This window comes from Hetaerina americana, unplaced genomic scaffold, assembly GCF_022747635.1.
Source record: "Hetaerina americana unplaced genomic scaffold, ioHetAmer1.1.p SCAF_61, whole genome shotgun sequence".
Taxonomy (NCBI): domain Eukaryota; kingdom Metazoa; phylum Arthropoda; class Insecta; order Odonata; family Calopterygidae; genus Hetaerina; species Hetaerina americana.
Window position 1 is genome coordinate 43,997 of NW_027287217.1, and position 1,153,433 is coordinate 1,197,429.

Below are 1,153,433 nucleotides of genomic sequence, written 5' to 3' on the forward strand. Positions count from 1 at the left end.
TTTGTTTAGAGTCACCTGGGCTTGCCTGGAAGCGTTTGGCAGTCGTGTCGACCGGCAAAATATGGCTAGGTCGTCCACATAGAGCGATGCCATCACCGGGGCATTGATGCATTCCACCACGTCGTTGATGGCGATGGCAAATAACGTCACGCTCAGTACTGAACCCTGGGGTACCCCGTTCTCCTGTGTAAAAGATCGGGATAAGTGCTTCCCAGTCCTTACTTTAAAAAGGCGGTTAGTTAAAAAATTTCTGATAAATAGGGCCATGTTGCCTCTAAATCCCCACTTGTGGAGCGTGTTGAGGATTCTCCATCGCCACACACTATCATAGGCCTTCTCCAGGTCGAAGAAGACTGCTATGACGTGTTGACGGTGGAGAAAGGCTTCCTGGATGAAGTTCTCAGTGCGCACCAGATGGTCTGTCGTGGACCTGCCACGCCGAAAGCCGCACTGAGCGTCGGAGAGCAGGTGTCGACTCTCCAAGCACCACATGAGACGTCGGTTTACCATCCGTTCCATCACCTTGCACAGGCAGCTGGTGAGAGATATGGGACGGTAGTTGTTCGGGTCATTTTGGTCCTTGCCCTGTTTTGGGATTGGTATCACGATGGACTCTCGCCAGGCATTTGGAAAACTGCCCTCGTTCCAAAGTTGGTTGAGGGTATTTAGGACCTCCCCAATCGCAGTTTCCGGAATGTTCCGGAGAAATGCGTTGTGGATTTCGTCCGCCCCTGGCGAGGTGTAATGGGAGTCTTCGATGGCGGATTTAAGCTCCCAGGACGTGAAAGGCTCATTGTAATATTCCCGTGTAGGACCTGCACCAAATTTGAGAGGGACTCTCTCGCATCGCCTCTTCCTGTACACAAAGTCCGCGGTATAGCCCTCGTCACTGCTATTGGCCGCGAACTGACTGGCAAATATGTTGCTTATTTCGGCAGGTGAATTAACCACCCGGCCAGCAACAAGCAATGGCGAGATGACAAATGAGCCCTTTGACCCGGAGATTTTCTTCACTTTGTCCCATACCTGACCAAGTGGCGTGCGATGGTTGATGGTAGAGACGTATTCTATCCAGGAAGCCCTCTTGGCCTCCTTCACGGCCCTTCGAGCTCGCGCTCTCAGGCGGCGGTACGATGCCAGATTAGTTGCCGTGGGATATTTTCTAAAAATATGCAGTGCTTTTTTCCTCGCCCGAATCGCCCGGTCGCATTCCCCGTTCCACCAAGGGACAGGAGCTCGATTAATGTTCCCGGACGTACGAGGGATACTTTTCGTAGCTGCCGCCAACAGCGTTGAACTTAGTTTATCGACGTTGTGCAACGCGTCGAAACTTGCGTCGTGTTTATATGTAAACGTACGCTTGAAAAGTGGCCAGTCCGCACGGTTAATACGCCACTTTTCCGGAGGTTTTGAAATGGTGGGCGAAGAGTCTTCTTTAACGAGTAGAAGAGGAAAATGGTCACTCCCACAGAGATCGTTGTGGGTGGACATTTTCAGCTTTGGGGCTAGACTTCTCGAGCATAGACAAAGATCTATTGCTGAGAATTCCCCATTAAAGCTGTTAAAGCGGGTTTTTTCGCCGCTATTTAATAAAAACAGGTTAAAATCCTCAATAAAGTTGGATAAAATTCGACCTCTCCTATTGCTTTGGGTTTCTGGCCCTCCCCAGAGAGGATCATGGGCATTAAAATCTCCCATCAAAATGAACGGCTGAGGAAGCTGGTGGACAAGGGCTTCAAGGTTCAGGCGGGTCACCGGTGCACCCTCTGGCAGATACACGTTGCATAACGTCATCCTCTCAGGGGTGTGCACCGTGACAGCGACGGCCTGGAATGGAGAGTTCAGTTGGACTCGCGAGGTGTAAAGGGCCTCACGGGCCGCAACTGCTACTCCCCCTTGGGCTCGTTGGCCACTTAGGTCATCCGTTCTAAAAACAGTGAACCCCTTCAAAATACCCTTATCTTCAGCCTTAAAATGGGTCTCTTGGAGACAAATACAAGAGGGTTTAAAATCTTGGATTAAAATGGCCAGCTCCTCCTTGTGCCGATAAAAGCCATTGCAGTTCCACTGCAGAATGGAACACATTTAAAGTGTTCAGTTAAAATAAATAAATAAATAAATAAATATATAAATAAATAAGATGACTAAAAAGGGAGATGACCAACTCTATTGAGGTTATCGCTTGAAGCGATGTTTCCTCTTCCACTGGTTTGCGAAGACCTCAGTATCGGAGATACTCTGGTCCTCTTCAATTACCTCCGGCTTCTTTGGCTTCACTGGAGGCGGCGGGGAAGGTGTATTCTCACGCCCTTTTGGCGTGTTCCCCTTGGTGGTTTTCTGTGGGCTCTTCTTTGAAGGGCCCAACGGAGTAGGTGGCTCCTTGTCCACCTTGCTCTTCCCATCCTTCACCCTTTTGGGTTTAGGCACTTGCGTGTTTTCAACTGGGGATTCTTTCGGTATCTCCGTCTGCGTGGCGATGGTACACTTTACACATTGCGTGGTTGCAACGGAAGCAAAGGACCGGGAGAAAGTTGGAGCGATTAGCGCCCTGTATTTTCTCCTCGCTTCCGCATATGGGATTTTTTCAAGGGTTTTTATCTCCATGACTTTCCTCTCTTCTTTCATCTTCGGGCAATCACGAGAGTACACTGGGTGTGTACCCTCGCAATTGACACAAAGAGGTTCCGAAGAGCACTCTTTATCCTCGTGCGCGTCTTTGCCACAGCGCGGGCAGGTGGCCTTACCCTCGCAGCGCGACGCGACATGGCCGAACCGTTGGCATTTGAAACAACGCACGGGATTTGGGATGAATGGCCTCACTGGTACCGATTCATAGCCCACAAACACCTTGTCGGGTAGTCTATCACGCGCAAACGTCAAGATCACGGAGGTGCTGTTTACGTTTTCTCCGTTGCGCCTTGTGGTGAGTCGACGACAATCAGTCACTCCCTGAGAGAACATTTCTCTCTTGATTTCTTCCATGTCCACGTATAGGAGGTCGTAGTGACTGATGACTCCCCGACAGGTGTTAAGAGTGCGGTGCACCTCCACCTTAATCGGAATGTCATGGAGCGTTCCCATAGCAAGTAGTTTTTCGCTCTGTGTGTCGTTCAGGGTCTCTATAAGTAGTGTACCATCCCTGAGCTTCTTCACGCTCTTTGGGTCCCCAGGCACAATCTGTGATAACACTCTGCGAATTAAGAAGGGAGAAACCTTTTTCAAGGTCTCACCTTCCTTTGCACAAGACATAATTAAATAGCGCTTACATGCGCCGATACACTTTTCTCCCCCGCCGGTGTCCGGACGGGATCTTTTTAGTGGTGGAAAGGGTTTTTCCTCCATAATAAGAAATGATTCGTCCCTCGGCCTCCCCACCCGCCACGGAGCCACACATTTGGGACGCCACTCCGCCAAACCGGAGCGGTCGCCAGGGCTAACTCGAGGGATATAGCGCTTCTGGAGTGGTTGTCTGTTTCGGGGTGGATCTTCGGTGCAAGGGCCCACCAAAACCCTTACATCTCCGACCTCCCTACGCAGACCCCCACAACCTTGGCACTCGCCACCGGAGCGAAAACGCGACGGAAGCCGATTGACCGGGAGTGGCTAGCTCCCGGCCTCCCGTTTACACGAAATCCGGGGCCGAAGAGGGGTTTCACTCCCCGGTCCATACAGGGCATCCGACACCCTGCTGGGAACCAGAAAGCTCACCCTCCAGGATCCCCTTCTCTCCCTTACGGGTCTCCAGGCACGGCAAACACCTGGGCGGATCGCAGGCCAGATGATGTGGCCGCTCACAGACAGTGGATCCACAGCACTGTCCGGACGCATCCCTTGCTGGCTTGGGGTTTGTTTTCGGGGTTTTCTCCCCGCCCTTTTAGTCGCCTCTTACGACAAGCAGGGATACTGCGGGAGTATTCTCTATCCCCCTACCCGCGGGGGGGTTTGGGATTGGTATCACGATGGACTCTCGCCAGGCATTAGGAAAACTGCCCTCGTTCCAAAGTTGGTTGAGGGTATTTAGGACCTCCCCAATCGGTTTCCGGAATGTTCCGGAGAAATGCGTTGTGGATTTCGTCCGCCCCTGGCGAGGTGTAATGGGAGTCTTCGATGGCGGATTTAAGCTCCCAGGACGTGAAAGGCTCATTGTAATATTCGCTTGTAGGACCTGCACCGAAATTGATAGGGACTCTCTCGCATCGCCTCTTCAGGTTCGCAAAGTCCGCGGCATAGCCATCGTCACTGCTATTGGCCGCGAACTGACTGGCAAATATGTTGCTTATTTCGGCAGGTGAATTAACCACCCGGCCAGCAACAAGCAATGGCGAGATGACAAATGAGCCCTTGGACCCGGAGATTTTCTTCACTTTGTCCCATACCTGACCAAGCGGCGTGCGATGGTTGATGGTAGAGACGTAGTAGTAGTTTTAGGGGTTTGTAGGGTGCGTCGACAGCTATGGTCATTTTGCACCACTGTCATAACATAAAACTTATGTTCCTTTTAAACTAGGAATAAGTAAACAAATAAATACGAATAAATATATAAATAAATAAAATAAACAAAAAAAAACAAAAAAAAAAGGAAAATGCTAGAATCAAAAGCATTAAAATTATGAGCTCCAAAGCTAAAGCTGCCCCATTAAACCGGTTGACCTCAAAAAACTTGAGACTCGGTTAATAGACCCAGAGTCATCCCCTAAAATATTTTTTAAGTCTCCCCTTATCTTCAACATGTCTCTGGCCCTTTGGTATGTTGTGCATTCCGTCAGGATATGTTTTATCGTCAGGGGTTGGAAACACTCATTGCAACGGGGCTGTTCTTCTACCTCCGCAAAGAGGTACGAATGAGTGAGGGCAGAGTGTCCTATTCTCAGGCGCGTAATCATGACCTCTTCCCTCCGAATTTTCCGGATGGAAGAGGACCATGGTGAAACGACCGGTTTTATTGCCCTGAGTTTATTATTTTGCAGAGACTGCCAAGTCTCCTTCCACTGATGCAGGACCGAGTTCCGCAAGGCAGCCTTTACGTCCTCCATTGAAACCAAGGTGGAGTCGGTCTCGGGTTTTCGAAGGGCATCCTTTGCTGCCTGGTCGGCTTTTTCGTTACCTCTTATGCCGACGTGACCAGGAGTCCATATAAAGGAGACCCTGTTCCCCTTTCTCTGAAGGGACAACAGGGTATAATGGATCTCCTGGACTATCGGGTGCACAGGTGCAAAGACCGATATAGATTTTAGGGCGCTCAACGAGTCTGTGTAGATGAGGAAAGAGCCATCGCTTTCTTTTATTTCTCCTAGGGCCGTCCTTATGGCTGACAGCTCGGCTGTGAAAATGCTGCAAGAAGTGTGCAGTTTTTTCCTCACGACTCCATGGTAGTGGGACACGACCGCATAGGCACATGCAGATTCTGACTTTGACCCGTCGGTGTAGACTGGGACAAAGTCAGAAAATGAGCCGAGGACGGCACTGAAGAGCTGCTGATATTCGGAGTCGGTCGTCTTGGCTTTGCGGCGTGCACTGGAATGAGTTTAATATCCGGCATTGGCGTTAACCAAGGCGGGTACTTAGCATAGGAGACGGGGCATACTTGAGGAAATGTAAAATTTACCGCGTTAATAAAATCATTAAAACGAACGGCAAAGGGCCTAGTTGCCCTTCTCCGCCTGTTAAATAAGTCTAAAAACCGTTGGTTAAAAACTATGTTAAAACAAGGGTGGATTGTCTCTGATAAAATTTTACAGGCATAGTTGCCCATTAAAATCATCCTGCGGGTTTCCAACGGAGGCTCTCCTGCGTCTGCAAGTAAGCTTGGGACTGGGCTTGTTCTAAATGCCCCGGTGGCCAACCGTATCCCAGCATTGTGGACACATGTAAGTGGTCTCAAGTAAGACTCTCGTCCTGAGGAATACACTATGGAACCATAGTCCAGTTTGGATCGCACCAAGCCTCTGTACAATAAAAGCATGCTGGTGCGGTCTGCTCCCCAAGTGGAGTGAGTTAAAAACTTTAAAACGTTGAGGGTTTGGCGACACCTCTCACGTAACACGCGGATATGCTCCCGCCAGTTCAGCTTTTGGTCCAGGATCATGCCGAGAAAGCGGACGGACTCCACAAATGGAAGAATCCTACCCAACAGGGTTAGGGTCGGGGTAACGTGGTAACCGCGAAGACGGTGAAAGTGCACGCATTTCGTTTTCTCCATGGAGAAACGAAATCCGTTCTTTCACGACCACTCTCCCAGTTTGTTTAGAGTCACCTGGGCTTGCCTGGAAGCGTTTGGCAGTCGTGTCGACCGGCAAAATATGGCTAGGTCGTCCACATAGAGCGATGCCATCACCGGGGCATTGATGCATTCCACCACGTCGTTGATGGCGATGGCAAATAACGTCACGCTCAGTAGTAGTAGTAGTTTTAGGGGTTTGTAGGGTGCGTCGACAGCTATGGTCATTTTGCACCACTGCCATTACGTAAAACTTATGTTCCTTTTAAACTAGGAATAAGTAAACAAATAAATACGAATAAATATATAAATAAATAAAATAAACAAAAAAAAACAGATAAAAAAGGAAAATGCTAAAATCAAAAGCATTAAAATTATGAGCTCCAAAGCTAAAGCTGCCCCATTAAACCGGTTGACCTTAAAAAACTTAAGACTCGGTTTATAGACCCAGAGTCATCCCCTAAAATATTTCTTAAGTCTCCCCTTATCTTCAACATGTCTCTGGCCCTTTGGTATGTTGTACATTCCGTCAGGATATGGTTTATCGTCAGGGGTTGGAGGCACTCATTGCAGCGGGGCTGTTCTTTTACCTCCGCAAAGAGGTACGAATGAGTGAGGGCAGAGTGTCCTATTCTCATGCGCGTAATCATGACCTCTTCCCTCCGAATGCTCCGGATGGAAGAGGACCATGGGGAAACGACCGGTTTTATTGCCCTGAGTTTATTATTTTGCAGAGACTGCCAAGTCTCCTTCCACTGATGCAGGACCGAGTTCCGCAAGGCGGCCTTCACGTCCTCCATTGGAACCAAGGTGGAGTCGGTCTCGGGTTGTCGAAGGGCATCCTTCGCTGCCTGGTCAGCTTTTTCGTTGCCTCTTATGCCGACGTGACCAGGAGTCCATATAAAGGAGACCCTGTTCCCCTTTCTCTGAAGGGACAACAGGGTATAATGGATCTCCTGGACTATCGGGTGCACAGGTGCAAAGACCGATAAAGATTTTAGGGCGCTCAACGAGTCGGTGCAGATGAGGAAAGAGCCTTTGCTTTCTTTTATTTCTCCTAGGGCCGTCCTTATGGCTGACAGCTCGGCTGTGAAAATGCTGCAAGAAGTGTGCAGTTTTTTCCTCACGACTCCATGGTAGTGGGACACGACCACATAGGCACATGCAGATTCTGACTTTGACCCGTCGGTGTAGACTGGGACGAAGTCAGAAAGTGAGCTGAGGACGGCACTAAAGAGCTGCTGGTATTCGGAATCGGTCGTCTTGGCTTTGCGACGTGCACTGGCAATGAGTTTAATATCCGGCATTGGTGTTAACCAAGGCGGATACTTAGCATAGGAGACGGGGCATATTTGAGGAAATGTAAAATTTACCTCATTAATAAAATCATTAAAACGAACGGCAAAGGGCCTAGTTGCCCTTCTCCGCCTGTTAAATAAGTCTAAAAACCGTTGGTTAAAAACTATGTTAAAACAAGGGTGGATTGTCTCTGACAAAATTTTACAGGCATAGTTGCCCATTAAAATCATCCTGCGGGTTTCCAACGGAGGCTCCCCTGCGTCTGCAAGTAAGCTTGGGACTGGGCTTGTTCTAAATGCCCCGGTGGCCAACCGTATCCCAGCATTATGGACACACGTGACTGGTCTCAAGTAAGACTCTCGTGCTGAGGAATACACTATGGAACCATAGTCCAGTTTGGATCGCACCAAGCCTCTGTACAATAAAAGCATGGTGGTGCGGTCTGCTCCCCAAGTGGAGTGAGTTAAAAACTTTAAAACGTTTAGGTTTTGGCAACACCTCTCGCGTAACACGCGGATATGCTCCCGCCAGTTCAGCTTTTGGTCCAGGATCATGCCGAGAAAGCGGACGGACTCCACAAATGGAAGAATCCTACCCAACAGGGTTAGGGTCGGGGTAACGTGGTAACCGCGAAGACGGTGAAAGTGCACGCATTTCGTTTTCTCCATGGAGAAACGAAATCCGTTCTTTCGCGACCACTCTCCCAGTTTGTTTAGAGTCACCTGGGCTTGCCTGGAAGCGTTTGGCAGTCGTGCCGACCGGGAAAATATGGCTAAGTCGTCCACATAGAGCGATGATATCACCGGGGCATTGATGCATTCCACCACGTCGTTGATGGCGATGGCAAATAACGTCACGCTCAGTACTGAGCCCTGGGGTACCCCGTTCTCCTGTGTAAAAGATCGGGATAAGTGCTTCCCAGTCCTTACTTTAAAAAGGCGGTTAGTTAAAAAATTCCTGATAAATAGGGCCATGTTGCCTCTAAATCCCCACTTGTGGAGCGTGTTGAGGATTCTCCATCGCCACACACTATCATAGGCCTTCTCCAGGTCGAAAAAGACTGCTATGACGTGTTGACGGTGGAGAAAGGCTTCCTGGATGAAGTTCTCAGTGCGCACCAGATGGTCTGTCGTTGACCTGCCATGCCGAAAGCCGCACTGAGCGTCGGAGAGCAGGTGACGACTCTCCAAGCACCACATGAGACGTCGGTTTACCATCCGTTCCATCACCTTGCACAGGCAGCTGGTGAGAGATATGGGACGGTAGTTGTTCGGGTCATTTTTGTCCTTGCCCTGTTTTGGGATTGGTATCACGATGGACTCTCGCCAGGCATTTGGAAAACTGCCCTCGTTCCAAAGTTGGTTGAGGGTATTTAGGACCTCCCCAATCGCAGTTTCCGGAATGTTCCGGAGAAATGCGTTGTGGATTTCGTCCGCCCCTGGCGAGGTGTAATGGGAGTCTTCGATGGCGGATTTAAGCTCCCAGGGCGTGAAAGGCTCATTGTAATATTCGCTTGTAGGACCTGCACCGAAATTGAGAGGGACACTCTCGCATCGCCTCTTCAGGTTCGCAAAGTCCGCGGCATAGCCCTCGTCACTGCTATTGGCCGCGAACTGACTGGCAAATATGTTGCTTATTTCGGCAGGTGAATTAACCACCCGGCCAGCAACAAGCAATGGCGAGATGACAAATGAGCCCTTGGACCCGGAGATTTTCTTCACTTTGTCCCATACCTGACCAAGCGGCGTGCGATGGTTGATGGTAGAGACGTATTCTATCCAGGAAGCCCTCTTGGCCTCCTTCACGGCCCTTCGAGCTCGCGCTCTCAGGCGGCGGTACGATGCCAGATTAGTTGCCGTGGGATATTTTCTAAAAATATTCAATGCTTTTTTCCTCGCCCGAATCGCCCGGTCGCATTCCCCGTTCCACCAAGGGACAGGAGCTCGATTTATATTCCCGGACGTACGAGGGATACTTTTGGTAGCTGCCGCCAAGAGCGTTGAACTTAGTTTATCGACGTTGTGCAACGCGTCGAAACTTGCGTCGTGTTTATATGTAAACGTACGCTTGAAAAGTGGCCAGTCCGCACGGTTAATACGCCACTTTTCCGGAGGTTTTGAAATGGTGGGCGAAGAGTCTTCTTAAACGAGTAGAAGAGGAAAATGGTCACTCCCACAGAGATCGTTGTGGGTGGACATTTTCAGCTTTGGGGCTAGACTTCTCGAGCATAGACAAAGATCTATTGCTGACAATTCCCCATTGAAGCTGTTAAAGCGGGTTTTTTCGCCGCTATTTAATAAAAACAGGTTAAAATCCTCAATAAAGTTGGATAAAATTCGACCTCTCCTATTGCTTTGGGTTTCTGGACCTCCCCAGAGAGGATCATGGGCATTAAAATCTCCCATCAAAATGAACGGCTGAGGAAGCTGGTGGACAAGGGCTTCAAGGTTCAGGCGAGTCACCGGTGCACCCTCTGGCAGATACACGTTGCATAACGTCATCCTCTCAGGGGTGTGCACCGTGACAGCGACGGCCTGGAATGGAGAGTTCAGTTGGACTCGCGAGGTATAAAGGGCCTCTCGGGCCGCAACTGCTACTCCCCCTTGGGCTCGTTGGCCACTTAGGTCATCCATTCTAAAAACAGTGAACCCCTTCAGAATACCCTTATCTTCAGCCTTAAAATGGGTCTCTTGGAGACAAATACAAGAGGGTTTAAAATCTTGGATTAAAATGGCCAGCTCCTCCTTGTGCCGATAAAAACCATTGCAGTTCCACTGCAGAATGGAACACATTTAAAGTGTTAAATTAAAATAAATAAATATATATATAAATAAATAAGATGACTAAAAAGGGAGATGACCAACTCTATTGAGGTTATCGCTTGAAGCGATGTTTCCTCTTCCACTCGTTTGCGAAGACCTCTGTATCAGAGATACTCTGGTCCTCTTCAATTACCTCCGGCTTCTTTGGCTTGACTGGAGGCGGCGGGGAAGGTGTATTCTCACGCCCTTTTGGCGTGTTCCCCTTGGTGGTTTTTAGTGGGCTCTTCTTTGAAGGGCCCACAGGAGTAGGTGGCTCCTTGTCCACCTTGTTCTTTGTGTCCTTTACCCTTTTGGGTTTAGGCACTTGCGTGGTTTCCATTGGGGATTCTTTCGGTATATCCGTCTGCGTGGCGATGGTACACTTTACACATGGCGTGGTTGAAACTGAAGCAAAGGACCGGGAGAAAGTTGGAGCGATTAGCGCCCTGTATTTTCTCCTCGCTTCCGCATATGGGATTTTTTCCAGTGTTTTTATCTCCATGACTTTCCTCTCTTCTTTCATCTTCGGGCAATCACGAGAGTACACTGGGTGTGTACCCTCGCAATTCACACAAAGAGGTTCCGAAGAGCACTCTTTATCCTCGTGCGCGTCTTTGCCACAGCGCGGGCAGGTGGCCTTGCCCTCGCAGCGCGACGCGACATGGCCGAACCGTTGGCATTTGAAACAACGCACGGGATTCGGGATGAATGGCCTCACTGGTACCGATTCATAGCCCACAAACACCTTGTCGGGTAGTCTATCGCGCGCAAACGTCAAGATCACGGAGGTGCTGTTCACGTTTTCTCCGTTGCGCCTCGTGGTGAGTCGACGACAATCAGTCACTCCCTGAGAGAACATTTCTCTCTTGATTTCTTCGATGTCCACGTATAGGAGGTCGTAGTGACTGATGACTCCCCGACAGGTGTTAAGAGTGCGGTGCACCTCCACCTTAATCGGAATGTCATGGAGCATTCCCATAGCAAGCAGTTTTTCGCTTTGTGTATCGTTCAGGGTCTCTATAAGTAGTGTACCATCCCGGAGCTTCTTCACGCTCTTTGGGTCCCCAGGCACAATCTGTGACAAAACTCTGCAAATTAAGAAAGGAGAAACCTTTTTCAAGGTTTCACCTTCCTTTATGCACGACATAATTAAATAGCGCTTACATGCGCCAATACACTTTTCTCCCCCGCCGGTGTCCGGACGGGATCTTTTTAGTGGTGGAAAGGGTTTTTCCTCCATAATAAGAAATGATTCGTCCCTCGGCCTCCCCACCCGCCACGGAGCCACACATTTGGGACACCACTCCGCCAAACCGGAGCGGTCGCCAGGGCTAACTCGAGGGATATAGCGCTTCTGGAGTGGTTGTCTGTTTCGGGGTGGATCTTCGGTGCAAGTGCCCACCAAAACCCTTACATCACCGACCTCCCTACGCAGACCCCCACAACCTTGGCACTCGCCACCGGAGCGAAAACGCGACGGAAGCCGGTTGACCGGGAGTGGCTAGCTCCCGGCCTCCCGTTTACACGAAATCCGGGGCCGAAGAGGGGTATCACTCCCCGGTCCATACAGGGCATCCGACACCCTGCTGGGAACCAGAAAGCTCACCCTCCAGGATCCCCTTCTCTCCCTTACGGGTCTCCAGGCACGGCAAACACCTGGGCGGATCGCAGGCCAGATGGTATGGCCGCTCACAGACAGTGGATCCACAGCACTGTCCGGACGCATCCCTTGCTGGCTTGGGGTTTGTTTTCGGGGTTTTCTCCCCGCCCTTTTAGTCGCCTCTTACGACAAGCAGGGATACTGCGGGAGTATTCTCTACCCCCCTACCCGCAGGGGGAGTAGGTGGCGCATTGTCCACCTTACTCTTTGTCTCTTTGGTGCTCTTCTGTTTTTTGCTTCGCGTGTCCAAAGCGGTGACTTGAGGGGCGTCAGTTTGCGTGGCGATGGTGCACTTTGGCAATGGGATAGACGCGACGGAAGCAAAGGACCGAGAGAACGTCGGGGCGACGAGTGCCCTGTACTTTCTCCTCGCTTCCAAATACGGTATCTTTTCCAGCGTCTTTATATCCATGATCTTTCTTTCCTCTTTCATTTTTGGACAATCACGGGAGTACACTGGATGTGTACCCTCGCAGTTGACGCAAAGAGCCTCCAAAGAGCACTCTCTATCCTCGTGCGCGTCCTTGCCACAGCGCGGGCAGGTTGCCTTGCCCTCGCAGCGCGACGCGACGTGGCCGAAACGTTGGCACTGAAAACAACGCACGGGATTAGGAATGAACGGCCTCACTGGGACCGATTCATATCCAATGAATACCTTGTCGGGCAGCCTATCACGTGCGAACGTCAAAATCACGGACGTGGTGTTAATGTTCTCGCCGTTGCGCCTTGTCGTTAGTCGACGACAATCCGTCACTCCCTGAGAGAACATTTCTCTCTTGATTTCGTCGACGTCAACATAGAGGAGGTCGTAATGGCTGATGACTCCCCGACAAGTGTTGAGAGTGCGGTGCACCTCCACTTTTACCGGAATGTCATGGAGCATTCCCATTGCCAATAATTTCTCGCTTTGCTTTTCGTTATTTGTCTCTATAAGCAGAGTACCGTCCCTTAGTTTCTTGACGCTCTTCGGGTCCCCAGGTACTATCTGCGACAACACTCTCCGTATAAGGAAAGGAGAGACCTTTTTCAAGGTCTCACCTTCCTTAGCACATGACATAATGAGGTACCGCTTGCAAGCACCTATGCATTGATCTCCCCCGCCCGAGTCCGGACGGGATCTTTTTGTTGGTGGAAAGGGTTTTTCCTCCATAATAATTAATAATTCGTCCCTCGGCCTCCCCACCCACCACGGAGCCACACATTCGGGACGCCACTCCGCCAAACCGGAGCGGTTGCCAGGGGTAACTCGAGGGATATAGCGCTTCAGGAGTGGTTGTCTGTTTCGGGGTGGATCTTCGATACAAGGGCCCACCAAAACCCTTACATCTCCGACCTCCCTACGCAGACCCCCACAACCTTGGCACTCGCCACCGGAGCGAAAACGCGACGGAAGCCGATTGACCGGGAGTGGCTAGCTCCCGGCCTCCCGTTTACACGAAATCCGGGGCCGAAGAGGGGTATCACTCCCCGGACCATACAGGGCATCCGACACCCTGCTGGGAACCAGAAAGCTCACCCTCCAGGATCCCCTTCTCTCCCTTACGGGTCTCCAGGCACGGCAAACACCTGGGCGGATCGCAGGCCAGATGGTATGGCCGCTCACAGACAGTGGATCCACAGCACTGTCCGGACGCATCCCTTGCTGGCTTGGGGTTTGATTTCGGGGTTTTCTCCTCGCCCTTTTCTCCTCGCCTCTTACGACAAGCAGGGATACTGCGGGAGTATTCTCTATCCCCCTACCCGCGGGGGGGTTCAAGACACGTTTCGCCAATCTTAGCCATGGGGGACGAGGAGCCCACGTGAGCCGTTGCGCTGAAACAAATGATGACACAGCTCACGGAGCGAGTGCAGGAAAATACGCAGCGGATTTCCCTCAGCCAGGGATCGGGCAGCCTTCCAGTGCCACCGGCAGCAGCGCCAACTAGGACATTTAAGGATTTGGCAATGCCCCGCCCGGGACATCATATTGACGTGCGGCGGGACTTACATGAGTGTCATTCTCTCCTCACATTAGCTAGTGAATGGCCCCGACTACCAGAGCCTGCCCAGGCTATGGTGTACAACCGTCTCCGCATCCTGGCCATCGTCCAGCACCACGGGTGGGAGACGGCGATACGAATGTCGGAAGCCGCGGGAAACGAGCTGCTCCGGCTGCCCCCGAATGCGGTACCTGTGCAACCAACGGTAATAGTACAGACGACCGCGGCAGCCAGCAGGACAGCCGGAGCAGCCCAACCGCAACCATACAGACCTTTCGGCCGACAATTACGGCCCTTTCGCGGCCGAGGACGAGGCGGGAGACGGCCCGCCTCCACTACCAATTAACCACCTTGCTGAACCCATCACCGGGACACCCATCGGGCGACCTCGACACTATGCCCTCCTGAAGCAACAGCTGCGGAGGATCCAGCCATACCGGAGGACGCGACGCCGCCGCCCGACGACGATGACGACCCCCTGACAAATCTGTTATTCAGGGAACTATTGCTGCTAGAAGGATCCGCGGAGCCTGACGACGCCATAAGCCTCAAGGCAAGTACAAGTAATGGTGAAAGCTCCCGTAGCAATAGTGACGGTGACCCGAGTGTTTCTCCCCAAAATCAAAGTGCAAGTGATACCAATTCCATAGATGTTCAACCGGAAAGTGATTTAGACGAAGAAATGTCGAACATGTTTATACAGATCGACCGGGCTACGAACCCGGAAAAGCTGCAGCCGCGGACCGCTTCCCCCGCACCCGAGGCCCCCGAAGATGAGCAGCCAGAACAGACCCATGAGGAAGCCGCGGACATAGAAGTACCTTGGTTTCCTACAGCCGCTCGGTTTCCCTACCAAAACGTATCGGTGAGACAACTATTTTCAGAAGGAGCCAACCTCGCTAGGACCACTGCGGCGCCGTGCGTTTTCAAACCGACTCGGGTAACACCCGAGATTTTACAATGGGTTAATATTCTAGTACAACGAGGTATTCTGGCGATGGCCAGGCCTTCCTGCGCTTTTCCCCTGATCGCGATTCCCAAGGCATCATGGGGCACTAGAATCATTCAAGATCTGTCCGATTGGACCAAGTTTTATCATAATCCAAAATTTTCTCTCAAGGATGCCGCCAAGGCACTTGAAACGATCCCAGAGGGCTCCTTCCTTATTAAATTAGACCTCACCGATGCGTTCTGGCAAATTCCAATTCACCAGGCGCACAGGCACTTCTATGGCATATTCGTAGTAGTAGTAGTAGTTTTAGGAGTTTGTAGGGTGCGTCGACAGCTATGGTCATTTTGCACCACTGTCATAACGTAAAACTTATGTTCCTTTTAAACTAGAAATAGGTAAACAAATAAATACGAATAAATATATAAATAAATAATATAAAAAAAAAAAAGGAAAATGCTAAAATCAAAAGCATTAAAATTATGAGCTACAAAGCTAAAGCTGCCCCATTAAACCGGTTGACCTTAAAAAACTTAAGACTCGGTTTATAGACCCAGAGTCATCCCCTAAAATATTTCTTAAGTCTCCCCTTATCTTCAACATGTCTCTGGCCCTTTGGTATGTTGTACATTCCGTAGTAGAAGTAGTTTTAGGGGTTTGTAGGGTGCGTCGACAGCTATGGTCATTTTGCACCACTGTCATAACTTAAGGTTATGTTCCTTTTAAACTAGGAATAAGTCAACAAATAAATACGAATAAATATATAAATAAATAAAATAAACAAAAAAAAGGAAAATGCTAAAATCAAAAGCATTAAAATTATGAGCTCCAAAGCTAAAGCTGCCCCATTAAACCGGTTGCCCTTAAAAAAGTTAAGACTCGATTTATAGACCCAGAGTCATCCCCTAAAATATTTTTTAAGTCTCCCCTTATCTTCAACATGTCTCTGGCCCTTTGGTATGTTGTGCATTCCGTCAGGATATGTTTTATCGTCAGGGGTTGGAAACACTCATTGCAGCGGGGCTGTTCTTTTACCTCCGCAAAGAGGTACGAATGAGTGAGGGCAGAGTGTCCTATTCTCAGGCGCGTAATCATGACCTCTTCCCTCCGAATTTTCCGGATGGAAGAGGACCATGGTGAAACGACCGGTTTTATTACCCTGAGTTTATTATTTTGCAGAGACTGCCAAGTCTCCTTCCACTGATGCAGGACCGAGTTCCGCAAGGCAGCCTTTACGTCCTCCATTGGAACCAAGGTGGAGTCGGTCTCGGGTTTTCGAAGGGCATCCTTCGCTGTCTGGTCAGCTTTTTCGTTACCTCTTATGCCGACGTGACCAGGAGTCCATATAAAGGAGACCCTGTTCCCCTTTCTCTGAAGGGACAACAGGGTATAATGGATCTCCTGGACTATCGGGTGCAATGGTGCAAAGACCGATATAGATTTTAGGGCGCTCAACGAGTCTGTGCAGATGAGGAAAGAGCCATTGCTTTCTTTTATTTCTCCTAGGGCCGTCCTTATGGCTGACAGCTCGGCTGTGAAAATGCTGCATGAAGTGTGCAGTTTTTTCCTCACGACTCCATGGTAGTGGGACACGACCGCATAGGCACATGCAGATTCTGACTTTGACCCGTCGGTGTAGACTGGGACAAAGTAAGAAAGTGAGCTGAGGACGGCACTGAAGAGCTGCTGGTATTCGGAATCGGTCGTTTTGACTTTGCGGCGTGCACAGGCAATGAGTTTAATATCCGGCATTGGTGTTAACCAAGGCGGATACTTAGCATAGGAGACGGGGAATATTTGAGGAAATGTAAAATTTACCTCATTAATAAAATCATTAAAACGAACGGCAAAGGGCCTAGTTGCCCTTCTCCGCCTGTTAAATAAGTCTAAAAACCGTTGGTTAAAAACTATGTTAAAACAAGGGTGGATTGTATCCGATAAAATTTTACAGGCATAGTTGCCCATTAAAATCATCCTGCGGGTTTCCAACGGAGGCTCCCCTGCGTCTGCAAGTAAGCTTGGGACTGGGCTTGTTCTAAATGCCCCGGTGGCCAACCGTATCCCAGCATTGTGGACACATGTGACTGGTCTCAAGTAAGACTCTCGTCCTGAGGAATACACTATGGAACCATAGTCCAGTTTGGATCGCACCAAGCCTCTGTACAATAAAAGCATGGTGGTGCGGTCTGCTCCCCAAGTGGAGTGAGTTAAACTCTTTAAAACGTTTAGGGTTTGGCGACACCTCTCGCGTAACACGCGGATATGCTCCCGCCAGTTCAGCTTTTGGTCCAGGATCATGCCGAGAAAGCGGACGGACTCCACAAATGGGAGAAGCCTACCCAACAGGGTTAGGGTCGGGGTAACGTGGGAACCGCGAACACGGTGAAAGTGCACGCATTTCGTTTTCTCCATGGAGAAACGAAATCCGTTCTTTCGCGACCACTCTCCCAGTTTGTTTAGAGTCACCTGGGCTTGCCTGGAAGCGTTTGGCAGTCGTGTCGACCGGCAAAATATGGCAAGGTCGTCCACATAGAGCGATGCCATCACCGGGGCATTGATGCATTCCACCACGTCGTTGATGGCAAATAACGTCACGCTCAGTACTGAACCCTGGGGTACCCCGTTCTCCTGTGTAAAAGATCGGGAAAAGTGCTTCCCAGTCCTTACTTTAAAAAGGCGGTTAGTTAAAAAATTCCTGATAAATAGGGCCATGTTGCCTATAAATCCCCACTTGTGGAGCGTGTTGAGGATTCTCCATCGCCACACACTATCATAGGCCTTCTCCAGGTCGAAGAAGACTGCTATGACGAGTTGACGTTGGAGAAAGGCTTCCTGGATGAAGTTCTCAGTGCGAACCAGATGGTCTGTCGTGGACCTGCCACGCCAAAAGCCGCACTGAGCGTCGGAGAGCAGGTGTCGACTCTCCAAGCACCACATGAGACGTCGGTTTACCATCCGTTCCATCACCTTGCACAGGCAGCTGGTGAGAGATATGGGACGGTAGTTGTTCGGGTCATTTTTGTCCTTGCCCTGTTTTGGGATTATTATCACGATGGACTCTCGCCAGGCATTTGGAAAACTGCCCTCGTTCCAGAGTTGGTTGAGGGTATTTAGGACCTCCCCAATCGCAGTTTCCGGAATGTTCCGGAGAAATGCAGTAGTAGTTTTAGGGGTTTGTAGGGTGCGTCGACAGCTATGGTCATTTTGCACCACTGTCATTACGTAAAACTTATGTTCCTTTTAAACTAGGAATAAGTAAACAAATAAATACGAATAAATATATAAATAAATAAATTAAAAAAAAAAAAAAGGAAAATGCTAAAATCAAAAGCATTAAAATTATGAGCTCCAAAGCTAAAGCTGCCCCATTAAACCAGTATACCTTAAGGAACTTAAGACTCGGTTTATAGACCCAGAGTCATCCCCTAAAATATTTCTTAAGTCTCCCCTTATCTTCAACATGTCTCTGGCCCTTTCGTATGTTTTACATTCCGTCAGGATATGTTTTATCGTCAGGGGTTGGAGGCACTCATTGCAGCGGGGCTGTTCTTTTACCTCGGCAAAGAGGTACGAATGAGTGAGGGCAGAGTGTCCTATTCTCATGCGCGTAATCATGACCTCTTCCCTCCGAATGCTCCGGATGGAAGAGGACCATGGGGAAACGACCGGTTTTATTGCCCTGAGTTTATTATTTTGCAGAGACTGCCAAGTCTCCTTCCACTGATGCAGGACCGAGTTCCGCAAGGCGGCCTTCACGTCCTCCATTGGAACCAAGGTGGAGTCGGTCTCGGGTTGTCGAAGGGCATCCTTCGCTGCCTGGTCAGCTTTTTCGTTGCCTCTTATGCCGACGTGACCAGGAGTCCATATAAAGGAGACCCTGTTCCCCTTTCTCTGAAGGGACAACAGGGTATAATGGATCTCCTGGACTATCGGGTGCACAGGTGCAAAGACCGATAAAGATTTTAGGGCGCTCAACGAGTCGGTGCAGATGAGGAAAGAGCCATTGCTTTCTTTTATTTCTCCTAGGGCCGTCCTTACGGCTGACAGCTCGGCTGTGAAAATGCTGCAAGAAGTGTGCAGTTTTTTCCTCACGACTCCATGGTAGTGGGACACGACCGCATAGGCACATGCAGATTCTGACTTTGACCCGTCGGTGTAGACTGGGACGAAGTCAGAAAGTGAGCTGAGGACGGCACTAAAGAGCTGCTGGTATTCGGAATCGGTCGTCTTGGCTTTGCGGCGTGCACTGGCAATGAGTTTAATATCCGGCATTGGTGTTAACCAAGGCGGATACTTAGCATAGGAGACGGGGCATATTTGAGGAAATGTAAAATTTACCTCATTAATAAAATCATTAAAACGAACGGCAAAGGGCCTAGTTGCCCTTCTCCGCCTGTTAAATAAGTCTAAAAACCGTTGGTTAAAAACTATGTTAAAACAGGGGTGGATTGTCTCTGACAAAATTTTACAGGCATAGTTGCCCATTAAAATCATCCTGCGGGTTTCCAACGGAGGCTCCCCTGCGTCTGCAAGTAAGCTTGGGACTGGGCTTGTTCTAAATGCCCCGGTGGCCAACCGTATCCCAGCATTGTGGACACATGTGAGGGGTCTCAAGTAAGACTCTCGTGCTGAGGAATACACTATGGAACCATAGTCCAGTTTGGATCGCACCAAGCCTCTGTACAATAAAAGCACGGTGGTGCGGTCTGCTCCCCAAGTGGAGTGAGTTAAAAACTTTAAAACGTTGAGGGTTTGGCGACACCTCTCGCGTAACACGCGGATATGCTCCCGCCAGTTCAGCTTTTGGTCCAGGATCATGCCGAGAAAGCGGACGGACTCCACAAATGGAAGAATCCTACCCAACAGGGTTAGGGTCGGGGTAACGTGGTAACCGCGAAGACGGTGAAAGTGCACGCATTTCGTTTTCTCCATGGAGAAACGAAATCCGTTCTTTCGCGACCACTCTCCCAGTTTGTTTAGAGTCACCTGGGCTTGCCTGGAAGCGTTTGGCAGTCGTGTCGACCGGCAAAATATGGCTAAGTCGTCCACATAGAGCGATGCCATCACCGGGGCATTGATGCATTCCACCACGTCGTTGATGGCGATGGCAAATAACGTCACGCTCAGTACTGAACCCTGGGGTACCCCGTTCTCCTGTGTAAAAGATCGGGATAAGTGCTTCCCAGTCCTTACTTTAAAAAGGCGGTTAGTTAAAAAATTCCTGATAAATAGGGCCATGTTGCCTCTAAATCCCCACTTGTGGAGCGTGTTGAGGATTCTCCATCGCCACACACTATCATAGGCCTTCTCCAGGTCGAAAAAGACTGCTATGACGTGTTGACGGTGGAGAAAGGCTTCCTGGATGAAGTTCTCAGTGCGAACCAGATGGTTTGTCGTGGACCTGCCACGCCGAAAGCCGCACTGAGCGTCGGAGAGCAGGTGTCGACTCTCCAAGCACCACACGAGACGTCGGTTTACCATCCGTTCCATCACCTTGCACAGGCAGCTGGTGAGAGATATGGGACGGTAGTTGTTCGGGTCATTTTTGTCCTTACCCTGTTTTGGGATTGGTATCACGATGGACTCTCGCCAGGCATTTGGAAAACTGCCCTCGTTCCAAGTTGGTTGAGGGTATTTAGGACCTCCCCAATCGCAGTTTCCGGAATGTTCCGGAGAAATCCGTTGTGGATTTCGTCCGCCCCTGGCGAGGTGTAATGGGAGTCTTCGATGGCGGATTTAAGCTCCCAGGACGTGAAAGGCTCATTGTAATATTCGCTTGTAGGACCTGCACCGAAATTGAGAGGGACTCTCTCGCATCGCCTCTTCAGGTTCGCAAAGTCCGCGGCATAGCCCTCGTCACTGCTATTGGCCGCGAACTGACTGGCAAATATGTTGCTTATTTCGGCAGGTGAATTAACCACCCGGCCAGCAACAAGCAATGGCGAGATGACAAATGAGCCCTTGGACCCGGAGATTTTCTTCACTTTGTCCCATACCTGACCAAGCGGAGTGCGATGGTTGATGGTAGAGACGTATTCTATCCAGGAAGCCCTCTTGGCCTCCTTCACGGCCCTTCGAGCTCGCGCTCTAAGGCGGCGGTACGATGCCAGATTAGTTGCCGTGGGATATTTTCTAAAAATATTCAATGCTTTTTTCCTCGCCCGAATCGCCCGGTCGCATTCCCCGTTCCACCAAGGGACAGGAGCTCGATTAATGTTCCCGGACGTACGAGGGATACTTTTGGTAGCTGCCGCCAACAGCGTTGAACTTAGTTTATCGACGTTGTGCAACGCGTCGAAACTTGCGTCGTGTTTATATGTAAACGTACGCTTGAAAAGTGGCCAGTCCGCACGGTTAATACGCCACTTTTCCGGAGGTTTTGAAATGGTGGGCGAAGAGTCTTCTTTAACGAGTAGAAGAGGAAAATGGTCACTCCCACAGAGATCGTTGTGGGTGGACATTTTCAGCTTTGGGGCTAGACTTCTCGAGCATAGACAAAGATCAATTGCTGAGAATTCTTAATTGAAGCTGTTAAACCGGGTTTTTTCGCCGCTATTTAATAAAAACAGGTTAAAATCCTCAATAAAGTTGGATAAAATTCGACCTCTCCTATTGCTTTGGGTTTCTGGCCCTCCCCAGAGAGGATCATGGGCATTAAAATCTCCCATCAAAATGAACGGCTGAGGAAGCTGGTGGACAAGGGCTTCAAGGTTCAGGCGGGTCACCGGTGCACCCTCTGGCAGATACACGTTGCATAACGTCATCCTCTCAGGGGTATGCACCGTGACAGCGACGGCCTGGAATGGAGAGTTCAGTTGGACTCGCGAGGTGTAAAGGGCCTCACGGGCCGCAACTGCTACTCCCCCTTGGGCTCGTTGGCCACTTAGGTCATCCGTTCTAAAAACAGTGAACCCCTTCAGAATACCCTTATCTTCAGCCTTAAAATGGGTCTCTTGGAGACAAATACAAGAGGGTAGTAGTAGTAGTTTTAGGGGTTTGTAGGGTGCGTCGACAGCTATGGTCATTTTGCACCACTGTCATTACGTAAAACTTATGTTCCTTTTAAACTAGGAATAAGTAAACAGATAAATACGAATAAATATATAAATAAATAAAATAAACAAAAAAAAAGGAAAATGCTAAAATCAAAAGCATTAAAATTATGCGCTCCGAAGCTAAAGCTGCCCCATTAAACCGGTTGCCCTTAAAAAAGTTAAGACTCGATTTATAGACCCAGAGTCATCCCCTAAAATATTTTTTAAGTCTCCCCTTATCTTCAACATGTCTCTGGCCCTTTGGTATGTTGTACATTCCGTCAGGATATGTTTTATGGTCAGGGGTTGGAAACACTCATTGCAGCGGGGCTGTTCTTTTACCTCCGCAAAGAGGTACGAATGAGTGAGGGCAGAGTGTCCTATTCTCAGGCGCGTAATCATGACCTCTTCCCTCCGAATGTTCCGGATGGAAGAGGACCATGGTGAAACGACCGGTTTTATTGCCCTGAGTTTATTATTTTGAAGAGACTGCCAAGTCTCCTTCCACTGATGCAGGACCGAGTTCCGCAAGGCGGCCTTCACGTCCTCCATTGGAACCAAGGTGGAGTCGGTCTCGGGTTGTCGAAGGGCATCCTTCGCTGCCTGGTCAGCTTTTTCGTTGCCTCTTATGCCGACGTGACCAGGAGTCCATATAAAGGAGACCCTGTTCCCCTTTCTCTGAAGGGACAACAGGGTATAATGGATCTCCTGGACTATCGGGTGCACAGGTGCAAAGGCCGATAAAGATTTTAGGGCGCTCAACGAGTCGGTGCAGATGAGGAAAGAGCCATTGCTTTCTTTTATTTCTCCTAGGGCCGTCCTTATGGCTGACAGCTCGGCTGTGAAAATGCTGCAAGAAGTGTGCAGTTTTTTCTTCACGACTCCATGGTAGTGGGACACGACCGCATAGGCACATGCAGATTCTGACTTTGACCCGTCGGTGTAGACTGGGACAAAGTCAGAAAGTGAGCTGAGGACGGCACTGAAGAGCTGCTGGTATTCGGAATCGGTCGTTTTGGCTTTGCGGCGTGCACTGGCAATGAGTTTAATATCCGGCATTGGTGTTAACCAAGGCGGATACTTAGCATAGGAGACGGGGCATATTTGAGGAAATGTAAAATTTACCTCATTAATAAAATCATTAAAACGGACGGCAAAGGGCCTAGTTGCCCTTCTCCGCCTGTTAAATAAGTCTAAAAACCGTTGGTTAAAAACTATGTTAAAACAAGGGTGGATTGTCTCTGATAAAATTTTACAGGCATAGTTGCCCATTAAAATCATCCTGCGGGTTTCCAACGGAGGCTCCCCTGCGTCTGCAAGTAAGCTTGGGACTGGGCTTGTTCTGAATGCCCCGGTGGCCAACCGTATCCCAGCATTGTGGACACATGTGAGTGGTCTCAAGTAAGACTCTCGTCCTGAGGAATACACTATGGAACCATAGTCCAGTTTGGATCGCACCAAGCCTCTGTACAATAAAAGCATGGTGGAGCGGTCTGCTCCCCAAGTGGAGTGAGTTAAAAACTTTAAAACGTTGAGGGTTTGGCGACACCTCTCGCGTAACACGCGGATATGCTCCCGCCAGTTCAGCTTTTGGTCCAGGATCATGCCGAGAAAGCGGACGGACTCCACAAATGGAAGAATCCTACCCGACAGGGTTAGGGTCGGGGTAACGTGGTAACCGCGAAGACGGTGAAAGTGCACGCATTTCGTTTTCTCCATGGAGAAACGAAATCCGTTCTTTCGCGACCACTCTCCCAGTTTGTTTAGAGTCACCTGGGCTTGCCTGGAAGCGTTTGGCAGTCGTGTCGACCGGCAAAATATGGCTAAGTCGTCCACATAGAGCGATGCCATCACCGGGGCATTGATGCATTCCACCACGTCGTTGATGGCGATGGCAAATAACGTCACGCTCAGTAGTGAGCCCTGGGGTACCCCGTTCTCCTGTGTAAAAGATCGGGATAAGTGCTTCCCAGTCCTTACTTTAAAAAGGCGGTTAGTTAAAAAATTTCTGATAAATAGGGCCATGTTACCTTGGAACTCGCCACCGGAGCGAAAACGCGACGGAAGCCGATTGACCGGGAGTGGCTAGCTCCCGGCCTCCCGTTTACACGAAATCCGGGGCCGAAGAGGGGTATCACTCCCCAGTCCATACAGGGCATCCGACACCCTGCTGGGAACCAGAAAGCTCACCCTCCAGGATCCCCTTCTCTCCCTTACGGGTCTCCAGGCACGGCAAACACCTGGGCGGATCGCAGGCCAGATGGTATGGCCGCTCACAGACAGTGGATCCACAGCACTGTCCGGACGCATCCCTTGCTGGCTTGGGGTTTGTTTTCGGGGTTTTCTCCCCGCCCTTTTAGTCGCCTCTTACGACAAGCAGGGATACTGCGGGAGTATTCTCTATCCCCCTACCCGCGGGGGGGGCTTCGCAGGGCGGATTTCCGTAAAGCCTTGGGATTTATATCATGGTGTGTGTACATTCTCCGTCTCCCATACTTCCTCATGTCCGACCTGGCAAGGCGGCAGACTAAATGGGCAGAGGAATTATGGGAGGCGGGAGTGTGGCAAAAGAAGAGAAATTTCAGCAACATAACGACAAGAGTTGACGTTTACTCCGACGCCACGCCGTTCCAAGCGGCGTGGACAATCCCAGAATGGAATACCCAAGAGATCTGGGCATTTTACGAGACCCTACCTATCTTAGAAGCTGAAGCATACGCGGCCCTAATGGCCTTATTGCATGTAGCCCAATTGGCTCCAAATTATTGTAATGTTTTCATGTATTGTGACAATATGTCGGTTGTTCACTCGTTATGTAAAGGAAAAGGGGTGATATTTAGAAACCCTGACTTAAAATACATGTATATGAAGTCAATAAAAGAAATGTCACAGGTTGTGACCTGGCAGTACATCTCCACCGCCGATAATCCGGCCGACCGTCCGTCTCGGACCGTCCTTCCTCCCTATGCCAGATCGGCCGTCCTCACGGCGGCTGGATGGATATTTAGGAGGGACGAAGCCTGAGGCGGCAGTCGGTTGGAAAATCTTGGTTGGAGGTCTGCTGCCAGATCTCTCATTAACTTGTAGTTCTGTAGAAAACCCACCGATGGCCTCCAGGTAATAGAGGCCCTTACCGCCTCGTGCGCGGAAGACCCAGGTAGTCGAACCCTTTTAGCGGGGGACCTTAACCTCCCCAACGTTCATTGGAGTGGCCCCACGGCAAGAGGTGGGAAAACCCAAGAGCTCGCTAATCGTCTCATTCAAAGAGAGGGTTTTACCCACGTTGTAAACAAGCCCGCAAGGGAGGGGAACATCCTTGATGTGTTTCTAGCTAGACCATACAATATGTTCTCGGAAGGAGAGGTAATTCCTGGTATAAGCGACCACTCAGCGGTATGTATCAATATTCAATGGGAATTCCGGGTACCCAAGAATAGGGTAGTAAGAAATTCAGTGTGGAGATACAGCAAAGGAGATAGCTATGGGTTTCGTACCTTTTTGAAGGAACGTTTTCAGGACTGGGCTTGTACTGGGGGAAGTGTAAACGACATCTGGAACAGTTTCAAAGACATTGTCAACGAAGGGCTGGAAAAATTCGTTCCAAAAATGACTCAAAAGTAACACCGACCCCGAGTGCTATAACTGCGCAATAAAAAAGCTAAAGAGAAAGGCTAGGAGTCACTCTATGATCAAGTATGGGAACCCACATCTGTGCAAATATAAATTGATAGTAAAAGAACTAAATAGGGTAAAGAGGGTAGCAAAGAAGAATACTTAGTAACATTCTCACTAAAAACGATACAAATAAATTTTACAAATACTTAAGACGAAAAAACAGCCAGGTGAAGGTAGGCGTGATCCAAACCGAAATGGGGGACAATATAACAGACGATGAAGGAAAAGCAAATGAGCTCAAGAAGTGGTATGGAAGTGTTTTTAGCAAGGATTTCAGTGGAAACCTTCCCCCACGTGTTTTTCATGTTTGTGAAGGGGAGAACGTATCATGTCCGGGTGAACTAGTTATCGCACCTTCAAAGAGTAATATTGTTATTCCTAAGTATATGAAAATCTGTGACCGCGAAGTCATGGACAAAGTAAAAACGCTTAAAGTCAATAAATCGATTGGCCCTGACAACATCTCTGGAGACGCACTCAAATTAGGGTCAGAGGCAATGATACCGTATCTGCGCACCATTTTTAACATCACGTTAAATAATCATCAAATCCCCGATGATTGGAGGAAGGCTTATGTAATACCAATTTTTAAGGGTGGGACCAATAGCAGTGTAGAGAACTATCGCCCCATTAGCCTAACGTATGTAACCTGTAAACTAATGGAGAAGAAGGTCGCAAAATATCTACGTGACCACTGGGAGGATAAGGACTGGCTATTTAAATACCAACATGGCTTTCGCAAAGAGTCCTCATGCGAAACCCAACTACTTGGACTCTGCCAGGAAATATCAGACAGCTTAGACAACGGTAAAGAAATAGATGCAGTTATACTCGACTTCTCAAATGCCTTCGACAGGGTTCCCCATGACAGATTGTTAGAAAAAATTGGAAAACTAAATATTGATTAGAGTATTACTATGGACGAAGGCCTTCCTACAAGATACAACCCAGCAGGTTCGTGTTGGACACAAAATTTCAGAAGATACCCGCGTCACATCCGGAGTACCTCAGGGTAGCGTGCTTGGTAGTAGTAGTTTTAGGGGTTTGTAGGGTGCGTCGACAGCTATGGTCATTTTGCACCACTGTCATAACGTAAAACTTATGTTCCTTTTAAACTAGGAATAAGTAAACAAATAAATACGAATAAATATATAAATAAATAAAATAAACAAAAAAAAGGAAAATGCTAAAATCAAAAGCATTAAAATTATGAGCTCCAAAGCTAAAGCTGCCCCATTAAACCGGTTGACCTTAAAAAACTTAAGACTCGGTTAATAGACCCAGAGTCATCCCCTAAAATATTTTTTAAGTCTCCCCTTATCTTCAACATGTCTCTGGCCCTTTGGTATGTTGTACATTCCGTCAGGATATGTTTTATCGTCAGGGGTTGGAAACACTCATTGCAGCGGGGCTGTTCTTTTACCTCCGCAAAGAGGTACGAATGAGTGAGGGCAGAGTGTCCTATTCTCAGGCGCGTAATCATGACCTCTTCCCTCCGAATTTTCCGGATGGAAGAGGACCATGGTGAAACGACCGGTTTTATTGCCCTGAGTTTATTATTTTGCAGAGACTGCCAAGTCTCCTTCCACTGATGCAGGACCGAGTTCCGCAAGGCAGCCTTTACGTCCTCCATTGGAACCAAGGTGGAGTCGGTCTCGGGTTTTCGAAGGGCATCCTTCGCTGCCTGGTCAGCTTTTTCGTTACCTCTTATGCCGACGTGACCAGGAGTCCATATAAAGGAGACCCTGTTCCCCTTTCTCTGAAGGGACAACAGGGTATAATGGATCTCCTGGACTATCGGGTGCACAGGTGCAAAGACCGATATAGATTTTAGGGCGCTCAACGAGTCTGTGCAGATGAGGAAAGAGCCATTGCTTTCTTTTATTTCTCCTAGGGCCGTCCTTATGGCTGACAGCTCGGCTGTGAAAATGCTGCAAGAAGTGTGCAGTTTTTTCCTCACGACTCCATGGTAGTGGGACACGACCACATAGGCACATGCAGATTCTGACTTTGACCCGTCGGTGTAGACTGGGACAAAGTCGGAAAGTGAGCCGAGGACGGCACTGAAGAGCTGCTGGTATTCGGAATCGGTCGTCTTGGCTTTGCGGCGTGCACTGGCAATGAGTTTAATATCCGGCATTGGCGTTAACCAAGGCGGGTACTTAGCATAGGAGACGGGGCATACTTGAGGAAATGTAAAATTTACCGCGTAAATAAAATCATTAAAACGAACGGCAAAGGGCCTAGTTGCCCTTCTCCGCCTGTTAAATAAGTCTAAAAACCGTTGGTTAAAAACTATGTTAAAACAAGGGTGGATTGTCTCTGATAAACTTTTACAGGCATAGTTGCCCATTAAAATCATCCTGCGGGTTTCCAACGGAGGCTCCCCTGCGTCTGCAAGTAAGCTTGGGACTGGGCTTGTTCTAAATGCCCCGGTGGCCAACCGTATCCCAGCATTGTGGACACTTGTAAGTGGTCTCAAGTAAGACTCTCGTCCTGAGGAATACACTATGGAACCATAGTCCAGTTTGGATCGCACCAAGCCTCTATACAATAAAAGCATGCTGCTGCGGTCTGCTCCCCAAGTGGAGTGAGTTAAAAACTTTAAAACGTTGAGGGTTTGGCGACACCTCTCACGTAACACGCGGATATGCTCCCGCCAGTTCAGCTTTTGGTCCAGGATCATGCCGAGAAAGCGGACGGACTCCACAAATGGAAGAATCCTACCCAACAGGGTTAGGGTCGGGGTAACGTGGTAACCGCGAAGACGGTGAAAGTGCACGCATTTCGTTTCCTCCATGGAGAAACGAAGTAGTAGTTTTTAGGGGTTTGTAGGGTGCGTCGACAGCTATGGTCATTTTGCACCACTGTCATAACGTAAAACTTATGTTCCTTTTAAACTAGGAATAAGTAAACAAATAAAAACGAATAAATAGATAAATAAATAAAATAATCAAAAAAAAACAAAAAAAAAAGGAAAATGCTAAAATCAAAAGCATTAAAATTATGAGCTCCAAAGCTAAAGCTGCCCCATTAAACCGGTTGACCTTAAAAAACTTAAGACTCGGTTAATAGACCCAGAGTCATCCCCTAAAATATTTTTTAAGTCTCCCCTTATCTTCAACATGTCTCTGGCCCTTTGGTATGTTGTGCATTCCGTCAGGATATGTTTTATCGTCAGGGGTTGGAGGCACTCATTGCAGCGGGGCTGTTCTTTTACCTCCGCAAAGAGGTACGAATGAGTGAGGGCAGAGTGTCCTATTCTCAGGCGCGTAATCATGACCTCTTCCCTCCGAATTTTCCGGATGGAAGAGGACCATGGTGAAACGACCGGTTTTATTGCCCTGAGTTTATTATTTTGCAGAGACTGCCAAGTCTCCTTCCACCGATGCAGGACCGAGTTCCGCAAGAGAGCCTTTACGTCCTCCATTGGAACCAAGGTGGAGTCGGTCTCGGGTTTTCGAAGGGCATCCTTCGCTGCCTGGTCAGCTTTTTCGTTACCTCTTATGCCGACGTGACCAGGAGTCCATATAAAGGAGACCCTGTTCCCCTTTCTCTGAAGGGACAACAGGGTATAATGGATCTCCTGGACTATCGCGTGCACAGGTGCAAAGACCGATATAGATTTTAGGGCGCTCAACGAGTCTGTGCAGATGAGGAAAGAGCCATCGCTTTCTTTTATTTCTCCTAGGGCCGTCCTTATGGCTGACAGCTCGGCTGTGAAAATGCTGCAAGAAGTGGGCAGTTTTTTCCTCACGACTCCATGGTAGTGGGACACGACCGCATAGGCACATGCAGATTCTGACTTTGACCCGTCGGTGTAGACTGGGACAAAGTCAGAAAGTGAGCCGAGGACGGCACTGAAGAGCTGCTGGTATTCGGAATCGGTCGTCTTGGCTTTGCGGCGTGCACTGGCAATGAGTTTAATATCCGGCATTGGCGTTAACCAAGGCGGGTACTTAGCATAGGAGACGGGGCATACTTGAGGAAATGTAAAATTTACCGCGTAAATAAAATCATTAAAACGAACGGCAAAGGGCCTAGTTGCCCTTCTCCGCCTGTTAAATAAGTCTAAAAACCGTTGGTTAAAAACTATGTTAAAACAAGGGTGGATTGTCTCTGATAAAATTTTACAGGCATAGTTGCCCATTAAAATCATCCTGCGGGTTTCCAACGGAGGCTCCCCTGCGTCTGCAAGTAAGCTTGGGACTGGGCTTGTTCTAAATGCCCCGGTGGCCAACCGTATCCCAGCATTGTGGACACATGTGAGTGGTCTCAAGTAAGACTCTCGTCCTGAGGAATACACTATGGAACCAATAGTCCAGTTTGGATCGCACCAAGCCTCTGTACAATAAAAGCATGGTGGTGCGGTCTGCTCCCCAAGTGGAGTGAGTTAAAAACTTTAAAACGTTGAGGGTTTGGCGACACCTCTCGCGTAACACGCGGATATGCTCCCGCCAGTTCAGCTTTTGGTCCAGGATCATGCCGAGAAAGCGGACGGGCTCCACAAATGGAAGAATCCTACCCAACAGGGTTAGGGTCGGGGTAACGTGGTAACCGCGAAGACGGTGAAAGTGCACGCATTTCGTTTTCTCCATGGAGAAACGAAATCCGTTCTTTCGCGACCACTCTCCCAGTTTGTTCAGAGTCACCTGGGCTTGCCTGGAAGCGTTTGGCAGTCGTGTCGACCGGCAAAATATGGCTAAGTCGTCCACATAGAGCGATGACATCACCGGGGCATTGATGCATTCCACCACGTCGTTGATGGCGATGGCAAATAACGTCACGCTCAGTACTGAACCCTGGGGTACCCCGTTCTCCTGTGTAAAAGATCGGGATAAGTGCTTCCCAGTCCTTACTTTAAAATGGCGGTTAGTTAAAAAATTCCTGATAAATAGGGCCATGTTGCCTCTAAATACCCACTTGTAGAGCGTGTTGAGGATTCTCCATCGCCACACACTATCATAGGCCTTCTCCAGGTCGAAGAAGACTGCTATGACGTGTTGACGGTGGAGAAAGGCTTTTTGGATGAAGTTCTCAGTGCGCACCAGATGGTCTGTCGTGGACCTGCCACGCCGAAAGCCGCACTGAGCGTCGTAGAGCAGGTGTCGACTCTCCAAGCACCACATGAGACGTCGGTTTACCATCCGTTCCATCACCTTGCACAGGCAGCTGGTGAGAGATATGGGACGGTAGTTGTTCGGGTCATTTTTGTCCTTGCCCTGTTTTGGGATTGGTATCACGATGGACTCTCGCCAGGCATTTGGAAAACTGCCCTCGTTCCAAAGTTGGTTGAGGGTATTTAGGACCTCCCCAATCGCAGTTTCCGGAATGTTCCGGAGAAATGCGTTGTGGATTTCGTCCGCCCCTGGCGAGGTGTAATGGGAGTCTTCGATGGCGGATTTAAGCTCCCAGGACGTGAAAGGCTCATTGTAATATTCGCTTGTAGGACCTGCACCGAAATTGAGAGGGACTCTCTCGCATCGCCTCTTCAGGTTCGCAAAGTCCGCGGCATAGCCCTCGTCACTGCTATTGGCCGCGAACTGACTGGCAAATATGTTGCTTATTTCGGCAGGTGAATTAACCACCCGGCCAGCAACAAGCAATGGCGAGATGACAAATGAGCCCTTGGACCCGGAGATTTTCTTCACTTTGTCCCATACCTGACCAAGTGGCGTGCGATGGTTGATGGTAGAGACGTAGTAGTAGTATTTTTGTTTATGGGGTGCATCGACGGCTGAGGTCATTTTGCACCACGTCGAAACTTTTAAAAACCACAGTTAAGGTTTAATAAATAAATAAAAAATAAATAAATAAATAGATAAATATTAAAAACAAATGACATCGACAAGAATAAAAATACCACGGCTAAAGTTGCCTCATTAGGCCAGTTTCCTTTAAAAATAATAAAACCTTGCTTAAAGAGTTGGGGTCATCTCCTAATATTTGTTTCAAATCTCCCCTTACATGAAACTTTTCTCTAGCCCTTATATATTTTTGGCACTGCGTAAGAATATGTTTCATTGTAAGGGGCACGTCGCACTCATTGCAGCGCGGTTGCACTTTTCCCTCCGTGAAGAGGTACGAGTGTGTGAGGGCAGAGTGCCCTATCCTCAAACGCGTAATCGTGACCTCTTCCCTCCGATTCTTTCGGATGGAAGAGGACCATGCCGAAACAACCGGTTTTATCTCCCTAATTTTATTATTTATTAGGGACCGCCAGGCTTCTTTCCACTGGTTTAGGACATTGTGCCGCAAAGCGGCCTTTATGTCCTCCACCGGTACCAAAGAATGATCGCACTCATTTTGGTCCAGGGCTTCCTTCGCTGCTTTGTCGGCTTTTTCGTTGCCAGGTATTCCCACATGACCAGGAATCCACATAAAGGATACCCTGGTCCCCTTTCTCTGAAGGGATAAGAGGCTATGGTGGATCTCTTGGACTATCGGGTGCATTGATGAGAACACCGAAATGGATTTTAAGGCGCTCAGAGAGTCCGAACAGATGAGAAAAGAGTCGTTATTATCGTTTAGTTGTTTTAGGGCGGTTCTTATGGCTGACAGTTCGGCTGTGAATATACCGCAAAGCGTGTTCAATCTTTCCCTCACGACTCCATGGTAGCGGGAGACGACCGCATAAGCACATGCGGACTCCGACTTCGACCCATCGGTGTAGACCGGTACGAAGTCCGGGTGCGATCCGAGGAAGGCGTTAAAGAGTCCTTGGTATTCTGACTCGGTCGTGAACGCTTTACAGTGCGCATGAAACAACGACTTCATATCCGGCTTTGGTGTTAGCCAAGGAGGATGTTTAGCATAGGCAACAGGGCACGCTTGAGGTAAGGTAAAATTGAGTTCCTGGATAAAATCAGTAAAACGAACGGCCAAGGGCCTAGTTGCCCTTCTTCGCCTGTTAAATATATCTAAAAATCTTGGTTTAAAAAGAATGTTAAAACATGGGTGCTTGGTCACGGATAAAACTTTACAGGCATAATTTCCCATCAAAATCAACCTTCGGGTTGCTAACAAGGGTTCACCTGCGTCAGCAAGTAGGCTTGGGACTGGGCTGGTTCTAAATGCCCCAGTGGCCAAACGTATCCCGGCATTGTGGACACACGTCAGGGGTCTCAAATAGGACTCTCGTCCTGACGAGTATATTATAGAACCGTAGTCCAGCTTCGAACGGACCAAGCCTCGATATAATAAAAGCATGGTGGAGCGATCTGCTCCCCATTTGGAGTGGGTTAAAAACCTTAGGATGTTTAGGGTCTGGCGACACCTCTCCCGTAACACCCGTATATGCTCCCGCCAATTTAGTTTTTTGTCCAGGATCATGCCGAGAAAACGGACGGACTCAACAAATGGTAGATTTCTGCCCAGAAGGCCTAAGGTCGGTGTAATGTGGTGTCCGCGAAGACGGTAAAAATGAACACATTTCGTTTTCTCCGTGGAGAAGCGAAACACGTTCCTTCGCGACCACTCTCCCAATTTGTTCAAGGTGACCTGGGCTTGCCTGGAGGCGTATGTCAGTCTTGTAGAGCGACAGAAAATAGCCAGGTCGTCGACAAATAGCGATGCCATCACCGGGGCATTGATGCATTCCGTGACGTCGTTGATTGCGATGGCGAACAACGTCACGCTCAGCACTGATCCCTGAGGTACACCGTTCTCCTGGGTGTAGGATCGGGATAAATGATTGCCCGTCCTTACTCTAAAAAGGCGGTTTGTTAAAAATTTTTTTATAAATATGGCCATATTGCCCTTAAAACCCCACTCATGCAACGTGTTTAAAATCTTTCGTCGCCACACACTGTCGTAGGCCTTCTCGAGGTCGAAGAAGACTGCTACGACGTGATGGCGTAACAGAAAGGCTTCCTGGATGAAATTGTCAGTGCGCACCAGATGATCTGTCGTGGACCTCTCACGCCGGAAGCCGCACTGAGCGTCGGAGAGGAGGTGTCGTCTCTCCAAGCACCAAACGAGACGTCGGTTAACCATTCTTTCCATCACCTTGCAAAGGCAACTGGTGAGAGAGATGGGCCGATAGCTGTTCGGGTCGCTCTTATTCTTACCCTGTTTCGGAACGGGTATCACCAGGGACTCCCGCCAGGAATTCGGGAAACTACCCTCAATCCACAATTGGTTCAGGGTATTGAGGACCTCCCCCAGCGCTGACTTCGGAATATTCCGAAGAAAGGCGTTGTGGATCTGATCCATTCCCGGTGAGGTGTTATGGGAGTCCGTGATAGCGGACTCGAGTTCCCATGGCGAGAATGGCTCATTGTATGCTGCAGGATTTCCAGCTTCGCGAAAATTGAGAGGGACTCTCTCGCATTGCCTCTTGAAGTTTGCGAAGTTGGCGTCATATAATTCATCACTGCTGCTGGCCTCGAACTGCTTGGCGAAGGTGTCGCTTATTTCTGGGGGTGAAGTCACCACCCGTCCAGCAACAAGCAGTGGCGAGATGACGAAGGAGCCCTTGGACCCAGAGATTTTTTTGACTTTATCCCATACCTGCGAAAGTGGGGTTCTCTGGTTAATAGTAGAGACGTACTCTATCCAGGAAGCCCTCTTGGCCTGCTTCACCGCCTTCCGGGCTCGCGCTCGTAGGTGGCGGTAGGCTGCCAGGTTTGTTGCCGTGGGGTATTTCTTAAAAATATTCAACGCTTTTTTCCTCGTCCGGATCGCCCTGTCGCATTCCTCGTTCCACCAAGGGACGGGTGCTCGATGAAGGGTGCCAGACGTGCGAGGAACACTTTCGGTAGCTACGGCTACGAGCGTTGAAGTCAGTGTCTCGACATTTTGCAACGCGTCTAGACTTGCGTCATGTTTAAAATGAAAATTGTTCCTAAAAAGCGACCAGTCGGCACGGCTGATACGCCAGTTTTCCGGAGGTCTGAAGGTGTTTGGCGAACGGTCTACTTTCTCGAGTAGAAGAGGAAAGTGGTCACTCCCACAGAGATCGTTGTGGACGATCATCTTCAGCTTCGGGGCTAGGCTTCTCGAGCATATGGCAAGATCTATTGCTGAAAATTCCCCTGTGAAGCTGTTGAAGCGAGTTTTTTCCCCGCTATTTAATAAAAACAAATTAAAATCCTCAATAAAATTCGATAAAATTCGGCCTCTCCTATTGCTTGGGGTGGATGGGCCTCCCCATAGTGGATCATGGGCATTAAAATCGCCCATCAAAATAAATGGACGAGGTAGCTGACGGACAAGGGCTTCCAAACAAAAACGAGTTACCGGTGCACCCTCCGGCAGATAGACGTAGTAGTAGTTTTAGGGGTTTGTAGGGTGCGTCGACAGCTATGGTCATTTTGCACCACTGTCATTACGTAAAACTTATGTTCCTTTTAAACTAGGAATAGGTAAACAGATAAATACGAATAAATATATAAATAAATATATAAATAAATAAAATAGACAAAAAAAAAAGGAAAATGCTAAAATCAAAAGCATTAAAATTATGCGCTCCGAAGCTAAAGCTGCCCCATTAAACCGGTTGCCCTTAAAAAAGTTAAGACTCGATTTATAGACCCAGAGTCATCCCCTAAAATATTTTTTAAGTCTCCCCTTATCTTCAACATGTCTCTGGCCCTTTGGTATGTTGTACATTCCGTCAGGATATGTTTTATCGTCAGGGGTTGGAAACACTCATTGCAGCGGGGCTGTTCTTTTACCTCCGCAAAGAGGTACGAATGAGTGAGGGCAGAGTGTCCTATTCTCAGGCGCGTAATCATGACCTCTTCCCTCCGAATGTTCCGGATGGAAGAGGACCATGGTGAAACGACCGGTTTTATTGCCCTGAGTTTATTATTTTGAAGAGACTGCCAAGTCTCCTTCCACTGATGCAGGACCGAGTTCCGCAAGGCGGCCTTCACGTCCTCCATTGGAACCAAGGTGGAGTCGGTCTCGGGTTGTCGAAGGGCATCCTTCGCTGCCTGGTCAGCTTTTTCGTTGCCTCTTATGCCGACGTGACCAGGAGTCCATGTAAAGGAGACCCTGTTACCCTTTCTCTGAAGGGACAACAGGGTATAATGGATCTCCTGGACAATCGGGTGCACAGGTGCAAAGGCCGATAAAGATTTTAGGGCGCTCAACGAGTCGGTGCAGATGAGGAAAGAGCCATTGCTTTCTTTTATTTCTCCTAGGGCCGTCCTTATGGCTGACAGCTCGGCTGTGAAAATGCTGCAAGAAGTGTGCAGTTTTTTCCTCACGACTCCATGGTAGTGGGACACGACCGCATAGGCACATGCAGATTCTGACTTTGACCCGTCGGTGTAGACTGGGACAAAGTCAGAAAGTGAGCTGAGGACGGCACTGAAGAGCTGCTGGTATTCGGAATCGGTCGTTTTGGCTTTGCGGCGTGCACTGGCAATGAGTTTAATATCCGGCATTGGTGTTAACCAAGGCGGATACTTAGCATAGGAGACGGGGCATATTTGAGGAAATGTAAAATTTACCTCATTAATAAAATCATTAAAACGAACGGCAAAGGGCCTAGTTGCCCTTCTCCGCCTGTTAAATAAGTCTAAAAACCGTTGGTTAAAAACTATGTTAAAACAAGGGTGGATTGTCTCTGACAAAATTTTACAGGCATAGTTGCCCATTAAAATCATCCTGCGGGTTTCCAACGGAGGCTCCCCTGCGTCTGCAAGTAAGCTTGGGACTGGGCTTGTTCTAAATGCCCCGGTGGCCAACCGTATCCCAGCATTGTGGACACATGTGAGTGGTCTCAAGTAAGACTCTCGTCCTGAGGAATACACTATGGAACCATAGTCCAGTTTGGATCGCACCAAGCCTCTGTACAATAAAAGCATGGTGGAGCGGTCTGCTCCCCAAGTGGAGTGAGTTAAAAACTTTAAAACGTTGAGGGTTTGGCGACACCTCTCGCGTAACACGCGGATATGCTCCCGCCAGTTCAGCTTTTGGTCCAGGATCATGCCGAGAAAGCGGACGGACTCCACAAATGGAAGAATCCTACCCAACAGGGTTAGGGTCGGGGTAACGTGGTAACCGCGAAGACGGTGAAAGTGCACGCATTTCGTTTTCTCCATGGAGAAACGAAATCCGTTCTTTCGCGACCACTCTCCCAGTTTGTTTAGAGTCACCTGGGCTTGCCTGGAAGCGTTTGGCAGTCGTGTCGACCGGCAAAATATGGCTAAGTCGTCCACATAGAGCGATGCCATCACCGGGGCATTGATGCATTCCACCACGTCGTTGATGGCGATGGCAAATAACGTCACGCTCAGTACTGAACCCTGGGGTACCCCGTTCTCCTGTGTAAAAGATCGGGATAAGTGCTTCCCAGTCCTTACTTTAAAAAGGCGGTTAGTTAAAAAATTTCTGATAAATAGGGCCATGTTGCCTCTAAATCCCCACTTGTGGAGCGTGTTGAGGATTCTCCATCGCCACACACTATCATAGGCCTTCTCCAGGTCGAAAAAGACTGCTATGACGTGTTGACGGTGGAGAAAGGCTTCCTGGATGAAGTTCTCAGTGCGCACCAGATGGTCTGTCGTGGACCTGCCACGCCGAAAGCCGCACTGAGCGTCGGAGAGCAGGTGTCGACTCTCCAAGCACCACATGAGACGTCGGTTTACCATCCGTTCCATCACCTTGCACAGGCAGCTGGTGAGAGATATGGGACGGTAGTTGTTCGGGTCATTTTTGTCCTTGCCCTGTTTTGGGATTGGTATCACGATGGACTCTCGCCAGGCATTTGGAAAACTGCCCTCGTTCCAAAGTTGGTTGAGGGTATTTAGGACCTCCCCAATCGCAGTTTCCGGAATGTTCCGGAGAAATGCGTTGTGGATTTCGTCCGCCCCTGGCGAGGTGTAATGGGAGTCTTCGATGGCGGATTTAAGCTCCCAGGACGTGAAAGGCTCATTGTAATATTCGCTTGTAGGACCTGCACCGAAATTGAGAGGGACTCTCTCGCATCGCCTCTTCAGGTTCGCAAAGTCCGCGGCATAGCCCTCGTCACTGCTATTGGCCGCGAACTGACTGGCAAATATGTTGCTTATTTCGGCAGGTGAATTAACCACCCGGCCAGCAACAAGCAATGGCGAGATGACAAATGAGCCCTTGGACCCGGAGATTTTCTTCACTTTGTCCCATACCTGACCAAGCGGCGTGCGATGGTTGATGGTAGAGACGTATTCTATCCAGGAAGCCCTCTTGGCCTCCTTCACGGCCCTTCGAGCTCGCGCTCTCAGGCGGCGGTACGATGCCAGATTAGTTGCCGTGGGATATTTTCTAAAAATATTTAATGCTTTTTTCCTCGCCCGAATCGCCCGGTCGCATTCCTTGTTCCACCAAGGGACAGGAGCTCGATTAATGTTCCCGGACGTACGAGGGATACTATTGGTAGCTGCCGCCAACAGCGTTGAACTTAGTTTATCGACGTTGTGCAACGCGTCGAAACTTGCGTCGTGTTTATATGTAAACGTACGCTTAAAAAGTGGCCAGTCCGCACGGTTAATACGCCACTTTTCCGGAGGTTTTGAAATGGTGGGCGAAGAGTCTTCCTTAACGAGTAGAAGAGGAAAATGGTCACTCCCACAGAGATCGTTGTGGGTGGACATTTTCAGCTTTGGGGCTAGACTTCTCGAGCATAGACAAAGATCTATTGCTGAGAATTCCCCATTGAAGCTGTTAAAGCGGGTTTTTTCGCCGCTATTTAATAAAAACAGGTTAAAATCCTCAATAAAGTTGGATAAAATTCGACCTCTCCTATTGCTTTGGGTTTCTGGCCCTCCCCAGAGAGGATCATGGGCATTAAAATCTCCCATCAAAATGAACGGCTGAGGAAGCTGGTGGACAAGGGCTTCAAGGTTCAGGCGGGTCACCGGTGCACCCTCTGGCAGATACACGTTGCATAACGTCATCCTCTCAGGGGTGTGCACCGTGACAGCGACGGCCTGGAATGGAGAGTTCAGTTGGACTCGCGAGGTGTAAAGGGCCTCACGGGCCGCAACTGCTACTCCCCCTTGGGCTCGTTGGCCACTTAGGTCATCCGTTCTAAAAACAGTGAATCCCTTCAGAATACCCTTATCTTCAGCCTTAAAATGGGTCTCTTGGAGACAAATACAAGAGGGTTTAAAATCTTGGATTAAAATGGCCAGCTCCTCCTTGTGCCGATAAAAGCCATTGCAGTTCCACTGCAGAATGGAACACATTTAAAGTGTTAAATTAAAATAAATAAATAAATATATAAATAAATAAGATGACTAAAAAGGGAGATGACCAACTCTATTGAGGTTATCGCTTGAAGCGATGTTTCCTCTTCCACTCGTTTGCGAAGACCTCAGTATCAGAGATACTCTGGTCCTCTTCAATTACCTCCGGCCTCTTTGGCTTCACTGGAGGCGGCGGGGAAGGTGTATTCTCACGCCCTTTTGGCGTGTTCCCCTTGGTGGTTTTCTGTGGGCTCTTCTTTGAAGGGCCCACAGGAGTAGGTGGCTCCTTGTCCACCTTACTCTTCCCATCCTTCACCCTTTTGGGTTTAGGCACTTGCGTGTTTTCAACTGGGGATTCTTTCGGTATCTCCGTCTGCGTGGCGATGGTACACTTTACACATTGCGTGGTTGCAACGGAAGCAAAGGACCGGGAGAAAGTTGGAGCGATTAGCGCCCTGTATTTTCTCCTCGCTTCCGCATATGGGATTTTTTCAAGGGTTTTTATCTCCATGACTTTCCTCTCTTCTTTCATCTTCGGGCAATCACGAGAGTACACTGGGTGTGTACCCTCGCAATTGACACAAAGAGGTTCCGAAGAGCACTCTTTATCCTCGTGCGCGTCTTTGCCACAGCGCGGGCAGGTGGCCTTACCCTCGCAACGCGACGCGACATGGCCGAACCGTTGGCATTTGAAACAACGCACGGGATTTGGGATGAATGGCCTCACTGGTACCGATTCATAGCCCACAAACACCTTGTCGGGTAGTCTATCACGCGCAAACGTCAAGATCACGGAGGTGCTGTTTACGTTTTCTCCGTTGCGCCTCGTGGTGAGTCGACGACAATCAGTCACTCCCTGAGAGAACATTTCTCTCTTGATTTCTTCGATGTCCACGTATAGGAGGTCGTAGTGACTGATGACTCCCCGACAGGTGTTAAGAGTGCGGTGCACCTCCACCTTAATCGGAATGTCATGGAGCATTCCCATAGCAAGCAGTTTATCGCTTTGTGTATCGTTCAGGGTCTCTATAAGAAGTGTACCATCCCGGAGCTTCTTCACGCTCTTTGGGTCCCCAGGCACAATCTGTGACAAAACTCTGCGAATTAAGAAAGGAGAAACCTTTTTCAAGGTTTCACCTTCCTTTATGCACGACATAATTAAATAGCGCTTACATGCGCCTATGCACTTTTCTCCCCCGCCGGTGTCCGGACGGGATCTTTTTAGTGGTGGAAAGGGTTTTTCCTCCATAATAAGAAATGATTCGTCCCTCGGCCTCCCCACCCGCCACGGAGCCACACATTTGGGACGCCACTCCGCCAAACCGGAGCGGTCGCCAGGGCTAACTCGAGGGATATAGCGCTTCAGGAGTGGTTGTCTGTTTCGGGGTGGATCTTCGGTGCAAGGGCCCACCAAAACCCTTACATCTCCGACCTCCCTACGCAGACCCCCACAACCTTGGCACTCGCCACCGGAGCGAAAACGCGACGGAAGCCGATTGACCGGGAGTGGCTAGCTCCCGGCCTCCCGTTTACACGAAATCCGGGGCCGAAGAGGGGTATCACTCCCCGGTCCATACAGGGCATCCGACACCCTGCTGGGAACCAGAAAGCTCACCCTCCAGGATCCCCTTTTCTCCCTTACGGGTCTCCAGGCACGGCAAACACCTGGGCGGATCGCAGGCCAGATGGTATGGCCGCTCACAGACAGTGGATCCACAGCACTGTCCGGACGCATCCCTTGCTGGCTTGGGGTTTGTTTTCGGGGTTTTCTCCCCGCCCTTTTAGTCGCCTCTTACGACAAGCAGGGATACTGCGGGAGTATTCTCTATCCCCCTACCCGCGGGGGGGCTATCGGCTTGGACGAGGTTCATCCGCACACCACGGTTTACTTTAAAATCCGCGGCCCAAGCCCTAGAGTCAATTCCCCCAGGTTCCCTTTTGGTAAAAATTGACTTAAAAGACGCCTTTTGGCAGGTGCCGATCGAACCGACTCATCGGCACAATTATGGCGTCTATCACCGAGGCACCACATACGTTTGGACACGTTTGGACACGCGCTAGCGCCTGCAATCATGCAGAGGTGGGCGCGGGCGGTGATAGACAAAGTCCATCGGAAATTTAAAGTCATAATGATCGCGTACTTAGACGACTGGTTGCTGTTGTTTGATGAAACTTCAAAGCACTTAATAGTAAATGTCGTAGACTTTCTACGGGAGGATTTGCAAATCAGAATTAACGATAAGAAAAGTCGCTTGACCCCAGCAACCAGGATAAAATATTTGGGAGTTAAAATCGATACGCTAGCCATGACCCTCAGACTCACCAGATATTCCTTACGCAGAGTTAGTTATATAATACAAGTGGTCAAACGCATTAGAGCCCGCGACATCCCCAAAGCAGCGGGATTCATTTCATGGTGTGTGTATGTGCTTCGCCTGCCACTGTTCCTAATCACCCAGACGGCGCAACGAGATACCACCTGGCTGACCCGTCTATGGGATGACGGAACCTGGCACGCCCCCCGAGAATTCACGAATGTCAGGTGCATTATGGATGCCTACGCGGACGCCACGCCATGGCAAGTAGCCTGGACGATCCCAATTTTAAACACAACGGAAATATGGGCCCTGGAGGAAGAAAGGCCCATCCTAGAGGCGGAAGGACTAGCGGCATTAATGGCGGCGCACCACGCCACAAGCGTGGCGGAGCCGGACACAATGATTAACGTGTATTCTGATAACATGTCTGTAATCTATTCACTGACAAAGGGCAGAGGTGTATTGTTAAATTGCCCGGACATTGTAAACATATATGATATTAATAAAGGATATGTCACGCAACGTGACCTGGAGGTACGTTCCCTCGGACCAAAATCCGGCCGACCGTCCGTCCCGGACCGTCCTACCTCCCTATGCCCGCTCGGCCTCGGATTCGGGGTCCGGGTTGGTATATAGGTGGGATGAAGCCTGAGACGGACAGTCGATCGAGAAACTTTGGACCAGAGTGGACGTGCCTCCAGATCTCTCAGGTCCCCTCATCAATCCATTGTACAAAGAGAAAGAAAAGGCCCCTCCGGGAAATTAACTCAGACGGTGTGCTCTTTAAATCTCCAGCCCTCACGAGGTCATGCGCACTCGCTCTCACGATTCGGGGCAGGTTGCTCCGCCGACCCCGGACGCAGTGCGAGGCGTCGTGACAGCTTTCCTTAGTAGAACTGCTCCAAAACGTTACCCTACCCCCGAACGCCAAGTTAGTTTCATTTGATGTCCAAAATCTTTTCCCCTCCATCCCGAAACATGAGGCATTATCTTACGCCCACGACATCCTTTCCAATGCCAATGTAGAGTGCTTGATAAACACCGAGATATGTAAGCTACTCCAACTTTGTGTTGACCATAACTATTTTTTGTTCAATGGAGGGTATTACAAGCAAGCCATGGGCTCACCACTCTCCCCACTTTTGGCCGAAATTTTCAGGGATAGATTAGGAGAAAAACTTTAATTCTAATGAAAAACTTTTGGACAATATTCGATATTGGTACAGATATGTCGATGACATCCTATGCTGTTGGACAGGGAGCAATAGACAATTTAAAAAAATCTTTTAATACCTAAACACAGTGAACAATTCTTTAAAGTTCACCACGGAGCCAGGAGTCGATGGGAGAATAAATTTCCTTGACCTGACCATCGATTTTCGAGAGAGTAAACACGTGTTTGGGGTAGTAGTAGTTTTAGGGGTTTGTAGGGTGCGTCGACAGCTATGGTCATTTTGCACCACTGTCATTACGTAAAACTTATGTTCCTTTTAAACTAGGAATAAGTAAACAGATAAATACGAATAAATATATAAATAAATAAAATAAACAAAAAAAAAGGAAAATGCTAAAATCAAAAGCATTAAAATTATGAGCTCCGAAGCTAAAGCTGCCCCATTAAACCAGTTGCCCTTAAAAAAGTTAAGACTCGATTTATAGACCCAGAGTCATCCCCTAAAATATTTTTTAAGTCTCCCCTTATCTTCAACATGTCTCTGGCCCTTTGGTATGTTGTACATTCCGTCAGGATATGTTTTATCGTCAGGGGTTGGAAACACTCATTGCAGCGGGGCTGTTCTTTTACCTCCGCAAAGAGGTACGAATGAGTGAGGGCAGAGTGTCCTATTCTCAGGCGCGTAATCATGACCTCTTCCCTCCGAATGTTCCGGATGGAAGAGGACCATGGTGAAACGACCGGTTTTATTGCCCTGAGTTTATTATTTTGAAGAGACTGCCAAGTCTCCTTCCACTGATGCAGGACCGAGTTCCGCAAGGCGGCCTTCACGTCCTCCATTGGAACCAAGGTGGAGTCGGTCTCGGGTTGTCGAAGGGCATCCTTCGCTGCCTGGTCAGCTTTTTCGTTGCCTCTTATGCCGACGTGACCAGGAGTCCATATAAAGGAGACCCTGTTCCCCTTTCTCTGAAGGGACAACAGGGTATAATGGATCTCCTGGACTATCGGGTGCACAGGTGCAAAGGCCGATAAAGATTTTAGGGCGCTCAACGAGTCGGTAGTAGTAGTAGTTTTAGGGGTTTGTAGGGTGCGTCGACAGCTATGGTCATTTTGCACCACTGTCATTACGTAAAACTTATGTTCCTTTTAAACTAGGAATAAGTAAAGAGATAAATACGAATAAATATATAAATAAATAACATAAACAAAAAAAAAAAAAAAAAAAAAGGAAAATGCTAAAATCAAAAGCATTAAAATTATGCGCTCCGAAGCTAAAGCTGCCCCATTAAACCGGTTGCCCTTAAAAAAGTTAAGACTCGATTTATAGACCCAGAGTCATCCCCTAAAATATTTTTTAAGTCTCCCCTTATCTTCAACATGTCTCTGGCCCTTTGGTATGTTGTACATTCCGTCAGGATATGTTTTATCGTCAGGGGTTGGAAACACTCATTGCAGCGGGGCTGTTCTTTTACCTCCGCAAAGAGGTACGAATGAGTGAGGGCAGAGTGTCCTATTCTCAGGCGCGTAATCATGACCTCTTCCCTCCGAATGTTCCGGATGGAAGAGGACCATGGTGAAACGACCGGTTTTATTGCCCTGAGTTTATTATTTTGAAGAGACTGCCAAGTCTCCTTCCACTGATGCAGGACCGAGTTCCGCAAGGCGGCCTTCACGTCCTCCATTGGAACCAAGGTGGAGTCGGTCTCGGGTTGTCGAAGGGCATCCTTCGCTGCCTGGTCAGCTTTTTCGTTGCCTCTTATGCCGACGTGACCAGGAGTCCATATAAAGGAGACCCTGTTCCCCTTTCTCTGAAGGGACAACAGGGTATAATGGATCTCCTGGACTATCGGGTGCACAGGTGCAAAGGCCGATAAAGATTTTAGGGCGCTAAACGAGTCGGTGCAGATGAGGAAAGAGCCATTGCTTTCTTTTATTTCTCCTAGGGCCGTCCTTATGGCTGACAGCTCGCCTGTGAAAATGCTGCAAGAAGTGTGCAGTTTTTTCCTCACGACTCCATGGTAGTGGGACACGACCGCATAGGCACATGCAGATTCTGACTTTGACCCGTCGGTGTAGACTGGGACAAAGTCAGAAAGTGAGCTGAGGACGGCACTGAAGAGCTGCTGGTATTCGGAATCGGTCGTTTTGGCTTTGCGGCGTGCACTGGCAATGAGTTTAATATCCGGCATTGGTGTTAACCAAGGCGGATACTTAGCATAGGAGACGGGGCATATTTGAGGAAATGTAAAATTTACCTCATTAATAAAATCATTAAAACGAACGGCAAAGGGCCTAGTTGCCCTTCTCCGCCTGTTAAATAAGTCTAAAAACCGTTGGTTAAAAATTATGTTAAAACAAGGGTGGATTGTCTCTGATAAAATTTTACAGGCATAGTTGCCCATTAAAATCATCCTGCGGGTTTCCAACGGAGGCTCCCCTGCGTCTGCAAGTAAGCTTGGGACTGGGCTTGTTCTAAATGCCCCGGTGGCCAACCGTATCCCAGCATTGTGGACACATGTGAGTGGTCTCAAGTAAGACTCTCGTCCTGAGGAATACACTATGGAACCATAGTCCAGTTTGGATCGCACCAAGCCTCTGTACAATAAAAGCATGGTGGAGCGGTCTGCTCCCCAAGTGGAGTGAGTTAAAAACTTTAAAACGTTGAGGGTTTGGCGACACCTCTCGCGTAACACGCGGATATGCTCCCGCCAGTTCAGCTTTTGGTCCAGGATCATGCCGAGAAAGCGGACGGACTCCACAAATGGAAGAATCCTACCCAACAGGGTTAGGGTCGGGGTTACGTGGTAACCGCGAAGACGGTGAAAGTGCACGCATTTCGTTTTCTCCATGGAGAAACGAAATCCGTTCTTTCGCGACCACTCTCCCAGTTTGTTTAGAGTCACCTGGGCTTGCCTGGAAGCGTTTGGCAGTCGTGTCGACCGGCAAAATATGGCTAAGTCGTCCACATAGAGCGATGCCATCACCGGGGCATTGATGCATTCCACCACGTCGTTGATGGCGATGGCAAATAACGTCACGCTCAGTACTGAACCCTGGGGTACCCCGTTCTCCTGTGTAAAAGATCGGGATAAGTGCTTCCCAGTCCTTACTTTAAAAAGGCGGTTAGTTAAAAAATTTCTGATAAATAGGGCCATGTTGCCTCTAAATCCCCACTTGTGGAGCGTGTTGAGGATTCTCCATCGCCACACACTATCATAGGCCTTCTCCAGGTCGAAAAAGACTGCTATGACGTGTTGACGGTGGAGAAAGGCTTCCTGGATGAAGTTCTCAGTGCGCACCAGATGGTCTGTCGTGGACCTGCCACGCCGAAAGCCGCACTGAGCGTCGGAGAGCAGGTGTCGACTCTCCAAGCACCACATGAGACGTCGGTTTACCATCCGTTCCATCACCTTGCACAGGCAGCTGGTGAGAGATATGGGACGGTAGTGTTTCGGGTCATTTTTGTCCTTGCCCTGTTTTGGGATTGGTATCACGATGGACTCTCGCCAGGCATTTGGAAAACTGCCCTCGTTCCAAAGTTGGTTGAGGGTATTTAGGACCTCCCCAATCGCAGTTTCCGGAATGTTCCGGAGAAATGCGTTGTGGATTTCGTCCGCCCCTGGCGAGGTGTAATGGGAGTCTTCGATGGCGGATTTAAGCTCCCAGGACGTGAAAGGCTCATTGTAATATTCACTTGTAGGACCTGCACCAAAATTGAGAGGGACTCTCTCGCATCGCCTCTTCAGGTTCGCAAAGTCCGCGGCATAGCCCTCGTCACTGCTATTGGCCGCGAACTGACTGGCAAATATGTTGCTTATTTCGGCAGGTGAATTAACCACCCGGCCAGCAACAAGCAATGGCGAGATGACAAATGAGCCCTTGGACCCGGAGATTTTCTTGACTTTGTCCCATACCTGACCAAGCGGCGTGCGATGGTTGATGGTAGAGACGTATTCTATCCAGGAAGCCCTCTTGGCCTCCTTCACGGCCCTTCGAGCTCGCGCTCTCAGGCGGCGGTACGATGCCAGATTAGTTGCCGTGGGATATTTTCTAAAAATATTTAATGCTTTTTTCCTCGCCCGAATCGCCCGGTCGCATTCCCCGTTCCACCAAGGGACAGGAGCTCGATTAATGTTCCCGGACGTACGAGGGATACTTTTGGTAGCTGCCGCCAACAGCGTTGAACTTAGTTTATCGACGTTGTGCAACGCGTCGAAACTTGCGTCGTATTTATATGTAAACGTACGCTTAAAAAGTAGCCAGTCCGCACGGTTAATACGCCACTTTTCCGGAGGTTTTGAAATGGTGGGCGAAGAGTCTTCCTTAACGAGTAGAAGAGGAAAATGGTCACTCCCACAGAGATCGTTGTGGGTGGACATTTTCAGCTTTGGGGCTAGACTTCTCGAGCATAGACAAAGATCTATTGCTGAGAATTCCCCATTGAAGCTGTTAAACCGGGTTTTTTCGCCGCTATTTAATAAAAACAGGTTAAAATCCTCAATAAAGTTGGATAAAATTCGACCTCTCCTATTGCTTTGGGTTTCTGGCCCTCCCCAGAGAGGATCATGGGCATTAAAATCTCCCATCAAAATGAACGGCTGAGGAAGCTGGTGGACAAGGGCTTCAAGGTTCAGGCGGGTCACCGGTGCACCCTCTGGCAGATACACGTTGCATAACGTCATCCTCTCAGGGGTGTGCACCGTGACAGCGACGGCCTGGAATGGAGAGTTCAGTTGGACTCGCGAGGTGTAAAGGGCCTCACGGGCCGCAACTGCTACTCCCCCTTGGGCTCGTTGGCCACTTAGGTCATCCGTTCTAAAAACAGTGAATCCCTTCAGAATACCCTTATCTTCAGCCTTAAGATGGGTCTCTTGGAGACAAATACAAGAGGGTTTAAAATCTTGGATTAAAATGGCCAGCTCCTCCTTGTGCCGATAAAAGCCATTGCAGTTCCACTGCAGAATGGAACACATTTAAAGTGTTAAATTAAAATAAATAAATAAATATATAAATAAATAAGATGACTAAAAAGGGAGATGACCAACTCTATTGAGGTTATCGCTTGAAGCGATGTTTCCTCTTCCACTCGTTTGCGAAGACCTCAGTATCAGAGATACTCTGGTCCTCTTCAATTACCTCCGGCCTCTTTGGCTTCACTGGAGGCGGCGGGGAAGGTGTATTCTCACGCCCTTTTGGCGTGTTCCCCTTGGTGGTTTTCTGTGGGCTCTTCTTTGAAGGGCCCACAGGAGTAGGTGGCTCCTTGTCCACCTTACTCTTCCCATCCTTCACCCTTTTGGGTTTAGGCACTTGCGTGTTTTCAACTGGGGATTCTTTCGGTATCTCCGTCTGCGTGGCGATGGTACACTTTACACATTGCGTGGTTGCAACGGAAGCAAAGGACCGGGAGAAAGTTGGAGCGATTAGCGCCCTGTATTTTCTCCTCGCTTCCGCATATGGGATTTTTTCAAGGGTTTTTATCTCCATGACTTTCCTCTCTTCTTTCATCTTCGGGCAATCACGAGAGTACACTGGGTGTGTACCCTCGCAATTGACACAAAGAGGTTCCGAAGAGCACTCTTTATCCTCGTGCGCGTCTTTGCCACAGCGCGGGCAGGTGGCCTTACCCTCGCAACGCGACGCGACATGGCCGAACCGTTGGCATTTGAAACAACGCACGGGATTTGGGATGAATGGCCTCACTGGTACCGATTCATAGCCCACAAACACCTTGTCGGGTAGTCTATCACGCGCAAACGTCAAGATCACGGAGGTGCTGTTTACGTTTTCTCCGTTGCGCCTCGTGGTGAGTCGACGACAATCAGTCACTCCCTGAGAGAACATTTCTCTCTTGATTTCTTCGATGTCCACGTATAGGAGGTCGTAGTGACTGATGACTCCCCGACAGGTGTTAAGAGTGCGGTGCACCTCCACCTTAATCGGAATGTCATGGAGCATTCCCATAGCAAGCAGTTTATCGCTTTGTGTATCGTTCAGGGTCTCTATAAGAAGTGTACCATCCCGGAGCTTCTTCACGCTCTTTGGGTCCCCAGGCACAATCTGACAAAACTCTGCGAATTAAGAAAGGAGAAACCTTTTTCAAGGTTTCACCTTCCTTTATGCACGACATAATTAAATAGCGCTTACATGCGCCTATGCACTTTTCTCCCCCGCCGGTGTCCGGACGGGATCTTTTTAGTGGTGGAAAGGGTTTTTCCTCCATAATAAGAAATGATTCGTCCCTCGGCCTCCCCACCCGCCACGGAGCCACACATTTGGGACGCCACTCCGCCAAACCGGAGCGGTCGCCAGGGCTAACTCGAGGGATATAGCGCTTCAGGAGTGGTTGTCTGTTTCGGGGTGGATCTTCGGTGCAAGGGCCCACCAAAACCCTTACATCTCCGACCTCCCTACGCAGACCCCCACAACCTTGGCACTCGCCACCGGAGCGAAAACGCGACGGAAGCCGATTGACCGGGAGTGGCTAGCTCCCGGCCTCCCGTTTACACGAAATCCGGGGCCGAAGAGGGGTATCACTCCCCGGTCCATACAGGGCATCCGACACCCTGCTGGGAACCAGAAAGCTCACCCTCCAGGATCCCCTTTTCTCCCTTACGGGTCTCCAGGCACGGCAAACACCTGGGCGGATCGCAGGCCAGATGGTATGGCCGCTCACAGACAGTGGATCCACAGCACTGTCCGGACGCATCCCTTGCTGGCTTGGGGTTTGTTTTCGGGCGGATCGCAGGCCAGATGGTATGGCCGCTCACAGACAGTGGATCCACAGCACTGTCCGGACGCATCCCTTGCTGGCTTGGGGTTTGTTTTCGGGGTTTTCTCCCCGCCCTTTTAGTCGCCTCTTACGACAAGCAGGGATACTGCGGGAGTATTCTCTATCCCCCTACCCGCGGGGGGGACGTGTTTGGGATCTACAGGAAACCCTCTTATACTGACTTGGTAATTCTCGCAGATTCATGCCACCCCATTTCCCATAAATTAGCCAGCTTCCACTCCATAATAAATAGGTTGATCAAAATCCCCATGCCTAAAGCACATTTTGACCTCGAACTAAATATTATTAAACGCATCGCCGTCAACAATGGCTACAAGTAGTAGTAGTATTTTTTGTTTATGGGGTGCATCGACGGCTGAGGTCATTTTGCACCACGTCGAAACTTTTAAAAACCAGTTAGGGTTTAATAAATAAATATTTAAAAACAAATGACATTGACAAGAATAAAAATACCACGGCTAAAGTTGCCTCATTAGGCCAGTTTCCTTTAAAAATAATAAAAACTTTGCTTAAAGAGTTGGGGTCATCTAATATTTGTTTCAAATCTCCCCTTACATGGAACTTTTCTCTGGCCCCTCGATATTTTTGGCACTGCGTAAGAATGTTTCATTGTAAGGGGCAGGTCGCACTCATTGCAGCGCGGTTGCACTTTTCCCTCCGTGAAGAGGTACGAGTGCGTGAGGGGGCTACAAGGAGGTTTTGATCAACTCCTTACTCCGGAAGAAAAGGACTAAGCTTGCCACTAACATAACCTCCCTACAAATGGTACGGGCCACGGATACCCGAAAATGGTGCAAAATCCCCTTCATCAACAACTCATCATACCATCTAGCGAATGCACTCCCGAAGGACAAATTTAGTCTCTTTTTATACTCCCTTCAACATATCGAAACTCCTCTGTAAATACAAGGATACTATCAACAATACTAGGAAGAGTGGTGTGTATGCCATACAGTGCGAGTGTGGGGCCATATATGTGGGCCAAACGGGTAGGAGTTTCTCCACCCGAATCAAAGAACACGAGAAGTGCACGATTTTAGGCAACACCACATCAATGATCGCCAAACACTTACTCGAGACTAACCACACCTGTGAATTTAAGTTAAAAGTGCTTCATGAGTCAAATGCAGAAAATTAGACGCGTTGGAACAATTAGAAATTGTCCAACGACTTAAGAAGAAAACCCCTTCTCAATGACATGCAATTCACTTCGTCCTCCCCCCTCCTTTCCATCAACTTTCGTCAGTAAACTTTGACCACGCGTGACACACAACCACCTCCTTCCTTGAGTGCCTTCTCCTCCCCCCCTCCAGTGTGTGAGTTAAGTGGGGGTATTCCACCATCACTCTTCCAGAAGGGCCTAATCCTTGGCCTCCAAACCCAGCCGGTCTACTGGTTCCGTCCCGGCCACCGATGGTTTATTGGAGACTGCCGCCATCCAACTAACAGGATCACTTCGAACCCTAAAGACTATATATACTGTGTTTCTTTACCAGGGTCAATACGCTGTTTCTGCTATTTCTAGTAAATGTCTCCCTTGTCTTTCCCTTCACCCCCTTCCCCCCTCTCCAACCCCCCTCGTTTCCTACCACGCCCTCTCCACCCCTTCGGGAAGGTATATAAGCTTGAACACAACTTCAGTTGGTTACCTGATGATGATGTAATACATCGACACCCGGCCGTAAATAAACATTTTTATCAAGTGGAAAAGTTCTACGATCAGTTATTCATTATCTAAAACTATAGCTGCCTCATTAAACCAGTTGCACTTAAAAAAATTAAGCAGGACAGCAGTGATGACTCGGACGATACATCGGGGGACGATGGACATAGACAGAGCACCAGCTCTGAGTTAGTAAGGGCCAGTGCTCCGAGAACATCGACATCTAAATCCAAGAAACATCGTACGAGCTTGTCACGCTCAGCTGAGATCTCGCGAAGATGCATCAAGGCGTTCCAGAGTTGGAAGCTTGAATTTCGAGGAGACGGCAATTCAAAGGCAAGAGAGTACCTCCAGAAGTTGGGAAACATCAGAGCCAGTACTAATGCCTCAGATAGCAATATCTTGAAGGCTTTGCCGTTTACTCTTCGAGAAGCCGCTTACAACTGGTATGCGGCCACGGAGGAGTACATCAAAGATTGGAATGACTTTCAACGACGATTTAAACAGAGATTCGTCGAACAGTGGGACAAAGAGCAAGTGATGAGGGAAATTAACAATAGAACCCAAGGGAGGAAGGAGAAAATAGAATTTATAGGCAACTTAAAACATCTTTCTAAATATATGAAGAAACCGTTGTCAGAGAGGAAACTGCTCAAGGTCGCATTGAGTAATCTACTTTCAGAATATCGGAATGAGATAAAAGATCGACGCCTTAAGACGTTGGATGAACTGATGGATTGCGGTCTGAAGTATGAAAGAAGAACGACAATCAATGCTCGTTATCATGATCCTATGCCAGCTAGCGAGTCGCTAATCACGACTGCCGCTTATGTGAGGAAAGGAGAAGAGCAAGGATCAAGAAAACTAGCGAAAGTAGGGGCCCTTGTGAGCAATGTGAAGGAAATCAATTAGAAGACCAGCATTGTTAACGAACTTCGACCCAATAAGGTCAAGAAAAAGTCCATCACAGACGGAGGAAGAATACCGCCAACCATGAGGAAAAATGGCGAGCCGTCCTCTTCGAGAGGTCACGCCCGGCTCCTCTGGGGCAGGTTACAACAGCCAACTTACTTTTTTAGTTCCGTCACAAAACTAAATTCACCTATACTTAATGGCATCGTGTGTTATTTCAGTTTTGCCATTATTAATGCTGTAATTTTGGTTTGGTCACGTTGCACCCGCTCCCAGTATTTGTACGATTGTTATATGTTAAATGGTAAGACGGATGCCAAAATAGAAGTTCCCGTATTCATCTACTGCGCTCATTTTATGCATTTGGTGGCGCGACATCTTGCTAAGGCTTATCCCACAAAAAATCAGGAAATTCTTGGTAGCTGTGATTGGCTTGATGGTTACGTCAAATTCCATGAGCGTCTTGGAAAATATTTTTAAAAATTTCTCCATTATATTGAAATGCAAGAGGCGTGGCGAGGCGGTGGATGCAGCTGTGTGTGAAATCCAAGAGATGGTTACGCAGAGCTCAGCGACTCCTTCAACCGCCATCACGAGACTTCATTCCTCGGGTCCGTAAAATCAGCCTTTATAAGAGTAGTCCTTTTTATCCTCTTTTCACTGTCATTGCGGAAAATGCAAACGTTGACTGGTGTGGGGATCCAAATCCCTTTTTCAGTAAATTTTTATCTACTTGTTTGAAGCATTTCTTACGGTTTGTACCTCTTTGGTCAAACATTCTTAAGGGTAGAGATAAATTGTATTTTTATTAAATATTTATTATTTTATTTTCTCCCCGCCCTTTTAGTCGCCTCTTACGACAAGCAGGGATACTGCGGGAGTATTCTCTATCCCCCTACCCGCGGGGGTCCCGGAGAAGGAACCGTACTTTCCACCGGCGGGAAAATATATATAAAAGCCCCAGTCCCTGCAGAACACGCTGCATTGGGGCGCAAACCTGCCAAGGCCACGGGACTCACTGTGCCTCTTCGTGCCAACAAGACCTTCAACAATCATTAATCGGGACATTGTCCTTAGTAAATCGGGGTATCCTGACCTTAGAGCGGACCACATGCGCATTCCCATTAATTGCCATCCCTAAAGCGGGGGGCGGGGGGTGAAGCGCATAATTCAGGATTTGTCCCCTTGGACTAGGTTTATCAATACACCCGCCCTCACGCTTCGAACAGCCGCGGAAGCACTCGAAGCAATACCAACCAATACCAGATAAACAAAATAGATTTAAAAGACGCTTTCTGGCATATACCAAGCAACCCCCAGCACAGGCTTTTTTACGGGGTGTATCACAGGGGAAATACGTACGTATGGACTAGGCTACCAATGGGACACGCATTGACCCCCGCCATCATGCAACTTTGGGCATGGGCAGTCGCCCAGGAACTACTAACCAAATTCCGCAGCATTATGATCGCCTACTTAGATGATTGGCTCGTCCTCCAGAACGAGGACTAGATACACAATCCCAAATGTAATCGAATTCATAAAAACCACCTTACAAATCACAATTCATTTCAAGAAAAGTAAATTGATTCCATCTTCTGACGCGGTCAGGATAGCGGAAGTGGACACCGCAATCATTGTGCATACAGATTTAAGCTGTGATAGCGTCTTTGTCAAGGGGCAAAGGTGATATTTTCTTTTGCAATGATGTTATGCAATAGTACATGGCCTTAATAAAGGAAGAGTCACCAAATGTGAACTGGAGGTACATTCCTTCGGAGGCAAATCCGGCCGGCCGTCCTAACTCCTTATGCCCGCTCGGCCACGGATTCGGGGTCCGGGTGGATATATAGGTGGGACGAGGCCTGAGTTGGTCAGTCGGTCGAGAACACTCAAGAAGGGAGGTAGTTCCAGTTTACTTCAGAAAAAGAGGATGAGGAGAGATACATCCAATTTTTTGGACTCCCTTTAACATCATATTGTTTCTCAAAAAAGCAAGTTCGTCCCGTGGCTTGCATTGCGAAGGTTCGCCAACCATACATCAACCCTAATATAAAAAGAGCCGTCCTGAAACGCCTTTCAGTTTTCAATAACACTTCCCATGTGATTTGGATAACCGGAATTCCAGTTTTGTCATGATTGATACTATTGCTTTGTCTTTACCACACTGCAACCTCCCCCGCTTCCTTCACGATTGTTAAGCATTAGTGATTGGTAACAAAGAGGCGACAATATTTCTGTATTAATCTGCTGCGCCTATTTCAAGAATTTGGAAGCATAACATTGGAAATTGACTTAAAACCGGAAATGGTTGGCACCTATTGTAGGCTTTATGGTTACCTTAAATTTCATGAGCGTCTGAGAAAATATTCTCACTAATGGCTCCATTTAATAAAATGCGACATACGTTGGAAGCTGTAAACAACTGTGCCCCCCTAAAACATTATCAGGAAAGATATTTCGATATATCGTCTCCCTTAAATAAGACGTATTCACATTTTCTAAAGAATTAATGAAGTAGTAGTTTTAGGGGTTTGTAGGGTGCGTCGACAGCTATGGTCATTTTGCACCACTGTCATAACGTAAAACTTATGTTCCTTTTAAACTAGGAATAAGTAAACAAATAAATACGAATAAATATATAAATAAATAAAATAAACAAAAAAAAACAAAAAAAAAGGAAAATGCTAAAATCAAAAGCATTAAAATTATGAGCTCCAAAGCTAAAGCTGCCTCATTAAACCGGTTGACCTTAAAAAACTTAAGACTCGGTTAATAGACCCAGAGTCATCCCCTAAAATATTTTTTAAGTCTCCCCTTATCTTCAACATGTCTCTGGCCCTTTGGTATGTTGTGCATTCCGTCAGGATATGTTTTATCGTCAGGGGTTGGAAACACTCATTGCAACGGGGCTGTTCTTTTACCTCCGCAAAGAGGTACGAATGAGTGAGGGCAGAGTGTCCTATTCTCAGGCGCGTAATCATGACCTCTTCCCTCCGAATTTTCCGGATGGAAGAGGACCATGGTGAAACGACCGGTTTTATTGCCCTGAGTTTATTATTTTGCAGAGACTGCCAAGTCTCCTTCCACTGATGCAGGACCGAGTTCCGCAAGGCAGCCTTTACGTCCTCCATTGGAACCAAGGTGGAGTCGGTCTCGGGTTTTCGAAGGGCATCCTTCGCTGCCTGGTCAGCTTTTTCGTTACCTCTTATGCCGACGTGACCAGGAGTCCATATAAAGGAGACCCTGTTCCCCTTTCTCTGAAGGGACAACAGGGTATAATGGATCTCCTGGACTATCGGGTGCACAGGTGCAAAGACCGATATAGATTTTAGGGCGCTCAAAGAGTCTGTGCAGATGAGGAAAGAGCCATCGCTTTCTTTTATTTCTCCTAGGGCCGTCCTTATGGCTGAAAGCTCGGCTGTGAAAATGCTGCAAGAAGTGTGCAGTTTTTTCCTCAAGACTCCATGGTAGTGGGACACGACCGCATAGGCACATGCAGATTCTGACTTTGACCCGTCGGTGTAGACTGGGACAAAGTCAGAAAGTGAGCCGAGGACGGCACTGAAGAGCTGCTGGTATTCGGAATCGGTCGTCTTGGCTTTGCGGCGTGCACTGGCAATGAGTTTAATATCCGGCATTGGCGTTAACCAAGGCGGGTACTTAGCATAGGAGACGGGGCATACTTGAGGAAATGTAAAATTTACCGCGTTAATAAAATCATTAAAACGAACGGCAAAGGGCCTAGTTGCCCTTCTCCGCCTGTTAAATAAGTCTAAAAACCGTTGGTTAAAAACTATGTTAAAACAAGGGTGGATTGTCTCTGATAAAATTTTACAGGCATAGTTGCCCATTAAAATCATCCTGCGGGTTTCCAACGGAGGCTCCCCTGCGTCTGCAAGTAAGCTTGGGACTGGGCTTGTTCTAAATGCCCCGGTGGCCAACCGTATCCCAGCATTGTGGACACATGTAAGTGGTCTCAAGTAAGACTCTCGTCCTGAGGAATACACCATGGAACCATAGTCCAGTTTGGATCGCACCAAGCCTCTGTACAATAAAAGCATGCTGGTGCGGTCTGCTCCCCAAGTGGAGTGAGTTAAAAACTTTAAAACGTTGAGGGTTTGGCGACACCTCTCACGTAACACGCGGATATGCTCCCGCCAGTTCAGCTTTCGGTCCAGGATCATGCCGAGAAAGCGGACGGACTCCACAAATGGAAGAATCCTACCCAACAGGGTTAGGGTCGGGGTAACGTGGTAACCGCGAAGACGGTGAAAGTGCACGCATTTCGTTTTCTCCATGGAGAAACGAAATCCGTTCTTTCGCGACCACTCTCCCAGTTTGTTTAGAGTCACCTGGGCTTGCCTGGAAGCGTTTGGCAGTCGTAGTAGTAGTAGTTTTAGGGGTTTGTAGGGTGCGTCGACAGCTATGGTCATTTTGCACCACTGTCATTACGTAAAACTTATGTTCCTTTTAAACTAGGAATAGGTAAACAGATAAATACGAATAAATATATAAATAAATAAAATAGACAAAAAAAACAAGGAAAATGCTAAAATCAAAAGCATTAAAATTATGCGCTCCGAAGCTAAAGCTGCCCCATTAAACCGGTTGCCCTTAAAAAAGTTAAGACTCGATTTATAGACCCAGAGTCATCCCCTAAAATATTTTTTAAGTCTCCCCTTATCTTCAACATGTCTCTGGCCCTTTGGTATGTTGTACATTCCGTCAGGATATGTTTTATCGTCAGGGGTTGGAAACACTCATTGCAGCGGGGCTGTTCTTTTACCTCCGCAAAGAGGTACGAATGAGTGAGGGCAGAGTGTCCTATTCTCAGGCGCGTAATCATGACCTCTTCCCTCCGAATGTTCCGGATGGAAGAGGACCATGGTGAAACGACCGGTTTTATTGCCCTGAGTTTATTATTTTGAAGAGACTGCCAAGTCTCCTTCCACTGATGCAGGACCGAGTTCCGCAAGGCGGCCTTCACGTCCTCCATTGGAACCAAGGTGGAGTCGGTCTCGGGTTGTCGAAGGGCATCCTTCGCTGCCTGGTCAGCTTTTTCGTTGCCTCTTATGCCGACGTGACCAGGAGTCCATATAAAGGAGACCCTGTTCCCCTTTCTCTGAAGGGACAACAGGGTATAATGGATCTCCTGGACTATCGGGTGCACAGGTGCAAAGGCCGATAAAGATTTTAGGGCGCTCAACGAGTCGGTGCAGATGAGGAAAGAGCCATTGCTTTCTTTTATTTCTCCTAGGGCCGTCCTTATGGCTGACAGCTCGGCTGTGAAAATGCTGCAAGAAGTGTGCAGTTTTTTCCTCACGACTCCATGGTAGTGGGACACGACCGCATAGGCACATGCAGATTCTGACTTTGACCCGTCGGTGTAGACTGGGACAAAGTCAGAAAGTGAGCTGAGGACGGCACTGAAGAGCTGCTGGTATTCGGAATCGGTCGTTTTGGCTTTGCGGCGTGCACTGGCAATGAGTTTAATATCCGGCATTGGTGTTAACCAAGGCGGATACTTAGCATAGGAGACGGGGCATATTTGAGGAAATGTAAAATTTACCTCATTAATAAAATCATTAAAACGAACGGCAAAGGGCCTAGTTGCCCTTCTCCGCCTGTTAAATAAGTCTAAAAACCGTTGGTTAAAAACTATGTTAAAACAAGGGTGGATTGTCTCTGATAAAATTTTACAGGCATAGTTGCCCATTAAAATCATCCTGCGGGGTTCCAACGGAGGCTCCCCTGCGTCTGCAAGTAAGCTTGGGACTGGGCTTGTTCTAAATGCCCCGGTGGCCAACCGTATCCCAGCATTGTGGACACATGTGAGTGGTCTCAAGTAAGACTCTCGTGCTGAGGAATACACTATGGAACCATAGTCCAGTTTGGATCGCACCAAGCCTCTGTACAATAAAAGCATGGTGGAGCGGTCTGCTCCCCAAGTGGAGTGAGTTAAAAACTTTAAAACGTTGAGGGTTTGGCGACACCTCTCGCGTAACACGCGGATATGCTCCCGCCAGTTCAGCTTTTGGTCCAGGATCATGCCGAGAAAGCGGACGGACTCCACAAATGGAAGAATCCTACCCAACAGGGTTAGGGTCGGGGTAACGTGGTAACCGCGAAGACGGTGAAAGTGCACGCATTTCGTTTTCTCCATGGAGAAACGAAATCCGTTCTTTCGCGACCACTCTCCCAGTTTGTTTAGAGTCACCTGGGCTTGCCTGGAAGCGTTTGGCAGTCGTGTCGACCGGCAAAATATGGCTAAGTCGTCCACATAGAGCGATGCCATCACCGGGGCATTGATGCATTCCACCACGTCGTTGATGGCGATGGCAAATAACGTCACGCTCAGTACTGAACCCTGGGGTACCCCGTTCTCCTGTGTAAAAGATCGGGAAAAGTGCTTCCCAGTCCTTACTTTAAAAAGGCGGTTAGTTAAAAAATTTCTGATAAATAGGGCCATGTTGCCTCTAAATCCCCACTTGTGGAGCGTGTTGAGGATTCTCCATCGCCACACACTATCATAGGCCTTCTCCAGGTCGAAAAAGACTGCTATGACGTGTTGACGGTGGAGAAAGGCTTCCTGGATGAAGTTCTCAGTGCGCACCAGATGGTCTGTCGTGGACCTGCCACGCCGAAAGCCGCACTGAGCGTCGGAGAGCAGGTGTCGACTCTCCAAGCACCACATGAGACGTCGGTTTACCATCCGTTCCATCACCTTGCACAAGCAGCTGGTGAGAGATATGGGACGGTAGTTGTTCGGGTCATTTTTGTCCTTGCCCTGTTTTGGGATTGGTATCACGATGGACTCTCGCCAGGCATTTGGAAAACTGCCCTCGTTCCAAAGTTGGTTGAGGGTATTTAGGACCTCCCCAATCGCAGTTTCCGGAATGTTCCGGAGAAATGCGTTGTGGATTTCGTCCGCCCCTGGCGAGGTGTAATGGGAGTCTTCGATGGCGGATTTAAGCTCCCAGGACGTGAAAGGCTCATTGTAACATTCACTTGTAGGACCTGCACCAAAATTGAGAGGGACTCTCTCGCATCGCCTCTTCAGGTTCGCAAAGTCCGCGGCATAGCCCTCGTCACTGCTATTGGCCGCGAACTGACTGGCAAATATGTTGCTTATTTCGGCAGGTGAATTAACCACCCGGCCAGCAACAAGCAATGGCGAGATGACAAATGAGCCCTTGGACCCAGAGATTTTCTTGACTTTGTCCCATACCTGACCAAGCGGCGTGCGATGGTTGATGGTAGAGACGTATTCTATCCAGGAAGCCCTCTTGGCCTCCTTCACGGCCCTTCGAGCTCGCGCTCTCAGGCGGCGGTACGATGCCAGATTAGTTGCCGTGGGATATTTTCTAAAAATATTTAATGCTTTTTTCCTCGCCCGAATCGCCCGGTCGCATTCCCCGTTCCACCAAGGGACAGGAGCTCGATTAATGTTCCCGGACGTACGAGGGATACTTTTGGTAGCTGCCGCCAACAGCGTTGAACTTAGTTTATCGACGTTGTGCAACGCGTCGAAACTTGCGTCGTGTTTATATGTAAACGTACGCTTAAAAAGTGGCCAGTCCGCACGGTTAATACGCCACTTTTCCGGAGGTTTTGAAATGGTGGGCGAAGAGTCTTCCTTAACGAGTAGAAGAGGAAAATGGTCACTCCCACAGAGATCGTTGTGGGTGGACATTTTCAGCTTTGGGGCTAGACTTCTCGAGCATAGACAAAGATCTATTGCTGAGAATTCCCCATTGAAGCTGTTAAACCGGGTTTTTTCGCCGCTATTTAATAAAAACAGGTTAAAATCCTCAATAAAGTTGGATAAAATTCGACCTCTCCTATTGCTTTGGGTTTCTGGCCCTCCCCAGAGAGGATCATGGGCATTAAAATCTCCCATCAAAATGAACGGCTGAGGAAGCTGGTGGACAAGGGCTTCAAGGTTCAGGCGGGTCACCGGTGCACCCTCTGGCAGATACACGTTGCATAACGTCATCCTCTCAGGGGTGTGCACCGTGACAGCGACGGCCTGGAATGGAGAGTTCAGTTGGACTCGCGAGGTGCAAAGCGCCTCACGGGCCGCAACTGCTACTCCCCCTTGGGCTCGTTGGCCACTTAGGTCATCCATTCTAAAAACAGTGAACCCCTTCAGAATACCCTTATCTTCAGCCTTAAAATGGGTCTCTTGGAGACAAATATAAGAGGGTTTAAAATCTTGGATTAAAATGGCCAACTCCTCCTTGTGCCGATAAAAACCATTGCAGTTCCACTGCAGAATGGAACACATTTAAAGTGTTAAATTAGAATAAATAAATAAATATATAAATAAAAGAGATGACTAAAAAGGGAGATGACCAACTCTATTGAGGTTATCGCTTGAAGCGATGTTTCCTCTTCCACTCGTTTGCGAAGACCTCAGTATCAGAGATACTCTGGTCCTCTTCAATTACCTCCGGCTTCTTTGGCTTGACTGGAGGCGGCGGGGAAGGTGTGTTCTTACGCCCTTTTGGCGTGTTCCCCTTGGTGGTTTTTAGTGGGCTCTTCTTTGAAGGGCCCACAGGAGTAGGTGGCTCCTTGTCCACCTTACTCTTTCCATCCTTCACCCTTTTTGGTTTAGGCACTTGCGTGGTTTCTATTGGGGATTCTTTCGGGATCTATGTCTGCGTGGCGATGGTACACTTTACACATTGCGTGGTTGCAACGGAAGCAAAGGACCGGGAGAAAGTTGGAGCGATTAGCGCCCTGTATTTTCTCCTCGCTTCCGCATATGGGATTTTTTCCAGTGTTTTTATCTCCATGACTTTCCTCTCTTCTTTCATCTTCGGGCAATCACGAGAGTACACTGGGTGTGTACCCTCGCAATTCACACAAAGAGGTTCCGAAGAGCACTCTTTATCCTCGTGCGCGTCTTTGCCACAGCGCGGGCAGGTGGCCTTGCCCTCGCAGCGCGACGCGACATGGCCGAACCGTTGGCATTTGAAACAACGCACGGGATTTGGGATGAATGGCCTCACTGGTACCGATTCATAGCCCACAAACACCTTGTCGGGTAGTCTATCACGCGCAAACGTCAAGATCACGGAGGTGCTGTTTACGTTTTCTCCGTTGCGCCTTGTGGTGAGTCGACGACAATCAGTCACTCCCTGAGAGAACATTTCTCTCTTGATTTCTTCGATGTCCACGTATAGAAGGTCGTAGTGACTGATGACTCCCCGACAGGTGTTAAGAGTGCGGTGCACCTCCACCTTAATCGGAATGTCATGGAGCGTTCCCATAGCAAGTAGTTTTTCGCTCTGTGTGTCGTTCAGGGTCTCTATAAGTAGTGTACCATCCCTGAGCTTCTTCACGCTCTTTGGGTCCCCAGGCACAATCTGTGATAACACTCTGCGAATTAAGAAGGGAGAAACCTTTTTCAAGGTCTCACCTTCCTTTGCACAAGACATAATTAAATAGCGCTTACATGCGCCAATACACTTTTCTCCCCCGCCGGTGTCCGGACGGGATCTTTTAAGTGGTGGAAAGGGTTTTTCCTCCATAATAATAAATGATTCGTCCCTCGGCCTCCCCACCCGCCACGGAGCCACACATTTGGGACGCCACTCCGCCAAACCGGAGCGGTCGCCAGGGCTAACTCGAGGGATATAGCGCTTCAGGAGTGGTTGTCTGTTTCGGGGTGGATCTTCGGTGCAAGGGCCCACCAAAACCCTTACATCTCCGACCTCCCTACGCAGACCCCCACAACCTTGGCACTCGCCACCGGAGCGAAAACGCGACGGAAGCCGATTGACCGGGAGTGGCTAGCTCCCGGCCTCCCGTTTACACGAAATCCGGGGCCGAAGAGGGGTATCACTCCCCGGTCCATACAGGGCATCCGACACCCTGCTGGGAACCAGAAAGCTCACCCTCCAGGATCCCCTTTTCTCCCTTACGGGTCTCCAGGCACGGCAAACACCTGGGCGGATCGCAGGCCAGATGGTATGGCCGCTCACAGACAGTGGATCCACAGCACTGTCCGGACGCATCCCTTGCTGGCTTGGGGTTTGTTTTCGGGGTTTTCTCCCCGCCCTTTTAGTCGCCTCTTACGACAAGCAGGGATACTGCGGGAGTATTCTCTACCCCCCTACCCGCAGGGGGATGTATTTCCGTTCTATTAAAGAAATTCAGTCACAAATGGTGACCTGGTCCTGGGTCCCCACGACCGAAAACTTGGCCGACGAGCCCTCTCGGGCCGTGCCTACTCTTTAATGTACCCGCCGGCCATATTGGTCGCGTGGGTATATTATCGGGTGGGCGCGGGCGAGTGGGCAGTTGGGAACAAGATCGGTCGTGAGGTCCCGGGGCCAGCAGCATTACTCCATGCCCAAAACGCGCTCCCAGTGCGAACCCCGTTCCAGCCCTCACTCCAATCCAAGGGACCCACCATCGGAGGACCTGTTCCAGACACAAGAAACAATCGAAGAGTCCCAGCATATATTGGAAACATCGACCAGTTCCACAGGGACCATGGCATCCCAGGACCCAGATCTAAACACCAAAGTAAACGAAATAGCGGGACAGCTGGCTCGCCTGACCGAAATACTGCACCAGCGTGGAGTCCCAGGCGCCACACTCATCCCAAGTTTCGCGGCACTTCTACCAGACTCCACCTCTGCCGGCATGGACCCGCCTCCGGAAGCTGAGGTACTGCAACTCTTTACCTCTCTTAAAGCTAACATCTCAAGCCACCGCCTTAAAGCCAGGGACGTTCACGAGATAAATCTAATACTCACCATGGCGTCCGGTTGGGAAAATCTTTCCCACGTACAACAAAAATCACTGTACAACAGGGCGAGAATCTTGCTGGCCGTCGCAACCATCGGATGGGGAGATGCCCTCCGGATCACCACAGAGGCGCCAGTAAACCTCCTGCACCTACCTCCGGGGTTTGTCCTGTCGCAGAGTACCCCTCCGCAGCCAACGCAGCCTCCACCATTTCAACAATATCAGCCCTTTCGTCCAGCCCCACCTCGTCATCGGGGCCGAGGCCGGGGATCCCGAAGAGGCACCCGAAATACACCTGCCTGAAGCATCCGTCTCAACAGGCCAAGAAATCCTCCTCCGCTGGGCTGCGTCCGGGGAGCCAGAGGATCCTGCGGCCTGGGAGGAGTCCTCTTCGGACGACGGTGCTTCATCGATCGATCCTGAGGCATGTGACAACCACGACTCAGGTCTCGAGAACGACCAACAGGAGTCCGACGCCTGGAGATGGAGACCAGTCCCCGACGAAGCCGCGATCCCGGGCCCAGGCATCGACGAAATGGAATCGGACGCCATCTCGCTCCCCGACCCGGAGGACGAGGACATAGACAGGGCGGCGCAACTCAGCGTCCCGGCGGTCCACCCAATCCTGCCCTACCGATACCATCAAAAGGTAAACGAACTCATTTCACGTGTGGGGGCAAGCCTTCCCAAACCCCGGGATGCGCCCTTTCTAAGTTCCCGTACAAAATCAAGTGCTGTCATGGACAAGTTTATAGAAGAATTCCTCAAGGCAGGCATAATTATCCGATGGCCAATTAAGTGCTCGTTCAGATGTTTTACGGTGCCTAAACCCGACGGAAGCTCCCGCTTCATCCAGGATTGCAGCCGATGGACGCCCTATGTTAGAAAGCCCAAATTCTCCTTATTGGGTCCAGCCAGGGCCATCGCCCTGATCCCCAAGAATAGTTATATGCTCAAAATTGACCTTGCCAGTGCATTTTACCAAATTCAAATTAACATACATCACTGGAAATATTACGGTGTCCGGTACCGCGGTGACTCATGCGCATTCACCCGCCTCCCTATGGGTCACCCCCTAAGCCCCGCAATACTTCAGCGCTGGGCCCAAGACGTCTTGCTCTTCATAGAATCTAAATTTAATGTGAAATCAGTTATTTATTTGGACGATTGGTTATTATATAGTAGCCATAAAATGTGCGGTTTCCAAATAAGTACTTATCTACAGGATACATTAGGCATTACCGTCAACTATAGAAAATCTATCCTCATTCCAACCCAGGAACTCAAGTACCTAGGGGTGCAAATAAACACGTGTGCGCAATCTTTGCAACTAACATCCAAGGCCATCAAGCGTGTGAAATCGTTAATTCCAATCCTAACCCGGTTGAGACAAATAGATATCCCTAAGGCCGCCGGATATCTGGCCTGGATAGCCTGGATACTACGCTTGCCGCCATTCATGGTTTCCCAAATCTATCGTCGAGACGACACATACTGGCGAGCTTCGTTAGACGCAGATATCTTCGAGAAACAAGTCTTCCTCCCTCAACCCAGCGAAATCATCCGTGTCTACACAGACGCCACCCCAACCCAGGGCGGGGTGGCCATCCCGCAATGGAACATCTCCAGATCATTCGCCGTACCACAGGGATGGCACATCAACGAAGCAGAGACATATGCTGCCCTGTACGGCCTTCAAGAAACGCTGTAGCTGCTCAACGATTTGAATCTTCATAATGTTTGTGTGCATATTTCAGTTGATAATTCTGTAACGTATTATACCCTTAAGCGTGGCTCCGGAGTTGTCTTCCGCACACGCCCAATCCTGTTTGAAATGTATTTCCGTAGTAGTAGTTTTAGGGGTTTGTAGGGTGCGTCGACAGCTATGGTCATTTTGCACCACTGTCATTACGTAAAACTTATGTTCCTTTTAAACTAGGAATAAGTAAACAAATAAATACGAATAAATATATAAATAAATAAAATAAACAAAAAAAAAAAAAAAAGGAAAATGCTAAAATCAAAAGCATTAAAATTATGAGCTCCAAAGCTAAAGCTGCCCCATTAAACCAGTATACCTTAAAAAACTTAAGACTCGGTTTATAGACCCAGAGTCATCCCCTAAAATATTTCTTAAGTCTCCCCTTATCTTCAACATGTCTCTGGCCCTTTCGTATGTTTTACATTCCGTCAGGATATGTTTTATCGTCAGGGGTTGGAGGCACTCATTGCAGCGGGGCTGTTCTTTTACCTCCGCAAAGAGGTACGAATGAGTGAGGGCAGAGTGTCCTATTCTCATGCGCGTAATCATGACCTCTTCCCTCCGAATGCTCCGGATGGAGGAGGACCATGGGGAAACGACCGGTTTTATTGCCCTGAGTTTATTATTTTGCAGAGACTGCCAAGTCTCCTTCCACTGATGCAGGACCGAGTTCCGCAAGGCGGCCTTCACGTCCTCCATTGGAACCAAGGTGGAGTCGGTCTCGGGTTGTCGAAGGGCATCCTTCGCTGCCTGGTCAGCTTTTTCATTGCCTCTTATGCCGACGTGACCAGGAGTCCATATAAAGGAGACCCTGTTCCCCTTTCTCTGAAGGGACAACAGGGTATAATGGATCTCCTGGACTATCGGGTGCACAGGTGCAAAGACCGATAAAGATTTTAGGGCGCTCAACGAGTCGGTGCAGATGAGGAAAGAGCCATTGCTTTCTTTTATTTCTCCTAGGGCCATCCTTATGGCTGACAGCTCGGCTGTGAAAATGCTGCAAGAAGTGTGCAGTTTTTTCCTCACGACTCCATGGTAGTGGGACACGACCGCATAGGCACATGCAGATTCTGACTTTGACCCGTCGGTGTAGACTGGGACGAAGTCAGAAAGTGAGCTGAGGACGGCACTAAAGAGCTGCTGGTATTCGGAATCGGTCGTCTTGGCTTTGCGGCGTGCACTGGCAATGAGTTTAATATCCGGCATTGGTGTTAACCAAGGCGGATACTTAGCATAGGAGACGGGGCATATTTGAGGAAATGTAAAATTTACCTCATTAATAAAATCATTAAAACGAACGGCAAAGGGCCTAGTTGCCCTTCTCCGCCTGTTAAATAAGTCTAAAAACCGTTGGTTAAAAACTATGTTAAAACAAGGGTGGATTGTCTCTGACAAAATTTTACAGGCATAGTTGCCCATTAAAATCATCCTGCGGGTTTCCAACGGAGGCTCCCCTGCGTCTGCAAGTAAGCTTGGGACTGGGCTTGTTCTAAATGCCCCGGTGGCCAACCGTATCCCAGCATTGTGGACACATGTGAGTGGTCTCAAGTAAGACTCTCGTGCTGAGGAATACACTATGGAACCATAGTCCAGTTTGGATCGCACCAAGCCTCTGTACAATAAAAGCACGGTGGTGCGGTCTGCTCCCCAAGTGGAGTGAGTTAAAAACTTTAAAACGTTGAGGGTTTGGCGACACCTCTCGCGTAACACGCGGATATGCTCCCGCCAGTTCAGCTTTTGGTCCAGGATCATGCCGAGAAAGCGGACGGACTCCACAAATGGAAGAATCCTACCCAACAGGGTTAGGGTCGGGGTAACGTGGTAACCGCGAAGACGGTGAAAGTGCACGCATTTCGTTTTCTCCATGGAGAAACGAAATCCGTTCTTTCGCGACCACTCTCCCAGTTTGTTTAGAGTCACCTGGGCTTGCCTGGAAGCGTTTGGCAGTCGTGTCGACCGGCAAAATATGGCTAAGTCGTCCACATAGAGCGATGCCATCACCGGGGCATTGATGCATTCCACCACGTCGTTGATGGCGATGGCAAATAACGTCACGCTCAGTACTGAACCCTGGGGTACCCCGTTCTCCTGTGTAAAAGATCGGGATAAGTGCTTCCCAGTCCTTACTTTAAAAAGGCGGTTAGTTAAAAAATTTCTGATAAATAGGGCCATGTTGCCTCTAAATCCCCACTTGTGGAGCGTGTTGAGGATTCTCCATCGCCACACACTATCATAGGCCTTCTCCAGGTCGAAAAAGACTGCTATGACGTGTTGACGGTGGAGAAAGGCTTCCTGGATGAAGTTCTCAGTGCGAACCAGATGGTCTGTCGTGGACCTGCCACGCCGAAAGCCGCACTGAGCGTCGGAGAGCAGGTGTCGACTCTCCAAGCACCACATGAGACGTCGGTTTACCATCCGTTCCATCACCTTGCACAGGCAGCTGGTGAGAGATATGGGACGGTAGTTGTTCGGGTCATTTTTGTCCTTGCCCTGTTTTGGGATTGGTATCACGATGGACTCTCGCCAGGCATTTGGAAAACTGCCCTCGTTCCAAAGTTGGTTGAGGGTATTTAGGACCTCCCCAATCGCAGTTTCCGGAATGTTCCGGAGAAATGCGTTGTGGATTTCGTCCGCCCCTGGCGAGGTGTAATGGGAATCTTCGATGGCGGATTTAAGCTCCCAGGACGTGAAAGGCTCATTGTAATATTCGCTTGTAGGACCTGCACCGAAATTGAGAGGGACTCTCTCGCATCGCCTCTTCAGGTTCGCAAAGTCCGCGGCATAGCCCTCGTCACTGCTATTGGCCGCGAACTGACTGGCAAATATGTTGCTTATTTCGGCAGGTGAATTAACCACCCGGCCAGCAACAAGCAATGGCGAGATGACAAATGAGCCCTTGGACCCGGAGATTTTCTTCACTTTGTCCCATACCTGACCAAGCGGCGTGCGATGGTTGATGGTAGAGACGTATTCTATCCAGGAAGCCCTCTTGGCCTCCTTCACGGCCCTTCGAGCTCGCGCTCTCAGGCGGCGGTACGATGCCAGATTAGTTGCCGTGGGATATTTTCTAAAAATATTCAATGCTTTTTTCCTCGCCCGAATCGCTCGGTCGCATTCCCCGTTCCACCAAGGGACAGGAGCTCGATTAATGTTCCCGGACGTACGAGGGATACTTTTGGTAGCTGCCCGCAACAGCGTTGAACTTAGTTTATCGGCGTTGTGCAACGCGTCGAAACTTGCGTCGTGTTTATATGTAAACGTACGCTTGAAAAGTGGCCAGTCCGCACGGTTAATACGCCACTTTTCCGGAGGTTTTGAAATGGTGGGCGAAGAGTCTTCTTTAACGAGTAGAAGAGGAAAATGGTCACTCCCACAGAGATCGTTGTGGGTGGACATTTTCAGCTTTGGGGCTAGACTTCTCGAGCATAGACAAAGATCTATTGCTGAGAATTCCCCATTGAAGCCGTTAAACCGGGTTTTTTCACCGCTATTTAATAAAAACAGGTTAAAATCCTCAATAAAGTTGGATAAAATTCGACCTCTCCTATTGCTTTGGGTTTCTGGCCCTCCCCAGAGAGGATCATGGGCATTAAAATCTCCCATCAAAATGAACGGCTGAGGAAGCTGGTGGACAAGGGCTTCAAGGTTCAGGCGGGTCACCGGTGCACCCTCTGGCAGATACACGTTGCATAACGTCATCCTCTCAGGGGTGTGCACCGTGACAGCGACGGCCTGGAATGGAGAGTTCAGTTGGACTCGCGAGGTGTAAAGGGCCTCACGGGCCGCAACTGCTACTCCCCCTTGGGCTCGTTGGCCACTTAGGTCATCCGTTCTAAAAACAGTGAACCCCTTCAAAATACCCTTATCTTCAGCCTTAAAATGTGTCTCTTGGAGACAAATACAAGAGGGTTTAAAATCTTGGATTAAAATGGCCAGCTCCTCCTTGTGCCGATAAAAGCCATTGCAATTCCACTGCAGAATGGAACACATTTAAAGTGTTAAATTAAAATAAATAAATAAATATATAAATAAATAAGATGACTAAAAAGGGAGATGACCAACTCTATTGAGGTTATCGCTTGAAGCGATGTTTCCTCTTCCACTCGTTTGCGAAGACCTCAGTATCAGAGATACTCTGGTCCTCTTCAATTACCTCCGGCTTCTTTGGCTTCACTGGAGGCGGCGGGGAAGGTGTATTCTCACGCCCTTTTGGCGTGTTCCCCTTGGTGGTTTTTTGTGGGCTCTTCTTTGAAGGGCCCACAGGAGTAGGTGGCTCCTTGTCCACCTTACTCTTTCCATCCTTCACCCTTTTTCGTTTAGGCACTTGCGTGGTTTCTATTGGGGATTCTTTCGGGATCTCTGTCTGCGTGGCGATGGTACACTTTACACATTGCGTGGTTGCAACGGAAGCAAAGGACCGGGAGAAAGTTGGAGCGATTAGCGCCCTGTATTTTCTCCTCGCTTCCGCATATGGGATTTTTTCCAGTGTTTTTATCTCCATGACTTTCCTCTCTTCTTTCATCTTCGGGCAATCACGAGAGTACACTGGGTGTGTACCCTCGCAATTCACACAAAGAGGTTCCGAAGAGCACTCCTTATCCTCGTGCGCGTCTTTGCCACAGCGCGGGCAGGTGGCCTTGCCCTCGCAGCGTGACGCGACATGGCCGAACCGTTGGCATTTGAAACAACGCACGGGATTTGGGATGAATGGCCTCACTGGTACCGATTCATAGCCCACAAACACCTTGTCGGGTAGTCTATCACGCGCAAACGTCAAGATCACGGAGGTGCTTTTACGTTTTCTCCGTTGCGCCTTGTGGTGAGTCGACGACAATCAGTCACTCCCTGAGAGAACATTTCTCTCTTGATTTCTTCGATGTCCACGTATAGGAGGTCGTAGTGACTGATGACTCCCCGACAGGTGTTAAGAGTGCGGTGCACCTCCACCTTAATCGGAATGTCATGGAGCGTTCCCATAGCAAGTAGTTTTTCGCTCTGTGTGTCGTTCAGGGTCTCTATAAGTAGTGTACCATCCCTGAGCTTCTTCACGCTCTTTGGGTCCCCAGGCACAATCTGTGATAACACTCTGCCAATTAAGAAGGGAGAAACCTTTTTCAAGGTCTCACCTTCCTTTGCACAAGACATAATTAAATAGCGCTTACATGCGCCGATACACTTTTCTCCCCCGCCGGTGTCCGGACGGGATCTTTTTAGTGGTGGAAAGGGTTTTTCCTCCATAATAAGAAATGATTCGTCCCTCGGCCTCCCCACCCGCCACGGAGCCACACATTTGGGACGCCACTCCGCCAAACCGGAGTGGTCGCCAGGGCTAACTCGAGGGATATAGCGCTTCTGGAGTGGTTGTCTGTTTCGGGGTGGATCTTCGGTGCAAGGGCCCACCAAAACCCTTACATCTCCGACCTCCCTACGCAGACCCCCACAACCTTGGCACTCGCCACCGGAGCGAAAACGCGACGGAAGCCGATTGACCGGGAGTGGCTAGCTCCCGGCCTCCCGTTTACACGAAATCCGGGGCCGAAGAGGGGTATCACTCCCCGGTCCATACAGGGCATCCGACACCCTGCTGGGAACCAGAAAGCTCACCCTCCAGGATCCCCTTTTCTCCCTTACGGGTCTCCAGGCACGGCAAACACCTGGGCGGATCGCAGGCCAGATGGTATGGCCGCTCACAGACAGTGGATCCACAGCACTGTCCGGACGCATCCCTTGCTGGCTTGGGGTTTGTTTTCGGGGTTTTCTCCCCGCCCTTTTAGTCGCCTCTTACGACAAGCAGGGATACTGCGGGAGTATTCTCTACCCCCCTACCCGCAGGGGGATGTATTTCCGTTCTATTAAAGAAATTCAGTCACAAATGGTGACCTGGTCCTGGGTCCCCACGACCGAAAACTTGGCCGACGAGCCCTCTCGGGCCGTGCCTACTCTTTAATGTACCCGCCGGCCATATTGGTCGCGTGGGTATATTATCGGGTGGGCGCGGGCAAGTGGGCAGTTGGGAACAAGATCGGTCGTGAGGTCCCGGGGCCAGCAGCATTACTCCATGCCCAAAACGCGCTCCCAGTGCGAACCCCGTTCCAGCCCTCACTCCAATCCAAGGAACCCACCATCGGAGGACCTGTTCCAGACACAAGAAACAATCGAAGAGTCCCAGCATATATTGGAAACATCGACCAGTTCCACAGGGACCATGGCATCCCAGGACCCAGATCTAAACACCAAAGTAAACGAAATAGCGGGACAGCTGGCTCGCCTGACCGAAATACTGCACCAGCGTGGAGTCCCAGGCGCCACACTCATCCCAAGTTTCGCGGCACTTCTACCAGACTCCACCTCTGCCGGCATGGACCCGCCTCCGGAAGCTGAGGTACTGCAACTCTTTACCTCTCTTAAAGCTAACATCTCAAGCCACCGCCTTAAAGCCAGGGACGTTCACGAGATAAATCTAATACTCACCATGGCGTCCGGTTGGGAAAATCTTTCCCACGTACAACAAAAATCACTGTACAACAGGGCGAGAATCTTGCTGGCCGTCGCAACCATCGGATGGGGAGATGCCCTCCGGATCACCACAGAGGCGCCAGTAAACCTCCTGCACCTACCTCCGGGGTTTGTCCTGTCGCAGAGTACCCCTCCGCAGCCAACGCAGCCTCCACCATTTCAACAATATCAGCCCTTTCGTCCAGCCCCACCTCGTCATCGGGGCCGAGGCCGGGGATCCCGAAGAGGCACCCGAAATACACCTGCCTGAAGCATCCGTCTCAACAGGCCAAGAAATCCTCCTCCGCTGGGCTGTGTCCGGGGAGCCAGAGGATCCTGCGGCCTGGGAGGAGTCCTCTTCGGACGACGGTGCTTCATCGATCGATCCTGAGGCATGTGACAACCACGACTCAGGTCTCGAGAACGACCAACAGGAGTCCGACGCCTGGAGATGGAGACCAGTCCCCGACGAAGCCGCGATCCCGGGCCCAGGCATCGACGAAACGGAATCGGACGCCATCTCGCTCCCCGACCCGGAGGACGAGGACATAGACAGGGCGGCGCAACTCAGCGTCCCGGCGGTCCACCCAATCCTGCCCTACCGATACCATCAAAAGGTAAACGAACTCATTTCACGTGTGGGGGCAAGCCTTCCCAAACCCCGGGATGCGCCCTTTCTAAGTTCCCGTACAAAATCAAGTGCTGTCATGGACAAGTTTATAGAAGAATTCCTCAAGGCAGGCATAATTATCCGATGGCCAATTAAGTGCTCGTTCAGATGTTTTACGGTGCCTAAACCCGACGGAAGCTCCCGCTTCATCCAGGATTGCAGCCGATGGACGCCCTATGTTAGAAAGCCCAAATTCTCCTTATTGGGTCCAGCCAGGGCCATCGCCCTGATCCCCAAGAATAGTTATATGCTCAAAATTGACCTTGCCAGTGCATTTTACCAAATTCAAATTAACATACATCACTGGAAATATTACGGTGTCCGGTACCGCGGTGACTCATGCGCATTCACCCGCCTCCCTATGGGTCACCCCCTAAGCCCCGCAATACTTCAGCGCTGGGCCCAAGACGTCTTGCTCTTCATAGAATCTAAATTTAATGTGAAATCAGTTATTTATTTGGACGATTGGTTATTATATAGTAGCCATAAAATGTGCGGTTTCCAAATAAGTACTTATCTACAGGATACATTAGGCATTACCGTCAACTATAGAAAATCTATCCTCATTCCAACCCAGGAACTCAAGTACCTAGGGGTGCAAATAAACACGTGTGCCCAATCTTTGCAACTAACATCCAAGGCCATCAAGCGTGTGAAATCGTTAATTCCAATCCTAACCCGGTTGAGACAAATAGATATCCCTAAGGCCGCCGGATATCTGGCCTGGATAGCCTGGATACTACGCTTGCCGCCATTCATGGTTTCCCAAATCTATCGTCGAGACGACACATACTGGCGAGCTTCGTTAGACGCAGATATCTTCGAGAAACAAGTCTTCCTCCCTCAACCCAGCGAAATCATCCGTGTCTACACAGACGCCACCCCAACCCAGGGCGGGGTGGCCATCCCGCAATGGAACATCTCCAGATCATTCGCCGTACCACAGGGATGGCACATCAACGAAGCAGAGACATATGCTGCCCTGTACGGCCTTCAAGAAACGCTGTAGCTGCTCAACGATTTGAATCTTCATAATGTTTGTGTGCATATTTCAGTTGATAATTCTGTAACGTATTATACCCTTAAGCGTGGCTCCGGAGTTGTCTTCCGCACACGCCCAATCCTGTTTGAAATGTATTTCCGTAGTAGTAGTTTTAGGGGTTTGTAGGGTGCGTCGACAGCTATGGTCATTTTGCACCACTGTCATTACGTAAAACTTATGTTCCTTTTAAACTAGGAATAAGTAAACAAATAAATACAAATAAATACGAATAAATATATAAATAAATAAAATAAACAAAAAAAAAAAAAAAGGAAAATGCTAAAATCAAAAGCATTAAAATTATGAGCTCCAAAGCTAAAGCTGCCCCATTAAACCAGTATACCTTAAAAAACTTAAGACTCGGTTTATAGACCCAGAGTCATCCCCTAAAATATTTCTTAAGTCTCCCCTTATCTTCAACATGTCTCTGGCCCTTTCGTATGTTTTACATTCCGTCAGGATATGTTTTATCGTCAGGGGTTGGAGGCACTCATTGCAGCGGGGCTGTTCTTTTACCTCCGCAAAGAGGTACGAATGAGTGAGGGCAGAGTGTCCTATTCTCATGCGCGTAATCATGACCTCTTCCCTCCGAATGCTCCGGATGGAGGAGGACCATGGGGAAACGACCGGTTTTATTGCCCTGAGTTTATTATTTTGCAGAGACTGCCAAGTCTCCTTCCACTGATGCAGGACCAAGTTCCGCAAGGCGGCCATCACGTCCTCCATTGGAACCAAGGTGGAGTCGGTCTCGGGTTGTCGAAGGGCATCCTTCGCTGCCTGGTCAGCTTTTTCGTTGCCTCTTATGCCGACGTGACCAGGAGTCCATATAAAGGAGACCCTGCTCCCCTTTCTCTGAAGGGACAACAGGGTATAATGGATCTCCTGGACTATCGGGTGCACAGGTGCAAAGACCGATAAAGATTTTAGGGCGCTCAACGAGTCGGTGCAGATGAGGAAAGAGCCATTGCTTTCTTTTATTTCTCCTAGGGCCATCCTTATGGCTGACAGCTCGGCTGTGAAAATGCTGCAAGAAGTGTGCAGTTTTTTCCTCACGACTCCATGGTAGTGGGACACGACCGCATAGGCACATGCAGATTCTGACTTTGACCCGTCGGTGTAGACTGGGACGAAGTCAGAAAGTGAGCTGAGGACGGCACTAAAGAGCTGCTGGTATTCGGAATCGGTCGTCTTGGCTTTGCGGCGTGCACTGGCAATGAGTTTAATATCCGGCATTGGTGTTAACCAAGGCGGATACTTAGCATAGGAGACGGGGCATATTTGAGGAAATGTAAAATTTACCTCATTAATAAAATCATTAAAACGAACGGCAAAGGGCCTAGTTGCCCTTCTCCGCCTGTTAAATAAGTCTAAAAACCGTTGGTTAAAAACTATGTTAAAACAAGGGTGGATTGTCTCTGACAAAATTTTACAGGCATAGTTGCCCATTAAAATCATCCTGCGGGTTTCCAACGGAGGCTCCCCTGCGTCTGCAAGTAAGCTTGGGACTGGGCTTGTTCTAAATGCCCCGGTGGCCAACCGTATCCCAGCATTGTGGACACATGTGAGTGGTCTCAAGTAAGACTCTCGTGCTGAGGAATACACTATGGAACCATAGTCCAGTTTGGATCGCACCAAGCCTCTGTACAATAAAAGCACGGTGGTGCGGTCTGCTCCCCAAGTGGAGTGAGTTAAAAACTTTAAAACGTTGAGGGTTTGGCGACACCTCTCGCGTAACACGCGGATATGCTCCCGCCAGTTCAGCTTTTGGTCCAGGATCATGCCGAGAAAGCGGACGGACTCCACAAATGGAAGAATCCTACCCAACAGGGTTAGGGTCGGGGTAACGTGGTAACCGCGAAGACGGTGAAAGTGCACGCATTTCGTTTTCTCCATGGAGAAACGAAATCCGTTCTTTCGCGACCACTCTCCCAGTTTGTTTAGAGTCACCTGGGCTTGCCTGGAAGCGTTTGGCAGTCGTAGTAGTAGTAGTTTTAGGGGTTTGTAGGGTGCGTCGACAGCTATGGTCATTTTGCACCACTGTCATTACGTAAAACTTATGTTCCTTTTAAACTAGGAATAGGTAAACAGATAAATACGAATAAATATATAAATAAATAAAATAGACAAAAAAAACAAGGAAAATGCTAAAATCAAAAGCATTAAAATTATGCGCTCCGAAGCTAAAGCTGCCCCATTAAACCGGTTGCCCTTAAAAAAGTTAAGACTCGATTTATAGACCCAGAGTCATCCCCTAAAATATTTTTTAAGTCTCCCCTTATCTTCAACATGTCTCTGGCCCTTTGGTATGTTGTACATTCCGTCAGGATATGTTTTATCGTCAGGGGTTGGAAACACTCATTGCAGCGGGGCTGTTCTTTTACCTCCGCAAAGAGGTACGAATGAGTGAGGGCAGAGTGTCCTATTCTCAGGCGCGTAATCATGACCTCTTCCCTCCGAATGTTCCGGATGGAAGAGGACCATGGTGAAACGACCGGTTTTATTGCCCTGAGTTTATTATTTTGAAGAGACTGCCAAGTCTCCTTCCACTGATGCAGGACCGAGTTCCGCAAGGCGGCCTTCACGTCCTCCATTGGAACCAAGGTGGAGTCGGTCTCGGGTTGTCGAAGGGCATCCTTCGCTGCCTGGTCAGCTTTTTCGTTGCCTCTTATGCCGACGTGACCAGGAGTCCATATAAAGGAGACCCTGTTCCCCTTTCTCTGAAGGGACAACAGGGTATAATGGATCTCCTGGACTATCGGGTGCACAGGTGCAAAGGCCGATAAAGATTTTAGGGCGCTCAACGAGTCGGTGCAGATGAGGAAAGAGCCATTGCTTTCTTTTATTTCTCCTAGGGCCGTCCTTATGGCTGACAGCTCGGCTGTGAAAATGCTGCAAGAAGTGTGCAGTTTTTTCCTCACGACTCCATGGTAGTGGGACACGACCGCATAGGCACATGCAGATTCTGACTTTGACCCGTCGGTGTAGACTGGGACAACGTCAGAAAGTGAGCTGAGGACGGCACTGAAGAGCTGCTGGTATTCGGAATCGGTCGTTTTGGCTTTGCGGCGTGCACTGGCAATGAGTTTAATATCCGGCATTGGTGTTAACCAAGGCGGATACTTAGCATAGGAGACGGGGCATATTTGAGGAAATGTAAAATTTACCTCATTAATAAAATCATTAAAACGAACGGCAAAGGGCCTAGTTGCCCTTCTCCGCCTGTTAAATAAGTCTAAAAACCGTTGGTTAAAAACTATGTTAAAACAAGGGTGGATTGTGTCTGATAAAATTTTACAGGCATAGTTGCCCATTAAAATCATCCTGCGGGTTTCCAACGGAGGCTCCCCTGCGTCTGCAAGTAAGCTTGGGACTGGGCTTGTTCTAAATGCCCCGGTGGCCAACCGTATCCCAGCATTGTGGACACATGTGAGTGGTCTCAAGTAAGACTCTCGTCCTGAGGAATACACTATGGAACCATAGTCCAGTTTGGATCGCACCAAGCCTCTGTACAATAAAAGCATGGTGGAGCGGTCTGCTCCCCAAGTGGAGTGAGTTAAAAACTTTAAAACGTTGAGGGTTTGGCGACACCTCTCGCGTAACACGCGGATATGCTCCCGCCAGTTCAGCTTTTGGTCCAGGATCATGCCGAGAAAGCGGACGGACTCCACAAATGGAAGAATCCTACCCAACAGGGTTAGGGTCGGGGTAACGTGGTAACCGCGAAGACGGTGAAAGTGCACGCATTTCGTTTTCTCCATGGAGAAACGAAATCCGTTCTTTCGCGACCACTCTCCCAGTTTGTTTAGAGTCACCTGGGCTTGCCTGGAAGCGTTTGGCAGTCGTGTCGACCGGCAAAATATGGCTAAGTCGTCCACATAGAGCGATGCCATCACCGGGGCATTGATGCATTCCACCACGTCGTTGATGGCGATGGCAAATAACGTCACGCTCAGTACTGAACCCTGGGGTACCCCGTTCTCCTGTGTAAAAGATCGGGATAAGTGCTTCCCAGTCCTTACTTTAAAAAGGCGGTTAGTTAAAAAATTTCTGATAAATAGGGCCATGTTGCCTCTAAATCCCCACTTGTGGAGCGTGTTGAGGATTCTCCATCGCCACACACTATCATAGGCCTTCTCCAGGTCGAAAAAGACTGCTATGACGTGTTGACGGTGGAGAAAGGCTTCCTGGATGAAGTTCTCAGTGCGCACCAGATGGTCTGTCGTGGACCTGCCACGCCGAAAGCCGCACTGAGCGTCGGAGAGCAGGTGTCGACTCTCCAAGCACCACATGAGACGTCGGTTTACCATCCGTTCCATCACCTTGCACAGGCAGCTGGTGAGAGATATGGGACGGTAGTTGTTCGGGTCATTTTTGTCCTTGCCCTGTTTTGGGATTGGTATCACGATGGACTCTCGCCAGGCATTTGGAAAACTGCCCTCGTTCCAAAGTTGGTTGAGGGTATTTAGGACCTCCCCAATCGCAGTTTCCGGAATGCTCCGGAGAAATGCGTTGTGGATTTCGTCCGCCCCTGGCGAGGTGTAATGGGAATCTTCGATGGCGGATTTAAGCTCCCAGGACGTGAAAGGCTCATTGTAATATTCGCTTGTAGGACCTGCACCGAAATTGAGAGGGACTCTCTCGCATCGCCTCTTCAGGTTCGCAAAGTCCGCGGCATAGCCCTCGTCACTGCTATTGGCCGCGAACTGACTGGCAAATATGTTGCTTATTTCGGCAGGTGAATTAACCACCCGGCCAGCAACAAGCAATGGCGAGATGACAAATGAGCCCTTGGACCCGGAGATTTTTTTCACTTTGTCCCATACCTGACCAAGCGGCGTGCGATGGTTGATGGTAGAGACGTATTCTATCCAGGAAGCCCTCTTGGCCTCCTTCACGGCCCTTCGAGCTCGCGCTCTCAGGCGGCGGTACGATGCCAGATTAGTTGCCGTGGGATATTTTCTAAAAATATTCAATGCTTTTTTCCTCGCCCGAATCGCTCGGTCGCATTCCCCGTTCCACCAAGGGACAGGAGCTCGATTAATGTTCCCGGACGTACGAGGGATACTTTTGGTAGCTGCCCGCAACAGCGTTGAACTTAGTTTATCGGCGTTGTGCAACGCGTCGAAACTTGCGTCGTGTTCATATGTAAACGTACGCTTGAAAAGTGGCCAGTCCGCACGGTTAATACGCCACTTTTCCGGAGGTTTTGAAATGGTGGGCGAAGAGTCTTCTTTAACGAGTAGAAGAGGAAAATGGTCACTCCCACAGAGATCGTTGTGGGTTGACATTTTCAGCTTTGGGGCTAGACTTCTCGAGCATAGACAAAGATCTATTGCTGAGAATTCCCCATTGAAGCTGTTAAACCGGGTTTTTTCGCCGCTATTTAATAAAAACAGGTTAAAATCCTCAATAAAGTTGGATAAAATTCGACCTCTCCTATTGCTTTGGGTTTCTGGCCCTCCCCAGAGAGGATCATGGGCATTAAAATCTCCCATCAAAATGAACGGCTGAGGAAGCTGGTGGACAAGGGCTTCAAGGTTCAGGCGGGTCACCGGTGCACCCTCTGGCAGATACACGTTGCATAACGTCATCCTCTCAGGGGTGTGCACCGTGACAGCGACGGCCTGGAATGGAGAGTTCAGTTGGACTCGCGAGGTGTAAAGGGCCTCACGGGCCGCAACTGCTACTCCCCCTTGGGCTCGTTGGCCACTTAGGTCATCCATTCTAAAAACAGTGAACCCCTTCAGAATACCCTTATCTTCAGCCTTAAAATGGGTCTCTTGGAGACAAATACAAGAGGGTTTAAAATCTTGGATTAAAATGGCCAGCTCCTCCTTGTGCCGATAAAAGCCATTGCAGTTCCACTGCAGAATGGAACACATTTAAAGTGTTAAATTAAAATAAATAAATAAATATATAAATAAATAAGATGACTAAAAAGGGAGATGACCAACTCTATTGAGGTTATCGCTTGAAGCGATGTTTCCTCTTCCACTCGTTTGCGAAGACCTCAGTATCAGAGATACTCGGGTCCTCTTCAATTACCTCCGGCCTCTTTGGCTTCACTGGAGGCGGCGGGGAAGGTGTATTCTCACGCCCTTTTGGCGTGTTCCCCTTGGTGGTTTTCTGTGGGCTCTTCTTTGAAGGGCCCACAGGAGTAGGTGGCTCCTTGTCCACCATACTCTTCCCATCCTTCACACTTTTGGGTTTAGGCACTTGCGTGTTTTCAACTGGGGATTCTTTCGGTATCTCCGTCTGCGTGGCGATGGTACACTTTACACATTGCGTGGTTGCAACGGAAGCAAAGGACCGGGAGAAAGTTGGAGCGATTAGCGCCCTGTATTTTCTCCTCGCTTCCGCATATGGGATTTTTTCAAGGGTTTTTATCTCCATGACTTTCCTCTCTTCTTTCATCTTCGGGCAATCACGAGAGTACACTGGGTGTGTACCCTCGCAATTGACACAAAGAGGTTCCGAAGAGCACTCTTTATCCTCATGCGCGTCTTTGCCACAGCGCGGGCAGGTGGCCTTACCCTCGCAACGCGACGCGACATGGCCGAACCGTTGGCATTTGAAACAACGCACGGGATTTGGGATGAATGGCCTCACTGGTACCGATTCATAGCCCACAAACACCTTGTCGGGTAGTCTATCACGCGCAAACGTCAAGATCACGGAGGTGCTGTTTACGTTTTCTCCGTTGCGCCTTGTGGTGAGTCGACGATAATCAGTCACTCCCTGAGAGAACATTTCTCTCTTGATTTCTTCGATGTCCACGTATAGGAGGTCGTAGTGACTGATGACTCCCCGACAGGTGTTAAGAGTGCGGTGCACCTCCACCTTAATCGGAATGTCATGGAGCATTCCCGTAGCAAGCAGTTTATCGCTTTGTGTATCGTTCAAGGTCTCTATAAGAAGTGTACCATCCCGGAGCTTCTTCACGCTCTTTGGGTCCCCAGGCACAATCTGTGACAAAACTCTGCGAATTAAGAAAGGAGAAACCTTTTTCAAGGTTTCACCTTCCTTTATGCACGACATAATTAAATAGCGCTTACATGCGCCTATGCACTTTTCTCCCCCGCCGGTGTCCGGACGGGATCTTTTTAGTGGTGGAAAGGGTTTTTCCTCCATAATAATTAATTATTCGTCCCTCGGCCTCCCCACCCGCCACGGAGCCACACATTTGGGACGCCACTCCGCCAAACCGGAGCGGTCGCCAGGGCTAACTCGAGGGATATAGCGCTTCAGGAGTGGTTGTCTGTTTCGGGGTGGATCTTCGGTGCAAGGGCCCACCAAAACCCTTACATCTCCGACCTCCCTACGCAGACCCCCACAACCTTGGCACTCGCCACCGGAGCGAAAACGCGACGGAAGCCGATTGACCGGGAGTGGCTAGCTCCCGGCCTCCCGTTTACACGAAATCCGGGGCCGAAGAGGGGTATCACTCCCCGGTCCATACAGGGCATCCGACACCCTGCTGGGAACCAGAAAGCTCACCCTCCAGGATCCCCTTTTCTCCCTTACGGGTCTCCAGGCACGGCAAACACCTGGGCGGATCGCAGGCCAGATGGTATGGCCGCTCACAGACAGTGGATCCACAGCACTGTCCGGACGCATCCCTTGCTGGCTTGGGGTTTGTTTTCGGGGTTTTCTCCCCGCCCTTTTAGTCGCCTCTTACGACAAGCAGGGATACTGCGGGAGTATTCTCTAACCCCCTACCCGCGGGGGGGACGCATTTCGTTTTCTCCATGGAGAAACGAAATCCGTTCTTTCTCGACCACTCTCCCAGTTTGTTTAGAGTCACCTGGGCTTGCCTGGAAGCGTTTGGCAGTCGTGTCGACCGGCAAAATATGGCTAAGTCGTCCACATAGAGCGATGCCATCACCGGGGCATTGATGCATTCCACCACGTCGTTGATGGCGATGGCAAATAACGTCACGCTCAGTACTGAACCCTGGGGTACCCCGTTCTCCTGTGTAAAAGATCGGGATAAGTGCTTCCCAGTCCTTACTTTAAAAAGGCGGTTAGTTAAAAAATTTCTGATAAATAGGGCCATGTTGCCTCTAAATCCCCACTTGTGGAGCGTGTTGAGGATTTTCCATCGCCACACACTATCATAGGCCTTCTCCAGGTCGAAAAAGACTGCTATGACGTGTTGACGGTGGAGAAAGGCTTCCTGGATGAAGTTCTCAGTGCGCACCAGATGGTCTGTCGTGGACCTGCCACGCCGAAAGCCGCACTGAGCGTCGGAGAGCAGGTGTCGACTCTCCAAGCACCACATGAGACGTCGGTTTACCATCCGTTCCATCACCTTGCACAGGCAGCTGGTGAGAGATATGGGACGGTAGTTGTTCGGGTCATTTTTGTCCTTGCCCTGTTTTGGGATTGGTATCACGATGGACTCTCGCCAGGAATTTGGAAAACTGCCCTCGTTCCAAAGTTGGTTGAGGGTATTTAGGACCTCCCCAATCGCAGTTTCCGGAATGTTCCGGAGAAATGCGTTGTGGATTTCGTCCGCCCCTGGCGAGGTGTAATGGGAGTCTTCGATGGCGGATTTAAGCTCCCAGGACGTGAAAGGCTCATTGTAATATTCGCTTGTAGGACCTGCACCAAAATTGAGAGGGACTCTCTCGCATCGCCTCTTCAGGTTCGCAAAGTCCGCGGCATAGCCCTCGTCACTACTATTGGCCGCGAACTGACTGGCAAATATGTTGCTTATTTCGGCAGGTGAATTAACCACCCGGCCAGCAACAAGCAATGGCGAGATGACAAATGAGCCCTTGGACCCGGAGATTTTCTTCACTTTGTCCCATACCTGACCAAGCGGCGTGCGATGGTTGATGGTAGAGACGTATTCTATCCAGGAAGCCCTCTTGGCCTCCTTCACGGCCCTTCGAGCTCGCGCTCTCAGGCGGCGGTACGATGCCAGATTAGTTGCCGTGGGATATTTTCTAAAAATATTCAATGCTTTTTTCCTCGCCCGAATCGCCCGGTCGCATTCCCCGTTCCACCAAGGGACAGGAGCTCGATTAATGTTCCCGGACGTACGAGGGATACTTTTGGTAGCTGCCGCCAACAGCGTTGAACTTAGTTTATCGACGTTGTGCAACGCGTCGAAACTTGCGTCGTGTTCATATGTAAACGTACGCTTGAAAAGTGGCCAGTCCGCACGGTTAATACGCCACTTTTCCGGAGGTTTTGAAATGGTGGGCGAAGAGTCTTCTTTAACGAGTAGAAGAGGAAAATGGTCACTCCCACAGAGATCGTTGTGGGTGGACATTTTCAGCTTTGGGGCTAGACTTCTCGAGCATAGACAAAGATCTATTGCTGAGAATTCCCCATTGAAGCTGTTAAAGCGGGTTTTTTCGCCGCTATTTAATAAAAACAGGTTAAAATCCTCAATAAAGTTGGATAAAATTCGACCTCTCCTATTGCTTTGGGTTTCTGGACCTCCCCAGAGAGGATCATGGGCATTAAAATCTCCCATCAAAATGAACGGCTGAGGAAGCTGGTGGACAAGGGCTTCAAGGTTCAGGCGGGTCACCGGTGCACCCTCTGGCAGATACACGTTGCATAACGTCATCCTCTCAGGGGTGTGCACCGTGACAGCGACGGCCTGGAATGGAGAGTTCAGTTGGACTCGCGAGGTGTAAAGGGCCTCACGGGCCGCAACTGCTACTCCCCCTTGGGCTCGTTGGCCACTTAGGTCATCCGTTCTAAAAACAGTGAACCCCTTCAGAATACCCTTATCTTCAGCCTTAAAATGGGTCTCTTGGAGACAAATACAAGAGGGTTTAAAATCTTGGATTAAAATGGCCAGCTCCTCCTTGTGCCGATAAAAACCATTGCAGTTCCACTGCAGAATGGAACACATTTAAAATGTTAAATTAAAATAAATAAATAAATATATAAATAAATAAGTTGACTAAAAAGGGAGATGACCAACTCTATTGAGGTTATCGCTTGAAGCGATGTTTCCTCTTCCACTCGTTTGCGAAGACCTCAGTATCAGAGATACTCTGGTCCTCTTCAATTACCTCCGGCTTCTTTGGCTTGACTGGAGGCGGCGGGGAAGGTGTATTCTCACGCCCTTTTGGCGTGTTCCCCTTGGTGGTTTTTAGTGGGCTCTTCTTTGAAGGGCCCACAGGAGTAGGTGGCTCCTTGTCCACCTTACTCTTTCCATCCTTCACCCTTTTTGGTTTAGGCACTTGCGTGGTTTCTATTGGGGATTCCTTCGGGATCTCTGTCTGCGTGGCGATGGTACACTTTACACATTGCGTGGTTGCAACGGAAGCAAAGGACCGGGAGAAAGTTGGAGCGATTAGCGCCCTGTATTTTCTCCTCGCTTCCGCATATGGGATTTTTTCCAGTGTTTTTATCTCCATGACTTTCCTCTCTTCTTTCATCTTCGGGCAATCACGAGAGTACACTGGGTGTGTACCCTCGCAATTCACACAAAGAGGTTCCGAAGAGCACTCCTTATCCTCGTGCGCGTCTTTGCCACAGCGCGGGCAGGTGGCCTTGCCCTCGCAGCGCGACGCGACATGGCCGAACCGTTGGCATTTGAAACAACGCACGGGATTTGGGATGAATGGCCTCACTGGTACCGATTCATAGCCCACAAACACCTTGTCGGGTAGTCTATCACGCGCAAACGTCAAGATCACGGAGGTGCTGTTTACGTTTTCTCCGTTGCGCCTTGTGGTGAGTCGACGACAATCAGTCACTCCCTGAGAGAACATTTCTCTTTTGATTTCTTCGATGTCCACGTATAGAAGGTCGTAGTGACTGATAACTCCCCGACAGGTGTTAAGAGTGCGGTGCTACTCCACCTTAATCGGAATGTCATGGAGCGTTCCCATAGCAAGTAGTTTTTCGCTCTGTGTGTCGTTCAGGGTCTCTATAAGTAGTGTACCATCCCTGAGCTTCTTCACGCTCTTTGGGTCCCCAGGCACAATCTGTGATAACACTCTGCGAATTAAGAAGGGAGAAACCTTTTTCAAGGTCTCACCTTCCTTTGCACAAGACATAATTAAATAGCGCTTACATGCGCCGATACACTTTTCTCCCCCGCCGGTGTCCGGACGGGATCTTTTTAGTGGTGGAAAGGGTTTTTCCTCCATAATAAGAAATGATTCGTCCCTCGGCCTCCCCACCCGCCACGGAGCCACACATTTGGGACGCCACTCCGCCAAACCGGAGCGGTCGCCAGGGCTAACTCGAGGGATATAGCGCTTCTGGAGTGGTTGTCTGTTTCGGGGTGGATCTTCGGTGCAAGGGCCCACCAAAACCCTTACATCTCCGACCTCCCTACGCAGACCCCCACAACCTTGGCACTCGCCACCGGAGCGAAAACGCGACGGAAGCCGATTGACCGGGAGTGGCTAGCTCCCGGCCTCCCGTTTACACGAAATCCGGGGCCGAAGAGGGGTATCACTCCCCGGTCCATACAGGGCATCCGACACCCTGCTGGGAACCAGAAAGCTCACCCTCCAGGATCCCCTTTTCTCCCTTACGGGTCTCCAGGCACGGCAAACACCTGGGCGGATCGCAGGCCAGATGGTATGGCCGCTCACAGACAGTGGATCCACAGCACTGTCCGGACGCATCCCTTGCTGGCTTGGGGTTTGTTTTCGGGGTTTTCTCCCCGCCCTTTTAGTCGCCTCTTACGACAAGCAGGGATACTGCGGGAGTATTCTCTAACCCCCTACCCGCGGGGGGGTTATGGCAGGAAAAAAAAAAAAAAAAAAAAAAAAAAAAAAAAAAAAAAAGAGAGATACATCCAATTCTGAGGACTCCCTTTAACAGTATACTGTTTTTCAACGAAGCAAGTTCGTCTTGTGGCTTCCTTGTCGAAAGAAAGCCGACCATATCTGGGCCTAGATGCAACGGGGTCTGTCGTGAAACGCCTTCCCGGTATTCAAAAACGCGTTCTTTATAGCGCAGAAGTTGTTAATATAGGAAATGTAATTGTTCCCATTTTGGAGCTAATTACCGATGGTTACGCAGAGCTCAGTGACTCCTTCAACCGTTATAAGGAAAGATTTTTCCATTCCTCGGGTCCGTAAAAGCAGCCTTTATAAGAGTGGTCCTTTTTATCTCCGTTTCACTGCTATTGCGGAAAATGCAAACGTTGAGTGCTGCAGGGATCCAAATCCCTTTTTCAGTCCTAAATTTTTATCTACTTTTTTGAAGCATTTCTTACCGTTTGTACCTCTTTGGTCGAACATTTTGAAGGGCTGAGATGAATTATCTTCATTTGGACCACGATATAGTATATCAAGCGTGGAAAGGTGATTCGGAATCGTGAAAAACACGATTCTGGATTATAATTTACTTTTGCGGTGCGGTAGATTTTTGAGGTCAGTCAAACCCCATGTCTTCTCTCGAGCAAAGGAAATTTTTTTACAAAACCCCCCCGCACAAAGTAAACGCCGCAAAGCCAGTAAATTCGAAAGTCTCGATAATTTTATGGCCGAGAAGCCCTAGGGAAAACGGAAGCGAAGAACAGGAAAATTAAGGGTAAATTCTTTTACTGGAGAAGGGATTACTGATTTCTAAGTGGAGACCATGAAGCAGCCCGAAATCTTTGTACATCAAGGGGGACCAATGAAGGAGGCAAGTGATTCCAGTTATTGGGTTAAGAAGGGTGACAGGGTAGCCATAAATCATCGGCCTCTTACTTTCCACGAAAATGGTATAGTTTCTGACAATAGTTACTTCGATATCTGTTAGGAATTAGCAAGGTCATACGTTTTAGGATACGTCGGCAAAGATACCCACGTGTACTTGGAAGACTTCCTTTTGCTGCCCCCAAAACAATGGCTTTGTAATTTCATTATAGATATGTTCGCCACCGTAGTTCTTGAAAAAACACAAGGGAACGTATTTAAATCCCTTGTGAAAATTCCAGTTACGCCCTACGAGGGAACTTCACGTCCGAGGGTTTAGTCGCCAAGCTTAAGTTCAAAGAGAAAATTATATCAATGCCGTAAGGTCTTTAATATAATGGTCGACGATCAAAGTATAAGTGATAGTGGTGAGGTGTTCTTAAGAGTTTTCAGCAAAGGCGTAGAAAAACAGGTCATCGCAAAATTTTGCCGTCGTCTTCGTGGATCAGATAGAGTTGCTGCAAAAGTAATTCTAAAGAAAGAGAAGCCATCTGTTTTCCGAAGTGGAGGGGTTTTATCTTCAGAATAGGGTTCTTTCGAAAGTGGGAATTTGGAAGGCTTGTATTCTCTTAATGTTCCACAACGCGCACGGATGGAGAGCAAAGCCGAAAAGGATTTCAGCAATAACCCAGGATTTAATTCAAATGTTTATGGCAGAAAAAAAGGATGAGAGATACATCCAATTCTGAGGACACCCTTTAACAGTATACTGTTTTTCAACGAAGCAAGTTCGTCTTGTGGCTTCCTTGTCGAAAGAAAGCCGACCATATCTGGGCCTAGATGCAACGGGGTCTGTCGTGAAACCCCTTCCCGGTTTTCAAAAACGCGTTCTTTATTGCGCAGGAGTTGTTAATATAGGAAATGTAATTGTTCCCATTTTGGAGCTAATTACCGATGGTTACGCAGAGCTCAGTGACTCCTTCAACCGTTATAAGGAAAGATTTTTCCATTCCTCGGGTCCGTAAAAGCAGCCTTTATAAGAGTGGTCCTTTTTATCTCCGTTTCACTGCTATTGCGGAAAATGCAAACGTTGAGTGCTGCAGGGATCCAAATCCCTTTTTCAGTCCTAAATTTTTATCTACTTTTTTGAAGCATTTCTTACCATTTGTACCTCTTTGGTCGAACATTTTGAAGGGCTGAGATGAATTATCTTCATTTGGACCACGATTTAGTATAGCAAGCGAGGAAAGGTGATTCGGAATCGTGAAAATCACGATTCTGGATTATAATTTACTTTTGCGGTGCGGTAGATTTTTGAGGTCAGTCAAACCCCATGTCTTCTCTCGAGCAAAGGAAATTTTTTTACAAAACCCCCCCGCACAAAGTAAACGCCGCAAGGCCAGTAAATTCGAAAGTCTCGATAATTTTATGGCGGAGGAGCCTTGGGGAAAACGGAAGCGAAGAACAGGAAAATTAAGGGTAACTTCTTTTACTGGAGAAGGGATCACTGATTTCTAAGTGGGGACCATGAAGCAGCCCGAAATCTTTGTACATCAAGGGGGACCAATGAAGGAGACAAGTGATTCCAGTTATTGGGTTAAGAAGGGTGACAGGGTAGCCATAAATCATCGGCCTCTTACTTTCCACGAAAATGGTATAGTTTCTGACAATAGTTACTTCGATATCTGTTAGGAATTAGCAAGGTCATACGTTTTAGGATACGTCGGCAAAGATACCCACGTGTACTTGGAAGACTTCCTTTTGCTGCCCCCAAAACAATGGCTTTGTAATTTCATTATAGATATGTTCGCCACCGTAGTTCTTGAAAAAACACAAGGGAACGTATTTATATCCCTTGTGAAAATTCCAGTTACGCCCTACGAGGGAACTTCACGTCCGAGGGTTTAGTCGCCAAGCTTAAGTTCAAAGAGAAAATTATATCAATGCCGTAAGGTCTTTAATATAATGGTCGACGATCCAAGTATAAGTGATAGTGGTGAGGTGTTCTTAAGAGTTTTCAGCAAAGGCCTAGAAAAACAGGTCATCGAAAAATTTTGTCGTCGTCTTCGTGGATCAGATAGAGATGCTGCAAAAGTAATTCTAAAGAAAGAGAAGCCATCTGTTTTCCGAAGTGGAGCGGTTTTATCTTCAGAATACGGTTCTTTCGAAAGTGGGAATTTGCAAGGCTTGTATTCTCTTAATGTTCCACAACGCGCACGGATGGAGAACAAAGCCGAACAGGATTTCAGCAATAACCCAGGATTTAATTCAAATGTTTATGGCAGAAAAAAAGGATGAGAGATACATCCAATTCTGAGGACTCCCTTTAACAGTATACTGTTTTTCAACGAAGCAAGTTCGTCTTGTGGCTTCCTTGTCGAAAGAAAGCCGACCATATCTGGGCCTAGATGCAACGGGGTCTGTCGTGAAACGCCTTCCCGGTATTCAAAAACGCGTTCTTTATAGCGCAGAAGTTGTTAATATAGGAAATGTAATTGTTCCCATTTTGGAGCTAATTACCGATGGTTACGCAGAGCTCAGTGACTCCTTCAACCGTTATAAGGAAAGATTTTCCATTCCTCGGGTCCGTAAAAGCAGCCTTTATAAGAGTGGTCCTTTTTATCTCCGTTTCACTGCTATTGCGGAAAATGCAAACGTTGAGTACTGCAGGGATCCAAATCCCTTTTTCAGTCCTAAATTTTTATCTACTTGTTTGAAGCATTTCTTACCGTTTGTACCTCTTTGGTCGAACATTTTGAAGGGCTGAGATGAATTATCTTCATTTGGACCACGATATAGTATATCAAGCGTGGAAAGGTGATTCGGAATCGTGAAAAACACGATTCTGGATTATAATTTACTTTTGCGGTGCGGTAGATTTTTGAGGTCAGTCAAACCCCATGTCTTCTCTCGAGCAAAGGAAATTTTTTTACAAAACCCCCCCGCACAAAGTAAACGCCGCAAGGCCAGTAAATTCGAAAGTCTCGATAATTTTAAGGCAGAGGAGCCTTGGGGAAAACGGATGCGAAGAACAGGAAAACTAAGGGTAACTTCTTTTACTGGAGAAGGGATCACTGATTTCTAAGTGGGGACCATGAAGCAGCCCGAAATCTTTGTACATCAAGGGGGACCAATGAAGGAGGCAAGTGATTCCAGTTATTGGGTTAAGAAGGGTGACAGGGTAGCCATAAATCATCGGCCTCTTACATTCCACGAAAATGGTATCGTTTCTGACAATAGTTACTTCGATATCTGTTAGGAATTAGCAAGGTCATACGTTTTAGGATACGTCGGCAAAGATACCCACGTGTACTTGGAAGACTTCCTTCTGCTGCCCCCAAAACAATGGCTTTGTAATTTCATTATAGATATGTTCGCCACCGTAGTTCTTGAAAAAACACAAGGGAACGTATTTATATCCCTTGTGAAAATTCCAGTTACGCCCTACGAGGGAACTTCACGTCCGAGGGTTTAGTCGCCAAGCTTTAGTTCAAAGAGAAAATTATATCAATGCCGTAAGGTCTTTAATATAATGGTCGACGATCCAAGTATAAGTGATAGTGGTGAGGTGTTCTTAAGAGTTTTCAGCAAAGGCCTAGAAAAACAGGTCATCGAAAAATTTTGTCGTCGTCTTCGTGGATCAGATAGAGATGCTGCAAAAGTAATTCTAAAGAAAGAGAAGCCATCTGTTTTCCGAAGTGGAGCGGTTTTATCTTCAGAATACGGTTCTTTCGAAAGTGGGAATTTGCAAGGCTTGTATTCTCTTAATGTTCCACAACGCGCACGGATGGAGAACAAAGCCGAACAGGATTTCAGCAATAACCCAGGATTTAATTCAAATGTTTATGGCAGAAAAAAAGGATGAGAGATACATCCAATTCTGAGGACTCCCTTTAACAGTATACTGTTTTTCAACGAAGCAAGTTCGTCTTGTGGCTTCCTTGTCGAAAGAAAGCCGACCATATCTGGGCCTAGATGCAACGGGGTCTGTCGTGAAACGCCTTCCCGGTATTGAAAAACGCGTTCTTTATAGCGCAGAAGTTGTTAATATAGGAAATGTAATTGTTCCCATTTTGGAGCTAATTACCGATGGTTACGCAGAGCTCAGTGACTCCTTCAACCGTTATAAGGAAAGATTTTCCATTCCTCGGGTCCGTAAAAGCAGCCTTTATAAGAGTGGTCCTTTTTATCTCCGTTTCACTGCTATTGCGGAAAATGCAAACGTTGAGTGCTGCAGGGATCCAAATCCCTTTTTCAGTCCTAAATTTTTATCTACTTTTTTGAAGCATTTCTTACCGTTTGTACCTCTTTGGTCGAACATTTTGAAGGGCTGAGATGAATTATCTTCATTTGGACCACGATATAGTATATCAAGCGTGGAAAGGTGATTCGGAATCGTGAAAAACACGATTCTGGATTATAATTTACTTTTGCGGTGCGGTAGATTTTTGAGGTCAGTCAAACCCCATGTCTTCTCTCGAGCAAAGGAAATTTTTTTACAAAACCCCCCCGCACAAAGTAAACGCCGCAAGGCCAGTAAATTCGAAAGTCTCGATAATTTTAAGGCAGAGGAGCCTTGGGGAAAACGGATGCGAAGAACAGGAAAACTAAGGGTAACTTCTTTTACTGGAGAAGGGATCACTGATTTCTAAGTGGGGACCATGAAGCAGCCCGAAATCTTTGTACATCAAGGGGGACCAATGAAGGAGGCAAGTGATTCCAGTTATTGGGTTAAGAAGGGTGACAGGGTAGCCATAAATCATCGGCCTCTTACATTCCACGAAAATGGTATCGTTTCTGACAATAGTTACTTCGATATCTGTTAGGAATTAGCAAGGTCATACGTTTTAGGATACGTCGGCAAAGATACCCACGTGTACTTGGAAGACTTCCTTTTGCTGCCCCCAAAACAATGGCTTTGTAATTTCATTATAGATATGTTCGCCACCGTAGTTCTTGAAAAAACACAAGGGAACGTATTTATATCCCTTGTGAAAATTCCAGTTACGCCCTACGAGGGAACTTCACGTCCGAGGGTTTAGTCGCCAAGCTTAAGTTCAAAGAGAAAATTATATCAATGCCGTAAGGTCTTTAATATAATGGTCGACGATCCAAGTATAAGTGATAGTGGTGAGGTGTTCTTAAGAGTTTTCAGCAAAGGCGTAGAAAAACAGGTCATCGCAAAATTTTGCCGTCGTCTTCGTGGATCAGATAGAGTTGCTGCAAAAGTAATTCTAAAGAAAGAGAAGCCATCTGTTTTCCGAAGTGGAGGGGTTTTATCTTCAGAATAGGGTTCTTTCGAAAGTGGGAATTTGGAAGGCTTGTATTCTCTTAATGTTCCACAACGCGCACGGATGGAGAGCAAAGCCGAAAAGGATTTCAGCAATAACCCAGGATTTAATTCAAATGTTTATGGCAGAAAAAAAGGATGAGAGATACATCCAATTCTGAGGACACCCTTTAACAGTATACTGTTTTTCAACGAAGCAAGTTCGTCTTGTGGCTTCCTTGTCGAAAGAAAGCCGACCATATCTGGGCCTAGATGCAACGGGGTCTGTCGTGAAACCCCTTCCCGGTTTTCAAAAACGCGTTCTTTATTGCGCAGGAGTTGTTAATATAGGAAATGTAATTGTTCCCATTTTGGAGCTAATTACCGATGGTTACGCAGAGCTCAGTGACTCCTTCAACCGTTATAAGGAAAGATTTTTCCATTCCTCGGGTCCGTAAAAGCAGCCTTTATAAGAGTGGTCCTTTTTATCTCCGTTTCACTGCTATTGCGGAAAATGCAAACGTTGAGTGCTGCAGGGATCCAAATCCCTTTTTCAGTCCTAAATTTTTATCTACTTTTTTGAAGCATTTCTTACCGTTTGTACCTCTTTGGTCGAACATTTTGAAGGGCTGAGATGAATTATCTTCATTTGGACCACGATATAGTATATCAAGCGTGGAAAGGTGATTCGGAATCGTGAAAAACACGATTCTGGATTATAATTTACTTTTGCGGTGCGGTAGATTTTTGAGGTCAGTCAAACCCCATGTCTTCTCTCGAGCAAAGGAAATTTTTTTACAAAACCCCCCCGCACAAAGTAAACGCCGCAAGGCCAGTAAATTCGAAAGTCTCGATAATTTTAAGGCAGAGGAGCCTTGGGGAAAACGGATGCGAAGAACAGGAAAACTAAGGGTAACTTCTTTTACTGGAGAAGGGATCACTGATTTCTAAGTGGGGACCATGAAGCAGCCCGAAATCTTTGTACATCAAGGGGGACCAATGAAGGAGGCAAGTGATTCCAGTTATTGGGTTAAGAAGGGTGACAGGGTAGCCATAAATCATCGGCCTCTTACATTCCACGAAAATGGTATCGTTTCTGACAATAGTTACTTCGATATCTGTTAGGAATTAGCAAGGTCATACGTTTTAGGATACGTCGGCAAAGATACCCACGTGTACTTGGAAGACTTCCTTTTGCTGCCCCCAAAACAATGGCTTTGTAATTTCATTATAGATATGTTCGCCACCGTAGTTCTTGAAAAAACACAAGGGAACGTATTTATATCCCTTGTGAAAATTCCAGTTACGCCCTACGAGGGAACTTCACGTCCGAGGGTTTAGTCGCCAAGCTTAAGTTCAAAGAGAAAATTATATCAATGCCGTAAGGTCTTTAATATAATGGTCGACGATCCAAGTATAAGTGATAGTGGTGAGGTGTTCTTAAGAGTTTTCAGCAAAGGCGTAGAAAAACAGGTCATCGCAAAATTTTGCCGTCGTCTTCGTGGATCAGATAGAGTTGCTGCAAAAGTAATTCTAAAGAAAGAGAAGCCATCTGTTTTCCGAAGTGGAGGGGTTTTATCTTCAGAATAGGGTTCTTTCGAAAGTGGGAATTTGGAAGGCTTGTATTCTCTTAATGTTCCACAACGCGCACGGATGGAGAGCAAAGCCGAAAAGGATTTCAGCAATAACCCAGGATTTAATTCAAATGTTTATGGCAGAAAAAAAGGATGAGAGATACATCCAATTCTGAGGACACCCTTTAACAGTATACTGTTTTTCAACGAAGCAAGTTCGTCTTGTGGCTTCCTTGTCGAAAGAAAGCCGACCATATCTGGGCCTAGATGCAACGGGGTCTGTCGTGAAACCCCTTCCCGGTTTTCAAAAACGCGTTCTTTATTGCGCAGGAGTTGTTAATATAGGAAATGTAATTGTTCCCATTTTGGAGCTAATTACCGATGGTTACGCAGAGCTCAGTGACTCCTTCAACCGTTATAAGGAAAGATTTTTCCATTCCTCGGGTCCGTAAAAGCAGCCTTTATAAGAGTGGTCCTTTTTATCTCCGTTTCACTGCTATTGCGGAAAATGCAAACGTTGAGTGCTGCAGGGATCCAAATCCCTTTTTCAGTCCTAAATTTTTATCTACTTTTTTGAAGCATTTCTTACCGTTTGTACCTCTTTGGTCGAACATTTTTAAGGGCTGAGATGAATTATCTTCATTTGGACCACGATTTAGTATAGCAAGCGAGGAAAGGTGATTCGGAATCGTGAAAAACACGATTCTGGATTATAATTTACTTTTGCGGTGCGGTAGATTTTTGAGGTCAGTCAAACCCCATGTCATCTCTCGAGCAAAGGAAATTTTTTTACAAAAACCCCCCGCACAAAGTAAACGCCGCAAGGCCAGTAAATTCGAAAGTCTCGATAATTTTATGGCGGAGGAGCCTTGGGGAAAACGGAAGCGAAGAACAGGAAAATTAAGGGTAACTTCTTTTACTGGAGCAGGGATCACTGATTTCTAAGTGGAGACCGTGAAGCAGCCCGAAATCTTTGTACATCAAGGGGGACCAATGAAGGAGACAAGTGATTCCAGTTATTGGGTTAAGAAGGGTGACAGGGTAGCCATAAATCATCGGCCTCTTACCTTCCACGAAAATGGTATAGTTTCTGACAATAGTTACTTCGATATCTGTTAGGAATTAGCAAGGTCATACGTTTTAGGATACGTCGGCAAAGATACCCACGTGTACCTGGAAGACTTCCTTTTGCTGCCCCCAAAACAATGGCTTTGTAATTTCATTATAGATATGTTCGCCACCGTAGTTCTTGAAAAAACACAAGGGAACGTATTTATATCCCTTGTGAAAATTCCAGTTACGCCCTACGAGGGAACTTCACGTCCGAGGGTTTAGTCGCCAAGCTTAAGTTCAAAGAGAAAATTATATCAATGCCGTAAGGTCTTTAATATAATGGTCGACGATCCAAGTATAAGTGATAGTGGTGAGGTGTTCTTAAGAGTTTTCAGCAAAGGCCTAGAAAAACAGGTCATCGAAAAATTTTGTCGTCGTCTTCGTGGATCAGATAGAGTTGCTGCAAAAGTAATTCTAAAGAAAGAGAAGCCATCTGTTTTCCGAAGTGGAGGGGTTTTATCTTCAGAATAGGGTACTTTCGCAAGTGGGAATTTGCAATGCTTGTATTCTCTTAATGTTCCACAACGCGCACGGATGGAGAGCAAAGCCGAAAAGGATTTCAGCAATAACTCAGGATTTAATTCAAATGTTTATGGCAGAAAAAAAGGATGAGAGATACATCCAATTCTGAGGACTCCCTTTAACAGTAAACTGTTTTTCAACGAAGCAAGTTCGTCTTGTGGCTTCCTTGTCGAAAGAAAGCCGACCATATCTGGGCCTAGATGCAACGGGGTCTGTCGTGAAACGCCTTCCCGGTATTCAAAAACGCGTTCTTTATAGCGCAGAAGTTGTTAATATAGGAAATGTAATTGTTCCCATTTTGGAGCTAATTACCGATGGTTACGCAGAGCTCAGTGACTCCTTCAACCGTTATAAGGAAAGATTTTTCCATTCCTCGGGTCCGTAAAAGCAGCCTTTATAAGAGTGGTCCTTTTTATCTCCGTTTCACTGCTATTGCGGAAAATGCAAACGTTGAGTGCTGCAGGGATCCAAATCCCTTTTTCAGTCCTAAATTTTTATCTACTTTTTTGAAGCATTTCTTACCGTTTGTACCTCTTTGGTCGAACATTTTGAAGGGCTGAGATGAATTATCTTCATTTGGACCACGATTTAGTATAGCAAGCGAGGAAAGGTGATTCGGAATCGTGAAAAACACGATTCTGGATTATAATTTACTTTTGCGGTGCAGTAGATTTTTGAGGTCAGTCAAACCCCATGTCTTCTCTCGAGCAAAGGAAATTTTTTTACAAAACCCCCCCGCACAAAGTAAACGCCGCAAGGCCAGTAAATTCGAAAGTCTCGATAATTTTAAGGCAGAGGAGCCTTGGGGAAAACGGATGCGAAGAACAGGAAAACTAAGGGTAACTTCTTTTACTGCAGAAGGGATCACTGATTTCTAAGTGGGGACCATGAAGCAGCCCGAAATCTTTGTACATCAAGGGGGACCAATGAAGGAGGCAAGTGATTCCAGTTATTGGGTTAAGAAGGGTGACAGGGTAGCCATAAATCATCGGCCTCTTACATTCCACGAAAATGGTATCGTTTCTGACAATAGTTACTTCGATATCTGTTAGGAATTAGCAAGGTCATACGTTTTAGGATACGTCGGCAAAGATACCCACGTGTACTTGGAAGACTTCCTTCTGCTGCCCCAAAAACAATGGCTTTGTAATTTCATTATAGATATGTTCGCCACCGTAGTTCTTGAAAAAACACAAGGGAACGTATTTATATCCCTTGTGAAAATTCCAGTTACGCCCTACGAGGGAACTTCACGTCCGAGGGTTTAGTCGCCAAGCTTAAGTTCAAAGAGAAAATTATATCAATGCCGTAAGGTCTTTAATATAATGGTCGTCGATCCAAGTATAAGTGATAGTGGTGAGGTGTTCTTAAGAGTTTTCAGCAAAGGCCTAGGGCCTAGAAAAACAGGTCATCGAAAATTTTGTCGTCGTCTTCGTGGATCAGATAGAGTTGCTGCAAAAGTAATTCTAAAGAAAGAGAAGCCATCTGTTTTCCGAAGTGGAGGGGTTTTATCTTCAGAATAGGGTACTTTCGAAAGTGGGAATTTGCAAGGCTTGTATTTTCTTAATGTTCTACAACGCGCACGGATGGAGAACAAAGCCGAAAAGGATTTCAGCAATAACCCAGGATTTAATTCAATGTTTATGGCAGAAAAAAAGGATGAGAGATACATCCAATTCTGAGGACTCCCTTTAACAGTATACTGTTTTTCAACGAAGCAAGTTCGTCTTGTGGCTTCCTTGTCGAAGAAAGCCGACCATATCTGGGCCTAGATGCAACGGGGTCTGTCGTGAAACGCCTTCCCGGTATTCAAAAACGCGTTCTTTATAGCGCAGAAGTTGTTAATATAGGAAATGTAATTGTTCCCATTTTGGAGCTAATTACCGATGGTTACGCAGAGCTCAGTGACTCCTTCAACCGTTATAAGGAAAGATTTTCCATTCCTCGGGTCCGTAAAAGCAGCCTTTATAAGAGTGGTCCTTTTTATCTCCGTTTCACTGCTATTGCGGAAAATGCAAACGTTGAGTACTGCAGGGATCCAAATCCCTTTTCAGTCCTAAATTTTTATCTACTTGTTTGAAGCATTTCTTACCGTTTGTACCTCTTTGGTCGAACATTTTGAAGGGCTGAGATGAATTATCTTCATTTGGACCACGATATAGTATATCAAGCGTGGAAAGGTGATTCGGAATCGTGAAAAACACGATTCTGGATTATAATTTACTTTTGCGGTGCGGTAGATTTTTGAGGTCAGTCAAACCCCATGTCTTCTCTCGAGCAAAGGAAATTTTTTTACAAAACCCCCCCGCACAAAGTAAACGCCGCAAGGCCAGTAAATTCGAAAGTCTCGATAATTTTAAGGCAGAGGAGCCTTGGGGAAAACGGATGCGAAGACAGGAAAACTAAGGGTAACTTCTTTTACTGGAGAAGGGATCACTGATTTCTAAGTGGGGACCATGAAGCAGCCCGAAATCTTTGTACATCAAGGGGGACCAATGAAGGAGGCAAGTGATTCCAGTTATTGGGTTAAGAAGGGTGACAGGGTAGCCATAAATCATCGGCCTCTTACATTCCACGAAATGGTATCGTTTCTGACAATAGTTACTTCGATATCTGTTAGGAATAGCAAGGTCATACGTTTTAGGATACGTCGGCAAAGATACCCACGTGTACTTGGAAGACTTCCTTCTGCTGCCCCCAAAACAATGGCTTTGTAATTTCATTATAGATATGTTCGCCACCGTAGTTCTTGAAAAAACACCAAGGGAACGTATTTATATCCCTTGTGAAAATTCCAGTTACGCCCTACGAGGAACTTCACGTCCGAGGGTTTAGTCGCCAAGCTTTAGTTCAAAGAGAAAATTATATCAATGCCGTAAGGTCTTTAATATAATGGTCGACGATCCAAGTATAAGTGATAGTGGTGAGGTGTTCTTAAGAGTTTTCAGCAAAGGCCTAGAAAAACAGGTCATCGAAAAATTTTGTCGTCGTCTTCGTGGATCAGATAGAGATGCTGCAAAAGTAATTCTAAAGAAAGAGAAGCCATCTGTTTTCCGAAGTGGAGCGGTTTTATCTTCAGAATACGGTTCTTTCGAAAGTGGGAATTTGCAAGGCTTGTATTCTCTTAATGTTCCACAACGCGCACGGATGGAGAACAAAGCCGAACAGGATTTCAGCAATAACCCAGGATTTAATTCAAATGTTTATGGCAGAAAAAAAGGATGAGAGATACATCCAATTCTGAGGACTCCCTTTAACAGTATACTGTTTTTCAACGAAGCAAGTTCGTCTTGTGGCTTCCTTGTCGAAAGAAAGCCGACCATATCTGGGCCTAGATGCAACGGGGTCTGTCGTGAAACGCCTTCCCGGTATTGAAAAACGCGTTCTTTATAGCGCAGAAGTTGTTAATATAGGAAATGTAATTGTTCCCATTTTGGAGCTAATTACCGATGGTTACGCAGAGCTCAGTGACTCCTTCAACCGTTATAAGGAAAGATTTTCCATTCCTCGGGTCCGTAAAAGCAGCCTTTATAAGAGTGGTCCTTTTTATCTCCGTTTCACTGCTATTGCGGAAAATGCAAACGTTGAGTGCTGCAGGGATCCAAATCCCTTTTTCAGTCCTAAATTTTTATCTACTTTTTTGAAGCATTTCTTACCGTTTGTACCTCTTTGGTCGAACATTTTGAAGGGCTGAGATGAATTATCTTCATTTGGACCACGATATAGTATATCAAGCGTGGAAAGGTGATTCGGAATCGTGAAAAACACGATTCTGGATTATAATTTACTTTTGCGGTGCGGTAGATTTTTGAGGTCAGTCAAACCCCATGTCTTCTCTCGAGCAAAGGAAATTTTTTTACAAAACCCCCCCGCACAAAGTAAACGCCGCAAGGCCAGTAAATTCGAAAGTCTCGATAATTTTAAGGCAGAGGAGCCTTGGGAAAACGGATGCGAAGAACAGGAAAACTAAGGGTAACTTCTTTTACTGGAGAAGGGATCACTGATTTCTAAGTGGGGACCATGAAGCAGCCCGAAATCTTTGTACATCAAGGGGGACCAATGAAGGAGGCAAGTGATTCCAGTTATTGGGTTAAGAAGGGTGACAGGGTAGCCATAAATCATCGGCCTCTTACATTCCACGAAAATGGTATCGTTTCTGACAATAGTTACTTCGATATCTGTTAGGAATTAGCAAGGTCATACGTTTTAGGATACGTCGGCAAAGATACCCACGTGTACTTGGAAGACTTCCTTTTGCTGCCCCCAAAACAATGGCTTTGTAATTTCATTATAGATATGTTCGCCACCGTAGTTCTTGAAAAAACACAAGGGAACGTATTTATATCCCTTGTGAAAATTCCAGTTACGCCCTACGAGGGAACTTCACGTCCGAGGGTTTAGTCGCCAAGCTTAAGTTCAAAGAGAAATTATATCAATGCCGTAAGGTCTTTAATATAATGGTCGACGATCCAAGTATAAGTGATAGTGGTGAGGTGTTCTTAAGAGTTTTCAGCAAAGGCGTAGAAAAACAGGTCATCGCAAAATTTTGCCGTCGTCTTCGTGGATCAGATAGAGTTGCTGCAAAAGTAATTCTAAAGAAAGAGAAGCCATCTGTTTTCCGAAGTGGAGGGGTTTTATCTTCAGAATAGGGTTCTTTCGAAAGTGGGAATTTGGAAGGCTTGTATTCTCTTAATGTTCCACAACGCGCACGGATGGAGAGCAAAGCCGAAAAGGATTTCAGCAATAACCCAGGATTTAATTCAAATGTTTATGGCAGAAAAAAAGGATGAGAGATACATCCAATTCTGAGGACACCCTTTAACAGTATACTGTTTTTCAACGAAGCAAGTTCGTCTTGTGGCTTCCTTGTCGAAAGAAAGCCGACCATATCTGGGCCTAGATGCAACGGGGTCTGTCGTGAAACCCCTTCCCGGTTTTCAAAAACGCGTTCTTTATTGCGCAGGAGTTGTTAATATAGGAAATGTAATTGTTCCCATTTTGGAGCTAATTACCGATGGTTACGCAGAGCTCAGTGACTCCTTCAACCGTTATAAGGAAAGATTTTTCCATTCCTCGGGTCCGTAAAAGCAGCCTTTATAAGAGTGGTCCTTTTTATCTCCGTTTCACTGCTATTGCGGAAAATGCAAACGTTGAGTGCTGCAGGGATCCAAATCCCTTTTTCAGTCCTAAATTTTTATCTACTTTTTTGAAGCATTTCTTACCGTTTGTACCTCTTTGGTCGAACATTTTTAAGGGCTGAGATGAATTATCTTCATTTGGACCACGATTTAGTATAGCAAGCGAGGAAAGGTGATTCGGAATCGTGAAAAACACGATTCTGGATTATAATTTACTTTTGCGGTGCGGTAGATTTTTGAGGTCAGTCAAACCCCATGTCATCTCTCGAGCAAAGGAAATTTTTTTACAAAAACCCCCCGCACAAAGTAAACGCCGCAAGGCCAGTAAATTCGAAAGTCTCGATAATTTTATGGCGGAGGAGCCTTGGGGAAACGGAAGCGAAGAACAGGAAAATTAAGGGTAACTTCTTTTACTGGAGAAGGGATCACTGATTTCTAAGTGGAGACCGTGAAGCAGCCCGAAATCTTTGTACATCAAGGGGGACCAATGAAGGAGACAAGTGATTCCAGTTATTGGGTTAAGAAGGGTGACAGGGTAGCCATAAATCATCGGCCTCTTACCTTCCACGAAAATGGTATAGTTTCTGACAATAGTTACTTCGATATCTGTTAGGAATTAGCAAGGTCATACGTTTTAGGATACGTCGGCAAAGATACCCACGTGTACCTGGAAGACTTCCTTTTGCTGCCCCCAAAACAATGGCTTTGTAATTTCATTATAGATATGTTCGCCACCGTAGTTCTTGAAAAAACACAAGGGAACGTATTTATATCCCTTGTGAAAATTCCAGTTACGCCCTACGAGGGAACTTCACGTCCGAGGGTTTAGTCGCCAAGCTTAAGTTCAAAGAGAAAATTATATCAATGCCGTAAGGTCTTTAATATAATGGTCGACGATCCAAGTATAAGTGATAGTGGTGAGGTGTTCTTAAGAGTTTTCAGCAAAGGCCTAGAAAAACAGGTCATCGAAAAATTTGTCGTCGTCTTCGTGGATCAGATAGAGTTGCTGCAAAAGTAATTCTAAAGAAAGAGAAGCCATCTGTTTTCCGAAGTGGAGGGGTTTTATCTTCAGAATAGGGTACTTTCGAAAGTGGGAATTTGCAATGCTTGTATTCTCTTAATGTTCCACAACGCGCACGGATGGAGAGCAAAGCCGAAAAGGATTTCAGCAATAACTCAGGATTTAATTCAAATGTTTATGGCAGAAAAAAAGGATGAGAGATACATCCAATTCTGAGGACTCCCTTTAACAGTAAACTGTTTTTCAACGAAGCAAGTTCGTCTTGTGGCTTCCTTGTCGAAAGAAAGCCGACCATATCTGGGCCTAGATGCAACGGGGGTCTGTCGTGAAACGCCTTCCCGGTATTCAAAAACGCGTTCTTTATAGCGCAGAAGTTGTTAATATAGGAAATGTAATTGTTCCCATTTTGGAGCTAATTACCGATGGTTACGCAGAGCTCAGTGACTCCTTCAACCGTTATAAGGAAAGATTTTTCCATTCCTCGGGTCCGTAAAAGCAGCCTTTATAAGAGTGGTCCTTTTTATCTCCGTTTCACTGCTATTGCGGAAAATGCAAACGTTGAGTGCTGCAGGGATCCAAATCCCTTTTTCAGTCCTAAATTTTTATCTACTTTTTTGAAGCATTTCTTACCGTTTGTACCTCTTTGGTCGAACATTTTGAAGGGCTGAGATGAATTATCTTCATTTGGACCACGATTTAGTATAGCAAGCGAGGAAAGGTGATTCGGAATCGTGAAAAACACGATTCTGGATTATAATTTACTTTTGCGGTGCAGTAGATTTTTGAGGTCAGTCAAACCCCATGTCTTCTCTCGAGCAAAGGAAATTTTTTTACAAAACCCCCCCGCACAAAGTAAACGCCGCAAGGCCAGTAAATTCGAAAGTCTCGATAATTTTAAGGCAGAGGAGCCTTGGGGAAAACGGATGCGAAGAACAGGAAAACTAAGGGTAACTTCTTTTACTGCAGAAGGGATCACTGATTTCTAAGTGGGGACCATGAAGCAGCCCGAAATCTTTGTACATCAAGGGGGACCAATGAAGGAGGCAAGTGATTCCAGTTATTGGGTTAAGAAGGGTGACAGGGTAGCCATAAATCATCGGCCTCTTACATTCCACGAAAATGGTATCGTTTCTGACAATAGTTACTTCGATATCTGTTAGGAATTAGCAAGGTCATACGTTTTAGGATACGTCGGCAAAGATACCCACGTGTACTTGGAAGACTTCCTTCTGCTGCCCCCAAAACAATGGCTTTGTAATTTCATTATAGATATGTTCGCCACCGTAGTTCTTGAAAAAACACAAGGGAACGTATTTATATCCCTTGTGAAAATTCCAGTTACGCCCTACGAGGGAACTTCACGTCCGAGGGTTTAGTCGCCAAGCTTAAGTTCAAAGAGAAAATTATATCAATGCCGTAAGGTCTTTAATATAATGGTCGTCGATCCAAGTATAAGTGATAGTGGTGAGGTGTTCTTAAGAGTTTTCAGCAAAGGCCTAGAAAAACAGGTCATCGAAAAATTTTGTCGTCGTCTTCGTGGATCAGATAGAGTTGCTGCAAAAGTAATTCTAAAGAAAGAGAAGCCATCTGTTTTCCGAAGTGGAGGGGTTTTATCTTCAGAATAGGGTACTTTCGAAAGTGGGAATTTGCAAGGCTTGTATTTTCTTAATGTTCTACAACGCGCACGGATGGAGAACAAAGCCGAAAAGGATTTCAGCAATAACCCAGGATTTAATTCAAATGTTTATGGCAGAAAAAAAGGATGAGAGATACATCCAATTCTGAGGACTCCCTTTAACAGTAAACTGTTTTTCAACGAAGCAAGTTCGTCTTGTGGCTTCCTTGTCGAAAGAAAGCCGACCATATCTGGGCCTAGATGCAACGGGGTCTGTCGTGAAACGCCTTCCCGGTATTCAAAAACGCGTTCTTTATAGCGCAGAAGTTGTTAATATAGGAAATGTAATTGTTCCCATTTTGGAGCTAATTACCGATGGTTACGCAGAGCTCAGTGACTCCTTCAACCGTTATAAGGAAAGATTTTTCCATTCCTCGGGTCCGTAAAAGCAGCCTTTATAAGAGTGGTCCTTTTTATCTCCGTTTCACTGCTATTGCGGAAAATGCAAACGTTGAGTGCTGCAGGGATCCAAATCCCTTTTTCAGTCCTAAATTTTTATCTACTTTTTTGAAGCATTTCTTACCGTTTGTACCTCTTTGGTCGAACATTTTGAAGGGCTGAGATGAATTATCTTCATTTGGACCACGATATAGTATATCAAGCGTGGAAAGGTGATTCGGAATCGTGAAAAACACGATTCTGGATTATAATTTACTTTTGCGGTGCGGTAGATTTTTGAGGTCAGTCAAACCCCATGTCTTCTCTCGAGCAAAGGAAATTTTTTTACAAAACCCCCCCGCACAAAGTAAACGCCGCAAGGCCAGTAAATTCGAAAGTCTCGATAATTTTAAGGCAGAGGAGCCTTGGGGAAAACGGATGCGAAGAACAGGAAAACTAAGGGTAACTTCTTTTACTGGAGAAGGGATCACTGATTTCTAAGTGGGGACCATGAAGCAGCCCGAAATCTTTGTACATCAAGGGGGACCAATGAAGGAGGCAAGTGATTCCAGTTAATGGGTTAAGAAGGGGGGGAGTAGTAGTTTTAGGGGTTTGTAGGGTGCGTCGACAGCTATGGTCATTTTGCACCACTGTCATTACGTAAAACTTATGTTCCTTTTAAACTAGGAATAGGTAAACAGATAAATACGAATAAATATATAAATAAATAAAATAGACAAAAAAAAAGGAAAATGCTAAAATCAAAAGCATTAAAATTATGCGCTCCGAAGCTAAAGCTGCCCCATTAAACCGGTTGCCCTTAAAAAAGTTAAGACTCGATTTATAGACCCAGAGTCATCCCCTAAAATATTTTTTAAGTCTCCCCTTATCTTCAACATGTCTCTGGCCCTTTGGTATGTTGTACATTCCGTCAGGATATGTTTTATCGTCAGGGGTTGGAAACACTCATTGCAGCGGGACTGTTCTTTTACCTCCGCAAAGAGGTACGAATGAGTGAGGGCAGAGTGTCCTATTCTCAGGCGCGTAATCATGACCTCTTCCCTCCGAATGTTCCGGATGGAAGAGGACCATGGTGAAACGACCGGTTTTATTGCCCTGAGTTTATTATTTTGAAGAGACTGCCAAGTCTCCTTCCACTGATGCAGGACCGAGTTCCGCAAGGCGGCCTTCACGTCCTCCATTGGAACCAAGGTGGAGTCGGTCTCGGGTTGTCGAAGGGCATCCTTCGCTGCCTGGTCAGCTTTTTCGTTGCCTCTTATGCCGACGTGACCAGGAGTCCATATAAAGGAGACCCTGTTCCCCTTTCTCTGAAGGGACAACAGGGTATAATGGATCTCCTGGACTATCGGGTGCACAGGTGCAAAGGCCGATAAAGATTTTAGGGCGCTAAACGAGTCGGTGCAGATGAGGAAAGAGCCATTGCTTTCTTTTATTTCTCCTAGGGCCGTCCTTATGGCTGACAGCTCGCCTGTGAAAATGCTGCAAGAAGTGTGCAGTTTTTTCCTCACGACTCCATGGTAGTGGGACACGACCGCATAGGCACATGCAGATTCTGACTTTGACCCGTCGGTGTAGACTGGGACAAAGTCAGAAAGTGAGCTGAGGACGGCACTGAAGAGCTGCTGGTATTCGGAATCGGTCGTTTTGGCTTTGCGGCGTGCACTGGCAATGAGTTTAATATCCGGCATTGGTGTTAACCAAGGCGGATACTTAGCATAGGAGACGGGGCATATTTGAGGAAATGTAAAATTTACCTCATTAATAAAATCATTAAAACGAACGGCAAAGGGCCTAGTTGCCCTTCTCCGCCTGTTAAATAAGTCTAAAAACCGTTGGTTAAAAATTATGTTAAAACAAGGGTGGATTGTCTCTGATAAAATTTTACAGGCATAGTTGCCCATTAAAATCATCCTGCGGGTTTCCAACGGAGGCTCCCCTGCGTCTGCAAGTAAGCTTGGGACTGGGCTTGTTCTAAATGCCCCGGTGGCCAACCGTATCCCAGCATTGTGGACACATGTGAGTGGTCTCAAGTAAGACTCTCGTCCTGAGGAATACACTATGGAACCATAGTCCAGTTTGGATCGCACCAAGCCTCTGTACAATAAAAGCATGGTGGAGCGGTCTGCTCCCCAAGTGGAGTGAGTTAAAAACTTTAAAACGTTGAGGGTTTGGCGACACCTCTCGCGTAACACGCGGATATGCTCCCGCCAGTTCAGCTTTTGGTCCAGGATCATGCCGAGAAAGCGGACGGACTCCACAAATGGAAGAATCCTACCCAACAGGGTTAGGGTCGGGGTTACGTGGTAACCGCGAAGACGGTGAAAGTGCACGCATTTCGTTTTCTCCATGGAGAAACGAAATCCGTTCTTTCGCGACCACTCTCCCAGTTTGTTTAGAGTCACCTGGGCTTGCCTGGAAGCGTTTGGCAGTCGTGTCGACCGGCAAAATATGGCTAAGTCGTCCACATAGAGCGATGCCATCACCGGGGCATTGATGCATTCCACCACGTCGTTGATGGCGATGGCAAATAACGTCACGCTCAGTACTGAACCCTGGGGTACCCCGTTCTCCTGTGTAAAAGATCGGGATAAGTGCTTCCCAGTCCTAACTTTAAAAAGGCGGTTAGTTAAAAAATTTCTGATAAATAGGGCCATGTTGCCTCTAAATCCCCACTTGTGGAGCGTGTTGAGGATTCTCCATCGCCACACACTATCATAGGCCTTCTCCAGGTCGAAAAAGACTGCTATGACGTGTTGACGGTGGAGAAAGGCTTCCTGGATGAAGTTCTCAGTGCGCACCAGATGGTCTGTCGTGGACCTGCCACGCCGAAAGCCGCACTGAGCGTCGGAGAGCAGGTGTCGACTCTCCAAGCACCACATGAGACGTCGGTTTACCATCCGTTCCATCACCTTGCACAGGCAGCTGGTGAGAGATATGGGACGGTAGTGTTTCGGGTCATTTTTGTCCTTGCCCTGTTTTGGGATTGGTATCACGATGGACTCTCGCCAGGCATTTGGAAAACTGCCCTCGTTCCAAAGTTGGTTGAGGGTATTTAGGACCTCCCCAATCGCAGTTTCCGGAATGTTCCGGAGAAATGCGTTGTGGATTTCGTCCGCCCCTGGCGAGGTGTAATGGGAGTCTTCGATGGCGGATTTAAGCTCCCAGGACGTGAAAGGCTCATTGTAATATTCACTTGTAGGACTTGCACCAAAATTGAGAGGGACTCTCTCGCATCGCCTCTTCAGGTTCGCAAAGTCCGCAGCATAGCCCTCGTCACTGCTATTGGCCGCGAACTGACTGGCAAATATGTTGCTTATTTCGGCAGGTGAATTAACCACCCGGCCAGCAACAAGCAATGGCGAGATGACAAATGAGCCCTTGGACCCGGAGATTTTCTTGACTTTGTCCCATACCTGACCAAGCGGCGTGCGATGGTTGATGGTAGAGACGTATTCTATCCAGGAAGCCCTCTTGGCCTCCTTCACGGCCCTTCGAGCTCGCGCTCTCAGGCGGCGGTACGATGCCAGATTAGTTGCCGTGGGATATTTTCTAAAAATATTTAATGCTTTTTTCCTCGCCCGAATCGCCCGGTCGCATTCCCCGTTCCACCAAGGGACAGGAGCTCGATTAATGTTCCCGGACGTACGAGGGATACTTTTGGTAGCTGCCGCCAACAGCGTTGAACTTAGTTTATCGACGTTGTGCAACGCGTCGAAACTTGCGTCGTGTTTATATGTAAACGTACGCTTAAAAAGTGGCCAGTCCGCACGGTTAATACGCCACTTTTCCGGAGGTTTTGAAATGGTGGGCGAAGAGTCTTCCTTAACGAGTAGAAGAGGAAAATGGTCACTCCCACAGAGATCGTTGTGGGTGGACATTTTCAGCTTTGGGGCTAGACTTCTCGAGCATAGACAAAGATCTATTGCTGAGAATTCCCCATTGAAGCTGTTAAACCGGGTTTTTTCGCCGCTATTTAATAAAAACAGGTTAAAATCCTCAATAAAGTTGGATAAAATTCGACCTCTCCTATTGCTTTGGGTTTCTGGCCCTCCCCAGAGAGGATCATGGGCATTAAAATCTCCCATCAAAATGAACGGCTGAGGAAGCTGGTGGACAAGGGCTTCAAGGTTCAGGCGGGTCACCGGTGCACCCTCTGGCAGATACACGTTGCATAACGTCATCCTCTCAGGGGTGTGCACCGTGACAGCGACGGCCTGGAATGGAGAGTTCAGTTGGACTCGCGAGGTGTAAAGGGCCTCACGGGCCGCAACTGCTACTCCCCCTTGGGCTCGTTGGCCACTTAGGTCATCCGTTCTAAAAACAGTGAATCCCTTCAGAATACCCTTATCTTCAGCCTTAAGATGGGTCTCTTGGAGACAAATACAAGAGGGTTATAAATCTTGGATTAAAATGGCCAGCTCCTCCTTGTGCCGATAAAAGCCATTGCAGTTCCACTGCAGAATGGAACACATTTAAAGTGTTAAATTAAAATAAATAAATAAATATATAAATAAATAAGATGACTAAAAAGGGAGATGACCAACTCTATTGAGGTTATCGCTTGAAGCGATGTTTCCTCTTCCACTCGTTTGCGAAGACCTCAGTATCAGAGATACTCTGGTCCTCTTCAATTACCTCCGGCCTCTTTGGCTTCACTGGAGGCGGCGGGGAAGGTGTATTCTCACGCCCTTTTGGCGTGTTCCCCTTGGTGGTTTTCTGTGGGCTCTTCTTTGAAGGGCCCACAGGAGTAGGTGGCTCCTTGTCCACCTTACTCTTCCCATCCTTCACCCTTTTGGGTTTAGGCACTTGCATGTTTTCAACTGGGGATTCTTTCGGTATCTCCGTCTGCGTGGCGATGGTACACTTTACACATTGCGGGGTTGCAACGGAAGCAAAGGACCGGGAGAAAGTTGGAGCGATTAGCGCCCTGTATTTTCTCCTCGCTTCCGCATATGGGATTTTTTCAAGGGTTTTTATCTCCATGACTTTCCTCTCTTCTTTCATCTTCGGGCAATCACGAGAGTACACTGGGTGTGTACCCTCGCAATTGACACAAAGAGGTTCCGAAGAGCACTCTTTATCCTCGTGCGCGTCTTTGCCACAGCGCGGGCAGGTGGCCTTACCCTCGCAACGCGACGCGACATGGCCGAACCGTTGGCATTTGAAACAACGCACGGGATTTGGGATGAATGGCCTCACTGGTACCGATTCATAGCCCACAAACACCTTGTCGGGTAGTCTATCACGCGCAAACGTCAAGATCACGGAGGTGCTGTTTACGTTTTCTCCGTTGCGCCTCGTGGTGAGTCGACGACAATCAGTCACTCCCTGAGAGAACATTTCTCTCTTGATTTCTTCGATGTCCACGTATAGGAGGTCGTAGTGACTGATGACTCCCCGACAGGTGTTAAGAGTGCGGTGCACCTCCACCTTAATCGGAATGTCATGGAGCATTCCCATAGCAAGCAGTTTATCGCTTTGTGTATCGTTCAGGGTCTCTATAAGAAGTGTACCATCCCGGAGCTTCTTCACGCTCTTTGGGTCCCCAGGCACAATCTGTGACAAAACTCTGCGAATTAAGAAAGGAGAAACCTTTTTCAAGGTTTCACCTTCCTTTATGCACGACATAATTAAATAGCGCTTACATGCGCCTATGCACTTTTCTCCCCCGCCGGTGTCCGGACGGGATCTTTTTAGTGGTGGAAAGGGTTTTTCCTCCATAATAATTAATTATTCGTCCCTCGGCCTCCCCACCCGCCACGGAGCCACACATTTGGGACGCCACTCCGCCAAACCGGAGCGGTCGCCAGGGCTAACTCGAGGGATATAGCGCTTCAGGAGTGGTTGTCTGTTTCGGGGTGGATCTTCGGTGCAAGGGCCCACCAAAACCCTTACATCTCCGACCTCCCTACGCAGACCCCCACAACCTTGGCACTCGCTACCGGAGCGAAAACGCAACGGAAGCCGATTGACCGGGAGTGGCTAGCTCCCGGCCTCCCGTTTACACGAAATCCGGGGCCGAAGAGGGGTATCACTCCCCGGTCCATACAGGGCATCCGACACCCTGCTGGGAACCAGAAAGCTCACCCTCCAGGATCCCCTTTTCTCCCTTACGGGTCTCCAGGCACGGCAAACACCTGGGCGGATCGCAGGCCAGATGGTATGGCCGCTCACAGACAGTGGATCCACAGCACTGTCCGGACGCATCCCTTGCTGGCTTGGGGTTTGTTTTCGGGGTTTTCTCCCCGCCCTTTTAGTCGCCTCTTACGACAAGCAGGGATACTGCGGGAGTATTCTCTAACCCCCTACCCGCGGGGGGGTTAAGAAGGGTGACAGGGTAGCCATAAATCATCGGCCTCTTACATTCCACGAAAATGGTATAGTTTCTGACAATAGTTACTTCGATATCTGTTAGGAATTAGCAAGGTCATACGTTTTAGGATACGTCGGCAAAGATACCCACGTGTACTTGGAAGACTTCCTTTTGCTGCCCCCAAAACAATGGCTTTGTAATTTCATTATAGATATGTTCGCCACCGTAGTTCTTGAAAAAACACAAGGGAACGTATTTATATCCCTTGTGAAAATTCCAGTTACGCCCTACGAGGGAACTTCACGTCCGAGGGTTTAGTCGCCAAGCTTAAGTTCAAAGAGAAAATTATATCAATGCCGTAAGGTCTTTAATATAATGGTCGACGATCCAAGTATAAGTGATAGTGGTGAGGTGTTCTTAAGAGTTTTCAGCAAAGGCGTAGAAAAACAGGTCATCGAAAAATTTTGCCGTCGTCTTCGTGGATCAGATAGAGTTGCTGCAAAAGTAATTCTAAAGAAAGAGAAGCCATCTGTTTTCCGAAGTGGAGGGGTTTTATCTTCAGAATAGGGTTCTTTCGAAAGTGGGAATTTGGAAGGCTTGTATTCTCTTAATGTTCCACAACGCGCACGGATGGAGAGCAAAGCCGAAAAGGATTTCAGCAATAACCCAGGATTTAATTCAAATGTTTATGGCAGAAAAAAAGGATGAGAGATACATCCAATTCTGAGGACTCCCTTTAACAGTATACTGTTTTTCAACGAAGCAAGTTCGTCTTGTGGCTTCCTTGTCGAAAGAAAGCCGACCATATCTGGGCCTAGATGCAACGGGGTCTGTCGTGAAACCCCTTCCCGGTTTTCAAAAACGCGTTCTTTAATGCGCAGGAGTTGTTAATATAGGAAATGTAATTGTTCCCATTTTGGAGCTAATTACCGATGGTTACGCAGAGCTCAGTGACTCCTTCAACCGTTATAAGGAAAGATTTTTCCATTCCTCGGGTCCGTAAAAGCAGCCTTTATAAGAGTGGTCCTTTTTATCTCCGTTTCACTGCTATTGCGGAAAATGCAAACGTTGAGTGCTGCAGGGATCCAAATCCCTTTTTCAGTCCTAAATTTTTATCTACTTTTTTGAAGCATTTCTTACCGTTTGTACCTCTTTGGTCGAACATTTTGAAGGGCTGAGATGAATTATCTTCATTTGGACCACGATTTAGTATAGCAAGCGAGGAAAGGTGATTCGGAATCGTGAAAAACACGATTCTGGATTATAATTTACTTTTGCGGTGCGGTAGATTTTTGAGGTCAGTCAAACCCCATGTCTTCTCTCGAGCAAAGGAAATTTTTTTACAAAACCCCCCCGCACAAAGTAAACGCCGCAAGGCCAGTAAATTCGAAAGTCTCGATAATTTTATGGCGGAGGAGCCTTGGGGAAAACGGAAGCGAAGAACAGGAAAATTAAGGGTAACTTCTTTTACTGGAGAAGGGATCACTGATTTCTAAGTGGAGACCGTGAAGCAGCCCGAAATCTTTGTACATCAAGGGGGACCAATGAAGGAGACAAGTGATTCCAGTTATTGGGTTAAGAAGGGTGACAGGGTAGCCATAAATCATCGGCCTCTTACTTTCCACGAAAATGGTATAGTTTCTGACAATAGTTACTTCGATATCTGTTAGGAATTAGCAAGGTCATACGTTTTAGGATACGTCGGCAAAGATACCCACGTGTACTTGGAAGACTTCCTTTTGCTGCCCCCAAAACAATGGCTTTGTAATTTCATTATAGATATGTTCGCCACCGCAGTTCTTGAAAAAACACAAGGGAACGTATTTATATCCCTTGTGAAAATTCCAGTTACGCCCTACAAGGGAACTTCACGTCCGAGGGTTTAGTCGCCAAGCTTAAATTCAAAGAGAAAATTATATCAATGCCGTAAGGTCTTTAATATAATGGTCGACGATCCAAGTATAAGTGATAGTGGTGAGGTGTTCTTAAGAGTTTTCAGCAAAGGCCTAGAAAAACAGGTCATCGAAAAATTTTGTCGTCGTCTTCGTGGATCAGATAGAGTTGCTGCAAAAGTAATTCTAAAGAAAGAGAAGCCATCTGTTTTCCGAAGTGGAGGGGTTTTATCTTCAGAATAGGGTACTTTCGAAAGTGGGAATTTGCAATGCTTGTATTCTCTTAATGTTCCACAACGCGCACGGATGGAGAGCAAAGCCGAAAAGGATTTCAGCAATAACCCAGGATTTAATTCAAATGTTTATGGCAGAAAAAAAGGATGAGAGATACATCCAATTCTGAGGACTCCCTTTAACAGTATACTGTTTTTCAACGAAGCAAGTTCGTCTTGTGGCTTCCTTGTCGAAAGAAAGCCGACCATATCTGGGCCTAGATGCAACGGGGTCTGTCGTGAAACGCCTTCCCGGTATTCAAAAACGCGTTCTTTATAGCGCAAAGTTGTTAATATAGGAAATGTAATTGTTCCCATTTTGGAGCTAATTACCGATGGTTACGCAGAGCTCAGTGACTCCTTCAACCGTTATAAGGAAAGATTTTTCCATTCCTCGGGTCCGTAAAAGCAGCCTTTATAAGAGTGGTCCTTTTTATCTCCGTTTCACTGCTATTGCGGAAAATGCAAACGTTGAGTGCTGCAGGGATCCAAATCCCTTTTTCAGTCCTAAATTTTTATCTACTTTTTTGAAGCATTTCTTACCGTTTGTACCTCTTTGGTCGAACATTTTGAAGGGCTGAGATGAATTATCTTCATTTGGACCACGATTTAGTATAGCAAGCGAGGAAAGGTGATTCGGAATCGTGAAAAACACGATTCTGGATTATAATTTACTTTTGCGGTGCGGTAGATTTTTGAGGTCAGTCAAACCCCATGTCTTCTCTCGAGCAAAGGAAATTTTTTTACAAAACCCCCCCGCACAAAGTAAACGCCGCAAAGCCAGTAAATTCGAAAGTCTCGATAATTTTATGGCCGAGAAGCCCTAAGGGAAAACGGAAGCGAAGAACAGGAAAATTAAGGGTAAATTCTTTTACTGGAGAAGGGATCACTGATTTCTAAGTGGAGACCGTGAAGCAGCCCGAAATCTTTGTACATCAAGGGGGACCAATGAAGGAGGCAAGTGATTCCAGTTAATGGGTTAAGAAGGGTGACAGTAGCCAGAAATCATCAGCCTCTTACTTTCTAGGAAATGTTATAGTTTCTGACAGTGGTTACTTCGATAACTGTTCGGAATCAGGAAGGGCATACGTTTTAGGATACGTTGGCTAAAATTCCCGCGGGTGCTTGGAAGACTTCCTTTCGCTGTCCCCAAAACAATGGCTTTGTTATTTCATTATAGATATCTTCGCCACCATAGTTCTCGAAAAAACATCGAAAAAAACTCGAAGGGACATTATTTATATTCCTTGCGAAAATTCCAGTTACGCCCTACGAAGGAACTTCACGCCCGAGGGGTTAGTCGCCAAGCTTAAGTTCAAAGATAAAATTATATTAATGCCGTCCCATAAAGATCAAAATCACTGGTGCCGTCGTCTGGGAGTTTATATTCAGTTATTTCGCTTGAACTATGCTTGAGAAAATGCATTGCTTTCGCCCTTGCAGGAGAGAAAAGGCTCGAGGGAGGCGGGAAATGCTGCTAAAGTAATTCTAAAGAAAGAAAAGTCAATTTTTCCCAAGTAAAGCGGATTTGTCTTCAGAAGAGGGTACTTTGGAAAGCGGGAACTTGCAGGCCTTGCATACTCATTATGTACTACAACGCGCGTGGATTAAGAGCAAAGCCTACACATCCACTATCCCGTATAACGAGCAAGTGAGTGCATAGTAGCTCCCCCCGAAACTACCGGATCCCGCACGAGAGCCAGAGACGGACCAAGGAGAACATTATTTGGGATACCGCTCCGCTGTACCGGAGCGGTAGTCTGTTACGGGGTGGATCTTCGGTGCAAGGGCCCACCAAAACCCTTACATCTCCGACCTCCCTACGCAGACCCCCACAACCTTGGCACTCGCCACCGGAGCGATAACGCGACGGAAGCCGATTGACCGGGAGTGGCTAGCTCCCGGCCTCCCGTTTACGCGAAATCCGGGGCCGAAGAGGGATATCGCTCTCCGGTCCATACAGGGCATCCGAAACCCTGCTGGGAACCAGAAAGCTCACCCTCCAGGATCCCCTTCTCTCCCTTACGGGTCTCCAGGCACGGCAAACACCTGGGCGGATCGCGGGCCAGATGGTATGGCCGCTCACAGACAGTGGATCCACAGCACTGTCCGGGCTCATCCCTTGCTGGCTTGGGGTTTGTTTTCGGGGTTTTCTCCCCGCCCTTTTAGTCACCTCTTACGACAATCAGGGATACTGCGGGAGTATTCACTATACCCCTACCCGCGGGAGGGCTGGCACGTCCTCCGCTATATGAAGAATTATATTTGTTGCCAACATTGTCCCCTCTCCATCCCACTACGCCGTTCGAAAACACGAAACATTTTCGATGCCACACTTCCAATTCGCGACTTTTTTCCTCACCCTTTAATGGCGATCGTTTTCTATCACTGCTAGCTGTTGATCTTGAGAATGCATTTGATCTGGCCCGGATCAAATAAATCTTGACCGTGCTCAAGACGATGGCCTTCCCTGAGACTACTTCATTCGTGCTATCTCAACGATGTATGTGCAACGGTACTTCTTTTAGAATTAGGAAAAAGAATCCCAAATCATTGCCCATTCCCATCAGTAACTCCGTTCGACAGGGCTGCCCACTATGGCTGGGGTAGGACAGGGCTGCCCACCAGGGCCGTCCTTATGGCTGACGCTGTGAAAATACTGCAAATGTGCGCAGTTTTTTCCCCACAACTCCATGGTAGTGGGACACGACCGCAGAGGAACAGGCAGATTCTGACTTTGACCCATCGGTGTAGACAGGGACAAAGTCAGAAAGCGAGCGAGGACAGCACTGAAGAGTTGCTGGTATTCCGAATCGGTCGTCTTGGCTTTGCGGTGTGCATGGGCAATGGATTTAATATCCAGCTTAGGCGTTAACCAAGGCAGATACTTAGCATAGTAGACGGGGCATATTTGCGGAACTGTAAAATTTACCTCATGAATAAAATCATTAAAACGAACGGTAAGGGCCTAGTTACAGGCATTATTGCCAATCAAAATCTTCCTGCAGGTTGGCAACAGTGGCTCCCCTGCGTCTGCAAGTAAGTTTGGGACTGGGCTGGTTTTAAATCGGCTTAAGCGTAGGGTCGGGGAAATGTGATAAGCACGGAGACAGTGAAAATGAAAGCATTTTTTTTTCCCCGTGGAGAAACGAAATCAGTTCTTTCGCGACCACTCTCCCAGTTAATTTAGTCACCTGGGCTTGACTGGAAGCGTTTGTCAGTCCTCTTACAGCGACGCCATCACGAGGGCATTGAAGCATTCCACCACGTCGTTGATGGCAATGGCAAATAACGACACGCTCAGCACTGATCCCTGGGGTACCCCGTTTTCCCGTGTAAAAGATCGGGATAAGTGCTTCCCAGTCCTTACTTTAAAAAGGCGGTTTGTTTAAAAATTTCTGATCAATAGGGCCATGTTGCCTCTAAATCCCCACTTGTGGAGCGTGTTGAGGATTCTCCATCGCCACACACTATCATAGGCCTTCTCCAGGTCGAAGAAGACTGCTATGACGTGTTGACGTTGGAGAAAGGCTTCCTGGATGAAGTTCTCAGTGCGAACCAGATGGTCCTCCGTGGACCTGCCACGCCGAAAGCCGCACTGAGCGTCGGAGAGCAGGTGTCGACTCTCCAAGCACCACATGAGACGTCGGTTTACCATCCGTTCCATCACCTTGCACAGGCAGCTGGTGAGAGATATGGGACGGTAGTGTTTCGGGTCATTTTTGTCCTTGCCCTGTTTTGGGATTGGTATCACGATGGACTCTCGCCAGGCATTTGGAAAACTGCCCTCGTTCCAAAGCTGGTTGAGGGTATTTAGGACCTCCCCAATCGCAGTTTCCGGAATGTTCCGAAGAAAAGTGTTGTGGATTTCGTTGTAGTACTTGGGTGAAGTTAACACCTGGCCAGCAACAAGCAATGGCGAGATGACAAAAGAGCCCTTGGACCTGGAGATTTTAACTTTGTCCCAAACCTGACCAAGTGGCGTACGATGGTTGATGCCAATCTGTGGTCCGAACTGTGTCCCTCAGATCGACTGCTTTCTGACTCATGTGTAAATGTGACCATGTGACGCACACGGCGTGGTATTAACACGTCCACGCCGCGGGGCGTTGAACAACTGTCTAATTGTCATACCGTGTTATGCTCCGGTAGGAACGGCGTGGTATTAAGGCGTCCACGCGCGAACAGCTGTTCCTAACATAGGCTGTGCCGTGTGGGAACGGCGTACGCCCTCATATGTGCTTGCGGAAATGCGATTGAACAGCTGCTATACCATATAACCCGTTCCGGTGGGAACGGATTATATGGTATAGCAGTCCCCTATTTGGCCGCGAGAGTCGCTCTGCAGCGTGGCTCTCTGGCTCATTCTCCTTATAAATACGGCTTAGCGGAAAGAGCTATCACTCAACATCATGGAGTTCATGTGCCTTGATATTGAGGCATATCATACCAAGGAAGGGCTCCTCTACAGGACCTGCTCCGTTAGGAGGAATATCGAAGTGAGGGAGATAAAGCATGTTTGTTCCAAGCATGCTGTAAGCACATCCACTTGCAGGATGTGGAGGGTCGTTTGCAGCGAGGATCACCATCACTCCCCCGCCGAGTGTTTGTCAACACTCCATAACCTCCGGCTATATCCAGTTGGAGGAGCAACCCCTGGACATGTCCAGACAACCTCAAAACCCACCTCAGTCTCTTGCGGGCAGCACTTACGAAGCTGCTACAACGAAGTCGTCGTAAAGTAGGTACGGACCACCATCCACTAACTCAGAGAACCTTAAAATCTCTGATTGTGGACTGTGAAGTTTCCCTCCGTAAAGAGAAAGTGGGCCTAAAACAAATCTGTGCCGATATCATTACCTCGGGAATTACCGACCTTGACACCGGACAACCCAAAAAAGTAACCTTACAGAAGAAAGTTTTAAGATCCATCCAATCCAAAATCGAAGATGAAGACATTATTTCAAAAGCCAATAAAGGGAACAGTGTTGTGTTCCTAAACAAATCCTATACGTTGATAAATGTATTGATGTGGTAACTAATAATCCTGTTGCATTAATTCCTCGAGACCCTACAGCCAGATTTCTTAATAGTGTGAAGTCAGCCCTCTCTGCCTGCAAAAAACTGTTCAAAGAAAGTGTGATTAGGTACTTACTCCAGATGAACCCCCTAGGTTCTACGGACTACCTACAGTCCATAAGGATGGAATACCGATACGACCTGTAGTTTCTTGCATAGGATCACCCTCTTATAAATTGGCCACAAAAATGAATACCGTATTTAGACAGGTTCTAAATCTATTTACCTCTGTACCCGCCCAAAAGACCTTGTCCCTCGTTCAAAAAATACTTCAACAATCAAAGGTGGACCAGATAATATCTAAGGAAATTCGTTTCATCATGGAACTATTGCTAATCAGTTATTTTCTATTCAACAAAAATTTTTATCACCAAACAGATGATCGCGCTATGGGATCCCCTTTCACCATTATTAGCTGACATATTTATGGACGACTTCGAAATAAACCTATTTAATTCCAACCATCACCTTTTAAAACATATCTTCCATTGGTATCGCTATGTTGACGACATCATCTGCTGTTGGACAGGGAGTGAGACAACTAGATTTATTCTTAAACATACTAAACTCTCAACATCCAAAAATTTCTTTCACCATGGAAATAGAGTCCGAAATAGGTCTAAACTTTCTAGATCTCACGATAACCATTAAAAATAACAAACTTTTCAGTATTCAGGAAACCATGCTATAGCAACATTATCATTCCATCTGATTCTTGCCACCCTACTGCTCATAAAATATCCGCATTCCATGCGTTGTTACATAGGCTAGTGAATTTACCCCTCACAAAAACCAACTTCAATAATGAACTCAACATTATAAAATCCATAGCATCATCAAATGGCTATGATCCAAATCTAATAATGAAAATGCTAAAGAAATAACTCCAGAGAATTACCATTTCCAAAATTTGCCCTCTTAGGCCCGCTACAGATAATACAAAAAAGTGGTGTTAATTATTATTTGTTGGTCCCCTCACGAACAAATCAGCCAGACGTTTCCCCAAAGATACCCACAACATTTCTCTTTACAACCCCTCCACACTAGGGAGGATATTATGCAGAAACAAAGACAAGTTGGACCCCCTCCTTCAATCCGGTGTATACAAAGTGAAATGTGATTCCTGTGAAAAGTGCTACATAGGCAAGACTGGGAGAAGTTTCATCACGAGAGTGAAAGAACATAAGAGATGCTGGACATCGGGTGATGAAAAGTCCTACCCAAACATCTAATAAGGACATCGCATGATTGCAATTTCGTTCCGGAAATCCTCCACCTGGAGAATAAGGGGATGAAACTTGACACACTGGAACAATTAGAAATACTGCAGGACCACAATGGTCTCCTAGATGAACAAATTTTTGTGAACCATTCACCCCTCAAGATCCCTTTCCCGATGAATATAATCGGGAATCAAAATCCTACTGCCCCTCCTCTTTCATGACTTCACCCTCCTACCTTCTCTCTCCCCCCCGTCAGGGTCTCCCACTGGGGAGTAGTTTTAGGGGTTTGTAGGGTGCGTCGACAGCTATGGTCATTTTGCACCACTGTCATAACGTAAAACTTATGTTCCTTTTAAACTAGGAATAAGTAAACAAATAAATACGAATAAATATAAAAATAAATAAAATAAACAAAAAAAAAGGAAAATGCTAAAATCAAAAGCATTACAATTATGAGCTCCAAAGCTAAAGCTGCCCCATTAAACCGGTTGACCTTAAAAAACTTAAGACTCGGTTAATAGACCCAGAGTCATCCCCTAAAATATTTTTTAAGTCTCCCCTTATCTTCAACATGTCTCTGGCCCTTTGGTATGCTGTGCATTCCGTCAGGATATGTTTTATCGTCAGGGGTTGGAAACACTCATTGCAGCGGGGCTGTTCTTTTACCTCCGCAAAGAGGTACGAATGAGTGAGGGCAGAGTGTCCTATTCTCAGGCGCGTAATCATGACCTCTTCCCTCCGAATTTTCCGGATGGAAGAGGACCATGGTGAAACGACCGGTTTTATTGCCCTGAGTTTATTATTTTGTAGAGACTGCCAAGTCTCCTTCCACTGATGCAGGACCGAGTTCCGCAAGGCAGCCTTTACGTCCTCCATTGGAACCAAGGTGGAGTCGGTCTCGGGTTTTCGAAGGGCATCCTTCGCTGCCTGGTCAGCTTTTTCGTTACCTCTTATGCCGACGTGACCAGGAGTCAATATAAAGGAGACCCTGTTCCCCTTTCTCTGAAGGGACAACAAGGTATAATGGATCTCCTGGACTATCGGGTGCACAGGTGCAAAGACCGATATAGATTTTAGGGCGCTCAACGAGTCTGTGCAGATGAGGAAAGAGCCATTGCTTTCTTTTATTTCACCTAGGGCCGTCCTTATGGCTAACAGCTCGGCTGTGAAAATGCTGCAAGAAGTGTGCAGTTTTTTCCTCACGACTCCATGGTAGTGGGACACGACCGCATAGGCACATGCAGATTCTGACTTTGACCCGTCGGTGTAGACTGGGACAAAGTCAGAAAGTGAGCCGAGGACGGCACTGAAGAGCTGCTGGTATTCGGAATCGGTCGTCTTGGCTTTGCGGCGTGCACAGGCAATGAGTTTAATATCCGGCATTGGCGTTAACCAAGGCGGGTACTTAGCATAGGAGACGGGGCATACTTGAGGAAATGTAAAATTTACCGCGTTAATAAAATCATTAAAACGAACGGCAAAGGGCCTAGTTGCCCTTCTCCGCCTGTTAAATAAGTCTAAAAACCGTTGGTTAAAAACTATGTTAAAACAAGGGTGGATTTTCTCTGACAAAATTTTACAGGCATAGTTGCCCATTAAAATCATCCTGCGGGTTTCCAACGGAGGCTCCCCTGCGTCTGCAAGTAAGCTTGGGACTGGGCTTGTTCTAAATGCCCCGGTGGCCAACCGTATCCCAGCATTGTGGACACATGTGAGTGGTCTCAAGTAAGACTCTCGTCCTGAGGAATACACTATGGAACCATAGTCCAGTTTGGATCGCACCAAGCCTCTGTACAATAAAAGCATGCTGGTGCGGTCTGCTCCCCAAGTGGAGTGAGTTAAAAACTTTAAAACGTTGAGGGTTTGGCGACACCTCTCACGTAACACGCGGATATGCTCCCGCCAGTTCAGCTTTTGGTCCAGGATCATGCCGAGAAAGCGGACGGACTCCACAAATGGAAGAATCCTACCCAACAGGGTTAGGGTCGGGGTAACGTGGTAACCGCGAAGACGGTGAAAGTGCACGCATTTCGTTTTCTCCATGGAGAAACGAAATCCGTTCTTTCGCGACCACTCTCCCAGTTTGTTTAGAGTCACCTGGGCTTGCCTGGAAGCGTTTGGCAGTCGTGTCGACCGGCAAAATATGGCTAGGTCGTCCACATAGAGCGATGCCATCACCGGGGCATTGATGCATTCCACCACGTCGTTGATGGCGATGGCAAATAACGTCACGCTCAGTACTGAACCCTGGGGTACCCCGTTCTCCTGGGTAAAAGATCGGGAAAAGTGCTTCCCAGTCCTTACTTTAAAAAGGCGGTTGGTTAAAAAATTTCTGATAAATAGGGCCATGTTGCCTCTAAATCCCCACTTGTGGAGCGTGTTGAGGATTCTCCATCGCCACACACTATCATAGGCCTTCTCCAGGTCGAAGAAGACTGCTATGACGTGTTGACGTTGGAGAAAGGCTTCCTGGATGAAGTTCTCAGTGCGAACCAGATGGTCTGTCGTGGACCTGCCACGCCGAAAGCCGCACTGAGCGTCGGAGAGCAGGTGTCGACTCTCCAAGCACCACATGAGACGTCGGTTTACCATCCGTTCCATCACCTTGCACAGGAAAATGGTGAGAGATATGGGACGGTAGTTGTTCGGGTCATTTTTGTCCTTGCCCTGTTTTGGGATTGGTATCACGATGGACTCTCGCCAGGCATTTGGAAAACTGCCCTCGTTCCAGAGTTGGTTGAGGGTATTTAGGACCTCCCCAATCGCGGTTTCCGGAATGTTCCGGAGAAATGCGTTGTGGATTTCGTCCGCCCCTGGCGAGGTGTAATGGGAGTCTTCGATGGCGGATTTAAGCTCCCAGGGCGTGAAAGGCTCATTGTAATATTCCCGGGTAGGACCTGCACCAAAATTGAGAGGGACTCTCTCGCATCGCCTCTTCCGGTTCGCAAAGTCCGCGGCATAGCCCTCGTCACTGCTATTGGCCGCGAACTGACTGGCAAATACGTTGCTTATTTCGGCAGGTGAATTAACCACCCGGCCAGCAACAAGCAATGGCGAGATGACAAATGAGCCCTTGGACCCGGAGATTTTCTTCACTTTGTCCCATACCTGACCAAGTGGCGTGCGATGGTTGATGGTAGAGACGTATTCTATCCAGGAAGCCCTCTTGGCCTCCTTCACGGCCCTTCGAGCTCGCGCTCTCAGGCGGCGGTACGATGCCAGATTAGTTGCCGTGGGATATTTTCTAAAAATATTCAATGCTTTTTTCCTCGCCCGAATCGCCCGGTCGCATTCCCCGTTCCACCAAGGGACAGGAGCTCGACTAATGTTCCCGGACGTACGAGGGATACTTTTGGTAGCTGCCGCCAACAGCGTTGAACTTAGTTTATCGACGTTGTGCAACGCGTCGAAACTTGCGTCGTGTTTATATGTAAACGTACGCTTGAAAAGTGGCCAGTCCGCACGGTTAATACGCCACTTTTCCGGAGGTTTTGAAATGGTGGGCGAAGAGTCTTCTTTAACGAGTAGAAGAGGAAAATGGTCACTCCCACAGAGATCGTAGTAGTAGTTGTTTTAGGGGTTTGTAGGGTGTGTCGACAGCTATAGTCATTTTGCACCACTGTCATTATGTAAAACTTATGTTCCTTTTAAACTAGGAATAAGTAAACAAATAAATACGAATAAATATATAAATAAATAAAATAAAAAAAAAACAGATAAAAAAGGAAAATGCTAAAATCAAAAGCATTAAAATTATGAGCTCCAAAGCTAAAGCTGCCCCATTAAACCGGTTGACCTTAAAAAACTTAAGACTCGGTTTATAGACCCAGAGTCATCCCCTAAAATATTTCTTAAGTCTCCCCTTATCTTCAACATGTCTCTGGCCCTTTGGTATGTTGTACATTCCGTCAGGATATGTTTTATCGTCAGGGGTTGGAAACACTCATTGCAGCGGGGCTGTTCTTTTACCTCCGCAAAGAGGTACGAATGAGTGAGGGCAGAGTGTCCTATTCTCAGGCGCGTAATCATGACCTCTTCCCTCCGAATGCTCCGGATGGAAGAGGACCATGGGGAAACGACCGGTTTTATTGCCCTGAGTTTATTATTTTGCAGAGACTGCCAAGTCTCCTTCCACTGATGCAGGACCGAGTCCCGCATGGCGGCCTTCACGTCCTCCATTGGAACCAAGGTGGAGTCGGTCTCGGGTTGTCGAAGGGCATCCTTCGCTGCCTGGTCAGCTTTTTCATTGCCTCTTATGCCGACGTGACCAGGAGTCCATATAAAGGAGACCCTGTTCCCCTTTCTCTGAAGGGACAACAGGGTATAATGGATCTCCTGGACTATCGGGTGCACAGGTGCAAAGACCGATAAAGATTTTAGGGCGCTCAACGAGTCGGTGCAGATGAGGAAAGAGCCATTGCTTTCTTTTATTTCTCCTAGGGCCGTCCTTATGGCTGACAGCTCGGCTGTGAAAATGCTGCAAGAAGTGTGCAGTTTTTTCCTCACGACTCCATGGTAGTGGGACACGACCGCATAGGCACATGCAGATTCTGACTTTGACCCGTCGGTGTAGACTGGGACGAAGTCAGAAAGTGAGCTGAGGACGGCACTAAAGAGCTGCTGGTATTCGGAATCGGTCGTCTTGGCTTTGCGGCGTGCACTGGCAATGAGTTTAATATCCGGCATTGGTGTTAACCAAGGCGGATACTTAGCATAGGAGACGGGGCATATTTGAGGAAATGTAAAATTTACCTCATTAATAAAATCATTAAAACGAACGGCAAAGGGCCTAGTTGCCCTTCTCCGCCTGTTAAATAAGTCTAAAAACCGTTGGTTAAAAACTATGTTAAAACAAGGGTGGATTGTCTCTGACAAAATTTTACAGGCATAGTTGCCCATTAAAATCATCCTGCGGGTTTCCAACGGAGGCTCCCCTGCGTCTGCAAGTAGGCTTGGGACTGGGCTTGTTCTAAATGCCCCGGTGGCCAAGCGTATCCCAGCATTGTGGACACATGTGAGTGGTCTCAAGTAAGACTCTCGTGCTGAGGAATACACTATGGAACCATAGTCCAGTTTGGATCGCACCAAGCCTCTGTACAATAAAAGCATGGTGGTGCGGTCTGCTCCCCAAGTGGAGTGAGTTAAAAACTTTAAAACGTTGAGGGTTTGGCGACACCTCTCGCGTAACACGCGGATATGCTCCCGCCAGTTCAGCTTTTGGTCCAGGATCATGCCGAGAAAGCGGACGGACTCCACAAATGGAAGAATCCTACCCAACAGGGTTAGGGTCGGGGTAACGTGGTAACCGCGAAGACGGTGAAAGTGCACGCATTTCGTTTTCTCCATGGAGAAACGAAATCCGTTCTTTCTCGACCACTCTCCCAGTTTGTTTAGAGTCACCTGGGCTTGCCTGGAAGCGTTTGGCAGTCGTGTCGACCGGCAAAATATGGCTAAGTCGTCCACATAGAGCGATGCCATCACCGGGGCATTGATGCATTCCACCACGTCGTTGATGGCGATGGCAAATAACGTCACGCTCAGTACTGAGCCCTGGGGTACCCCGTTCTCCTGTGTAAAAGATCGGGAAAAGTGCTTCCCAGTCCTTACTTTAAAACGGCGGTTAGTTAAAAAATGTCTGATAAATAGGGCCATGTTGCCTCTAAATCCCCACTTGTGGAGCGTGTTGAGGATTCTCCATCGCCACACACTATCATAGGCCTTCTCCAGGTCGAAAAAGACTGCTATGACGTGTTGACGGTGGAGAAAGGCTTCCTGGATGAAGTTCTCAGTGCGAACCAGATGGTCTGTCGTGGACCTGCCACGCCGAAAGCCGCACTGAGCGTCGGAGAGCAGGTGTCGACTCTCCAAGCACCACATGAGACGTCGGTTTACCATCCGTTCCATCACCTTGCACAGGCAGCTGGTGAGAGATATGGGACGGTAGTTGTTCGGGTCATTTTTGTCCTTGCCCTGTTTTGGGATTGGTATCACGATGGACTCTCGCCAGGCATTTGGAATCCTGCCCTCGTTCCAAAGTTGGTTGAGGGTATTTAGGACCTGCCCAATCGCAGTTTCCGGAATGTTCCGGAGAAATGCGTTGTGGATTTCGTCCGCCCCTGGCGAGGTGTAATGGGAGTCTTCGATGGCGGATTTAAGCTCCCAGGGCGTGAAAGGCTCATTGTAATATTCCCGGGTAGGACCTGCACCGAAATTGAGAGGGACTCTCTCGCATCGCCTCTTCAGGTTCGCAAAGTCCGCGGCATAACCCTCGTCACTGCTATTGGCCGCGAACTGACTGGCAAATATGTTGCTTATTTCGGCAGGTGAATTAACCACCCGGCCAGCAACAAGCAATGGCGAGATGACAAATGAGCCCTTGGACCCGGAGATTTTCTTCACTTTGTCCCATACCTGACCAAGCGGAGTGCGATGGTTGATGGTAGAGACGTATTCTATCCAGGAAGCCCTCTTGGCCTCCTTCACGGCCCTTCGAGCTCGCGCTCTCAGGCGGCGGTACGATGCCAGATTAGTTGCCGTGGGATATTTTCTAAAAATATTCAATGCTTTTTTCCTCGCCCGAATCGCCCGGTCGCATTCCCCGTTCCACCAAGGGACAGGAGCTCGACTAATGTTCCCGGACGTACGAGGGATACTTTTGGTAGCTGCCGCCAACAGCGTTGAACTTAGTTTATCGACGTTGTGCAACGCGTCGAAACTTGCGTCGTGTTTATATGTAAACGTACGCTTGAAAAGTGGCCAGTCCGCACGGTTAATACGCCACTTTTCCGGAGGTTTTGAAATGGTGGGCAAAGAGTCTTCTTTAACGAGTAGAAGAGGAAAATGGTCACTCCCACAGAGATCGTTGTGGGTGGACATTTTCAGCTTTGGGGCTAGACTTCTCGAGCATAGACAAAGATCTATTGCTGAGAATTCCCCATTGAAGCTGTTAAACCGGGTTTTTTCGCCGCTATTTAATAAAAACAGGTTAAAATCCTCAATAAAGTTGGATAAAATTCGACCTCTCCTATTGCTTTGGGTTTCTGGCCCTCCCCAGAGAGGATCATGGGCATTAAAATCTCCCATCAAAATGAACGGCTGAGGAAGCTGGTGGACAAGGGCTTCAAGGTTCAGGCGGGTCACCGGTGCACCCTCTGGCAGATACACGTTGCATAACGTCATCCTCTCAGGGGTGTGCACCGTGACAGCGACGGCCTGGAATGGAGAGTTCAGTTGGACTCGCGAGGTGTAAAGGGCCTCACGGGCCGCAACTGCTACTCCCCCTTGGGCTCGTTGGCCACTTAGGTCATCCATTCTAAAAACAGTGAACCCCTTCAGAATACCCTTATCTTCTGCCTTAAAATGGGTCTCTTGGAGACAAATACAAGAGGGTTTAAAATCTTGGATTAAAATGGCCAGCTCCTCCTTGTGCCGATAAAAGCCATTGCAGTTCCACTGCAGAATGGAACACATTTAAAGTGTTAAATTAGAATAAATAAATAAATAAATAAATATATAAATAAAAGAGATGACTAAAAAGGGAGATGACCAACTCTATTGAGGTTATCGCTTGAAGCGATGTTTCCTCTTCCACTCGTTTGCGAAGACCTCAGTATCAGAGATACTCTGGTCCTCTTCAATTACCTCCGGCTTCTTTGGCTTGACTGGAGGCGGCGGGGAAGGTGTATTCTCACGCCCTTTTGGCGTGTTCCCCTTGGTGGTTTTTAGTGGGCTCTTCTTTGAAGGGCCCACAGGAGTAGGTGGCTCCTTGTCCACCTTGTTCTTTCCATCCTTCACCCTTTTTGGTTTAGGCACTTGCGTGGTTTCTATTGGGGATTCTCTCGGGATCTCTGTCTGCGTGGCGATGGTACACTTTACACATTGCGTGGTTGCAACGGAAGCAAAGGACCGGGAGAAAGTTGGAGCGATTAGCGCCCTGTATTTTCTCCTCGCTTCCGCATATGGGATTTTTTCCAGTGTTTTTATCTCCATGACTTTCCTCTCTTCTTTCATCTTCGGGCAATCACGAGAGTACACTGGGTGTGTACCCTCGCAATTCACACAAAGAGGTTCCGAAGAGCATTCTTTATCCTCGTGCGCGTCTTTGCCACAGCGCGGGCAGGTGGCCTTGCCCTCGCAGCGCGACGCGACATGGCCGAACCGTTGGCATTTGAAACAACGCACGGGATTTGGGATGAATGGCCTCACTGGTACCGATTCATAGCCCACAAACACCTTGTCGGGTAGTCTATCACGCGCAAACGTCAAGATCACGGAGGTGCTGTTTACGTTTTCTCCGTTGCGCCTTGTGGTGAGTCGACGACAATCAGTCACTCCCTGAGAGAACATTTCTCTCCTGATTTCTTCGATGTCCACGTATAGAAGGTCGTAGTGACTGATAACTCCCCGACAGGTGTTAAGAGTGCGGTGCACCTCCACCTTAATCGGAATGTCATGGAGCGTTCCCATAGCAAGTAGTTTTTCGCTCTGTGTGTCGTTCAGGGTCTCTATAAGTAGTGTACCATCCCTGAGCTTCTTCACGCTCTTTGGGTCCCCAGGCACAATCTGTGATAACACTCTGCGAATTAAGAAGGGAGAAACCTTTTTCAAGGTCTCACCTTCCTTTGCACAAGACATAATTAAATAGCGCTTACATGCGCCGAGACACTTTTCTCCCCCGCCGGTGTCCGGACGGGATCTTTTTAGTGGTGGAAAGGGTTTTTCCTCCATAATAATAAGTGATTCGTCCCTCGGCCTCCCCACCCGCCACGGAGCCACACATTTGGGACGCCACTCCGCCAAACCGGAGCGGTCGCCAGGGCTAACTCGAGGGATATAGCGCTTCTGGAGTGGTTGTCTGTTTCGGGGTGGATCTTCGGTGCAAGGGCCCACCAAAACCCTTACATCTCCGACCTCCCTACGCAGACCCCCACAACCTTGGCACTCGCCACCGGAGCGAAAACGCGACGGAAGCCGATTGACCGGGAGTGGCTAGCTCCCGGCCTCCCGTTTACGCGAAATCCGGGGCCGAAGAGGGGTATCACTCCCCGGTCCATGCAGGGCATCCGAAACCCTGCTGGGAACCAGAAAGATCACCCTCCAGGATCCCCTTCTCTCCCTTACGGGTCTCCAGGCACGGCAAACACCTGGGCGGATCGCAGGCCAGATGGTATGGCCGCTCACAGACAGTGGATCCACAGCACTGTCCGGACGCATCCCTTGCTGGCTTGGGGTTTGTTTTCGGGGTTTTCTCCCCGCCCTTTTAGTCGCCTCTTACGACAAGCAGGGATACTGCGGGAGTATTCTCTAACCCCCTACCCGCAGGGGGGGTCTCCCACTGCCCACTATCACCGGGCATCAAGATCATCGTCATTTTCCAAGAGGTAACTAGTGCACTACCCCCCTTCCCCCCCTCGGAGCACGTGGCTCATCCCTTCCACTAAAACCAGCAGTGAGCTCTGCTTCCTAGAAAGTTACCTGTTTAACCCATCTTCCCCTCCCCCCCCCACTATCTCCTACTGATAATTCCTTCCCTATGTCCTTAAGCCTTTAACCCCCTGCTATACAACAACCCGCTCCCGATAATCCAGCCCCTCGTCCCCCACTTAGCGGTTTTTCCTGTCATTAACCCCCCATTTTTCGCTCTTAATAACCTCTACGCTTCCCCCCCCTCCTCTCCCCTACTCGACTCTCCCTTCCATCCACATCTGTTGTACATAAAAATAAGGACTCCTTACCATTTAGTTTGTCTTGTACCTGATGATGACTCTGAGTTGAAACGCGTCGTACGTTAAATAAACTGTGGAAAAGTGCAAACTGCCCTTATTTCATTATGATGAACTTCCACGACCTCGAGCCTGAATCTGTTGAACTTAATTGTTTCAGTTACACTTTTTACCACCAGCGCGCCCCTCCACGCATTCCATGCTTCTTGTGTCACTCCCCGTGTTTCAATTGTTCGCCGCATTGCGTGCCTCCTAGGTTTCGACATTCATCTGTTTTTTAGTTCCGCTTTTATACCACCAGGTGGCAGGGTAGTCAATACAATGTGTTATGGGAACCGCATTCTTTGTCTACTGGCGGTGGCAGGGTCTTTGAGGGCCGATGCTCTTCAATATCTTCACCCATGATTCCCGAGGGATCATGGGCAGCCTAGAATCCTGTAGCTCTGCGCAGACAAGGCAGCACTTCTCTTCCGCACCTGGCAGAAAAACCTAGCTGTCGATCGACCACAGGACGCTGTGTATCTCCTTTACTGGTAAGGCCGATTGTGGATCTCAGTCAACGCTGGAAAGACGAAAGCTATCGTCTTCCAAACTGGCCGAGGAGCGCCACCTGAAGCACTGTGGGAGCCAGTGGGAGTCTTAAGTTCTCTACCTTGGTGTGCTCATGGACCTCAAACTCCTCTGAAAGCCCCAGTGCGAGCGTGTCCGTGCCTAAGGCTTTGCAGCGCTGATTCTGCTTCGGCCAATTTTTCCCCACCTATCCCAAGCACGGCCACAACGCAGACACTATACCGGGGGTGCGTATTCCGAGCAATAACGTATGCCTCACCGGTGTGGTCTGGAGTGTCGAAGACAGCTCCTGCTCCAGAATCCAGGTAGTGCAGAACGCTGAACTACAGAGCATACTGGGACGAGGTCGCTACGAACCGGTCTCCAAAATGCACCACGACGGGAATCTGGAACCGCTGAATGATCTTTTCCCAATAATAGCCAGGGATTTCATTGAAAAAACGGCTGACTTCGCTGCCACTCGAAGAATAGCCAAGCACAAGTCTTGCCATGGGATCGCCACAAGACTCATTGATAGTCTTGATCCCCCTGCCACACTTTGGCCAAGGAAGAAACCACGAAAAAGCTGACCGCGGACAAGAAATGCCGCCAAGAGATTCCGAATAAGATATCAAAGAGTCTTAATCACTAAAAAAAACTGATAAGACGACAGGGACACCTCCACAAAGGAAGAGGTAACAAAGTCGATTTTCAGCTCTAGAGACAGGACATTGGAACAGAGGAAGAGGCCCCACCAATGGTAACCTCTACCGTGTACTCTTAGTTCCGAAATGGGTCGCCCCATCCGGGGAACAGACCTAACAATGGACATCCACCGAGGGACCTAGCCGCACCACGGCTAGGAGAAAATCACCTACGAAGCCTGCCCTTTCTGGGTCGTGCTTACCAAGCGAAACTCCTTTTTCCTCAACCTTAGGGACAGGTCACCGGAACGCAAGGGCCCCACCCATAGTAACCCTCTTGTGCACCCGGCAGCTGGAGGGATCGCCGCATCCGGGTAATAACGATCCGAGATTGAGCCCGAAAGGATGACATGCTCCGCATCTGCGGAGAGCCTGACGCCTACAGCGGCCTGGACCGCCTACGGCTTAACAAAAAGAATAGGAACGCCATTCCCATGTCGCCCTTGCCGCAATCCCCCGAAGGCAGGCGATCTCTGCAACCTCCACCCCTCACTCTAACCCTGCTCCTACCAGTCATCAAAACCATGCAACTGTTTTTATCCCACCTTTCCCCGAAAATCACCAAGCGATCACCTTTTACGAACCTGACTTCTTTCAACCCCTGCCTTTGTCGGATGCAACTGTCTTCCCAGACCAGAAATGTGCGAGACTTGGGGGTCCCTTCCTCGGAGATCGGCAGTTTCGACGGAGGAAGAAAGAAGGCGCCGGAGGCACGTCTGGGGGGGACAATAACCTTGCAGATAAGGAGACCGGCCACACTAACTTCTGAAAACAGAAGAAACCCACCTACTACAGTCATCAAAGGAGTGGATATATCCACCCCGTGGAAGAAATGGCGGAGTAAGTAAGGAACGAGGGCGACATTTACCAAAAAGTGTGGCGCATTACCTCCAGGGTCACGAAAAAAGAAACCACAACACATCTTATGACTGAGGGCGAGGAGACGGCATTGTGCCTTCTCGAAGACGGCTTCACGGTGTGCGGCCAAACGTATGTCGTTCAAGCTTCGAAGCCCGCTGCACCCCGACCGGTTCAATGCCGAAAATGCCAGGGTTTGAAGAACCTGGCCACACTGCAGAGCCCCCGAAATGTTCCCGCGGAGGTGAAGCGCACGGGGTCTGCACATATAACGCTTAAGTTAAAATGAGCCAACTGCGGAGGGACCCACCACGCCGGGGACTAAAGATGAAGCCAACGCCAGAAAGAACCCTTTTCCATTCCCACGTCTGCCCCATTCATCCCGGCGATAAGTACCATCTCCGAGGATCCCGTTAATGAAGAGTATCCCGATGGACCACACAAGGCAAAGGGGAATGATCTGGTATCCAAGCATGAACTTTTTAAGTTACTAACCGTCCTTCTAAACCTTCATCCGGGTCAGAGGGAGACCATTATCTCGCTCCTGGATGCCGCGTACAGCAGTACCCTTGCAAAACTGGCACGTATGTAAGCCAACCTTCACGGCCCTTTCGCGGCTGCTCACGAGGCCCGCCTCTTAAGAGAACGTAATCCCGCTTTTCGACCCGCAGCCGGACTTCCCCTCTTGGCCGCTCCGGAGGTACGCGACCCTACGCAGTCAGCTCAGCCAAAAGGAGACAAGAGCCGGACATCCTGACCAACCTACTATTTGATGAGGTGCTTGTCCTAGAGGGGTCCGGCCCTCCAGAGAATCCGGTAAATTTAAATGACTCCGATTCACAAGCAAGTACCGGGGAGAGTGAAGTTGACGAGAGGGATTGTCAGTGATTTAAATAACTGGTCAGTCCAGCATCAATATTCCATTGGACAGAGAGAACCTGAGGTGCCATCGAATTTTTCACATATCGAAGTAGTGACTAACCCCGTAACGCTTGCGAGAGCAGGAGGCATTAGAATAATACAGGATTTGTCAGAATGGAGTTTCATAACAAACCAAAATTCACTCAAGGACGCCACCAAGGCACTTGAAACAATCCCCGCAAGCTCCTTCCTTATTGAATTGGACCTTACGGATGCATTTTGGCAAACTCCTATTAATCCTGCCCAGCGGCACTTCTATGGCATATTCATTAAAGCACGACTTGTAGCAGAAATCAGTTTCTTAGCAAAACGGAAATTACAATTAATGCGGCCAAAAGTGTATTAGCCCCAACCAACGCCGAGTTAAAATTAATACCGAGACAATGACATTAATGCTCTTTCGTAGCGCGCTCACATGAACGCAATACATTATACATGATTAAAAATATATATGCAAGAAAACCCGGCAACCCTTTCGTCTCCCAATGCCAGCTCGGCCATCGACACTGGCAGTGGGTTCAGTAATTTTTAAATAGTAATTTTACAACATTATCTGCATCCCACTCGGAAAGATAGCCACGGCATGATGAGCGTCCATCAGGGCCGCCAGTGCTTCAGCCTCATAGATGGGAAGTTTGTCTTGGAATGGCCACTTCTGTGATCCCTTCACTTAAAATAACCCAGCCCACTGGCAGCAGCAGTCTGAAGAGTAGCGCGAGCCCCGAGGCACATCCTGGGACAATCACCCCATAGATCATCCCCGTCAACCCGGACGCAGCCCTGTCAAACTTTTGAGGAAATCTTCAATGAACCAGAAATAGAGCGGAACCACCCCCCCAAAGTTGCGCCGCTGGTACAATTTGGAAGTGAATACTACGATTTCAAGAACAGGTGCCTCATTGCCTAAAGCACGGGATGCCCTGTTCATGTGCAGGCACCCATAGTAGATAACACGACATATCTTAACGTGCTTCTCAAAGCAGGCACTATTTTGCCTTGCCATGCAAGTGCTCTTTTAAATGCTTTATGATACAAAATCTAATGGCGGAGCCTTGGACTAAATTTACAAAACCCAGTAGTTTGGCTTATTAGGACCTGGGGAAACTGGCAGAAATAACACAAGTTGCGTAACTAGCAAAATTACACCTTTCTAGCGACTTTTAAGAACTCCAAAGAAGTACACCATTGGAAATTTTAAGGAATACAACATAATGGGAAAACGCATTTTCAAACATGACTAACCATTGGTCTTTCTGTATCCAGCTATACAAAGACAAAACGGGAATAGCTCCCTAGCCTCTCAGAACTGGACAGCCAAAGAAAGAAAATAATATACCAGCTTCAATGGCTTTCCATTGTGGTGCAATGCCAGCATTAACGAATGCACCAAATCAACAATCTTCCACAGACTCTTGGTGGCAGTGGCCAAATATATGGGTCTAGATGGTTATTACCCTGAAACTACTTCAACTTGCAAATACCCCTCACTGCTATGGATGTTAACACCCAAGCTCAGGAAATGCCCTCTTTGCATGCTAGCAAGAAGGCAGTAACCCCAGGGGCACATAGCAATACCATCACCTGTTATTGCCAAAGGGAATCCATCATATATTACATATGCTGGTCAAATAAAAATAACTGGTACATGGCCTTCTTAGATAGGCTCAACTCTAGTGAGCATAAGAAAGTCAGGGTAGGCCAGGCTCATTCCCTTATGGCATCATGAAAAGATGCAAGGCAATATCTGTGGTACCCAGATTCAGAATTTTTATGCAATTCAAACAACTGACTCCATTTTCCACCTATCCCCAGAGATCCTATTGATCCTCAGGTGCATTACACCAGCAGAACTTGTTCAACAAAGGAACCAATAAAAAAGGTTGATTCACTACCTCATATATATTTCAGCATTTTGGTGAATTTACTTTTCTTTGCTGCAAGAGCTACAACCACAAGGTAATAGCCTGGGCTTTGAGATCACATTATTCCAAGAGCAGGGGGTAACCACCAGTTGGGCATATCCAATGGATACTATTTCAATCCAACATGTAAGCTTAAAAGATCACAGAAAAACCAAAATTGATCCTTGCATTACTTATCACGGTAAAATGGTAATCTTAACATTGGATTTCAAAATTGATCCTTGCATTACTTATCACGGTAAAATGATAATCTTAACATTGGATTTGCCATGGCAATGGACCAGTCCACAGAACCTTGGATTGGACCTAAACTGAAGAATACATCCACAAAAATAATCAACAGTAACAAAGTTTGAGAACAGGTTTTTTCACTTCAGTAGTTACATTCTATGATTGACAGGGATGCTGCAGAAATTGCTCCATGTAGGGGTTGAGGCAGCACAAGGACAAGTCCAGCAGCCATAACACAGCCCACATGGTAGAAGGCAGGTGTTCCATTTCAGGAAGGTATGACCAAATGTGGCATCATCAGGATGACAAAAATGTGGATGGAGAACGTGAGAACCAGTCTTCCTAATTATGTACTACTGATGGCTTACAATCACCATCAGTAGTATCTCCGATTGCTCCCTGTAAATCTGCAATTTTAATAAACCCTTAGAGTTTAACTATTGAGGGTTGATTTTTCTTGCATCCACTAGTGCAGATGGATAACCTGAAGAGAACATCAAGAGGCCTTAATCGGAATTTGGACAGATCAGAGTTTATTATCAGGGCTTTCTTCCAGCCCCATTAGTCGCCTTCTATGACAAGCAGGGGTGCTGTGGGAGTATTCTCAAACCCCTCCCCATAGGTATCAAATAATGGGTATAAAATATCTTGAATAATACATTCAAGGTTAGGATTCCTTAATATATTGCATTCCCTAAAACCAACCTGCTTAAATTTTCTTGGCAAATTTTTCTTGGAAAAATCTTTAATCGACAAAATGGTTCAAAACAAACCAAATAAACCACGCAGTGGTAAAATCTTTATTGCATGTCTATCATTAAAAGGTAATTTTATTTTGCATTTACAACAGGAACCACAAATGGCATATACAGAACAAGATCAAATATGAAAAAGTACTTCAAATGTGTATAATTTAATCCATTAAAATCTTACATGTATTTTTCCTGTATATTTACAATCAACTTTATTTCAGGCAGCAAATGCCAACAATAAGAATCATTAGCTGTGAATGGGGCAGATACTTGTATTGGAAATACCAATCCAAATATTATCACCAAGTACATACTACTCAAAATGATCACTGAAGATGAAGCATTGATTCATAACATAATCAAACATATTCTTCTTTTCTCCCCCTTCTTGCAATAATGCACATAAGTCAGAATAACAAACACCTTTACAGACTGGTACATCCAATGTTCTTTCCAATCTGAAATAAAAATTCAAGGCATTAAGTTGAAACTGACATGAATTAACCATGACATATCACTTCACCAGTAAAAATGTAACATCAAATATCTGACACAATGGCTTCATTAAAATAAAAACATGAAACAAATCTTCAACATGCAATATCCATAAAATACTGGATTATCCTCAAACCTTAGCTGTAATTTTGCCAAACCATCCGCATACAAGGCACAACAATTGTGCTTTTCGGGGTTCCCCACCCTTTAGGGTAGGCACAAATTATAACAAAACTGGTACATACGTTCGTAAAATACCTCTGATCATCACTCCACATAACAAGCAGTTATTTATGCGTGGGTCGTACAATACTACATAAGAAAATTCAACAGATGATACTCGTAGAATAGGAAAAGATTAGCTTTTAGTAAGTATTTTCAATAGATTAAAGCAAAAAGCAATTGCTTGTTTTACAAAAATGAAAAATTACATTCATGTGGTGTTTTAACTTATGTTTTACCGGCTTGACACCAAAACAATCATACTTGAATGAAGTTCATGGCACATCGGTACTTGTTTCTGTACCGGTTAAAATTGATGTGTTTAAATCTGACCATAGTGCCATAAATAATTGACATCATTTTAGATGTCCAATGGAAGTGACTGCCTACAAAATGACAAAAGATGACTCGCATAGAAATCTTCAACACCACAGTCCTATAACAATGAGTGCCTTAAACTTTGCCGAAAAAAATGGGGGAGATAAAAGTGTGCTGGGTGAATATCCTTGAAGTGGAGATGAAATCATTTGGTCAATGCAGAAGCTAGGCTTGGTGTTTTCCTGCAGCAATCCTGAAGTTTTCTGCATAGACTTCACAACTTAAGATGAAACACATGCACCATGGACTAAGGTAAGGTCAAAACAGTGGGTTACTATAGGCAAACTGGCTCCCAGGAAGGTAAGATGGTGAAATCAGCTGACAAGGAGGCCATGGTTTGTTGGGAGAAACTAAATCATCTACATTCATTTCTTGTCAAGAGGATAAAACATAAAATGGATAATATTATACGTCATTATCAACAGTTGAGACATGTAATCAACAGAAAACTCATCATTTGGCACAGAAAAAATTATTTCATCAAGACAATGCACAGGTGCACACCTGTACATTTTTCATGGCAAACATCATGGAATTTAAGTTAGAGTTAGTACAACATTCACCATATTTGGCCTCCCATGAATATTTTACTACCAACCTCAAAGAAACGGCTGGGGAGAATATTTTTCACGTCGACCTTCAGGTCATCCACAACTTAAATGCCTTGAGGAAATTCAAAATCAAACTTTTATGACCAATTCAATCCAAGTGGGAAAAATGCTCGGGAAAATGTATCGACCTTAAAGGAGATTAAGTTGAAAATTAAAAAAAAACCAATTCATTTTTTTTTTCCTAAGGAATTATTCAACTACCCACGGTTGAGAGTTAATTATGATGTACGAAGAAAATATCTTTTGAAAAGGCAGAGTACTCGCCATGCATTTTTTGCATGCAATATTAGATACCCCCACAACCATATCCCCCTTCTTATAGCCACCAACTTGTCCCTCCTTCCACCACTTCCACCCAAGTAGTAGAAAATCAGCCATCCCTCCAATCTAGCCATATTTCTAGTCTAGTCTATTTGATTATAATTCCCTTTTCTAAGTCCTTTTCTATTTTGCCATTAGTTTTCCTTAGATATAAGGCACCCACATCTAAACCATATTCACTTTCTGAGAGAAGTTTGCTGTTCAAATATTTTTCCATCATATATCAAACAGCTCACTTCCATCGACAAACAGTATTATCATGGAGGACTCATTTTGTGAAAAAAATAAGGAAGATGAGGAAAAATAAGTCAGGAGAACCGAATAATAAATCAATTAACATTCTAAAATTAGGTTATAGTGCAGTAGGATTGTACCACAGTCATTCATTCAAAATAACTTTAAACAATTATGCCTTCCCCAATGATTGGAAAAAAGCAAACATGAAACCAATTTTCAAGAAAAGAATAAAACAATACCCAAAAATTATAGATTAGTAAGCATAACGTCAGTCGTCTGCAAAGTAATGAAAAAAAGATTCCGACTAAATTTGGGAGTGGTAGAGAGAGGATACATGGCTATTCAAACACCAACATGGGTTTAGAACAAGATACTCGCACGAAATGCAGCTTTTGTGATTTAGCCACTTAATCGGCGACGCAATAGATGAAGGAAAGGATGTTGATGCAGTAATCATTGATTTTTCGGCAGCTTTCAACGGAGTGCCTCACGAAAATTACAGATAAAGATGGATTGGTTACCATTGGATTTCAGGGTAAAGAAATGGAAAAAAAATAGGGGCTATACTTTCAAGAGAGTCGAAAAATATAACAGGAATTCCACAAGGCAGCATTCCAGGAAGATTACTCTTCCTAATTTATGTTAGCAATCTACCAAATAATTTACATTCCCAAATAAGACTTTGCTAATGATAGCATTACATGCAGACTGGTAAAGCATGTAAATGACTGCGTAATACTCCCAAATGGCATCGATCGCCTTGGTGACTGGGTTACAAATAATAATATGGGCATCAATGATAGACAGAATATGCATATAAATTTTTCCAATAGAATGAATGCACAAAAGGATATTTAGGCCCTCTATGGAAAAAGAATCTCATCTAGCAGTCATTGCAAACATTTAGAAATTTACTTAACTAGGAACATTGGCTGGGAAGTCCAAATAGATAAAGTGGCACGGAAGACAATTTAAGTACTTCATTGGGTAATGAGAATTTTAAAAGAAAGCAGCGTTGCCACAAAAGAAAAAGCATTTAAGGTACCGGTTAACCCCATACAAGAATACTTCTCCATAGTACGGGATCCATATGAGTTTGAGACGTAATTAAAAAATAGAAAAAGTTCAAAGAAAGGCAACAAGATATGTACTTGGAAGGCACAAAAGAACAAAGAGTGCCATGGAAATGTTGAATACACTGAAATGGGAGAGTTTGAAAAATAGAAGAAAATGGAGTAGGTTAGGCGCGATGTACACAATTGTTAAAAATGACCAAGTGTGGGAAGATTAATGGAAAGAAATAGAAACACTAAACTTCAAGGGAAAAACGACAGTTTTAAAATTAAAACGCAATAAACATTGCATCATATCACTGCATATAAGAGCATTTTGTGTCATGTCTGTTCTTCTTGTGTACATATGCATATGCATTGTTAAAGTGACCATTGACCAGACAGACAGTTTCTGCCAGGACAATTGCAAAATTGCAACAATTAAATTCTTAAATAAATGCTATGTTAAGACACCACAATAGGCATAGGTAGACATGGAAAATGCCAGGTATCAGTTAGACCATATGGTGGTTAGGCATAGATTTAGGAACAGTTTGATCAATTCGTAGCGCTTGCCAGAAGCAGACAGACTGATCACAATTTAGTTATCATGAAGAGTAGTGTCCGATTCAAAAATAAAGAGGGTTGCTATTTATATTTTGAGCCCTGACCACACTAAGCGCTTTAGGCACCATCTGAAATTTTAAAGATCATAACGCTAACTTACTTCGGAACATTTTGCCCCTTGATCAGAACTGGTGTTGTTTACGGTAAATCAAATTTTAATCCAGCGAAAAAATGGAGCTAACTTGTGAACACGCTCGTGCGATGATTTTCAATGACTTTTGACGTGCATTATCAAGACAGGAGTGCAACAATCAAATTACTTCAATTTTGGCGATGAAGCCCATCCTTTGCCACTGTGAAACGCTTTCCATTATGACCACTGTTTGCTCAGCAATGAAAGTCTTGAAGGCTGTCCAAAATCAGTAGTTGTGCCAGAACTAGTGAGGGAATATCGTCATCTGACTTATTTAGAGCGAGGCATTCTTGGGGATTAGTATGACAAGCATCAATAAGATATTGCATGGTCATTTAGCTGTAAAAAAAATTAGTTCGCATTGGATTCCATATAATTTGACATAAGCTGAAAAAGATGCTCTTGTCAATTGGTGCAAAGAAATGCTCAAGAAATACAACCATGGTGCATCAATAGCTATGTATAACATCTACACAGGTGACGAATCTTGGATCTATGCATATGAGCCTGAAAAAAAAACAGCCATCCACTGTAGGGCCAAATCTGACGAAAGTGCTTCGTGCACAAAGCAAATCAAAGAAATGATGGCCTGTTGCTTCGGAATAACTGGAAATATGGCAACCATACCACCATTAGAGCAAGTTAAGCCCGTGAATTCTGAACGGTACACAAACTTTTGTTTGCCAGAAGGGCTTGGTGAAATACGGAAAAAGAAGCGGCAAAAAAGAATGATCAAGACAATGCATGCTCTTACAGATCACCTGAATTAACTACCCATTAGACTGGCCGAAACATTGAATAGATAGGTCATCCTCCATACAGCCGTGCTTTAACACCAAATGACTTCTTTTAATTCCCTTTTATCATGAGAAAATTGCATGGGTAACATTTTTCTGCACCTGAAGAAGCCATTGAAACATTCAGAAACCACGTATTGGAAATACCTCAAACGGAATGGAAAAAGTGCTCCTAAAATTGGTTCAAGCACTTGCAAAAGCGTATTGAATATCATAGAGAATACATTGAAAAAAAATAAAGCCATTTTCAACATTAAATTACTGTCTTCTCATTAGTAAGCTGAAAATATAAATAGCAACCTTCACATAAGGCAAGCAAGGAGTATTAGCAGGCTTTAGAGAAAATCATGCAGAAGTGAAAAGAGCACAGTACTATCGAAGAAAGATGGGATAATGAAAGCTGCAAATGAACCTATACGAACTGTTAATAGGGAAAGGAGAAGGATACCATGGTTCATAGATGAGATGATAAGAAAGAAAGATGAGAAAAGGAAATCTAAAAATGTAATCACAGAAAGTTTCAAAAAGTATGTTATGAAACGGCTCGTCAAAACTTTGATATGGATTGTAGTTAGGTACAGCATGGTGGCATGGTGCCTGAGGCAGGATGATAAATGTACATTGGATGATTTTGAAACATGGGAGGATGGATAAGATGAAGTGGATAGAAAGGAAAACTAGAGAGGACGTGCTAGGTATGGTGGGCGAAGAGGGGATTGTTAGGAGAAATCAGAAGAAGACAGGAAAAATAGATGAAGGGCATATTGATCGGCAGTGGGATGTTGAAGACTGCTATACAAGAGAGAATGTTGGGCATACAAAGAACAGGAATAGGAATGGAATTTTGGATGGGATGAAGGGAGAAAGGAAGTATACAGAGATGAAGAATGGCCCTTTCCAGAGTTGAATGTTGGGTTGTTTGCTAGGGGGAAACAAAATGTTTACTTGGTAGCTGTGTCCATCCTAAATCTACCTAAACCCATAGATTACCTAATAAATGACATGCAGTTCCCAAATCAAATCGCTGTTTAGAAATATCAGAAGAAGTAGATATTAAGCGAATATTACCATCAGAGGTAAAATTCAACCCAAGGCCATGTTCTTACATCTCGTGTACGTAAAGGGAGAACATTTAATTACGGGGGATGGGGATGGTGAAGTGGCTAGGCACTGGCTTCCACCAGAAGGTATGTCAAATCAGCTTCAGAATCCCAACTCGAGGTGCTTTGGGGAGAGCACTTAGAGTACGCCATCCATCAGACTGGACGTCTCACGGTGGATCCTTTCATTATGAGTAGCCTAATGCAGATAGATTTCTTGCCACCCTTCCTCCTTTCTCATCCATCTCTAATGTCGCAAATAACCTTAGCTGTTCATCGCCTCCCCTATAACTGCTACTACATGTACTCCATTATTTATTATTACATTATTTCACAAATAGTACAAAACTCATGGATATATAAATCATTAAAACACATGGCCCACAATTTTTACATATTCCAGCTAGAGCAAGTAAAAAATGCTGACCATGTAATAAATAGTATTATGAACTTATTTGACAGAACCCAATGCTACTCTTCCAGAAGCAGATAAGAAGAAACCAAGAACAATGTATCTCAGGAAATATGGGCCTTTTAGCTTTCACAGACAAGCCAGCATACCACTTCAGATGGGCGATTGGGAGGTCCCAGCCACACTGCACCCTCTGATCTACCACAGCACTAACATTCCTAAGTCTCTTACCTCCATTAACCCAACATTTAAGGCAAGGATATTTTGTATCTACGCCTACATTATTCACAAAATAAGATCATAGATTTACCAAGCACAAACAACCTCTCACTCAGATCACACAAAGATGGAGCAATGTTGTAAACCATATATGTTAGTGCAAACATATAAATTTCTGTTCCAGTGAACCACTACCATTGATTATTACAGTTTCAACTTTTCTCTGTTAAACAGCGATCATTTAAGTATTACAATCATGCCACTTGCACAATCATGGTTGATTTGAGACTGACACACACCTGCTGTCACCAATTTGCTTAGATATTTGCTAGATCTTGAATAAGCCCTTGAAAGTAAAACCTCATAGCGGAAGGGTAAAACACAGAATGGTGGTCAAGATGACTGGTCGACAAATTAGAGGAAAGGTAATAGATTAAACGAGAAAGGTAATGAAAGGAGAGAGAAATACAGAGATGAGAAAGTAGACTGAGTACACTGAATGCAAATATTACAAACATAAAGAAAAAATACCAAGGAGCAATAGCAAGCCTATGAAGAGAACAAAGATTTGGCAACAAAGTATGGCATAATATTCAGGAAATGCACACACAGAGAAGGAGTGACCAAATTGTCGAGAGATCCTGCCCACTGCATCCTAGTTTTTCCCTTCAAGGTCATGTAACACCAAGATATTCCCCACCACCCCCTCCAAATAAAATATGTCAGCCCATGAGAGATTTGATAATGATACCAATTTGTATCTGTGTGGAATAGCAGCGTGTCTTTCTTTCCTACCAATCATGCAGGAGTTCCACGAAGTAATGCCATCCACCATTAAGTACATTGATAGTGCCAGCAAAGCTGTTAAGGCAAGCATTTAACACAAATCGACTGTGAAATGACAGAATGCCAAACATAACATCCATTTCATTAGCAAGGGTCTCCCCCTTGGACATGCCAAGATATGTGAACATAAGATCCAATTTAATTTTTCAGCCCAAAGGTTTGCCTTGACAACCACACAAGGGCCTGGGGATGGGGTAGAAATACACTATAAATGGAGTTAACTACACTGCTTCATTGGCCTTTGTCTAATGGCTTTTGTTATTGGATCATTCTATCCATCCAAGAGAAAGCGAAATTGCATTAAAATAGGAATGCATAATGATGAGTAAATTGAAGCACCTGAAAAAGTGACAACTAAAAACCAAAAGATATAAACGTGAACAGTGGACTTTACCCCTTTGCCTGCATATTTGAAAATCTCTGGAATCACACTTTTGAACACAAGTCAATTGTAAACGCTGGAAGAAGGTCTGAAAGATGCACCTACTCCTTCCAATTCCATTAAATATTTTTAAAACCTAGCAGTAGACTGTGACTTTGCTCTCAGAAAAGATCATTCAGGTTCAGCAAAATACATCTTCCTTGAATGAAACCAGTGCAAGAATAACAATACCGTGAAAACCAAGAAATGATTGGAATCTGGGACAGAAGAAAGTTTCAGCCATCAAGAAGTCACTTTCGACCTAACACTTTGTTCTTAAAAAAAGCTGAAGTCATTTTGATCAAATTATACATTCAAAAATGTAAGGAATTCTATCAGTTGAAACAAATTAGTGAAATTGTCCAGGGACCACAGATGGGACCACCATAGGGAAGTCATAGTAGGATGCACAACCAGATTCAACACTAGGGAAAAGCAGAGGCTCACCGAGGTGAACCATATAGCATGCCCTTCCCATTCTAAAAAAGGGATTCCTATTAGGCCAATAGTTTCTGGCATGTGGAGTCCCAATTATCTTTTGGCACATTAAATATAATTTATATTCTGTCACTGCTCGAAGTCCATCCCTAAATGTGGAGTGAAAAATTCAAGTGAGCTCATGAGGCCTCTTTAAAGTGAAACTCTTCCTCAAAAATTCTATTTGGGGCTATTTGATATGGTAATTCATTCACCATTGTTATTTTATTATTATTTTGCTTCTCTATTTTTTTGAAAGACTTATTGAACGACCCACAAAATAACAAATTCTCATTCAATGAACCTTTACAGAATGTTGATTGATTGTATTCTATTGTTTCAGGCTTCACTTCATGCAAGTATTTAATATCCATACTAAAAAGAAAGACTTTTACTTTTCCACAGATTTTATTATATGGTGCAATGCATTTCACCGGCTTGCAGCATCATCAGGTACCATACCTGATGATGCCACAAGTCAGTGAAACGCATTGTACCAAAAATAAAATCTGTGGAAAAGTAAAAGGCTTTCTTTTTAGTATGGGTTGATTTGATTGGTTATGAAATAGAACTAACGCTCTAATATGGATGTTAAAGGGCTCACGAAGAAATATTGACTAATCAAATCATGGTTCTAACAAATAAATGAGGCACCACATAGACAATATATGGTACATTTCTATTTACCTTTAGTCATCTCTCCAATGGCTTACATCGACAGCTTTTTGAGGGGTAGGCTAAGGCTTTCGGCTGCAACTCCAAACTCTCCGAACTCTCTCTCTTCTGATCACTGCCACCTGAATTTCTTTCAGTCTCCCTCTCACCATGCTCTTCTTAACTTCCACATTCATTATTCTTTCAAAATGCTTCAGACCAACTAATAGCCATGTTTGAAATCTGTAATAAAATATCAAATAACCATTGACATTGTGTAAGTTGTACATCCATCCTTTTATCAATTGGACAAAAATTTAATTTTTATATTTCTCCACAGAGACAACCAAACCCAAGAAAGGAAAATACATACTGTGCAGTGCAGCATTTATTCTGCTTTCTTAAATACATTGGAACCTCACTCAACAATGACCTTGCAGAGTGAGTTATTTGCATTAAGAGCAAAACAATTTTGACTGAAATGAACCCTCTTGACAAGCAAGTTTTCACATAGTGAGAGACGAGGAGGGTAGCTTCCAGAATGATTGCATGTCTGCTACTTTGTATTTAGCACCAGCTCCACTAGCATCATAGGGCACCAGCTCCACCAGTGATACTAGGGTTACTAGTCATCATTCATTTTTCCAAACTTGTGTTTAGACACATTTGTGATTTAATTTTAATAATAATTTGTTATTTAACTGAATTTTTAAGTTAACAATTAAGTTAAATTACAAATTTAACTTTATTTTTAAGCTAACGATAATTTTTACTGTTTTAAAAATGTCCTTAAGAAAAATCTGCAAGAAGAAGATACAAGAAAATAAAAGTATCAGTAGAAAGATGAAGTCAAGTCATGGAAAAGCAAGAATGATGAAAGCATGTGGTCCATATTGCTCACACGCAATAGGTCAACGTCATCAATTTGCATCCAAAAACAAAGACAAGATTAAGGAGATAGATGCTACAACGAGAGTGACAAAAATACATATGTAATGGTTACATATACCAACGACTTTCAAAGGTTTCTTCTCAAATGAATAAATGAAAAGCAATTGCAATGCTACACTATGAACAAGAATATCATTTGTCAGGAGACCAATATGAATTTTGCTGACCTCATTAAGAAGATACTAGGATTTCCACTGGCAGAAGAAGTATTTTAATGAAGCCGTACATGACCGGAATCAAAGACTTGAGAGTCATGGTGAAGCAGCAAGCTCTGACTCAAAAGGCAGTAGAGAAATTCATCGACAACCGCATTTAAATATGATTAGAACACAACTACTCGCAGTCATGTTCAATCAGTCAATGTAGGTTTTCTTACTGAGGTGACACCTGGGGGTGTACCCCATTGCAATGGGTTGCCATAACATTAAATGAAAAGGTATCAAGAAGTGTAGTCAACATTGAACAAGCATCAGATATAATAATACTAGTAGAAATAAAAACAGAACTGACAAACTTCGTCATTGTTCAGGTATATATGCAATCAAGAAATCATAGGGAAAAAAGTTAATAGAGAAAGTAAACCCGAGAAAACTTCATTTAGTAGATTGACAAGGAAAGAGTATAAGCACGCTGTAGAGAAAATTGTGAATGGGGGAATGAGCAGAGTACTATCAAGGATAAATGGGAATGCAGGCTGAAGCAACACGAGTTCCTTCTTTGGTGTGGTTTTGATTTTGAGAAAAACAAGTTATGTTGCCGCACCCTGCATATCAAAAAAGAAATATTGAAAGCCACAAATGAAACCATCTGAATTGTTAGTAGGAAAAGGACAAGAAAACCAAGGATCATGGATGGGCAGTAGTAGTATTTAGCGGAGGAGACTGACTGCTGAGGTCATTTGCACCACAGGCGATGGACAGGAAAGGATGAAGGGCGGAGAGAAACCCAGCGCCGGCATTAGCCTACTCTTTGCGAGAGGGCGCCAAGGGGTCCGCAGCCTAACATCCCATCCAACGGCCAGCGTACTCATTCAAAGTGCCCTCCACAAAGCACCTCAAGTTCGAGATACCTCTGACAAATATTCAACACCACCGAGATTTGAACCTGAGCCCTCAGGGTAGGAAGCCAGTACGATAGCCACCGCACCAATCCCGATCCCCTCATGGATGGAATGAGATGGTTGGAAAGATAGACGAGAGGAGGAAATCAACTATTGTAAACACACAAATAGGCAGAAGTTAAAAGTTAAATAATAAATTGAGATGGGTAACAAATAAAGTAAGAGAAGGGTGGTGAAAAACCAAGAGTGAGGATATGGTCAGTTTGCAGAGGAAAGTTGAAAATGGTGTGCTATACAGCAATGTAGCAGGTTGTCGTTAAGCAGCACTATTAGGAAGTCAGAAGAGAAGATCTGTTAACAGTGAGAGGTAAGTCGGGAAAGAAAAGAAAGGATCTAAGTTAGGACGGAATATATAGAAGAAATTATGGTGAACTACTTAGGCAAACAAGGTTAGACATAGAAAGAGAACAAGAGGTGGAGAAAGATAGCTTAGGTCCAGGCATACTCGACAATGAGACAAAGGGTATTACGAGTGATGAATTCAAATATGGGGGTGGGGAACTACTAAAAGGTTTAGGAAAATGTGGGATGAAGATTCTATATGGACTGATTTGTAGTATCTATGAAGAAGGAATCAGGCCGGAAGACTTTTGTGAGATTTGAGTGTTAGTTCCTATTCTGAAAAAGGTGAATGCTACATCCCATATTTCCCATTCAGCTTAAGTTGTTCTCAGGATCATCAACAAAAGGATAGAGACTACGGCAAATGATTACTTAGGGGATGATCAGTATGGGTTTAGGAAGGAGAGAGAAACAAGCGACGCCATTGCAGTAATGAGATCACTAATTGAGAGGAATATAAAATATAATCAGGACATATTTGCCTGTTTTGTAGATTTTGAAAAGTCGTTTGATATAGTGGATTGGGAAAACATTGGGAGTATGTTGCAAAAAATAGGAATAGATAGGAACACGAGGCTAATCCGCAACCTGTAACTTCCTCAGACTGCTCAGGTGCAAGTGGGGAACTGAAGGTCCAGATGAGCAGTGTTAGGAAAAGGTATAAGGCAGGGTCACCCATTATCACCAGTGCTGTTCACCATATTTTTAGATAAAATGATTAAGAGGCATGGCAAGAACTGGAGGTAGGAATGGAGGTCAGAAAAGAACTCGTAAAATCAGGTTCACTGATGACCAAGCTCTTGTTTTCCAACCAATGGAATGCAAGCATTGGTGAGAATATTGGAAATTTTGTATCGAAGACCTGGGATGAGAATCAATATTAATAAAACAAAGGTTATACGAGGGTCATCCGGAAAGTAGTACCCGTTCGTGAAATAAAGACACAAAAGTAAATATTAACAAACATAAAAAATTTTATTTGAAAGAGGATACTTTAAACTACTTCTCAACATAATCTCCAAGCAAATTAAGGCATTTGTCATAACGTGTGACAAGTTTCTGTATTCCTGCTGCATAGTCCTTCGCCGCCAGCTCATTGAGATACGCGAGGGACCCATCTTGCACAAATTTTTGCATAATGCAGATGGTGTTTAACAATTTCATGAACAATTGTTCGAGAAACATTGGGAAAATGCTCACAGATGTCATCAATTGTGACGCGCCGATCGTTCCTCACGAATTCGTCAACTGAGCTCACCAGTTGGTCTGTAATGACAGACGGTCTCCCCGAACGCTCATCGTCGTGTGTGTTCCCCCTCCCCATGTTGAAGTTGCGACACCACCGCCGAACAGACGACTCGTCCATTACATTGTCTCCATACACCTCCTTTAATTGGCGATGAATATCACATGGGCGAACGTTTCTTGCATTGAGGAATTTAATCACTGCCCTCACTTCACAACTGGCGGCGTTCTCAATTTTTTTAAACATTGTAAACAATCACAGAAACAACACAGGCAATGCTAGCGTCATGCAACTTGGCTCAGAGAAGGCAGACAAGCCACTGAAGCTATCTGACCTCGTCCAGCGGCTACTCGCGTCGTCAGCACTTCATGCGGCACGAACGGGTACTACTTTCCGGATGACCCTCGTATGATTTTTTTGAAAAAGAAAGGCTAAGCTTAACGTTAAATAGGAGGGAAAAAACTTGAGCACGTGGAAGAGTTTAGATATCTCAGTATTTTGGACCAAAGTGGACAAAGTTGTACGGAGAGTAAGAGAATTGTTTTAGGCAAATAGGCATTCACAAGGAGGGAATTTATGATAGGGACGTTGGTTAAGGATGTAAAGACAAGGCTCGTCAAAACTTTGATATGGATTGTAGTTAAGTACAGCATGGAGACATGGTCACTGAAGCAGGATGATATCGGTAGATTGGAGGCTTTCGAAATGTGGACGTGGAGAAGGATGAAGGCGGTGAAATGGATGGAAAGAAAAACATGAAGCGCTACATATGGTGGTCAAGGAGAGGAGATTGTTGGGAGGAGCCTTAAGACAAGAAATATGGATAAATGGCATATTTATCAGCAGGGGAATGTTGAAGGTTGTCTCAGAGGAAGGGGCAAAAATAGGATAGGGATGTTGGACATGATAAAGGGTTGCCGAAGTCGCCACTTCTATTGTGGTCCAGTGGACTCCCACAGGAGAGGGGGAGAGAGTAAAATGTTAGACAGCATTGATCCACACTCAGCGTCAAACAGAAGTGGAGTAGAGGGAGAAAAACATGACTAGCTGAGGAAAGAGAAAAATCAAAGGAAAGACTACTGCTGAAATAGATCTAATATAGACACAGTACGGGAAAGACCATGACGAGTATATTTGCAAAACAGTGAAATTGCACTGGCAAAACAAGAGAGAGGTACTCACCAAAACAAAAAGAGCTGCTTTTTGTTCTACATCACAGCATCCTTGTAAGCAATGGCTCGAGGTCCATTCATGATAATGTCCCTCTCAATCATTTCAGGGTATTGCATCACCATACTTCCAAGCAATTATGCCGCCCCAGGCATGAGCCACCACAATGCACTTTCTTTTCCTGGAAAAATAAAGGACAATGCACTTAAAAACTGACATTCATGCATCATTGGCAATAATTTTGGAAGACATTAGGAGGCTGCAGAGAAAATCATGGAGGACAGTCAAGAGCAGAGTACGGTTGGAAAAAATAGGAATGAATAAAAAAAGGGACATTGAAAGCCGAAAAAGGAACTACAGGAACCGTTAAAGGGAAAATGACAAGGAAACCATGGATCAAGATGAGAATGATGATGAGAAGAAGAGATGAGATGATTACAAAGATAGATTAGGAAAGAAAATGAAAACACAAAAGTTAGGCAAAAGAAAGCACTAAGAGTTCAACACTAAATTGACACTGGCAACAAATCAAGCATGGTGCAAGATGCAGTGCAAGGACATGGAAAGTTTGCAGAGCGAGGGTAAAATTGGTGCCCTATACAATCCTGAGGAAAAAGCACAAGTTGACAGAAATAGAAGCGACAGGCTGGAAGGACACCTGATAAGGCATTGAGATTGCACGTAAATCTAATTAGGAAAGATTAGAAGCATTAAAGAAAATAGCATGACCTAGGATGAAATTTATGGATGGCAAAAACAAAATATTTGCACTAGAATGTGAAAGAACTGGCATAGTCAAATAACTCCTAACAAAGAGATCATGCATTCCACCCACAAACTCTACTGGTCATGTTTGAAGTCCTACTGAACCAGAGGTACATACATTGAAATATATTTTGTACTATTGGTACAGTGTAATTCCATCACCAACAAAATTTGTGTAATATTTTGGAATATCACAGCCATACCGTATTTGCTTACATTTACTTTAATTCACCTTCAATATTTAGAACTTGTTGATATAGTAATTTTCTATTAAGTCATGTTGCATAATGCTAATATAAGGGGGATGATTTTACAAGCAATATATGCTCTTTAACCATAATCATTTAAGTCTTCAGCTCATCCAGCATCATCATGCTGTGTGTGAATGAACATTTTATTTTATATCAGCCTGTTTTCCATAGCTTTGTCCCAAATCAATATATCAAATGCCATTGAAACAAAATAATCTACATAACATTTACCAATACTACATTATTTTAATCATATCTCTATTAGTACACTTTATGTGACCTGCAACAAAGCTTATCAAAACAATGCTTGATGAACTTCAATGCTCGATATTTTATTTCAATGAACCCCATAGTGTAATATATTGCAAAAATCCTAAGATATCATGAACGTTTTGTTTCATCCATTGTTTCTTCTCCGATTTTGCTCAAATTACGAATGCGAATGAACGCAAAGTGTTAACAATAAAAAGTTAGGAGCTCGGTGTTGAAATGGAATATATGTCAAAAATAACACAGGCATCCCTAAGCTCAATTAATAATTACACTGCATTGATAAAATAGACAAGTTCAGCGTAATTCTTATGAGATACTTATCTGAAGAACCAATATTGCTTATTTCACTACACCGTTTTGTACTCAAGCGCCGTGGTTATTTTTAATGAAAAATTAGTTTTTGTCGCACTCCTAAGCCCTCATGCAACGATTTTCATACGCCAGGTGAAGGTTACCAATGTAAACAAACTGCTGCCATACAGAAAATATATTTAGACGTGGTGACACCCCGGCCGGCCAGGGTATCTGGCCGGGGTGGTAATCCGTCCCGTTTGTGGTTTCAATTTGTCCGTACCTCGTTGGTAATAACAAATTGCGTAGCTTCAGGCGTGATGCGGTGGAAGTCGAACAAAATGAATAACAGATCGTAGCACTTTTCCACTTGATAAAATTTATTTACGACCGGATTTCGATGTATTACATCATCATCAGGCAACAAAATGAAGTTACGTGCAAAATGGTCCACTTAGGTGAATGGCGGCAGTCGCCAATAATCCATCGGCCACCGGGACGATGCCAATAGGCGGGCCAAAGGTGGGAGTCCAGGGCAGGGGATTAGGCACTTCTGGAAGGGTGGCGGCGGAATACCCCACACTTAACTCACGCATTGGGTGCCGGGACACAAGGGAAGGCGTTCGTTGGTAATAGCTTTAGCGGAGACACTCACTTCCGGTGGGGTGATGCCGCCCGGCGGAGTCACCTTTCGTGATCGCTCCGGAGGGTTTGACTCTTTTCGAAGGGTGTCATACCGCCGGCGATGTGCGGTTCGTACTAGCCCCCAAAGCATATCGAATTGCTGATTATTACTCGGGATCAAGAAAAAAAGACCCAGTTAACAACATTTACTACTCGCTCCCTCACCACATGAATATTAATTGAATTGAGAAGTTAACTTTCCACGCTTACACATTATCCACCAGAAATGTCACTAACTCAACACACAGTTTAACTAAACAATAGCAGCAGTTATCTTCTTCGTCGGATGTAAAGTTTCAACATAATTCTAGGTTTTCAGATTGCTTTGACAATTATACGACCTCTTAATACATTCATGACCAAGTACTGAAGAAGTCTGTGAATACATTCACTACCATAAAATTCAACCTTACCACATTTGAAAACAATTCAAATGTGCTCGTTATTTCAGCTCAATGAATTGATTGGTTAAGACTCTCCAAGTCATTAGCTGCCAACCTCTCCTGGATTTCCCTATGTTAGGGTAATTGCTTTCGTCCACTCGGGAAATACAGTAACTAACAATAGTCGGAAAGTAAAATAACCCGTAGTTCATTTCCTTGATACCCATTGCTACCATACAATATCTTCACCGATATAAAAGTGAGATTGTTTGACCATAACGTCCATTAACGTTAACGCATGAGGAAAATTTTAATTTCTAAATAACGCGTCAATCGACGTTTATTTTTTAAGATTAGAAATTTCCATAATATTACAGGGACATATTTCATTTATGATGAACTAGAGCTTGCGGATCGATAGTAATAGATTCAAATCCCAAGTAGCTTTAAAATCATAACAACTGAATTCGAATTGCTCGTTGGTCGGTACCAGGGCCTTCATTTTTCCCGCCGTGTGGACATAGACGCAACAGGCGACCCAATCATTTTAGAAGAATCAATCTTTCATGAACCGCACGCTATTGCAGTTAACTTTAACTTCCCCAGTCGCTTCATTATCTCTGGTACGATTCCAACCAAAATTAACAGCTAGCCTGGGAAATCATTATTTCACGAAATTCGTTGAAATGAAATGCGCGAAAAGAAAAATCAGCGAGCGGCCCATGCTCGTATGAATCATAAGACGCTAAAATGATCCGAACTGCTTATTTACTACAAATATACGGCATAAATAAATTACCATTTCAATGACGTAATAATGAAACAATTACCTTGAGCATATTTCGGGTAGGATTCAGTTTCCAAAAGCCGACGTCGAGAACCAATGAAATACATCTCCACTAGCAACCTAAATTGCAGTAAAACTTGGCATTCTTCACCTGTTACATTAAGCCGTTATTGGTCACGGAAAGTTGCTCAAACCTAAAGTTCTAGTGGATAGAAAGACAAAAATTATATTATCAACTCTTCATTATAACCAACTAATAAAAGCATATCAATACATTAATTGTTAAAATGCACACCTGCCACTATGAATACTTCTTCCCTCTTCTGAATTCCTCATAGTCAAAACAGGAAAAAGATATCTCATAGACACATTTAACACACATAACTTCTTCTGAATCATTGCACCATGTGCTCTACCGGAAAGAATTAAAAAAGATGGCGCTAAGTGAAGCTCTGGCGTTTGGGTGAGCGGTCATCTTTGTAAACATCGCTAAAGTCGACTTTCTATTTTTAACAAAACAAGTATAGCGCCCGCGAGTAACATTGCAAGTTACCTGAAGCAGAAATAAAGGCAAATGGGGGCGAGTTAACTGTCTGTGTCGAGAGAAACGGAATATTTGTAAAGAATTTTACGATAAATACCGTGAGATTTTAGTCATACTTGAGTGAAGGAAAAATTTGCTACAGGATTCCAGCGCACTGTTTCAATAAATTTGAAAGCTGCAAATGTTCGATTTGGAGAAATAGGTTCCATTATTTTCTATGGAAATATGTTAAAAATGTAAAATTAATAACCTACCGTTTATGATCCATCACGGGAGTCCATAGAAATGACGTTTTTTGTATGTTAATTTTTGCATTTCTACGGTAAACGTGCAATTTTTCAGCCGAGAGTTTGGAACAGTGCCTAACGTTTATTAACGCCCTTGTGATCCGATAGTGACGGTTGGTTATATCTGTTTCATACTGCGAAAAAATGAGTAGAATTTCCTATTAATATAATTTTATGGATTTCTTTAATTGCTTCTATTCCATATTCACTCCCCGAATAGATTAGTTTGTTTACTTTGTGGGCACTGCTTCATTTGTATTGTAAATTGACCCAAAGGAAGAGTCTCATTGGGTATATGACACCCCAAAGTCTCTTCAAATGTGTGGTTTGCACCCTTAATGCTTACCTCCCCCTATCCTTTTCATGTAATGACCAACACACATCTACTCCCTGGTGAACATAACAGTTTCAGGTTAAACTTTGTGTAATTCCTTCATGATGAGGGTAAAACAGAAACTTTACACTTCCACAATGAAGATTTAATTTTGGATCTCCTTAATTAATGATAATACTTCTGCCAGTCGGTATCCCATGCTAGAAATTTTACTATTGATGCCTAATATTCTTCTCTAGGCCTAGAGTGATGGGATCAAATGTCAATGTGTTTTCCTCAACTTGACATGATTAATAATAGCATAGTTTTAGGGTGCGTCAACAGCTATGGTCATTTTGCACCACTTTCCATGGGTTAATAACCTCAATATCCTAGTACTAAATACATGAATACTTAAAACCAAAAGTCTAAAAAATGGGGTACCAAAATTATATTTTTCTTAAGAGGCCAGTTTCCCTTAAAAACGTTTAAACTCTATTCAAGTAATTAGGCTCATCCCCTAACATAGTAATTAGATCACCCCTTATGTTAAAAATGTTTCTAACTCTCTGGCATTTGTCACATTGTGTCAGCATATAGTTCACTGTCAGCAGTAGGCACATTCTTTGCACCGAGGTTGCGATTTTTCCTCTCTAAAGAGGTACGATTGTGTGCAGGCACAGTGCCCTATCCTAAATCCATGATGTTGACATCTTCCCTCTGATTTTATTGCCCTCAATTAATTGTTATCGAAGTACCGCTAAGCTTCCTTCCACTGCTTAAAAACTGAGTTTTGCGAGGCAGTTTTAAGCTCTTCCACAAATACCAAGGTGGAATCGGTCTCCAGCTTTCTCAGGGCTTCCTTGGCTGCTTTTTTTTATTTTCTCTTTGCCAGTAATTCCTGGCATGAATCTCCTGAACTATCGGGTGCATTGATGGCAATACCTTTATTGATTATAAAGTGCTCAAGGAGTCGGAGCAGATAAGGAAAGAGCCATTATTTCTTATTTCATTTAGGGCTCTCCTGATTCCTAACAGTTCGACTGTGAAAACACTGCAAAAGTTATTAAGTTTCTCCCTCAGGGCTCCATGGTAGCAGAAGACCACTGCAAAGGCACATGTAGATTCTGACTTCAATTCACTGGTAGACAGGGACAAAGTCATAGTGTGGTCCGAGGAAGGCATTAAAGAGTTGCTGATTTTCCAAATCAGTTGTGAACACTTGAGTGCACTGGTGTGACATGATCTTCACATCAGGCTTTGGTATTAACTAAGGTGGAGATTAAAATAGAATACAGAGCATACTTTGGGGAAGATAAAATTGAGTTCATGGATAAAATCATTTAAACCAATGGCTGGCAGCCTAGTGGTCCTACTCCACCTGTTAAATAAGTCTAAAAACAGTTGATTTAAAAGAATGTTAAAACATGGGTGGTTAGTCACAGATAAAACTTTACAAGCATAATTGCCCATCAGAGAGCTCCTGTGGGTTGCCAAATGAGGCTCCCCTGCATCAGCATATAGGCTTGGAACTAGGCTGGTCGTAAATGCCCCAGTGGCCACCTAAAGCCCAGTGTTGTGGATACATGTATGGGGTCCCAAATAAGACTCTCTTCCTGAAGATTGGTTCATACAGTCCAAAAATAATATTATCCAATAGTGACAATTCAATTAGCATATGAAATGCTGTACAGGGACTTTTAATAATAATAATAATATACTTTATTCATCTTATAATCATATTCACATATCGTAGATGTCGTCATTTAGGAACATACAGTTGTTCCTGGATAATATAGTATACAGCACAATATACAATCACATAAAATACTTATTTGAAAATATTTGCATACATACACTTAGTATTCTACTCACGCTAGACCTTATAATTTTAGGCTAGTAAAGTCGAGCTCATAATACTCCTCTATTGAGTATAAAGGATTGGAGGTAAGCCAATCACGCAGCACCCTGCGGAACACTACATTGCGGGCTGACTTTACAGATTTTGGAAGCATATTAAACAATTTGATAGGTAGACCTTCAACTTTGTAAGTCCTATCTAGCCTACAGTATGGAAAATCCATATTAGACTTTGCTCTGGTGTTATGGCTGTGAACGTCAGCCCTAGTGGAGTACATACTCATATTTTCTTTTACATGAACTAATGAATAGAATATATATAAATTGTAGATAGTCATAATTTTTAAATTTAAAAAGAGAGGTCTACAGTGTTCAAGTGGACATGAATTAGATAAGGTACGGACTGCCTTTTTCTGCATCACAAAGATTAGCTTAATATCAGATGCATGCCCCCAAAGTCTAATGCCATAAGTAATATTTGAGTGAAAGAATGCATAGTAGGCATTAATTAAGTAGTCCTTACTAACATATAATTTCAATTTCCTGAGCAGAAATAAGGCTCGGCCAAGTTTCTTCCTAATGTATAGAATATGAGTACTCCATGTTAACTTGGAGTCTATATAAAATCCCAGCAGTTTCACAGGGACAGTGTCTGGTGTAGCACATTTTAGAGTACATATAAGATGCTGAGTTTTATTGGGATTCATAAGGAGATTGTTGACAGCAAACCAGTCCACTGCCTTTTTAAGTATAGTAGGAACTCTATTCATCGCATCAGAATGATGGGGGGAACTATGTAGGAAAGTAGTATCATCCTCATAGAGGACACAGTCAGTAATCATATTGGGGCACAAGTCATTAATCATGACCAGAAATAAAAGAGGTCCAAGCACAGAGCCCTGAGGCACACCATATTTAATGGTTTTGACTGTTTACCATTTACATAAACTGACTGCTTACGATCAGATAAGTAGGAAGAAATAAATTTTAGTTCAGTATCCTTAAAACCATAATATTTCAACTTATTTATGAGAATTGTGTGATTAACACAGTCAAAAGCCAAAGAGAGGTCACAGAGTAATAGAGCCAAACATTGATTACCTTCAAAAGCCTTAATGATTTGCTTCATAACATATTCAACAGCTTGAGTTGTACATTTGTTGGGTCTGAAACCAAACTGAGTTGGTGTAAATAGATTTAAAGATTCAAAATAGTCCAGGATTTGGGTAAATACAACTGATTCAATGATTTTTGCAAGTGGAGAAATAATTGTAATAGGACGATAATTGTTTGGAGAACTGAAATCACCACGTTTGTGAATAGGAATGACCTTGGAAAACTTCAACTGATCAGGAAAATAACCAGACTGGAGACAAGAGTTAATGACAATAGCAAGAGGGTATGCTAACCAGTCAATTACAGATTTGATTGAATTATTTGAAAGCCCAAACATATCTTTACAATTAGAATTCTTGAACTTTTTCACTACTTTAATTATGTCTATCTGAGAAACTTCTTTCCATCTAAATATAGAATTAGTGGTGGGAGTATTGCATAATAGGTTATTAGCAGTGTCAGCTGAGGTTTGATTAATATTATTTATATCAGCTATAATATTGTCAACCGAACTAATAAAGTAGTTATTAAAAGATTCAGAGTCTATTGGAACATCATCAGAGTTTTTACTGAATCCTGTTTCTTTTATAATGATAGTCCAGGCTGCTCTGCATTTGTTGGATGCACTCTTAATGTAGCTAACATTGGCTTGACATTTAGCCAATCTTAACTCAGTATAGTAGTCCTTCTTTTGGTTATTGTAGGCTTTTTTTAAGATCATCACTACCACATAGCTTATACTGTTTATATAAGTTGAGTAAATTCCTTCTCTTATTCTCAAGGTCAATATTAAACCAATTTGCCTGTAGATTGGGCTTCTGTTTCAGCTGAATTAATTTCTTTGGGAATGCACATTCAAACAATAACAGGAAATGACTAAAAAAAGTTGCAAACTTTCTTTCACAATCAGTATAGGTCAGCAGGGCATCCCAGTCAGTATTATTAAGCAAAGTTATGAAGTCATAGACATGGTGTACAGTCATCTGTCTAACATACACAGTTTTGGAAGTTTTGCTATAGCTATTTACACACAGCTTAGGGTGCCATGATTTTAAAGATATAGGTATATGTATAATTATTATTTATTAGGTAAAAATGAATAACATGTCAAGGAATACCAAATTTACGTGCATGAAATTGTTGATTAATGGATGCAGCCAAGAAGAAAGTAAAATGCACTGACTTCTTACATGAGAAAGTATAGACTAACATTCATTTCGGAGGAAAAACCATGTAAGGTAAATTGAACTATGACTCTGCAACATCAATTGTCACTTATGTGGTTCATAATATGAATTTCACCTAAACAAATTTCTTTGAAGATATAGGTTGTTTTATTTAAGCTTCTCGACTTACACAATCCTATGATGAATGTGAATCAATGAAGAAAACAAAGCAAAGACGGTCCATGAAAGATTATTACACAAGTTTTGTCCTTATGATTCATTTATCTATCCATCACAAAACTTCATGTCGATATGAGAGGATGATGGGAAAAATAACGGTAATTTTTCATCAATGCAGAAAGCATGCATCACAAATTTTATGTCTCATCTAGGGTAGAGACAAGATTTTGAACATGTCTTTTGATAGATGTTGAATGAACAGTTTTAGTGAGAATAAGAATGGAAATGTCTTCTGCAGCATTCCAATTTGAGGAATGGAGTGAGTCTTTTGCAATGGTGTCAATTATTTATCAATAATATAGTTGATGAAGTTTTCTCCGGTCTTTCACCGGGTCAGGGGTTCCATATTGGCTGATGTTTCGATGCTCAACTCAAGCATCGTCCTCAGGGTAGATGAATGCAGAAAAAGGTCCTTCAACCCGCAAGTGCACACAATGCAGGAGGAAAAAGAGAAGCCAATAGCCAGGGCAGCTCGCCATATGTCTCCTCGATTTCCAGGAAAATATTCAGGATACTGGCAAGGCAGAAAATCGAAGCAGTACCCAAACCACCAAGAAATATTAGAAATTTCCTTATCAGAGCACAGAACCCAATCAGCCTAAAGACCCCAGGTATTTGTCAAGCCCTGTGTGCCAGCAAAGACGTCTACATTGGAGAGATGGGGTGGGTCATTGAGACCAGGTTAAAGGAACACCAAAGATACCTACGGCTGGGGCAGTTGAAGAAATCAGCCATCTCAGAGCACAGCCTCTAGATGGATCACTCCATTAACTTTGATGGGATGAAGTTACTGGCCTTCGCTGGTGTTTACTGGGACCAAATAATTAAAGAAGCAATTGAAATAAGAATGGCGAGAGGAAATTTCATCAGGAACTCCGGCTATTTCCTCAGCAACAGGTAGAAACCAGTGTTGATGAAGGTTAGAAAAGTAGGGAACACAACACAATGCCATGGTGACCAGCCGGGAGGCTCCTCCACCAGGGACCAATCACGAGTCACCTGACCCATGGGCTCATGTTTAAAAGACAGCCAAATGCAGAGTGGCACTCATCACAAGTTGAGCATCGAAATGTCAGTGAACATGGAAAACCCTAACCCAGTGGAAGACCCAAGAAAACTTCTTCAAGCAATCACACCATGAAACCACCAGATTTTACTGCCATAATTTATTAATTTTTCCAAGTTTATTCATTGACAAAAAAGGTCACAAAAAATTTACAAACAAGAAAGCAAGAAAGGTTAAATTAATGAAATAGTAAACGGAAATACGAACACAAATAGAGATCCAAAAACATTCAGATATATAAGGCCTAATACAGCAAAAAAGGCAGCATAATGTACACAGAGGCCACACATAGATCTTAAGAAGGATTCAAGGTAAATATCTTGGAATAATGCAGAAAATAGTAAAATTATAAAGGAAACAGATGATTGTAATAATATACAGACCAGTAAATAGCAAAAATAAGAAATGAAGAGGATAGTGAACTGAGGACATTATGTCTATGAGAAACACTGAAAAAGCCACTCCCTTACCGGTAGGATATTCATAATGAGAACAAACTTAAAACAAAGAGGAAAGAACTTAAAAACGGGTCATGTGGTTAATGATTTATTGTTTGAATACCTCTCCCCAATCCTGGAAGTACCCCTTTCCCTCACAAACTTAAAACCGACTTTAGACCCGACAAACCCCCCCACCCCACCCCACTCTAAACCAACCAAACACCTGTCCTGACACTTAACACCCCTCTTCCCCCTTCCCCTCAACGCCAATCGCAACTCCAGTTTCTTTCGCCTCCTCCTCGTCCCCCCTCTCTCACCCACCCTTCCTCTCCCTCATGATTGGTATATAAGTGAACTGCGACTGATTTATTTTGTACCCGATGATGACGCTTGAGCATTGAAAGCGGTTGTACGCTAATAAAGGACAGTGGAAAGTTACTTTGTATTCTTAATTTCATTATTTCAAATTGTGTTGAATCAATTGTCCAACTGGCCAATTTATTCTTTTTTTGGTTGCTTCTGTCAATGGATACTTAGGTTTCTTTCAGTCCAGAACTTCTTCAATGCTTGTTTGTGCAGGTTATTGTCAGTATAGGCACCAGCACATTGAAAAATTCGAATTTTCTCTTTGTCTTTTCAAAGATGACCTAGCTTTCTACCCCGTGCAATGTCACAATCTATGAATAGGTTCACATAAGCTGTTTTATGCCTGTCTCCATACCTTCACATGTTGAGAGTCTACTTTTGATAAGAAGTGCTTGTTCTAGATCTGGCCCTAGTGCTTTACTGTACTTTTACTCCTTGAGCTTGGTCGAGTTCTGCTTCATTTGAATTTATGCTTATGATTTGTATAATTTCTTCATCTGGAACTGTTTGCTTTGTTCATGGTTATCAATTCCTAATGGTCATGTTTACAAATCTAGAGTAAAATTGTTCTCTATATATTTCTTCCCTATACAATTCGTCCCATTTTAATTTAAATTCCTCTTCACCAATTATTACTTCTTCTATTTTCTTTCTCAAAAGTTTGTTCTCATTATGAATATCCTACCAGTAAGGGAGTGAGCTTTTTCAGTTTTTCTCATAGACATAATGTCCTCAGTTCACTATCCTCTTCATTTCTTATTTTTGCTATTTACTGGTCTGTATATTATTACACCCTCCCCGGACTACAACCTTGACGTGGTGGAAGGGCTTGTGCGTTCCGATGACCCCTAGAGCTGTGCTGGCGGGAGTAATAAAAATTGCTCCTGGTAGGGTCACCCATGCCAGATAGGTCGAAGGTTAAGAGCCAGACAAAAGGTAGTCCACGCAGCGTCTGTTCCTCAGTGAGGTGGCTGCAATGGCATCTGACCCCAGTGGGGCGGCCGGTAAGTGATGGTGTCACGTTAAAAACACTATTGAGGAAGGCAACGGGAAACCACCTCAATTATCATTCCCAAGAACAATGTGATGGACAATATAGATATTTTGAGTCCTGGCAACCACGGGGCTCGGCCCAATCGGCCGTGTGTCGTGCCCGGCAGCGGGGGAGGCAAGGCTTCCGCGATCGTCATCCCACGAAACCCTTGCAAGGGAAAACCAGCAGCAGCAGGACAGAAGACGCAGGAGAAGAAGACCAAATTAGTTAGAATAGGAACGTGGAATGTTAGGACAATGATGAGGACAGAGAAATTGGAGAATGTTAAGCAAGAGATGGAAAGGGGAAATATAGATATTTTAGGTCTATGCGAGGTTAGATGGAAAGATAGCGGGGATTACTGGAGTGATAAGTATAGAATAATATACAGCGGTGGGGACGAGAGCCAACGAGGGGTTGCCATAGTATTAAATGAATAGGTAGGAAGAAGCGTAGTCAACATAGAGCAGGTAACAGATAGAATACTACTAGTAGAGATAAAAGCAGAACCGACGAACTTAGTTATTATTCAGGTATACATGCCACCGAGCAACCATAAGGAAGAAGAGGTCGATAGGATGTACGATCAGTTAGAGGACATAATCGCGTGTGTTCCTGCAGGGAAACATTTGATAGTGATGGGGGATTGGAATGCGACGGTAGGCGAAGGAAGAGATGGTGACGAGGTCGGGGACTACGGTTTGGGTACGAGGAATGACCGCGGGAAGAAAGCAGTTGAGTTCTGCAGGAGTTCTGCAGGTTAGTCATCACCAACACTTGGTTTAGACACCACAAAAGACGCAGGTATACATGGAAAATGCCAGGTGACTCAGAAAGGTATCAGCTAGATTATATCCTGGTTAGACACAGGTTTAGGAACAGTGTGAAAAATTCCCACAGCTTCCCGGGAGCGGATGCGGACTCAGACCACAATTTAGTTGTTATGAAATGTAGCGTACGTTTCAAAAAGATAAGACAGGGGCGGCAAGTTAGAAAATGGAATGTAGAAGCATTAAATGGGTTGAAAAGGAAGGAATACAAACAGGCGGTAGAGAAAATCATGGAGGATGGCAAAGGTCTTAGTACTATCGAAGAAAAATGGGAAATGATCAAGAAAGGGTTGTCTAAAGCCGCAAAAGACACTATTGGAACCGTCAACGCTAAAAGGACTAGGAAACCATGGATCACGGATGAGATGATTACAAAGATGGATGAGCGGCGAATATGGAAGAATATAAATACAGAATTAGGCAAAATGAAGTACAAAGAATTAAACAATAAATTGAGGCGGGCAACAAATAAAGCAAAAGAAGCATGGTGGAAGACGCAGTGCGAGGATATGGAGAGTCTCCAGGGGAAGGGTGAAATCGGTGCGCTGTATGGCAAAGTTAAATCGTTATCGGGAAGTAAGAAAGGAAGAGCTATGCTAACAGTTAGAGATAAGGCGGGTAAGGTAATAGTTGACGCAGGAAAGATCCAAGAGAGATGGAAGGAGTATATAGAAGAACTGTATAGTAAAGAACTCAGACCAACAAAGTTAGACATTGAAAAAGAAAATGACGTAGAGGAGGACAGCTTAGGTCCAGGCATACTAGACAATGAGATAGAAAGGGCATTAAGGGAGATGAAACTAAATAAGGCCGTGGGGGTAGATAACATTCCCGTGGAACTTTTAAAATGCTTAGGAAAATGTGGGAGGAAGAGGCTATATGGGCTGATCCGTAGTATTTATGAGGGGGGAATCTGGCCGGAAGACTTTGTGAGATCAGTTTTAGTTCCTATTCCGAAAAAGGTAAAGGCCACGTCATGTGAGGACTATAGGACAATTAGTTTGATATCCCACGCAGCTAAAGTTGTTCTCAGGATCATAAACAAAAGGATAGAGAGTAGGGCAAATGATTACTTAGGGGATGATCAGTTTGGGTTTAGGAAGGGGAGAGGTACGCGTGATGCCATTGCAGTAATGAGATTATTAATCGAGAGGAATATAGAGTACAACCAGGAGGTATTTGCCTGTTTCGTAGATTTCGAAAAAGCGTTTGATAGAGTGAATTGGGAAAAACTAATGAGTATATTGCAGAAAATAGGAATAGATTGGAGGGAAAGGAGGCTAATCTGCAACCTGTACATGTCTCAGACTGCTCAGGTGCGAGTGGGGAACGGGGAGTCTGGTTGGGCAGTGTTAGGAAGAGGTGTAAGGCAGGGTTGCCCATTATCACCGTTGCTGTTCAACCTGTATTCAGAGGAAATGATCAAAGAGGCATGGGAAGAACTCGAGGTAGGAATGAAAGTGGGCGGGGAATTCGTAAAATCAGTTAGGTTTGCTGATGACCAAGCTTTAGTTTGTCAGTCAGCCAAGGGGCTGCAAGCATTGCTGAGTGAATTGGAAATTCAGTGCGACAGGTATGGGATGAGAATCAATATTAATAAAACAAAGGTTATGCGATTTTCTAGAAAGAAAAAGGCTAAGCTTAACATTAAAGTAGGAGGGCAAAAACTAGAGCAGGTAGAACAGTTTACGTATCTCGGTAGTGTTTTGGACCAACACGGTCAAAGTAGTAGGGACGTAAGGAGAAGAATTGCGCTAGGCAAAGAGGCTTTCACAAGGAGGAGGGAGTTGATGACGGGGACTTTGAGTAAGGATGTTAAGAAAAGACTTGTAAAAACTTTGATATGGAGCGTAGCTATGTACGGTGCGGAAACGTGGTCATTGAAGCAGGAGGATAGACGTAGATTGGAGGCTTTTGAAATGTGGGTGTGGAGAAGAATGGAGAAGGTGAAATGGACAGAGAAGAAAACAAATGAGGAAGTACTTGGTATGGTGGGCAAAGGGAGGGGTTTGTTGGGAGCAATCCTATGGAGGCAGGAAAAGTGGATGAAGGGGGTGTTGACCGGCAGAGGGATGTTGAAGACTGTGATAGAGGGTAGAATGTTGGGCAAAAGAGGAAAGGGAAGGAACAGGATAGGGATGTTGGACGGGATGAAGGGAGGAAGAAAGTACTCAGAGATGAAGAGGGACCTGATATAGAGTAGGATGATGGATTTTGTGTTTTGCTAGGAGTAATAAAATATTTGTTTGGTAGTTGTGTCCATCCAAAAACCTACCTTAACCGGTAGATTACCTTAAAAAAAAAATTACAATCATCTGTTTCCTTTATAATTTTACTATTTTCTGCATTATTCCAAGATATTTACCTTGAATCCTTCTTAAGATCTATGTGTGGCCTCTGTGTACATTATGCTGCCTTTTTTGCTGTATTAGGCCTTATAGAAATTTAAACTTTAATTCATGAATTTTGGCCATTGCATTAATGGATTTGTGAGTTAGTGCATTGTCTTGATGAAAGAACACTTTCTTCTGAGCCAAATGCGGCAGCCACTTTTGCTTGATTTCTTTGCTCAAGCGTTGCAATAAGTTTACATAATACTCGCTGTAGATAGTTCTTCCATTTCAAGATAGACCCACTTATAATAAGAAAATTATCCCAATTGCATCCCCATGCAAAGGCGGGGAGTGTTAGCGCACCACCCATAACTAAGCAAAACCGAATGCAAAAGCCACAAATTTATACAGTCCACAAACGAAACATGGAATACAATCATGCAAAAACCCTTACACTCCACAAACATGCAAATGCACCAACTTCCAACGAGCATACACATACACCTAAAAGTATACCTGATGTCTTTGCAATGTTTAATTTTGTTCCCACTTGATTCTGCTAAAGTTCCACAAAGGCAAGCCTGAAATTACAATTTTTATTAATTAGCAAATCAGTTCCACTTTTTTCCAAATAAACTAATCAATCTGAAGGTTGAAATGCATAAATATCACAGGGTAGAAGTCTCTGCTTGACTGGGGCTCAAACCTGGTTCCTTTGATTTCTGTCTTTGTGCATTACCCAAGTAAACTACCAAAGCATCTTCTAACACTGGGAATTTCTAGGGATTTGAGTTCGAGTCCCAGTCAAGGTGAATGATATCTACACTGTCTAATTTGTACATTTTGATGGCCATTAGAGGACTCAGTTAAAGTATCCTTTGTGACAGCTCACACAGTTCTGTGAACCTGAAGGTCACTTTGATTGGCAAGGGCAAAACTAACTGTATAATAAGCTACAATCTGTATGTGAAGTTCACTCATCAGGGTAGTGAGGAACAGTGTCCTGCCTACATGTTTTGTACAAAAAGTATGGGGAAGTTTTTCTGAAGAATAGAAATAGTTCGTATATTACTACAATACCTCAAAACTATTCAAAGTGCATCCCTTGAGCATCAACATACTTTTTCCAGTGGATTTTCCATGATTCGAAGGCTCCCTGGTAAGTGGGCATTGTCTCTGTTGGCTGGTAAAACGATGGGGCTAATAACACATTTTCAACATCACTCACTAAGGAGACATGCTTCCAATGTATGTAAGAGATTAATTCTGTAGTTTATAACTGTAGTTTAACCTTCGCTCCGTGAGGGATTCCCAACATAGATACTCTAATAATTTTGATACTGTACTCAGTTTGTCATAGCAATGTTTTAAAAATCTAACTCATATACGCTGAACACGATCCAATTCAGCAATTAGTACAAATAAATTAGGATCCCATATCCTAAAAGGGTATTCTAAAAGAGGCCTAACTACCGAAAGATAACACGATCATAGAATGTCACCAACTCCCTTTTAATTAATCCTAAATTTCCTTAGCTTGGCTGTCATACGGCCGTGGGAATGTAGGTGGATGTCTGAAATGGACGGCGGCGACCGGACAGAATGAAAAAAATCACCTCATATATTACCAGTGGACTTTTTCGAGAAATATTGGTCCAATCAGATGTGCACGAAAAAATTCTGGAGCGTCAAATATATTTGCAGTTGAACTTAACTAAGATCAAAACAAGGGGCAAGGACGACAAAGGTAATGGAATTTATCGGTGATAACGATCGGAGGACGCGGAGCAAGGCGCATGTTAGTGCGTGAAATAGACACCCTGGGAACGAAGGTGTCGTGAGATTCCCATCAATAAATCATAGTTCTCATCTAAGCCTGGAACAGTGCCTCCCTAACGCCATTCCACGGCACTCTCGTGTGCCCGGAAAGGTCTGGAAGTATGTCTTGGAAATTTCAACCGAGATGTTCGGTTTATAGGTGGACGGTACCGAGTGTAGGGCTAGGTCGCCGAGTGTTTTCCATTTCGGTGTATTGCCCCTTCCTGGCCACGCACTTGCGGAGGCGACCTCCCGCAATGCCACAGGTGGCATTTTTGGGTGGAATTCTCCGAGTCCGTTTCTCTTTTCCCATGCTAGTCTAAGCCGTCTCGTTTCCCTGCCCAGTCTTCACACCCTTCCTCGCTTCGCGTAACCTTGGCATAGGAGTTAGAGGCTCTTCCCTCGTGCAGTTGCATCTCAATGTTCTCAGAATAATCTCAGGATTATTTTGGAGGGCTCTTTTTGAGAAAGCACAATGTATCCTTCGTTTCTCCTTCAAAATTTTTAGCGAAGGTCCCGCTTAAGGCCGAATTTAAAACTGCCGGATTTTCACGCAGAACTGTTTCATTACCGATTACTCCCTATCGTTTTGCCACTTCGATCAATCATTTTTAAACAATTGCTTCCGTCTCGATGAAGTAGTTGCATTAAGAGTGTCAGTCGAGTTTTTCGTTTATTTTATTCAGGAATTGACATAAAAGAAAGTGCGTTTGAGTGGATGTTCAGGGTCACGCCTTTCCCAGTGTGATCTAATATTGTGGAATATTACTGAATTTGTATTTATTTACTGACATGACTCTTTTTCCTGTCACCGCCGATTATCAGATTCGTTTTACATCGTCATACAAAAAAAAGTATTTTCCAACGAAAAATTGATAACGGTGAGTCGTTCTATCTTTTAGTTATCCACATTATGCTTTATTTTTTATGTATTTTCTTTGAAATTGAAGGCATACAGATATATTTTTTGGACAACCTACAATGACACGAGTTCCAGAATAATTAATGTGTAATTTGCATAACTTAAACTTGGTAAACGTTGACTTTTTGCAAATTATATACATTTTCCTAACAGTTTCTCGTGTGCCGTTATTTTCGATGTCTAGTTACAATGTTGACTAAAAATCGATTGTAATGTTTTAGTTTTTAGTTTCACGTCATTTATATCTTCCCAACAAAGAAAACGTTATGTCATGAAGTGATGTCCCAAGTGAATTGCATCGACGCCTACCAGGCATCTTTTCTATGCACATGAGATTTTCATTTATGTTTAAATTCTGGGAACTTGAATTCACGCGCAAAATTATGTAATGAGATTAGGCACAGCCACATGTTTAGGAGATTTAGAAGCAAGTGACGAAGTCGCGAGAATGACGATTTGGAAATTTTGGATCGAAAAAGTGATGAGCGGGACCTCAATTATAGAATTCAGGGTTCATCGTTAGATCAAGTTAAATATTTGGGGGTAGTCTAACACATTTGGTGAACGCATCGGAAAAATGTACAGACCTTCATTCATTATACGGGTGGTGGGGAAAGGTAATGGTAAAGTTTAAGAGAGGTGTTCCTTCGCTTTTAGTTAGGCCACATTTGGAACACGCTCGTAAGTATTTGGGATCCTTGGGAGAAAGCGTTGATGAGAGAATTACATAAAATCCTGAGAAAATCCGTCAGATTCGTCAAAAAATTTGATGACTAGAAATTGAGTGTGACGGGTTTTTTAAAGCAATTAGTCGAGGAGCCGCTCTGTGCGAGAAGAGGATAAGGTTGAAAACACATGAATTTAACAATAACACAAAGGGAATTTCAATGACCCCACACTAATTGGGTAGTCTAGACCACAAAGATAGGATAATGGAACACACTCCAGTTCAGATACGAAACATGTAGATGTAAATGTTCGTTTTTTCCTACGACAATCCGGAATCACATTAGTAATAATAATAATAACAGTAATTAAATGTTGGTATGAACGGAAATTATGTTAAATGCTTTGTAGAGCTCCAGTTCCTTCCTTTGCCCATAGTTTACTGTTTTTAAGTAGATGTATTAGAATATGTAAGTGAAATAATTTTTTCGTGAACATGGGCATCTGTGTGGATGTTCATTATCATATTTTTTTGAGGTAGCATTCTATTTTATGGGTGTTGACCTAACACCCTCGCCACAGGTCTTGCGGCGGGCACCGGGGTATTTTGTAGATGTAGGTATGAGAGAGAGAGAGTGTATAAGATCAGAGAGTTCAAATTCAGAACTGAGACCTTTTCCAATGGTATTTTTCCTTTATCGTCTTCATCAATACACTCCCCAGTAAGCAGTCACAATAATGTGTGATCAAATTTCTGCTGGCGTATGCAAAATGATGGTATCAGAATTAGTTGCTTATTTGGCAATAATATTTTTTAAATCCTCAAATAATTGCGCTGTACCTTAAGACTGGACATAAGCCACTGTCACGCCCATATTTATAAAAAAAATGGTGGCAGAGAACATCGGAGTGATCAGTAGCCCATTTTCCTCACATCCATTTCATGCGAAATCTTAAGAGCACAGTTCAATCATGAAGTAAGTATCTTCATACCCAGAGTTAACCGATGAAAACCTGCATGGTTTACATAAGGGTACATCTTGCGAGACTCAACTGACTCTCTTTGTTCGTGATATTTTCCTCTTGGGTGAAAATAATGTTCAGCTCGGGGTTACATGACTAAATTTTAAAAAGGTGTTCGACGGAATTTCGAATTCCTTCAAAGGAACTCAATCTGTATCATTTCTCTGTGAAGTAAGTTGTAAATAGTTTGGAGGTGAGTTTCTAGGTTACGACAGTTTTAATAGCGATTAGATCAGTAATTATATGATTTTTAATGTCATTGTTAATTATAAAACGCAGTTGCCAAATTTAATTTATCTCACAGTTTAATTTAGTTAATGTAACGCGAGACATTTTCATGCCCATAAATTATTGGAAATGGGACTTGGTGTCTTTCAACAGAAGCTCCTATCTGGGAATTTCCAGAGGGTAAGGTTAAGGGGAAGGCTAAGTGCTTCTGTGAAGGCAGGGGCCTTCCATATCTCCACATCTTATGTTCAACCGCCTTCCCCCTCCCAACTTTTCCCCTGCCTGCGGTGGTCGAGCTTTCTGGCCATTCCCCCCCCCCCCCCCCGCCGGGAGCTTCGCTCCTCCCCATCCTCTTTACCCATTAGAACGGTCCGTCCTTCCTTCGCTCTGGCCCCCCGCGCAAGGAGAACCGCGAGTTAAAAGATGCCGAATTCCCGCCCTTGCAAGTGAAAGGGGGCAAGCCTCCTTCCCCACCGTCTTCCCACTCCCTCTCTCCCCCCCCCCCCTAATTTTCTATCCGCCCCCTCCCCTATCGTCTTTCGTTGTGGGACTAGCGTCTTCGCTCTTCATTCTTCTCCACGCCGGAAGCAACAGGCATATCATCCCGCGAGTGCCTGGTGTTCGGGGGCAAGACATTTCGCTCTATGAGGAGCAAGTGGTGACCGTTGCTCGTTTAACTAGTGCGTCCAGGCCTTGATTTCTCGCCGCGACGAATCTCCATTTGTGACACCTAGTCCAGCGATTTCCTTCTGTTTTGTTTATTGTGGACTTTTCATCGACCCTCACTGCGAGTTACTTCATACATCCCATCTATATTTAATTTATATTCCGATTTAAATCAATTTCCCTTCGATGCTGGGAGTGGGTCGCACTGGAAGTAATGTGTTGAGAGAGGGGGATGCTGTATCATTTGGGGGCAAAATATTTGGCAGTTGTCTTTTTGTATCGGATCCACTCTTAATTTGTTGGCGTTTGTTCCTGCTAACAATGGTGTTAGATCAGTTCTTATTTGGCATCACATTTCAAATTTTTTTCTGTATTTGTGTTGAAATTTGTAACCTCGGAGTGCTTGAAAATTGTGCTTAGAGGTGGTGGGAGCCGTTTAAGGATATCGGGTGTCTCATCCGTATGAAAGGGTAAGTGAATATTTTTACAGTCGCCATGCTGCCTCGTGTGTACGGAATATTGATGTTGCATAGGTGAATGTGCAGAGAATAGGGGAATCCATAATTATTGCCAAGATTTTTTAATGAGGTTTGGAAACCTCATGGCTCTCATATTGACTTTGTCATGCTAAAAATATTAATAATTTAATCACGCATTGATTTTTCAGTGTTCATTTGTCTAAATTATAAGAGAAAGTATCTTCCCTTGACTAAATTATGTTAATATTTCTCGAACAGGTTCTGTGCCTAAACGGCATCCCACAGTGGCAATGGAAAATTAGATGAGTACAGTAGTTTTATACTTTTTTAATTAATATATTTTGTGCTCTCGTCTAAAACATTGTGTCTTCTCGGCCACAACTTGCCATGTCAGGAAAGTTTAAACTTGTGTTTGCTGTTTTGATCCTCATGATTTTTTTTTGGCTTTTAGATGAATTTATCCTTTGATCGGTTGCCCGTTAAATTCCAAGTGTGATTGCGGAAGAAATTGAGATATTTTTTTGTCATCGAATGCTCACATTTTTTTCCAAATTCCGCCAAAATTTTCGATAACTTTTGGATTCATTGTGAACTACGAAATTACATCTCTGTCTGGTTTTTTAGAGCTCCAACCGAAGGAAAACCACAAGCCTAATTGAATTAATACTAGTTTATGGTCTTGGATTTTTCGGTTTTTAAGGAACGAATAATTCATGTCATGTCAAATGTTATAAATGTTAATCTGCTCTTTGTATGGCATCAATACTTGGCTTTGTGATGGAATGTATAATGTATTATGTTACCCTCTTCGACATCGGAATTAGGCGGGGAATATTTTTTCAAACGCAACACGTTAGCTCTATAATTTATGAATCTTCGAAAGACATTCCGTGTACTCTACTATCGTCATTTAAGTTCCTGTCGTGAATTGTGTTAATTCTTCCTTATTGATTTAAGAGAGGTATTTTTTGTGCCGGTTTTTATGCAGTGTGTCCCTATTTCCCACTAATCAATTAAAACAAGAGTGGTTTACGAGATGACAGGTTGTGTAAAACTAAGTAAATGAACTGTATAATTAGATATTTAGATATTGGCAATCGTTTCCTTGATATTTAATTGTAACTTGAAATCATATGTCTGAATGGTTAGCAAAAACGGTTTTAACGGTATCTTTAACTTTGAAGTTGTCGTTCGTTTATTATTTTCTATGAATTATGGTATTTAATATCTCTCGTGCTCAGTTGCATTGTTAGAATTTATCATTTTAAAGAACTTGACCAATCGAATTCCCTTGGTTTCGCGGCGTTAAGTCATAATGTTCCCCTAACATTCTCCATCATTGCGTGTAATATCGTCACAGTCGGAAAATAGTTAATGGTCTTTCGCGAATAATGTTTCACGAATTAAATCGAATCCCCAGGTTTTTACATTCTTGAGCACTACGATGTCCGAATGGGGTATTTTCTAAACAATCTCTCCATGAAACTCGATTTAAAAAAATAATCCTGGTATTGAACGCGTCTCTTTTCATCGGCACTGGCAATTTCGTACTAATTCTTATCCTCATGTCATTAATTAATTCAAGAGTTGTGGCATATGAGGTGATATGGCCTTTTAAATAAGTACTTCCTATTTCTGGCGCCCAAAATGCGTATCAATATGTTACAAAGTCCTATTTGGTTTCTTAATCATTTCGAGATAGTTATTTGTCAAAATTACTATAGCGACTGAATCTCCTGGCAAGTTGTTACCTTCATATTCAGCGGATTACGTGCTCTGATTGTTATTAATATTTCAACAAGAAAGGAATCGGAACTCCCGTTCGATCATGAAAAGCATACTTAAATTGCATTAATTTTTCAACTTTAAGATCGGTGATATTTGAACAGCTACGAGTGAAAATTATTAGAGTAATTAATTGATGAATTACATTCCAAATTCATGTACAATTACGCAAATACTAAGTAGTATTCTGCAACTTTCCACCGTGGGTAATATGAATGGAATTGGAAACATGCGTCCAAGAATGGAGTTCAGAATTGAGGCGTTCGTGCCACCAACTTGATGAGCATTCATGATTAGAAATATTTCATGGAGTTTTCTAAATTCCTTGTAAATCAAAAAAAATTGAAATGAAAGTAAGATACGGAGAAAATAAAAAAATACGATGTTGATGACAGATAAGAATTATTTCACGCATTCATTGAATGCCTGGTGCATTTACACGTTCTTGGATATGTTTTTTGTTGCTTTCGTTTAAAAAAACTTGAAAAGTGTTTTATAATCAGAGCATTTAGCGATTCAGTTGAATACTAGTATATTCCTGGTAGAACAAAAGCTACGACGATTCTAAATAGCTTCTGCAATATTATACAGGATATATGTACTTGCTTGACGTGTTCAATAGGCGACAAAAATTATTTATTTTTGAATACACGCGTTTATTGCATGTAAGGTGGAGTTACCTTGTGGAGAAAACGAGTACATCCTGTGAGGAAAAGTTACACTTTCTCTTCAGACAATGAACTTCCTGCTTTGTAATAAATTCAAGACGAGCTGATGGTCATTTCATTGAGCATTGAAATGCAAAAAATCGTAGGTGATTCTTTCCACTTCTAATTTATTTAAGTGAACTCTTCGCTAAATAAATTATTCTTCTGGCTGCCTTAAATATACGGTGGTGAACACACTTCCATCTCATTCAAGCGCAGTCAATAAATTCAGAGCTTTTCTTAGAAACGGATCCCGTTTCAAGTGCTAGAAGTTATTTCAAAACCCCTGACACCGCCCAGAAGTGGAGAAAGAAGCCGAACTGGATAAAGGGATTGGCAACATTCTGACATAGTGACTAATGCTGTGGGTTGGAAGTCCTGTCATAGTAGTTATTTTGTGTAAGTTAGTTACACTTACATTTTTGTTTTCCATGCGGTTTTCTTGTTTTACGGGTGGTGTTCCCTACCACCTTCCGCCACACCCCCTTGCGGGGTATTGTGTAGATATATAGATAACCTCTCTACGTCGTTGACATAGTACTTTTAAGGATAGTTACCGAGTTTAGAGAGAACCATAAATCCATCGAGAATATCCTGAGTAAAGAGCAGAATAGAGTTTAAGTCGATGCCTTTAGAATAAATGTTCTTATTTAACATTTTAACAGAAAATGTGCGATTCCATTATGAAAATTTCAGCATCCATCAGGGTCCCTGGGCTTTCCCTTCGCCCCTTGAGATAGTGCAACAATTAACAGCCCTGTTAGCAGTTCTGTAGCTTCCTCGAATATCCTATTAAGATTCTTTGAAGACCGTTTGAAATTGGAGTGAATATTTCCAAATTCCATTAGACCTAAAAGTTTCGTGCTGTAGTGAAAGTCATCTTGAGTCTTGGAAAGAAAGCGGTCGTGTGGAAATGTTAATGGCGTTGGTAATTCAGTTCATCCCCTCCATCCAAATGCCTGTCCCTGTCCATGAAGAATGTCTTGTATTTTAGAACTATCCCCATCATGTCATATTGCCGTTTGATGCTCTCCGCTGAAGTTGAATCGGTATTGTTTTCAACACCTACAGAAAATATACTGTGGTCCAAATAAGGTCCATCTGCATTCAGCCCTATGATAAAAGTTTCGTATCCTAACTGCCCATTTCATGCAAATGGTAAGGCAGGAGCTACATTGAAGTGACAATCAAGAAATACGTCGAATTAATTTATTAGTGGCAATAAACCATTTTAAAGTGAGTCATGCATTGCGTTATCCGAATCAAGGTCACCAGGGGGTAGTTATTATAAAACTAAGTGGATTAGAGGTATTAAATAGTTCCAGCGGGAAGAAACTACGTATTGTGGAAGCTCAACATCAATGATGACAGAGTAACTAGAATAAAACATGAATGAGCGGCAATATTAAACAATGTAATGCTGCGATTATCCGCGCAGATACAATTTCAGGCCCTAACCGTGGGGTGCTTTTTTTTTAATTTCGGCCCACGCTACCCCGGAATTTTTTAATCCAAGAATCGGAATGAACTTAGCCGTTTGTGATCGCGTGTCGCTTTGTGTCAATTGTCACCAAAATTAGTTTTCTTCCCCGGGATGAATGTTTGTAAATTCTATATTTATTTTGAAGAATATTGTATTATGTATAACTCACGCTGACTACTTCTAGCGATTTTTATTTTTCAGAAATGTAATGTGCATTGAAGAATAGTATTAGATCAAATGGACTTAAGATATTGTATTTATGCTAAAGCGTATGGTGATGCCGTCAATAATAAGAATTAGTGATGACGACGAGCAAAAGTGTGGGGCATAACGTCGACAGGCCCGGCCTAAATTCGCGAATTCGGAGCGGAATCTTGTGAATTTCCCTGTATAATCCGACCACTCGATGAAAATCATTTTACATATTGGGCTAAAAACACGAATATTACGAGGTGACTGCGATGACGGTTTGTCGCATATATTTGAGAAAAATCAATTAAGATGCTGGTATTTGTGTATTAACCAGACGCATAAATAGTATATTAGCTCATCCAATAGTAACCAAAGCAAAGATTATCGCAAAAAACGGTTGGGTTGTTTGCAAATGCTGATGTAATCATACTTACCTGGCGTAGGGGCTACCGTGATCCTTAAGGCGGTTCCCCCAGGACGAGGCTTACCCATTGCACTCCGGGTAGGCTGACCCCTGCGATTGCCCCAAATGTGGGTAACTCGGGCGCGTAATTTTTGGTAGTAGGGACTGCGTTCGCGCCGTCCCTCAATAACTCTTCCATTGGTTCTTGTTGCTCTTCAGTTGATTAGGATGCCGTCGATGTACCTTTCGCGGGTTAATTTCTCCGATTGAACTCTTTGCGGTCATTCGCGTGTAAGTAGTCCTTGACTCCTGGGTGCTTTTCGGAGACTAAATTGAGCACTTGTTAAAATTAGTTATTGTTGGTATGGCGCTGGGTAGGGTCACTCACTCAATGGTTAGTTATCCACCGTCAGGAGGGCCTTATCAATTATTTTGTTGGATTTTTTTGGTATCATCTTTCTATCAAACATTTCAAAGGCCCTCATCCTCTCCTGTGGCGCGCATTTCATACTGTCGGCTTAGTTCAAGGCGATATCACTCATTCTTGCCAGCGAACCAAATGTCGCGTTGATTGCTGCGGCATTTCAGTATCTTACGAATCATTGTATTTGGCCCCAATGGAGGTGCCACAGGTATTATTTTAATACCAAAAATAAAGTAGAATTCATATAACTTGTAATGCTAAAAGAAATCGAAAAATGCCAATTGTATTTGAGTCAGTGAGGGAGACGAATTGAAATTTAATTGCTTTTGGCTTTGTGGTATTCTGGTCTGGTGAAAAATATATGCTAGTCATACGAAAACTGTATTCACCGGGTGAAGGTGTATATTATTGTTGTGAAATTGGAAATAGGGCAAATATGGATGCAAGAGTCCCTGTTCCCTCCGACGGTCAATTTGTGAGGAAAACTTGATGAAGGTCATCAGCGTTTCTGATGGAACAATATATGTTCTTTCTTTGTCAAATCGCCTCTTCAATCTTTGCAATGCCTCACCAACCCCCCTTGACTCCCAAGTGGATTTCTTAGTTGGTGTAAACCGTACGCCAACATTGATCTAGACGGCAGTGGTAATCAAATTCCCCGATAGCTTCTCTAGCGCACCGAGTGGCAAATGCTGGTGGAAATAGTGTTCAAATTCCCCGGTGGCGTTGTAGTGCAAGAAGTGGCTGAATTGGTTGCCAGCGGCATTAAGAAGTGTCCCAGCGGTTTATCCGAGGGCGCCATTTCCAAAGTTCGTGTAGAAGTTCCCGTGTGTGACTTGAATGTTTTACGTCAGCGTGTGTACCTGCGATCCGGAATGACGACTATGATACTGCAATGTAGTAACACATTTTTAGCAATAACAATGCTAATGTGAGCTGTAATTTTTATTCGTAAAACGTACGTTCTTTCGTCAGTACAATAAATCAATTCTTGCTTTGACACTTCCCTTTGTGGCGAAAGGTGGGGTCACACTTAGTATCGTGCTATCTCCTATTGAAATGTTTTAACGTGTGGTTATGATTAATAATTAATGTAGTTTTTAGTAATATGCCCATAGCATCAATGGGTGGTGACACAATGTGACGGCAACACAACGAATTCCCCTAGAACGTCCCCCACCCTAGAAATTCTATAATACTTTAAAAAAAAGTTTTAGTAATTCGCTGGGAGGGGGATGTTACAATTGGTTGAATTGCCGTTATATATATTTCTTTGTATTTTATACTTTGAAAAATGTTCCGGTGTTATATTTATTTATAATATTCATAATTATTCTTGGGCGTAGGAAAAACCCGAAGGAATCCTTTGACAGGCTCATTCGTAGTATGCGTGAGGAAGGACGTTTGACGAAAAACGAAGGGCAGAGAGTGATGTCACATCAGTAACGAGGTCGCAGTTGAATGGAAGGATTAGAGAGTTTAACGTTCGTTAGTGAAGGTATGTCACAAATATCGTAAGTTTAGTAGTTATGCAGAAGTTTTAGACTGCTGATGAACTGTAAGTCGGGATGGGCAGTGTTGGACAAGGTCAAGTTAAGGATATGTATGGTCCTCTTGCCATGCATGGTCTGGTTGCCTTGATTCCAGGTATCATATCAAAGTAGTCTGATATGCGGATGGTGAAGCTTTATTCAACCATGAATCACTGCTTTGTGCAAAATACCGTGGGTAAGGTTTTGGGTGAGAGTCCATTATAAAAGATAAACGCTTTGCATGTAAGATGAGTATGAGAACCATAATAGAAAAACTGCCTAAGGAAACGAAATTCTTCGCCTACTGTTGTTCATGATCAAATTATTAGAAAGGCAGGTTCAATTTTTTGGCACTTATCTCTGGTATTATTCGTCTATATGTAGATGTATTCTTTGATTCAACCAGCAAAATTCATAATTCCTATTCAATTGCTCTCGGCTCAACTTTGTATTCATGTTTACTAAATGAAGAATACAATGTATTTTTCCACTACAGGACTTTGAATTTGCAATTTTTCAGAAAAGTACCACCACAGACCACATCATGCCCTCCAACACCCGCCATCACATATCGCATAAGTTTTCCACTTTTCATTTCCTACTAAACAGGCTGTTGGCCATTCTTCTTTCCAGAAGTGATTTTGTTAAAGAACTCAAAACGATTGAAGGTTTAGCAATAAAAAATGGCTACAAAAAATTTAATTGACAAAATACTGCAAAGAAAATGTTCCTCCAAAGCATACAATCTTTTGTTCAAAACAATTAATACAGAGGAAATAGGTTATAAATGGTGCAAACTCCCATATTATGGATTAATTTCACAGAAGTTAGCCAACCTTTTTCCAAGGGAGAAATTTCGAATAGCTTTTTATTATACTAATAATTTAAAATCATTCTTGAATACTACAAAAGACAAAATACCCGACCCCGGTGGCGGCGGGGTAACGTCCTCGTCTGCCATTCCAAGGGTCGCGGGTTTGATTCCCGCCTGGGTGAGTTTCGCTCCATCTAGGGCTTGGGTGTTTGTAAATGTGACCATTGTTATCTTTGTTAATAGTTCGATGTAAAGGCCAAAATGAGCTGTTTTCGGACTTATACTGAATAAATAAATAAATACATACAAAAATTAAAGTGGCATTTATAAGTTATCTTGTAAGTTATGTAGTGCTATATATATAGGTCAAACAGGGAGATAATTAAAAGCAGGGGTGGAGGAACACAAACACTGTTTCAGGAAATGTGACCTCAAGCAATCACACTTCGCCAAACATCTATGGGAAGAAAATCATGGGAGTGATTTCAACCTGGAACTCTTACACCAGATGGAAAAAGGAATGAGGGTGGACAAGTGGGAAGAGATGGAAATCAGGAAGAATTTAAAAACGGGTCATTTGGTTAACGATTTATTGTTTGAGTGCCTCTCCCCAATCCTGGAAGTACCCCTTTCCTTCACAGAAAGACCCAACAAACCCCCACCCCACTGTAAACCAACCAATCACCTTTCCTGAAGCTTGACACCACTCTCCCCATCAACACAACCCCACGTTCTTTCCACTCCTTCTCCCCCCTCTCTCACCCAGCCCTTCTCTCCCTCATGAATGGTACATAAATGGACCGCGACTTGATTAATTTGTACCTGATGATGATGCTTGAGCATTGTAACTAGTTGTACGTGATTAAAGGGCAGTGGAAAGATGCATTGTATTTCCCCTCCAAGCAATCTAATTTATGTGAGAAGTGACCCTGCCACACATCAGTAGCAGTACCATTCTAGAATATGGAGGATGCACTGCTGGCAGCCAGGACCTCAAAGGAAAAGTATGCCGCCCTGGCAGGGACCATCCGCCAGCAGGGAAGCAGAGCATCTGTCGCCGACATCGTCGTGGGAATCCTGGGGTCGTGGGACTTGAAGAATGACCCCCTCCAAAAGTCCTTAGGCCTGCCGCGATGATACTGTACCACCATGCGGCCGCTGATGGTGAGCACCGTCATTCGTGGACCAGGGACTGCTACGTCGAACACATCATAAGAGATTGACAGTACGAGGATGGCTGCGGAGGCTGAAATAAAGACCAAAGTGAAGTTGTGTAAAATGATTTCCCTTCCCCTTTTTTCCGTATTTCTTCATTGTGAAACCCTTTCTGGCCGCTTTCTCTTTAACTATGAGCCATAGTGTATGAATGGACCAAAAGCCATGGTGCTTTAACGCCCCCCCCCAAAGAGTAAACCCCCCTGTGATACAAACACATTAACTTTAAAAACTGGAAAAATGTGTGAGAAGCATAAAGAATATTTTAATTCCCTGAAAGCTCAAAAGACTTCCTCACTTGGAGGAAGCCAGGATATGTTTAAAAAACAAATACTTATGTATAATAATTTCAGTTGAAGGAAACTGTATTGAAATAGAATTTAAATAAACATTTTAATCTGTTCTTATCACCTAAATAACTGATATGTCCCCCATTGCAGGACCGGAATATTAATCTGATTTTTCGACATTGGCAGGGTACCCAGAGTTTACTTCATCCCTGCTGTGGGTTTGCATTTTATTCCATGCATTGTACTCCATGCAGGCGGAGCTCAAAGAAAAAATTAATGGAAGAAGTCCTTAATTCAATCGAAGCAGCACAACGAATAATCATAAGGAGAGAAACTTAGGAAGAAAAGAAATCCCATCTGCAAATGCTGTCACTTTTAAGTGTAAGTAGAGGCCAGCACAATTTTGACAGGAGTGAAATTAATTCAATATAATGGATTTTTTCTGCTTTCAATGAAACGTCAGCAACAACGTCTTGTCTCCTCAGTATTCCATCATTGGAGACGATAACTGTTGAATAGAGGCACCAGATCACGTTTCAAACTTTGGCCTGTGACGCCCTTCCTTCTGGCATTCACCAACTAACTAACCAGTCAAGTTCAAAGTTACATCACAAGATGATTGTGTCACTATGCTCACTATCACAAATGAGATAATCACTCACTTTATTAAAATAGTAATTTTATACAATAATAATGCCATATTAAACTCCATTCCTATAGTATGTCTCAAAAAACTATTGCATGTCTACAAATGACAGGTAATTAATTTTATTTTGCATTTACAACAATGAACCATATATAGCATACATTGAACAAGGTTAAATATGAAAGAGTACTTAAAATTCCTACAATTTGACTCATTAATTGCCTGTTTTTCTTCCTGTGAGTGCTGAATCATCATGAAATCCTGCATTGTGAACTACGTTCCCCGAGACCTGAGCATGACCAAGTTCGAAGACAGAAGGCCTCAACCCACTGGGCATAGGCTTCCTCCGGTTGTTATGAGGGGATTGCACGTTGCGTAGCGCCACCAAAGCAATGAAGGCTACAGTGATAATTCGGATACCACTAGATAACACATCCGAAATTGACCATTGGGTGATCAACGAGTGGGAAAGAGCTTTTGGAGAAAAAGCCCCTCTAGAGGCAACATCCATGTGCCTACAACTCCCATCTTGGAGACCCCGTGGTCACAGTGTCCCGGCATACCGCTCCCCGAGACTGGTTAGTAAAGGTACTCAAAAGGAGTGGGCCACAGAAACGGTACTCCCTGCTTCACCAGGGATGGATGCTATTTCCCCAGGCCAATTCTTGCCGCCCATCTTTCAGTCAACCTCTACCATGACGGTTACGGTGGCAACACAAGCAGCCCCACCAGAGGACAACCTGCCCCCGTGTCACTACCCACCCGTTGCAGTTCGCAATGCATCATCTAGGGATGGGGTACCCATGGTGGCAACACGACACCCGACAACTGAATGAGGGGGCCCAGAGGGAGCATACGGAAGACGGCGGCGCCAAAGGCATAAGCAAAAGATAAGGACGACCGAGAGACATGGAGAGGTCCCACTGAAGATATGCCTCCGGAAGCAGAAATGCAAGGCCACGGCAGACCTCCCAGAGGTGGGCACCACAGGCCACTGATGACCGTGGATTGTCATCATCGGCCCCACAGAGACACGCACACGGACCGTCCACATCAGGGTCCCCAGCCCACGCGGCAACCCCAAAACAGATTCAGGGACAGGCCTGCAGGGCACTTCGATAGATGCCCTCACCCACAGCTACCGCTCCACCGGCCTAGACTTCAGGACCAGCACTGGAGTAGTAGTAGTAGTATTTTTGTTTATGGGGTGCATCGACGGCTGAGGTCATTTTGCACCACGTCGAAACTTTTAAAAACCACAGTTAGGGTTTAATAAATAAATAAATAAATAAATAGATAAATAAATATATAGTAAAAACAAATGACATCGGCAAGAATAAAAATACCACAGCTAAAGTTTCCTCATTAGGCCAGTTTCCTTTAAAAATAATAAAACCTTGCTTAAAGAGTTGGGGTCGTCTCCTAATATTTGATCCAGATCTCCCCTTACATGAAACTTTTCTCTGGCCCTTTTATATTTTTGGCACTGCGTAAGAATATGTTTCATTGTAAGGGGCAGGTCGCACTCATTGCAGCGCGGTTGCACTTTTCCCTCTGTGAAGACGTACGAGTGTGTGAGGGCAGAGTGCCCTATCCTCAAACGCGTAATCGTGACCTCTTCCCTCCGATTCTTTCGGATGGAAGAGGGCCATGCCGAAACAACCGGTTTTATCTCCCTAAGTTTATTATTTATTAGGGACCGCCAAGCTTCTTTCCACTGGTTTAGGACATTATGCCGCAAGGCGGCCTTTATGTCCTCCACCGGTACCAAACAATGATCGGACTCACTTTGGTCCAGGGCTTCCTTCGCTGCTTTGTCGGCTTTTTCGTTGCCAGGTATTCCCACATGACCAGGAATCCACATAAAGGATACCCTGGTCCCCTTTCTCTGAAGGGATAAGAGACTATGATGGATCTCTTGGACTATCGGGTGCATTGATGAGAACACCGAAATGGATTTTAAGGCGCTAGAAGAGTCCGAACAGATGAGAAAAGAGCCGTTATTTTCATTTAGTTGTTTTAGGGCGGTTCTTATGGCTGACAGTTCGGCTGTGAATATACCGCAAAGCGTGTTCAATTTTTCCCTCACGACTCCATGGTAGCGGGAGACGACTGCATAGGCACATGCGGACGCCGACTTCGACCCATCGGTGTAGACCGGGACGAAGTCCGGGTGCGATCCGAGGAAGGCGTTAAAGAGTCCTTGGTATTCTGACTCGGTCGTGAACGCTTTGCAGTGCGCATGAGGCAACGACTTCATATCCGGCTTTGGTGTTAGCCAAGGAGGATGTTTAGCATAGGCGACGGGGCACACTTGAGGTAAGGTAAAATTGAGTTCCTGGATAAAATCAGTAAAACGAACGGCCAAGGGCCTAGTTGCCCTTCTTCGCCTGTTAAATATATCTAAAAATCTTGGTTTAAAAAGAATGTTAAAACATGGGTGCTTGGTCACAGATAAAACTTTACAGGCATAATTTCCCATCAAAATCAATCTTCGGGTTGCTAACGAGGGTTCACCTGCGTCAGCAAGTAGGCTTGGGACTGGGCTGGTTCTAAATGCCCCAGTGGCCAAACGTATCCCGGCATTGTGGACACGTCAGGGGTCTCAAATAGGACTCTCGTCCTGACGAGTATATTATACAACCGTAGTCCAGCTTCGAACGGACCAAGCCTCGATATAATAAAAGCATGGTGGAGCGATCTGCTCCCCATTTGGTGTGGGTTAAAAACCTTAGGATGTTTAGGGTCTGGCGACACCTCTCCCGTAATACCCGTATATGCTCCCGCCAATTTAGTTTTTTGTCCAGGATCATGCCGAGAAAACGGACGGACTCGACAAATGGGAGATTTCTGCCCAGAAGGCATAAGGTCGGTGGTGTGTGCTGTCCGCGAAGACGGTGGAAATGAACACATTTCGTTTTCTCCGTGGAGAAGCGAAACCCGTTCCTTCGCGACCACTCTCCCAGTTTGTTCAAGGTGACCTGGGCTTGCCTGGAGGCGTATGCCAGTCTTGTAGAGCGGCAGAAAATAGCCAGGTCGTCAACAAATAGCGATGCCATCACCGGGGCATTGATGCATTCCGTTACGTCGTTGATTGCGATGGCGAACAACGTCACGCTCAGGACTGATCCCTGAGGTACGCCGTTCTCCTGAGTGTAGGATCGGGATAAATGATTGCCCGTCCTTACTCTAAAAAGGCGGTTTGTTAAAAAATTTTTTATAAATATGGCCATATTGCCCTTAAAACCCCACTTGTGCAACGTGTTTAAAATCTTTCGTCGCCACACACTGTCGTAGGCCTTCTCGAGGTCGAAGAAGACTGCTACGACGTGTTGGCGTAACAGAAAGGCTTCCTGGATGAAATTGTCAGTGCGCACCAGATGATCTGTCGTGGACCTCTCACGCCGGAAGCCGCACTGAGCGTCGGAGAGGAGGTGTTGTCTCTCCAGGCACCAGACGAGACGTCGGTTAACCATTCTTTCCATCACCTTGCACAGGCAACTGGTGAGAGAGATGGGCCGATAGCTGTTCGGGTCGCTCTTGTTCTTACCCTGTTTCGGAACGGGTATCACCAGGGACTCCCGCCAGGAATTCGGAAAACTACCCTCAATCCACAATTGGTTGAGGGTATTGAGGACCTCCCCCAACGCTGACTTCGGAATATTCCGAAGAAAGGCGTTGTGGATCTGATCCATTCCCGGTGAGGTGTTATGGGAGTCCATGATAGAGGACTCTAGTTCCCATGGCGAGAATGGCTCGTTGTATGCTGCAGGATTTCCAGCTTCGCCAAAATTGAGAGGGACTCTCTCACATTGCCTCTTGAAGTTTGCGAAGTTGGCGTCATATAGTTCATCACTGCTGCTGGCCGCGAACTGCTGGGCGAAAGTGTCGCTTATTTCTGGGGGTGAAGTCACCACCCGTCCAGCAACAAGCAGTGGCGAGATGACGAAGGAGCCCTTGGACCCAGAGATTTTTTTGACTTTCTCCCATACCTGCGCAAGGGGGGTTCTCTGGTTAATGGTAGCGACATACTCTATCCAGGATGCCCTCTTGGCCTGCTTCACCGCCTTCCGGGCTCGCGCTCGTAGGTGGCGGTAGGCTGCCAGGTTTGTTGCCGTGGGGTATTTCTTAAAAATATTCAACGCTTTTTTCCTCGTCCGGATCGCCCTGTCGCAGTCCTCGTTCCACCAAGGGACGGGTGCCCGATGAAGGGTGCCGGACGTGCGAGGAACACTTTCCGTAGCTGCGGCTACGAGCGTTGAAGTCAGTGTCTCGACATTTTGCAACGCGTCGAGACTTGCGTCGTGTTTAAAATGAAAAATATTCTTAAAAAGCGACCAGTCGGCACGGCTGATACGCCAGTTTTCTGGAGGTCTGAAGGTGTTTGGCGAACGATCTACTTTCTCGAGTAGAAGAGGAAAGTGGTCACTCCCACAGAGATCGTTGTGGACGTTCATCTTCAGCTTCGGGGCTAGGCTTCTCGAGCATATGGCAAGATCTATTGCTGAAAATTCCCCATTGAAGCTGTTGAAGCGAGTTTTTTCCCCGCTATTTAATAAAAACAAATTAAAATCCTCCATAAAATTCGATAAAATTCGCCCTCTCCTATTGCTTGGGGTGGATGGGCCTCCCCATAGTGGGTCATGGGCATTAAAATCGCCCATCAAAATAAATGGCCGAGGTAGCTGACGGACAAGGGCTTCCAAGTTAAAACGAGTTACCGGTGCACCCTCCGGCAGATAGACGTTGCATAACGTCATCGTCTCTGGGGTATGCACTGTGACAGCCACTGCCTGGAATGGGGTGTTCAGTTGGACTCGGGAGGTGTAAAGGGCCTCACGAATCGCAACTGCCACTCCTCCTTGGGCGCGTTGACCACTCGTGTCGTCTAGTCTAAAAACAGTGCACCCCTTTAAAACACCCTTGTCTGTCGCCTTAAAATGTGTCTCTTGCAGACAGATGCAAGAGGGATCAAAAGCGTCCATTAAAACGGCCAGCTCCTCCTTGTGCCGATAAAAACCGTTGCAGTTCCACTGCAGTAAAAAGGCCATTAAAATTAATTATAATTAAAATAAATAAATAAAGGATTAAATGTGTTTTAAACTTTGGGAGATGACCGGTCGTTAAGAAATCATCGCTTAAAGTGATGGTTCCTCCTCCACTCGGTTGCCAGGACCTCCGTATCCGAGATACTCTGGTCCTCCAGAACCTCCGGCCTCCCTGGTTTTGCGGGAGGTGTAGGGGAAGGTGTCTTCTCACGCCGTAACGTCGTGTTCCCCTTGGTGGTTTTTGGTGGTGGGCTCTTCTTCGAAGGGCCCACCGGAGTAGGTGGCGCATTGTCCACCTTACTCTTTGTCTCTTTGGTGCTCTTCTGTTTTCTGCTTCGCGTGTCCAAAGCGGTGACTTGAGGGGCGTCAGTTTGCGTGGCGATGGTGCACTTTGGCAATGGGATAGACGCGACGGAAGCAAAGGACCGGGAGAACGTCGGGGCGACGAGTGCCCTGTACTTTCTCCTCGCTTCCAAATACGGTATCTTTTCCAGCGTCTTTATCTCCATGATCTTTCTTTCCTCTTTCATCTTTGGACAATCACGGGAGTACACTGGATGTGTACCCTCGCAATTGACGCAAAGAGCTTCCGAGGAGCACTCTCTATCCTCGTGCGCGTCCTTGCCACAGCGCGGGCAGGTTGCCTTGCCCTCGCAGCGCGACGCGACGTGGCCGAAACGTTGGCACTGAAAACAACGCACGGGATTAGGAATGAACGGCCTCACTGGGACCGATTCATATCCAATGAATACCTTGTCGGGCAGCCTATCACGTGCGAACGTCAAAATCACGGACGTGGTGTTAATGTTCTCGCCGTTGCGCCTTGTCGTTAGTCGACGACAATCCGTCACTCCCTGAGAGAACATTTCTCTCTTGATTTCGTCGACGTCGACATAGAGGAGGTCGTAATGGCTGATGACTCCCCGACAAGTGTTGAGAGTGCGGTGCACCTCCACTTTTACCGGAATGTCATGGAGCATTCCCATTGCCAATAATTTTTCGCTTTGTTTTTCATTATTTGTCTCTATAAGCAGAGTACCGTCCCTTAGTTTCTTGACGCTCTTTGGGTCCCCAGGTACTATCTGCGACAAAACTCTCCGTATAAGGAAAGGAGAGACCTTTTTCAAGGTCTCACCTTCCTTAGCACATGACATTATGAGGTACCGCTTGCAAGCACCTATGCATTGATCTCCCCCGCCCGAGTCCGGACGGGATCTTTTTGTTGGTGGAAAGGGTTTTTCCTCCATAATAATTAAGTAGTTTTAGGGGTTTGTAGGGTGCGTCGACAGCTATGGTCATTTTGCACCACTGTCATAACGTAAAACTTATGTTCCTTTCAAACTAGGAATAAGTAAACAAATAAATACGAATAAATATATAAATAAATAAAATAAACAAAAAAAAAGGAAAATGCTAAAATCAAAAGCATTAAAATTATGAGCTCCAAAGCTAAAGCTGCCCCATTAAACCGGTTGACCTTAAAAAACTTAAGACTCGGTTAATAGACCCAGAGTCATCCCCTAAAATATTTTTTAAGTCTCCCCTTATCTTCAACATGTCTCTGGCCCTTTGGTATGTTGTACATTCCGTCAGGATATGTTTTATCGTCAGGGGTTGGAAACACTCATTGCAGCGGGGCTGTTCTTTTACCTCCGCAAAGAGGTACGAATGAGTGAGGGCAGAGTGTCCTATTCTCAGGCGCGTAATCATGACCTCTTCCCTCCGAATTTTCCGGATGGAAGAGGACCATGGTGAAACGACCGGTTTTATTGCCCTGAGTTTATTATTTTGCAGAGACTGCCAAGTCTCCTTCCACTGATGCAGGACCGAGTTCCGCAAGGCAGCCTTTACGTCCTCCATTGGAACCAAGGTGGAGTCGGTCTCGGGTTTTCGAAGGGCATCCTTCGCTGCCTGGTAAGCTTTTTCGTTACCTCTTATGCCGACGTGACCAGGAGTCCATATAAAGGAGACCCTGTTCCCCTTTCTCTGAAGGGACAACAGGGTATAATGGATCTCCTGGACTATCGGGTGCACAGGTGCAAAGACCGATATAGATTTTAGGGCGCTCAACGAGTCTGTGCAGATGAGGAAAGAGCCATCGCTTTCTTTTATTTCTCCTAGGGCCGTCCTTATGGCTGACAGCTCGGCTGTGAAAATGCTGCAAGAAGTGTGCAGTTTTTTCCTCACGACTCCATGGTAGTGGGACACGACCGCATAGGCACATGCAGATTCTGACTTTGACCCGTCGGTGTAGACTGGGACAAAGTCAGAAAGTGAGCCGAGGACGGCACTGAAGAGCTGCTGGCATTCGGAATCGGTCGTCTTGGCTTTGCGGCGTGCACTGGCAATGAGTTTAATATCCGGCATTGGCGTTAACCAAGGCGGGTACTTAGCATAGGAGACGGGGCATACTTGAGGAAATGTAAAATTTACCGCGTTAATAAAATCATTAAAACGAACGGCAAAGGGCCTAGTTGCCCTTCTCCGCCTGTTAAATAAGTCTAAAAACCGTTGGTTAAAAACTATGTTAAAACAAGGGTGGATTGTCTCTGATAAAATTTTACAGGCATAGTTGCCCATTAAAATCATCCTGCGGGTTTCCAACGGAGGCTCCCCTGCGTCTGCAAGTAAGCTTGGGACTGGGCTTGTTCTAAATGCCCCGGTGGCCAACCGTATCCCAGCATTGTGGACACATGTAAGTGGTCTCAAGTAAGACTCTCGTCCTGAGGAATACACTATGGAACCATAGTCCAGTTTGGATCGCACCAAGCCTCTGTACAATAAAAGCATGCTGGTGCGGTCTGCTCCCCAAGTGGAGTGAGTTAAAAACTTTAAAACGTTGAGGGGTTTGGCGACACCTCTCACGTAACACGCGGATATGCTCCCGCCAGTTCAGCTTTTGGTCCAGGATCATGCCGAGAAAGCGGACGGACTCCGCAAATGGAAGAATCCTACCCAACAGGGTTAGGGTCGGGGTAACGTGGTAACCGCGAACACGGTGAAAGTGCACGCATTTCACGTCACGCTCAATACTGAACCCTGGGGTACCCCGTTCTCCTGTGTAAAAGATCGGGATAAGTGCTTCCCAGTCCTTACTTTAAAAAGGCGGTTACTTAAAAAATTTCTGATAAATAGGGCCATGTTGCCTCTAAATCCCCACTTGTGGAGCGTGTTGAGGATTCTCCATCGCCACACACTATCATAGGCCTTCTCCAGGTCGAAGAAGACTGCTATGACGTGTTGACGTTGGAGAAAGGCTTCCTGGATGAAGTTCTCAGTGCGAACCAGATGGTCTGTCGTGGACCTGCCACGCCGAAAGCCGCACTGAGCGTCGGAGAGCAGGTGTCGACTCTCCAAGCACCACATGAGACGTCGGTTTACCATCCGTTCCATCACCTTGCACAGGCAGCTGGTGAGAGATATGGGACGGTAGTTGTTCGGGTCATTTTTGTCCTTGCCCTGTTTTGGGATTGGTATCACGATGGACTCTCGCCAGGCATTTGGAAAACTGCCCTCGTTCCAGAGTTGGTTGAGGGTATTTAGGACCTCCCCAATCGCGGTTTCCGGAATGTTCCGGAGAAATGCGTTGTGGATTTCGTCCGCCCCTGGCGAGGTGTAATGGGAGTCTTCGATGGCGGATTTAAGCTCCCAGGACGTGAAAGGCTCATTGTAATATTCGCTTGTAGGACCTGCACCAAAATTGAGAGGGACTGACTCTCTCGCATCGCCTCTTCCGGTTCGCAAAGTCCGCGGCATAGCCCTCGTCACTGCTATTGGCCGCGAACTGACTGGCAAATATGTTGCTTATTTCGGCAGGTGAATTAACCACCCGGCCAGCAACAAGCAATGGCGAGATGACAAATGAGCCCTTGGACCCGGAGATTTTCTTGACTTTGTCCCATACCTGACCAAGTGGCGTGCGATGGTTGATGGTAGAGACGTATTCTATCCAGGAAGCCCTCTTGGCCTCCTTCACGGCCCTTCGAGCTCGCGCTCTCAGGCGGCGGTACGATGCCAGATTAGTTGCCGTGGGATATTTTCTAAAAATATTCAATGCTTTTTTCCTCGCCCGAATCGCCCGGTCGCATTCCCCGTTCCACCAAGGGACAGGAGCTCGATTTATATTCCCGGACGTACGAGGGATACTTTTGGTAGCTGCCGCCAACAGCGTTGAACTTAGTTTATCGACGTTGTGCAACGCGTCGAAACTTGCGTCGTGTTTATATGTAAAGGTACGCTTGAAAAGTGGCCAGTCCGCACGGTTAATACGCCACTTTTCCGGAGGTTTTGAAATGGTGGGCGAAGAGTCTTCATTAGCGAGTAGAAGAGGAAAATGGTCACTCCCACAGAGATCGTTGTGGGTGGACATTTTCAGCTTTGGGGCTAGACTTCTCGAGCATAGACAAAGATCTATTGCTGAGAATTCCCCATTGAAGCTGTTAAAACGGGTTTTTTCGCCGCTATTTAATAAAAACAGGTTAAAATCCTCAATAAAGTTGGATAAAATTCGACCTCTCCTATTACTTTGGGTTTCTGGCCCTCCCCAGAGAGGATCATGGGCATTAAAATCTCCCATCAAAATGAACGGCTGAGGAAGCTGGTGGACAAGGGCTTCAAGGTTCAGGCGAGTCACCGGTGCACCCTCTGGCAGATACACGTTGCATAACGTCATCCTCTCAGGGGTGTGCACCGTGACAGAGACGGCTTGGAATGGAGAGTTCAGTTGGACTCGCGAGGTGTAAAGGGCCTCACGGGCCGCAACTGCTACTCCCCCTTGGGCTCGTTGGCCACTTAGGTCATCCATTCTAAAAACAGTGAACCCCTTCAGAATACCCTTATCTTCAGCCTTAAAATGGGTCTCTTGGAGACAAATACAAGAGGGTTTAAAATCTTGGATTAAAATGGCCAGCTCCTCCGTGTGCCGATAAAAACCATTGCAGTTCCACTGCAGAATGGAACACATTTAAAATGTTAAATTAAAATAAATAAATAAATATATAAATAAATAAGTTGACTAAAAAGGGAGATGACCAACTCTATTGAGGTTATCGCTTGAAGCGATGTTTCCTCTTCCACTCGTTTGCGAAGACCTCTGTATCAGAGATACTCTGGTCCTCTTCAATTACCTCCGGCTTCTTTGGCTTCACTGGAGGCGGCGGGGAAGGTGTATTCTCACGCCCTTTTGGCGTGTTCCCCTTGGTGGTTTTTAGTGGGCTCTTCTTTGAAGGGCCCACAGGAGTAGGTGGCTCCTTGTCCACCTTACTCTTTCCATCCTTCACCCTTTTGGGTTTAGGCACTTGCGTGTTTTCCATTGGGGATTCTTTCGGTATCTCCGTCTGCGTGGCGATGGTACACTTTACACATGGCGTGGTTGCAACGGAAGCAAAGGACCGGGAGAAAGTCGGGGCGATTAGCGCCCTGTATTTTCTCCTCGCTTCCGAATATGGGATTTTTTCCAGTGTTTTTATCTCCATGACTTTCCTCTCTTCTTTCATCTTCGGGCAATCACGAGAGTACACTGGGTGTGTACCCTCGGAATTGACACAAAGAGGTTCCGAAGAGCACTCTTTATCCTCGTGCGCGTCTTTGCCACAGCGCGGGCAGGTGGCCTTGCCCTCGCAGCGCGACGCGACATGGCCGAACCGTTGGCATTTGAAACAACGCACGGGATTTGGGATGAATGGCCTCACTGGTACCGATTCATAGCCCACAAACAACTTGTCGGGTAGTCTATCACGCGCAAACGTCAAGATCACGGAGGTGCTGTTTACGTTTTCTCCGTTGCGCCTTGTGGTGAGTCGACGACAATCAGTCACTCCCTGAGAGAACATTTCTCTCTTGATTTCTTCGATGTCCACGTATAGGAGGTCGTAGTGACTGATGACTCCCCGACAGGTGTTAAGAGTGCGGTGCACCTCCACCTTAATCGGAATGTCATGGAGCATTCCCATAGCAAGCAGTTTTTCACTTTGTGTATCGTTCAGGGTCTCTATAAGAAGTGTACCATCCCGGAGCTTCTTCACGCTCTTTGGGTCCCCAGGCACAATCTGTGACAACACTCTGCGAATTAAGAAAGGAGAAACCTTTTTCAAGGTTTCACCTTCCTTTATGCACGACATAATTAAATAGCGCTTACATGCGCCAATACACTTTTCTCCCCCGCCGGTGTCCGGACGGGATCTTTTTAGTGGTGGAAAGGGTTTTTCCTCCATAATAGTAAATGATTCGTCCCTCGGCCTCCCCACCCACCACGGAGCCACACATTTGGGACGCCACTCCGCCAAACCGGAGCGGTCGCCAGGGCTAACTCGAGGGATATAGCGCTTCTGGAGTGGTTGTCTGTTTCGGGGTGGATCTTCGGTGCAAGGGCCCAACAAAACCCTTACATCTCCGACCTCCCTACGCAGACCCCCACAACCTTGGCACTCGCCACCGGAGCGAAAACGCGACGGAAGCCGATTGACCGGGAGTGGCTAGCTCCCGGCCTCCCGTTTACACGAAATCCGGGGCCGAAGAGGGGTATCACTCCCCGGTCCATACAGGGCGTCCGACACCCTGCTGGGAACCAGAAAGCTCACCCTCCAGGATCCCCTTCTCTCCCTTACGGGTCTCCAGGCACGGCAAACACCTGGGCGGATCGTAGGCCAGATGGTATGGCCGCTCACAGACAGTGGATCCACAGCACTGTCCGGACGCATCCCTTGCTGGCTTGGGGTTTGTTTTCGGGGTTTTCTCCCCGCCCTTTTAGTCGCCTCTTACGACAAGCAGGGATACTGCGGGAGTATTCTCTATCCCCCTACCCGCGGGGGGGCAGATAAATAAATATATAGTAAAAACAAATGACATCGGCAAGAATAAAAATACCACAGCTAAAGTTTCCTCATTAGGCCAGTTTCCTTTAAAAAAATAATAAAACCTTGCTTAAAGAGTTGGGGTCGTCTCCTAATATTTGATTCAGATCTCCCCTTACATGAAACTTTTCTCTGGCCCTTTTATATTTTGGCACTGCGTAAGAATATGTTTCATTGTAAGGGGCAGGTCGCACTCATTGCAGCGCGGTTGCACTTTTCCCTCTGTGAAGAGGTACGAGTGTGTGAGGGCAGAGTGCCCTATCCTCAAACGCGTAATCGTGACCTCTTCCCTCCGATTCTTTCGGATGGAAGAGGGCCATGCCGAAACAACCGGTTTTATCTCCCTAAGTTTATTATTTGTTAGGGACCGCCAAGCTTCTTTCCACTGGTTTAGGACATTATGCCGCAAGGCGGCCTTTATGTCCTCCACCGGTACCAAACAATGATCGGACTCATTTTGGTCCAGGGCTTCCTTCGCTGCTTTGTCGGCTTTTTCGTTGCCAGGTATTCCCACATGACCAGGAATCCACATAAAGGATACCCTGGTCCCCTTTCTCTGAAGGGATAAGAGACTATGATGGATCTCTTGGACTATCAGGTGCATTGATGAGAACACCGAAATGGATTTTAAGGCGCTAGAAGAGTCCGAACAGATGAGAAAAGAGCCGTTATTTTCATTTAGTTGTTTTAGGGCGGTTCTTATGGCTGACAGCTCGGCTGTGAATATACCGCAAAGCGTGTTCAATTTTTCCCTCACGACTCCATGGTAGCGGGAGACGACTGCATAGGCACATGCGGACGCCGACTTCGACCCATCGGTGTAGACCGGGACGAAGTCCGGGTGCGATCCGAGGAAGGCGTTAAAGAGTCCTTGGTATTCTGACTCGGTCGTGAACGCTTTGCAGTGCGCATGAGGCAACGACTTCATATCCGGCTTTGGTGTTAGCCAAGGAGGATGTTTAGCATAGGCGACAGGGAGAACTTGAGGTAAGGTAATATTGAGTGCCTGGATAAAATCAGTAAAACGAACGGCCAAGGGCCTAGTTGCCCTTCTTCGCCTGTTAAATATATCTAAAAATCTTGGTTTAAAAAGAATGTTAAAACATGGGTGCTTGGTCACGGATAAAACTTTACAGGCATAATTTCCCATCAAGATCAACCTTCGGGTTGCTAACGAGGGTTCACCTGCGTCAGCAAGTAGGCTGGGGACTGGGCTGGTTCTAAATGCCCCAGTGGCCAAACGTATCCCGGCATTGTGGACACACGTCAGGGGTTTCAAATAGGACTCTCGTCCTGACGAGTATATTATGGACCCGTAGTCCAGCTTCGAACGGACCAAGCCTCGATATAATAAAAGCATGGTAGAGCGATCTGCTCCCCATTTGGAGTGGGTCAAAAACCTTAGGATATTTAGGGTCTGGCGACACCTCTCCCGTAATACCCGTATATGCTCCCGCCAATTTAGTTTTTCGTCCAGGATCATGCCGAGAAAGCGAATGGACTCGACAAATGGGAGATTTCTGCCCAGAAGGTATAAGGTCGGTGGTGTGTGCTGTCCGCGAAGACGGTGGAAATGAACACATTTCGTTTTCTCCGTGGAGAAGCGAAACCCGTTCCTTCGCGACCACTCTCCCAGTTTGTTCAAGGTGACCTGGGCTTGCCTGGAGGCGTATGCCAGTCTTGTAGAGCGGCAGAAAATAGCCAGGTCGTCAACAAATAGCGATGCCATCACCGGGGCATTGATGCATTCCGTTACGTCGTTGATTGCGATGGCGAACAACGTCACGCTCAGGACTGATCCCTGAGGTACGCCGTTCTCCTGAGTGTAGGATCGGGATAAATGATTGCCCGTCCTTACTCTAAAAAGGCGGTTTGTTAAAAAATTTTTTATAAATATGGCCATATTGCCCTTAAAACCCCACTTGTGCAACGTGTTTAAAATCTTTCGTCGCCACACACTGTCGTAGGCCTTCTCGAGGTCGAAGGAGACTGCTACGACGTGTTGGCGTAACAGAAAGGCTTCCTGGATGAAATTGTCAGTGCGCACCAGATGATCTGTCGTGGACCTCTCACGCCGGAAGCCGCACTGAGCGTCGGAGAGGAGGTGTTGTCTCTCCAGGCACCAGACGAGACGTCGGTTAACCATTCTTTCCATCACCTTGCACAGGCAACTGGTGAGAGAGATGGGCCGATAGCTGTTCGGGTCGCTCTTGTTCTTACCCTGTTTCGGAACGGGTATCACCAGGGACTCCCGCCAGGAATTCGGAAAACTACCCTCAATCCACAATTGGTTGAGGGTATTGATGACCTCCCCCAACGCTGACTTCGGAATATTCCGAAGAAAGGCGTTGTGGATCTGATCCATTCCCGGTGAGGTGTTATGGGAGTCCATGATAGAGGACTCTAGTTCCCATGGCGAGAATGGCTCGTTGTATGCTGCAGGATTTCCAGCTTCGCCAAAATTGAGAGGGACTCTCTCACATTGCCTCTTGAAGTTTGCGAAGTTGGCGTCATATAGTTCATCACTGCTGCTGGCCGCGAACTGCTGGGCGAAAGTGTCGCTTATTTCTGGGGGTGAAGTCACCACCCGTCCAGCAACAAGCAGTGGCGAGATGACGAAGGAGCCCTTGGACCCAGAGATTTTTTTGACTTTCTCCCATACCTGCGCAAGGGGGGTTCTCTGGTTAATGGTAGCGACATACTCTATCCAGGATGCCCTCTTGGCCTGCTTCACCGCCTTCCGGGCTCGCGCTCGTAGGTGGCGGTAGGCTGCCAGGTTTGTTGCCGTGGGGTATTTCTTAAAAATATTCAACGCTTTTTTCCTCGTCCGGATCGCCCTGTCGCAGTCCTCGTTCCACCAAGGGACGGGTGCCCGATGAAGGGTGCCGGACGTGCGAGGAACACTTTCCGTAGCTGCGGCTACGAGCGTTGAAGTCAGTGTCTCGACATTTTGCAACGCGTCGAGACTTGCGTCGTGTTTAAAATGAAAAATATTCTTAAAAAGCGACCAGTCGGCACGGCTGATACGCCAGTTTTCTGGAGGTCTGAAGGTGTTTGGCGAACGATCTACTTTCTCGAGTAGAAGAGGAAAGTGGTCACTCGTAGTAGTTTTAGGGGTTTGTAGGGTGCGTCGACAGCTATGGTCATTTTGTACCACTGTAATAACGTAAAACTTATGTTCCTTTTAAACTAGGAATAAGTAAACAAATAAATACGAATAAATATATAAATAAATAAAATAAACAAAAAAAAAGGAAAATGCTAAAATCAAAAGCATTAAAATTATGAGCTCCAAAGCTAAAGCTGCCCCATTAAACCGGTTGACCTTAAAAAACTTAAGACTCGGTTAATAGACCCAGAGTCATCCCCTAAAATATTTTTTAAGTCTCCCCTTATCTTCAACATGTCTCTGGCCCTTTGGTATGTTGTGCATTCCGTCAGGATATGTTTTATCGTCAGGGGTTGGAAACACTCATTGCAACGGGGCTGTTCTTTTACCTCCGCAAAGAGGTACGAATGAGTGAGGGCAGAGTGTCCTATTCTCAGGCGCGTAATCATGACCTCTTCCCTCCGAATTTTCCGGATGGAAGAGGACCATGGTGAAACGACCGGTTTTATTGCCCTGAGTTTATTATTTTGCAGAGACTGCCAAGTCTCCTTCCACTGATGCAGGACCGAGTTCCGCAAGGCAGCCTTTACGTCCTCCATTGGAACCAAGGTGGAGTCGGTCTCGGGTTTTCGAAGGGCATCCTTCGCTGCCTGGTCAGCTTTTTCGTTACCTCTTATGCCGACGTGACCAGGAGTCCATATAAAGGAGACCCTGTTCCCCTTTCTCTGAAGGGACAACAGGGTATAATGGATCTCCTGGACTATCGGGTGCACAGGTGCAAAGACCGATATAGATTTTAGGGCGCTCAACGAGTCTGTGCAGATGAGGAAAGAGCCATCGCTTTCTTTTATTTCTCCTAGGGCCGTCCTTATGGCTGACAGCTCGGCTGTGAAAATGCTGCAAGAAGTGTGCAGTTTTTTCCTCACGACTCCATGGTAGTGGGACACGACCGCATAGGCACATGCAGATTCTGACTTTGACACGTCGGTGTAGACTCGGACAAAGTCAGAAAGTGAGCCAAGGACGGCACTGAAGAGCTGCTGGCATTCGGAATCGGTCGTCTTGGCTTTGCGGCGTGCACTGGCAATGAGTTTAATATCCGGTAGTAGTAGTTTTAGGGGTTTGTAGGGTGCGTCGACAGCTATGGTCATTTTGCACCACTGTCATTACGTAAAACTTATGTTCCTTTTAAACTAGGAATAAGTAAACAGATAAATACGAATAAATATATAAATAAATAAAATAAACAAAAAAAAAAAGGAAAATGCTAAAATCAAAAGCATTAAAATTATGCGCTCCGAAGCTAAAGCTGCCCCATTAAACCGGTTGTCCTCAAAAAAGTTAAGACTCGATTTATAGACCCAGAGTCATCCCCTAAAATATTTTTTAAGTCTCCCCTTATCTTCAACATGTCTCTGGCCCTTTGGTATGTTGTACATTCCGTCAGGATATGTTTTATGGTCAGGGGTTGGAAACACTCATTGCAGCGGGGCTGTTCTTTTACCTCCGCAAAGAGGTACGAATGAGTGAGGGCAGAGTGTCCTATTCTCAGGCGCGTAATCATGACCTCTTCCCTCCGAATGTTCCGGATGGAAGAGGACCATGGTGAAACGACCGGTTTTATTGCCCTGAGTTTATTATTTTGAAGAGACTGCCAAGTCTCCTTCCACTGATGCAGGACCGAGTTCCGCAAGGCGGCCTTCACGTCCTCCATTGGAACCAAGGTGGAGTCGGTCTCGGGTTGTCGAAGGGCATCCTTCGCTGCCTGGTCAGCTTTTTCGTTGCCTCTTATGCCGACGTGACCAGGAGTCCATATAAAGGAGACCCTGTTCCCCTTTCTCTGAAGGGACAACAGGGTATAATGGATCTCCTGGACTATCGGGTGCACAGGTGCAAAGGCCGATAAAGATTTTAGGGCGCTCAACGAGTCTGTGCAGATGAGGAAAGAGCCATCGCTTTCTTTTATTTCTCCTAGGGCCGTCCTTATGGCTGACAGCTCGGCTGTGAAAATGCTGCAAGAAGTGTGCAGTTTTTTCCTCACGACTCCATGGTAGTGGGACACGACCGCATAGGCACATGCAGATTCTGACTTTGACCCGTCGGTGTAGACTGGGACAAAGTCAGAAAGTGAGCTGAGGACGGCACTGAAGAGCTGCTGGTACTCGGAATCGGTCGTTTTGGCTTTGCGGCGTGCACTGGCAATGAGTTTAATATCCGGCATTGGTGTTAACCAAGGCGGATACTTAGCATAGGAGACGGGGCATATTTGAGGAAATGTAAAATTTACCTCATTAATAAAATCATTAAAACGAACGGCAAAGGGCCTAGTTGCCCTTCTCCGCCTGTTAAATAAGTCTAAAAACCGTTGGTTAAAAACTATGTTAAAACAAGGGTGGATTGTCTCTGACAAAATTTTACAGGCATAGTTGCCCATTAAAATCATCCTGCGGGTTTCCAACGGAGGCTCCCCTGCGTCTGCAAGTAAGCTTGGGACTGGGCTTGTTCTAAATGCCCCGGTGGCCAACCGTATCCCAGCATTGTGGACACATGTAAGTGGTCTCAAGTAAGACTCTCGTGCTGAGGAATACACTATGGAACCATAGTCCAGTTTGGATCGCACCAAGCCTCTGTACAATAAAAGCATGCTGGTGCGGTCTGCTCCCCAAGTGGAGTGAGTTAAAAACTTTAAAACGTTGAGGGTTTGGCGACACCTCTCACGTAACACGCGGATATGCTCCCGCCAGTTCAGCTTTTGGTCCAGGATCATGCCGAGAAAGCGGACGGACTCCACAAATGGAAGAATCCTACCCAACAGGGTTAGGGTCGGGGTAACGTGGTAACCGCGAAGACGGTGAAAGTGCACGCATTTCGTTTTCTCCATGGAGAAACGAAATCCGTTCTTTCGCGACCACTCTCCCAGGTTGTTTAGTCACCTGGGCTTGCCTGGAAGCGTTTGGCAGTCGTGTCGACCGGCAAAATATGGCTAGGTCGTCCACATAGAGCGATGCCATCACCGGGGCATTGATGCATTCCACCACGTCGTTGATGGCGATGGCAAATAACGTCACGCTCAGTACTGAACCCTGGGGTACCCCGTTCTCCTGTGTAAAAGATCGGGAAAAGTGCTTCCCAGTCCTTACTTTAAAAAGGCGGTTGGTTAAAAAATTTCTGATAAATAGGGCCATGTTGCCTCTAAATCCCCACTTGTGGAGCGTGTTGAGGATTCTCCATCGCCACACACTATCATAGGCCTTCTCCAGGTCGAAGAAGACTGCTATGACGTGTTGACGTTGGAGAAAGGCTTCCTGGATGAAGTTCTCAGTGCGAACCAGATGGTCTGTCGTGGACCTGCCACGCCGAAAGCCGCACTGAGCGTCGGAGAGCAGGTGTCGACTCTCCAAGCACCACATGAGACGTCGGTTTACCATCCGTTCCATCACCTTGCACAGGCAGCTGGTGAGAGATATGGGACGGTAGTTGTTCGGGTCATTTTTGTCCTTGCCCTGTTTTGGGATTGGTATCACGATGGACTCTCGCCAGGCATTTGGAAAACTGCCCTCGTTCCAGAGTTGGTTGAGGGTATTTAGGACCTCCCCAATCGCGGTTTCCGGAATGTTCCGGAGAAAGGCGTTGTGGATTTCGTCCGCCCCTGGCGAGGTGTAATGGGAGTCTTCGATGGCGGATTTAAGCTCCCAGGACGTGAAAGGCTCATTGTAATATTCGCTTGTAGGACCTGCACCAAATATGAGAGGGACTCTCTCGCATCGCCTCTTCCGGTTCGCAAAGTCCGCGGCATAGCCCTCGTCACTGCTATTGGCCGCGAACTGACTGGAAAATATGTTGCTTATTTCGGCAGGTGAATTAACCACCCGGCCAGCAACAAGCAATGGCGAGATGACAAATGAGCCCTTGGACCCGGAGATTTTCTTGACTTTGTCCCATACCTGACCAAGTGGCGTGCGATGGTTGATGGTAGAGACGTATTCTATCCAGGAAGCCCTCTTGGCCTCCTTCACGGCCCTTCGAGCTCGCGCTCTCAGGCGGCGGTACGATGCCAGATTAGTTGCCGTGGGATATTTTCTAAAAATATTCAATGCTTTTTTCCTCGCCCGAATCGCCCGGTCGCATTCCCCGTTCCACCAAGGGACAGGAGCTCGATTTATATTCCCGGACGTACGAGGGATACTTTTGGTAGCTGCCGCCAACAGCGTTGAACTTAGTTTATCGACGTTGTGCAACGCGTCGAAACTTGCGTCGTGTTTATATGTAAAGGTACGCTTGAAAAGTGGCCAGTCCGCACGGTTAATACGCCACTTTTCCGGAGGTTTTGAAATGGTGGGCGAAGAGTCTTCTTTAGCGAGTAGAAGAGGAAAATGGTCACTCCCACAGAGATCGTTGTGGGTGGACATTTTCAGCTTTGGGGCTAGACTTCTCGAGCATAGACAAAGATCTATTGCTGAGAATTCCCCATTGAAGCTGTTAAAACGGGTTTTTTCGCCGCTATTTAATAAAAACAGGTTAAAATCCTCAATAAAGTTGGATAAAATTCGACCTCTCCTATTACTTTGGGTTTCTGGCCCTCCCCAGAGAGGATCATGGGCATTAAAATCTCCCATCAAAATGAACGGCTGAGGAAGCTGGTGGACAAGGGCTTCAAGGTTCAGGCGGGTCACCGGTGCACCCTCTGGCAGATACACGTTGCATAACGTCATCCTCTCAGGGGTGTGCACCGTGACAGCGACGGCTTGGAATGGAGAGTCCAGTTGGACTCGCGAGGTGTAAAGGGCCTCACGGGCCGCAACTGCTACTCCCCCTTGGGCTCGTTGGCCACTTAGGTCATCCATTCTAAAAACAGTGAACCCCTTCAGAATACCCTTATCTTCAGCCTTAAAATGGGTCTCTTGGAGACAAATACAAGAGGGTTTAAAATCTTGGATTAAAATGGCCAGCTCCTCCTTGTGCCGATAAAAACCATTGCAGTTCCACTGCAGAATGGAACACATTTAAAATGTTAAATTAAAATAAATAAATAAATAAATAAATAAATAAATAAATATATAAATAAATAAGTTGACTAAAAAGGGAGATGACCAACTCTATTGAGGTTATCGCTTGAAGCGATGTTTCCTCTTCCACTCGTTTGCGAAGACCTCAGTATCAGAGATACTCTGGTCCTCTTCAATTACCTCCGGCTTCTTTGGCTTCACTGGAGGCGGCGGGGAAGGTGTATTCTCACGCCCTTCTGGCGTGTTCCCCTTGGTGGTGTTTAGTGGGCTCTTCTTTGAAGGGCCCACAGGAGTAGGTGGCTCCTTGTCCACCTTACTCTTTCCATCCTTCACCCTTTTGGGTTTAGGCACTTGCGTGTTTTCCATTGGGGATTCTTTCGGTATCTCCGTCTGCGTAGTGATGGTACACTTTACACATGGCGTGGTTGCAACGGAAGCAAAGGACTGGGAGAAAGTTGGAGCGATTAGCGCCCTGTATTTTCTCCTCGCTTCCGCATATGGGATTTTTTCCAGTGTTTTTATCTCCATGACTTTCCTCTCTTCTTTCATCTTCGGGCAATCACGAGAGTACACTGGGTGTGTACCCTCGCAATTGACACAAAGAGGTTCCGAAGAGCACTCTTTATCCTCGTGCGCGTCTTTGCCACAGCGCGGGCAGGTGGCCTTGCCCTCGCAGCGCGACGCGACATGGCCGAACCGTTGGCATTTGAAACAACGCACGGGATTTGGGATGAATGGCCTCACTGGTACCGATTCATAGCCCACAAACACCTTGTCGGGTAGTCTATCACGCGCAAACGTCAAGATCACGGAGGTGCTGTTTACGTTTTCTCCGTTGCGCCTTGTGGTGAGTCGACGACAATCAGTCACTCCCTGAGAGAACATTTCTCTCTTGATTTCTTCGATGTCCACGTATAGGAGGTCGTAGTGACTGATGACTCCCCGACAGGTGTTAAGAGTGCGGTGCACCTCCACCTTAATCGGAATGTCATGGGGCATTCCCATGGCAAGCAGTTTTTCGCTTTGTGTATCGTTCAGGGTCTCTATAAGAAGTGTACCATCCCGGAGCTTCTTCACGCTCTTTGGGTCCCCAGGCACAATCTGTGACAACACTCTGCGAATTAAGAAAGGAGAAACCTTTTTCAAGGTTTCACCTTCCTTTATGCACGACATAATTAAATAGCGCTTACATGCGCCAATACACTTTTCTCCCCCGCCGGTGTCCGGACGGGATCTTTTTAGTGGTGGAAAGGGTTTTTCCTCCATAATAGTAAATGATTCGTCCCTCGGCCTCCCCACCCACCACGGAGCCACACATTTGGGACGCCACTCCGCCAAACCGGAGCGGTCGCCAGGGCTAACTCGAGGGATATAGCGCTTCTGGAGTGGTTGTCTGTTTCGGGGTGGATCTTCGGTGCAAGGGCCCACCAAAACCCTTACATCTCCGACCTCCCTACGCAGACCCCCACGACCTTGGCACTCGCCACCGGAGCGAAAACGCGACGAAAGCCGATTGACCGGGAGTGGCTAGCTCCCGGCCTCCCGTTTACACGAAATCCGGGGCCGAAGAGGGGTATCACTCCCCGGTCCATACAGGGCATCCGACACCCTGCTGGGAACCAGAAAGCTCACCCTCCAGGATCCCCTTCTCTCCCTTACGGGTCTCCAGGCACGGCAAACACCTGGGCGGATCGCAGGCCAGATGGTATGGCCGCTCACAGACAGTGGATCCACAGCACTGTCCGGACGCATCCCTTGCTGGCTTGGGGTTTGTTTTCGGGGTTTTCTCCCCGCCCTTTTAGTCGCCTCTTACGACAAGCAGGGATACTGCGGGAGTATTCTCTATCCCCCTACCCGCGGGGGGGAAGTGGTCACTCCCACAGAGATCGTTGTGGACGTTCATCTTCAGCTTCGGGGCTAGGCTTCTCGAGCATATGGCAAGATCTATTGCTGAAAATTCCCCATTGAAGCTGTTGAAGCGAGTTTTTTCCCCGCTATTTAATAAAAACAAATTAAAATCCTCCATAAAATTCGATAAAATTCGCCCTCTCCTATTGCTTGGGGTGGATGGGCCTCCCCATAGTGGGTCATGGGCATTAAAATCGCCCATCAAAATAAATGGCCGAGGTAGCTGACGGACAAGGGCTTCCAAGTTAAAACGAGTTACCGGTGCACCCTCCGGCAGATAGACGTTGCATAACGTCATCGTCTCTGGGGTATGCACTGTGACAGCCACTGCCTGGAATGGGGTGTTCAGTTGGACTCGGGAGGTGTAAAGGGCCTCACGAATCGCAACTGCCACTCCTCCTTGGGCGCGTTGACCACTCGTGTCGTCTAGTCTAAAAACAGTGCACCCCTTTAAAACACCCTTGTCTGTCGCCTTAAAATGTGTCTCTTGCAGACAGATGCAAGAGGGATCAAAAGCGTCCATTAAAACGGCCAGCTCCTCCTTGTGCCGATAAAAACCGTTGCAGTTCCACTGCAGTAAAAAGGCCATTAAAATTAATTATAATTAAAATAAATAAATAAAGGATTAAATGTGTTTTAAACTTTGGGAGATGACCGGTCGTTAAGAAATCATCGCTTAAAGTGATGGTTCCTCCTCCACTCGGTTGCCAGGACCTCCGTATCCGAGATACTCTGGTCCTCCAGAACCTCCGGCCTCCCTGGTTTTGCGGGAGGTGTAGGGGAAGGTGTCTTCTCACGCCGTAACGTCGTGTTCCCCTTGGTGGTTTTTGGTGGTGGGCTCTTCTTCGAAGGGCCCACCGGAGTAGGTGGCGCATTGTCCACCTTACTCTTTGTCTCTTTGGTGCTCTTCTGTTTTCTGCTTCGCGTGTCCAAAGCGGTGACTTGAGGGGCGTCAGTTTGCGTGGCGATGGTGCACTTTGGCAATGGGATAGACGCGACGGAAGCAAAGGACCGGGAGAACGTCGGGGCGACGAGTGCCCTGTACTTTCTCCTCGCTTCCAAATACGGTATCTTTTCCAGCGTCTTTATCTCCATGATCTTTCTTTCCTCTTTCATCTTTGGACAATCACGGGAGTACACTGGATGTGTACCCTCGCAATTGACGCAAAGAGCTTCCGAGGAGCACTCTCTATCCTCGTGCGCGTCCTTGCCACAGCGCGGGCAGGTTGCCTTGCCCTCGCAGCGCGACGCGACGTGGCCGAAACGTTGGCACTGAAAACAACGCACGGGATTAGGAATGAACGGCCTCACTGGGACCGATTCATATCCAATGAATACCTTGTCGGGCAGCCTATCACGTGCGAACGTCAAAATCACGGACGTGGTGTTAATGTTCTCGCCGTTGCGCCTTGTCGTTAGTCGACGACAATCCGTCACTCCCTGAGAGAACATTTCTCTCTTGATTTCGTCGACGTCGACATAGAGGAGGTCGTAATGGCTGATGACTCCCCGACAAGTGTTGAGAGTGCGGTGCACCTCCACTTTTACCGGAATGTCATGGAGCATTCCCATTGCCAATAATTTTTCGCTTTGTTTTTCATTATTTGTCTCTATAAGCAGAGTACCGTCCCTTAGTTTCTTGACGCTCTTTGGGTCCCCAGGTACTATCTGCGACAAAACTCTCCGTATAAGGAAAGGAGAGACCTTTTTCAAGGTCTCACCTTCCTTAGCACATGACATTATGAGGTACCGCTTGCAAGCACCTATGCATTGATCTCCCCCGCCCGAGTCCGGACGGGATCTTTTTGTTGGTGGAAAGGGTTTTTCCTCCATAATAATTAAGTAGTTTTAGGGGTTTGTAGGGTGCGTCGACAGCTATGGTCATTTTGCACCACTGTCATAACGTAAAACTTATGTTCCTTTCAAACTAGGAATAAGTAAACAAATAAATACGAATAAATATATAAATAAATAAAATAAACAAAAAAAAAGGAAAATGCTAAAATCAAAAGCATTAAAATTATGAGCTCCAAAGCTAAAGCTGCCCCATTAAACCGGTTGACCTTAAAAAACTTAAGACTCGGTTAATAGACCCAGAGTCATCCCCTAAAATATGTTTTAAGTCTCCCCTTATCTTCAACATGTCTCTGGCCCTTTGGTATGTTGTACATTCCGTCAGGATATGTTTTATCGTCAGGGGTTGGAAACACTCATTGCAGCGGGGCTGTTCTTTTACCTCCGCAAAGAGGTACGAATGAGTGAGGGCAGAGTGTCCTATTCTCAGGCGCGTAATCATGACCTCTTCCCTCCGAATTTTCCGGATGGAAGAGGACCATGGTGAAACGACCGGTTTTATTGCCCTGAGTTTATTATTTTGCAGAGACTGCCAAGTCTCCTTCCACTGATGCAGGACCGAGTTCCGCAAGGCAGCCTTTACGTCCTCCATTGGAACCAAGGTGGAGTCGGTCTCGGGTTTTCGAAGGGCATCCTTCGCTGCCTGGTCAGCTTTTTCGTTACCTCTTATGCCGACGTGACCAGGAGTCCATATAAAGGAGACCCTGTTCCCCTTTCTCTGAAGGGACAACAGGGTATAATGGATCTCCTGGACTATCGGGTGCACAGGTGCAAAGACCGATATAGATTTTAGGGCGCTCAACGAGTCTGTGCAGATGAGGAAAGAGCCATCGCTTTCTTTTATTTCTCCTAGGGCCGTCCTTATGGCTGACAGCTCGGCTGTGAAAATGCTGCAAGAAGTGTGCAGTTTTTTCCTCACGACTCCATGGTAGTGGGACACGACCGCATAGGCACATGCAGATTCTGACTTTGACCCGTCGGTGTAGACTGGGACAAAGTCAGAAAGTGAGCCGAGGACGGCACTGAAGAGCTGCTGGCATTCGGAATCGGTCGTCTTGGCTTTGCGGCGTGCACTGGCAATGAGTTTAATATCCGGCATTGGCGTTAACCAAGGCGGGTACTTAGCATAGGAGACGGGGCATACTTGAGGAAATGTAAAATTTACCGCGTTAATAAAATCATTAAAACGAACGGCAAAGGGCCTAGTTGCCCTTCTCCGCCTGTTAAATAAGTCTAAAAACCGTTGGTTAAAAACTATGTTAAAACAAGGGTGGATTGTCTCTGATAAAATTTTACAGGCATAGTTGCCCATTAAAATCATCCTGCGGGTTTCCAACGGAGGCTCCCCTGCGTCTGCAAGTAAGCTTGGGACTGGGCTTGTTCTAAATGCCCCGGTGGCCAACCGTATCCCAGCATTGTGGACACATGTAAGTGGTCTCAAGTAAGACTCTCGTGCTGAGGAATACACTATGGAACCATAGTCCAGTTTGGATCGCACCAAGCCTCTGTACAATAAAAGCATGCTGGTGCGGTCTGCTCCCCAAGTGGAGTGAGTTAAAAACTTTAAAACGTTGAGGGTTTGGCGACACCTCTCACGTAACACGCGGATATGCTCCCGCCAGTTCAGCTTTTGGTCCAGGATCATGCCGAGAAAGCGGACGGACTCCACAAATGGAAGAATCCTACCCAACAGGGTTAGGGTCGGGGTAACGTGGTAACCGCGAAGACGGTGAAAGTGCACGCATTTCGTTTTCTCCATGGAGAAACGAAATCCGTTCTTTCGCGACCACTCTCCCAGGTTGTTTAGAGTCACCTGGGCTTGCCTGGAAGCGTTAGGCAGTCGTGTCGACCGGCAAAATATGGCTAGGTCGTCCACATAGAGCGATGCCATCACCGGGGCATTGATGCATTCCACCACGTCGTTGATGGCGATGGCAAATAACGTCACGCTCAGTACTGAACCCTGGGGTACCCCGTTCTCCTGTGTAAAAGATCGGGAAAAGTGCTTCCCAGTCCTTACTTTAAAAAGGCGGTTGGTTAAAAAATTTCTGATAAATAGGGCCATGTTGCCTCTAAATCCCCACTTGTGGAGCGTGTTGAGGATTCTCCATCGCCACACACTATCATAGGCCTTCTCCAGGTCGAAGAAGACTGCTATGACGTGTTGACGTTGGAGAAAGGCTTCCTGGATGAAGTTCTCAGTGCGAACCAGATGGTCTGTCGTGGACCTGCCACGCCGAAAGCCGCACTGAGCGTCGGAGAGCAGGTGTCGACTCTCCAAGCACCACATGAGACGTCGGTTTACCATCCGTTCCATCACCTTGCACAGGCAGCTGGTGAGAGATATGGGACGGTAGTTGTTCGGGTCATTTTTGTCCTTGCCCTGTTTTGGGATTGGTATCACGATGGACTCTTGCCAGGCATTTGGAAAACTGCCCTCGTTCCAGAGTTGGTTGAGGGTATTTAGGACCTCCCCAATCGCGGTTTCCGGAATGTTCCGGAGAAATGCGTTGTGGATTTCGTCCGCCCCTGGCGAGGTGTAATGGGAGTCTTCGATGGCGGATTTAAGCTCCCAGGACGTGAAAGGCTCATTGTAATATTCGCTTGTAGGACCTGCACCAAAATTGAGAGGGACTCTCTCGCATCGCCTCTTCCGGTTCGCAAAGTCCGCGGCATAGCCCTCGTCACTGCTATTGGCCGCGAACTGACAGGCAAATATGTTGCTTATTTCGGCAGGTGAATTAACCACCCGGCCAGCAACAAGCAATGGCGAGATGACAAATGAGCCCTTGGACCCGGAGATTTTCTTGACTTTGTCCCATACCTGACCAAGTGGCGTGCGATGGTTGATGGTAGAGACGTATTCTATCCAGGAAGCCCTCTTGGCCTCCTTCACGGCCCTTCGAGCTCGCGCTCTCAGGCGGCGGTACGATGCCAGATTAGTTGCCGTGGGATATTTTCTAAAAATATTCAATGCTTTTTTCCTCGCCCGAATCGCCCGGTCGCATTCCCCGTTCCACCAAGGGACAGGAGCTCGATTTATATTCCCGGACGTACGAGGGATACTTTTGGTAGCTGCCGCCAACAGCGTTGAACTTAGTTTATCGACGTTGTGCAACGCGTCGAAACTTGCGTCGTGTTTATATGTAAAGGTACGCTTGAAAAGTGGCCAGTCCGCACGGTTAATACGCCACTTTTCCGGAGGTTTTGAAATGGTGGGCGAAGAGTCTTCATTAGCGAGTAGAAGAGGAAAATGGTCACTCCCACAGAGATCGTTGTGGGTGGACATTTTCAGCTTTGGGGCTAGACTTCTCGAGCATAGACAAAGATCTATTGCTGAGAATTCCCCATTGAAGCTGTTAAAACGGGTTTTTTCGCCGCTATTTAATAAAAACAGGTTAAAATCCTCAATAAAGTTTGATAAAATTCGACCTCTCCTATTACTTTGGGTTTCTGGCCCTCCCCAGAGAGGATCATGGGCATTAAAATCTCCCATCAAAATGAACGGCTGAGGAAGCTGGTGGACAAGGGCTTCAAGGTTCAGGCGAGTCACCGGTGCACCCTCTGGCAGATACACGTTGCATAACGTCATCCTCTCAGGGGTGTGCACCGTGACAGCGACGGCTTGGAATGGAGAGTTCAGTTGGACTCGCGAGGTGTAAAGGGCCTCACGGGCCGCAACTGCTACTCCCCCTTGGGCTCGTTGGCCACTTAGGTCATCCATTCTAAAAACAGTGAACCCCTTCAGAATACCCTTATCTTCAGCCTTAAAATGGGTCTCTTGCAGACAAATACAAGAGGGTTTAAAATCTTGGATTAAAATGGCCAGCTCCTCCTTGTGCCGATAAAAACCATTGCAGTTCCACTGCAGAATGGAACACATTTAAAATGTTAAATTAAAATAAATAAATAAATAAATAAATAAATATATAAATAAATAAGTTGACTAAAAAGGGAGATGACCAACTCTATTGAGGTTATCGCTTGAAGCGATGTTTCCTCTTCCACTCGTTTGCGAAGACCTCTGTATCAGAGATACTCTGGTCCTCTTCAATTACCTCCGGCTTCTTTGGCTTCACTGGAGGCGGCGGGGAAGGTGTATTCTCACGCCCTTCTGGCGTGTTCCCCTTGGTGGTTTTTAGTGGGCTCTTCTTTGAAGGGCCCACAGGAGTAGGTGGCTCCTTGTCCACCTTACTCTTTCCATCCTTCACCCTTTTGGGTTTAGGCACTTGCGTGTTTTCCATTGGGGATTCTTTCGGTATCTCCGTCTGCGTGGCGATGGTACACTTTACACATGGCGTGGTTGCAACGGAAGCAAAGGACCGGGAGAAAGTTGGGGCGATTAGCGCCCTGTATTTTCTCCTCGCTTCCGCATATGGGATTTTTTCCAGTGTTTTTATCTCCATGACTTTCCTCTCTTCTTTCATCTTCGGGCAATCACGAGAGTACACTGGGTGTGTACCCTCGGAAGTGACACAAAGAGGTTCCGAAGAGCACTCTTTATCCTCGTGCGCGTCTTTGCCACAGCGCGGGCAGGTGGCCTTGCCCTCGCAGCGCGACGCGACATGGCCGAACCGTTGGCATTTGAAACAACGCACGGGATTTGGGATGAATGGCCTCACTGGTACCGATTCATAGCCCACAAACACCTTGTCGGGTAGTCTATCACGCGCAAACGTCAAGATCACGGAGGTGCTGTTTACGTTTTCTCCGTTGCGCCTTGTGGTGAGTCGACGACAATCAGTCACTCCCTGAGAGAACATTTCTCTCTTGATTTCTTCGATGTCCACGTATAGGAGGTCGTAGTGACTGATGACTCCCCGACAGGTGTTAAGAGTGCGGTGCACCTCCACCTTAATCGGAATGTCATGGAGCATTCCCATAGCAAGCAGTTTTTCACTTTGTGTATCGTTCAGGGTCTCTATAAGAAGTGTACCATCCCGGAGCTTCTTCACGCTCTTTGGGTGTTCAGGCACAATCTGTGACAACACTCTGCGAATTAAGAAAGGAGAAACCTTTTTCAAGGTTTCACCTTCCTTTATGCACGACATAATTAAATAGCGCTTACATGCGCCAATACACTTTTCTCCCCCGCCGGTGTCCGGACAGGATCTTTTTAGTGGTGGAAAGGGTTTTTCCTCCATAATAGTAAATGATTCGTCCCTCGGCCTCCCCACCCACCACGGAGCCACACATTTGGGACGCCACTCCGCCAAACCGGAGCGGTCGCCAGGGCTAACTCGAGGGATATAGCGCTTCTGGAGTGGTTGTCTGTTTCGGGGTGGATCTTCGGTGCAAGGGCCCACCAAAACCCTTACATCTCCGACCTCCCTACGCAGACCCCCACAACCTTGGCACTCGCCACCGGAGCGAAAACGCGACGGAAGCCGATTGACCGGGAGTGGCTAGCTCCCGGCCTCCCGTTTACACGAAATCCGGGGCCGAAGAGGGGTATCACTCCCCGGTCCATACAGGGCATCCGACACCCTGCTGGGAACCAGAAAGCTCACCCTCCAGGATCCCCTTCTCTCCCTTACGGGTCTCCAGGCACGGCAAACACCTGGGCGGATCGTAGGCCAGATGGTATGGCCGCTCACAGACAGTGGATCCACAGCACTGTCCGGACGCATCCCTTGCTGGCTTGGGGTTTGTTTTCGGGGTTTTCTCCCCGCCCTTTTAGTCGCCTCTTACGACAAGCAGGGATACTGCGGGAGTATTCTCTATCCCCCTACCCGCGGGGGGTCATAATAATTAATAATTCGTCCCTCGGCCTCCCCACCCACCACGGAGCCACACATTCGGGACGCCGCTCCGCCAAACCGGAGCGGTCGCCAGGGCTGACGCGAGGGATATAGCGCTTCAGGAGTGGTTGTCTGTTTCGGGGTGGATCTTCGATACAAGGGCCCACCAAAACCCTTGCATCTCCGACCTCCCTACGCAGACCCCCACAACCTTGGCACTCGCCACCGGAGCGAAAACGCGACGGAAGCCGATTGACCGGGAGTGGCTAGCTCCCGGCCTCCCGTTTACACGAAATCCGGGGCCGAAGAGGGGTATCACTCCCCGGTCCATACAGGGCATCCGACACCCTGCTGGGAACCAGAAAGCTCACCCTCCAGGATCCCCTTCTCTCCCTTACGGGTCTCCAGGCACGGCAAACACCTGGGCGGATCGCAGGCCAGATGGTATGGCCGCTCACAGACAGTGGATCCACAGCACTGTCCGGACGCATCCCTTGCTGGCTTGGGGTTTGATTTCGGGGTTTTCTCCCCGCCCTTTTAGTCGCCTCTTACGACAAGCAGGGATACTGCGGGAGTATTCTCTATCCCCCTACCCGCGGGGGGGCAGATAAATAAATATATAGTAAAAACAAATGACATCGGCAAGAATAAAAATACCACAGCTAAAGTTTCCTCATTAGGCCAGTTTCCTTTAAAAAAATAATAAAACCTTGCTTAAAGAGTTGGGGTCGTCTCCTAATATTTGATCCAGATCTCCCCTTACATGAAACTTTTCTCTGGCCCTTTTATATTTTTGGCACTGCGTAAGAATATGTTTCATTGTAAGGGGCAGGTCGCACTCATTGCAGCGCGGTTGCACTTTTCCCTCTGTGAAGAGGTACGAGTGTGTGAGGGCAGAGTGCCCTATCCTCAAACGCGTAATCGTGACCTCTTCCCTCCGATTCTTTCGGATGGAAGAGGGCCATGCCGAAACAACCGGTTTTATCTCCCTAAGTTTATTATTTGTTAGGGACCGCCAAGCTTCTTTCCACTGGTTTAGGACATTATGCCGCAAGGCGGCCTTTATGTCCTCCACCGGTACCAAACAATGATCGGACTCATTTTGGTCCAGGGCTTCCTTCGCTGCTTTGTCGGCTTTTTCGTTGCCAGGTATTCCCACATGACCAGGAATCCACATAAAGGATACCCTGGTCCCCTTTCTCTGAAGGGATAAGAGACTATGATGGATCTCTTGGACTATCAGGTGCATTGATGAGAACACCGAAATGGATTTTAAGGCGCTAGAAGAGTCCGAACAGATGAGAAAAGAGCCGTTATTTTCATTTAGTTGTTTTAGGGCGGTTCTTATGGCTGACAGTTCGGCTGTGAATATACCGCAAAGCGTGTTCAATTTTTCCCTCACGACTCCATGGTAGCGGGAGACGACTGCATAGGCACATGCGGACGCCGACTTCGACCCATCAGTGTAGACCGGGACGAAGTCCGGGTGCGATCCGAGGAAGGCGTTAAAGAGTCCTTGGTATTCTGACTCGGTCGTGAACGCTTTGCAGTGCGCATGAGGCAACGACTTCATATCCGGCTTTGGTGTTAGCCAAGGAGGATGTTTAGCATAGGCGACAGGGAGAACTTGAGGTAAGGTAATATTGAGTGCCTGGATAAAATCAGTAAAACGAACGGCCAAGGGCCTAGTTGCCCTTCTTCGCCTGTTAAATATATCTAAAAATCTTGGTTTAAAAAGAATGTTAAAACATGGGTGCTTGGTCACGGATAAAACTTTACAGGCATAATTTCCCATCAAGATCAACCTTCGGGTTGCTAACGAGGGTTCACCTGCGTCAGCAAGTAGGCTGGGGACTGGGCTGGTTCTAAATGCCCCAGTGGCCAAACGTATCCCGGCATTGTGGACACACGTCAGGGGTTTCAAATAGGACTCTCGTCCTGACGAGTGTATTATGGACCCGTAGTCCAGCTTCGAACGGTCCAAGCCTCGATATAATAAAAGCATGGTAGAGCGATCTGCTCCCCATTTGGAGTGGGTCAAAAACCTTAGGATATTTAGGGTCTGGCGACACCTCTCCCGTAATACCCGTATATGCTCCCGCCAATTTAGTTTTTCGTCCAGGATCATGCCGAGAAAGCGAATGGACTCGACAAATGGGAGATTTCTGCCCAGAAGGCATAAGGTCGGTGGTGTGTGCTGTCCGCGAAGACGGTGGAAATGAACACATTTCGTTTTCTCCGTGGAGAAGCGAAACCCGTTCCTTCGCGACCACTCTCCCAGTTTGTTCAAGGTGACCTGGGCTTGCCTGGAGGCGTATGCCAGTCTTGTAGAGCGGCAGAAAATAGCCAGGTCGTCAACAAATAGCGATGCCATCACCGGGGCATTGATGCATTCCGTTACGTCGTTGATTGCGATGGCGAACAACGTCACGCTCAGGACTGATCCCTGAGGTACGCCGTTCTCCTGAGTGTAGGATCGGGATAAATGATTGCCCGTCCTTACTCTAAAAAGGCGGTTTGTTAAAAAATTTTTTATAAATATGGCCATATTGCCCTTAAAACCCCACTTGTGCAACGTGTTTAAAATCTTTCGTCGCCACACACTGTCGTAGGCCTTCTCGAGGTCGAAGAAGACTGCTACGACGTGTTGGCGTAACAGAAAGGCTTCCTGGATGAAATTGTCAGTGCGCACCAGATGATCTGTCGTGGACCTCTCACGCCGGAAGCCGCACTGAGCGTCGGAGAGGAGGTGTTGTCTCTCCAGGCACCAGACGAGACGTCGGTTAACCATTCTTTCCATCACCTTGCACAGGCAACTGGTGAGAGAGATGGGCCGATAGCTGTTCGGGTCGCTCTTGTTCTTACCCTGTTTCGGAACGGGTATCACCAGGGACTCCCGCCAGGAATTCGGAAAACTACCCTCAATCCACAATTGGTTGAGGGTATTGAGGACCTCCCCCAACGCTGACTTCGGAATATTCCGAAGAAAGGCGTTGTGGATCTGATCCATTCCCGGTGAGGTGTTATGGGAGTCCATGATAGAGGACTCTAGTTCCCATGGCGAGAATGGCTCGTTGTATGCTGCAGGATTTCCAGCTTCGCCAAAATTGAGAGGGACTCTCTCACATTGCCTCTTGAAGTTTGCGAAGTTGGCGTCATATAGTTCATCACTGCTGCTGGCCGCGAACTGCTGGGCGAAAGTGTCGCTTATTTCTGGGGGTGAAGTCACCACCCGTCCAGCAACAAGCAGTGGCGAGATGACGAAGGAGCCCTTGGACCCAGAGATTTTTTTGACTTTCTCCCATACCTGCGCAAGGGGGGTTCTCTGGTTAATGGTAGCGACATACTCTATCCAGGATGCCCTCTTGGCCTGCTTCACCGCCTTCCGGGCTCGCGCTCGTAGGTGGCGGTAGGCTGCCAGGTTTGTTGCCGTGGGGTATTTCTTAAAAATATTCAACGCTTTTTTCCTCGTCCGGATCGCCCTGTCGCAGTCCTCGTTCCACCAAGGGACGGGTGCCCGATGAAGGGTGCCGGACGTGCGAGGAACACTTTCCGTAGCTGCGGCTACGAGCGTTGAAGTCAGTGTCTCGACATTTTGCAACGCGTCGAGACTTGCGTCGTGTTTAAAATGAAAAATATTCTTAAAAAGCGACCAGTCGGCACGGCTGATACGCCAGTTTTCTGGAGGTCTGAAGGTGTTTGGCGAACGATCTACTTTCTCGAGTAGAAGAGGAAAGTGGTCACTCGTAGTAGTTTTAGGGGTTTGTAGGGTGCGTCGACAGCTATGGTCATTTTGCACCACTGTAATAACGTAAAACTTATGTTCCTTTTAAACTAGGAATAAGTAAACAAATAAATACGAATAAATATATAAATAAATAAAATAAACAAAAAAAAAAGGAAAATGCTAAAATCAAAAGCATTAAAATTATGAGCTCCAAAGCTAAAGCTGCCCCATTAAACCGGTTGACCTTAAAAAACTTAAGACTCGGTTAATAGACCCAGAGTCATCCCCTAAAATATTTTTTAAGTCTCCCCTTATCTTCAACATGTCTCTGGCCCTTTGGTATGTTGTACATTCCGTCAGGATATGTTTTATCGTCAGGGGTTGGAAACACTCATTGCAGCGGGGCTGTTCTTTTACCTCCGCAAAGAGGTACGAATGAGTGAGGGCAGAGTGTCCTATTCTCAGGCGCGTAATCATGACCTCTTCCCTCCGAATTTTCCGGATGGAAGAGGACCATGGTGAAACGACCGGTTTTATTGCCCTGAGTTTATTATTTTGCAGAGACTGCCAAGTCTCCTTCCACTGATGCAGGACCGAGTTCCGCAAGGCAGCCTTTACGTCCTCCATTGGAACCAAGGTGGAGTCGGTCTCGGGTTTTCGAAGGGCATCCTTCGCTGCCTGGTCAGCTTTTTCGTTACCTCTTATGCCGACGTGACCAGGAGTCCATATAAAGGAGACCCTGTTCCCCTTTCTCTGAAGGGACAACAGGGTATAATGGATCTCCTGGACTATCGGGTGCACAGGTGCAAAGACCGATATAGATTTTAGGGCGCTCAACGAGTCTGTGCAGATGAGGAAAGAGCCATCGCTTTCTTTTATTTCTCCTAGGGCCGTCCTTATGGCTGACAGCTCGGCTGTGAAAATGCTGCAAGAAGTGTGCAGTTTTTTCCTCACGACTCCATGGTAGTGGGACACGACCGCATAGGCACATGCAGATTCTGACTTTGACCCGTCGGTGTAGACTGGGACAAAGTCAGAAAGTGAGCCGAGGACGGCACTGAAGAGCTGCTGGCATTCGGAATCGGTCGTCTTGGCTTTGCGGCGTGCACTGGCAATGAGTTTAATATCCGGCATTGGCGTTAACCAAGGCGGGTACTTAGCATAGGAGACGGGGCATACTTGAGGAAATGTAAAATTTACCGCGTTAATAAAATCATTAAAACGAACGGCAAAGGGCCTAGTTGCCCTTCTCCGCCTGTTAAATAAGTCTAAAAACCGTTGGTTAAAAACTATGTTAAAACAAGGGTGGATTGTCTCTGATAAAATTTTACAGGCATAGTTGCCCATTAAAATCATCCTGCGGGTTTCCAACGGAGGCTCCCCTGCGTCTGCAAGTAAGCTTGGGACTGGGCTTGTTCTAAATGCCCCGGTGGCCAACCGTATCCCAGCATTGTGGACACATGTAAGTGGTCTCAAGTAAGACTCTCGTGCTGAGGAATACACTATGGAACCATAGTCCAGTTTGGATCGCACCAAGCCTCTGTACAATAAAAGCATGCTGGTGCGGTCTGCTCCCCAAGTGGAGTGAGTTAAAAACTTTAAAACGTTGAGGGTTTGGCGACACCTCTCGCGTAACACGCGGATATGCTCCCGCCAGTTCAGCTTTTGGTCCAGGATCATGCCGAGAAAGCGGACGGACTCCACAAATGGAAGAATCCTACCCAACAGGGTTAGGGTCGGGGTAACGTGGTAACCGCGAAGACGGTGAAAGTGCACGCATTTCGTTTTCTCCATGGAGAAACGAAATCCGTTCTTTCGCGACCACTCTCCCAGGTTGTTTAGAGTCACCTGGGCTTGCCTGGAAGCGTTTGGCAGTCGTGTCGACCGGCAAAATATGGCTAGGTCGTCCACATAGAGCGATGCCATCACCGGGGCATTGATGCATTCCACCACGTCGTTGATGGCGATGGCAAATAACGTCACGCTCAGTACTGAACCCTGGGGTACCCCGTTCTCCTGTGTAAAAGATCGGGAAAAGTGCTTCCCAGTCCTTACTTTAAAAAGGCGGTTGGTTAAAAAATTTCTGATAAATAGGGCCATGTTGCCTCTAAATCCCCACTTGTGGAGCGTGTTGAGGATTCTCCATCGCCACACACTATCATAGGCCTTCTCCAGGTCGAAGAAGACTGCTATGACGTGTTGACGTTGGAGAAAGGCTTCCTGGATGAAGTTCTCAGTGCGAACCAGATGGTCTGTCGTGGACCTGCCACGCCGAAAGCCGCACTGAGCGTCGGAGAGCAGGTGTCGACTCTCCAAGCACCACATGAGACGTCGGTTTACCATCCGTTCCATCACCTTGCACAGGCAGCTGGTGAGAGATATGGGACGGTAGTTGTTCGGGTCATTTTTGTCCTTGCCCTGTTTTGGGATTGGTATCACGATGGACTCTCGCCAGGCATTTGGAAAACTGCCCTCGTTCCAGAGTTGGTTGAGGGTATTTAGGACCTCCCCAATCGCGGTTTCCGGAATGTTCCGGAGAAATGCGTTGTGGATTTCGTCCGCCCCTGGCGAGGTGTAATGGGAGTCTTCGATGGCGGATTTAAGCTCCCAGGACGTGAAAGGCTCATTGTAATATTCGCTTGTAGGACCTGCACCAAAATTGAGAGGGACTCTCTCGCATCGCCTCTTCCGGTTCGCAAAGTCCGCGGCATAGCCCTCGTCACTGCTATTGGCCGCGAACTGACAGGCAAATATGTTGCTTATTTCGGCAGGTGAATTAACCACCCGGCCAGCAACAAGCAATGGCGAGATGACAAATGAGCCCTTGGACCCGGAGATTTTCTTGACTTTGTCCCATACCTGACCAAGTGGCGTGCGATGGTTGATGGTAGAGACGTATTCTATCCAGGAAGCCCTCTTGGCCTCCTTCACGGCCCTTCGAGCTCGCGCTCTCAGGCGGCGGTACGATGCCAGATTAGTTGCCGTGGGATATTTTCTAAAAATATTCAATGCTTTTTTCCTCGCCCGAATCGCCCGGTCGCATTCCCCGTTCCACCAAGGGACAGGAGCTCGATTTATATTCCCGGACGTACGAGGGATACTTTTGGTAGCTGCCGCCAACAGCGTTGAACTTAGTTTATCGACGTTGTGCAACGCGTCGAAACTTGCGTCGTGTTTATATGTAAAGGTACGCTTGAAAAGTGGCCAGTCCGCACGGTTAATACGCCACTTTTCCGGAGGTTTTGAAATGGTGGGCGAAGAGTCTTCTTTAGCGAGTAGAAGAGGAAAATGGTCACTCCCACAGAGATCGTTGTGGGTGGACATTTTCAGCTTTGGGGCTAGACTTCTCGAGCATAGACAAAGATCTATTGCTGAGAATTCCCCATTGAAGCTGTTAAAACGGGTTTTTTCGCCACTATTTAATAAAAACAGGTTAAAATCCTCAATAAAGTTGGATAAAATTCGACCTCTCCTATTACTTTGGGTTTCTGGCCCGCCCCAGAGAGGATCATGGGCATTAAAATCTCCCATCAAAATGAACGGCTGAGGAAGCTGGTGGACAAGGGCTTCAAGGTTCAGGCGAGTCACCGGTGCACCCTCTGGCAGATACACGTTGCATAACGTCATCCTCTCAGGGGTGTGCACCGTGACAGCGACGGCCTGGAATGGAGAGTTCAGTTGGACTCGCGAGGTGTAAAGGGCCTCACGGGCCGCAACTGCTACTCCCCCTTGGGCTCGTTGGCCACTTAGGTCATCCATTCTAAAAACAGTGAACCCCTTCAGAATACCCTTATCTTCAGCCTTAAAATGGGTCTCTTGGAGACAAATACAAGAGGGTTTAAAATCTTGGATTAAAATGGCCAGCTCCTCCTTGTGCCGATAAAAACCATTGCAGTTCCACTGCAGAATGGAACACATTTAAAATGTTAAATTAAAATAAATAAATAAATAAATATATAAATAAATAAGTTGACTAAAAAGGGAGATGACCAACTCTATTGAGGTTATCGCTTGAAGCGATGTTTCCTCTTCCACTCGTTTGCGAAGACCTCAGTATCAGAGATACTCTGGTCCTCTTCAATTACCTCCGGCTTCTTTGGCTTCACTGGAGGCTGCGGGGAAGGTGTATTCTCACGCCCTTCTGGCGTGTTCCCCTTGGTGGTTTTTAGTGGGCTCTTCTTTGAAGGGCCCACAGGAGTAGGTGGCTCCTTGTCCACCTTACTCTTTCCATCCTTCACCCTTTTGGGTTTAGGCACTTGCGTGTTTTCCATTGGGGATTCTTTCGGTATCTCCGTCTGCGTAGGGATGGTACACTTTACACATGGCGTGGTTGCAACGGAAGCAAAGGACTGGGAGAAAGTTGGAGCGATTAGCGCCCTGTATTTTCTCCTCGCTTCCGCATATGGGATTTTTTCCAGTGTTTTTATCTCCATGACTTTCCTCTCTTCTTTCATCTTCGGGCAATCACGAGAGTACACTGGGTGTGTACCCTCGCAATTGACACAAAGAGGTTCCGAAGAGCACTCTTTATCCTCGTGCGCGTCTTTGCCACAGCGCGGGCAGGTGGCATTGCCCTCGCAGCGCGACGCGACATGGCCGAACCGTTGGCATTTGAAACAACGCACGGGATATGGGATGAATGGCCTCACTGGTACCGATTCATAGCCCACAAACACCTTGTCGGGTAGTCTATCACGCGCAAACGTCAAGATCACGGAGGTGCTGTTTACGTTTTCTCCGTTGCGCCTTGTGGTGAGTTGACGACAATCAGTCACTCCCTGAGAGAACATTTCTCTCTTGATTTCTTCGATGTCCACGTATAGGAGGTCGTAGTGACTGATGACTCCCCGACAGGTGTTAAGAGTGCGGTGCACCTCCACCTTAATCGGAATGTCATGGGGCATTCCCATGGCAAGCAGTTTTTCGCTTTGTGTATCGTTCAGGGTCTCTATAAGAAGTGTACCATCCCGGAGCTTCTTCACGCTCTTTGGGTCCCCAGGCACAATCTGTGACAACACTCTGCGAATTAAGAAAGGAGAAACCTTTTTCAAGGTTTCACCTTCCTTTATGCACGACATAATTAAATAGCGCTTACATGCGCCAATACACTTTTCTCCCCCGCCGGTGTCCGGACGGGATCTTTTTAGTGGTGGAAAGGGTTTTTCCTCCATAATAGTAAATGATTCGTCCCTCGGCCTCCCCACCCACCACGGAGCCACACATTTGGGACGCCACTCCGCCAAACCGGAGCGGTCGCCAGGGCTAACTCGAGGGATATAGCGCTTCTGGAGTGGTTGTCTGTTTCGGGGTGGATCTTCGGTGCAAGGGCCCACCAAAACCCTTACATCTCCGACCTCCCTACGCAGACCCCCACAACCTTGGCACTCGCCACCGGAGCGAAAACGCGACGAAAGCCGATTGACCGGGAGTGGCTAGCTCCCGGCCTCCCGTTTACAAGAAATCCGGGGCCGAAGAGGGGTATCACTCCCCGGTCCATACAGGGCATCCGACACCCTGCTGGGAACCAGAAAGCTCACCCTCCAGGATCCCCTTCTCTCCCTTACGGGTCTCCAGGCACGGCAAACACCTGGGCGGATCGCAGGCCAGATGGTATGGCCGCTCACAGACAGTGGATCCACAGCACTGTCCGGACGCATCCCTTGCTGGCTTGGGGTTTGTTTTCGGGGTTTTCTCCCCGCCCTTTTAGTCGCCTCTTACGACAAGCAGGGATACTGCGGGAGTATTCTCTATCCCCCTACCCGCGGGGGGGAAGTGGTCACTCCCACAGAGATCGTTGTGGACGTTCATCTTCAGCTTCGGGGCTAGGCTTCTCGAGCATATGGCAAGATCTATTGCTGAAAATTCCCCATTGAAGCTGTTGAAGCGAGTTTTTTCCCCGCTATTTAATAAAAACAAATTAAAATCCTCCATAAAATTCGATAAAATTCGCCCTCTCCTATTGCTTGGGGTGGATGGGCCTCCCCATAGTGGGTCATGGGCATTAAAATCGCCCATCAAAATAAATGGCCGAGGTAGCTGACGGACAAGGGCTTCCAAGTTAAAACGAGTTACCGGTGCACCCTCCGGCAGATAGACGTTGCATAACGTCATCGTCTCTGGGGTATGCACTGTGACAGCCACTGCCTGGAATGGGGTGTTCAGTTGGACTCGGGAGGTGTAAAGGGCCTCACGAATCGCAACTGCCACTCCTCCTTGGGCGTGTTGACCACTCGTGTCGTCTAGTCTAAAAACAGTGCACCCCTTTAAAACACCCTTGTCTGTCGCCTTAAAATGTGTCTCTTGCAGACAGATGCAAGAGGGATCAAAAGCGTCCATTAAAACGGCCAGCTCCTCCTTGTGCCGATAAAAACCGTTGCAGTTCCACTGCAGTAAAAAGGCCATTAAAATTAATTATAATTAAAATAAATAAAGGATTAAATGTGTTTTAAACTTTGGGAGATGACCGGTCGTTAAGAAATCATCGCTTAAAGCGATGTTTCCTCCTCCACTCGGTTGCCAGGACCTCCGTATCCGAGATACTCTGGTCCTCCAGAACCTCCGGCCTCCCTGGTTTTGCGGGAGGTGTAGGGGAAGGTGTCTTCTCACGCCGTAACGTCGTGTTCCCCTTGGTGGTTTTTGGTGGTGGGCTCTTCTTCGAAGGGCCCACCGGAGTAGGTGGCGCATTGTCCACCTTACTCTTTGTCTCTTTGGTGCTCTTCTGTTTTCTGCTTCGCGTGTCCAAAGCGGTGACTTGAGGGGCGTCAGTTTGCGTGGCGATGGTGCACTTTGGCAATGGGATAGACGCGACGGAAGCAAAGGACCGGGAGAACGTCGGGGCGACGAGTGCCCTGTACTTTCTCCTCGCTTCCAAATACGGTATCTTTTCCAGCGTCTTTATCTCCATGATCTTTCTTTCCTCTTTCATCTTTGGACAATCACGGGAGTACACTGGATGTGTACCCTCGCAATTGACGCAAAGAGCTTCCGAGGAGCACTCTCTATCCTCGTGCGCGTCCTTGCCACAGCGCGGGCAGGTTGCCTTGCCCTCGCAGCGCGACGCGACATGGCCGAACCGTTGGCATTTGAAACAACGCACGGGATTCGGGATGAATGGCCTCACTGGTACCGATTCATAGCCCACAAACACCTTGTCGGGTAGTCTATCGCGCGCAAACGTCAAGATCACGGAGGTGCTGTTCACGTTTTCTCCGTTGCGCCACGTGGTGAGTCGACGACAATCAGTCACTCCCTGAGAGAACATTTCTCTCTTGATTTCTTCGATGAGCTGAATCTAAGGTGTCTCTTACAACTTCGCAAAAGATTCCGATGCAGTCAGCTGATGAGCCAAATAAAGCCACTTTAGAAAAATCGCGGGAACCATCTCCATCCCCTAATGGAACCTTTGTAAGGAAAAATTTGAAACAGGATGAAAACAATGACGCGGGATACACCGTTTACGAGAGCAAGAGAAATCGGCGGAGGTCAAGAAAGTTCGGAACTGGAGACGCCAGTTTGGGCTGTCCTTTCAAGGCAATACAGAGGAAAGCACATATCCATGTTTGGAGGCTCGAACCGCAAACTAAAGATAAGGAGATTAAAGATTATCTGGAACGAAAATTGAATTCTCCCGTGATTGTTGAGACTTTAAACGCCCGGGGTCCATATGCCTCATTTAAAATTACCGTTGATTTTCCTATGTTAAGCCATGTCCTTGACTTAAGTCTGTGGCCAGAAAATGCAGAAATTGATAGGTTTAGATTCAATAAAAACCATACGAAAAGTAAACTAAATGGTCCTGCAGCTGGTGTACCTTCTAATCAAAGTGCATCGCTCTGACTAGAGCAGCCCCTAAAAGTATTAACCTTAAATATTCAATGCATTAGAAACAAAATAGATTACTTAGAGTTATTGATAAATCAGAATAATGCTGATGTGGTTTGTATCACCGAACATTGGCTCAGGCCAGCTGAACTAGTTACTGTGAATATTGATGGTTTTTACATTGCCGCAATGTTCTGTAGGCAGAACTTCAAATGCGGTGGAGTCCTTATTTTTGTTCGAAATGGTTTATGTTCCAATGAATGTAAAATATCGGATGATTTGTGTGTGGAGAAGGACTTTGAATGCTGTGTGGTTGACCTCCTCATCGAAAAGCAGCACATTTACGTAATGAGTCTATATAGATCACCAATAGGTAATCAACAGTTATTTTTAACTAATCTAGCTAAAGTTGTAGAGAAATCCTTTTGTGCAACCAAATTCCTGATAATATGTGGAGATTTTAATATCGATCTAAGTCAAAATGATAATGAGAAGGGCAAACTAGTGGATTTATTCTCATCATTTGATCTAAAGCAAACCATTTTCCTACCTACCAGAGAATCGATGAATAGTGCAACTATAATTGATAACATATTCACAAACTTGACTTTCACTTGTGGTACTGTGATAGAATCCCATCTCTCTGATCACAAGGCCTTAATAACATCAGTTAATGTACCAGTTGTTTCAAAAGCTCTAAACAACAGTGTTATTCGCCCTAAAAAAAGATTCTTCACAGAAGAGGCAATGGAAGAATTCTGTAATATTTTACAAAAAACAGATTGGGAATTAGTGTATGGCACAAACTCTGTTAATGAAAAGTTTGACATTTTCCTCAACATCTTCATCTCCACTTTCAATGGTTGCTTTCCTTTGAAACCAACCAAATCAAGAAAGCCACATTACAAATCTTGGGTAACCCCAGAAATTTCTTGTATCTCAAGGGAATTAAAGTCCCTTTGGTCAAGATATAGAGAGACTAATGATATCAAGGTAAAACAACAGCATTCAGATTATAAGAAGTACTATTCCAAATTAATAATTGATACAAAAAGAAATTTCAATGTAAACTACAACTATTCTTCTGAAAATAAAACCAAAGCAGCATGGGAAATCATCAATAATAACTCTGTTAAATCACAGAGAAAATTTTCTATTGACTCTGTCTTCTGTGAAAAAGAACTGGTTTCTGAACCCAATGATATTGCCAACCATTTCAATCACCATTTTCTTAACTTCCTTGAAAAGTCATTGCCTCTAAATCTTGCTCCCCAACTATATAGAGGACAAAACTCCGTCATCTCAGTTTCAAGTAATATTTATTTTCGCCCAACATGTGAACAAGAAGTGAAACTAATCATAAAAAAAATTAGCAAAAAAGACTCAGCTGGATGGGATGAGGTTCCCTGCTCACTCCTTAAGGGGAAATGTAGCAATTATCTTTTAGCTCCCATTACTCACTTAGTAAATGCTTCTCTATCATCAGGTGTATTTCCTGACAAACTGAAATTCTCAGTAGTCGTTCCGCTATACAAAAGTGGGAATCAGGAGGTAATGGACAATTACCGCCCGATAACAAAAGTTTCTGTTCTCAAAAATACTTGAATCTGTCATTGCAAACAGAATAACGGAATTCCTAATAAAAAACAGTATTTTATCAAAGTCCCAATTTGGCTTTATTAAAGGACTCTCTGCTGAGCTCGCTTTATACAAGTTTATTGACTCTGTTCTTGATGGCATAGATAATAACGCCAAGACACTTTGTATATTTTATGATCTTAGAAAGGCTTTTGACTCTGTTGACCATGTAATTCTTCTGCATAAACTCCATTGCTATGGACTAAGAGGTATTGCAACCAAATTAATAAGGTCCTTCTTGACAAAGAGAATGCAATGTGTAACTATTTCCAGTGCAAATATGAAAAAATGGTCATCCTCCTACCAGGAGGTTATTAGAGGGGTTCCCCAAGGATCCATTCTGGGGCCACTGCTATTTCTGTTATACATTAATGATCTGCCAAACTCATTAAATGGTGAGGTATTCATGTATGCAGACGATACCAATCATCTGTTAAAGCAGGCAGGAAATGTGGTTCTACCAGCTCAGGAAGCTGTCACAAACATGGAGAGTTGGTGTTCTAATAATAAGGTTCTAATAAATAAGAGTAAATCATCCTATACGCTGTTTCATACGCCACAGAAGAAATTTGACTGTAGTCCATACATTAAGTTTACAGACAACAGTCTAGGACGTACAACAGGTATTAAATTCCTTGGTTTGTTCTTAAATGAATGTCTTAGTTGGGATAGTCACATTGATAATCTTGCATCTCAAATTGCCTCTGGTTGTTATTTAATCAGAAGGATGAAAAAACTTACGAATACTGACACAGCCATAAGTCTATATTATGCACATGTCTATAGCAGATTGAAATATGGCATAGTGGCATGGGGAAATTCCCCTCCATCTGAAAGAATTTTTAAACTCCAAAAGTGGGCAATAAGAACAATTTGTAATGCTAGTCAAAAAGAGAGCTGTAGAGGCCTATTTAAAAAGCTGAGGATTATGCCTCTATCCTGCATTTATATGTATGAATCCATATTATTTGTAAAAACTTTTGAAGGTAAATTTAACTTAAAAACAAATAAAAATGTGCATAACTATGATACCAGAAAAAAATCCAATTATGTAACAAGTTCTCATAAACTTTCTATGTTCAGCAATGGGCCTACGTATATGGGTTGTAAATTATTTAACAATTTGCCAATAGAAATAAAAAATGAGCAAAGACTGGTGTATTTTAAAATTAAATTAAAAAAATATTTACTTGACAATTGTTTTTACAATGTAAAAGAATTCTTGTTTAAATGACTGTTAATATTGCTATATGATGTTTATATCTTGTAATATGTACTACTATTTTAATGTATATTTGACAAGGCCTATGTATGTACTAACACATCAACAGGACCAATAAATTTATTATTAATATTATTAAAAGGAATACAGGACTATTCTTAGTAGTAGTAGTTTTAGGGGTTTGTAGGGTGCGTCGACAGCTATGGTCATTTTGCACCACTGTAATAACGTAAAACTTATGTTCCTTTTAAACTAGGAATAAGTAAACAAATAAATACGAATAAATATATAAATAAATAAAATAAACAAAAAAAAAAGGAAAATGCTAAAATCAAAAGCATTAAAATTATGAGCTCCAAAGCTAAAGCTGCCCCATTAAACCGGTTGACCTTAAAAAACTTAAGACTCGGTTAATAGACCCAGAGTCATCCCCTAAAATATTTTTTAAGTCTCCCCTTATCTTCAACATGTCTCTGGCCCTTTGGTATGTTGTACATTCCGTCAGGATATGTTTTATCGTCAGGGGTTGGAAACACTCATTGCAGCGGGGCTGTTCTTTTACCTCCGCAAAGAGGTACGAATGAGTGAGGGCAGAGTGTCCTATTCTCAGGCGCGTAATCATGACCTCTTCCCTCCGAATTTTCCGGATGGAAGAGGACCATGGTGAAACGACCGGTTTTATTGCCCTGAGTTTATTATTTTGCAGAGACTGCCAAGTCTCCTTCCACTGATGCAGGACCGAGTTCCGGAAGGCAGCCTTTACGTCCTCCATTGGAACCAAGGTGGAGTCGGTCTCGGGTTGTCGAAGGGCATCCTTCGCTGCCTGGTCAGCTTTTTCGTTACCTCTTATGCCGACGTGACCAGGAGTCCATATAAAGGAGACCCTGTTCCCCTTTCTCTGAAGGGACAACAGGGTATAATGGATCTCCTGGACTATCGGGTGCACAGGTGCAAAGACCGATAAAGATTTTAGGGCGCTCAACGAGTCTGTGCAGATGAGGAAAGAGCCATTGCTTTCTTTTATTTCTCCTAGGGCCGTGCTTATGGCTGACAGCTCGGCTGTGAAAATGCTGCAAGAAGTGTGCAGTTTTTTCCTCACGACTCCATGGTAGTGGGACACGACCGCATAGGCACATGCAGATTCTGACTTTGACCCGTCGGTGTAGACTGGGACAAAGTCAGAAAGTGAGCCGAGGACAGCACTGAAGAGCTGCTGGTATTCGGAATCGGTCGTTTTGGCTTTGCGGCGTGCACTGGCAATGAGTTTAATATCCGGCATTGGCGTTAACCAAGGCGGATACTTAGCATAGGAGACGGGGCATATTTGAGGAAATGTAAAATTTACCTCATTAATAAAATCATTAAAACGAACGGCAAAGGGCCTAGTTGCCCTTCTCCGCCTGTTAAATAAGTCTAAAAACCGTTGGTTAAAAACTATGTTAAAACAAGGGTGGATTGTCTCTGATAAAATTTTACAGGCATAGTTGCCCATTAAAATCATCCTGCGGGTTTCCAACGGAGGCTCCCCTGCGTCTGCAAGTAAGCTTGGGACTGGGCTTGTTCTAAATGCCCCGGTGGCCAACCGTATCCCAGCATTGTGGACACATGTGAGTGGTCTCAAGTAAGACTCTCGTCCTGAGGAATACACTATGGAACCATAGTCCAGTTTGGATCGCACCAAGCCTCTGTACAATAAAAGCATGGTGGTGCGGTCTGCTCCCCAAGTGGAGTGAGTTAAAAACTTTAAAACGTTGAGGGTTTGGCGACACCTCTCGCGTAACACGCGGATATGCTCCCGCCAGTTCAGCTTTTGGTCCAGGATCATGCCGAGAAAGCGGACGGACTCCGCAAATGGAAGAATCCTACCCAACAGGGTTAGGGTCGGGGTAACGTGGTAACCGCGAACACGGTGAAAGTGCACGCATTTCACGTCACGCTCAGTACTGAACCCTGGGGTACCCCGTTCTCCTGTGTAAAAGATCGGGATAAGTGCTTCCCAGTCCTTACTTTAAAAAGGCGGTTACTTAAAAAATTTCTGATAAATAGGGCCATGTTGCCTCTAAATCCCCACTTGTGGAGCGTGTTGAGGATTCTCCATCGCCACACACTATCATAGGCCTTCTCCAGGTCGAAGAAGACTGCTATGACGTGTTGACGGTGGAGAAAGGCTTCCTGGATGAAGTTCTCAGTGCGAACCAGATGGTCTGTCGTGGACCTGCCACGCCGAAAGCCGCACTGAGCGTCGGAGAGCAGGTGTCGACTCTCCAAGCACCACATGAGACGTCGGTTTACCATCCGTTCCATCACCTTGCACAGGCAGCTGGTGAGAGATATGGGACGGTAGTTGTTCGGGTCATTTTTGTCCTTGCCCTGTTTTGGGATTGGTATCACGATGGACTCTCGCCAGGCATTTGGAAAACTGCCCTCGTTCCAAAGCCTTTTGAAGACTTCTCGAGCATAGACAAAGATCTATTGCTGAGAATTCCCCATTGAAGCTGTTAAAATGGGTTTTTTCGCCGCTATTTAATAAAAACAGGTTAAAATCCTCAATAAAGTTGGATAAAATTCGACCTCTCCTATTACTTTGGGTTTCTGGCCCTCCCCAGAGAGGATCATGGGCATTAAAATCTCCCATCAAAATGAACGGCTGAGGAAGCTGGTGGACAAGGGCTTCAAGGTTCAGGCGGGTCACCGGTGCACCCTCTGGCAGATACACGTTGCATAACGTCATCCTCTCAGGGGTGTGCACCGTGACAGCGACGGCTTGGAATGGAGAGTTCAGTTGGACTCACGAGGTGTAAAGGGCCTCACGGGCCGCAACTGCTACTCCCCCTTGGGCTCGTTGGCCACTTAGGTCATCCATTCTAAAAACAGTGAACCCCTTCAGAATACCCTTATCTTCTGCCTTAAAATGGGTCTCTTGGAGACAAATACAAGAAGGTTTAAAATCTTGGATTAAAATGGCCAGCTCCTCCTTGTGCCGATAAAAACCATTGCAGTTCCACTGCAGAATGGAACACATTTAAAGTGTTAAATTAAAATGAATAAATAAATAAATATATAAATAAATAAGTTGACTAAAAAGGGAGATGACCAACTCTATTGAGGTTATCGCTTGAAGCGATGTTTCCTCTTCCACTCGTTTGCGAAGACCTCAGTATCAGAGATACTCTGGTCCTCTTCAATTACCTCCGGCTTCCTTGGCTTCACTGGAGGCGGCGGGGAAGGTGTATTCTCACGCCCTTTTGGCGTGTTCCCCTTGGTGGTTTTTAGTGGGCTCTTCTTTGAAGGGCCCACAGGAGTAGGTGGCTCCTTGTCCACCTTGTTCTTTGTGTCCTTTACCCTTTTGGGTTTAGGCACTTGCGTGATTTCCATTAGGGATTCTTTCGGTATATCCGTCTGCGTGGCGATGGTACACTTTACACATGGCGTGGTTGCAACTGAAGCAAAGGACCGGGAGAAAGTTGGAGCGATTAGCGCCCTGTATTTTCTCCTCGCTTCCGCATATGGGATTTTTTCCAGTGTTTTTATCTCCATGACTTTCCTCTCTTCTTTCATCTTCGGGCAATCACGAGAGTACACTGGGTGTGTACCCTCGCAATTGACACAAAGAGGTTCCGAAGAGCACTCTTTATCCTCGTGCGCGTCTTTGCCACAGCGCGGGCAGGTGGCCTTGCCCTCGCAGCGCGACGCGACATGGCCGAACCGTTGGCATTTGAAACAACGCACGGGATTCGGGATGAATGGCCTCACTGGTACCGATTCATAGCCCACAAACACCTTGTCGGGTAGTCTATCGCGCGCAAACGTCAAGATCACGGAGGTGCTGTTCACGTTTTCTCCGTTGCGCCTCGTGGTGAGTCGACGACAATCAGTCACTCCCTGAGAGAACATTTCTCTCTTGATTTCTTCGATGTCCACGTATAGGAGGTCGTAGTGACTGATGACTCCCCGACAGGTGTTAAGAGTGCGGTGCACCTCCACCTTAATCGGAATGTCATGGAGCATTCCCATAGCAAGCAGTTTTTCGCTCTGTGTGTCGTTCAGGGTCTCTATAAGTAGTGTACCATCCCTGAGCTTCTTCACGCTCTTTGGGTCCCCAGGCACAATCTGTGATAACACTCTGCGAATTAAGAAGGGAGAAACCTTTTTCAAGGTTTCACCTTCCTTTATGCACGACATAATTAAATAGCGCTTACATGCGCCGATACACTTTTCTCCCCCGCCGGTGTCCGGACGGGATCTTTTTAGTGGTGGAAAGGGTTTTTCCTCCATAATAAGAAATGATTCGTCCCTCGGCCTCCCCACCCGCCACGGAGCCACACATTTGGGACGCCACTCCGCCAAACCGGAGCGGTCGCCAGGGCTAACTCGAGGGATATAGCGCTTCTGGAGTGGTTGTCTGTTTCGGGGTGGATCTTCGGTGCAAGGGCCCACCAAAACCCTTACATCTCCGACCTCCCTACGCAGACCCCCACAACCTTGGCACTCGCCACCGGAGCGAAAACGCGACGGAAGCCGATTGACCGGGAGTGGCTAGCTCCCGGCCTCCCGTTTACACGAAATCCGGGGCCGAAGAGGGGTATCACTCCCCGGTCCATACAGGGCATCCGACACCCTGCTGGGAACCAGAAAGCTCACCCTCCAGTATCCCCTTCTCTCCCTTACGGGTCTCCAGGCACGGCAAACACCTGGGCGGATCGCAGGCCAGATGGTATGGCCGCTCACAGACAGTGGATCCACAGCACTGTCCGGACGCATCCCTTGCTGGCTTGGGGTTTGTTTTCGGGGTTTTCTCCCCGCCCTTTTAGTCGCCTCTTACGACAAGCAGGGATACTGCGGGAGTATTCTCTACCCCCCTACCCGCAGGGGGCGGACTATTCTTTATAATGCTAAACGATCATATAACAATTCCCGAATTACTAATGCCTCTAACAAATCTAGGGAAGCCTGGAAAATAATTAATGAATCCAAATCTATCTCAAATGTCAACTCTGACATTGTACTTCATAATACTTCTGGAAAGTTCAATCAAAATACTATACAGATGGCATCCTCCCTCAATGAACATTACCCATCTCAGATAACTCCTTCAAATCAGTGTAACAGTGGCAAATATCCCCTTACTTCGGAACATGAATTAACTAAGGCAATGTCCAAAATTAGTAATAAATACTCTGCAGGTCTTGATGGAATACCAGCCACTATTTTTAAGAAATCTTACGAGGCAATTAAGCATCCATTATTATTTTTAATTAACAAATCTCTAAAGGTAGGGAAATTTCCTGCCACCTTGAAAGTAGCGAAAGTCTTGCCCCTTTACAAGGACAAAGGACCTAAAGATGACATGAATTCTTATCGGCCCATTTCATTGCTCAACCAATTTGGTAAAATATTTGAATTAATTTTTTACAATTGTTTAATATTATTTCTGGAATCCCATAACTTACTTTCTCCCAACCAACATGGTTTCAGAAAACTCAGGTCTACATCCATAGCTATATATCAAGCAGTTAACAAAATAACTTCTGATCTGGACAATAGATCTGAATCTCTTGCCTTATTTTTTGAAGGCGTTTGATGCTGTCAATCACAACCTCTTACTTCGAAAAATTGAATGCCTGGGAATAAGAGGGACTTCCCTAGACTGAGTTAGATCCTATCTCCTGGACAGAAAACAATGTGTAGCCTTAAGTAAACAAGGAAGAGTTCCTTTCTCCAGTAAAAAGTGTACTATGTGGTGTACCCCAGGGATCTGTCCTGGGCCCAATTTTGTTCCTCATGTACGTAAATGATCTCCCAACATGAACTCTGTACCAGGCATGCTGCCTGTTGTCTATACTGATGACACAAATGTCCTCGTGTCTGCCTCCTCTGTAGACACACTAATATTAACCTCTGCTTTCGTTACCCAGCTGTTACATGAGTGGTGTCTCCTCAATTCCCTCCTCCTCAATGTTAGTAAATCTTTAATTTATTTTGCTAATAAGAATAAATCAGCTGCTTGCATAACTGTAAATATTGATAACGAACCTATTGTACAAAAAAGTAATTCATGTTTTCTAGGCATCTCTATTGACAGTCGTCTGTCTTGGGATGACCATATTCTCAAACTTCGTAATAAGTTGTGTTCACTTTGTCATCTTATCAGATTCATTAGGCATACCGTCAATACTGAGGTCTTATTGTCTCTTTATTTTAGTGAATTTTACTCTCATGTTATTTATAGTATTCTTTTATGGGGCCCTTCACCTAATGCAAATATTATATTTAAAATTCAAAAACGGATCATCCGACTTATTTGCTTTGCTACTAATGCAGCATCCTGTCGTCCCCTTTTTAAAAAATTGAAAATTTTACCCATTCCCAGTGCGTATATGTATTGCGCATCTTTGTATGTCAAAAGCAACTTCTCTAGTTATCTTTCCAATGCCAACGTTCACAATTATAACACAAGGCATTCTGCTGACCTCCACCAAAACTTTGTCAGAACCTGTACCGCCACCCATGGACCTAAATATGCATCATGACTTTTAATAAACTTCCTAAAGAACTGAAAGCACAACATAAGCTGCCTATATTTAAGCTCAACCTTCAGAAATATTTACTCTGTAAAATGTTTTATTCTATTAATGAACTTCTTGTCCTATGAGTTTCTTTGTATTTAAACATGTACTTAGTATTTATCATTTCTTTATATAACATTGACTTGTCCTATATCTGTCCTTGGTTTTTACAATTGTACAAATCTGCTGGGCAAATAAAATTACTTACTTACTTGAATTGGTAAGGATGCCGTCGATGTACCTATTGCAAGTAAATTTCTCGGAGTGAACTCTTTGTGGTCATTCACGTGCTAGTAGTCCTCGACTCCTTCTAGGTGCTTTTCGGAGACTAAAGTGAGTACTTGTTAAAATTAGTTATTGTTGGTATGGCACTGGGTAGGGTCACTCACTCCATAGTTAGTTACCCACCGTCAGGAGGGCCTTATCACTTATTATGTTGGATTTTTTTGGTATCAGATCTTTCTATCAAACACCCCTAAGGCCCTCATCCTCTCCTGTGGCACGCATTTCCTACTGTTGGCTTAGTTCAAGGTGATATCACTCATTCTTGCCAGCGAACCAAATGTCGCATTGATTGCTGCGGCATTTCAGTGTCTTACGAATCATTGTATTTGGCCCTGAAGGAGGTGTCACAGGTATTATTTTAATACCAAAAACGAAGTATGAATTCATATAATTTGCAATGCTTAAAGAAAAAGAGATCGAAAAATGCCAATTGTATTTGAGTCAGTGAGGAAGACGAATTGAAATTTAATTGCTTTTGGCTTTGTGGTATTCTGGTCTGGTGAAACATATATGCTAGTCATACAAAAACAGTGTATTCACCGGGTGAACGTGTACATTATTGTTGTGAAATTGGAAATAGGGCAAATATGGATGCAAGAGTCCATGTTCCCTCCGACGGACAATTAGTGAGAAAAACTTGATGAAGGTCATCAGCGTTTCTGATAGAACAATATTCGTTCTTTCTTTGTCAAAACGCCTCTTCAATCTTTGCAATGCCTCACCACCCACCTTGACTCCCACTGAATAAGCACTTAGGAGAAGCAATGGAAGATGGCGGCGCCGGAGACGTCATAAGTGAAATATGGCAGGGTATGGGGGATGCCCCACTGAAGAGATGCCTCCGGGAGAGGAAACATGGGGCTATGCCAGACCTTGCACAAATGGAGCCCATAGGCCTTCGATCAACATATAGCAGTATTGTATAACTATGTATGTTGCTACTGGAATAAACTATTGATCTATGGGGAGGAGATTCACTGTAGTATTTAAAAAAAAAGCCATCGATGACCGGTGGTCACCAGCATTGGCCCCATGGAGAAAAGCGAGACGCACAGGCAACAGCTGGGTCCCCGACACCAGGCACCCGAACCCTCGCTGCTCCGTCATAACAGCTTTAAAGATGGGCCTGCGGATCACTTCATTCACTTCCCTCACCTACGGCCACCACTGCGCCCGCCAGGACTTCAGGACCATCGCGGGACCCGCTTCCATGAACACCAATCAACCAGCCTTGAGCTGCCATACCGTGAACACGGTTACTACTGTGGTCTGGTACTCGAGAACCAGATGCTACCGGGAATGGGCGCGTGGAATCCTATGGCTCGGGTGCCTCCTTGGTTTCTAAAATAGCTTCCCGAACAGCCCCACTCGATGTGGTCCTACCCAGGCTGGGGCTTTCCCGCAGGGCCGCATCCCCTGCTCCTTTTTTAACTGCCGCACCGTACCAAGGGGAACGACCATCGTACCCACCAGCTCCAAGGGAGAGGAAGGCACGGAGCCGGCCGCCCGCTGACTTTAACCTGCCCACTCCTGACTTGGTACCCCACGCCAGACGCCCTCGGGAAGCTATTCCGTGTCCCATGTTAGAACTTCCTATGGAGAGGCAGATGGTATGGCTCCGTCGAATAGGGATCCTGGAGGATCGGGATGACGAGTCGCTGGAGGACATTGTGAAGGATATAGTAGAGGAAGTGGCAGCCCACCACCCTCGACGCCCGTCGCAGAGGCCACAGGCCTACGGATCGGGCGACCCGATTGATTAAGGGAGACTGCAGTTCCTCTACAAAGTAAATAGGGCTGCAGCCCTTCGACACGAAGTCAAGGGTGCGAGCCTCCACCTCAACTTCCGGAAGTGCCATCAAAAGGTGCAAGCTACCACCTTTGGTATTCAGGGAGGCGAAATGAGGGCCCTGAGAGAAGGGGAGAACTACATATACTTGGGCTCCCCCGTGGGGTTCAAAACATGTACAACCCCCACCACCGCCCTGGAAGGCCTTACGACTGACTTGGCGAGCTTAAATGCCAGCGACCTGCTCCCTTAGCAAAAGTTAAGATGCTCTTCGGACATTCCTTCTATCGAGGATGTCCTTCCCACTGAAAGTAGCCCCGGTTACCCATAAGGACCTTAACAAGGCCGATCGGGCTACCCAGAAGGCAAAGAAGTCTTGGCTCTCCCTCCCAGTGAGGGCCAGTAAGTAGATGGTTTACCAGCCATGTGAAGCTGGGGGTGGAAGCTACATGCCATTCCCACACAAAGCCAGCATCATGGCTATTGTGCAGGTATTCCGAATGCTTACCAGTAAGGACAAGACCATCTTGTGACGCGGCGTGGTATGGCCTCCGAGGCTCCGTCCATAAACGAATGGGGAGGAGCCGCCCCCCTCCGGACAAGCGGGTAATGTGCCACTACATCTTGGGGTCGATGGAAGGCAACCTGAGGACTGATGCGGGAGAAGTTGCGTCAACGTGGTCAAGTGCCAAAGGCCACCAGGTGCCTGGCCCCACTCTGTGCTCCGGAATGGGAGTGGAGCGAGGCAAGACGGGAGATCTCGCTTCGTGTGAAAAACCCCTCACCATCAACCGAGCTGTACATCATCCCACCATCTGCCCAGCACCGACTAACCGTCTTTCTCAGGGGGGCTGTGTCGGAGTGCTTTCGCCATGGAGATGTTCACAGTGAGCGCGGAGGGGAGCCACTTCATGCTGTCTGGGGAGCACACTCCCCTGGTGGACTGGGCCTTCGTCCACCAAGGAAGACTCAATGTGCTCCCCTTACTGGGCGCACTGAGAGGGAGCGCGAGACCAGAGACCACCCTTTGCAGGCTCTGCAAGGAGATGGATTGGACTCTGGTTCACGTCCTGAACCAGTGCCTCGCCCACAGGCAGCTCCGCATCGCCCGGCACAACGGAATCCAGGAGCTCTTACTGGAAGGCCTCCTGCCCTCATGGGAAGTCGCTGTGGACATGACGGTCCCTGGTCAGGACTCAAGGCTTCGTCCTGACCTGGTGATCTGCGAAGGTGACAATATCCATATCGTGGATATTACGGTCCCCTTCAAAACCGGATGGTGGCTTTCCGAGTGGCATGGGCAGTAAAAATGGAGAAATACCGTGGATTGGCCGAGAGCATTCGCGTCGCCCACGAGTACAAGATTACTGTCTGCCTGGGTGCCGTCATCGTTGGGGCCCTCGGACAGGAAAACCGATGCTATTTTATCCCGACTTGGCATCCAGAAGGGCAGGGCTCGTGGGTTGAGCAGGAAAAGGTGTTCGGCAGCCATCAGGGTATCCACGGACATCTACCGGAAGCATATGAAGTTTAGGGATTGGTCGTGTGTATGTGCATATTGTGGTGTTTAAGGGACATGTAGGATATATAAATTTGGACTTGTAGGGACATATCCATTGCCTTCGGGATGTGGATAACTCCACCTGGAGATTTAATTGAAATGTATATCTGTTACTAAATATGTAAATAAAAAGGCGGTTCCCCCAGGACGAGGCTTACCCAATGCCTCACCACCCCCCTTGACTCCTAAGTGGATTTCTTAGTTGGTGTAAACCGTACGCCAACATTGATCGAGACGGCAGTGGTAATCAAATTCCCCGATAGCTTCTCTAGCGCACCGAGTGGCAAATGCTGGTGGAAATAGTGTTCAAATTCCCCGGTGGCGTCCTTGTGCAAGAAGTGGCTGAATTTGGTTGCCAGCGGCATTAAGAGGTGTCCCAGAGGTTTATCCAAGGGCTCCATTTCCAAAGTTTGTGTAGAAGTTCCCCTGTGTGACTTGAATGGTTTACGTCAACGTGTGTACCTGAGATCCGGCATGATGACTTTGATACTGCAATGTAGTAACACATTTTTAGCAATAGCAATGCCAATGTGAGCTGTAATTTTTATCTGTAAAACGTAAGTTCTTTCGTCAGTAAAATAAATCAATTATTGCTTTGAGACTTTCCTTTGTGGCAAAAGGTGGGGGTCACACTTAAGTATCATGCTATCTCCTATTGAAATGTTTAAACGTGTGGTTATGATTAATAATTAATGTAGTTTTTAGTAATATACCCATAGCATCAATGGCTGGTGACAAGTATGATGGTAATACAACGAATCCCCCTAAAACGTCCCCCACCCTAGAAATTCTATACTACTTAAAAAAAAAGTTTTAGTAATTCGCTGGGAGGGGGACGTTACAATTTGTAGAATTACCGTCATATATATATGTATATATATATATATAATATATATTATATATATATATATATGCACATACATATGTATATACATACATATATATTCATACATACAGACTGGTGTGGAGTTTTGTTGGCTTCTCCCATCCGGCGCCTCCCCAGGTTGCGGATAGGGGAACGCTCACTAGAAATAGAGGGCACCGAGCAAATAAAATACCTGGGGTGGACAGAAAAGCCAAATAGGGGAAGGAACCCCAAAAATAAACCAAATATGGAGAGTACACAGGAGAAGAAAGTTACGGTGCAGGGGAGAGATACCCCAGTACCTACGCTGCTAGGGAGTGGGAAAGCGGGCTCCCAGGCATCGTTATCCAACGACCGCAGTGCTTCAGGAGTTGGTCACTCGGCTCCTGTAGCATCTAATGCTACAAGTGACCCACAACCGAAAGAAGCCGAGAAGGCTTTCAATCGGTTGAAAGAAAAAGTGCAGTCACTATTAGATTTTGTTCTCCCTAAGAACAACATTCACAAGGAGATCAAAACGATGGCTCGGGCTATGGATAGAGCCCTGAATGACTGTCAAACTGACGAGCGTCATAGGTTGTGTGAGGACGCAAGAAATTCGTCACCGGGATGCAACAGTGCAGACATCCCCAATCTTCTGCCCAAAAAGCGCACGACGGAGTTTGGTGGGCCATGACCCGCCTTCACCACTGTCGGCGCCACTTCCTAAGAGAAAAACGGAAAAGGAGAATAGTAGGGCTACGACCCAGGCCCAAGCCAGTGACTGGGCCGCGGTTGTCAGAAAGGGAAGATGAAGAAAGAAAAAGGTTGACGAAAAGCCACAGCTGTCGACAAAAGACAAAAAACCAAAAGAGGCAGACGAGAAGCCCAAAACCAGGCTGAGACCACCCCGACTGGATGCTATTAAGATTAAGGCGATGGAGGGAAGCTCATACGCAGAGATACTGCGCCACGTGAAAGCGACACCATGTTTGGTAACACTGGGTGATAGAGTTACCCACATAAGACGCACAAGAAAGGGAGAGCTACTTCTAGAACTCGGACGACCTGGCTCAGAGTCCCTAGAGCTGCATTCAACAGTGTCGTCAATACTGAAAGGAACAGCGGAAGTGCAGCTGCTTACTCATTCGGAGTACCTAAATATCAAGGACCTGGATGAGACGACGACCGTAGAAGAGGTTGTCGAGGCCATTACTGCGGAATTGGGCACAGGGGAAATATTGCCCGATAGTGTTAAGCTCAGGACAGCATACAGTGGCTCGCAGGCTGCCAACGTCCGGCTCCCAAAGGAGAGAGCCAGGAAGCTTATCCAGAAAGGGAAAATTAGAATCGGCTGGGTTAGCTTCAGAGTCCGCATGCGGCGGGTGCCCAAAAGGTGCTACCGGTGCCATGAGGTGTGCCACATATCACACAAATGCACGAGTATGGTAGATCGGACGAACCAGTGCTTCCGTTATGGCCAAGAAGCCCGTAAGGCAGCTAACTGTTCGAAAAACCGGACGGATCTACAGGAGGAAATGCGAACAGAAAATGGTTAAGGTTGTACAATTAAACCTGAACCATTGCGATGTGGCCCACGATCTGTTATTTCAAACCTTGGTTGAAGAAAAGGCAGATATTGCCATCATCAGCGAAGTGTAGGACCTGAACACGGCAAACTGGGTATCGGACTCCAAGGGTACAGCAGCCGTTTGGGTGAGTGGAAGACTGCACATATCTAGTCGAGCCGCAACTCACGTTTGAGGCTTCACGTGGGTGGAAGTGTCGGGTATACGTATCTATAGCTGCTATTCCTCACCTAGTGATGATTTCGAGGAGTTCGTGGGATTCCTTGAAAATATTGGTGCCAGCGCGCGGTCATCCAGACAACCAGCGGTTATAGCGGGAGACTTCAACGCATGGGCGACAGAGTGGGGTAGCGTAAAGACTAATGCCAGAGGTCGAGCATTACTTGAAGCTGTTGCAATCCTAGAGCTAGAGAACATAGGGGCAGCAGCTACGTATATGAAGGCTGGCAAGTCATCCATAGTCGATCTCACCTCCATCGACACAGATTGATGGGGGCAGGTTACAGTTGGACAGTCAGCGACCATTTTACAGGAAGCGACCACCAGGCCCTCCTGTTCACACTAAAAAAAGGCAGTGAAATAGGTAGAAGGGAGATGAAACGACGGAGAAAGTGGGATACTATTACTTTCGACCGCTAAGTTTTCCTTTCTATACTTGGAGATCACGAAAGCAGTGGCACTGCAGGGGAAAGAGCACGACTCCTGAATCAAGTACTTACGCTGGCTTGTGATACTTCAATGGCCTTAAAAGCTGATGCATGCAGCCATCCTCCGGTGCACTGGTAGAACGACGACATTGCTAGAATACAACAATGTCTGCAGTCCAGAAGGCCACGGCAGCAAGCGAAAGATAGACCGTGGTTTCAGGAGTATCACGCGAAATACAAAGAAAACTGAAGAGAGTGATCAAGGATGCAAAGAAAAAGTGTTGGCACGAGCTCTGAGGAAGTCGACCGTGACCCGTGAGGCAGACCATACAAAATGGTCATGAATAAGATCAAGCCCAGAAGTGGAACAAATCCATCTTGTCCAGACTTTCTGAACCGGGTCATTAGACATTTATTTCCAGAGCAGCAGCAAAGGGCAGCTGAGACAGGCTTAAGAAATTTTCAACACACAGAAGAAGTACCTGAGGTAAGCTAAGCCGAACTTATAGCGGCGGCTTCTAGGATAGCAGTAGGCAAGTCTCCAGGCCTAGATGGAGTCCCGGGGCTGGCCATAAAGGTAGCTGCTCTGCAAGACCCAGGCTTACTTAAAGAGACGCTTAATGAGTGCCTAAGAGAAGGACACTTCCCGGAAGCGTGGAAAAGGCAGAGGCAGGTACTGCTTCCGAAGCAGGACAAACCCCTCGGAGAGCTATCCTCTTACCAACCGCTCTGCATGCTCGATATAATAGGAAAACTATTCGAGCGAATAATCTATAATAGGCTTGAGGCGGCTGTGGAACACGCTGGGGGCTTCTCTGATAATCAGTTTGGTTTCAGAAGAGGTCGATCGACCATTGATGCCGTAGGCCACGTAATGAATTCAGCAACGGATGCTATTGAGGGTAGTCGAGGTACAAGGAAAATGTGTGCTATTATCGCACTGGATATCCGGAATGCCTTTAACACGGCAAGATGGGAGGATGTAATGGAGGCATTAGAGCGCCTGGAGGTGCCGTTCTACTTGCGTAAGACCATTTCGAGCTCTCTTAGGGACCGTACTCTAGTAGTAGTAGTTTTAGGGGTTTGTAGGGTGCGTCGACAGCTATGGTCATTTTGCACCACTGTCATTACGTAAAACTTATGTTCCTTTTAAACTAGGAATAGGTAAACAGATAAATACGAATAAATATATAAATAAATAAAATAGACAAAAAAAAAAAGGAAAATGCTAAAATCAAAAGCATTAAAATTATGCGCTCCGAAGCTAAAGCTGCCCCATTAAACCGGTTGCCCTTAAAAAAGTAAAGACTCGATTTATAGACCCAGAGTCATCCCCTAAAATATTTTTTAAGTCTCCCCTTATCTTCAACATGTCTCTGGCCCTTTGGTATGTTGTACATTCCGTCAGGATATGTTTTATCGTCAGGGGTTGGAAACACTCATTGCAGCGGGGCTGTTCTTTTACCTCCGCAAAGAGGTACGAATGAGTGAGGGCAGAATGTCCTATTCTCAGGCGCGTAATCATGACCTCTTCCCTCCGAATGTTCCGGATGGAAGAGGACCATGGTGAAACGACCGGTTTTATTGCCCTGAGTTTATTATTTTGAAGAGACTGCCAAGTCTCCTTCCACTGATGCAGGACCGAGTTCCGCAAGGCGGCCTTCACGTCCTCCATTGGAACCAAGGTGGAGTCGGTCTCGGGTTGTCGAAGGGCATCCTTCGCTGCCTGGTCAGCTTTTTCGTTGCCTCTTATGCCGACGTGACCAGGAGTCCATATAAAGGAGACCCTGTTCCCCTTTCTCTGAAGGGACAACAGGGTATAATGGATCTCCTGGACTATCGGGTGCACAGGTGCAAAGGCCGATAAAGATTTTAGGGCGCTCAACGAGTCGGTGCAGATGAGGAAAGAGCCATTGCTTTCTTTTATTTCTCCTAGGGCCGTCCTTATGGCTGACAGCTCGGCTGTGAAAATGCTGCAAGAAGTGTGCAGTTTTTTCCTCACGACTCCATGGAAGTGGGACACGACCGCATAGGCACATGCAGATTCTGACTTTGACCCGTCGGTGTAGACTGGGACAAAGTCAGAAAGTGAGCTGAGGACGGCACTGAAGAGCTGCTGGTATTCGGAATCGGTCGTTTTGGCTTTGCGGCGTGCACTGGCAATGAGTTTAATATCCGGCATTGGTGTTAACCAAGGCGGATACTTAGCATAGGAGACGGGGCATATTTGAGGAAATGTAAAATTTACCTCATTAATAAAATCATTAAAACGAACGGCAAAGGGCCTAGTTGCCCTTCTCCGCCTGTTAAATAAGTCTAAAAACCGTTGGTTAAAAACTATGTTAAAACAAGGGTGGATTGTCTCTGATAAAATTTTACAGGCATAGTTGCCCATTAAAATCATCCTGCGGGTTTCCAACGGAGGCTCCCCTGCGTCTGCAAGTAAGCTTGGGACTGGGCTTGTTCTAAATGCCCCGGTGGCCAACCGTATCCCAGCATTGTGGACACATGTGAGTGGTCTCAAGTAAGACTCTCGTCCTGAGGAATACACTATGGAACCATAGTCCAGTTTGGATCGCACCAAGCCTCTGTACAATAAAAGCATGGTGGAGCGGTCTGCTCCCCAAGTGGAGTGAGTTAAAAACTTTAAAACGTTGAGGGTTTGGCGACACCTCTCGCGTAACACGCGGATATGCTCCCGCCAGTTCAGCTTTTGGTCCAGGATCATGCCGAGAAAGCGGACGGACTCCACAAATGGAAGAATCCTACCCAACAGGGTTAGGGTCGGGGTAACGTGGTAACCGCGAAGACGGTGAAAGTGCACGCATTTCGTTTTCTCCATGGAGAAACGAAATCCGTTCTTTCGCGACCACTCTCCCAGTTTGTTTAGAGTCACCTGGGCTTGCCTGGAAGCGTTTGGCAGTCGTGTCGACCGGCAAAATATGGCTAAGTCGTCCACATAGAGCGATGCCATCACCGGGGCATTGATGCATTCCACCACGTCGTTGATGGCGATGGCAAATAACGTAACGCTCAGTACTGAACCCTGGGGTACCCCGTTCTCCTGTGTAAAAGATCGGGATAAGTGCTTCCCAGTCCTTACTTTAAAAAGGCGGTTAGTTAAAAAATTTCTGATAAATAGGGCCATGTTGCCTCTAAATCCCCACTTGTGGAGCGTGTTGAGGATTCTCCATCGCCACACACTATCATAGGCCTTCTCCAGGTCGAAAAAGACTGCTATGACGTGTTGACGGTGGAGAAAGGCTTCCTGGATGAAGTTCTCAGTGCGCACCAGATGGTCTGTCGTGGACCTGCCACGCCGAAAGCCGCACTGAGCGTCGGAGAGCAGGTGTCGACTCTCCAAGCACCACATGAGACGTCGGTTTACCATCCGTTCCATCACCTTGCACAGGCAGCTGGTGAGAGATATGGGACGGTAGTTGTTCGGGTCATTTTTGTCCTTGCCCTGTTTTGGGATTGGTATCACGATGGACTCTCGCCAGGCATTTGGAAAACTGCCCTCGTTCCAAAGTTGGTTGAGGGTATTTAGGACCTCCCCAATCGCAGTTTCCGGAATGTTCCGGAGAAATGCGTTGTGGATTTCGTCCGCCCCTGGCGAGGTGTAATGGGAGTCTTCGATGGCGGATTTAAGCTCCCAGGACGTGAAAGGCTCATTGTAATATTCACTTGTAGGACCTGCACCAAAATTGAGAGGGACTCTCTCGCATCGCCTCTTCAGGTTCGCAAAGTCCGCGGCATAGCCCTCGTCACTGCTATTGGCCGCGAACTGACTGGCAAATATGTTGCTTATTTCGGCAGGTGAATTAACCACCCGGCCAGCAACAAGCAATGGCGAGATGACAAATGAGCCCTTGGACCCGGAGATTTTCTTGACTTTGTCCCATACCTGACCAAGCGGCGTGCGATGGTTGATGGTAGAGACGTATTCTATCCAGGAAGCCCTCTTGGCCTCCTTCACGGCCCTTCGAGCTCGCGCTCTCAGGCGGCGGTACGATGCCAGATTAGTTGCCGTGGGATATTTTCTAAAAATATTTAATGCTTTTTTCCTCGCCCGAATCGCCCGGTCGCATTCCCCGTTCCACCAAGGGACAGGAGCTCGATTAATGTTCCCGGACGTACGAGGGATACTTTTGGTAGCTGCCGCCAACAGCGTTGAACTTAGTTTATCGACGTTGTGCAACGCGTCGAAACTTGCGTCGTGTTTATATGTAAACGTACGCTTAAAAAGTGGCCAGTCCGCACGGTTAATACGCCACTTTTCCGGAGGTTTTGAAATGGTGGGCGAAGAGTCTTCCTTAACGAGTAGAAGAGGAAAATGGTCACTCCCACAGAGATCGTTGTGGGTGGACATTTTCAGCTTTGGGGCTAGACTTCTCGAGCATAGACAAAGATCTATTGCTGAGAATTCCCCATTGAAGCTGTTAAAGCGGGTTTTTTCGCCGCTATTTAATAAAAACAGGTTAAAATCCTCAATAAAGTTGGATAAAATTCGACCTCTCCTATTGCTTTGGGTTTCTGGCCCTCCCCAGAGAGGATCATGGGCATTAAAATCTCCCATCAAAATGAACGGCTGAGGAAGCTGGTGGACAAGGGCTTCAAGGTTCAGGCGGGTCACCGGTGCACCCTCTGGCAGATACACGTTGCATAACGTCATCCTCTCAGGGGTGTGCACCGTGACAGCGACGGCCTGGAATGGAGAGTTCAGTTGGACTCGCGAGGTGTAAAGGGCCTCACGGGCCGCAACTGCTACTCCCCCTTGGGCTCGTTGGCCACTTAGGTCATCCATTCTAAAAACAGTGAACCCCTTCAGAATACCCTTATCTTCTGCCTTAAAATGGGTCTCTTGGAGACAAATACAAGAGGGTTTAAAATCTTGGATTAAAATGGCCAGCTCCTCCTTGTGCCGATAAAAGCCATTGCAGTTCCACTGCAGAATGGAACACATTTAAAGTGTTAAATTAAAATAAATAAATAAATATATAAATAAATAAGATGACTAAAAAGGGAGATGACCAACTCTATTGAGGTTATCGCTTGAAGCGATGTTTCCTCTTCCACTCGTTTGCGAAGACCTCAGTATCAGAGATACTCTGGTCCTCTTCAATTACCTCCGGCCTCTTTGGCTTCACTGGAGGCGGCGGGGAAGGTGTATTCTCACGCCCTTTTGGCGTGTTCCCCTTGGTGGTTTTTAGTGGGCTCTTCTTTGAAGGGCCCACAGGAGTAGGTGGCTCCTTGTCCACCTTACTCTTTCCATCCTTCACCCTTTTTGGTTTAGGCACTTGCGTGGTTTCTATTGGGGATTCTTTCGGGATCTCTGTCTGCGTGGCGATGGTACACTTTACACATTGCGTGGTTGCAACGGAAGCAAAGGACCGGGAGAAAGTTGGAGCGATTAGCGCCCTGTATTTTCTCCTCGCTTCCGCATATGGGATTTTTTCAAGGGTTTTTATCTCCATGACTTTCCTCTCTTCTTTCATCTTCGGGCAATCACGAGAGTACACTGGGTGTGTACCCTCGCAATTGACACAAAGAGGTTCCGAAGAGCACTCTTTATCCTCGTGCGCGTCTTTGCCACAGCGCGGGCAGGTGGCCTTACCCTCGCAACGCGACGCGACATGGCCGAACCGTTGGCATTTGAAACAACGCACGGGATTTGGGATGAATGGCCTCACTGGTACCGATTCATAGCCCACAAACACCTTGTCGGGTAGTCTATCACGCGCAAACGTCAAGATCACGGAGGTGCTGTTTACGTTTTCTCCGTTGCGCCTCGTGGTGAGTCGACGACAATCAGTCACTCCCTGAGAGAACATTTCTCTCTTGATTTCTTCGATGTCCACGTATAGGAGGTCGTAGTGACTGATGACTCCCCGACAGGTGTTAAGAGTGCGGTGCACCTCCACCTTAATCGGAATGTCATGGAGCATTCCCATAGCAAGCAGTTTATCGCTTTGTGTATCGTTCAGGGTCTCTATAAGAAGTGTACCATCCCGGAGCTTCTTCACGCTCTTTGGGTCCCCAGGCACAATCTGTGACAAAACTCTGCGAATTAAGAAAGGAGAAACCTTTTTCAAGGTTTCACCTTCCTTTATGCACGACATAATTAAATAGCGCTTACATGCGCCTATGCACTTTTCTCCCCCGCCGGTGTCCGGACGGGATCTTTTTAGTGGTGGAAAGGGTTTTTCCTCCATAATAGTAAATGATTCGTCCCTCGGCCTCCCCACCCACCACGGAGCCACACATTTGGGACGCCACTCCGCCAAACCAGAGCGGTCGCCAGGGCTAACTCGAGGGATATAGCGCTTCAGGAGTGGTTGTCTGTTTCGGGGTGGATCTTCGGTGCAAGGGCCCACCAAAACCCTTACATCTCCGACCTCCCTACGCAGACCCCCACAACCTTGGCACTCGCCACCGGAGCGAAAACGCGACGGAAGCCGATTGACCGGGAGTGGCTAGCTCCCGGCCTCCCGTTTACACGAAATCCGGGGCCGAAGAGGGGTATCACTCCCCGGTCCATACAGGGCATCCGACACCCTGCTGGGAACCAGAAAGCTCACCCTCCAGGATCCCCTTCTCTCCCTTACGGGTCTCCAGGCACGGCAAACACCTGGGCGGATCGCAGGCCAGATGGTATGGCCGCTCACAGACAGTGGATCCACAGCACTGTCCGGACGCATCCCTTGCTGGCTTGGGGTTTGTTTTCGGGGTTTTCTCCCCGCCCTTTTAGTCGCCTCTTACGACAAGCAGGGATACTGCGGGAGTATTCTCTATCCCCCTACCCGCGGGGGGTCCATACTCTAGTCTATGACACCGACGACAGAGCACACTCGTACAACATCACGGGAGGAGTGCCACAGGGTTCAGTCTTAGGACCACTGCTCTGGAACATCATAAATGATGGCTTACTCAGACTACATCTTCGAAGGGGAGTATCGATTGTGGCCTTTGCTGATGATGCGGCACTGGGGGTAGTGGTAGTTTTAGGGGTTTGTAGGGTGCGTCGACAGCTATGGTCATTTTGCACCACTGTCATAACGTAAAACTTATGTTCCTTTTAAACTAGGAATAAGTAAACAAATAAATACGAATAAATATATAAATAAATAAAATAAACAAAAAAAAAAAAAAGGGGAAATGCTAAAATCAAAAGCATTAAAATTATGAGCTCCAAAGCTAAAGCTGCCCCATTAAACCGGTTGACCTTAAAAAACTTAAGACTCGGTTAATAGACCCAGAGTCATCCCCTAAAATATTTTTTTAAGTCTCCCCTTATCTTCAACATGTCTCTGGCCCTTTGGTATGTTGTGCATTCCGTCAGGATATGTTTTATCGTCAGGGGTTGGAAACACTCATTGCAGCGGGGCTGTTCTTTTACCTCCGCAAAGAGGTACGAATGAGTGAGGGCAGAGTGTCCTATTCTCAGGCGCGTAATCATGACCTCTTCCCTCCGAATTTTCCGGATGGAAGAGGACCATGGTGAAACGACCGGTTTTATTGCCCTGAGTTTATTATTTTGCAGAGACTGCCAAGTCTCCTTCCACTGATGCAGGACCGAGTTCCGCAAGGCAGCCTTTACGTCCTCCATTGGAACCAAGGTGGAGTCGGTCTCGGGTTTTCGAAGGGCATCCTTCGCTGCCTGGTCAGCTTTTTCGTTACCTCTTATGCCGACGTGACCAGGAGTCCATATAAAGGAGACCCTGTTCCCCTTTCTCTGAAGGGACAACAGGGTATAATGGATCTCCTGGACTATCGGGTGCACAGGTGCAAAGACCGATATAGATTTTAGGGCGCTCGACGAGTCGGTGCAGATGAGGAAAGAGCCATCGCTTTCTTTTATTTCTCCTAGGGCCGTCCTTATGGCTGACAGCTCGGCTGTGAAAATGCTGCAAGAAGTGTGCAGTTTTTTCCTCACGACTCCATGGTAGTGGGACACGACCGCATAGGCACATGCAGATTCTGACTTTGACCCGTCGGTGTAGACTGGGACAAAGTCAGAAAGTGAGCCGAGGACGGCACTGAAGAGCTGCTGGTATTCGGAATCGGTCGTTTTGGCTTTGCGGCGTGCACTGGCAATGAGTTTAATATCCGGCATTGGCGTTAACCAAGGCAGATACTTAGCATAGGAGACGGGGCATATTTGAGGAAATGTAAAATTTACCTCATTAATAAAATCATTAAAACGAACGGCAAAGGGCCTAGTTGCCCTTCTCCGCCTGTTAAATAAGTCTAAAAACCATTGGTTAAAAACTATGTTAAAACAAGGGTGGATTGTCTCTGATAAAATTTTACAGGCATAGTTGCCCATTAAAATCATCCTGCGGGTTTCCAACGGAGGCTCCCCTGCATCTGCAAGTAAGCTTGGGACTGGGCTTGTTCTAAATGCCCCGGTGGCCAACCGTATCCCAGCATTGTGGACACATGTAAGTGGTCTCAAGTAAGACTCTCGTCCTGAGGAATACACTATGGAACCATAGTCCAGTTTGGATCGCACCAAGCCTCTGTACAATAAAAGCATGGTGGTGCGGTCTGCTCCCCAAGTGGAGTGAGTTAAAAACTTTAAAACGTTGAGGGTTTGGCGACACCTCTCACGTAACATGCGGATATGCTCCCGCCAGTTCAGCTTTTGGTCCAGGATCATGCCGAGAAAGCGGACGGACTCCGCAAATGGAAGAATCCTACCCAACAGGGTTAGGGTCGGGGTAACGTGGTAACCGCGAACACGGTGAAAGTGCACGCATTTCACGTCACGCTCAGTACTGAACCCTGGGGTACCCCGTTCTCCTGTGTAAAAGATCGGGATAAGTGCTTCCCAGTCCTTACTTTAAAAAGGCGGTTACTTAAAAAATTTCTGATAAATAGGGCCATGTTGCCTATAAATCCCCACTTGTGGAGCGTGTTGAGGATTCTCCATCGCCACACACTATCATAGGCCTTCTCCAGGTCGAAGAAGACTGCTATGACGTGTTGACGGTGGAGAGAGGCTTCTTGGATGAAGTTCCCAGTGCGCACCAGATGGTCTGTCGTGGACCTGCCACGCCGAAAGCCGCACTGAGCGTCGGAGAGCAGGTGTCGACTCTCCAAGCACCACATGAGACGTCGGTTTACCATCCGTTCCATCACCTTGCACAGGCAGCTGGTGAGAGATATGGGACGGTAGTTGTTCGGGTCATTTTTGTCCTTGCCCTGTTTTGGGATTGGTATCACGATGGACTCTCGCCAGGCATTTGGAAAACTGCCCTCGTTCCAGAGTTGGTTGAGGGTATTTAGGACCTCCCCAATCGCGGTTTCCGGAATGTTCCGGAGAAATGCGTTGTGGATTTCGTCCGCCCCTGGCGAGGTGTAATGGGAGTCTTCGATGGCGGATTTAAGCTCCCAGGGCGTGAAAGGCTCATTGTAATATTCGCTTGTAGGGCCTGCACCAAAATTGAGAGGGACTCTCTCGCATCGCCTCTTCCGGTTCGCAAAGTCCGCGGCATAGCCCTCGTCACTGCTATTGGCCGCGAACTGACTGGCAAATATGTTGCTTATTTCGGCAGGTGAATTAACCACCCGGCCAGCAACAAGCAATGGCGAGATGACAAATGAGCCCTTGGACCCGGAGATTTTCTTGACTTTGTCCCATACCTGACCAAGTGGCGTGCGATGGTTGATGGTAGAGACGTATTCTATCCAGGAAGCCCTCTTGGCCTCCTTCACGGCCCTTCGAGCTCGCGCTCTCAGGCGGCGGTACGATGCCAGATTAGTTGCCGTGGGATATTTTCTAAAAATATTCAATGCTTTTTTCCTCGCCTGAATCGCCCGGTCGCATTCCCCGTTCCACCAAGGGACAGGAGCTCGATTTATATTCCCGGACGTACGAGGGATACTTTTGGTAGCTGCCGCCAACAGCGTTGAACTTAGTTTATTGACGTTGTGCAACGCGTCGAAACTTGCGTCGTGTTTATATGTAAACGTACGCTTGAAAAGTGGCCAGTCCGCACGGTTAATACGCCACTTTTCCGGAGGTTTTGAAATGGTGGGCGAAGAGTCTTCTTTAACGAGTAGAAGAGGAAAATGGTCACTCCCACAGAGATCGTTGTGGGTGGACATTTTCAGCTTTGGGGCTAGACTTCTCGAGCATAGACAAAGATCTATTGCTGAGAATTCCCCATTGAAGCTGTTAAAATGGGTTTTTTCGCCGCTATTTAATAAAAACAGGTTAAAATCCTCAATAAAGTTGGATAAAATTCGACCTCTCCTATTACTTTGGGTTTCTGGCCCTCCCCAGAGAGGATCATGGGCATTAAAATCTCCCATCAAAATGAACGGCTGAGGAAGCTGGTGGACAAGGGCTTCAAGGTTCAGGCGAGTCACCGGTGCACCCTCTGGCAGATACACGTTGCATAACGTCATCCTCTCAGGGGTGTGCACCGTGACAGCGACAGCCTGGAATGGAGAGTTCAGTTGGACTCGCGAGGTGTAAAGGGCCTCACGGGCCGCAACTGCTACTCCCCCTTGGGCTCGTTGGCCACTTAGGTCATCCATTCTAAAAACAGTGAACCCCTTCAGAATACCCTTATCTTCAGCCTTAAAATGGGTCTCTTGGAGACAAATACAAGAGGGTTTAAAATCTTGGATTAAAATGGCCAGCTCCTCCTTGTGCCGATAAAAACCATTGCAGTTCCACTGCAGAATGGAACACATTTAAAATGTTAAATTAAAATAAATAAATAAATAGATATATAAATAAATAAGTTGACTAAAAAGGGAGATGACCAACTCTATTGAGGTTATCGCTTGAAGCGATGTTTCCTCTTCCACTCGTTTGCGAAGACCTCTGTATCAGAGATACTCTGGTCCTCTTCAATTACCTCCGGCTTCTTTGGCTTGACTGGAGGCGGCGGGGAAGGTGTATTCTCACGCCCTTTTGGCGTGTTCCCCTTGGTGGTTTTTTGTGGGCTCTTCTTTGAAGGGCCCACAGGAGTAGGTGGCTCCTTGTCCACCTTACTCTTTCCATCCTTCACCCTTTTGGGTTTAGGCACTTGCGTGTTTTCAATTGGGGATTCTTTCGGTATCTCCGTCTGCGTGGCGATGGTACACTTTACACATTGCGTGGTTGCAACGGAAGCAAAGGACCGGGAGAAAGTTGGGGCGATTAGCGCCCTGTATTTTCTCCTCGCTTCCGCATATGGGATTTTTTCAAGGGTTTTTATCTCCATGACTTTCCTCTCTTCTTCCATCTTCGGGCAATCACGAGAGTACACTGGGTGTGTACCCTCGCAATTGACACAAAGAGGTTCCGAAGAGCACTCTTTATCCTCGTGCGCGTCTTTGTCACAGCGCGGGCAGGTGGCCTTACCCTCGCAGCGCGACGCGACATAGCCGAACCGTTTGCATTTGAAACAACGCACGGGATTTGGGATGAATGGCCTCACTGGTACCGATTCATAGCCCACAAACACCTTGTCGGGTAGTCTATCACGCGCAAACGTCAAGATCACGGAGGTGCTGTTTACGTTTTCTCCGTTGCGCCTTGTGGTGAGTCGACGACAATCAGTCACTCCCTGAGAGAACATTTCTCTCTTGATTTCTTCGATGTCCACGTATAGGAGGTCGTAGTGACTGATGACTCCCCGACAGGTGTTAAGAGTGCGGTGCACCTCCACCTTAATCGGAATGTCATGGAGCATTCCCATAGCAAGCAGTTTTTTGCTTTGTGTATCGTTCAGGGTCTCTATAAGAAGTGTACCATCCCGGAGCTTCTTCACGCTCTTTGGGTCCCCAGGCACAATCTGTGATAACACTCTGCGAATTAAGAAGGGAGAAACCTTTTTCAAGGTCTCACCTTCCTTTGCACAAGACATAATTAAATAGCGCTTACATGCGCCGATACACTTTTCTCCCCCGCCGGTGTCCGGACGGGATCTTTTTAGTGGCGGAAAGGGTTTTTCCTCCATAATAATAAGTGATTCGTCCCTCGGCCTCCCCACCCGCCACGGAGCCACACATTTGGGACGCCACTCCGCCAAACCGGAGCGGTCGCCAGGGCTAACTCGAGGGATATAGCGCTTCAGGAGTGGTTGTCTGTTTCGGGGTGGATCTTCGGTGCAAGGGCCCACCAAAACCCTTACATCTCCGACCTCCCTACGCAGACCCCCACAACCTTGGCACTCGCCACCGGAGCAAAAACGCGACGGAAGCCGATTGACCGGGAGTGGCTAGCTCCCGGCCTCCCGTTTACGCGAAATCCGGGGCCGAAGAGGGATATCGCTCTCCGGTCCATGCAGGGCATCCGAAACCCTGCTGGGAACCAGAAAGATCACCCTCCAGGATCCCCTTCTCTCCCTTACGGGTCTCCAGGCACGGCAAACACCTGGGCGGATCGCAGGCCAGATGGTATGGCCGCTCACAGACAGTGGATCCACAGCACTGTCCGGACGCATCCCTTGCTGGCTTGGGGTTTGTTTTCGGGGTTTTCTCCCCGCCCTTTTCGTCGCCTCTTACGACAAGCAGGGATACTGCGGGAGTATTCTCTACCCCCCTACCCGCAGGGGGGTCCACTCGGTTGCCAGGACCTCCGTATCCGAGATACTCTGGTCCTCCAGAACCTCCGGCCTCCCTGGTTTTGCGGGAGGTGTAGGGGAAGGTGTCTTCTCACGCCGTAACGTCGTGTTCCCCTTGGTGGTTTTTGGTGGTGGGCTCTTCTTCGAAGGGCCCACCGGAGTAGGTGGCGCATTGTCCACCTTACTCTTTGTCTCTTTGGTGCTCTTCTGTTTTCTGCTTCGCGTGTCCAAAGCGGTGACTTGAGGGGCGTTAGTTTGCGTGGCGATGGTGCACTTTGGCAATGGGATAGACGCGACGGAAGCAAAGGACCGGGAGAACGTCGGGGCGACGAGTGCCCTGTACTTTCTCCTCGCTTCCAAATACGGTATCTTTTCCAGCGTCTTTATCTCCATGATCTTTCTTTCCTCTTTCATCTTTGGACAATCACGGGAGTACACTGGATGTGTACCCTCGCAATTGACGCAAAGAGCTTCCGAGGAGCACTCTCTATCCTCGTGCGCGTCCTTGCCACAGCGCGGGCAGGTTGCCTTGCCCTCGCAGCGCGACGCGACGTGGCCGAAACGTTGGCACTGAAAACAACGCACGGGATTAGGAATGAACGGCCTCACTGGGACCGATTCATATCCAATGAATACCTTGTCGGGCAGCCTATCACGTGCGAACGTCAAAATCACGGACGTGGTGTTAATGTTCTCGCCGTTGCGCCTTGTCGTTAGTCGACGACAATCCGTCACTCCCTGAGAGAACATTTCTCTCTTGATTTCGTCGACGTCGACATAGAGGAGGTCGTAATGGCTGATGACTCCCCGACAAGTGTTGAGAGTGCGGTGCACCTCCACTTTTACCGGAATGTCATGGAGCATTCCCATTGCCAATAATTTTTCGCTTTGTTTTTCATTATTTGTCTCTATAAGCAGAGTACCGTCCCTTAGTTTCTTGACGCTCTTTGGGTCCCCAGGTACTATCTGCGACAAAACTCTCCATATAAGGAAAGGAGAGACCTTTTTCAAGGTCTCACCTTCCTTAGCACATGACATTATGAGGTACCGCTTGCAAGCACCTATGCATTGATCTCCCCCGCCCGAGTCCGGACGGGATCTTTTTGTTGGTGGAAAGGGTTTTTCCTCCATAATAATTAATAATTCGTCCCTCGGCCTCCCCACCCACCACGGAGCCACACATTCGGGACGCCGCTCCGCCAAACCGGAGCGGTCGCCAGGGCTAACGCGAGGGATATAGCGCTTCAGGAGTGGTTGTCTGTTTCAGGGTGGATCTTCGATACAAGGGCCCACCAAAACCCTTACATCTCCGACCTCCCTACGCAGACCCCCACAACCTTGGCACTCGCCACCGGAGCGAAAACGCGACGGAAGCCGATTGACCGGGAGTGGCTAGCTCCCGGCCTCCCGTTTACACGAAATCCGGGGCCGAAGAGGGGTATCACTCCCCGGTCCATACAGGGCATCCGACACCCTGCTGGGAACCAGAAAGCTCACCCTCCAGGATCCCCTTCTCTCCCTTACGGGTCTCCAGGCACGGCAAAAACCTGGGCGGATCGCAGGCCAGATGGTATGGCCGCTCACAGACAGTGGATCCACAGCACTGTCCGGACGCATCCCTTGCTGGCTTGGGGTTTGATTTCGGGGTTTTCTCCCCGCCCTTTTAGTCGCCTCTTACGACAAGCAGGGATACTGCGGGAGTATTCTCTATCCCCCTACCCGCGGGGGGGTACTCCCTTCCTTTCCGTCGGACGAGGGCTCTGCCTAGGTTATGCGTGTCGTGACCGGGTCCGCCCTGCCATACTCCCTTCCCGACGGACGAGGGCTCTGCCTGGGTTATGCGTGTCGTGACCGCGTCCGCCCTGCCATACTCTCTTCCTTCCCGACGGACGAGGGCTCTGCCTAGGTTACGCGTGTCGTGACCGCGTCCGCCCTGCCATACTCCCTTCCTTCCCGACGGACGCGCGTTGGTTTACTGAGGGTCTAGCCATCCATAAGTTGCGTATACCTTTGTAAATGGTGCATTATAACTGTATGTTGTGTAATAAACGATTGTTTGGGTAAGACTCGGTGTAGTTATTCTGACTTTCCCCGATACCCTTTGTGTCGCACCATAAGAACGCCCCTTGCGACACAGAGTATTTCATTTGGGCCGTGTCAACGATGTGCACCGGTACATCCCTTAGTATTAGGATAAAGAATGCTACCCCGCCAACCATCCTCGTTACTCACTCCATTGACAGGGCTGCCCGCTATCAATGCTGCTGTGTGCCTAGGCCTTAGATTCTCCACTCAAACGAGTGCAGAGCAGTGGAATTGCCATCACAGTGCCGTCTGCCTTGGCATCGAATATGCTAACGACACCTTTTCTATGACCCTTCTCACATGACTATCGCCCATGGCATCTTAATTCTGGGTCTTCCCTGAGCGCCGAGCATACCAGTCAACGGAGAGGAAGCGAGAATATCAGTGTGTGTGCTAGGGGGGTGTCACTACTCTAGTCAAGTCTGAACCATCCATCAAGAATCAGATGCCGCACTTTGATAGGAATCACTCACTGCATTGCAATATTCTCTAAATTCCAACGGGGGCGTGCTGTCACGTGTCAACTTTGCATTCCTGCAAGAAGTTCAGGCAAAAAGATTTTCTGAACGTATGCAGTGATGTGCGAGATGCTTCGAATGTTCTGCGTCGACAATGTTACCTGCCTCAAAGACTGTACAGCCGAGAAGTCTACCAACCGTCCTCGAAGCCTCTGGCTGTGAAGCTAGCAAGTTGTTTACCTCAGTGATACCATCTGCGAATCGGAAGAAATAAATATAACTGAGGAGTAGGCAGCTGCTCTCGTAATCTGCCCCGTATTGTACTCCTGGGAAAAAAAGATGGTGCCGGTAATGTACTGTTTACGAAGTAGCTCCCGTAAAAATAATATTGTAACTAATACTAAGTGTGGAAAATGTCGTACGAATGTTACAATTGGTATAATTTGCAGTCTTTGTGGTGATAGGTATCACCACAAATGTACAGAATTGGATCCAAATGCTACATTTCCTGAAGTTTGGTATTGTAGCGATAGGTGTAAACAAAGCCACGTTGATGAACAAAATCCTTAGTGCGCGTCTCTCGTCTCGGAAATTGATCTCGAGACATTGAGAAATGAATTGCTTGTGATAAAGTCAATTAACAATGAATTAGGGAAAGAAAATGTGAATTTAACTCAAAGGCTAAATGAGCTCGAGTGTATTATTAGTGAATCTATATCTGGAGCATATAGTGTGCGCTCAAACGATTCAACTACAAAGCCTGCATGGACTACCGTGAAAACTAAAGCGGCGACAAAAAATAATTCCAAACAATCGGCAGGTGAGAACAGTATTTCTCTTCAAAAAAAATACAGCTTCTCAGTGACGAATTTGGAACTGATTTTCAAAGTACTGCTGATTACTCCGAAGAGGGATTTCTTCTTCCGACTGCAGATCACGAGAAACCGAGAGCTTCTGGGACAAGGAAAAGGCCCGCGACAAAAAGGAAGGTATCTATTTACTCCGACAGTCATGGTCTAGGTATAGCGGGTATGCTAAATGACATTAATGGAGACCAAAATTTGTGTTTTGATGGTTCGGTGAAACCAGGAGCTGAACTTAAAGATGTGGTCAATGGGTGTGAGAATATTGGTGAAAAATTTACTGGAAGTGATTTCATGGTTTTACTAGGGGGAGCAATTGATATCTATCATAACAAATCCAACTGTGTAATTGAAACCTTGGAGCAATTGCTTCCTAAGTTGTCACACACGAATGTAATTGTCTGCCACTTATCATATCTGTACGACTTTCCGACAACTTCTTGTGTAAATATAGAAATAGAAAAGGTAAATGCACTGATCTCTAAAATTTGCCAAAGTTTTAAAAGCGTATCGCCACGGTGCCAGCGGAGCTGCTGCGCCTTCCCGCCGGATTCCAGCCAAACACCTCAGCCTCAACCTACACCGGCGGCACCATCAAGACAGCCCTTTCGTCAACCTCCCGGCCGTGGAAGGGCCTCGCGTGGTGGGAGAAGACGGCCCAACTACTGAGTGCCCCATCCTTCGCATCCCCGAGCGGGATCTCACCGTGGCTGAGTATGCCATGCTCGACTGGTGCAACTCGGCGGAGCCCGACAACCCAGACTCTCCCTGACACTGAACCGTCCAGCTCTGACTCCGACGGCGGAGATTCAGGGAGTGAAGATGACATCGACGACCAAGAAGAGGAAAGCAGAAGATGGACCATCCCTAGGGTCAAGCCCGGCGAAGAAATCCTCCCCCCCCGGATTCGACTACGAGACGGGGCTCCCGGAGATCTTCAACCCCGAGGAAAGCTACGCGGAGGTCACCTCGGACAAAGTCCCAGCCATCCTCCCAATAAGGCCACGCGAGTACAAGGTACCGGCGAACACCACCTTAGCCAGGTTGGGGGCTTCGCTGCCCAAACCAACGAATGCCCCCGATGTGTCCTTCGCAACCAGTCGAGTGATATGACCACGTACATTCAAGGATTATTGAAAGCGGGTATCCTAGTCCATTGTAACATCAAGTGTGCATTTAAGTGCTTCTTAATCCCAAAATCCGGGGGCGGACATAAGACTCATTTATGACCGGTCACCCTGGACAGAATACTATATAACGCCCAAATTTAGCCTCATGGGCCCGGGCAAAGCAATCTCCACAATACCCAGGCACGCGCACCTCATTAAAATAGATTTATCAAGTGCATTCTACCAACTTCAAATTCACCCGTGCTGTTGGAAGTTTTACGGAGTAAAATATAATGACATGAAGCTCGCCTTCACAAGACTCCCGATGGGACATGCCCTCAGCCCAGCAATCCTCCAGAGATGGGCAACCGAAGTGGCAGAAGATTCGTGTAATAAATTTAACATCAATTGCATAGTGTACTTGGACGACTGGCTCATCTTCAGTAGAAATAAAATTAACAGTGCAGCGATAACAGACTACTTAGCGGATGAGTACGGAATACAAATTAACTTTAATAAATCAAAGCTTGAGCCCACTCGGGAAGTGAAATATTTGGGTGTAATCATAAACACCAGTGATCTTTCAGTGAAACTCACGGCCAGTTCAACGAAACGAGTACATCAGTGCATCCCGTTAATCCCCTTTTTACGCAAAGTAGACATACCCAAGGCTGCCGGATTTCTCAACTGGGTAGTATGGGTACTACGACTACCTAGATTCTTAGTAACCCAAGTGTTTAAACATAATATCGAGTGGTGGAATTGGTTACAAGAATCGGAAATATTCAATAAGAAAGTGTTCCTGCACCGCCCCAAGGAGGAGATCATCGCGTACACCGATGCAACGCCCCGGCAGGGAGGGGTAGTAATACCTGAGTGGGAGATCACACAGAGCTTCGAGATCCCTGAACTTAGTAGTTTTAGGGGTTTGTAGGGTGCGTCGACAGCTATGGTCATTTTGCACCACTGTCATTACGTAAAACTTATGTTCCTTTTAAACTAGGAATAAGTAAACAAATAAATACGAATAAATATATAAATAAATAAATTAAACAAAAAAAAAAAAAAAAAGGAAAATGCTAAAATCAAAAGCATTAAAATTATGAGCTCCAAAGCTAAAGCTGCCCCATTAAACCAGTATACCTTAAAAAACTTAAGACTCGGTTTATAGACCCAGAGTCATCCCCTAAAATATTTCTTAAGTCTCCCCTTATCTTCAACATGTCTCTGGCCCTTTCGTATGTTTTACATTCCGTCAGGATATGTTTTATCGTCAGGGGTTGGAGGCACTCATTGCAGCGGGGCTGTTCTTTTACCTCCGCAAAGAGGTACGAATGAGTGAGGGCAGAGTGTCCTATTCTCATGCGCGTAATCATGACCTCTTCCCTCCGAATGCTCCGGATGGAAGAGGACCATGGGGAAACGACCGGTTTTATTGCCCTGAGTTTATTATTTTGCAGAGACTGCCAAGTCTCCTTCCACTGATGCAGGACCGAGTTCCGCAAGGCGGCCTTCACGTCCTCCATTGGAACCAAGGTGGAGTCGGTCTCGGGTTGTCGAAGGGCATCCTTCGCTGCCTGGTCAGCTTTTTCGTTGCCTCTTATGCCGACGTGACCAGGAGTCCATATAAAGGAGACCCTGTTCCCCTTTCTCTGAAGGGACAACAGGGTATAATGGATCTCCTGGACTATCGGGTGCACAGGTGCAAAGACCGATAAAGATTTTAGGGCGCTCAACGAGTCGGTGCAGATGAGGAAAGAGCCATTGCTTTCTTTTATTTCTCCTAGGGCCGTTCTTATGGCTGACAGCTCGGCTGTGAAAATGCTGCAAGAAGTGTGCAGTTTTTTCCTCACGACTCCATGGTAGTGGGACACGACCGCATAGGCACATGCAGATTCTGACTTTGACCCGTCGGTGTAGACTGGGACGAAGTCAGAAAGTGAGCTGAGGACGGCACTAAAGGGCTGCTGGTATTCGGAATCGGTCGTCTTGGCTTTGCGGCGTGCACTGGCAATGAGTTTAATATCCGGCATTGGTGTTAACCAAGGCGGATACTTAGCATAGGAGACGGGGCATATTTGAGGAAATGTAAAATTTACCTCATTAATAAAATCATTAAAACGAACGGCAAAGGGCCTAGTTGCCCTTCTCCGCCTGTTAAATAAGTCTAAAAACCGTTGGTTAAAAACTATGTTAAAACAAGGGTGGATTTTCTCTGACAAAATTTTACAGGCATAGTTGCCCATTAAAATCATCCTGCGGGTTTCCAACGGAGGCTCCCCTGCGTCTGCAAGTAAGCTTGGGACTGGGCTTGTTCTAAATGCCCCGGTGGCCAACCGTATCCCAGCATTGTGGACACATGTGAGTGGTCTCAAGTAAGACTCTCGTGCTGAGGAATACACTATGGAACCATAGTCCAATTTGGATCGCACCAAGCCTCTGTACAATAAAAGCACGGTGGTGCGGTCTGCTCCCCAAGTGGAGTGAGTTAAAAACTTTAAAACGTTGAGGGTTTGGCGACACCTCTCGCGTAACACGCGGATATGCTCCCGCCAGTTCAGCTTTTGGTCCAGGATCATGCCGAGAAAGCGGACGGACTCCACAAATGGAAGAATCCTACCCAACAGGGTTAGGGTCGGGGTAACGTGGTAACCGCGAAGACGGTGAAAGTGCACGCATTTCGTTTTCTCCATGGAGAAATGAAATCCGTTCTTTCGCGACCACTCTCCCAGTTTGTTTAGAGTCACCTGGGCTTGCCTGGAAGCGTTTGGCAGTCGTGTCGACCGGCAAAATATGGCTAAGTCGTCCACATAGAGCGATGCCATCACCGGGGCATTGATGCATTCCACCACGTCGTTGATGGCGATGGCAAATAACGTCACGCTCAGTACTGAACCCTGGGGTACCCCGTTCTCCTGTGTAAAAGATCGGGATAAGTGCTTCCCAGTCCTTACTTTAAAACGGCGGTTAGTTAAAAAATTCCTGATAAATAGGGCCATGTTGCCTCTAAATCCCCACTTGTGGAGCGTGTTGAGGATTCTCCATCGCCACACACTATCATAGGCCTTCTCCAGGTCGAAAAAGACTGCTATGACGTGTTGACGGTGGAGAAAGGCTTCCTGGATGAAGTTCTCAGTGCGAACCAGATGGTCTGTCGTGGACCTGCCACGCCGAAAGCCGCACTGAGCGTCAGAGAGCAGGTGTCGACTCTCCAAGCACCACATGAGACGTCGGTTTACCATCCGTTCCATCACCTTGCACAGGCAGCTGGTGAGAGATATGGGACGGTAGTTGTTCGGGTCATTTTTGTCCTTGCCCTGTTTTGGGATTGGTATCACGATGGACTCTCGCCAGGCATTTGGAAAACTGCCCTCGTTCCAAAGTTGGTTGAGGGTATTTAGGACCTCCCCAATCGCAGTTTCCGGAATGTTCCGGAGAAATGCGTTGTGGATTTCGTCCGCCCCTGGCGAGGTGTAATGGGAGTCTTCGATGGCGGATTTAAGCTCCCAGGACGTGAAAGGCTCATTGTAATATTCGCTTGTAGGACCTGCACCGAAATTGAGAGGGACTTTCTCGCATCGCCTCTTCAGGTTCGCAAAGTCCGCGGCATAGCCCTCGTCACTGCTATTGGCCGCGAACTGACTGGCAAATATGTTGCTTATTTCGGCAGGTGAATTAACCACCCGGCCAGCAACAAGCAATGGCGAGATGACAAATGAGCCCTTGGACCCGGAGATTTTCTTCACTTTGTCCCATACCTGACCAAGCGGCGTGCGATGGTTGATGGTAGAGACGTATTCTATCCAGGAAGCCCTCTTGGCCTCCTTCACGGCCCTTCGAGCTCGCGCTCTCAGGCGGCGGTACGATGCCAGATTAGTTGCCGTGGGATATTTTCTAAAAATATTCAATGCTTTTTTCCTCGCCCGAATCGCCCGGTCGCATTCCCCGTTCCACCAAGGGACAGGAGCTCGATTAATGTTCCCGGACGTACGAGGGATACTTTTGGTAGCTGCCGCCAACAGCGTTGAACTTAGTTTATCGACGTTGTGCAACGCGTCGAAACTTGCGTCGTGTTTATATGTAAACGTGCGCTTGAAAAGTGGCCAGTCCGCACGGTTAATACGCCACTTTTCCGGAGGTTTTGAAATGGTGGGCGAAGAGTCTTCTTTAACGAGTAGAAGAGGAAAATGGTCACTCCCACAGAGATCGTTGTGGGTGGACATTTTCAGCTTTGGGGCTAGACTTCTCGAGCATAGACAAAGATCTATTGCTGACAATTCCCCATTTAAGCTGTTAAACCGGGTTTTTTCGCCGCTATTTAATAAAAACAGGTTAAAATCCTCAATAAAGTTGGATAAAATTCGACCTCTCCTATTGCTTTGGGTTTCTGGACCTCCCCAGAGAGGATCATGGGCATTAAAATCTCCCATCAAAATGAACGGCTGAGGAAGCTGGTGGACAAGGGCTTCAAGGTTCAGGCGGGTCACCGGTGCACCCTCTGGCAGATACACGTTGCATAACGTCATCCTCTCAGGGGTGTGCACCGTGACAGCGACGGCCTGGAATGGAGAGTTCAGTTGGACTCGCGAGGTGTAAAGGGCCTCACGGGCCGCAACTGCTACTCCCCCTTGGGCTCGTTGGCCACTTAGGTCATCCGTTCTAAAAACAGTGAACCCCTTCAAAATACCCTTATCTTCAGCCTTAAAATGCGTCTCTTGGAGACAAATACAAGAGGGTTTAAAATCTTGGATTAAAATGGCCAGCTCCTCCTTGTGCCGATAAAAACCATTGCAGTTCCACTGCAGAATGGAACACATTTAAAATGTTAAATTAAAATAAATAAATAAATAAATAAATAAATATATAAATAAATAAGTTGACTAAAAAGGGAGATGACCAACTCTATTGAGGTTATCGCTTGAAGCGATGTTTCCTCTTCCACTCGTTTGCGAAGACCTCTGTATCAGAGATACTCTGGTCCTCTTCAATTACCTCCGGCTTCTTTGGCTTCACTGGAGGCGGCGGGGAAGGTGTATTCTCACGCCCTTTTGGCGTGTTCCCCTTGGTGGTTTTTAGTGGGCTCTTCTTTGAAGGGCCCACAGGAGTAGGTGGCTCCTTGTCCACCTTACTCTTTCCATCCTTCACCCTTTTTGGTTTAGGCACTTGCGTGGTTTCTATTGGGGATTCTTTCGGGATCTCTGTCTGCGTGGCGATGGTACACTTTACACATTGCGTGGTTGCAACGGAAGCAAAGGACCGGGAGAAAGTTGGAGCGATTAGCGCCCTATATTTTCTCCTCGCTTCCGCATATGGGATTTTTTCCAGTGTTTTTATCTCCATGACTTTCCTCTCTTCTTTCATCTTCGGGCAATCACGAGAGTACACTGGGTGTGTACCCTCGCAATTGACACAAAGAGGTTCCGAAGAGCACTCTTTATCCTCGTGCGCGTCTTTGCCACAGCGCGGGCAGGTGGCCTTGCCCTCGCAGCGCGACGCGACATGGCCGAACCGTTGGCATTTGAAACAACGCACGGGATTTGGGATGAATGGCCTCACTGGTACCGATTCATAGCCCACAAACACCTTGTCGGGTAGTCTATCACGCGCAAACGTCAAGATCACGGAGGTGCTGTTTACGTTTTCTCCGTTGCGCCTTGTGGTGAGTCGACGACCATCAGTCACTCCCTGAGAGAACATTTCTCTCTTGATTTCTTCGATGTCCACGTATAGAAGGTCGTAGTGACTGATGACTCCCCGACAGGTGTTAAGAGTGCGGTGCACCTCCACCTTAATCGGAATGTCATGGAGCGTTCCCATAGCAAGTAGTTTTTCGCTCTGTGTGTCGTTCAGGGTCTCTATAAGTAGTGTACCATCCCTGAGCTTCTTCACGCTCTTTGGGTCCCCAGGCACAATCTGTGATAACACTCTGCGAATTAAGAAGGGAGAAACCTTTTTCAAGGTCTCACCTTCCTTTGCACAAGACATAATTAAATAGCGCTTACATGCGCCGATACACTTTTCTCCCCCGCCGGTGTCCGGACGGGATCTTTTTAGTGGTGGAAAGGGTTTTTCCTCCATAATAAGAAATGATTCGTCCCTCGGCCTCCCCACCCGCCACGAAGCCACACATTTGGGACGCCACTCCGCCAAACCGGAGTGGTCGCCAGGGCTAACTCGAGGGATATAGCGCTTCTGGAGTGGTTGTCTGTTTCGGGGTGGATCTTCGGTGCAAGGGCCCACCAAAACCCTTACATCTCCGACCTCCCTACGCAGACCCCCACAACCTTGGCACTCGCCACCGGAGCGAAAACGCGACGGAAGCCGATTGACCGGGAGTGGCTAGCTCCCGGCCTCCCGTTTACACGAAATCCGGGGCCGAAGAGGGATATCGCTCTCCGGTCCATGCAGGGCATCCGAAACCCTGCTGGGAACCAGAGAGATCACCCTCCAGGATCCCCTTCTCTCCCTTACGGGTCTCCAGGCACGGCAAACACCTGGGCGGATCGCAGGCCAGATGGTATGGCCGCTCACAGACAGTGGATCCACAGCACTGTCCGGACGCATCCCTTGCTGGCTTGGGGTTTGTTTTCGGGGTTTTCTCCCCGCCCTTTTAGTTGCCTCTTACGACAAGCAGGGATACTGCGGGAGTATTCTCTAACCCCCTACCCGCAGGGGGGTCCCTGAACTTTCCTCAGTCAATGCCACGGAAGCATACGCGGCCATGTATGGGGCCAAAATGGTCCTGGAACTTTTGAACACAGTAAAATTATCTAATGTGCATGTTAAAATATTTTGTGATAACTCCACAGCTGTATTTTCGTTAACTAAAGAGCAGGGCCTTATCTTCCACCTGAACCCTCAATTAATTGAAATGTATATGTCCATATATATTAAAGAACAGGAGTCACAGACCGTGACCTGGTTGTGGGTTCCTACTACGGTACTGGAAAACTGCCCTCGATTCAGTTGGTTGAGGGTATTTATGACCTCCCCAACCGCAGTTTCCGGAACATTCAGGAGAAAAGCGTTTTGGATTTGGTCTGCACCTGGCGAAGTGTTGTGGGAGTTTTGGATGGCGGATTTAAGCTCCCAGGGCGTGAAAGGCTCATTGTAATATTCCGATGTACAACCTTGAACAAAACTGAGAAGGATTCTCTCGCATTGCATCTATGTTTGCAAAGTCCACGGCATAGCTCTCGTCAATGCGATTGACCGCAAATGGAATGGCAAATATGTCGCTTATTTCAGCAGGTGAAGTAACCACCCGGCCAGCAACAAGGGATGGCAAGAGACATTGACCCGGAGATTTTCTTCACTTTGTCCCATACCTGAGCAAGTGGCGTGCGATCGTTAATGATAGACAAATTATATCCAGGAAGCCCTCTTAGCCTCCTTAACGGCCCTTCGAGCTCGTAGGCAGCGGAATGATGCCAGATTTGTTGCCGTGGGGTATCTTTTAGAAGTATTCAATGCCTTTTTCCTCGCCCGGATCACCCTTGCATTCCCCATTCCACCAAGGGACAGGAGCTCGATTAATATTCCCGGACGTACGAGGGATACTTTTGGTAGCTGCCGCCAAAAGCGTTGAACTTAGTTTCTCGACGTCGTGCAACGCGTCGAAACTTGCGTCATGTTCATATATAAACATACGCTTGAAAAGCGGCCAGTCCACACGGTTCATACGCCACTTTTCCGGAGGTTTTGAAATGTTGGGCGAAAAGTCTTCTTTTACGAGTAGAAGAGGAAAATGGTCACTCCCACGGAGATCGTTGTGGGTGGACATTTTTAGCTTTGGGGCTAGACTTCTCGAGCATAAACAAAGCTCTATTGCTGAGAATTCCCCATTGAAGCTGTTAAAGCGAGTTTTTTCGCCGCTATTTAATAAAAACAGGTTAAAATCCTCAATAATGTTGGATAAGATTCGACCTCTCCTATTACTTTGGGTTTCTGGCCCTCTCCAGAGAGGATCATGGGCATTAAAATCTCCCATCAGAATGAACGGCTGAGGAAGCTGGCGGACAAGGGCTTCTAGATAAATTGTATTAACGGTGCGCCCGATCGCAGGCCAAATGGGATGGCCGCACACAGGCAGTGGATCCAAAGCACTGTCCTGACACATCCCTTGCTGGCTGTGGGTTTGTTTTCCGTGTTTTCGATTCACCCCTTTTATCACCTGTTAAGACAAGTTCCTGCGGGAGTGGTCTATATCCCCCTATGCGATGGGAGGGAGAAAGTCGTTGGCATCATCATGGACCGCTTCTGAGACTGGTCAATAGGAAACCATCAAAGAGGCCGTCATTAGCCGACTTTCATATTTTCCTGAGCAGCACATGCAACAACTGGTGGCGCGAGAGCTGGGAAACAGGAAACCGCTGGTTTCTCTGCCACTTGCCATCGCTGGCCAGGGCTTTCACGGCCAGCGATGTCAGCTTGCTTTGGCTGAGCCGCCTTTCAATAAATATGCAGACCGTCCTTGCCAAGCAAGGTTCAATTGATCTCAATGCCATCGCCGAAATGGCCGAAGGGATGCGAAGATCTCATTTTGCAATAGCAACCTTGGGCTTTGCCATGGAAGCGCTCCTTGAGCGCATCGAGGACTTGAGCTGAAAATTTGCGCAATTTTCTACCTCAGACGAAATGCCTCGACAACACCGTCTAAGGCTTCACTGTGGCTCGCGAGACCAGCTGCAGCATCAGCGGTCTCCGAGACGAGTCCCCATATCTTAGCGGGATGTGCTGGGGCCATGACACCTAAGGCCCCGAGAAAGGAAGCACCGCCAATTGTGCTCCCACATCCTGGGAACTCCAGGTGACGTCGGTAAATGCGGCCGCCGATGTCTACCTTTTCAAATGCCGCCTTTTCATGAGGAAAGCCAACATTAAGTGCCAATTCTTAATCGATACAGGGTTCAACTGTTATGCATTCCTTCGGTCAAGGGCAAGAAAGAGACGAGGTAAGTATACCTATGAGCTATTTGCAGTTACTATTACCGTTATCTCTACCTTTGGTTGGATGGACCTCGCCATGTCTTTTGGTTAGCCGTTTTCCTTTGCCTGGTTTGGCCACATTTAGAAAATGATGCTAGTACGTGGAATCTTCACGAAAGTAGATTGTCAAATTGGTTCCCATGCAGCGTAGAGGAGTTAGATTTGTAAAATGATATGACAAACTTAGTAACACATCCAAAATATTAGAGATGGTACGCTGGGAAGGACTCACGGAGCAAAATTTAAATTAGAGATTAAATCTCATGCCACATTTGGGTGATTAGTTGGCCCTTCGTGATCACTGATGCGTCCAAAGCCATTTTTGGGGCCGAGTTTCTCAAGTTTTTTGGCCTCCTCGTGGGTATGCGCCACCGGCGCCCGATTAGTAGCCAAACATCAACCCACATCAGCGGCAAATCCTAGAACAAACCAGGATTTCGTGTGAAATCCATCCACATTGGCTGCACCTGCTGGTACCTGTGCCTCTTAGAGCAACACCTTAAATGTCACGCATCCATCGTGAACACCGACTGCACCACTCCTGGGCCTCTGGGTTTCACGAAATCACGTCGCCTGACAAACTAGCTGTCGCCAAAGAATTCGACTCCATGATACGCCTCGCGGGAGCCAGGCCATTAGAGCAGTTGGTAGTAGTAGTTTTAGGGGTTTGTAGGGTGCGTCGACAGCTATGGTCATTTTGCACCACTGTCATAACGTAAAACTTATTTTCCTTTTAAACTAGGAATAAGTAAACAAATAAATACGAATAAATATATAAATAAATAATATAAACAAAAAAAAAAAGGAAAATGCTAAAATCAAAAGCATTCAAATTATGAGCTCCAAAGCTAAAGCTGCCCCATTAAACCAGTATACCTTAAAAAACTTAAGACTCGGTTTATAGACCCAGAGTCATCCCCTAAAATATTTCTCAAGTCTCCCCTTATCTTCAACATGTCTCTGGCCCTTTGGTATGTTGTACATTCCGTCAGGATATGTTTTATCGTCAGGGGTTGGAAACACTCATTGCAGCGGGGCTGTTCTTTTACCTCCGCAAAGAGGTACGAATGAGTCAGGGCAGAGTGTCCTATTCTCAGGCGCGTAATCATGACCTCTTCCCTCCGAATTTTCCGGATGGAAGAGGACCATGGTGAAACGACCGGTTTTATTGCCCTGAGTTTATTATTTTGCAGAGACTGCCAAGTCTCCTTCCACTGATGCAGGACCGAGTTCCGCAAGGCGGCCTTTACGTCCTCCATTGGAACCAAGGTGGAGTCGGTCTCGGGTTGTCGAAGGGCATCCTTCGCTGCCTGGTCAGCTTTTTCGTTACCTCTTATGCCGACGTGACCAGGAGTCCATATAAAGGAGACCCTGTTCCCCTTTCTCTGAAGGGACAACAGGGTATAATGGATCTCCTGGACTATCGGGTGCACAGGTGCAAAGACCGATAAAGATTTCAGGGCGCTCAACGAGTCTGTGCAGATGAGGAAAGAGCCATTGCTTTCTTTTATTTCTCCTAGGGCCGTCCTTATGGCTGACAGCTCGGCTGTGAAAATGCTGCATGAAGTGTGCAGTTTTTTCCTCACGACTCCATGGAAGTGGGACACGACCGCATAGGCACATGCAGATTCTGACTTTGACCCGTCGGTGTAGACTGGGACAAAGTCAGAAAGTGAGCTGAGGACGGCACTGAAGAGCTGCTGGTATTCGGAATCGGTCGTTTTGGCTTTGCGGCGTGCACAGGCAATGAGTTTAATATCCGGCATTGGTGTTAACCAAGGCGGATACTTAGCATAGGAGACGGGGCATATTTGAGGAAATGTAAAATTTACCTCATTAATAAAATCATTAAAACGAACGGCAAAGGGCCTAGTTGCCCTTCTCCGCCTGTTAAATAAGTCTAAAAACCGTTGGTTAAAAACTATGTTAAAACAAGGGTGGATTGTATCCGATAAAATTTTACAGGCATAGTTGCCCATTAAAATCATCCTGCGGGTTTCCAACGGAGGCTCCCCTGCGTCTGCAAGTAAGCTTGGGACTGGGCTTGTTCTAAATGCCCCGGTGGCCAACCGTATCCCAGCATTGTGGACACATGTGAGTGGTCTCAAGTAAGACTCTCGTCCTGAGGAATACACTATGGAACCATAGTCCAGTTTGGATCGCACCAAGCCTCTGTACAATAAAAGCATGGTGGTGCGGTCTGCTCCCCAAGTGGAGTGAGTTAAAAACTTTAAAACGTTGAGGGTTTGGCGACACCTCTCGCGTAACACGCGGATATGCTCCCGCCAGTTCAGCTTTTGGTCCAGGATCATGCCGAGAAAGCGGACGGACTCCACAAATGGAAGAAGCCTACCCAACAGGGTTAGGGTCGGGGTAACGTGGTAACCGCGAACACGGTGAAAGTGCACGCATTTCGTTTTCTCCATGGAGAAACGAAATCCGTTCTTTCGCGACCACTCTCCCAGTTTGTTTAGAGTCACCTGGGCTTGCCTGGAAGCGTTTGGCAGTCGTGTCGACCGGCAAAATATGGCTAGGTCGTCCACATAGAGCGATGCCATCACCGGGGCATTGATGCATTCCACCACGTCATTGATGGCGATGGCAAATAACGTCACGCTCAGTACTGAACCCTGGGGTACCCCGTTCTCCTGTGTAAAAGATCGGGATAAGTGCTTCCCAGTCCTTACTTTAAAAAGGCGGTTAGTTAAAAAATTCCTGATAAATAGGGCCATGTTGCCTCTAAATCCCCACTTGTGGAGCGTGTTGAGGATTCTCCATCGCCACACACTATCATAGGCCTTCTCCAGGTCGAAAAAGACTGCTATGACGTGTTGACGGTGGAGAAAGGCTTCCTGGATGAAGTTCTCAGTGCGCACCAGATGGTCTGTCGTGGACCTGCCACGCCGAAAGCCGCACTGAGCGTCGGAGAGCAGGTGTCGACTCTCCAAGCACCACATGAGACGTCGGTTTACCATCCGTTCCATCACCTTGCACAGGCAGCTGGTGAGAGATATGGGACGGTAGTTGTTCGGGTCATTTTTGTCCTTGCCCTGTTTTGGGATTGGTATCACGATGGACTCTCGCCAGGCATTTGGAAAACTGCCCTCGTTCCAAAGTTGGTTGAGGGTATTTAGGACCTCCCCAATCGCAGTTTCCGGAATGTTCCGGAGAAATGCGTTGTGGATTTCGTCCGCCCCTGGCGAGGTGTAATGGGAGTCTTCGATGGCGGATTTAAGCTCCCAGGACGTGAAAGGCTCATTGTAATATTCGCTTGTAGGACCTGCACCAAAATTGAGAGGGACTCTCTCGCATCGCCTCTTCCGGTTCTCAAAGTCCGCGGCATAGCCCTCGTCACTGCTATTGGCCGCGAACTGACTGGCAAATATGTTGCTTATTTCGGCAGGTGAATTAACCACCCGGCCAGCAACAAGCAATGGCGAGATGACAAATGAGCCCTTGGACCCGGAGATTTTCTTGACTTTGTCCCATACCTGACCAAGTGGCGTGCGGTGGTTGATGGTAGAGACGTATTCTATCCAGGAAGCCCTTTTGGCCTCCTTCACGGCCCTTCGAGCTCGCGCTCTCAGGCGGCGGTACGATGCCAGATTAGTTGCCGTGGGATATTTTCTAAAAATATTTAATGCTTTTTTCCTCGCCCGAATCGCCCGGTCGCATTCCCCGTTCCACCAAGGGACAGGAGCTCGATTTATATTCCCGGACGTACGAGGGATACTTTTGGTAGCTGCCGCCAACAGCGTTGAACTTAGTTTATCGACGTTGTGCAACGCGTCGAAACTTGCGTCGTGTTTATATGTAAACGTACGCTTGAAAAGTGGCCAGTCCGCACGGTTAATACGCCACTTTTCCGGAGGTTTTGAAATGGTGGGCGAAGAGTCTTCTTTAACGAGTAGAAGAGGAAAATGGTCACTCCCACAGAGATCGTTGTGGGTGGACATTTTCAGCTTTGGGGCTAGACTTCTCGAGCATAGACAAAGATCTATTGCTGAGAATTCCCCATTGAAGCTGTTAAAGCGGGTTTTTTCGCCGCTATTTAATAAAAACAGGTTAAAATCCTCAATAAAGTTGGATAAAATTCGACCTCTTCTATTACTTTGGGTTTCTGGCCCTCCCCAGAGAGGATCATGGGCATTAAAATCTCCCATCAAAATGAACGGCTGAGGGAGCTGGCGGACAAGGGCTTCAAGGTTCGGACGGGTCACCGGTGCACCCTCTGGCAGATACACGTTGCATAACGTCATCCTCTCAGGGGTGTGCACCGTGACAGCGACGGCTTGGAATGGAGAGTTCAGTTGGACTCGCGAGGTGTAAAGGGCCTCACGGGCCGCAACTGCTACTCCCCCTTGGGCTCGTTGGCCACTTAGGTCATCCATTCTATAAACAGTGAACCCCTTCAAAATACCCTTATCTTCAGCCTTAAAATGGGTCTCTTGGAGACAAATACAAGAGGGTTTAAAATCTTGGATTAAAATGGCCAGCTCCTCCTTGTGCCGATAAAAACCATTGCAGTTCCACTGCAGAATGGAACACATTTAAAATGTTAAATTAAAATAAATAAATAAATAAATAAATATATAAATAAATAAGTTGACTAAAAAGGGAGATGACCAACTCTATTGAGGTTATCGCTTGAAGCGATGTTTCCTCTTCCACTCGTTTGCGAAGACCTCTGTATCAGAGATACTCTGGTCCTCTTCAATTACCTCCGGCTTCTTTGGCTTCACTGGAGGCGGCGGGGAAGGTGTATTCTCACGCCCTTTTGGCGTGTTCCCCTTGGTGGTTTTTAGTGGGCTCTTCTTTGAAGGGCCCACAGGAGTAGGTGGCTCCTTGTCCACCTTACTCTTTCCATCCTTCACCCTTTTTGGTTTAGGCACTTGCGTGGTTTCTATTGGGGATTCTTTCGGGATCTCTGTCTGCGTGGCGATGGTACACTTTACACATTGCGTGGTTGCAACGGAAGCAAAGGACCGGGAGAAAGTTGGGGCGATTAGCGCCCTGTATTTTCTCCTCGCTTCCGCATATGGGATTTTTTCCAGTGTTTTTATCTCCATGACTTTCCTCTCTTCTTTCATCTTCGGGCAATCACGAGAGTACACTGGGTGTGTACCCTCGCAATTGACACAAAGAGGTTCCGAAGAGCACTCTTTATCCTCGTGCGCGTCTTTGCCACAGCGCGGGCAGGTGGCCTTGCCCTCGCAGCGCGACGCGACATGGCCGAACCGTTGGCATTTGAAACAACGCACGGGATTTGGGATGAATGGCCTCACTGGTACCGATTCATAGCCCACAAACACCTTGTCGGGTAGTCTATCACGCGCAAACGTCAAGATCACGGAGGTGCTGTTTACGTTTTCTCCGTTGCGCCTTGTGGTGAGTCGACGACCATCAGTCACTCCCTGAGAGAACATTTCTCTCTTGATTTCTTCGATGTCCACGTATAGAAGGTCGTAGTGACTGATGACTCCCCGACAGGTGTTAAGAGTGCGGTGCACCTCCACCTTAATCGGAATGTCATGGAGCGTTCCCATAGCAAGTAGTTTTTCGCTCTGTGTGTCGTTCAGGGTCTCTATAAGTAGTGTACCATCCCTGAGCTTCTTCACGCTCTTTGGGTCCCCAGGCACAATCTGTGATAACACTCTGCGAATTAAGAAGGGAGAAACCTTTTTCAAGGTCTCACCTTCCTTTGCACAAGACATAATTAAATAGCGCTTACATGCGCCGATACACTTTTCTCCCCCGCCGGTGTCCGGACGGGATCTTTTTAGTGGTGGAAAGGGTTTTTCCTCCATAATAAGAAATGATTCGTCCCTCGGCCTCCCCACCCGCCACGGAGCCACACATTTGGGACACCACTCCGCCAAACCGGAGTGGTCGCCAGGGCTAACTCGAGGGATATAGCGCTTCTGGAGTGGTTGTCTGTTTCGGGGTGGATCTTCGGTGCAAGGGCCCACCAAAACCCTTACATCTCCGACCTCCCTACGCAGACCCCCACAACCTTGGCACTCGCCACCGGAGCGAAAACGCGACGGAAGCCGATTGACCGGGAGTGGCTAGCTCCCGGCCTCCCGTTTACACGAAATCCGGGGCCGAAGAGGGGTATCACTCCCCGGTCCATACAGGGCATCCGACACCCTGCTGGGAACCAGAAAGCTCACCCTCCAGGATCCCCTTCTCTCCCTTACGGGTCTCCAGGCACGGCAAACACCTGGGCGGATCGCAGGCCAGATGGTATGGCCGCTCACAGACAGTGGATCCACAGCACTGTCCGGACGCATCCCTTGCTGGCTTGGGGTTTGTTTTCGGGGTTTTCTCCCCGCCCTTTTAGTCGCCTCTTACGACAAGCAGGGATACTGCGGGAGTATTCTCTATCCCCCTACCCGCGGGGGGGAGCAGTTGGTCATCACTTCTCCATCTAGTTCTTTTCAATGTTACCAGTGGCGACTACCCTGCACTGAACGCACGGGCTATTCTCAACCGCTATCTCGTGCCCCCACATGGAGGATTCCACCCACAATCTATTTTTTTAACAATAGACAGACCATGGGGCATACCTAAATTCCCCCCCATCCCGATGATACACCACAAAACATCAATAACAACCCTCTTTGGCCTGTTTTGAATTCCCCTTTGTGTTTTGGTAGTAGTAGTTTTGGGTTTTAGGGTGCGTCGACAGCTAAGGTCATTTTGCACCACTCATTAAATATAAAACTAAAATTCCTTTTTACTTAGGAATAATAAATAAATAAATACGGTTAAATATAAATAAATAAATAATTGTTAAAATCAAAAGCATTAAAATTATGAGCTCCAAAGCTAAAGCTGCCCCATTAAACCGGTTGACCTTAAAAAACTTAGGACTCGGTTAATAGACCCAGAGTCATCCCCTAAAATATTTTTCAAGTCTCCCCTTATCTTCAACATGTCTCTGGCCCTTTGGTATCTTGTACATTCCGTCAGGATATGTTTTATCGTAAGGGGTTGGAAACACTCATTGCAGCGGGGCTGTTCTTTTACCTCCGCAAAGAGGTACGAATGAGTGAGGGCAGAGTGTCCTATTCTCAGGCGCGTAATCATGACCTCTTCCCTCCGAATGTTCCGGATGGAAGAGGACCATGGTGAAACGACCGGTTTTATTGCCCTGAGTTTATTATTTTGCAGAGACTGCCAAGTCTCCTTCCACTGATGCAGGACCGAGTTCCGCAAGGCGGCCTTCACGTCCTCCATTGGGACCAAGGTGGAGTCGGTCTCGGGTTGTCGAAGGGCATCCTTCGCTGCCTGGTCAGCTTTTTCGTTGCCTCTTATGCCGACGTGACCAGGAGTCCATATAAAGGAGACCCTGTTCCCCTTTCTCTGAAGGGACAACAGGGTATAATGGATCTCCTGGACTATCGGGTGCACAGGTGCAAAGACCGATAAAGATTTTAGGGCGCTCAACGAGTCGGTGCAGATGAGGAAAGAGCCATTGCTTTCTTTTATTTCTCCTAGGGCCGTCCTTATGGCTGACAGCTCGGCTGTAAAAATGCTGCAAGAAGTGTGCAGTTTTTTCCTCACGACTCCATGGTAGTGGGACACGACTGCATAGGCACACGCAGATTCTGACTTTGACCCGTCGGTGTAGACTGGGACAAAGTCAGAAAGTGAGCTGAGGACGGCACTGAAGAGCTGCTGGTATTCGGAATCGGTCGTTTTGGCTTTGCGGCGTGCACTGGCAATGAGTTTAATATCCGGCATTGGTGTTAACCAAGGCGGATACTTAGCATAGGAGACGGGGCATATTTGAGGAAATGTAAAATTTACCTCATTAATAAAATCATTAAAACGAACGGCAAAGGGTCTAGTTGCCCTTCTCCGCCTGTTAAATAAGTCTAAAAACCGTTGGTTAAAAACTATGTTAAAACAAGGGTGGATTGTCTCTGATAAAATTTTACAGGCATAGTTGCCCATTAAAATCATCCTGCGGGTTTCCAACGGAGGCTCCCCTGCGTCTGCAAGTAGGCTTGGGACTGGGCTTGTTCTAAATGCCCCGGTGGCCAACCGTATCCCAGCATTGTGGACACATGTGAGTGGTCTCAAGTAAGACTCTCGTCCTGAGGAATAAACTATGGAACCATAGTCCAATTTGGATCGCACCAAGCCTCTGTACAATAAAAGCATGGTGGTGCGGTCTGCTCCCCAAGTGGAGTGAGTTAAAAACTTTAAAACGTTGAGGGTTTGGCGACACCTCTCGCGTAACACGCGGATATGCTCCCGCCAGTTCAGCTTTTGGTCCAGGATCATGCCGAGAAAGCGGACGGACTCCACAAATGGAAGAATCCTACCCAACAGGGTTAGGGTCGGGGTAACGTGGTAACCGCGAAGACGGTGAAAGTGCACGCATTTCGTTTTCTCCATGGAGAAACGAAATCCGTTCTTTCGCGACCACTCTCCCAGTTTGTTTAGAGTCACCTGGGCTTGCCTGGAAGCGTTTGGCAGTCGTGTCGACCGGCAAAATATGGCTAGGTCGTCCACATAGAGCGATGCCATCACCGGGGCATTGATGCATTCCACCACGTCGTTGATGGCGATGGCAAATAACGTCACGCTCAGTACTGAACCCTGGGGTACCCCGTTCTCCTGTGTAAAAGATCGGGATAAGTGCTTCCCAGTCCTTACTTTAAAAAGGCGGTTAGTTAAAAAATTTCTGATAAATAGGGCCATGTTGCCTCTAAATCCCCACTTGTGGAGCGTGTTGAGGATTCTCCATCGCCACACACTATCATAGGCCTTCTCCAGGTCGAAGAAGACTGCTATGACGTGTTGACGGTGGAGAAAGGCTTCCTGGATGAAGTTCTCAGTGCGCACCAGATGGTCTGTCGTGGACCTGCCACGCCGAAAGCCGCACTGAGCGTCGGAGAGCAGGTGTCGACTCTCCAAGCACCACATGAGACGTCGGTTTACCATCCGTTCCATCACCTTGCACAGGCAGCTGGTGAGAGATATGGGACGGTAGTTGTTCGGGTCATTTTGGTCCTTGCCCTGTTTTGGGATTGGTATCACGATGGACTCTCGCCAGGCATTTGGAAAACTGCCCTCGTTCCAAAGTTGGTTGAGGGTATTTAGGACCTCCCCAATCGCAGTTTCCGGAATGTTCCGGAGAAATGCGTTGTGGATTTCGTCCGCCCCTGGCGAGGTGTAATGGGAGTCTTCGATGGCGGATTTAAGCTCCCAGGACGTGAAAGGCTCATTGTAATATTCCCGTGTAGGACCTGCACCAAATTTGAGAGGGACTCTCTCGCATCGCCTCTTCCTGTACACAAAGTCCGCGGCATAGCCCTCGTCACTGCTATTGGCCGCGAACTGACTGGCAAATATGTTGCTTATTTCGGCAGGTGAATTAACCACCCGGCCAGCAACAAGCAATGGCGAGATGACAAATGAGCCCTTTGACCCGGAGATTTTCTTCACTTTGTCCCATACCTGACCAAGTGGCGTGCGATGGTTGATGGTAGAGACGTATTCTATCCAGGAAGCCCTCTTGGCCTCCTTCACGGCCCTTCGAGCTCGCGCTCTCAGGCGGCGGTACGATGCCAGATTAGTTGCCGTGGGATATTTTCTAAAAATATGCAGTGCTTTTTTCCTCGCCCGAATCGCCCGGTCGCATTCCCCGTTCCACCAAGGGACAGGAGCTCGATTAATGTTCCCGGACGTACGAGGGATACTTTTCGTAGCTGCCGCCAACAGCGTTGAACTTAGTTTATCGACGTTGTGCAACGCGTCGAAACTTGCGTCGTGTTTATATGTAAACGTACGCTTGAAAAGTGGCCAGTCCGCACGGTTAATACGCCACTTTTCCGGAGGTTTTGAAATGGTGGGCGAAGAGTCTTCTTTAACGAGTAGAAGAGGAAAATGGTCACTCCCACAGAGATCGTTGTGGGTGGACATTTTCAGCTTTGGGGCTAGACTTCTCGAGCATAGACAAAGATCTATTGCTGAGAATTCCCCATTAAAGCTGTTAAACCGGGTTTTTTCGCCGCTATTTAATAAAAACAGGTTAAAATCCTCAATAAAGTTGGATAAAATTCGACCTCTCCTATTGCTTTGGGTTTCTGGCCCTCCCCAGAGAGGATCATGGGCATTAAAATCTCCCATCAAAATGAACGGCTGAGGAAGCTGGTGGACAAGGGCTTCAAGGTTCAGGCGGGTCACCGGTGCACCCTCTGGCAGATACACGTTGCATAACGTCATCCTCTCAGGGGTGTGCACCGTGACAGCGACGGCCTGGAATGGAGAGTTCAGTTGGACTCGCGAGGTGTAAAGGGCCTCACGGGCCGCAACTGCTACTCCCCCTTGGGCTCGTTGGCCACTTAGGTCATCCGTTCTAAAAACAGTGAACCCCTTCAAAATACCCTTATCTTCAGCCTTAAAATGGGTCTCTTGGAGACAAATACAAGAGGGTTTAAAATCTTGGATTAAAATGGCCAGCTCCTCCTTGTGCCGATAAAAGCCATTGCAGTTCCACTGCAGAATGGAACACATTTAAAGTGTTCAATTAAATTAAATAAATAAATAAATAAATATATAAATAAATAAGATGACTAAAAAGGGAGATGACCAACTCTATTGAGGTTATCGCTTGAAGCGATGTTTCCTCTTCCACTCGTTTGCGAAGACCTCAGTATCGGAGATACTCTGGTCCTCTTCAATTACCTCCGGCTTCTTTGGCTTCACTGGAGGCGGCGGGGAAGGTGTATTCTCACGCCCTTTTGGCGTGTTCCCCTTGGTGGTTTTCTGTGGGCTCTTCTTTGAAGGGCCCACAGGAGTAGGTGGCTCCTTGTCCACCTTACTCTTCCCATCCTTCACCCTTTTGGGTTTAGGCACTTGCGTGTTTTCAACTGGGGATTCTTTCGGTATCTCCGTCTGCGTGGCGATGGTACACTTTACACATTGCGTGGTTGCAACGGAAGCAAAGGACCGGGAGAAAGTTGGAGCGATTAGCGCCCTGTATTTTCTCCTCGCTTCCGCATATGGGATTTTTTCCAGTGTTTTTATCTCCATGACTTTCCTCTCTTCTTTCATCTTCGGGCAATCACGAGAGTACACTGGGTGTGTACCCTCGCAATTGACACAAAGAGGTTCCGAAGAGCACTCTTTATCCTCGTGCGCGTCTTTGCCACAGCGCGGGCAGGTGGCCTTACCCTCGCAGCGCGACGCGACATGGCCGAACCGTTGGCATTTGAAACAACGCACGGGATTTGGGATGAATGGCCTCACTGGTACCGATTCATAGCCCACAAACACCTTGTCGGGTAGTCTATCACGCGCAAACGTCAAGATCACGGAGGTGCTGTTTACGTTTTCTCCGTTGCGCCTTGTGGTGAGTCGACGACAATCAGTCACTCCCTGAGAGAACATTTCTCTCTTGATTTCTTCCATGTCCACGTATAGGAGGTCGTAGTGACTGATGACTCCCCGACAGGTGTTAAGAGTGCGGTGCACCTCCACCTTAATCGGAATGTCATGGAGCATTCCCATAGCAAGCAGTTTATCGCTTTGTGTATCGTTCAGGGTCTCTATAAGAAGTGTACCATCCCGGAGCTTCTTCACGCTCTTTGGGTCCCCAGGCACAATCTGTGACAAAACTCTGCGAATTAAGAAAGGAGAAACCTTTTTCAAGGTTTCACCTTCCTTTATGCACGACATAATTAAATAGCGCTTACATGCGCCTATGCACTTTTCTCCCCCGCCGGTGTCCGGACGGGATCTTTTTAGTGGTGGAAAGGGTTTTTCCTCCATAATAATAAATAATTCGTCCCTCGGCCTCCCCACCCGCCACGGAGCCACACATTTGGGACGCCGCTCCGCCAAACCGGAGCGGTCGCCAGGGCTAACTCGAGGGATATAGCGCTTCTGGAGTGGTTGTCTGTTTCGGGGTGGATCTTCGGTGCAAGGGCCCACCAAAACCCTTACATCTCCGACCTCCCTACGCAGACCCCCACAACCTTGGCACTCGCCACCGGAGCGAAAACGCGACGGAAGCCGATTGACCGGGAGTGGCTAGCTCCCGGCCTCCCGTTTACACGAAATCCGGGGCCGAAGAGGGGTATCACTCCCCGGTCCATACAGGGCATCCGACACCCTGCTGGGAACCAGAAAGCTCACCCTCCAGGATCCCCTTTTCTCCCTTACGGGTCTCCAGGCACGGCAAACACCTGGGCGGATCGCAGGCCAGATGGTATGGCCGCTCACAGACAGTGGATCCACAGCACTGTCCGGACGCATCCCTTGCTGGCTTGGGGTTTGTTTTCGGGGTTTTCTCCCCGCCCTTTTAGTCGCCTCTTACAACAAGCAGGGATACTGCGGGAGTATTCTCTACCCCCCTACCCGCAGGGGGGTTTGTGTTTTGGTTCGCGGAACGCTGCAAAGTTAGTTCAGCGCATTATGCACGAAGTCCCACATGGAATGGACTTTAATTTGTGTAAAGACACGATATACTGGTTGCCCCTTCGGATGGGGAACGTGAAAAGCATTTCAGAGAACTTTTCTTTCGACTTGGTAAATATGGTGTCCTAGTTAATTCTGCAGTGTTTTCGGCCGCCCTCAAAGCGCCTGCTTCGGTTTCTTGGTGTTCGCCAGTGGCATCGCACCACTGCCTAAAAAGATGGAATCAGTGCGCAATTTCGGAAACCGCGAAGTGAAGGACAAGCCGTTTCCTGGGTCTGACTAACTTTTACTTGCGTTTCATTCCAAATTTAACTGCTCTCCAGGAGCCTCTGAATGACATTTAACGAGTGCAGAACAACAAAGGAAATGCCCCAGTGTTGTGGAATCCATCAACGGAGCGTATAGTTAACAACTGCAAGGACAGCCTCGCCCAAGCGAGTGTTAAGCCACCCTGATCCATCATTGCCATTGGCTATTTTTGCGGATGCCTCCGATACCTCTGTTGGTACCACCCTAAAACAGCGTTCCGAAGTTGGTTGGTTGCCTCTTACCTTTTTCACGAGGAAGCAATCACTCGCTGAGTGGGATTATAGTCCATACGATAGGGAATTACTAGGTGAGTACACTGCTATCTTCGTCATATAATCGAAGGCGATCCTTTACCATATTCACTGACCATAAGGCCTAAGGGTTCGCTTTTTTCAAAACACTGGCTACTTCACCGAGGCAAATCCGTCATTTAAGTTACGTGTCGCAATTTTTCACTAACGTCCGCCATGTGTTGGGGCCTGAAAATTTCGTCGCGGACACTTTGTCTTGAATGGTAGCTGTCCAAGTCAGTGAACTACAACGCTTTAACTCATTCTCAGGTCATAGACGCCGAGCTCTAATCGCTCCTGCAATCGGGATGTGCGTTGAACCTACACAGAACGCCTATTCCGGGAACAGAGCTCGATATTTACTGTGATGTTTCCACTTCAAGTACTCCCCCTTTCCTCACAGCGTTTTCGAAAGCCTCCACCAGTTGGCATATCCAGGAATCAAAGCCGTTTTGTGTGATCATCGATCCATATAGATCGCAGAGCTCAGGCACGCGCTTGTCTTCCGTGCTAGCTCTAAAAAGTGCACCAGCACGCATTTCCAATACCTTATGCAACCACCAAGACGGTTGCCAGGGAATTTTTCCGGGGATGGATCCCCCGTTTTGGTGCACCTGTATTCATCACTACGGATCAGGGCCAGCAGTTAGTGTTATCATTTCTGCACAATATCTGATGGAATTTAGGAGTGCGCTGACGGTGGCGCATCAACCGTCTGCCGAAGGCATGGTGGAAAGGTTTCACAGACAACTGAAGGCAGCTATTATGTGCCACGAGGATGACCAATGGACGGAAGCACTTCCGGTGTTATTTCTGGGCATACGGGCAGCTTGGAAGTACATGCAGGCCACATCAGTCGAGATGCTACACGGGTAAATGGAATTTATTGTTCCTTCTCCAGAGACAGCGACACCACGGGTTTCACGCACCAGTTGGACCTGCGCTCAGTACCAGATGCGTGCCATGGAGAGCAGTTTTCGTCAACCAGGACCTGCCCACGTCTTCCCATGTTTTCATCTGTCATGATGCCCTCAAGAGGCCTGCACCCTCCGTATGACGGATCATATGAAGTACTCCATAGGTCGCCAGAGCATTACGATGCCAGAGAGCGAGGAAAGGAAACGACTATCACCCTGGAAGGACTAGTCCACCTGTGTACTTGGAGTAGAACAACCTAAGGCGCCGCCTATGCTGAGTCAACACACCTCTGACACTGAAGCCTCCAAGGAAAACCCGACCAGGGCGCACAATGCATTTCCTGTGCCATTTGGACATGTACAACACCTGAATACCTAACCATACCACACCCTAACCCCGTTACCACCCAAGCCCTGCACCCCACTTTTTCCAATTTCTTCTATACCTTTAGGTGCCCCATAATACTACCAGGGGGTTGTGCAGTGGACAGAGCAACACACGACCACCCGAAGTAGACGCCGTTTTCATGGCAGCCTGCTGCTAGTAGGCTGGACGCTGCACAGAGGAAGGAGAGTACTATGCGAATGAACTGGGGACGACAATCGACGTGCGACACGAGTGACAGCATCTTTGTCACACATTTAAATTGTCGTTTGCTAACGTGAAACAAGAAACTCATCCCGGCTAACTTGGTCTTTATGTTCACCTTTGGTCTCCTAAAGTGCAAAGAGGAACTCATAAATAATGGACCATATAAGGGCAAGGAATCAATCCAAGATTTTGAAATGAGGCACCAGGCTGGCAAAACAGAATTGATTAAGTGATAGTATATTTTGAACGTACTGAGTTTATTTCTCGTAACTACATCACTCAGACCATATTTTCTAACAGATGTATTCAGACAATAGTTGAGAGATATTCCCTTTTAAAATAAAGTAAGAGTATGCAATGTCAGAGGAACAAGTGAAGCATATGCCTGAACAGGCTGCACAAATAGCATCAAAATATCGAGGTAAGAAATTCGACCCAGACTTCAAGAAGAAAGCCCAAGCAGCAAAACAGACTGCAAAGAAACCCTCAGATAGTGAATCAGTGAAAACTGAAGCTAACAAGCAGTCCACAGGCAAAAACCACAAAGACACCAGTCCTAGTCAAGACACAAGAACAGAAACCAGTTAAGAGTGAACCACTTTCAGGAATCAATCTTTGGACAAATGGAAATGTATCCAATACTGACACGTAGCGAGATTACACCAAATTTTGCTGGATTGGCAAAAATCATACAGGATTTATACTTTAAGCTTAAGGCCACAACTCCCTCCCTAGAGAATTATCTGACTCCTTCAATGTGGGTTAATATGCCAATCCCCTTCTTTAGGTAAGGTTGGTGGACATTAAAAGAAAACAGAAGGATAAAAAACTATCCCCAGAGGAAAATGCAATAGTTACAACACATGGTGGTACCGCTTTAATTGTAGTAGTAGTAGTTTTAGGGGTTTGTAGGGTGCGTCGACAACTATGGTCATTTTGCACCACTGTCATAACGTAAAACTTATGTTCCTTTTAAACTAGGAGTAAGTAAACAAATAAATACGAATAAATATATAAATAAATAAAATAAACAAAAAAAAAGGAAAATGCTAAAATCAAAAGCATTAAAATTATGATCTCCAAAGCTAAAGCTGCCCCATTAAACCGGTTGACCTTAAAAAACTTAAGACTCGGTTTATAGACCCAGAGTCATCCCCTAAAATATTTCTTAAGTCTCCCCTTATCTTCAACATGTCTCTGGCCCTTAGGTATGTTGTACATTCCGTCAGGATATGTTTTATCGTCAGGGGTTGGAAACACTCATTGCAGCGGGGCTGTTCTTTTACCTCCGCAAAGAGGTACGAATGAGTGAGGGCAGAGTGTCCTATTCTCAGGCGCGTAATCATGACCTCTTCCCTCCGAATGTTCCGGATGGAAGAGGACCATGGTGAAACGACCGGTTTTATTGCCCTGAGTTTATTATTTTGCAGAGACTGCCAAGTCTCCTTCCACTGATGCAGGACCGAGTTCCGCAAGGCGGCCTTTACGTCCTCCATTGGAACCAAGGTGGAGTCGGTCTCGGGTTGTCGAAGGGCATCCTTCGCTGCCTGGTCAGCTTTTTCGTTACCTCTTATGCCGACGTGACCAGGAGTCCATATAAAGGAGACCCTGTTCCCCTTTCTCTGAAGGGACAACAGGGTATAATGGATCTCCTGGACTATCGGGTGCACAGGTGCAAAGACCGATAAAGATTTTAGGGCGCTCAACGAGTCTGTGCAGATGAGGAAAGAGCCATTGCTTTCTTTTATTTCTCCTACGGCCGTCCTTATGGCTGACAGCTCGGCTGTGAAAATGCTGCAAGAAGTGTGCAGTTTTTTCCTCACGACTCCATGGTAGTGGGACACGACCGCATAGGCACATGCAGATTCTGACTTTGACCCGTCGGTGTAGACTGGGACAAAGTCAGAAAGTGAGCTGAGGACGGCACTGAAGAGCTGCTGGTATTCGGAATCGGTCGTCTTGACTTTGCGGCGTGCACTGGCAATGAGTTTAATATCCGGCATTGGTGTTAACCAAGGCGGATACTTAGCATAGGAGACGGGGCATATTTGAGGAAATGTAAAATTTACCTCATTAATAAAATCATTAAAACGAACGGCAAAGGGCCTAGTTGCCCTTCTCTGCCTGTTAAATAAGTCTAAAAACCATTGGTTAAAAACTATGTTAAAACAAGGGTGGATTGTCTCTGATAAAATTTTACAGGCATAGTTGCCCATTAAAATCATCCTGCGGGTTTCCAACGGAGGCTCCCCTGCGTCTGCAAGTAAGCTTGGGACTGGGCTTGTTCTAAATGCCCCGGTGGCCAACCGTATCCCAGCATTGTGGACACATGTGAGTGGTCTCAAGTAAGACTCTCGTCCTGAGGAATACACTATGGAACCATAGTCCAGTTTGGATCGCACCAAGCCTCTGTACAATAAAAGCATGGTGGTGCGGTCTGCTCCCCAAGTGGAGTGAGTTAAAAACTTTAAAACGTTGAGGGTTTGGCGACACCTCTCGCGTAACACGCGGATATGCTCCCGCCAGTTCAGCTTTTGGTCCAGGATCATGCCGAGAAAGCGGACGGACTCCACAAATGGAATAATCCTACCCAACAGGGTTAGGGTCGGGGTAACGTGGTAACCGCGAAGACGGTGAAAGTGCACGCATTTCGTTTTCTCCATGGAGAAACGAAATCCGTTCTTTCGCGACCACTCTCCCAGTTTGTTCAGAGTCACCTGGGCTTGCCTGGAAGCGTTTGGCAGTCGTGTCGACCGGCAAAATATGGCTAGGTCGTCCACATAGAGCGATGACATCACCGGGGCATTGATGCATTCCACCACGTCGTTGATGGCGATGGCAAATAACGTCACGCTCAGTACTGAACCCTGGGGTACCCCGTTCTCCTGTGTAAAAGATCGGGATAAGTGCTTCCCAGTCCTTACTTTAAAAAGGCGGTTACTTAAAAAATTTCTGATAAATAGGGCCATGTTGCCTCTAAATCCCCACTTGTGGAGCGTGTTGAGGATTCTCCATCGCCACACACTATCATAGGCCTTCTCCAGGTCGAAGAAGACTGCTATGACGTGTTGACGGTGGAGAAAGGCTTCCTGGATGAAGTTCTCAGTGCGAACCAGATGGTCTGTCGTGGACCTGCCACGCCGAAAGCCGCACTGAGCGTCGGAGAGCAGGTGTCGACTCTCCAAGCACCACATGAGACGTCGGTTTACCATCCGTTCCATCACCTTGCACAGGCAGCTGGTGAGAGATATGGGACGGTAGTTGTTCGGGTCATTTTTGTCCTTGCCCTGTTTTGGGATTGGTATCACGATGGACTCTCGCCAGGCATTTGGAAAACTGCCCTCGTTCCAAAGTTGGTTGAGGGTATTTAGGACCTCCCCAATCGAGTTTTCCGGAATGTTCCGGAGAAATGCGTTGTGGATTTCGTCCCCCCCTGGCGAGGTGTAATGGGAGTCTTCGATGGCGGATTTAAGCTCCCAGGACGTGAAAGGCTCATTGTAATATTCGCTTGTAGGACCTGCACCAAAATTGAGAGGGACTCTCTCGCATCGCCTCTTCAGGTTCGCAAAGTCCGCGGCATAGCCCTCGTCACTGCTATTGGCCGCGAACTGACTGGCAAATATGTTGCTTATTTCGGCAGGTGAATTAACCACCCGGCCAGCAACAAGCAATGGCGAGATGACAAATGAGCCCTTGGACCCGGAGATTTTCTTCACTTTGTCCCATACCTGACCAAGTGGCGTGCGATGGTTAATGGTAGAGACGTATTCTTTCCAGGAAGCCCTCTTGGCCTCCTTCACGGCCCTTCGAGCTCGCGCTCTCAGGCGGCGGTACGATGCCAGATTAGTTGCCGTGGGATATTTTCTAAAAATATTCAATGCTTTTTTCCTCGCCCGAATCGCCCGGTCGCATTCCCCGTTCCACCAAGGGACAGGAGCTCGATTAATGTTCCCGGACGTACGAGGGATACTTTTGGTAGCTGCCGCCAACAGCGTTGAACTTAGTTTATCGACGTTGTGCAACGCGTCGAAACTTGCGTCGTGTTTATATGTAAACGTACGCTTGAAAAGTGGCCAGTCCGCACGGTTAATACGCCACTTTTCCGGAGGTTTTGAAATGGTGGGTGAAGAGTCTTCTTTGACGAGTAGAAGAGGAAAATGGTCACTCCCACAGAGATCGTTGTGGGTGGACATTTTTAGCTTTGGGGCTAGACTTCTCGAGCATAGACAAAGATCTATTGCTGACAATTCCCCATTGAAGCTGTTAAAGCGGGTTTTTTCGCCGCTATTTAATAAAAACAGGTTAAAATCCTCAATAAAGTTGGATAAAATTCGACCTCTCCTATTACTTTGGGTTTCTGGCCCTCCCCAGAGAGGATCATGGGCATTAAAATCTCCCATCAAAATGAACGGCTGAGGAAGCTGGTGGACAAGGGCTTCAAGGTTCAGGCGGGTCACCGGTGCACCCTCTGGCAGATACACGTTGCATAACGTCATCCTCTCAGGGGTGTGCACCGTGACAGCGACGGCCTGGAATGGAGAGTTCAATTGGACTCGCGAGGTGTAAATGGCCTCACGGGCCGCAACTGCTACTCCCCCTTGGGCTCGTTGGCCACTTAGGTCATCCGTTCTAAAAACAGTGAACCCCTTCAGAATACCCTTATCTTCAGCCTTAAAATGGGTCTCTTGGAGACAAATACAAGAGGGTTTAAAATCTTGGATTAAAATGGCCAGCTCCTCCTTGTGCCGTTAAAAGCCATTGCAGTTCCACTGCAGAATGGAACACATTTAAAGTGTTAAATTAAAATAAATAAATATATAAATAAATAAGTTGACTAAAAAGGGAGATGACCAACTCTATTGAGGTTATCGCTTGAAGCGATGTTTCCTCTTCCACTCGTTTGCGAAGACCTCAGTATCAGAGATACTCTGGTCCTCTTCAATTACCTCCGGCTTCTTTGGCTTCACTGGAGGCGGCGGGGAAGGTGTATTCTCACGCCCTTTTGGCGTGTTCCCCTTGGTGGTTTTTTGTGGGCTCTTCTTTGTAGGGCCCACAGGAGTAGGTGGCTCCTTGTCCACCTTACTCTTTCCATCCTTCACCCTTTTGGGTTTAGGCACTTGCGTATTTTCAATTGGGGATTCTTTCGGTATCTCCGTCTGCGTGGCGATGGTACACTTTACACATGGCGTGGTTGCAACGGAAGCAAAGGACCGGGAGAAAGTTGGGGCGATTAGCGCCCTGTATTTCCTCCTCGCTTCCGCATATGGGATTTTTTCAAGGGTTTTTATCTCCATGACTTTCCTCTCTTCTTTCATCTTCGGGCAATCACGAGAGTACACTGGGTGTGTACCCTCGCAATTGACACAAAGAGGTTCCGAAGAGCACTCTTTATCCTCGTGTGCGTCTTTGCCACAGCGCGGGCAGGTGGCCTTGCCCTCGCAGCGCGACGCGACATGGCCGAACCGTTGGCATTTGAAACAACGCACGGGATTCGGGATGAATGGCCTCACTGGTACCGATTCATAGCCCACAAACACCTTGTCGGGTAGTCTATCACGCGCAAACGTCAAGATCACGGAGGTGCTGTTCACGTTTTCTCCGTTGCGCCTCGTGGTGAGTCGACGACAATCAGTCACTCCCTGAGAGAACATTTCTCTCTTGATTTCTTCGATGTCCACGTATAGGAGGTCGTAGTGACTGATGACTCCCCGACAGGTGTTAAGAGTGCGGTGCACCTCCACCTTAATCGGAATGTCATGGAGCATTCCCATAGCAAGCAGTTTTTCGCTCTGTGTGTCGTTCAGGGTCTCTATAAGTAGTGTACCATCCCTGAGCTTCTTCACGCTCTTTGGGTCCCCAGGCACAATCTGTGACAACACTCTGCGAATTAAGAAGGGAGAAACCTTTTTCAAGGTCTCACCTTCCTTTGCACAAGACATAATTAAATAGCGCTTACATGCGCCGATACACTTTTCTCCCCCGCCGGTGTCCGGACGGGATCTTTTTAGTGGTGGAGAGGGTTTTTCCTCCATAATAGGAAATGATTCGTCCCTCGGCCTCCCCACCCGCCACGGAGCCACGCATTTGGGACGCCACTCCGCCAAACCGGAGCGGTCGCCAGGGCTAACTCGAGGGATATAGCGCTTCTGGAGTGGTTGTCTGTTTCGGGGTGGATCTTCGGTGCAAGGGCCCACCAAAACCCTTACATCTCCGACCTCCCTACGCAGACCCCCACACCCTTGGCACTCGCCACCGGAGCGAAAACGCGACGGAAGCCGATTGACCGGGAGTGGCTAGCTCCCGGCCTCCCGTTTACGCGAAATCCGGGGCCAAAGAGGGATATCGCTCTCCGGTCCATACAGGGCATCCGAAACCCTGCTGGGAACCAGAAAGATCACCCTCCAGGATCCCCTTCTCTCCCTTACGGGTCTCCAGGCACGGCAAACACCTGGGCGGATCGCAGGCCAGATGGTATGGCCGCTCACAGACAGTGGATCCACAGCACTGTCCGGACGCATCCCTTGCTGGCTTGGGGTTTGTTTTCGGGGTTTTCTCCCCGCCCTTTTAGTCGCCTCTTACGACAAGCAGGGATACTGCGGGAGTTATCTCTAACCCCCTACCCGCGGGGGGGCCGCTTTAATTGTTGCAGAGCTATTAATAGTTTTTAACTGCCATTGGAGGCATAACTGATGACAAAGGCAAGTGTCCACCTTAAGGTTCCATCCTTAACTACTAGTGAAGTTCAGGAGTAGGTCAGAAGAGTACAGGTTTTCATGCTCCAAAAATTACTGAAGACAATCACATGATGTTTGAGGAAGTACCTTGACTCAGAATAAATGCTTGCATATTGATGGCCCTAACTGGGAAACTAGCAGTGCCTGATTTGGGAGAGTTAATTCCACAAGCTACCAAGTACACTGTAGTATATAGTGATTATCGTTGTGTGTTTGTTTATGTGCATAACGATTGTCAACTGTTTAAATAAAGAAAGTCAAGGCACCGCCATTTTGGCGGCAGTCTCTCTCCTGCCTTCAAGCACGTCGTTTCATTCCAAGACACCACAATTGGCGACGAGGATGCCGGCTTTAATGGAGAAATTTATTCCCGAGGAGGAAAGTTGGGATGCGTATGAAGAGCGGCTGGACCAATATTTTATTGTGAACGATTTAATGAGGGAGGAGACTCATGGGGAAAAAAAAGGAAGGCCGTATTATTGTCGTCGATGGGGAAATCAGCTTACGGCGTGCTAAGGAATTTGTGTGCTCCGGAGAAGCCTTCGGGCTCTTCATATGGTCAGTTGTGTGAGTTTTTACGAAGACATTTCAGCCCTAAATTGTCCGTTATTGCTGAAACACACAAATTCCACCAAAGCGTGCAGGGAAAGACAAGTTCTGTCCGAGAGTTCGCCACGGAGCTAAGGAAAGCATCACGAGGATGTAATTTTGGCGCCTTCCTTGACCGGGCTTTGAGGGATCAATTTATCCTTGGACTTCGGGACAGAGATATAGTACGAGCACTATATTTGGAAACAGAAGAGCTGGGGTTTGAAAGAGCAGTGGAGATAGCGGCTGCGCGAGAAAAAGCTGCCGCGAATGCCTCGGCGTGCAGCCTTTTCTCGCCATCGGCGGACCACGTGACAGGGGTCGGCGCCTGTGGAGTAGGCGGCCATTTTGTGAAAGCTGATACCGCATCGGAAGCGGGCGACCAGCTGGAGGAGCAAGAGGTATATAGAGTCGCTGTCCGCGGGAGTGGGAACCGGCCACAGCGGAATCATCGGAATCCAGCGGCATCGGGAAAGATTGGCGCCGGAGTGTGCTACTGCTGCGGAAGGAAGGGTCATGCTAGGGCGGAGTGCCGTTTTAGAAATGCAAAGTGCGATATTTGTCGCCGTACAGGGCATTTGAAGGCAATGTGCAATCAGGGTCGCTTGGGTGAGTACCATGAGGTTTATCATCACGAGCCTTTCGTTGAAGGCATTGGGTGCGCACGGATGTGTATGGATGGGAATGTGTTGGAAAACCAAATTAGGGAAGGGGAGCGTAAAAAAACTTTGGAGGAGTTACCAGGATTGTTCAATTTAAAAAGCTCTGTTAATAATCCTTTTTGGAAAGTAACTATTAAAGTTGACAAGGTAGAGTTAGATATGGAGATTGATACAGGATCGGCCATATCTGCTATATCAGAGGAGTGCTATAAAAGACACTTTTCGAATGTCTTTTTGGAAAGCACTGATATCTTGTTGAGAACGTACGCTAACGCCTGTATTAGGCCTGTGGGTATTGTATGGGTACAGGTTCATTTTCAAGGAAGCTTGTTTAAGTTGCCATTGTTTGTGGTAAGAAATGGAGGTCCACCTATTTTGGGCAGAGATTGGTTGAAAACTTTCCAATTTAGCTTTTCTTTCCTTAATCTAGGGGCTGTTGGGTGTGTTTTAACGGTGGAGAGTGTGTTGGAAAATTTCTCCACATTATGGGATGATGGATTGGGAACATTCAGTAAAGGCAAAGTTACTCTAAGTTTAAAGAAGGGCACTAAACCTGTGTATTGTGCACCCAGGGCATTGGCGTTTGCTCTCAAAAATCGAGTAGATGAAGAGTTGGATAGGCTAGTTACGTTGGGTATCTTGTATCCAGTAGAATTCAGTACTTGGGCAACTCCTATAGTCCCAGTTGCTAAAAATGATGGAAAAGTGAGAATCTGTGGGGATTTTAAGATTACTCTTAATCCTAGTTTGGAAGTGGAAAGATACCCCTTGCCTCGTGTGGAGGAAATTTTTTGCAAACTGCAGGGAGGAGAAAAATTCTCCACCATTGATTTGCCACAAGCTTTTCAGCAGTTGGTATTGGAGGACAAATCTCAAGAGTTGTGTACGATAAACACACACAGGGGTCTGTTTCGCTATTGTAGGTTGCCTTTTGGGGTTGCATCAGCTCCAGCTATTTTCCAAAGAGTCATGGATCAGGCTATGCAGGGGTTGAAAGGAGCTGCTTCTTTTCAAGATGATATTATTATAACAGGGAGGAATGATGAGGAGCATGTGGAAAATTTAAGAAGGGTCCTGCAAAAACTGAGTGAGTTAGGATTTAAAGTGAATAAAGGAAAGTGCATGTTTATGAAGGATTCTGTAGAATTTTTAGGACACCGAATAGACAAGGAGGGACTTCATCCAACTGAGTCAAAAGTTGAGGCTATTATTAAGTCCCCAATACCCAAAAATGTATCGCAGCTGAGAGCCTTTTTGGGACTGATAGAATATTATTCTAAATTTTTGCCAAATTTAGCATCACGGTTGGCTCCATTGCATAGGCTCCTTCAGAAAGAGTCTGATTTTGTATGGACAAGAGAGTGCGAAGATGCTTTCAAGGTTGTGAAAGCATCAATTGTTTCAGCAAAAGTGTTAGCACACTACAGCCCTTTTCTCCCTGTAATTTTAGAGTGTGATGCATCTCCCTTTGGACTTGGGGCAGTTTTGCTGCACCGTTTTGCTAACGGACAGGAAAGACCAATTGCCTTTGCATCTAGGTCCCTGAGTAAAGCTGAGAGAAATTATTCTCAGATTGATCGCGAGGCTTTGGCAATAATGTTTGGGGTGCGGAAGTTTAACCAGTATGTGTATGGCAGAAAGTTTATGTTGCGAACAGATCATAAGCCTCTGTTATACATTTTTGGGGAAAAGAAGGGAATCCCTCAAATGGCAGCAAACAGACTGCAGCGCTGGGCAATAGTTTTGCAAGGGTATGATTTTCAAATCCGCTATATAAAAGCTGCAGATAATATAGTAGCTGACGGTCTTTCAAGGTTACCTTTAGAGATAGATGAGGAAATAGTGAAAGACTTTTCATATATCGAATTAGGAGAAAAGGAGTTCCTTCCAGTTAATGCTAAAGGTATTTCTCAAGAGACACGAAGGGATCCTTTGCTTAGTCGAGTGTTGGATTTTTGTATGTTTGGGTGGCCAGCCAAACCTAATGAGGAATATAAACCGTTTTCGCATAGAAAAAATGAGCTAACCGTGGAACAAGGTTGCTTATTGTGGGGTAATAGGGTGATCATCCCAGAAAAGTTGAGATCCCTGGTGTTGAGGGAGTTGCATGCTGGCCACCAAGGTATTGTTAAAATGAAATCTTTGGCTAGGTCTTACGTGTGGTGGCCTAGTTTGGATGAAGCCCTAGAGTCATTGGTGAGATCGTGTGAGTCCTGTGCAGTAAATAAGCCTTCGCCCGTTAAAGCCCCTCTGAAGTCTTGGGATAGACCTGAGGGACCATGGGTTCGTTTACATATAGATTTGGCTGGTCCATTTTTAGAGAAAATATTTCTAGTGGTGGTTGATAGTTCAACAAAATGGCCAGAGGTTATGCCGTTAAAGAATGGTGGGGCTGAGGAAATTATCAGTCATTTACGGGGTTTGTTTGCTGTGTTTGGGCTGCCAGAGCAAATCGTTAGTGATAATGGGTCCCCATTCACATCGGGTGAATTTCAAAATTTTTGTAAATTGAACGGAATCTTACACACATTCTCTCCTCCTTACCATCCAGCCACTAATGGTGCTGCGGAAAATCTTGTGAAATGTTTTAAAAATAAGATTAAGACTCTGCTGCATTCAGGGGTTCCATTGCACATTGCCTTACCACAGTACTTGTTTAATTATAGAATAAGTCCCCATACTGTCACCGGAGAAGCACCTAGCAAAATGATGTTTGGACAACTTCTCAGGTCTCGCCTGACTCTCCTCAAACCTAGTGTCAGCAAGACTGTAGCTCTCAGACAGAGACTGTTGGAAATGCCTCAGACCAGAGTGACACTGTTAAGGCGTTTTCGGGGGGGTGATGAAGTGTGGGCCAGGGCTTATGGGAGAGGTGGTTCAAAGGACTGGGTACAGGCTACGGTGACAAGAGTACTTGGGTCCCGGAACTACCATGTCCAAACCGAGCAGGGCACAGACACATAGATCAGTTGAGGGGCAGAGCCAAAGTAGCAGAAGGGCCTCACACAGTGTGTGACGAGGTTAGCAGTCCTGAAGCAGTGAAGACGTCAGTGCATTACCCCATGTCAGTGCCTCCCTTAGTGCCTGTGTCGTCCTCAAATGAAGATGCTGAACTGAAGACGTCAGTGCATACCCCCATGTCAGTGCCTCCCTTAGTGCCTGTGTCGTCCTCAAATGAAGATGCTGAACCAGTAGGATACTGGGAGTCCAGGAAGGTAGACTCCACTGAAACTGTGAAGAACAATGTTGATGGTGGTCAAAGGCGATATCCTCAGAGGTTGAGGATTCCAAAAAAGAAGTGGAGTGTTAAAAAAAAAAAAAAAAAATTTGCCCATTGCCTGTTTTTTTTATCATTTTTTTATATTTTATTTTCCTGGGGAGGGATGTAGTATATAGTGATTATCGTTGTGTGTTTGTTTATGTGCATAACGATTGTCAACTGTTTAAATAAAGAAAGTCAAGGCACCGCCATTTTGGCGGCAGTCTCTCTCCTGCCTTCAAGCACGTCGTTTCATTCCAAGACACCACATACACCCACAATCTTTCAAGGACACCCAACATAAAAAAGGAAAACCATGACATTTCATCATGCCTACAATCAATGCAAATAACGTCATAAAAATTCAGAGACGATTCCCCCAACAGGTTTTCAAACTCAGATGATCACAGCCATCAGTCAACTTATCAGCAAACCCAGTTTTCAAGATCCACACTATTGCTTTGGACAGCCTGTCTGAAAAAGGGCACAGAGTGCAGCTAATTAAGATGTGACCCACTTTAATAACTGACACCAATCGACGCTGGGCTCACACCGAGGTTACAGCCATCAGCTATACTAATGAAGTCGCAGCAGCCTTTGGATCTGCCATCGTTTTCAGCTTTTAACTATTCAAGGAAGTGTACCCAGGTGAAAACCATTTTGAACTGGTCATGCCTGAGCAGCACCAAAACAAAAGCCGACTATTACAACTAAAGATCCACCACCATTGGCCACTGATTCGTCGGTGGCTGGACTGGTATATAGGCGAAACGAAGCCTGCAAGGGCCAATTGATCAAATGCTGAAGTGAGTGGATGTGTGCCCCAGATCTTTCCAAGGCAAACTGAAAACCAAAGCATCTGCCGCAATAATAATTGACAACGAATAACTTGACATAAAAGATATAAGCAGTCATACTTATGCATATATATATATATATATATATTGCACTGGCTGAAATAGAATCTCACACTGAGTCCTTTACAATAATGAGAGATCGGTTTTCCTCCAAGCAAATATATCACCAAATTTCTAAATGAGCACCTGTGTTAAGTGCAACAGTTCAAAGTCAAGCCACTTCTAATTGCAATAGACTTGAATGGAAAAAGTTACACTTGGTTTAACCTGGAGACTATTCTAAGTAGAGTGCTTCTGGAAGACAGCCATGGCCTCTGATATGTACAGGTTAACTATGCTTCCTAACTGGGGTCAAAGGTTGACCAGAAGCACCCTCCAACAATTATGAGCATACACCTTTCAATACACACACTTCAATATGAATGCTGGCTATCCCTAGGGATGCGGCAGTGGTCCTGTGACTCCAGCACCAAAGTCAGCCGTTATTGAGCCTACCGGTGGAATGATCATCAAGATTGGAACTTTCCAAGCCACATACAATGATTTCCCTAATAGTGGACATAATCATGAGAACCCATATTCCTTGATGTAGGTTTCATTATTTCTAGTGCAATGTCTCATGGGTCCTCTGGATTTGTATTCTGTGAATGACAGTGCCAATCTCCAAGACATGCTTCTATTTTCATCGTTGATTCCTCAAAAGGCATTGCCTTGACCTCTACCCCAGATAATTTGATGAATTCAGTTGTGTAATGTGGTAGCGGGTAGACATTAAATTTGGATTATAGTTGTTTACCATGGACTTCTACAGTTTTTCTATTTTCTGGAGCAATGTCTGTGAAATGTAAAATTATGATTTATAAAGGAAAGAACCACTAAAACTGCATATTTTGTCTTTTGTTGAGGGCCTAGTGCTGACAAAAGAGATAAATGTCAGTGCCCTACATCTTTCTTTGACCTTTGCCATGCTGAGGATGGACAAGGTTTGCTGCAACTGGAAATCTTTAAATTCATCCTTTCATGTCAATAAAATCACACTGATCAAACAGTCTTGTCCATAACATTCAGGCATTATGATAACCCTTGATGCACCACTTCAACTTTCCCATGAAGCTGATCATACAAATAAAGGCACCATTGAGGCGACACTCATTATCTACCTATTCTCTCTTGGCCCTCATTTCTAGCATTTGAAAATTACCTCTGAAAATTGGCAGAAATCAGGCATGTAGAGATTTTCACAAGCAATACCAATGGATATGGTGACCTTTGCTTACACCTGCCTAATCTAGACTTTGTAATGGTAGGTTGAATTGGGAATAAAGAAACGAGTCCACTAGACATACCATAAAACATGGTTTACAGCATATTGTTAAAGAGGTGCCCCAAACTCTGATTACTGGCATTTCCTCTCAACAACATGAGGGACAGATGGAACTGAACCAAGTGTTTATCATGGCTGGCCAAAGGATATAACACCATTGTTTAGGAAACCTATTTCTATTTATATCTCAAGCTCATGAAGACCCTATACAGCACAAGTCTGACTCCCATACTCAGGCCCAAATCATTTCAGCACTAACTCTCTCTAAGTTGAGATGCAACGGAAGCCCACTGACCATATGCGGCTAGCCCCTTTTGAGGACAAATTAGGGTCCCTATTCAATTGTTGCCCTGAATCCTCTACCATGTATCCATGACAGTTTGGAGCCTGGATACTTAAGTCTTCAGGATCTCCACCTATCCAGGCCAAGTGAGTAGGTCAGCTGGAATTACTGCATGCAACCAGTTTCCCAAAAATTTATAGATGCTACCCTAGCAAATTGGAGACTTGATTCGGTGGTTATCTCCCCACCCTTTTAGTCGCCTCTTACGACAAGCAGGGATACTGCGGGTATATTCTTAATCCCCCTACCTGCAGGGGTATGATTCTATGCAAAAAAGGTCACTTAGCCTCTATACATTTCCCAGGATTCAACAGTGACATTAGAGAGAAGGATATACATTATTGCTGTCGGGTAACACGCTCAAAATGAACAATTATTGTACCAATAAGATAAAGGCATTATTTTCTGTCATTGTCATTTGAACAAATGCAATGTTTCAATTGAGCCCCTTTTTGAACTGTCACTTCTCAGAATGTACACTCATTTTACATTATGCCTGAAACCTACTTGATTTGTAAAACTTATATGCAATATCTGTAAACTTCAGTGTTACGTGGAGGCCTTAGTAGCTTTAATGGTTGAAGCTGAGCTGTAGCTGAAATGAAAATCAAATGTAGCTGTATTGTTCCAGGAATTAAAGAGATAAGTATTTGAGTGTCCTGCCGGATTACCCAATGCATGCTTCCCCTACACATAAAAAGAACTCATTAAATGCCCACATTTGAAATTAAATACTTACCATTCTTTCCCCTCTCTAAGTTCCAAAATCCACTGGATCACGAGTTATTGTTAACAGGCATAAGATAACAAGCATTAAAAAAGTAAATTTTTCAACATTCCAGGGTATCATCATGAAATTACAAACATCTGGTGTCACATCTAATACATTTAAAATTTTCAATTAAATCCAACACGTAATGGAAGCCATCTGACTAGTAAGACATCCTACATGCATATTTTGAGCCATAAGTGACTTATAGCTGGTGTTAACTGGGCTAATGGATAGGTGGGGAGCATGAGGAATTTCAGCCAAATTAAAAAGACTAGTTCTAGAAATATGCCGTGACAGGAGCACTCTTTGAATGACATGCAACTATGCTATGAATACTTTACAAGAGAATATTATTACTATCAACTCAGCCACAAAACTAGAAGGTAGTTGAATGTACTTGTCATCCTTGCCTTGCAAAAGTTAATTACATCTTGCTTCACTTTGCCCACAAATGATGCCAATTCCCTCAAGAATTATTTATTCCCGAAACTGACTTCTCTGTCTTTAATTTTGAGTTCATTAAAAACTTTCGATGAAAGCAATGACAGAGTGGTGATGGAAAGTGGAAATTGATGAGATTAATTTGATGGATGAAATAACTAATGACGATTTTCAAAGATTATGAGAAGGGCAAGACATAATTAAATCTATGAAAAGAAGGATTATATTTATTGGGCATATTTTTAGACAAATTGACCATAATAAAGATGCTCAGTGAAGTTGGAATGATAGGAACTACACATGAAGGCTCTTTATGAGCTGCACCAAGTGATAGACACCAAAGAGAAGATAGATAGACGTGAAAGGTAAGAGAATAGAAGAAGTGACTGGAATACTATTTGAAATCATTCTTTCCACTGGTGACAATGATTGGATTTTTATAAATATTGTGCCCATCTGAGGTGACAAAATAGTTTTCGTCACTATTTCCTCTTGTTGACCCCCTTAAACACTTACATAAAAATAACAAAAATTTAAAACCCAATCTCCCACCATGATAAAATATAACAAGTGACTAATATCAGGGTTCACACCTACTGGAAGAGGTGAAATGTCCAATCAAAATAAAGATGGTACCCTTACAAGGTAGCTATGGCAAATATATGAATCTTGATCTCTTCACCAATATCGCCAATGCAATTTCTATTTCTTCCAGATTTAGAATAAAATACCTATATATATATATATATATATATATATATATATATATATATATATATATATATATATAGGTATTTTATTCTAAATCTGGAAGAAATAGAAATTGCATATATACATATATATATATATATATATATATATATATATATATATATATATATATATATATATATATATAAAACAAGCAGTCATTCGCCTACTTTAAGGAAAAAAGTGAATAAGCTGCAACATGTAAAACATAAAATAAAAGCTTTCTTGACAATAATAAATTAAAGTTTTCTTCATATGAATTGAATCAAAATCAATACCATAAGTGGACCTCATTCTACTACAGGTATAACATGGAGAAGATACACGATTAAAAATCATCATGCTTAAATAAACCAGAAAATTAGAAAAAGATAATTTTTACCTCATGTTGCTGCTTCACTGAACATTTTCATTAAAACCATTTTCATATTAAAAAGTCCGGCCATTAACTGTCATATTCTTACCAAGAGAATATCTTCACCCTGGTAGTCACCAAAACTTTAAACCAGCTTTGTATATTACATGACAGTTATCAAAATAAATTACAGGGTGCCTTAGTCCCCACTAAGACTCATCCATGCTCAGTTCATTCACGAATTGGGTCCAAAGTTATGGTATAAATAAAAGACTGCAAATTAAGTAAACTTTTCATTACTTACAACATGAAATCCATTGAATTTTCCATTGGGCCTAATTCCAGAAAAAACTGAAGTCTCTGTGGTGAAAGTTTAAAAAAAAAAAAAAAAAAAAAAATAGGAAAGCATGAGTAAACTTTATATAAATCTAACAAGACTAGTACTTATTAACACAAAGGAAAGTCAGCCATATTAATTACTTAACAGCCACCAACTGACCTTTGGTGAAATTACTCATAGAATTCTATAAAAAAAAAACACTTTATAAAACACTCTGCACTTTTGAAGTAGTAAAATGATAAATAAAAGCATGAAACATCTTTTGTTTGAGCAATGGAAAAAGTCACGCACATCCAGGTTTTAGAAGCTATCCAATGATAGAGAATGACACTTTTCACACAGTCATTAAATTGAGCATTTACATGTAAACCTGTTGGAGAAAGGTTAAAGTATTATTACAGTCAGCATGCTTTCACATTGCGCAACTTTAAAATGGCCAACAAAAGCACAGACATCAAAGGCAGATATTGATTTAAATAACTTTCAACAATTATACTTTTTTAAATACATCATCAAATAGAATCCATCAAACATCCTTCTAATACCTACAGAGCAAATCGACGCTCCACACACATATAACAAGTCTTTTCATTGATTCAGTCCCTAAAATAATGAAACACAGTATGTGACCCGCCGTTGCAAGCAAGTCTCGAGAGGCACCGAAAAATCACTAGCCACTTTTGGACCCTTCAAAAAACACTCCTCCCAGCCACGACCTTCCCTTTCAACCTTTCTTCCCCAAGATGTTCAAAAGCCCCATGATCGTCTTCACCAGCACTTCGACCCAGTTGACGCAGAATGCAGACCGCGGCTGACCCTGTAGTGCCACAGCACTCCCTTCTGCTGAAGAGTGAGCCGTACACTCTTCCAGTGTCTTTGAAGGCCCAGCGGGACTGCCACTGCCCCCTGCAGTAGACGACGATGATGGTGATGATGTCGCCTCCTTCTCACTTGTGGCTCCACCACTTTCCACCTTCCTCTTCTTTGAGGGAGCATCACACTCTGCAACAAGTGAAGGGAATACACAGTCTGGATCTACAGAATTAAAGTGATTCCCACAATTCACCGAATATGCCAGGAGAAAATTTGTTTCTATAAAAGTGTATTTTAAATTTTCTACAACATGCACTGGTACTAAAAATTGTCCACACCTGAGATCAGATAAAATATTTCCCTCAAAAAAAAAAGAGGTTTGCGAAGAAAAAAATTAGAAAAAATAATTCTGACGCGAACTGAAGGCATACAAGCATTCAAAATAATTTATTAACCTATTGGCTGATTTGAACATACCTAGTACGTTCTTACAGTAGGCTGCTAAAAACATACCTTCTTTTCACCCTCTCTGTGTGCGCTATCATACTTTGAAATATCATAAAAATTATACTCGTCAAATTAAATTAATAAAAATTTTCCTTTAACTAAACAGTGAATATGGATAAATTTTATTATTCCCAAGTTTTTACTATTGAGATTATTTCATTATTTCAGGAGTAACAAATGTTAGAGATGCCATACCCTCAATTTTTGTTGCATGTGAGAAGTAGGATTCCATACAGTTAACCACCCCGAATGGGTTAACTCACACAAGCGTTCCTAACTTTTCTTTAAAAAAAAAGGCGTAGCTTAAAGTTGAATACAAACCAAACTTTATTCAGCAATATTTTCCACTTGCCTGTATTACAGACATCCATCCTTGGGAGATGATATCTAACAACTATCACATCTTTTCAAATTCCTTTTGCAATTAATATGTTCACTCAAATTATAGACACACTAAACATAGCAAGGAATGTGAAAAATACGTTTCACAGAGAGATCTGGGGCAACCACTCCACTCACTTGGAATGCTTTCAACTAACTGACCCACTCAGGCTCCATCCCATCTATATACCATGCCCGTCACTGACAAATCAGAGGCCGACATGGCATAGGGAGGTAGGACGGTCCATGAGGGATGGTCGACCGGACTCTTGTGTGTGGAGACGTCCCGCCATGTCACGTTGCGTGACAATTCTTTTATTTACATTTCGGCCAACCCCACTTGTGCAAAGTATTTAAAATTTTGTGCCTTCACACTCTGTCGTGAGCCTTTTTCTGGTCAAAGAAAACAGTAACAACGTGCTGTCATAGTAGGAAAGCTTTTTGAATAAGATTGCTCATTTGTACCAGATGGTCGGCCGTGGATCTGCCACATCAGAAACCACACTAAGCATCGGAAAGCAGGCGTCGCCTGCCAAAAATTAAAATTTTCAACATCTTTACATTAATACAATACATTATTAACTCATTCATTGATGTAACCTTTAGCCAACTACAAGGTGCATGCCCGACAAGTGCACATTTCCTTGAATGAGATTTCCTTGCCCAGTTAGCTAAACCTTCATCAGACTTCTCTGGATCATTGTACTTAGCCACAATATCGTAAACAGTTGATCTGGGGTACCAGAGGAATCGAACTATTTCGAAATATAACGCCCAGTGCGAACACTTTCGATAATAGCGGCTCTACGATTGTATTCCGCACGTGTGCGCAACATCTCGGCCATTTTGAGGTTGTGACTGTTTACTAGATGCCTATAGCTTTCAAAACTGCCAATCGTGACCTCCAGTGGAACTATGATATGGCGGGAAATTCAAATTGAAATTTGTCCGGATTTAAGTGCCGCATCCTGTATGCCAGTGTCCATGATATTTAACTAGTGGGACCACATACTACCTTGATCAAAAAGTTCCCGGAATAACCACCGTGTGGCGCTCCCATCGTTCCGATTTGAGTTCTGTTTTTTTTGTTAAATTGGTACATCTGTTGTTGATATTCCCTTTAAATCTTAGTGTCATAACTTGACATTTGCAAAAGTTACGGTCGGTTTTCGGTATGTCCATCAGTGCTTCCTGCGATTTTTCCATTACTTCCTCTCGGCTGCTAAAACGCGTTCCCCGTAATGGTTTTTTAACTCGATTGAACAGAAAGAAGTCACAGGGAGCCAAATCAGGTGAATTCGGTGGCTGTTGGATGGTATTTGTTGCATTTTTCGTCAAAAAATTACGAATAATGATAGCACTGTGCGACGGTGCGTTATCATGGTGCAAAATCCACGAGTTTTCTGCCCACATTTCTGGTCTCTTTCGGCGAATTGCTTCACGCAAACGTCTCATAACGCCCAAATAATACTCTTTGTTTACTGTCTGGCCTTCTGGCAAAAATTCATGATGCACTACACCGTTGTAATCCATGAAAACCGTCAGCATTGCCTTCTTTTTTGACTGAAAACGACGTGGTTTTTTTGGTCTCGGCTCATTTGGTGAACGCCATTCACTTGCCTGATGTCTGGATTGCGTGTCGTACTCATAAACCCACGTCTCGTCTCCAGTAATGATCCTTTTGATGAATGTGGGATCGGATTCAGCCTCGCAAATCATGTCTTTTGCGACGTCAACACGGTCTCTTTTTTGCATGAAATTGTGGTCTTTTGGCACCAACTTTGCTGCTACACGACGGAAACCCAAATCATTAACCACAATGTCTTGGGCGGATCCATAGGCAATGTTCAAGTCCTCCGCTATTTCTCTGATGGTTAATTTGTGGTTATTGACCAACATTTCTTTTACTTTATCAATTTTTTCACCGACTTTCGATGTCGATGGTCTGCCACTGCGTTCATCATCTTCGATTGACTCACGACCACTTCTGAACCGCTCGTGCCACTGGTAAACGACCGTTTTTTTTAGAGAATCGTTGCCGAAACACTTTTCCAACATTTCCAACGTCCGTGCGCCACTAAATCCGTTTTTTATGCAAAATTTAATACAAGTTCGTTGTTGCAAATTTAAATCCATTTCTGAAATTGTACAAAATCGCCAACACACACAGAGATAGATGTACTCTTGGCTACGTAACTTTTGCAAATGTCAAGTTATGACACTAAGATTTAAAGGGAATATCAACAACAGATGTACCAATTTAACAAAAAAATCAGAACTCAAATCGGAACGATGGGAGCGCCACACGGTGGTTATTCCGGGAACTTTTTGATCAAGGTAGTACATGAATCGCCAAAACTTTTCATACAAACTATTACAATATGGTGATGAATGACTATGGATATCCTAGAAAGTCTTAGCAATGAATGAGGAGTTATTATTAATATTTAGGCATTTGATATCCTTGTATCAATGAAGAAAAATATGCACACAGATGCCAATGATACAATGAAAAATCAGATGAATCAGCTGATAACTGACTATCAAATCAGCATCTTTAATAATCAGACTTCAATCGAGCAAACTATTTTGTAGGGAAAGTGAATGCTCATTGTATGCACTTCCACTGTATTTTGATGCATCCATTACATAGAGTTTGTAAATTTCTTTGCATGGGGACCACTCCCCCTTCAAAAAGCACAGTATTGCAACATTAATGTGATTGAAACAAAGTTTTATGGTAGTTACTTGGGCCATTACACCACTCATTAAAAAAGGATATAAAATTGCTACTTAATAAACCTTTGACACCTTTCCTTTTACAGCAGACTTTCAATTGATAGTGCATATTATTTTCAGTCTTTGCTATTTGAATATCAAGTCTTGATACAATGATAATTAACAACCAGTTTTTTAGTATGTATAATGAAATCAACTCACCTCCAACCTCTCCAGCTGCCCCAACCTCCTGTGTCGTGGATGTAGTCGGTGTTACTGTTGGCCCAGCTGCCTCTTCTATTTGACGCTGGCACGAATGCGCCTTGGTCAGCAGGACGGTCAGGGTATTGTCCAGGGTGGGAGGGGGCGTGAGGCCAGCTCCCGACCCATACACCAATGAAAGGGCCCTGAGATCACCATTCAGCTTAAACGCAGTTGCTCTCACACTGACCACTTCTGCAATCTCCGTCAATGATGATACTAGGCTGCTGATGAGATTGCAAGTCTGCTCATTCAGCACATGTGATGCAACCTTCAATGAGGAGAAGAGTCACTCATTACCACTTTCTCTTGCCCTGGCACAGTGACCGAGAGTGATTTAAATGTTTCATTGCTGGACATATGATTGCAAATTTGTGGATGCAACAACTACGGCACCACTAATAACATAAAACCCTAAGACCTCCTGTAGGGATAACCCCTTCTGAGACTTTGTTTCTCTTAATACTGTATCCTCAGTACTGTCCAAGCCTTGAAAGGCATTAGTCTGTTTCGAGGTTTGGCCTTTCGGGAAGCATTTATTTTAAGTCTGGTGCCCAACTTTTTCTTTCTTTTTCTCATCACTTTAATGATATTTTCATGGATATTTTCCCAGTATGGCATGAAAAATTTCTTTGCTTTTTTTTTACTTTTGTCATCAATGAAGTGTGTGACTGCGGCAAAGTTTTGACCATTTTTGATGCATTAGTGCACTTGATCAGAATAACGGAAAGAACACAACAAGCAAAATCATCTGCTCTGTGCGAGTAAATATGATTTATATTTTTTTCTGCCACATCCTTTTCAGCTTTATTTGCTTTTATTTCACTTCTCCAAAGAGAAAAAACCAATCATCAAGTACAGATAGTTCTCCATTTTAGAGTATTCTTTTGCTAGAAAGGCCTTCTTTCCATCCTCATATTTAAAAGTAGAAGAAACCTCTAAACAGGGAAGAATTTAAAATTTTCCTAATGTTAATTCCACACATGGGAATGAAACAATTACCCCTCATTCAGAATTACCACAGAAGATATGCTTTCTTTCATTCTCCTTTTTTCTTTGAATATATGTCATGACAAATTTCAAATTATTTCACTGGTGATATAGGAGTAAGGGGAAAGGGTATGCTCAGAAGAGGAAGATGCCAAAGCACTCTAGAGGTCACACCGTTCAGGGGCTAGGATTTGGGTGTTGTTCAATGACCCATTCGAAATTCCCAAGCTTTATAATTTTACACCTTCTATAATAATAAATCACTTTCATTGCTCAGAGGCTATAAGGTGTTCTGATAACATAAACAATAGTTACATCAGCACAAAGAGAAGTCAGTTATTTCAAAATGTTTAAGCTTGACTGAGGGGTTCAAAATAATGAGAGTTCAAGTCTGTGAAATTATTATTATATGAGGTCTGTTCAAAAAGTATCCCAACTTTTTTATTTTTTCAAAATTTATTTATTTATTCATGAATATCCATTTTGTCCCCATTAGATATTATACACTAGTGCCAACATTTTTTCAAATCCTCGAAGCACTTCAAAAAATCATTTTTAGGGATCTTGTTCAGCTCCTCCTTCGATGCAGTCTTTATCTTGTCAATCATAGCCTAGCGTCGTCCTTTCAAGGGTCTCTTCAATTTCGGGAACAAGAACTAGTCACTGGGGGCCCGATCTGGGGAATACAGTGGCTACGGCATCATTAGTGCCTTGTTTTTGGCCAAATATTCGCCCACAAGCAACGATGTGTGCTGTTCCTCCAGAAATCTGGGCGTTTGTAGCTGATTGCTTCCCGCAACTTGCGCATATCTTGAGGATAATATTCCTTATTTACCGTTCTACCCTGTGGCATGCACCACGCCCCTACAATCAAAGAAAACTATAAGAAAAACTTTCACATTCGACCGAACATGGCGTGCTTCTTTTGGTCTTGGCTTGTGCTGCAGCTTCCATTGGAATGATTGAGCTTCAGTTTCTACATCATAACCATAAACCCATGATTTGTCACCAGTTATGAATCTCTGGAGCAAATTTGGGTCGTCGCGGACCGAGTCATTAGCAATGTTAATGTGTTTCTGTTTTTGGTCGAAATTAAGCTATTTTGATACAAATTTTGCGGCAACCCGTGTCATGCCCAAATCATTGGTAATAATCAAATGGCAATTGCTATGTTTAGGTTCTAACCAACTTCTTTAACGGTGATTCAACGATTGGCCAATACTATTTCCTTCACTTCATCAATGTTTTCCTCTGTTGTTGACGTGCTCGGGCATCTGGCATGCTCTTCGTCGTTCACATCTTCTCGGCCCTCCGAGAACACTTAATTTTGTTTTCCACACAAAATTTGATAAAGATTCTTTGATCCATTTTTTGGAAAAGGCAAAACTCGAAGACAAGCCATAACACTTCCAAGCAAAACAGCTGTCAACAATTAACTGAACATTCAATATGGCCTAACCTTTTGGCATAAGTGAGAGACATAAGTACCAACATAATGCCACACAAAAATTAAAAACCAAGTATACATAACCCACAAAAATTCAAAATTTGCGATACTTTTTGAACAGACCTCGTACAATGACAACAGTGGTGAATTCCCAAATGCGACCTCATAGATGCTCCACCCACATCTCAAATACTGTATTTTTTAACTTACTATAAATACTACAATCGTGTTGGTCAACCCTTGATGAACCTTGACTTTTCCATCAAAGTTTTGTATTTAAGGGTATGGGTTTCCACACTTGATAAGTAATAATAAAAGTTGCATTAAGTCTAAGCTCCGAATTGTAATTTATTAAGATTATTCAAGTTGGTGATTATTATGTTGATGCCTGAGATTTAATTTTCAGTGCATTATAAAAATGTTATTTTGAGTCAGGGGATTTGTAACCAAATGGAGGGATGAGACAATCTCCTCGAAAAGCCATTCTACCTGGTCTAGTGTACCCACCTAGACAAAATGTTAGTAAAATTCTGAGATGAATTTTTTCCACACTTAGCTGTTAAGGTTGTTTGACGGCAAAACAGGGACCATGACACACAAGGTATAAATAGTTTAAGTGTTTTCAAGCCATAATTAATTAAGAAATCAGCTTGAAAGATATAAATTACTGGATCTATTTCAACCTATAATTTCAACTAATTTTGAAATACATAATTATGCATATGAACAGGGTCTGTCCCAAAAAGATAGTAAAATGATTTTTCTTGGCTAGGCGTACATGTATGACTGGAGTGGGATGATTTGTGGCAGGGAAAATGGTGAGAGGTCTTGGGAAAGCAACACAACCCACGTCAGTAGTCTGCAGGCCATTAGAGTCTGCAGATCACTTAGAGAATGGACCCCTGTTTAAGAGTCACATCACAAATTCATGATGCTACTTTCCATGGAGAAATGATACTCAATAAAATTTCATGTTAAACTATGGAAAATCAGGTTTGGAGACTATGACCATGGTTAAGGATGTTTAGGGAGATGGAGAAATCTCTAAGTGATGGTTTTCTGCTGGCACAGGATGTTCTGGGATGGTAACCAGGAGGTTGACCATGAGGAATACCCTGGACATCCATCAACCACACAGTGTGATGAAAACTAGCAAAAAGTGAGGCAAATGCTTAATTCTGATTGACCCCCAAGTATCAGGATGTTAGCAGCGACCGCAGAACAGAACCACATTGCATTGCATTGCATCCTTACTGAAGATTTAACCATGAGGAAGGTCTGCCAAGATGGTCCCCAAGGTGCTGTCAAAAGACTGCTTTGGTGAATATCTTGCCTTGGACCTCTTGGACCACGGTGAAAGTGACCCGAATTTTTATAGAATAGGTGATTAGGGGTGACGAGACATGGGCCTCTGAGTAAGAACCAAGTATAACCCCTTTGAGTACCATTTTGGACCAATGGATTATGCCAAAGAGGCTGTGACATGGTGCGTAAACGAGATTCCCATCAACACCTTCCAGGAATCATAACAGAAGGGTGGCAGAAGCACTGACATTGGTGTATTGATGCACGTGGGTACTGTTTTGAAGAATTTTAGTAATTTATACTTTGAACTGCAATGAAGTTTTCCCCAATATTTATTCTACTTCTATTTATGGGACAGACCATGCATTCATACATCTTCTTAGAACCAAATGTCCAGAAAATAATAAGAGAATCAATTTATCATTGGGTTATTTCATGACTGACCCTGTGGAATGAGTTAATATCCTAAAGTGAGGGCTCAATGTAAATAGCTGCAGGACACCATGAACAAGATCCAATCAGTTGCCTTGCCACGGCATCCATTGATTAATCAATGCTCTATTTTAGTGTTATAATGTCAATTATATTAAAATTACCTTGGAAAAATATATGCACAAGAAGTTGTAGATAATGCCATTGTTCAATGATGTCCTTTCATCGAGTAGAACAGCCTCAACATAATCCACGAAATAGTTGCTGTTTGTTAACATTGATATGTATTTCCGGTCTACGTGCTGTAATATAAAAAGATGTAATAAATATTCATTTCATTATAAAATAACAGAAAGCAATTTCCATTTGTGAAGTAATCGAAAAAAGAAATTATTCCACACAGAAGGCACATACATTAATTTCTAATGACAGAATATAGAAAAAAATCCAAGCAGGCAAATATCATTCTTTAGCAAATGAAAAAAAAAACGAAAATGCACGCAAAAAACCTCGATGTTTGATGGATTACAACCAGAATCGTAACAATTTCCAAAATAAATCTATCGAGAAATACATAGATAGAGCAAATTCCATTAAAATGATTTGGCACGAGTGCTCAAAGAGTGTAAAATATAGCATGCCATGTAGTACCTGTGCATGGTAAATGTCAAGCCAGAGCTTTGCGAAGAATGTTAGGTGCAAAGGGACTCCCTCAAAGCCAAGCATGGCACTCAGTCCCACCAACGTCTCAGTCATGCAATCGTTGTTCACAGCAAGACGACACATCACATCCACAAACTGATGGTACGGTGTGTACACTTCCAGGAGGGCCTCATCATACTCTTCGTCCAAACCCTGGAGACAGGGAGAAAAACGCACAAATCACTATAAGAGAAATAAAAATGCACCCAACCCACAATACAATACATTGCCATCTATATTGATGGCAAAAATTCAATCCATTGTGAAGCTTGGGAGTACATCATCTTAAACATATACAAATTAAACACAACTGGGTAGAAACCAAAAATCAACACCCTTGACGTGACAAAAGAAAATCAACCATAAACCGACCTTGGCTGATTCAAGTTGAGAGTGTGGCACTGCCATCTGCACCATCGGCCTTCTTGGTCCTGGCATGCTGGGACCAATCGCCAAGGACGTCCTGTGGTGGTTGATGCCACCACGGTGGGGGAAATACGGCCCCACTGGCACAGGAGGGGTGCGATGGCCATCTTGGAATGCGGCATGGCAATGTGAGAGCAAAGGCCCCAGCACCTGTACCACTTCACCCGGCAGCAGCAGGAGCATCTCCTTCAGGAGCTCTGCAAGGAGACGACAAGAGGGATGGAATGAGATGCCAGTGAGGTTTGAATCCTCCACACAATTTCAGATTTCAAGGGTATATCAGCCATTTTCAGTCTTTGCTTTGTATAGTAGTGGGTAATAGTCACAATGCACTCTCAGTAAGGCATTCCCCGAGGAGAAAATCTTCCAGAAATGAAGTCAACATCCAAACTCATGCAAATATTATCATTAGTGTATATTTTGATTACCTTTTTGGTGCATTCGACCACAGGTCAAAAGTAAAATTTGTCCATAGTAGATTAATAGGACGTAAATTTCAATGGAAAACTTATGTAAAAAGAACTTTTCCAAATAAAAACATTAAAATTATTTCAAAATATATTTCATTGAGGTGAATAGTATTAAAAAATGGTGTCAAAGAGGAATAATCATTAACATGTCAATATCACATTTCAATTACCATGTCACCTCAACACATTTATCTCTGCTCTGAAAATTCTAATAGCCATGTTATCAAAATAGTTGGAAAATTATGCACAAATATTCATTAATACTGAGTGACACAAGGGCTGGAATATCAACCAGCGACGAATAGGTAGTTAAATTTTGACTGATGCTAAGCATATAAATTTATCCACAAAGTAAATGAAAATCCTCATATGATACATGCAGACAGCAGCAGTAGAATAGCAGCTGTACTGGCCATTAAATTTCACAATGGTTTTAGTTTATTTTGAATATTTAAGCAGAAATACTTGCAGGAAGTTCTTACTTCTTATCATTCTTTATCAATGTAGCATTCAATCAATTAGCTTTCATACCAATGCCAAATGTGTACTGCTAAGCAAATAGTATTAAGCAATATTTTTTGGACATCTGAAAATGCTGTTGTTGTTTCTTTAGTCTTTTCAAAAAGTTTATTACATAATATAACCTTTCATTACACCAAAACTACATATTTTCTGAATCTATTTTTTAAATTTACATTATTTCACAAATCAGGTTGACCACCTAAATGATTACATATAAGAAGTATTTATTATTGTTTCCTGGCAAACAGTTTATGAATCTTACATTAAAATTAAAGACTAACGCATCAATAGATTTTTTATCCATGAACTAGAGGTCACTAAATATAGTGAAACCTCAAATTGAAGGACACCACCCTTGCATTTACACAATCGTTTCCAAGTCTCCATGGGTCTCCATATAAAGCAATGCAATCAAATCCTAATATTTACACTTTAGAAATTGAAATTTATGTAATATCACTCCCAGATATAACGGGACTATTTTTATCATATTAATTTCCCAGGTTGCCACATCCATAAGTTCACATCATATGCTGCAGTTCATTAATAATGAGTTTTGGTAATGAACTGATTATTTAAGTTCATGCTATTCAATTTTGAAAACAAGCACAGACCTAGTTATCTGCCAGTGTCATAATCTGAACTTATGAAGACAATCTTTTTTTGTTTTTCTACTGAGAGTGGTTCTTTTCAAATCAACAAAACTAATAATGCAGCAGCTGACAGACTTTGGAATAATAGTATTTCATTTCAACATTGATTGATGTTTATCTACAAATGTTGAAAGAAAAAATTATAAAAGCATTGAAACTCAAGCAGAAACTAAAAAATTCTACAAGAAATGTACATGAATAAAATTAACTTGATAGGAGCCGGGAAAATCAATCCAGAAGAAAGTCAATGAAAAAACAATTCAACAGAATAATGACTAATTCATAGGACTCACGTAAAACCCTATTCTTGCCACTCTTGTTCGAGGAATTTTGAAAATTGGACATCAGAAAATAATGTTACAAAAAAAGGGAAATGTAGTACGAGACATTTAATTTTTGGAAAAACCTGAGTTGTGAGCAAGTATGAACACACACAAGTTATAATAAAAAATGGGCAGCAGTGAATTCACTCACCAATACAAAGCATCCTCATTTCTGGAGGGTTGTACGTGTTAAGCAGCGTGGCAAGCTTCCTCAAAGCATCCGCCCAATCCTTGCAGCTCAGGAGTAAGTTTCGACCATCGTGGCCATCCCTAGATGTCCTAAGGCACCTTGCCATGTCCAGCATTATCGCCAACAACTCTTGCAAATCGCCACCAACATGGCAAGCTGTGGCCTCATGGTGCATGACATGAAGGGTGTGAAGGGACTAAAGAGAGAAAAGACGTCATGGTGAGGGAAGAAACAAAAACAACATTTTGAATTGCAGACAGCTAATGCATTAATGACTGATTCATTTCATTGTAACAATTTCAGAGTGTAAAAATCATTCGCCTTGACCAGGATTTGAACCCGGATCCCTTGATGTCGGGTCGAGTGCTTTGGCCAGTTAAGCTATCAAGGCGTCCTCTTAAACTGAGATTTTTGGGGGGCTTTTAAAGGAACAAGATGTTGTGATGAAATACCTTACATACAATGTCACAGGCATTCGTAGCCATGCACAATGCACCACAGTCCATGAGGTTAAAGCCAACTTTAACCACTTAGGCTGTTTATACCTTAGACAAATTCCAAGAAACTGCAGATGCTGCAACAGTAACTGAGTCATCCACTGTTAACAGGTTCAAATCCTGGTCAACGCAAATGATTTTTACTCTGAAATTGTTGCATTAAAAATCATAACAGCGGATGACTCCATTAAAAGATACTGCTGCTGAATCTCCCACAGTTTTTGGAACCGATTCATTGCTATGATACTGATGTATACTGCTAGCTCACTTAAAGACTATAACGTTCTCGGTGGAGGGAATTATCCCATTCAGGTAGGAATACAGGTTAAAAATTGAAGATTTACATTTTCAATAAAGAAAATAAATCTTTTTTTTTCAGGGTTCATTTCTCGATATTTACCACTTGGCGAAAGTATACGATGGAAAAAAAGGCTGATTGCCACTATTCTAACCAAAATCCTTTAACTGTTCATAAACATTGACCATATCCCTACATAATAATCCAGAGGTTGAGGATTCCAATTGAAAGACTTGTATTTTTGACCCTACTGTAATGACACCTAACTGCCATTTATACATGTAATTATACCACATACATATGCAAATATAACCCTATTTACGACAATGCCTCGAAATAAGCTTATTGTGCCAAAATATGTATTAATTTGGAATCAAAGAAGGCAGCCACTGAAAAACAATTCTCAAAAGCCTATCATTCCCACATATTTTTGTTTATATTGTGCATGATAAAGATACATATTAACATTTCACATTTATGAGCTTCACATAAATATCTCTAACTGTATATAATTTTAATTTGGGAAAGCAGAAACTTAAAAACGAAGTCATTTATACTCCCAATGCTAACTAACCCTTATGGGATACAGATGTACATGAATTTATTACATTACATGTTCTGCGAACATAAAAACATCTTATGGATAGCACTTCAGTTTTTTTTGGATCAGAGACGGTGGCTCCAGGCTGGGTAAAAGCTAATCTTACTTACCTAGTTTCACTTAATCTATATTCTGGTTCATCAGTTCACACTTAAAATATATGTAGGTGTTACCTTACATACATATATAGGGATGAAGAGCTCATTCGTAAGTTGCAAACTTTCTTAGTTAAAAATTAATAAACCCCTATGCTGAACAGCAGAAAATTAGCATCCTACAGCATAGGTAACCCTGGATCATGCCTTTTCATTATATATTTTGGTTCATTGTTTGGTTAAACATTGCCTTCTCTTAAAATTTGCCATGTAAAAGTTCACGTGCTGGGTAACACCAGCAGTGCAGTGGTGAAGAGAATTTTACCTTGAATTATAATGAGAAAATTACATTCTACGGACCCCATTAAGTATCAACATAATGCAATGCAAAATTTTTTTGGGGGAAGATTGAATTATCACAATTGTCATTACTAGGGATAATTAATTTCCATTCATCCCAGATAATTGAGAGTCTCCCCCACTGTGCCACAAAATTTTATCGATTTCAGGATATATGGTCCACAACTGCCCAAGGTCAATAAGATCCTTTGAGAATTCAACTTATATTATAAGCAAAGATTTATAGAGACAAAATATTAGACCCCTCCTCTTCATGTCATAGTTATATTCAAAGTATTACACAACTGAGAAGTAGTACATAAAAACTGTTGTGGACATAGCAGTAGACGAAGATTTACCTGAGGGACAGTGCAGAACTTCATAACTTTGAACCAAGTATAAATTCAAATATGAAGTTTGGTGAAATCAACAATCAGGAGAATTCATTCATTTCAGTATACTGATGTAGATAAAAACTGACATGAAACAAAAAATTAAGGTACTGCTCGAAAACTATTACCAATTGTTGAGCAATTGAGTAAGATGATAAATAAACGTACCTCAAAAAGGATTTGGAATCCATTGTTGTAAATGACAAATAGTCTGTCATCATCATTGTCAATTAGAGTCCTCAGTGCCGTAACCAGGGTTGCCCAGCACGAACGTCCATCAAGTATCTGAAAATAATGGAAATTTAAATTATTTCATAGGAATACTAAAAATCACAATAGTAACTACTTGTTTCAACTACACAATCAGCCATTACATTATAAATGGTGTTTCTTAGTAATGAAGTGTAAATTACAATTGCAATTACCATCAATGTTTCCATTAAGAATGTAAAATATTGCCAGCAATACACACAATATAATACATGAAACTTCAAGTAAAAAAATTAAGTCTTTCGTTTAAAGTTTGTAGATGACCTTTTTTCATCACTAAATCCAACCAATAAATACTAGGAATAGCTGATCCATTCGATTTTTTAATTAATGAATACCCAACGATCAATTCACTAAATCATCACAATAAATCAAGCTACTAAAATTATATCTTTCTGGCTATATTGATATTATATTTTTGAGATATACATAAACAAAGGTGAAAAACAGGACTTCTAGTAACTATTTGGAGCCTGCTCTCTTCTGATTCTGTGCTTGCATTCAAAATGCTACCATTTAAACATCCAGCAAGGTCCTCACATTTTTACACCCTTAACAAAATGCATCCTTTCTGCTTGATTTTCAGCGTGTTTCAATTTTATTTAAACAATTTCATCACAATGCAAACAAATTTAAAATGAAATAATGTCTAAGCAATAATGAAATTCCACAGCAATAGGTGAGTTTAAGGCAATTTGCAAAAAAAGCCATTTCAGCTAAAAAAATAACTAAAAACAAGCTTTTTGCAGTTCAAGACAACTTTTGCAGCAGATAATTTATCTCTTCGATGATTGTTTCTAAATAACTTATTGAAAGATGCATTATATTAACTTTTAAATCATTTTTTCTTCCTTTCCCTATCCAAAAGATACATAGATTGAAGGCCATAGAGAGAACAGTGTATTTTAAGAGTTAAGTTCAGGTATTCCACTAATACATGTATTTCAGACTGGTAGTCCCATTAATGCCTTTCAATACCATTATTTTATGCCACAAACGCAGTGTTGTCAATACAGAAGAGACTTAAATGGGACTAAGAAATCAACTCACCTCAAGATACAGCTGGAGGGTTTGCCTGCGGAAGGTGGCAATTTCTCGTAGTTCCTGCTCTGTGGAGTCTGGTCTCTTCAGTACAAACAGTTGCATCAGTTTGAACAATTCCTCGACCGCCTTGGAGATCAAATGGAAAAATTCATTACGCACAATGAAGGATTAACCCAAAGATCAAGACACAATGAACTTGATGACAACAGTGGTACTATCTGCACCCAAACTAACACTGGGATTCTGAAAGTACCCTTAAGAATCAAATACAAACTTACAGTGCTGTATTGTGTTGGATAAGGTGTTATGTTCTTGAAAGCCCAGTGGATGTTTTGGTGCGCAGCTAGATGACGACAGAATCCCCTCGACTGCTCACAGACAGTCCTTAGGAGGCCATAGTAAGCAGGGAGCATGGCACGGTTGAACTGGACCACGTCCTGATCATTGTGGTCAGCACTAGGGAGGAGGGAGTGAGAATTCGAACTCTTAAACATTTAATTTTTTCATGAATTTGCATGCCATGGAATTCACATATCTTGACAATAAGTTACCAAATTGCCGGGTATGATTAAAAAACTTCAGAAATGTGTAGCTTAACTGCCAGCAAATAAATATCCTCAATGTATTGGGCATTTAACGATGTCACAAATATTAAAATTTCAAAATATTAGTCACAATGTCAATGATTTTGCTAATATTTTATTGAAGTGACTGAAAACCTATCTGAATTCGAAATGCCTTTGGCTACAAAATATTGATTTGAGTGGCAAAAATAAAATAGAAAATAGGCGGGGTCGATAAAATGTCTCATGAATATTACATCATACTCGGATCAACATTTTATCCAAAATCGTTTTCACAGTTAATGAATTACAAATAATTTGGTAGTACCAAACAATGAACCCATTAAATTTAAAATCTGCATTTATAAATTTTATCAGAGTTCTGATTATTTTTCGTTAAGTTCTGCCAATTAAATATTACTATTTCTGCACTCCTAAATCAAACATACTTGACATTGCCTATTGCTAAGATATGTTCAATGGGATTCCATTATTCTACATCTACACACTATCCTGCAAGCCACCGCAATAGATACACAATCGCAATTATGTTACCTCAACACAAATATTAGTTTGATCAAGCACTCGAAAAATTTTAATTACACAAAATACAGTATTTATGTGCAACAATATTCAATAATGGGATACGTACATCCAAATCATGCTATTGATTGTTTAAAAGATGGATGTATTAAATAAAAAGAATAAAATGCAGGATATCGACAAATATACACAATACCAATTCTAATTATCTCCTTTGCGATTGCTGCCATATCTATTTTGATCTCTAATAGTACAAGGAAAAATAACAACATTTTAATTCTATCCATTCTACAATAAATCTCACTGATTTTACATTGGTGATCTGATCTATCAGGGTAAGTCAGGGCCTGTAATATGTATTCAACATCCTCAGATAAGTGTATGAAGCAGCAAATTAATTCAAAAAATGAATTTGGCCACGGAAGTCATTTCTCACGAATATAATTTCTTCTGAAATTCATACGTGAAAATCCACTTCACTTACACAACGATGTCTATGCCTTGATTGAAAGTTCTTGAACTATCCAGAGGGAGAAACTATCAACAAATTTAGGAATACCATATGGGTGCACTGCCCCCTGGGCTGGGCTGTGTGGCATTCCTATATAATATTTAGCCCATTTGCCCTAACAGACAATTATTCTTGTTATTTTCTGAGCAGTGAGCAATCTGTCAATATTCTTCTTCCACAAGTACCCTTGAAATGAAGCATAAGATCATGTATTATTACTCACAGAATGTAATTGAATGCTATATTCTTGGTCACATGAGGATTTTGTAAAATTAGTTGAACATTCTCTGGACAATCGTTGCATACTTGGTTCCAAAACAATAATACAGCTTGCTTATTGTGATGCACTGGAATCGATGGCTCTGCAAGTTTAGGGTGAAATAGCTGCCACAAATCAAGGAAGTATTGTCCAAACTGAAAACAAAAGCAAAAGAAGTCACAAGAGGAATCTTTTGGCCTCGAGAACAAACATATGTGAGAATTATTTGATGGAGCAATCAAAGAGACATTCATACCACACCAAAACAGAATCAAAATTATGATCAACTGCAATTGAGAAACTGTTCCATTACTAATTAAACCAATATAACTTAAACATATTTAACTACTTGGCCATATGATAATCCATACTGCCTAAATTATACTGAGATTCAAACATTTATTCTCAAGTATAATACTCACCATAAGTTTCTCCACCCTGGAAACAGCACAGTATGACAGTAAAGTGAAGTATGCCGTGAGCTTAGAAGTTCCATGAGTCTGTATGTCTATGTACAGGCGGGCTGGTTTAAGCAGTCTTAACAAAACAGAATATACCTAAAAAAACAAAGATTAACCTGCATCATTTACATTTGCATCCTACGCCTACGAAAACATAAAAAAAACTTGTGAGTGAAGCCATACCCTGTGCAGAATAGGAGTTGCTTCGGCAACTACCGACGGAGGATCACCAGGCCGAGTCAGACAAGCAGCAGTTCCCCGAAAGGCACGAAAGCCTTGGCGGAAATTCACACTCGGCACCAAAGACACCAGAAGGTACGCAGCAGCTTCAGGAAAAATTAAACAAGTACTATTAATTTCATTCAGTGTAAAAAATTTCAGGTTAAGGTATTATGCTCAGGGTGTTGTTTACTATGCACAGAATCAGGAGCTTTTCATACTTGAGGTACCTCTACATAGAATCAAAGTTGATGACTTTCGCATTGATCGCATCGATTCTCTTACAAAGATAAGTAAAATTTAAAACCTAACCATGACAAATAAGACAAAATTAATCCCGTACCACATGCATTGTTACATACACCCTACAAATCCAAATTATTCCTTACAGTGGACTCTTGCTTGCACATTTTATACGGACCCAGAATTCTAAGCATACTATTCAGTAAAACATCCAAAGCCTGGGTGATCTTTCAAGACAAGTTCCAATCATAATGCCTGTATCGTACAAGAAGTAACAAGGACATACATGTCACCCACCAAAGGACAAAGATATTATGCCACAACACTTTGGCAATGGGAATAAAGCTGCATAACACCCTTCCAAAATATACATCATCTACAAATCTATGCATATTTTTAAGAGCTAGGTAAAAATGTTTTTGCAGATGAAGTCTTACCATACCCTTGATGATGAACCCTTGATGAATTACTGTTCATTAATCTTTGATAGTATCAAACCAGAAAAGTGCCAACTACCTACATATTCTTATAATCTTTTGTATTTCTTGCCTTGTTTTTCTTTTGTAAAACTACATTTCATTTCCCAGAGAATCCTATACCTGCATGTACCCATGCATAAGTTCTGCATGGGAAATATCAATAACTGAAGTTCAAAACAGTACTCAATAATTTCCTACAGAAATTTGCACTCTTACGTAAAAACCAACTCTAATGTTTTTCCTCAAATAATGTAACGGTCCTCAGCTATATGTTCCACAGCAACATTGTATACAATAAAAGAAGAAACTCTCCGGTAATAACCCGGTACCATAACCAGTACACCATGGCAGCCCTGATCATAAATGAAATTCGAAGTGCTAAAATCAGACACTATGACAAGTTTTAGTTCTTCAAAAATTAGTGATTAGTCAACAGTTATCAAATAAACATTAAAATTCAGAGTGCATACATGTAATACTATTCTGTCAGAAGTCTCAGGACACTCAAAGGGAGGCTAGGGGCCCAAACATTCGTGAGGTGACAAGGGAGAACTGATTTCACAACTGGTTTTCAATGAGTTTTTAAAGTCATATATAATATGAACCAAGGACATATGAATGCAGTTTTGTTGGACGTATCTCGTGGAGAATAAATGCCCGGAATGATGCCAGTAATGAATAGAAATTCGATAACTTAAAGGAGAAATGAAGAAAAATGAACAATGCTCACCATTGGTATATCATTTCACGAGACTAATCCTAAATGCTTGACATATTTACCTTACACTTAATGTAATGTACCAGCTCAAGTTGAAATACACTTCAAGTGAAAATAATTTCTGGCTATTGGAGAAAAGTTTTTTGAAAAAACTAAGGATTGATCAAATTTAGAGTGTGAAATGCAAAGACCAATTAAGTTCACATTCATTTTGATCTGTCAATATTAGACAGAGTTTGACTAAGAGGAGTTTCAGTTAAAAAAGACCAACTGTACGAGGGTTGGTATTTATATTTTGAGCCATGACAGCACAAAGTGCTTTAGGTGCCATCTGATGTTTCCATCTGAAAGTTTGACTCTTTTAATGCTAACTTTCTTCAGAACATTTTGTTGTTTGATCATTACTTATGTTGTTTACAGTAACTCGAAAATTTTGTCACAGCAAAAAAATGGAGTTATATCGTGAACACTTTCGTGCGATGATTTTTTACGACTTTCGACGTGGATTATCAAGATAGGAGTACATTGATCAACTTACTTCCACTTTTGGCAATAAAGCCCCCACCCTTTGCCACTGTGAAATGCTAGTATATCGAATTCCATCATGGCCTCTCTCCACTCAGCAGGGAAAGTCGTGAAGGTCATCCAAAATCAGTTGTTGTGCCAGAAAACATTGATGCTGTGCAATAACTAGTGAAGGAAGATCGTCATGTGACTTATCGTGAGATTGAGGCATCCTTGGGGATTATCATTAGTATGACAAGCATTAATAAGGTATTGTATTGTACGAGGGTCATCCGGAAAGTAGTACCCGTTCGTGAAATAAAGACACAAAAGTAAATATTAACAAACATAAAAAATTTTATTTGAAAGAGGATACTTTAAACTACTTCTCAACATAATCTCCAAGCAAATTAAGGCATTTGTCATAACGTGTGACAAGTTTCTGTATTCCTGCTGCATAGTCCTTCGCCGCCAGCTCATTGAGATACGCGAGGGACCCATCTTGCACAAATTTTTGCATAATGCAGATGGTGTTTAACAATTTCATGAACAATTGTTCGAGAAACATTGGGAAAATGCTCACAGATGTCATCAATTGTGACGCGCCGATCGTTCCTCACGAATTCGTCAACTGAGCTCACCAGTTGGTCTGTAATGACAGACGGTCTCCCCGAACGCTCATCGTCGTGTGTGTTCCCCCTCCCCATGTTGAAGTTGCGACACCACCGCCGAACAGACGACTCGTCCATTACATTGTCTCCATACACCTCCTTTAATTGGCGATGAATATCACATGGGCGAACGTTTCTTGCATTGAGGAATTTAATCACTGCCCTCACTTCACAACTGGCGGCGTTCTCAATTTTTTTAAACATTGTAAACAATCACAGAAACAACACAGGCAATGCTAGCGTCACGCAACTTGGCTCAGAGAAGGCAGACAAGCCACTGAAGCTATCTGACCTCGTCCAGCGGCTACTCGCGTCGTCAGCACTTCATGCGGCACGAACGGGTACTACTTTCCGGATGACCCTCGTATATTTAGCGGTGAAAAAAATTTGTTCGCTTTGGATTCCGCATAATTTGACAAAAGCTCAAAAAGATACTAGTGTCAATTGGAGCAAAGAAATGCTCAACAAATACAATTGCATGTCATCAAAAGCTGTGTACAACATCTGCACAGGTGACAAATCTTGGATCTATGTGTATGAATCTGAAACAAATCAGCAATCTACTGTATGGGTCTTCGAAGACGAGCCAAATCAGACAAAAGTGATTCGTGCATGAAGCACATCGAAGCAAGTGATTGCCTGTTTCTTGGGAATAATTGGACATGTGGCAACCACACCATTAGAGCAACATAGAACCGTGAATTCTAAATGGTACACTAGCATTTGTTTGCCAGAAGTGCTGAGTGAAATATGGAAAATAAGGTAGCAACAAAGGATTGTTCTTCATCATGACAATGCAAGCTCTACCAGATCGGCTGAAACAACTACCTATTTGACTGGCCAAAACGTCGAACTAATGAATCCTCCATACAGCTCTGATTCAGCACCAAATGACTTCTTTTTATTCCTGTTTATCAAGAAAAAATTGCTGGGCCAACGTTTTTCGGCGCCTGAAGAAGCCCTTGATGCATTCAAAAACCATGTTCTGGAAGTACCTCAATCAAAGTTGAAAAGCTCTTATGAAAATTGGTTAGAGAGCATGCAAAAGTGTATTGATTATCATGGAGAATACTTCAAAAACCAATGAAGCCATTTTCCACAATAAATTACTGTCTTTTCATTAATAGGATAAAAATATAAATAGCAACCCTCATATTATGGTCTCTCATACAGAAAAACAATGTTGTCAGTGAAAATGAATGTTTAATTTCTTCACTGCCACAAACCTTTCACCCTAGAAAAGCCAAAGTGATTAACTAGCTCTAACAAGAAGCACAAGTACAGTTGCTCTGGTAAAAAAATTACCTGCTCTCACTCTTTGGTTGGCATGGGATATAAGGAAGTGCTCCACCCATGTGTCGAGGCTTTGAAGAACCCACGCATGGACTAACTTGTTGCGAGGTGCTTGCACAGCCAGCCAATCAAGGGCACTTTGGGGACATGCTTCAGCTGCCTCCCACACCCTCTGCAGCACCAGCTGCGTGAAACAAGGGAGGCCAGGGACCGCACCATTGCCACCCTCCATCATCAGTGTGAGGAGCTTGAAAAATGGTTGGCACACCTGCAAGAGGATTTAAATCACAACCAATATAGAACCTCGAGCAATAAACCCTAGCCACAGAATATAATTCTACGCTTACATATCTACAGAGCTAATCAAACACATGACAGAAACAAAATAATTCTGAAAAAAGATAAATTCATGTATTTATTTAAACCAAAGCTATTATTAAAGGATTTCAATGCATAAGGAAGAAAAATGGAATTTCATTGGCCTTAATATCTAAATTTTTGCATAAAGACCGCATATACTCTCCCAATTTTATTATTATTATAATAAGGTAATCTACCGGTTAAGGTAGGTTTTCAGATGGACACAACTACCAAATATTTTGTGACTCCTAACAAAACACAATCCCGCCCACTCTACATCAGGCCCCTCTTCATCTCTGAGTACTTTCTTCCTCCCTTCATCCCATCCAACATTCCTATCCTGTTCCTGCCCTTTCCTCGTTTGCCTAACATTCTCCCTTCTATTACAGTTTTCAGCATCCCACTGCCAGCCAATACCCCCATCATCCACTTTTCCTGCCTCCATAGGATTGCTCCCAACAAACCCCTCTCTTCGCCCACCATACCAAGTACTTCCTCGTTTGTTTTCTTCTCTGTCCATTTCACCTTCTCCATTCTTCTCCGCACCCACATTTCAAAAGCCTCCAATCTACGTCTATCCTCCTGTTTCAATGACCACGTTTCCGCGCCGTACATAGCTACGCTCCATATCAAAGTTTTTACGAGTCTTTTCTTAACATCCTTACTCAACGTCCCACTCATCAACTCCCTCCTCCTTGTGAAAGCCTCTTTGCCTAGCGCAATTCTTCTCCTTACGTCCCTACTACTTTGACCGTGTTGGTCCAAAACACTACCGAGATACGTAAACTGTTCTATCTGCTCTAGTTTTTACCCTCCTATTTTAATGTTTAGCTTAGCCTTTTTCTTTCTAGAGAATCGCATAACCTTTGTTTTATTAATATTGATTCTCACCCCATACCTGTCGCACTGAATTGCCAATTTTCCAAAATTTTTCATTCTCATCAGGTAATTATCAATGGCTTTATAAATTGGGAGATAGGTTTTCTAATAAGATGATTTATAGGTATGCACATTTCTGTCGTCAATGATTTCATGAGGAATTAGTTAAAATCCTTGTGAATCAAAGGCATCCAAAGACTTTCATTTATAGTAAGGGCTGCAAGTGTACTAACATCACTAAAAAGCCAAAGGCATAGTCAGAAATTTTAAGCAACTGTGCCAGCGTTCGTATATAATATCAATTGAGGAAGGGTGTGAAAAATGTCTTTCAACATTTCCAAGAAAATTGGCAGAGATTAATACCTAGATCCAATTGCTTGAAAATGTCACAGGCTGAGAAAAAACACTAACTTTGCCCATGAGGCATAGATTCTTTCACTAGATAAGTATCTGGTGGCCATGCCCAAATTGTTTAGTAGATTGCTACGGAAAAAGAGTGAATTATTTTACTCCCATAATTAAAAGTTGCTTATACTTGGGATAACTGGCAAATTTAGGATGTTTGGATACCTAATTTGAAGATGTTCAGGTGATAACACTGCAAGACAATCATATTGACTTCAGCCGCATTCACAAAAGATTGCGGATTACCTTAAACCTGGTTCAGCATTTACAACCAATAATTTTTTTATACACTATTACTCAACTGTTTGTTCAACTGCTACCATCACCTTTTATAAAATATGCATAACCTGACATTTACAAATTAGAAAATGTAAAAATATTAATGCTCTTATAAAAGACATTATCAAAAATTGAACGATAAATCTAATTGATTCAAATCAATCAAAGCAGATGGCCATCAACAGGATACAATACACAAGTATTAATGGTCACACAGAACTTAATAAAAATACCAATAACAGTTTTTATTCATAAAATAACCCTCAACAAGAGAATTAAAATGGGTGCCATGTTTCTGCCTCTGCTATTACTCACAAATTGCAACATAAATTTTAAATGGTCTTCCTTTTGCTACAAAAATGCTCACTTGCCCTTCTTTTTTGATATTAAATGGGACTTGACATCGGACGAAATATACTTGAAATAATTCCTCTAAAGAGCTTTACTTTCACGTAAAAAAACCCAAATCAACTGTGAAATTCTACACAATGGCTGCACACACATTTTACAAGGCATAATTCCTAATTCTCCCAGTACTTACCTCTGTATGCTTAATGATGGCTTGAAATATCATTCCCACAATGTGAGTGGCCAGTCGTTCATTCCATCGGGTAAGAGCATATATCAAATTCCTTGTTTGGTGAAGATTGATGTTGTCCTTTATTTGCTGGTAAAGGAACGGAAAGCCCTGGACAAGTAACAAAGAAATTCAAGATATAAGCCTACTGCACAAGCGTTTAATACATTTCAAAACAATTCAGACTGTTCTGGTTTTCCCTCTGTAGCATACTATTGCATCCTTTATTTACTTAATTAAAAAAAAACACAAAATGTAATCTTATGTTTTCTACTAACTTATTTCTCAAGCATAATGTGGATAAGGATGGCACAAGTGTACTTGGCAAGCATTGATATATATCATACGGTGCATGAAAACAAACTATATTAACCACCCAAGTTCATCTATAAAATTATACAGAGAGTTCTTCCTTACAATGAGTTCACACTGCAGCAAATTCACTTCACAATATTTTTTCAGAAGAAATTCACAGTTTACTTTAAGAGCATTCAATTATAACTGCATGAATCTTTTGAAATATTTGAAAAGATTTGAAGAAAAAGACTCTTAAAAGATTTGAGTGCTTCAATTATCATTTCTTATTAATTTCATGCTCATACACAATTATGTACATGTTGCAGTTACTCTGGTATAACCACACTTATTGATGCAACAATTTCGAAGTGTAAAAATCACGTCAAAATAGGTAAGCTACCGTGGTGTCCTCTCACACTTTGAAATTTTGGGGGCTTTAAAAAAACAATACGTTATGATGAAATACCATACATACAATGTCACAGGTATCCGCAGTCAGGCACATTTCCCGATTAAACATTAGCATGTTTCCCTTCGTCAAAATTAATAATTCTTTGGGTTGATTACTCTAAGTTTTTTGGTGGCTGATGCATCACTCCCAGCCAACCACAGTTGGGCTCAACACCCTACCTTCCCACCAGCGACGGTATTGAGATCAGGAGGCAGCAGCCCCAGGCGATGGTCCTCCCCTCGGGACTTCTCCACTAGCACAGCCACAAGGGCAATCATCTTATCAAGGGAAGCAGGCTTCGACTTGTCATTGTTGGGCAGCGAGATGGCATCATCTTCCTCCTCCCCCTCCTCACCCTCATCTTCATCCTCCCCCTCGCTCACCACCTCCACCTTTGCACCCAGAGGGGAGCACACAAATTGTTGAGTATGGCTGGGCAAAATCTTTTATTAGTATGAGAAATCAAAACTGTTACCAACCACGGAATTAGGTTTGATAGCTGAAAATTTAACTTCGGTTCCTTTAAGCTTAAAATGCAAATTTATATAAAAGAGAGATTCAAGCAATGCCCACATCATCATAGGTATATGCCAATGAAGGCAAAGATTGGTACAGGGCTAACAGAGATATACTCCATGCACTTAATCTGAAGCAGTTGGACAAACCTATCCTTTATGACTACACAAATGCACCATTAAACTCAGTGATTACTCACATGTTCCTGCATCTTCTGGCCCAGATAAAAGTTGACCATTGCAGAGATGGCTGAAACACCAATCAGAAATTGACTCTCCTCTTCCCCCATCTTACCAAAGTCATAGAGGAAAGCAAAGTACTCAGTCAAATGCTTCATGTGCGGCTTTGCTCCATGTTCCAGCTGAAACAAATTTCACAGATGCTGGATTTAAAAATTGTGATCAGATTTGCAAGAAGGGGAGTGAAATAATGACCATTTTGAATTGATTTCTGGGTACAGGTCGACAGCACGGGAGAGAAGTACTCACCAAGGAGAGGAGCATTTTAATGAATCTTGTCACACACGACCGCTCCCCAACGCCCCCATCGGGCGGACTGCCACACTCTGACGACAAAGGCTTCAGGTACAGGGGGGCATGGGTGTGCCTACAACAGAACAAAGGGAGTCAATACTTGAAACAAGACAGTGATCCTGCAGAGTGCTCAACTGGACACAACGCCTCAACCCATCCCAAATGTTTAATAATTTCTGCCCCAAATTTGGGATGGAATCGTAAATTTCTTAAATACAAGAAATGAAATGGTGAGGCTGCCAATTAACGATGGGGAGGCAGCTTAAGGGAACTTTTCACACGAAACTACGCTTAACAGGTAAAATTTGATTACATGGGTAATATTTCTAAATGCAATATACGTGCACTATGCAAAGCAGCATTTATTGTAAAATAAAACCACTGAATAGCCGAAGAAAAGAGAGAATTATGGGGACATTATCATTTTATTGCACACCTGAAAAGTTTAAGTAATATCCATGAATGTCAAATTAACTTTTTTCTTAACATGAATTCACATGCTAGCAAGAAAGAACACAGTAATACTTTCACAAGTTCACTTTAGATGAATCATTAAGATGGTTTGTGTGCCTAATATGGGTCACTTAGCATTAATTATAATAAGTTTAATACGCTAGCCAATTACTACATATATTTCATTATTATGCTAAGTGAACTACCAATCAACGTTGGGTATTTTTCTGTTTCTGGAAATTACTAATGTCCTTGTAATTTTCAACCTTCCTGAATTAAATCAGGACCTTTTTCCCTTCCCCATGGGTTCCTAGACTTTTCATTCTGTACAATCCTGATTTCATAAACCTGCTAATGACCATAAAAAAGTTTTGTGCAGGACATAATAACATAAAATAAACATGATTTTTCAATTGTCTGGAATTAATTGGGGTGTTCATATAAATATGAGATACTTAAAGAAAATTATTTGTTCATAAAGACGATCATCGATAAAGAAATGATGACGTATTTATGCAGTAATTGCAGATGAAATACAATTCTTAGCCTTCCCTTGTCCGTCATTGCCCACGTCAAACTAATTCATCTTATCCAATTATAACTATAATCCACCTAATCCCTACCGTAAATAAATTACTCAGAACCATAAAATGCCAGGACCCAATTGCTAAAACAGAAAAAGTTTGCCATCAAGTTTAAATAAATTAATTAAATTAACAAAAATAAGTGCCTACGTTACATTTAGCCATTAGCAGTTATAAATCCTATGGATTGCTGTACGTACGATCTTAAGGTTTCTTCCAGTTCACCACTGGTTAATGACTCACCTCAGTCTTTGGATCACATGGATACACAGCCTATGGAACATCTGACGAACCATTTGATTAGGGCACCGAACCAAAACCTGGACTGGCCAGCAGTCGTTGGTTGCCATGTGCTCCAGAAACCACTCACATGCAGCCTGGGATGAATTGAACTGCTTGGTCAACAGTTCCACCCACTGAACCATGGTTGGCTAATGATGAAAAGGATACACATTTCAATTCCAATCACAAAATGCCATATACTGAAACACATTGTGAGTTTGATTGAGTTAACCTAGGAGAATTACAAATTATAGATAGATGGAAGAATTTGAACGTCATATATCATTTCTTTCGATTTAAAAGTGATTTACACTGACTTCACTGAAGGTATGCCAGTCAGTTAAACATACCTTTTCTTTGGCATGAATGAAAGTTTCCACAAAAAAGGAAGTGGACAGTCTTGCAGCCATTTCAGTAATATCTGTCCCAAAGTTTGGCAGGGTCTGTGGGACATGGCCACATATCTGCCACATAAAGCTGCAAAAAAAATAACAAAAAGTAACTATTAACAAATTAAATATGCATTTGGAGTAGAAGGGAGCAAAATGCCATCTTCCACAAGTGGGGCCAACTTATTTTCACAATGGGTTTTCGGCAATGAGCTAGCAATATATTAGATGTACTCAATTTCACCTGACTCCTTCAAGGACAGTTTGCAGCTGTTGAACAGGTTCAGTATCAAAACAGCAGATGGATTTCTACCCCTTTCAAAGTCAAGGCCTTCATCCCAAAATGTGTATATGATTATATTGACGGTTTGATCTGAATTTGCAGACACCTCAATGAAATAATAATGAATAACTAGGAAAAGAACATCCTTAAATTTCATGAAAAGAATATGACAATGCAAGGCCCAAGGTATTCAATAAGTTTTCACTCTGAAACACTTACTCGGCCATTTAAGCTAAGCCTGAATATCAATGCTAAAAGAAATATGAATTGCTTCACGCATAACAGTGAAGTGCATGGTCAAAACAAAAGAGGCATTGATGACATACAAAACAAATGTGCAAGAGCAAAAGCCCTAAAACGTAGACCTATACAGGAATAGAAATGGTTGTGGCTGCATGCCTTGCAATTTCTTGAAGTCATTCAATCAGTGCATGTGTCACTGAGCTTAGGTGAATTCTCAAAAGGGGAGCAGGGAACTGAAGACACAAGAATTGAAACTTACTGTGTTCTCAAAAGGGGGGGAAGAGAACTGAAGGCATGAGAATTGAAACTTACTGGAAGTATGTGTGCTCAAATATGTTCTTGTCTCGCAAGAAGTGCATGTTGTCCCTCCAAATCCAATCTTCCAGTTCCTTGCTCAACTCAAATGGCGGAAGGGAACTGCCGGGTGTTAGGTTATCCGTACTGCACTTTCGCTCCTCTCTCTTGACACATGAAGTAACACCACGGCCGCACCACTCATAAAACAGCATGTATGCACTGTTTGTCTTCTCAAAACTGAAGTCCATGAATTTATCAGTGACTGAGTCATATGTTTTGCTCTGTAAGTGAAAAAATGTTCTTTTACTCCACTTCACTTTTGTATGGCAATCCAAAAACTCCTTAAATGAAATGCAAATTATATGATTAAGGAAGAGACCAAATGCATATAGCACCCCTGTATGTGGGTGACTTGAGCATAATAATTATTTTCCCAATTTTTCCATTAAATGGACCGATTGAAATACAGTTCTGGCAAATTGATAATGCTCAATGGATGGCCATTTGTTTAACAATTTAAAAATAGCCGTACATATTCTATCTCTTCTAACTATCTCACCTGGAACCATTAATCAGTTGGTTGATAAGTCATTATTTAAAAATTTATATTTTCACTGCAAATTACAGGCAGCCTAAAGTAAGTGGATATCTTAAATTATCATGCAAAAACTGCTTTAACAAATTCACACTCCTGAGGTTCTTAGATTACTTCATTACATCTGTGGGAATAAAAATAGAACAAAATAACATACCACAGAGAATGCTATTGAATATTTTTTCATTTTAATCAGTCGCTTTATCCAAGATCAAGCATGATTATTTGGTTGAAAGATGGAAATGCAGCAAATATTCAAATTCACTGGTCAACTGTAGCAAAGAGACCATTTTATGAAATTCATTTCCAATAATTTGCACTCCCTCTGCGCTTGTGATAAACGTAACCATATACAATGGTGCTGACTCGATTACAACCCTTCAATCCAGTGGAACAATCAGAATGGTGGAAGATATTCAACCTACCGTCATTTCCCCCCCAAAGCACTCCGCAGCAATCTGATCGGGGTCAAAGGGCTTTACTTCGGCATCATTGAAGAGGAACCACTTGTCTGCATTGGGCAGGGAGCGGTCACGGATGAAGCTGTAATAATGTCCCCCATCGGCGGTTCCAGTGTGCACTGTCACGCCGATGAGGTCATACTCGCAGTGCTCCCCTTCCTCGCCCCCCTGTCTCCTTGGTGCACTCCCTTCCTCCCCCCCTTTGGCCCGACTGCTCTCCTCCTCCTTGCTCTGCCCACCACACGCCACAGGGTCCACCTTCTCCCCAGGCTGCCTCTCCTCTGGAGAGAGACACGGAACATACGCAATGAGCCCACCTCCCATGCACTTATTTCCGCCAAACTTACACAGCAATTGAGATTGCACAATGAGCATTTCTGATGGCCCAATGCAAGCAACACCGTTACGAAGTAATAGGGAGCATAAAAATTATAAAACCGGAAGAGAAGTTAGAAAACATCAAATATGTATGGATGAACGTGATGATATGTTTAACAGCATATCAACATATGAATTATTACTAATAGCTCCTTTTTGTTTTCTATCCATTTCTCTCCAGTTTAATCAAATTAAATTAATAAAGTAATTAAACCCTGCTCTATGGGGTCACATTATGGGGTGGCCATAATGCTGACCAGAAAATTGGACAGACGGAAATAAAAGCAATGAGTTTTAAAATATAGGAGGATCTAAAAAATATATTTATGGCATAACAATGAATACTTGGATGAATTGGAATACCTTATGCAGGATATCCTAACTTTTGAATATAATAACCATGGAAATGTCCAAACTAGGAAAAATCTAGCCATGGCAATATATGCTTGCAATTATGGATAGCAGAACTTAAATGTTAACTACTGCAAACTTGTTCTTTCTTAACATAATTCACCTCTCCATGTGCTTGGGCACGAATTCAAGTTTGTATATTAAATTTGTACATATTAAATACAGCAGAGTGCTTCCTTCCTAAATTATCTCTACCCAAAGGATTACCACAAACCCCTCTTAGAATTAAAAGTACATATAAAATGGTTTGGTGACTTTACTGATCAAATATGCAAATCTAAGAAATATTTTTGCCAGATTGTCTATTCTGAGCCGGAAGATTTTAAAGAACAATTTTTTGGTCCTTTAAATTTTAGAATAACATGCTTTTACAACAGTTTATCACAAGAGTGAAAAACTCATTCCTCACCTTGATAATGCTGGGGCAGTAAATGCTTCTCCATGTAGCCAGACATATTCAATCGCAGAGGAAAGGAGAAGTGGGTGTTGACCTTTTCCTTTGTCATGGTGACCATGTTGAATGTATACCTCATGGTATTGAAGCACAGGATATGAGGCAGCTTCTTGAAGCATGCCCTTTGGTTGAAAATGCATAAAATGAGTGAGGTACAACCAATTATGTCCCCTACTTAGCACTGACATGCCAATCAATTTACAACACAGAGTTCCAACATAGTGATGGTAGACAGTCGGCATTCATCTTTTTGTAAAGCTGAGTATAGACAGTAGGGAATCAAATAAGATAAGATTGTAATCAAGTAAGATAAGATAATCAAGTAAGATAAAATTGTGGTCATTTTAAAAAAAATCTTTGTTAAGATTGATTGGGTCCTATCAGAGAACTCTTGGATATTTTATTTAAACAACATTACCGATATGTGCACAAACACACAAGCTTTGCTAAAAATGGTGCATCCATGGGAAAACAAATTTTGAAATTGGAGTTAGGGTATCAATTATTTCCGAAACCTTTTGGCATCTAAAATGAGACTCGGAAAGTATATTTAGGTAGGTTGGAGGGTTCCTCACCACACTAGCTTAATAATTAGAAATGAAAACATGGTATTTTAATACCAAACTACTCCAAATGGAATGCTTAAGTATGAAGTGACTTAATATTATAAAACAATAAATCATTTCACACAAATAAGTATGAATTGGACCGTAACATATCAAATATTGATGCTAATTTCTTAATGATGGAGCCTTCAACCAAAACAAATGTGTACAAAAACTACTACTTGAAAGTTACCACAAAACTAGAAATGGAGTCATCTGCATGACCAAAGTTTTTAACTGGATGACTTTACTTAGACATCTCTGGGAGAGTTAAAGTCAGAAAGCTGATCAATATCTCATTCAAAAGGTATCATACAAGTCAACGCAGACGATTCAACTTCAAAAATTGTGGTTCATTACAATCTTAAAAATATTTTTTGTTTGTTCAATTTTAAAATTTAACAGTGCCATAACCATGACTCAATTACTTTGCTCACTTTTTTTAGCATTTACATCTATCGTCTTCCTCCAATGCAAAATTTACTGTGAAAGTGCATTTCAAAAAAAAAAGGAAGCAAAATATTACTTTGTTAGTCTATCACATCAGGCATCACCTATGTATCTAGTCAGGCATACACTGACATAACAGAATTATCATGTAATAATTTGTGCCCATGAGTCTTTACCAAAAAGACAGGGGAAAACTACGTAAGGGATGACTATACTTATGATAAATATGAAAAAATAATGAAATGATGAAATATCTCGCATTTTTGTCTTTTTGGCCAAGTGTGTCAACTGAAGAATTGCATCAAACTCAATCCCTAATGGAGACAAAAAGCACCAGTTTTCAAATAAAAAACTTCACAAAATAGCACTTTAGTGTGATGAACAAACCTTTTCTCTGCTCTGACTTTCTTGCCACATTGAGAGCAGGTGTACATGTTGTCTCCTTCCAGTGTATCCTTCACAGTCACTTCATCCAAGGACTCATACAAGTTGCGCATGTCAGCAACCTGACATCGAACTGTATAAAATTCTTCCAAGGTCCGACTAACATGAGGGCAGTCCTGTTCATGAAAGAACAAATCAGAAATAAAAAGATAATAATGCATTAAGGACAGAATGGAATTTCATAATCTTGGATAAGATTGAAGAATGGCTGATGAAATCTACACAAATTGCATAAAATTAATGACCTTATATTTAAAAAACCATAAAAAAATGGTAGAAGTAAATGGTTGCTTGTCAAAATTTTCGCAAGTAATAATGGCATGCCCCAGGGATTTATATTGGGTCCTATGTTATTTCCGCTGATGATCAATGACTTACAAAGTAACATACCTTCTATTTGTATCCTACATGCTGATGACACTATTTATAAATAAATGTAAAAATCCTGCCCAAGCATATGAAGAACTGAAAGACACGCAACCACAAGCCAGTGACTGGTTCTCAGCTAATAAACTATTTTTAAATTGTAAAAAACCAAAATATCTTAAATGTGACCTTAGAAGTCATGGTAAAGCTCAAAGCTCTGTCAAGCTCCTGGGTTTTTTTGTTGACTCTAATGTAGCTGCAATCTCAAAAAAAAACTTCCCAAGAATCTCTTCCTAATGAGGAGACTTAAAAGCAGTGTTCCTGAGGAACAGTTGAGACTTGCCTATTTTGCCTTTTTTCCCAAGTCACCTAAATTATGGCCAAAGACTTTGGGGACAAACAAGGGACACAAAAGCTCTGCTTATGTTACAAAAGAAAGCAGTTAGAATTATAACCAGCTCTGGTCATCATGATCACTATTGTCTACTATTTGGCAGGCTACAATTGATGATGGTTTTTGACATATTAATTTACCAGTCCTTAATTCAGGTTAAAGATAATGTAAATAACTATGTTTTAAGAGGTAATATAATCTGCCATAATGCAAGACCAAGAAACATGTTAGACATTACCTAATGCAAATAGTCCAAAACCTTCAATCAATTGGATAGCCTTAACTTAATATTCTATCACAATCTTCCCCATATGGCAGGACTGACTAGTTATAATAGATTTAACCCAAGTCAAATGTAATTTAGGATTGGTTGATCTCAAACTCCTTGCATTCTTTAGGTGAATATTTTGAACTGGACTTCTCCAGAGTGAGATTGTAATACATGCATACGCTCTCATATCTTCACCATGGTAATGAATGTAGGTATTTACATGTTTTTCATTTTGATATCTTTAGTGGCAGAAGCTGCTCTTTGATGAATAAAGATTATTATTATTGCAATTTTTCATGCATAATTTAAGAAAAATACCATCTAACTGGAGTATTAGCTACCCTTAAATTCCCAGCTCAGAGTGCAAATAGGTTCAGGCCAAAAAGTAATTTCCTAAAACAGGAAAATAAATTAGTAATAATTCTGAATCATTAGCACACGAAGGAGGAATATGCACCTGGCACATTACCACTCAAAAGAGAAATATACTTAAAAGGAACAAGCAAAAGATCAGACCTTGACTTAAATGCATATAGATATGGTCATTATGCCGCAAAAAATACATTAAAAGTATTATTTCTTCAGTCACTTTCCCTAAAAAAATTATTTTTATTAAAGTGGTTGAGTCAGCGGAAAAACCAATTTTCTTAAAAAAATAAACAACCTTACAAGCTGCTTATGGTATTGATATTGGTACATAAAAATTATGTAGATAGCACACATATAATGCCAGTCAAAGCAAATGATTTTAACACTGGGTAATTCCAACATTTTCAATACATATCTGCAAGTGACTCCATTAAAGTAACTGTCACAGCATCTCCCACAATTCTTTGAATATCATAGAATTGATAAGAATTAACACATTCAGTAACAAAACAACTGACGAAGAATACAAACCTATCAATTATTTTTATTAAAAAAAACTTTTTCACATCACTAATTTTCAATTGCATCTCAATTTTCTTCATTGCACCCTATTAAAATGACTATATGTAAAAAAGCAATAGGCCAAACAATAACATTCAAACAAGTGAAATGTGGATGTTACAATTTTCTACTCAAATAACCCTTAAAATGATAATTTTTTGGCCTATGGTGGTATACAATAGTTGGTCAAGAAAATAGCTTACCAATGACACCACATTGTTACTGATAACACCACAGAATAGGGTCTTGACCAATTTCTTGAGTTCTGGTGTCATTTCTTCCAGCTTTGACACTAAATCTATGAAAAATTCTGCCATATCCTTCTGCTCCCCCGTGTTCAAAGGTTGATGGTCCATTGTGTATACCCTGCAGAAACTCCTCGGGTTGTATGCCTTGCGCTCACTTTCCTAGAAAAGTAATACAATCAATGTAAGGTTTCATAAATCATGGAAGTACACAAAAGTTCACATTCTTAATTCACGAGAGAAAGTCTCTTCTAATTAATTACAATTAAAAAAATGGATTGACAAAGACATTTAATATAATCAAATAGGATGATTGATTTGCAATATTTCTTCACTTTTTAAGTGATACAGAGGTTATCTTTTACACAGAATTTTAATCAATATATCACAATGATGTTTTAAAACATTTCTACGGCAAATTGATCGCCATACTGACATTATTGAAATGAGTAGCTTATTGAAGTGTTCTTTCATCATACATATCTTCAGATGTCATCGATATCTAGATCTTAAAAGCAAAAGTGAACATACTAAAATAAAAAACAGATTCAATTCAAATCCATTGAAAAACCACATACTACCTTGATCAAAAAGTTCCCGGAATAACCACCGTGTGGCGCTCCCATCGTTCCGATTTGAGTTCTGTTTTTTTTGTTAAATTGGTACATCTGTTGTTGATATTCCCTTTAAATCTTAGTGTCATACCTTGACATTTGCAAAAGTTACGTAGCTAAGAGTACATCTATCTCTGTGTGTGTTGGCGATTTTTTACAATTTCAGAAATGGATTTAAATTTGCAACAACGAACTTGTATTAAATTTTGCGTAAAAAACGGATTTAGTGGCGCACGGACGTTGGAAATGTTGGAAAAGTGTTTCGGCAACGATTCTCTAAAAAAAACGGTCGTTTACCAGTGGCACGAGCGTTTCAGAAGTGGTCGTGAGTCAATCGAAGATGATGAACGCAGTGGCAGACCATCGACATCGAAAGTCGGTGAAAAAATTGATAAAGTAAAAGAAATGAGGGTCAATAACCGCAAATTAACCATCAGAGAAATAGCGGAGGACTTGAACATTGCCTATGGATCCACCCAAGACATTGTGGTTAATGATTTGGGTTTCCGTCGTGTAGCAGCAAAGTTGGTGCCAAAAGACCTCAATTTCATGCAAAAAAGAGACCGTGTTGACGTCGCAAAAGACATGATTTGCGAGGCTGAATCCGATCCCACATTCATCAAAAGGATCATTACTGGAGACGAGACGTGGGTTTATGAGTACGACACGCAATCCAGACATCAGGCAAGTGAATGGCGTTCACCAAATGAGCCGAGACCAAAAAAACCACGTCGTTTTCAGTCAAAAAAGAAGGCAATGCTGACGGTTTTCATGGATTACAACGGTGTAGTGCATCATGAATTTTTGCCAGAAGGCCAGACAGTAAACAAAGAGTATTATTTGGGCGTTATGAGACGTTTGCGTGAAGCAATTCGCCGAAAGAGACCAGAAATGTGGGCAGAAAACTCGTGGATTTTGCACCATGATAATGCACCGTCGCACAGTGCTATCATTATTCGTAATTTTTTGACGAAAAATGCAACAAATACCATCCAACAGCCACCGAATTCACCTGATTTGGCTCCCTGTGACTTCTTTCTGTTCAATCGAGTTAAAAAACCATTACGGGGAACGCGTTTTAGCAGCCGAGAGGAAGTAATGGAAAAATCGCAGGAAGCACTGATGGACATACCGAAAACCGACCGTAACTTTTGCAAATGTCAAGTTATGACACTAAGATTTAAAGGGAATATCAACAACAGATGTACCAATTTAACAAAAAAACAGAACTCAAATCGGAACGATGGGAGCGCCACACGGTGGTTATTCCGGGAACTTTTTGATCAAGGTAGTATACGATGTCACACTGGAGTAGTTTTATCACACAAAATATTCACAATATATGCACTCACATAATCATCACATAAAAATATGGCACATCATTGGTTTGCAAGTCAATGGTCAGCAAATATTTTGTTTAAAATTCACCTCTTGTTTGTTAACAACTCATTGAACAAATTTCAGCAATATAATATAGCCATATTTTTTTTCTGTTTACGGCATAGCATGAAGCCACAAATTCAAGTCTCTTGAATCACTCCTATGATGTTCCAAACTAAACACTGGCCCTTTTATGAAATAGATTCTCAAGGCTGAGCTGACTTCAGTTGCCAAGTTCATCATGCATGTCTTAAGGAAACCACAAAAGAAAGAAAATATTTTAATCATTATTTCAATTCATATTCTCATCTATTGTCCATGAAGCAAAAAGAAAAATTTTAATGACAGGGTTCATAAATGCTCTCTATTGAAACATAAGGAAAATATTATAATAATTAAGCAGTGGTTTTTGTTTAAGAGCAGATATTTTTACTGGAGGCTAAATCTTCACATCAATTAACTAATAGCACAATAATTAACAAATTGAAAATCAAAAATTCAACATAGGTATGTATATAAACAAAAAGGTGTGTATGAAACTTTCAAAGTCTAAACTATTAAAGGCCAATTTAATGGTGGAAAGATGATGTAACTTTGCAAAATTTCACAGCATTTATTGGTATACCTAACACCATACAACATTTGAATGCCTTAATATAATTAACTGTTTCAGGCGCAACTCTCTGGATTTGTTCCATGATGAATAATATCAACATTAAACTTTGTAAATCCACATGAAAAATAAATTTGAACTCGACCCAGGTTTCACTGTGGTGCAACATCATCAGGCCCTCAGGGTCAAAGTTTTATTATGACATTATTCATTGGAATTCCATTCAGTTGTCTTGAACCTTAAAGATATCATCGAAATGCTAGAAAATGACATTTTAACGTTAAAACATATCATGCTGCTCAAAAAACGCATGAAAATTTCAAAAAGGTATATCATCTTTCTATCCTTAAGTGTGCATAAAATTTCTGAAACGGCTGAAATAGCATTTTGTTAAAATGTATTACATAAATGCCCTCGTTGGTATCACATATAATTTTTATACAATGGAAGTTGGTTGATACATTTTTGCAAGGGACATAAAAATGAATGTGTTAATCAGTAAAAATGTACCAACAAGGATAAGAAAACATAGCCATTTAAATAATTCCAAGATGAGATGATTTAGTAGCCATCATAAATATAATGATAGCTAGAATTCATCATATTTTCCTCTTCGTAATCACTATGAAGCATAAACTTCTAAAAATTGTCATCAAATCATAGAACAGTAAGCATGGCGTGACCAATGGCAAGATGTCATTGCACTCAAAATGCTTGTGGAAAGTAATCTTGCAAGCTCAGTTTAAATCTCCTTCACATTTGAAGACAATGTTAACAGTTATGCCAGCCCAGATAAAACAAATTGCTATTAACTCACAAACAGCATCCCTTCCAATCAGATGTGCATCATTTTCAAATGATTTGGGCAATGGAACTAGTGACTGCACCTGGATGAAATTACATGGCCAAAAGACCATGACCGATGAAACCATTATTGAATTAACCCTTTGAAGAGGCTAGTTGAGAATTTATACTTATTTTTTCCTGTTTCGATAAAAAAAAACATAAATCAAGAATTCATCATCACTCAAACTGAACTAAACCAAATAATATTGTTTCCATATCCATGCCACAGAATCAGGAACTCAAAAAACCAGTCTATTACAGATGGAAAATGTGCCAAGGAGGAAACAGGTCCTGTGAAACCTTAATTTTTAACTAAAATATCGAATAATTACCCAGATCTTTCACACTTCCAAATTTCAATTAAAACGGAAATATTTTAGATGATCGACTACATGTGCATCATGTTATCCAGTTCCCATTGTATACTCTGGTATGTGGTCTTTTGGGAACTTAATTCAATTTGAAGCAATGTAACACTAAACCCTCCATTGATCAAATGGAGGACAACGTTCGCTGTGGATTTTGGCACATGCACGCCATGGAAGTGGGCGGTTCAAAGCATGCGATCCAGATACTACATACCATCAAGTATGCAAACATTCGCTGCATCTCCCGCAGTGTTTGCTCATGTTTCCCAGGCACAGCAACCTTGACAATCCCGCTCTCATCGGTCCTGGGTTCCTCACAGGGATTTGAACCCTGCTCCACTGCGGCATCGCCCTCAGCTCCCCCTGTCAGGGGCCTCCCACCTCCCATGGCCGAGCATTGGGCGCTCAGGATGGAGAGCCTTGCCTGAGGCATCATGTAAAGGTGCTGCATGCAGGACGCCATGTAGCAAGTGGCACCCAAGTTGGTGAGTCCAACGTAGCCACAGTCGGACCTACCGTCTTCATGTGGCCAATAATCCCATGGATAAGGGGCATGGGAATCTATGCGAGAGGGAAGAGTAAAGAAAGGAAATAAATTTAATTTAATTGCCCTAAAACAATTACTACCAATTTTTGTGAAGGGGCTACACAACCCTTGTAGTAAGCATTGCCTACAGGATTTACCAAAAGTTGAGACCAGGACCCTTTGGTCAGCAGAAAACCACTTCAGCTACTAGAAATCCACTCCAATATTGATCCACGGTAAAATTATTCCAAAACAGTTTTAACTTCTTTCACTTATGTACACTAATTTCTCACTTTACTTAATATGCATATACTTGACATCATTCACTTTTCAGATTTCCATTATGTAGCACATCACTTTTAAATAGGTGTCTTAAGCAAGACTGAGGAGGAGAATAAGGACTTACAAAAGTGCTGTGATTTTTACACTCTGAAATTGTTGCATTGAAATGCAAATTAGCGGACGACTCCATTAAAAGTTACTATTGTGGCATCTCCCGCAGTTTCTTGGAACTCAAAAAAGTGGTCTCCGTTCATGTTATACATTCATCAGAGCTACTAGAATACTTCTTTATCATATTTCATTTATGTTAAACCATAGGGACATTCCCTGATAACTGTTTGTATGGCATACCTGGTTGATGTTGGAGGAGCAGCTTTTCATGGAGAAGACGATAATTCTCTGGGCACCCCTTGACCATTTCCACCAGGAGATCATAAGCTGACGAACGGGAGAGGCGAGACTTGCACTTAGGCACGTGTCTTTTTCGAGGATTCGGCAATGAAAACAGATATTTGAACACCTGCAATTAACAGAATGCATTAATAAAACACATTTACATTCGCCATCATCATCTATAGCAACCACACATTTGGCTGCTTCCCCTTGGAGACAATGACAGGAAAAAAATCATAACATCCTGTCCTATTTGAAAGATGTCTTTAGGCCTAATCAAGGCTTATATTACATAAGAGATATTTACAAACTTTTACCCAATTAGTTTTGAGATGTTGACGATACAACACACGCTGCCCATGTGAAATGGCAGGGTCTTCGAGATATACTCCAGTACACTCATGCTTGCCCCAGTGATTTGCTTACGTTCATGAAATAGGTTGCAATTACTCCTGATTATAAATGGGAGATTTATATCACTCAGAACTAATTCAACTGCTAAGACTAATACCAGCTTCAGAGTGTATACACACACATCTCTGGTTGTGGACCCAAGAAATTAATTGTGGCATATTTCTGAAAGAGAAACAACTACATATTCCTACTGTTCCTCACAACTATTTCTATACTTCAGTCAGTGAGGGCTACTGGTTTACAATTTATCCCAAATAAAACCATTATGATGCCGTCACCAAAACCTGTAGAATGACGCCCTTGGTAAGGAGGTATGGGAATTTTTAACAAATTGAACATCTGAAAATAGCACGCAGCATTAACGACTGCTGCTATTTCCACGAAAAATGCACCTTTGGCATCCTAGAATGCAGCATAGCATTTCTGAAAGACTGAGAGACCTTAGAAAAATATTTCTTATCTCTTTCTACATGGAAGATTACCTATGTTTCCACTTCAACTCTATTTTCCTGAATTTGTGACATTTAATTATTCAAAGAGATTTATTTTGAGTATAATGCTACGTCCCAGAGACATTCCAGAGGAAGATAAGATTTATTTGCAATCAATCATAAATGTGTCCATCATATTAGGTGAAAACAGCAGTAGTTTATTAATCTAAGGACCTGCATAGATTGATATCATCAACACCAAGTTGAAAATATAAAATGAGACAACATTAAAAGATATCTATCATTCATTAGCTCAAGTTGGAATTTAAAACCAAGACTATTTGAGGGTGGATAACATACATGACATTTTGAACACCCATGCTGGTATCTGTAAAAAAAATTATCATGGAAGAAATCCAATTTGTGATAGTGAAAAGACTCTTACCTGAACAAGAAAGTCTTGACATTCTTTGCTGTCTTTGAAAGGAGGGTTATGCTTTAACACATTAGACATTAAATTTATGAGACCAATGAGACCATCATCTTCCACTGTATTGTGCCTTGTTTCCAGGAATTCTCTTGAAATGATTGAATCCATTAGCTTTTTTGCCAGGCCTTCCAAATCTATTGGGCAATCCTGAGGGTCTTCAATGCTCTCTGAGAAAAGGAATAAAAACGAAGTCACACTCAGTACAAAATATGCAGAGTTTATCATTGTAAGAAACTGTCCCAATAACAATATGATAAAATATAGAACACCTATAGAACACCATTACTATGGTCCTAAAATATTCAACAAAGGATACCCAATCCCTGAATTTTATTTAGCATCTACTTTATTTCCTAAATTTAAAATCGTTTCCTGTCTTTTCTAAATATTGCAAATTGATAAAATATTATAAGACCAGATTATGACATGGGATTTGAACTCAAACTATTTTCCTGCACATAAGCCAACTATCACCATTCAAAGAATTTCGTCTAATAACTAGCTACACAAAATGTACATAAATTGGAACCTGTTGTCATTCAGGGAAAAATTCATCGAATATTTGAACATAAGTACGCCCAAATTTAATGTCTATGCTTTTGTGTAAATGTTTTCTGTGATAATTCACAAAGAAGTCTTCTATATATTGTTTAATTTTTCCTCATCTTTTTATTAAATAAATAATTCATTCCATCCAACCAAAAATTTAGCATAATTAGAATTACAGTAAGTTGGTTAGTCGCAGTTACAAGAAGTTAACTCCTCAATGCTCAGAAGAATAAAATAATGTTTCATACCACATATTGCAATCATTCATTCTCAGTTCCATTACCTCAAGTTTCACTTAACTCTGGCAGTAAAAGTTGAAGATATTAACTGTAGAGTAGTACACTCACAAGTGAAGAACATGATAACAGAGAACAACACTCCCCAGGTCTGCTGAAAGACTCCAGCGTATAGTGAGCCAATCTTCAAGAGATCCCGACAGTCTCATTCCCTAAACCTGATCTCAGTCAAAACTAACAAATCAAGATTATTGGAATCCCATGCAACCAATACTTTCTGCAACTAGCCTCTTATTTACTTCTTTATACATTGAAACTACCTTAAATAATTAAAATTTTATCAATTTCCCAGGCCTTTGCATTTATTACCTAGTCTATCCTTTGCTATGCAATATTTACGATGTGCCCCGAGGGGAGACCAAAATCAGAATGAAGCCTCAGGTGGTTTAAATAATCCTGAATAAGAGGAAGTCCACCAAGTGCATTTTTACAACGTCATCGGTTCCTAAAATGTCAGGTCTTTTGAATCCTGATTTCAATTCATCTGTGTTGAATAGGATACAATATGTTAAAGATAATAAAAATAGAACTAGGTAATATGATTTTGGCACCAAAATTTAGTCAACCACATCTCCAAGAAACTGCCCTTTTTCTGTGTGAAAAAGGTGGTCTTGGGGATGGGAAAGAACATCTCACCTTTGACCACATCCTCTGGCAGACCATCCACGAGGCGGCAGAGCAGCCAAAAATAGTCTCTACAAGCAGGACCGTATGCTTCTTTCCCATCCTCTGAGTGATGATGCAGCACCTGTCACAGTGTTCATTTAAGTTATCCACTTATTTCCGAACATAAAAAAATACAACTAAACATCAATCAATTTTCAAATTATGATTTATTAACACAAATTTTAACCTCGAGTGTCAAGTTAACTGTAAAAAATATCACAGGCATTCTGAGGTCCGGGATATATATTGCTTACATGGAAATCTTTATTCACCTCCTAATTTATTGATCATTTCAAATTTTCTTCCCAATTTCATTTATTCATAGCCATTTCAACAAATAAACAAGAAAAACAAGTTTTATTTGATACTTTTAGAAAAAAATAATTTTTGAAGAAATCGTGCAGAATCCCATACATGCATGAGCATCCTATAAGATGAACTATGATCTGGTGCTTTCCTGAGCATTTTCCTCTGGGCAGATGAGTATTTTGATACCGATTGATAAAAAGCCTCACTCATCTGCCATGAGGATGATGCACAAGCAGAGCTTTGAACCACCAGCCAACCAACATAGAACCCCGTTGAAAACCCAAGAAAACTTCATAAACCTTATAACATGTTATATGTTGCATTTTTACATTTGCAACATAAGAAATAGTGGTAAATATAAGCATAGTGGAACATTTATTAACATGAATGTAACTTTTTATATCCTGATTTCATCATCCTAACCTGGGGGAATCAGTTAATCAAGTATGCCGAGCTAATTTCTGAAAACTATGGCTTATGTTGTGCAGTTTCCCATTGCCACTTTGATTTAAATTCTGCACCATCATTACATTAATTTGAAATCACATCTCATGGCACTCTTGAGTGAGTAAAATAGTGAATGCCATTGCTTTGTGCCATCCTATCTGTCCACATCACATCTATATCTGTGCAAGGAATTGTTAATTAAGTCACGTGTAACACACAAATAATTGATTGTGAGCACTCGGCTCTTTAATAAGAAGTTTTGTTTTTGGTTTAAAATCACTTCTCATACAATTCACCACACGTTTTGCATGTCTCTCAAGTCCTTATCAGATGAGCTGCAGTTTACAGCATTAGTCAAATCACGGGAGAAGTCTCTATATTTACATTATTCTAAATTCAAACATTTGAGCATCAAAATCCATCATTGAATTACTATTAACAAGTTAAATTAATAAAAAAAATTTATATACAATCTAAAAATTGGCTGGAAAATATGAAGTTATCCCAATAATATTAAAACTTATTTTAAATTTAAATAAATAAGAATGTAAACCTTTACTCCATATGACGCATTGAGAAATTACCATGGATATCAATTGGTATGCTTTAATTAGCTTTGCATGTGGTTTTACTCTGTTTTACAGGTGGTGTCCAAACATTCCCCACCACACGCCCTCACAGCAGCTTGTGGAGTATTATGTTGATATAGAATTTGAAAGAATTGCTTGGGGCTCAAATTTAAGCCCCCATGGCAGCAATGGGAAGTAAAATTTAGCTATTTACTTTCATAAACACAATTTGATGCTTCCTCCAGAGACCTAATTGGCATAATGTAAATTTACTACACCAAACTTATGTAATTTCAGTCAATAATTCAATAAGAATAAATTGAAAATCAAATTTTATGGCTCATTTACTGGCATAAAATCAAACTTTTCATAAAATCATGATACAGAATATCTAGACTCTACTTTATTAGCATTCAAAAATTTGTCTTCTTGAGTTTTAGACATTACAAAGATTCTCTAAGGATCCCTTTTGATCCTCTTAGGCTTTATGTCTTACCTTACCACCCACTCTCATTCCTAAAGGGCTACATATATGGCAATATCTAACAACCACATAAAAGGGTCAAAAATAGTCATTTTTTATTATTGATAGCTAAGATTTTAATTAAGCAATGCCTAATATTATTAACTTTAAATATCAATGGATTTATATGTCAAATTATTGAATTTATTGACTTTATTGAATTGAATTATTTAAATGAAAGGCTGCATCTTCTGGGGAGATTAATGCAGTGATTTGCAGTTGCCTTCAACATTGCAGAGCTGCAATATGTTTTGATAGAAACATAATGGAAGGGAGGATTGAAAAAAAGATACAGCAAGGAAGACCAAGAGACGAGTAAACAGGATACATTTAGAAGGATGTAAAACAAGGAAGCTATGAGGGAATGACAGAATCAATACTGAATAGAGAAGAATGGGGGAGCAGCATTAAACCAATCTCAGGTTTGAAATACCGATGACGATTAAGATATTTTTAATCCACATAATCCATTTCAATGAAACTTGATCAAAGTCTTTGGAGTCTCTTCTTTTCCTTAAAAAAATAATGGAATATGAAACTCCAGGGCCAGATAACTTGACAACTTAATCAGTAATGAAAATAGTTAATGAACAAAGGAGCCCTCTTCACCTCAGAGCCATGGTACGAGGGCCTCATCCCCTCGGCCACCTGTAGGTATTGCAGCAGGAGGGCTAACACCGGAGCAGCAGCCACATTTGCCCTCGCCAGTATGCCAGATGAGGTCCCCTTGGGTCCCAGGCAGAGGCGGTAGACAGCGGTGCATGCTTCCCGACGAACGGCAGGCTCTGGGTCCTCCAGGACAAGCCGTCGTAGCCAGATGGGGAAGTGTGGACAGCAGAGGAGGGCCTCCCGCACTGTTTCCCCATGGCCCTCTGAGTGCGCCCACGACACCAATATAGATGTGGCATGGTGCACCACCTACAAGGAAACAACAAAGAGGCCCAAGGCACGACACACGTTTCATTTAATTTCCAACACTGCTTATGCCCCTCATAGCAACACCACTAGTAGAATTCTGTTAAATTTTTCATCTGTTTTGACTATCTTGCAATTTCTCAAACAGTGCAGTCCTTCATTTTATGCATTCCTGTTCTCAAATTTTTTTTCAATTTTCCAAACGAAATTTCTATCATATTCCCGAATATTTCTCCCAAGCACTACAAATCTTAATAGGCTTTCAGAACATGGATCGTTCTGTATGATTTTACGTTCCACTGGAATCAATGACGGTGATCCAATTAAAATTTCAGTTTTTATCCACCATACTTATGAAGTTGCCCATAGCAAATATCACCCTACCTCAAAAAAAAGGAGCATTGTTGCCCTCATCAAGAATTCAAGATTGCCACGTCAAATTCCTTAAGCTTTTATTTTAAATCAGCCCTTTAACCCATTTTCCCCAGATTTTAGAGAAAATTTAGCTTTTCTCAATTTCCTGATTATATCAACATTGAGCAGACACCTTGTTAAAAGTAAAATAAATCAGTTTCAAAGAGAATAAACAGCTAAACAGCTGCCATGCTTATTCCAAGTATTTTGAAAGCACTACTGCTGTTGGAAAACAAACCTATTACATTTTGCACCGAACAGATAAGCTTGTCCAGTCAGTAACCCGTTTCTTCAAAGATTATTGCAAAATTAATTTAAATTCATTTTAATTAATAATCTTTTCATTAAAAAAAAGAATTGAGCATTATACAAAATAATATATAAAAGTCATAGTCATAAATGAACTGATTAAAAAAAAAAATAGAAGAAAAATCAATTTTAAAACCCTGAGGGGCAGTGAAATTTAACAAAATCTGGGTCCAAAAAATTTAATTTGTGGTATTTACAGCAGTGATTTCTGCAGAAAATGATTCAGACTAAACATTATTTCTAGAGAGAAATCTTTTCCCTTTCCATTAATTTGCAAATTCGGCATATCACCATACATGTACATAATATAGCTCTATAGTCAGGAATTTGACTGGTTTTCCATACCAAACAATGACATTACTTGTTGGAATCAAAAGCCTAGGAAAAAGCAAATAAGTGCATGAATGAATGTGCAGTGAAGACTTTCCAATCTCCATAAAAATTCAGATGATAACTTGGCACATGAATTCCACTATGCATAACTACACTCAGTGCCTTTGCCTTGTGATGACATACAACAAAAATGGCAGGAGAATCCGACAACTTTTTGTTTTACCAAAATCAACAAAAAAAACTTGTTTAAAAATGTTTTAGGAAAACTGCAATATTGTGATAATGAAAAGTTAATCTTTCCAAATAAGCAGTAATTTTATGATCTATCAATTGTGAATTCGTTAATAATAAATGGCGATTTCTCATGCATACAATTCCCAGTCTTGTCCTCCTTTCCAGTTCAGACATTGAATCCACCGTAGTTCAGAGGCTTTAATGGCAGGATGAGAAATAGTACTTTTGCTTACTTCAACAGTCATTTCAGTTCACTCTTGAAGCCAAACAAATAAAAATGGATGGAGTGGTCTTGTATTTAGTTTTTCCAGCTTCTTAATTTAAATGACCAGCATGTGAAAAACAAAATACAGGACCGTATACATATTTTGGCCCAAATTGATTCAAAAAAAAGAATTACCAATCACATAGATTTAAGTAAAATGTATAAAACACGCACCTAATTTGACAATTATTTTCTATTCCCTTAAAATCAAGATAGAGGAAAATTATACAAGGATAATTAGTAACGGCATATTTACCTGAGCTCTTCCCCAAAAACTGGTCTCATATTGGTTTGGATCACGAGGAAGAGACACTTCACACAATATATTGGTCAGCCTAGGAAGCACTGTTTTCACATCCATCATTTGGAGGAGAGGCTGAAAAAGATATTTAAAACATAACATATAATATTGCATACTGACAAGGAATCATTTTCTCAAGTATTACAGTTTGTTTATTTGTATTAATTAGTGAGATAAATATAATTAACACTTTTTCATGAATGGAGATCAAATTAAACTTGAAAACTGCACAATGAGCTTCCTACGCTTGTGCCGACCATTTGAATAAACACTCAATCATTACACTGAAGGGACCTCGGCCTCTTTCTCTAGCAAGAGAAAGTTAAAAAATTTTTTAAATATCTTCTGAAAGTGGATTCAACCAAGTTATGACTAAATAACATTTTGCATGCATTTATGAAATTAAGGGATTTCATGACACTACGGCCCATTGGATATAGACATCCAACCAAAAAGTGAACCCCCTAATAACATACGTGGTCATGTACTTGGACTTTTACTTTCTATTGCACCTACATACTTTTATCAGCGGTGTTCTTCAAAAATTAATCAAATGTAAACCATCCAACAAAACTTCAAGTCTTCTCAGCTATAAATACATGCATAAATACACTGGTCAACCCATTACCTCGGACACCTTAGCAATAATGTATTCTGCACTATGAAACCCTAATGAAGGTGCATACAAAAACCCATGCCATTTAAGGTAATAAAATATCCAGCAAAAATACTTCTTCCATGATGATTACAATTACGAGATTCCTCATTATTCTATTAAATACATGTCCGCACTAAAGAGTCAATTGATTTCACTGTAAACCTATGAAATAATGCTACCGCCATGATTTTTTCCCTTTGAAATTTCATTCCTTCTGAAAGTTTTTCATTGAATGTCAGCAGAGAATATGTTTCTATTCTGACAGCCAGTTTTGTTGGTCTTGCATGCTTGGTGGCAGAAAATGCCATTGACCAAAATATGACAAAACATACATATTTATTTTCTCAATATCAGAAACATCATAAACCTTAGTATAAAAAGGGACACCGAGAAACTTTAGGGGGCAACTGAGAAAGCAGATGCCTTTGCATTAGATTGAATTACATCCCTTACAAGCAAATACAATAGAGAAGATAGTCAGAGCCTTCCTTGAGCAGTGCTAAGAATCACTTAAACTGCTAAGACGAATGACCTCCCCTACAGGCAAATGACCAAGGTCCCAAAAGATTTCCAAATTGGTACCCACAAAATCAAATGAATTTCACAAATGAGGCAAATATTTTAGCTACTACGGGTCATGCATAGGAAGACCAAAGAGTTAAAAAAAATAGATAATAACAACCATCTGCCATTGGGCAGAGCTTTCAACAACTTCAAAGCACGACTGACAACAAACAAAAGCCCCATTTCTAGTGGCTTGTTCAAGAATTAAAAGAAATCATGAAAGAATCCTAAAAACTTCAATATGGAATGCAACCATGCACAATCTTCTTACCTCCTCGAAATACAAAAGGATCAATCAGAGAGAATTCAGACTCTGCCAATGAGAATACATCCACTAGATGAAGGAGATTTATAAAAGATTTAACAAAAATACATTGTTATGTGAATGTTGACCTAAGTTCACGCAAAAAATTAACTTCACATTCTAAAAGGAGCTATTCCATACAGTTTCCATGAATTCTTGTAAAAATTGGAAATATTGCAATGGCAGGTCACTTCAGGCACTAGAAAATGAGTCACGATCAGATTTGATAGGAAAACTTACAGAGCATGCCCTTGCTCTTAAATATTCAACTTATTAAATTTGACTTGAAAATGAATATGATCTATTTGTTGAGTTACTTTAAGCTTGTCTATCACAATGAGAACTGAGTCATTGCCATGAATATGCTCAACTCCAAATCAAGTGGCATTTCTTAAGTTCTTATGGAGAACATTAACTGGCCCTCAGTTGGGGAGGGTGAAAGAAATCTCTCCCAATCTCACTGGTCATGCACACACACACATTTCTCACCTCTTCCAGGCTGAGCACGGCTGGGTATTCCCCATTCACCACCTTCCCCGAAGCATACGGTCCACGCACAGCCCGTCCCCGGCCCCTCTGCCGCCCACCCTGAGACAACGCATCCCCTGGCTCTTCCATCGAGGAGGGGAATGCCACACGTCCACGGTGCGTGCCAGCCCACGTGCCCCCGGCATCCAGCTGTGACGATGTGCCAAGCGTCCAGAGTAGTCCGAGGAGGGAGGCGAGGCAGTCCAGCTGCCAATCCCACCCACCCCCTCCCCCTCCTCCCCCACGTTGCAGGACCCCTGCCGACACATACATACATACACACTTATAGGGAGGGGACATATGAAACAACTGTTCAGAACAACAGGGAACCCAACAGCAATATGTGAACACATGCATGATCCAACCAATACTGTTGTACAAGGACATTTTGTACTTGCTTAACATGTGTTCCATTCGTGGGTAATATGCGTATGTCTTTAAGAAGTGCCGTGACATCCACAAGAGAGGAATCATGCTAATTTCCAACCAATAAAGGTGAGTTACGGCTCCATTTAAAAGTATTTTAAGACTTAGGGCTTTTAAGTGCAGCAAGATGTCACTTACACTGGGAGAGGAAATAGCTCTAGGGTGCCCGGCTCAGACAATATAATGAGAAGTGGGTTGAAAATGGCCAAAAATAGCACGTTTGGCATATGAGGAGGCTATAAAATAAGAATCAAGGGAGGTCAAAATGGATGAAATGAGAATCAATGTGAGCGATATAGCCTTCAAACTGCAGGGGACAAAAAGTAACACAAGCCTGTGGCACATTCAATTGAATTCAATCGCTGCATGAGGGATGCACATCCTTCAAAGAGCACACAATTTTTGCCAAATATGAAGGAGATTTGGGGAAGTGGCAGGGGTGCTGAATTTGAATATTTCACAAGAGTGAGATTTTTCTTCTCAGGAGAACAGGAGTTTGTACCTCAAGTAATACCATTCTAAAGAATTATTCTTGGACAAAATTTTCACAAAACTCTTGAGAAGATCCAGCCAAGTACTCATGTGAATGTGTACCTTCAATCTTCGAGACAATTTCAATTCAGAGTACTTAAGTTGGGCACAATGTTTGTAAATTGCAATATCTATGCCTGTAAATATGTTATCTATAACTATTGGTGAAAAAAGTGACAAGGGTATCGATTTATAAAATAAACTTACCTGACATAAAGATGTCAAAGAGATGCCTTAATCCACCACATTTAATAAACTTTTGACTCCAACTAACAGTACTAACAGAATTTTTTTCATTATCACAACTTGACGATGAGTTGGAAGAATCTCCGCTACAATGAGCCTGATGGATTGAAAAAAAAGTAGCCAATTGGAAAGAGAAATATCCTTCAAAAAAAATATAATCTGGAATAATTTCCAGTTAACAACTTCATGTGATGGAATAATTTTGAGGACAATAATTACTTACATTGCGTGAGATCCTACTGACTGGCCGACAAAGACATTCAACAATGCGTAAGGAGTACATGAGTCTCTGTGGTGCCTCAGGATCCAACAAGTCCCGGAGAGAGGGCACAGTTGGTCCACTGCAAAGGTCACGAAAGCCTCGGAGGATGGTGGGGCTGGTAGGCAAGAGGGCGAGGATGTCCCACACCCTCCTCGACAATACTTGGGCTTTGGTGTGAGGCATGTGGTGCTGCATATGGCAACAAAAGTAAATGACAGGCTTGTGAGAATGTTTGTTTACCAAGGATGGGCATCATTTGAAGTCCCGAGTATTTTAAAGGAAGGATGAAAAATATATTTGTACACTGCAATTCAAATAATCAGGAATAGTGTATTTTCTTTTATATATTTCAAAGACACTTTTGCTAGTATGTTCTCAAACTTGATGAAATCGCTAATTACTCGTGAACCAGATTTTAACACAGTTTTTATGATTATACTTTGAATACCATTCAATGACTGCTACACAGGAATCAAATGTATAATCTATATGCATAGTTATTTACAAAATAAATTTAGGCAACAAGCGATAGCTCACATTATTGCCCCTTGTTTTTAACATGTGCTATGGCTATGACCACTTTGACTTGGGTTGTCAAAGAAAAAAATGAACATAAACGCAAGCTAAAGCATAAATATAAATGATACAAATTTTGTGAAATTGTTCATAGTATTAGGCATCTCTCTTTTAAATCCAATGGTTTTAATGGCAATTTTGAGCTTGTTTATTTACCATTTAAAAGTTTACACTAGTAACAATTCCAGTTTACTTAAATTTTGTGCCCCATGGATGATTTTAAAATCGATGCATAACATAAAACCATAAACACAGTAATCAACCTCAAGTTCAGTTTGGTAGATGATGATAGTGTTCACCCAGTACTAAGCTTGCCATGGTTTGATATTCACACATCAGGGTAGGGGGGCCAGAGCCTTTCCCTGGGCTAGTTATGGTTTCCCAGGGAATTTGGTACCCAAAAAGTCACACAGCTTTGTTAGAGCTGAGGGCATCCAGAGAGACTTGCTCAAGAATCGAACCAGGGCCCTCCAGTTGGCAATCCAACACTCTACCCCTGGACTCCCACAACATATCTTTCCAAATAGAAGCCAATCCCAGACTGAAGTGAACCCCCTAAAAATCGCCATCATATTTTAGAAAAATAATTTATGTTTTAAGATTTAGCACTGAATCATACCAAACATGATCAATCAACCTATAATATGTAATAAATTGCTTTATTACATTGTTAACATGAGACCTCGTGATAATTTTATGCATTTTGGTTTGTTTTGTTAACATAAAAGTAACTTTTCATACCCTGATTTTGTCATCCAAGACTGAGGTAGTCAGTTAATCATGCCGGCAGATTCATTTTCAGGAGTATTGCCATGGACAGTTCTATGGTTTAGAACACTTCAACCAGCCTCTCAGACTGTTACAGGGTTCGTCCGGAAAATAAGTGTACTGACTCCTGGGCTGGGCGCGCCGCTCCAGGCACGCCCGCGTGGAGCGGCGCGCCTGGAGCACCGCTCTGACGGGCTGCGATTGGAGGGGGGTATGTTAGCAAGCGACGCTGAAAAAGGCAGTCGGCTCTGAGCTGTGGTGTAGTGAGGAGCTCTGTTAACGCGAACCTCCACGCTCGACCCACGTCACGGAACGCGATGCCGAAGTTTTTGGAGCAGCGTTATTCCATCAAATTTGCGGTAAAGCTTGGGAAATCATCTACCGAAACTGTCGGTATGATTAACCAGGCTTACGGGGAGTCAGCCATGTCCAGAAACATGATCTTTCGGTGGCACAAGATGTTCGTGGAGGGCAGAGAAGAGGTCGACGACGAGTCTTCGAGAGGTTCCCGATGATGCCTTCGCAGGAGCGTTCCAGGAATGGGAACGCCGCTGGAACAAGTGTATCGACTCACAAGGGTCCTATTTTGAGGAATATTAGCTTGAGATATGTAAAAGTGTAATAAATTTTTTTTCCTGAGCTCAGTACACTTATTTTCCGGACGAACCCTGTATATCCGGATACATTTTTTTTTTGGAACCAATTCAAAAGCAGAAGGGCAGATGTCAAAGATGTGCAGTTTGTAGCTTCCCATTGTACCACTGTGTAGTTTCCCATTGCCACCTTGATTTTAATTCTGATTTTATTATTATTTTTTCCAGGAGTTTTCAAGGATTTCCCCAATCTTAAAGGATGGCTCATTAACCTTATTAAATCTTGTTTGTTTCAATTGTATTTTTTAATTGTTTGTTGTTATTTTTTGTTTTGTTAATTTAATTGTATTTTAAATTCTAACTAGGGACTTTTCATTCCAAATCAAGTTGGCAAAGCTGGCAAGGGTTTTCCAAGGCGTCGTTATATTTTTGAACCCATGTTTTACGACACACTTGATTGAGTAAAATAATGAATGCCATTGCTGTGTGTTATCCTCTCTTTTCATATCACTGTCATCCCACATCTGGAACTCCTACCCTGGGAATTTTTCATCGAATGCAAACAATAGCATCATAAGCGTTCTACTTTTTCAAAGCAGTTTTGCTATTACCCTTCAATCGCCTCTCATTTAATCAGCTACAAACATTGCATTAGCATCTTTCTGTTATTTTTCAAACGACTTACACAGTTTGTAGCATTCATTAAACCCAGAGAAGAAGCCTCATATACTAAATTTTTGGTATTAAAACAGTTAAGCATCAAAACTCACGATCACAGTATTATTGAACATGATTAATTAACAAAACAAACTTTGACAGAACCTCAAAATCAACTAAAAAATATAAACAACAGTCATCAACATAAAATGAACTGAAAGTTCTTTCAACTACATTCAACAGATTCAGGCAAGATGCAGTGGAAGTTTGTCATCTTGAGGAAAACAAATGTGCACCTTTCCACAGGTTTAAACCTGTTGAAAAGTGCAAATTTGTTTTTCTCATAACTTATTTCAACTGCAGTGAAATGTAATATTAACCTTTATTCTTTGTGATATTATGCATTGCCCAGTGAGATGGAAAGAAGTTTTTCTGAGGCTAGAATTTAAGCTGATAGGTGACTTTTTAATATTATAAATTGAAACAAAAAACATTTGACATCTATTTGGGCGAATATGGTAGTGTATTTGGAATTCCAATGCTTTGAGTCTTGAAAAAATACGTTTAGGGAGAGATGAAATGTCTTTCACATCAGAACTATGCAAACTGCCATTATTCTTCTTCACCATTTAAGATGTGAAAGTCACACCCTATATTTCCAGGCAACACCAGATTTTATGCATATTAACTCTGCAATAGCAACGGCACACCCAACAAAACAGTGGAAGAACTCACCCCCTTCCTGTCCCAAGCCTCCATGCACCCAAGGGTCTGCATGAGGCTGAACAGCTGGTCAAAGTATGGAGGCTGCAGGAGAAGGGTGGTGGGCAGGGATTCCTTGGGGGGAGGGGGCAGTGATGATGTTGCCTCCCCTGAATACCTCCGCCCAGCCTTGCGAGGCCTTGCCACGCCCGTGGAAATGAAGACAAGCTGGAAAACATGAGCAATAGTCAACAATTAATGAACTATTAAATAAACCAAAGTTCACCAATCACTCTTGATCTTTGATAAGAAGTTCTATCAAGAATTTACCATGCCCTCCATCCTGTAAACCGTAAATATCAGTTGATGGCAATTTTGCGACAGAAATTTATAACCCACCTAAAAAAATTTAAACAATTACATTAACATAAAATACTGTTACTGCCATATCCTATTTATTTTATAGGGGTCTTACTGGACAGTATGATTAAGGCTATGGATGTAGAATGACCATTTAAAGTATAGAAACAGACACAGGGATTACAGTACCAACTGGCTCTTTAACTAACAAATAATTATTATAATCATCATTAGTTTCCAATGAAAAAACTTGTCATGACATCAAGCAAATTTCTTGACTTATAATTACAACTGTTTGTACTTTTTGAAGTTACAACTTCAGAGAGAGAAGAGGTATCACTGTTACAAAACAACACTCACAATCCATGTATCACATCCATTAAATCTTCTGGTGGTAACAGAAACTTAGATCCCAAATATGAAAGTTCAGAGAGTGATTATGTTTACACTCTTCAAACAGATAGTAGATGTACAAAAAGATGCCCATACCTGCAAGTCCTTGAGTCCAACTTCATGAAGGGTCTTTTCATCAAAATCTGTGGTGAGCTCCTGCCCTTGTGTGATCATTCGGATTGGCCCATCTTGCAGTGCGCACACCTGGGTAGTCAAGGTTCCATCAGTCGGGTTATTTTTCCTACGAGCCCTCTGCATGGACTCCCACCAATGAGTCACCTCTGCCCTCAAGTCAGCTATGTAGTCACCTGCAGTGAGCTCCAAGGTCACCTGAAATCAAAGGAGGGTCAGTTGCTAACAATTCAGTTTTTGGCTTTCTCCAAAGTTGAGGTTCTATGCATGAGAAAGATTTCCTACAGAATAATGATCATATGAACAGAGGATGATTCTATTAGACATTTCCTCAGTGGGATAAAAAAACTCATTTTTACAAATGGTAATTTTTGAGTATTTTGCTATGATGAGTTTTCACTAAAAAAAAACTAAATCTTGTACATCAACAACGTGAAAAAAAAAGGAATTAAAAATTTTGAACTCCGGAGAAGACTTCGGTAAATTTGGAGAAGGAATGAATTTACATCAATTTGTATATCTTACCTTATATTACACATAGTTTTATGATATAGTAATGTTAAATCAAAAATTAACTCCTTTAATGCCAACTAGAATATGCTCTTTGACAATAATTTCCTTTCTCCATAAACATGGGGTGACTCCATTATTTTTAAGCTGCACAGATCCATTAAATTATGGAAACGAAATGTAAGATAGGCCACTAAGTGGATAGAATGTCAGCAGTTTTTACTATTCTCGCAGCAATTTAGTCCCATACCAATGGCATTAATCTGTCCAAGGGGAATGGCTACAGTTTACTTGATCAGCACGTAACGAATGAGCAGATGGAGAGCTCTCCATTACCTTTTCCGCATTCCCCGCTGGTCTGATGAGTATTCTCAATGGGATGCCAACTCGTTCAGGCACCAGGCTTACCCCACCCTTGGTTCCTTCATCTTCAAGTTCCCATCGTCTCAGGTGATAGGCATATCTGAGAATTTGATCATCATTAATTACTTTGATTAATTACAAACATTAATAGCCACATTGCCTTTGAGCAAAATCATATCTAGAAAGAGATGATACAGAGGTAGACCAATACACAGGAAAATATAAGAAAAACTGCATGAGAGAAAGAATGGAGAGATTCACAGTTCAGATGATTCAGTGAAGGAATTGGTAAATAGTATTCTTATTCTGGAATTTTTTAATGCAATATTCATGCCACCCAACCATCCCTATGGCAATATTAAAAGAATAATGACCACTTCATCACTGAAACATTTAAATGAATCCATAAATGCAAGAGCTAAATGCAAATTGATGTCCGGACAATTTTTTGTCAACACAAGTGAAAACAATTACGCTAAATCTGAAATGCCATCCTCCATGTTCACATTCAGAACAGTCCCGGCAGTTGTGCAACCACTACACCCTCTCTTGGGTGTAGAACTGAAGTACATGAGAAATGAATTCATCCCCCCTTCACTTTCATTTGTAGAATTTTCATTCTACTGGGAAAGTAAACCATGAGAGTGAAGGCTTGCAAATCATACCTCTTTCTGAAAGTTTCCAGATGAGTCCGGAGTAAAAGCAAAGCCCTTTGAATGCAGAGGAGGCTGGCTTCTTCGTTGACATGCTTCTCCAAGTCCGCCGAAGCTGCTGCCAAGTGAGCCATGCATTGCGTCACAAATTCTCTCTCATGTTCCAGACGATGGCCAACATAGTACGCATTGAGATATTGGATTGCCGAGATGCTCACATCTGAAATTATAATGTGCAAAAGTAAAAAATAATACACATCTATAGAACCCACCAGTAAGAATTTAAATAGAGTAAACCATCAATTATTCATGCTAATGGATGCATGATGGAGTATGGATAATCGAAAAACATGGATAACAGAAAAACACAGATAACCTAAATACACGGAAAATATGGCCGTGATATAAACGGAGACCTTACTTTTTCATTCCTTTAGATTATTTCCAGTTTTTATCAAAGGAAAGGACAATTCCTTTCGATTTTACAAACATTTACAGGTGGAATTATGGTTTTACAAGAACAGAACTATGTGATCAAGTAAACAGCAGATCGTATTTTCCTCAGGAAGATAAGCAAATCACATAGCCAGGAAAAACAAATGACTGGCAAAGGACAGAAATTGACAAAGGATCGCTGAGATGGATTCATATTTGTCATATAATACCGACTGAAATAATGCAATGTACATAAGTAATTAATTGATGACTTCTTCATTGCATAGTAAAGCATTAGTGAATTTGCTCACCTCAAAGGAGAATATGGAATTCTGAGGGATAATGAATGTGAGGGAAACTATGGATAGTACAAAAATGTTTAAATTAAGACAAAATACTGTTGACACCTTTTGAATTAGTCAAGTTGAAAAATTTTAGAAAAGCTCATGCATTTGAAAGTATTTTTTTTAAAGTGCATCAAGGATTAAGAGCATTTAACAATCTTTATGATTGTAACTTTATTAAAATTTTGAGATGCTGGGAAGAGAGAACAGCACGGTTAATCTGCAAAATGGATAATCCAAATACAAGCTGCCACTACCCCGCCAAAATTGCTGCCTCTACCCCGGATTCACCCGATCTGGCTCCCTGTGACTTTTACTTATTCCCTAACATGAAGAAATGGCTTGTGCAAAAATTTTTTAGCTCAAACGAGGAAGTTATAGCCGAGGCAGAGGCATATTTTGGAGAGTTCAAAAAATCCTATTTTTTGGAGGGGTTAAAAAAATGGCCGGAACGTTGGGAGAAGTGTATCTTTCTAAAAGGGCATATGTTGAAAAATAAAATAAATGAAAGATGGTTTCTCCATTTCTAACATGGGTACTTATTGAACCGCCCTCGTAACTTCATTGGCAAACATTGACTAAATCATAATACATTTTTTGTTCAAAAGAATATTTATGTTTTCACTTAATCATTTCATATTTCACTGATGAGGTGTTAGTTCATCGTCATACAGTGATGGTTTATACTGAACCAAGTCTATGAATGGATTTGGTTCACTGTGGTTCATCATGAAATAATTTGAGACATTAAGTTATTGGCATGGACCAAATTACATGATTCCAATCATTGAAAATCTCACCCGAACTCCAGGGTAATACTATATCACCACTTTCAAAAATCTTAAACCAAACAGTTCAAATTACCGCAGATAGATATTCTGTTTATTTAAGCCAATGAAGTTATCTATCTAAAACAACCAAAATGCATAATAATAAAACTAAGTCGTGAAATTTTCTAAATAACTATGGAAGCCCATGCAAATCCTTTATAAATGCATTTGGAAAAAACACTCGGAAAATCTAACATAAAAATTCAAATGGCAGGAACAATGAAAATGAAATGATGTACTATCAGGGTTTGACATGTGTTGGAATAATAAGAAGTTGACGTACCCTAAAAAACTTTTTGCAGAGAGGAAGAAAGTACAAATTCCAATAGTGCATATCAGCAGTTTTATTGCATATATCTACTATGGGAAATATTCGTGTGTACTATCGAAAACAAAAGATGCTCAAGGGGAACAAACTCAACTGTAACATGAATGGGGATGACAGATAATTGCATTGAAGGCATCACCCGCAGTGCATTTTAATGTCAGACATCATCATTCAGTCTTCAAGGCTACCTCGGCACTCATTCCCGGGAAAAGGAACAACGCCAGGTCCCTGAGACTATGTGATAGTTTTTCTGGACGCATGGTAATCTGTCATATCTGATTGGAAAAACAAAGAGGGAGCTTACCAGTGCTGTCTGCTCTGAGGGCTATCTTCCACATGTGATCCATGCCCATCCCATCCTCGTCCCCATTTGAGCCATCCTCGGAGACAATCTCGTCCGAGTCCTCCTGGGTGGATGCACCACCACCACTGCCCCCTCGCACTCCCCTTTTGCCACTGGGACGTGCCAGGTCACACAGCCTTTGGAAGAGCCCCAGGGCTGTCATGCCCATTGACTCGGGCCTCAGCATTGGCAGCTTCCTCAGATACAGGTGCTCGAGAGTTTGCGGACCAAGGGCATGGTGGGCTCGCTCCGTGGCATCCCGCCCTCCCCAACGGCACTGTGCCAAAAACCATGTGAAAAGGTCATCCGAGCAGCGCTGATCACTTGCCAGGCAGTCCCATAGCACGTCAACCTGTTCCACACTCAGCCTGAAGTGAGACAGAAGAAGTTGAGGCAAGTTAGACTTCACAGTGAGTGAAATGGAATATGTCGTCATCATCATGAGAAATTAATTAACTTAGCATTTCAACCCAGTCCATCCTCCAATCAAAATCATGCATGAACTCAGCCATTATTCTAGTTGTCATCAATTATTAACACACTTCTGAGTCTCTCTGTGTGAAATCTTGATAATTAAACAGTCATTCCTGAAGCACTGGAGATATCATCATAATTCATATTGAAGTATATTCAAGCTTGCAATGACATTATCAAGGCAGAGAAACTAATTTTTCAATTTAGATTTTCCTAAGTTGATACCCCACAAATATCGTCTACTTTCCAAATCACATCACATTTTTTAATTTACTTTGCATTTTTCATATCTTTTGTTCACAGCCAGCCCTTCCCTTTAAACATATGCTTCCTAAATCCTTATCATTTAAATTCATAACCTCATCATTCTTCACTACCATAGTACCTCCATGCCAATCTCATTACCGTTTGACTGTTAACCCAAAATGACCTCTAATTGGAGGTACTGGGAGTCATAAATGTGGGAGCTACACAACAGTAGTCACTACGGAGAAAGGCATCATTCTCAGGTGTAATTTTTAATAAATCTGATTGGCCCATCAGGAATATTTACAAACTTTCACATGAAACTTCCCTTCAGCAATGATGCCCTCAGTTCATAACCTAGTGCTGTCAACATAACCCACCTGAAATCATCTGCAGATCCAACGGCTGAATAGATGGAAGTGAGGAACTGTAGTCTCACTTGAACTTCAGTCTGGTGCGTGTACAAGTTGATCTTTGAGCCTTCGGCCATGTACACAGTGAGGTTATTGAAAAAATGTGACATCATGCTATGCTCCTGATCGGCCCACACAGTGATCCTATGGGTATCCATTCCTCTGAACTGTTGGAACGATGCAAACAACTTTGGCAAGAGCCTCAATGACACCACAACTGACCTGCAATCAAGGCAATGTACATTTATTAGCAAATATCATAACGTCACACATGGGAATGCACTCAACATATAATATTACCATAATTTCATTCAGAGTGAATTCTATTGCATCGTTTCCCAGTCAACGACAAAGTTAGATTACAAACAAATCAACAAATTTTTAATTGCAATTATGTAGCACAGTAGACCTATGGCAATGCCATATTCACTCAAAAGGAAGACGAGATTTTTTTCCACAAAAAAGCAGTAGATAAAACTGAGGTCACCTTGGATTCACAGGTGAAACGTACATCTAAAGCTGAGAAGGTCATATCTCACGTCACATGTCCTACCTATACAAAAGCTTCATAATGTATGTAGTCGCGCATCATAATTAGTTATTCACAACAATGCATCAAAATGTATGGTCTAATGTCATTATATTGCTTCTAGCTCAGACCAATAGCTCCACTTCAGTGACAACGGTGGAAGGGTATCAGTATTTCTCAGATTTTCCGGATGGGTGAACTATCTCTATCTCTAGATATGACAGAGATTCAGGGTATCTTCCCAAAATATAAATTAAATAATTCATGGTACTTAAAGCTATTTTTAAGGTAAACATATTATTCCAAATATTCCCATTTTTTAAAAGCTTTCAACAGGTGTCAATTTTTCAATGAGCATCAACTTACTGATTCTTGGCAAGATTCTCCAAACAGCCTTCAATGAACTTCATCCGAATAACTCTCTCCGTGTTGAAGCAGAGTAGATTGTATAAAGCCTTTTCAGCTTCCAGAGCAAGGCCTTCACCTAAATGCACCTAATTAATTAAAGTATTTAAATGAAAATGTGACAAATTCAAAACATTCCCACTAAATTAGACAAAGAACAGAGGACAAAAACAATAAATCAGTGAAATATTAATATAACAAGGGCACACAATCCCCTAGATAAAGCTTGTGATATTTTATTATTTTTTTAAATGATAAGATAATATGAAGTTTATAGCCCACATTTTAAAGTTTTTTTTTATAGATTTCACAATTGTTATTTAATTAAAGCAATATATCACTCAAATTTGATATTCTTTAAAGAGAATTATAAAAGGATCCCCAGGAGAGAACTTACAATTTTATCATCTTGCAGGAGGTCCCAGATGAGTGTGCTGCCAGGTAGACAGACATCCTCGGGTCGGAAATTTGAGAAGAGACCCCGTGGGACAATGTTTCCATGATGATGGTGTTCTACCCCAATGCCTGCGGGCAGTTGAGAGCATAAGTGTGGCTGATAGGATGCCACACTCACTGGGTGAGCCATGTGTGACCCTATATGGACCTGCATCAAAAGAATAAAACAGCAAAGCATTATAAATAAGTTCAGCCAGCAGAGCTCAAATTTAAATGAGCAGTCAAATATCTATAAGACACCCTAACAGTCTCAAATCTGTTTCACATGAGGTATTACCTTACTCATGATCAAGCAATGTGATTACGTAGCAGTTAAACAACAATAGCCCGGGAAGAGTGGAATAACGTAAATTCTCCGTTATCCGTGAGCTAATGGATGTATGGATGAACCACAGATATCAGAATAACACAGAAAACTAAAACACGTGGAAAATATGGTCGTGACACATACAGATATTATTGTAAACACACCTTTTTCAATTCATGTGATTAATTAGTGTTTTACAGCAATGGAAAGTAATTTTTTTCCATTTTCAGCCATTTAATATGGATGGAATTATAGATATACAAGAACACAGCACTATCTGATTAAGAGAATAGCAGAACATATTTTCCTCAGAAAGTTCCTCCAATCATATAACAAGGAAAAAACTAATGACTGGCAAAGAACAATTTCTTTGAAGGATCACAAGCACAAATTCATATTATTGGTTGCATAGTAAAGTTATGTATTTGCTCGCCTTATAAGAGAATATAGGATTCTCAGAGGTAATGAGTGCAAGGGAAACGATAATGGGCAAGTATGGAATAGTTTTAAAATGTTTCAGTTAAAAAATTAAATAATATTGACAACTTTTGACTTTGTAAAATTAAAAACTTTTAAGAATGCTGAGGTATTTCAAACTTGTATATTTTCAAAAGTATTTCAAAACCTTAAAAGCATTTCATTGTCATAGGATTGTCAACCATATTAAAATTTTAAGGTGCTACAAAGAGAGAAGAGTAAGGGTAATTTGCAAACAGATAATTCACACCATGATAATCGAGAATTTACTGCACTTTCAGGCAAACCTATTTTAACTCTTAACCATTGTAATTCAAAAATGAAAACACCTTATTGTTGATCACCGATTACTACTTCATTTCATTTAATATTTTTCCAAAAGGGTTATTTCATTATTTTTTCAAAATTTGCATGCATTTTTATGCTACATAATAGTGCTGTAATAATAATTCCTAAACAAAAAATGACCTCAGCTTCCTAGTAAATTAAGCATACAATAAAACATTCACTACCATTTTTGGAAAATATTATCTGTTTATGAATTGATCAATATTAAACCAAAACATGAATTTTGTATTAAAAAACCAATGATCAAATACGTCAATTTACCACTCCTTTAATTTAGCAGAAATAGTTAAAGACATTAGAAAAACACGGTATATTACATGACTGATGAACTCAAGCCCTAAAAATACTTCTTTGAAACTACATGGCCTATGATCAAACAAAGTTTTATATCATTCTGCATGAAGCATATATATTTCTGTAAGTTTATGTATTTCCTCGAGTTCAGAGAAATACATGACTTTGGCCAGGCTTGCCCTTAAGAAAAGGCCACTCCAAAAATAAACTTTCCTTATGCCCAGAATCACCACTTTTCAAATAGGAACTTTGTGTAACTGCTGATTCAACATCGCCAATTTGAACAATTTAATGTTTAAAGGAAAGTATTTCCCACAAAAATACATACCCTGGCTCGAGCAGCCAGTTGGACTAGTTCATCTTCACAGCCTGATTCCTCACCATCAAAATCAGCCATGTTTTTCTCAGACTTATTACTCATTCGAGACGAATAGCTGCCTTCTTCTTCAGACATTGCTTCTTCCATCACCTCACTAATGAATGAAAACACAGAAAAACAAATCAGGGAATGAAATCATTAGCCAATTAATGAACACTCATACACTTAATTCAGAGTCCTGCTCATCTTACACTAGTACACTTATACAGCTAGTCTTATACTGGCTCACTGATCAGCTTTTGAAAACATATGGATTCAATATCATATTGGCTAAAATGTTCCATACTCAATAGATCAGCTAAAATAATTTCACAGCAGTCAATGGCATTTCTTAATTACCTAATTAAATGTATATTGTTCTTTGAAAGGGTTAATATCAAAGTTCTCTATTTCTTCTCAAAGATCAGTTATGGAATAATTTTCCAGGGTATCTCCAGTCATAGCAACCATATTTTCAAGCTACAAAAAAGAGTTATCATGATAATTGCATCAATTAGTGTGCAAACCTCCTGTAAACCATAATACTTAAAACAAAAAGGTTCTCACTCTCCTCTACACATCAATTTAAGAAACTGCAGTATTTACGGAAAAAAAATCCAAATTGATTACATTTGAATAACCAGGAACAGCCGTTAATTTAAACCAAAATAAAAATAACCATCACAGAGAAAATTTTTAGTTCTCACCTAAAATATTCCCTACCAAACTTTAACTCAAATATTTAAAAAACACCTTATCATTTCAAATTATTAAAAACATAAAGGAAATTTAAAACTTAAGTAAAAACATAACTACAAAAAAATCCATATTATTTGACTGGTGAATGCTTAAGTAGATTGTAATTTCTAGTTTTTCATCTTTGTAAAAATTACATTCAATGAAAGTATTGTTCATTATGCTGTTTCACCCTACACTGTGTGATATTTTATGTATATTTTTTCTGTTAATTTGCATTTTGACCTACCTTATGTCCATATCTAGACCTATGGCATCACTTAAGTTTTATTCTATTCTCCAATCATTCCACAATGCTAGATATCATGACGAAATCTTTTATTCAATACCAAATGTAACATGTAGCCAATGTAATGAGTGTTGTAAGCGTTAACTTAGCCCTAATTAACGTCGACTACTGTGCTGGATCCCCTCCACACCACATTCAGGAAACACACCTGATGACCACATTTGGGACCTGTTGATCGAGTTCAAGACTGCTCATCTCCACTTGCATCTTGGCGGCATCACCAGCGCAGGCATCTTCCACCTGAGAGCTGCCAGCAACCTCGTCAATGACAACGGCATTGCCACTTGATTCAGCCGAGCTGCTGCTCTCCCCTCCACCAGCCTCCTCCGACTCCCCCTCCACCCTCCCTCGCTTCCTCTCCTTTTCCAGGAAACCTCCACCTATTGCACCACTACCGGTAGTTCCTGCAAGTACAAGAGGAGAGCATGATTTCACACCACCTAAGAGCACAGCCCAGCCTATGAACTCTTCAATGGAGGGATGAATCTGGAAGATTCGCCATGATGCACCTAAATCAAGATTAGCATGCCCAACATTCCTACTTTCCATCACAATTTTTGGTGCTGTAACGTTACTGTTACAAATTAACAAACAAATACATATAAATTACTACTTGTAAAATAAATACCACATTTCTTCATGTGTAAGTTGGACCGAGAATAATTTGAAGATTATCTTTCAGCCAAAAACAAACTTTAACCTAGGTTGAACACAAGAACTAATTTAATTTTTAGCTCAAATAAGTTCAATTGATTTTTTGTAGCTAAAATGTTTCACAAATAAAATAATCATCTGAATTATCTCCTCAGCATTCAATTCATTCAGACAAGCATAAATACTGACTCATTAAGGAGTTGACTGTTATTATCATCCCTTGGACATATAATGCATAAATCAGGTGTAATCAATCCTTTTAATTCTACATTGAATGCTGTCCTGATAATTGTTAAGAAAACAACAAAAATCCATTAATATCAACAAAAATATGCCTTGGGATAATTAATCCAAGTGATTTTCTCGAAGAGCAAGTGATACTTTCACATTCAAAATTTAGCATTAAGATATACATAATAATAACTAAAATAATGCATAAAAGCATTTCTGTTAAGTTTGGCCCCCTATGCATTAGATACATGAACCACTGGGAAAGAACAAAGTGAAATGGAGCCCTTGGCACATGGTGATGGAGGTGAGGGCTGAAATTCAACCGAAAGTTAAAATGAGAAACAAACAACCTTACAGAATAGTAGAAAAGGAAAAGATAACATAGAGCAATCCATAGAAGTCCGATGCATTGGGCACTCTTTAAAACAAAATGGATTTCTCATGAACAATTAAGAGAGAAAAATAAAGGAGACCTCACAATGGATATCAGGGCAAGAATGTAGACCAAATAACAAGGAATGTGAAAATGAAGAATAGTTGAATGTACTAAATTAAAGTACCCTTCTATTTTTACGGAAATATTTTCCAAATTTATTTTCACTCACAAAATTCCCTCTCTACAATAAGAAACAATGTGCTCCTTGAATACTTACGGGTATACGAGATATACTATCTGAGATCATAGAGCAAATTATTAAAGCAATAATAACATAAAACACAAATATTAAGGTGATAATGACTTAAATATTAATGCAGTTTATGAATAGCAATACACACAGCTCATTTGCCCTAATGTTAAAGATTAATAATTGCTTTCACTTCCAAGATTTTTGACAGAATTGACCATCACATATTTACTCTCTTCTCTATCTAATGTCTGAAAACTGGGGAAAAATAATGTGGAATATAATGCGAGTGAATGTATCAAGAGAACTAAAAATTTATATGAATGAATACGTAGGGATGAGGTCAGTTAATCTTCAGATTGAAAGTCTGTAGATAAATAACTAGAAAAAAATTTCAAATATCTTTGCATCAGACATCAAAAACTTCTATTTCAATTCTTCTAAGGCAAAAAGGAGTTTCCTCACCCCTTGACCCACTCTTCCTCTTCCTGTACACCTTCTTCTTCTTCCGAAGGCCGTCAACTGTGCTCTCCTCACCTCCCGACTTCTCGCCATCAGCATCTGCACTGCCATCTTTCTCGTTGCCCGCCACCTCCTCATCCCCTCCCTCTTCTCCTACACTCCTTTCCGCCCCTTTCTCCTGCCCCCCTGATTTTCCAGCCTCACTCTCTGCCCCATCTCCTTCTCCTTCCTCCTTTACCGCTGCCTCCCTGCCAGGAAAACATTATTGGAAACAAAATTATGATCCAAGAACACAAAAGATGGCGAGACATTAAACATGTTTTCAGAACTTTCAACCCATCAAAAGGGACAAAATGACAAAAATATTTCAAAACAAACAAACCTCAGATCACTAGAGAGTAAAACTGAATCCCTCTCACTTCACGGGCACATCTAATCAAAATTTTTAATCGCCTTCTCGAAAGTTGATGGAAAAATTACTCAGATCCTCTAAAACAACAAACACTTTGCCTGGTCCTTGCAAATATATGGCATTTGCATCTAAATAAATAAACACTTAATGTTGAAAGCATGGATGCTCAAAAAAAGGGATTTTTAAGCTTGAACTTTTCAAGCTAAAAGTCAGCTTTCCCTCTCTAAAAACTTTTATACAAGGTAGCACATGAATCTATATCGTACATGTTGAATTGAATCAATTAATGAAGTAGAGTAGAGATAGATGAAACTATATAAGTACAACTGGCTTCAGTGCATCATTTCTCTGCGGCCACCTTCTCCCACTCCAAATCAATTCATGTGCAGTCTAATGTTTTCAGGCAAGAGCACAGATAAGGAAAACGTGCATCTTATCATCACAAATAGGGCAAACAAAACTCAGTATATACCATTGGTTTTGGTGAATCATTTTTCTGAGGTCATGCTTCCATATCCAAATCTGAATTCCAAAGTATTTCAGGATAATCTATTTTGTGGCAGTCTCAGTTAATCCACATTCCAGAGTATCAACAGTCTCAATAAGCAGTGAAACTAAGAACTAAGGACCAAACCAAACCATCACTGGTTAAAATGAAACAACTGTGAAGTCTCCAGTGTACCAAGGTGAAAATACTTCATCTTGGAAAGATTAGGGCAAAAACATTTTGAGAAAGAAGCAATAAGCAAAAATTGCATTTTTTCCCCGTAAACCTTCCAAGAAAAAAGAGCCGTCTAATTCTAAGTTTGGGTTCCAGAAATTTTGCTGGCATTCACTTACCCTTCCTTTTGTGCTGTAACATGTTGCTTCTGTAATGGCATACCAACTTGACTGCTCCCATCTGCCTCTTCTGCAGGGAACTTATCACTATCTACCTCAACAGTCTCAGATTTGAAACACCCTGTGAATGAAGTCCCAAATTAAACACATCAGGAATGGAAAATAGAAACTGCATATAGAGGGATGACAAAAATATGGAATTCAGAAAAGAAAAATTAAATAATTTGATACTAGGATAGATGACCCCCCATTAGACAGAGTTCCATTTGTTGCAATTTGTGCATGACACTGTAGTAGTGTGCCAGTTTGTCACGCCAATATTTTTATTTTTTTTTGCACTGCATAATCTATGTTAATGCCAAGTCACCAAAAGTCTGTCTCAAATATCCCCTTGTGCATTATTAGCTATAAATGCTTTGTTAATTTTAGTGCATTTGTACAATCAAAAGGTTATTGTAAATGCACCAACAATTAGTGGTGATTTCATGCAGGGCATTGTACACACGCATGATGTTTACATTACATTCTCCATTGATATTGCTTTATAAGGATTCATGCTGTTTTGCATGTCTATTGAACAGAAAAAATTCACTAATGCCCATGCATGGAGCAACCGATTGAGTTCACTTCAATAGAAAATATTCCGAGCTGAACCATGTGCACGTTTTCTGGCTGGTGACACAACACACAACATTTTGAACCAAAATTAAATGGCATTGTGGATTCAAGTCTAAATCACCCAGTTGCAAATTTGGCCCATTCTAGTCCCACTTCAATCCCACTATGGGTCCAAGAATAACTTATTTGTTTTTAATTTATTTTCATTAAAAAAACCATAAAAACAGTAATCAGCCTGAAGGTCAGTTTGGTAGGTGATGGTAGAGTTCACCCAGTACTAAGTCTGCCGGCGTATAAAATTCTCAGATCAGGGTAGGGGTGTCAGTTCTTTTCCCTGTGCCGGTTATAATTTCCCAGGAAGATATGATACCTCAAAAATCACAGCTTGGTTGGAGCTGCAGGTGCTCGACTACCGCGACCCTTATTTTCAATACAAAGTACAAGAAACTCTTGATTATCCATGAGCATTTTGAATCTGCATCAGTTTTGCAGACCATCTATGTTATTCTCTTCCCAGCTACACAAACTGTTAATAAAATTACAATAATAAATTTATTTATCATAAATTTATTGCTTTGAAACTTTGATAAACTTTTAAAAAAATAAAAGTTTGAATGAAATACCTGAGATTTTTCTAAAAGCTTATAATTTCATGAAATCAAAACTTGTCAATTGTATTTAATGTTTTGATTTAAACATCTTTGAATTAGTCCATACTTTGCTATTATTGTTTCCTTCACATTCATTAGCCCTGAGTCCATATTCTCCAACGAGGCGAGTGGATACAGAGCTTTACTATTCAACGAATAAGTAATTATTAATTAATTATGTATATTGCATTATTTCAATTGGTATCATACAACAAATATGTATCCATCTCAGTGATCCTTTGACAATCATTTGTTTTTTCCTGGCTTCATAACTGTTTTAGCTTTCTAGGGAAAATATCAGGTGCATCAAGTGCAACTATTCATTTGTTGATAGTTATGTTTTTTGATTAAACTATAATTCCACCCTTAAGAAAAATGGCTGAAAATGGAAAAAATTTACTTTCCATTGCTAAAAAACATGAATAAATCACACAGAATGAAGATGGAGAGTCTCTACATATATATATATATATATCCATTTAGGGCATGGCCATATTTTCTGCATTTCAGTTACCCATGTATTTACATAATCCATGCTTCTTCATGCAATCATTAGGATGGATTCCAAGAAACTGCGGGAGATGTCACCACAGTAACTCTTAACGAAGTCATCTGCTAATAGTACATTACAATGCAAAAATTTCAGAGTGTAAAAATCATTTGTCTTGACCGGGATTCCCTACCGGATCCTCAAATCCCAGTCAAGGCAAATGATTTTTACACTCCGAAATTGATGCATTGTAATGCACATTTAGCGGATGACTCCGTTAAAAGTTACTGTCACAACATCTCGCACAGTTTCTTGGAATTTGTCAAAGGTAAAATACCATAGTGTTTAAAGTTGGCTTTAACTTCATGGACTGTGGTGCATCTCGCACGACGTCGAATGCCTATGACATTGGATGCATGGTGTTTCGTCAAAACATCTTGTTCCTTTGAAGCCCCCAAAAGTTCGGAGTGTAAGAGGACACCTCGATAGCATAACTGGCTAAAGCACTCAGCCGGCCATTGAGGGATCTGAGTTTGAGTCCTGGTCAAGGTGAATAATTTATACACACTGAAATTGTTTCATTGATTAGCAAAGATAATCAGGAGTTTACTGTACTGTGTTCAGGCATTTTGGTTGTTCAAAAGGCCAACTGAAATAAAGATGTTTTACTAAGTATTTGTTCAATATTTGTTATGTCACTTGCACAAAAAAGGCTCCCAATAGCTGTGGCCTCAATCAAGAACAATCAATTATAGTTAATACATTCAGTTGTGCTCGTGTTAATCAAGAAAACTAAATTTCAGTGACTATGTTCAACTGGGCTTGCACATTAATGAGGATGCATGATTATTTCATTTCTCCAAAATATTCACATCAACCCTGGTCAAAATTGAAATTGGAGAAATTTCAGTTGCTCTTAAAAAGTATTACAAAACCCATTTTAAAAGTACACCTGGGGCTAAAGTTGTATCAATATTTAAGGAGCATATCCTTTTGGTTTCATAAATTTCTCTGACTCAATCCAATTTAACTAAAACCAATGAATTTTGATGAGGACTTAACACATAATTAATACTTAAAATCCACCAACATACAATTCATTTCATAGAGACATTCAGCAAGTCCAGTTTCCTGTCCATGTAATAACAGAATCTCGAAATTGCAGATCAATCTTTCCATTCTGGGGAAATGTATGCGCATACATGTACATATATACAGTAGAAGGCTGCTATGATGACAATCACTTATACATCAAGCGCACCATCTCAGAAATTCAATTTTTGGTCATTACTGGTCTCCCAATGAAAAACAAATGATGTTCCAACGGTTATAAGAGTGGGTATCATACTAGCATAATGAGTAGGTTAAGCTGTGTCTGCTAGGCAGTCCCAGCTCATAATCCTCTCCATACCATGAATCTTCCCCTCTCACACACCTCACAAATCAAGGCAACCTCCCATACATCCCAAACATATGGTTCACCTAGCCTCCATCCATGTCTTTACTCTCACTACACCATACATGATGAGCATTCAATAACTATTTTCTGAATAATTTCAACAGCTATTTTACACACTAACCTTCCAAAGCAAGACTTTAGAAGATTCATCACCAAGACTTCTCTTAATTGGGTCCAATCGTACACTATTAGTCAAGAAAATAAATTCCCAGTGTGTGGGAGGAAAATTTTTTCTAATGGATTATATATCACTAACTGCTAGCAATGTGGTAGGAGGGGAAGAAATAGGATTTTATGTTGAGATAGGGAATATCTCCAACTAGGACCAACAAATAATAGGATGTTAGACAATCAGTGCTCCAATATACAAGGTATATAAAGGCATGATAATTTTGGAGAAAAAATTTTTCTTTGAATAAAATGTATACTCTTCTATGCAGTTATGAAAGGACTGCTTCTGAGACCCAATAGTTTTCTTTATCCACCCTTGATATTAGGATTCATACAACAGAGAAAATTAAGCTACACATCAGTTAAAATAAGTATGCCTTTTAAAGACTGATTTTATGACCTATCAGTACTCATAATAATAAAACTTCTACTGAAAAAACTACTCTAGGAACCCTGAGCTTCATCCCAGCTGTGATTTTTCAAGTACCAGACCTTCCTGGAAAACCAGAGGTGGCATAGGGAAAGGAGGTGGCCCCGCCTTATTTGATTTGTGTATTTCATATGGTTAGGCTAAGTGAGCTAACATCTATGGTGTTTAAATATAATTTCTTTTCCATTTAATTCTCTCTCTATGATGAACAATTTGGTATGCAGTAGTAGTAGTTTTTAGGGGAGGCGACCGACAACTGAGGTCATTTGCGCCATAGGGGATGGACAAGAAAGGATGAAGAATGGAGAGAAACCCGACGTCGGCATTAGCCTACTCTTTACGAAAGGTGCCAAGGGGTCCGCAGTTTAACGTCCCATCCGACTGATGGCGTACTCACTCAAAGTGCCCTCCACGAAACACCTCAAGTAGGGATCGAGATACCTCTGAAAAATATTCAACACCGCCGGGATTTGAACCTGCACCCTCTGGGTGAGAAGCCAGTACATTAGCCCCCACACCATCTCGATTCCCCAATTTGGTATGCTTATGATATCCTGGTACTGTAGACTACCTCTTATCTGGTCTAAGCTTCTCAAGGGTTTTAATCAAGCAAATTCTGTTTAAGCAACATTAAGAAAGTAAAGATACAAAGGTTTCTGTGGCTTCAATTAAGAGTGATGTTAATGTTCAATTTTTCCTTTCTAAAACATTAAGAATAATGATCAAGTGTTTTTTATTCAATGTATAACTCTGAAATGATATTCTGAAAGTATTTTCTGATTAACTGGCCATTTATATATTTGGCCAGGGGTCAAGGGGTCACAGTGGCCAGAAAAGTAGTCCACTTCAATGACCATGTGAAACCCAAAAAACCGATCAAGAAAATCTGCCATACACACAGGACTAATAATTGTCAACAATTACACATTGAAGCAGTTGTCTCCATACTCACCATCAGACTGGACTTTTTCCTCTTCTACCAATGGAAGTTTCTCAGATCGCTGACAGCTGTGATCGCTACCTTCACTGGGAGATTTCTGGCCCTCACTTGGCTGTGAGCTGTCTGGCTGGAAAATGAAAGCAGAAAACAAAATTGAGCACATCCGCATTATGTCTTCAGAAGTATTATAAATATCTTCAGATTGGTGCATACAATAGTCCGAAAGACAGTATATATGCTTTCAGAGTTTTATTACATATTCTTAAAATTCATAATGATAAGAAAAATAACCATACAAATAAATTTTTTAAACTTTTCAATACGCAGCCTTGTGCATGCCTACCAAACCCCATGCCATGGATTCTATTTGCAATTATAAAATTACTAATGCTTTTTACTTGTACTCAGAAAAATAGGACAATCAGCAGGGAGGACCCATGCCACTCAACATGCCAATAACTCTGTCAGGACAGATCCAAAGTAATTGTACAGGGTACTGCAACATAACTCCCTTTTTAAAACTCAAAATGCTTTCAAAAAAGCTTGCCGTGCTCCGTGGTTACAAGACGCTCTATGTTTAGAGCTCCAGGAACTTGCGAGGAAATAGAGTTCATCTATTTAAATCCATTTAGAGTTAATATCTTGTTAAATTCTATTAAAACAGAGCCACTTGCATAAGAGATGCCAACAGTCAATGCTCTTGAATATTCTCACTACTCTTTAAGTTGTAGGTTGGTGAGTGACATTTGGCCACTCTTTGCACAGCATCTTCCACACCAGCCTTCCGAACTACCATGGCAGATGCTGACTCAAGATCCACACATATTTCTCTCCACCCACTACTGCCCCTCCCTCCTTCCCATGCCCGAGTTAAAGAAACAGAAAAGTGTGGGTGGCAAACGGGGAAAAAAAAGAAGGGGCAGTTGGAAAAAAGGCTTTGATGGAGTGAGCAGAGTTGCAAACTGTATTGCAGGAATAAAATTGAAGGAATGAAATGTGAAAGTGGGAGTGATTATTTCTATCATCTCTCCCTTCCTCATTCCCAGAAACATTCTACATCAGACCATCACCTAGCTGTCTAACACTACACTCTGTCTCATGAAAATAAACATAATTCCTACACTTTAGGCACACTTTATCATTACTCAGATACAGCAAGACAATGCTTATCAGTCTTGCCTGGTAAATCTAGCATTCAAATTATCCGCAAACCATAGGCTTAATGGTGCTACCTACCAGCAATTATCATCATAATACAACCACTTCATTCCCATGCGGTGGAAAAGAGTGACTTTGAAAGAATATCTGGATGAGGCATGAGTAAAAATACTGGCAGAAGCATTACATTCATAATGATTTCAATTCCAAGTGGGTCCATGGGGTTCCAGGAATGAAATGGATCCCTGGATGGGAATGTAAAGTGCATATATGCATGGCACTTAGAGGATTCTTAAAATATCACATATGCATACACCTCACCCTGCTACCTTACAAAGTACACAATGTTAAGAAAACCCTGGTTTTAGGTTACAAAAGGTAACATACTCCCTTTTACTAATTTCTTCCATACTTCTTTCACCATATCACAATAATAAATTGTTTCAAGTATGTTCTTCTACTTCCCAGACTTTCAACAATCTTTACCCCTAGTCTCTTTGAACATCATCACACATGACTTTCTTATTCTGGTCCTCCTCTTATATTCACATTTTTTCTCTGATTCGACTTTAATTCATTCTCTCAACATCAGCCCAGCTTTCTTTCATACCTGTCTATTTCAGTGCAAGGATTCACATACTCTTTCATTACAAACTGTTTCCTCCCAGTATTTTCAATTCTCACATCTTACCACATTCATTCAACATTCAAAATGCCATGAAAATGAGTTTTCTTTTAGGTCATGAAAATGAGATTCCAATTGTCAAAGAGTGTAGTCAGTGATGTTTATTCAACAAGAAATAAACTGTTGGACCATATGAATTACATGGATGATCACTTCCACCACACCATCTGGAAGGATTGTGTGGCATCCTTTGGATCAATGTCCCCGTGACACCCTGAATATCTAAAAAATAATAATCCATAGATGGTAAAAACGGAAAACAGAAAAATTCAAACAAATGTCACCTCAGCTTTAAGATAAGTGAAGGAATGAGAAAAGTTCACTTGTGCATGGGTAAGTAGATTAAGTGGAGGGTACAGGATGCCTGAGGAGCCCTCACTGCTTTGGTCAACTTTATGTTCACCTTATAAAATAGAAACTACAGAAGTTCAGTAAGCACTAGCTAAGCTGAAGGATAATATACAATTCAATACATATAATTTTTCCAAAAGAACAAATGAGAGACAAGTAATAATGAATGGTGAAGTGTACTTTCAGTCATGGCAACAACATTTCCCTATGCATTACATTTTCAATCCCATAACTTTAAAATATCACGATAAAGTGTGATCTATTTATTCTACTTTAACAAGTCCCTATCGATGAAGTGACTTCCAAGATATTAGTACATGGTGATATAGATAGATGCCATTATAATTCTGGGTATTCTGTTTGGTAGATAACCTGTTGGCTGGCTGAAGTAAGTACACTGCTCCCATTAAATATGCATTTTTAAACTCAAAAAAATGACACTAAGGATGTCTGTTCCTAAGTTCTCAAAACCAGACAAGAATGGATCCTTAAAAATGATTGGATGCAGGTTCAATTGGAAGAAGTGAAATTATCGATTTACTCTTTCTACCAGATTAACAACGCTATAAAAATTGTCATTTCCTTGCACTGAAAACCAACAAGGGCAAGAAAACCTTCCATCAGATACAAATGCCAAAGGAAACTAATACATGGAATAGTGAATGAATTCCAGGAATGTCAAACCAACAAAATGCTTGGTGACAAAGCACCCAAACCGACAGCATGAGCTTGATGGCGATCTAAGAAAGAATGATAGGGCATCCAGTGAATCAGTAGTTAGTTCTTCTCCAAACTTGCCAGATCAACTTCTGCATTTTTCTAGAGTAATGCTTCACTCATATTTGGCCACTTTTTGAACCAATTAACCAAGGTAAATGCAAATGTTGCCAATGTCACTATAAAACTGCTTGTCGTATTGTGACACAAACTGATTCTAAAGGAAAAAATGAAAGTCAGAAATATTTCCTGTGCTAAAGGGTGCATGATTGACTCCAGTCTCAGCAATTGAGGGCATGCCCCCATGAGCAGCCTCCCCAGCCAGCAGCGGTTGTCAAAGTAGGGAGGGAAGAAGAAGAGAAGGGAACAGAGTGCTATGGCCAATGTCGTCTGCCCTGAAGGTAACACACAGTACTGTAGTGACCACTGTGCTGAGTTCAATCAGCCACTGCACAGGTGAGTATCAACCAAAAACGTGCAGGTATGCCACTCAAACACATTAGCCAAATTATAATTTTTCCAGGTTTCTGCCCAACAATACTAAAATTTCCAGATTCAACCAGTTAGAAAAAATTCCCTCAGTTTCCCAGGTCACTGAGCACCCCAAATGAGCTAGGCTAGATAAATTTAAGTACTTTTGGCTCATCATGATTCCAATGCTTATAAGTCTCAGCCAATCACCATCGAGAAAACTTTCCACTTCACTCTTATCTCCATAAACCAAAATTCCACTTTGAAAGGACTACAGAAAAATTCTAATGAAATACATGAATGTGTCCTTTGGTTGGAAGTTCAAAAATAATTAATCATAATCAATCTAGACCAAAAAACAAAAGTGGGCAATATATTGGAGTGTACCTGTTCATCCTCCGAATTGCTGGCTTCCACACTGACACTGTTCTCACTGCTGCTAGTTTCGGCCTGTGCATCCATGACACCCCTAGCCTCCCTCGTGCCACAGTTGCCATGAGGCATGGGCATGCCACCCATCATGGGCTGCGGCCTCAAACCACCCCTTCCACCACCACTGCAAGTCCCCCCACTTGTCCAGATGAATTTGATGAGGGCTGATGCCAAGTAGAGGCTCTGAGGAAAAATAATAAGAAACAGGAAAAGTAAGTGACATATTTTCAGCTAGTGATTGCCTCTCCCAACATCTTCCTCAAAAGGGGACATCCCTGAGTAATTTTCCCCAGGCACAAAACTCATCTACAACTGCCATCAGGGAGTGGTAGTCATGTGGGTAGAGTGCTGTTCTACGAACTGGAGAACTGGAGAACTGGAGAACCTGGGTTTGATTACTATGCATGCCTCCCTGAGCACCCTTGGCTTCACCTAAGCTTAGTGATTTTTTAAGAGCCAGATCTTCCAGGGAAACCATAGGCAATACAGGGAAAGGAACTGGCCTCTCTCATTACCTTGATGTGTGAATTTCACATGCCGTCAGGCTTAGCATAGAGTGAACTCTACCCTCACCTATCAAACCAACCTTAAGGTGGATAACCGTGGTAATCTACCATCACCCTGCAAGATGTCACATGGGCATACGACATAATGGGGCAAGAGCAATTAATTAAGAGGAATTTGAGATCAGATCAAGAAAAGGGATGTAATATAACCAAATCTCAAAGCCATTCTTTCATTGAATCTCAAATCTACTTCCTTCGCACTTAATTTTAAATATGCACTCATTCCCATTTTATTTAGGGTTTCCCTTGAATTTCAATTCATTTTCTTATTTTCTATTATAACTTAAATCCATAAGTATATTTTCATTTTTCTCCAAAGCAAATTTACAGTTTAAGTATGTCATAAATAATTTAAGTTTTACTGATTGCACTCTAAACAGTATTCATGTGTGATGTACAATTCTGAGCACTCTGAAATACAATACATATTTCATTCTATACTATATGGTTTCACTCTGTGAAACTATTTGATATCCATATTAAAAATACTAAATCTTTTAATATTAACACATACTTTATAGCTTGACAATGCATGACATACCTGTTGTACATATAGTGATACTACCCAGCCAGATATGATTATGGTAGAATATTGTGTAATCAAATTCTAATGCTCAATGGAAACAGCTGGGTGCAGAGGTATTCACAATATTTTGAGCACGATTTCATACAATCAGAGTGAGCATGTTGGTTTTTGCTCATAGGAACTCCAAACCAAACTTTATGATCACCACTCCAAGATAAGCTAAAATTCATCCCCAGAGTTTTTAAATATAATAAATAACTTATATCATGTCAAGTTGATGAGAGGGAAGTTGAGTAAGGATATTAAGAAAAGACTTGTAAAAACTTTGATATGGAGCATAGCTATGTGCGGTGCGGAAACGTGGTCATTAAAGCAGGAGGATAGATGTAGATTGCAGGCTTTTGAAATGTGGGTTTGGAGAAGAATGGAGAAGGTGAAATGGACAGAGAAGAGAACAAATGAGGAAGTACTTGGTATTGTGGGCGAAGAGAGGTGTTTGTTGGGAGCAATCCTATGGAGGCAGGAAAAGTGGATGAAGGGGGTATTGACCGGCAGCGGGATGTTGAAGACTGTAATTGAGGGGAGAATGTTAGGCAAACGAGGAAAGGGAAGGAACAGGATGGGGATGTTGGACGGGATGAAGGGAGGAAGAAAGTACTCAGAGATGAAGAGGGGTCTGATGTAGACTAGGATATTGGATTTTGTATTTTGTTAGGAGTCACAAAATATTTATTTAGTAGCTGGGTCCATCCAAAAACCTACCTTAACCGGTAGATTACCTAATAATAATCATATTATGTCACAACATTGACTTTGTGAGGCCTTAGTGAGCTATTTTCGAACAAAGGTTCCAAATTATTTAAATACAATTACAAAAATTTTCTGGCACAGGAATTCAGTATTAAACTTTAGAATACTCTCCTATATGGATGACCTCTCCAATTGTTATCACTTTCAGTTGAAATTTAATGAAGACTAAATTGAGACATGAAACTATCATCTGCCATTGTGACATGTTGTCTTTTCCTAAGTGCAGCATGTACACAAACTTCAAAACGGGAATCCAAAGACTCAATTTCATTTATGCATTCAAAATCGGATCTTTCGTAGATTCAACTGGATATTACATTCTTGGAATACTCATTCCATCCCTCATCATGACATTTTCAAAACAAATATTATTTTATTTATGAGTAGTTTCCATGATTGTGTGTACTGCTCTCTACAGAAGACAGTGCTCCCATTACAGGAAGGCTGAATATTTATACAAAGGTGAGCATCAAAATGATATTTTCTACAAGGACAATCACCAGCCATTTTGATAACGCATCAGGGGTCGAATTTCCTTGGCTAAACACTGCATTCCTGTTTGGCAACCATTTATCATTTAATTCGAAGCATTCCACTAAGGCCTTCAAATGTCTTCAGTTTCTGAATTTGTAAAAGGAAACTATGGCAATCTTCCAACGAAAGATATGATGACATTTTTTGAGGAAAATGCCTCTTATGAAATTTTCAGGATCATCTTCTAGTTAAAATGAACATTTTACACATTTAATTTGACCTCATGTAAACAAACAAATGCTGCTATCTTTGTCACAAAATTTCACCTTGCCTTACAACACAGGCAGGAGTATTCTAACGATCCTGACATTGAAATGTTTTGAATAGAATTGGAAACAAGCATATCTGTTGATGATGCCTTATAACAGCCTAAAATAATAATTTCCTTCATTTTCATTCATTGATACTAAGTAGGCAAGTATGCTCTTTAGGTTCATTTAATTTTTTCGAGAGATAAAACAGAACAAAACAGTATTAATAAACTATCTTCTTCACTGTTGGGGAAGAAATGCCTGCACTTATTACTGGAGAGGAAATATGCACTTACAAAGATGAGATGACAGCAGAAGGCCCACATGAGGTGAGGGTCAACACTAGGCTGATTCCCAAGGGTCAACCTTTAGGCTTGCTTGTGTTTACTTTAGAACCCATATGGTCGGCTTCCAAAATAGGCAACTGATGGAATAGGACTACTCACCCCTTACTTTTAGCGAATAACAAGAAAGGTATGTAATTTTTGGTGGATATTACCCTCTCATACACACATATTATCCTCTTCATCTCATTAGTTTGACCTTTGTTTCTCAAAGAGACAAACAACAGACCAAATAAATCATTTCTTTCAGATTCAGAAGATTAAAAGTATTAGTATTCAGCCTGAAATATTATACATTCATTGCATATTCTAAATATGCATTGCAAATTGAAAACTACTGGATAATAATTGTCAATTCCCAATTTATAAGCTTTTTTTTGGGTAATCCACCAGCTAAGGTAGGTTTTTGTAAGGACACATCTCCTAAATAAATATTTTGTGACTCCTAACAAAACACAAAATCCAGTATCCTACGCTACATCAGACCCCTCTTCATATCTGAGTACTTTCTTACTCCCTTCATCCGATCCAACATCCCTATCTAGTTCATTCCCTTTCCTCGTTTGCCTAACAAGCTCCCCTCTATTACAGTCTGCAACATCCCACTGCTGGTCAATACACCCTTCATCCACTTTTCCTGCCTCCAGAGGATTTCTCCCAACAAACCCCTCTCTTCGCCCACCATACCAAGTACTTCCTCAATTGTTTTCCTCTCTGTCCATTTCACCTTCTCCATTCTTCTCCACACCCACATTTCAAAAGCCTCCAATCTACGTCTATCCTCCTGCTTCAATGACCACGTTTCCGTACCATACATAGCTACGCTCGATATCAAAGTTTTTACAAGTCTTTTCTTAATATCCTTACTCAACGTCCCTGTAATCAACTCCCTCCTCGTGGTGAAATCCTCTTTGCCTAGCACAATTCTTCTCCTTACGTTCCTACTACTTAGACCGTGTTGGTCCAAAACACTTCCAAGATATGTAAACTGTTCTACTTGCTCTAGTTTTTGCCCTCTTATTTTAATGTTTGGCTTAACCTTTCTCTTTCTAGAAAATTGCATAACCTTTGTTTTATTAATATTGATTCTCATCCCATACCTGTTGCACTGAATTTCCAATTCACTCAGCAATGCTTGCAACCCCTTGGCTGGCTGACACACTAAAGCTTAGTCATCAGCAAACCTAACTGATTTTAGGAATTCCTCACCCACTTTCATTCCTACCTCCCGTTCTTCCCATGCCTCTTTAATCATTTCCTCTACATACAGGTTGAACGGCAAAGGTGATAAAGGGCAACCCTGCCTTACACCTCTTCCTAACACTTCCTTGAAGTCACTTTGGAAATATTAAAAACATTGAATTCACAAGTCTGAACAAAATTAAACATTACAAAGATGTTAGGTATACTTTCAGGTGCATGTGTATGTTAGTTGGTAGTTTGAGTGTTTGCATGTGCGTGGGGTGTAAGTGTTTCGCCATGAATTATGCCATATTTTTTTGTGGATGCATGAATTTGTGGTTTCTGCATGCGTTTTTTTTTCTTTTCTAAATTACGGGTGGTGTGCTAACACCCCCCGCCACACGCCCTTGCGGCGGCTTGAGGGGTATTAAGTAGATGTAGAACACTGCCCATCCGGACTCCCCATTCGCCATTCGCACCTGAGCAGTCTGAGACATGTACAGGTTGCAGATTAGCCTCCTTTCCCTCCAATCAATTCCTATTTTCTGCAATATACTCATTAGTTTTTCCCAATTCACTCTATCAAATGCTTTTTCAAAATCTACGAAACAGGCAAATACCTCCTGGTCATGTTCTATATTCCTCTCGATTAATAATCTCATTACTGTAATGGCATCACGCGTACCTCTCCCCTTCCTACACCCAAACTGATCATCCCCTAAGTAATCATTTACCCTACTCTCTATCCTTTTGTTTATGAGCCTGAGAACAACTTTAGCTGCGTGGGATATCAAACTTATTGTCCTGTAGTCCTCACATGACGTGGCCTTTACCTTTTTCGGAATAGGAACTAAAACTGATCTCACAGTCTTCCGGCCAGATTACTTCCTCATAGATACTACGAATGAGCCCATATAGCCTCTTCCTCCCACATTTTCCTAAGCATTTTAATAGCTCCGCGGGAATGTTTTCCACCCCCACGGCCTTATTTAGTTTCAGATCCCTTAATGCCCTTTCTATCTCATCGTCTAGTATGCCTGGACCTAAGCTGTCTTCCTCTACGTTATATTAGACGCATTGTCGACAAAAGTGACTCGAAGGTCAAGGAACGTTGTTACCACGCTCTTGTAAGGCCTCATTTAGAATACGCATGCAGCGTGTGGGATCCGAGTGAAAAAGGTCTCATTCGGGAAATTGAGAAGGTTCAACGCCGGGCAGCCTGTTTTGTAAAAAATTCCTACGATAAAACGCAAAGCGTTACCGAAATGCTCATGGATTTGGGGTGGGAATCATTGGCTGAGAGACGATTCAATGCAAGATTGAAATTATTAAATAAATTTAGATCCGCATGTTTCAGCACCGAGGTCTCGCAAATTATTCGTACTCCTACATACATTAGTCGCTTGGATCATGCATATAAAATTCGGGAAATAGATGCCAGAACTAGCCGACTCAAGGACTCCTTCTTCCCACAGACAATACGGGATAGCAACTGCAGGGTTATAGATAGCAAAAATTCCACTTGCCACCCTCAGCGTCTAAAAAATAATAAGTTGTATTTAAATGCATGCTCTTCCACTAACCTTATGTGTTTTGTTATAATAACCCATTCTTTCCGAATGACCTCATTCGTGTTCTGTTCATCTGGTTTTAAGTTTCCCTTTCAATCCCTCGTCCCTCTCCGCGGGGGCAAATTCCTGCTACCTGCAACGTTGGGTCGCATTCCCTGCCTTTTACAGACTCTTTGGGGGTAGATTGTTTCGTGGTGCATTTTCATGTGGTGTTTCAATTTCTTGCTTGTTGTGTCCTGGCTTCCGTGTTGTAGGATGGCTTTCGTGCTGCATCATGGGGTGCAGTTTTTTAGTTGTTTTGCGGTATATGTGTTTGCATGAGTATTGGATGAAGGGATTTTTGCATGAGTGTGTGTGCTGCTGTGGGTGTAATTTTCCGTGTTGTTTTTTTGCATGTGGTATTTTTCCTTTTTACGGTTGGTGACCTAACACCCCCCGCCACACGCCCTTGCGGCGGCTTGCGGGGTATTATGTAGATGTATATTCTTTTTCAATTTCTAACTTTGCTGGTCAAAGTTCTTTACTATATAGTTCTTCCATATATTCCTTCCATCTCTCTCGGATCTTTCTTGTGTCAACTATTATCTTACCCTCCTTATCTCTAACTGCTATCATTGAACTTCCTTTCTTACTTCCCGATAAAGATTTAACTTTACCTGTACAGCGCACCAATTTCACCCTTCCTCAACAAACTTGGACCTAAGCTATCATCCTCTCCGTCATGTTCCTTTTCTATGTCTAACTTTGTTGGTTTATGTTCTTTACTATACAAAGCTTGTCCAGGCATTAATTGTCACCCAAAAGAACATTCTTATAACTGATTTCTACCCTTGCACCTACTGAATCATCATGGAGTACAAAGCAGTTGTTGAGAACAAACACAGTGTAATTGAACAGTTCCACGAAGGACAATGATTAAGTGCACACATGGAGTGGGTACATGAGCAGATCAGTCCAGTTTTTATAGGGAGGATGAATACAAAAGTTAAGCTGCCTTAATGTCTACCTGACCGGGACACACACATTTTTTTCTCAAGGGCTTTTGAAATAACTCATCCCTACTGAGTGAGTGCACATCTACACATATACAGACACAGAAATATGCAAGAGACTTCCGTGCATATGAAAGCACAATGTAAGAAGCAACTATTTAGTTTCATATATCATTGAGGTTTTGGGTCTGCATCTTTGGCAGACATTACTTCTATCACTGGCAAGTGCTTCATCTAACATCCATTACCACAACTGTCTTAGCTGATTAATTACGTTGCAGAGATTCAGAGATGGAGATACATATTTGCATATTTCTCTAACGAAGGTTGGCTTAAAATAATTTGAAAGCATTTATTCTCCCATTTTTGGTGGAAAAATACTGGGATTTGGTTGGAATGCATGACTGAATATCATTAAAATTCTGAAGAAAAACTTCAAAAATAGAAAACTGAATTCAGGATAATAATTTATGTTTGCATTTTCAAGATAACTCTACTTGAAAATATTAAAGCATTACAGCACCTTGGGTCACCAATTTTAAAGGTCGATTACAATTTTAAAAGTTTGGATCAAAATCTTGGATTTCACTAGAGTAGGAGAAATAAGCTGAAAGATCATGTAATAGCACATCAAACAGCTCCGTCTAATGCATCACACAGGCTACTTCCCAGCATTCCTAGAACCCTATTGTATTTTCCTATCACTGCAATGATTTTTCAGTTTTTAGTAAAGCTTAAAAATTACATTTTTAATCCTTCATTGAAACAACTTGAAAACACTCTATAGGAGCTACATTTTTTCAATGCAGTCAAAAAAAGGTTATGAATCTATCCTTCAAGTTCTTCCTAAAATGTAGGTAATTTCCCATAATCAAGAAGCATTAAATCGTGTAATTAAGTATTTATGTACATCGTATGAGTACATTGAACAACCAGCTTAAAATGGTAAATATTAAATGGGAGGATGCAAAACCAGAACTTTACTGAAGATAACTGTTGAATGCTAAGAAGTAATTTCTCTCGTGTAGCTTAACATTACAGAACATAGACCCAAGCGGTTAAACGTAGACAGTAAAATGGCTGAATGACCAAATTATATCATTCTTAATACTTTTTCAAACATTTTGCTTAAGACAAAACATACAACATAAAACCTAAAATCTTTTCAATAATGGTTACGACCAATGCTACTTCAGTGGCATAAACTAACATGCGAGTGCATACCAACAAACTGAATACACCTATATTTAATTAGGAATGTTGATTGGAGACAATTACTTTATGGTAAGTTTTTGTGAACATGTACACCAACAGATATAATTGGTGAAAGAATTGAATGCAAACTCTATGCCAGCACATTTGAAGTATATAGGTAAATGTGAATGTATTATAAGCATAAACTGAAAGGACACCGATTGTTTCCTGATTTTTTTTCTTTTTGCAATTATCCATTTTTTTAATGAAAGAGAGAACATACTTTTCCACAGAATTTATTGGCCATGGAGTGTTACACCGTGATACAGTGAAACGCATCATTCCCAATAAATTCTGTGGAAAAGTAACCTCTCTCTTTCATTTGACAATTGGATATACAAAACTTCCACCAAGTAAAGCCTGATCCTAAGAGGTTTATTTTTGCAATTAATTTATGAACACTTTTTTTACTGAATTTCACTGGTTAATGCATTATTATTAAGTATTTTTTCAATTTAGAACATAACTAAAAATTCATGTATTAAATTATAAAACATTTAGCTAGTATAGTGGAATACAATATTTTCTGCTATGATTACAAACTGTATTCAGGAAATATTTTCATTATTAATATCCAGGAGTCAACTTTTCTTTAAGTGCTGGCATAATATGATACCGGTTAGGTTTATTGCCGAGGTGTCCGCATTAATCTTAAAAAAATGAACTTTTTTTTGATTTGATTACGTTCTACACGTGATCCTGAAGGCTCCCAAACCAGGGTCTCTAATTATTGTGTTGACTTGGTTCGTTTATAACAATTTCTAATGGATAGTAATGCATTCATGACTACACTAGGGCATGTCTTCATAAATAGGGCAGAAGATTCTGAAAAGGTCAAAGGGCATGGAGTGTACTTCAAGGGGGATATACATCTGATTAGCTCAAATTCAAAAAGAAGTTATTCAAATTATACTTATTGGTGTTAAAACGCTAACAGTACCTTTAATTAAAAATAGCAATTTTCCACAAAAATAAAATTTAATGCGACCGGTTTCAATGTTACTACATCATCATCAGTGATGATGTAGTAACATTGAAACCGGTCGCATTAAATTTTATTTTTGTGGAAAATTGCTATTTTTAATTAATCATGATATTCCACCATATCACGCCTGAAACGTCTCTTTTTATTTGCTAACAGTACCTGTTCAGTATGATCTTTGGGTTCCATTTTACAAAGTAATCCATAAAGATGAAGGACAGGGCCAGCCTCCAAATTTTTAATGAGTGGAGGTAACAAGTCGTGTACTTGTTTGCTGCAATGCTTAAGTTGAGAAGCTTGCCATATAATATCAATGTGGTCATCCATGATTTTTCCTTCCATAGCCAGAAAACTCAGAATAATGTGGCTCTGCTTTATAACCTAGTAAAAAAATAATGATATAACATTAAAATGAAGGAAAGATGACACATCTCAGAATAAACAACGGAAAAAATCAAAAAGCAACCACAAATTACCTCAACATGAAGATTCGGTCCAAAGATATGTGAAATAATTTGATTTTCAATCAGCCAATTGGCCAAGTTTTGTCCCACATTCTCTACTTCTATAATACTATCATTGTTGCACATTTCATTGAATAAATTAATGTTACTATTGATTTGTGCTATTCCAGTCAACCTCATGGTCAGTGTTGGGCTGGTGAAGTACTTAAATGCCAAATCGAGACCATCTCTGTCAAATGTCAGGGGAGATTCTAAAGGATCCTTCACCGCACTCCACATGAAATCTGAAAGTGAACATCAAGACAACGGATTCTATGAGAGGAAGGAGGCAAGATGACACTCCAAAACATTGACACGAAAAACATCAACCATAACCAACAAAATTACATCATATAGCAAATTCCCAATTTTCTCTGCCAGTGAGTGGTGTGAAAATTTTAGGCAATGAAATTTTTGGATGATGCTGAGAGTGGGAAAAATAAGAGATAAAGAGAACATTCAAATTAAAAATTTGCACTCATACCAAAAACATTGCTGTAAAACCACATGTATATAATTGATGTAACTTGATTTTGTAAAAAAAATAGTTTGTGAAAATAAAAACAATGAAAATATTTACAGTGAAAAAAAGATGCACAGCATTACACTCTACATGAAGAACCATCTCCCACCCTGATATATTTTTGTTTCATTCTTTCTGTAGCTGAAGACAATCAGGACTACTGGGCCATCAATCCTTAAAGAAACTGACATTTATAAAGTACTTCACTAAAACATATTTTGGTGAATTACTGACTGCATACATATTGGTAATTGGCAGACTTTGATTCTTCCTACAAAAATCTCCTAAGAATTCTTTCCACATTTACTACACATTTCCCAAAGGGCTTTAAAAAATACTTTCCCAGAGAATTACATTGTTTCCTTGATTATTTTGTTCAAGAAATAAATGGGAAACTATATTGGGGACTAAAAATTTTGAAATCCATGCTGAAGTTTACAAAAATAAGTCACTAAGAGCCATTACATGATGAAACAGTTGTATGCATCACATGATAGAATGTCTGCTACCAAAGTAACAAAAAAATAAAAATGTTCCCAATTTGGTACACTTAAACCATCCAGATTAGGAATTAATTCCACATCAGTCAATCACATCTCATTTCATGAAAATGAAAAGCAATTTAGATGCACATGAAAAAGGTGATTGTTTAGCTCGTGGCATAATTATGGAGAAGAAGAAACCAACAGTGATTAATCGTGAATATTTATTTTTATCCAATATTTGTTTATTCAAAGGTGTTAAGGTGAAATTTCCTGACTGACATACTTCAAAGTTTTCCATATTTACTGATCCTGTTCCCTTTCTCTAGACTGAAGTTACATTCTAATTAAACATCTCAACAAATGAATGGGGCACGAACATGAACTTTTGGAGAAGGTGCAGACAACGGAAGGCAAAGCTAAATAATACAATAATATACATGAATTATTGTGATTAATGACCACACGGGGTATGGAACTCATTTTGGCTCATTTCATTTTTTACTGAAAAGGGATGTCCATAAATGTATCATATTTCTTGGGATATCAAGAAAAGCGGCTATGAGGATTGTTCAAGGAACCACAATAATCGATATCATTTGGGCAACAACATGATACACACCTGCCATGGTTTTTATGCCTGGTAGCCTGAGATCTTTGTCAACAAGACAACACATGTAACGCAGCACTTTGGAACGAAGAGGAACAAACAGCTGGACGATGGATCGAAAATTAAGCCACAGTTTTAGGTTGCATATGACAGCCATCATCGTGTGCGCCAGGTTCACGGGAAGGTTCTCCGGATTGCGCCCCTCAAAGCAGAAAGTCATTGCGCGGACACCACCACTCTTACAAAACAAGCACACATTTCTCAGCAAATACACTGGAATCTCGGGGTCGTGTAGGTCGCAGAAAGCACTTAAATTCGCGGCTTCCTGCTGAGACAACTCGTCCACTTTAGATTGCACACTGTGTTTATAAGCTACGTACAGGGGGAAGTTTAGGAGGAAAATTTTGGAGAGGAACTGAAAAAGTTTTTCACGTTCCTCCATCCCCCATACTTCCGAGAGATCTTCAGAATCGTCGGCAGAGAGACGGCCTTCGCAAGTGGAGGACCTCTCTCTGTGAGCAATGCCTTCCCCTCTTTCTTCTTTGACTTCCACTGACGGGTTTTCCTTAGCACTGACTTTGTCAACTTCAGCAACTTTGTAGGGTCCTGTTGTGACCGTCTGGGGCCCCTGCGTATCAGTGGCATTTTTCTGGTTGTTTTCAGGCCCATTGTTCAAGTTAAGGTGACAATGCACCAAATCTTGATGGAGTTCTCTCAACTGACTAACTGCAAGGCATATTATGCTTTGAATGACCAGATTAAACCGCTCAAAATTCTTCACATCGCGGAAACAACACATGCATTGCCTGCGGGAAAAAGCCCTTCCTTAATATCTTTGTCAAAAAGGTGTGAAAATTGTGCACATGTAGAATAAATATAAATAATTTCTTTACCTCTGAGACCAAGACTGCAAATAATTAAAAACAACTTCAAATTCACTTTTATTTATAATCGGCCTTTCATTTATTTCTTTAGACACTCTCTCTGCATCTGTACAAACAAACACGAAACATTACTTTCCATAAAATATGCAACACATTAACCACGCATAGTCAAACTATAGTAACATATAACTAGTGAAACAGTTATAAATACATACCAAAAGTTCCAAGTTATCTTTCGATACCTAAGTATTTACGAAGTTGAAAGGTACATTGGCACTCTTGGCAAAACAAAATAATGGCATCAAAATATATATTAGATATTGCACGCTTCGTAATTTAATAATCTGCGCTAAGTTATTTCGATGACAGAAACATAAACAACATATAATATACGTTTAGCAATGATACACGGAGTCTAAACAAAACTCTCTAAGTCATGCTAAACTGAGTTAACGTAAATACTCTCCTATCACCTTTTATTTTTCTTAAAGTAAGAAAATTTACTTTAGGTCACGATTTTCCTTTATAGCAATTTGTAAAAATGCATGTAATATCATTTAACTTAATTGTAAACTTAATATAAAAACTTAAACATTGCTTACACGACTGCAGTAGGTCCACAAAATCAGCGCATACATCGCACATCTTCAATTAAAGTTGTAGTAAACCTCCCATTACTCCATAAAATGAAGTTAGGAGTCCATATTATCCTTATTATTCACCGTAAGTGGCTTATAAAGGATACATGGATTGTGATCGAAAGCTTCTCATTTCCATTGAGTCCTCCCGCCATATTGCATTGTGTCTGCTTCCCATGACTACTTAGAAACATTTGACGCATTAATTTTCGTACGGATCGAACGATTTAAATGAAGGCGGAAACTGGTTTTGTAAAAAGTGCATTATTCCACGTATTTTCCTAAATGGTTCTTACCTTATAGTAGTGAACTTGAAGAAAATTTCTTCCTTCATTGATAGAAAAAATTAATGTTTACTAATGGGTTACTGCCCTTGTCCAAAACAAAAAATACAAATGCTATCTAGAGGCACCAACACAATTTAATATGCATGCATACACATGTATATAACATGTGCTCATATAATACGATATATATGTTTTTTTGTCAGGTGAGAACTTGTAGCTAAACTAGATAAAAACTATTTTTAAATTTAAGCCTAATAATGATTAAATAGAACGATTAAAGAGCATTAAGCAAAATCTATAAAGAAGAAAACACATCATAAAATCAGCCAAATTAAGAGCCGATGAATAATGCCAAATTGTGACGGGTTATTTCTAATCAGTCAACACCATTATTTTTTAATAGAGTAGATTTGCAAGCCTGTTTAATGTAGTATAATGATATGGCATGTAAATCAATGTTACTAGGCAGTTCATTACATTGTCTCATCATTTTATCTATGTCAATAAAGCAAGGGTTATTTCCTTTCCAAAATTGAGCTTTGAAAAACTCATTTTCTCTTAAGTTAACTTTTGCAACATTACAGTATAAACACTCAAGGGAAACAGGATAACTCAAGGCAATCCACAAGATTTTTACAAAGCTTGAGTATCTCCTATAGAGTAAGGTAGTTAAATTTATCAATTGCCTGATAACATCATATGGGACATAATAAGAAAAATTGCCAAGTTTTCAGAAGAATAATTTTAGGAATGTGTGTTAGACTCCCTCTATAGAGCTCTGGTGGCTTTCATAAAAGGATTACCTAACTACCTACTTGGGTCTCAATGCAACAATTTCAGAGTGTAAAAATCATTCACCTTGACTGGGATTCGAACCCAGATCCCTCAATATCCGGTCAAGTGCTTTAGCCACTTAAGCTATCGAGGCCTCTAAAACTCTGAATTTTTTTTTCGATAGCTTAAGTGGCTAAAGCACTCGACCGGATATTGAGGGATCTGGGTTCGAATCCCAGTCAAGGCGAATGATTTTTACACTCTGAAATTGTTGCATTGAAATGCACATTAGCGGATGACTCCGTTAAAAAGTTACTGTTGCGGCATCTCCCGCAGTTCCTTTGGAATTTACCTACTTGGGTGTTTAGGGAAACATGGGAGGAAGAGTAATTATGTACTAATTTATAACAATAATGAGGGAAGAAATTTGCCTGAAGATTTCATCAGACAATTATTATTTCCAATCCCACGAAAATGGAAAGATAGCCATTTTTGAGGACTATAGAATAATGTTTGATTTCGCGCACAACTAAAGTAGTTCTAGAGTAATGGTAATAAATTTAGGGGACCAACAGCCTAGATTATTTGAGATATTGGGGATGGATGGGAAAGGAGGAAGGATGGAGAGAGAAAAACGTTAGGCAAGGAAGGGATAGGAATAGATTAGGAATGTTGGACAGAATGAAGAGAGGAAGGAAGTATGTTTGAAACAAAATGTCACACACACATGCTGTTCCTCTAGCTCCTTCATTGCTGCTGTTGCACGTGGCGACAAATAGGTTGACATGTACTGCTGCTGCTGCGTAGCGACTCAACGTAAACAACCACAACACCTCTCGTTTTAGTCATCAGGTGTTTCGCTAGATGACTCACTGTTTCGTTTTGATCCGTTGAACGGTTTGCGGAGAATAAAATCAGTCCGGTCTTTTTTTGATCACACCTTCTATTGTCGTGCCATGGTTTAGTCTCTGTTCATCCAAAACTTTCCTTAATAAGTAGAATACCAATTATAATGTATGATTACTTTGACTGCTATCCTTTCCTCTTGTGAGTTCATCTATATCTCCAGTGGTAGATGAAACAGCTTCTGAGCACCATCTCTTGGCAAAATTATCAGGGCACTTAGAATTCTAAACCCTCTGGGATTTCTGTGATAATTACAATTATTTCATAGCTTAATTCGGAGAGCATCAAATTGGCAAGTGGAATGTCTGTGTTAAGGAGACTTTTCTGCTTGTGGTTTACACTCTTCCATCTGCTCCACCAGTCTTGCGTGTTCCTAACCCTTTTCCTTATGCAGGATTTCCAGTATATATAGCCTTGTGAATGTTTTTACCATTAGGTAGGTTTTGTGTTTCAAAATATGTATATTAAAATCACTAATAATGCCTTAATGCAACAAAGAATATAATTATTCATTGATATAGTGATTTCAATATGTACCATATGTTGTATGTATATGATCTTACCTAATTTCTTCAGAATGAGGGTCAATTTTACACATCTTCGGAATATGCTATGAACCTCTCATAGCTTATCCTGAGTAGGGGTTACACATTAGATAAAAGAAGCCATGGAATCCTCTGTATAACAATTGCACCTTGGCACAATAATGCCTGAAGGAGAAGGGAATATGAAAGTGATATTCCCTGCTAGAAAAAATCTATTGGACCCTCTCAGTATTACACCATTCTCATTATGTAGTTGTCCCATAGTCAAAAACAAAGTCTCAGAAATGGATTCCTTTGGTTTCACTGTTCATTTGCAATTTTTAAACTAAAATCTGCCATTGATGTCAATTTATGCAGTGTATAAATGAATGCCATAGAGTTCATGATCTATTTTATACAGAAATTAGGAAAAGCTTATCAGTATGGCAAAAAAGAATGAGAGGACAGAAAAACATTCATCTACACAGCTGAAATACCACTATAGGCAGAAAAGTATAAGGTTAATCACAACACATTTTCTAAGAAACCAAAAGAATAGATAATTGCAGTTAAAATCAGATGAAACATTGCAGATAGACTGATATTCTTTTCGAGTGAGCATTATCAGCCACTGTTATGTTGTACATCTTTTATACAATACCTCCATTAATATTAACAGTAGATTTTTCATTCAAAATGCTAAACACACATAAAAACCAAAGGAATTCATTTTGATGGTTATATTTATTGACTGTGGATCAAAAACTTTCTGTAGCAAAATCACTTCGTAAACATATGACTGAGGATTCATAGCATGAAAGAGACTCCTAATACGACTTGTAGAGGGTATCTTTCCAAGGATAGGGCTTAGTGTTTTGCTGAGAGGGTCCCAATATTTAGAAGTTTTCCACCTAGGAATTCACTTGTGTAGACATGACATTCATTCCCTAGTGCAGTAAAACTGCAATTGGATATACATGATATTCAGCACTAAGTGGAGGTTAGCTCACAATGAACAATATCAATGTGTATACCAAACATTAGGCATCCGAGTGTTCATTTGTAATATTGAGTCTGCCATGGCTTCTTTTGTATAATTCATTACACATATTCAGGATTATGGTCTAACTTACAACAGTCTAATTCCCAAGAGAAAGGGATCTGTTTATGAGGGGTCCCAATGGGTAGAATTTTATATCTGGGAGATTTTTCATTTGGGAAGCCTTAACAGGGTGTTCAGCACTGAGATGTAGAAAGTCTCTCAATGCATTCCATTCTTTGGAAGTACTTCTCGGTGAATTCCATAGGTGCAAAAGGGTTAAGTGCCAAATTCCTCCCACCACTTGGCTTCTTTTATCATCATATCAGCAACTTTTTAAAAAAAGATGCATATCCCTTGGTAGACATATTTTAAAATGGTATCAGGAATGTATTGTATCAGGTATATTCCACAACCATTTACTTCATTTACCAAATAACTCACAGAGCAGAATAACTTATCCTTTTACTGTTTTCCAAACTATTACAGACAAATCAAAATTTTACACTCATAACAAATTATACATCCATAGGTAACAATAAACATAAAGCAATATCATGAGAACTAAAAAGAATCCATTGCAAAAAAAAAATTATATCCAAATTTATTCAGAAATTATAATGAACCATAAAAAATATGTACTTCAATTACAATAAGGGGGTTATTACAGGTCTAAGCCCTTCTCACCAGGGACAAAAACCTCTCACCAAACAAAAAAAAATAAAAACTTCAGGGTTTTATCTATTGAAGCCACTGGCACAATGATGGAAGGAAAAACAAACACTTAATCATGTGAATATTTACAAATGAGGTGACAGAGATGATTAAGTAAAATGGCAAAGTTTGCATCTTCAATCTGTCAAAATTCCTAAATTCTATCACAGTTTACTAAATGTTCAGTAGGCAATGAGCTAAATACCACTGAATGATCCACATAATATAAATCCCATAAGCATATACCTTCACTAATAATTCCAAAGAAATACTGAATGGCAACCAAGGAAAATATACCTTTTTCACTGAAAGAAAATTTTACTCATTGCTTCATTTCTCAAAGAGAAATTGCTCATAATATTCAACACGAAAACAAAATAATGGGACCATACCATGTATGGTATTCCAAAATAACAAAGTCCCATTTTAACAACTTGCCTCTTAGAACAAAGAAAACAGAATCCCTCATATAACTTAGTAATAAAATAAATACTAGCTGTGTCATTAGTTAAAAAAAATATAAAATATAGTCCTGCCTCAGGCTAGAGAGGGTCTGTACAAAATGTTTCACTTCTGAAAATATATAAAAATATTTGCCAATTTAATGGTATGTTTGGGACTTAGTAACAACAGTCATTTGGTGAACATTTCTGAAAAGTTTTGCACAAGTTTAGAAGTCTGCAAATAATTTCTGTTCCTTTTCTCCCACTGATGGAGTTGATTGCCAATCTGTTTCTGGGTAGTCATCAAAGTTCCTAGTATCACCATCATATGTGACACGAGGCACGATTGGGGGCTGTAAAGAAAGAAATGAATAAATGGCATGCATTATCAACAGTTTTTTCTTAAATACAGCATCAATAAGAAATAAATATGAACATTATTCTAAGCATTGCAATTGGCTTAATTCTAAGAGTGATCAAATGCAACATATATATGAATGAGTATTCCAAAAGAGCGGACATACATAATCACAACACTAAGGCTAATATATACTTGGATATTTCCCAATGCATGTTAACAAGAAGGTACCAATAAATCTGAGAGTAGGTGTCTCAAAAAATATAACATGTAACCTAATTCTGCGAGCAACATTGACAATAGAATATCTGGAATGGTCTTAGATAAATGGCTCGTTACTAGACCAGTACATTCCTTAGATGATTATTTTGATCTGATCTTTCATTATCAATTTTTAATATTTAATTAATTTTCTTTTCTTTTTTTGTGAGGGACCTCATTTGTAATTGAATGAAATAGCAGAAAACACAGTGATGTGACAGTAAAACTTAAACTCCACATGGAAATTTAAAAAATCTGAACTAGTGAGATTTGAATTAAAACAAAAAAATTACATCTGAGGCAGCTGGATGGTTATTAATGCCAACATGCATGTACATCTGTAAATCCAGAAACAAACATCATGCAATACTTCTGCATTGTTCATAGCATACACAATTGATGATACACAAACAGTATACATTATCCCCTTCCATCTGAATACAGCATAATGAGAAACAATAGATTTCATATCTATTGTAAGCTCAGGGTTTCCTAAGAGCCCTCAAAATTTTTTAGGGTGACAGGAACTTCATGATTTGATACAAGCACTTGAAAAGCAGCATGAAGTTTTCCCATTGACCTTTTTTTTAGTTCTTTGTACCTTCATACTATTGAACTAATCTCCAAAATACATAATTGGAGTTTGCATTGGGACAGGGTACTTCCCTTAAGATGTTCTGTTAGCTGCCCATGCTATTCAGATGCTCTGGCCAGAGAGTTTCATGCCAATATAACCATTTTATCACCAAACATGGCCAACTATTTCTCATTGAGTGCATTAAAATCAAGAATTAGGCTAATTTTACTGTCAAAAGGTCTTTCCAGTTTATGCTTGGAGGCCCTTCAGAAGGGCCTTCTTCTAGTCTTCACTATGATATCCCATGCTTATGAAACAGAGACCATTTTGTTATTGTAGCAATACACAAACTGCACACTTTTAGTAAATATACAGTCGACCCTCACAAAATGAGTAATTGACATAATGAGCAAAAAATATTGTAAAAAAAATGACTCGCATAATGAGCGACGTTTTGCATAAACCAAAGAAATAATGCCAGGTTAGCATGATTGACCAGCAATTGAAATACCACTTGCCACCAAGATGGTAAGTTTTTGATACCCCAGAATATATTACAGAAATGATATACGATTTTTGTATGTTTACATCTGTGTTACTTCATTATTGGTATTCTTCTATATAAGGTAGGCTTTGAATGGACCCAGCCTATACACTGGTACAGTCTTACATTTGCTTGCTTCTCATAACAAAACAAAACCTGAAATCTAACACAACAAGAAGCCCCTCTTCAATTCTGCAAATTTCCTTCCTCCCTTCATTCCATTTAAATGCCTATCCTTTTCCTAACCTGTTCTTCAACATTCTATTCACCAATTAAAATGTTCTGCATCCACATTTTCTGCCTCCTCTGGATTCCTCCCAAAAATCCCCTCTTCTCCCCAACCATGTCTAGCACTTCCTTACTTGTTTTCCTTTATGTTTGTTTCATCTTTTCCATCCTTCACACCCACATTTCAAAAGCCATTAATTTATGCATATTCTCTTGCTTCAAAAAACAAGCTTTCATACCATATAAAACTACTCTCTATATGTTAGTTTTGATCAGTCTTTTCTTAACATCTTTATTAAATACACAATCCAATTCCGTCCTTCATGAGAAACTTGCTTTGCCTAATGCAGCCATTCTTCTTATGTTCCTACTGATTTATTTGGTTCCAAAATACAGATGTGGTTGAAATGTTCCACCTGCTCAAGTAAATGGATTCCTGTTTTAACATTTTTACTTAGCGAATAACTGATCGTAGCACTTTTCCACTTGATATGCACTAGATGAACAATTTCAGATATAACTTTGCCTGTGTTGCCATGCCAGCATTAAGAACAAATTGAGTAGCTTCAGGCATGATGTGGTGGAAGTCGAACATAGTGAATAACTGATTGTTGCACTTTTCCACTTAATATCAATCTACTCGAGACTCTACAAAAAAGACTATCATGAGGAAAAGTGCTACGATCAGTTATTCATTATGTTCAACTTCCACCACATCATGCCTGAAGATACTCAATTTATTTTTACTTAGATTTCCTCTTTCTCAAAAGCATCATAATCTTTGTTTAGTTCACACTGATAATCATCTCTTAGCTTTTAATTGACTTACCAATGACCTCAGCAATACTTTCAACCTCTTGGTTGACTGGCAAACTAAAGCTTGGTTATCTGCAAACCTAAACTTGATATCAATTCCCTTGATGCCTATTCTATCTCACCATCAAGTAAACCTGGACCTAAGCTATCCTCATCTATGTCATATTCTCTTTCTATGTCTAACCTAGCTAGCCTACTGTCTTTACCATATAGTTCCCAAAAAGGAACTTTTTTCTCTCTTAAATACTCTCTTGTTCAAATAATATTTTTCTCAAGCATAGATTTTCTTGCCTTACTTCCTGATGGTGTTCTATCTTTACTGCATATTGTACTAATTCCAGCCTACCTCGAAAAACTTGACATATCCTCTCACTGCATCTTCCACCATGCTTCTGTAAATTTTATGTTTCCTCAGTTTATTATCAATTCTTTATACTTTCTTCTACCTAACTCTGTGTGTACATTCTTCCATTTCCTTCTATCATTTACTTCCCAAATTATCTCATCTGCAATCCATGGTTTTCTTGGTATTTTCATATTTACTTTTCCTGTAGGTTAAATTTCAGTTTTCAATGTCCCTTCTTTGATATTTTTCCATTTTCCAAATAATAAAAATGAAAATTGGTCAAAATGACAACTTTGGGTGACTACATTTTTAAGTGAACCTCATGGGAAGGGGAAAAATGCCCTCAAGAAATTCATCACCATCCAGAAGTTAAGCCACAACATGGAAAGGTATTGAAATAGCCATGACTATTCAAACCATCCTCCAAAACACCAGGCCTCTTGTATTCTATCCTCAATTAGAATACCTATTGCTTAAGTCAGGGAGCTGCATCAAAATATTAACACTTTGTCAACCCTCCTTTTGCAATACTCAACTTATTCTACTCTCTTCTTTGTCATTTTTAAGGGCAGGGAAGGCCATATCTATATATATCCAAGTGATATACAAACCTTTACTTTTCTGTGATAAACATCTTGCCAATCCACACCTTTGAACCACCTATGCCTCTTAACATCTTCAGCCCCATTCTGGAAGGCAAAGAGAACACTGTTTCAGATTCAAAGTCAAAGGAAACAAAACAATGCAAAGAATTATTCAGCCTTTACATGCATGCTATGTTCAGAACTTTGTAAGATTCTTTATGAGAAGTGAATATCTGTGGGATGTCATTTTTGGTTAACAGATATTTAAACAGACAAACATTTAATTTATATATGGATTATGATGTCATCAGGGCATTTTATGAGTACTACACATTTTGGAAAATAATCCACCACTGAAGACAAAGAAATAATTGTAGATGTACACATTCTGACTTATGAATCCATGACAATTAACAAATAAAAGAAAATATTATCCATTTGGCTTATGAGTTATTGGACACATACATAAAGGGTAACTTTTCAGGTACAAGGAGAAGATATTTTTAAAATGTTTAAAGGATAAATTTTGCCTTATTAAACAACTACAAGAGCAAATAATAAAAGCTGAGCATGCAATATATAATAGTTCAATCCGATAATGCATATATTTTTTCCGAGGGGCCACAAAGACAAGATATTTACATATCTATCACACCACGAACTAGTACGTATATATATATATCCCAATCATACATACAAGAGAATTCTTTTTTGTTTGCTCTGAAGAGACAGAGTAAATGTAGTGCATGACTGATGTTATTGGCCTTCATCTTGTTATTACTGTATTTTCCCATCGATAACATGCGTGTTATCTATACAAGAATGTTAAGATGATCAAAAAATTATGATGTGCATTCTGTAATGAAAACTGAAAAAATCCAAGCATAAGACGTATTTTTACACACACACATCCGATATAGACCTTTTTTTACACACACTATATATAATTTTTACGTGCATTTGCATATGTAAATACAGATGCGCGGCATCTATAGATGTTCAAGATAACTATGAAGCCCTGGGCATGCGGTATCTATACAAATTCATGATAACCATAAAGTTCTGGGTGCACGTTATACAGATGAGATGCATGTTATCGATGTGAAAATACGGTAATATTGTCTTTCTTAACTGTTTACCTAGCACATGCATTGTTCCATTATGTGTTTCGTGTTGCAGGAACAATACATGGGCATTTTAATCAACCCATTTATAATTTCTGGTTGTAGTGATAATCTAGCAATAATGATATATGAACAGAGAAATATGTTCAGGAAAGGGGATAGGTTTAAGGGAAAATGCAAGCTAGAAATCATGTGCTATAAACCTAGTACATAGATATGGGAATCCTATTATGTGTATTTACATTCAGAGTTCACAGGAAAATAAATTAATATTATTTTTACTGATGCCATTCCTGCCATGTGATAGTTCAATGGACTAAGTAAAACTTACTCAATAAGAACTCACCTTCATGTTTCCAAGTCTTTTTGTCCTATCTTGTACCAGAAGTTTTTTGACAAGGTCTTTGGCCACAGGATCTAAATGCCTTGGCCACTCAACTTTTCCAGCTAAAATCTTTTCATAGATTCCAAAAGGATTGTCATCAAAGAAAGGAGGATAACCTGATAACATCTCATAAATAAGGACACCTGAAAAGTAAAAGCTTCCAGTAAGACTATGGCCATTCACATAATTGATGCAAAAAATTTACATTACTGATAGCAGCCTCATTTTGAAAAAATCAATCAGAATAAAACACAAAAAAAGAGTGATGCATATCAAGGAAGATAAAAGTGGAGCTCCTATGTTAGTTAATATAGATAGATAGACAGTCATCTTTATTTTGGGGCGAGATTTGAGACTAAGGAGTCTCTTCTACCACCTAACCCCTCATCACACATTTACAATATTTAAATTAAAGATAAATTATACAAATTATATATGAATAGGAATAAAATTAATACATATAATGCCTTAGGACTGACATTAATGTAGTCAAATAACTACAACGATATTCCTGCTACATTTTTGAACTGTCCATAAGTAAATTCAGCCAATATTTTAAATCATGCATTGAATATAGAAAGTCAAAGTCCACTTACAATTTCAAGTCAAACAGCTGTTTTGCATGCAGTTTATGAATGACTTCATGCCTCATCCATTTGGATATGGGTAATTCCATTCCAAATCGGATAAGAATTGACATATATTCATTTTCTACGCAATAATAGACTTTTAATAAAAATGAAGGTTTATCAATTTTTGCAACCCAACAACCCCATTGGTCTTCAAGGTATTTCAGTTCAAACTTGATGAAACTCAGAAAGCATGTGGTATTTTAAAATGTAATGTCCAATAATAATAATAATAATAATAATAATACTTTATTCATTTTAAAAATGGTACAACCATATTAAATGTCGTCAATCATAATATTACTTAATATATAAACATAAGTTCTTAAATGTGATGAAGATTGTCACAAGAGAATTCATCCAATGAGTAAAGTGGGTGAGCAAGTAACCAGGTATATACCCTATTCTTGAAACTCTGGATACCATCTGATTTCAACTGAGTAGGCAGATAGTTATACAGTCGTATGTTCATATTGTGAAATGTGTTGTAAGTTGATGACAATCTACAATAAGTAGTATTTAGATTCGATTTACCTCTTGTGGAATAGTTATGGAGGTTGGATCTTAATTGGTAAGTTTCTAGATTAACTTTCACATGAATCAGAGCCTTAAAGATATACAAACAAAATACAGTCATGATTCTATACCTAATAAAAAAAGGTTTGCAGGAATCACGTGGTGGTATATTAGCAAGAGAGCGAATAGCTCTCTTTTGCAGTAGCAAAATTTGTTTAACATGAGGGGAATGACCCCATAACTCAACACCATAATTCAAATGACATTGAAAGAAGGCATGGTAAAGTGTTAAACGATACTCATTTGAAATGATAAAGTTGAGCTTTCTTAACATATAAACAGCTTTACTAAGTTTATTACAGGTCTGACTGAATAAATAGCCAACAAAGACGAGCAGTTTTAAAATTTTTATAAAGTTAATGAAAAATATATTTATTATGCCTAAAATTATTGGTCATGTCTTTGCAAAATTAGCTTATGAAATGGAAACATTGATTTTTTTATTTACAATATTATCTTTATGTGACCATCACTCTAGAATATAATTAATTATTTCAGACATAGCTTTGTGGAATTGTTTAATGACAAATAATGTCGAATTAAAACTTTGTAAATCCACATGATAATTTAAGGCAATACTTTTTATTTTTTTATCGATTTATTAAGTTTTATTTGAAGTTATTCCTTAAACTAAAAGGAAAAATATCTTCATTCTTGATAATGATAACTCATCAGAAAAAAATGGTATCTAAATGAATAAGAGTCCAAGTAATGAAGACACAAACAATGTGTACCTGGACAGCAGGGTAAAAGGTGGTCACTCACTCCGATTTCAACATTGGTAAAAACAATTTCAAAGGGGAAATCACAAAAATTACAGCGAATCACATATACAGTATATGTTTCAAATAAAAGAATGTATTTTACATAGCAATGTCCACTATAGCTATTGAAGATGACTGCTGCAGTAGAAATAGTTGATAACTCATTCCTTTTTACATCACAAATTAACATTTGACAAAGCAACATTGTTATTGGGTGATTAATTTAATAATAGTTCCTGCATGTATTCATCCGCAATATTTGCAAAAAAAAAAGTATATATGTAATACAAAATACGTAAACTGTGAATAAGTTCTTGCCATGCAATTTAAAAAAAACTCAGTGCTATACCCACCCATAATCTGCATGACACAATATTCATTTCAGCAGTATAGCTAAGCAAACTAATAATAATTACAATTCACACATATTCATCTGTCTCCAACACTTATACTACATACAACTATTCAATATCTCCTGGAAATGAACACATCTGTAATAATTACTTTATTAGAAACTCATATTTATAATGCCACATGTTTTTCCAGAAAGTTTGACCCAAAATATCTCGAACACCATTCCATATATCCGACTACCAGCTGATTGGTATTTACTTATATCTAGTGGAAGTCCCCTCCCCGGACTACAACCTTGACGTGGTGGAAGGGCTTGTGCGTTCCGATGACCCCTAGAGCTGTGCTGGCGGGAGTAATAAAAATTGCTCCTGGTAGGGTCACCCATGCCAGATAGGTCGAAGGTTAGGAGCCAGACGAAAGGTAGTCCACGCAGCGTCTGTTCCTCAGTGAGGCGGCTGCAATGGCGTCTGACCCCAGTGGGGCGGCCAGTAAGTGATGGTGTCACGTTAAAAACACTATTGAGGAAGGCAACGGGAAACCACCTCAATTATCATTCCCAAGAACAATGTGATGGACAATAGAGATATTTTGAGTCCTGGCAACCACGGGGCTCGGCCCAATCGGCCGTGTGTTGTGCCCGGCAGCGGGGGAGGCAAGGCTTCTGCGGTCGTCATCCCACGAAACCCTTGCAAGGGAAAACCAGCAGCAGCAGGACAGAAGACGCAGGAGAAGAAGACCAAATTAGTTAGAATAGGAACGTGGAACGTTAGGACAATGATGAGGACAGGAAAATTGGAGAATGTTAAGCGAGAGATGGAAAGGGGAAATATAGATATTTTAGGTCTATGCGAGGTGAGATGGAAAGATAGCGGGGATTACTGGAGTGATAAGTATAGAATAATATACAGCGGTGGGGACGAGAGCCAACGAGGAGTTGCCATAGTATTAAATGAAGAGGTAGGAAGAAGCGTAGTCAACATAGAGCAGGTAACGGATAGAATACTACTAGTGGAGATAAAAGCAGAACCGACGAACTTAGTTATTATTCAGGTATACATGTCACCGAGCAACCATAAGGAAGAAGAGGTCGATAGGATATACGATCAGTTAGAGGACATAATCGCGTGTGTTCCCGCAGGGAAACATTTGATAGTGATGGGGGATTGGAATGCGACGGTAGGCGAAGGAAGAGATGGTGATGAGGTGGGGGACTACGGTTTAGGCACGAGGAATGACCGCGGGGAGAAAGCAGTTGAGTTCTGCAGGAGACAGGGGTTAGTCATCACCAACACTTGGTTTAGACACCACAAAAGACGCAGGTATAAATGGAAAATGCCAGGCGACTCAGGAAGATATCAGCTAGATTATATCCTGGTTAGACACAGGTTTAGGAAGAGTGTGATAAATTCCCACAGTTTCCCGGGAGCGGATGCGGACTCAGACCACAATTTAGTTGTTATGAAATGTAGCGTACGTTTCAAAAAGATAAGGCAGGGGCGGCGAGTTAGAAAATGGAATGTAGAAGCATTAAATGGGTTGAAAAGGAAGGAATACAAACAGGCGGTAGAGAAAATCATGGAGGATGGTAAAGGGCTTAGTACTATCGAAGAAAAATGGGAAATGATCAAGAAAGGGTTGTCTAAAGCCGCAAAAGACACTATTGGAACTGTTAACGCAAAAAGGACTAGGAAACCATGGATCACGGATGAGATGATTACAAAGATGGATGAGCGGCGAAAATGGAAGAATATAAATACAGAATTAGGCAAAATGAAGTACAAAGAATTAAACAATAAATTGAGGCGGGCAACAAATAAAGCAAAAGAAGCATGGTGGAAGACGCAGTGCGAGGATATGGAAAGTCTGCAGAGGAAGGGTGAAATCGGTGCGCTGTACAGCAAAGTTAAATCGTTATCGGGAAGTAAGAAAGGAAGAGCTATGCTAACAGTTAGAGATAAGGCGGGTAAGGTAATAGTTGACGCAGGAAAGATCCAAGAGAGATGGAAGGAGTATATAGAAGAACTGTATAGTAAAGAACTCAGACCAACAAAGTTAGACATTGAAAAAGAAAATCACGTAGAGGAAGACAGCTTAGGTCCAGGCATACTAGACAATGAGATAGAAAGGGCATTAAGGGAGATGAAACTAAATAAGGCCGTGGGGGTAGATAACATTCCCATGGAACTTTTAAAATGCTTAGGAAAATGTGGGAGGAAGAGGCTATATGGGCTGATCCGTAGTATTTATGAGGAGGGAATCTGGCCGGAAGACTTTGTGAGATCAGTTTTAGTTCCTATTCCGAAAAAGGTAAAGGCCACGTCATGTGAGGACTATAGGACAATTAGTTTGATATCCCACGCAGCTAAAGTTGTTCTCAGGATCATAAACAAAAGGATAGAGAGTAGGGCAAATGATTACTTAGGAGATGATCAGTTTGGGTTTAGGAAGGGGAGAGGTACGCGTGAGGCCATTGCAGTAATGAGATTATTAATCGAGAGGAATATAGAACACAACCAGGAGGTATTTGCCTGTTTCGTAGATTTCGAAAAAGCGTTTGATAGAGTGAATTGGGAAAAACTAATGAGTATATTGCAGAAAATAGGAATAGATTGGAGGGAAAGGAGGCTAATCCGCAACCTGTACATGTCTCAGACTGCTCAGGTGCGGGTGGGAAACGGGGAGTCAGGATGGGCAGTGTTAGGAAGGGGTGTAAGGCAGGGTTGCCCATTATCACCGTTGCTGTTCAACCTGTATGCAGAGGAAATGATTAAAGAGGCATGGGAAGAACTCGAGGTAGGAATGAAAGTGGGCGGGGAATTCGTAAAATCAGTTAGGTTTGCTGATGACCAAGCTTTAGTTTGTCAGTCAGCCAAGGGGCTGCAAGCATTGCTGAGTGAATTGGAAATTCAGTGCGACAGGTATGGGATGAGAATCAATATTAATAAAACAAAGGTTATGCGATTTTCTAGAAAGAAAAAGGCCAAGCTTAACATTAAAATAGGAGGGCAAAAACTAGAGCAGGTAGAGCAGTTTACGTATCTCGGTAGTGTTTTGGACCAACACGGTCAAAGTAGTAGGGACGTAAGGAGAAGAATTGCGCTAGGCAAAGAGGCTTTCACAAGGAGGAGGGAGTTGATGACGGGGACTTTGAGTAAGGATGTTAAGAAAAGACTCGTAAAAACTTTGATATGGAGCGTAGCTATGTACGGTGCGGAAACGTGGTCGTTGAAGCAGGAGGATAGACGTAGATTGGAGGCTTTTGAAATGTGGGTGTGGAGAAGGATCGAGAAGGTGAAATGGACAGAGAAGAAAACAAATGAGGAAGTACTTGGTATGGTGGGCGAAGAGAGTGGTTTTTTGGGAGCAATCCTATGGAGGCAGGAAAAGTGGATGAAGGGGGTGTTGACCGGCAGTGGGATGTTGAAGACTGTGATAGAGGGTAGAATGTTGGGCAAAAGAGGAAAGGGAAGGAACGGGATAGGGATGCTGGACGGGATGAAGGGAGGAAGAAAGTACTCAGAGATGAAGAGGGACCTGATATAGAGTAGGATGATGGATTTTGTGTTTTGTTAGGAGTAATAAAATATTTGTTTGGTAGTTGTGTCCATCCAAAAACTTACCTTAACCGGTAGATTACCTTAAAAAATTACCTAGTGGAAGTTTATAAAGGAGCAGGAAATAAAATAAAAAATAAGTAACTTCTCATCCACATTGAAGCACCAGAGCCTAAATGTGAAATTACGCTTACCTAAGGCCCACCAATCAACAGCTTTGTTGTGCCCTTTGGACTGAATGATTTCTGGAGCCAAATACTCAGGAGTACCACATAATGTCCAGGTCCTGAGAATATATGAGTATTAATGAATACGTAATATGTAATTATGTAAAATATCACACTACATGCATGTATTTATGGTGATAATTCAAGTATGATTTAAAAGTAACTCACAGTCAAGTACAAAATGTAGATTATGATTGGTGATTTCTCATTTTTTGTAAGACATACATTTGGTTCCTCTTGTAGGCATTTCATGTAGGCATTTTAAAGAGTTTGACCAAAGAATGTCGGGCTCATTCATTTAATTTATTCACATACTGATGCATTAATGGTTTGAGTATGTTCATTATTTGGCTAACTAAATAAAATTATTTTAATGAATTTTTGATCTTTTTACAAGATTTTCAAGGAAAATATAATTACCCATTCAACAGAGATTGAGTATACCAGCACAGTAAGTTATCATCCAAATCACAGAATTAACTTCTAGAATAAAAATCCAATTCACACCATCCTTCTGAAATGCACTGAGCAGTCAGGGATCATACTAATAGGATGAAGAAAATATTGAAATTCAATAACCTCCATAATTTAATAATTTGAAATTCAGTTATGCGTTTGAATGAATAATAGAAAGAAAAGTAGATAATTTAAATAAATTTCAGAAATTTCAATCAAATGAGGCAAGGATGGATTTTAACTGCCACCTTTCAGGTGACTACATTGCTTTGTTTCTTCTACGAATGTTACAATAACCATTACCCAGTTATTACGCGAATGTTACATGAATATTCAGAATTTGTTATAACTAGTATTTGGAATAAAATGGTTCCCACTAAATAAATATTAAGTGAGCATTCTCAGAAGCAGAACGTTTACTAAGTAAGCAGTCAAAACATTTGAAGAATGATCTCCCAATGCATAAGGAATGATATCCATATAAGTATAATGTAGGTGCCTACCTGACCCTCAAGAAATCTATTGTGCTCTCTAAATTATTTATTGTAAACAATTAAAAAAAAAATAAGTGACTCAGTTATGACAGATAAAAAACATTTTGTATCCATTTCCACTAAAATCTTTTCATCTCCCATCTAAGTTTAGACAACTCAGACCACATTCCTCTACTCCTAATGATGACTACATTTTTCAGAAATATGTTTTTGAAATAGAAAGATGTTCGTGAAAATAGATACAAAGTCATTTTCACCCAATATTTATAATTTCCACCAAGTGAAGGCCAAGTCTGTCAATCTTACCTGTCCGTTAGTTTCTTGGCAAAACCAAAATCTGTTATCTTGAGGTGACCATCTTTATCCAACAGCAGGTTCTCTGGCTTAAGGTCCCTGTAAACCACAGACTGGGAATGCAGATACTCTAGGGCAAGCACAATTTCTGTAGCATAGAAGTTTCCTGGAAAACCATACATATGCTTATATTAATCATGAAGTAATATGTGGTTTATCATAACACGGTTCAGGGAATCATTACTAATAACTGGGAACAATAAAATAAGAGGATTTCCCAGAAAGTAATTCCTGTTTTCTCAGAGATAGCATAAGGTTCAACATACATTTTACAGGAGAAGTTAGCCCATTCTCAGTCACACACTGGCTTAGTTTGAGGTAATTTTCAAATCTATTATTTTATTTTTGCCATTGCTGTGCTTATTTGAAACGACAATTAAATTTCACAATTCTGAGTCATATTCAGTCATCCACTTTCTGAATTTAATTAAATTAGGGAATTTTGTCTTGATATGGTTATTGGTGAACCATATGTTAGATTAGGGCTCAAATTTTAATGCTCGGACAGAATGTGTTTGGGATGAACAGTGTTCTGGTCATCAACCCCTCATGGCAGTAAACCTGCTTTGATAATTCAACCAGGAAATGGTGGATCATTCGACCTACAGGTTGAACTTGGCTCAAAGAAACTACCAGCTGTTCACTCAACTGAAGAAGTTTCCAGGAGGAAAAAACTATTAATGAGATGGCAGTACTAAACATGTCATGAAGCAGAAGTTGAAGGATCTGGTGAGAGACCAATGACAAAGATATTCCAAAGCTAATCACAAAATAAGGCAAACAGTGGTGGTGATTATAGAGAAAGGAAGTAAAAATACACAGAAATATTAAAAAATTGAAAAAAATAATTGAAATTAAATGATTTTTTGCCACGGGAAAAATAGGCATTACTTTCTCGAGGACCCTCAAGTTCTACACTGATATCCTGAAACACTTTGTCACTGTGTTTCTTAGAAAAACAGGAAAACATCTGAAAAATTGAGAATCTCAATTGTGAGTGTGCCTTTATTTGACTGAGCTAAGATTTACTGCATGAGCATTAATCAGTGTAGGTATAGTTTAAAAATAACTGTACTTATTTTCAAAAATAATTATATTGCCTTTTGTACCATATTAAATGTCATCAATATAAATATTACTTAATATAAAAACATATCTTCTTAAATCCAATAAAGATTGTCACAAAAGATTCCATCAATTGAGTAAAGTGGTTTAGCAAGTAACTAGGTACAGGTATACACACCATTCTTGAAATTTGGGGTACAGTCCGATTTCAACTGAGAAGGCAGAAAGTTATACAGTCGAATGTTCGCATTATGAAATGAGTAGTAAGTTAAGGACAGTCTACAGTAAGTAGCATTTAGATTGGCTTTACCCCTTATGGTGTAGTATGGATGTGAGATCTTAATTGGTAAGTTTCTAGATAAAATTTCATGCAAATCAGAGGCTTAAAGATATATAAACAAAATACAGTCTTGACTCGATGCCTAACAAAAAAAAGGCTTGCAGTTATCACTTGAAGTATATCAGCATGAGAGCAAATGGCTCTCTTTTGTAGCAAGATTTGTTTGAAATGTGGGGAATGACTCCATCGCTCAACACCATAGTTCAAATGACATTGAAAGAAGGCATGGTAAAATGTAAAACGATACTCATTTCCAATGAGAAAGTAGAGATTTTTTAACAAATACTCAGTTTATTACAGATCTGACTGATGTGGGTCTCCCAGTTAAGTTTTGTGTCAATATCAATTCCTAGTATTTTAGCAGTTTCAATTTTAGTTATTTGTTATTTAAGACTCCATACAATATCCTGGTTTTTTTCAGAAATTAAATGTAATGATGAACATGAAACCATTCCTTAGCCTATCTTTGGGCAGCTCTAGATCGTGCCTTTACCTCTTCTAGATGCTGACACTTTTTCGCAAAAGTGGTGTCATAGGCATTTAGATTTCATATTACAGGGAAAATCATTAATCATAATGATGAAAAGTACTGGGCAAAGCAATGAGCCCTGTGGGACACCACATATTACTTAAAGAGCTGCAGATTGACAGCCATAAAGTTCAACCAAATGGTGACGATCAACCAAATATGACTTCATTAGTTTCAGTGCAACTCCCTTAACACCATGATATTCTAGCTTCAATAGCAATATTAAATGATTAACTCAAACAAAAGTCTTACTAAAATCACATAGAATGACAGAGACTGATTGCCTTCCTTTGAATGCATTAATGGCATAATTAACTATGGACTTTACAGCTATAGTTGTAGATTTCTCAGATCAAAAGCCATACTGTGATTTGGAAAAGATTATTTGACTAAATAAAATCACATATTTGATGTTTCATTAGAGCTTCTTAAATTTTACCAATAACAAGGACTATGGAAATGGGGAGGTAGTTAATTAAATCATCTTTATTACCTTTCTAATAGACAGGTACTGTTTTGGAATATTTTGGAGCTCTTGAAAAATCTTTCATCTATCTCTAAACATGAGTTGAGTAACATATCTAATGGTTCCGCAATTAAAATTCAAGGAAATCAGACAGACCAAAGATATCCTTACTGTTGGATTTATAAAAATGTTTTACAGCTGATTTAATATCAAATAGGGCAACAAAATTCCATTTAAAATTTGAATTATTTGGAGGGAGACTTTGTATCATATTGCCAATATTGGCAGCATCAACTTTTTCAGAGAACAAATTGTCTTCAACACATTTTAAGAAAAAATTGTTTGCAGTAGCTGGGGTAAAAGGAAGATTCGCTGTGGTATTAACTTGACCAACTTATTCATTGATTACTCTCCATGGTGCCTTTTGTTTATTTTTTGCATTGAAAATCAAATCCCTTATATGCTTTATTTTTTGCACACCTAATTGAGTTATTATAACCTCTTTTGAGTTTCAAGTCAGCCTCTTTGTCAAGCAGGCTTACACCATTTTCATAAGAGGGGTAGTAACTAAGTAAATCATTTCTATAAGCTAATATCTCCTCAGGATACGACAGATTATTTTTTAGTTTCAGCTTACATTTCAGTATTTTTTTAAAGAAAGCAATGTCAAAAAAAGTCTAGAATTTACATAAAAACTTGGAAAACTAATTTGCTCAACAGAGCCTGTGCAAATAACAAACAAATTGATGAAATTTCAAATTAGTTTGAAACTCTCTGAGCCTTTGACTGTTATGGGCCTAATAGTAATGGTTTTACTTCTATTTGAGAATTTATTTGGAGTTATTTGAGTCTTCCAAGTAAAGCTAATACCTTGATGGTCATACATGAGGTAGTCAATAACACTAATACTATACATTTCAGGACCACAATTGGTATTTACATTATCTAGGCAGGCAGATGGTGACATCAAAAGAAAATATGTAGGAATCAAAAGATCTTACCCTGCCTTTACACATCTCTTATATCATCAATGGTGAACTTAATTAACATGCGGAACATTATAGGGTATCATGTACCTGTTGTAGTACCAAATCTTCCTGCATTCCTGAGATAAGAGAAGAGCTCTCCACCACACACATATTCAAACAACATATAGAGAAATGATGAATCTCTATGACGCCATTTCCTGCAGTGGAACAACATGAAAACAATTAAAATCCCATGAAATTAATTAATAATATAATGAAATGTACAAATGAATTCAATGAAGCATATACTATTCCCTTACATACTCCCAGAGAAAAATATTTAAAATTAGGTATTAGTTGTTGCCAAATTAATTTCCATTTACTGAACTTTGAACACCAATGACATAGCAAAACTCATTTCAACCTAAGGTAATATGCAAGACTTAGGCCATGGCTAAAAATGTAAAACATTAAAATGGAAGAGATCTGAAAGAAATCATTTACCAGTGGTGTTTTTTATCGTTTTTAGTAGTTATCAGAAACCAAGTAATCCACATGAAAAAAGAAATATTTGATGAGAAATAAGTTGAAGAGAAGAAGCAATGAAAATTAAGAAATTAAATTTTGTTGATTTTTAAAAACTATGTAAAGGTATTAATACCAAATACCATTACCTAGATTGACAATCAATATTTCAGAATTAATTCTAAAATTCATGCATCCGTAGAAGTTATCATATAAACCATATGTACTTAAGTGTGTGTTCTGAAATGGTTTAATGAAACTGGGAGTCCTTTAGAATTGGTCATGATTACAAAATCAAAAGTAACGCTACTGACATAATTCACATTAGAAAGAGAAAGTTAACCAGGCAATATATGTCTAAATTGTACATTTGTCGTAAATAAAATGTAAGGAACACATTACATCAGTGATTTTATAGATAAATGTCAGAATATTTTAAGTTTTCCTGGTCTCTTTATATTTGATTACTTTTCTGGAACAGGAAGTTTTGTGGGCACTAAAACAGAAAGTGGTATCTTAGATTAGTAATGTGTAGCACATAGTGGATTAATATTTGTAATGTTATTAGGGCTCAAAGGAGAGTCTAACCCATTAAATGGCAAGACGGAATTAAAAAGAGAAAGCTAGAAATGTTAACAATTGAATAGGGTCATTAAAAACCCAATCCAGTGAGTTATGGTTCTGAAAATAGTTAATCAAGCAGCAAAACAAGGTATTACCCCTGTTTACCCCCTAGTTATAGTCAAGATATATCTGTCACTAATCTAGTTTCAAGTTACATTCAATAGTTAGATATACTAATACAAAGCTAAATGTAGCAACCATTTTTCCTTTAAATAATTTTCTTTTGCCTATTTTTTTAAGAAATAATTTTTCAACTTTAAGCGGTCATAGGGGATTCTAGATGACCTGATGAAAAAGCACAGTATCAAACTGTGCACATCGATTAATCAATTTTTATTGGTTTTATACATTCTTTGTTTTAGATTTCTTCAGGCCTAGGAAAACTTAAACAAATGGTTAGACAATTTTTTTTGTGAACTGGAAGTTTGACATCATGCATATATCTAAATGCAGAGGATTTTCATGTCAAAACAAATGAAATTCTCAAATAATATTGCATACATAGACATGTCTGAACAATTCAATAAGAGTTCAAGAATGTGGCATTAAGATTAAAAATACTAAATGCTGGTTTAATTGAAGTGTAACTGAAATAGAATGTCTTTAATGGACAAGTAATATTTTTTGATAGGATAGATATTGGATTCATAAGTAGAAGCCATATTCTAAAAGAAAGAAGGCAAAATAAAAAGGAATTAGATCGATTAATTCTTGGGTGCTGTTAGATTTCTTTACGTCTATGTACATATAACATGAATCACTGTTGTAATAACCTTTAAGATGGTTACATATAGAAATGACAAGTAGGAATGGACTGCAAGGGTTCAATCCAGGGAAAATATTTTCAACAATGTCATGTGTGCCACTAGAAACACCTTTATTGAAATAAAATGATGATGCTAACAAATTGGTACCGTATCATTTGATGTGGCATATGTTTTGTATATTATATCTATTAACAAAAAATCATAACTTGGGCATTTAAGGAGTAGGTATACATTCTTAATGACATAATGTTTTGTATTTGCATATTTTTGCAAATATTTTTGTATTTGAATATTTGAGTATTGTATTTGCAAATATTTTTGTATTTGAATATTTTTTAATGAAACGCATTAGTGAGAGCTAAATAAATAAATAAATCATTAATAAATACATATTAATTATGCAAGATGCAATAATTGATACATATATAGACTTACAATTCAACAATAAAAGGGTGCCTTATTTGCTGCAAAATATTTTTCTCGTTCTTCACATGCTCAACTTGTTTAAGCCTGATCACATCTCCAATGGAAAGTATCTTCAAGGCTCCATATTCACCATTGCTCCTCTCACGACACAGGCATACACGGCCAAAGGTACCTGTGCCTGGAAAGAATAAAATTGTGCCATTAGGAGTTCACTCTATTGAGAGCCATTGAGCAGTATAATCAGTCACATGCATCTTATGAAGTTTCCTTCTGAAGATGTTCACAACCATGGCTTTAGGGAATCTGCAAGATATACCTATGCTCTTTCTACCAGCACTTTTGATAATACAGTCAAAAATCAAGCTTTGGCCATGGAACATACTACATTATGCTATACATGAGTCATTGATATACAACTATAAAATTCACAAGAATACCAAGAAATAAAGTTCCACCATGGGAGACTCTAGTAAGCTAAACTAAAATGTTTAAAAACACTTTCAAGTTGGAACAAAAGATAATATTTTCTCAACGTTGATACCCAGCTCTCTTGAGTGGACAGACTCTTTGAAAATGCCCAAATCCAAACACCCATACTTTACGAATAAGCCTCCCCCACCCTCCAGAAACATCGCTTTCCTTCCCTCCGGATCAACAAGTCAAGTGAACACGTAATTTTTCATTTTTGTATGAAAAAATTTTCGAGTGTACGTATTCGGAGTCGATCGAATTAATTTTTAATCTACGACGCACTCAACCTTAGCGCGTGACCTCCACTTCTTTACGCACGGGATAATAAAAATCACTCCCTCAATACCTTTTTCACGCATCGAGTTCTTTCCACCGTGAAACTGAATTTCGCTTTTTTCCCTTTATCTCATGTGCTTACAAAGTGACATATTCATAGCAAACTAATGAGTCGAATGCCGAAAATTCACGGTATAGATAGATATAGATAGGTATCCGTTTAATTAATGGTAAAAATGCATTTTACTTTTCCAAGAATAATTTGGTTTGAATGTAATTTTTTCAAGTATCAGGGGCTCGAATTTTTTTTCTTTCGCTGTGAGTTACTTTGAGCGCCACCGAACATTGTACATGTTTACAACTTTATTCAGAGATTACGGATTAAACTTCTCCGAGCCCGGTTGGATTAAAATTATTTTTTCTAACTATCTGGGAAAAAGAGACCACTTACTGATATACGAGGTTATGTTGAAAGGTTCTCGGAATCACCATCAGATCTCAGCGCTAGCGCAAAGAGTTTCCCGCGTGGTAATAGGTAATATTTTAAAAGTAAATACGCAACGCATCAGTGCTCTGGGAGGAGATTTGTGGTGCGGACGCCTTTCTGTTAATGTTCCCATTTAGTGATTTGTGAAGATGGAAAAAAATGAGATTCGAGAGGTGAATAAACACTTCGTAAAGAAAGGTATGAAAGCAAAGGAAATTAATTTCGATTTTCAGAACACTCTGGGGGACTCTGCTCCTTCATATTCAACTTTTGCCGAGTAGACAAACGAGTTTAAGTTTGGTCAGGACAGTTTAGATGATGATCCGCGCAGTGGTCGAAATGTGCCACTATCCCAGAAATTATTGCAAAAGTGCATAAAATAGTCATTGTGGATGGCCGACTGAAATTGCCAGGAAATGTGGAAGCTTTAGGGATGTCATCTGAACTGGCATATCACATTTTGACAGTGGAATTGGATATGAGAAAATTATCTGCTAAAAGGGACTCTTGACGCAGGATCACAAACGAATCAGAATGGAAATTTCCGAACAATGTTTGACCCGTTTAAAGAGCAACCTTTTCTGCGCCGGTTTGTGACCACAGATGATACTTGAGTCCACTACTATACCCCGGAGATAAAACAGCAGTCAAAGCAGTGGAAACATGTTGATTCGCCAGCACCAAAGAAAGCAAAGGTAATACTATCGGCTATCGGCCGGCTGCAAAGGTGATGGCTTTAGTTTTCTGCGATGCGAAAGGAATTCCGCTGATATATTATCTTCCCACTGGTAAAACAATTACTCGAAAATACTACGCTACACTCCTGGGATCAACTACAGCAAAACATACAGGCCAAGGCCAAGTTTGGCAAGTAACAAAGTCAACTTTCAAGACAATGCACGCCTGCACACACGCGTCGTCGCCATGGCAAAAATACGTGAACTAAGATACAAATTGGTGCCACACCCTCCTTATTCGGCTCCCTCAGATTTCCATCTCTTCCCCATGCTTACAATTTTCCTCGGTGGATGGAGATGGTATTCAAAGAAAAAACTAACTGCCGCAATACTAACTAACGGGTATTTTGCAGGCCTGAAGGAATCTAATTTTCGAGATGGAATCAAGACATTGGAACATCGCTGGACCAAGTGTATTAGTGTACAGGGAGACTGCATTGAAAAATATTTTAAAAATTCACTGAGGTCAGTCGTTTATTTCTATTCCATTCGGAGAAATTTTCAAATTTCCCGAGTATCTTCAAATTCTTAGTCTAAGCAAATACTATCTCTCCAGGACGAAAAAGTGCTGGATTTACCACGTGCTCTACTTCTACGTCGAACCATAGATTCGCACGCCTCCGTCTCTATTGCCGCAGACACATACCTACGATAGTACGAGGGTCATCCGGAAAGTAGTACCCGTTCGTGCCGCATGAAGTGCTGACGACGCGAGTAGCCGCTGGACGAGGTCAGATAGCTTCAGTGGCTTGTCTGCCTTCTCTGAGCCAAGTTGCGTGACGCTAGCATTGCCTGTGTTTTTTCTGTGATTGTTTACAATGTTTAAAAAAATTGAGAACGCCGCCAGTTGTGAAGTGAGGGCAGTGATTAAATTCCTCAATGCAAGAAACGTTCGCCCATGTGATATTCATCGCCAATTAAAGGAGGTGTATGGAGACAATGTAATGGACGAGTCGTCTGTTCGGCGGTGGTGTCGCAACTTCAACATGGGGAGGGGGAACACACACGACGATGAGCGTTCGGGGAGACCGTCTGTCACTACAGACCAACTGGTGAGCTCAGTTGACGAATTCGTGAGGAACGATCGGCGCGTCACAATTGATGACATCTGTGAGCATTTTCCCAATGTTTCTCGAACGATTGTTCATGAAATTGTTAAACACCATCTGCATTATGCAAAAATTTGTGCAAGATGGGTCCCTCGCGTATCTCAATGAGCTGGCGGCGAAGGACTATGCAGCAGGAATACAGAAACTTGTCACACGTTATGACAAATGCCTTAATTTGCTTGGAGATTATGTTGAGAAGTAGTTTAAAGTATCCTCTTTCAAATAAAATTTTTTATGTTTGTTAATATTTACTTTTGTGTCTTTATTTCACGAACGGGTACTACTTTCCGGATGACCCTCGTACATACAAGCTTTGACTCAATCCCTTTTGCGCGGTAGATGTTGGGATTGTTCCCGATAAGGATATAGTATGGCTGTATTCTGTCGAGACTTCATCCCCGAAGCTATGAAATAGTAACACTAGTCTTGAGATTTATGGCCGTTCTACATGTACAATGGGTATTTAGTCCCAGTTTCAATAATGTAGTGGCAAGTTGCGTTCAAGACTAAAAATACATTGTAGAATGGCCTTTAAACCGTAACCAGTGTTAATGAAGAGGCGAAAAAAATAATCCCATTAAGGCGCCAGAAGCTGTAATACACATTAAAAGTTAATGAAACCGGAATATAGAATATTGTAACGTAGTCACAGCATAATACAACAGCCAAATGTTAGGCGAGATTTGAAAGTTCTTCCCTAATATGTACATATAAGTAAAATTTCGCGATAGTCCACGGACTTGGGAGACTTGAATTGATATGCAACAAAACTAAAAAAATTAACGTATAGTTTTCTTTGCATCGCAACAGTTTTATTACTTTCTTATACACGAAAATAGAAATACCGTATAAAAACATGAACGCCGTACACAAATATAGAAAAATATAAACAGATAAGCTAATAGATAATATAGGTAGATTGAGGAGTATTGCAGTAAAATCAAAGAGTGCCCCAAATTAAAAAAAATATGCATAAAATAAAAATAAACTGAAAAAGTAAATATGCATGTTAGTAGCACTACTATTTTCCTCATAATAAACACACGAAATATAATTTATAAAAATAAACAGGGAAAATAAATTTGCAAGTTAGTAGCACTACTATTTTCTTCATAATAAACACACGAAATATAATTAGTAAAATCACTTAAAAACAAAAAGTTAAACATACATATTCAGAAAGACAAACAAATAAGCACCCATACATCTTGAAATGGGGCACTCGAAAGACCGCTTGGAGAAAACCGAAGTTTGTCGTATTATAGAAAGAAAAACAACCCTCCCACCAAGATAAAGAGAGGGCAGAGTAGGAGAAGGATGGGGAGAGGGAGATTCGCAATGAGAGAAAAGCGCGTTAGTCATTTGGTTCGCGGTTTCCTCTCCCATTTCCACGTGGAACCACCCTATTCCCCCCCCCTAATCCCATTTGGGGACGGGTGAGAGAGAAGAGGAGAAGAAATTCGGTCGGCAGTTGAATATTTATAACTCCGGAAACTTGAAAGGAGCAAGTGTAATTCCATTCGGTCGAGGTTTGATGTAAAAGTTTCCCGCGCCTCACACTTCTTCCCAATTTCCAGGCGGAATTCTGCTGCGTTTGTGGACGCGACGACCGACCTACCGCGGTTCCTCCTTCAAAAGGGAGACACTGTAGACGCGAACGACTCTCAAAGAACTTCCAGAATATATCTTGACATTTGCTGCGCGGTTACATAGGGAGACATAAATCACACACGTTCTGGCGCCGCCCCAGCAAATATTTTTCTCCACGTGACACGCCTACTGGGAACGATACCCTTGTAACAGAGCAATTGACAGCCAACGCGGTGTACCAGTGCTGGCACTGGAATACACATTTGTGAATAAAAGAGGGGTGAACATTAAGCAGGCGGGCATTTTAAGGATAAAGAAAGGGTTTGATACAATTTATTAATATGTGGAATGGATGAAATGATTAAAAATTTATTTGGTAGTACGTAGCTATGATTTAACCGACAGCTAAGAAGGCCATTTATGCCATCAGGGATAGATGTGGGTAATCCCGTCGAGGGAAGACATTGAGGGAATGGGGGAAGGAAGGTTGGAGAGAGAGTGAAACCCAGCGTCCCCGATAGCCCACTCGAACAACGCTGATGGGGTCACCCAATTTAACGTCCCATCCGACGGACGGCATACCCACTCGAAGTGCTCTCCAAATAACACACCCCAAGTAGGGATCAGGATACCGCTGACTAAGCCACTGTACCAAATACGTTCCGTCTAGGATGATTGATGCCACTGCCATGGAGAGTAAGGAGACTGTAGTAGTTTAGAAGGGGAGCAATAGGAAATAATGGACAGAAAAGGAAATTTTGGACCAGCAAAGTCAATGTTGAAGGGACATAAGAAGAAGAAGAAGAATTACATTAGGCTAAGAAGCTTTCACGGGGAAGAGGGAATTGAGAACAGGGACGTTGGGTAAGGATGTTAGGAAAAATCGTTAAAGATTTGAGTGTGTGGTTTTTTTACGGCGCAGCGAGTCAGATGTTGACAGTCCCATCACTATCAGGGCGGGGAGGGCTATAAACTGACATTAACTCAATGGTCAGAAGCCTCCCAGGAAGAGAGAATCAAGAAATACAACTGTTTTTTTCTCGTCCGGTGCCAAATCCTTCTGTTCTGTTTGCGATCGTCCGGTGTCTCCATTGATGTTGTCGTCGGATTTCAATAAGCTTTGCAAATCATTTATCAATGTTATTTTAGTTATTTTTAGTTACTTTTCTACCTTTCGTAAAAAGACAAGGCAATTTTCTCTCGGTGAAGCAGCCAATTTTTTTGATAAAGTAAACAGATAAGAAGTGTCAGTACTAGAGAACTTTCTTCAAAGATTATAAATGGTGGGTGGTTGCTAAATTTCGCGGAGGATAACTTACGTCAAGAGCGCTCGCTTCCATTCGTGGCTCGTTTCCTTCAGAGAAGGCGCCGAATGCTCTCCCTCGCATTCTCGAATTTTACGACTCGTGATTCGTTTACGAGGTGGTCTCCCAAAGGAATAAGCTTATATGATTTTTGGGAATTGGATCAACGGATGCATCCCATGTCCCGTCATTCGAAAGATAACGGGCACAAGGAATCGTACCGATTCGATATCAGGCAACCAAGATTTAAAAAGATCGCTTCCATAAGAACAGTTCAGTAAACAAAATAAACGTCACCAACAATCCCTTGCTACGCTAGTGCGCCAACAGTATTCATCGGCAAATTTCAAAGCAATTGCGGGAGATGGCGCAACAGTAACTTTTAAAGGAGTCATCCACTAATATGCATTTCAGTGCAACAAATTCAGAGTGTAAAAATCATTCACCCGGTCAAGGCGAATGATTTTTACACTCTGAAATTTTTGCATTGAAAAGCATTCATTGGCTCAACTAGAAGGATATTTTCTAATACCTGATATAAACTTAAGGTACGTCCGACTATTTGGCTCGAAGTAACGTGGAGATCTCATGCTTCCGCGTACGTTGTCTTATAAACGGTCCTTAAAATATTAATTTATTGACGTCTAAAATAAACGAGCATAATTAATTCTTGACTAGAATCGTTCGAGAGATCCTTCCTTCACTTCCTCGTAAGATGATACGCGTGGTGAAAGCCACCAAGGATACATCTTTAAGCTGGTTCACACACTCACCGAAAGAAGGCACATACGAGTATGTGCTTTCATTCGGTGTGTGAGTATTTTTTTCGTGTGTGTGTGTGTATTTTTTTCAACTCCAAGTGACACGATCCAGCGCTAAATCCTCGCGACCTAAATCCGTGGGTGCCACTCACTCAAGGGAGGGTATTTCTTTCCCCTAAGGGACGCTGGCTTTAAGGTGCGCTCTGGCGGGGATAAAGCAAGAGGTTACAGAGAAAAAAGCCATGTTAACTATTCGACCGAAAAAAGGACAAAATAAAAAGGAACGCGGCGGCGCCTTATTTTTTATTTCTCGTGGTTGGTCACCCCTCCATCCCCTCCCGCTCCCCTAAAGTGGGTGGGGTCATGCTTGCAAGTGCTAAGAAGAGGGGAGGGGGAAGGAAGGGAGATGCTTGGAGCGCGGCTGACTGTTGTGGGGGAGGCTAGGGTTGTTGCCGTGGAGGAAGGGACGGAATCGAGGGGGGAGTTGGGGGTGTTCTCCCTCCTCTTTGCCGTGCCAGTGGTTCCTTAACGGGTGGTTGACCCGCGCCCCAAAAATACTGCCGGGGTGTGCCTCGACTTCCCAGCATTCCGCCGGGGACGCGCACATCCTCATGACAGTCATTTGCGAGGGCGAAAACAATTGAGAGTGCAGAAATGGGGTCCGCGACACGGTACAATGCGTTGGTCCATTACTTGGAACATTTAAAAGGATTTGAAAAAGTACGCAGTCGATTTTTGCGACCGACGTTTCGCAGACTTTCATTTTAAATTGGAGAAGCCTTCAGCGTCCGCCACTGGAGACGGCGATAGTACTATTCGGGACTAGTTTCGGTAAGTTGGAGAGTTTATTCAGATGATGAAAATCACCTGAAGACGCGTACCAGTGGGAAAATTATAAATTTCCCCAATCGCATAGGGACGACGGGTCCCGTCCTTACGTCTAGCTAATCGTGGAAATCTTATTTTTATAACGTATTGGTGATATTATACAATACCCCGAAAGTTTAAAATGGAAGAAAGTATCAGTTTTGACTAATTCTGATCGTAATTATGCAAGGAATTTTCAATTAAGATTGACCGAAAAATTTTTATACGAAATATTGATTTTGTAAACATTAAAATTTGCGTAAACGGCAGCCGTTGCAAGTTGAAACACGTTCAGCTCACATACGCCTGATTCTGATAAATAAACACGCTATTCACGAAGGTGTTTCTTCACGTCGGAGAACAGGAAAAAAAGAAACGGGGCAAGGTCTGGACTAGAAGAATCATGCGGAACACAGGTCACATTGTTTTTCGCGAGATGACTACGATTTCACGGTGGGTTTCGTGCTACGTACTGCGAAATTGTTCTGGGTCCCAATTTCCGCTTTTGTCAATTGACTATCGATGACCTCTTTTTAAAAGAAGTTGAGATCATTGCACACCGAAATGCCCTTTTTCCAACACGCCCAGAACATTCTTCCGCAGATGGGAGGAGCTGAAATCACGCCATTGATCCAACTTAAATTTCCAATCACTCGGTCACCCATCGCTTTGAACATGCAGCAGAGACATCGCGATCTATTTTGCTGTATCGTGTGTACTTAATTTAAACCCATAAACGCCATTTCGAATTCGCGAATTGGTAACTCCATCGTGGAAATAAGCGCGGTGTGAATGACCATACGAACAAACTAAAATACAATTAACAAATTTCCTAATCGGAGCCCTTGCCTTGCAATTGGCCAGGGAAGCGCGAAAAACCCCTCCACACACGCCTACGCACACGACTTGCACGCGAGATCGTCTTATCATTTTTGTACCACGGATTATATATTTGCATTCCGCATTCACCTTCGTTTCTAGAAAAATCGAAGACGTTTGAGTGTTTTTAATTCGAGGCTAACTTCGCACAAATAGGAGGAAGTCCTTGCTGTTTTCATCCTTCCTTCTCTCCTTCCTCATAGCAGCCCCTGCGATTCCTCATCAATTCCTCCTCACACCCTCGAGCAATTTAGAACAGATTTCGGAGTGAAGTTGAGGGATGGGGGTTAGGATTAAATGTCATAAGATGTACGGCACTAAAGTTTTGTAATAAAAGGAAATAAAAACAAGACACATATTTTTAACTAGATGGGATCGAGTGGGGTTGTTAAACTGATATTAAACCTTTCATGGGGTAAACACGTTAGAAGAATACGCGGGTCGTCCTAAAAGAAACTGGTTTTCTTTAGAAGGGTCGATGTAATGAAAAGGTAAGAGGGATATGTAACTCCGCTTTAGTTGGACCACATATGGAATACGCGGACAGAGTGGGAAGAAACATTGATTGAGGAATTGGAAAAGATTCAGAGAAAATCCGATGGATTCGTTAGAAATTGCTACGAGAAGAGAATAACAGAGGGTATAATTAGCCCCAAATCAGAAAGTTAGTACACCGAGATAAAATCAGAGAGATAGATACCGCCACCGACAGAGTCAAGTTCTTCCCACGCACGATACGCTACCATTACGTTATCGAGCACATAGATCCGAATATGTTTACTTTAACACCGAAATAAAATTCTTGAATCAATTATTTCATGATTTATATAGGTATGAATGGAATTGTTAGCCAAATATACGTATATTAAAATGCTATTATGAATTAATGGTTTTACGTGTAATTTGTCGTCCAGAATATCTGTGATCAGGGAATTTCATGCCTGCGGTATGGTTCACCAACGTGCTAGTTTTAAATAGGTTTATCACAACACACTGGGGGGGGGGGGTTAACCGAATAATCAGATTAGGATCACCATACGTTAATAATGAAAACGAGAACGCTTAAATATTGCTCGAATAAATTTTACAAACACGTGATATTTACCCAACATACCGGTATATTTATACGCAAAACATTAAATATTGAACCAAAACTAAAAATATACTACAAATTATTACAGTTAAAAGTTGAATTAAATTCAGTTTTACCAGTTTATCAGTCATATTTTCGTACCTGCAGGACAACGTCAAGAATTCTATAATTTTCGCTAGTAATATTGTGGGAAAGAAATGGTCAAAGGAAAGAAATAGTACCGTTGCGGGGAAAAGAGCAGGGACTACAGCGTCGTCTTCCCCCTCGTCCGATCGCCTTTGATGATTCCGAGACACGCCAAATGATACCTTTCCTCCGTGAACGACCGGCCGTTCCCTCGACTCGAGCTCGCGTGCCCATTCTTTGGCGGCAAGCATCTCGATCTTCGAGGAGGGTCATGGCATACTCGGGAGTGGGAGATGAACGCCACGCATCCTTCTACGAATTGAAATGCTAGTTCAACGTAAGGCATACAAGTACTAATACTGCACTGACACTAATAAAGGCATACTTGTACTAATATCCTCCCTACTCTCCCTCGGTTAGGGCCAAAGTGACGCTAGTGGTGAACTCTATAATAGGTACGCTTCGCGCGATAATGTCGGAGAGCAGTTAACAATGCTGCATTGTCAAAGTCGAAACATTCTGATTTGAATAAATACGAATATTTCCGAATTTAATTAAACACAAATTTTATTTAACTAGGAATATGCCGGGATATCAGTTTAATTTCAAACTGAAGTAATGCCCGATTCGAGAAAAAGTATTGGATTTTCCGTCGGGTTATTTTCGTTTTCAGCCCAGGATGACGAAGCACTCTTTCCAAATAATGGGAATCCCAATACGACCATTATGTTGGTCGTAATGGGAGACTCCTGGGTTCTCACGGGGCGGAGGCTGAAAGGAAGAAGAGATGCTTATTCTAAGCCTATTGGACTGGACGTGTTGGCCGTGAGGCAATGGTCCTCTTCCCCCCCTCATCGTCCCCAGCCCGATGGCATCCGAGATGGTCCGTCTCCCAGCAGGTAGGCGAGTGGGCGAGGCAAGAGGGGGTGCCCATCCACTAGACGCGAGGGGTCCCCACTCGCAACCACCCGCTCTCTCCTGAGCGCGACTCGTCGACGTTTTTACTCTTTTTGCCGTCAGATGATCGAGATGTCGTTCGCTGCTCGCTCTCGCCCCGTCAATCGCCAACCCCTTCGTAAACATCCCTCTCTCCAACCCCTTGCCCCCCATCCCAACTCCGCATTCTTCCATCAGTCTGTCTATCACCCCGCTTGAAGCAGAAGGGGTGGAGGAGGGGTTGGACGACGACCAATCGCCTCGCCCCCTTTGTTCCTGCTTCACCGGCAGGTACAGGCGGTACCTTAGAAGAATTGGACGCAATCTATGTGCTTAAGACGTGCACTCGCCATCGTCTTCATTACGCATGCATCAAGGTGAACGAAATAGATGCTTCAGGCGGAAACGGTGAGGACTTGGGACCGTTCAAAACTCGATAGAAATAGTTGAGATTCGTGGACGAATGTACGCGCGAAATATTTATGAAATTAAATGACGACGGCATCGTTATTTATTGTCTTTAAACGTGTCATGCTACATTGCCAAAGTGAAGGCAGTGCCGTGATTTAAGAAAATGCGATAGGCCCATAAACAGACAGAAACACAATAAAGATTGCAAACTGATATCATTTGAACATTTTGCAGGACATGGTAGTCCAGAGGGTAGAGCGCTGGGTTACTGACCAGAAGGCCTTGGTTCGATCCCGAGTGACACATCTGGGTACAGTCAACATTAGCTAAGCGGGGTGATTTTTCAGGTTTTTACCAGAAATTTCTGAAATACCACAGGCGGCAAAGAGAAAGGAATTAGCCACCTTTATTATCATCAACGAGTGAATTTCACGCGCCAAGTGCTAAACTACTAGTTACTAAAATGGAATGAGCGTGTGCAGAGGATGGCAAATACAGGTATATTAGAGCATGGATCAAGTTCATGGAACCCTTATCACAATCAATTAGAGAAAACAATTTGAAGGGCCCAAATGAAAGCCTACTGATTCACTTTAGGTAAATTCAAAAGAGAATATGGTGTAAATGGCGTGATTAGACAATTACGATGGGACAGATTAAAGAAGAGACGGACAATGGGATGGCAGGGGAAAATATTTGAATTGTACGCGGGTAATGAGGCTTGGGGAGGCGTCAAAGTGAAAACAAAAGCTGATTGACACAAAGGGAGGGGAGATCATACCCATTAACTGAAATGGCTCTCTCAAATGAGACACATGAGTGAGCACTTCTTCCTAAATAATAAGGGCATAAGTGATTGGAGCAGATTATATGGAGATTTAAAAAAAATCATGTAAACGTCAGAATCTTCAAGAAGATGATGGCAAAACATCTGGATTGAATTACAGAATGAATTTTCCTTCTAATGTTTTGACCTGGCTATTTTACCTAAATTGCTTCTAATTATTGGTTGGTTTTGCTGTAATTTTTTAATTTTAACTTTAAATTTTGTTGTAACTGTAATTTTTAAATATAGGTTGGTTTAATTATACCTTGCCACCTGGCTGATTGTCGAATTGCATTATAATAAAATGCACCTCGTAAATAAATAAATAGTACTACATGGTCTCTCTTACTCGTCTATCAAACTAACCTTCTAGTTGATAACTGTGGTTTTCGGTGGAGGCTTTTGCCTTCTCAAGTCTATTTTGTCTTGGTGATATTTTTTACACATTTTTATTGTTTTTTTCTATCTCATTTCGTGATAATAAATGACACTGTAGCCTGAATAACAAAACTCTTCCACTGGCTCAAAGCGTGTTTTCCTTACAATTATTATAAGATTATCTTCCCCACTAAGACATCTGATCCTTTGAAACCTTAGTTTTAATTTTGCTCATTTTTTCACTACCTTCTTCGAAGTGGTTACCAACCTTATCAGGAAGAAAGAAGTCGTGAAAATAATGCTGAGTGCTATTGAGAAAGGGATGCAAAAGTAACACCTCAAAAAATAACTAAAGAAATGGTACTCCAACGAATCGAGACAAGAAATCACCCTGAAAGACCATGTAATGACTGACTGAAACACGAGGAAGATTTCTGCAATAAAGGAAGGAAAAAGGACACAGTAGGCATGATAGGGAATAGGGCGAAGAAGGCATGCTATGAGAGGGAACCGATATATTAATTTGGCAGTTTTTTAGGGTAGGCGATCGACCAGCTAAGGTCATTTGCGCCATTAGGGATGCATGAGAAAGGAAGGGTGGAGAGAAACCCGACGTCGGCATTAACCTACTCTTTACGAAAGGTGCCAAGGGGTCCGCAGTTTAACGTCCCATCCGACGGACGTCGTACTCATTCAAACTGCTCTCCACAAAGTACCTCAAGTATGGATCGGCATACCGCTGAAAAATATCTGCCGTCTCCAGGATTTGAAGCAGGCCCTCTCAGTGGGAAGCCTGTCCTTTACCCACCGCACCTTCCCGATCCCCGGGAAGGAACCGATGCTAACAACCAATAGTACTAACACAGACACATGGAAGAAATCTATTAACAACTGTATGTGAAGTCTCCTGCTCAAATGATGAGAGACTTGGGAGATAGGAGAAGAAGAGAAAAGAGGACTGGAGGTGAAGGAAATGTGGTGATGCAGAAGAATGATGAAGATAAAATGGATAGACAGAATAACTATTGAAGAAGTACTTCGAAGAGTGAGTGAAGGCAGAATATTACAAAGGTCACCAAAGAGAAGAAGAGGGGCATTAGTTGGATATATCCTGAGGCAGTATAACTTAATGAAGACCGTCCTTGAAGGGTTCATGAAGAGGGGAGGAATAGCAGATGAAGACAAAGGATGAACTACGAGAAGGATGCGTGTCGGAATACGTCAAAGCGAGGAGCTATGAGGGAACGTAGAGATTGGCAGATTGAAATAGGACATCCGGATTGGATAGCCGCGATGGCCACCCACATTCGTGTATCCGTGCCATAGTGATGTATCACATATTAGGGACTGTCTCAGTGGGCACCATAGGCAAGGATTGATCGGTTTTCTCGGAGTAATAAACTGGTCTATTTCATCCCAACATTTTTTCAGCGAATTCGCAGTACCTCTGGAATAAAAAATTATTTTTTCCAACGCTTTAAGACTATAGGTGCTATTTGAAAAAAACTTAAATGAAAAATAATGGCTCATACAACATCAGCGCCCTGCGGGACGGTGGCGAGAGATGTTATCGAACACCTTAAAACGTGATATTTTCTCGGTACTTAAATAATGTTGACGTGAATCTCACCGCTACACACTGGCGCACTAATAGGCAAGGAAAACCTCAGCAACTCTGAAATCATCCAAATAAATTAGAGAGAGGAAATTAAGATTTATAAAAAAATAGGAAAATTTTCTACGGCGGCCAAATGCTTAGTTGATTGAGTTGAAAGCACCAACTTATTCGAATGCGTTTAGACTGCATCAAGAGTTATTACCGGAAAATTAGAATATAAACTGTTCACCGTTTTGATTATTTTATTAACGAACAAACGCACTGGAATAGTCATTTTACATTAATCCAAGATGAAATAAAATATACCTTATAATATGCACACCCCACCTTGTTTTGATGATTAATAAAAACTTGTGGTCACATCTGCACGTGATTTTAAGATTCTCGGGTCAAATATCTTTTTTCATTCCATTTCCAATGGTACGCTATGTTTTAAAGGTACTTTTTGTCGATGACATTGACCTAGTCTGTGACATAATGTCCTTTTTGCTTTAAAAATATGTTACTCTCAATTTTTTTCTTTGTATTCCGTAAAAAGTAGTTACTTGACGAGCTAATACACCTACATTTTTATCTTTTTAAAACAAAAATATGTAATGTTATCTTCGTGCTTTTTAGCGTATTTTTTTTACAGTTGACGTACTCCGAGCTGAGGTCTGCTTTTTAACTTGGCCTGTTCATCACCCAAACTCCAACTGATACTTCGCTGTAATAACAGGGTTTTTATAGCTGGTGCCATAACCATCTACATGGCATAGCTAATCTAACATTGTGCGCACGCCGTCACGATTTTTCCTAAGCTCCACATTCAGAACTATGCTGGTGAACACATAGAACACTGCTCTTACGTGGAGCCATGTGGCATAAGTAAGTGGCAAGCTAGAAACACAAGCCATTAGGCTGAGTAGATAATAAACTACAATGAGCTCAGTAATCTTATAACACTCTACTCTACAACATCATTTTAGCCGCGCTATTTATATGAAATAATTATTTTCCTTTTGTTAAACAATTGCGCCATTAGATACCCAAATGAAAACAATAAGAGGCACATCAAGAGTTTTTAAATAAGATCCATCAGTAGCGATCAAACCTCCCCAGCATTTAATATATTAGAACATATATTTAGTCTACTAATAAACTGGAGGACCCAATTAGAAACACGTAAGGACAAATTCACCGAAACTTGATCACACTTTATGAGTGCTTGGCGGCTCACAGATCAATCCATTAATACTACTCGTAGGAGTTCGATTGGAAAAAAATGAGTACAGAAAAAAGAGACGACGCGAGAAGCGCAAATAAAAATCCCCGTCGACGGAGCACATTGGCGGTCGACCGGTCGCTGCTGGCAACGCGAGTATTTTGCGAGGGAGGGGACGGCGGGAGGGGGAGTGGGGTGTTTGTGCGCAAGGGAGGGGATGGAGGGCTCGCTAGGAAAATAAAGAAAACAGTTCAGGCATAAAATTCTTAAGAGACGAAGAAGGCTTTCAGGTAGATTGATTCGACGCGTGTTTCAGAAAAACAGCGGGCGCTCGTGTGAGGCTCGGGTGTCCATTCCTCCCGTAAAAAAAACTCTCATGGAAGCGAACTATTATGAGTGGAACTATGATCCAAAGAATGATAGAAATTGTAGCGATGAACATTTCTCCGAGAAATGATAAGAATCAGGTGCGCACACAGTTGGTGCACGAGCCAGAAGGAAAAGCACCGACAGGCCACAATTGATGGAGCCGAGTCTAACGAACAGAAAGTTGGCAAAAATTAACGCAGAGGGGGATTTCATTCTCCGACCAAGTGGAAAAGCAATACTCCTAACAGCACTGGAGAAATCAACCCGGAGGCTGTTTCTGATAGTTGAGATGGAGCCGATCTCTGACTAAACATACAGGCATACGTGTAAACCCAGAGGTGCCGAAAGATTACACCTAAATAAAGGCGATTAAATGGGGTCGGCTCCATTTCCGTTCCCACCTGCGGTTTTCTGCGAAATTTTTCTCCTAACCTGAAAAAATAAATTGCTCGAGTCAATCTGGGAGTTTCGAAAGTCACTGGGTGTCGAAGCCGGGACCTAAACTCAGTAGGAGGACGCTCCACTCACTGTGCCCCAAAGGTTATCCTAAAGAGTGTAAACAATGCTTTCAAAATGGTATTTTAAATTTGTAACATTTTTCGCCTATTCCTAACTGAAATCGAAAAATAACTATTTGCTGGAACGATAAATATTTTGGGCAAGGGTTTTCGTACAGGTAATCAGACTATCCATATATCTTGCTCCAACGTGTTTCGAATAACTAAAAACATTCTCTGAAAAACTGTAAAACTTTAGCTTCGAAAAAGTAGTAGTATTTAGGGGAGGTGACCTACAGCTGAGGTCATTTGCGCCATTAGGGATGGGCAGGAAAGGATAAAGGGTGGTGAGAAACCCGGCGTCGGCATTAGACTGCTCGTAACGGAAGACGCCAAAGGGTCCGCAGCTTAACGTCCTATCCGACGGACGGCGTACTCACTCAAAGTGCTATCCACAAAGTACCTCAGGTAGGGATCGGGATACCACTGAAAAATAACTGCCGACGCCGGGATTGGAACCGGGGTCATCTGGGTGGGAAGCCAGTGGGTCAGCCTCGAAAAATATCCTCCGTAAGATCCTTCTTCGAGTATTGTTTTGCTAACAACCACAGGTAATCTTCAGCGTCTTTCTTGACTGCACCGTCTACCAACATAATAATGATACAACATATGTTGGGAAATCATAGGTTCGCTCGTCACCTTTACCGCTTTACCTCTATCGTCTACCCGTCACGTGCTATCGTCCAATTCAAAAAAATTGTTTTACTCACACTTGAACACTTAGGAGGAATTCGAAATCGGGATAGAGAAAGTTTAAAAATAAGTTGAAAGCCGGCGCTTGAGTAAGTATATCACCACGAGGACAAAAAGAACGTGAAATCTTACCGCTCAATCCACGGCACTTTTGCAAACGCCCTCGCTAACGGCGAATGGTTCACTTAAGCGGGTTTCACTGCAGAGTAACGGGAATGTGTGTCCTCAAACCATTCAACAATATCCCAAGTGACCATCTGGCGCCGTATGGAAACGGAGGCGCTTAGCATTAACCACTGATGATTCTCAAATGGACCTAATCGAATAAGGATGTAACCAACTACTATCAAGCAAAGAACTACTGTACGAATCCCCACATGGGCTGAATCCCGCATGACTGCCGACGTTTCGAAGGACGACTCGTCGATCACCTTGAGGGATGAATGCCACTCAGCCGTGAAAGTTCATCTCGCGAAACGTCCACAGCTGTGCAGCATTCAACCCATGTGGGAATCACTAAAAGAGTTCATTACAAGCGTAAGTCGGGAAAGTGCCAGAACGTCCAAGTACTACAATGGTTTGAATAATATCGTTTTGACTTGCCTACTCTCAACGCCAGTATTCATTACCTCAGCTGATCTCATATGAGGTCATAACTCATTTACAACGTAACTGTTACCTAGCACATATTACGGCCAGTACTGGTGTTCCAACGCCCTCGAGTCAGGATATTGCGGCAAAGCAATCTTCTGTTCACATCTCACCGTTGCAAAAGGAGATATGCAAGCCTTACTTCCTTGATTATTGAGATTCGTGTAATTTAGGCGTGATTAAGAAAACGTGGTTTTAAAAGCCATTAGATATTCTCTTCCTTCAGATATTTACAACTTGAAAATAACATAAATTTACACATTGGCACAATAGAGAGAGGGATATGCGATTTGGAAGCGGTCCAAGTCTAACATGAAGGCGACTCGAAACTCGCCTCGACCAAGAACTTCATGTGGAGGTTACAGAGAAAGACAAAGAAGGAAGGGGTATCCCGTCCATCTTATTGCCAATCAGTTTACCCCTAGGGTGCGAGGGTCAAGTGGGGGGGGAAGGGAATTGAAAACATTAGGATAGCGTTACGCTCCTTGAGACCTCAAACATGACGGCTACGTCATAACTGACGAAAATATTCAGTGAAATTTATTTCTAAAATAGTCTTTAGAACATTATTTTCTTTGACTCCTCGAATGTCATCGACACGAAGGAATGAATGGATTCTTACGTGAAACGTTGAATTGGAAACTCCGATTTTATTGATTCGCCCCATTAAAATATAGTCAACCCATTCACCGGTATCGCACGAGGCACTTCCAATCACTCGTACTACCAATTTATCGAATTGGGTGACATTTTGACAATCGGCAATACGTCAGGCATGAATGGATACCAATTTTCAGCGATTTAAGAACGCTAACCGACCGCGAAACAAATATTTATTGTTTCCATTTATGCCTGAGGATTTTGCCATTGTCGGCAATTGATTTACCGATATAGACAAAATATAAACTCGAATCAAAATTTAAAATGGAAAACCAGACTGACAGATGCGAGTGGAATCACGTAGCCGAAATCTGAATCAAATAAACATGAAACGAATTACTCTGCGTCAGCAAATCACAGAGACTCGAACATATATAGGAGGACCCTCGCCCACAAACACGCAAACTCGTCTCCTTTGAGGTCCAGAACCTTTTGTGGGGGAAAGATGTGCGGAAATAGATATAAGGGCGAAGAGAGGGCTTAAAGAGCCCTCCACTTCTGCACATACAATTTCTCCACTTTTATGTACGCACAGCATTCTCTTTACCACCACTTAAAACTCATGGCGCTGGCGGCGCGAGACAACAAAGCAAACAAACAAACAAAATACTAAAGGAGAGCGCAATCACCCCATCCCCCCCCAGCTCATCTAAATGCACGCTACACCTGAAATGGCCAATGAACGAGGGAAAGTCCGAAGAATGTGAGAGTTGCGAACGGATATTTAAATATGGACGCGCGAATGAAAGAAAGGAGTCAATTTTGAGTGCAAAATGACGGCATTATTCATCCGTCTCTTGTAATTGAAATAAAAGAGAAGGAAGAATATCATACTCGACACAAAAAAAGGCGGATCCACTGGCGAACGTTTCAAGCCTCCAAACATAAGACACTATTGATACTTAGTAAGGGGTAAGTACGAGAACATGCACCTACAATTAACAATGTCCCGTAGGCCTCCGCAAGTGTGTGTGTGTGTGTGGCACGGGTTGTTAAGACACCATTCATTCATGTAACAATTTGCGCTCATACAAAAATATGAATATGCATTTAAATCATAAAAAATAATTGGACGTTCTCGAGTTAAACTTCAAATTTATTTCACTTTTTAAATGAACAAATATTCGGGTGGCTGGATTCGATTTGATTAAGACTGCATAACGTACGAGGGAAAACGAGTGCTTGTATACTTGTAAGTCTACTCAGGGTGTATGTATCTCTTATCTCATTGGTCGAACCCTTCAATTAAATTTGAAGCCACACCCTTTCCCTAGGTGTGTCAAGTAACCTCAGACGTCCTGAAAATTTCTCTAAGTTTAAGTCTTGTCCGCTCTGTTCGGGAATCTGAATATTCCCAACGTAAGTCCTTCAACAAACCTGTCACCTTTCATTTCTTTTCGTAGCAATTTTCTACAAATCTGGTAAACATTTTTTCCATCTATCTCTGAAATGTGCGTTTCGAGTATTCCAATTGTGGTCTAACTAAAGCGAAGTAACACCTCCTTCTACTTCGATTATTACATTTTCCTCCGACTTATCTAAAGAACCCTAGCTTTGCCAAGGCTGACCTGCATATTACGTATTCAGTCATGGAAATGTAACTCTCTACGTGAGTGAGGCAGGGTTATCATTCACATGAGCGCTGTGGTGTGGTATTTGGACCAATGAGGAGAGAAGTTTGCGATGTGCGCGATGAGGAGGAAATATGGACGGACTAAAATTTCACGCTAGACACCAGCAAATAGATAAACCGGCCTTGCACTTCAAGAAGGAAAGAAGGCGACTGAAACATTGGTGAAACTGTTGGGTTTTGGTAAAAATTTTATGCGAATGAAATCTCGAAAATAAATATATTCAGACAGAAGGAACATTTCTAACAGAGAACCACAAAGATAAGTCAAGGGAAATTCATCGCAGAATGGATTGACACATGAGGGATCATTTTTCCCCTCACACAATTCAAGACAACAGCAGGAAACGATAAGTTCAACAAATTGAGCTCTCCGTTGCCACCACTTATTCTAACGGGTGTGAATCCTAAACCCCCTGCCGCACACCCTGTTGTTAGGGTAAGATGTACGTAACGATGTTTTCGCATTGTATTTTGATCTCTTGAAAGATGACGAAATAAAAGAGTCCCTTCTTTTAAGTAGACCCGAAAACTTCCATACTTAGCGACTTTAACTCGTTTAAAACTGGATTTTCTACTAGCTTGTACATGGATTTGCGCCACCGTGCAAGTCTTTAGGGATTTTGAGAGGATGTTTTTTCCGTTTCCTAACCCTTTAAACACTATACCTCTCCTTTATCCCTTACCTTTACCATTTGGTGCTCGCACCCCCTGCCACATATCATTTTGACGGATCGCAGGGGATTTATGAACACGCAGATGACAATATATTCAGCTTATTGCTATCGATGAATGTACATAAAGCCATTATCCAACAAGGTTTTCACACCTGATAGGGCAACGCCATCTAGACCGAGACTCTTTGAAAACTCTTTGAAATCACCACGGTTATGTTTCAACAAGCTATTTTCACAAAAAAAACAATTAGCAGTTAAATGCGATTCAGCGGCAATCACTGTCATCCGCATCAAAAACCAAATCGCAAAATGGTGCGCAGCTTTTGAGACGCTGGAAAACGCCGTCAAGACATTATGATGAAACATATTCAGTGGGTTGCATTTGCAAAATGACAGGAGGGCAGAGAGCCGCAGCAGCTGTGGACGGTGGGGGCGAAATCGACAGCTGGGCCGCTTCCTCCCCCGTTGACGCAAGCGGCGGACCCCTTCCCGCTGTGTCCCTCCCTCAAGGCTGGCTGGCCGTCACCGGTCCCTCAGGGGCGATATCCTCACGACGGCGCTCTGAGATCGTTCGCACTTGCCTCTTTGAAGACTTTATTTTCGTTTCTAGTGCTGTGTGTCGGACCATATGTGAGGAGTAAAAGTGGAGCAGGGGGCGCTTTTGAGATTTCGAAAGCCTAATTTGAATATCGAAAGAAAGTCGGGTCTGTAAATGGATACCGCCTTTGAAAGAGACAAAAAGGTTCGCGAATTCCTTCAGATGAAAGAAAGAATGATTCCCTTTCAGTGAAAAAGGGATGTCATGAAAAAAAACGACTGAGTATTTTATTCCGACAAAACTTCAATTGCTTTCTGTTCGCAAATATGTCTCATTTTTGAGAAGATAGGACTTTTTTGGGGCCAAACGGATTTCAATCTCGTCATGGGCAAACAATACCCCTCTGGATTAATGGCCCGTTGTCTTGTATTGGTCATTTTTTTCTTTTAAATTTGGAACCATTTTTTTACCCTCTTTGTGAAGATCCGTAAGAAATAAATTTTCACCTCTTACGTCATGATCGGCATATCATGCCGATCATTTATGTCAAAAATGGCGATTTAAAAAAATAGAAAATCATGCACTAGAGTAAGAAAAAGTTAACTACCTTTTAAGATTACTTGTTATTTTTATTTCACGAGTTGCGATCAAGTTTAAACGTCTCCTTATTGTTTTATGACAAACTGTTCACACCAGAAAGTTGAGGCATCCGTTACTACTGAATCTACTTTCTATGAAGATGACCATATTTCCCACGACGCCTACCGCCATGATTCTACGCCTCCTGTGGGGATTCGATCTGCCCACTGGAAAAACCGGCTGGTCCGTGTGCCTCAACATTCTGGGATTCGTTGTCACATTACGATGTTTGGTCTTCGTTTTTAACTGTCACGACGCACACTTTGTACACATTCATATTATCATCTCACCGCACGCCTCTCTCGCTCAATGGACGATGAATCTCAATATGGGTGTGTTAAAACCACTCAAGTGGAGAACACGGGTGATTACACGCCAAACGACGCCACTTTAGGTAATTAAAACACTTTTCACTCTAGCGGCAGCTATGCGAACCCTGTGAACTGTTCCGCGCAATCTTCTATGTCTTGCATTTATAAAGACCCCCGCGTATTAGAAGCTTGGCTGCATTTTTATTTTACCATCTACTCCAAGTTCCGAGAAAATAATTGAGATACCCATTATACGTTTTCCAGTGGTGTAATAGTATATTTAGTTGAGGAAATCAAACATTTCAAAATTATTTCATTGAGTTAACAAATTATTAAATAATTCTGTAACGATAGTTACATTTGCAACTAATTCAAATATGTTTCACTCGTTGACCAAGCTTAATTGAAATTCATTCTTCATAAACATTGTCTGAAATAACGCAATGATAAAGCTTAAGTAAGATTCTTCCGGAACCCCTCTGCGAACTTCCTGTAAAGAAAATTGATGGGATATCACATGACCCCCAACCACCACAAAAGCATTATGTCATTAAAGGACAAAGCCGTGTGCTCTTTTGACCGATTCCTGTAAATAGAGCATCAGCAAACAGGGATTTCATCTAAGTCAACAGAGTTCCCCTCGAGCCGCCTCAGGGGTCTACGGCATGGGGTGTAGATGCATCACGCATGAAAACATAGTGGAATTAAAGGACTACGGGAGATGCCGCGAAAGTAACTTTTAACGAATTCATCCGCTAATGCGCATTTAGAAGCAACATTTTTCAAAGTGTAAAAAAAATCATTCGCCTTGACCGGGATTCGAACCAGGATCCCGGTCCGATCGAATGATTTTTGCACTTTGAAATTGTTGCGTTGCGGAATTAGTCTATTAAGGAATGATTTTAAAATTTTTTTAAGAGTTGTACTCTCTTCTTGCCATGATCATGAATTTTACAGAGAGAGAAAAACGAGATCAATTTACAAGGTTGAAAGAATAACTTTCTCTGATTTATCCATAACTGTCACAGATGGCGATGTATAGCAAGACTTGAAATACTTACGCGATGTCACATTTAGTAAAATCACCTGATTCATGCCTTCGTGATAAGTCTCATACAGGTTGAGTATTATTGGCTCCAAGAATCCCAGATCATCTATTTTTGCGAGTGGTTCCATTCACCAATTTTCCATTAACCAACTTCATTGCCCTCGATGGCCGCGTGAAATTACTCCCATGGAAAACCCACGTTCTCTATCCGAATAATAAGTAATTTTCAAAAATTCGCGACGTCACTGAGTGTGGCATAACGTTTGTCAACCGTCGTGAACTAAGTGCCTCCCTCTGCTGAGGGGGAGGGGGGTAGGCCGGAGGAGACTTTCTTCTTTAGTCCTGGAGGAGGGGATAGAATTCCAGGGTCCGATCCTTCGAGTGCGACTCCCTCCGGCACGTCGCTAATTACGCCCTCTCTCCCTCCCGGGCTCTCTCAAAGGCCCACGCGGGTATCGGAGAGGTATCGTCATGGCAACGCGTCAAAATAAGATCTCTCTCCCTCTCGACTGGGGTGCGGCGTGAGGGCGCTCGGATTTTTCTTTCGTGTCCCTCAAACCACCGAGAGTTGTGCGCGCGTCAGAGGCAGGATGAAAGGGAATGACGGGCGCCTTGTCAAAATGACTCTCCCCTCCCTCACCCTGCATTGGCTTCGGTGACGGAAGGGGGGGGGGGTTTGTCCAGAGAACAAAAACCGGCTGGGTATGAAAATAGCGCCGGGAGGATTTTCTGTTAAAATTTGATTTTTACAATTTTCTTCTTGGTTATCCCAAACTGCCTCTCCTCAGGTCTTTCCCATCGAACAATGACCTCTTTCGTAACACGCAGAAAAGGATGCAAACTCTCTCGCCATACCTCTTCAGCAGAGAGAGCACTTTGAAGAAGGAACGAAAGAATAAAACTGGATCGGCCTAAAAGGAATTATGTAGAAAATGGGGAAAGTTTTACATATTCCGTTTGGCAGATGATATCAATGTTTTTGCACAAATCCAAAATAACATTTAAGAACATAAGGGAACACAATAAAATAAGAGGTATAATATTGACAACACACTACACCATATACCTCTGCTGCCGAAACATTTTAATCTTAAGCTCTGTCGTTTACAGTTATTCTGATCCATAATAGTTAAATTAGATCCATAAAAACATGTTTTGAATATACAATCTGCTGTTCTCTAATCTTATTTCCATTATCAATTCTACCACACTAGGACTTCCAATTAATTCAAGAGATCAAACCTTCAATTCAATCTTCGCTCTGTGAGTGATTTCCAATATAGCTCTTCCAATAATCTAGTTAAAACACTAAATTAAATTAATGATAACAAACCTTTAGAAAATCTAGCTCTCCTGTCACTCTGGCAATACAGGTGACCATGTATATTTCGACGCAATCGGGATTATTCAGGCCACGACTATCAGTTGTTTTTCCCGCAATCGCAAATCCTTGACAGAACCGCTTATTACGTGAGACCGGCAATAGTTGGGTCTTCACACGGCAAAGTGTGGCAAAAAACGGTTCTCAAAACCTAGTGAGGGGTCACGATATCCTCATGCATGCATGCATAAGTCCAATTTCGGACGACCAGAGAGATCAATGCATGCATACGCATCCGCAAACGATCAAGATTCATAAATAATACAAAATAGAAATACCACACCTTTTACTTTTGAAAATTCTGTCGGGGGGTTATTTGTAATGACTATTCTGCAAGATACAACGGAGTTTTATTTCTCTCAAATCTGTCTTTCACTGCGCCTAACAATAACTCTCGACCTCTAAAACAGAAAGCAACAATCGTTGCCACAACAAACAAACTATGCAAACAAACTGCTAACGATAAACTATGAGAAATTCCTATTTCCAACAAATTCACCTTCTGAATTTCATTTTTTTCCCCATGTGCTGTATGAAATAACCATCAAGGGCGGTTAAAAAAATGATATTCATGAACCACGAGTCGATACCGGCACAATATGAGAAAAATATGTTAAATTCATGACGGCATCCCCAAAAAATATTTATTTTTATGACGAAATGAGCAGTCTCAGATGTGATTTTGGGGAGTATTTCATAAACATAGCAGAAACAAAGCTGGTAATTTTATACAATATTTTTGGACAGCGGCCAGACTCGTTTCACTATAACATGACATAGCCATGCGCGATGCTACAAATTGCTTTAAGACTTAAGCTTATCAGTCGCTGTTATAACGTCATGTAGAGTTCACATAGCAACCGGAGAGGTATCATCAAAAGGCTTAAGCAAGTGGAGATACACGAAGCGGAGCAAAACACCACGGCCTATACTCAATAAATGTACAAGTAAATGTATACATTAAAATAACTCTATTTTTTCAAACCAAAAATGCTGAAATTCCTTCAGTTTTCTATTCCGATAAAATCTCCGAGTCTTCCAGTCTTTTACTCATACCCTGGACTTCGATGCCTCTATGCGCAGAGGAATGACCCGCGGCGCTAGTGACCTTAGGGCGTGCGTTCCATCGTCGGGCGTGCATCGAAGTTTTCGCATATCACGAATGACGCGACACGTGACTCAGACGATGGTGACCTTCTAGCATATTCAAATGTGCATGCATTAAGGTCGATGGGAAGGCAATCGTGGGTCATTGACTGCTGATGACTTCAACAATTTCATTTTCGACCGAGAAAATGCGAGAGCAATATTTCATGCCGGAAAATTTGAATAATCTAGAGTGAATACCTGTAATTATGGTACTTTAAATAATAAAATGTATTGTAGTTTATACGTTGAATTTCCATCCATTAAAATTTCTTTTGATCCCGTTCAATCTGTGTGAATTTCAAGAGAACAGTGCAGTTTCATGTGTCTACTAGATTTAAGGTTGGTGGTGGGGCGTGATTTACAAGAGAAAACAAACACCAACCACATTTCGAAGTAAAGCGAAAATTAAAATTGTGAGATTAAAAAAATTTAATTCGCCATCAGGCTCACTGGTAAATTTTAAAATAAAACTTTTATTTGCACACATTATACGAGGGTAGGCTGAAAACTAATCCACACATGCGTGTTGACCACAAACAAAATGGCCTTCAGAAGCATTCCTCTGCTAATCCCGACTGTCCATTCTCCATCAACACCTTGCGCAGTCTAAGACATCTACCGATTCCGGATAACTCGTCTCATCTCTACAGTCTACTCCTATCTCCTGCAAAATTTAATGCAATAAATTTATTCAAAAGATAAAGACGAAAATAGAATTATTATCATACCAAGGCAGAAAAAGGTGCTTAAATAAAGATTTATTCGACCCTAATCTTAAGATGCTCAATAATACATTTTTCCAAGGCAGAGTTCTTCACGCTTGCCTCTCTCTGAATTTTCACCCTGTGATCCAATGCGAGTTTGTATTTCGAATTAGTGTACGATGCAAATTCCCAATTGGGTGAATCAATACCACCTCGGCGGAGCCAACGTGAAATCAGTGTTCCATTTCACTGCTCCCTGAAAAATCGGGTTAAGAAAAGAAATGGTTTATTCAGCAAGTTTATACATCTCCTCAATCACGCCATTTAAAAAAAATAAGAAAAAAAAGACTCTCCTTTTCCTCGGCAACCCTGACCTTTTCCCCCCAATTCCAGTTCCCTCTGGGTTGGTTATCCTCAATAAGACACCCTAAATAACGTTCCGTGTCAATGGGTCACAGGCACAACGGAAAGGCGTTCAATTAATGACACGCAGGAAATTCTGACCACCGCGAATGAATGTTTGCAAGGCTCCAGATCCATGCGAATATCAAAGCATTACTCTCTCAAGGTGTACTCCACTCATTTCAAAAGGTTCCTAATTTGATTCTCAAACGAAAGACTCAGAATTTTGATCGTAACACATTTCCATTATGAGACTGTTATCATGGCATGAAAAGAACTAGAGGCGACATGGGCTCCGAAATTCCATTGCCGTGGTAAAATGGTACATTTATTACTGTCATATTACTTCATGGGTACACCAGGACAGTTCTAGTAACACCAGTTTAAAATTTAGCGTACGAATTCCAAAATGGTAAATTACGAATTCTATTTTTTACGGTCAACTCTATAATCGCCCCCTTCGGAGGATAATAATACTTCAAAAAGTTGACGTCCCAGAGGTCAAAGGTTGATATGTTTGTATGTCTGCAGTATCATCCTTAAATAGTTGAACAAAAAGATTTTAATGCAGTAACTTAAACGGGAAATTCGCTTTGATTTTTATCTTAATTATCTGGTTTTCTAAAGTTTAGGATAGATTTTGGTTAAGACGAAATCTGAAGGTCGCTACATTTCTAAGCCACACACACACAGACGTACTAAAACCCTTAACCTCAAACTAATAAAAACCCCTCTTCAATTCCAAGTACTTCCTTCCTTCATTTCGTCTAACATACCTAATCCTTTTCTGCCTATTCCTCCCTTAACTAACGTTCTTCCCTCTACATAACAGTAATCTTCAACATCTATCTTAATAAAAAAGGCGCCACGATTACCTTTTCAGCTTCACTATCGCTTGTGCATGACTCTTGGAAGAGGGTCAGCGTCAAAATATTCCCTTGTTTCAGTCGCGAAATTTTCTTTTCAAATCGCCGCATTCAACCGACTGACAGGACAATACGAATGAACATTGTTTACTACCATTCGATCGGGATCCATGAAAATAACATTGCAGAAAGCTTATAATGGCAAGGTTATCTGGATGAAGATGGTTACCATTATCGGAGCCAAACATGCGTTTAAGGTCAACATTGCAGTCAGTTTAAGGTAAATACACCAAAAACTGATAATTTTCCATATTGTTTAAAAAAACCAACTTATCAATAGAGCTTTTAACAAAATAAAATCTAGTTTGCATGACAACCAATGTCTTCGCATATGTGCATGAAGCAATGCATAAAGTATCGCGATATTTCTATTAAATTGAAAATTTTTCTTCATATGAGAAATATTTGTTAGGTTAAAGTATAACATAAGTGAATTTGACAATTTAAGTGTGAAGCTTTGAACGTTTCCAGCGGATTTGTCAAGAACATCAAATAGAATAAGATATGAATCTAGGAGGTAAGCGCCCTCGGCGATAGCATTACGGTGTAACTAGACTGGAAAGACACAAGTACACCTAGTCACACTAATAGCACAATAATGAAAGGTTATTAACTTAATTTTCATCGAAATTTCCAAGATTTTTACAGACACTTAATAAATCAGGGACGTATCCAGATTTTCCAGGCGCGTGATTGCTCTGGCAACGGACTTCTCAGAGGGATAAATAAAAAAAATATGTGCAGTGCCAAGGAGGTTCTTTTCGGCCTATTCGGTGCCCTCTCGTCCCCTTGGTTGACCTTGGCGTGACTCTCCATGAGTGAGAGTCGCTTGGTCTGTGAAGGGAGGGGGGGGGGAGAGGCGCCAAGCGGCGCAAGTCGAAAGGTGGCGCCCCAAAAGGACTGCGGCACCCGCGGGTTCCGGAAGCGGACCCGTTCATTCATGCGCCCCATTCGATCGAATCGAAATGGCGCCGTTTCCGGGGGGAACATGGCGGGGGAAGGGGAGGGGGAAGATAAATGGAGAAGGGGAGAGAAACAAAAGGAGACGGGATAAGAGGGCTTGTCCCCATTCGTCACGTTCGGAAAGCAACAAAATGAAATCAAAAGAAACTCCACAACTGAAAGATTCAATTACTCGTGTGTTCCTCGTAACATAGACAATGATAATCAAATCGAATCGAAGTAACCCCTACATTTATCGATTCAGAGTTTTTATCGAAAATACCCATTATTGCATGACGCAGATAAGCAGGCACGCGTGTAAGTGCACGCGAGTTTATTCGTGTGCAAATATTAATCTCTTCGAATTTTTCTATGCGTGCATATTTATGAATAAATGGCTGTCGCCCCAATACTCTCAGTCAGGCGCCCTTGTGGCGGCTTGCGGGGTCTTGTGTAGGTGTAGAAACCCTGCCAGATCGTATGATGGCGGAGAAAAAATATCATCATTACTTTTAGCCGATGGCATGTCTAATGGTCAAAGAAATTGAATGGAATCGGAAGAGGTCATCCGTCAACTTGGAAAATGTGATGAAAAACTAAAACCCGGATTAACGCAACAAGATGATGGACTTCGGCAGAAGAGCTGAAGACGACAGGCATGAAAATATTTGCAGTCATCAATTAGAATAAGTGGAAGAATTTTGTTATCTTAGAATCAGCAACGATAGAAAGAGTACGCTCGTAAGAATATGTAGAATAACCAAGGAAAATAAGGTATTTTACCAAAGGAATAGGTGGAAAATTTATTTTTTGGCGTTTTCCACACTCTTGAAGGAAAATACTAAAAATATAAGAGTTTACCAGACTTGCAAAATTAATTATTATTTTCATATCTATTGAGGATTCAAGGCCCCAATGTCTGTTCCCATTTATACGCCATAAGAAAAGTGCATCAATAACCGGCAAAAAAAATACCTGGAAGTAAGGAGGAACCTCGTTAAAACAAATATTTGGAGCATGCTTATTTCAAATGAATTTTTCCATTCCCATCATAAATTTTGCGGAAATAAGTTGAGTTGAGAATGGATTTTGAGTTTTCACATGAACATCTGATTTGCATAATTATAAAACATTGCTCTGTTGAACAATTACAGAAAATCAGTAGAAAAAAGACAACAGCGATGAATTTATCAGTTTAATTTATGCTGTATGCAATTTTGAGGTAGAGTCTGCAATAAAAATAAATTAATATCCAAAATCAATTACTGCAAAACATTTACGTAACTTGTGAAAGCAGTAATTACTAGAGGATTACAATTTTTTTTGGTAATAAAGGTGAGGTAAATATCATGTAATCGCATTTGAATTCATTTTAAATTCATGAGAATGTGCAAATAAGAATTTATGTATAATGAAAGATTTTCTTCGTAGTCTCGGCTGCCTATTATATAATTCCTTAATTTATTATATAATATCTAGTTAAAGGGCACCTTTCACTTGAGGGCAAATAAACTTGGGGTATTTACAATCTTAGTATTATATTTGGCAACCCCATTTCTCGCTTCATTCTTAAAATGGATTGGCTTAGAAAATTCAACGAGACTGTTTTCATCTCCAAGCGTTACATTACAATGACTCTATGACATTTAGTTTCAAAAAGTATTGCAGGCACAATTTTTTCAAATTTCATATCCTTTCGTGAAAAAAACAACAGAATGACTACCGTGTTATTGCATGTGAAACATTCCCACTTTAATGACAGAATATTTTGTTTTTCGTTAATTTCACGGGTTATAAGCTTTAGATTTTTAAAATCCTTTAATTTTTTTAAAAACTGCTTTAGAAACGAAAGATTAATTCCTGAAATAACAGTCCCAGTGATTTCCCAGAATAACATTGACAAAAACCCTTGCAATTTTCCACTTAATAAAGACTTATTTTCGACCATAATTAAGCGGACTTTTGCAAGAGTGTTCGTACATGTTATTATGGAACAGTTCCACCACATCACACTTGAATTTGTGATTTATATGTGATTTCCCAGCGATGTGAGTTCCTTAGGTTCCTGAGGAGTTACCTAATTCAGAGATCACGTGAGAAAAATTTTGATTCGTGGAACACCTTTCAGAACACAGCACGACACGCGACCCACGTTTGCTGAGATTGATTTTTATTTAATATTAACCGATATTTTGACATTTTCCTATTATAATTTTTTTTGCATGGAAATAATAAAAAAACTCGATTTTATTGCTACGATACATAATTTCCGTTTCTTAACTACTTGTCGAACCAAATAATGTAATCAAACAATCACAATGCATGAGGTAAGTTCTATTTTTACTACAATTTTCCTCAAAGTGCAATTTCCAACAATTTACCTAAGGAAATGGGGATTAAACAAGAGTTTTCTAATTTATTAAATACTACCTTGATCAAAAATTTCCCGGAATTTATTCAGAAAATTAAAAATACAAGTTTATTCATCTAAATCTATATTGTCCCCTTCAAAGTAATCCCCATCGACTGCAACACACTTATGCCAGCGCTTGATCCAATCCTCGAAACATTTTTTATATTCGGTTTTCGGTATGTCCATCAGTTCTTCCTGCGATTTTTCCATTACTTCCTCTCGGCTGCTAAAACGCGTTCCCCGTAATGGTTTTTTAACTCGATTGAACAGAAAGAAGTCACAGGGAGCCAAATCAGGTGAATTCGGTGGCTGTTGGATGGTATTTGTTGCATTTTTCGTCAAAAAATTACGAATAATGATAGCACTGTGCGACGGTGCGTTATCATGGTGCAAAATCCACGAGTTTTCTGCCCACATTTCTGGTCTCTTTCGGCGAATTGCTTCACGCAAACGTCTCATAACGCCCAAATAATACTCTTTGTTTACTGTCTGGCCTTCTGGCAAAAATTCATGATGCACTACACCGTTGTAATCCATGAAAACCGTCAGCATTGCCTTCTTTTTTGACTGAAAACGACGTGGTTTTTTTGGTCTCGGCTCATTTGGTGAACGCCATTCACTTGCCTGATGTCTGGATTGCGTGTCGTACTCATAAACCCACGTCTCGTCTCCAGTAATGATCCTTTTGATGAATGTGGGATCGGATTCAGCCTCGCAAATCATGTCTTTTGCGACGTCAACACGGTCTCTTTTTTGCATGAAATTGAGGTCTTTTGGCACCAACTTTGCTGCTACACGACGGAAACCCAAATCATTAACCACAATGTCTTGGGCGGAACCATAGGCAATGTTCAAGCCCTCCGCTATTTCTCTGATGGTTAATTTGCGGTTATTGACCAACATTTCTTTTACTTTATCAATTTTTTCACCGACTTTCGATGTCGATGGTCTGCCACTGCGTTCATCATCTTCGATTGACTCACGACCACTTCTGAACCACTCGTGCCACTGGTAAACGACCGTTTTTTTAGAGAATCGTTGCCGAAACACTTTTCCAACATTTCCAACGTCCGTGCGCCACTAAATCCGTTTTTTACGCAAAATTTAATACAAGTTCGTTGTTGCAAATTTAAATCCATTTCTGCAATTGTAAAAAATCGCCAACACACACAGAGATAGATGTACTCTTGGCTACGTAACTTTTGCAAATGTCAAGTTATGACACTAAGATTTAAAGGGAATATCAACAACAGATGTACCAATTTAACAAAAAAACAGAACTCAAATCGGAACGATGGGAGCGCCACACGGTGGTTATTCCGGGAACTTTTTGATCAAGGTAGTAGTTCTGAAAATAATGGGGATAAAGGATCAAATTTAATTACATTATTGGGAATTCGATATGGGAATTATTATTCGAATGTTCCCGTTTCGGACTTGAATTTATTGATCATACAAATGTTTTCAAATAACCAATTAGAACCTAGAATCGAACACCATACGCAGCAATAAGAAAATGTTGGATTGGTAATACAACATTACACAGTTGTTCCTTTTCGATTCGATACGCTTTTCGTTGAAATCATGACACCACAGAAATAAACAAATCATTGTTCAATTGGTGCCGGAGGCGTATTAGGTATCCAGCTATTTTATGATGAAAACGCGAAATTTGAGGCAATCCAATCTAGCACTATCGTGAAATATCCTGTCATCTCTTGTGGCGAAATGACATACCTATAATGGATGACATATGAAAATAATTGCGAACTGTTTCCATTATATTTTTAATTTATTAATAATAATAATTATTATTTTACGAACTCAACTGTTGAGGCAGGGTTTGGATAAACACTACAGTAGTTGTACAAAGATACTTTACCTCCCTCTCCTAACCAAAACACGACCTGCATTGGGCCCTACAGTAAGTCCCTCTTCAACTCCATGTACTTCCTTCCTCCTTCATTCCATCCAGCATCCCAATCCTCTTCCTTCCCCGCCATCGTTTGCCCAACGTTCTTCCCTCTATCACAGCCTTAAGCATGCCGTCACCATAATGTTAATTGGATAATATGTATATATAATATTAATCTGTCGGTCGCGGTAGTCCAGAGAGGATAGAGCGTTGGACTGCTGGCCGGAGGGGCCCGGGTTCGATTCTCGGGCAAGCCTCTCTGAGTACCTACAGCTCCAAACTCTGTGATTTTTTGGCTACCAGATCTTCCTGGGAAACCATAACCGGTACAGGGAAAGGAACTGGTCCCCCTACCCTGATGTGTGAATTTCACACGCTGTCGGGCTTAGTACTGGGTAAACTCTACCATCACCTACCAAACCGCCCTTCGGGTTGATTACTGTGTTTATGGTTATTTTTTAATAATATTAATTTAATAATAACATACATAATATTAATTTAATAATATTTTTCAATTGTTTACAGTTGAAAAAAGTGGTTACTACTCTCATTAAAGATAATATGATCACGTTAAAACCTCGTCAGAATTGTGTGCCAGGCTTTGGAGTTTGGGACTTAACTATAAATATAAAATTCAACACGGTTCTTGTACAACTCTCTAGGTCAATTTTCCATTGCATCGCGTGAAAGGGTCTTAAGAAGAGATTGGTTAGACGGCAAGAGGGACTATTTCCGTCTCAATGCGGCATAATATTAAGCACTTGCTCGTTATCGAGCAGTATTAATATAACCGCCATCTTCTCCACGTGAAGTCATTATCAATTAAGGAAGTCCGAGAAGCTGATGTCTCTACCCCCCTCCCTTCCTTCCTTGGCGCCCAACGTCGCGTCGCCACCTCCTTTGCCTCGCTCCACTTTCCCACTTTGGGTCAAACGTTCGGATAATTTTCGGAAACACGCCATTTCGGTGAATTCCGATGCTAGGGGTGCTTCCTGCCTTACAGAGAGGGACGCCATCCGCGATATTTCAGAATGGCATGTGCCATAGGTGCGCACAATGCCCAGTGTGTCATACCGTAATAATGTTCGTTTTGAATTCTCCAACTGCCGCGTACACAATCCCTTAAGCACTTTGGCACGATACCGTGAAGCTTTGACAAGAAAAATTGTACAAGACGTCTTGAATGCAAACGAATGGGATGAAACAAAACACAATGCCAAACCTTGAATTGTTCATTTGATTCACATCGTCAAAGAATATTTGATGAAAATAATCACTTCTTTTTCCACCATAAGTAATGTAGCATCATTAACATACACTGAAAGCTTTGTACAATTATTATCATGTATCCTCGATGACAACTATTATTACTTTGGAAAGAGAACTGCTTGGAGTGTGGAAGTCTGCTTTTACCGTGTACATGGAAAATGCTGTTCCGGAAATACGTCATTCAGCTTATCTGTAACGGTGTAACATTAGTAATGTTACCATGGATCAATCTGGGAGAATACGTTAGGAAATGAATATAGGTTTTAATTTAAGAGAAACAACTCTAATACTATCACGAAAACGAATTGCTGGAAGAAATTATGGATTGGAAATTAAAGTGTATTAAGAAAATAAATTAAATTGTTCAATGATACGCTGGCGTAAACAATCGACAAAAGATTTGTTTACTTAAGATACGTAAACAAGCAACGAACCGATTTGAAAAGAGCCAGCCGAACCATCATGCCATTAATTGCTAATCCAACAGATGCGTATCGCCGCACGAGTTTGTCCGAACGTGAGTTCTAATTAGTTTTCCATTTAGAACCATTATGGATCCGTTAAATGTACAAGTGGGGATTCTAAACAGAAACTCTGACGGTAAATGAACCGTCCAAGTTGAAAATGGCCGACCATCGTGAAGTCCATTATATCCGAGTTTCCTTGCACGGAAGTTCTTGAAGATGCTTGGAGAGAAATTTGACCGTTTTAAAGGGGTTTATGCTAACTGAAGTCTCTGGGTAGTAAGATGATAGTTTTTTCCCAAACCTCTCCTGTGCGACTCTTGAGGAACCATTGGCTAACTGCTTCATCATGTTTTTTATTGGGTGCTTACAAGGTTAGCTGCCTAGGGTTAAAGCTGCTGGTAAGACTTCAGAACGGTTACTTTTTTTACTGAATGTCGGTACATGCGTGTATTTCCACGAAATGTTTGAACTTCGGCACATATTTCCCTGAAACTCTTTGAGATGTATGTTCCCCACGAGAAAAAATAGTATATTCTTACAGACCACCTCGGTAATTAATTTTCGTTTATCTAAATGCAAAGCTGACTCATTATTCACCCTATAATTATCCTAGGCTATCGGATTTCCTCCGCCCCCTAACAATGTCTATTGGTGACAGCAGTGTCTCAAGTCGTCCAGAACTTTCATAGCTGATCATTTGAAGATGCCTTCAGGATGACTGAAGAACAATGGTCACCAGTGAACATCTCCACCCGGAGGACCACTTGAAAGCCAATACACTTTGAAACGTGGATATGTACATACATGGCACCCTACATGCCACCGCAAGGACGTGTGGGCGGGGGGTGATTGCACACCAGACTATTTACATGAGATTTAACTCCGAGGTAATTACTAGGATACATGAGACGGAATATATAAAAGGAATATATCCCACCTCTGATCATACTCTTGGAAAAAGCTACTCATCATCAGAGGTTGAATACGAATCATATTCAGATAAACTGACAGAAATGGCAAAATAGCAATATCAACGAAATAACCCGCTATTGCGAGTTACCATGATTTAGAAGTCGTCAGCCTTGTAAGGTTTTTCTAACAGCTTAGAGAAACAGAATTTTCGTGATTGCCTCTCACTGCGGTCGTATTAAAACATATACACTTCAATGGAAGAGCATTAAATTGCCCATTTAGATACCTCACAATTGAATATCTGAAGACAATAAAAGAATTAACATAACCGGATTCTATGCGAAAGCTATACATTACTAGAGTGCATCCTACGCGAGTACTTCATATTTTCCCCCATGAAGTTATCTTTTGGCAATGATATCATATTTGTCAAATAATGTTGGCACAAGGACTTGATGCAGATACAAATTGTGTTCTTTAAACTTAAATACTAGAGTGATGATGTCGAAAAACCTAAAACGATAAATATACATCTCATGTCATTAATATTAGTGTTTGAACGAAATTTGTCGAGCCTAACATGAGGAAAAAATATACATGTGAAGGGAGGTTATCGTTCTTCCATTACGGTTATATAAATAAATCAAAGGGATAATCGGCCTCTTTTAAACTTGTATATATTCGTTTATGGGTCGTTGACCAAAAAATATTTTTGCTGTATTCGATAGCTGAAAACATATGACATTTTTTATTTGTTAAAGTTAAGTTAGCCAACAGGGCATGCTTAAAATGGAAGTCTTCCTTAAGCAATGGTCCAATTTAAATTTTATCAAAAATGATAAGCAGTACAGTACATGAGTTTTCTCTTCATACCACGCGGAAACAAAGGAGCAACTATTAAGAAAAAACGAGATATATTTCTTTCGTTGTTCACGCTATAGCATTTTCATCACTCCGTCAAAGAAACTGAAGCGTTTAGTTTTAATAACCTAAGAGATTTCAAAGGAACAAGTAATTCAGATAAAATGACAGTGCATTACGTACTGTACCATATGTACAGAATAGCCTTTGCACGGGGCCATATTATGCGAGGTTAGAGCCAACGCTGGTAAAACACTTGGGTGTTTGCCCAACAACTCGCACGAACGCATAAGTTCAAGATATATTTCTCTTGAGTACTTTTAATTATCACGTCAATGGCAGCTGCTCTCTTTGGAATTTACCTGTAAAATGAGGTTCTCATACGTTTGAGTCACGGTTCAAAAATAAAACAGATAAGTTAAAAGCCGACAGCTGACAAATACCCGTTGTTATAGCGACAGCGCTGCAAAATCGCTCCAATATTTTGAATCGTTTTCAGCTCGAGAATTATGCTGCATACATGAATTTCTGACTGTTTTCTGCTCTTGTTTGCACAAGCAGTCGTGAGTTGGAATCCATGTCTGCGAGAGTAGGACCACACCGCTGGTACAATAAGAGAGTCGGGTTAATGAACACGTTGGTAAACACGTTACGCATTTTTTATCGGAGAAAAAATATCTTTCCTATTTTCAGAATGTTTTCCGACGCTTATAGTGCTGCACAAACATGCTCAGCCGGTTTTTATAAACTATAGTAAGTAAAAAATCTTACACAGATTTCTATTTGGAAAACCCCTAAAGAACCACGTGGCAGTTACTACGACAATGCTCCTCACCTAATTCATCAACTGCATTTTAAAGAGGAGATCGTACGGAATTTTTGCATTAACTTTGCAATACAAAGTTCAAATATGGCTCACTAACAGGGATAGGCTGTAACATTTTACATACACAATATGGCGATGAATTGTTGACGTCATCTCTAGCAATGGAAAACGTGAGGTCGCCTAATCGAAACGAATTGTCGTTTCGCTATAGCGTTACCGAATTCTCATGCGTACATTTTTATTTAAAGTTACGTGGATAATGGAGAATAAGTCGTGAAAATTTGAAGAGGCGCACAAGCCGTGATCACAACTTAGTACCACCCTCATGAATGATCCTTAAAGGCGGAAAACTTCAGGAAACATTTCAATCAGTGTCTTTCATTTTTCGCATCAATCCACCGTCACACTCCTTTAGATTTTCGAGGCCGTTGCCATGGGGAGCCGGGACGCAAACAAGAGAGCGTCGATTATTGTCACAACACGTTTGGACGTGGTCCAAGAGGAGGAAGTAGCATGGGGATGAAGGGGGTTGCTGACCCCCAAAGGATACAGGCGCAGACGGTATTTCTTGTCTTCGGGGGTGTCAGGACCAAGATCTTCACCGCTATGGATTATTCGATCCACCACCAAACGGTCCTTCCTAAAACCTTCGGTAAGTACTGAACTTAAAGAGGAACCTTCATTACATGCATAAACAGGCCCGATTACCTACAATGAATACTAAATTTAATTTTGAACATTTTTTCCTAGTTTTCGAACATTGCAAAAATATTGTTGGGTCACCGACCTTTTAACGTTAATATTTGAGTCTGAAAAATACCGTATTTCGCTTAGGTTAATGTTATCGTAATGGGAGAACGACCCCTTCACATTTTTATATTTTCTCAAGTTTGGCCCGATAAATTTTGTTCCAACACTAATATTAATAACAGAAGATGTTAACCCACACCATATATATAAATATATATTTTTATCACCACAGATATTCGACAATATCATTCGGATATTTAGGTTGAAAGAACACACTTAGCAACTCCATCATGCCACTATGCCGCTATTATGAGATAAAAATGACAGGATTTCCAAAAGATAACTTTTTGGAGGGAAAATATAAAGTAAGCACTCCAGTTGAATGCATTTATTTTAATTCTCATGCTGTTTTCAAATATCATTGTCTGAGTTTTAGAAATGGATACTTCAATAATTTTGCATACAAGTACACATTTTTCGAATACCTCCGCAGTGGAACCCGATAGCGAAGTAACTTTTGGTCTATTTACGATTGTTATTCTGAATTTTACATGTAGTTGTAAATATTTATGTGGGATTCTGCTTATACTGCGTGATCGAAGATTAAAAACATCATAATTCGACCAAGAAAAAAGCGACCGCTTGTATGGTGGCGCGACAACTATTCGCTATTGTGATGTCTGCCAAGTGTTGGTAGATAGCATGGAGGAGGATTTAACTCGAATCAGAGCGAATGAAATGAATAAAATATGATGAATGTGATGAATGATAGGGCGCTATTAGATATTTAACAAAACTAAGGCTGTTAATTTCTGAGTGTGACATACTTCTCTAAGCATATGAGAGGAACTGTTAGTGACAAGAAAGGACAGTAAACTAAGGTTGAATGAAATAAAGACAACATACCAATATACTTAGAATGAAAGAAGAAAAATACTTCCCCCCCCGTTAGCTCGGTCGCTTACAGCTATTCTGATCCCTTATTGATGCTCATGAGAAAAAATACTTTTTATGCATTGTATCTATTCTACACTAGATCTATCAAATCTTACTGCCAATATTATAATTAGTCCAACTTAACATCCTAACATATGTTACTATCCTAACTTGCACGAGGAAAACTATTAAAACAAGTCTTTCTATAAGGTTTAAATGGTCGAAATTCTCACTAAGGCCGCAATTCTCGGTAAATTACGAAAAAATCAGAGTTGTAGTTTCCCTGAAAGATGCCACGAAACGATTCAATGCTATCAATTAGCGATAAAAGTGGCGAGTGATGATAAACACTTCAGAATACGCACTCCACAGAAATTAGGGGTTCTCATTTTTTTAATTTTTCGGGCGATCTGATTTCCCGCTGCCCCCCTGGTCAACAAGCTAATGGCGATCCCCTTAACTCACAGCTCCCAGGACACGGTCGGTCTCCATGGCTCGCGGCGTGGGGGCGGGAGGGAGGCTCAGCGATGCGGACCCCAAAACCGACCCCTGGCTTCGACTGAGGGGGGCCATGACTCGCGAGGTTGATTAATGATCAGGGTAACGTGTCGTCACGGAGAAAAGTAGCCACATGAGGGGAGGCGGGGGAAGGGTTAATGGTTTATTTCTGGTTGCCCTTCCCCCCCTTTTAAGGTCCCTCCACCCCCTGAACTAAAGAAGGCGGGCGGGGGGGGGGACTTGCCTTCCCTTCCTCACCCCCCTCTCCAATACAATTCTGGATGGGTTAAGTTGAGTCAACAGCCATTTTCATGAAAGTTAACATTGGCGAGCGAGAAATTTCGAAAACTTGTCTCGATTGATGCTACGATAGAGCACGGGGGACGCACACATATATTGTATACTGCATCTTGGACACATGTGGTGTAGCGAAAATTTCCTTATACAGGTTGAATCGAGTTACGAAGTATAGGCCATTTTGATAAAATTTACTAAAATTGAAATACGACTTTACCAAATGTCGATCATAGAATACATGGTCCTATCACGCCAGTTTTTAATGAAACTTACATAAAAAATACTAGTTTTTGACCACGCTCTTGGGGCAGTGGAGGACTTCAAGTATATATCACAAAAAATTATGGTGCATGGGTCATGGTGTAGAAATGCATGTCCTTCTCACAAAAAAATCATATAATCGGCAAAATTATATAAGAGTTGCTATAGTGTTCACATTACAGCACCTATTCGCATTTGTTTGAATGATATTGATTATTTTTGTTGGAATAAATCAGGTAATATCGCATTTTTTTCAATAAATGGTGACTCAAGTTAGGGGGCGCGTTTCAAAATAAAATACAGGGTACCGGATTTTTCAAAACTGTATACTCACATCACATCTGTTTAAAGAATACGCACGACACGATGTGGCATTACTTTTCATCACAGTAAGTTAAAAATAAATTTGAACTAAGGTGACGCATTGGCTCGTGTAGTCACGACCGAACCTCCTTACGATGATGGAGTTCACCAAACGTTGGCATTGTAGCCACTTGGCGTCAGAGTTGAGAAAACAATTGACGCTATTGTCACCACACAGGGCTCTACATTTTCCGAGGATCCTTCAAAAACGGTCCAACATTGTGTCTTAGAACCTTCATCTCTTCTCAACACACGCGTTTCCTTCTTCTACACCTTGATGCACATTGAAGGTTTCTAATTTATATTTGCAAGCATGCAATAAATATGAATGGGGAAGTATAGGGAAGTATAAATCTTCCCTAGCTGTCATTATAATAAAGAATACACGTGGAAAGATATAATTGAGCAAGACATTTACATAGATATTCGATGACATTCTGAATATTATTAAAAAATCGCCGTTATTTTATGATCGAGATTCACTTTGCGAAAATTTTCACCGTGATAATTGTCATAATTTTTTTTAACCAATAATATCAGAAAAATAGATGAAGTTGATATTATTTCATACGTGTTTAAGTCTCACATTGCTTCCATAACTCTCAATTCTACCATTGAGAGGCGCTATTATTTTATTCCAACAGCCCCTCTCCAAAGATTTTAAATACAGGGTGTGGCAACATTACTTCCTTTTTTTTAATCAAAACCCCTTTAAAAAAGGAATTAATGTTGCCGCACCCTGTATATCCTTTTCCTATTGGCTTCACTTATATGTAATGCAGAATTGGAAATGAGCCTGCGCATATTCATAAAAATGGATTGTTAAATATGATCTATTTGCCGAGGATGCCTTTGGAAACGAAGAGTACTTTATATTAAGATCACAAAAAGAAAAAAAGACCAATGTTCCTGTATCATCGTCAAAATTTTAAAATGATTCGGAGCGACAAAAATGTTAGAAGGGCGCAGTTTATTTTAATGATGTAAGCAGCAACCACGGAAACTGAAGTTCGTATCTTCCCTTTGGGTACTAACACCAGCTTACGAACTTCCGGTGTAACCTTAAAAATTGGCAACCTCGACCAACTCTTCGTAGAGCTTGGAAAATATAGATTCTCGACCAGAAACACAAACCTACGACATACTATCTTTCAAGGACCATCCATACAGGTAAATTTTGCATTTCGATGCAATTAATTCTGTGCATTTCGTCCGGGAAAAGTTTCACCGTTCCGCCAAGGGATGCTACGTTTCAAATTACGTCCAGCGACACGAGAGCGGAAGGAGGGGTAGGGATGATCGAAATAGCGCGGTGGATAGCGGAGGCAATGGCTTCCCTTGTCGAGAACTTAGGGTTCAGGCCCCGTCGGCGTACATTTTTCACTGGTACTCCGATCCCTGATTGGAAGATATGCCTATATATATGAAACGAACGAGTGAATTAAATTTGAATAAATGTATGGCCTTATAATCGGCCTAATAATGGCCTTTTGACTCGTGAGGGGTAGAAATAAGAATTAAGGACCGAGTAAAATATAGGAAAAGAAAATACTTTGTTCTTCCACACACATTTTATTATTCACGACCTAGGTTTCGACTTACAAAGTCATCATCAGGTGAAGTACAGAGGAGACACAGCTTCAAATACTAGAGAGGGAAGAGGAGGGGGTAGATGCTGGTAAAGTGAGAGGAGAGAAAAGATAAGGGAAACTGGTGTGGATGCATGGGAAGGAGGGGGAGAGGGCGGTTGGGTATGGCGTCATGGGGGAGAGGGGCTGTAAAACAGAGGGTGGTCCAGGAGAGGGGAGAGGGAGGAATACATCAGCTCATTAACCAATATTCCCTTAAAATGAGTGTTCTTGGAAATTTCCAAACGTTCCGAGGCATCTAATCTTAAACCTTTCTTCTTGAAATGTTAAATCTCAGGAAATAAGTCACTTGAAATGTACGCGGAAGAACAAAGTATTTTGTTTTCCGATATGGATTGCTTCCACAAAGTGACGCCTCAAACCATTCCATTGAGTAAAATATGTAGGAATCGAACCCTCTTAGCTTTTAAAATTGGTGCAACACGATGGGAAGATCTTCGGGGGAGCATTAAATGAACCAGTGTTAATCGAAGTGAATAGAGTGGGGAAATATTTGAATGAAATAGTGAAGGAGAGGTGTTATTTCGCATTGGGCAGATCTCGCCTTTTATACTCGTCGGTTGCTTTTCGATCTGTCCCAGGACTTAATTACGGAAGTATGCGGAAACAGAATGCGCTGAAAAGATGCCCATTTCGTAAAGAATCGTGATCAACGAAAAGAAAGCGTCGTATTATTATTGGAAGATCTTGGGTGAGAGAGACTCTGGAAGCTGGATTATGAACGTCGACACGGAGGGAAAAATCCTAGCCCAAGAACACATCGTTAGGAGAGACCCAAGTGATAAGGGAAAACTAGCTGCAAAAATACAGTAATCAAACCGAAGGTCAAAAACCGAAAATTCGTTAACTAGTGAGTTTCTTTTCTTTTTTGTGTTTTTCTGTCTTAGTCTGCTAGTGATAACTACATATACATTATTTATATAAATATATATATATATATATATATATAAATATATTTATGAGAAATTAAGTCTCCCTTACACAACTCGATACCAAGCAGAGTACGACTGCGGTTATTATTGACAAATCAATAAAATATTCTCAACGCTAGTGCCCCTAACACACTCTGCCCCATGCACGCGCGGCGGCTTGCAGGATAAGTAGCTGAAAATGATGTACACATACTATTGCGATATATCCCTAACACACACAAGATAGAATGGTGGTGTAATAGCCTGTGACTCCTCACTGTTTTTCACGCGGCCCGCGATCGTTTCTATACATTCAATTTTTTAATAATAAAACTATATTAGAAGTTTCACATATGCTTTCGTTAATTCCCGGTAATTTTAATAATTTGGTTGTTTGATTTGATTAAAAACGTCTCTTTCTCAGTTATCTTCCTTACCGACCTAATAATGCAATTAAATAGTTTAATATTTTTCATGATAAATATAGGAATGCATGAGCATATGTGCTCGAGCGTTTTGGCATATTAGCTAATATACATTTAATACATAGATAAACTGGTAATTATGGATCAATTGCTGGTACCGTATCGACCCCCGCCATACGCCCATGCGGCGGATTGTTGGATATTTTGTAGAATTAGAAATGCACGAAGGAATTTCTAGATTAACTGTACTTTTCCTAATGCGGTCCGAAACCTCGGAAACGATATGATTTTCGGTCCCTTTTATGGAAAATTGTTGGGGATGGAATAAACAAATTCGCACTGTGGTTTTTGTGCACCACTTTGAAAGAGACGTATCCCTAAACTTATTACTTTCGTGGTTTTGCAAGGTATGTAACCGTATTTTTGGGTATCCAGGTAAATTCACCACCCAGTCATCATAATATCTATTCATCTCGAGTCGACAGGACTATATAAGTCAACTCTTATTTAACCATCATTAATAAAAACAGTAATCAATCCGAAGGTCGGTTTGGTAGGTGACGGTAGATTTCACCAAGTACTCGTACTAAGCCCGACGGCGCGTGAAATTCACACATCAGAGAAGGGGAGGGGTTTCCCTGTGCCGGTAATAGTTTCCCACGAAGATCTGATCCCGCACAATCACACAGCTCGGGTGGAGCTGAGGGTGTCCAGAGAGGTGTATATAGGAATCGAACCCAGTCCCTCTTGTGTCATGAGCCCAGAGCTCTAACCACTTGAATACCACGTGCAAACAAAAACGGGGCCGTAATGACCATTCATGCGCCGGACTGCCCCGGAATGCTGGACGCACGACGTTCTTGGCTCCGGTTTAAAACTTAAGTTATTAAAACATTCAGGTGTTCACTCATGTTTAGTAATAAAACTGTAATTTCACACATGTATTTGTTACTCACGGGGAGCGTTTTAATGCCTGAACGTCGTCACTAGTTTCGATACAAGGAATGTGTTGGCACGAATTAAGCAATTTTGGAATATTGCAGTTTTATTTCGCTATAGTGTGGTTAAATTCCACAAATTAGTGCCAGTACACTACTACTTAGTTATAAGACTTCGCTCCGGGGCAATTCCTGATTGGTGATTGGGCAGAACTCGATTGGAAAAAGAGATTCAAAAATAAAGGCCTGCCCCAATTTTTCCCTCTCTCGCGTTACTCCTCGTGCGATTTCCATAAAGGTCCAGGTGGTAGTCATCATTTGACACGAGTTACGCGGAATCCTTGCCACCGTGACACGGCACTAACCAAGATGCTCAAGCGCAGACCGGCACATAAACTGTCGGTCCGGACGGGGCGTGCGTTTTGCGGGGGAAGGAAAAAGGGGTGAGGGGGTGGGTTGGGGTCGGGGGGGGGGAGGGAGGTCGGGTGGCATTGCCAACGACGGGGCGTCTAAATTTGAAGGAACGCGAATCGACGCCTCTAGGAAGTAAGGGGAATAGACGCCTCCTCCTGGCGGATGGAACCATTTCCCCAACCCCATCCCACCACCACCATCACCACCACACCACCTAGTTCCCGATCGTTCGGTTCCAGCGGTTTCCAAAACGGTGGGTGGGTTCGATGAGGAGGGGGAGGAGGGAAGTGGGGAGGGAGGGAGGGGACGTGGTTGTAAATTCCTCCTCCCAATAATTATATCCACCAACACTTCATAATAATAATAATAATGACGGCATCCATATTACGGCGGGACACGATTCGCCTATTTTGGGACGGTGACCGAAATAGCAGAGGGGAGGGAAAGAGAGGAGAGAGAGAGAGAGTCGTGGGGAGGGAAAAGCGAACTCGTGGTGAAGGCACTTGCGGTGTGCCGTCACCAAGAACTGGTGATCATTATTTGAATAAATGCGAAAATTGTTCTATCTGGTCGGTGCCAAAACGAAAACCAATTGCGAGGGGAAGGTCTCAAGCGTGGAATGAAATAAAATGTAAAACAGTTCTCTGTTTTGATGGCACAGAGATGTATTTTTTTACTGTATAACCCACAATTTAGGAATAAGGGCCTCTTGATTAAAATGTCCCTTTATTATAATGGAATATTTGACCACCTGGATAAAATAACAAACATGTGAACCGCAACGAGTGGTTCAATTTACTCTTTCGACCCTTGGAATTCCACATGGTAGCCTGCGCTAGTGTATGTGGCAGAAGGGGTTGGAGCGGGGATCTCAAGTCGGGCATGCAGTCAAGCTTCAAAGCAAAGTCCCCTACAGCTAAACTCCCAATTCACACGTAAAAAATTTCAAAAATGGAAGTAATGTTGTCGACAGCTGCTTGCAATGCGATATTTAAGAGTGAAATACTCCTGTGCGTATGCAATACAAGCTGCTAGTAACTAAAAGAACAATTAAAATAGTTAGATAATATAATGACTGAGTACGAGGCTACTGAGAAATAATTAAATCATTTTTCCCACTGTGCGGTTGTTGGAAGCTATTCTGATTCATCATCGCTCGTTCAAAAAAAAATGACATCTTAAACCAGTCGGTTCCACAGGTGATCACTCTAATCATTATATCTACGGATACAAAATCATTAAAAAATCAAACTATACTGCCCCAGTATTTTTATTTAAAAATCAACATTAAGTGATTTTTTATCAGAAGCATAAATTATTGCACGATGTCCATGGGCATGCACGTGTGTGTGTGGCGTACGTGTTTCCTCGTACATTAGCAAATGCAAATTCATATTTATTTCTATGCTCATAACCATGCCCGAATCACTGGTGGTCTGATATCCCCCATCCCTCGAGGCGCCCTGTGGATAATTGGGTAGGGTTAGATGGGCCTCTTCCTCAAAGGCACGAATTCACTCAACTCACGTACATCGTGAACGAGGCCTAGAATAGGGCGAACCACGTATTCTACTCAATGCTAGTACTAGAATCTGGTGGAAGCGTATTTTCAACAAAATTAATTGAATGATGCAACTGAGAACGCGCATATAATCCTGTAGTTTAAAGTGAATTTGTGTAATGTAGACATTATTACTACTATTAGATATTCCACCGTTTAAGGTATGTTTTAGATAGACACTAACTCAAGTATGATGCATTTCTTAGCCTTTCCTAGCATAACACAACACGACAATACATTAAACTGTTTTTAGATTCCGCGTCCTTCCTTCTTCCCTTCAAATACAGACATAGCAAAAAAGACAACATTTTGTCATTTTCCACAATATACCTTTAATACACCATTTACTAGACTTCTTGATAATCACGCGGAAGCTTCGATACCATTTAAGGTATATTAATAAGCAAGGAGTGGAAAATAACATGATACTTATTTCCTAGAAGATAAGCCCGAAAAATAAGAAATATGGTTACTTCAGCTGAAGAATAAACTGCGCATTGCATACGGTCAAGTTCGAAAATTATAAATATTTATCATAGTTTTGTTAATCTACAGACTACGCCATATTTTTGATCGCCATGCCCCCCCCCTTCCTCCTCAGCGTGATCCCACTGTTTTAAAAAGTTATCAGTAATTTTCTTCTTCGGATGAATCCAGGGGTTTTCCGCAAAGTGGAATGAGGATATGTAAGGGACTGAATTTAGAAACGACATGCAATGCCAGAACCCCTGAATCAATTTTTCAATACCGATATATGACTCGGATGGAGGTGAACGACACAGGCATAAAAGTGGATTTTAATATAAATAAGAAGGGCAGATAACGGCATCTATATTGCGGCGGGACATGAAAAGCCTATTTCGAGACGAAAACTACGGAAATAGCAAGAGAGAGAGGATGAGGGAAAGAGAGAAACAAGTGAGAGGGAAGCAGCCGCATTAAGCACGCATCCGTAGTGGCCAGCCTCACTCACACACACACACGAGACGAGAAAAATATCATGATTCGATTTTCTCATAAATCGATTACGCCCTCGCTATATCTTGCGGCTCATTATGCAGAAGTAGTTGGTGACAATTAAAGTGTGTACATTAAATATTTGTGTCGTTATCACTGGCTATCAATCCTAAGTTTGTTTTGAGGCAACTCTCCTCGCCCCGGTGGTGGTGGGGTAACCTCTTCGCCTGCCAACCCAAAGGTCGCGGGTTTGATTCCCGCCCAGGTGGGTTTTCCTCCACCGTGGCCTCTTGATGCTTGTGATAGCCTTCGATGCAATGTATAAGGATTGGGTGGAAGAATGGACTGTCAAGTTTCAATCTCGCCCCAAAAAAGACGTTAAATAAATAAATTAATTAATAATTATTCTCACCTCTTCATGATTACGAATTCCATTATTTACTATTATTTAGTCCACATATCTCATCCAGGGTCTTCAACTCTGCAGTTCAAACTGTACATTTTTTCCAACGTGATTGTCTTCATGAGGCTAATTTTGCTTTAAAATGTGTCTAAGATGGTTTACCATTCTTTGTTTTTTTAGTTTCCATTAGATTTCTTCCTCCGCCCGATCCCCTGCTACACGGCTTTTGCGACGGCTTGCGTGGTATTTTGCAGATGTAGATGAAAGACGTAGTGACCAGTGTTTAGAGGCTTTCAATGCTCAGTGCACAGTTTTCCCTAAAAGGAATGCTAGGAAAAATTTGGAAGGCGAAAATGATATTTCTCCGTACTCAACGTGGTGATAACATAGCATTAGATAGTCAGCGGGGAATATGAAGAATACATTCACAGTAATTAGAGATGTAGAATCGGCTTTTACGCCAAAATAATACCGCCAAAAATTTTCCATAATTTACCTAAATTTTCACGAGATCTCTTCCATTTGTGCAAAGTTAAAAAATCTCTACACTTTGAATACGAGACCACAGGTATGATGTGGAAAACCTTGGTTATCAGATTGCTGGAGAGATCAATTTCAGTTCGCTTATAAGCATTAAGATAGGCAGGAAGGGGAATTAGGGAGCCGTGGGAACGTAAATACCATAAAGAACCTTGTAGAATGATTTCAGCATGAAAGGAAATCAATTTGTCGAACCCTGATGACGTTTTTCTCCCAAGATTCTGTCATTTTTTGCTTCCTCGCGCGCTCAACGATGAAGCTGTGAGCGAGGTCCGCATGAACATCTTGGAAACCAGTCGTAATCAAAGGATGAATGTCATAACATCCAGCCAACTGCGACGAAAATTTTGGCGTCCGGCGCGACTGGCTAATTTTGTTCCTTGGCTTAATGACTTCGCGAGGGAGCGAAATCACGAAATGAGAACTAATGCGGTAGTGCATGAAAACGTGCACCGTGGTCAGAACAGTTTCACGTCGAAGTTTCTTTCGAGAGGAGAAATAGTATGGGGGTGGTTCAGTTTTAAAGAAAGTATTATCGGGGAAATTTCGTTTTCGATAGCAATCCCGAGGAGATCACCGCATGGTAATTAACGGGAGAAATCGGGAAATTTACCGCCAAATTCATACGGAGTAGTTTGTGATTTAATCTAGAGAAAAAGATTATCTCGGGAGCATAATTCGGTAATCATCAATTGTTTTGGATTAGAACTTATTGAGTTTATTCATTATATGAATAACCCCGAGTTCAAAATAAATCTGCGTACTCTACAGGTGACTTCTTCATAGAGGTAATATTCAGACACATGATGAAATCTGGTTGCACCAAGGATACCTGTAAACTTTTGTAAGACGTGTATTTCGGTCAAGGTTCCCAAACCTCTTCCGTTATTGGAAGATATTTTGAAATTAAGTTTCCCTCAAGTGAATGAGAGATGAACGCACGTTCGAGGGCAGGGAAAGGAATAGCTTCATGGGTCAGAGACGAGATAAGGTGACTGGAAAACAACAAAAAAATCGTAGTGATCGAACGGTACCCAAACGCTAGCAAAACTCGGACGCGAAATGAAGCGACCATTTTCGATTCCATTTTCAATTATCTATCTATATCTACTCTACATGATAGCCTGCAAGCCACCGCTAGGATGGGTGGCAGGAGTTGATTCAATAATAGGCATGAAACATCAAAAATTAGGTTTTTCTTAATTGTTAGTTGCAAGGTAAATGTAAAATAATTCAAACATTGCAGATAATGACAACTACAGATACAATCACTACGGCATTTAAGTGTGATATACGATGCATATTCATAAAGTTAGGGCCGTTTGCTCATGTCAAAATATTGGCGCTTCAGAATACAGTTTTACTCCTGCAGCGCCATCTACTGATTCATTGAGAAGCTATCGCAGTATTCGTTTTGTATCAGAAGTCGATTGCTTGTCCGTGCATGCAAATAACACTGTCCGCGACAATCGTTCATCCCGCCAGCTGTGAAGTGCGTTCTGTCATACGATTCTTGTATGCAAAAGGATTGACGGCTGCTGAAATTCATCGGGAGTTATGCCTAGTTTATGGACCTACAGTTATGAGTGAAGGAAAGGTTAGAGAATGCTGCCGTGATTTAAAAAATTGACGAACAAATGTCCATGACGAAGGGCGAAGTGGCAGGCCCAGTATTCTGACCATTGAAATTGTTTCGCAAAGGGAACAAAAACTGCGATGTGATCGTCGACTGACGATTAATGGCCTCGCTGAACAATTTCCTCAAATTGGACCCACTACTGTCTACAATACTGTCACGGAAAACCTCGGATACCACAAATTGTGTGCAAGGTGGGTGCCGAAACACTGCTGCCAAAACCAATAAGAAAATTCAAGATTTTCGTTGGAAATTCTTTGACCACCCACCGTACAGTCCTGACCTTGCACCTCGCGACTACTTCCTCTTCTTGCACTTGAAATAGTGGCTCGGTGGACAACGCTTCGAAACCGAAAAGGAACTCAAGAACGGCGTTGTCAATTGGTTCACCTCTCAGGCGGCGAGCTTCTATGCAGATGGGTTGAAAAAGCTGGTGCAGCGGTACAAAAAATGCCTAGAAGTGAACGGCGATTATGTAGAGAAGTGAGTAGGTTTGTAGCTGATTAAAAGTGACAATAAAATGTGTTTCAAATGAGAATATTTTTTCCTGTGACCAAACGGCCCTTAATTTATGAGCATGCCTCGTACTTCTCTTCGCATCCAAGACAAGCTGCTATTTACAAAAAGGGCAATAAACGAAGGCATGAAGAAATAATGATGAGAAAACACTAGGCTACTTAGAATGAAAAAACAGAAAAATACTTTCTTCCCTAGCGCTGCCAGATACAGTTATTCTGATCCCTTACCGTTCGTGGAAAACATCCTAAATCTATATTTTCTATACTTAATCTCTTTGATTTTACAATCACGATGGGGCTAATAATACATTTCCGACATCATTGCTAAAGAGAAACCCTTTCAATCTAAAAAGAGATTTAATCTGCCCTTTGGCTTACGCTCCGTGAGTGATTCCCATCCTAGATCCTCTAATGATTTTGATACGCTACTCAGTTTATCACTACAACGTTTTGCAAATCTTATTCCTCTACGCTGCACGCGAGCTACGCAATTCGGCAATCAATCCAACTTCATGAGGATCCCATATACTCGGTGCGGAAAATAACATACTTTTTTAAAAGGGTTTTGCTTTTGAAAAAAGGAAGTTATGTTGCCACACCCTGTACTTGCAGCATATTCTAAATGAGTCATAACTAGCGAAATCTATTTAAACTTCTAGCTCTATAACCCTCTCGCCACAGATTCAATTTCACGATGCCTCAACAAGGGAATATTGGCGGCACTAACACATTAATTTCGTGGTCGATACCCCGATAACCTTGTACATGTTCCAGATTTCTCCAGTCACAGGCCCCAGAGATGACGCTTAAGACCAGGGAGCATTTATGAATTGGTAATATGCCCGAGAACATATGACCAGGCTGATCTTTGAACTTGTGTGCAGTATCGGTTAGAACGTGGCTCCGCTAAAGCTGGAGGCCATTGAATTTGTCCCTGTGCCCTGTCTATAAGGGTATGTTTTCCAACCACTACTATCAAAATCTTCCCTCAAATCAGTTAGAATTACGAATCTTAAAAGAAAAATTTATTTGTTAGCAAAAGGGGAATCATTGGCTTGAAATACTAGTAGCAGAGTTCATTTAATTTAAGTTAATTAGCGAAACTGAAACACTGAGAACATGTGAAATCATTTTCTTGGCATCACTCGCTCAGCAGTCAACAAGTTCATGCCAATAAATTTAATAAAAGAAAACTCGGAATCTGAATAGGACAACGCGGAAGTAAGGAGATCGTAAAGTTGTCAAAGGCTATGTCTTGCCAAGATGAACAATACAAGCAAAGATGTCCTTGGCGACGCAAAAAATACAATAACTCACGATTATAAGGTAACTGTGTCCAGGGCCAATAAAGCATTTTGAAAAGCAAAAAGTGAGATCCAAAGGAAGGGATTATCTGACGATGTACACGGAAATATAAAAGCATTTTGGTTCTATGGGATGATGGCGCAAATGACATCAGATCTCGTTCAACTACATTTTATGTCGACAAAATAACAGCGTCTAACCTGAAGCTCCCAGGTATTCCATAGTATAATGCCAGTCAGTGACTTGCATGAAAGGCAAAATGACCGGAAAATATGAATATCGACATTTGTCTTCGAAATAGAATATTTTTCGCACGATTGCTTAAGCCACAAAACATGGCCGTTCAGAATCAATCATCGTTGGCCACTGAGGGAGTGCGTGGCACGTGACTAGAGGTACGTGCGTCGATCCTGATGCCCAAAAGGACTCGAACACCAATTATGACAATTTATGGGTTGAAGAAGCGCAAAAAATATTGCCACAAAAGTCATCTTAATCTGTTGGAAATGATATAATTTTAAGTCTTCATTAAAATGACTGATGAACATGCTGAAATTTTTCCTTCTGAGATTTTAAACCGATCAATCGTAGGATTTGTGCAACGGAATGATTGATACGACATAATTGTTCTTAATTGGAATTAGAGGAATTGCCAAGACGTCCTGTCATATTGCCATCATATCGTTAATATACTGGAAAAAGTGTAGCGACTTCATCTTCACAAGTATTAATCGCACACTATGCAATTTTCGAAAAAATACTATCGTGAATATCCATGCTTCGTTCGAATTGAAGAACTAGCTGATATGCACGGAAGAAAATATTATGAACTTCAATCACAGGCTTCTATCGCGAATATTTCATTTTGTTATATCTCTTGGAATCAAAAGCACGCAAATAAGTTGGCAGTTGTTTTAATCGTGCAGAAAAATAAACTGCGGTCTTCTCGGGGGATAGATTAGAATCGAGAAATTATTTGCGAAGGGAACTCCTTAGAGGTAACACCCCACTCCATTGGAGTCAAAATTGCAGCTAAGGACGAAGGAGTGAGAGAAACACCCTCTTGCCCTCAAAATCCCCTTTAGATTCGGATGCTCCCATGGTTCGTCTCTCCCCGTGGGAGTCATAGGGTCCTTAGCTTTCAACCAAGCTTCTCTACGCATGTATTAACTCCACCAAGACTACAGCATAAGCCACCCATACAGTTCATACAATATTATTAGCTTTGAATAAATTGTCGTAACTTTCTCCAATTTTGGAATTTACCATGAACCGAGAGAGATGGACAATAATTAATTTTATTTCTTAATGGTCATTTTAGGGTCGCGGTAGTCCAGTGGGTAGAGCGTTGGACTGCTGACCGGAGGGTCCCGGGTTCGATTCCCGGGCAAGACACTCTGGGCACCTGCAGCTTCACCCAAGCTAAAGTGATTTTTCGGGTACCAGGTCTTCCTGGGAAACCACATCCCCAGGGAACAGTGCTGGCTCACAGTGGTGCCAGTTCACAGGGAAAGGAACTGGCCCCCCTACCCTGATGTGTGAATTTTAACACGCCGTATAGGGCTTAGTACCGGGTGATCTCTACCATCACCTACTAAACCGACCTTCGGGTTGATTACTGTGTTTATGGTTTTTTAATGGCCATTTTCTTAAGTTACTGAAATTTGGATGTTCAAAATATCGTAAGCAAACTTTGTACTGATTCTCGGTTAAATCATTCCACACGATTCAACTATTATTTCGATATGCGAGCGGGAGCGGACGTTATTGCTTAATTGTTTTTGTTGACGTCAACGCCTTTACTAAAAAATGACGTTTATTCCGGCGCAACGATCGCTAATATAATGCGACGCCTCCGCTCATTTGCGTTGGATTTTTTTGGTTTCGAGAAATAATTATCGCACTTCATCGCATTGTACTTGAAAATGATTAATTGCTGCATGCAATTTATTATATCGAATACGATTCCACCACTTAAACGATTCGACTTTAGGTACTCTAAATTCGGTATCGATTTCCGCATTGATACAAAAATTTTCTGAATCGACCCTTAGAATATTCAGTATTTCCAGTAGTTAGAAATTAATTGATTGATAAAAAAACGAACCAACATTACATCTTCCTGGCAACATTAATTATTTTATACTGCAGATATATGTCTCCGGGATGAGGAAAGTCAAGATTTCACTGACGTTTGGAGTCATTTCCCACCGTAGGGAGGAGTTACCGCTCTAGAAGCGGCGCAGAAGAAAATTCAATATGGCGGATGGAAAAATAGATAACCCTTTGACACAGATGGTCCAACGAAGACGGTAGTCGAAGAGACTAAGAATAAATACAAGGGAGATTTCGCAAATGAGATAGATTAAATGATCAAATGCGTGAAGCAGAGAAAGAAAGAAGAGAATAGGAAATCGAAATTTAAATTCCAATTCTTCGGGAGATCTGTGGCGTGAAATATTATTCAAAATCTAAAAACAAGACACGATGTTTCCGCATGTTCTTCCGTTGAGAAGATCTCTTAAGTTTATTCTTGAATGGTTATAGAGGTACCTGCCTCTCCCGTCTCCATCTTAGAAGAAATGAGATCGCTCCTGGCACCAATAGCTCCGAGCGCTTCGAAACCTTCTTTTTATGTTTTTATTTTTTCCCACTCAGCTGGAGATGAGTGATGAACGTGCGCCAGCACTTCCGATCAATCAGTTCGCTCCACTAGGGAGTGAGGAGACTGGATTCACTCGCGCGGGGGCGATGGAGTCACGGTAGAGGGGACTGACCACTCCACACGAGGCCAACTCACTTCCGAAACACTTTCTGTCCTTTGATCTCAATTAGAACACGGGAATGAGACGAGGATGGAAAAAAAGTAACATCGGAATAATAAAATCATAATTAGCAAATCTTTACGGTCGGTCTGCTGAGTCGTCCCCTGCTGTCAATTAACACTGAGATGGATGTCTCAGTGTTAATTGATTCCATTCATTAATTCAGTCCATGTCAATTAACAATGGATGACATGGACTGAAGACCTTTGGTATTATTTATTTTTATTAAGCAGCTAACAATAAATATCATAAGGAGAAAAGATATCATTTTTTACGAGCCAAAAATTAGCCAAGGTTATGAAGGAAGACGATATTCTGTAGTTCGCTTTCGCTAAGCTATAAAAAGACTATTTTTGCCGAGCTTATGGTCAGCTGATGATAACAAAAAGTGTGCTTAAGAAAAAAGATATTAATAAAATGAATATAAATAATGACTACAAGTTTTTAATTGAAGCATTCTTCTGTTAAACCAAGGTTACCGGGGTCAAATTTCAGTCGGCGACCTCGATTGCGCACACCTTAACCCACATTAATAACTGTATATTATACGTACTAAGTCTTTCTCGAAAATCACTGGTACAGAAACTGGACACAATTTCCGAATCAATTATATACTTTTCCCCATATTATGAGTTACTTTGCATTGCTATCCAAAGTCCCATGTCGTAATTGTTATACATGGCCTGAACGAAAATAAGTAGAATTCATCCGGGAAAAATCCATTTTAGATCAAAGTAAAAATTACGAAAATTCTTCAAGATAGCACCCTTGAGCATCATCACACAGATGCCAGGGCCTCTGCCAGTCGCGTTCCTGGAAGAAGTATACAGGAACCTCGTTTAAGCATACCTTTGGCGTTATCAAGCGTTCCCAAATGGTCGCCTTTCAAGCTCCTTTTTATTCTTGGAACAAAATACTAAGCCTAGTGCTGCCACATTTGGGCTCTTTTCCTCATATTTATTTCCATGTGAATGGATATATAAACACACACATATTATATATATATATATATATATATATATATACACACACATATATACAAATAAATAAATAAATATATACTTACACACGTGTATATATACATACACGTGTGTAAGTATATATATATATACATATATATATATATGTATATATATACATATATATACATATATATATACATATATATATATATATATATACATATATATGTGTGTGTGTGTGTGTAATTATTTTTTGGACAGACCATGTATAGTTCCTCTGAAATGGTCAATTCCTCAAAAATATGGCTCGAAATACACCAATCAGTTTTTATAAAATATAATTGCAAAAAACTAGTAGTAAATCATGGCTACAACCTCAAGTTTCTCAAACTAATCTTAGATAAAATTGGCTTTAAGAAAATATATTATTGTTGATGGCTACCATACCAGCAACGTGACGACGGCTGGGGTTCATGGACCCGGAGGAGAAGAAAGAGAAGGGTTGAAAACATAATGGGAGATACCATTTAAGTTGGCGAAGGTTCAGAGGACCACCACCAGAGAACAGCACTCAAAAAGATTTCCGAAGAGGAAATAAAACAAATCCAATGAAAAAAATTACACAATTTCTAATGGCTTCGGGTTCACTTTTAAAGTTATCTATTTAAAATGTCGTAAAAAATTTGGAGATTGGGAGTCGTTCCTGGCAGGCGAATATAAAACTTAGGCAACTGTCGGGGATTGGTTTTCGACCTGCTCGATACGACATGCTGGGAACACCAGGATAATACATAGAAAAGAAGCAAGGCCTGTTGTGGCCACGTCTTCCAAGTCCTGGCCTGGGGTCGTACGATAAGAGAGGAAGAGTTTAAAGTTCTCCATTTAACTCAAATCGGAGACCACGTGTTTCTTTCATAAACAGCACCGGATGAGAGCAATCGTGGATGGTTTTTAGTGTCTGCCGCCAGGTGGGGACACAGTAGGAGACGATATTGCTCTCTTTCTTAATCCCCTTCGTAGGGATGATGGGTTCGTGGGGATGGGTGCGTGTGTGTGATATTTTTTGTCATGACCAAAAAGAAATAAGTAGTGGAGGGGAAAAAACGAAACATCGGGGGCAGTGCGAAGAAAAACGTCGATGGGCTCTAAATTTAGGCACTGGATCTAAAAATAGAGGGGATTGTTGAGGGAGGGAGGTTTTTTAGGAGGGGAGGAGGAGGGAGAGTAGAGCGCTGAGAGGGTGTTTTGTTTGCTTATCGCCTCATTTGTTTTTTCTTCCTTTTTCAGGGTTGGCCCAACAAACGACCACACTCTTTAAAATCATGCTGCAAACAAAAAAAAACTGCAATATGGGTGGGAATAGAATTTTATAGGATGTGTGTGACGTCTACTGCTCGGTGATGGACGACAAATTTATTGTTTTTTACGGCACATAATCATTTTTTTTCTCAAAATATTTTTCAGAATATCTCAGAACCGGGCATATATAATCTTCGATGAGTTTAAAGTTTTAAAAAATTGGTCCATATGAACCTCAGCTGATTTGGGATGCGTTTGTAACACTCCATTCAATTGAAATAAGAAAGATCGTGAGAGTCTAAGAATACGCGGACTTGACACCTAATCAAACTATGAGAAATAACGGCCCGGTATCTGATCTTTAATTTTTTTTCAAATATGGCCGACAATGGTAAATTACCATCTCAGTGACATAAATAGAAGGACACAATTAAAACTCTTAGAAGGGCAACAATCGAAACCAACTCTTCAGTCACATCCTGAAGATGTTCTCAGTATGATAAACGAAATGTTGTTTACGTTGAAACACCTTTTTTGGAAACATCACTTCTCCCTATGAAGACCATCAGTCGAATATTACTTATTAAAAAATACTTGACTAACGAGATAAAAAATGCAAGTGAATATTCGGAGAATGCAACAAAATTCGCCAAGATTTATATCTAAGAAACTGCGAAAGATGTCGCTACAGTAACTTTTAACGGGGTCATCCGCTAAGTATGCATTACAATGCAACACTTTTAAAGCGTAAAAATTATTCATCTTGACCGAGATTCGAACCTGGATCCCTGGATGTTCGGCCAAGACGGTCGGTCGCGGACCGAAAAATTTCTTAATGTGTAAGAGGACGCCTAGGTAGCTTAACTGACTAAAGTCTTCGGCCGAACTTCGGGGATCCGGGTTCGAATCCCGGTCAAGGCAAATGATTTTTACACTCTGAAACCGTTGCATTGTGAACAATTACATTATTTGGGATTAGAACGTGCACCTCAAATGTGTGCGTCAGAAACATGCTTATTTTTATCACGTAATTACAGCAACTTCATTGCAAAGCATTCTTAATGACTGCTTCAATGGAAAACAAAATAATTTTTATCGCATTTATTTTTTATTGCACAACATCACGTTTTTTTAATTTGATATTAAATGATGCGTGTCATTTTTATTGAAGAAAGAGGAGCGCGAAGGTAGATAGATTAATAAACTGTGTTGGTATGGATTGGACAGAATTGGAAAAGGATAATAGTTGTAAAATGATAGAGGAATAGAGGAAGCTTGCAGAGAGAAAATACGAACCACCATCACCAGTATGATTGCTTTTCTGCAGCCCTCCATTAGTATATATCCAGTGTTGATTCCCTCACATCACCCAATAGCCCTCTCTGCTCTTGAGTTCTCTTAAATTTCCTCCCAATAAGCTTGCCTCTTGGTCTTCTTCTTCTATAGGATCTTGCCTCCAATATTCCCTCTTTGATGTAGATTTCTCCATATAACGCTTTCATTTTCTGCTTTTCTACACACAAATACTCGGTCCCCACCTCGATTATTTCAATGTAATCTTCACCAGCACTATGTTTCAAAGGGTTCTATTTTTCCATGGCCACTTTCCCAATATCCCACCTCTCTGATCCGTAGTGTAATGTGCTATAAAAAAGGTAACATATATATATATATATATATATATATATATATATATATATATATATTTTTTTTTTTTTTTGCGTGTTTCTGTGTTTTTTCTTGGTCCGCTAGTGCTATCTTCATATACACTAACTACTACTAACCTTATACACTATTATTCACATCCGATAGACTTACACAAGTTTTTACCCGCTATTTCTTTAATTTAATTTTACTTATGATCGCGTAATGCATATGTGCCGCAATGTATGCATGATGCTGTTGAATTGTGCATTTGCTTCAAGTTTCATATGCTCGTCATGTGCAAGTCCGGTAACGCCGCAGCCTTGGCCGTTGGAAGCTGAAACATGTTCAATTCGCATGCGTCACCAATGGAGGCAACTCGGGCCGGTGCATTGAAACATTACTTTCACCTGAAAAAATCGTCAGCTGGCGCCTGTTTAATGTTACAGAATGCTTATGGAGAGTCTGACCTTCACTACAGCCATACCCTTCACCACATCAACCAGATGGTCAAAATGTTTAGAGAGGGGGACAATCAACTTCAAAGAAAGGTGTACCCTGAGCTACAGTCGTTCCTCATACGGTAGTAAACATCAAGGCCGCTGCTGTCGTTGTATGAGAATATGGACGAATCTAGTTACTGACAAATATATTTCACATGTTATTGAGTTCCACCCACACGTCGCCAACAGAAAACTGTACATGTGACGAATTTGTGGGCGGTGGGTTCAGAGTATCTCGCGAAATCAGAGTTCTCGGTTATCTCGCGAAAATCAGCGTGAAAAGTGTGTTCCTCATCCTCACTAATAGTCCAGACTATGCTCCATGTGACTTTTTCCTGTTCCACACCCTTCGTGCGAAGCGCTTTCAATTTAGCATGCAAGGTCACGATAATGCCTGATCTCTTAGCAGTCGAAAGCCGCTATAAGTGCCATTTTATCACGTATATCAAATGTATACTTCATACTTATTCAAAGTATCAATTTCTTATCATTAATATTTTACATATTATACTCCAAATGGACAAAATTAGACCAGGTGAGACAGTTAACCAATCTTAGAAGTGCCTTGGACCAAGATGGTCGTAATAGTGCGAACAGCGGAGGAAGAATTGCGTTAGGTGAATAGGCTCTAGTAAGGAGGAGGGGTGGCAGAGACGTTCGTTAAGGATGTTAAGAAAAGTGTCATTAAAAATACATGGAGACTGGTTTTGAAGGCTCGGACATAAGACCACTGAAGCCGGAGGGTAGGCATAGATTGGAGGCTTTTGAAATGTGGATGTGGAGAAGGACGAAGAAGGTTAAATGGACAGAAAGGAAAACAAATGAGGAAGTACTAGGAAGTAGTAGGAAAGATGGATGCAAACCGTTTTAATTGGCCATGGGATTGCCGAATAATGTGACAGAGTGGAAGACGTTAGAGGAAGGGGAAGGATTAGGATTGGTGAGTTGGACGGAATGAAGAGAGGAACGACGTATTCGGCATTGAAGAAGGGTTTATAGTAGCGAGGGGTGGTGTCACGGGTGTGTCATGTTAGATGAAGCTAAGAAGTACAGGGTTCGTCCGGAAAATAAGTGTACTGAGCTCAGGAAAAAAAATTTATTACACTTTTACATATCTTAAGTTAATATTCCTCAAAATAGGACCCTTGTGAGTCGATACACTTGTTCCAGCGGCGTTCCCATTCCTGGAACGCTCCCGCGAAGGCATCATCGGGAACCTCTCGAAGACTCGTCGTCGACCTCTTCTCTGCCCTCCACGAACATCTTATGCCACCGAAAGATCATGTTTCTGGACATGGCTGACTCCCCGTAAGCCTGGTTAATCATACCGACAGTTTCGGTAGACGATTTCCCAAGCTTTACCGCAAATTTGATGGAATAACGCTGCTCCAAAAACTTCGGCATCGCGTTCCGTGACGTGGGTCGAGCGTGGAGGTTCGCGTTAACAGAGCTCCTCACTACACCACAGCTCAGAGCCGACTGCCTTTTTCAGCGTCGCTTGCCAACATACCCCCCTCCAATCGCAGCCCGTCAGAGCGGTGCTGGGCGCGCCTGGAGCGGCGCGCCCAGCCCAGGAGTCAGTACCCTTATTTTCCGGACGAACCCTGTATATCAATGGTCACTCTTGTGCCCATGCAAAACTGATTAAATGGTAGACTGCCAGTAATAATAATACCGAAAAAACGGTTGATTGAAAACACCACGAAAATTTTTTAATATAAATATCCACATTAAAACCAGGTCAAGATAAAAACTTCATTTATGAAAAACCGTACTTGGTGAAGCAATAACTGAACCTCACCGTCACCACACCAAAAAAGTTCAGCATTAAACCTGAATATTAATCAAAGTTTAGGTAAGAACATCAATTATAATTTAGGTAAGAGCCACTTACAACAGAATCAGGTTGAATGGCTTACGTATTTGTTTCAAAACTTTCGCTGATATCCTTTAAATGCATGTTATTTTTTTAAATTTATGTTATTTTAATTTATGTTATTGTTTTTTCTACGCCACAACCGAGTAAGGGCGATTATAGATTTTGCAAATTGACCACAAAATGCAGCTAAGACCTTTCTATATACCACGCAATAGCGATTTATCAATTTCGTTCAAGCATCCTATGCACGAGGGCGAACGACCAGTCTTACCGTCAAATGACGAACGCAATGCGCCGGGGTCAATCGCGCGAAAGAAAATCTCTGTTGATTTCGATATTTTTATGACAGCACGGGGAGAAAATGAATTCAATGTCATAATTCGTAGGAATTCTTTTTGTTTTCACGGAAAAAATTATTATTTTGAACTTACATAAGGTAAAAAAAACAGGGGTTTGCCCGTTGGATGGGAGTCTAAACATTCGCAAAATAGATAGGATAAATATTGACGACCGCCACGGACAAAGTACTCACGAGGGGATGACGGAGGTGCTGGGGAGGATAATAGCGATATGGGGAATAGCAGGCACGAACGCGGAACCCTTGAAAATAAAATTTTACCGCCAGAGGAAACTGCGCAATGGACATATACATATATAATTCCCAGCAAACCATCAACAAGGGCCTACACGACAGGACGTTTCTGTTCCCGAGCCATAAGGGTAATTAGCGATTCAGTTCCAACGCTAGGTAACATTTTATTTCAAACATTTGGAGTAGCATTCGACTTAATCTTATTTCCCGATTAAGAACTGAGTGAAGAATATATGACTGATCCAATTACATCGACAATTCCAGCATTCAGTTTTCCTTTTTCAAATTCTCAATTCAAGAGAAGCCAATTTTTCAGGAATAATTGATTTTGCATCGACAGAAAACCCCGTAGGTCTCCGCAAGGGCGTGTGGCGGAAGGTGTTAGGGCACCAACCAGACATGCAGAATTATTACCTCATGATACATTTCAATTAATGTAAGTTTATATATAAACACCCAGTTGAACATAATTTTCAACATACATCATTCAAATATTTATTTCGTTTATTTACCAATCCATTAAGATTCGATTTTGTTATGTTTGCATGTCGCACGAGGGAAGAACAAGCACTTTAATCTGTCTATGGTAGTGTCTATCTCTATTTATCTATTCCAATGGTCGAACTTACCAGGATAATTTGGAGCATAATAATTCCCACGGTGTCGCATGAAAACTCTGGCGTCCTGTATATTTCTATAGGTCTTAGTCTTGCCTGCTCTCTTCGAGAAACGAAGGGGTTCTTAATATCTAATTCAACGTCTAATCAACATCCAACGCACAAGTTTTACTTACAAACACAACTTTTGCTTGAAAACCAAGCGGATTTTCCGTGAATCTTATTTAAGTATTGATTTCATTTTTTCTCCCATGGATCCCAGATACTTACGCGTATTGTATACGTGACCTAACTAAATCTAAATAACACCTTGCTCTTTCATTACATTTTCCTGCAACCTGTCTAATGAAATTTAGCTTCTTCAAGGTTGACCTTCACATTCTTCTGGTGCGGGTAAGCCATGCACGCTTTGATACCAGCGTACCACCGAAGTATTTAACCAGTCCTGAGATGTTGCACTCGACCCCATCTATTTTGTTATTTATGTCCTGCTTTCCTTTCTTAGCAATCCAAAACTTGAATACAGCACAGTTTTCGATGTTTAATTTCAATCCCCACCCTAAAAACTACTCCGATATTTGGTCGAAATCGTTAAAGTAGCACGGTATCTGCTAGTGTCCTTATTTATCTGAAAATTACTGTGTGACCCGAAAATAACCGCTGCTAATTGGAGTGCTTGGGTCGTTGCTTGTGCACGCTCACATGGCTACCACACTTGAAATCCGTACAGAGAATTAAGAGTCGTAGTCAAAAAGAACTGGATCGTGACTAGATAAATAGATCTTAGAGAATTATCGCGGCACAGATACTGCTGTTAAATTCGTCTACAAAATGACAAAATGAGAGGTAGACACCTTCACAGACAGAGTCATGTATTGTTTCTAATCTCGCACAATGCTTAGTTATAAAAACGTCTAACTGACGTGCTCGAATTTTTTAATGTAAAAGCAAAATTTGATGATTGAGTAAAAAACACATTATTAAATAATTCATACGTGCATGTATAGAGTGTATATGCATAGGAGCAAATGTACATTCATATACATAACTACAAACTCGTATTCGTGCATAGAAGTCTGGTGTCCTAACACCCTCTACCACACTCCCCTCGCGGTGATTGAGGGGTATTATGTAAAGCAAACACAGATTTCACCAATAAAAACCATTGTAGTTCTGTGCTAAATAAGGGGTTTATACTTAAATAACGATAAATTATTTTTTGAATATGACCTATAAACAATTTTAATACATATTTTCATGGAATATACTTAGAAATATATCGAATATAATACTTACCGTGAAACTTTGCCGAAGTTAACAGTTTTGGTTCAGATTTTTCTAACTTAAAGTTTGATTTTATATTTTGATTCTTTCCTCCGTCACTGACTCATATTGCTCGGAAGCATATGAACAGGAATTTTTAAGAAAATGTGGAAAGCGTGCTATTTAGATTAAACATTTGATACGCATATAATGCAATGCCAAAAAACGTGTCTACAGCCTGAAGGATGAGATGATCCAATTCGTTCTGATTATAAGAGGACGGGTATCTACGTGTGCGACCCACTAAACATTGACCTTTGTTGTTGGTCTTAAGTTAAAATTGAGGTGGAAAGCTAAATATATTCCGAAGAGGCATTATTTCATGAAAAAAATCGGCGGCATTTTGAGTTTATCTGAGATGACCGCTGCCTCTGCAAAACAAATATCTACGGGCTAAAAAAGCGCGAGGGGAGCGCCAAGGCACATGTGGCTTACGACCGAAGCTAATTTGCGAGCATGGACTGGACTAACCGCAGCTGAGAAGAGTAAACAAACACGACCAACACTTTCACCCCGGTCAGAAGGTCTAGAAGCGCAAGCACACGCGCCCCTCAAATTGCTACGTGCTTCCTCACCCCCCCCCATCCTCCTCCTCCCATCCAAGGTCGTCCCTGGGGAAATTTGTTGACGTCTCCACCACACACTCAGCCTCCTTGCTCCATCCCCTTCCATCTTAATATTAATAACATTAAAAATAATAAATCACTCTTTTTATCCTCTTTCCTTCTTGCTCGGCGGATGGCGGGGAAAGAATCGGATGCCTCCCCCTCCATGTGACGTTGACAGGGGCCGTCCAAATTCCTTGCCCCCTCCTCTGGTTTCGTGAGAGAAGCTTGACTTTTTTGCTCCGGTTCAGCGATGGTTGCGAGAATTGAAGGAAGGACGTGGAACAAATCTGGCACAAACACCGAATCCTGCGGTACTCACGCTCCGCCAAGGAGTGACAAGAAACAGTTCATTTCCATCTTGTCCCGGCACCGCGGAGAGTCACAAAGGAACTTCGGCGAAGACGCTTAGTCCTTGGGCGGTGGAGCGAGGAAACTCGGCAGGGATTAACGGAGGGTGCCACTCGCATTTCATGAAGGAACCGGGAGCATTAATCACGAAGAAACCAGCCCAAACCGGCCGTGATCAGCAAATAACTTTTAGTTAGGTTTGATACTTCGCGTCTGTTAAACCGCAGAGGTGGTGGCCTGAGGTCTGAGCAGTCAATAGGAACCAACTTTAGACGGGGTCCGTTGGAAAAGGAGAAAGGGTCAGCTACCCAAATACAATTATTATAAATGAGTTCATTAAACGTTATATTGAATTTTTGAGGTTCTTTACTCATTCCTAACGGAACTATCATTTATGAATCAGAAAAAGCACTCAAAAATAAATATTGAGAAATAAGTTCAACTCATCTAAGAGAAGAGATAGACGGGAACAACGTTTTAAAATAACCTTTCTCAAGCGAAAATTTAGGACCATCAATAATTAATGCCTTTCATTGCGAAGATGTTTTTTTATACCTTCCCATATAAACCATAGCACTCTACGGTCAGTGACATTCGGCCTTTCCGTATTTTTTTCCCGAGAATGATTAATTGGTTCAATGAATAGGTGAGAATGAATACAATGTATACATTATCTGAATAATGGGTGAATTCTATCAAAGGTTACAATTATGCTCTTTGGGTTATAAATAAAGGTGAGCTTAGGTTTAATTTTGCTGTACTGGTGAATCGTTCGAGGTGTAATTTGACCAATCACTGATGGTGTCCTAATATCTCTTATTTTCCTGGCGGCCCAAACTGACAATTTATGATAATGCGGGGATCGTACAACAATGTGACAACTACATGTATGTCGATCAATTCAATTTTATAATATAAATAACTATTTTAATTCCTGCAATTGATGACAGTTTATACATTGATAATTTGTGGAAACAAAAATTTTCTTTGAAATCGAGCCTTCATTCTTAGAGAGAACCATACGAGATCGCAGACCATATTCACGGCAGGCAGATGCGCGGGCGTGATGTATATGATTATGCTATTTTTTCAGTTGTGTCCAAGCTCAATTCTTTGGATGAGTGCCACATCCTAGGGAAGGGTGCCGATGGGAGAGAAGTGCGTTTCGGGATAGCGATTCGGTGTCCAACCCCTGTATAGTATGGATCAATAAACACAATACGCTTTGGCACCAAGGACACCGAGAGACGGATGACACGCGGTCTATGGCTTTGGGAATGTGCAACTGACTGGGCAAACGAATTCCGTCGCCCACAAAGATGGAATTCGGCGGTGCCTCGCGAGGGAGATGAGCGAATCAATCCAGGCCTCGCGTCGCTCTTTATAAACCCACGTCGAATGGGGAATGGCAGCAATGCGTCCTCAAAGAGCTGTGGTGGCATTCGACCCATGTCTCGCATCTAATAGACGGTAAATTAAACGGGATCCGCGCGTGACTTGGTGGAATTCCTTCATCATGAAAGGACATCATAATTCCAAGCACGCTAAACCCCAAACCCTTCGTCCCACAATGAAACCTTGGGCGTGGAACAAATATTGCATTAAGAATTGATGAAATACCAGTAGTATTATAAGTAATTAGAGGCTAGGTGGCCGGGAGCTGATTTGCGCCATTAGGAATTGATGGGTAATTTGGTAAGGGAAGGATATTTAGGGAATGGAGGAAGGATGAAGTGAAACCCGGCGCTGTCATTAGATTACTCTAATTTCGAAATAGGCCAGGGGGTCATACGATTTCATTTCAATACCAAGATGCAATGTTTACGCAATGTCATGGAATGCATCTAACTTTGCCACAATATTAAAATGAACTACGTCATTACCCACAGTTCAATTTAATAAGAGAAGATTACAAATAGTTTCATCTGTTAAGATATCCTCAGGTACAATTACTTGAAACCTTCAATTATCATTACATCAATGTGAAATAATACCTACACACCGCAGTAATTTCTAATTCAAAGAGAATAAGTTCAAAGCTTTAGTGAAACACATCCATTATGATTAATTTATTTAACTTTCTCTAAGGAGACTAAAGGTTTTTTTTTTAATTTTATGAAAAGTTACCTCACTTTAAAAGTAACGTCTGCCAGTGTGAATTTGATGTACCTTAACCTCACCCTGTGATTTAAGTGCCACTCATCGTATTTCCCTTGGCAGCCATCGAACATTGATTGGTTTCAAATCATACCGATGGAAGAAAAAAAATCATTCAGAGATTGGAGTGAAAAAGTCTTAGACTAACGTCTGGAGATATGATGAAGAGTAATATTCCAATATGACAAGTTTTTAGGCTTTGTCCATTAATCAAGTCACGCGGTCATAGACCATTTTCAACTGCATTACTCACATCAATGTCACACCAGACTCATCCGTCCTTTTTTCTCTCCCTAAATTGGCACAATATTACTTTCATAATTCCCCCTCATGAACGGTTTCGTATAAAATGATTTGATTGCTGTGATACAGAAGAATTCAACCTGACTGTGGTCTATCTGGGTTCATGGGTTAAGGCGCACATACAAGTACCGGAAATCGTGAAACAGGACTGATAAAAAAACACTCTAACTTCTTATAGCAATATCGACCTCCTTGTTTTAAGTTCTGTCACATTTCACACACAGTTCGGTCACGTCGGAAATTTGAAATTATTGCCAATTCTCTAATCTTTTGAACTGTCACGCATCCGCGAACGCATACTTTATTCAAGTATCCATAACAACATTGGAGCACACATATCGATTGACGATGGAGATTGGTGTGTAAAAACAGACACGCGGAGAAAAAGTATGATTACACGCTGTAATTGTATACAAAACGGCGTCATTTTATGATTCACCATAGCGGAAGCTTTACGAACCCTGTGAGCTGTCACGTGCAGCCATCTATGTCTCGCATTAATAAAGAATTCCCTCGTATTTGAAGCACAATCGCATCTCCTTCTCCACTCACATTTCCGAGGAAAAAATGCAATGAACTGATAACCTAAACGCACCCCCGCATGTGCAAGATAACATCCCAAACGAGACAGGACCAATAAATACTCTGGGAGGGAACTGGTTTTTCATTTAGCACAGGACTTTAGGAAGTATGCCCGAGGACACGCACGCATTTATCGATACTGAGAGTGATTTGGTAAAATAATCCCATCTTCCAGGAAATGCGTGAGCCATTAATGAAGGGCACCTGGCTGGGACTTGAAAATCGAAAGAATGGCTTAAGCATTCAATTAGCTACTTCCCCGTGGCAACAAAAATCGTTTCCTCAAGGGTTTCCGAAGACAAAGGGAAAGACAAAAGCGGAAGTCTCCCCATTCTACCCTCTTAACTATTGAGGTCTTCCCTCTCTCGCCGATTGCTGCTCTCAAAACCAATATTTAGAGACTAATATTAGATCACAAATGAGTTTTTGAGTCTTTGAGTGCGGACGAAGAGTCGCGACGTTTCGGACGTCTTGCGAAACCAGATCCAGGAGCGCAAGGGAGAGAGAAACATATGGAACAAAAAGATTTTTTTTTGAACTTCGAGTGTTCTAAATGGAAAAAAATAAGCTTTCTCTTCCTCTCCTACGTCTTTGATTAGAGTTCCTTCAGGAAGAGTAAGGCCAATGCTATTTCCATTATTCTGATTAGCTCCGCCATTTTCGAACAAAAACGGAGACTGACGGAATCTATATATATATATATATATATATATATATATATATATATATATATATATATATATATATATATATGCTTTCATAGACGTAACACGGAAGTGCCGAATAGTACAATACACAGTAACACATAATATAGAAACACAAAAAGAGAGAACACTCACACGTATTTTCTTGATATTTCGACGGAAACAATCCGTCTTCCTCTGAAGATATAGAAGTAAGTACATAACTTACTTCTATAAGTAAGGTAAGTCATTACTTCTATATCTTCAGAGGAAGACGGATTGTTTCCGTCGAAATATCAAGAAAATACGTGTGAGTGTTCTCTTTTTTTGTGTTTCTATATTATGTGTTACTGTGTATTGTACTATATATATATATACATACATATATATATATATATATATACATATATATATATATATATATATATGCATGCATAAAAATTATGTTTCCTCCATAGCTTAATTTTTAGATCACCGTCCCGGTAAGCTTAAGGTTTGTGGTTCAAGTCCCGGTCAAGGACACTTTTTCCACTAGAATCCGCAGCCTTTTTCCCTCTCCCATGTGTGTGTATATATACACACACACACACGCACACGCACACGCGCACGCGCACGCGCACACGCACGCACGCACGCACGCACGCACGCACACACGCACACACGCACGCACGCGCACACGCGCACACGCGCACACGCGCACACGCACGCGCACACGCACACACGCACAAACGCACGCACACACGCACAAACGCACGCACGCACGCACGCACACACACACACACACAAACAAACGCACAAACAAACGCACAAACGCACAAACACACACACACAAACAAACGCACAAACAAACGCACAAACGCACAAACACACACACAAACGCACACACACACACACAAACGCACACACACACACACACACAAACGCACAAACACACACACAAACGCACAAACACACACACAAACGCACAAACACACACACAAACGCACAAACACACACACAAACGCACAAACACACACACAAACGCACAAACACACAAACGCGCGCACGCACGCGCACACGCATACGCACACGCACAAGCGCGCGCACGCGCGCACGCACACGCACACAAACATGCATACACAGAGTGCCTTGTTTGTCTTGAGAAAGGTGGCTTGACAACCGAAAATTTGAAAACGTGTGAGTTCCTTTTCTTTTTTGTATGTTTCACGTTAGCTTTTGTGCGTTCCTTGTGTAACTATTTGATCTACTCGTATAAGTTATACTCGGGCACTTTGAGTGAGTATGGTGTCCGTCGGATGGGACGTTAAGCTGCGGACCCCTTGGCGCCTTTCGTAAAGAGTAGGCTTATGCCAACGCCGGGTTTCTCTCCACTCTTCATCCTTTCCTGTCCATTCCCTATGGCGCAAATGACCTCAGCTGTCGGTCGCCTCCCCTAAATACTACTACTACTTGTATAAGTTTCGAGTAAAAATACAAACCCTATTGAAAAATGTCGTAATTCGAGCCAAAACAATTCCCAAAGGCTTAAATTTGCGAAATTCCGAGAGATTGTAATACTATGTTGGTAATTACACACATTTTTTCAAAATTATTTATTTTTTATCAAAAATACCGTGGTGGGACAATGTTATTCTGAACCCTTATCGTTCGTGGAAAAAGTGGCATCTTAAATCTATCTTCTCTACACTTTATCACTCTAATTTTATGAACATGTCCTCTCCTACCGTAGTGCGATGGGGGTAATAACACATTTTCAACACCACTGCTACAGAGACGCCCTTCCAATTGATTCAAGAGATTTAATCTGTAACTTAACCTTCGCTTGTGAGTGATTCCCAGCCTGGCTCCTATCATATTATAGATACGCTGATAAGTTTATCATGGGGATTTTCTTGTTTTGTGAAAGAGATTTGTGTTTGGAAGTTTTCCTTAAGTGTACTTTTGTTTTACTGACTGATGTTATATATTATCTTTTGTGATTACTTGCAACTTGTGTGCCACCCGACATTGTCTATCAGAACATGTGGATTTAATAACAATAATAACAACTTTGTACAAATCTAACTCCTCTGCGTTGCACGCGATCAATTCGGTAATTAATACAAGTTCGTAAGGGACCCATGTAATTGCAGCATATTCTAAATGAGACCTAACCAGCGAAAGACAACATTTATCTTTGACCTATTCATCACATTTACCGAGTACTCTTCTAATATATCCTAAGTTTTTGTTAGCTTGTTAGGATGGGAAATTTTTAAAGGGATTTTTACATCAGGAGTAGGACTATTACGCTGTCGTTATCACTTGTTATTAGCAGGAAGAGAGTGCCTTCTTAAATAGGAATCCTGTAATATACCTTTGTTTTTTAAGAATCTGCGGTCTTATCAGCAAACATTAATTTGGCGACCGAAATAATTTCTAGAATGTGATCCCAACCTCACTGGGGGACCGGTTCTAGCAAACAATTGTTCGTTACAATAACCTCGATCATAAGAATTCTCTAACAATAATAAATTATCGCTTACTCTACGCAGTCACGTGCAACCAATCGTCCTTAGTTAAATGGGTCATATTTTAGACATTTTAAACGATTCTAGCATTACTGTTGAATTCCATTGAATGGTCTCAATCATGGCCAAATTGTTCAATGATTAAAGATTGTTCCTGTTTGGTTCGTGCCAACATGTTTCAATATTCACAACATAGGAGTAAATTTTAATATTCTACCATTATTCCCAGCCAACGGTTGCAGAAGTCCAGGCGACACGTTTCATATCGTTTGGCCATTTAGCGGTGCAGCGCACTGACAGGTACCCTATGCGATGCCAGGAAGAATATTTATTCGCTCTTCGTTTGTCTTTCTTTTGGAAAAACTTAACGTCTTTGGCTTCAACACACCCAGCCACCAGAAGACATTAAACGGGCGTATAAATAAGGTGTATGGCGTCGAAAACTGCCAACCTGTACTGTTCAAGAAATTTCCACTCAAGGTAACATTGATAAATATACAAACCCACGGAGCGAATGTTACATTACAGATTAACTCTACACCATAAATTAGAAGGATGTCTCTTTAGCATTGATGCTGAAAATATATTATTAACCTCATCGTACTACGGTAGCGGAGATCATGTCAATAAATTTAGAGAGATAAAGTGTAGAACAGATATATTTAAAATGATATTTTTTCCAACAACGATAAGCGATCAGAATAAAATTATCCGACCGCGGTAGGGTATTATTCCGGTCAAAATCAACCTGGTGTGTTTTCAACCCCCACCACACACTAGCGGTGGCTTGGAGGGTACTAAAATATCATACTACATTATTACTGTTCCCGTTGGATATTTTTTCATTAATTACCAGCGCAATTTGGTGCCTACTGGATAAAGCGTTCGACCACTGACGGGATGGTCCCGGGTTCGAGCGATTTACTGGAAACTTTACGGGAGACTGAATTGTGGAAGAAGGAAATGATATAGTCTTCCTTTAAGCAAGTTCGTCCATCACTAGACGTGATCAGGAAAATGATATAAAGTTCGACTCATGAAAATTCAGGTTTGAAATTATTCCCTAATTCTCCAATAGGAAAGAGAAATTTAACTGAAAATTCCTTATTGATTTTGCTCATCGCAGCCGCATTATTTCAGAAATTAATTTCTAAAACGCGCAGGTTAAATCCAATACGAGTCAAGGCAATATTACCATATTGAATTCGAACCAATTAAGATATTCAATTCTGAATAATATTTCGCATTCAAGACGCTGAGCGACTGTTAGTAGTATGGCGCCAGCTATTTCATCATATAAGAAGCTATAATAACAATGTGGGTCAATTTAATGTAGGTAATTTGGGGTAATGTTAAAAATACGGCTCATTAAATATATTATTTAATGCATTTTCCATTTGAACTCAACCCTTGCCGGTAATGATTTTTAATATTCACATAACTTATAACATTTGGGTAGAATTTATTTTCTTCGGAGCACCCTCCCTAAGTTTTAATGACATAAGTTTGCGTCATGAACCCAACCCCCCCTCCCCAAGTGGGCATCCTTTTCGGCATATTGTGCAATTCTTAAAGCAGCATCGCTGGGGATTGCAAGCACATATATACCTTTTCCTTTTACCCCCATCCTCCCTTCCACCATAATATGCCGTGGTATACTTGTAAATATAATCTCCCCTTTCCTCTTCACCCAATTCACAGCGAATCCATCTCAGACACCTACAGTATGGCATTTATAGTTATGACACAAATATCTTTAATAGCCGCTCCAAACTCAAACACTGATATAATACTTTCTACTACCTGAAAACTTTAATGAAACTTGTCAAACCTTCCATCGCTAGACAACAATTTCAGCCAAGCGATCACGTCACGTGGACGGCGTGTAATTGTTGGGAACGAGAGAACCAACAGAGGTGGAACCCAATACTTAAACTGATTGACTCTCCATGAAAATACCTCAACAATGGTACGAGCTGTCCAATCCATTATCGACTAAATTTACTGCATTTAAATTTTCGCCGCGATTTTATTCTTTCTTCATGAGTTCAACAGAGATGATGACACATTTTGAAACCAAGCCACAGAAGAAACGGTGCAAATCTGAGGAGGATCGATATGAGTGAGACAAACCATAAGGCAGACCTTTGGCATTTTGAGGTAGAAAGAGGGGAGGTATTAAAAGATTTGGGCTGGGAGGATCGCCATAGTAAAATGTAAGTTTATAAGACTGAATCCCTTCTTTAAATTTGAGACGGATTGTATTTGACAACGAAAACTCAATTTAATAGCAAAATGCATTCATACGAGTATAACGCAATAATGCGCTCACGATCATAGAGATGGGTTGAAAAATGGTGTAGTTTCATATATTTTATTCGTCCTTTCCGAAAAAATGGGAGGAATAGGGCAGTTACGACCCACGTCCATTAGGTAATATATGTATGTTATCATTATTAGTAGTATGCACGATAAATTTTCTCTGCTGTACATTAAGCCACGAGTGTTAACCTAAGCTAAAACCAATTACCTGCTTTCGAATGGTGATATTTTAGTTCTTTGTTTTTAACGATATATAGTCAAGGATCACGTTTTTTCCTGCTTAAATATTGAACATTTGTTCAGATAGTCTGTCACTCTATTTTCATCGTTCCTCCACCAAATCTAATGATATCTTCTTCTTTGATAATTTGAACCTCATTATTCAATGGAAATATGCGGGCGCCTGGCAAGGATTCACCCCCTGCCACACGCCATGCAGTTGTCTTGCAGGATAACACGTAGGGAACATTGTAACATGACGTCTGATGGACCCCCGGGTCATAGCGGGGTGAAAGGTGGATGCCGGGAAGAGGGGTCCATCTATCTACCCGGGAAAAAGCAGCACAGCATCTCCGCGAAACCCCTTCTTCACTCTCTGCGGAATTGTATGACATGTACCTATAAATAGGTACCGTGTGGGGAATGGAACGTAATTATGTGAATACAAATAAAATAATACGGCGCTGGGGTAGGTATATTCTCCATACCTCCAGGAGGAGAGCGTGACTCCTTCCAGCCTGGAGTCCCCCCCCCCCTGCGCGCAGGAGTGAGTGAGCGTGGGGGTGGCGGGCGGTGTCTTATTTTGGAACCCCGGCGGCGTCGGGTGTCCAGGAAGGGTGGGGTGGGCGGGGGTTCGGGTCTGACCCATTTCCCTCCCCCGGGAGAGAGAGGGAGACAATATTCGCTCGCACCAACACCAAGGGGGGAAAGGGGGGCGGGAATAAGTCGGTTGGCAGAACTTCGCACAAGCGCGTCAGGGACGCGAAACACTAGCCATATTAAAGCACCCGGACGAAATGCATTCAACCAACCCAACGCTAAGGCCCCCGCTTGCTCACTTCAGTTGCTGTAACCGGCACACGCAATATTGGATGCGAAAATGATTACTCAAAATCTCTTGATCGACGCTTTTATATACTCGAGAATAATCTCTACCTCGATTTTTGCGCTTGCGCACACGATTGGTTCGTGTTTTCCTCGAAGTCAGTGCTGACTGAAGAGTAACATGAACTCCCGCGTAAAAATCGATAAGCTTTTGAAACGGTCCCACTCATCAATGATTGGTAGTTGGATATAAGAATCGGACAGAAAGTGAGTTTCATATTTTATTTACATCTACATGTACGTCTACGCAATACCCCACAAGGCTCTGCGAAGTCGCAAGACTGAGGATATTATAGGGCACCAGTCATATGTGCATAAATATTAAGGCATATACGCACAAGAAAATGTAGTATGTCCAAATACTACATTTGCTCATATTGTCTACCTGGCGATGATGTTGAAAATGTGTAATTAGCCCCAACGTACTATGGTAGGAGAGATCATGTAAATAAAATTAGAAGGATTACGGGTAGAGCAGATAGATTTAAGATGTCATTTTATCCGCAAAATAAGTAAGGGATCCGAATAATATTATCCGACCGCGCTAGGAGGGAGGGAAAGTTTTTTGTTCCAAAAGTAGTCCGGTGGGTGATCACCCCCTGCCACACACCCAAGTGGTGGCTTTTCGGGTACTATACATATTTATGACGGTATGTATGTACACTACATTTGCTCATATTGTCTACCTGGCGATGATGTTGAAAATGTGTAATTAGCCCCAACGTACTATGGTAGGAGAGATCATGTAAATAAAATTAGAAGGATTACGGGTAGAGCAGATAGATTTAAGATGTCATTTTATCCGCAAAATAAGTAAGGGATCCGAATAATATTATCCGACCGCGCTAGGAGGGAGGGAAAGTTTTTTTGTTCCAAAAGTAGTCCGGTGGGTGATCACCCCCTGCCACACACCCAAGTGGTGGCTTTTCGGGTACTATACATATTTATGACGGTATGTATGTACAAACATTCTTACTCGTACACATATACTTGCTTACTCCTACACAAATAAATCCGCTATATTTAGATTTCGAGAAACCCTTCGACAAGTTCCCCTCGAAAAAATTATTCACAAACTAAGATATTATCTAATAAAAGAGAAGGTAATTAACGGGATTAGGGACTTCTTACTTAACCATTAGCCAAAGGAGTCGCGGGGGACGGGTTGAGTTCATTAGAGGCAGACGCATCGTAACTTCAGGAGTGCCGCAGGGAAGTGTTATACGACCCTTCCTCTCCTCACTATGCATTAACGACCAAACATTTCAGGTTGGCAGCAATCCTAAATTATTTGTAGAGGACAACGTGTTTTACAGAAAAATAAGAACACGGCCAAGATGGGTGCCACTAACTAACGATTTAGAACAATTATCGAAGTAGTTCAAAGAATAGGTGTAATACTTAAATATCTGGAAATGATAGCAAAGGCACAGGAGTTTTGGAATGAAAGGAGAATTCAACGGGGCGTAAAACTTATATAGTAGATGGGAACGAGTCAATGATCTCACAATACAGGGCTGCACCCAAAAGTGGTAGGACTGATTTTCTCTGGAGCGAACGGAGCGGTGGAGGGGGGTCTGCCTGGCAGGGTAAGGTGGAGGGGGCTCTTAGCAACAGATCGACACCAACCTCAGTCGCCTGCAGGCTGTCGTTGAGTGAGGACACCGTTTTTAGTGAAGCAAGTTTTTTGTCCACGTCGAAAAACAAAATGAATCTGAATTTAGAGCAACGTTATTCCGTGACGTTTGTGCGAAACTCGGGAAGACGGCAACTGAGACCCTCGATATGATCAAGCAGGCTTATGGGGACACTGCCTTAAGCCGTTCCACAGTATTTGAGTGGCACAAGTTGTTCAAAGACGGTAGGGAGCTCGTTGAAAACGACCATCGCTCCGGACGGCCGTCGACGGCAAGAACCGACACCAATGTGGACAGAGTGAGGACACTGCTGAACACAGACCGACGCTTAACAGTGAAGAAATTGCAGATCAGTTGGGTATGTCTGCATCCAACGTCCAACGCATTATTTCACAGGATTTGGCCATGCGCAAGGTGTGCGCCAAGATGGTGCCGAAAATTCTGCCATGGCGCGCTCGTCGTCAGACAGCTCCTGGCTAAATACGGCGTTGCCACGTTCCCGCACCCGCCCTATTCTCCCGATCTGGCACCACCGGACATCTTCTTCTTCCCCCTGATGGAAAGACAGCTCAAGGGACGACGTTTTGACTCGATAAAGGCCGTTCAAGAGGCGAGGGTCATCAACGGCATCCCCAAAGAAAATTTCCAGCGGGCGTACGGGGAATGGGAGCAACATTATACTAAGTGTGTAGCAGCTCAAGGAGCATACTTTGAAGATTATTAAGTCGATGTAAGTATATAGCCAATAAAATTCTTGTAAAAAAATCAGTCCTACCACTTTTGGGTGCGACCCTGTTGGTCATATACTTGTTTCTTACACTGATATAAAACCTTTCCTGGGAGTACGCACATCAGAAGAATATGCGGGTCAGCCTTAAAGAAGCCGGGTTTCTTTAGATAGGTGGTAGAAAAATTGAAGGGAAAGTAAAGAGAGAGGATTTATTTCGTTTACGTTAGACAACATTAGGTAGATGAGGCCTAACTAAACCATATGGAGTCCAAGAGATATAGCATTAAATAAAGAAATATAAATTAAATGAAAAAGATTCAAGGTAAATCCTTTAGGTTTCTTAAAATTGCTACGAGAAGCGAGTAAGCGTGATGTTTATGACTGAGTAATTAGGTTAAGAGTCCCTTGATTCGCGAATAGAGAGCACTTAAGAATTTTAGGAAGGTGCAGGACAACTGAGTTTTCTTTCTACGTAGAGAGAAATGTGAGGGAGGCATAATATACTGCTCTGTTCGGAGAATGGGACAAAATACAAAGATATACACAGATTTTTCCCTCCTCCCTCCCCTGCTACGCAGTCATGGCAAAATTCAACCCAATCGCCCGAATACAGTATTAAAGGCCAAAATTTAATGATTTAGTTAAAATCAACAATTACAGCTTAATGCATAAATGCTAGACATGTAGGCGCACGAGTATTTTTATTATAGTAGCAGATATATTGTCAAACTGATGGGTGCCGTGACAACCCCTGCCGCACGCCTCTGCGGCAGTTTGCGGGGTATCGTTAGAATTTGGTCCTAGAAGTATCAGAGAGAACGTAAGCATTGTAATAATTTCTGTTTCCAGCACTAAAATAAATCGTACCAATCCATGCACGAATACGATTTGCTTCTTTTAAACGATAGGGACAAAATGATACGATTCTAAAATTCAGCACTGAAATAAGGATAGGGTGGATTGACCTTTAAGGGTTGATGTTATTAATTAGTTCAAGACATTCAACCTGTTAAAGTTTGCTTTCAGGACAGCACCCAAGGACTGTAATCTTACACGAATCGTAGATCGCACTTCCTCCCGAACGCCTGAAAAAGAGTTCCTTCTTCATATCTGATGCATATACTTGCAGAGTTCTAATTATCTACATATCAGCGGATGTGTCCACCAAAAAATGAAACTTAAACACATCAAACCTTAAAAAATTGCACGTTTTTGGATAAATATCTTCCTACATCCCAAGGTGCCATTATTTGTCAGGTGATAGTATATGTATTTGCATGCGTATCGAATGAAAGGATTTTTGCATAAATGTACATGCCAATGTGGGTATAGTTTCACATGTTTGTGTTGATTTTGCATGTGGCTGTGTTTCTTTTTACGGGTGGTGACCTAGCACTCCCCGCCACACGCCTTTGCGGCTGCTTTCTGGGTATAATGTAGATGTTGTAGATGTAGAAAAATCAACCACTCGCGGATACAATTCTATTCATTCACCACCAATCCAAAATAAAAATTCAACTAATTACACTGAAACAACCTATTGAAACGTTAAAAAAAACAATCATTTCTCCATGATAGGCTCTTAGGCTTTCGTAAGGGAACATTTAGAATACGAGGAAAGTATTTGGAATCCAGGGGAGAAAACGTCTATGAAGAAATTGGATACGGTTAACTGAAAATCCAATGGGTTTATGAAAAAGTTCTGCAAAAAAAGAGTAGACGTTCGACGGGCATGTTGTGAGGAATTAGGCTGGGAGTCACTTGATTCTAGATGAGAGCAGGTAACCTTAAATTACTTAAAGAAAGGAACAAGACACCAGAGTGTTATTGCGACACCAAGAAAATGTCATTGGTACAAAATTATATTGGTGGGATACGGACGCTATGGTTGCAGAAAGAGATAGTTAGACACTCCCACAGACAGATTCAAGGACTCGATCTTCCCTCATAAGATACGCTATCATTAAAAAATCGAACCTATGCTCTCGGACTGATTAAATCAATCGAATAGTCAAACACATCAATTACTTAATTACGCGTACTGGTATAACAAATGATTATGACGTTCGACAATTTCCTTGAAAATTACGTAATATCTCGCAATTAGCCGAAATACATCTTTACAATTTGCCCCTGCAAACTTGATTCTTTTGGTGATTACGCATTTCATCTTCACCATTTGCAACGCTATATTAGGAGCATGTCGGTAGATGCGTTCCCTCGTGCGTATATCCCCAACAGAATGCACGGGATACTAGCCCTAATACATACTTACGCACTTATTTCAGAGCACACCAATGTTTATGTAGTTTCATGATGACAGTCAACTGTTGAAATCTGTCGGTAGTGTAATAAAAATGTTTACGAAAATACACGCGCCTAGATGTGGCTTGTTTCTATTTTAACTTTAACATCATGTAAGCAATAATAACTTAAAAACAATACACACCTTCCAGACACTAGATTAGCGATTGCCTTCCAAATCATTTGCAAATCAATCTGCAGTTTTGGGGAATTAGCTTCGGTAACAACTCTTGTCCGATTACGTAGCTCGATGTTCGCCAGAAACCTGTCTTTTCGTAAGAATCAGGGCACGGCCACCGCAAGAGTTCTGAACGTTTTCAATCCTCTGATTCCATTTTGGTACATAGTGCGAAAAAATATCAGAAAGGAAGAAGCGATGATCTTATTGGACACATTTGTACGACGAGATGGATCGAGGAAGACGTTAACCAGTTTATTGAATGCAAAGCGAAAATCAACGTCACAGGAGACGACTCTCAGCGACTGACAAGTATGTCTTTATAGCAACTAAAAATGCACACCATAGAGAAAGGGGTTAAATGAAAGGTAGGAGAATTGAGAGGAGAGTTTTCTCAAACCATTTCGTTTCTTATTCATTAAGCTCTCGCCATATTTCATAGAGATTTCCTGAGGACAATGTTAAGCGATATGATTATTATCGACAGATATAATCTCTAGCATAAATTAGAAGACTGTCTCTTTAGCTTCTTTTTATTTAGTCCGTTTAGATGACGTTGCAAATGTATTATTGGTCCCATCGTATTGGGGAAGGAGAGATCAGGGTATTAAAATTAGAGAGATCAAGTGTAGAACAAATAGATTTAAGGGTCGTAATATTCCCGCGAGGGTGTACAATAATTGCAGGCGTCCGCGCCATTTGACCAAAACGTATTTCCCTTTGTTTCATTCCAATTAGCCTACCAGTTTGTCATTAGCTTACATAACCTTAATTATTTAGTCATCATTGCCCTTAAAGTTATTAACAACTCCTCTCGTATCCGTAGAGAAGTATATTTCACATTGATACCGCAGTGTATGTAACTTTTGTTGTTACGACTAAATATTAAGAAAAATTAAATTTTTCATGTTGTCGTCTGATGCCGAACCACACCCTGTGACAGATCCTTGCAGGGTACAATGTAGTAGAAGCAGAAGAGACAAAAACCAGAAAAAATAAGCACTGTTTCAGAGGATAGAAAGGAAAAGCAGCACTTATTGCGTAGTAACGATCTTATTCTGTTTTTCTCTGAACTACTTGGATGGATGATGAAACAAAATAATATGTCAAATGGAATGATGTATCGTCGTGCACATAAAATGGATATTTCCGACGAACGTACAATTTGAAAGACAAGCCAAAAGAATGAAAGATTTAGACACCGATGAAACTGAATTACGTGTATTCGCCCAGCAATATGAAATATTTAAAAATATCCTTCAAAACGACGCATTGGCTGATATATACTGTCATATTCATGCATGGCTGGTGCCCTAACACTCCCTTATCCTCCAGATGATCTTGTGGTGGTTTGCGGAATGCACGTACACTCAGATAAAGAAATCACATGTTTCAACATAACACTTCTTTCTCCTGATCCTGATCAGTCTCCAGCTGGAGTCCATGATACGCTTTTAAAACGCCCATGACCACAAGACTTTAAGTGGGGATGGAGGGTTCATAAATTCGTCGGGGAGTTAGGAGGAGGAAGTCTCGTTTCATGAGTCAGAAGATGATTACACGTGGCATTATAAATAGTAAGAAAACAAATGGAATCCTCCGAGTCCATGGTGTAGCCTTCCCTCTGAAGATCCCGGCCTCGGCATTAGCCTGCTCTTAACGAAAGGCGCCAAAGGATACGCAGTTTAACGTGCCATCCGGGTGACGGCGTACTCACTAGAAGTACGTACCCTCCACAAAGCGCCTCAAGCAGGGATCGGGAGACCGCTGAAAAATATCTGTCACCGCCGGGATTCGAACCTGGGCTCTCAATGTAGGAAGCCAGTACGTTAGCCACCGCACAATCCCGATCACCCGCGCATATCTCTTCACGGGAGATAAAACTAAACCCCAACAATGTGCCACGCCCCCCTCGGCCATCTTCTGGCCGAGTGACGGGTTGCACCCGACCGGCCGAACATCCCCTGGGGGAGACGCAACCTCTTTAGGTGATAACCCCTCGTTTATCAGCGGCGTCATTAAATATCTGCACCAAACTGGTCATTTCGACAATGATAATGAATTCAGTGTTAGCGAAATATATGGAACAACAGGGGGGGCGTCGTATTCTAGTGTGCAGAACGCTGGGCTACTGACCGGAGAGCCCTGGTTCGATTCCCGGTGATGCCTCTAAGCAATCCCAGTTCCAACCAAGTTGTTTGATTTTTTGGATACCAGATCTTCCTGGGAATCCACAGGCGGAACAGGGGGATAAGAAACTGGTCCCCTTTATTATCATCGATGAGTCAATTTCACATTATGTTGGACTGGGTGTAGTATTAGGTGAACTCTATCCTCATCAGTCAAATGAACCTCTGGGTGGACTACTGCGGTATATTGACCATATGGTCCGCTCTTACACTTAAAACAATTGTATTTACTGCTCACTCAACGTTAGTATTGCCAAGAAAAAAGATCTCAACAAAGAAAATGATTCCGTCTAAAAGCAATACCGGTGTGTGGTAGTTCAGAGGATTGGGTGCTCTGGTTTGGGTTAAATTTAGGGTGATGACACTGAGTTTCACACAAGCTGCGTGGTTTCTCGGATATCAGAATCTTCCAGGGAAACCACAGTTGGCATGAGGAATGAGGAACTCCTACCCTGATGTAAGAAGTTCACACTACATTAGATATTGGGTGAACTCTACCCTCGGCTGCCTAAACCAACCTTCGGGTTGACTTCTCTGATTTTATATCAATAGACACATTCCGTACCTGATATGTTAGCGATGTGATATGGTCATATCCGTCCAAGCACCTAGTTTATCTCTGTTACTGCTACCTCGTCTGATCTGAATGTGGTAGTTAAAGGGGAAGGGCCCTCGTCTATTGACTGAAGGATCCCTGGTTCAAATACGGGTTGATGCCTTTGGATCGACTCAATCTATAAAGTTACTTTCTGATGCCTATACCTTCGTGGAAACCAAGTGGTGCTCCAAAGAAATGTAACTGCCCCAACTGAAAATAAGAGGAGTTTCATATAGGCCCGTGGATAGACTCTACCCGAACTCGAACAAAACTAAACTTTGGATGGATTACTCTAGATGACCGGCCAAATATATTCCGTGATACACTTCGTTAGAGACAGAAATTGTACAGATTGAGTAATGTCCCCATCGTCTCCCGGATGTGAACTATATATCGACGGATGAAATGTAACTTATTATGTATTTTGAATAAACTTCGTGAATCCCTCCGGAAGGGTGAAACGGATTAGTTTCGAGAGGACTCAGGGGGTCTGAGGGGGTCTGATACACCCACTCTTGTTTCCGCGATATTTTCGCGTGAATAGAAAACGAGCACTTAAAATCTATTATTAGCACGCGGAGCGCTCTACTTTCTCTCATTCTGTCTTTAAGGGGACGAGCGGGAGGGTATCTCCACACTCCCGACGCATAGCAGGCGCAGAGAGACGTTTCATTTTACCGCCACCGCGATTAAATAACAAATAATTACCTCACTGATTTCAGTCGGGTGCGAATACTCCTGATTTAGACGTCGTCGTTAATACTACTCTCAAAGGAAGGAAACCACCGCCAACGGTATCCGATTCCGTTAATGCGAACATTTAATGCCAAATTTAATCACCTCTTGTTGATTGCATCGTTGTTACTCCGACATAAAGAGAATGCGGGAACGGTTGTAATATTTGCCGTCTTGATTTTATTTTCACTAATAAATAAAACGGTTTCTGGCGTCACTTGGTGGAAATTCTTCATATTGAACGTTATACCATAACGAAACCTAGGTCGTAAATAAAAGTTTTTATTGTGGAAAAGCCAAGTGGTTTAATTTTAAGTTCATTATTTTCACTAATAATTCAAAATTCAACCGCAGCATTTTTTAAATGACTTTTGCGTGTTTTTTTGTATTTTTATTATATTTCAATACCCTGCAAGCCACCGTGAGGGTGTATGGCAGGGGGTGAATACACATCAGACTAAATTTGACCCGAACTTTTGCGTTAAGACAATAGAAGTTCGATAATCCCACAAAATAAACACGAGATTAAAGAAAAGAATATGACAAAGCATGCTAAATGTCGTTATTAGCTGTAAAAACGGTGAACCTTCCACTCCGTAATAAACAAAAAATGTGATTATATTACTAATGCAAACTAACTATAGTCACCGAGACCTAATGTACCTCCATTTCAAAAGTTTTGTCATTCCTTATATGATTCCAAAGAGCGCTTCAAACTGCTACATTTAGTAAGTTATAAATAAATTTTTACTCAACGAAAGCAAATAACAAAATATGCAGACGAAAATGCAAAAAAGTAAAGCAATTCAAAAGATCTATTTCATAAATTCTTTTAAACAGGAGCTACCAAAGATATACAACATGTTAAAAGCCCATAAATACACATCAGACATTCTTTAAAAGAACTTTTATTTAAAACAACTTTTATTCTAAACAAACCATTGAAGCCTGAGATGGCATCCATTGCAAAGCCACAAAATATATTTCACTACAAAAAAAGAATTTACATAATCACATAATTATTAAATGTGATTTTTTCATCATGAGCTACTATATCTTAGAAGTATACTCCCGACAAGCGACGTGGGAGATAAATTTTTTGAGCGAATAATTCATGGTATAATCTTGGATATAAACTAATCGATGCCATAGTTGCTTTTACGCGTGAGGGTGGAGGTCACCTAATACCTTTGCGGCGTGTTAAATTCATGCATTGAAGAAGGCGAGAGGTCATTTCCTTTCTCTGCGCTTCCTGTGGTTTCACAGGGAGGTGTGATGGCCCGAAAAGGTCCAATAGACTGTGGTAAAGGTCACCTGATGTGTTTCAATTTATCAACTATATTTTTAGCCATTTTTTCGTTACCAAAAGGCTTCTCGTAAATCCTCTTACTTAATTGTTACATCCACTTACGCGGTCTACCAAGGATATTAATTTAACCTTTGTTTCTTTGTTTAATGTTCTCTCTTCAAGGCAAAAAGGTCATTACAATGCCTATCCGTTACCATCTTGGCATAGATGTTGCAAAATTAAGTCAAGATTTCGAAAGAAGTTGAGAAAAAACCAGGGCTCGTCCGGGATTTCAACCCGGGACCTCTCGCACCCTAAGCGAGAATCATACCCCTAGACCAACGAGCCACGCGACATTGTAGGAAAATTCCTACATGACCTGTTTTGCTCTGTTCATCACGGGATTTGTTTGCCAACAATGAGGAAAAAGTTTCGCCCAACTGGGAGGTATGAATGAAATAATTAAAGGAAAGAGGAAGGCATATGAGGGTGTGCTGGGATTGGTTGAGGAAGCAAACGGGATGGTAAATGAGGAAAATGGAGGAGAGACAGAAATAGTCGTGGTAATGGTGGAGAATGTTGGGTAAGCGTGAAAGGGATTCGAGAAAATGGCATTTCGATCAACAAGAAGTGAATTGGAAATTATGATCTCGAGAACTATACAATATGGAAGAACAATTTAATTCCTTAATGGAACTTAATAACACTTTATGTATTTGCATTAAATTCTCCTAAAGCCAAGCATAACATTAGTTACTCGCGAGCAACTATCTGAATAAAAACTCAATCGACAAAGTCGAGCGCAACTGTTTGGACGGGGAACCCTTCGGTCCATCAAAGCGCACCGAATTGGTACGGATTTGCATATAAGACGGACAAATACCGCCATCACTGCCAACTTCGTAGAACCTTTTTGTCATTAAACCTTTCATGAAAACTCCTCTTCCATCGCTGCGACAACTCCGGAATTGAAACAGTCTAAGCTGAACTGAATAGCATCACGATTTTCTCCTAAATTTGTTAGCCATCTGTATTCTTCCTGCTGTTTTAGTTCCTCGCGCCGAAGGGAAGAAACAATAAAACTGTGTACGCGGTGGTTAAGTTCATTGATTAATCGATTATTCTGCTATTTGTGCAGCTACCACTGCGGGACTGAAGCCTTTGAATTTTAACAGCAATTAACACATCTGAACAGAAGAAACGACATGCAAAACCAGCAAAATCGCAGTCCAAGAAAATTGTCTTAACGCGGAAGAAATGCCAGTATATTTTGCAAAAGGGGAGTTGCCCATTGCAACGCTGGACCACCGTTCCAACATCCCATGATGAGAATTTGATTGATTGAATAATTTCATTGACTTGTCTCCGACTAATAAGTCCAGACTTTTTTGATTTGAATTACGCATGGTATTTCAAACTATGCGACCCAGCATGGATCATTTCAGATTATACATCCAGTTAACATGCATTAGTCAATTGCTCGTTACAGTGAGGAAATCATAGCCTTCGGAGGGTCAGAGAGGAAAATAAGGGTTCGGTAAGCAGGTGCTTTTCATTCCAGAAATTCCGTATTTTCCGCAAAAAACATTAATTGAAAGGAAAAAAATACGATCATATTTCATGGACGTCCAGTGACTACGGTTGAGCAGATACCTTTCCGCAAGAATGCTGTGGCCTCGGTAGGATGACAAAAATCGTAAGTACTGGGCGCCGAAGAAAAGGTATCTAACGTCGACTTGGCTTCATAAATTCAAAAGAATTCGCACTGGGGAGGAAACTTTGAAAACGCAGATTAAGCAATCGATAAACATCCCTCACGGAACAATATCTTCGCATTGTTTACTATAAAGGGCAATGCGAAAAAGAAATAGTCAACCATATAAAAAACAAATCGGTTTCCAATTTTAATTCTGGTGAACAGGAAACGGATTTTCGGGCACGGTTCTGCTCATGCATCTCGCTGCTTTTAAACCCGTGACCTTAGGCTCAGTGGGCAGTCGAGCTCTCGAACCACTGGGCTGCCAAAACCCCGAGCATTGAACCGACAAAAATCAAATATTTCCACAAATACATTGACATTTCTCTTCACTGTGGTTTATCACGATGAATGATGCGTTCGTTTGCAAGATAAAAGCCACACATTTCACGCGCCTAATTTTAAAAACAACGATTATTTCGTAAATCAACACATCATGCTTCCTTTCCTCGGGAAAGAAGGGTCCCAATATTTTTTGTTCTTCGGTTCCTCACAGAGCTCTTCAACCAATAACGATTCTGTCAGTTGACCTCTCTCTTCATTTCTTTATCTTTCTCTTTTTGACGTGTCTGTCATCACATATTCCCCACGTATTCAATCTGGGGTCTTCCTATATAACTCCTCAACCTCGTTCTTCTGGGCAAGAATATCTTCAGCGAGCCAATGTGCCCGATGTCATTATGCTTTCATTTCAGTGTATCTCTCTCTCACATACACACACACACACAAGCACGCCTCCTCCTCCTGATTGTCCCTTCGCTGGACCTCTTTAGTAGGCCACTCCATCCGTCCACGCGATCTCCATCATTCTCCTTTGGCACCAACATGCCATTTCTTCCAATCTTCTCGTGTATGATGCTGCCAACAGAAATCTGAAACTCCCCCAAGTCCATCTAACGACCTCAAAGGGCACTAAGACAGAAGAGTCGAGGACTTAGAAAGATTGAAAACGTGAGGTGAGAGAGATGAACGAAAACATATGGAAATTATGAAACTTCCCCGGGAAGGGAGCACGTGAACTTAACCTAAATCAAGTTGGAAAGTTAATGCCTTTGGCCAACAACGTCAACAAAAATGTCTGCAAACCAGTAGGAATGTTTACGAGATGACTTTTGGTAACAAAAGAGGCGCTAAAAATAAGGTTGATAAATTGAAACACACCAAGTGACCTTTAACGCAATCTCTTTTGGACCTTTACGGGCATCACATCTCCATGAGAAGCCGCAGAGAAAAGGAATGACCTCTTGCCTTCTCCCATGCATGAATTTAACACACCGTGAAGGACTTTGTCCTAGGTGACCTCTACCCTCACGCGTCAAAACAACCATGGCGTTGATTACTGTGTTTTCTCATGATAGACCTACCTATTTAAAGTAATAATTTTGTCCCTGCAAGTTCTTCATCTTGATATTTTTCCAGGCAAAATATCCTAATTATCGTATATGATATAAATTTGAAAAAAACAACATCCAGCAAAAACGGGCAAAACGAGTATCAAACAGTATGCAATATATACTCTAGTGAATCATCACGTTTTATTCTGTTGAGCAAATAGTGGAAATGTTTAAAGAGATTTAGAATCGACACATCTTTCTATTCCCATGTTGATACCGATAGAGCCAACTCAGGATCTCGAAATCGCTGGGAGAAAAATGTTAGAGCTAGTTCTGGATTTGAAAGCAGGACCCCGTACACCCAAAGTGAGATTCATAACCCTAGACCTGAGAGTCATACCGCAACATACGAATATTCCTTTATCCATTACCGCACTGTTCATCACACGGCATTGTTTACCATATGCCCATTCACGAGGAAAAACGTTTCGCCTAACTCGCAGGTACGGATGAAATAATTTGGGTAAGTGATAGGTTTGGCTAAGGAAGAAAAAAGGGTGGTATATACACATATGGGTAAAATGGAGGAGACGCAGAAATGGTCGTGATAATAGTGGAGAATGCTGTGTAGACGTGAAAGGGATAGGATGAGGACAGGGCATTTCGGTCGGCAAGAGGGGAGTTAGAAAATAAGATGATTTGGAGCATTAAATAATACGGAGGAAATGTTGTTTGAATGTAATTGAAATTTTAAAGAGTTCTCAATGTTTTTTTCTTATACTGAATTTTCCTATTCATACATTTGTGTCGACAGTAAGCTAGCCGAAGCACTCAGCAAAGCAAGAGTTATGATCTCGGAATCACGCGTCCGATTTGACCCACAAAAACCGATATCAATTATTTATAAAATATTTACATACATATCTTCGAACTTCTTTAAATATTTGTGCGCTTTTTCTGTCAGTCCTCAATAGCGATTTGGCATGTGTTATTCGGAGCAAGAAAACTCAAAGCACTTGCGTCAAAGTTATTATAAGGTCGTAAAAGAATAATAAAAAATGAGATCAGGGATAAAGATAAAATGGTATTTACACATAGCACCACTTTTCTCCGTGTTTAACATGCATGAAGCTCTTCAATCAAAGTGGTTTGAGCCACTTAGTCTTGAATTACAACCCTCAAAGCAGGTTGGCACAGATATTCGAATAGAGTGGTATACGGGCAGCGCATCAATTTGTTTACTATCTTTTTACTCACTTCTGACTCAATATAGTTTGGTCATTTCTAATAACGTGTGCACCCACAAAACCACCCTCATATTTTCCTAGAAGCGGAGTACTTGAAATTGAGAAACCTCTTCCCTGGAAGGACTCCAGGTTTAAGCTGCCACAGCACCAGGCTACAGTCCCTGGATTGGCGGACGAAAGGGATACTACGGAGGGAGACGAGAGCAGCCCCCATAGTCGGTCGGGCACTCCGCCCAGGGCGGTGAAGTGGGGCGAGGGGCGTGGAATAAAAAAAAGGGGTACGCCCCCTTTCGGGAGAGGGGATTTTTTCGCCTGTCAACCATCAAAGGACGCTGGAAAAATAAATGAGGGCAAAAACATGGCGGGACCACCGCGGATGATATTCGCACTCTACCGCCAATCGCCAAATCTGAAAAGGGCAGTCCCCGGGGGGATGTGGAGGGTGCGGTGGTGAGGAGGGGAGGTGCAAGGCCGAGTGGGAAATCCAAGGGATGAGGGGGATCCCAGGGTGCGAGATGAAAGAGAAAGTGGAGACGAAATCGCCCGTGTCCCACCCGCATTCGAGTCGGGGCGGTCAAAGATTGCGGGCGGGATTACATGGCGACCGTTTCATGGAGGGCTTTGCGGGCGAAGGACGGAAGCATCATCAGTCCACACAAAAGTATATACAGCTCTCCTCCTATATATATATATATATATATATATATATATATTGGAGGGATATATATTCACATAACATACATTCAAGATGGATATAGATGTAAGGTGGAGCGATAGGGACGCATATGAGAGACGAACACAGGAATGGTGTGGAAGGAGGAATCGAGCAAAACACAAGCGTCAAAAGGTTTCCTTGACCGGGAAAGTTTTTTTCGCTTCTGATCTACTCGAATGTCACCTGGAATGAATATGTTTTCGCAATTTGGCGGGTTTTCGTATTTGAATACATATACATACCATAGAAACAGAAATTAACCCGAAGGTCGGTTTGGTAGGTGATGGTTTGGAGTCCATCCAGTACTAAGTCCAATGGCGTGTGAAATTCACACATCAAGGTAGGGGGGGCAGTTCCTTTCTCTGTGCCGGCTATGGTTTGCCAGGAAAATTTGGTACCCAAAAAATCACCAAGCTTGGGTGTAAATGAGGGTGCCCAGAATCCGGACCCCCCGGTCAGTATTCTAACGCTCTACTCATGGACTACCACGATCATACATATACATATATTTTTTTTAAGGTAATCTACCGGTTAAGGTAGGTTTTTGGATGGACACAACTACCAAACAAATATTTTATTACTCCTAGCAAAACACAAAATCCATCATCCTACTCTATATCAGGTCCCTCTTCATCTCTGAGTACTTTCTTCCTCCCTTCATCCCGTCCAACATCCCTATCCTGTTCCTTCCCTTTCCCCTTTTGCCCAACATTCTACCCTCTATCACAGTCTTCAACATCCCTCTGCCGGTCAACACCCCCTTCATCCACTTTTCCTGCCTCCATAGGATTTCTCCCAACAAACCCCTCTCTTCGCCCACCATACCAAATACTTCCTCATTTGTTTTTTTCTCTGTCCATTTCACCTTCTCCATTCTTCTCCACACCCACATTTCAAAAGCCTCCAATCTACGTCTATCCTGTCACTAACATAATGTCACTAACATTATGAAATTTCTTGATAGTAGGAAAATACTAATCCACAACCAGCACGGATTTAGGAAAAGCAGATCTTGCGAAACACAACTTGGTCTCTTCATTCACGATATACTTAGATCGGGAGAAAACAACACCCAAGTTGATGCAGTATTCCTGGATTTCAAAAAAGCCTTCGACAAAGTCCCACACAATAAATTGTTACACAAACTTAAATACTATGGGATCAATGAGAAAATAATTAATTGGATTAGGGACTTCTTGTCAAACCGCAAACAAATAGTAGTCATAGATGGGTTGTGCTCAACGGAGAGAGATGTTACTTCGGGCGTCCCCCAGGGAAGTGTAATAGGGCCTCTTCTGTTCTTAATATACATAAATGACTTAAGCACACGCGTTAGTAGCAATCTAAGGTTATTTGCTGACGACACGGTGATATACAGGGAAATAAGGAGCCAACTAGATCGCGAGCTACTCTCTAGAGACTTAGACAATATCTCGGGATGGTGCAATAAATGGGGATTAACACTTAATATAGATAAATGTGCAGTTTTGAAATTTTGGAATAAAGGAAGCGAGGAACAGGATATAAACTACAAAATAGAGGGTTCAGTATTGACTACGGCAAATCAAGTTAAATATTTGGGGGTTGTTCTAACACCACGCCTTTCATGGGGAGCACATATCAGGACAATATGCGGATCAGCTTTAAAGAAACTTGGCTTCATAAAACGGGTGGTGGGGAAATGTAATGAAAAAGTTAAAGAGAGGTGTTATTTTGCTCTAGTTAGACCTCATTTGGAATATTCCGCAAGTATTTGGGATCCGTGGGAGAAAATTTGGCAAAAAGAATTAGATTAAGTCCAGAGAAAATCCGCTAGATTTGTTAAAAATTGTTATGATAAAAACACAAGTGTGACAGGTCTCTTAGGGGATTTAGGCTGGGAACCACTTGAAGTGCGGAGAGAACAAGCGAGGCTTAGACTTTTAGAAAGGTTCAGAACAAACGAGTTTAAATATGACACTGAAGGAATTATAATGGCCCCACACTACTTAGGTAGATCAGACCACAAAGATAAACTAAGGGAGATAGATTCCAAGACAGATAGGTACAAATACTCATTCTTTCCCCGAACAATCAGTAATCATAATAGCATGAAACCGAAGTCACTTTAGAAATATTAAAAACTTTGAATTTACAAGTCGGAACAAAATTAAACACTATAGAGATGTTAGGTATACTTTCAGGTGCATGTGTATGTTAGTTGGTAGTTTGAGTGTTTGCATGTGTGTGGGGTGTAAGTGTTCATGCATGAATGTATGCCTAGTTTTTTTTTTTTTTTTTAATATATATGATTTTGTCGTTATTGCATGCGATTTTTTTTTTTATTATTTTTCTTTTCTAAATTATGGGTGGTGTCCTAGCACCCCCCGCCACACGCCCTTGCGGCGGCTTGCGGGGTATTGAGTAGATGTAGATGTAGATGTATCCTCCTGCTTCAATGACCACGTTTCCGCACCGTACATAGCTACGCTCCATATCAAAGTTTTTACAAGTCTTTTCTTAACATCCTTACTCAAAGTCCCCGTCATCAACTCCCTCCTCCTTGTGAAAGCCTCTTCGCCTAGCGCAATTCTTCTCCTTACGTCCCTACTACTTTGACCGTGTTGGTCCAAAACACTACCGAGATACGTAAACTGTTCTACCTGCTCTAGTTTTTGCCCTCCTACTTTAATGTTAAGCTTAGCCTTTTTCTTTCTAGAAAATCGCATAACCTTTGTTTTATTAATATTGATTCTCATCCCATACCTGTCGCACTGAATTTCCAATTCACTCAGCAATGCTTGCAGCCCCTTGGCTGACTGACAAACTAAAGCTTGGTCATCAGCAAACCTAACTGATTTTACGAATTCCCCGCCCACTTTCATTCCTACCTCGAGTTCTTCCCATGCCTCTTTGATCATTTCCTCTGCATACAGGTTGAACAGCAACGGTGATAATGGGCAACCCTGCCTTACACCTCTTCCTAACACTGCCCAACCAGACTCCCCGTTCCCCACTCGCACCTGAGCAGTCTGAGACATATACAGGTTGCAGATTAGCCTCCTTTCCCTCCAATCTATTCCTATTTTCTGCAATATACTCATTAGTTTTTCCCAATTCACTCTATCAAACGCTTTTTCGAAATCTACGAAACAGGCAAATACCTCCTGGTTGTGTTCTATATTCCTCTCGATTAATAATCTCATTACTGCAATGGCATCACGCGTACCTCTCCCCTTCCTAAACCCAAACTGATCATCCCCTAAGTAATCATTTGCCCTACTCTCTATCCTTTTGTTTATGATCCTGAGAACAACTTTAGCTGCGTGGGATATCAAACTAATTGTCCTATAGTCCTCACATGACGTGGCCTTTACCTTTTTCGGAATAGGAACTAAAACTGATCTCACAAAGTCTTCCGGCCAGATTCCCCCCTCATAAATACTACGGATCAGCCCATATAGCCTCTTCCTCCCACATTTTCCTAAGCATTTTAAAAGTTCCACGGGAATGTTATCTACCCCCACGGCCTTATTTAGTTTCATCTCCCTTAATGCCCTTTCTATCTCATTGTCTAGTATGCCTGGACCTAAGCTGTCTTCCTCTACGTGATTTTCTTTTTCAATGTCTAACTTTGTTGGTCTGAGTTCTTTACTATACAGTTCTTCTATATACTCCTTCCATCTCTCTTGGATCTTTCCTGCGTCAACTATTACCTTACCCGCCTTATCTCTAACTGTTAGCATAGCTCTTCCTTTCTTACTTCCCGATAACGATTTAACTTTGCCGTACAGCGCACCGATTTCACCCTTCCTCTGGAGACTCTCCATATCCTCGCACTGCGTCTTCCACCATGCTTCTTTTGCTTTATTTGTTGCCCGCCTCAATTTATTGTTTAATTCTTTGTACTTCATTTTGCCTAATTCTGTATTTATATTCTTCCATTTTCGCCGCTCATCCATCTTTGTAATCATCTCATCCGTGATCCATGGTTTCCTAGTCCTTTTTGCGTTAACGGTTCCAATAGTGTCTTTTGCGGCTTTAGACAACCCTTTCTTGATCATTTCCCATTTTTCTTCGATAGTACTAAGACCTTTGCCATCCTCCATGATTTTCTCTACCGCCTGTTTGTATTCCTTCCTTTTCAACCCATTTAATGCTTCTACATTCCATTTTCTAACTTGCCGCCCCTGCCTTATCTTTTTGAAACGTACGCTACATTTCATAACAACTAAATTGTGGTCTGAGTCCGCATCCGCTCCCGGGAAGCTGTGGGAATTTTTCACACTGTTCCTAAACCTGTGTCTAACCAGGATATAATCTAGCTGATACCTTTCTGAGTCACCTGGCATTTTCCATGTATACCTGCGTCTTTTGTGGTGTCTAAACCAAGTGTTGGTGATGACTAAGCCCTGTCTCCTGCAGAACTCAACTGCTTTCTCCCCGCGGTCATTCCTCGTGCCCAAACCGTAGTCCCCGACCTCGTCACCATCTCTTCCTTCGCCTACCGTCGCATTCCAATCCCCCATCACTATCAAATGTTTCCCTGCAGGAACACACGCGATCATGTCCTCTAACTGATCGTATATCCTATCGACCTCTTCTTCCTTATGGTTGCTCGGTGGCATGTATACCTGAATAATAACTAAGTTCGTCGGTTCTGCTTTTATCTCTACTAGTAGTATTCTATCTGTTACCTGCTCTATGTTGACTACGCTTCTTCCTACCTCTTCATTTAATACTATGGCAACCCCTCGTTGGCTCTCGTCCCCACCGCTGTATATTATTCTATACTTATCACTCCAGTAATCCCCGCTATCTTTCCATCTAACCTCGCATAGACCTAAAATATCTATATTTCCCCTTTCCATCTCTTGCTTAACATTCTCCAATTTCCCTGTCCTCATCATTGTCCTAACATTCCACGTTCCTATTCTAACTAATTTGGTCTTCTTCTCCTGCGTCTTCTGTCCTGCTGCTGCTGGTTTTCCCTTGCAAGGGTTTCGTGGGATGACGACCGCGGAAGCCTTGCCTCCCCCGCTGCCGGGCACGACACACGGCCGATTGGGCCGAGCCCCGTGGTTGCCAGGACTCAAAATATCTATATTGTCCATCACATTGTTCTTGGGAATGATAATTGAGGTGGTTTCCCGTTGCCTTCCTCAATAGTGTTTTTAACGTGACACCATCACTTACCGGCCGCCCCACTGGGGTCAGACGCCATTGCAGCCACCTTACTGAGGAACAGACGCTGCGTGGACTACCTTTTGTCTGGCTCCTAACCTTCTACCTATCTGGCATGGGTGACCCTACCAGGAGCAATTTTTATTACTCCCGCCAGCACAGCTCTAGGGGTCATCGGAACGCACAAGCCCTTCCACCACGTCAAGGTTGTAGTCCGGGGAGGGATATACATATATATATATATATATATATATATATATATAATATATATATATATATTATATATATATATACACACACATATATATATATATGCATATATATATACATATATATATATATATATATACACATATATACATATATATATATATATATAAAACGGGCAAACACGGTATAACACAAATAGAAAAGAATAGCAACATTTAAAAGAACACTCACACGGTAAATTGTTCGAGCTTTCGGCCCTCTCAGAGGCCTTCTTCCTATATATATATATATATATATATATATATATATATATATATATATATATATATATATAGTATATATATATATATTTATATATTTTTATATATACATACTATATATACATATACAGACACACACACACACATATATATATATATATATATATATATATATATGTATGTATATATATATATATATATATGTATATATATATATGTGTGTGTTTATATATATATATATATATTTTTTTTTTTGTGTTTGAATGTATATATAAGTATATATATACACAAAATAAATAAATAAATATTATAAATAATATACAAAATAATATAAATAAAATATTTCCCAGTACCGAGTCCCGGTCAAGGAAATATTTTTCTCTTGTGATCCGTTCGATTCCACCTTCCCCACCTCTATTGTGTTTGTCCTTTATACGTGTTCCTATCCATTTTCCTTATATCTATTTCCATGTGAATATATATGTATATATATATATATATATATATATATATATATATATATATATATATATATATATAATCCTATACCTGGAAACAGAAAAGTACGCTCTAACGGTCGTTGGACTGTTTCGGCGTTGACCCTACGCCTTTGACGACAGAAGAAAAATGAAGCTTGAAGGAAGGAAATGGGTTTAGGAGGCAGGGGAAGGGTCTAAAGGGGAAAGGGAGGAATGTTGTTTCTTGAGACCTAGAGGTAGGTACGCCTGGAGGAGTGTTCAGATGAATGCGGACTCACGGGTTCTTTCTTACGACAAAAATGGAGCCATTCTAAGGAAGTAATCTCGGCGGTCATGGAGAATCATGGCGTCCTCTGTGTGAAAAATGTTTACTTTTCCAGGGAGACTATATTCGAAAAGTAACAGGTGTTCTGGCACGAGTAGTATTTCAGAAAACAATTGGAATGACTTTAAACTTTAATGCACCCCGTATTAACAGTATGCGTAAAAGAGCACAAATGACGGGCAATTCTTTCGCCATCTCTTGATGTCAATAACTTTTCGGGTTGTGATCGAAAGACTATTGGACACCTACTATCAAGAACCCCCGAAACAAATGTGAATGTCATTGTAAGGCTGGTTGAAATGTTCCCAACTTAAACGTCAGCAAACAACATGATGTCCTTTCGAATTCAGTTCAACGGCATAAGAGCAACTGAAAGTACGTATTACGACTATTTTCTTCTTAATGGTAGAAAAACCATTAAAATATTATCATAACCATGACCATGAAAATAGTTGGCCGTCACGCAAAAATTAATCTTAATCTTCCACACGATTTTCTGACCGTTATACTCCATTAAAGAATCAAAATAAATTAAATTACATACTTGATTAGCACTACTAATCCAGCTGAGAACCCGAAGCCGGTTTCCAGTTCTACAGATCAACGTACCTGAAAAAGAATGGAAATGTAATTAGATAAATCGCCGAGAAAAGAGACATGTGAGATATTGACGTGAAAGATAATTTCTCGTCGTTGCCAAGGGATACGATGTTAAGATGCAAGATAAATTTCGATTATTAAAATAATTTTTAGAGAATTAAACCCATCGTTAAGTTGAAAGCAGCTATGGTCCCTTTGAAAACAAGGAGAAGATTAACACTTACAAAAAAGTATTCAATTAGTTCTCGAATCATTTTACTAAGTATTTTTTCTTGGAAAGAATAGGCTTAGTAGTAGGAAGAAGCAGAAATAATACGTAAAATGATAGCAATGAGCGAACAAAGTTTTAATTTCCGCCAATTTTGACCTCAGCTGAACACACAATCAATAAAAGGAGATGAAACATTTTCTTCGCAATACCAATATCTATTTGGCAGGCTGGTTAAATTGGTGAGGCCGTATCAAAAACGTAATGCCCACATACTGATCGCAAAAGACACCACAGACTAGTGAATTCATCGTTAGTTTGCGATATTTTAACATAATCTCTTAAATTACGTTAATTGTTTTCTTTTCTCGGACATCTCCTTGAGTCTAAATATCGAATGGACCACGAGGAAAAACCCCCTGCCAATTTACTCACGTTTAAATTCATCTGAGACACACATGCCCAAGACGGGACTCGAACCTAGGGTCTATGAATCAGTAGGCGGGCACTTAATCAACGTGACTAGCTCTGCCACCAAAACTTTTTGTTCCGTGAACTGAACTTGTTTTGTCACAAGAAAACCCGGTTCCACCAAAACAAATATTTGATGATGGCCAATAATAGTATGACTTAACCTTTGTTTGCATTTCACGAACGAAAACTAACGGTAATTTGTGATGGAATTGTCAAGTTAGCCATACCTAGGAAATTATTGATCATTAATTGCAACAATTAACGGACGTATATATATATATATATTATAATAAATAGTTGTATTATCAATAAATCAATGATAAATAATCAACCGGCGATGGATTATAATTTTGGATCAATCGCCAATGAATGCAAATATATTAATAGTGGGGTTAGTTAGGGAAAGAAAGAGTGGATTGTCGATGTTATTAAAGAGGAACAGACCTCTTCTTTGAGGTTTGCAAATATAACCTCAGCTTCAAAACCCTTGGGAAACCAACGACAAATGGTCAATCAAGCGGAACTACATCAGGAACCACTGTACGGGATAATTCTACAAAACAAATCTCGGCCGACTGTGATACAAGGCGGCCTTTTTCCAAGGCACCGAATGCAGTTCATAGGGATCGAATTCAATGCACCACAACCCTTGGCGGTGGCTCCAATTATGCGCTTAAATTAAATCCCTGACTGCGCGAAAATTATTTAGGCTCGGATTATTGTTCCCTTAGTCCGGACCTCTACGTACGAGAGTGTGTGTGCCTTCGCGTGTTTGGGCCCTGAGACAACGGGCTGAAAATGTTCTCCATCAAATGAAAACTCCTCCATTTTGTCCTCATTTGCAAGGGGAACAGGGTCCACGGAGATCTATAGGCTCATGGGATCAAATGGCTCCTTATATAAACTCTCAGATTAGCCTGAACCCATAAAAATATAGAGAATAGGGTGGCAAAAGTTGAAAAAATTCGCGTAGGGTGTATTTCGCTAAGGATTAGAGTCGCCAACCCTTAGAAAAACGGAGGAGGAAATATAAAATCCTAAGAAAACTGGAGCTGGACATAGGACTGCCAACTCCTAAAAGAGTTGATTCCGGGAGTCGCAAAATTCAGGAGAAAGACGAATGCGTGAGATGAAATGGAACGATCATTATATGCGGGTTCATAATTACGAGTGTTGAAGTACCCATCTAAAATTAGACCAACAGTGGAAAATGCCTAAAATAATTACCTCTAATAAGATGATTTAATGGAAACATGATTTTTACCAATAAGCTTCTGACTTTTGCAATCATTTTGAGATGAAAATTAGACTTAATAGGCTTAGCAATTACCACCAAAATACTATAAGGTAAATATAAAATATATATTTGTCTACGAAAATTTGTTACTGATCAATTTTGACAGCAAAAAAATTTAATTCAGGATGAAAAATAGACTTTTTAGCAAATTGTCTTCACTATTTATACAAGAAGGTGAAAATATGCATATGTTGGTTTTTTTGCATTGAAAAAATAGTTCTACCTGATAGGTAACGCAATCACAGCATGATTTTAATACCCTGACTATATGAGAAATGTATAGCCAATATACTTAACAGAGAGGAATACGATCAGTGTACCAAAGAGTAAATGATAAGTTAATTAAAAAAACTTACAATGTAATGTCACTAAATGATATTCTAGTTTGACCCAAGGCTATTTAAAGCCTTTATAAGAAAATACGAAGGCTGTTCAAAGAATGAAGATTATTAAAATTCATTTGGATATTAAATTGCGCAAAAAATTAAATTATATGATATATTGATACGTGATGCATATATGATGCACATCTGAATATGGTCTAAATTTCACTTATTTTACTTAGGTCAGTAGCAACCGTTGCATGTTGAAACAGGTTCAGCCCGCCTTAAGCAAAGAAATCCTGCTTTGGTCTAAATAAATAAGGCGTTAGCCGAGGAAAATTCAATATGACAGAGGGTCTATGAGAGAGCCTTTTTTCCTAGTAGAACAGCTGGAAGACGGCTTCAAATGCCTAAAGAGGGGAAACAATCAATTTGAAAGAAAAATGGACCCGGAGCTCAAGTTACTACTCTTTCAGAAGTAAACATTAACAACGCTGCTGTCATTGTGAGAAATGATGATCGAAAAATGTTAGTTGCTCTACCAATAACGTTGGAACTTACTTTTGGTGCAACCCACTCGTTGGTAAAAGAAAAACTGAATATGAGACGTGTTCGAGCGAGGAGGGTTCAGCGAAATCGAGATTACCTTGTGAAAATCAATATGAAGTGCGTTCTTCATCCTCCCTAATAGCCCAATAAGACTTTTTTCCGTTCCCCATTTCGAAGAATAACCTTCCACGAAATATTTTTTTCATGATATTAGCAGGTGTAGCCGAACTGAACATAGTTCTGCTTAAACATTTCGACGTTGTCGCAATGATAGAGTCGCCGAAACCTGTAGCGCACACGTATTACATATTAAGATTTGGCGCAGCAAATACAAATTTATGATCAACCTTAATTGCACAAATCTGACATTATTAGATGAAGGCTTGCAGATTCATTAAGGATTTCAATCCCCGAAAGAGAGAAGCAGTCATCAAAAGATTAGTCGTGGAAAGGAGTGGGGGAAGGTTCAGGATATTCAAGGAATATTAAGTGGAGTAGCGGAGGTTATTCATGCGGAGTGAAAGGGTGGTGGTGCATTACCCACGAAGAAGACAAGGCAGAAGTTACAGAATAGGCGGTATATGATGTTTATCGAAGTGCAGGTGGTGAAAGAATCTCTTGGGTTGGAATTTGGTAGTCAGGGAGGTGGCGTGCTGGAGAAGATGGCAGCTTTTGCAGCGTAAGTGGTTGCCTGGTGGGGCGGAGAAGAGACGGCGTGGCCCGAAGTGTAGAGGTGAGAACCCGCGAGATGGCGTATATCTGGGTGATTCAGTCATTTAAACATCCCGGGATGAACTCGGCCCACTGAAACCATCTAATAGCCGCCTACACATCCCCTCCAACCTCTTCACCCATTTCCTATTCGTCCCTTACCTCTTCCCCCTCACCCCCCCCCCCCACATACATCCTCTCCGCTCTTCCTCGAGAACGGCAAGCTGAAGCTGACGGCCGTATCGTCGAAGCGTCAATACTACATGTATATACAGGTATGTGAAAGTCTGTGAGTGATTGCCCTTTTGCTTTTTTTAATGTTTTCATCAAAGCTTTTCATATAACTGTGTCGTTGTGAAGGCGTTTTTATCGAAAGATATATATATATATATATATATATATATATATATATATATATATATATATATATTTACATATGTATATTTTATTTCGAAAACTTAAACAGCATTAAAAAGTGTAATTAACCATCATCTATCCACTTCAGTGCTTCCGAAGTAAGTATTCGCGTTTGCGATGTGAAAGAAAATGAGATAACAAGGCAGGCTAGCTCTGTAGAATATGATCTATGGCTGGAGAATTAAAAATCTGTTGTGTGAGAAATTCCATTATAATCTCTTTAAGTTCCACGCCGAGGACATAAAAAATAATTCGTCCTCACGTTCACTTTGAACACTTTGAAGGCCCACATTTTCCTAATTAAAATGTTGACGTCAAATAATGGAGTTTTTACCAAAAACTTTCATACAGACTCAACTATGACATTTGCAATATTAGCCTTAGTTGAAGCTGGAACTAAAAATTTTAATTATTTTTTGACGGAAGTATGCTTTCCATAATTAACTGGTGAATTGTCTCGAGAATATAAATATGCCTTCTCAGCTTAAAGTCATTGTTACTGATAATAATAGATTTCATTTTAGTGTCTCAATATAAAATTTATGAGACATTTTTATTTTGTTCTCGTAAGAAAATAATCTCATGTTTTCAAGCATGCATCATTTGGAAGAGTCTAATGCAAAGTACAAGTATTTAGCACTATGAGTTTCGAAAGAAGAATTTTCTTATTCGTAGGAACATATGCATTTTCAAAACAAAACCTTGCTTTTGTATTTTCTTGGAGATTGCTTTTGAAGAAAAGGAATTGTAATTAATAATTCGTAACTAATTATGTACAAATTTTTTTATAGATTAATTATATTCCATGCCATGAAAAAACAGCCGTGACCTCTATATTCGTGATGAAAACCTTGATTAACTTGATATCTTGAAAAACAAAGGCGCATTTATTTTGTTCCTTCTAATTTTATGCTGTGATTTTTTAAGCCTTGCCAATAAAGTATTATTGTTAACCTCCTTTATTATGAAAAATGTTTGTTCATGCATCTTGCACTCCGCTTATGCATTATTTTACTTTCGCATGCTCTAATTAAAAAAATAGACCTTAAAAAAATTGTAATTCGTATTGTTCATTATTTAATATTATTTATTTAAGATATGTTAATGAAATAAGCTTATCAATTTTCAATCCAACGCTCAGTTCCCTGAAATTCCCAAAAAGTATTTCCTTGAAAACGTCTAAAACTGTAAAAAATATCTTTCCTTTTCAACTACCTCGCACGAATTACCAAAAAAACAGCGTGGACATTTCATATAGTTTGCATAGATGACATGATCACCCTGTTCTGTACAAGAAAAACTATTTATTCATCGAAGCAATATGTTAATGTCGGAAAATAATTTTGGAATTATGAATGTGTTCCCATGCGAAATTAGCTCTTTTTAATAATCGTTAAAAGTTATAAATATTTCCAACTACCTCAGACAACAAGCTTGTTGAAAAGCATTTTCCTTCATTAGGCCCATGGCGAGCAGTCTTCCTGCCACAATTTCAAAAGAATTCTCACCAACATGGTCAAGAATACGAGGGAAAACTTAAACATAGTTTTATCTCGTCAATTCTTGGGAATAACACAACTTTCGTGTTTGATCTCCATGACGTAGACGAGAAGTACGTATTCCACCGCTTCGAAATTCCACGGATACCTCTGGACAAACTATGACTTTTTTTTAAGCTGATGCAAAGGCCTCCGGCAACCAAACGTAACACCACTTGGTGTGCCTGACCTGGTAGAGGGAAGTCTATTACAGAAGTAACGCATTTTAGAACTTACTATTCCATATAGTATATCACTGCGATCCATACGCATCGCCATACTAAACTTTCATACGCCAATTAATGCCATCGCTTAATTATTCATTAAACAGATGAGAGAATGCTGTTCCTCTCTGGTGAAAGTTCAAAGTTTAGCCGCCATATTTTCAATATTGTTGCGCTGTATTACTGATTGATTGCGTTACCAATCGTAGGCCACTTTTTAAACCATAGATATCACTGTTGCGAATTATAAGGGCAGTGGCACGATGACGCAATATTTAAGCGAGGTTTTGAAGTTTGCACGTGATTCACTTTGTTGGTAAAAAGTTTAATAATGAGTAATATCCCAAAATAAGTACTATGACACAATGACTGCATTACAAGTCAAGATTTCAACCGTATATAACATTTTTAGCAAAACGTTTACGCCGACGTCCCAGGAGATTTCTTCAGATGAAATATATTTTCATTTGGATTCGGAAAGCCAGTGAAAGCCGTTGGGTTAAAAAAACCTACCTATTTTTCGATACGCAGACAACTGCACAAAAATACATTCCTGAACGCCACTCCGCAGAAGCCTTCACGAAAATAAGAAAAATGCAAATAGTTCCCAATAGACACTCTTCTCCATCAAGATCATGGTGGGTAAAAAAGTCTGCAAATAAAAAAATAGGTGAGTTTTTGGCTGTAGGAGTAGACAATTATAATTCTTTGGGGGATCATCCAAAGCCCCTTGGGTATCCCGCCCTCTGCATTGTATTCCTTTCGGGAATATCTCCCTCACTAATGAACGATATAATATATACGATCCGTAATATGATCGCCTCATTAAGTTTAAGCAGGAGGAAAATCCTCAATGCGGGAGGTAGTATAACGTCATAATAATTTCAAGCTACGGGAGAACAAGAAGTGGAACTAGGAGAGTTGGCAACCCTATCCGTAGGCTAATGCGGAATAGCAAATGAGAAAATAAAGCCAGAGACTAAAAATTATAAAGAGAAAAAAGTGAAAAAAAACTTTTCAGGAAAAGAAAGAGCAGTTAGATTGGATGCACCATAAGGAACATTGAAATTGCATGGAGCATGACAGGTAAGAGTTTACCATAAGAGATAAGAAATAGAAGTCATAATAAATAGATGTATACATGCTAAGAAATATATATATATATATATATATATATATATATATATATATATATATATATATATATTGACACCATCACAAGCAGATTCAAGGATATATTCATCCCTCGTAAGATACTCAATCATTAGCATATCGCACCTTAGGGCCAGCATAGATATTTACTTTTATTTATTTAATTTACTATTATTTAATGATTTCGTCGACGCTCACTAATTATTGCAGTATGATGGCTCATATGCACATGTGTGTTTCCATGCAACAGCTAATACTTGTAGCTCTTTTTTTCGTTACTCTTGTGCAGTTTCCCAGGAAGATATGAGCACTAAAATATCTCACAACTTGATTGAAGATGAGGGAGCGAGGACACGTCAAATCGGAATCGAACTCGGACTCTCCGGTCAGAAGTAACCCAGCGATCTAGCAACTGGACTACCGCTCACGGTAGAGTCAATCCGTAAACTTCGCAGCGCTTTTAAATTCCCACCTAAGAACTTTGAACAAAAATGAGTTTAAAAAATACCGAAGTGAAAAAACAAAAGGCTCACTGGCGAATTCGGCAGCAGGACTATGCGTCGGTAATTCAGAAGAAGAAGACAGAAATATTTCGACCAGAAATGGACAATCGAGCATCAAAGTTGGTCAACCACAGTTGGACTCATCTTTCCTTTTCTTTTCTCGTGAAGGTTAATTCAACATCCATATTCTATTCTCCGTCGCATACTGTTTGTTGAATTTAGAAAAGGATTCCCATTAATCGCTGGCCTTATTTTCACTTCCACGACTGAACATTGAATTCAACTCCAATTTTGAAATGCTCTTACTGTGTTCCTATAAGTGTGTATGTGTGTGTATATATATATATATATATATATATATATATATATATATATATAATATATATATATAATATATTATATATATATAATATATATATATATACACACACACACAGCCCCCTTATTATCATAATGCGTGAATTTCAATCGCCATTGCGTTTTGATTACATTTCGACTATGGCATTCATGACAGATAAAAGCGTTTTCAAATGATTACACGGCTACAGCTATAATTTTGCTTCCTTACTATGGCATACCCTAAATATTGTAAATGTTACACTGACATGTCCTGCAAAATTGAAGGTAAATAAATATTGCTATCATTATTAATTTTTCTAGATTTTGTCACAGTGCTTCTCGTAATATTTATTATTTTCAATGAGATTCGAATACAATTCTACGAGTAAGTCATTCCCACATTCGTATTCCGATATTCGTGGACATACTAAGGTCAGAGTAAAGCGATTTCCAAACGTCTTGACCTCAACACTCCAACAGGAGTTCTATGAGTTTAACCTGGTGAAAAAAAATCACTCGGATGGAGTTCTGAATATTTGTGAGAGGCAATTTTAACGGGACTGAACCTCACTTAACGCGACAATTCTTTCCCGGAGGTAGAGTCATTTAAAGATCCATCAGATGAACGCTCTCGTCAAATCGCGAGATTTTTTCGTCGAGAGAGGGCGCGCATTCCACGGCGCCGTTTTGACAATTGTGAAAGGAAGAAAAATAGATCACGTCATCCGTTGGAGAAGCCAGAGGAGAAAGAAAAGGGTCGTTTCTAAGGTTTCTTTCAAGTCTCGGAAGAAATGCCACTCAACATTTCATTCGCATGTCTTGCGAGGCGTGAAATGTGTTAAATAATTCATCGGATTGCACTTTTAAAATTCTGGAATTTCAAGATCGATCCGTAAGTCACCATGTAACTCATTCGAACAAACAATAATTCCGAAAAATTTAACGATAACGTGACGTCTCTTCATTTAGGTGCAAGAATTAATAAAATTTGATCTTTGATTCCGGTTTTGAATTATTTCCTTGGTTGGCTTCTGCGTGAAAATTTAGTCCAATATTCCAATTTTGATGCGTTCATTTTGATCTTTGTAATAATTATTAATTTTTTCACTACATTTGTTTTATTTGAGAATTAAAGTAAAAGCCTAATTGCCGGTTTTGGTCTGGTAAGTCTAAAAAATAAATATGACGTCATGGTTGTTGATAGCGCTTGATTAATTTACCTGGAAGGCATCGACAGTCGTGCACGCAACTAATTGTGTTATTCAACAAGATCATATATTTCACGAGTGCTCTTCTAAAAGTGATTAGAGACTGTTCGAATAATTAAATCTTATGTTACGCAGTAAGTTCAATTCGGAATCTATATGTGGTACAATATGCAATTCCATGTCTTCAACTTCTATGAAATACTCCCGCATATTTGACCAATGGAAAAATGCGCCGTGGGAAAGAATTGACTGCAATAAACACATTAGGGCACGAGCTCAATTGGAATTCAAAATATTGGTCATGGTTCTAAATATATCTAAAACGATTTTTCTACTTGATTTCCTAATTTTTTCCCGAAATACCAAAAATATTGGATGTTGGGTAAAATTAATGTTTATCCATTTTCATCTGAAAGTATTTCACAACCCGGTTTCAACATTTCATTGCCATTCGATAGTTTCTCGCTCAAATTTGTGGAAGTTCATGTAAATGGACTGAGAAAATATATTTTTCCATGGAAGAATGGAAAAATAGTTTTTGTTCTCCATTCCATAATCATTGTCAGTTTTATCTTCACAATTTTATGCTGAAACCTGATTGTGATTTGTTTCATTGAGGAAATGACTACAAAGGTGATTTTATGAGATATTCGTAATTTAAATAATGCGACGGCAATAGTTTAACCATCGTAAAAAAGGGAGTCCACTAGGAGTTCAAGGAGAAGACTCGAGTTAACGCTTTGTCATTCGTCACTCGTACATTCAATGCATGGATCTACAAGAGCGTGATTTTCTTACTCCTGATCGTCTTCGAATGGAACGCAAAATAAATATCTATAATAACTTAACTTTCATTTTCAAGTATACAACATTGTGTTCCAAGTGAAGGAATACCTGATTTTAAAATTGGCAAGACCACCAAAACAACTTTAGACAGAATCTGTAAATAGGTCCACTGAGGACCATGCACTAATGAGAGCTAATTCCATCCTTTGGGTATGATATTGACAAAAATATTATTATGAGACTCGTGCGTCCATATAGTACAGGAATACTACACGTAACTAATAGAGAGCACAATAATGAAATATAAAAAAAAACAATAAAAGTAATTAAAAGAATATGTATAAATTTTCTGCGACAAACGATGCCATTTCCGTAGTTTCCCCGCTGTTTTTGTAAAGTTGTAAAAAAATTGTAAAAAAATTCTAAAAAAGCATCTTTGACTGCATACCCTCAAATTTTTTTTAAAAGAGAGGGCGGCCCACGATAGTAGAAAGGGTATCCTTCTGATTAATGTGTCTGGTACTTTGGTGAAAAATCGATTATCCATTATTTAAGGGAGGATAGAAAAAATGAAATACACGCAAATTTCCCATTTAACCCTGTACTCTCGGGTAAAGTGAATGAAAATCCTTTCATATAATTGAATTTTCCGTTTTTTTCTTGCAGTCATTGTCCCTTTAGAGAATCAACGAAGGAGAATATTAGGATGAAGATTAACCAAATGAAAAAAAGTAACATGATTCGAGAGAAGTAAAAAAGATGAGTCCAAAATTACATTAGGAAATAATAAACTACATCAGCAGTGCATACTACCTTGATCAAAAAGTTCCCAGAATAACCACCGTGTGGCGCACCCATCGTTCCGATTTGAGTTCTGTTTTTTTTGTTAAATTGGTACATCTGTTGTTGATATTCCCTTTAAATCTTAGTGTCATAACTTGACATTTGCAAAAGTTACGTAGCCAAGAGTACATCTATCTCTGTTTGTGTTGGCGATTTTTTACAATTGCAGCAATGGATTTAAATTTGCAACAACGAACTTGTATTAAATTTTGCGTAAAAAACGGATTTAGTGGCGCACGGACGTTGGAAATGTTGGAAAAGTGTTTCGGCAACGATTCTCTAAAAAAAACGGTCGTTTACCAGTGGCACGAGCGGTTCAGAAGTGGTCGTGAGTCAATCGAAGATGATGAACGCAGTGGCAGACCATCGACATCGAAAGTCGGTGAAAAAATTGATAAAGTAAAAGAAATATTGGTCAATAACCGCAAATTAACCATCAGAGAAATAGCGGAGGACTTGAACATTGCCTATGGATCCGCCCAAGACATTGTGGTTAATGATTTGGGTTTCCGTCGTGTAGCAGCAAAGTTGGTGCCAAAAGACCTCAATTTCATGCAAAAAAGAGACCGTGTTGACGTCGCAAAAGACATGATTTGCGAGGCTGAATCCGATCCCACATTCATCAAAAGGATCATTACTGGAGACGAGACGTGGGTTTATGAGTACGACACGCAATCCAGACATCAGGCAAGTGAATGGCGTTCACCAAATGAGCCGAGACCAAAAAAACCACGTCGTTTTCAGTCAAAAAAGAAGGCAATGCTGACGGTTTTCATGGATTACAACGGTGTAGTGCATCATGAATTTTTCCCAGAAGGCCAGACAGTAAACAAAGAGTATTATTTGGGCGTTATGAGACGTTTGCGTGAAGCAATTCGCCGAAAGAGACCAGAAATGTGGGCAGAAAACTCGTGGATTTTGCACCATGATAACGCACCGTCGCACAGTGCTATCATTATTCGTAATTTTTTGACGAAAAATGCAACAAATACCATCCAACAGCCACCGAATTCACCTGATTTGGCTCCCTGTGACTTCTTTCTGTTCAATCGAGTTAAAAAACCATTACGGGGAACGCGTTTTAGCAGCCGAGAGGAAGTAATGGAAAAATCGCAGGAAGCACTGATGGACATACCGAAAACCGAATATAAAAAATGTTTCGAGGATTGGATCAAGCGCTGGCATAAGTGTGTTGCAGTCGATGGGGATTACTTTGAAGGGGACAATATAGATTTAGATGAATAAACTTGTATTTTTAATTTTCTGAATAAATTCCGGGAAATTTTTGATCAAGGTAGTATTTCCACGCATTTGGGCTGCTACTAAGAGCAAAACGTAAAGAGTAGCAATTGGGAAACAGAATTGGGAGGAGAATTGTGTTGGCGGAAGGAAAATTTACAAGGCAAAGAGAATTGATGGCGATAAAGCTACGTAAATATAAGAACAGATTTGCAAAGAATTTCATAAGGAGTTCAGTCCTGCATGGGTGCGAGACCTGATCATTTGAGACAAGAGGATTAATAGATTCATGTCTTTATTTGGCCGAAAGTGAGACCAAATGGCACCTTATTTCATTCAAATCATCTTCGTATACATATTATACGAGCCATTAAATTTATAATTACATGCATATACATACATACAGATGGACACACAGACATACATTATACACAGTTTTGCACATCGAAAAACAAATATATATATATATATATATATATATATATATATATATATACACACATCCTTATACACATGCATATACATATATAAACAAAATATACACACATACTCAAAGTAAATGACAGTGAAGAAAGAGAATAGTAAAATAGGGAAATTCTAAGCATAGAATGAGGATTGTGGGAAAAGCTAAGGATAGCAAGGGAGAGGATGAGAGTGGATCAGAGGATTTTGGGAAGTGGGCTTAGAGAATAATGGAAAAAAATTAGCCAGACACAGAGGACGAAGATTCAAAGATGATAATAGAAGAGAGCAAGTTGTTCAATGAAATTCGGAAGGGTGGGGAAGAAAATGATTGGAGGAAAAATTGATTGGTAGTTGGAGGAGCTGATTAGGCCCTGATACGATGTCAGATGTAAGCGGGGTAGAGGAAGGAAGAGAGAGGCCTTTTTAGGCAGGCAGGCAGGCAGAGATTGCGAATAAATGAAGAAGCATTGAAATATAGAGAAAGAGGGAGATATAGAGAGGGAAAGTTCTCGCAGTACACGATCCATACAATAAGTATCGGGGCTGGTTCCAAAAATCTAAATTTATTACAGTCATCATTACAATGACTTAATAATCTTAAAAATACAGTCCTCCTGCATCGATACATGCTTAGTTCGGAAGTCGGTTTCCGGAATACTGTTGAGAGCCTTTGTCATCCCCGCTTGAATCGCCTCATTGGAGTCTCACCAATATCCTTTGAGCTCCTTTTGAGCTATTCTTTGAGGTAATAACACTGTCGAGAAAATCGTCATCTTCATGGACGCAGTCCAAAATTTCTTGCGAAATTTCCACCCGCGATAGTTTTTGTGCTTCGCTCAAGACTTTCGGCACCAGCTTCACGCGTACTTCCCTCATCGCAAGATCCTTTGTTACAATGGTGCGGACGGTTCCGACTGAAAGGCTGGTCTCCTCACCGATAAGGGCGATGGTTAGACGCCTGTCAGAGTCCAAAACCTTTTTCACTTTGGCCACCTGAGCTTCGGTTCGAGCGATCGTAGGGCGTCCGACGCGGTGCTCGTCTTCGAAGAGCTCCCGGCCTTCCTTAAACATTTTGTGCCACTCCGCGGATTTCTCGAGTTTAATGCAAAACTTCATAGCGTAGCGTTGCTCGACGGTGGGCTCCATGCTGGCGCGACGACACCACAAACAATCACACGTCACAAAAATCCTCCTCCTGTCTCAAAGCATACCCTGAGGCAACTGAACTAAAGTGCGCCTGAGTGGTGGAGGACCCATTCTACCGAGCCGAACGGTCGAGCCCCCATACACCACTCCGTTGAGGCTACAGCGAACCAGTCACGATACTTATTGTTCCAACCCTGTATTCAGAAGAAAACAGTCGTATAGGACCGTCCAGAAGCTACGTTAAATATAGAATAACTTGAATCAAATAAATAAATGAATCAAACAGCAAGGTTACATTCCAAATATTTTACAACTTACGCCTGTAAGCTAAAAATTCAAATCAACGATGTATTTCCATCCTGGCCATTTTGAAATTCCCTGACCCTTCCCGCTCTTTTCTGATTTTTCAAGCCTAGAAAAAGGGTGCATCCGAGTAGAGGGGCGCACGGCGTTCTTGAATGTCCACCTTCCAAAACGAAATCCTAAACGAGTCAACTCCTGGCGGTTTACTATAGTCCAGCCTGCAGTTGCTTGGAAAATGACATGACGTCCCAAATCCTAGCCAGCCAGTTACAGATTCCTTACGACGCAACAGGTCTGCTTGCTCCCACCACTCTGGGCATTCGCCATTAGTTCGAGCGGGCAGCATTTGAGGTTGGGTTCACAGGAGAGAGGGAGGGGAGAAGTCGAGATAAGGTAGGAGGGGATGAGGGTGCGGTGTTCGGAAAAAGCGGGGCGGCGATGAAGTGTTTTGCGAAGAGTTATGGCGTGGAGAGGGTGAAATAAAAGATGTCGCCTGGAGTGGGAGCACTGAGGACCATCTCCTCCCTACTTTGGGTTTAACGCCCTCCCGTAAGAGAAGAGGGCACGCCATCCAAGAATACTTTTGGCAAAGAAACACGGATTGGGATGAAGGAAAGGGTTGGGGGTATTAAAAAGAGAGGGCGGGGAGAAAGGCAGGTTTCTTATTTTATATAATATCAAACTGTCTGGTAATAAAATAATACGTCATAATACGTGTGTATATACATGTATTCATATATGCATATATATGTGTATATCTACATATATGTGTGTGTGTATATATATATATATGTATGCATATATATATATATATATATGTGTATATCAACATATATATGGGTTATATATATATATATATAGTGTATATATATATATATATATATATATATATATGTATATATATATATATATATATATATATATATGTATATATATATATATATATATATATATATATATATATATATGTATATATATATATATGCTTTCGTAGACGTAACACGGAAGTGCCGAATAGTACAATACACAGTAACACACAATATAGAAACACAAAAAAAAGAAGAACACTCACACGTTATTTCTTGATATTTCGACGGAAACAATCCGTCTTCATCTGAAGATATAGAAGTAAAATTACTTCTATATCTTCAGATGAAGACGGTTTGTTTCCGTCGAAATATCAAGAAATAACGTGTGAGTGTTCTTCTTTTTTTTGTGTTTCTATATTGTGTGTTACTGTGTATTGTACTATATAAATAAATAAATAAATAAATATATATATATATATATATGTATATATATATATATATATATATATATATATATGCATGTGTGTGTATGTGTAAATGTGTGTGTGAACACATACTCACACGCGAACGCATTTAAATATATCAATTTCTCATACACATCGCATAGTGGGTCGGGGGTGGAACTTGAAGTGAGACGGGGTGACGAGGAAGGGGGACCGGGGATTTCTCAGCTGTTTGGGAGAGAGGAGGAGGGAGAGAATGACACATTGAGACTTTGGGTGGCTGCGGGAGCAATCCGGGGAAACATCTCCCTCCAAACGAGCTCGCTTCTGTGTTTCCCGGTAGGTCTCTCTTAGCCAGACGACCTCGTAACCTATTGTTACGCCACTACTAAGCTGTTTTGTTTTACCTCTTGAAATGCGAGGAAGAAATAAATAGCAGAAAGGTTGTTAGGGGTTGTGGCTCCCATATCACGCCAACAGTGAGCCGTTAATCTTTGGTTTTTTAAGACGCCGAGGGAAGAGGTCTGTTTCTTCGTTTACATATTTGTAATCTCACTGAACATTATTCAATATTTAAGCCCCTTACGTTTGTTGCACATAATTTCATTCAATAAAGATGAATGCCTGAAAAGACCCAAAGCTCACATTCAGGACTGTTGTCAACTAACTCTTTGCTCATCCTCAATCATTTGGCCGCAATCAACACTCATTATCATTTTTATCAATCAATCACTCATGCATAACGAATCTAATGACAGAGGGCTTGATGGAGACACTGATGCTCACTGATGTACCAGTGTGACCAGAGCGAGCAGTTAAATTTCAATACTTAGATGCAAACAAATGTGAAATAAATAACCGTCGGTTTAAACTTTTATGGCTACCGCACAAAAACCACAATAAACCATATTTGAAAGCCATCAGTGCACGCTACGCTAAATATTGCGAACAAAGTTTAACAATCACGGTTGAGATGGAATCCTCAAGACTTAATCGGTTACCCTTCTGCGAAGATATACCTCTCAAAAATCAGTCGAATCACTGTGACGCACTTGGGTAAGAACAGTGAATGATAATTATACGGCTGTGCTCACAATTGAATGCGGGATACCTTGGCCCTTCCTACGCTTCACATCCCTCGTGCCCCTTCCATCACTCCTTGCGAATCTTCCCTAGAACGCGAATGAGTCCATTTATTCCAATTAATTTATTCATAACCCAACACATTCCTCCTCCTCTATTCAACACACTACGATTCTAAGTACTCAAAACGTCGCGTGCCGGCTACTGTTGATATTTAAATGGTGAATGAAATCATATTCTTATTGTCGTCGTATGGTATTGTCTACAGAATGACGCGTCTGCATTGTTGAGCTGTTCATAGAAACGAACAAACATACTCTAATGGAACTTCCTATATCGAAATAAAATTATAAAATTAAATCATATCATTTTTTCATCAAATCATTTCATATTAATGCGGAACGCAAACAAACTCTAGACCAAATAAGAAATTAATACCGAATTTTACCTTACTTGATGTTTACATACGTGCAATATCTCCGGCGCAGTATTAGGTCGACATAGTCTATATCAGAAGACCACATTGATAAATGAACAAGAATAATTTCATTTTTTTCCACACATTCAGCTGAAAATTATGTTGTAATATAAATTAATCACATTAATTTAAAGGCCGTTTTACATCCGTAAATAATTTTACAGTTGGGGTAAATATATTCAACACAAGCTTCTATTGAAGTCTGTGGTATACAATAAGATACGCAGCATAAAATATCGCACCAGAGCTCAAAAGAAAAAGTTCCGCATACGTCCATAATGGCTCTGTTGCAAGAATTGGATACTCTCAATTTGACAGTTCAGTTTTGAAATTTTTCGCACGCACATTATTGAACATTTCCTTTGATAACTATCGTGTGAAAAGCCGTCCAACGTTGCCATATTCACACCCTCAACACTGACCTGTTTGTCGATCCGATAACTTCGAGTATAGGCGCGCGGATTTGCAACAGTGGACGTATTTTCGCTCGAAACCTCTGCTTGAAATGCATCATAAATGGGCTGGCCGCGCACTTGTCCTTCCACGCGTATTTCCTGGAGGAAGAGCGCGTGATGGAGAGGGGGAGGGTGGGGGTGGGTTAAGGCGGGGGGGGGGGGAGAGGTAAGACGGCGGCGGACACTCAGAGAAGGGGAGGGACTGAGCCCTCTCTCTTCTTCCTCCGTACTTTTGCTCGAGAGGTGGGGGAGGGGGGCACTCGATGCATCGTAGAGAGGCGGCCGTTACTCGTGCCGTGCCCGCTTATCCTTGGGACCCTCGCTCCCTCGAAGAGAGAGGGCAATGAAACTGTTGAGGAAGGTATGAGGAGGTGACGTAAACACGGGAGGGAGCGGAATGGAAAACTCGAGCAGCAGGAGAGGAGAAAGTATCAAGAGGGAGCAAAGGAGAAGTTGAAACGCCGCTGAGTGGCGCACGACAAAATAAAAATTAAACTTTGTTTTTTTTTCTAACTCCTGCTCGTGCTAACCGATCTCAGACCACGTTCTCACCTAAAATGTATCTAAATCATTTTCTACAATCGTTAGACTCGGATAGAAAACCACATAAAAACTAATAAAAAAGAAATATGGGTGCTTCAATACCATAAATGTTACCCGCGGTGGTAAGCTTGATGAAGTGAAACGCACTCAATTTGAAGGAAAAATACTTTGCATTTCTTCAATTTTTAAGTGAACCCCGTTCAGCAAGTTTGAGAGCGTCACTGGGTTTTATGCAATAGGAGAAGCCAAAACGAGTGAGGGTATTAAAATAGGGTAAAAAATAATGCGTTATTCTCTTTTAAAAATAAAAAAAATCTCTAATTGCATAAGTAATGCCAGGGAGGTATCAATCATTGGAAACTTACCTGCATTGAAACAAATGTGGGATGTGAAATACACTTGATTGGTTGATATTCCCAGCGACCGTAGGGGAAAAGCTGGGTATTAAATTAGATAAATAAAAATTCTATCGATGACAGGTAAAAAGAGGATAGTACACAGAACGGGATAAAGAGAAGAAGCAAATAAACCAATATCAGAATCCACGACACGTGTTGGTAACGATGATCAATGACAATGCCAGTAATAATAATATATAGACATATTTAATTAGTTAAAGTCAGTCAATAAAATTATTTCACGATTTTACACGCAAATTGTTTCCCTATTTTTCATTTATGGGCTGGCATAATAGAGAATACCTACACTCTCTTCCTTATGTCTTCCTTATTTCCCTGTTAAAACTCGTGTTCTATTTAACAAAAACCTTGACATGTATTTAAGGTCTGTGCTAACTTCGTATCGGCGATATAGGCCAAGAAATCCTGGAAATAGGATCTCCAAAGTACAGGATTTAGAATCATGAAGCCATGGTTCACACACACACACACATTATTTTAAATTTACATTCCATTTCTCTTCACTCTTCAAAATTTACCGTTCATATGACATTCATTTCTATTTCGAAAAATTCATACAGCACTCTGTCAAGATTTAAATTTTCAGCTTCCATAAATCACCAACGGCGTGCAATCATAGTACATTTTTTACGAGGTGTCTTCAAGTTCTACGGTCTTCTAATTCTGTACTGAACAAAAGATGGCTGCACCGCACTGCGAACGGGGATCGTATTGTTGTTCAATAATTTAAATTTCTAAATAACGCCATTTTTATTATTGATATAACTGTGTGTGATCACCAGTTTTCTGTTCACTTGCATGGCTCAACACACCTAAATGCCTGTATATCGAAATTCATCTTAACTTGAGTGAGAGACATGCGGAGGGGATCGAATTATGGGTGTGTAAAGAATGTGAGTTTGCGGGCGCGACAATTGAAAAAGAAGGTCGAACGTCAAAACGCGACGATGAACCCAAGAAGCCACAGGACCACGAAACCAGCCGGTTTTTCAAGCAGGCAAAAGAAACCCATACTACAGAAGCGTTCTTGGCAGCCATAAAAATCATTAAGTCGGCGTTGTAAAAAAACGTGTACCTTCACGGGGAATAATGTTATAAATCAACAGAAATATAAACTTTCTAGCGCAAGTAATTAGCCAGAAATATTTAGGAGGCTTCAGAACTTGAAATAACCTCATATTATACAAACGCAAATTATCCACAAATTGAAAACCGTGACAGTGTTTAACTCTCCGGAACATGGCCGTGGCCAGCTTATCTAATGGTTAGTATCGCAGCGCAAGAGCGCCCTTTGTTCTTTAGCGGGTGAGATGAGAGTTCCGCGATTAGGGCGACAGCGAGGGGTCGCTTTGGCGACGTCGCCCGTTTCTGCGGGCATCCCCTCACCCCGGCCTCATCCCTTGGTTGCCAATAGAAACGTCCTGCGCGCAACGCGTGGACGCTTCGGAGTCACATGACGTCACTTGGAAGGGTCCAACGCCCCTCACCTCAACTCCCTCTAACCCCTTCCCCCCCGCCAACACTCCATCCCCACACTCAGCACAAAAAAAACCCCTTTCGGACGTGGGGAGAGGGTTGGATAAGATGACAAAAAAATAAATAAAATAACGATGACTTATATAAATAAGACGCGCGGAGTGTGCCGGCCGTATGTTCGTCTTCGGGGCGTGCCAAGGAAAAGTAAACCCCCCGTCCCCTTCCCACCGAAACTCTGTCTCTGTCCTTTCCAATCCCTCCTGAAGACAGATGAGTGTGAGCCCGTGGGTTATGTGTGAATAAAAAAGGGAGAAACATACTTTTTAAACAACTTGAGGAGCGTGGGACGTTAGTGGGATGGAGTGTGGTGGATTGTAAGCGTCTTCGTTCTCCGTAGCTTGCTTGCGTGAAGCGAGATGGGATTCTTTTACTTCGCTTAAGATGCGATTGAGGCGAGATGTATTGTTGCGATTTACGACGAATACAAAAAAGAAAACAGAAATGATTTTTCCTTATAAGGCATTTTCCTTATAATGCATTTTCCTTATAATGCAATAATGTCACAGCGGTAAAAATCATTCGCCACGACTGGGATTCGGACACGTATTTATCGATGTCCGGTAGAGTTATTTCAATGTCTTTTAAATTATTCAGTGCAAGACGATGCCTCGGTGGCTGAACTAGCCAAAGCACTCAGTGTGACATTGATGGATCCGGTTTCGAATCCCGGGAAAAAGGCGAATTATTTTTGCACTTTGAAATTGTTGCAATGTATTTTTCTCGAAAGCGGATGAAACCAGTGAAAGTTACTGCCACTGAATCCACAGCTGTTTCTTTGAATACGCATTATCCTTCTATAATTGACTCTGCGAGTCCACTTTTCGAGTCATGCGCGGCGAAACGTCAAAAACAATAGAAACTATTTTCACCCCTAAGGAGTTCTCAATAAATTACGTTTAAGACCATTTTCAAATATAAAAATGACATAAGAGTTTCATAAAGCTTATTTCATAGCCTTACTGATATGTTACAACACTTTTTGTACTGATAAAAGTATACTACGTTAAGAGAAAAATTATTTTTTATTTTAAAACCATAAAAATACATAAAGCGAAATGAAACTAATATTTCTGAACCATGTTGATAGAAAAAAGAAATGGGATGGTGAGAAGAGGACACAGGAATGAGCGTTACACTGACATGTAAACTTTCGTATATTACACACGATGAAAGAATAGTAGAGTCAGCTTTCATGAAGGTAGAATCCATTGCACCAGTTGTAGGAAAATGTAACGAAAAAGTAAGATACACGTGTTACAATGCTTCAATTACGCCAAATTCGAATACGGGACAAGTATCTGATATCCATATTAAAAGCGGTATTATAAGGACTTAGAAAAAAGTTCCGAAAAAAATCTGCCATACTTGCTAAATTATACAAATAGAAGGGAATAAGCGTGTCGAGTATGCTGGAGAATTTGGGCTTGCAGCTTCTACATTCAAGAATAGAGTAGGTAAGAATTAGGAGACTATTCGTCAGGTTGAGGATACCTGAGTTTTAGTACTTTACAGAGGGCTTTTGTACGGCGCAAAATGGTCGGTAGATTCGAACACTATAATAAGATAACAGAGAGAGATAGTCACCGTCGCAGACAGATTCAAGTAATCGCTCTTCCTTCGCACGCTATCCAGTCATAACAAAATCGAAAGAAAGCGCCTCAATGTAATTAATTACGAACATATAACGAGTTAGTCAACACACACACACAACATGTATTGTATTATGTACATAGGCATGTACGTATACGAGCTCGTATGTGCATACGCTCGAGACACCTATACATATTGTAAAGATAACACCTTTATGACGTTCATCGATACTCGACGCACAACCATGTACATAGTTTAAATATTGTTTTTAAAAAAGACTAATAAAAATAACTCACTTTAATATTTTTGTGGTCCCAGCCACCTTCATCAAAGTACAAGGAGTCACTGGATATATGTATCATATATGTGCATCTCATACATATATATATATATATTATATATATATATATATATATATATATATATATATATATATATATATATGTATGTGTGTGTGTGTATTTAAATAACACATAAAAAGATCACTCACAAGTTATTTCTTGATCATTTCGACGGAATTCAGCTCCGTCTTCATCGGAAGAAATAAAAGTAATACACACATATGCAGATTTAGATTAAATGCTTAATGAATCAGAAGTGATAGTATCATTACGATTAGCCCAATGTCTTCTTTGTGATCAGAGGAATAAGGAATCATTCCTAAGCAATGGTAAAATAATAAAATTTACTAAGGATCCATCCTCATCACCTACATCTTTAAGGAAACGTAAGGAAATGAGACACCCTCTCCTCACGAACTGCCTTGCGAATTGAAAGGAGAGGCCCAAAAAATGGGCTCGCACATCGTCTTTTCCGTTTCGTCAGTTTCTTATTTCGATATCATTTGACAAAAAATTACTTAATGTTTTACCGTTAATCAGTATGCCTCGTAGTTCTTGAGCAATTGTTGGTGAATACCGAAGCGTTTCACTTTCTTACGTCAGGCCGATGCCTTTTATGTCTTGAGCCTTCCCCTTAGAGACACGGACGAGGACTGGTAGTCTCGATTCCGCGTATTCTAGAAACACCACTCCCGCAAATAGGTAATACGCCTTCGATGGCGCAGAAGGTACTACACCCAATGGAAGTCAATACCTCAGCACTGCCCTTTTCGATGTATAAATGGACGGATGATGTCGTAGGAAATCGATTCTTTCGCCTAAAAACATGCCCTTTGAGCTGACAAGCACATTTCGTACATCGATTCGATATGTCGTAATATACTGATTGACTTTAATCGATCAATTTTCTCAATTAAACGATGTTTTAAGTCAAATTGGCACACCGGTGACACCTATACGGCTATACGCAATGAAATATTTAAGACAACACGAAAAAAATTATTTATAAATAACAGTAAAATTAAAAAAACAACAAAACCGAACGATTACTTTGATATTTTAAATCGCTAAATCCAACTGATTATATCGAAATCCAAGATACCACGATTTCGAATATTTCTCCCATGATGAGTAATCAAAAGTTTGTCAATAAGACGCGTCATTAAATTTCTCAGGTGCAATTACGAAAACAGCCGATTGCACCGTGGCTCCCTCTCCGAGAAAAATGGAAATTAGCGTGCTCCTTCTAGTAAACTGAAATTTTAGGTGCTCAAATAGTCTAGAATTATCCCAGCGCGTTCAAGGAGTTAAACTGATAATTTTATACCTCGTCGATTTGGCTAAAGTAAATGGCTGCTTCCACCTTGATTATTCCCTTGCTTTATTTACCCACCAAATGTCCCTGTTTTCAAGTCTAATTGGGTAGGGGAGGGGGAAGAAGGAGTTGATTTAATAAACGTGTACGGTCGGTCAAATCCGTGTCCAGCCTTGCCTCTCAAATATCGTAAATGCTTCCGCCGAGAATTTGTTACGCAACAATTGGCCGCCGCCATTTCCTTGTCATCAAGATAAGGGGGCGACCCTTTTGCGACTTTTGAATCGGTTGGAACACACAAATCAAGTAAATGTGTTGCCAAATATATATCATCCTATTATCTTTTAAAAGACTTAAAATTAGTTTTATCTTAAACATTAAGTGAAACGTTAGACAGACCTGACAAACGTATTTCACTCTATAATGAAATAGCAGTTGACATGTTCAGACTAGCATGTTTATATCTTAATCCGCTCAAAGGTCCTAAACATCAACTCGGTAAATTGCATAATATTAAAGCAAATACATACATTATAATGTACTTTTTATCTTTATACATTACAACCAAATAGACTCCTGCGGTAGTTTTATTCCTAAGTTAGCATATCCCCATCTCCAATTCGCCATTAGCAATTCTCTATCATCAAGAAATGGATCTGGTTAAATAAATAACCTTCAGAATGTCACCGTTCGTAGAACTCCCAGAGTATTCCTGGTTTGCAGCTCAATAAATCTTATGATATCACAGCCTAAGGAGCGTCTCTTCAAGACAGTTGAACAAGAAATAATACTACTTTTCTCGTTTAAAAACCACCCTATTATTGCTTGCGTTAAGTTTGTGATACTTGAGATCCATGTTTCATGAAAGGCCAACAAAGTATTACGCAATAATGCACGTTTACCGACGGCCATATATGAAGCGAAACATTTGAGGGTTTGATGAACACATGGAATGATTGTTAAAATTCCTTCAAATTCAAAAATTGAAATCAGTGTGAACATAGCTCAGGTTGTCAAATATTCCTAATACCCCTCATATGGTATCCTGGGTACAATAATGCGGTCATAACTATACGCGCATGGTTAGGGAAAACATTATGTTTCAAAGGGGGTAAATTTTACACGTAAATAAATTTATGTTTGCGTCATACCTCACACAAAAAATGCATGAATAATACCGATCGGACGGTTTTGATCATTAATAGATTGGAATTTTGGCATCTTGTTTTTCAATGGACAAATAATATGATATGTCTCTCTTTACAAACATTTGCTCGGCATAAAAAGGTTATTGTTTCTTATGTCTTTCGGCAGCATAACCATTAAGGGACCAGAAAGTGAACAATTGAACGAGGACAATACAAAATTCGTGCCGTAATAAATAACATATCTGCCCAAGTTGCCATGTGATTCAGATAAACGTCTTTCCTGTTGTTTGAGGCGAAATCATTTGAAGTGGTGAAACCAAGGTAGATCTCCCGCAACCTTTCAACATTCAAAACGGGAGCTTGAAGAAAACACATGCAAAAAATGGAAGACGAAAAACTAGGGTAAATTTGAAGGAATCAAATAGCGAACTACTATCTACTTAAATATTGGCTTATTGCCTAGTGAGCAGAGAGTTCACTCAGGGTTCTATAGCCCAGGGTACGAATCTGGCTGATGCCTGTTAACACCTTTTTTGTAGTTCCCTGAATACCAGGGGTCTGCTGCTTAAAATTAAAACTCAGTTTGCAAGTCCTTGTACATTTCGCCTAAGGAGTTGGCCGATTATAATTAATGGTTCAGGAATTGATAATTTACGCACATAATGTGAGTCGATAAGAGTTTAAGCCGGTTTTCATGGGACACGTAATGGGATTTATAGCCTCTTTGCTATTGCATAACAATAAATGGTAAGCAGAACTCTTCGGCAAAGAAGAAATAGATGGATTGGATACACATTGAGGCACAATGGATTTATTAGGAACATAATAGAAGGAAAAAAAGAAGGGAGGATTCCACGAGGAAGACCGAGAGAAATGTACATAGGAAAAATTAGGATGTAAAATAGAGAAGGTAACAGGGAATTGACATTCAATAGAGAAACATGCTGTTCTGCAATAAACCTGATACAAACCCCGCAATATATATATATATATATATATATATATATATATATATATATATATATATATATATATATTATTCCGGCGGGATTTAAACAACAAAACTCATTCGAGTCAACATAACAGCTCTGTGATATTTCCATTCCCACCAAACTAAATAAAACCCGGCATATTTCATGGAACGGACCATCCATTTCGCGCTTTGAAGTTCTATTTCGACAATTAAAAAAAACCAGATAAAAGACTTAAAGACATTGGGTCGAAACTTTCGGACTCCCGTAATATCCCCGCTTTACTGTGACATTCTCCCCAATTTGGGCATGGGGATGTGCAAAAATCGTACCTTCCACTCACGTAGACATAAATAGATTTGCGAGAATAGACCTTTGGGCGTACTTTATGAGCGGGATCCATTCTCATTCCAGAAATCGCCTTTACTGCGACGAGACGACTATTCCCCTTCTGATTTTATACACACACATTGATGGTACGTGTCCTCTTTGCGTAGGTTAAATTATTTTTTTCCTCGCCCTTTTATTTGGGAAAAACAGAGACATGTGGCGTTGTCAACCCTCATTTTTGGATCAAAGTTTGGAGCTGATTGGGTTTCGGAAGTTTTCGATTTCCTAGGGCTGAAGGAAAAACCATTTTATAGTCTCTCGTTCATCTTAAAATCACAGTCGTTTTAAGGACTAAATTTTTCATAAATGATTTATTTTCGTAGCATTCCCCTCTTTATATTATTAAAGTATATTATTACAAAACTTTTTGTCTTATTGGAAATGTTGAATAAAAACTTGGCCAGCGACAAGCAATATAAGAACACATAAATAGAACACTCACACATTATTTCTTAATAATTTCGTCGGAATTTAGCTCCGTCTTCCTCAGAAGAAAAAGTAGTACTGTTTCTTCTGAGGAAGACGAGAGCTCCGTCGAAATTATTAAGAAATAACGTGTGAGTGTTTTTTTTAATTGTTCTTATATTGTTTGTTGCTGTCCAAGTTATATATATATATATTTTTTGTAGCTTTGTTAATTCCACTTAATATTAAGTGAAATTAACAAAGCAGCACTTTTGCCTTATTTTGTGGTTTGCAAAAAGTAAACTTGGCTGCGTCAGTGTAATGTGAGGTTTGACAATTATAGAATGACGGATTTGTGCACAAGTTATCGTGAATTTTTCATTACTTTCGTAATCTTCATTTTGCCTTTTCTGAAGTATTTTGCGTCTGAAAGTAAGAAAAGCAGGATCTCTCATGAGCAGTAAATGCGCTTTGTAATGCATCATAGAGTTTTTCACACGATTGTACCCAGATTTCTGTCGATACGGGGAACATTCCAACAGTATTACAACAAAATTTCTCGCGCCGCTCCTATTGGTCGGAGTGGAATCAAATCACTTGGATGTTTAAAACGCTAAGCTTTGCCGCGAATTCGGTCTCAGTGCTCTCAAATCTGTGGCAGCGGCCAAACGTCAGTTATTGTAAACCTCTGCGCGCCGACCGTGTCACAAAAAAATGGAATCGACGATTGAGCAACGTCACACGATTAAGTTTCGTGCTAAACTGAAAATATCTCTTGAGGAGGAAACAAAATGATTCGTGAGTCTTACGGGGTCTCTCCTCTGTCGTACTCAACGTTTCGAGGAGGTTAAAGGTCTTTAAGGAGGGCCAGGAGGAGATTCAGAACGAATAACGCTCTGAGCGGCCGTCAACCAGCAAAACCGACGAAAATGTGGCTCTTGTTCGACAATTGTTGGACTTCGACCATCGATTGAGTATCAAGATTATAGCCGAGGACCTGAACTTGCCGTCAACTGCTGTGCTTGATACCTAAGATTTACCTAAGAAGAATACCTAAGAGAGGAAAGCGTGCGCCAAGCTCTTGCCCAAGGTGTTTGCCACAACGCGTTACGAGTTCGCGAGTTCCTGGTCAAAAACCAGGTGCCAACGCTGCTCCACTCCCACCCTATAGTCCTTACGTCGCCTGCAGACTTCTTTTTGTTCCCTCGGATTAAGGAAGCCCTGAGAGGAACCCGTTTTTCGCCCATCGAAGAGATCCAATCAGCCGTGACGAAGACCTTGCGAGAAGTCCCCGAAGACGCCTTCTAGGACGCGTACCGGTCATGACAGAGTCGCCGGAAAAAATATTTAGGGGCCCAAGGACAGTACTTTGAAGAATTTTAAGTGTTTGTCCACATCTGCCCAAGAAAATACTTATTAAAAAATAATTGCGATACTTTCGGAACGCACCATGCATATACACCTGTATATATGATGATCACAAATTTAAGATAAAATGCCGGGCACAGAGAACAAATAAAAAAAAAATTTCTTTTCTAAATAGAACAATTGTTGAGTGGAACACTTTACCTGCAAAAATATTCGAGCCCTTTCCTAACAGAGTGTATACTTTTAAGAATAGATGTAAGGCATACTATATATGTAATAATTTGATTGATGTGTGGTGTATGGTATTATATGTAATAGCTTAATTTTTTTTAATTCATCTTTTTTTTTTCTTGCTGATTAATGGTTGTAAATGGGATTGGGATTCACCTGTTTTGTTAAAGAGATTTGTGTTTTAAAGTCTAGTTTTATGTATTATCTTTTGCAATTATTTGGGACTTGTCTGCCACCTGACAATGTCTATCAGCACATGTGTATTTTTAATAATAATAATATATAAACACACATATATACAAGAGTACACATATATACATTCACACACACATACACTCACACGCTCATTTATATAATCATTTATAATGAAAAAACTTTGTAATTAGCGAAGTTAGGCTAAAATTCATTGATTAATGAATAGACTAACATTACTATGCAATGTAATTATTCCTCATCCATGAATGAAGTCGAATTCGTCTTATGAACACGCCACTTGATTGAAGATGAATTAAAATATGAAACTGCATAGATATATATGCTGACAATAATGCAGTGGTTATTTATGGGTCCATTAATAGCGCATACTGATTATGACATTGAAGTTAAGAGAATGCTATCACATTAAGCCTTAGAAACAAAGGCTTAATAATTAAATTGTTACCGGTAAAATTCCTCAAGGCACCAATAAATCTTTAATAACAAGCTAATTTGCAGTCAATCGACGATGGGTATCAAAATTGCATTTTAATTCCTCGTGATCCTACCTCGGCTGTGACCTGTCCCATAGGGAATAAACTCGCCCGTCTAAAAAAAGACGAACCCGTGGACCGTTTGGATCGACCCCTGACACGCCACGCGCCGATGTATTACGTTCCATAAGGGCCTCTCTCCCACTGCGAAAATATTTCCCCAAAATCCGTCGGAAAATTGAGACATGGCGATCGCTATTATCTCAACCAGATTTAGCATTAATAATATTATATGTATATAATGTTAATTATATGATATTTAATCATTGTGTATGTATTAAAATACTATTTTTACTATGCTCTGCTATTGCCCATCGACATTTAATTCTAAATCAACATACACGTTGAGTAATGTATACACACCGCTGTCCTCTGGAGGTATAAATTACTGCGCTTCAATTATTAGTATTCTCTCGTTTAAGGTAGGTTTTGGATGGACAGAGCCTGTAAAACTGTAAAGCGATATATTTAATTGCCATTCCTTACCAAAAACACAGGGGTGGAGCGGTAGCGGTTGATGACAGGGACGTTGAGTTAGGATATTAAGAAAAGACTCGTAAAAACTTTGATATGGAGCGTAGTTCTGTACGGCGCGGAAACGTGGTCATTGAAGCAGGAGGATAGACGTAGACTGGAGGCTTTTGAAATGTGGGTGTGGAGAAGAATGGAGAAGGTGAAATGGATAGAGAAGGAAACAAACGAGAAAGTACTTGGTATGGTGGGCGATATGAGTACTTGATATGGTGGGGAAGAGAGGAGTTTGTTGGCAGAAATCCTATGGAGGCAGGAAAAATGGATGAGGGGCGTATTTATCGGCAGTGGGATGTTGAAGACTGTAATAGAGGGGAGAATGAGGAAAGGGAAGGAACAGGGTTGGGATGTTGGACGGTATAAGGGAGGAAGAAAGTACTCAGAGATGAAGAGGGGTCTGATGTAGAGTAGGTTGCTGGATTGTGTTTTGTTTTGTTAGGAGTCACAAAATATTTATTTGGTAGTTGTGTCAATTCAAAAACCTACCTGAACCGGTAGATTACCTTACCTTTTATATATATATATATATATATATATATATATATATATATATATATATATGTACACACACAGATATATATGTATACATAAATACATAAAATAATACATAAAATATGAATAATCGAGAATACGAGTGTCTGAACTATCCGTGAAAAAATATTCATCACTTTCCGACTCTTCAATGAGTTTTTTAAATGTTGAAATATTCCACTCGAAGCCAAAGATGGAACTATGTGATTGGCAACGATCGGAATTCAACGCCTGGAAGTTTAGCGTTTGTTACGTTGGGAATATGAGTTTGAGAGAGTTCTCCAAGTTACGAACATGCAGCCATTAAATCCGGTCGGAAATTGGATTCTAAGAGTTAGAAAGCCCCTTTCAATCCGTACAGCATTTCCAATTACTTCCCGGCTTTATATAACAATAACATGGATAAGCTTGAGTCGAGGGATTATGCTAAATTCATCATTATAAGACTCCCACACTTTTCCCTGGAGAGCCCACTGGAATGCTTCGGCGCGGTTACTAGGGAGACCAGCATTAAGGAAAAGGCAAAGTAAGAAGCTTGTTAGGGCAGCTTCACGTCAAATGCGTTGGTGTTTCCCCTTTGAATGCGGCGTAATAACGAATTTTGCGAGTGGAAAAAGGTCTCTTTGGGTCACCAGTTATTTTTGCTCACTTTTTCCACGTTTTTGTAACAATAAACGGTGGAAATTAAATTAAAATTTTAGTCGATATTTATTTTTTTAATTCACACTATTGAAACATCTTCAAAAGACATGAACCCCCTTTTCGATTATTTGAGCCCAAAGTGTATTTTATTCGCCAATTCATCAGTGATCGCGATGCGCTTTATATGCTCTCTCGTGATATTTATTCTAGAGATGCGAATCTTACGACTATACCATTGCATTCTTGAATCAATGCATTCTGGAACACCTCGAGTACTAGCTGCTCATTAATCCTACGAATTAGTCCATAAAATCCCTTCCTCCATTGTTCTCCTCGGTAATACTTTGAACCCCATTAGTATCTACGTTGGAATTTCATCAATGCCCAAGGCCATATTTATTTCAGTTTCGTAAATATCTTTTCCATCTTGGAAACAATACGCTGATTCTGAGATTCTATCTATTAGAATTCTTGTTCGGGTCAATGTACGTCATACTTCTTGTCCATATCCCGCCCCAAGAAAGAGCGAATGAGCAAGTCACGCCCCAAAACGATGGTCATTATCTTATTTGACGTCCGGGGAATCGTCCATTTTGAGTTTTTACCTCATGGAGAAACTGTCAACTCAGCCTTTAACCTGGAGGTGCTCAAGAGATTGAAACGCCGGCTCACACGCGTGAGGGCTGACATCACAGACACGGTCAAGCTCCACCATGTCAATTCCCACAGCCACACATCCTTCATCGTTACCAACTTCCTAGCCCGGGGCGCCACCCCCCCCCCCAGGTGGTCCCTTAGACCTCTCACAGTCCCAGCTTGGCTTCTTGTGACTTTATTTGTCCCCCGACTGAAAAGATAGCTGGAAGGAAAGCATTGGGAGACCGTGGGAAAAATCCAAAATCATAGTACGACGTTTCTGAGGGACAATCCCGTAGAGAGGAGTTACAAGGTGCCTCCCATGCGTAGCAGAAGAGTCTCCGCAAGTGTATTGATGCAGTAGGAGAGTATTTTGAAGAATTTTAAACATTTGTACAAGTAAGATAAATAAATCTATTTTTCCCAGAAAATGCGCATTACTTTTATAGTGGAATCTGTAACTAGAATGGTAGAAGGGCTAACCAACAACATTATAATACATGAAAATCAGGATCGAGCAATCTAAGAATCGAACAATATTTCGTCCAAGAACTCAAGTTAGGGACGTATAGTGAACTCAATGGTTGAATTCGTACGGCACGGTCGAGATTGTGCGCGACGCCATATTTAACCTCAATGATTATTGCTGAATACAACGCAAGTGGTCGTGCTTCATTTATTTCAAAGACGGGGCAAGGAAAAAATGCATTCAAGGGAACACTGATCTACATCTACATCTACTTAATACCCCGCAAGCCGCCGCAAGGGCGTGTGGCGGGGGGTGTTAGGACACCACCCGTAATTTAGAAAAGAAAAAAAACCGTATGCAAAAACCACAAAATCATACATCCACAAAAAAAACATGGCATACATTCATGCATGAACACTTACACCCCACACACATGCTAACACTCAAACTACATCTTACATACACATGCACTTGAAGGTATACCTAACAGCTTTGCAGTGTTTAACTTCGCTCCGACTTTTAAATTCAATGTTTTTAATATTTCTAAAGTGACTTCGGTTTCTTACTATTATGATTTCTGATTGTTTGGGGAAAGAATGAGTATTTGTACCTATCTGTCCTGGAATCTATCTCCCTTATTTTATCTTTGTGGTCTGATCTACCTATAGTATAGTGTGGGGCCATTATAATTCCTTCAGTGTCATAGTTAAACTCGTTTGTTCTGAACCTTTCTAAAAGTCTAAGCCTGGCTTGTTCTCTCCGCACTTCAAGTGGTTCCCAGCCTAATTCCCCTAAGAGATCTGTCAAACTTGTGTTCTTATCATAACAATTTTTAACGAATCTAGCGGAATTTCTCTGGACTTTATCTAAGGTGATGGTGGGAACCAATTGGAAAAAGATTACAAGAAATGATTCGAACACGTGAGGAAGAGTAAAGAACATGCTTCAAGCCTGCTCTTTACTCCTCCAGATAAGAAAAGTTGACAGTCGCAGTGAAGAAGAAAATGAGGTCTTTAAGAAGTTTGTACAAATAATCACGAAGAGGTTATCATTACATCAAAATTGGTACATAGATAGTTGAAACTATTGTCAATCGTATGGCATTTTGGAAAAGATACCTCCACAACCTTGTATTTTAAAATATCAGTATTACAAATTGACCAATTTTACATGGGTTCTTATGCAAGGAAAAAAATATAATAAATTCCTCCAATAAAACTGTCATAATTAGAATACTTACGGAGAACACAGTGAAATGTATAAAATGTGGTAAATATGTAAAACTACCAATCGGTAATCGAAGTATATATGTAAATTATGGAATGTGAGGCAATTGTTGTTGTCAAGGTTAAATATTAAATTATTGCTATAGTATTGGCCTGCTAACACTCTATAAACTGGCAACCTTAATTATACCTCGCATATTTTATCAAACAAACCTGGTTACCGCATACGTCGTTACTTAATTGTGAATGAAAGTAAAAACGAATATTGAATTTTACATTAGCAACCAAAAAAAAATAAAGGTTGGGATGGAGAAGGAATTTAAAGCCTTCAAGTATAATTAAAATAGCAGCTGAGTGAGTCAACCACAATCAGCAAAGTCAATCACCAGTAGTATAACACGAAACGAGCAATCATAAAACAAAATTTGAACCACGCTTTCACTTATTTAATTCAAAAGTAAGGCAAGTATACACTTTATGATGGCAGTGTTTCCCATGAGGTATTTTGGATAAATTTATATGTTTATTGAAAAGCTATTGAGAAACGATATATCAACTCCAAACCATTAAACCCCTTGGGAACTAAGAATCACACTTTCCAATCGTAATTTTTACTATTTTGGCAATAATTCTCAGGGAGGTAAATAAACAACGACCTTTTGCTCTTCTGGGCACCAGAGTTAACCACATTTATGAATTTTCTCAGAACATGAGACCTACCACATTGGATTTCTCACAGCTAAAGAACTTAAGCAGTGCGTGAGTTTCATGAAAATTCATAAGAGCATTGTTGTGTTGAGAGTTGAAATTTGAAACACATACGGACACGCACCAATTGATCGTATTACGCTGGATTACAAACATAAAATTAATAAACCTAGCGTGCGTTAAACCGTTCTGGATCATTTTCTGAACCGTCGAAATAATAGCACTATTTCGCGAAACTAGATAGGCATGCGTAACTTTAACAGTGCTTCCATAGGCCAAATATGGCGTCACGCCCTTAGCTGACCGAACTACGTAAAATCGAGGTTTGAAAAGAGTCCCTCCTGTGGTATAACATATCAGGAGTATGGCTGTACAGGGACTTTATTAAGGGTTATATACAAGAGAGAGAAAAGGGGAGCCTTGGGGGGAAGGAAGAGTGCGGTTCGCGACCAATCGAGTCCTTGACGTCTGGTCTCCTACCGGAAGAGTGAGTTTCTATGGGCAGGCGTATGACGTCACACGGACGTACGGATTTAAAATTAAACCGTCGCGCTGAGTGGAGGAAAGATTCACTGATCATGGTGTTATAACGCATTCGGATTGGGTATGGAGAGGGTTTTGGGGGGCCAATTCATATCACACTTGGGCCAAAGATTAGGTTCCCAAAAATAAAAGGGTCGGTACTGGTAAGAGGCAATGTAATCTCTTTGCCATCCCCCCTGCAACCCCTCCCACTTCCCCTCCTCCCTCTACCGCTCCACCCACTGATAACCACCGACCGACATAGCGTGATATAAATAAGCTGATGGCCCTTCAGATGGGGGAATTCCCGCCTGGAAGCAGGCCGAGATTTATTCGGTCTTAAGAACCGCCGATTACTGAGGGAAAAGAGGAGACTTATCGTCATGCAGGGTACAAATCATGAAAAATGTGTTCCTTCCAGGATGTAGGTTATCAATTCGGTGAAATTTAGATTAACGAAGATGGAAGAAATCGTTTTTCAAAAACAATGTAATTGATGGCTTCGTGACATATTATACAGGAAACGAGTAAATCTATTTGAAGAGTCAAATCATGCGGAGAAGTGGGAAGATAAACGATGATTTCACTACAGAAGAGTAAAGAGCATCTGATATAGGTCTACGAACTTTTCTGTTGGTCATAACATGTCATAAATACGATACTCTTTAGTAAGAAGTGATCCTTAAGTTTGTATTCTCATAACTTACCGAGCAAAATTTTATCAAATTGTTAGCATAATAAGTGGTAAAAATTTAGTTCATTTGACTACAGTACTTTGTCAGTAGCGGCCATCGAAAGTTTAACTACTCGATATTAATCAAATTAATCAAATAAACTGGCAAAAAACACCGGAAGAGTGACTTTTTCTGTGTTAAGTGCTGTAGGATACACGTGACTCACAAATTTCAAAGCATTAAAATCCATCGTCAAGACCGAAAATCGAACTCCAATCCATCAATTTCCAGTCAATCGCTTCCGTCAGTTCAATCTCCGAGGCTTCTCTTCCCTCTTACACCTCGGTAGCTTAACGAACAGTTACAGTTAAAATACTCCTCAAACCCCGTATTCGTTGCCATGTTTATGGCAACAACAAACATTCAAAAGCCGCAATTGAAATATGCGTGGCAGAGTCAACTGAAAGCATTTGAGCTTAAATATTTTTTATCTCTTAATACCTTAAGTATAAACGGATATAATTTAGGTAAAATACAAACGTCGTCTAGATGGCGGGAACAAGGAATACACTTCGAAAGGTCACGGATACCAATAGAATAACCGTGGGCCGCTGGGGTCACTGCGTACCTGATCAGGGCGAGAGGATTCTGACAATGCTATAACACTTTCTTTGGAGTTCCTATGCAGTCAGCACTGGGAAAACATATGTGCATCACCGTACTGCAATTTCGTTTTTCAATACATTTCGATAGGTTTAATCCCTTAAAAACTCAAGTAACGAATAAAGGAACGCGAGTTCTTATGCAGCCCATATTGCATGCGGAGCTGCCATGTTTACACTTTCGTTACGACGTATGTTTTGCTGGCCCCGGTGGCGGCGGAAAAACGTCCTCGTCAAACCAACCCAGAGGTCACGGGTTCGATTCCCACCTAGATGGATTTTCCTCTATCGAGGGCTTGGTTGTGTGTGATTATCTTCAATGCAATATCTGTAATGTAAGGGTTAGGTGGAAGAAGGGACTATGGGTCTCAACCTCGCCCAATTAAGTCGATAAATAAATAAATATTTTTGCATTTTGGAATCGTGCTGGCATCTATAAAGCACTCGTGAAACCATGGCTATCTTTGTTCGAAACAGAAAAAACGAATTATTGAAATAATAACGAAATTTTAAATATTCTAGAGCAAATTTCAAAGCTTTCAATTGACTCAACCCCCTACGCATGACACTATAACAGTTCACTGCCCACCAAATGCGAGCTGAGGACTGAAGAATTACCCTACCTCACGTTGTATGTGGCCAGTCATCAAATTGTATCGTGTATCAGGGGATAAAGGCCATTGCCCATCGCTCAAATCATGCGAAATCATTGTTGGAAATATTATTTACTCGCATTAATGATTTCTGGTAACGATTTGTTTTTTATCGGAACTGTCGGTGTTGCACCCATAATTATATCTTTGATGGCCTAAGTGAACTTACGTCTATTTTCTAAAAGGGGCAGAACTATCGAGGGATTTAGAAAAGTTTAGAGTAGCCCATCTTAATTTTTCAATTAATCTCGTCAAAACTTATTTTTGCAATAAATTTCAATCAAATAATTCCGCACGCAAAGCCTGAAAATACCCTTTCACTTTTTTTTAGCTGGTGGCATGGGGATTCCGGATTGGTTTTTTGACCTTTTTAAAGGAAAAACCTTTTAAGAAGGGAATTACTTTGAACCTTTTGTTCCCTGTGTCGTCAACAATCTCCCCAACGATGTTTCCAACGATGCTGACGAGTTTAAAAGGCGCTGTACGATGCCAAGCCGAAGCCATATATTCTCTGCACATGCGTGGGGAAATTTCTCGAGATGTCAATGGGCATCTGACGGCGGGAGTTGGTCGTGGTCCATTCGCCAAACCCATCCCCATGACTACGCCATGCAAGGAGGGGTTTCATTGTTAGGTACAACGGGAGAGTTTCCATCGGGATCCTCATACTTGCCTTCGGAAGCGAGTGCTCGCGGGATAAAGCGATTAGCCCGCGACTAATTACCCCAGGACGTAAAACAAATCGTATAATGAGGAATCCTTTTTGTTCCGCCAGACAGGAGGAAGAGGAGGGTGGAGGTGGGGGTTTGGGGAGTGGGTAACCCCGTGAGGATGGGGGTTTTTTTGGAAGGTAGCCCGAGAGAGAGAGTGGGAGGGTGCGCGCCCTGCTGAAAACAACGCCTCTCCGTGAAATCGTAAAAGTAGGGGACGGGTGATTGATCGCGACGCTTTGGGAGCCGTACAACAAAATGACGATCACCTTTAAACACGGGCATAGATCACCGCTTCCAGGGCGGTATAGTGACGCCTCAATAACTCCCCCGTCCCCTCTCGACTGCCGGAGAGTTAATCTTACCTAAGTTTTCCAAAGAGTCCACACCGACTGCAGTGACAAAATGTTTATAGACGACAACTGCGTTGATAAATTCTACGAAGAAGCTCTATACATATACATATATATATATACTTACATATATTTATATACATATCTTATGACGGATGCTACTTCGTGGAGTTTATTGACGCTGGTTATCGTCCATAAATATTCTGCCAGCGCAGTCGGTTTTGTGTGTGTGTGTGTGTGTGTGTGTGTGTGTGTATATATATATATATATATATATATATATATATATATATATATATGAGTCTCTCTTGAAGAAGGCCTCTGAGAGGGCCGAAAGCTCGAACAATTTACCGTGTGAGTGTCCTTTTAAATGTTGCTATTCTATTCTATTTGTGTTATATTGTGTCAGCCCATTATTGTGCCGCTCGTGTGAGTTTTTCCGCACAATCGTTATATATATATATATATATATATATATATATATATATATATATATATATATATATATATACATACATGTATAGACAACATGCACACGCAAATGTAGTTGAGCAACGATTTCCAACACCCTTCGAGATGACAGCTTCCTCTATGAAATGGAGCACTCATAACCTAAATGGCGAGTTTCCGAACAGTTGTAAATACTTGGTTCATTATAATCTGTGCAAAGGTATATGCAAGTAATCGTTGAATATTGATTACAAAAATGTGTTTGAGGTAGTCGCGCTTGTTGCCTAAACACCAGAAGGAAAACTAACAATAGTTTGTTGCCTACATCGAAGGATATAGTGGCCTCCACAGTGAATGAGGTCCACGATGTGACCCGGTCGCATGTTCACCATACGTCGTGAAATAAAGTAAATCAGGGTGTGCAGTTTATGAAAATAATGGGATTCAATGAAAATCACCATTGATAGAGGGCTATAGAAGAACTAATTCCCTCTCAAGAACGGCTGCTGGGTCACAGAGAATCTTTCGCCATTGGGATTTATCGCAGTGACGATTATTTTGAATTTTAAAGCCAAATATTATCACCGTCAAGTAAGTAATTTCATCTGATCATGGAAGCGTCATTAACATGTTTGTTAAAACGTATTTAGGACGGCGCAGAAATAGCCGCCATATTACGTGGAATTCCATCGCATATACGGCAGAAAATTTACCATGCCAGAGATTGATAACGGGATATTCTCTATATTAATTATTAGAAAAAAAGAAGGAAATTTGCGGAAAACAGACGTGCATGAATCGATATAATCCACCGCATCACTTTTCAAAAGGTATTTATGGTATATGGAAGGCATATAAGGAATTAAAAAATATCTTTGTATGGCTTCTGTCATCATCAGAAATATCTTACGATATCTATGCGATGTCCGACGGACTCTAAGGGGCTATTCCGTAACGACTCATGCATTTAAATAAAACTATAATATGCACATTGAAGAAAGAGAATCACTTGGTATACCTCCACGGTTATTGCATTAAACCGATCATGGTTTAGACAGAGAGTGCTAGGAGAACAGAGAGTCTACTTTTAAGGTTCATTTTTCTTGAAAATGGCGTTCTATAACGGTGAAAATAAATTAAATGCGGAAATACGCCATGCGAATCTATTTCCACTAAACAAACGCAGAACGCTTTCAACATGTACCGCCATGATACAATTTATAATCTTTATCGTGACTAAATATATGAACATAAAGACAAACGCCGGTGCCGACCCCGGTGGCGGCGGGGTAACGTCCTCGTCTGCCATTCCAAGGGTCGCGGGTTCGATTCCCACCTGGGTGAGTTTTCCTCCACCTAGGGCTTGGGTGTTTGTAAATGTGATCATTGTTATCGTTGTTAATAGTTCGATGTAAAGGCCAGAATGCGCTGTTTTCGGACTTATACTGAATAAATAAATAAAATAAATGATAGTAAGTTAAAAAAATTCTCATATAATTTCTTGTCCTCCAGCCATCGCAGCAATATGATGTACCCACAGTGCTCCATATATGGGGTTAGCGAGTAGCCCTGGAGTTAAGCGGATGAGATAGCAATTAATTCATCCCTAACTTCTTCCGCGTTCATTGTGTCTCAACCAACAATTCAAAATAGGCAATAATGCCGACATTCCCATAGCAAATGAGGCATTCTTAAGCATTATCCTCCAATTGAGACGCATAGCATAGCATTTACATCAGAGGAATTTATTATTGGTCACGATATTATCAATCACATCACAAAAACAACAATGACAACTTTATTGCTACTGCCATGTTGCCGCGTTATGCATATAGAATTTTTATAAAAACGCATTCTGAAAGAGTATCGCATGGGATGTGTACTCAGTTGTATTCTAAAATTTTATGATAAATACGGAAATTAAAACGTCTTTTATCAACAAATTCTTCATCAAAAAGTCTTTATAAAAAAATTGGTTAACTATAACAAAATACTAAAATGTGGATTCCAAGAGAGTAGATCCCCCCGTATGTGTAGGTGACGATGCGAATACTGAATTTCATTTGTTATACCAATTTATTTCCCCAAGAACAGAGTAGAACTTCCATGTGCAAATGCAATCAGAGATGGCGCATTAAGCTGCCCGATGAAATTTGACCAAAATATAAGAGCAGTTCGACGAAAACTCTTACGGGCGGCGCCTAATATTTATGCTGCTCACAACTCACGAACCGCCCACTTGGAAAACGGGACAGTTTCACACCCGCTCCGTAAATTCTTTTCGCCTGGTAGTAGTAGTAGTCCTTCCAGGAAGTGTTTATCCGACAGCAGTGCCATCTCTGATTGGCTACGCCACTTAAAGTGAAAAACCGGATGTGGGCCAGACGACTTAAAAGAGAATTAAAATAAAAAAGGGGCGAATGGCAATAGAACTACTTGGAGAGGTTTATTACACCTAAAACTCAATTTTACAAGTCGCGGCAGTTTTCTCATGCATACAATTTCTAATGACAATGAATCCCTTCCAACACTTCATATCTATTTTTTGTAACTCTTTCGGCAGAAACATCTCTTTCATCTCACATCAACGTTTGTGTTTACCAGACTCGCCTAATTGACCTTCAGCTTTGAAAAACGGGCTCACAGACGAAGGAGATACGGGAAGGATGGAGGACTGTCGTCCAACAATCGTCGGATTAAAAGGAGTGAAATGAATGAACGAAAGACTGAAGAACAGTGATATTTCCACGGGGAAGAAAGAAGATCTGACGGGTGAGATTGTTAACATCCATGAAATGGATGGAGAAGAAGCGAAGAATAAGATTAATAAGTACGCTATCTTGTTGCCTTCTTCCCCCGCTTGGAGGAAGAAGGCAACAAGATAGCGTAAACCAAAAGATTAGGGAAGAAAAAACTGAGCCAGGTGAAAGAATTTTGTTGTCTCGGAAACAAGACTACTAGGAGGAACGACGTAGGGAGCAAGAAAGATGGAAAGATATCGTTAGTTAACCTCAAACAGAAATGACACTCCGTGATAAGAAAAGTCACCTAAATATAGTAAAACATTCCAGTCTGAAAGTAAGACAGCACATCATTAAAATAAACATCATAAAACGGACATGTTTAGGAAATTCCGTTCCTGAAACACGCCATTTTGTTATGAAAAGTTGGTAAGGTGCCATTGGATACAATTTGGATAATCGACGAACAAATCCATATAGGTTTCATTTACGATATACAGCCATTTTTAACATAACGGAGACGAATAAAATGAATTGCTGACAGAAATTATGGATTGGAGAAAAATATATTTTAAATCAATTATCCAAACGAAATTCTGGAATAACAGCGCGGCGGCAATGATATTTTCACTCAGTTATGAAAAATATTGATATTTCGATTAAGCTAGGCAAGGAGAAAATAGAGCAAGATAAATGAAAGGAATGAATGCTGCAGCAACACCACCTCGCTGAAGGAATGATGAAGATTAAATGGATAAAGTGAATTATCAATTAAGAAGTCATTCGAAGAGCTTGGGGAAGTCAAAGTTTGTTGACAACGGAATAATTGAACGCAAGTTGAAAGCAAAGGACGGTTTCTTCAAAGGCATTAATGAGGGGGGAAGTTTAGAATCGAAAATCATCAAGGAGGGAAGGGAATATCTACTGCGGATGACAAAGGAAGAAATATTAGAGAATTACGAAAAAATGGGAGTGGCTGGCAGCTAAAAAAAAAGGAAGTTGAATCCAATTTTCGAATTGATGAGAGCCGGTACTTGACGCATATTAGTCAGGGATATCTTGATTAATTATTTTTATTAATTTGCCGCGAATAAGTAGTGTCTCTGTGACCAGTTAAGATATAACGATAGAAGCCCTAATTTAAAGCTCAACAGGTTTAGTTAAGAGAATGACGATAGTCAACTGTACATACGTAACACAGCTCCATGATAGAATATTGCCTAAGTTACACAGGTAAACAAAATAGTGGCTTTCATTCCTAAATATTCGTAATCGAGGTTGGATTTTTTTAACGATCGACAAATTGTGATAGAAATATAGAAAATTAAGCGCTCTAACTTTACTGATAATTTTAGCATCAATTCCTAGTTATTGTACATCATGAGGACGATGGCCCCCTTAACACTGTGAAGACTTGGCTTTAGTTTTTATATCACTGCCATAAACTTAAGTTTCTTCACGGGTGCCGATTTTTTTTTAAGAAGCTTCGGTCGCCGTTTGAACGATCGAGCAGTTCCTGGCTGATGTGAAGACGTTTTTGCCTCTGTTCATCCGTTAACACTCGCGGAATAAATTTGGACGCGACTCGCTTCATTTGCGAAATTTCTTTCAAAATGGTGAGACACAATCCAAAACTAATGTCAACTTCATTGGTTATCTCCATGACAACCAACCTACGGTTTACACGCATTAAATCATCCACACTGTTGACGTGGGTGTCCTTTGTTTATGTCGATGGTCGTCCACTTCTCGGCTCTTCATCGGTCCGGAGTTTTGTCCAGACTGGAAGCGATTGTACCAACGAAAACACTGCGCCCGACTCAAAGATTCATTGCCGAATACCTTTTGAACCATTACATAAGATTCAGTCGCATTTCCCGCGGTTGAAATAAAAATCAATGCACAAGCGCTGCTTCTCTGACACCTTCATTCTCACCGACACAGGAATTTTAACAATTAGTGTGTCTAAACCCAGGCAAGAATCGCTGTTGTGCGGAGACATGTCAAGATAGGGCCATGAACAAGGCGGTGTTTTATTTCTCACATACACCGCTAGAAGGTCACATCTCACTGCATGTGATCCGTGAAGCATCTCACGCGTAGAAAGGTCAGTGGAATATTTTTTTTGTACAGATTTTGCATGACATTCAATCGGGTAGGTATAATTTTGTTCGTCACAAATCCAACTCGTGAAATTACGCAATCAACTAGAAAACAGAATGAGATTATGAATCCCGAATTTTTACACTTACTAATCAATATTCTGGTTTCGTGACATATCTCACGCAAGTAAATCATTGGAAATGCTTCACTAGCAAGTGAAACTAAGGGAAACCGATGAGTTGTGGGCGAGAGCCAAGTAAAACATCTAAGCACATGCAAAATGAATTACCGCTCTTATGCATTTTATCTTGCGCCTCTCCCCGTTTCAATTTTTTTTCCTAACGACACTTCTTCGATACTTTCTCTTTTCCTTGTTTTTTTTTCTTTTTCGTTCCAAGTTCCATTCTATATTTACTCCACCGTCTTCGCCTCTTCACTCAAGGGTCACATTATCCTCCCCAAAGGAGCGGGGTCACTCCTGAGGAGCGGGTCAGCACTCCGAATCGGCCCAAGTGGCACCGGGAGGGCGAAGTCAGACTCGCTTTCGAGTGGTCCTCTCTTAAAAAACCTCTTCTACTCTCTCGCTCCGTCACGCGTTCATCTTGCGAGGAGAACTTTCGCATGAGAGAAAAAAAAGAAAGAGAAAGAGAGAGAGATGGGAGGGAGGGAGGATCCCACTTGAAAAGCCACAAGTCCATTTACATGGCCCATGATGGTTCACCGACACAGAACCTTGCCTCCTTGATATTCTCGAGATTACTCAAGACAGGTGTTTCAACGCTTAGTTCTCAATTTTAAAATGGTTGGGTCACAATCTCCTACCAAGTATTAGTAGTTCTTAGGAGAGGTGACTGACAGCTAATGTTATTTGCGCCATTAAGGACACGAGGGTAATTAGGCAGATACTGAATAATCAGGAAATGAGGTATGGATGAAAATCGGCCTTGGTATTAGTCTACTCCGATAACGAAAGGCCAGGGAGTCTAATAATTGAATGCCGAGTGATGAATTTTTGGAAAAAGAGTAATTCCCACCCAATCGCCTACTGCATCAGGAATACCGAAATGGGAAGTGTAGACTCGGTTGAATACTCAGACATTACCCTCACTCACGATCTCTCCTGAGTATGGGGAATATGTGGACAAGCCAACAAAACATTAGAATTTATTAGAAGAAAATTAGGATGAATTAGTACTGGGTAAATATGATGAAAAGCTCCAAGAGAAATATTATCTTTCGCTGGTTAGGTCCCATTTAACATATGCTGCCAGCACATGGGTCAAATAGGATCGCGAGCAGCGTAGAGGAGCTAGATTTGTAAAACGTTGTTATTATAAACGTAGTAGCGTACCCAAAATATCAGAGGAGCTAGGCTGGGAATCACTCACGGAGCAAATGTTAAATTACAGATTGAAGCTCTTGCATACATTGGAAGGAGGTCTCTTAAGCAGTGATGTTGAAATTGTATTATTATCCCCATTGTACTACGGTAGGACACTTCATGTTAATAAAATTACAGAGATTAAGTGCAGAACAGATAGATTTAAGATTTAACTTATCCCATGACCGATAAGGGATCAGAATTATGTTGTCCTAACGCGCCAGGGGCAAAATGTATTTCGGGTCAAAACTAGTCTCGTGTATACTCACCCCCTATCACACACCCTTGTGGTGGCTCGCACGACACAAAAGAAACTAAAACCAAAAATTAAATTTCCCAATCCGACGGACAGCGTACTCACTTAAAGTGCTCTCACCTACGGAATTCGAACCCGGCTACTCCTCGGGTTGGAAAGGCAGTCAATTAACCATCATGCCACCCAGATTCCCTCCTAACTTCGACGGCTCACTCACACGAATAAAATGCCTCAGCCCCCACGAAAAAATAGAACTCGCCCTCACTAAGCGTCTGATCTCTCTACCACATGCCATTAAATTTTGATTTAATCATAGACTGCATTTTAAAATTAATGTGAATTTTATCATTAGATGCTACGTGCTAATTAAAATGAGGTTACTACCCTGTTTAAGTGATCCTGAATGTGATAAAATAGAAATATCATCGTTTGGCCACTTCACTGCAATGACTGTAGTGACGTTCTTTTAAATAAACGGTCCTTTCTCTCGAAAATTTTCAAAATCCTATTTTTCTTCGACCTAATTCCATGACATTTTGCATTGAACTTGTGCATTATCGTATCTTTTTGGGTGTGGTTTAGAATTTTAAGAGGTTGGCCGACAGAAAAATTAAATGTAGAACTACGTTTAACTAATTAAACTAATGACGGCAAGTTATGAAAATATAACACGCACCATTGTCCCCTAACGACTCGTAATTTCATCTAAGCCTCTGAAAATAATCCCGAAGCGTTTATCACTCTTCTTTCCGATCTGAGCGTACGGGGTATCATGATGTCCGTCGTTGCCATGGTCCTTTGGTTCAAGGTCAGCGTACACGGTTTAAATTCGGTAACAGTTGACGTCATTTCACTCGATACAGTCCATGAATGTCTGGAATGTTCCATCTACCTGTTGGGCTCGTCCGTCGGAAAGCCTCTCCACTACTTTCTGTAAATATATTTTTCCTCTTCTCCTCAAACTTGTTCCATTCCTCTCCTCTCGCTTTGGTGCCCCTCTTCAAACGTATCTTTCTTGACATCTCATTCTTGGCTTCCCCCTATCTCTCTCTCTCTATCCTCGCCTATTTCTTTGCAGTTTCATCTTCAAGCCTCGTAATTCCTCCACTTGTTCTCTCTCTCCCCCTCAATTCCTCGTTCCTTAATCCATCTCTGCGATCCAAGATTTACGGAAATGACATATTTACACCCTATACATTACTTTCTTTCTCATTGAAATGTAATGAAATAATTGACTTTGTTAATTTCATTACATTTCAATATGTTATGCAAATTCCACAAAGTTACGCCTGAGACAAAAAAAAGTTCTTTCTCATAGTCAAAGTATCCACGCTATGTGGTACAATATGAATGAATTACGGGGATCGAGATGGTGCGGGGGCTAACGTACTGGCTTCCCACCCTGAGGGCGCGGGTTCAAATCCCGGCGGTGTTGAATATTTTTCAGAGGTATCTCGATCCCTACTTGAGGTGCTTTGTGGAGGGCACTTTGAGTGAGTACGCCGTCCGTCGGATGGGACGTTAAGCCGCGGACCCCTTGGCGCCTTTCGTAAAGAGTAGGCTAATGCCGACGCCGGGTTTCTCTCCACCCTTCATCCTTTCCTGTCCTTCCCCTATGGCGCAAATGACCTTAGCTGTCGGTCGCCTCCCCTCAAAACTACTACTACTACTACTACTACTATGAATGAATTACGCTTGGTAAACTATTATCTCACTCTCCAGTTTAAAATGTTATTTCCAAATCAAAATGATTAAAATCTGATTGTACAGGACTCCGCCGAACTGTACAGGGTGTTTCAAAATGAATATCAGGGTTTTAAAACTTTGCGGTGTTCATTACATTTAACTTGAAATTATAAATTATACATCAAATAGAAGAGCAACTCAATCAGTTTTTTTGGCACACTAGCACATGGACTGTTTTCTCTGTCGTCTGTTAGAAAGCGCTAATAGCAATGATGGCGAATAGTGAACAGAAAGGGTTTTGTGTTTGACAATTTGCAATAGCTGAATCTATAGTTAGAATGCAATGCTCATCCGATCTCACGCCATGTGAGTTTTACCTTTTAGGGTTCATAAAAGATCATGTGTACGTGCCTCTGCTACCAGGTGACCTGGCCAACTTAAGAAACAGGATTGAAGCAGCTGCTGCAAAAATCACTCCTGACACGCTGATTAAGGTTTGGGAAGGACTCACCTATCGACGCAATGTGTGCCGTGTGACGGATTTCACTCACATTGAATAATGTAAGGAAAAACTGTTTGAGCGGTTCTAATCATGTGATGAACGACGGTAATCCCAGAAGTACCAGACTCATCAAATAAAACACAGAAGGAGCACGTGGCGGGGGGTGTTAGTTCAACAGCCATGCGCGCACAATCAAAATCGTTAAACCTATATGAATCCAAATATCAAAATGTTAATCGCACGAAAGAAGGCACTCATATTCAATGACATGATATATACACAAATTATGATGGGATATTATAACAAAGCTGGGTATATTTAAAGTTCATTTTGGATACCGACAGAATATATGTACTCAGGTGTAAAACAACAAAACAAACGAAGAAGATTCGCATCAACAAGCATTCATAGACCAAAAGCTGTGTATTGCTGACTGTTTCGCTAGCCTAAGCTCTTTGGACGGTTAATTTCAATCAATAGCATTTTATATACAGACAAAATATTGAGAACATTTTCGTAGCATCAATGCTGGATAGGTACCGAACTGTCAGGATCCATTCAAGCAAAGTACGAGAGCTAATATGACGCGTCAGTTACATCAGGAGCGAACCAATGATCGAATTTAGATGAGCATCGGATGTATGGAGAGGTCCGACGACTACGTTTGAGCGTAAGGGAAAAGACAATACTAAAGTCAGTGTGAATTTTACATGGAAGATTTTTGTGAAAATCAAATACATTCCGTCTTTTGGGTCTATGATAATTTAAAATAAACTGCCGGAACTGAATATGAAAAAAAAACCTTACGTCATGGTAGGCGTATCGGGGTCGGGATGAGAGGGAGCTCCTTGTTCCCTAGGTTTTGTGATTGCGTCGATGGCATGTTTCACTGTGTAACAAACAAGACCAGCAAAAATCAAATTTTTTGAAAGATGCCAATACTACAAGTAGTATATAGATGGCCCAAAAATCTTTGAAAGTTGAAATAAAATTGCGTAAATTACACACAGGTCTCTATAATGCGTCACAGCATCTTAAAGCGAATACTAAACCTTTCTTGATACTCATATATAACCGCTCTTACATATCTTTCGCGCTCAACCCGTAGATTTCCTTTACTCTTTCACGAGTATTTCATTGAATCGAAAAAGAAAAACATGAGAAGATCTAACGCGCCTAACTTGGAGAGCGTCAAAATTTATCAACGGCGGCCAATATAACCATGATTTTAGGTGAAAATAAAAAAAACTAAGAAGACTCGCGGCAGCAAAGTATTTAAAAAGCCAAAACGATGCAAACTAATGAAAATATGTTCCGCGAAATAGAGCTCTGGGTGGTTTAAGTTCAAGCTCTAAATAGTTGAAATCCCAGTCTAACGGAGAAGATTTCTTGAACGAAACACTTGAGACTAATTTTGTCCCCGTGGAAGAGATTTAAGTTGATGGGAAATTTACAGAGAGGGTGAGAATTAGAGTGAGGGAGGGAGGGAGAGAGAGAGTGAGGGAGGGAGAAATCAACGCTTCTTTCACCTCAGAAATCTCCCTAGGCGTAGATTCCATTTATTCTTGCTTCAACATAATGTTTCCCCCTCTTTAGGTTCGCGGACACAGTTTCTGGGGGTTGGAGATGATGCGTTTAATTTACCATTTTCGTCCGGGTTGGCGGGAGATGGTGGGGCTGGAGGGTAAGTTAGTTCAAATTCAATCGACCCAAACCGACGCCAAAACCCTCTGTGCCCTCGACTTTTCTGGCGCACGAAATGGGGAGCATTTAACACCATCATTTCTGCCTCGTGCCCCCTCCCCATTCCCCATCCCCTGCCAAATCCTGGAGATTGAAGCGGGATCTTCAATCCGCGCTCGCGCGGTTCAAAAAACGCATTTACCTCCACCAGATATTAAGGGATGAAATCCGATTGGTTTAAGGCCAAAGCTCTTCAAGACATTGGTTTCCTTTGCCAATTTTATTCAAAAATTTTCTAAGCCGTGAATCTGTAGACAGATAATATACAGTTTCCAAGATCCATTTTTCTGTGATTACTTCCCATTTATATTTCACCGCTTTTTAAACTAGACCACTCGGCTGGGCATCGAGGGACCCGGGTTTGAATCCCAGTCAAGGCGAATGATTTTTACATTCTGAAATTGTTGCATTGTAATTTTCCTCGGCGTTTATTCAGCTTCGCCACATTTTGGGCTCATTGAAATGCGTAATTTACATTCAAGATGGTTTCGATGGGTAGTATTTTGGCACCACAAAGGTAACATTTAACATCATAGGGTGTCATAAATACAACATAAAATGTTGAACTCCTATTGGTTGTTTAGCATAAAATTCCATCTCGCAAAGGGGGCTATAATTTTTGATCAAACGGTTTCAGTCACCTATCGCTTACGGCTGCAAAAGAAATCGATTTATCTGAGTCTCGTCTTTACGAAAAAGTAATAAATATAGGTGTCAAACCCTATAAAATAATCCTTACCACTTTTTTGGTCGATAAAATTCATAGAAAACATCACTGATTGGTTATGGATTAATGCTTGAGTGATTTCCATCCTATGTTCAGGAAAAAATCATTTCAGAGGAGAAAGAATTATAAAATGTTTAGCCAAAGGTTCCTAACCAAATGAAAAATAATCAAAGCTGAACATGTTTCTCTCGATACTGCTGTTACTACATTGACCCCAAATTTTTGTCTTTAATGTTCAATATAGATGATTATGACACCTTTTAACTTGCACAGCAAAATATTTTTAATGGGCAGATGAGCAGTAAATTTAACATTAGTCCGCCCTTCAATGAATAGATGAGGAATTTGACCTAAAATAAAGTTGAAACACGTAATACGGGACGATGATGCGAGATATTGAATGTCGAAGCATCAGTCCTTCGATCATCCCTTCCGGCGCACCCGAAGCTGGGCGATTTTTCCCCGGGGCAATGCGTGGGTGTTTCCCCCGATGGGAAGAGAGGACGCACGTCTTCACCCCCCCACCCCGGGGGTGGAAATTCCAAACGAGAAACGAATGAGGTGAATACAAATAAACACCACCACCAAAGTAATTGAACTAGCGTTTTGAAACCCATTCTTAACTCACGTTCCGCTTCGGGCATCCATCGAATCATCAAGACATCTGGTGTGACTCACCTGGAATGAAAAGAGGAAAGATAATTAGCAATTGAAGTCACCACCGAAAATATTACTAAGGAACAAATTTAAAAAAATTATATATATTCGACGAAAACTGAGCAATACACTCTCGTTCCAAAGCTATCGAAAACGTTGGCGGAATTTTCAACGCATATTTCGAGAGGGAAATTTCACTGAATAAAATCCATACCAACATTTTAATTACGAAGTAATGTAAAACATAAACAAGGGAGTATGGCAGGGATGCTCGGCATCGTTCTTGATGTTTAACGTGTACAACGAGATTGAACGTGTGAGATGATGTAAAAGATGATGGAGACTGAGGACGAACACATGGAGAAAGGAAAAGTAAGATGCCATTAGCGGGGAAAACTATAGGTGCAGAGAGGAAAGAAACTTTGATAAGATAACTACTTATTATGGAAAAGGGAATGAAAAAATACATGCTCAAATTAGACAGCACAAAAATTAATGGTATCATCTGCAACCAGAGTAAAGTCTAGACGATGCTACAGTGCAGCGAAACTAGTTGAGAGAAATAAACTCTACCCCGTAAACATTCCAAGTATTTCGATTCTTACTTGTGAACAAAGTATTAGTGATAAACTTTTAGTAAAATAAGGTAAGGTACTCTGTAGGACACGCTACAAGACCACCAGTTATGGAAAAAGTGTGAGGAGCATAGCAAGCAGAATAGGAATGGCGAAGACGGTTTTTTATCTGAAGAAACAACTATAAAAGCGGGTTGATTACAGCAGTTTGGTTTATTATCCTTTCCTTCTCGGGTTGGGATGAGAGTTAATCTAAAGAAAACGATGATAATGAGAAATTCCAAAGAAACTGCGGGAGATGCCGCAACAGTAACTTTTAACGGAGTCATCCGCTAATGTGCATTTTAATGCAACAATTTCAGAGCGTAAAAATCATTCGCCTTGACTGGGACTCGAACCCAGATCCCTCAATATCCGGTCGACCGGATATTGAGGGATCTGGGTTCGAGTCCCAGTCAAGGCGAATGATTTTTACGCTCTGAAATTGTTGCATTAAAGATGATAATGAGATTCTCAAGAAATAGAAAGATAAAGATAAACATTAAAGTAGGCGTCATAGACTAGATCAGGTCAGCTATTTTGGTATTGGGTTAAAAGAAATGGTAAGGACTTCAAAAGAAGGATTTCGTCTTATAAATACAATTTTACCAAGAGGCGGGAGTGGATGAGGGGCACCTAAAGTAAAGATGTAAATAAAGAAAAACAAACTCATTGATAAGGTACCCAATATTGTATGGCTCGGTAACTTGGTCATTGGAACCAGAAGGTAAGCGTATTTTGGAGTCTGTTGAGATGTGGGCGCGGCGAAGAATCGAGAAATAATAGGACGGAAAGGAAAACGCACTATTAAGCTCTAGGCATTGTGAGGGAAAGCAAATGTCTTTTGGGAGAAATCCGTAAATGGTAAGACAAGTGGATATAGGAAGTACAGAGAGGCAATGGCATGATGAAGACGGTGAAATTTAGAGGGTAACATTCTGGTAGAGCAAGGTAGAGGAAGGAAGAGAATTGCAATTTAGGAAGAATAAAAGGAGGAAGAAAGTATTCTGAGTTAAGGAATAAGTTACTACATGAGGGTAGTTTGAAAGTTTCTTGGAATCACCATCAGACGTCAGCACTAGCGCAACGAGTTTCCCGCGTAGTAATAGGTATCCTTTTATGAGTAAACACGTCAGGGCTGAGGGAAGAGATCCGTGGTGCGGAAGCCTCTCTGTTGTTGCTGTTGTTGTTCCCGTCCAGTGATTTGTGAAGATGTAAAAGCTTAAGACTCGAGAAGTGATTAAACAATTTGTAAAGAAAGGTATAAAAGCAAAGAAAATTCATAATGACTTTCAGCACATTCTCGGGGGCTCTGTTCCTTCATTTTCAACTGTTGCCAAGTAAACAAACGAGTTAAAAGTTTGATTGGAACAGCTTAGATGATGATCCGAGTAGTGGTCGGCCCAAATGGGCCACTAACTCAGAAATTATTGCAAACGTGCATAAAGTTGTCATGGAGGATCACCGACTGAAGGCGCGAAAAATCACTGAAGCTGTTGAAATGTCATCTGAACGGCACATCACATTTTAACAGTGGAATTAGATATGAATGCTAAAAATACTTCATGATAGACGCTCAAAATGTTCCTCGGTGGACGGAGATTCTTTTCCAACAATGAACTAACCGCCGAATTAGACGGGTATTTTGCAGATCTCAAGGAATCTAATTTTCGAATCAAGACATTAGAACATCGCTGGACGAAATGCGCAAGTGTGCAGGGACACTGTATTGAAAAAATGAAAATGTTTCACTGGGATGAATCGTTTATTTGTATTCCATTCCGAGAACATCTCAAATTACCCTCGTAATATGAAGAATGGGAATTCTAAATATCCATTGCCATGATGATTAGGCATTAAGAGTACCATAGTTAGTTTTGACATGGTCCATCATAAACCTACCCAAACTGGATTTCTAAAATGTAATAATTAATTTTTGGGTAGGTATAATTGCTAAATTTTACATTGCCTTCAATCATGAAACGTGCGAGGATTAAAAGCATTTCTGGCGTCAGCAAGTCCATCAGTCAGTTTCCCATAAATTTATGCCGTGGTCCAGCTTCCGATTGGTTGATCAGGCATTGATTTCTTATTTTTTTCATCCAAGACGTCGCTGAACATTATCCGTACGTAGAAAATCAATCTCAGTCTAACATTTAGCAAAGCCAAATCGAGTGATTCTCCAGCGTGCAAGCGCGCATATCTCCAGGCGGCGATAATCGCTAAATGAAACGGAAAGAAAATTGAAATTCCGCAAAGGCGGAAGCCGTCTCCTCTGCTAACAACACAGACGGCAGGAGACAAGTGATGGGGTGGGGAGGAACAGTAGTAACCATTATAGGTAAACAAAGTCTTTGGAGAGAGTTGAAAGAAAACATAATAGCGAAAAACAGAGGGGAACCCTTCCGCTCGTATGGAGCCGTCGGTAGCTTCCTCCTGAGTCGTAAACGAGCTGGGAGGGAAGCGCCGCGCAATGGGAAACTAATAAAACAAATGAAGGGTGGTGCGCGGGATAAAGGAGCCTTCGGGAAATGTGGCGTCGCAATTATTCGAGGAATCCGGGTATGGGGGAAGGTGGCGAGGATCGCTTGTTTTTTCGGGAGGGGATATGGAGGGAGGAGGAAGGGTTATTGGCGAAGCGAAGGCGCTGAAGGAGGGTGGTCGCGCGAGGGGGAGGGGAAATTCCATCGGGTTACCTCTAAAAACCCCTCAAAACTTGCGCACAAACACCCCACTTCAGCACTGAAAACCTTTTGCCAGGACGGTTTGTTTATTCTCGGGAATATCTGAGTAAACGCCATTAAAGCCATTGCGAAAACATCATAAAAGATCCACATTGACGAAGGCCTTTTGATACGATTTCCCCGGCGGGGTGGGGGTGGTTTGGCGCGAAGGAGGCTGGGACACCCACCCACCCACGATCAAGGGTGGGAAGATAGAACTTTTTCATTGCGCTAAAAATACATTCGGTCACTCAACTTGAAAGGGCTATATTTTCGAAAGCGACTTCAAGTCGATATCTTAAGAGATGCTACGCTAGGGATTTCAAAGTTCCTTAATTGTGCACGCAGCGGGAAAAGAAGTACCGCCCGCTTAGGGCGCCACTTTGGTGCTACGGCTGGGCGCATGTTGCAGTCGCGTGGAAATCGTGCGCCAATTCGACAGAATGTTACCACCAGGGGCATCGATAACCTTCCGCTCGTCCACTGCGTATGCAGTTCCGTTCAGCTAACAAAACGCTGCCGATGGTATCGATTGTCATTGACGACACCGGAGTCGATCTTCATGAACGTGATCAGTCATGAAATCTAGAATTGGTCCGAGGATGTCAAATTTGATCTTTGCAAAACTCTGAATGCCTGCATCTATGTACATTTTGGTGCACCTAATCATCCGTACCATCCGGGGTCCCCCCTATGGTTCTCTCACTTCACCTTTCCCTCAAAGCCCTATCCTTACCAGGCCTTTAGCATGAGGGGAAAAACCACCGAGTTTAGAACACATATTTTCCATAAATATCATATTCAGAAATATCAACTTGGAGTAGTTTGCCAAAATTCTAACCAGAAATGCGACCTTACCCGAGTCCTTACTTTTTGCTAGGTATTTCTTTTGAATTTTTCATATTTTATCTCATAACTTGATAGGAAAGCCTAAAAAACGCCTTAGATTAAGTTTTGCCATGTTGATTCAAACGATTTTCAAGACCTAAGATCAAATACGCATAAAAAATTAATATAACGAACGATTAGACCTTGTTACACCCAAATACCTTCAACACAATTTTTCATTTAAATACTTATATCTTCTATTCAGTTCAACCAAATTAGAAATACGCGAAAAATATTTGGGATTCATGGGAGAGAAAAACGGTAGTGAAGGAATTAGATAAGGTTCAGAGAAAATCCGCCAGATTTGTTTAAAGCCATGAGAGGAGTGTGAGCGGGTACTTGAATTATTAAGTGACATGCGAGCCACCAGTAGGGTGTTTGGCAGGTGGTGATCAAAACAGACTACCCTTCACCCCAAACTACATTTCACTCCTAGCGCGGTCGGACAAACGTTATTTTATTCAGATTCCTTATCGCTCGTGAGAGAAATGACATCTTAAACATATCTGTACTACACTTGATCTCTCTAATTTTACTGAAATGATCTCTCCTACCATAGTACGTCGGGGGTAATAATGCATTTTCAGTATCACTTCTAAAGAGGCCTCCTTTCAATTTATGCAACAGCTTCAATCTTTAATTTAACCTTCGCTTGGTGCGTAATTCCCAGCCTAGCGTCTCTATTAATTTTTATACGGCACTAAGTTAATCATAACAACGTTCCACAAATCTAGCTCCTCCACTCTGCACGCAATCTGATTCGGCAAGCAAACCAACTTCATGAGGATTCTAGATATCTACTAGAAGAATATTCCAAATGAGCTCAATAAATTGCTAAATGAAGCGATGGTTGAATTTGAAACCTGGGGGACCATTTAGACGATCAGCCAATCATACAGCCCATGGTCAAGCAGCAGCCACTATACGTAAATACCAATCAAAATTGTTCATTTCTCCTTTTTTCTTTTGTCCCAATATCATAAAATTTTCCGTGCAAGGAAAAGTATGACATTGCAGATTCCTGTGACCGGCTAATGCGGCGAGAGATAATCCAAAGCCTTCTGCAGGCGTCGGCTCGCATAAAACTCCATGCCTGTTAATTTTCAACGACCAGCTCCCCTTAAGATAAAACTTCAGGAATAATTCAAGCGATATGAATAACATCTAAAGATAAAACAGTCGACCGGTATTCGATGTAAGGTGCGCGTCACGACATGGTCCGGCTGACCATTGTTTTTAAACAAAATATGTTTATGCATTTCCGCTCCACGAGGAGGACTACCGTGGTCGCTTCATGGATATCCTGTTTTTTACTACGGTCACTTATCGGATGAATGTCCAACCGTGGTAGGCTCCAGCAGGTACCGATGCGGGAGAAATATTCTTCTATCCATGCCATTAGCCGATCGCACTTCTCTCTCTCTCTCTCTTATTTTAACTTAAGTGTTTCCAGCCCATAGTGTTCACAGGCTATTTATTCATTTATCTCAATGGAATAAAGTCATTTATTCCAACGATATGGAATAAAGGTGTTTTTCATTGGCTGACACGATAGCCAACAAATAGATAAGATAAGTAAAAGATAACACTAGTATATATAAATTAAATGAATAAAAAATCAACATTAATTAAATAACGAAAATGCAAGTTTAAGAACACACGGAAACAATGACATAACTTAGCGAAAGGCTTAATGTCTTAACGGTGTTAAAGAAGGTAACTGAAGGCAGCAGGTGAAGAAAAGTGGTTCAGGGAAGGCAACTGTGTGGCCGGGCAGTTAATTAAAAGGTCAGTACGAAAAAAGATGAGACTGGTACGCGCGAACTGTTTGACGGATCACAATCAGTGAGTTGTCGCCTCCTAGCGGCGTCTGCGAGAAGAAAAACACCGCCTTACTCGTTCCCCTAACTCGACTCTTCTCAGCACAACAACGATACTAGTACGCCAGTTAAACGACAGAAATAAGAACGCTAACAAGTACACAGCCGGAATTCCGGCAAGGAGAGAAGATTATTTTTACGTGAGGAGGAAGTCGGATTGAAAAGAGGGGATGAAGGTCGTCAGCGCGAAGAGATCCGTTCAAGATGCATGATGATGATGTCTCAAATATATCTAGTTTAGTTCATGTTGAAACACTTCCAAGCCGCCTTTTTTTTATATTTTCAGACTACCCCCCACCCACCCCTTCCATTTCTTGACCCTTTCCACGGGGGATATCATCCACCCGGTCCGCTGTCTACTGACGTTTGGCATATTTTCTATCTGTTGCGTCGAGGACTTAATGTTGCATGACTATGGCTTAATAGAATTTTCCCCCTCTTCATTTCCAGTTCTGCATGACCTGTCTTGATATGGTGTGGGTCTACTGTCTAAGTTTTTGCGGGTCACTTCTATTCACTCCTTTTAATACAACCGAGATTTACTACGGCGGATAAAATTTACACCTGTTTGGATTCTAGTTTTCCGCTAACAGGTAAATGAGTTCGCACCACCATTCAAGTTTTTTCTGAGATTTTGAGTGTACGTTGTCTCCCTTTTTCTATACACTTAAAACACCCTTCTTCACCCTTAACCTGGTGCCTCCCACCTGGTACCGCACGCCTCTTTAGTGGATCGCGGGGTATTTGTGTAGATGTGAGAACTTCATATCAGATAGCAAGCGGCGAGAGGAGAGTTGGGAAACAAACGGAGATACGGCTTCATATGGTTCATAGAGGATGTGTACACAGGGTGCTGCCTATTTAAACAAAATTCCGTGCACAGTGAATTGTGAAAAATGATCTCTCTCTCAACGAGGAATGCAAATCTATAAAACTGAACTCTATGAATCACTTCGACCTGAAGATGTTTTTAACAGAAAATATTTCAAAATCAAAGCTGTATTTATCTGAGAAAACGTACGACACGACAATCTTTTAGGAAGAATAATTCCAACACCGACAACAAACCTTTCTTCTGGTTTGACGTGAATGATTTTTTTCCACTGAAAAGATGTTTTAATAACAGTACTAAATTCATGGTTTGAAAATTATTTTCGACAGTAATATATGATCTCCTAAGTTATTTGTGACAGAAATAAAAGAGTTACATTTTTAACCCAGAGAGATGGATGTGGTTTGAAATCAAGAGTCAGGGAGACCTTGAAAAGTAAACTCTGATAAAAATATCGCGCCACGTGGTAGTCAAATAGCTTCAATGATCATAAACTCCTTTTAGGAGAGTTAAAAAAAAAATAGAACGGTAATAATACATTTAAAAACTTCAAATGTTAAAAAAAAACTTCGTGACGGTGTAGTACCTACTTCCAAAAAAAAACGCGGCTGATAAAAAATCCACGCTGACGTACGAGATAAACCCAAATTACCCGCAGGAAAACAAATGAATACCAACACGAAAATCGGCAACGCACGCGGGACATAAACCGACATTTACTCCTGCTAAAAAGAGTTCGGATAACTCAACACACTCTTATCCTCCGGCCCAGTCTGCACCGTAATTTTTTCTATGAATGAAACGTCCAAACAAATGAAATCTCCCAAAAATAAATCTTCCTCGGTACGAAGGCAATCCCGATGGAAAGGCCATCAAAATCCTTCGGCCGCAAGCGTTAATATAAATCTCCACCTCGACGTTTATGATACCCGCCTAAGCGCTCACTTCTCGACTAAACTCAGGCCAACTCCAAATTTATCCTACTCCATAAATCCAATAAAATACATTCAAGACCCCTCAACCCCCTTCCCTCCTCCCAACAAAAAATCAATCCTTTCAACCTTACCGTCGCCATCCATCAAAATTGTTAGAAACAAAAATAACGTCGAAAAAATTCTTCCCCCACCGTATTCAAATCCACCCACCAATTTGGTTCGCCATCCATCAACTCGCAAAATTCCGGAAAACTTACTTTGAGAGTCAGATAACAAACGCCAACGTGTCTCGCATCCCTCGATTTCGATGGAAATCATCCGACAAGGAACGAATTGGCGGCACTCGGCAGCATTTCGTTTTCATGAACTTTCAGTTTCCGCAATTCTTATCGTCCAGTCATTGAGCATCAAAACAATCTCTTTATCCCCTGAAGGCCAGACATCTTCTAATATTCCTAATCTCGGATCATCTCTCCTCAGAAAGTACAACTCCATACGATCGCGAATAGAAAACGGCCGAAAGCGATCGCCTTTTGTCGCTCCGCGCGTCTCTCCTATTTCTCGGGTCTCCCGAGAACTAAAGCATTTCCGAGTGATGTTGTCACATGGTCCAGCGAATGGAAAATTGCCCCTGGAAGTTATCCTAAGCCAATGATTAGAGAGCGTTCCGTTCTCGTCCTCTTCCGCAATAAGCCAGACACAAGAACGGGAGGTCCTCCATTAATCAACGGCAAATCCACCATTGACAGGGAGTTAAACGGCCCTATCCTTGAAGAAAAGCTCTCGACCTAGCCACATTTCAACACAGCCCACAAATAATCCCAAGTCGCCCTCTTTCCCTTAATACTCCAAGGTAACCATGGGTCAGGTGACCATTCCCTTTTTATGCGTAATCGTCAGGGCGGCTCGCAACGAAATATCACCCGCAGTTTACCATTAACGAATGAATGAATTTATTTTTATTATGAACAAGTCCTCCGGAAATCGAGCAAAGGACAAAAATAGTCGGGAAAAGGAAAACACCCACAGAGGTGGACTAAAACACATACATCTGATAAAATAATCGTTACCGACCATAAAAATGTAGGAAAAAGGGGGGAATGGAATGATTTGAAAATTTTGTTGACAGATAATTTGTTGAGAATACAAAAACTCTTCCGGAGATAGCAACACAGGCATGAATGGTAATGTGACACAAAAGAAGTGGAAACGGCGAAAAACGTTTGCAGTAAAAAAACTGAAGAGATGAAAGGGATTCAGCAAGCAAAAAAAATGTTTGAGATAAAACGCTCGAGTTACAAAATAACAAGCCAAGTTGTATCAAAGCCACTGTGTAGGCATTTCGTTCATCCAAAGTACACAGAGTTTTCGTTTAAATTAGGCTTCATCCGTAGACTTTTCTTTAAGTTTGCTGGAATAAAATTACTTGAGTTTTTGAGGCCGCTACAGATTACGATTTCAGAAAAATAATGCATTTATGGGCAGGATAAAAGAGATAATTCGAAGTGGTTTTCGTACCCATTATCAATTGGATATGTCCAGGGAAAAAATGTCGACAATTTATAATGGCTGATCGATATTTTCTTAAATATCTTACGATCAAGCTCCCACGATACAATTTGGAATGGCAGGAATCGATTGATAATGGGGGCGATAGAATATATGCTGCGAAGCGCAAATAACTTTAGCTACACGGTACGCGCGTTATAATTCTCCAGTCTCAGAGTAAAAAAGTAATTTCAGCTTAAATCATTCATCGACTATGTACACAAATTCTGCCTTCATCTCACCGATAAAAGAAACTACAGTCTCTTATTCATAAACGACAATCTGGAGCCCTTTTCAATAATCGACTCCACTCCCAGCAAGTCTTCACTCTCCTTCATATCAGTCTCATATCGGAAGGAATTCTTCTCCATAAAATTCCATTCCCTATCCTAACGCGAAAAAATAATTACAATGGAATTTTCCTTGCGGACATTTTAAAAATATCTAGACTCAGAATTAAAGTCGCATTAAAAAAAGTGAATCATAATTCTTCCTCCTAAATTATAAAATGTAAGAATTCATATCTCTCCTCTTCACTTTAAGACTGCGGCCTGGATTAACGCGTTCCGTATTTTTTCTACAAAAAACCGTCCTAGCGACGACGACCTCGATTCTTTTTTTTTTCATAAAACCCACGCTCGCATTTTAATATCCACGCCCTACTAGCCACCTTCTCTCCCTCCCCCCAGTAATCTGATTTAAAAAATTACACGAAATCATCCAATGATTTAATAAATAAATACCCATGAAAAATACAGCTCCTTCGCAGAGAAGCACTTGAAAAGTATGAAAAAAGGAAAGTAGACGAAAAACTGAATATGAAAAATGGTGAAATACGGAGGACCAAATTAAAATCAAAAGACTACCCACCACCCGAAGTAGGGATGGGCAGGTTAAATAATGGGGAAAATACCCTTCGATAGAAAATAAAATTTATATTTTTCATCTGCAGATACGAGTTACACGTAATTATAATAATTACTGATAGATCAAATGTTCGAGTTTTTTTTTCAAATTCAAAATGGTTCATTATTAATTTTTTATCGATAGAATAGATTTCGTTACAATTTCGGACGATGACCAAATATTTCTACTTTCCCCTCTCTCTCTTTTTAGAATTAATGAATTCCTACCTGGATTTCAGCATTTTTATTAGAAAATATAATCCTAACTTAAATTGATTTGATTGATAAATTAACTTATAATTGATTTCTTATTTTTATTTTCGATTGTGCAGTGACATGAGGATTGTTCAACTTTTGCCCTTCATCCTGGTAGTAGTAGTATTTAGGGCAGGCGACGGACAGCCGAGGTAATTTTCGCCATTAGGGATGGACAGGAAAGGATGAAGGGTGGAGAGAAACCCGGCGTCGGCATTAGCCTACTCTTTACGAAAGGCGCCAAGGGGTTCGCAGCTTAACGTCCCATCGGACGGACGGCGTACTCACTCAAAGTTCCCTCCACAAAGCACCTCAAGTAGGGGTCGAGATGCCTCTGAAAAATATTCAACACCGCCGGGATTTGAACCCGGGCCCTCTGGGTGGGAAGCCATTACGATACCCTTCATCCTTGCCTGCTAAAAGTTCATACTTCTAGATTCTGGCAGTGAACGCATTGCCATTTTGCCTACTCTTTTATCAGACTTGAATGAGTGAATCAATATTTCAATCCTGAGATTGATTTGCAGCCCTCTATTCCGAATGCCCCATATTCAACATCAATTCCCTCGTACGCTGATGGCTTACCTGTTTTACGACTTCCTTGATTTGTCTCTTAAGAGCTTGTCTCTTTCCCTTCCTTGCGGGACATCCCTTTTCTATTATTATTATTTTCCCCTCTATCATGTTTCTAACTAGTACATTGTGCCTCCATGTGCATCTAATCCATTTAGTTATTCTTTCCCGCACGAATCCTCCAAATTTTTCCATTTTCTCCTCTTCTACATACCTACTTCTTTGTTCCTCACTTTTTCCTTCCATTTGATGATAACCATTCTCCTTCAACGCCATGTTTTAGGGCTTCCATTCTTCACCCTGTTCCCTTTCCAATGCGCCATGTGATCCGTAGGATACCATGCTCCATACGAAACTTTTGACTAGCTGCTTCCTTTGTTGCAAATATCCTGTTCTTTGAACAGGATATTTGCAACAAAGTTGCCTCTTATTCTCTTAGCTTGAGCTATTCTTCTCTTTATGCCAGTCGAATTTCTTCCTTTCCCAGCTATCTGACTTGCAAACGAATAATACGAGATGAATTAAACTTCTAAGAACTCTCAATTATTTTCTTAAAACAACTTACGACAGAAAATGAAAAAATGGTGAAACTTATGAACATGTTCTCCCTGTAGAAGCATAAATTTTCCTCAAGGTCCACACCATGAGCCCATTGCCGCCGGGAACGCTTGCGTGATTAGGCTTCTTTTGTCCACCGGAAAAATTGGCTGGTCCGTCGTCACGAGGCTTCTTGGATTCGTTGTCACATTACAACGTTATTTATCGACTATCGCAGCCGCGGACTCACATTTAATACGCACCCATAAAACCATTAAAACCGCAAGCGTCTATCACTCAACTGGCGGTAAATTGAAGGTGTGTTGAACCACGCAGGTGGACAGAACACTGGTGATCAAAGGCTGTTCTTGTACAACAAATCATGCCATTTTAAGGACTGGAAACGCTTCTTCCTCTATCCACAGCTATACGAACTCTGCGCACTCTACGGTGCAGCCATCTACTTATTGTATTCACATAAATTGCCCGCGTGTTTTAAGTTCAACTACATCATTTAATATACTCCGAGTCTCGAAAAAAAATTGGGCAACCTAAGGGCTGGAACTAAACTCGTATTTTATTCAAAATAAGATGGTTAGAAATAAATTGAAAGGACAAAGTTTTACGAAAATCGGGGGAAAGGAGGAATACACTGAGTGAAATGGAAAAAAAGCAGAAAATGTGGACTGGGGAGACAATGCGAGAGTGATGAAGGCGGTGAGAGAGGGATGCACTCGTATACCAGGTAAGCGGGAGGAAAGAAAGGCATTGGTATTTATGACGAAATGAGGGGTGATTAAAACAGAAGAATAGGATTAGATGCAAACAGATGGTATAAAACCTAAAACTAGGAAATAATTTCGGGGAAAATAGGAATTTAAAGAAATTAGTAATTTGGGGTTGCTCGTTAGTGCCCTTCACATTTGAACGTTTACATTGAGAAGGTAATTAACGAACGAAGGCAAACATATGAGGTGTCGTCCCAAAGAAGTATATATGTTCTACCATTTGCGGGTGACACATATATACAGTATCCTGTACTTGTATGCTATTACAGTAACCTGTTCTATCATACAAGTAGAATATAGAAGACCTTGTGAGAAAACTAGCAGCAATGGAGAAGATAATGAAGTAGTATAACCTCAAGATAGACAAAATTAAAGCTAAGGCAATGATCTACAGTTGAATTAGGAAATAAAATCTATAGCTAAGACGATGGAAAGACACATTGAAACAAGTGAATTATATTTACTATTTAGGCAGAAGGATTGCCAGTGATGGGAAGAAGCAAGAGGGATGTGGAATAGGAATGGGAATAGGAATCGTAAGCAGAATAGGAATGGCGAAGATTTTCTATCTTAAGAAGCAATTAATAACAAATGACAAATGCAATGACAAATAGAACTGTCACGGACATCTTTAAGAAATTTATAAAAACATATTAGTATTTGGATCTAATTTACTAAAAATGAGAGAAGTAGAAGATAGGAGGAGGGAAAAGAAGGTTGGAGGCATTTCAAATGTGGTGCTACGGAAGAATAATTAAAATAAAATGGATAGACAGGATAAAAGAAATGAAAAATTACATCTAAGAATGTATGAAGAGAGAATCTTAAGGAGGAACTTTACAAGAAGCACAGAGAGTAGATAATTAAAGACGTGTATTAGCTTACTGAGCACCACAATTGACGATTGAGGGGAAGAATTGCAGAGTTAGGCCAAGAATGAACTAGAAGTAGCATTCAATGAAGAGTGTCAGGGTAAGAAGGGCTATGAGGGAATGAGCGATTGTCAAAAGGCAATTTTATACATTGAAGCGCTGCCACGCATCAGTGCTCACTCTGATAACCCGAAATGTCGAAACAAGTGTTCAGGATGGAGTAATTACGCGAAATACTATATAACAGTTCGTACGGGATCATTCAATTACAACCTATAACGCAACAATACCCCCGATAAGGCGACGAAAACGAGTCGAAGCCAGAAAGGAAATGATCAACGTCCCTCAAAATATCCTCCTATCTTAGAGGAAGAGGTAGTGCCCAATCCATCTAGCTATTCTTTCACCCCTAATTCTACTAAAGACCTTGACCTCTTCTACTTCTCCTACATACTTTCTCTTTTCACGAGTTATTCACGCACTCACATTGAAAATACAAATTATCCACCCTGACATTCTTTTAAACCTTTTTTCTTATGGCTGAGTACCTCCCTCGCCCTCTTATACGAAAGAATCCTCAAGTAGGGTCCCCTTTCTCGCTTCTTAAGAGTGTCCAATCCGGCGTCCTCCGGGCTCCGTGGCAACACCTCAGCCAGGAGTGAAATGCACTCCAATCGCCATTCGCGATAAGCTGCCCCTCACATCTCAACTAGGACTTGCTGGACCAAGTCCACTCCTCATTAGCACCTCGTTTTATTTTTGTCAAATGTCAAGGGGACTTCTCACATTTCAACCGCACGAAGTTTTTCATTCGTAAGGCGAGCCCGAGCGTCACACTTCACAAACGATATTCTTAGGGAACGCCGAAAATTTGTAACAATAAGTCTGAAAGGGTGATTTCACTTAAACTGACGCATACATTTCTACTAGAACTTCCTCGGACCGTTTCAGTTTGCATCCATTCTCATCCCCTGAGACGCATGTTGGCTGAACTGACCATCGAAGCAACACCCTTGTGCGTCCACACACCGCTGCTAGAGGGTTTTCCACACCTCGTACGACTTCTGGAAGGCGGCACCCGGAATGCTGCTAAGCTCCCCCGTCACGGCCTGTTGCAATGCTTCCACCGAGCCGTGGTGACGTCCTTTCAGCACAGATTTGAGGCGGGGGGAGATGAAGAAGCCTGGTGGGGATCCGTCAGACCTGGCAGCTTAACGTCCCATCCAACGGCGTACTCACTCAAAGTGCTCTCCACAAAGCACCTCAAGTAGGAATCGGGATACCACTGAAAAATGTCAGTCGTCGGCGGGATTCAAACCCGGGCCATCAGGGTGGAAAGCGAGTACGTTAGCGAACGCAACATCCCGATCCCCACTAACTCCCCCAATGTACCCCTTCTTCTCGTAGCAGTTTCGCAAAACACGAGGATAACAACCAAACTTTATTATTGAAAGTACTAATCCTAATACTGAAGTAATTGGGGATGGACGTCATGTTTATTGCAAACCCGAGAATAAGGGGAGCGGATGAAGAACCGCACCGACCAGTCACAGGCAAGAGTGAAATACGTGGTTTTTCGCTTTCACCGGTGACTTTTACATTTTGTAAAGAAAACGGCTCGAGGGAAATATTAAGAACACGAGGTAAAAATGAAAAGTTACGAATTAAAAAGTTTGTTTGCCCTCTCCCAAGGAATTGCAGTAATTATTGACCACTTATAAAAGGATTAAATATGAGATGAATTAAATGAATACGGACGACGATACAAAATCGAAACAGATTCTAAAAATACATATTTGACTATCTAATTGACATATTTGAACATCTAAGTAATACGAGTATGCATGCTGTACATACCGACCGGCTTCCGCAAATACATACCGAATTGAATGACAAAGAATACAGCTGTTGCACTTTTTACTTTATGTTAAAATACATTGTACTGCGGGCATTTCAACTGCACAGAGTCGTTATCAGGTAGGTACATGAAGAAGGTCTTGTAGTAATCAGGTAGTATTTTAAGTGACAGCCGTCTTGTTCCCACTTTACGACCCTGTAGTTCTTTGTAGTTGAAAATACTCACGGTTAAGTCACTTGTTCCAAAAGTGGAAAAAATCAACAATTTTATTGTCCATTATGAACATCTTCCACCAAATAGAGCCCTAAAATGCTTTCCTTTACCGGATTAGATGTCTTCAAACTGTAACCAAACAGTTAAAAACTGGGGTTTCCGAAAAGTGTTTCAACCAACTAATCACGGCGTTCGTTTAAACGGTTCGAGGCTATCAAAAAATGTTTGACTGCCGAAAAATGCATCGAGCACAAAAACCTATAGGATACGTGGGTCGTTCAAATTCAAGAGATGAAGCTCGTCTTATCGGATATGGTTTGCATAAAGAATCATCTATCACTAGAATATATTTAAAGTGTCAGATTTATCCATCTCCTGGTTTTCATTTTCACAGTCGATCGAACGAAACTTTTGTTATCAAGAAAAATGGAACAAAACGAGTTTCGTGCGGTGATTAAACACTTCTATTTAAGAGAGTTTACACCGGAAGAGATCAAAGCGGAGTTGAATGAAGTTCCTAGAATATCTGTCTCTATGTTTTCGACTGTTTACAATCGGGAAAATAAGTTTAAATGAGGCCGCGCATCCACAAATGATGAACATCGTCTGGGACGTCCAGTGGAAGTGACTTCCTCCGCAATAATTGGCAAAATCCACATTATGGCTTCGGGTACTCGACAAATGAAAGTTCGCGAAATAATTGAGGCCGCAGGAATATCATAAAATACAGTGCTAACAATTTTGCAGGAAAAATTGGATTTGAAAACAATGTCGACAAGATGGGTGCCGCGTTTGCTTCCGATTAAGAACAAACTCAATCGTATGATCGATTCTGAGACTGGTTTTCTATCGCAATCTCTATCGTAACCCTGACGAGTTTCTGCGTCCATATGTGTATAACTGAGGACGGAACATAGATAAGCAAACTGTTAGATTTCAGAGACAAAGAAACAGTCAAAACAATTGCTTTATAAAGGCTTCGAATAAGGCAAAGACTGCGACCTGCCGACACAATGATGGCCACGGTTTTTTAGGATACACGCTTATCATCTACATCGTTACTTGTAAAAAGGATAGATGATGAATAGAGTGTATTATATCTCGTTATTGCACCAGTTGAGCGAAGAAATCAAGATAAAAGTCCTCATTTGGCTAAAGAAAAAAAATCCTCTCCCATCAAGACAACGCACCGGTGCACAACTACGGTGTGCGCCCGCGGCGCGCACCTTCCGCGAAAAACCTAAGTCGAAAATAATGAAATTTAAGTTACAATTATTACATCATCCACCGTATTCACCAGATTTGGCCCCCAGGTTCTCATTTTTAATTTTCCGAACTTGTGGTGGAACCAAAAATGGTTTGGCGAAAAACGATTCACATCGAACGAGAAGGTCATCGCAAACACAGATGATTATTTTAAGCATCTACCGAAATCCTACATTTTGGACGGCTAAAAAAAGTTGGATAAAATCTAGGAAAAAATGTATCGAGCTAAGACGAGATTATGTCGAAAAATAAAAATATCTACCCAGAATAATTTGTTTTTCTATTTTTTTCCTAAGCACTTATTAAACGACCAAAGTATTTCGGCATAATTTTTCGCAAATGTTCTTCATCCAAAGTTCCTAATGGCTAGAAACCATTCTACACGAAACATATTACACAAAATGAAAAATAATTCGGACTAAAATATGGTTTGAAACTTTTGTCATCTGCGACATTATCCAGGAGCAAAGGAAGAATTTCCCACTCTCCCACTAGATTCTCAGGGTAGTGACGCCGGAGTGGTGAAACAAAATCCAGGAGATTTTATGTAATCAGGGAGCGCCAATTGAGACTAAGGAAGGGAAAGGAAAAGTAAGAGGGACAAGGCTCCCCATCTTGAGAATCGCGCGCGGTCTCTTAGCAACCACAAGCGCGTTGTTTACAAACAGAGAGAGTGGGGGTACGCGTCTCATTAGCACCACTACTTCGTTGTTCTTCTTCTTCCCTCACTTCTCTCCCTCTCCCCCCACCTTCCCTTTGATGACGATGGTGGCGTGAAGTGGGGGGGTGGGCGGATGAGGGTGGAAATCGGCAAGGAAGGAAAGGATGGAGAGAACCCCACCTCTTCCAACCCCGAAACAGAGACCATCCCTCCTCGTCTTCTCGTCGTGTCCCTGAAAGTGTAAATAAACAGAGTCGAGAGAGTAGAAGAGAATAGCTAATGGCGGAGCCTTCCTCGTTCCGCGGGTTTAACGAAGCGAGGACTCCTTAACACACGCACCACACCATCTCCGGCTTGTTTTCATTGTCCCATTGGATTGAGTTTTCAAAGTAAAATGACCTATATTTTTCTTTTCCTTAATGCTTCCCCTAATACCTATACTGCAGGCACGAAAGAGCACGTAACAGTTTTAACACTGAAAACGGTGGCATGCGGGCCACTTATTGCGTCACGAAGATGTCTCATTGTTTCTCCACAGCGGCTTGGCTTCAAACCCGGCCGTCCCCTTACCTGAGGACCCGGGACTAAGGCTCGGCCTTAGTCCCGGAAAGAGTGCGATTGTTGCTGACGTCACTCGCGCCTGCGCCGGAGATTCTCCTACTCGGAGAAACGTGTATAAATAAAATGGGATGGCGAGATAATAGACATTCCCGACGAGGGGTCTATCTCGAAGGGAATATTTATATTCGAATTATGAGTAAAGGCCTGAATTTATGTGACAAATTTTAAGTTTAATGATAACATTTCCCATCATCCGTTTATCTAAACCGCGAATAAAGTTGAGATTCCGTTTCTTGATTAGACAAATAATGCAGCACTTTATTCCAGAAAATTAATTCTTCAATCCACTCATAACGCCTTTGGTAATGTGGAAAGTTAAGTTGTCATTTCGGCCAAATATTGAAGCACGTAGTTCCAGATAGCAGATCCTTCCAAAGTTTCTTACATTCCGCCTCTCATGCAAAGAACCCGTTTTCATTCCTGCCAACAGAGACATACTATTTGTGTCCTCTCACAAATGGGATAGCGATAGCACTAACGTTAAGTCTTAAAATGGATACGAAAACAAGATGTGACAGTAAGTTATAAGTAATCAAACGAAACATGTTCCGATGTTAAAATTCCATTCTCACGTATTTAATGTCACCATTAACTTTGCACTTGATGAATAAGTTTCAATTTCGTTCAATTTGTTGGATTATTCTTGTATTCAGCGTTCCCTGTAGAATTATTTCTTTCCACTAAGGATGTATTCACCGCTGAATTCATCATCCATTTGATTTCCCTCATTTCTCTCTAGCTTAGACATTTCTTCCAAATTTTACTGTTTATTCTCATAATACAGTCCATGAGTTCTGTGGAGAGACACCTTGTTTCAAATGCGTTTTCTATTACATCCTCAATTACAATCTCGAGTTAGTTGCTTTTTCTAGTTATTCCGTAGCGTCTTTACCTGCGCCTTCCTTTGGGCTTATTCCATCTTTGCTTCGAGGACGGCAAATTTTTTCTAAATGCTAAATTTTCATCGTAGTTCAAGCTAGACGCACAGGTAAAAACTGTAATGAGCAAGGTTCCATTCGTTTGGCATTAAAAACCTGTTCCTATTTCGTGTGCATTTAAACCGTTGCTTCCTGAATAATTTTGTTATTATTTTTTTATAGAAATTTTTTTCTGAAAACTTATGAAAATAAACTAGCACTCAAACAATGACGACGTAAAAAAGGCATTATATTTTAAATATCATACGAAGTTATAAGTATGGAGACTTATAAAAAATCCCATTGGGGGTGTGAACAATGTTTTTATCCAATCATTCTTTATTTTTCTAAAATTTTGGAGCCTTATCAACAAAATAGATTGTAATTTATATTAGGGATATATAATTTAATTTATTTTTTCTTTTTTAAATACATGTGCTAATAATCAACAAATTCTTCTATTCATTATTACAAATATTTGTCAAAATATTAATATTTTATACCGATTTTAAGTAGAATAACACAATATTAACATTTCCAACATCGCCCAATTTTTTTTGCATATTATGAACGTTTCTGAATTCCAATAAAATTCAATAATGATTTATTATTAAAACTCATTGACATTAATTAAGAACCTACACTTTCTTCGATTGCTCTAGTGGTGGTTGAAAAAGCAATGTCATTTCTCTTTTACTCGAGAATATTGGAGAATCCCTTGGCGAATTTATAATAAAGTTAGAATTATATTTTTTTGCGCACAATTCACCTCCACCTCGTACCGTTTTCAAAATACAATCTGGCATGTCGTCAAAAACCTACGCAAGAAGCATCTCTGATTCAATGTATGATTATTTCCGCGGATTACCACGTTTCAATTAGGTCCGACCGAGGACGTAAAGATCGCGTCCTATCTCTCCATGGGTTCTAGTGCAAAGTCGACACTCCACTAATATCCGCTTTACCTTGTCAACTGTTTATCTCGACCCTCCCCTCATCCCCATCGTCATCAATTATCCCTCGTCACCTCCAACTTCCTTGGACCAATACACCCCTAAGGACCTCACTGGTCCACAGAGGAGCTGCCGCTTCCTTGACAACGTCCCCAGGAAAATAGTGGTGCCCCGAGGGTGGCTTTTGTATATCTTCGCAGAATGCTTTATCAAATGGTGAGTACATAGTGCCGTAAGATGTCCCCGAGGATATTTACCGGAGATAATTCGACGACGGAAATACAAGATTTGCCGCTACGCTCTCATGAATCCGTGCCAAATGCTCCAGCAGGGCACGGTGAGGAATCAAAGGGGAAAAGAGTACTCCAACGCATATTTCACGCAATAAGAATTTCGTTATGCTTTCCCTTCGCCAAAGACAATAACACCAGAAGAAGCCGCGAGGGCCACTGCCGAGTCAAATCAAAACAAAGTGCTGGAAACCGTTTTCTCTCCCGCAACCTATATGATCCTCACGAAGTTGGATTAATTGCCGAATTGGATCGCTTTCAGCGTAGAGGAGCTAGATTTTTTAAAACGTTGTTATGATAAACTTGGTAGCGTATTCAAAATATAGGCTAGGCTCAGAATTTCTCTGAGATAATATTTGACACAGAAAAGATGCAAGAGAGATGGAAGGAATATGTAGAAGAACTGTATGGTAAAGAACTTAGGCCGGCAAGGCTAGACATAGAAAAGGATAATGACGTAGGGGACGATAGCTTAGGTCCAGGCATACTCGACGATGAGATAGAAAGGGCATTACGGGAGATAAAACCAAATAAGTTCGTGGGGTTAGACAACATTCCTGCAGAACTCCTAAAATGTTTAGCAAATAGTGGGAGGAAGACTCTCTATGGGCTGATTCGTAGTATGTATGAGAAAGGAATCTGGCCGGAAGACTTGGTGAGATCAGTGTTAGTTCCTATTCCGGAAAAGGTAAAGGACACATCATGTGAGGACTATAGAACAATATGTTTGACAATGGGATGTTGAAGACTGTAATAGAGGGGAGAATGTTAGGCAAACGAGGAAAGGGAAGGAACAGGATAGGGATGTTGGACGGGATGAAGGGAGGAAGGAAGTACTCAGAGATGAAGAGGGACCTGATATAGAGTAGGATGCTGGATTGTCTTTTGTTAGGTGTCACAAAATAGTTATTTGGTAGTTGTGTCCATCCAAAACTTACGTTAAACGGAATATTACTAATAAAAAGTATATATAAACATTTTTTAAATAATGAACCGGTTAAGGTAGGTTTCGGATGGACACAACAACCAAATAAATAAATACTGTACTACGTCATTTTTTTATTTTTCGTATGCACATTTCCCTTGGTCATCCTTTAAAGAGATATTCCCTTAAATGATATTTCTGACTAATACGTTGTGCCTCAAGGGTACTAAAAATAAATAAATAAAATAAAGATGTGTCCAATCCATCTAAATCTTCTTTTCCATAGGGTCTTCTAAAAACTCTTTTCTTTTTCTATCCTTCTATATACTTCCCTGTTCCTCACTTCGCCTGTCATTTTAATCTTCAGCGTTCTCCTCCAATCCCATGTTTCAAAATCTTCTATTCTTAGCTGGTTCACCTTTCCAATGTTCCATGTCCCTGATGAGCCCCCCCCCCCGCCACACGCCCTTGCGGCGGCTTGCGGGGTATTAAGTAGATTAAGTAAGTAGATGAGTAAACTGCCATGTTCCACATAAAAGTTGTATCGAACAGCTTCTATGATGGCAACCACAGGTTCCTTGAGCATAGAAGTGAGCCACTTATACATGAACATCTCCTAAGGTTTAGCTATTCTTCGCTTGATGTCAGTCGAATCTATTCCATCCCAAGTTATACTAGTGCCCAGTCAGATTAAGGGTTCCACCTGCTCTACTTTATCTCCCCAAATTGTGATACCTGCCTTCAGCTTCTCTCTCCCACAACAAGGATTATAGTTTTCGTGTTATTGACGCTCACCTTGTTAATGGGGTGTTGTGCCGAAGCCATGCTCAAGAACATAAAAGAAATGTGGATATTCTCTTGAGATTTTCAATTACCATTGAAATATCGGTTTATTTAAATTTTACATCCGACGCCTACTCCTCTCATCATGCGATAAATCCGTGAAAACAAAAAAGCAGTCCCAAATAATGCGGCCCACAAACCCGCGGGCCGCTAAACCCCTTCCACAATGGTTCCCCTCCCATCCGAACACTTAAGCCCCCTCCCCCGCCCTACCTCCTTCCTTGCACTTTGCGCGCGCCCCTTGGAGCTGGAATACCTTGGCAACCAGGCTGCCAATGACAAATCTTTCCCGGAATACTGCTAAATTTAACGGAGGCGAGAGAGTGTTTATAATTAGAGGGGCGCGACCGTTTGCAATTGCGGCGATCCCTTTACACTGCGCAACGTGGAGTCCCAACATGTCCACCTACTGACAGCGCGAGAATAATAAGAAAAGTAACTTCCTGGATATCTAATCGCGAGGACTGCGTCAGCCCAGATTGAAGTGTTGATAACTAGCTGCGTGGCGCTCAAAACGGTGGCAATGAGGCATAATGATAATCTCGACACCACTTTCCAGAAAGGGGCGAGGCTGAAACCTTAGACTGGCATTAAATCATTTCGTCTATTCGCAAAACAAACCACGTAATCCACTCCCTTATCAGCGGGGGCTAGAGCTCGAAGGGATTGGGAAGTACAAGGCGCATATAATACATATACGAGTATATATATCGTGTGCAGCGAAGACGAGTTGCTTTTGAAAAGTTTTGCAACGACATTTAATCACTAGGGGCAGTCAAGTGAAAAACACCCACCAACCCACACAGTCCACACGAAAGGTGGCAACACTGTTTTTACGTATCGATACTGCCATCGCTGTGGTAGGAGAACTATATCGTGACAACTCACAGTTGCGCGCAGTTGTTGGGTTACGTCCTTGTTGGTGCGCGGACTGGCTGTGGTAGCGGATGTTCGGTTTTCATTAGACTGCCCCTCATAGAATTAAACTGAAATAAGTGTGTAGCATTTTAACTTTCTTACATCGACATAAGGTATTTTTCATCCCGGCGTTTGATTCTACCAATTCAATTTGGTGCCATGATAATTACCTCGATACCGCAAGCAAACTCATAGGTCTTGTATCTTTCCGAAAGTCTTTTAGGTCTTTCTTACTCTCTTCCAGAATAGAGAGGCTAGCAACCCAATATCTTTAACACACCCGTCGCCCTTACTCTATTATCAATTGCAGTGTTCGACAATTCTCGGAGATTTCCCCTTAATATTTCCGACGCTTGAATAAACAATTTTTCCCGTAACTACCGAAAGCTTTGCAAATCTGGCCGAACTAAAGAGAAATTTCCCCTTCTTTTTTACTTTTTCATCCTACTATCTTTCAACTCGTTTAATGAGATCAAGTTTTTTTCAATGATTTTTATGAATGTCTCTTCACAATAGTCTGATATTTGTACCCCATGAAGATTCTGATGAGAGTGTAAAATACAATTACGCCCACAATGGATTACCGCATTCAATGATAGAAGTCATCAGGCAGAAGGACCCACAGTTGAGATGTTTTGTTCAATTGGGGATAATAGGAGGGAAAATTGGTCAAGTCACAAGGAATGGGAGAAAATAGTTTGAGGGAGAAACCCGGGGTCGCCATTAGATCTCTTTTATAGCGGAAGGCGCCTTGGGATCACGCGCAATTTAACTTCCCGTCCGACGGACGGCGTACTCCACGTTAACCGCTCTCTCGCACACAGCACCCCAATTAGGAATCGGGAATCGCCACTGAAAAATCCAGCCACCATCTGGATTCGAGCCAGGGCCGTAGAGATGGGAAGCGACGCCAGTAGCCACCCCATCGTCCTTTCCGACTTTTATCAATTTGACTATATTCCGAGTTATTGTTGGAGAAACGTGGAAGGACTTAAACTTTCAAACTTAATCACGATATAGACGCCAATGAGGAAAAACAAACCAGCGTCTGTTTAAAAATGCAAAGCTCCACCGACAACGGTATTTAACAGCCGTGTTTTAACAAGCCCATCGCTTGCGGATGGGAACCACACATTTATTCCGAGGGCACATAAAAAAAAACTCGCTGCTTGGGGGAGATCATGAAGTTTTCCTTTTTTTCCACGGGATCCAGGGTTTGAGAGCAGACGTCGCTGACCTCAAACCCCAACAACGCGTCGCAGGGATCGCAGAGTAAATCCGACCGAATGAAGTGGGCGCCTGTTCGACAAATAGCGCCACGGCGCTATTTTCGCTGGGCGCACGGCTGATTTAATTTTGCCGAACGCAGAGCCAAGAAAACCATACTTCCCACACGCTTCGAAACGGACGTCTTGTATTTATAAAGGCGTGGTTAATTTTAAATGCATAACGTGATAACACTCGACCCCTTTGAATAACTTGTGAACTTGAATAGAGACCAAGAATGGTGCCTTGGGTGTTTTCCAAATGGAGGAAAGCAGAGAACATGGCGAAGGAAAATGGATAAAATCCTCCCAACTGGAAATGGGGTCGAGTTATTACGGACGAGTTCCCCACTGTAAAAGAATAAAACGGGATTCGATGATTAAAACGAATGATCCAATCGCTCCATTTTATTTTGTAGCGTTAGCTTTAGAGCAAACAACTAAAATCGTCAAACCGCAAAATGGCCCAATTCGATAACAATCTGTCGAGGATCTCGCATATTATCTCCCATTTTGACAGTTGCCATTATCCAAGTGAAAATTGTTAGCAAGAGGACAATTGACGTATATATTTGCATTATACACCAACAGACATGATTTTAATCGTACAATATTTGATTTAAATTTCATCCGTATTATTTTGCTGAATATATAATAGTGATTATTCCCTACCCTGATGTATAGATTTCACAAGCCGTCGGGCTTAGTTCTGGGTGAACTCTAACATTAACTAACAAACCGACCTTCGGGTTGACCACTGAGTTTATGTTTATAGTAGCGATAGAAGAAAAAAGAAATTAGTAGACACGAAATGAATGTTAATAACGAATATAAAGTAAACTGCACATAATAACGCACCATTTAAACTATAATATTGACGTAAGCCTCTAAATAATTTAGAGCGGCTAACTGTTGTCCGTGGGTTGTCCTCGATTATTAAACAATTTTGGTGTCGCTGTCACAGCAGCAAAACTTAAATGCAACTATCTGTGTTGAAGATGGTGATAGATAGCAGAATGCTAGGCAAGCGAAGTAGAGGGAGGACAAGTGTATTACAGCAATTTTGGATGATATGAGGGAGGTAGAAATCATGCGGAGTTAAAGAGTCATTTATTTTAACATACGCAAATGTTGGGTTTAAGGATACTCCTCTCATGTATTTAGGGTCTAGGAGCACAGTATTGTGTCGTGCCAGGGTCCATCAAAAACCTACTGAAACCAGGTAGACAACTAAAAAACTTAAGATATCGGCTGGTATCACACAAAATTACAGGGTCGCACCAAAAAGTGGTAGGAATGATTTTCTCCGGCGCGAACGGAGCGGTGGAGGGGGGTCTGCTTGGCAGGGTAAGGTGGAGGGGGCTCTTAGCAACAGACCAACACCAACCTCAGTCACCTGCGGGCTGTCGTTGAGTGAGGACACCGTTTTTAGTGAAGCAAGTTTTTTGTCCGCGTCGAAAAACAAAATGAATCTGAATTTAGAGCAGCGTTATTCCGTGAAGTTTTGTGCGAAACTCGGGAAGACGGCAACTGAGACCCTCGATATGATCAAGCAGGCTTATGGGGACACTGCCTTAAGCCGCTCCATAGTATTTGAGTGGCACAAGTTGTTTGAAGAGGGTAGGGAGCTCGTTGAAGACGAACATCGCTCCGGACGGCTGTCGACGGCAAGAACCGACACGAACGTGGACAGAGTGAGGACACTGCTGAACACAGACCGACGCTTAACCAGTGAAGAAATTGCAGACCAGTTGGGTCTGTCTGCATCCAACGTCCAACGCATTATTTCACAGGATTTGGCCATGCGCAAGGTGTGCGCCACCATGGTGCCGAAAATTCTGCCATGGCGCGCTCGTCGTTAGACAGCTCCTGGCCAAATACGGCGTTGCCACGTTGCCGCACCCGCCCTATTCTCCCGATCTGGCACCACCGGACTTCTTCTTCTTCCCCCTGATGAAAAGACAGCTAAAGGGACGACGTTTTGACTCGATAAAGGCCGTTCAAGAGGCTTCGACGAGGGTCATCAACGGCTTCCCCGAAGAAAATTTCCAGCGGGCGTACGGGGAATGGGAGCAACGTTATACTAAGTGTGTAGCAGCTTAAGGAGCATACTTTGAAGATTATTAAGTCGATGTAAGTATATCTTCAATAAAATTCTTATAAAAAAATCAGTCCTACCACTTTTGGGTGCCCCCCTGTAGCTTCCCTAAAATACTGCAAAGGTCATTTTCAAACATATCTTACTAACAGGGAATCAGGGGAATCAGTGGGGAGTTCACTCATAAAAGGGTACCATACAATAAGGGTCTTAAATAAATAGTAACTATATGATAACAGCAATTGAGACAACTGCAATCAACCAATAAGAGATCTATCTCTTTCCCTGTGTCACCATTCGGCTTCCTCCAGAAGTTCTCGAAACCAGAAAATAGCACGGCTTGCTGGTTTTCAGAGGTGTCGTGATCAATGGCATCATCCCTGATTCGAACCATGAGTGACCAACCCCCGAAGCATCAGATGTGATTACTGTCACATGGCTTGCTTTGAGGGTCCCACGCGCGCTCATCTTGTATTCCGAGATATCGGTGATATAGTGACCAGACGCACTCCAATTCGGCCCGCAACACTGCCATCTATGGGATTGAATTGGAGAAATAAACCTTCTCGGAAATATAAAATGGGGAGCAATATAAAAACATTTTCAGTTTTTCGGACAAAATATTTTCTCCGTATCTTTTTACTCAATTGATATATACTGGACATCTTAAACGCGTCTGAAGTTTAAAGGCGTTCCCAATACCAACAAACTAAAAGCTTAAATATTTCTGTGCACTGAAGTGTAACTTAAGGGAGTTTCGACACTCGCTAGAAAAAACGCGAACTAATGACGAGAGTTGCAATTTCAGTTAATATAGCGGAGTAGTATCTGCAGTTACGTACATATCGCTGAGTTTATATGGCATAGCGTAGGCCACCCAAGACTGCGCTACCACGATTTTCACAGACCCACAGGATTGGTAGGGTAAAGTGGAGAGGGGCGAGTAATACAAGGTGGGTCTGGTACGTCTCATCACCCTCATCATTTGGTTGTATCTAAGTGCATAAAACCAAACAACCATCATTTTTAATTTTGAGATCTTCTGGTAACGTAAATATATAAGAAAACCAGTCCATTTTTATAAGCTCGTCTGATGCCCATCTTTTTCGTGTCCTGTTATTTTTATTCTTCACTTTAAATACTGTTCAAATAAGAAGAACAACTGTGCCAACTTATTTCATCGAGTTTTTCATCATAAGAATAAGCGTCTCCAGCCATCCCACAACAAGTATATTCCGGATGGTTGAAAACTGACGAAGGATGTTAACAAAACTATTTTCACAAGATCACTGACCGCCGCGACGAGTCGGTTCAAAATTCACCTTGGCTGGGCAGACAAAACTTCAAAGGTTTGCACTGGGCTTTAGGGAATGTTTACAGGCTAATGCACCCCATACCTTGTCTACATTGTCAATGAACTGTTAACGAATCGACTGGATTGATGTTATACAGTTTAATTTTGTCTGAATTTTTATTTGACTGTTTGCCATGTGATTGGATTGTGGGTACGCTATTAGCTTTACTAAACTGCATGATAGATCATAATTAATTATGATCGTAGGGATTCTAGATATGCGAATGTGGCGCATCGTTTCAAAAACAGTCCTCTACCTAGATATTTGGTCCTTCACAGCTATGCTGTCGTAAATTTCAGCGAATTTTTGAAAATGTAAATTTAGGTATTATGAAACCTTAAGGATAGCTGTAGGTATTTAATAAGGAGTCAAGTCAAACCCAGCAAGAAATATGATATATTTATAACGGCGAGACAATGCCGGTTCGGGAAAATCGGTAGCATGAATTAATGGCAGCAGCAAGGCAATCCTTGGTCGCGTAGAAAAAATTATGAACGAGGGTTTCTAATGGGCATTAAAGAAAAAATGGATATGCCAATTCATACTCAGCATAAAAACGAAACATTCTTACAGAACTTATACAGAAATTAGCAATATGTGGCTCGTTGGTCTAGGGGTATGATTCTCGCTTAGGGTGCGAGAGGTCCCGGGTTCCCGGACGAGCCCATAATTTTTCAGTCCTGGCAAATTTAAGTTTTCAGTGCGTAGCTCTTAGACTGAAACTGGTACTAAACTGATATAATGATCGTTTCACCGAACATCGCTAAAAAAACCTTTGTTACAACATAGAAACAATCCCGCTTTTTGCCTTTATGCTACAGGATAGTGTAAATAAACATTCTAAAAATGGAAAAGGCTGCATGTAATGAAGAGGTCCTGAACCTTGTTAAATTTGAGAAAAATTCTACACATTTAGTAATATTTCTGAACTTTGAGCCCTTAATGCACGCGTTTTTCAAGGTTTTTTTTCCTTTTAAATATCTTTGAAAATTCCAAAGAATTTTATAACATTAAACTATCATAAAATATCCTTCCCATTTTTTAAAATTAAAATACGAACTACTTGGTTGACGCATTTCCTTTTTCTGTCAATCGGGCTCAATATTTCCAACATAACGCATTCGTATTTTCAATTACTCGAGTTGATAGAAATAATAACGGCCACAACGGCTACTTTGATTCTCCATTTTGCTTCATTTTAAGTCCGAATCCTTGCAAACGATACACAAGATTTGAATGAGCAAAGTTTGTTGCATAGAGTAAAGAAAGGAAGAACGCCCATGACGTCACACGAAGCGGCACCAACGACGCTGTTGAAGGAGACCAATGTCACGTCACCTACGCCCATTTTCAAGGCGTCGACAACACCGACAAATATTTATGAATTAACTTAATTTATTCCTTGAGTTAACTCATATGAAGCCGAGAAGAAACGAGCATTTACTTAGAGTTTTAAAGATTGAAGGAATGGACAATATTTCGCATGCTCTATAAAACATAAACGTACGAGACATAAAAAAATTCGACAATCGCTGAGCGCTACGTACAACTTAGTTCACGATGATACAGTATTCTCCTTATTCTAAGAATATTTAAAGTATTCTTTCTTGGTTAAAATATTTTTGCGCTACGTAAATTAATGATTTCCACGAAGATTCAGCGGATTGATAATTGTACTTTTGGAATTAAATCGTTTATATACTAAAGCAATTTTTGAATCGTCCCCAAAAATTTAACAATGTCACGTGACTGTGTAGTCGCCACATTTACACTCTCTCCCTCTCTGTTTGGGAGCAAGTGGATTCGCACTCTAGCTGTCAGAACTCCATTGCTTGCATCGTATGTACCTGTACACCGCTCGCAACAATGCCTTTTCCTGCCGGGTCAGACAACACCGCTAAGTTACGTAAAGGGAACTGCCCCCATCGGTTTCTGGCGGCATCCACGTGGTGTTCTTCGACCCCCGCTCTGGCTGAAGGGGCCTCCCTCCTCCAAGAATCGATCTTCGAGGACCAACTGACCCGAGAGATCGCCTCGCGTCAGCATCGCAGCACAGGCGTAACACTATGAATAGGACCGGCGCCTCTCACACTGCAGCGCGCATGTGGTCACAATAGCGCTCTCAAATTAACCCGACGTTGAAACTTTCTCGGCCGTTAAAACTGACCTTAGCAGGTACCGAGGACGTTTAAAAAAACAATTTTTGGACCCTCAGCTGATTTCCGAACGCGAAAAAATTGAAATGGATATTTAAAAAAAAGCATCGAGGTGAAATATATCTTTCCTTAACTTCCTGGTAGCGCCTCATCCCCTGAATATTTGTATTTTACAGCACCCTATTACCCTAATGAATCCATAAACCGAAAATTACACAATTCGCACTTCCAAATTCTGAAATAAGAAAGCATTCTGAGAAAATATTTTATGTCTAGTGTGTGCGAACTGGGGTTCACATTTCATGGAGTAATTTGAATGTTTCAGGCATTATGCGACGGTTTCACGAGGCAAAGGATTTCGCCGTGTTCAGCGCTGTTTTTTAAAGTTGCAAATCATTTTGCTTGGGAGCTGACCAAAAACAAAAAATACGTAAAAGCTGACGTTGGATGCCCTGACTTATACAGTACACGGTACCCTGCAAGCCACCACTAGGGTGTGTGGCAGAGGGTGATTACACACTAGACTACTTTTGTCACAAAATACTTCCCCCACACCAATTAGCAAGGTCCGACAACGTTATTCTGATCCTTTTTCATTCGGGAAAAATGATATCTTAAATCTATTGTTCTACACTTACTCTTTTTAATTTTAGTTACATGATCTCTCCAACCATCGTACGATCGGGGTAATGATAAATAATAATAACTTAATTAAATTCCACCCTCATGGAAAAATATATTAAGGTTAGCTTCAATTATAATTTCACCGTTTTAAACATTAATGAGCACGCAACGTAATTAAATTATGAAATTTTATTCCAATAGTACATGATGCTCACATGTTGAAAAATTGAATCTACATGAATAACAGAAACTTCATGGATTGTAACAAAATTTTTTTCCGGTGTTATTTCCGGCACCAATAAAACTACGCTACTGATAACAGTTGGCGAAATCTATAAATTGTTCTAATTTCTCTGAAACTTTACTTGTTCCTTTTCAATTCTTTCCAAATTTGAATAAATACAAACCCCTTTAGGTGATCATACCGTCCACAACCACACTCTTTCAATGCAACAAAAATACTTTTAAATATAAATAAACATCAACGCGCTGGCAACGCCCAATACAGGGACGGAAAACCTCAAGTGTCTGTCTCGTTTTGTCCGACCAGGTCTCGACTCGACTGCGTCCGGCTTAAGAGAAAGAGGGGAGAGAGAGAGAGTATATGAGTGAGTGTTAGTTCCCACTCAAAGAATACTCCTCCTCCACCCCTTTTCCAAATTCAGACTACTATAACGTCACAGCAGGTGCTATGACGCAGCAGATTGGCATTGGAGGGATAGGTGTGAACACTTGCTCGGAGAAATGTTTCACCATTTGATATATTTCGGCGCATATCCTTGCAGTTTGGGGACTATTTAAAGGAGACATCTAAAATGTATGCCTGCCAGATCGAGTATTTACTTTTAATTCAACAAGGCTGCATTACGAGACGAGTCATGTTCATAAATCGGACGCCAGTTGTGTTTTCCATTGACGGCGTGTTGGTAAACAATGGTTGTTTCCTTGTGTACTTTTGTAGATCAATTCTTTCCAACTTCCGTTTAGTTTCTTTGATTAAGTAGAATCGATTGGTAACTTCATATCAATTGTTTACTTTCGTATCATGCCTCTGTTGTTTCTCATTGCAATGTTTGTCTGTACTGTATTAAATTGAAATTGACTGTTTTACTTTACTCTAATAGTTTACTTTCGTATCAAAATTGTTGTTTACGTTCGCATCGTTTCTTTGACACTGTTTCGGTAAACATTTCTTTACTTTAATTGTTAAATTGTATCCCAATGTTTGACGGGATATCCCTTGCGTTTCATAGATTTGATTCAGCTAATTTAGAAAACATCAAGATAAACAAAACGCTGTTCAGTTTCTAATAAATAAAGGATTTCTACACACTTCCAAGAATTTCGCAGTTATAAAGGGAACGAAATGTGTTTTGCACGGCCCAGGACGAGAGACGGCGATGTAATAAAATATCCTATTACATTTCCATGCATCTGAGAAAGGATTCACGGCTAGAGTTGGAGCAAAATTAATTTGTGTATTCCGTGTACAGCAGGAGTAGGCAATAATACCACATTCAACCTCTGTTACGAAGAATTTGGAATGGGTAGTAAGACAGTGACTGGGTAGTATGACAGTTTGTAAAAATTTTTCGAGATTTTTCTATAAAAAAAACGACATCCACTTTCTGAGCAAGACCCGGAATTCCTATTAGCCTAATTTGAAATCGTCTTCTCCGTCTCTATCCTTGGCAACTTATCAAGAAACAAAAGGTAGATTGGAGCTTAACCGTCAAGGGGTGGCACACACAACCCCAGGTGTGAGTACTCAATCCTCCCTTATTCCCGTTTCAAAAACAGCTATATTACTTCGGCCATCATCGTTCAACTGCTGCCACCGTGTCGGTAATACCATTATCATTATAAAGGAGTTAAGGCAAGGTAGGGTGCGCATGATGTCAGCCGAGCCAGCACCAACGCCTTTGTCGAAGTATACCAGGGCCATGTGATCCATCGTGGAGCCCGGGCGTTGGGGACTGAAGCGAATATTTACCATTAAAGAGTCTACTTAAACGAAATAAGTGGTATTTGTTGTCTCAGGCGTAACTTTATGGAATTTGCATAACATATTGAAATGAAATGAAATAATTAAGTTGGTAATTCCACACACTTTATTTTAAAAAACACGACCCAGGTTTCGACGTTGAACGTCATCATTAGGTTTTTTAAAATTAAGTGTGTGCAATTAAAAAGTTAATTATTTCATTTCATTTCAATACGAAACAAGTCGAACCTTGGTTGAGGTAATAGTACAGGGTGTTTTAGCGAATGGGGGGATAGAAAACTTGCGGACACTCAATAACAGCGACAAAGCGGTCGACGTGCAAAGAAAACAAAAAATAAGATAATCGCCATGCGCAACTTCAAACTTGTTTTACAATATTACGGTATTCTTATAGGTCTATACTACTTCCATCATTGTTTATCTGAAAATTGTACAATTTTCTGAGTAAATAGTTCTTTAAATGTTCAATAATTGATTAAATTGATTGAAGTCAATGTTCAATATGTTGATTATCGCATTTTTTGGGGATGATCACTTTTTACGATAGCATTTTCCGGACCGCTGCGGAACAAGTAACATGACCACGCTTTTGCCGATTTCTCATGTTTTCTCTGAGCATTGGATTTGCGTACCTTTAACTATTTCTAATTCCATGATTTTGGCCATGAGGCATTGCAGCTTTCGACAACTGAGAAGGCATTATGCTTGCCTTTGGATGAATTCACATGAAAATGAAGATAAAAACGTGAGCAAAACATTCACAAGAATATAAGTAAATTTATATAAAGAGAAAAGGCATATAACTGGGCAATGCAGTGCTACTGTGCAAGCACAACGATGTTTCCAAAGGCACCCTTCGTTTTCATCAGGTATCATCATACATATATATTTATTTATATGTTTGATTTGAACTATAATGAAATACGTTTCCATTAAATATTAGTGAAGGCCATAAAGAGGGTATATATATATATATATATATATATATATATATATATATATTTAAACACGAAATCCCGCCATACAGCGAACAAATATTCAATATTCATTCATATGGAAAATAGATATAAGGAAAAGGGATTGGAACACACAAACGACGAACAAAGTAGAGCTGGAGAAGGCGGAATCAAGCAGATCACAAGCGCAAACATAATATGCGTCTTCCAATCCCTTTTCTATATTTTAATTTTCCATTTGAATGAATATATATAAAAAATATTCACATATATATTTATATATATATATATATATATATATATATATATATATACATATATATATATATATACTATATATACTATATATACTATATCCTATATATATATATACATATATACATTAGAGCAATCCTTCATCTGGCTCTTGGAGTCCTGGAATTGGCCAGGAATCAATATTAGGCATTATTACCCTGCTCCAATTATATTTTCATCCCCCTTCCACCCCCATCACCTTCTACATTTTCCCCACCCATCTAACGCTGCCCCTCCAAGCCCGTCCCTTCGGAATTCTCTCCCCACCTTCCCCTTCCATCCATCGCTCCAGCCATCGTATTCCCTTCAGTTCTGTCCCTCTCTTCCTTGATAAAGGTGGTCACGACCACCGAAAATTCGAAAAATAGTGTGTTTCTGTGTTTTTGTCTGTGTTCACTAGTGCTAAGTGTTATACATTATATTCACATATATATATATATATATATATATAGTATATAAATAAAAGGTTGATTGGTTTGATCAATTCTATTTTTTTAAATGTTTTGCTAATATATATAAGGGTGGTTCATGGTGGTCAACGCGTAGAGCGTTGGCCTACTCACCGGAGGGCCTCAGTTCAATTCCCGGGCAAGCCTCTCTCTGGGCACCTGCAGCTCCACCCAAGCTATGAGATTTTTCTGCTACGAGATCTTCCTAGGAAACCATAACCGGCACAGGGAAAGGAACTGACGCCCTACAATATTGTGTGAATGCACACGTAAGGCTTAGTACTGGGTGAACTCTAACATCGCCTACCAAACCGACCTTCGGGTGGTGTTTATTATATGTTTATGGTTTATGTATATATATACATATATACATGCATACATAAATACACACACACATGTATACATATATATATGTATGTGTATATATATATATATATATATATATATATATATGTATAAATGTGTATATATATGTGTATATATATATGTATATATACATGTATATATATATACATGTATATATATATACATGTATATATATACATGTATAGATATACATGTATATATATACATATATATATATATATATATATATATATATATATATATATATAAGCAAAACATTAAAAAAATAGAATTGATCTGCAGCATTGGCATGCAAAGCTATACGACAAGAAAATGTCTCTTTAATCAATCTGACCAACAGGTGGATCCCTAAACATAGGGAATGAAATTTCCAAATACAAGTCTTAACAAGACGCTCTTAATGTTAAGACTGATTTTTAACGGTTTTTATTCAGATAGTTTATTTTTAACGGCAAAAAAACCAACTGATTACCACTATTATCACTCCCAATGAACTATTGTTTTTTAAATCTGGCGTGTGACGAAACAATTTTCACCCAAATCTTTCCGTCATTTCGTGAGGTTTACTGTTGAAGAGAGTTATCAATTTCAATTAACATTTAATTTTGGGTAGGAAGAGTTTTGCTAGCAGCTCGAAAACTACACCGGCAATCATTCTGGTTTACAAATTAAAAATCCGAGTGAAACGGAACGAACAGCTAAGCGTTAAACTGAACAAGGACCCAAAAACATAAAATTTGGCATAGGTTGAAATCACAGGTTTGACTCTACATGTCTCGTCCGCGTGGCCGAAATCCAAGATGGCACTGAAAATGGCGGACAGGTGAGAGATGGTAGGAAATAACTCTGCCGCGGTGATTAGTCGAGGTACGACGAGCACCTGGATTTATTCAGCAGCGGAGGCTGCGGCGGCGTGCGCAAGGGGGGGTGACATCTGCGTCCTGGGGCATTAGCCCCCCTTTCCCCTCCATCCCTCGGGTCCTTTATTGGGTACCAACTGATACCCTCTCTCCCACCTCTCCCCACCCTTATTCACTCTCTCCACCATCATCCAAACGGAGGGGAGAAATACATCGCTGGAAAACTCCCACCTGATTAAACGTAAACATTTCTCCACTAATCCAGATGCTGGACTACGTATATAGACGGGCAAAACGTTTCCCTAATTCGAAAAAAATTCGCCTTGACCTGAATTCGATCCCAGGAATCTCAATTTTATTATGGCTTTGTTCTAGGACGATAATTCATAGGAAGAATCATTCGATTGGAAATCTACCGATTTGGGTTGGAACCCCGATCAAGGCGATTTATTTTTACTTCGAAATCTTTCGTATGTGTGTTCACATTAGCCGTCAACTCCTTAAAAGTTACTGTTTCGGGACCTCCACGAATTTCTTTGAATTAATTCCATGGAGTTCAAATGGGAAAGCCTTAAACAAAATTTTCTCCTTCAGTCAATCACATAGTAAGTACACTCAAGTGCAGATCTCCGTCCATCCGTTTTAGGGTTTGGAAATTCACTCATGCGCCCTGGAGACCATCCTTTCATAGTCTTTATTTTTTCCGCATGTTTAGCATTCCTTTTTTTAACCCTTGGTCTGCCATTTTGAAGTCCTGTCATTACATTTATTCCAATAACCCTATTACGGTTAGTTTTAGCAACTACATCGTATTTAATCCATTTAATCTAATTATTTGATACGACATAAAGATTTTGATTTACGATCCAACTCATTCCTTTTAACTAAGAATGAAAGAAAAGGTGGTCGTTTTAAGTCAGTTCCACGGACTGGGTAAGGTTTCTGATTGAGTTCACTCATGGAATAGAGCTCCTGCAGATGAACTTTAAAATTTCATCGACATTTTAACGGCTGAGTTAATAAAATGTATGCGCCGGTAAACATACTCGGAATTCCTTTGAAATCCAGACAGGAAAGAATGCTGTAGTTATATAGGCAGTTATATTTTCACAAAAATGGATGAAACGTCATGGCATTCCGACCAGAAAAAATTAACATTATTACGATCCGTCCTTCTATTTCATTCACCGTTTCATTTACAGGTATTGTATGATTTACTAATTTGATTTAAAACATACTATCTTTGAATTTTATTAATTAAACAGTCTGCTAAATTTTGTTGTCATGCACTTGGTTTCCATAGAAAAACAAACAAGCGCGAAATGAAAATACGTATAGTCATATTTACGATTCGTGAAATTGTTCACGGCTAATTAAAATAATTTATTCTACGGCTTGCTTTTCATTCCTTTCAAACAAAAATTAATATTTTGTTATATCTACTTTAACTCTGGCATGCATATTCTTCACCATATTTCTTAGTGCTTTCGTCGAGTAGACGATCAATATTCGCCCAGCGCACCCACTTGGACGCCGTGACGGCACAACTTTGCACGCGCGGAGATTATTTGTATCACGCAGAAGTAATTCGGATTTAACGACACGAAAATTCGCAATCTCAATCATTATCTTCACCTGTTATCCTGGACGCTGAACACGAATAATACGAAATAAAAGGGCGGTTGGGTTTTTTTTCTTCTGATGCTTGATGTTGATATGCAACTAAACTTCACCTTGCATGCATTTCCAAGTAGAATAACCAGTTAAAAATGGTCCTCATCCCATGAAGCAGTCCCAATAAGTCGGCCAGAGAGATCTACTACTTATTATGGCTATATATGTATAAAGGTTATACGGTAATTTTCCAAACTATTTTCATAGATAATTGACAGCAGTCTCATCATTTATACAATATTTTCATGATAAAATTATTTACATGAACGTGTGAAAGTGTAAATCACATTATAATTATTATTATTAGGTAATCTACCGGTTAAGGTAGGTTTTTGGATGGACACAACTACCAAACAAATATTTTATTACTCCTAACAAAACACAAAATCCATCATCCTTCTCTATATCAGGTCCCTCTTCATCTCTGAGTACTTCCTTCCTCCCTTCATCCCGTCCAACATCCCTATCCTGTTCCTTCCCTTTCCTCTTTTGCCCAACATTCTACCCTCTATCACAGTCTTCAACATCCCACTGCCGGTCAACACCCCCTTCATCCACTTTTCCTGCCTCCATAGGATTGCTCCCAACAAACCCCTCTCTTCGCCCACCATACCAAGTACTTCCTCATTTGTTTTCTTCTCTGTCCATTTCACCTTCTCCATTCTTCTCCACACCCACATTCCAAAAGCCTCTAATATACGTCTATCCTCCTGCTTCAATGACCACGTTTCCGCACCGTACATAGCTACGCTTCATATCAAAGTTTTTACGAGTCTTTTCTTAACATCCTTGCTCAACGTCCCTGTCATCAACTCCCTCCTCCTTGTGAAAGCCTCTTTGCCTAGCGCAATTCTTCTCCTTACGTCCCTACAACTTTGACCGTGTCGGTCCCTCCTCCTTGTGAAAGCCTCTTTGCCTAGCGCAAATCTTCTCCTTACGTCCCTACAACTTTGACTGTGTCGGTCCAAAACACTACCGAGATACGTAAACTGTTCTACCTGCTCTAGTTTTTGCCCTCCTATTTTAATGTTAAGCTTGGCCTTTTTCTTTCTAGAAAATCGCATAACCTTTGTTTTATTAATATTGATTCTCATCCCATACCTGTCGCACTGAATTTCCAATTCACTCAGCAATGCTTGCAGCCCCTTGGCTGACTGACAAACTAAAGCTTGATCATCAGCAAACCTAACTGATTTTACGAATTCCCCGCCCACTTTCATTCCTACCTCGAGTTCTTCCCATGCCTCTTTGATCATTTCCCCTGCATACAGGTTGAACAGTAACGGTGATAATGGGCAACCCTGCCTTACACCCCTTCCTAACACTGCCCATCCTGACTCCCCGTTTCCCACCCGCACCTGAGCAGTCTGAGACATGTACAGGTTGCGGATTAGCCTCCTTTCCCTCCAATCTATTCCTATTTTCTGCAATATACTCATTAGTTTTTCCCAATTCACTCTATCGAACGCTTTTTCGAAATCTACGAAACAGGCAAGAACCTCCCGGTTGTGTTCTATATTCCTCTCGATTAATAATCTCATTACTGCAATGGCATCACGCGTACCTCTCCCCTTCCTAAATCCAAACTGATCATCCCCTAATAATCATTTGCCCTACTCTCTATATTTTGTTGATATTACCGAGGACAACTTTAGCTTCGTGGGATATCAAACTTATCGTCCTTTAGTCCTCACATGATGTAGCCTTTACCTTTTTCGGAATAGGAACTAAAACTGATCTCACAAAGTCTTCCGGCCAGATTCCTCTCTCATAGTTACTACGAATCAGCCCATAGAAAGTCCTCCTAACATATTTTCCTAAACATTTCAGGAGTTCTGCAAGAATATTTTCTACCCTAACGGCCTTATTTGGTTTCATCTCCCTTAATGCCCTTTCTAACTCATCGTTGAGTATGCCTGGACCCAAGCTATCTTCCTCTACGTCATGTTCCATTTCTGTCTAACTTTGTTGGTCTAAGTTCTTTACTATAATACTTAATGATGGACACTACTGAGAATATATATATATATATATATATATATATATATATATATATATATATATAAATAAATATTTTGTGCTTCCCGACTACATAAACCGAAGTCCTATAGCATCAGACAATTCCATGAAGTCACACATTCATATAATGGCTCATTTTCCCATTGCCTTGAAATGGCAACCGGTAATCGAAATCGGTAGACAACTAGATTAACCGTGGAGGTATACGAAGTCGTTTTATTTCTTCATGACGATTAATTAATTGTTTATTTTCTACAGATTAATGTGGACATACTGCTAGACAGCAAAAACTAGACTCTATGCACGCATTACTGAATCAATTTGGGTAGAAAATAACCATTCACTATGGATACTCCCGTCTTGAAACAGTTCCATAAAGTCACGCCAGACACAATCCATCTCGCAAGCGCATTAATTTGTCATCTCTGCTAAATTAAATGGGTTTTATTCGTTAGCTAAACGAGTGGCGACGAGGCCACGATTCCAAGACACGAGCCGGCATTTACCCACTTGGCAGTTCCGTATCTCGACGGCAGGACTAAAGAGGCAGGCGGTCCAAACCCCGTTGCGAAGCTGCGGCCTCTTTGAGTCCTGGCTTGCATTAAGGCGCGTTGCCCAAGGACTCACTCTTCTTCTTACATTTGAATAGCCTCCACGGAAACCCAAGAGCTCTTTATGAGAGAAGGAAAGAAAGGAATGTTCTCATAAAAGGAAAGCTTTCGGGGGATCGAGATGAAGCGGGGGCTAACGTACTGGCTTCCCACCCTGAGGGCGCGGGTTCAAATCCCGGCGGTGTCTCGATCCCTACTTGAGGTGCTTTGTGGAGGGCACTTTGAGTGAGTACGCCGTCCGTCGGATGGGACGTTAAACTGTGGACTCCTTGGCGCCTTTCGTAAAGAGTAGGCTAATGCCGACGCCGGGTTTCTCTCCACCCTTCATCCTTTCCTGTCCATCCCCTATGGCGCAAATGACCTTAGCTGTCGGTCGCCTCCCCTCAAAACTACTACTAGGAAAGCTTTCGATTGTGTTCTAGACAATGATTCTATTTCTGTTATTTTCATTTCTCTTGAAAAAATTAATTGGCGGATTCATCTATGTTTGCATGCAGTACGGCAAATGATGACACTGTCCGATCCATAGCTCCAGCATCAATCTTTGGGGAAGTCATCGGAGTTTGTTTGTCAAAGTATTGTTGCTACGCACACCTTGCGTTTTGTTTAATTTAGTGGGAAAATGAAGGTACTTGATTAAACAGGCAATGAAGTCGTCATTTAAAACGTTTTTAAGGAAGTACTGTTGCTATGTTTTATGCATCTTCTTTAGCTTTAGCTTTAATCTTTAACAACAAACCCCAAAGAAATCAATGAAAGCGAAACATTTTCGCAGACGCATTATGAACAATGAATTATGCGAACGAAAAAATTACGATCAACTTAAAAATTTATTGAAGAGCCCAATTATACCTCAGGATTTTGTTTTTTTCTTTTTATCAATGACAACAGTTGGTTTACAGGGGAAAGGCACTTACCAAATTTGCAGTACTAATTTTTTTAGCCCAGAGCCGTTACTAATTGCTAAAACTTGGTATTTCGGCTAAACAAGGATTACATGAGCCATTGCTTATGGGTTTTTTAAATCTTTAAGTCATAATACTATTGTGCCCTAAATCTATCTCGGAACGTAATTTGATAAATGAAAAATAAGCTTAAAAAATTTTCCCCATATTCAGCGGGTAACATTAAGGATGGTGGATTCGGGCTTAGCAGGTCTTTGACTTACGAGGAAATTGCCAACCAGGGCACTGGGTGCGCAGTTCTCACGCAAGACTCATTTCAGATTAAATTTTGGGAGAAGCGATTAAAAAACGCAAGAAAATATTGCTACAAACCAAAAAAACTCTTACGGTAAACGAGAGTGACCTCGGGGTAGGCTAATTTTTCGCCTTAAATGGGTTTCACTTCATCCGACGCCTCTCCTAAACTACGATTTGCCTCGCTGTTTATGTTTCCTGAACAACGATATTGCTGACAAAAATTTGTAAATAACGATAAAATGGTTCTATAATTTCCTTTCAACACAGAATATCCCCTCGGAAGTTGCCCAAGTTGCGTTAACCTTTTAGGATTAATTCGACGAATATATTTTATTTCGAAGTAAATTAATTGTTTCCATATCAAAGTTATAATGACCGCGAATTTTTTCATTGAACGGCAAATCTCAGACGGGAGATATGGCAAGAAGGCTAAAGTCATCAGCGGAAATTGGTGATGTTTTCATAAAATTTATAAGATAATAAGACAGTTGTTTCCAATGAAATGACCAAAATACGAGTTGCGCAACTGATTTTTTCCTGTTCTTTGAAAAACAAATTTTGCACGATCTATAGAGCTCTCAATTTACTTATAAGAGAGGCCTACAGTAATTTATTGCAAACGCGTCGCTCTATTCTTCCCTGAACCAATGTGATATCGCGGGGTTGGAGGGATTAACATAAATATTCTGCGTAGCAGGGGCCACACCCCTGTTTTTCTTAAATAAAGACCATCATGGTCATCAAAGTCACTACAATACGAATTATAAGCTATTCCCTGATTAGGAGCGTGAAATGGCGATATTATAAACCCTGCCAGCTGGAAATATTTGATCGGGAATGAAGTAGGCACAAATAAATTCATTTAAAAAAATTAAATATTACCCCTTCTACATGTACTTTTATATTTCCCTATTCGAAGGAATAAAACACTGCTACGTCTGACACTTTCCATTATTAACTCGGCGTCTCCATTGCGAACTTCGCTGAAGTTTAATCTAGTAGTTTTAAGCTTTGGGTACGTGCAATCAAAAAGCATCTTTCTGATCTCATCTTAGGCTTCCTACGTTTCGCAAACTCTTTCTGAGTTCACTTAGAGCTTATTAATTAAGTTCTCTAAATCGTCATTTCACGACATAACTGTTGTTTTGACGTCACGATCATCGATTGTTTGCAATTTAAATTCCGCATTCAACATGGCAGTGACGTCACCATTCCGTCATTGTTGAATTTCGACGATCCCTCTCATTTCACGACATAACTGTTGTTTTGACGTCACAATCATCGACTGTTTGCAATTTAAATTCTGCATTCAACGAGGCAGTGACGCCACCATTCCGTCATAGATGAATTTCGACGATACCGAACAATTATTGTATAGCCCCCTGTTTGTCAAACCTGAAATTCGATTTGCAAGTTATTGCAGATTCTCATATTACAGATTTTTAATAATCACAATAAATCTAATTCAACACCGATGACCGTCCTGAATGTTATAGGATTTACTCCAGAGAGTTTTGATAGTACTTTTAACTTATTTGCATGGGGAAGTGTTAGCCCAAGGGACCATTAGACTGTTGACCAGGGGAACCGGATTCGATCCCCAGGCGCGCCTCTGGGTACCCTCAACTTCCCCGAGCGCTCTGATTTTTCCGGTATCAGATCTTCATGGGGAACCAGGAAGGCGGCACAGGAAATAAGGAGCTATTCCCGCTCATTAACACACCATGTTCTGCTTAGCCCTCGGTGACCTTAACCCTCACCTATCAAACCAACCTTTAGTTGTTTACTGTAGTGTTTTTTCAGAGGATAAGTGGATATAAGTTGCAGTTCCGTTAGCCAGCGGGTCCATATCGGTTCACGAAAATTATTCACGAACCGGCCCACTTTCTCTCGCATTTAATAGGACGCCCGTCAGACACACCTTCGCTGGCGGGGCGATGACTCCCTGGGGGGTGGAATAGGAATTGAGCGATCGGACGCAAACAAATGACGCCGCTTCGGCCTTTCGCCAAAGGAAACGTTCGTTTGGGCGTTCGCGTCTAAGGGTATTCCCACTTATCTGCATCGTCCCAATTCTCTCCCCCTCCCGCCTCAACCTGAAGAAAGTAACCGCTCGCCATGCCCTTCATCCTAAAAATATCGCCTTTCCCATGGGCAAACAGCACCACAGATTCACCTCTCTATATTCAGATCTACGCTATACCCCGCGATCCACCGCAAGGGCGTGTGGTGTGGGGTGTTCGGGCACCAATCATACATGTAGAACTATCACTATGAATCCTGATTTTTTGATAGCTTGTCCACATACTATTCCACGTATGTGTTTCACCCAGGAGTGAGTGTGAGTGAGGGTAACGCCCAAGTATTTAATCGAGTAGTCACAATTTAAATTTGGGTATTTTTAATGCAGTAAGCGTTCGGGAGGGAACTGATTTTATTCCAAAAATTTATTCCACAACACTTCTTTTTAACATCATTCTACTCGCCATGTATCGCACCGTGGCACACTGCATTAAGGTCACCTGCTAAAGCTTTCCTTTACGTTCCTCAGAACTTCGGCTTTATCTGTAAACAACTGCGTCGTCGTCGAATAAATATATCTTAATATTGACCACTTCGATTCCTCACTGAGTGTTAATCTCAAACTGCTTAAATAAAACAATAGTTATCAATCCGAAGGTCGGTTTGATAGGTGATGGTAGAGTTCAGCCAATGCTAAGTCAGATGGCGTGGGAAATTTTAACATCTGAGAATAGGGGGCCACATCATTTACCCATGCCGCACTTGGTTGACCAAATAAATGACAATGTATAGATTGAGGGTTCTCAGCGGAGTCACCCGGAATCGAACCCGGGCCTTCGGTGGGTAGAGAAGCTTAGTGTTCTACCAGCTTGACTATCACTTCCTTTTACTGCTCATGTAAGTATGCGAATCTATTTCAAAATAGACTGCTCACTTATTTTTCCAATTATCAACATCAAGCCGCCTTTTGGAGGAATTTTAACGTGAATAATGACCAAAGAATACCAATTATACAATGAATAAATTTAATCCAATCGTACTTACTTTTCGATTTTGCCTACTGCATGATTTTCAGGTGATGGAGTAAAATCTAAATAGCCAGAGATAAAGTTTATTTATGGAGTGGAAAATTTTATATTATTTAATCAGTCACGGATTACTTGATCTAAGGTAGTGTTTTCTAACACTTTTCCAACGGGTGACAGTAGGTTATACCTTAATCATATCTAATTACGTCACTAGATTAGGTCCAAAGAAGTTAATGAAGAAATTGGGAAATGAAACTATATGGGTTCAACTCTAGCGCATACCCAGGATGGCTAAAAGTCTTCTTTTACTATTTCTAATACAGAATGGAACAAAAAAATATATCTGCGTCGACCAACGCCTAAAGAGGGGTTGAGCAAGGTTCGTCAAGCCTCATTCCTATTAGAAAGACGGTGCTACGTGCAAGTTATGTGCAAAAAATAAGTTGGTACAGACACTGAGCATGAAAGGAATGAGAAGAACTGCATCATTTAATGAGATAAGAACAAATGAGTTAGCCTAAAGCACTGGAAGTGACTCCTCGTTGCATTTGCAGATCAAACTACCACCCGGATTAAATAGTCGCACATCAAACTACCACCCGGATTAAATAGCCGCAGAAGTTGATGGGAGGGGAGGGTGGACCGACATTTGAGCACATTTGTGCCATTAGAGGTAGGATTGGGGTGATTCGGCAGGGTTAGAATCTTCAGGGAATTGGGGAAAGGATTTGTTAGGAGAGATTACAGGCGTGATCATTGAATTACACTTTTAAAGACGAGAGACGCCAAGGGGTCACAAATTTTAACGTCCCATCCTGTGGATGGTGAACTCCGATAGAAGTACTGCTCACATGATATCGAAGCAAGGATCGGTATACATATGAAATATTTTGTTCCGACCGGGTTTCGAACCCGATCCCTCGATGTGGCAAGCCAATGCGCGAAAAAATCACCACATTGCAGCAAACCTCGAAATAAACAGACTACATGCGGACGGATTCGGGAACTCTTTCTTCCCCGTACGACCGATGAGAAAACAGGAATTAGTGCCCAAACGGCAATGCTAAAAAGAAACCTAGGTATAATGTAAAAAATTAATTACGAACATTTCTAGTTAACTAAAATGATAAAGGGCGGTATCCTAACACCCCCTGCGACACACTCCCATGGACTTTCTCAGGACAAAATTAGATGTAAAGAATTTGTATGGTAATTGATTAGTATTTTCAATAATATGTTTGTAATCAATCGCTTTATGCATAGTATCTTAGCTACGCACGTTTTTAGCACAGTAAACAATGGCAACTGTTAGCATTGTAAAAAATATTGCTGAAAATAAAAGTATTGCAAATACTAAATTTATTTCATCTGCTGTATATTTTGTCCAGTACGTGTTCCCATACTTCCGAATTTTATGTCATACTATTGTGCAATTGTAATTTTTGCACCTGCGGTATTTGAAATAAGTCTTAGTCAACCAGCTTAGGGTATGATTTTGATGGACCCTGGCAGTACACCGTACTGTACTCGTAATCTCTAACTAACGTTACAGTAAATATTCTTAATCTCCATATTACGATTGCTCATTCTTTATCTCCGTATGATTCCTACATCCACCCTTAATTCCATTCAAAATGAATAAATCTCTCTCTCTTTCCACCTCGCTTTCCCATGTCTCCCCTCTACCTCCGTCGTCCACTGCCTCTCAGTAACTGCTTCATCCAATTACCCTGCCTTCTACGTATTCCTCCTAATTCTCTTCCAAATACCCTGCCCAGGACTTTATCGTTTGTTTTCCTTCCTGTCCATTTTATTTTTTTCACTCTCCTCCAGGCCTCTAATATAACCCTTATCCTCCCGTCTCTACGACCAAGCTTCTGAACCATAGTAAGACTACGTCCCACATAAAATTTCCGACTAGTATTTTTTTTACATCTTTAATTAAGGTGCCTGTCATCAACTCCTTTCCCCTCGTTATAAACGCTACTTTAACCTGACGAAATTCTCCTTTTAAATACCCCCTCCACTCTGCCCACCCTCATTTAAACCCCTTTAAAATTAGGTGAGCTGTTTTATCGGCGGATGCTGAAGAAAATGCTACATATTATTATAAGTATGGCAAACAAGATTAAATTAAAATTCAAATTATCATCTTAATCACGGGTTTGGAGTTTTCAAAAATAGGCGTCGTGAAATTTATAAGATTTAAAGTATTCTCCAAATTTGTTATCACGTTGAAGATTACCGGACATGCACTGATAGGCGTGAAACAAAATGTTTCACATCTCGCATCACTGTACGCCTGTGTCTCTTTTTCTACAATGTGAAGCGATCGAAGAGGGATTTTTTTAAATAATAAGAAAGGGGTTTCCCGGAGATATGAGGAAGGGGGAGAGACAACCACCCCCCCTCCCACCCTTTCCGTCCTTCCTATCTTCGTCCTTCCTTTCGGAGAGGATGGGGGGTCGATAACATGACGTAGCAAGATTCACGTTCGGTCGAACATCCACACACGCGTTCCATTTTCGGCCGGGAAAAAAAAGAATCCCATTTAAACCACGTTTTATTAACCAAGGAAGCAAAAAAGTAGGAATGAGAGAAAAAAAAGGAGGACGTGGCTTTTTGATTCCCATCACCGAGATAGATCGTCGTCTGTTTCCAATCCAACCAACCATCAGGACCTTACCCTCCCTCCGCTCCCAACCCTCTCACCCCCTGCCACACCCCCTCCCTCCAGTACCATCAACGCTCAGAAACAAGTCTCCCCGGAAATCGATCTCTTTTAAAGTCGCGAGTTCGCGACTTAAAGCTCTCTTCAAAACCACCATCGCTTCACCTCCAGCGATCAAAACTTTGAATCAAAGCCATTAATTATGAAAAAATACGCCGCAATATCAATTAAAGAGGGGCTACGATGAGAACTAATGAGCTTAAAAAAGATTGCAATGAGTTTTTCCAAAAATATGTGAAAGATTAAAGAAGAAGAAAAATTAAAGATGAGGATAGAATGGAGTAAAATAAAATAGTTAGAAGATTTAATTATCTAGGAAGTGTTTTATCAGGTGGAGAAGGCAAAAAGGAAATTAAAAATGGACATTTTGTTTGATGAAGAATTAGTCGACTAAGTAAAGCGAGTAGCCGTCAATCTGGCCAAAAGTAAAGTTGTCAAGCAAATAACACTGAATTCTTTCATATGGAGGAATGTATACTATTAGCTCGGAAACTTGGTCGTTGAGGCTAGCGATTAAGCGTAGATTTTCCAGATGTTTGCACGGAGGAAGATGAAAAAATATAAACGGATTGGAAAAAACAACAAATGAGGAAGTTATAGGTACGGTCAGAAAGGAGAGAGAGAGTCGCCAGATGAAATTCATTGGAGCAAGGGAAAATTGGACTTTTGATATGTTGAGTGTAAATGGACTGCTGAAGACGAGAGATGAAGCAGAGAATGTTGGGTAAACGTCAAAAGAGGCACGAAAAAGTTAATCTTGGAGGAAAAGATAGGAGACAAGAAGTATGCGGAATCAAATAATAGTTTACTGTAAAACAGATGTTAGATACAGTTTTATGATACCTCTTTAAACTGAGAGATAACTTTACCTTCGGTTGAAGTCATGAATAATTTTTTATAATCGCTTTTCAAATCCAAACAGACATTTAAAGAGGCCCATTACTGAAAGACACCGTCATGGCGGTTAACATGTTCTCCTTTACTAACGAAAAGTTTGAACTTTTTATAAAATCGAACCTGTCAGTAACCTCAACGCTAAGTAAACGACCACGTCGTCTACCGGCTGGGATTAACATGGAATTATGAAATCGGAATATATTTAATAACAAGTATTTATTTAGTGTCGTGTTAGGTTAAGATGAGATTGGCATTAAGAGTAGAAGAGTTAGATTTAAGATGCCATTTTTCCCGCGGATCATGAGGGATCGTATTTACGTACGACCGCACTTGGAGTGGATAAGTGTTTTGTGTCAAAAGAAGTCTGTTGTGTAACCACACCCTGAGGATGGCTTGCAAGGTAATATGCCATTATAGTAATGAGAGACTTGGAACCGGAATAGGATTTGTACCAGTACTTTTGTACCGGTTAATCGAAAACCTATACTGACTAATTGGTTAATACCCGGTATTATTAACAGATTATAAACAAAACACGCTGTGATTGTTGGCCTCGGTGTTAATATTATTTTTTTAATGTTTAATCAGTAGATTGAAATTGATTCGCAATTTAAACCATCGCGACCTTCACCGAAAACACGAAAAATACAACTAGGGTACAACAAAGTGAATAGCTTCCGAGATCAATGTACAAGCAGGTGAAATACGGCACCTTGTGCCAAGTAATACGTGCCCAAACGTCATCTGGCACGGTTCCTCAAAGCGACAAGGCGATGGGGGGTTCTAAAGGCGTCTCGACCATATTTCTTCGGAAGTACGCGCTCTCTAAAACTATATGTGCCTTCGGGAATTACATAAGCAGGGAATACATTTATAAAAGTGCCTTCAAATTTTATCCACGGGTGAAAATGTCACCAACTAGTAAAATAATATATCAAAGCCTTCTATTGACTTTATGATAGCAATATTAACATATGTTTTGACATCACAGCTTATAAAAGCTAGACACAATATTTTCAGTCATTAGAAATGAAGGGTTACCGGGAAGCTTATTATTAAGCGTTAATTTCTTTGATACATTATGATAATTCACTTTGTGGGTGACGTTGACATCGATCGGAAGAATGAAAAGTGTAACGGACTGTAGTAAATTAGCACATAATTATCACGGGTTACCAATCCGAAGATTTGTCTGCAGCGACTATTCAATCTATACAAGTATATTCGGGAATCAATACATGTATGTCTTGGAAAAAGAGCAATTCCCTTCCGGACACCAACTTCATCAAGAACACCGAAATAGAGTTGAATGCTCAGGCATTACCCTCAATCAGGACCTCTCCTGGATGAAATTCGTACGGGGAATATGTAGACAAGCTAACAAAAAATTAGGATTAATTAGAAGAGTACTAAGTAAATGTGATGAAAAGGTCAAAGAGAAATGTTATCATTCGCTGGTTAGGCCTCATTTAGAATATGCCGCAAGTATATGGAATCCTCACCAAGTTGAATTGATTGCCGAATTGGATTGCGTGTAGCGTTGAGGAGGTAGATTTGTAAAACGTTGTTATGATAAACTTAGTAGGGTATCCAAAACATTAAAGCAGCTAGGCTGGGAATCACTAACGGAGAGAAGATTAAATTACACATTAAATCTCTTCCATATAAATTGGAAGGTATCTTCAGCAGTGATGTTGAAAAATGCATTACCCCCATGATACTACGTTAGACGAGATCATATCGTTAAACTAGAGAAATTAAGAGCAGAACAGATAGGTTTAAGATGTCATTTTGCCCACGAAATATAAGGGATCAGAATAACATTGTCCGAGCACGTTATCGAGGGAAAAGTATTTTGAGTCAAAATTAATCTGGTGTGTAATTACCCCCTGCCACAGTACCTAGCGGTGGCTTGCAGGGCACTAAAAATACTAAAATAACCCTGATCCAATCTACCAATATAATTCGCTCATAGCTCCTTAAACTATTATCTTCCATCACTCATGTTTCTGGCAGACTTTCCTTGATTGTGAATTTTTAACAAAATATAAGTCCAGCAGCTATGACCCTCTGCATACTACAGTGCCTCTGTGTTTTTCCAATCAGTCTCCCTCTTTTTCTTGAGTGTGCTCTCTGTTAGTTTTTTCTCTTTATCCGCTCTTTCAGGTGCTTCTTCATTTGTTTCTTTGTAGTTTCATTCAATTTCCATAAATCTCCCTAGTTACCACATTTCCATCGCTTTTGAGTTTCACTCAAAATTCAACTATCAATAAAAATGTTTAATCTTTCATAAATGCGTTATTAGTAAATAAAACCTTATCATCATATTAAAATATTAACTATCTTCTGACCATTGACCTCATTGTTGATTTTGGCGAACATCGAAAAAACTACAATCCTCTGCGATCCTTTATCCTATTTAAAGATATGGCTTTTGTATTTTTTCGCAAGGATCAGGAAAAATCTGTGAGGCAAAAAACTCATTCCTTAAATATTTCTTATCCCTCGTCATCTCCCCTTGTCTTTCACCACACCAAATTCCCTGTGACCACCCGTTATCTCGTGCTGATCGGATATTAAGCGAACGAGCCACCTGGTATCGAGCAGGTGTCCTCCAGGCTCGTATCCTCGAAGGGTTGTACATCAAACTTCATTATTCATCGTTTCCCTTTTAAGTCTTTCCCTCTTAGGAGAGAATGGTGACGCGGTAATACAGGAGAACGGTGAAAGTAAAAAGACAAGAAATATTAAAAACATTAAGTACTACGAAGTTCAATCGAAATGGAGTAATTGGAGGACAACCACCGGAAAAATATCGATCGTGATTGGACATATCGTGAGGCGCGAGAGTTTACTGAACATCCTAATTGAAAGATACATAATGGGTTAAAATTGCAGAGGAAAACATAGCAGATGAATTATGAGAAGCAGGTAATGGAAAGCGCTGGCGCAGAAAGTAATGGAGAGACTTGCGGATTGGAACAGGGTGTATATACCTGTAGAATGGAGACCTGACACACAAAAATACTCAGATTGGTAACCCCTGATAATTAAACCAATTTAGTACCCTTTGTTTGACGGTGTATTCTCCCAATCAATATCAACGTTTCAGCGTCATCCGCAATTTGAATTATTATGATGCGTCATTAGGTTCGCTATATACTTTCCGAATTAGATCGCAAGCAGCGCAAAGGAGTTAGATTTGTAAAACGTTGTTACGATGAACTGAGTCGAGTATTAAGATTATTAGAAAAGCTAGACTAAGAATCACTCATGGAGCTACGGTTAAATAACAGATAAAAATATCTTGCATCATTTGAAAGGTCTCTCTAGCGATAATGTTAAAAATGTATTATTATCGCCGTCGTAATACTGCAGGAGATCACGTCAATATTTGAACCGAAATACTTTTCTCCCTATGGCGCGCTCGGAAAGCGTTCTTTTGATCCCTCATCGTTCGTGCGAAAAATGACATCTTGAATCTATATGTTATATTCTTAATATCTTTAATTTTATTTACATGATCTCTCCCAACGTAGTACGATTGGGTTAATAACACATTTTCAGCATCATCACTACAGAGACATCATTTAAATTAATGCAAGAGCTTCAATCTGCAATTTAAACTTCGCTCCGTGAGTGATTCCCGGCCTAGCTCCCCTAATATTTTGGATATGCTACTAAGTTTATCATAACAACGTTTTACAAAGATAGCTCCTCTGCGTTTCACACGATATAATTCGGCAATCAATCCAACTTCGTGAGGATGCCATATGCTTGCAGCGTATTCTAAAGGAGGCCTAAGATGCGAAAGATAACATTTTTTTGAAAGATGAACATTTGACCTTTTCATCTCATTTACCTTGTACCCTTCTAATTAATCCCAATTTTTTGTTAGCTTGTCCACATATTGCTCGTATGTGTTTCACCCAGGAGAGGTCCAAATTGAGGGTGACGCCTAAGTATTAAATCAAGTCCTCAATTACCATTTCGGTGTTCTTGATGGAAATGGTTAGAGCATCCGCAAGCGGAAAGATCCGGTGTTCAAGTCCCGGTCAAGGAAATATTTTTACGCTTGTGATTTGCTCGATTTTGCCTTCCCCAACTCTCCAGTGATCCTATCCCTTTTCCTTGTATCTATTTCCATATGAATGAATATTTATTCGCCATTTGGCGGGATTTCGTGTTTCAATGTGTGTGTGTGTGTGTGTGTGTATATATATATATATATATATATATATATAATTTATATATATATATATATACATATATATATATATATACATACATACATATACACATACATACATATATATACATATATATACATATATACATACATACATATACATACATGTATATATAATATACATATATACACACATTAAAACAAGAAATTCCGCCATATGGCGAACAAATATTCATTCACATGGAAATAGATACAAGGAAAAGGGATACGAACACACACAACGGAGGAACGCAGGAGAGGTGGGGAAGGTGGAATCGAGCAGACCTCAAGCGCAAAAATATTTCCTTGACCGGGACTTGAACACCGGACCTTTCGACTCAAGCCATTTGAGCTATTGAGGAAACGCAATGTACACTGAGATCTGCGGGTCTTTATGCAACCAAGTGCCCCGATTCTTTGGCCTAGAGAAAGCGTCGGGGGGTGAAACAGTAAATCGATCAATTAATAATGTTCTTGCTTCAACTCTGCTGTATTTCGCCTTTGTACATATACAGCCCTTAATTGCTATGATAGACGAATTCCATCACAGAAATTCAAAGTGAGGTTTTTGTAAAGACATCATTCCATCAATAATGAAAATTATTATTAGTTATAGGGTCGCAGTTGGGGGTTATCGAATCAAAGTGATCTAAATCATGAAATATCATAACTATGGCGTTATTTGAACGAATTTACCAAGTGACGATGGATAGGGAAAAATTGACTCAACTGTGAACTTCCCCTTTCGCACTTGACCATCCCTCACTGTCCAATAATCAGTGACGATTGTTCCTTAGACAAACGCGGTTGAAAAACTGCCTCGTTAAGAGTCCAAATATTTCCCTTGCTTGTATTATCACTTCTGCAGCAGAAAATTAAGTGAGAGCCTAGAAACAATTTTCCCAGGTTAACGTTCGACGAGAGAAAACTCTCCCCACCCCAAGGGGACATCTTCCGAAAGGCAGACACGTGCTCAATCAGCGTCACCCCGGGGAGATGACCCGTATGTGGAGAGATGGGGGTGGGAGACATGCTTGCGCGTCAGCCGCCCGGAAGACATTTCCGACACACCGCGACACTTGAATTAATGCCCGACACTTTGGTGTCACTCCAGTCGAGATCGGCGTCGGTGGGCGCTAATTTCGGCCAAGGAGGGTGTCGAGCGCGTTAAAACACATTAAGGAGGTCAGAGTCCGCGTCATTGGGCGACGGGATGAACGGCGGAACTATCCCGAGTTTGGAAACCGCGCAACCCCTTGGATAGCACTCTTGTCTTCCTTCCCCTGCAGGCTGGGGGGACCTTAAACCTATATAAACCCAAGAAGAAGCGAAACCCTCTCTTCCTCATTTCGTAAGAGTTAGCTAAACAAATTTCATTCATTTTTTCGGGGAAGTGTGGAGGAAGTCTAAAACTAATTCCGGAACTGAAAAAATTAAGAAAGTCCGAGTTAAGCTCCACCTTAGTGGGAGTGAGGCATCCTAAATTAATTAATTTCTTCTACTTTATTCAAATAAAGAAGAGTTCAACCAAACTGGCGCGGGAATTCCTTATTAATATGAATATATATATATATATATATATATATATATATATATATATATATATATTTCATTATATATATATATATATATATATAATTCCTTGAGTATAATCATTGATCAATATACATAATTGAAAAATAAGTAATAAATTAAATTACATCGTTCGTCAAGTTACTAGTTTTGTAAGTTTGAATGTGATCACGATAGTGTATTTTGCACTGTTTGAGAGTATTTTAAGATATATAATAACAGCATGGGGATCAACTGGTTATAAAAAAATTATTACACAAAAAAATAAGCAGGAAAAAATCCCAGAGAGAATTTTTGAAGCTAGGTCTAAAAGTACAAATATTCTAGACGGAAGAGATATCTTTCAAAAAGTGGGAATTTTACCTGTAAACAGTCTGCATAGATATGCCTTTATTATAAAAAACTATTTTAAGAACAAATATAAACTACCAGATTTAGGCACAAATGAATTACTATGAAGGAACAACATTAAGTACATAACAAAACATATACAAATCGAGGTAGAAGAAAATTGGAGGTTACTCTACGTACTTCTAACTTTTAATTCGAATACCTAAGGATTTAAGAATATTACAGTCATGAAATGATGTTAAATGAAGAATAAAAGACTGGTTATTATATAGAAGGGACAAGGGCTTGGCACAAAACTTGACACAGAATACATATAGTTGTATAATTTCAACATTTTAAGCGATAATTTTTGTTTATTTGACATAACTGACTGGCTTAGCAGGAAAAGAATGATTATTAAATGTATACTATTTGATACAAGTATGATTTATGTATGGTTTACGTATGATTATATACATACAAGTATGATAGTACAAGCATACTTGTAGGATGAAGACTATCTGTAGATGTGTTTTGTACCGAAATGTTCTATTGTATATGATGAATAAAGAATAAGATTAGTATTCAGAATACCGACTGGAGATTTTAAACTGGAGCACTAACTTGTGTGAAACATAACTAAAGATATAACAAATGGCTTACATAGCAATTAATTGACATAATTTAATTTTCCCATTTTTAAAGCGGTTTTCAAGTCACGCATGGACTTGGAAAGTAGAAGGATTTTATTCGTCCGTCTTCTGTTTTCAGTTCCAGCCCAGTATTTTTTTTATATTCAATTTTAAATTTAATTGATCGATTTTGATAATACTAGTGATGAGCGCAGTAGAAAATCAGGCATGTGATGAAAGTTAATGCAAACAAAACAAAGGCTGTGAGGTTTTCGAGAAGCAATCAGGTTAAGTTAAACGTTAAAGTACGAGTCCATAAACTACGTGGTACAGCTCAATTGCAAAATTTAATACATACATAAGTTGATAAAATAGACATTTTGAAATCTGAGTAATGAGAATTTTTAGGAGGAATTCATAGTAGACAGGCAAGAGCGCTTTGATTGGTGATAGGATGCTGCGGACAGTGACAAAACGTTAGGCAAATTAGGACGGGTATAGAAGAGAGAATAGGTATGTTGGATGGAATGGTGGGAAGAAAGAAGAAAGAGGAATTGAAGAGGGACTTACTGTTTTAGATGATGTGAGGTCATTCGATATGAGGGGCAAAAAAATGCATCGCTTTTTAGTCTAAGTCAATTCAAAACCTACCTTAATCGGTATACGTACCACCAAATAATAATAATTTACACACTTTCTCTTATTCCAAAAATTTTATTTGAATGAACCGTTACGACTCAGAATTTGTCTGCGTTAACAATAAAATATCTCCTGCAAATTGCATGAGGACATCTATTTGGCCCTTTTATAATGTTCTCTACATCCGAAGGTTATTTACCCTATTTCCCCTGGATATCTACTTAATAACTTAAATTTGGTATTCTCATTTCTGTAAGAATATTTACTAGTAATTTATTTTAGATTATGATTCGGCAGAACATGTTTTGTTGGATGGAATATTTTTTACAAAAAAATGACCAATATTCTAGATTGAAGAAGTAAGTATCTTTCGAAATTGGGAATTCTATCGGTAGGTAGGCTGCATAGATGTCATTATAATGGAAAACTATTTTCATGACAAATATAAAATACCAGATTTACGTAAAAAGGAATTACTATTAAGGAACAATTTTAAGCACATTAAAGTAGAAAATTGGAGTTTACTGTACGTGCCTCTAATTTTCAATAAAATACCTAAGGATTTAAGAATATTACAGTCCGTAAATGCTGCGAAATGGAGAATAAAAGAGACTGGTTCTTACATAAGAGGAGGAGGAAAGAAGTAATCGCATTAATGATAAATTCAAGAGGGACTCACTCGTGCTTTAGTAAAGGATGTTTTTTTAAATTTCTTCCTTTATTTAATTTACGTACGCCTTAAATGAAAGCCCTTCGTCTGTATAAACTCCCAGGTATTTAAATGCTTTAGCACGCCTCAGCTGTGCTCCTTTAAGGTTTGCAGTCAAATTTCTCCTGAATTTATTTCCTAAAATCTCATATTGGCTCTTCTCAACTGAAATTATCAGTTTAATATTTCTGCTCGCTCACTTTTCAACCTTCTCCATAAATTGTTTGCATTTTCTATCTAATTAATTTCTTGATTTTCCAGGAATCATCAGCGTCATATCTTCTGCGGAACATTATGAGCTAGCAATTTCCTGGTTGCCGTCTTTGTAATATGGAGTTAATAATCAGATTCCACGTTGTTGGCTTCGGGAATTTCTTCCTTGTCCATCAAGCTGTCAATATATATTTCGCGGAACTTATGGAGTGGGATAATAAGCGATACGATGGAAACAGATTTAATTTCTTGCATATATTGAAAGGACATCTCTATAGCGATGATGTTGAAAATAAAATATTAGACCCATTGTACTACGAGAGGTGAGATCATGTAAATAGAATTAGAGAGATTAAGTGCTGAACAGTTAGATTTAAGATGTCATTTTTCCCACGAACAATAATGGACCAGAATAACTATTTGCGACCGTGCTAGGGGAGTGAAAATATTTTTCTTTTTTCATTCGAAGCAGTCTATTATGTTGTCACATCATCAAACCTTAGTTTATCATTCTCAATATAGGCTCCTCTCTTATGCGTAGAGAAGTAATTCTCACTTAATATCGGATTTTGAATGACCCCCTGCCAAACACCCAAGCTTGATGGGTACCATGTAAGATGTACGCCATCATATTAAGTTATTGCTGAGATTGCTGAAAGTATGGAGCATTGCCAAATGCTACTTATGTCCTAATATACTTCAAATAAACTACGGGAAATGGGGAAATAGTGAATTAAGGTCCCTTCTGATGTGCGCAGAAAAAAGCTCGATATTTCGCGCGCAAAAGTGAGCCGCTCAGACAGGGATACGAGTCCGGTATAAATTCACAGAGTAAGAGAACGCTTGGGAATAAGCGAAACCCAAGATGAAACTTGAAAATTCTTTAGGTTTGAGTATGTCTCCCAAAGTCACCGGTATAGACACTAAAAGGTTGATATGGCATTATGAGGAGTCGTTGATAAGGACTCAGACGACGTAAATGAGTCTATTGTAATACATTTAAAAAAATAACTCAATATCTCTTGTTATAATAATAACAAGAAACTAGATAAAACTATCATGGACAATGTTAACTATTGAAAATCGATATAAGGTTATGTTACTGCAAAATTGAAATGAACTGTTACAATTCTTTGCTGAAATAACAGCCGATGCTGCAAGCAAGGAAACAGTTCGTCAAAATGTTCATATGGAGCATGGCACTCTACGGATCAGAAACATGGAACATTGGGAAAGTGGACAGCGAAGAGTTAAAGAGAAATATGCCCATGAAACATGGCGGTGAAGTAGAATGCTGAAGATTTAATGGACAGGCAAAGGGAGGAACGTGGAAGTACGAGATAACGAAGAGCAGAGGAGGAAAGGATCATATTGAGAGAACTCTTCGACAAAGGAGAACTAGATGGAGGCACTCCTTGAGGCACAATTGATTATTTGGAAACTTTATAATATAATGGAAAATTGAAGGGAAGGTGTTGTGAGTAAGACCATAAGGCAAGTACATTGGGCAAATTAAAAAGGACGTAAAACAGAGAGGTTGTCATGGGAAGAGGGAATGAACACTGAATATAGAAGTAAGGGAGGCTGTAGTAAACCAGTCTTAGGATTCAAATTTTGATGATGACGTTAGGCTCGGAGCATGAACTGGCTGTCGACAAAATTGAGATTGGAAAGACATATTACTAACTGAGGCGTGTCATTCATTTTACGAGTCGTAGAAAATCACGAAAATATCGTTTTAAAGATTGAGCAAATAAGATTTTGGGGTCATGGTAATCGCGTCGCTGCATTCAGCGTCCGCCCCAGGCAGATGCCTGTGCTCAGAAAGGCGTGCCCGCGTGACGATTTCACTCGTGCATCATAAATGGTGACTTTGATACGGAAAGACGAATCAAACGGAACACCATCTGGTGGGTGAAGGGGGGGAGGAAGGAAGGAATAGAATGACAAAATGCGGTCGAAGCGGACGCGAAGACCGGATCCCTCCTCGCCCCCACGTATCTTAATAATTGGCACCCCTGCTCCGGCACGCCTGCCAGAGGATTCAAACAAATGTGGCTGGTAGATAAGGTAAGCTGCGGATTTTTTCTTTTAAGTTGGTACTCACTTTGGACAAAACTGGGATGAAAACCTTGGGTGGACTTGATCCGAGAAAAACATTGAGGACATACCTGAAAATACAGAAGAATAAGATGAAATTACGATAAAAACATGTAAAAAAGAAATTATATTCGGATACATAAACACTAAATTACATTTAATTATTAATATAATTCACCATAACACTGCAGAAGGTGAATGGCTTAATGGAATAATATAAATATTATCCTCATTTTTCATTTCTGCCTTGAGTCAGCTTGCATAGTCATTTAGTGAATAAAAAACCATAAATACAGTAATCAACCAGAAGGTCAGTTTGGTAGGTGATAATAGAGTTCACCCAGTACTAAGCCCGACGGCATGTGAAATTCACACATCAGGGTAGGGGGGCCAGTTCCTTGATACACTGTGCCGGTTATGGTTTCCCAGGAAGATCTGGTACCCGAAAAATCACACAGCTTAATTTAGTGTATAATACATCGAAAATAATAATTTTTACCAGCATTACAATAGTTGGAGCCATTCCCAACAATGGGAAAAAATTTGCTACGGTTGTTGAATTCCCCTAATTTGATATAGCGGGTAGCAGGATGTTTTGCCATGCATTGATGAAATTTTCAAATTTTGCGCGTTTTCTTAATATTACTGTGATTATAAGGAATGATATTAAGAAGCATGTTCATGCAGAGACTAACAATGCTCACGACGAACTGTACGACATCGCCCCACTGGCCCGCACTGTTCAGACAAGCTCTGATGAAGGATGAGAAGCGGAACCCAGCTATCCACACATCGTATAACTTGGCATTTACTTAAAAGTTAATCTTTGGACGCAAATGGAAGGAATTGCAAAAATAAAAATAGTAGATTTGTATTACTGCAAGGGATAAGGACGAGACGCCTTCAACAGTTGGCATTTCCTCATTATTTACAGAAATACTATAGTTCTTCAACTGCGTATATTATTAATTTGTTCTTTGAAGACAATAGACAAACTTTTTACATGAATTTTATAGAACATGACAGTATTTCCATCATATTAACTACATTTACTCTTAAGTTATTTTAATCAAAATAATTTTGATTCACTGTAATTAGTTTTGTACAAGCCTTTATCTTCCACAAAACAAAATTCAAAATGCACCGTGTTTCACTCAACTTCAACACGTTTGCTGACACGAACACGTTTCGGGTAAGGGCTTAACGACAGGTTAAGAATAGTATTTCCATAATTCTATAATCCTGGCAAAGCTAAATCTTCAGAAACATTCGCGCCCCGCAAATATTCACGCTACTCGCACTTAAACGCTTGAAAGCGCCGCAATATGGCCGATGAATCATACACATATATTTACGCGTTTGGGCAGGCGTCCTAGCGGATAGATTGACGGTACTTCCAGAGGTAGCCAACGGCAACGAAATGAAACTGACATGCTTAAAAAAATTATAAATATACTCCATTCATTATCTTTCGGAATGTCACGGAAGACCTCTCGGGTGGGGCCACTGGACGTGACCCCCTTTGTTTACCCTCCACTCATGGATGCGGTGCAAACTTTTCCAACTGTGGTCGTACGGATGGAAACGTATCGTAATATAATGCCGGATACTCGGACGCCATTATGCTGGCCAGCAGCGACTTCATGGCTGACATATCCTCAGGCTTCGGCCAACAATCGGTCCACGTGACACTTCAACGTCAGCTTGCAGCCGAGTAGGACTGGGAGAAAATTTAGAGGTTGCTGTCACTGCGGAGGAGGATACCAACAGCTGAGGTTATCATGCGCCAGGAGGAATTGGCGCATGATTTGGTGTGGAGATAAGATGTTCAGAGAAAGGAGGAAAGAAGGGTTAGGAGAAACCCAGCTTCGGTGCTCTTAAGGAAAAACGCCGAGGTGACCACAATTTAACATTCCATCCGAAGGGCGTTTTACCCTACTTGAGATGTACTTCACATATCAGCCTAAGACTACGGAGTAAATGAACGTTAAATGAGACTGTCCATCAAAATTCGTCCTTGAAGAATGACTACCAATTAGTAATAACGATTCTCTTGAGAGGCTTTCTGCATGTCCTGCTTCGCCACAAAACTTTCTTAAACCAAACATACACTTCCGGGAAGCGATGAATAAATTACATGTGGACAGAAAATCACCGGTAACCAACATTGAGATATTAACAGCAAGCTGGCCAAACGTATTGGCCTCTGCAATGTTCCAGCAAGCCCCAACATATCCCTCTAAACATGATTTTTCCAGGTTTATACTCCAAATGCTAGTGTTTTCCAAAGTTTTTCCTAGATGCTCTGGGTCGATGAAGACCTTTCCCTGCATATTTAAAAACTCCCACAACGTTTTTAGGAGGGTCGCGGGAGATCTACGTGTGTTGCACAAAATTTCCCGTTTCAATCGACGGATGGTCGTCACGCTGGCCAAGTCTTCGGCGAAGTGGGCATCGGGGGTGAAGGGCCACTTCCGGTCACGTGCGACGAAATACCAATCCCGATCACTCTCCCCCCCCCTCCTGTTCTTTCCCTCCTGAGAGATACACCACAAGGACTGCTAAAACAGATTGGTTGTCGATTTAATCTCGTCGAAGGGCGTTCCAATGATGAATCCCTAGAACAACGTGCTTACGGGCGGACAGTACAAGGTCGGTCTCATTAGTAGTAGGACTGAGTTGATTACAAATAATATATCGCCAGAATTGATAGCCGGCGAAAGGTAACTTTTCCTTTCCACTGATTCATCAAATTTACACAGCACTCGTCTAATAAATCCTAATTTTTTGTTAGCTTATACACATATTCCCCGTATAAAGATAGTAATAACCGAAATACTGAGGATACGTGGAATCACTACCATGAGATCACGCGCTCAGCAGTCAACAATTTAATTTCGAGTAACTTTAAAAAAGATAACTGAGAATCTTAATGGTACTACCCGGATGTTTGAACAGTATTGCCTCGTCAAAGGCTATGTCACGCCTAGATGAAAAATATTAGGGATGCGACATAAGGAATTAGGTCTCTCATGATTACAATATATCTAGGGAGAATGCCAAGAGGGAATTTTGGTAAGCCTTAAGCTAATTCAAAAGGAAAGGTTCAGCGGAAAATTTGAAAGAGTATCCGAAGGCATTTTGTCATACGTCAGAGAGGTTCAGGGAAATAAGTCAAGCGTTAATTCATTCAAAAATTAAAATGGTGAAAGAGTAACCAGCAGAATGGAAAATGCGAACTCATTAAATTTCTTCTTTCGGAGCGTCTTCATCAATGTCTAGCTGATTGTCTCCGATAGCTTACCAAATCGTGCCAGCCGACCGATGCCCGAAATTGCAATCTCATACAATGGAATAGAATGTTTGCAGAAAAACATAAAACCTAATAATTCCTCCGGGCCCGATGGAATACACGCTCGTATACAGAAGGATCTAGCGTCGGAAATGGCGCCATATCTAGAAATAACATTTAAAGAGGTCGCTGGTAGATCACAAGGTTCCCAGAGATTTTAAAATGGCTAATGTAACACCAATATTTAAAAATGGAGACAAGGAGGAACCGAATTACAGATCATTAATTATGGAACATATAGTAGCTAGCTCGATTGTGAGACACTTCGATAGTCAGGAGTAGTTAATGAAAAAAAGCCGTTTCCGAAAAGGTAGATCCTGCGAGACATAACTTGCGCTTCTCATTCTTGATATTCTTATATCGGGAGAGAGCAATGCTCCACGGAGCGCGGTCTTTTCTAGCTTTTAAGAAAGTCATCGAAAAAGTGCCTCATAGTAAACTACTCACAAAGCTAGAAATAAATGGCACACACAAAAATATCCTGGCTTGGAAAGAAAACTTTTTGAATGGTCGGGTACAGAGTAGATCATTGATGGAGTTTGCTCAAATGCAGTAGAATTTACTTTAGGTGTTCCACGGGGAAGTGTTATCGGACCTCTTTTATTTCTGCTTCACGTAAGCGACATAGACTCCTAGACTAGTGACTAGAAAAAATACGTTTATTTACCGGCGATGTGGTGGTTTACCGTGATATCCGTGATCCTGAGGACACAGCAGATTTGCCAGATGACCTAAATGCCATACAATGCAGGTGCGACACTTGGCAATTAGAATTAAACTTAAAAAACTGCGTATTGATGAATGTTTGAAAAAATAACTTCCCTCCAGAATGTCTACCGCATCGGGAACCCTGAAATGGAATGTGTAGGCTTGATTAAATACCTAGGCAGTACCCTCGCTCACGACCTATCTTAGATGAAACACATACGGGAAATGTGAACAAGCTAATAAAATATTAGGATTTATTGGAAGAATATTGGGGAAATGCGATGCAAAGGTCAAAGAAAATTGCCATCTTTTGCTGGTTTGGCCTCATTTAGAATATGCTGCATGTATTTGGGATCCTCACGAAATTGGATTAATTACCGAATTGGATCACGTGCAGTGCAGAGGAGCCGGATTTGTAAAACACTGTTATGATAAACTTAGTAGCGTATCCAAAATATTAGAGCAGCTAGGCTGGGAGACACTCCCGGAGCGAAGGTTAAATTACGGATTAAATCTCTTCAATTTACATTGGAAGGACGTATCTTTAGCAGTAATGTTGAAAATGTATTATTACCTCTAAGATACTACGTTAGGCGAAATCCTGTCGTTAAACTAGAGATATTAATATATCCAACAGATTCAGGCGAGATTTAGTGGAAGAGATATTAAGTGCAGAACAGATGGATTTAAAATGTAATTTTTTCCACGGAAATTAAGGAATCAGAATACACATTGTCCGACCGCGGAAGGATCATATTCTGGTCAAAGGTCTAACGTGTATTCGCCCTCTGCCACACACCCTAGCGGTGGTCTGCAGGGCAATATATATAAAAAATATCTATATGTTTCACCCAGGAGAGGTCGAGAGTGAGAGTAACATCTAGGTATTTAATCGAGTCGACACATTCCATTTTGTTGTTCCCGATGCATTAGGCGTTCTAGAGGGAATTGCTCTTCTTCCAAAAATTCATCAATACGTACTTGTTTAAGTTTAATTCTAATTGCCAAGAGTCTCACCAGCGTTGTATATAATTTAGGTAATCTAATATAGCTACTTAATCCTCAGCAATACGGTTATCTCTGTAAGCCACTGCATTGTCGGCAAATAAACATATTTTACTAGCGACTACAGAGTCAATGTCGTTGACGTTAAGAAGAAATACAAGAGGTTCCATAACACTTCTCGGGAATACCCTAAGTGTCTGCGTTAGAGTTACCTTCATCCATGACTACTCTTTGTACCCGATCATTCATTAAATTTTATCCAACCCAGTCTATTTTTAACTATGTCATATGCTTCCAGATTTTTGAGTAGTTTACTATGATGTACCTTGTCGGCTAGGCAAACACGTGTAGTCAAATGATGATCAATATAAATCGCTGATCAGACTCTTCCATATTTAAAGAGTCATTGCTGCATTTCTTGAGACATCTTCCCGACGATAAAATCGGCATCATTAATTTGATTACGAATCACTGTTGAATTTAAACTGTGGGACCCAAGCAGTCTGGGACAACTCGTATACGAGTGGCCTCACGCGAGTAATAACATCTGTAGCGCTGTCTTATCTACCATCTGCCTTACGACGATTTCATTCCGAGCGTGAATAAACAGTACAAGAAACTAGCACCGTAAAAAGAAAGTCGTGTCACACTGGCCAATGATTTTCGACTAGCATTTCGTTCGAGAAAACATCCGAATCTCCTCTTGGGCTACTTATACCTGAACTTTCAAAAGACAGAACTTCGAGGTAAATCCTACGAGACGATTCGTAAGGATCGATTGTAATAACTCTCGTCTCTGCTGCCGTAAAGTAATGGATATTCGTCTATCCTGCATTGGAAATTATCAAAGAGGCATGGGAAGAACTGGAGGTAGGAATGAAAGTCGGCAGGGAATTCATACGATCTGTAAGGTTCGCTGATGACCAAGCTTTACTTCTTCAGTAAGCCAAGGCAAGCATTGCTGAGTGAATTGGAAATTCAGTGCGACAGGTATAGGATGAGAATCAATATTAATAAAACAAAGATCATGCGATTTTCCAGGAAGAAAAAGGCCCAGCTAAACATTAAAATAGGCGGGCAAACACTAGAGCAGGTAGAACAATTTACGTATATCGGAGGTGTTTTGGACCAACGCGGTCAAAGTAATGGGGAGTGAAGGAGGAGAATTGCGCTAGGCAGAGGCTTTCACAAGGAGGAAGGAGTTGATAAAAGGGACGTTGAGTAAGGATGTTAAGAAAAGACTCGTAAAAACTTTGATATGGAGCGTAGCTATGTACGGTGCGGAAACGTGGTCATTGAAGCAGGAGGATAGACGTAGACTGGAGGCTTTTGAAATGTGGGTGTGGAGAAGAATGGGGAAGGTGAAATGGACCGAGAATACATCAAATAAGAAAGTACTTGGTATGGTGGGCGAGGAGAAGGGTTTGTTGGGAGAAATCCTATGGAGGCATGAAAAGTGGATGAAGGGGGTATTGACCGGCAGCGGGATGTTGAAGACTGTAACAGAGGGGAGAATGTTAGGTGAACGAGGAAAGGGAAGGAACAGCATAGGGATATTGGACGGGATGAAGGGTGGAAGGAAGTACTCAGAGATGAAGAGGGACCTGATGTGGACAAGGTTGCGGGATTGTATTTTATTAGGATTCACAAAAGTATATCGTACAACTAAGCTGCCATTTTTCTCACAAAAGAAGAGGGATCATAATAAATTACGTTCGCCCGACCGCGCTAAGAGGGAAAGGTGTTTTGGATCAAGAGTAGTCTGATGTGTAATCACCCCTTGCCATACACTCTAGCGGTTGCTTGCAGGGTACTAAAAACTTCCAATACGCATTACTGTGCGAAACTATCCAAAATGCTGTTCGTTTTATCCCCTGAAGTTGGAATTTGAATTGCATAGTGAGGTATGCACGCTTAGTTGAATTTCTCCCGAGTCGCCTTCACTCTTAATAAAATTAATTTTCACCACGAATTCGCATGAAAAACTGCATACTTGCCCTTGTAATGTCTTCATTCATATGGTGTGACTGAAAAATGCACACTGACGGCCCTTTTGGCTTTGAAAGAAAAATCGATATTTGATATTTTAAAGACAGTTGGAGTAGCCACAGTTTGAACCAGCCATCCACGAATTTATTGAGGCCCCTAAAAGCCACTAATCGAATTAAATGTTTCATTATTTCCATATAAGCTATGTGTAGTGGATCTAAAATGAATTCATGCTCATTATTTATCGACTTGAAATGCCTTGACCAATAATTCAAAATTTATTAAATAAGCATGGGGAAGAGTTGCTAATTAAATATATATCAAAAGTTTGAATGAGAATATTCCTTACGGAGTGAGCTCCGTCATCACTGAATGAAAATCATTCCCAGTCGAGTTATTTAAGCCGTATTTATTTTCTGTAAGTTAATCGAAACAATTGAAGAAAAGGATAGTGCTGCGACGATGTAGGTTTGTAAACACAGCTCGTCGACCAGATCAAAGGTGAAGATTTATCCTTCAGACGCCCGGGCGCTGAGACTACCGCGGAATGTCAGGGTCCACATCCGCCTTTGTTAGTGCCGTCCTCAGCCCTTGCGACCCCTGGACATTTGCGCCCGCCTGCCAACTGCAAAGATGCATGTCTAGTAGTGCATCGCTTAATTTGGGGCTCCCGGTCGGCCTCCGATACGTAAACAATTAAAATCCGCCCCCCCCCCTCTGGTGGCAGAGGTGAATCCCCCCCCCCCAGCGTCCTTCCCGCCCCTCCCGCAACACCCACGGGAAATTGGCAAAGCCTCCTTGGGAATGCACGCGTCGTCGCCATCTTGGAGTAGTTCCAACGCACACCTCAAACGGCGTATTAAGTCGGCATCCACTCGAATGATTTATGATTCACTCGATACGAGTCGTCTGCGGAATTCGAAAAGGGAGGGTTGGGAGGGGGGATGGGTGACAGCTTCGATGATACATTTAACTCTGTCGTTCGCGTAAAAAAAACGCTTCTCTGCAGTTTGGCTCCCCTCCTCCCAATCTAACGGCTCATAGGGTCGTGCTTTCTTTCAAAATTTCGCGGTAGGGTAAGGAGAGACACAACCAAGCGAAAACAAAATTAGAGATCACTATATTTTTATATTGCATACATAATATAATCTTTGGTCCATCATCACCATGGAAATATTCCACCTGTTTTAAAGGAATGTTTCGGAAGTTCCATTACAACTATTCATTTCTAAGCATCTTGATAACTTCCTAATTCTTCTCCATGTCTACATAACTTCTGCCTGCCTCAATTATCTTTAGAATTCCCAATCTCTCCCTTCCTCTTCTCCGCTAGCCCAACGGTATCTCTTCTTTGTCACCGCCTCATCAATATACCACACCACCTTTCAATATTTCCTCTACATCCACTTTCTCTATCTTTTTCGTATTTCCCACAGCTTCTTCATCTCTTCGTCCAGTGTATTCAAAAGCTAAGCGTTTGTCTTCCTCTCCGTCCAAATTACTTTTTCCACGCCAACTTCCCAAAATCCTCAAAATCTAATCTCATCCTCCTACCTTATAAGATCAGTCCTAACATCCATAAAGCTCTATGCCTCATTATAAAGCCATTACTAATCCTTTCTTTACATATACACTAATTTTACTAGTCAACAGTAATTTTCTTCTTTAAACTTCGTCTCCTAATGTCCCCCCTATCATGCCACTTTTCCTATAAATTGCTGCTCAAGCACATGAACTGCTCCGTTTGCTCTAGTTTATTCCCTCTAATTTCAATATTTGATACGCAGGATGGTCTCAATGAATAAGTTATCCCACGGAAACCTTGAATGGTGCCGAACGATCCTTATCTCTCTTTCATACCTCAAGAAATTTACTTGAAGGACAGAAGTCCAAAAGCGATTGCGGGGCAATAGGGAGTGACCAGAATTAACTCGAGTCTTAGGCGGTGGAATTCTGTGAACAGTAAATCTTCCATTCAGTGACAAGATGGACAAGATGTTACAATATCTTCAATTATTATGGCGAATGCGTTGACAATTACTTTGAGATTACGTGAAGAAAATTACGGGCGGAATTCAATGGCAATGAAATATTTTTAAATCTTGTTCAGAAGGCCGACTCCGTTTGTTTTTGTCTAAATTCTCCATATTTCATTACTATAACCCAAACTTTGAACTACACTATACCTGTAGATAATTAAACGTAGTAATTTCCAGGATTATTTGCTTTATCATAGCCTTCCCAGCAAATGGTTGACGTTACACTAATTCACATAGATATTTATCTAGAGTTATGGCCTTTAGTCGTTCGAAATTATATCCTGTTTGTAATTTTGTGACCTTGCTGGACGGATTCATTTCTTCAACAAAATTCAATAACGTACCTTCTGTTCTTTCGGGCACCGCGTACATAATACTATATACATCCGGGCCTCTCGACAACTCCCTCCGAAAACCCTATGTCCCGGAAACATTTTGCTTGTAATATGTACACTTCCGTCGTGAAAATACACTTTCATCAAATTCTACTCTATTAACCATCCCCGCCTAAAAGTTTAGGATTCTGCAGTAAGAAATACGCACTAACCTCTCGAGCTAACTTTTTTCCAGTCAGTCACTGCTCCACTGCCCGTTCCCCACTCTTCGTTACATAGCTTGTATGTGGTTGTACTCCAACTGTACAGGGTACACACAACAGTCTAACAATTAATTTTTCTGAACTCGAGACATATATCCTTTCTCAGACGCATGGAAGTGGGACCGGATCATTTATGACATCGCCGTTTCTCCTCATCATTATCCGTGTCGAACCCATTTCGTGCCCTTGATGTGAAGGTCATGGAAGTGTTTCGAATGCCTTTACTCTATACGAATCCAACAGCATTTGGTCTATCTGGAAGTTCTCTGATTAATTCAATCGAACCCGATACACGCAATGCATATATTCAGTCAAGCATTAAGATAAAATTTAAACAATTAAAGTAAACAACACATATTTATAAAATCATCGGCATGGAAACGATGCGAAAGTAAATAACAATTGAGATGCGAAAACAACAAATGTTTAATAACACACTGCCAAAGAAACAAATGGCGTCCACTTTTTGTAGAAGGCCCACATTTTTGTGGTCGACTGCCTCTCTTCTGGTTTAACAAGGAGATTCCAGTCGAGACAGCGTCGTCTTTCCACCGGAAGGAAAACCTTTGAGGGATCCCTTTTTATATTCTTCCCGACTTCCTCTTCCGCGACAGCCCAGCCTCCCCAAAACATAAATATCGAATGGACGTGATCGATGGACAGTTTCGCTGGCTACATGCCATCGTTTCATTTCTTCTCTGGAGGCAGAGATGGATGGATGAGGAGAAGATTTTGACAAGTGGAAAGCGGAAAATATTCTTAAAGACCCCAAGGCATCGTCATAAGACGACAGGAAAATTCGGGAATCCTCTGACCTAGAGGTGTATTCCGGAACATTTCTATCCTTGGGTTTACAGTGACAATACGTCCACTGTTGTCAGCTTTCGCACTCCGGAAGACCTGATTTGACGACAGTAGCAGCAATTAATAGAATAACAGAAGTGATGGAAACGTGGAGCGGGGGAAAAGTGACATCAATAAAATGTATAGGCAGTAACAAAATCTAGATCTATATTTGCACTCAATGCTCCGCAAACCGCCACAAGGGAATGTACTTCGATGATTTTATTCGATTTTGTATCTTAGGGAATCGTGTGAGAGAAGAACCGTCTATCCCTACCTTAATCATGCCTGTGGTCGAATCTAGCGACATAATTCGATGCCATAATGGCAATAATCTCCTCTATGTTACAATAAAACACGGGTGCTTTTCTTAAAGTATAATTATAAGTTACACGAAATTGCGGGAGATGCCTCGGCAGTAACGTTTTGACGGAGTCATCCGCTAATATGCATTGCAATTGTTATAATTATAAGATTAAAAAGTCTAAATCATATAGATAGAATGATAGAATGGAGAAGATTAAGGAAGACACGACTAATAAGACGAGGGATACTTATTCGAGACATCATAAGACACGATAGTTTGTTGAAGATCAAGATTTAGGAGAACTATATAAAAAGAAGGTATTGCACATAGCGGTCAGATACAATTATTCTGATCCCTTATCGTTCATGGGATAAATGGCATCTTAAATACATCTGTTCAACACTTAATCTCTGTCATTTTATTTGAATGACCCCCTCCTTCCGTCCTGCGACATGGACAATACTCGTAATACATTTTCGAAATCATCTATTAAGAGACATCATTCCAATTAATGCAAGAGATTTAATATGTAATTTCACCTTCGCTCCATAAGTGATTCCCAGCCTAGCTCCTCCAATAATTTTGATTCGCTACTCGGTTTATCATCCCAACGTTTCACAAATCTGGTTCCTCTACGAGTAAGCTGCACGCGATCCAATTCGGCAATTGATCCAACCTCGTGAGGATCCCATGTACTAGCAGCATATGCTAAATGAGGCATAACAAGTGAAATATTAAATTGCTATCTAACCTTCTCTTTAAATTTCCGCAATACTCTTCCGATAAAATCTATTGTTTTTGCTATCTAGTCCACATATTTGAAGCGAATATCGCATAACACTATCAGCTCTTGTAATATAAACTTTATCGCCAATCTGCCAGATACAGGCAAATAAAACACTTCACAAAATATACCATACAAGAACTGAATTGCACGAAGAAACACGGATTTCGAAAGGTATTCTAGTGAATCTGAACGAAGTTTGATAAATAAAAAATGTAAACAATTCTCCAAGCTGGAAACTGCTTTCGCAACAATAGCAATAACGAAACCGTTAGAAGTGGGCGTTCAAGCTAGCCATGCTCGGAGCCAAAGCATGTCCTTTAATAATATAGCCCAGGCATGCGAACGGTTGGAGTGAAAATTCCTTGCGTGAATGGCTCTCGTCCAGAAACTAAGGGATATTCTATTGAAGAAGATGATGAGGAATGCTAGAAAAAATTCGTCGTTGAATCTTAGCATGCCGCTTACGTAATAATACCACTAACGAAACCGCTCAGAACGCAGTGGAGGCAGCCATTGACGAGAGCCAAAACACGTCCTTAATAAATTTAGCAATTCATCCAAAAGATTAATGGGGGGGGGGAACACCCGCTCTTGCTACGGGATCTCGTCCAAGAAAGTCTATGGAAGACGCAAGGAAGTAGCCAACTTGTTTTCGCACCTGAACATCGTTTTCTAATTAAAAAAATGCATGCACACGGCCGTGCGTTCAGATGCAGCCTCGGAAGGAGAGATGTCACCTCGAAAAACCCTCTCTCCACCCTTTAATCGTTCCCGCGCCCCTTCCGGTTGGGAAGGTAAATACTGGAGCCTAGCCAACACGAACCCTCGGTCAATTGAGGCTATAAAGCTAGCTCCCCATACTTGCGTTCCCCGCGATTCTCTTCACTCCCCCGCCCTCCAATTAAGCGTCGCGGGCGATAGACAAAGACGCAGAGGGGGCGCGCGTGGCAGCGGGAGATGTTCGGGGTGGGATGGGGCGGGGGAAGATGCCAACCGTGGCATACATGAAACAAACTCGTTAAGAGTGACGGGGAGTCGTCTTCAAAGGGATTTTTTTTCAATTTGAATTTCGGGACCACCTACGTTCGATAACCAATGAATATCGAAATGACTTGTTATCATTTTGCGCATATTCGCTTTCTGATATGGAAAGAAAGTTTGATTCATCGAGTATCTCCCGTTCTTCTGAGGATGGTAAAGCTAACGAAATGAAAATGGCTGCGGTTCGATAACTTCTACGTCAACACCATACCAGGAAAGCCGCCCAGGAGGTGCGTGGCAGTGGGTGTTAGGTCGCAAAATGTCAGTAACTAAATAAAGAAATACTCGCGGATAGTGGTTCGCAGATTGGGTAATCGGCCGCAGTTTATTTCATTTTTAAGCTTTGTTTTTTCATGATCACGAATCTTTCGAGGAAAAAAAGATTCCATGAATCTATCGGCACCGTAGTTCATCGCTTCTATCTTCCTAATGGTCGATCTGCCGATATAAAGACGCCTTACTGATTTCCTCGGCGTCATAAATTAAATCAAGTGTCCTGCACCTTTCATGGTTAGAGGAAATTATTACAGAGGGCAGGATGCTAAAAGCCGTAATAGTCGGGAGAATAATGGTTAAGCGGGCAAGAGGAAGGAAGAGAATAGTTTTTTAGACGACATGAAGGCAGGTAGAAGTTCAATTTCATCTACATGTGCACAATATCCCGAGGGCCACCACAATGTTTTGTGGCGGGAACTGTCAGAGAACCAACCACGCATGCAGAAAAATACTAGTTCTCAAATTACGAAGAACATACGGAATTAATGTGTGGCAAATATATAATGATTCCTTAAAAATATCAGAATTTCTTCAATTATTCTTTTGAATTCAGTCAAGTACAAATCTATCAAAATATATAATTAAAGGCGAGAGTCGTGTTAGTTTAGTAGATGAGTCGTTCTCTGAGGAGCTGACCAATAGAGCAATGGTTCAAATCTGGTGATGACCCCTCTGGGCACCATCCGCTAACTATTTGTGATTTTTTTCATATTGCACATCTTCTAGTGAACCCGCAGGTGGCACAAGGTAAGGTATTTGACCCCTTAAAAACCTTTTAAATGTGTTAATGTCGCATACCATAGGGGCCTGTACGATTCACTATCTACCCAACACATTCCGAACCGACCTTCTCGCTGAAATCCACATTTTCAGGCGCGCATCTTCGCCTAATCCATTCCTGCTGAAGCGAAATGCAAACTTTATCATCGAGTGACATGATTCCGTGTTGTATACAGCGGTGGTTTTTACGATCAATAAAGAATAAAATGAAATCCACTTGAGATAGATATAACTTCGAGAGGGAGAAATTCCGGAGGATCTTGTTTTTTTCAGAAATAAGATTGGCAGCGACGGAAGAATGGTGGCAAACGAAACGACAGGGGAGAACACAATTTGAGCATCGAGGCAGCGACGTGACAGTCTACGTCACTTTATCGAGCAACTTGAGAGATGTATGTTATGCAAACAGCGGTGATGTTGAAGAGGGCTCTGTAGTGGTTACCAATCTACACCATCACCCTTTGTTTTTGGCCCTCGCACGCCGACTTACACTCTGCCAAGGTGCCAACATCTGTGAATATAGTTTAAATTCGTCTCAAGTCCCAAATTTTACTTCACAACTGACTAGAGGTAACTCGAAGGCGGACTTATTTCATACACAAACTCTGGAGAATGATGTCTTGAGCTAGAAGGTTTCAATTTAGCCAGCAAAACAATGTAGACACTATAACTATCTAAGGATATCTTTGCTTAACATTCAGCCGATTTTTTCCTTGGATTCTCACCGCGAACTCGGCGGTGATATTTAAATTATCGCAATACAGAATTAGGTTAATCAGGCTGATCAGAGGAAAAACTGAGGAAGTCTAAAGAAGTCTCGTAAGCCTCAAGAAGAATATACGGATCGTTACACGCTTTGATGAAGGAGTGCCCAAGTACTTTCTTATAAACGGCACAACTTGGGCAAAGAAGTTGTACCAGACCGGAAGACCAATGCCAGCTCGGTAGAAAATGTGGTCTTCATTTAAACACGCATTTGGAGCACGCTATTCCGTGTGAGTGATGCGTGGACAATTATGGGAAATAACTCATGGCAGCAGAGTAGAAATGAGTAGGTTCGATAAAAGAAATTCTCTCCCACAGAAGAATGAAACCGATATCTTCAATCAGATGAACTGTCCTATACTGCGTACTGAGATCTGGATCTAGGATCTCTATCCGTTGGGGAGGATTCGGCAATCCGAATACGTTTCCATCCATAGTTCTTTATCTTTTTCTTTAAATGGGTATAGCGTAGGTATTTCAACCATAGTTTAGGAATGATAGAACGCCCATTTTCTTTTGGCGCACCTTGTAGATGATTGTTTAGAGAGAAATGCGACGACAATTAATTGAATAGATTCACTTGAAACCAATCGATCGAATGGTTACGTATGAAACTCTCATCTGCGAATGCAGTTCCTGAAATGTCTCGTGCATCTTTCATGCTTGTTCATGGCTTTAATATATGAGAGCGAATAAAACTCATGTCATCATAATGCTTAGCGAAATGTCGAGTATGATCACATTTTTAATTTTATTACGTTTTCTATCGTTTTCAAACAATTTTTTTTCAAATAGATAAATAGATTAAATACACAACGAAATATAAATACGACTATTAGCTATGAATTAACCACTCCTGTGATCTATACATCTGAATCATACTACATCAGTCCTGTCTAAATCGCCAAAATATAACCACCAAGATTCAAATAGTTTATTTCATTTCCAGTGACCTAAGACATAATTCAATACACCATAACTTGAAAAAAAAAGATGTTGGGTGCGATGGAAAAAAACGGATGGATATAATTAGGAATTTGATCGATTCCAATTCACATGAGTAGGTAGATTATTAGTACATTACTACCAATGGTTTTATATATACACCAATGGTTATAAATATATATATACATACATATATATATATATATATATATATATATATATATATGTATATACATATACACACATTCACACACAAAACTTGAATGATAGTCTCACGGATGTCAATATTAATATTCACCGAGACACCACTAGCGAACGAAAATATAGAGAATCAGACACAAATGAAACTCACGACTTAGCACTGGGTGAACTCAACCATCACCTACAAAACTGACCTTCGGGTTGATTACTGTGTTGACTTACCTACATATATAGTTATTCGAAACTCTCTTTTTCGTTTTATGCTGAGCGAATCACAACAATCTAGATCGTAGGGTAGGAGAGTGAATGTAAACAACCAACATAAGAAACTTGCGTCACCTGGAGCAATATCGTATGACGCTCTTCTTCAATGATCGCCGAGCCCCACACGTGAAGATTTACAGCCGAGACCGCGGATTTAATACCAGCGCGCACACCCCTTATCCCCCAAAAATCACTCCCGCCAAGGGATGATTGATGAGCTTCCACCTCCTAGCCCAGGGGAAACACGTTATCTATATATATATATATATATATATATATATATATATATATATATATATATATATATATATATATATACATACACACACACAGACACACCACAAATATATCTGTACGAACGATGACGAAGGTATTGATCGGGACTTGTCGGGTGGAAGGCGATCAGATGCAGATCAATTCGCCCTTCACACATACAAACAGGCGCACACGCAGTCAAACAAATGATATTCGGAAATGGGATGGGGGTGGGAGGGAGAATATCACCCTCGGGAAAAATACACCGCAACCACGCACAGAATAACGATTTTATTTTCAAATCAAAACTTGCATTCAACCGCGCGCGGGCGGACGATATTTACCGAACACCCTTCCAACGATAACTTCATCTCACGAATAAGTATTCGCCAAAATTTCCAGGAAACAACTCTGCGAACTAATTTAGTGGATTCCACGCCCGCAAGCGCCATATTTCTTTTTCTCTTCCGTCAAATGGCTCAACATTTGCATGTAATTCCAGCGAGGGCTGGGGGAAAAACATGCTGTTTGAAATCATCGCATTTATATCCGGAGATATATATATATATATATATATATATATATATATATATATATATATATATATATATATATATAACCATAAATACAGTAATCAACCCGAAGGTCGGTTTGGTAGGTGATGGCAGAGTTCACCCATTACTAAGCCCGTCGGCGTGTGAAATTCACACATTCATAGCTGAAAGTGCCCAGAGAGGCTTGCCCCGGAATCGACCCCAGAACCCCCTGGACTACCGCGACCCACAAAAAAAAAAAAATATATATATATATATACTATATGTATATAGATATATGCACACACATATGTGCATACATATATATGCACATGTGTGTATATATATATGTGTGTGTGTATATATATATATGTGTGTGTGTGTGTGTATATATATATAAACATGCACAAGATACCCCGCAAGCCTTCGCAATGGTGTGTGGCGGGGGATGTTAGAGCACCAGCTAGGCAAGCAGAAATCTTTTTTACACGTGCATTTGAACATGTTTTACCTAAGGTACACAGAAGTCTTCGAACCAAAATACGGATTATATAGTATATCGCGTGAAATGATTGTTGAGTTTGACCAAATTATCAATTACTATCATTCGAGTTCATTCAATTTTTCCGGGCTCTTGTGTTCGATTTTATTATAATTAAGTACTCGTAGCGTACCAGGGATAGCGTACCAGCGTAGCGTACCTCTGAGTCACAAAATCAATCCAGATGTCTCACATGTTCTTCTGATTGGTCTTCGCAGTGAAATTTTTAATGTCAGTGTAACACCCCACTATGTGTGACCTGTTCTAAATTGCTTAATTCGATCCAATTTAATTTATAATTTACGCCCTACTTCTCTTTTCTTCGATAGCAGTGCTTTAATGTGTATTTAGCATCATCTTCAGTGTTTAACCTTTTCTGACACTTAAATTTCAACAACCACAACTTGCATTTGTCAAAATACTTGTAACGTTAGGAATTAAAGAGCGTGTATATGAAACAAACGATTGTTTCTCTAGCGAATCAAGTATGCATGGATAGTAGAACACTTGAACACAGGCATGAGTAATAGTACGTAATGGAGATGTCTAAACATCAGATGTTTTTTCTATCCGTATTAAACGAGTTTCTAATTTTCCACTTTCTCGCTGGCTACGAAAGGGAAAGGAGTGAATGTTATGTATCTTGAGTGTGCATGCAGTAACTCGAAGCACAATTAAGCTGGAACGTCGATGCATCAAGAATGCCAGTCGTTCAACGGTTATCGTCGAACGCGCGAAACAACAGACTTGAAGGGAAAATAAAACGAGACCATTCACCGCCCAAAATTGCCTCGCCAATTAACGATCCATTAGCTGATTATCATTCAGGCGTGGGGAGCAGTTTTGACTGCCTCCGTCTCGAGCCCATTGTGGCGCCACTGTCGGACCGTACTCTGAACGTCATAAATAAACGTGCGACCTTGCCAAGGGCATTCGTCGGATTGTAACTTCCGCGCAAAGCTCAAAAGGGTTATCCTCATCTCATCCCTTCCTTTCCCTCGATATTTATACACCTCGAGAGAGTTAGATAGAGGGAGGACTTCCTCATTGGGGAGGACAAAGAGAATTGTTTACGGAGTGGGACGCAATTAAACGGAGGGTTGAGGAGAGAGGAGGACCACGGACACGTCTCTTTGTTTGCCCACTTGCACCACCCATGGGGAGAAAAAAAAGTGACTGACGACGAGTGCTGCAGCGAGAGCCAGCCTTGGCGATTCATTAGAATTTATCGCTCTCCCCTCCCATTTGACGCTGGGGCTTGGCATCAGCACTTCCAGATTTCCCTTCGAGAGGCCTCTTAATGGGATTATCTCTCGCCCTCCATATGCTCAATCGGAAGGGTAACCTCTTGAGTGGGGCGATGAGGTTCGCAGCAGCCGTGGGCGGCGAATGTCCTCTCAGCGGGAAAGACTGATACCGGATGGCCAACTCGGACGCAGCCCCCACCTCCACGGATTTCGTTAATATCGCATCAACGCGATAAACGTACTATTCATAAGGGGGGGTCCCGTCCACATGTCTCGACCAAGGGTGGAATTTTCTACATGCGAGGTTTTCGGGGCACGATTTTCTCGTGATTATAATCCCACTGTATGAATAGATATTTTCATATAAAATTGAATATATAACCATTATAGATTGAGTAGATAACTTCAATTTAGTTTAGTTAAATCAAAACTTTAATTTATATTGTACAGATCACTTCAATCAAATAAGAGCCAGATTAGTTAAACGTCATGATAAAAATATTAGAGAATAAAAATTAATAGAGAAGCAAGGCTGGGATTCACTTAGTAGAGCGAAGGTACATTACAGATATAATATCTTGCTTAAATTGGAAGGATATCTCTTTAGCAGTCATGTTGAAATTGTATTATTAGCCCCATTAGCACGATAGGCGAGATGATGTCAATTATATTAGAGAGATTAAGTGTATAACAGATTTAAGATGTCTTTTTTTTCACGAACGATAAGGTTTCAGAATATCGTTATCCGACCGCGGTAGAAGTAAAAATACTCGTGTCGAATTTACTCTGCTGTGTATTCACCCCTTCACATACCCTACCGGTGGCTCGTAGGGTACTAAAAATTGCTTAAAAAATTTAGAATTTAAATGAATGACCTAAACGAAGCTGCAAAATTATACGATGTGAACTCGTTATTAACTATTGATTGAAAAATTATGAACTATGAATTGAAAGATTTTGAACTATGGATTGAAAGATAAAGGGAAAACTGTTGCTTAGCCTAAGACAACAGGCATGATTTTACGTTTTAATAATATATCCACATCCACACAATACAAAATACCCCGGCATGCGCTGCAAGGGTCTGTGGCGGCGGTTAGCATGGCACCAGTCAAAAAAACCACAACCATATGTTCATACAAACATTTATATATATATATATATATATATATATATATATATATATATATATATATATATATATGCAGAATTTGGTCCGGCATAATATATAGACCAGCAAGCGTAGATATACACGTAGTAAGAGGGTTATTTGCCGAATAGGATTGCATGCAGCGTAGAGGAGCTAGATTTGTAAAACGTTGTTATGTTCAACTTAGAATCCAAATATTAGAGCTAGGCTGGGAATCACTCACGGAGCGAAGGTTAAATTACAGATTGAAGCTCTTGAATAAATTGGAAGAGCGTCTCTTTAGCAGTGATGATGAAAATGATTTATTATTACCCTTATCGTACTCCGGCAGAAGATATCATGTTAATGAAATTGGAGATATAATAATAGAACAGATAGATTTAAGATGTAATTTTAACAAAAAACAATACAGAACAGCATTGCTCGACCGCGGTAATGGTCATATTCGGGATAAAATTAGCCTGGTATCACCCCGTGCCACACACCCTACCGGTAGCTGCCATACGCCTCCAGGGCGGTGTGCAGAATACGGAGAAGATGCAGATGTAAGAACAAAATTGTATTACTGGAGGTAAAGACAAAGGACCTTGAGTGACGTCTATATTGCTGAATGGATTTACAATTCCACTATATACTATATATATATAAGGGGGTGTTCTTGAAATGCATGGCAAACTAGCACCCTGCCGACACACCCATCCGTCTCTCCCATTTCAAAAAGAACGGTCATAAAAGGCAAAATAAGGATACTATTTACCCTCGTCGCTTTCTCGTGCTTCTCCGTGGTTGCAATAACGAGCTCTCAACTTATTAGCTTGGTATAAATCCTGTAGCGAGGGAAGGGTGGAAGGGATGCCATCTATGTAATTACTCTGGCATCACCATGGGCGGTTATGTTAGGAGTATTGTCGCATGAGGCTATAATTCCGAAGGTAAAATTTCATCTAAAGTACTGGCGACGCCATTTAAAATCAGCACGGAGGACTAACATATTTCTGCGGAGTAGAGCCGCAAATTTTACACCATAAGGCAACGGAGAGATAAAGATCTTTAGATTAAGCTTAATTTCGATGATCCTTGTCTGTTGGGGGTGTGGAGTCATCATCCCCTGCAACACTGAACAATGAACCAATGAGCGTCCCACGTCTTTGGATTTGCGCATAATATTTTTCGTTTTTGGTCTTCATTCTTCGAGTTTACTTTATGGAATCTTCATTAGAGTACCGTCGTTATTTTTTTTTCCAGCTGCTTACAATCCGATTGGTCGGTTTCTTTCTTTCTTTATTTTTTATTTATTTATGTATCCTGCAAGCCACCACTAGGGTGCATGGCAGGGGGCGAATATATACCAAAATAATTTTACCTGAAATGACCCTACCACGGTCGGACAGCGTTATTATGATCCCTTATCGTTCGTGGAAAAAATGACATCTTAAATCTATCTGTTCTACACTTAATATCTATAAGTTTATTGACATGATCTCCCCTACCGTATTACGATGGGGGTTGTAATACATTTTCAACATCACTGCTAAAGAGACTCCCAATTTATGCAAGAGCTTCAATCTGTAATTTCACCTTAGCTCCATGAGTGATTCCCTACCTAGCTGCTCTAATATTTTGGATACGCTACTCAGTTTATCATAACAAGGGTTTGCAAATTTAGCTTCTCTACGCTGCACGCGATCCAATTTGGCAATTAATCCAACTTTGGGAGGATTAACCCATATACTTGCAGCATATTCTAAAAATAAGACCTAATTGATTCTCTGAGACAGGATCAAGTACCAAAAGGGTTGCGGTTTGTACAGTGTACATCGATTACCCTTTGCAATTTACGAAACTTAAGATGTCCCAACGATGTCGAGCGTCTTAAGCTTATGTCATGAATCAACCTGCAGAACACCAAAGAAATAACAACGCACTTTGCACGTGAAACGTTTTCGTATACACTTAAATTTCTAAATTGAAGGAAATACAGAAAAAGGTGACATTGACAAAAATTATTGATGGTGCTTTGGATTGAACAATAGCGGTTAAAAATTGCAAAAATATACTTTTTTAATTATTGAAATGTTTTAATAACACTAAATTAATTAATAGTATAAACTGAATAGTTTGCACTAACATGACTAGAAAAACAAGGAGAAAACGGTCAAGATTTAATATTTACGGAATGGCCCCCAAATTACCATTAGCTACATATTGGGGTCAAGCGGACCCCCAAGCATTTTCACCATGTTTTTGTAGTTCCTATCTTTTGACCCTGATCCTAATATTAGAATTATTGTGCTGTGGGCCTTAAAAGCCTATGGTCTTATGGGGAAGAGTATGATGCACGCGAAAGAAGGACCCCAAAAAGAGCCTCACGCAAGGGTCCCAATTCATAAGTGCTTCAAGAAAATGGGCATTCGAATCCTCCCATTGATAATTTAGTGGGGAGATTTTTCACCTTTGCCCGCAAATAAAAACATCGTGACGTAGTTTGTGAACGGAGTGGAAACTCGAGAAGGGGGCACATGCATCCACGCTGGATTTACCTCAAATTCTGCCACGGGGTCTGTGGCATGGGATGTAAGTGTGTCACCAACCATAACATTTAATAGGCGATCAATTGCAAAAGGGAAGTTCAATCAGTCGTTGAGTTACGTTTAATACTGTTTTGCCCCAGAATTCTGCGAGAGAGAATTATGACTCCTCGAAGGGTGAAGTAGGGAGGATTTGAAAAGATTAGGCATGGCAGAGGAGAAGCTTCAGTTCGTGTAGGCGGTCCACGGATGGGGGGAAGGGGAAGGAAAGAGAGGAAGAGGGATAACTCGCACGTCTGCAATAATATACCTACGGAACTGGTCCAGTCGGTCAGTCTGTGGGTCACTCGCCGACCTACAAACCAGGTCCCCATCGACGGGAGGACCTTTGCCGAGAGGCTGGTTTCTCCAACAACCGTTAGATGTCACTATGATAACGGACGAGTAGTTTGAAGAGAATCCGACTACTTTCCTCATTACATAGTATGCTGCTGGACTTGGGAATACATCGACAGATGAATTAAACAATTGATCAGCTTACAACAAATCCTTCACGATCGCTAAACAATATTCGATCGCAAATATTATTGCAACGGAAAAACAAATAACCAACACTCAAATATCGCTGGCATCAATCTGGGGATCAAATATTTCGATCAAACTGTTACCCGTCAGCATGAGTGCATTATTTGTTATTACATTATTTGGTACTTTAGAATTCTACAAGCCATCCCTGGGGTGTTCGGCAGGAGAATACACACCTGACTAATCATGACCCGAAATCTGACCCAACCGCAGTCATGCAATGTTATATTCTGATCCCCAATCGTTCCTAGATTAGATGACATCGTAAATTAAATCTATCTGCTCTATACTTAATCTCCCTAATTTAATGGACACGATGATCCTCGCCTACCGTAGTACGATGGGTGTAATAATACAATTTCAACATCATTGCCAAACAGAAGTCCTTCCTATTGATGCAAGAGATTTGACCTGTAATTTAACAATAAAAAGAGATGTTTCAGACCTGATATGGTAAAATATCATAATTAATTAAAAATTGGCAATTTTCCACAAAAACCTCCTCACCTGACGATGATGTAGCTACATTGAAACCGGTCGCATTAATAAATTTTATTTTGTGGAAAATTGCCAATTTTCAATTAACTGTAATTTTACCTTCGCTCCTCTTCCCAGCCTAACTCCTCTAATATTTCGGATACGCTACTAAGTTTATCAAAAACACGTTCTACAAATCTAGCTCCTCTACGCTGCACGCGATCTAATTTGGTAATCAATAAAACTTCATCAGGATCCCATAAACAGGTAACTGCACGTCCTGTAACTTGCACGACGATTAAAAATAATGTTCAACGCAAGAGAACAATTTAACAATAAATGTGCTACTTAATTATGCTCATCATGCCTACCGAGAAAATTTTGAAATATAGCTTTTTCTACCGACATGATTTACAGAGGTGTTCGAAAAATAATTACTCCATTGATGTGATATAATTTCATTAAATGTAACTACTCATTTCAGGGTCCTGTTACCGCTCACCTGGAAAATCAGATGAAATCTTAGCATTAAGTTATTCGCTATTTTTTTTAATATCGTCGTCGGTAGACGCATATACATAATCCCATCACTGCATTCTTTGGAGATCTCCATTTCTACCTTCAATTACCTGCGCAACCGATCACATTTAAATCTCCACTTGTTTACTTCAGACAGAAATGAGATCAACGAGGGCGTTAACAGCATACAGATATCTACGAGATTGCGATACAAATACATGCATGTAACGCATTCAGAATATCAGGCTTCCGTCATGATCAAAGGTGTACACGATGGCCTCTTAGAATTTCGGATTCAACTTCGAAGAAGACCCTCATACTGACTTTCAAAAACTTTGTACTTTTAAAAGCGATTTTTAAGTTCCTCATCATGACGTAGAAAAGCGCCATTGCCAAAGATTGACTGGTTTAAAGATATGCGGACGTCTCCTTTATAAAAGTAATGAGGAGGCAAGAGAGGAGGCGGGATTGGAGAGGCGAAGAAAGGAGGAAGCGGGAGGAGGGAAACACACGAAGTTTTCAGTAAAGAGAAGGTGAAGGATGGACTGGTAAAAATAACCATAATGAGGTTATGACGATGAGCGTAATGATAAATTATTATGGCCATTAAAGACATCCACCAACCTCATTCCCATTTCCCCTTCAAACCTAAAATGGAAAAAGGAACTCTTTTGTTCAATAATTGATCCTATAAATTGGAAAAAATGTCCCCAAAGAGAAAGTTAATATAATTGCTCTTATGATATCGTGAATGAAGATGAACATCGAAAAGGCAAAAGTAATAATAAGTGGAACAAGTAGGTACTGGTAATATATAATACTGGAATGGTAGAAGGTAGAGAAAATAATGTCATTCGAGAAGCTGGGAAGTCAGGTGACTTCCCAAAGAAGAAAAAGGCGGGAACAAAATTTTTCATTTTATTAAGTAATAACTCTCTTAGTTCAATGGGGTTTACTGCTATCTCGGAACGATCATAGCTTTTAAATTTTGTTCGTCTTGAGGCGTCATATTGACATCAACTTGACACTGAACCACGAAGTCGTCAAGTGTGGAAGGAAGTGTCGAAGGTCGTCTAGGGAATCCAGGGCAGACGCATACAGAAGTTTACTCGCAACTGAAAAATTGCAACCGAAAAGAATGCGATTTTTATCGAATCGATTCAAATTACAAAGCGAGTCGTGTCCACGTTCTCAAAACTATCGTCGGCATTGTTGGCAGGATATAAATGCTGTAATTAGCTGGAATTTATGAATTATTAAATTTCATATTATTAAATGAATCAATTAATAAATGAAAATTTTAATAATTCATTCATTTCTTTTCGGTTTTTCTATTTTGATCTAAAAGACGGCGTCGAAAAAATCGTTCTCATTCAAATAGCGAATGGGAGGCCGGCTATTCTACACAAGTATCGAGCCCGAACGTGGTCGATAGTAAACTGCACGAGAAAGTCAAACTTCAAAGTGAGCTTCTACTTTGTCAAACTAATGCGCTGATCAATACTACCACCGGTAGAAGGGAAGTGCCAATATTTGGATGCCATTGTCAAGGGCGACGCACTCCCGTTGTTGCCGACACACGAGATCACGATCGCCTCCACGCAATCAGTAAAATTGTTGCAATTGATATTTTCAAGTACGAACACATTGGACCATTAGATCATCCCCGATCCCTTGACTGGCATTGGCTACTTTAGTATTAGTTAGTTCCCTGCAGAACACCGCTAGGGTGTGTGGCAGAGGGTGAATACACACCAGACTGATTTTGACCAGAATATTTTTACCCCTACCGCGATCGGACGTTATTCTAATCCCCTATCGTTCCAGGAAAAATAAATGACATCTTAAATTTATCTGTTCTACCCTTAATCTCTCTAGTCTCAGTTCTTTTTTTAGTTCTAGTTTTAGTTCTTCACTAAATCTCTCTAATCTTAAGTTCTACACTCAATCCTCTTCAACATGATGTCTCCTACCGTAGTACAATTAATACATTTTCAACATCATTACTAAAGAGACTGTCTTCCAATAAATGCAAGAGATTTTATGTGTAATTTAACCCTCGCTCAGTGAGTAATTCACAGTCTAGCTCCTCTAATGATTAATATGAGGCCAAATCAGCGAAAGATAACATCACTCTTTGATCTTTTCACCACGTTTACCCAGTGCTCTTCTAATAAATCCTAATTTTTTGTTAGCTTGTCCGCATATTCCCCGTTTGTTTCACCCAGGAGAGTTCGAGAGTGAGGGTAACGTCTAGGTACTTAATCGAGTCGACACATTCCATTTTGGCGTCCACGATGTATTAGGCGTTCTAAAGGGAATTGTTCTTCTTCCAAAAATTCATCAATACCCACTTCTTTTAGTTAAATTCTAATTGCCAAGAGTCTCACCGGCGTTGTATAGAATTTAGGTAATCTGATATAGCTTCTACTTAATCCTCAGCAATACGGTTATCTCTGTAAGCCACTGCATTGCCGGCAAATTAACGTATTTTACTAGCGACTACAGAGTCAATGTCGTTGACGTTAAGAAGAAATAAAAGAGGTTCCATGACACTACCTCGGGAATACCCGAAGTGTCTGCGTTAGAGTTAACTTCATCCACGACTACTCTTTGTACCCGATCATTCATTAAATTTTATCCAACCCAGTCTATTTTTAACTATGCCATATGCTTCCAGATTTTTGAGTAGTTTACTATGATGTACCTTGTCGGCTAGGCAAACACGTGTAGTCAAATGATGATCAATATAAATCGCTGATCAAACTCTTCCATATTTAAAGAGTCATTGCTGCATTTCTTGAGACATTTTCCCGACGTTAAAATCGGCATCATTAATTTGATCATGAATCACTGTTGACTTTAAACTGAGGGACCCAAGCAGTCTGGGACAACTCGTATACGAGTGGCCTCACGCGAGTAATAACATCTGTAGCGCTGTCTTATCCACCATCTGCCTTACGACGATTTCATTCCGGGCGTGAATAAACAGTACAAGAAACTAGCACAGTAAAAAGAAAGTCGTGTCACACTGGCCAATAATTTTAGACTAGCATTTCGTTCGAGAAAACATCCGAATCTCCTCTTGAGCTACTTGCACCAGAACTTTCAAAAGACAGAACTTCGAGGTAAATCCTACAAGACGATTCGTAAGGATCGATTGCAATAACTCCCGTCTTCGCTGCCGTAAAGTCATGGATATTTGTATATCCTGCATTTTGAATACTAATTTCTATTCTCTTTGGTTGTATTAGTGTTATTATAATCATTAAGTATATCATTTTTTATCAGATCACCCTACGGTACTTAGATCGGGAGAGAACAACACACAAGTCGATTCAGTATTCCTGGATTTCAAAAAAGCCTTCGTTTCATTTGTTTAGTTTCAAAAAAGCATTTGTTTTGTTTCATTTTTTACATGTTTTTTTTATTTTTATCATTATTGTCATTTTTATTATTGTTTTTGCTTTTTTCCAATCTTTTTTATTATTATTATATTATTAAAGTCTTACTGCTGTCCTAGCTGATATGTCATAATCCCAGATATTTGTGATGAGGAGATATTTTTTTAGTGGGAGTCGTTTGGCGAAATTTTAAACTGTGTGGAGCGAAGATGGGTGCGAATGGAGGGAAGGTTGTGGACCGAACGTACTTGCTGCATATTAGTAAGGCGAGACACATTGGGAAGGAGCCTAAGTGATATGTTTTGGATGGAATCCAATGTAGAGCGCACTGTCCTCGTAACTTCAAAGATACATCCCAACATCTATTTATACTTGCGTGGTATTGTTGTCCATTGTAATCTTGTTTATCGTTTGTTCATCAGCTGCTCATCAGCGCTCTTTTGCTATCAACAATCACTTCCGATTTGTAATAATAGTACGTACAACTGATATATAGAAACAATAGACAGCCATAAACTCTCTCTCTCTCTCACACACACACACAGACATAACGAACTCTGCCGTGAATAATTCTTGGATTAGAGTTTGGAAGGAAATTCGGTGATAAGACTTTTAATAAAGTGGGAAGATCTCCAGGGCAAACAAATATTTTCCCTCGACCTCTCCCTACCCGCGGACACGCCCGTGTTTATATGAATGACACGGAAAAACAAAGGAGAATCGAGCACCGGCATAACTACACTCACAAATAAACTAACTCGCCATCTCACCCCTCCCTCGAGGCATCGCAGAAAGATTTCGAGTGGGAAAGAGAGGATGACGCGGTTTCAAAGTCACCTCATTGCCAAGGTCAAACCCGAACACGGAAAACTTCCTTGAATGGAGGAGAGGCACTCTTTTAATTTTTTTGCCAATTCGCGTCTTGTACCTCGGTGACTTTTTTTGGTATCTTCTGGGAGACGAGAGAGTCTCGCGGAGACACTGGTAGACTCTATCCCATTACCACCTTTGGATTCCACGTGGGAATAAGGCCAAGTTGCCTCCGTTCAAAAAACCTTAACATTTTTTTATTCCTGTCGGACGCCTTAGCAGGAAGAAAAAAAATTATGGCGTAAATAAAGGTATTCCATCTGTTAGCTCTCTCACTCAGTGTATGGCAAGGTTGATCTTTAATAAAAGTTTCCTTTTTCATTCTTCAACTGAGGGAACATTAAGGAACGGACCTCTGCAGCCTTATGGAGTGTGAATTGGACACATCCAGGGAATAAAGGGGGAGGGGAGATTGATCCGTTCCCAGCTCCAACATTCGGTTTACTGCAAAGTTTTAGCAAACAGAAAATTGCTACCGTTATGGTTTTATATATTGGGTAAGTCCAAAAGAGGCACCAGGGGGTCGAACCGGAGACCCTCCGGCCCGTAGTCACCCGTTCTAACATCTGAACTACTACGCTGCCATTAGGCCTTAGTTGGAATAGAAAAAAATGTCAAAAATTACATATCTATAAAAATTGACTCAGTATTTAAGAATCTTATAAATAATATATACCGAAAAAATATGATTCAACTCAAATATGACTCAACTCGTTGCATCTATATTTTGGTGTTCATTTTTTACGTACGCATGATATCTGGATAATTTTTGAAATGATAAACATTAATTGTGCTGTTTTTATTACGCATACATACACACACGTATATATATACATATATATATATATATATATATATATATATATATATATATATATATATATATATATATATATATATATATATATGCATGTAAATATATATATATAATATATATATGTATATATATGCTATCTTAACGCATGTATAGGTTCAGGTACGTATAATAATACTTCGGTTAATATCGAAACCAGCTAATAGCTCGTAGTTCACACCCATCGATCAAACGTTAAGACTGGAAGGTACAAAAGCGCACAGAACAAAGTAACCAACGTAAACCAAAAACTTGAACAACATTATAAATGTTGAACAACTTAGCTCTGAATAAACTTGGTCAAAAATTTAACGAAACCTAAGTGTGGAAAACGCTTTCCACGGAACCAAAACTGAAAAATGTTTCCACGAACAGAACCACCACTGCGGCATAGTACGACATTCATAACGTCAACGTTGACAAGGTAACCAAGGTGAACAAACACTGAGAAAAACGCATTCCGGGACAGGATAAATGCAATGTTTTGCGTTCTTTTTTCTTTTTGAGCATTTAGAGTCGAGGATGGGAGGTGCTCTTATCTGAGTAAACAGTTAAGGGAATCAAATTATCGTATTTCAAACGTGAGTAGCGTTATTCGTCCCGTCGGTGTCATCCTGTTTATTCTGCGAGTGCACACGTGCGATGACGAAGCGCGCGGGAGGGAGAGAACGGAGGTTGGAAAATACATATCCGACCAACTTCCAGCGTGCCACCCTCCCATGTAGGTATTAGGTTGCCATATCTTCGGCCCACGAGGGGCTATTTATAACCTCACCCCACCTCCAATTCCTCAAGCAGTGGCCCCCTAACATCTGCTTTTGAGGAGGCATCGTCACTCCCTTTGTCGCTCCGCCGAAGAGCACGAGTGCAACCTGTGTTGGAGGCGGCAGGTGTGCACAATACCCCAGCATAGGCGAAATGTTATCTAGCCGGATTTGATATTTTTTCGCGATTTGGACTAACTAGATAAGAATAGTGGCTCGAAAAAAATCATGCTGGTGCAATGCATCTGGAATCATGGGAATTTAACGGATTTTAGAGAATATACAGAACCTGACATCCAGCCAAACATCTAATGAGTTCGCGTATTTCGAGGAGCACGTGAATTCACACGTAGCCTTAGTGGTAACGCGTATTTACATTTTGCCATTAAATTACCGAAATGCCATTCATTTCCCGAAGCATTTGATTTTATGCTCTCAAAATAAATTTAAAAATATGGGTAATTTAGTTGTATCTACGAACATATAGTTATTCTCAATTACATATTACGTATATTATATATATATATATATATATATATATATATATATACACACATATAATTATGATATATGATATATTATATAATTATATATACATATATATATATATATATATATATATATATATATATATATATATATATATATAATATGTATGTATGTATTACGACTTTCGAGTTGAAAATTGTTTATGTTTTTTATGGTACATTACTATTATTTTGTAGTCTACCGTTTAAGGTCGGCTTTAAATGAACATATAATGAATGAATATCAGACCGCGTTAGGGGCAAAAAGCACTTTTCTTTCTTCAGTCCAATGAGCCTAGTATGTTGACATAGTCCCATCCAGCCGTAGTTATTGCCCTTCTTGTCTTAACAGCTTCCATGCCCGTATGCGTAGAAAACACATTCCACTCTTACACCGCACTGCATGTCCCGGTGGCTATCATGCCCATATTTAATTGGATTATTCTACATAAATTGAAACTAAAAATTAAAAAAAAACTTAATTTTTAATAATGCACGCCTGTTGTCGAATCACTCCGTGCCAAACATCTGAGTGGTGGCAGGGTGCGTGCAGAAATAGTAGAAACTAAAATACATTCCTTGCCCAAAGGACACCAAAAAAAGATGTATGAGTAAGCCCCTCTTCATCTACGTATTCTTCCCTTCAATTCATACAACAGTATCCTATTCCTGCCCTTTACTCTTTTGCCCACCATTCTCCCATCTATCACAATCTCCAACACCCCATGGCTGATCAATAATCTTCCCATCCATTTTTCATTCCTCCGAATAATTCTTCCCAACAATCCCCTCTCCTCCTCTCTCACCTTACCCAGCACTTTCTCATTTGTTTTCCTTTCCGTCTACTTTATTTCTTCAACTTTCTCCGCACCCTAATTTCAAAATCTCCAATCTACGCCTAACATCCTGCTTCAATGACCATGTTTCCCCGCCGTAAATAACTACTCTCCATATAACGTATTTACGTAGATGTAACTTTATGTTGATATTACTACAAATACTAAGTCCCAATTTAATAATCGGGATGAATTATTTTTGCTTTACTAATATGATGACGATGTTTTTCCCAGGAAAAGTCAATTTTTCAACCCGAAAAAATATGTCCGACCAAATTTCACCAGCTAGCCAGCGATTCACGGTTTCCATCACAATAATGTGACTCGCAAAAAACACTGATGGACAGGGGAGTCATGTTTCTCACGATGACGATGGTGGCTGGACTGACTTAAAATTCTTTCAAAAAGATAAGTGAATCTTATTCTTTTCGCATTTCCTTTCTTTCACGTTCGATGCGCCATATTCCTGCGACGGAAAACGTTTCGCCTCGCCACACGGGCGACTTTTGCACGTCACATTTAAATTAACATTTCTGCGTGCGTCAATAACTAAATTTCGCAGAATTAACCCCACGTGGGTGGTGTACTTTTGAATATTCCTCGAATCCGACCAAAGACTGATGCGCGCCCCTCGACTGCCGAAATTTAATTCCGTCCGTCTCGCTATCGCCAACCGAAAACAAGAAAGAGTTGAGACCCTTGCGACCTTCAGAGAGCGAGAAGCAAGGACAGCGCCTTAAACGGCGGCGAAGGAATGCGAGAGGACGAGAAGGAATCCCAACTCAAGACCGCCCCCGAACACGAACAAGCGGAATCCCAGGGACAGGCCAGGGTTATTTCCGCTCTAGCGAACGGACACGCAGCCCCAATGCGGAATGAATCGAATCTTACAAAAGGGAAGAGAACTTTTAAGAAAAAAACTAAGATGCAACCAAATAATCGAGTTCAAGGAAGCCGAATGTCTGATCTCTACGAGAAAAAAAAAATTCCTATCCATGTCATGCTGTCAATTTCTTTTTTTTTCTTAAGAAGAAAAAGAGACAACGTTCAAAGGGTTGTTTTTTAAAATAAAGAAGGATTGTACCTCGTCTGGACAAGGCCAAGGGCAAAAAAAATGGCCGGAATGACGATTAACACGCCACCTCGCGGGATAAAAGGTAACCCATCCCCTGAGATACCTCCTAGCGACAACAATGCATAAATCACATCGCGTGCGTTTCTCCCTCCGTCTCTGACGTCACATCCGGGATGGTTGAGGGAGACTTTAGTGCCGGGGTGAATCCCATACGTTTTTTCGGATTGGTCACCTGGTTGTGGGAGGGGAAATTGGGTAACTTATGGGTTCACCGCTTTTATTCACGGCTCCACAGGAAAACGCATCACGCTCCGCTGTATGGTTTAAACACGCGTGCACAAACTTACATGGACACGATGGACAGACAGACACGACTCAGGGGGACGAGAATGGACGAGGCAGACAGGAAGGAGAGATACGAGCAACAATCAAAACAATGGATTTCTTCCGGTTAATCTGCTGCTCCAAAGAAGGCGAAGTTGGTCCGATCGGCCGGAAAGGTCATGGCGATGGCTTCTTGGGATGCAAATGGCGTCACCCTCTTGGATTTTTTAGAAAAAGGAAGAACGATCACTGGGAAATATTACAGTTAGTTATTGGACCGCTTTGACAAAAAAATTGAAGGAAACACGGCCGCATTTGGCGAAAAAGAAGTAGCTGTTTAACCACGATAACGCACCAGCACATTCATCTGGAGTTGTCGCCGCCAAACCGCATGAACTACGTTATGAATTGCCGCCGCACTCCCCGTATTCACCCGATCTGGCTCCCTGAGACTTTTTCTTGTTCCCTAACATGAGGAAATGGCTCGCGGGAAAAAAATTAGCTCAAACGAGGAAGTTATTGCCGAGACAGAGGCGTATTTTGGAGATTTCGACAAATCCTATTTTTTGGAGGGGTTAAAAAAATGGCCGGAACTTCGGGAGAAGTGTATCTTTCTAAAAAGAGACTATGTTGAAAAATAAAAAAAATTTTTGAAAAAATGGTTTCTTCATTTCTAATACGTGTACTTATTGAACCGCCCTCGTAGAGAGAGATGCGTGCATACGCGTACCAAAATTTCATCGCCAAAACGACTGATGGTGAAGAATTAATGTTATCGTAATCATTAATATATTAGTTCCATCGTATAATTTTTTCACACCCATCAAACACAAAAATAAAATAGGAATGCAACTTTTAGTCACCCTAATAGGTTGCATAGATATGGAGCTCATCAAAAAAGTCCTATTGCGGATGACCAAGTAGTATTAACTAGGCAGTTGGTCGAATAAATGGATTCGCATCACTGGTCAGCGTACTCGTATTTCAGAATCAGGACGAACGGCGTGAAATGAGCACCAATTGCAATAAAACGAAATGCTATTCCAGGAATAGGTAAACTAAGATAAAATTTAAACCTATGGCATCCAAACTAGAACGAGTAAAACAGTTTCACCTATTTAGGAAGTATTTTCGAAGGAGTAGAGCAATGTAGCATGAACATCAAAAGGAGAATTTTTTTAAGTTTAAGATCCGTCCACAAAGAAGCGGGATTAAATGGACACCTTAATGAAAGATGTAAAGAAACACAAATGAATTCCTTAACACGGAATGTAGTTCTGTAAGCCTCAGAAATATACTACCTTGATCAAAAATTTCCCGGAATTTATTCAGAAAATTAAAAATACAAGTTTATTCATCTAAATCTATATTGTCCCCTTCAAAGTAATCCCCATCGACTGCAACACACTTATGCCAGCGCTTGATCCAATCCTCGAAACATTTTTTATATTCGGTTTTCGGTATGTCCATCAGTGCTTCCTGCGATTTTTCCATTACTTCCTCTCGGCTGCTAAAACGCGTTCCCCGTAATGGTTTTTTAACTCGATTGAACAGAAAGAAGTCACAGGGAGCCAAATCAGGTGAATTCGGTGGCTGTTGGATGGTATTTGTTGCATTTTTCGTCAAAAAATTACGAATAATGATAGCACTGTGCGACGGTGCGTTATCATGGTGCAAAATCCACGAGTTTTCTGCCCACATTTCTGGTCTCTTTCGGCGAATTGCTTCACGCAAACGTCTCATAACGCCCAAATAATACTCTTTGTTTACTGTCTGGCCTTCTGGCAAAAATTCATGATGCACTACACCGTTGTAATCCATGAAAACCGTCAGCATTGCCTTCTTTTTTGACTGAAAACGACGTGGTTTTTTTGGTCTCGGCTCATTTGGTGAACGCCATTCACTTGCCTGATGTCTGGATTGCGTGTCGTACTCATAAACCCACGTCTCGTCTCCAGTAATGATCCTTTTGATGAATGTGGGATCGGATTCAGCCTCGCAAATCATGTCTTTTGCGACGTCAACACGGTCTCTTTTTTGCATGAAATTGAGGTCTTTTGGCACCAACTTTGCTGCTACACGACGGAAACCCAAATCATTAACCACAATGTCTTGGGCGGATCCATAGGCAATGTTCAAGTCCTCCGCTATTTCTCTGATGGTTAATTTGCGGTTATTGACCAACATTTCTTTTACTTTATCAATTTTTTCACCGACTTTCGATGTCGATGGTCTGCCACTGCGTTCATCATCTTCGATTGACTCACGACCACTTCTGAACCGCTCGTGCCACTGGTAAACGACCGTTTTTTTTAGAGAATCGTTGCCGAAACACTTTTCCAACATTTCCAACGTCCGTGCGCCACTAAATCCGTTTTTTACGCAAAATTTAATACAAGTTCGTTGTTGTAAATTTAAATCCATTTCTGCAATTGTAAAAAATCGCCAACACACACAGAGATAGATGTACTCTTGGCTACGTAACTTTTGCAAATGTCAAGTTATGACACTAAGATTTAAAGGGAATATCAACAACAGATGTACCAATTTAACAAAAAAAACAGAACTCAAATCGGAACGATGGGAGCGCCACACGGTGGTTATTCCGGGAACTTTTTGATCAAGGTAGTATTCTTTACGGAAGAGTGATAAGCAAATATTGGAGGCTTTTCGAAATGTCGGTGTGGAGAAGGATTGAGGAAATCAAATGGACGGAGAGGAGAACCAACGATGAAGTTTTGGGCACGGTATGAGGGGACGAGAGAGAAGGTCGCTCGGGAGAAATCCGAGGAAGAAGGTGGGGGACAAAGGGATGTAGGAGATACTTAGAGATGCAATGGGATGCTGAAGTGGGTAATGATGATGGAAAAAGCGAGGAGGAAGGAGAAAAATAATAGGCCCATAATGCTATGTAATAGGGATGGTATCAAAGGAGACAGAAAATGCGCATAGCTTAAGAACAATTTTTTTTCCAATATGGAGCCAAAGGATGTTTGGTGTTGGGCTAATTAAGGCTAACGGGAAAAGAACTGTGCGGTGCCATGGTTCATCGAAAACGTGCCCTAAGCCAGTAGACGGCCGCTCATTCGCGCATGGTGATAATAGTTCATATGGTATTAGGTTAGACAACTTAAAAATTTACTTGAAATGGGACAAGCTGCGGTAAATATCACGACATGCTCGCACTAGTGAAATGTCAATCATACTTTTGTATTCAGCAGAAAGCATTAAAAATGCTCTACAATAGGGGAACATTTGAATGAACATTATCTATATCCCTCGGCACGTTATTGGTAGAAACCAAAATAATTAGACAAACTTTGCCAGATCGATATAACGAATTATCTTTCCCCTCACAGATCATGGCCACAAGAGAAGTGGCCTTCACGCTCTCTGTGCGTCGTTCGGAATAACCGAGAATTAAATTATGCGAAATGAAAATTCATAATCATCCTCTAAGATACGCGTCACGCTTTCTTTTGATAATTAAGCGACCATGGTTTCGCAACACTTCGCGTTATTCTCATGACGAGAATATAAGCGGTCATCTAGCAGGTATCTCACCAAAACAACTATGCAATTTTGTCAATACAACTCACCTATAGGGTGTATGGCAGGGGGTGAATACGTACCCGACTAATTTTGACCCGAAGACTTTCCATACATACACCCTTCTAGCGCGGTCGGACAACGTTTTTCTGATCCCCTATAGTTCATGGAAAAAATTACTTTCGAAATCTAACTGTTCTACGCTTGATCCCTCTAATTTTATTAACGTCATCTCTCCTAAAGTAGTACTATGGGGATAATAATATATATATATATATATATATATATATATATATATATATATATATATATATATATATATATATTATTTTGACCTGATGATGACGTTCAACGTTGAAACCTGGGTCGTGTTTTTAAATAAAGTGTGTGGAATTACAAAGTCAATTATTTCATTACATTTCAATAATAATATATTTTCCTCCTACAGTGACCTTCTCCCGATTTATGCAAGAGATTCAATCTCTAATTAAACCTTCGCTGCACGAGTGATTCCCTGCCTAGCTGTTCTAATATTTTGGATACGCTGCTCAGTTTGTTGTCATCACAACGTTTTACAATTCTCGCTCCTCTATGGTGCACGCGATCCAATTCGGCAATCGATCCAATTTCATGAGAATCCCATATACTAACAGCATATTCTAAATGAAGCCTAACCAACGAAAGATAACATCTCTCTTTGACCTTTTCATCACATTTACGCAGTACTCTCCTAATTAATCCTATTTTTTTGTTAGCTTGTCCACATTTCCCCCGCATATGTTTCACCCAGGAGAGGTTGTGAGTGAGGGTAACGCCTAAGTATTTAAACGAGTCTACAATTTCCATATAATTGTACGTGTTCCTGATAGAGTAGGCGTATGGAAGGGAATATGTCTTCCAAAAAATCATAACTACACACTTTTTTAAGTTTCATTCTAAAAAGAGGCAATGTAGTGCTCTGGTCATGAATTTACATTAACTCAATGAGATAAAAACAAGCAAGCAGAGACGAACGTAATTACCTTGATAAACAATTGAACTATAGTTTCCAGTAAACGTCATTTTGTATCATAGCACCTTTTAAAATGAATATGTAGTCCGTTTCATCAAAAACTACGGATTTCATCCCATTACTGAATTTTAAAGCATTGTTTTAGAGGCTTATTTGAATAGATTTTCAGATGTTACGGTCCTGCTATTCTCATTCTACACACGACATGACAATACATTGAACGAACTGTTACATATCAAATGCAGTCAGCACATGATTTTGTTGTAATGCGAGTTTTTAACGCTTGCATGCCTTTAAGATAAACGATTATAATCAGTCTGATAAATAGGAAAAACCGTAAGTCAATAGCATGAATAAAAACAAAATCTTCGGAGTGAAGACCTAATGATGATTAACCTATTTCCACACCACAAGAAATTTCCCATGTTCTCAAAAAGATTTTGGAAGGTGATTCTTGAGACAAGGAGCACGATATTTTGTCTGAATTTCGAATCCTACTTGAATTTTTTTATCTGCCCGGTAAACTTTTTTTCCAAATAGTTTCCACATCCGACATTCTCAAATTTGGGCATCCAAGGCCGAGGTCACCTCTGCGAATGCCGAAATTCTTTTGAATTGAGATTGGCATGATGAAGGGGAGGGAAGGTGGAGGAGAGCTGGAAAAGTTTCACGGGAAGAAACACAATCGCTAACCCAATGGGGTTTCATCTGCAGCCGACAACCCAGGGATGCTTACAGATTGCAATATCAACGCCGGCAACAGTTGGGAGACGACACGACAGGAAAAATAAACAAGAAGTGCCACTCGTGCAAAATGATGGACAATTTGATACACAGAGTGAATGTTTGAAAAATGTGCAAACCTAAAAATACATACATACTAGTACATACTTCAACATATCCCTTTCATTAGAAATGATAAAAAACATTTATTTATTCCGCACAACGTATTTCAACGCGCGATGAATTTTAACCAACCATTCGAGATAAATCGCGGCGGAAATTCACAATTCTATTATTTCAATACTTGGACAACTTCCACAAATTACAGCCTATCAATCACTACCCATCTCTCTTAAGTTTACCGAGGCAGTCACTAAGACCCCAAGCACACACCTCATCCGGACGATATTTATGTTCATCCCAGCGTACTTATATTTCGCTCCCTTCCAACAACATGCGAAGGCTCACACTTTTATGCGCCGCCATTTTCGCTGGGTTGATAATAATAATTCTTTTGAAATGTGCGTGTAGAGAAGAATGGAGAAGGTGAAATGGACGGAGAAGAAAACATATGAGGAAGTACTTGGTATGGTGGGCGAAGAGAGGGATTTGTTGGGAAAAATCCTATGGAGGCAGGAAAAGTGGATGGAGGGGGTGTTGACCGGCAGTGGGATGATGAAGACCGTGATAGAGGGGAGAATGTTAGGCAAACGAGGATAGGTAAGGAGCAGGATAAGGATGTTGGACGGGATGAAGGGAGGAAGAAAGTACTCAGAGATGAAGAGGGACTTGTTGTAGAGTAGGATGCTGGATTTTGTGTTTTGTTAGGAGTCACAAAATATTTATTTTGTAGTTGTGTCCATCCATAAACCTACCTCAACCGGTAGATTACCTAATAATAATAATAATAGAAAATTTTAATAATAGGATAATTAAATGGCGAGATGGTTAAACGAACGAGTTAAAGTCGAACTTCAGATTCTACAACAAGAGACCGAATATGGTCAATCTATCATTCTAATCACGTCGAAGAGTAAGATAAACTTTGCTGCGCGCCATTTTATATCAATGCTTGCAACTAGAATAAAAGGTACGTACCAGAAGAGTGGGTGTTACCGAGCAAAACTTTGCTACCTATGTCATTTAATATATCAAAGTACATTTTTTTCAAAAAGGAGATGACGCACACGATGACATGATTCGGGACCGCCATTGGGTTAATGAAATTTAACTAGGAAAGTTTTGCAATCCTCGTACATTTAAGGTAACATCGTTCCGCTTCATAAACTGCGGTGGAGCGAATGGATGATAACAGGTGAAATATGAGCTAGACTATGGGAAAAAAACCAAATTAATGACGTCAAAAAGGCATCGACCGCGTCGGACCGCGTGGACCGAGTCCAATACCATAAGCGATCAGACCACAAGCCACTTCAAACGCGTGAAAATATCAACCACAACACCCTCCCCTATCTGTAATTCCTAATCAATGGCAGATAGCACCGCACAGAGCGAACACTCAACGAGGTACCAACGACGAAGCACCAAATAAGCGAACTACCAATCAACGGCAGCTATTCGACCAAGATGGCGACGAGCGAATGTGACCAAGCAACTTCTTTCTCTTGGAGACCCTCATTGTCGGGTGAAGATAGATCGCTACGGAAATCACGCGCTCGACAGCTTCCTGAAGAGAATTTTCATTGTCCAATTTGATCGCAAGATATCCCTCCGCTCCAGACACCGTGCACGGGGCCTTAAGCATACGTGCATGCATGAGGTGATAAATGGTGACACACCTGGCTCTGCTCATTAGTCTAACCATCCGAGGGCTAGTCTCGGATGCAGCAGGTCTCCAGTGTATGTCATCCCGCGGCCCTTAAAGTCTCGATAGTTCCTCCAGAAACGCGTCCACTCACTGCATAAAACACACAGTAATGTCTCCGAGAAACTGAGCATTAATTCATGTTTAAGAGAGTTATCCATCGTGCACCAGCTATGTCTGTAGAAATTGATCGAATTGACCCATTTTCACTCTTGGAGTTGTAAGGGATAATCCCATTTTAATAATGATTTCGCAAGACCTCTCATTGGATTGACACATTAGCAGAATGTGTGGGCCAGACTTGAAAATCCACAATTTCATTAGACGAGTAGTAGGAAAACTTACTTAAAAATAATGTGAGAAGTGTTACTCCGCTTTAATCAGGCCATGCCATTGGAATATGCAGCGAGTGCCCGGGATTGATGGTAGAAAAATTTAATTGGATAGTTAGAAAATGTTGAGCGCCAATCCGCTAGATTTGCGAAATATTTCTGCGAGATGAGTGAGTGAGCATGTGATATGTTAGAAGAAATAGGTTGGGGGCCCCTACACTCACGAAGAGAACAGGCAAATTATTAGACTTTTTTAGACGCATTCATACACAAAACCTGAGTTTTTCAATGGCAATAGGGCCATTACCATGGCATTATATTAGTAGATTCGATGATTAAAAAAAGAGAGACAGACATTTTCACCCAGATAGATTTAAGATTTCTTCCCGCGAACCATAAGCTATCATAACAAAATCGACCAGAAGCGGGCCAATATATATTTACTTATACATGACTAAGGTTTAGTGATTAATTCTACCAAACCATTTATTGCACGATGCATGTGGTATGTATGTAAATATATATAGATATATATATATATATATATATGGTTATATATATAACCATATATAACCATAAACACAGTAATCAACCCGAAGGTTGGTTTAGTAGGTGATGGTAGAGATCACCCAGTACTAAGCCCTATACGGCGTGTGAAAATTCACACATCAGGGTAGGGGGGCCAGTTCCTTTCCCTGTGTGTGTATATATATATATATATATATATATATATATATATATATATATATATATATATATATATATATATATATATACACACACACAGGGAAAGGAATGTATATATGTGTATATATATATATATATATATATATATATATATATATATATATACACACACAGGGAAAGGAACTGGCCCCCCTACCCTGATGTGTGAATTTTCACACGCCGTATAGGGCTTAGTACTGGGTGATCTCTACCATCACCTACTAAACCAACCTTCGATATATATATATATATACAACCTTTAGATATATATATATATATATATATATCACTTTAGCTTGGGTGGAGCTGCAGGTGCCCAGAGTGCCTTGCCCGGGAATCGAACCCGGGACCCTCTGGTCAGCAGTCCAAGGCTCATACTGGCCTTGGACTGCTGACCAGACCATACTACCCACTGGACTACCGCGACCCACACACATGTATAATTATATATTTATATATATATATATACACAAATACATATATATATATATATATATAAATACATACACATACATATATACATATATATATATTTATATATATATATATATATATACATATATATATCCGTAGTGTCCATCCTTTAAAATGTCATCTAAAAACATACCCTAACCGGTAATTACCTATTAATAATAATTACATATATATGTATTTTATATATATATATATATATATATATATATATATATATATATATTCAAATGTATGTGTTGAGGGGGTTGCTAGATCTCCAGACACACATGGCTGGTGATCTATCAACCCCCTATGAACCTCAGCCAGACGCCCTCTGCGGCGGGAACATATTACCGTAAGATAAGGGAAAATTGGCAAGGGATCCCACGCGGCAGACCAAGAGGGAAGCGCATTAGAAAAATGAACAAGGACGTAAAACAGAGACGCTCTCAGGGGGTGAGAGAATTAATACTGAATAAAGAAGAATGGAGGACTGCATTAAACAGATCTTATGATTTAAGCACTGACGATGATGACTTTCTACTCCACCGGTGAGATCGTTCAAATTCTATTCGTGCTGGATACAAACCACACTGTTCCAAATGGCATATGGAATTGGATTGTGTGCCATCATCTTTATATTTTGTTCACAGTCCGGGGATCGACAATGTCAGCATCCACCCCCCCCCCCAGTCTCCCCGGTCTCTTTGTTCCTTCACAGTCCCTTGAGTCCGCATCACCTACCGCCTCTCTTAATCCCTCCTTGGTCTTCCTCTGCAGCACTTCCCACCCATTGGTCCTTACATTACGGTTTTAAGTAAGTCACTATGCCTTACGGAGTGTCCAATTAGTTTCCCTCTTATTCTTGCCAGTGTCTTACGACGGCTTCTCTCCCCAGCCCCTCTTCAAAGGAGGTCCAAATTGGTCACCCGGTCGGCACAATTTATTTGAACCACTCTCCTGCAACGCCACATGCCCATTACTCCAGCTATTATTTTCTTTAAATGCTGTTCTAGGCATTTCTCACCGTTGTCTGGAGGTACCTCTTCTTGACAGTTAGTTAAATCCTCAGATTGGTCTGCAGCACAACCTATTGCTTGAACTATATTTCAACTGTGTGATACCCAGTACGAATTGCATCCTACATTATCTGTAGCATAGCCAAAGGGGGTTCAAGGTGCCCCCAGACCCAAGCAACCTCACTGGTTGCTTGGGACTGGGCGTTGGATGTAAGGATGGAATTGAGCTTAAAATACTCCGGCACTCCGTATAAATGCAAGACATATGGTACTGCACAGTGTTTGTATATTTTCCACTTGAGTGAGAGGCATTTCCAGTTAAAATGGCGTCTTTCGGTGTACAATAGTAGCCTGTATTCACCTATTTTTCCGCTTGAGTGGTTCAACACACCCATACAAATTCAACTTCGACTGAGCGAGAGACATGAGCTGTTGCATGTCTCTATAAAATGAACACGTATACAAGGAGATAATTGTAAATGATAAACGGAAGTTTCAACTTTCTGGGGTATATGGTTTGTAATAATTTTTTTATATTTATGTTTACATAGTCTATTGCGAGCCACCATCAGGTGTGCGGCAGAGGGTGATTACACAGCAGACTAATTTTGACCTAAAATACTTTTCCCTCCAACCACGGTCGAACAATGTTATTCTGGTTCCTTATTGTTCGTGGGAAAAATAACATCTTACATCAATTTGCTCTACACTTAATACCTGTAATTTTATTGACATGATCATACGACCATAGTACGATGGGGCTTATCATACATGCATTATCAACATCATTGCTAAAGATTTAATCTGTAATTTAAGCTTCGCTCTGTGGGTGATTCCCAACCTCCTATATTCCTCCAATATTTTAGAGACTTTAGAACTTGAACGCACCTCCTTCTCCTTCCTTCTCTAGAAGCAAATACTCTCCCCTACACCATGATAAACTTCTTCATTTTCTTATGTTGTGTTTCCAACTGATTTTGTACATTCTCACATAGCACCATCGTGCAAAAGGTCCTTAGTCTCCATTATTACTCCGTCCCTTTCGTCTAAGTTTCACACCCATGAATGACAACACTCCATACATGTTTTTAGTCATCACTTCCTTGTATACAAGCCGATGTATTTTGAAGTAAGTTCCTTATTGTCACTCACTACGTACATTTAATTGCTTTATCCAAAACTTCTCATTTCTTTTCTTGCTTCTGCCATCTTTAGTTCTCCTTAGACAAGTAATGTCATAAACCTTTAATATATTGATGGGAAACTTTCACAAAATCAGAGGAACAAGTCCACGTGACTCGGAATTCAATAAAACAGCAACATCATCATAAGAATAGGCAATGCAAACACCGACTCTCTTTTACACTCAATAAGGAGGGGAGGAAAACAACATAGTCGTTGGTACGATGGGGGTAATTATACATTTTCACCCTCACTGTTGAAGAGACCTACTTCCAATTTATGCAAGAGCTTCTCTCCGTAATTTGTGGGAAGCTTCAAAATGCAATCCATACCCAAGGCATACGAGTAAACAACGCAATGTCTCGTAAATGGCCAGAAATAAATACTATACAATACGATAATACAAAACGCATTCTCGCGTACATGAAACAGAAGGAAATAGGTCACCATATCTCCATTTTTCCTGACTAGATAAAACGGGTTGAAGGGTGACTTGGAATCTATAAGTGGGTAGGGTCAATGCAGTACAATACTGGGAAGGAGGGAGGGAAATACATATCTGTGGACATTTATATTATCGAGCTAGAAATACGGAGGAAATCGATTTTTTTTAATTCACGTCTGAAAGAACCTTTCTGTCGCTCTTTGAGATGCATAGGGTAAAATATCATGAACATTACATTATCTGTTAGGGTACATTTCTAGCAAAATCCCACTCATGAAACTTGATTCTTTGGTATTATAAAAGAGTAAACGAAATTTGAATTGCACGGAAATCTTTTCCCTTGATTTCTTACTGGGGGGAATATATTCTTCACCGCGGTTGAACCTGGGCCACTCTATTGATGTTTCAGAATTTGAATTTTTTGCTTAACTGTGCGCAAGATCCGAACAACAACCGGCAAATGTACAGAAAAGTCCTGGATAAAACATGGCGTCAAAATCGGTCTAAAAATTTGATCGTGGCAGAAAAGTCGTTCCCGAGAAAATAAATGGAGCGTAAGCCTTGGCAGACGAAGGGTTCGAAAATATGAAGAAAGCAAGGTAGAAATGAGATGAAGAAGAACGCAGAAGTGTCAGGGTAAGAGAGGGATTTGTTTGGGAATTTCCGATGACGGCAAGGAAAGTGGATGGATGAGATGTTGAGAGGTGAAGGGGAATTTTAAATAGCCCTGATAACACGAAGAATAGATATGGTAAGGGAGAAAGTGGTAGGCACCTTGGACGCAATGCATGAGAATATGAGCATAAGGGCTTGAAAAACGAAATGCCTCAGGCCAAAAGGTGCTTCATGCCATGCAACAAACAAAAACAAGTACACGACGACAGTGCAATAGTCTTTGGATGCTAAGAAAATCATTCCCTGTGATCGGTGGAGTGGCAATAAAAAAAATCCTTGGACTTCCTGTGAATATACGCTCTGCTCTAAATTTGGCACATTTTTGTCGGGGCCGTCGTAGATTTAGAAATTGATTTTTTTAGATTGCCACAGGATTTATCGAACAGAGAATTTTCCTCGATTGAGTATATCTCCCAACGTTTCGCTCCAAAATCGGGTGCATCATCAGGAAGAGGATGTAGCCGGTTTAAATTTTAAGGAGAGAGCAACAATGGCTTCCGCTTAATTGTCATTTGGTAACGGCAAGGCTACACACACACACACACACGCACATTACAAACGGTGAAAGATACATAATGGTATATGATATAAAAGAAACAGAAGACTTTCCGAAGATGCGTCCATCATAGAACTTGAAACGTCGGTAGAAAAAGTAAATCCTCACAGAGAATCCGAAAATGAAAATGATTTAACTGCAATGATTTAGCCACAGGGTTCTACGAAATATATCATAAAATTTCGCTATTTTAAATTTTTTAAAACTGAATAAAATGGAATAAAATGGTTTGACAGTTTTTAGTTTGAAGTCAATACATTCGGGCTTGACTTTTAAAACCCGTCTCCCGAAAATTTTTACGAACGGCCCACACTTGATGCTGAAACACAATTGATGGTTGTCATTAAGTTTCCACTGACACCGGACGGCACATGACGTTTCGAATTCTTGAACTTTTAAATGTGAATCCTTAAAGGTACCTGAGGCCCAATGTAAACAAGGGGTCCTCCCTTACCGTTAGCAACCACTACCCCCTCCCCCGCAAACCTCGGGTGACGACCACCCCCCACCACTTCCGTCATCTATCCACCCCATATGGCACACATGGGTAAGAGGCCAGGAATAGATATTATCAAGAATAAAAAAAATCTTCTCAACGGGTCGAAACCGGTTACTCCTCCTCAAGGTGCAGCTTTTTTTCCAGCGTACAGACACAACTTTCCCGCGAGCGAGGAAGAAGCCTCGGTACACACACGCGGGCGGGAAAAGAGTCAAAGGCGGGCCCAACCCTCCGCCACCCACCCCTCCATTTAAGCGTGTCATGCGACATTGGCCAGAAAGGGGGGGGTTGTGAGGCGGGGAGCGGAGAGTGTATGCAAGTCACACGATAGCCCCCCACCCCCCCAGGTGTTAGACGAGAAACCTGAGGCAGGCGAGCGTTCAAAAAGGCACTTTTTCTTCGGTGGCATTTTGCACAAACACTCGGCAACACGCCAATCATCAATACTCCTGGCCCACCTTCGCCAAATGCCTTTTTTCTGGCACAAAAGAACCAAGTCCACAGCCCCAGTTTCGATAACGACAGTGAAACACTAGAACACAGAGCATTTACTGATTCGACCATCGTCTATGTGACGACAATAAACGGCATTCAGTGGCCACATTATTTAGTTGTTACAAAGTCCTTAAGTCATCAATCAAGGGATATGGTTGATTGTGGTTGAAAATTAATATTCATTCACATCTTATCGAAAAATTCGCCATGAGGGCGTTCTTCAGAGGGCATTTGATCACTATCCACTAAAGTAATTGGTGTTTAACATTAACTTTTCAAAATTAGAATTTCTCTACGCGATATTTCCTATTAAAAGGTTTCATGGTATCGACCTGTTCGATAGTCAAATTTCCTAAAATTTCCAACTCTAGTCTCGCCTATAAATGTAATCAGAAGATGGGATTATTATTCCTTCCATGGCGGTGTTAACCTCGAGTGATTCGTTTTTATCTAAAATAAGAATATTCCTTTTTCCAGTGTTATTAAATCTGGACTATTCAACTAAGAATAGAATTCGAATATAACTGAGAAATAGAGCAAATAATAAACAATGATTAGCTATATTTATCGATTAAGACAGTATGGATCAAAGAAAATGTTGCCGAAACCAAGTCTCTGTATTCAAATATCACTCTCCCCAATCTGCTAGTCGCAACTACAAGAAAATTAATATCTTTTTGAAACATTAAAACACAATGCCTCGTCTGTGAGCGCCCGGACAACCATCACGATGAAATACAAGAACAGCAGGCCCACGGGGGAATCGCTACCTGACGCCGGCTTTAACTAGGAGGGAATAAATGACGGGAATCGAGTAGAGAAACTCAAAATATCAGTGAAACCTTTGGTATGAAGCGTGGTTTTGTTACGGGGCGGAGCTTTCGTCGCTGAAGCACTGAAATTGGCGTGGATTGAAGGATATTGAAATGTGGGTGTGGAAAAGGACGGAACAGGTGAAATGTACCTCAAGCAAAACAAACGAGGAATTTGGAGAGAAGGGAGGATTGTTCGCAGAGATCCAAGGGAGGCAGGAAAGATGGATGCAAAGAATTTTCATTGACGATGGTATGTTAAAGACTGCAATAGAGGGGAGAACGCTATCCCGTTTGCATTGCTTCAAGACCGTAGGTACGTTCATTTTATATTTTCAAACGTTACGACGTTTGCGGAGAGCCATTGAGGAAACAAAATAAGAGGCATACTGATTTCTGGAATTGTTCTGATCCATGACAACGCCCGTCCTCACAGTGCTGATGTAACCCAAAGGCTCCTTGAGCAATTTCCATGGGACATTTTCGATCACCCACCATACAGTCCCGACCTAGCACCGGGTGACTTCCAACTTTTCCCTGAACTAAATACTAAGTGGCTTGGAGGACAGCGCTTCCAAATCAACGAGGAGCTTCAAGACTCATTTAAATTCATCGGTGGCAACATTTTATGAAGAGGGTCTGGTAAAGCTTGTCCACAGGTACGAAAAATTCCTCAATCGTGACGGTGATTTTGTCCAAAAATACCATAACTGTACATAACTTTTTATAATAAAATAATTTAAAATGTTTACTTGCCTTTTTTATGGCCCATCGGAGGTAGAATAAAAACTGCCCTCGTGTATATGTGTGTGTGTGTGTGTATATATGTATATATATATATATATATATATATATATATATATATATATATATATATATATATATATATATATATATATATATATATATAAGTGTGTGTGTGTGTGTGTGTGTGTTTGTGTGTGTGTGTGTGTGTGTGTGTGTGTGTGTGTGTGTGTGTGTAATACATACATACATACATACATACATATATATATATATATATATATATACACGCACACACACATTACCTACCCGCATAAAGGAAAATAACCAAAGCGGGTCAGTCAAGCAAAGCCATAAAGTCCCCTTGGCCCTAATGGCACAGGCCATTGCACAAAGAAAAACAAGTGAACAACACGGTACGCGTTCAAACACGTGAAACAATGTCAAGCCTCATGCTTGGCTTTCCCCTTGTCCTCTCAAGGCGAAATCTCACTTGAGGTGAAAGTCTCCCGCATACGAGGCATCGGACGGCATCTTAATGCTCCTCACACGAAAATCACTTGGACGCATTCGCTGAGAACTAACCCTTTGGTATTCACCAATTGTGACTCAGTTGGTTAGGTTTCGTGAGAGTGTGTCATATGAAATGTTCCATCTACGGAAATAAATGTCTCATTCTCTGCCACATGGGTTGGCCAACATTCCATTCAAAACCAGTGGCGTAACTTCAATGGGGGAACAAAATGTTTTCCATTTCGTTTCCACGCGGTATGTCAATTGTAATTTTTGGTTAATATACTATAGTTGTAGTGTTTAGTACTCTAATATTTAAAGTGCAAAAAAACGACAACGGCCAAGTAATTATAAAAGTCCATTTTTGACAAAATTACCCTCCTAAGTGTAATTTTAGCTTTTCTGAGGAACGAGAAGTGTCTCCATCAAATTTATACTGATGGATGATGGCATCGCCATGAAAACCAGTAATACTACCAGACATATCCAATATACGCCAATTACATAAATAAATATCCCTCCCAATTCGTTTATTCAGGGTGCAGAAACAAAAGTTCCTTTTTTTGAAAGCGTTTTGCGTTTGAAAAAAGAAAGTTATGTTTCCGCACCCTGAATAAAATACTCTTGATAACCAATTGAACAAGTTTGATACTCCTGGCGATAATACAAGCTGGTGGTAAATTCATGGGTAAATCACACAGTCTAGCATGCAGAAATAATTGGCGATAAAGTGATGATTAATCCAGATGGAAGTTAACATTGCAGGAGTAGTTACGCTGTCGTACATTTTGAGTGGCAATTAGATTTTATTCATAATTTTAGATCTAACTCCCTCCATTGATCAACCTTACGTTAATCCATGAAAAAAATGCATGCAATGAGAATTTCTGTTCGAATATGATACAAGGAGGTCGTCGAAGAGGCGAAACAAATGAGGCTCAACTTACGCATAGGAACTCTACCCACATTTCTTCAATTAACCCTTCGATAATAATTAAAATTCTGTGGGCCGGTCTTCTTGTTTACCCGAATTTTGAGATAGTATTTTTCAAAATGAATTATGAAATTAATTTTTCGTTTGCTCTTTTGTTTCATTGATACTTCTAAGGATTGGAGAAGGTTTAGTGAATGTTTTAATCTCAAACTTATCTAATTACATCAGGCACCTTCCTTCATTGTTCCTACTCTATCTATGGTCCTTCGCTAACACAAACTCGTCTTCGTCACTGCATCTCTCTCTTTACATCATTAGGTCAGCAGCAAATAGTCCATTCTAATATTGTACGGGGTATATCGATATAATTAATGCAAAACGAGAACATGAGAGAACCGGTAGCAATTCTTAAGAGTGTAGGACATATTTGCTGCATGATATTCCGGCTCCACGTGTTATTTTGTGAGTAACTTCTCGTGCGCTTCGAAATTCAACTCACGCATAGAGAAATAGAGAGTCGCACTCCAGCCTATATGCGTGCCCTTCAAACCGAAAAGGTAATTGCAGCAGTTATTATCATTATTATTGCGTCACAATCGCACAGACGGAACGACCGTCGAGACTCGCGGCAGTCACAACAATAACAATGAGCTTAGGCGTTGACCTCTATAGGGAACCGGCCTCAAACGAGCACACGTGCCGCAATACCTCCGTGCATAACGACGGCGAAAACAACATGACCGAATCAATTGAACGCTTTAGACACGTGCGCGACCGTAGAAGCGCTCGACTACGTTTCGGAGGATTTTGGATGAATGGCATGAAGGGGTCTGCCTTCTCCGCGCACGAATTCTCTGAACTGCAATTCCTTAGGGTCACCTAAAACTCAATTTTGTATTATTTTTTTTGTAAACAATTATCGCATTACTGAGTGCGGGGAAAGACACGGTTCTTTGATTACCTTCATAAAGTTCACGTCAACAGCCAGCTACTTCTTTCCGAACTCCATGATCCATGGTTTTTTTAAGGTTTCTTCCTCAATCGATACTCCCGAGATCGCTCTGCTTCGGTGTTCTAAAGATAAATCGGTTCCTTATTACCTCCTCCTTCTCCTGATTTACGTGTATTCTATTTAGACTTGAAATTTTAGCGGCAAATAATAGGGCATTTCGAAATCAGTTACTTATTTTCCTCTAATTTGTAAAATATAACTTTTTAATTTTAATCTTAACGTTCATTAATCTGTATTTCCTATATATATCTTGACCATAAAAAGTGTTTGAGACCTATTTTACGGGACTGTAGTGACGCAGTCTTGAGATGCACTGAGTTGAAGACTCGTGACTAAGCATGCAAGACTCTCAACAATGGAATCCACTCCCCTCCTCCCCGGCGCATGAGCACGACCTTGAAATTCCGATTGCTGGATACTTATTTTCTTTGGCTGCTAACGACAATCTTACAGCTACTAGGTACAAGGTACCTGAGTTTTCCGGCGACATCTAGGAAATTGTTATGGGAGAAATTATGCTAGTAGATTCCATCCATCATTGGGATAAACTAAGAAAGGCAACATCTCGTGACATTTTCAAGTAGTACTACGCCATATCACTCTATATATATATATATATTATATATATATATATATATATATATATATATAGTGATATGGTGTAGTACTACTATATATATATATCCGAAATGGAACGCTCTTCGGCGAGGCACAAATATATAAAAACACAGATGTAGATTTTTAGACCATTGAGACACAAAGAAAGGACACTCACAATATGTTATTTGACATTGTTATTGACGATTGTTATTTTGCATATATATATATAACCATAAACACAGTAATCAACCCGAAGGTCGGTTTAGTAGGTGATGGTAGAGTTCACCCAGTACTACGCCCTATACGGCGTGTGAAAATTCACACATCAGGGTATGGGGGCCAGTTCCTTTCCCTGTGCCGGTTATGGTTTCCCAGCAAGATCTGGTACCCGAAAAATCACTTTAGCTTGGGTGGAGCTGCAGGTCCCCAGAGTGCCTTGCCCGGGAATCGAACCCGGGACCCTCTGGCCAGCAGACCAACGCTCTACCCACTGGACTATCGAGACCCACATATATATATATATATATATATATATATATATATATATATATATATATATATATATATTATGTGTGTGTGCGTGCGTGCGCGTGCATACGTGTACATACGTGTGCGTGCGTGTGTGAGAATGTGTGTGTGTATGTGTGACTCCTTACCCCCAGCCTCAATTTCAATTCTCATACTTCCCCACTTTCAATTTCCCAATCAAATCCATCCCACCCTCACCCCTCCACCCCTACCGCCACCCGACTCCATCTTCCCTCTACATCCTTCCACTTACGAAGGGGGTTGTGCTACCGAACTTTGAATAAGCCAACTTGTGAGCGCCATGTGTTTGTTTGCTCTATGCATTTTTATTTACCGATGCCATCTAAGTGTTATGCACACATACAGACACATATAAACTCATGAAGGAAACGTCGAGAGGCCACAACAGGTAGTGCATATCGAAAACACTATTAAAACATTAACATGAATGAAAAGAACACACAAGAGCATATTGTTACAATCAGACGGTAGCATAACCTTTTCTGAACAAAGAAGAATCACTATAATTAATAATGAAAACTACCGTTTTATGAATCATCCTGCAGATGTGAGGGTGAAAATTAAAATTTCAAATGGTTCCATAAGTCTGATTGATGTAATGTATTGAAAAGTTTATGAAGCATATTCCAAGACATATTCCTCCCAGCGATGATTGTCCCAAAATATTTATTATATGTAAAAACTCTGACGTGGAAATTAATAATTTTAAATTGAGTTCTGGCCTTAAAAAAAGGACCAAGGGTGATTCTATACAAATCGAACGGGTGAAAAAATACTATATTCACGCATTTGTGGATTCGATAACGACGAGAGGAGTTATTGCAAAAGTAATTCGCGCCAAAAGCATGCGGAGCCATCTATCCACCTGTAGGGGACCGCCTCGCTCTTTCGGGTTCGCCCGCGTCCTTGCATGCAAGCGCGCTGTCAACTTTCTTTGGGGAGTGTTTCACGTGTCGTTCTTGTTTCTCCAAGACGCTTCGAGTGATTGCGCAGCGCAAGGAATTCGCGCCCTTTTGATGCATGAGAACCTTGGAGTGCTCTCCCCCCTCCACTCATTCGAAGCGTCAAAAAATATCGAACTACGTGAGAGCAAGCGATTTGATTGAGAACCTTTGGCTGGAGATGGACCAGTTTTGAAAATCGAAGTGTTATAATTGTACCACATATACGGCGTAATGTAGCGTTAATTGTCGAAATAACTTGGGATTTAAGAATTCCGGCCAGCATCAAGCTACATCAACATAGCTCACGCAAAGAAGGCGTTCATAACGAAGAGGCAACTACCTTTTCCAAATAACACCAGAGGTTTCAAACAAGGCAGCATTTTGTGAAAACGTTCGTGTGGAGAATAAGCACTATTCGGATCAGGAACATTAAGCATTGAAAAATGGGACCAGTGAAGAATGAAAGCTTCTTAAACATGGTGCTGAAGAGGATAATGCTGAAGATTAAATGCACAGATAGAGAGAGGAGCGAGGAAATATACAGAAGGGTGGACGAGGAAAGAACATTATGGAGAACTCTTCGGAAAATCAGAACTAGATGGATCGTTCACACCATGATGCATAATGGTGTGCACGATTAGAGGATATATTGGGAGGATATACTGGAATGAGAGAACCAAAACTCATCAGAGAAAAATGGAGGGGTGCAGCGCAACCAATCTTAGGATTGAAATACTGACGAAGATTCATATTTTTTAATGCATAATTTACGGTTGTTTTCTTAAGTTGTCAATGCACGTTATGTCACAAAATATACAATTTCATATCTGTGATTAGACTGAAATTCCACAGTAACAAGATAACGTTGTGCCCAACTGTATGAATCAAATTTCCACGGGAAGAGAGGCCAATATTGTTTTATTACTGAAAATTAAATGAAAAACCTACAACTTAAATGAGCATTTTCCTTAGGGATACTATTAAGCTTATTGCGGCATTACAAGTATGAAACAAAGAGTATCTCTATAGTTTTGAAGAGAACAATAGATTAAATTTTCAATTTTGATTTCATCATGAATGACAAGGCGGGTGGATCAACATACTCCTAACCAACTGAGGGGAAAATTATGATGAATTATTCTTATTGTTATAGTATAAATGTGGAAAAACACTTTTTTGAACTTTCTCTCAAAGCATTAAAAAACTACTCTGTTCAATCCGGCGACTGGGACGTGCGTCATGTTCTCCGTTTCTATGGCGACCGACGCGTCATCGTTTTGTTTGTCGTTTCGAGTGAGGATTCGCCCGAATGACAACTATAACATTTGGCAGAAAACATACAACAAAAAGAAATTTGTAGCGGTTTGCTCCACGGTAGGAAATATAATTATTCATCAACTGGCGAAAGGAAATTCGACTTTCGCGACAGACATTATTGGCCTCATTGGAATTAAGTTTAGATTACTTTTGGATGCCCCGGTAAATTTAACTTAACACTAATAATTAAGTTTTAAAGACGATACAAAGCTGAAGCAACAGTAATCGAACATAACGAGTCATATCGGCTCTCGCTAACTTAGTAAAAAAATCCATTAATAGGGACTCTAGCAAAGTCTAGGGACTCTTGCGAAAATAACTCAAGGGAAAGCTAATGAAATAATGGCGAAGTGGAGAAGAACATCACATGTTGCAGTAATGTAGCAGATTTATAAGATGCGACTTCACTGTACTCAATGTGCCATACTTTTTACTTATTATTACATAGCACTCTACAAAAGCTACCGCTGAGGTGAGTGGCAGGGGGTGATTGCACACCAGACTACTTCTGACACAAAATAATTCTTCCCCCTAGCACGGCTGGATAATGATATTAATCATTCCTAATTAGTATGGTGTTTTTTTTCTTATATTTCATACAAAACAGCATGAATATTTACTATACCCAGGGTAGCAGGAAAGACTAACAGAAAATAATGGACAAGAAGGGGAATCCATGGATGAGTAAATATACACGAATGTGAGTGAAGGAATAAAGCGCGTCAGGCCTCACGGAGCTGCGCTCCAATCCCATGCCCCTATTCTCACCGTGGCGGAAATGGTCTCGACTTTTATTTTCCACCGCTTTCAGCTAGCTTAATTATATCCGTGGGCTGATATAGACGGAAAATTCTTATTTTTATAGATAAACCCTCAGATGTAGGTTCATGTTCTAGCTGTACTGCCCATCTGGACAGAGCTGCAAAGAGTTTTATGACCTATCGAATTCACCACCCTATTTCTTTATCCTTCACCACTACCAACAAATTAAACTGTACGGTCTTACACTAATTAGCCTCGCCTAATATAATACAATATGACAACAGACACTTTAATAAACCTTTTCTATATTCCGCATGCTTCCTTTCTCCCTTCGTTCCGTTCAACACGCTTAACCCTTCCTCGCTTACCTAATATTCTCCCCTCTATTCCACATCCCATCCCCAGTCTCCCAAATCCCATTACCAATCGATATGCTGTGCATCCATCTTTCCTACGTCCTTAGGATTTCTACCTACAATCCCATCCCCCACCATACCTCCCCTATCATACCAGTACTTCATTTGTTTTCCTATCGGTCCACTTCACCTTCTCCACACCCACATCTCAAAAGCCTCCAATTTACGCCTATCATCCTGCTTCAATGACCATGTTTCCGCGCCATACGTGACTACGCCCCATATCAAAGTTTTAACGAGCCTTTTCTTAGCATCCTTATTCGACGTCCCTGCCATCAACTCACTCCTCCTTGTGAACGCTTCTTTGCTTCGCGCAATCCTTCTTATGCCCCTGCTACTTTGACCATCTTGGTCAAAGGCACTTCCAAGATAGGTAAAACTGTCCCACCAGATCTAATATTTGCCCTCCTGTTTCGAAATTTCACTTAGCCTTCCTTCGTCTCGAAAACCTCATAATAATTCTCATATTTCTTACATTCATTCTCATCCCATACCTATCACATTGATTTTATGACGTGCTCAGCAATGATTGTAGCCCTTTGTCTTTTGTCTGAATAACTAACTGGAACATATCGAAATGAAATACTAAGACATTTTTTTACTTCTAAGCATCTGAATCATAGAATAAGTAATCTCAACCAAAAAAAACGAAGAAAATCTCTAAATGTTGGAGCACAATAAAAAAAAGTCCTTGACAACCACCAATTTGCAAGTCCGAGGTGATTCTACGAAAAATACATCTGTGGTGCGTTCTGTTTAATGCCTTCATCGCATTGATACGGCACTGGATTGTTTACCTTCCTTTTTTTTGCAATTACGTACTGGCGAAATTGATACGTAAACATGATACGGGACGGATTTGAAGCGGGAGTGAAATTTGAATGCCAACGGCGAGTGGTAGTCGAGAGTTTTTGACTCCAAAAACAAAAACGCGAAATTATTTTTATAGGTAATGGGTTCTGTCCAATCAGCCTTCGTATATCGTAATAGCAGATGTGAGATTAGTAGATAAAAATTAGCTACAAATCAGCGGATCATAGAATTTGTAAACACACGTCCATACATTTGTGGTTACGATAGGGAGAAGCATCCGCGCTGCATTGTTCACAATATGGCGCCATTCCGCGCGAAGAGATCATGAGAGAATGGATACATAAAGCTTACAATCGAAATTAAAGTGTGAGCACTCGAAATATTTATTTCAAATCCCGACAAATAATCTGAAGGTTCGCTTGCTAATTATTTGAATTGTAAAAAAAACTAACCATGCGTTCTCTCATCATGAAACCAAGCAACTTACCGATGGAATTTCGCAATTGTTGAACAACATTAATTCAATGGAATTGTTAACTGCAATGACGTCGATAATCGGTTTCAATTTTTCGATTTTAACCATTAAAATTGACTAGAATACAAATTCCAAACGATCACGATAGTTAGTCAAGTGAAAAAATACCACTATTATTCTCCAGGAACAGTGTCCTCTAAGGTATTAGTTTAGGATTTAGATCACACAATGATATTTGGTCTCCTCTAAGATATTAGGACCAGATTCAGATAAAAAATAATGCTCTAGTAACTACTTGTACAGTATAATCTTTTTCGGGGCACGTTCTAATAGGAATGCCAGCAAAATATTCTTGACATTAATACCATAGAACAGCAGTCATTAAAGATTGCTATCTTTAGGGCATACTGGAAATTATTAAAATATATTCATCACAATTATCCCTAGAATGAAAAAAATCCTGAAAATATCAAAGATTTTTGGAGATGCTCTAATAATTGAATCGGAAATCGTACAATTCTTTTTTAACCAATGACATAATATTTCCCCATCGACACTAGAGGTGTCCTCTGCTAGCCAGGTTTAACGACGGTGAGGATATTTTTCAATTTGTTTAGCGCAGATGCCAACGGAACACGCTTTGCGCGCTAACAGACTGAAGATGTTTAGCGGGTGATGGGTGATTGGAAAGAAACGATTAGAAATCCAATGCCACGCTCTGACTTCGGCACTGACCACCAAACTGCGCGGTTATCTTACGAGTTTGAGCAAACTTGTCGTAGCAATAGCAAATAAAATTTACGCGTGGTGTTCACACATTTATTAAAAACTTAGCACCTTGTGGCCTTATGCACTACTTCTGACCTAAAAATTTAAAAAAAAACAAGGGACGCATGGAAGGTTCAAAGAATATTCTCATGAGATAGAATAAATAATTACTATGACCTTCCATGCTTATCGCGAAGAAAACATGAAAAATATCTCAATGCAAATTTTATAAGAGCGATTTTCTTAACTCCGCCAATACAAATCTATTATAATCAAAAATCCAAAAGTGGTTTAACGGTTCGATTTCTGTGCCGTTCATTCTTAGTGTATTCCTCTAATCTGGTTTATATTCTCGACAAGAGAAAAATATTCCTTAATATGATAACTTGTCTCTGACGCTTAGAGAAATAAAATCCGTAAAAATGTGTCTTTTAATATATATATATACATGTATATATTTATACTCATTTATATAGAAACAGATATAAGGAAAAGGGATAGGAACACACATGAAGGACAAACACAGGAGAGGTGGGGAAGGCGGAATCAAGCAGATCACGAGAGTAAAAATATTTCCTAGACCGGGATCTGCTGGATTCCGCCTTCCCCACCTCTCCTGTGTTCGTCCTTTATGTGTGTTCCTATCCCTTTTCCTTATATCTGTTTCTATATATTATAAATATATTATAAATAAATACACATGTGCTAATAGACACTGTCAGGTTGCACACAAGTCCCAAACAATTGCAAAATATAATACATAAAACCAGACAAACACAGATCTCTTTAACAAAACAAGTGAATCCTCATCCCATTTACAACCATTAACCAGCAAGAAAAAAAAAGATACATTAAAAAAAAATTAAGCTATAACATATAATACCATACACCACACATAAATCAAATTTTTACATATATACCTTACATCTATTCTTAAAAGTATACACTCTGTTAGGAAAGGGCTCGAATATTTTTGCAGGTAAGGTGTTCCACTCAACAATTGTTCTATTTAGAAATGAAAATTTTTTTTTATTTGTCCTCTGTGCCCGGCATTTTATCTTAAATTTGTGATCATTTCTGCCTATAAAATTTGGGTTCCCCGCCTCTTTCCTAAGATCTGCCCAAGCTTTCTCCCCCTTCAAAATTCGGAACATTCCACAAAGTCTGCTTACTTTTCTTCTAGATTCTAGAGGTTCCCAGCCCAGCGTTTCTAGCATGTCAGACACACTCTCCATCCTCCTATGCTTCCCCAGTACATATCGGGCAGCCTTTCTTTGCACCTTTTCCAGTTTTTTAATATGACCTTCTTCATGAGGGTCCCATACAAGAGAAGCGTACTCTAAAATTGGTCTTACTAGGGTCTGATAAGCCTTCTCCTTGGTTGCTCTAACGCTCCCTTTTAGGTTTCTCATTACCCAATGAAGAGTTTTGAAAGCTTTCTTATAGATGTACTCCACATTTAGCCCCCACCCTAAGTCCTTAGTTAAATATACACCTAAGTATTTGACAGAATCACTTCTAGGAATGACATTTTCTGAGAATTTATATTCCCTATGGTTTCCATTTACCTTATTGCTAAAAGTGATGGATTTGCATTTGTTAACATTAATATCCATCCCATTTTTTGTCACCCAATCAGCCATTTTATTAATGTCCCTCTGAAGTTTGTCACGGTCTCTGTCATTTTCGACTTTCCTGTAGATAATACAGTCGTCTGCAAAAAGTCTTAACTGAGAATTAATATTTATTGGGAGATCATTTATATATATTAAAAACAATAGCGGGCCAAGTACGCTTCCTTGTGGGACTCCCGATGTTACCCTTGCTTTTTCAGAATACACTTCTCCTAATTTTACCCTTTGTGTTCGACCTTCCATGAAATTTCTGACCCAAGAGATTACTCTTCCATCTGTGTGTAGTGGCAATTGTCCCATCTTAAGCATTAAGCGATCGTGGTCAACTTTGTCAAAGGCTTTTGACAGGTCGACTATTATAGCATCCACCTCTATTCCCGCATCCATAGAGTCGAACATTTCTTGGCAGAACCCTAATAGCTGAGTTTCACAAGAGTGCCCTTTTCTAAAACCGTATTGGCGACTATACAACCAATTCTCACTCTCCCACAGGTCCCAGAGATAATCAGCCATTATCTTTTCTAATAGCTTGCATACAACTGATGTCAAGCTTACCGGTCTATAATTATCAACTAGTGCCTTATCTCCTCCTTTGAAAATTGGCGTAACATATGCCTCCTTCCAAGCATTTGGCAGGGCATTATTGTTTAAGGTAACATTGAATAAATGATTTATATAATTTGAAACTACACTACCGCCCAATTTAAGCAAGTCAATTGAGATACCATCTGGCCCTTTTGATTTATTTGCCCTCATTTTCATAATTTTTTTATAAATTTCTGCGCTCGTCGTTTTAATACTTTTGGTATTTAATATTTTTTCGCCTCCTTGTTGACTCAGAGATGAATCTACAGGATCCTTTTTATTTACCATAACCTTAAATACACTTGCATACCAATTATTAAACGTATTAGCCTTTTCCATATCATCAACGATTAGTGTCCCATCCTCTTTTTTTAAAGCTGTAATGTTTTCCCTGTTGTCTTTCCTCCTCCGGAGGTACTTGTAAAATTTATTTCCATTATCTATCCCGATTATTTTCTGTAGAAAACTATCTTTGGCTATTTTCTTTTCACTATTCAATTCACGAACTAATTTTTTGTAAATTATGAGCCATTCCGAGCTCTCGTTCCGTTTTTTGTGAATCACTCTCAGTTTTTTCTTCAAGGATCTAATTTTGCGGTTGTAGAATTCTGGATCAGTATTTTCTTTAAGAATTTTTTTCGGGACAAATTTATTTAATCCCTCCTCCATTATCCCCTTAAATGTTTTCCAGATTTCTTCTACATTCTGCCCACCACTTACCCATTTAGAATATTTTTCCCTTAAAAAGGTCTGAAACCCTTCCCTGTCACCCCGTTTATATTGCCAAACTATCTTTTTGTATACTAGCCCCTTATACTGAGCCCTCTCCCAGTTTAGATATATACGCACAGCTGAATGGTCACTTATTCCCGGAAGGACATCGACTTCCCCTACCCACTTTTTCGGTCTCACAAGTATGACGTCGAGGATGTTTCCCCCGCGCGATATAAATGAGTATTTGTTCGCTGTTTGGCGGGATTTCGTGTTTGAATGTGTATATATATATATATATATATATATATATATATATATATATATATACATGTGTATGTATATATATATACATATATATATATATATGTATATATATATATATATACATATATATATATACATAAATAAATATATATACATAAATATATATACACACATATATATATATATATATATATATATATATATATATATATATATATATACGGTCTGTCACGAAAAATAAGTAGACTGAAACGGGGGCAAACTTTATTGCAGACCAAGTAGAAATTACTAAAATCTCTTCAAAACAGTATCCGGAAAAGGAAAGCTCCAGGAAAAATCGTTAACTTTACTTTTTAGGACAGACCCTGTACGTAAACACACAAACATCAAAATATTGTGGAATTGTATCTGAAGGGACCACATGATATCCTTCCTTCATTAAAGATATGATTTTTACCACGGTAAATCAAGGCTTCCACATTCAACCCAATTTTAACTGCTGCTAAGCAAACGAAAAAGTAGCCTCTTATGAATCATTTAATCTTTCAGGGCTTGCTTCTTAAAACTTAAATTCCATGCCATGCAATTTGAAGTTTACGGAGAATAAAATTGCGAGTCACATTACATTTGAGACTGTTTTCAGGGGGCTTGTAAATTCCTTTGGTGCTTTGAAAAACGAGTCCAAGGGGGCGGCCAGAATAAGTGGATAGAGTTCCTATTGTGCGGCGGATGACACCCCAAAACAATGAATGCCAAAAGCCACTGCGACAAAACATTAAACAAAGCGCTCATATTTCTCCGAGGCTGTAATCCGCTGGGGAAGCCTACGAGTGTGGTCCCATCGCTACGTATTCTTGCTCTCATTCATGCGAGAATTAAAGAGGCAAGGATGGAAAGATACACACCCAGTGAGCAGTGGTAATGAGTTTTATCCAATTACACAGACACGGAGGGAAAACTTGAGCGAAAATTTGAGTTCAAGAGACGGTTAATGAACTTGTTTATTTTTTCGTCATGGAGACAACAACAAACGAAGCGACTACGAGAAAGTCTCAAGCAATCGTGGAAGACTGGTTGACTTTAACAGATAATATTTCTTTGCTGTCAGTAAAACTGTTAATGGCAATAAATGAGCTTATCCGCCAAGAATCTACTGACGCTAAAAGGTAAAAAACACACCAAAATAGCAGCGACTCTAATAACATCAAGTGGCGCCAACTGGAACGTCTGTTTTCGTCAAAATTTCACGTGAACTTGGGAAGATTGTTCATGATAATATTGAATGGCATTGATTTCCTCGCTCTTTCGTCATTTTTAGTATACAACCGCAGCAGAAGAAATAGGACAAAAAAGCAGAAGCGATAGAAATGTCGTGATACAGGATAATGAAGAAAATAAAATGGATATCCCGAAAAACAAATGGGCAAAGGTGGGGGAGGACAAAAAATTTATCGAAGACGCAAGAAGAATAGGGCAACAAATTTGGGCACTATTCACTCAGGACGTCATTAAAGGAAGCGCAGAAAATAAAAACTAGTCGCGTTGGAAGGAAAACTGAAACGACTATCACAATAAAAGGCAAGAGGTAACCATTCAACTGCAATGCGTTTATTGCCAAAATTGTTCAATTACAAAAGATGGCGTCGGGGTAGCTGGTGCGAGGCTTAGCGTCTAGTTCTAGTCTATAGTAGATTCGGACTTGTGATGAACGGGCAAACTGAAGGCAATAAAAGCAGAGGAATGAATGCGAGAAGCATATTATAAAATGCATAAATTCGACGTTGTTCCCGAATCACTACTGCATTGACCATGGAACACCATCGAGATAGGTAAACTCTTCCAGTTTACGAACTCTTAATTCAATATTTAATTTAGCCTACCTATTTCTCGAAAACATCGTAAACTTTCTTTGGCTTACATAGATTCTCATCCCATTACTATGCCCTGATTTTCCTAATGCAATGATCGTAATCCCTTGACAGACCGTGGAATGCATTAGTATATGATAATAATGTGCTAGAATAAGAATGATATTCTGAGTAATTACTTACTTTTATGCTACAAAGTCCGTCCATGTTAATATACTTGAAGCACGAGTTCCTCCTCCTCCATGCAAGTTGGGTCTTTCGGCAACCAGGCGTCATTACAAAAATGTGTTCGTTCTCTCTCCCTACTAAATTCGCTGGTTCATCCACGTGCAAGATACACAGTGTTAAGCCCTTAATCATCTCCTCTAACGGGCTCCTTTTTCTTTTAGGACCGCGAAAATCGTATCTTCGGTTCGAATAATTTTGCAGAACGTCTTCACAAGCATGTCAGCCAGTATAAGCAGCCCAAGTTATTTATATTTTGTTCGTTTCTATAAGCAACGCAACAATGCAGATACGTATTTCAATAAACACCGCCATATTTCAATCGTACGAGAGAATTGAATTTATCAAAGGCCGGATACGAGAATACTACTTTTTCCTCGTGGTATACAAACCTTAAAACTTCATAATTAATATTTTCCTCATAGTTTTCCAAACTTCATTGCTTTCCATGGAAGGCCTTTTATTGCCCAAGATCCAAATCAATAATTGCTAAGGGGATCCATCAAATACCATATAAAACTATTTGAAACAAAAATTGAATTCCATTGAAAATAATTCTCGAGTCACCTACGCAATTCCATAGACAATATTGCCGTCACTTAAATTGGCCAAAATTCCATGGAACTTTCATTCCATATTGCCAAAGGTCTTATTTATAAATGAAATATCTTTACGAAATCCTGGAGGGTTTTTATAAATAATTCTATCACTGATAACTGACGACGATTCCCGAATATGAACCTCTTCACATATGAACAGAAGACTGGTGCAACGAAGCGGAAGATAACCGATGAACAAAATGCTTTTACGAAGATCTCCCCCGGGTTAATATCGTGGTAATGCAAATTTTCCGAATTCTACGCTATTTTTTTCAACACAACCAAAACCTGAGTTTCACTCAAATTTCCTCTGCTCGAACTTCATTACAGGCATCATGATTGAAACAACACGCCAAATACGTCACACAATTCGAGGTCAATAGGGCGCTTATATACATTCTTTTTAACCAGCCTTCGAATCAGTGAGTATACGTTTACCTAGAGGAGCCTATGCGAAGAAAATCAGAAGGAGATGTGGATTCGGGAAAATTAGGGTTAAATGCGGAAGGGGGTAGGGGAGAAAGTGAACGCCCCGCGTACTATACCACCACGCTGATGACCTCACACCACCTGCCATATGTCCCCGTGGAAACTTGGCAGAGTAAAACGTAGCTCTAGTTAAGACACGAGATGTAGTTCACCTATGTACGATGTAAATAAGACATTAAGACGACGTAGTGATTAAAAAGGACACCTGTAGATAGCGTGCTACTCACTAGCAATTTGGACCAGATACCGGAGTGGTGTATAATATGCGGGACAGAAAAAAATATCAGAAAATAAACGGCACTGAAATTTGGGAATAAAGTAAGAGATATGCACGACATGAATTGTAAAATAGATGGGGTCGAGTCATGCATTTCATAACAGGTCAAATACTTGGATTTTACATTGTAATGAAACCTTTCACGGAGTACACACATTAAATTAATATGCGGGTCAGCCTAAAAGTAGAAAGCTTTCATTAGATGGATTGTGGGGAATTGTTAACAAAAAAGGAAGCGAGAGGTGTTAGCTTCGCTTTAGCCATACTACATTTGAAATACACTGCAAGTATTTGGGATCCATGGAAGGAAATATTAAATAAAGATGTTAAAGAATTTCAGAGAAAATTCGCTGACTTTGGTAAAAAAATGCTACGAAAAGAGATTAAGCGTTATTTCTATGCTGGAGGAATCGGGTTTGGATCCCATTGATTATAGAAGAAAGCAAGCAAGACTTAAAAGAATTTAAGAAAGGTTATGGGGCAACCGAGTTTTCTCTTAACACAGAAGGAATTTATTATTGTAAAAAAGTACAATGGTAGATTCGACCACCGGGATAAAATAAGAGAGAGAGATAGGACTAGAGCACTGATGCATAGATTCAGGCACTCGTTCTTCCCTCGCACGATATGCATTCATGAAAAATCTAGCATAAAAGACCAAAAAAATTAACTAACTTCGAATGTTTAATGCAAGAATTTCAGTGTAAAAACCTTTGACCTTGACCGGGATTCTAACCCGGATACCTCGATTTCTGGCCGAGTGATTTAGCAATTTTAGCTATCGAGGCGTTCTCTTTTAACTCTGATATTCTCGGGGATTTTAAAAGAATCGTCGTGACGAAATACCGTACATACAATGTCACAGGAATTCGAAGTCGTGTGCGACGCGCAACAATCCACGAGGTTAAAGCCAACTTTAAACACTTAGGCTGTTTATTCCTTTGACAAATTCCAAGAAACTGCGGGGGATGCCGCAACCGTAAATTTTAACGAAGTCATCCGCTAATATGCATTACAATGTAACAATTTCAGAGTGTAAAAATCATTCGCCTTGACCAGGATTCGAACCCTGATTGCTTAACTGGCTAAAGCATTCGACCGAACATCGAGGGATCTGGGTTCGAATCCCAGTCAAGGCGAATGATTTTCACCCTCTGAAATTGTTGCATTGAAATGCATATTAGCGGATGACTTCGTTAAAAGTTACTGTTGCGGCATCTCCCGCATTTTCTGGGAATTTATCGAATATTAAAATGTCATTAATACGTCAAGCGCAAAAATAATTGCATGTCGTACAAAAGCATGGCATTGCTTATTTTCACGTTTGTGTCTGCACATGCGTTAATTTATATTCAAGTATACAAAGCGAACGGTAACTACGGCCGTATAAATATAATGGGAAGAGTTCACCCCAGCCGTACTCTTATAAATGGGCAAAGGATGGGTGGGGGATATTGGAGAAAATAGAAACAGTAAATCGATAAAAATTATAAAATTAATTTTATAATTTTTATCGATTTACTGTTTCTATTTTCTCCAATATCCCCCACCCATCCTTTGCCCATTTATAAGAGTACGGCTGGGGTGAACTCTTCCCATTATATTCAAGTGTATACGCAGTCATAACAAACTCTAACATGTCAGAGCGAAATAATTAACTCAATTAGAATACTAAAATATCATTAATAGATCGAGCGCAAATATTAATGCCTCTTAAACATAGGAATGTAATTGCTCATTTACATGTGTGTGTCTGCACATGAGCTACAATGTATTCAAGTATATGCATAAACCAATAATTCTGCATGTGTGGCTGGCCCCCCCTAACACCCCACGCCACACACCATTTTGGTACCTTGGGAGGTATGGTGTAGGTGTAGATTAGACGTAAAAAACCAACATTCCTACTGTTAAGACAGACGCAATGGATGAAAATCCTTTTGGATTGCGCTCATCACCATCTTGAATATCCAGCCTGTAAGGATGATGCGCCCGTGGTCTCACTGCCATCCAGCATTTCTTACCTCGACAAGAAATCCCGGCGCTTTGGTTAATTCCGAGCAACAAGAGAACAAAAAGCCGGTCAACCGGTCCCCCTCCCCCGCAATCCCTACACTCCCCATCGCCAACCACTTCCCCTCCGAGCGGGAGATGTAACGGTATACAAGGGGGGACCGATGGGTAGGGGAATGGGGAGGGGGGGAAGTAAATAATGGTGACGTCACGGATCACTGAGAGGGGGGGAAAGGGGGGGGGAGGGACGCTCACGAAACCTCGCACGGAATACGCACGCACATACAAACACGCATGCTAAGTCGAAGTAGGGAGGGGGATTAGGACTTCCCCCCCACCAATCGCGAGGCACGTGAATACTGCGTAAGTATATGGTACTTGCGAGTACTTAGAATATGCTGTTATTGTTCGGGATACTCATGAATTTGGATTGATTGCCGAATTGGATCGAGCGCAGCGTAGGGGAGCTAGATTTGTAAAGTGCGGTTATTATTATTGAAAATACACATGTGCTGATAGACATTGTCAGGTGGCACACAAGTCCCAAATAATCGCAAAAGATAATAGATAAAATCAGACTTCAAAACACAAATCTCTTTAACAAAACAAGCGAATCCCCATCCCATTTACAACCATTAATCAGCAAGAAAAAAAATATGAATTTAAAAAAATTAAGCTATTACATATAATACAATACACCACACATCAATCAAATTATTACACATATGCCTTACATCTATTCTTAAAAGTATACACTCTGTTAAGAAAGGGCTCGAATATTTTTGCAGGTAAGGTGGTCCAATCAGCAATTGTTCTAATTAGAAAAGAAATTTTTTTTTTATTTGTTCTCTGTGCCCGGCATTTTACCTTAAATTTGTGATCATTTCTCCCAATAAAATTTAAATAAATTATGATAAACTGATCAGCGTATCTTAATTATTACAGGATCTAGATTCGGAATCACTTAATAGAGCGGAGGCTGAATCACATATTTAATGCCTAGCATTAATTGGAAGGATTTCTCTCTAGCAATGATGTTTAAAATGTATTATAACCCCCAACGTACTACGGTAGGAGAGATGATGTCAATAAAGTTTGAGAGATTAGGTGTAGAGCAGATAGATTTAAGATGTCCTTTTCCCCCACGTAAGATCAGGGATAGATAGAGAGATAGAGGTCTTTATTTGGGCGAAATTGAGACCTGATGGTCCCTTCTTCCATTTAACCCATTGGGGATCAGAATAACTGTATTCGGTCGCGCAAGCGAGGCGAGTGTAATTTTATTCATTCACTCTAAGTAGGCTAATGTTTTATCATCATCTCATCAAGTCATTGTTATTTCCCTTCATTGTCACTTTCAGCTCCTGTCGCCTACGCACAGGAACATAAATAACTTAGATCACGTATTACATATACTTTTGGTTAGCATCATCTAGATCGTTTGAAAAATTTTACATAAATATTTTAAATAAAAATTAATATAAACCTCATATTCGATGTAGCATGTTATAGTGTTGAATTACCCCCTGCCACAAACCTTCATGGTACCTTGCAGGGCAGTATGCAGATGAATGCGAGTGTCCCTGGGATGCATTTAAACGGCGCCAGAGGCGCGACGTGCGCGTGGAACAGGGAGGGGACGAGAGGAGATGAGAAATGCGCACGATTAGTCACGACTCGGAGAGGAGATAATTGAAAAAGCGAAGCATGAATGAAACGTGCATGGTGAACTGAAACAGGCTGCTGCCCACATGTTGCATGCCCTGCAATACTCGTACATGTATATCAGAACACAGTGGGCAGTAAGAAGGCGTGCAGAGAATTGGAAGATTATTACAAACGTTGATTAATTATTCATTCAATGATTTATAGAAAATACGGACCCTAAGAGTTACGTAAATAACCCACAATGGACATGTCACATGAATTTTGACTCGAAATCAACAAACTTTTAGGAATGCGTATCGTAAATTATATAATGTCACCAATAAAGAAAATTAACGACATCGGGCGAGGCTTGGTGGTATTGCCTGAAGTTAAATTACCATCACACCAACATTGTTTTCCAAAGCACTATTAACATTTGCGGCATGGGTATCGTAGCGACGCAACATCATATGGGTATCGTCTAAAATAATTAGTAAAGCCTTAGTCTGTCTTCACGCATTCAGACGACGCAACGTTGACCTAAGTATTGGACGGCACTATTAAAATATTAAAAATTCGTTTCTTTTTTCGGTCCGATGTTTCCACGACACAAAAAAATCGCGTTATTTTCTATGACAATACCGATCAATTTGGTTGACCGAAATATTTAAAAAAATATTGAGAGTCATTAGTTATACATATATAACTATTAACTAATATACATAATACATACATATACATATATACGTATATACACATATACGTAAATACATACGCACATACGTATATATACATATACATACATGGAGGGCAACGGGAAACCACCACATTATCTCCCTAGAATACGTAGCCTTGTCTTGCATTCAAATACAGTAGAATGGAAAGATATGTACTGCAGTAAATATATATATATATATATATATATATATATCTATAATACATATCATATTATATACATGTATGTATTCTATACTAGGCTTTTCTATATTAAAAACCTTTTTGCACGCCCTAGGTTTCTAACAGCGTAACATCTTCAGGACATTATTATATATATATATATATATATATATATATATATATATATATATAAATGCTTTCATAGACGTAACACGGAAGTGCCGAATAGTACAATACACAGTAACACATAATATAGAAACACAAAAAAAGAGAACACTCACACGTATTTTCTTGATATTTCGACGGAAACAATCCGTCTTCCTCTGAAGATATAGAAGTAAGTACATAACTTACTTCTATAAGTAAGGTAAGTCATTACTTCTATATCTTCAGAGGAAGACGGATTGTTTCCGTCGAAATATCAAGAAAATACGTGTGAGTGTTCTCTTTTTTTGTGTTTCTATATTGTGTGTTACTGTGTATTATATATATATATATATATATATATATATATAATATATATATATATAATATATATATAGAAGATAATATAATATCATATATAGAATATATATAATATAATATATATAATATAATAAGAACGACCTATTTAAAAAAATATACGTGTGTATGAATGGGTGTGTATATACATATATATATAAATAAATATATATATATATATTTATTTATTTATTTATATATATGTATATACACACACACCCATTCATACACACGTATATTTTTTAAATAGGTCGTTCTTTTGCACCCACCATCTTAATTATATTTAAGGTTCATCTGCTCTATTGACGCCAAAAATAGCCTCTGACGAAAGGAATTTTCTTTAAAAATCATTCGGTCTCTCAGAATACAAGTGTACGCTAAGGAGTGAGCAACAACGCCGCTCCCGTCGGCGATGACTGACCCCGCCAGTAGATCCTCCCTAACCGCTTCCTTCCCCACCCAACCCCCCTTCCTAGTGAGGCGCCTACGTTGTGGAGATGATTGAACGACCAACTAGTCCGTCTTGTAGGCGGTCCCATTTGTCTTTTGTGCCTATTCACAGAATTCGGGGACTAGTTCCAAAGGGTGTCAAGGGAGCGGGTTTACAGTGTTGGCGAGGAAATGGACGTGTAAATGTATGCGTGTAATTAATAGCATTCTTCTTAGCCTCGCTACACAAACTGGTACCCGAGGCTACAATAAACCCTTCTAATAAACCGCATACTTCCTTCTATCTCCCTCATTCCGTCCAACAAGCCTATCCTTTTCCCATCCCTTCCTCGCACTCCTATCGTCCTCCCTTCTATCACAGTCTTTAACATACCATTCCCAATCCAAAATGCCCTGAATCCATCTCCCTTGCCTCCTTTTGATATCACCATCCCCAGTACTTCCTGGTCTGTTTTCCTTTCTTGTCGCTTCGCTTTCACCATCTTTCTTCACACCCGCATTTTAAAAGCCTCCAATTAATGCCGATCATCCTGTTTCACAGACAATGTTTCCGCGCCGTACAAAACCACGCCCCATATTAAGGTTTCAAAGAGTATTTTCTTAGCATGTTGCCCAAAGTCACTGTCATTTATTCTCTCCTCCTTATAGTAGTAGTATTTAGGGGAGGTGACCGAAAACTGAGGTCATTTGCGCCATTAGGAATGGACATGAAAGGGATGAAGGGTGGAGAGAAACCCGGCGTCGGCATTAACCTACTCTTTACGAAAGACGCCAAGGGGTCCACAGCTTAACGTCCCATCCGACGGACGGCGTACTCACTCAAAGTGCTCTCCACAAAGCACCTCAAGTAGGGATCGGGATACCACTGAAAAATATTCAACACTGCCGGGATTTGAACCCGAGCCCTCTGGGTGGGAAGCCAGTACGATAGTCACCGGACCATCTCGATCCCCCTCTCCTCCTTGTGAAAGCCTCTTCGCCTAATGCAATTCTTCTCCGCATTCCTCTACCACTGTGACCACCTTGGTCCAAGACACTTCCAATATTCATTGAGTGTCCCACCCGCTTTAGTTTACGAACTTCTATCCAAGTATTTAACTTAGCTTTCCTATTTCTCGAAAACCTTATAACCTTTGTTTTGTTTACATTGGTTCTCATCCCATGCCTATAACACGGATTTTCTAACGTGCTCAGCAATGCTTGCAACCCTTAGGCTCATTACCTAGCTACAGCTTGATTAACTGAAACTGTAACCGATTTGGTGAAATCCCCACAGATTTCCAATTGCTATGGATAGTTGAAATTAAAATTATGGCTCTTAAGGAAGCTCAGTACATACGCTACTAAATGCATGCACTGAAGGTATTTTTATTGCTCCTCAAGCATGCTGACGAGACGCGATACTTACGGTAACAGCAGCTGCGACGAGCGAGTATATGGGTAACCCGATCATTCATCGAACCTTGACGAAAACCAACAGAGATACTAAGGGATTTTGATTTAGTGAGCCCGCATCTTATTGGATAGGAAAGAATGCCGAGGTTTTAAGTCATTTTTGAATGATTCGTCAGCCTTCCTCGACAGTAATTTCTCCAATCGCTCGCCGACCCACTGCTGCTTTCATGAAATAGTCCAAGGCGATTCCTTTATCTCTGATGGACTTCTTTTTGTGAGACGTGAATCGATCGCCCCTATGAAGACACCATTTTCAAAACACTCTCTCTGCATTAGGGCTAAGAAATAAAAATGACACTAATGTAAATATAGGGACGCCAAACACATCGCCGTGGACACCGCGACACTTGGCAGACGAAAGGCGTGGATTGAAAACGCAAGCAGGTCAGAGAATTGCGCCCATTGTGACGGGACGGCGCACTCGCTGATTAATGCCGTTTCCGATAAACGAGTTGAAACACGAGGAGACCCGTACTTGATTCTCCAACCCGCCCTCTGGCCTCAAAAATTATCTAAGAAGACACCGCTATATACGAGGTGCCTCCTTTTTCACTCACTCAATGGAGATTGGATATTTTGCTCAATAAATGATTAACGGCGCTCATTAGTTAATTTTGCCAATCCACGCCTGTCATTTTTAATTAAATAAAATAAGAAAATGCACAATTTGAAAATGAAGGGAACAGAAACAAATAGAAAGGTTTTCATTCTCTCCTTTTTTCAGGAAAATGATTGAGGCAAAAAAATCTCTAAAATATTTAAGAAACCAATGCGAGATGCGCTCAATGTCTAAGGTCACCCAATTTGTTTCTCGAGAATTGAAGTTCACAGAAAGATGCAATTGATATTAAAATACTTAGGCATTCTTTACAAACACAAGACATAAATGGCTTCACAGCACAGTGCACGCGGTTGGTATGACTACCGCTAGAGCGAGAGGCGTTTTCAATACTTAAAATAGAGTCGTTCGTTGGGCCAGAAGAGCGGGTTATTTATTGCAAATTATTCATTACATATTACCCATCAAACTACCGCTAGGGTGTGTGGTAAGAGGTTATACACTAGACTACTTTTGACCGAAAATATTTTCTCCCTAGAGCGGTCAGATAACGTTATTCTGATCCCTTATCGTTTATGAGAAAATTGTCATGCTGCATCTATCTATTTTACACTAAATCTTTCAAAATTTATTTAAATGATCTCACCTACCGTAGTACGGTTATAATACATTTTTAACATCATCTCTGAAGATATATCCTTCCAATTTATGCAAGAGATTTAATCTGTAATTAACGCATCGCTCCGTGAGTGATTCCCATCCTAGCTCCTCTAATAATTTTGACACGCTAATCAATCTAACTGCATGAGAATCCCATATACTAGCAGCATATTCTGAATGGGACCAAACAAGCGAATGATATTTTTTCTCTTTGACCTTTTCATTACATTTCCCCAATACTCTTCTAATCAATCCTATTTTTTTTGTTAGCTTGTACACATATTTCCCATACATGTTTCACCCAGGAGAGGTCGTGAGTGACGGTGACGCCCAAGTATTTAATTGAGTCTACACTTTCTATTTCGGCGTGTCTGACGAAGTAAGCATTCGGGATGGAATCTCTCTTATTCCAAAAATTCATCACCTCGTACCTTTTCAAGTGTAATTCTAATTGCCAATGGTCACACCAGCGTTGTATAGATTTAATGTAATCTGCTCAAGCTACATGATCCTCAGGAAAACGGATATCTCTAAAACACTGAGTCTTCGGAAAATAAACGTATCTTACTGTTAAGCAAGCAGTTACTAATTCCATGAGCTTTTTAAATGACTTTCTTAAGTAATATTTGAGAAAGGCGAAAACACTTATTTGTGATTTTAAATTAATTTCCTTCAAATATAAAGAAATGCTGCCTTATTATTGGTGAATAGAATGACAATACGCTATTTTTTTAAATTTATTTCCACCGTTTGAATTATATTACTTCCTCTTTGGTAAGTAATCTTTTGGTCACATTTAATTTACTGTATCCTAGATGGTGCATCATCCCATGCCATTCACTCTTGAGGTGACTTGCAGGATATCATGCAGATGCACTCAACCGAAATACCACAGAGGACGGGGGAACGACGAGAGGGAGCATCGTGCGCACACGATCCATTAAGTCCTACTAAGCCCGTGCAAGCGTGTCGCTGGGCCCTCACCCTCCTTCCTGAATCATTACCTCTACTCTGCTTTCTCCCGAAACTCTCAACCATCCCTTAATCGTAACGGTCCACTCGCGGTAAATTCCTTGCGAATTCCATAGTTCCCCTACCCACCCTCGATCTGTAAAATTATTCTCTTTATTTATTGCATTATTAAGATGGCGTATAAAATTTTTCGAAATCACTCCGGGGTATAAATTTATATAGATATATAGATAAAAATAAATTTCCAGAGAATTCGACAGTGACCACACGCAAAATGTACCCTTTAATTAGGGACCCGAAATGAGTTTCTTCGATTCAACCCCAACAGAATGTAACAAAGATTTGAATTAATTATTTTCAAGATCGAAATCTGGATGGCATTCATGAAACTGTTAGTTAGCCTTATATGCATCAATGATCATCTAGCAAAATAACTAAAAATAAAATTACAGCCATATAATCGTGAGCTTCAATCACAAGTAGATAAAACAACTACTATCAGGAAGTGCCCACAATGACCTACGTTTCACAACATTTTATCCGACAGATTTCAACGTTTTCCACCATTCATTGAACGCATTCACGAATTACTGACAATATACGGTTGAAATTGGTAAAATAATGTTTTATAGATGGGCAAAAAAGTAATGAACACGTCAATAAGGTACTCTTCCTTTCATCACCAAAGATTCCACTCCTCGCAAATTCACTCCGATATTAATTACTGCGTCGTGTTAATTGTATTTGCCACAGCAGTAAAAATATTTGTACTATTATCTGCAATAAATATTTATACCAAAAGACCACGTTAAAATCCTGAAACCACAAGTAAAAGTTGTAAGGGTAGATTACATTATCATTACAATTTTTCCCTCACTAGCTGCCTGGTCATCTCCTATGGCAGATGTCCATTGGATTTGGCTTTCCCAGGAGCTGATTATTTTCCGCGGTGCGGTGTTGTAATACTTTGGATGCGTATTAAATATTTCGTTCGTGGGTGCGGCTTCTGTTTAAAAAAAGAAGGCCGAATAACGTCGTTGGCGACAACAATCCAAAGAAGCCTCGTGGGACACGGATCAGCAGGTTTTTACAGCGGGCAAAAGGGAAACATTCTACAGAAGCGTTTTCGGCGACCATGGAATCATCGAATAATTTTCAGACGTGTTAATCTTCGGGAAGATGATTTAGATAAGTAACAGAAGTTTCAACTTCCTGGTGAGAGTGGTTTGCCAGAAAAAATTAGGTAACCTTAGAATTTGACCTCGTACGTCGGCTGAAACCAAGTGAGATACCTTAAATACCGACAGTTAGTCGTTTCCAAGGTGATATACGGGGTAATTACGTCTAAGTTAATGGCGGATCACAGGACGCACACATAGCCATGAAAAACTGACGTGGTCAGTGAATTACTTTCTCCAAGTCATTAAGTCGAGCAATTAAGACAAGTAATTAAGTCAAGCAATTAGTAACCGACGCTAAAATATGTATTGCATTTATCAGGTAGATGCAGGTTAGATGGCCTTATCGTTACTACGTGAATTTTCTAAGTACTTCCGTTCATTTTCTAACATCATAAATAAAATAACGCATTAGCTATATTTTACTTCTTGGCACGTATAAATGTCGTTACACCATCGATATGATAAATCCAGTAGCGCGTTGGTGTGGGATCTTCATGTGAAATGATATAAATTGCTCTTCTTCAACGCCACTCACCGTGTATTTCGTTTCTTTGGAAGAAATTTCAATTCTACAATAATAATAAATATGAACTGATATTTTTTAATTTCCATATGATCAAATATCATATGATCACAAGTACATTTTTTCCTATTTCATTTTTTATTGCGTACGAGTATCTTCTATCCACCGCAAAAACTTCATTGTGAAATATGACTGCATTTTCAAATGATTGCGAAATAATTCAAAAGGTCAATTCCTCGAAATTCAACCCCTGCAAAGTCAACGGTTTTAGTTTTGTACTGGTGCTGCATTCCGAGAACGAACTTATCGTGGAGAATCCAACTGATTAAAAAATCTCGCACTGAAGGAAATGAAGGAGCGATTGGAACGAGTAGCGAGCAACGATTGAACTGGGGGGAACGAATGATTTAAATCGCCTGGGGACTCAATGGACCGTACGTACAGATAGATAGTTATGTCTTCAATTGAATCAAAGGAAGAAAGTCTAATATTCATTCACAGTCTTACTGATATATTGGAATCACAGACGTATTAGTTTCCCCCAATACAATACCCATATTTTTTTTCAAAAGCAACTGATGCGGAACTGGTCGACCAAATATTCGTTCGAATCGCAATAAATGTGAACGAATAACTTGTAGACGCATAAATGTCCTATTTTGGATGAAATAAGGGTGTAATATTTTAATTACGAACAGAATAAATTGGTGAACTACGCAGTTAGTCTTAATTTCGGGTATCTAATTTTAAAACAGTTTTCCCATTCAGGCTTCTTCGTATGTAATAAAACAGAGCAAAAGTCAGCTATAAAGTATTTTACTTCGATTCGAAAAAAGTAAATGTATGGCATTTTTTAAAAATATTTTTAGGAGGTCCTACCAGAAAAAATTGCCCGCAAAAAATACTCGCAAAAGACACCCTCGATAAAATGTGCAACAAGTTTTTTTGCGATATCGAATGCCACATATTTTTTTATAACTCGTTGCTTTCGGTGCACGGAAACGATTTGAACCGATAACTACGATAAAGAACGACACCGGCAGTCATGTGTGCTAACGACATCCGGTTAGCCGTGAATGTGATAAATTCGGCCAAGCCCTTCCTCATGGACTCCATTGGCTGTATTAAAGTTGAATATTGACCCAAACAAATATCCACCTGATGGACCAAAAACTACGAAAAAACAACCACTGCATCCACAGTGATAGCAACAGGACTAGTTAAATGATTCCACTTATACTCGACATAACTAATCGTGACAAGAAGGATACGCGTGATGTTAACTGCATATCTGTGCTGAGGGGATGTTTCCCGAGAAGGTACAATACAAGGATTACATACGATAAAAACGGTGATTGGTTTTCGAAGAGACTTATCTCATTTATTACATCCGAAGTGCTATCCTTCATTTCATTTTTCTGTTAATATTTTAATAGAAATCCAACCCCGGTGGTGGAAATCGGAATTACAAGTATGTGGCACGCGATGAGTATTATTATTAGTTCATTCGACCCGATATCAATCAAAATATTAAACACCTCAAATCCATTAGCACCGAAATTCCTTCCAACCAGAGCGAATAATAATAAACATCAGAACAGTTTTTCACCTTATTATCAACTTCACCATTCCTACATTTCAAGGATAAGGTGCACATCGTCAAGAACCCTTGTCAATCAACTAGCCCGTCTTCTTAGTACGACGTCCTTCGACTAATCACCCGCATAAAGCGAAGGAGTCCAACGTGACATGGCGCCTCCATAATACACGTATTCACTGATTATTTTCTCTCCAAAAAAAAAGAGAACGCAATAAAGATAAAGAGCAACTCAATTCGTCACTATCATTGACATATCACCAAGACGATCCTCTTGCGTAAACTGACCTCACCATTGAGTTCACGTAAAATTCACGTAACTCTTTAGCAAATAAAAATTCCCAATGAAAACGACGAAAGTATTATTTTAGGCCTTTAGAAAATAACCTTTAACCCCATTCTAAATATCAAGAATCACTCATTCTTAAGCTCTCCATACTTTCTACCTCACTTGATTTCATTCCAAATGCCTCTTACTTTTCCACCCGCTGCCTCGCTTTCCAAGCATTCTCCACACTCTATCCATATTTTTCATCCCATTGCCTCTCTCAGTTATTTCTGCTTTTCTGTCTTGGTTCTTCCAATGTCTCCCAACATCCGCCTCCCTTCTCCCTTTCTTCCATACCTAAAACTTCATTGCTTCCTTTCCTTTTCCGTCCATTTCACTTTTTCCGTTCTCCTCCAAACCCATGCCTCGAAAATCACTCCGACATAAGCTTAACCTCTTCCCACTCGTGTTTCACCCCTTGCGTGACTAAATGCACCCTCGAAAGAATTTTACGACTCTAAATATACTTTTTTATGCCTGTGTTTCGCTGCGGGGAGACCTATACGGTCAACGCACGTAGAGTTTCAATACGCGTGGATAATTTCCGACAGTCAAAAGTCTGAGAGTTTCCTAGAGAGTAACTTCAGAATGTATCTCTTAACATTTCTGTTTCGTATTAAGTGTTAATAGTAATTATATTAACTTCTTTGTTCTCTTGTGCTTTTGCATGGTCGAACTTTAAATTTTTCGAAGGATAGCATAAAACAAGAGAAACCGAGAAATGCGGAAAAATGCGGAATCCCGCATCATCGCACCGCTTCATCCTTGTGGCGGCATTCTTTTCGTAACACGTTCCGCTAGGCTCCGTAAATATTAAATTCTTATTTGGAAACGATCGGAATATTAAGAAGGATGGTCTTATGTCACGCAATAATCGATTTCCTCTTTGCCTCGAATGCCCGCATTCTGCTCGGATTGCAACGTGCCTCGCGATCGATATTTTTTCCTTAGCATTCGGTGAAAAACCGCTCTTTCAACTCCCGACCGCCCTGCCACTCACTGCTGCGGTTCGCGCTAGATAGGATGGATCCTCTCCATCTCAGATCGGCGAAACGGCCGGCCGACGACCCGAACCGTTCGCCCGAAAACCTACTAACTATATTATTAATGCGGAATAATTTTCTACACTCGAAGTCACACATTCCTGCTGTTTTATTTCTCACTTACTTATGAATGGACTATCTTCTAATTAATAAGACGGATTTTTCTCTAGAAAGGTAATTCAGTATGAAAATCCAAAACATCTAATCCGAGTCCAGTCAAAGTTGATGGAATAGATAAAACTATGATTCTAACTCCGAGGATGACATACGAAGAAGACCGTGAAATCGACCAGCAAGGTATTGGCCGCGAATTTTTGGGATGCACGCAGAATCATCTTACATAGATTACTTGCAAAAAAAACTAACGAGGTAGAAGTAGTACTTTTAGGGGAGGCAACCGACAGCTAAGATTATTAGCGCCATTAGGGATGGACAGGAAAGGATGAAGGGTGGAGAGAAACCCGGCGTCGGCATTAGCCTACTCCGAACGAAAGCCTCAGTTTGACGTCCCATCCGACGGACGGCGCATAAACTCAAAGTGCTCTCCACAATGCAGCTCAAATAGGGATCGGGATACCACTGAAAAATAACTGCCTTTTACAGGATTCGAACCCGGGCCCTCTCGGCGGTAAGCCAGAACGTTAAACACCACACCACCCCAATCCCAGGACAAGCAATTAATGGAGAGTATTGTGCGTCATTATTGCACCAGATGAACGAAGAAATCAAGAAAAAACGTCCTCATTTGGCATAGATAAAAATCCGCTTCCATCAAGACAATGCACAGTCCTCTGCGCAGATACGGCACAGACCTGCGCAGTTAGCGATGGCGAAAATAGTGGAATTAAAGTTACTATTATTACATCATCCACCGTATTCACCAGTTTTGGCCCCAGGTACTTTTTTTAATTTTCCAAACTTGAAAAAAAAAATGGCTCGGCGGAAAATTAGTCACGTCGAACAAGTAGGTGATCGCAAAGATGCTTACTTTAAGAATCTACTGTAATCCTAATTATCGGCCGACTTAAAAAAAGTTGGAGAAACGATTAGTAAAGTGTATCGATCTAAACGGAGTTTACGTAAAACAATATAAAAAACTACCTAAAATAATTTGTTTTTCGATTTTTCCTGTATGACAGTTGTCGAATCGGTATCGTTTTTCCGTCCAAGTGCATAGAGAGAAAACAGCTGAGGATTTCCTTCCGTGACGGAGACGCCCTTTTCATTGGATCGAGTCTTCGATAAGATCATAAGCTGTGTCCATACTCGTCATTTAGGCGCCTAAATCGCCCGATTAAGGGTGGACGCCATCTTGAAGGGTGTTCAAATTCGCCAGGCAGCAAGAGGGTGCAAATTTAGGTACCTATTCCGGCCCCGGGATTTAGGATATAAGAAGTGTATCCTAAATACGCCATATTGCAACCCCATGATTCCAAGTGCTAAAAGCGAGACAACTAGCCGAAGAATAATCGCCATGGCGGGAGTGTATTCTATATGTTGGTCACAATAAAATTTGTGATTTCTTTGAGAGACTCTTTACTCTTTGAAAAAACAAAGGGCTTTTATTAATACGATTTCGGTAAAGTTAGTTTTTCAAAGGCAAGATAAATTTGCGTCTTACGAATGCATGTAGTTTCATTTTTGTAATAACTTTATTTTATAAGTTATTGGACATATATATGTACTTAGAACGTAGAGGTAGTAACATTTCTTTGTTTGGTGCTTCATTTCATGACTAAGAACATCACCTTTGTAATCGTGTTTGTATCCATGCCTCGTTTTTGTGCCAGTTAAATCTTATTTGAATATAAAAAACATTACGGCAAAAAACAAGCGTAATGTAGTGTTCGGAGAATGTTAGCATTTACTGATGCCCTAAGTAAAAATATAGCTGTCTGCATGAATCCACCACATAGTAAACTATTCGCTAAGCTGGAAGCATGTGGGATAGATAAAAATATCCAGGGTTGGAATAAAAACGTTGTGAATGATCGGGTACATAGAGTAGCCATAGATGGAGTTAGCTGAAATACAGTAGAAGTTACTTCAGGTGTTCCCCAGGGAAGTGTTATCGGACCTCTTTTATTTCTACTTTACCTTAAGGACATTGACTTCGTAATCACTAGTAAGATACGTTTATTTGCCGACGATGCATTATTATACCGTGATATCCGCGATCCTGTGGACAAACCAGCTTTATCAGATAACCTTAATGCCATAAAACGCTGGTGCGACACTTGGAAATTAGAATTAAACTTAAAAAAGTGCGTTGTGATTTTTGGTAAAAGAGCAGTTCCTTCCCGAACGCCTACTGCATTGGGAACACAGAAATGGAATGTGTAGACTTCATTACATACCTAGAGTGTTCCCCTAACTCACGATCTCTCCTTGGTGAAACACACACGTGGAACATGTGGACAAGCTAACAAAAAATAAGGATTAATCAGAAGAGTACTGGGTAAATGTGATGAAAAGGGCAAAGAGAAACGTTATCATTCGCTGGTTAGGCCTTATTTATAATATGCTGCCAGTATATGGAATCCTCACGAAATTGGATTAATTGCCGAATTTGATCGCGCGCAGCGTAGACGAGCAAAATTTGTAAAACGTTCTTATGATAAACTTAGTAGGGTATCCAAAATATTAGAGCGGATAGGCTGGGAATCACTCACAGAGCGAAGGTTAAATTACAGATTGAAGCTCTTGCATAAATTGGAAGGGAGTCTCTTTAGCAGTGATGTTGAAAATGTAATATTACCCCCATCGTACAACGGTAGGCGAGATCATGTCAATAAAATTAAAGAGATTAAGTGCAGAACAGATAGATTTAAGATGCCTTTTTTCCACGAACGATAAGGGATCATAATAGCATTGTCTGGCCGCGGTAGGGTCAGGTTCGGGTAAAAATTAGTCTGATGTGTATTCACTCTTTGCCATGCACCTTAGCGGTGGCTAGCAGGGTATAAATAAATAAATAAATAAATAAAACTGTGCAATGCCAACTGTGTTCGCCAAATCTTTGTCAAAGTAGTCACTCTATCACTATGTGGGACCACAAAGTAATAAAACCAACACAAATGAAAAAGCGCCAACAAAGGCTAATTGTAGGATAAATATTGAATTTATACTAAGCATAACTTATAAATATAAAAAATTAAGCGAGAAAAGTACGCATTAATATAAATGAACTGTACACGACACAAAGCATATCTTAATACAATTACTGACAAGGATTAATGACCGCAAAGTTACCATGAGATGAAATACCATATAAATAAGGTAAAAAGTTTGAAATAATAGAATTATAATACTATCTGGCCCAAAAATTAAAGCAAAATATGAAAAACTGGATAATCTATGGAGTTAAATATAGTTCGACAAGAGAAAATGAATAAGAAACTAGTAAAAAAATCGCCGGACCTACTAAATTAAAAGAATGAAATGTAAAACTTAAATGAAAGATTGCCGCATGAATTTAAAAGTGAACTCAAGACTACGCAAAAACCATTACGCGATTTTTGCAGCTATACACAAATGTTTGCAGAAGCTATCGTAAATATCAAACTATATAATTCGGGCATCAACTGTTTATTCCTTAATCTTAGCTACATTGATGCCAGTACTATTGCGTAGGGTGTCCAAACTCGAGGTACCTTATCTTTAGACGCCTAACATTTAGGCACCTAAAAACATCCTCCCTAATGCCCAGCCTGGACGTAGCTATGATGATCTGAAATGATGAAAGCTTCTACAGAGGTCGATCGGGAAGGAAATGTGTAGAAAGGTCAAGATGTCCACCGCTTCGCCTGTCGCATACTTTATCGAAGCCTAAATATGAATATATATATATATATATATATATATATATATATATATATATATATATATATATATATATATATATATATATATATATATATATATATATATATATATATATATATATTTAGGCTTCGATACAGCATCTCGCAACTGTTGCGAAATAACTGCCAAAGTGGCCTCAAAATTATTATTATTATGTGTTCGTGCGCCTCCGGTTTAATATTTGATTTCCTTCCTTGGAAATCATGTTTCTGAATGGGCGGGCCTCTCTACCACCCCCTCCTCTACCACCCCCACCCACCGAGGGACAAGGGGCGGCAGGAGAGAGAACCCCAGCCACGCCACCAGGATTATCCTTGGCCGAAGCCCACGTTCGCGTGCGCGGCTAGACTTTCATTTGTCATGTTGTTTTTTTTTAACTCCGCGAACAACCGGCCCTGACCTTGTCCAACGAATGGCAAATGCCGCCACGCAGGTCGAGATGGCGCTGGGCAGATAAAGGAGGAGGCGTGTGCAGGATAAAGAAAGAAAGGTTAGGGCGGGAGGGAGATCTTTGGGGCGGTTCGCGTGCTCAGCCCGTAACGTACATTTTTAATGAGCACCGCAACAATGGTGGACCAAGTTCGCCTCGCGTGAAAGTGAAGTCGAGATCACGTGACCAACGCCGGTTGTCGGCGGTAAACGGAAGCCCATTCGTCCGTATCCCCTGCATTGTTGCAATGAAATGTGAACGACGCGGTCAGATATAACCAATGGAGGAAAGCCGATGACCCATTACACATAGTTTAGATGGCGTGCACATGAATGATAAGCATCGGAATAGAGGAGTAAATTTTCAGTTTTTAAAAGACCAGTAATGCGAATATATGATGTAGAGGTTCACTTCAGTGGGAACGTAAATACGGCTATTAAAACGAAATAAAATGCTAATTTATGAAGATAATCGTTGACGACTTTTTTTCAATTGAACGAATTCAATTCGATTTGTTGGTATGGGGAGGAATAAAACATTCCCCTAATAACCCTTCGCGGTTTTTGTTGCTTTTTTTATGATTACATACGATATTGGGGCTTTTTCTCAGAAATAGTGAATGGGTGTTGCCGAAGGAAACTAACGATTCCAGGAAAGGGTCAATCTTCCAGAATGGACTCCCTCCCCCCTTCCCCGCAAGAAGGGTAACTAAGGATAATGTTCAGCGGGGCGGAACTGTCCCTTTCGAATTTCATCGACCACAATCAAACGAGCCTGAACCGCGACCAGCGATGTAGAAATGGACGCCTATTTCATATAATAAATGGCATCCGTCAAAAAATTCAGCATTTTCGATGAAAGATTAAATTTACACGGCTGTTTTATCATTTCTTTGCCAGAAAACCGTCAGGTGGAGGATTCCTTCCCACTAATTTTCACACTTATTAATCAAACCATTTGATGTCGGAAAGCGTTTTATAGTTCAAAACTCTCTAATTAATACCTCTATAATCGAATAAGAATCGAAATAAGTCATCGCAAGGTGTCTCGTACTCGATATATTAATTATTTCAACCATAAAGTTAAGAAAAGGTAGAGTGTCCATTACACGTCCCACGATGGAGGGAACAATACCATTGTTGAAGGGTACCAATTCCACGTGGCCTACGGTAATTTTTACACTCCAGCAAGTACATACGATACAATATTTAACTTACTATATATTATATGTAGGCAACCTTATTAGCACTAAAAGTCGTTAATAAGTTTTTTAGCGAAAGTAGGAATGTACAACATATACTCTCACACTCGATAATAACGTCCAAGTGGTCGTAATGTGAAATAATAAGAAAATCGCTACGCACCAGGTTAAATTTATTTCGTTGATCAATCTCATAGAAACAAGCCTAGTATGAGAATTGCTGGTTCGGGAATCTGCTTTTGAGATCGATGACAAATGCATTTTTTTAACGATTCAGTGTCAATGAACTTTCCTTTCGCCTGCCGAAATACTGAACTTCCCTCCAAAGACACTTAATATGATAGGCACAACACAGGATCAAGATTTTACTTCATTCCTTTCCCTTTCTAAAAAACGAAAATGGGTACAGCGCACTGGGCATGCTTCCTCGAACCACAGTTAAAACCGAGAAAGCAAGGAAATAATAGCTTGACGGAAAAGATGGGACACTTCCTCCATCAAATAACCTCAGACGGCACTCGACCATTACAGATAAGTATGCAAACCATGGAACAGTTTATTTAAAAACGGTCATGGGCGCGTCGTTACATTGTGAGCGGAGCGCACAGGTAAGGAACGGAGGGTGTGCAGTTCAAATCCGGACGATGCCTCTGTAAAATCCACTTAAACATACCAAATCTGTATGTTTGGTTTTATGAATACTAGCTACCATCCGGTGACCACGGCTGTAAGCACCCTAAACCATGAAAAACAATTAACGGTTTGATTACCTAGGTTCCTACGAGAGAAAAAATGTGTGCAGTACGGACTCCTTATAGTTCATTTTGTATGAATATACTGAGACCTCAGAGAAGGTCGAAAGCTTTAACAATCTAAAATTTGAGGGAGTGAGTGATGGAGAGCGGGGAAAATGATTACTTATGGGATGATCAGTTTGGGTTGAGGAAGGGGAGAGGGTACGCGTGATGCCATTGCAGTAATGAGATCACCAATCGACAGGAATATAGAATACAATCAGGACGTATTTGCCTATTTCGTAGATTTCGAAAAGGCTATTGATAGAGTAAATTGGGGAAAACTAATGAGTATATTGAAGAAAATAGTAATAGATTGGAGGGACAGGAGGCTAATCCGCAACCTGTACATGTCTCAGACTGCTCAGGTACGAGTGGGGAACGGGGAGTCCGGTTGGGCAGTATTAGGAAGAGGTGTAAGGCAGGGTTGCCCATTATCACCAATGCTGTTAAACGTATATGTTGGCGGAGGAAATGATTAAGGAAGCATGGAATGAAAAAAATTACTTCAACTTTCACATTTCGGTCAGCGACATGACTTATATCTTGGGACGAGGTATCAAATCCAAACCAGGGTGTTTAACGGGAGGAGGTCTGCGCGCGAAGGGTTTGACCCCTTCACCCCCAAAATGACGCGGTTCCTAGTACTATTTCTCATGCAGACTATAGAAATATACTTCTTTGGATCCATAGACCCTAGGCTTATCCGTTCCCGAGATGACCGAATAAACAGGATTCAACTAATGAAATCCTACCAAGTTTTTTACTACTGTTCCGAATTTTACTACTAAAGTATAATACCTTTTCAAAGACCGATATCGAAGGATAATCGTCCCCATAGTATTCCTGAATAACGACAGATATTCGCGAATGCAAATTCAAAAACAAAGCCCAGCAGAGAAAAAAATAACACGGAGGGCAAGGCGAAACGCGGATGAAAGGTCACGGCCTGCGCTCTTGCGGGAAAATTCGCGCACTGTCGCAAGACTGTCGTCTGGATTGGATGAAATGCGATGGCATTCCTCCTCTCCCGTGCCCTCCTCCCTTTGAGAATTGCATAACATCTATGCGAACGAATATTGAAAAGAAAAATTAGGAAAGATAGCGCCAATTTCCGGAGAGGGCGGCGACGGAAGCGACCGGAAGGGGGTGATTGTTGATGGGACGATCGGATCCATTGTTGGCCCGGAAGGGATTGAACGGAGCGGGAGGGAATTGGGGTGGGGCGACAAGAGGGGGGGGCATTGTGACGATGGGAGGGGAAGCTGTGACGTCGACGTTGCCAGGGAAGTCCAAGTAGAAAAAAAGGGAATAAGATATATTCTAAAGACACCCACCTTTCATGGAATATTTTTCATCAATAGTCATCCGAAAGAATGATATCCAATCGATGAAAGTACCGGAAAACTTGTAAAGTAAATTATCTCTTGGAGAACTTTAACATTTATAAAATCGCTGGTTATAATTACTTGATACATCAATAAAATTCATTGATTTTATGCCGCGCAGAGGTGAATTTTTTAAAGTTCTGTCCATTGTAAAAGACATAATGCAGGACTCTTGAGACACTTCGGAACAATCTAAACAACAGCCTACCCTACAGTAGTGCTCCTTTCGATTCCTCCAAGTTTCTATTTCACATCGATACTTAAAGAGAGCATCTCATCACACTGGCCCATAAGGACAGTGTGATGAGATGCTCTCTTTAAGTCCAGAAATACCTCTGGACCACTCGTTAAGTTAACAAGTGGTAATAGGTGACCGTTTCCATCTCATAACCTATCGATATCTCTCTTCCATCAAATTTATTCCCCTTTCGAATTTCTGCCAACATTTTTCAGTTATAATTCGGAATAATTGCTTATTTTCACTTAATTTCGACTATTTCTTCATTCAAAATATACACGCACGTAGTGCATCGATCAGGATTTGGAAAACTTTACTTTACTCCAGCATATTCTTGGCGACACGCACCCAGCAATCGCATGGCCGTCAAACCTGTTGCAGAGCACCTGTAAATATCAACAAACACCCGCCATTTTCATTCGAATGTCCACCATTTAATTTCAAGTGCACGACCTTAAATTGAAGACAGACTGAAACAGTCTATAGTCGAATGACGTTCATATCTGCGGGAATTCAGTATACACTACGAGAGAGAATTGCAAAATTAAGCATTTACATGCACGTAATCTGCATGCCAATTGTTGCAAATGAACGAGTTATATCAACCGATTTCGTTTCTCCATTGTAATATTTAGGTGGTTTCAGCCATATTCAACTGAATATAAGGAGTATTTGCCGGGAAGATTACGGGAAGAGGACTTATTGGGGAAGAATAATGGTAAACACAGGGGTGTGCGTTTTGAACTATTGGCTGTTGAGGGAACCGCAGGAGAAGAAGTTATATAATCGGAAAGGTTGAGTCCATGCGGCCTTAATAATTTTACTAGCCAGATGCAACCTAATTCCTGTGCCCTTAATTGGATTTTCCTGGTTGTATTCGAGAAGGAGGAAATAATATTTATCAATCATTAACAATAGTTAATTTTTATACATTAATTATCAGTTATTAACTCTCATTTCCTGCCTCTATAATTCTGTCATTAGTGAGTGTGAAATCTGGCTTCCAAACAACACATGTTCCCGAGGTGACGAAGTCTCCAAAGCATTTTAAAGATAATTCAAATTTAACGAGCTCAATGCTTCTTTCTCCCAAAGGATTAAAAAATGGTAACATTTATTCACAGACAGATCAAGATTTTGCCCTAATGTTTATACTGAAACGGCCAGAGGTAATTTAAAACGTACACGTAAAATTATAACGTTAAATCAAAACAAAAAAATTCATTTTGGGTGCACGGTTATGGGTTTTAATTAATTTGATGGCACGTGTTATCTGCGCAAAACCAACTTCTTGGGATCGCTAATAAGATTTTCGAATAGAATAATCCTACATCGAATGATAACTTTTTCGGCGTCAGCATAAATCAAAATAGCCCCTTCCAAATCCCTTTGGTTCCGGGATTTCCACAACTGCCCAATCGTGGCTTGCAAGCCACGCATCTCCGGGCGGGGAAAGTTAGAACATCACCACCTTGGCACCGAGCTTCGCCTCCAACCCCCAACGAGAAGAAAATAAGCAAAAGCAGGCCACTTTCGGAATCCCATCACAATGAATTCACGCCGAATTTTATTCAACCGACACGGGCAAAAAAACTCATAATCTTATAGTTCATCCCTCCCTGACACACACCATATTAACTCCAGGACGGCAGAAGAGGAGTTATTATACACAATAATTGAGTATGCACGCGATTTTAATAAACAGAAAGCGCCGTTAACTGGTGCATTAGCATTTAATGCATAAAATACACAAATATCTACCGATCGATGATAGGTTGACCTACAGCTCCCAGCAAACCAACCAGTTAAAATAATTATCCGGCTCTAAACAGAACACAAGAGACTACCTTTTTCTTTCGCAGAACCATCATACTTGGTATTGGCTTTGATAAGTATGACCAGGAATGTTGTCAAATTGTTTGCATGCATTTTTATGTGTGCAAGTTGCATGTATTGCGTTATCGTTGGTAATTAAACTAGTCAACAGATGAGGGTAAAAAAAGAAACTTTACACTTCCACAATAAAGATTTAATATTTCACGACCATGGTTTCGATGCTGCGCATCATCAACAGGTATCATACATCCAAAAGTTTTTAACTTTTATAGTCTGGCTCCAAGAGGGGAGTAAGGTAGGGGGGGTAAGGGAGAGGAGAGGGGTAATGTAGGGGAAGTAAGGGAGAGGGGATAAGTTGAGTTAAGGTGCAGCAACCTATAAGGGGTCTAAGGGATGGGGAGTGTATGTATTGGAGGGTTTCTGGCTCAAATTTGTGAAAGTTAATGATAATTAAATGATCATTAAATGAAGAACACTATGCAACACTCCACCGTTCTTAGAAATAGCGGCGGAAAAAACACATTGTGCCCTGCATTTAATTGGGGGGTTTGTGTGTCTACAATGATTTGACCTTCATTAAGGGACGGTCAATGGTCATCACTGCCTTGGTGGGGGTGGGGTTGGTGAGGAAAGATATTCGAGTCTTTAACGAAATTTAGAAGGGGGGAACGGAAGAGGTATATTGTTTCACTGACCACCTAAATCCTGTCAGACTGAAGGGATTGCCACATTTCCAACTCCTCCAAAGCGTTCAAACTGCGACCTTTCATTTCAGTGTGAAGAATGAATGTTATGAAGTTACTGGTGTGATTTTTATCCAAGAGGTGTTTGGCGAATTTGGATCTGTTGTCTTTCTTTTTGAAGCATAAACGGTGTTCTTTAATCCTAATGTCGAATGTCCTCGCTGTCTATCCAATATAGATGGCGTTAAATTGCTTTTTATGCATGCTTTGTGAATTATTTTTAAAGTTTAATCGTGCAAATGTGTGAAGAGGGGTTAGGTGGTACAAGAGACTCCATAGTCTCAATCTCGCCCCAATATAAAGACGATTATCTATCTAGTGCCCTAGATCAACCGGTTACTAATATTCACGTCTGAGAGAGATGTACACCATGATGTACTGATAGAGACTGGTGCACTAAAATTTTCATTGTTTTGTTCGTCCTATGAGCCCACCATTGATTAGTGGTTGGTCACTAATTCCTAATGGAACCGAATGTCGATACAAAAACTGTTTAAACACGATAACAGTGGAAACAAACAACTGCAAGATGTTAAACATAACTCACAAGTGGCAAACAATAGTGCACTGGACATAAGGCAAACTATACAATAAATCATTTCATTTAAATAAAAATGCAAGTGCATAAAAGAAGTAAGTTTACACTGCAACAAAGGGGATTACCAATCTGAAGACTGGTTTGAGGTATCTCTTCAAGTCATAACCCCTGTCATAATCCATCCATTGCCTAATCGTTTCTTACACCCACATTGTCCGCAACCTGCTACTCATAGTTCAACCCAATCCTTCCTTCGCAATTCTTCCACTTTCCTCATCACTCAATTACGATCCTCAGCATGGTATCCTGCCCCAGGATGCAGCCATTTAGTTTCACTCTTCGTCTTGTGTTCTCCATAAGCTTCTCGCTAAAACACACACTTCGCCATACTCCTTCGTCAGTTACCCTGTCTGTCAATTTTTATTTTTCACCGTCATTCTGAAGCAACAAATTTACATCGCTTTCATTCTTCTTTCCTTTACCACCAATAAGTCTCACGACCGCAGAACGAGAGACTTGGTATTTCGCTTTTCACTAAAATTATTTTATTTACGCATTTATTTCAGTTCCGAAGTCGATTGCAAATGGCAGAATCAATGGAATGAGAAATGGAACACTTCAACCTCTTATTTCCTTATTATCATCCTTCCAGAGCATTCTCTGGCACTCGGGTCATGAATGCCAGAGGGCTGCATGAAAGAATTTAGCCGCTGTCGCCATTTTCAGTCAAATTTGATGCCGGTGCACATGTGGCGTCTACAGTTAGTTGGCGAGAAAGAAAATACTGTTCCAATTCTACGCGGTGAAATGGAAAATTACAACATACGCTATTATTGTCCAATTAAACTTCAACAGAGATGATTATGTGCAATGTTTTCAATGTTGGCTCATCTGCCGAATCGATTTCAACAGAGTTGCTCAAATGAACACGATTTGTGCATGCCCTGTCGGTTTGTAATATATAAACCATAAGCACAGTAATCAACCCGACGGTCGGTTTGGTAGGTGATGGTAGAGTTCACCCAGTACTAAGCCCTATACGGCGTGTGAAATTCACACATCAGGGTAGGGGGGCCAGTTCCTTTACCTGTGCCGGTTATGGTTTCCCAGGAAGACCTGGTACCCGAAAAATCACTTAAGCTTGGGTGGAGCTGCAGGTGCCCAGAGTGCCTTGCCCGGGAATCGAACCCGGGACCCTCCTATCAGCAGTCCAACGCTCTACCCTCTAGACTACCGCGACCCTTGTAATAAACATTCCGGTTTTTCTGATATGCAGACCGCAAATGAATTGTGGTAAGCAATGCATCTGAATAACGTGGTACTCATTTCCAGTTCTGCCCGATGACAGGATAGAAGATCAGAAAACGCACTAACGTTGGACTAACTCTTCAATGAGGTATTCTCGGTGTAGCCACACTCGCCGAAACGAAACTATTTGAAAGTTGCCTTTGCAAGGCAAACCCAGCCAAATTTCTGTCGAAACAAGTATATAGGACAATACAATAAACTTCTTTCTCTTGTGATGCAGATAACGCGAGAACAATGCATATATGTTTGAGTAAGTTTGGGGGTATGTACGTGGCTGTTTATGAATAAATAAATATATATTATTTATTTGTTTATTTGCCGTGGTTCAAGGTGGTCAAGGAAATATTTTTGCGCTTGTGATCTGCTCGAATCCGCCTCCCCCCCTCTCCTGTGTTCGTCCTTTATATGTGTTCCTATCCTATTCCCTGATTTCTATTTCCATGCGAATGAGTATATACTTATTTATTTTTGTATAAAAATATTTAAACACTTTATTTTCTGTAAAAGGAAGCCGAATTCTACCGGTCGATAATAAAACCGGCCGACTCGAGTCAGTCCTCGTGTCTGCCCCGTGATGGCGGGCGAGAGGCACGGCAACAAGGAAGCCCAAACAATAGAAGGCGCGATAGTGCGACCACCTAACGATCGTCAAGTAGGAACTGAGGAGGAGGGAAAACGTTCTCCCTCCGCGAGATGGCGACACGTGCGCTTCGCGTGCGATAGTCCCGATCTCCCGATAGGCACCCCTTCCCGTATCAACCCCACCCCCCACCCCCACAAACCGTCCCTTTTCTCCGGCCCTTTTTTTGTTCGCCCAGCAAAGGGAAAAAATAAATAAGAGGCGCTACGAGGGGGACAGCATTAGCAAGTTACCATGGATACCGAAAGGTGTTTATTCCCACAGTCAGCAGGAACATGTGCAAAGACAAAATGCCCCTATATCGACATTTCGACCAAAGGGATCAAGGGTGTTTGAGGGGTCAAACCCTTCGCGCGCTGACCTCCTCCCGTTAAACGACCTCATCTGCATTTTTTTTACCTCGTCCCAAGATAAAAGTTATCTCGCTGACCGAAATATGAAAGTTGAAAGTATTTTTATCTTCCGATGTAAATTTATTGACTCTAAAAATACACCCTTACCGGTTATTTACATCCAATAGCTGATAACAGGTCACTATCACCCTTGATGGCAAACAGGTTCGGGATGTCCAAGATAAAAGACGCACGCCAACCGACTTTCTCGAATGAAGAAAGAAAGAAATCGCTCGTACCATTACAATTTGGAACGGAGTAGTCCTGCAAGTCAAAAAAGTCAAAAAGTCCCCATTAAATATTCCACTACACTCACCGCAGAGATCCTCATGTCGACTGCGTGACTTAGAACTGAAGAAAGGACCAGCGAATTACTACATGATCTCGACATTCTACATCGGTACAGTAAGTGCAAAAAACCACCTCGCTAAGGAAATTCAAATCTGCGACTCAAATGACGATAATTTGATGCCTCTATTCTGTTCTGTATTCTCTCTTCTTAAAAATATACCCCTTGCGTTCTAGTCTTATCCCTCCCGGTTACCCACGCAATGCGCCTTGTAAATTTCACTTCTCTCGCTCGATTCCTACATCTACATAGTGCCCTATAGGCCTCTGCTAGGGTGTGTGACAGGGAGTGATTCCACATCACGCGTATAACATTGAGTTTCTAGAGTTCCTTTAATGTTAAATGCTTTGAGAAATGTTATTTAACTCCTGGAAATAATTTTACAGCATCTTACAAGCACTACGGTGTCTTAGGGTGAAATACTTCTCCCCGCATGCGAAACGAACAGCAAGTAATAAGGCAAACAACAAGTATTAATAGTTTTCGACTGTGGTATCATCTTTTGACCGTAACTGCACACGAGTCAATGTACATATGTAATAAAAACGAGTGATGGAACGTACATTTTCATTCATTCCTGCGTATTTCGAAAACAGAAAATGAAGTCGATACAGTTTTTAAACACTCTTAAAGAAATTTTAATTTATTTTTTTAAATGCCCTAAACCTTATGTCAAGACTATTTACGAGTCTCAAATTATTGAAACTGTGAGATTTCGACTTGTTTTTTCCCAACAGACTAATCAATATCATTGAAACAAATGAGGGAAGGCGCTTCTATTTTTAAAATGCCAGAAATTTTATAAAATTTCACACTTGGTTTTGGTTTTTAGTGAGGAGTACGAAAAAAATCGAACAGCTTGGGTGAAGCTGAGGACGTCTAAATACACCAAGAATAGAACCATGGCCCTCCGGTCAAAAGCACACCGCTCTGCTCATTATTCAACCACGCTCACGCGCGTTTAATATTTTCTTCAATAAGGGACGTATGCAATGACAACTATGCTACAGTCATGTTGGAATCACGTCGGAATTACGTTAAAATTACATTGACATTATGTTGGAATTGCGACGTAATAATTTTGGGAATTATGTGAAAATTACGTTTGAATCATATTAGAAATACTTTGGAATTTGGTTCCAATTACATGGGAATCAAGTTGGAATAACGTTGGAGCTGTTTTGGAACTATACCATGCATTGGAAATGTACTGAAATTATGTTGGAATAACGTTGTAATTATGCTGTTATTAGGCTGTGATTACGTAGGATTATCGTTCGAATTGCGTTGGAACCGAGTTCCGATCGCGAATCCTTTATCGTGGTGGCGAAGATTAGCGGTCACAGTCTCTTATTTTTTGAATTAATGCTCGAAAGTAAATCGTATATTTTAAAAAGCAAACGAAATATTACCCTAAAAAATCCTTACTGCTAGAGCAGCGCAAAATTAAAACAATAGAGGATTTCACTAGCAAAGAACTTGCTGACGCAGACTCAAACACTACGTTCAATCTGTCCCCTAATCAACAAAACCAGCTTCAACGGAGTTTGGGTATCATCTATCTCCGGCTGAGCCTTAGATTAAAATATGCCGCCACTATGCGGATTCCTCACGAGGTCGGTTTGATTTCTGAATTACATCCGACTGCTACGAAGAGGAACCAGGTTTGTAAAACGATGCCATGATAATCATAGTAGCGTGACCGTATCGTTTAGAGAATTAGGTTGGGAACCGCTTGCGGAGTGAGAGTTTATTTCTAAACTAAAACTCGTCGAAAGAAAACCCCCATAGTCCCATTAAAGGGGAAGGAATGATTAAAATAAGATTAAGAAGTATAATTATAGAACCGACGGGTTTGAAATGTTTTTTTGCACGAACGATAAGGGATCAGAACAACTACCACGAAATTAGTTTTTGTGCAATAAGCAGCCTCTTTTGTAGCTATTATTCTATCTAAATCTGATTCCAAGGTAATCTTTACCAAAAACTCGTCTCGCGTGCGTAGAGCAATACTCGAGGCAGAAATACTATGTTACGTTTAACCTACTTCCTTCGCTTGAATGACTTCAACTTTTCCGTTAAGTCCCCATATTTTCAGCACCTGCCACACACACCTTACCTGCATGCGCCTTGTAGGGTATTCGACGTAGGTGAACATTAAAAGAAGACAGAGGAGATTCCATTAAAAAAACTTATCTTAATCGTCCACTATTGAGAAAAGAGCGGAAAGTAAGGTTGGGAAAGGAGGAAAGGGTTGGCGATATACGCGTCCTTCTCCGGGCAAGCAAAAACAATTCCAAATTAAGTCCATCCAAAAGAAATAAAAACTCCCCGCATCCACACTTAATTATTTCGGGTTCCCCCACAATCTTGGTCGCCAGTTTAGGTGGACTCCCGCACGGAATTGAGACCGCAAAGACCTAAAAAAAAAAAAAATTCCGGAAGATCGGAGCAAAAAGGTTCAAAATAAAAGAACGGATCTAAGCGTACTTCGTGGGACAATTCAACTTCGCCAAATAGGAACACAAGAGCAAACAGTACGTTTCGGCGTCGTAGTCTTAATGCACTGGCCGTTTGAGTCTCCAAACAGTAACGGCGAGGCGATCTACTTTTCTTTTCGACCTGCCTTCTGAGAGAGGGAGAGGGTCACGCCCGCTGGCTCCCGGAACTTCTCACATTTCCTCTGCAGCTTACTCACAAGCCGGCACGCGGGTGACGATAATCTATGAACTCGAGCACACAAGAAACTCAAGAGCAATGATTCTACTCCTCGAGGACTCGTTAACATCAACACATCCCCATTAAGCTTCTTTTGAAAAATGTGACACAAATCAAATTGTTAGGTGCAAATATTTTCTGCACGCATTCGGAAATTTCAATCACCACCGTTTCATTTGCCTCCAAAATGAAACCTAAATTTGTTCAAACCAACCGGAAATACCAAATGAACCCAATTCTGCCTCGAATGATATACCACACCCAGTACTGTAAACTGGGGGTAGGAAGCATGTTAATGGTAACTGCCTCATTAAAATATTTGACGGAGGAAAAAAAAGACAATAGTTTTCACGTTTTACGGAGTCCACCCTGAGAAGGCATGAGGGATTTGTCAGACGCTGATTTGGCGCATTTAGGCCCACACCTTTAGAGATATGTTTTGGATGAACACAGACTGAGCACCGCAATATTTCTTAGCCACACCGAACAAGACATAGCTTTACAACCCACATTACAGAAAGAAACTCTTTTTGCAATTCCGAATACTTCTTCCCATCATTCCAATCAACATTCCTATCCTATTCCTACCCCTTCATCGTTTGACTAACATTATTTCTTTATCCATATTTCCGGCTTCCTTTGAATTTCTCTCGACAATCTCCTCACCTGCTCCCCTCTCACCCTGCCTATCACTTAATAGTTTGTTTTCCCATCTGTCCATTTCAACTTTTTCATCCTTCTCCACATCCACATTTAACAAATCGCCAATATACGACTTTTATCTTGTTCCAATCACCGCCCAACTTATCAATTCCACCTAGCGATGCTCGGTACCGTTCATTCTATTAGGGAGATAATAAGAGGCATAAATATTAAAAGATTTTTTTTAATTTACCATGAGTCTGTGTGGATAATATGGATATCAAATACTCCCAAAAGTGAAGCCTGAAATCGTACAGAATATAAAGATAAAAAGATGTCCTCCTCACTAATCTATGAAACAGGAAACATTTTCAAAGTACCAATTACGATTCATAATTCGCATACAGATTACAAAATATGATTATTGTGATTCGCTCCATGGAAATGGATACTGGATAAAGAGCTCCGGAGGGCAGAATAAATAGGGATAAAGAGTGAGACTACTGCATTCATTTTCGTTCGTCGCAGACTCACGGGGAAGATAATTGTTTCTTTTCAAACCCTCCGCACATTCTTTCCCCACTCTCACAAAAAAAACATTCAAACGCGCAGAACCCAACGTCTAAAAGGAAGATGATAGTTTGTTTCCATGACTCAACTTCTGGAAGAGCGAACGATTGATAGCACACGTCTCAAGCATACCCTTAAGTGGGGAGCAAACATGTGTACCGGAACAATGCAAAGGATGTCTTGCACCATTAGACCAATTCTACTTACAGATTATTTCCAAGTTTTCAACGGTGAAAATTCAAGATTTTTCAAGGTTTTTTGTCATCATCTTGGACACCTCGTATCACCGACGCAATCCAGCTTGACTGCTGAATTCACATTCGCAAACATCCAAGCATTTTACTCTCTGAAGCGCAGAAATGTATGGGTAGATAATGAATTGATAATTTTTTTTAAAAATTTTATGGTTCACAGAAATAAAAAATCCCACTTACGGTAAACAGATAATCTTGCTTCGAAATGTTCGAGTTTTACATTGGAGGTTTTTTAATTGCATGAAGTATCTGTATGAATATTTAATGGGTCATGCAACCTTTCTGCGCTTTGTTCACCTTCCAACATTGAGGAAACACAAGCACTTAAAACGAATATCCATTAAAGCTATTTACAGCTTCGAACAGGAAGTCACCCTGCCGAATTTATATTCCCATGAGGATTAACTATTCTGAAACATATTGATGCATGGCTTTGAAATGATTCTTCTTAATCGGGTACTATTCTATGCCTATTATATAAAAAACACAGTAATCAACCCGAAGGTCGGTTTAGTAGGTGATGGTAGAGATCACCCAGTACTAAGCCCTATGCGGCGTGTGAAATTCACACATCAGGGTAGGGGGGCCAGTTCCTTTCCCTGTGCCGGTTATGGCCTATTATATAACATCCATTAATTTTTTAAACAAAAACTTTTAGTAAGGATGTTAGGAAAACACTGGTTACAACGTTGCCATGGAGCGTAGTTATGTACGGCGCGGAAACTAAGTCATTGAAGCAAGAGGTTTTTGGTGGAGGATGGAAAAGGTGAAGGGTATAGAAATGAAAACCAAAGAGGAATTGTTAGTTAGGGTGGGGGAGGAGAGGGGATTCTTGGGAGAAATCCAAAGGTGTCAGGAAATGTGGATGCAGAGCGTTTTGATTGGCGACGGGATATTGAATACTGGGATGGAGGGGAGACTGTTAAGTAGGGGGAGGAGGAATAAGATAAGCATGCTGGGCGGAATGAAGGGAGGTAGAATGTACGCTGAATTGAAGAATAGTGCCTTGTAGTGAAGAAGGGTTTATTCCATATTGTCGCATTTTATCGTGTTAGAAGGGTCTTGGAACTCTTGCCATTTGAGTACTGTGTGTGTTGAGTACTGTGAGGCTGGGGAGCGCGATTGCGAGTGGGATCGGAAGTTCTCATGGGACAAGCAGTCGGGACGGTAACTTGACGGTCCACGCGACGCAATAAGGATCACGGTTTCAAGGCTAAGGTCCTCCGCTCCCTCGAAACAAAGGCACCCTTAACACAAGGAGAGAGTGGTGTAGTGGAAGTGATAATTCGGCCGACAAGTGCTGCAAGTAAGGCCAAAGCTGTATCCATATTTTTCGCTGTTTTTTTTGACGAATTTTGGGAGGTGGGCCATCAAAATTCTTCTATCGTCTCGATAACTACACAAATCCTGTATCCTTGTATATATCCTGAACTGTGCATGTTGGGCATTAGTGCTTTTATTAAATGAAAGAATGTCCGTGCGGAGAGGTAGGTTTGTTTGCTTTTGATGTCCAAAATAATTGAAAATTGAAAATAATTGAATAAAATTGTAGAAAATGTTTATTTAGCCCCATCGTTTTACAGTAGGAGAGATCATTTCAGTAAAATTCGAGAGATTAAGTACATAACAGATAGTTTTAAGACGTCATTTTTTTCCGCGAACGATCAAGGATCAGAATAAAATAAAGTTTTTGTCCTACCGCGCTGGGAGGGAAGGGTGTTAAGGGTCAAGAGTATTTTGATGTGTTATCACCCCATGCCACATACCCTAGTAGTGGCTCGCAGGGTAATCAATAAACTTCAAAAAATAAATAATAAAACAATTCTTCAGACAATTACAGTTCTCAAATAACGACTAACTATAATATAATCCGCATTGATATTTATTAATTTTTCCTATACTCTGATTGATACTTCGCTGCATAACCTGAAGTTTAAGTTTCGTCAATGCAACCGTTTGGATAGACGAAGCAGTGAGACCTAATAACATTGAAATCAGCTCGCCAGTGAATGAGATGAAAGGTTTCCGCCTTAGGGGCATTCAGAGAGAAATACGACGATGGGCCCTCTCCAGGGCCGGCAGTCAGGGTGTCGAGCGTGGATAGCAGAGGCAAGGGACAGCCATCAGTGAAGAAAAGCCGTTTGGCATTTTATCGAAATTCGTGTTATGATTGAAGTTAGGAATATTTTTACAAAAACAATCAAAATTATGCTATCATCGATTTTATCATTGATCAAGTATTCGATAGCTATGTCATTATCGACATTACATTATTATCGAAAACATTTTTTTCCAAAAATTTTCACCATCGAATATGAAGACCAAGATGGTTTTTTACGACGTTATTTTACGTTTTCGGTAAGGTTTTGCGTTCTTCCGCAGTTCAACTGCTTTCAGGAAGTAAGATGAGCAAATTTGACCTTTGCTCGTGCAACGGCAAGCGGAGAGGTGCAGTCGGCGTGCGTCCGACCGGTAAAGGAACCAAAACAAGCGGCATCATCGTGTCCTCTTTGTGTTCTTCTTCCCCCCCATCGCGGCGAGCGGTACCACCGGAACTGTCTGTTAAGGCTTGAGGGCCCGTTAGCGGCGGCAGACGGCCGAGAGGGACCGTATCTCGTCCACGCACGACTGGACGCGGGAGCGCTTCGCTTCCCTTAATGACTTTCTGGCTGCCAAAGCGCACGCCCCCCAACCCCTTCCTCACCCTCAGTCCGCACGCGCTTGCAGTTATGGTGCGCGCTTCGCGAACGCTGGGGGCGTACAACCTCCTACGCCCCCGATGCACATCGACCAACACGGGGACAATATTTTGCAGTCAAATGATTACGAACGACTGAGCAGTGAAAAGTAACGCGTAGCTTCAAAGAAACATCTTCACTGCTTCTTGAGTCTGTATCTCAAATCTAAGAGTAAAATAAACAAGTTCTCTGAAGACATAGATTTGTGAACGAATTATGGAATTTTATGAATTATTTATCCGTTGCGAAAGAAAGACAAGGGAACGATGTTGTTTCCACATCTACCGTAGTTAGCGGTTTTCGACTCAACAATCCGAAAAAGTATATTTTCGATTGTTCGATAGCCGAGTGAAATTACGCGCACTGCGGTCGCATTTCACTAGATGTGGCATTTGACACAATCGACGACTTTTCGCTTCAGGCTTTCAGAATAGATCTCCAGATGGCCACAGTGGCAAGTCACGCACCAGTAGATCTGGACGGTGCTATTGGAAAAAAGCAATGAGTTCCTTCATGGATGCTCTCACCAGATAAATGGGTGGGGGTAAATCATTCAACATTTCAATGAGGTTAGCCAACACTATCGTATATGTGGAACTAAGGAACTCATTGTACTCGTAGTTAAATGTCCTTCCGAAAATCAACTTAATTTTTCATCATGACACAATGAATTGAAAACAAAAATATCATTACTATTTCTGACGTAAATTGAGTACAGGAGATTGGGTTGGTGCAGTGGCTAGTGAAATGCCTTCCCACTAATAGGAGGGCCCCGGTTCGAATCCCGGCGGTGGCAGAAATATTTTGTTTTTTCAGAGGTGTCCCGATTCATAAATGCGGTTCTCTTTGGACAATAGTTCAATTTGAGCACTCCGTCCGTCGAATGAGACGTTGTGTTACCTCTCGGCGACCTTTATTATTGGATTAGACCAATTCCAGCACCACTTTCCTCTCTACCCATTCTATCCCTAATGGCGATAGGGATAATCTTTTTGTGCGACGAAAGAGTTTTGGAAACCCACAGATCTGTCACTTCATATTAAATTTTAATTCTTAAAAATGAAATACTTAGATATTCATTCTTTAAACATAACTTGGGCACGTAATGCTTAAATTAAAGACGAGGCCCTGATTGTGGGCAAAATTTAATCTCTAAACTTTCTTAGCGATGATGACCAACCACTGATACGCAAAGACGTGTAAGTTTGTCGTATTCGCCCACAGTACATCGGCACTAATCGTGAAATTCTCCTACACACTGATCTGAATTCTATTTCTACCGCTTTCACTCCCAGAGACGCTTATTCACGTCATCAGAACAAGATTTAATATGGTTTTGAGGAGATTTTGAGAAAGGCAATCCAATCGATGCTCATATTATACGCGCTAGAAAATCAATTTCCGATTGAATGACGAGTGGTTAGTATTCCGATTGAAAAATTGACTGTGAACCCGTGCGTTTTAATCAGTACCTGTACCATGGCACACCTACACGTAAATTCTGCCGTTGATATTACCATCGAGCATTCTTGAGCTATTGGTATATATTCATTTGACTCATACTTTTTCTTGCGAAAATAGAGCAACATTAATGTCATTTCAGCGATCAACTCGAAGGTTAGCATTGGCAGCCGATCGAATACGAACTAACTGTCAATGCGATTATTTTTTATTCATTTATTGGTTTACATAATACCCTGCAAGGATGTATGGCAGGGGGCGATCACGAACCAGACTACTTTTACCCCAAAATACTTTTCCCTCCTTGTGCGATCGATCAACGTTATTCTGATCGCTGATCATTCCAGGAAAAAATGAAATCTTAAACCTAGCTGTTCTACAATTCATCTCTCCAATTTCGCGTGAAACTCAAAACTAGTTGAAGGGTGAGCCAGTTCCTTTTTACTTCATTCCAACATATGGTTTCCCACGAAATTATCGCGCCGTTTGGAATTTTATGTAGGTTTTGCATTAAGACCCACACCCGTATTTCGAAAATGAGACCCCCAAGCTAGTGTTCGAATGCTCTGCTCACTGAACAGCCAAGCAAACAAGATTAATACGAAATAAATATCGATGAATGTTGCCTAATCACAAACCTAATTCGGCAATAATCCATGCTCGATTTATTCCTCAACACTCCGTGAATATATGAACCCCCATTAGCACCGATCGGCGAGCCAAAACTGATAATTTTACGACGCGGGAATCAATTATTCCGACCCACCTCTTCGCTTTTGAATGGCATCTTTTTTCCACGCCAGGTCTTGGGAATGCGCGCTCCAAGAGAGTACTTTTTTTAAATTTTTTATTATTATTTTTCCTTTCACATGCGGCGAAAGTTACGCAAGCCTTCTTTCGTCTACGGCCTCACGAACGGCGCAGCGGCGGCGGGAGGAATCCTCTCGCGTGATTGGTCGAACCGCGCGGATGAAAGCGTACCTTGATTGACTGGTTGACTGGGCGAGCTTCTTAAACCCTTATAGCACGCGACGGTCCTCGCGGATGGGGACCTCGATGAAGAAAAACGAACGAGGATGGGAATATACATAAAAAACACCTCATGTGAATCCCCTTTCGAAATTGTCAGACGAAAGAGAAAATTAACAAATGAAAAAAAGAAATGAATCGCCACTAAATGAATCGAAGGAAACGCGATATTATAATCGAACAGTAAAATCAATCAAAAGACGAATACAGTAAAAGCGATGAAGATCTATATGACGATGTTTAAAAGAATGCTTACTTACTTACTTACCCCGCGAACTTATTTTAACCAAATTTGAGGCTGGCAACTACCTGGAGGGTTGTTGAAGGAAATCACGTACTTGGGCATTTGACTTCAACAAGTAAGTACTTTCACGTTTCCTGATATGGTAATCATGACTAATATCGTGTATACTACAACACAATATCGAAATGACGTATACGTTTACATAGCCCGGACATGTAAATTACAGCCGATTACAGTAGTAGTGCATACACTACTCGTCTTCATCCGATCTAAAAAATTAATCATGCTTTCATGAAACGGTCCCTTGAATTGTCATTCTTTTTCGCGAGCGTGCACCACCTATTAGATCAACGACATCTCTCAATGACAAGTCTTCTTTCCTTCCTTCCAATGCACGTGAATTCCTTTCGTGATGCCTTATAAGTTCACTACGTAGAGTTGGCGAATCTTAGCTCTATCCAGGCGTAGGATCAAATCATTCGAAGACGTGATGCATTCAGTGAATTTATGGTCAATGTTTTTGCGCAATATGTTAAGATTATCTTTGGCGTAGCTTTCGACTAAGGTGACAGAACGTGAACGCCCACGTTCACGTTTACGGGCCCTAATAAATCCCGAAAGCTTTTGCGTTTCATCACATCTGGTTTAATGGTACTCCGGTGCTGTAACATCGATATATGAAAACAAGGAGATGACTGGAAAAATGGAAAACACGACGACGCCAATAAATCAAATATATATATATATATATATATATATATATATATATATATATATATATATATATATATATATATATATATACTGGGCTGACACAATATAACACAAATAGAATAGAACAGTAACATTTAAAAGACACACGGTAAATTGTTCGAGCTTTCGGCCCTCTCAGAGGCCTTCTTCAAGTGAGACTTCAAGGCCTCTGAGAGGGCCGAAAGCACGAAAAATTTACCGTGTGAGTGTCTTTCAAATGTTGCTATTCTATTCTATTTGTGTTATATTGTCTCAGCCCATTATTGTGCCGATCGTGTGAGTTTTTCCGTACAATCGTTATATGTACAGAAATATATTATATATATATATATATATATATATATATATATATATATATATATATATATATATATATAAATAAATAAATATATGTATACATACATATGCATACATATTATGCATACACATATATTGAATGTGTGTGGAATCATACACCCTATATTACTCGTGATAATGTAAGATTCCTGACGATACCTCATCCATAGATTGGGAATTCATAGAAATGAGTCCAGCCATTTGGTTGCCAGAATGAAATAATGAAAGGGCAACAAGTGAATTTCGTTATTTCGTCGAGTTCAACTCTGAAAACATTTCACTCCATTTTGGGCAGTCGTGTATTAATTCCCGCGCGCGATTGTGATGACCAGGTAGGTATTCAGAAGGTCCAGTCCCCTTCGAAATACCCCTTCCACGTCCGACCATAGGAAACAAAGAGTAATTCTTCTATGTGAAGAATGCTTCAGCCAGGTGTTCTGATTTCTCCATATGGCGGGCGGAATCATAGGGCGCCGATGCTATGAGGTCATTAGAGAAACAAATAATTTCGATCCCGTTCGTCAGAGAAACACGCATGACATCACGCAACACGACTACTAACACAATGCTCCGATAAAACTCTTACTATACGAGTATTGTTCGTCAAGCCTTACATTAGGAAAATGACGAACGATTATAATTGGTGGGGGGTGGGAATGTTCGCTGAGAATATTTCAAGTATTACATAATATATTTCTCGGGTGTAAATAAGGTATTTGGAAAGTGAGCCTCTCAAACCACAGCCAAACGCTTCGGGGCCCACTTCATATCAAATGTCTTCATCATTTCTCGCTTTGAGTTTGGCCCGCTTTGCTTCAAGGTTCGGAATATCAAACAGTTTAATTATGATGTCCGATAAGTGAAATCAAATCAATCATGTCGTCATTAGGGTTTTGCATGGCGTGAAAAATCGTGATTTGGAAAATTAAACGATTAAAAAAAACAGCATGCCTTCAAAAACATAAATTTCACCATTTTAATACCTTTTGGTGAGGACTTAACAGATAAAATATTAGTCAGTAATTGCAATCCATGTAAAAATTTCCGCCACTGCCCTTTGCCTCAGTCAGATCACAAATGTAAAAAAAATGCCTAATTAAAAAAAACAAGTGCCCTCAAGCATGGACCCTCATCCACGAAACCTTGGGAGGAATATGCCAATACAGCAGGGCAAAAGGTTTATCGACATCGATTCAGCTTGTAGATCAAGAGTAAATACGTTTTGGATTCAACTAAAGAAAGCAAAAGTTACGACACCTCCGTTGGATTTCTTGGAATTTTTCAGGTGATCTTGACTGGGAAAATAAATAAATAAAACTTCCCAACGATTCCCTAAATTCGTTTCCGCGATTGAATAAGAAGTTCTTCTCTATTTTAATAAAATCTTTATTGATTTCGTTTCAGTTTCCTCCCGGTTATATCCACGGTAACAATAACAACTTTCAGATTAACAAGATGGCGTTTTCCTTGCCATTTGGAAGTGCATATATAAAAATACTTTTCCCACCCACGCCATTGATCCCGGATATTTGTCCTGAAAGTAAATTCATATTATTTAAAAAAAGCATTTGTTCAATGAATAAACTATTCGTCCTTCAAATGAATTTGTTTCCAGCTGCGGATACTGCATGGACACTGTTTGAGCTAGTAGGAAACATATGATGAGCGTTCTTCTTTTTCTTTCCACCGGCTCGGTCTCGACCGGCCGTCGGTTAAAATATTCGGGTCAGCAGTAAACGGTGGTAAACGATCACTGCTTTCGTTGGGGACATGATGAAACAGGGTATTGTTAAAGGATATCTGGTCGAATTGACCGCCTCTAGTCCGCTCGCTGTCCAGATAAAAAGCTATAAATTAAATTTTTGGGCCCCCCCCCTCCTAATACCGGATACCCCAATGGCTACCAATCTAATGCTGGATAAAACTGGATTTACAGGATTGGTCTTATGATTCTGAAAAATTATATTTCAGTGTCTGACCATATCAACTGACTAACCATATTCTTAACATATTCCTTCGTGTTTCCGATAAACTTGTCTGAAGTTTAATTTAAGAGGCATTTTTCAATGGCAACGTGAAGAATATCCTCCAATAGACTTCTGATCAAAAGTCAAGACCGTGTACATTTATCTACAAGTTAAATTTCAGATTGTCCTATTTTACAGCTACTAAACGTCCCCCAAACCGCCGCAAAGGTGTGTGGCAATGGGGTTAGGACACCAGCCCTTACGTATAAATATTCATTAGCATTTAAACGCAAACACACATTGATTTCAACACGCACATGCATATCAGCAGCATACAATAACGGGTGAAGTAGAGTCAAGTGTTGAGTTTTGCATCATGAATTGAAAAATTAGGAGTGGTATCGTCTGTCATTTGTTATGTTAGCGTCTTGCCCTAGTACCTGAAACCGTCTGTGACGGTGTCAATCTCACTTATTTAATCTCAATGGTCGAATCTACCAACATATCTAGATTTTTTGCGATTACACTGTAATCCACAGGAAAATATCGAACGGCACGGGTCATCAAATACTAAAAAATTACTTAAAACTATCGAAAAAATGGCGTTTAGAATGGGATCTCCAATTCAATACTAAAAAAATTACGGCTATGGACTTCTTATAAATAAAAACACGAGCAGGTTTCACCCACTTACACACTCTTGAGATGTTTGCATGAATATTACACACCAATTAAAATACTGTGAGTGTCATTATCGCATCGGATCTTGTATGGGGAAAACACATACTAAGCACTATTTACGGAGGAGTCCTAAAGAAGTTAGTAATCATCACACGTATAAGAGTCAAGAGGCTTCCAAACTAATCCCTCCAGCATGTATAGACCCATCACCCGTAACTTTTTTTCGCAGCAATTGTGTTAAAAATCTAACAAATACGCTATGAATTTTTTCTTAGGTTCGATTCCGAAAACTAACTTGTTCTACCACTAACTACCGTTCGATCACAGTTCACAAATGCTGTCAAAATATTTTTAGGTATTCTGCTGTTTAAACTATGCTGAAGAGCGACAAAGCAGACATCTGCATCAAATTTCCCGTTAACTCCTACTTGCACCTTCATTGGAGGTGTGCTATAGTATATCACCACGTCGGAAGTTGTAGGTTAGGTACGAAACATGGTCGATTTGAATTTTTGATTACCCCAATAGATAAGTGGATTCGATTCAAATTTTGAGCTTGAAGAAGAGGTTCAGTGTTTGGGTACAGAGCGCAAGTGAATGGCACTTAACGTCAAATGTACCTTCTGCGTGTGATTCCCTAATTACAAGTGCGAATTCTCAGGCCCCGCGCCCGAATCCCGCCAGCCTGCGGAATCTTCCGTGCCTGAAATTAACGCTGATATACTATAAAAGCAATATCCACTGAGAATTTACTGAGGCTCGATCGGCCCGCCGTAATATTTCACTCTAAAAGCCCTTTGGATATCACGTCCCGAAGCTATTTCGACGCGGTGGCATACTAAAACCCTTGCGTTTCAATTGTGTCATTTAGATCTCCAGAAAAACGTGGTCCTTAATATGGGAAGTAAGAGTCAAATGTTTCGAGGGCATTTTACTGCCGTGATGGTCAAATGTCGTACAAGGCCGATCTTGGCTTTGGGCCGGCATGTCGTCAAAATCTCGACTGAGATCTCGCAGAAGACGAGAGATCAAGAGTAGGTAGGTAACGCAATCGCAGGAATGATATCCTCGTTTTTTATGATTCTTCGTCATTATCCTCGTATTCTGGCGATGTTCTCACAGTTCACTATGATTCGCGAAGGAGTGAAAGAGATTTGAAGGTGAAAACAAAAATGAAGACTCCAATCGCGTTAATGTGACGTTTAGGGCTACCAAACAATTAATGAAAAATATTACAAGTTTAAGATGAACGTTTTTCAAAAACAATGAGTTTCGACGTTCAATATAGGTCAGTAGCTATAATATAAATGACAGCGATCAGTATACGGGGATCCTTACACTTGAATAGGGGCGTCCGAAGAACAAAACGTTGAGAAAATTAAGAAAGAACCGAGAATACCGGGTATTGATCCCCGTCTTATCTTAGCACTATGTTGTCCAAAACTTGTTGTCTAACATTTAAATGTACACTGTATTCAATTAGAATATACGAGTGTATTAATGATAAAGTAAAAAAGACATGGTTACATGAAATCTCGTCATACATTTCGTCTGAAAAAAACGAATACTATCATGTTCTTTTTGATTGGACACCATTTTAGCCAAAATATAAATTTGAGCGATCGACTGTGAATGAGCGTTTTCCCATTCCAATGGAAACTTCCCTTTTGACATTTTAGAGTTTTAATTCCGTTTCTAGCAAGATGTTTCGACTGGATATGCATTTACGCGGATTGCTAAGTATTAAATAAGGTACTCCATCGCATTAGGGAGAGGTAAGTATTTTTTCCTAAGCTTTTCCGAAACCAATACTTGGAGATTAGTTTACTGTTAGTGCAGCTTTAATACATCATAATAGGGATCAAATTTTCGCTTCTTCCTGAGACCTTAGCCTGCAATGTTTTACACATTTACCTAATTAACCTAATTATAAGCGTTCACATAAGCTTGCCAAGGTAAACTAATGAGGGAGAAGTTAATTTCTCATTGATGCGCGGTAGCAAAAGATTAGAAAGTTTAGCCCTTTTTACTATCGAGCACAAAAAGCTGATACATCAAAAGAGATAGGAAACAAATGAAAGGATTATGGCCCAAAAAATTCATCCGGATATGAACCCTTTGGGAGAGTATCTATTAATGAAAATCGCGATTAAAAAGGGGTAAAAATTGACCCAGGAATGACGAAAAATTAATCCGAATAGATGTGAAAGGCCTCGAGGAGAAAGAGAGGAGCCATAAGAGAGGTTAAAAACCGTCCCATTTCCAAAAGAATTCACGTTTAGAATAACAAAGGACAACTGCGAAAGAATATTTCGACAAATAAGCGAGAAATGGCGATAGGGACAAGCTGTCAAATGATTACCGTATAAACCAGTGTTTCGATCGACCTTTAAATGCAAAATTTCCACGTAAAAAATCAAGGGCCGGCAAATACGCAATAATGGTATAAAAAATAAGTTTAAAGATGTGTTAGTCGAGATGTGAGTTAAACCTCTATAAGGTCCCGTTCTGAAATTCACTGCCATAGCCACCATGGTAAAATAACTGCTGCTACTAACGTTGCTGCTGCCTGCCTGTTGCAGTTAGCAGCAAAATCAAACAACTGTACCAGAACCTTTTAGGCAGTACTCGCGGCACTGGCGATGAATTTCGTAACCCACTCAAAATCTCACCGCACCGTCGATGACAGTGATCGATACACTGAATTAATGAAAATAAATATCGATTGCACATAGAACTTGTTAACTACCGTTAAAAGTGTTAAATTTTATTACTTTTGGTCTTTTTCACTCCGGAAAACACATTTTAACTCAAGTTCACAAATAAAGAAGACAGTTGGCTTTTACCACAAAGAGGTTTTATTTACGACTTGGGTTTCGCCACAGCGTAACATCTTCAGACCAAAAGATGTTACGCTTCCCGCTGTAACGAAACCAAGGTCGTAAGTAAATTCTTTTTACGTGGAAAAGCCAAGTGTCTCCTTTCATCATGAAGGATTTCCACCATGTTACGTTAGAATAAGTTTTATATATTTTTTTAAAGTGCACAAGTTATAATTTAAATGAATTCACGAGAAATACCTTAGCAGTATTTGGTAATTACGAAAAAGTAAGGGTCGAATTACACACGATATATGTAAAAAAAACGGAAATATTTACTAAAAATTCAGGGGTCGACCTATACACGATCTGTGCGCGAGATTTCACACATCACATTTATAGCGTTCGCATTCACGCATCACAACTAAAGCTGAGAGAAGACCAGCAGGCATCCATCCTTCGAACGCAATGGACCGAGAACTTTAAGGATATAGCAAGAAAACTGATAGGTGTGAAACTATTATTCTCGGATGCGGAAGAGAGAATTTGACGGCAGATGGCAGCGCTTCTAGTGAAGAAATCAGAGCATGCGGAATTACTTTTCGTCTCCAAAGGAGATTGCACGTCGATGGATTGGTTAAGGCTGACGGGAATCAAAAGCAGAACAGCTTCAACCTGACGAGGCATTTATGATTAAGAGGCAATCGGTTTGACCATGAAAACTACGATTGACAAACATAGGGGTGCCCAAACTCTTAAATTCACCCACTCCCTCCCTATTAATACAACCCTTCTCCCACTCCCACAAATAGATACAAAAAAATTGGCTCACCACGGTTACACGCATGATATTTTACTGTCATAAGCTGTGATCTTACGAATGAATTTTTAAGCTTGATTATGAAATAAATTTCAATTGCATCTTGCAATAAGAGATGATTATAATAATCGGGATTACTACTCTATTGCACTGATGTAAAAGTTGACTGAAGATGAAAAAAAGTTATTGTTCAACCACTTCGCTTAAAAAATTACGGGATTTATTTGCACAAATTTTCCTTCCATCTAAAAAACCTTTGGGTCTAGATACCCCAAAATACGAGTATATTAATGGCGCTTATGAGTTATCAACCCCACCTTTTCCCCTGTTTCCCGTGAATAACCCTGGGGAAAATGCCTGAAAACATTCGGGCGGACTCTGCCAGTCGTGGGATTAACGTATTTCGGTTATTTCCAAAGGTTCAGAAAACAAAAATCAAAGATGCACACTTAGTTGCATTCGAAAGGTTTTTGATGGAGGCCGATGCTGAGCCCTAAATGGACAGAGAAAGTGAGAAACGAGGAAGTTCAGAGGAGAGTTGAGAGAGGGGAAAAGAAAGGGAGCGGAGCGCAACGATGAAAAGGGGAACGAGGTGGATTGGTCACGACTTGAGGAACATTGGATTTGATGGGAGCGCAATGGAAAGGGAAGATCCGACGAGTAAGACCATGGAAGGAATGAAAGAAAGGAGAAGCAAGACGGCAAAAGAGAATTTAGCATTGGATTTGGGAAGAACGGAGGACAACTATCTTAGGACTGAAAGACTAACGGAATGGGTGATGAAAGCGTGTCTTTCGGCGGCGAAAAAGGATTAAACAGCACTTTGTACCCATTTTAGCACGGAGAGCATCATTACATTGAATGCCTATAAGATGCCAGGACACAGACCGAAGATATGTCATAGGTTCAGTCACTGTATACAATTCTTCGAGAGAAATGCGTGCGCCTATTGCATATAAAACCGATGACTGAATACCATTAAATATTGTGAATTCCTTCATAAGAATAAAATTTTCACATTTATTTTGGTTTTTCAATGCTTTCTTAAGATAATAATCGCCGTATTTCTAGGATTTCAAAAATTGCTCAATGACATTCCTAGCAATATATCCCTGGATTATTATTTTATTAATATTATAAACATATCATTTTATGGAAAGTTTACTCAACCATTGAGATCATGAATGGATTATTAGGCTAATGTAAGCAAGGAAAAAAGAGCCATTTTTGTGAAGAGGAAATTATCAGCATTACGACGTCTAACATACGAGTACTACATCACCTTTGTACACATGTAAAAATGGTTTGCGGTGTCTTTTTTATAGTGACGTCGAAATATTTATTACGATATACCACTCTATTCGATATATTATACGAATTTCTGAACACTTACATTACAGTTTATCGTTAGAATCACCGAGTATAAGAAAGTATTTGCACTTTCATTTAAAAAATGAAAGCGCGAATTTAAGGGTAATCGTGGGAGAATTCACAAAGAGTTCCAACGGCATTATTTCGATTTTTGCAGAAAAAAAAGCATTCGCCAGGGCAAACGGCAGAAATTGAAATGAAGAGGGGATGATGTTCGAAAGACTAACGAGAGTTCCCCCTTGCCATCACTTTCGCCCTCTACTCCCCCTATAGGAAAATCATTTTCTTCCAGGATGTATTCCTGAAGGTGAGGGAGGCGACAGGGGAGGTAAATACAATCCTGAATACGTCGATCCATGAGACTCGTGCTTTTCATCCAGGTTACAGGCGGAGCAGTTCCTTTCCTAGGTCCGAAATTCAGCAAGCGTATGCAAGCCCAGACAAGAATCGCTGTTGTACGAAGACAAGTCGAGATAGAGCCACGAGAAAGGCGGTGTTTTACTTCTCACAGACGCCACTATGGTATAAGGCCTCGCCAATTGTGATCCGTCAAGCAGTTCGCGCGTATGAAGATCAGTCTCATCTTTTTTTTGTACAGACGCAGTAGAACATTTCTTGCATGAAAGTTAAAGATACAGTTAAGACCAGGAGAATGGTGTTCGTCTCCTCCGTTGGCACCCAAGAACAAACGAAAAACGCTCACCTATGGTCTTCATGATCTCGAAGTCATCCAATTGGTACTCCTTGTGCCTCCGCCTGTTCCCCCCCGCCTCCTCCTCTTCATCATCCTCCTCTTCCTCCTCCTCCTCCTCGTCTTCATCCTCATCATCGTCTTCGTCCTCCTCCTCGCCGTCTTCATCTTCCTCCTCTTCCTCCTCCTCCTCTTCCTCTCCTCGGCCCCTCTCCAATTCCTCCTCGTCCTCTTCGTCGTCCTGGTGATGCTGGTGCTCCGTCGGCGGCGGCGGCTCCTTGGGGAGGCTGCCCTGGCGCCTCCGGGCCACTACTTTGGAAGACGCCATCATCACACCGGGCATATGATTGGAGAAAAACACGGAGCCTTCTCCCTCCCCTTCACCTTAGCTTAACGAGAGATTCGGAAGGTCTCCCGCGCACCGTGCCTCAATCGTTCAAATCCGACCCGCCGGTGTGCGGAAATCAAACCTCCACTTGCGTAGCGCCGATAGGAATCACGCACGCTTGTTCAAGGGTGACGCGGTAAAATGTGGAAGAGATGCGTATGAATGTATTTATGGTATAGACTAACGAGAGGAAGGTGTTTTGAGGCACCTAACCAGACGATTTGAACACGCGGTAGTTGACCGATATTCACACACACACAAAACAGGCAGGCAGACGGCGGGCGTAGAAAGTTTCTCTCCGGCAGCGAGATAGACGGAATGGAATCCTCCCTTCCTTCTCCTCTGGGGAGATTCTGCTCGTGTACCGATCCTCCAGAGAGCTGCACTTCTGAAAAGATTTCCCTCTCTCTCCTGCTCGGACCTCGCCTAAGGCGACAGTGAAGAGCTCAACTTAAACGCGAGTCTGGTGAGTTGTCCTCTTAGAATGGGTTGACCACAAGAAGGAGATGGAATAAATAATATGTTGGATGTGTATGTCACGTTTAATTCCCGCTGCTTCGGCAGTTGAGATACCTCCCTATTAATTTCACCTTAAATACACAGTACATACATAACTTTTTCTCGTTTCAGTCAAAGAACACTCGAGGAAGGACGAGGGCGCCTTGTTGTCAGCGAGAGGAGCGTCGGGTGAAATACGTAAACAAAAACAAATAATAGACGAAAGCGCTGGGGTGGAAAGGTTGTCAGCAACTACCTACAGCCACGTTACGCAGTCACACGAAAGGGGATAGAAGGGCTGGGCTATCATCCATACGAGAACCTCCTGAATGTTGTTGAGCGCGGAGCCGTTCTGTTTCTTACGTAGACTTCCACGGACTGAGCGACGCGCCACCGTGGAAAGCACGTTGGCCACTGAGGAGTAGAACTGCTCGTGTTAAATGGTGGACGCTCCCCACCCCCCGATTGACGTTGATTACCTAGTGTACCTCTATTGATCATAGATGGTAGCACAGTCGCAATCAGTTGATACGATATTTCACTAGATGTCAGCACCCTCAAGCCCGGCGTATTATACTGGTATTTTGATTATGAAATAAGAGCGAAATCTATTTTCTTTGCTTCCATAATTTTATATATTATAATTACCTCGATAATTAAGTTCGAGCACAATAAACATTCAAATATATTGAAATTTCATTGAATTATAAAATGCAAATCGGTAGGCGTACGACATGATCATTTTTCGAAAACGTTTCGAATATACCAGGAAAAAATATTTCTATGAGACTTATATTATATATTTACAATTCATAAAACACTGCTGGGGTGAATTCCGTCCATAAAAAATGAATACAGCTGAATTTTTATTTATTATGAGTTATGTCAATTATTTTCTACTCATTTAAAACTAATAAGACAGTGCATACACTGCTGAGGCACGTTTGTTGAGATATATTTCAATTAATACCAGCAACAAAAAATTTTCATATTCCTGTCAAATATTATTTATTGCCCTAAGGTAACTATCGTCCAGAAAGTTATAACAAAATTAAAATGAGAAGTCTCAAAATTTTCCTCTCTATTGAATATCATGGGAATGAGGCAGTTTTTTATATCGCGAAACGTTGCATGATTTTCAATAGAATAATTATTACCATACAATTATCCAGTATTTGATACACGTTTTGGTAACTGACTCAAACAAAAACATCCAAGTGATACGAATAAATTATTTCCTGAGCATTTATCCTGCACGTAAACCATCTCTTAAAAATAGCCAAACTCTATTTAGCTCCTTTGACCCGCATGACATTTCTTCTCCAACTTTGGCAGTAAGCTTACCCATAAAAAATTTTTATAATATTAGGGCAGTGTAAACGGAAATCTTAGAAATCGTGTATCCAAAAATTCTTGTAAAGCACTGCTCCCCATGCGGGCGGATGATGAAACGGCAGCGCCCGTGATAAGTCAAGCGCAGTCCGACGAAGGTTTTTTGAACTAATTGAACTTCCTACTGTCCTCTTTAGTGGAAGTGGTGAAGTAGCTGTCAACTAGCAAGTGTGAGGAAAGCGGAATATTCCAACTGAGCGCAGTTCATTAATTATAATTTGGGGCCCGTTTGCTTTACAATTAAATTAATAACCCAACATGGGCCGTTTTACAAGGATTAGAGAAAACGGTGAATTTATTGCAGCGCTATTTTGAAAACCAATGGTTGGGCTGGAAACGTAAATCGCATTTTCCAAGTTTCTTTGGAGATATAACGGACATCTGTCAGTTTTAACCTTGAATAAAACATTGTGTGTTGCATTTGTTAGTTGTAGCTCCTGAAAAAAATAGAAATATCGATTTTCGCTTGCCGCCCGACCATACTATTATAGCTAACAAATGTTAGTTGTAAATTATAAAAAATTGGACCTCATTGCATAAATTTCATCTACATAATGTCGAGACAGTTACCAATTGGCAAATTTATGTCACAGAGTCTATGTTGCCTTGTGAAGTTTGTACCTACGAATGACGGCCGTGAAGGCAGATTAGGCATACCTTGAGTCATAGCTTTGTTTCGTAACCCAGACCCTCTGCTCTTGCCACTACTCTACGATGCCCCTTTATCACTTTCACCTTAATACTGATATAAAAGCAAATATCCCCACGATATAATTCAAAGATAAGGCATTTAAATCCAGATGAGTATAAATTATGGTTAATGATATTTACTGACATACTGAAAGTCCAAAATTATAGCATTATTTAAGTACTAACCTTTTGCAGGTTAAGGCACTTTAAGGTTTTACAGAGGGCTTATTTTAGAACTTTTGGCTTCAATCAGAAGTGCTTGGCCAATGAAAGAAAGAAAGAACTGTGCCAAAACAGAATTTGAATATATTGTGTGAAATTATTTAAACGTAGTACCTGAAAACTATGAGTAGATTACTAGCAATATTTACATTTTTTAAATGTTCCAATTAAAAGTATACGTTATCTAAAAAAACAATCATTACCAGTAACTCTGTTACTCCCATTACTGTTTCGTACCATGCTGCTTCAACTTTTTTATTCATTCCTGGGTATTTTGACTTTAAAGGTCTTCACCAAATATTATTTTTAGGATACACAAATTAAGCCATCACTTCTTGTAACTTTGAAGATCCATTTGAAATTTACCTTATCAATATCATATGGTCTTTTACAAGACAGAGTGAATTGTTTCAACTTCCTTCCACTCAGGTGCATTCATATTTCTCAACCCTTTCCAGTGCTGCTTCCACACAGTGTAACACAAAGCTGGGTGACTTCATTTGACAATGAACAGACTGGAATCATTAATGATTGTGCATGAGTAGAAGACAATGTTGGATAGTTTATTTTTAAAGCTTCATTTCTTGGGCAAAGTAGATGACCTCAGTATAGATTAACTACAAAAAAATTATGGAAGCTACATAATATACCTTTTAAGATTACCAGGGAAAGATAATTATTTATGCTGAGCATATCAACGTTCATAATGTCAAAACTAAGGTAAAACCAAAGTTTCTGATCCCTTTTCTCGACGGACAGTCCCCACACTTTGCATAGGAGCTTCCAGGCATCTTTTCTTCACTTCCAGTAAACTGAAACCAAATTTTGATAGAATTAATACCAGTATTTTCTCATTGAGATAGGCATAAAATATAAATGTCAAGTTAATTCACAAAAAGTTTAAACTTGAATTTTTATGATGATAATGCAGTATTATTTGAGTTAATGGTAGTTATTGAAATATAATTATTTTTGCAATATCTTACCTGTTTCAAAAGACATTTTACCCACAATAATTACAGTAAAATTATGCCTGAATACACAAGTAAAGGTAGTATGCATGCCTTCTACCCATTCCCAAGAGACATGCTATTGAGGCATTTCGTGGAGGTTAATGTCATTAAAACCTCTTAAATTCAGCAACAGTTCTTTCTGAGGTTCCATACAAACAAAAGTGAGCCCACTGCACTTAAGCATCAAGAAGTATCGGTCTTAAAATGAGAGCACCTGAGAGAGTAAATGTGTTTAAACAGAGTGAATTTTAATTTTAAGTGACAGTCGCCAGTTGGATATACATTGATCCCCCCTTGATGACATTCATGAAGAGTGGAATAAATGGACAACATAACCACAGCATCAGCTAACACCAACAGGGAACATCAAAAGACCTACAATTTTACAGGTCTGCTAGTGAGTCAAAAGTGCTTGGAATGGAGTTGAAATGATGGCAGTTGTACAATATTTTTATAATTTTGGCGCTAGAAAGGTCTTGAGGGCAGGGAAGATGATACTTTATTTGAGGAAACAGATTCCTGAATCTATGACTGTTTACGATCCAAAGGAGTACTCGGAAGAGGATGACTGAACATCATTTTAATAGTGTCAAAAATTATTTCTTGGGAATGAAGGAAATGGCTTATATTTCCTTATTTTTAGGGCATATATTTTAAGGTCCTAATGTATATCCATGCAAAAAACTCCCAATTTTATAGTGGCTTAGTACAGAATTGTCCAGCCTCAATGTTGATATTGGTAAATTGAAAAGATTTATACCATCCAGTTTTGTTAGTGGCACCATATTAATAATTTTTATACGAAACAGTATAAAAATAAAAGATTAATGATCACTGTATGAAGTATGTTGAGATAAAACATGGTTTATTTATAAGTAGTAAGTTTTGTCACACTTCTAACAAAATTTACTCTTTGCTAAAAACTATACCATATTTTGATGGTAAGTGTATCACACATACTTGATTATTTGAGGCACATTAAAAATAATAATAATTTCAAATTGTGTTGAAACTAATGTAATCAATGTGACAGATAAGTGGTTCAGAGATATTTTGACTAAGTTTATGGCATCCTAGTTAATGCCACGTTTAATTATTTGTGCTTGTCATTTGTTGGTAGGTCCCTTCTCAATCTATGGGTAGCAATTAAAAGGATTTTTTATATTTTCCATAATATACTGTCAAAATTAGGGATTTTTTTAATATAAGAGAGTAATGTAAAGTTTTAATTATTGCTAAGAAATATTCAAGATATTTGGATAAAATTCATTCTGAACATCAATTGATCCTTGAGTACATAATGTTGTAAATTACAGCTTTTAATGTTGATTTTTCTGTTTCAAAAAGCCATAGATGGAATTAACTCTCAGCATGAAGAATATAGAGGATCACAGTATGATAAAGTTCATCCATTTGAGAGGTTACAATGCCTCACAAATCCACGATGAAATTATAGTTGTTTATGGAAATGATAGCCCGTCATATTACACACTTGTGAGATGGAAAGCAATTTCCTCACAGATGATCCAAGAAGTGAAAGACCTTCGCTCACAGACAATGCTGCCTTAGTATAAAAAGTAGAGGACTTTATCTTATTAGACTGAAGAGCAACCATCCAAATAATCATGAATGAAACTGATCTTAACTATGGCAGTGCGTGGAAAATTATTTCCACACTCTGCCATATGTGTGTCATGGTAGTCCAGGGGTAGAGCAATGGACTACTGACCAGAGGGTCCGGATTTGATACCAGGGCAAGCCTCACTGAGCATCCAGTGAGGCCATCAGATCCACCCAATCTGTGTAACTTTTCAGGTACTATATCTTCCCGTGAAACCGTAACCGGCATAAGGAAAGGAACCAGCCCCTTTACCCTGATGTGTGAATTTTCACACGCCATCGGGCTTAGTATTTGGTGAGCTCTACCATCGCCTATCAATCTGACCTTCAAGTTGGTTACTGTGTTATTGGTTTATATATATTTATATAAGAACCTATACCTTTGCAAGTTTCTCCACAGTATCACCTGCCTCACTGAAGCTTCATGGTTTTCATTCATGGCTTTCTGCTCCTCCTTCAGTCGTCTGCTCTCTTTCTCCTCTGCTGCAATCTGATCATTCAGCCTCTCCCTGACAAAAGAATAAACTATTGCAGAGAAACACAAAATTCAAAGAATGAAAAAGTTGCATGCATCCTGACATTAGGTATAATAACTATGTAACTTCCATAATATACCTCTCCTAGCCACCTCTTCAGATACTCTTTTATTTATTTTTAAAATTAAATACTAAGATCTCTGAGGAATCATTAACTCAGACATTTTTATGACATGAAGTATTGTTATTCATTAACCTACAATAAAAGATATCTTTAGATCATCATTGTGCTGAGTGTGTTCAATCACTATAAACACACAAAGTGTGCTGAATGCTTGCAATGAAAGGATCACAGGCCCAAGCATGAATTACATACTATACATGATGGAATCAATAATAATGATGGACTTATTTTAAAAATGAAAAATATTTTTCAAAATTCACAAATGCATATGATAGACAAATAGACTTCGGGAATAATGCAATAAAACTTTAGAGAGCCCTAAATTTGTATTAGGGGAGAAAGAAGGAGGAGGTTCTCTCACCAGAAGGAGTTACGCCTGGCCTCATCTTTGCTCTTCCGACTCTTTTGTAGCTGCTTCTCCTGCTCAAGCCTCTCTTCTTGAACTTGCAAAATATGCAGCCTTGCCTCAGCCAAATTTTGCTCCCTTTTCACACCTACATACTCATCCCACACCTTCTTCATGTCCTACAATCACAAAATAGTGAAAAGTCTATGGATTCATGTCAATAGTCAATCACAATGTAGTCAAAATAAATATTAATTGCAGCAACCTCATCTGAACTTTACATCATTGCTATCCCAAAAAAAAATAGTCTAGCATGTGTATAGGAGGATGAATTCTCAGGGCTACTCTCACTCATTATATTTTCTCTTTTATCTTGCTACTACCTCAATTTCAGATTATTTAAAACTTTCCCAATTTCACAGACATACCTTAATTTACCTCCCTTTGTCCATGTGACCTCTGTGCTCAGGGACTTCAAGATATATCTCATTTATTTGGATACAAAAAATTGTATAAAATTACCAAGTATCAAAAAACAAGACATTTTACTTTGATGAAACTGTTACATTTCCATTCAAATTCACACTTACTTGTCTAATCCTCATTTTCCACTCAAGACTGTAGATAGGAAATTCAACCTTGGATTCATCCCTATCTAGGTCACTTAGTGGGTCAATAACATCTGGGGATAGCACGTATAATATTATTAATAAAAATATAAAAGTCACCGACAACACTGGCATTGATTTAGAAAGACATGTGACACGCACTTCCCCACAAAGGCGTCCTAAATTACAGTCAGGCACTAATAAGGACCATATTCAACATCAAAATAATTTAACTATACTTGTTATAAATTGCAGAAGCCTCAAGAACAAATCAGCGGATCTAGAACACATAATCCAAACTCATTCCGCTGATATAGTATTAGGCACAGAGAGTTGGCTGTGCAATGATATTAATGACCAAGAAATTTTCCCAATAGATTTCAAAGTTTACCGACACGATAGAGATACAAGACCCGGAGGAGGGGTTTTCGTGGCAGTTAAAAGTCATTTTGAAAGCAGGCAAGTTTCATTTGAAAATAATAACATAGAAAGTGTTTGGTGCACCTTACTACGGACCAATCAACCCAACATAAATTTATGCTCTTTCTACAGACCTCCAGACTCAGATTTGAAAACACTTCACACCCTCAACGATCAAATTCACAAGTTTACACGTAAATATAATAACAGCATAAACATAATTGGTGGCGACTTTAACCTCCCTGGTATAGATTGGGACAGCAATATCGTTAAATCTGGGACCCGCGATCGCGAATCTTGCAATTCCATGATAAAATTGGTTCAAAGAAACTCCCTCCATCAAGCAGTACGCATGCCCACCCGTGGAAAGAACATATTGGATCTATTTCTTACAAACACGCCGGAACGTATTATTAGTGTATCAACTAATGAGGGCTTGAGTGACCATAAAGCAATTAATGTCCATTTAGACATAGCAATAAAAAAGATTGTTAAACCAAAAAGGAAAATTTATAATTACCATAAAGCAGACTTTGAATCTTTTGCCAATCAATTAAACTCTTCACTACCCGAGTTCAAAACCCGCTTAAGTCATGTCAACGTGGAAGAAACTTGGACAGAATTTGTCAATATCATGCAAAAAGGAATCGTAGATTTCATACCTATAAAATACGTTAAAGCAAATCGCGACCCCAGGTGGTACAATAAAGACGTTAGAAAAGCCCTTCGAAAGCAGAGAATGCTACACTCTAGGGTAAAGAGGGCAGGCGTGAACACATCATCCCCTGAGAATACACAATTATGGGACACATATAGATCCTCTAAAATTGAAACCAAAAAACAATTACGTAGCGCCTTACTGGAATTTAAACGCAAAGTACTTTGCGAGCACTTGGACACTGACCCCAAAGCTTTCTGGTCATATGTTAGGGAAGTAAATGGGAGTAAACAAACCGTGGCTTGCTTAAGGGATTGTAGCAATGTAATTCATACAGACAGCGAGGTTAAAGCTAACATCTTAAATTCATTCTTCCAAAGCGTTTTCTCGAATGATGTTGCCACCGCATATCTCCAAGAAACAATACATACTCCACCCATGGAAAAAATAACAGTGGACCAACAAGGAATTCTAAAATTACTTAATGAGATTAAACCCAACAAATCCCCGGGTCCCGAAAATATACCAGCTAGGGTGATAAAACATTTAGCTCCAAACATTGCCCCGTACCTTGATTTTATATTTAACAAATCCCTCACAGAGTGCAAAGTACCTAAGATTTGGAAAACCGCGCAAATAACGCCTATTTTTAAAAGTGGTGACAGGGAGGATCCCAGTAATTACAGACCTATATCTCTCACTTCTATCTGTTGTAAAATCTTAGAGCACATAATTGTCAGTTCAATAATGAGACACCTTGACAATATTAACTTTTTAAGTGACAATCAACACGGATTCAGGAAAACCCGCTCCTGCGAAACCCAATTAGGACTATTTACACATGATTTACTTGTATCTGGTGAGAGAGGTAGGCAAGTGGATGCCATCTTCTTAGATTTTCAAAAGGCATTTGATAAGGTCCCACATGGTAAACTCATTCATAAATTAAAGGTCGCGGGTATAAACAAGGGCGCTATAAGTTGGGTTAAAGATTTTCTTTCAGAGCGGGAACAGAGGGTAGTCCTTGATGGCGCTAGTTCCGACAGCGTTCGAGTCACGTCGGGGGTACCTCAGGGAAGTGTGATCGGGCCGTTACTTTTCTTGATTTTTGTTAACGATTTGAACCGCGAAGTGAAAAGTAACATTAGGATGTTTGCGGATGACACGGTGATCTATCGGGAGATATCTGGGGATGAGGATCGTTTTATTCTAGCGCAGGATTTAGATTGCATTACTAAATGGTGTTCTAACTGGGGATTGACTCTAAATTATAATAAATGTTCAGTGGTAAATTTCTTTAAAAGATCAACGGGATTTGCTTACAAATTAGCTGGAGGTGACCTTGCAGTAGTTGATACGGTAAAATACCTAGGTGCCACATTCACTAAAGACTTAACTTGGGGGACTCACATACGTAAAGTCTGCGGTCAAGCAAATAAAAAATTGGGATTCATTAGACGCATTGTCGGCAAAAGTGACTCGAAGGTCAAGGAACGTTGTTACCACGCTCTTGTAAGGCCTCATTTAGAATACGCATGCAGCGTGTGGGACCCGAGTGAAAAAGGCCTCATTCGGGAAATAGAGAAGGTTCAACGCCGGGCAGCCCGTTTTGTAAAAAATTCCTACGATAAAACACAAAGCGTTACCGAAATGCTCATGGATTTGGGGTGGGAATCATTAGAAGAGAGACGATTCAATGCAAGACTGAAATTATTAAATAAATTTAGATCCGCTTGTTTCAGCACCGAGGTCTCGCAAATTATTCGTACTCCTACATACATTGGTCGCTTGGATCATGCATATAAAATTCGGGAAATAGATGCCAGGACTAGCCGACTCAAGGACTCCTTCTTCCCACGGACAATACGGGATAGCAACTGTAGGGTTATAGATAGTAAAAATTCCACTTGCCACCCTCAGTGTCTAAAAAATAATTAGTTCTACTTAAATGCATGCTCCTCCACTAACCTTATGTGTTTTGTTATAATAACCCATTCTTTCCGCATGACATCATTCGTGTTCTGTTCATCTGTTTTTAAGTTTCCCTTTCAGTCCCTCTTCCCTCCCGGCGGGGGGAAATTCCTGCTACCTGCAACGTTGGGTCGAATTCCCTTCCTTTTACTGTCTCTTTGGGGGGTTGAGTGTTTTGTGGTGCATTTTCATGTGGTAGTGATGTTTCAATTTCTTGCTTGTTGTGTCCTGGCTTCCGTGTTGTAGGATGGCTTTCGCGCTACATCATGGGATGCAGTTTTTTTTAGTTGTTTTGCGGTATAACTGTTTGCATGTGTATTGGATGAAGGGATTTTTGCATGAGTGTGTGCGCTGCTGTGGGTGTAATGTTTTTTTTGCATGTGGTATTTTTCCTTTTTACGGTTGGTTACCTAACACCCCCCGCCACACGCCCTTGCGGCGGCTTGCGGGGTATTACGTAGATGTAGATGTAGATGTATCTTGAATGTATAGAATTCTTTCATAAGTCAGTGGCTAACTCTGATAGTTTCAGCAAAATGAATCAAAGATATTTTGCAAATACTCTACCTATCAAGGTTTTAGGCAGTCTCTAATAACTGTAATCTATGGTTTATCAAGCAGCAGGGCTCAACTTCAGTATTCAGAGATCCCCTGCTCAGTACGTTCACACTGGATACCAAACTGTCATTTCATTTGGATCAAGGAACACTCAAAGACATGCCCAAATCTCCTCCTGCAAAAATTCAACTCCAATGTCCAAACATAGAAAGACAAATTCCTTTCAACTCAACTCAAAGAACATTTTATCATTCTTCAGCCAATTCAGTATTAGGTGCTACAGAATCCTGGTGTATGATCTTTCATTTAACCAAAACTCTTCACTACAAATATTGCTGTGAATATAATCACATTGTTCCTTAGAAGTACAGCACAAAAAATGTAAGAACTGGATCTAGCTGTTCAAAAAAACTATGACTATTGCTATTTATTTATTTTTACACTCAGGCATAGATGATATACTATGAAATAAAATGCATCTTAATAACTCTGGCAAGATGCTTTCAATTTGGGATCACTCCACATAAATCTGGAGGAAGCTACAGTGTGCTCCTTCTTATTTGACAATGAATATTGAAATTAGCAAACCTGCTCAATTTTGGTGATTTCTGTCTCAATGCCTGCAGCAGCTGAATCATGTAGCCTCTTCTTTCTGTCATATTCAATCTTCATGTCTTGAAATTGTTCTCTGCACTGGCGAAGTTCTGGAATTGAAAAAATCCCTCAAATGGATACCTTTCTTTTGTGTCATGGGTTTTCATACAGAATAAGACATTGAAGATAACAGGAAGATACCATTAACAGAGCAATTGTTGGATTTTTTTTATATTATTACTAAAACATTAAGGTATCATAGCCTGAAGTACCTACTTTCAAATTGTTAAACAAACTTGTTTTAAATCAATAATTTAGTAAGAATAGCACAATGTGCCATTGTATAATTAAATTAAATGCCCACAAGGCTGCTTATGTTATTGAAACTTTTAAACAAAATTATAGGTCTGTATATACAAAATCTCTTTCATAGCCAACTCTCTCATTAAATTATCTTTTTCTACTCCATTAACAGTAATTACCACATTTAGATTAGGTTTCTTATTTGGGCATCCTGACTCAGTAAAATGAATTGTATTAAGAAAAATAATGGATTTGCCACCAACAGGGTATGTTTAATAATGTATGCATCCATAGATTTTCTATGCATTATGAAGTACAGATTATGGGAATAAATTGTAAATGTTAAGCATTTTCAGAATGCTATACCACTGATAGTGGGTTGCCATAGCCCAGGGGTAGACTTTTGACCCAAGGACCCAGGTTTAATTCCCAGGCAAGCCTCTCTGGGCACCTGCAGCTCGACTCAAGCCATGTGATTTTTTAGGTGCCAGATCTTCCTAGGAAACCATAACTGGCACAGGGAAAGAAACTGGGTCCCCTACCCTGATGTGTGAAGTTCACACCCTTTATATGGCTTAGTACTGGGTGAACTCTACCATCACCTATCAAACAGACCTTCAGGTCGATTACTGTGTTTATGGTTTTTAAACCACTGATAAAAGATGAGAGAGCCAATGATTGCAATAGGTAGCAAAAGCTGAAAGGGGAGAATGCTGTTTGAGAATGCGTAGTAGTAGTTTTTATGGTAGGCGGCCGACGGCTAAAGTTATTTGCGCCATTAGGGATGGGCAGGAAAGGATGAAGGGTGGAGAGAAACCCAGCATCGGCATTAGCCTACTTCTTGTTGAAAGGCACCAAGGGGTCTGCAGTTTAACGTCCCATCTGACGGATGTCATACTCACTCAAAGTGCTCTCCACAAAGCACCTCAAGTAGGGATCAGGATACTACATGTGTGTCATTCATTCTGTTTCAGTATAAAAAGAGATGTTTCAGGTGTGATATGGTGGAATATCATGATTAATTAAAAATTGTAATTACATGATGATGATGTAGTCACATTGAAACTGGTCGTATTAAATTGCTGTGGAAAATTGCCAATTTTTAATTGTTTCAGTATGTTTCTATATTGAACAAACCATGGAATTTGGTGCTACTTACTAAATTCATTTGATTTTTAGATTAACATCATGATACTGAAGGAAATAAAAATGGCCTATAAAATTCCACTTTTAAAAATCACCTTGATTTCAACCCATTTTGTCTCAGGAAGTTTAAATGTGCTGTCTTTCTGATGTGATTATTTTTTTAAGTGGCAAATTATCTAGTTTTTTTCTGCAAAATAATGATTTCCACAACAACAATTCTGATACAGTGAGCATATTTCTGAGCTTTGTTATCCTCAGCTAAAAAAAATAAGAAAATAATAAGAAGGGAATGAATTCAGAAGTAAATTCCCTCTGAGTGAGTGCTTAAAAAGAAGATAATAGGAGAAATTTTTCCAAACAAGAACATTTATTACAATGGATAAAAAATAAGGGCTTAAGCAGGGAAGAACCATTCTACTCATTAACTCTAATAGTTGGCAATATGGGACATTTTTGTTTATATTTCTACATATAATGTAATCCACAGTCATACCTTTATGAAGTGCGGCAATATTAGCTGGGCTTGTTTCATTTGAATTCATACCCCTCTGGTCCGTATCTGGTTCCTCCAACAACTAATAACAACCATTAAAAAATTAATCCGAAATTAAAAATACTTCAATGGAATAAATGGCTTAGCACAAAATATCAAACAAATCTACTCTGACCGTCATGGCTTAATCTGCATCCTCACTTACCCTTGACCCTGATTTATTTGCAAGTCGCAGTTTTACCTTTTTTACTTCACTTGCTGCACATACTAATTTAATTAATTAATTCATAAATATATTGTTTTGTTTGTATGGAACAAAATATTGTCAGAGCCTTTTTATACCATAATTATGCCTTAAACCATTAAAAGAAAGAGCACGGATAGTCATAAAAGCTTGTTTCTCAAATTGAGAAAACAATACTTTGCAAGAATTTTATATCAACAGAGATAAGTGTGCACTTTCTACTCAAATTATTTTTAACATTTATGTTTACAATCAGGGACTTTCCCTTAGGGTCTTCACTCCATGCCATTCCAAAACTGTCAAATTATTCAAAGTACTGCAGTAAATGCCATGACAGTTACTTCTACGGAATCATCCACTGATATGCGCTGAAATGAGGAATTTGACAGTATGAAAATCTTCCACCTTGAATGAGATTCAAATTTTATTTCTCAATGCTCTCAATATTTCTCAATGCCAAGGGCTTTAGCCAGTCTAGCTACCAGAGTGGCCTCTGACGCTGTGAATATCTAGGGGCTTCAAGGGAACTGGGTTTGACTCCTGGTCAAGGCAAATGATATTTGCACTGCGAAATTCTCGCATTCTATTCATGTGAGTAAATCTATTAAATACCTCAGAGTGGTCAACTATCACAGATTTATTTCATCCCTATTGTTTGAGACTTTTCATAATTAGCAATTAAAACAATAATAATGAATATGTACTAAAAAAGAAAATGATCAATATTCTTACTATATATTGGCTCTTCATAAAATCAGATTTTAATAGTGTGCATACCTATGTCAATTCCTTGAATTTCTATCAGTCAGATTATTTTTCATTTAATGGTACTCTTTATTATTTTTTGATTTTTTAATACCCAATACATTTTGCTTCAATTTAATTGCTAATAGGTTTGGTTGCTTGCATAATAGGAGTAATAAAAGAAAATAACAAATATGAATAAAATATTTCGTTCAACATAGAGATTGGTGCTAAGTTACTCTGGTCGTATTCAGTTCAAGCTAACATTCGACTTTATTTCAAACAATTGTTAATAGCAGTGCTTACCATATTAACTGTGGTTAAAAACCAAGCACCACCTAAGCTCTAACTAGCATCTTAAATACAATTCATATTTAAGTTTTTACTAGTCTTTTCTTCATCGCTTTGTTTAAGATGCCTATCATCAACTCCTGTCTCTTTCTAACAGCATCTTCACTTCAAAAATTTTTCTTTAACATCTATACAACTTTACCAATTTTCTTCAGAAAGACTTCCAAACTAGGTTCAATATTCCCCTGTTTTAGTCTCTTTCCCTCAACTTTGAGCAACTCAATACTTTTGCTTCCTTATGCTCCTCATTCCATGCCTATCACACTGATTTTGCAATGTGCCAAGTAATGATCGTAACCCTTTTGTTGACGGACAAACTAATGTTTGATTACAGCAAATCTAACCAATTTAAAGAGCCCCCATATGATTTCATTCCAGCCCTTCCCAAGTCCCCATTACTATTTCCTTCTCATATACAAGTATATTGAAAAAACAAGTGATAATAATCATCCCTGTCTCATTCCCCTGTCTGTCTTGACTCAATATGAACAAGGAGCTATTTAAGATTTTCCATTCCATTAAAACATTTTCATTTCATGATTACATATGATTTTGAGAACAGATACTGTAGCAGTAACTTATTATGGGTAATCAGTTATAGGGTAAGTTGAAAGTACACCTAACTGGAGGAGTCAATACCTCTCACAAGCAATTCAACTAAATCTAAAATGAAAACATGGTTGCTCATCAGGCTCTTATAATTCAAATAAAAGCTAACGCAGGCACAGATGTCTCCTTGGCATAGAGATGCTTTGAAATGAGTAAATAAATTAGTTTGCAAAGAGAAGGATCACAAGAACCAAGGATGGATGAAACAACCTGCGGTTCAGCATCTCCTTAAGGGATATGAGTAGCTCTATTAGTGATAATAAGATAAAGGGATCTTTACCATGCTGCTGCTTATTTCTTGTTCCTGAGCCACAAGGACCTCATGGGTGCGCACCAAAACACCCAGCTCAGCCTTGAGGGTTGCCAAGTCAGCTCGCCTCTGCTTGCTGTAAGCACTGCGGGCATTGTGGCTAGCCATGTACTCTACAAGTGCTTCCCCCTCTGGCAGGAACTCACTAGAGCCTAGAGCCACAATGCTCCCCTTTGCTTCCTTCCAAATCAAAGGGAAAGGGAAATTACACAACATAAAAGTGGTTATACAAAGTGAATAAAGTTATGAGACCTCTTCCTGTACTTATTACTGGTGCTAATAATTTTGATGGTCACATTTTTAGTGGCAAAGTTCTCCCCACTAACTTTTCCTAATAATATTTTAGGAAAAAGGGGGCTCTATTCAGATAAATAGAGTAGTTGCTTTGAATGATGCAAGAACTTGAAATCGATAATAGTTATCACAATATTTTATGTAAAATTAGGGATACAAGATGAAAATTTAGCATCAATATATAAACTAAAGAGAAATCTAAGAATTATTGAGATTTTTAGAACTATGACAGTTTGATGACTGAGTTTATCATAGAATATTGTAAGTACAATACTTAGGATTTTCATCCAAAATAATTAAAAACATAATTTTCTTATTGACAAGAATCAATACCTTTTGCAAGGATCAAATATTTAAACTTAGATTCAAAAACTTTTAGCTTTTGATGAGTTTAACCTCTATCGGAGGGTTATATTTTGGATAAATACTATATAAAAACAAAAATCAAAATGAAATTGGTTCATTATGAATGAAATGTTTTAGAAAATCTGAAATGCTACTCTAACTGGCTGAGTGCAAGGCTATTTACAAAATCCAGAAAAGTTTATTCAAATTTGACAATTTTTATCAAAACCACTTGAGATGACAACCAATTAACATAATACATCAGGTAAAAATTGAACAGCTAGGTACAAAGATGATATAGAAGTAATACTGTATTTTCCCATCGATAACGTGCACTCAGAACTTTGTAGTTATCATGAATTTGTATAGATACCACGTGCCCAGGACTTCATAGTTATCTTGAATGTGCAGAGATACCGCACATCTGTGTGTGTGTGTGTCTATATATATATATATATATATATATATATATATATATATATATATATATATATATATATATATGCATATATATATGCATATATATATATATATGCATATATGCATATATATATATATATATATATATATATATATATATATATATATATATATATATATATGCATATATATATGCATATATATATATATATGCATATATGCATATATATATATATATATATATATATATATATATATATGCATATATATATGCATATATATATATATGCATATATATATATATATATACCTATATATATGCATATATATATATATATGCATATATATATATATATATATATATATATATATATATAAATATGTCTATGCTTGGATTTTTTCAATTTTTATTACATAACGCGCATCATCATTTTTTCGATCATCTGAACATTTTTGTACAAATAACGAGCATGCTATTGATGGGAAAATACAGTAATTATAATATATTTAATTCATTTTGACAAACAGTACCACCATATTAGGTGTCATCAAGAAAAATAGAGTAATAAAAAAAATCATCAATAGAATAAAGCAAATTTACAAGTAACCAGGTATATCCTAGTTTTGAAATTCTGGATGCAATCCAATTTCAACTGAGTTGTAAGCCAGTAATACAAATTGAATTTTCACATTACAAAATGAGTCAAGAGTTGAAGTCAGTCTACAATATCTAGTATAGTATAAAATAGAAATTTCTGCACTGCCCCTAATGGCATAATTATAAATATCATACCTAAATAGGTAAGTTTCAAGATTAATTTTCACATAAACCAGAGCCTTAAAGACAGATAAACTAAATACAGACATGATTCCATCACAAATGAAAAAATCCTCACTAGAATCATGGAGTGGAATATTAATATGAGAAAGAAGAGCTCTCTTTTGTAGTTGCAGGATTAGTTTAACTTGTGGGGAAAGACCCCATAACTCAATACTCTAATTCAAGTGACAAGGAAAGAAGACATGGTAAGGTGTTGAACGAATCTCATTTGGAATGAGAAATTCAAGCTTTCTTAGGAAATAAACAGTTTAGCTCAGTTTAGGAGAGATGTGGCTCTCCCAATTTAGTGTTGTATCAATATTAATTCCTGGTATTTCAGCAGTGTCAAGTTATTTTTGCTTCAAGACTACATACAATGACTGCTGAATTTTTTTCAGCTTGTAAATGATTAATATGAAACCATTCCTTAACCCATCTGTGGGTATCAGTAGATGGTGATATCTCATCCTCCAGATTTGTACATGTTCATTCAAAAGCTGTGTCATTAAGATAATATGAGTTAATCATGATGATGAACAATATTGGGTCAATTGGAACAATATGGGTGTAAGGCAAGCAGCAGGCAACAAATATACATTTTCATACCCTTATTTCTTCCTCGAGGGACTCCACTTCCTTGCGAGCTTCAGCCAAACTTTCAATTGCCTCATTTTTCTTCTTAGCCATTAAGGCAGCTTGCTGCCGGAATGGTGCAAGTTGTTCGTCTACCTCATCATTATCTGATTTATATATTTGTTGTGGCTTTGCTAGCTTTGATATCTCTTTGGTAAGTTCATTTAGCTGCCAAAAGAAAGAAAAATTAATCTCTCCAGAGCATGGAATGGAATGAAAACTGTCATAGAAAACCTGAATCTTCAGGATTAAAATTATCTAATATAAAGACTTGAAGGAAATAGAAAAGTTTATATAGAAGTCTGGCCCCCAAATCACGGGCACTTGGCCCAGGCAAGTAACATATCTGCATAAGGGTTTAGTCAAATGACAGTATTCTTATAATAATAATAATAATAATACATTTTATTTGTCCAGCAATCAAGTAGCTACAAATGTTACACTTGATATAAGACACGTCAGGGGAAAGCGACAAAATACATTTGTGGATACAAGACATATCAGGCATTATACAGAAATTCAGCAATTGAATAAAACATTTTTAATTTTAAGAACCTGAGTAGATTGACTTTAAATGCAGCCACACTTTTATGGGCCTTAATCTCAGCTGGGAGTTTATCATAAAGTTGAAGGCCCATAAAATTTGGGCCAGCACCTGCAATTTTTGTATGCACATATAAAACGTGCAGCTGCTCATTCTGCCTTGTAGAATATTTGTGGATATCACAATTTTTCACATACTCAGATAGATTTCTTTTTGTATGTAGTGCTACATGAAAAATATAAATGCATGGCACTGGCAATACATCCAATTTTTTAAACAGGGGACGGCAAGGGGCATTGTGTTTTGCAAAACTCATTAGCCAAATGGCTCTTTTATGGACCCTGAAAATAGCCAAGGCCTTAGATGATGAACCCCAGTAAAGGATACTATAGGCTATGTGAGAATTAAATTCACCATAGTATAGTGCACAGAGAACAGCCACTGAAACTGTGGATCTAATGGACCTTATTAAAAAGCAGGCCGAGCTTAACTTACTGGTTAAAGTACTTATGTGTTCATCCCAAGAAATTTGAGAATTGATGTGGAAACCCAAAAATTTGGTAATTTGTACCTGTGGGATCACCTTCCCATCAACTTCAATAGAAAGTACTTTGCTTGCTTTAGCATTCTTAAGAGCAACCTTTAGTCATGTCTCAACCAAACACATGAGCATGAAAGAATGGAAAATCAATACACAACAGGACCAAATATTAATTTTAAACATTTTCTATTTTAAGTTCTAACTCACTGTAGGAGAAATGAAATTGAAGTAACAAGTCTTATTTAATGAGTAAATATGGACCATTACATCCTTTTTTAAAATAAGTCAGATAAAAAAACAACCAAGTTCAAGGAGGGACATGAAACCTTGACGCTTGAGTTGGCAGTCGAGTTCATAAATAACCAGTCTCACCCAGCTGCAGAATGGGAATTATCTGGTTGGGTTATCCTAGGAAAAATATGCCATTGGCTTAAGGAAATATTTGTTTCATTAACACAAAAAAATTAAACAATTCTTCTTATGAAGAAAGTCTCAGAGAAAATTTGAAATCTACGAATTGCAGATAGTGGATTAACCTTTAGATCTAATGATTAGCTATAAGAAATTCAATTATACTCAGTGAATTAGCAAGGATAACTAATCCCAAAGGGTGTAGACATATATTCCTTGGAAGGAGAGCTTTGAAAATAATACAATATTCCTAAAATGAAATTAACGGATGCCATCAATCGATTGGGCATTAATATTCCACAGGATCAATCTTCTTCAAACAAAGAAAAATGAAAACCAAAATGGTCAGAAACTTTTCCCTTCCAGGGCAGTCAAAATTTGCATTATAACTATAAAGTTACCATTCATAAGGTAACAGACATCCTTTACATTAATACCCAGATGAGCATGTATGTTTAAAGTTGAATAAATTAAATTGGCAACCAGGATTATGCTACTGGCCTTGATGTACACAAGAGGCCAAACAATCCGGGAGTTTGGAGTGAAGCGCCTACAAGCCTTATGCTGCCAATGCACATCTCTGATTGAATTTCTTCATGACCAATACCACATTACCCTTGAATCTTACAATCGGTGGCTCACATAAATGGTAGTAGTAGTTTTGAGGGGAGGCGACCGACAGCTAAGGTCATTTGCGCCATAGGGGATGGACAGGAAAGGATGAAGGGTGGAGAGAAACCCGGCGTCGGCATTAGCCTACTCTTTACGAAAGGCGCCAAGGGGTCCGCAGTTTAACGTCCCATCCGACGGACGGCGTACTCACTCAAAGTGCCCTCCACAAAGCACCTCAAGTAGGGATCGAGATACCTCTGAAAAATATTCAACACCGCCGGGATTTGAACCCGCGCCCTCAGGGTGGGAAGCCAGTACGTTAGCCCCCGCACCATCTCGATCCCCCACATAAATGGTTTCATGAAGTAAAATATTCTGGATGTTACTTTTGTACAAACCATCAGATCTCTAATTAAGTGGGGACTACTCATGAGGACTTTGCAGTCAAGTTTTGTAAAAAACAGTTATGGATTTATGAATCTACGATTAATAAAGACTCTTAAAAAATGTGAAGGTGAAAATGAAAATAATGGGCTGATGAACAACTGCGTCAATGAATTCTTTAGAAATTCAGGATAAGAGGAAGCCTTGGCAGCTTAACTAGCTGACATAATCAGCTAGCCATTGAGGGATCTGGTTTTGAGACCTGGCCTGGATGAATGATTTATGCAATGAAAAATTCCCATGTGTGTGAGCACATATGTCGGTGGCTTCCCTAAAGTTGGCATTCTGGCATTTCTTGCAGATTCATAGTAATTGCAAATAATGAGCTCGAAAATCATATGTGCATGGGGAAATAGGCCCTTGGCATCATTTGTAAGAGTAAGTGCCAAATGGGTAAAATAGCATTACAAAAATCAAAAAGATAATGACAGCCTTTAGCAAGGATTTAGCCAAATTCACTCAACCAAACGAAAACAAATACTTGATTTTATCGCATTCTCATAAATATATTGTCAGCAGTCAATGAAATTGTGAGTGACACAGTTTCAGGCGTAACATGGTGAAAACCCTTCATGATGAAAGAAGGCACTTTGTTTTTCCACATAGAATTTTTTTTACTACGACCAATGTTTTGTCACAGCATGACCTGAAAATTTTATGCTCTAATGAAACCTAGGTCATAACACAAAAATTCTATGTGGGAAAGTAAAGTGTCTTCTTTCATAATTCATCAAATTTGTGAGCATGCATTTCAATGCTTACTGTGGCTCGCAAGCTATCAATATCTCCTTTACTTGGAGGAGGTTCCATTGCAGCCACCTCCCGTAAAATCTCCACCTCTGTCTCCCTCTGCGACACCTCTGTTGGCAGCTTTTCCTTTGCCAAGTAAGAACTCAACCTTATTTCCTCCTCTAATCTTCTCAGTAGTCCTGACCAGTAAAAGAGTTTTTTTAAATGAACAATTATGGGCACATTAATAATTGGAGATGTTATCTGTGTTATGGGCGGTGTTGAAAAGAAAATCTCATCCAAAAATATCACTACTTTAGCAATACAGTACGTTTTTAGTGGCATCTCACAAACTTCCCCATTTGCATATGTTTATAAGTGAGGGGAAATCATGATAAGTAATCTTCCAGGATCTAACTGGAAGCAAATTAAATCAGTTAGCTGGTAAACTCTCTCCATTCTAGATTTATCATTTCCACCACCTGCCCTTTCACTCTACCAACAAAGCGGTCCTTGTATCTCAGCTGTGGTCCTAAGCACTTTCTTGTCCTCAATTGTTGCTTCAAATAGTAATATTATCAAACTAGACTCATCAGATACTTTATAAGCATTCTAGATATAGTAAATGTCCATCCAAAAGTGTATACATTTTCATTGTACCATTCAAGTCTGAATGCATAACGGAAACAGCAAAGGATATACAAAGGAGGACAAAAATATCATTATGAGAAACAAATTTGTATTTTTCCAAAGATTTATTAGGGTTACATTTAGAGTTACAATGATCTGTGTAAAAGTGCAAATACTTTTCACATAATGACGAACTTCCACTACATCTTGCCTAAATCTATTGAATTAAAACATCACTTTGCTTTTCCATATAAACTCATTTATCGCATGACCAGGCTTTGTTACAGACCTTAAGATGTTACTCTGCAATGAAACCTAGCATGTGAAAGCTAAAGCATTGCTTTTACTTTAGTATAATCATGAGTTTCACAAAGTAAAGCCTGAAACAATATCTTTTAGCAAAGTATGCACCAAGACAAAGACTGTATAATTTTAGAATATTCTTCTCAAATTGATATGATCTTATATGTAATAGCATTGGCACTGATTCCATTTAATACTTTTTGTGCATGGAGAAACAAATATTCTAATGCAAAATTTTTAATATAACTTTTCTGTTTATTTTCTAAGTTCTTGATCAGTAAGGATCAAGATAATAACTGCACTAGAACTCAAGAATGTGAAGGTGTCAATATTACCTTCGGCAGTAGCCCCGGCAGCTTCCTTGCGAGCATGGGCAAGCTCCCGCCGCAAGCGAGCCACAGACTCCTCAGCCCTTGCCAAGTTGATTGTTTGTTCTTCACTTTGTGCCATTAGCTCACCCTCATGGATACGTTCTAAGCGCAATGCCCGAATTGTAGAGAGCATCTGGTCCACACCAGAAACACCATCAACCTAAGGGTTGAGCAAAGAGTGAGATCACCCAAACTGTGTAGCAACAGTTTGGGTGAACTAACACTGAAATAGAAGGTGGCAGTAAAATAGAAGTGAATGTGCTAATACTAACAGAGAATAATAGAAACACACAATAAATTTAGCAGGGGCAACCTGAAATTTATTTTGTTGTCACATGTTTGCTGCTGCAGACCATCACTCTTCACTTTTTTAACTTAAAAATTTTCATATTTTTACAGGGATCATTATTACCACGTTACTCTTATGTGTGGCTCTAGGGCTGAAAACAAAATTGATTACCCCTGAAATAATGGTCAGATAAAAATGAGGATGGAGTAGAATTATCAACTTCTGAGCAGAGATAAACTTAACATAAATGTGTAATTATAATTCATTAAAAGGCCTTGTGATGATTCGTGATTGCCAGTAGAAGTATACCAATAGATTAATCAATCTTTAGTTCAAAAGAATGCACGAGTGGATCAGAATAAGGCTGAGAAGAAATGAATATGTTGCTGTATGTTCCTGAGTACCTAGAGAGAAATCGAAAAGTGATGAACACGTATGAAAGTACCTCACTCAGCAATCATCAGGTAGCATCTGGTTTACTCGAAGGTGGAGAAAAAAATCAAAGCATTCCCATTTAGCTGTCCCCTCCCACTGTTCACAGTGATGCTACCCTAGCATCACTACTGTGCACATCAAGGTTGAATACTTTTTCCACTGGCCTCATATATAAGTGCACATCACCCAAACACCAGGGCAGCATAAACAAATTTATTCACAGAACAGTTATGTCCAGAAGTGATATAATTTTCATAACTATCTACCCTAGAGACATATCTACTATTCAACAGATAAATGTATTATTACTCTTAATATTTCATGTGGCCAACAATCATTTTACTCCATTAATGTATGCACATGTTTCCCAAGGTTTAGCAGTAAAATAAGATCATAGAATTAAACAAGGTATTGAAATATTAAACTCTGCTCAAGATATTATTTTACATGATTTCATTGTGAAATAACACTTTAAATCTGTTTTGGAAAGATTGAGTCATATTACATCTGTTGATGACCTATTTAGGTAAGAGGTTTTAAAGTCTAACAATTAATTACATACACCAACAATTTAATTATGAAATGCAAATGATATTCATTCGCAGGGAAACCTTTATGAAGCACTTTTAAAATATGTAATTAAGTCTTGTGACTTTTACAATTTACATCAGACTCATAAGTGTCCCAATTTAATTAGCCCAATGTTTTCATTTGCCCAAAAATTGTTATACCAGGACATTGTACCCAAAGATAATCCAATGCTTAAGATTTGTTATTGACTTGAAGGATTAGCTTGTTTTACTTTGTTACTATTTCAAATAGAATATCATTGGATAGCTGTAATAACAAATTGACTTCAAGGTGCAGCGTCATTGCCAGGGTAACTGCACTTGGGTTATCATTGATGACAATGACATGGATGTCATTTTATATGGATATGCTGTTTGCAATCAGCTCAAAAACTCCACAACCCCTAACCATGCACAAACCTTGGCTTTGATCCTCTCTAGCCATTTGGTCACCTGCTCCTTCTCCCGTTCCATTGTTGCCAAATCATTCCTCATTTCTGCTGCAGTTTGGATGACGTCTCCCAAGTTATTTCTCGTCACCTTCCCTGCACTCCCTGTCCTTCCAAGGATCACTTCTCTCTCTCGATGAACCATCTTGAAGTCTTCAATCAACTTTTCATACTATAATGCAACGGAAATACATTTTAATGCTACATTCCCTTATGAGCCCATAAACTTGGCTACATATTTGACATTATGTGGCTGAAAATTAAAACATTGTCAACCTCAAGGTCCTTCCTCTCAAAACTAGCCAACAGCTGCTGTATCTAGTAGATATATAATTTGGGCTCAAATTTCATTTTAGCAACCTTTTAAAATGAAATTTGATCAAATAATGTCCGCTAAAAATGATAACACTGCAAAATTTTAGGCCATACATGTCTATTACAGAGATAGCAGTAGAGGAGGCTGTTTATTATAGACTAAATTTTTCATAGATATCCCACTGAAGAATAAAATGCATAGCATAGAAAAGAAAGAATACATATTTGATTGCTAACCTGCTGATAAAGAGCATCTGCTTCTGGGTCTAACAGTACTTCAGGTGGAACTTCAACTTTCACAAGGTATTTGGCCAAATAGGCTCTCCTCTTCAGGTCTCCAATTGGTTTCTCTAATATCCAATGCAGAATGGAACATACAACAGCCTTATCACCTTCTAATAACTGTCGTCTAAAATTTTTCCTGCATTAAATAAAGGTGGGAAATGTGGGAATAAACAATTCCCATTATAATGGAATTACATTTTTGATAAATTAATGGAAATTCTTTCCTCTAACTTTACAATCGTTATACAACAGACACAACAAAATAAATAAAAATTACTATTTTCTATGCTGCACGATTTTTTTTTATTTTGAACCCTTCCAGAGCCCTGGAAATGATTTTTTCCCGCAAAAAAACTTTATTTTGAAGAAATTTCAAAATATGCGTATGAATGGGGGGTATTCTGCTCTTCTGATTACCTTAAGTGCACCAGTGGACAAAGTAAGTTCAAAGGGAGATAGGTATAAGAGGCAAGAGAAAACATATTTTGGAATCACTGTTATGCATTCTCTAACTCACAAAAAATAATGCAATTTCATTGAATAATTTATAATCCTGTATGCTATTATAGCTGATGTTATCTTTGTTTCACCAGAATAGCTTGAGTTTTGTGATGAAACATGATAACTGAGTTCATTTTTTGTTATATTAATGGACAAATAATCTAAATCAACTGCAACCAATTCTTATAATGCATCTCAACTCTCTTCTCCCAACTGCAGATACGTCACTTCAATAAATAATAGCAGAAGAGGCATGTAAGTGTATTGTGACTTAAAGTTGGTACTGTCTGGCATTTTATGATAATGATTGAAAAATACCTATGAGGCATTATACTAAACTCATCAGCCCATCATTGAGAGAAAGCTGTCTCAACATCAGACAAATATCAGTCTAAATTGAACAAAAAAGTCTCATGGTCATTAACAGAAACTGATAAAAAGCATATGTACAACCCCAAGTTGGGTGCCAACATAGGGTTATGCCATTAAAAAAACTGGAAAAATCCACAATCACTGTCCACCATACAGACTGACTGATCAAATAATCTAGAGAAGATATAAATAGACTTGATTTGGATGAAATGCTCCAGCTTTCGTGCAATGTGAAGAATTAGTTTAAGTTGACAGTCTTGTCAACATTTGGAACTAAAGAAATTTCCACAAAATTTCCGATATATTTACCAATAAACACTATAAATTATTCAAACTTACGCTATGGAGTCAGGAGGTCTGTACTTTAGCGCTCTTAACATGTTCAACATCCTCACTGCCATTTTCTCTGGATCTTCTTCATGAATATCAACTTTATTTTTTTGGTCTATTTCGGCCAACACATCCGTCAGTACCTAAACATCAAATCATACTTCCCAATTATTTGGTCGGGCATATTCTTGCCATAAGAATGCGTATGAAAAAATAGGACAACAGCCTTGCAAAATTAAAAATGTTTCCAAGCTTAAAAATAGGTGTTGTTATATTTATACCAAATGTGCAAATCATTAGATAAGTATTTCATATCCATATACCTGTAAAACCTGTTCGGAGCTCAATGAATCAAAGGAAATAATGCTGTAGTTTTTTTCCCAAGGAGGTTTCTTCAGTGCTGACACTATAAACTTAAGCTGCTCACTCATATTGGGCAGATAAACAGCACGTACCTAACATTTACCATAAAACGCTCAAGACAAACGAATTTAATCTTGAATGAACAGTAGATTTTGGGGCCACTTTACCAAAACCATTACCCTCATTTCATTAATCACACATAAACACAAACAGTTTTATGGATTCCGTTCGTAGCATTGGAATGTTTAAACATGGCCGCGTGAGTTGCCATGGCAATAAGTCAAGGAACACCATCCAGTAAATCCACTCACTAGACTAACTTACCTTACCGTGGTGGCCTGAAGAGGCCTCTGATTCAGAAATAAGGGCGCTTAGACGGATAAAATTATAACTAAGTCATATTGCGATTGCTACCCTCAAATTGACAGGTATCATCGAATTTTCTGTTAATGTACTGTTGTTAATACTTGTGTCATATGTTATTAATCAATTTCAAAATTTCTGATAGTGGCATGAGCTATTGAACGCTGATTTTAAGAAAATAAATATTACGATTAATTTTGGAAACTGACAGCATTTTCAAGTAGTTCTTAAAGATGCCGTAAGATAGCAAGACGAACATCAATTTCCATATCGCGAAATTTGCTAAGTCGACTTTATATTTGAATTGCATCTCCATACTTGCCCTAATTCTTCATTTGACGATATTTTTTATCAAACTGATGATATTTAAACCTTTATTACTGAGAAAATCTTGATGTACCAAGTTTGTATGTGTTTACGAATGAATATCTTATGTTGATGCTCTTTGGGATTAACACGTCAGGGATTGAGATATGGCGTCGAAAAATTCGAAGGATTCTCAAGCAGTAGCTGTTTATGTATGTATTTCAAATTATATGGCTTGTAGTGTTATAAAATAAACATACGAGTGAATATTTTTATCACTTAATGTCATTGATTGACGCTGCGTCAGATTTTATCATAAGGTAGCCTCAAAAACCGGCATGGTGCCATTCACCTTATGTTTCAGGATAAACCTGTCAGAATCAATAAGTGGGACGGTTCTGCTGTCAAAAATGCTCTCGATGATGCAGTGAAAGAGGTAATTCCCCATGCTAAAGGTTTATGTTCATCGTGGAAATTGAATAAAATATTGGTGATATTATAGAGTTTTCCCTTCCAACTGCCTGTCATTAAAATTATTGTATGCTAATAGGTATTAACCAGGAAGTTCAATTATGTGGAAAGCTTCGCCCTGATGGATGGTCGACTGGCAATGTGTGGCTTTGCTGTAGCTGTGGCAATGTTTGCACTAGTTTGGGATTATCTTTATCCATTCCCTCAGTCTAGGTAAAGTTAACACAATTTATTTTGGTATTCTAAATATTAAAGTTTTTACCGCAGCTATTTGTGTTCTGATATTTTATTTTGTTATTTATAGGCCTGTACTTATCTTCTGTGTCTCCACGTACTTCATTATGATGGGAGTTTTAACATTGTACACCACTTATAAAGAAAAAGGCATCTTTGTTGTTACTATCCAGAAGGATCCTGCAGGTTTTGTGCCAGATAGTATATGGGAAGCCAGTTCTTACCTGAAAAAGTAATTTTTCATATTAACATCCATTTTTTATGTATCTTTATGGGGATCATTTTCTGGAGTCTCCTTAATGCCCCAACTCTAATTGTAGATATATAATTGTATGCTTAACTCGTTTTTAATTTATGTAGGTACGACGACAAGTACAACCTTGCTCTTATTTGCCGTGATGGACGGACCGGAGCAGTCAGGGAAGCTACAATTATTAAATCTGTAGCATGTTTCTTCGACGAAAATGGCACCTTGTTGCATGACCTGTTAGAGCCTGAGGTCACAAAACTTCACAATGGGTTGCTTTCAGATAAAAAAGATAAATAGTGCATCATTATGAAGCTAAATTATGCATATAGTGAGAGCACCAAATTTATTTAAGCATCGGCAGTGTTGGGCGCCCGTGAACTTTAAGAACAAGTGAACTTGGGTTATTTTATGAGAGACTTAAGTCGGCTTTTGTGAAGCCAAGAAAAAGTCTGTTACAATTTGTGTTGGTTTGTGATAAAGCATGGAAGTGGATACTTATATTATATTTTTTTCTGCATCATTTGAAAGTCATCCTTTAGGAAAAATGTGTAAACAATATAGGTCTCTTGGATAAGTTTCTCACCCTTGCCTCTCATCATCTCTAAATGAAATTGAATTTTCGTTAAGTGGAACAAAAAATTAACCCGGCTCGTTGAGGAGTGACTTAAGGCACGTATTTAACGCTGGCACAGTTCCTCATGGTCTTTTCTTACCGTGGCAGTGGTTATACAAGTTTCTTATGGCACGTAATCATGTACTCCATTAATTCCGTAGATGCATCCCGTGATTTTGATATTATTAGAAGAAAATTGAGTGTGTGCAATTTTAAATTATCTCATGTGATAATTTCTCTTCATTCTGGCGGCAGTGAAGCCTCATACTGAAAGTTGATTTATAGTGCAATATTTTGCCATTCTTTGATGATGTTCCTCTTAATAGATGTGAGTGTAACTGGATTTCGATGTTAGCAGTATAGAAATTTGAGCTAAGCTTGGGTAGCATCTATTTGAATTGCAGAATTATTTCAGTAACACTTGATTAGTATGTTAACTTTGAAGTGGAGGTTGCTGTAACGGTGATTAATCGTAGAGAAATTGTTTTTTTATTATTGTCAGGTATTTACTTTCTGTTTTGCTTGATTAATAACTGAGGGGACGAGGCAACATCCGAAAATTCCCTACATGATTAGATGGTTAGTCAGTCACATTTGTAACAAAGTGACACACTAACCTGATTTGATTCACCGAAAATTGTTATTAAAATCATGCCGCCTCCAGTGTTTAACGTTCATTGTGGAAATCAACCCATTGCTGTGAGAAGTTGCCCTCCAACTTCGTTTTTTCTGGATGGAGTGTGCTGTCCTAGGTGGAATGGCAAGTGAGTTTAAGCAATATCTCTTCCATGACCACATATCTACGGGCTCAAGCATCGGTGATGATCCTGCGGCCTGTCACAAATGAGATTTTCCGGGGTTTGGATGTCGCTGTATGAAAGCAGGTGGCAATGGGAGATTGGATAACCCCTGCCCAAAACGCGCAAAATATAAAATGCTAGGATTTGGCATCGTGTTCGCAACTACAGCTGGTCGCGGACTTGATATGAAGGTTTAAATGTTATGTTTTAAATAATTTAGGATCTCCATTTGTTTCATTTTTTGCTCCATTTAATTTATACTCTTCGGTGGCTGATTGTCTTCCTGGAAAACTTATCTAATCAAACTAGTTTGCCTTATCATAAATTTGTGCATTTTCTCACCAGTTGTTGAGAATTTGTCGATGTCGAGTAATGCAATGTGTATTTTGAATTGAAAGTACAATCTTGAATGCGAACAGCTCTAAGAGATTCTCGTCTGAGAAATGGCACTACTACTCTAATGAGTATGTTTGAACTGCCTTCCATATTGTCTTGGTAAACAGGCTCGGAATGAGAAAAGGGATACTACGAAGTTTTCAATTCTAGGAAGGGAAACCATGCCATCAATTTTCAATCCAGTAAGGATATTAGACAATGGGACTATATTTTGAATGCGGAACGTGGGTTTATAAATCTTGGATAGTTCTTTTATTTCGATAAGGAATGAAATTGATGCTGGTTACATTCTCTACTCTTTGGGAGCCAGGAACCGTTGGAATCTATTTTTAATGTCAAATTTAAGATTGAAACTGAACTGTGTATTCTATAGAAATTGCATTTCAGTTTTTGTTTGCAATTTTATTACTTATTGTCAGACTCATTTTCCCAAATATTTTTATCTTCGAGTGCACAGAGCTAGTAATTTTTAGAAATTTGGAGCAGTGTAATTTGTATAGGCAGAACAATGATCTTTGCTGGTGGTAGCCTAATAAAACGTAATAGTTATAATTTCTGATCACATGAAACAAAATGGGAGAATTTTTTTTCCTCGGCTACATGGAATAGCCAGACATTAAATGTTTCTATTATATATAATGAATTCAAGATTAAAACTGTTGAGAACGGAACGAAAGCTTTGAAACTTTTATACGCCAAAATTTAAAGTCTTAGGAACGATGATGCCTTACAAAGTTAGTAAAATGTAATCAGCCAACGCGGGTGACTGATTGAATTTCGCGCAAATTTTGTCTAGTTTCGCTTAGAAAATTTGGGTAAGCAATAGCTTGGACAAGGGCTCATAACAGTATATCTGCGGTAAAAGAAATGTACGATATTCTTTAATATAGCAATGATATTTCTACGTATGACTGGCGTGCTAACATGTAAGTCGTTTAAGGCCTACGTGAACTTGGTAAGTGGCACGTACCAAAGATTCCGGGACACGATGTCGTGTAGCAATATATAGATTCATTAAGTTCTGCTTCAATTTATGACCTAACATTTAGTGGGGATGTACCTTCGCGATCCTTTCCTGTACATGCATGCTTGTATTCAAATGGCCACCGTGAATGTTTTTCTGGTGTAAATAAAAATAATTTGCATTCGTGTGAGAGAAGAGGAGGTACTGTCAATCTCTTCATTTATTTTCCTAGGGCATCTCCTTGACCGCTAGTGCAAGGACAAGCAATTTATCCCTGTCATGTACCCAACTTCGCACAGTTTCTACCGATTTAATATATCCCGGAGAAGTCACTTTCGGAAAAATACTAATAGCTAACAGAGGTGAAATTGCATGTCGAGTGATTCGCACAGCAAAAAAAATGGGCATTAAAACTGTGGCCGTGTATTCATTACCGGATTATAGAGCGGTAAGATGGGACTTACGTTCAACTTAATAAATATCCCCCCTGTAATGTTTGTGAAGACAGAAGACCTACATTAGCTTCGATCTGTATGTTACAAACATTCTAGATGCATGTCAAGCTTGCCGATGAAGCAGTTTGCATTGGACCGGCCTCGCCTCGTGAGTCTTATTTAAACATTGAAAGCATTCTCAAAGTGGTGAAGGACACTCGGGCAGAAGCTATCCATCCCGGATATGGATTCCTCTCCGAAAATGGAGCATTTGTGACAATGCTGGTAAGAACTCCAACGAAAAAGAGAACTATCCCCGGCACCAAAGGGAAATTGTAAGACAAGGTTTTAAAACTGTCTGAAGGTATCTTATTGATGCAGGCTTGTGTTGGCACTTTTTGTTCGAAGATTGGTTCTTGGATGTGTTCATGACCAATGCATCGGAAATTATGAAATGCAAAATGTTACACACGTAAAGCCAAGGTTATCAAATGTAATCAAACCCATTGTTTTAGAATTTTCCCTAGTGATTTTGAATCAAATTTAAGGCTTAGTGGCACTGAACTTCCACATGAAAAGGAATGAAGTATAAATCATATGAAGAAAGCACTTCATATTGAGGAAGTATGGCAAAACCGATAGGTAATCTTCTGGATCAAATGCACTCGCCCAATTGTGTCATTTTGAATTATCTTAAACTGTTCCAACTTAAACCCTGCTAAGTGCTATTTACCTGAGGATGAGGGATGCCCATGGAACTGAACCCATTAACATGGACCAGTGAGAAGCCATTCCATTAATACCAAATATATTTTATCCTTGGACATTTTGGGGAAAAGTCAACCCTCCAAAATTTTCCATACTTATTACCCTACAGCAATAAGCAGTCCATGTGGAAGATGCATCAACATTTTCAAATTTCACCGCTATCATAATTTAATAGTCAACCATTTAGGGTAGGTCTTGGATGGACACAGACTAAAAATGCTCTGCATCCATTTTTCTTGCCTCCTTTGAATTTCTGCCGATAATGTTTTGTCTTCTTTCCCCCTTGCATAATACTTTTTCCTTTCCTTCAATTTTACCTTTTCTATCCTTCTCCACACCCACACCTCAAAGTCCTCCAATTCACATCAGTCATCTTACTTTTCATTAAGTTTCTATCGTTTACAAAGCTAACTGTGCGCTTACGAAACTATTTATATTACCAATTTTTCACTAATCTTTTCTAAACATACTTCTCTTTATGAGCCTATCATCAATTCCCTCCTTGTAAAAAAGATCATGCCTTCAGCAATTTTTCTTCTTATTTCCCTAATACTTGGACCATCTCTTTTCAAAACACTTTCAAGATAGGTAAACTGTTGCATCTGCTCTAGTTATAGCCCTCCAATTTCACATATAAATTAGAATTTTTCTTTCTCAAAAGCATTGTAATCTTTTGAACATTCTGATCTGACTGAGTTTTCCAACTTATTCCTCCATAAAATTAACTCCAGGCAGCCCTGTCTAATTGCTACCTTAGCATATCCCCTTCTACTCTAATTGCAGAGTCACACCTGGCATAACAGCCAGAAGATACTAGCATTACTAGCGTTTTTTGAGCATTTCTTTAATTGCTAATTACATAGTTTTCCATTTTGTCTTAATGATGAAAGGGCCTCTGAGTAGTAAAAGCCCCAGCACATCAGCATCAGGCAAGATCCAACAGTTAATAGTGGAGGGATACGGTTATCTGAGCATCGGGAAGAACATTGGAAAAAATGCTAAAGAAATATCACCCAGCATGTTGTTATAACCATTGACCCATCGCTACCATCTGAACTGCAATGGATTCAACTACAAACCATGTATTGCTACCCTTTGATTTACTCTTTTTGTGGAGATGCAACAATATGAAACAAGGAAGGGAAAAATAACTTTAAGGAAACTATAGTAGTAGTTTTTATGGGAGGCAACTGACAGCTAAGGTCATTTGTGCCATTGGGGATGGGCAGGAAAGAATGAAGGGTTAAGAGAAACCTGGCGTCAGCATTAGCCTTCTCTTAACAATAGGCGCCAAGGGGTCCGCAGCTTAATGTCCCATCCAACGGATGGCATACTCACTCAAAGTGTCCTCCACAAAGCACCTTAAGTTTGGATTGAGATACTACTGAAAAATATTTGACGTCAGAGATTCAAACCCAGGCCCCCTGGGTGGGAAGCCAGTATGATAGCCATAGCACCATCTCGATCCCCTTGAAGGAGACTGTCAGGGAATTGAACAATTCTATCATCATCTTATGTCAATGCTCTTTAATGAGTAATTTAGTTAGACGGATGGCAGTGCTATTTCTATAAAGTATTTTCAAAAGAATGACATCTTAAAAACCACTTCAGGGTAGTTTTATAGATTATTATTCATTTCTATCCAACAGGGTCATGTAACCATAGATATATTCATGAAAACACATGAATAGTGATCGCAAAACATAAATATATTACAACTTATCCTCCAAAAATTCACATACACTTAATTATACTTTACTTTCCAAGAGTAGCTCTCTTTTAAAAAGTTTGAATGATGAAATAGACTGGATATGTCAAGGAATCTTAATAAATATAATAGATGCTGAGTGGTGTGGCCCTTTGAAGCACAGATTAAAAGAATACTGATTGATGTTAATATTATTTTTCCCATGGATGTCATATTTATGAATTATAGTATTTACCGGGAAAAAGGTGAGGATGATGAATTCTTGCCAACATGACTTCAGGGTTTAGGAAGAGTTAAAATTTGATGAGAGAAAAATACTGGCCATCACTCCACAATCCATCGTCCTTGTGACAAAAAGGAATTAGAAGAAATAGTGGAATTCCCCCTAAACATAATGCCATGTACAAGGTGAGCTTGCCTTTTAGGATAACAGAGTCTAATAAGTGTGCCAACTGTTGTTATAGGGGATAACTTTCTGATCATGAAAACACTTATAACCAGTTTCTTAGCCAATTCTGGTGCATGAAGTCCAGCATTTGTTTTTTATGAAGCCCAAGAAATTTCCATGAACTTAGTAATGTGAAAGGCATATTAATAGTTAAATCACCTCAAGGATCAGCTCCATTGGTAAGAAAAAGAATATAGGAAGTTTAATCATTATTTAAAATAATGCTAATGGAGTCACACCATCTCTTTGCATAATGTTGTTATATGATCATTCAAATCAGAATTTTTACATTAAGATTTTAGGTTGTAGGTATTGTCAGCGTACAAAACTGGCAAATTCACAAGGGCGATTCAAAAAGTAAGGTTTCCCTTTTTTTTCATGAAAAATCAAATTTATTCTCAACTTTGCGTGCATTGTTGGAAAGGTTGAGCATCTGGCTATTTTCTACCTAGTCACCCTGACGATCGATCACTTTTTGCATCCTTGTAAGCAATATAAATGATGGTTTCTGGCGTAACTTTATCAATCAATCAATTCATATTGGGAATGAAAAATAGTTACTTTGTGATTCCATTGAAAAATTTTTATAGAAATTTTTCAGTGGAATCCCATAGTTACTATTTTTCATTTCATTGTAAGCAGCTTTTTAATACCAGTGTTGTACCTTTCTCCCGCCACGTCAACGAAGCCAACTGATGACTGCTTCTTGCACTTCCTTATCTGACTTGAATTACTGTCCTCCAAGGGGTTTTTTGAGAGTGGGAAACAAATGGTAGTCGCTGGGGGCAAAGTCCGGGCTGTAAGGAGGGTGGTCGATGATATCCCAGCCGAATTCATTGAGTAGGATTGTCCTTTGATGTCACACGTGCATGTTGGTGTGGACGTGCATTGTCATGATGCCAACACACTCCTTTGGTGAGACACCTTGTTGTAACTGAGGACCTCTGACACAATATTCTTCACGGAGAAGTGGTCACTCTCTTCATTAAGGCCTTCCTTTATCTCATGAAGGGTAAATCTCCGGTTATTTCGCACCATCTCGTTAATTGGAGCCACCATTGATTCTGGCAAACTTGGCCGCCCCAGCCTGCTCCGCCCCGGCCTGCTCATCGTGGACGTTTTCCCGGCCATCAAAAAACTCCCTGCACCACTTCCACATGATGTCCATACACTTCTCACCGTACACTTCCAATAAATTGGGATGAATTTTTATCGGAGAAGCAGTCGTCAGTTGGCTTCGCGACGCAGCCGGAGAAAGGTACGATGCCGGTATTAAAAAGCTGCTTACAAGGATGCAAAAAGTGATTGGTCGTCAAGGTGGCTACAAATGAAAATAAATAGCTAAATGCTCAACCTTTCCAATGATGTATGCAAAGTTGAGAATAAATTTGATTTTTCATGAAAAAATAATAGGGGACCTTACTTTTCAAATTGCCCTCGTAGTAAGAAGCCTTGTGAAACACCAACATTGATTGTCATTGGACTGGAGCTAACCAGTTTGCATCTACCAGATGTTTAATAGGTGTAACTAACATATTGTGATCTATCATTCAGAGAAGATATAAGCCAATTGGGTGGATGGCCAGAAATTCTCACGCAATAAAGGTTTCATTTAAGAATAGTATGCTATTATAAGTACAGGTATGTATTTTTAAGGTCAAGATAAATGTCCATATTGTGCTTGTGGTTTAATCCTTGTAATTAAGTATGTTATCAATATGTTGGAAAATAGCAGTTGTTGTTTACCTGCCTGTTGCAGCAATGTGGAATAGTTTCATGTGGTTTGCAAAGATGTTTTTTGCCAATCAATGAAATTTATAAAAAAATATTTGTCTAATTTAAATTTAGGAATACTGAAATAATTGGACATTTTTTTCTACTTTGAACCCATATGTGAAATATCTGAATATCTGTTGAGGTACATTCTTAATTAGTTAGCATATGATATGGAAAATGACCTATAAAATCATTGTCATGGACCTTTGAATTACACAATAACTCAATAAGGAAAGAATGTAAGTACACTTTATGAATGAAGAAATTGAGATGAATGCAAAAGAACACACAGATAAGGAGGAGCTTTTTACTGAAATCATTGTCACTTATGTAATCCACTCTCCATTTGAACTAGCATATTCAGCAAAAGCTTTAACCTTTTGCACCAATTTATCTTGGGAACCACAAAGGCTTCCTGGGAGTGCACCACGGAAACTTTGTCAACACTTGACAGCATAGAAGACTAACTGAAAACTCTACTGATGTGGCAAACCCTTGGGCAAGACTGTAAGCAAATTTGATGTATTGCTAGGAGGGGGGGGGGGCGGAGGTTTAGGCATGACATGCAAGTATATATGAGCTATTTACCCTCCTACTTTCGTTCAGGTATCATGACTCGTGGTTTTGGAAATCATAAAATTGACATGCATTAATATTTAGGCAAGTGTCACATATAACATTTTCATGTATCTCCATTGATTGACTTAGTAAAAATGTCTGATGCAACTGATTTCATGATCTTACTTCTTACATTTCTAGTTTTGAGTTCAAATTCAATTTACAATGCAACAAATATTCTTCTAGAGATTTTGCTATCATATTTATTTCAAGGAAGAATTTGGAGTCACTTTCATTGGACCATCAGCTCAAGCTATTACTTTTATGGGTGATAAACTGCAATCAAAACGATTAGCAAAGGCTGCCGGAGTCAATACCATTCCAGGTAAAGAAACCTCTTCTTACTGCAGACTTCTGACTTGAACACAAATGTCATTCAATGTGAGGTAACCATTTTTGCATTTCCCCTCAGGTTAAAGTATGTTTCCTTTCACTTAAAGATTTTTAGATGATCTAATTCTGCTGGTTAAATGCAATTATCATTCTGTGTTTTGGTAAACCTGTATTTATAGATGTTAAATGCACTTTCAAGTAGTAATTGTCACAAATTATAATTCTACAAAAATGATACCTGGACTCTTACTCAGTTTGAAGCCAAATTAATTATTTGATCGAAATCTGATGTGGTCAGTAATATAATTTCTCCATCCTTGTAATAAGGCCACTTTAAAGACTAAATTGAAGTATTTTCATGTAAATTAAATATTCTTATTGTATAAAACTGTGTTCTGTATAATATTGTTGATTTGTTGCGAATAGAATCCCTGAAAATTGATGAATAAATTACCTTTTTCTAAAGTCATTAAAATATGCAGTCATTATTCCATACTGAAATCATTCACACATCTTGACTCAATTAATAATTACCATAAAAATGCTGGCAATATGTGTAGTGATTAAGTATACATTGACTGGCTTCAAGAGTCAACTCGCTCATGAGCAAGCCAGTGTGAGTTACCTCTGACATTGAGTTACCTTTCCCCTCACTATTTTCATTAAACATTTCTATTTTCATCATTTGATGAATCCTTTAATGGATGGCACAGTTACTGATATTGCCTACTCTTTAAGTGAATTACATGTATTTGGATTGGGCTCTTAAAAAAACCAGAAAATCCCTTCAGTAAGATTTTAGGTTGCATGTATTGTCAAGTCAAAAACACCACACTGATATATTGTAATTGATTTTCTATCCTTTTTTTTTAACTAAAAATGCTTGATTAAGTCAAGTAGCTTGACTGGCTAAAGCACTCGACCGGACATTGAGGGATCTGGGTTCGAATCCCGGTCAAGGCGAATGATTTTTATGCTCTGAAATTGTTGCATTTAAGTGTGAACTACTTTAAAACAAAAATTTTAATGTTTCTATATAAAAAGCTCTCTTGCTTCACTGGGGACCCACCCATGATTTTTGAGATATGTGCCAGTCTGCCAGTTGTTGTGCATGACTGATTGATGTTGCCACTCTATGTCACTTTGCACCAGCAGATAAATTCAACCTGTCCAAATTATTGATTTAAAGGATATGTTCATCTTAATTAGCAATTCTTATTAGCTCCAGCTTTATTAGCAATTCTGATTTTGCAATTAACTTCCCCTAATGTTTCAGAAAGTTTTATAAAGTTCTTTACTTGCTGCAAACCCTCAAAATTAAATTTATTCAATCTCTTTATGAGGTTATTTAATATGATTATTTGCATTACTGAGTTACTCTATTGCTTTGTCTGCATTCCATACCATGCCTTTTAATTTCATTTTTCCATAACTTTGCAGCCAATTGAATGTGAATGTATAACACAAGCACAGTTCACAGTGTCATATTTAAAAGAACCCATTAAATATTTTAGCCCTCGCAATTTTTAAAGATGGTGACTGATAGTCTTCATAAAGTTATTGGCATTATTTCACTACGCATTCCCAAACCAATTCTCAATGAAGTTCAGATATTTTATTTCAACTTCATATGACAAATAATGTTGGCAGGGATATCTTTGGCATAAACCCTTCATTTATAATTCTTAGTAATGCCATACCTTGCTTGATATTCCTCACTTCTAGCAGGGTATTAAGAATCATTGGGTGTGCAAGAGGTATCACAAACGGTCAAGGCCTAAGGACCTCATATAATGGCCACTGTGGCTTTTTATTAGAATTGAAGACGATTTAAATGTTAAATTTAATTTTTCCTCGTTTTTTTACTATAGGATTTGATGGGATCATTCAAGATGCTGACCATTGTGTGGAAGTATCTCGTCAAGTGGGCTACCCAGTAATGATCAAGGCATCTGCTGGGGGCGGTGGGAAAGGAATGAGGATTGCCCAGAATGATTGTGATGCCAGGTGAGAATTGATTATTATGTTATTTTTTTGATGGAGTAGGATCGAGTGAGGGGGGGCTATCATTTATTCAGAACAATATAGGCTTTAAGAGGCAGGATTTCTTCTATGATGTAACTCTAGGTATTGAGATTTCTAGCAGTTTGTGGTTAGTGTTTTTGCATGGCACCATCCAATCATGTCAGTAATAGCAGGTATGTAGAAGTTTTGATGTGTATTTTGATTTTAGGAGATATGATGTGCCACTTGCATATAGAAATGAGTTGCTATCTAGGACTGAACTTGGATATTTTGTGATGAGTTATCAATGTAATTGGCCATAAACAGTGTCTTCCAGTTATTTTCCTGGAACATCTAGCGTCATTTGCTGTGTTAAAGTGGAGATATTCACATCATTGGTATCTTTGTAATGTGATCTTTGGGCAAATAATATGTATTGTTAGTATTATGATGAAATTTGATATTTTTTAGGGAGGGCTACAGGATATCAACCGAAGAGGCCACTACTAGCTTTGGTGATGGCAGGATGCTGGTGGAGAAATTCATTGAGAAGCCACGTCACATAGAAATTCAAGTGTTGGCTGACAAACATGGCAACGTCATCCATTTGAACGAAAGAGAATGTAGTATACAGAGGAGGAATCAAAAGATCATTGAAGAAGCTCCAAGGTTTGACTTTTGATATATGTACACCTTTTTATTTTTTCTGTTATTTTCATCAGTTCCCTTAGTGGATTCAATCTGTATGTGTAAAGAGTCTGCCATTCTCTTTAACTTAATTGAATAGGACGTCTAGATTTCAGAGAGATCATGCTGTTTTTATTTGAAATCTCCCTCAGTGTTTTCTTGGATGAGAAGACACGAACTTCTATGGGTGAACAGGCCGTTTCTCTCTGCAAGCAGATTTGTTATTCTTCAGCTGGCACTGTGGAATTCTTAGTGGACCAAAACAGAAATTTTTATTTCCTTGAGATGAATACTCGACTTCAGGTGGAACACGCCATCACCGAGTGCATAACTGGGGTGGACTTGGTTCATCAAATGATACGCATAGCCAAGGGTCAGTGATTGGCTACGTTTTTGATATTTAATAAAAATGCTTTGTATGCAGCTGTGTGTTTTGTTATCTGTGAAACAGACCTTTGCTAGCCCCTTGTACTTTAGAGGTTAACTCTTCTCCATTGTTTTTGTATGTGTGTTTGTAAGTTTTCATCATAGGTCAATGACTGTGGACTCAATATAAGTTCATTTTCTTGCCGAATTAAAAGTATCTACTAACGTAAAGCTACATTTGAGAACAAGTTATATTTAAGAATTTTCAGTGCATGGGAAGATGTTCCCCCAATCTCGAATGTGTGATTGGCATGTGCCATAGGATTTAGTACAAGGTGTCCTCCACCCTCGCCTATCAAATCAACCTTCAAGTTGATTTCTGAGATTGGTTTTGCCTTTTTGAAATTACCACATCCATCAAGGATTGTCTGTGCACAATTTCACCAAGCATTAAAACCCTGGTTGTTTCTGTGATGTTAGCACGAGTTATTCCTGGCCAGAGTATCAATCAAATCATTTGTAGAAATATTTTGCATTATCTAAGATTGCAGTTTGTCTACAGTGCCCCAAAAGTGTCTTCTGTAAACTGGCACCACAAGAATGTGCCTTTTTGATTGGCTGTTGATGCCCAGGAATTCTTGTTCAACTATGATAATCTAGTGGTTAATTACTTAATCATGCCATATGGTACTTCTTCCTTTTCCCCTGATCAAAGTGTAACATTAAGTTTAGCATCAAAAATTTTGCATTCATCAAAACATAATACTGCAGCCAGAGAGTCACAAAATGCAGTCTTTCAGTTAAGCTTTGAAAAGTGAAAATATTGCTGTATTAATTTCATAAAGTCGGGAGGATCATACTGTGAAGGGAGTAATAAAATGCGAATAACATTGAATATATGTGATTTTCGTCCATAGTATATGTGTTGGATGTTTGGGACATCTCTGGTTACTAGCCTTAAAGGATAGCGCCAGTAAATATTCTCCTTTTTCACCAATAATTGCAGTTGGACATTACCACCCAAGAATCTGAGCTACTTTGATTATAGTGGTCCTGTTTAACACTTGGGTTTTGATACATTTTGCAAAACAAAAATTATGTATATTACATATGGGCTGGATTCGTGATTCCTGTTGATTAGTGATTCCTGCTGGTGTAAGCTTGCGATGTTTATGTGCACTTAATGCACCTTTGCTGCAATGTTAGTTTTAGCAATCAAAATGAAAACTGCTTGGAAGGTTTCATAACTAGTGTTACCCATTCCCCCACATGTTGCCTATCGTATTTTACTCTTACCAGTCCCTCCAGCTCTATATAGGGTGGGAGCTGTGTAGTGTTATGCAGGAACATTAGTTAACATTAGCAATACATTAATGGTTTGCAGAAAACAGCAGGCAATGTGTTTTTATGTAATAAATGCTATTTCATACTACCATTTTTGATTTGGTTATCTCAATCAGTGAACTTCGCCATGTTGCTGTAAAAAATATTAATTCCCAGAAAGTAGAAAACTTAATTTCTGTGTCAATGACATGAATAAGTTAATATTTTGATTCAAATCTATCAATGATATGGAACATTTTTGGGAGAGGTGCTCAATTGAGGGCACTCAAATGCTAGTTGAGTGCAGCGTTTATTTTCATTGGAGTGATGCAAGAGAATATGGCACTGAGACAGTAATGGTAGAACGCAATGAAAGCATCTATGTATGGTGACCATGATAAATATGTAATCTGAATCTAATATCCAGCCTGTTTGAATAAACATGGAATTTGGATATTTCTATCAGTATTCAGTAGAATGCCTCACCTTTATTTGTAGAATTTTCTCTCACTCTACTCTTGTGTGACCAAGGTGATTTTATTGGGTCTGAGTTAATGCTGACCTAAATTTTTTGAACCTTGCAAATGTTGTTAAATGATCAATTGTGATACATTTAATTTTGTGTCTCTTCATTGGAGAACATGGCTATTATTATGCTATTCATAACTCACTACTTCACGTAATTTTGCCTCATGCAAGAACCGTTTAAAGCTAAAGAGAAACCTCTCCCCATCATGGCTAGGCTATAGCTCCATCTCATCTGCCTTAATGAAGAGTGAATGCATCTCTTTCATACAGCGTTGTCCTCTGCTAGAAACTTGGATACAAAACCCTCTGCCAGAGTGGCTTTGTATCCAAGCTTACTCATTTGCTAGAAAATATCCAGCCTAAATTTTCTATAATTTGGAAGTATTGGATCCGTTGTTTAGTTGATCTATTTGAAATCATGGAGGGTGATGCAATGCATTGACTGGATGGTTTTTGTTAATAATAATGATTTGCATTCTAATACTAAAGGTTGGTGCTAGTAGATATAGCTGTATAAAGTGTTTGAAATTTCATAGATGAATAGGGATTGATATTTATGGCTAGACCATTGTGAATGGTTTAATATAAAATTGCATTTAGACATATATGAACCCAGATTGGATAACAAGATTGAGCTTCAAATTAAACCTTAATTATTGATATATTGTCATTTATTGGAGTCCAGTTCCACTACTTCGTTCAAACAACACACCTTATACTGCAATAAAATTAATAAAAATTCAGAATGAAAGTAAATTTGAAATATGTGAGGGTACAATTTCCCCTTCCTGGCAGATGGATGAGTGTGAAAACAATGAATTGCTCATTACACCCTAGACTAAACATATACATTTAAAAAATTATTTTGATTCAAATCATAAAATATGTCATTTTTAAATATGCCTAATTTTTTGTAATTCCCGTATTCTGCTGAATTTGTTGCAATTTTTTCATTGTGATGATTCTGTTGAATTTTATGTTTTTCCAGCGGTGGAAAAATATTCACAGATTATTTCAAGATTGCACCTTATGGATACTATTTTTATTCTTTCCCCAGGTCATCCCCTACAACTTAAGCAAGAAAATGTTTCCATTCATGGTTGTGCTATTGAAAGTCGTGTTTATGCTGAAGATCCTTTTAGGGATTTTGGACATCCCTCAGTGGGGAGACTGTATCAATACATGGAACCAACACACTTAAATAAGGTGATAAAACAGTGTTCATTCTAATGAAATAATTATAAAGACCTTGCTAATACTTTCAGATAATCAAGTGTAACCTGATCCCCACTGGAGTGCCATGTGGAGAGCACTTAAAGTGAAATATCCCTTCCTCCACCCTTCCTCCCATCCCTGAGCATCCTATCCATACTGAAATACCCTCATCTATCTCTAAGGGTGTACATGATCTCAGCTGTCGATAGCCTTCCCTAATAACTTATACAAATAGAGCTAAATTCTCCAATTTCACTTGACCAAGTTACATCACTGTCTGTGGACATAGGAATTCAGTGGTTTCACTTATCTTGCTGTCCCTGACCCCCATCCAACTCCCAACATACATGGCCTAAATCTCGATCTGTATTTTTAAGTACCCAGTTGGTTGAAATGAAGATAGTTTGGTTTTTCTTAATAATTTGTTTAGTTTAATGTAGTATCTTCAATTCTATTAAACTATTGAAGCATTTTCACTTTGAGGGATTTTCAGTAGTTATAGGATAGATAAATTCACAATATGTTCAGTATACACAGAGATTTTTGTAGCTCCCCAAGGAGGATTGGTAGGATAATATTTTTTCATGGTATCCATAATGTGCATTGAGAGTACCACTCATGTTACATGTACGTCAGTGACTTTGGCCATTATAATATTTTCTCCTTATCACACATGAAATCAATTTGTTATCTTGCATCTCATTTTGATTTTCGGTCTCTTAGGAGAGCAAAACAGCCCCGGAGAGGAATAGCATATGGATTCTGTTTAGAGGGCCTGGGTTCAAATCTAGGTGATTCTGCACAATCCATGTTTCACTCAAGTTGTGTCATTTTTATAAGTAGTAGATCTCAGGAAATCATCAGGATTTCAGGGAAAGAAACTGACCATGCTTATTGTCCTGTTAGTGTGTGAATTTCACTCACTGTTTGGGATAGTACAAGGGATCTTGTCCAGCCTCACCTATGGAGCTAGCCGTTACATTGATAACTGTGGTTACTTATTGGTATTGCCTCTAATGAACCCCTGGCGAGTGCATGTTTTCTATCTATGAGATATAACACACTAGGTGGAGAACCATTAATTTACAAGCTAAAAAAAGAGCCCTTTTTCTTTGAAATCAGGAATTTAAATCGGTTATTGTTTCTGTTTATTTCAATTGGCAGGTACGTTGTGACAGTGGGATGGAGGAAGGCAGTGAGATCAGTTTGTACTATGATCCAATGATTTGCAAACTGGTATGTTATGGAAGCACAAGGAAGGAAGCCATTGAGACCAGCATCAAAGCTATGGATTTATTTGTAATTCGAGGTGAGTGTATATACACTGTGTAGAAGACTCATGTTTCAACAACTGAAACAAAGAGTTTTCTACAATGTTGTCAAATAGGAATTAGTTGACCAACAAATCTGTGTTGGCATGTATTTCAGTTTGCAGAGGTCTGTAAAATGACAGAGAGTTGTTAAGAAATATCTGATTTTTGAGCATTTGAAGTTCTTATCTATGAATTATTTTGGAAAAGTAATTATTTGTGCCATTGTTGTAAAGTTTTGTGAAGATTTTTTTAAAGTAGTGGTACTCCTGTTAATTAATGTCAACATGCTTTCCACTTCTTCTATGACTACCGGCTGTATGTAAACAGTTTAAAACCATGCTTACCACACTACCTAATTAATTTACAGTGGCTGTTGCCATAATTTTTAATGCATAATTGGGGTGACCCTCAAAAGTCAACATATATATTTTCAATACTCATTCTTAGATTATCAAGCAGCAGTAAATATTGGTAATTTCCAAAGCATCATTTATATGTTGACCAAATCTAGGGCATTGCCCCCTTTTTTCAGATCTTGAAATATATTTGTCATGTAAATATTAAAGTCTAAAGGTTAAAATGATAACAATCAGCAATTTTATTTTTTTTAAAGATATTGAGTTTTGTCAAATGCACTTCTCACAAGTTTACTTTAGAATATTTAGATAATGATATAGTTACTTATTAAAATAGAAATTAAGCTACCCCTCTGTGTAAAGAAGAATATTAAAAGAGTGATTTAATTTGAGTGCAGTTACCTATGCCCCTGTTTTCAGCACTAACTTCAACTAGACCAAAACTAATACTAATGGTATATCCCTCTATTCCATATTAATTAGGTGTTGCTCATAATATTCCTTTATTGAGGGATGTGCTGACTGAAGAAAATTTTTTGAAGGGTAGCATTAGTACAGACTTCTTAAAAGTCACCTACCCTGAAGGTTACAAAGGAAAGCAAGTGTCTCACTGTGAGAAGATGAAATTATCAGCTATTGCAGCTAGTTTCTTTGCTCACAATGATCTCAGGTAAAAATTTGTACTTCTGCATGTATAGTTCACCTCTACCTATTATTCGAGGCTATGTTAATATTTTCCAAAATCAAGTTAAAAATATAGCATAAATAGGCCAACTAAAATGTTGATGTTATGTTATAATCAGTAAACATTACCTAATGAGGTCTGAAGACAACAGTGTCTAGATCTGAATGATAAAACCATTAATTTTTTAGCCTGCTAAATTACACTGCAATGATGTGAATTAATGTACTAGAAGTGCAACTGAAGGTATATTAACCAATTTTCTATGTTGAGGCATAACTCCCATTTTTATTATTAATTTTCCATTTAAACATTTCCAATCATCTCTAAAGTGCCATTTAATTACCAATTAATTAATATTCTTAATTAATCTCAATCTGAAACATATTCAATCATGATTACAAAACTGTGTTGACTTCTTAAACAAAAATACACACCATAAAAGTATCAGAGGCTGTAACATTATAATAAAAATAAAAATTGTGGAACCCATGATGAGGAAAATAATGAAAACCATTGGAACTTGCATCAAATGCATTATTATTTGATGGTTTACCATTCAAGGGAGGTTATGAATGGGCACAGACTGTAAATTCCTACATTTCTTAGCCTAGTGTAACAAGCTAGGCCATTTAGATCTTAAATTAATGTCCATCAAAGTAACATGGGATAAATAATTGAGGTTGACTGTTGCCTTCCTCAATAGTATTTTTAATGTGAAACCACCACTCAATGGTTGCCCCAGTGGGGTCATATACCATTGCAGCCACCTCACTGAGAAACTGACCCGTGAAGACTACCTTTTGTTTTGCTCCTACCATTTGATCTAACATGTGTGACCCTACCAGAAACCATCATCACTGCTCCTACCTGAACAGCTCTAGGGGTCATCAAAATGTACAATTCCTTCCACCACAGCAGGCTGGCCTTTACATGGGGAAGATATATATTAGATGGTAAAGATATAGAGATTTAATAGTAAAGATGTTTTTAAAGAGTGAATAAAGAAAGGAATATGTGTAAAATATTGAAAAGAATTGGCGAAAGAATTATATTACACAATTTACAAAGAAGTACCATGGGTTCTCTATTTAGATTATTAACCCATTCCATAGGCCTAATTGCTAAGTGAAATTTTCATACATGGAACCCAAAAATACATCATTTTCCTAGAATATGCTCTGAATGAACCATTCGGATCTAAAAGTGAACTTGTATGTATATGTAATAGATATTTCAAAATAAGTTTAAAATTGTAGCTGGAAATTATTTTTTATTGAATGAGATAATATGTTCTGTGCACTGAAGTAATTAATGATGGCATGACAATATCTTTGATTTTTAGTATGATTACCTGAGTTTGCCCTAACCATGTCTTGCCAGGAAGCTGGTGAACTGACTACTCAGCTAAGAACAGCTAAAGTCACATCATACTTGATATCAATGAGACACTGGTAATTGGTGGGATGGCTTTTGTTGCAGACTATTCTCAATCTAACTAAAAATCCTCATGCACAAAACTACCTTCTTGTAATACACTCAAAACAAAATCTTGGGCAATAACATAAATGATCACCAATTTTAAAGTCTAATGAATTCCAACTTGAAGCTATCATTATTATATATTAATAGCATGAAATGAATAACAACTGTGATCTATAAATTTAAAATTGACTCTTGAATGGAGTTGAGACTTATTACCTCACCTCAACAGTCTTCTGCTATTATTCCCACTCCAGATTAGGCGTTGCATTGTATCTTAAATGTGCTACATTACATGATAACCCTCAATGAGGAATTCAAGCTTAAATGAGTGATTGTAGCTCTTGGTGAATGAACCAGTCATAAGCAATAATACTTGGGGGATTCTATCAAATAAATCCAAAATCTTATATCATATAAGATAGAGAAGACTATGAATGGAAGGTTTTTTATAAGCCAGAAACTATATCCAAAACACAAATTGTTCAAATCTGGTTGCATTCTCCTAATTTTCATTGAAACTAACGAATGAGTGCATAAAATAATATATTATCTATTCCATAATAGTAATAATATTTAATGGTTCCTGGAAATTATAATCAAACTGTAGAACAGGTCAAATAAAATACAGTCAAACAAAAATTGGCTACAAACAATATTTAAGCCACGAACAAGAATTTATTGGTTGAATTAAATGTATAATTAATAAAGTATTGGAAAAGCTTTTGCTTAAAACAGTGGGAGAGTTGAAATCCCCCTTAGATTCTTCAGTTTACAATTGAGAAATTACCCATCAACATATATTTAATTTTTCTGAGAATGCCTCAAGGCATTAAAGTTATACGTGTGCACATCAGTATTTTCATCAATATTAAATTGCCATTATTTTTTTATTCATTTATTATACAGATTATGAATGTACTTCATTCAGTTGCAGGAATGCATGCCTGAAAAAACATTTCAGAATAGATAGAATGGTTGCTATGTCCACACTTAGTGTGTGACTTCAATCTGACAGCATTTAATTTTTTTATAAGTCTCACTTTATCTCTCTTTGCATGATTGTTTCGTGCTTGAAGGTCAAGAATGTTTCTTAATGCGAGAGTTGGACAGGTGAAGGGAGAGAAACCATCATCATGGAGTACAGTAGTAAAACATTGTGACTTAGAAGTCCCAGTCAGAGTGATGAAAGTTGACAATGCATTTGAGGTAAGCCATCATATCAATTATTTATCTGGTTTATAAAATTTTAGGATGTCTGACATTTCTTGATAGATGCAGATGTTCCATGGGTTGAATTTTCCAGCTGAAGTATACTCATCCAGGAACAATTCAATATAGTTGACTGTGAATTTTTGAACTAAAAAATCAAAAATATCAGACCCAAATTGAAAATTGTCAAATTTCCAAAAACATGATCTGATAAGGTCACCTCAAAACTCATCTCATAAATCCATGCCTGCTCTTATATACTTATCTAGTTTATCTTAGTTTAGGTTAGAATTAAGAAATTACTTTAAAAGTTGAAGTTATGGCAATTTGATGCCATATCATTAAAAAAAGGTGGCTTACATAACACTGAAATTTGTATCTCCAGGTCGAAATCAATGGTAAAATCTTCACCATAAGAGGAGACATTAATTTGGCCCTGCCTGTATTAGAGTTGGTGGTGAACAATGAGCAGTGTGTTGTTCAATTGCTGAGCAAAGATGAAGTGGGAAAATTTAGTCTTATGTGAGTTCATGCGTTTTCCTTAACATAATTTTCTCTCATTAAGTTAGCATCATATTAAGTTGTTTGTAAGTTGGAGTATTTGTTTTTACTGGTCACTTAGATATCCAGTAAAATCTTCTGTTGCTAGTTGGTGGTACTAAAATTTTATGATCAGAATCTAACATCAGAAAATTTCACGTTGCATTGTCAAAATGATAAGACCAAATTCACCTGTTGGGCAATCAATAGAAGTAGTAAAATGACAGTTTCAACTAGCTGATAGATTGTATTATTCATCATGAAAAAAAATTGTATTAGTATTGGAACTCACGTTGAGTTACTTTAAATTTAATTTATGGTAAATTAATAATAATATAAAACCGTGTGATGCGCGTTTCTAGTAAATTTCAAGTTTTTATGATGAAAGGGTAGCCTACTAGCAAATGCATAGTTCATTTGTCTGTTTTTAATAGCTGAAGACTGATTCAATCTTCCTGGAAGAATAAGTAAAATTTTATCCAAGTGACAAAAAATGTTCTCTGCAGGGCAATGAATACATAAATGAACATGTTAAATATAATTTATTGAATCACATATGGTTGCGTTGTTTGAAAAATAGAGCTTCTGTGACTATGTTACCCAACATTTGTTACAGAAAGTACATCCTGTTATTTTCCAATTACATGTAATATGAACCCATATTAAGATGTGCCTGTGTTATCATGACTGATGTATTCAAAAGTATTCTTCAAACTTGTCCTCAGCCTTCTTACTAGCAGAATCTCAGACCATGAATTTCACTGATTCCTTATGGAGAGAACACCTCTTTCTTTTTGTTCATTCATGTTTTATGCATTTATTTAGTGTATTGTATATATATATTGAATCTTTATATTGTAGTTACATATAAAGACTGCTTATGCATATCACTTTTGTTCACTGGCTTAATCTTGGAAAATTTGCATTTTTCAAGGACAGATATTGAGTGTATCATATTGATTTTTTCATTGTCTTACCCTGTTTTTATTTGTCTAGCCTATGTTTAAGGGTGGGATGGATGGCATATTTTCCCTCGCAGGATCTTTTATCCTTATTAGTACAGATATATGGAGTCATGTTCTTCCTTTAATTCCATACAGAAGATTTTGATGCATCATACCTTTGTCTCGCAGTTCAATTGCATATTTTCTCATAATCAGCATCTTTTATTTGTTTTGATTGATTTCATTTTTAGCTAACCATATAACTATCATCCACTATTTACACCTTTTCTTTTTCAGAACTACTAGCAAATGACCTCATAGAAAATTTTATATTTAACTTATACATTGATGAAAAATGTGTATACATGAAGCAAACATGACATATTTGTGAAAGATCTGAGAGAAAACTAGCTATTGCTGAATAGATGTACAGCAAGCTAGTGAACACTACTCTCCCCCTCCAATCTCATACTGTGCTCAGAGTCTGTAAGGAGAAGAGAGGTTGACTCATCTATTTGAGGTACCCTCAAGAAGGGCTGAGATATAAGGCAGGGTCTTGAACTTGCGTAAGAAGTGAACACTCTTTACTGGGTGATATCTAAGAAAATATTTATGCATGGCTACCTGGTTTATATAAGGGTTGCTATTTATATTTTCAGCTTAATAATGAAAAGACAGTAATTTATTGTTGAAAATGGCTTTATTATCTTTCAAGTATTCTCCATGATAATCAGTACACTTTTGCATGCGCTCGAACCAATTTTCATAACACTTTTTCCACTCCGATTGAGGTACCTCCAAAACATTTTTTTGAATGCATCGACGACTTCTTCAGGTGCTGGTAAACAATGGCCATGCAATTTTTTATCGGGAAATGGGAATAAAAAGAAGTCATTAGGTGCTGATCCGGGGCTGTATGGAGGATGACCCATCAATTCGACGTTTTGGCCAGTCAAATAGTTAGTTGTTGTCTCAGGCGTAACTTTGTGGAATTTGCGTAACATATTGAAATGTAATGAAATAATTGACTTTGTAATTCCACACACTTTATTTAAAAACACACGACCCAGGTTTCGACGTTGAACGTCATCATCAGGTGATGACGTTCAACGTCGGACAACGTCAGACCTGATGATGACGTTCAACGTCGAAACCTGGGTCGTGTGTTTTTAAATAAAGTGTGTGGAATTACAAAGTCAATTATTTCATTACATTTCAAATAGTTAGTTGTTTCAGCCGATCTGCGAGAGCTTGCATTGCCATGATGAAGAATGATCCTTCATTGCTGCTTCTTATTTCACCAGGCACTTCTGGCAAACAAATGCTCGTGTACCATTTAGAATTCATGGCTCAATGTTGCTCTAATGGTGCAGTTGCCACATGTCCAGTTATCCCCAAGAAACAGGCGATCATTTTCTTCGATGTGCTTCATGCATGAATCACTTTTGTCTGATTTAGCTCGTCTTCGAAGATCCATAATTGCTGTTAGGTTTCAGGCTCATACGCATAGATCCAAGATTTGTCACCTGTGCAGATGTTGTACACTGCTGTTAATGCACCACAATTGCATTTGTTAAGCATTTATTTGCACCAATTGACACAAGCATCTTTTTGAACTTGGGTCAAATTATGCGGAATCCAATGCGAACAAATTTTTTTCACAGCTTAATGTTCACGCAATATCTTATTGATGCTCGACATACTAATGATAATCCCCTAGGATGCCTCAATCTCACGATAAGTCACGTGCCAATCTTCCTTTACTAGTTCTTGCACAGCATCAATGTTTTCTGGGACAACACCTGATTTTGGACGACTTTCGTTGCTGAGCAAATGGTGGCCATGATGAAATTTTTTATACCAGCATTTCATAGTGGCAAAGAATGGGGTTTCATCACCAAAAGTGGAAGTAAGTTTATCGATGCTCTCCTGTCTTGATAATCCACATCGAAAGTCATAAAAATCATCACACGAAAGTGTTCACGAATTAACTCCATTTTTTTGCGGAAACAAAATTTTCTAGTCACTGTAAACAACACAAGCTGTGATTAAGTAGTAAAATGTTCTGAAGAAAGTTTGCATTAAAATGGTCAAACTTTCAGATGGAAACATCAGATGGCACCTAAAGCACTAGTGTTGTCATGGCTCAAAATATAAATAGCAACCCTCTTTTGATATTGTTTATAGGAGGATTAAATTTAACAAAACTTATCCCAGATAATAAAAACTTCAGTTAATGTACTCTCCTTGTGAAACGTGTTGATAGTGAAATATGGTTGTGCTATATAGATTATTTTGTGACCGTAGAACATGCTATAGTTTCCATGAAAATTCAAATCCAAGCAATTGACCAATATATTAAGCTTTGGACATAATTAACAATTTTAAGAGGTAACCAAAAGTCTATAGTGTTTAAATCATGCCTTCATTTTACATATTGTTTTGTATTTCAATCAGTTGGGACTTGGTATCTCATCTACCTAGAAATCAGCTCATATATAATTATATATATTTATAACTATGATCAACTGTTGTATGTCATATTTCAATGGCTGCATTTCCCAATTTCAAATTATTTTTGTTGATCTACTAGGGCCCCTGCTTTTAAGGCATGGCAGTTCCTCCCTCTATCCTTAAACCAAGGTTGATCAAGAGATTTTTGTAGTATATTTGGCAAAATATAAAGTTTTTTTAGCCATCTAGCTCAGATTGTTTTTTTAAATTACTGTTGACATGAAATACCACTTGTTGGTGCATAGTATTGAATCTTATTTTAAATTGCCCAAGAATTATTCTTGTATTTAATTAAGAAGTAAGAAATTAAACCTAAGAGAGTGAACAACAGTATGCATTTCCTTTTTCAGTAATATTCGTGTTTGTATCAGTATGCGCTCTCAATGTTATTGGGAATTTATCTAGCAACCTTCCAAAACTTGAAATTTCCAGCAAGCTCATTCTCCTCTCAGTTTGTCTGTCACAGCTGAAAATGGATTTATATACGATTTGAATATCAGTTTATGAGAACCTAGTTGTCGACTTGAAAAGAAATACTCTTTTAATTTTTCAGATACCAGGGAACTACATTTAATGTTTTCGTGATGACTGAGGTGGCAGCAAGGTTGAGTAAATTTATGCTTGAGAAACCCAAAGTGAGTGTGAAGTTTGCATTATGTTTCATTTCATTTGAAAGAAGTTACCATCAGTTTTAATGATCTTCTTCAACTGTATCTTTCAATCAACTGTATGAATTAAAGTTGTGCATATTGACTAAATATGTGTTTATAAATAATTCTATAATGGCTACTTATGATCAAATTTTGGAATTCAAATATAAAGATAACATCAATGGCACAAATAGAGAGCATATCTAACAATTTGAGCAACAGCACAAACTGTGCCCTGTCTTATTATAAAGTGGAAAACACAGCATGAAATTTTTAGGGTTAATTATAGGACAGGTAATTAAAAAGGGATAATAAAACTGCTTTCAAAAGAGCAGAACACTTTAATGGCATGTAATTGCAAAAAAGGTTCAATTCCAAAGAATAAAAATGCTGTAAATGCTGCATTGTGGGTTTTTAAGGACCATTTGCTTACATAGGTGATTTGGTTGTCTAGTTGAAGTCTTGTGAACAGTAATACAACCGGCGAATCCCAGTATTGACAATAATGGGTCAACTGACCACATCTGCAATCTCTCACAGATTTGGGTGTTTGCACCTAAGGTATGGAAAGTTTAAGTAATTTTTTGAAAAGTGCTTAAATCTTGTACAAAATATTGTTGCCAGTATTTCTTACTCAAACCTTATAAAATTGGGTGCATAATATATTCTAGGTTTTCCATGAATGCTGGGAATGTGTCAGCAAATCATTTTCAAAATTAACTCTTTTATAATAAATATTGGACTTTTTTGGGTTCAGCAAATGCTGAGCAGCTATAGTGTTTGAAAGTAGCTCTGCTACTACTGTTAATGCTACTCGAGTCTTAAAAATTGCTATGCTGCTCTGAAAGTGATACATCTGCATTTCATATTTGCTTCATTATGTGGCTACCCATAAATTCCATAAGTTCCATTAAAGCTGGAGTCTCATGCTCTTTACTTTTTAAAAAGCAAAAGTCAAATATGAAGAAGTTTATTTTTTGAAATTCTTCATATTCATTAAAGGATATGTAATTATGAACATACTCACTACAAAAATGCTATCAAATAGGCTGTCATATTTCATAACAAGCCATTGTGGACCATTTTGATTTCTGTGATCATTACACACTAAATACTTGAAAAATTTTTAAGATTTTGCGCTTAATATTCATAATGAATGACAGGTTAGTCACAGCTTTTAACTAGGTTTTAAAATAATTTGAGGTCAGGGCAAAATATTCTGCCAATGCTGATTTCATTGGAAACAGATTGGGATATCAAATAGGAATGGAAATCCATTGGACTACTATGTAATAAAACACATATGCATTTCTATTGAGAATTTATGGGCGTACACATAAATACTGTTCGTAGAATTTTATTGTGAAGAATACCTACTTAGCCTGGTTTAATTAATTAATTCATGGCATTTATAATTCCAAACCTGGCATGTTGTTTCTCTTGCAAAAACAATTCTTTCACTCATTCAAGTTTTTTCATCATTAATTTCATATTTATATTGGTTTAATATTTTATGAAAACAAATTCATTAATTTTAATATTTTTTCAGACTATATTTTTATAATCTCTTATTCATTTAAACCAAAGTTGTGAAGAGATTTTTTCTTCTATCACTTCTATGGTATCGACAAATCATAGAATTGTTCATAATGCTTGCTGTATGGAGAGACATGATATTTAATCAAACTCTGCTTCATAAAGTGTAATTATGTGACTAGTAAATATCCTGTTCAGAGAATCAGTCAAATTCTTCACTCCATATCAGCAATTAAATTCGTGCATTTAGTATTCTAAGACTAGCTCTCATTTCAAATCCCTTTATGTGATTTTTTTTGCAGAAAGATACCTCAAAGATAATAGCCTCCCCATTACCAGGAGTAATAAGGGCAATTTCATGCAAAGTTGGGGAGACAGTTGTTGTTGGCCAAAAAGTGTGTATTGTTGGTAAGGACTCCATTCTTCTTTTACTGTACACAACATTCCTCAGTTTTCAATTGTGAATTGTCAAACAATTAATTTTAAAATTAATAGTTGTGTGCTCTTTTGTCTCAGATGCCATGAAAATGCAGACTGCACTGGTTGCTGTTGCTGCAGGGAAAGTAAAATCGATTCATGTTAAAGAAGGCGATGTTGTAAATGAGAAGGACATATTGGTTGAATTGGAATGATTAGTGCTGGCTGTTTTAATGCCCATGTCTTTCATTTTGTATCCTCATTCAGAACTATAAACATTTAAAAACGTAATAAGCACTATCCTGTGTTTGGCATTATCTGTATACATGCAACATTATGCTCTAGTCGGTGCCACCTTCTAAATGCAATTGATTGCCTTCAGAAATTAAATAGGTTTTTATTAATTGGATGGGCACTTTGAAAATATTTTACATGCATTTTATACATTATTTATTTTAAAAGCAGTACCTACATTTAGACTTGATATGGGGTGAGTTCATACATTGTAATTAAATCAATCCGAAATGTAGTAACTACAATAAGATCAATCCAATTCAACTAAATTTTCAAATGATTGCAAAATGTAATAAACCAAGTAAAAAGTGCCAGCAGAATGTATGCCATTTTCTTCAAGCTTGTTTTTCTGAATTGGAATGGCAAAAATTAATTTTGATGGATACTAAAAGGAAAGTATTTTATAAAGACCAATATGAATTGTATAATATATCAATAAAATTGTATCATCTGTCAAATTCTCTGTGAGAATAAAAATCAGACAGTGCTCAAGCTTGTGTTTCATCTCATTATATCTTAATTAGGAGTCATCAAAATGGATTAAATGTTTCAAAGTTGTGGTTGTTGTTTTACATTAAATGTACCAACTAAATAGTACCTATGCTTTGATTTGTTTTCTTTTGTTACTTTATGACTGAATCCCACAGGATTTTTTTATTCCAATATTAGCCATAATGTCCCAGATATCCTAGATTTCAAATATGGTTTCTACCTGTCTTTTCATGCAACACTGCTTACTCATTACATGAGTAACCAGTTTTCTATTATTCACTTGGATGAAGTTCATATTTTACAAATGAGTTTTTGCATTAAAGCCTTTTATTAAATATGATCGTAGTTATTATCATATGTAATAATTGTAATGGATAAATGGACCTTTAAAGAGTAATGGAACTTCATCACAGATAATGTATGAGTTGAAAGACGTTTTCAACAAGTATAATGTAATGAACTATATTTCATGTGAACTTTTTTATTTGCCCTGCATTATTTCCCTCTTCAGTTCTTTGCACTTTCTAATTGCATGGATGCCGTCAAAAAAATCTGTTCTCTCCCTTCATTTCCAACTTATTTTCCTCATTCTTCTTTTCTCTCACATATCAAATGGCTTCCATCTATGCTCATACTCTTGCCTCAAGGACTAGTTTACAGGAATTTAAATGTTTATAGAGGATTCAAGATTTTAAAATAAGGAAAATCCTATTAGCCATTAAAAATCAAGAGTGAGAAAAATTTCTTCCACCTATTTCTTTTTCTTCTCCAATATAGATCAAATGTGCACCCTTGTTTAAGTCTTTAAATGGATAACTAGAATCATTTTGGCAAAAAGCGAGGGTCATCATTAAAATCTCTATTTTGTGGGAAAAATAAACTTAGTTCCCACCCATATTTTTGGGAGATTTATAGATTCACTCATGTTCACAGAACTTAAACATGCGTGTAGGAACAACAGTGAAAAACTACTGAAACCAATAATTGGGTTTTTGGGGATCTAAAGAAAATTGTGAACCCACCCTCGAAATTCCTACACAAGAGATTTGTTAGCATTAAATAATAATATTTATTCCTTTTCTAACCTTATTTAATATCCCAATAGATTACTCACTAAAACATAAAATACCAGTTATCTTTGCTTGTCATAAAATTTGAGGTAAATTCGATGTCATAATTCCATAATCATGCACTTTTTACAGAGTAGCTTCACTTTTTAAGACCGAATCTCGCGCCAGTCGCACTGAGCAGATGGAAATCCCCCCTCCCCTTCATTCATCTCCCAGATGAGCTAGGATTTCTAGGAAGTATCCTAGTGCCAGGGTTGGCTTCAGATGTCTTGGCGCTTTAGCTACCCTTTGCTAATCCCATTTGAAGCACCCCTCAATTTTCCATCGCAGCCCTTATAATAAAGGAGTGTCGCTAACCGTGACTAACGTTTCAGGTAACCTAATTATTTTGCAGCGCTCGATAGTGCATTAGACATTCTAGCCAGTGAAATTCTTTTATGATTTTGATTTTATCTGAATTACAGGCATGTTAAGCAAAGCGAAGTCGAACCATGGTATACGTTGGTGGCTCTTGTGATAAGATATAAAATAATCCAAATTACAGCGGAAAATATTTATTCAATGGCATAGCTGTGAATTTGTTTTGGGCGCGTTAGTACAATTTTCAGACTGTATTTATTTCTAATGGTAGGTCCTATTTATAAATTAAATTTGCCTGAATGAAGTTCATTAATTGAATGTAATGAAGGAAAATTAAACTGCGCTTCTCCTTGTTTCTCTACCATTGCGGGAGAATTAGCATGATTCTCGACATTCGTAAGTTCCCATGAGTGGCATTCTATTCAGAGAAAAATTTCTAGTTAATTTTTAATTCTCGCGAGCTCTTGGCAAGCGCACAGCGCTGCTATTTTAGTCGTACATATTATCGAAGATGGAGGACGACTTGGAGGATCAGGTGCTGTATCAGACGTACGTCTCTCACATGAAACTAATTTCCCGTTTCGCAGTGGGTCTTCCACTTAACTTTGCTCCCCTAAATTATGCATGGAGAATATTACGATGGTGCTTACTGAAGCCGGAATTCATTGTGTTTGGTGCTGTCCTCTTCGTGGTATTAGTTTATTTACAAGCGGTAGACGTTTGGAGCCGAACTTTACTTGCCAAACTACAGACCACAATAGGACGTACAGCATCTTCAAAGGTTCAGCGGCTACAGCTTTTTGTGAACGGGTCAGTTGATAGCGATAAAGTTAACTGGGAATTAAACGAAGGAAACGTGGCAGTGTATGCTCTTCAAGGAGCCAGACCACGAATGGAAGATCGTTTCGTAGCAAAAGAAAACATCGAAAACACTGGAATTTCATTGTTTGCTGTTTTTGATGGACATGGAGGAGAGGTATTGTCTACCACGTACTATACTCTTTAGCACTTACGCTAATACTTTAGACTGTTTATCTGTGAAGTTGATCCACTAATTTCAAAGTATTATTTTCTCAGTTCGCCGCAAACTATGCTAAGGATAACCTAATGAAAACCCTTGAAGATAAAGTTGTTCAACTGAAGAAAATAGCAGCTGAAGGTCTTCCAAAGCCTTGTAACGATGCTTCCAACAAAGACTCCAAACCAAAAGACGATTCTCACGATAAAGCCGATTCGAAAGCCAAAGAAGAAGGCACAGGTCTCGTTCGTCGGAAGAGTAGTGTGAAAGGTATAGTGAAAAGTAATTTAAGCTTGTATATATGTAAGCCTTTTGGAAGCTGGGTACAGGGCTTCGATAACGAGGGTTCAGATTCATAGCCAATCATCCGCCTGTGTTTTAGTTTGTCTCATATTTTCATTGGCATGACGAGAAATTGGTTACGGCTTTCAATCTTCTTGACGTATAGTCCATATCTTCTGTGCAACTTAATATGTAGCATTTTTAATAAATTGTAAAATCTGCGTTCTTGATTGAGTGAATAGATGCTCTACCACTGACAATGTTCAATTATATTTATTTGTCGTTATTTCACAATTGTCATCTGTAGTAAACCTTTCAGGAAAGTAGAGTCACTTTCATTGAGATGGTGTTACCCAGACATATCTTAGTGGATAGATCAAGTTGTAAAAAACAAGTTAATGCAGGCATGAGTCACATATCGAAAAGCAATATCATTGTTCTCATTTTCAAGATCCACAAATCAGTATTTTCCTCCAACAAGAGCTTATAGGACCATACGATCCCCAAACTAATTTATTTAGCGCTAGAGGAATATGACTCACAGAAAATGATGGAGTTTGCAGATTCTATGGCTGGCATGACATAGCATCAGTTGTGGCATTCGTTATCACTCGAAGTGTGTGTAATAGCGTCAATGCATATTGATTTGGGACTTCGTCAATCTGCTTTTCTGTGCCAACATGGAGGAAGTGATTATGGTATTGCCCGAAGTAGCTTTGGCCCTTGGCAGCATAGGAAGCATTTCATAGCTCAGTGTTTCCCTTTTATTGCAGTGAAGCTTCTTAGTTGCTTAAGGTGTTCATTTCAATGCAGGTGAAATTTTGGCCCACCCAAAAATTTCTTGATGCAATCAAAGATAGGAATTCATTGAATGTAAAATATATGTCAGTGCCATTCCTAAAGATAGTCTAGCCATTTGCTAAAAAAATATTATATACATTTTCAAACAGTACTCATAACCCTTTAATCGAGTATTTATTTGAATAATTTACCCCATTCCGGAGGCAGAATCGTTTTGTGTTTTTTCAGTCTCGATTGATTGATCTTTTGTTGATTTGTGTAGAAAAAGGAGTTTAGAATAACTTATTCTGAAATAAAAATTGCACATTCTTTCGAAAGACTGATTTACACAAATTACACACTAAGAAATAAAATGTAACAATATTTTCAAATTTTAATAAAAATAATATTTTAGGAAACGTAAATTGAAAGTGAATCCTTATTTCAGTAATGAAAATTGAAAAAATCAATTTTAAAAATTCACCCTAGTTTGGAAATGCAGGAAGCACTGGCTACGTTACTCCACCCTATGTGAGCATAGTGGTAGTAGTAGTAGTATTTAGGGGAGGCGACCGGCAGCTGAGGTCATTTGTGCCATTAGGGATGGACAGGAAAGGATGAAGAGTGGAGAGAAACCCGGCATCAACATTAGCCTACTCTTTACGAAAGGTGCCAAGTTTCTCTCCACCCTTCATCCTTTCCTGTCCATCCCCTATGGCGCAAATGACCTCAGCTGTCAGTCGCCTCCCCTAAATACTACTACTACTGTTTTCCTGTCATAAAATCATTGAACTAATTTTGAAACATATTTATGATTTAAATTTTCTGTTTGCTCTTGTCTGCATAGGTAATGGTTTTCTTGTATCATAAATTCACTTTTGCGTATTGCCTTATTGTATAGTTTTGCTCAAACCTTGGATTTTACTTAGCAAAATTAAGAGACAAGTAAATTTATATTCATATTGTAACTGCTTCACACCAAAAGGTACGGTATTAATGTAAGTTTATCTCAAGACTGAACAATTTGTTGTTGTTTGTGCAAGTATTTATATTTGTTTCCTGCTTGAAAACATGTTATAGAAATGCTGTCTTTAAAAATTAACTTTTATGGGAAAATAATTGTTGAGGGTACAGGAGCATCTTAATCTGACTAAATTATTTTGCTCACCTAGTATATAATCTCTGTATGTTTAATTAATGATCATTTCATCCAGATATACCTAAAAATCTGAGAATATCTTTTGAAGGCTTTAAATCTATTAAAAATATTTATTTTGTTTTCATCATTTTTTTCTTTGAAAGTTTGCGAAGTAATTGATGAATAAATTTATGTATCTTTGGATAAAATGTCTGTAGTCCCATAAAATGTTGTGTTATCTTGGAATATGGAACATATTGTAATCACTCTTTTTATGTCTAAGTCTTAAAGTCATTTCAAATGATGTTTTATTGAATCATAAATCCTGATATTACAGAAAGTAAACTTAAAAGTTCTTTCTTTTGTGCAGAAGGAAAATGTGAATGCTGATTTAGGGTTTAGAAATGATTCATCCAACATTTGGTATCATTGAATCCGTACCAAGTTTGGTGGTACATATTAAGATTAAAAATTTCAAAAGGTGATGAATTAGTCGATTTGATGAATGGGCTAGAATTACCCATAAGTTTTTTTTACTAGTTCACCATGCGAAGTCTACAAAAGGATATGTTTTTCAGGTGGCAATTCAAAGACAGATGATTGCTTGCATGAAACTCCGGGAATCACCGATCCGGAGATTTTGAGTCGATTGCAAGAGATTCCACGGCCCCTCACCCGACCTCGAGGACGAACTGGAAGTATTGCCGGAGCACAGTCAGTGCCCGAGCCGCATGTTCCATCTGCAAACCCTGCTGAACTTGCCTCATATTTAGATTCCGAGGGGAATATCAACTACAGCCAACTAATAACGGATGAAGTTCTTGCTGCTGATAAGAGATTGCTTGAAGCAGCCAAGAAGAACTTGGACTATGCAGGTGAATTTATTCAATTTCGCTTGTGGTGAATTAACTGTCAGGGTTTAAAAATTTATTTTATATTACGTGTGTGTGAATTAATGGAAGGGAAAGTATGATAAGAAAGACCTAGAGACTGGACTAATTAAAATGGATGTAAAACAGAGAAGCTATCAGAGGATGATGGAATAAATGCTGAATATAAAAGATTGGAGAGCTACAGTAGACCAGGATTGAAATACTGATTCATAGTATAATTGACTATATCTCATCAGCCTCTTAGCTTTTGGGAGTAGTTGTAACTAGTCCAGAGAAACAACCCTTTTTTGTCTTTATGTGATATTTTAAAGACATTCTGCTCTTCATAGAATGTATATTTTTAACTGCCATTATTCTCGTTTCAAATAAAATGCCATTCATTCTTCTCAGCATGGTATACACAACATGCATATTTAGATAAGCTAGTGGTTTCAGAATCAGGCTATTGTCCTGGTTTTTCATCTGTGAATCAGGTAAAAACTCATGTCTTTTATTATATGGTTACCCAAACTTACTGAGAAACTTAAGGTTAGTGTAGGGATTGAATTTGGGATTCCTTTATTACCTTTAGTGCATTTACGTCAGAGAGCTTGGCGCAGAACTTGGCGAGTTTGTTGATTTTTGCATATCAATCTTTCTTGCAGTTTCAGGAATATACTTTTAGTAGTTGTTTGGCTCTTTTCTACATTTTAATTTAACCATGAAAAAGTTTTGCTTTCCGTAAATGGCATTTTCAAATGGTGTTCAGTAGAGCACCAAATGTCGATGATAATTTAGGTCAAGGCCCACCATTAGAGACTGAAATTCATAGGGAATCAGATTTTATATAATTTCTGGGCTATTGCGGCTTTATCTTTAGTGGTGTATTATAAAAAAGAATTTTTTTTCGATCTTTTAGCAAATTATGTAGTGTTGTCTTCATCATTTTATTGAGCCAATATTTCATTCCATTCACCCTTCCAAAAAATTTCACAAAATCATTGGTAATCATTTCTTGCAGTTCTCTACCCCTCGTAATTATCCAGAAAAATCAAAAGTGAAGGTTAATATGCGCAAAAGAGTTGTTCTCACAAAGTTACAAAATCTAGAAGCCATGTTTAGATTTTTATATTGAATTGCCCATTCACCAGTCGTAAGTCTTGCCCAAGTAATAACGTAAAGGCATTTTGAAGTTTAAGCAGCTGTTTTTGTTAAGAAGATTCTTTTATTTTGATGTTTTCTTGTTGGAAAAGTATTGGAGACATTTACTGAAGATGGTCCGCTATCTTCTTGCAGGGACTACAGCCCTGATAGCGGTGCTGGAAGGGCGGAGGCTGGTAGTGGCCAATGTGGGTGACTCCCGAGGTGTGCTCTGTGACTCAAGAGGAAATGCCATTCCACTCTCCTTTGACCACAAGCCTCAGCAGGTGAGGTTAAGTCCAAAGGGAAGGTTTCTTAAATGGTCAAACTTTGATGGCATAGAAATTGTGATGTCTTAGTAAATCCACTTCCATTTTCAGGAATCATTTGAATTGGTTAACATTTGGTCGAAAGAAGTTTTAACTCTGTTAGATGAAGTATCTCCTGGCCGTAGACCTTCGTTGTTGAATCTTCCAATGAAAGATGTTCTCTCCTTACACAGAAATGAAGCTGCTCCATGCCAAGTGTTGACCAACTTAGCCAAATTCTTACAAATGGAACCCTATATCTCTTTAAGTGTTGTGGACCCTCCACTCTTAGCAAAATTTGTATTTTTGGAAGTGTAACATGATGCTGCAAATCAGGAATTATCCAGATAGCACTTGGAATCCAAATCCAATTTGCAGAAAACAAAAATGAATCAAAATGAATAGTTAAGCATTTGAGATACATTCCTAATTCTTTTTAATAGAAAGCTGTATAGAGGCATTTGTTTTTGCCAACGCTGCTTCAAAATTTTGTGAAAATGTGACACAGCATTAATATTTAATAAATTTGTAGTGCATATAGCCACTGTTAAAATGGACTCTTGTGAGCTTCTTCTAGAACGGCTTCCACCCAGTTGAGTACTGATAATATTGAGTGATATCAATTCAATGCTCATCAGGCTCAACCTTGTGAAATTTTATTCTGAGGAATTCGAAAAACTTAGCAGATGTCACCAAACTCAATTACTTGTAGTATGACTGGTTTCATCACTCATGTGACATCTTCAAGTGCCAATTTTTCTCACTACCTTCAGTGTACCTAAGGGCATCACATGTGTGATGGAACTGACTATACCATGATAAAGTTTGGTGAAGTCTATAGAATTTTTCCAACTCCTCATTAAGCTACATCTTCACTCACTGCATTTTTTTGTTGATAGTATGCTTACCCTTCACGCTTGGGGGAGGTGTCATTATTTGCCCCGGCAACAAGAGGACTTATCGTTTCCTTCTTTTTCAGCTCAAGGAGCAGGCAAGGATAGTGGCTGCTGGTGGGTTTGTGTCCTTTGATGGGGTGTGGCGAGTATCTGGGGTTTTGGCCACGTCTCGTGCCCTTGGTGATTACCCCCTCAAGGACCGCAAGCTGGTGGTTGCAGACCCAGATGTTCTGTCGTTTGACATGGTGTACCTGAGGCCGCGCTTTGTGCTGCTTGCATCCGACGGACTCTGGGATGCATTCTCAAGTGAGGAGGCGGTTGCATTTTTGGTACAGCGTCTGGACGAACCCGGGCACGGGGCTGCGTCCCTTGCGGCAGCCGCCCTGCGCAGGGGATCCCTGGACAATGTCACCGTCCTTGTAGTTGATCTGCGTAAGGTGCAGTGGAAGTTATAGCAAATTTTTTTGTCAGAATGTCAGCATTTGTTGAATTGTAAATATCGAGCTTTTGGTGGAAAAGCATGTTGTGTGACAATGGTGTGTGATGTGAAAATTAGTGCTTTCATTATTATTATTATTTTATAGGGTTCTTTAAAAGAGTTTAGATAGCAATAATGTTATAAATTACATTGATTGGGTGTTAATTGTCTTTAGTGCAATCATTTGCATTGTTATGTGCCAATTCGTTTAGTTTTTCAATTGGAGTTCATAGTGGGAAAGGATACAGCAGTTGGCTATGAAGATAAACACTATTTTTGAAGGCCATAATTATGGAGCAGCATAATGGCGAAATGTTAATTGAAATACATTATTTTTGTGCTGGAAGACTTTTTGAAAAGTAAAAAGTGGAACTATTTTTTTAAATTTGACCCATCGGTCAAGCACCTCCTGCATTTGCACACACGTTTCTGCTAGTCATTGTTGAGTAGCGTTAGTCTGCTAGCCGTCGTTGTGGATTTGAATGTTTTTCACACCCAGGCAGACTTAATGGTTGCAAGTAAGTGGATTGAAAAAAAATTGAAAGCACACAGAAATTAACTGTAGGAAAAAATTTGAACTCAAGCAACCAAGGAATCCACTCTGCTAACGTCTGATTCATCTCATCTTATGTCAAATGAACGCCTCTAAAAATTGTCCAAGTAAATAGAAGGAATGTATATTAATGTTTTTAATTCATTATGTTTTTATTCATTCAGTTTCTCTGATCTAATAACTAATTTTCATGGTGCCATTTACAATTACTATTTAACCATTTCCAAATAATTGAAATTTGGGCAGATAAAAAAAGTTATGAATTATCGAAGTGATTTGACCCGGGACAACTTCGATTATTAAATTAATTTCCTTATTTATTCTTTGTTGTAATCCAATTAATTGCTCTTTCTGGAACATCTATGAGATTTAGTATTTAATATTTATTGTCCAATACTAACCTCCATATTTAAAGAATCAGTTTCACTCAGATTTTTGTTCTTTTCCTTTCAGAGTATCAACAAATTTTTGTGATATTGTTTGTTATTGTTATTTTGAGTTTTTTCTAAGGCTAATTGATGTTTTAGAATAACTGGGAGAAAGAATTCTCATTTTCCAAGATCAAGCAATCAGCTAACCACATCTCACATGCCAAATCCTTTTGTTTTGCATATATTGGCACTCTCTTCTTGAAGTGAAAATTTTCTTACATCATTCAAAAATTTATGTCAAACTCAAAATTAAGTTTTGAGTTACTTATATAAAAATGTATATGGTATGTACATATACAATATGTCATGTTTTTGGAGGAATCTCAAGAATATTGTGACATATAGCAGCTGCATTTTTACATGGATAGAAATTTTGATTTGTCCAGAATTCTCTATCTTGTCCAAAATAGAACTCATTTGTATGGTTAATTTATTTTTATTTCTCCTCCAGTTTTATTTTTGAAATCAACTCTCATTTACTCTGGACATAAATATAGGCATTCGTTGACTTTGTGTGCTTAGTGTTATTGTTATATATGTGTGTGACTCATTGAATTGCATGTTACGTTTTGAATTATATGTTTTTTGTTTACAAATATTGTTAGTACCAATTTCACAAAATTTTATTCTATTGTCAATAATGAAAATAAGAAGTATTATGTATATCTTTTTATTTGATGGTTAAATTATATGAATTTTTTCAAGCAGTCCTAAGTTGAAGCACTTTCAAATATATCCTGATGAGCGTAAGCAATTATGTATAAGACTGCTTCTTCACCTGACAGTCTTTGAAAGCATTGAAAGTGAAATTAAGTGAAACAGGAAAAACAATCGCGTTATAATGCGTTAAATTGTTCCCTTTTGCTGAGGGTGTTGCCTGGAGCAAAAGAATCTGGATTGTTTTTCATGTTGACTCGCTGAGAAATAACAATGATGATAACCATGAAAGGGCAATTTTATTTTTTGGGTTGTGACATTTTACATTAGAGAACAACTACAAATTGCTTCTCAAGTAATTGTTCTCCAGTTTTAGCTCATCAATAAATTGATGTTACCACTTTACTCTTGTTTTCTGATCGATTGGATTGTCTAACAAATTATTATATTCCAAAGTGCTAAGGGATCAGGTTTGGTGTGGAGGTTAATGGACTGACTTCCAATCCCAAGGACTCTGGTTCAAATTCCAGTGGTGGCACAGTTTTTTAGTGGTATCCTTATCCCTGCTTCAGTGTCATATGAAGAGCACTTAAAGTGGAGTGTGCTGTCCATCAGATGGGACATTTCATTTGCAGACCCCTTTGCAGCTTTCATTGAGAATAGGCTAATATCCATGCTTGCTTTCTTTTCATTCTTCCTCCATTCCCTAAGTATTCTACCCCTACCATTACCTGCCTATCTCTAATAGCACAAATGACCTCAGATGTCAGTGACCTCTACTAATAATTGTTACTAATACTACAATGTGATGCCAATCCTGTCAAGCAGTATAATGAACAGCAGATCCTATTTCCTTTTCACAATATTTGGAATGGGAATTTTCTGACTGAATTTTGTTGAATCCTTTTATGATAAAGTTTGAAAGGGAAAATTATATTTATGATTCTCACGTGACCATGTGTTTAATGCCAGGCAGTAGTGTAGTTATATTTTCCTCAAGGACCCAATTTACCAAGATGTTGGCCTACTTAAATGCATGTAATTTTTTTACAAATAAATCAGAATGGATTGGATAACAGATTTAGTGATATTCATCTTTTCCCTATCTTCACTTATGTATAAATACCTGTGGGAAGGGTTTTTCATGCCAGAGTAATGGAGTTATTTTACATCGCAAAATGTGATGATTGCATAGCTTTTATCTTCGTCCAGTCTGATTGGAGTTTTGGATAGGACCCTTAGGAGCAACGAAAAGAGAGAGAGGGGTTAGTCAGCCCATCCCCAATTCCCCCCCCCCCGAGTCTATCTACATCACTTATGCTAGGAATTTTGATAAGGTAATAGTTACATTAAAATAATGGTACAATTGCATACCATGCATGAAGAAGTGTGTAAATGTAATTGTCACCTGATGACAAAGCCTGGCATTGAACCCACAGTTGTGTGTAAAGAAACTGTTTAATCTGAAATTTCTGTGTTTTAACCACTTCAATTGAGGAACATGGTACAAAATATACCGGTCCAGTTTTCATTCGCTTGATTTATGCAGTCCAATTTGGTTTACTTTCAATTATAAGGCAGATGATATATTTTGTTTTCCGTGAATAAAACTATGCCAACTGCAGTTAATGAAAGAGTTAAATTTATTTACATTTCCTGAAATAATTGATATTCGCCTTGACCGGGTTTGTATGCCAGTCAAGGCGAATGATTTTTACACTCTGTAATTGTTGAATTGTTATAATGTTTAAAAATGTTTGAATTGCAAAATCCCATGAATGATCTATCCCAGTGTGATTGGTGTAGATGGTCACATTAGTATTGAAAAAACAATTTTAAATTGCACCATGCTTTACACTTATCTTGAGGTATAAATAAATAAAAATTATTTAACCTTTTGAAAAGATGTCCATTGGGTTTTTGAGGGTACTATGTGTCTATAATGTGTGCACCACACATGCCTGGAACGAACACACAAAGTCCTATCTGGAAGAGATTTTTATTGATATTCACTGGGCAGATGAATTAGCTTGTTAAATGTTATTTTGATTCACTTTTCAAAATTTGGCTGTGGACGTGTGCTTGTTGAAGTATTTTTTGTCCAGGCAATGTTTAGAAATGCCTACACACTTGCCTAGCTAATAGTGGTTTGACTTGAAGTGATTTGTGAAAGAAATTCTTTGTTGTTTTGTGTGTTGTTGGCTTCTAACTGTGATGCTTTTAACCTTCAAACTGCTTTTTTTTTGCATTTCCGAACTTTAATTTACTTGGATCAATTTAGAGCTCATTATTATGTGGTGGTCACTTTTCATCAAAATTTTTAAGGCTTTTGGTGTATTTTTCAAGTTTATTATCACTCAAAATTTATTTGATAATGAAATGTTTAAACCTTTCTGTGTCTCTTACAAGTGGCTACTTGTTTATTCTGCATAAGGCTGAGGAAATGATATTTGCTGTTGAAACATATGTTATTTTGATGTGCATTAATCTTAACACTGAAATTTTATTTCTGGTGTTTTTTTTTTATTTTTAGCATTAGAATGACTTCAGAAATGATTCTGTTAGCATGATGACTGATTTTAGTTTGATTTAAACTAACTGCTGTCATCATTTATTTCTCTAAAATATATTTACCTGAAAAAATATTCATATTTCAGCTCTATTGAATGGAGTGAGTTGTTGATATAGGTATTTCATTTTTATGGAAGTTTCTTCAAAAATGGTGCTTTTTTTCATGATTTGTGCCATTGGTTGTGATATTTTCAAGTGGTCTTACTAGTTGATGGGGCATGGAGAAAAAGGCAATAGGAAAGATTGTTACTCTTGTATTAGTTCAATCTTATCAAGTATGTATTTCTTGTCTCTTCACAATTATCCTTCTTCCTTTGGAACATTTTAAAGATTTATTCACGTTACTTTTAAAGTTGACACTGCATTTTTTAATGCCAGAGAGGCATATATATTGTATAAGATGGTAATGTTTATTGAGAGTATTAAAATATACTTTATGATGAAGTTATATTCTATGAGTGTTTAATGTTGACTATTTATTATCTCGATGTTAAACCATATATATATTGCAACTTGTTTCTTAAGAATGATTTTTCTATTTAAAAAAAATGCTAAGGTTTACCAAAAATACCAAAATCCTTGTTCATTTGTCAAATAAAATTTCAGTCATGTTCAAATGGAATTCCCATTTTAGGATCTCCTGGAGTACAAAGTCGTGGAATGTTAAATTGAGAAATCTATGATGGAAATAGTTCGTGTGAAGGTTTTGGTTAGGTTGCAAAATGTCTGCAAAAAGACGTGAAAGTGTGTGCAGAAAGAAGTCTTTTCATTGGGATTCCATTGTGCATTTTATTCCTTTTTCCACGTATGACCTAATCCTCATAACTGACCTGAAAATTGCTCATGTAATATTCCTTACTTGTGTTTGTCTTTGATTCGATAATTAGCATTACCATCATTTAGGTCAAACTTGATTCAGCATGGTACTTCAATGTATAATGTACATACCTGAATGTACATGCCTATGTACATACCTATGAGTCCTATTTTTGATGTTTCCATTTATAATTATCAATTTATGTATGCATGTGATGATGCGAAGAAAATAAATTGATACATCATCTCATTAAACCTCTTGGATTTCTCTTTTGCACAGGACTGTGCATTGTTTTGGATATTTCTGGGTACCACTCTTTCATTATCTTATGTGACGACGGTGAGTGCAATGGTGCTGTGTGGTATTTTGATTAAACTCTCAACAAGACCAATTCTAGTGTACATAGAGTATGAAGCAGTGGTTTGAACTTATTATTTTTTAAATTGTTTCTTTGCCAAATAGCGAACACTTCTATCCTAAAATGACTTTATTCAGCAATACACAGAAATTTTCATTGTTTAAATTGTTCACCTTGATGAAGACATGAACCCAAAGCCCCTTAATATCTGGCTGAGTGTTTTAACCAATAAAGCTACCAAAATGTCCTCTTTGTAATGCAAATTTCCTGCTTATTTTAATGGAAATTTGCACAAGAATTATTTTTACACTATGAAATTATTGCGCTGAAGACGTTCATCAGCGGGGATGACTATATTGCACTTACTGTTTTGACATATCCGGCAGTTCTTTGGTTTAGACTATATTCACTTATAAAATGCAACAAATGCATTATTTAGTCGCCTGAGAATAAAATGCCCATTTACCATTTTTTGAAAGTGTGAAGGATGTGATTTTACAAAATTAATGCAACTATTTGTCTTTCCTTGAAAAAATACTCCACCATTATGCTGTTAACGTTGCTGTGAAGTTAATTTGTTACTGGAATGATACCATTAGCTTATATTTCATATTGTTAATGCTCTTGGGGGCAGTTTTACCGAACAAAAAAGTGCAAGAGGAGTAGTTTTCTTCTATCCTGGTCCTACCTTTCCATTATAAGCTGTATTTCCTTTAATGTGTTCTTGGAAAGTATGCTTTACTAACTCATTTCAATTCTCCAAATCTGGAAGCCATATCACTAATCTGAAAACTCAATCAGAACTTAGCCTACCGAATTTTTTTTAAATTAAAAAGTATACTTTAATTCTTAACTTTTGTAATATAATTATGGATTAATTACTGAATAAGAGTGATATGCATGGCAATAGACTCAATGAAGAGGAAAAATAAGGAGTAATAAGTGTCTCAATCAATTCCCTTTTTCTTGCATATGTTCCTATCACCAATCCATTCTTCTCTTAATGTCCCCACTCTCCTTCTCTATTACCACCACTCTCCTTCAGAATACTGCACAACCTTGTGAACTGTTCCACCTGCTCTAATTTATTTCCTTCATCTTTAATGTTAAACTTAACTTTCATCTAGGGAATCTCATTGTTCTAGTTCTCTTATGCCTAATCTTATTTTCCTACCCTTCAAATTGCTCCTATGAAGCTTTTGACAATAATTGCAATTCCTTGGCTATGTGAATAGCCATTGCTTCAGCAACCTCAACTCATCTCACTGTCCATTTTTATTCCTAGCTCAAGCCAGCCTTGAAATTTCCCTAGCATGTATAAGTTAAAAGACACCAGTAATAACAGGCAACACTGTCTTTCTCCTGATTAAATTTATCATCCCTCCAACTTACTCGTATATTCCGTAAAACTTCCATAAACAGAAGACCATATTAAGTTATAATAATCTTTATTGATCATTCAGCCAACATTCTGTAGAATCGATCTCAGCTAATAGTTAATACTTAATAATACTAACACATGCAAAAAAATATTTACGTACAATTGATATGTTTCTAAACAAAATAAGGCATACATGGACCCACATTATAATTTAACATTCATTGCCAATTTAGATGTGATAATTTGTGCTGAAAATATTTATGTTGTGGAATTGAACCAGTTTCTAATAGGTTAGATGTTAATGACATAGTGCTTTTTAAAAACTTAGTGTGTATTTTGTGCAGTATATAGACTAATGGCAAGTTCTGACTGGATAGGATGTGGATTACTGATGGAATGCATTAATGGCTGTTTACCATGGTTAATTAGGAATTTGGAATTGCCTTTGTACCATTATAAACATTGATTAATTTTCATTGATTGCAGTACCATAAGTTGAGCATATATTTCCAATTCATTGATTATCTCCTCCTGAACAGTTACTATAGCATATGAGAATAGGTACTCTTAACTTTCCATATCATTTTAATGCAACAATTTCAGAGCGTAAAAATCATTCGCCTTGACTGGGACTCGAACCCAGATCCCTCAATATCCGGTCGAGTGCTTTAGCCACTTAAGCTACCGAGGCGTCCTCTTAAACTCTGAAATTTTGGGGCTTTTAAAGGAACTAGATGTTATGACGAAATACCGTACATACAATGTCACATGCATTCGTAGTCGTGCGCGAGGCGCCACTGTCCACGAGGTTAAAAGCCAACTTTAAACACGTATGGTGTTTTCCCTTTGACAAATTCCAAAGAAACTGCGGGAGATGCCGCAACAGCAACCCCCAACGGAGTCATCCGCTAATGTGCACTTTAATGCAACAATTTAATTGTTGCATTAAAGTGCACATTAGCGGATGACTCCGTTGGGGGTTGCTGTTGCGGCATCTCCCGCAGTTTCTTTGGAATTTTTTCCATATCATGTTCTTATGAAGTTCACGCTTGGGTTTCTCAAGCTAATGCATTAATGTGCCCACTTATCATACCTATATTACCAAATGCCCACGAACCCATTAGGATACATAATGTCATTTAACAATAATTTTATTTAAACACTTCCAAATGAAATATCAATGATAAAATGAATCCATATTACAATTTGGGTAGAAAAACATATCATGAAATGGCATTTAGGAGAACATTTGAAACAAAGGGATCACCTAAAGCCTAGAATATTATAACAAATACAAATAAATTCATGAACAAATAAAATGTCTGCAATAAACAATGCAAATGATAAACCATCATCATGCAATCAGAACATTTGAAATCAAGAGATCATCTAAAGCATAACAAAATTATTACAAATACGATTAATTTTTCGAATTTATATTGATATTTACTTCTTATTGAACTGTGAAGTTAAGGTCCCCATTTTTGAGTAATCCAAGGGAGTCCGGAAACTGCAATTAATTGTCTACTCTGTCAAGCAATGCATGCTTGCTTTACATCAAATTTGCTTGTTATCACACTGATTTGAAACTTCTGTTAAGCCTACCTAGAGCCGCACTTTTTTCATTTTAACTTTTACTAATTGTATTCAGTCAATAGTAATTATTATCATTAAAGCCTTTTGGTCCTACAAGGGAAACAGATGCATTGATATGCCTCTCCGTTAGGTCAGGAGAAAGTAAATTCGTGTGCAGTCAATTACGGAGGATGGGAAATCACATAAACACAGTTTTGTGGTTTGAAAGCACACATCAAAAATATAATAATTACATAATTATAATGTAATTGGGATGGGTTTAGACAAACTTAGACTATAATCAATTGGCAGTAATATGTTTGGTATTGTGGGTGGCAATACTGGCCAACTAGAATTACATACGAAGAGGAGACCAGTATCAGTATAGAACATACACATTGAAGATTGTAATAAGAGATACTTGGGCTGACTGTGAACTGAAGTACATATTTTATTTGGGTGTGCTGTCAAATTGTGCTTAATAATTTTTACCCAATTGAATACATGTATTAATGATAAATACCTATTTAATGGAGACAAAAAATTCATAAATCAAATGCTGAAATATGGTAGAGTTCATCGAGGCTCTTCATTGTGAATAAGAAATGAATTAGCAGTAGGATTGGTGGCATTATTGACTTTTAATAAGAAAATACTTGCCATTGGGACAAGTTTGAGAGAATATTAGAATGTGCCCAGGCTTACAATAATAAAAGGTAGACTACTAGTATTTGGCTAGTTGTGTGGATGCATGGCAATGGTAAGCCTAACAAGGTCTGAGAAAACAATTATCTTCACTTCGCACTTAGAATTAAATTATTTTCTAAATATTACTGGCTGAAACTAATTCACAATTTAAAAAAATTGACTCTCAGTATAACACAAAATATCTTTTGCATTCATGTATAGAAGAATACATTTACTAAATGCCAGAAAACTCCTTGAATGGAGGAATTGAGATTGCATTCTATAAATCATATTGGTAAAAGGAAAGAAAAAACACACACTAAACATGAGAGTAACAATTGCTGAACTATTTTCTAGGACAAAGTTTGCATGTTTGATTATAAAAATAAGTAGCAGCATATGTGTTTCGATGTTTCAGTAATTATGACAAGAATGATGGAAGCTCTAAAAATTATGAACTTGAAATTTGATGGCATGACAAAGAAAGTGATAGGGGAAAAATGTAATGAATGAATGTGGAAGGGAAGACTGTAAGTATTAAATGAAATTAGCAATTACAGACAGAGTAAAGAAATTACATAAAAAAGAGGTAGGTAAAACTGAGTGGAAAGCTGAGAAAAATCACTCCTAGAATGAATTACCCATTGTGATGATGAAAAATGATGACCTTATAAAAAGATTATTGATTCGTACAGTTCAGCATTTGCTGGTGACCCTAAAGAGGGTCAACTGTGCCCCTCATCACGTATGAAGCCTGTGAGTAGTTGGTGAATAAGGCTATTAATCGTTGTACTTGGGCTCTAATATATTTTTTTCTTTCCATATCGATTTTGAATAGAACTTTCAGCCATAGCAATTTAACTTGCATGTCACTCGTGAGGCATATGTATATGACCAAATTGAGCATCATAGGTGCAAGTATAAAATATTGATGGTAATTCTAAAAGCCAAATACTAAAATGTTAACTATATTGATAAAAACAGTTTAAATTAAAATATTTGAACACCCTGGAATAAATGCGGTAAAAGAGTACTTACAGTCTTTAAAATAATTCAAACCATTTCATTGGATGTCTTCACACAATCCAATAGGTTTGGTCAAGTGATAAAAATATATATGTATATATACAGCAAACACACTTTAATGTTACAACACTTTTGAAATGCATGCAGAATGTTTAATGTTTTTAAATACACAATGTCAACAAATAAGCAGCTACATTCATAGCCACAACTGATAAATCTCATAGAAAATATTTTATTATATTTCAATTAGCATTCTTCCCCGCTTTTTTTTCCTAAAACACTATCAAGCAACATTCTTACAAAAATCACAGAATTTTTTTCAAGTCTTCAATATTAACATACATAAAATCACATTTTTTTATACTTGTATATTAACTGTGGCCTAAAATTACAAACACATGAAGAGATTCCTGAACTGTACTCCACAATTCTATGTAAAGAGAAAAATTTTCGATTGAAAAATTTTTTTGTTTACATTTTCAAGAATAATAATTCCTACACATAACGATGTATAATTTCCAGAGAAATTCCAATTAAAAAAATTTTGGAGTACATGTGTTGGGGAGGTGATGACCCATTTTAACCCCATTTCTCCTTTAGGAGAAATTGCGCTTCAATCTGGTTTACAATATGTAGAGAAATATTTTGGCCCCCAATTAAGAATGCACATACTTTAAAAGATCTGCTTTCAATTCCTCAGAGAAAATTTTCATCATGCATTGAGAAATTATGAAAACATCATTTAAAAAGAGCTAGTAATCATAAATCTCAAATGCACATTTCATGAATTTCGGAGCCTAATTTTTATGTCTAAGTAAAATTAAAAATTTTTATTCAAGCCTTCCAAAATTAAATTAGGAATGTGTCACACTTGTTTAAATTCCATGATGTTTATAAATGAAAAATATGTTATTTATAATCCCATGATAAAGATTATGCATATACTACTTAATTCCTTCAAATTTGTGTCCCATGCTGTCTGGCTTTACAATGTTGTGCGGTTCAGCTACCTTCAATGGTTGTTACATCAGTAACATGGATCCAGAATCAATGAAATAAGACCTAGTGAGCAAGAGGTAAAATGTTGAAAGGGAGGAACTACCTGATTGAGTAGCACCATTGCTCCTGGCTGGAAAGTGGCATTCCTATGAAACTATTCATGAGAGATGTATCAGAACTGGTAAATAATACACGAGCTATATAATGCATATTTCCCTTTGTGCAACATTACAGCTGACATCCCATGTCATAAGATAGCCAGATTAACATAGCTTTTGTAATTATGATTAGATATAAATGCTGATGATGGCATTCACAAGTACAAACATATGACAACAAAGCACAGCATTGAACTTGCATGATGACATCTGTGGGACTTATTAGGAAAACCATACCAATTGGGAATTTGATGGCATCATACATTCTGAACTTATATGGGATTTATCGACAGTTTAGCTACACAGATAAAGCAATTAACAAAATTACTTCAAGTTGTGATACTTTTTACTCTCTTTATTATAAAAAATATTAGGCTGCATAACATAACAATAGGTGCACCATATAAAAATTCTGCCTTAAGATACAAATAAAAGAGAAAATTATTTTGAAAAAATTACATTTACAAGGAGCATTCCAAGTTAAAAAATAACTTCCTGCATTGCATATAGTTCAATATTGGCAAAACTTTCTGCATCAGCAATATTTTACCATTTTTACAACAGGAATACTCCTCCATTACAACTTTTTTCAGAGAATATACCAACATGATGAGTGTTAACATTGTCAAAGACAAGGTACATCGCTTTGTAAAGCCTAATTACACATTGAGGCTTATAAATAACTCTCCATTGATCTGCTGAAAACAATCATCAGCCCAAAAGTTCAAAGTCTTCATCAGAGTCATCAAACTGGCGATCGAAATCTTCCAATGCTGAAAACAATTAAATTGTATTAATGATTTATTGTTCACAAACTGCGCTAGCATTTTGTATGTAAAATATATTACACAAGGGGCAAGTTAATCATTGATAAAGAACCTCCAAGAATAGTGATATTCGAGATTCCTTCTGCATCTAGATCACAATTTAGACATTAATGAGTCTTTCATGCAAGGGGTTTTCTCATCCCTATTAAAAGAATCAAAAGTAGAGCCCGAGTACAAAAACCGTGGCTGTATTTATGATATAAACAACTAAAGAGCAACAGCCATCCAAAATAAATTTTCTAAAATATTTGAAAAGGCCATGCAATTAAATAGTGTTTTATCTCGAAAAAAAATTCTTACTTTCCAATTCTCAACATGGATTTAGATCTGAAAGATCTACTACGAGTGCCTTATTTCAGACAATCGACAGCATACTTAACTCATTAGATGCCAAACACAAAACTCTGGGTGGTTTTTTTTAATTTGTCAAAGGCTTTTGATCATGTAAACCTAAATACATTTCTAAATAAACTCAATAGAATTGGAATTATAGGCATTCCTCTGAATTGGATGAACTGCTATACCCACAATCATACTCAGAATGTAGTGTTGTCAGTAGATGGGTTTAGACATTCATCCGAAATATGCCAAGTTTCCGAAAGCACAATGTTCAACCCTGGGTATCTGTTAATGGCTCACCTAACTGATAAAAAAATTATACAGGAATAGCACCAGTTTTGTAAGTTGATGACACTAATGTAATGTTATCAACACACACCCCTGCCAGGCTCGTGGAAAAATCTAGGTCTGTAACACTTGTATTAAACAAGTGGCGTTTAGATAACTATCTAGACTTAAATGTAAATAAAAGTAAAATTGTGTACTTTTCACGAAATGAGACAGATAGTCTGCAGGTGATAATTAATGACTGATCAATTGAGCAAGCGACGGAATGTAAATTTTCAGGTATTTCTTTGAGCACCAATATATCTTGGGATACGTTTGTACAAGCCCTCCAGCATAAGCTCCGATCCACTTGCTATTTATTGAGACGCACATTGAGACAACAAGCAAAAAAGTACTACTGAATTTTACTACAAAGGGAAATTTATTCAAATATAACCTAGAGTCCAATATTTTGGTGATCAGCTGCTATTTATCTAACCATTTCTAAAGTGCCCAAAAAAATACCATCAGAATAATCACTGGGAAACCTCATAACGCACCACCAAGGCCTATTTTCCAGGAATAAAATTTGCTACCCCTCCTGAGCATTTATATTATGTTTTTAATTCTGTTTATAAAAAACATCAACTATTTCCATGACTCTGATATATAATCATCATTACACCAAAGGAAGAAAAAACGTCCATTATGGCAATATTCGAGCTAAAGTATTAAAATTAGGGCCCACGGAGATGGGTATCAGATCATGTAACAAATTAACCACAAGTACAGGGGTGACTACGGGAACTAGAGCATTCAAACATAAATTGAAAAGATATCTACAATATAACATGTTCTACTCGGTTGACAAATAACAGGGAGACAATTAAATAAATAAACAATATTCCTGATCTTTGAGTCCATACTTTTAGTTTATAGCAATGCTGATGATGAGTATTTACGACGCTAGTTACAGAAAAGGTAGACAACAATAAGGTCAGTTTTTCATTATTTTTTAGATAATGGTCTTGCTACAAATTTAGCAATGGAAAATAAAGTGTTTAAATTTATGCTTGAGAACTCTATTATTCTTCATCTATTCTCTGAATGGTCTTTTCCCCAAATGTATACTACCTTGATCAAAAAGTTCCCGGAATAACCACCGTGTGGCGCTCCCATCGTTCCGATTTGAGTTCTGTTTTTTTTGTTAAATTGGTACATCTGTTGTTGATATTCCCTTTAAATCTTAGTGTCATAACTTGACATTTGCAAAAGTTACGGTCGGTTTTCGGTATGTCCATCAGTGCTTCCTGCGATTTTTCCATTACTTCCTCTCGGCTGCTAAAACGCGTTCCCCGTAATGGTTTTTTAACTCGATTGAACAGAAAGAAGTCACAGGGAGCCAAATCAGGTGAATTCGGTGGCTGTTGGATGGTATTTGTTGCATTTTTCGTCAAAAAATTACGAATAATGATAGCACTGTGCGACGGTGCGTTATCATTGGTGCAAAATCCACGAGTTTTCTGCCCACATTTCTGGTCTCTTTCGGCGAATTGCTTCACGCAAACGTCTCATAACGCCCAAATAATACTCTTTGTTTACTGTCTGGCCTTCTGGCAAAAATTCATGATGCACTACACCGTTGTAATCCATGAAAACCGTCAGCATTGCCTTCTTTTTTGACTGAAAACGACGTGGTTTTTTTGGTCTCGGCTCATTTGGTGAACGCCATTCACTTGCCTGATGTCTGGATTGCGTGTCGTACTCATAAACCCACGTCTCGTCTCCAGTAATGATCCTTTTGATGAATGTGGGATCGGATTCAGCCTCGCAAATCATGTCTTTTGCGACGTCAACACGGTCTCTTTTTTGCATGAAATTGAGGTCTTTTGGCACCAACTTTGCTGCTTCTCGACGGAAACCCAAATCATTAACCACAATGTCTTGGGCGGATCCATAGGCAATGTTCAAGTCCTCCGCTATTTCTCTGATGGTTAATTTGCGGTTATTGACCAACATTTCTTTTACTTTATCAATTTTTTCACCGACTTTCGATGTCGATGGTCTGCCACTGCGTTCATCATCTTCGATTGACTCACGACCACTTCTGAACCGCTCGTGCCACTGGTAAACGACCGTTTTTTTTAGAGAATCGTTGCCGAAACACTTTTCCAACATTTCCAACGTCCGTGCGCCACTAAATCCGTTTTTTACGCAAAATTTAATACAAGTTCGTTGTTGCAAATTTAAATCCATTTCTGCAATTGTAAAAAATCGCCAACACACACAGAGATAGATGTACTCTTGGCTACGTAACTTTTGCAAATGTCAAGTTATGACACTAAGATTTAAAGGGAATATCAACAACAGATGTACCAATTTAACAAAAAAAACAGAACTCAAATCGGAACGATGGGAGCGCCACACGGTGGTTATTCCGGGAACTTTTTGATCAAGGTAGTATGAGGCATATTATTAATTTCCTCAGTATCAGACGTAAAGATGTGAGCCCTATATCTTTGAAGAGACAAAAAAGGACTGCTATACATATAGCTCTTGCCCAATGTTATGCAAGTACATATTATACAGCATACATATTATCATCGTACGCCAAAGGATTTCATTTTACGGCCCCTTCTAGCCCCACTTTAATCGACAACCTCCCCCTGCACTTAAATCTCAATTAAAATGAACTAAATACAGATTATAAATATTGCTCGGTTAAGCCCTAGAGTCCACAATATCATAGTCACAATTATGCCAACCAAATTATAAAGATGACATCATGAAGGAACTCAAATCTCCCCCAGATTAATCATGCAATTTATGGTGTTACGCAAAAAGTTATTTAGCTGTCCATTTGCAAATCATTAATCATTTAATGCTGAACTAATTTTTTTGGAAAATCCTTCACCGCACACCTTTATTGAGCAATTTTTCAAGCGTAATTAGATTCAAGAAAAGGCTTGATATGACAGATTTATTAAGCCAGTGACCACACAATGAATTCATAAGATAGCTAAAGACTAATGCCACTGACTTTGTCAGACTAAATTTAGATTTAATGGCAGAAAAATCAGTTAACTGTGAGGTTCTAAACATTTCAAAACCTATGGAATGAATAAAACTGAAGGCATGCAGCCACATAATAGAGTTGCCGCCAAAACAAGAACATGTTTAATTGTATTTTAAGTTCTTATCCTTAAAGTACGGTTACGATGATAATATTAAAATAATACCAATGCAAGCGGCCTCCTCAGCCATTGTAGCTTTCGTAGAGAACTTGACTGAGTCATCAAGTAGACTGGCAGTGGATGAACACGATTCATCTGACGGAGACCAATGACAGGAACGATCAGAACACAGTTCAAATAACGGCTGCCTCTCAGGCAAAACTATTTGCTGTTGTATCTGGGAACAGAGGCTGTCAAAATCCTTCTCTGTTGGGCAAAAAAAGCACTGGAAACAAAAAAGAAGTTTTAAAAAGTACATTCAGTACGATTAGGAGAAATAAAGTTGACCAATTAACATCAAAAATGAAACCAAAATGTGTATATTCATGGGGTATAATTAAAGCCAGAATACACTGCACATCAATATTTATGTCATCAAGATGCCCATAATAAAGAATGGATAGTGGCAATTTTCCACCATAAAGTAAAAAATTGCTACTATCCATTATAATAATGAAAAGATAATAGACAGGAGCTCTAGTCTTGCTATTTTCAACATCAAGCCCATTATAAAATTATCTTTCCTCGATGACAGTCATGAGAAAATATGCGAGAACCCTAGCCTCAATCACACCTTTCTTCGTACTAGGAATACACACCTTTTAGTGCATGAAGAGTTAATGGTTTTACATATCATCATTATGCACTAGATCCAGGAATGAATCGCGAAATAAATGTGAAATCATATCTTACTACGGCAACAGATGGATCCATTCCAAGGATGTGACAGCGGGAAGCAAAAGAGCAGTGATAAGAGTTATCCGTTGCCTCCACTTGATCTAACTTAATGTAACTTTTCTCCTCCGGTAAACTTGCAGTGGGCTGGGTGGTATGTGGGTCAAGGAATATCACTTCGTCACCTGTTGAAAGAATTAAATTATCAGCACTCTGAAGGACATGACACTGCTTACAAAATGGAGTTTGAGATACAGCCAAGTCAATCCTGGGATTAGATACAGACTGCAAAATCTCTTTAACGAATCCATCAATCAATTCCCATTACACATGTTAGTTGAATTCATGGCAATATGATTCATAAAATTGAAACAGGAAGACAGCAGTTTTTATGATATCACAGCATTAATTTTTGTTTTGACAAATCACCACTACACAGCAAATTTAGTTTGTTGGCATTTAAGATACTAGGGTAGTTTGAAAGGTTCTTGGAATACCCGCCAGATTTCAGCACCAGGGCAATTAAGTTTCCCGCATAGTAATACGTAGTTATGCATAAACTCCTTTATGAGTAAACATGCAAAATATCAGTGCTCTGGGAATAGATCTGTGAGGCGGACACCTCTCCATGGTTGTTCCAATCTAGTAATTTGCGGAGATAGAACAAATTGAGATTCGAGCAGAGATTCAATACTTTGTAAAGAAAGCTATGAAAGCACAGGAAATTCATGCAGACCGTCAGCACACTCTGCGGGGCTCAGCTCCTTCATATTTAACTGTTGCCAAGTCTACAAACAAGTTTAAGGTTGGTCAGGACAGCTTTGATGATAATTTGCGTAGTGATTGGCCAAAAAGTGACTTTGGGACCGAAATTCTTCATTTTAAAAATGAAGGATAAAGGAAATTTTGAAATGCATCCGTTGCAAGTATGAACTTGCCAAAGAAATTTTGTATCCCTTCCACTCCTAGACATGCCACTCTTCCAAGTCAACAATTGATACCGAAAGATTCAATTCTTTTTTCCTCCCAGCTACATTTTAACCTTTTTACCCCTCCACCCTCCCTTACCATCCCTCTCTGACCGACCCCTCCTCCCCCACTTAGAAGGTAATATATACCGAGTTTGTTTCTACGAGAACCACCTGATGATGACACTCAACGTCGAAACCTAGGTCGTGTTTTTAAATGAAATGTGTGGAATTACAAAGTTAATAATTTCATTGCATTTCAATATGTCAGGGCTGGGTAACCCATTCAGAAAGTTAATGTATTGATATTCTAATTTTAAATCACCTAAGAGATCAAGATATAATGGCAGAGATAACTTCTCTATGATGGTGTGACATAATCATTTATGAGGATAGTGGCAAAAATACGGACTTTAGATTTCCTACATAGAGGCATTTTAATGGTCCTTTTTCCACCTCTGATCACTTATCATAACCTTTTTTTCTGAAAATCATTACATAGCACCTTAGCACAACAGTAAATAGTGCCAAAAATGACTCTCATTCAGACAAATTAAGTACATAACTTATGATATAATACCACGGAAAATTTTTCCGCCTATTTATCCAATTTCGATATTATTATTTCAGTGTATTTTTTATTCCATGCTGTTTTGATATGCTTGAAAAAACATTTGATATCATTAGTAACACCAGTCAGCAGACTTTGTAACAGAGATTTATCTATATTTGGTTTGACCATCCAAAAACACTATGAGGTACTTCTTTTGGTTTGGAGGAGCAGTTTCAAACAATTATTTAGCTATAAAATGATCTAATACCGTTCATTATTTTCCCATTAATGCTGCTTCACAAGCCAAAAGCAACCTTAGATTTTCAAAGAGCTACTTTTCTGAATCAATGCGTATAAAAACATTGGTACAGGCAGGTACAAATGAAATGATCACACAGCCGACATCATGAATGCCGGAGCTCCTGCTTCCTCTGTCCCAGGTGAGCTCTTGGTTAAATGTTCTTTCAACTAATAAATTATACTGTCTGAGGCTGAATTTAGGGAAAATCCAGGCTCAAGACTGACTGAAAAAACTTTATAATTTATTATTTTGGTATAATGGGGTGGCTTCCAGTAGCTTTACAATACATTTGCTCTCACTTGCTCATCCAGGGATTTCAAACTCATACCAGAATGTTATGTAATTAGTTCATGAGTACTTCTAATGAGAAGTAAGGGAATTAAGGTGCGAATTTCCCTCTACATATTTTCTTCAATGATAAAATTATTGTCCAATCATCAGAAAATTTGTTTGCCTAGTGGCTTTTTTGTTCAGAGAATATTTATATCCTTCTACAAAGCCATGGCAATATGTTCACAAAATGTATTACCATTAAGAAAACCAAAATGGGCCCAAATGGCAATGTTTCCATTCAAGTATAAATATCCTGAATTTCTATTATGACGAATTCCTGAATTTGCTGTCTCACTTATGGAGCTATTTGAAACTTAATCAAGTGATTTTAATTGTAAATTTAAGAGGATAATAGACACAAAAACCAAAAGTAATCAAACAGCTGCATATTCATTAACATTCATTTATATGTATTTAGAAAGAAGCACAAACACAATGCATAAAAATTAGAAGCTTTGACTGAAAATATATAATACTAAGAACAACATACCAACACAGCCAATGAAATATAATGCATGATTAGGTTTTCCTCCAATCACTCCTAACGACTGCTTAAATGTGAAACAAACCTGAAATGAAGGCAAATACTACAATCAATGACAATCAAAACCATATTGCCATATAAATACATGCATTACATACCCTTTTAACATTCAAATTTTTGAACAATTAATGAGGCAGTCCTAATCCATTATACTTTTAACCTCACCACATGGCATATTTCAGTGGGGGCAAATTATCAAGAGGGAAATATGAAATTCCAATTATCAATATAGCAATACAAATTATTTAAGCATATAGGTAGTGACATGTGCGTTGCAGAGCTTTATGATACTGAAATAGAAACTTTATTCGGAATCATCAAAAGGACACAAAAATTGCACATAAAATGAATCAATAAAATGATTTATTCCAGGATAAGATGATTTCACTATATTTTTATCATTTCAAATTTTTCAATAACTTTTTGATTACACAACGAGTCTGTCTCAACAATGGGCGTCACAGCATTGCACATTTTATGAGTGTAAGTCACTATTTTTGGTATATGCTTGCATTAATGTATGTATAATCATTCATGGGGACCTGTCTCAGGCTTCACTACGTAGAATTTTAGCAAGGAATGTTAAAAAATCTGCAATTCTACAATTAAAAATACAACTTGATGTTACTAATGGATTAGATAATTACTAATAACATAAAAACAATTAATTATTGTTATTAGCAGCTGTCTACAGGCTTAGATTAGGTGTTTGACGGACCCTGGAACAGCACACTTTACTCCTTAACCCAAACAATGACGAAACAAAATTCCTTAAACCCTTAACTATACATTACAATAGCTCATTATTTAGCTCTGCAAACTTTTTATCTCCCTCAATCCATCCAATATTCTGATTCTTCCCTCCTCCTGCCTTGCTTCTGCAGCATTCTTTCCTCAACATATCATCATCTCCAGCATTCCATTGCCTCTACGTATTTCATGCATCTACTCGCCTTGCCTTCTTTCAAATTTTCTCCAAAGTGCTATCGGTCCTCAATTAATATGCCTAACATTTGATAGATTGCTTCCTTTTCTGTCCAATTTATTTTCTCCATTCTTCTGCACACCTCAGAAACGTCTCACCTCAAGAGTAGACACCTCAAAAAGCCTCCAATGTACAGTCTCTTGCCTCAACGACCAAGTTTCCATGCCATACAAAACTACATTCTATATAAAAGTTCAACAATTAATGTTAGAGTTAAAAATAATGAAATTCCATTCTATCATCTGTTAGTAACAAAATTTACCCAGTATATTAGTTAGCTTAATTATGTAAAATATGAGCAAAGAAGAGAAGGAAGTTACTTTCAATTTCAAGTGCAGATTCTAACTGACGTTCTGTGACCTGCCATCAGTCAGTCGGGCATGACTATAAATAATGGTTGGGCAGCAACCACCTTTCAAACTGACCTTAAGACCTTTTATGTACAATGGGTTAATTTCACTCAAACCCAATCGGAGGGGTACGATGAGGAGAAGAGGTCTCCAAGAAGGGCTTTTCGAGTCCATTATCCCAGAAGGCCCTTCGATGTGCCTCGGTGGGGTGAAGCATTGCCTCTCTGGATGGATTTAGGAGGAGAGGGAAAGAAAGAGGGTGTCAAAGTTTTATCATCCATTCACTACATTGTTCCCAACAATAAATATCATTTGAAATTCATTTCATTCAGTTAAAAAGGGCATAGTTCAATTTCTGCTAAACAAAATGGAAAATTTCACTTGATATGATAAAGCTAATACTTATTACTGTTTATAAAATCGTAAAAATCAGGAACAGCAGAAAAAGGAGGGTTCACTGTACTATTAGTACTATACTAGCACATACTAGTGTTGAAAATTCAATGACCAGTTAGAGAATAATGCCTAAAGCCCCATTTCACAAGGTGGTTCTATTTAGTTCATAGATTTGCCAAGGAATACATGGAACTCATTTGCAAACATTCAATAATTTGGTTTCAGACAAAGTCATTGACAGCTGTATGTTTACCACTTGTTTTTGCAGCATGTTTGGAGTGAGTTTCATGCTGCATAAAAAATTTACAATACGAGGAAAAAAATAATTAAATTTGATTCTACGCAGATTAGCCAGTATTTCTATTGCATGTGACTTTAACATATCCTCTAAAAATGACCGACAGTATTCCTCATATCATTACTCCGTAAAACTTCTAATCATGACTATTAAACTGTTAAAATTGCAGCAAGTTTTCAAATCAAACAAGAGTAGACACATTTACTGCCATTGATGCTCAGGTATAGTATTATCTATCACACTCAATAGGTTTTTAAGTAAATTAAAAGTTTAGCTATGAATTCTTATAGCAAAGTACGAATGGGTTATCTCAACCAGGAATATATATAACACTAGAAAATGTTGATTATCTTTCAAATCAAATAAATAATGATGAATATATAATATTTTCAATGTTCTGAGCAGTTATACATACTTCATCAGGGATTTCAAACTGTGGAATATGAAAACTTGTGGCTGTTTTATCATCCAGTCAAGACCAATTTTACAGCATGAGGTTAGTAGGTCAGCAGTTTCAAATCAAGTGGTAAACACTTTAATTAGTTGTAACCTTCAGAATTGTGAAATGAAAAAAAAATGGCTTTTGGCCCAAATCATTTTGAAGCCTTATCAAGATGCCATTAAACCTGACAACTTATTATCAACTTCCTTCCTTTTCGAAGGCTTTTTCGTCATTTAAGCGGAACATACTGATTAAATATTCTGTCAAAGTTAATTTTCCTCCGTTCATAACAAAACCCATGAATCAGCATAAGTTTTGGTCACGACGTACTAAACATTGGAGCACACAAGAAAATACATTGAGATTTCAGTAGCACAAAAGTTTAATTTTGCTCTTTCTGGAAGTCTTAATTGAGAAAAACTGTAAGCTATGTTATATTTATTTTCAACCTAAGTTTCTATGAGGTTACCAAGACAATGGAATATAAAATAATTTAAGACTTACAATTTTTAATTGTTCTTAACTCATCGAAACATTTTTTATTACATTGGGAGAAAGAATCTCAGTTGATCGAAAAGATTAATGAACACTGCCTGGCAGAATGAATTGCACCTATCTAGCCTTGACTTAACTCTTTGTGACTATCCCTTAGCTTCTCCTATTTGCATTATGTTTTCTAGTAGCCACAAAAGAATAATGGCAAAATAAGTGAGGATTTTCGTATTCAAATATTACTTCCACAAGGTAGCCACATTAAAATTTGAATGAAGCCTTGAATAACAACCCCGACACCATGTAAACTAATTCAGATTCACAGCTTTTCAGTTTCAGTGGCTCTGATTAAGGAGCATAAACCCACAGTTTTTTAAATGTTTGGCAACAATATACAGACCACCAAGCTATTATCTAGTGACCACTCCTTTTTCTACTTCCATTTGCTGAATATGGAAAAAAACTCACTAATATTGCCAATGGCGACTGTATTATCCATTGCGACATGGACAACAAGGGAACTCCATTCATCAGAAACTGCCAATTTTCTGAAAAAGAAATCATGTAATCTTAAGAATATGCATGCATTTCTGCACATTGGAGAGATTGTCTGAGCATGACTTGTGCATGGAATACAATAACAATGTAATTTTTGTACTCATTTACATGGTACAACGAAGGAAAAGAATGACTGCATAAAATGCCAAAATGTGGCAATGATCAGATTTACATCCATTCTCAACAAAACAATATTGTCCATTCCATTAGTAAATCAGATATATCTTCTATTTGTGATTATGCATCAATGAACCATTTGATTCTAAATACTAAAAAGACAAAGTCTGTAATGATAGGTAGTTTTAAGACCCTAAAAAATAAATGTAAAACCACTTCCAAAAATACTGATAAATGATTATGAACCATAAGAGTAATTTAAATAACCTACGAGCAATAATTAACCATACCTTAACTTGGAATGAAAATGCTAAACATATCTCATGCAAAGTGATAAAGATCTCGTCTCAGCTAAATAATTTTGAATACTGATGCCTGCTTATAATTACGACATAAACTCATCAGCACACTAATAATGCCAGTTTCATTTAAACATTTACCAGCCATGACTAATTTAACACAATAACAACTTCATACGCTACAAATACTATAAAACTGTGGAATTTGCTCATGATTTAGCATATGGTGAATACATATCAAACAATGATAGGAATCTTAAATGGCTCAAAGTTCTTCAGAGGAAATTTCCAAATGGACATATTCATTGTAGACACAAACCACTTTGGTAAAAAAAACCTAACAATTAATGTGAATCATGTGTTGTAAAACAACTTAAGAAAATTAAGTAGACTCTATATTCCATTGAAGCATGCATTTTTGGGTAGCGTTCAAAATTCTATTTTTCATACATTTTTACCATGTTCTATGTAACTTCTTGTTAGTTGGGGATCAACATATGTATTTTTCTCCTATTTGTTTAGGGGGTTAGGTGGAAGAAGGGACTACAAAGTCTCAATCCTGCCCCAATTAAGTTGTTAAATATATAAATAAATTAGACCCCAGTAAGAATTGTTATTGTTAACTTAATGGCCTGTAGTTTATATTTGCCCAAATTTTTCCTTTTTTGTACTTATATGTAATGCTTTTGTTTTGGAATCTCTGTACTTCCCCAACCATACTGGTCTCACTTTTATATAAACACGAATCGAACTGAATTGTGTTTGTTTTTCATTTGATATATGATTGTTTCCAATTGTGCAATCATTTTTATTCATAATTTGCACTCGCCATGGTTCTTATTTTATTCCTATTTTTTTTAACTTTTCGTTTCCTTTCTTGCACTTCGTGCATTTATATAGGTAAACCTTTTGTGTTGTTCTTCTATGTATGATGCACCAGATTGATGATTGTACAGAGTGCAACGCTTAAATCTGGACATATTTCAATTTGAATTTCCTGCCATATCATAGTTCCACTGTTCTTGAAAAATATAGGCATCTAGTAAACAGTCATAACCTCAAAACGGCAGAGATGTCACATTACAAAATAGTTCAATTCTTCTGGTACCCTCCTGGTTCCCAGATCACCTGTTTATGATGTTGTGGCTACGTATAATACTTCACAGAAGCCTGGGGAATGTTTCGCTAACCTGGCGAGGGAACCTCATTCGAGGGAACGCATGCTTGTCTGGATTTAAGCGCCGCACCCTATATATCCAATGTTTTGATAAGTCTGAATTGCTTATTTAAAGTACAATTGTTTGAGCCGGACCTCATTTACAGATACAATTCATGCTCCAATCACTCACCATTAAAAAAATTATTTTTTCTTAGCGGATGACTCCGTTAAAAGTTACTGTTGCGGCATCTCCCGCAGTTTCTTTGGAATTCTTAACTTTTGTCAGTCATAATAAACACAAAGCACTGCACTCCCTCACCTGATAACTTGTGCGACAGTGTTTGGGCCAAACCATTCGCCGACCGCCTTCCCTTCCGAGGACGCTCCCATTAAGGCTATCTGGTGGATTGAAAATGGAGCTGCACGCCTATCCTCAAACATTCGAAGTATTCTAAGGTATGTCCGGTAAGACATGTCCCTGCAAGACCTCTCAGCAGTCCACCTCCATTCTCTACCTAGAATAAAATTATTAAATTATCCCAAAACCACTGAGAAGCAACAATCATTTAGGAAATGACATAATTGGAAATTCATTCACAAATACGAAAACACATTTCCAGCATCACTCATGAATTAACGTTAGTAGTCCAATGAAAACTCTGCAACTTAATATGATACCTAAAACAAAATTGCACAGTACATAAAATGTTTGTTTTACTGATTGGCAGAAAATTGATGGTGCACCAATGCAGTATCGGATGTAAAGATTTGACACTTCGGACATTTTGTTCGGCCATCAACCAGTGTTCACCATGCACAAGTGATGAATTGAAAAAGTGTTTGCATAGTGTTGTGTTGCTGTGTTCAATACATCAAAATTTAAACCAAATGAAGAAAATCCACTGACGGCATTAATTTTTTGTTTTTATTTGAAGAAAACTGCTGATAAATCATAGAGATTACTTTGAGATGCTTATGGTGAACATGCTCCATCGCAAGATACATGTGTGTGATGGTTCCGCCATATCAAAAGTGATGACTTGGATGTTGCAGACAAGGACAGGCTGTTTCCAATCACCTACGAGAGATGGGAAAAGATTCAGAAGATCAGCAGATGGGAACCACACAAGGTGAGCGACAGCCAGATGAAGAGGCACAAAAACACATGTAACATTTTCCTTGCATGATACAAAAGGAATTTTGCATCGTATCGTTACTGGGGATGAAAAGTGGATTTATTTTTGAGAATCTCTAGTGAAACATCCACAACAACCGCAAGACCGAATAGCTTTTGCAGAAAGATGACGCTCTATGTTTGGTGGGACCAGAAGGGTGTGGGCTATTATAAAGTTTTAAAACCTGGTGAAACAGTTAATACTGAGCACAACCAACAACAACTGCTTGATTTTAACCGCTCGCCGCTCGAGAAAAGACCTAAATACCAAATGAGGCAACACACGGTCATTTTTGTTCATGGCAATGCTCCATCACATATGGCAAAACCGGCTCACAACATGAGACAGAACGCTCCTCTAAGATAACATAAAACATATAAAGCTGTAGGGGAAAATTTGGCTATGTTTATCGATTCACTTTAAATACAAACAAAGAAAATATATTAGTCATTTTTCATTAGGCACCAAAACATGGGTGGTTGAAGGTCAAGAAGAGCTGAGTAAAATACACTGCATGATCCCATATGCAATAAATAATATTACTGAGCAGGTTGAAACTTGGCAAACAAATATAAAAATTTAATCCTCTGAACTCACCATTATCCTTTATTTTTTTTTTCAGAATTATATGGTCTGTAGGAATGATAGAAATTCGAAACTTTGCACTTCCACCAACAGATTTAACATTTCACAACCATGGTTTCGATGCTGTGCATCAGATGATGATGCCCAGAATCGAAACCATGGTGGTGAAATATTAAATCTTTATGTGGAAGTGCAAAGTTTCTTTCTTTACCCTCATCATGAAGGAATTCCACAAAGTTAAACTTGAAACTGTTATGTTAATAGAAATTCATTGAAGAACCAAATATTTGTGATGCTAGAGGTCCTATTAGCAATTCACCCATTTTTGGAAAAAATTACATCTTAAATCTATCTGTTCTATACTAAATCTCTCTAATTTTAGTGACATGGTCTCTCCTACTGTAGTATGATGGGGTGAATAATACATTTTCAACATTGCTGCTTAAAAGATGCCCTTCCAATATATGCAAGAGCTTCAATCTGCAATTTAACCTTTGCTCCAAGAGTGATTCCTAGGCTATCTGCTCTAATATTTTGGATACACTACTAAATTTATCATAACAATGTTCTACAACTCTAGCTCCTCTACGTTGCACAAGATTCAATTCAGCAGTCAATCAACTTTGTGAGGATCCCATATACTTGCAGCATATTCTAAATGAGGCCCAACCAGCAAAAGATATCTCTCTTGACCTTTTCATCACATTTACCCAGTAATCTTTTAATTAATCCTAATTTTTTGTTAGCTTGTTCGCATATTCCCTGTTTCACCCAGGAGAGGCCATGAGTGAGGGTAATGCCTAGGTATTTAATTGAGTCTATACATTCCATTTCGGTGTTCCCGATGCTGTAGGCATTCAGAAGGGAATTGCCATTTTTCCAAATATTCATCACTACAAACTTTTTTTGGTTTCAAGTACTTGTACTCATTCTGGAAATTTAGGAAACTGGGGAAAGGCGGAAAGAACCCAGGCATTAGCCCACTCTTAATGAAAACTGCCAAGGGATCTGCAGTTTAACATCTAGATGGCATACTCCACCTAAAGTTCTGTTCATATAGCACCAAATTATGGATCGGTTTACCACTGATAACTTCTGTCATCACAGGAATTCAAACTTGGATTCTGAGGGCGGAAAGCCTGTAAACTAGCCCCTGCACTAAACGAATCCCCCATTAATGTTACCATCAGAAAAGTTACTCCTATGGTCTGTTCAGAATAAAGAGACAACACACAGCATCCAACTGAATGGGAGTGCCCAATCTATCTCGAATAATGAGGGAGGTAATTCTTACATGGAGAAGAGACATATACAAACATCAACATGGAGGGGAAAGAGTGAGGGGGAAACTGATTGCAGGGGATACTAGTTTTCTCTCCTCCACCCAAAATATGCAAGCATCCACTTGCATATGCCTTCTAAAATGCAAATCCACGTTTAAGGTACCAGAACGAAATTCAGCCAACGTGCATGACTTGAAATGCAATTGCACCCCTAAAACTTACCCCCTCTCTTGCACTTATTTACCCTCAAGCACGACATCACTGATCATCTCAATTCAAAATAACTATATCTTGACCATCCAAAGCTGCCAATAATTTGCGATTCATTAGAGTACGGAACGGAGCTCCCTTAAGTCATTCAATTGCAATGAACAAGAAAGGTCCTACTGCATGCCATTCATGAACAATGAAACAGGTACAATGGGAAAATAATACAGATTATACACATGAATAACGCATGCGGAAACAATGGTTCGTGTAAGGGTGAAATCATATTCGTTTAGCGATGAATTAGATACCTACCTAAGTGTAGATGAATAAGTGCTTGAGCAAGCACCATCTGTCCACACCGAAGCATGCAACCCCAACCTTTGTCAGACGTAAGTCCAGTGTCACCGATTGGAATGAAACCTTTCCGATATGTAAACCATAGTCGGGACGTTATGTCTTTTCGTATCTCTTCCAAATCTGCAACATATGAAGGGATGAAAAAACTTTGCCCAAATCTATAGGTTAAGGGTTAATGTCACAAACATAAATAGGATTTCCCTATAATTATATAACAAAACAGGTGTCACATTAGGGCACACGGTGAGCAAAAATGATAAATCGAAATTTGACCCGAAGAACGATTTTCAAAACAAATCTTATGACAAGCAACGCACAGAATAATGAAATAAGAATTCCTCAGAATTTTTAAGTTTTGATTCGGCGAACAACAAGTTGCATAATATGGTACTGAATGTAGCATGTAAAAACTGCTAATTGATATCTACATCAAGTGCAAAATATCCTAACATTCATTGTCACCGCAAGAAAAATACATAAATAGTCGGTGGAGGAGATTATATGCGATGAAGAAATGTCCTTAAACAGTCAGGGTATATTAAAAAAACACAAACTGCTGAGTAACGCTTTCAAATAATTGGAGTAAATAGTTGCGTATATTTACTAATTTCTGGCATTTTCAAATTTATCTTTCAGAATTACTCACTGTGCATTGCACTGTACTTCTTTCCAAGAACCCAAACAGGTTCAGTTGTAGCCGGAATATCTTCCGACTTTGAATTTGCTTCATGGGTAAGGTATGCTTCGAACATCATATCCATGATCGCGTTTAACGGAGATCAAAAATGCCTTGAGAAGATTAGCTCTTCGTAAAATTAACATTAGCTGACCTTTCGATTAATGGCTATGAAACATGTAACATTTTTCAGCAATCTATCTACGCTGACTTGCTTCCCTGAGGGACAACACTACGAGTATTTCGTTTCACTACTAAGAGGCAGAAGCGATCATCTGGGAAAACACTCGTAATATGACGACACGTCAGTCATTTCTGCTATGAGACAAAGTTTTAATTCTTGCCAAAACGCATTCCAAGAAAACTACAGAGCTCCAAGTCACTCAAGTAAATACTGATCAAAGGGTATGACCAGGAGATAAACTACGTATTTGACGTATTCCTTTTTTGTTTGGATTTTTGATCTTCTACTTGCTTGGATGACATCTCCTGGGTAAAAAGGGAATTCGAATGTCACGAGTAAAACAAGTAAGGAATGATATTCAATTTTAGACCGCCGTAAAAGTTTGAATGTAATTACTTCTATCTGCATGCTGTGGGTAACATATGTAATGTAAAACATCATATAAACTATCTTTTAATGGTGGGATCCTTCACGATGGTTTATTTCTTTCGATTGGACTTTTTCTACTGAAGTTATATAGAATACTTCCCGGAACATTGCTAGTCTAGCTAAATGAGTTAAGCTTATACGAACCCTCGCCTTCGGTAAGTAGTTACCGTTGCTTCGATTTATTATTTCTGTAAATTCTGGAATGAAACCTGTAAATCATCTCACATTTCTTTTATGTATTCTAATTTTGCTAATTCGGTTGATGAAATCCAAGAAAGTTAAATGTCGTTAAAGTAAGCAAATGTTATGGACCAGAGGAAGTTCCTCCTTCCTCTGGTCCATAGGTTAAGGAAGTACGACATTGAAAAAATGTCGTAGTTCCTTAACCTGTGCATTATTTTATAAATATATCATTTACAATTCCTTCAAATAGAGCATTTTTCTTGAAAAAATGAAACTAGAGTGCATTGTACTTGTTCAATGACATTTATAACTAACACAAAATTAAAAACGTGAGATTTAGAGAATTTTGAACGTGAGATCTATGTCTTCCTAGAAACTTTGGGTATTTTTGGTGGATGAGATTTCTTTATAAATTATCCTCTCTACTAAAAAAATCATTGTATGTGTACAACAGCATGGATTTTGAAAAGATTTTATGCATGGACGGATAGCTCAACTTTAATTAATCAAGTGAAAAATGCTCCTCGACGAAGTACCGGCATTCGGTATACATGAGACTATGCTCAATTTATTAAAAAGCTACGAGGCACTTAAACGTATGGCAAGTTAATCTTAATATACATTTCAATGTATCTCTGTTTTCAAGCCTCGTCAGTATTTCCACAGGATTCTCCCCTGCACAAGCTCATTAACTTTTGTGTTTGACATCAAGTAAAGTTATCTGCTATGCATATAAGTAATGTTACCACATTAATACTATTTCATCGCTAAGACATAAACATTTTCCTAGCCTTAAAAAAGGAGCACAGACAAGCAATTATTTGCAGTTAAATCTAATGTTTCTCACTTTAATGGCCTTGGGTTTAAATAGCATTTGAAAATTGGGATCTCAAGGATAATATAAAATATTTAGTGCTTTATAATTTGAAGTAGGTTCACCATTCACATTTACATGAATGACAAAAGAAAGAGTTGGGTAATTACAGGTTTGTATCATTCTGATAAGTCTCATCGCATATGATTACCAATAAGATAATGTTTTTTTTCAGAAATAGAAATGTGTGTGTCGATTAAAAAAGTAAATTATGCAATAATCTACTTTAAATGGATATCTTTTTCACATGAGATTTTAAAACCTGATGATAGATATACTAAAAATTGATGTAATATTTTTAGATTTTTTGACAGCTTTCAACCAGGTCCCTTACAATAAAATGATGATTAAAATTAAATTTTATGACACCCAAGGAAATCATTTACTGGAGTAGTTGTAGTTTTAAGGGGAGCTTCCTACGGCTGAGGTAATTTGTGCCATTAGGGATGGACATGTAAGGATGAAAGGTGGAGAGAAACCTGGCATCGGCATTAGCCTACCCTGATCGATAGGCGCCAAGGTGTCCGCGGCTTAACATCCCATCTGATGGATGGCGTACTCACTCAAAGTGCCCTCCACAAAGCACCTCAAGTAGGGATTGGGATACCACTGAAAAACATCTGCCACCTTTGGGAATCTAACTTGGGCCCTCTGGGTGGGAAGCCAGTTGGCCATCGCACCATTTCGATCCACTCATTCACTGGATTAGCTAATATTTGTTTCATTTCTACTAGATAAATGATAAGTGGTGTTGACTCAGAAGATGTAGGAACGACCGCGAGCATGACAAAAAGGAAGTTCAATGGACCCCATTATTAATTCTTATATGAGCAGCAACGAATGAATATTGCATTCAAAGCAGTGGTAGGCTATTTGACAGTGATTTTCTAAGGCCGTATGAGTTGAGCAGATGATTGGTTATGAGTGCAAGATTTTGATAATATTTGGGACTGATTTAAACTATGGGGAGTCTTCGTTAAATGAAGAACACAATGTATTTTTCCACTGTTCTTTATTTTGGTACAACTACTTTCTATGCTTAGGCGTCATCATCAGGTACAAATAAGTCAAGTTGCGATCCATTTGTGTACCATTCCTGAGGGGGATGGGTGGGTGAGAGAGGTGGAACGGAGGAGAAGGAGAGGGGTGGGGAAAGGATTCTTCTTCTTCTTGGAGTTTGCAAACATGAGATTGTTAAAATATTGGTCTCCGTTTGTGTCTTGAATAATCATTCCATTTAATTTTTATGCTACATGTTATTCATGCATCCTTTCTCATTTGAAGCATATCTACTAATACAACCTTGCCTCTCCCCCTACCTATTACCCCTCAACCATTCTGCCGCCAGGTTTCTCTCCACCCTTCATCCTTTCCTGTCCATCCGTAATGGTGCAAATGACCTCAGCTATCAATCGCCTCCCCTAAATACTGCTATTACTACTACCAGATGAGCTTGTGGTTAGTTTTAGTGTCCCATATGGTGCAATACATGTTATAACTTGAAAAGACCTTGGATGCTATTCAGAATAAATACCTATGTTAGTAATTTTTTTAAGCACTTTTGCTTTTATTAAATCCTCTTGTTACCAAATTTCATTGAAGTCATTATGAATTTTATTCTCAATTCTTTCTCTCTCTCAGTTCTCATGACTCTCAGGACTTATTAACACGTTTTTAAAATATTTGTTGTATTTATACATTGTGTGTGTGCGTGTGTGTGTGTATATATATATATATATATATATATACAGAAACATATATAAGGAAAAGGGATAGGAACACGTATAAAGGACGAACACAATAGAGGTGGGGAAGGCGGAATCGAACGGATCACAAGAGTAAAAATATTTCCTCAACCGGGACTCGAACACCGGATCTTTCCACTTGCCGGGCGGATGCTCTTAACCACTTGAGCTATCGAGGATATGTAATTTACCCTGAGATCCGTGGGTCTTATATGTCGCCAAGCGCCCCGATTCTTTAGCCAAGAGATGGCGTCAGGGGGCTGTTTCACCCACCAAAGGAGAAATAGACAATACACAAGAGGAAAGGACAGTGGTTAGAATTCATACAACATCATACAGGAAAAGAACAGTGCGTTTCGTGGCACGCATAGCCAGAAGAAAGAGATGAGCCACATTGGCCAAATACACATTCAAACACGAAATCCCGCCAAACGGCGAATAAATACTCATATATACAGAAACATATATAAGGAAAAGGGATAGGAACACGTATAAAGGACGAACACAATAGAGGTGGGGAAGGCGGAATCGAACGGATCACAAGAGTAAAAATATTTCCTCAACCGGGACTCGAACACCGGATCTTTCCACTTGCCGGGCGGATGCTCTTAACCACTTGAGCTATCGAGGATATGTAATTTACCCTGAGATCCGTGGGTCTTATATGTCGCCAAGCGCCCCGATTCTTTAGCCAAGAGATGGCGTCAGGGGGCTGTTTCACCCACCAAAGGAGAAATAGACAATACACAAGAGGAAAGGACAGTGGTTAGAATTCATACAACATCATACAGGAAAAGAACAGTGCGTTTCGTGGCACGCATAGCCAGAAGAAAGAGATGAGCCACATTGGCCAAATACACATTCAAACACGAAATCCCGCCAAACGGCGAATAAATACTCATATATACAGAAACATATATAAGGAAAAGGGATAGGAACACGTATAAAGGACGAACACAATAGAGGTGGGGAAGGCGGAATCGAACGGATCACAAGAGTAAAAATATTTCCTCAACCGGGACTCGAACACCGGATCTTTCCACTTGCCGGGCGGATGCTCTTAACCCGGCGTTATTCGCCGTTTGGCGGGATTTCGTGTTTGAATGTATATATATATATATTTATATAGTTTTAAAATACTATATCTCTCAAGACAGTATTTCACCTCTCATTTGAATCAAGTGCTTCTCTTTTTAAAAGGAAAATTAATTGCGTCAACCCCAGACACGAGTCATGTAATAAGTCTAATTACTAATTACAGACCAATTGTCATAATGTCCGGAATGTCTAAGTTAATTGAAAAATCAGCCCTTACCACCATTGCTTCAATTTTCAAGAATATAATCATGCCTCTGGAATACTGTATTTTCCATAGTCATTTTTGCATTATGATATGATATCATCGCTAAAGAATTTGATAAATATATTACCCCCTATTATTAAGTAAACTTTGCTGACATAATAAAAGGTAAACTTTTTCATCAGTTTGGAGATTATTTGACAAACCGAACTTTAATGGTCAAAGTTAATAATTTCTCTAAATGGAAAAATATTTCGAAAGAAATATTTCTGCATACAATTATTCCTCTGATCTCTCTATTCCTTCAAGTATATCTTGTGCCCTCTTTAGGGTTCTATTTTGGACCTTTGGAATTCTTAATAAATCCATTTAAAGATTGAGCCTGAAACTATGAAATTCCCTTTGATTTTTTTTGGACTATTTCCCTATGGATGGACTGAGAGTGTGCACTGAATATCAAGCTATAATGCACTCCCAGAACGAGGACATCCCCTATAGAGCTCTCTTACATTCTTTATTTCTAACTCCTATGGCCATGTTATGAGATCTAATATGATCATAATGCATTAGGTGTTTAAAATTAAGTTAACCATAATATTACTGAAAATAAATTATTTATTCACAATAGCAATATTATATTTTAAGTAACTTACAATTATTATATCATATTAGAGTTAGAATGCCTATATCATTTAAAAACCAACATATTTATAATAGGAATATGGGTAAACAATGAGAATATCTTCCAACAGTTAAGTTATGGTACTAGGAGGGTGCTGGCTTACCCTGGTGTTCTGAGTTTTAATGCATGCTCTAAAGTTTTCCATTCTCATATGCTACGAGGATTAAAATAGGAAATGCCTCTACTTTAGAAATCACATTTCTTCTACAAAAGAAGCCTCTCAGAATAATATGCAATGCAATAACTTCTAGAGATCACTGCAAACCACGGTAAATTTTTATTTCTACAGTTTTTATTCTATTCGTTTATTTTATCTTATGTGGGGCAAAGCAAAATGAAAACGATCCATTGATAAGATACAGTGTACATAATCCTGAAACAAGAAACAGAAAGTGACTTAATATATCATAGTCCTAATTTACTAAGACCCTAGTACCTTGTTAAATGCATGGACATCAAATTATTTGATAAACTCTCTCTATTGAAAAACACATTATATTATTATTGGCCATCAGCTGAACTATTCTACTCATTCCAGGAATATTTTGAGATGGATGCTAGTGATTTAAAAAAAAAATGAGTATGAATGCTCATATATGTTCTATGTACAGCCTATGCATTATGTTTTCAATATTTTAATTCTGTCTCTTGTGGTATGCAAGCATGCAATTAAAAATAAGATTATGATTAGGGATGCTGCGTTCAGATGTCATATGTAGTGGTATTGATACACTTGCTAAACATCGGAACAGGAATGCATATCGATAAACTTTGACTTCATGCAATTAAGTAGGGTATTCAAGAAAGAATCTGCTGCTCAACCTCTTCGAAGCCAGTCAAATAACTTTACTCATTGAGTTTTATTCTAATTGATTAACATGTAACTTTTTATTATTGTGTTCTTTGAAATTTGAGTTAATCTGTCCTCTTGCACAAACATATACATATTTTGAGAATGCAATGCATGTATTTAGTTTAAATACGTGCGTAGATAATCTGGAAATAAGCGTGGCACAATTCATTGAGTTTCGAATCAATTAAATATTTTATTTATTCAAAATATCCATTATAACAATGGGAATGTTACATCAGCACTTATCAAATGCTGATTAAGTACATTGATTTTATTTACATGTACAGCCAGTGCGTACAAGTATTCCTTCAAAACAGCATTAAAAATAGGCTTTAATCTTCTTGATACAAAAATGAAAGCCACTAGATAATTTATTGCTCAACAACCATCACATAATGGCTAGTGATATAAAAAATACACTTAATGCATGATTTGTTTATAAAATGTAAAAAATTGAGTTTTTCAAACATTGATAACATGGTTTGCATCATTTTAGTGTCACCTAGATGAATTTGACAAATATCATACTCCCCGGACACTCGCAACTTATTTAAATGCAGTCTTATTTTATTTGCGTATTTAAACACACACAGCACATTATAGTCTATATTTATGACATGGATCTTCTCTGGATCAATGCTGAATATGACTCTTCACTCTTTGGTGTAGCCAAATTTTTGCCATTCTGTAAAAAGGAGATAGAAGGGTAGTCAGTGCTGACTGCATATATACATGTACATCATTTTGCCCCTTGGCGATAATTATCAAAAGATCATTTTACCCATTAGTCAAATTATTATAATTTTTTCATGCACCTTATTGAATGTCCTGCAGATACTTAAAGTGAAATAGAAATTTAATAAAATATAAATTAAAAACACAGAAACATGGTCATTGAAGCAAGACGATATGCATACATTAGAGGCTTTTGAAATGTGGGTGTGGAGGAGGATGAAGGAGGTTAAGTGGACAGAAAGGAAAACAAATGAGATGTTGGGTATGGTGGCGGAGGATAGGAGATTGCTGGGAGAAATCTTAAGGCAATAATAACAATGGATGCAAAGCCATATTGATTGGCAGTGGGATGTTAAAGACTGCCATAGAGAGGAGAATGTTAGGCAAAAGAGGAAGGGGGAGGAAAAGGATAGGGACATTGGATGAAATGAAGGGAGGAAGGAAGTGAGTTGAATTGAAGAGGGGCTTGCTGTGGAGTAGGATATTGGGTTGTGTTTTGTTAGGAGAGACTATAGAACTATTTGTTAGTTTGTGTCCATTGAAAACCTACCTTAACTGGTAGATTACCTATTAAAATAATATTATTGGCTTAATGTGTATTGTGTATGTGGTTATAGTTTCATTGATTTGACTCCAATATTGCATCAATAATAGCCATTTCAAATTTAAACATGTTCAGTTCACTTGTACCGGCTTCTGATGATCATAAACAATTCCCACAAAGGTGTTTTTTCACATTGGAAAACGGGAAAAAGTGACATGGATCCAGGAGGATAAGGAGGATGGATCATAGATCTGGACTATAAGGAGGACAAGTAACACACTTTACATTGCTTTTTGTGAGATAATCACAATTCTGTGGTGCATTTCGCTGAGCTCACTGCATGCAAACATGTTTTATGTTCTGTTTTTCCATTATCAGCATGTGGCAGCTCCCAATGAAGTTTTCAATAATACTGATTGTGCTCTTAATGTCATTCGATTATCTTATCTGTCAGTGGCAGTAGCGGTGTTAATGTTTACTGTTATAAGAACAGTGACTGGAGCTCTGGGTCTACCTTTCTCTCAAATTGTCTCCCATCTTCAAACATTTAAAACCATCTCCTAGCTGAGCTATGTGGAAGAAATATGTTCTCCATAAATGTCATGGAGCATTGCATAGGTCTCGGGTGATGATTTGTATAGACAAAAGCAAAATTTAAAAATGTACAGTGTTATTGATGCAATACTGGAGTCAAATAAATGTGATTTGAATGATGTGTACATGACACATTAAGCTAACAATATATGTTATATAAAATAAATTGTGCGCAATTAATTATTTGAATAAAAAATGTATGATCAGTCATCATTGAACAGTCCTCAAAGAATCTATTCTATCTTCTCTGTGCCAACTGATTTATTTTTTTTGCAAAGTTTCACATCAAATTCCATAGATGTAGTTACATCAGATACCCCAGAGCCTAGTTAGTAATGTTTGCGTGATTTGAGAGAAAGTGTGGGGGTGATTAAATCATGCCATGTGTAACTTGCACCCTTTCAAGCAGGGGAAGCATAAAAATCTGGTGAGCATCCTCTGTATCATTTGGCAGTAGCCTACCCCAATCATTATCAATAACCCCTTTTCAAAATATTCCTTGCTAAGCAACATGTCCAGCTACTGTCAATCTGACTCCCTCTCTCCCTGTCCTTCCCAGCATATTACATAACACATATTAGGGAGTTAAGTGTTGAAATTTTTAGGCGTGTGTTTATGCAAAAGAAGACTTTTTAAAGCTAACTATCAGACTTGTCAAGGGGAAATGATGAAACTTGAAAGGAATAATTACATCTAAGCAGGATATAGATTGATTGAAATGCTTAGTAAGTGAAAAGTTGAAAGTAGCTTTGGTGGTTTACTTGCGCTTTCATATTTTAATTCCTGGGTCATAATTATTTTCATTTGTTTGCCATAGGCTAGAATACTTAAACCATTTTACATCAAAATACACTACCAAATGTACCATCTTAAATATGTGTAATCACTGCATTTGACTACTTTTTTGGTATAATGGCTCATAAAAAGAAATTAAAGTAATCAAATAATGATATGATCAGCATGCAATTGCTCTGGAAATGTTAGTGAAATAAATTCTTTGGGTTTATCATAACAAACTGTTATTAAAGTCAAAGGGTTCAGATTATCTTTTAAAAATGGAACTGCACACTTGTTTTAGTATGGCTTTGTTGTTATTTGGAAAGGTATCATCAAGAATCTTTGTTTTTCTGTGCTTAAATGCGCTCATTGTCTGCATTTAAGTCATTGTATGTGAGGCGTCTAGGCCTTTACTCACATATATATATATATATATATATATATATATATATATATATATATATATATATATATATATATATATATATATATATATATAAAATATCTTCGAAATGGAACGCTCTTCGGCGACACACAAATATATAAAAAACACAGATGTAGATTTTTAGAATATAGAGACACAAAGAAAGAACACACACAATTTGTTATTTTACGTTTCGACAGCACGGCTGTCGTCTTCAGAATGGCGTTCTCGGGGAAGAGCGGAGAGGATGTGCGGGGGAGAGGTGGGGGAAGGAGAGGTAAAGGGACCAATAGGAAATGAACAAGGGGGTGGGGGGGATATGTAGGCTGCCAATTGATGCATTCAGTGGGCTTGGTTCAGCCCGGGCGGTTTGAATGATTGGGCCACCCAGATATGCGCCATCTCGCGGGTTCTCACCTCTATTATACTCGCAGATTTGGGAAGGATTTCAATCACCGAAACAGAGAAGCAGTCGTCAAAAGATTGGTTGTGGGAAGAGGTGTGAGTAGGGATGGGATAATTAAGAAAGAAAAATTAAATAATATCTCCCACCTTTCTTAATTATCCCATCCCTACTCACACCGCTTCCCACAACCAATCTTTTGACGACTGCTTCTCTGTTTCGGTGATTGAAATCCTTCCCAAATCTGCGAGTATAATAGAGGTGAGAACCCGCGAGATGGCGCATATCTGGGTGGCCCAATCATTCAAACCGCCCGGGCTGAACCAAGCCCACTGAATGCATCAATTGGCAGCCTACATATCCCCCCCACCCCCTTGTTCATTTCCTATTGGTCCCTTTACCTCTCCTTCCCCCACCTCTCCCCCGCACATCCTCTCCGCTCTTCCCCGAGAACGCCATTCTGAAGACGACAGCCGTGCTGTCGAAACGTAAAATAACAAATTGTGTGTGTTCTTTCTTTGTGTCTCTATATTCTAAAAATCTACATCTGTGTTTTTATATATATATATACACACACACATATATATATATATATATATATATATATATATATATATATATATATATATATATATATATATATATATATATTTTTTTTTTTTTTTTTTTTTTTTTAAAGGTAATCTACCGGTTAAGGTAGGTTTTTGGATGGGCACAACTACCAAACAAATATTTTATTACTCCTAACAAAACACAAAATCCATCATCCTTCTCTATATCAGGTCCCTCTTCATCTCTGAGTACTTCCTTCCTCCCTTCATCCCGTCCAACATCCCTATCCTGTTCCTTCCCTTTCCCCTTTTGCCCAACATTCTACCCTCTATCACAGTCTTCAACATCCCACTGCCGGTCAACACCCCCTTCATCCACTTTTCCTGCCTCCATAGGATTGCTCCCAACAAACCCCTCTCTTCGCCCACCATACCAAGTACTTCCTCATTTGTTTTCTTCTCTGTCCATTTCACCTTCTCCATTCTTCTCCACACCCACATTTCAAAAGCCTCTAATCTACGTCTATCCGCCTGCTTCAATGACCACGTTTCCGCACCGTACATAGCTACGCTCCATATCAAAGTTTTTACGAGTCTTTTCTTAACATCCTTACTCAACGTCCCTGTCATCAACTCCCTCCTCCTTATGAAAGCCTCTTTGCCTAGCGCAATTCTTCTCCTTACGTCCCTACAACTTTGACCGTGTCGGTCCCTCCTCCTTGTGAAAGCCTCTTTGCCTAGCGCAAATCTTCTCCTTACGTCCCTACAACTTTGACTGTGTCGGTCCAAAACACTACCGAGATACGTAAACTGTTCTACCTGCTCTAGTTTTTGCCCTCCTATTTTAATGTTAAGCTTGGCCTTTTTCTTTCTAGAAAATCGCATAACCTTTGTTTTATTAATATTGATTCTCATCCCATACCTGTCGCACTGAATTTCCAATTCACTCAGCAATGCTTGCAGCCCCTTGGCTGACTGACAAACTAAAGCTTGATCATCAGCAAACCTAACTGATTTTACGAATTCCCCGCCCACTTTCATTCCTACCTCCAGTTCTTCCCATGCCTCTTTGATCATTTCCCCTGCATACAGGTTGAACAGTAACGGTGATAATGGGCAACCCTGCCTTACACCCCTTCCTAACACTGCCCATCCTGACTCCCCGTTTCCCACCCGCACCTGAGCAGTCTGAGACATGTACAGGTTGCGGATTAGCCTCCTTTCCCTCCAATCTATTCCTATTTTCTGCAATATACTCATTAGTTTTTCCCAATTTACTCTATCAAACGCTTTTTCGAAATCTACGAAACAGGCAAATACCTCCTGGTTGTGTTCTATATTCCTCTCGATTAATAATCTCATTACTGCAATGGCATCACGCGTACCTCTCCCCTTCCTAAACCCAAACTGATCATCCCCTAAGTAATCATTTGCCCTACTCTCTATCCTTTTGTTTATGATCCTGAGAACAACTTTAGCTGTGTGGGATATCAAACTAATTGTCCTATAGTCCTCACATGACGTGGCCTTTACCTTTTTCGGAATAGGAACTAAAACTGATCTCACAAAGTCTTCTGGCCAGATTCCCTCCTCATAAATACTACGGATCAGCCCATATAGCGTCTTCCTCCCACATTTTCCTAAGTATTTTAAAAGTTCCACGGGAATGTTATCTACCCCCACGGCTTTATTTAGTTTCATCGCCCTTAATGCCCTTTCTATCTCATTGTCTAGTATGCCTGGACCTAAGCTGTCTTCCTCTACGTCATTTTCTTTTTCAATGTCTAACTTTGTTGGTCTGAGTTCTTTACTATACAGTTCTTCTATATACTCCTTCCATCTCTCTTGGATCTTTCCTGCGTCAACTATTACCTTACCCGCCTTATCTCTAACTGCTATCGTTGATCTCCCTTTCTTACTTCCCGATAAAGATTTAACTTTGCTGTACAGTGCACCGATTTCACCCTTCCTCTGCAGACTTTCCATATCCTCGCACTGCATCTTCCACCATGCTTCTTTTGCTTTATTTGTTGCCCGCCTCAATTTATTGTTCAATTCTTTGTACTTCATTTTGCCTAATTCCATTTTTGCCGCTCATCCATCTTTGTAATCATCTCATCCGTGATCCATATACTAATGTGTATATATATATATATATATTTATATATATATATATATATATATATATATATATATATATATATATATATATATATATATATATATATATATATATATATATATATATATATATATATGTATATATATATATACATACATATATATATACATATATATATATGTATATATATATGTATGTATATATACATACACACACACTCACATACATACATACATGTATATATAAATACTTAGTGTGTGCCTATAAGTTACATTTCCTGAACTATGAACTTTTGCTTGTGACTCAAGATAAGTTTGTCATGAAGCTATATGCATCTGACATAAGTTTGGGGATGCTAACACACATATAATTAATTATAATACTCACGTCTAATATAATCTTCTTCTGCTGTTATAGTTTCATACCAGTCACTTCCACTGTAAGCAATTTTAGGCCGAGTCCCGCCATAGTTTTCTGGCAGGCATTCAGGATCAATATACTTGTGTAGGGATGACATGTCTTTACCGTGGAAAAACATCTAAGGAAATGAGAAAAGGACAATTAATTATGTTATGTACAGTTTAGTTTCTTTCATATCGATTAAAATTATCAATATGAAGTAGCTCTGTATGCAAGTGATTGAAATGAGGCACTAATTCTGTTTATTTTTTTAAGCATGTTCATACTGTCAAAGTGTACCTGTATTTGGTACTTTTCTTTGTATTTGACGATTGCTATACCTACATTATATGTATGGGCTGTGGGAAATATTATATTATTATTATAAATGAGACCTTAACATATTAAAAAAATGAGGTAATGGTCAAATGTTTTAAAAGTGTAGAACTCTAAATTTCAAATGCCCCTTTGGATCAGGGGTGTCTATGTATGTAAGGACTACACCTAGTAGTGTATCAATTTATGTTTATTAATTGATTTTACATTCTAACTACATAGACATTAGCTTTTGGTAGTATCAATCAATTCCAATGAATATTAAGATGCTACAAGAAATTTTAACTTGATACTCTAATTATTATGCATGAAAGAACAATACATTGTTTTAAACTAGTTTCAGATCATTGATAGCATAATTGCAGTTGTACTTACCCTACTCTTCAACTTTTCTCTGATAAATGGCTTGAACATGTTGAAAACAATGTTGAATACATAAGGCTGCTTGACTATGTGGATGTTCTTCAATCGCAGTGGCATTGCATCCTAAAATAATGACAATACAGAATTTTTAAATGCAATTCTGTTTCAATTTGAAAAAAAATCAGTATTTTTTTCCAAAAATACTGGGTGGCTGGGTGTGTCTCGATACAGGGTTATGTATCATGAATATTGATAGACAACCCTTTCCTTCTTCAGGCAGCCTTGGGATTTAAAGCTATCCCTCGTGCTGGGGAAAAATTCTTTTCAACAGCTGAACCTTATTTTTCAGCTGATGGCCATTTTTCTTTGTAGCTATCACTTTTTAAGGCTGGCCTCATTTGTTTTGTATTGGCCCTGGTATATAGACACCCAACTTTGTTTTTTGGACCCAGTATTTTTGGCAGTTGTTAATATTTTTTGGGACATCTACTTGAGAATATCTGTATCTAAATTAAAATGTCTGTTTTATCAAGAAGATTTTTCTACATCATCTCAGTGTCCATTCTCTCTTGGGGCTGTAACTTGATATTTAAATCATATGACCTAAAATGAATTTGGTTTGTATTCATGTGCCAAAGTTGTATGCCTAGTAAGGAGAGAGGTGGAAGGGCGGGCCTTTATCACCTAATTACTTAAGCAATATTTTGCTTTTCTTTGGCATTGATTATATAATATTTCAAGCTAGCATTAAAGCTGGGGAAGTGGAAGAGAGAACTAACAGTTTGTAACAAAATGCAATGAAAGAGGGAGTTTCAAAATAATTGATTTTAAACTTCTATATTCCTCATTCAGATATCCAGCTGGATGCTACTTTCCTACTCGGTATGGAAATTTTTATGAAAATTCACTTAGCAGAAATGCCAAAACTGTAGACATGATCTAATTAAATTGAGGTAAAAATGGGGAGGGGCGGGAGGGAGGTCACATTTAAATAGTTCATAGTTTCAAAAAACTCAAGTTTAGAACTGCAGACTAAGTGCCCAATTTGGAACAAAGAAAAATCAAATCTGAAAAGTTTAAAGTGTGGTCAGTCATCACCCCTAATTCTTACTAATTTGTTATCTTTTGAATATATATATATATATATATATATATATATATATATATATATATATATATATATATATATTTATATATTTATATATATATATATATATATATATATATATATATATATATATATAAACACAGATGTAGATTTTTAGAATATAGAGACACAAAGAAAGGACACTCACAATTTGTTATTTTACGTTTCGACAGCACGGCTGTCGTCTTCAGAATCAGAGGTTCTGAAGACGACAGTCGTGCTGTCGAAACGTAAAATAACAAATTGTGAGTGTCCTTTCTTTGTGTCTCTATATTCTAAAAATCTACATCTGTGTTTTTATATATTTGTGTGTCGCCGAAGAGCGTTCCATTTCGAAGATATTTTATATATATATATATATATATATATATATATATATATATATATATATTTATATATATATATATTTATTTATATATATATATTTATTTATATACATATATATATATATATATTTATTTATATACATATATATAGTATATTTATTTATTTATCTATGAGCGCACGTAGTATGGGATAGACAGAAACAAAGCTGAGATTGATACGAAATGAATGCAAATTAATGGAGGCAAATTTTAGCTATTCAATATTTAATTCAATTTATCAAAATATTTAAATGTTATAATTAACTAAATAAACATTTTGGATGGTTCCTACTCATGAAATTCAGGTACTAATATAAACTGGCCTTCATACTTGAAAACCCATTAGGCTGTTTGGCCAATGCCACAGTTATTTCATGGTCGTGCTCAAGATTTTTCTCAAAAAAATTCATTGGTTTCGTCAGAAAAGTGATAAAAATGGTGAAAATAAGTGGTAAAAACCACGTGTTCTGAAAAAATGGGGAAACTTCTTTTTCTGAACTGGGAAAATTGCCATTCGGATGGCAGAAAAAACTCAAGTAATTGATTTCACATTCAATCAATTGGTCCATATTTCATTATCATAATTAGTTTTCTCCTTCAACTTTGGAAACTTTCTTTGCTCAATTAAACGTCTGTAAAATGTTTAGTCTCTTTTCAGCCTGCCTCACTGTTTTGAGGATTGTTTGTTTATCCTTATCTCCAGTATTCCTTCGCAATGAGCTCACCTGAATGAATGATAGGAGCCTCCTTGAGAATGCGATCGAGAATGCACCGACTTGCTTCATTCCCATCCCATCGAAATCCAAGATGACAATCACACCACACACTTGGGACTCTGGTTCTAAAACTGCCATCTGGTGGATGAGGTAGAAGAGACGGAATATTTGGTCCACACTAGCCTTCTTTGGCTCCCAAGATCCTTTAAAAGAAAGAATGATCCTTAATATTAGGTATAAAACCAAACCTTGCAGCAAAATGCTCCTACCTACTTACTATAGAGGGTGCTAATTAACACTTGAAGAATTACAAGTACTCCTGCATCTCTAAGCTGTGGCCTATCTTTCAGAGGAAATGTGGATTCTGTGACGGCCCATTTTCCTCATCACACAGGTGTTCCAGTATGACTTACAGTAGTGGGCTTATATCCTGACTGAGGGAGCAATACCAAAGATGGTGTTTCCTGCATATCCCACAAAAACCCTGGACATCTAAATAGATGCCCAACTGAGCCAGCCAGGGATCAGCATAACCATTTGGTCCATGCATTTCAATGGTGACCATAGAAAAAGAAGTACTAAGCAGGCCAGGACATTCTAAAGACTCCGAAGGGCTGCTAATGGAAAGGCAGGAACCTTGTTGCTGTATTCAGTCACAAAGTTTTGTGGTTGAGGTAACATTAATTGAATACATTCTGTAGTCATCAATTGAAACATTATTTTGATTAAATATATTTGTTATTAATTTGTAAATCTAATCGTTATTATTAGAAACTACATTAGGAATAGAATTTGCTAATTGGAAATATTAAGGAAAGTATATGTAGGATTAGCCCTTTTCCTACATCTGCCTCTCCGGGATCTGGCCATGTGCCTGAAGGTTTTTTCAGCCATTAATGTTTCACTTCATAATTGTTTTTGGATTTTCTGATGTGTATTGATTTGGAAAGTAAGCAGAATAGCTATATTCCCATTTCATTTTAAAGGAAAAGAAGTTTGCCATCTGAGCTCTCAGTGGAAAAAAACTTCTAACCAACAATGAGTAAAAATGGACCACTTGATACATTTTTAATATGGTCAATGACCATCTCGGGGAAAAACAAAAGGGTGCCCTTTAAAATGAACTCTTCAGACAGCTACACATGACATTCTCATTTGGTGGATTGGACAGTTGAGTTTTTTAAAATGTATATATGTACTGAATATACCTAGAAGGTATGAAGCGTAGAGCAATTGTTATTGTCTGTACTAGGGTAAAAAAGAACAGAACCAAGGAAAGTTATTTCATACCTTCAATCGATTTTTGACATTTTACTTAAGCATATTTTCAAAACATTATAGCTTAAATAGTGGCGAGTTAGAAAGGGAAAAATAGTTTACCATTGTTACCCAGAGTGTGATATACAAAGAATGTTAACAACAACCTTCTAAATTAATTTAAAATTTCATTCACAGCAGTGAAAGTGTTAAATGGATATGATTTCTAAAATGTTCTATAATCTCTAATTTTATAAGTGCTTCCACATTCACTGTCGTACAGTCCATCACATTCGCAGTATGAAAATGAGCTCTAGTTGTGTATCATTCTATTTTCTGTAGACTGTTTTGTATAATGGCTGTCAGCTATGTGAGCCATTTCAATTTCTGCTGGGTCTGGGTCCACAGAGACCCGATTGCTCCCTCTGCTTGTTTTGGGTTTGATCTGGCTAATGACCATGGACACCCTATCAGTTTTTGGGGATGAATTGAATTAGAAGGAATTGAGTGGGACCATACAACATAAAGTCTGGACAAGTCCAGGGCCTAATGTGTGTGTATATTTCTGCTGCCTTTGGTTTCCCAGGAAGATCTGGTATCAAAAAAAATAATGTGGCGTAGGTAAAGCTTAGGATGTCTGTGATCATCTCCTAATTTTGAACCTAGACCCTCTAAGTCAGATTTCAAAACACACCCTTCACTAAGCTACCATTCCCTTTATGAAAAAATGGGGTATTATTAAAAAAAATATTTTCCCTGATAATTTCGTGATATCTTTATTCATATTGGAATGGCTTATTTAGGTTTGGTACTTAATTTTCTGGGAGTACGTTACACCATGGATATACTATGTGAATATATCATCATCATAGAACTCGAAATCAACAGACCAGGGTAGATTTTAATGTAGTTCCTTTTGGTTAACTAGTGAGTTAGTCAGCTCTTTTGAGATGGGAACCAGAATTACCTGTGATTCGTTTGAAAGGGCACAATGAAAGCTAGAAAGCCATTTTTGGAGGTTTCTATTATCAATTTAATTCAAGTGTAATGGTTAATTTGACTTTTCAGAGTGTCAACTTTCTCCCTCTGAACTTAAGAGTTAGTTTCAAGGAGAGTGCATCAATAGTGGTAATAGAGCAACAACTTACCTCCCAAATTACAGACCATGATGCGTCGTCCCAGTTGGTCTCTGTCGATTAGGACATTAACAACTCCCTCATGGAAAGCATTTTCTTCTTGACTTGGAACCAATCCATCTAATAAGGATGCATTGGTAACTCGAAATTCACAGAGTTTTTTGATCTGTGGAGAAAATCAAAGCAAATCCATTTCTTAGAAACAAAATCTGAATCGTATGCTTTAATATTATAATATATATATTTATTTCCTTTGGTTGGTTACCCAATGGTATATTTTAAAGGAGTATTGCTATATTTAAATGCTTATTTGGTAATATGAAAGTTTAGGCCCATGTCGAGGTACATCATGACTAGTCTTTAAGTTTTTCATTTATGCATTCAAAAACTTAAAAATGCCACTAATTTCTCCCTTTTGTTGCCTGATGGAAGGTGCTTTTGGGCATGCTTTCAAAGAAACATGGTTGTATCCAAATGTAAGGTAGCATCATAACAATTGAATTTTCACCAAGCTAAACATATCTGTTGAATTTGAATTATTGAGGTAATAATGATTTTCCCAGTGTCTCCTGTAATTGCTGATTGATGTTTGTATTTGATTATTATTCATGTCATCCCATTATTTTAATTCAGTAGATCTCTTCAAATTGTCAGAGAGCCTTATTATTGTCCCTCCAAGGGTGGCAGCAGACCTGGCCTAGTCCTGGCTTCCTTACGTAAAAAGTTGACATACGTAACCACGTAAATTAAGGCCAGTGGATTTTGGGTTGAAACCGATCATATTTTAAAAACCAAATTCAGTTCAATTTTGTCTTAGTTGGCAAAACATATTTGATACGCAACGGAAAACGCAGAAATGAATATCCTTTTAGGTGCATTTTACTGCATTAAACTTAGTTATCTCATGCAACGACATCTGAAGCTGAAGTCTCGCGTTTGCTAGACCGGACAGCGCCACTCAGCGGAGTAGAGCAATATGCAACCCACAATGCCAAGGGTAGGTTCGGTCGCCCCGGGAATTTTTTTATATCTCTCGAGCCCGTGGATCAATATTATCACCTACCAGAATTTTCAAATTATCAGAGATATGAGTCCAGAACACAATAGAAAATTCCAAAAATGTTCCAGATGGAAACAAACGCGTCATGAGGATGGATGAATTGCTGGGGGTCCGATATATGCTGTGAAAGTTTTTTACTAAAAAACACATTTGCATTCCATGGAGGTGTGTACCGGTAGGGTAAACGTATGCCCACAGGTCATTCCGACAAAAAATGAACCAAATAATCCTCAAGTTTAATGCATTTAAAGACTTTGGCATTCGTTATTCCGTGGGTATTCCTTTGTTCATTGTGGGAGGTCGAGATTTACCTTCAGCGGGTCAGAATATTTTACCGCAAACGCTTAAAAATACCGGGCGGACGTAAACGGGATCATTATGATTCTCGTGAAATGAAGTTCTGCCTTTCAGGAAGGTGCGGTTTAGTTTTCGTTGCAAACGGCATGGTCCAGGCGTTGAAAAATATTCATCTTAATACATATCCGTATATGAAAAATCGGGCCCGATATTATTTCCATCTTAATGACGAAAAGTTTTTGTGATTTTGCTCTACATTTTCATTTGGTAAAACTGGAACGTTGTACTTGATAGACATAAAGTATGCGAGATAATAATTTATTTCCTAAAATATATAAAAATTAGTATTTTGCATGTTTTTTTAAGTAATCTACCGGTTAAGGTAGGTTTTGGATGGACACAACTACCAAGTAAATATGTTGTTTCTCCTAACAAAACACAATCCAGCAACCTACTCTACATCAGGTCCCTCTTCAACTCTGAGTACTTCCTCCCTCCCTTCATCCCGTCCAACATCCTTATCCTGTTCCTCCCCTTTCCTCGTTTGCCTAGCATTCTCCCCTCTATTACATTCTTCAGCATCCTACTGCCCATCAATACGCCCTTCATCCATTTGTTCTACCTCCTAATGATTTCTCCCAACAATCCTCTCTCCTCGCCCACAATACTTAGCACTTCCTCGTTTGTTTTCCTTATGATGTGTAGCACAGAAATAAACCCATCGTTCATGGGAAGAATAGGTATTATGGATGGTGTATATAAGTCATCATTTCTTGTCATATGACGCTATATATATAAATATATATGGGTCGCGGTAGTCCAGGGGATAGAGCGTAGCGTTGGACTGCTGACCGGAGGGGCCCAGATTCGATTCCAGGGCAAGGCTCTTTGGGCAACTGCAGCTCCACCCAAGCTATGTGATTTTTCGAGTACCAGGACTTCCTGGGAAACCATAACCGGCACAGGGAAAGGAACTGACCCCCCAACCCTGATGTGTGAATTTCACACGCCGTCGGGCTAAGTACTGTGTGATCTCTACCATCACCTACCAAAAGTACCCCGATTCGACATATAATCGATTGTTTTGGAAGTTCATGGTCAGTTGAATATTTTTTGATTGACTTGCGCGCCACTTTGTACCTACCCTACTAACTAAAACCATGTCATAACTGAATCGACATTGACGATTTCTTGTTGCTAATATTAACTGAGGAGAATTTTTTTAAAGGTACCAATTTCTACACTGTTCTTTTATGCTAACGAAAATATGGTTCTGTTCCACATTTTTAAATAGAACCACTGTCTTGTTTATTGCTCAGTTATTTCTCAATCAAATGTTCGTCAAATCATGGCATTAGTTTTTTTAATGGAACACGATATAGGTTTAAAACAGTTAGTAGAAAATTTGGACGACCTGTCTTAAATCGATCCTAATCACAGTTCAAATAAAAATGAATAAGCTTAATTGTAAGTTAAACCTCTATTATCTTGACTTACCAGTTTAAATGCACTTTCCGGGTAAAATTTTGTAGGTCGTAAAAATATTAGCAGGAAGTCATCGTCATCACGGAAATGGAAATTTTCCTCATCTGAAAAGTAATATTTGTATAATTGGTACATTTTTTCAAAAGAGCAATGAGTGAAAAGAATTACTAGGTATTATTAATTAATAATTATTTTAAGTTATTTTATTATTTAATTTGTTAGAAAACTTTTTTGTTAGCTACTATATTATAAACGTTTTAATCACTAGATTATTGGTAAATGTTTTGAATAATCATTTCAATTGTTTACAATTAATTATGTTCAATTTGATAGCTGTGAAGTTATATTAGAATTGTTTCGCTCAGTTTGATTCGTGTGCGTTTTGTGTGAACAGCCCAAAGATTGGGCGTTTCTGCTTCCAAGGTTTTTTTCGCTCCTCATTCGAAGACATGAAATATTATTTGGCGTCGAAATAATGAAGTCAAAACACAAGAACTGAAATTGTAGTCCAAAACACCAACAGTAAATTTATATCATTCGAGTTGTGTGGGGCATGTTGGTAACCGATGTTGTATTAACCAAACCTGACATTAGCACGTTGGCAATTCCAATTTCGTAAAATTTCCCTTCAACTTTTGAACTTAGCGCATGAATTTTTCGTGTAAAACCAATACCCATACAGCAATACTCCAAAACTTCCTCGACCAATGAAAACCTGCAGGTTTTTATTAATTGATAGAAAGTGGATTTTTAAGATAAGATGACATAGTTTTCATCTGTGGCTTTATTTTCAGAAAATACTGTCGGAAAATCGTAATCCGGTCTAATAATGAATCTTTTGCGTATAGTGTATAGAAATTCATCGTTATACTCATTGTTAAGATGAGCAATGTTGCCATTCATTACTAAATAAACTGTCTTGAACCAAACTATTTGGCGGTCTGTCCCGATCGGCTCTTTTGGTCCATTGCTTTGGATAAAGACTTTTCTCTATGCCGCCGGTGTAGTTTCTCAGGAAGATATGTTGAAAAATCAAACAACTTGGATAAAGCTGAAGGTGGCCAGAGGCGTACCCTAGAATCGAACCCGGGTCCCCGGCCAGTAATCCAACGCTCTACCCACTTAGAATTTCTCCTAAGTATTAAACAATTAATGAATGCAATAGAGGCGAAATAATTGTGCAAGGATATATAGGAAAGGGAAACAAATGAGGGTGTGCTAGGCATTGCGGGGGAGGAGAGATGGTTATTGGGTGAAATTCTAAGGAGGCAGGGAAAGATTTAGGTATTAATAATAATCATCAATAATAACTGTGCCCGAATTGTGACTTGGAAGGACTGTAGACTTACCGTGTATAATCTTCCTGAGGGCAGCCAGAGATTCCTCCTTCAACTCCGGCGTCTCCCTCAGCTCCTTCAAGGCGATCTCCGCTGTCTTCTCACTCAGAGTCTTCCCCGACTGCACGGCGAAGGTCTCCCTCGGCAAGGCGCTCAGGCGACTCATCTTCCCTTCCTGGCGATCTGCAAACGAGGTAAAGAAAAACTTTCTCAGCATTGGCGTCCAGATCTCGAGCTGTCATCCAACCGCTTCGACACAACGTTGTGTAAGTATTTTTCCCAAGGGAGACTTATTCTTTTGAGTTATGCGTGCCTTGATTTCAAGCGAATCGTAAATAATGAATAGGAACAATATTACATTTTTCCCAATTAAGGTGGTTCTAGCTTCAGGTCGTAGGACTGCAGTTAGTCTAAAAATCCATCAAAGTATCTATAAAGGGAATCTCATCCATTGAAAGACATGGTAAGTGGGATTTATCCGCTTGGTTTCCAGCAATTATTCCCCGAAAAGAGTAAGTTTTATTGTGGGCTCTTATGTACGACACAGCCGGTAAATAATAGCAATTAAAAGAGGAAGAAATAACCCAGTTTATAAATAATATGTAGCATATAAATGTAATAATTTCGTGTTTGTGGAAAAATACGTATTCGGTGTTTCATTTTTAATATATTAATGCTTATGGAGATGGAGGTGTTTATGCTTGTAATTAATGTAACAATAGTAGATGTGTTTCTCTGTGTTAAGTTTCAGCAGCAGTTCATTTTTAACTGTCAAAGAACCATTGTGCCGTTTAATAATTTCATAAAGCAAATATTGATGTATCAGAACTAATTTCCGTGGGATTTTAATAGAATATAATTTGGTAATTGGATTTTACAAGTAATGAATATTCCTTTCTTCCCAAACACACAGCAATTTCTTAGCAACGGTGAAATAATTACTGTACTGTTACTTTTAGTTATACATTTGAATTTGAACTTAACGTAGCTAAGGAAAATGCTATTTATATCCATAAAGACTCATGGCCGAGCCAAATTAAATAACATAAAAAATAAATTTATAACGCCTAATTTCGATTCCTATTTATTATTTTCTGGTGATTATGTATTAATTGTTTGTTAATATTATATTTATTATAATTGTGATTATTTATAAAACTTGAAAATTATGTGAAAGAATTTGAACTAGTTGTAATTGAAGCATTAAGCGGAAAACAAAAGCATACGTCATTAAAGAAACCACATCATGCTTGGCAGCACCATTACATCAATAGGTATATATGTTTAGTCGTGAGCATACTCGCCAAATTATTCTTATTAAAACTTCGCTATTCGCGGGGCATTTCTCGATTTAGCTACCTTCTGAAGCAATCGGGGAATTCCCTTTCAAAACCCCAAAAGACTACGCTCAGTATTTAGCGGTGGTAATGATCCGAGTGGAAAAATCGATTGCTTGCGTAAATTTAATGGTGACACGTGATATCTTTGCTTGCTTATTGTGTATTCCCTGCCTACTGCGCCTTCGTTTTATTGTGCCGCAATAAATAGAAATGACGATGGATTGATTCATCATATAATTTTTTTCAGGTTGCCCCAGTAACTAGCGTTTCTTATGGTCCTATATATCTGACCTCAAACCATCCTAAATGATAATAATATGTTTGCAAATGCGTTGGTACTTAAGAATATATTATGTGAATCTAAATTTTATTCAGTTTGTGTAGGAAACGATGCTGGACTATTCGAAGCACTGTTCCCTAACGCATGTAAGCCATCAGTAGCAAAATCCCTGACATTCGCCGCCCAAGAGGAACAATATTCCATATGAATAAGAAAAATAGTATAATTAATGTTCAATATAATTCATTATGACGATGTGAGAGTGTGTCGAGGGTATTGTTGGCACCAATACCTCTTCTGTCGGAGTAAACAACGCCTGGAGGGGAGCAAAAATTGTGATGGCACGAGAGATGGTATCATGCTGCACAAAATGTGTGCGGTCGACTAGCTATTTGCTTACTATAAAAGAAAAGACGTTATTAGTGTGAGCTGTTGGCATCAGTGTTCGGTCTAAGGTAATTTCACGTCCTCCGATTAAGAGGTTGGATGCAGCGACGCTTCGGAAAGGGCAAGAAAGTGTGTGTGTGTGTATAACCAAAATTCTCGCGTGGAATCCCATCAATCGCGTTGGGAATTGTTTAAGGTAAAATTCAAGTTAATTTTTTTAGTTCATAGACTGAATTTCAGAAAGAAATTTACGTGAATTCGTTTATTATGGAGATATCCTTGGATTCTTTTCTTTGCCATAATTTATTTCATATGCTCGAAAGAAAAATCCTCAAATCTTTTTAAGTGTCAGTGTTAATAGTTATTTATAGGATTTTAGTTTCAATCATAAGTGTTTAGTGTATTTCAACCTAATTCCTCAATTATTTTACTGTGGCGGATACGCATGAAGTATTTCTGTCAAATTTCTGGAATCGAGAGAGATATGGATAGGAAGAGGGGAGATTTACCGATGACCCGTAAGGAAGAGGATAATACAGTCTACCAAAGAGGGGTAGGGACAGGAATATGGAGACATGATGTGGACCTACGCAAGCCGACGACACTTGACAATGAGGTCTTAATACGAGATGAGGTCTGCCGTCCTTGGGGTTGATTACTTTATTTAAACAAAATATTATTTGGTTCTTCACAACAAAAGGCTTTTATTAATTACATCTAATATATTCATTCATCATAATACACATGGTTTTTAACTACGAAATATGTTCGATTTTTCGACACTTACTTCTACGTCAACTTCCTCCGCCGGGCTAACGTTTTTCAGCTATTGTGCCAGTCTACAATATGGTGACATTATTCCCAAATTCAAAACTTGAATTGCTGTACCATATACCCTTCCTTATTTTGGAACCTATAGTAGTAGTATCGCTGATTGCCTAATTCGGCGATAAGAGCTTGAGAGGGGGTCCTACGGCCTTAATTATACAACTGATAGTTTGAAACAGAGAAATAAGTCCTTGACAAACTCGTTATCGATAAAGGATGTATTTATCTCCGAGCTTTCATGGACTTCTTGTAAAATCTCAATCAACCCATGTTTATCAAAGCAAACATTATCGATTGCGAATCTGAAGATGTTGACTCTTTGTTTCGACGTTTTATTCGACCGGAACGTCGTTCGCCGGTGCGTAATTTTTACATTTTTGCATTACATGGCGCGAAGTGGTACCTAGAGCGTAAGAATTCCTTGGCACGATCTTGTAACCGATTTTCTTTTGGTGGGAAAATGTGATTAGTGTTGTTCCTTTGTAATATTTCGTCACATTTTTTCCAATCGGGGAGGAACAGGCTATGTGCAACGAATGTCGGGATGGAGAAATTATCGTAATTTTCACTTAGTATTATTTAACGGGGCAGTTAGGTCAGTTTTTTAAGTTTAAATATATGTGCTTCCACTTTTTTCAAATATATCATAATTTAAGAATGCGTTTATAGGAAAGAGAATGACTAACGAGAAAAGGTATTAAGACCTTAAGCAACAATTGCAGTACTCTATCAAAAACACTAAACAACGCTTAAAAAACAGTGCTTTCATAACTTAGCAGAATACTTTCATGTGTTGTCATACGTGAGAAACGTTTGACCAAATATTTCTCAGTGCATATTTCATAGTCGCTATAAACTTAAAACTGCACAATTTAATGCCATAACTTTATTTCATAGTATGGTTGTACTTAAGAACCTATTGTAATATGAGAACAGGGATATATAATGCTTTATTATTAGTAGTAGTATTCTATCGGCCGGAGGTTTTTTAATGAAACCTGAATACTATTACACAACGCCGTGATCACCTAAGGAGCGGAGCACTCATAAGTCCTTCCAACAAAAATCATTTGCTTAAGGCTAAATCATCTTTCAACTCCACATACTGTGTACCTTCCCTTATGCTGCCAATATCATTATTCTTTTCCTTCTCCCACATCGTTTACCCAACATTCCCTTCTTCCAACATCCTCTCTATCAAAGCCTTCGACATTATATTGTCACTATATATCCAGTATCTGCTTTTGATGCCTTCTTCGGATTCATCTCCAAAACATTCTCTCTTCCACTTCCTTGCTCTTCGGCGCGTATTTTCTTTTCTATCCATCACATCTTTGCCAATCTTCTCCGCGCTGATATTTCATTTAAGGGTTATGTCATCATCTCCTTCCTCTAATTAGCTCTTCTTTAGTTTTGGCAGTTTTTATCCTGAAGTCCTTAATTCTGTGCTAATTTTCGTATTGAAATACTGATCGAGTGAGCTAAGTACTCTATGCGCACCTAAACGTATATGTTTGAATGTTCAACTTGGTCTTACTTTTAGATTTATTTACTTTGGTTTTATTAATAATTTATCTTCATCATGTATCTTTTTTAAACTGCTGCGTTTAGTTGTAATAAGTTTCCTCTCCTGCTACATATTTTTTATCATTCTGTTGAAACAACTTAAGGATTGCACAATGTAAAAAACTTGCTTAAAACCCGTGTTTTTTTTTACCAGGAAGTCTCCATGGGGTCTTGCATAGAAAGGGACGTCATTTGTTTCTTTGATTGTGTTTCGGTAAATATTTGTTTGTTTTCTATCGTATTTCAATTGTGTGCTTTATTATCTTTTATTTGACAGTGTTTTGTAAACATTTTTTGTTCAGTGTAATTTTTTAATTTGTTTCTCAATGTTTGACGGGATATCAATTGCGCGTTGGATGTTTGATTCACTTAATCTTCAAAACTTCCTGATAAACAACATTCTGTTCGTTTCGTGCGGAATAGAGGCATTCTACACACTTCCAAGGCTTTGTCATTAAGATCACAAAATAAGTTTGAGCTAAGTGATAAGGAGGAGGAATTCTCATTCAATTAAAGATCCTGTTGCACTTCCATGCGTCTGTGAAAGGGTACATGGTTGAAGTCCAGCAGAATTAATTTGGAGCGTGTTGTGTATTTCACGTGCAGCTGGAATAGGCAGCTAGTACAAGTCCAGTAACGAAGACTTTGAAGTGGACAGTGCGGCAATACTGATTGGGAAAAAAATTGTCCGAGAAGTTTGTTCTTATTCCTTACTGCAGAATCTAAAAGTATTGGGGGTGATTGTAAAAGAGTCGATATTAATGAAAGTGACTTTTCAGGACGGAAGGGTAATTTCGGCAGGATGTATTCAGATCACTGGGTGTTCGGAGATATGTATTTGCTGAAATACCAGGAGTGTTTTACATAAAGTACGCATTGCCTTTTAGAACAGCAGGAATGTTATTGAATTCTCTTAGAGAATGCATCCGTCCAGGAGATCTTATTAACATACCGCTTTTGGGCGAGTTATAACGGTATTTGTCATCTTCAATGCGACAATTTCATGCATTTCGCTCTAAATCACAGGGAGGATGTGCGAGATCCAGCCACTGGGTTACACACTAATATTGTCGGTGGATTTTGGGCCGCCGTAAAACGAATAAACAAGATAGGATGTCGTGCGTTGAAAGGCTCTTCTAGCTGCATATGTGTGTGGATTTAAGTAGCACCCACGATATGTTGGGAAGGACTTATTCGAGCGAACAATTCTGGACATTACTTCGTTTAATCCTCTGAGGAGTAGTTTGTGTTTAAGTTTTCCTGGAGAGTTTGTGTTCTTATACTAAAACAGGGAAATCAAATCAAAAATAAAAGGCTTCCGCTTTCCGAACAGGACCCGTCTCACGTTCACACTGATCATATACGAAGGTGCGTAGTAAAATTTCGACTTGTTTTATTTGTTACTTGACGAATAAAACTTAGAGCAAAGGTGCCAACAATAGGCTTTGTAGTGCATTCTACCATGGTTATTTTGTTCTCACTAGAGAAAAACTGGAAATTTGAATGATGAAAACTTTTTCATTCATTTGCGGATAGGTGACCCTTCATAAGTTTAAAATGAAAGTGCTAATATTCACTTTGAATTGTGTAGGAGTATCGAAAGTCGTTGATGCACAAACATTTTAAATTATCCCCGATTTAAAAGGTTGACTACACACAGCTATCGAAATGTCAACCCGTCTGGGCCCTTCTGCTTGTCATTTTATTTGAAACATTTTCAGGAGAGTAGATCAATTTCAAGAGGAGGTATGTTAAACCTACATAAAGTACTGGTAAATCTGTTTCATTAGCACCCATTGTCTATCACGGCAAGCTATCGTGTGGATCGAATTACTCCTTGGGAGCAATCGTTAGATTACGCCTTTGGTTTTTTTAATTTGATTGGAAACTTGAGTTATTTGATATGAATCTTGAGCGATATGTTCTTTGGTTCCCTCGTCAATTCGAAGATAGATAGTGTTCAATGAAAGTATTTCTAATATAATTTGGAATACAACTGCCAGAGTTAAACCATGACCATCATGTAATATTTTTGTATTCAAATTTTATTTTACATGCATGTATATCAATTGCGTTTTTTTGAACATTTGAATGAGTACATATAGATAAATGAAACTTCGATCCTCTGTATAACTCATTTAATTTCGTGCGTGTATTTTCAAAACCGAAGCGCTCTCGGCTACCTGCAGAGAGAGGGTTACCAACTCTCCAAATTTCACCCGCACTAATTAGGCAAGTGTGGCACATTTCAGTGACTCGAAATATTGACTCTTTTAGTCGGGCACACTTCTCAAAGAATGGCCACCCTGCAGGCGACCAGTCAGTGGTTTTCACGTTGACATTTCAAGTAAATAAATTATCTCCGAAAGGGTTAAGACAAATCAATTGGTTGATGCTGACAACGTCACTGGCTAGTCTCATCAATCTATTCGCTTGCTATGAGAGGGTTGAAGAGCTTCTGTGCGTTATTGTGTAAATATATTATCCAGAAAAAAACGCCATCCTATCGGAGAGATTAATCACGTTCTCAAATCAGTGAGCTTTATGTCCCATTTCCATTGATAAACGTTTATTTCCTCATTAGCTACCGAATCTCCAAAATATTTCCCATTCACGGAACGGCAAGTCCTCACCGAAACCACCACAGTTATTAATGCTTTGGGCATATAATTATTTTATAGACTTCCTGCTGCGTGTTGAGATTTTGTCAAAAAACTCAGTTTCGTTCTTCCTACTGAGAACATCGTTTTCAGGAGCTGACTGAAGATTTTGTTTTGTTTGTCGCCATTGTGCGTTTCGTTAAAAAACCCGTTGATCATTTTGGCCGTTTTATTTTTTTTAAGTTAAGCGGCCCTTCATTTCGTGTTACTGATAATTTGTCTTTTCCATGAAGATCTTATACGGTAACACCATCTCTATGACAATTGGATGTTCGTTCGGCCTTCTCAATTGCTTCCGGAATCGAACGAGCATGATACATATGGCCCAAATGTTACCAAAACCTCGGTCCTATCGGAGAATATCTTTTCCCTCGGTTCTGAAATGATTTGTTCTGCGACATCTGAAGTAATCTACTGCCTTGTCTAAGGCGATCTTTTATCCTTCCTCAGCCTGATCTCAATTGGCCGTTTGGTACGCCCTACGTGTCGTGGGCGATAGGCATACGGAATATCATGAACGTCTTTAGTTTGGAGAGGTTGAATGGCATCCTTCTCAGATGGCAACAAATCTTTAATCTTCCTTATGGTATAACATTCGGTCTCAATACTGGTTCATCCTAAGATACGAGAGCTGCGGTCAATTGTTCTCGAAATACATACATGGCGGCTTTGCGAAGGTAGAGGATTGGTCCATTATGTTGAAAATATGGTTGTCCATTCGATTTAGATTGAAATCAAAATTAGAAAGTTAATTTCGAAGTTGGAATTGCAAAGATGCCAGTTTTGGTGAATAGAAAACTGGGGGCGTGTGAATTTGTGAATAAGTATGTCTGCGAAGGTCAAATATTATGTGAATATTCGTGTATGGCTTAATTTGAAGGTAATACGCCGTATAAAAACATATTGTAATCAATACGACGGTTGATTATTTAAGGACTAAGCTCCCTTCGGCATGTGAAATTCGTATGTTATTGGGATGATAAGCTTCCTAAATGATTCCTCTATGTATCCGATAACTTACACTGAATTAAAAATATTAACCACGATTTCCTGTAGTGATTAATGATAAAAATATTTTTTGGTCAACGGAAATTTAATAAAGATATTCGCGCTTGAAAATGTTGAAGTGTCGCCTCTATTCCCATAACCAGAATGACATAATGGTGGCCTTCCTTCACGGAAACGCTTTCTCAAAACTTAAGCCCTAGTACTGTTGATAAAAAGTAATATTACCTGTATTAGATGCAAGGGCGCTATAATTAATAAACTTCATCTTCATCGAGTCACCAATAATAGGTAACCATGGTTTCGTTTACAAATAAACACCGATCCAATTTTAAATATAGTATCAAATGTTAAATTAACATTTTTTATACTCTTCACGATTGGTTTATGATGAAAAATTTGTAATGAATACTTCACATATCATATTTATGGCCAATAGCTAATTATAGCTCACATTTACATGTTTTAATTTTATTTTTATATAAATACGTAGTAATGACTGCTTCTTTTACAACAATGCCTGCTGGGAATAGGTGCGGAAAGCATGCTAAACTTTCTGTATGAAGTCATGTACAGCAATCAGATGGCATTAATACCTTAAATAGATCATTAACCAGTCTTAATTTTCCCATTGCCACTAATATTGTGACTCATAAGAGTGCAGTACGTATTACGAAGCGCATGTTTCCCTTGGGATTGAGAAATGGGTCCCGGATCTGCTTCTTGACCATCCCGCGGTGACCGTCTCGGAGTCATCACCATGAACTGGTTTGTATTCTATCCTCCTATAACTTAAAGCAGCCTCTTTCAAACTTCTATACCCCTCCCGTGTTTTCAGCTGGTCCAGTACGTTTCTCCTTCCATTTGTGCTGCATTTAGCATGCCTTCTTGTCTTATAAAGTGGCCAGCACAGACCCTTTTCCTCCTTTCTTTGTCCGTTCATCTCCTCATTCATTCTTTTCATTCTTCTACATTCCCACATTTCGAATGCATCAATTCTTTTCCTATTCCCTGGTCTTACCGAGCAGGAGCAAATTTGAGATGGAGCATGATGGTTTTCAAAGTTCGCGGATGGTGCCTTTTGACTGTGATTGCGGAAGATACTCAAAGATGGTGGAAGAGAAGATAAAAAAGATAAAAAGGCGGTACAAAAGATCTGCGGGGAGCAACTACTATAGCCATGCTGATCCGAAATGGAGGACGGATAAGGTTTTTAATAGTAGATGGGAGTAGCGATTGAGAAGGTAAAGAAGTTTTAATAATGGAGGTAAAACAAAACGTATGAAAATGATAACATTGGAATATAGAAGATGATTTCAAAGCATACTACCTTGATCAAAAAGTTCCCGGAATAACCACCGTGTGGCGCTCCCATCGTTCCGATTTGAGTTCTGTTTTTTTTGTTAAATTGGTACATCTGTTGTTGATATTCCCTTTAAATCTTAGTGTCATAACTTGACATTTGCAAAAGTTACGTAGCCAAGAGTACATCTATCTCTGTGTGTGTTGGCGATTTTTTACAATTTCAGAAATGGATTTAAATTTGCAACAACGAACTTGTATTAAATTTTGCGTAAAAACGGATTTAGTGGCGCACGGACGTTGGAAATGTTGGAAAAGTGTTTCGGCAACGATTCTCTAAAAAAAACGGTCGTTTACCAGTGGCAGACCATCGACATCGAAAGTCGGTGAAAAAATTGATAAAGTAAAAGAAATGTTGGTCAATAACCGCAAATTAACCATCAGAGAAATAGCGGAGGACTTGAACATTGCCTATGGATCCGCCCAAGACATTGTGGTTAATGATTTGGGTTTCCGTCGTGTAGCAGCAAAGTTGGTGCCAAGAGACCTCAATTTCATGCAAAAAAGAGACCGTGTTGACGTCGCAAAAGACATGATTTGCGAGGCTGAATCCGATCCCACATTCATCAAAAGGATCATTACTGGAGACGAGACGTGGGTTTATGAGTACGACACGCAATCCAGACATCAGGCAAGTGAATGGCGTTCACCAAATGAGCCGAGACCAAAAAAACCACGTCGTTTTCAGTCAAAAAAGGAGGCAATGCTGACGGTTTTCATGGATTACAACGGTGTAGTGCATCATGAATTTTTGCCAGAAGGCCAGACAGTAAACAAAGAGTATTATTTGGGCGTTATGAGACGTTTGCGTGAAGCAATTCGCCGAAAGAGACCAGAAATGTGGGCAGAAAACTCGTGGACTCGTGAAACTTGACTTTTGCAAATGTCAAGTTATGACACTAAGATTTAAAGGGAATATCAACAACAGATGTACCAATTTAACAAAAAAAACAGAACTCAAATCGGAACGATGGGAGCGCCACACGGTGGTTATTCCGGGAACTTTTTGATCAAGGTAGTACACGTTAACTGTGATAAATACGACTTCGAGAGCGTTGAGTATTTTTTCCAACTTGGTGCTGTCTCAAATTGCAAGTACTTGGTTACAGAAGGGATTAATAAGAGAATATTGACTGAAAAGAGAGCTAACCTACTTACGTTCTTGAAATCTACCCTTCTATCTAGAAATTTGAAAATCAAGCAATTAAGGGTACTCTTTAGACCGGATTAGGATGGGAAGCAAGGACTACGTCAGTTTACCAATGAGAATATTCAACGAGTATTTGAACGGAAAGTTTTAAAGAGGATTCAAGAACCGGATAGAGAGGGTGATAGATGGAGAATAAGAACCAATAGATAAATAGAAAGCGTTATCAAAGGTGAAGACAGATATGTGCATTCACGACGGCTGGCTAAGTTCACCGATGGAGGCCAAAGTTCACCCTGGGCTATAGCGCCAAGTAAGTAAATAAGTGGTTTAAACACGCAGTTAGTAAGTGCAGCCAAAATGAGAAACGGAGCTCTATAACCTTCCTAGATTATACGAAAAGAATTACAACGGACGTAAAAATTAAATTGTCACGCAATACGGAATTCTTTTGATTTAAATAAGGTAAGTGTGGTGGGAAGTATATGGAAATAACAGAAGAGGAACGGGAAAGTAATAGGCGTACCAAAGAAGGCACTCAGCTGTACTAAAAGGCTGGTCACCTGAAAAATGAGTTTGGGTATGGGAAAGATATACCGACGACGTGCTATTTTTGGGTCTTGTTTTGCACGGAAGATAAACATGGTCTTCGATTACTTGGTGGATAATTTGAAGTTTACCAATCGACAGCGCCATTTTTAAACACTGAAATGGATTCAGTAATCTGATCGCTGGTATTTTTCAGTAGGAATCCCAAGTGTTAATGTGGACGGAGATGAAAATAACATTTCCCTGACAAACGCTCCCCATCCATCTTTATCTCGCTACAACTCCCCATCCACTCCCTCCCTTCTCTCCCAGTCTCCTCCCTCCCCTCCCGCGGCACTCGGTGAGACCTCGAGCGGGGAGAAGACAGCGAGAGCCCTTGGATATTAAGGAGTAGAAGTATTGCTACCACCTTTATCTGAATGTGAAGAAAAATCAAAGCTGTGCTTTTTTTTCTGTCGCAGGCGGATGAGATTATCGGACGTTGAGGATGTACTTGGAAGAAGTATAAAAAAACCGCATATCGGGCGAGGGCTGGGTTGTGCTTTCGTAAGAGAGGGGTTGCAGCACGCGCAACCACTTGAGAAAGCGTGCAATTCTTTGCCCTCCCATCAGTATCCTCCTCTCTTCTTCTTCATCGTGAAATAATGCTGAATCACCGAGTACGGTCAACGTTTCGCACAACGCCATAGACGGCCTTAAAGCTTGTTATTTATTACTATGCTATTATCATACCATATGATGTGTGTTCAAGTTCTATTTTTTTCTTGGGACCCAACCCAATTTTTTTCTCTGAACTGGGTGTAGAATGAAGTGAGCAGATAGGAAGGTGTGGTTATACTTAAAATTAGCAGGCACTCTTAATGAATACATGAAATAAGAATGCTGGACCTTACAGTGCACAGGGTCATAGATAGAACGAGAAGCGTTTTCATTACTTGGAATGGTATGATTAAGTGCACTAGAACAGCGTGCAATCATCTCTTTTCTCTAATTGCGTGATCTAACATACCCCATATAGAAATCCATCGTCGATTGAGTGGAAGATGCACGCGGTGAGATGGTGTTATGGATTTGTGTGTGACATTTGCGTTCGTGGGTACGCGACTGGCCAAAGATTGCCGATTAACGTCTTAACGTGACAAAAAGACCAAAGAAGCATCGGGACCACCACGGGGAATCAGAAATTTTACTGTGGGGAAAAGGGACCATGGAATCATGGCGTTGACGTTGTGAAAAATGTGTTTGTCTACAGGCAGATTATGATGGGAATTAACAAGTTTCAACTTTACGATGCAAGTAGTTTGTCATTAAAAATCTTAGAACTGGGGAGAGATCTTAGAACTGCGGAGAAGAGATCTTAGAACAGTATAGAACACTTCAAGTGGAGTATGCCGTCCGTCGGATGGGACGTTAAATTGTTTGACCCCTTAGCGCCTTTCGTTAAGAGTAGGCTAATTTCAACGTTGGGTGTCTCTTTAACATTCTCCCGTTCCATAAGTATTCTGGCCTTACCAAATTACTCTGTTATCCCTAATGGCGCGAATGAGCTCAGTTGTCCGCCGCCTTCCCTAATAAATACCACTACTAAGAAATCGAACGCACAATGTATGTTATTTCTTTAAGACCCCCTTTTCCTTATCTTCCCCTTTTACACTTGAACAACTCAGTACATCCGTGTTCCTAAGAACTCTTTGAAAGTGACTTTTACAGGCTTTGGGGGAAACAAACTTTCTTTTCATACAAGCCGGTATGCATATTTTATAATCGACAACTGAAAAATATGAGCGCCTTCTGCCGTATTTGAGAAGGCTCTTTGACGCTAGGTTTTCGTTAAAATTTTCATCCAAATTTGTTTGGTTTTTGAATACGCATGTTTCATTCTATGCAAAAATTTACAAATTTGAAAAAAAAATATTTTGAAACCTGCCTCAACGTCCACCTCCACCATCTTTTAAGAGGTCAATTTTTCCGGAACCGAACGTATTTCCCATGAAGTCAATGTGAATTTTACCCTCCAATTAGTGGCCGCTTTCCTCGGCGGTCAACGGTAACTCGATTTCTGACACAAGTCACGTGAAGATATGTTCGGTCTATACTCGTCGTTTTACCCGTGAAAGAAATATAAAATAATACATAAACCGCGCGTGCGTTTACCAAACATTTTTTATTAAAACGTTGCTAAGTGAAAATAATTTTGTTCTCAAGAACAAAGTTAGTTAAGAGTTCAAAATATTCTGCGTACAATTGATAAAAAGAGCATATGGTTCAATTCGTAGAATGGTTCACCTTAAGAAACAACCTCTTTCCAGGGGGCAGCTGGCGGTCGCTTTGAGACCAGCTTCACGGCGTGTTTGTGTGCACGTACACACATATATACAAAGATAAAATAACAGAAATACACAAAAAAGAAAAGAAACTCACTAGTTTTCGAATTTTAGGTGGTCCAAGCCACCTTTTTCAAGGAAGAGAAGGAAGGAACTCCTGAGTTCCTGTCAATCTGTGAATTACACACGAAGTGCCGTATGGTTTAGTTCGATGTCGTTTTACCCACACTAATGTACACCAACTGTTCAGCGTGTTCAGTACTTTCGTACCGAGCTGAAAATAATATGCGTACATTGATTAACCGAATGCCTTGAATTTATGGAACAGTTAGAATATAACGTTTAACGGTATATCAAGCTTAAAGAGTTGCAAATGACTCTGTAATTTTTAGGAACTCTCAGTACTATGTTACAGCATTGTTCGCAGTTCATTGTTCACTCGTTCTAATGCAAATAATTACCTATAACTCCTTCTGTTTGCATATGAAGTTATTTGAAATGATGAAATTTGATGATAAATGCACGAGTTAAATTATTTTAATACATGACTTAACTTTTTTATTAGATATTCGTCGTCAGCATTTGTCGACAAGTTGTGAAAAAAGAGGCGCGGAGAAATAACGCCCGAATTTCGTATCGTAACGTGTAATAGAAAATTTTCTGCATCATTATTTGGTAACCTTGATTTTAGCCCACATCATTCATTCTGCAGATTACTTCCCTTGACCTTTGGTGGACGAGAGGGCGGAGACATATAACGGCATGCCTGGAGGGCAATATCCAATTTCCTGACCATTGATAAAAACTTGGCCCGTCACCAAATCACCCAATATTTCTCTTAGTCTACCGCGATCTCTGAAAATTACCGTATATATCCTAGGCACTCAGAATATGCCATCTAATAAGTATGCTAGTGGTTTAAGAGCTCCATGTGTTTTATTGTGTGCCCAAAATACATAGTCATTAATTTAATCCTCGTTTGTATATTGTGTACAATTAAAAGTACGGGTATATGGAATTTAAGTTTCAGTTTATTTCCTAGTGTTAAGAGAATTTGATTGAATTATAGCTGAAAGACTAAATATTTCTTGAATAGCCGTCAAATTTCACCTGTTTGGTTTATAAATGATTACCATTAAATTTTGTGGCGACTCTTTGCATCTTCGATTTACCTTTCTTTCAACCAGAATCATTTAAACGATAATTTTTGCATCTTCCATATGAATTTCAAGGCAAGGTATGACAATAGATACAAAAAGACACTGTAGCACCCATTTATATGAATATGGTTTGGTGAAAGTTGTTATTATTGATCAGTATATGCAAGCAACGTTTGGTAATTTATTACGTACCTGCTTAAGTCAGAGGAGCAGAAGTACGTCTAACGATTCGATTTTGGAAATTATGAATCCCTAATTAAAAGTACAATTAGTGACATCATCGGAAACGTTGTACATAGCAATGCATGCTGGAAAACATTCGCAATAAACGTTGAGGCAACTTAACAGGATACACGGTGCGTTCCGATGTTTATGCAATTAAATTACCCGCGCCGCCGCTATTAGTCGGAGTGGGTTCAAACCACATGGAGTAGGTGGAAGTACGCTAAGCTTTGCCATGAAACCAGTCTCAGTGCTCTCCAAGCTGTGAATGCAGCAGGACGTCAGTTATTGTAAACTTCTGCGCGCCGACCGTATCACGAAAAAAATGGAATCGACGATCGAGCAACGTTACCCGGTCAAGTTTAGTGCTAAACTGAAAATATCGCTTGAGCAGATTGACAAAATGATTCGCGAGGCTTACGGGGACTCGGCTCTGTCCTACTCACAAGTTTCTAGGTGGTTAAAGGCCTTAAAGGAGGGCCAAGAAGAAGTTCACGACGAAGAAAGCTCTGGGCGGCCGCCAAACAGCATGACCATGTGAAAACAGTGCTAATTGTCTTTTTCGGCAGTAAAGGAGTGGTCCATAAGGAGTTTGTTTTTCAATGGCAGACTGTTAACGCTGCATACTACGTGGATGTGCTAGAAAGACTCCGAAAACGGACATCAGGATTAGAAAAGCATCTCCGCTACCTGGCAACTCCATCATGACAACACACCTTGCCACAACGCGCTACATGTCCACGAGTTCCTGCCCAAACACCAGGTACCAACGCTACCCCACCACTCATATAGTCCTTAAGTTGCCCCAGCAGACTTCTTTTGGTTCCCTCGGATTAAGGCAGCCCTGAACCCATTTTTCGTCCATATAAGAGATCCAATCAGCCTCGAGGAAGACCTTGCGAGAGGTCCCCGAAGACGCCATCAAGGGCGCCTACAGATCATGTCAGAATCGCTGGAGAAAATCTTAAAACAAAATAATTGCATTACTTTCGGAACGCACCCTGTGTGATCACTGAAGGAGGGCATGGTAGTTCATGTAGGGAGATGTGTGCTAGGATTGGAGGGCCCCGGTTCCATTTTGGGCGAAGCATATGAGCACCTTCGTCTTAACCCAAGTTGTGTGATGTTTCTGGTCAACCAGATCTTCCTGGGAAACCACTGGTGACACAAAGGGGAAAAGGAACTGGCCCCCCAACCCTGTGAATGTGTAAGTTTCACACGCTGCATTGTGTTTAGTCCTGGGTGAGCCCCATCCTAACCCATAAAAGCAACCATGCACGTGCTGACCACTGCGGAGTTTTTATCGCCAAAGAGAGGGAGGACTCCTCCTTCCCGTATCCAATGGTATCACGATTTCGTGCACTGATATTTTAGAATGTAATTGTACCTAACCATAGGTAGGTGAAAAAATACAGTTGAGTGAAGAGTACTTAATTATTTTTTTTCGTTTGTTTGGAAGAGTCCTGTGGGAATTCAGCTTTACTCTTTGTGGATGATATTACACATACATACACATTATTGTATTTTGAAGTCATATGGAGGGCATAGCAATGCAACCATTCAAACAATGAAGTATGAACCATTTCGAATGTAACCAGGGCATGATAAATAAATAAAAACTTCTTATTTCTTCGCATTTTTACATAACTCTCTCGAAAAATAAAACAAATAGCTTCAGGCAAAGAAGCCGACCATAGAACCGTTTTGTTTAAAGCGTTCGATCAAACAAATGAAGAAATGAGTTCGTAAACACCAATTCTCGGTAGCCATCACAAAATTAGTTCAGGTGTGTTAATTTGCGCGTATTCAAGCGTTCGTGAGTCTTTTTTTTTGGAACAAGGAACTGTATCCGAATTATTGCGGGAAGGGGTTTCCGCAGCGCATTATTGTGATATTTGAACCAGTAACGAAAGCACTGGAATGGAGATATGGGAGATAGGCATGTCGATGAATGTGTAAACGTTTCTTAGAGGCGAGAAAAAAATATGAAGGACGGAGAGGCGATAGCGATAAAAACTCAAGGATAAGAATAATGCACGGGTGAGGCGATCTTGAAAATCTATCGGTCCACCTTCGGAGAAGCTACCATTTGATTCTTATTTTAATTTTTTATATTTCACTATGTTTGTCATATGTATTTGTATATATATTCGCGGCCCACACACACACATATACATATATATATATATATATATATATATATATATATATATATATATATATATATATATATATATATATATATATATATATATATATATATATATATATATATATATATATATATATGATAAAAAAATAATATAAAAACCATAAACATAGTAATCAGCCCGAAGGTCGGTTTGGTAGGTGATGGCAGAGTTCACCCAGTACTAAGCCCGATGGCGTGTGAAATTTCACACATCAGGGTAGGGGGGCCAGTTCCTTTCCCTGTGCCGGTTATGGTTTCCCAGGAAGACCTGGTACCCAAAAAATCACATAGCTTGGGTGAAGCTGCAGGTGCCCAGGTTACCCAGGAATCGAACCCGGGACCCTCCGGTAGGCAGTCCAATGCTCTACCCACTGGACTACTGCGACCCACTTTAATATATGTTATGTATATGTATATATATATGAAATAAGTGGGTCGCGGTAGAGCGTTGGGCTTCTGACCGGAGGGTCCCAGGTTCTATTCCCGGGCAAGTCTCAGGGCACCTGCAGTTCCACCCAAGTTATGTGATTTTTCGGGTACCAGGTCTTCCTGGGAAAACATAACCGCCACAGGGAAAAGAACTGGCCCCCCTACCCTGATGTGAGTAATTTCACTCGCCGTCGGGCTCAGTACTGGGTGAACTCTACCGTCACCTACCACACCGACCTTCGAGTTGATTACTGTGTTTATGGTTTTTATTTACACATACTATTTCTCTTTTGGTGGGTGAATAGGTCTCAATTTCGCCCAAATAAATACCTCTATCTATCGATCTATCCCTCTTTTGGCCAAAGAATCGGGGCACTTGGTTGGATAAATGATCACAGATCTTGTGTTTCCTGGATAGCTCAAGTGGTTAAGAGCTTCCGTCCGGCGAGTGGAAAGGTCCGAGGTTCAATTCCCGGGCTAAGACATTTTTACACTCGTGATCTGCTTTATTCCGCCTTCCCCACCTCTCCTGTGTTCCTCCTTTATGTGTGTTCCTATCCCTTTTCCTTACATCAGTTTCTATATAAATGAGTATGCATAAAAATTTTTTTTTCTCATACATACTCGTATACCTGTACTCACGCAGACACGCATGCATACACAAACATTATATATATATATATATATATATATATATATATATATATATATATATATATACAAAATTTTTCGATTATACGGAAACACTCACACGAGCAGTATTACAATGGGACGGCACAATAGAACACAAATAAAATAGTAACATTTAAAAGGACACTCACACGGTAAAATATTTTTTAGCTTTCGGCCTTCTCCGATCCCTTCTTCAAGTAAGCTTACTGTTTTAAATGTTACTATTGTGCCGTCCCATTATTATTTTTATATATATACATATCTATGTATTTGTACATATATATGGTTATCCATGTACGAGTATATATATGTAAATGCATACTTGTAGAAGAGAAATGCTCGCGTCTTTTTTTTCCTTCGACGCAATCGAAAACGGTGTTGAAATGGAGCAGTGAACAAGAATATTTCGTCTGAACGACAGGTAAACGACCGCGCTGATTGCACGCCGAGTTGGAATCTTGGACTCTGATTGGCGGATTGTCACAATGAGCAGCGTTTGAATTTTAAATGTGGCGGACAGAGTACTCACGATTATCGATTGATCAACAGTGTGGTGCAAGAGATGTATTCCAGCTCTTACTGCTCCTTGTCGTGACTGCTGTCTAGGGTAAAACGTTCTTCGAGAAACGATTAGATATTGAAATGGACTGCGATGCTTGGTGGGGAAAATGCCACCATGGATTCGAAGATGCTGTGATGGAATGATAAAGAGCGAGGCAGTCGAGTCGCCTATCTAAACCGACAAACTTTGTATTCCTTGTCCTGGGCGAACATATATGTATTTTTTTCGATTGATTCCTGACCTTTGACATGCCCCGCTGCGTGATAAGGCAGTCTCCGCCCGTTTTTGAGCATTTCGCCACATCACGTAGCTGAACCCTCTTTGACCCCATTGGTGATGCGTCCTCCCTCCAATTCCCCGCAGTGTGCTACAGAAGTCACTTACGGGGGGAAGGAAGCTTAATACACATACGCGCCAGCACACATTTAATGCAAGGACTTGTGTCAACGGTTAACTAACCAAAGAAATCGTGCGTCGGAAATGCGAACTGGATGCATTTGATGGACGCGATTTGATTGGCCAACGAGACGCGATGCTAACGCGACGCCGAACAGTCAACGCGCCTTAACACAATCATGCTTGAGTTGCATCCTCGTTCAAAGTTTTCCGGTCCACTGTATCTCTCATCAGAGACCTTATCTTTCCCAGAATAGAATATCCCGCTTCTTCGCCCTCAACCTTAAGGCACTTGAACAGCCCTAAGTCAGAAGTACTATTTCACAATTACATTGACCGAGTCAGAGTTGAATTGAAGTCCCTCGCGATGGATTGAGTGAGATGCTGCAGGCAAAGTTAATTTGCCGTAGAAATGGGGGCGTGGTAGGTTAGTGGGCAGTCCGTTCTACCAGGTGACCTGAGGGTCTGGGTACGAGTCTGGGGACTTTCGATGCTCCCAACTTTGCCCTAGATGTTTAATATTTCGGGTACCAGAACTTTCTGGAAGGAGACTCGGTCTCCATGCCGTGTTGCTTGAATTTGGCCCGCTTTAGAGGATTATGAATAGCGTATCAAGTCGATGGAAAGTTGCAGGTCTTGTAAATATTATCTGAGCTCCACCCTCACCTATCATTACCAACATTCGTATTGAATACTGTTACTTGGTGGCTGATCGATGATCAAATGGCCCCACCGGCGGTCAAGGGGTGCTCAATAAGTAATGACCATTGCACATTAGAAGAACGTTGGAGCCAGAAGAAACCTTAAAGAAGCATATCATGAGATGGCTGGTAGGAGAATGTAATTAAGAAGTAGGAGAGAAGTGTCACTTCGCTTTAATTAGGTCACATTTGGAATACGCCGCAAGTATTTGGGTTCCATGGGATAGATTGTTGATTGAATAATGAGATGAAGTTCGGAGAAAACACCGACGTTTGTTAAAGATCACTTCGATACTCCGGGGTGGAGCGTTACCGGCATGTTGTGAGAGATCGGGTTGAGAATCCCTTGATTCACGAAAAGGGCAAGCAAGCAGACTTTTTAAATTGTAAAAGTCATCAGTTTTCTTGTGACACCGAGGGAATTATTATTGCCACAAATGATATCGATAGATTCGACCACCGGGATGAAAGAAGAGAGGGATAGGCACCGTCTAAGATGGATTCAAATACTCAATATTACCTCGCACCATAAGAAATCATAGAAAATATACGAAAAACTCCCGAATATATTAATTGATAGACTAAAATTTAACGATTTAGTCAAAGACACCAACCATTCCATTGAACGCATATGCATTTATGTGCGTTTTGCTCTAGCGTTCATGTTAATTAGCTAATATATCCTCAAATGTACATACGAAATAATATTCAGGCATGGCCGGTGTCCAAACACCCCCCGCCACACACCCTTGCGGTGACTTTAACATGATTGAACCTGCAGCTGATGCAATATTACTGGAGTCAAATCTATTAAACTTTAAAAAAAAATACAATATAATTTTCGCTAATAACAAAAACTTATTTTGTATATGTGTGCGTACAAAGAATTAAACGGAATATGAAAATGAATGATCGCTCTTCATAGAAAAGCCCTTCATAGATCATACGACCGATGAAAGTAGTTAGATACTCAGCCATCAATACAATACTGAGTCAGGACGAAACATTTTTACGAAATATATTGATGCAATAACATTTCCCAACGACATCGACCGTGTAAGGATCGCTTTTTATCTATCCCCATATCCCCATCTCCACCCCACCCCCGCCCCAATGCCTCCTACCGCCAGTGTTTCTCAACCTCAGATTTCTTAAGGTTTGCCCCTCGATATTCCGTGTCACAACTGCGCTCTTCACCTCTTTTTTCCTCTCGGGAGCTAATCAAGACAATCGTCTCCCCCATCTCCTGAGCGACCGTAACGCACCCGTTTCCTCATCTCCAACCGCGGCCTATTTGTAAGCAATCCCTCGCCCCAAAGCACCCTAATCAGGGGCCTGGCGTTATCTGGTGTGGAGAGAAGTATAAGGGTGTTAGGGTCTGACCACATGAGTATCTATGTGTATTGATAGACTCTGCATCAGTATTATATATATTTATTCGAATTCATCGGATATATACAAAAACGTGTGTGCATACACACACAAAAACATATATATATATAGAAATACTGTATGTATATATGTGTGTGTGTATATATATATATATATATATATGCCGAGGTTTCGATGTCGACATCGGTGAATCGAAATCGAGTTATCGATTTCAGCACTTGAAAACGTTTCCCTTTGTCTCTGCTATCCCGTCTCCCTCTCTTTATTACTCTCATTTCCCAGTGTCCGTCCCACTGACCCTGACGCGACATTAATTCCTCGAAACTTTTGTGAAGCGCGATTACGGGCACCGGAGGTGTCGACGTGGCAACCCTCCTGTTCCCGGTTTTTCCATTTATTAATTGAGAGGACAAAGACGTAATTGGGTAAGATAGTGAAGCCCTTTTCAGCGCAATAACCATGTTAGTTGGGCCATAGTGAGAACACTAATAATTTATGTAGATACCCAGCGCGGTTTTTTTATTGTGCAACATCGTTTTGTCTAAATGGAAAAAGGAAATTATCATATTAATACCCAAATTATTCTTGATTTTTTTATGAAGTATTAGTCATTGTCAACACAACTTGGCCGATTGCGCAATTGTTTTGACAATCAATCCGTGGGTTTTTATTTGACAGGTTTGAGATATGGATATGCACGGACAGTGGCAAACAAACTAGCCATCGAACGCTTAATTTCCGTCACGCAAGAGTTGCTTCACTCCGATAAGAGTTAATAGAATTCCATTGGGAATTGTATGGACAATAATGGAACAAATTTTAGTTGTCTCCCCCCACTAATCACAATCAGAAGTAGGCTGGAATGAGTTGTCGAACTGGTTTGTTAAATGCCATTTAATTCAAAAGTATTCTGCTCCATATTAAAAAAACCGGCGTAGCCTTATGAAGCTTGAAGATTTTCAATTGGTTCCATTAGTATCATCTAGATTATTGCTTTTTGGAGACGAAAATATTTTTCAATTTGTTAGAATCGCATTTGCGTCGGTTTTCATGTAATTTCCCGATTCATAAAATGTCTCACGGAATATGTCACATTGCTTATGTTTCCACAGGAGAAACTTCCCTCCGAGTCGTCGAACCAAGAACGTGTTACTGTCACCTTGCTGCTGTGTTTTGAGAGGACTGTGAAATTTATATGTATTTTTTTTATTTTGCATATCATTATATGTTAGTTGGCGCGTGGTAGTCCAGGCGTTTAGACTACTGAATGGAAGGCCGTGTTCGATTCCCGGACCATCCCGGCCGATCAGAACTTTCGGGTACCAGAACTTCCTGAGAAATCATAGATGGCACATGGAAAGGTCCCCCTTTCCTGATGTGTGAATTTCACACGCCGCTGGGCTTAGCACTGGGTGAACTCTACCGACACATGCCAAATCAATCTTCGGGTAAATTAATGTGTTTTTATATTATGTTAAAGTGCGATTTATGTTAACGCTTTGCAGTTTATGTCAATGAAATTTCTTCAAATATATGTTTTAAGTGGGTCGCGGCAGTTCAGGGGGTAGAACGTTGGACTGCTGACCGGAGGGCCCGGGTTCGATTCCCGGGCAAGGCACTCCGGGTACCTGCAGCTCCACCCAAGCTATGTGGTTTTTCGGGTACCAGATCTTCCTGGGAAACCATAGCCGGCACAAGGAAAGGAACTGGACCTCCTACCCACACGCCGTCGGGCTTAGTACTGGGTGAACTCTACCATCACCTACCAAACCGACCTTCGGGTTGATTACTGTGTTTATGGTTTTTTCATATGTTCTAAGTATCTAGTAAATTAACTAAATTGTCTGAAGGAAAACCTGTGGGAGGTTTTTAGACTAAGAGATCAGTTTTCTGAAACGATTCCCGATTTACTAAACCATTTATTTATATGTTATGCAAATCAACACCTGGCTGATCAGTCGTATTTCGCGGGTAGGAATTAACGGAATGCAAGTTCTGAGGCAATTATTTTTCCCACCAGTCCGATATCTTTTTCAAGATACTGGTGGTAATCGATCATAAAATCTCATTCTTCCCTGATATTGGCAAAGAATTGAATCGTGCCGGCCGTCTTAGGTTATCGACACGTGTAAAAACCTACACCTAACGCATCCGTCGGCACCTGTATTACTCCTAACCAAATTCAAGGGCAATGTGGGGTCGCCAGATCTCTGGGTGGCATTATTTTTTGCATCTACATCTACATTTTGCATTTAAACATCAGAAGCCACAGGACGCAGAGATAATTAATGAAATTTTATCTTCTTAAATCATTCTGAATCGCCTTGAAAAAAACCTTTTAATTACCTTTGCGCATTATTCGTGAAAGGAACTCGCGGAAAACCAAGTAATGAGTGGGTGCGTGTGTGTATATTTGTATATATATATATGTATATATGTGAGTGTATATATGTGTGTGTATATATGTATGTATATATATATGTTGTACATATATATGTATATATATATGTATATATGTGTATATATATATTTTTTAATTTAATTTATATATATATATATGTATATATATATATATACACACACACACACACATACATAAATTCAAACACGAAAACCCGCCAAATGGCGAACACATTCATTCACGTGGAGATACAGAAATGGAAGAGAGAAACTCACACATCAGGGTAGGGGGGCCAGATCCTTAGATCCTTTCCCTGTGCCGCGTATGGTTTCCCGGGAAGACTTAAATATATATATATATATATATATATATATATATATATATATTTATATATATATATATATATTTATATATATTTATACGTGTTTGAATGTATATATATATATACATTCAAACACGAAATACCGCCAAACGGCGAATAAATACTCATATATACAGAAACAGATATAAGGAAAAGGGATAGGAACACATATAAAGGACGAACACAATAGAGGTGGGGAAGGCGGAATCGAACGGATTACAAGAGTAAAAATATTTCCCTGACCGGGACTCGAACCTCGGATCTTTCCACTTGCCGGGCGGATGCTCTTAACCACTTGAGCTATCGAGGAAACGTAATTTACCCTGAGATCCGTGGGTCTAATATGTCGCCAAGCGCCCCGATTCTTTAGCCAAGAGATGGCGTCAGGGGGCTGTTTCACCCACCAAAGGAGAAATACACCACACACAAGAGGAAAAGAGAGTGGTTTAGAATTCATACAACATCATACAGGAAAGGAACAGTGCGTTTCGTGGCACGCATAGCCAGAAGAAAGAGATGAGCCACATTGGCCAAATACACATTCAAACACGAAATACCGCCAAACGGCGAATAAATACTCATATATACAGAAACAGATATAAGGAAAAGGGATAGGAACACATATAAAGGACGAACACACAGGTTCGAGTCCCGGTCAAGGAAATATTTTTACTCTTGTGATCCGTTCGATTCCGCCTTCCCCACCTCTATTGTGTTCGTCCTTTGTATGTGTTCCTATCCCTTTTCCTTATATCTGTTTCTGTATATATATATATATATATATATATATATATATATATATATATATATAGACACACATATACATACATACACAGGTCGCGGTAGTCCAGGGGTAGAGCGTTGGACTACTGACCTAAGGGTCAGGTTCGATTCCCGGGAAAGCTTCTGAGGGCACCCTCAGCCAAAGCCACCCAAGGTGTTTCGTGTACCAGATCTTCCTGGGAAACCTTAACCGGCACAAGAAAAGGCACAACCCTGATATAAGAATTATTTCCACCATCTGACTTTTCCCCCTATTTATGCATGACTTTTCATTTTCTTGTTTGGTAGTCTACCGCTTAAGGCATATTTTGAATGGAAACAGATTGGTCTTCGTTAGATTATTTACCTCCGTCCAAAGAGACACAACCTGACAGCCGTTCTTACGTTACACTGCTCTTCAATTCGTGGACATTTCTATCTCCCTTCATTTCTGTTATTGTCAACATTCTCACCCTCTTCCTTACCCTACCTCGCCTGCCTAACTTTCTCGCTTCTACAGGGTGCGGCAACATGATTTGCTGATTTGAATAGGTTACCCAGTCCGAATGAGCTAGTCAGTCTTTATCAGGACTGGAAAATGCTGATACAAGAAATTGGCCGTTTTATGGAATTATTTGATTCAATTCTCTTAAGCCTAGCTTCTGTAGGAGTTAATTGTATTCGGTGTTCTGTGGAAAGGGTTAGATTTTTTATTTTTATTTCTAAATGTAGTTCTATCGAGAAAACGTGGTGGGACCCAGCCACAACAGACATCACTCACCATTTATTTGATGTCACGTTCTTCAGATCGAATGCTGAAAATACCCGCTGGTAACTTTTTAATGTTGCAATTTTTGGATGAAAATATGCGGGTCTGTGTGAGCGTAAATGATTAATTTTCCTCATTAGTATCAGTAATTGTTCGTCTTTAATTATTCTTATCCCATACTTTTAACAGGGAAGAGCGAAATTTATACTAAAAAAAAATGGACCCCGGAATTATAGGGAAAACGCTCGTCCTGGACAAGATTTTTCCGATGGAATTTTTATCATGTTTCTTATTATTTTTCCTCAATGCCCTTATATCGCGATCTTGATTGCTTAGCGGGAACTTAATTTATACGCGAGACGAGTGTGGTTATTCTTCACTGAACCACTTACCGTAGCCCCTCTCTCGAGGACTCACAAAATTAGGGAAAGAAGGTAAGTGATGATGCTATCTCAATTGAAGATGGAAACAAGCGGAAGAAAAAATTGGGCGTGGTTCCCTTATTCACGTTTGCACAGGCGTGTTTTTTGCGTTACCGCGATATTGAACACGTGTGTTACGCGAATGTGCGTCTGCATCAGTGCCTGGGAAACGTGTCATTTGTCCCGTGCAAAATGTGTAATCTCATACACTTGCGTGTCTTTACTTTAAATGCCTATACGAATGCTTACTTATTTTTCTTCAGTGTGTATGATTTACGTAAGTGACTCTTCCTTTTTTCGAGCCTCTCTGTCAAGCCATCCACTGCGGAGACAACTGTAGGATTTTGTGAAGTCTAACCTCGTTCTGAGGTCTCCCTTAAATCCGCATCGTACCACGTGTTTGTGAGCGTGTGGGCTAGACTTGACGTCATTGAGTTGGAGCAGTAATTGAGTCAATGCTCATTGATTTCTCGGATATTTCATTCCATCTTGACCATGCGAAAACCTTATTCTCTCTGAGAGCGTGTAAACGATTGATAGTCAGTAAATAACATACGGCTGGTTATTTTATTAAAGATAGAAATTATACTCAGAACTTTAGGTTCGCTAACAATTTCTTTAGACTCGGTTAAGTCGAAGAATACAATGGAAGTTGATTTAAAACGAGTTCTCATAAGAATTAAGGCCGGAAATGGGCGCCTATTTGAAATAAAACACGATGTCGTTGAGTGGTTTTACGTGTACAACATTTTGTGAATATCTAATTAAATTAAAGTGAAATAAAACAATGTTCGTCAAGTGCAATAAGAACCTTGAATTACTGATGAATTAGCCAGTTAATATACCATTTTCACTTAAGAATTCCTATCAAAGACATTTAGGAACATATTTTCCGGAGATCAGGTTGTTGTGGTGACCAGTGCAATGGCTTACACATATATTTACCAAATTACTCCTAACTATCCGCAATTCCGCAGATGATCACAACTGTTAGTCTCCTCCCCTTATTAGTAATAAAAATTATTTGTCTAATTTCGGCGGAGTTTATACATACTAAAAGTTACCTAAATAACCAATTTAACTGTCGTGTGTTGAGGATTCATCTTGCAAAGTGATCGTAATGGGAAAAAAGGCTTATAAAGACACTGTCTGGTAGTGTCACGGAAGTTGAAAATTTTAAACTTGATTTTCTTATGATCGGATATTTGAGAGAAGGAAAAACCAGGATTTCTATCCATCACGGTGCTGAGCTTGCTATCCTTCTATGATGTATGCCATCTCATCCGCTGATCCATGTACTGATGCAGTATGGAGATTTAAATCTGTCTCCATGAGTGGTACTTTCTAGGACCTGTTCAGTGTAGATAGGTGTGGATAGGCTGGACACTTCTCTATTCCTCAAAAATCCTGCGTATTCTCTTCATTCGGTGGTAACTCCTGCATATTTCCATATTCCTCGTCTTGCCATGCATTCCCCTTTCTTCCCTTGACTTTTCCTCTAATTAATCTATCCATTTAGCAGCCATTGATACGTATCGTATGTAGCCCTCCCAACGGAATCTATTGCATGTATCTGCTTCGTTTAAGTCAGGTTTTTCAGATATTATTGTTATTATATTGGTAGTCTACCGCTTAAGGTAGGCTTTGGATAGGCACACACAGAGTAGCCACTAATACATTTCTTAGCCTTTCCTACCAAAGCATAACTCAACATCCAATTCTACAATAAGCCCCTCTTCAATTCCACATACTTCCAACTTCTTTCATTCCGTCCAATCCATCCCTTATCTAACCTATCCTATTCCTTCCACTTCCTCGTTTGCCCAACATTCTCCCCTCTATTACAGTCTCCAACATTCCATCTCCAACATTCCGTCCCTGTAACAAACTCAGGGACGAATTAGTAAGGGCAAAGGACCCCTGTGGCCTCATGACCCCTGGAGTATACCGAATACCCTGCGAGTGCGGCCAAGTCTACGTGGGAGAGACCGGAAGGACCATTGCTACAAGGTTAAAAGAACACCGGAGACATCTCAGACTGTGCCAACCTGAGAAGTCGGCCATTGCAGAGCACAGCATCATCTCCGACCATAGCATTCGGTGGGAGGAGACAAGGGTCCTTTGCCGAGAAGAGAAATTTTGGGAAAGATTGACTAAGGAAGCAATAGCGATCCGGCTCGAAAACAAATCCATTAACCGAGACAGCGGATACTCCCTCAGTAACGCGTGGAAACCCATTTTGAGGAACATCAAGGAAAACAAGAGGCGGAAAGCGTCCGACCAATCAGACGTGACCTGAACTCCCGACCAAACTATATAAGGCGGCCAAATACCTGAGTAACGACATGCCCTGAAGACGATGGACGACTCGGCCATCGAAACGTCGGCAAACCTACGAACGTGGACCCGGTGGGAGACCCGAATAATCTTGGAAAACATTATTCGCCGGGAAAGTACCAGATCATTATTCCATCGCCAATCAAATTATATGTAATGCTATGTATAAATATAGATAGATATAAGTAGAAAATTTAACTAATCATCTAATATATATTGTTTAACATTATACCTTGACCCTCCTCTTAGTAAAACCTCAAAGATATACTTCCTTCCTCCCTTTATTCCGTTCAACATCCCTATCCTATCCTTGCCCTTTCCTCGTTTGCCTAACGTCCTCCCTCCTATCAGTCTTCTTCGACAATCTGACACTGACAATATACAATATGCCCTGCATTCACCTTTTCTGCCTTCCTTGGATAATATCGAGCAACCCCTTATCCCTGACACTTCCTCGTTTGTATTCCTTTCAGTCTACTTCACCTTTACTATTCTTCTCCCCACCCACATTTCAAGTATCCAATCCGCCTTAAACATGTTTTTTCAGCGACCAAGTTCCCATAAATGACCACAATCCTTACCAAAGTTTTCGCTAGGCTTTTCCTAATATCCTTGCTCAACTTCCCTGACAACAATGTTTTCCTTGTGAATGCTTACTTACCCCACACACTTGTTTTTCGTATATCCCTACAACTATGACAACCTTTGTCCAAAATTCCACCAAGATAGGTAAAATACCCCACCTGCTCTAGTTTTTGTCTCCTATTTTATCGTTTGAGTTAGCTTAACTCTCACTCGAAAACCTCATAGCTTTTTTTATCGGAAATTTAGGAACGATAATTTTGAAAAGCCACTTCACGGGTCACAATGGAAAAGGTTCACACCAGAGATGTATTGACTGATTACTTACAGTTTGTCCCACCGATGTCGACCAAACAGAATAAAAAAGTGTAATTAAGACAAAGACTCTTCCTTAGGCGTGCATGATCTACCAAATTTGCGCCGAAGCGCTCATTTGTAAGCAGAACAACTTTCGAATTACCATAGAAGATTAATTCATCCTCGTCAAGGACTTTTGTGACAAGTTGAAAATTATTTTTTTTAAATTGTCATACTCACGAAATTATAAATGGGAACAATGTCCAAAATTAGCGACAGAGTTGTTGAAAATGACCCTTTGAAGGTCAATTAAGGTTAACGCCTATTGATATGATGTACGAAACAGACACATGAGGACTCTTCACATGATATGAACGTGGAAAAAGTAATGAAACTTAATTTAATATCTGAGCTCACACTTTATAAATACATAAAGAGCACAACGGTCTAGCGTCCCTTAAAAATTATCAATCAGGTTTAGTCTTGAAGTACCGGAAAATGAAATTAATTTGACGAATTTAAACCTTGTCTGGTACTCTACGGGAGTAATCATAATTTGATATTATATTTCGCGATCCACATCTCTGATTTGGTGCGTATTTAAATAGATGATGTGGATTTTTCATTACTATCTCGGGGTGTTTCGGTCCAATGTGAACTCTCAAGGCGATAGAATTCTTAATGATGTGAAACTTGGTCAACCGGATAATTTTATTATAATGTCCAACACTTTTTCCTCTCTATTTTTAAGCCGTTATACCTATGAGGAAATTTCGGTCTTTTCTCGCAAAAGATTTTATGGAAAGGTCTACTGTGTAGTGACGGAATAAAAGATGAAATATAGTATACAGCGTTCCATTAGCAATCATAAGCCAAACACGTGAAGTATAACATTTGCAGATGTTCCTCGTCCCAACATTTTCAAGTTGTAATTTGTCTAGTTACACATGCGCGACTCCTTAGCATATTAAAAGTCAACGTAGCACAGTTTCACGATGGAATGTCAGGTAGTTCGTGTTTGGAGTGAATTTAGTTATGGATGATACAAACCTTAGTGCCCAAACGTCGATATCTCTTGAACAAATTTTGCTGCTACGTTAGTACTCCGACACAAACGTTTCTTACTGCTTTCGCTGGGTGGAAAATAATTGATTGGACCTATTTGGCCTCCTGTTTAATATTGTGTGTGCTTTGCTATTTGTGACTTACTTTATACTTCTACGCCGTACTCAACTAAATGGCAAACCGCAGCATTTGTTTCTCATCCTGAATTATCAGCAGTACGCTAGCATGTATACCACTCAGGTACTCAATTTACTGTGGGATATCTGCGGAAGTCAAACCTGGGGACAACCTGAGTCGTTCTTACACAGGAAGAGGACAATAGTTAAATTGCAAAAATAGCCGGGATCAATGGCTGTAGAAACTACATTTTTACCGAGGAGCGTTGTCCTATGATTACTGTTTGAGACGCATGTATGTCAATCGTTTCCTTTCGAGTACCCGAATGAAGAGAGCATTAGCGTGCGACGACCTCTGGATTCAAATTTCAGATTTGGTTGATAATGCAAAATATCGCGTCATAGAAAAAGTGCAAGGATCGATCTCTATGAATATACATAGCTGTATGAGTATAAAGCAACATTAGCCTATCTCTCCTGGCCTAGTTACCACGAGACCCCACCGCCGTAGCCGAATGAACCCTTAAGTTTCTTGCGAGCTGTACATACATTCGACTATCTCGTTAGCAATCACAGAAATGACAAAGAGGGGGGGAATGGACGTGTTGGGGTGGGATGGGAATTCGGGACTTCTAAATTACGCAACAATCTGTGTATCGGGTGGCGTATAATCGCAAGGATACAACACACGTGTCCATATATGTATGTGATTCGTAGTCGTCCCGCGGCAGCACTGAGTGAGATAACATGGTTAATGGGAAATCACCGATATTCATTTACGGCTGAGGCCAAAATTTTCGCCTTCCGGGACATCTTCTACAAAATATTCTGCTTTCGAAGCCACATCTACTGCGGATGCGTAATTATCACCATGTTACTTCTCCGTTGATTTTCTTCGCTAACATATTGCCCTAGAGCAGTCGGTGACTTGATATAGTTGAAAATTCGATAGATGGAAAATATCCTAGATATAATGCACTAGATCCGTTTTGTTCGCGGGTAAATGCGACAATAATGGTCTCAAATTCCTTCTTTACATATTGATGGAATATTTCCGTTACATATGGATGTTATTTCGTTGGTCTGCTAAACTGGGCCATCTATCTCTACCATGAAAATACTACTGTCTTCCGAAATGTCACCTTGGCTAAATGCTTCGAATCAACGCGAACGGTATGTTTATGTGACGATTGAACGAACGATCTTTTTGTTGCACTCGTGAATCCCAGATTATGTTCCTTCGATCCTTATGGGACCTCTGGAAGCAGATCACCGTTTGAGGTCTAGGCGCGACAGCGATGGACGTGATCCATATCGATCGAAGATATCCGCAAAAACGGAAACGCGTGGTTGAAATCAGAAATGCGTCTGCCCAAATTCCTTGCATACAACCGCTGCAAGAATTCTGCCCCTGTCATAGTTCTGGGGACATTACCCGGTGTGGCCGTTTTGGGGACCTTGTGTTCGTGTGAATGAGTGAGATATTATATCCTCCTTACCTTACACGAGTGGAATATTCCTGTCTCTGTGCAGCGGCTGTGTCGCTCCCTCTTTCTCGATCTCGTATGGATTCTTATTACTCTCTCATCTGCCGCCCACTGATACGCCCGACCACACTGACCCATTCTATTAGATATATACATATATATATACACACACACATATGCTTGTGTGTCTGTGTGTGACGCCGCTCGCGATACGGGGTCCAAGTAGCAGTAATCTCGCCCTTTGTCTCATGAGGAGTGTTTCTCAAACGATTTTCTGCCCGATAAGTCGTTAGTCACTTAGCGAGTCACAATCGTTGTCGTCGGAGGGAAGGCGACTTTGTTCCGAGACTGGATTCGTAGTGCCGGAAGCGGACTTCGCTCCAGCGGACGTCATGATGCTACGACAGCGCGTGCGCGTGTCTGTCTGTGCGCGTACGCCCAAGAAAGAAATAGTTGTCGCTTAGGTAATGTGCACTCTCTTCCGAGAGAGAGGAAGGGAGGGAGATTTTTTTATCGAACGAATGTGAGAGATAATGGAGCAGAATTTTTCGGAACCAATAATGTAGTGTTTGTTTAACCCTTTCACGCGCGCGAAAAATTTCTCCAAATTTTGCTTTCAATAAATTGTGTGGAAGATACCTTTTGTGCAAGAAATCTTTTGTGCAGGAAATATTTTAGACTTCGTGACTGCGGCAATGTTTCGACTTGAATTGACTCGGGTGGTTTGTTTTCCACTAAATTTCTCGTTCAGAACTCATCTCTAAAGTATCTAGGATATATATTGCTAGTGAGTGTAAAGAATCAATCATAACTCACGTTCGACAGCAATACGTAACGGCTTTAATGGGAATCCATGATGTTTGTGTCGGTCCTCGTCAAATCGTTTAGCTGTTTGTTTAAAACCTCCAAAATAAACAAATCGTTTATCGATTGTTGCCGCCGGAGCACTATCCCATTGTTTTACGGTAAACGCGAACTTTAAATGCCTTCAATCGAGTATTATCGTAAACTTTTTACCCTACACAAAATTCTATATAGTTTACGGTGAACGTATAATAGTTCTAAATAGATGAACCATGAAAATGATTGCAGATGGAATTAATGCTACGCGCGTTGCTTATAGTTACCAAAGTAGTAAATATTTTCATTAACGCTTCCAGATTCTGTGCCACTGTAAATTCTTGTCAGAGTTTTAGTTGGATCGCTAAGTGCTGGTGATTACATTCAAGTCGTCTGATGTAATATCTCTCGTCAAAGTTTTAGTTTATCGGGTGAAAGGGGCTTCAGAATCCGCCGTGAGTTGTTGGTGCTTTCAGCGTGGAGGGGACGAAGAGTGCCGGACGGGTTAGTAAGGTGGACCGCGTGCTCCCCTAATAGCCCAAAGGTCGCAGGGTTGAGTCCCGCATGAGGCATATGGACGCTGTGTCAACTCCTGTGGTTCGGCCCTCGGGGTATCTGATGATAAGGCTTATCCGAAAGGGGCAAATGGGATACAAGAGACGTCTGGAGAGAGGTCAAATGAATGCATTTTAAGTTGGACGTCAGCAGTGTGGTGGTATGGTAAAACGTAACATTTTCATAAGTATATATGATACTTTTATTTCCGAGTCGCTGGAGTTTATGTGGTTCGAGTCGTCCTAAGTAAGTTTATCGTGGTGTTTCCTCCTGTTATGGTCACGGGTGGTGCGAGAGAAGACGGATTCCACATATCCCGGCCCGTGTGGCGTTCAAATTTCTCAAACTATTGCCTCAGAATGTAAGTATTACCGAGCTGGAACTATTCCATCGTGCCAGTGTTCAACTAACACGAATTTAATAAGTCCAGCCTTAATTATCTGAGCAGGTTAAGGACATGCCCACAAGCCCCCCTCATAATACGGTATATATGATTACGTGTGTAAAATCAGGGAGATTTATTGTAGAACGGATAGATTAAAAATGTCGTTTTTTTCCTCGAACCATTCGAGATCGTAAAAGGTTGACAGCAATCGCGTAGGAGTTAATTAGAATTGGTAGTGTATATATTTGTCGATATCTTGTATCTTTCTTCCTGCATTATATTCTTTTTATTTAATTGACCCATCTTTTTTGACAGCTCTGCAGCATGATTTGCATGTATGCATCCCGTTATTAAATATTGTTGCATGTAAGTACTTTCTTTCGTGTGATCAAGGTTTATAGAGTGCATGAACATACTAATATTTGTGTAGACGTAACAAGATTTGGTTTTGCGTGTGGTTTTATTGTAGTTTACGGGTGGTGACCTAACACCCCCCGCCACATGCCCTTGTGGCGGCTTGCGGGGTATTGTTTAGATGTAGATGTTATTTTTAGAGTTATTCTTCGTGTTTCCAGTGGCCTCCAACCTAAGACGCCTTATAACCCTGTGAACCTTTTTGCACGCTCATAAGAGGAATTCACGAAACGAGAGGCTTTTCTCTGAGTCCTGTTTAATTCAGAAATTAAGTCCTGTGCTGGTTCCCAAATTCTCGATATTCGATGGTACCACAGTGGTTACTAACCCGAGTGTTGTGGTCATAACTTTTGACACCTCCAACCAGACTCCGTTGGGAGGTTTTCCGGGTTTGTGAGGGGAAACCCAATGTCAATACAAGAGTAGAGACTATAGAGACGCAGGAAATGTGTGGATTTGAAGAAAGGCTAATTCAATGCGGATTTTCATTTGATTTGCGTCAGAACTTCATTCTCACCAATTCCACTTCATGACTTGTGTAAAAATATTTAGTTTGTGGCACGATCTTGCTGCACTAACTGTAAAATCGCTTCCCTCGCTCTTCTCCGCCTAAATTTCCCTGAGTTTGTGAACCTCAAACGCCGTAAGTATGACGTATTTGGAATTGAGCTCCGTCCTTGACTATCAAATCAACCTTAGGATTGATCACTGTAGGTATACCTGGGATATGTGTATAGCTATAGCCCTATGATCTAAATCAATCAATATTTCCGTTCGTCCAATTGGCTGCTCCCATCCTTTCCCTTGTCAGTTGGTATTGCTTGATGTTGCTTAAGCATTCTAAATGGACAGCATCTATAATTATTTTCACTCATCGACTTGTGATAACGAGTGCAAAGTCCCCGATCGATATGGACCGAGGCTCTGCCGGAAATAATTATTAGGCCAATTTGGACGGATTTGCGACTCAAAACCTATACAGTCGGAGGTCAGCGTTCATGTATATTCAATATATATATATATATATATACTAATAAATCTTACATCAAGATAAAACATTAATTTCTATGACCATATCGTATTATACCAAAGGTTAAAACTTATCTTTTTCTCTTTATCTTTCACTTAGTAAGTTAACCTGTGAGCTGCGGATTGCCCAGTTATTAATTCACTTGTGCAATCCGTAGAATTGCTCGGAAGATGTTTTCTGAAACATTCTTCATACAGTGGAGTCATCCTTGTGTCTAAATGAAGTGCAATGTGAAGGTCGTGCAGTAAAGTGAAAACATTGTGTGCTGTCCGCGTTAGTTTCTTATCCTACCGAAGTCTCCAAGTGCCATCTCTGAATTTCAATTTAAATTATTTGAATTTGTATGCTGCCTGCTAGAAAATTAATGACAATAGAATGATTTTGAATGTAATTTTGAAAATTAAGAACGTAAATTTTGAATGCAAATAAATCTGGTCAAATTCTTACGGTAACTAATTTTTACCTTACTCAAGTACTGGCCACATTTTCAAAATGAAAATATTCTTGTATGCCCGTCCTTTTGATCAGAGATATACTTTCTAGTGTATTACGTCTAGTAGATATAACATTTTTGATATCATGAGCTTATTGAAGAGATTGATAGATGGAATGCCCATGTAAGTGTGACAGTTTTCCAATCCTCTTGTTACGGGTCAACCATTGGGATAGGAAACAATCAGGGATTACTTTCGCCTTGATCAAGTCGATTCACGGAAAAAAGGAAACAGGAGGCGTTCAATCAAAGGACTCGGTCCAACAAATGCAATGTGTGATTCTTGTCAAATTCGTTCACTTATGTGTTGAAATTAAGCGACCTTTAGTTTTTTTCCAATGTGTCATGATACAGAGGAAACCTTAAAAATATTGTATGCTAAGAAATATTCAAATAAAAGACAGACCTACGAAATTACAGAACCCCTTGCTGTGAAATCAGTGTTCATCGGATGTGTTCTTCTAATCCCTGGAATGCTGCTCCGCCATCTGGGTTACTTAATCGTCTGGCAAATTTATTCTTACCCGTAATCCCCGCAACTTCTCCTGGGTGAAACATACGAGGACAAGCTTCCAAAAACTTAAGATTCATTAGAAGAGTAATGGGTAAATGAGATGAAAAGGTCAAGGAGAAACGTAATCATTTGCTGGTTAGGCCTTATTTAGAATATGCTGCAAGTATATGGAATCCTCACTAAGTTGGATTGATTGCCGAATCGGATCGCGTGCAGCGTAGAGGAGCTGGCTTTGTAAAACGGTGGGTGCTATGATAAACTGAGTAGCCTATCAAAATTATTGGAGAAGCCATGCTGGTAATCACAAACTGAGCATAGGTTAAATTAAAGATTAAATCTCTTCCATAAATTGGAAGGAAGTCTAATTAGCAATCACGGCGAAAATTTTTTATTAGCCCCATCGTACTGTGGCAGGCGAGATCATAGACCTATTATATTAGAGAGATCAGGTGTAGAACAGATAGATTTATGATGCGATGTTTGCCACGAACGATATGGGATCAGAATAACTTTCCAAGAAACTGCGGGAGATACTTTAACTTTTAAGGGAGTCATACACTAGCTAATATGCATTTCAATGCAACACTTGCAGAGTGTGAAAATCATTCCCCTTGACCGGGATTTGAGCCCGAGTGGTTTAGCCAGTTAAGCTATCGAGACGCCTCGATAGCTTAACTGGCTAAAGCACTCGACTGGACATCGAGGGATCCGGATTCAAATCCCGGTCAAGGGGAATGATTTTTAAACACTGAAACTGTTGCATCAGAATAACTTTGTCCGCCCGAGCTATAGGGAAAAAGTATTTCGGGTCAAAATTAGCCTGTTGTGTTTTGACCCCCTGCTACACGCCCCAGCGGTGGCTTGCAGAGTTCTAAAACTACTCTAATTCGTCATGGTGTTCCCAACTTCAGATTCTGCTCACCTGTCGGAAGTTTGCTATCCCTTGGTCGTTCACATCTCAGCCAACGCAGATTGTCAACTTACCTTAAATTCCTACACTCTCTCATGAACGGGTCCTTCCGCTCCGAGGACCTGCTGACATATGTTTCCACTCCGCCTCCCAACCCGCACTACTCCCAGTACAAGGCATCTATCTACTCACCCCCTATACATTCTCTCTTACCATTCCCTTGCAGAGAGAGTTGTCCTTCCCTTGATCTCTTCTCCTCACTCAACACCTTCATTTCCTTCTTAAAGCGCCCACCCCATTGACTAATCCGTCGAATTGTTCCTTTTTCCTTCTACTTCTACGTGGTACCCTGCGAGACACCGCTAGGGTGTGTGGTAGGGGGTGATTCAACACTTAGTATGAAACATCAAAAATTAAGTTTTTCTTATCTTAAGTTACAATATGCAGGTAAAATAATGTAGATCATGGTCATTACAAGTACATGTACTATGGTATCTAAGTGAGATATACTTCATTTAGCACAAGAGAGGAACAATTGGTGAAAAGTTCCTCTCTATTCTAGCCAAAATTATTTGTTTAACTTTTTTTATTATTTATTTTCCTTGTTGACTGATTTTATTCATGTAACATAATATAAAGGCCTCGTTTCTGTTTTTGTTGTCCTAATAAGTAAATAAAAATAAGAGTGAAACATCAAATACGTTATTAGTGCGTAAATTTAAACCATAAAAGCGCTCCCTTGAATTCATCTGACTTTTGTATTTTTTCGCCCAGAGTCCTTCAGTTTTTTTTTGACTCAAAAGTGTTAACAGAACTGGAATTGATTCAATGAGAGTGCGTCATTCGTATAACTAATCTAAACACGAGGTCGACCTCCTCCTCGAGGGCGCCGATGAACTGGACTGAGGAAGGAAAGTTCACCGAAGTCGCCCGTTCCCGAAAATGCGAAGATAATTCGACGGCAAATGCATCATCAAACTGCAAAGTTGGCAGTGGTGAGGGAAGCGAATGCTTAGCTGACGCAGCAAGATCGTGCCACAAACAGAAAATACTTGGAACTCACGTCATCAAAAATAGAGGTTGACTCAGTGAGAATGTAGTCCCGGCACATATTGCATGGTGGCCAAAAGTTTATTATTGTATTAGGAGATACCTACCGGTCAAGTTATATTTTTAACGGATCCAATATCCTAGCACTGCAACATTACTAAATCCACTATACTAAATAAATGCTCTAAATATTACATGAAAATAAGTCATTATTCGAAATCCGCGTACTTCCTATCTCCATTTATTCCGTCCAACAATCCCATTCTTTTCCTACCTCTACCTGTTCTGTCCAGTATTCTATACTCTACCATAATATGTAACCGTCTTTGACATATGATCTGCGGCAATTTTTCCTCCTTTCTTTGAATCTCTCCCAACAACACCTTTTCCCCCCAACACAATGTCTAGAACTACTTTGCTTAGTTTTATTTCGGTCCGTTTTCAACTTTACCATCCTCCTCCACACCCACATCTCAAACAAAAGCCTTCAGTTTATGTTTATCCTCTTGCCTCAGTGAGCATGTTTCCATCACTTGACTACATTCCTCATTAAAGGGTTTCCTTACTAGTCTTTTCTTGACGTCTTTACTTATGGTCCCTCTCATCAACTCCCTCCTCTCCGTGAAAGAAAAATAGTTAATATCTGGGAAAAATGTAAAGAAACATTTTTCTCTCTCTCATAAAAACGTTCACTCCGAGTGATCTCGTTTTTAAATGCCACGCCTCATCATCATCAAAGTCAAAGTATTATCTAGTATAAAACCATTCACGTTTGAAGAGACTACTCGCCATCTCCACCACCTTCCGTGTGAGTTTTTGTTAATAAAAGTTACGTTTAGTTCGCTTAGGTTATGAATTTTTCTCCATTTTTATGTTTAAAATCATGACGGACGCGTTTAAATGTGTTCAAATGGACGACTCCACAATAACAATCAAAATTTTGAACCATCAAAGTTTACTTGATGACACATTTTATTTCTTAATGTGGCCAATATATGCACAAGTTATGCTTATTTAGCTATTGATCATTGAACTGTTGCCATTTTCACGCATTTCATAAATGACATTATCTATCTCGGGATTAATTCTAATCTGGAGTTCAAGCCACTTTCCCCCACCCCTTTCTCCCCTCCATCATCCCGAAGGAGAACGTTATATCACCACAGCATCGCAACTGACTTCAAAAATATAAAAAAGATCGCGTCGCGTAGGTAAGTCAGTCTCCGCCTTTCTTCCCTACTCCTCTGGTCGCCGGACAGCGTGTAGATAATGCCTCTTTTATTTTCTCTCGAATCTCAAGAAATGCATGATTAAACGTCACCATCAATCGCCGTGGAAAAGCGTCATATTTGGATAGAATTGTTGTTGCGGAAATCGCGGAAAGTTGTAGATATCGCTTAGAGTTAATTAGGTACACATTCCTTTGGCATGAAACAGAGCGTCAGATGATAAATCTTTAGATTCGCGAATATTCACTAAATTCATTCTTTTCGAAAACAGGTGGGAAATTTCGATTAAAATCGATCGTCATCGACACCTCTGTCGTTTGCGTGGTGAAGTAGATTCAAACGTGGACTAAAGTTGTCTCTCTTTTATATTGAACGGAGTTTTTAGGGCAAAATTACCTTAATTTCAACGATGAGGTGGACTACATTAGTACACTGAATGCATATTTAACTAATCTGACTTTGAATACCAACGAAATGCGTTTTTTGAAGCTTCATGCCGACTTTTTTCGGAATCGATGGTGAAATATTAATTTTTGAGTTAAGTACAAAATTAGAAATAAACGTGAATAAATACAATATCGTTGAACATTGGCGTCACGGTGATGCATAAATACTGTCACGAATCCCTGAAATCACTGAAAAAGTCGAACTGCTTTTGGAAATACATTTAATAGAAATGGTATCCAGCACTAAGCAGGGCATATTTTTCATAATTTATCACAAACCGTTTAATGAAGAACGCCAGGGATAGATGAAGAAAAGGGAATGAAGCCTGAAAACTTCCAGATAATTTCAAGAAGATTTTGAACTCTTAAACATTTTCTACATTCACGTAAATTAATGAAGCTTGACCGCGGAAATGAAATTGAACTAATATGAATTAACCCTGATGAAATATTTTCGCGATAACTTTTACCTTGAAATAATAATTTCAAACAAAGGAGAAATAATAGTTTGATTGCATCCAGTTATGATAATAAATTCCTATGCACGTGCATGGTGCTTTCTTGTGAGTGGTGTGCGGGCAAAGATATGCTATAGAGGTACTGTCTTCAGAAGGTACACTTGCTCGTATAGAAAATCAAAAGTAGGACTGGGGGGCGTTACTTGGCTTTGGTTTTATTCTGGGTCGTGTAATGCTGACAAAAATTCTTTCAAAACTGACCGAAAGCAGGGAACAATGTACATGATACGGGTACTTTAAGAGACTTGTGAGTTTGCGGTAGTTCTCCTTCCTTAAGGGTCGTTTATTACGATACTGACTTCGGTTACTGAAATCTGAGTGCTCCATAACGGATATGAGCGAGACACTAAGCCGCGGCGGATAAACCATTTAACACGACCCAACTCTGCTTCCGCCTTTCATTTTTGCGCTTACGCCTTTGTTTTGTTTTCTCGTCGACGTCACTGTTGTTTGACAAATTGTCGATCCCTACGCAACAATCGGTAACTTTCTTGACACGTTCGTGCACATCTGTGATTGGCAGTTGGATTAAAGAATCGGTAATAAAAATAAATATCGCACATATTTGTGTTTCCAGCGCTGTAAATCGAACTCAGCTCATTTATAGAATTCAATTCGATAAACTAGAGCAAGTGGAATCCTTCATATACTTGGGCAGCAGTATAACTTGGGATTGAAGGATCTCGACCGACATAAAACGGAGAATAGCCCAAGCAAATAAGGCGTTCATTGAGAAGCGGCGACTACTATGTTCGAAGAACATAAGAATGCAAACAAGGAAGCAGTTCGTCAAAACGTTCGTGTGGAGCATGGAACTCTACGGATCCGAGACATGGAATTTTGGAAAGGTGGACCAACAAAGAGTAGAAGCATTTGAAACATGGTGCTGGAGGAGAATGCTGAAGATTTAATGGACAGGCAAAGCGAGGAACGATGAAGTATATAGAAGAGCAGAAGAGGGAAGGACCATATGGAGAACTCTACGGCAAAGAAGGACTAGATGGATTAGACATACCTTCAGGCACAATGGATTAGTTAGAAACATAATAGAAGGAAAAATTGAAGGTACGGTCCTGCGAGGAAGGCCAGTACATAGGGTAAATTAAGAAGGACGTGAAACTGGGAACCTATCACAGGGTGAGGGAATTAACACTAAATAGGGAAGAATAGAGGGCTGCAGTAAACGAATCTTAGAATTGAAATCTGATGATGATGATAATTATGAAGTATCCCGAATACATTGACGAAATAAGGAGCGAATTAATCGACCTTATAGTCGCAAAAGTAATGAAGGTGAATAGACTTACGCGCGAAAAAATGAACGGAGCTTTTCTTTTATGGTCATCCTACCACTATACGTAGCTTGGACGAGGGGTAAAAAGGGATAATGGATCCTTACCGTGGGTGCGAGAGGGTTTGTTTTTCGACCGATTGCTCCCTTCCTTCCGCGCGGGTGTTCGGGTGGGTGGTGTGGATAACTGGGCCGACGGCAAATGGATGCGACCACTCCGACGTACTCTTCTAACTCCGGCTCACTGTACTGTGTGTCACGATGGCGTCTTTGCCTGCGAGGGTTGGAGCGACCGATGGGCGATAATGCTCGTCGCGCCGGAGGCGATCGCCTTATTTTTCCCCAAGAAAACATTATCAGCCCTCCTTCAACACCCTTCCGCACCCTCTTTCCCAACACCACCACTCCCACCCCTCACACGCTTTCCACCTCCCCCCCTCCGCGTCGCGCTATCTCTCCCGTTCGGTCCAGAATCCAAGGGGGGGTCCTCCTCTCTCGCGGACCCGGTCGAGGTCGCTGCGTCTATCCCATTCCCCCCTCATTAACCCCCTTCCTCATTCATAAGAAGTCCCTCCGATACTTCTTACTCTTCCAAGCAACTCTCTCCCTTACCTTCCTTCAATTCTATCCCAGACTTCGACGTCGGACTGGTTGCGATGAACCGTCGGTTCTAGCGTTCAAATAAATTTCCACGTCGGGCCCGGTCTAGTGAGATACTCAGTATAGAAAATGATGTCGTTCTTGAAACAAGGCATCTTGTTTATGGCTACTTTTTCATTATATGTATGTTCGTGACTTTTTTATTAATCGCTAATTCAATCTTCTCGTTATTCTAACAAATGGTTCGGAATTACTAACAAAATTTGCAACACTATGATTGTGCGGTTTATTTTTTTTAATGTAAAGGAAACATGGGAAAATAAATAGAATGGATGGGAATCAGAAGTATATTGGAGGGATGAGCCACTTAATCTGCAACCTATACATATCTCAGACTGCTCAGATGCGTGTGGCGAATGGAGAGTTGGTATGGGCAGCGTTAGGAAGAGGGATAAGACCAGGGTGTCCATCATTATCATCCGTGCTTTGACATGTGTATACGGAGGAAATGTTTAAAGAGGCAACAGGAATAATTGGAGGAAATTTGGAGAATTGGCCAGGTTTGCGGATGATCAAGCTTTAATTTGTCAGTCAGCCAAGGGGTAAAATTCAATGCTGAGCGTATTGGAAAGTCATTGTGATAGGTATGGGGCATGGGATAAATGTCAATAAAACAAAGGTTATGCAGTTTTTCAGTAAGAAAAAGGCTAAGTTAAACGTTCAATGGGTGGAAAAAACTAGAGCAGGTGTACTATCCGGATAATGAGATGAGTAAGAGTGGTTATTAGGTGAGGCGTCCGACAGCTTAGGTCACTTGCGCCATTAGGGATAGGTGGGTTATTTGCTAAGGCAAGATGTTAATGAGTGATGGGTAGAGATAAGTCGCGTCTTCATTGGCATACTACGAGATAGCGGTAGTTGTTTAAAAAATATCACTGAATTAGAAAGCATGCGATTTATAAAGAATATGTTTCAAGTTTGAAGACGCCACGTTGTTTGGTATTTGTTTGCAGCCATCAATAGTGAGCGTTTTCAGTGAATTTGTGAAAATGGAGAAAATTAGTCATCGTTCTGTGATACAATACGTCTATTTGAAAGGCCTCAGCCCAACCAATATAAAAGTTGAATTGAATTCTACTCTGGGTGAGTCTGCTCTTTCTTTTACAGCAGTAAAATATTAGTTAGCAGATTTTACACGAGGCCGTACGAGCTGTCAAGACGAGCATCACATTGGTCGATCAAATGAAGTGACTACTCCAGAAACGGTGAAGAAAATCCACAAAGTGATACTGGAAGATCGTTGACTGAAAACGCGCGAGATAGCAGACATACTAGGCATTTCAAAAAGTGCTGTGCATCGCATATTAACTGAAAATTTGGACATGAGAAAGCTGTGTGCAAGATGGTTTTCGCATTTGCTGACACTCGAGCGAAACTAGTGTCGTGTAGATGTTTCAATTGAGTGTATAGCAAAGTTAAATCAACAGAGCAGAATTTTTGCGCCATTTCATAACCAGGGATGAAACATGGGTCTATTACTTCACACTCAAGACAAAAGAACAATCAAAACAATCGATTCAAAAGGGAGAACCGGCTCCAAAGAAGGCGAAGACCGTTTTATCTTCAGGTAAAGTCATGGCGTCGGTTTTTTTGGGATGCACGTGGAATAATTTTCATTGACTATCTTGAAAAAGGAAAAACCATGAACGGCAAGGATTATGCGAACTTATTGCAACGTTTGAGTGAAGAAATCAAGCAAAAGCGGCCGCATTTGGCTAAGAAGAAAGTGTTGTTTAATCAAGACAATGCACCAGCTCACATAATAACGATAGGCGCAAGAGAGGCACGCAGTTTGACGTCCCATCCGACGGACGGCGTCCCCTTGAGATGGACTCCAAGGAGGGATCGGAGTATCACTGATAAATTTTGTCATCACCGAGATTATAACTCTCGCTTTCAGAGCAGGAAACCTAGTAAATAACATAGCCACCACACCAACCCGTTTCCAAAGATACCCAATAGTCACCATCCACGTTGGCAGCAGAGATGGATCAGGTCCTCACCAATCCATTGGGTAATATTTGTGCTTTAAAAAACAAAACATTGAATTCGATCGGAATGGTGCGGTGGTTAACGTACTGGCTTCCCATCTATGGTTCGAATCCCGGCGTCGGCAGATATCATCCGGTGATATCCCAATCCCTATTTGAGGTGCTTTGTGGAGAGCACTTTGAGTGAGTACGTCGTCCGTCGGATGGGACATTAAACTGCGGACCCCGTGGCGCCTTTTTTTTAAGAGTAGGCTAATGCAGACGCCGGGTTTCTCTCCACCCTTCATTCTTTCCTGTCCATCCCTAATGGCGTAAATGACCTCAGCTGTCGGTCGCTTCCCCTAAAAAGTACTACAAAATTTTTAATTAATATTACATATATACTCTACTTTAAAGTGGATTACTTTAAAGTGGCTCTACTTTAAAATGGCTCTACTTAAAAGTGGCTCTACTCTCAAGTGGCTCTACTTTAAAGTGGACTAAACGTTTGAAACGATTTGAAAAGTGGACTCTATTAAATTGGCTCTACTTAAAGTGGATTACTCTATCTAAATTAGTTTAATTACTTTCAAACTATACATGTTTTGAGATTGTTTCTGCAGGAAAAAAGTTCATAAAAATTAACTATTGTCGATCATGCGTATATAAAAGAGGTTTTTCTAGCTCGAGAAATCAAACCTATTGGAATTTTGGATGGGGATGTACGCAAGCGTATCCCGGGGGTTTGAAACTGGGACCTCTTCTCTTTGTCCAAACCCTCTACCGGCTGCCAAACTATCCGCCAAGTAACCGCCAGTGGAGTAGGTAAGGGGTAATCGGACAGTGTCCTGGATAATGAGTAATACAATGATGAAGATATTAAATTGAGATTTTCCTTTGAATGGAGACGCATACGTGAAGAAGATTGAATTGATACAAGGAACTCTATTGAGTAAGGACGTACAGAGAACATTATGACATGGTTGTATTCCTTAGAATCATACGAGTTGTTTCTCAACATAATTGATAAGGCTCAAACTTCTACTGTTCTAATTGGAGTCTAATATTACGAGGGTCATCCGGAAAGTAGTACCCGTTCGTGAAATAAAGACAAAAGTAAATATTAACAAACATAAAAAATTTTATTTGAAAGAGGATACTTTAAACTACTTCTCAACATAATCTCCAAGCAAATTAAGGCATTTGTCATAACGTGTGACAAGTTTCTGTATTCCTGCTGCATAGTCCTTCGCCGCCAGCTCATTGAGATACGCGAGGGACCCATCTTGCACAAATTTTTGCATAATGCAGATGGTGTTTAACAATTTCATGAACAATTGTTCGAGAAACATTGGGAAAATGCTCACAGATGTCATCAATTGTGACGCGCCGATCGTTCCTCACGAATTCGTCAACTGAGCTCACCAGTTGGTCTGTAATGACAGACGGTCTCCCCGAACGCTCATCGTCGTGTGTGTTCCCCCTCCCCATGTTGAAGTTGCGACACCACCGCCGAACAGACGACTCGTCCATTACATTGTCTCCATACACCTCCTTTAATTGGCGATGAATATCACATGGGCGAACGTTTCTTGCATTGAGGAATTTAATCACTGCCCTCACTTCACAACTGGCGGCGTTCTCAATTTTTTTAAACATTGTAAACAATCACAGAAACAACACAGGCAATGCTAGCGTCACGCAACTTGGCTCAGAGAAGGCAGACAAGCCACTGAAGCTATCTGACCTCGTCCAGCGGCTACTCGCGTCGTCAGCACTTCATGCGGCACGAACGGGTACTACTTTCCGGATGACCCTCGTATAATTGGTATTATATCGGTTAAGGTAGGTTTCGGATGGACACAATAGACAAAGTGGCAGAAGGACAATTCCATTACCTCTCCGAGCAAAACACAACCTGACAGCCCGACACTTCAATAAGCCTCTCTTCAATTCCGCTTACTTCCTATCTTCCTTCATTCCGTTCAATATACCTATCCTATTCCTACCCCTTCCTCGTTTGACCAACATTCTCCCCTCTATCACTGTCTTCAACATCCCATTGCCAATCAATATGCTTTGCATCAATTTTTTCTGTCTCTTTAGGATTTCTCCCAGCAATCCACTCTCCTCGCACACCCTAGCCAGTACCTCCTCATGTGTTTTTCTTTCGGTTCACTTCAACTTCTCAATCCTTCTCCACACCCAAATTTCAAAAGCCTCCAAATCTACGTTTAATATCTTGCTTCAATGACAATGTTGCCGTACAAAATCAAGTTCCGTATAAAAGTTTTGACGAGCCGTTTCTTAACCTCCTTACTCAACATTTCCGTAATGAATTCCCTCATCCTTGTTAAAGCGTCTTTCCCTGACGCAATTCTTCTTCTAATGCTCCTATTACTTTGACCATTAGCAAATCAGCGAATGACTCCGTTTAAGCCACTCCCGCGGAAATTCCAGCAGTTATCTGAATCTTCCGTAAGCCACACATTCCTTGCATTCTCTCCTATTCACACATTCATACAGCAAAATCCCCGTTAACCAGAACTATTTTAACCAAAATGGCCGGTCGATTTGAAAACCCGTTATTTTGTATAATTTTCGGGATAAAAAATGTTTCATCGTAATGAAAAAGGTTTAGTAATAATATTAATAATAAAATATACTGTTCAGTATACATGTATAGTACATTTTAACTTTTTTCGCACTTCTTCCGCATCTGAATATATTCGAAGATTGTTTCAGACTTGCTCTGCTGTTCCAGGAGCTTCGAATATTCCTAGCCTTGGGAATCCTTCATCCAAATAAAGCAGGAATTCAAAACCTAGAATGCTTAAAATAGAATGCAATAATAGTTCAGTCAATCGGCGTTCTCTTTATCTCTCCAGCGTGTTCTTCATTCAGCTGGGTTCGCGACCGTAAGTCACGACCATCGGAACCAGAGGAGGAAGCTGAAACTTTTTTTGATCAATTCTAACACATAAAATATGATTCAACGGTTCATCTTGGCTCATCATACGTTTTTCGTTTGATTTCCATCCTTAATTTAGTTACGATTATTATTAATCGATACTTTTTCGATATTAGGAGTAAACAGCAAGAATCTATTATTTCTTTTGATTTTTCCTCGAGGCGACCTTCCCTCCTCACATCTTCCACGCGAAATCATATTTTCTTATTGATAAAACCATTTTGTGTACTCATTTATAAGTATATCTCCGAATAATTAAGCAGGGAGCAAAAAGAAAGGTGGTGTTTCCCCGAAAATCTCGCAAGAAAAAAGTGGCGGAATCATTTAAAAGTTAACACCCAGCATATTCTGTGGAGTAAAGTTATATTTTTCATGGGGGAGGTACACAATTCGCCAAAAATCAATGCCTCTGATGAAGAGCCCAATTTCTTCTACAATAGAACCAAGTTTTTAAATTTTTCATATGAAAATTTGGCAATTATTTGACATAAAAGAAACAATATGCACTTTCTGACACTAATGAAATGGCCCTGCAAATGCTTAGACTAGAGTTTTTGAAGACTAATGACAAATTTTATGTAGACCCCCACCTTTTTTTTAGAGGGAACTGGCAAATATAGAAAAAAATTAGAATATGGGATGACTGCTAGGTAAATAATTCGCAATATGACTGAGGATATCGATGCACAGTAAATTTTGGAAAATATTTTTAGGGGTAACTTAGCGGTAACTTTTTCATCTTGGAAGAAGTTATATTAGTAAAAAAAGCTCTACGATTTCACAATTTATAATATAATAATAGGCAGATCCAGCATAATATCAATGGTAAAGTAGTTAGAATAATAATTAAAGTGTATATTAGTGCAAATAATAATGTAATGTTGAATAATTGTTGAAATTACAGATATTTTTTAAAAATTTAAATCGTCGAAGACGTGAAATTTATTTAAGAAACGGTCATAGCTTATACATTACTTAGTTTGATAAATTATACATTACTTAGTTCAGTTTGATAAATACATTACGCTAACGAAATAATATCTTTCAAAATTAAAAAAAGTCTTCTAATATTATTGCGTATGGAACATTAATTGGCTCGAGGTTTAACTCGCATTGCAGCGAGCGTGTTCAGGAGCGAAGGTCATTAGTACCCTGCAAAACCTTAAAGAGCCACTGCATGAATGGATTGCACAAGGGTACACCAAGAGATAATCAAAATGGAGGGTTGGCGGAGAGCTTACGTCGAATCTACCATGGAAGTGATTCATTCCCTCTGAGGCTGAGACAAAGGGATTAAAGAAATACTTGAAATGCCCTTTGTACATTGTAGTGTAAGACAATTAGTTATCAAAGGCTCGAGCGGAATATCACATTTTGAAATGACTTGAGCCATACTTAGTGGCGTCAGCAATATTTGCCACTGATAGCTTCTCTCGTGAAGTTCTGTCCAACATTAATTAAGTTATAGTTATCTCATCCATTTTAGATCAATAGCCGGGTGAAGAGATAATCGCTGGTATCAAATTGGAATAAATGTAGTTCAAAATGCTATTTTCAATGCAGAATCATTCTCAAGAAGGAAGAAAATTAAAAAACCTTTACTTTTCTGATATACTGTAATGTTGGAAATTTTCTTGGAACGCTACTGCGATGTAAATAAAATTAAAACAAACAATATTTTTTATGTGACTCAGGCAAATTTCAGTTGAAATTACCTAGCAGATAAGACTACGAAATATGCAGCGCCTAAATCCAACTAGGCCTAAACCATTTAGAACCAAATGTGACTTGATATCAATATAATATTAAGTTTCCCGTTGGAAGAGATGAGGAATAAATTGATTGTCAAATTATTTTTATAAAAACTCCCTCAACATTCCTAAATCGGGATATCAAGTGAAAAATTACCAGTTATTAGGATGATTTTGTGCCAAACATTATGCCTAACGTGAGACCTTCCTTAACAGATTGAAGGCACGGAAAATGTGGAAATATATAGTAAAAACCTGTAAAATTAGGAAAGGGGCCATAACTTTGAAAGAAAAGGGAGAACAAATGGCAGCTCAGAACGTGTACTCCACTCCACCCATTTGATGTGTAATGATAGTGTAACTTTGTTATTCCAAGCTAATCACGCATGGAGATAAAATGGTCCAATTGTGGAGAATTGCGATTAACATAGGTGAGATAGTGTGAGGAATGAATGGGTTATGAAAGAATGTGAATTTCCAGGGACTTTAAAAGAATCAAGATGTTATGACGAATTACCGGACATTACCTCAAAAGCACGAATTGTCACACAGTTCACGAGGCCAAAGGCTATTCTAAACACAAAGATGTTTTCCGTTGACAAATTCCAAGAACTGTAGGCAACACCGGGGACAGATATTTTAGCAGAGTCATCCGTAGATGTGCACCGAAATGCAGGGATTTCACGGCGTACAAATAATTTGCATTGACCGGGATACGAAGCTGATTTTAGGGGACCGGGACTAGATTTTAACCTCAAAGTCTTTGAGATGGGAGCTAGTGTGATTAAAAATGATGAGAAACGAAAGAAATATTTGAGGATAGGGTCGATAGCATGGAAGAAATTAGTTTTAGATAGTTGAGTTTCGCGAAATAATTTGTGGTGATAAATTAACTTTAAGTTTGCATTGCTAATGTTGAGTCGCCCCCTGCCACGCACCCTATAAATGACTCACGGGGAATCGTGTTGGTACAAGTAAACGATTTTTCGACCTTGCCTACCATCGAAAGATAACGATGTTAAATATACCAGATCTTGCCAGAGCAGGTTTCCGCTAGAAAATTCCATTGCTGCATTTTTATCGAATCCTCGATAAAAAAAGAACTGGAGTGACTCTGAGAAATGCGTGGGCTGGATGGATTGATTGATCGATCAGCGAGGGAGGAAATTGTGTAATTGTGCGGGGAAGGAATTAACGATCCGTCTCCAAGCTGTCACATTGGCAAGCAAACTCTTGAGAGATCTCCAGTGAGTGCGAAAAATGGTTAAAAACTTTGATCCCTCCTGATGAACACTTACCTAAGCCCACCCTCCGCGTATTCATCCGGACGGACATTGGCCGTCCGTTTTGCAACGGGAGGGCTTTTTCACGTCTCGCTCATCTACGGACACTTGTCCTCCTGTCCCCTCCCCCATGGTGTCCCTCTCTGTCTATCTTTCCCCTTTGGACCCTCCCCTGAGGGCCAGCCGAGATAGCTGAAATCGCATCCTCCCGCACTAGATGCTGTCGCTTTTTTCTCCCTCTCGAAATTATCCCCAGATGTTTGGAGTGCACTGAATCCCCTCTCACCCCTTCTGTCGTTTATCAGCGTTGTAATCCGCCTAGAATTGCTCAAACAGGTGTAGACATGCATGGGTTCATATTCCACTGCAGGAGATAATCCCAGATTTATTATTATCCCCTCCCCTCCCCCTTTGGATGGATTGTTTTTGGCAGATAATCGCGTGTAGGAGCTCATGTACGATATATTTGCTTTTTTCGCACTCGGCGTTTCTCCAATAAATTATGTCATGATATCTCGGATGAATTGGTGGGAAATTGTTGAACCCTTTTCTCTCATTTGGAGTGGAGAAAGGGTTCGGATTCCAGGAGAAAATTATATTAAACGGAGAGGCGTTGCCTCGAAGTTCACAATACCATGGAACAAATTCACTCTCGGAACTCAAACCAACAAAATATATTTGCGAAGAGTAGGTGCTCACAATATGACAGGGACAAAACTGCCACCAATTGAACTCAAACGGTTCTGACTTGTGAACTCATCCTAATATATTCAACAGATTCAGGCGAGATGTAGGGGAAGTTCGTCATCATGAGTAAAACAGTTTTGCACTTTTCCACAGATGCACAACCCTGCCTTACACCTCTTCCTAACACTGCCCAACCGGACTCTCCGTTCCCCACTCGAACCTGAGCAGTCTGAGACACGTACAGGTTGCTGATTAGCCTCCTTTCCCTCCAATCTATTCCTACTCTCTGCAATATACTCAAGAGTTTTCCCCAATTCACTCAATCAAACGCCTTTTCGAAATCTACGAAACAGGCAAATACTCCCTGATTGCATTATATATTTCTCTCTATTAGAGATCTCATCACTGCAATGGCATCACGTGTACCTCTCCCCTTTCTAAACCCAAACTGATCATCCCCTAAGTAATCATTTGCCCTACTCTCTATCCTTTTGTTTAGGATCCTGAGAACAACTTTAGCTGCTTGGAAAATCAAATATATTGCTCTGCTGTCCTCACATGATATAGCCTTTACCTTTTTTTGAATAGGAACAATTTATATATACCCTTTAAATTTAAACTAATGTAATAAAAAGAAATAGTTTTTGTGTTCATTTAAGTTCGTTTTTTCAACCAGTGGGATTTTTTTTGTTTATAATAATCTCTTCTTGTTCGCATTAATCTTTAAGTATTTCCCGAAGATGGTAAAAGCAATTTGCCCCAACACATATTTTAAACGAGAGAGACACGATAAAATCCACAAGTCCTTCGCCCGACTGCCTCCCCTATTCCCTCTCATTCCTTGCCCTGCAGTCCCTTTAGGTGTAAATACTGCCATCTATTTTCCTTCTTAGATTCTTCTACCACGCAAATCTCAAGGGCCACGTACGTGTCGAACAATATATATAATACCATTCTTGTAACTTCTGCCTCTCTTTTTTCATCGGCGAATACACCCTCTCCATCCGTGTAAAAAATTACTGCTGCTCCATACAATCTCCCGAGATTTGCTTTACCGTCTATTTTGAAATTCCTGGGCTAAACCAATGAACTAACAACCATTCTCTCCTCACCACAACCGAGAAAACCCTCCACCTCTCTCCTTGTAACTCTCTCTCCATCTTATACCGACTCCCTTTCATCTTTATCCCGAGACGCCATTCTTATTCGTTCGGAAAAGGTCATGCTCCGCTGAAACATTGCGTTTTGGTATTTTGGTTTAATTTATGCAATTGTATAATTAAAATTCTCCAGATCTTCTTTCTTTCTAATCGGATTTTCCTCTTCTTAAATAAAAATTTCGATTTACTATCGTTATTTTTTTCTACCGTCTGCGCATAATGTAATGGTATCTCAAGGTTCTGTAAGATGTTTCAACTTTTTCTAGTAGCGTCTAAGCCGCATTGCTTCTTGCAGTATCTTCATCCATTCTTCCCAAGCTTTTCGGCTGATTTCGTTTCTCGGCCGTCTAGAACACATATGCTTTTTCTCAGTCTTTGAATTTTTGCACTTTCCTCTCTTATTTTTGGTCCAATAACTCGTCTGTGATCCATCAAGTCCTTCTCACATGTTTTCTACAGTGCTTATATATTTCTTCGCGGCTACTACAGGTGTATACATTTGCACAGGTCCTTACTTCATTCCCTTCGATCTTTCTTCTATCAGTTATGTGTTGATTTTTTTCAATTTCATTTTCTAACTTCCGTTTGGAAAAATTTTTCCTTGGCACTGGTTCCCAATCTTTTAATTACTATCTAGCTTTCATTCTCCCTCGTCGGGTTTTTGAGTTCAAGCTGTCACTTTATTGGCCCTAACTAAAGCCTGCTGCCGATTTCTCTCATCAAATAACTTTTTGCGGTCCTTTATTTGATGAGTAAATCTCTCTTTCAGGAGTGTGTATTCAGTTTGGGGTCTGATTACATATCCTTTGGTGTTTCCGTTTCGTGTTGTCTTTGATACCATGCGCAAAATGGCATATTATATCTAAACGCGATCATGGTTACTGCTCAATCTAGGAAACATTAAAATTTCAAAGTTAAAAAATCATTCCCCGGGACTCGAACCCGGTCAAAGCAGTCATCTCGGCGTACATAATGCTCTCGTCAAGGGAATTAGTTCGCATTCCACGCGCACAGCCGGGACGACATGACGTACGACCATTTGCTATGACATCATACGTCCAAGCAATTCACAGTGTACGCCTTTGGTAACTCATACGTTAAAATTCACTTGGCCAGGAACAGAGGAATCCGCGTTCGAATCCCGGCCAAAGTGAATAATTTTTACACTTTGAAATTTCTGCAAATTACTGCATGAATGCCTAAATTTGACTCAGATATCGTTCAGTATTATGAGTCCTCAGTGACCATACCATTCGGCTTTCAAGAGAAAGCCAATAAAATATATAAAAAATTTAAAAAACAAAAATAATTCCATACCATTTGCCTAGTGAAACACTTTGGCAAACTTTCGACCTAGTAATACCAAGGCCCCATTAGAAGGCCGTCTTGTTTGGTTTAGGTAGGAGAAAATCATAAGCCCAAATCAGGACCTAAGCCTAAGTCAGGGAGATTTCGAGATTAGTCTTGAGGCGTATCGAGGCAAGTATGGAAGAGTTGGCAGCCTTATCTTCAATCCGCATATCGCTCTACGAAATGAAAGAGCGTTATATAATGATCCATCAAGGTGGACCCACATCATCGGCGAAGACGTGGACCGTAGAAGTCCTTGAGGTTCTACGTCCAATTAAATTTTCAGATGGAATCCAGAAGAGATTAAATTAACAAAACGCACTTTTGAAAAGGGTATGCCGATTCGTGAGTGTACATCCATTTAAAGCCAACTGGGGTATGGGAAATACGGTCTATGTGTGTCAACACGTATTTCGTGTGTTCATGGGAAATAGATTCCGCTCTGATTAGATCGACGATAATAGACTCCGAACTAAACTCGCCAGCGTTGACATCGAGATAAATAATGGTGGACCGGAAAGGTAAATAGGACGTGATTTTTCATTCTGGAAAAAAACTACTTGATCTCAATTTAAGAAGACATTCTGGGATATTTTTCGGACAAGGGGAGGAGGGTGAAGAATCCTAGAGAACCCCTTGGCACTGCGATAGGAGGAGACATGGGCGTAATTTAGCGTTACCCTCAGGGAACAAACTGAGTAGAGATGTGGCTTTTTTCCCTAGTCTCTCTCTCTTTCTCAGGCAGATTGAAACAAATTATAGAGTTGATTTTAGTCTTATTTCCCCAATATTTTTGGAGCAACATTTCTTTTCAATGAGAAATTTATAAATCCGATTGAATTCCTGGATTTTTTACTTCCTGGGACAATTTGTATAAGTCAAACAGAGTTTAGATTGCAGAATTTTATCTCTCATTGTCAGAGAGGGAGAGAGAGAGATGCTTAGTTGATTCGAATGTTTCAATTCTGAATTTTGTTTCTTGAAACTTCGAATGTTAGCCAAATAAGGAATCCCTCTCGGGGGCCGTTGCGTCTCTGGCCTCCTTAATGTTAAGGTCCGAGATCACTGACCTATCGTCGATCCTCAATCGTTATGCCAAAAATCAAATTACTGCTATCACAGAAGGATGAAGAATAAAAAATGGATGGACAGAGTAACAAATGAATAAGTACGAGGGTAGGCTGCAAAGTAATGCACACATGCTTGTAGACCACAAACAAAAACAAATGGCAAGATCGGGATAAAAGTTCATTAAAGTACAGTTCTTAAGTTTCAAATCATGTATTTATTTTTCAACATAGTCACTGTTAAGGCTTAACACATTTCTCCCCACGTGTAAAAAGGTTTTTCATTCCGCCACTGAAAAACTCTACCAACTTTTCTCGAATCCAGGACTTGACAGCGGCCTTCACCTCATCATCCGAGGTGTAACGATTACCCTTGAGGTGTCTCTTGAGTTAAGGAAAAAAATAAAAATCGCAAGGCACATAATCGGGGGAATAAGGAGGGTGTGGTATCGCTTGAAATTTCAGGTTTCGCAGAGCCTCTCCAGTTGCGCGCGAGGTCTGTGGACGGGCGTTGTCATGCTGCAAGATTATTGGCGCCAGGCTGCCTTTAGCACGACAAACTCGACGTCGGAGGTGTTTTAGGGTCTGTATATACTGAGAAGAATTTACCGTTGCCCCTCATTCTAGACAATCGGTCACATAAACTCGGTGAGCATCCCAAAACACAGTCAAAAGAAGTTTTTTGCGGATGGTTGTCTTTTGAACTTTATCGCCTGAGGAGAAGACGAAATTTTTCTACCCATCGATTTACAGTATACCTATCAACAGCATCGTCACCATGAACAGTCTTTAAACGACAATGAATCTCAGTAGGGGTCACTTTTTCAGCTGTTAAAAATTAGATAGCAGCACGCTGTTTAACTCACGTTGACATACAGGCACTAGAACACGTCTCCATACTTACGCTTATCGGAATACACTGGATGAATGAAACGACCTCAAACATGCGCCTGCATATTGAGGGAGAATGTTACTTCCACATTCCACCACGAGTGCTTCTGAAGGTTTTTAAAATTTTGTTTGTGGTCTACAAGCATGTGTGCATTAGTTTTCAGCCTACCCTCGTACTTCATAGAGTGAAAGTAAAGAGAGAAAATTGATTAGAAATATCCTGTGGCACGATAGTTAACTACTACTAGTGGCAAATGCCAGTACCAGAATAAGGAAGTGATCCAGGAAAATTTAAATGTAGTCTTCTCTCTATGGAATTGATATGTGATGGTGAATCAACAGAAAATACTGGAGGCAATAGAGATGTGGTGAGATAAAAGAGTGATGAAAATAAAATGGATAGACAGAATAACAGTTTAAGAGAACTTTGATTAGCTGGTGAAGAGAGAAACTTGTACAGTACGCTTACAAGAATAAGTGGGAATTTAAATGGACGTACCCTGTGACACAACTGTTTACTAAAGGCCATAATTTAAAGAAACATGTATTAGTATCTTCATCGTACTAAGGTTGGAGAGATCTTATCAATTAAAATTAAGAGATTAAACGTAGATCAGACAGATTTAAGATGTCATTTTTTTGAGTTGAATACTAATATATCTATATATAATGTTAAAGACTATGGTAGAGCTGAGAACGCTGGGCAAACGAGGAAGTGGTAGGAATTTGATAGACATGTTGGACGGCGAAGTATGCGGAATTAAAGAGGTGCTTACTTTAGTGCCCGATTTCAGGTTGTGCTTTTTGTAAGTAGAAGCAAGTTAATGCATTTTTGTACAATTGGTTAGGCTGTGTCCATCCAAAACCTACCCTAACTGGTAGAATACCAATACTAATGATCAACTATCTGTACACTGCCTCACAAGCCGTCACAAGGACGTGTGGCGCGAGGTTTTAGGTCACCAACCGTTCTACTTCTACTCCACTACTTCCACATACACATGGAACCCATTGGTTCGCCGGAAGGACACGGGGAAGGGTGCAAACGAACACAATTCATGTCAACATCCATTATACTCATTAAAATTGCTATGCTGTTGGTAGCAACTCCTCCACTGTCTATACTAAGAAGGCAAATATGGAAATCTATTAAAAAGGGTAGCCTCTCATGCAGCGCAGTCACTAATGTAGTCGATAATTATGGCGTGGCACTGGATTGCATACTCTCTTAACATTTTCATTAATCAATTTAAATCCTCTTTTCTGCCCTCTCTTCATAATTGTGGATACATCTTTTACTATCCTCTTTCTTTACCCAAAATAGTGGAATTATCTTCTGTTTTGAGGGAATGGTAACCTCTCAGAATCATATTTTCCCATAGAGGGGACAATTCCTTTCCCTGAGCCGGTTATGGTTTCCCAGGAAGATCTGGTACCCGAAAAATTACATAGCTTGGATGTAGCTGAGGGTGCCCAGAGAGGCTTGCCCGAGAATCAAACCTTGCCCTCCGGTCAGTAGTCCAACGCTCCATCCCTGGACTACCGCAACTCACTATTATATACATATAAATATACATAAATATATATACATATACTATATATGTATGTGTATGTATATATATACTGACAAAGGTAATTAGCGCGCCGCGAATATTTCTTCGATGTATGTACGTTTGTGTGCCTATACTTAAAGTGAGTTGAAACGTGTTCGTAGACAGAAAGGAATCATACACAATCAGCGACGCTCAGTTAAGGACCTAAAAATGAGTATGTATGAAAGTATTTTTCGATATTTATGGCTCATCATTTTCCCGCAAAGTACATCTTCGTCGACTTAATCTATTTTTCTTCACGTAGGCATTGTCGCTTATCCCTCCTTACGAGCGAAATCACTTCCCCCACACCTCCACAACGTTCCAAGGCCAGGAAGGCGTAGGCGGTGGCGGATGAGCTGAGGTTCCTTTGTAACGTCTCTATTTATCTCCATCCTCACCTCCACTTAAGCGACGGCTATCCTTATCAGCGCCCCTTCCCCTTAATCTCCCCACTCCTTCGTTTCCATCCTGGACCGCAGTCGATTGGGTTGCTCCACGCAGAATAATGACAATGGCGCAAATGAAGTGTGGACTCAGATGGAATCAATTTATTTTTTCATAGTTTCGGCCGGTTATTACGGCACCTGGTTTTCGACCTCCCTTCGCTTCCAGGAAACTCCCTTCCCCTCCTCTTTCGACTCACTCGATTGGAATGTGAAAGCCACCTGAGGGGATTCATCATAGCACGAGATTAATAATTATTTCGAACGACGATGACATACTGCCCCGTACTACAGATCGGATAGTTTTGATAGGCATGCCAAAGTGGTCATTGTTCTCGATGGATACTTCTCACACCTTGAGGGAAATAATAGATATTCGGACGGTACTTAAGAACTATTGCCAATCGTCGTGAACTACTAGTTGTTCTCCTTCGAAACAGAGACGCTTTTTACTCAATCTAACCTTTTATCCAATTCTGTTTTAGTTCCTCATGCTTTCTGAATCCGTTGATGCCGTCCAAAATGTCCATTCCTTTGCTTTCCCTACCCAACGACAACAGGATATACCTCTGTGACCATATACCTCTAACCCACTTACCCCTTATTTATTTCTTTTATCATGGCGTGGCATAGTTTTGTAAAGCTCAGAAACTTGGCCGTTCAGGCTAATACGTCAGCGTGGACTGAAGGTTTTTGAGATGTAGATGCGGAGGAGAATGGTAAAAGTAAAATACGCGGAAAGGAAACCAAACGACGTCTTACTAGTCATGACGGGAGAGGAAAAAGGGATATTTTGGGAGAATTCCAACGGAGACAAGAAAAGTGGACACGGGGTGTTTTGTTTGGCGATGGAATGCTGAATTGTGAAAGTGGGGAGAATTGTATTTCTTCACACGCATTCTTTCTAACATTCATTCGTTTTAAACCTCTCTGTCCGGTCTATTATACTCATCCTCACCCATATCTCATATTATCCTATCTAATCTCATTCTCTATCCTCAAAGTTCAGGATTAGGGAACATAAAAGTCTAAGTACCTCGACACAGTCTGTAATAATCTCATCATTATGCATTCATTTAGTGTCTTGATCATCAATTCCTTTCCTTCTTGTGGAAGGTTAGTTTTCTGACGGAAATTTTCTAATTCCACTGGCCAAATAATTAATTCTCTTTTGGGTTAAACTGAAGTTTTACTGTAAACATAAGTTTTGTATCGCCTGATTATTTTTTGCAAACGTTCAAACTTCATTATCAAAGAGTTATAATCACAAATGAGTTCGCAGCCTATGACTTATTAAAAAACCGGGTAATCTAGGAAGAAAAAACTTTGAAAATATATAACCTAATGTTCCTTAGTCCTCTCTTGATATCATTCATATCAATAGGTAACGAAATTGAGACGTTAACGTTAAAAATATAGCAATTTGCGATTCGATTTTATAATTATTCTAAGTTTGCAATCGCTGTCAAAGTCAGGTTTGATACAGAACATGGGTGAAGAGACGGAAAGGAATATTGATCGAAAAATCATCATTATTCCGATAATGTGACAGGCCGGTTCCTTATAGGAGTGTATGGGAATCGTGGATATAATTCTTCATTTAAAGCTTTTTCTAATTTACTGTTCATAAAATGTATCTGCAATCTACGTCACCGGGATGAACTATGATCTGACTGCTTTAATCTCAATTTCTTGTCGGTATCACCATTTACGCAATCGAGTATGTTTATTTCAACTTCAGTCATCGACGAAGTTAGAAATAAATCTGGAGATGTTAGCGCCCAAAGTTCAATTACCCATTGTTTTTAGGTCAGTAATACTTCCGTTTCACTCTCACAAAGTAATGTTGATTTCCAAGATAATAATACAATTAGATTTGTTTCATGAGTAATAAATAGTCGAATGAAAAATTTTAAAGCACACATTTATATGTACGTCAATTAAGTATTATTTCTCATAAATATTGATTTGAATTATTACTGATGAAGTACCTACTCCATTGGTCATATTGTATTTGATTGTATTTGCTATCTGTCGTCACTTCAGACCGTGTCGGAACACATCTTTCATTATCAAAATTGTAAATATTACACGTCTTATTAATTAGATAATATTTGGTCATGCTTCTTAAACTCAAGTAGCTGTTGAGGTTAGGAAAAGAAACTTTGCACTTCCACATAAAAATTTAATACTTTGCACGACCATGGCTTCGATGCTGCACTCATCATCAGGGGATGATGATGCAAAACATCGAAACCATGGTCGTATTAAGTATTAAATTTTTATGTGGAAGTGCAAAGTTTCTTTTTCTACCCTCCACAACTACTTGAGCTTGAAAAGGCATGGCCAAATATTATCCAATAAATAAGATGTGTAATATTTACAATTTTGATAATGAGAGATGTGTTCCGACACGAAGAAACTCCATCATGTTAAGCCTGAAACTGCTATGTTTTTCAAATGGTTGTTGTTTCCACGGCTGTACTTACAGTTCGGCATTCTATCCCGGTGTTCCTCTCGGAATCCATAAATAGGTACACCTGGAAAATACTCAGGGATTCAGAGAGATATCATTTTTTCAATTTTGTAGTGTTTATCACATTTAACTTATAATCATAAATTATACATCACATGAAAGGACATCTAAAACAGTTTTTCCTACTAGCGTTCAATGTGAGCATAATTTGTCACACGGCACACATTGAGTCAATAGGTGAGTTCTTCCTAAACCTTGGTAAGTGTCTCAGGAGTTATTGATGCGACAACCGCTTTAATCCTGTTTCTTAAGTCGGGGAGGTCAGGTGGTAGCGGATGTACATACACTTATGATCCTTTAAAAAATCCCCAAAGGTAAAAATCACATGACGTGAGAGATAGGGTGAACGTGGAGGCCATGCGAAACAAGCTCCGTCATCCGGCCCCTTGCCGTCAATCTAGAGGTCGGGCACAACGTCGTTCAACTAATCACTTACTGAGTCACGAGTTTCCTTGTCTTAACGGAATAAGCAATGCTTTGATTGAAGGCACTCCCATTTCCAAGAAATTTGTTTCCAGAATTATTGAGAAAACTCGAGCATCAAAATGAATTTTATGAGAGTGGAAAACTGATACCTACAGCCAGTGATATAACAATCGCGGACACATTCGCCGAGTATCCGCCCAGGGAATTTGGAACAGGTGACACTGTCGTGAGAAACACAAAATACAAGAATTTCTCCTCAACCCTTCATGTGGGAACCTCAAAAGATAGACACAAAAATCAAAAATTATTTCAGTTGGTCAAGGAAACTCATGTAGTTTTTAAAATACATGTCAGCCTAGAATTCGAAAACAAAAATCACACGAAAGAATTTTATGAGAAGAAGGCCAACGATAAAGATTTATTATAAACCGTGCACTCATTTGTGAATTGTGTACTCATAAGTACATATTGCTTAGTTGGAAGCCATCCTATTGAGCTAAATCAACCGTCATACAAGGAATTTCACTGGTGTTTTCCAAAGTAGATGTAAAACCGTAGAATTGGTCGTCATTCCCAGACCAAAAGGAAATTTTTATTTACCATGACATTTCTCCTCTGATCAATCGAAATTTCCGTACGAAGCCATTCTTCTCCGGTTTGAGGCTCCCATAGAAATGGATAAATTAAAGCTCTACAAAAGCACTGAACAAACCGTTTCAGAACATTCTAGACTCACACTCCGTCTTGCAGGAAAAGATATCAAGCGAATTCAATGAAGATATGCAACAGATATCTTCCACTTGAACATTGCCCGAACTCTTGATACGTTTTTTTGCATTTTGACCCTCATTCCAAAATGCATTCCTGCCAATTCGCATGTTATCTCGGCATCTCGGGCAGAAAATAATTCCCTATAACTGACCTCTCCACGCTAAACGATCTTCTATTCCTATTTCAATTTTTTTTTAAAGTTCCTAATCCGTAGTGTCCAAATATGGAAGAGCCCTGATAAGTGTGTGCCTTTTTCGCGCTTTCGTAAACCTCTCCTCCAATACCCTCAGTCATTCCACAGTTGGCTTCCTTTTCCTCCCTTGTGCTCAGAACTCATCCATCTTACGTGTTCTTACGTATGTGAAAATATATCAGTTTCGCACATTCACAAGGTCTGTCCCAAAAGTAGTAGGACTGAGTCGATTAAAAAAGTTTATTGCCAGAATGAATACATTCACTCAAAAGTCTTCGAAGTAGCGACCTTGTGCGTCCGCACACCGCTGCCAGCGGGTTTTCCACGTCTCGTACGCCTTCTGGAAGACAGCGCCCGGAATACTGCTAAGCTCCCTCGTCACGGCCCGTTGTAACGCTTCCACCGAGCCGTGGTGACGTCCTTGCAGCACGGATTTGAGGCGTGGGAAGAGGAAGAAGCCTGATGGGGCATTTTCTAAAAATTTATATCCTCACTCACATGATATAGAAGCTCTTGGTAGATCCGCGTGCGAGTTTCCTTTTGTTCGTCCGAGAGCACTCGCGGCACCAACTTCGAAAATACTTTCTCATGCTCATGTTTTCGGTCACAATTCGATGCTTTTCACTTTTAGAGATGCCAAGTTAATCCAAAACTATGCGAGCCCTTAAACTGCGATCCCTTTACCACAGAGTCTTCACTCATGGAAGATTTTCATCACTTTTTGATGCCGACGGGTGTCTTAAACGTTTGGCGCCTTCAACATCTCCTCTACCCTTCCTAAACAAGTTGTGCCGCTCAAAAACCCTCGAAGGCATGAGTACAGTGAACTTTCTCCCAAGTGCATCAAAAGATAAACAATTAGAACCAGAGCACCAGACTCCTGGTTCGGGATTACAGCGAAATAGAACACGTCGACATGCCCAGGACACCCCTCAGGGTGACTCGATTGACCTTCCCATTCCCGTAAGTATGCCGGTGACGTGGTTGTTCTGATCGAAATCGCGCCCAGCGAAATGCTTCCTCTAGTGCACCTGCATTCCTCTGAAGCAGTTGACTTATCAATGTCAAGAAAAAATCTTGATTTATGGATTAAGGGTGATAATTTTGATAGGCATATGACTTGACTAAACTTGCACTTGAATAACAAAAAAAATATTAGGGAAATGATTGGTTTTCGTGTCTTCCCCTCGGTCTTATTTCAGTCCTTCCTGCGTTCTTTAACAAATTGAGTGTTAGATTACCTTACCAGGTTCAGTCATCTTTTGGGCATTCTTTTTTTGTTTGTACTGCTGCATTTCGCCACGTAAAATTTATGTATGGCATTTCCGAATAACTATTGAACTGATGATGATGTAATAGATTTAAACCCGGTCAAAAAATTAACGCTATCAAGTGGAAAAGTGCTAAGATCAGTTATTCATTATGTTCGACTTCCATCACATTACGCCTGAAGCTACTCAATTTGGTATTTCTTTTCGAGGTCATTCGTGGCAACTTAATTATAGCTTTATATTGGGTGGAAACGAGTGAATTCATTGCCTAGGATTGTGGTATACATGGGAATTATTAATGAACCTTGAAAGCTTCCCCCTCCCAATTCTGATTGAATTATTTTTTTTAAATGGCGCTTAAGCACAGTGATCTGGTTCCAGTGAAATTCGTAGATGCGGACACGATTTATTGACGGAGGCGACCGTCAATTGGGATACGGGAAATTGGACCAATTAGAAATGGGTGGGTAATTTGGCAGTCGTAGAATATTTTCAGGGATTGGGGGAAGAAGGGTGGAGAGAAACCTGGTGTCGCTCGCTCTCTGCATAATGCCGCAAGAACGTATATGGAGACCACTGACAAATTCTGCTTCCGCAGGGATTCGAACCCACGCCCTCGGGGTGCGAAGCCAGTGAACTGGCCACCGCATTGAATCGATCCCCTCATAATCCGGCATGATTCAAAATAGTCCCTCTGCAGAGGGGAGATACATTTTCATTTTCAGCATGCTCCCTATTTTCATGTGATTTACGCTAGGGGACAAGAATTCCGTGACTGGAAAGCTCTACGAGAGCTCATCCCTCTAATTTGATAGTGACGGGAGATTCGAATACTTTGGTGGAGGAAGGGAGAGGTGGAAGGTGGAGTAATATTCTTTGGGAATTGCGTTGTGGAGAAAACAGTGGTGTTTTAAGGAAAAAAATGCCTAAATTATAACCGAAATATGCTTTAAACACCGCCATCGACGTAGGTACAGGTAGATCACATTATGGTTAGAAATAGAGTTAGAAACAAAGTTATCAAAACCAGGGAAGAATAATGAGTAATTAAATATCAATATTTTGAACGAAGTGAAAATCAAGGAATATAGAAAGGCGTTGGTGAAATACTGGGCGATGACCAAGGGATGCGTAATGATAAATAAATGAAGGAATCTCTCAAAAATGGAATAACAAAATCCGCCGGTGAAAAAATAGGAGCAGTAAATAGGAAAGAATTAGGAAGTCGTGGATTTAAGGGAAATTATTGGGAAGATAAATGAGGAAAGGAAATGGAAGAAAGTAAAAACAGAATGAGGTTGGAGAAAGTGCAAAGATATAACTGAAAACTAATACGGATAGCACATAGGGCGAAAGGAACTCGCTGGTAAGAGAAAGGGGGGGATATATGGAGAGTATACTGAGCCAGGGAGATATTGGTGGGATTCACAGTTAAGTGGAAAAAAACTCTCGGGAAGTAAGAAATGAAAATATGTTCACCCTCAAGAAGATACGACAAGAAAAATGTTCATTAAATCAAGGAGATTTAGGCAAGATGGAAAGGATACATCACCATCATGGGTTATCAATCCCAGGATTGGTTTTTAAAGGTTCTCCATACTATCGTGTCCCTTCCCAATCTCTTAATTCCCTCTTGGCTCCGCGCACTTACATTTTCCATTACTTGATGCACGTAGACCATCCTTAACCTTCGTCAATAATTCTTCCTCAACGAGTTTCCTTCAATTTTAATTTTCAGTAAAATATCGTGTCTCAGAATATCTCCGATACGTTTCGCTCTCCTTCTTGTAAGTGTCCTCCAAAGACTTCTTTCTTAACACACACCTTTCGATGAACTTCTTCATTTGTTAATCTGTTCATCCATTTCATTCTCGGCATTCTTCTGTGGCATTACATTTCCTTCCTTCTCACATCTTTTTCTTTCCTCTCGTGCTCCTACTATCCACTTCTTACAACCTTAGAAAGAAAGAAAGCGCACAGGAATACATGGAAAAGATATAGAAATGTGGTTTAGATGCACAAAGAGAGTATGAAATATGAAAGAGAGAGGCACGCGCGATGCCATTGCAGTATTGAGACCACTAATCGAGAGGAATATAGAATACAATCAGGACGTATTTTCCTGTTTAGTAGATTTCGAAAAGGCGTTTTATAGAGTGAATTGGGAAAAATTAATGAATATATTGCAGAAAATAGGAATAGATTGGAGGGACAGAAGGCTAATCCGCAACTTGTAAATATATCAGACTGCTCAGGTGCGAGTGGGGAACGGAGAGTCCGGATGGGCAGTGTTAGGGAGAGGTGTAAGGCAAGGTTGCCCATTATCACCGGTACTGTTCGACATATATGTGGAGGAAATGAGTAAAGAGGCATGGGAAGAACTGGAGGTAGGAATGGAAGACGGCGGGGAATTTGTTAAAGCAGTTAGGTTTGCTGATGACCAAGCTTTAGTTTGTCAGTCAGCCAAGGGGTTGCAAGCATTGCTGAGTGAATGGGAAATTCAGTGCGATAGATATGGGATGAGAATCAATATTAATAAAACAAAGGTTATGCGATTTTCTAGAAAGAAAAAGGGCAAGCTAAACATTAAAATAGGAGGGATTAAGTCTGAGCAGGTAAAACAGTTTACGTATCTCGGAAGTGTTTTGGACCAACATGGTCAAATCAGCAGGGACGCTAGGAAAAAAGGCTTTCACAAGGAGGGAGTTGATGACAGGGACGTTGGGTAAGGATATTAAGAAAAGACCCGGGAAAGCTTTGATATGGAGCGTAGTTATCTATGGCGCGGAAACGTGGTCATTGAAGCAGGAGGATAGAAGTGGATTGGAGGCTTTTAAAATATGGGTGTGGAGAAGGATGGAGAAGGTGAAATGGACCGAAAGGAAAACAAATGAGGAAATACTAGGCATGGTGGGCAAGGGGTTTGTTGGGATAAATCCGAAGGAGGCAGAGAAAATGGATGACGGGTGTAATGATTAATAGTGGGATGTTGAAGACTGTAATAGAGGGGAGAATGTTAAGCAAATGAGGAAAAGGCAGGAACAGGATAGGGATGTGAGACGGGATGAAGGGAGGAAGGAAGTACTCAGAGATGAAGAGGTACTTGAAATATATTTATATACATACACACAGGTATCGTTAAATGTAATGTATAGAGTTATGTGGAAAACCTAGGAAATGTTCCACTGGTAAGACTTGTCATCTTCTGGACGGTTTCTATGGCGACCAAACCGACCCCTTATCGTTCACGGTCAATATTTTTAAAAACCTGTCGGTTCTTTGTCTCTCGACTCTTAAATTCATCATCTCTCCTATCGTTTTGCGATGGGATTTTTTAATACGCCCTTAACATTGACAGAAAAGAGATCTGTATACGAGGTTAAGTGAATGAATAAATCGCAGACGTCTGCAAGACAAACGAAAGAGCTGTTGTGATCATTTCATTGGGAACGCCAGGAACATCCAACTCACAGTCCCGACTTAGCCTCCAGTTACGAGTTTAATTTTCATCCGTTCGGGCTCTTAAGACATCATTTGAGCGGCCGAAGTTTCGAAAATAATGATGCCTTAGTCCTACAGGTTACTCGTTACCTGCGTCAGTAAAGAAAATTCTTTGTTGCTGCGAACAATCAAGGACTTGTAATAATAGTAGAGAGATGGGATAGGTGTCTGAATGTACTAGGTGAATATGTTGAAAATTGAAATGAATTTCAGGAAGTTACTTTTGATTGTTATTGCCTCTATCCAGTTTTGCGAGTTATTTTTTGACTAACCCTCGTAAAATTGACATTGGAGATTCAGTCTATAATTTAATATTTGGCGAGTGAATTACCACCAACTTAGTTCTTCCGTTCAGTCATGCTAATAACAGTTTAACGTGACTAAATTTGAACACCCCGGTGGGTCCTCGACGCATTAACGAATGGGAACGAATCTTTCTCCCGCCCGCGGCTCCCCGAATGGTTAAGGACGCTGGAATGCGTATTTTTGGTGGAGATCGATTCTGCAGCTAACTGTGAAATTCGTTCCCTCGCCTCAGTGGTGGGAAACGCTAAGCGTCTAACCTAAATCTTAAGATTTAATCTCCTCTTGAGAAGTTCAATATTGATCTTGAGTCGGAGGCCCTCTCGGGTCAGGGTTGTTTTCTTACGTGATGAGATGCACGATCGAATTCCTCCCCCATGTCACCTTGGCTGTGAAGTCTTCTAAATTTAGTTTCTGGAATTTCTAGCACTTCTAGTGGAATACGAATCGCGATTACTGCAAGAAATATTAAAATTAATAATGGATACGTGATTAAGAGTCCATGGTAAGTGAAATTTGCAATACATCTTTGTATGATCAGCAATTTTAATGCATTATTGAATAATTATGTGCCCTGTCTGGTCATATGAAGAAGAGTAAATGGATTGGGCTTAGGTATTGGCCGAATGGTTTAAGATAAGTGGAATTATTGGGATGCGAAAATACAGGTGTAAAAGGCTAGTAGAAGGTTCCCACGGAAAGATGAAGTTGCAAATAAATACACCAAGTTAAATGAATGATAGATATGAAAGATCTTTCTTAGTTCATATGCGTAGGTACATAATATTCTAATTTATCAAAGCTTTAAGTCAATTTACCAAGTATCTAATAACAAATTTAAAATTTTTAAACTCCCACCTAGAGTGAAGCAGGCTAGCCACAAATGTTATGACAGAATTATTGTTATGAGAAGTGACTTAATGAATTGCTGGTAGGACTTACAGCTTTACTTGCAAGTTCAGGAAACGGACATTTGGCCATTAAAGGGAGTAACATAGGATAGGAAAGAGTAAGAGGGTGAACCATATTTTTTTTAGACTTATGAAAACGACCGTGTTCTCTTGACAGTTTCTGAAATATCCGGAACATTTGCCATTCCTTTACTACTGCTTACCATTGAGTCCGATCAAAGTTTTATTTCGTCTTTTCTGAATGTCTTGTTAGTTCGGGTCGTAAAAGGGTAGTTATTTTGAGCATGCTGACCTCTCAGGGTTGCGGCTGGGCACTTCGCGTGCTTACTCCTCCCCAACCAGACTGGCTACCGCGCTTTTCATTCGGCTTTCGAGAACACCCCCCTCCCTTCCACCTAAAAGCCCTTCCTCGTTTTGATATCTGCATTATTCCCCCCCCCTTCCCCCTCTTGCAGGACCCCGCGTGGGGGAGCTCGGCATGTGGTGTCAGCCGTCGAGAGAAATTTTCCAACTCGATGATGGCGATTAAAAAAAAAACAATTAGGCATTGTTTGCTAGCCTTTTTTTGTGCTTGCGAATTGAATTTAGGATGTAGGAATCCTTATATCAATTGTATCGTCTGTTTTTTTTCAACTTTAAGGTTTCAGGGTTGCACGGAAGCAATTTTGCAATTTGTTAGAACGACGTAGCGATACTTGGAAATAAGGACATCAACCCATGCGGAGTTAGGGATTGAAAAGTACAACCTTAGGGTAAACCAAAATTGAAACTGAAATAATAATGCGTTCGAATTAGAGAGAACTACTATCTCCAAGTAAGACAAGGGACATTCCAAAAGAGTAAGATAATACGGCTTGCGATGACTAAAGTTAATATAGTAGAGCTGAGTTTCGGAGCCATTAAAAAACTAGGCTCCATTTTTAATCTTTCATTATTTTTCTTGCGTGTTTATTTATGATCCCCTAGCATAAATTCTCTCCTCCGTTTTAAAATTTTATTTCATAATGCAATGTCCTTACCAACATGCCTATTTTCATCTCACACACTCCCATAGTAAGTGAAGTGTTCTGCCCTCTCCTGTATGTGCCCAACAACCTTAATGAATAATTTAGCAATTTGCTTAAGAATCTAATCACCTTCGTTTTCTTGTAACTTATTTCTAAGTCACACCTCTTACTGTGGTTTTGTAGTCCGCTCAGCAATGATTGTCCGCTCCCTTTCTTAGATCATATGTCAATGACCGCCTATCAGAGGAATATTTGCCACACGTATTGGATTTCACTTCACCTCCTCCACTTCTCCACTCCCCTAAAAGTGTATTCATTACCTTTATTTACTGTGTTTGATCTCACCCGAAATAATCAGAGATGAAATTTTGTTGGTTTTAGACGAGTTTACGATTTCACCCGGTTAAATTCGTCATTTTCCATTCGTCATTCGTCCAGAATTAACTACGATAAAAGAATGGAGTGTCCCTGTGTGTGTCATTTGCATTTATTGGGGACTAGGTGGCATTTGAATTCAGAGATGTTCACAAGGGGCGAGGTCGTATCTTGATGTAAGCTCGAAAGAGAAACTTTTTTCGAGACTCAGGGACACAATATTCCAAGGCGATCAAGGCGGAATTCGAAATCAGGTGATTTTTTCCTGTGGTCTCAGTGTCGGGGGTACGAGTATAGGTAATATTCTCATATATTCAGTCTTTCGGATGAAATGCATACCATTTCAGGTCCTAACCATTCCCAATGAAGAAATCAGTCCGCTTCCAGTTCAAGAGATAAGATATATACACACACAAACACCAAATTATTATCACAAGGCCGTCTGATAGGACAGCACGACGATTAAAACCGTGAATTTTCTTCAATGCGTAGCGAGCATACGAAAATTCCCTCAGATTGAACCTCGGATGGGTCTTAGACGAGTGCAAACGTTCGTTAGTACCCAAATCGATTAATTCACATTGAAGAAGCTTCCTCGTTGCCATGACGACGTTACTTAAATCAGAGGGTGCATTAATTTCCAGAAAACATATCGCGATCCGAGCGGAGATATTGCACCTTACTATTCCTTGCCTATCACATTAGTACGTGTCTCCTCATCTGAAGCAATCTGCCAGCATACGGTTCTAGGTGTCATTTGCTCCTCCATATGCTCTGCCTTCCTCTCACCCATGTTACTCCATCGATCTTCATTCATCCTTCTGTTGTACGTGACTTCAATAAGTAGCTCCTTCTTGGGGCATGGCCTATCCGGTTCTTTTTCCCGTCTTTAAATAAGAGGTATAGTGTTATTTCTTCGTTTGTTCTCTTCAGTACCTCCTCGTCCAACAAAATAGATCCACCTCATGTTCGACACTTCCCTCCAAACCCATATCTCGAAGGATTTCGGTCCTTTTCCTGTCTTTCTCAAGATTGTTCCATTTCTTTCACTATCATCACTTTTTTCCTCAAGTTCTCTGTTACCTCCATACCTGTATATCATATTTACACATTCCCATTTTGTCCTGGTATTACGATTTTAATGAAGACGTGCCGACGGTTGGTCTTCGGTATGTGTTCAGTGTGATTTTGAAATTTTCGGAAGCCGATGTTTCGCATGTTTGGTAATAAAATTTAAAAATAACACCGCTATTTCAGCGCAGATGTTGTGAAGGCAATACGGAATCTAATTATTGAATGTGTTTCATTTAATGGTAAGTGCAGTGTGTGTGTGCAGAATAATTCGCGAAGCCCATTTAATAAAATTCAGAATATTTCGAATTAATTCAAATCGATGTTGCAAAAAGCAGCGAACAAATTAATGAATTTTAACTGAAAATCTGTGTGATATGTATGGGATGAAAATCATTATAAACACAAAATAGGTTACGAGACGAGAGGAAGAGGAAGGCTAAGTTCAAAGTCAAAAAAGGGGGGCAAATACTGGAACAGGGGGAACAGTTTCCCTATAGTGGAAGTGTATTGGACCGATATGGCCATATTAGTAGGGACATGAGACAAACATTGATGTATTAGAAAAAGAAGCTTTCACAAGGAGTAAGGAGTTGATGACTGGGACGTTGAGTAAGTATATTGAGAAAAGATTCTTCCACAAACTTTGATATGGGACGTGTATTTGTACTAAGAATGGAAATGGTAAAATGAACGAGAAGAAAAACAAACGAGGTAGTGTATTTTGTGTATTTTCATTGGTAATAGAGTGCTGAAGGCTTTGAAAGAGGGGAGAGCATTAGGAAAGGAAGGTAGTGATAGGAAGAGATTAGTCATGTTGGACGGAATGAAAGGAGGAAGAAAATATGCAGAATTTAAGAATTTGTTATTGAGATGTTTTTTATTGGTAGGCGAAGTAAAAGAAATCAGCTTCTAGTTCATTCAGCATCCATCTAAACCCTACCTTAAACGGTTGAGTATTAAATAATGAAATTCGCAACCCTGTCCACTGAATGTCTCTCGTGACTATCGGGCCGGATCTCGAAGCTCTTTTGATAGAATTTGATGAAATAGCGAGTGCAATTAAGAGTATTTCTGTCACAAACGGTCTGCCTCAGTTAGTAGCAGTAATTGGTCACCATAGTCGATTTACCCTGTTGTATTCCCGGTAAGGACACATAATTTTTAAGGAACGATATTATCTTTCCGGTGGACGCGACCATTAAATTCAGTCATCTAGTTCTAACACTGTTACTAATAGCTCCGTTATCAATCCTGATGATGGTTTTTGATTAGTGAGAGTGGTCCTCATCCAGAAGTAAGAGTGTGAAATTCGTAAACGCATTCAAACTGGAGGGTATAGTAGTTTATTCCCTTGTGATGCCTGCGGTTTCCTTCGAAGTTCTCTAAATTAAAAAATAAATTCTGAAGCTTGGATTTTGGACGGGATCTTTCAAAGTTATTGCCTGCGTTAATCCAATCAAACTTTAAAAAAATTTAAATTACAGAAAATCAACTTTCAGCTTTTGATACAGTTTCTAAATTGTTATTTGGCGTGTTAAGTTGTACCTACATCATTTTTCATTAATTAAATATGGATGAATTTCACGTAACCATAATTTATATTTGACACAGTACAATAACTAATCGCCATTAATTAGTGGTAATTAGTGGCGATTAGTAATGGTACTTAGTGGAAAGTTCTTATGGACAATGAAAAATACCTTGAAAATATAAATATTTGAGTATTTAAATACTATTTAAATGCCATGAGTCATTTTATTATCATACATAATTGGTATTGTGTAATTCGCGTGATACTTTTACCTAAATATGTATATTATTTACAAAACCTCTTCGTGTAACTTACAACGAAATCATATTCTGAATGACTTAGTATACTTTTAAGTGAAAAATAAAATTTTAGTCTTCTATAATACTAATTTCTGAACACTTCTATAAGTTTTTCCGTCCCTTTCTAATGTTTTCAATTCAAAACACCCGCTATTGCACGGTTGAAGTCACGTGGTTTTCATGATCTTCTAACAGTCATAATTTTAGCCGTACGGAGCGTGTGAATCGATGCAAAACAAATATGGAAGACCATTTTATAATAAGCGGTAATGAAATTGACGGAATATGGGCATTTCTATTAAGTGTTAGTATCAATTATTATTGCTACAGTTTTTCGAAATGAGCAATAGTTCGTGTGATTAATTTCAAAGTCGTGTCGCGTATCTCTGCATGAGTAAAGTTGTCTGTGAGTTACTGGGTCAACGCATTACGGTAAAATCCAGTGAAAGTTATTATGTAAATTTCTTATTTTTATTTCAGATAGAATGGTGGGATCCCTGGTTAATGGGATTGATTGGATTTCATATCGTGATTACACTTATGACACTCATGACTAGAGACTATGGAAACTTTCAAGTTGTCCTCTTTTTTATATTGTGTAAGTTATTATGTTTAAGCTTTGATTGCCGTTATTCAAATTGAGACAATTTTCCTAAGCCTTTAATTTTTTTCAGTGCTGCTGGTGTATTTCTCAGAAAGTATTAACGAAATAGCAGCGAGGAACTGGAGGTAGGATCATAAGTTTAACTAAGAAATAAGAATTAGCCTACGTTGCTGTGATGTCATTGTGTTATAGATATTTTGCTTTAATGGTTCTCTCTGAGATGTTAATATTAATAATTGAAAATGATAATTTTCTTTTGTCCAAACCAGCCTTTTCTCCCGGCAGCAGTACTTTGATAGTAAGGGAATGTTTATTTCCCTTGTGTTCTCTGTTCCCATTTTGCTGAATTGCATGATAATGGTGGTAAGTACACCTCTAAATGTAATTACTCTGTTTGTGGTTGCACGGTTATCTATCAGATATTTAGTTTCTATACTTGAAGCTATGTTATTTTGTGCAATTGATTTTAATGGAGATATTGTACTTTTTTCCATTATTGTAGGCAAATTGGCTGTGGCAGTCTAGTCAGCTTATGATGAGAGTGAAGCAAGTCCAGCTAAGACACCAAATAGAAAATAATAATAAGTTAAATAAACAGTCAAAGGTGTCGAGGAGTGCACCACAAAAATCACGTCAGAAAACTGAGTAATACTACCCTTTGTAAACTTTGACCGCACCGCTTTTTAACTTGTGATTTTTTTGTTGTGCCATATGGATTGGTAATCACGTCCCGCATTTATTATAGTCATAAGCTGTCAAGTGCATCTTATAATGATTTTGGTGACCGGTAACATTGATGCTAATTAATGGGACCCAATATTTATATGTCAGTGCCTGTTTTATTGATTTGTTGAAATAAACTGCCTTTTGCCAACGTCTCTCCTTATTATTTAAGTAGTTGTGAATTTTGTGTTAAATGGATAGATTTGCGTTCGGATGTTCCAAGTTACTCGCATTTTACAGCCACATCACTTAACAGGATTAGATGGAATCCAGGTCGGATTGATGTCTATAGGTGTTCGAAGAAAAGTGAAGCTAACTTCCCTTTTTCCGATGCCATCTTTTATATTTTCTCATGGTCAATTCGCAGTTAAATTTATTAATGCCAAGGTAGGAAAAATAATTAATACTTTTTAAATCCTAGCAGTCATATTGCTGACGTAAGACACCAAATGACTTTCATAAATGTTGCGTAAAAATAAAGAGAGCAATTCCTCTATAGTAGTGATAATTAAAACGATAAACAAAACCTTTCTGTTAAGGATTCTTTAAATTCATTTCAAACTTCATGGCGGGACTAGTAAGCATAGTTTCAGAACGCGGCTCTCATACAGTCGCATGAAAATCATGATTTATAAAAAGGGCACGCAAATTATAAGGGAAGACAGTTCTATTTGTCAAAATTCAAATTTGCGCTTTCATTACCTGACAGCGCATTGTGAATCTCCGACTACATATCCCACAATGCAACTCTTAAATAACAATGGACAACCGAAATTGAATGTCGTTTCGTGTGGAGGTGAATTCTACTGTTGACGTACAATTTTGAACTACTAGAAACTATAAAAACGTTAACTATGGTTATTTTTACTTTCTTCGAAATCTTAGTAATTACGTGAATGTTTACTCATCCTAGTTCCCGTTTGGGCGAAGAGGTGTTTAGCATAAGTGGTTGAATAAATATGTAAATTTTCATATGAATCCTAGTGTGTTGGGATTATAGTAAATATGAGCTCTGACTCTAAGAATGGGCCTGGACCCATCCCCCCTCGTTGGCTACACTGTCCTAGAAAAGCATCACAACTCATCGGGGAAAAATTTCTTCCTTTCAAGACACCATTGAGCAAGAAATATGATGATCAAGTGCCAGAAGAGTTCCGCTTTCCTCCGAAAATGCTATTTAATTCAATGAAAAGTTATAAGGTAAAAACGCTTGTTAATGGCTGTTGGAATCTCTTGTTTTAATATTCCAATCGAGGTGATACCTTACAAATTCAGTACCTCGTAAATACATGGCCTCGGTACTTAACCAGCAAGTCTAGGTTTGAACTGTGACGAAATATTGTTCGGACGTCATTTTCGAGTTTATGTTTCATATAAAAAATTATATATTTTTTGTCAAAAAAATGTTTACGCCGCATTTTTCTTGAAAGTTAGTATTCCATCAGTTGTAATTCAAACCGTGTTTCTTCATATTTTGCTCATTAGTTTCAATTCATGTTTAAATGTCGTTTTCACGTAATTTATTGAACCAAATAGTGATGACTGTATCCGGGCAGTAAATAATTCACACTTCGACAGCTCTTCAAAAATTTTCTGACACTGACATATGGCACCAACGGCCGTATACTCCTCGGATGAAATTGCATTGAATATGCTGCAGTATACTGCTCAAATGAAATTATAATTAAATAAAATGATCCTCTCCGCATTTTATTAGCAATTTCTGTCAAAGAACCACGCCATACGATATTGTGGTTGGATGTTTGGATTTTGAACCTACAACACTTTATTGGAGTAATTTGTCATTTGTATGCAGGTGAAAATTGGATTATGGATTGACCTAACTTTTACGTCACGCTTCTATGATAAGCAAGAAGTTGAGGAAGAAGGTTGCCGTTATGTGAAACTTCAGTGCAGAGGACACAAGGAAACTCCCTCAGAGGATCAAACCAAAGCTTTTATTTTAGTTTGTCAACAGTTCATAAGTCAGCATCCTCTTGAAGTGATTGGTGAGTTACCTATTAATGACTAAATACTGTAATAAAATGTAATCCAGTTGGGGTCAATTGAGATCCAAGACAAGTCATTTGATCTTCGTTTCAAACCATATAATTGTTGTGTTTTGTTGGTTAAGCAATATCAGTCCCAGCAGTAGGTCTCACCCGCTGTTCATTAATAAAAAATATATTTCAATACTTTAAATGTGGGTGCTAACAGATTTAGTTTATGAAACATTGTTGGTCATTTGTTTTCTTTGTTATAGAATATGTCCCAATTTTTGGAAAAAAGCCATTCGTTTATCAGACTGAGTGAGCTTTAGCACTATTCCTAATAAATGCATATGCAAGATGGTTTTGTTGGCAGTGTATTGATTGTACTAGTTTCCAAGTAGCCCAGGACTTCTGATTTGTAATAATTATGTTGAACACATTTTCAAATTGATGTAAGAGTAAAATGTTGGTGCACTGATTAAAGAATGGTAGTGGGCATTCATCCCAAACATGATATATATATATATATATATATATATATATATATATATATATATATATATATATATATATATATATATATTGAATTTATATTTGAATATATATATATATTGAAATTGAAAGCAGACATTTTTCCCTGCCATTCACATGTAAACTGTCATTGACATCACTTTATGTTTGGCTATTAACCTTGGGTCATTGCTAATCCGGACATTTGCACAGTGGAATTCTGTGAGCATTATGTAAGAATAGGAAATATAAGTCTTCCATTCTCGTTTTCAGTGATATTTGTAATACTTATAAATACTCCTCAGCTCATGAATTTCATACTACTGAAACCTTTTTACTGGGGTACTTAACTTTCTTCACAAGATACAAACTGGCTCTGCCGGAAAAGTTGCAATGTATGTGAATAATCAAGAGCCTGTCACTGACTTCTTTGATATAATTAGTAGTTATTTAAATAGATACAGATAAATTTAAAATCTTTTGAATTCCAATAATAAAAGTTAGAAGACCTGTCTCAGGGAAATAATTTTGAATGTCTTCCTATAGGTTTGATGGAATGAATACATTCTCCAACCACTGCTATAGTCTTCAAACAATTGTATCATGGATTTAAACTTTTAATATTTTTCAAATTCATTCAAAGTTGAACATTTGAAATTCATGGTTTTCGTGCAAAAATGAAATTCTTGTATAAATCCCTTCTTGTTTTGGAAATGGCCTTTTTTTAGGAAGAAGTGAATTTTGTTTGATATCATAACTATTCCTATTCAAATGTCATGATGATATTGGAAAATTTGAATAAATGGTATAAAATGTGGATCTATTTCAGCCCATTATGATTATTTGTTGATACTATGAGTAGAGATTTTGCCAAATCTTCATTGTGAGATGTGTTAATGGAAATATTCATTAAGAAATCATTATTATTTGACTCCGCTCTTTTGAATGTAATAGCCATTATATTTGTTTAGGGTTAATCTTTTAAGGGTGTCAGTCATTATCCAGCTTTTAAGGTGATATTCCCAGAACTGTAATTCATTACCAGTATGAATGATACTTGAGAACTGTAATAAATTACGAGTTATTGGGTGTTTGATGGCTACTAAATAATTGGTGCAAAGAATTCTGCACTCAATTGACTCCAAGAATTTTTCCCATGAATAAAAATTCAAATTTCCTTTAATTATATGCATTGTATTTTGTCCTTTTTTTTATTAACCTCTTTGTGTACATTTTTGTGAGTTTTTATGCCTTCCCCTCTATAAATATTTGGTTATGTATATTATCCTTTCACCCAGTTATGGAAGTATGAAATTGTGAAGATTTTAGATTTTATTTAGTAAAAACCAGGGGCACTGAATAAATAAAGACTCCATTGCTCATTATCCTCCCTACTCTCAGGTGGTGACAACCAGTAGTTCAGAGAATGTTTAAAACTGCAAAATTTAGGGTAAAATCAATGAAATTGTGAAATTTCACCATAATTTAAGGAATTTTATGGAAAGGTACTAATCAGCCTCCAAAAATGACAATAAAGAACCTCTTTTTAACTAGTCGTTTGATATGTGATGTTTGCTTCATATAGTCAGTGTGTTTATTCTCTTTGAAGACCTTGACCATTTTATTATAATAATATATTTATTTGTCCAGCAGACATAGTTTACAGTATTGAGAATACTTGATGGTAGTATATGACACATCAATGGGGTGTATATCAGGTCATTCCCATGTAGAAATACAAAAACAGTTATGACAGGAAATTAATATACGCTTAAGTTTTACATAAGTCTTCATGAACACTATGATAACACTCATCAACCAGATATGCAAATAAAATCTTCTTGAGTAGTGAAATTTTTGTCACATTTTTTAAATGCTTAGGCAGATTGTAAAACACTTTTGTGCTGGTTGATGCTGGTCCTTAAGCTACCATGGACAGGATTGATGTTGTATATCTTCTCATCTTCTAGTATTGTGGCAGTGATAACTGTAATTCATTTGAAGTATTTCTTGTTTTTCTTAGCATAAGTCACTGCAAGATAGATATAAACACAAGGTAGAGTTATTATTCTCAGATATTTAAAAAGAATTCCACAATGTGCACGAAAAGGTTGTTTACATATGTGTATTTTTTCTAAACTAAATTTAATTGATTTAATGGGGACAATGTTCCCCAGTTTACAATCCTTTAAGAATTTGCAGAGTAGAATGCGCCATAATTTAACATTTTTAGGACATCTAAACTTGCAGTGTGTTTCAAAACTGATATCTGGGGTAATAAACTGTAGTGATTTTCTTACATACCTGGGAGATCTGTTCATCCCACTTAAGATGTTGGTCGACATGTGACCCCCTAAAAATTTTTAATTTTCTGCCACCATGATATACCAACACATCTTACTCTAAAATTCAAATTATTAGGTACACCCTTCCATGGAGAAAAACATCATTTGTGTTTACCTGTATTAAGAACCATGCCATTGCTTTTACACCCATCATAAATTGCCTTTATCCCCATTTAACCAGAATCCAGTAAGTTATTCAACAAATTCAGGAATTCATGATGCTCACATTCACAACATGCATGACACATTTATTAAAGTTAACCATTGAATGTATGGGTAGCCATTAATAAATATTCATAATTGATCTTTTCACTTGGTATGTCAAAGAATATGCTAACACTGTTGAGGATAGTCATTGGCACTGTTATTCTCTCATGACCGCCACATGTATGTCATTGAGTTGAGATATACTACCAATTATTCACAAGAAATCAAACTGAATGCTATTACTATTTCTAAAAATTCTCCCAAAGTATATGCATATCACTCAGCTTTCTAATTCCAGCTGCAAGTGTCCCATACTTATTGCTCTTCAAATGTTATAGAGTTTGTGAAAATTGATAACTTAAGCTGGTCGGCTGAAAATAGTTTCATAATGATTGGAATCAGGAAAGAATTGCTTGCATTGTAATTTCTAAGGATGTGATAATGAAGGGAAATGAAAAAAAAACAATGTAAATCAGGAAAATCTCAGTATTTTATGGTTTCTCTTACCATCATGTTTATAGCATAACATTGTTTTTTCCAAAATATCACCATGCTTCATGTGTTTTATCTGTTAATCTACCATAATTCGTGTATTCATACTTTTTTGTTTCATTGAATATATGTGCTACTGATGTTTAATTTCTTTCATCGTGAGACTTATTTGACTTAGCCAACCCAAAAAGAGAAGTGCATGAAAGGAATGTATGTATGTGATTCATTTGAAAGTGCCTGAGAAGCGAAAAAGCCTTAATGCCTTACTGTTGTAGCAGCCACTATATGCTCCCTTATTTTATTATATTTTTGTTGGTTAATTAATTATGTAACGTATACATGTGTGTATTCAATAATTTTTTACCACATTTGGTGTTATCATGTTGTATCACTGTCAGGATAATGGGATCATTCATTCATACATGAAATCACAACTTTGTTCTTAAATTCAGTGGATGGTGGCAAAATACTTTTGATGTAGAACATTTATTCTAAAGTCATCTGTTTACATGTAAAATTTAATTTCCAAAAGGTCACTACCCAATCGGGGGTTTAATATGTCAATATCAAAGATGTATGCCTATGTGGATGGACAAGATTGATGATAGGGCCATCACAAAGCCATTGTGATTCAGTTAAAGGTGATGGCGCTGTAATGAGCGTCAGTATGCCTTGCCCCTTAATGGACAAATCACGTTGATGTAACTGAGAAACTAAGTGGGGGGGGTTGAAAAACAAAAACATGTTTTTGAGCCATTAAAATATGTTTCCGAAAGAAGATAGTGAATTAGCCCATTATCATAAAGCCTGCATCTAGCTAATTTAACCATAAGTCATTGGCTCCTATTTTCAAATGTTGCAGACTATGAATTGAAAGTCTGTAATTGTGTAAATGATACATCGTATGAATCGCATGCTATATTTGTGTTACTCTCTCCCCTTAGGCATTCACTGCACTCATGGATTCAACAGAACTGGGTTCCTCATTGTTTCATACCTCGTGGAGAATATGGATTGGAGCGTTGAAGCTGCCATAAACGAATTTGCCCGAATAAGACCCCCTGGGATTTACAAAGCAGATTATCTAAATGAGCTCTGTAGAAGGTGGGTTATTAATATTGTTGTTTTGTGGCGTATGTTCTATGTCAAGTGTTAATTTAATTTTTGATTCTGTAATTTTTCAAAGAAATGACCTTTGCCAACTTCCATTTTAGCTGATTTTGATAACAGAATCCTCTTATCATCTTTTGAAAATATATTTTAGTCATTTTTTCTGGTTCCTGCTTTAATTTCATGCTGTGGCTTTGCTGTCCTCAGTGAAAACAGGTTAATGGCCTTGCTTGTTCTTGCACACAGGTTCAAAACTTGCCTTTCTTGAGTTTTCTCTCTCCATGTGGGGTATTTGTAATGTTTGTGTTACCTTGTCACTGTTAGTGTGTTCAAAAATAACAAAACTCATGCATAGTCCCAATTTGCCTAGGTTTTCTATTATTTGTGGTTTATATTTATCTATTCACATATGCACCTACATAGATGGAAGTTTTTTTCATTGTGGTAACAGTATGCAAGTTCACCTATGTCAAAAATTGTGAGCATTCAAATTACTACCTATGGTTGGACAAAAGATTTATATTTAATTAATGGAAAAAAGAAATATTTTGATGATGAAAGCTTAGTTTTTAATTTATTTGCATTAAATACAGGGTGCGGCAACATAACTTCCTTTTTTCTAGCACAAAACACTTGCAAAAAAGGAAGTTATGTTGCCACGCCCTGTATAGGCTAACTATAGGAATATGTCTTTTGAAATGTATGGGCCCTTTTTCATTAACATTCCATGAACTTTTTCTATTCCTGGTGACTTTTTGTTACTATGGCTGTGTAAGCCTAATTATTCCACAGGTTCATGTAAATTCATGTGCTTTTCTTTTTTATTACTTTTAATGGTGTCAAAAAACAATCTGAAGAAGATTTGTTCTTCTATTTCATCCTCCTGGTTGTCATCCATGATTAGGTTGTTTAGTAACTTCTTCACCATTTCTGCTTTGATTGTTAACTTCACCATTACAGCTTAGTTTGGAGACTAGTGCTGGCTCGATTTTCAGCTTTTTGTGCAATTTTAATGCCTGTTGAAACTACTGTGTGCAATTGTACAGTAAGAGGCAGTAAAATATCTTCTTGTTAGCGTAATTTATATTCAAGCATAACCATTCTGTTACTGTCTGAATTTTCAATTATCCAACTTGGTTTATTTTACCTGAGCTAAGCAAGACTATAGATTCTTTCTTAGCTGAGGTAAAATGCACTGGCAGTCCCTGATATTTGTCATTAAACTTTTCGTCATTTCACAAAAGCGCCAGATAAAATATTGCACACATAATCCATTATTCCATCATCTTGAGCTGCTTATTCGACACATCTGTGCATTTTTGCAAATAAAATTAAGAGCAAGGTGTTATTTTACAAGCATCGTGAATCAGTGGTCATCAACTAGTAATCGGTGGATCACTAGGAAAATTATGGTGGGCCTTGAAGAACATTTATGTTGGCAACAAAAAATAAGAGAAATAAAAATAACTTATCTCCGTAATAATTTTGTGATTAATATATATTATTTAAGAAACTTGTTGGAATTAAATAAGTGAAATTACTATGTTTTATTAATCAGATGTTTAACTTAAATGATAATTTTTTTAAGTGGATGTTTGCGGTGTTTAAAAAAATATTCCTTATAGTGGTCTGTGATGTCCAGAATAAGCCTTCGTGGCTAAGGCATTTCAGCTACTGAACTGAAATAAGCCAAAAGTTTGTTTTACCTTTTATGACTCCAGGTGTTATAATGAAAGATAAAACCAAAATATAAATGAAGTTAATTGTGATTCTACGAAATCAAATTGAAGTTGTCCATAGTTTAAAAGAATGGAGTATTCATGTTTGAGTGCACGTCCTAAGCAATTCATATCAAACTGGATGATGCTTTGACAGGAAGGCAAATATTATTATTTATTTAATGATGATGCACTTCTATGTAATTTAAATTTAATTCATAATTATGGTCCATTGTGTTCATGACTTACAATGAAATAAATTAAAACTTTGGTTTAAAACTATAAACTTCTTTCTTATTTGAAACTGGAGAATATGCTGCCAAGAAAATGGAATATGTGCTCAGTAATAGATATGAGGTGTGTCCGAAAACTATCTGACCTGCGTTCATATCTCCGCATTGGTGCTATTCTTCATCATCCGGGCCATGGCATCCTTCGAAGTAGTCCCAATTTGATTGAACCACTCGCTCCCAGCCGTGCTTCCACATTTGAACGTAGTCCTCGAAAGCGGATTTTGGAATGGCACTCAGTGCGTACGTTGCATTACTATATGTCATCGAACCGCTTTCCTTTTAGTGCCATTTTCAATTTTGGGAACATCCATAAGTCACACTATGTTGGTACTGTACAGTCTTGTGTTTTGCCAAAAATTGCTGCACAGGGTTCGATGAATGCACTGGCATGTTATCGTGGTGAAGAAGCCAGAGATGCAGTCGTTTTCTTCTCAAGGCATCACACAATCTTTTCAGAACTTCATTGTTTGTTGATAGCCTGACATCTTTGAGCAAATTTGTTGTGCACAACACCCTCATAATAAAAAATATAATAATAATAAAAAAATGCATGTCAGATACTGCTACAGATAAAGACACACCTTTAATATACCTCTTCAATTTTAATGCTTTCATAATTTAACGGGAAATAGAAATTCATTTGTCATAGTTTCTTACTGTTTTGCACTCAAATCAAACAAATAGGATCCCTGGTTCTTACATATATTAGACTAGTTGAGTAGTGAATACATCCAGGATTGAATAGGAGATTACAACTTTCATGTGATCGAAAATTTCTACTTTCTCTAATTCAGCTTCATTTTCTCCCTTCCCTGCAGGTATGATGACCTAAATTTTGCCCCACTTCCGCCAGAGCTGCCAATGTGGCATAAAGAATTTGACGACGGTGCAGTGGATGATGATGGGAATGCCCTGGACGTCCAAAGTGATAGTAATAACAGGTAAACTATAGAGTCCTAGGAAGCAATTGAATGTTTCTGATGAAAGTTGAAAACTACTCTTTTCAATTTCTTTTCTCCATGAAATGGGTATTCATTAGACATATTTTTCTTACTCACTTATTGTAGCTTTGACTTCTGTAAATGAAAATTATTGTGAAACTTTGCTTTGATCTTGCCTAATTTGGGGTATTGTGTCATTTACTCCGTGTGCTCGAATACTATGATCGCCTAATTTTTTTCTCGGAACTGTAAGTAGATAGAAAGACTTGAGGTTGAGCTTAAAATTGAGTGGGGACTGAATACATGACTAAGATGGCTCCATCTTACAGTCCGCAGGGCTCATGTAGCTTCTGCTGGAGTGAGAAGCATTTTCAACATTTAAAAATGGCTAATACAGTGTACAAGAGCAGCATGTAATTTATTCTTTTCACTTATGTCGTTGAAAACTCTCTTAAATGCATCATCAAAAAAGGTATGCATATGGTGAAGGTATTTTGGATGTGGAAGACTTGTGTTCTTTTGTGCAACAGTTCATAGTAGACCAAGCATCTTAAAACAAACCCAAGAAAGAAGCATTAGCCATGGACTGTCAGCAATATTCCACTTATAACTTGAACATACCTTGTGAAGCATAGCAGTCTCCAACTAAAAGCGTAGGAATTAGCATAGCCATTGTATTTCAAATTAAAGTTTTAGTGTTTTTTTTTAATCCTAATTACCTAATTAATGCTTCTCATATAGTTTACCATGCAAAAAGATGACACCTTTGTTTTTCTTTTAATGTTTCAATGCTTTTGGTGTGTACATGCAAGTATGTATTTTCTGATGGTTAAATTATACCCTTAAATCATGAGATTTAAATAAATATTTTATAATTTACTTAAAATTTCAATCATAGGAATTATGATTGAAATTTTAAGTAAATTATAGATATGAGAACATAGATATGATAAATTTTAATTAAATTAGAGATAATGGCGAAATGTTGCCGAAATCATTTCATAACCATGTGGAAGTCTACCATATCAACAAACAATTGTGCCTAACCATGCATGTATATTTGATCATGGTATTTATGCTGGCTATTGTCTTCCAAACGCACCTTGCAAGTTTTCTTTTTAAGCCATTTTATCATTTGTTAGCAGTTTAGGCAGATGTTAATTTATTAACCAGTTAGTTGTCATAAGTGATAATTATTTGTTTATTAAGACAAAATTGCAGAAAGAATTTTCCACCTTTGTCTGTCATTTTTGTCGCAAGGAATAAACCAGTCATTCCCGTTATCATATGATTGAGTTCAATAATGACATGAAAAATATTCCTCAATGATGTATTTTTTTTAACACCAACTAATCAGGTTTGTTGTTAACTAGAGGATATTACATTTTACATATCTTATTCTGGACTGCAGCTGTGATGTAGTGGAAGAGCGTGAGTGCATTGGATGTGTTTTGGACCAAGACAGGCTAAGTAGCTGGGATCTCATAGAAGAATTGCATTAGGAAAGGAGGAGGGAATTGATGACAGGGATTTTGAGCAATGAATTCATGAAATGACTTGTTAAAAATTTGGAGCGTAGTTTTGTACGGCGAGGAAACATGGCGGTGGTAATCATTGTATGTCTAACCTACCTACCATGTGTTAAAGTACCTATAATAATAATAGTAATTGTTGTACAAAGTTATATTTTGTTCAGCGGTCAATATCCATTCACAATGTATCATTGAATCTTATAGTTGCTTACATGTCTTTACTGATTCTTTTTGTAGTTGGCTCAGTGATACTCATCATTAATGAAACTCTGCAAATGCTTTAGTTTTGCATTCACAATCGGGGTTGTATTTTCCACATTTATTAGGAATCATTTTCTGATTTTGCTTGTCCCATTGACTTCAGCAATGACCGCGGTGGTGGTAAGAGACGGCGCAAGGGAAATATAAGGAAGAGACCTGCAATTTTCATGGAAGGAGTGAACAGGGGGATATCGGTGGTTTATGCTGCAGAAAAGCTGAGTGCGATCCAAAAGAAAGTCCAGGCTCTGACCAACTTCTGCGGTGAAGCTGGAGATGGGTTCCCTGGGTGCCAACCTGTCTCCATGGACAATAATAATTTAAGTCTCCTGCAAAAGATGCCGTACAAGGTGTCTTGGAAGGCTGATGGGACAAGGTGAGCTGTTATTTGCGGTCATTATCTACTTGTAAATACAGTGAAATTTCAAATTTGCATAATATATCCGTGATTGTACGCACATTAATTTTTTATGGTCTGGATTGATGTGTAAATCATTACAGTGGATATTTCAAATATATATTTTTGAGCCCAACATTCGCTTCAGATATTACTTCAAGGTGGTCACTCATTTGGAAGTCGTTCAGTTTCTTCAAAAATTTAGAAAAAGGAAATTTGAAATAATTTGAGATAATGATAGACAAATTGGGAATACCTGATCAGCTTAGTGTTCATTTTTGGTGGTGAGACCAATTCATCTCTGGTATTGACTAACGAAAGTGCAGATCCTGGCGGAAACCAAAGCTGAAATGAAATCTCAATGTAATGATTGCTCACAATCCGTTAAAAAATCTCTTGCTATATCAAACTCTTGTTTTCCTTGATGGAAATTTTACCAAATCTTTTATTAGCTAATTTATATGACTTTCTGGATATTATAATTATCAGTCTGGGTCTTTTATAAGGGTTAGGATCACTACTAGAAAACTATTGATAATGATTTTTTATTCATTTTTATTGAATAGAATGATTGCTGTATCATGCATTGTCTTATTGTAACAATATAAATTTTTGCAGTTTGATCTTGGTGACTGGACCATGATCATATCATGGTAGATGGTACATTTTGTTTATAATTTTATTTATGATGTGAAATTTCATACTAAACATCTACAGTTGCTAACATGACTGAATCATATTAGGAAGTAATTTCATCAAACTGAGATACATTGAAACCTGAATTGAACGTGTTTCAAGTAATCAGGTAAGCAAAGAACATACTATATCAATGAAAGATAATCAGCAAAGTATATTTTGATCCAAAGGATGATGACAACAATTTATTTAGGCCGTAAGAAAATGACAAAATGTTGCCAAAATTATTTCAAAACCATGTGGAAGTCTACCATATTGACAAACAAATGTGACTAACCAAATTTCAAAAACTGATAATCTTCTCCAAGAAAACCACGTTCTTCTTCTCATAACATTCCTGTAACTTAGGGGTCACACAGCCAGAGACCAAAGTACAGGCAATGTAATGTAGGCATGTAAAGGAGAAAGGTAGGGGAGGGAGGAGTGAAACCTTTGCAATCCAGATACTAATGCATGGCCCTCATTTTCTCCTGCTTGGGAGAAAATAAGCACAGCATTCCGTTTGCTCTGCGCAGTGGAAGTGTTGTACCTTTGGCACTGATTTGTGAAGCAATATTTTTGCATATGGAACCTTGCACAATGAAAATAATTCATTCCAGAATCTTTCAGAAGTGTAATTTGCAAAATTATCACCAGTAATATAATTTGTTTTCATGAATACTAGTCATCGTTGATGATTTGTTGAGACTTAATGTGATATGCTGTTTTAGGTGATGTGCATATTAAGTTTCATTGATGTTGTGTGTAAGTTTTATAATTAATCAAGTACAGTGCTAAATTTTCTTTTTAATGTTCAGGATAATTTTCTCTTGAACAGATACATGATGCTGATTAGTGGAGAGAACCAAGTGTACTTTGTCGATCGAGATAATAATGTGTTCCAAGTTGAAGGTTTGCGCTTCCCACATCGCAAGGATCCAAATCGGCACTTGAGCGCCACACTATTGGATGGGGTAAGTGGGACTGAAATGCCACACTCCTTGAAATTCCTTTTTATTTGAAGCTGTAAAAATATATCAACTTATTTTCAGAAAAAGTATGGGATGGAATTGCATTCTTCTCTATATGTTTAGCTGTTTACCTACCAAAAGAATTGATGAGTAATTTCGTGAAATTTTATAACTATATATTTTTATTTTTGAGCAAAAAGCATGCATGTTTTAAATACAGTCATTAGTATGTACAAATAAGTAGAACTAGGCATACAAGTGTATGCTGCCCTATATGAAAACTGTGGGAGCTGTCATGATCACTCCTGGCTTGTCATGCATTCATTTGTGCTTGGGAAGCACTTTTTCATTTGTAAAGGAAAATGTAATTATATATCCCACCCGGGGATAAATGAAAGCTTAATCTTGTATATAACGCGTGCATTGTTCTTAAGCTGTGATAAAAAGTGAAATAATATATTTCGCAGTGCTGCATAGTTGCCGGGAATACATTTGTGAGTTTTAAAGATAAATTATTTATGAATGTGAAAGAAAAGTTTCAAATGCCTTTCATTTTACCTGTTTAGAATCCCTCGCAAAGTAATTGACCACTTTTGGTATCAAATCTTTTGTATAAAAACTAGTATTAATATTAAACAAATCAAACCAACAAAAAAAAACTGAAAGTACATCAGTAACCTCAAGGATTAATGTGAGAATTAATACAGTAAACTTCTATGAGAGCAAATTAAAGATGGCTTGTCAGTCCTTTTGTTGAGTTAGATCTTGTGCTTGAAAAGAGGAGACGGCCAAGGAAAATGGAGTGAATGGACAAAACTTCAACCAAATTATATTTTGGTGTTAGAAAATTAACCCTTTCTATGACCCATTGCATTACGAGGATGATCCCATAAGTACCCGGCCTGACCTAGAGATGGCAGTATGGAGAAAATTGGTCAATGTTATGTTATACAATACTTTTATTTGAAAGGCCTCAGCCCAACTAACATGAAAGCTGAAATGGATTCTGTTCTAGTTAAGTCTGCTCCTTCGTTTACAACAGTAAAATATTGGGTAGCAGGGTTAAATCGAGGCTGTACGAGATATCAAGACAAGCATTGCATTGATCGATCAAATGATGTGACGACACCAGAAACGGTGAAGAAAATCCACAAAGTGATACTGGATGATCGTCGACTGAAAGTGCGTGAGCTAGTAGACATAGTAGGCATTTCAAAAAGTGCAGTACTTTGTATGTTAACTGAAAATTTGGACATGAGAAAGCCCTCGAGCAAAACCAGTGTCGTGAAGATGTTTCAATTGAGTGTTTAGCAAAGTTCCACTGTGACAAAGCAGAATTTTCGTGCCGTTTCATAACTATGGTTGAAAAATGGGTCCATTACTTCACACCCGAGACCAAAGAACTATTAAAACAATGGATTCATAAGGGAGAACCGGCTCCAAAGAAAGCGAAGGCAAGGTCATGGCGTCAGTTATGTGGGATGCATGTGGGATAATTTTCATTGACTATCTTGAGCAAGGAAAAATTATCAACGGCGAGTATTATGCATACTCATTGCAACGTTTGAGCGAAGAAATCAAGCAAAAGCGGCTGCATTTGGCTAAGAAGAAAGTGTTGTTTCATCAAGACAATGCACCAGCTCACAAATCCATTATTGCAATAGCCAAAATTCATGAATTAAAGATTGAATTCCTACCTCATGCACCCTATTCGCCAGATTTAGCCCCCTCGGATTATTTTCTGTTTGCAAACTTAAAAAAATGGCTCAGTGGTCAAAGATTTTCCTACGGTGAAGAAGCAATGTCGGCAGTTAATGGCTGTTTTGAGGAGCAAGACAGTTCTTATTATACAAAAGGACATCGAACTTATTGAACATCGCTGGGAAAAGTGCATAGAGCTGAAAGGAGATTATGTTGAAAAATGAATGCGTACATTTTATTCCCAAATTTTTGTGTTTTCTTTGTTGGGTCGGGTACTTCTGGGATTACCCTCATACGTCACTCAATTATATTTCTTTGTGCACTTTACAGGAGATGGTCATTGATAAGGTCAATGGCCAAGACATCCCCCGGTACTTGGTGTATGATATCATACATTATGAAGGTCAAGATGTTGGAAAGTCACCATTTACCCTGAGATTGACTTGCATCGAGGTGAGATATTGTTCTCAATAAATATTTGAAACTCCTTTTTAACTCTGGTGTCCTGATCAAGTGTGTATATAAAAATGAATTGTTGTTTCTTCAGTGGGAAATAATTGGCCCACGTCGTGAATGTATGAAGACTGGTCTGATTGACCGAGACAGTGAACCTTTTAGTGTCAGGCTGAAGGAGTTTTGGGACGTAACTCAGGCGGGAAGCTTGCTCTCTGATAAGTTTGCTGAGCAGTTGTCTCATGAGCCAGACGGACTCATCTTCCAGCCTGCCAAAGAGGTAAGACTTCGGTTCAATACAGCAAATCGTAATTCGTGGGTTTACAAATGAGTGACCACCCAGATAACTTTGGCACTTTGTTTAAACGTGGCATGTTTTCATACTTTCATCTCTTCATTTCTCACATTCTCTTCAGTTGTATCAGTTTAAATTTGGCCTTATATTCATGGATATATACGACTGATGTTACAATCTTATGATGAGTATAATTTGGATGGAAAATCTTTTTTGGCCTACGTTTGAGCCGTGGGGTTTCCTGCCTATTTTCTCTAATTATTTAGAATTTACATTTTTGTTGAAGCATGTGAGTTAACTCCAGAAGTGGACTTTCAGTTGATAAATACAGGTAAATAAGTACAGATAACTACAATAAATTCAGTTGATACCTGTACTTATGGAGCAAACAGTATTGGCATGTGCCATTATGAAAATGAATAGATGTAACTCACGGCATTTGATATTCCAAGAATAAGTTTTGTGAATTGAATTGTAATTGTACCTTTAATTATTAATTGGATGTCAATTTTTTTTCACCAATGAGCTCTGTGTATTGAACCCTAATGGTGGTTACATTCCTTGAAATGTTTATGGGTTAAAAAATCATGCTATTAGAAAATGAAATCAAATGGGGATCACCAATTTTCCTTCTTGAATCTTAAACTCATTGTTTTAATTCCCCATACATTTTATAGGCAGCTGTTCTAGTAAACTTGACTTTCTGTGGGTGAATTATCCATTTGATCCAATTTCACATTTTCCTACTCTTGTCTAAATTGAAGCAGGAGATCCTAAATGTATTTTTCAACTTGCAATCTATGTAAATGGAAATATCATAGCAATATGATTAAGTAGTTTGTCATAGTATGAAAAAATTTGGTTCTAAAGATGACCTAATTCACCCTGGAAAGTAATACTTGCCTGGGTATTTTTTTATAAGCTACTGTAAGTAATTTAATATTCACATAACTATATTATATTTGCCTAGATGGAGATGATAATCACATGTCACAATAAATTGCAAATCCTTTCACTGATTTTCTGACTGGTCCATTTCTGATACTTAATAAGAATAATTTAGCTTGATAATGATTACACACTATGCATTTGGAATCAAAAGAAAGAAAAATCTTTTACTTTTTGCATGCACTTCCATTATTTGTAACCAACTTGCATTATTTCTGTATAACTTCATAATTTGAGTATCTCTTGGTACTCTATTCAGTATTTTGCAGCTTCATTTCTCAAGTTATTCACAGAGTCAACATTTTTATTGCATAGCAAAAATACATGCAGATTGTTTATGTTAATAATACTTTTCAGAATTTATTTGTGATTAAAAACAGAAATTATGGGGACCAAGGCCTCTGCCTTGCAATTTTTGTGCAGTACATCTCTCTCATCAACAAACTTATTTACTATAACACAGTTTAAGCATTTAAAAATTGTTCTCTGTGAATCATGTGTATTGCACATTTGTTTGATAAGTAAGCAGGGATTCCATGTAAGTAAATTAGCAGATACATGACTTAATTTCATTATTTCAGCCATATATACCAGGAAGGTGCATGGAAGTTCTTAAGTGGAAACCAGCCAGTCACAATTCCGTTGATTTCTTACTCAAAATCGTGATGGAGGAAGGTGAAGGGTATGTTGCATTTAATTTTTCAGTAGGATTTTGTTTTTAACTCTGTTTACTTTGACTTGAAGTGATGCATTTTTATTTGTGAAGTTTTTTAAACTATGCTCATTCCTAGCGTATGCATTGAAACCTCGCTTAATGAGCACTTGCACAGCAAGTAATTTGCATAATGAGTAAAAATATTGATGCCTCACAACGAGCAACTTTTCTCATAACGAGTGACAAGAAGAGGGGATTTCCTGGATTCATTGCACGCCTGCTACTTCAGTTTGTGTTTAGCACTCATTCAGCTAACATTTTAGCATTGCTAACGATCACACCTTTTTCCAAACTTTTGTTCAAGCATATTATAAGTGATTTTTTGTGCAAAGGATAATAATATTTTGTGCGTAGTTTTAAAGTTGACCACAAAGAAAAAATCCATGAGAAGAAAGCCATCAGAGAATAAAAATAAAAATAACAGTAGAAATGATAAGTGAAATCATTGAAAATCGGAAACAAGGTGCGAGCATGGCTGATCTAGTATGCACATCAACAATCAGTGGACATCAATGTTTGGCCATTTCTTCAAAATCACGGACAAGATTAAGGAAATAGGTACTTCAAATAGAATGACAAAAGTACGTAAGCAATTTACACATTCTCAATGATGTTGAAACCTTGCTTCACATGTGCATGATTAAAAAGCAATGGCAATGAGACACCATTAATGAGAATATAATTTGTGAGAAGGAGAAAGTGTATTTTGCTGACCTTGTTCTTAAGATGTCAGGGTCATCAACGGCCAAGCAAGTATTTAAGGGGGGCCATGTGTGGTTCGAGATGGTTCGAGACGAGAACTATCATCCACAGCATTGTGAGGTGAGGTGAAGCAGGAAACTCTGAGCCCAATGCTGGAGAGAACTTCATTGATGACTTCAAAAAAACTCCTATTTACTGAGGGTTACCTGCCACAATTGTTTTTGATTGTGATGAGACGGTTCTCTTCAGGAAGAAGATGCCATAGCGAACCTATATTTGTGCACATAACAGTAGAAGAGATGCATTGCCCAACCACAAGGCAATGAAAGGCTGTCTTATTTTCCACAAATGCGAGTGGCGATTTGAAAATCAAACCCATGCTTATTTACCGTTCAGAGACTCCACGAACCTTCAAGAAATGTTAGGTCCAAAACAGTGGGCTAAATGTGATGTGGGGAAACTTTTGCATTGTACCATGCGTACTATGCATGACCCTAACAGGGCAGTGGCGACGCTCGCCATAAATTTATGTGATGATCATTCTGAGTCATATTTTAACCAAATTTTGAAGTGTCAGTTAAAAAAAAATACTCTGGACAACTTTATAGTAAAAAAGGTATGAGGTAGTACATATGATAAATAATTAACAATTTTTTCGATTCATTTTTGCTTTTACAAATCGAGTTCATATTCCCAGTTGCTTCATTCTGCGATTGAAGGAAAGGTGAACATGATTCACGATCCTTAACAATATAGTCATAATTTTCTTGGAATAAACCTTGCTCATAATTAATTTTTTTCAGTTTGGAACCAATTATTGTATTTTACATTAACTTATTTTCAAAGAGATGTTTTGCTTAACAAGAAAGATTGCAGAATGGATTATACTCATATTATGAGATTCTGCTGTGTTCTGTTCCCTTAATGGCAATCTCTTACATTTTAAATGGAATCAACCTAATCCCTTGTCACTCAGTGTTGTTTGGTGGCTATTGACTCTAGTTACATACTAATGCTTGGTACATCTGTTTAAAATTTGGGAGTGAATCCTTGGTATTCTGCATTCTGCCAAAAGAATTAAAATATGAGGTTTCTGCTCTTGTTCAGCAGCTAATTAAATCTTATCTGTGATTCTTAGGTGTGATCCAAAAACCTTAGGAGACCCCATAATATTGGTGAAAAAATTCTAAGCTCATTTTTTTTCATTTGTCAGCATCGTGCCACGCAAGATTGGACAACTTTTTGTTGGTGGATACAGCCAGCCATTTGCTCTCATGAAGGTTTCCAAGGCAATCAAGGAATTGAATGGCAAGATAATTGAGTGTAAATTTCAAGATAAGCAGTGGGTATTTATGAGGGAGCGAACTGACAAATCATTTCCAAACAGCTTGAGGACTGCCCAAGGTAAGGATTTTTCTTATAAGGAAATCATATTGATGGCTTATTTCTGTTTATTAGAAAATGATACCAAGCTAATAGTTATGTCCATTTGGAGGATGGTAAAATTTTTTAAGCTCTGGTTACTTTATTGCTCAAGCATGTGTCAAACAGATTGTCAGACTTCTCCGAAGCATTGCTATACTTAGCCACAATATCGTAAACAGTTGATCTGGGACACCGGAAGAATCGAACTATTTCGAAATATAATGCCCAGTGCGAGCCCTTTCAATAATAGCGGTTCTTCGATTGCACTCCGCACTTGTACCTAACAACTTGGCCATTTTTGAGGTTATGACTGTTTACTAGATGCCTTTAGCTTTCAAGGACGCCAATCGCGACCCCATAGTGGAACTGCAATATGGCGGAAAATGCAGATTTAAATTTGGCTGGATTTAAGCAATGTACCCTGTACTTAAGGGAGTTTTGTTTTGCAAAATATTGGAGGCAATATACCCCTGATAATGAATAGATGAATCAATATTTAAATGCCTAATCACACTATTTTTTGGGGTATGATCAAATATAAATATTTTCAAAACACAGTACCAGAAAATTATTGTTGAGGAAACAAAATAAAATGTCATTGTGGATATATTTCAATATATCAGTAGTAAAAAGCATGCAAAGTGTTCCACTTTTGATAGCTCATTGCCTCATATTATGCAATATTTTTAATGAAGGACACAAATAAAAAGATTTTAGATGTGGAAAAGTTCTGATAAATGCATAGTGTGCTCTCTCTTGCCTGGGCAATAGGATTTCTCCTCTTGCCTCTTGAAGGCAATAGGATTTCTGTGAAGCCAATGGAATTTTATAAATACATTTTTTCTGGTCAGACTGCTTATGTCATTTCATTGTTATTAAATTGACTAGTAGGAATATTTACAAAATACCACAGCTATATAATTAACTTAAATATGATTGGTGCTGAAAAATGAATCTTTCGTTTAATGTATCGTAATATTCTAAATGAAAAGTGGAGGGTGCAAATATTTTAGGCAATATTGAAAAATGATTATGCTTGATGATACATAAACCACAGAATTTATTCAAAATTTTGTACATAATTAGAATCCACTAGGAATGTTTGAATATTGTGCTCTAATTTTTTTACAACCAAAATGAGAAAGTAACTGCAAGACTCCAGTACGGTAGGTCAAATGGTAAATGGTGGACAAAATTGATACTTGAAGTAATACAGAGAGTTGTGCCATTGTTATATTAATAAATGTATTTTGGTTATTGAAATTCCATCATGCTTTGGAATGTATTGAAATATATGTTTTTGTTGAGATCACTTGTTGATCTGCGTAGTTATTTGTCCTCAGACTAATCCCTTATTCATTTCATTCCTCTCTGCAGCCGTGTGGAATAGTATTCTTGACCCTGTGACCTCCGAGCGCTTGCTCGAATTCATTCACCGGCACCGTTGGCGGCACAAAGACCCTGACCTGATGCCCCCACCCTCAAAGGTCCCGCGAAGGTGAATTGGTCAGACCATAATTTGACTCCTCATTTGGTGGTCACCTCTATTATGTTGTTTGTCTACTCAAATCATGAGCAAAAGTCATGTCTAAGGTGAAGTGAGTAGTTTTGAACATTTTGGTCTCCTTAAGGTAGGTTGTGACACACATATACACATTGGTAGAGCAAACATTGATATCATGAATGCAAGGACGCCAAAGTTCTCTCCTCTCCGCATTGTATTATCAAGTCCAATTCTTTTGTGATTGGATGCAGCGAAGTCTTATCAGTGTATTGTAATGGTGAAAACATTGTCAAGGGAATGTTTACGGATGAAATCTATGTTTTTTGTATTAATGTAATCTTTGCAACAAGTTTGATTTGTTTTGGAAATGAAAAAAAAGCGTATTTTTTATTTTGACTTGGTTAATTGTAATTTGAAAAGGACATGGATTGTAGCTATCGTAATTAAAACCTCAATTTGTTCAACTTTGAGTGTCTTAGGTTTTCTTTAGGCAATTCTACTTGGTCTTATTTGTGAAATGTTAATATTACCATATCCCAATTCCTGTACAACGAAGCAAGACAGTGTTTTTTTCTTTGCTTTTTTTCCATTCACTTGTATGCCTGCCTATATTCTGAGGCTTGTTCTTAGTGCTGCCGTTAGGACTTATTCACATTATTATTAATGGGATTTCATCTTATTTTAAGCATTTTGCTTTTATTTAGGTATATTAATGGAGGTAAGTGACTGGACGTATTAAATTCTCAGTCTCGTTCGATGTGAGAGAGTGTATGAGACCCCTTGCAAAAGTTAAGGAAGTTACACGAAATGTAGTGATCCTTATTGAAGTGTCATATAATTGCTTGCTGTCACTGGTACTTTACTGTGAAAGGTATTTATTGTTGTGGGTTGTGTATCAAGAATTCATTTTAAAAATAAATTGATGTGGAGATTGACTGTAGCCTTTATTTTAAACAATTGTTTAAATTTTATTTTCATGGTAATTTACGTATTTGTTAATTTTAAAATTAAAACTCGATTTTTATTCATGAGCATTAACTTGATTCTCGAAATAATATAATTTTTTTGCAGTTCTCCAAATGTGTGAATAAAATGAAAACCTGAATCTCAGAATCAAGATATAATGTTTTTTCCCCCACTTCAATGGCAAGCTGATTTTTTATCCTATTTTTCCCAGGTCTCGTTTATAACCAAGTTTTTCTGATTATGTTATGTATATTAGTTCAACGAAATGTTTTTCTAGTAAATTATTTATTAAGGTCTATTTTAATCGAATGTTAAATTATCATCAGACTAATTGTCTTCCATCACAGTAAACTGAACTGCACCATGCATTATGTTCTTGTTTTTCATGTTGGTGTGATTTTTTTTATGAAATAAAATACAATTCTTGCTGTTGATTAACCTATATTTTGTGTCATTTCATTTTAATATCTGTGAAATAACGTTTGAAAGAAATATCACATAATATCAAATAAATAATATATAATTATAAAAATAAAGCAGAAGAATATGAGAAATTGTACTGGCATTTTCAGAGTTGGGCCTTCTTCATTACCAAATAGGATAAGAGATCAAAGTTGGATTCTCCTCCTCCACAGATCATGTGCGTAGTTATGAGTCATGTGTGATTGACTTGATAAAATGTAATTACTAGTATAAAAATGTTACTTGCATAAAAAATGTTTTCAAGAGAATTATGTTATATGCTTAATTTAATTTTTTGGATATGACTTGATTGTTTCATTAAGGATGAATTTACAATCTTTCTGTGGGTCACTCAGTCACATTTTCCTATCACATGGATGTCACAAATGTTGCTTATTGGGATCAGAATCAACTTTCACGCTCATAGAGCCACAGTGTGGCAAAGCTCGTTGAGCCAAGTGCCACCAATAGAAAATGTGTGGAGGATACAAAGTTATTGTTTCAAACTATGGGTTAAAATTTTGTTTATTGCTGTTCTTACAATGACCAAGGAGTTTGATGAATACCGAATCAATGTTTGTACCAATCTCAGAAATTCCATGTTTACCAATTTACAAAGAGGCAGTCATAATTTTTATTCAGTGCTTCAAATGAAGTGAAATAGTCGGGGATTAGCATTATAATTGTGACCACTTATGATTAGGGAGGGTTGAAGGTGACATGAACAATAGGGTGCTACTTACAAATATGTAAATCAATTTGAGTGCAAATTCACTGAAGTCTCGGCTGCAAAGTTGGTATTTTTCCATGTCATTTCACGTGAAATGATGCAGAAATGTCACATGAAAAAATGCAGAAAAGGTGGTTTTGAGATTTTCAATAGTGTTCAGTGTCCCACTCTTGTTTATGTTGATTTATTGAATGAAGCACTAATACTAAATCCTGATAGCATCTTTCAAGATAGAGTTAACATTTCCCTATGTAATCCCTTATTATTCCCATACCTATCCATCCAAAAATCCTTGACTAAAACCATTTCATATGAATGAAAATGTAAAAAGATTATGTACTGCGAAGTTGCTATCTTATGCTCGGTCTAAAAACTGTTATCTCATCATTGTCTCTCTTATTTTTTATGCCTTCCGAAAAAATGTCTGTTTGACCAAATCAGCTTCAAGAGTGTTTACTTTCATTTTCTTGAAAATAGAATACAATTGCATACTTCCCCATTTATACTACTGCATTATTCAAGATATGCAGGGACATTTCCATTTGGACATTAGTCAAGTTGGAAATGGCGAAGATCATTCCACCATCTGTACTGAGTTGGGATCATTTGGTGACCAACAGCCTGCCTTGAATTATCAATGTGGACAAATTTTATCGTTGCATAGTATTTTGTTATTTTCTTACTGAAGTTATCCAACTTAGCTTGGACTGTAATATCTGAAGAGCCAAAACACTCAATTTCTCAACAACTTCTACTACTTATCTGTGATTTCTTTTGTGATAAGAAAGTGATGATTGCTTCATTGAAATTAATTTGTTACATCAGGCATTGTTCATGACATTCTGGTAAAATTGATTTGCGAAACCCATGCTTATGGAATTTTGCAACCGTAAATATGGAGAACCTTGGATCAACAGAAGAATGGTAAGGAGGAGAAATGATTACTTGGAGGGGAATAATCAGTTTGTGTTGAGGAAGAGAAGAGGTACACATGATGACATGGCAGTAATGAGATCGCTGGTAGAAGGGAAAATTTAAGTTCAATCAGTATTTATTTGTCTGTTTCATTGATTTTGGGAAGGTATTTGAAAGAGTGATTTGGGTAGCACTAGTTGTATTGCCGAAAATCGGAATACATTGTGACTTATCTGCAACCTGTACTCGGCTCAGGTGCGAGTGGTGAACAGAAAGTCAGGATGAGCAGTATTAAGGAGATAAGTAAGACATGGGTGTCCATTTTCACCCATGCTTTTCAGTATATGCGGATGAAATGGTTAAAGAGGCATAGGAAGAACTGGAGATTGGAATGAAATTTTGTGGGAAGTAATTGTAATTGTTTGAGAATCGGTAAAAAAACCAAAGGTTATGAAATTTTCGAGAAGGATGAAAGCTAAGGTTAAACATTAAAATAGGTGGGTAAAAACTTGAGCAGGTGGAGTAATTTACCGATTATGGGAGTATTTTGGACAAAGATGGTCAAAGGAGTGAAGACATAAGAAGGGAAATGGTATTAGGCAAGGGAAGATTTAAAAAGGAGGAATTGATGATTGGGATGTTAAAGTAATTAGAGAACTATTGTTTGGAGTACGGTTTTGTATGGCTTTGAAACTTGTTTGTTAAAGCAAGATGATAAACATAAATTGGAGGATTTTGAAATGTGGGCATGGAAAAAGGTGAAATCGACAAAAGAAAGGAGGAAGTAAAGGGGAATATGTTGGTAGAAATCCAAAGGAGGAAAGAAGGATGAATGCAGAGCATTTTGATTGGCAATGGGATGTTGAACACTGGGATGGATGGGAAAACATTGGGCTAGTGAGGAGTGTAGTAATAGAATAGGTATGTTTTACGGAATGACCGAAGGAAGAACATTTTAGGAATGAAAGAAGGGTTGATTGTAATGTATAATTACATCTTGTTAGGTTAAGTGAAGAAATGTGTCCAGTCTAGGCCCATTCAAATTTTATCTTAATTAGTAAACTACCAAGTGATAAACTGTGAAGGAAAGTCCTCAAAATACTGCATGCTGTGATTTGGAAGATATATTCTTATGATAGTAATATTTTCAGTTAAAGACCTCCTCACAATAAATGGTTTATTTGTGAGATTTTGACACAAAATTTGAATAACCGCAGTTTTCAATTTGATTTTGGTTTGGTTATTGATATTTGATGTCATTATATAAGTAGGGAGTTAATTATTATTCCTGGAAATTCATGCTTCTAGTTGAGGTAAGTATTTTTTCAACAACTTCCTCCTATCTTAACTTCTGTTGCGACATCATTATCCTTCTGCAATTATCATTTACAAAAAACTAGTTAATATTCTGCACAATTAAATGCTACGACATGTCTGGTTTCAGTGCTAATACATCATCATGCTTTTAATGTATGCAATACTTCAGATTTGTTATCGCAAGGCAAGTCAATGAAAAGATGGTTACAAGTAGTATTGGATCATATGTTAATTGAAAGTCAAGTGCTTTATGGAACATATACGAAGTTCACAATGTACGCCTTTGTATAAAATGGAGTTGGAGAATAGTATGCATGCATCTTCATCTGGGACAATTCTAATACGGCTATAAAATTTATTCTTGCTCATATTCTTTAAATTATTTGCAAGTTGTTGATCCGAGTCTAGTTCCGGATGCCTTGGTAACAGTTGTTATCTGAATAAATTAATGAAAATGCTTCCCATCAATAAGAGAAAATTACAAACTAGGTAGGTACTGTATTAAAGGTTAAGAATAGAAAACTTTCATTTCACTGGTGATTATAATCACTGCTGCTCGCATTTGTAAACGATAAGTGCCTCCCTTGAAGTCAAAATGCAATTCTAGCATTTTTTTAAGAAAAGAAAGTTTAAGTTGACATCAAAGCAAAGTGAAAAGAAAGAAGAAGGTGATATTTTTACTTTGAGCATTAATTTGTTTGCATTCAGGAATGATTCACACAAAACTGGATTGTGTCACCATAAGCCAGATGTTAACTGTGTGATGGGAGCAAAATGCTGAAGATAAGCTAAATGTTTAATTGTAAGGTATGTAGTGCTACATTTTTATTGCTAAATAATCACAATAAATTTTTATACATGTTATCATATTCAAAAGATATATTTATCTATATTATGAAAACAGGGAATAAAAAACACAAAGAATAATACAATGAAAATTCATTCAGATTTCTGGAGAAAATATGAATTATAAGTAAACTATAGAGCAGCGAAAAACATTATAAATAACAGTTTTTCAAATGTTGGGTTTTTACGTATTACTTACAATAATTAATGATGATTTCAGAGTTCTGATGAAAGTATGGGACTCTAATTTTAACTAACGAAGTAACTGCAAGCTTAATTTCAATTTACTTGCTCTTAACACTACCTGTAGTGTGGAAGAAGTACTTTTGTCCCGAAGTTTTAAATTAATTATTCCTTCTCACACATTTAATTTTATCCTATTCGTATTCAAATTTAAATGTAATCAATTGAAAATAGCGATGAGAATTTATAGTAATGCATAAGCAAAATGAGCATTATTACATCCGATAAAAACATAAGTACGATCAATAATAGGAAGATTTTATGGAATTAGCCAAATTTTAACAAAATAAAACTTAATGATATTCTAAACTTTAATTCTCTGAACCCAACATTTCAATTTCGTTTTCATTTTCCGTTATAAATACGTGGTTTCTACGTGATTTCGAACAACATTGACAGCCTAAATAACGAAAAAATAAAAACAAAGCAGCAGGCGAAATCGCACTTTTACGAAGTTAGGTACCAGGCGCACATAACATGTTGGGAGGTATTCCCGTAGGAGGTTCAACTTGAGGTGTACCTTTTACGTGGGATATCCCCCCCTCTTCCCTACTTCATCGTACACCATTGGCTGAGGAGTCCTGTGGGAGGAGCCAAGTGGAGGAATTAAAAGGCTATGCTGATTGGCTGGGTATTCCGACAGTGTCCGGAGGCACCGCCTGCATGCCCACTGAGCCAATAGTATGCCTTTCCTTGTCAAGGGGTATGAGGAAATTTTCTCGCAGTTTAAGTAGCTGGAATCAAGTGTGAGCTTCTGCTAGGATACCTCCTGGCAAGTCATGTTTGCCTAATGCTAAACTTTGAAAACACGGCATTTTCAGCTGTATTCGAGAGCTGGCTGAGCTCCAAACTTCTTTGGCTCTTAATTGATTTCCTTATTTAACTCTTTCTGCTATTATTCTTCGAAATAACATATCAAATGATTATATACGATGCGCTTTCCTGAGAAATTCGGGATCGTGTTCCTAATTAAATAATTAAAATGTAAACACAATTCGCGGCCCCGAAGGAGTTGGGCTCACAGAATTGTTCACAAAATATTTCCTACGATACCGATTCAACAATTTCCTTTATAAAAGTAGATAAATAAAACGGACCTGGTTATACATTTTTAACATATCCAATTTAGTAATGTTTGTGACATGTTTTTGTTAAAATTGTATTGTTATGGTTATTAACTCCTGAACGGAGCCACGGGAATAATAATGCCATTACTGCAGCGGGTGTTTACGCAGGGAATTATCTATAAAATATTTAATCCAAACAGCTCCAAAGACTTCGAAGAAATCTGAGGTTTTTGGATATAAAATATTCGAACTTGGCCCATGAGTCAGGTTACGCAGGCATTTCGACAACAGCGGACCGAGACAACTGCAATTGTTGAGCAAATTAGGGGTCAATTAGCTCCGTTCAAGGGTTGTGATCATTGTTGAATGTGTAGCAAATTAAAACTAGGGCACGTTTTATTCAATCAATTCTTCACACGGAAACTGTTGTTGAGATAAAAAACAATATTGTGCATAACCACCTCAATGACGCGCGAACGCTTACGAATATTCCAGGTTTCATATCCCCCCATGCAGAGTCTTGACTATGTAGGAAATGAAGACTTTTTCTACCTTACTTTGTTAGTTTAAAGCAATATATCGCAGTCATTTGAGAGTTACTGGTAAGTACTATATTTTAAAGCCACTCTTGTAGAGTTAGTTATTTAACTTTTTCTTTAAAATGTATTGAATTATACAAAACATGGTATTTATAAGTTAGAGGTCATTGTAGAGAAACATTCTATTTCTGAATCTGCAATGAATGAGCTATTTGAGACGCAACCTATAGCTATAGTTTTCGTAAAGGTTAGTGGAATTAATTCGAAAATTCTGGATTGATCTACGATTGGATTTTAAGTGAATTTCAAAATCGGCATTTTGAATCGTTTGCATATACTACAGAAGGATTATTTCATGGATATTTTACGCCGATGCTAAAGAGTGAAGCCTTTTCTATTATTGTACTTATATATTTATAAACACTGTAAAGATTATATTATAATATTGGTTTTAGCTTTAAAGTTATGAAAAAATTAATTAATGACGCAGTCTATTGCCCGTTTTATTTGTGTCATCAAGGTAATAGTTGTGGGAAATATTTAGCGTTTATTTGTTAAAATGCCCGAGAGACAAGATAATTAATAATCCATAGCGTTAAGCATAATTTAGAACACGAATACATGGAATCATCATGAAGTTGTATTGATTGCGGAATTGGATCGCGTGCAGCGTAGGGAAGCTAGATTTGTAAAATGTTGCAATGATAAATTGAGTAGCGTAAAAAAATTATCAGAGGAGCTACGCTGGGAATCATTCACGGAGAAAAGATTAAATTTCAGATTAAACCTCTGGCATAAATTGGTAGGATGTCTCTTTAGCAATTATGTTGAAAATGTATTATAAGCCTCATTACGCTATGGTAGGAGATATCATGCAAACAAAACAAGAAAGATTAAGTGAAGAAGAGATAGATTATGCTCGTAGATAACATTTTCCCCCAAAATGATTGGCTATCAGAATAACTTTATCTGATTACGCTAGAGGGGGGAAGTATTTTTCGTCAAAATTAGTCTCGTATATAATTTCACCCTAGCAGTGGATTTCAGGGTTTCATATATAGTATAGTGTCTAGCCCCTGCCAGCTCATAAGACTTCATAGAAGGCGGTTGAATTAAACAAATCTCGACAAAGCAATGTGATGCATGTTTGTGGTGTCCATATTTATGTGAATTGTAGGCCAGTATCTTATTCAAGTCGCTTTTTTGTCATTTCATTACATGTTGCGCGCATTTCGGCTTCTAGGGCTGGGCTCTTGGGGCTGCTATGAATGCATACATCTACGCTGCAACAAATGAGGCAAGTCTTGTGATGGAGAAGAAAGATTTGGAATAAAAGTTTGAAGTTACCCTTGTAGACGAAATGGGAAACGCGAATTGAACAGAAATCGGCAGAGGATTTTATGGTTCTATTGTCGCCATCTCTGTTCGCTATTTTGGAGTGCTATTCAAAAATCAGGTCTTCTTTTACACCGGTCATCTACGTCTATGTTGAGAGACTCAGGCTATGCATATATCCTCTGAAGCAAAACTAGATGGAACTTTCAGGTAAACGGGAAAACAATATTCTTCTTTTACAAAGTTTTGAAACTCACTCCGTAGCCGACAATATGGCGAATGAATCGCTCGCTCGTCGTGTTTATTAATGATTGTTTATATTCGGAAAGTTTAGAATCATTTCGGTCTCGCTACTCTTTGCTAAATGGCACTCATTAAATCGAAAAAATCTGGAACTTCTCTCTTCTCTCCGAGTGGACACCTAGATAAGACTGTTATGCGCACTTAATAGAAACAAAAATGGAATTTAGGGATACTGCATTAAAATACATTTGAAATTCAGCAAGTTTGAAGCTATTGAGCTGTACCCGACTCACTTTTTTCTGTTTTGAGTTTCACTAAATTCTCATTCTGATGACCGAGTCTTTCGTTTAGAGTTAAAAATTGATCTAATTTTTTACGACCTACCCGAAGAATCATTTTTTGGATCGCCATTAGTTTTACCAGGCGGCCGAACCAACTGGAGCTACATCATTTCCATTGTGCTAGTGAACACCTCGCCCTCCAGATTAACCTGCGTAACATCAAACTTTGGTGGGTCTGGTGTGACGTAATTTCACGGAGGAAGAATCATGAGCTGTGAAGTTCGAGGATGGGCAAAACAGAAGTCTGCGAGGAAAACAGCATGAGTCCAATACACAAACACATATTATGGTTAAGTGACTACTCTCCAATTTTGTCTCGCTATTACGCAATGTACAGGTAAATGTATAATGCATGTGAAGAACAACGGTCCAACAATAGCTAATAATAAGAATCATTTTTATGAAATTAAAGCATTTTTCCATTGAATGACTACGTGAATTGTGCCTCAAACTAAACAAACAGCGCAGTTTGTGAGAATAGGAACAAGATGCGATGTGAAAGTAACTCAAACTTTATTAATAATAAGATAATAATAATTTAATTTCAATCCGTTGGTTAAATACAAACATATTTTATTTTTCAGTCACGATGTTATGTACGGGTATGTATGTAATGTCGGGATCCCTGTCAAGGTGAATGATTTTTACACTCCGATATTGTTGCATTGAGGACCTATCTATGAAGAAGATTAGAATAAGTGCGTCAATTTTGAGGACTGCACGGGAAATAAGGTGAGAGCGGGGACTCCTTGAGACGCAAACAAATTAAACAGAGCTTAATGGAAGGTTATGCCCTTTGAGAAATATCTGGCGTATAATAAACCAACTAAAGAGGGATTTTATACGTAATAACTATTCCGGTGTGAGATAATGATCATTGGTTAAGTATGGAGCAAGTTGTCAGTCGACCAAACTTCGAGTTGAAATTTTAACTAGTACTGATGAATCGAATCTGTAAATATCAAGGATGTGGCAAAATCAAAAAAACTGTTGATGACCCCATTAAAGACATGTTCAACTGGTTTACTTCTAGTTCCCTTTTACTAAACATGGATAGCACAATGAACTTTAAGTTCCACCCCAAGGATTCTCTTATCTCCAGTCCACTGATATAATTCAACAGCAGGGCTACAATACGTTTCTTTTCTATTAAATTCCTAGGCATATGCTTGAACGACAATCTTTACTGGTCAACAGAGATTAGCTTTATCTTGGCTACAGGACTTTTAATCCTACGCGAACTCTTGTTTGTTTTCTCTCGTGGGCACACTCAAAATAATCTACTCTGCCGAAATGTACACACACGCAATGCAATGCATTCTATAATTTTCTGGGGATCCCGGTCAAGGCGAATGATTTTTACACCCTGAAATTGTTACATTGAAATGCATATTAGCCGATGACTCCGTCAAAAGTTACTGTTGCGGTATCTCCAGCAGTTTCTTGGAATATATAGGTTCCATTTCCTCGTTTTTCAATTCATCATGCTACAACTGGTCTCCGAGGTGCCGATTACTTCTTTTTCCAATGTCTTTGATTCATCGAGACCATTAAATTCAATTCGTGAAGGTAATCAGAATTACCGAGATCCGATGAGTGAATTTTTGTCCTGATAAAATATTTCACTGACATTTATGTGAAAAATAAAGACGAGACGGTTCGGTTGCAAGATGAACTCTCCAGATGAGATATACGAAGCCGGGTGGGAATTTCGTCGAAATCTTATCTGCCGTGCTTGAATTGGAAGAATGAGCGGCGAGAGATAAATCATATGAACGCCCAACCTAAGTCCTCTTCATCTTCTGATAAGAAATACCATCAGGATTGGTTCAGCGTCAGCGGTTGTCGTGAATTGTTTCACCGCTTCGCCGTTCGGTCAACCGCTGCCCGAGACCGAAATGACGTCCCCGCCGGAAGAGAGTAACTGATCAGTTCAAAACACAAAACGCCTCGAGAGTTGCCGTCTCCGGAGAAGTGGAGGAACATTCCTCTCGTCTTCTTGCTGTTAGTCGGAAGGGGACAGAGGCATCGATCGCCTCGCAACGCGCGACGTCCCATCATCTCTGCAAATCCTCGGAAGGATTAAGAAGGTGAGTTCGGGACGAACCTAGCGATTATGCCTGACCTTGATTTTTCACAAAACCACAAGGTGTCTTGAGTGATAAGTAGGCCCGCCACATTTCCACTCCGTACGTGCCTACAGATATCTATCGTCCGCGACTCGCCTGTCGGACGACGCCTCTTGGTAGATTTCCCGAGATTTGTCGCTGGAGAGAATTGCCGGAAATTTTACAGGCTCCTTTATACGACCGCTGAGCATCTGCGAGGGCAATTCGAGAAGTAAGGTCCCATATTTTTTCATGAAAAATCAAATTTATTCTCTACTTTGCATACATCGTTGGAAAGATTAAGCATTTAGCTTTTTTCTACATAGTCGTCTTGACGATTAATCACTTTTTGCATCCTTGTAAGCAGCTTTTTAATATCGGCGTCGTACCTTTCTCTCGCCGCGTCGCGAAGCCAACTGACGACTGCTTCTTGCACTTCCTCGTCTGACTTGAATTTCTGTCCTCCAAGGTGTTTTTTGAGAGCGAGAAACAAGTGGTTGTCGCTGGGGTCAACGTCCGGGCTGTAAGGAGGGTGGTCGATGATATCCCAGCCGAATTCATTGATTAGGGTGGTCGTTTGATGTGACACATGTGGACGTGCATTGTCATGATACAAACACATTCCTTTGGTGAGACACATTGTTGTAACCGAGGACCTCCGACACAATATTCTGCACAGAGAAGTGGTCACTCTCTTCATTAAGGCCTTCCTTTATCTCATGAAGTGTAATTCTCCGGTTATTGCGCACCATCTCGTTAATTGGAGCCACCGTGGATTCCGGCAAACTCGGCCACCCCGACCGCTGCTCATCGTGGACGTTCTCCCGGCCATCAAAAAACTCCCTGCACCACTTCCGCCCGATGTCTATCACTTCTCACAGTGCATATCCGCTAAATGGCGATGAATTTATATCGGAGAAGTAGTCGTCAGTTGGCTTAGTGATGCGATGGGAGAAAGGTACGATGCTGGTATTAAAAAACTGCTTACAAGGATGCAAAAAGTGATTGATCGTCAAGGCGACTATGTAGAAAAATAGCTTAACGCTCAACCTTACCAACGATGTACGCAAAGTTTAGAATAAATTTGATTTAACATGAAAAAAATAGGAGACCTTAATTTTCGTATCGCCCCCCCCCCCCGTATATATGCACCACGAACGCTGTCGTCCATAGCGTTATACATGATATTTTCCCGCTTAAGCTGTCAATTGTTCTGGCCTCTTTTTATCATTTTTCACGTGCATATATTGAAGTTGACTAACCCATTCATTGGAAGTTTATTGTGGAAGTCAGAATCGCAAGCATAAAATACTTGGGTGAACGTTCAGGCTCAAGTCTTTGGTGAGAATTGAACAGGAGTGATGGTCACGCATGGTTAAAATTTCCCTTTCTTTGGAGTCATTGCTTTCTTGGAAAGATTTTTTTTAACGGAAGTATCACAGATGTGAATAAAAATTCAAACGACGGAGCAAGATTGTGTTATCCAACAAAAATATAGAAAAAAAACACAAAAAAAGGACAAACACATATTTCAAAATTTTTCTGAGGCAACTTCTTCTGCGGAAAGAGAGAACTGCTCAGTTCATGCACTTTGAAGGGGACTAAGGCCCTGAGGGTTTGTTTGGCATGTATCGATAGGGCTCACCCAACGGTATTTAAAACTCACACATCAGGGTAGGGGATCCAGATCCTTTTCCAGTGCGTATGGTATCCTTGGACATTCTGGTAACCAAATAATCGCACAGCTCCGGTGAAACTGAGGGTGCCCAGAGAAGCGTACCCAGAAATCGAACCCGGGCCCTCTGGTCAGTAGTTCAATTATCTACTCCTGGACTACCACATCCCTGTATTTCAGGACCTATTCATACTTACCTCTTAAGTGGAAAGGCTCACCTTATCATGATTATCACAAATTGTCAAGGTTTTCACTGTTAGGAGTACACTGTACAACACCTGTAGAACACTGTTTTTGGACAAAAATAATGGCATTTAGGTGTTGCCTTGCAATCATATTCTCAGATTCAGTAGATGTACAGGAGACCATGACACCCTGTAAAAATATTCGCCCTGAGTAAAAGAACACCAGCTAAGGCACTATCCATAAATGACATCATACCTATTGTCACGCACTATCACACTAGTTAGGACCCTAAACCCAACAGTTGTGTTTTTGCTGATAGTCCTTCATCATAATTTTGTAAGTAACATTGTTATTAGATGGTGGTTGAAATTTACATTATTCACAACTTGTATACCAATTCATTAGTGAGGACGAGCTAAAGAAATGAATGAATCTAAAAGACAACATTTTTGGACAGAAACTTAGTATCCTCTTGCCTCCAAATCCTGGATAATGTCATGTCTCTTATAGAATATTATCTCTTCAATATCGGAGACAGTACCTCGTTAGCTAATTTACACCCTTTAAAACATCATAAATAGGCAAATCTCTTCCTTTCCATTGGTCCCAGTAGCACAAATCCCTCTTCCCACATGCAAATCCACCACAAAAAAATGATTTATTGTTTTCCTTACCTGTTATTCACTGTATTTGCCCTTATCATCCTCTCGAACGTTAAATACACTTCTCTTGTCTTTGCCCCCACACTCTCATAAGGACATATGATTAGATTTCACCCAGTACTAAGCGCGACAGCATGTGAAATTCGCACATCAGGGTAGGGGGCCAGTTACTTGTCCTGTGCCATTTATGCTTTCCCAGGAAGAACTGGTACCCAAAAAATCACAGAGCTTGGGTGGAGCTGCAGGTGCCCAGAGACTCGCCTGGAAACTAAACCCGGGGCCCTCCGGTCAGTAGTCCAACACTCTACCGTGACCCCCACACACACACACTCATATATATATGTACATATAATGTATATAATTATTATTAGGTAATCTACCGGTTAAGGTAGGTTTTTGGATGGACACAACTACCAAACAAACATTTTATTACTCCTAACAAAACACAAAATCCATCATCCTACTCTATATCAGGTCCCTCTTCATCTCTGAGTACTTTCTTCCTCCCTTCATCCCGTCCAACATCCCTATCCTGTTCCTTCCCTTTCCTCTTTTGCCCAACATTCTACCCTCTATCACAGTCTTCAACATCCCACTGCCGGTCAACACCCCCTTCATCCACTCTTCCTGTCTCCATAGGACCTCTCCCAACAAACCCTTCTCTTCGCCCACCATACCAAGTACTTCCTCGTTTGTTTTCTTCTCTGTTCATTTCACCTTCTCCATTCTTCTCCACACCCACATTTCAAAAGCCTCCAGTCTACGTCTATCCTCCTGCTTCAACGACCACGTTTCCTACGATAGCTACGCTCCATATCAAAGTTTTTACGAGTCTTTTCTTAATGTCCTTACTCAACGTTCCCGTCATCAACTCCCTCCTCCTTGTGAAAGCTTCTTTGCCTAGCGCAATTCTTCTCCTTACGTCCCTACTACTTTGACCGTGTTGGTCCAAAACACTACCGAGATACGTAAACTGTTCTAACTGCTCTGATTTTTGCCCTCCTATTTTAATGTTAAGCTTAGCCTTTTTCTTCCTAGAAAACCGCATAACCTTTGTTTTATTAATATTGATTTTCATCCCATACCTGTCGCACTGAATTTCCAATTCACTCAGCAATGCTTGCAGCCCCTTGGCTGACTGACAAACTAAAGCTTGGTCATCAGCAAACCTAACTGATTTTACGAATTCCCCGCCCACTTTCATTCCTACCTCCAGTTCTTCCCATGCCTCTTTAATCATTTCCTCTGCATACAGGTTGAACAGCAACGGTGATAATGGGCAAGCCTGCCTTACACCCCTTCCTAACACTGCCCAACCAGACTCCCCGTTCCCCACTCACACCTGAGCAGTCTGAGACATGTACAGGTTGCAGATTAGCCTCCTTTCCCTCCAATCTGTTCCCATTTTCTGCAGAATACTCATTAGTTTTTCCCAATTCATTCTATCAAACGCTTTTTCGAAATCTACGAAACAGGCAAATATCTCCTGGTTGTGTTCTATATTCCTCTCGATTAATAATCTCATTAATGCAATGGCATCACGCGTACCTCTCCCCTTCCTAAACCCAAACTGATCATCCCCTAAGTAATCATTTGCCCTACTCTTTATCCTTTTGTTTATGAATAATGTATATTAAATATATGTTTATATTCATTTACATGGAAATAGATATAATGAAAAGGGATAGGAACATACATAACAGGCAAACACAGGAGAGGTGGGGTAGGTGGAATCGAGCAGATCACAAGTGTAAAAATATTTATACTTGTTATCTGGTAGGTAGGTAGGAAACATGAAAATATGCACATTACATGAGATTAGGTGAGTTTATAGAGCCATGTATGATATGATTTTGAAAAGGAAATTCGGAATGAAGAAAATATTTTACTAGTGAGGCTTATGAGCATGGGGAGGATTCAGCTGCAAACATATGTGACCAGATGAAGTGTTTGGATTTCTCTGGTTATCCAAAGGTTCATCTCACTCTGGAACAAGTGATAAATGCCAAGGATGATTCAAAGTATGTTTAAAATCCTCTGAATGCATCTCTGATGGCAGACATTAGATGCAAAAGTCCAACTTCCAGATGTTGCCAAAATTAACAGCATTCAAAAAAAAGAGTAGTGTTAGGAAAAGTGTGGACAAGACTGAAAGCAGTGGCTCCTATTTTGAAAACAATTATCTCAGGAATTTGTTTTGAATTCACTCAATATATTTTACTGACATCATGATGGTAGCGTGAGCATACTAGACTATGGTCAGACTTACAGTGAACAAGGCTATGACATAATACAAAGTTTAATGATGTTATAATTTTACAAGTCACTTGTGTTGCATATAATACAATGTGAGTTCAAGATCTAAGATCTCCTAATTTTTTCCTGAGAAAGTACTTACCCTGGGAAGTTGAAACTTCTGTCACTATTTAATGTTATCTCCATGCACCCTTGCTCACAATGTACATAGATGCTATGATTCCATCACTGCTGAGACCACATCTGTCTGGATCAATTATGCCCAAAGGAAAAACCAATGAGTCCATGGCTGAGATTCCTTGGATTCATTGTCACGTTACATTTGTTGGCCTTCTTTAAACTGTCAACCAAATCTTTCTGTGTACTCTTGGTCCCAAGAAAAAATATTGGTTGACCTTAGAATATGAATGCATCTCATAAAACCAAGAATTTTCATTTCTGAGTTTGTGATAGCAGTAACGCTCCACCTTCATCTGCCGTCAATGATATTCCAAAACTTTTTTCGAGTGGGGAAACCAAATAATTTGACATGTATTTGGCCCTCTTTTTGCTGAATCACAATTAGGATGTTACTATAATCTGTGAAATGGTTGGCCTTTTTCATTTCCAAAGTTCTTTGATGAGTTTTGTTGGACTGTGATATGCACTCATGAGAATGATTTTTTGGCTTCTATTTTCAGGTCTGAATAAAAAATTTTGGATTAAAACTGGATGCCGCCAAGAGCCTGCTAATTAGAGAGACTGGGAGGCATCACTATTGGCTTAATGCGAGTCATTTACATTAATGTGCAGCACAAATGGAAGTAATAGTTCAAGTAACTTACATTATTCCTGACAATGTCACTTGGATAATGAGATTTGGGGCCAAAATTCTTGCTAGTAGCCAATGAATGGTATTGGTCACCACCACCAAAATATTAGCAATAACTTGGTGATCTACTAATTTAACCTCTTCCAATCGAAAAACAAACTTCAACTGATGTTGCCTCTTATCCATCTAAATAAAAAATAATGGTTGGTGTCGGATCAGGTGGTTATTAATTAGCTCGGTTTTTTTAAATGAAACTTTATTCCAAACTGGAGAAATTTCAGAGATGTTGGTCATCTGGATATTGTAATAATTACATAGATGATTCATCACCACCTTTGACCAAGGAAGAGTTATAGATAAGTAACTGATAGGACTGATTAAGGAGACCTTGCAAAAAAATGTCCTGAATTTCTTGCTTTGCTAACTGAAATGATTATACATTAAACTATCAAGTTTGTTCATTTGTCGCGTTGTCAATAATACAAAGCCAAGATGGAAGAAGGTAGTATTAAGAATAATTTAAGGAAGGCCAATAATTACTCTAGTCTCAAAAGGGAATGTTACATTGAAAGGACATACAGATTCCAAACCCTTCGGATGCATATTTTCAGGGCAGAATCTCCACCATTTATCCTTTTCGTGACACAGACAACATGGAAAGAATTAAAATTGTCAGGGGTACCAACCAGAAAAATTCACATGGTGGATTCGAATGAGACTCTGAGCCACTCTGATCAGTGGATCTGCATACCTGCAGAGAAGAGTAAAATGAGTCATGAGGAGATGTTTGAGAAACTGTGCAAGGAAAACAAATCAAGCAGGGCTCTTCATTGGGTGTGCGTACTTGATGGAGCTATTGTATGGAAGAAATCTATTGGAACTGTCACCGACCTGATCCCATTCGTCAACAGCAAATGCAAATTGATGTCAATGCCATACACAGAACTGAGCATTGCGAATGAGAGGGTGGTGGTATTGGCTGATGAAATAGGTGCAGGCAAGTCAAGTTTGATGTGTAGCATCGCCAGGAAGCTGGCTGAGGAATCTCCACTGAGTCGTGTTTTCAAATTGAACCTGAAAATCTTGGCTACCGGACGAGAAAATCATTTTCATCTCAGTGAAATTTCTTGCCAGACAAACGAAACAGAGAAGGCTCTGGGCATCATGGCGAAGATGATCAACTTCAGGGACCATGCAGATGAGACAGATTTCATAAACTGTTGCAACCGAGGTTCACCCGCTATCGCTCTGATTTTCGATGGTTTCGATGAAATCAACCGGGAGTGCCAGGAGAAAGTTCTCAAGCTCTTAAAACTGCTGAAAGATGGATCCCAAGTGTTGATTTGGGTCACTACAAGGTTTGGTGAACAAGTGGATCTGGAAATCAATCTAGAAACACTTGCTGTTAGTTTGCAGCCGTTGTCTAAGAACCAAAAGATCAGCTATCTAAACAAGTATTGGAAATTAAAGTTGAAGGATTTCTTAAATGTTTGTGAAATGGATTCAATGGAAAATTTAAGGAGTTACCTCAGGGAGATGATGGGGGAGATCGAAATCTGTATGCTGACACTACCAGAGAAAAAGCGACAGTTCCAAATCCTGATAATAATGAACTCACTCAGTCAAATTGTTTCCATGATCATTAAATTACAAAGCGAAGGCGACAAACTTGGAGAGGACTCAGCAGCAATGATATGTGAACAGATCAACAGTTTGGATTTTTCTGGTTATGCAAAGGTCCTGCTCACTCTAGAACAAATTATGAACGATGAGGATGATTCACAATACATTTCAACTCCTCTGAATCTTTCCCTGATGGCAGAAATGACATTTGATGCGAAATTCCAACTTCCAGGCATAACCAACATTAACAGCCTTTATGAAAAATTCATAGAAACGAAATATTCCAATTTTTACAAGAAGAAGAATAAAAATACCAATTGGAGTGGTATTTACTCCAGTCCCGAATATTTTGCCCACAAAGAAATTGCCCTTGAACTTTTGCTTCCCGATGAAACTTCGACGATATCGTTGAACTGGACAGAGAAAGTGGAGCAAGAACTTCTGGAAGAGATTGGATTGGTCACACTAGATGAAAGAGGATTTCAATTTATCCACCACATGTTCACAGAATACTTTTTCTGTGATTGGGTGGTTACCGATCTGAGCAATGAAGAAGTACAAAAAGTTCTGGTGCGAAGAATACTTTCTGAACCAAATTGCTCTGCTTCACGGAAATTTTTAAACCTGCAGATTGAAGGTAGACAAATTAGTATTCCATTAACAGGAAAGATCTTGGAAGATGCGAACATTTTTGGGTCACATGATTCCACTGGCACTTTCCTGCATCTGATGACTGAAGAATGTCTTGGAAGTATCCTGGAAATGTTTTTCAACACTTTCCCATATGAAACAGCTGACATAATTCTGAAGACAAACTCCAACTTGCAAAATGTTTTGCACATAGCTTGCGATCTCTGTTTTAATAGAATTATTGAGATAATTTTAAATTTTGCCAAAAATCACCTTCCAAAAGAAAAGACGGAGAGGTTAATTTTACAAAAGGATTCTTTTGATGAATCGCCCTTTGAATGTCTCTATGGAAAATGTTTTCTCAAGTTGTTCATAGATTTTCTTCATGACAACAACAGGAAGATAAGTGATGAGGTATGCTCGTACTTCCTAGAGGTAAATCTCTGTGATCCAGAAACAAATATCTTGACCAAGCACTTACTAGTGGAGTACCCGGACACAGTAGACAAATTATTTGAGCTGGCATTCAATAAGCTCTCGCAGGAACAGTACCTTGACCTCATAATCAACCAGATTGACATTCATGGAAATACCTGCCTACTAAACCTTGCCTTTGCTGGAACCCCTGACAATTTGTTTCATTTCTGGGAATATGCTGGCAAAACACTTCCTGAAGAATCGTTAAGGGAGTACTTGCTACGACAGAATGCATGTGGAAACACGGTCATGCATGAAGCTGCACTGGGCAGTAACGATTCGGTATTCCACCAATTACTGCAGCATACCAAACTTCTGATGACAGAAGATGTTACTGTTAAGCATTTCCTATCTGCTGTCAATGTAGAAGGAAACACAGTCCTTCATGAGGCGGTGAGCAAAAGTAAGGTGCAGTTTTTGCAGCAATTACTTGACACAATGGATGAAGAAGTTGACCATGAAACTCTGAAAGACCTACTAACTCAAACAAACAGAAGTTTGGACACAGTTTTACATCTTGCAGCACGCAGGGGTGAAGTGGACATTATGGAGCAAGTCTGCTCTTATGTCAAAGATGTGCTGAGTGAAGAAACTCTGCAGAAGTTACTCTTGGCTAAAAACAGCAAAGGGTTCACAGCCTTTCATGCAGCTGTCGAGAAGGGAAGTGCTGACACGCTGAGGATTTTGTGGGAATGTGCTGAAATACTTGACAAAGAATCACTGGAAGGTTGTCTCACTGATACAAACAAATATGGAAACTCGATGTTTCACTCAGCTACAGCTGGGACAGCAGCTTATGTGCTAAAGTTACTGTTGGAATATGCAGTCAGTGTGTTGGACAAAGATTCACTGCCACGCATATTAACTCAGGACAACGTGGATGGTAACAATGTTCTGCATGTAGCTTCAGTCAGCTGCCTGGTGGAAATGGCCACCTATTGGTTTGATTTTGCAAGTTTGGCAGTCAGCAGAAATGATCTCAAGGAGGCCATCACTCAATTGAATGGGGATGGAGACAACATTTTGCATTTGGCGATGAAGAGGGGTGAAATGACCGTGCTGCAGTTAACTTGTTCTCAGATCAAGGAATTATTGGGCGAGGAGTTCTACAGAGAATTTCTTGTCACCACAGACAGACATGAACACACCCTATTGCACTTGGCAGTGAGCAGGAGGGTTGATGAAATTCTGCTGTATTTGCTGGAGTTCATGAAAGGCGAGTTGGAATCAGAATATCTTGAAGAACTCATCAAACAGGCAAATGATGATGGTGAGACTATATTCCACTTCGGAGTTGCCACAGGAAGTACAAGAATCATGGAAATAATTTACAATTTTATCGGAAACATTCTCGGCGATTTAGACATCAAAGACCTCCTCACAAAGCTTAATGTAAATGGGAAGACAGCATTACAGTTGGCTTACGATAAAGGTGATTTTGAAGCAATCAAGCAGTTATGTGAACTCTCAAGTGAAGCCTTGAGTAATGAGTCACTTCTAGAGTTCCTCATGAATATCAACAGTTTTGGAGAGACATTTCTGCAACTGGCTGTCCATTTGGAAGGAACAGATAGGATGACCGAGTGGTGCACCTTTGTCAAAACTCTGCTCAACCCCAGCTCAATGGAGCTCCTGTTCATGGTACCCAATCAAAACGGTGACACGGTATTACATTATGTGGTGAGACTGCGGAACAGTGACGTCATTCTATTTTGGTTTGACTTAGCTAAAGAGATCCTCAGTGCGGAATGCATGAAGGACATACTCAAGAAGAGGAACAACATGGGTGACACAATACTACACTTCGTCTCCTCAGTGGAAGACACGAGCATTGTGAGATACGTGTGCCAGCATCTGAAGCAGTTCCAAGGAGGGGAAACGTTGAAGTGGATGTTGATGCAGCAGAATAAAAATGGAGAGTCCATCCTGCACCTTATTGTGAGGAAGTCTGAACTGGCCATCGTTACTTTCTGGTTGGATTTCATCAAGGGAGAACTGGGGGTCGAGTTCCTCTCGGAAATTCTCCCAGAAGCAAACTCGAATGGCGAATCTGTGCTGCACATTGCCATCCTCAGGGACGATGTAGACATAGTGAAACACCTTTGCATCTTCGCTGTGGACGTTCTGGACAAGAGCGTTGCGGTGGAATTTTTGACGAGGAAAGTGAAAAGTGGTTCGAACCTACTGCACTTAATCGTCACAAGGGGCAACATAATCATGATGAAGGAGTTCTGGGAATGTTGCGAGAGCATCCTCGACAAGAAAGCACTGGAAGCATTCATTCTTGAGACAAACGGTGGTGATGATACTCTCCTTCACTTGGCAACCACGAGGGGAAAGATAAGCATGCTGAACCAGACATTTATTTACATGAAGGATTACCTGAGCAAGGGGTCTGTGAAAGACATCATGATGAAGAGAAATTTTGAGGGAAATGTGAACTTGCACATAGCCGTGTCAAAAGGAAGACTTGACTTACTCACTCGTTTGTGGGATTGGCACAATGAGCTGTTGAACGACGACTCTTCAGATGAGTTTATCCTGTGCACCACATCTCGTGGGTGTACAGTTTTGCACTTGGCCACTTTAAGGGGTGAAATAACGTTCCTGAACCAATTGTGCGAGTGGTGTGAGGAGAAACTGAATAAAGAATCATTGAGAATACTCGTGCTGTTACCGGACAGGAATGGGTCCACTTGTCTCCACTTGGCATCAAAAGATGGAGAAACTGCCATTGTCAATAGAATATTTGATTATGCCAAGAGTGCACTTGAAGAACAGCAGTTGGAGAGTTTTTTCAAGAAACCAAACGAGAACATGGACACTGTTTTGCACATAGGCGTACGCAGGGGGAAATTGTCGATAACCATGTATTTGTGCGAGTATGCCAAGCAGATCCTGAGACCTGCCTCGATAAAACGTCTCTTGACGCGGCCCAATTGCCTGGGAAAGACCATAATGGATGAAGCCATGCTGCAAGATAGGAATTATTACGTGGAGTCATTGTGGGAATATGCAAACGCTGAGTCAAAAGATGAAACAAGAGAGAATGATTACAAGAATCGCAAAGCTGCAAGGGTTAATGAATGCAGCTCATTTTGAAGATGCCAACTTCCGGCTAGGTGGATTTGTACCATCTGAACTTGAAAACTGAACTGGCAAAGGTTTAGGGAGAGGGGTTTTATTTGGGTATTCAGTAATTGTGAGCTATGTGAGATATTTTATTATAACAGTCAGAAATTGATTTTTCAGTAAAAACTCACAACTGGCACCACTGCAATAAAATAAAATCAAGGCATAGGTTTTCCTTACCTAATTTTCTATGCAGTTTTAAAGCATAGTCACTGAATACCTTGGATATTTTAGTATAAAATGTAAATGGAAATAATGGACAGAAGTGAAACCTATTAGTTAAACTTTTGCATAAAGATTTAACTCTTTAATGCCAATGTGATGTTATATATTGCCAACACAATTGAATCCCCGTCATACTGGCAAAAGAACTGATAATTAGTCAATGACGTACTGATGAATTTTAGTGCACATTGTGAAAGTTACACCACAGGAATTCTAAAACATTGTTAGGTCCATGGCATTTAAATTAGGAAAAGTATGAGGAAGGATGTTAGCTATTGGAATAATAGGACTCTATTTGACACTTCTGATAATAAATATTGAAACAGGAATGGTGTTTCAAATTAATATAAGCAGGATGGATCATAAAACCTGATGGAATTTTTCATTTGATTACATAAGCACCCACTGATTCAGGATACTAATAGCCATTTATTTTACTAAAATGTGGAAACCATTCTACAAGGCTCTGAACTAGCCAATAGAAAATAAATGAGCTAAGAAAAGTAGATACAGTACTTAAATGGGATATATAATGATGTATGCACTCCCTAAAAAACACAATCAGCGAAGGTGTACATTCAGCAGAAATTGGGCATTTGATGCTCAAACTCCAAAGTGCCATGAGTGTGATGAAAGCAATCAGCCAATTCCAACATTTTGTCGATGAATAAAAGGTAAATAATGGTGCTTATTCAACTCATATATATATATATATATATATATATATATATATATATATATATGATATATATATATATATAAAATATCTTCGAAATGGAACGCTCTTCGGCGACACACAAATATATAGTATAAAAACACAGATGTAGATTTTTAGAATATAGAGACACAAAGAAAGGACACTCACAATTTGTTATTTGATTCTGAAGACGACAGCCGTGCTGTCGAAACGTAAAATAACAAATTGTGAGTGTCCTTTCTTTGTGTCTCTATATTCTAAAAATCTACATCTGTGTTTTTATATATTTATATATATATATGATATATATATGAAATATATATATATATATATATGAAATATATATATGGAATATATATATATATATATATAGGTAGATACTTAATTGTGAATTTTCAATTAAAAACAAACTTTCTGGCTTATGCTGTGAATGCAAAAGCTTCTTTCTTAAGAATTGGTTCTTATGGGATAAAATAACTTTTAAGCATGTTACTCTATCAAATTCTTAAGCAAGAATAATCTTCTCCATTCAGTAACATGAAAACATTCAAGTTTCATTGATCTATCCTTTGACCAAACAAGGAATGACGTCTTTAATCCATTTTTAAATAATTCTCTCTTCATTAATTTTACAGTACTGACGTAGCTGCTAAAGGAAAAAAAGCAATGGGGGGTCAATTTATTCAAGTTGATATGGAGTACATTTTCACTAACTTCCAACCAATGGCCGTTCCCTAATGTCTTCATTATATTTTTTAAGTGTATTAAAAAAATATATCTACTTTTTTATATGCAAAGTGAACTGCCAAGTTTGTGTTGGATAAGTGGGACAGTTTCAAAATTAATGAACTTGTTGTACAGTCCCAGTGTGCTGAAATAATATCTCCTTCGAGAAATGGGCAACTAAGGACTCTTCCCATGTGCTGGAGGGAATGCTTGACAAGCAGCCATTAATCTGCATGGAACTGATTCTAACTGTACATCTTTGTATTTAAAATATATGTACATATTGTGTTAACATTATGCTTTCATTTTTAACCATATTCAATTACCAAGTGATATGAAATGTGATTTAAGCTTTCTTAAACCTCCCTGTTTAATGCTCTTAGATGCCGCTATAACCCACAATAAATAATCACTACGAAGAGAGAAATTAGGAATGGATTTGCAATCCTAAGTCCTTCTTACTTCCTACATTGAACCAAATGATTATGTACCTAAAATATATACTAATGCAAAAATTTTGATTGTAATGTTATTTATTACTTGCATTATACTGAATTAAAAGGTAATTTATTTTTTGACTGGCAATTTTATTCAATCTCTAAAATTATTGTGTGGGTATTATTATTTAGCAATTGTGAGTAATGGACGTGTTGTTAGAATTAAAAAAATTGTATTGCAGAATATCCATAATGACCTTTAATTAGGATTATTCATATTCCACTGCATTAATAATGACAATAATAATCTTTATTCATCAAAGAGCAGCACTTGCCACTATACACATATGCCATCATAAGAAAAACATGTAAATATATACATTCATTACCATTGTGAAGAGATATACATGTATTATAATTTAACTATTGAGAAGTCCAGTTCAAAATATTCACCTAAAGAATACAAGGGGTTTGACATCAACCAATCCTCGATCTCATTTTTGAACCTATTACAGCTAGTCAGTACTGCAGTATGGGGCAGTTTGTTAGTATAATTTTAAGGCAAGGTTATATGAATGGTTGAAGGTTTTGGGCAATCTGCACTGGGTAATGTCTAACATATTTCTTGACCATGTATTATGTCCGTGTATATTACCTCTTGATGTACATCATCTTTTCATGAATTAAGCATTGGTAAAATGAGAAGCTTGTTAACTATCCATACCATCAAATCGTTTTCGTACGGTCTCATTGTTCTATCATGTGGTTTCACCCATATTCATTACAGTTTATTGTTGTCAAGCGTGTCATTTTTACATCATTTTATTTATCTCTCTGTATTGGCATGTATATAATTCCACTTCCCTCTATTTCTGGTTATTATCTCCTGTGTTCCAGTTTTTAACACTTCTGCTTTAACATTTCTGTTGAAATACTAAGACCTAGTTATTTAAATTCCTATTCTCTCAATCTTCTTTTCCTCAAGTCAAAAAGGTTATCCATTGATTCTTACAACTTCCATTTAAAGATTATACATAGGCAGATACCCACTTCATTTTTAGCTAATGCTTTTATCCACAGTGATCATTTTGTCCAGATGAATTTAATGATCAGCAAATTCTCATTATTTTACAAGCTCATATGCACGCACATGTATGCAATCAAACAGTGGTTGTTTTGCGGGTAATCTAGGCCAATATATACATAGGCAAAAGTCACTTCAATTCAATCAAGGAATGCTACCCATTTTAAAGGTAGGTTTTGAATGGCCCCTAATGACTATTTATTCATTTCTAAATATAGCAAGCAAGCCAAAAGTACGCCCTTCGACCATATCAATGTTGCAGGGCACCTTGAACTAATAATAATTATTTATTTTAATTTAATAGGGTCCTATAACCATAGGTAGTTTCATGAACACACATATATATGCATTAAAAACATAAATGTATTACAACTTATCTTCCTAAAATTCATATGAACCTCAGTATGCTTCATTCTCCAGGATGACATTTTGCTTTCCTTTGAGAAATGACAAGGATGAAGTGAACCATATATGTGCAGGAATCTTATTAACTAAAACAGATGCTTGGTGATGTGGCCCTCTGAGCTAGAGAGAATAAGAATACTGATTGCTGTGAATGTTATTTTCCCCTTGGGTATGATATTCATGAACATTTGTATTTACAGGAAAAATATGAGGGTGACTTTTAGCAAACAGGATACATGAAAAAAATGTAGACTGAAGGAAGTTTTAAAATGTTAAAAGATAAAAATATTGATTTACTGAGAGTACAGGTAGATAATCCACTCACAGCTTTCATGGCTTGCCTTTGTAATTATAAGTCCATAGGAGAAACATATGATTACCCACAAAACATGATTCAACGTAAAAGATAAGCTTGTACTTTATGATAATGGAGTGAAAGTGAGCCATCTTTCTGGTATTGAAAATACTTATAGCCAATTCTGATGCATGAATGGACCAGCTCAGAGTTGTATGTACATGAATCAAGAAATGTTATTGAAACTCACCCTGAGAGCATCATATTAATATTTAAATCATCCAAAGGGTAAGCTTCCTTGGCAAGAAGATAAATACAGGAGGTTAGTAGTTATAATTAAGTAATTGGAACCATTATACTTCAGCATCTTGTTGGCACATGATCATGAATTTTCAGTAGCAAATATTAGACTACTGGAGGTATTGTCAGCATGCAATATTGAACTACTGGTAAAGTTTCAAAGGCAGGTATTAATGAACAACCCCAACAGTGGAAGAGGGCCAAGGAAGTAGCCACCAACCTTGATTTTCTAATTGAGCTAGCCGGTTTGGATCTTCAAGATATGTGATGAGTGTAACATATTAGTGACCTATCACTCAGAAAGTATGTCAACCAATTGAGTGTATCAGCATAAATTCCAAGGTAAAATCTTTCTTCTAAGAATACTATGGACATCATCTTTAAGATCAACAGAAATACCCACAACATTGTGCTTGTGGTTTAGGAACCCTGAAATATATTATATTAATATACTGGAAAATAGCAGTAGTCATCGACCTGCCTGTTCTATGCTCACGTTGGCAGCCATTCAGTGCGTCAAAGGACAGAAGGTTCACGGCAAATATGCTTATATGTGCATGAGTAAGCTTTTCAAAAAGAAAAAACTTAACAACACAGATATAGGTATATAATTTACAGATTCAGAAGATTAGCCCCTCTTTTGGCATTGGTATGAACCTACATTAAGGTGGAGGGAAATCATTTGGTCAGTGGAGGCAAACTTCTAAATCTCCTTTTCTCATACTGTTGACTCTTCTACCCAAGTATCTGACTGCATCAAGGTTGCAGTCCACAGAGAACCATTCTTAAAGTAAGACAGAACATAGTGCTATATATTTGACATTAATGCAAACTAGCTCTTAATTTTTAAGCTTCTTTTTTAGGGATTAATTTCACCAAAATGTATCCTTGGTCAGGTCCATTTTACAGAAACTTTGAAATTTATGGGGTGATGATAATTATGTGAAAATTAGATTATTGGCATGTGGGAAAGTTTAGTAAAACAAATACGCAGGATTATGAAATTAGCACTCAATGTAATTTTAGTCGGAGGCCATATAGGATTACAGAAACAATTTGTAAATATCTGGGAAGTAATTTGGATGAGAACACCAATTAGAAAATGAGTATTAGGGGAACATGCATGCATACAAAAGGAGCATTAATGGAAAGGGAACTGATTAACTGTACTCTGGTGGGTAAGATCTGTATTAATGGTTTAAAAAAAGACAGAATTAATCGAAACAAACACATCCGTTAATCATGTGATCACAAAAGAGTACATTTAATTTTTCCATGATTGATACACCCATTAATAATTCACATATTTCCAACCAATTGTACAATATATATATACATACATAAAACCTTTACAAAAATTCTCACACCAAAATGTGATGAGCCATTGAGTGATGAAACTTTGGTAATCCCCAAAATGGCATCTCTGGTTTCTCCTAACGGAGTGCACCACCACCTTAGGGGAGCACTAACCGCAATTTCCACTACAACCGATTCGGTGGACAGACTATACCAGTAGCCTTCCACTTGGAACCCTCCAACCCCACCTTACCTTCCTTCAGCAGTTTTGACAGGTGGTGCCCCACGTTAACTGCAGCTGCAGGATACAAGTGCTCGGGTGTCTCCTAGGGAAGTAAACATTAAGACTGAAGACCCTTACTGACTGCAACAAAAATTTACAGTCGACAAAATGTCATGCATATTCACAAAACTCTTAAAGGAATATGGACGTCACTCTGTAACTGTGCACTCAATGCAATTTCCTTCAGAGCAATACAATGTGTTTCTCTATCACTAAGCTAGTTATTCTCTCAAATGACGATAGGTAAAGCAATTTAAATGCATTCTTGAAGGTGCAAGTTGATAAAGAAATTATAGATATATAAAATGGATTGAGGGATGTAAAGCCCATAGAGCAAGAATGGGTGTTAAATTGAACGATATTTTAGTGTGTTCTTATGGTAAATAAAGTGTGAAACAGACGTATGTAGATATTACAGGTTGCGATTGAAAATTTTCATTTAATGCTATTTTTTTGGATTCCTAGTGTGATAAGATGTTACCTTCTAGTGGTTGAAATCATGACTATTTCTGAACCATAGGTTTGACTTTGCTTTTGGACTGAAATAAAATAATAAGAATTTCTAAACCCCTTTCCTGCAACAGCAGGTAATTGTTTTTTGGAATAAACAAGGATGAAAACAGGTAGGGAGATTTTTATAGGTTTCTCTTTGTTTTTTGACACATGTAGTAGTAGTAGTAGTTTTGAGGGGAGGCGACCGACAGCTGAGGTCATTTGCGCCATAGGGGATGGATAGGAAAGGATGAAGGGTGGAGAGAAACCCGGCGTCGGCATTAGCCTACTCTTTACGAAAGGCGCCAAGGGGTCCGCGGCTTAACGTCCCATCCGACGGACGGCGTACTCACTCAAAGTGCCCTCCACAAAGCACCTCAAGCAGGGATCGAGATACCTCTGAAAAATATTCAACACCGCCGGGATTTGAACCCGGGCCCTCTGGATGGGAAGCCAGTTTGACACATGTTATGTCCTATAATATCACAACATTTATAGACTTAAGTGTGAGATTACATTTCATTTAATGTTAGTACATATCTCCACATTCACAAGGAAATTTTATGACATTTGCTCAGAGCTATTTTTCACTTTTCCCTTGAAATAGATGGAATATTATTACATTTTCAGAGGACTGAATAATCAAAAAGGACCTTTCCCAAAAGCATTTTTGAGCATTCAGAAAGAGGTAATTTAACTCATTAATGCCCAAATTATCTTTTTTAACTTGCTATACCCTGAGGGGACTCTTTTAACACAAAAAACTTTTTCATAATTTTAATAATTTTTACAATGGAAGAAGATGCATGCAACTGAAGTTGCTTGTGGGCACTTGCTGTAGGGAATTAGAGCAAGGCATGAAACTAAAGAGTATGACACAGTTCTCTTTGCCATCTTTATGTTTCCCCCCAGTTCTAGTAACTATGGATTATTTGAAAGTTATGGCATAAACAGTAGAAGTTAACTTTACAAAATGACATAAACATAATTTAATATTTTCATCACATCCATAAATATTTTTGGTGATTATTTCAGTTATTACCAAGGTAACACGAAAGTGCATTAAACGAAGGGCAACTTTACATTTCTGAAAATAGTAAACTGCTCATTTTGTAAACTCAACACAAACTTTGTGATTTCATAGGCTTTATTATGAAGTGATATAGGCAACCTTATTGAAGTCCTTCAAGGCCTTTTTGTATATACCTATAACCCAGTCCAGCAGAATGTAAAACAAAAAGCTTCTTCAAATAAAGAGCACAACCCCCTTGAAATGCAAATAATACATCATACTTGCAACTAGCCTCAGGCTTAGCTAACCTTTTACGTATAAAACTCCAAGTCTCTAAGTAAAAAGTGGCCTCCATCACTCTTTTGCTCTCTTAACAACTCGATAAATTATTAAAATTCTATGCTCAAGGTCAGCCTCTACCATGAACCTATTATGCTGTGGGGTAAGCAGCAGAATAAGCAAATTAAATTTCTTTCTTTCTTCACTAGAATAGCGGTTACCTAATCCGTTTCCCCCCTCAGATGCAATTTGCCATAATAGTTTATACACTGTTACAGTGAGTAAAATGTATTTGACGTTTCATCAAGTAAATCTATATTTGTGACTTCCCTCAATAGACCCTCTGGAATTTTCATTAACCCTTTCAGTGCTATGCATAATTTATCAATTTCGTACGAAAATTGGCAGGATATTATTATGATAAATGCAGAATTTATGAAAAATATGTGTAAAACATCAATATACGAGGTCTGTTCTGGGTGTATCCATCCATGCAATGCAGCCGTTTAAGAAATATACCTAGAACAATGAGGCCTTAGACCCCTTCGCAGTACTTATTGACCTCACACACTTATCCCAGCGTCTCTTCCACTTTTCAACCATAAAAGAGCGGAGAATATTTCATGCATGGGTTACATGGAGGAAGAGATTAGGAATATGGGATGGAATGAATGGAAAAGAGTATGTGTGGAGACATAAAAAATAGCTTACTGTAATGTAGGGTTTTCACTTGGTGCTTGGAAAGCCTTAGCAGTGGTTACTCTCTGTTCCCATCAAGGAGCTATCTTAAACGATATATTACCGTAGGTACAATAGCTTAACATGACGTTTGTAAGGCAATCTGTTTTGTATATGTATAGAAGCTGGGAGATTGTGGAAGCTAATCACTTACACTTCAACACTTACCGTGTATATGAGTTTAACAATATCCATTTCAGTGAACAACCTATTCGGTTCATTTTTCAATACCCCTATTATTCCTTGCTCCCTTTTGTTTCGATGATCGATATAAAATTTTATTTTTGGTGATGGATTCTGAAATGATAAAAATGAGAATTGGCTTTCTGTTGAAATTGCGGTACCACATATAATCTGTAAAGTTTGAAACAAAAAAAATTGAAGAAAAAGTAGCAAATTAGCACCTCAACTATTGGACCATGTCCAGGGTATATCACATCAGGTTTGATACTCAAAATTAAGTCCAGCGATTTCATATACTCGTAGAGGTCTTCAAACACTGCTGTGCCTTCTCCTAGGATACAATCGCCACTAAACAGGGAATTTTCTTCCTTTAATGTTAACACGATGTGATCAGTTGAATGGCCAGGTGTGTGAACAATCCTGTATAATCATAGAACGAAGCAATGATTCTATAATGCAAGTGGACTATGAGGAGAAGCCTTCTTAACTTGCCAATCTTAACACTATTAGCAAACCTCAATGTGGCTCCTTCAGTTTTAATTTCTTGTCCATCTTCCAAAAAATTCAAGTTGACAGGTTTAGAGAAGTAGTCATCTTCGCTATCTTTCCTGGGATATTTCCAAATTGAGAGGTTAGGCTGTATGGTTTCCAAAATATCTTCCACTCCACCAATGTGGTCATGATGCCAATGCGTGACAATAATTCTATCAAGCATAAGGCTTTCCTCCTTCAGGAATTTCTGTAAATTATTCATATAGAGGGGTACATTCTTTTCGCCGGTGTCTAGTAGAATTCGCCTGAGACACGTAAACAAACAGTAGCTTTATTAAAATTAAGAAATTCAAGAGACACCTTCCCATGACACTTCTATGAATTTCTTCCGCACTTTTTTCCAGTTCCGATCAAATAAGTATTCGTTCCTTGTAGTGTCATAGGCCCTGGATTGCATCCCAATATTCTTACAATTCTTGAAGATAATTTTGAAACAGACGGAATTGACGCGGACATGACTGCTTTTATCTTCAAAAGTCAAAGTAATAATGAGAAGTGGGTTAAAATTTTCTTATAAGTTGGCATTGCCAAACATTTAATTTTTATGTAATATTAAATCAATCATATATGTGATTTATTATCAAATTTGTTGACCTTGACTCTTAGTCCGACGTACTGTAACGTAGTAGACTTCCGTACTTCATAGGGCGAGAAATATGGCGACTCGTTCACTGCTGAGATGGGGAAACTTTTCAAGAAGTCAGTTAGGTTGGTAAATTATTTCTTCGACTTTTGTGGCTAATATAATTTTTATTCAATTAGTAATTTACGCGATGGTGGTTAATAGTTCAGTGTCAGTTTTTTTAACAATATTTGTTATGTAAGTCTACTGAGCCTCTAATTTAAGATTTATACTGTTTTTAATTATTTATAGGGCAGTTCGGGTTGCCAGCCATTCAATATAGACCGAACTCATCCCAGCCCACCAAGGTTATTAAGGTTTTCTTGTTCTAATGATACAATATGCGGCCGTTGATTTCTTCTTGTGTTGAAAGTTACTGTTATGTATACTGACTTGCCCTGCTATTTATTCGTAATACTTAAGTTCTTCATATCTTAATTGTGTTTCTTGGATTATGGATAAAGCATTTTTACTATGTATGTGCGTGCCAAACAGAATCACTGGTGTAGTTTTATTTTGCTTGCCATAAACTCGAATCATATGCGTATCCGTATTGATGTAATTTACGCTAATTGCGCCTTTTCCATTACAGACCAATTTTGGCGATTTGAAGGACGAAGATAGGATATTTACAAATTTATACGGAAGGCATGACTGGCGTTTGAAAGGGGCCCTAAAAAGAGGCGATTGGTATAAAACTAAGGAGATTGTTTTGAAAGGAGCTGATTGGATTATAAGTATGTATGGCGTCTTTTTGGCTTAAATGAATAATGTATAGGAAGTATGGTTACAAATTCACGATACCTGGTGGCCAATGGAATTATGAAGGACTGGAAAGCAATTAATTCTGCACAGTCTATTGAAATATTTATTTTCTTTTCCGCAAAAAGATCTTTTTGGGTAGAAATTAACTCAGTGGTTGCGAACTCATTTTGTCCATTCATAAATTTGAACTGGCACTAAAGTTTTTTCAGTGTTTGGAGGTGAAATTCTTTTGTGCATTAAAGTTCACCATGCTTCAGTGTCAGAAGGAGCGCAATAATAGGAGTTAAGCTCTCGACCTCAAATTAAAAGTAATATTCTAAAATGCTGAGGTTTGAGAAAATTATTTTGTAAGTTTGTTGTGTTGGAAGTGTGTGTGGCATTTTGAAAATGTTTGCCCAACTCGGACACACTACTCACTTTTACTGCTGTATTTGAAAAAATGACTATGGAAAGTAATTTCTGTTACTCGCCACTTTAATTTGGTCAATATTTCGTCTTGTTTGGTTATCCCGTAAGTACTCCTCTGTTGAGTATTCATGGCACAGAATAAAAATTGAAAGCTACGTTTAAACTGCTTCTTGACATACACTCTGTCTGTTTTCGCTTGAGGAAGACATCTTTTGGCCACTTCATGCACCGAAATATGGGAAGTTGAGGATTGGAGTGGGGGAGATGAGATGCCTTCTTTGTTAGGGAGCGTTATTTGATTAGGCTGGCAAGTCATGTGTGTGAGAGTTGATAAATGTGCATAGGGAGGGTTGGGGCAATAGTCTCTGGTAGACTAATCAGCTTCAACTAGGGAGGAGAAAAGAAAGATTTAGAAACCTAAAAATCTTAGTTCATAATGGACGTTGGTAAAGGAGTGAATGCATTTAGGGCACATGAAGTTATCCACTAATTAATGCCGGGTTTAGAATGGTATTTTCGGAGATATGGAAGTAGAGTCAAGTCTTCCATGTATGTGTCTTGACTTAAATTTTCCATCACAGGAATAGAGAACAGCATTCTTGTAATTTCTATCGCGAAATGCTTAGATAACTCAATTTATTTCATACTCTCTGGCCATTGTTTTTATGCAGCTCTTTCACTGCTCCATGGAAATCACTTCCCCGTGTAATTCACTGGGCTACAGCCATTTCTGTCAACTTTAATCCAGTTTTCGTTAAATCATTTTGCAAAGGTTTTGTTAAGGTGCAATTCAAGCATGTACAGGAAGAAGGAAATTGGTGGCTGGTGCAATGAGTCAAGGTTTAAAAGAAAGTTCTGGAAGCACAAAAATGGTGTGTAGCACTGTATAGATCAGAAAACTGGTATTGGAGGCAATAGGATTAGCATCTTAGGTTGGAGAAGAATATAAGCACTAACTAAGGTGAAGCGGAAGACCAACAATCAAGGTTTTAAATACAGTTGATGCCATTGTTGTTATAGACCATTCAAAACCTAAATTTAATTGGTAGATTTACACTGAAGATGATGTTCTGTTGGCAAATACCTACTTTGTCTTGATATGTGGGAGTTGTGTAGGAGGAGGTGTACTAGAATTGAAGTAAAGAGGACTGGTTGGTTCAATATTGGGAGTAGAGTGAGGCAGGGGTGTTGTCTCTCCCTCACCTTATTTAACCTTTATGTGAAAGAAACAGTCAGGAAATTCTGGAGAGAAGGTACATGAGTGTCAGGTATGGATTGATGATAAATAGGAGCAAAGTATTGAATGTTGGTGGAGATGAGGAAATAAATATTGTAATGGAAGGAAAAAGGCTGGAACAACTGGAGAGATACAAATATCTGGGTACGGAGGTAACAAAGAGCTGTAGGAGTGAAAAGGAAACCAAAACAAGGATAGTGATGGCCAAGGAAGTGTTCAGCAGGAAAAGAAAAATGTTATATAGCAGAATTGATATTCGACTCAGAAAGAGACTAGTTAAGTGATATGTTATATGGATGTGAAACATGGACTGTATTAAAAAGGGCCTGTGAAAGGCTGAAGGCATTTGAGATGTGGGTATGGAGAAGAATGCTGAGCATAAAATGGACAGACCGGGTGAGGTATGGGTTGGTGTTGAGGAGAGCAGGAGAAGGGAAGAGTTTGCTGAGAACAATCGGAAAAAGAAAAGGAAATCAGCTTGGACACGTGCTAGGAAGGGACTGCCTCTTGAAGAAGGTCCTAGAAGATATGGTGTATGGGCCAGGCAAGAGGTGGCGGAGGAGGGTCAAAATGACGGATGATGTGGAAGAGGGTGAAAGGTGTATGGAAATCAATGGAAGAGCACAGGAAAGGAAACATTGCATGGAGAAGAGGTCTCCATGGACCTGCCGACCACAGCAGATGGCCTATGATGAGCCTTGATATTAATGCTTCCTTCCTTTTTCCTTAATTAAAGCTTTCCTTTTCTGGATTCCCTATTGTATCAGAATTTGGATTTTTGAATAAGCCTAATTTAATTTTTTGCCCATAGTAATCAAATGGGTAGAGTGCTCGGGTATTGCTTGGAGGGTTCTGAGGTCAAGTGATACCTTTGGACACTCATAGCTAAAAACCCTAACTGGAATGCGACATCTAGAAATCGCCACTTTCTGGTGACCATGAGTGTCAACGGAAAAGGAGCTGCTTGCCTTGCCCTGAATTTGTGAATTTCACCCATTAAGGCTTGCTTGCTTTGAGAAATGGAGCTGCTTGCCTTGCCCTGAATGTGTGAATTTCACCCACTTAGACTTGTTTTGAATTGAGATTTACCATAGCTTATTAAATAATCTTCGGTCTTTAAGAGTATAGTTTAATTAATTTAAGCTCAATAATCACAATTAGCTGTTGGACTTTTGAATGCATAATTTCACAGAACTGAAAGGTCACTAATTTAATCCCCATCTTCCTGCAGTTCCTTCTTCCTCCAGAGATCCTTGAACATGCCATTTCAAGTATTGTTATGATGTTTCTTACCTGTCACCGTTTTGTATTTTATAATAACTTTTATGGGCCCTAAGGAAAAAATAACAAAAGAAAGTACATTTTTTTGCATTTGAAGATAGCCTTTTATTGGGGCTCCCAAGAAAAACTGATGCTATTGTGGTGTGAATTCGAATTGTTAACTAGTTTCAGGATTTTCATGAAAATTGCCAACAGAGGCTTAGTAGTAGATGACTCAAGTTTCCATTATGCAAGAGTGATTTTTGCAGCCCCTTAGCGAAGGGTAATACGACCCCTTAATGTTCTTTATTCATAAATGGTATCCCTTTTTATACATATTACGACATAATAGGGGAAGTAAAAGGATCCTCCAATTCCTGTTTGGCTACCTATTTGCTGGTCTCCAATCACTTTTTAAAATGTGCGTGAATTGACTATGATTTCATGGCTACTCCATGAGATGCAAAATCTTTATGGAAAACAAATTTTACCTGAACCTGGTCACTTGCAGATAATATCCCCGACCCTCCTCTTTATACTGTGGCAATACAAATACTGATAACATAAACATTGGTCGTTGAAAGCACCTGTAGTTGTCAAATAATATTTAAAATACCATTTTGATTGTGGCCTTGCACAGGTAAAATGGAAATCTTCATAGTTTTTTAAAATAGCTTGTGTAACATTTATTACTTTTGTGTGATGTAAATTGGTCCTTCAGCAAATAATATTATTATTTGTGTTTGTGATCAATAGCTTAATTATTAGGTAAATTCCTGAAATAAGGTCAGCTATGTCCATCCAGAAGAGTTAAACAAATTACTGGTAGCTGGTGGCGTGTTTTGAAGAAGTAGATTGACCAACTTCATTATAAGCCTTTGCTTCTTTGTGCCACCTAACCAGTTGATTTGTGAAATTCGTGTTGTTGTTCGATGATGGAGCTGGTTAATAATATGCTTGTAAATCAACCAGAGGCATGTTCAGGTGCAATGTGCTTTGCAGTGATGTGGATGACAATTCCTTTAATTCCATTGTCCCTGGAATGAATTATAATGTTGTAGAATGTAAAATCAAATACCCACGCTCTCATTTTTTTATTTTAACGCAAGCCATTCCACTTCAGATGAAATCAAAGCATCTGGTCTTCGTGGGAGAGGAGGAGCTGGATTCCCCTCTGGTATGAAATGGAGTTTCATGAACAAGCCATCGGATGGCAGGTAATATATTCAATTGCGTACCGTTTATTCAACCATAACTGTTGTCTGGGTTTTCTTTTTTATATCTCCATTGATGCAGGTTGCATCCGGATGAAACTATCTTCCTTATCCTTCCGTGGATGTTGTTGCATATTATTCTGAACTAAAAAATTATTTCCAGGTTTTTTATAATTATTTTTAAAATTCTCTGTAGTAAATGATTTTGTGTACAATTACACACCTTAGGTTTAAATTGTTGGAAATAATGTATTTAACTGCTAATACTGGATAACACAACCACCCCCCCCTTTTCCTCAATTATATTTTAAAATAGTAGCATATTTTTTTTGATGGCTAGGCATTCCATTCCCTTTCTCCGCTCTCAAACAGTTGCCTACCTCCAATGCCATGTTCTGATTTTCCTATCTGATGAAGGATATTGGTCTTGAAGCTATTTGGTAATGGTTGTTCTTTTAAGTGTCATTTTCAGATTGTGTAGCAATATCTTTGTACCCCATCTGTAGTCCATATTACTCACCTTATCTCTTGTACCCGCTCCAACCAGGAAACCAACCTCACGCCTTCCAATATTCATATATGTATGGGGGATGGCTCACTTACCAGACACCTCGAAAATGGCACTCTTGAGTCGAAACCATGGTTGGTTAAAGTAAATTGAACTATAGAAATTTGCCATGTGACCCTATTTCTTCAAAGTGAACTGGAGTGTGTGCTCACTATCATATTCTGAAGGATATTAGAGTTATCCAGTTAGCGTAACTACTTCTTGAAATTCAATCAAGTGTTGTTTTATTGGCATCACAGAACTGTCTGGGAAACTAAATGCAGGGCTGGGAACAAAACTAACCACCCTTATTGCCACGCATGCTTCACTTTCACATATCATAAGAATCAATTCTAATGTTTTGGTTTGCTCTCACCTTAATTTTGGTGTGGAACGAATGTGGTTGGCTTTTTTATTGTAATATTTGCAATGGCTTTTTATACGGTTTACCTTACAATGTATGGGTATGGTAAATGCTTCTATAAGCATATCGTTTCCCGAAGGTAATGGAAGAATCTGAACTATAATGAATGGCTTTTAACAGTGATTTTGACGGAACAATAATATTTAACACTCTTAGTACGGCTGGTTGATATATTGGCTTTTGCATCTTGACCAAAAAGTGTGGCAGGCTGATATACCTGTATTAGCTCAAACATAAGATATTGTTTAAAATTACTATAATTTATTAATTTTTAATTGAATCTTGTGTATTATTTCTCATATAAAAAATATGACTTCTCTGCTTTATATCTTGTTTTTTCTTTAATTTTCTATTTGAAATAATTCTCGTAAAGTATAAACCTTATTTAATTTTTATGTTGAACTGTTTACATGTGGGGAAACTCAGTCTAATGGTATGTTCATTTCTTTCGCTGAGGAGCCTTTTCATTATGGTTTCTCCCCGAAAGGCTAATCTGTTAAATTCTGCAAACTTTTGAATGCCTTTTGATGAATCTGTTTCGACACAAACTGCTAAGACTTGGGTGACATGATGCTAGTGAGACATCACTCTGCAAACATTGGTTTCTCTTGCCTTCCGTCTTAGATAATCATTTAGGCTCTATGTAATATTATGACATTGCAAGCATTTCTCCTTCTGATTGGGCTTGTTTCTTTTACTGCCTTGAGAAAGAAAGTTCGTTGTAGATGGTATGCGAAGAACGCAGTTGGTTCTCTTTTGGCTTTGAGTTTGTGTCATTTCTCTCTTGCCACTGTGCAGTTGAATCAAGTGCGATTTCAAGAAAATACGTGCGTTTTTATCTGTATGTTCATTTTGGTTATTTGAAATGGCAACTAAAAAGAATTTGAAATAAATAGTAGATGAAGAATTGGTGAAATACTTGTTATGGACAAGTGATGATGGTTATTATGAGGAATATTACGGTGAGAGCAAGCATCTGAGTGACAATATGAATTTTGGATTCAGACGACTCTGACATTGTGATGCTGAGGTAAAAGCTAAAAGTAATATAGGAAAGAGAAGAAGATGATATAATGAGTCTTGTGACTGATAGAAATCTGCCACTGGAGTTCAACGTTATTTCTGAAGGTCATGAAACTTGGAGTGCTAATTCCTTTAGTTATGCAGAAATACCGAGTCCCAAGCATGCGACACCATCACCAATTGTAGATCCCTTAGCATTCTTCAATTAGTTTTTCACCCCGTTGCCATGGAATCTGTTAGCACACAAAACCAACTGGTATTATGCGCAGTTCCTAGCCCCTCATGAGACATTATCCTCAAGCTCGGGTGAGGTAGTATCAAATTCATCTCGTCATTCACAGGAGCAGAATCTTGATGGGATTCATCGCTATTGCACTGGAAAATGTGTTGTTTGTGGTGCAAAATTTGACCAGAAGTAATAAAAAGGTCCCATAATAGTGCATATAGTGTAAAAAAGGTGTGCCCAGAATTTGTTAGGGGCTAGACCTTAGGGGCTAAATGAACGGTCCAATGATAATAGAAAAGCCATAATATTACACAGAGGTAAGCTGTATGATGAAGATGAAGTGGGATTGTGTAGAGGCTGACAAAAAGTTATGCCATTTGCTAGCTTTTCCTTGTATATTTATAATATTTTCCACATTTATTTTTTTTCATTTCTTCAATGGCAGTTTTAACATAAAATGCTTAAAAAATAATATTAATATTGTGTCTAATAGTCGAAAAAATATATTTTGAATTCATAACTTTGAAATAAATAAATACATACATTTTTCAAATGATGCAATACAGTAGTGTTATTATTAAATAATTAAATTTATATCCAATTAAAAAAACCGTATGTGTATATCTGAAACAATAACTAAAGAATATTATTTTTCCTAAGACATTATACTAAAAAAATCCCCCTTGCATTTTTCGCTAGTACCGCTTTATGAAATGTGTGGCCTTTTTATTCCTTTTGAAAATATTAATCATTTTGTCTTTCATCCAGGCCCAAATATTTGGTTGTGAATGCAGATGAGGGTGAACCAGGGACATGCAAGGACCGAGAGATCATGCGTCATGACCCCCACAAGCTTGTGGAAGGATGTTTGATTGCTGGTCGGGCAATGGGAGCACGGGCCGCCTACATCTACATTCGTGGAGAATTTTACAACGAGGCCTCAAACATGCAAGTGGCAATATGTGAGGTGAGTGAGTGCTGATATTTCTCCAAAATCTGCCTGTGAAAAATCTGGCCCCATTGTGCATCGGACCACATCACTATTTACAAGAGCAAAGGGGTCGAGGTGTTGCTGTGACTAAGGGTACTGGTTTCCTACCCTGAGGGGAGCCCAGGTTCGAATCTAAGCAGTGATGGAATTTTTCAGTAGTATCCTATTCCGTACTTGGGAGCTATGTGGATAGCACTCCAAGTAGAGTATACTACGAAGAGTAAACGAATGTCAATGAGGGGTTTCTTGCCACCCTTCTCATATCTCCTGAAAATTCAATCCCTACGAGATTACCCGCGTATTCCTAATGATGCAAATGACCTTAGCTTATGGCCACCTCTAATAACTACCACTTAACAAGACCAAAGTGCCTAGTATTTTTTTCTTGTGTTTCAGCACAGATTTATATTTTTCTCATGATTGGGGATGAAATCCATGAATGAAAATCCATGCAGTTGAGAAGAAAAAGCAGATTGTGGCCTGTTATTTTCGTTTTTATGTACTTAGATAGTAAAATTTATCACATGCAGGGTTTTTTTTATATTTAAGCATCCCTAGGTATACTTGTCAATTGTAAGTTATCATGGTGAAAATCTCATGTTGTGAACATATTCTAGTGTACCCATTCTAACATGAAGTACACAATATGATTTGGTGTTAAATTGAAATCCAAATGTGAGTGCCAATGGTGTCAACTCCTTTAAGGACAGGACCAATGTGGCATCTTCGGAATATTTCTAACTTTTCGACAATAATTGAATGAACCTTGGAAGCAGATTTTAGTTTTATGAAGCTAACTAAGATTCTTATTTTAAGTGACATGTCGAAATATTCCGCGGCTCTTTACAATTATCAGTAAGCTTGGGGAAAACATAATTTTGTACCTGTTGTGATTTCCTATGTAAGTTATTTTCTTTTAGTCTGCTTCCTCTGGTGGCACATTTGCGCGATTGAAATACTTCATTTATCCTGTCTTTGTGCTTTAATGTAGCACAGTGTTTTCGATTCCATTCTGCAATTGTCCTAATTTTACTTTCCTCTGCGTTCGATTTGCATTTTCCAGGCATACCAGGCTGGCCTCATTGGCAAGAATGCATGCGGTTCAGGGTTTGACTTTGATGTGTACATGCACCGTGGTGCAGGAGCGTACATATGTGGGGAGGAGACGGCCCTGATTGAGTCCTTGGAAGGGAAGCAGGGCAAGCCAAGGCTAAAACCTCCTTTCCCAGCTGACGTAGGAGTCTTTGGCTGTCCGACCACCGTCACCAATGTAGAGACTGTTGCTGTTGCACCAGTGAGTGGGGCGAAAGATTTGATTTCATTTGGTTGTCCATTGTGGCAACCTGCATCATTAGTTTTATGATCAAAATATTTTTTTTAGTATGATCATACTACAGTAATTATTTATTTGGCTTTTTGGGTGTACACCGTAATTATAGTTTTCAGGTGACATGAATTTCTCAAGTAGTAAAACTATGTATTCAGGTAAAAGACGTTGCATTACCACCATCTGAATTACTTCATGGAAACCTGATAAATTGGCTGGAAAAATGGGCATCTGATTTACTGCAGTCGAGACTAAATTTCACTATTTTTTGTCATTTGAAAGTCATTAGGTACACTTCTTGTAGTTTAAATGCTCAAATTTGAAAGGCACTCTTGTTTTGGAAATCAAATCGCATTAAAATTAAAAATTAATGTTTTCTCTGGGACTAGTAAAAGTTTTTGTAAAATCAAGTCTTTTCTTAGATTTAGACAAGGGGCTGGAAAAGTATTTCAAAAGCTATTTTTTTTATGTTTTGCAGATATTAATGTATTGAAGGTTTACAGTAATTTGAAGGTTATAGACATGTTATATTTGTTTATGAATCTAGGTGTGATAAATGTGAAAGTCCTTGGTCTAAAAAACTTGAAGAACTCCTTGTGTATTACTACCTTGATCAAAAATTTCCCGGAATTTATTCAGAAAATTAAAAATACAAGTTTATTCATCTAAATCTATATTGTCCCCTTCAAAGTAATCCCCATCGATTGCAACACACTTATGCCAGCGCTTGATCCAATCCTCGAAACATTTTTTATATTTGGTTTTCGGTATGTCCATCAGTGCTTCCTGCGATTTTTCCATTACTTCCTCTCGGCTGCTAAAACGCGTTCCCCGTAATGGTTTTTTAACTCGATTGAACAGAAAGAAGTCACAGGGAGCCAAATCAGGTGAATTCGGTGGCTGTTGGATGGTATTTGTTGCATTTTTCGTCAAAAAATTACGAATAATGATAGCACTGTGCGACGGTGCGTTATCATGGTGCAAAATCCACGAGTTTTCTGCCCACATTTCTGGTCTCTTTCGGCGAATTGCTTCACGCAAACGTCTCATAACGCCCAAATAATACTCTTTGTTTACTGTCTGGCCTTCTGGCAAAAATTCATGATGCACTACACCGTTGTAATCCATGAAAACCGTCAGCATTGCCTTCTTTTTTGACTGAAAACGACGTGGTTTTTTTGGTCTCGGCTCATTTGGTGAACGCCATTCACTTGCCTGATGTCTGGATTGCGTGTCGTACTCATAAACCCACGTCTCGTCTCCAGTAATGATCCTTTTGATGAATGTGGGATCGGATTCAGCCTCGCAAATCATGTCTTTTGCGACGTCAACACGGTCTCTTTTTTGCATGAAATTGAGGTCTTTTGGAACCAACTTTGCTGCTACACGACGGAAACCCAAATCATTAACCACAATGTCTTGGGCGGATCCATAGGCAATGTTCAAGTCCTCCGCTATTTCTCTGATGGTTAATTTGCGGTTATTGACCAACATTTCTTTTACTTTATCAATTTTTTCACCGACTTTCGATGTCGATGGTCTGCCACTGCGTTCATCATCTTCGATTGACTCACGACCACTTCTGAACCGCTCGTGCCACTGGTAAACGACCGTTTTTTTTAGAGAATCGTTGCCGAAACACTTTTCCAACATTTCCAACGTCCGTGCGCCACTAAATCCGTTTTTTACGCAAAATTTAATACAAGTTCGTTGTTGCAAATTTAAATCCATTTCTGCAATTGTAAAAAATCGCCAACACACACAGAGATAGATGTACTCTTGGCTACGTAACTTTTGCAAATGTCAAGTTATGACACTAAGATTTAAAGGGAATATCAACAACAGATGTACCAATTTAACAAAAAAAACAGAACTCAAATCGGAACGATGGGAGCGCCACACGGTGGTTATTCCGGGAACTTTTTGATCAAGGTAGTATATGCATATATACAATGGAACCTCGTACATTAAGCATCATTCATTCTGCGATCTTTCTCTTAAAGCAAAACACTCATTTGGTGAAACAACTTTTTGCGTACAAATTAATGTAAGATACAATGATGGGGTCAATCCTAAAAAGATAAATTATATACAAGGTTTATTCAAAGAAAATTATGTTTAGAATTGTGCATAATTTACACCTTTCCTTCTATCATTGATTGAAGCAACCAGGAATGCGAGCTCAATTAGTAAAAACAAAAAAGAATCAAAATAAATTGTTGATTATTTATGATACGCACCTAATTCCTTTTTACTAGAAAGCTCTCAAGAGACACTTCTTTTTGCCGGTGCTTCAAAATTTCGTGGAAATGCAACTTGGAATTAATAATTTAAAAAATTTGTGGTGCATACAGCCACTGCCCTATTAGGGCTGTGTGTTATGATATAATGCAACAGTTCCCCATGACCTTCATATCACATTAAGCCTACTGATTTAGACTGATCACATCTTGAAGGTTGGTGGAGTTTATGAATTGTATACAAGCAGGGGTTTAATTTTTACATTGCCGCTTGCACAGGCACAAAATAGCTGCACGAGACGGCCTTTCATTGGCTTGTGATTGGGCAAAGCATTCTCTTATACTGTTACATGTGCAAATATAGATTTACTTTGGCATCTTCTTCCAGAAAAAACCCTTCTCACCACAATTAAAAAATGCTTCACCATGTCTCACAATGCTGTGGATGCCTGTTCTCAAAACTTCTCGAACCACGCTAGTCTCCCCTTAAATACTTTTTCAGCCGTTGATGATCCTCATATCCTCTAAATAAGATCAGCAAAAATCACTCTCCCCCTCTCACAAATGATATTCTCCTTAATAGTGTCGCATTGCAAATGCTATTTATATATCCATATAAGAAGCTACCTTTCAGCATCATTGAGAATACTTGACCATTGCGTAGATATTCTTGTCACTCACTTTAAAGCATCTATCTCCTTAATTTTGTCCTTGTTCTCGAAGAAAATTCAAATTTTTGATGCCAACCAATTGTTGATGTGTGCCCTGGATCAGCGGTCCTCTCGCCTTGTTCCAGATTTTCAAATATTTTACTTTTAATTTTTACAGTTATTTATATTCTCCTGTGGTGGTCTTCTTGTGGATTTTTTGTTTTGGGATATTTGTAGAAGTTTGCTTAAAAGATTATTAAACTTTGAAGAAAGAAATCACAAATGATATCTGAACACAAATTTGGAAAAATGTGTGATCACTAGTGACCCTAAGACGCTAGTGGAACAAGTGCTAAACACCAATTGAAGTAGCAGGCATGCAATCATTGTGGGAATTTCCACTTTCTCGTCACTCATTACACAAAAATTCAATTGGTAACCGAGTCATTTCCAGACCAATATTTTTGCTTGTTATGTGAATTACTCGCTATCCAAGTTGCTCGTTAAACGAGGTTCCAGTGTACATACCCACAAACACTTCTGTATGTAAATAAGAGACTTCACCTAAAATAGGTATAGCATCACCTACCATTAGTTTATCATTTAACATATTTGCCTCAATTCGCACTGCTGTTAATTTGACTTTTGAGTTGATGAACCTCTTTGCTTTACGTTTCCTTGCAGACAATCTGCCGCCGTGGTGGTCCTTGGTTTGCAGGCTTTGGCCGTCCAAGAAACACTGGCACCAAGCTCTTTAACATCTCTGGCCACGTTGTCAATCCGTGCACGGTTGAGGAAGAGATGTCAGTGCCACTGCGCAAGCTGATAGAAGACCACTGTGGTGGGGTGACGGGAGGTTGGGACAATTTGCTGGCGATTATTCCTGGAGGCTCATCCACTCCCCTCATCCCAAGAAGGTTCTTTTCTGACTTATTGTGATACATATAATAGTCTAATTTTGCCTTTTGGGCCCTTACTCTTTTGGTTGGGCTTTTATCCTAGTTTCTCCAATCATTTTTTTCTCAATTAATTCTGTTGAATGTTTTTACAAATTCAGTACATCTCTCATCCTCTTTGAATCTACTCCTTAAAAAAAATTTCCATTGCATTAACCAATAATGTCTTATTAGGCCAAACTTTGTGGAGGAATTTTCTTCCGCTTAGTCTTCTTATGTGTGTGAGGGATTATATGTGTAGCCAAGTTGAAAGCTTATGGCCTCTCAGTTTCGTAGAAAAGCACTGAGTAGAGAGAAAAGTACTGTCAGGAGATTAAATTAATAGGGGCAGCAATAGTGGTTCAGATAAAGGTTGGTTTCAAAAGATAATTGTCACTTTAACTTGTATGCTAATGTGACTGCATGTCTTCGAAATAAGACTCCAATCCTACTATAATTGGTTTCTGTACAGAGGTCATGAACTTTTGTAGACTATTGGAGTTACTCTGAGGTATGTGATATTTGTTGAGCTCTGTAAACCATCATGTTTACTTCTTATTTGAATTGGAGTTGGGAGTTTCTAACAAAATTATCACTTAATTTCTGCAGTTATCATTAGAATAAAGTTTCCAAAGAAATTTTCAGTGTTCAATAGGACGCCTCGATAGCTTAACTGGCTAAAGCACTCGACCGGATATTGAGGGATCTGGGTTCGAATCCCAGTCAAGGCAAATGATTTTTACCCTCTGAAATTGTTGCATTGATTAGATTAAAGGTTCTAGTGTCATAATAACTAGATGAGGGCTCTAGTGCACCCAGTTAGCTTCACATTAAATAGTTAATTACTTATTGCATGCTCTGTTACTCAGAGATCAAATTAATTTTGAGCTGTTTAGCCACTTGACCATTAATCATATCACACAGCCCTAAATATAGTTAAACTTTCAAATGCATTATCGGAATTTACGTTTTCCAACATTTATTACACTCTACGTCAGGCCCCGTAACTTTTCCAATTATTTCAACGTATCTGAAACCCCCATATTTACGTGATTTCATTTTCAGTTTTCCCACTGGTAAAAGAAATTTCAAATTCTAGAACAGTTACTCATGAACATCAGTCTTCATTAAAAAAATTTCTGACATTTTTCGTGTGTACACACTTATAAAAGAGGAGTAAGTTGTACATTTTTTTTTTAGGGAATCATTTAAGTACGGCAAGGTAGCTCTCATACAAGCACCATAGTTACTGAAATTTGAACTACTTAAACTACTAATCTCAGTTTGTTCCAAGAGGAGTTAGCTATGTAATTTATACATTGGAATAACCCCTGTGCGAGATGATTCATTTCTCCTATTTATTGAAATTGCAAGGCATGAAAATGACCCAAACATGATGAAGCGAGAAAAACACAAGAACTGATGAGTGGTATCATTTGCACTGCTTCGATGCAACAGTTGTTGCATTGATACTGAAAAATATAGTGTGTTGAAAGTTGCTTTATCGCGTCAAAACTACACTGACTCAAATACAATTTAATTTAATCACAAAATTTGGAAATTGGACAAAAGATAGCACTAGTCGAACAGTGAGGTGTTAAGTTTTCCTCAATTTCTCAGGAATGTTAATTTTATCCTGTTTGACAATGTTAAGATGAGGTGAAAAAGGAACATTTTAATTGAAGACACTAAAACTTTTTAGAAAAATTTGAGTCTCATGATTGAACCTTTGCTGATTTGGTGAAACGTCTAAAATTGCCTGCCTTTACACTGAATACAATAGTGAAAAATCACCATTTGATTCTGAAACATACAAAACAGGGCCAACACACATGTAAAATGAGAAAGTATGTAAAGAATTCCAAGTATGAAAAATCAGAGAATTATGGAAAGAGATGAGGCAGGGTCTTTTACTGTCCTATTAATCAGAAATGCTGATGGAAGTGAGAAACTTCAGCCACCATTGGTTGGTTAATCAAATAGCCCTCGGTGCTTCAAACATGTGAAAAAATTGCTAAAATAACTGCACAGCAAATTCTAAAACAGTGTTATTAAAACTGTGCCCTGAAAATTGCAAAGCATGTATAACCTTGGAAATATTTTAGAATCTGCTTCATGCTCTGGATGCTAAAATGAGATCTCGGAATAGGAAATGTATGTTGTTTATCGATCATTGTTCAGCCCATCCACTGAATGTATCATTACAAGTTTTTCCTCCAAATTGCACTAGTGAGCTCCAACCACAGGATGAGATTTAAGTGTACTACATGCCCTACACTATATATTGTGGGCTTGGATGCAAATTGAGGAATCTACATTATGCAACTGCTATAAGCAGGCAGGGTTTTATGTTGAGCATGATGTAGAAACTCCCGTTGAAGTCACTTGTGACGATGATACTCAAGACAATGACTGGAATTTCCTTCAGGCGCTTTGTACATTCTTGGATTTTATCAAATTAGATTCTTAATATCATTCCATCATGTTGTTGGTGCATGTGATTAATTCATGTTGGTCATTGGTGGCTCTTTCCTTGCAGTGTATGTGATGAGGTGTTGATGGACTTTGATGGTTTATTGGCAGCCCAGACTGGTCTGGGGACTGCCGCTGTTATTGTGATGAATAAGCAGACGGATATTGTGAAAGCTATTGCTCGCCTCATTGAGTTCTACAAACACGAGTCCTGTGGGCAGTGCACTCCTTGCCGAGAGGGCGTCTCCTGGATGAACAAGGTTATCCACAGGTTTGGTGAGTTCAGCTTAGGATTGGAAGTTTTATTGTCATTTCTTGTGGTAGATTTGAAGTTTTTTCTGATGTGTTCATGGTGGATTATGACCTGGGAAATGTGATATAATCATGCAACTTCATTAGTATGGTGGATTTCATAGCATCACCCGGACATTTTATTTTATTTTTTAAATATTTCTCATCTGCCGAAAGTGAAAACTAATTGAAGTTCTCAATATTACTGATGAATAGGAACCCTTAGAAATTCACCACAGTGCAAGCAGAGATATCAGCAGCTTAATTGGTTTAATGTGCTCGGCTGGTATCCAAGGGTGTCCCAAGTATGAATCCGAGCCAAGGCAAACGATTCTTACGCTGTGAAATTCTCAAATTTTGGTGCACATCAATGATGACTGTGTTAAAATAACTGTTGCACTATATCTAACAGTTTATTTGAGTCTCAATGCAACAATTTCAGAGTGTAAAAATCATTTGCCTTGACTGGGATTCGAACCCATATCCCTCAATATCCGGTCGAGTGCTTTAGCCACTTGAGCTACCGAGGCGTCCTTTTAAGCTATTTCGTCACAACATCTTGTTCCTTTAAAAGCCCCAAAATTTCTGAGTTTAAGAGGACGCCTCGGTAGCTTAAGTGGCTAAAGCACTCGACCAGATATTGAGGGATCTGGGTTCGAATCCCAGTCAAGGCGAATGATTTTTACACTCTGAAATTGTTGCATTGAAATGCACATTAGCGGATGACTCCGTTAAAAGTTACTGTTGCGACATCTCCTGCAGTTTCTTTGGAATTTGTTTATTTGAGTGTTGACAAGAAAGTTAATATAAAAATGCATGCTCAGGCGGCACAAGATGATGACATTGTATGCCTATACAAATTATTTTAAGCATAGGTTCTTTAGATATAGTACATTAAATGGATTTTCAACAATCCCAATATATATTTATGCATGCACATACTCTACCATTATTTTGTATACAATACCAAAAATGTAATTATTTGTATGATAGCCCTGTGTCAGTTTGTGTTTGAATGATGAGCATGAGTAATACTCAGACTGAAAATTAAAAATTTTTTTTTCACATGCCCTTAGATAGATTTTTAAGGAAATTACTGAAATTTGTTTATTTGCAATCAATAAAGGATTTTATGGTTTTATTGTGTATTTATGATTTAGCTATAATGGTTTAAGTGGTAGTCGGTAATAATAAACTATTTTGCCATTGTGTGAAATTATCTCAAAATTTTATTTAAAGTATGATTAAAACTTGTTAAAAAGTTCCCTTGGTCATTTCGACAATTCACAGAATTAACCCCATGATGCATGCGGGGTAGAAGTTTGCCCATTTTCTTCAGATTGAATCAAATTTCGAACGAAAAAATTCTTGCACACCAGTTTCAGAAAAGAAAGTGACAACTTTGAGCTCATGGGTGTACAGTGGTTGCCATATCTTCTGATATCACTTTCTCTCCTTATTTCAGTGACTGGAAATGCAAAGCCGGATGAGATTGATATGCTGTGGGAAATCAGCAAGCAGATTGAAGGGCACAGCATTTGTGCCCTTGGAGATGGAGCAGCCTGGCCTGTTCAGGTATAAAAATCCCTTTCTCCTCCTCCTCTGCTTTCGTAATTGATTTGTTCCCAGTGTTGAGCAATGAGTGAAGGTTAATGGGCACAAGTGAAGCCTTCTTTGAATTCATTCCAAACTGAACAACTCCATTTTGTATCATACTACCGCTGTGATTCTATAGCAATCGCTGTGTAATTTCAAAATCCCTCTTTCCTGGTTTGATGCATATATTGTGTCTTAGAGAGGAGAAATGGAAAAGCTTGTTAATAACTATGCTGATGGAATGATACGAATGTGACTTGTGTTTTCAATATGCCATGAAATGCAATTTACGAGGGTCATCCGGAAAGTAGTAACCGTTCGTGCCGCATGAAGTGCTGACGACGCGAGTAGCCGCTGGACGAGGTCAGATAGCTTCAGTGGCTTGTCTGCCTTCTCTGAGCCAAGTTGCGTGACGCTAGCATTGCCTGTGTTGTTTCTGTGATTGTTTACAATGTTTAAAAAAATTGAGAACGCCGCCAGTTGTGAAGTGAGGGCAGTGATTAAATTCCTCAATGCAAGAAACGTTCGCCCATGTGATATTCATCGCCAATTAAAGGAGGTGTATGGAGACAATGTAATGGACGAGTCGTCTGTTCGGCGGTGGTGTCGCAACTTCAACATGGGGAGGGGGAACACACACGACGATGAGCGTTCGGGGAGACCGTCTGTCATTACAGACCAACTGGTGAGCTCAGTTGACGAATTCGTGAGGAACGATCGGCGCGTCACAATTGATGACATCTGTGAGCATTTTCCCAATGTTTCTCGAACAATTGTTCATGAAATTGTTAAACACCATCTGCATTATGCAAAAATTTGTGCAAGATGGGTCCCTCGCGTATCTCAATGAGCTGGCGGCGAAGGACTATGCAGCAGGAATACAGAAACTTGTCACACGTTATGACAAATGCCTTAATTTGCTTGGAGATTATGTTGAGAAGTAGTTTAAAGTATCCTCTTTCAAATAAAATTTTTTATGTTTGTTAATATTTACTTTTGTGTCTTTATTTCACGAACGGGTACTACTTTCCGGATGACCCTCGTATATGCACATAGCTTTGAGGTTATGTGGCTAAAAACGTTCTCAGGCATCAATTGCTCAAAAAATCTAATAAGCTACATATAAAGCTAGAGTTTGTAGACTTAGAAAAATTAGCACTCCCGACAATTCACGTGTCTCTCTCATTAGCAGTTGGCTCAATAAATGAGTTCATGTGGAAATGTCTTCAGGATTAGATGATGCACTATATTAAATTAATCCGGAACTCTACTTCAAGAATTAATAGATTTATTTAGAGACATTACGTGTGAGTACACACTCTTTTCTGGGACCATGAAAATTAGCAGCCCCCATTCATTTGAATTGGGAATTCATCTACATCTACCATGTAGCCCGCAAGTCACACAAGGGCTTGTTACAGGGTTGTTAGGTCACCACCCAAATTGTCATGACCCGAATTGTCATCACCTATCAATCAGTGTGACGTGGGAATGTTTCGTTTAGCTCGAAGCCATTAGCAATTTTCGAAAGCTTAAACTTCCCCTAGGAACAGGAATAGATTGGAGGGATAGGAGGCTAATCTCCACCCTGTACATATTTCAGACTGGTCAGGTGTGATTGGTGGATGGTGAGTTTGAAAGGGCAGTGTTGGGAAGAGGAGTAAGTCAGGGTTGTCCAGTATCACATGTCCTGTTCAATGCATATGTGCAGGATGTAATTAAAGAGGCATGGGAAGAACTGGTGATATGCATTAGATTTGGCCCGGGATTTGTAAAATCAGTTTGGTTTGCCGATGACCAAGCTGTAGTTTGTCAGTCAGCTAAGGGATTACAAGCATTGCTGAGTGAATTGGAAATTCAATTTGATGGAAATGGGATGAGAACAATTGTAAATAAAGTAAAGGTAATGGGGTTTTCCAGTAAGAGGAATGCTCAGTTAAATGTTAAAATTGGAGAGCAAAAACTAGAGCAGGTGAAACAGTTAAATGAATCTCGGAAGTGTTTTGGACCAAAATGGTCTGTCTCAGTAGTAGTGACTTAAGGAGAAGAATTGCATTTGGCAAAGAAGCATTAACAAGGAGGAGGGAAATGATTACAGGGACAGGAGCAAGGATGTTAAGAAACGACTCTTTAAACCTTTGACATGGAGTTAAGGTTATGTAGGGGCAAGGTTATGTAGGTATGGAGTAAAAGTTATGTAGGGGCACCGAAAAATGGTCATTTAAGCATGATGGTGGGCTTAGATTGGAGGCTTTTGAAATGTGGATGTGGAGAAAGATGGAGAAGGTGAAATGGACAGAAAGGAAAAAGAAATGAGGAAGTGCTTGGTATGGTGGGGGCGTAGAGGAATATTTGTGAGAAATCATAGGGAGGCAGAAAATACATGCAAACCATATTGATTGGCAGTGAGATGTTGAAGACTGTAATAGAGGGCTGAGAATGTTGGGAAAGCGCGGAAGGAGCAGAAATAGGATTGAATGTTGGATGAATTGAAGGGAAGAAGGAAGTATATTAAAGTGAAGAGGGGCTTGTTTTATAGTAAGATGTTTGGTTCTGTTTTTTTGAGAAAAACAGGAGAGTTGTTTGGTAGTTGTGTCCATAGATAACCTACCTCAAGGGGTAGATTACTTATATTAAGGATAATTATAATTTGAGAATGGAAAAACATTCTAGCATCAAAATAGTCTTCAAATGGTGTTTGTTATTGGTTGTGTTTTATTATTGTATTCATTTTCTGGGAACATTTTGATTGTTTTATTGATAGTTAGGTCATTGTTTAATCATTCATGGAATAAATGAGACTGGCATTAATGGAATTGCAATATTCCTGGAATGTTTTTGTTATTGATGAGTCTATTTTTGTGGGTTCTGTAGGTTTTCATTACAAGTGGAAATTCCTTCTATCTGGATTTGATTACCATTTTGCTAATGGTCTTGTGATGACTTGCTTCACAGGGCTTGATCCGCCACTTCAGACCAGAACTGGAGGAGAGGATGAAGAAGTTTGAAGAGAAGCAGGCAGCGTCTGCCACCGGCTAACATGGGGCAGAGTTTACTTCAACACACTTAGCATCTCATTTTGTTGTTATGAAAAAAAATGCCAAGATCGAACACTCGATTGAAAGTATTATGAATCTATCTCTCTTAAGTGTGTAGTATTGGTTTGTACATATGCTGGTTATTTAAAAAGCTTTAATAAAATTTTGAAACTGATAACAATGCTTATGCTGACGTTTCAATGCAATGGTTTTGAAGGGAGATAAGCAGGCATCACTAATGTTACAATCTCCTTATGGAATGGTGTCAATAAAAAAATAGGTAATATCAAAGGGTGTTTTCGTTAATGATTGATTTATCCAGTGTTGGGAGTGTTTGGTATTTCCAATTTTGATTCAAGAATATTCTGAAGAGCTGAATACAACTTGCATTGATTCCTATCCATTAATCAAAGGAAATAATTAAAGGTTTTGGAAATAATCCTCATTATGTAGCATGACTGGTAAAAAAAATAAAATGTGGTGGATTGTATCTTATCAATCAATAGTTTTTCATATCAATTCCAGCCAACTTTTTTTTCAATGTAATTAAGCATTACCTTCCACGCCTCCATCATCTGTGTACTGACTGTAAGGTGCCATCGATGATACCACAGCAGCAGTTCGTCTGCAGCCCCCTGTAGTCTCTGCACTGAGGTCTCCTTCCACTATCTGCACAGGAGCTACGTTGCCCATGTACAGGGACAGACTTTCTTGGTTCCCATCCTCTTTATTAACGTCATGGGAATAAATTTTAAAAATCTATGGCCCTAATATGGACCCTTGAGGCACCCCAGTGGAGATGTGTTGCACCCCAGAGTCTGCTTCGAGCCATCGCATCATGAATGTCCTGTCCCGTGAATAAGAGTGGACCAGCTTAGCTACCCAATTCAGGAAATGGAGTCTCTTATCTTCAACAGGGGTGCTGGATGCAATCTAATGCCTTACTGGCATCCAAAAACGCATGGGCAACCGCCATCTTCCTGTTGAAGGCATCCGTGATGAAATCCGCTGCTTTAACCAGCTGATGGACCATGAAATGCTGCTTGCCGAAGCCAAACTGTCCCTCCAAAAGGATCAGTGTCCCGGATGAAATAGTTATTAGCCATTGGGGCATTCGCTCAAATATCTTGCCGAATTCGTCGAGAGGTGAAATGGGCTGGAAGTCTCCAGGACCCACCTCCAATCTCTCTGTCTTGTGTTGTATGACCTAGCCGTTTATGATGCTGGTCAGTTACGCCACTGCCGACTCTGGTAGCTCCCGGATGACAGCATTAGGATGTCAGAGTCGGGGGGTTTCCTTGAACGGAGGAGACATATTGCCCCAATGACGCCCTTCTGCCGGATCTCGGGCACATCCGCGGCGTCTTCAGATATAGAATCAATCACCTGCTTCCGACAAAGCCACGATCTCGGGGGAAGCCTCGTTCCCCGGAGTTCGACGAGAAACTACCCGCGAGATAGTTGGCTAGCAGTTCCACCTTCTCCCCAGGAGATCGCGTCTCCACATCCTCGCCTCTGGGGGGTCCGCAACCTTCTGCTAACCTTCCACACACCGCCGATGTCTTCCTTGCCGTCCTCCGAGATGAACTCTTCCCAGTTGCGCCTCCCAGTAGTCCCAGCGGACTTCCTGTAGGGCGTTCTGGACCACGATGTTCAGCTCGGAAAGCTGCCGCCGATGTTGTCTGTTCGGTGTCTCAGCCATTGCTACCGAACGCTGTTTCGGCAAGTGAAATCCGGAGGTACGAATTCCGCGTTTCCCTCCACGGAATTATGGCCTCAATGGCTGTTGTGACGGTCTATGTGAAATGGCCGACCATGAGGCGGCTCTTTTGCCAGCTCTTCGGCAATGATCCTTCGGAAGGACTTCCAGTCGGTGGAAAGCTAATGAAGTCGGCATGATAGGAACTCTCGTCCCAACCGATTTCAGCGTTTGGTTCTGGGCCCGCTCATACATGAGCCGGGCCCAAAACCGTCAGCCAGCTTACGGAGATCTTCTCTTCTCGGACTATAGGACTGTGAATGCCAAGTGAGATGATTAGCATTCAAGTCCCCCAGAATGATGACAGAGCAGGCGTCTTCAATCAGCCCGATCATCTGCATCCCCGGCGGAAAGTATGGGAATGATACTTGGAGCCATTGCTCCCGCGTCCGCATGTCCACCGAGACAACTCTGCATGTGGATGATGAGTCATCTGACACACTCCGTGCTTGGACTTGTGGACGAGGATGGCACACACCCTGATAGTCTCTCTCGCTGACGCTGGAGATCCTGGTTCGAATGGAAGATGATCTATCCCAGCATTGTCCATTCATCAGGGGGGCGGAGGCGCGTCTCGTTGACGGCAGCGACGACAGCATTCTTCTACTGGAGGAACGACCGAAGCTCTTCACGCCGTTGAAGAATCCCATTAGCGTTCCACTAAGCAATGACGACAGCTCGTTCAGCCATGAGTGGTTGATTGAACCGTCTTGCTGCTCGCTAGTTCCTCTAGGAGCGGGAGGAGTAGCTTGCCTTGGGATGACTGAATTTAGTGGCGGAGAGTCCTCGCGACCGTCTGCTGGAGCTCGCGATTTCCGTCATCCTTCTCAGAGAAGGAATTCCCGTACTCAAGAGATAGTCTTGGCCCCAGTTGGAAACGCCTGGGTCCTGGCAGGCTGCTTGCGGTCCTCAACAGTTGGTAAATGCTGCCTCGTCCACGAGAACACTCCTCCACTGCGTGCAATCCAGCTCAACTCATGCAGCGCTTGGCTCATCAGCCAGCGATACCGATGGGACCAAAGCGCATGCAGCTCTGCAGCTGTTCTCTGCGATACCGCTCCACTACCACGAAGCACTTTCAGATCTCTTGGGGAAAATTCAAAGGATTGCTGACGACGCTCGCCACGTGTCGATCAATGGGAAACGGTTTCCTGGCTTCCATGATTGTCACTAGGCGAATGCTGCGCACCGTGTACCCTAGGGATTTTAGTCTATCGGATACTTTTTCCCCCGCAATCCACCGAGGTATGCCCTTGATGAATAGTTAAAATTGTGGTAGTGCAGCCCCATCTCCTGCAGAAGGTCAAGGGCCTCTCTTTGTGGTGGTTCTCTCTTTCGGATTTTCGAATGCTTTATCCTCAAATTTCCATTCTCAACTCCGATATACTAAGAAGAGAAATCAGCCAACAGACGGAACGAAATTGTGGAGGCAACCTGGTCTAAAACCAATTGGAATCTTTAGGAATAAAGTATAACTGAGGCTATACCTACTCTGAGGATTACTTTCGATAGGTTTTGTTACAGTTATTTCTTGTCTTAATAAATCGGCATTTTCTTTGAATACTCAGGGCTGTGGATTCTTTTAAATGAAAAGGGTTTACATTTTTTTAAATCTATCTTGATGGATGATCGTTTTTTAACTCTCTCCCAGCTATTCTCCTACTCCTCTTGATCCTCGTATGTAATCATCGCAATGTAGTTAATCTCCTCATGTGCTTAAAAAGACGTTTCAGGCGTGATATGGTGGAATATCATGATTAATTAAAAATGGGCAATTTTTAATTAATCATAAATACAAGGATTAATAACATTGTGCTTCTTTAAAACATTCTGCCCTGTCTGGCGTGCTCCCAATACCATAGCATGCCTCCCAACATAACGCTCCCTTTGATAAATGCTGTGGAGTCTCCATTCTAGTATCCCTCTCACCCTCCACTTAAACTCAAGATAATAGAACAGCCAAGCGACTGGCTCCTCGACTCCTGGAATGAGCTTGGGATCAATGTGAGACATTAAATTACCCCACCATCCAAATATGTTCATTCCCCACTACTCTCCCAAAACCTTCCATATGAATCCCACACTTCCGAACCATCCCCTCCCAAACCACCTTGGATTGTGGCTAGATTTTTGCTTGAAGTCGTAAACTTGTAGAAATTGTAATTGAGCGGCATTGTCAGACCATCACCCATAGGATTGAGCGTGTTGGGGAAGGAGTGCAATGAGGTGGTCGGTAGGATTGTGGGCTCTTGTCACTCAACGCTATGACACACGACGCCCGGATGAGGTGACGAAAGAATGGCACATGCACCTGACGAGATAGCGGAAGCAATAAAAAAATGTGGGAGGAGGATAACGCCGAATAAACCTTGCCTCACTGGAGTGTAATCTTCGGAGGGGGGCCAAGAAGGAAGGAATGCAAAACGGCGGACGGGAGAGATTGTAGGGAACTCCACGCGCATTTGTGAATAAAGCGGCGGAAAACAGATTGCTTCAAAATCGCATATTAAGAGGTACACAGGGGCCTAAAAAAGCGAAGAAATTTTAATAATTTTCTTTTGATGCGGAAAACTTTCCGAGGGGTTACGGCGAAAAAAATTCACGAATTTTTCCTTCCCATAAATGCTATTACATTTTTAGAGGAATGGATATTTTAAAAAAATATTATAAGGTTATAGGACTTAAGGTTAACTTTTAACCTCCGCGTTAGGTCAAAACTCAGTTCTATTACCGCTAGTTAAGTTCCAAACCGACCGTTAAACAAATCAATAATTGACAGACGGTGTTGCTACGGTTACAATGTTTACAATCACAATTAAGCAATCTTATTTGTCTATAAAATCGGATTTGTCACTAATATCACATTAACTATCGATTGCATTTGATGAGTCGTTATGAAACCGGACCTTAAATGTGCTGAAAAGATACTGTTATCGTATGAATGGCGTTATTTGGATTCTAGAACTAAGCTAAGTTAACAGAAAAGAAAAAAAATCCATAGTTGAATTTTCACAACTATATTTCATTTCATCTTTTACCATGTGGTAAAATTTCAGTGCTTTGTTCTTAATCCGTGAATTTAACTTCTTGTTTATGATAGACAATCCACAGACTTACTCTTTTGAATATTATTACGGTTCTTTAGATATTGAGTTCTCTATGGTATGCTATTTGATGATAACAAACTGTTTAGGATGTCTTGTCTCACTTGCAGTGTTTGTTCCGTTTTGCTTCTTAGAATGTTCCCTGTTTTATGAGCTGATAAAGAGTCCTAAGATATTTGAACACTTCAACATTCTCAAAAACGTCAATCTAGAACAATGGGTGCCTCATTTTCATCATTGTTTTCATAATTTCATTTCGTTTTTTCGTTTCTCTCATTATTACCATTCTACTGCCTAGACAGACCTTCGTCCAATTTCAAAACCAATATCATTTTTCTGCGCCTCTTTAATAGCCACAAGTGAAAAGTAAAAAAAATAATGTGAAGAGGAGAGAGAGGTAGAGAGTAATGGCCGCCTTCATGGCTTACTCCAGTTTTTACGCCAAAAGATGTAGAATATTCGTTTTCAACTTTAACCGCTCACTTGAATCGGCAACTATTAAATTTTCTAATCCTATTAAATCTTTTGGTTTTCAATAGATATCACCATTTGTCCCCATATTTTTTCTTTGTCGACAATGTCATCGACTGTGCTAAAATATCAACGAATAGACCATCCTCGTTGAATTCCCAATATATTTGGTTTGTTTTGCCAACGAAATCACTGTACCCGACTCATAGATTCATTGGCAAATGCCTCTTGAATCATTTCAAAAGATTCAGTCGCATTTTTTCCGAGATTAAAACAAAATTCAATGCACAAGCGCTGCTTCTGTAACACCTCCATTCTCACCGTCGCAAGAATTTGTACAGCAAGCGTGTGCGAACACAGACAAGAATCGCTGTTGAGCGGAGAAAATTCAAGATGGGGCCACAAGCAAGGCGCTGTTTTACTTCTCACAGATGACGCTAGAAGGCGATGCCTTACTGATTGTAATCCGCGTAAAGTAGTTCGCGTGTAAAAAGACCAGTCTCATCTTTTTTTGCACAGACCTTGTATTTGGCTTCTTTAGTTATCTACATTTGGTCTGTTGCAGCCCGACCTTTTTGGGAACCCATTTGGCGGCCTTTTATTTTCTCGGTGTTAGTAGTAGTAGTTTTGAGGGGAGGCGACCGACAGCTAAGGTCATTTGCGCCATAGGGGATGGATAGGAAAGGATGAAGGGTGGAGAGAAACCCGGCGTCGGCATTAGCCTACTCTTTACGAAAGGCGCCAAGGGGTCCGCAGTTTAACGTCCCATCCGACGGACGGCGTACTCACTCAAAGTGCCCTCCACAAAGCACCTCAAGTAGGGATCGAGATACCTCTGAAAAATATTCAACACCGCCGGGATTTGAACCCGCGCCCTCATGGTGGGAAGCCAGTACGTTAGCCCCCGCACCATCTCGATCCCTCCGGTGTTAGTTTCCAGCTCTTTTTTCACTATGTTTTTACAGAATTTTACGTAAGATTCAAATGGCTTACCACTCGATAGTTTTTTTTTTTTTTGGGGTCCTGTTTATTTTCTATTTTGTGAAGTGTCTCTACGTATTATTGCCTCCTTCCTTTCTTTGGGCATTCCTTCTTTCACCCAGGCTTGCTGATTAGACTCGTTTATTCGTGTGGCTATATATATTTCTTTGACTACAGCCATTAATGCTTCAGTACTTATGCCCCTCCACGGAGCCCCATTGCTTTTCATTCCTTCGATTGTTATTTGTAAGTCTTCCATGTTTGACTTTTCTGCAATGGGTTGTACATTCATACGCTGAGGGGTATGAATCCTCATTTTATTTCGGTAATCGAATCTACAAATATAATTTGGGGCCATGATAATTCCCTCGATGTCGCAAAAGAAGCTCTAAGTGTTGTCATATATTTTGGTAAAGGTCTTAAGTCTTGCCTGCTATCTTCTTGGCGTAGTGTTAAACAAGTTGTCATGAATACTACTGTGGCAAGTAGGCAGTGTGAATTCGATGCTCTTGGACCAATATCCCACTCATCGACGTTTCGACTTGTAAGCTGGGACCTTTTTCAGAAAGGATTCGACATTGTTGAGCACTCGGCGAACCTCGATTATTGAAGACGGTTATCGAAATTTGCCGATGCTATGACGTGAGTACTTCGTCACCCCGATTTAGTTCTGTCTTTGTTTATACATTTGGTTTATAGACTATTTCCTTCTCATTCACGTAACTTCCATAACCGATTTGTTTGCCAATAAATTCTAGCAAATTATCTCACTTTAGTATGCCGTATGATTTTTTAAATGTGAGTCGATTGACATACGTGAATTATGGGAACCTCTCAGTATTTCTATTCATCTGTGGGAAACTCAGGTTTATTTTTACACCTTGCTCAAAGTTTTAATTGCCATTTTTTTCGAAATAAATTCCTACCACGTATTATAGTCGATTTTTGCGTTGCCTTTTCTTTTCACAGGTCCTTCTAACTTCATTCTTTTAGCCTCTAGGCTAACTTCATTCTTTAGAATTGATAACCTCAAACATCAACTCCAACTCTCATTTTCATTATCAAGGACAACTCTTTCTCCGTATATTAGCGCTTGGATGTTCCATCCGTCCTATCGAAAATGTTCTCCAAATGCTCTTTCTTCTATCGCTAGTTAACAAGAATTTCACCATGCCTCCAGTCGTGCAGTACCCCCGAATGTTGATGTTGGTTTATTGAAATAATTTAAGTAATTTGAAATGTCACGTCGCAATGTATTTTATTATGATATAATGAAAAACTTAATTTTATTTTTAAGATTATTTGAAAAAAATGCCAATTTCTTAGAGTCTTAAGAAGTCTGCTCATCTAAGAAAATAATTTAAAATGCACGAATTAATTTAAATACTCGTCACAATTTGCATGACGTAAAACAGCATTTCTATCCTGTGCAAGTTCTTCGCGTGCGCTAATGAAAAATGCTTACATCACATCAAGCATCTACTGACTATAAGTGAAGAAATTCGCACTTAATGACGCTATCTGAAGTGTGATCGATTACTGACTCGGAATCAAGAATTTAATGATGGCCATGATTTTCCCTATCGAACAGTGAAATATACATTGCTGGGCCTTATATTTTTGCGCTGAGAAGAATGAAAAATATCATGTGAATAGAAAGGAAAACCAAGGAAGACGTTTTAGGGATTGCAAGAGAAGAGGCAGGGTTGTTGCGAAAAATTCGAAGGTTATACGCTAGATGGATGAAGAATATCCTGAGAGTTATTGATATTAAATGTCAAGGAACACTCTATTTTTCCACAATTGGTCACCGATGTTTAAAAACGAGTGAGGTGGTAGGCCAGTGGATAGAGCACTTGAGTAGGCCGGATGGCCCGGGTTCGATTCCCGGGCACGCCTCCGGGGACCCTCTGCTTCACCGAAGCTGTGTAATTCTCCGGGAACTAAAACTTCTTCGGAAACCGTCACCTTTTTAACCGAACATCGGGTTGATAACTGTGGTTCATTATAAATACGCATATTAGGCTGTGATGACACACTCTTGGTCTTTAGAGAGCCCCTGACAATAGATCATCGAGTCATCGCTGTCCAAATAAGAACCAATCAAATTATAAATATAGCATAAAATGTAACAATAAAATTAATTGGGTGTCTTCCACTAATAATCAAAGCTTTCTCATAAATAATTCATTCATACATTTTAATAATTGCCAACTTAGCAATGATTATTGCATTCAAATCTGCTCCTGATTTAAATAGAAACACTGGACGCATATGACTAACATACTACATAATGGTGACTGATATCGTCGGACAGAGCAATTAGCATTTCAGATATAAATATGACACTATTGATTTTCAATTCATTCGTTGATACTCATGTCTTTTGAACTATGAGGATAGTGTTTCACGTTCCCACTTGGAGGGAGCGTTTTTTCAACCACTAGACTCCATGATATCCAAGAGGGATGCTTCACGGAGAGTTCCTGTGTATCGCGGGGAGGAGGAGAGCCGTTAATGTTTCGCGAATCACCTCATATCACAACATTAACAACAAATCGCGTCCCTCCAGGAAGACAACGCCTCTCAAGGTGAATAGATTTTCTCCGAGTAGCACAGCCACCTTGCCCCGCCTCTGATTGTCTTCGCGCATGCGCTGACCGGAATGAAACAATGAGAAATTTTCTCTCCGTAGAAAAACAACGGAGACGCGTCGAGCGACTTTCGCTCGTTCATTCATCCAATCATTTCGATTGTCATTGTTGAACGTACCATCGAGTTCAAATTTGTGGAAGACGTTCATGCTGAATGGGACAGACCTACGAATTCAATAAACTCAATCAAGTCCCCAAAAATATTTTCATTTGCTGACTTATATTTTTAAATCTGACCCTTTCAAGGTATTTTGAAGTACATTCGTACATGCTCAAACCTACGCCAGGGAGTATGAAGGTTTCGCGGACTTTACCTTCAGGTTTATTTTTTATTCGTAAAATAAAATTCCATAAAGTTACGCGTGAAAGTATCAAGTTTATAATTTTTTTTCCTCGCGTGTTCCATTTAATACGAAAAGAAAGCGAACTCTGAGGGAGTCCTTCTCTTAATTTTCTTCCTTCGATCTTGGCTATTATTAAGTTGCCTCAAATATTTTTGAATTAGGTTTTAGAAGGACACACAGACTAACCACTGCCACACTCCCAAGTTTAGTCCGGCGAGTCACAGCCTGACACCTCACAATAAAATAAGCAATTCTTCAAATCCACATTTTTCCTTCTATCTCCCTTCATTCCGTCCAACATGTTGATATTTTTCCTACCTCTTCTTCTTTTTCCCTTTTGGCAAACGTTCTCCCCTTTATGTCACAGTGTTCTTCAACATCTTATTCCCAATCAAAACGCATTGAGTCCATCTTTCCTATCTCCATTGGATTTCTCACAACAACAATCCTATCTCCTCCTCTCCCCTGCCTATTACTTCTTCTTTTGTTTTCCTTTCTGTCCATTTCACTTTTTTCATCCTTCTCCACACCCACATTTCAATAGCTTCCAATCTACGCAAACTATTGTGTTTCAATTACCATATTTCCGCACCGTACATAACTACGCTCCATAAAGTCATTTATTACATCCTTGCTCCTGTTCCTGCCATCAATTCCTCCTCCTTGCTTCTTTGCCTAACGCAATTTTCCTCCTTAAGTCACTACTACTATGACCATTTTGGTCCAAAACACTTCCGAGATACGTAATCTGTTTCACCTACTCTAGTTTATTAACTACTATTTTAATATTCAACCTAGCCTTTCTCGAAAGCCCCATAGCTTTTGTTTTCTTAACATTTATTCTCTCCCCATACTTATCACGCTGATATTCAAATGCGCTCAGCTATAATTGCAACCCAATGACTGCCAATATTTTGAACATCAAATCCTAGCAAACATAGGTGATTTTTAAAATTTTCCTCTGACGTTCATTCCTTTCTCCAGCTCTTCAAATGTTTCTATTATCATTTCCTTCACGCGAATTCAGAAGAACACGAAAGGCAATGGACAGCTATCTCCTTCTGGCGGACTGATGTTTATCTTGCCGGACCACGAAAGATCTGATCATTGTTTACCCCGTATAATTTCTCATTCCACGCCAAAGTAACAATAAAATTTAGAAATGGAGGATTTTTTAAAACTGAATTTCGGTTGGAAATCTCCGTCATTTTCCTCCATTTACGATGCGGCATCCCATTAACTCAAATTCTGTCGGTTATAGTAGTCCCATATTGGGACTGCACCCAGATGGGCGTTGTGCAACGCTTAAGCATTGAGCCTCGGGTGAAACTGATGACCAGTCGAAATCGGCTTCACCGGTACCGTAGTGGGCGCGTGGGAGTGGGGAGGGCACCATTAAAAAAAATAAATAAAAAATATCCCGTTGGAAATCATATTCTTTGGAAATCAAATCATGACGCCTCGACAGGCTATCAATCACGAGTCCCACGCCGAGGGAGGTGAATTTAATCGGGCCATATTGGGAGCGTATTCGTAAGAATGATACGTGATGTTCGTCAAGGAGTGCCTAGGAACACCCGCTGCAAGGAACGTGCGCCCACAGGATCAATTTTGAATTTGAACCGCACACCAAGACGATTAAAAAAATATTATGAACCACTTCTTATGAACTTTTAACTCCAAATGAAGACGCAAAAAGTTGATACTTGGATGAAGGGACAGTGAGACGACTTAAAGCGAAAATACAAAAAATCTGAAGTGACCAGCGGTTCTCCATACAGGTCACCTCTTAATGACCGAAAACAGCAGGGACACAATTGAAAATTGACGTCAACTCCTTCAGGGTGGCCAGTAATTAGGTTTGCGCTTTCTGATTTAATTTATCAAGTATTTTTTCCTCCATATGTTCAACCAAAAAATTTTCCTTTTTCTAGTTTACGTGCAACCAATTCTACTCCTCCTTTCTCCGATGTAATTCAACATGAATCGCCAAAATTACCCAGCATTTAAATTCATAGACATTCGTAGGTCCATGATGAATTTATGATAACATATTAGAAAATTTGATGTCTCGCCTAAATAAAAATCCCAAGAGATTAACTCGATTGAATGCCTTAATTGGCTTTATTACTTTTTTTAGTATTCAGGAAATAAAAATTCGCAAGCAGCTATTAATGCAAGCTTATGATGAATTTATATAGAAAAAAACCATATAGTAGTAATACATGACAAATTAATACAAAGAAAATCATTATTATTATTCGATAGTCTGCCGCAAAAGATTGGATGGACAAAAACTTAGAACCCATACATTTATTAGTCTCGCCTAACAAAATATTCCTCGAGATCCCGCCCTAAATTAAACGGCTCTTCAATTCTGCATTCATTCTACCTTCCTTCATTACGTCCAAAATTCCTATCCTATTCCTACCCCTACCTCCATTGTCTAACGTTTTACCTTTTACGAGGGCAGCCCAGAAAGTAACTAACGTTTGCGTGTAGCGAGTGGGGGGGGGGGGGTAGTGGGGGGAGTCGGATATTTACTCTATTGACACACGCTGTAGGGCTGTAGGCCTCGAGCTGCAGTATTTAGAAGGCTGCGCCGCTTGTCGTTTGTTTGAAGTAGCGAATCAAAATGAACAATACCATTTGAAACCCCGCCAAATATAAAATCCTTTTAGCGATAAGGTTTTTTAACGGCAGTAAACTTCAAAGCTGCTGACATTCATTGGAAAATTTGTGCTGTGCACCGACTAAATGATGAGTGAAAGTGTCGTGCGTCAGTGGTGTTGTTGGTTTAAGAGTGAACGGACAAATATCCATGAAGTCCAAGAACTGGCCAACCGTCAGTTCATCTGTCACAAAGTTAGGCCGACCACTGCGGTCCTCGTCGCAAATATCGGTACTTTGGCCATTATTAAACTGAATGCACCACTGCCTCACTCCGCATTCACTCATTATTCCGTACACTTCATAAAGTTGCCCATGAATTTTAATTGGATTGTGGTTTTTTGCCAGTAAAAACCTAATCACAGGTCGCTCTTCACAACTCGCGAGATTTTCTGTTGCAGCGCACATTTTAACAGGTCATAGTAAGCAAAGTATAAGAACCACAGTATTCACACCACCACAGCAGGACGCGTACTGAGTGTATGCACGTTAAGACCCCAATATGGTGGCTCTAGCCTTACCCCCCGCCACGCTAGGCAAAAACGTGTGTTACTTTCTCGACAGCTCTCGTATAGGACGGTTTTTAACATACTCTGCCCACCTAGAACGCTCTGCATCCATCTTTTCTGCCTCCTCTGAATCTCTCCCAAAAATCCTCTGTCCTCCCCTTTCACCATGTTTGCTCACAACGAAAGGGGGGTATGGCTTCGCATTTTGGTCCAAAATATTTGGTCGAGATGGGAAAACTGTTCAATCTGCTCAAGTATACGCCCTCCTATTTTAACTTTAAACAGAGCTTTGGAGAAGAAGGGAAAAAAAGAGTCAAACATTTAAATGAGAGTTCATTAACCAGAGCAGGTGAAACAGTTTACCCGTCTCCGGAGTGTTTTGGACTAAGACGGTCAAAGTAACTGGGACAAAAGATGAATGATTGCGTGAGGAAAAGAAGCTCTCACGAGTTGGAGAGAATTGATGACATAGACATTGAGTAACGATGTTAAGAACAGATTCGTTAGAACTTGCAATGGAGCGTGGTTATGTACGGCGCGGAAACGTGGTCATTGGAGCAGGATGATGGACGTAAATTGGAGGCTTTTGATATGTGGGTTTGGAGAAGGACGGAAAGGGAGGTGAAATGAACAGATAAGAAAACAAATGAGGAAGTAATAGGTATGGTTAAGAGGGCGGAGGGAAGATTATTCGTTGAAATCGAAAGGAGGTAGGAAAGATGGATAGAGTGCATTTTTATTGGAAATGGGATGTTGAAGTTGTTAACGCTTGACGTTAGACAAACGAGGAAGGGGTAGGAATAAGATAGGAATGCTGGACTGAATGAAGGGAGGAAGGATCTATACGGCATTGAAGAGGGGGTCATTGTAATGTTGAATGCCAGATTGTATTTTGTTAGGAGAGGCAAGTATCGTAGTACCGTTTCATCCATCGGCCGTTGTGTCCATCCAAAACATACCAGAAATGATAGAGTACCAGAACTGATGGAGTACCAGAACAGATAGAGTACCAGAAATGATAGAGTACCAATAATAAAAAAAATACAAAATCCCTTAAATTTAAAAAAACAATTAACGAACTGGCCGTGCAGTGTAATGAAGTAAAACCGATATTATTGATGACTGATTGTAAAACCGATGGACACCGATCAAAATAATACACATCTAAAATTAATATCGCTTGCATAAACCTTTAATTAATAAAGAGAAGAAAGAACCATAGTAATCGACTCGAAGGTCGGTTTGATAGGTGAGGGTAGAGTTCACCCAATACTTAACCCAACGGATTCTGTACTTCACTTGTAAACAGGGTAATAAGGGGCGCCAGTTCCTTAATCCATGTGCCGCTTATGGTTTCACAAGAAGAAATGGTAACCGAAAAATCGCTCTGGTTGGGTGAAGTGGAGATTGCCCAGAGGCGTTCCCAGGGATCGAATCCCGGCCCTCTGGTCCGTAGTCCAAAACTCTACCTGATCGACAAGGGTCTTGTTCAGAAGGCGGAAGCAGTTTGTTTTTTGTTGCATTTCATTTTGCTAATGTGCTAGAACAAAAACGTAAACAACACAACCGAGGAAACGGAAATACACAGCACTCTCAATAATTACTTTTGCTGAACCATGTATCTATTCTTAGATGAATTAAAGTGCGACAGGATCTTCTATAATATCGCCATTTCTCTTCCTAATCATTAAATGAGTGAAACCCACGTCGTACCCTTGTCTACTGAGCCTTGGAATGTCTATATTCTGTAGGAACCGAATAGCATGTTGCTGTTGGAATTTCTATGATTAACTGAATAAAACCCAAGACATGCATTGGATGTTCCGTCACGCATTGAGACACTGAAATAAATAATTATTGTAAGCAACAAATGTTTACCAAATCAATGTCATGGAAACGATGCAAAGTAAACAAACATTGAGCGACGAAAGTAAACAACAATTTAGCGACGAAAGTAAACAAAAAATGCTCGCTAACACACCTTCAAAGGAACAAATGGCGTCTACTTCCTGAAATAACACTTCGGGCGTTAATGCACCCATGTAAAATTCAAGGTATGCAAGGTGCTTTGGCGTGCACGACATATAGCCGTCCCCTTAACTCGCTCAGCTGTAATGCAAGCGTGCTTATTATCTGGCACATTGACGTAAAACTGTCGTCGGAATTCAAATCAGCACGCTGACGATGTGAATCCGGTCAGGATTGCCGAGGCGGGAGTGAGTAATCTACATGAAATAATTTAAGGTCCTCTCCAGCGCCAAAAGGAGCGAGGGGATGACGTCGAAGCAAGGCATGAATTTCAAATAAATGAAGGCGGCGTGACGTCATTTACGAACGGATATCCCGAGGGAATGTTAAGCGGAAGGGCAAAATGGGACGTAGAGGTGGAAGTGCGTCGTGGTAAAGAATGAAAATGAGGATAATTTAGTAACTTAATCAGAGCTAATCTCTTCTTGGTGAAATACTATTGTGCTAAAAAGATACAGTGAAGAAGTCCACGATGCTTTCGAACGCGTGGAACGGACGAGTGAAGAATATGTTATAATGTATTTGGAAAGAGGTCGGAACCTGAGGAAAAGAGGAAGACGAAAGCTCATGTGAAAGAGGATTTGAGAGTAGGATAGGCTTAATGGTAATGGTAAGAATTCAGCAAAATTGTAACGTGCTTTAAGTATATCATTCTGACCTCCATTAATAATTGCGGTAACAATAATGAAATGAAGTACTAGGGAAATTATCACACCTGTAAATAATGGATATTTTGCATGATATTTCGTATTCATGCCGAATTTAATTGCCACCACGAGCTACCTTGCTGCTTGAAATAGGGACCGAAACGACAGGATCGGAAGACATATACAATTTCTCTCTCACCGTAGTGGAGTGTAATATCAGAAAACAAGAAATACCATTGAGTATTGCCGATAGGAAGAAAGCTACTGAATTAACACAAGACCACAATTTAATGAAATTTCGGGTTAACGATAGGAAAAAACTTTTTTTGATTGACGATAGGATGTCTAAGATTGATAGAATGGAGAGTGTTAGACACGTGGGGAAAGGAAGGATAGGCGAATATTGGACGGAATGAAGGGTAGAATGCTTGCGGGTTAGTAAGAGGTTTATGGTAGTGTCGGATGTCAGGTTGTGGCTTCGCTAAGAGGGGCAAAGAAATGTATCGTTGTTCAGTCTGTCTCCTTCCAAAACCTACCTTAAACGGTAGAATGTCAATAAGTATTTGTGTGTGCGTGCGTGTGTGTGTGTATATATATATATATATATATATATATATATATATATATATATATATATATATATATATATATATATATATATATATTCAAACACGAAAACCCAGCATATGGCGAACAAACATTCATACACAAGGAAATAGATATAAGGAAAAGGATTAGGACAAATAAAATACGAACACAGGATAGGTAGGGCGGACGGAATCGAGCAGATCACAAGTGTAAAAATATTTCCTTGACCGGGACTTGATTCACGGATCTTTCGACTTGGCGGGCCGATGCTCTAATCACTTGAGAGCAGTTGTTATTCGTATGAATTCCACGATTATCATTATGAGAGACTTGAAGCTCGGAAAGAGCCGAAAGTTCTGGGTGATCAAATTTATCTCTGTAATGGCACCACTATCGAACACATCCTAGGTTTTATATATCTTTTTCGGGGCTTCTCATTCGCTAGGTTTATCGTCGCAGCCAATGCCCTCCGGTGGCATTCGTCGCGCGCGAGTTCCTGCCACGCGCCCTTGAGGAGTACCTTGCGCCTCGCGTCGTCACCCCCGAGGATGCGCAGGCTGAGCTTCGCGTAGACCACCTCAGCCTTTAGAACTGCATATGTTAAATTGAGACCACCCTGCTCTAGTGGGCCATAGAGCTGGCTGTGGAACAATTTTCTTCACCTAGCCGTTCCAGATCATTTGGCTTGTCGCTCTAATAAAACCTGCAATTATATTAAGCGGGTAGGGGCCACAGATTGGCCACGCACCAAAGACTCGGGAAGACAACCTGGTTGAGGAGGCGGACGCAGGTCACGATCGGGGGGGAAGGGAATAAAAATTTTCCTCGAGTCCATTTTACGTGGCGGTCGATAATCCCCCAGTTAAGCTCAATTGTGTGAGCCAACTCCTTCTCCTACCAGAACCCTAACATTTTGAGGGAGTGCGCTACTGATCAACCGATGGAGGTCGGGAGCTGGTTGCCCTTCAGCAGTAGATACTTGGATTACCGGTTGTTGGAGAAGAGACCTCCATCTTCATTTGACGTTAGGATGTCGCGGGCGAGAGCCATGTGGGATAAGTCGTCTATGAAAAGGGTCAGCGTATGAGACGCCCAGGCAGACGGCACCGTCACGGCGTAACCCGATTAAACTACTCTGCAGTCGTTTGAGTAGGGGGTCAAAGGCAAAGGCGAACAGCAGCATTGATAGCGGGCAGCCCTGTCGAACGGAGTTACTGACGGGAATGGGGGGCGAGGTGGCATTCTTTATCCTAATTCTAAAAGATGTACCGGTGTACATACATCGTTGAGACGGCACGAATGAAGTATTTAGGGAAGGCCATCTTCTTGAGCACGGTCAGGATCCATTCGATCCGGACCAGATCAAATGCTTTCTCAAGATCAATAACTAGCAGTGATAAAAAACGATCGCCGTACGAGGGCGAAGAAAAAAACGCCGCGAATCAAAAGTGCGGCATCGAAAATGTTTCGCGTTTTCAACACGGTGTACTGGGATGGAGAGATGACGATGCCGGCAACAGCTGTCATTATACATATAGCGCAGGACGTGTGCCATTATTTTATAACTGGCATTTAAAAGGGCGATAGGCCATAAGTCGTTGAACGACTTGGGGTGCGTCAACTGTGGTATAAGGGTTATCGTGGCGGTGCGCTGATTTGCAGTCAGAGAGCGGCTACTTAAAATGCGATTAAACAGTTGGGTTAAAATAGGTTTAAAAACATCCCAGTACGCGAAAAAAATTCATAGGGGAGACCGGGTGCTTTGCCATTTGGGAACATACAAGCCACGCAGTCCAGTTCGTCTAAACTTATGTCTCGACCTTAATCATCTTGTTGGACAGAGGACAGTATAGGGAGATGGATGAGAAAGGGTGTGTCTCACTCCTTCCATGGAGGATACCTGTCAAAATGTTTTGGAAGTGCCGGGCCGCTTCCCTAAGGAGGTCGGTTTCGCCAGCGGCAGACTGACTGACTGGTATTCTCTCTGTGGCGCAGCCGAAGTTGGAATTCGTTCAGCGTCGAAGCTCGGATAGCGTTAGGGGGCCTCATACGTCCGTGTCCAGTTCTTTTTGCCACTATTGGTGAGCGTATTTTTGGAGCTCGTAACCGAGTACAATTTTTTTTAAGGTAAACGCTTGGGCGCGGAAACCCTCCGACGCAACATCCTTATGCAGGAGCTCCTCCAGCGCCCGGCGGTAGAAGGAGATGGTCTAATTTTTTTCTCTACGCCACTCAAAAGTTTGCCTTCCGATGTGGGTGACAATACGGAGCTTGAAAACTTCGTCTTAACATAAGGTGAGGTCTTCACCGGGACGGAGTGCAGGATGCGGCTGCGGATGGAATCGCGGAGAGCCGTGTCCTCCAGCACGCGGAGTTCCATGCTCCACACGGTACCGCGGCGGTGGGCGCGCTGTCGGGGATGTGTCCGGAGACGTAACAATCATAATCACTGCGTAGTGATCAGAGGACACCGGAAGGATGTTCACTGGTTAGATATAATTCTTTAGTGATGCCGAGAGAAAGAGGTAATCAATCCGAGAGTTGTGCCCTGATCGAGTGAAGGGGGCGGGATCGGCGCAGAAAGAACGCACTTCGTCAATCGCTCCAATGGATTCGAGCATCAGCGAAAGTGCCCGGCTTGGATAGTATGTCACCATATCCCTGTTCGATGCACTATCCTCTCGGCGGTAGATGGCGTTGAAATCCCCACCCAAGATGGCGTTTACCCAGAGGAAATACTGGTAGGGGAGGAGGAGTGCATTCAATTAAGTTTCACGCTTTGCCCTCTGCTCTTCGCTCACTGGAGGTAGCGTAAAAATGTGCGATCTGAATGCCATTCACGATAACGGACGTTATTAGGCCCGAGGGGTGGCGGCGAACCTGAGAGAACGAAATGCCATTTCGCACAAGGGTGGTTATGTCAGAATGATAGTCAGAAAAATTGCCGATAGCCTGAAAGGCGTTCGTATCCCAGACTCTATCCTCCTTTACCTCCTGAAGGAGGATTACATCAGCCCTGAGATCGCGGAGAAAACTTCGGAGGACTACAACTTTTAAAGCGGAGTAGACGCCAACAATATTTAGCGAAGTAATATCCATCGGTGAAAGGATAGGACAGCTGTGGGGACCGGACATCACTTACCAGAGTTCTGGTCGTGGCTTACGTCGCTCGGGTTGCGGCTCGAACCCTGGCGGCGAGTGCTTTGCCGCTTCCCGGAAAGCATCGTCCGACGGGTCGACGGTAGAGGTCACAGGTTATCGCCGCATTTCTCCTCCCCGACCTCGTCCGACCAGCCTTGGTCTCCACGAAGAGCGAGTGATTCGGCAGCGTTCCACGGGGGGACTTCTTCAAATGAACACAGCTGGGGCCCGTCCCGAGGCTGGAGGTTGCCTCAGGGGAGGGGGGGCGGGGTGGCGCACTGGGGGTCATCTGCCGAAGGGGCCCCATCAGGAAAAATCAGAGGGATATGTCGATTTATTCCGCCTCTAGAGGAGCCCAGGGAAGATTTTCGACATCTTGGTTGTCCTTAATGGAAAAGGATGATAGGATATCTGGGATTTTTGACGTCGACAAACTTTTACTCGTACATGTGTCAACTTCCGGGGCCGGTGTTATTTTCTTTATTGTCCATAATAACTGGATCGAGGGGCCAGCGGTTGGGGATAGAAGATATTCGCAATCAGATGCATCCTTACCCGCTGTCACCAGTGGTTCTCGTGGGTCGGAAGTCCTTGATGCAAGGATTGTGGGGAGAGGGCGTGGGGGTGCCGCAGCCAGGGGAAGGAGGGACGAAGGATGTTCCGTTCTCTTTCGACGGGGTCACGGAGACAGCGGCCGGTGGTCGTGAGATAATAGTCGAGCTGGTAGGGACTACAGCTAGTTAGATGTTCGAAATCAGGAGTCCAGTGTCGTCTGTCCTCTTCTTTTTCGGATCCCTTTCTTCCGTTGGCTACTTTCGTTCCCTCTGATATTCCCCTCCAAGTGGATGGAGATGCGGGGAACCGGCGGGAGCAGCTGGGGGCGTCCTCTCGATAGTTAGCAGCGACCGCGCCCTCTCCTCCACAGCCATCTCGGGCTCATCCATATCCACAGTAGCGTTCGGGCCGGAGGCCATTGCCATTGCCTGCGCATAGCTCTTCCCTCCTTGGCTTCAAGGGCATATATCGCGCTCTTGACCTTCTTGGTCACGGCGGGCGCTATTTTGGCGCTAACCCTCTTAGAGGATGATGGCCCGGTTGCCGTCAATGTGGAGGTACGAGGAGATATTCGTCTCGACCATCATACGCACTACCATCGTACCCATCAGCACGCTGCCAGTATCTTGTCGCCCTCCTCCCTGTTCTCCCACGAGCAATGGATTTTTCCAAAAGTTGGAGCTCGCCCGTGGTGTCTTCCAGCAGGGTCTCTTCGTAGAGACAAAGAACCCTGACATTACAAGGGTTGTTGGAAGTCTCGTCAATAGTCATTGTCGTCTGGTCACTTATGATGGAAACGGTAGTTTTTGGGGAATATTATCTATAATCCTATTCATTGTAGCTTCCGTTGCCAATTTCAAGAATACCTAATGGCGATTATATCCAAATTGGATCGCCACTCTCTCTTCGGGTTTGAGGCCCAGCGACCCTAAAATCACGGGGTGGAGTTTGCCTTCGCCTTCTCGTCAAATTGCAAGGCAAGCGTGTTCACGCGACGCACAACCATTTCGAAACTATCAAATTGAGCACGCCAGCGCGAAATAAAGGAGAGCGCACCAAAAGAACAAGCACTCATAAGAGAGAAAAAAACCACTCGTGTACACTCCCTCCCCCCTACAAGCACCCGGCGGTAGCAAACAAAAATGAGTCTATAGTATGATCTACACCAGGAGATAAGGTCAGTCTTGAACCAGTAACAAAACGAAATCAAAGCATTCCCGGCAGAAGAAAGACGAGAGTCAAACCTCACACTTCTAGATGAACTAGGTGGTCAACCACCGCCCGAAAAAAAACACGATCGGAACCTCGATCTCCGAGAGAGTCCCCAAATCCCGGCAGCCGATGCCTTGATCGCCGGCGAAAACAGACACTCGGTAACAGCAGACACGTCCTAGCTATCGAGGAAACCCATATTAGACTGAAATCTATGGGGATTTGATGAAACCAAGGGCGCCCATTCTTTGGCCAGGAGATGTCGTTAGGGAGCTGATTCCCCTCCAAAGGAGAAATGAACGACACAAAAGGAAAGAAAAGTAGGAAAAGCAATCATACAACGTCATTACGAGGATTCAAGTGCCGGTAAAGGAGATATTTTTGCACTTGTGATCTGCTCTATTCCTCCTACCTCACCTTCCTGTGTTTCCTGTTCCTGCCCTTTGCTGGTTTGCCTAACATTTGCCCCTCTATTACAGTCTTCAACATCCCGCTGCCGGTCAATACCCCCTTCAGCCACTTTTCCTGCCTCCATAGGATTGCTCCCAACAAACCCCTCTCTTCGCCCACCATACCAAGTACTTCCTCGTTTGTTTTCTTCTCTGTCCATTTCACCTTCTCCATTCTTCTCCACACCCACATTTCAAAAGCCTCCAGTCTACGTCTATCCTCCTGCTTCAATGACCACGTTTCCGCACGGTACATAGCTCCGCTCCATATCAAAGTTTTTACGAGTCTTTTCTTAACATCCTTACTCAACGTCCCCGTCATCAAGTCCCTCCTCCTTATGAAAGCCTCTTTACCTAGCGCAATTCTTCTCCTTGCGTCCCTACTACTTTGACCGTGTTCGTCCAAAACACTACCGAGATACGTAAACTGTTCTACCTGCTCTAGTTTTTGCCCTCCTATTTTAATGTTAAGCTTGGCCTTTTTCTTTCTAGAAAATCGCATAACCTTTGTTTTATTAATATTGATTCTCATCCCATACCTGTCGTACTGAATTTCCAATTCACTCAGCAATGCTTGCAACCCCTTGGCTGACTAACAGACTAAAGCTTGGTCATCAGCAAACCTAACTAATTTTACGAATTCCCCGCCCACTTTCATTCCTCCACATATACGTTGAACAGCAACGGTGATAATGGGCAACCCTGCCTTACACCCCTTCCTAATACTGTCCATCTGGACTCCCCGTTCCCCACCCGCACCTGAAGAGTCTGAGACATGTACAGTTTGCGGATTAGCCTCCTGTCTCTCCAATCTATTCCTATTTTCTGCAATATACTCATTAGTTTTCCCAATTTACTATATCAAACGCTTTTTAGAAATCTACGAAACAGGTAAATACGTCCTGATTGTATTCTATATTCCTCTCGATTATTGATCTCATTACTGCAATGACATCACGCGTGCCTCTCCCCTTCCTGAACCCAAACTGATCATCCCCTAAGTAATAATTTGCCCTACTCTCTAACGTTTTGTTAAGGAACTAACACTAATCTCACAAAGTCTTCTGGCCAATTTCCTTCCTCATAGATATTACGAAACAGTCCATTTAGCCTCCCCCTCCCACATTTTCCTAAACCTTTTAGAAGTCCCGCAGGAATGTTGTCTACCCCCACTGCCTTATTAAATTTCATCTCCCTTAAAGGCTTTTCTATCTTATCGTCAAGTATGCCTGGACCGCCCGAAAAGTGGAAAGAATCGGAGTTCAAGTTCCGGTCTAGGAAATATTTTCACCTTCACCTATCCCTTTTCCTTATATCTGTTTCTATGTAAATGAGTATTTGTTCGCCGTTTGGCGGGATTTCGTGTATGAATGTGTGTGTGTGTATATATATATATATATATATATATATATATATATATATACTTATATTCAGATTACTGAAATTACTAATGATTATTTCTGAAACGTTCTTTACAGAATATGGACAAATCGGACGTTTTATAACTTGCACGAGACAAAGAAAAAATATACAAACAAATGGAAAAACGACTCACTTGCAATGTTACAGTGGTCTCAGCTACATTCATTAAAAGCGAAGGGTCTGGAACCGGCGAACTCTCGTTGGGTTTGAATTTATTTTTGAAAATATACCGTATTATATTGTCGTGGAACCGTAACCAATTATCCCTGGTGTAAAAACAAAACAGTATTTTTTCTGTTAATATTGCTTCATACTAGGCGAGAGAAATAGTATATTTCTCTTACTGTCACACCCCCTTTCATTAGTATATGAATCCGTGATAATAGCGAGCTAAATACTAAATATTTACACGAGTGATGCTTTATATACGATCGCTATTTGCTATGGTTACCAAAACAAAGAAGAGCTATGGTTTGCGTACTTTAAAATATGGCTTCGGCGTTTACACTTCTCGCCAATTTTGGGGGTGAAGTTATCTGCCTAAAGAATTGTGGAAATTATAGTAGGAACATTCCGCCAACTCTTCCACAGGACACAGTGAATATCGAAACCATGGCCAGCCTAAAAATAAATCTTCGCGAAGTAAACAGCTTTTCTTCCTTTCGTCATGGAAACCTTGCCCCATGTTTGACAGAAAACAATTCATTTCCAGTGGCCACACTTAATATTTTCTCCCTTTCTCCTATCCATGGGCAAGCACCATTCATCAGTACCCTAAATAATCGAACACCCTCCGTATGCAATAACATTTTTTTGAGATTTATGTTTAGGCAGAACGTTCGGGTCACAACGAAGTCGAAAGTCTTGAAGATGGTCAGATATCCGTCTTAAAACCATGGTCAAAAAGATGGCTTTAATTTGTAAACCACCTTGACCTAAGTAAGTTTTGTTTACGAAGGCTGAAAAGTCTTGATAACGTCCTATAGACGGCCATAAATCTGACTTGTTCCAATTGCCTTAAATACATAATGCACGCACTTCCACCATGACCGAAATGAGTGAGATCTTTACAAAGATTTTACTTAAAATGTTTTCTAGAATTGGTGAATTTGTTGAAAAGTTTTTATATCTTTCAAGCAAAATTTTCAGCATTTACCACCGTAATACAGTTGACATTTGCGTATCCTCAAAATGTATTTCCTTACCTTTGAACTAATTTTGAGGAACTTGAAGAACAGTTTCTCCCCACTTGAAGTCTTCTGTTTAAAAAGAATAAAAATCCAACGAGCAATCACAATGCAAATTACTTTGAAAATACTTTTGAAAACTCGGGATAATAATTTTTTAATTAGGGTTGACAAAATTGACGTAACTTTTCAGTTTTCCTAAATCAAATGTCGAACTCAGTCCGAATAAAAACCACAATTAACTCTTCTAGACTGTTGTATTTTAAGTGTAAGTTGTAATTAAGTGTCCGTGACTGTCTTATATCCTAAAAACTTTCTGCTGAACATATAGCATTCAATTCGTATTTGTTTGGGAGGCGTCACCTTGGTAACGCATTCTTCACGACATCAATGGAAATATTTCCTGCGTTATTAATGGCTGGCGTTTCAAATAAAGTTCCTTGTTTGAATGCTCACTCTAATGGAGGATTTAGGATATTTTCTACTATTTCCTGCATACTACAAATAATTTGCGATTGAAGACCAATACATTCAAATGGATATACTATTGGTACGAGAACACTAATGTATACGATTTTTGGAATAGTGGCGCTATGAATTTGCACGCATTCCAATGCAATTAATAAAATTACAAAGACTCGAGTCCACTGTTCTTGGACAAGTAAAATCCAGATTAATATTGACATTGTGTTTCATGATTTCTCTTTCAATCGTCATATTAAGAGTACGTCACCAGATTGAGGACAGTGAAGCAGATTATTATACGTAGCCTTGCGGCCAAACTTATTTCCGGATTGAGAAATGACAATTGGAAGGCAAGATGACTTGGAGAGCTTTTCGACCAAGTAAGTGAGGATCCGAATATTTCATTAAATGCCCCACCAGGCTTCTCCCTCTGCCCTCGCCTCAAATACGTACTGCAGGGACGTCACGACGGCTCGGTGGAAGCGTTACAACGGGCCGTGACGAGGGAGCTTAGCAGCATTCAGGGCACCGCCTTCCAGAAGGCGTACTAAGCGTGGAAAACCCGCTGGAAGTGGTGTGTGGACGCAAAAGGGTGCTGTTTTGAAGACTTTTGAGTGAATGTATCCATTCTGGCAATACACTTTTATAATAATGTCAGATTTTGAAATTTTACACCACAAGATAATTTTTAAACCTCTTTTTAAGCAGTATTTAGTTATTTTCATTGATTCCATAGAAAGAAAAAGCACCTTTTCTAACATTGAACCTCAATCCTTCCAAGTCTTTTCTATTTTCTGTGCTTATTTGAAACACACTGCTGGTTATTACATACCTGCTTGTATGGATAGATATTTATAAACTGATTCTCGATCCAGTACTCTTACTGTACAATCTTCAGAATGATTCAGGTAGGTACATACACCTAAATAGGTAACTACACTTTGATGTAGTTTTGACAAATCTGCTGATATCATATCCAAACCTATTCAATGAAATAAAACACCTTGTTTTTATAATTAAGCTCATGCTTCTTCATGTACACAATAGTGCATTCATTCAGTGGGTACCTATTGGGCATACTGATATAGGTTGTCATCATAGCATATAGTTAAGAAGAATTGCATTGTATATTGGAAGTAATAAGTAATTTCATGAGGGAGGAATACAATAAGAAAATTAACAGTGAAAAAAAAGGGATTGGTTGGCAACCGATATGGATATGTTAATTGTAAATTAATGCTTGTGGTAAAAAATAACGAGTGACTCTGAAGGCAAATTAAGAAATAGAATATCAATGATAAAAAGAGCATTCATCAAGAAAACATTCTTATGGCATAAAAAATTAGCATTGAATTAAGATAGGAATTAATACAAGTTTAGGAGTGGACCATAGCCTTATATTTTTGTGAAATCTGGAATATAGTGAGTGAAGAAAGAAGATGAGTGGATGCCTTCCAAGTATATTGGTATGTTGACGAATGTTGTCCAGACAGAAAGAGATGGGAAAAATGGATGCAAATCATATTCATCAGCAGTGGGATGTTGAAGACTGCGATAGAGGGGAGAATGTTGGGAAAACTAGGATGGGAAGGAATAGGATGGGAATGTTGGATGGGATGAAGGAGGGAAGTATAAGGAGATGACGAGGGGCAACATGTTTTTTGTCAGGGGGGGGACAAGAGAATTATTTGGTAGCAGTGTCCATTCAAAAAAAACCCTAACTGGTAGATTATCAACAATAATTATGTGCAACTGCAAACTAATTATGTAACATTATCATATTATCGGCATTCATTCAGCTTTGGAAGGAATTTTTTCAATGAGTTTATAATCATGTTCCAAGTTTGCAATGAATGTTCAAGGGTGTAGTAATCCAATGAGTGCATTTGGCTACTAAGTGGATAGCCTGAGGTTCATATCTGGGCTAATACCTTTGGAAAATCACACCTAAAAGTGAAAGTAGTGTGACTGATTAATTGATTCCTATAAGCCAAGGTGAACTGAATGGTTGTTCAGGGTTAGGAACTGGGTTGGACACCCCTATCACCAAATTTGTACCCAATGCTTCCAAGTATCTTATTAATGAGGGATCGAGAGGGTACATTGGCTATTGTACTGGCTTCCCACCAAGAGGGCCCGGATTCGAATCCCGGCAGTGTGTTGAATATTTTTCAGAGGCATCTCGATCCCTACTGATGAGGTGTTTTGTGGAGGGCACTTTGAGAGAGTATGCCATCCATCGGATGGGACGTTAAGCTGCGGACCCCTTTGGCGCCTTTCGTTAGGAGTTGGCTAATGCCAATGCCGGGTTTCTCTCAACCCTTCATCTTTTCCTGTCCATCCCTAATGGCGCAAATGACCTCAGCTGTTGGTCGCTTCCCCTAAATACTACTATCTTATTAATGCTTGGCTGTTGATGAAACATAACCTGTAATAAACTAGTCTTTGATTTGATTACCATGAATGGATGTCCAAAAGACCCGAGTTGTTTCAGAATCAAGAGGTTTTCTTGAATGAAAAAAAAGAGACATGTATAATTTGAAATAAGCTTACTTTATTCCTTCCTAACATTGCTTTACACAAAAAAAACTAAATATTTACAAATTAAAAATATTTACACAGATCACTTTAAAAATGCACATTAAATCAACGATCTTTTCCTTTTTTTCTTTTAGAAAAAAAACAAGAAGAGGAAGAAATCTTTCAAACATTTCTATTAACTTTTCCATCAATTATTATTATGACAAATTCTAGACACAATGTTCATGGGCGTACCACAAAGTGGTTAGGAATTTAAAAACAAATTTCCTAACAAACATAACTCATGGCCCCACAACAATCATCATCCCGTTTTCCTTTGGAGAGCAGAAAAATCCATTGGGAGAAGGGGTTTTTTTTATTAAAAAAAAGCCCTGAAAAAACACAAGTGGCCCAGATTTGAAACTAGGGAATAGTAGATCGGGTTTGACTAGTCATCAGTCATGATCTTGGTGCCGATTGGAACATTGGGTTTTCACCCCCCTCCTCGGCCTACGTCACTAGATTGCTATTAAAAAAAAATGACTCTCTCGTGTGCACTGCCTAGTTGCCAAGGAAGGGAATTGAAAATTGATACTCAGTGCAAGAGAAGACGAAGAAGAACTCGAAAAAAAAAGTGCGGCAGCCAAAAATCGAATTGAGATCTGGACCAGTCAAACACACCGAAACGTTAACATTAAAAAAAAAAAACTAATTTTTTCCAGATATTCCAGGAAAAAATCAGTACCACATCATTGTAGTCACAAGAAACACGGTGGGCAAGCCACTGCAAAAGGGTGCGATGGCTTATTTATTCATACATATATTTTTTTAAACACTTTTATAGTCATCAAAAGGAAAAAAAAGATGCACATTCATTGATGCTGGTCCAATTGGTGAGCTAATTATTTTGTCCAAGTTCACTCTCTCACACGGGGATGCATCGACGAAAAACTGCAGGAGATGTATTATTAAAAAAAAAATCCACTGGATCACCGAAAACAGTGTTCGAGGGGACAGTAAGAATGAAAAACGTGCACACTCATTCCAACAAAGTGGCAGCTTGCAAAAAAATCAAAGCTGATAGAAAATTTGATTTTTTTTCTTATTGAGGAAAAAAACACAAAATTGGCACACAGGTATGTTTGCTTATGTATATAATACACACATAATATGATATATATATATATATATATATATATATATATATATATATATATATATATATATATATATACACACATATATATACATACACATATATATACTATATATATATACTATATATATATACTATATATAAAATCATATAATATATATTTTAAATACATACACAAGCATAATATTATTCATATACACATATACATTCAGGCTGGTCCAGTCTGATGCACACGGATAATCTTATGCAGGACACAAGAGTCTCGGAGGGGAGAGAGTTGTGGGTGGTGGTGCTTTGCCGAGCGTGTCACGATGACCCCTCCCCCACACCACTTCGCTCCCTCCTCAAATCTTTAAGGAGCATTCCCTCGTCCAATTAAATCCACTCCTCCCGTCAGCATCGCTCCGCGGTTGTGCCGATAAAGAGAGTCGGTCGAACCAGGCCCCTTTTCAGTCCCCACCGGTCCAATCTGGCACGGTCTGGTCCCGGTCGCGCCCGTTCCTCGGGGACGCAAGCCTCCGGAGGACCTTGGTCTCCGCGCCCGGCCCGTCCACTTCCTCCTCCTCGTCTTCTTCCCTCGCCTTCCCGTCCACGCAGGGCGCCAGCCAAGGGTGCAGCAGGACGTCGGCCGCGCTTAGGCGCTCCTTGGGATCCCTCCGCAGCAGGGAGCGGACTAGGCACCGTGCCCTCGGAGACATGCTCTCCGGGAGGCCGAATCGACCCCGGCTGATCTTCGCGAAGAGCGACGCGTGTTCGCTGTCGTTGAAGGGATACCTGAAGGAGAAGAAATGCCGGAAGGCGAATTAATGAGACAGCCGTTGAAATTTCCTCCGAATAAAATTCAAGGGCGAGGGTAAGCCAAGGGAAAAACTTGGGAAAAATTCGAAACACAAGTCACGCCACTTTCATGTTAGCTCAGTGGTGCTAGAGAGCAGCAATGTTAGTTAATAAAAATTAAATGACATTCGTAATTTTACATTATAATATCAGTCTTTGTAATGAAGCAATAGCATTAATAAACAGTGTACTACCGAGTTACGTTAGGCTTTTGAAATCCTAACTTAATGACTCAAAATATCCTTAATCCATAGATCATTCTTGAGCTTCGCAAACATTTTACGTGCATCTCCCTGAATCCCATCCAAAAAGACAATTCTCTCCTTCCTTTGGCACGCTTTCCCAACATTTTCAAATCTGTACATCATAGCCATCAACATCCCATTGCATCTCCCACTATTTCCAGTTCCACGTTTCCTGCCTTAGTCGGATTTCTCTCGGGATTCCTATCTCTTCCCTATGCATTGGCTAAAACTTCATCCTTGGTTTTTCTTTTCCGTCCATTTAATTTTCTCCACTCTTCTTCGTACGCACATCATCGCGAAATTCTCTAATCAATTCCCATCCTCTTGCTTCGACTACCAAGTATCTGACCCATACTGAAACTAGACTCCATATGAAAGATTTCACAAGTCTTTTCCTAACATATTTACTAATCGCGCCCATCGCCAACTTCCGCCTCTTCGCTATCGCTTCTTTACCTCATATAATTCTTCTTGTACGTCCCCACCCCCACATCCGAAAAGTGCCTTAACTCCCATTTTTTGATGTTAAAATTAACATTTCTATTTTTTGAGAATCACATTAATTTCGATTTATTAATATTTAATTCTTGAATTGAAGTAATAAAAATATTACATTTGCCATTCTTAATTCAAAATACAGTTTACTTGGTCAATTTATGTATCTAATAATGTAAAACAATATTAAACTCGTGAATTGATTCTGTATTTGCTCCTATTTTATAATTGCGGTCCTATTCAAGCTCGGAAAATATCTACCATGAGGCTGCTTAGTTTTTTGCATACTGCAGTTATTATTATCGTCTTTTACTTGTTTCAACCCTTATAATCTCCCCAACGGTAGTCACATTCACGGGGATAACTTCGGGACCCCTTTCACGAAAGCCGCAAATCGGTTTACAAGTCTGTAATTTTCAGATATGAAGTCGGCTGTTGGTAGTAAATACATCAACACATGTTACATCCCTACGTGGCAAGGAATGCGAATTTGAAAAGTTTCATATTGCAATAAAAAAACCATTCCGAGATGTTTAAAGAAAAACGATTTTCAGCTTTGGGAAACGTACCCCGTGTTTCAAATCTTTCTCATCGCGAATACCCCAGTTTTCACATCGTTGTACTGATTTGTTAACAAAATTCGGACCTTTTTTTTCCATTTTTCGTCACGAAACTGATTGATATTGACCATTTCCCGATTTTCCACCTCTCTCAATTTCCATTACAAGTTACCAATCCTTCCCATATATTTTTGAATAGTGACCTTACTAAAAAGGTCTTTGTCCCTTTCGGTGATATTGTCATCCCTGCGGACACACTCGCTAATTTTATCTCCAGCTCACCTTCCGACCAGCATGGTGTAGAGGACCACTCCGAGGCTCCACATGTCAGCCGCCCGCCCCGAGTACTTTTCGCCGCTTCGCAGGATCTCTGGGGACACGTAGGCGGGGCATCCGCGCTTCTCCTCGAGGCGATCGTCCAACTGGGGCTCCTCCTCGGCGTCCCAGGCGCCGGGGCACGTGTAAGAGGAGGGGAACGCCGGCGAGTACGAGGAGAAGTCCACGCTCCGAGGAGCCGCTTCTCCTTCGCCGATGACCACCGCGTCTTCCAGTGACTCCAGCCGGAGGTGCGTCCTGCGAGAGAAATGGGACACCTGATTGAAATCGCCCGTTCACACTGAACCATTGTCAATAGCAAGAAGTTTGACATTCAGCTGCTTTACTTCATTTCATCCTTTTAGCAATTTAATATTTTTACCATCGAATGTCATCTACAAATATATATATATATATATATATATATATATATATATATATATATATATATATAATTTACATACACACAAATATGAATAGAAAAAATACCTTGCCCGAAGAAGACCCATGAGAAGACCGAAAGCCCAAACTTTCTTAAATGTTAGTGCCCTTATGTGTGTTTTCTATTTATATGTTCGTGTTTTATTGTGACGTCCAAGTGTTATACTGCTCTCGTGAGTGTTTCTTCAAATATATATATATATATATATATCTATATATATATCTATATATATATATATATATATATATATATATATATCTTATGCAATACTATTTATATCACATTAAGAATTCATTAATATCGTCAATCAACAAAAAGGAATAAAACTCAAGATAAGCCACCGATCAAAACATTCCTTTCACTAATTTCCCTTTTATCAAAATAAATAGCAACCACGCTGTAGAATCGCGAGAAAATGATCGTGAAATGAAATAGCTGTCGAGGCAACGTTTCTTCTAAATCTGCATAGGTGCACTTATTACGCAGATCAAAGTGGAAGATGAAAAATATTCCTTCAAAAAAATTGGCGAATGAGAGATTAATTTTCTAGGGCACCCACTGCCAATGCCCCACACGTTCCTCGATAAAACATCCGGAGTTATCCCGAGGAAGTTCCAGGTAGAATAAAACCCTGGACAATCCACCAACCCGCTTGAAAATCAATAAAAGACTGAGAAGAGGTATTCCATTGAAAAATAAACGAACACCCTATTCCCGTCACATTCCGTATGCGAACGAAAGCGTGCAAATCAGAGCACCTCGGGGCACAAAGAACGCTTCCAGCATTCCAGGCGCTGGAGGGTGGGCGTTATGGGGCGGCTCCATGTCCACGTACGGGACACCAAGCGCTTGTGTGCGTCTATGTCACAGAGAGAGAGAGACCATGTCGCCCCGTTACGTTCCTTCGGCAGAGGCATTCCAGATTGTGATAACGAGTCGTTTCTTTTTTTTATCATTATTTTTGAGCGCGCGACATAAAAATCGACGCAGCGTTACGACACCGTTTAACAAAGGATGTCACCACCAGATGTCACACTCAGGCAGAGAGCATACACGCTTTTTGACGTCGGTTTCGTCACCAGATCGCACCGAGCCGCCTGGATTAGTGGAGTCCCCTTCCCCGTCGGTGCTTCCCACTCCTCCGAAGGCGGATTGGGAGGGGGTAGAGTTTGTCGAGAGGAGGTGTTGACGAAGAGATAGGTGGGGACTCCTAGTCGGAAATTGCACTCGATACGAGGCAGCTTGGTCAATGGCATTGATCCCTAGCGATATCTGGCACGCCCAGTTTCTCAAAACTGCAAGATAATTTACAAGGTACACTTAAAAAAAAAACCCTGAAAACGAGGTAGTCCAGTGGGTGGAACGTTTGACTACTGATCGTAGGCCCACGTTCGATTCCCGGGGATGCTTCTGTGCATCCTCCGGTTCATTCAAGCTGTATAATATATCGGGAAACAGATCTTCCTATGAATAACAACATAAAGGCGGCACAAGGAATAAAGGTACTGCTGATTTCACTTTGCCATTTCATGTGGAATCTTTAAAATGTTGTTTTGACTTCTAAATTGAATTTGGCAGAGCGGTGAGATTTGTAAAAATATAAACCAATCAGTGGTGCGGAAAATACAAAATCTTAGGTCAATTTACGGAGGATTTAGGATCTGATTTTTATCACGTTGTTCTGGTACACTTTGATACCGATCGCGACATTCATTACCCATGCTTACTTTTATTCTTCCCACTGTTGAGTATCGAAAATTAAAAAAAAAGAGGATTTTGAACATTTCGTAATTTCTCTTCCAATCGAATTACCTTGCTGGAATAGCCTATGGTCTTCATAAAATATTTTCACTGAGTAACGACATCGTAATACTAATGTTACCTATAATCGATGTCAAGGCGGACTGTATACATGTTGTTCATCGTAGGTTACCGACATAATAGGGGGTATTAGAATGTTAGTAACACCATTCTGATCTTCCATATCACTGACAATAAAATATATATAGAGTACCATCGTTTCTTCTGAGGAAGACGGAGCTAACTACCGTTGAAATTATTAAGAAATAACGTTTGAGTGTTCTTCTTATGTGTACTTATATTGTTTGTTACTGTTCAAGTTACATATATATATATATATATATATATATATATATATATATATATATATATATATATATATATATATACACACACGTTTATTTGGAAAGGGATTAAGTAGTTTCAATTTTAAACATAACATAAACCAATATACATATTTTTAAGCCATTTCGGTCTTGAAAATCATTAAAAATAATTATGCCATTGACACAATTTTGATTTTGGCCCGAATAAGGGATGACTTTCAAAACAACCCCTATTTTAAATGGCCACTAGATCGATAAAAATATTTTATTCTCAACGATATTGCCGAACAGGGAGAGGAAACAAGATGACATTGATTGCACCGTAATTAGTCTAAATCAACTATTTGTCGCCCTAACTCATTGTGTGTTCTTATGAATACAGCATTTCGAAGCGAAAGCTTTCCCACCCCTGAGAATAAATCTGTCTAAGAAAGCATCACGGAGAAAGTCCCACCTCCCTCCTCTTACCCTCTCGCCTCCTGAACCCCTCCGCGAGATTAAAAACGAGGGCAGGGGGGGGGGGAGAAGGAGAGGGGAGAGGGAGTTTTCAGGGAGATGGGGAAAGGAAACGAAGGGGAGTTGCGAAAAAGATTTTCGCGTGAACAGTATCCATTCTTGATTGGGACACAATCGCACACATGCAAGAGATGAGGGGAAGGGGCGACAGGGGGGGAGGAGGAGTGGAAAGGGGGGGCGGTGTATGGAGGGGGAAGAGAGAGAGAGAGTGAAAAAATAAACAGGCAAGGGAACGGCGACCACAGCATCGAATCAATTGATGCCGTTATGCTTGTGTGTGTGCGTGCGCACACACACACGTGGAGAGGGAGGTCAAAGGACGAAATTTCGTTTCTCGTTTGTTTAACGGATCTTGCGTCAGAACGAAAATAAAAAAAAAGAAGGGATAGGACTCCCACGATATCAGCGGTTTCTTAATGCTTTGCCTACACAACATCCATACATTCAAGCGTAGCTCTTAAACGACTCCTCAAATTAAAGTAATCCATGCAGGTAGATGCAATAGTGGTAGATCATTGCGTAGAGGTAGAAACGAGATGGTTGCGAAAGTTGGGCTACAACTGAGCGAGGGCCCGGGTTCGATTCGTTCCGGGTGACGCTTCATCCAAGCTGCGTTATTTTTCGTTAAGCAGATCTCTCTGGGAAACCATTAGCGACAAAAGGAAAGGAACCGACCTTCCCCCATTATTACCATAATATCTGAAGTTTACTAGGCGTATAAGACTAGGAATTCTCTGACCTCACGCATATCAAATCAAACTTACAGTTGTTTACTTCGACGGTAGGTATGTAATGCGATCACGTTTCCTATTATGGGTCCATTTAATTAACGATTTCATTTTATTTATTTTATCGCTGATTTCATTGATGGGTATCGAGCAAAAATAAACATCTTGGTGTCGCATTTCCACCGTGGAAAAACCGACTTACTCCCGAACCAAAAAATGACACGAGATTAGAAATTTCAAATAGACTCTCCATCAACTATTCACTGTACGCGAGTAAGTCGAAAACTTCCGGTAAGAATCATCGAAAATATATCAATAATCGGCGAGGAATCGAAATAATCAATAACTGTAATCGACTTCAAATTACGTGCAAGTGCGGGAGCCATTTGATGTCGACGACACTGACGCCAAACGACCCAGAAGTGGTCGATCCCGCAAAGATGAAAGTGACGACGTATCGACTAATAACTGATAACTTTGTTCCACATTGCCCGATATTCGGTTCTCTCCTTTGCGAGAGAGTGAGTTCCGCTGAAGGCGATAAATTTCCCCTGTGCCGCTGGCGTCTGAAATGTTTTTTCAAATATATACATATGTATATATACATGTATGTATATATACATGTATGTATATATATACATGTATATATATATATATACACACACACACACACACACACACACACACACACACACACACACACACACACACACACACACACACACACACACACACACACACACACACACACACACACACACACACACACACACACACACACACACACACACACACACACACACACACACACACACACACACACACACACACACACACACACACACACACACACACACACACACACACACACACACACACACACACACACACACACACACACACACACACACACACACACACACACACACACACACACACACACACACACACACACACACACACACACACACACACACACACACACACACACACACACACACACACACACACACACACACACACACACACACACACACACACACACACACACACACACACACACACACACACACACACACACACACACACACACACACACACACACACACACACACACACACACACACACACACACACACACACACACACACACACACACACACACACACACACACACACACACACACACACACACACACACACACACACACACACACACACACACACACACACACACACACACACACACACACACACACACACACACACACACACACACACACACACACACACACACACACACACACACACACACACACACACACACACACACACACACACACACACACACACACACACACACACACACACACACACACACACACACACACACACACACACACACACACACACACACACACACACACACACACACACACACACACACACACACACACACACACACACACACACACACACACACACACACACACACACACACACACACACACACACACACACACACACACACACACACACACACACACACACACACACACACACACACACACACACACACACACACACACACACACACACACACACACACACACACACACACACACACACACACACACACACACACACACACACACACACACACACACACACACACACACACACACACACACACACACACACACACACACACACACACACACACACACACACACACACACACACACACACACACACACACACACACACACACACACACACACACACACACACACACACACACACACACACACACACACACACACACACACACACACACACACACACACACACACACACACACACACACACACACACACACACACACACACACACACACACACACACACACACACACACACACACACACACACACACACACACACACACACACACACACACACACACACACACACACACACACACACACACACACACACACACACACACACACACACACACACACACACACACACACACACACACACACACACACACACACACACACACACACACACACACACACACACACACACACACACACACACACACACACACACACACACACACACACACACACACACACACACACACACACACACACACACACACACACACACACACACACACACACACACACACACACACACACACACACACACACACACACACACACACACACACACACACACACACACACACACACACACACACACACACACACACACACACACACACACACACACACACACACACACACACACACACACACACACACACACACACACACACACACACACACACACACACACACACACACACACACACACACACACACACACACACACACACACACACACACACACACACACACACACACACACACACACACACACACACACACACACACACACACACACACACACACACACACACACACACACACACACACACACACACACACACACACACACACACACACACACACACACACACACACACACACACACACACACACACACACACACACACACACACACACACACACACACACACACACACACACACACACACACACACACACACACACACACACACACACACACACACACACACACACACACACACACACACACACACACACACACACACACACACACACACACACACACACACACACACACACACACACACACACACACACACACACACACACACACACACACACACACACACACACACACACACACACACACACACACACACACACACACACACACACACACACACACACACACACACACACACACACACACACACACACACACACACACACACACACACACACACACACACACACACACACACACACACACACACACACACACACACACACACACACACACACACACACACACACACACACACACACACACACACACACACACACACACACACACACACACACACACACACACACACACACACACACACACACACACACACACACACACACACACACACACACACACACACACACACACACACACACACACACACACACACACACACACACACACACACACACACACACACACACACACACACACACACACACACACACACACACACACACACACACACACACACACACACACACACACACACACACACACACACACACACACACACACACACACACACACACACACACACACACACACACACACACACACACACACACACACACACACACACACACACACACACACACACACACACACACACACACACACACACACACACACACACACACACACACACACACACACACACACACACACACACACACACACACACACACACACACACACACACACACACACACACACACACACACACACACACACACACACACACACACACACACACACACACACACACACACACACACACACACACACACACACACACACACACACACACACACACACACACACACACACACACACACACACACACACACACACACACACACACACACACACACACACACACACACACACACACACACACACACACACACACACACACACACACACACACACACACACACACACACACACACACACACACACACACACACACACACACACACACACACACACACACACACACACACACACACACACACACACACACACACACACACACACACACACACACACACACACACACACACACACACACACACACACACACACACACACACACACACACACACACACACACACACACACACACACACACACACACACACACACACACACACACACACACACACACACACACACACACACACACACACACACACACACACACACACACACACACACACACACACACACACACACACACACACACACACACACACACACACACACACACACACACACACACACACACACACACACACACACACACACACACACACACACACACACACACACACACACACACACACACACACACACACACACACACACACACACACACACACACACACACACACACACACACACACACACACACACACACACACACACACACACACACACACACACACACACACACACACACACACACACACACACACACACACACACACACACACACACACACACACACACACACACACACACACACACACACACACACACACACACACACACACACACACACACACACACACACACACACACACACACACACACACACACACACACACACACACACACACACACACACACACACACACACACACACACACACACACACACACACACACACACACACACACACACACACACACACACACACACACACACACACACACACACACACACACACACACACACACACACACACACACACACACACACACACACACACACACACACACACACACACACACACACACACACACACACACACACACACACACACACACACACACACACACACACACACACACACACACACACACACACACACACACACACACACACACACACACACACACACACACACACACACACACACACACACACACACACACACACACACACACACACACACACACACACACACACACACACACACACACACACACACACACACACACACACACACACACACACACACACACACACACACACACACACACACACACACACACACACACACACACACACACACACACACACACACACACACACACACACACACACACACACACACACACACACACACACACACACACACACACACACACACACACACACACACACACACACACACACACACACACACACACACACACACACACACACACACACACACACACACACACACACACACACACACACACACACACACACACACACACACACACACACACACACACACACACACACACACACACACACACACACACACACACACACACACACACACACACACACACACACACACACACACACACACACACACACACACACACACACACACACACACACACACACACACACACACACACACACACACACACACACACACACACACACACACACACACACACACACACACACACACACACACACACACACACACACACACACACACACACACACACACACACACACACACACACACACACACACACACACACACACACACACACACACACACACACACACACACACACACACACACACACACACACACACACACACACACACACACACACACACACACACACACACACACACACACACACACACACACACACACACACACACACACACACACACACACACACACACACACACACACACACACACACACACACACACACACACACACACACACACACACACACACACACACACACACACACACACACACACACACACACACACACACACACACACACACACACACACACACACACACACACACACACACACACACACACACACACACACACACACACACACACACACACACACACACACACACACACACACACACACACACACACACACACACACACACACACACACACACACACACACACACACACACACACACACACACACACACACACACACACACACACACACACACACACACACACACACACACACACACACACACACACACACACACACACACACACACACACACACACACACACACACACACACACACACACACACACACACACACACAGAGTATATCGCCCGATTATCCACGGTTTCAGCGCTCATTCTGTTGTAAGACCGACTCCCACCCCACCCCCCCTTTAAGTCTTCCACGTTCTCTCCTGCTCCGAGCGCCTGCCTTATAAGTAAACAGGTGCTGCATTGTAAACGTATTGCTCCAAGCAATGGCAATTTCGTAAACTTTTGTCTGAATATAAGCCGCGAAAATTACTCAGTCATCTCGCGCATGACTGCCGCCCGCTCTGCTTTTCCCGTTACGAAAAAAGAACTCTCCTGCAAGAATATCGAAGAAATGTTTGATGAAATCGAAGACCGCGTGCCCAAAATTTTCCCTTTTGTGTTTCATAAGCAATTCCCGTCTCTTTTTGAGTCGCTGCCAACGATTGGCGTGAGTGTGTGTGTGTGTGTGTGTACGCTCGTTGGTTAACGAGCTAGAATGCGCCGAATCACACGAGGTTTCCAAGTCGTCCAAAAGTTTACTCGGAAGACATGATTACAGTGTTTCACTAGCGGATTTTTATATGAGGTGAGGCGACAGAAAGTGACCTCAGTCATTTGCAATCCCTTTGGAGAACTGTAGACGATTGTGGTAGAAGGCAATTCTGGACCGGATTGTTGGGATGGGAGAAGTACGGAGTAAGAAACTCATCTTAATGAATGAAGCTTACGACTTAACAATGCCACGCAGGCCGCCGCGAGGGTGTTTGGCGGAGGGTGTAAAGGCACCAGCCACTATGCGCGTCTTCAGCTCCAGCAAGGGAAACAAAATCCATAAGATTGACGTATCACGGGCCATTTTACCAACGTGATATTAAAATTCAGATAGGTCCGACATGATATTTAAATCCTTTGTGAGATTTCTCGAGAAAGACTAAATTAATTACTGAAGCACACCACAGTATGCCGGCCGTTTATTCGAAAAAAAAAAGATTACACTGGTCACTTGGGAGGCAAAAATATCGCTAAAAATAGTCAAAAGCCGAAAAATTACTTTAGAGCCAAGAGGGTAAACATAGAATGGAGGCGTTAGAACTGTGGGTATGGGGAAGATTTGAGAAAAAAAAATATTAAGTTGTAGGCTTGGTGGGAGAAGAAAGATGGTTATTGGGAGAAATTCGAAGAAGGCTGGACAAAGAAGGAGATAGAGAGAGGCAATTGGATGTTGAAGACTTTAATATACTCGCTGGTGGGTGTGCACACACACACACATATATTTTTTTAAGGTAATCTACCGGTTAATGTAGGTTTTTCGATGGACACAACTACCAAACAAATATTTTATTACTCCTAACAAAACACAAAATCCATCATCCTACTCTATATCAGGTCCCTCTTCATCTCTGAGTACTTTCTCCCTCCCTTCATCCCGTCCAACATCCCTATCCTGTTTCTTCCCTTTCCTCTTTTGCCCAACATTCTACCCTCTGTCACAGTCTTCAACATCCCACTGCCGGTCAACACCCCCTTCATCCACTTTTCCTGCCTCCATAGGATTTCTCCCAACAAACCCCTCTCTTCGCCCACCATACCAAGTACTTCCTCATTTGTTTTCTTCTCTGTCCATTTCACCTTCTCCATTCTTCTCCACACCCACATTTCAAAAGCCTCCAGTCTACGTCTATCCTCCTGCTTCAATGACCACGTTTCCGCGCCGTACATAGCTACGCTCCATATCAAAGTTTTTACGAGTCTTTTCTTAATGTCCTTACTCAACGTTCCCGTCATCAACTCCCTCCTCCTTGTGAAAGCTTCTTTGCCTAGCGCAATTCTTCTCCTTACGTCCCTACTACTTTGACCGTGTTCGTCCAAAACACTACCGAGATACGTAAACTGTTCTAACTGCTCTGATTTTTGCCCTCCTATTTTAATGTTAAGCTTGGCCTTTTTCTTTCTAGAAAATCGCATAACCTTTGTTTTATTAATATTGATTCTCATCCCATACCTGTCGCACTGAATTTCCAATTCACTCAGCAATGCTTGCAGCCCCTTGGCTGACTGACAAACTAAAGCTTGGTCATCAGCAAACCTAACTGATTTTACGAATCCCCCGCCCACTTTCATTCCTACCTCGAGTTCTTCCCATGCCTCTTTGATCATTTCCTCTGCATACAGGTTGAACAGCAACGGTGATAATGGGCAGCCCTACCTTACACCCCTTCCTAACACTGCCCTGAAGGGAGAAATTGAGATAACCATACAAGGCAATTTGGACCGCCTGCTATTTCGACCATCGTCTCCCGCCATCGACGTAATTTAATTACAACAACTGGCCTTAACCAATCTTTGTTTTATTTTATAACCAATTCACTTTCTCCATCTTCCCCTGAACCCATTAAAGGTAAAGGTCGCCATTTTACCGAGGTCCATTTTTTAAAAGTCTTCTCATCGACTTAAACGTGGAACTTTTTTCTTAACCACAAAATTCGCTGAGTTACAGTTCTCGGGAAACTTTTTATAAACTTCGTTTATTTTTCGAAAAAAATTTCTTTCCTAATTTCTCTATATCGCTTTGGTTTCGTTCGAAACACTTGAGAAATTACTAAGCTGCTTTATATGCTTTCATCATCAGTATTTCAACGCGACGATTTGTAAACTACGGCTCTCCATTCTTTCCTTTCTAATGCTAATACCCTTGCACGCCCTGATAGTCCTTCTGTCTAACATCCTCCTTTACTTGACCTACATATTTGCCCCTTGTCTGCCACGTTTGGCCTTCCCTTCTATCACTATCCCAACTAGTCTATCATATCTCAAGGTGTTCCCACTCCATTTAGTTCTTCTCTCACATATCGTGTTCCACCTCGTATTTTTTCTCCTCCTACCCTCTTCTGCATAATTATTCATATCTTACTTCATCAGGTAATTCGATCTTAAGCGTCCACATTTAATACGAATTCTAGAAGGTTTCTGCTCATCTCTGGTGTGCTTCTCCAAGGGTATACATCTCTGACCCTTTTAAGAATGCCCGCATTCCGCACCAAGGATCCTTCCACGCATTATTTCCTTAATTTCTAAACCTGTCTCCTTCGACCATAGTGCGTAGAGTTGCCTCTGGGTAGTCCAAGTCTTCTCTAGACCACCCCATCTCCACTGCCTATTCGCGCGATTCGTTATAGGGATGATGAATTAGAAATTGCTCCTTTTATTTTTTTTTGGTCACCACATCGTTTTTCACGACATGTACGACGCCATCCGGTCCACTCACTCCCTCACACAAGAACACACGAAATTTCATGAGTCGAGTTAGACGCTCACTTTTCCCCCCTCGAACACAAAAGGCAGAGCGAATCGGGAGAGAGAGAGAGGAAGCGGTTGGACTCACTCGAACACCCAGGGAATTCGTGACTCGATTGGAAAAGGATTCTTCGTCGGCCGTCGCTACAACAATCGCTGAAAGAGGGAAATTGGAAGATTGGGACGCGCGTCTTAAGGATATAGTAGTACACCCCCATTCAACGGCCTCATTACTTACCTACTTGAATTAACCATACATCATTGTCCATACTTTCACACGAGCGCTAGCGGGTGGAGAAATACTGTAAGGTCACTGACAATTAAGCAAATACGTTCTCGTCTTCAAATATTGAAATATCCCCTTCGCTCACAGTACGGCATATGCCTTCACGATTAACTTCCTTCGCATTGAATTTGTCATGCAAAATTCGAACCGAATAATTTTACTTCGAAAATGAATATCTTCCATATTGGATCTTCAAGGTACACTATTCAATTTGTCCGTTCATTAACAGATATGAAAACAGTTTATATTTAAAAAAAAACTCAAGGGGTTCCTATTAATTAAAAAAAACTTATTTCGGATTAGTTATATCGCGAAAATTAAAAAAAAATGCGATTTCGGCTCTTTTTTCCCGCAAATTAGCCAACACCATTGAAACAAAGACAGTTAGGCCCTATTACGCCGACACTATAACCATCATTACATGTTTTCGAACATAATATCAGTTTTTAATGAGGACGACGAAAGACATTACTACACTAATCCATTAATTCATTATTCATATATATTCATTATAATCCATTATACTTCTGGTGGAGGTCATATTTAAGGGAATCAATAAAATCTTCCATTTTCGATGTCAATTTCTATGAAAACTAACACGTTAATACTCTGTTTTATCATCGTCATGTGAGAGAGAGCGCACTTAGGATTAAAAATACCGGAAATTTTATGAAAATGACATAAGATCTAACATTTAGATGTAACCTCCCTAAGTAGGTACTATAAGGGAATTCTTTTATTAATACTAATAATAATACCTCAATTATTCATGCATGAAATTGCCAAATAAAGTAATCAGATGGATTGACATAGATATGACTTAACTGATCTTAAACACACTCGAGTTCCACTAATTGTAACTGTTAATTCGCTGTAACTTATTAAATATGCGATAGGCACGCCATCCAATCCTGTCTCCGATAGGAATGGTGAACTGCCCGACTCCTACAGGAGAATGTCAATGGTCCATTGATGGCGACCTATGGGAAGAATGACATTCCGTTTCCCACCAACTCTCTGGGATTGATTTAACTGTAAATACGACCTTCGAATTAATGCCGAACAGCAATCTGTCATTCCCGTCCGATTGCGAAGCCTTTATATTCGACTGCAACCGCTGGCTGTGCACGAAGGACCACGTTGCTATTTCCTTTCCCCGAATCAAGGTGATTTTTTTACGACGATGAAGTTTTTTTCCTTCGGAAATATATTTTTTGTAATGTTCCCAATGGAGGAACAAAATCGTTATCTACTGTCGTGAGATAAAAAAACCTGCAAGGTCCGGAGGTTCACGAGTGAAATCGCAGAGTTGACTTGGATCACAGATGTGTGCGCGGAACACGTTCTGCGTTACTCTTCGATATTTGGCATTGCAAAGCGAGGCCCGTGGCCGACTCGTGTCACACGCAATCTATGAAAACTGTCACACTCCTCCCTTTCCAATGGGATCGGTTTAACATTCCCGCGACAGCGTATCACAGTTTTGCATCTAAACGCACTAGGCAATGTATATAGTTAGTTTTTAGGACAATTTGAGGCATGGAAACTGGATTAGATAGATGATACTCCTATTTAATCATCCCACATGGATCCTAGTATCTTAGAAAGGATCCCTGCGATAGTTTTACTTCGTGTCATATCCTGAAATGGACTACAGCAAAGACGAAATGGTCGCACTTTCCTGAAAGACACATCGGCTATTTTTCCCGATAAAAAAATGGAATTTCCAAAATGAAGCATCGGCTATTTTTCCTGAAAAAAAAATTGGTATTTCCCCGACCTCCTAACTGAGCCGTCACCTTGAGTGATGACATAGCGATGCGGAAAAGGATACTCATAGGGCAAAGAAAAAGATTATGTCCCTTGTCACCTTTCGCGGACTTTCAATCGCCGGCAACGACGATGCTTTCATCGGCAAACAGGAGATGAGTGACCTCTGCCGGGGATGGTGATGGCCGCCCTCCAATGATGGATTCGTCCGACTCGTCCTTGAACCCTCTTCCGCGCCAGACAAAAGGACCCGCGCGGAATGTGCCCTTCGGATTGCAGGCTCGTCTTTTCCGTTTGAATGCACGCCCCAACATTGAGCCAACATTTCTCCCTTGAGATCCGCAGACTCCACAATCGAATACGAGGGAATTATTCGAGTGATTTAGAGAGAAATTGTGACACAGCGTGCTGCACTCTTAACCATTTGAACCAGATATCGGAGTGGTTTGAAAAATTGAGGTTGGAATAGAATATCAGTAAATTCACGGCAATTAAGTATTGGAATAAAATAAAAAAATATACAAAAAGTACATAAATTAGGAAATAGTTGTGGGTCGAGTTTAAGAATCTCAGAACTGTGTAAATACTACAGTGTTACACTTTAAACCGTTCATGGGGTTCGAAGATCAACCTCAAAGAATGTAGGTTTCATTACGTGGGTAGTAGGTTATTGTAACGAAATGACAAGGGAGAGATGATATTTCGCTTTGGTTGGGTCACATTTAAAATACGTAGTAAACATTCCGGATTCATTGGGAGAAAACGTTCATTGAGGAATTGGTAGTTTTATTGAAAATTACTACGAGAGGCGATTAAGTTTGAAGGGTATGAAGGATGATTTAGATCGAGAGCTTCTTTGATTCTGGAAGAGAGCAGACCAGACTTAAGACTTTTAGAAAGGTGGAATAAATTTTATTGAGACGCAGAAGGTATTATTATTGCAAAAGAAATTATACAGGAAGGTTAGACCACCGGGATATAAAGAGATATAGACGCGCCTTAGACATCGTTAAGTACTTATTCTTCCGTCGAACGATACGCTAACTTAACAAAATCAAACACACCAACCCGAAGAAATTAAATGAATTTCAATTCCAGACTTTGATGAATTGGTCAAACGCAAAATTTTGATGCTTGGTGGATATTAGGTATTTACGAGCACGAGGATTTTTACATATGAGGGAACTTGTATTCACGTGCCATTTAATAATTCTGCATGTCGTATAGCTAGGTGGCCTAACACCACTATGCACATGCGGGGGATATAGTGTAGCTCAAGATAGGCACACAACTTCGGGAAATTCGCATAGGACAAGTTGAAAGGAAGCTTTAATTGTAGCAGTTCTTAACTTTGCTGTGGCAAGAGCAAGGTATTCATCCTATCGTTCGATAGTCAAAATGTTCGTCGCGTTTTTATCGCATTTGCTTTTTATACTTTCGTGACATCGCTGCCTTTTTTGCCCTGCTTACCGTAGGGCTCTTTTGTCGCAAACAATCACTCCATTGGTAACGGTATGCAACTCGGAACGGAAAAATAAATAGAGTTTATCGTCAAATATTTCTCATTTGGTTGACCCTTGTGACATGGATTTTTAAGGCTCCGTCGTTAGGAGAGAAATCGTTCTATGAGAAATCTAGCACGCGCGTGTTTCCCTTCGCGCGCGCGCGCAGTGAAATCCCATTCACCTCGAATGTTTGAAAACTGGTAACTCTCGCGGATTTTCCTTCACGGTCCAAAAAAAAAAAAAGAAAAACTTCAGGCGCGCGCCATTGTGGGAATTAAATGTCCGTCAATCACAATGGCAGAGAACAAACGGACCAAAACGAGAATGCTCGGGTCACGTGTTGGACGCGACTGCGACGGTAATATTCAGTCGAAGATTTTGGAGCTCAAAAGAGGACAGGAGAGAATGATCACTTGTCGTCAAACAGCTGATCGAAACGTTTCCCAAATTGACTTGAAGACGAAAATGGTGAGTCTCAACAAGGAGCTTTAAATACCGATTGATATAAGGTTAAGTGATGCCAGTTGTTGCCTCAATTCTACCTTTCAATCTCTTCTTTCTCTTCGAACCAAAGACCTAATCGGTACCAGATTTGACAAGAACGGGAGCCTCTTCAACCGATATGCATAAGGATCGAAAACTGCCATCCATGGCACCAAAGAAACTGATCTTAGGCACCGCTGGGATGGTCGATCCGTCCATCTCAAACCATAAGTTTTATATTCCTTCTTCCCGCTTTGAAATTATATCGAAATCTTGATTTAGATTATATTTTTCATTACTTATTATAAGACTTTGGCATCTGTATCATTATTACTTTTATAGGACGAAGGATAGAAACATAATCAAGTTGGTCACCCGTTTCTTTCATTCGCAATACTGAATTTGTCTTGATTTTCTCGAAGAAAATGATTTTTTTTTACAGACTTGTCTTCACTAGCGTTAGGACTCTGTGTAAGTCCTTTTTATTTAAAGAATCGTTTCTCATCGCCGCGCGTGCCAATGGTTTCTCGGAAGTTGGTCCTTATGCCACAGTTTTCGATTTCTCAAGGGATAGCAGACACGATGACCTGCGTCTAAAAGACGAACAGGCCTCGACGACTACAAGGAACGACATTCTTGCCCATCTCGAATTGCGTATCGCAGCTCCTGAATTAAAAAAATGACACTCTTCTCGAATTGTTTAAGGAGCAGAGCGATTCATCCCTGACTTTTTCCCAACCCTGAAAAGACTCACATCCCTTCGCCGATTCTTCCTCATCCAAATGAAGGAGGAAAGATAAAGAGAACGCCTCCCCGTGTTACCTTTCTCGTAATTGCTCCACATCGAAGCACACGACCGCCCCCGACCACCCCCGCCTCCATCCCGCTTTCCCCCGACTGCTTTCTCCTCCCCCGCCCCTTTCTCCTCCCCATCCCCTCGCCGCGAGAGGCGCGGTTTCCCAAGAGAGTTGAGGGCCGCGCTACTGGTGGTTCATCGGCGTTCAATGTCTCTCTCTCCCAGCCGAGGGAGTAAGCGAGGGTGAACGACCTCCGGGGAGAGAGAGGGGGGGCGACGACGGGAGTGGGGGGGGAGGGTCAGGCGGTATGGATGGGGGAAGGGAGAGGTGCAGATAGGAAGAAATGGGGTGGGGAAAGCGGAGAGGGAGCGACTTGACCTACAGCAAGGACTTGGGAGAGATCTCCCTCCCGCGCCTTGCATGAAAGCAGCGGCTGATGGGAAAGGGAGGGGGGGAGGGGTTGGTTGATGGAAAGGGGTGCACTGAATCCAAACGGGGAAGGGAAGGGGGGGACCAAAGTGCAATGGTCTTTTTCTACCAATCTTGCAGGAAGTCGGGAGAGAAAATGAAAAAAAAAATATATGGGGGAGACAAAAGGGGGAAATGAACTCGTGTGGCGGAGGTACTGAACCCTGTGGGACCACAGAGAAGAGAGTAGCGGACGCATGGGAGATAGGACTCATGATTATCCACTGGATTGCGGGTAGGAAGTGAGTGCGATTTCAAATCGCGAAATAATCCTTGCTATTTACGAGCCCCGTTGGAAGCTTGCCCTCGACCAAAAAACTCCGAGTCGCAAATTACGGTGACCTTATGCTAGGTCGAAAATTTGCAAAATTTAATATTCCACTTCTTCAGTCTCTTACATATCCCTTTGAGTTCGCGAGTTATGGTCTGAAACCTCTTGACAATTATATTTTTATGCTCAAATCGGTCAAAGTATTGAAATCAAATGTGACATATTACAAATTGGTTTATTTTTCAACATGCCAAATTTATACATCATTAATTAGCCAAAGCATAACCTTAATTAATATACAATTTTATGCAACCATTTTGAATCACTCGTCGGGTTTTGATGCCTTTTGTACCTCCCAACACAGTTTTAGCACGTAAACTTAAAAGGGAAGAAGCCGCAAAGGAAGATCAATAGACGAGTACACAGGGGAATTAAGAAAGATGTAAAAGAGACAATTCATTGGGGGGTGTGAGGGAATTAACTCTGAATAGAGAAGAAAGGAGGGCTGCAGTAAATCAACCATAAGAGATTGAAATACAGATGATTATGCGATGTGGAGTGGACAATTTATATATATATATATATATATATATATATATATATATATATATATATATATATATATATATATATATATATATATATAGAATTTCTATGTAAGTGTTACCCGTGTTTTGGTAGCACTTAAATAGAAAAAATGTCAATCTAAATAAACGATCAATTTTCAGAAAGCGAAAAACGCGAGTTAGAATTGGCTGTAAACGATCTAAATTTGACTTGGCGGACGGTACTAAACGCCGCCAAGAATCACTGCAGGCGTGTCCTAACCCTCATTTCGGAGCGCGCTAATGTTTGAAGGCCTACGTGGCATTGCTCACTCCTCTCGTCCAATCTCATCGGGGGCAGTTCACTGCGTAACTCACTTCATTCGCCTAATTCGCCACACGCCCGAAGCCAGCTCCGAAATAATGAAGGCATTTTTCGAAACACAATCCCGGCCGGTTAACACGCCTCCGGCCCTCTACCAGAGGAGCGATTATTTTTCCCCGCCTTCACCCATGGAATGCAAACAGAGCGTTATCGCAACGCCGCTAATCAAAATCCAACACGTAAAAAAAAAACCAAAGAGTGGGCGCATTTGCGCAATTTCGCATTCCGACTCGTTAGAAAACATCCTTCGAAGTACGTATCACTTCTACACAGAAGGAAGGGACGATTTACCCCTTCATTTTGTCGAGCAAAAAGCCTTGGAAGTCATCATCGCGTTAAATTACGGGTTCCTTTCCCTTCGCAGTTTAGGTATCGCAACGACAACCTGGGACATTTCCAAATACAGATTACCATGACGCCATCCGCGATCCAATTAAAGGGAATCGTCTTCGAAATGAACAAATGTGCAAGTTAAGATGCTAAACTTCCCCTGCCCGGGTCCGTGTTCCTCTTGCGGGCGAATGTTTCGCTTCGGGACACCAATCATATTTTCATCACCACACAAAAGACGACCATATGAACGGAGCTATGCCATGATAAATTTCCAATATCAATGTGTTTTTCACTCGTCCGTTTTAAGCTAAGTTTTAGATAAAACTGTGCACTCCGACATTCATTGGTCGCGCTAAACATGACACAACCTGTCATCCCACAATGCAATAAAACCTTCTTTAATTTCACATGCTTTCTACCCCCTTCATTACGTCCAACATGCCTATCCTATTCCTTCCCTCCATCCAAAATTCACCACTCTATCCAAGTCTTAAAGAACCCATCGCCATTGAAAATTCTCTGCATCTATATTTCCTGCCACCTTAGGATGTCTCCCTCGCTTTGTCTAGAACTTCCCCATTGGTTTTACTTTCTGTCCACTTCCCCTTTTCCATCCTTCTCCACACCCACATTTGAAAAGCCTCCTATCTACGCTTATCATCTTGCTTGAACGACCATGTTTCCGCGACGTACAAAACCACGCTCCATATCCAAGTTTTCACTAATCTTCTCAGAACATCCTTACTCAACGTCCATGTCATCATTTCCTTCCTCCTTGTGAAAGGTTCTTTGGCCTAAAGCACTTCTTCTTCTCAAGTACCTACTACTATGACCGTCTTGGTCCAAAAACACTTCCAAAATAAGTAAGCTGTTCCCCTTGCTCTAATTTTTGCCCTTCATGTTTTATTTTAGCTTTCCTCTTCCTGGAAAACCTCATAACGTATGTTTTACCTACATTTATTTCCATCTCATACCTATTACAATAGTTTTATAATGCGCACAACTAAGCTTGAAACCTTTTAGCTAATTAGCAAACTAAATCTTGATCATTCGCAAACCTGATTTTATGTATTCCGATCTCCAGTTACTCCCAAGCCATTTTCGCTATTTCCTATACATACATACACACAGATATATATATATATATATATATATATATATATATATATATATATATATATATATATATATATATATATATACATATATACACACACACACACATACAAGAACATATAAATGTGTTCTTGTATTGTTTGTTGCTGTCAACGTTTGTTATTCAACACTTCCGTGTTACTTCGACGAAATCATCTATATATATATATATATATATATATATATATATATATATATATGTATACGTATAATTATATATATGTACATACATATACATATATATGTACATACATATATACATATATAGTATATAAATAATACATCCTAAATGGCCGGAGAGCTACACATTTTAACGTCCATCCCGGCGGACAGAGAACTGCACTAGGGAGTCTCCATTAAAATAGTAATTGGGAATGTCACCTAAAACGAAAAAACAGATCATCACCATCGAACCCCGGTTATTCGTAATGGGAAGTCGACACACCAATGATACACAATCCGACCCCATCTGCGCAGCTTCTTTTCGCCAGCGGGCTTCCGGAACGAGATGGCTTAGCGATTTAACGAATGGAAAACATCGTTACCCCACGGTCCCTTCGGTCCAGTTATAAAACAGTCCCGTCTTTCTTACGCAAGGTAGTTTCATACGCATGGGATTACAATATTTTATGACATCAGAGGAGCCTAGATACCTGTTAAGTCACACCGCAAAGGGGGGGGGCGTGGAGGAGAGGGTGCAAGGAACGGGTGTGGGGGGGGGGGGAGAATTGGGGAGGCGGAGGGGAGTCTGCAACGGCAAGGCGTTACGAAACGGAATATGCCGACAGGGCAAAGAACTGCGTGGTGTGCGCGCGCGCCCATCGCGGGCTCAATCCTATGTTTGCTTTATTTCTTCCCCCCTACCACCCCGCCCCCCCCATCAACCCACTGCAGAGGGAGAAAGTCATGTTAGTCAAATTCGCTGAATTTCTCGCGAGCGGTACGTTTGTATTTCCTCAGATCCAGCCAACGATGCATCCCTCGAAGTGAGGGAGCATCTTCCTTCACCCTCCTGATCGCGGCCACTCCTTGGGTAAATTGCATCCCAAATTGATTGACGTTATGCCGACCTCTGGGCAAAGAGGGAATCAACGAGGAGGGGCGGTTTACGTCTCCGACGTTCATACTTTGAACCCGATCGAATTGGTTCCTGTCCAGAAGAAGAGGTAGAGATCGGGCTTCTAAATTTTATATTCATAAAAGTTGAACAATATCATCGGAGCCGTGCGAATTTAGGCTCAGCAACGCTCTATTTATGCTCTGTCTTATCTGATTGATCCCATCCGTCGAAGAGGGCATACCTGCGTATTGAATCGTGTGGAGTAATATGCCAAGCAGGTTATTACAGAGTCTATTTAAATCAGAAGGCGTTGAGCATAAAACTAAACATAAAATGAAAATGTAGACCAGAGGTAGCGTGTCTGCCTGTGGAGCCGACGGTCGCTGGTCGCTTGTTATTTTGACGTAAATAACGCTAGGATTATACCTTCCGCATCAACGTTTTCAACTCGAATGATTTGTGGTTATTTAAAAATTTGAATCTTCCTGCTTCAGGTGGAACTCTATCCAGTTCATTAAATGATAAAGACTCACTTACTCAAGTACATTCATAACGGCTTTTCAAGAAACGGGCCGCTTTCCCTTATACGTAATACTCCCAATGATCACGTCCGCAAGTGGAATCCTAAGCACTCGACGTACATTAAAGGTGAAGCCTATCCAACGTGAAATAACGCAACCTTTTCATTCGGACATTTCCCTACCAATGGTTTGATGAACCCCAATTGGCTCCTTAATGCCGACTCCGTCAGACGCTTTGTACGCTACTATATAACTGTGAACCTAAGTCAAGACTATTGACATCATAGCGTTTAAGGTAGGTTTTTGATGAACACAAACTATTCAATGGTAAAACTATGCAATTCTACGAAGAACAACCTGACATCCGACACTGTATTTAACCCCTCTTCTATTCTGTACATGAACTTCCTTGCTCCCTTCATCCCGTTCAACATATCTATCCTATTCCTGTATATCTCTTCCTTGCTTGCCAAATTCCCTACCATGTATCACAGGCTTCAACATCCCCTTGCCAATCAAAATGCTCTGCATCCATCTTTCCTGCTTCCTTTGGGTTTCCCTGCCTGACAGTTCCTATGCTCCTACATAGCTCTTCCTCGTTTGTTTCCCTTCCCTCCATTTTCATCCTCCACACACACGTCAAGAGTCTCCAAAAGACGTCTATCCTTTTGCTACAACGGCCACGTTTCCGCGCCGTACAAAGCCACCCTCCGTATAAAATTTTTAGAAAATCTTTTCTTAACATCCCCACTCATGCCATCGATTCATTGTATCAGTAATAAGAGTTAAGGTCTCTCGACGACTGGGACCATTTGCACCTTACTGAGACCATACTAAGAACGAGAAAGGTACTGAAAATTAGTAGAATATGCAAATCCTTTCGTGATACATCATGTGCGTCAATATCCTACCATTTAATCTACGGTAAGAATAATACACGAGTCGGAAAAGGCCGGCCGGCCTTCCATCAAAAACACAGCTACTCTGGATAACCACATCAGGGTTATCACCAAGGATAATGTTAAGGTCACCCCTAATATTTAATCAGAGACACGAGTACTGCCTCGCGAATTTTCTAAATATCGTCAAAAGGTGGCGATCATACGGGAATCGTAGACCCAGTGAACCTAAGTACCTATTCTAAGTGGGGGTGTGATGGAATGAGGGCACAGCCCTCATTCCATCCCTCCCCAGGTTGGGGGAGAAAGACGATTATCCTCCTTCCCCCTGCCCACATAGAGATCAATTTCCGACGTCGAAGAGGAGGTTGGAGGTCGAGTGACCAAAGTTGAGGGATGGGAAGCCGGAGATATCATCTTCATCATCATCATCGACACTCGGTATACGTCGCCGCAGAGGCTTTCCTCCTCTTCCGGGTGGGTGGCCGGTGGCGGCGGGCGCGCGTTTGACCCTGCCCGGGAAGTCATCTCCCCACCTCCGGCGCTCGATGACGGAAGAAAAGGCGAGTGTGCTAGCGAGTGCGAAGTGCCGAAGACCAATCGATCTTATGTTTCCGGGGTCTGGAGGGGTGAGGAAGGAGGGGAAATAGGGGAGGAAGACCGAAGCCCCTTGAATCTACCCGACGCGACTTTTTCATTTCACCCAGAGCAGTAGCTGCTCATCCGGGACTGTCGTTTAAATGAGTTTGCTTAGGGATGTGTAATGTTTCATGTCGATTAATTAACTGTTTTTCCGAATAATAACAGTCACTTGTTCATTAAGACTTGACTTTTGAAATTATTGTAGAGGTGATTATCTGTGAACGCCTGTTTATAAGGTTTATGTTTCGGAGGGGGGTTCCCATTTCTTTGAAGTAAACCGGGAAGTTGAACATTTTGTTAGTATTAATTTCTCCACATAATAATCGAATAATTTTTAAAAGTTTTAGAATTTTTTTTCTTCTTTTTTTCTAACAAGAAAAATGTGTTTGTGTGCATCTGTGTTATGAAGGAATTTCTACGTTATGTCATTATGATAATGCAATAAGAGTCGAAATATTTTTCGGCCATAAATAACTTTGTTTAACTTTCGGTGATCCATAATGATAGAGACTGTACTTACATCTAATTCTACAAGCCGCCAGTCAATTGAGTGATGAGTCACGAAGAAAAAGAACTCCTATCGTAAAGATCGTGCAAAAAAGGGCAGGGTACAACAAAGGTCAGGATTCATTACGGGGGAATACACGCGTTAAAAATTTGGCGGGAGACGCGAAATCCATCCGGAAGAAATTTCCCATGAGTGTTCGCCGGGAGAGGGTGGGGGGGGGGAGGAGAAAGGCAAGAGGGGAAATGGACGGAGGTGTGGGGGGGGGAGGAGGGGTTCAGGTGCCGTCCGGATGGGGTTGGATGAGTGGGAAGTGGGGGTTAAATTGCACTTTTCCCTCTGCGGTGGCGTGAAAGCAGCAAGGTTACCACCACCTCCGGAGAACGACCTCGTCTCAAGGAGTCAGTCCCCTTTCCTCCCCACACCCCTCCGCTCTTCCGTGGAAGTAGATCTTCGCTTTCTCGACACGGAATTTCTTTCTTTCTTTCTCTCTCTCTCTCGCAAACGATCTTTACAAGAAGGCCAACGACCTCTATCTTAATTCACTTATTGGCCGGGTCGTCACTCACAGGTGTCCGAGGAAAGCATTCGGAGATTTCCCTGAAACTACCTTCCTTTCCCTACCTACTTTCCCATTTAGAAATGGGGCGGAGGAAGTTAAACTAGAAGCAAGGCGGTATTTCTTGACGAAGTGGTAAAAATGGGCGTCTTAATTGGAACCTCAAGATTGCTTTCCACAAGCAAACACGAAAAAGTCCAATAATTAAAGATACCAGCTATCAATTGGCGAAAAAACGCATCGATCTAATGTCGACAAAGGAGGAATAATTCTAGTCCCACATTACATTGGCAGGGCATGGACTAAATTAGGGATATTAAGGAAAACTTACAGCCGAACGTAGGGAATACTAGATTTTACATAGAATTCGCGACCAAAAAAGGATACAAAAATAGCAAGCACGGCAAAACGAACAGCGAAAAAAATATCATATTTATTATTTAGCTAGCCTACCGTTTACGGTAGGTTTTGGATGCAAATAAGATTGAGAAATTCTACATTAGTTAGCTTCGCTAAACATGATATAACCTGAAATCCTACACAAAAATAAACCCCTTTCCAATTCCGTATACTTCCTTCCTCCCTTCAATTCCTTTCCAAAATGAATATCCTTTTCCTACCCCAATGTCACCAACCGAACGCTCTCCCAACTATCCTCGCTCCTCGCTCAACATCAATTCCCTACTCCTTACGAAATACTATTTGCCAAACAAATTCCGTCTTCAAATTTCCCATTACTTTGACCAACTTGGTCCAGAATACTCTCTTAAGATAGAGAAACGATCCCACCTGCTCTAGCTTTTGCCCTCCTATTTTAACGCCTAAGTTAGCCTTCCTCTTTTACGAAAACTTTATAACTTTAATTTTGATATATTATGCTACAAATATCCAATCAATCTAATCGCAAGCTATCCATCATCTCCTGCCATACGCCCTCGAGGCAGTTAGCAGGGTGAGATGGAGAGACGAAGGAGTCTGCTCAATTAAGGGTAGCGCAAGGAAAATCAGAAGGGTACGGGAGAAGCAGAGGGATAAGTCAGGGATTTCCGTTGATCCCCAGTGCTCCATGAGGAATCAGCGAACGGGTTTACTTCGAGAATACAGATCGAGAGATATTTGAGGGTGCGGTGATGTGAGAGAGAGGAGAAGATTATTATGAAGCTGATTATTCGTCGGTTGGATGTGGAGGAGTCAGAGAAATCGTGGAGGAAAATAAAGAAAGGCATCAATGACGACGTCTTTTATGTTTCCGCATGGTTTCGCCAATTCTTCTAAGAGCCAGGCCGATCGGCTAGCGGTTAAAAAAAATCGCGCGCCATGGAAACCTCATCTCGGGAGCCGGGATCTGGTCCAAGAGTATGCGGAAGACCTGGAACCAAGCCCCGGTCTTTCGAGTCTTGCATGCGCTATTTAATTACTTAAAATTGCCGGAGATTTAATCCTTGCAACGGCAAAGAGGGGATATCGACGGAGACTAGAGGCGTCCTAATGGAGTACCATTCGAAATATCATACATTAAGTTTTCCATGATCCCAATTTCGAAGACATTAAAAAATTGAGTCATTTATTTGTGCTGCATGGATTAAATTTCTCAAAGTTTTTCATTTCGACATAATTTGAGGGCGGTGGGCGAACATTTTGACGATAATTTTTTATCCATGCGGCGATTCTTTTTTTTTATTTTTTGGCCGAAACAAGAGATGTAATAGGAAAGTGACAAATATGTGACTTTAGGAAAGGTTATACATGAATTTCAAAGCCCGTTGGGAGGCGGATCACAAAAATAATTTTCAAGGTGATTTCAAGGACATGAAGCATATACAAATTTTTTCAGAGCATCGAAATTATTATATTTTAAAACAAACGATTTTTTCTTTAAAAAAACATGGGTTATTCCTTAAATTTTAAAATGATATATTTTTTTCTGAAGATAGCGACGTCAGAGTAGATGTTACACGCTGTTTTTTCTTGACAGACCGATCCTGAGAACACTATCATGGAACACTTAATTATTAAAAATGATTTCATCGAAAAAAAAAAGGATTTTTTTAGGGAAAATTCTCAGGATATCCGCCATCATTCGACTTGAGGGAAGTATCAACATGTTATAACTTATAAATAAATATAAGCCGGCAGGGTACAGGAGTCGTATCCCCTTTCTCTGCCCCCGACATCACTGTAACAGCAGAGCAACCGACGACTCCGCGGGAGTGATGCAAGACCGGGAGCGCTCGTTGGGAAATCCATGACGCATAGTTCGGCAAGAGCATTCGCGCAGCTCGCGGGATAGGAGAGGGATTCTTCGAGACGCAAGTTTGGGTGTTGCGCTCGCCTTGCTTCGGGTTGCCAACTTCTAATTTAAAAGGAAAAGGGAGTCGCGATTCCACGGAGACTTAAGCGGATAACTCACCCACATTCAGGAAAGCCGGACTGGACGAACATCGAAAGAATAACTACACGCAGTGGGGAAGTACATTCCCCATCGAATGAAACTACGCACGTCGAAGAGGATTCGATCTTAAATCGGGCGGTTCCCTCGGATCAAAGAGGAATCGGAGGACTTGTCGATTGCGTGTTATTCCACGGACTTCTCCGTGCCATTTTCCGATTCACTTATCGTGGTTTTCACGAAACAAATACTGAAAAAGAAACACCTCAATTTAATTAAATATACGAGTATCCCGTATGACCGTTGCCTCAGGGCACGAATGCGTGATGAATGATTTCAAAATGGGGAGTCGGGAGGATTTCGTGAATAGTGCCATAACAACAGAAGAATTGACGAACCCGGCCGTTGTTACCTCACCCACAATTGCACTGCACATCGGGGAATAAATTAAAATGGAGCTCGCTTCTTTATGAGCGGAGATGGAAGCTACTCCACCCGGCCAACTAGCTGATTAGGCGGCTCCGAGAATGTGCTTCGACCATGGTCCTTATCGCTCTAGCAATAAGATTCCAGTGAAAAGGCATACACCGGCTTTGCACGGAGCAGACCTCACGTGGCCTTTAGCTGGAGGACCAGATCAGCTATCACGGAGAAATGCGACAAAACGACAACGGTTATAGCGTTTCAATCCTTAATTAACGCGCGAGAGGTTTCGCATTTCCTCGCTCGGAATAAGACCTCTCGCTGGCCGAATGACTACGATGACTCAAAACCAGAATGTGCGAAGTCTTTTCCCCAAATTTCTCCCAACGGTTCCGAGGTTAGCCCAAACATTTTCCCAAAAGCATCACCTCTACATTCATTGTTCCATTTGCCCATGGTTTCCCGTTCGCGAAACATTCTCCGCCAATTCCTCAATAGCAACGCTCGTTTTCACAATGAGTGGAGTGTATAGCGATGAGGGAAGGGCTAAAAATGGCGCCTTCATACAAAAGTACGGCTACTAGGTACCTCCGGCTTTCTAATCGACATCTGAAGCTATTTGAAAACGCCTCTCACTTTTGCCTCACGTAAATATTCTGTTTCAAAATCGAGGCGCGTCTCATGTTCCGAGGAGTAAGGCGATTACGAAATAAATTGACAAACCCACGGTTTGGTGAGGGTCATTATGGTTCCTCTGTTCCATGGACAACGTCGACCCCAAAGTTGACGTCATGTCGGAAATGAGCGCGACCAGGAAGTGCATCAAATCAATCGAAGAAATCGATACATCTATCGATAACCTGAGTGGGATTCCGTCACCAGAATTCAAATTGGCCCTCTTTTGTAAAAATATAGTATAACGACGGTGATAGATAGTCGACCACGCCAGCGGTCATTTGGGACCAGGTGTTTGTTACTATGAAACCCTTCCTCATTTTGTTAAAAGGTCGTGATATACGGAAGAGTATTGGGTAGCCGGGGGCAGAGAATACTTTTATTTATACATTATGAGGGCAGTTAAAAACTAAATGAAATAATACAGTGCAGAGTGAGGAAGTTGTGCTTCGGGAAATATTTCACTGCGGAAAAATGTGCGTGTGTGTATATATACATATTTTTTTATATGGTGTGTGTATATAATTATGTCAGGATATTTAAAAATGCATGTATAAATATATATTTGTACATATGTCATATATATATATATAAAACATAATATATATATATATATATATATATATATATATATATATAATATTTCTATATTTATAATATATATTTATGTAAATTTATATTTTTCTTCGAAAAATAACACTCTTCGGCGACAACACAAAAAAAAATAAAAACATTGATTAAGACATTAAAACACATAAAAACAAAGAAGGGACATTCACATTTTGACGTTTCGACGGCACGGCCGTCATTATATATATATATATATATATATATATATATATATATATATATATATATATATATATATATATATATATATACATATATACATATATACATATGTAAAAACACATACATATATACACCTACTGATGTTACATTTGACCAATGTTCTACATTAGAAACAAGTCTTAAATCTTAAGGCCTGATCGACGGTGAGGGTGGAGCTAACCTGTTGCTAGGCCTAAATTATTTCGACGGTTGGTAAACACTCTTGTCCACACCAGGAGGGTCCAGTCAACTCCATACTGAGCAACACCGACTTCGCAGAGCGATTAAGACACCGTCCCCTCCAGCGATTAAGACAGGCGCGCAACCAATCCTTTTAAGAAGCGCAACTCGTCCGTCAACCCTGCTGTGGAGAAATCCCTTATAACGCGGAGAATGCATGCAGCAGCTGCTTAACCAACGCGATATTTACTCTAGTTAGGCAGTCTGCCCCTCCCGCAATTTCCTCACAAGGGGAAAGTGAAAGACTTGCGCCCAGCCCATTACGCCCCCCCCCCCCTATTACGGGTCCGCAAATCCTTAAACGAGCACGACATCCGAGCATACTCGAGATCAATCCGTTCGGCACTTGTCTGAAACGTATCATTCCCCGATTAGCGGGTCGCCATGGCGACGGACTCGTGAATTAACAAATCCTGACAAAAAGGTTGCTGGAGCCTTAATCGCGGGCAAGCCAATCGAGAGAGAGTGAGTTGTTTACTCGCCTGAATTTTTATTTCAGCTTTGAAATATAAAAAAATGAAAAGAAATGGGTGAATCTAATTTTATCTTTGGCACCATTTAAGGGGGGCGAGAGTAAATATCGCATGCCTGGTAATAATATATGAGATGGAGGGTCCACATTTTTGAAATCCTAATAACATTTTAAAAAAACAGCTGTTCTGACTCCGCGTGAAATTTGGAAATGCAAGTCAGATTAATTTTGGATGAAGTTACAGAAAAAAAAAGAAAATAATGGCCGATTACGGACGCTGATTTTTGAAAGACAATCTGAACCTTGAGATAGGAATTATCTTAAGTCACATTTCAGTGGCGTGGCTCCATTATATTAGTCAAAAATGAAAATCGGTAATGGACATATATTTATGGGACGATATAATCCTTATGATAGGAGATCACCTTGCAACACTTTTGTGTGAACCTCTTCGACTCAAAGAGATTAGTATTGCGACAGAAATAAGCAATTCTTACGCCATAATTCTACTTCGAAGAAGTTTAAACAACATTACTAAAAAAAAACTAATCAGGCAGTATAGAGACTGCATTCTACGCAGACCAAATTTTTTTTCAGGAACATATTTGTCAATTTGCAGCGGAATAAAGGATCAAACAAAAAATCGACTTTCACGAGCTGTAAATGCTGAAGTGTTACAGTGTAGTTTTGTTTAAGATTCTCACACCCTACCTCGGCTCTTCATATGCGAATGTGGAAAAGAATAGACTCGATGACTCGGATAAAAACGTTATATATATATATATATATATATATATATATATATATATATATTATATATATATATATATATATATATATATATATATATATATATATATATATATATATATATATATATATATATATATATATATATATATATATATATATATATATATATATATATATATATATATATATATATATATATATATAAATATATATATATATATATATATATATATATATATATATATATATATATATGTTGTATATAAAAACATATGATAAAAGAAATAAGCCCAGGAAGTAATTTTGTGTGAAAAAATTAAGGAGTTCAAGCATGAAGACCTTAGTAAAAACCCACGCAGGAAAACGCCCACAAAGAAGGGAGGTGTGAAAAACCCTCCAAAATAGCGAAAAAATAGTAATAATAAAAAATAATAAATAAAGTACAACAAATACATATACAACAGTGTGACTTGCAGTGCAAAATAATGCAGTCATAAATATACAATGCGATATACAGCGGGGTACTGTAGAATAAATACATATGAATATAAGGAATGAATTGAGAATGAATGGAATGTTGAAGGGGCCAATGTTTGGTAAGCGAAGTGGGAGGAGGAGGAACGTTGAATGGGAATTTTGGTTTGGATAGAGGGGGGCTAGATGCATGTAGAACTAAAAAACGTGGTTTGATGCTATGCGGTGGGGAGTGCTATGCTACCCTAAGTCGTCTTCCACGAGACTTAAGAGACAGTGCCCTGAGGAGATGCTAAGGACACACCGTGCTCTGTGCGTGTTTATATGGGTTTATCGAATAATTTCATCCGACCGGTCGACTTTGGATAGTGGTAATAATCCAACGAGGCGGCCAAAGAGACAGACGCAAGCTATGGCCCCAAAACTCTTCGACGGCAACTCTCAATGGTTGCTGTCAACGTTTCGACATACCATCTCCGCCTCCTTATCTCCCTCCCGTCCTCTCTCTCTCCAATGTCGTAAATACACGAGACCGTGTCGAAAGGCATTCCCTTCTCTCGTTATTGTTCTAATGACGGAGTGGTGATCGCAGTGACTCGGGCGGTCCCCCCCAGTGCTTCAACCAACATCCTTGCGCGCTCGTGTGAGTGCGCGCGTATATAATATACCCCGTCTTCCCTTCTGAACACGTCAGAGTTGCCAACATCCCAAGAAGAAGGCGGATTCCAAGAGGGAATTCCCGCTCAACGAATTCCCTTAGAAACCACAATGCACCAACCGAATGAGTATGGACATGGGGTGTCAAGGCGACCGCGAAATCGAAGAATTTTTATCAATAAATCGTTGGCTTTGAAAAAGTAAAAATTTAATGAAATTTTCTTTTATTTTCAATATCAGCGACCTGAACTAATATGATATGAATGCTCGCCGCTTTTTGAGCATAGGGATTGGTGAATCAGAAATGAGATGCTTTCCAAATCGGTTGGCCAAACCGATGTATTTCCGTTCAACTCTTGTCCAGTTAATCAATCTCATGTAAAGTCAGTCATTATCAATTGCGAATCTGTCAGCATCCATCACGTGAAATTTTGGAGTATTTTGTCTATGCCTTGCATGCCATTTTCGAGCCGTTCCATAGGAGATAATCTTGAATCAGAAAACGAATACATTAGCGAATAGCGAAACGAGAATTCTTTATGGGTGGATACGCAGGAATTTTCATCTCAATTGAAGTGGAAATGTAATTTTCGCGGGAGAAACTGAAAGGACATTAACCCGATAACTCCTCCACATTCATTCAGAATAGTGGGTCAGGCGTCTTTCAAAATACTCGATTTCCATTGCCATTAAGTCGTGAAGATCAACTATTTTTTACCATTTAATAGCAACGGTTCTATCCTTCCTTCCTTACAGTACACAATACTAGTATTTTACAAAGAAGTCTAATTAACAGGCGTTCTCGATCTAAACCCCCGCAAGATGATCGCCTCTTTTGGAAAATCCGGTCGGTATCAACCCCTCCCCTCCCCGAACCGGAATTCGCGATAGAAGTTCGAATAAACTCGTCAACATTCCGGGAATCTCTCACGGCGAAACCGGTACAGTTGGCAAGCTTACCACATATGCGCGCGTGGCGCCGCTCGGTGGCGTGGAATGGAGACATTCTTAATTCCCTCCCTTGTTTCGAGAGGGGATGTTGGCCAATCGGAAGCCGGGAAGGTCAAACGGACGCCGGGGATGTGCAAACGACAGGAAATCGTGCGTAACCGGTATATTTAACTTTTGACGAGAAAAGTGTCTCTCCAGCCTCTCTCATTCTCGATAGTGGAGAGACGATGTCCACTGAAATGCAATATTCCGAAAAATGCGGTGATCTCAGAGAGGGATGGAGAGGGGATGGGATGATAAAAGGGTGGAAAACTTGGATCCTTCCAAGAAGAAATGCTGCAATGCGATTCCTGATTGACTTCGTCAGTTCCGGGCAATACCGGAAGCAAACCTACAGCGTCGTTCCACGTTAATGATTAATCTAAAATTGATTTTAATAACCGACTCGAAAAAATTAAAAAAAAAACAAATTAATCACACGCAAAGAAACCAAAGAATCCCCTCGGCACATCATCGCTTTCGCCGAAACGCAAGACATTTCAAAGCTGCTTACTTTTCATTAATTACCGTAGCAACCATAGACGTAAACTGACGCTCTTGGGACCTCTGTTGAATTTTTTTTGCCAACGCTACGCTTTATACATAAATGAGATTGGTGTGACTAAAGAAAAGGCTGAAAGTTCTCTGCACTTTTAAGAGATATCCACAGGACGTCCAAGAGGTAACCAGATTAACCAGTGGACAAAATTTGGACCTCCCACAGACTTCAAGAACTGGCCCCGTGAAACGAATATACAAGGAACTCCGCCAAAAAATCATTTCAATTCAAGACGCCCTCAAATTTAAGTCGACAGTCGCATATCTTAAACTATCAGTGATGTACGTGGTAGCATTACTAAACGACTTTCCTTAAGTTATACCGAAACACTATGAGATACGCCTCGTCAGCATTTATCACACGTAGATCGGAATTTAATTTTTATAAGTATTTATATGTTTGAAGCATCTCTTAAGTATTTTCTTGATTTCGATATTTTGAATGTCCATGTTTTTATTTAATTCCATCGATTAATTAAAATGCTATTATCTCGCTAGAGCGCTCAATCAATCACGGGGAGTATTTGAAACACGCTTCGACACTACACTCATAACCGAAGCCAACCACTCCCATTGTGTTGAGAAAGAAGGCTCGATGACGAAATTGAAACAATATACCAAAGCTTAAGGAGACCACAAAGAAGTTTGCTGCGGATTCGTAGATTTCGGAAACATTTATGTGTTTACTTTCGGCTCACTCTTTACATATACGTTTTCAACTCGCCGATTTAAAACATTCAATGGTTTTCCCAATATATATACATATATAAATATATAAATATAAATATATATATAAATATAAATATATATATAAATATAAATATATATATAAATATAAATATATATATAAATATAAATATATATATATAAATATATACATAAAAATATAGGACGCGAATGTTTACTATAACAGCGTATGACAACTAAAGCAAGAGTTTTGAGAAAGGTACTGATTCCGTCTCGATCTTTTATTAAAAAAAAACTAAGGCAACAAGTGAATGTCGTAAATGGAACAGAAAACATAAGGAGGGGGGATGGGGGGTGGTTTGGAAGTTCGGGGGATGAAAACGTCGGCTGAAAAATGTGAGGGGAACCTTAAGGCTCGCTTTCACCAATTTGCGGTCATTTACTGGTCCATGCACTCGAGACCTTCGATAACAGCACTCGTTGGGCAAAGTCCACCACGTCTGTACGGACTCACCTTCAGGACGGCGGGATCATTTAAAGCGGCGAGGAAGGGCGGATAAGGGAGGGGGGGCGAAAGGGAGGCAAGGGCGAGGGGAAGGAGAGACAAGGAGACTACGCCTTCCTCCGACTCTTTGAAACCGGAACTCGCGGATGACTTTCATAGAAAAAAGTTTTCTCTTCCGAGAATCTTACCTACACCCGGCCACCCTTGTCTACGAATGTGCGCAGTGATATTCTGTCATTGGTTGACTATACTATATTATTTGAAAGTTTACTGCTATAGGTTTTTGTTTTGGATGTTACACAGACTGATCATTGCTAAGATTCTCAGCTACGTTCAATACGACTCAAATCCCATTATAATCCTCCTTCAATTCTGCATACATTCTTCTTCCTTTCATTCCGTCCGACCGCACCTAATCTTTTCCTCACGCAAACTCCTTGACTTCCTAACGTTCTCCCCCTCTTACTACGTTCCTCAAAATTCCATCGCCCATCAAAATGTTCTGAATTCATCTTTCCTGCCTCCTTTGAATCTCTCTCTCTCCTCCCCCACCATTCTTAGTACTTCTCCTTTCCGTTTTTCTTTACGTCAATTTCACTTTTTCCATCCTTCTCCACATCAAAAACTCGTAAGTCTCCTGTTTACACCCATCGTCTTGCTTCAACGGCCATGTTTCTGTACTGCACAAAAACACGCTCCAAATTAAAGTTCTCACAATTTTTTTCTTATAATCCTTACTCCAAATCACTGTCATCAATTTAATTAGCAACTACCGCGACTAAATATTTTCATGACTTGGTACCGACGCCAATATTGATAACTAGATACGATTAAATACCAGGGATTATTGCACTCGTACTTTATTTATTATTACATATATATTTGCGTATTATTACAACCAGGGCAATGCAGGCAACTTGAGATATTGCTCAAGGCACTATTACCGAGATACTGATACCAATGACTCCTAAACCTAAATAATAGCACCGAGATAACGATACCTGGAATTCTTTCCTTAAGTCTACAGCGCCAATTTCGCATTTCAAAAGGTTTGTGACACTATTACAAATGCAATGCTGATCAATATTTCTTCCTTAGGTACTATCCTTCATCAGTCTTCATCTCAAAACCTACTCGAACTCACAAAAACATCACTGGTGCGTGAAACATTTTCGATATCAAATTTATTTTGCATAGGATTTATTACTGCTATATCTAGGTATCCATTAACGTATAGGATTCTTGCCCTAGGTACCATCCCCTAATTAATAGAAAAAATTTATAATTGATCATGTCTCTTGCATAGAGTAATCAATGAATGTATGTTTTCAATGTCCGATAACCTTGGCAAGTTTCGTTCTTCCACACGACGTGTGTTCGTCGCATGGCGACGAACTTCGCTCACCAGTGATAATTCTGTCATTTACCGTGTGATTGCGTTAGCTATGGGTCTCACCGCCTCCCTCCACCTCCGAAATACTTCTCAAAAAAAAATACGCATTAACCTGGTTGAGATGATTGGACTGAAAACATGAGTCGAAGCGACTCTTATGTACTGCTGGACCGGAACGTAAAGAAGGGGAGAGAAAAATTCGAATCCATTTTGCTTGTGTCCTAGTAGCTAATGAGAAACTTTCAAATCAATTTCGCTAGGATTCAATGCGCAAAATCTACATAGCTTTCAAGTTCTCATTCCGAAAAGTGAAAGTTCCTTTTCTTGGAAAAAATCTTCATGTCCCATACAAGAGGACAGAAAGAGAAATTAACTTTGCGAACATCGAATGTTGCACGGTCATAGAAAGTGACTTTATGCTGATTTGAATTTACTGGAGTAGGCAATTCCTCATAAGACTCCGCAGTGACGATTTTACGCAATTACAGGTATCTCGAGAAATTTCTGATGCATGACAGCATCTTATTGATGAAAAATTATCAAGAAACGTTGAGGCTAATTGTCACCGTGAAGTATCGACACTGGTGTGACTGGATTGCGGGAAAATCTGACTCTCATCTCAGTCCGAGTAAGGTATCACCCGCCATCCTCCCTCCCTCCCCCCCCCTTTCCCCCCATCTCCCACAAGTGCGCATTTCGTCAGTGCTCTTCCATGAGACGAAAAATACCCGGACGCTTCGCCCGAGTCCAATTCTCCGGAGTGATAAGAGAGCGCGCATTACGACACATCCATCCCGGTCGGCAACTCGGGCGCATAGCGATCGCCCTACGCGGCGGACATCCAGGCGCCCAGAACGAACTTGGGAGCGATCATAAGGCTCGCTTAAGAATACTGGCGCAAAAAATTGAAGAGGGCAACGGCGTGGGACTGTCCAAAATTGTGGAAAAAAATTATATATATATATATATATATATATATATATATATATATATATATATATATATATATAATATATATACACACTAACAATTACAGAGATCCATTAAGAGATTCTTTCACGATTCAATACTCGCACAAATATATCGTCCCGCTTGACTGCCATTAATCTTTAATACACCGATATATTTTATATCGATACGCCGAGAGAGAGGGACATGATAGTCCTGAGGTTTGAACTAATGACTCGGAGGGCCCGGGATCGATTACCGGGGACGCATCTGGGCAATTTCAGCTACAACCTCAAGCTGTAAGATTTTTCGGGAATTAGATCTTCCTGTTAAAACATAACCGGAACAAGGAAAGGCACTGGCCTCCCTACCCTTATGTGTGTATTTCACACGCCGTCGGCCTTAGTACTGGGTGACGTCTAGCCTTTCACCTATCAGACCAACCTTCGGGCTGATCGGTGAAGTGTGGTTGATGTCGCAAGAATTCACGGCAGCATTATGAAAATTGTCGTAAGTATTTATGGAAAGTACACATAGATACTCCATAAAAGCGAATTATACTACCAAATTATTAAGGCTTCAAGCAACCAAGAAAAAAATATTTTTCATTGATTAAACAAACTAAAGTAAGCTTATCATTATTTCAGAAAATGTAATAAGAAATTGCAACATGCAATTACAAATATCAATCATTTATTTTCAATCAACATTCGTGGCTTGTGTCCACCAATGTCCATATTGCATAAAATAACTTTTGGTCAATTATGTTAACCAATCAGTATAAGGAAACATTGAAAGTTACACAGTACAACATATAAATATAATAAATGCAAGTGAGAGAGTGGGAAAATTGATGTATTCACCAAAGTATACAAACTGCAGGTTGGTTCTGAAAAGAGCGCTTATCCGGTACTAAAAATATCCTAATTTAATACACGCCCTTTTTCCATAAATGTCCATACCAATTTATTTTGCAATATGAATACTACACTGACCTGATTATCTTCAAAATCTCCGGTTCTGAATACTGGACACAAGAGCACCAATCTTTCTAATAGATGTACATAATTACTCGTATAAAAATGAACGTTTTAATCCATATTATAATATAATTCCTGCATTACTAAATCAATTTTATTGATGCGTTCTCACACTACTAAAATATAATTTTCATCAGTAAAATTACCTAATTCAGTTATTATGGTCGAAGTGAATTCAATTAGAAAAATCAGGTTTTACCACAAGTCCTATGAGAATTTGTACCACGGATTCCCCGAGAAAACCGCGCTGACTCAGGTTTTAAGAAGAAAAGAATCATTTACGTTAGTTAGCATAACTAAGTCTTTTCTCTCTCCGCTTTCTTATTATTTTCTTTTTTTTAAGCACCGAAACCTCAAATTACGTGACACCAGAGCGCACAATTTTCCACGTCGAGCAGAAATGAGATTAAGGGGGGTTGTAGTAGGAGACAATGAAGAGACTCTCCCGGCGGTGATGCGCTCTGGCCAGCGTATTTCCCGTCCAGTCATACCGTAATGCTGCGGGCCACAGTGGCAGAGACGGAAAATACGCCACGCCACACAAGTCAGCCAGGCTACAAAATCCATCCAGCGTAACGCTGGACGTGCTAGCCTATCCAAGCTACGCTACGTGTAATTAGCAAGCCACGGCACGCCAGCCACGCTACGCTACCTAAATCATTTCGAGGGATCCGAATTAATTAATAGGAAGAGGGATGAAGGGGGTGTGACTTTGACCTTTTTGGTATGGGGAGAAAAGGGCTAAGAGCCTTTAGTAAGAACCCTTTTTTTAAAGTAAACGTGCTTATACGGAAGCTCCACACGCAATTGTTCTTTCAGAATCTACCGCCAATCGAAGCGAGGTGTCAAAAAACTTCACTTTTTTAACATTACTTCATTTTTTTTTGGAGGTGATTTGCCTTAAATCTAAAAAAAATAAAAAAAAACCCGGTGATTTTCACGTCACCCACCACTAGTTGAACACCAATACGATTCTAGGATAGTAGCCCTCATTTCCCCCCCCCCCTCATCTATTCCTCTCAACCGAGATTACAAGCTCGCAATTCGCGCGATCGCACTCCCTCTTTCGCGCGTGTGTCCGCGAGCGATGTGTTTTGGCGGGCGGACAAGTTCTCCCCCAAAGGTGGAAAAATAACACCCTTTTTCCCCCCGACACCGTAGAGCGCGCGCTCGCACACACAAACACACACATACACGCCCGCGTGATATCTCTCCCGGAACTCTATTTGCATATTTATTTGGCAAGCTCTTTTCCGCCCGAGCGCCTTCTATCACGCGGATGTCGACCGCTTTTCAAAGAGTTGACAGAGTGACTCGTCGCCGTTGGGGGCGATTGCGACAGACGCATCGGATGAGGTGGGGGGGATGCCAGCCAGTCCTCTGCTTCCGCGAATACACGCCCGCTCACAGCAAGGATGGATGACACGACTATTTCTGACGAAGTATTATGCGAGGGTACGCCCCGCGAACGATTCTTCGGTCAAATAATCCCCGTTCCAATGATCCTTGCCCCTAGAATTTCATCACAGCAAGGCATTCAAAGTGAATCAAATGAGGGGGAGGTATCTATCGGATCGAAAATAACGGGTTATCTTCCCAACAGTTTTCCAAATGGATTTCTTTGATGTCAAAAGGTGTTCTCACCTTCTCCTCAAGCACAATTCGCTCTCCGCTACCTGTGCTAACTTCTGATTCTAAACCATTTAATGTTAGTAGAAACATCAATTGACAAGCAGGAGTGGCATCTTACGATGACCCTATTTCAGTCAATCAAGGTGGAACGTTGTATTAAGGGCTTGAAACGTATGAAACACCAATTTATTTTCACCCGTTGATGGTCATCTTGTATGTATGAATGGGTGTGTGTATCTATATATATATATATATATATATATATATATATATAGTGTAACTAGTTACCGATTAAGTTAGGTTTTGGATCTAAAATGTGTGGGTCCTTTTACGTGTTATCAATTTTATTTTGTGTTCTATTGTGCCGTCCAAATGTTATATATATATATATATATATATATATATATATATATATATATATATATGATTTCTTCGAAGTAACACGGAAGTGTTGAATAACAAACTTTGACAGCAACAAACAATATAAGAACACATAAAAAGATCACTCACACGTTATTTCTCGATAATTTCGATCAACTAAGCGTCGTCTTCATCGGAAGAAATAGAAGTAAATCATATACATGCATATGATTTACTTCTATTTCTTCCGATGAAGACGGAGCTGAATTCCGTATGCATGTATGTTTATACATAAACACACACACACACACACACACACATATATATATATATATATATATATATATATATGAACATACATACACACAAAATGAACTGAGAGATCACAATTCTTCGTTCATTTAATGTTTGGTTTAATATTAATCTTTCACTTCAGACACAAATTTAGGTTTCGTGTTTTCATATCCGACAACAATTTATTCAACCGCATCTTAAAGACTCAATTTCGAGCATGGCATTTCTACACCACTCTCGGCAACCACCAGTTCACAACATGTTACGTAACTAAGGGAGCCTCATGCATTGGTGAGAGGGAAGTGTGGCGTCGTCGGAAACCAACACATTAAGCAACGGGAGCGATGCGAATGCTGGAACGCAAGCGAAGTGAGGACTGTTAAAAGCTTAGTCTTTCCTTCTTTAACATTTTTAAATCTCGAAGAGCCACTCCGATATTTACAACCGTGAGGTTGGCAAATTGTTGGTCGTGGTTGCACTGACGCTCTTTCTTTTAAGCATCGTTTTTTTCACGTTATCCAATCGCTTTTTGTTCCCTTTTTTATGGGAACGGTATATTAAAAATAAATCTTCGAACATTTGCGAAGAAGAGAAGAGATGAATTTACCTTTTACTTCTAAACCAATCTGGAACCTAAGGAAACGATCTCTTCTTCCTTCGACCCCTCGTAAGTAATTAAAAATTTCCCGTATAGGAAGATGAAAAAAAACAAGATATTTCCCAATGGTTACTTTTCTCGGCGTTAAATCCGTGCAATGTACTTCCTTCCACATCCAAGGACGGCAATTACTCCTACGGGACAATTATGCTGGAGCACCGAGAATGCGTAACACCTCTCCGGGGGGGGGGGGGGGGGGGGGAGAGAGAAAAAAGTCATAAATTTCAAAACTGATTTCTGAAACCATGTCATCGAAGCGCAATGCGGAAATATAATGGCGTCCCGTAAGGCGTTCCGTTATTGTCTTCGAACTGCTTATTCGAGAAAGGGAGAGGGAAAACGCCCGAGACGTACGTTTGATTGCATTTCGTCCGCGATTGTAAACACGCTGGACGCAATCGATTAATTCACAACTGGACCAATCTGGAAGTCGGAAGGAAAGTGGAAATATATGTATTTAGGAGCAAAAACAAAAACACGTTCATGTTTCTAAAGAACAAAAAAAACCGAAATAAAAAATGATTTTCCTTCGGTAAACTTAAAAAAATATTCACGTACACATGAATGTATACTAATTATACAAATCACAGTGACTTAATGACAATCTATTGGTTAAGATACCATCAGCTTAGGTAACGACTGAAAAGAATTCACAATTAAATTTTTAGCCATTCGCGAATGAAACTTTCCTGGCTACTCAAGATATATATTTTTATTCTTTGGTGGAATTTGAATTAAAAGGCAATAAATTTTTTTTTTCGTACGATCAACTCTTATTAATTTTCCTCTTAAGTTAAACTATCGCTCCCTAATCTTTGTTCCCATGGCGGTTAAAAAAAAATATTCGCCATATGTACGCCTTCTTGAGACCCTATTAATTCATTGATTTTTGTCCCACGTGAATTGAAATCACGAATACACCACGGTGAACTGTTTATAACAATAATTGCACTAACATAAGAGACTTTTAAATGTCTCCATGATGTTTTTGCTATGCTTAATTTGTTTTCCGTCGCGACCGTTAAGTGAAATCGATCCCCGTGGTTGCGTCGCAATTTACATATTCCCTTCGAACGGAACACCCTCCAGCTGCCTTGACATTTAAAAGACAATGGCGCAGTTCTGGAGCCACCATAAGCGAACCCACCTCCAGCTCGAGCCACGGTTGTTGCCTCCAGCCGTTACGAACGAATTACAAATCCCTATGGAGGAGCAAGCGTTTCTTTTTCTTTCACCTGACAGGCGATAGCAGATTCGGTTGGGCTTAAAAGTGCATTTACGTGCACTCATCACTGTGACGAAGGTTTGATCCCGCTTGAACAAAAAGAGGTGCTAAGTTATACGAGGGCGCAAAATCCGGGAGCGAAATATTTATCAAAAGGGGGGGGGGAAGAAAAAAAAAGAAATCGCAAATGCGCAGACGAAACGCATTCATGACGACCGAACCATTTCCTCGTTCTCCTTCCAACCCCTTCGCGTCCTCCTCCCTCGTTAAGTGTGAGAAAGGGGCTCCCGGGTCATTTCGACACCGCCTGGGAGGGTGGATCACGGGGGTGGGCTTCGTAATACTTACTCGCCGCCGTGCAACACGTGCTAGGGTTCGTGGTCGGGATCGATCGAAAACAAACCCTCTCTCCAAGTCCTATAACTTCTACTCGTCGTCTTCGGAGACGAAACCGAACGCGGATTGTAGAAAATCCAGGGTTTTTTTCCCAACCCTAATTTCGCCAAGTACCACTTCTAATAACATCTACAAAGTGCCAACATTTTGGAAAAACGTAACGTCGTGCGGGACGAAAACCTGAGAGTAATCTGAAACACACGAGTTGTCGTAAAGGCATATAAATTATGCCCAAGTACGTCTTGAAGTTTCTTCGGAACCTTTTTATCCAGCAAGTTTAAGAGGAGACTAGATCTGACGCGAAGGAATTAATGTGAGAAGAAGACTACGGGGTGTCTCTTCCGGCTGACGTGGGGAAGAATTTTAGTTTTTTTAAAAAAGAGCTTAAAAAAAATAAATACAAATAAACATGGAAGAACGACACACCTTATGGCAGCCCGGGAGAAGGTGAAGTTTGAAGGCCGAACCGCCGGCCTAGGGTGTATCGGGCAAACGCGGAAGGGATTGTTATCATTATGATAATTATTATTAAAACTGGTAGTAGCCTATCGGCTTAAGGTAGGTTTATGTCACACCCCGAGACAAACCGATGCTACACTTCTAAGCCTCGTCTAAATCCCAGAACACACTATAGTAAACCACTCTTCAACTCAGAAAACCTCCCTCCATCCCGTCCAACAAATGCTTTATCCTTTTGATTCCACTGCTTCGTTTGCCAAACATTCTCCCCTCTACGTATATCAAAGTACTCAAACTACGCATTTCGACTCATTACGTACAATCTTCTTCGCTTTCTTTGAATTTTTACCCAACATTTTTATCTCTCTTCCTCCACCAAGCACAAGTAACCACAATCTTACGACCCTTGCCGCAACGACCAAGTGTCGGAGTCATGCAAAACACCCTTATAAATGGGATTCTCCTACGGAATTTCCACAACACATTAACGTAAGGGTTCTGCCATCAATCTCCCTCCTCTTCAGTAAAATCTTCTTAACTCAATGCACGTCTCCTTTTTGGGCCGATTGTATGACGCGATACAAAATCAAAACTGCAAAGTAACGAGTACGTTTTATAATTAATGATCGACATGCCCGATTTTACTGTAAGCAATTTAGACCTCGTCAGCGAAGCTGAAAATTCTAACTGAACTAACTCCTGTCTCTTAAGCAAACGAACGTTTAAAGTAAAGATCGTTTGGTCCAAAACAACCGCCGCCCGACGGTGCGTGATATTCACTCATTTTCAAGGTAGGGTTCCCTTATTTCCTTTGGTTTCCAAGCAAGACCCGGGACCTGAACAAAACCACACGTCTTGCGTGAAGCTGAGGATGCTTTGAGTCGTCACTCGGAATCGAACCCGATATCTCCGGTCAGAATCCCAACACTCTATCCACCGGACTGCCACGGCCCCCCCATTTTCGGCCTAAAAATCGATCATAAAACGGATGTTTTGGCTCAAACCTTGAGTTTAAAAGAGACGCACCGATCAGGGGTGGCAAATCGGAGATTGGGCCCATGAATGGTGATGGTGGTAACATCGCAACGGGAGGTATGATGGAGAGAGAGAGAGGATGCGGGGTGGGAAAAGGAGAAGGATGGCGAGATTAGTGACGGTATTAAGAGCAATAATAAAAATGTTTCACAAGTCGAAATTAAGAAATCGCGGTCGATAACTCGCTTTTCAACACTTGTTTAAAAAAAATAAAAGAGAGTCCAGTTCTCGACTTGTGCCCTGCAGCGGCGAGGCGGGGGAGGGGGGGGGGGTTAGTGGGCGTTGCATCATTCACTCACTCCCGTAGTCGAACAGGGGCGAGAAAGGAGGTGGCTTGTACGATGAAAGGGGTGAAGGGGGGAGGGGGATGGTGCGGAGAAAGGAACAGAAAACAAACACGCACACCTCTCTGCACAATCTGTTTCTCTCCGTGATGGAAGGCGTACATAATCAACCACCCCTTTGCACACGAAGAAGAATTCAACTTCCATTTTCGGGCAAAATTGGATGTCGGCAGGCAATTCATTCACTTTGAATAGTCGTCCGCACACAGTAAACACTGCCAATTTATACCGTCAAATTAAGAAAAATATTGAATAGAAGGAAAGCGATGTACACAGGGGGTGTTAGGACACGTTAGGTTCTTACGTTCAGTGCGAACTGTCCTTAAGGAAGTTGCATCAAGACGGACGTCCTTAAAGATGCTTCACATGTCGTTTTCGTACAATTTTCCGCACTCTTGTCGTCTTAAGTGTACTCTATCACATGAATATGATAAAACGGGGTCTTTAATGATTAGTTTTCGTAGGAATTGAAAACGAAAATCCAAGATTTTATTTAAGCTCTCATGGGGGCGGTAGAAGTATTTTGGATTTAAGGTACAGAAGAAAGTGCATGTCGTTCTCACGAAAAAATTATAACACGGGCGCGCAATGATAAAGGAGTTGTAATAGGGTTGATTTGACGTTGAGGTCTGTCAGCCTTGGTTAAAAGAAAAAGAAAATAATTTTTTGTTTAAAAAACAGCGGAAATTGCATGGCTTAAAAAGAAACTGGCGCCTTAGAAATATTCCAAAAATAAAGTCACGTTTCAAAAATCAATAAGAAAGAATCTCTTTGAAGAGTAATTAAATAATATGATATGATCATCGGGAAAGAAATAATTAGTCATTCAACATATGTTTATAACATACGAATATATGTCGAATAACTAAGTATTTCTTTTCCGATATGAATGGCTTCCACAAAGTGACGCCTCAGACCATTCTATTCATGATATGATCAATTCATATCTATTAATGGAATAAGCACCAATGGTTGAGGCATTACTTTCCATCCCTCATCATCATTATTACATGAACTAAGGCGACACGTGGACTCGTGAAGTCACGATTCAACCTCCTTAAAAGGTTCACTGTCGAAGTGAAGAGGACGCGACCATGCAAAAAGGCCAAGACGATAATCATATTAGTTGGGTTGGGGAATCCTGCACACGCGATGATTTCCCAAACACAGGTCGAGATCAACAGTTTAGCAGTCGGAGTACTACTCATTCTCCCGACGCCTAATGTGTCCGACGTGGGACCCAACTGGTGCTCGTACCCCTAGGTGATGGCACCCTTGGCAACAGGGTCGATTGGGATGGTAACTAACTAGCACGGTGAGATCGAAGGGGTCAAAAAAATAAACGAGCATATCATAACGATATTCAAGGTAAAGTATCAAGAATACAAATGAACCCGAAATAAATCGATACCAATTCCCAAAAAAAAACAATAAAAGAGCTAAAGATACAACCTAAAAAATAACAAAAAACAAATAAAATACTAGCATATTCTGACAGAAGTTAAAGCAAGTCTTTCACTTCTATGCTCGACCTACTCAATCTACTTTATGGGGAGGAAAAATATACTACGGGGATTACGAGGACATACAAGTGAAAAATGAATATTTAATAAATAAGTAATGGGGAAAGTAAGGGAACGATGTAATCTTCCAACAGTTTGAGTCTCCTTCAGAACGTGTTACTTCCGTATGGGTTCCTCGCGACAAGGATAAGCACTCGTATGTTTCTTCGTCGAATTAGAACGTAAGCAGGGGTGAAGGAGCTAAGCTTCTTATGATAAACTTAGCGGAGTATTTGGATTATTACAGTAAATATTCGAGAGTGATGCTGGACGGAAGACATCTCTTGGCATACAAAGGAGCTAGAATTAGAAATGGAAGAAAGGAAAGCTCCAGTCAATCAACCTTCGGATCGAAAAAAAATGTTGATGACGACAGCAGCATGCTGTGGGGTTAACAGGTTGACAGAAGAAAGTGAATTGATACGCGTTAACATGGAGATGAGCTTAGCCCTAACTAGTATAACATAACAGGAAGTCTTACACCCCCTGCCACACACACTTTGACTTTTCTCAACATTCTCACTCAGCGTCCCCGTCATCAATTCCCCCTCCTCGCGAAAACGTCTTCGCCCAACGCTATTCTTCTTTTGATTTCCATACTACTCCGATCATTATGTTCGAAAACACGTCCAAGATGTTTACATATGAAACTATAGCTATAAACTGTTTCATCTTCTTCAGATTTTGACTAGGCCTTCTTCCTACTATGGAAACCTAATTACATTTGTTCATCTTAACATTGATCATCTACCCATACCTATCACACTGATTTTTACAATGCGCTCAACAATTATTTTTAAATACTTGGCTGGAAGGTTAATTAAAGCTTGATCATCCCCAAACCTAACCGATTTTACGGATTTCCCACAGAATTTCACCCCTATCTCCATTTCTTCCCACGCCTCTTTATACCATTTCCTCCAAGTACGCGTTGAATAGGAAGGCAATATTCAGATTGAGATAATAATCCTGACATCTTCCTATCCATCCCTTTCGCAAGCAACTACATAACTGTGTTGGTCATTGTGGACCGACCGAGGTTCGCTCGCGTCAGACTATCTCTCGAAGCTTCCGAGTCGCCCTGCATCCTTTCTTTCTCTCTGGTGTGGTCTGGAGGGAGGAAGGGGTAGGAGACGGGCGGTAGATGGGGAGGGTGAACCTCCCTCTCCATCCAAAGAGTCAACGCTGCGAACAAATCGCACCGAGATCCGCGTTACCTCATTTCGCATCGGAATGAAATCAGCGACCGGTGACGAAATCATCCCCCTTCTCCCCACCACACCCCCGCCCGACTGCTTAAGGGAAGGAGCAGGCGTCAGGGTGAGGAGTGAGTGAAGTGGCGGGCAGGAGGAGAAAGGGAGCGGCGATATTATTACGTAGTCGTCTTGTGCCGCTCCCTGTCGCGAGGGGAGGGGAGGGGGGGGTGAGGAGCTGTGGACGACCATTGCGGAGGGAATGCCCGAAGCCGTGATTCCGATCCGAACGAAAACCCAATCCTATTAGGAAACTTGAGTGGAGTCACGTGGTGCAATTACGAACGGTTAGAGATTTTATAGTGTTCTCCTACTGCTCGCGACAAAATGCCTTTTTACCGACGGGAATAACGTCTTTCTGCCATTGGTTACCCAATTTTAATTGTTATGCGGATCCATTGGAAACACTTATATCCCAATTCGACAAGATCGGATAGTTAAGGCGTATTACCGGTGTGAATGACTGACAGGTCGAATAGTAAAATATAGACTAAATCTATTGGGTAAATTTGGGAAAAAATCACTATTCTGAAGATGATGTAAGAAGGATTTCACCAGCATGGTTAACACAATGCGGCGAACTGGATCATAAATATTAGATCACGGAGACATCCTTTGGAAGAAGCAGGCGAGCCAATAAATGACGATTTTATCGAAAAATTCAGACGGAAGGTGATAGTTATGATCGAAATAATCAGGTAATGATAAAAAAAAAATATTTCATCTAATTTGTGGACATTTTTCCTCTGTACTCATACTGAATCGTAACCAAAACATGAAGATATCGAAGTACATGAATCAAACATCAACCGATTACAACAGTAAAAAAACTGTAGAGCATTAAAACTGATTTTTACATCGATTTTTACATCATTAATGTTCAATGTGCATCTCGCTAGACTGGGGTGGAATGCACATTCTATTTTACACGTCCTCCGACTTCCGACGTGCCAAAAAACTTCTCAAATGTGTGAAAATCAGCGTTTTATGGTCACCTCGCTAATGATCGCACATTACTTAAAAAAAAACAAAAAATAGGTCCAGCGGAAGGATATGAAGCCATTGTTATATTTCTGACTCCGCAATTCTAAATAGTTTCGTTTCCGATGGGCTATCTTGAATAAACTTGACAGAAATAGGTTACATCCATTCTTGAAACATTTAGATAGCAATTCGAACGCAATTGGACTAACTTTCCGCGACCGCGATGGCCGCAGCGCCTCGCGAGGTCAACGGCCCCGCGCGGTCGGCGACTTCTGCTTCGGATGGATTCGACGCGCGAAATTTCCGTACTACTCGCATATGCGGAATATTATTAAAACCGTACGAGAATAGCACGAGAAAGAGTTCATGGCGGCCTGTTATTATTACTCAACGAGTTTCACGAACCCACCAATCAGAAACGAGCCTGACACTGTCGATAATGGAAGCGAGCTAACAATAAAACGAGGTGACAATGGACTACAATGCCACAAAAATATAAACAACAGATGGAATAACGACTAAGTTTGAGTATGATTCAATCACGTTCGCTTAACAGTATCCGTTTAACTGAAGATCACATTCATTAATACTGGAAAGGTTCCGCTAGACCTTAAAAAAAACTTATCTCTCTTGATTGATACCTCGGTGATTAAAAACCGCTTAATAACACCGAAGATGTGGACGAAAATCACGTCGAGACATTGTGCACAATTACGGCCCTCGGGGACAGTAAAAGTGAATGGAGATCTGGTCTGGACGGGACGGATATTTTGACCCTCCGATTAGGAGGAATATCCCTACTTTCGCAACAGCAAGCTTATGAGTTGGGTCACATTCCCTACCTGTGTCCCTGGAGGAGGAGACCATGTTCATTTGTGAGTGGAATTACGCCTTCGTACTTTTCAAATTCTAGCATGCACGTCTTTGGATAAATTGTTATTACATCCCAAGATGAAATTGTTTGTTAGTTGACAGAATATATATATTTGCATGCGAGTAAATTGAAAGGGTTTTTGCATGAATGAATACGCCACTGTGGATATAGGTATGCTTGGATGTGCTAGTTTTCCCATGTGGTTTTGTTCTCTTTTTCACGGGTGGTGACCTAACACCCCCTGCCACACGCATCACGAGCCGCATCGGACATTCATCTCGGACGTACTGCACTGCATACTGCAGGGAAACACGGGACCCCGTGACGAGGCTTTAATTGGGCTAGAAAGTGCAACTGGTAACCAGTGAAATGCACGTCGAACAACATTCGCTTTTCACTCCGAAGCAAGTGAGTGTCGAAGGGGTGAGAGAAGAAAGGGGTTATTTCTACCCCACCCCCAATCCACTATTGGACTCCTACAGGATGCCTGAGGAGGCAAAATTTGACGCACTCCTTATCACCATATTTTAACTTCTACTCTTATATGGTATCCGGTAAAGTCACCGCTATGGTGCGTGGCAGAGGGTGATTCAACAGCCGGAATGTAATATCGGAAATAGAGTTTTTCTAAATTATTGCTCACATGATACATGTAAAACCATTAAAACAATGTAGAATACGATAACTATATAAACATGCACTACGGTATCTATGTGAATTATAAATTTTCTAAAAATAGCAGATGAACTGATACTAGGGCCTCGATATCAAGGTATCGATACTAGGATACTGAAAATAAAGGTCTCAGTTTTTTTCAAAAATAGAAATAAATGTTTATTTTCAACGATTGGTGCATCATATTAAAACTTGGAACAATCCCCCATATATTTCTACATAATTGCCATTTTGGTCTACGCATTTTCTTAGGCACTGGAGCAATGTTTGTATTAACATGTAATACCAGCTCGTTCGTCGCCATGCCGTGGGAGAAAAGTTGGATCTCAACATTCAACTCGTATTATTAACATGGGAAACAAACTAAAATTGGGTGAAATAATAACAGCAAACCAGTCTTACACTTCAGCCTCCTCTCTCATCGGCCTCAAAGAGGATAGAACGGTCGCTCTGGGATTGCCGGTCGGTAAAATAAAGGAAGGACGACACCGTGCCGTGGAAGCATTCGGTGGGAAAACACTTCCGGAAGGGGTTTTCCCCCTGCCAATCGCGTCACCAAAATGACCGATGACAATCATTAGCTACCTCCCTGTATATTTGCATCAGGAGCAAGTAATAAATTTTAAGTCCATTAAAGATTATACGCATGGAAGCTTATTAAAACAACAACCAAAATTCAGCGAATGTTCGTAGCTGAAAGTCTTACGGATTCATACGCACATCTATCTCCTTGTCACACTTCACCACCCACGAATCCGAATAAGTCTCCTCAGTTCATGACATACAAACTAATATAAGGGTCAAATGATATGAAGGACTTCTCTGGATTCAAAAGTACCCAAATCCTACCAAATCGACAAACAACGGGACTAAAAAACTTCGGGGGGGTAGAGTGGAACAATCAAACCATTCGACCGAATTCGAGAAATCGTAATAAAACTTGAAAATCGAACCATTTCGACCTATCGATGAATTTAAAAAATTGATGATTTTTCAGTTTCAAAATACTTAGATAATGGCCTACAAACATACGAAAATCGAATAAATCGATTGAGGGATGATTCGACATTATTTCCGTTCGAAGAACTGCTCGATATGGGTACTCGATATTGTAACTTTTGAATGTGTGCCCGTTTAATTTGGAATCCTGAAGATTTTACAACAAAGAGGTTGGAAAGGGAACAGGCATGTTAAGGGAGAGGAGTCTGGGAGGAGCGCTGGAAGACGGGAGGGGGAAGAGAGAGAGAGAGAGAGGGGGGAAGGAAAGAGAGGGAGGGGAAGGAGAGAAAGCCTTCGCCACAGGGCTACCCCGGAGAGCGCGGAACAAGTGCCGACACCCTTTGAGGGGGAAATTTTCGCACACAGAGTCCATTTTTTCCCCTTCCGCACAGACAGGCGATAAAAAGCGATGCCGGGGGAGAAGGGGGGTGTGTGTGTGGGTGGGAAAGGGGGGGGAGTCTACACCTTCCAGAGGGGGTGGGTGAGAGATGAAAGTGACGCTGATTCTTTCTTCTTCCCCCCCCCCCCTAAACCCGGATCTCTTTGCGGGTGCAGTCGGCCGGCAATAGGTCGTTCAACTCTCCTTTTCAAAAACACACGATGAGGTCAGAGCACTACGATTTCCATGCGATCCAGCTGTCGAGGAGAACGGTGAAAGCATACAGAACCAATAACTCAGGACGTACGTCAATGCGGGGTGTTTCTCACCCCGATCCGCAGGCGCTTTCGACTGCGAGAGGGGGGCACGAAGCCGCCGGGAGAAAGATCCACCCACTACTATCCCTTAATAGATACTACTAGGCATTTGATGGCACGGTCGCATAGTGACGATCACTAGGGTAGGCCACTCGGCTATCATCAAGACGTCCGCATCTTCCTCTCTTTTAGAGAGTTTAGAGTTAAGATAAAGATGGAGTCCATCCAGGAAGAGTTTGGTCAATGGAGGGGTTATTTCCGATCGGTTCCGCCATCTTTGGAAAAAATCAGGAAATGAGCTTACAGCATTATTCAAAACTAACATCGATTTCGTAATAAACTTTTAAATAAATATTCCCAACATGAATGTAAAAAACTACATCGACGACTCCTGCTTCATAGCCTCTGGGCATATACGGGGGCAAGTGGCAGGGGGTGTTAGGACACCAACCATACTATATCACGTAGATTCAATAGAATATTATTTATTCGTAAAATTGATTTCAGATTATGATTTGGTTATTTTGAACCATGCTGATGAGTTATTTGACCTTGTCGCTGTTGCGATCGCAAAAACTGCGAGGGAATAACGAATACCTAAACACTTCCGTCTCAGAGTTCATTTATCTTATTTTACTCATGCAATTTGACCTAACTACGTAATGTCAAACAAATAGTATTGAACATTATTACCGTTAATGACAATGATTCGACAAACAAAGAGTATTCAACCAGAGTGGCATTTTGATTGGTGAGGATAGAGGTTAATATATTGGTTTTATGAATTGTTCCTAGTGGGACGCGCACAGTTAGGGTTACTAAGGGTTAACTACTTTTCTGGACATAAAATCGTGATTTTGAAAGGGATTTTCAGTTTTTGAAATATTTTTTCACTTGAAAATTCTTGCCTAATTTTTATATAAAGTGATACCAATGAATTCAAGCTCTCAGAGGTGCGGGGGTATTGGAATTCGCTGGAAAAGAATCGTTAAGTTATCATAGGAATACCATCACTTTTATTTTGATTAATGATCAATCCCTTATGACGGTCAAAAGGAGTAATATGCATTTCACAGGTACTTTAATGCAAACAAAATGAAACTGAGAAAGAATTGCTTAGTTACTGGTTATCAAGGTTTCTCTGATTTGCCTCCCCACTACTAATCCAAATGATTATGATCATTATTACACGCATTTAAAATAATATTTCAGTGCATGAAATATTTTCATGAGAGCAAATTTATCACTCAAGTCATCCTCCACCGGGCAGGACTTCCATCTTCTGAGTACTTTTAATAAGATATGGCTATTAGGGGAAAATAATTTTCCCAGGAATACTAAGGAGATACTCTACATGAAATGAGTCGACCATAAAAGTGAAACGCATTCGCCCATATCGCAAGTACATCGAAAATGTTGCCTTTGTGGACTATGTGCATTGGGAACGCCACTTACCGAACTCTTATTGCAGTGTGCTTTTCTAAAATCACATGATACCCTGCAAGTCACCGGTAATTTAGTGGCAGGGGGTGCATATTTAATCATTCAAACAAAGAAACTATACATAAAACTTTGAAAAAAAATCATAGCACATTGAACTAGCAAGAAAACCAACGCCAACCAAGTTAGGAAAAAATAGATATACCCATAAAACAGTTAATAACAGGTTATTACTTGTGGAAACAGAAAATAAAATCCATTAATCCTATTCCACATTATTATGCAATTAACTCCCTCGTTGACGAGGGTCGCAGCTGTTCTCTTTCTCTCAATTTTTCTCGAAATAAAACGGCATCTTAAAACGATCTGATTTGAAATCCATCTCTCTGATCTTAAATGCACGGCTTTTGTTTTCCATAATGTAATGGAAGTTTCAAAATATCCTGTGCTTCGGAAATCTAATCAGTCTCAAAATTACTTAAATAGATTCTCAGCCCATAAACTAATCTTCAATTTTGAGATAGTTCCCACGAAATCATCGAACGTTTCAGTCGAACTGATAATGTCATACGTCTTAAGATTGGATCGCCACTCGCCGATTCCTTGCTTACCCATCCCTCGGTGTAGTTAGTTTGCGTTGGTGCATCAGGGGTCGACGAAAAACCCCTGGCGTGGATGTGGAGATAAGATCACACATCCACCCGCCGCAGACCTCCCACCCCTGCCGTGTCGTCACCCTTCCACCCCTCCCTCATCCTTTCACACCCCTCCTCATCTAGGTTAAGGCCTACTTTGAAGGTTTCCCAACGCCCTTCCGACCGTCCCCTCTCCTCCCTCCCCCCACATACCTTCCCCTCCCTCCACACATCCAGTTCACACCTCACGACCATCAGCGAGCGCATTATCGTTTTTCTTCTTATTTTTATTCCTTTCACACACCGCGTCCGATCGATTCTGCGCGCCTTCGGGCGGGTTCCCTCCGAACGAATCGAGTGAAAGATGAGATGAAGAATCAATGAAAATAAAACAAGCGAAATAATACTATGGCTTCTATTTAATCTATGAATCCACACGGGGATCAGAATAACTGGGGATGGGAGAAGTTCGACTGACAACCAGTGAGGAATACGAGGGCGTTCATGAAGAAAAGGCAACTACCATGCACAGAGAACCGTTGAGGTTTATATCAAGGAAGCAGTACGCCGACTCGTTCGTATGGAACATGGTAATCTTAAGGATTAGAGACATGGTACATTAGATAAGTGTACCAGCGAGACATAGAAGCTTTCGAAACAAGGCCCTGTAGTAGAATGCTGAAGATTATATGGACAAACGAAGTGAGTAACTCGTATGTATAGAAGAAATGAGGGATGCATTGAGAGAACTCTAAGACAAAGAAGAACAGGATGGATTAAACACACCTTAATGCAAAATAGATTAGGTAAAAAACATACAAGATATGAATAAAAAGTATCGGGAACAATTTTTTTACTGAAGTGACTGTACGTCGCACTGCACAGGCTCGGCGGTGGGGGGTGTCTGCCCTTCAACACGCGCCTAAGAGCCTTCCTTCAGGCTAAATCGTGTTTTTGGTGGAGCACAAGTCGAGTGGCTCGGTGCAACCGCAAAATGCAATATCTGAAATAAATCTCATTTTTTCCGAAACCTTTCCCGATACTTTTTATGCAAATATCTTGTGATTGAAGGTAAGATCCCTTTTAGACAACGAGACAAGCACACAACGAATAGAGAAGAATGGAGTAAAATTGAAGGTAAGATCCCTTTAAGACAACGAGACAAGTACACAACGAATAGAGAAGAATGGAGGACTGCAGTAAACCAATAATTGAGGGTTGAAATATTGATGTTGAAAAACGGCTCCTATCGGATTAACCACGACCAGTAGTTCACGTGCTCTGCAAACTGCCGAGATAAATATCACCGGATGCGTGATCGTGCTTCTTCCTTGTGAGTTATCGCCGCCCGTGACGCGATTTTCCTCCCTCACCACCTATTGCGGTTCGCGGTCACCCACCATCCAGCTCCAGACAATTCTTCTTGGCCCCTGGGTTCGCGCTCTAAGTCGGGTACCATATCGAGGAATGGAAAGGGATGGAGAAGGATATAAATGAATGAATGAAGAAAATGCAGACAACCTGTTTTTTCTGCACCCATCGCATCGGTTTCGATAAAGCCTGCGAATTGCGAAGATCCACGAACGCACGCCCTGAATTATCGTATTAATATAGGGTTTCGCAATGGAATCTGATTTTTAATCCTGAACAAGTCGAAACGGAGAAGCTAACCTGAAAACTTTGGAAATATTAGAATGAGAGATATTAAATTGAAGAAACAAAATTTCGATTGGTTTGGGGAAATTTCTCTGTGATTATGTCACATACTAATACGACATGTTCGTCATTTACAAATCAAATAGATTTTCACCTTCTGACAAACACAACATCCCACATTTATCGCAGGGTAGACTACAGCATAAACGTTTCAAATATGCAGTTAATTAAAGGTTTAATAAAAGATTTGGTGTTTTCCCGGCGTATCAGCTGCGTTAATTCCTCTCGGGTCCTCCACCGGGTTATATCGTCCATATCGACCGACGTTTCGATGTCCGACTCGGTCATCGAAACGTCGGCCGATATGAACGATATAACCCGGTGGAGGACCCGAGAGGAATTTACGAAATTAAATGTTTCTATTTACTACCCTGCGAACCATCACTAGGGTGCGTGGCAGGGGGTGATTACACACTAGACCACCCTTGAACGAAAACACCTTTCCCACGTTGCGCGGTCGGTACAACGATATTTTATTCGTGGAAAAAATGACATCTTAAAAATCTATCTGTTCTACAGTAACATACTCGAATTTTATTGACGTGATCTCGCCAAATATGCATCATAGTACGATGGGGATAATACCTAAGCTTCAACATCACTGCTAAAGAGACATCCTTCTAATTAATGCAAGAGATTTAATCTGTAATTTGATCTAGAACCAAATTAACCTAGTACCTCTAATAATTTTGATACGCTAATTAATTTTGCTATAACACCGTTTTAAACATCTAGCTACTCTATGCTGCGAAGGTAATATGAAACGGGACGAAACTATGGACAGGTGGACAGCAAAAAAAGAGCCAATTGTACCACGTCCACAATTATGTCTTCGCCAACATTGAAATTGATTATTTTCTGTGATAATAATAATCCTACATAGGACGTCGGGGGTACAGTCAAAAGGGTATACACTTTTGTGTGTCATGAGCATTGGAAACATAATCTTGAGATAATACTAAATTTGTCATTTTCAGTACTCCATATTAGATGAAATCGCACAAAAATGCCACATGAATAAATAAATCCGATCAAAGATACCAAAATGTGGAGCGGTGAAAACTATATCGGTCACCATGACACGAGCCCCTCTTGCGTACGATAATCGTGAGGTTATTTGGTCCCAGGTCAGCGATGAGGCAGGTGACGGATGGCGATCGTCGTTCTGTGGCCCACCCGATCGTAAGCCAAGTCCTCTCGTCCATCAATCAATGCTAACCTCGGTGGGAAAATCGGCGGAAAAAAAGTATTCACCGAAAACACAACGAGCGCGAGGTCCTAAGGGCTTTCGCAATGCCTAAAACACATACACACGCACGCACCATATATGGGCCCGAGGTCAATTTGCCAAATGCCCTCCGGGACCGGGCTACCAATTCGATTTTGATCGAAATACATAATACGCAACAATTCCTTCGCTCCCTATATGAGGGTCCATACACATTTCGTAAGGTTAATCGCAAGGTCAACAGAATAATCGGGCAGACTGGATCGTTGGAAATGAGTACGGAGCAATTTCTTGAGGTATAAATTCTCGTTGCGTTCATAAATCGTTTTCGGGAAGGTTTATCGAGTACCGAGTGCCTTACGATTGGTCGGGTCATAATGCGTATGCACTAACTGTGACCGGACCACCAAATTGCAAAACATTTTCAGGAGACCATCGAACCCGCGACCTTTTTTGAAATCCCGAACTATTGCACGATGCACCCGACAAAACTAAAGTCAAAAATTTGAGAGCGAAAACGAAATAACTCATTAGTTAAGTATATGCAAAACTATTAATACTTCGTAGTTGAAGGGTTCTTGCGATACAGAGGGAATTATTATGGCAACATATTACGTTGGTAGATTCGAATGCCGAGATAAAATAAGAGAGATAAACACCAGCACAGGTTCAAGTGGTCGTTCTTCCCTCGCTCGATAAACAACCATATCAAAATCGAGCCCGAGCCCCGGAATATATATATATATATATATATATATATATATATATATATATATATATATATACACACGCCACGATTTTATGGAAAAACTCACACGAGCGGCACAATAATGGGACGGCACAATAGAACACAAATAGAATAGCAACATTTAAAAGGACACTCACACGGTAAATAGTTCGAGCTTTCAGCCCTCTCAGAGGCCTTCTTCAAGTGAGACTGCTGCAGTCATGATATATCTGGGTGTCTATGCGTGTATGTGCACGAGTGTTTTTGTTTATTAGCTAATGAATATTCAAATACATGTGCGAACTATTAATTCTGCATGTATGACTGGTGCCCTACACACCTCCCATCATACGACCTTGCGGCAACTTGTTTACATGCAAAGGATTACCTGACTTTTCGATAATTACATTGGCTTAACATTTTAAATTCATATCACATTCAAATGTTTGTTATGTCATATCATGAATATTTTTTAAATTTCATTTTGACCTTTCCATCAATTATTCAGAGACAGGTAGGATGTGGAATAAATATATATTGACCCAATTTCGACCATTTAGATTTTCCGCAAAATTGACCGAAAGATTGATTCGTCGTTATTTGGAGAGAGTTTGACCGATGGGTGATAATTACTAAATGCGTGCAGGTATACAATTACATACAGATAAACATTATGTTGCGAATCATGGCGATAAATGTTTGCCGTAAAATTCCGAATTCGATCAAGCATGAACTAATAGCAAATTTTTATAAGATCTGCCGACTTAAAAAATTCACCAAGCGAATGCCGTTGGTTTTTTTGACAGTATTTTCATTCTCTTAGAGTTCAGGATGACGCCATAAACTTTTATGATGACGCCATAGCTTTCTTCAGAGAAGACCTTCACATAACACTTTCCAAGAATTTCAAACGCATCGGGAATGTGCTAGACATTTAAGAAATTCGTACAGGAAATTTTACCATATACATAGAAGGCAAAAATATTCCACGTTTACGTCACCCCCTTTAACCTTGAACGAAGAAGAAGAGCGCAGTCAACATGCTACTATCTGCGGTAATGAGAGGTTTTGTGAACGGGAGATAATCAGAAAGCAACGGAGAAAAACAGTTATTACAGGGTAACTTTTGCAGGGATCACAAATTTAATACGTAATAAATGACCGTGCTTTGGTGAATTTCACGCTTGTGACTCAACGGCTTAAAGCAAAGAACACAAAATAAAACTGAAAAAATACGATAATTTCAAACGAAATCGGGTCTGGATCCGTCACCTAAACTCGTGAAAAATGGAATTAATTACGGCAGCGGATCAAAAAAAATAAGAAATAAAATTTTACGAGAAAATTGGTTCCTCCTCATGGACATGGATAATCGCGAGTTTTCGGCTTTCTGTCGCGGTGTTCTTTCGTGCCGTACGTATCGTGCGATATGGCGTCCATTGTTGCCGCCGCCTCTCTGCAATAAACGCGTAACCCGAACAAGAGATTTCGCAATAATGGACGCCTTTTCACTCCGAACTCGAGGATCCAGAGAGTTCGGTAATCCGCTCCGGCTTTGAACGTCGCCTTATCGTGGTGGAAGATGAGATACAGAGGCGTCCACTGTGCATGTCCGCACCCTACTAAATGCTAGAAGACGAGAGAGGATGAATGTCCCCGGCGACCACGTTGCTTCATCCGCCCAGACGCGCACACACAAACCTCCTCCCCATATAGATCGAGTGACGCGCGTACCCCCTTCCGCCACCCGCCCTTCCCTCCTCCCCATTCCCATCCCCAAATACGCACTGGATGCGCGGATTTAGCAAGTCCTCGAGCCACGGAGATTCCTCGCCGCTCTTACCACGGCGTGGTGGAGCTACGCTATTGCCCTCGTGGCTATGTTATACGTACTCGAGCGGAAGGAGAGTTTATACAACAAATGCCACAACTAACAGTCTTCACTATCAGTATTTCAATCCTGAGATTGGTTCACTCCACAGCCTTCCATTTATTCAATGTTAATTCCCCTCGCACCTCCTGATAGATTCCCTCTACTTTACGTCCCACTTTAATTTGTCCTACGTACTTGTCTCTTGATCCTTACAAGATCTACCCTTCCATTACGTTTCTATCTAATCCCTTGTGCCTCAAGATGAGTCAAATACATCCGGCCGTAGAGTTCTCAAAACTTGAGCCTTTTTTATTCTGTTCTTCTTTATACTTCCTCGTTCCTAATCTCCTGTCTGTCAATTTAATCTTAATTAATTTTCCTCCAGCATCTTGTTTCTTCTACTCTTCGCTAGTCCACTTTTCTAACATCAATTCGTAGAGTGCCATGCTCAAATGTGAACATTTTATCGAAATACTTCCTTGTTTTGTAATCACAGGGTGTTCTTTGTACACAATGGTTACATGGACACGTTCTAAGATCGCTTGATGCCGATCGAACTTGCTCCAGTTTCATTCCTCGAATTGTGATATCTGCCTCCAGTTAATCTCTTCCACTCACAATGATTCTAAGTTTTCTTCTTGCTGATGATCATATTATATTCCCGAAGTACTTGGCCCATAGCATTCAGAGGTAACAGAAGATCCTCTCGCATTTCTGCCACTACTGTGAAGACTACTAATATTATGGAATAGGTAATTTCTTATTTTTCTATTACCTAGCCCAAAATGCAGTCACGCATTGTTCAGGACACAAGAACTTTAATTACGACACAAACTCCTGCCATGAATTATTTTATATATTCAATCGAAATTTAACGTGGAATTAAAAGTAAGATACAATCGGAACGGCTGGAAAATTATGCAGTAATTTTTCAATTTACGAATTTCACTTAATATAAACGTTACAAGGCTAGTGTTTAATATACGAAAAGGAAAACAAACGAATAAGTACAAGGCATGGTTGGGGAAACCGAGAGGGCTGTTGAGAGAAACACAAACGAGGCAGGAAAAGTGGATGCAGAGAATTTTGATTGGCGATGGAAAATTATGAAGACTGTGATAGAGGGGAGGACGTTGCTGGACGATTCTTGGGTGGAATGAAGGGAGATGGAATGTATGTGGTATTGGAGAAGGGTTTACGAGTATTGTAATGCCGGATATCAGATTGTGCCTTGTTTGGATTGGCTTATAAATATACCGGTGTTCATTCTGTTTCCATCCAAAGCCTATCTTAAACGGTAGACTACCAAACACATAAATGCATTTTAAAAGGCCTACCTTCCTCGACATGCCTGGCGCCAATCATCATTAAAACCTCTTCAGAGAAACGAAAGAACACTGAAATTTCTCCAGCAGCTACTAAATAATACCGTTGCTGCGTCCGAATGCAGAAAAAAGAAGATGTATGGATCCAGATGACTTTCCGTTTTACATCAAGGAAAAACTACAACACACTCCTTTGAGATCGCAATGTAAGACTTGTCCGCGCAGTTTTTCCCTCCTTCGTCACACGATCGATACCACCGCATCAAACAGAGAATCGATATATGACCGAGATGCGCAGCGACCTACCCGATATTTCAGTACGTAGTAGAGGTGGAGGTGGGGGGGGGGATGGGGATGTCTGAAACGGGCACGCAGCCATGCAACCGCAAATCGATTACCTCGTTACTCGCGTCGCAGATCATCTGCGACCCAGATAAGCCCCAGTCAGTCGGAAAGTAAATCATCCGTTGAAATTTTTACAACTTTTTCATTACATTTAACATAATAAATCTTTAGTTTGGGCCAAGTATTGAGTTAGCAGCTGTAAATACATCAGTTTCAACACGGAGGGTTGCGGTCAAAAATTTACCAATGACTGCTGTCATTCGAATTCAAATTACCTTCACACTTTCCCTTATTTTTGCGTAATCCGCATATATTTTCACACCACTGGCTTTCAAGTCGGCAGTTGATTGCGGACAATCAGAAGGTTAAACTATGCTTCTTTCGACAAATCGTTTACAAATGATTGACAGAAAATTCCACATAGCATGAGTTATATATATATATATATATATATATATATATATATATATATATATATATATATATATACATTTTTTATATATATCTATATACACACACACAGTCAAACACGCACACCTAATAGGGATAGGAATATATAAAAGGCAGATATACCTGAATACACATATCCTTTGTTGGTCTTTTATGTGTGTTCCTATCGATTAAGTTTATGACGTCAATTTGAAGATGTTTTGACCTCGTGGAAACCGAGCGAAATTTTTTTTTAACCGGATTTGCATGAAAACAAATGCAGGCCGTGGCATCCGATTTAGTGGGAAACTTTATCCGTACCCCACGTCATGCATTTCAGCGAAATTTTAGACGCGTAGAAACCCAGCAACCCTTCATTTTGTTGTCCGAATGAATGTATGCGAGCTCCTAGCGCCTCAGTTCATTAGAATAAGGTAGGAAAAAAACTCATTATGCCATATAGAGCATGACAACCCATTAACATTCCAAAATCGGTCCAGCCACCGTAATTCAAACCATCTACCTCTTTACTTGTTTCACGAATTCGTACCCTTCGATGGAAGACAAGTAGTCTGTCTTTCAGAGAAAAAGAGGTGAGTTATCGGCGAATACAGGGCATGGATATTGGAATTGGACGCGAGGGAAGAATAGAAGGTCAAAGAAAACCCAAGTTTAGATCTGAAGCTCCTAAGAATTGATGGGATAGAGTCGGCCGCTCCGCCGGATATTGCTTTTCGCTTCGACGGCAGAAAACCGATCCGACGTCTCCCCCCCCCCCCCCCCCTATCTCTAGGGCAACCTCTGTCGAGATAAATTGACGGGGAGGAAAGGGAAGGGAAGAATCACCTGCAGAGTCAGCGAGGGACGAGAGAGGTCGAGGTTAAGGCGGGAGGACGTAAATAAAATTCTTGGGAAGATAGCTACTTTCGGCGGGCATTCCGCGGTAATTATCGCCGGCTCTTGAAAGGGGGGGGGGAGGGTCGGGTCCAGCCGAAGGGGGAATACACATTCACGCATCGGTCAACCGACGGGAAGCGGGAGGATGTTTGCATAGCTGTAGCCTTAACAAAACAATCGTCGAAGCCGGAGGAGGATTGGCCAAGTGTTTACGGTGAATCCTGGTGGCGCGCTCAGCTATGGATAACTAACTGTGCACCAGACTAAGGGTGACTGGGTGACAGGTTAATTAGTTTGGAAATTACTGTCGTTCCTCAAACATACCGGGTGTGTGCCAACTAACATCGCCAGCAAAAATATTGGCTAAACAAACAAATATGACGAAATGCTGATTTAACAGGAATGAAACAAAAGGGTTTTATGGATGGGGGAGGCTCGAGAGAACAGAATTAAATAAAAAACTAACGAAAAAAGAAATTAAGAATTTTAGCAAGGTTTATTTTTTCCAGTGAAAGTCCTCAATGGTTTCTAAGAGTAATAGCGTTCTAAGCACTTCTGCCTAAGGGAGAGATTAAAAAAAAACATATCCGAGAAAGTTTTGGCACACGAATTAATTAGGTACCGTATTATCCTTTATAGTTTAAGAATCAATTGATCTCTTTGTCTTGTTCAATTAAGCGAAAATAGTTCCGTTTCAGGTACACACCCCCACATAGTTCGGCAAAATTTTAAAACATCCAAATCTCAAGCTGAAATAATAACTTGTACACAGAAAACGCACGAAATAGTACTGCAGAATGAGGCAGCGTTTGCGACTTAAAATTGCTTTTCCCCCCTTTATTTCAATTAGACAGGTTAACTATTCCATAAGGGCGTGTGGCAGGGGATGTTAGGATAAAGCCACGGAGGAAAAGGAGACACATCTACATTAGATGACAATAGTTGAGAGCAGGGATTAGTACTATTAATTTTGTCACTTGAAATACCTATTATTATTGTCCAAGTTACCAATGCAGACCATAAATTTCAAGTACACTGAGGCATTTTAAAATAAAATCAATCAGTTCATATTCATATACGTGTTCACGCATAAGAGCAAATAGGTAAATAAAAAGTGTATGCATGAATTAATATTTGGGCAATTATGACTGGTGTCCTAACACCCCCCGCCACAAGCCCTTTCGGTAGGGAAATCACTTTCGACGACCTTAAATCTCAAGCTATACAAATTCTTCCAACACAAGAATGGCCACTCTACTGAAATGCACCCTTTCGCCAGCATGTGAAAAACTAACGATAATGCACCTCGTACAAATACAGGGCCTACTGTAAAAGTGATGCGCATTTTCAGGGGTAAAATAGATTTATTGATCGTACTTGTGCAAATGCTTAAAATTATTCAAAATACTCTCCCCCTGCATCAATAAGTACACTTGCGGAGACGTATCTGCCACGCCTGGAAGGCACCCTGTAACTCCTCTCTACGGAAATGTCTCTCAGAAACGTTTTATATTGTTTTTTTGAATGACATGCTTTTGGATGTTTTCCACGGTCTCCCAATGCTTTTCTTTCAGCTATCTCTTTAGTCGGGGGAAACAAAAAAAGTCACATCACGGAGCCAAGTCGGGAATGTAAGGGGGCGAGGCAACGCTCAGGGCCAGGAAGTTGGTAACGATGAAGGATTTGTGGCTGGGGACATTGTCATGGTGGAGCTTGACCGTGTCTTTGTCGTGTTACAAAGTCGAAAAACACTCTTCACACGGAGGCACGTCTTTCCCCTCAGACTGCTCGGAGTAAACTGGCGACCGGCTGCGTTGGATGGGCACACCACATTTCCCGAACGGTTTTACCGCACTGCCATGGAGGGAATAACAGAATTTGGTACCGCTATCAACGAACCGAGAATTGAGTAGGATTCTGACGCTATATACCAGTAACGACGTTTCTACACCAAGGTTATTGGCCTAGTTACCGTCACCAATGCAGCGGTGCATTGTTTATTTTGCATTGGGTACTATTAATACAGGTTGCATATTTCTTTTCGGGAATATACTTGCTCGTTATTTTTTAACAAGGCCCGTTTCCCCGCTGTCCCTAGCGAGAGCGTCAAGCGAGCAGCGCAATTGGTCCGCAATAAGTCGGTTGCTTGCACCCAGTGTAGGGGGGAGGTGGGATATGCGACCGGGGCCGTTGGCGTGGAAACCCAAACAATGCCCGCTCACGCCCCCTCGTCTGGGTGGCGAGCGTTGGTCGCTCATGGGTTCCTTTGGGGGGTGGATATTATTTCGTAGAGGGCATTGCGCAGTCAAGGGGAGTGGAATGGTCGACGCAAAGGGTGGGGTCGTTTGTTTGGTTATTTCCGGACGCTCCCCTCTCCCTTCCACACCCACTCGTCACCATTCTCAAGTACAGCGGAAGCACTTCCTAGGGCCCACTTAAATCGCCCTCCTGGCAGGAATGGGCCCAAAAGATTGATATATCTACAGCACATACACACATACATTTAGGATTACTTCTCGGCAATACAAGTATTTTCGCATGCCTCGACTGTTGCCGGTGAGTACTGGAAATCGTAATGCCCTTCCCGAGATGACCTTTGACCGAGGAGTGGGTACAGGCTACGCAGAGGAATTTCTAGTGGCCTGTCACCGATATTTCTCCATCAAGGCTGTTTGTCAATGTTGGTCACTAGGTAGATTGAAAAATAATTAGCTCTCCACCATTTCTTTAAAATGTAATGATAAAAGTAACATCGTCCGAAAAAGACGTATACTGTCAGAATAAAATGCTTCTTTCTCCTCAAACAAGTACATACATTTATTTCCGAGAGGATGACTACGCGCTCTTTAAACCTGGCGCTAACCGCAAACTAGGAGAAGTAGGAGAAAAAAAACCATTACTTTTTTTGGGTGGGGATATATATGCCTTGTGTTGTCTAGACTGAAAACGCAAGAATTTACGCCATCTCCCGGGCAAACCGCGGCAATTAACGCAGTGAGATGTTCTCCAAAACCTTTAAAAATACCTCCGAATGCACTGCCTTTCACCAGGGACTCAAGCCAGATAGAGGACGGGCTCAAACATCCCCCCCCCCTTGCGTTCCCCACTCAAGAGAAATGATATGACGAAGCTGCTAATTTCAGCCAGACTTGGGAATTGAACTGTGAAAGTTAACAACAAGAGTTAAGGGCAACATATTATTAACCGAGTTTATTAAATGTTTAAAAAATAGCCAAAAGCGCGACTAAATGAATTTCAGTAAAACAAGATTTATATTCAAAGTTAATCCTCAAGTTAATTTGGCAAACACATCATTACAACCACAAATGCCACCAGAATGTCAGCGCTAAGATGTGTGGCAGGGGGTGATTCCGCACCCGGAATGGAACATTGAAATTAAGTGCTGTTCAAACCTTTAAACGTCCCTTTCGTCTGACAAAGTGACTTCTAACGCGTCAAGTTCTGCCTTGAATTTTCTCTATGATATAAGAAAAACGCTTTACGCTACACGCTAAACAGAAAAATATCATTTAAACGATAAAATAGGTACTCTAACAAAATAGGTAGCTAACCCAGTACATTAATATGCCCATTTAACGCTTTAATACCGTTAGGAACACCGTTACCTATTTCCCATGATTGATTTAAGTCGAAAGCGAAAATTCAGTCTAATACCACCATTTTGAACGCAGGTTTTAATTGCAATAGAAACGAACGTATGATGACGAGAGAAGATGACTATCCCCCAAAACAAATCCTCGTGACATCATCATCCATATAGTTTTTTTTTTTTTGTTGGATGCTGCGATAGATTGCTCAAGACGGGGACGGCCGTCGTTTCCTCGATTCATTTGTTTCCCCCCTTTCCATTCCTTCCTCCCTCCATTTCTCGCCCTCCTCCACTCACGTAGTATATTCTCCTTCTCCTTCTACGACGGTAAAGCGGCAACGTCGCGCTCTTCCCAAGGCGTGCGCCGTCGGTGACCAAACCAAGGTCACGTGACGAAATAAGTGCGTTCGGGGGGGGAGGGGGTTGGGGGTGGAAAGAGAGAGAGGGGGGGGGGGAGCGGAGGGGAAGGTGGGGGGAGTGGGCGTGATCCGAGCCAAATGTGGGAAAAGGGGAGGAGGGATGTGTTTACGAAATAGAGTCGAAGCACCCGTGTTGTTTGAAAGTGTGCGCGCGCGTGTAGTATTCACTTATATACAAGGGATAAATAAATATATATATATATATATAAAGATATATATATATATATATATCTCAGGAGAACACCTACCTTACATCCCCTAGCCGCCCGTGAAAAATTCCTCGGAAGAGAATATTATATATATATATATATATATATATATATATATATATATATATATATATATATATATATATATATATATTCTCTTCCGAGTATTTACAAATACACCTATTTCTTCCGAGGAATTTTTCACGGGCGGCTAGGGGATGTAAGGAAGGTGTTCTCCTGAGCTAATGCCCTGAAATTAACTCCGTGGGGGGGGGGGTGATCAGCAGGGGGTGTAGGGCCACTGTAGTACATCCAGGAGAAAAGTTTGTAATCATATCATTAAACTTCATCGAAGACATTTTGGTTTCGTCATACTCGTTCTTTCAATTGGTCAGATGAGTTTCCGCACGATTCTTTTTCACTGATATTATGTGTTGGAAAAATGAATTCTTAGTGGATACGTTGGTTAGACTGCATGTTTTTCCTATCCAACCCCTAACCGATCTTTTGGTATCCAACACAATAAGCGTATGAACTTTATATCTTTAAGTTGTTGCATTGCGAGTATTCTCGCGCATTTCTCCATCAGATACAATCTTAGATATACCCGAGTCTGGATTGACCATCACTCTTACGTTTTTTCAAACACAAAAGTGGGTAACATTTTCTTTTCGATCATAGGAATTTTTTTTTTAATTGGCCGGATTTAATTTACCAATTTTTGGATTCCGACATTATTAATCCTTTCTGATCTCTCGTTACGATACACTGAAAACTATGTCTAGGTGAGTCCGACACAATCACTTATTTCCCCACTCTCCGCTTGATGGAGCCAAGTTTTTTCACTCTTTGCAAAAATACTTGCGGAAGTACACGTAGGAAGGGGACCAACCACAATACATACACGCCTATTTCAGGCCTCCGTAACGGGCACGAAACCTGACTATCATCGCTAGAGCCCCGGATTAAGGCCTATTGCTCAAACCCAATACGCATCGAAACACATATTCATTAATTTTTATTACTGACGATATATCCTTCCTTTAAACATTTCGTGGTCGCCGGTAACTGTAAGTCAGGCAAAGTCCTCGTAGTTTCTACAATCGTTTGTGCGAAAGCATGCTGATACTTGCAAGTATTACATCCCGTCGAGTACTTTAAAAGGGCTTGGGTTCGATTTAAGTCAATTATGAGGGAATTCTTCCGATTCATGCGTGTATGTGATACCCACGAAATATCACAGAGCGTCTTACTTTTCTCCGGAAACTTAGAGGAGATTAAATTAAAGTTGAAATCTATTGCAAGGTATCGATATGTCCACTTAAAAACCACGAATAGAGAGAGTCATTAATCCAATCCCATATGCATTGAAAGAACCGCGAAAAAATGGCGAACTACGTATGGGATGGACTAACAAACAGAGAGAATTTTCCCTCTTTCACAACTCGCTTCCACTCTGAAACAAGGCGTCCTTTCAAGCGATTTGCTCCGCGTCGGGGCATCCCGTCAAAAACACGTTCTGACCGTGGGAGACTGCGGACGGGGACAAATTTTAAGCTGGTGTCGCTTTGCTTCCAGCAACAATTCCTAACACTGACCTCCGCATCTTCCCGTCGGGAACAGGGGACGTAAGGAATGTTGGTTCGCGACCCTTGCAGCGGCGGGACCACATTTCTGCGCCGTTTGCAACCTATCCGATAGTGGAGGGAAGAGATAGTTGCTTGGGCGACAAGAGAAAAAATGCTTAAATAAACAGCATGGCGTTGATGGCAGAAACTTAAAACGTCATGCTACTGTCGGAGGTACTTAATTAACGATGCATTTCTGAATTGATTTGATGTGAAGAATTTGAAAGGAATGTTTTTTTATTGCAATCGATAAGTTTGCACACATTAAAAAAGAGATAAGAAAATGGACAGAAAGTAAATATTAGAATATCCTAAATTGTGATTTAAAGTCTCGAAGCCGTCATCGTAGAGGAGAACAGGGGAATAATAAGTGGATTGGTCCTGAGAAAAGGTGAACACAATGCAAAATGGACAGTAAAAATAAGTACACCTAAGACAATCTTATCTAATAAATAAAAAACACACAGAGACATAAGGGGATTAATTACAACAAACATCGTAACAAAAGGCAGTAGATTGATATCTTCGGGGGTATAAATAGATTGACATGGAAAGAGGCCTTAATAATTAAAAAATCACGGTATTTACAATTTATAAAATAATACCAAACCAAAATCAAGCATATGTAAGATTAGACAAAGTTTAAGAAACTACGCCAAAAAAAGTTGAATGAAGTTAAATTTCATTCTCATTTTGAGGAAGAGGGAAGATTGTTGGGCGAAATTCGAATAAAGCAAGAAATATGGATGCAGAGCATACTGCGAGAAAGAGGCAATGTTATACTGAAGCTAACAGAAACACCAACACTGGAAACAGTTCACAACACGCAATGATTCTTTAAGCGGATTCTAAAACCACATTCCTCCATTAGTCAAGCCCTACAGCTAAATTGCTTTCCCACACCCTTATATAACGATATATTCATCCAATTTCGTCCTCAGGGCTGTTGTTGGCGTACAATTGACAAGGATTACTCTCGTGTTCGCGATAACTACAGGGCATTTCCGACCGTTGCAGAGCAACCTTCCCTCGCGGCTTTAGTCCCAGTCCACTAATGTGTGTGCAAGGGGTTATACGGGGTGGTTTCCAAAAGTAATGCAATTATTTTTTTAAAAAGTAATTTATCGAACAGATTTGCACAAACACTTAAAACTCTTCAAAGTTCTGTCCTTTTAACAAATAACAGTGCGAAACACAACAGCAGACGACAAGTTCTGTTCAATGGCAACCATCTTGATACTCAATCGAGTGTCAGAGTCCAACAATTGTCGAAAACGAGCCACATTGTTGTCGGTTTTTCTGTTATACGGCCGCCCAGAGAGTTGTTCGTCGTGAAACTCTTCCCGGCCCTCCTTAAAGGCCTTTAACCACCTCATAACTTGTGAGTAGGACCGAGCAGAGTCGCAGTAAGCCTCAGGAAGCATAATGTTAGTCTCCTCAAGAAAGTTTTTCAGTTTAACACACAACTGAATCGCGTAATGTTGCTCGATCGTCGATTCCATTTTTTTCGTGACACCGTCGGCGGGCAGAGGTTTACAATAATTGACGTCCTGCCTCTTCTACAGCTTGGAGAGTACTGAGACCGATTTTGCGGCAAAGCTTAGCGTCCCCCCACTTACTTCAAGTAATTTCATCCCACTATAACCAATAGATGCAGCGCGGGAAATTAAATTTCCCTAGTATTGGAACGCACCCTGTAAAAGGGGTGAGGAGATGATGCCCATTCTCGTATAGCACAAGTGTCGATCCCTCCCCCCACATCGGTGAGACCCCCACCGATGCATATACGCCCGAGTTACATCACTTCCATCCACCCGCCCCACTCCTATCGGGTCTATTTCCGAATATGTGGGGAAAGCAGCATCCCTGGTCCATTGGTGGGCACGCGGGGGTGTGAGGCGGGAAGGGGGAGGGAGCGTTGGGGGCCTGAGCATCTCCAGCGCCCCCACCACGCCCCATTCCTCCTCTCCACACACTGCACCTCGCGAAGAAGAGTCAGGGTTGCCAAGTTAATGAAGTTCATCTCTGGGCACACTTATCATCCTAAAAGAGCAAGATGCAACAAAATTTGGAAGAGACCGGCGGGTAGATAAACCTCTTTTAAGATGACAGTAGGCAAAAAAAAAGAAAGGTGAAATCTTTCGTAATGTGTCGTTACAAGAAAAAATTGAATGCACAGTGGATTGACGATGGTAATAGCAATGAGAAGGTTTGACACAGAATCAGAGAAGAAAGACATAATTTTGGAAGCATCATGAAACTAAGCGAAACGAAGTTATCGGCTGCAGTTATGCGTCGCGAGAGAATCGTAAACACCACTCTAATACATTAAATTTAGACGAGAAATAAGGAAGAGGAAGGCCAACGATAAAATATACACAAAAAAGTCATATCAATTGAATTTTTTCTACACGGAAATGAAACGGAGAGCACACAAGAACGACCCAAGTGGGGCATAGATACAAATGCACAACAGCTGACTGAAGAAATCTTAAAAGAAAAATGTCTACGCAAAATTTTTGAATCTTAAATTGAACTCAACTTCTATGCTCACATCAACGTTTCCCAACCTTCTTATGTTCGAACAATCGTGAACATCACCAATGCATAAACTTACGCAGGAAATCAAGGGAGAGAAGGAGAGAAACTAATAATTTGGTAAAAAAAACATTAATCCAGTTTGGCAGACCCGCGAATGGATTAAAATTTCGAAGTCTCTATATTTCGCGAAGTTACCATGGCTGCTCTTAATCAGCATTGCGTCCTGAATGAATAAAAAAATAAATGAGAAAACCCGTGAAAAATTTTTGTACCTTTTATTGTCATCGTCACATGTCAGTAAATCGAGGTCCTGTGCTTAATTTGCTAACATCCATCATATTGGTAATACTTTTACATATATACATCATAGAGTATTTTTCTTTCGAATACACCAACGATAAAGAGCAACTCTACAGCTTCCTGATCTTGTCGTTTCCGATCCTAGCAGCTAGGTGGCTCGGGGAGGTTATTAATTTCTAAGTAATACCAAATCCGTATAACTAGCACCCAATTTATCAACTATTCCCGCCTGCAATATTGACTACCCGATTCTAATAAGAGAGGGACATTTATCACACGTAGTTACGTGGGAGAAATACGTACAAACGAATTTTGCAATTACAACGCTTGTAAATGTCCTTACCCTTACGACAATTGTCCTGAATCCTTTCCAAAGCCTTGTGGGAACCGTGAATGCAGTATATATTGATCGCTAAATTAATTTCGCAATTAGCAGGAAGATAATAAGTGGGGGTAGAGGGGGGGGATGGAATGAGATGGTAAGAAAACGTGAATTCAGGAAAGGTAGAGATTATTACGAAATTAAGAGGAAAAGGCGAGTGCGTTATGCAAAGGCGTCCGAGCACTCGAAGAAGGCGTGCATCAAGTAATGGCAACACAACCTTAATCCATGGAGTAGGAAAACTCCCCAACACTTAAAAAAAGAGACTACGCGACCCCATTTTCTCTCAAAATCGGAATGTAGAAGGCAATGCACGTATCTTCACCCTAACGCAGACCGACATTTGGGATTCTTTTTGAAAGGAACACACTGGGTGGTTGGTTTCCTGGTCGGTAAAAATTTTCAACTTCGATCCACGACGAGAGCGTTGCAAAACGAGGCGAAGGGGATTGGTCCGCGGTGATAAGACGAAAAGGGGGGGAAGAGGGAGGAAAGGTGCCCAGCCCTTTGCTCGGGAATTTGAATTCCCATCGCTCCCTTCGCAAACGACGGAGAGAAAATACGAGCTGCAGGGATGTCATCTGAACGGACATATCACATTTTAACTTCGGAATTGGATGCGAGAAAATTCTCTTCTAATTGGGTGCCGCGATTCTTGAAGAACGATCACAAACGCATCGGAATGAAAACTTAGGAACAATGTTTGACCCATTTTGAGAGCAACCTGCAAGATTTTCTGCGCCGGATTGTGACCACTCCACTACTAAACGCCAGAGACAAAACAGCAGGCAAAGCAGTAGAAACATGTTAAGCCAAAGAAAGCAAAGGCAATACAGTCGGTAGGAAAGGAGATGGCTTCAGTTTTCTGGGATGCGAAAGGGATTCTGTTGATAGATTATCTTCCCACCAGTAAAACAATTACTGAACAAAACTACGCTAACCTCCTGGACCAACTACATCAAATGATACACGAAAAAAAGGCCAGTTTTGGCAATGAAGTCAGTTCTATTTCTTCAAGACAATACACGCCCGAACACAAATGTCGTTGCCATGGCATGAACGCGTGAACTAAGATACTAATTGTTGCCACACGCACCCTATTCACCTGATTTGCCTCCATCAGATTTCCATGTCTTCCCCAAGCTCATAATTTTTCTCGGAGGACGGAGATTCTATTCAAACAAAGAACTAACAGCCGAATTATACGGGTATTTTGCAAGCCTGGAAGAATCTAATTTTCGAGATGGTATCCAGACATTGGACCATCGCTGGACCAAATGCATTAGTTTATACGGAGACTGCATTGAAAAAAATATAAAAACGTTTCACCGACGTAAGTCGTATATTTCTATTCCATTCGGAGAACTTTTCTAATTACCCTCGTAGATGGAGGCGATCACATTCTCTCCTGCGCAAAATAAAAGGTATTGCACGCGCTCATGAGAGACTCTCTTGGTCATCGGAGTCGCCCGAGGTCGCCGTGACAACGTAACCGTATTTCAACAAGTTGCCGAGAAGCTTAGTCACACACGGAGAGGTTTGCGCAAATGATTCGACGGCCATATTGTTTTGAAATGGACGGGGACGTCCAATCGGATGAGGATTACTTCTCGATGACTACCCCGACGATACGCAGTTGATTAGAGTTGGCGGAGGATGCAAATAAGTCCGTCCCTCCACCGCTCCTCTCGAGATTTTTTTCTTTAAACACACAAGCATTAGTAATACGAGAGTGCGAGTCGATGCGCCATTCGGATAAGGGCAACATGGCGCCCACCCGCACGCGTCTCGACATCCGCCTCAGACAAATCATGCTTCGAAGTGCGCTCTTCCGATTGCGCGTTTCATTACCAATCCCCGTCGCTCATGGAATGAAGGATACGCATGCATCTGCGAAGTAATTTCCCAACGGATGCACTAATTCGCTCCCAAGAGAGTTGAGTCTGGATGAAGTCATCTTCGTTGGATGCTTCGAAGAAGTGAAATTAAGACAATGAAAAGAAAGGTTTTAATGCAGGACAGATAAAATTGAAACGTAGGAGAAAAACGAGATACTTCTTCCGGAAAGGAAACACCCTACGTTATGTGCGTGCGTGTGAGTAAAGACTACGCAAATATATACCTACGCACATATGCAGAGCATACACGCGTGGACTTCACTTGCGGTACATATTTTAAATGCCGGCGAAATAGGACTTCAAAAACGTAAAATACACAATAACATGGGTTTTGACTTGCTAATATGAATGAAATATATATATATATATATATACGTATGACATACATATGTGTGTGTGTGTATATATATATATATATATATATATATATATATATATATATATATATATATATATATATATATATAGATTGGTTATCATCGCTCATCAACGAGGGACCGAAAGGATTCACATCAGCTCCAAAGTTAAACTAGAATTATTTGTATTTATCAGTAAGTCGCGAATTCAATCTCCGTGTTCCCAGTGGTACCATAACCCAAACCATTACATAACAAAACATGCGACCGCGCTTTCTCGTTCTTTCGTAAAGATTCTTCAATGAAACGGAGAAAACCACACAGCATCCCAGTGTGGTTTTCCATTCACACCGTAATCCCTCAAGAGAGAAATGTCCGAATGTTTATTATAATGGATGACCCAGAAGGCAATGTCACGGATCGCCCAATCCGATAGGCGGACGGGTCCACCACCCACGTCTTCCCCGCCACTCCCCCGAGGCATCGGTCGGTCCCTGTCGCAATTGTGCTGGGCCGATTTCCCAAGAGCGCGCGAAGACGCGTACACGAGAAGGAGACGATATAAATCTAAGGAGCGCCCCACCCACGCGGGAGAGCATCCATCCTCTCCGGATACATCCGATTCCCTTCCCGTCGCCCTGTCGCCTTATCACCCCCCCCCCCGCACTCCGTTGTTACAGACGAAGGTGGGATGGGAGAGGGAGTTTTCGTAGAAAGAGGATAGCTACGCGACGGATCAGTTGTAAGGGCCGGCTCACATTGAATCTACTACATCCGCGCAATACCACACAAGCCACTAAAAGGGCGTGTGGCGGGGGGTGTTAGGGCTACATGCATGCACATATGTTAGTTAGTGCGAGCACGTGGAAATACATTTTCTCACACTACACATAGTAAAATTATTGTGACAAATTGAGTAGCGTATCAAAATTATTAGGGGAGCTAAGTTTTGAATCACTCACTGAGCGAAGGTTAAATTACAGATTAAATCTCTCACATAAAAGGATGAAGGATGTCTCTTTGGCAATGATGTTGAAAATGTTTTATTTGCCCCATAGCACTACGTTCAGAGAGATCGTGTCAATGAAATTAGAGAGATTAGGTTGTAGAACAGATAGATTAAAGATGTCATCTTTTCCACGAACGATAAGGGATCAGAATAAAATAACGTTTGTCCGACCACACAAAGAGGGAAAGGTGTTTTGGGTCAAGGTTAGTCTGGTGTGTAATCACCACCTGCCACACACACTAGGGTGTGTGGCTCGTTGGTTACTAAACCTATAAACAGAAATAAATACATGTCTATTGGCGATCATTCAATAATGGGTGCATTCGTTTTAAAATAGTTATATTTTGCTTTTTAAGTAATAATAATCGTGTCCTCTAAAAATACCATTTGATATCATCACAATCCAAATCTCAACGCAAAGAATTTATGAACGTAACTTAATTTTGAGTTGAGCGTACGCCTGGGAGAGTTAAAACATATAAGTTATGAGGAATTAGTGGAAATAAGAGCTAAAAAAAATAGCGCACTTGAAAAAAATACTGGGGCAATATATCAATAGGGTAAAAAAAAGAGCGAGTCTCTCAACAGGTTTCATTAAGAATACGTCAATGGTACATATTCTAAAGAAGTTGATTTTTTTGCCGAATTATATCGCGTTCAATTAAGAGGAGTTGTAACTGTGTGATGCCGTTATGGTAAACTTAAGAGCGAATCTAGGTTATTGGAGAAACTAGGTCGAGAATCACTCAAGGAATGAAGGTAAGTTAAGTGATAATTTTGTAGATGTATCATCAACCCAATCGTACTACTACGACATGAGTGATCACGAAAATTAGATCGGAGAGATTAAACTGCAGAACCAAGAGATTTGAGATTTTTCTCGGGAACGATAAGGAAACAGAAAGGGAAACAATTCTTTCATTTAAGCTAAGTAACCTGTGTGATCATTATTATTATCTAGTCCACATGTTATTGCCATCCCTACTAGCTGCTATCTCGTCATGCGTACAGAAGTAGTTTACACTTAGATACCTTAAAGAGGATGTAGCACACGATTACAATTTATATAACCATCATTTGAATTGCGTATTTAGCATGTATACTGATTAATATCATTTAAGAAACACTTTAAATTTTAAGTAGTATGCCTACTGCCGAATAAACCCCTACTACAGACTCAAATAATTAGAGGGGTTGAATATGAAATTCTTGCAACTAGAGGTATTGTTTCATTTTCAGAAAACGGAACTCATCCCCTTCCTTCCTCTTACCCTGTGTGTGTGTGTGTGTGTGTGTGAATTTCACAACCCGTTGGGTTTAATACACCCTTATCCTCTGCTATCAGAGCAATCCTCCAGATGATAAAAGTGGTTGTTTGGTTTCCATTCAAACGGGAAAAATATATCAGACCACGAAGGTTATTAAGCGATTTAGATAACTTACAAAGGAAGTGCTGAACGAATAACGATTTGGGAAAGAGAACTCGTACACTGTTAAGAATATCAAGTGTTGACCTACCTGCCAATAATTTTTAATATACATAGGGGGAGAGAGAGAGAGAGAGTTGTGTGAGCAGTGAGGGCACGCCTTCAAAAAAGAAAAAAAGAATTGCCATCGGCCCTGTAACTTCCCTTTCTTCTACCCCTACCTCCGATCCCCCGTCCATCATCCCACGCACTCACCCTCCCGCCCTCCCCCTCACTCAACGCTCTTCTCTTGACGGTTGCACAAGCACCGTTGTTGCATTAACCCCTCCCTCCCTTCAAAACACACACCCTCCTACACAAACAAAAACTCACACACACACACACCAGGGAGCGGCTTCCCCTCCAAAACGAACCACCAACCCCCCCCCCCCCGTTCCCCGAGAGACCTCCGTCCCATTGTTAGTCATACAGAGCCGCAAGGGGGAGACAAAAGGACTCCCGAATGGAATTTGACCTTTTCTCAATACCGCTTTCCGTCGTTTTCACGAGCGAGCGTCGCAAAGGGGATTGACGAGTATCGAAAGCAGGATATTCGATTAATCGATTTTTCGCAGCATTAAAAAAAACAAATTTTCTTTTTTTTCCAGGTTGATCGAAATGTCAACGTCGACTGGAGTCATTGAAAGTGTTGGATTCAAGTGATTGGATGCTAATCATTTCACATCGTAATAGGTATTTCAATTATAAGGATTGGCTGATTGGAAGAAAGGGAGGCCTTGACCCTCCCCTCGCTAATTCTTAATCCTTCGTCGGCCCCCTGAGTCAATCTTTACTTGGCATACCTGCTAGTAGTATTATTCACTCAAACGCATACATGCATACATATATGTGTGTGTGTATATGTATGTATGTATATATATATACATACATATATATATGTATACATATATATACGTATACATATATATATATGTATACATATACATATGTGCGTATATATATACATATGTACCCATACATATGTAGATGGTAGAGTTCACCCAGTACTAAGCCCGACGGCGTGTGAAATTCACACATCAAAGTAGGGGGGCCAGTTCCTTTCCCTGCGCCGGTTATGGTTTCCCGGGAAGATCAGGCACCCGAAAAATCACAGAGCTAGGGGTGGAGCTGGAGGTGCCCAGAGAGGCTTGCCCGCGAATCGAACCCAGGCCCTCCGTAGTCCAACGCCCTACCCCTGGACCAACGTATGTGTTGTGTGTGTGTGTGTGTGTGTGTGTGTATGTGTGTGTGTGTATATATATATATATATATATATATATATATATATATATATATATATATATATATGCACACGCACATATAAACACAATTATAAAGACATTTCATACAAATTTAGGTGGATGCAAAGCATTTTGATCAGCGATGGGATGTTGAAGACTTTTCTACAACAATACCCTGTAAGCCACCAAAAAGGTGTGTGGCAGGGGGTGCTTGATAGAGTGGAGAATGTTGGGCAAACGAGGAAAATGCAGGAATATGATAGGATTATTGAACGAAATGGAGGTGGGGAGTATACGGAGATGAAGATGGGCTTGTAGTAGAGAAGGATATTGGGTTGCATTTTGTAAGGAGAGGGAAAGAAATTTATTATTTGTAATTTATATTGCCTATGTTTAAACACTTAACTATTGATAACGTTTACTTCGGGTGCAGATGTAAATCCTAATCAGGGCATTAAAAATAAATCAAGATTTTTACATATCGAATACATTTACATGAATTGCAAGCATTCGTTCAGAAAATCGAAACGTAGGCATGCATTGATTAAATGTAAGAGGCATTCCCACGCATGAACAAAGGAGATGCTATTCCTTTATATATTTTAACATATGAGGATACTAGTTGGGTTCATAGGTGTACCAAGAGTTCAAAGGTTGATAGTGAGGTAACCTCTTGGGCATCAGGCACACATTCCTAAAATCTCAAAAAAAAAAAATTAAATCTTGATCCAAGGTGTCCTGTGTTCCAATCAAAATATAATTCCGAATACCCAAACTGCTATTTCCAAGAATTTCAAAGATATTACACACAAAAGGATCGCCAAAGATGAAGGAATGTCCTTATCAGTGGACCGTAATGGAATAATGGATTTTTAAAGACTCCAATCTATACGACGGGTTACGCCATATTCGATTATATTCGATTAAAACTAATCGATTTACGAAGGCCACGGAGGAGGGAGGTTTTACGAGAGGTCTCGAAGAAATGAGTTCGATGGAGGTGAGGGGAAGTATGTTTTCCACCAAGATCAATTCGGGCGAAGGATGTTTTCCTCGTCTCGCGAGATAAGACGCTGGAAAGGAAAAGCCAAAGCACAATATACGCGCGTGGATTACGAGATTTCTCCAAAATCTACGAGACAAAAAGCTCCACAGGATTACCGCATTCCGTTTCACGGTCGCCGCGAATTTTCTGATCAAATTATTCCCAAGTTTCCACATCGCGATGATTGGTGAGACACATACCATATGTCCGCTTCGGGATTTCCTCGATGCGCAATCGACGCGTGGAGTCATTGTTACTCACGTGACCCCGCAATTTTGCAATGAAGAGCGTATTGGCATGGTTAGAAGGACTGGAGAATTGTCGAAGGCGGCGTGAAAAACGAATTGATAAAAAAAGTAACTGCAAGGGAATTCAAGCTACAGAATGAATCGCAACATTTTGACGTAATGCGTCAAGCTTACCAAAGATTACTTTTTAACTTTCCCACTGATTCTCTGGTGCCGTGATCTTATTAATTTTTTTTATTTTTAAAGTCTCTATAAATCATCCTCCGTCTATCGTCTGTGGTTTTCTTGCTTTATAATCGGATAGTCGTTTATTATCAGTTAGTCTATACGCTATTGTGTACGGTATGCGATATAAAAATTTACGAAATATATTTTGTAAATTCGTCTTTTAATTTTTTATTTTTAAAACTTCGCATGTCGTTAGGTAACTCCAGGGGATCGTAAATAGTATTTCATAGTTTGCATACGTTCAATGGTTCATGAGAAAGTTGAATGTTTTTTCATACGTCCAGTGTGTGAACATCGTAGGTAATTTTCATACTTTGACACCATATTGGAATTTTTCTTGATATTTACATGGTTTTACAATGGTACGTCTAGGTATATATTCCTTAACTTTGAAATGGTTCATTGATCACTGCCTCATTTAAAACAAGCACGGAGCAATTCGAATGAAGGTAGGTAAACGTCATACATGGCGATTGTCGAGGTGCCCAAACGTATAAGTACCGAAACGTTTTACGTCGATAATGAGCCGAGATGGATTTTTTCTTAAATTTGCTATAATCGATTATTTTCGTAATAATATTCAAGATATTCGTATTCCAATGGAACCAGTGGGACAACGAAGTTTTTAAAGATACTTTTATTTTTTTTAAATGTTTCTCCTTTTCTCAACCCCCTCGTTCACATTTTCGTTCAACGCAGTTCGGAATATGACCCGGGCGGGCGACTCCATTCGTTTTTTTTTCACCAGATCCACAAAATGCCACGATTGGGCAAGATGGATGAATTGCAAATTTCCCCTTTCTTTTGAAAGTCTCACGCCCTCGTAATTGGCATCAATACTCGCTGCAGCTAATCGTCGCTTAGTAACTCCTAAACGATCATGTAATCTTAGCTTTATTATATGGTATGACCTAATTCATTAAGGGGGTCGTGATCGACTTTCAATCGTTCTGATCGCTCGATATTAATGTGCATTTGATGTGCCACGCCTGACCTGTTGAAATTTCGCGTTTTGAGATGCCCAGTCACCACCAACCTCGCCACCGTTACCATCTTACGAGAGAGAGAGATTTTTTTGTGTGTGTACGAAACGTCGCAAAACATAACGCAATACGTCGAAAAGGTCAAAGTTGGCGTTGGTGCCTCCGTTGCCCTCTTCTGTGCTTTCGAAACACGTATATCACCACAGAAATCCACCCACGAGCCGACAATCCACTCGCAACAAGAGGAAGCCATTGCTGGGGTGAGAGGAAGATACTTAGCCGTGGACCTAGGACTGTGCGGAATAAAAAAAACTCCATTTTTTCACTCTTTTTATAACACTGGTCAATAGAGAAGATAATTTGAATGAAGCCACACACAAGGGGAGGATATGTTGAAAATTCAAAACAATAAATAAAAAATCATAGTCGATATCATGACATATTCGATGAAAACTATCTTCATTTAAGAAGATGCTTTGATGGAAACGAATTATGGAGTAATAGGAGTTTTTAGGGGTGGCGACCGACAGCCAAGATCATTTGCCAAGACCATTAGGGATGGAGAGGAAAGGATGAAGGGTGGAGAGAAACCCGGCGTCGGCATTACCCTACTCTTAACGAAAGGCACCAAGGGGTCCGCAGTTCAACGTCCCATCTGACGAACGGCGTACTCACTCAAAGTGCTCTCCTCAAAGCACCTCAGGTAGGGATCGGGATACCACTGAAAAATATCTGCCGTCTCCAGGATTCGAACCCGGGCACTCTCGGTGGAAAGTCAGCACGTTAGCCACCGCAACATCCCGATCCCCCGAATAATGCAGTGAAATGTTGAAAAGTCAAAACGATACATCGCAGATTATGGTGGATTTGACGACATATCTGTAGAACAAGGTAAACGTTACATTATATTATCATCTATATAATTAGGGGGAAAAAGCGAACAGTATTTTGGCGTTTCAAAATACTACCTTGATCAAAAAGTTCCCGGAATAACCACCGTGTGGTGCTCCCATTGTTCCGATTTGAGTTCTGTTTTTTTTGTTAAATTGGTACATCTGTTGTTGATATTCCCTTTAAATCTTAGTGTCATAACTTGACATTTGCAAAAGTTACGCGGCCAAGAGTACATCTATCTCTGTGTGTGTTGGCGATTTTTTACAATTTCAGAAATGGATTTAAATTTGCAACAACGAACTTGTATTAAATTTTGCGTAAAAAACGGATTTAGTGGCGCACGGACGTTGGAAATGTTGGAAAAGTGTTTCGGCAACGATTCTCTAAAAAAAACGGTCGTTTACCAGTGGCACGAGCGGTTCAGAAGTGGTCGTGAGTCAATCGAAGATGATGAACGCAGTGGCAGACCATCGACATCGAAAGTCGGTGAAAAAATTGATAAAGTAAAAGAAATGTTGGTCAATAACCGCAAATTAACCATCAGAGAAATAGCGGAGGACTTGAACATTGCCTATGGATCCGCCCAAGACATTGTGGTTAATGATTTGGGTTTCCGTCGTGTAGCAGCAAAGTTGGTGCCAAAAGACCTCAATTTCATGCAAAAAAGAGACCGTGTTGACGTCGCAAAAGACATGATTTGCGAGGCTGAATCCGATCCCACATTCATCAAAAGGATCATTACTGGAGACGAGACGTGGGTTTATGAGTACGACACGCAATCCAGACATCAGGCAAGTGAATGGCGTTCACCAAATGAGCCGAGACCAAAAAAACCACGTCGTTTTCAGTCAAAAAAGAAGGCAATGCTGACGGTTTTCATGGATTACAACGGTGTAGTGCATCATGAATTTTTGCCAGAAGGCCAGACAGTAAACAAAGAGTATTATTTGGGCGTTATGAGACGTTTGCGTGAAGCAATTCGCCGAAAGAGACCAGAAATGTGGGCAGAAAACTCGTGGATTTTGCACCATGATAACGCACCGTCGCACAGTGCTATCATTATTCGTAATTTTTTGACGAAAAATGCAACAAATACCATCCAACAGCCACCGAATTCACCTGATTTGGCTCCCTGTGACTTCTTTCTGTTCAATCGAGTTAAAAAACCATTACGGGGAACGCGTTTTAGCAGCCGAGAGGAAGTAATGGAAAAATCGCAGGAAGCACTGATGGACATACCGAAAACCGAATATAAAAAATGTTTCGAGGATTGGATCAAGCGCTGGCATAAGTGTGTTGCAGTCGATGGGGATTACTTTGAAGGGGACAATATAGATTTAGATGAATAAACTTGTATTTTTAATTTTCTGAATAAATTCCGGGAAATTTTTGATCAAGGTAGTATATCAAAATTATCTGATAAAACCGGAATATTGTGCAGTACCTTAATCAATAAAATGGTCCCCATTAAAATAAATTGTGGGTATATACGTAAAGAATAAGTTGTGAAACTAAATAGCTGTTAATGTACACCGAACAGAATGGCTAAATATTACGGGTATGTCGAGGGGTTCTCATAAGTTTGATAGCATTCATTAGATACTAGACTTAGATTCTTTGACTATCGTACGAAAAAAATTCTTATTAACCAAGAACAGTTTGTTTTTAATAGATGATATTAATCACGAGTTCATCAAGAAAAAGTTTTATCAACATTACTGCGTTTACGGTTTTCTCGACTTCCACATAATCTCAGAGGGGAATTACGAGAAAGCGGGAACGTCAAAAATACTTGAAGATTGGCAGCACTTTCGTTTGAATGCCTTGGAAACAACTTTTGTGAAAATATCAACACACACGACTTCCAAATGCGGCTGTATCCGAATCGTATGGTTTCGGATTTCACCGCTCTTCGCAGAATTCCTGTCCATTGCGCCCTTCAGATATATCCGGAAGGCATCACGTTTATCCGCGACTTTTAATGTTTATAAATAGACCAGGGTGGGAGTTACGACCATGGACCAACGAGAATTTTCGACTAAAATTGACTTCTTCGTACAAGCTACAAAGGTTTGCCGGGGTTTCTAAGCAACGCACTCAGGAAGGGTTTGGCAAGCGGAGGGGAGGGGGGAGAGAGGGAGGAAGAGAAATGAGACCTTTTGGACGGCATGAAGCTGGGGGTTGAAAGAATTAGGAACTGGAAAAAAAGCATGTAGAATTGAGGGCATTAAAACATTAGGCTAACCAATGATGAAACTTTTTTATTACAATCACTGATTTATATCTGTCACAATTCGTCAGAAAAGGGTGTACTGACTCGCCGAAAAGTTGAAACTTTCTTTGGACAAGATCTATAAAAAAAACAAGGAGATAAGCAAGGTTTCGAGGGGTGACAGAGACACACAGGGAAGCATAAAGGGCCGGCTTTCGGGGGGGGGGGGTATGGTTTGAGGGGTAGTCATCAATTTCACAATGTTGAACATGCATTTGAATGAACACTATATATAAATGTTAACCTTGAATCCACCGCTAAGATGTAAACTAGGGACACTGAATGACATCTACATCAATACCTTGCGAGCCACCAAAAAGATGTGTGGCAGGGGTGCACCACCAAGAGGAAAGGGTAAGGGATGAGGGGGTCGGGGTTTTTCAAATGGGTGAAGGAAGGTAGGGGGAACCTTTTAATACACACACACACACACACATATACATATATATATATATATATATATATATATATATATATATATATATATATATATAATGTATAACACTTAGCACTAGTGGACACAGACAAAAACACAGAAACACACAAAAAAAGAGACTCACTATTTTTCGAATTTTCGGTGGTCGTTGCCACCTTTATCAAGGAGGAGAGGGACAGAACTGAAGGGAATACGAGGGCTGGAGCGATGGATGGAAGGGGAAGGTGGGGAGGGAATTCCGAAGGGACGGGTTTGGAGGGGCAGCGTTAGAAGGGTGGGGAAAATGTAGAAGGTGATGGGGGTGGAAGGGGGATGAAAATATAATTAGAACAGGGTAATTAGTGCCTAATATTGATTCCTGGTTTTTCCTGGTTTTTTGGTTAATTTCCAACCCGTCTTTCCTCAAGACCCTAAATCCTCGACCCAACCTGTCTCCAACCGAATCCACTGAACTAAAAAGGCTAATTAAGGATCCTAATATCATCATTACTTCCGCGGACAAAGGTTCAACAGTTGTTGTCTTAAATAGATCGGATTACATAACGGAGGTTGACAGGCAACTCTCGGATACGTGCGCATACCGGCAAATCCCCGAAGACCCAAACCCCGCACTTCAGAAGGAACTTATTGAATTTCTCGTGTCCAACGGGCCAAATGAGGGTCTATCTCCTTCAGACCTGGACCTCCTCTCCCCTCCCCACCCACGCACCCCTCATTTCTATATCCTTCCAAAGATTCACAAGCCTGGGAATCCCGGTCGTCCGATTTTATCCTCCCGTCACTCCCCAACTGAAAGAATCTCTGCATTTGTAGACCACTATCTCCAACCGATAGTCCATTCCCTACCGTCACACACCAAAGATTCTTACCATTTCCTGGAAAGGCTAAAATCAACCTCCCTCCCTCCAGATACTGAGATCATTATGGCCACCATAGATGCAACATCCCTATACACATCGATTCCCCACTCAGAAGGTCTCTCCGCTCTCAAACATTACCTCTCCCAACGCCCTGAGCCACACATACCCAGCACAGATTTTCTCCTTAGTCTTTCCGAGTTCATCCTCACCCGCAACTCCTTTTCCTTTAACGACAAATTCTTCTTACAAATCAAGGGCTGTGCCATGGGTAGCAGGTTCAGCCCTTCCTATGCAAACCTCTTTCTTGGTCTCGCAGAGAAGAAATTCCTGTCAAAACAACCACTGAAACCTCTATTGTGGCTCAGGTACATCGATGATATCTTCCTCCTCTGGCAACATGGTACCGATTCCCTGAAAGCTTTCATTTCCGACCTCAATGCTTCGTCCTCTATTTCCTTCAGTTCTACAGTATCCTCCTCCCAAATCACCTTCCTAGATGTAAATGTTACATTAAGAAACCAAACATTTCACACCTCTGTACATATTAAACCCACACACAAACAGCAATACTTACACTACAATAGTTGCCACCCATATCACACAAAACGCTCCATTCCTTACTCCCTATCCACAAGGGGACACAGAATTTGTAGTGACCCTGATTCCCTTGATTATTTCCTTTCAAGTCTACACTGTTCCCTCCTCAAAAGAGGTTATCCCGAATCCCTCCTGAACAAAAGAATCCGAAAACATGCGTACACTCCCAAACCTTCCTCCACCGCAGAACCCCACCCTCTCTCAATTTGCACTACATACTTCCCGGGCTTAGAATCTATACGATCAATCCTGAAAGACCTCTACCCTATCCTAAAAAATCATAATGCCACCGCCAACCTTTTTCCCAAATTCCCCTCAGTTACTTTCAAACGCCCCGCCAACCTATCCGATCTCCTCAAATCAACAAATCCACTCCTTAAATCCCCAACCCGTCCTAAAACCACTCCAACGCCTTGCAATAAACCCAGATGTAAAACATGCCCTATTTTCAAAACCAAAATCCCATCCCTCTCCCACCCGCTTTTTAACTCTCTCCCACCAATTCCCTCCTCTACTTGCACTTCTAGCAATGTAGTGTACCTTCTGAAGTGCCAACTGTGCCCTGCCTATTATATTGGGCAAACCACCACACCCCTCAATATCAGAATCAACAACCACCGAGCCTCATGCAAAAACTCTTCCTTCATTGACATGCTCCCTATCCCCAAACACGCCTCCGAACACAACACTCCCTTTGATAAATGCTATAGTGTATCAATCATAGCATCCCTCCCACCCTCTGATCCTCCTCTGAAACTGAAAACACTAGAGCAATCCTTCATCTGGCTTTTGGAGTCCTGGAACTGGCCAGGAATCAATATTAGGCACTAATTACCCTGTTCTAATTATATTTTCATCCCCCTTCCACCCCCATCACCTTCTACATTTTCCCCACCCTTCTAACGCTGCCCCTCCAAACCCGTCCCTTCGGAATTCCCTCCCCACCTTCCCCTTCCATCCATCGCTCCAGCCCTCGTATTCCCTTCAGTTCTGTCCCTCTCCTCCTTGATAAAGGTGGCAACGACCACCGAAAATTCGAAAAATAGTGAGTCTCTTTTTTTGTGTGTTTCTGTGTTTTTGTCTGTGTCCACTAGTGCTAAGTGTTATACATTATATATATATATATATATATATATATATATATATATATATATATATATATGCTTTCGTAGACGTAACACGGAAGTGCCGAATAGTACAATACACAGTAACACACAATATAGAAACACAAAAAAAAGGCCAATGTTCCACACCACTTAACATTAGGATTAATAACCACCGCGCCTCGTGCAATCCCTCCTCCCCGTCCGCGGGTCTCCCCATCCCTAAACATGCTTCCCATCATAATACCCCTTTCAACCTGTGCTACAATGTTTCCGTCCTGGCCTCCCTTCCCACATCCGATAACCCTATACAATTAAAAACACTTGAAATGGCATTCATTTACATCTTTATGGCCTATCAGCATCCGGGCCTCAATGTCGTTCACTGATGGGAGTGGCCTAAAATTGTTACTTTGTGGAAGCCCACCCTCACCCCTCCTTCGCCTCCCGTTCTCCCCTTCTCCTGGCCCCCTTCCCTTTCTCTCGCACCCCTCACCTCAACAACTCCAGCAGTCATTACTTCTATATCTTCAGAGGAAGACGGATTGTTTCCGTCGAAATATCAAGAAATAACGTGTGAGTGTTCTTCTTTTTTTGTGTTTCTATATTGTGTGTTACTGTGTATTGTACTATATATATATATATATATATATATATATATATATATATATATATATAAAACCACACGCAGTCTCTACATTGTAGATTGATACTTATTGTGTCAACTGACTCCTGGGGGATTTCGATTACAAGCATTCTGGTCAATAAACAATTTATTGAACCGAATGCGAGAAATGTCACACAGATCGTAGACCCGAGGGGCCTACTACTTGTCCTTCACCCTCCACGGTACTGCCCCCGAGGCTTCACGGGGTTTGTCAACCTTAAATCACATTGAAACAAGCATGAAGGACGCTGACAGAAAGTTGTTTCCTTTCGCGTCCATTTTATTTCCGTATCATATTATTATTATTATTCTCCCTTGTTAGAAAGTTTAGGGTGGGAATCCCATACTAAAACCCGTTGACCTGTTTGCTTGCAAAGCGGAATCCGAACGCAGGAATACCCGAAAAATACGCACATTAGAACGAAATGCAATCGCCTTGGCGATGAAATCTCGCTTTCCCGCACGCCATAAGGTCCAAAAAGAAAGTTAGGACTTCAAAGTTGTTTGAATGAAAACAGTGGACTCGCAGGTTGATTAAACGTCAATTACAAAAAAAAAAGTTCTGGTATATTTGAACCTCTTCGACTCTTCATCGACGAAATGTGAGCGTGAATTTCATTTCGCCATAAAGTTGACCGCAGCCTCCACGTGCGAGGGGACGATTCGAAGCCACCACTTCCTGCATCCTAAACTTCACCCCCGCACCACTCACTCACTCACTTCCTGCTCCGCTCCCCAAAATACGGATGCTCATCCGGTCCCCTTCCGTCCATCCCACCCTCCTCCCCCGGACCGACAATATGTTTACCCGGCCAGCCGCACAAGGGTGAGATGGTTCGACCCATTCACGCGAATCAGCGGAAAGGAGGAAAACTGCCTCAAGAACTGGCCTGTTCCTGTTCGTCACGCCAAGATGAATGAATATATTGCATCTGCCGGAAATTCCCATCGTGTTACTTAAAAAAGCATACAATGCAACGAGTGCAAAAATCATTCGCCTCGACCGGGATTCAAACCCGGGTCCCTCGATTTCCGGTCGATTGCTTCAAGCAGTAAAGCTACCCAGGCGTCCTCTTAAACTCCGAAATTTCGGGAGCTTTTAAAAAAATAGATGTTGCGACGAAATACGTTTACATACAATGTCACTGGCATTCGTAGTCGCTCGCGACGCGCCACAGTCCACGAGGTTAAAGCCAACTTGTAAACACTTAGGCTGTTTATACCTAAGACGAATTCCAAAGAAACTACGGGAGATGCCGCAACAGTAACTTTTTAACGGAGTCAACCTCTAATTTGCAATTCAATGCAACAATTTCAGATTGTTAAAATCATTCGCCTTGACCTGGATAAGGTGAATGATTTTTAAAATCTGAAATTGTTGCATTGAAATGCATATTAGCGGATGACTCCGTTAAAACGTTACTGTTGCGTCATCTCCAGCAGTTTCTTGTAATTTTACAAGACTGGTGAGGCGTTAAAGATGATTATTCCTTGTATGAACACCATCACCATAGCAATCAACTCTCAGGTTGATTTGATCGGGGAGGGTAGAGCTCCCACCTAATACTAAGCCCAACGGCGGGTGAAATTTTAATGAAAACGGCATGTAACCGATATTTCGATACATCTTCATTAATACCATACTCCTTTGGATCTAGCGATGCCCACAACACACTCATTTCCCATTCCTAGACTTCCGAGTATATTTCTACACAGCGGACAAGGAAAGTACTTATTCTTTTCTGAACGATAAATACAAAACACACACTCATTTACCCGTAATCCCCCTCTATGATATTCCTCTACACATTTTATTTGACGAAAACTAAAGTAACATCGAATATTTTGCGAATTCTAACACCACCTTAAGATGAGTTTAACAATATGGGACCTCCCTCCAAGAGTGCTAATCTAGAAACAAGATTCTCGTCACTTCATCAAAATCTATTTAGGTTCGTTCAAAATCTAGGAAATCGCAAAACATTTCCCGCTGATACAGCGCAGGATTGCTATTGTTACCTTAATCGCCTAGGTGACCGAAGTCCGTCACCTTGTCAACAGCAAAAAGTGCGCTCTATTTGGGCGTCTTCGAGGAGGCTAAAAGCGATTCTGTTTACCACTCCCGCGTAGATGTGTGGGGAGGGCGTGGAAGGAGAGGGAGGGATACGTGGGTGGAGAATGGAAGGGGTTGGTATCCAGTGGTTTGGGGGAGGGGGGCGCTTGGGCATTGTCGATAGAAATCGCCAGAGAGATCACGCCGGGAGGAGGATGGAGCCAGGGCGACATGACGACGTCCGAAATGAACTGGAGAAAAGGTCAAAAGCACGGGGGTGGGAGTAGCCAGCGGCTGCACCTTAATCCAATCCTCCTTATGGGCTCAATTCGGACAAGAAAGGTGGAAAAACGACTGCTCAACACGACAATACCTAGGTGAACCCTTAAGTATTTGTGTCTCGCATTTTTATTTGATTTTAATGCTCTTTGTCTCAAGATTTGGGAGGGATATGACAAAAAATTAAAGTCAAGAGAGTGGGGAAAAAATAGTCAGTGACTTATGCTCACAACTCACTTAATCAAGTCGTCTTTTGGACAAAGTGACTACTAAATTGAAAAAAGGAATTTCGCGGAAACATCACGGAAGTAATTCACATTAGTGGATCAAAGAGTGAATCGCTCGGAGCGAACGGAAAAAAAAAGAAATTCGCCGGAGCGTAAATACGGGAAACGGGCGAGTCTTGAATCTTTCGCTGTACGGAGGGATATTCGTCGCTATGATGACGTCATTCCAATCGGTTTAATGGTTTCATTGATGCTTAATGACGACGAACTTCAGATGGACGTTATTACTATACCACTACGGCGAATGGTTTTTTTTGTTACAATCGCTGATAGCTTTTTTTCTTCTTTCAAAATATGTGTTTGCACTGTTAAACACCGTTGAGTCGAGATAGAGTTGAATACTTTCGGTCTACATCTATGACATATGACTTAATTGATTGAATCAGTCAGTCATGTATTTATTTTGAACCCACTCGATACGATATATCTCAGGGCAACCAAATCCTCTTAGAAAATTAAAATCATAGGTCACACATTACGGTCAACCTTGCGCCTGGCTCCATATTGAGTGTTTTCTCTAGGTCTTATGATTTTAGCGACTATAAAGTTATCAAAACCTATACTTTACAGAGTGATCTTAATATCTCTACAGCACGACACAGCACTGTATTTTATGAGTTAAGCTGGATATTTCGCTAATAAAAGCAACGAATGATCGACGTTTAATTTTGTACATGGCACCAAATACATTCATGGATCTCACCCGTAGGAAATAGCGTAATTCCCTTTCACGAAAATGATTACTCGCATACTGTGTCGCCTAGTGGAGAACTTCACGAAATCATTAAAACTTGGAAAATAAGAAAAATTTACCTGTAACTCAACGAAATTTCGTCCTCCTAATATATACTGTGTGTGCGTGTGTGTAGGCGTGTGCGTGACGGTAGGGGTGTTGGTTGCGAGGGAGTGACAAGGGGTTCGCGTGCCTAGTCCGAGTGCGTCATCACCGCCCCCCAAAAACGCCGCTGACGCACTCAAAAGAGGGGGAATTCTTTTTTTTCGGGCGTCGGAAATTAAAAATTGTTTGCGGAAAGCCCGGGGACGGCGCGCGTCGACACCGGCGATTGTGTCTCTCTCCCCTACCCCCTATCCCAAATCCATCTTGGGCCTAGATAGTCGACCGGAGGGGGGGGGCGGAAAAAGATGGCGCACGCACCGAACACGTGAGTTTCCAGGCAGGCCCAAATGAGATTTGCGATTTTTGTGTGGGTTTAATTGGATTTAACGTGGACGAAATCCCTTAAAGATTTACTATGTTCCCAACAAATGCAAAACGAATATCAAGAAACTACGGGATTTGCCACAACAGTAATTTTTAACGGAACCATCCGTTAATATATATTTCAAAGCGGAGAATCATTTTTACACTCTGCAATTGTTGCATCGAAATGCAAGACGAGCTGCCAGTTGGGGAAGAATAAAAATATGGTCACACATACACAGAGTGCTCTCCTTAGTGAGTTAGAACTTCTACTTCAGACGAGAGATTGACTCAAGCGGCATTATCGGGTACTCGGGTCGAAGAGGCAAGACTGTAATTAATTTGCAACCAAGTGTGGAGAAACTGAAATTAATACCTGTCTCAGCAATTAAACCTTGAAAATAAATCACTTTTTAACTCTTCAATGCTTCCCACCTCCCTTAATTCCACCCAAAATTCCTATTCTTTCCCTTCTTTCAAAACTCACTGATATTCTACCCTCTACGAGCCATCTACAGCCTTCAACTGTCTCTCACGCCTCCCCTTATCCTGCCTTTTCCGAATTTCTCCAAACAGTTGTCTATTTATCCTCACAATGCTTTGTCGTCGTAATTAACGGCGCTTTGATTGTCGTAATTATCTGCAAGACTGACATTCTCTCCAAAGGAATCCGGTCCATCCACCACATCACGTGCGGCTAAGAAGTTCCAATATTGAACGGTTGAAATAGCAGTATTCTGCTAACAATCCTAGACCAGACCAGAATCCCTATTGGCTGGGCGTTTGCCCTCCATTAAAAACGCTGCTTCGGTGTGACAACGTCCACCCTTTCAGCGACAATGTGTGTGCAATCGGCACAGGAAAAACAATGGCGAACGAAAGTGTAAATGACGAACGTGTACCTTTTCAGTGTTAGTGAAGGAGAAATTGAAATAAAGACCACTAATGGGTTGGCAATTGGCCTTAACTTAAAGGAAGAACTAAAATTACCTTAATTTTAAGGGCGGGAACAGTTTGCCCAACAACTCGTCCACAGGACGGAAAAAAATTTATAAATCCTAAAACTTAAAATTAACTTTGTAACTCTGGTCTAACTAATTATATATATTTTTTTTCTCTTTTGCTTTGGTTTTTCAAATCCTTTTTTCATATTCTTTTTTTCATTTTTTCCATGTTTTTTTTATTTATATGGTTATAGGTTTTCTTTTGTTTTTTTTACATATATAAAACTTTTTTTAAATCCTTTTTTTCCTTTTTTTTTCATTTTTTCAAAATTTTCCCATGCAATACTACGATATATAACTCTGGGGACTTAACGAGGGAGATATATAGATGACAATGAACGGATTATTGTTGACTCGTCAATTAAATGGCTAAAAGCTTTCCGATCGTCAAAGAAATCCCAACCTTGAGGATTGATCTGTGTCTGTGATCGGAGTTTTACAATCGGTTACACAATCATCAGCGCTCCGCAAAGTGCACCAGAGAAGCCGTTTGATTAAAAATCATTATCCCTGAAACGATTAACAAATCAATCGCTCGCTGGCGAACGCTTCGGTGCAAATTTACTGCGAACACGACGCCATTTACCGGAGAATCTCGCTACTATTCTTTTTTATTATTAGTCCTCGCATTAAAAGTGCAGTGAGGTTTTCGCAACACATCCCCCTCCCCAATCGCCACGAAGCTAATAATCTAGTTTCTATTTTTCGCAATTCTCTCTCTCTCTCTTTATATGAGACTTGACTTTTTTCAATTCATCAGTGGTGTAAATTGTAATTTATTGTCTCATTTTCAATTCAGCTCTCAGTTCCGCATTTAACGGTGGGAGAGAGTCCTTGCTTATTTCTTTTTTTCTTCCTTCAATCCTATCCAACTCCCTTCTCTCTCCCTCCTAGGAAGCCTTCACAAACCCACGTCTCGAGACGTCTCTCGCTCTCCCGAGCGAAAAACACATCCCGCGTGATCATCGGAGACGGAGACATCTTGCCGTGCATGCAAACCTTTTGCCTTCGGCTCGATCACGAAGATTTACTGTCGCCATAGGACGGAATGATGCGACATTAAACTATAGTAGTCCCACCTCCATCATCGCTCACTTACTCACTCACTCGCCCAAAGGGCTCCTCGTTTGAGTTCACGAACACACGTCGAAGGGTACTTACTTGGCATTGTGGAAAGAAAGCCAGAATGGCTCTTAATGGATAACGATTTTATATATGTATGTATGCATATATATATATATATATATATATATATATATATATATATATATATATATATATAAACACATGTAGATTTTTAAAGCATAAAAACACAAAGAAAGGACACTCACATATATAGTTTTGACGTTTCGACGACACGACCGTCGTCATCAGAATCAATCGTCATCTGATGTCAAGACCGTCGTCATCTGATGACGACGGTCGTGCCGTCGAAACGTCAAAACTACATATGTGAGTGTCCTTTCTCTGTGTTTTTTATGTTTTCAAAATCTACATCTGTGTTTTCATACATTTTTGCGTCGCCGAAGAGCGTTCCATTTCGAAGATATATATATTAATAAATAAATAAATAAATATATATATATATATATATATATACATACATACACACGTATATAGGCAGTACTGGCAACAATAACAATATCCGTTCCCCCTGTCAACAATGCACGCTGGCTCGACCAATAATCCGTCACGGCGACGCTAATAGATTTAAGCATCGTCGCACGTATTTTGAGTCAAAGCGAATATTGTTAACTGTTGGCAGAAATACTACCTTGATCAAAAGGTTCCCGGAATAACCACCGTGTGGCGCTCTCATCGTCCCGATTTGAGTTCTGTTTTTTTTTGTTAAATTGGTACATCTGTTGTTGATATTCCCTTTAAATCTTAGTGTCATAACTTGACATTTGCAAAGGTTACGTAGCCAAGAGTACATCTATCTCTGTGTGTGTTGGCGATTTTTTACAATTTCAGAAATGGATTTAAATTTGCAACAACGAACTTGTATTAAATTTTGCGTAAAAAACGGATTTAGTGGCGCACGGACGTTGGAAATGTTGGAAAAGTGTTTCGGCAACGATTCTCTAAAAAAAACGGTCGTTTACCAGTGGCACGAGCGGTTCAGAAGTGGTCGTGAGTCAATCGAAGATGATGAACGCAGTGGCAGACCATCGACATAGAAAGTCGGTGAAAAAATTGATAAAGTAAAAGAAATGTTGGTCAATAACCGCAAATTAACCATCAGAGAAATAGCGGAGGACTTGAACATTGCCTATGGATCCGCCCAAGACATTGTGGTTAATGATTTGGGTTTCCGTCGTGTAGCATGCCAAAAGACCTCAATTTCATGCAAAAAAGAGACCGTGTTGACGTCGCAAAAGACATGATTTGCGAGGCTGAATCCGATCCCACATTCATCAAAAGGGTCATTACTGGAGACGAGACGTGGGTTTATGAGTACGACACGCAATCCAGACATCAGGCAAGTGAATGGCGTTCACCAAATGAGCCGAGACCAAAAAAACCACGTCGTTTTCAGTCAAAAAAGAAGGCAATGCTGACGGTTTTCATGGATTACAACGGTGTAGTGCATCATGAATTTTTGCCAGAAGGCCAGACAGTAAACAAAGAGTATTATTTGGGCGTTATGAGACGTTTGCGTGAAGCAATTCGCCGAAAGAGACCAGAAATGTGGGCAGAAAACTCGTGGATTTTGCACCATGATAACGCACCGTCGCACAGTGCTATCATTATTCGTAATTTTTTGACGAAAAATGCAACAAATACCATCCAACAGCCACCGAATTCACCTGATTTGGCTCCCTGTGACTTCTTTCTGTTCAATCGAGTTAAAAAACCATTACGGGGAACGCGTTTTAGCAGCCGAGAGGAAGTAATGGAAAAATCGCAGGAAGCACTGATGGACATACCGAAAACCGAATATAAAAAATGTTTCGAGGATTGGATCAAGCGCTGGCATAAGTGTGTTGCAGTCGATGGGGATTACTTTGAAGGGGACAATATAGATTTAGATGAATAAACTTGTATTTTTAATTTTCTGAATAAATTCCGGGAAATTTTTGATCAAGGTAGTAGTAGAGGTACTCTAATAATTTGACGAATCGGATACTACTGCGCAAGTCGGGTAAAATATTTCATCATTCGTACATAATTTGCATTTATAGGTATCTCTAGAACTGCACGCATCGAAGTTTCGAGAAATGCAGGTTACGCAATTTGGATAACTTAAGTCGCCAGAAATGTTTCAATCGAATTTTTCCTCTCTTTCATTGAATAAATTAAAAATTCAAACGATCAGTGAAACGAAAAATTGTGCAAAACGAAGACTAAATTGACTTACCTACTCAATAATTATGCATGTAAGGACGTGCTACTCCACCAACCAGCAAGATTTTTACGTGAATCCTAAGTTATGGAATAGTTACAGACTTGTAAGTTATTTTGGGGGTCTATTGATCGAAGACGATGAACTCTCCCGTGTTTACCCCAAATTTTGTAAAGTTAGTCAAGTTATACGGATGACAACATGAATAAATCATAACTTTTATACCTCTTAATTAAAACATGAGCGTGTTCAATGCTTGACTTTCCGACATCAACATCACAATCCGCACAGATAAACGTTTTCAGGACTTTCCGGCATCTACAAAAAAAATAGGAATATATTTCAACTACGAATGGTCATTACTAAAACAATCGTCGTAATGTTTGTGCAAAAGGATATAACTCAATATCCTGGAAAGGGGTTTGCCCACACCATCTAACTTGGGCGTTGTCTTTCCGATGGAATCCGTAATGACGAACGGGATTCCATTTGAGTGAACTGGTCCCGGAAAAAAGCGTCAATAACCTCGTTCACAACGTAAGTCATTCCTGGAAATCGCACCTGGGAAACGTATAGGAGACATTTATGGACAAGGTGACTGAAAACACTATTGGAGGGGGTGGATGGAAGGGAGATGGGAACCATTTTCCTGTTTTTTCATTCTAATCAGACTATTATGTTGTCATTATTTCATTTAGGACTTATTTTAGTACTATTGTGACTAGTTGCTCCGTTTTAATGAGCAGAAAAGTATTTTTAATATAATTTTTTTAATATATTCATTGCAACTAGCCATTCAGAGGACATTAATTTTTGATTTTTCTCAGTGTTTAATCACCTAATCGGTGGCTGGTAGGTTATCATTCATGTAGATGCAGTTAAATATGGTAAGAACCTGAGTAAACCATAGTAAATTGTGAAATTTTGTGAATTCTCTAGAGGTTCCTAAACTTATAGTACTTTAAATAAATATTAAATACATATTTTGCAAGGAGCACGTCTAGTAAGAAATTCAACAAGCCAAAACGAACCCCTTTTAACGTTGAGCTACAGTGCAACATACAAGGTTTGTTAAAAAAATGATGAGACTGTTTGAATAAATACTTGATTTTATTAGTTACCCTTTAAAGATTCTTATCGCCTTCAAAGTACAGCCATTGGCTGCAAATACAACGCTCTCAACGTTTTTTTCCAGCTTTCAAATGCCACCTGGAACGCTTCTTTCGGGATAGCCTTTTAAGCCTGCGGTAAAGATTTGTTGGATTTATTCAATAGTTTCAAATCGACGTCCTTTCGAGTTGGATTTCAACTAAGGAATTAGGAAAAAGTCCGCCGGAGCAAGATCCGGAAAGTAGGGTGGCTGGGGGAATCTGTGCTGTTTTGGCCAAAAACTCGATAGATGGCATCAATGACGTGTGCGCCGGTGTGTTATCGTGATGAAAACACCAAGTTTTGAAATGCTTGCTACTGAAAGAATGCTCGTATACTATTACGGGAGATGTCCCATGTTTTAATATCGGGATCTCAAGGCGTAGTTTCGCGTAGCTCTTGGAGAATCAGAATACACCACCAGTAATGTCATCCAGGGATAGAAAAGGGAATTCCGATAAAGGAATCGTTAATAGATTGAAGGCAAATAAAACCGGAGCCCTCTTGCAGATGGGAGATGACGAAGATAGCAAGCAAGCACGAATCGAACGCGGAAATGGAGTAACAGTTGCAACGCGGTCGTTGCGCAAGTGCTTTTTTTTTAATGACTCCAGAACGCGATAAAAGTTGCATTTACTCATCCGTCAAAGAGAGAGAGGCGTTTAGCATAAAATAAAGGTCGAGCGGGCGCGCGCACGCGTTCAGGAGAGTAGGATGAGGATTGTTACGTAGGCGTGTACACGTTTGTACTGTTGCATTGTTAGGGGGCAGGGGGGGGAGGGCGATGGGGAGGGGGTTATAGTGGAGGAGAGTAAGACACGAGGTCGTCATTCCATAAGGTCCCCTTGCCTCCTCCTCCTTCCCACCCATGTCACGACCGCAAATGCGTACTTTCATACAGCATGTTTTCAACCGTTAACCAAAATATGGAAAATAACGGATCTTTCAATGCTGTTACGCTCGCCATTTGCGGAGAACGGCGTTTGAAACTGCGGCATTGCACACTAACAGTCCCTCCCTACCTCCTCCCATGCGGCCTTCAACCGTTGAAAATATGCCAACGGGATCAGTGGGTAATGGCGTTCCGGCAATTGTGGTTAACTTTGAAAGACGCGAAAGAAAAGTTCACACGTCTCTTCTCGAACCGTTAGCCTTACGTTGCTAATATTTGCAGAGTTTGAACATTCATATATCTCCGTCACTTCCTCGGACAGGCGATTCGGAAGCGATTTAGGAATGATTACGTTATTTGTGGCGATTTATGTCAGCAGCTTAATACTACTTAAGAATGAATTCACCGCTCGATTCGACTTATTTCATTATCCTCAAGAAAATAGCAATGAAGAAACAATTGATAACCACCGCCCCCCAACCCCGAGATGGTTACCTATTTCTTTATCAGTTTACATTATCTATCAAAGCTAACTTCCCACGACAGAGCTGGACATCTTTCCCAGCTTATACGGTAAGTCCTAACGTAGTCGTACAAGTGAAAATTAAAAAAAATATCGTTTTAAGTGGCAGAAAACTTTATTTAATTACTTTTATTTACATTACCCACTGTGCAGTGATGATAAAATACCAATGCGAGAACGGATAAGAGCCTCCGACGTTTTATTTCTGTACATTGTTGCCCGTCTAGATTAATCGATTTTTTTCCTTCGAGTAACAAATACCGACCTTCTCTATCCGATGCTTCAATGAAACTTTTGTACATGGCAAGGTCAGGTTTTCGTCAAACCATTTCAATTCTGACGTTTCGACGTCCACATCCTGGATCATTTCTCAAACAATTTGAGCTGTGACGCAAGCCTCTTTGTCATGGCCGTGGCTCCGAAACTTCGTATATCTTCAGCGTTAAAAAGTTGACCGTGACGTCATAGAATAGCATCGTGACGCCAGAACCGAACTTTTTTTGCAATTCTTCGCAATTTCATTTTTTGCATACCGTTATCACCGCAGGTGAACCCTTTATTGGTAAGTCTCTCACAATAACATGAAATTGTTCAGTTTAAAAACTATATAACTTTCACTTCACACTCTCAAGCAAACGGGAAATGTGGGAACGACTTCCGGTCGAGGCGAATGATTTTTGCTCGATGGACTTCCAGGAATTCAAGTGTTTACATAGCTTGCACCAGTGCGAGGGATCACGTACAGTATTACACGCGGAACACGAAGAGATTTAAAACGAAATAGTTTAAAGAATAAATCTTTTTACAAAATTCGAAAAAAATTACAAACAAGTTTCACTGGATCTGATACGTAGACCATTTAAAAAGGGGACCAGAGGAATATGGAAGTTTAAGGAACCTGATTCCGAAGGTGGTAACACGGTAACATGATGGAAAGATAAAAGAGGATAGGAGGAAGTATGTAGTCAAGTAGAAGAGAAAAAAAATATAATATGGAGCATTGTAAGAAAATGAAGGACCAATTAGATTGGACACAACCTGCCATCGCGAATGAAATTAATTTTGGGCAAATTAACTTTATGGAATATAGAGATGGCAATGCAATTAAATACTTTATTATTTTCCACAAATTACCTTCAATATACCCAAACCGGTTTCAACACTTCTTAAACATCCTGAGAATAATGCGAACGCGATGAAACTGATCTAGGTATATTCAAAGTGAATGCAACCTTAAGAAGTATTTTTACTTTATTGCCAATACTATAATGAATTCTCTACGAAGGCGTACTATCGAACGGAAGGACTCCAAGAAAAGAAAATTATGAGCTTAAGCAGGTATGAATACTTAACAAATTGGAGACGGAGTAGGTATAAAAAAGATTTGAATTTCACAACCATATTCCTCCATTCTTAAAGGAAAGATGACCAAAAGAATAAACGGTAAGGATACTGTAACTAAGAACACAAAACGGTGGGGAAACCGTCGTTTCGCAATTAAATGAATGGCCCTGAAACTGGCAAGGCTCCCACCCCCGCTGGACATTCCTCTACCCCCCCCCCGCCCAACGCACGCAGGGAGTAAGCATGTTCAACGGTCCCTTCTCTGCACTCCCACCACACAGCATCCACACCGCCCGTCTGGACCATCCGAGGGATGGAACAACCCCTCTCCCCCACACACAACTCCGCCTGCGCTGGGGGTTTATTTTTGGAGCGCTGACACAGCAGCATAGCCCCAGCCCCGTGAACTATCCACAACCCAGAGCGCCCCCGTCCCGAAAAACGGAGAAGGTGCTTGGGACGTCCAAAGCCAATGCTCCCAGGATGCCGAGGTTCGCTTGATAACAAACGCCATTAAAACCCCCGAAAGAATTCTCGCTATGGCGGTGTATTCCCACAAACGAACGGTCATGCCGTCCTGAAGGAAACAGCGGGATCGAACCTTATGCGATGACGAAAAAAATTGCCGAATGAAATTTACATAATTTTAAATCCAAATAGTATTCCACAGAGGGGAGAATGATACGCAAAGGAGGAAAAGGCAGGAACAGGATAGGGATGTTGAACTGGATGAAGGGAGGAAGGAAGTACACAGTGATGAAGATGGACTTCATGTAGAGTAGGTTGCTGTGCTGGTGGAAGTATCTGAATGACTTACCCGTGAGCTGATGTTCACAGGCTATCCATTCAATAAAGGAAGTTGTTACTCACCTGCAAAAAATGAGAAAAGTATTAGCTACACCATAAAAAACAAATTAAATAAAAATTGTGGTTCGTAAAATATATTCAATCACCAAATATTTTACACCTCCTTGAGTATGGGAGGAAAGTCTATTGTGCACAGCAATAAGTTCAGAATAACTACGACTTGACGGTTCGACTCCGCGGTACGCCACTGGTAATCTTCAGCTTCACCCAAGCTGAGTGATTTTTTCTAGGGTAACCCCAGAAAACCGTAGGCAGTACGTGGAAACAAGCTCCCTGAACAATTATGCGAATTGTCACACGCCACAGGGTCTAGTTAACGAGGTGAGCTCTCTTCAATTTCAGCCAACAAAACCAACCTACGGGTTGATTTGATAGCGGTCCTGAGGGACGAGAGCACGAAGCCTTCACGTGTTGGCGAATGGCTCGGGATTTCGAAACGAAATATCCATCTCTCGAACACCACCACCGATGCCGGCGGGGTTCATGCATTGACGACTCTCCCCTGAATTTTTGTCGAGTGTGTCATCCTCGTCCGCTGATTAGGTAGTCGAAAGCGAAGACAAACAAACTGACGAAGATGAAGAAACAATACTGCTCCCTAGTATATACTCATGCCATTCTTTGGTCATCGCCCTTCCTCCCGGACGGGGTCGAATCCATCTGATGCGTGCGCCGGAGCGGAAGAGACCACGCCTCAAGGTGACGACGACTGCATGTAACTCATATCTGTATGCATATGCGCGTGCGCATTCGAGGAAAAAAAATTCACAAACGTGAAAATAAAAATTGGTGGATTAATACGGAAAAAGAGAGGTGAACTTGAAAATCACGGACGTCTCGAATCACGAAGACGTGACCTCCGTTAGCACAAGAAAAAGAAGTACACTCATTATCTTTATCGCACAGCTGATTTCGAGTTACCGACATGTCGATCTCGAGAATCGAAATGGAGATTTCGATCATAGAAAATTCGATGTTCGTGATCCGACATGTCGATGTTTAGAGTACCTACATGCCTACACAAATCGACGACGTTCCGAGGTTTCGAAGATCGAGAGATCGACATAAAGGAGTGCTTTGAAATGTCTAAATAAATCAAAGATCGTTTCTATAGACGCGCACACGTCTGGGATGCCTAGGCGGTCGCGGGCGGCAGCCATCGGTCCCCATTCGTGTGACTGACTCCTCGGCGGCTGGCTCGTTTCCTAGGCTCCACCCCCTTCCAAGGACGCGGTCCTCACGATCTTTTCCCCCCTCTACCATCCCTTTCAGACTTCTTTCCCAATCCATTGTTCTCTCAAGAAAGGATACGATGTAGCGGGGGGGTGGGGGGGCAAGGGAGGAGGATAGGAAGGAAGGAAGGGGACCGCTTGGCCATGAATTTCGGAGGCGGGGTCGTCGTCGAGGTAGGTTGGCGGGGAGGGGAGGAGGGGTTCGGGCGTCCGCCGACACCGCGGGCCGAATCGGAGGAATAAATAATAGCGCGTCGTTGGCAACTCATCCACTCTCATCCCTTTCAATCTCTCTCTTCCCACCCCTCAATGAATCGAACCACACGCCCCCTCTTCCGCGCTCTTGGACAAATATTTCCAGCTGCGAAACGCACTTTCCACATCACGGTCCACAAAACGCAAGCCCCCAAGAAATGGGGAAGAGATAATTTAAGTCAACACGGTCTGGAAATGAAAATATGCGACTATCCTGAGAAATTTATTTTATCTTACGTAACTGGTCAACATTCAACAATATTGTCACTCTATAGCGGAACGGCATAACAGCATAAAACTTTAGAAACATAACACATACTCAGGTTCATTTAAATAGCTATCAAACTCACTAACTTAAATATATGAAATTCAAAATGCGAACTATTAGAATAGAATTTTTAAAAGAAAAATACCCCAAGTCAACGCGTCTATTAACTCGGAGGGAATTGATTCGTTCAATATATTAATCTTGGCTTACGTTTATTCCCCAAAAAACTGGAATACGGGAATATTTTTTGACCAAAAAAATTTGAAAGACCAACATTTGTAACACCAAATATTCGAATACATACATCGAGATCTTGGATTTGATATTTAGAGGAAGGGGAATGCTGTAGACTGTAATAGAGGGTAGAATGCTGGGTATACAATAGACATTTTGGGTCAAATTAAGGGAGGTAAAAGTAAGCAGGGCTAAAGAACGTACCATTGTAGTAAACTTCATGGGGATTTGAGGATATATTTAGTACCTAGCCTAGAAGCGCAGCAATCGGTAGAGCCTAAATCCTTAATTGCCATAAAAAGCCACCGATAGGATGTGCGGCAGGGGATGATTCAACACCACGCATGCAACGACTAAAATTAAGTTTTTTTTCCAACTTTTAGTCTCAATACTATATGCATGTCGAATAATTCAAATAATATATATTGTCATAATTACAGGAACATGCACTACGGTATGTAAGCGAGACATACTTCGTGCATTAGAGAGAAAATTTTATTAAATAAGAAGTACAATAAACTAAGTACCTATTAACTAAAATAAGGTTCCTAGAGCTATGGTAGTACAATGCAAAAAAATCAGATTCCCCTTAAAAATAATCAGAACCAAGATTCGGATCACGATTTAAGGTAGACGAATTTGTGGGTTCGGATGATAAGAAAAACCGGATATCAAAAGATATGGAACCTAATTACAGCATTCTTACGAAATATGTCTCTCAAGAGAATGGGAGATGGAGGGAGAGAGTTGGTCGTCGGGAGACGTGGAGAATGATGATTGGGAGGAATGGATATTCGGTGCCGTGCGCCAGAACGAAGAAGACTAAATGGACGGAAGGACTCAAGAGCTAACGACTTTACGAAGGAAATCTGGGAAGTGTGTGCGTGGAGACAATTTTGAGAAAAAAATGGATATATGGTAAAAATAATAATGGGGGTGACACGGAGAAAATTAATGCAGGTGGGAGAACGAATAAGCATCATAGATGAAGTAAGTTTCAGATAACACACATCAATTCTAAACATGAATTTAATTTAATACCTAGATAACGCTGCAGAATAACGTCTTCAGGTGAATCGTCTTCATCAACTTCAAGACCTGAATATGTTGCTAAGTAATTAAACCATAAGTAGTGAAGAAAGTTTGCATGTTTGTTTTCGGCAATTAACTTTCTATAATAATGAAAGAAATCCATAAAATGTCTCAAACTCCTTCATTTTTACACGATGTATTTACTCATTAGGATGGAATATTTTTCGATACTAAGTAGCCTAGCATGTGCTCATTATTCTGTCTAACCCATTATATTATTGTCCCCTTCACTATCAACTCGTCCTACATTCCTACAGAAATGTTGCAGACATACTATTTAAAATTCCCATTCGTAAAATATTATGAAGCATACATATTTAATGATGATGTTGCTATCTCGGTGTAGAATTATCCCTTGCCATACACCATGGCGGTGGCTTCCAGGATACCATGCATAAATGGAAAATAAAAACTGGATTAGGGAGAACTTTAAGGGTAGAGTTGCGTAAAAACCAAAACTAAGATTGCTCATTGACGATGAAATCTCAACCTGGTTCCTAAACCTTTCCTACAGTAGGTACCCTAGGAATATACACGAGAGAATCGGACGGACAAACGAACACAAACTCTCAAAACTAACGTAGGCGTTCATTTTTTTTCCAATCGCTACGCAACGACTACGAATGGACGATGATGATGCAAGCTGGGGACTGGAGCAGGATACGGATTTGGCCGGGGCATAGGAAGGCTGCCGTACTGGTGATTCCGGGCCAAGATTCATTCCCCACCTCCCCCCCTTTCGTCTCTGGAGTGGAGATGTCTGCGGGGGGGACCGGGGGGGGGGGAGAAATCTCAAGACGGATTGCCTACCTCCTTCCTTCCTTTCGAAACTCCCTTTGGCTGCCTCAGGGCCTCGTCGCCACGCGGGACTAGATGTTTCGCCCCACAACAGACTTCCATCAACCTTATTTCATAATTAAAAATCTCCCATCCCATCCGCCCACACAATCCACATTCAGTATAAAAACCACGGTAATCGTTCCTAAGACTATTTTTGATAGGAGAGGGCAGAGGGCTCATCTGCACCTACATAGTAGTACCCTCCAGAGGCACCCCCTTGGGATGGGTGGCAGGGCATGCAACCTTACCGGGAAAAACAACATCAAGGTAGGAAAAATGTTTAAAAATTAGTTACCAATAGAAACAATAAATGATTCAGATGATGGAAATAATGTTTAGAACAGCTTACGTTCGTTAGGGTATCAAAGATCAAAATGCTTCATACCTGCACGCCAGCCGATAATTGGGGGATTTACACAGTGGCAACGAAATAAGAACATTTACCTAAAACCATTACTTGTACTTTTTGAATAACACGATAGTGAACATCAAACAGAAAAGAGATTGACAGAGGCGTAATATCAAATACTCCTTGAAGAGGAAGACATCAAAACTTGGCAGTCCAGTGTGGAAACATAACTACCTATATGCATGACTGCGATGGCGAAACACTGAAAAATCATATATTAAGTGAACAAAATGAACACATTTCATTCAAAAGTGCCTATCTATTAAATATTTACGTGTGCGATACATGCATAGATTTATTCAAGGATCCGCTCCATAATTTTTTTTAAGAGAACGCGATAAAAAATGAGGACACATCACCAGAAGACTTAACGTTAAAAGAATTAGTTTCCTCATAGTCGTTGACGGTCACTCACGTACCCTAACCTCGTGCTAAGCTCCTAATAGTCACCAAACATTAACAGGAAAATGAGAGTTGGGGGAGAGGGGATGGGTTGGTTTCTTACCCCTGTTCCTGGATCTAAGCCACGAAAAATCAAAGATGATGGAGCTGAGGGTATTCAGAGGGCGTCATCCGAGTTATGAACCGGCACCCTCCAGTCCGCTTGCCCTAAAGGACCACTCAACTACGCTTCCACACCCCGAAATAAAAATATACATACTTTTAATGCATCCGTTCCTCTCTCAGTACAGTAAGATAAACAATCCAATACTTAATATTTTAATATTATAGGCTGAATTTCCTTCCAAAGATTACAGGTATTCCGATTCCCAAATACAAATTATTACCATGTGGTAATTTTGACTAATACGAAATCTAGGGATTATTCTTTATAAGTATCATATCATTAGGTGGTTATTTTTCTACGTAATTAAAGGTAATTACGAATCTCAATAATAATTTGTATCATAGGATCGATGTGATCGTTTGAAAAAATAAAAAAAAATACTAAACAATTACCAGCAGCGGGAAAGTTGAATAATATTCACCCTAAACATATCACATTAAACCTAGAACGGTAACGCTATTTTTTTCACCCTGTTCTGGTAACGTGGGGTGACAATTTTCAAAAATTCGTATCTCATACCCATTATGACTATGAGCGTCCTATGGGGTCTCATTTTTTCGTTTTTTTTTAAATTTAGAATCACGTGAAACATTGATTGACGTGAATCATGGTAAAGGTCCCAGAATTGCAAACGTAAACCGTTTTCGTTTCGCGCGAGATTTCAAACCACTCTGAAGCGTTTTTTCATCCCCTTTACCGCTCTAGGGTAAATTATTTCGCGAGAATAACTCGGAAAGCATTTTCCTCTTCAATCTCCACGGAAGTGAGCATATTTAAAAAAAAAGCATTCCTTCTAGATATCAAAACTCAATATGTAAAAACAATGGAAACAGTGTCCTTTTTAATTTTTCAAAACAAATCCATTCTGCGCCCTCTTTGGGTCGAGCTAACAGAACAAAAGATAGTCCGAGTGTGGGGGAGAGGGGGGAGAAAAGGAAACCACAGAAAGACGCAGGCAAACGGAGATGTGGCAATCTATTGAATGGCACTTCATTCTTGGCCTTGGAGGAAGGGGGTTCAAAAGACAGAGGGGAAGGGGTTGGGGAAGGGGAGAAAAGCTTCGGAACACCCCCCTCCCCCCTGTTTGGTCCCCTCTTTAACACTCTGTTTCCTTAATTACTCCGTCCCCCACACTCCACCGTCAATGTTTCATATTTCATTGCCCTTCGCCTTGCGACAAGGGTGCAGAGGTCATAGGAGCAATGACTCGTCGGAGACGAGAGGATGACCGCCGTGGTAGCAGGCCGGGGACGAGACGTTTCTTAATGGCCCCCGACCATCTTAAAAGGTTCATCATTTCATGCACACCAGGACTTGGTGCAATGGTGCAGAGAGTGTAATTTTTGCACCGACATGAACACTGTCCATAAATATGGAGCAGGAGCCTCTCGAAGAGTATTTAAACCGCTCCCAAAGGTACAATTGTGTGAAATTAAAACCTAATAAAAATCTTCCGATATAAGACTAAGAAATTTGATGAAGAAAACGATAAAAAAACTTTCCGTTCTAAATTTAAATTTATATTATAGCATAGCGACGAAAAGACGTTATTGATCCGAGAAAAGTCCTATCCGAATAAAAATAATTCTTTGTGAGCATTCGTTCTTTACAATGGAAAAAATATTATTTGAAACGCAATTGTAAATCCCAGAATTGTCCCGAAATTCCATGAATTTTTCCGGGGACGGCGCTATCCCTGATTTTTTTCGGGGATATACTAGTTTTTCCTGCCGCTGGCCATCCTGATCCAGTGATCCTGATCCCTACTTATACAAACACACAAGGGTCTTCCCATTTCTTGGCGAAGGGCACCCCGCGCCCACAACACCAGATCTTCTGACTTGCCGGGCATATATGAATAAGAGTTCTATAGAGTGAATTTGATCTTCAGCGCGATTTCGCTGATTGGTTCGCGAGAAATTAAATGTTTTAGATGCAGGCAGGGTGAAACTCTAATTAATTGGCGCCATTTATAACTTTCCCATATTTAAATAAAATCCTTTATTGGGCACGTCTTAGTTATCAAACGATGTGTGTGCATATATATAGAAATATATATATATATATATATATATATATATATATATATATATATATATATATATATATATACATATATATACAAATATATAATGTTTGTGTATATTAAATATATTTTAAATATATATATATATACATATATATATATATATATATATATATACATATATATATATATATATACATATATATATATATATATCACCACTCTCGTACTAGTAAGCGCATAGTGGACAAAAAAAGGGTAGCTCGAGCTTACACAGAAAGCATCGAAGTAATCTCCGCCATATGGACATCGAAATGAAAAGACGTCTCAAGGCGTCAAATAGTGAGTGTACGGCCTATCGGGGAAGGGCCTGTCGAGATCCCTGAGATTCGAACCGCCCCCTGGGAAAGAACCATGGGGGGGTTGGGTGGGTGTAGGAGGGTGCCTTGCGTAACCCCGGCCCACTTGGCAACGCCGGACTATTTGTGGGATGGCGTGTCGTCACCGCTCGCTTCCTCCCTCTCTCCTCCCGCCCTCCCCCGCCCTGAAGGGGGATGCACTGGCCGGCAGACGCGGGGAGAGTGAGGCGGTTCAGCGAACTTCTCTCCGCCTTGCACCGCAAGTGCACAGCGTCCGCCCGCCAGGCTCCCCTTCAAATCCCCCATCCGCCGGTCTGCTGGCGTCTACCCTCCCCTCCTGACACTGCAATATCATCTCCCTCCTCTCCTTCCCACCCACGCTTTCTACCCTCCCTCCTCCACTCCAAGGGAGGGTCCAGAAGTAGGGGGAAGAGACCGGAGGAGGGGCGGGAGGAGCTAGTGGGGGCGTACAGTAACAGCAGCACTACCCAAGTGCGCAAAAAACTTTCCCACACTCCGACGTGATCTCCATCGCCAAACCTCTTTAGTATCTCTCTCACCATTACTCCCGAGCACACGTTTCAATGAAACTTAAACGAACCTAAAATTGAAAAGTTTTAGAGCAACCAATTACTGTGCTCACAGCTATAAAATATATGTTATGACTCTAAGTGGGTTTGGGCTAAGTAAGGCCATTTTTATTTAATTAAGACAACTTGAACGCCATATGCGACAACGTAATTTGGTGTACGAGGTCGGTTAAAAAAGTATCGGAATTTTGAATTTCCGCTGGTCACGTATATTTGATTTTTTTGTGACGTTATGTCAGTACTTATGTCTCTGAATTATGCCGAAATGTTGGGCCATTTTGAATGTTCAGTTAGTTGTTGACAGCTGTTTTGCTTGAACATGTTTTGGCTTGTCTTCGATTTTTGCCTGTTCCAAAAAATGGATCAAAGAATTTGTATCAAACTTTGTGTGAAAAACGAAATTAAGTGCGCCGACACTTTCCGGAATATGTCGCGCACTTCCAATGAATATTTAAAACAGGTTCTGTAGTGAATGTTTGTACTCGTATGCTAGATCGACATAAATTGAAATACATAGATGTAAATCAGTCTGACGCACGCATTAAAGAGCAAGTTATGATTTATTTATAGGGTAAAACGCCAAAAAAAATTCCCACTTTATGTTACACTGGTTATAAATTGGATCGGTATTTGGTTTAGAAAACGATACCTTGTTTAGCTCCAGAACTAATTGTCTACATGAAAGATGTCGAAAACATTGTACAGTACAAACGAAAACATTGTCATTATCGGAAAATAATGAAACGAAAGCGTATGGGGCATAATAGGAAGTGGTGGTCCAGTGGGTAGGGCACTTGGCTATCGACCAGAGGGCCCGAGTTTTATTCTTGGACAAGACTCGGGAAATCCTCAGCTTCGCCTAAGCTGGGTGATTTTTCGGGAATCAGAACTTCCTGGGAATCTACAGGAGGCACAGGAAATTAGTAACTTCCCCTTATTACCCTGATGTGTGGATTTCACACGTCTGGGACTGGGTGGGCTCTACCCTCACCTAGCAAACTGACCTTAGGGTTGATAACTGGGTTTGTGGATATATTGGCAATGCGTGCAGATGTATCATCCCTGGCAGTACCTGAAGTGATAACGGACGATCTGTGTTCTCAGGGAGAGTTTTCCGCATATCCCCCCTTTCCCTCTCGCAGTCTTCGGGTCGTCGCCCCCTTATCGCCTAGGCAACCCCCGAGACGCCCCTGCGTGGTCCTGTGGCGTGACCCTCAAGGACACCTCCCCCTCTACGGATTACGCAATTGAATGGACTGCGAATTGCCTACGTTCCCGATTGTGCTCGTCCGGCAGGCAGGCGGAGGGGAAGAAAGGGTATAGGTGTGCCTAGATCTGACTTACACAGGTATTTCTGATAAATTTTATGAAAAAACCAATATTAAAACTTTTAAATAAAAAAGTTTATAAAAAATTTAAAAAGTATTATATATAAATACATAAACCATAAAAGATAGTCTCGAATGTAATAGAGAACTTTAAAAAATCATCTCCTCTCTGATGTATGGAGGCAACAAGTATGGATGGCAACATCGCGTTGCCATCAGCAGACTCCCTTACCGTATAAATAACAAGAACTTTTCAACTGACTAGTCGCTTTTAGATGTGGGCCACTACGGCCTTTGGGAACAACATAGAATAACAAATCCACTAGCTAATAATGCCCACCCCTTAAGACGATCGCCTGGTGGAGTTAAAGATGGAGAAACGGCCTGGAAACCTTTCATCTGTCCATTTGATCTTCAGCAAAGGGTTCCCAAGGGAACCTTTTCCATTCCACACAGGTCTTCTAAAACACTGTGAGGTATTATACATTTTGAATACGTGTAAGCATTATTAGGAACCACATTCAATGCTTTACTTACACTCGGGTCGCGATTAATTAAATTAGACTGCGATGGGAATCGAACATGGTGGTAAACGCGTCCGTAATACTTTTCAATCATCCCAATGGTGCTCCGAGATGAGATATCTTTTTGAATGCTTAAAGACGGTTTAAAAAAATTTACATCATCTCTTTTGACTTAGGAAAGAGAATAATTTTATGGGTTTTAATGGATTCGTTAATGGTATTCATCAATTATATTTGGCATAATGGCATATCTTTCTCTCGGCACGCTCAGAAATGTTCGGCACGCCACAGGCCAAGGATCTTCCTCTCATTGTGTTCCAGATTGCGCAACGTTCGGAAGGTGGAAGAAGAACATAAAAGTGGACAAGGGGAATGCATCAAAATAATAGGAACGGAAGTTTTAACTGAAAGCGACTTCCCGAGGGAAGATTTTTGAATCAAGGCACGGTCGGCGAGGAAATGATCTCCGCTGAGGTCCATCCGAAATATCTTTCTCTTTATACATTCAGACCTTTAAAAAACCTTTTGAGAAGTACTACGGCTATCTCGTCCGTAGTATGGCCTTTTCTTAAAAAAATTATATGAATAGAAGGATGGCGGAGAAAGGAAATCAAAAACTTCATCCGCGACCTGCCAATTATCGCCCACTCAAGCCCATCTTTCCCAACAGCGGCGCGCGACGTCAGGAGGTTAAATAAATTACGGCCGGCCACGGCCGACAAAAGCGAACGATATAAAAGATAATTGCCGGGGGCTTTATCATATCGGGCAGATGTGAAATTTCGACACCTCCTCCCGGCTTCGGAATAACTTCGGGAAAAAAAAACGACAAACGACAACAGCTTCCCACCACTGCTGACGCAACCAATGGCTCGGGGCGGGTTGTTTCAGAAAATGAAAAGACGATATATATATATATATATATATATATATATATATATCGTCTTTTCATTTTCATATATATATATATATATATATATATATATATACACACACACACACACTTCCCTTTCCTCGTTTGCCTAACATTCTCTTCTCAATTACAATCTTCAATATCCCGCTGCCGGTCAAAACCCCCTTCATCCACTTTTCCTGCCTCCATAGGATTTCTCCCTACAAACCCCTCTCTTCGCCCACCATACCAAGTACTTCCTCATTTGTTTTCTTCTCTGTCCATTTCACACACACATATACATATACATATATATATATATATATATATATATATATATATATATATATATATATATATATATATATATAACACATGCGTTGAGAAAACACTGGCAGTAACACAATATCTAACACCAGGAATAAAAAATATTTCAGGATAGAAAAGACAAAAAGGACACATCCGTGTTCGAAAATTTTGGCGTTCTGAACATCTTCGTTAATGGAAATCATAAAAGGCGCTGAAACTTTTGAATTCTTGTGTAAGTTTCCTTAATATGAGTTCTGTGATATCTCGTATATACGTATATATCCTATATATTAATACGTCGCCAGATGGAATCATACCTGGTGACCTTAAGCGCGTTAAAAGATGGGGATGATTGTGAAATTGACTTAACGCTGTCGCCACATTCCGTCGCTCGAAGGACATCATGGCACCGCTTCGCTAACGATCGTTTTTCATGTACGGGAGTCGGCGTGGATAAATTAACAGAGCGGCGACACATTCAGATGTCCCGTCGTCCACCGAGCGTCGAAGGTTCGAGCAATCAGTGTGTGTGTGGGGTTGAAGTTGCGCAGTGTCTGCCTGCATCATCAACTAACTACTGTCCATCCCCTCACCCTCCCCCTCCGAGAGCGGAACCGCCTCCCCACATCCAAAGCGGAGGTTAGAGCCGGAACGAAGGAAAACTGCGCCCAAATTTGCATGTGTGTACTTTTGGTACGGTCTGCGAATCGGGAGTCAACAAAAAAAAACAGACAGGGGGGGTTCAATCTGAGTCGGAACCTCAAATTTCACACATAATCCCACGCAGGGAAAATTGAATTTTCCGTTCTGCAGCTGTTCCTTCGCTGTGCGAGTTTTTATGAATTCTTTTCACACGGCGCAAACCCTTCTCTGCCTTCCCCTTTTTATCTTCCTGTGTAGCCTCCTTGCTTTTGTGTATCAGCCTAATAATCAGCACTCGAGAAATAAAATTAAATAAAACAGTTTCGATTTTAAAAAAATGTTTGTCCGCTGTGAGGAATCTCTAGACCTCTTCAAATAATATATTTTCGCAGGCGTGCATTAAATGGTCCAGGAGATGATGAGTATGCAATCTATTAGAGAGTGAAAATTGTCAGTGACGTTGACTAGGATACCATTCGGGGTGTTGTCAAGACTTATTCAATGCTTCTTTTTTCATCATGCAGACACGTTCCTTTTCTTTGGAACGATGTGTCCTCCATTGCACCACTCAAAGTAAGCGGAAACCACTCGGGAACAAACTCTAGGAAGGCCTATGAATGTTTATCACAAGGGTCTAAATCCTTGAAGTGGGTTTATACGTATGGGAGCGAATAATGCGTCGTTTTTTAAGAAAATTCGGTTGAACGACGTCAATGTAAATATACCACCATCTTAAGCCCTAAGGCTTTATTAGCTATGGCAGAATTCACTTTTCTCCATCAATTCTTAGCACTGAGATCAACACCAAATGTGACAATGCGCTTCGAACCATCAGGATCATATAAATGCTTTCCTTTCCTGATTCGTGAAGAAAAATTACCCAAACAACCTTCATTCAGAAAATAAACAACATTTTCCCAGTGTTTTGTTTCCTTTTGACTCTCTTTAAGCACGGAATTCCACAGTAAAATTCAAATCCCTGACTTTCGCAGTTTTTCTAGAAGAGATTCATCCTTGTAATCGCTTCCGAAGATTCCCTATTTCGCACGCCGGAGCTCTCTTGTTCGCCTCCCAGTCCGGTCTTCTCCCTTCCCCCTCATCCCTCTGCCAACGGCTTGAATACTTCGGCTTTTCAAAACCCGGGTATTACGCATGGCCGCATTGTCTTTTCAAGGAATAACACCGCTAGACCGTGCAAAAAGGAATCATAGGTATGACTCACGGGTGCTTATTGGATAGAAACACGACAATTCGTAAAAAATTTGGAAATTATCAAGGGCATCGAAGGTTTTCATATTGTCCTAAGGGAAAAACCGTAACGAAATTCGACTACAGGCTTCCACGGCGTCATAATACTCTTAACTGAAAATAACGAACACATTTTCAACGTAACACGATAATTCTACTTGAGATAATACCCTGATAAGCTGTCATCAAATTACTACCGGAAACAAAGAGAGCAAACACGAATGCAAAGGGAGTTAATATAAATATTAGAATTACAGACTCATGTAATATGTTGGAGGTCTGAAGAGTCGACAGTCTTCTCAGGGTTCAATTCCTCGGTACGAAAAGCGAAGATGGAATCCCAATAGCTGAGCAGATAAGGACCCGAGGTCAAAGCAATCAAATGACCTCATAATTAAGATACTCAAACGCCAATATGTACTGACTTAGGTGTACCTAAACTCACATGTTGTCTCAATGATATTTTGTATTAATACCAATCGAGAAAAGCCAATAGCCTAACTACAACATTTCCTCTTCAATTTCAACTTTCCCAGTGTTTATTTTAAAGGAGAACCTCGAAGGTGATTCCACGAGGACAAAGTCCAAGGATATACGATAATTAAAGAATCATCGCATTGTGAAATCACACGAGACCGCTACTAAAGAAGAACTCTTTGAATTTGTTCGGAAAATTTTCCCCATAACTCAAAGGTATAAATTTCAGACGGGACGTCTGATTTCGGTGACCCAGGGCGTTTGCCGTTACGGCGGTAGGCTCTGTGCCCGTTCACGCCGAGCCAAAGGAAAAGGTTTTAAGCGGCCAAGGTAACAGGAAGTCCGCCCCCCGGGCCCCCTATCGCCAGGTTTGATCAAATTCGTCGCTTGGCCTTGGGTACTCCCTCCCGCCCCTCCCGATTTCGGCTTGACCCGAACAATGTTTACCTTCCAACAACCCAATCGGAGAGGAAGGGGGAGGGGGCAAACGAAAAAGGGGCTCGTCTGATTTGACCTCGGGAAGCGTGTGATTTTATATATATATATATATATATATATATATATATATATATATATATATATATATACATACATTTATTGGTAGTACGACCCTTCAGAGTCCTGGAGGATTTTGAGGATTTTCATAAGGTCCAAAACCTCTTTAGAGTGTTAGAAATAATTCCTATTAGGTAACCATGGAAACATGACGTCGGACGCGGTGGGAAACGGCATTGTTGTTGGTGGACGAAAGGCGCCAAGGACCTGAAACGTTTTTTAACTGTGCCACGAGGTCTCTATTAAAAAATCGTTCTTTCACAAATGCAGGTCTCCCTTCAGATAGAACTAGCACCAATCGACACCCACGAATCGAAGTTGGGTCTGAGACCTGAGAAGAAGTTATAATTAGAAGGTACCTACTAGACATGCCACTATAAGATCTTTGTTCTTTTGCAGTCAAGAGAATTTGAAACATTTTTCAGATAGGAAGGGGAGATAAATAAATGAGTCTGTGAGGTAAACGAGCGAAAAGAGTTCTCATAACTTGACCTATTATTATTAATTCCTCTGTCCGCACTTACGACAGCGCGATATGACGATACATATCAATATCACGTCGATATTTACTTCGCATTGAGCCTACTCATTTGGACAATTAGGAATGGACCGAAAAAGTACGAATTGGTACGTAAATTCGGCATCAAAATACGAACGATATTGCTCAACATAACCCAAAAACAATCGATATTTATCAATATATTACATTGTCATCGTCGTTTGGCATTACTGTAGCCATTTTGATTTTTTCAGCAGATTATTGGGGAATTTCAAAATTTCAACACTGCCGCGAAATCAGAGGGGGAAAAATCAGCTTTTGGAATTCGAAAGCATATAACTAAATGGCATGTGAATTTGCACACTACATAGATATGACAGCATAGGAGAAGTTACCGAGGAGGTATCATGAAACTTATGGGGATAATTCTACCGTCTTTCAAGGAAACATAAAACCATTTCTCATGGAAAAAAATTTTTGTTCTTCTACAAATTCATTTGTTGAAAAAAAAATTGGATTTTCGACGTATAATAGCATCAGGATATTAGTTTTCAAAAATGTACACATTTAACGTATTTTACCACGTGCCTACACAGTGCAAACATTTTATGTCATTCGATTGACAAAAGCCAATTACATGCATGTTACACCAAAGTGCTTTCAAACGTTCAACGCTCCACTAAATTTCTTCTCCTCCAATTATTTTCTGGTCGAACAAGGGTCGATCAATTGAATATCGCGGAGTCTTTCCTTCGCCATTCTCCGCAGTCGAGTTCTGATGGTTCTGAGGTCACCCCTTCATCCTCCACCCCTTTCTCCGACCCCTCCCCCGCCCACCATCTTCCCCACCTCTCGCCCACCCGTATACTATATTCTCTCTCACTCGCATGGTTTCGCAACGCCAAAAATTGCCAAAGCGATTTCAAGGCCCCACCAACACCGCCCCACCCCACACTCCGCCCCCCCCCGCCATTCGCCTATCTCACAGGGCCATCGCCGGGCGGCTACACGCGCTTCCGAGGAAGGAGGACGAGAGAAAGAGGAAATAAATAAAAAAGAAAAAACAAAGATGAAACCAAAAAATAAAGTCCTTTTTTGAGCCAATCGACGAGGACACCAAACGAAAGGGGTGGGGTTGGGGAAATACAGGAACGAGCGAAAAGGAACCGATAAAAAAATAAGATAGAGCCAGAGAGAAAGAAGCAGTCTGTCAAAAAAATAAAATTAGTTTTCTCCTTCTGGTGCTACACGCCGTCTACGAGAGAGACGTCAGCCGGTTCCAAATCCACCCTCAAGGTTCCTTTTCCTTATACAACTACGCCGCCTTCATATTTATATTAAGCGTATCTGTTCTTCACACTCAAGCACACACTGATTTGCGAACAGTACGTGATGTGCGTCACGTCCGATTGCCAATATCATCAGTCGGGAGGACGAGGAAGAGAAATAAAAACAAATTTATATAGAAAAGAAAAAGATTTGCTCCCGAAAAAAAATTAGTCGTTTCCATTTTTCCGAAACGCTTGGCAACCCACTCCCCCATCACCTCTCAAAGAGATCTTTTATTGTTCACGAGGTCAGAGAATGTGACGAGGAAATGAAGTACATTTGAAGAAGAAAAATAAAGTTAATGTGGATTGTCTCTCGAGAATGTTTCCTCCACTGTATATGAGATGATTTGAGTCTTGTTTCTGAATTCGCCACTGATTCCATTCGAAAATTTGAAGGTTTGCACCAAAGCTTAAACTAAATCCTTAAAAAAAATGTTATATGTGATTAATGATAGAAAAAAAGCCGTTACTTCTCCGCGTAAAATTACACATGACCTAAGTTATGTCGAGGATCTAAATTTCGTCAGATGATTTTTATATTCAAATGAATAACAGCTGCGTCTTGTACGCAGCTGTTATTGTATCCAGATTAATAGCTACGTCAGCTACCTCTAACATATAATTACACATGGAAAAACTAATATCCTTTTTTCATTTCAGCCATTGACTTAAGTGTAAAATAGAGAACAATCAATCAATCATGTAAGACTACTAGAATGAGTTTTTTTAAAGAAAATCAACCAAAGTATCCCTATGAGAAACTAGGCATTTCAGCTTCAACTCTTTACAATAGCTCTCTCCAAAATGTGACGAAAGATACTTCTTATGAAAAGGATATTTTATTTTAATTATTCAATGTATCATCCATCAATATACGCGAAATAAACTCGTTTAAAAAGAAATTTCATTCTACTTTTACAAAATTTGACAAAGACTCGAAACGGGAGTCGATTTAAATTTTTAAGGACACAAAGAAACACAACTATAATCTAAACATAACTCCCTTTGAATTACCAGGCATAAGATACTTGTTCCATCATGAAATTTTCGCTCAAGAAAATCCCTTAGTTTGCCAAAAACGATCGTTCAGGTCTCGCGTTACGACACCCATGAAAGAGGCTGGGCACACGAATTTTGACTGCTGAGAGAACGAGAAGAAATGTGATTTTTCTTTCGTTCGCGACACACGGACCAATAAGAATAAAAACTTGAAATAATATAACCAGTTATCTCACAAAAAGAATTCGTCGATGTAAAGCCAATGGAATAACAGTTGGCAAAGAGTTTTTCCAAAGATTTCGAAACATCGCAGCACGCAATATTATATTTTATAGCACCTTAGCGGACGTGGACATCAAACCTTGATGACCACCATTCGTTTGCCAATCGACGAGTTCTCCCGATCGAATGTAGTAAAACTCAAAAGCGTACATCTATTAATGGATATCAGAAAGTGTACAATATCGCCCATTATGAGTGTTGATATGACGGGAGAAGGGCGTATTATCCTTTTATCATTCAAAGTAGCCCAGTGTGTTGTCATAATATCATATAACCTTTATTTTATTACCCTTCTTGTTGCTTGCGGTTCTTCTTGATTGCGTGAAGATGTTATTCAAAATATGGTACCGTATCTCACGTAATATCTGTCGACATTAACTCAATCATTTAATTGTTTCACATATTTATAGGTGAGTTTTTCAATTAAGAAAAACCTAAAATCTTCGATGTTGAATCGCTGGCATTGAATCACCCCATGCCTCATATCCAAGCGGTGGCTTGCGGGACACCATTATGTACATCTACATAATATCCCGCAAGCCGCCGCAAGGGCGTGTGGCGGAGGGTGTTAGGTCACAAAACGTAAAAAGGAGCAATACCACATGCAAAACAACAACATGGAAAATTACACCCACAGCAGCGCACACACTCATGCAAAAATCCCTTCATCCAACACTCCTGCAAACACATATACCGCAAAACAACAAAACACTGCACCCCAGGATGCAGCACGAAAGCCATCCTACCGCACGCAAGCCAGGACACAACAAGCAAGTAGCATGTCGAAGTGATTATTAGCACAGCCTGGGTCCATCAATTGCTCCAAGAACTTTGGATAGGGGCTTCGGTTTCCAACGCCCTAATCACTTGGAAATAATTACTCTCACGAAAGTTCAATCTAAATTCACGAGTAATTCGTGATTTTTGTATGTTTAATGAATCGGTAGCGATGTACATATTTGCTCATCCAGACAGACATAACTCCTTTTGTAAGTCACTCAACAGAAATCTTTCCGATTGGTTTTAAAATCAACCCTTCCACAGGAAAAACTCCCATCCGTTTACAAGAGAAGTTATTAAAAATTGGTCGTGGAACTCCCATTCCAAAAGAAATGGGACGAAAGGAGAAGGGAAGAAGCCGAAAGTGGAGATACCGAAACGTCGGCCGCCGACAACGGCAGCGGTATCGCGGGCATGAGGTCACTACGACCCGACGCGTGAGAATTCGCTGACGCAAGATTCGAACAAAATGCGATCAGTCGGGAAAATGTGAAGCTTTGATGTGAACGGAAAACGTCCCGCACCGAAAAAAAATTCTTTCGTTGGGTCAACCAAAAAAGGCTGTGAAATCATCCAAAGGCGGACGTTTAAAAGAACTCGTGCCAAATCAAATATATAGTGGCAGTTACTATTTTACGTAGTTGATGTTATCCATATTTTTCAAGGTTGAATACCGTATCATACTAACTAGTGGACCATTACAGATGCCGCAATTAATTGCAAGTTTCGTTTCCATTAATAATACTATTGCCGAGGAAAATACATCTATAAAATTAAAAATTTTCACAACTCAAAATCAATTTTCACGACTCAAAATCTTGGGAACACGCTAATCCATGTTATTGATATCTTATCCGTATCATTGAAACTCAAATCTGCTCATAAAAGGGGCATTGTTGCAAACTATTGCAAGTGGAAATGGATGCAATTCACTAATGCGCCAATCACAGAACTACTACCTAGATTGAGTTGAACCCACCCGACAGTGCATCATCCCCCTCCCCTTATCAGTACGCATACCCTCCCATGGTGTGTGGCAGGGAGTGATGCACTACCAGGTATGCAGCATCAAAATATTGCGTTTTTCTCAATTGTTAGCAACAATATACACGTAAAATAATTCAAATAATGCTAATTGGAAATAACTACAGATACCAGAACCATGGTACTCACGTGAGATATACAGCTAGTATACGCATTAGAGAGGAATTTTTAGTTGCAACAAGCACAATAACATTAAGGTTAGAAGAAATCACAAAGTCACGTACTGTGCAGGCCTTGTGTAAATGCAACCCCTGCCACACACCTTTCCGGGTACTCCAAAAAAGGTATCATGCAGAAGTAGATTGCCGGCACGGGAAACATTCCGCACCGCATGGGGAACGCCCGTCTTCCCCAGCACTCGCATACCATGCGCCGGAGGGCGACGTCACGATCCCGAAGAAGGATACGCCGTCGCGACGTTGCCAAAACTTCCTTTTTTTTATTTTGAGGAAAGGCAAGGAGAAGGGGTGGGGTAAGGAGGGGAAGGGTTAGCGAGGGTGGGCTGGCCGAGGGGAGGGCACGGCCGAGGTCACAAGACGGAGATAACACCCCCGCCCCCCTTCCTCACCCTCAGAAACCGTCTTCTCTCTTCATCCTCGCCATCTTTTCGCATAGGGGGTAGTGAAAGTAAAAAGCATCGCTTCAGAACTGGCCATTGGAGACCGGTGGGCGGCTGAGGACTAAAACAAACGCCTAGCTTTTCAAAGGACACATAATTCTCACCCTGAGAATATGTACAGAGCTTGAGCTGCGACGCACGACCTTTGTTTAACAAGTGGTCACAATACCAGGTCATAATCCGAAATTTCTGTTCAAGTTTCGAAAATTGTAATAAATATAAAAAAATTACATCGTCTATTTTAATCTCCTTAGCAAATTACCATGTATCTCCAGCGAACAAGAGATATATGTACGATTTTTTAATTAAAATTAAATTAACCAGCACAATTATTGAAAATATCCGAATATCGCGAAATAATAATGTGCCATATCAAATATAATTGAAATGAACAATCAAAATCGACAGTTGAGGGTCGCATAAAAAGCAACGGCGAGCCGCGAAATTCTACTGAGCTGGAGCAAGTTACGCTTGTCGAACACGCGTGCCGAGTTTGAATACACGATCGAGATCACGCGAGTAAGGTAGGTAAAAGCAATAATTCATTATAAAAACATTCTACGCAATTTTTCCAGGTTAAAGGATGTAAATGTTATTACATGTAAGTTCACATGCAGACAGCGTTAAATATTAGGTAAAATAGCTATCAAATTTGTCTATGTGATACATAGAAATTATGCACCACTTTTTAACATCAGCAGATTCCGAATGTAAAAATTAGAAGGAATTTACATAATTATTCCCGGTTCTCTGCTTTGTTTTTTTCTCAACGTTTCGCACATACTGCGCTCATCATCAATAGGTATTGTTATTATTATTGACTTCGTTAATGTAGATGAAAGCGTAACCATTAGTCATTGAACATGGTCGGCTATCCATTGTTGGCCTCCCTATATTTAGTTGAATGAATTACCACTGAGAAGCCAGAAAGCATTCAATAATACGTAAAATAAATTCTTTTGAAAGCTTTAAAAAAAATAAGCCACAAGGACCACATGAACACTGATCTGTAGCTTTTGAGAAACGGGCCCAAGGTAGGAAAGATCATATCGCAGACAAAAAGGAAGGAAAAACAAAAGAGGGGTGGGCAAGCGAATTGGAAAGTGAGAACAATCATCGCGGGTAGGAGGGTGAGGGAGGTGGTTTTTGGTGCTGGTCGAATCCATTCTCAATGAGTAAATGATTAACGCGTAAGAAATAACTGCACGAAATTCTGATTCGTTTGATGTGAACCTCCCTCGAGACAATGAGTCACTCCTCGGATCGTCTTCAGACATACCTACGACTCTCCCCCCGGTTATTACCGCGGGTGTTCTCCTGGAAGGACAGATCCCTAGCCGCCGATGCACCACCGAATTCTCTCCCGGCGCGGCAGGCAGTGGACCGAGATGGTCGGGGGCGGGGCGGACGATGCTGACCCTGGCCCACTTCCAACACTTTTTGAGAGGGAAAGAGAGAAGGAAAGTCTTCTTTTCTTGTATTCCTACGCACGCTGGGTGATCCGCTCACTTTTCCGGAGACCTGCTTCCATTTTTGTCCCCAATTCATCTCAATTAAAAATTCATGACTAAAACGAACCTTTTATTGGGAAAACTTTTGGAGACGAGACTCGCGGAAGACAAACGGAGACACTCCTGCCAACCTACGTTCCTTCTCTTGTCTACCGCAGGGTCGCGGGTTTGATTCCCGCCTGGGTGAGTTTCCCTCCATCTAGGGCTTGGGTGTTTGTAAATGTGACCATTGTTAATAGTTGTAAATGTAGATGTAAAGGCCAAAATGTGCTGTTTTCGGACTAATACTGAATAAATAAATAAATAAATAAAGCTGACATCGTTTGGAGTGTAAATAAACTTAACGTCAATAAAAGTGTCAAGGTGGATCTGAAGTTTGGTCAACATTTATTGACATTTGAAGGCATGTGTTTACATTGCTGACGGTAGCGATTTTGAGAGCTGTAGATATAGATTTTGGTAATTGAAGCAGTCTATGTTTACACAAGCACACGCAATCCGCCGCTAAGGCGTTTTCTTTTGTTTTATTTAGTACCCCGCAAGCCACCACTAGGCTGTGGGGTAGGGGTGGTGGAAGTTCCAAGAAACTGCGGGTGATGCCGCAACAGTAACTTTCATCGGAGTCATCCGCTAATATGCATTGCAGAGTTTTAAGTTTAAAAAGTTTCAAAGTTGAAGAGGACTCCTCGATAACTAAAATGGCTACTGCACTCGGCCGGACATCGCTTTGACCGGGATCCGAGTTTGAATCCCGGTCAAGGCGAATGATTTTTACACTCTGAAATTGTTACATTGGTGGTGGCAGTGTTAGGGCACCTGCCATACGCTCGTACACGAAGAAATATTACTTTATAAATTCATTTGAATACACAATACTTTATGTACAACATTTCATGTGTACATATATATATCTTGCAGTTATTTTTGGCTTTGACCAATTCAGTAAATTCGAGCATTCAAGTCAATTTAATTTTTAAGGGCTCTTCGGTTCAATTTTATTATGGTTCCGTATCGTGCGAGGGAAGAACGAGTACTTGAATATGTCTGTGAGGGTCTCCTTCTAGGGCTATATCTACCTTTTATTTGATCCCTGAGGTCTATAATCTAACCTACCGATAAAATTTGGTGTCACAATAATTCCCTTGGTGTCGCAAAAAAAAAACTCATGTGCCATGTTCCTTTCTAAAAGACTCAAAAACTCTTGCCTGCTCCCTTAGTGAATCAAGAGTCTCACAGCCTTATTCCTCCACAATACCCTTGACGCTTACCCGTTTTTTTGTAGAAATTTTTAACAAAAAAAGGTGTTTTTTCCCCTGAACCATATCCAATTCTCTAATTATAGGTATCGATTTTGGTAGCTCTAAAAGTGGCGACTTAAAGTAGCCGGGAGTAGCAATTTTGGCCGCCGGTGTGAGTCGAAGGACCTTTTGTAAACGGCGTTCGAGATAACAATCCGCCCGCTCAACGACACCTTCAAGAAATAAAACCCAGGTCCCGACACCGCGGTCGGTGCTGAATTCACCGCACTCAGCAGAGCGTGACGGCAAGGCAACCACCACCACCACCCTAAAGACGGCGACCGGGGGACGAGATCGGATATTTTTTCTTCGCGACGAAGGAAGACGTGGTTCCGTCGAGGTGATGACGCCCGTGCAGACCAGGGTGCTCGCTCTCCACGAAATCATTCGGGTTCAACGCTAACCCCAAAGGAACAGTCCATGACACTGTTAGGCGAGACCACTTCGAGAAGACGTAAAGGACTACAGAAGCGATCGGTATAAGGAATATTATTTCCTCCCACACAATTCGTAACCACAAGGGTATTGAAGATAACTTACCACCACTGAATTAACCAAATGTCATTTATCACCAATAAACTACCCGCCCTGTGGGCTGGTGATTTAACACCCCCTGCTAAGCGCCCTTGTGGAGGTTTGTAATATCCCCTCGACTCGCTTCCCAACGCCCCTCATCACGTGCCCTTGGGTCCGGTGAAGTTGGTCGTGTGAATAAAATTGTAGCCCTAATTAATTTATAAATTGCCCGTCTTGCAGGAGTAGAATGCTAACTGTTGATTAGTGAATGCGTTCCATGTGATACCGCCCTTTTAAATGGGTTTCCTTATTCGTCTTCTTAAGTGTAGTCAGTGGAGAGGCTACTTGAAGTATACTATTCGTTAATTGTACAGCGCATGTTGAGTGAATGGTGACCGTCTTGCCACCGTCCACTTGCCCCTTCAATGGATCGCACGTGGTGCCCTGTATACGTGAAAATAGAATGGTTGCAGATCCAACACCACCTGCCACACGTCTTTGCGACGGCTTTCGGGGTTGTGTATATATGTAGATGCAATAATTACTTGCAGGAGATGATATAAATAGGGTGACAGGGGCGGCCGGGAACTTTCAAAACGGAACCTTCTCAAAATTCGACCTCCATCCCTTGCGATAACAATCGCCCACTCATAACTGCCCCCCTGGGGGGGAAAGGGGGGGGGGCAGAATTTCAGTAATCAACTGACCCCTCCCCTCCAGGTGTGTGTCAGTGGGTATGCGTAACTTCCCTTGGCAGGGTAGTTTCAAAACCTCAAACGGGGGGAAGGGAGGGAGGGCGGTGGGTGGGAGAGAATCTTTCGAAAATCCGCTCTGCGGGCGTTTGGCAACTGCCTAGAGTGTGACCTTTCCTCTTTCATTTCCCTCCCCTCCGGTCCTTGCTTTTTGGAAAGTAGTCGTCTGCACCCTCTACCCCTTCCCCCCCACCACACACACACTTTAAGCCTGGGGAGGGGGTAGTTTTGCACCGCAGATTGGAAAAGAGGGGGAGATTTGTTTCGCCTGCCCTTGGGACGGGTGTTCATTCACAAAAAGAAACGAGACAACGATATTTACTTGGACCACTCGATGCAATCCATCAACTCCTTTTCCATCGACCTCCTAGGGACAACATTAAACTGACCACTCTCTCCTATTTTCCACCATCTCCCTTCAATCCGGACGATTCGTGTTGACACCAAGCGACGTTCGTCGCCTTGTATGAGCGAGCGTGTCGATTGGTGAGACGATCGCGATACATTTATTCGGGCAGCAAGCGAGCTGTCTTGACAGATACCACCCAAGACGGATTGCGCGCGTGGGCTTACGATGTGCGCCATTTAATTTTCTCAGCACACGACTCACAAACTCATCTGAGCTGACCAAACCCTAACTCAAGATGTCACTAAAATTCTCGATTATTCTTCTAATTTCAAAATTATCCCGAAGAGATGGAACTAACCCAACTGGGACGATATTGACGTAAAAATTAAGGCCAAAATTACCAAGATAAGAGCCGCATCTTTGTGAATCGATGGAGAGTTAGTTATAAGAGGGGCAAATATGTAAAACTCCATAGGTGTTAGATTTTAAATTTGACATTTTTTCTTCTGGGAACAAGCCAACTTTAAAGGAAACAGTAATTGAGCCGAGGAGTGCGTTTGAAGAAAGAATCTAGGCTTGAAAGAAACCCCAGATATTTTCTTTTTAAATTAACTAGTATTAAATTTGCGAGTTAGATTAATAAAATGACGACGGCGATTCTTTTTCATAGATGAGAAAGACCCTGAACTTACAACTGCGATTTAGCGCAAACAAAACGGATATTACAGAACGGCAGTTGATCGAGACAAACACTGTACAGAAAAGAGGTTAATCATTCGCTTAATCTTAAATGTCTCTTCACAATCACGAACTGCATCGTGCTCCGAACGGCGTTGTGCAGGGCGGAGTATTCACGGCGAATAATTGAAACGAGAGAAAGGTGAACGGCGTCCAACGCTAATGAAAGGAGTCGTCTCTGAATGACCGAGCTGGAAGAAGAAGAAATAAAAAAACTCTCTCGAGTGACGCAATCCTGACGTCGTCAAACAATTTCCGATCGCGAAGACAGCGTGGGCATTACACACTCGCGTGTGGCACTAGAACAATCGAAACACAAACCCAACAAGCTTTGGTATAAACGAGGGACTCCCGTTTCGCCGTTGATCCTCGTGAGCACATGAATATATAAAATCCCCCTCCACGAGACCCTTATCCCCAGTTTTTATCCCGAATATGCGAGTCATGGTCGCTCTATATTTCCAACCCACACCCAAACCAGAATGTCCTTGAGAGACCATCGCCGGTTCGCACGTTCACGCACGCACACATCAATATACGCTCACCGGTGAGATATATGGACAACGTGATTTAGGCGGGCGAAGTCTCCGAAACCAACACGTGAAAGGCTTTGGTGATTGAAATGCAGGGGGCAGGTGAGCACGCTCAGAAAACTCGCTTACTCCCCCTTTACTCGGGGCCGGGCCGGAGATCCAGGGTTATAAGACAAACAGGTAAATGTGAGCGCCCGGAGACGCCCTCCGAGATGCCTGCAGACTTGGGAGGTTGCATCTGTGATGAATGGACTTAATTCCTATTAGAGAACCGTGGGAAACGATACGATTGCGTGATAATCTTCTGCTGCGTTTGAACAATTTGCAACCATGTCCTTTCCTTAATAGATCTAATGTCACACTCCAACTAATTTTTTCCCGATCACCACCTCATGAATTACGATCCAACACTACGTTGACTTAATTTTCTCAACCACAGAATTCTTATATCAACGTAAATAATATCGATTCACGATTGTTGAAAACCCGACAAGGTTCTTAAATGCAAGTTTGTAATAAATAAACGGGGTCCATCAGGGTATTAATACTTTTTAAATTCGACAATTGCATTTGCCAAAGATATTTTCTTTGAAAGAATAAAGGGATTACACAGTGGAACGTATAATTCTTTGACTTTCATAAAAAAATCTCCTGGGCTGTGAATCGTCAATGGGAAGAAGAATTGAGACCTTAATATACAAAGGTTCACTCCTAAAATGCAATCATTCATTCGGAACACTGAACATTTTTCCGAACAGACTTCAAGCCTAGAAATGAGCAAAAGAGTTGCCAGGATAAATTATTACATTATCCTGGGTAAGGGATAGACATTTAGCGTTTTGAAATGGCAGCGATGGATTCGTGAAAATCTACACGCTATTCTGTAAACCACATCTATGATATATAGGACCAACAATCCGATATTCATTGGAAGGGACCACAATTCAGATGAGACTGACCTCATTTAATGTGAATTGAAGGTCGTAAATTCTACAACAAAAGGGAGGTCGGACTACTAAAATTTATTCAGACTCGAGTGGTATGTCTGGGAAGCGCCTATCTTAATAAACTGAGCGAATTCCATCCCTCTCCCATCGCTGTGTGGCCGGGAGATTTCAACGACCGGCGCGACACGCTTAAGCGGACAACAGCGTCCTCGTAATTAGGGAAGTGATTCGGTGCTGGGGGAAGCAGGTCGGAATTTGAGCGCGGAAACTGAGCATCCAGGCGGAATGAAAATAGAGGAAAAAAAATCAAGAAAGAGATTTGAGGAGTCGTATCTAATTTGCTTATTCACGCTCAATGTTTGCGTACGCCAAAAAAAAAAACAAATAATGATCCAAAATTACATTCTGCGAGTAATGCATCATCTGCGAGAAAGCGTCATCTTACACTTCAGTTGATACTTTTTGACCGCTGGATTTCAGACCCGGCTTATACGTAGCCTAGATTAATTTCGATCTGCTTTAAGCAGTTGAGCTTTCAGTGAACATGCAAATATATATTTTTGGTCATCGCATATTAAACCTTGCAGTTTTAAGATCACATTTAAAATCCCTTCATGCCAGAAATTTTACAAAATACGGTTTTTCACTCGATATTCATTAGCAAAAAAGTGTTGCTGTTAAGATCCTATCTAGAGAGACTTCTTGAGAACAAGTCTTTAATTTTCCAAAAGAGTAAAGACTCGTTGTCAGTTAAAGGGACCTTGAGTATATTATGTAAATGTAGTAGATTAGAACGGCATCATTTTGTATAGGCTCCATCGTTGGCCAAGATTATCGTTTCGAAATAAGTAGCCAGAGTCCCTTGCAACAGCGACCGTATCACCTGTATCGCCTCTCTCGATATGGCTTGAGAAACCGTAGTGGACACCCACGGTATTACTCAAAATAAAATTAGATCAAGTTACCAACACCAAACAAAAGAATTAAATAGCGTGTTACGATACTCGTAAAAAAACTAATCGAAGCTAGAATATCGAAGGGTTAGACTAAAGCCAGTACTTGACCTCATACACTGTCATGTACCACACCGATTCAACCCTCAATTACTGCCATTCACAAAGGCGTCTCTACGCTTTCCAGAAGGAGAAAAATACATCAATGAAAATTTGATAAAGTCAACTCTAGTAAAACATCCAACGTTGCTTATAAAAATACACAGTGGAGAATGTTTCCAATTACCACCCGGGGCGAATCCGAGTGAGAAAATGCTTCTGCAATCTATGCAATCTAACGTATCAATGTGACCATAATATACAATCGTGTTAATACATGCGACCGAAAAGGCGCTTATTCTTGGCTAGCGAGAGATAGATTTATATATATATATATATATATATATATATATATATATATATATATATATATACACATACATATATATATATACATATATATATATATATATATATACATATATATATACACACATATATATACAGTGTAAAATAGCGGTTGACGTCTCCATTGGTCGAACCTCGGCGTCCGTGACGCAACGCTCTCCTTCGTCCTTAGCTCTGCCCGCCCGCAAACGCTCGTTTGTCAGGGGCAGCAGGTGGGAAAGTGGGTCGTCTCCCCCGGAGAGCCTCGAAATTGGAAAAAAATAGAAATGGACGCGCTTCAGGCTGAATAAAGAGACGCCGGTCGATCCCTCCCGCTCCGCCCCCACGGTCAACCGCCAGGACTCCCTCTAATGTTGCGGGACCCATGGGACTCACAAGACCAGGGAAATCCGACGATATAGGGAAACGGCCTACCGCGGAAGGTACTATTTCACAAAATTTCCCACGTCGCCCTTTATTTTATCCATTAGAAACTGCTTGAATTGAAATTTTTCATTCTTAAAATTCGATTCTGCCTTACCTTATTTATTAATCCCCCCCGTGGACAGAAATGATTTATATGGTGTGTATACTTGCATATGTCTTAATAATTTAACGGGCTTCGTCTCTTCTAGTTTGCTTTTGGGATGGAAACAATAACATCTTCACGTTTCCAGTACGAATCTGATCAAGATGGATTCATAGCAATACAGAATGAGAAGCTCTTTTCCACAGTATTAAGCTTATGACTGTGAATTCTACACTGCGTATTATATTTTCCTTAGTTATAGTGGGCTAAGAATTTAAAAAAATGTCTATGCCAAAAACTAAATGTCACATATCCATTAGAAACTTCCACTGAACATATTGTGAAGGTGGGCCCGAAGGATAATATGCATTTTGTCCTTTTTATTAGGGCGTTTTGTGCACGAGAAAGGTAGTCGCGTTTTTATTGAGTGTGTTGATATTTCGCTTAAATTGCGAATATTTGTTAGTTCGTTGACAGTTACATAATAATCCTGAAGTTGGTTTTGTAGGAAAAGGAAGAGAGGGTCGGTGAAAAAATAAACGCCAATTTCATCGATGTTAAAATCTTTATTTTACAGCACGTCACCACTCTGTACACTCCTCGCAAGCATATTAAGAATACGCCAAAAACACGATTAATTTCGGAGCACTTGACAGTATTCTATTAAAAAAACATTTGTATTGAGTTTTTTTATTAAGTGGTCCGCAATGTCTTAGGACATATCTACATTGCCGTTCCCATTAATGAAACAACAGCACATAAAAAATATAAGTCACTCCGTCATCGTTAGTCTTTCTGCTCCGCTTCATTATTGGCCTCGTGATTTTGATCCCGTCATCGGTTATAAGTGAGTGGCAGTCGGTGAGAGCACGTAGGTGTTCGGATGGGATCGCAAAAGGGAGAGAGGGGGAGAAAGAGGAGGAGAAAGAAGTGTGGAGCGCTGGAACAATCTCCACCACACTGAGATAACTTAAAAAGGATAGAAACCAGTCGGTTTTTGAAATGACTGACGGGCTGAGCGTGGAGGTTTGGTGTCTACGGGGAGGGTCAGAGATTGACGTCAAAAAGTCCCATGGATAATTAATGCGGCCGGCCTCAAGACATTTTCAATCTCTGTAACTCTTAGGAGGGAAACTAAAGGCGATTGTGCCAAGTCACCGCTATTCCACCCACAACCAATTCAACAAGAAAAAAACCAACGGTTGTGAAATGAATACTTTATGAAATAGAACCTGCTTTCGAAATGGAAATAGAAAATGCCACGGTTCAATCCAGCAAACATCAGTAAAAAGACTGGACTGGGCAAAGATATTCTCGCCAAGGGCAAAATCGTCCCTTCCCATCATCAGTAACCTTTTCTCGCTGGCAATGACTCACTCGGTCACACGCCCTGAACGAACGTGATCGTCCTGAATTGTGGCGTCAAGGAAGGTGCGAACACATAATTCCTTGTTTTCTTAGGCATTTGATTTATGTTCTAAGATTTGACATTTGAATATACTACCTTGATCAAAAATTTCCCGGAATTTATTCAGAAAATTAAAAATACAAGTTTATTCATCTAAATCTATATTGTCCCCTTCAAAGTAATCCCCATCGACTGCAACACACTTATGCCAGCGCTTGATCCAATCCTCGAAACATTTTTTATATTCGGTTTTCGGTATGTCCATCAGTGCTTCCTGCGATTTTTCCATTACTTCCTCTCGGCTGCTAAAACGCGTTCCCCGTAATGGTTTTTTAACTCGATTGAACAGAAAGAAGTCACAGGGAGCCAAATCAGGTGAATTCGGTGGCTGTTGGATGGTATTTTTTGCATTTTTCGTCAAAAAATTACGAATAATGATAGCACTGTGCGACGGTGCGTTATCATGGTGCAAAGTCCACGAGTTTTCTGCCCACATTTCTGGTCTCTTTCGGCGAATTGCTTCACGCAAACGTCTCATAACGCCCAAATAATACTCTTTGTTTACTGTCTGGCCTTCTGGCAAAAATTCATGATGCACTACACCGTTGTAATCCATGAAAACCGTCAGCATTGCCTTCTTTTTTCACTGAAAACGACGTGGTTTTTTTGGTCTCGGCTCATTTGGTGAACGCCATTCACTTGCCTGATGTCTGGATTGCGTGTCGTACTCATAAACCCACGTCTCGTCTCCAGTAATGATCCTTTTGATGAATGTGGGATCGGATTCAGCCTCGCAAATCATGTCTTTTGCGACGTCAACACGGTCTCTTTTTTGCATGAAATTGAGGTCTTTTGGCACCAACTTTGCTGCTACACGACGGAAACCCAAATCATTAACCACAATGTCTTGGGCGGATCCATAGGCAATGTTCAAGTCCTCCGCTATTTCTCTGATGGTTAATTTGCGGTTATTGACCAACATTTCTTTTACTTTATCAATTTTTTCACCGACTTTCGATGTCGATGGTCTGCCACTGCGTTCATCATCTTCGATTGACTCACGACCACTTCTGAACCGCTCGTGCCACTGGTAAACGACCGTTTTTTTTAGAGAATCGTTGCCGAAACACTTTTCCAACATTTCCAACGTCCGTGCGCCACTAAATCCGTTTTTTACGCAAAATTTAATACAAGTTCGTTGTTGCAAATTTAAATCCATTTCTACAATTGTAAAAAATCGCCAACACACACAGAGATAGATGTACTCTTGGCTACGTAACTTTTGCAAATGTCAAGTTATGACACTAAGATTTAAAGGGAATATCAACAACAGATGTACCAATTTAACAAAAAAAACAGAACTCAAATCGGAACGATGGGAGCGCCACACGGTGGTTATTCCGGGAACTTTTTGTTCAAGGTAGTATATATATATATATATATATATTCATTCACATGGAAATAGATGTGAGAAAAAGAGATAGGAACACACATTTAATGCGAACACAGGAGAGGTAAAGAAGGCGAAATCGAGCAGATCACAAGTGCAAAAATATTTCCTTGACCGGTACTTGTACACCGGATCTTTCGACTTGCCGATGCTCCAACCTCTTGAGCTATCGACGAAACGTAGTTTACACTGAAATCTACAGGGGGTTTATGCAACCAAGTGCCCCGATTCTTTGGCCAACAGATGGCGTTAGGGAGAAGTTTCCCCCACAAAAAGGGAAATGGACGACATAAGAGGAAAGGACTTTAGGTAAAGCAATCATACAAGGAAACTCAAAACTATCATGAAAGAAGAGGCGTGATCCGAGTCTCACAGTACGTATCTAGCCCTGTGGAAACTGTGTTGATATTTATTTCATCGGTCACTCAAATCGCAATCTTTGTCCGCGTCCATACTGGCAATAGTTGCACAACGCTGGCGTTTCGTGGGGAGGGGGGAGGAGGAAAACTCACGCCAAACGAAATGCGTTTGTCCTTCGTCCACCAATCCGCTGGCCTTCAAATGTCCACGCCGACGCGAATTGAAATTCGACACGACCGAAAAACCGATCACGACGCAAAATAAAAAAAGCACATCGATACTTCCTCCCTTCCTACATCCCCCCCCTCCCCCAAACAACCTCGCCCACACACTGTCCCATTCGCCACACCCTAAATTCTCTCGTGATAGGCCAGGTAAGGTCCACGATCACACCGGAAAGAACGGACAATGCAGTCGATTCGATGAGGCCCCAAATATTTGTGAGATCCCATTTCACGCAGTAAAAACTACGTAAGCATTTTCACTCCTGAAACATGATATATTCATCGTAACGCGGTTAATAGAGGAACTAGAGTCCCTCCACGCATGGTAGGAGAAGGGGAGACTAGGACTATTAGTGAAGTATACGGCATAGTATGATTTAACTTATGACATCGAAAAAATCATTGAGGCAACCCATTATAACGGAATACGAACCATAAATGTACAATATACGCCACCAGCGTAGGAGGAAATAATAAAGGGTCCCCCAAATATCTCTTCTGGATATGGTCATTCGTACCACACACCCTGGCCTGGTCAAGGGTTAAGGAGGAGGGCAAGGGAGGCGATCGTAAGCCGAGCGAATGGAATAATCAATACGACTCCGAGGCCACCACCATCTACTGAAGTGGGAGGCACATCCACGCCATACCCTTCAAGAGACACGACCAGGTCGTCCGGCTGTGGGTATTAAGCACAAACGAGGAATGACCTTTAATAATGTGATCTGGTGGGATAAACGTAAAAGTGCACACGCGAAATGAATGGCGGATGAGAGGAAATTTTTAAAAAGGCGAGAATTTTAGGAGCGGTGTTGACATTTAGTACCGTTTTGATGGCGAATGATTGGAGTGGGGGAAAAAATAACATTTAAATCCATTTGGAGTGGGGGAATACTAATCTCATTATATTATCTTGGTTGCATAACCCGGCAGAGCGCTGCATTGGTGTTACATAATACAGTTCCCTCATTGGTGTCAAGAGCGAATTCAAATGCTACTATGCTCCTTTCTAATTGTAAGAAGAATAGGCAGCCTAATGCGTGGCTACCATTATTTCTAGTTCTTTGATTATATAGTTAACAGTTTGTGTTCCATGAGCAGTGAAGAATTTTCACGGTAAAATACCGCAGTGATGCTCTTGGATGCTGCACGTCTAGCGTAAAATCATCTCTTGCCACATTACATAGGGGTGGGTGGCTTTCAGGATACCATTCAGATGTAATAATCCTGGTCTGAATCGTCCCTTTCGTGTAAGGAAGGATTCTCCTCGTATCCGTTTACCCCAGCACATATTTTCATCTTTTTTTTCTTCAAAATAAGAATATTTTCTTTTTTAACCTTTCAATTCCTAATCAAACCCTTTCAGTAATGGACAAAGTTTGGAAGTTCAAATTGTTTCCAAATTAATGCTAAAAATCCACCTCTTAAATTTTCAATTATGCTGCGATCCGTGGGGATCGAGATGGTGCGGGGGCTAACGTGTTGGCTTCCGCCACCCGGAGAGCGCGGGTTCAAATTCCGGTGTTGCGGTGATGAATATTTTTCAGAGGTATCTCGATCCCTACTTGAGGTGCTTTGTGGAGGGCACTTTGATTGAGTACGCCGTCCGTCGGATGGGACGTTAAACTGCGGACCCCTTGGCGCCTTTCCTAAAGAGTAGGTTAATGCCGACGCCGGGTTTCTCTCCACCCTTCATCCTTTCCTGTCCATCCCCTATGGCGCAAATGACCTCAGTTGTCGGTCGCCTCCCCTAAAAACTACTACTGCGATCCGTCATTCGAAGTCAAGTTTCCTTAAGATGAACACGCCCCTTCGATGCGCCCATTCTTCTGGTAAAAATTGAAAGTATTTGGTGAATAATTCAATACTTCCCATTCACCTAAACCATATTAACCAAACTTAAAGGCAGTTTGACGGTTAAGAGCAGCATAGCATCGAATTTCAGGCATTGCCACACTAAAAGGGCAGTCAAAATTCGCCAAATTCGAAATACCTTATAGATACAAAACACGAGTGAACTTTTCCAAGGTACGCAGCCAAAAGAATAAATAAAATTACAGCGAAACATTTAATTTCAAAGGATCATAAAATACGGTATGGTAACCATTTCTGAATCTCACAGAGGACAAAAAAAGGGAAATGCATTTTTTTCGGAAATGCACGATTTTTTTAAAAGAACGAAAATTCCTGCTCCACCATTCATTCGTCTCCAATGGCCAGGCTGATGCCAGGTGTGTTTGTGTGGGTGCCCGGGCGCGGTGTTGCCAAACCTGCCAAGGTCGGAGGGTCGGAAGGGGAGAGGAGGAGGAGAGGGATAAGGCAGCAGCGTTTTGTTCGCACTCCCAATTCCTCTCCAAGCGTGAAAATTTTCGGAAACATAGAAGCTTAATTAGCGCTGACCACGGCAAAAGATACCGCCAGGGTCAAGTTACGCCAGATACCGCGTCGAAGGAACTTGTTGAAGTGTTGAAACTCATATTTTCGACAGTATGAGACGACTAAGGCACCCAGAGCCTTCCGTAAATCAATAAAAACTCAATTATGACAAACTGTAAACAACTTAATGGTTGGTGGCCTTCTTACCTTCTGCCACACGCCTTCGTGGAAATTTGTAACGTATAATATAAATGTAAATGGTAAACATAGTTCGGAGGAAAAATGCAATTTCCCGTAAGTGATAAATTTACTCGTAAAATCTTCCCTATTAATTTAAGAAGACGCCTCGACAGCTTAACTGGCTATAGCACTCGGCCCGGATATCCAGGGCTCCGGGTTCGAATCCTGGTCAAGGTGAACGATTTTTCACGCTCTGAAATTGTTGCATTGAAATGCATACCAGCAAGCGGATGACTCCGTTAAAAGTTACTGTTGCGACATCTCCCACAGTTTTTTGGAATCTCCTCTATCGGGTTTTCTTCCACTCCTGTAAGGATATATTCTTGACTGGTTTCTCAAAATCCTGTCACAAATTTTTTACAGCGATTTTCTGGGCCACTGGCTATTAATATAATAACTCAGCTACTTTAACTTAAGTGGAAGGAAAAGGCATAGATACATTCCTATCGTCTTAATGGTGTTTTGAAGGCAAATTTGTCTTCCGTGACAGTTTTATCGGGAATGGGCGATTTTACCATTCGCAATATGACACCGAATATCTCACACGCATACTACTACACGAGCGGGATGAATGGAAACAAAAGAGCGACGAGGAGCGCCGCAAATTCTTCTTCCCTCGTCCTTGGAAGGGGCCGCGGCGACGGCAGAACCGTCGGGCAAAAAAAGCCTTGCAGCGGCACAGGGGTATACTCGTGTCAAAACTTACAGCTTTCACCTTCAAACGAAACCATTGGAAGAGTTACGGAATTTCGGCCCCGGGTTTCGTTAAAGCTTCATTACGATAGACCGCCTACTCGGCGGGTTGAGACTCGAAATGGCGATTCCGCAAACGGCTGTCGGGGCGGGGGATATCCCAAATGGGTCCACTTGAATCAATTAAGCGGCGTGGCGCGCGAGGGACGCAATCGCTCACTGTCTGCGGCAATTTCGGCTCCGTTTGTGGGGGGGGATCGTGGAATTTTAAATTTTCGGTTGTAACAGACACTACTTAAAAAGTCTGTGACCGCACATATCTTCTTTTTCTACTCCATTAATCTAAATTGAAATGAAAAACTGTCCGTCGTATTTTATAGATATTCATCGATTTATACTTAAATACTGAAACAGTGCCCTTCAAATTCAACCCCTTATCATCGTATACACATATCATTGGTGGTTTACAGTAACCTCTTATCTGCAACAAGGAAAACGCTTTATTGATCACTACCGTTCTCTGTCTGAGCAATTCGATCTGCACACGAATCGTCTGCGCAAAATATATATATATATATATATATATATATATATATATATATATATACATATATACATATATACATATATACATATATATAAACATCTAAGCGCATCTTCATTTCTCCTTTATTATTTGAATGAATAACTTTACTCATTACTCAACCACTATTTTAATCTGTTCGAGAGAATTTGCTTTTATACCATGTCCAATGGAACAGTCAATGTTCTCGAAAGTTAACGATTCAATTATAATAATAACTCAGAAAATATTAGAAAGCAAACGAACATCTGAAACCATTACATTATGAACGTTATCAGCAATTCGCCACGCGTATTAGATTGTGATTTAAACTTACTACTACCCCTTAACCTGCAAGCCAGCAGAAGGGCAGGAGATGAAAGGTCACTAGCCCTTAGAGAGCAAATAATATTTAGAAGAATTATGCTTCATTTCATTTTCATCAAGTTCAGGTAGCCGTTCATGATGTCCCACAACTTTGCGGTAACGACTCGTGCAAAGAGGAACCCCGAAGAGGAGGGAAATCCACTCCCATGAAACTTCTCGCCTATTAATCCTATGCGGGGATGTTAATCATCCCCTATAGCTATCAATAAACTATAATTGTGCGTATTAATCCATCCTGCAGGTGGGAATATAAGTGCTTTCAGTATTTTCAAAACCAGGCTATCATACATCTAATCATCTGCCGTTTTCTATCCGTTTTTTAAATGATTTTTGACGAACGGGTAACTTGTTTCTCTATCACGTTCAGCTCCGAAATTAATTAAGCCTTCTGCGCGGATGTTTTATCACCGAAAACGTTCCATTGTAAAATACTAACTATTGGGCAGGAAGTATTGAGGACAGGTGTGTCCAATCACCATGTTCAGCACCCGCCGTTTCACTGGCCCAGACCCCCTTGTCCCCCCGGAGGCAAACAATTCGAAAGAGATCGAGAAAACATCTGCCGTTCGCGCACGTGGTCGAGGACAATGAGGGTGGGGTGAGGGAGGGATTCCAGGTGAGCGCGCGCCGCCCCTATGGGCCGCCCCGCCCGCTGTCAGGGCCGTGCGACGGGTATGGTGACGCGGGGATGCATCGCAGACCGATAAATGAGGAGAATGAATGAATGGCCTCTCCCATTCGGCAGAAGGTCAAACTATGAGAGAGAACATGGTGGAAAGAAGATTTTTAAGCAAAATCAGGGTCGACATGTTCCGCGCACAGACAATGAGGGCATTCTCGCGTTTTCTGGGTGAAAGAAGGGAGGAAAAAAAGGTCACCTTGCGCTTCGGAAAGGGTAGAGTAAAGAGGACGAAGTTATTAACACAGATAATAAAGTACACTCCCGATAGGCTTGGTCATGTTCAGAGAGTGTAGGAGGGTAGACAAAACCAAAGCGAAACATATGAGAGAAGAGATAATTTGAGAAAAGAAGTGGTGCGGGTCGACTGACGTGGACGAAGAGGCACTCAAGACGATGAATATTGTAAGTCTCGAGAACAGAAGAACATGAGTGAAAAAAGACATACGAATGAAGCGTGCAAGGATAGGGAGGGAAGTAAGTAAAGAAAAAGCCTAAACTTATCTCCGCTATGTACAGTCATGCTTTTCTTGACAGCGCCCACCTAATAAAAGGTGAGATGACAAATTGGAGCGTAAAAAACACTAAGTAAAAAACAGTTCCCTGATATTTCTTTTACATTTATTTACCACAGTTTAGCGGCGGGATGCGTGTGAAAAAAAATATACACACACACATATATATATATATTTACATAAATTATGTCTATAATATCATTTATATATATATATATATATTCAAGTTACTTTATAAATCAACAATCGTGAATAAATAGATGGTAGCACAGCACCCCCTGCCACACGCCCCTGAGGCAGCTTGCGGGGAAATGTGTAGATGTAATGTGGGGCTGGAAGTATTCCCACGGCGCTAGCGTTAAACTAGAATGATTTGTATTTATCTTTAAGTTTAAATGGTACTTGAAAAGGGGGGGGGGGCGAGTTGGAGGCACGAGCCTCTTCGCCGGCTGCTAGAAACGGTGGAATGGGATGGGTGGGTGTGGAGACCGCCATCGGGAGTGGGGTCGGCCGGTGGATAAGGCGACGCGCAGACAGCTGGGGTGTCGTTTGCCGGGAAACAGACGCACCCTCGCCGGAAGTCGTCCCCCCTTGTGCGTGGGTGGAGGGATTGAGTGGTTTTGGGACGGGAGATAAGGACATGAGCCCCTGTTCCATAAACGTCGACGGCGGATGGAAGGGAGAGTGGGGGGGGGGTGGGTAAGGGAAGGAAAAGTTCATCTCCGACACACACTCGACCCAACTGCCTGCGTTCAGAACATTTCTCGACAAAAGGAAAACGCACAATCACCACCACAATTATTGATATCGCCAACGAATCGTACGACGAAAAGTGATATTTGCACACACTCGACCCAAGCTTTATTAGATCTTTGCACAAAACAAAATTAATTCTAGGAAAATTCGAATCGAATTATTTTTTAAAACTTTTTTCTTTGCTTTTAAAAAATTTGCTTGGATTGAGTGATTTCCATGAATTCAGGGAGGAATGAAAATTCCAATTGCACAACACTCCGAAACCTTCAAAAGTCGAATTTAACCCAATTCTACCGTATTACCTTGAATCGTAAACAATGGAAGGAGTTGACGAATCCACTAAGAAATTGTCGTCTATTTTAAATAGGGAGTGGAGACATGTCTAAATCATTAATTGTCTCATCACAGTGGGCCTTGATGAAACATCTGTGATTTACATGACTGCAATTTGGGCCGATGATTATTGCGAAAAATAAATATCGCTTAACGTGCAGTAGAGTCGCCGTGCCACCGGATAAGACACCACCCCCCACATGGATGTGACTCCCATAGCAACAGGTTGATATAGACTGGATTCGCGAAGGAATTTGGAAGGATAAGGAAGGGGCGGGAGGAGGGCTTGATGGAGGCGGTAGCGCCGTTCTCTCGTCCCAACCCAGCGTCTGTCTCCGTCGGCAAGGCCAGACGAAAAGAGCAGGTGCGGCCGTCGGGCACTCCGCCAATCAGAGGCCACCTCTCCATGGAGCCCTCACCGCCCTCCCTACGGACCTGTACCAAACTCGCCAAACCCCTCCCTTCCCCATTCATCCCCCCGGGTCGCCGTAGAAGGGGTGGGAGTCCTTCCGGCGGAAGCGAAGGTAAAAACGATTGTCCAGAGAGGGAGAGAAGAGGGTATCTTGCATTGGGGAAGGACGGAAAGGGACCGGCTCGTCGCATATACATGTGTGTGTATGTATGTATGTATGTATGTATATATATATATATATATATATATATATATATATATATATATATATATATATATAAACATACACACACACATATATCCACACACACATTATATATATATATATATATATATATATATATATATATATATATATATATATCCCTTCGAGCAGGTGTGACAGGGACAGAAGAGCATCCGGCGATGCACAGCTGACGAGGACAGCTGGAGGAAGTGACTGTATCCCGGAGTCAGGCGGACTTCTCTTGGAGGGAAGAAGTTTCGAACGAATTGAGGTAGACATTTTCAGGTGTCAATTCAGGGAGTGCGCCCGTCTTGGTGCGCGGAATAACGTACGAACAGATGTGTATGCAAGTAATCCTTTTTTTCCACTCACGATAAGGATCAAACCATTAGATTACATACTACGAATACGGGAAAGCAAACCCTTTGGCCGTAACATTTTCATGCATGACTCCACGTTCACTTCAATAAAGCTTTCATAGTTTTCTTTAGATGGCACGTTTTTTCTTCCATCTTAGCGATGGCCGATGGTTTTCCTCAAACGTTTTCTAGTATTATCTAAGCCCTAAGAGTTCACTCGACTGTAGAATCTAGATGGAGCCCTAGAAGACACCGTTAGGTTTCCTGTAGGGGAACTTAACATCAAGTATGTCCCAATAAAAAACCTTTAAATTTAATTGCTCTCCCGTTATTGTCTCACAGAGAGGTAATGTAGTTTAAACGATGTAAATAATTTCAAATGTAGAGCTAAGCACGCACTATAGCATAATTGTTTTCCTTAAGCGACGTCGTTACCAGTTTTTCCTAGATACATTTTAAACCTGCAGGTTCTACAATCTCAATAGTATAACTTTCATGATCTCTCCTACCTTAGTACGAAATGACCACCACAGTAGATAAAAACAAGGAGCGATACATCGAAATACTGGAAAATAGATCAAAATAAAAATTTATCAATATTTAAATGATTGAACTGTCTGCCGCCTCAGATTAGCGCCATCATCAAACTACAAATTACACTCGATAGATTAGGCTAAAAAATCCCTTCGCTGTGAGTCCATGAGAAAGTTTGCAAGGTAATTATTAGTACAAATAACTCTGGAGCTATTATCACTAACTTGTCCAAAGCGGAGCGGGGATTTTACCAACCAGATTCACTCGTGGTTTTTTCGGGTGCTACGTAACGTAGTGGTCACCAAGCCGAAACGATCGCAGAAATTGAATTTTCCGGAAGATTCGTCTCTCGAAAAAAAAAAGTCTCGTATTCAGTCAGAAGGGAAGACTGCGAAAACCTTCGCTCGAAATTAGATGTGACGAGTTCGAACACATCAGCGGTGCCTAGCAACCAAAATGATCTCACGGAATGGAAGAGAGTGCGACGCAGTTGATGGAGCCCTTTCCCAATTCGCCAGAATAAAAAGAGAGTTTGTCGCGATTGTGTGTATGCCGCCTGGCATTCTATAACTGTTCCAAGGAGGTTCCGTAAGGGACTCTACTTTAATTGCGTAAGACTGTGGGGGAAGTGGGAGGCTAGGTTGTACCGTTTCATCAAAGAAACTTCCGGAGAGGTGAGGTGGGGAATCCCAAGCAAAATTTATCATTGTATCATTTGAACCATTGTCTATGAAGACAGAAAGAATTACAATCGGAATCAGAAGGGATCAGAATAACTGTAAGCGATCGCACTAGCGGATACGAAGTATTTTTCTTCATGTTTTTTCATTCCAAGTAGCCGCGTCATTTTTTCATAATTTCATCTGAACTTAATTTGTTGTCTTCTTCTTCTTCTGTGGGAAGTTAATCTCTCTTAGGTACTGTAATTATCATCAACTACATTACTTGAATTATTTTACATAAATTTACTGCAGCTAAATATGGATGAAAACTTGAATGTTGACGTTGCCCATCAGGATTTGGAATACCCCCTGCCACACACCACCTTGGCATTGAACTGTAGGATATCATAGGGAAGTGCAAGAGGTGCTACTATCCCTGATCACCAAAGAGGACCAATGAACATTTCTTTTCAGAATTCTTAAAACAGGTATAAATTCGTACAAAATTTTCGAAATGCTTCCTACATAACAACGTAGGTTTTCTAACAGTACGAAAATATAGTAAAAAATAAGCTGTCTATCTCAAAACTGTATCATTAAACGTACGCACTTATACGATTCAGTAACCATATTGAAGACAGCCCCTTCGTCCAACATAAATTAATCATGTGTTCATTTTATTATAATAAAAAGATGACTGTTTGATTGAAGTAACAGAGCTGATGACTACGTGAGAGAGGGTGTGGAAGGGTTCATATCGCAGGGATCCTTAAAAAGGGTTGCGTAGGGGGTAACAAAAAAAAAGAATTTTTTTAAGGAATGGTCACTAAACCAATTAAGAGTCCCATGTGCACGACGCGGAAAACTTAAGGGTTAACTCTATATAAATAAGTAACGACATTGTGTGAGTTCACTTTCTTCGGCCGAGGGTCACGTGACGTCGTCCTCAAGATGATCCGCACCCACCCCACCCATTTTTTTACCCTTCCATCTCATCGATCTCCATTTAAGGGGAGAGGAGCAGGGTCACCTCACCCCAATCCCATGAACATCCTCGCCGTGACGTCAACATCCGGCTTCAGATATATTTGGGGGGGGGTGGAGGGAGGGGTGGAAGACTTTTGGCGGAGGAGGTGCGGGGGGTGTGGGGAGGAGTGCCCTTGGAGGAGGAGTGGGCGGAAGGAGGAAAAACGAGGAGGCAATCATCCGGAGAAGGAGGCATTTGTATTTGAGAACCAGTAAAAGGCACCGGGGAAGCAGTGGAAATCAATAAGGACCTGACGAAGAGGCTCCGCACATGTGAACATCGAGACATAACCCTTGTACGCTCTCGCCCATATTACTCTTGGTATATCATACACATAAATGCACCTCTTCTGTCCGCTATAAAAACCATGGTACGGAGGCGAAAACGACCGGGGCAATAAAAAAACTCATTTCTATTTTTAATTACCAATTATCCGTCTTCATTCAAACTATCTATTAACTAAGACTAAGCCCAACTTTTATAATGATATGTATTTAAAAGATCAGACACAGTGCATTAAACTCATTTTTTCGTTGACATGAAAAAAAAGCAATATCGAAAGTCACACGGTCGGAAAGACGCATCGACAGATTTTCACACCATCCTAAACTTCCGATCTTGTAAATTAAAAATACGACATATTCAATCATTTGCCTTCAACAAAATATCGATTAATCGCAAGCATTATATCGCTGTAAATAAACAAGAGGGAAGTGTATATTAAAAGAGTGTTTCGAAACGCGCCTACGCGCGCGTCTTTGTTTTGTTTTCGGCAGCTTCGCCTCACAGAAGCCAGAATGAATTCGATTGTTGGACGACGAAAGAGAGAGAGAGAGAAAGAAAGAGGCGGGGGCGTGAGGAGGGAGTGGCGGAGACGATTTCCAGACGAGGTCACCGGAGACGTCACGTTACTCGGGCCCTTGTCTCGACCCAAAAGCGACGCAGGGAAGCAGACACGCTGAAAGAGCGGGTGCGAATATGTATAGTATAAGTGGATATATATATATATATTCCTGAACATATAAACATCCCCACTCCTAAGACTGGGATATAAGTGGCTGGAACCACCGAAATATTACGTCATAATTAAGTGTTTATATATATATATATATATATATATATATATATATATATATATATATATATATATTTGTACGTGCATTTTTTCTACATTTGTATGTTTTGGCGCACACACACAAAAATATAATATGTATAGAAACATATTAATAAATAAATGTATATATATATATATATATATATATATATATATATATATATATATATATATATATATATATATTTGTGTGTGCCCGCTCGCGCAGCTTAAGTGGACCCATCATACCGTATAATGGCGAATCGAGAATGGGCAGAGAGGAAGCGAAGGTCGCCTGGGATTGGCGAAGCCCTTAATTTAGAACACGTGTTCTGAATCAGCCATATTAGCAAACTGACGACCTATATATCCCTCTGAACAACTATTTACTTGTTATGGTGGCCTCTTCTACGTAGATTATTTGGCACATTAAAAGTTCTCGGAGGAAAAGACGACCATGACAAAAAATAATCATTCCCCGCTATGAAAAGACTCCGATTTATAATATTATACGCGCAAATAAATATTTAGGTATTTGTCTATGCTTATACTAACACCCGCACACACGTATTTCATTACACGTGGAGATGTGAAACATATACTATACAATATGTTACGCTCATGCAAAGGAAACATAAATTATTTAAAACACATGTTATCATTTTTCATAAACGTCAACACATATTTAGGTCAAATTCTTATGGTTTGACAGACGACAAACGAATTTACGGAGAGGATGAGGTCGTATTTCGAATGGTTGATCGATTAATTTAGTAATGATAGTAAAATAGGGTACCCAGACCACGTATTGGAGAGCCCTAATCTAGCCTAGAGAACTTGGTTCGAAGATCAAGAAAATCTGCGGATATTACATTTTTCAGGATTAATTTCCACATAAACAAGAAAATAATTTTCAGTTTAACATGAGAACTCGAAAACTCATCGGATTTGTACTTTCAATTTTTACTTTTTATCCTTTAAAATGAAGCAGAGCTTAGAACACCGTTGTTTTTAATGCATAATGGTACGGTATTTGAGTGTTTTTCAGTTGGCAGACGCTTTAACGTAACTCTCTACACTAGTAAGCCCCTCCCTGATAAACAGATCGAGGCAGGGTAGAGCATTGAGCACGAAAAGTGCTCATTCTGACCTCATTCCACCATCTCAATCGACCGTGGTCTCTTCTCGAACAAACTTATATCATCGACTGTCAACTGAAGTAAACTGCGAATTTTCGATCGATAGATACATCAATTGAAATGGCGTATTGTTGCCAAGTCTAGGCCATGCAGCGTCGAACCGACTGACCTCTTAACCTTTGACCAATGCGAGTGAATTAGTTTGAAGACAATGAACACTTTTTCGCTCGAAATTCAAGGACCACATTAGACTGTCTTACGATAAACCAATGTCCCCGACGTCACTTGAAGGAATTATTTCAAATTTTCAGGAATTGATGTCAGATGGAAACAAAGCCATTCCACACGCAATGTTTTTCTTCACTCGTGGTGCGAGTTTAGGTCAAATTGTAACGTAATCGGATGGTTATATGCATATGAGTTTTATTTTTACACTCAATGTTTGCAATAAAAAACACATAAGAAAAGAACAGTGTATAAGGGAAAACATTATACATGCAACCATAGTTATTTAACAATTTTCACGCACAATAAACATGCTTCATTCATTGTATTACCACCCGATGTTCTGATATGACGGAAGCTAGGCCGTGAATCAATAAAATTACTCTTGGAATTGCCTCGTTGCCATCTTTCATTGATTATTCTACAAATGTGAGGCATCGTATGGGATTTTTTCTTCGGATTCCGTCCGGATTAGAAGGACTAAGCGGACGAGAAAATTCTCATCCAAAAATTTAATACGTTTAGGAAAGTCTGCGAAAAGCCATCCTCGTAGACGCCTGTTCGTTGCGGGTTGACGATGGTTTCTCGCTGGAGAACACAAAGAAAAAGTACTCCCAAACAACTTCAGTGACATACGGACGGTTTCATTTTGCAAGAGTGGGGAGAGTTAGATATTTGCGACGGTCGCCGCACTTACCATTCCGAGCACGGATATTGTTATCGTCTCCACAATGCGTTTGCACGTATTTCCGCTGTGGAGATGCGATAATTGGGCAACCAAGAGAGGCAAGAGTTTGCCTGCGTCGCAGTGTTCCAGCGATAAGGAGGAATGAAATAGGGGAATTTTGACCATTAACTAAGCCCCAGGGAGGGAAAAAATGGGTCCCGCAAATATTCTCGCCGCAAGAACGCACTTTTAAAAAAGCAAGTCGGCAAAAAAAACACGACTTCCAACACTCAAAATACATTGAAACGAATTTCCGATGTTTAACGACTATGGGTAGTGTAAAAAAATATCCTTTTTGGGGTCACTGCAAGCCCTTATTTCGTGTTTTGTATCATTTCACCCATAGTTACACATGGTCCATTATGAAAGCAATGCCCATGATTTTATTTTGACGCGACTATCCATCTCAGCGCGGTAAAAGCGGTCGGTAAATGTGGTGGGAGGTCTACCCTTCTAACGCAGCCGGTCGCCAGTTTGCTCCGAGCAGTCAGGGTGGAAAGACGTTCCTCCGCCTTAAGTGTTCATAACACGGAGCGATGGAGCGTTCACTCTAACAGCGATACGCCCTCAGCCACACGACCTTCATCGTTACTAACTTCCTGGCCCGTAAACCTGAATGGGGGCCGGGGGACAACCCCGGTGGTCCCCTAAGCCCCGAATGGTCCCAAATGGCCCCGTGCGACTTTTTTTGTTTCCCTTCCCATTTTTTTGGAAAATTGTGGTCAACTTTTCTGTAATGGTAACGTGGGCAGTCATACATCTATTATTTTCACCAAACGAAAAATATTGCAACTTTCTTAAATTACCTTCAGTTCAAGAAATTCGCAATAAATTGGCACTTTAAATACATTTTAATCACGAGGTAATGTGAAAATTAAAATATATTTTTTTCACACAAACGAGCATATAACAGTAAAATACTCTAACACTAGTTTAAAAAAAAACTGAGGTATTCTTTTGGAATTATGATTAAGATATTTTTTTCAAGCTGAAGATACCAACTTCGTCCATAAAAATCCCACATAACACATGCATCTTTTAAAAAGACAGATTTAGGGGAAAATATCGTAAAACCGACTGTTACTAACACTTTTAGTAGATAAAAATCCATTTAGAGATGCTTCGGTGAAACCATCAGAATATCTACAATAGGCTTCGACATTTGGGGAGCGAAAGAAAAAATCGGCCAACACGGCTTGGGAAATGAGCAGAGGAAGATCGAATACCCCAGCGAATATTTTAATTAAATGCGAGGTGCCAGAGACGCAGAAGCAACTCAGACTAAAACAGCAAGCCATTTCGCTCCTCCCTTTCGCAATTCGCGCGCGTTTTATCAATACAAAGTGAACCTCGGAAAGAGTTACGAAATGCGACGTTTCCTCATGCTCACGCCTCGGGGACGTGGGTATCATCAAGAAGCTAGCTTCCTTCTCCAATGGACACGACTAAAAACACACATTTGCGTGTTTTTTTTCTCCCTTGGGAGCGATCGGTAGCTTTGCGAAGGGTGCTGGGAAGGAGAGCACGGGTGATAAGCTGGGGCGTCGTCTCCGATTAAAAGAGCTCACCGCGACCACCAAATGCACCCTGGCGTGAAATTACGACGAACAATGGTGAATATTATAACAACCAGCGACAAAACATGGCGCTTAATAACTTGCCACAGTAAAAAAATCGTTTCGTCGGCAATAATTTCGTTACGATTGCAAAAGCAAGTGTTGTTATTGTTTTGACACGAATTTAATCGAATTTCATCCCAAGTACTTTGCATTATTTGCATATACCTATTACTAATGCTCGTTCAGTGGTCAAAGAATAAGCCTACCGACCGGAGGGCCAGGGTTCGATTCCTGGTGTCGCCACCAGTCACCCTCGACTTCACCCAAGTTGTGTGATTTTTGGAGTACCAGATATTCCTGGGAAACCGCGGAATGATATAAGGAATAAGGAACTAATACGCTTTTTATTCCCTTTCTATTCGAGTGTTATTCACACGCCGTTACTCTTGGATACACATAACCGTTCTTGATGAGTCTAGGAAGGATCCGGGTAAGAGGATATGAAAGGCGTTAAGCAACCCGAGAATGACGATGATGATAATGCTTGAGACACCTGATAATTCCTCCTGTTTCCTCCGGACTGGAGAGGGGAAAAGTGTCGCAATGCGATATTTTCGGTGGCTGGCGAGATAATATTAAGCGAAGCGACATTGAAGACGGGAAAGAAATGGCTTGGGGACGATGAACAAGGAAAAATTGAGGCCGGCGGGAAGGTATTAAAGAGCCCGGAGAAGGGCGGAGAGCGCAACACGCCCATTTCGCGGAGAACATCGTCACAATATCGATTAAATACAATGGTAACCTTAACGGTATTGCGACGCAATCCACCGAGGGATGGAGTGGTGCGCTTTCAAATATCGACACGTCACATAGATTAATCGATCTCGCAAGTAAACAGGGGAGATTTCATTACGTACGTTAGCGTAATGAAAAAGCATGAAAAAAATGGAATGTTTTAAACTATCATCTTATCACAATTCATTCTCATCTGGGTCTTGGTCTTCAAAACTAATCTTAAAACTTTGTCGTCTCATGATGCGCAAGAGGAATTATTGTATTAGAGAAAAAAACTAAAGATTTCTGTATCTTGACAGAACTATACTTGGCGAAACTTCGAATATATATTCCATGCCAATGCTTTATGTTTTATAAAAGAAATTACTCAACAAAATTTAAATCACAAGTGTGTTAAAAGTGAGAGTGTTAAAAATAGCTATTTAGGTGACTACGCGTGAAATGAATTCGGATGTAGAACTGTAATAATATGACATCGAGTATAAGAAAATATATACGGAGGCAGGAATAAATTCGTTGGAATGGGCTAAATATGATAAAATAATGATAATTGATGACAGGTCAGAGTTCAATGTTTCAGCGAGAGAGCAATATTATGCATATTTCATTACAATAATTATGTGGCCATTCTGACTTTATCTTACTGCGTATTATGATACTAATTCTACCATAAACTTACGAAATGTAAACACCACATTGAATATGAAATCGTATACGTGTGTGTGTATGTGTGTATATATATATATAAATACATATATATATAAATACATATATATATAAATACATATATATATATATACATATATATATACATATATAATGGGCTGACACAATATAACACAAATTCTATTTGTGTTATATTGTGTCAGCCCATTATTGTGCCGCTCGTGTGAGTTTTTCCGTACAATCGTAAATACATATATATATATATATATATATATATATATATATATATATATATAAATACATATATATATATAAA

The 1,153,433-nt window shown here is 40.9% G+C and overlaps 13 protein-coding genes, 1 long non-coding RNA gene and 3 other non-coding genes across 22 annotated transcripts in view; 8 read left to right on the top strand and 9 right to left on the bottom strand.

Moving 5' to 3' along the window:
• Nucleotides 1-132,209: 132,209 nt before the first annotated feature.
• On the bottom strand, nt 132,210-149,839 carry LOC139695639 (uncharacterized). Its single transcript, XR_011702333.1, has 5 exons — nt 149,703-149,839; nt 149,451-149,609; nt 145,986-146,154; nt 141,178-141,387; nt 132,210-132,600 (listed from the first exon to the last, which is right to left on the bottom strand). It is a non-coding gene; the product is annotated as an uncharacterized lncRNA (long non-coding RNA).
• A 21,557-nt stretch (nt 149,840-171,396) lies between these two features.
• LOC139695652 (U1 spliceosomal RNA) lies at nt 171,397-171,558 on the top strand. Its single transcript, XR_011702334.1, has one exon. It is a non-coding gene; the product is annotated as a U1 spliceosomal RNA (small nuclear RNA).
• Nucleotides 171,559-175,731: 4,173 nt separating this feature from the next.
• Nucleotides 175,732-175,918, top strand: LOC139695653 (U2 spliceosomal RNA). Its single transcript, XR_011702335.1, has one exon. It is a non-coding gene; the product is annotated as a U2 spliceosomal RNA (small nuclear RNA).
• A 114,611-nt stretch (nt 175,919-290,529) lies between these two features.
• On the bottom strand, nt 290,530-379,437 carry puf (ubiquitinyl hydrolase 1 puf). Its single transcript, XM_071594451.1, has 52 exons — nt 379,271-379,437; nt 378,678-378,774; nt 377,797-378,590; nt 376,143-376,414; nt 375,829-376,047; nt 366,610-366,837; nt 362,853-362,967; nt 358,083-358,203; nt 356,834-357,078; nt 355,006-355,261; nt 353,783-353,927; nt 351,970-352,176; nt 351,534-351,661; nt 350,606-350,860; nt 349,467-349,873; nt 347,238-347,445; nt 346,546-346,672; nt 345,664-345,897; nt 344,848-345,042; nt 341,480-341,707; nt 341,218-341,353; nt 340,015-340,310; nt 337,955-338,074; nt 335,838-336,146; nt 333,351-333,462; nt 331,825-332,036; nt 330,493-330,661; nt 329,548-329,894; nt 325,471-325,674; nt 323,250-323,422; nt 321,763-321,929; nt 320,529-320,845; nt 319,524-319,789; nt 318,647-318,773; nt 318,258-318,445; nt 316,933-317,050; nt 316,644-316,805; nt 316,108-316,320; nt 315,145-315,291; nt 312,693-312,948; nt 308,737-308,879; nt 308,515-308,649; nt 308,057-308,247; nt 306,495-306,672; nt 306,223-306,342; nt 305,071-305,187; nt 302,642-302,876; nt 300,469-300,719; nt 300,046-300,249; nt 299,559-299,696; nt 295,182-295,491; nt 290,530-291,542 (listed from the first exon to the last, which is right to left on the bottom strand). Exons 1-52 carry the CDS (start codon nt 379,311-379,313, stop codon nt 291,265-291,267), a joined length of 10,863 nt encoding a protein of 3,620 aa, XP_071450552.1. The 5' UTR covers nt 379,314-379,437; the 3' UTR covers nt 290,530-291,264.
• Nucleotides 379,438-383,287: 3,850 nt separating this feature from the next.
• Nucleotides 383,288-715,250, bottom strand: Pka-C3 (Protein kinase, cAMP-dependent, catalytic subunit 3). The gene is made up of 8 exons (XM_071594448.1): nt 713,977-715,250; nt 402,344-402,512; nt 400,101-400,210; nt 396,577-396,730; nt 395,288-395,379; nt 389,178-389,359; nt 387,735-387,812; nt 383,288-384,346 (listed from the first exon to the last, which is right to left on the bottom strand). Exons 1-8 carry the CDS (start codon nt 714,305-714,307, stop codon nt 384,221-384,223), a joined length of 1,242 nt encoding a protein of 413 aa, XP_071450549.1. The 5' UTR covers nt 714,308-715,250; the 3' UTR covers nt 383,288-384,220.
• On the bottom strand, nt 485,906-485,977 carry TRNAP-AGG (transfer RNA proline (anticodon AGG)). Its single transcript has one exon. It is a non-coding gene; the product is annotated as a tRNA-Pro (tRNA).
• A 2,550-nt stretch (nt 715,251-717,800) lies between the features above and the next one.
• Nucleotides 717,801-740,875, bottom strand: LOC139695646 (intraflagellar transport protein 81 homolog). Its single transcript, XM_071594456.1, has 13 exons — nt 740,768-740,875; nt 740,454-740,587; nt 739,194-739,377; nt 738,613-738,813; nt 736,864-737,059; nt 735,629-735,795; nt 732,288-732,482; nt 729,773-729,982; nt 727,545-727,626; nt 725,597-725,712; nt 720,809-720,972; nt 720,168-720,296; nt 717,801-717,966 (listed from the first exon to the last, which is right to left on the bottom strand). The coding sequence occupies exons 1-13, from the start codon at nt 740,873-740,875 to the stop codon at nt 717,870-717,872; spliced, it is 1,983 nt and encodes a 660-aa protein (XP_071450557.1). The 3' UTR covers nt 717,801-717,869.
• Nucleotides 740,876-741,405: 530 nt separating this feature from the next.
• Spase25 (Signal peptidase complex subunit Spase25) lies at nt 741,406-742,929 on the top strand. The gene is made up of 5 exons (XM_071594440.1): nt 741,406-741,688; nt 741,841-741,912; nt 742,027-742,160; nt 742,252-742,413; nt 742,542-742,929. The coding sequence occupies exons 1-5, from the start codon at nt 741,644-741,646 to the stop codon at nt 742,726-742,728; spliced, it is 600 nt and encodes a 199-aa protein (XP_071450541.1). The 5' UTR covers nt 741,406-741,643; the 3' UTR covers nt 742,729-742,929.
• A 114-nt stretch (nt 742,930-743,043) lies between these two features.
• On the top strand, nt 743,044-769,872 carry LOC139695630 (propionyl-CoA carboxylase alpha chain, mitochondrial-like). 2 transcript variants are annotated; one of them, XM_071594437.1, is made up of 15 exons: nt 743,044-745,195; nt 745,437-745,652; nt 745,756-745,923; nt 751,170-751,281; nt 753,161-753,296; nt 753,765-753,962; nt 754,133-754,353; nt 757,255-757,403; nt 758,577-758,721; nt 759,565-759,751; nt 762,325-762,454; nt 762,843-762,979; nt 767,009-767,090; nt 768,944-769,049; nt 769,158-769,872. In XM_071594437.1, the coding sequence occupies exons 1-15, from the start codon at nt 745,133-745,135 to the stop codon at nt 769,271-769,273; spliced, it is 2,166 nt and encodes a 721-aa protein (XP_071450538.1). In that variant the 5' UTR covers nt 743,044-745,132; the 3' UTR covers nt 769,274-769,872. The 2 variants fall into 2 exon arrangements, with proteins under 2 accessions (XP_071450538.1, XP_071450539.1); XM_071594438.1 differs by having other exon boundaries at nt 743,044-745,166.
• A 1,364-nt stretch (nt 769,873-771,236) lies between these two features.
• On the top strand, nt 771,237-783,463 carry LOC139695651 (protein phosphatase 1L). The gene is made up of 5 exons (XM_071594467.1): nt 771,237-772,250; nt 772,352-772,562; nt 775,071-775,367; nt 776,661-776,791; nt 777,792-783,463. The coding sequence occupies exons 1-5, from the start codon at nt 771,786-771,788 to the stop codon at nt 778,161-778,163; spliced, it is 1,476 nt and encodes a 491-aa protein (XP_071450568.1). The 5' UTR covers nt 771,237-771,785; the 3' UTR covers nt 778,164-783,463.
• Nucleotides 783,464-789,723: 6,260 nt separating this feature from the next.
• On the bottom strand, nt 789,724-807,286 carry Atg4a (Autophagy-related 4a). Of its 2 annotated transcripts, XM_071594435.1 has the most exons (9): nt 806,792-807,286; nt 806,097-806,265; nt 802,855-803,046; nt 800,871-800,950; nt 798,850-798,998; nt 797,386-797,464; nt 794,759-794,925; nt 794,072-794,291; nt 789,724-790,172 (listed from the first exon to the last, which is right to left on the bottom strand). In XM_071594435.1, the coding sequence occupies exons 1-9, from the start codon at nt 806,904-806,906 to the stop codon at nt 790,111-790,113; spliced, it is 1,233 nt and encodes a 410-aa protein (XP_071450536.1). In that variant the 5' UTR covers nt 806,907-807,286; the 3' UTR covers nt 789,724-790,110. The 2 variants fall into 2 exon arrangements, with proteins under 2 accessions (XP_071450536.1, XP_071450537.1); XM_071594436.1 differs by lacking the exon at nt 806,097-806,265 and having other exon boundaries at nt 802,855-803,050.
• Nucleotides 807,287-813,259: 5,973 nt separating this feature from the next.
• On the bottom strand, nt 813,260-870,801 carry LOC139695633 (clavesin-1-like). Of its 3 annotated transcripts, none has more exons than XM_071594444.1 (8): nt 870,675-870,801; nt 829,132-829,302; nt 827,795-827,886; nt 824,953-825,106; nt 822,557-822,750; nt 820,332-820,442; nt 819,609-819,759; nt 813,260-813,756 (listed from the first exon to the last, which is right to left on the bottom strand). In XM_071594444.1, the coding sequence occupies exons 2-8, from the start codon at nt 829,283-829,285 to the stop codon at nt 813,725-813,727; spliced, it is 888 nt and encodes a 295-aa protein (XP_071450545.1). In that variant the 5' UTR covers nt 829,286-829,302; nt 870,675-870,801; the 3' UTR covers nt 813,260-813,724. The 3 variants fall into 3 exon arrangements, with proteins under 3 accessions (XP_071450545.1, XP_071450544.1, XP_071450543.1); XM_071594443.1 differs by lacking the exon at nt 870,675-870,801 and adding an exon at nt 847,771-847,833 and having other exon boundaries at nt 813,261-813,756; XM_071594442.1 differs by lacking the exon at nt 870,675-870,801 and adding an exon at nt 860,904-861,012 and having other exon boundaries at nt 813,262-813,756.
• Nucleotides 870,802-900,799: 29,998 nt separating this feature from the next.
• On the top strand, nt 900,800-902,071 carry Tmem18 (transmembrane protein 18). 2 transcript variants are annotated; one of them, XM_071594446.1, is made up of 5 exons: nt 900,800-900,896; nt 901,073-901,190; nt 901,267-901,321; nt 901,466-901,559; nt 901,699-902,071. In XM_071594446.1, the coding sequence occupies exons 1-5, from the start codon at nt 900,834-900,836 to the stop codon at nt 901,843-901,845; spliced, it is 477 nt and encodes a 158-aa protein (XP_071450547.1). In that variant the 5' UTR covers nt 900,800-900,833; the 3' UTR covers nt 901,846-902,071. The 2 variants fall into 2 exon arrangements, with proteins under 2 accessions (XP_071450547.1, XP_071450548.1); XM_071594447.1 differs by having other exon boundaries at nt 900,822-900,896; nt 901,077-901,190.
• Nucleotides 902,072-902,693: 622 nt separating this feature from the next.
• Nucleotides 902,694-924,510, top strand: mRNA-cap (mRNA capping enzyme). The gene is made up of 11 exons (XM_071594445.1): nt 902,694-903,119; nt 903,736-903,928; nt 908,409-908,568; nt 911,404-911,526; nt 913,423-913,692; nt 915,227-915,362; nt 917,391-917,513; nt 917,608-917,793; nt 919,338-919,438; nt 921,387-921,577; nt 922,976-924,510. Exons 1-11 carry the CDS (start codon nt 902,925-902,927, stop codon nt 923,098-923,100), a joined length of 1,803 nt encoding a protein of 600 aa, XP_071450546.1. The 5' UTR covers nt 902,694-902,924; the 3' UTR covers nt 923,101-924,510.
• Nucleotides 924,511-948,065: 23,555 nt separating this feature from the next.
• LOC139695648 (endoribonuclease LACTB2) lies at nt 948,066-955,300 on the bottom strand. Its single transcript, XM_071594459.1, has 6 exons — nt 955,265-955,300; nt 955,005-955,138; nt 954,634-954,915; nt 954,340-954,538; nt 954,104-954,232; nt 948,066-951,457 (listed from the first exon to the last, which is right to left on the bottom strand). The coding sequence occupies exons 2-6, from the start codon at nt 955,124-955,126 to the stop codon at nt 951,317-951,319; spliced, it is 873 nt and encodes a 290-aa protein (XP_071450560.1). The 5' UTR covers nt 955,127-955,138; nt 955,265-955,300; the 3' UTR covers nt 948,066-951,316.
• On the top strand, nt 955,266-976,227 carry LOC139695647 (NADH dehydrogenase [ubiquinone] flavoprotein 1, mitochondrial-like). The gene is made up of 10 exons (XM_071594458.1): nt 955,266-955,378; nt 955,545-955,600; nt 955,885-956,029; nt 960,086-960,179; nt 963,165-963,363; nt 964,451-964,681; nt 968,289-968,521; nt 971,079-971,287; nt 972,768-972,877; nt 975,854-976,227. Exons 1-10 carry the CDS (start codon nt 955,327-955,329, stop codon nt 975,935-975,937), a joined length of 1,413 nt encoding a protein of 470 aa, XP_071450559.1. The 5' UTR covers nt 955,266-955,326; the 3' UTR covers nt 975,938-976,227.
• A 27,693-nt stretch (nt 976,228-1,003,920) lies between these two features.
• The window catches only part of LOC139695632 (tribbles homolog 2-like), a 202,339-nt gene continuing 52,826 nt past the window's right edge, over nt 1,003,921-1,153,433 (bottom strand). Inside the window, exons 4-5 of the mRNA XM_071594441.1 lie at nt 1,006,218-1,006,508; nt 1,003,921-1,004,572 (exon numbers count right to left, since the gene is read on the bottom strand). Coding sequence (XP_071450542.1) covers nt 1,004,248-1,004,572; nt 1,006,218-1,006,508 — 616 coding nt within the window. The 3' untranslated portion in view covers nt 1,003,921-1,004,247. The remainder of the gene's footprint in view (nt 1,004,573-1,006,217; nt 1,006,509-1,153,433) is intronic.

Excerpts from the sequence above, each read along its gene's own strand:
- LOC139695648 (XM_071594459.1), bottom strand. The coding sequence starts at position 955,126 with ATGTCCGCGTCAATTCCGTCTGTTTCAAAATTATCTTCAAGAATTGTA. Across the intron at positions 954,233-954,339 it reads GACATGGTCCAATAGTTGAG|AATCCATCACCAAAAATAAA; the intron begins GTGCTAATTTGC and ends TTATCATTTCAG. Across the intron at positions 951,458-954,103 it reads TTGTTAAACTCATATACACG|GAGACACCCGAGCACTTGTA; the intron begins GTAAGTGTTGAA and ends TTACTTCCCTAG.
- LOC139695651 (XM_071594467.1), top strand. The coding sequence starts at position 771,786 with ATGGAGGACGACTTGGAGGATCAGGTGCTGTATCAGACGTACGTCTCT. Across the intron at positions 772,251-772,351 it reads TTGATGGACATGGAGGAGAG|TTCGCCGCAAACTATGCTAA; the intron begins GTATTGTCTACC and ends TTATTTTCTCAG. Across the intron at positions 776,792-777,791 it reads TTGACCACAAGCCTCAGCAG|CTCAAGGAGCAGGCAAGGAT; the intron begins GTGAGGTTAAGT and ends CTTCTTTTTCAG.
- LOC139695647 (XM_071594458.1), top strand. The coding sequence starts at position 955,327 with ATGGCGACTCGTTCACTGCTGAGATGGGGAAACTTTTCAAGAAGTCAG. Across the intron at positions 960,180-963,164 it reads AACAAGCCATCGGATGGCAG|GCCCAAATATTTGGTTGTGA; the intron begins GTAATATATTCA and ends TCTTTCATCCAG. Across the intron at positions 963,364-964,450 it reads TGCAAGTGGCAATATGTGAG|GCATACCAGGCTGGCCTCAT; the intron begins GTGAGTGAGTGC and ends TGCATTTTCCAG.
- LOC139695646 (XM_071594456.1), bottom strand. The coding sequence starts at position 740,875 with ATGAGTGAGCAGCTTAAGTTTATAGTGTCAGCACTGAAGAAACCTCCT. Across the intron at positions 732,483-735,628 it reads TTGATAGCTTGCGAGCCACA|CTAAATGAACTTACCAAAGA; the intron begins GTAAGCATTGAA and ends TTCTTTTGGCAG. Across the intron at positions 729,983-732,287 it reads CCCTCGAGGAAGAAATAAGG|GAAGCAAAGGGGAGCATTGT; the intron begins GTATGAAAATGT and ends TTGATTTGGAAG.
- LOC139695633 (XM_071594444.1), bottom strand. The coding sequence starts at position 829,285 with ATGAGTCGCCTGAGCGCCTTGCCGAGGGAGACCTTCGCCGTGCAGTCG. Across the intron at positions 825,107-827,794 it reads CGGAAAGTGCATTTAAACTG|ATCAAAAAACTCTGTGAATT; the intron begins GTAAGTCAAGAT and ends TTTTCTCCACAG. Across the intron at positions 813,757-819,608 it reads AGAAGAAGATTATATTAGAC|AATGGCAAAAATTTGGCTAC; the intron begins GTGAGTATTATA and ends TCCTTTTTACAG.
- mRNA-cap (XM_071594445.1), top strand. The coding sequence starts at position 902,925 with ATGAGCTCTGACTCTAAGAATGGGCCTGGACCCATCCCCCCTCGTTGG. Across the intron at positions 917,514-917,607 it reads TGAGATTGACTTGCATCGAG|TGGGAAATAATTGGCCCACG; the intron begins GTGAGATATTGT and ends TTGTTTCTTCAG. Across the intron at positions 919,439-921,386 it reads GTGATGGAGGAAGGTGAAGG|CATCGTGCCACGCAAGATTG; the intron begins GTATGTTGCATT and ends TTCATTTGTCAG.
- Atg4a (XM_071594435.1), bottom strand. The coding sequence starts at position 806,906 with ATGGATATGATGTTCGAAGCATACCTTACCCATGAAGCAAATTCAAAG. Across the intron at positions 806,266-806,791 it reads GAAGTACAGTGCAATGCACA|ATTTGGAAGAGATACGAAAA; the intron begins GTGAGTAATTCT and ends CATATGTTGCAG. Across the intron at positions 803,047-806,096 it reads ATTCATCTACACTTAGGTAG|AGAATGGAGGTGGACTGCTG; the intron begins GTATCTAATTCA and ends TATTCTAGGTAG.
- puf (XM_071594451.1), bottom strand. The coding sequence starts at position 379,313 with ATGTGCGATGTATGCGCTGATTTTGTGGACCTACTGCAGTCGT. Across the intron at positions 347,446-349,466 it reads CCTCAGAGCAGACAGCACTG|ATGTGAGCATCTCGGCAATC; the intron begins GTAAGCTCCCTC and ends TTATAATTTCAG. Across the intron at positions 308,650-308,736 it reads CAACTCCTATTCTGCACAGG|GTATATTCTGTTTTGTTAAG; the intron begins GTATGGCTTCAC and ends TTGTTTTTTTAG.
- LOC139695630 (XM_071594437.1), top strand. The coding sequence starts at position 745,133 with ATGATATTTCTACGTATGACTGGCGTGCTAACATGTAAGTCGTTTAAG. Across the intron at positions 745,196-745,436 it reads TTAAGGCCTACGTGAACTTG|GGCATCTCCTTGACCGCTAG; the intron begins GTAAGTGGCACG and ends TTATTTTCCTAG. Across the intron at positions 762,455-762,842 it reads AAGTTGACAATGCATTTGAG|GTCGAAATCAATGGTAAAAT; the intron begins GTAAGCCATCAT and ends TTGTATCTCCAG.
- Tmem18 (XM_071594446.1), top strand. The coding sequence starts at position 900,834 with ATGGAAGACCATTTTATAATAAGCGGTAATGAAATTGACGGAATATGG. Across the intron at positions 901,191-901,266 it reads TGTCCTCTTTTTTATATTGT|TGCTGCTGGTGTATTTCTCA; the intron begins GTAAGTTATTAT and ends AATTTTTTTCAG. Across the intron at positions 901,560-901,698 it reads TGAATTGCATGATAATGGTG|GCAAATTGGCTGTGGCAGTC; the intron begins GTAAGTACACCT and ends CCATTATTGTAG.
- Pka-C3 (XM_071594448.1), bottom strand. The coding sequence starts at position 714,307 with ATGCCCGGTGTGATGATGGCGTCTTCCAAAGTAGTGGCCCGGAGGCGC. Across the intron at positions 395,380-396,576 it reads GCCAAGAAACTAACGGACAG|GACCTGGACATTATGTGGTA; the intron begins GTAAGATTGACA and ends ATATATTCTCAG. Across the intron at positions 389,360-395,287 it reads TGTTGATTGGTGGGCCTTAG|GTGTCCTTATTTATGAGATG; the intron begins GTAAGCGTAATT and ends TTTACTTTTCAG.
- Spase25 (XM_071594440.1), top strand. The coding sequence starts at position 741,644 with ATGGCGTCGAAAAATTCGAAGGATTCTCAAGCAGTAGCTGTTTAT. Across the intron at positions 741,689-741,840 it reads CTCAAGCAGTAGCTGTTTAT|GATAAACCTGTCAGAATCAA; the intron begins GTATGTATTTCA and ends CTTATGTTTCAG. Across the intron at positions 741,913-742,026 it reads TCGATGATGCAGTGAAAGAG|GTATTAACCAGGAAGTTCAA; the intron begins GTAATTCCCCAT and ends GTATGCTAATAG.